Source organism: Mustela erminea, chromosome 1, assembly GCF_009829155.1.
Source record: "Mustela erminea isolate mMusErm1 chromosome 1, mMusErm1.Pri, whole genome shotgun sequence".
Lineage (NCBI taxonomy): Eukaryota > Metazoa > Chordata > Mammalia > Carnivora > Mustelidae > Mustela > Mustela erminea.
The window spans coordinates 109,830,778-110,984,210 of NC_045614.1; the positions used below are offsets into that span (position 1 = coordinate 109,830,778).

Consider the following 1,153,433-nt stretch of genomic DNA (forward strand, 5'->3'; position numbering starts at 1 on the left):
TTAATTTAGTTTTCATGGAAATAAATCTCTTTATTTTCACACTCATACTTGATCTGCTTGCATAATATTTAAGTTACATAATTATATGAAGTACTACAACTGACATAAATAGGTTTGGGGTGGGGGAATTCAACCAATATTTGGTAAGCATGCAGCTCAACTGGTAGGAGGAAATGGGTACCAGGACACTGGAGAGAAGGATGACATCCATGAGTATTTAGTGTGCTTGAGGGCATCACTCAGAATCCTTGCAAAGTGAATGAAGGACTTCTGTCAGTTAGGTGGGAGTTACATGTACGGAATAACCAGTTGATCCACAACCTGGAAGAGAAGAAGAGAATGTGAACTGAGTTCCTACACCCTGAATGCAGAACCCATAAACATGGGTTTATGTTATCTGCTGTCCCAACATCATCAACAAGATGGGAAGACATTAGTCTCACTCTGAGGAATTAGAGCTAAGTGTCAGAGACTGTGTCCTTCACTTTCTTGGACACCTCAGCCCACTATTTTTTTAAGTCCTTTCTTAAAGTTTATTTTTTTGTTATTAGCAAAGAATGTATTATTTGTCTGAGAGGTACAGGTCTGTGTTTCATCAGTCTTTCACAACACACAGCACTCACCACAACACATACACTCCCCAGTGTCCTTCACCCAGTTACCCCAGCCCCAGCCCCCTCCCCTCCAGCAACCTTCAGTCTGTTTCCTGAGATTAAGAGCCTCTTATGGTTTGTCTCCCTCTCTGGTTTCATCATTTCATTTTTTCCTCTCTTCCTCTATAGATCCTCTGCCTTGTTTCTTAATTCCATATATCAGTGAGATCATATGAGAATTGTCTCTCTCTGATTGTTTTATTTCACTTAGCATAATACCCTCTAGTTCTAACCATATGATTGCAAATAGCAAGGTTTCAATTTTGATGGCTGCATAATATTTCGGGGTGTGTGTGTGTGTGTGTGTGTCACATTTTCTTTATTCATTCAACTGTTGATGGGCATCAGGCTCTTTCCATAGTTTGGCTATTGTGGACATTGCTGCTATGAACATTGGGGTGCACGTGCCCCTTCAGATCACTACATTTGTATATTTGGGATAAATACCCAGTAGTGCAATTACTGGGTCGTAGGGTAGCTCTATTTTCAACTTTTTGAGGAACCTCCATACAGTTTTCCAGGATGGCTCCACCAGCTTGCATTCCCGCCAACAATGTAAGAAGGTTCCCCTTTCTCCACATCCTTGCCAACATCTGTCATTTCCTGACTTGTTAATTTTAGCCATTCTGACTAGCGTGAGATGGTATCTCATTGTAGTTTTGATTTGCATTTCCCTGATGCTGAGTGATGTTGAGCACTTTTTCATGCATCTGTTGGCCATTTGGATGTTTTCTTTGCAGAAAATCATTCCACTATTTTAACTTAGTGATATTTATACCTTTGGAGGTGGTCCTAGACCCTCCTGATGAAACTGAAGGAGGTTCTGCTAAGGAGTTGCATTGGCAACCTCATGCAACTTCAGAAAGTTCATGGATCTTCTCATGAATCCTGATCCTACAGGATTCTGTCCATCCTAGATTAGGGATTCCTATTCTAAAGGGGAGGAGTATTTTGTTAATGGTAATAGTTCCATCGCTTTGCTAGGAATTCTGAACTAAGATACAATATAAGGTTGAAGCCTTAAAGATTTGAGCAGAATAAGCCCTTATAGATCACATGGTTTCCCCATTTTAATACACTGAGGCTCAGAGATGGCTCCAGTTTATCTAAGGTCATCTGCACCCATAACATGGTACTCAAACAGATTATCTGTTATGATCTATTGGATTAGGAAAATAACTTCTTTTTAATGGCCAGTGAACGGGGCCATGAGCATACTTGGAGCCTAAATATCTAGCCAGGCTCCAGCTTCCAGATTCACCAAAGGTCAAAGACTGGGAGATGAAGGAATTGGAACCTGAACCTACAAAGCTAGCAAAAGCTGGGTTCCACTTCAAGTTTTACTACAAAGTCACTGATGTTGGAAAATCATTTCTATTCATTTGGTCTAAGATTTCTTGTTTATGAAATTAGATCATTCGACCAGGAAATTTTAAGGTTCGTTTCCAATTTTAAAAACAAAGTCTGGTAGTCCTCATTTTCTTGGCTTTTTTTTCCTCTTGGGTACAACCCAGAGATAGTGACCACTAGGGGTCAGACTTGCAAAAAGGAACCAAAATCTTGGCTACCCTTCAACCCCCCACCCTTCCCCCAACTGAAAGGAAACAAGAGATCCTCTAGCCTGGCAAGTAGTGCCACATTTAAAGTCTTTCAACATGTGAGACTGTATTGCATTTTTAAATATTTCTAAGAAACAGTTTTCACAACCCTCTCTTCCAAGAAAGTCTTGATTATATTTAATGACCAGCCCTCAATTCTAATCTATCTCTTATTGCAGTGTCCCAGTGAAGACTGGTAGTCATTGGTTATTTTCCTCTGGGGAAGATATACATTCTTCTTAGCAAGTGTCAGTTCATGCCTCAGTTTCCATATCTTTAAAATGGGGTCTAGGATTAGATTCCCTTTTCCAATAAATAGCACTTAAGTACATGGAAACTTGGATAGGAAACAAAGGAATGTACCAGCCCTCAAGGAGCTTTGATGATCTCTAAGACCTGTTAAATGAGATCACCTGTCATGTTCTTAAGTAAGACCTCATTTTGCATTTTTCAAAATAACGGAGTCACAATAATGTCCTTTGAAACCTCTTAATGGATTTGCAGCTATAGGATTCTAGGAACTACTGATTGTGAGTCTTCTTTCAGAATGTCTCTCGTTATACCTTTTTCCCTTCTCAAAACCCATATTTTATGTCTTGGGTGTATGTTTTTGTCGAATATTCTTCTCACCCAGAGCTTGTCATCTCCACTAACTGTCCAGGCTCTGTCTATTCAGTAGCATGGAGAAAACTCTGGCAGAGAGGAAGCCTGAAGTTCCTTGGCACCAGACCCTCAGCCCTCTTCCCATCCCACAGGGAGCTTAGTTTAGCCGGTTTTTTTAAAATACTTTTATGTATTTTTAAGTACATAAAAATAATTTTAAAATATTTTTAAAGTACTAAATATTTTTAATTAATAATTTTATAATGATTATGTAATTATGTAATGATTACATAATAATTAATTTAATTAGTATTTTAAAATATTAACTATTTTTATTTACATGAAAATACATAAAATACTGTCTATATTTTAAAATCTCTATAAAGCAGAAATTTAATCAATATAAAAGTATATACATCCACGAACAAAATTCCCCCATTTCCTCCTTTTGCCCCAATTGCATATCTTGGAGGTAAAGGCTATACACATTTTGGGATTATCTTTCCAGATTTGTTTCTTTGATTATCTTTCCAGATTTTTGTTTTTACCAACTCAGCATTCTCAAGGAGGTATGTAAAACTACTCACTAAAGATAGCAGCCTAGTGAAAATGAACAAACTGCCAATACATACGGTAATAAGAATGAGTATCAAAAATAGTATGTTGAGTGAAAAAAGACTTATACAGACAAGTACATTCTATATATCGTTCCATTTATATGAAGTTCTAGAACAGGCCAAATAGAATCCGTGATGAAAAAAAGAATCAGAATAGAGTTTCCCTCTATTTGGGGAAAACAGGGATTGCCCGGGAAGAGACATGACAGAACTTTACAAGGTGACGCTAATGTGTTTTATATCTGAGTAGGAACTTGGGATTCACAGATGCAGGCATTTGTCAAAACTCAGTGAATGCATAGTTAAGACCGCATTTCATTCCATATAAATATATTTGAAAAGAAAAATAGCAAACAAATATTGAACTCCAACTAATGATATTCATGCTGAAGAATTGAAGGAGAAGTGTCTGTAAATTATTTTGAAATACATTAAAATATGGGTTAGTGGATGGATAAAAGAATGGATAAATGGACAGATAAATGATAAAACAAGTGCAGTAAAATGTTAATGGTAGACTCTAGAAAGTGAGTATACAAGTGTTATAAAATCATTTTATCTTTGACATAGATTTAAAATCTTTTCACAATAAAATGGAAAACATGCTTTGAAAAGCTTTAAACACATATAAATACAACAGATTACTACTGATAATAACAATGTCATCGCATTTTTGAGCCCTCAGGAAACAGCATAAAGCAGGACGCCTAATCCTCTCCCCTCGATCGTCACCAATTAGTAGCTACATCATTCATATGGGTTCCAGGAAGATGATAAAAACCTCAGGAAATAACTGTAACAGATACAGTATGTTGGAGACTCCTGCATACCGTAGAGTCCAAATACATCGCGTCATTAAACACTTTCACTTTGAAAAATAAGTACTAGTATCCATATTTTAAGAAAAAGCGAAAATATAAGGCTCAGAGTTCAGCTACTAACTCAAAATCACACGGCCAGTGAATGGCTGGGCAGGGTCAACACTAGGTCTTACATAATCACGAAGCCCACGTTCTGCTCCCTAGAAGGCCAGGTCTCTCATACAGCCCCTCCTGGCCTCGGCCTCCTAGGTAGAAAGGTCAACCTCGCATGAAGGAATGCAGGGGTTGAGGAGAAAAGGGCCCTCAAAGTTGTCATGGAGCAGTAGCTGCCTTAGCCACCTTGATTGCTGTGGCAGTGAGCTCAAGTTAGTTCCAGAAACCCTTGGCATCTCTTGGTATAGGCTTCAACATGAAGGGGCAAACTCCAGGCTTTGAGGAGGGAGCTGAATGCAATAAACTAGGCCGGCAGTAAAAGGCAAATGTGTTCTGATGTGTTAGATCAAAACCTGGGAACCTCATGAGCTCCACCCAACACCCCTCCCCCCCATAACAGCTGCAAATGTTTGTCTTATTTCTCTAACATCTGGTTCACCCATGTGTAAACAGAATGAGGGCTCAGAGGGAGGAAAGGACCTGAGAATGCCCCATTTCTCAGCCTTGAGGATACAGTGAAATGGGACACAGCCCAAGTTAGGACACTCTTTAATTTCACTGAGATTCAGGCAGCAGTTTCCAAAGCCACTTTAGGGTCCCTCACCTTTGAGCCTTTTTTCCAGCCATTGTAGGAAAGTTGTGTTGGGGAGCAGTGAGAGCTTCACACTGAGAATTAGATGACCCAGATTTCAATTTGGCCTGCTCCACCAACTGCCTGTGCACCTGTGAGGAAATTTGTCTTCCTAGGTCTCATTTTACCATCTGGGTTACAAAGGGTGGAGTCCTCTGTAAAGTTTCATCCAGCATTAACCGTCAATTTTTTGGCACAATTTCAGTGGTTACCATATTACTGTCTCTGTTTATTTAATAAGTACATTCCTTGCCGCTGTGTCTCCCATTGCCTACAGGGCACTTGAAAGGTTATCAGCCTCCAGCACTTGTTTATGTCAAGTAAGTTTCACCTTGATTTTCTCCTAAAAAATATGTTAGGACTAACTTCAATGCTAAAGATAGCATTCAATCTATCAATTATTGCTCCTGTTTAAAAAACTAATTATTTAAGTAGGGTCTTTGGCCTTGTTCAAAATTATAAGCAGATTAAGTATTTGCCGAACCTGATTTTAATGTGAAATGTATGACTTTGATATTCAAATACACTTTTAAAGATTTCAGTACATTTTCATTTTCTAAAAACTAGATCAAGGTAAGGTTCTTATTTAAAATAAGCATGTTATTAGCCTTGATATATGAATGCAAACAAAATAATGCATTATGAATTTACAAATATACTTTGAATGCTGAGGTAAAGAATGTTGACGTAGTTTAGTAGGCAATGAATGGCTGATGAAAGTTTTTAACCTAGGAAACAATACAAACTGAGATTAGAAATCGCTGCTCCGAGAAATCGCTCTTTGTAACCCAGCCATTAGGCCTCAAGAAGGTCGAATTCATATTTTATGCCCACTTTCCCCTCTGTAAACCCCCTCTTTTCATCTCTTCAAAGATGATCTTTTGGGTTTAATTGCCACCATGAACTCTTTCCACAAATACTAATCAGTACGATGAGGCAAAAGACAGAAACTGAATACAGGAAATCAGAAACGTAGAAGCTAAGAGAATGTCATGGAACGGATCCATCTTGTTTTGAGCTTGTTTGTTTCTATAGCGGTGGCTCAGAGCGTCCCTGAGTGGGAGGCGAGAGAACCTCATGGAATGGAACCATCTTATTTTGAGTTTGTGTTTAAGTAGGGGCGGCTCAGAGCTTCCCTGAGTGGGAACCTCTCTCTCAAGGAAACCCCAATCTTTCTTTTCATCCTTTCAGAGTTCCTGTTGGCCCCGCTTCCAAGATGGTTGAGACTGTTGGGTCCTGCTCCAATCCAGCAGAGGGCGCTCTTGGAGTACAATTGGTGATGGTAATGGGAAACTCTGGGAGGACAATCTCAACCTCCTTCACCAGAGGGCTGGCTTCCTATTATCTGAGCCTACTGCTCTGACCAGAAAGACTGATCATTGGCCCTTCTTGCCTTGCTTTATAGAATTCTACTCCAGTCCAGTTCAGCTCTACTGAAGATCCTGTTTTCCAGTCCTACCTCTCTTCCCACTAAAGAAAAAAAGGGACTAACTGATCCTCAAGAGATAAGAAATGAGTTAAGAAATATTTTACCCAGGCAGTTGCACAGAAAACCTGCTGAGAACTGAGAAATCAGAAGGTTAACCAGGTGAGGTGTATGTCAGAGACAGTCAAACCAGCATAAGCAAGATCACCAATCTACCTCTCCTTACCTCACATTCTACAAGGGAATTCATGAATTTTTTTAAAAAGTGGTGGCAGATAACATGGAGAGAGCCCAATAATGACACAAAATGAACTTTGAACTAGGAATGGGGAGCAGAAATCCACAAAGATTTTTGAGCCCAAGAATGATGTAATCAAAGCTTAGCAACTGGGCTGCCTAGCAAAAAATTTACCCATTGAAACCTAGAGACAAAGCTCCAGCTCTTACCAAAAAAATAAGCACTAAGGGACAGTGCATATCTGGACTCCAGCCCTGGCTCTGAGATTTTGTGGCTCTGTGTCTTGGGCCAAGTCCCTTGGGCAAGTCTTTTTGCCTCGGTTTCCTCATCTGTCAAGTGAGGGAGTTGAACTACACAATCTGCCAGATTCATTTCTCATTCTATATCCTGAGTCTATGGGTTGCTAATATCTTAGAATTATAATTTGAGTTTTCTTTAGGGAATTCATGTAAGGAAGGTTAAGGGTAACTCTGTTCAATCATTATTCAAAGAACACATATATCCTTCATCAGGAAGAACAGATTGAATCCAAAAGTTCCAGCCACAACCCATCCCCCATTCATTTATGCCCTTCAACCACCAGCACTCGGGATGTGGGTGTGAGGGCATTGGTTTCTTCATTGGTTTGTGGGCTCCAAGGTGGATCATGGAGTTTGATCAGTCAACTCAGTCAACTCTGAGTTTCAGAAAATAGAACATGAGCACTAGAAGCAACCTCAGAGCTCAACTGCACTCTCTATCATTTAATAAATGTTGAGATACACATCTCAAAGCAATACAGTAATTGGTAGAATAAATCTGGATTATGGTATCCTTATAGGCTAATTGTAACTTCCACCATATAAACTCCACACTCACTAATCCCATAACTCCACTAGGACTGTTTAAATTTTCTTCTTCCAATTATCATCTTGTCTTCACACTGCTTACAGATAATCACAATCCCGTCAAACCCTCTCACACAAAACTACAACTCAGACATGGAAGCACTAAGTCGAGTGATACTATGAAATTTGGACATTTTGCTTCAACATAATTAGGAGGGTTTCCATGGGTTCACTAATCATTCATAAGTGGGCTTATTTCTCCACTTCAAACACTAACTGAGGTCCAACTGAAACCTTTTTATTCATTCATTTATGTAACCCTACTTGGAAAAATATTTAAGGAAGATTACAGTAAAAAGTGTAAGTACTGTTTTAAACCCACCCACAAGTATTATGCTGAGCTAAGTAAGTCAATCAGAGAAAGATAATTATCATATGATCTCTCTGATATGAGGAATTTGAGAGGCAGGATGGAGGGTTTGGGGGGTAGGGAAGGAAAAAAATAAACAAGATGGGATCGGGAGGGAGACAAGCCATAAAAGACTCTTAATCTCATGAAACAAACTGAGGGTTGCTGGGGGTGGGGGGTAGGGAGAAGGTGGTTGGGTTATGGACATTGGGGAGGGTATGTGCTATGGTGAGTGCTGTGAAATGTGTTAAGCCTGATGATTCACAGACGTGTACCCCAGGCAAATAATACATTATATGTTAATAAAAATAATTTTAAAAAATAAAAAATAAACCTACCCACAAAACAAGAACATAAAAGCGATTATTCTTGAGCCCTAAAGGAGTTATTATAACCCCAAAATGACCAAAAACAGTTTTTAATGATGTCATTCTGTACTATATGACTTCACTGAGGGATTTGCTATGTGGGTCTTCACATAAGAGCTATCAAATAACTTAACAGACAACATGCCAATAGCACCTTCATAATAAAGATTCTTCTTCATGCCAATCTTACAGCAGACCTTGGGAAATGTCAAATATATACTGTCGAGTTATACTGCCAAGGCAGAGTTCTGAGCCCCAAGCCATGTAGTCGTGGATGGTGTGAGGCTTCCTGGGAACCTAATACAGGATAGGGGGAGAGCTGAAGCATCTTGAAGAACAGCTGGTTAGCAGGAACCTCAGTGCAGTCTCCTCAGATATCAGCTGTCTCAGCCGGACCAGGAAGTAGAGAGTAGACAAGTCTAGACAGAGCCTGCTGACCAGGCCTGAAGTTCAGATGTGCCGTGTTGGGGCCTAAAGACAGGCTCTGGACACACAGGGAGTCTTTCAGGCCTGAGAGGCTGAGACTAGTCAGGCTTCCTCCCTGAAGAACGAGGCTGTCAGACCTGGCTTTGTGTCTACTGAGCAGTCACTCCATGCCCACTTCTTCCGCCCATCCCCACACACGCGCCCACATACACACACAGAGGCAAGCTGGCTCTTCATGGTCTTTACTGTGGAATCACAGCATGCTAGAGCGATTCAGGGCCATTTTACCCATTTATTTTACAAAGATGGAAACTGAAGCTCAGACGGAGGGGAGCCCCCACTTGCTTAGGGACAAACTGGGATATAACAGAGGCCAGCTCCAGAGTCTATCCCTTCACCTAACAGATGCGTCTCACCAAAACACAAGGTAGGTAATGCCATGGTCCTGCTCAGTCGCCTCCATTGATCTCCCACGGCCCCCAGGAGAGAATACAAGTGTCCCGCCCAGCATCAGAGCCCTGCTGATAATGGTCCTGTTTGCTTTTTTGTGCTGGCTTCCTGTCCCCTTTCTTGACCGCTAGCTGGTGTGCTCCTCATCTGCCCCTTGCTCCCACTCAGGTTGGGTTCATTCCAACTCCTGTCATAAGACTGATTCTTTCTAGTTTCTGAGAGGCTGTTCTCAGTGAATGGAAGTGTTCCAGAAACTAAAGCAGAACCATAAAATAGCCTCACACTTATAAACACATACTTATAGCACATTCTTACTTTTAATAATATTTTTACATAATAACCAAAGCCTCTTCCAGCCTCAGCCCCCTCCTATGTGGTAGGAACGGCAAATACACCCATTTTATAGGGGAGACAAAGGAAGTGAGGCCCAATGCCAAGAAAGGGCATATGATTCATCCTCCAGAAACTAGTGAGTCAGACGAGAAGTAGAAAGAAGACCCAGGCTTCCTGACACTGGGGCTCCATTCACAAGGCCAGGCATCTTGCCTGCTCTTCTTTCCAGATGCTTGATATTTCAGAAAATAAGTCAACAAATACCCCCAAGAGGTTTACTTTTGAGAAAAATTGTGATGAAGCTTAACTACTTAGTTTATAACAAAGCAGCTCTAAGCTTCCCAGGTTGTGACCTCCTCCTAAGACAACCACATTACTATCTGAAGGTAATGCTGAAGACTTGAACTGTGGAAGATATTGGACAAGACCAAAAATCTAGTTGAGGTTAAAAGTGAGTGTGTCATCCCAGCAGACCAGATGACCATCTCCGAAGTTTGATAGCCACTTCTAACCTCCAGTGGTGGTCCTACTGTTTAGGGGCTCAGAGAAACAGGAAGAGTTTCAGTGAGCAACTTCATATAGAGTCAGAGCATTTAGAAATGGAAGGCGTGTCAAAAAGACAATGATACTGGGTGCTTATAAAGTTCTTCCCCAGGAAAGAGAAAGAAGAACACTTGGGAGCATGCCTCCAGGCTGGAGAAAAAAGGTAGGGCCAAGAACCGCCACTCCCCCCACCCCCCCTCCCCACTCCCCCGCCCAGGACTTGGGTAGAGAAATAACTCTGACATGCTCTTTGTGGCAGCCCACCACATTTACTGAGTCTTATTAATGGGCCAGGTACTAGGATAGAGCCCCTCAGTAAGGTGACCATATATCATCCAAACTAGAGCACTTAAGGGAGAAAAGGGAGCTATTAAGAATGATTCCAGCAAAATAGCCATAAACTCGGAAGGTAGAGTAGGGTATATGGATGCGTAAACCTTCAGAGTTGAGGTCAACAAGAAAGGATCCCTATCCATGGAGAAATCTCCCCTCCTGAAGAAGGATACAATAATCACATCAATGCCATGACCCAGAGCTAGCTGCTTATACTGAAACCTTATGGAAGACCCCAAGAAGAGTTGAAGGAGAAAGAGAACACAACACCTCTAGAGATGAGAATTGGTTTTGAGGGATGCAAAAGATTTGAATGTGTGGCAATGAGAAGCCAAAGAGCCTTCCAGGTATTTAAAAAAAAAAAAAAAAAAAAAAAAAAAGGCAGCCTGAGCCAATGCAGTTGGGTGGAGAAGGCAAGGGACCAGGGGCCTCTGGGAAGCATGGTGAGAAGCAGAGTAGATCTGATGTGGCCGCAGAAGGAGGTATAGTAAGACCGGGGAGGGATGAGGCAGGAAGGGCGTGGAGGCCCTGTTAGACTTGGTTCTAGTTTTGTGGATATCACTAGGGAGCATAAGCGGGGTGGCACGTATCAGCATCCACAGTCTCGGACATCAGTGGAGACTACCCGGCCATCCAGACACATCGTATAAGCTACTGCTGGTCTCTCCAGGCCGACTATCCTCCCTCCAACAAGTGAGGCAGTCTGATCATTTGAGGAACTGCGGGACCTCTTCTAGTTTCAGTACCAAGCACTTTCTCTCTCCATCCAGCTGCTAGAGAAGTGGGTTTGGACATTCGGGGGGAAGTGTCTGTTTGGCAATCCTGAGGGCTAGACAGCTTTGGGGGGTGGAATTTAGGGGCTATCCCCTGGTAAATATTCAAACTTTTGAAGTTCCTGGTAAGACCACTTCACATTCCTAATTTCCAGGAGAGCACACTCAAGTCCAGAGGAAGTCTGGACCTTGGGGCTTTCTGAAGGATAGAAGTCAAGGTAGTCCGGGAGAATATCTGTGACACAGAGCAGAGCTCTGCAGTTGGTAAGAGACTTTCCAATGTGGGCTCCACATTTCGTGAGATAGGTCAGGAAGGTGTTATTACTGTGAACAAGTGGCATATAAAGGAATTAGGGTGCAGACACATGGGTGACTCATCCAAGGTCACAGAGCAAGAGAAGGAGGGCCTCTACTGGAGCCAGGCCATGTAGGCAAGCACCAACCCCACAGCCTGCTCTCAGAAGGGGGACAAGGGAACAAAACCGGAGGGGAAGGAGGCATAGAAGGCAGAGCCAGTGGGAGGGAAGGAAGAAGTTAGAAGGGAGACAATTACAGTAGAAGCTTGGCAAAACCCTTCCATCTAGTTGCGGGGACCGAGATGGGCCTAGAACCTTCTCACTCTCCTTTTTCCTTCCGGACCCAAGAAAGTCAGGCCGAGGCTGTGCGGTAGGGAAGGGCTGCAGGCGTGTTGCTGGGCCTGCCCCATGTATACAGGGACGAAGCAGCAGGGGCGGCCGAGGGCCCAGGCCAGGAGGAGGGGCCGGGCCTGCCTTTGGTGCCTAGAAATCAAAGCAGCCAACCTTGGGCTTTTTCTTCCCCTCACACTGAGGCACTTTTATTGGCGAGATGAAGGGAGGCAGAGCGGGCCTACAATCCTCGCTTAGCTTTTGGAGGTTAATGACCCAGTTAGCAGCTCTTGGCTGCGTTTCCGACATTTTGCAGACATCAAGCCCCGCGTCTCTGCCAAGTACATTCTGTTCCCTGGAGCTCATCCAATGCATCTCAGATTACTATGTAATGCGACAAAGAGGGAGAGGTGGCTGGGAGGGGCAGCGGGAGCGGGCGGGCTGAGCGGCCAGAGGGGCGAGGGAGGGGTAAGGGGATGCCACCCTAAATATAGCTGCCCTCCTAGAGATGGAGGGCCAAGGTGCCTATTACTGCACTAGAGTGATCCCCAAGGGAGGGCACGGAGGCCTTGGGGTCCGGGAAAGAACTGAAGGAATCCTGCGGCGAGCGCACCCTGGGGGGCGGGGGGCCTGCCAGAGCCTCCGGGTGGGCGGGGAGAACGGGGGAGGGGGACAGGGGAGGGGGAGGAGCTACGAGGTAGGCCCCGCCCCAAAGCCCTTCCCGCAGTTCCAGAGATGCTGCAGCCCGCGAGCTAATTATAGACGTGAATGGAAAGCGGCAGCTTGTGAATGATCGCGTTGCTCGTGCTGCCTTTGGAGGCTGAGGAGCAGGTGCTGCCCTGCTAGATACAAAGTGATTCATTTAAAAGCCCTCTGTCCCGCGAGCACACTTACCGACGACAGGAATCCTCTAGTTCTCTCCTTCCACTGCCCAGAGGTGGATTCCACTATTGGTTTTAAGAGTCCTGGATCTGGGGATCCGGACAGAGAGAGGCTGGAGTTTCCCATCTCTTTCCCCCCATCTTTACAAATCTCCCCGTGGGTGAGAAGAACCCCCACGCCTTTTCAAGCTGTTGGGAAGTAGTATCTTGTTTTACAGATGGAGAAATTGAGGCTGGGACAGAAGCAGGGATGTGCCCCCCCCCACAACCATGCACACATCCTGGGGTGCATGGTGAATCAGTGTGAGCTATTTGCCTTACCAAGTGGGAACCTGAAGCAGATTTCACTTCAGTGACATTCATTTCCAGGCATGGATCTTTGGCATTGGATCATCCCCTTCCCTATCCTGCCTCAGCTCCCCCACTTCCCCGCCCCCCACCCCGCCACTGCCACCAGGAAAACTTGCTAATGCTAGCTGATTCTCATTGGGAGGTTTAAGTTCCGGGCCTGGAAACTGGGTGAAGTGAAAACTATGCCCATTTTCCTGTCAGTTATGTGTGAGTCAATCTGATGTGCCCTCCATCAGCATAATCCTGTCATGAGGAACTCCAGAGGAGGCAAAATGCAGCCTTTTCTTCCTCCTCAGCATCTCACATGCACCCAGTGCTCAGATGCCACATGATCTCATGAACATCACCACGGAACCCAGGCCACGCAAGCACAGCAAAAAGTCTCATCACCATTTTACCGAGGGTTTGGAAGGTGGAGGAGACTTACTCTCGGTCATCTGCTTGTAGTAGCTAGCTTGAGAGCCGAACCCAGGACTCCAACCCGCACGCTGCGCTGTGCCCAGTTCTCAGGCTGTGGTCTGCAACAGGGAGCAGGGATCCACCTCGTCCTAAAGAGAGGTTGCGCTAAGAAGCCTGGTGATCTCCCACTTGGCTGCTGGCCTTCTCTCCTCAGAGGCTCCCACGCCCCCTTCCTCCATCCTAAGCCACAGTAGACAACTAGGCGTGAACAGCTGCCTTCTTTGGGACCGGAAGTCTCCAAACCCCTCACTGCTCTTGACTTCAAAGAACAAGGCCAATCCCACTCATCTGCTGGACCTATTTACGTTCTCCTCACCTCAGCAGATCCCCCTGGGCCTAGCTCTTTCCCTGTGTTCCCCTCAAGATGTCTACCTGGGAGCATCAAATACTACACTGAAAAAAGAAGGAATAGATGTGAAGGATATTTTAATTATTCTTTTATTTGTCTCTTTGAAGCAAGGAGTGTATCTGAGTCTTTGTAGGTCCCCATCCAACCAGACATACAAGGGTGCAGCCGACTGCACTAGCATAGCAGTTGAAGAATCATAAAGCTTTCACATAGCTGAGGAAATGTGCATATACCGAGGCTGGCCATTGTCACGTCTCTCTGACAACACAGATGTTTGGTCAGAATCTGCACTTTGCACGTGCAGGATGAGGCTCTGCCCTGATCAGTTGTGCAATATTGGCAGGTTGCTTAATCCCTCTGGGTCTCCATTTTCTCATCTGCAAAATGGACATAATTATACTCACAGAGTCAATGGTAAGTGGTGTTGGCAGTGCTGGGCCAGGAAAAGAGGAAAATGGGTTCAAATGTGAATGGTAGTCTCTGTGGTCACTATTTAGTTTGGAAACCAAATCTGGCTATGGAACGTGGGTAAGCTTTTTAACCTCCACAGGCCTCCACTTTCTCGTGTATAAGGCAGGGATACTAAGCATACCTATCTTATAGTGTTGTGTGAATTAAATGAGTTAGGAGGTGTAGAGGGCTAAAAATAGTGCCTGGCACAGAGTAAGCGTTCAGTACAGATGACTGTTGTTTTTATTGGAATTAAGTGAGAATTGAATGGTGTAATATGTGCGGAGTTCCTAGCATAATGCCTAGCAGAGGGTCAGCACTCAGGAAATAATTTATTTCCTCATCTGTAGAAAGGGATTATGATAGTTTCTCTTACACAGGTTGTTCTGAGGATTATTTTAGATAAACGTAGATGGACACTCTCTGTAAAACTATATAGGACATGTTTTGTTATTAACTTTAATGTTGGGGTGTTGATTCAACCAGGGTGTTCTAACTGTGCCTGGTCCTGTTTGAGATAGAGATAAATAATATCTGCGCCATCAAGGTGTGGCTAGGGAGGTGAGGCCCGGGCTGGATATACAAATGATTCTAGAACATCAGGCAGAGGGTGATGGGTGCCCCAATTAGCCTGTAAACCAAATGCCTGGGCCATCAGAGAAGGGGAAGCAGAGGAGGAGACCAGGCAGTAGAGTCCCAGGGAGCCCCAGGGGCCCTGTGAGCCCTACTGATGACATGGAGGGCTGGTGATTCATGGTCAAACTGCAAAATCTCAGATAGTGGAAGTGGAGACAGAGGGGAGGGAGGTTTCTCCAGGGCCAGAACTGGAGAGGCAGACACTGGGGATTTCCACAGCTCCTCTGCCAGCACCTCTCAGCTTCCAGCACTGCATGTGTCCCTTTGTTCTTCACACTGACATATAAGCTCCAGAAAAGATGGGAATGGAGTATTTCTTCCTTGTCCCTAAGGCCTGCCAGGCTGACAGCACATAGTAGGAACTTAATAAAGACTCACCAAACAAGTGAATGCTTCCTTGATCCTAAAGCCAAAAGGACCACGAGAGTGGCCTAGAAATGGTCCACAGGGTCTCCAAGGAGGTTTTTCCTACCTTTAACTACTAACCTTTAACTTCAGCAAACAGGTGGGCCCAGGGTGACAGAGTTTAAAAATTCACTAAACAGGAGTGCAGAATTTGTTTCATAATCCTTCAAATATAACTATTTTTAGAAAATTTTTTTTAAAAAATTCTATTTTTAGAAAATAGAAAGGGCTGGGAAGAAAGTTAAAAGAAGAAACCTGGGTGGGGCGCCTGGTTGGCTCAGTGGTTTAAGTCTCTGCCTTCAGCTCAGGTCATGATTTTGGGGTCCTGGGATCAAGCCCCACATCAGGCTCTTGGCTCAGCAGGGAGCCTGCTTCCCCCCCCCCTCTTCCTGCCTCTCTGTCTGCTTGTGACCTCTGTCTGATTTTAAATAAAATCTTAAAAAAAAAAAAAAGAAACCTGGGGATGAAATAAATTTCCACCTGTAGCCCTCCATCTCTTATTTAGTTACTTTAGCTAGCCGTCTGCTATTTTTCCAGAAAAGAAATCCAACTGGTTTCGGCTGTTAAGGGTATAGAACAAGCAACTAGCTGATAGAAGCTTTGCCTACTCTCCTTCCTCACCATCTTTAAAATAATTTGTCATTGCCTTTCTTCATCTGCCTTGGGTAGACCATTTGCTCCTGGGTTTCTTGATCAAAGGCACAGAGCGCTTAAATTCAACTCTTTTGTGTCATAAATTAGAAAACAAAGGAAAGAGAGTCAGGAAATGAAATGTCCAAGGTCTCCCAGCTCATTTGTCATGGAGAACAGGACCCAAGACTTCTGATTTCAAGTTTAATGCTCTTTCCAAATGCCATGACACTCCCTTTAATGGAGTAATGTTCATATTATAACATTGAATATTCCCATGTCCCTGAGAAGAGGGTGGCTCTGAGAGAGGCAGACCCAGGTTTGAATCCCACTTCTACTGTACACTAGCTGTGTAACTGGAATCAAGAAGCCAGATCTTGTACAGTAACAGCAGCCATCACCATAAGCATCTATTTTGTGCTAAACTCAGAAAAGTTGAGAAACTGGCCCAAGACGGTATAAGTGGTGGACCCAGAGTTTGAACCCAGTCTATCATATTCTAAATCCCATAATTTTCTACTATAGCATACTGTTTCTCTATACCTCAGCTTCCTCACCTACAAAACATGGGATTATTTTTAAGAATAAATGAGAGAAGAAGAACCTAGCTCGGTTCTTGACATGCGGTAGACACTCTACTATTATTTTGAACATTGCATTCTGAATATTGTTATACCCCAGGTCTTACAATTTTTATTATATTGCTCAAAAATGGTAGCAACTATCAGTCATCATCACCATACTCAACAGCCTCTACCATCCCAGCCTTAGCTTCCCCTGGTGTGTCCTTTCAAGGTGTTGTGTTCCAAACATGGAAGATTTAAAAACTAAATCTGCCTGTCAGCGCTGGAATGCTGAGCAGACAGCTCAGGTCTAGCAATGGTAGCTACATCCACTCATAGGCTAGGGGAGCAGAAGGCAACAGGATATCCACATGCAAGAGCCTGACAGATTTTCCTACCTAGGGGCTGGAGTACAGGGATTGAGAGTGGGCAGTGTCTAAGACAGAGAGACCATGGCTTCCAAAAGTCCAAATCACAGGAGTCCAAGCCACCACTTCTGGCAAAAGCCAAATAAGACTTTATCTAGGAGGGAATAAAGCTGGTTAGGAAGGTCACCAGAAAAAGAACATAAAAGCCAGGATTAAAGTAAAATCCAGTCGAAAGGCATAGTGATTAAAATCGACCTATCTCTTCTGAACATGACAGATGAGTCTTTTTTTTTCCTCCCCTGATTATAAAAATAAATAACCCTGCAATTCCCCTGGCCATAAATTATAGATACACTTGCTTAGAGTGAAGACACCAAAACATTCATGGGAAGGATACCCATCAAATTTCGAATAGTGGTGGGAGCTTTAACCATGTGCATTACATTTGATTTCTTTGAACAAAAAAATAAATATGGCAAAATGCTAGCACCTGTTTTCTGATGGTAAGTACATGACATTCGTTACATCTTTTCTGTATGATTACATATTTAATAATTTAAAACATAATTAAATATATGTTTAAATTAAGTGTATAATATTAACATGTGACCATTACAGAAAATCTGGAGATTTTATGAGTCATAACATAGAAACATAATGAGTTTTTAGTGTTCTGATGTGAGCTATTTAAAAGTCAGGATGTGGTATTTCTCAGGTATAACAGGTCTCACTCTGGTGAGAATTCATGTAAGACCACTGTGGTAGATTTACATACTGACAGTCCACATACGTATGTTGGGAGGAAGATTTCAGGATCCTTCACATCATACTATCTGGCCAACCATTCCAGAAATGCACAACTCTTAACTCCTGACCTGGCTGAACAGAAAGTCCCATTTTAAGATAAAAATCAGGATCTCGTGCTCTTAATACAGAAAGAAAATCTAAAAGACTTGTTACAAATTTCACAAACTAAAATTCATGGATGGAAACCCAGCAAGGATAAAGAGCAGAACACCACCATCAACTATGGGATCTAACTGACATTTATAGAATATTCTGTCCAACAAGAGCGGGATTCACAGTCTTTTCAAGGGCACATGGAACATTCACCAAGACAGACCATATCCTGGGTCATAAACCTTATGGATGTCTCCCATGAAGCAGAGACCTTCAGACCCTCACTCCGAAAAAAGTCTCATTTTACCTAAAATTGACAGACCATCTGGAGTCTCTGACCATAGCATGGCCGAAGAGAAAGCAGAATTGCTTCACGGTGGGCAATACTCATCAGTAATAGCTGCCTGCCAAACCATTCCGGAGGAGACAAAGTACCTATAAAATAGAGACTCAAGGGCCCAAAGCAAGCAGTCTGGAGCCATCTAGTTCAGGTGCAAACTGTAACAAGCCCAGAAATGCCCAGAAATGAAGCAGTCTGCACTAGCATACTTAATGGTTTAGTAGAAAGAGCATGGGAGTCAGCTGATGAAGGTTTGGGCATGGCTCTGCCGCTAACCCACAAAAGGCTGTGGGCCTGTCTCTTTCACTTCCTCTTTCTGGGAACTAGCTTCCTCTTGGGCAAAATGGAGTCACTAGAACCTACAACGAGACCTCCAAGATGATTTCCACTTCTACCTCTCTGTGGCTATTTTTGTGCTCATTCTAATTCCCCTGGGTTCTTCAAGGAAAGGATGAATAATTCTTGGTGATTTTTGTGTTCGAAGTCAGGGGAAAGTGTGAGACCTCAGAGGGCATATTTGCTTACATGACCTAGCTTATCCCACACCTACTCCCCCCGTCAATCCTGGATCTGCTCAGAAGTATCCCGAAGGGTTCCACAAGGACATATTTACAAACAGCTTCCAAAAAGCGGTAAAATGGCAAAACAAGCATTGCAAGAGAAATTCTGTATACCAGACAATTTAATTCTGAACAATGGACCACATGAGGGTGTATAAATAACTAATTACGCTGGACAACATGAACAGCTTTTTTGGATGATTGCAAAATTGGGGAGGAAGGAAATGTGATGGGTATTTATATATTTGGGCTTCAGTCAAAGATTTCATATTCACTCTTAAGCAATTTGACTTACAAAATTAGCTCAGACTAGAACACGGTCAAACGACTCAAAATTGGCAGAGTCTGCTCTCAAAGGAGGATGGTTTGTGTCCAAGCATCCAGGGGACTGAAATGGAGGATGGGTGTGCCCTCTAGTCTCCGTAGGGTGTTGGGTTAGAGGTGCCTTGGTCTCTGCAGTGACCTAGAAAAGTAGAGACAGTTTGGGGGCATTTGGAGAAAGTGTTTCAATGCAAAGTCAAGCTCTTCTTGTTATCATACAAGCACATATTCCTGGGGACTTGATTCCACATTTTCCCCAAGTTCCTACTGTGTGACTGGTACGATGCCAAGTCTTGGAGAGGTAGATCCTGGGTCTCTGGAAGAGGCAGGGCATACCTTGCTCACCACTGTATATCTGGTACTGACCTCTGCCTCTGGTACCTACCTACTGGTTGTACCAACACAGTAGGTGAGCAGAGATACTTATTGGATAAGTGAATTGTTGAATGAAATGAGTAACACACAGTCCTTACCCAGACAGAATCTTCAGACCAGTGAAGGACAGAAAACTGTGTAGTTTTCTCTAACACAGAGCAGGTATTAATACATGTGATCACCGAGGCTCTGTGAGCACAGAAGAGATACAGCAGTCAATTCTGACCTTTGCAATTGGCAAAGCTCTTTCCTCCTTGCTGTAGGGCCCTCACACACCCATTTTTTTATTGCTACTCTCTGCCTAAATCCTATTTATCTTCATAGCATCCCTTCCAGAGAAGTCTTCCCTGACTCCACAGTTGCTAAGTAATACTCCCTCTCTTTTGCATCATTCTGCCTCAGGGCACCAATGTGCCCTGTGTTCTATGTATTCAAAACACATAGAACAGCTCATTGTTTATATTTTTATATGTGTGTTTATTTGTGTGAAGTCTACTCGGGCAAGACTAAAAGCAGCAGTGTGTGTGTTTTTCACAGGTATCTCACCAACACCTAGTACGGTGCCTCATGCTCAGGAACGCAGAGGACATTTTTTAAGTTGTTCATGGGATACACACAGAACTCTCCACAAAGGACGCAGAATTTGACCAGGACCTTGAAAAAAGTTCTGGCAAAGAGAAATATAGGAGAAGAGAATTCCGGGAGGATGGAACAGCATAACCAGAAGCAAGAAAGAGGAAAGGTACAGACAGGAGACACTGACGTGGTCACGAGGAGCAGGCCAGTGCTTGCCACAGGTGACGGGCGAAGGAATAGCAGCGGGAACCATCAGGGGTTTTTAAGAAAGAGAAATAAAATGACCAGAGCTGGAACTTACAAAGCTGGCTCAAGCAGCTCTACGAAGACTGACTGATCAAAAGAGAAACTGGAGAGAAAGAGATTATTAAGAGGCTGCTAGTGACCCATGAAAAAAATGAAGGCAGTCTGACTGGGGCAGCCCTAGTAAGAGTGAAAAGATCAAAGATACGGTAGCATGTGAGTGAATGGAATTATATGTGTGGAGAAAGAGAAGGAGAATTCATCAATAACCCTCAAGTTCCGACCTGGGAGAGTGGGGGGGAGGGGAGGGAGCTGTGAGCAAAGATTGCGCACACAACAGAGCAAGGAGGAGTGTGGGAATGAACAAAGTAAGAGAACTTCATGTGGACCTCTGATGTCTGAGGTGTTGAGGAGCCATTAATGGTAACTACCAAGCAGAAAGAAAGAGATCAGGACTAAGATGTCCTGGCAACACCTGCCAGGAGTGTAGACTGGAGTTGGTGAGCCTTAGATGAGAACTTCCTGGAACACATCCATTTTTCCTGCACAAAGTCTCAGCCTGAGCCTCAGACAGTGAGCCCAGAAAAGGGGTTCCAGAATCCGCCAGGGTGCCAGCACCCTGTTTCCACCTTCTTTGCTGGATGTTGGACAGCAGAGGCACACCCTGCTAGTCATTCAGTTGTTGGCACACAGGTAACCATTGCTCTTGGATCCTGGAAAGTAGCCTTTCTACTTTGAAAATCTTCTTGATACTCTCTCCTTCCACTGTGCTCTCCCAACTAGTGCCTACAGCCTGAGCTTACCCTGCCTTAACTCTTTCCGATCTTAACACTCCAGGTATCCAAAGCTGAATTCTTCCTGGCCACAATGCACCCTGTGTCCTCATCAAGGATATGATGGACTTAGGGAAGAAACAAGAACACACACAGAGCTAGAAAAAAAAAAAATTATCTCCTGATGGTAGAAAACTTAGCTTTGACTGACAGTAAGATTATGCTCCTAAGTGTTTCCAAACTTAAATAATGAGGAAAATCAGCCAAATGTCAGACTCATGTGAAAGAATTTCTGAAGGTGAAGAGTACCACATGGGTAGTTGGTCATGACAGTTGACAGAGAGAACATTGTTTCTCACCAGTCATCCACAGTCAGGCATGGAGAGGGGTGAGGCCAGACTGATGAAACAAGCTCAGCTCTCAAGGAGTTTTTCCTTGAAGGAGAAGGACAAAGGCAGGATGTTAACTCTACCAGCTGCTTCCTTCAGGAGGCCTGCTGTGGTAGAAGTAGCCCCTCACAGATCCGCCAAGAATGAAGCTTTTAAAATTACTACTTACAAGGACATAGGGTCAGAAGTTTCTAGAATTACTTTCCACTTGAGTCAAAGAAGCTCAGGGAAGAAGGGAGTTCCACTATCAGATGTGAGTGATTTTGAACCCTAGCCCACACTCTGACCCTCTGGAGATACCTTTGGAGGTTAAGGATGATCCTGCCTAGTGACTGAGGGTTGACACAAGGCCATTTGTTCTTTTTAATATCCCAAAGTGCCTAGCTTGAGCCTTTCTGCAGGAGCAAGAATATTAATGCAGTGTGAATAGCCCTGGGACAGGACCACAGCACTATCCTCCACCTCTCTAAACAATGCCTATCTTTTGTTTCAAAATTGTATATTTTGTTTTTGGTATGGATATTTTTTCCTTATTGCCAGAGGCAGCAAAACTTGGATGAGAAAAGTCTGGAGTTCAAAACCTGCTCCTCCGACCTCTTGGTTTCCCCGGGCCCCAGTTTCATCAAATGTCCAAACGAGGGAATGACAGTTGCTTGGGTATTCTCAGGTTGTTATGAGGAGTAGGTCATATGCGCAAAGAGGAAAAGGCTTTGTACTCTTGAGCTCTCCACACGTCAGATATTAGCATCTGACTAAACCCATCAGGTAGATTTTCTTCTACCTCAATTTCTGCTCTATTTTCCTTGAGGTTCATGAAGTGTGTTAAGAGGCTGTCACTGGCCATTGTGGGCTTCCTGCTCCCCGCCTGTGTCAACAGGAGAACTATGGAGCACAAGGCCTGTGAGCACCTCCAGTCTGTGAGAGCAACTTGGACTGTATATGTTAGAGCACATAAGATAGTCAAGGAAAGCAAACTTCTTCCCACCACCGGTTCTTCTTCTTCTTCTTCTTCTTTTTTTTTTTTTTGGTTAAAGATTTTTATCTATTTATTTGATAGACAGAGAGAGATCACAAGTAGGCAGAGAGGCAGGCAGAGAGAGAGGGGGAAGCAGGCTCCCCGCTGAGCAGAGAGCCCGATGTGGGGCTCGATCCCAGGACCCTAGGATCATGACCTGAGCCAAAGGGAGAGGCTTAAACCACTGAGCCACCCAGGCGTCCCCCACCACCGGTTCTTCTTAACAAAGCACAGCCAAGCTGGTCTGGGAAAACTGGAGCAACCAACCTTGCCTGGAATGTTCTCTAAATAAAGAGTTCATTCTGATGGATGGGAACTTGGGGCCAGATCATCCCAAGTTCCAGTCCCAGTGGGCCACTCCCTGGCTGGGTGACCCTAACATAGCAATATAATGTGGCTAATAACACCAACCTATGAAAAGGGCTCTCAAGAGTAAATCCAATGAAGTAATAATTGTGAAAGTGTCTGTCATGCAGTAAGCCCCTTGTCATGGGTTTGCTTCCTTCATCATAGGGGCAGAGAGGAGAAGTGATGATAACAGTAGTAACAGTAGCGATTTTATTCAGCGTTTGTCACAGAAGGCGCCTGCTCTTGCAGCTTTAATTCTACTGGCTCATTTAGCCTTCACAACAACTATTTACATCTTCACGTCACAGGTGGGTAAGTTTAAAGCTCTGTATGGTTAAGGACCCACCTGATGTCACGTAGTTCATGGAGCAGATTCAGGAAACGATGGCGGCAGCTGGCCTCTCGATGTACTCCACTTACCCACTAGGCTTTAGTGCCTCCCGTGATTGTGGATATTAACCCACAAGGGTCCCTTCAACTTTGTTCTGAGATTTGATACATAGGCTTTTATCTTCTTCTTAATACGAAATCTCTTTCTAGAAAATAGATATTTTAATGAGCTTTTTTTTAAATATCGAAAATATGCTTTCCTGTCATTTGTAATGAGTCAGCTTCTAACAAGCTTGTTAACTGGAAGTTATTTTTTTCTCCACTAAACTACCTTTGCAGAGTTCACACGCAGTTATTTATGGTTTAAGGACATCATATGTGTAAACCAAAGTATGTTTATTAAGGTTAGAATTAACAGTGATTGAGTTGATTTCACTGATTGGGTAATTGGGGAAATGAACAGGTAATTGGGTATTTACAGAAGAAGGTCAGGAGCAGTTCCTGGGAGGGGCTAGTCAGTCAGAGCCATTCCAGACCATTTGCTCAGCCTTGCCTCCCCACCAAACCACCCGACTTTAGGGCAGGGAAGGAAACCACCATGTGAACACTTGCTTATGGCTGGTTCATTCTTCTCACAAAAATTGTACTCTGGTCTGATCTACCCCGACTCTTCCCAAGGCACTGTGTCTGCAGAATGAAACCAAACCTCAGTGAAGCCTCAAGGGTCCTCCACCCTGGTCTGACTCCAGACCACTTCTGCTACCACGCTTCAGACCCTGCTCTTCCCCAATTACTCCCTCCCCGGGGCCTTTGCATAAGCCAGTCCCTTCCCCTTTCACTCTGCCAGTATACCAGCAAGTTTTCAAGGCCTTTCAAACCACATTTTCCCCACATGTATGTCCCAGATACTCCCCAATTCAGAGTTAGCCTTTTTTTTTTTTTTTTGCTTTAGTTTCCCACTGTGTAGAATTATACTGCTATTTTAGAACCAAGCACTGATCATCTTGTGCATGTGTGTGTGTCTGCTCCTTTCACCAAAAGTGAGCCCCTATTTGGCAGGGTGAAGGTGACTTTCATCTGGGAATGCCCCCACAGTCCATCAACAATTCCTGGTGAGAGCAAACTTTCAGTCAAGTTTGGCTTACTTGAGTTGAGCTTCGAGCATAGCAGAGTAGAATCATTTCAAGACTGTGCTCTGAGTGGAGATCCCACACCAAAAACTAAACCAGCCAATGAACTTTTCCTACAGTGACTCTAAGACAGTATAAGCCATCATTCTCTGCGAGTCAGAGGGAAAACTCAGATTTAAGCATCTGAAGTTTTACTTAACTGAAGGCATGATTCCACCAGAAAGTATGATTGTGATTTCTCTTACTATTCAGAGTATGAATAAGAATCATTACAGTGATAAATTAGTGGCAGGGACCATTGATTTTTAGAAAGGAGAATTAATAATGCATCATGGAATCGTAGTTGGAGACTCTCAGGCATCCTTTGTATACGCCCTGATAATAAAAATTTACTCAGTAGCACTTTACAGTTGGTATGTCAGTGTGATTTCATTCTCATACTGATACAGAAAAGCTGGACTCGTCACCAATTTGCAGAACAGAAAATGGAGGACAAGGCAGGCAAAGAGACAAAAAATTGTGCGGTGCCAGAGTTGGGTCTCAGACTCAGGACCCCTGCCTGTATCCTGGGTTCTCTTCTCCTGCGCACAGTGCTACAGACTGAATGTCTGTGTCATGTGTTGGAACCTAATCCACACTACGATGGTCTTTGGAGGTGGGTCTTTGGGAGGTGATTAGGTCATGACAGTGAAACCCTCATGAATAAGATTAGTGCCTTTATGGGGGAAAAATAAGGGGAGCCACAGAAAGATCCCTCATGTCTTTTGCCCTGTGAGGACGTAGCTCTCTGCAAACCAGGAAGTGAGTCCTCATCAGAAAAAGAAACTGCCACTGCGTTGATCTTAGACTTCCCAGTCTCCAGAGCTGGGAGAAATAAATGTACGTTGTTTCAGCCACTCAGTCGATGTCTGTTACAGCAGCCCGAACCAACTAAGACACGCTGCCCTGCCCAGGGTCTCAGGAGCTTCCTCAGGATAAGGTTTGCAGATGACCAGCTTCCTCTCCAGGCCTCCGGTGTCCTTATGGAAGGCTTGTCTGGGTCTGTATCACTCAAGCCACAGTTCATGAAGTACAAGTTAGGTGCCTCAGCTGTGGAATTAATTGCTCACTCCAGAGTATCTCAGGATCCAGAACAGTCCAGAGTGTTTCGGTGATCTCTGGTGACATTTCAGAGACTTACCTTCATTTTATTTTATTTTTTTAAAATTCCTGTCTTTAAGAAATAACTATGCCCTAATCCTAAACCACTCCTTCACCTCACCTTCCCCTTACACAGTAAACTGCCTGATTCTTTCAAAGATCTTTTTTCAAAATGAAATCAGTGACACTTGGTGGAGGGGTTGTTCTAAATGAGCTGAGTCTTCATCTATTTTAGTAAAATATTAATTCACAGTATAAGCTCCCTGGTTGCCCAGAACAGAGCTTGGCAAACAGAAGCTGTTCAAGACATATTGACTGTTGGATAAAGTAAACAAAACGAGAAATAATATTGATAAGCGTATTACTTAGAGTCGTGGAACAAATCACAATAAAAACTAGAGCAAGGGTGGTTAGAAGTCATTGTGTCTGAGTGCAGTGACTCACGGTGGGAAGAACATGAATCAGGAGACTGCTGCCTACAATTATGTGCCTTCTGGAGTATTTGATTTCAGGGCGGAGTCTGCCTAATCAGAGGGAAGCCTTTTCTCAGTGCTCCTACCTGCAACAACGGCACCCTCCCACCTTAAAACGGAAAAGCACCCCCAGCACCAAAGCCCCGTGTCCACACCTGTTTTAACCACGTGGCTCTATTACTTTAATAAAAATCCGAACATCAAATATATTTTACAAATCAGTTTATAGTCTTTGCGACTTGTGGTCTCTGAGATGCACAAAGGACCCAAAGCCTCTATCAAGAGTCCTTTCTTCCATCCTCCTTCCTGTAGCTTAAAATTACGAAGCCAAGTGCAAGAAATAGCTAAGTGACGACAGGGGAGCCCACTGCCCTTTCACACACCCAATGCTGTGACTTTCAGGGTGATTTGCTACACCTCTCCACACCAACTGTGTCATGATCCTGTACTCAGAGTACACCAGAGCCCCAAAGCACCCCCTGTCTCATGCAGGGGGTGGAGGGGATAGTCTTTCCAGGTTGATCGAACAGAAAGAGCCCAGGACATGCCCACAGGACGTCCAATTCTTCTGGCACCAAGGGTGAGTGTGAGGGCTACTGTACTGAAAATGACACAATTTAAGCAACAGCTCAAAATAAGTATTCAAGGCTGAAATTAAAGCATAGAGACAAAGATCATGGGGGGAAGGCAGGAGATGTGTGCGCTGGGCCGGCCTATTGCTGCCCAGTGGCTGGATGAGTCACTTGTCTGGACCAGAGGCTGTTCCCCCAATGACAGGAGGACAAAATCCTGCCCTACCAGCCTCATAGAGTGACTATTGGAGGAGATACTGGGCATTAAAAAGTTTGGGGGGCTCTGAGGTTATGTATATTTTTACAAGATTTTTGTTATCATACATGGGACTGGAAAGAGACGGAGACATTGTTTTTTTCCCCTGGCCTGGAACTTTGAGTCACAAAGCAGCTAACTCAGCAGTTTGGGGGCTGACCTAGGGGAGGATTTCTGGCCTCCCGTCTCTTGTCCCCATTGTTAAAATCAGCACAGTGCTGTAGAACAGAATCTACAGCACAGTGCTGTAGAATAGAATGCATCACATAGATGTAATCTTTAAAAGCAAACCCAGAGGGGACCACGTGCTGCCCTCTAGGCTCTCCCTGCAGAGCCCCTAGAGGAATGTCATGCTGACTCTCCGAAACCTATGTTTTCTCCCCAGGTTTAACCTTTCAGAGACAGAGGCAGAAAATTAGCACTGAGGGCCTCCTACTTCTGGGAAATCTTAGAGCATTTACCTGAATCCCACTAGCCTTGTAAAGCAGGCACTCTTATCCCCCTATATTGAAGATGAGGACTGAGGTTGAGACGGTTTACGGGAGTTATGCAAGTCTACAGGCAATTTAAGACCTGGTCTCTGCCTGAGCTCCCTAGCTTCATGGTGACTGGATGTGGGGCCAGGAAACCAACTTGAAAGATGTCAGAACATGAGCTCCAAGTGAGGGGACATATTACAAACCATCCTCACTCCCAATAAGCATTCACTCTCCAGCGAGGTTCTAGAAACTTCCAGGATGAGCTTCTTTGACCGAATAACAACAGGACTAGTAGCCTAGAGGAAGATATTGAAAGGTTTTGCCTTCTCATATGTGTTCCTGGCTTCCCACTCTGGGAGACCCTCTCAGAAGATTGTTAAACTCATGACAAAGGTCCAGGGGCTCCCTAGGGCAGGGAACCCTCTCCAGATGGCATGCCCACTTCAATCTCACCCAGGCAGAGTGGGCATGGCCTGCACAGAGCCCCAGCTAGCCATGGCCTCATCTGAGAGAATCTGAGTGCCCTGTAAGTGCCTGGGGACATCTAGAGTAAGTGTTCCTGATCTCCCCAGAATCCTCGACTTTTTACAATTATGCTCTCTGGCAGCCCCCAGGCATTCCAGCTCCAACTCTGGGCTACAGGGGTATGTGGGACTCAGGGCACCTCACAGTTCACAGACTTCCCCTGCCTTTCTGGCCACAACCTGAGGCTTCCTGATCTGGGTTTGGGGGAACTGAGGCTTTGTGGCTGTAGGAACCTTAGGCCCTTAGGCAAACTGGTTCTGGTGCAGAGCTGCAGGAAAGCACCCAAGCCTGGGCCCACCACCTGGAGCTTGATATGGTTGGGGAGAGGCTCCAGGAGGGCTAAGGGTATGAGGCGATCCACTCAGCATTGCTATGTAGGAGGTCCACTAGAAGATACTATGTAGGCTCCTACTGTCCTCCATCTCAGAGCCTACAGAGAGGAAGCAGTTTGACTGCCCTTGCCCCTGGCAGTGGGCTGGTAGGGATCGGATTCTGACAGATTCTGCAGTTTGAAAGGGAAGGAAGAGATCCTGTCTGGGCCTCTCTCTGCAGCCCTCAAAAGGAATATCTGAGGGGATGCCTGGATGGTTCATTTGGTGGAGCATGCAACTCTTGATCTCAGGGTCATGAGTTCAAGCCCCATATTGGGTATGGAGACCGAAGAAGAAAAAAGAAGAGAAAGGAAAGGAAAGGAAAGGAAAGGAAAGAAAGTAAGGGATACCTGAGGCTGGAGATGGGAAGGACCTTCTTATCAGCAGGATGGAGGCTGCAGGTAGAAGAAAGGGTAGTCACAGAATTTCAGGCCTCAGAATCCAAGGTGTTTTGGAGGGTACTGGACACTCAGCTGAACTAGCAAGGATCAGAGAGACTTGGTGTATATTTTAGCACTGAGAGAAGAGAAGAGGATTTGGTATTGCCTGGAGCATGGTCAGACTTGGTTGGAGAACTGCAAGAGCCACTTCCTTCCCTGCAGTCCCTGGAAATGAGCTCACAGTCTCGCCTTCTGAGCTTTCTGAGATCAGTCAGGAGAAGCTGTGGATGGACAGGGTGACGTCAGATTCCTCTGGCACAAACACAGGAGTTTACAGTAGAAGGACTAGGTTGCAAGAGTGTGGTTTAAAGCTGTCCTGGCCAGACTGGGGGAGCCTGGAAGGTCCTGAGTACAGTCACCCCCTTTCATTTCCATTTCCACATCCCCTCCCCCCAGGGTCTACAGAACATCCAGGCTCCTGGGCACAAGCAACTTGTCAGGAGAGCTAAGTCTAGTCAAAGAGAGAAAACTGCCAGGCCAGGTGCTAAATCAGGGAGGTTCTAGGAGGGTCCTGGGTAGCAAGTGGAGTATGACAGCATGATTGGGGACCAGCAGTGAACACAGACTCAGTAGTGACAGGGGTTGGGGGGTCTAGGAGCAGATCTACATTCCCACACCTGGGCCAGGCTTGGGAGCAGGCTGGATCCTGTTAGGGTGGGGAACAGAAGAAAGTTAAGGGTATTAGTAAGAAGATGGATCCCATTCCAAGAGTGTATAAAGGCAGGGCCTCAGGGAGAGGAGGAGCAGGATTGGACCCAGTTGCTAAGCACAGGCAGAGAATCATAGCACCAGGGCCAAGACTAACATGACACTTCTTTCCCCAAGCTACTGACCCAGGGCTCCTTAAATTCTTTTTTTTTTTTTTTTAAGATTTTATTTATTTATTTGGCAACAGACAGAGATCACAAGTAGGCAGAGAGGCAGGCAGAGAGGTGCGGGGGCGGGGGGAAGCAGGCTCCCCACTGAGCAGAGGGCCTGACATGGACATCCATCCCAGCACCCTGAGATCATGACCTGAGCTGAAGGCAGAGGCTCAACCCAGTGTCTCAACCCTGAGACACCCAGGCGCCCCAGGGCTCCTTAAATTTTAACCGATTTTTTTCTTCATAAAAAAATTCACCCACTACAGAACCTAGGACCAGGCTGAGTCTTCATAGGGCCTACACGAAATCTGGCATAAGTTCCTGGAAGAAAGCAGCGAGCCAACAGGGGCCTACAGAGCCTGATCCCATCACTAAATCCCTGTTTGACTTTTAATAAATCCCCTCACCTCCTTGGACCTTAGTGGCCCCATGCGTGAAATGAGGCTGGAGGTCCACAATTGAGGTCCGTGAAGCCAGGGTATCTAAGGATGGGCCCAGGGATCAGAGAAGAGTGAGGCTTAGAAAGAGAGACTAGAAGCCCAAACTCACCACCGCCTAGAGCACTTCCATTTTTAAGTTGAACATTTTGAGTTTCCGTATAGAATTTTAGGGAGGAGCCACCAAAAAAAGAAAGAAAGAAGAAAGAAAGAAAGGAAGAAAGAGAGAAGAAAAGAAAAGAAAGGTAAACAGACAAAGAGAAAAGTGGGGGGTAGTAAAGAACAGAAAAGAAAAGGAATGAAAGCAGACAGACGAGAGTGCTGAGCTAGATGGTCTCCAACAGTCTCAGTCCTGCTGGGCTCTGACTCACTAGGATGCTCTCCTGCCCACATTTTCAGGAACCACTTCTGTTCCTTACTGCTATCCTCTCAGGGAAGAATCCATACATAAACCCAGAACAAGCCAGTGGTTAAATCTCATCTTCCAGCTCTGGAGAGCGGCTGGCTCAAAGAGGAGGAAACTGGGGGGCCGATGTGGGCTAAGAGGGAGGAGGTCTGAGGGCCTGAGCTGTAAATCAGGCTCAGAGATTTGGATACCCTGCTGTGTGACCTTCAGATGCCCCTCGGGGTTCCAGAAACCCGCACACTAACACCCAGGCTGAGGGAAACATGCCAAGCTCCCAGGCTGCCCCTGGAAGCTGGGCCCACTCAGAGGAGTTATTTTGAATTTTCAGGAAAAACTGCTCAAAGCCAAACCTTCCTTCCCAAGAACAACACAGGCAGCGATTTTTGATGTGCTTGGGAGATGACAGCTTTGGGCAGCTCTAGGCCGATGCCAGGCCACGGAGACACACAGATAACATCCACGCCCAAGTCAGTATGTATGGATCACAACTGTGATTTCATTTGACTCTACAGGCTTCCAAGTGTTGCCAAGTCTCGGGGATTCCTGACGTTCTTTAAATGGTTTTGCTCTACCATCTCTCAACCTGACCGTACTTTGGCACAGTTGACTCTCGATATTCAGCCCACAAGGTTAGACATGCCACATGAGCTTGGAGATAGAGCAAATCCAGACTATATTGCTGGTTTCCTTGATGGGCACACACACCACCAGGAAAGAGCACTCTACTGCTCTCTCACACAAGAGGAGGAGTCATTGAAACTATCTGAAACAAAGGGTAGTGGAAAGAGCACTGGACTGAAAGTCGAGAGAGAATTCCCTAGAGCTAACACCGACTGACCTTCCCTCCATGTGAGCGCTAGAAGGTCACTTCCTTTTTCCAGGCCTGTTTCCTCGCTGTGAAATGAGGAGGGGAGGGGTCCTTCATTCACTCACCTGACATTTACCATGAACCTGCTCTCTGATGAAGTGGTTCTTCATGACCAAGGTGGCAACTCAAGGAATGGCACAGAAGCCACATGAGACAAATTAACTCTGGAGATCACTAGAGCACCTGATGTCAATGTCAATTTTGACTGTAAAAGAAATGGATTAGGCACATCCTCATCCCTCTGAAAGCTCCCAGAATAATGAAGGAGAGGGACATGGAAGGATAATCACTGATCAATGTGGAAATGCTTTACTAGCAGTTACCTGGCTGTCATGGGGTTTCAGAGAAGATAGCTCTACAATGTGTCGCAGGAAAGGGGACAGCTAAGTTGAATTCTAAAGGTGGCACATAAGAGAAGGGAAGAAGCAAAGGAAGGAATATGGACAGGAGTTTGGTAGGTTCAAGAGTTTCAAGTAATTCTTCTATGATGAGACACTGTGGGGTGAAAAGGGAAGAGGAAGTAAGAGATTAGGTAAATCCGATCTCCAGGAGTCTGTGTGCTTCAGGCGATGGGGTTCAGGTTTGTTTGGGTTCTTCGCCCTGAAGGCAATAGGGAAACACCAAGCTGCAGGGTGATTTAGGAATCTTGCTCTGGCTGTCTTATAGGCAATGGTCTGGAGGGAGAAAGAAATGGAAGGCAGGGAGATTGCTGCTCCAGAAGCAAGAGCAAGAGGTCATGGTGGTATAAACGGCATCAGGCATGATGGGAATGAAGAAAGGGAAGTGAAACCAAAGTATATAGGCAGGGCCATGACTAGATGAACATTTTCCATTTCTAACTTTCTAGGACTCTACAGCTAAAGAAATCTCCCTGCACACATTTCACCTCCCATTTTTACCTCCCCTCCCCCCACCGCCCACACACTGCGAAGTCTGGCTGGCCCCTCCCACTCTGAGGCTTGGATAATAGGTGTGGCAGCGGGCCCAGAAGTTCCCGCCATCTTCTCCACCAGCATGTTCTGTTGCCTGAGCAGTTGGCCGCCGCCATGAGTGTTAATTGGAGAGACATCTGAAGTGACCAGACTGGTTACGCCGCCGCCATGATAGACACACTCCATCTGCTCTAACAAGGCGCCTCTCAGTACACACACGAGGCCAGCCCGTCTCCCTGTGCCCAGGACTTGTTAGAAGTGAGATACAGAGAAGTTAGATTCGTAGGCTTTTTAACTGAAAACTGCCTCAGGGAACATTGAGTGCGTGCCCTTTATTTTGATATGGAAAATGAGGCCTACTCTTGCCCCAGATTCCACTAGGAGCACCTGGTGTGGGTCTCCTGACCTGTCCTCTGCCCTTTGTGGGTGGATAAGGTGTGAAGCTGGGGCCTGAGCTTCTAAAATCAGAAGCTGACCAGTAGAGCTTCCTGAGCAGATTTGCTCAGATGATGGACTAACTGGTCAGTAACTTTACTTTGGGGTGGAATTTTCATAGAAAATATTAATTTCTTAAAAATGTTTCAGTTATTCTATTATCTAGCTGGAAGGGACTTTAGACATAGCCTCCTATGCCAATGGTTTTCTGACCAGTATTTGTTTTGTTTTAGTAGCAGATCCTTTTCCACAAGCTGGAACAGAGGCTCAGAAAGGGGAGCACTTGGACGAGAGGCCGGAATAAGTGACAAGGTGTGATTAGCACCAAGCTCATGGAACCCCAAGCATATATTCCACATCTACGGTCTTATTTGGTCTTCACAACAAGCCCACTGCCACCCACTCCCTGCTCTGCACTGAGAAGGGACATGGAAGAGGAAGGCTCCAATACAAGTAGGTGTGTCTGTCTTATTTTCAGCCCTAAAATCCTACAGAATAGACTCTTTTAATATTACCTGATTGTTGCGTGGTTCTTTCTAATTATTTATTCACATTTACACATATAATCCCATGAGAACTGTGAAGAAGGTCCGTGCATATCTTTTTACAGAAGACACAGAGGAAAAGGAATAGCCACACTGTCTTGGCCCAGTGGGAGGGCCAAGACCCAGCTGTCTCAGTGTTTGGATCTCCATGCAGGGACCCCTATAACCAGGAGTTATCACTCATCCCAAGAGTACCCACACTCTCATCAGTTGCCTTTTGCAGACTCAGTTCCAGTGGTGAAAACAGAGAACCACTGTTGCTAAGCTGCCGGATTACACATAGCATTGCAACTTCCTTGATTGTAGTTCATCAACAAGGGAGAATGGAAGTCCTTAAGGACGCCAACCTGGGACTTGCAATTAACGAGGAGTCAAGGTATCATGAGAAACCAGCAGGAACTGGAGGGATCCGTGAAGAGCAGAGGGTCAGGACTCCATGAAGCCCCAACTTGGCCCCTTCTGCCTTCTGAGGTGCTGAGAAGGTAAATATGGCTGATCCAGCCCTGCAACAAGCGACAAAGGCAAAGCTGCGTGGTGGGCGCTAGAGCCAGCAGGCCTGCAGTGCAGGTAAGACTGGATGTCAGGGGGCTGAGGACGTGCTCTTGGAAGAACCTGGTCGTCTATAGGCCCTAGGTATATGCTCCCGCTGGGTGGGGGAGAGAGGACCATGGCCAGGGGAGGTTCAGGCCTGGGTCATCTCCTCCCCAGTGAACACTTTCATAATAGAGAGAAATCTGGCTTAGAGTGATCCTGAGAGGGAGAAAGCAGTGGAAAATGCAGCTCAAAGTGAGACTATGGTGCTGTATAAGAGGTTTCGTTGCATTCTCATTTAGCCGATTTTTGATCATATGGTGATTGAGACACTTGGCCGTGACAGCTGCCTGATTCTTAGAAGCAGCTAACAACTCTCCCACGAGAATAATGGTGATAAAAATAATAAGGATAGCAGCAATAATTATAAGTATAAATATTAGAATAACTACTATTAAGGACAGCTCACAGATGTAAACAGTTTTGATTCTTCTAGAATTCTTTACTGTTTGTTATTGCATTTGATTTTCACAAAACGTACAGGAGATAGGCAGCGCAGGAAAGACATTCACACCCATTTTACAGAAGCAGCAGCTAAGGTCCAGAAAGGAGGAGTGGGCTGTTCAAGTCATAATCTGGTGGCAGCGCAGCCAGGATTCAGAGGTGGGAGAGTAGAGGAGGAAAGCTGAACAATTTGGTCCTGCCAAGTCCCAACAAAGAAGGATACTGACTTCCCTTTGGAAGGTATGCTTATTGTTGCTCCTTCTGGGCAAAGTAACGTTGAAAGGCCACACTGTCGAATGGGGCATCTAGAATCTCAGAGATCCAGCTGTGCAAGGGAAATGTGACTCATAAGGAACACTTTAAAAAGGGAGATGCTGGTCTCTGGGCCTAGAGTGGACAATGTTCACAGTTGCCTGGTCCTCAACCACATGACAGAAGCCACAGAACCAATAGAGGAGAAAAAAAATAAGCCACTGCATAGACCCATGTCCAGCATTGCTCTTCAAGGTCACACGGAGATCTCTTCTTTGTCCCTCCTCCCCCGGCCCCAGCGGCCCCTGCTCTGCTGGGAACTTCTGGATATCCTGAGCTTGATCTCTTTCTTCTCTGCATCCATGGTGCCTAGTGCATTGCTGGGCACAGAGCTGTTGTTCAATCCACGTTGAATCCATGTGTGCATAAAGGAATGAAGAGATGAATACATCAAGAGACGACTGACTTCGAGCCTGGGGGGGTACAGGGAGGACAAGCCCTGACTCAAATAACCTGCTCCTTGTGCCGAGAACTTGGTCTCTCTGTGTCTTCTCCTGTTAATATTTACCACAAAGGTTTACGTCTTTGCCAACTTCAGGGAGAACAATAATGTGGAGTCTGAATGACGGAAGGTCAAACAGCAGCATAAACCCCGAAGTATCACTGCGAGGGGCTGCTTAATAAAACCGCACAGCTGCCTTCCTCCTCCCATCAGGCCTTGGTAGCATTACCAACCTGATAAAGAATACCAGCCACCGGAAACCATGGCCATGGATCAGTTCCAGCCCACTGGATTCACGTGTACAATGATTTCAGTCTACCTTGGAGACTTCACCGAAAAGACCACTGACTTAAATACCCAAAAGAGAGCATTTGATTCAAAGGCGTAGCGGGGGTCTACATGTGCAAAGCCCTGTGTTAAGCACCTGGGGGATAAGACAATTAATCCGATTAGTTCTTGCTTTCAAGAATTTACAGTATTATGAAGCACAAGATAGTACCAGGCAAAAAAAATAAATAAATGCTAAGTAGAGTGTATTAATCTCCTATTGCAGCTTTTAACAATTCACCGCAAATTTGGTGACTTAAAAGTACATAAACTATCAAACAGTTCTGGAGGTCTGACGGGCCCACAGGGCTGTATTCCTTCTGGAGGTTCTAGGGGAGAATCTCTTTCCTTACCTTTTCCAGATTCTAGAGGCTGGCTGCATTCCTTGGCTCCTGGCCTATCTCCCATCCTTTAAAGTTGGCAGTATAGCGTTTGCTCTACTGTCCCACCTCCTAGCTCCCTTTCATAAGGACCCTTGTGATTTCATTGGGGCCCCCTGGATAATCCAGTGTAATGTTCCCACTTCAAGTTTCTTTTTTTAAAGATTTATTTACTTATTTATTTGACGGCGGGCGGGGTGGTGTGAGCATGCATGCAAGCAGGGGGAGGGGTGGGGAGAGAGAGATTGAGAATCCTGGAGCAGACTCCCTGCTGAGTGGGGAGCCCAAGGCAGGGCTCAATCCCAGGACTCCGACATCCTGACCTGAGCTAAAGTCAAGAGTTGGATGCTTAAGTGACTGAGCCAGCACCCTCCACCATCATCTGAAGATTCGTAATTGTATCTGCAAATTTCCTTTTACCATGTTAGGTAACACAGTTACAGGTTCTAGGGAGTAGGGCGTGGGCATCATTGGAAGCCACCAGGTAAAGGAACAGTTAGTTAGAAGCTTTGGGAGTTTACAAAGAAAACCATGGTGAATGCCATCAGGAGGCTCAGCTGGACTTCACAAGGAGGCACCATTTGGACTGGTCCTGAAGGATAAATAGGATTTTATGGGGGGGGTAGGAAATGGTGAAAAAGGATTTGGTGAAAATGGGATGAGTGTTTATGTGGGAGGGAAGCACTGGGAGGCATGGCAGAGGATACAATCTAGTCCAAACTGAAAACTTTTGCGTTCTTCATGCACAGGGAGACCTCAAACACTTTAGAAATGTCCTGTCTTTCCAAAAGATGATTCTAGCAACAGCATGGACAATGTACAAGAGAGCTAAGCTGTGCACGAGAGGGCAAGGTGACGAGTATGATAGCCTAAGCCAGTAGATGACAAGTTAAGCCATTGGTAATGGGGCTGGAAAAGAGGGCAAGATTTAGAGACACCAGAGAAGTCAATTTGTCAGGATATGAAGACTCTACGGAAGAGAAGAGAAACCTGGAGGAGATGAAGATATAAGTGCAGTAGCTTGAATTGATCCCCTTGTGTCAACTGTTAATTAGGTGAACCATTAGCCCAAACAGTACACGGGCAAAGGAGCAGATTTGAGGAAGGAAGGGGATACATTCAGCACAGGCTGTTGAGTCCAAGGTGCTAGGGGCTTCCAAGTACAGGTGACGGTAGGTCGGTGGAATTTCAGATTAGAACCTTAATTGAGAGATCATTGCCCTTTCTATCTGGCTGCCATCCATTTGTCTAGTATAAAGGTCACAGCAGACATGAGTGATTAAAATGAGTTCTGGAAGGGACGCCTGGGTGGCTCAGTGGATTAAGGCCTCTGCCTCTGGCTCGGGTCATGATCCCAGGGTCCTGGGATCAACCCCCACGTTCGGCCCTCTACTCAGTGGGGAGCCTGCTTCCCTTCCTCTCTCTCTGCCTGGCTCTCTGCCTACTTGTGATCTCTGTCTGTCAAATAAATAAATAAAATATTTAAAAAAGAATGAGTTCTGGGGCACCTGGGTGGCTCAGTGGTTAAAGCCTCTGCCTTCGGCTCAGGTCATGATCCCAGGGTCCTGGGATCAAGCCTCACATCAGGCTCTCTGCTCAGCAGGGAACCTGCCTCCTCCTCCTCTCTCTCTCTGCCTGCCTCTCTGCCTACTTGTGATCTGTCTGTCAAATAAATAAAAATCTTTAAAAAAAAAAAAAAAAAAAAAAAGAATGAGTTCTGGGATACCTGGATGGTTCAGTACATTGAGCATCGACTCTTGATTTCTACTCAGTTATGATTTCAGAGTCGGGAGATTGAGCCCTGAGTCAGGCTGTGTGCTGCGCATGGAGCCTGCTAAAGATTCTCTCTCTCCCTCTCCCAATCTCCCTCTGCTCCAAGCACTTTATATCTCTACAAGGAAGGAAGGAAGGAAGGAAGAGAGGGAGGAGAAGAGAAGAAAAGGGAAGAGAGGAGAGGAAAAAGAAAAGAAAAGAAAAAAGAAAAGAAAAGTTCTGAGAATTCTATCTAAAGTGGCAGAAATTCCAGCTCTTCAGATTGAAGGAAGCATGACGAGAAGACCTACCGCTATCCCCAGGCAAGTGATTCCCAAACATGACATTTCCTCATGTCACAATGAGGGAGCAGTTGTGCGTGTTGTCTTCAAAGGAAGAAGAACAGTGCCCCTGTATACCTGTGACTGAAGCTGGCATGTGTGGGACTCAGGCCTGTGAGCCGAAGCAGAGAAGAGCAGCTAAGAAATAGCTCTTGGGGGGCGGGGTTACTTCCGTCCAGCCAAACCCTCCTACTTTCTCTCTCCATGACTTATTACTCCTCCTCCTTGCACTTAAATTGCTCTTTTCTCCTTCCCATCAAGGCTCAGCTCAAATGTCCCCTCCTCTGGGAAGCCCTCCATGGTTCACCTTCAAGAAAATAATACTCACCCCTTACCATTGATTGTATTTCTTTTAGGATTCTTTGCCTGAAGTATCTGTTACTTTGTATTATAATCACTTATGTATTTTAAGGCTCTCTTCCCTCCCAAACCCAGAATTTTTTGAGAGTGAAGGTACTGCCTGATTTATTTCTGTGAGCATGCTAGAGCCTGACATGATGTCTTACACACAGCCGGTGCTCTATAAATTCAGGATAAATTGATAAGAATGGTTGTGCATTTATGTGGCACCCTCCTCTCTCTCCTACTTTATAATAAGTAGATGTTTTGGGACCTTCTTGTGGACAGGGATTTCTTCTTACTAAAGTCTAAGAGTACCTCCCGTGTGATTGGAGCACCGTCAATCATTGTTGAATTCAGCCATGTTGATGACTTGGGACTCACAGCAAAGAGATCTAGAATAATGAGGCCTGGTGGTATGATTGTTTTGAACCAATAGACCACAGAGCTTGAGGACGGCTCAGCCTTGCCCCAAGGCTGGGCGAGGTGAGGCATCTTAGACCCTGAAGAGAAGAGAATGGGATCCAGAAGCAGGTGGAACTTGGCAAAGTGGGCAGATGTGTGGACTGAGGATTCAGGGGGAAAACCAGCATGGTTTTCAGTGAGCACAAGACAGGTCGTCTGGAGTCCTGGATGTGAGGCCTGGGTCAATTTCTGATTAGCTGTGTGAACTTGAGCAAATTGTTCCGCAACTACCTTTCCTCATCATCCAAGTTTCTACTTGAGTATCACCTTCTCTTGGAGGAAGGTCTTCCCTGACCATTCAAACTACAAACATCCCCATCAACTTCTTCTAGTTTTGTTGCAGCAACAGTAGCCTACATAAATCTGAACGCATTTGCTTAGCACTTACTTTCTGTTTCCCTTACGAGAGCACAAACAGACCACAGCTCTGCCTGTCTGGTTCATCAATGTTTTGGTTTGCCATATTCTAGGAACTCAATATTTGTTGAGTAGTTTGACTCTCCATAAGCTAGAGGTAGGTAAGATTTCTAAGGAAGTTGATTAGATGATTTCTAATAAAAATGATTTTTATTATGATTTCTAAGAAATTTCTGTCCTCCTAACTATACAATTGCACATTCCATTCTGTATACCTCCGATGATCTTGGAGATTCTGAAATGAAATATAAATTTAAGTCCCCAAAATTATTATAGCGGCTGCCTTTTGATGTAGTTGCTGAACTTATCCTGAAAAACAGTGGTTGTAAGACAAATTCTGCAGTCTGCAGTGTCCGAGTCCTCCATGCTGGTATTCAATTCTTCCCTCTGCAAATGCAAGATCAGTCCCGCTGGGCCAAAACATTGGGCTGTGAGGCCCAGGACTCTGGTCACCGAGGCAGAGAATGTTATGGTGGAAGACAGAGAAGGAGCCGTGAGATATTAACCACTTCAAGTGTTTTTGCAAAGAAATGGAGACATTGAAGCCAGAAGAGGAGGGGGCTATCCAGTTCTCCTGAATCTAAACCTTTAAATCATTGTGTTTTAACTACTCTCTGTACCATGAAGACAATGGGGCATTCGAAACTGGATTTTTGATTTTTAGAAAGGGGTGGCTCTTGTCTGCATTTCCTCTGACCTGGTGGGGGAAAATCAGAATCCACAAACAGCACAGAATAAGAGCCCCTTCTCTCAGGGAGTGGAGAAGAATGCAATCCTAGGTCTCTCAGAGCACACCCCACAGCAAAGATGCTCTCAGGAGGTAGGTGGGGGCTGTGAAATTAAAGTCACAGTCCCTTGAGTGAGCGCCACAACCTGATAGGCTCCACCCCTCGCCAAAAGATGCCTCTACCTGAGCATCTGGGCTGGAAACAGGGGAGACCCTAGGAGAGTGGTGCCAGGGAGAGAGCCGCCCCCACAGAGAAACTTAGCCCATGAGCCCCAGATCCAGGCAGCCTCCAGGGGACAAATTGCGTAGACTGATTTTCTCTAAACTCACCAAAAAAGATCAGCTCGAGTCTGCCATTTTCTCCTCTGCAGAGCGTGGCGGGACAGCCATGGGGATTAAGAGGGACTTAGCTGTGACAGACGCTAGCACATTGGAACATTCTCATTTTACTTCTAAAGAAGCAGACCCCTTGACCAACAAACAAGGCAAGGGAAGGTGTTTTCTGATTCAAGGCCTCAAACCGTGTGTTCTCCATTAGCGCTTAAGGCTCTCTATACATAATCAGCATTTTGTAGTTCCCACAAAGTGGGCATGTTGACTACCACACTTCACTCCACTGACAGTTCTGCGGGGGGGGGGGGGGGGCAAACCAGGTTCTCACTCATTCAGGCACTGGGTTACTGTCAGGGCATCACTCTGCCAGGAGCCGTGATGGGGGCTGCTGGCCATGCAGGTACCAAATGTGACAGCAGGGGAAACTGAGGTTCGGGAAGCCAGTGTGGTTTGCCGAGCAGTGCAGAACGATTCTGCAGGGGCAACTGGAACTCACGCCCGGCTCTGCTCAGTGGGCGGGTCTTTCCTTGCCTGCTCCACACCCTGCTGCCCATTTCTGCACACAGAAATTCAGACGATGATCAACGTGTCCTGTCGCTCCCTTCCTCTTCCTTTCTTCTCCTGATTTACATATTGCTAAATGATGAAATTATACAGTACATAATTCCACAGCAACTCTGCTGCTTAAAAAAAAATCGGGAATGGAGTAATTAGGCAGAAAGGATTCTCAATTAGGCAGTGGATTCTGTTTCTAAAGCAGTAAATGGGGAAGAGATATTTTTTAACTGTCTCTTGAATATATTGCCACGGAGTGATTGCTGCCTCGTAGAGCGGCAGTGCAGCTCAGAAATGGAACCCTGTGAGCCTGCCTCAGAGCAGTGTTTTGCGTCTGAATTTCCTGCCTGGTTCTAGGTCTTCGGGTTTGGGAAGGAATCTCACACTGTAGGGTCTCTGGCACCTAAGATCAGCAGTCAAGACTGCCACTTAATGCTACGTGTTTTCTCTAGTTTTCCTTGTTTTAGGGTGGATCATGGGAGAAGGAACATCCAGACGTCTTCCCAGGATCCTTGGTGCTGGGCAGCTGCAGAAAACAATGGAAGGTAGCATCACTTGGGTTTCCCAAAGGTGATCTTGAATTCCCAACCTATCACTTTCCAGTTGGGTGGCCCTGCAGAATTCTACCTCTCGGGGCTTTAGTGGGCTAATGAACATACATGACTCTAATCCCATGCAGTGACAAGGAGGATGGTGAGAGGTAATGGTAGAATCTAGCATGTGGTAGGAGTAAATGGAAGGTTCATTCCCTTCTTAAGAGGGAGTCTTTGCTATGTTCTTCCTTTGGGAGAGGGTATAGATTTGTTGAAATGACTTCTCTGTGCATGTAACTAGAATCAGTGGGTAGAAATTCAAGTCACTTATAGCTTATTAGCATAAAAATAGTGACCTTTTGTAAAGTTGTTCAACAGTAGAGCTCATCAGAGGTGAGTTTCCCATCACTGGAGATAATCAAGCAATGGTTCAATGACTATTTGGAAGAGATGTTTTAGAGTGGATCCCAGCTGCCAGCAAAAGTTGAACAGTTTGACCTCTTAGGTCTTTTCCAAAGTGAAATTCCATAATTCTAACCATGGTCATTTTCTTTCTGTAGCATGAGGAAAAGACCAAAGACACCTAATTGACATGTAAGGACTTGTTTCTGCTTCAAGGAAAATGAACCCAGATGTACTAACCTTGAAGATCCCGGCCTTTCTCCTTCTGAATTACTGCTTTGCATTGGGTTAACACCTGCAGTGCCCCATTATGCCCATATGCCATGACTTCCAGGAGACACTAAAAAGAATCATAGATTGAGTTTAGACTAAATGCAAGTGAGTGGGCCTCCTGCCCTCCTGGGTTTTTTCATATAAAATAAAATCGTAAAGGATTCTAAAACGATCCATGGTGGGCTTTGCTGGAACTTTATTTACTTGCTTGTTCCTTGGAAGATAAGTCATTTCTAGAACGTGGACACCGGTAACCAGGCCACTAACTCATTATACCAAAATCTGTATGTTCTGGGATGGACTATGGCTTTGCCACAGTGGCCAGTAAAATCTTCCAAGTGTTTATAATGCCTAAGCCTCAAAAAGCTAAATGGATTTGATGCCAGACTTTGAGTGAAAGACAAAGCTCAACCACCCATCTAAGGTCAACAAATCTCAATATTTGCTGGGAAGGCAGAGCTTATCCTGTGAGTTTTCTTGGCAAGACTCGGTCAGACTGAAATTCATCCTAAGCACATGATGGGAAAACCACTGACAAGAATAATCCTTCCCATGGTACTTACACAGCCATTACTTCAAAACTCTATTAATTAAAAATATATCAATACCCCCATTTATCATCCAGAAGAGATGATAAAATCCACATGTAAAAACCAAGTGTCTCAGAGATCAGCTGTGGTTAAAAAAGATCTAGTCCAAAAGGCTCAGAGAAATTAGCAATACAACTTTTTTTTTTCCTTTTTCTTTTTCTTTCTTTCTTTTTCTTTTTTTTTTTTTGTAGAAAGACACAGAGGTGGAGTTATGAAGGTCAGAAATGTGTTGAGGAAGTCGAGACAACCCAGTTAGGAAGTGACTCATTTGGGATCACACAGTGTCAGGATCCCAACTGAGACTTTTTCCTCCTTAGCTGGGAAAGCATGAAGGAACTGGTAAACATGGAAACTAAGAGGGAAAGCCCAGTCCTCAGACTCTTCTGAAGCACCGGGCGCTCCAGCTCTGAGAATGTATCATGTACTTCAAAACCGGGACCTAGCTTTCGGACACATGCTGTTGGGGAGATTGCCAGGAGTGGATCCCTTGTCATCAGATTTTGCCTGTTGACCTGCTCAGCCAGACAAGAAGAACAGGACAGTCAGGGAGGAACACCTCCATCAGAAAGGAAGAAGCACACTCCTGTAATATCAGACAATGAACAAAAGTTCTTAAAGCATTTTCTCCAACAGAAGTAATTTGTATTGATCGATAACTTTCAAAGGACGCTCCCATTCCCTATTGAGTTTGGTCTTTACAAGAGTCTAGGGAAGTAGTGGGGGCTGGGGTCATTACCTCCTCTTACCGGGGAAGAAACTGAAGCTTGGAGAGGCTAAATGATGGGGCTGTGGCCAGAGTTTGTAAAGGGTGGTTCTGGAGTGATACTCAGGCACTACTCCTTGTATAGTTCTACCCCATGACCTTCCACTCTTTTTGATATGTGGGAAACAGAAGGGAAGATGTTAGAAAATTTTCTAATCATGTGCAGAGGCTATCTCTGATGTATGGGGAAGGTTTATACCCCTCTTCATTCTACCAAACCAGAGGCAGATGTTGGGTAGAAGGAGATCGATATCCCTAAATGGTGACAACCATATGGCTATCATGAAAACCATCCTTTCTTGCTCTTTACCCTAAATATTATTAAAGCAAAAATGGTGTAAGGATGTCAGGCGGAGGCACAGGAGAGCTGTGATTCCATGAGGCTCAACTCAACAGTTTTTAGTTTATGAGCCTCAGGCACATTCTTCCAAAAGGAAATACAAGACAGCATGTCTGATCTTCCTCGTAGATCATCTGAAGGAGCCATGATTTCTGTTCTAGTTGGAGGATATACACACGCATTCCAGAAACAATAAGAGTATATATAGATATATGAATTTCTACCTACATGTGCTTGTGTAAATATATAGAGAGATATCCATGAGAATGTTTATATGAACATTTTATATGAAAAGAAGGTAAATAGTTCTTAAATGAAGAAAACGCCTCATAGTTTGAGACAAAGTAATCAATCTACAAGTGTTTTGGGGTCAGTATGAGAAATTTTTATATATAACATTTATTGACTATTCTATACTAGGCACTATACTGAAGGTTTTTATGTATTAATGATGATAATAAGAATAATAACAAATCCCATGTTTTCCACATACCACACTCATCTGGCAGAAAGCATGGGGACATGATCTGAGTCCCCAAGCGGTCCTGCCCTGGTCCTTGTCCACACGTGTACATCTACAATTCCCTACAACGTTCTTTCGGACTATTTCTGAGCAGCTTACGGGAGTGACTCACGTGCATTCCCATGCAGAGCATCATTTGGCATATTTCATTTTGCTCCTTCCAGTTACTTCTGTTGACTCTGGCAACAGACCGCAGAAACACCCTCCATGCTGCCGCCCTAAACTGAAGGGCATGAGGCTGTCAAAGGTGCCGACACCAACTCACAGACACACCCTCAAAGCATTAGAGCTACCTTGTGCTGCCTTTCTGATGTTCCATGGGCCCCAAAGTGAAGCTGCCAAGGGCTCCTAATCCTTACAGACTTCAACAAAACCACAGAAACAGCAGGCCAACCAAGACGAAAATGGGCACATTATCTTGAGAATGGCTCTCCTCCTTTCCCCAAAGCCATTTTCTATGGACCTTTGGTAGACGCCTCCACTCTCTCTTGCCCCCCAGGAATGTTCCCTTCCAGCAGGTTTCTCAGTTGCCACCGTAAATAGTTCACCTGCTGACCTACCCCCTAGAGCTTCCAGCTCTCTGCAGACAGACGTCCACCGCGGGAGGGACTCCGCCTCGCTGTAGGCCAGCACTCCCATGTCACGGATGGCCACATTACAGACACACATATGCTCCACAGGTATTACATGGCTAAGATGGGCCATGCAGGCCACGGGAAAATATAGCTAACTATGGGGTAGATTTTTCAGCTGTGAGGTCAAAGGTGCTTCTTCTCTGATCTTGAAAAGCGCAGAAGCATCAGCTGCTCCAAGGGCATGGAACGGGCACCAGGCTGTCCTGTATTCTTCCAAGTCTGCACACCACCAGGGGGAAATCTGTTTCCAAACACTCAGGTCAAAGGCTCGCAGGGCAGCCTGAGCCCCAGCTGCACTCAGACGCCTGTGGGGGTGAGTTCTCTGGCCTGCTCTTGCCCTTGTTTACAGGAGCGCGCCGAGGGCCTTGGCCAGACCAGCTCTCCTGGCAAGTGTCTGCAGCATCTTGAGTGGAGGTTTTGCCCTTAGAAGATAAGGCAGAAAGTCCTGGAGAGAAGAGAACCAGAGAACAATAGATCACTTCCTAGGTCCCCTTCACAGAGGAAGACGATATTTCAAGGAAGCGGATGTTTTACATCTACACAGTTTTCCACTTAGCCTCTGACCTCTTCTACTGCCACAGTAAATCTGCTGACCACTTGGCTGTCAGCCTTCCCAACAGCATTTCTCTCCAGTGACCCTTTAGGAGAAGAAAAAGGTGCACGACAGGAGAGAGGGAGACTGTCTCAAGCAAGTCCTTTCCTTCCTCTGTCTCTGCAAACAAAGCAAAGTTGTAGCCTAACAGCAATGAGAAGATGATGGGGGGTGGGGGAGGCTGAGGAGGAGGCGGGGGGATGTGTGCGTGCACACGTGTGGATGTGCACCCTTCTTGGAACACTGTCTTTCTGATGATCCCTTCCTCTTGGTGCCTCACTGGCACTTGACCTTGTTGCTAAGGAGTTTGTTCTAAGGTCGCAGCTATGAAAATGGTTGGTTTTCAACAGCGCATGATTTTCAAGTTGGCTTTCCGTCTTGTCGCTGGCCACCCGCTGGCTAGGTGACTTTGTGTGGTCCAGGTAACTCCTTGAGTCTTGCTTGTCTGCACAGTTGAGAAAAACTTATTTATTCCACAAGCAAACATGGAGTGCCCACTCCATACCAGGCTTCTTGCTAGCTACCACGTGTGTGGGGAAAAGGGGGCAAGGAGATAAGCAAAACACAATCCTTTCTACTAAGTTCCTACTGGATGACAAAATCCCTAAAACTCTCCTCTCTTGGCTTGTGGCTGTGTCTGGGATTGGGGCTCACCCAGTGCTGCCCACACACCTTCTATGGCACACCCTTAAACACTCTCCTCGTGCCATTCTCTAGATTCTTGTTACCCTGAACTATGGTGTTCACGTGCTGTTTGGAGTCCCCTACATTTTTCTGTTTAATACTCCTGGAGAGCCATTTCTCACACCTTTCTAGCATTACCACAGTCACAATTTTATCTTCATTTTAATCCTCGAACTAATGGTTGTCTTCTCCGCTTGACTGAAACTTCCATATAGACAAGCCTCACGTCTGCTCTCCCAGTACACTACCTGGTGCAGAGCAGGCATTAATATTGGTTACAGGAGTGAACTAATGAACCCTTGGCTTCTACTCTGCTCTTCGGTATATTCTTCTTGGGCCTTATTTAGCCCAATTGCCTCATTTTACAGATGAGCAAAACTGAACTCCAGAGGGAAAAAATTTGCTCAGCATCACACTTGGCCTAAGAGGCTGAGGCAGAATGAAACACCAGGTTTGCTGACTGCAGGGGAAGAATCCAGGCTCTTTCCATGCAGTTCTTTTCCTAATGGAGAGTAAGAGAAATGCCTCAGACATTACCAGTCTGTGACGACTCAAGGAAATTAGTTTCCCTTAAGATGTCTCCCAACTCTAGTTGGGAGTCCCCAGGGAAGATACCCACATGGACCCACAAAGCACAGTATCAGCAATAGCCACAACTCACCGGCTCTTATCTTAGGCCTCTCTTCCCACTTGTCCGTAACCGGATTCCTGCAGAATCAACTTGGGAGACCCACTGCTTCCATCCACCATCAGGAGAATACCAAGCTTGGTCTCGACTGTTTCCAGTCTGCGAATACAAGATATCACTGATTTCTTGAAGAAGGAAGGAAAGCATCTTGTCCCTCCCCCATGCCTTATGTACTGTTGTCTGTGCTCGGTCTCATGAAAGTATGTGCAAATCCTCCAGATCAAGCAGCCTCCAAGACTTCTCTCCTCTAGAGCCACAAATCTGCCCGAGGAATAGCTAGGGACAGCAGGTACCATTGGTACTCTAAATCATCTTCCCCAACACAAGCCCCCAGCCAAGTCTGTGCAGGGACACCGGTGGGGACCGACACAGGGGGAGTGGGATGCAGGCTCATGCTACCTATGCAGGGTCTGGGCTCAGCAGTCAGAAATGTAACTTTTCATGAGTTCCTGTGCTGAGGAAGCACAGACACTTACACATTCAAAGAGCAAGGCTGATGACCATGGTTCTCTGTAAAAGAGGAACGTTTGCTAATTTCAAAACGTCCCAGGTAAAACTGCCTATTTTCTGGGGCTTCCTTTATATCGTTTTGCATCTCTCACAGAATGTAGCTCGCTGGGCTTCTCGTGGAAGGCCCCCATAATACATATGTTTTATGTTTATAGCACACTCTAGAGACTAAGTCAATTGTTTTGATGCCGTGGACTTTGTCCAAATGATCACTTGGCTAAAAATCGTATGCCAGTTCCAAGGATGGTAAAATGGAACAAAGACTTACATGGCCTTCATGTCAGGATCCTAGAGGGGAAAAGGGTTTCCCTACTCTCTCCTCCATTTCTTCGTTTATTCACTCTTTAGGATTTGGGCTAGGGTCTGGGGCTACCAACATAGATAAGACCCAAACCTTGTCTTCAGGATGCATGCATGGACCAGCTGCAGTGGACCCATGCAAGCAGAAACAATCTCACATGCAGCATAACACGTGCTCTAAAAAGACCATCCACTGGGGCTTCTGGGGAAGGAATACTTAGGATCCAGAAATCCGAGGAGCACAAGTCAACTCCAGCAAGATCTGAAATAAAGAGGGAAATGCCAAAACAGGAAATGGAATATAATATTGGACAAATAAGGGCCAAGAAACAGAGTGGGGAAGCAGATGGCTAAATAAGACCAGACATCAGGCAAGATCACCAAACGGTATGTATTTGGGTGGAAACAGAAGCAAGCCAGGAGGAGAGAGAGTGTACATAAGTATCAGAGCAGCTAAAAACATAGGTAGGCCCCGGGCAAGTAGGACTGACATAGCCAGCAAAACAGAATGGGCAGCTCAGACCCTCCCCCGGGCCTGTTGGACCTCGTGGGGCCCTTTGCTGAGTGGAATTTGATGTGGGACCCCAACTTTACAATGTGCTGTTTTTTGGGGAGTAACTCTAAGTAACTTGATCAAGGTCATGTCAAAGAGTATTTCGGGCTATAAATAGGGCCCTGGACTCCCTCCACAAATTCTCTCTGTTGTCTGAGGACTCCCAGCCTTGCAGAAGACAAGGCACAGAGAGCTCCACTCAGAACTGCGGATGTGGTGGGGAAGTGGAAACCAAGCCGACATTTGGTGTGTTGTAGCATTCCCAGCTCTGGTTTAACACAAGCGATGTGTTTCGCTCACAAACTGGCACTGAGAGCTCATTTACATTTAAATAAGAGGCTTGTTAATGCCAGCAGGAGGACGCTGTCAATGCCAAGCCTGGCTCAGGATTCCTGCCAAGGAGTTTCTAAGAGCATCGCTCTAGGAAACTCCCCCAGAAGAGAAGCAAGCATGCCTTCTCATTAAGACAACTCCACCACAGTGACATTTGCCTCAGAATGGCAAGCCTTTGGCTGGGCTGGAAGCAGGTTGTTGAGTCTTAGAAAGTTATCAGTTGCCAAGACAGTTGTTTAGTTCAGTTAGGCGCCGCACACATTCAGAGACCACTGGCACAAGGTGGGGTGGTCAGCTGGGCAGCAGGCTCATTCCTGACCTCTGGCCCTTCCAGTCATGCTGGGAGGGTTGGGTGTTACTAAGAAGCACTTGCAGAAGCTCGTCTTACAACATGAAGGAAGAGAGGGTCCACCCTATTGTTGGACAACTCCTAATATTGGAAGATTCTTCCTGGCATGAACAGGGAATACTTCTGTTGCAAAAATAGTGTACTCAGAATGCTTACAGATGCCAAGCAGGGAACATAGAGGAGTGAGGCAGGCTGTTCATGAAACCCTCAAAAATGTTTGGGGTTCTGCTATCCTGGAGTGTATCTGTCTAGTCTAAAGGGGATTACACTACTTAGCAAAAGCCGATCTTGGGTTTTATAGACATGGATCTTGTCCTATATAGTTTAAAGACTGATGGAGAAGTCAAATAATTTGACAAGAATTCCAACACGGTTAATAGATATTATCAGGGGAAAGTAAAAAGTACCATAGGAGCACATGGGAGTGATAGGGTTACATAAACCAGAGTTCAAAGGTCATAAAGGGCTTGATGTTTAAGTTCCATCTGAAGGATGAGCAGAAGTTACCCAGGGAAAAATGGGTGGAGAGAAAGGGAAGAACAGGTCCAAAGGCCTTGAGGCAAGATAGATAGCAAAGTAGAAATGAGAACTTAAATTTCCTATGGTGGGGATTTAAAGTTCAAGGTAGGGAAAGGATAGAGAGGTAAGTAGTGATTAGAATTCCAAGGACTTCCAAGCCACTGAGAGTTTGGACATTAAGTTAAGATGGGTGAGTTAAACGGAAGAGTAACAGGGTCAGTGCTGATGCAGACTGAGTTTTCTACAGATTCAACACCACACCCCTCCCTCCCCACAGTAGATAAAGACCAGCTCAGGACTTGAGTCCGAAAGCTGTGGGCTCTGGTTCCAGCTCCACTCCCGGGTGGCCCTGAGCAAGCCTTATTCAGCTCTCCTGTGAGACGGGAAGAACATATACCCATGTGGGTGAAATAATGGGGAAAATAGGACTGCTGTACCATGCTAGTGCTATGGTAAACAGTAATCGTTAAAACTTAGGAGGGCTGCTTGACAATATGTATCAGAAGCCTTAAGAATGAGCATTCTCTCGGATTGAGCAATTCGGTTTCTAATATTTAGCTTAAAGAAAAAATTAAGTATTTTTTGGCAAATATTTAACTATAGTAGTATTCAATGTAGTGTTGTTTATAAGAGCCAAAAAAAAAAAAGTATAATTAAGGTCTGTGCTGACTGGTTATTCCTTAAATTTTTATCCTATTGAGTTAAATTTGGTCTTTAATATTTAAACAAAATTGGCTCAGGCACCGATCCCATGTGCAGGGAAAACCCTGTGGCCCCGATCCCAATATCTCTTGATACTCTTATTCTCCTACTTGCCTCTGCCTCCAAGTTCTGTCGAATTCTCCGTCTCCACTCTATATTTTACATAGGCCTATGCTGTCCTTTTAGTTCAATGTACCACTTTGTGCGATATAATCTAGCCCAAGTGCCGTTTACAGCTCTGGGTACCTTAGCCATAGGCAAGAAGTGTGGTCAAATATTCCTAAGAGCTTGAAAGTGGGGAGGTTGATGCCGGGAAGACCACCACCTTTCTCAGCACCACCCTCCCTCATTCTAAGCCTCTTTCTATCTGTTCTGCTCTTTGTTGTCCAGGAGCCCCCATTCTTGCACTCCTTGTCTACCCACCCCTAAGCTCTTTCCTTTCCCGTATATTTTTCAAATTCATCGGGCTCTCTACTTTCAACTTGTATGCCATCCTAGCTAGAGAGTGGACTCCATGCAGGGTCTTACTCATTAACAGCATGAAAGAGTCTTTTTTGTTTTGAGAGAGAGGGAGGGGGAGGGGAAGGAGATGAGGGAGAGAACCTTAGGCAGGCTCCAGACTCAGCAGAGCCCGACATAGAGCTCAATCCCATGACCCTGAGATCATGACCTGAGCCAAAATCGAGTCAGATGCTCAACCAATTGAGCCAACCAGGTACCCCAGCATGGATAAGTCCTAAGATTTCTGTCCTTCTCACATTTTCCCAGTGGTTTCTGTAAGTAGAAGGACAGAGCATAAGAATTTGTTTCCCAGCTCAAATGGATTATGTCAAACTCTTCCCATTTTAGAAAGAAAAAGAGCCACAATAATTTTGCTTTGTTTTTGTTTTAATACTCTTACTACCCTTGGGGATAATCTGATTGTCCCCAAATTGGGGATGAAATAAACCAATGCACAACCACGCAATGGAGCCCGTGAAGAGGTTATGATGACGTAGAACAGATACCAACACGTTGAGAAACTATGTTTAAGTGAAAATGAAAATACGAAACAATATACATGCTATAACTCCATTAAAAATAGAAATTTACTAGCAGGTATGCAAGAAAGAAGACTGGAAAACTGTGTTCCTAGTAATCTTTAGAGCAGAGATTCTCAATGGGAGTGATTTCACCACTAGGGGGCATATGGCAATGTCTCCTGACATTTTTGGTTGTTCCAATGGCGGGGAGGTGGGGGAATGGTGGTCTAATGGCATCTAGTAGGTAGAAGCCAGGGATGCTATTAAATATCCTACAATACACAGGACAGCCCTTGCAACAAGGGATTATTCAACTAAAAATGTCAGTAGTGCCGATGTTGAAAAATGCTTCTCTAGATGATGAGCTTAACAGAATATTAGAACTTTCTTTTTTGCTTATTTGTATTTTCTACTTTTTCTACAGTGAGCCTATAGTCCACATGTAGTTGTTGGTTTTTGTTTCTTAAAGCACATTAAATGAATATCTCTGAAAAAGAGCTGCATCAAATAAATGCCTTCATTTTTCCTATGAGACAAGACATGGGAAAGCACTTGGCACAGTGCCTGTGGTTTCTTGACCGTAACAGCGCCTTTCTCCAAATCCATACCTTTAAATCGGGACCAAGGGTCAGGAGCCCTGATATCCCAGACACAGAAGATGACTGTCTCCCCCATCCTGCTTCTAGTCATTCTCCCTCTGATGGCCCAGGCCTTTGGGCAGTGTCATCTCACAGCCAACCCAGTGAACTTGCTCTTCCCTGAAACTTCTTTAGTTTTGTCACATGTGGTCCCCTGAGGCATCTCACCAGAACCTGAGGTGGAGCAGGGATTTGGCCAGAGCACACCCATGTTCCAGGCTACTAATCCTCCATTCACTGAGCTGTGTCTTGGGGATGCAGTTGGTTGCCTTGGAGAACCTTTGCAAAGGAATGGTTCTTGTGGTAATCAAAGTGTGTTCACTTGGAAGTTTAATCACTTGAAAAAGCACTTTATTGCCCCCACAGACTCCTCTGCTGTGAACATTAGAACTAATTAGCAGTTGAAATAGTGATGATTTAGCAGAGCTTCTGCATTTGATGGCTGTGGTTTCAGGGCCACCAATCGCAGTTGAAAAGAAAAAAGCAATCATCTCTGCCATGTAATGAATCCTTCTTCCCAATTCCCAGGGAACTAAAAGGCCCTGTGGGGACTGGCTTTTCATCTGACCCTAAAATTGGTAGAAACTCAGAGGTTATAGAAATGACTCACAACCTGGGAAAAGTGACCAAAACCTTGGCAGTGGTTTTTCAGAGAGGGGAGAGTTTCTTCATTGCCCCTGGCCGGCAGGCTTTCTCTGGAATGTAGCATGGGTCAGTCACTCCTTTCTGCCGCCAGACTGGCTGCGAGAGAGGAGAAGCTGAGGCTGTAACTGTTCAGAACAAAGGCTGAACCTAATGGGGTCTATATCCAGAGAAGCTGGGTGAGGCAGGGGCTGCCATTTTCTAAGATTTTGGAAGGGAAGAAGGAGCAGAGGAAACACGGGGATTCTGTTGGGTCTGAAAGCCTTCTGTTAAACAATATATGCTGTCATCTGCTACTGATGAGGGAGGAGGGGCTCTCTGACCTTTCACAGGTATATTTAATGGGTGTCCTTCTTCTCTCTCTCTCCTGTCTTTGAAGATATTCCCAGAGCTTCGGTTCTGCTCATTTCTCCATTTTCTCCCTGAGAGAAGTCATTACCAATCCTGTCTCTAGTGATCTAGTCCACATGGAACAAGGCTCTGAAATCTCTTTGCTGTCTGCAAACATAACTTGTTTCCCAGAAGGCAGAACTATGAGGAATAGTCTACAGGGAGGCAGAAGCAACTGTTGGCAGCCCAAAGGTGTGAGGACTTGTTTTGGAAGGGACGGCGCTCCCGAAGAAAGAGAGTGTTTACATCATGCTTGAACAGCTTGGCGAGGATGTCATGGTGACACTGCAGATCTCAGGAAGGGCAGGGAAAGTGTTGGCTCCTCACTAGATGACCTGGACAAGGTCTTTTCTAATGTGGATTTTGATATTCTTTCTTGCTTTTGTGAATAACACAGAACAGCTAAAACAAAAACAATAAAATTCAAGAACAACAACAAAAAACATTGCTAAACTTAAGGGAACTCTTGAGAGGTTTTCTTTCTTTCTTTTTCTTTTTCCCTTCCATTTTTTTTCCCCTCTCTCAAGTGGTTATGATGTGCAGGAAGTCATTCTGTCCAGACAGCAACGTATAACAACGGCCTGGAACTTTTCCATTCTACTGAGTCAAAAAAAAAAAGTGCCAGAGGAAGTAATATTAGTCAGTACTTAGTCACACTTGAAAACAATGGGATAGTTTAGGTTGGCTTGACTTCACACATTTGCATCTGGTTATGGCCCAAGAAGAAGCCCTTTCAGTTGGCAGATTTTGTCCAGTGTTTGAAAGGATTCGGGTCCTCCTTCGCCTCTGTATTACAGTAAAGACTACAAAATGGTTCCTCACAGCCCTTGAGGGGAAGAAGTTTCACATAAAAATTTAGGATTTGAGAAGGGAAAAAAATGGAGTGGAAAATCTCAGCAGCATGAAAGAACAAGTCTATACGGGTTCATCTTCCTCTCCTCCTGGAAAAGTGTAATTGCCTTCCTCTTACTCAGCAGCCAGCTCTCTCACTCTCCATTTCCCTTGGGGACAAATCTAGACAGAGAGTACATCTTAACCCTTACCATCCCGCGCACCAGCCCTTCCATTCATTCATTCATTCATTCATGTATTCAATGTCTACTTAATACACATTTATTCAAGGCCTGTTACCTACTTGGCTCAGTGTATACATAGAGGAACAGAACACAACTCCCAACAGTCAGGGTTTTAGTCTGGGATAGAAGTTTGACTAAAAGAAAAATAAACTTTAGTTTAATATAAGATCTATCCCAGTATATGTCTGCTCTAATTCGTATGGGCTTACGTATAGAAGAGTTAGAACCACCATGCTGGATGTCAAGGAAATAATATTTCCTGAAGTGGGTAACGTGGGGGGCTGGACCTTGGAGAATGAGTAGTGTCAAAGGGAAACAAAGCTAGACATTCGTTCCAGTGGAGAAAACACTCGATTCTGTAACTACTGACAGGAGGGGAAAGGGCTAAACTCCACTTCCATTTGTGCAGAGGCTGTTGGGCATTTTAAAGGGAGCAGAAGGTACTAAGGATGGGAGTAGTCAGGGGCTCAACTGGAATCAAGGAAGTGAAAAATTACAAAAAGCCATCAAGAGAGTTGGTCAGTAGGACTGTGATTAGCCCCGCTGTGTCTGCTAGCTGGCAATCATGAAGTCAGGGTTCTATCCTCCCGGAGACTGGCAGACAAAAGCCCTATCCTTTCTGATGATTGCCTGTCAAAGCAGTGGCTTTCAGTTCCTTGAGAAAGATATTCCTGGGCTGCAGGAGAAACCTGTGTGTGTGTGTGTGTGTGTGTGTGTGTGTGTGTGCGCGCGCGCGCGCACGTGCACGCATACGCGCACGTATATCCCTCAAAGGGACAGAGGATGGACTTGTAACTGTAAGCTTTTTAAAGTCAATGTTCTAAGAAAGAGGGGTCAGAGGCCTATTGTCAGGGTTGGTCAAGGCCCAGTGCAGGCCTTTGGCTGGAGTCCTGTTGTATTTCTCAGTGGGTGCCAGCCAAGAAGAGGAAGGGGTGGTCTAATCTCAAAGAAGGGACTACAAAAGCATGGAGAAGTGAGAAGGCATGGTTAGTTTAGAAATGTTGTCTGGTTTAATGGCGGGTATGTTGGGGGGAAGGAGTGGGAGCACATAAGTCTGAAAAGGTAACTTACAGAGTCTGAAGGGTCATGCCAAGGAGTTTGTGTTGTATCCTGGGGCAAGGAAGAGATCGTCAAGATTACAGGTGAGCGAGGTGACCCATTTGTAGATTAGAGATGAGCTGGCCATCGTGGAGGATGGTTTAGAGGGACGGTGAGGTGATAGGTTCAGAAAGACTGAAACAGGGAGAAAACTGTGGACTCTGAAATGATTTCTTAAAGGAATGAAAACCTGGATTGTGACAGGGCAGACAAGGTGAGGGAGATGGCTTTACGAGGATGGGGCAGGAATGTGGAGATATTAAGATGAGCAAATGAGAGGGGGGTTTGGGGACTAAAGTGAGGTTTGGGTTCTGCATGACTCAAAGAACATGGCAGACTTTGTTGACATGACTGTAGTGTGTTTGTTTCTTCCTTCTTCCTATTTACTGGACTCATGCCCTTAATAAGAGAGTTGAGAGGAAGACCCTTCCACCTGAATTCAGGAATTGTGTTTGGGATGCTTCACGCAGAGTTCTCTACCATTGTTACTTTTATCTCATCATGGGAAAGTAATGAATATTTTACTTACTTCCTGAGCATAAGAGCCAAGGCAGAAAGAGGTGAAATGCTTTGGTTTCAACATGAATCTAAGGTGGAGTTGAAACAGGACCAATTTAATTCCACTGGATAATCATTCAGTTAGGATTTGTGATGTGCCAGGCTGTGCTGGATATTTTGGGAGCCCCTAAATTAGTAAGACTTTTACCTTCTCAGAAACAAAAACAAAAACAAAAACACAACAAAAACCAAAAAACAACCCATAGTTGTTTGGGTATGCAGTTATGGACACAACCGAGGGAGGGTGGTATGCTAGTTTGCACTGTAAAGGGAACTTGGAAGAGGGACTGGTCAGTTTCAATAAAGAAAGTAGTGGAGACTTGATGGTAGAGGTCTTTGTAGGAGATGTCAGGGCAAGTATGGGAAGGGAAGTATCCTGTAATTGCATGGCCTGCACTGAGAGCTTTGCTCTAGGTTCCATTTTCCATTCATCCTCATCTACATTCAACTAAAGTAGTGGGTTCTAGGATTTTGTATAAAAAGTGCTGAGAGGAGACTTCTCTTAGCCCCTTTCCGAAGGCAGCCTTAATCTCAGATGCATCAGTCACTAAGGATGTATTAGGCACTTGACTCTGTGCTGGAGTAGAAAGGGGAGTTACCAGGAAGCACTTCTTCCCTTCCTTTCTCTTTTAACGATTGTATTATGAACTGTAAGACGCACAGAGAGCACATGGTATAATGTATCATGACGAGTGTCCATGAACCCACAAGCCAACTACAGAAATCTAGTATTAATAACACGCTGAAGTTCCCTTATGTCTTTCACCAATCACATCTTCCTCCTTTTATCTTGTTCCCCAGTATGTATATAGGAATATGGATATAGAGATCCTTAGCATGATTAGTTTTGCTTAATTTTTTGATAAATGATAGAAATATACCTATCCTTTAAAATCATTTCTTCTAATGGTTTTCTAATATTATATTTTTGAGAACTGACCATATCAAGTTACTCAGCCTAGAGCATACTCACTAATGTTCAGTTATACAGTGCCCCATTGCAGGAATATGCTATGATTTACTGACCAATTAGCCTCAGATAGATTTTGTGTTATCTTTAGCTTTTCTCATTAATAAACCGTACTGCTCTTTGTATCTTCATACTTGCCTCTGGGATATGTGGGCAGCAGTGGAGTTGTTGGTCATAGGATTTGTACATCTTAATCTTTATTAGATAATGTTAAAGTGCTTTCCTTTTTTTTTTTTTTAAGATTTTATTTATTTATTTGAGAGAGAGAGAATAAGCAGGGGGCAGGAGCAGAGAGAGAGGGAGAGACAGGCTTCCCCACTGAGTAGGGAGCCTGTTGTGTGGTACCCAGGACCCTGAGATCATTACCTAAGCCAAAGGCAGATGCTTAACCGACTAAGCCCAGGGACCTACTAAATTGCTTTCCAATGTGATTTTAACAACTTTTACTCCCACCAGTATTGCATATAAATAACCATTACTCTACATTATCTCCAATACTTGACATTATCAGACTTTTAGATTTTTGCTGATCTGGTTGATATAAAATGGTAACTCACATTGGTTTTAATTTGCATTTCTTTAATGACTAACTTAAATGTTCTTTCATATGTCAGCTAGCCGTGTGTGTTTCCCCTTCCATGAAATATTTGTTCTTGTGCCCTTTTTTCTACTACTACTCTTTTTCTTAGTAATTCTTTGTAGATTCTGGATAGTAGTAACCCTTTGTTTGTTTCGTGTCTGGCAAATAGTTTTTCTCACCTTGAATCTGTTATGAATCTTTTGATTAACAACATTTCTTAATTTTAGTGAGGACTAAATTATGTTCTTTGTAGTTTTAATTTTTTTTTAAATTTTACTCAAGAAATCCTTGTAACCTGAAAGTCATAAAATTTTTTTAATAGGTCTCAAAATTTTGTCTGCATGAGATAGGCATGGGATGTTATTTTTTTTGCCACATGAAAAACCAATTATCTCAGCATCTACCTTTTCCACAGTGATTTGCAGTATCATCCATGTCCCATATTAAGTAAAGCATAAATGGATGGTTTTGTTTTAGGGTTCTCAACTATGGTCCAATTGTATATTTGTTGTTTTATACAAATAGTATACTGCCTTAATGACCACAGCTTTATGTAAGTTTTTATCTGATAAAATTATTCTTGTTCTTCAAAAAAGTCTTGGATATTTTAGAGTTTGCTTTTCCAGGGAAATTTTGTAATCAGCTTATCAAAGTCAATAGAAAAATTTGGTGGGATTTAGATTAGAATTCCATTAAATCTATGGATTGGTTTAAGGAAAAAAATATATATATATATATAAAGATTTTATTTATTTATTTGACAGAGATCACAAGCAGGCGGGGCGGGGGGAGCAGGCTCCCTGCTGAGCAGAGAGCCCGATGCAGGGCTCCATCCCAGGAGCCTGGGATCATGACCTGAGCTGAAGGCAGAGGCTTAATCCACTGAGCCACCCAGGTGCCCTGAGAATTTATATTTTTATAATATATTCCTATCTTCGAGTACGGTCTATCTTTCCACTTCTTTAGATCTACTTTAATGTCTTTCAGTAAAATTTTATGATTTCCTCCACTAAGGTCTTCTACATTTAAAAAGATATTCTTAGGTAGTTTACATTTTTTGTTAATATTTTATATGGTTTATTCAAAATACATTATCAAACTTTTTGTGGTTGTTGCATAGAAAAAAGATGAATTTTTTGTATATTAACATGATAGCTAGAAAACTTGTTAAACTTCTGGAGCCAATTATTTGCCCATTTTGGTTTTCCAATTTCTTATAGTTACATCATCTATGATTGGTGACGGTTTGGTTTCTTACATTACATTTTTTATAAATTTCATTTAGGTTTCTAGTATAACTGTACTAACTAGAGTCCTCAGTACAAAACTGAATGGAAGTGGTGATAGTAGTTATCTTTCTCTTATTTATAATTTAGAATAATTACTTCTAATGTCTCACTATCTGGGATAATTTGCATAGATAGTCTTTACTCAGTTAAGGAATTTCTACTCCTAGTTTGCTAAGGGTTTTTTTTTTTTTAATTGTATTTTTATTTTATTATATCTTTTTTCTGCGTCTATTAAGATATGTTCATAAGATTTTTCTATTTTGTTCTGTGCAAGTTGCAAAAAATGTTATAAATTATATTCTAGTGTTCCACTGTCCTCATATTCCTAGGACACACCTGGCTTTTGGAGGTTAAACTCTGTGTCTGCCATTTTCTTTGCTCATCATCATCCCTTTTTGCATCACTGATATTCCTCCTTGGCTTATTTTATTTTGGAATTTCTCTAATTAGGGTCTATGGACATGGAGCCCTCTGCATTTTCATTTATTTCTAATATCTTTATTTTTTCATAGCAATGGAAATTATAGATAGAGCACTTGTCCCACTTTCTTCCACATTATTGAAGTCATCAGTATGATAGCATTGGACTCAAGATCCAGCCTTGAAATTAAATTATTTTGTGACCTTAGGTAAATCCCTTCATGTCTCTGGGACTTGGTGTTCTCTAATAAGATCAGAGTAAAAGTGCTCTAAGAGGACTTCATGCTCTCGTAGTCTGTGACTAGGACAAACGAATGTATGTGTTGCTAGCGTTAGAATACAGAGAGTGGAAGAGAGTCAAAGAACAGAAAGTGAGAAATAGAAAAACAGGGAAAAGGAAGACAAGATTACATGTTTATGATTGTTTAGAATTTTCTGGGAAGAAATTATGTATGCCCTGAGTCCCAGTGATTTGTCTATTATTATTTGCTTATTCAAAACCAGCTTGTGTATGGCACCTTTAAAAATGGTGGCCTCTTGGGGCGCCGAGGTGTCTCAGTTGATACAGTGTCTGACTCTTGGTTTCAGCTCAGGTCATGGTCTCTCAGGGTCTTGAAATCAAGCCCTGTGTCAGGCTCTGCACTCAGTGGGGAGTCAGCTTGAGGAGGAGACTCACCCCTTTCCCCCCACAACCCCACACTCCTGAATCCCTCTCCTTACCACCCTGTACTCTCTTTCTTTCTCAAATAAAAAATAAATAAATCTTAAAAAAAAAAAAAAGGTGGCCTCTGAGTGCTGGCTTTCTGCATCTATGTTCTCAGATTCCACCAGCATTGGTAGGCCGACACGTGATGCCGGAGAGATGAAACCCAAGGCCGGACTGGGAAAGACAGAGATACTCTTTTCTGAATTTCATGGAGGACTTTCATGTACCCTCTAGTTCCAGTCACTCCTAAGGCTTAGTGGACAAACCAGTGGACTGGGTGTCAGGGGCACCGGGTTCCCCTGTAGGTCTGTTACTTAAAAAAAAAAAAAGCTTTTAGTGAACAGTCATAATGGATTATTAACTTTATGTCTTGCATTCTTATCTGTAAAATGAAGGTAAAAATAATTCCAGATCAGTACATAAACAACGAATGCTGGAACACTGAAAATAAATAAAATAAAATGGAAAAAAAATGATAAAACGAACAGTGAAAGTTTTCAAAATGCTAAATTACTCTCTCAAGTGTCTGAGTCTTTCTTTCATTTCCCCAAATGGCTCCATATCGATCAGCTCTGGTAGACTATAGAAGTCTTGAAAGCAGGAACTGCCTGAGGCATACCCGTATCCTTCAAGATGCCTAGTACAGGGCAGATTCTTAGTGTCTGACAAGTCCACACAGTACAGATGAAGAAGTGTGAAAAAGTCAGCCGGTGTTGGTGGTGGAGACCTCCCACCCCCACATCCAGAGACCCATTTGGGGGTTGGATCCAGCTCTAAAGGCAAAAAATCCTTCACTTGTAAGGTTAAGGCACAGAGTGGTCAAGTAATTTTAGAACACATCCAACCTTAAGATCTTCTGTGCTGTTAGTGGAGGAGAGTGGGTGCCTTCATACTCTTGTTGGCATCGTGTTTGCTCTGAGAGGCATTCCCTTCTCAGAAGACCATCTGGAAAGCAAATGATATAAAAAATGAATCACAGTAAAAGGGGTCAGAAGAAAGGAAACCAGGATTATCCAACTCAAAAAGAATTCCACACAAAGACAAGTATATGTAATAAGAAGTTTATTGGATTTCTAAATATAATAAAGGAGTTGCAGATCTTTTACAGAAAAAAAGGAATATCATTTTTGTATTTATTCTTATAGAGCATTGGAAAAACATAACTCAGAGGAAAAAAAGAAGGTAAATAGAAATGTTTTAATATAATTGGATAATACATAAATACAAAGAAAATACCCAAATCACTTGCTTATAACAGGTTTTATTCTTATTTTCATAAGGAATCATGTAGGTTATTTTGGATAAGTCAGTGATGGTTCACAATGTAGTGGAGAAATGTGATTTTCTAAGAATAAAATAAGAAAGAGGAACCTATATTTTAGGAATATCATGGCTCTGTCAGTACCACATATGTGAAAAAAGGCATATTCCCTATATGTGTTCGTGTGGCTTTCCCTAAATCAGGGAATGTCATTCTGACTAGCAGCTGATCGTGGTGGGGCTAACCTTGTACTCAGTGGGACATTCTTGCTCTTGGTGGAGAGAAAACCTGGCCTCTACCTGTCTCCCCCTTCTCCTTTACCATTTAACATTCACACAAAACTTTCTCTCATAGTCATGGTCGTCAGGGTGACACCTGGAGCAGAGCCCTATTGTCGCTTTCCCCACCATCTTGTTCCCAAGGAGAAAACCCCCGTATCCTAATACTTCTGACACCACACAGAGATTCTTCAACTCTTATCTAGCACTGACATCTGATGCTCTAAAAAATAGAAAATGACTAGTGTTGAAATTGGATAAGGTAAAAACAGAAAACGAACGTCAACAGGAAGAGTAGACATTTTTAGTGAAGAGTATCACTCTTTCTCCAGGGAGCCAACTGGTCTCATAAAACGATGACAGCTAACGCAGGGTGGTCCACACTTGAGATTATGCAACAGTAATCTGTTCCAGCCTCATCCCTGGTGTATGTAGGGGGGCTCCTTATATGGAAGGCAGAATGGTGGCTGACTGCAGTGCCATGGAAACCATCTCCTATAGCTCATTCCTCTCTACTTCCTTTTGGTGAAAAGTGGGTGGGGCAGGAGATAACTTTGTGACCAAGACAACGTCAAGAGCTTCCTTGGAGAGAGGCTAACTGGAGGCATCTCTCTTTCCCAAAGGAGAGGCGTATTCAAATGAACATGGAGCCAAATGACTTAGAAGGAAAGAGAGCGACTTGGCAAGCGTAATTTGCCAGCTGGTTGAGTCAGACGACACATTGAGAAAGATCTTTTTTGGAAGCACGTCCTCTCTTCAACCCTTTTTCCTAAAATCATGCACGGTCTCCCTCGTCCTATTTCCCCGGACCCTCTCCTGCGCCACACCTGGAGACGAGTCCCTCATTCCGGGCCGTGCCGCTGTCCCATCAGCAGCATCTATGCCTGCGACGCCCACGACAGAACTACGGAAACAAAAGCCACTCGATAACATATGCTACTATTTTTAGGAGTCAAAGTAAAGATGCTCTAAGGATCTGGCAAGGACATTTGGCCCCCTGAGCCTCCAATCCTCACAGCCAAGACTTTTCTTTCATTTTCTCTGATGTTAGCCTGAGAGATAAAAGGAGGGAAAAAAAAAAAAAGGGCTGACAGGCGAAACCCACCAATGCTTAGTTTATAAAACACACATACGACCTATATCCTAATACAGATCCTGGCTCTATTAATTCTCCTTGACACTGTTTCCTTCTGACTGAACATTCCAGTTCCGTCCGGCATCGAGTCCCTGGGAGCAGACTACAGGAAGCCTTAGCGGTGTGCCGCCATCCAGTCAGATATAAATACCAAGTGGCTGTATCAGCAAGGAATGCTCAGGGAATGTGTTTGCAGCCTGTTTCACGGTGCCACTCGAGAGGGGATATTGGAAATGAGTGACTTTCTTCCATTTGGCAAGCGTTCCTCATCTTAGCACCTACTCCTTTAGATGGTATGTTTTTGAAGGCTGCACAGTATGACTCTGGGTACCGTGTGTACATACATATGTAGGAATAACGTTTATGTTTCTCAGAATAGGCACTTTTTGAAGGCAGTAAATCTAAAAGTAAAGTTAATAGAGCCTATATTTAGTGCTCATCTTCTCACTTTGCTGATGTGTATGCTGAACAGAAGATCACAGATTTGAGTCAGTCTCGCAAAGAGGCCGAAGTCGGCAAATGGCTATATTCAGAGCTGGGGAAGTCTTGCCAACTCAACTGTAGCTGTTAAAAAGGCAGACTTGGAGAAGGTGCAATCGTTTTTCTCAAAGGTGACGGCACAGAAGGAGAAAAGCCTGTGACAAAGCCACGAAATAAAAGCTCGTGTGTGCAGCACAGAAAAATTACTATCCTCGGGCTCCGCATCTCCATGTCACGTCTCCTTCGTGGCACAGATTTGCTACTCAGAAAGTTCTTTCCCTTCTTTTTTTTTTTGGTGCATCTTATAATTGCACATATTCCCAGTAGAGAAAGAGCCCCAAATCTGCTAAATGAATGATAAACGTGGAGTTTAAAAGACAAAACAAAACAAAAACAAAATAGTTCGCTGCACAGATAGCCCGGAAGAAGTTAATGCTACATCCAGCTGTGAAAATGCAGCATCTAAGTTTAAATTTTCACTTAAGGCACATTCAATCACAGGATAATTTTATTCACACTAACGGATCAGACAATCAAGTGTCATCTTTAATTCCGTTTGCTCTTTGATGGGTTTCCTGAAAAAGAACAAGGACAGAATTCAGATTTTTAGGGGGGAAATAGATTCTGACTTTGTTTACTAAGGAAAGAATTCTTGGATCATTTACTTATCAGCTTTCCCAAGAGAGTAAACGGGGAGTAAGAGGAAGTAAGTCTTTTAAATGTGATTCTGCAACTACTTCACTATACACACTGGCGATAAGATTCAGTTTCCAGGGTCCTAAATCTCTCTCATCAAGGATATGTCTCAATTCTGACATTTCAGTGGGGTGAGGAGACCCGCACGGTGTCTACCAGTTTCAGTGTGCTACCTCGGGAGAGAGGTCTAGGGCACTCTGGCTCGTTCTGGCAATCTCTCCCTGATGCATAGATGTGCTTGGCATTCATCGAAAAACAAAGCAGAAGGGTTAGTAAAATGCAAACGTTGCCTAAATATCGACTTGCCTTTTAGGATTTGAAATGAAAATCAGGCCATTTCTATTGTTGGCATTTAACTGATCAAAATCCCGTCTCCTCTGAAGTCTGAGTCTGAAGGAATGAACCCCATTGGCAGGCACATCACAACCTGGCTATGTTCTTCTCCTACTTCTGGCTTATGGTTCCTAAGTGATCATCAGCTGTCACTCACAGAGAAAACGAGACGAGAAGGTATTGGACTTTTTCCCCCTTTTATAATTAAGTCTCTTAAGAAAGAAAAGAAAGGAGACATGCATCCAAGAAAAACCAGCTTCTCCCCTTTTTACATTTTCTAAAGCAGTTCAGAAATGGCATTAAATAATTTGGTGAGGAAAGACATCCAGACTTAATATCTACTCCCTCATGATGGAGTAAATGGAGTCAGGAGAGGAAGTGTGATTCTCTCCTCTTGGCACAGAGCGCGCAGGCACCTTCCAACGCGGGAACAGGATGCTTCAGTCAGAATGGCCCGGGAAGAGGCTTTACTCTTTTCCCCACACATAGAAATGTAAAGAGAGAATCAGGCAGGAGAGATAAACACTTGGGTTTCCACCCCCACCTCAAATCGCTTTGGCGTATTTTAAGAGATAAATGGATCCATACAAAATTTAAAGAGCTTTCTCTTTTCCTTCTTGGCAGCCACAAAAATGGGTCAGGTCTAGGAATTATTAATTTCCTGGCCTGAAAAACCCAAGTGTTTTAAAATAAGATTTCTTTTTTGAAGGCTCGGCTTTCTTGGAAGACGTCTGTATGTGCATATGCGTGAGACTGTGTGCACGCACGTGCACGGGTGTGTGTTTTAAAGACAACGCAATTGTGTTTTCCCTACATATGGAGGACGGCATCATGTAGAAGGGAGGAAGGAGAAGTTTTATTCATAATTTTCTTTACATTATGTGAAGGGAGATCAGTGGTTGTGACTCCCTTTCTTTTTTTAAAGGGAAGATGCTTCTCCATCTTCACTACCTCACGGTCCTTTTTTTCCTGCTAAGGAGATGTCACAGGCTCCACCTGGGGGAGTTTCTACCTGGGCGGAGTCACCTAGATAATTCTGGAGAGTTCTCAAAATTCTTCTTCTAGTCACCCACTCCCAGGTGGGGGTACTCTGTCTCTCCTACAAGACTGCTTTCCACAGCTTCAGCCAGAGTATATCTCAAGCCTCACAGGAAAACGAGGCACCTCTCCAGGCTTGGAATTTTGCCATTTCCGCCAAGGGTACTACCCCGCTGGCTCCGCTGGCCCGTCCTGTGTGTTCCAGGTGTGAAGTGTGGAAAGGGGTGCGAGGCTGTCTGCGACTTTATGTGGCCGTCATTAATCCCAGGGACTAAGTAGAGGGAGGCTGAGAGCAGCCTGATGGACGGTAGAGGGAAAAGCCTAGAAAGCTTATTAGATGAGATCATTTTACAGGTTTCCTACAGGAGATTTAACTCAGACGAAGAGAGAATACCTTGCCTTCGGTTCACAGATTTTAACTGGAAGCCAAACAACTATAATGAGAAATGGGAGAAAAGGGAAGCGCAAGAGCACGCATCAAAAGGTGCGCCTTCCCGGGGAACGCAGCTTAAGAGAAGGAATGGGGAGTTGTTGGCCTGCCACATAGGGCAGCTTCTAGAGTATCACGGAGGCTTCTGAGTGAGCATCCGGGGAACAACGCAGTACCAACCCCCCCAGAATAGGCAAACACGAATCCCAAAACCATACCGGCCTGGGCAGCCCTGTCTCTCCAATGGCAAACACCGAAGGCAGAGCTGCATTCAGTCCTGCAGCCCCTGTTCCCAGACAGTTCAAGGTCATGGGGTGGGTGGGTAGGAAGCTCCTGGTGCAGTGACAGATGCCTTGGGCCTCAGTAACTGTGAACAGGAAGGAAGAACCCTCCGCATTGTTTTCCTCCAGCAGTCTCTGTCTCTGGGGGTCATAAATCGTAGCCCATGGGAGAGAGACCTGTCTTAGGGACCCAGTCGCCTCTGCCCTCCACTGCATTTGACATGACATGAACTTGGTTGATAGGCTGCACCTCACGGCTGCAGAGCTTTCCCCTTTGTGGAAAGTAAACCAACAGTCTCTGGGGAGATTTGCTGCCGTGTGCTTCAGCGCCACAGCTGTTCTCGGTGGTGGCCTTCCCCGACCACCACCATCACAGTGCCGGTCAGACAGAATACCTGGTCGTTCCCCACCGGATGACACAGAAGACGCGTGCAGGCGCTCAGCCATTGGAGGTCCTGCAGCACACACGTGGCTTTGCCTCCTGAGGTCTAGGATGGGTTAGCAGAACAGCTCTGGATGCCTTTGCACAGGGGGCACATTAGTCTGGGCAAAGCACACATTGTGCTCGGAGGTATTCTGTGCCCCTAGAGTGGCGGCTGGAGAGCACACTGGACTTGCACGACCTGGCTGCGTCCCCAGATCTGCCACTTACCAGCTGCATCGCTTCTGGCAAGTCACTTAACAATTCTGAGCCTCAGCTCTCTCTTCTAGGATAGGGCTATTAATAACCTTCCTCCCAGGGCTGTTTCATGTGTGAAAGCAGTTTGTAAGCTCTCTTAGGAATTATTATTTTAGAGCTCAGAAAGCCACCCCCAGGTCCTGCCCAGGAGACTGGTGACAGTTTCTGCCAATAGGGCCCTCTAATTCTAACCTGGAGAGGAACAGGGTGACAGTCCATGGTAACCCAGGGCACCGCTGAAAGAATGTATACATTTCTACCTAAGACCGGAACATCCTATCAGCCTGTCCCCCAAGAACCATTTCCTCTGACAAAGAACAATTAGACAAAAGTAGAGTTTCAACAGAACCACTATCTTTTGCATTTGACTTCTTCCTTTTTAGAAGTGGAGATTTTTTTCAACCCCTTAAGGTCCATTATCATCAGGCCAGGTAACTGGAGGGTGCTGTTCATGGGCTGGGCACTGGGGGGAGGGCATAAGCTATGTATGTACCAACTGTCAGAACCATTTGTCTTTTGAGTAAGAAAATAAAGACAACAACAAAAAAGTCGTCAACTCTAAAACCTGACCCTCAGAGAAGGCTTCAGACTCTTTTTAAGGCTCTTTAAAGGTTTTTTAATCTTTAGCTAAAAATCAAAGTTTTTTTTTTTTTAATGTAATGTGTTGCCAAAATGAAAACAAATATATTTGGAAGGAAAATGAAGGGAGGAACAACATTTTATTATGTGTTAAAGATGAGTTTTATGTGGCACTCAGGCAAGCATAATCTCCAAAGTCGGTTCTGCTTCAGAGTCAAGGGGAGTTTGGAACAAAGTCTGATGGAGGAAATGGAAGACCCAAGAAGTTATGAACGTGTTGATACAGGTGACGCGTACGCAGAGTCTGGATTACCACTTAGCAGTGACTCAGTAAAAGGGAATTTTAACACCAAGTGAAATTGATGATCGCAGGGTCTTTTCCAATTGTTGACCTAATATAATAGGAAAACAAGGCTGTCTTGCTTCTTCTCTTGCAGGTGTTCAAAAGACATGTGTGTTTGCTCCAAGAGTAGAATATCTATGCTATAAAGCTTCTTGTATGTGCCGGATTGTATTGGGGCGGCTCATTCTATCTTCCAATTATAAAGATACAAGATAGAAAACAGCAATTGAATTAGCCTTCCTCCATGCCTTTCCCCTTCCCATTGACCCTGAATATCTGGAAATTTTTTCTCCTGTTAAGGAAATTCCAGAATCTTTAATACTTAAAGTATAGGGTCTTTCCTGAAGACAGTTTTGCTTTTCTAGTGTTTCTAGTACCTTAAATCTTCTTCAGCTTCATCAAGTCAATGAATCAGTTCAATATTTCTTACCAAATTTCACTCCTCTATGAAGCCCCAGTGATGCCACTGGGAAGCAGTACCCTTCTCGATGCCATCTTCCTGGGTCCCTGTTGAGCCTGTTTGATCTTACTGCAGCTGGACTGAATCAAAGCTACTTAGGGGCTGATTCTCCTACACTAATTGTTAAATTAAGATGAGTAAGGATGAGGAGGTTAGAAAGACAAAAGTAAAGAGAAATACAGACTCCTAAGGGTAGTTCCTAACTGATCTGCAGGGAAGCTGCTCACTTGGTCTAAAGTGCAACATCTCTTGGTACACATATTTGAGCATGGGAAAACGGAAGTGAATCTCGAAACCAATCAGCAAGTAAATATTTAGGTCAAACCCCTATAAAGTAACCAGAACTCTTTTTACATATTCAGTATGGGAACGTGGACCAAAAAAAAAAAAAAAAAGTGTTATTACTGGGAAGACAGAGACAAAGGGCGAGGGCTACAGAGACTTTATGAACATTAACCAAGAAGTGAGAATGACTTTGATTTTGGCTACATCAAAAAGAGTATAGGAAACAATGTCAAAGGTCTGTTTTATACACATGGAATATCTAGAGTCATCTATCTTCAACTCTCCCGAGTCTTGGTCCTTGGTGGAAATTTCCACGTTGACTACCAGTTTCCTTTGGGTGAGTTCACTTCCATTTACTTTCAATCCTCAAAGAAAGTGTTTCTACCTAGGCTGACCCAAAGTGATTACTAAGTTTCATTGAGCAGCATGAAATAAAATTAAAAGCTATTTGTCCAAGTGTTCAAAGGAGAAGCAGAAGGGTGATCGGATTTGACACCATGTCAATAAATGGCAAAGAGTTGAAAGAGTTCATGATAACTAATCTCAAAGTAAAGATTTAGACATTAGCCTTGTTTTGTGAAGCCCTGGAGACAAACTTATATGCAGCACGAGGAAGAATTTTTGTAGAGAAGAGTTGTCCTAATAGTAGAATGGACTGCTGTGAACAGTACTACATACTGGCCAGGTCTAAGATATAGGATGGTGACTTGCTAGCAAAATAACAGAGGAGATTCAGGTCCTCAAAGAGCCCACGATTCTATGTTTGTTTGGAATGCCACCAACGGATGTCTGGGGTCAGCTAGAACCCTCTACACTAGTATATAATACAAGATGACATAGCGAGACCCGTCTCATTCTTGGTGAACCATTCTACTTCTGGGGCTTGAGAGTGAACTAGAAGCTACATTCAGTGCCAAGCTGACTGCATCTATTACGCGGGCTGTTCAATAGGCTGCTGTTTGGGTCAGTGAGTTAAATGCCTATCACAGTTAGATGAATAAGGTTTTCTTTTGCCCCTAAGTGGATGAGTTGCTTGGAAAATTTAAAAAGGCATATTGTAAGGAAAGACTAATGCAAGTATCTTAAATTATACAAAGGAATTAACTATAGGTTTTCTCTTCTCTCTAGTATATATAATTCTTTGCGTGTAGAATATAAATTTTTGTTTGTAACAAAGGCTGGAGAGAGAGACATGTATTAGTGTGGTTCTAACCAGTAATAATCAGAAATAAACATCAAAGCTTTTAGTAATTTTTTTGTGATTTCAAGGGGGGTAATGTTTATGAATTTCATAAAAGTGCATCTTCCATACGACTTTTCACAAAAGAAACCACATGCATGTTGGATAACCAAAATAGTGTCTACAACTTCTTGCACAAGGGGCAGGAAAGTAAAACAGGGCAAGGGAGAAGTGTCCTTTGCAGGAAAATAAGCCATTTTATATTTCCTTTTATTTTTTTAAAGTTAATAAGATAAAGTTAGTTTTCTGTGTTTGCAACTAAAAAAGAGAAAAATGAGTACAAGTCAGTTATAGTTTGGCTGCTTAGGTACCACATTACAGAGAGTGGATGACTGGATTTCAACAAGAGAACGACAGACCTGAACTCCTACTTACTGTCATCATGAGGTAAGTATTGGAAAGGGAAAAACACTGCATGTGTGAAAGCAGGAACTTCTAACCTTCAGAGATGCTTAGGGTACAGTGCGGTGTGTGCCCAAGAGTGTGTCAGAATATAAATCACCATCTTTTAGGCAGAGAACGAGCTGTGCCCCTGTCTTGGAGGGGGCGAAAGGACACGTGTTACAAATTTCTGCAGTAGCTACGATCATGTCATGGGGCCAGCAGCTGCTCTCGTTCCCTTTTCTTCCAACAAGGGAAAAATATATGGCTCTCCATAGTGATTTCTAAATACCTCATAAACTTGGAAATATAAGTATTTTACTTGTTTAAACAACTACAATTGTTGATGCCTGAAACCCCTCTGGAAGTTCTCAGAGTCACACTTTACAAGAACTCTCCTGCCATCATTTCAGTTGTAGACGGTCCCTTTTCTTAAATCCCTCCTTCGTCTCCCAAATTCCACTCTTCTTGGAGACAGGTTAAAACAAACAAACAAACAAACAAAAAACAAAACCCCACAAAACTCTGCTTCTGTATCAAAACAACATACCCACTGAGACTTGGCACTTGTATTGAATTAAACATGTATTAAGTATGTTTTCCTTCCCCCACATGTGACCCTCTGAAAAGGGAAAAATCAATGTCATTCCTGTGAAAACTTGCAGAAAATGGAAGTGAGAGCAGAAATCAAAGGTGAAAATATATCCTTAGAAATATAAGCTTTTTCCAAACAGATTTTAAAAAAATGGACACAGAGGGCATACTTTTATCAATATTAGCCAGAGTTCAAAAGAATCTCAAAGCTGAATTTTAACAAAATGTTTTACTGACAGACCCAGACTTGTTCTTCTCAGGTTGCTTTTTTTGTTTTTTATAAACATACTACAGGCCTGTGAACTGTGCTCTGAGAACAACTCTGGCGCTGACCTACCCCCTGTAAAATACTGTGATTCAACTATTAGGATTTAATATTATGCTCATAGGCAAAATGTTGATATGTATAAAAATTCTGGAAAGATAATGGCTTTTCTTTGCCATGAGGAAAATTACCAAGTTTCATTAGGAATAAAATAACATGCCACACCATTTAAAAATATGTTTGTTTTGGCCAAAATACTTTGCATTTTTAAAAAAAAATTCCTAACCTAGTCTTAGAAAGATCACTTTGCATATAGCTGAGAAAAGTAGGGCAGTCATAAAGAATTTGCCAAGAACTCTATGATCTGAGTCCCTGATGAAAAGTCATTAAAATCAACCTGAAAGACTCTATTATCTCATCTTGCTTTATGAATAAACACAATCTGGAAAATATGCCCTTTTAAAGGAAGGATTTATGGATGCCATGCATATTTGACAGTAGCCTCCTTCCCTTGTACATCTGTAAAGATCAGGATGCACTGATATAATTTACCTATGAAAAGTCCAAGCACAATAATATTAACAGGTAGGATGAAAAGCAGGACAGAATGTAAGAAAGGAAGGCAGGAGATAAAAAAGGAGGTGGGAGAGAAAAAGGCGAGGAGGGAGAGAAGAATTCTCACCAAACCATGGAGCTTTAATCAGATAATTTTTTAAAGGTTTGAAATAGTACGTAATATGCTACCCAGACAACAGCCTCTTAAGAAGAATCTCATTCTACATATCTGTCATGTAAATAACAACCTGATATGTCCACGGTTGTACCATAATAATAACTCAGACCTCAACCTGTTCTGTCCACTATTAAATTAAGACAACAGACAAACCAAAAAGCTATGACAATTCCTAAACACGGATATGCTGAGTGGGTGGTAAAGACGCAAATGGAAATCTGTCTTCCTTATCCGACTACAACCAGAGAAAGACCAAAAACAATCACTAACAACATCCAACATCACCTCCTGGCATAAAAGTGTTTTCTTAATTCAGGAATCCACAAGGTCCTTCCCAAGAGACAAGGAGAAAAGAAACATTATTAGAACCCATTAAGATAAAGAGTTTACACTTCTCTGGATTTTGTTTTCCTGTCCGATTAGTGTACTTGGAAATCTGGGAGATGATTACTAACATTATGGACGCTCCAGTGAATATTCGTAGTGGCGCAGAGACTCTAAAAATAAGGCACATATACATGTTGCTCTCAGACTGTCTCCCACGAAAGTGCCCCGAGAGAGCGATCTCAAGAAAGGGACTTCAGGCACATTTTGTGGAGGTATATCTTTTTCAGCCTACTGGCTTCCTACAGATGGCTAAAGCAGGGTATGGAACATGCTGTCATATTTCATTCATAACACACATGTACTGTAGCTCCAGGCAACAGATGGACAATCACTTGTTTAAACTACAAATGTGAAATACTAAGGTAGCATGGCAATATTTCTAGAAATGTCTATGAGAAAAAGAAGCCTTTCCAAGCCAAGAGGAGTGGTGAGAGGCTGGGAGGTCACATCAGTGTTTCCCTGATCTCCCTAGCAGCTGCCATAATTTCCCCGACACCCTTCAAAACGTGATGATGGAGGGATCAGGGGGCAGCCGACACAGATTTGACAAGAGAAGCCCAAACCATATCAAATAGAAATAACACCGTTATCCCCGGCTGGTTCACATTAATAGGATTTTTACTAACTAGGAAAACTGTTGGAAGTTGTGTTTTCAGAGACCGGTCTATATTCAATAAATCCTCTACTATAGCCCTCTTGTCAAAGTGCTCTCTGTCTTCCTCTGAACCCAAATAAAAACACTTGTTTAAATGTAGTTAGAATTTTATAGACTTTAAACATCACCATAAACAATTTTTTCAGAATCTTGCGTGGTGAGGAAACAATGATAGTGTTGATAACTCGGCTGCATGGGTCAACAGACAGCCAATGAAGTAATCTTGATCAGAGAAGTTGCCCCTACATAAACAGTTTAGCAATGACAGGGGAAAAAAAAAACCCACGTCTTTGAGCTGCAGAGATGTCCAGCATCTCAAAGCCTCGATGCCTTATGCTGGGACACATGACTTAGTTGTGAGTTTCAAATGCAATTTTGATTGCAAACGAGACTTCATGTTGACTCAGTGTGAGCTAGGGATCCAGACAGTAAAGGAATTTGATTTTGGAATGCTATGCAGAGCCCATGACATAGTGGGTTTCTTTTTTCCTTTTCCACGTCTCTCATCACACGGAATTACCAAATATTTGTGTTCTTGACAATTTTTTAAAGCCATATAGTTTAACAAACTTTCTCTTATATACTTTGATTTTTCTATTATTTATGAATTTAAATAACAATCAAGACTCTACACCAAAAGACAAAATAATTATAATTGTCAGGTAATAGTGATCTTTCTGTCTCTGTTATAGGCAAAACTTAACATAACTAAAACACTAAAGAGTGATTTGGCATTAGTTTAAACCAAAGGATTAATAGAAAAGACAAGAAAGCAATATAAATCATATACTTAAGAAATCCTGGAACAAAATAACATAGGATCCTTTCCTTACTCTATCTTGTGAAAGAAAAGAAATCTGAATCTAAATATTTCTGCATATGTGTGTGCACATTCATTATTACAAAAGTATATTAAGTCTATATTAAAAAGAGATTTACTTTAAAACTCTTTGGTAAAGATACTCTGAGGTTATGTGATAAAAATGTACTATAAAGACTGAAAGCCACCAGTATTCTGGCAATGCCACAGTGATGGGTCTGTGACAGCATTTTCTTATAACTCTCTCTCTTTAAAATGTTTTGGCTTGTAAACATTTAGTTACACAAGGACTTAAATGTAACAAACAAGTAGAATGTTATTGCATTTTTAGGGTATAAATATTTCATACATTTTCCTCTTTTGGCAAAATTCATAATAATATGACGGTGCTTCAAGAGATAAAATCCATCCCTCAATAAATTGGGCTTTTGGCCTAAGCACAATTTCCCCCAAGTATTTCATAGAAAACAAATTGCTGAGACAATTCAAGCAAATTACATTATCTCTCCAATTGTCTAATAGTTAGTGCTTTTTGAGGTCATCAGCAAGACTGATCTTGGAGGATGGAAGTTCAGAGATATAGTCACTACAGTATCTTCAAATTCACACGCTGCCCAAAATGAATCCCATTGTGTTTCCCATTAAGAAAAATATAAGGCCAATGATAAGAGTAGCAAAGTAAGGAAAAGCAAAGTTTTCCGAGAAAACTTTGCGAAGTCCCAACTTTGGTGGTCTCTTTGGATGACCAAGGCAAAAAAAGCCACACATTAACTTAGGTGAGCTAATGGCCATAGGCTTAAGAATTTCTTATTGAAAAAGAAAAAGAAAGAAAGAAAACTGAACAATCATTCCTACTAAAGTAAAATCGATGTAACTGGAATTCCTGAGGCATGGGTATAATTCAAAACAGGCACAAATACTTTTTCATTTCTGTTTTGAGTGTTAAAATTAAAAATTCAAATAAAAGTCGGACAAGAAAATCAACTTTATCACTTAATCATGAAAAAGGTATTTGTGGACTCAGGAAAGGGTGCATAAGGGAATGTTAACTATATTTGTTATATTTGATTTCTTAAACTGGGTGTTATGTATATAGGGATTCATTATATTATTATTTATATTTTGTGTATACTTAAAATACTTCATAATTTAAAAGTATATACTTGTGGAAGATTTGAAGAAACGTTTAAGAAATCTCAATCCAAAATACTCGATTAGTTTACAAAATGGCAACCTGCTGTTACAAAGATGGGCGTCTCTCTTTAAAAGAAACAAGTTAGAACCCAAAAGAAGGGTTCTCTAGTTGGCAAGCAAGCATTTCAGTGCCCAGTAAGAGTTTGAATAAAGATTCTAGGCAGAGCCTCTGCATATTTTTAGCTCAGAAAGGCAGGTTTTTTTTTTTTGTTTGTTTTTTGTTTTTTTTTCAGAGATTGTCTTTGAAAAGTGTGGTATAAATGTCACATTCATGAATATGAACACGTCTCCCGTGATATGCAATTTGAGTTGCGGCGGGATTATGGGAGTGATGAAACTGTGGTTTCACCATTTTTTCAAGCTTTCCTGTCGTTTTAAAGTAAACTAAACAAAACTCCACAATTTTATTTTGTGTGCTCTGATTTGCAGTTGTCAGGCAAAAAGGACCCGGGCCTGGGGCGGGGTGGAGGAAGTGGGGGAGGAAGAATAGGCACAGTTCTTTACGACTGTCTTCCCCCACAGAAAACTCGACTTTACGACTGTCTTCCCCCACAGAAAACTCGACTTTACGACTGTCTTCCCCCACAGAAAACTCGACTTTACGACTGTCTTCCCCCACAGAAAACTCGACTTTACGACTGTCTTCCACCACAGAAAACTCGACTTTGGTAGTTGTGTTTGGATCAAAAAACAACATGGCAGTATTTCTGAGATGAAAAGTGGGACAGTATTGTAACTGTAATGTTCCAGAGAAAACAAAGTTTGTCTGAATTATGAGGTCTAGGTAGCACGGAAAAGGGAAATCTTAAGACGGAATGGTGGGATAATAATAAGCTTTTCAAAATACCCCCAAAATGCTTTTTTTCCCCTGCATTCCTTTAGGAAAAAAAAAAAAAAGTGAACTTTGGATCTCTTTCATCAATAACTGTTTTCAAATGAGCCCTGACCACTGGTCACTACAGATTTTGAATTTCCAATCAAATTTGGTTACAAATTAAATTTGGGCTTATTTTAACCTATGTAATTTACAGCTTAAATTCTTTGTAGCCTAACATATACATGGCACACTATTTTTCCCCCCCAAGGGGCATGACTGGTTTAGAGTAACAGAAAGATGTACTTTTTAATGCACAGAAAAAGAGTGGCTATACTTCCTGTTCACAGGCCACGTGGAACTGACAGGACGGACCCTTCAAGCCTAAAAGCACCTGTGAGTTGGCCCGACTCACCCAAGAAAAACTGTGTGACAGCAAATACCACACTAAAAAAGCCATTCAACCAGATGAAAAGTGAAACAAACATAGGGATTAAAAGTTACAGGAATGCAGAAGTGAATGGGATGGAGTATAATCCGTGCAAAAATGTGGAAGTCCTTGGGAACAAAGGCCCATCAAGGTCCTACATGATTAAATGTGAAATGTGTATTTGGTGAGAACGTAAAAAAAAAAAAAAACTCATCATCTATGTGCTTCTGAAGAAAGGTTAATATTAGAGGAAGAACAGAGACCATCTCACGGCTTGATTGCCTTTCCTGTATTTCCCATATCTTTGTCTTGTGCTTCCTTCTTCTCAGTGCCCCCAACTAAGCAGCTCAGCAGGCAACTGTATTTAGAGGTCGGTGCTGGCCTTGGCGGTGAGCACCCTGATGCGGGCAGAGTTGCAGGTCTTACAGAGGATGTGTCCATCCAGAGGGTAGCAGCCTTGGTTGTCGCCTTCGGACAGGAGACCACCACAGTCCTGGAAAAATGGAAAGGATGTAAGAAAAACTGGAAACTAGGAGTGTGAGGACTGCTTTCCTTAGCTTTCCGTTTGACGCCTCCATAATGCGGTCACTTCCTACCTTTCCTCTTCCTGTACCACTGGACCCCTCCGGTCCTTCCCCAGGATACAACATACCATCTGGAACTAGGCTTAATGAGAGATTGGGGGCATAAACACAAAAAGGGTAAAACGAACCCCACCTCCCACCGTCTCAGGTTACGTCACAGGAAATGCACATTCAAGAAGAGGAGAACCCAAGGGTCTGGGACCTCAAGGAGTAATTTTGTTCTCTCATCCAGGCAACAAAAACAGCAAGAACAAGAGAAAATAAAACAAGAGGAGATCCTTAACTGCTAAGTCATCTTAACACTTGATCACGAGTCTTGAGATCAGGAATACACAGGCGCACGGACAGAACTCCTGGGCCGTTTCTGGGCAGAAGCAGGTCTGGAGAGGGCCTGCTTCCAAGCAGAAGGGCCAGCCCTAGGTTCCGCATCCTGGCTCCAGCTGTTGCGAGAAAACAAAACCCTAACGTGTGCTGGGAGTACTGGTTTGCTGCACGTTCTGAGGGATACAGTGTGGTGTGGGAACGTGTTGGACCGAGAGCCGGCCTCTCCCGGGGGCGCCCCTTAGCTCTGCCTTGGTGTCACTGAGAAGAGTTCCTGCGTGTCCAACTCACCAAGCCTTTGGGAGGATCAAAGAGGAAACTGGATGTGAGTGTACTTTGAAACAAATGCAGGGAGCACCAGAGCTGGGAAGGATCAAAGCAACGTCCTACTGTCAATAACACCTCTGCAGCTCCATTTTAGAAAGTGACATGTAACCGCCAAATGCCGGCCCTTACTTTGGGAGGACATGGAAGTTTCTTTGAAAAGAAAAATACAGGACTTCCTCTGGCCGTATGTGGCCCTCGCTCACTTCAGCAGAAACTCTTCTAAAAGGCCAGCACCATCGCACACGCCCTGCTGCTGCTGTCTGCTAAGACAGTCGGGAGGTCACTGGTGCTCCCGTCTGTATGTGGCTAACGATGGAATGCGAGCTGAGAAAGGGCAGGGCTGACAGCAGCAGCAGCAGTGGCAGCAGGAGCCAGGCTGACTCCCCAGAAGCCAGCCTTGCCCCAGTGAGCAGCCATCCCGCTACTCTAGGGGCACCCGGGACACTGTGCGTAATGGAATTAAATGAACTCTTCTCATCGCGATAAAGAAAGTAGGGAATTTCATAAATGACATGGCCATAAGCATTTAGTGAGCTGACCTCTACGGTCACCTGGGCACCGTGAAGAGCCCAGAGTCAACCACAATGTCGGCACCATCAATGCCCGGACTCTGGGAACCCAAAGGGGCCACCTGGGGTATCCAGTGCACCCTCCTCGTTTCTGTAGAGGGGGAAGTGAGGAGCAGAAGGGGACATGATTTCTCCAGTGTCATGCGGGGTCTGAGACAGGACTAGAATGATGGTCTGCCCTCTTCTAATCCAGTACTCTTCCCGGGCTATAGCATTGCTTTGTAAACAAACAAAAAACCAACTTCACAGGCCTTTAAAGCACACTTCATTTTTACTGCTCTCATTTCATTGGGAAGGAGGAAAGGCACCTTTATGCAACTCTGGGCACAAAATCCCAGGCCATTTAAGGTCAAAGCCTATTGGTATGCATAGCAAGTGTGTGGGCAGTGTTGGGAAGCTTTTCTTCTTTAAGCCTCAGTTTCTCCTTCTGTAAAATGACCTCAAAGGCATCTATCAGCTTTTTCACACTTATGAATCAGGTCGGTTTTAAGGCTGGAGGTGGCTCTTCCTCCGTAGTCATAAAGTCTGGCATGAAAGCTGGTAGATTACCTTTTCTCATGTTAAGGACACAGACACAGATGCAGCTTGGGCTCTAGGGCAAAACAAAGAACCCCACATCAATCAGGTGGTGGGTTTCAGCTAGAGCAATGAGTGGATCGAACACAGTCCTAGAGAGCCGGGGAGGCCCCATCCCCAGTGTCTTGGGAAGATCACCCAGCGGGACGAGATGAACCAACGGGCGAGGGTGTGGTGGTAAGGCAGTTCAGGCTCTCCTTCCCAGAGGGAAGAGGGAGCTGGTAAGTACCGTCCTCAGATGAGCTAGTAAAAAACAAGAAAATGGCTTCAAAGAGGGGGCTCTGCATAACTAGAACCAGGATAAGAAAACATTTTAAAATCACTTCCTGAATGCAGTGCCCTTTTGATATACAGATTATAAGGGAAGGACTTGTGTGCTTTGCTGTAGAAATGACTACATGCCCCTTGGGCAAGAAGCCTTCCTTGTCATTTTCAGCCTGGATTATGAGCCTCTTATGTGTGTACCCACAGCACCTGTGCGCACCTCTGTGGGGCCCTTCGCAGCCGCCTAGCCTGACCTGACCTGACCTGACCGCCTGTCATATATGCTCAGTCAGTGCCTGTAACTCAACCAATCTCTGTGACTTGGAGCACCAAGCTCCTACTGCTTTGAGAGGAGTTAATTTTCCTCCTTTCCCCTGAGTGAGGTTGACTCTTCTGTCCCACAGAAGTATCAGAGCCATGGTTAAAGAGCAGTGTAACAATAATAATTATGGTAACAAGAATACCATTTGTCCCTAATTTAGCACTTTGTGATTTACAATGTCCTTTAATACCCAGTTTTGCATTTTAGTCACTCAGCCAAATCTGAGGAGGTTCCTAAGGATTTGAGTACTTTTCACAGGTGGGGAAATTGAGACTGAGTGGTGAAGTGACTTACCCAGTGTCGCTAGCCTTAAATGAAAGCCTAAGATCTAAAACCCCAAGTCCTGTGAACACAGGCATCAGGGGGCTTTCCCGGCCTGAATAATTGCCGTATTTGTGGAAACCCAGCTCTGCTGGGCCTTTCCATGCCTGCCATGCAGTGATGGGGGTGGGGAGCTGACCACAGACCTCACAGCGGTAGCAATGAACATGGAAATCGCGATCCAGAGCCACAATCCGGACAGTCTCCTCCTGGCCTGGGGCTGGCATGATAGGCTCCTTGCACACAGAACATCGGGGGGCAAATTTCCTGTAAATGGAGACACAGGTCTGGTTAGATTCTGACCAATGGAGGAGACCCGGAAGTGAAAAAGAAAAGGAGTTAGCAAAGGGTCAGGACATCTGCTCTGTCGTCTTGTGTGACCTTGAACAAGTCACTTTCCTTCTCTGGGTCTGCTTCCTCAGCTATAAGGGATTTAAGACTTGGTGATTTGTGGAGGTCCTTCTAAACAAGAACATTGTGATATTTGGTGAGGTGGGGAGTTAGTGCATGAAGTGCTTCTAGGAGCTCCTGGCCACTTGGTGTGTGACATGAAGTTCGCTGGTGGATAGATTGCAAACACAGACCCTGGGCTAGGAAAGGGGACTGGGACCCTTACTTGTTTCCTTTGCTTGACTTTGTCTTGCTTGACTATCTGCTTCTAGACTTGTGTACTTGCTCCCCAGGCCCTACACAAATATTCTGAGGTTGGTAATTGTGTCATTCCCTCTTACTACAGCCTCTTTCTCTCAAACTGAGCTCTAGGAATTAACACAAGAAACCTCAACCACACACCTTGTCGAAACAGCAGAGTAGCCAGTCTGAATACACCAAACTTGACACCAAACTCACTATGACCAAGTTTGCACTTCCTATGTTTCAGTTGTGTTAAACTGTGGTTTAAAAAGAAAAAAAAGTTCCAAAGCCATCAAGTTCTTTATTCTTTTTTTTTTCTTTAAGATTTTATTCATTTATTTGACAGAGAGAGATCACAAGCAGGCAGAGAGGCAGGCAGAGAGAGAAGGGGGGGAAGCAGGCTCCCCGCTGAGCAGAGAGCCCAATGCGGGGTTCAATCCCAAGAACCTGAGATCATGACCTGAGCTGAAGGCAGAGGCTTAACCCATTGAGCCATGCAGGTGCCCCAAGTTCTTTATTCTTTAGAGGGTCTTAACACTTCCAAAAGGTGTAAACACTTAGACGTGTAGATACGCATACACATACATGTGCTTTTGAGACTAATTGTTGGTGAGGAATCCTAATATTTCCTGATCTCTTACTATTCCTTAATACGATCGAAGGCCCTAAAATCTGTCTCTCATAACAGATTAAGAGGCTGCAAATACAGGCTGTGCGTTCATCTGTATCTCCTGGAAATTAGGGGTGGCATTTGGGAAGGTGTGAAATGAGACATGATTTGAAATGGCCATGGATTAAAAACTGAAGAGATGGAGGGGAAAAAAAAAAAGGACAAACAGACTGAGCGAGCCGGTTTTTTTCATGGTAATGGTTTTGAGATTAATGACGTTAAAATTTATCTATTTGTAGTGAGACTTAAAAAGAAATAATGATAGTAATCTAATACTTTGCAGAGCACTTTATGGTTGTCAAAGCATTTTTACATACATTATACTCTATATGTACATATTAATTTTCTTGGCAGCACCCAAAAGGCATCTGTGTGGCTGCAATCTAAATAAATATGAATTAAGCAGCAGATCAATTGATTGCTATGAAAGAAAAATTAAAAGGATCATGGTACAACTGCAGCAGTAATCAGAGTTGTTATAATTGGCATTTTATGCAAGAAATTTACACCCAGTGGTAAAAAAAAAAAAAAAATGCTTCGGACTACCTGATTATTTTTGAATCTGGGTCACCAGTAGTGAAATAAGCAGGCTTCTGGAATCCAGCGTGCAGACTTTCCTTTCCCCACGCCCATCGAGACTGTAGTCTGTGAGGTCAGAAGCATATCTTGGCCCATCATTGAACTGTGAGCTTGCTCCTTTTTCCTCAGCCACAATCACTTATGTCTTTAGGATAAACTGAATTTGCCTATTTTAGTAGTAATTGTTTGCATATCTTTGGGGACCACTGAACTGTGAGTTTCTAGCGGGCAGGTTTTGCTCCATCTCTGAATATCCAGAAACAACTCCTACGACCAGGGCAAACAATGGAATTTCAGGCTCTATCTAATGAAATGAAGCGTCTGCCATATTGTTCTATATAAAGATGTTACTTAGAGCTTCATGTTCAACCTGAAGGTCCTTCCTCTTTGGACCGGCATAAACTGTATTCTCGCTGAGTCATGATTCCTTCCTACCGATTGGCCTCATTTCCATGATGGGAAAAAACAAAGTAAAGAGACAGGAAGTGGTTTCCACAGTCCCCACAGTGTTCTTGGGCCGGCATTTTGAAGACTTTTCTAAATCCCAGGTGGTCTGTTTCAAGGCTCAGCTCACTAAGCAGACAATAATAATAATAATAAAACATTTGAGGAAAACAACCACTTTTGATGGTTGAAACAGCTACCATATATTGTGTGCTGATTATGTGCCAAGCCTTGTTAAGCCCTCTGTGCACTTGACCTCATTTTTTAACTGACAGCAACATTATGAAGAAGTAGCTTTTTTTTTTTTTTATCATTTCTGCTTCATAGCCACAGGAGCCAAGACTCAGAGTGGGCCGGTCTTCATCATCTTTATCCTGGCACATTTCTGGCAATCAACAAACGGGTGCTGATTAGACAAATAAGTGGATGGGTGTAATGCCCCTGATAAGAAAGCATGGATAGTGAAATAAAGGATCAACGCAATGAAAGGGTCAGCTAAATAAGCCGGCTTTTCTGAGCTCACTGTCCTGGCACTGGGAATACAGAAATAAACTAGGGCTCCAGCAGTCCTACTGGTGAGGGAGTTCTACATATTTCTGCATTTGTTCTGTTAGTCGAGATGTACACATCCTGTCATATTGCAAAAATGCAATAGGTAAAGATATGTAAAACTGGGTGTGTGTATGTATATTCTTATGTATATTCTTTATTACTAACAAGGCAACGGTTAAGTATTAGGTATACCCGATTTACAAAATTCTACAGAACATAAACAGAGAGATATAAATTCATTCAGGGGGATAGGGAGGGGTTGAGGTCAGGGAACTGTTCTCAGAGGAGGTGGTAAATGAGCTGGGGCTTAAAAGATGGCTATTTAAGTGAAATGCAAAAGTATGTTTGGTGTCTGTAGTGTGTGTGTGTGTGTGTGTGTGTGTGTGTGGATGCGGGTGGATACAGTCAGTTTGCCAGGGAACTAGTTTGAGCAGTCATCTGAAATAACATATGGGAAAAGAGTGGGTAGACCTAATAGGATGGAGGAGTTGGGCCAACCTTGACTGAAGGTAGTTATGCAGGGGATGGCCCATTTACAAGGCCTCAAAAATAGTATTTGGGAAGCTTATTACTCACCGTGCAGTCCAAGACCACCGGGGAGCTTGTCAGAATGCAGAATTGTAGGTCCCACCCCAGACCTACTGAATTAGAATTTGCAGTTTAACAAGATCCCTAGGTGACTTGTAAGCACATTAACATTTGGGAAGCACTGGTTTAGAAGACAGGATGCTAAGCAGGCGAGATGAATCCCTTCTCATGGGCCTTCTGCGTCTCACAGTGACTTCCACTCCCAGGCTGCTCTAGTTACAGCCCAGCAAACCTTCCATGAATTAGAGAAGCCCTTCCTCACTTTGTGCCCTTCTTTATTCCTGAGTTGTTCCTGCTGTCAGGAATCTCCATTTCTCACTTAAAATGCTCTTCCAATTCTGCTTCCAGAAGCCTCCCTAGATCTCAGGGCCAAGTAATCTTCTCTGACTCTGACAGCTCAAGCTTCTGCCTCTGCCTGTCTCATTGTGTCTGGCCCCTTCTGCCTGATATCACACATACTCTGTGCTTATTCTCCCCCTCCTCCTGGCAAGCTCCTTGCTGACAGGGGCTTTTCCCTCCGTGTCTGTGCATTTTCTACCCCTGCAATTTCTCTCCTTGGATCTCTCTCTCCTTTAGCACTGAGCACATAGAGGGCTCTTTGTAGATGTGGTTGAATTGAATTGAAAGATACCTCCTAAAAGCTCATAGAGTGAGACCAAGAATCAAGGCCGCCCAAAACAGTCTGCAGAAGGAGGTTGTATCCCCCAGTGTACTCTCTCGTTAGCCTGGCAATGCCTGCCCTGGGTGGGGCTTTTAGCTGCTTTGTGTTCTAGTACTTTCAAGGCTCACAAACAGAGTTCTGTAAAATGTATCTCTAATTTTCCTTTGGGAAATGGTGAAAAGATCAAAAAGCTTTCCCTGCTACATACCTGCCAATCATCCAGACAACATTATTTTTTAAAAAAATAATCTGTGTCTTAACATGCCATTGAATTGGCGGTGGAGCTGGGGGCTCAGAGACGGTTCTTCCCTTTTAGCTGCTAAGACTGCTTGTCTGGAGTGTTCAGACCCACACACGTATGTCACCAGACCCAAGTCTCTAATTATGCTCCTCACTCTTAGAAATGAAAGACAAATGGCAGAGATATAAACTTCCATTTGTCAGAATTGATTTCCTGTTTTAATTGGGGGGTGTAATAGATCAGTCTTTTCTAAGCAGCAGAAACGTGTGTGCTCTGATTACATCTACCCGTCCTCCTTGGATTAGGGTACGTCTAAGAAAGGAGAGAAACCGTGATAGAAACATACTCCCCATCGGTATCTTTTCACTTCCCTTAAATAGATGCAGGTTTTTTTTTTTTTTAATGTGTAATTACAAGCTAAAAATATCAATAACGTGAAGTACAATTTATGCTGTGACTGCCCTTTCCAAGTGAGCCCTTACTTGTCTAATTCAGGTTGAGAATTCCTGCCTCTGGGGTTTTTTTTTAATTCATTCAGCCTCACGTCTTTTGGTGAGGTTTTTCAATTTCTTTGCTACTTGGAAAGTGGTCAGGAAATTCACTTTTAAAATAGAGGAGTCTCAGGTCCCCAGACTGCCTGTGGCAAGTACCTCCTGATTGTTGACAATCAACAGAGCGATGAAAATTAACCCGCAAGACTACACATCTGGAGGTCATAAAACGGAGACCCAAACTGGGGAGTCACGTGAGCTTTATCTCTGGGAGAGCTTCAGACTGTCCTCAAAGACCCAGACTGCCCAGCAAGGAAGCCAGAAAGCCTCTGTGCCAGCAGCTTGTAGATCTCCACTGTGGCTTTCGTATCATTTCTAAATATATGCAACAGATCTCATCAACCAATCAGCTAACTAAGAAAGGGGCCAGATAAACAGAAGCAAAACACAAAATTGTACAATTGTCAAGAAAACCCCAGCTATGACAGAGGAAAGAGGGCCCGACGAATGAGAAAACCGAATAAGGACACATTTTTTCCAGGCCCATGAGTAAGTGGTCTTGACCTTGAGAGTCGACTTCCTAATCTTCCTCAAAAACAGGACCACATTCATTAATGTTATTAGAAAGTGTCCTGAGGAAGAGAAGGCCTGGGTCGGGAAAGAGGTTATGGGACGATGTGAATGTGTTGCTAATGACAGGAAAATGACCCCCAAATGTGAGGGGCTTGCCCTAGGAAGAGGGAATGAACTGTTCCGTGTCCATTGCCCTCTCCATATTACCCCCACTCTGCAGACTGGCAAAGATACAGAGGACGGCTCTAGAGAGAACCTTGGACTGTCACACCTGGGGAGCTTCAAGACAGGCTCTGTTCTAATGAGCAGACTGAAAAGCTCCAAGGCATTCAGCAATTTGTCCACTGTAACACATCTTGCTCATGTATAGGCCAGGGAAGTCTACCTTAGGATCCTTCCTCTTTCCAATACACATATTCTGCAGCTGAGTCAACGTTCTTAGTATCAGAGCCACACAAAGATGTGACAGATCAGCCCCAGGGCAGCCTATAGGCAGAAACAAGGCTGGAGAACAGCTGGATTAACTGATACCCATTCCTGCATTAGGAGAGGGGGATAAACAAGCCCTTCTTAAGGTCCCATCAAATCCTGGGATTCTGCAGCTTTGACAGAAGAGAACGGATGGCCCCGAGATAAGCCTGTGAGAACAGATTCCAAAGGGGACTGGCAGGCTCGAGGGAACAAAGCAGACCGCCTACTTGTGGAAGTCCTCAATGCAGTGAATGAGGCCACCAGCGTCCACGGTGAATGGGATCCCATCAAGGCTGCGGTGGCACATCACACAGGTAAAGCAGTGAGGATGATAGGCCTTCCCGGTGGCTCGCAGAATCCGCTCCATGATGGGCTTGGAGCACACGCTGCACTGCTCCAGGGTATTCTGGGGAGGGAAAGAGACAAGCCAGTGTCAGGTTGCGACTTGCTGTGTTCCATGCATGTAGTCCCTTATAGCATGACTAGCACCTTACAGACACACTGGCTCGTGTGCCTATCACAGTACCTGGAAGAAGGCAGAGTGTGTAACAAGGAAACACATGAAATAGATCGAGTGTCTTTTTTAAATTCACGCATGGAGGTGGTGGCAAAGGATTGTGGCAGGTGGTGGCAGGGAGGTGGTTCTAGGATTTAGAACATGTCTTCTGACTTCTCTCTCTTTTCTACCACTACTGCAGGGTTGATGGCAAATGTTCCTGTGAAGGCACAGAGAGTAAGTATTTCTGGGTTTGCTGCAGCATTTCAGTTCTGCTGTCATAGGGTGAAAGCAGCTGCAAACAGTACTAAGCAGATGGGCATGACCGTGTTCCAATAAAACTTTATTTACAAAAGCAGGCTGGAGTTAGCTCACAGCTGCAGTTTCTGGACCCCTGAACTACATAACCCAGGTTCTCCGCTAGAAGAACACATAACTATTCTGAAACCCGATTAGTCATCAAAAACCTGGTAGGGTCACCAAGGACCTTAAGATTTTAGAGTGGTCTGCCTGATGACGGACATACACAGAGCATGCTGGGTGCAGAGCCCCATCAGAGCTCGGATCAGTGAGGCTAGATTATTTTAAGCCTTGATTCAAACACCACCTCCAAGTTTAGTGTTGTGAACTCTTGATAGAAATGTTGAATCTAGAGAGGCTCCTGTTATGATAAGTGAATTAGGATAGTCAACTTCTCTGGCTTAAAAAAATATGCTGAACTTTAAAAGTGAAAAACAAAAATGCTCCCACAAAAGGATACCACATATTGAGTCAGGACTCCAAAAGATTGATAAGATTTGCTATTAACTTTCCATCCTTCCCTAGAATCCCATGCTGTCTTACCAAACAACTATGTTTCCCAGGTAATATGCTATATTCCAAGTGAGATGTCTGGACTGATGGGGAGTTTACAATCCAGAATAAACCTGAGATGGGGGTCTGATGAGAAAGATGCAGAACTGGAACTGCCCTCTCACCACAAGAACCTTTAAATGCCTGTAGGCATCAGTGCTGACGTCTCCACCACAGCAACAGTCTCTGACTGGCTTCCTTGTTTGCATCTCTCCTCCTATAACACTGTAACTCATATAACACTAGAACTCCCTATCCCCCAAATTATTTTTGGTTTCCTTTCTAAAACACAGATGTGACCAAGTCACATGGCTGCTACCAAAAACTTCTATGGCTCTACAATGTGAAAAGCCCTCATTCCTCAACTGACATCCAACCTCCGTTTCTAGGGTCAGGTTTTCCTAATGTCTCAGACCGCTCTACTCTTATTCAATCTGTGCATAGGCTAATGCCAAGTATGAACCACAGTTTGTCATTTTGCTCTTTCAAGGTACAGATCAGAAGGTAACTTGCCAGTGAAGCCTTCCTGGATGCCTTCATTTGCAATCAACACCTTCTTCCTCTACCCTTCCCAAGCACTTAATTAAAACTGCTTATAGCATTACAGTGTCCGCTGTATTAAAATTATCTGTGGGGCGCCTGGATGGCTCAGTCAGTGAAGCTTTTGTCCTTGGCTCAGGTCATGATACCAGGGTCCAGGGATCGAGTCCCCCTTTGCTTCTCCCTCTGCCTGCTGCTCTCCCCTGCTTGTGCTTGCTCAGTCTCTCTCTCTGACAAATAGAGAAATGAAGTCTTAAAAAAGTTATTTGCACATTTGTGCAAACTAATTTCTTTAAGGGAAGGGGCCATGTCTTTCTTTTTAAAGTTTAGCATTTTAACTCCAGGGTAGTTAACATAGTGTTATATTAGTTTCAGGCGTACAATATAGTGATTCAATGATTCTATCACAGTGATTCTATATCACGCAGTGCTCATCATGATAAGGGAATTCTTTTTTTTTTTTTAAGATTTTATTTATTTATTTGACAGGCAGAGATCACAAGAAGGCAGAGAGAGAGAAGAAAATGGGCTCCCTGCTGAGCAGAGAGCCCGATGCAGGGCTCGATCCCAGGACCCTGGGATCATGACCTGAGCCGAAGGCAGAGGCTTTAACCCACTGAGCCACCCAGGCGCCCCAATAAGTGAATTCTTAATTCCTGTCACCTATTTCACCCATCCCCCTACCCACCTCGCCTCTGGTAACCATCAGTCTGTTCTCTAGAGTTAAGGGTCTTGTTTCTTGGTTTCTTACTTTCTTTCCCTTTGTTCATTCGCTTCCTTTCTTAAATTCCACATACGGTATTTGTTATTCTTTCACTGTCTTGTGTTGCTTAGTATTATACACTCTAGCTTCATCTATGTTGTTACAAATGGCAAGATTTCATTCCTTTCTTTGTGGCTGAGTAATACTCCAGTGTGTGTGTGTGTGTGTGTGTGTGTGTGTGTACACCATATCTTCTTTATCCATTCATCTATTGGTGGACTTGGGGGGCTTCCGTAATTTGGCTGTTGTAAACAATGCTGCAAAAAACATGTGAATCATATATCCTTTCAAACTGGTATTTTTGTATTTTGGGGGGTAAAAACTCAGTAGTGTGTCACTGGATTTTAGTTCTTATTTTTAACTTTTTGAGGACCATCTCTACTATTTTCAGTAGTGGCCACACCTGTTTGCACTATAACCAATAATGCACAAGGGTCCCCTTTTCTCCAAATCTTTGCCAATGCGTGTTGTTTTTTGTGTTTTTGATTTTTAGCCAACCTGACAACAATTTAGAATTGCATTTCCCTGATGGTAAGTGATGTTGAGTATCTTTTCTGTCGGCCATCTGGATATATTCTTTGGAGCAATGTCTGTTCTTGCCTTCTGCCCATTTATTAATTGGATTAGTGTGTGTGTGCATTTGTGTGTGTCTTGGGTTGTATACTTTGTATATTGGATACTAACCCTTTATTGGATATGTTCATTTGCAAATATCTTCTCATATTTAGTAGGTTGTCTTTTAGTTTTGTTGATTGTTTCCTTCGCTGTGCAGAAGGTTTTTATTTTGATATAGTCCCAATAGCTTATTTTTGCTTTTATTTTCCTTGCCTCAGGAGACACATCTAGAAAAATATTGGTATGGCCAATATCAGAGGAATTACTGCCTATGCTCTCTTCTAGGATTTTTATGGTTTCAGGTCTCACATTTAGGTCTTTAATCGATTTTGAGTGTATTTTTGTGTATTGTGTAAAAAAGTGGTCTAGTTTCATTCTTTTGCATGTAGCAATTTTCCCAATACCATTTGAAGAGAATTTTTGAAGAGACTTTTTCCACTGCATATTCCTGCCTTTGAAGAGACTTTGAAGAGACTTTTCCATGACATGTTCCTGCCTATTTGTCAAAGATTAATTGACCATGTACTTGTGGCTTTGTCTCTGGGCTTTCTATCCTGTTTCACTGATCTATGTGTCTATTTATTGTGCCGTACCATACTGTTCTGATTACTACAGCTCTGTGGTATAATTTGAAATCTGGAATTGTGATAACTTCAACTTAGTTTTTTCTTTCTCAAGATTGCTGTTGCTGTTTGGGGTATTCTGTGGTTCCATATAAATTTTAGAATTTTTTATTCTAGTTCTGTCAAAAATGCTGTTAGTATTTTGATAGGGATTGTATTAAATCTGTAGATTCCTTTCGGTACTATAGACATTTTAACAATATTTGTTTTTTCAACCCATGAACATGGAATATCTTTCTATTTGTGTTATCTTGAGTTTCTTTCATCAGCGATGTAGTTTACAGTGTACAGGTTTTTTTCTCCTTAGTTAAGTTTATTATTAAGTATTTCATTATTTTTGGTGTAATTGTAAATGGGTTGCTTTCTTAATTTCTCTTTCTGTCCCTTCCTTATTAGTATCTAGAAATGCAATGGATTTCTGCATATTGATTTTGCACCCTGTGGCCTTATGGAATTTATTTTTCAATTCCAATAGTGTTTTGGTGGAGTCTTTAGGGTTTTCTATGTATGTAGTACCATGTCATCTGCAAGTTGTCAAGGTTTTACTTCTCCCTTACCAATTTGGATGTCTTTACTTTTTCTTGTCTGAGTGCTGTTACTAGAACTTCTAGTACTATGTTGAATAAAAGTGGCAAACGTAGACATTGTAGTCTTGTTCCTGATCTTAGGGATAAAATTCTCAGGTTTTCTTTTGTTTGTTTGTTTTTGTTTTTTACCATTCAGTATGATGTTAGCTGTGGGTTTTTCATCTATGGCCTTTACTATATTGAGGTATGTCCCCTCTAAGCCAACTTTTTTGAAGGTGTTTATCATGAATGTTGTACTTTATCAAATGCTTTTTCTGCATCTATCAAAATGACCATATAGTTTTTAACCTTTTTCTTGTTGATGTGCTATATCACATTGATTGATTTGTGAATACTGAAACACCCTTGAAACCCAGGAATAAATTCCACTTGATCATAGTCATGATTTTTTTTTCATGTATTGTTGGATTTAATTTGCTAATGTTTTGTTGAGGATTTTTACATTTGTGTTCATCAGTGATATTGGTCTGTAGTTTCCTTTTTTTGGGGGGGGGGTGTCTTCATCTGGTTTTGGTATCAGAGTAATGCAGGCCTTGGAGACCATGTCTTAAGAATGTATTTTGCTCCTCAAAATGTTGAAAATAGAACTGCCCTATGACCCAGCAATTGCACTATTGGGTATTTACCCTAAAGATACAAACGTAGTGATCCAAAGGGGCATGTGCACCCGAATGTTTATAGCAGCAATGTCCACAATAGCCAAACTATGGAAAGAACCTAGATGTCCATCAACAGATGAATGGATCAAGAAGATGTGGTATATATACACAATGGAATACTATGCAGCCATCAAAAGAAATGAAATCTTGCCATTTGCGACAACATGGATGGAACTAGAGCGTATCATGCTTAGCGAAATAAGTCAAGCAGAGAAAGACAACTATCATATGATTTCCCTGATATGAGGAAGTGGTGATGCAACATGGGGGCTTAAGTGGGTAGGAGAAGAATAAATGAAACAAGATGGGATTGGGAGGTAGACAAACCATAAGTGACTCTTAATCTCACAAAACAAACTGAGGGTTGCTGGGGGGAGGGGGTTTGGGAGAAGGGGGTGGGATTATGGACATTGGGGATGGTATGTGCTTTGGTGAGTGCTGTGAAGTGTGTAAACCTGGTGATTCACAGACCTGTACCCCTGGGGATAAAAACATATGTTTATAAAAAATAAAAAATTAAAAAAAAAAAAGAATGTATTTTGCAGTCTCATATTAACACCCAGTATCCTACCTGGAATAAAACTAACCCTAGGATGAATGTGTGTAAAAAGAATGAATGAAGGAATATTATTTACATCCTACCCAGGCATTACTGGACTGGTTTGATTCTCCTGACTCTGGAATCCATCCCAAAATGAATTGGTAAATTCATCACCATCTTCTCCTCAAAGCTGTGGTTGCTGGAGGTTCTGAAATTGCTTAGTATGCCTCTGGTCACAGTCTAAACTCATGGAAACTATTAACCTATTTTCCCCCCATTTTGAAGTGGTGAAATTAAAATAGCAGAAGAACATAAGATGAAAGTCTGGAGAAAATGACCCTCTGGACAATGAGGGCCCTGCTTTTTCTCTGTCCTGGTGATCTGAGCTGATGTGGCTGCAAACTGTCTTCCCAGAGCTTATGTTTTGCTCTTTGTGGCTTTTAACCATTTTTTTTTTTTTTTTTTTAAAGGCAGCCCTGTAATGGAAGAGAACAAACCAGAGAATGTTTGACCAGTGAATGTTTTTGTTCGCACTGAGGCCTGGCTGCAAGATTTAGCCCATTTATTCAATACAGCAGCAGCATATAAGGGTGAGTCAGTTTCTAAGGAAAGACTTTATGGTCTCTGGAAGCACTGTTTAAAGGACAGGTAAGCTGCACGTTTATGCTACAAAGGAAGAACAGTGTAAAAGATACCTAAAGTGAGACAACTATAATACGCCTGCAAATCAGAAAATGAAGGTTTTAAGAATATGGCTGACTGGAAGCTTGGGCTAGCAAATGGTGGAGGAGGACATATAAAACGTCTCTAGCCAGTTCCCTTTACTGAACCTTTCTCCTTTCAGTCTCTAGCTGGTCCACTAGAAGCCATAGACACATCTTCTCTTTGAGGAAGCGTAAAGACTCTTTACCCTTATCATGTTAAGTGTAGTTATCATCTGTCATCATACAAAGTTATTACAGTACTATTGATTCTATTTCCTGGGTTGTACTTTTCATCTCCATGACTTATTTATTTTATAACTGGAAGTTTGAATCATTATGTTGTGCACATGAAACTAATATACCATTGTATATCAGCTATACTTAATACCAATAATAATAATCATAATCATAATAATTATCCAAAGGTTATGAACATAGTGATTCAAAGGGGCACATGCACCCCAATGTTTATGTCAGCAATGGCCACAATAGCCAAAATATGAAAAGAACCCAGATGTCCATTGACAGATGAATGGATAAAGAAGATGTGGTATATACATAGACACATATATGTGTATTATATACATATATATACATATATACAATGGAATATTACTCAGCCCTCAAAAAGAATGAACTCTTGCCATTTACAATGATGTGGATAGAAGTAGAAGGTATTATGCTAAGCAAAATAAATCGGTCAGAGAAAGACAAATACCACATGATTTCACTCATATGTGGAATTTCAGAAACAAAACAGAAGAATATAGGGGATGGGGAAAAAACAAAGTGAGATGAAATCAGAGATGGAGGCAAACCGCAGAGACTCTTAACTTTAGGAAACAAACTGAGGGTTCCTGGAGGGGAGTGGGGTAAGGAGATGGGGTAACTGGGTGATGATCATTAAGGAGGGCCCGTGATGTAATGAGCACTGGGTGTTACATGCAACTGGCGAATCATTAAATTCTACCCCTGAAACAAAGAAAACACTATATGTTAACTAAATTAAATTTAAAGATTTATTTATTTATTTATTTATTTATTACAGAAGAAAGAGAGCGAGCAAGCAAGTGGGGGTAGGGACAGAGGGAGAGACTCTCCAGCAGACTTCCTGCTGAGTGTGGAGCTGGACGTGGGATGCTGGGCTTGAACACAAGACCTGTAAGATCATGACCTGAGCCAAAACTAAGAGTTGGACACTTAACTAACTAAACCACCCAGGTGTGCCCTTATTGAATTTAAATTTAAAAAAAAAAAAAGATGCACTCTCTAATAAATAGATAGGTAGACAGTAAAGGACTTTCACAATGTTGGAGAGGAAGGAATAAGGAATTCCTCTAGTCTAGGTCTCTGATTTCACAGGTGAAAAACAGATCCAGAGCACTAATACAGTTGGATGTGAGTCACGGAGTTCATTAGGGACAGAGGAGAGACTATTACCCCAGGTTCCTGTACCTCCCTCACTCAGATATGGATCTGATGAATTAATTGTGTTGCCATAGGGAGGGAAAGCTGCTAGATGAAGAATATGGACCGTTCATTAACATCCACTCTATGGGTCCTTGGGTAAATCTTTTCTTCTCCCTAGACCTCAGTTTTCTCAACTGCAAAACAATGATTAATTCTAACTACAATTGTATTGCTCTGTGATAGATCAGAATTAACAACAGCAGGGAAAGAACAACGTTTCCATTACTAGAGGTATACTAGAAACAACTGGGTGACCTCTGGTCTGAAGTTTGAAAGGAGGGTTCATGTGTTAGAAACCTGGACTGTATAAAATCTTTACTCTGTCTTAACCACTTGAAATGACTAATGGTAAAATTTCAAACATGACAGAGAAAGATCTTTGTGTCTTCTTATAGAAGGTTATTTTACAACCAAACCAAAAGATGCCCTCTCTGCATAAACACAAGCCTTTTCTCAAGTCAGTTAAGATGAAATGGCTAATAAATAAAACAGTTTTTAAGGAAACAGAAAAAGAAATATGTCTCCAAGCAAATAAGTGAAAGAAGGACATCTGTAAGTATGTCTACTCAATGCATCTTGTGTGTGGTGTAGGGGTGTCATGGCGGAATGGGCGGGGGTTTAGGAAGGAAGAACATACTCCAGCTTAAGAACCATCCAGATCCATAGAGTGTTTTATGACCTGGCTCTGGATCCACCTCACTTCTCTCTCTAATGGACCCCACCTTCCAGCTGCCACTCCGAGTTCCTTGCCACCTCTTTAATAAGCTGTGTTTTCACAAGCCCAGAACAGCGCACATCCTTCTTTGCCTAAAGAATACTTATTCATTCTTCAAAGTTAAGCTCAAATGTCACCTCCTCTGCAAAACACTTCTTATTCTCCCTCTGCTGTACCCTGAGCAAAATAAGTCACTTCTACTCCCATAGGACTACATGATGCTTCTCTGATGACACCCATGTAACGTACTCGGATTCATGATTCATGTAAACCTCTGCTACCAAACTGTGAGCACCCTACTCTCACTGCACAGAGCCACAGTCCTAGGTAGAGCTTCCTAGGAAATAGATTCTAAAACAGAGATTTACACATGGGAAGTTAGTGAGGAGTGTCTTTGAGATCAGCATCTGTAGGAGAGTGCAGGAAGCCCCTGAGCAGAGGAAGAAGCTGGACTGCGATGCAGTCACAGCAAAGGCATCTCATAGTTCCCTGGAGAACTCTGGAGTTAGGATAGTTCTGCACATTTTTCCTTCCTTGACGCAAGGGGGTAGGACCTTTATACCCCCTGCATCTACCAGTCAACGGATACAGGAGACTCTCGAGGAGGAGGAGTGATCTTGGGTGAAGGGGTTCCCTCCAACTTACCAGAGAAGGAACTCCGCAACCAATGGTTAGCAGTGGGGAAGGAAAGCCTCAGTCCTGAAGAAGGATCCGAGCCATGTACTACCACACTCACACCATAACCATCCCTGCCCGGGACCTTGATATTTCCTGATGCACCGTCGGCAACTGCTGACCAGTTATGAAGCACCTTACAGCTGAAGCTGAATGAAGAATCTAGGTTTCTTTTCTTTTTCAAAAATTCTAGGCACTGTTTGAGGTTTTTTTTTAGAGTCTTTAGAAAATGTCTTAGGCAGTTACTCCAATGAAGGTATGGTTAAAGGGAGATGTGAGAGTAGCAGAAGAAAACAAGAAAGCTACCAAAAGGCACAGCTTATAAACTTTGCTCAAGTGATGGCAATACAATTGTGCTTAAAAGCAAGAAGTTAAGTGAAAATAAAAATAAAAGTCACAAACAAAATCTTGTACACGAAACTCCCAAATGTAACTGTTTTTAAATTAGAGATACAATCTGGTTGTATCTTTTCTATCCTTGGGTACTGTATAAATAACTTGTCTAATTCACAGGCAGAAGAGCTAGAAGAATCATCTGAATATAAATGAAGCATATAGGTAACAGGAGCATTAGCTACTAGTTAGATGATAGGGAAAATAGTTCTAAAATTTACATATTGCATAGGTGTGTACACATGTTCAATGGTGAGTATTTCAAATCAAGGCACATAACTATTGGAAGGTTCGGAAGACTAAAGTGTTGCCATTTAGAAATGTTAAAATTTTCATTTCATAAAATTAAAATGTGATCTTATATTCAATCTTTATTGTTTTTTTAGGTACAAAAGCAGTTTTGAAACAGAAAAGACTCTTGGAAAAAAGTGAGGGTGATATCTCATTTCTAGATACACTTTTGGTCTCGTTGGGATAAGAATAACAAGGAAAAAGAAGAGTTCAAAGATACTAGGCCTTTAGAGGTGACTCTTGCCCAGGAGTTTGAACTCCCCTCTCTTGCCTGCCTCTCCCATAATCCATCACTCCAGGCAACAGTTACCAGGGAAGCACACCCAGAACAGTCCCAAATCCCTTCTGGATGAAGAACATGAAAGGATGGTGCCTGTGGGGGTTCCACACTGTGCAGTTTAAAATCCATGATTCTAGTCCAACTATCCGATTCTAGACACTAAGGCACAGAGAGGGAAACACCTAGTAGTAGATTTGGGGTTAGAAGACTGGTCTCCTAATTCTCCCTCCAGTAGCTAATCCCTGCCCCAACACACTATACCTAGTTCATATTTCAGAAGACACATTCTGTTTCACAAATAAAAGGCATTCAGGCAGGCTACTTAAACGTTACCCACATACACAGAAAGAGAGGAAATACGTCAAGATCTTAACACAGTTTGTCTCTTGCCAACTTCATTGGTTCCCATAGGGTAAGACAGTAAACTCACTGTTGCATCCCCACCATCTACAACAGTATCCTTGCATAAAATTGCTGCTCCCCAAATACTGGTGAGATGATGACTCAATACACTCTAGATATGTACTTTACATAAAATAAAAGGATTCTATTTAACCATGCAAAACAATTTTCAGTAGGCAGGCTAAGACACAGGGTGCCTCACTGGCTTCCAGGGGTACCACATTTAGGGGGGTGGCGGGGGTCAGGGGCTTCCATAGTTCCTGAGTGGTCATCTTGGGTTAGGAGAAGCCCCATCCACCAATGCCAGTATGCTGACTGAATGCCATCCTTTCCCCCATAGGCCATGATGTAAAGAAGGTCATGAAGCACAGTGGAAGTGTTGCTGTTCTCAATGGGGTAGTGGTATGGTATAGTAAGAGGAGAAGAGGGCTATGACTCAGCACATCTCCACGGAAATGCCAGAGTGACACTGCTGAAACTCCAAGAATTATATTCCCTACCTTAATTGTGTACTTTAATTTTTTTTAAATATTCATTTATTTGACAGACAGAGATCACAAGTAGGCAGAGAGGCAGGCAGAGAGAGAGGAAGGGAAGCAGGCTCCCCACTGAGCAGAGAGCCCGACGTGGGGCTCGATCCCAGGACCCTGGGATCATAACCTGAGCCAAAGGCAGAGGCTTTAACCCACTGGAGCCACCCAGGTGTGCCTTTAATTTTTTTCTTGATGTTGATAATCAGGAAGACTTCCCAAATGATGGCAGTATTCTGGGTTTCCCAGTAAATGAAGACATCATGTTACCTTGGTAGTTCTCCTAATAGGCTACGGTACAACGCTTCCCTACGGTTCTGCCTCCCAGTGGGGCACACATTTTTTATTAAAAGGTTTTTGACTTTCCAAGTGTCCTTCACCTATATGTATATCTTTTTTGTTTTTTCTTTGGGTAAAGATTTATTTACTATTTTGGGGGTGGCGCATGAGCAGGAGGGGCAAAGGAGAGGGAGAGAATCTCAAGCAGACTCCATGTGCAGCGTGGAGCCCAGTGTGGGGTTCAATCTCACGACTGCTGAAATCACAACCTGGGCTGAAACCAAGAGTAGGACCCTTAACTGACTGAGCCATCCAGGTGCCCCCACCTATATCTATGTTTTAATCTAATTCTGTATCTGTATCTAATATGTGCTTAGAAACAGATTGAGAATAATAATGCTAAGGCCAGTATCATCCGATGTCTTTGACTGTGATTTTTGAATCAGAATCAACATTCCTATTCTATAGATGGAGAATTCTAATTTTTAAAGACAGAAAAACTCCCAAGTCAATTTATTAGATGGCATAAAACCCCTATAATGTGTTTTCTTTTGAGGTTACTACACACACACACACACACACACACACACAGAAGTGACAACTATGAAACATGAAGCTGGAAATTTAGTAAAAGAACTCAACCTTCTTATTTTTTGTCCATTTCCGCTAATTTTTTTGAGCACAACTCTGTGCACCCAGTGCCAGTATTACCCCAGCTTTCCTATCAATCCCCTTTAAAGAAACTTCTTGTATGATTTTCTGATGAGCAGAGCAGCCAGCCTTCCCACTTAATTTAGCATTGCAGAAAGCCTAAAGAGGGGAACAAAATGTTCAACATCCTGGCAGGTACAGAGGCAGAGAGAACAAAGATACCATCCCTGCCCTCAGAGGTTCCCAATGTAGTGGGAGGAGCAGACACTTCTATAAATAACTGACTAGAGGCAAAGGGCAGAACACATTGCTATTATGGAGGAATGAGTAATGTGTGATGGAAACACAGAGGAGAGAGTAATTACTTCTGAGTGGTGAAGGAAAAGGCAGCATGATGGTGGTGGGTGATGCTGGGAACCCATCTGGGTGGGATTTGAGTTGGCTCTTGAAAAAAAAAAAGGCCATTATAACACTCTTTGGAATTAAAGTTGTGTTACAAGGAAAGTCTTCATTATCTAAGTTCCAGGTCTGCCTCCATGGAAATGAAATTCATTTCCCAGGAAGAGTTTGTGAGAGACCCAGTGTATTGAGCAGCACTGGTGAAGGAAAACTCAACCCTGTCAGAGACCAAAATCTGTGTCAGACTAACATCAATAAAGGACATGCAGGACTATTCATGTAGAATTTAGAAAATAAATTCTTACAAAGTTTTCTGTGTGTATTTGGACTAAATAAACTGGATTTAAAATTAAGAAGTATGTCCTCACACCACAAGAAAAAGGGCTGACAGAAAGGACAAAAAGATCAGAACAATTAAGTCACTTTACTCAATTTTGCCCTGAGCCACAAGTCACATCTCCACAAAGTAAATAAAGCCCCGTTGCTTATTCTGAAGCACTCACTTTGGGATGATGATCTTAGCTTTAGGAAATTAAAAAAAAAAGTCCCATTAAAGGACATTTAGTTTATCTATACCTCAAGGCCTAGAGACGTGGTATTTTACCTTCAACTGTGCAGCTCTTGTAGTACGCTAGCTTTCCCTAAACACTTGGCTTGAATGTCTCATAACCCTGGAGGCGTAGGATGAAGGCAGAGGGGGCGGAGCCCTGATGAGTGTGCCAGACCTTCATGCCAGGAGCAAAATTAAAAGATCACACGGCACTCCTTGGAGACTATTGTGAGAGGGGGGTAAAAAAGAACAGAATTCCTTTCCTTCCCAGCCAAGTCAGATCACAGATTTGCCTTTACAACACCTTCAAGGTACAGTCTGTCGGGACTTGTCATCTCAGGAACCAGAACAGAGAGTCAGAACACAGAGTCTGTCATATGCAGTGAGAGAAGTGGTGAAGATTGGAGAAACCTGGGCTGGGAAGACCAGGCAGTGGTCCTGACCTTGTTGGCCTTCTGTTTCCTCCTCTACTAAGAGGGAATGTGTCTATAGTGCGGTTCTGGGAGCACCAAGTGAGATCCATGTATGAAAGGAAGTGTCCAGTGCCTGCTATATTCTAATGAGTTTTGTGTTCATCCTCCTTACAGATTCTAAGGACCTAACATATATTTAATGAACTTGGCATGCTTTGATCACTTAGCTGAATTACCATATCTAAGCACTACATTTCAATTTTTTTTCTAACTTGTCCTTCACCATCAATTCTTCTATACATTATAAAAGAATTTCATATCTCTACTTTAAAAATATGGATTATTTAAGGAATCCTGTGTATGACACTCTGGGACAACTCAATAATGTAATATCAAATAAGCTTCTAGATTCCTAAGAGATTGTCCCCCTGCTTCCTAGGAACTTTGTGGAAACGTTGTTCTTACTTCTATGTAAGCATTATTATACCTCAGACCTATACATTTCTCAGTCCTTCTTAAAAGTTAAGAGTTATTTTATACTCCCCAAACAAAAACTGACAGCTTGCCTGGGTTGAGTTTTTAAATTTTACAAAGTATGTGTTAGAGGGTAGAATGGTAGAACTCTTGTTTTGGTTATTTGCTGCATGACTATTAATGTGCTTGAATTTGAACCAATGTCCTCTAAGTTCAAAGATAAAGTTGCTCATTCTTCTACTTCACATTGTCCCCTGATTTTCTCTTCAGTATCTCTATCTAGTTCATGTAATGCCAATTACACTGAATGCAGTTTTAACTCTCTAGCAAACTGCTGTACCACAGCCTTTTTAAGTACATAGTTTGCTTGGGCTTGAAAAAAATTATGAAAATCATCTCATTCCACTCTCTCCCCTCAGACAGCAGGACACTGCATTCAAGGAAGCCAAATGCCTAACATTGTAAACTAAGAAAAAAGCTGAGTTCAGGGCCCAATTGCCCTAGTTCTATATGGTACTCTTTCCCAGACCTCGTGGGGGAACGTTTTGGAGTACCAAAACTTCTCTTTGGTGTTCTGGCCCTTGTTAGCAATAAGAATATGAAAACTAATATTGGTTAGCTATTGACAAAATTACTTACATCCAAATGAAAAATCATTAGCAGAGTATATTACACAACTGGAATTTTCGCCATTGTCAAAACGTGGTCATCTCACATTGGTAAGAATGGGGGCCCTCTGGCCAATGACTCAGAGGGCTAATCCTGTTCTAGGCCATGGCATGATGACTTAGGTTCACTTTTCATAATTCCTGCTACTTGCAACTTGTAAATAGAGGTTATGCATGGAACTCAGATAGGTTCCACCGAGGTAGTCAATTTCCGGAGTAACTGGAATTTCACAGTTTCTTGAACAAAACTCCATCTGAGTGTCAATTTTTCATCTATTAGAATGGGATACTGATTATTGGCCTATCTTACAGAATCTTGGTAATTAAATGAGATAAGACATGTAAAATGCACTCTTAAGAATGTAAAGATTAACTATAGAGAACAAACTATACTGAGAGTTACCAGAACGGACATGGGTCAAGGGATGGGGGACACAGGTGATGGGGATTAAAGAGGGCACTTACCATGATGAGCACTGAGTACTGTACAGAACTGTCAGATCACAGTACTGTACACCTGAAACTAATATAACACTGCATGTTAACTCTGTTGGGATTAAAATTAAAAAAAAAATTAAAGAAGAACGTAAAGAGATGTAAAGATATTGTTATAAAGTTCTTTTCTCCAGGCAAAACTACTGTTCCATGTGAGGACTGACCGGAATTATTGGCTCTTTAGTCTCTGACTAGTCAACGGAGCCTACTTTCCATTGCTCTTACTACAGAGAGAAGACAATATGAGATGTAGACGTAGACATCCTTAATCCCACACATACTGTGTTTTGGAAAATCCAGTGTGCTTTTTTTCCTTTTTTCTTTTGTTTTCAACAGACATTTTGTGAACATTTTTCTTTCATTTACATATGTGGGACACCTAATAAGTGCCAGAACAGGTACATATTATATATTTCGAGTGTGCAGGCACAAGTCTCATGGATGGCGTAGTTTGTCACAGGCTCTTCAACCAAGCCCCTGTGAGGCGCCATCTTGACTACCCTCAATTTACAGTGGACAGGAGGCCTCCATGGGGAAAACAATTTCATTCTAGATCACAACACTAACCCGAGCACTATTTGAAACTAGGACTGTTGAAGTAGATGTTTATGGAACCCCTGCACAATATGGTGACATAGAAATGACCCCAAGGCATAGGCTGTGCCTAGTTTTGGAAGCCTAGCCCCTGGCAGTGAGGCTTGTGGAAAGGATTTTCTTCTGTTGGCCTAAATTCCTATACCTTTAAGATAAGAGTCTTTATTAGGGAGACCTCTTGGTCTCCTGAAGCTCTGTGATTGGTTTGAGGACCCAAGAGAAGTTTCAGCAGGGCAGCACTCTTTGTCTTATTCACTGCTTCAGCCCCAGTTCACTGCAAAATGGCTGGCACACAGTAGAAGCTCAATAAATATTTAATTAAGGAAATGAATCAGTCGTTCGGAAGGAATATTCCAAAGAGTCATCTAATAGCACTGACTTCCATAGACCTACCCGAAATTCCATAACCATCTTCAGATGGCCTTCCATCACCACCCTATTTGTAGCCCCCTCTCCTGAGCCAGACTCTATCTCATTGCCTTTCTACTTTCTTTATACCCTTATCACTGCCTGATACCACCCGGAGCATCTAGTTGCTGACACACTTATTGTTCATTTCCCCACAAGTCTGTTTGAGACACTACAACATTCACGGTCTTAGAGCAGTGCTGAACACACACCAACCACCTAAAATATGTTGGTTGAATGAAAGAAGTAAATGACATTAATCTATTATCTAAGGTCTCTTCCAACTCTTGGTTCTTTGAGTCCATCTCAGCAAAACTATCTCTCTAAAAAAAAATTAGTGCTACAATTTCCACTTAAAAAACCCCATATGATCTGACGTTAATTATACAACACTGGTAGGACAATCTCTTTAACTTGCAGCATTTGTCAACTGTGGGTAACTGACCCATCTAGGGGCCAAACCTAAAACAAGGGGTTTAAGTAATGATATTTTCAGCCACATGCATACATAATAATGACTGCCTGCCTGCACAATTCAGATCAGAATTAAATCCATTGTGAATCATCCATTAGAGTTGGGATCTGCAAGCAGAGACTAGAAATGTTCCCAATACCATTCTGCTCACGTGCTGCCTCCCTTCAGAGTTGCCTGAAACTCAGCTCTGCCAAGATGTTTATTTTCTACCTGGCTTTATGAATTGCAATTACTTCCTAAATTATAACAAGCCACAAGTGGTCTGAGCCAAACAACTGGGGTCACAGAAGGTCTATCCTTGTACTTCTGGGGATGACAGAAAAGCTTGTTTGAACCAAACTTGATCCTCTTTCAAAAGAAAGGGAAAACTTTAAGCCTCTAACTCTTGGGAGTGGCAAAGAGAACAGCCAGAGGGCCATGAGCTAACTTCGATCCTCTAGAGATCAGTTGAACAAATTTGGCAATGATTTGGCTTCTGTTGAAAACAAGCCCTTCTAATTACACTTCTGCCGATGGAAGACAAAAGACAGCACCGTCGCTTAGAAAGGCCATTAATGACATGCCAACATCATGGTTGCGACTGTGTAGTTTCCTTCGGAGCAGAGCACTGTTGACGTGAACTTCAAACGCCTGGCTCTGGAACCCATTCACGAGAACACAGCCTCCTGAAGAGCACAAAGGGAAGTCGGCGCAGTGATTTACTTCCCTTAAACTGTATCTTGGCTGTAATATTTTCTGACACCAGAAATAAAATAATTCCATGTTTTGGTTCCTCTCTCTATCCCCAAGGAGGCCAAAGTGGTTTACATTAAGGCGGTATGAAAGGCACAGACAAGAGCACAGGGTTTTCCATTCTGTAACTCCTGAAAGACAAAGGGGACAGAAAATACAGATGTTTTCTCTTCGCTGCTGCAAAAGGGCGGGGGACTAACTCTTCCAGTGTCTCTGGAATGCAAATTTTCTTTCACAGTTTAGCAGTCTTTTTTGGATTTCAGCACAGTGAACTAACACTTTCCTGGATTCCAAGACCTCCAGAGAACCAGATGGAGGGGAGGAATTGGGAAAAAAGAACCCACGCTACTTGAAAAAGGTATGAATTTCTCACTCTGCATCCAGCCAAAAGCTCTGAAAATTAGAAGAGCGAAATCACTTTTGGTTTGTTCAAATGCATGCCATCCTAGAGTTGTTTGTGGTGGGGGAAAAAAAAATGGAAAGTGATATGATGGTTTAGAGTCTGCGTTCAGTTTAAGCTAGGAAGCAAACTTTAACAGAGATGATATGTTTACTATCAAAGACAGGAAATAATGTAGATGGAAGAGATTGCACTAGAGGATCATTCTATAGGCGGGGCTCTAAAGCCAGTGACCACACCCCAGTGCCAGACTCTCTGGCTCGACACTGGAGACCCTTCAGGATATTGTCTCACCTCCCCTTTCCAGGTACCTATCCCGCCATTCCCCCAAGGCAGTCTTCATTCCTGTCAACCCAAGCTTTTGCTCAACCCAACTTCATGCTCCTTGTTCTTGCATGCCTATGCCTACGCTCGTGCCCCCACCTTGAACATTCTTCTTTACAAGTGAGATGGCTCAACATTCAGGGCCATGGGCATGTGACTGTTGCCTCCTTTATTAATCATTTCCCTCCACGTTGGTTTCTTCCCAGCACTGCTCATACCTTCATCATAGCAGGGACCCCCATACAGTGTTCTCTATGCTGTGGAAAATGCTGTCACAAAGTGCGCTTTTCAAGGACCACGACGCCAACCTATATCCCATGCCACATGCTCTTTTTCCAGTGTGACCCTGGTAGTCCACTACAGACAGGTGAGGTCTGGGAGGACACGTGTCATTCGGACATGTGCCATTTTTATCGGGATAAATACTTGGATTCCCTCAGTTTTTTATGGCACATGATTTCATCAGCTTGTCTTCCTATCCATCATTCTCTGCACAAGTTCTAGTTTGCCAGGTTGCCTTCGATGTGTGGGGCCTGGAAAGGAACACATCCCACCAAGGACTACTGCATTCCCTGTTTTGCACACTCATCTTTATACGGGTGCGGGGGAAGACTGTGTTTACTTTCATGTGGTCCTATTCATTATTACTCATCTTGGGGTCACATGGTCTCCCCTCTAAGTCTCTAGTTTTTTACATGAACATCTGTTAAATTAAATGACCCTCATGTATACTTGTATAGTTAGTTCTTTAAGCTAAGAATAAGATTTGACTTTTGTCTTGCTTATACTCTGTCTTATCAGATTTGGGACAGGGATCCAGATAATTCAGGGTTTTCATATTAATGACCATATTTTATAAAATAAAATCCCTCCTGTCCTTTACCTCAAACCAGTAAGTTCAGTTCAGATCAACTTCAAGAGCTACAGTTTTGCTACTGTTGAAAGATGCTTGACATCAGCATGAGCATCACCTTTCCTATATCCCACCAGGCGCCAAGTCCTATTATTTTGCCCACTAGATATTTTTACTCCATTCATTATTCGCCATCTCTGTCATACTGTTCCAGTATCTCCCATGTAGCGGATGACGACAGCCTCCTAACTGGCCTCTCAGCCTTCCGTTCCCCCACCCCAGTCTATCACTGTTTTTTTACATGAACATCTGTTAAATTAAATGACCCCCCGCCACCAGTCTATCACCAGATCAACCTGCCTGTGCCACACCAGCGTACTGGACTCAGCAGTCAGCTTTACAAATGGAAGATTCCTGGGTCACCTCCAGACCTATTTAATCATTATCTCTGGTTCTGGGGCTCAGGCATCCGTAACTTCTAAAAAGTTCGATGACTGTTCCAGAGCATCTGGATCTTTCAGGGTCAGCTGGAATTTGAGTTTTTGTAAAGCACAGAAGAACAAACCACATATCAGAACAGACTGATTATGGGTATCTGGAGGAGAGTCAAGGATTTAGATTCCTTGCAGTTATTTTCTGGGAAGTGAGGTGGCCTTCGAGTTGGAGGAACCCCAAGGGAGGAAGGAGAAAGGAGACAGGACTGACACTTGCAGGACCAGACACCTGTTCTGTACAAGGAATGGCGTGAGGCCCTTTCACGGACACTGTCCCACTTAATTCTTAAAACAATGTCAGCGTGATGATAATATCACTATTTGAGAGAAGAAAAAACCAAGGTTTAGAGTTTTTCTTTATATGCACCTGAAGTCCCAAACTAGCACACAGGAATTAAATGTGGGTTTGCCTGACCCCTAATTACGAGGCCTCAGGATTAATAAACACAAACATTTTTTTAAAGAAACATGTATTTTAAAAGATTTTATATATTTATTTGACAGAGAGAGATCACAAGTAGGTAGAGAGGCAGGTGGGGGGGAGGGAAGCAGGCTCCCCGCTCAGCAGAGAGCCCGATGCGGGGCTCGATCCCAGGACCCTGGGATCATGATCTGAGCGGAAGGCAGAGGCTTTAACTCACTGAGCCACCCAGGCGCCACAAAGAAATATTTTATTCATTTATTTGAGAGACAGAGAGAGCAACAGAGATAGTGAGAGAGAGCATGGGTGGGAGGAGAGGGAGAAGCAGGCTCCTTGTTGTCCTTAATCCCAGGACCCTGGGGTCATGACCTGAGTTGAAGGCAGATGCTTAACCCACTGAGCCACTCAGGTGCCCCAATACAAACATCTCCTAAGCAAAGGAGATACATTGTATTTTGTATGGATATACAAGTGATGAATTTGTAAAACTCAAAGCGTTCTTACAGGCTTTGATTGAAGATCACGTTTCCATGAGAAAAAACTATGGTATAGTAGAAAGCGCATTTGACTAGGAGTCTGGAAACACAACACTAGTCCTGGAAATGACATTAAATTGCTGTGATGCCCCTTGATAGTTGTTTCCCTACAGCTGTTCTCCCTTTCTTTCCTTATAACCTCCAAATTTTAGCTAAGTACACAGCTGTTCAGAATATATATTACATTTTCCAGCCTCAGTGCAGCTAAGTTGGGCCATGAGACTGAGTCCTGGCCAAAGGGTTGAAGGTGGATGGGAAGCATCATCAGAGGGAATGGGTCTGCCCTCAGTCCACTGAAAAGCAGAAGCCACCATGCTGACCTCGTGCTGAGCATGGCAGAGGAACACAGTGGAAGACTGGGTCCTTGCCTACCACTTTCCTGGACCCCCTACTTCCCCAGGGAGAGAGAGAAGTGAACATTCCCTTGTTCTGTCACTATTACTGTTTTGTGTCCCTCCGGCTGAACCTAGTCCTCATTAACACACTGGCTTTGTGATTCAAGTCCAGTGATTCCCTTCTCTGTGCCTCTGCTTTCTTATGTATGTAACAAAGAGGTTGGGCTAAATAACACCAAAGGTCTATTTCAGGTCTCCTATTCTCTAGGACGAAATGGCATGCCAGATGGGAAAGATTCGGAACTGCCATCAGGGTCTTGAAGAAAGATCCACGCTCCCATGTTCATGGCAGTACTGTTCACAGTAGGCAACATCTGGAAACAACTCAAGTGTCCACTGACAAAGGAATGGACAAAGAAAATGTAGTATATACCTACAATGGAATACTAAGCAGCCTTAAAAAAAGAAAGAAAATTCTGCTATTCACAATAACATAGATGAACCTGGAAGACATGATGTTAGGTAGAATAAGTCAGTCACAGAAGGATAAATACTACAAGATTCCAATTACATGAGGTATCCAAAATAGTCAAATTTGTAGAAGGAGATAATACAATCATGGTTGCCAGGAGGTGGGGGGAGCAGGGAATGAGGAGTTATTGTTCAATGAGGGTCAAGGTTCAGTTATGCTCCAAGAGTAAGTTCAGAGCTCTGCTATATAATATAATGTCTATAGTTGAGAAACTAGAGTTGTGCCCTCGAAAATTTGTTAAGAGGACAGATCTCATGTTAAGTGTTCTTCCTACAACAAAACAAAACAAAGCGACAAAAGGAAACTCTGGGAAGTGTGGGATATGTCCATTACGCCCGTGATAGTGGTATGGCGGGTGTTTGCATATGTCCAAACTAACCCCATTGTACATATTAAATATGTGCCATTCTTTGTATATCCATTATACCTCCATAAAACTGTTACAAAGTAACAAATGAATTCAAAGTAAACAAATGAATAATCCAGTAATAATATTAAAAAAAACACACCAAAACTTCCTTCCTCTAGTAGCTTGGAATGCTGATCTGCTAGTGAATGGTCCTTCCAAGTCTACGATTGCTCCGTCAGTATGCGTAGAAGCTACTGGACGAGAGGGATCCATCCTGTCTAGAATGCCGGATTGAGCAGCTCTCAAGCCCCTGCCTGTCACTGGATATTCCAATGATACTACCGTCAGCTCAGCCCCTCCTGGAAACGCGTGAGAGAAGGTTTGGGGCTTTCATGGTATCCAGAAGCCTCAACCCAGAGTTTGTTCTGCCTGTATTACTCTATGGTGGGGACACATACGTTAGTTAGACTAGACTATAAATCCCCAATGATGAATTGCAATCATGACCATGGAATCTCAAGGGGTGAAGAATGGTATCTTGTGATTTATAATCATAAATATTATGACTTATTTAATTGCTAAAACTCCCTATGAGACCAGAACTAGGGGGAAGCAGGTGAGGCACTTAGGTGGCAAAATTTAAGGAGGCACCCTCTCTCTCAGGGTCTTGCAAATGCCCGAGAATCCCCTTCAGTCTGGTTCTCGGGAGTGTTACTTCTATCATCCTAGTACTGCTCCAGCTTCACGTTTTGTATTAACTTGTCCTCCCCTAAGAAATTGCACCCAATGGGTATAACTATATTTGAAATCTACATTTTACCATTACCCATTTGTTTCACATCAGCTGAACTAAGGACTGTCTTCTGCTGTCCCCAGGGTGGAATATCACCCACAGTGATAGGATCAGTCTAGGGATTTCATGCATCCCTTTTCCTTGTTTCCTGGTTTCAAGAATGGACATTTGCCTGACAACTCGTTAGAGTTCATGATAAAGTATATGAGACAGACAATGGAAAAAACAAACAAACATACAACTGCTTACATCATAATATCAAGCTCTAAACTTTCAGCACAATGAGGCTACTGACTTACAGGTATATTTTCAACAGGCTTATTGATATTTTCCAAAGACTTGAACTACAAAGGGCCACATTAATTACAAGACCATCTTTCCAAAGATTCCTCTTTGTCCTGCGCATAAGATCTCATGGGATCCTATCCATTTATTATCCAAAATAAAAATCCTAGTTTTTCCTGACTTTTCTGTCTCGCACATCCCTTACACATCGAAACAATGTGTGCACCATCACTCGGGTTTTCAGTGTGCCTGGAAGGACAACAACAACATCAGTTCACCAACGATCTTTCTGACACTGGATTTGCTTTACTCCGTAAGCCTCACACTCAAATACAAGATCCAGAAAGACAACATCAATGAGTGGCATGCTTTGTGTAATGAACAGAACCTAATGAACAGTGGGTGGTGAAGGGACTGTGACAGATTGCAGAATGCATGCCCCAGTGGAAGGCGGAAAGAAGGTCCTTCCACATTCCAGTTGATTGTTGCCAGGCAGAAATTGTGAAGCCTACTTTTTATCCAAAGCTATAAACCGAGATTTTTAGTGCATTCTCCCAAACTGTCAAAGTCTGCCATTAGTTTAAAATTTTAAAAAGATCTTTTGAATATCAAACAAAATACATCTGAGGGTACCTGGTCTAAAAGCTGTCAGTGTGGGACCTCTGTCCAGTGGCTCACCTCTTCGATGCTGTCAGAGCATAGTTCCAAAATGAAGAAAGCATCAGATATCTGCAGTGTCTAGAAACCATGAAAAGATCCACCATTCCTAGAAGAGATATTCAACTCCTTGGCAGCGTGGTAAGAACAGGCACAACCTTGACACTCAACACTGGACACTCAACATTCCTCTTACGTACCCGACATCCCAGCCACATCAGAGTGCTACTATTTCCCTCAACATATCCTACACTTTCCCCGTTGGAACCTCTCTTCCGACACTCTGCCCACTTTATCTCTGACCGGAAACTCCAGACTCTGACCATAGGTACCCTCTTCTCTGACCCCTTCCCTGAGTCAGTCCCTCTCAGGCAGATGGGGGTTGTTATCTCCTTCTTCATCCATAGAACTTTTGCAGGTAGATTCCCGTGGCATTTGTTACACTGTGTTCTAGTTTGTGTATATGTTTGTCTGCCCCTGCTATTTTGAGCTCCCTGAGAAAGGACCAAGTCTTACCCATCTTCGGCATCTTCTACCACAGTGTCTGGTACAAAATAGTAGGCGTGCAATATGTCTTCCCTGGCTAATGGATGACTGAACAGAAGCACAAATTCGAAAAAGCTTTTAAGTGGATTTTGTTGAGGTAAACAGTGTGAATCCTCTTCTGGTTTAGGTGAAACTAGGCTTCAAAGAAGAAAGCTGGGTTTCGAACACAAAAGCAAAAGGGAATGGCCTGAATGTCTGGGCAACAACGACAGCCATTCCCCAATCTGAGGTAAGCCACAACCATAAACACTTTGTAGTCATGGAGCATCTTTCTCGGACAAGCTCTCAAGCCCAGTGCAGATATGATCTCCTTCACCTGTGTGTGAGTTAACTTGCTCCAAGGTCACAGTCTGTCCTTGGCAGAAACAACAGACCTGAGAGCTCTCAATTCCCACGTCACTGCTCCGTGTTCCAGAGCAGAAGGTCTCCGTTAACAGTGTTGTCCTTGCCACTGGTATACGGCACATACACCAGAGGCAGTGGATGAAAGAAAGCGGCTGGGAGACCTGCTTAGGTATGCTTCTCACTCACTCATGTTAGATCAAGGAGAAAAAAAAATCACAGCCACTCCACACAGTTACCGGAAGAGGGGACCAGTGCAAAATCCCAGCTAGTAAAGTATCTCCTGCAAGTGAAAATATACTTTACAGTGCTGATTTGTTTTTAGCGGATCACTAGTCTTCCCTCATGTTCGGCGGATTTTTAATTTCTCTCGAGGTTTTCTACCATCCTCCCCCACGCCTTCTAGGGACAGAGGGATGATTTCCAGATTCTGGGGCTGTCAGAGCCTCCGCGGCAGAATCGGGAGACACATCTCTCCGCGCGCGGAGGTCTCATCTCTGCAGGGCAGCACAGAACGCTCACGAAATGAACGTTCGGAGCCTGTCCCTCCTGCTCCTTCACGTCACCAGGCCAGTAAAATATGTTCTTCTGGATCGAATCACAATGTGGTCAGATACCAGCAATATAACATATATGTTTAGACAACATATCTTCTCTGTGCTCCACTTCTGGAAAAGGGAAGTGCTGCGGGATTCTATTATAATATAATATAATCACTCTGCGAGTGTCAAAGTTTATACTTCGTTTTGGAAGTTCCGAAGTCAGAGTTTAAAACATCAGGCTCGAAGACTGACGTTACGATGAGAAGAAGCTGAAGGGACAAGTCCAGAGTAATCGCATGACCATCTCTATTGGGTTCCTCCGTTGTGCGCCACGAATTTTACATGGATTATCTGAGATCCTCAAAACAACCTTGAAAAAGAGACATCATTATTCCCAATTCACAAATAAGAACGGAAAGGCTGAAAGAGGTGAAGTGATTTTCCAAAGCTGTTCAGCTGGAACGTAGGTGGGCCAAGATGAAAAAAATTAGCCTTTCTGAGTCTCTAAGTCCACCTGCTCTTTCCCGCCCACTGGGCTGCAAAGAATATATCCAAGGAGACAGATAATAAAAATGATAGATATTTCCCAAATCCATTTTTGCTCAGAGATGGAATTTTGCATTTCCCAGTATATATGCATAAATATAGTAATCTCTAAGCTCCCTTGGTACCCAAAATAATTACATTACTGACCTCGGAGAAGTTGGAAAAATATCCTCCTTCACCGTTCCACTCCTTTCCGTTTATTTCATGCTAGGGACAGATACTATTTCTTCAACTGAAGCAAAGTTTGCCTTTAAAATAAAAAATTCATAGACAGCATTTCCCGGAGGGAGAGGGATTGTGTTTCAAAGGCCTTTTTCTATAAATTGTGAAGACAAGGAGAGGAGGTATTTATAAGTTGAGTTCTACAGTAAAACAGACATTGTCCAATGAATCGTATTAGCCCAGGAACAGCTAAAATATAGGTAGGCCAGCACTTTGACTATCTGGTGCCCCCCAAAAGATCACAAAACTAGTATTACAAGTCAGGAGGACCAAACTTGACTCAGTAGTTTAGAAGCTACTACAAGAGAGGTGAGGGAGACAGAAAAAGCAAATTCATAATGTAGTATGCCAAAAAGGACAAGTAAGTATAATAACCCTGATTAGCTTTGCAAAGTAATAGCATGGTAAGCACCTGACAGATGGGTAAACATTTAAGACTCAACACTTTCAGGGAAATCTTTCTTGCAGCAAATGCTTTAGACAACATATCTTCTCTGTGCTCCACTTCTGGAAAAGGGAAGTGCTGCGGGACATGGGAGAGGGGGGGACCGAAGACATTTTCTCGAATGATCTGATGTTTTGGATACCTCACCACACAGAGGCAGAAGAGTGAAATCCGGGGTTGACTGAAAAGGACAAGGTGTCCACAGCCTAGAGGAGCAATTGGAAAGGACCACAGGGTCTCCAAGATGGAGAAGCTGAAGGTTTATCCAGTCCAAACAGACCATTTTATGAATGGAGAAACTGAGGTCCAGGGATGAAGTGGTCATTCCAACTGCTGAACAGGGACAGAGCAGCTGTTTGAACCGGGTCTCTAGGCTCTCTGGCTGGTGTTTCCACTTCACAGGGATGCCAGTGGGAACAATGGAGGAATACAAAACAAAGGTATCTCCTTCACAGTTCAGGTGGCTGTCAGGGCCCTTCGCGGCAGAAACCTGAGGCCCATGGGTACTGAACAGAAGATGGGTCTGACCCAAGGATTCATTACTTATATCCCCACGTTTTTCACCTTTATAAATTCAGGGCCAAATCCCAAAAGAGGAGAATGGATAAACTAATGAGAGCTATACTTATCAGAGCAGTGGGATTCTGCTCAGTAACAACAAGGCACAGATCGCTGAGGTGCCAACACAGCAGAAGCATCTCACACACCTGCATGTGGAAGTCAGAAAAAACATCAACTGGGTGTGATTGCATGTATTGGAATTAAAAGAACAGAGAGAATTTATGGCGAGAGAGGTCAGCAAGTAGTTGATTCTGAGGGTGGCAGGTGGGAATTCATTGGAAAGCCTCGTGAGGGGAATCTTCTGGAGTCATGTATACAGTTGTCCAATCTCATCACCAGTTTACAGGTTACCCCCAGAGACACTCATGATCTGAGTATTTTACTGCATGTGAATCATGCCTCCATTGAAAATGAGAAAAAGGCAAGAAGAGAATAGGGAGGAACTGTAATAAGTGGTATTAGAAATAAATACATCATGTTGTATATACCAATATAAAGTAATAAAAATAAAAATAAAAATGAAGTAAATAAATAAGTAAAAAGAGAGAAAAACCTTAATTTTATGGCCCATTTAACAAAGATGAATGCCCTAGCTCGGCAAGGGCCTAACTCTCTAAATGCAAACAAATGGAAATTGTGCCTTTTCTTTTTTTAAGAATGAACATCATTAGAAAGGGATGCTCTATTTCTTTGCTGCCTTAAATAGCTCCTATTTATAACTTAACCTTTTTTTCATAATGAAGTCTGTGGCTCTTTCAATCAACTCTCTACATAGAAAAGTTAAAGAACAATTCAGAGGAGGAAGCGATACTTGAAATCACCTGGTTCAAACACAATGGTAGTTGAGAAAACGGTTCAGAAAGGGCAGGGTGACTTTCTTGGGAAAGGCAGGACTAGAAATTAGTTTCCTAAGTTCTCAGGATGAGGTCTTTTCACTGTACCATGCTGTCTGAGGGCCTGGAAAGATGCCTTAAAGCTAGCCCGCCTTCCACATCCAACTTTTATAGGGCACTATAAGGAACAAATTATAGATATTGTTCTTCTCATGTGCCTTCCATGTGGAAGACGAAGCCACAAAGACTATGACTTACAAACATATTTTATCAATAGGCTGGTCTTAGTAAAGGGCCTAGAGTGCAACAGCCCCAGACCCCCCTAATTCTCCTGACAGACCAGGGAGAATCTGCTGATCCCACAGCCCACAGCAACCCCTTTGTTGGGGCCTGAGAAGAAGACAAGCCAGTCCCCAAAGAGCACCATTTCCCAAGTGGTCTGGATGCCTGCCATGTCAGATTGCTTCATCGTTAGTGCAAACCGAGCCCGAGCTTGCTCTATAGGCCTGAGGGAGCCAGAAACAAGGCTGGAGGTGGGAAAGAATGTCACTGGATTTCAGAACAGGCTGGGGTGCTAGTACTGGTGCATGCAATTTCCTATCATGGGCAAATCACAACACCCTAGACTCTCATCTGTAAAATGAGGATAATAGTGTCCCTTTTTGGGGTTGAGAGAACAAAATGAGATGAGATGATGGAAGTCCAAGTCCAACTCTCCTTGAACGCAGGGATTCACTATTATAAGAGGGGACAAAATGTCTTTCTCCACGCATGGGAGTAGCAATATGGCTTCCTTCTCCAGATCCACTATCTGGCCCTCTCAGTCTGAGAGGAAGATGTGGTTGCATAGAGGTACATCACATCTTCCATTAACCCCAACTATCCCTTGAATTCACCGACACTGGTTCCCAAAATGCTCAGGCGGTGCCACAAAGATCTGAACATATCACTTCCTGTGCCCACCAATAGCCAGAAAAAGGAAGAAGGAAATCTTGAATTTTCTAGAACATGAGGTGGTAGAAAAACATGGGACCTGGGGATTACCACCTCTGTCAAGTGATAAGTTCTGTCTCTGGGCATTTGAGGAATGAGGGCTGGAATAATCCAGTCATCTTAAACTAACTAGATAGGTATTTTTTTGTTTTTGTTTTTCCCCATACCTTACCTGTAAAGCAGCAATTTCTAAATTACTTTGTGGACAGTAAACCTGAAGTTCAGAAAAGTAAAGTTTTAATCCTTAATGGGTGTATGATATTTTAGTGGTGGAGCTGGGTTTTATATTCAGGCCTGTCTGATTTACTCCTACAGCTTCTCCCTGCCTCCCTCTTGCTGTTCACTCAAATAACCCTCTGAGCAGATGTGCTATCCCAGTCTTGGCTATGATTCCCACATTGACTGCTAGTCCTAGAAGTGATGTGCAAAATGTTTGCTGGAGCCTTGAGGGCCCTAATGATAGAACAAACATCAGTTATCCTTGCTGACCTCATAAGGGAGCTGTGAGCTTTGAAATCTAACCTAGAGTAACAACTGATGCTTACAGAGATCTTTTAGATATTTAGATAAGACTCTATTATGGCACCAGTAGAGCTATTTCCCTATTTGTACACCAGACTGTCCGCCAGTTTCAAAGTTTAGAGCAGCTTTGTGTAGCCCAAGTGCCTTTGTATAGCCAGAGTTCTCTGTTTCTTAGAGAATTTCAGGTAAAGATGGAAATCCTCTGGTGATTCTTATCAAGTTGTGAGAAGACAGAAGTGTGGGAGATACCCTCACAAATTGTGGCTTCTGTCCTTCAGTTTGTAACTTCCAAAGTCTTATGAAGACATTTCAGATTTTCAAATGGGGAATGAAAACTGCTCCTATGAAACAGAATGGCTTCCAATCCAAGCTGTACATTTCCTAGTAGCAAAGTTGTTTTGGGAGAATTCTGAGAGAAAGAGGATACCATGAAGGATGAGAGGCAGCATAAGCCAAACCTTTCTACATGCCTATGTCCAGTATTTAGGAAAAGCCTTAGGAAAGAGCATGAGTTTATAAATTTCAGAATGTGGGTGTGAATGTCCCCCATTATTTAGAAGCAAATTTATGTCACACAGTTCTTTATCCTCCTAGGATCTGTCTTTTTCCATCTATGAAATGTCGATTACAATACATCCAACAGGCACAGAATACTAAAGAGGACATTGCTTTTCATGCTAAAACAACATTAAATAATATTAGCAATAATAACAGAATGAGAAAATAATACAGTGCCTCATAAGCCATAAAATGCTAAATAAATATTTGCCATCTCTGAAATTGCTATCCATTGAAGCTACCTGGCCAAACAAGACTTGGAACAGGAACCACTCAAGATAATGTGTGTGTGTGTATGTGTGTGTGTGTGTGTGTGTGTGTGTGTTAATAATATGACTTAGCATAGTTTAATCTCTGTTCTAAACTGGTTCCATGTTTTCCCACACTAGATAGACAGGCAGACAAGATTTCTAGGGTTCCCAAATCTCCTAAAATCATAATGCTAACAGGATGCCACACCAGGATCAGACCCAGATCTTACAAAACCGAGGCAAGTCTCTCCTCATTTCATCACTAGGACCCCTTTCTATTTCTTAACTCATTCTCGTTAAATTTTTTATTTTTCTCTCAAGGTAATGACCACACTGAGAAAGGCCTTAAAGATGGAGAAGCTTCTGAAAAGGAGGAATGCAAGCACAGAAAAAGCAAATGATGGCTTGAATACATGATCACTGGCCATCAAACTTGAAATAGGTGCAATTTCAAGATTTATCACAAAGTATGAATAAGGTCAGCAAAACAGAATGGATTTCCCAGTTGGTTGAGGGTAACTACTGTTATTCTTTTCCCTGACCAAAAGCAACCCAGTTTAGCAGTGAGCACAAAGACAGAGGTCTTGTCTGTCAGTAAGAATAGCAACACTGGAAATTCAGTGAGTTATCCGGATTACTTCTGAGCGCTTGTCTGTTTTTAGAATCAGTCTAGGAACAGTCACAAAACAGAGTGAACAAAATATTGATCAAAATATTGTGAATACACACATAGTAACTTGTGTGATTAAGAAGAGTGCAAACTCATAACTAATTCATTCACTAACTGTAAAAAAAGCAACTATGTCAGGGTCCTCACCTGTAAGTGATAAGCATTTCCAAAGGATCTCTAAAAGCCAGGGCAACCCTGGGAGTTGAGTATTCTATGCCACATGAACACAAAGTTAGGCAACTACACTGGCCAGGAAACTCAGGAAATGAGTCTTGTGGACCCAAGGCCATTTTGTGGGACAGTATGAAAAGATTAACCCTGTAACTGAAAATACTCTAATTTCTATTCATTGAGGCTTTTACTGAAAGTAACACAAACCATTCATTGAGCATTAAAAAGCAATACGAGGTTGCTGGGGTTGGGGAGTAGGGATAGGGTGCCTGGGTAATGGACATTGGGGAGGGTATGTGCTAGGGTGAGTGCTGTGAATTGTGTGATGAATCACAGACCTGTACCCCTGAAGCAAATAATACATTATATGTTCATTAAAAATTTTTAAAAAATCAATTAAAAAAAAGAAAGAAAACAGAGAGGGAGACAAACCATAAGAGACTCTGAACTCTAGGAAATAAACTAAGGGCTGCCAGGGGGTGGTAGATGGGGAGATGGGGTAACTGGGTGATGCGCATTAAGGCGGACACTTGGAAGACATGAGCACTGGCTGTTATATGCAACTGATAAATCACGAAATTCTACCTCTGAAACTCATAATATGCTATATGTTAATTAAATGGAAGTTAAATAAAAAATTAAAAATGGGGGAAAAAAAGCAATACGAAATATGTACCAATGAAACGTCTTATTGAAGACCTAGACAGTGCATCTAATAGAATTAAGCAGCTCATGGAATCAAACTGGAAGATTCATCCAAGCGTTCACTCGTGCCTTGAGCCCCTATTGTGTGCAAAACATAATTACGAGCCCTGCAGGGATAGACAGAAGAATCAGATCATGGATGCCGCCCTGTCAAGTTGCTCACACAGAAACAATACGAAAGAACTTCATACAGGATTGGAAAGCTGACAAAACTGCAAAGTCATAGAGCACCAAATGCTTATTGTATAAGGCAAGGGCAAATATGACAGCCCTAAGACCAGCATCAATTATTGCTATAGAAAATGAACACGCAGGAATGTTTTGTGTTTGCCCTCCTCCAAGCCTGTACACTAAAGAAAATAATCTTCTATTTTATGCTTAAAGGGACAACATCAAAGAGTTTAGGGCTCAAGATGTGGGGAAACTGAAGCTCACACAAAGAGAAATCAAAACAGTAGTTTGGCAGTAGAAGCTTTTGATACATTTTCTTTATCCTCCCCCTTTCTTTCAAGAAAATTAAAATAAACATTTCCTAGAGTTTTAAAGAACCCTAACATGACCCTACAGTTCTGGACAGAAAGTAATATATGAAATTTATTTGAACTAGGAGACAAAATTGCCTGAAAGCATTTGTTCTAAATCCTGGCAGACAGGTGTTCGCACAATATGCAACAAAGTCCTTGTTTCCGGGGCCGTCCAGGGATGGGGGTGCCTGGGTGGCTCAGTCGGTTAAGCATTTGACTCTTGCTTTCAGCTCAGGGTTGTGAGATCGAGCCCATGTCAGGCTCTACCCTAGGTGTGGAGCCTGCTCAGGATTCTCTCTTTTCCTCTCCCTCTGTTCCTCTCCACTGTGCCTACTTGCATGCATGCGCTGTCTCTCAAAAAAAAAAGCAGAATGTGCACAGGGAAAATATGCACATGAGTGATAATTAGAATGGTTTTTCTGGAACATACACCATTGTGCTTGCCTCTGAAAACTGGGCAGAAGGCTCCCCTTGATTCAAGAGCTGATACCATCTTATGGAATCTGCTCCATGAGAAAGGAGTGGATGTAGCCTCTGCTGGTATCACAGTGAATAGAGCCCCTGTGGATGTCCTTTCTGGAAGCTACTACCGATGGCTGGCTAGAGCTATTTCCCGCTTGTCTCGGAGCTTACTCCCTAGAAGTGTCAGGATTCTGGGAATAATCACAATATCTAACACTAGATTAAATGCGCTTCCTTGTGGGCCAAAGGATGGAACTAATTGGTATGTGTGCCTATGACACAACGAGCATAAGCAGTAAGGAAAGTATGTGGAGCCAGGCAGGAGTTAGTTCTGCCGTAAACTCTTTCCAGGACTTTCGGCAAGGCAATGCCCCCTCTCACGGTTGAGCTGCTGCATCTGTGAAACAGGAAGGCTGAAATGAGTGTATCTGTCAAGCTCTGTGAATTGTAATACTCATTCATCTCTGAACTACTGGGACACAATCCATCTATAATTTGGGAGCTGCCCACATGGATTTTCACAGATCATTCAAATCCTCTCACTTGGTGTCTCAGATACTATAGCAAGATCTAGGATTGCATTATCTGGTCCCTGGGAAAAATGTAACCAATGAACATTCTTCCCTTTATGAAATAGACAGTTATGGAACATTGGTATTCTGTAAGACCTTGTGCTAGTCAGCGGGGTCATCACGGATTAGACAAGCAGGTTCTCTGCATTGTAAGAGCGCACCACCTAGTAGGGGAAACTGAGGAATTAAACAGATCCATTAAAATTTCAACGGTGGGCTTTATGGCTGACTGGTGAAAAGTGCTCTAGGCTCAAAGATGAGAAAGCAGACTGAAGTCTGGTAGCGTGACACCCGAACCACTGAGATAACCAGCCAGAGGAACTGCAGGGAGCCAGGCTCAAATATTTCATGCTAGTATTCAATTAGTACTGGATCTCAACCTCAGATTAGAAAACAGATACAAAAACCAAAACAGAGTAAGTCAACAAAATCCTTAAATGAAGGAACCAAACACCACAAACTGAAGTCAGGGATAAAAACTAGGTTTGATGAAGGATGATGAACCAAAATGCAGCACGGAGAGCACATTTCTGTGAGTTCCTGATGCTTGATCCCCCTGCACACGTCATCATGCCAACACGAGAACAGGATGTATACAGAGATAGGTAAAAATTCAGACCATTTTTGCGGAAACAAACATAACCACGGACTTTTTTTAATGTATGTTTTAAAAGGAGTCGTCTCTCGGAACGAGGTTGGTTTTAATAATGAGATCTTGATTTTGTTTTTCCTAAAGTGGGCAAAACAAATCTGCAGTGAAATAGCAACACTTTCAGAGGTAATGTGCATGGTGCCATATAAACGTGTCCACGAACCTTGCCTGGAAAATGCAAGTGTAAACGTATTTTTCTGTTCCAAATGAGCAGAGTCACAATACGTAAATTGTCCATACAAAAAGAGTTCATAGGGCTTACTGGGACATCTACAAATAGACCGATTAAACACCTCCATAATTTCTCAGGCTCTTGGGGATTAATTTACTTCTCCCTGGTCCATGGTTGCAGGAAGGATGGTAACAAAAAGAAACAAATTTTGGGCTGACGGAGAGTGTAAAGGGCCTGGATTTGTAAGTGAAGACATTTTGTTTAGTGAAATCTTTCATCAGATAAACTGCCAAGGCTCCAACAGCCCTTCAAGAACAGGGAAACATGTTCAAACCAGTTTTGCCTGCAGACAGTGGGACGCTAATTGCCTTTACCCGGATTCTCTTGAACCTTCTTGCATGCAGAAGCATAAAAGTAGCCAAGCTGTACACACTGCCTCTAGTATCCAACCCTCCACCTGTGGAAAGGAATTCAAGTTTCAACGCTGTCTCGCTGCCACAGGTTTTCTTTGGAGCCTAATTACCAACTAAGTTTGATGACAGCCTAACTGGCTCCAGGGGCTTCTTGTTCCTTCCAAACAAAACAAAAAACAAATTCCTGAAGCAAGACCTGAAATGTACCACTGGGAATCTAGAATCAGTGATGCAATTCCAAACTGGGGCTAGTCTCCTTATTTTCACATCAGCAACTTCCCTGGAGAGCCTGTCTCCATAAGTGTGCACCAGCTTCGACAAATGTTTACTGACAAATACCCATTACTTCAATAATCATCACCATTTGCAATCATTTGTTGATTTATAGCCAATACCACTTTCGTCGACATTCTCTCACTTGATGGCCACAAACCTGTGAGTAAAAGCATACAGGGCAGGGCTCATTAACTTACTTAAGGGGTGAAAGTTTACATCTTCGCTGAGCGGTAAAATTGGGAGCAAGAGATCCTGGGTTGTGGACATGACCCATCCGTCCCCTCCAGTCCTTCCTTGATGAGGCAGGCAGATAAGGACCGTTCGCCAACTGGGATGGTCCAGGACTGAGAGAATAGGGAGCCCCCCACCAGGCTACCTGGGATCCAGGGTATATCAGAGGATGCCTCTGCGTAGTGTAGTTCCCTTTGGAGGGTGGAACTTGACAGCTTGCCAACTGGTTGACCCTGGAATGGGCTGCCCTGTGAAGTGGTTTCTCCCCATCACTGAAGATGCTTAAGCAGAACCTTCATAACTGCTGATTTAGAAAACTGTAGGAGACTCCTTTATTAGGTGGGGATTTTCTAAATGGCACCTGGTTAGAAAATAGTGAAGGGTATTGTATTCGCTTTCAATCGCTGCTTCACAAGCTAAGTGGCTTAAAACAACATGTCCTTTTATCTTAAGGTTTCTGGAGGTCCACGCCTGGCTTTGCTGGATCCTCTGCTCAGAGCCTTACAGGCTGAAATCGGGGTGTTGCTGAGAGGTATTTTCCTCTGGAGGCTTGGGTGGGGATGACTCTGTTCCAAACAGCATTCAGGTTGTTGGCAGAATTCATTCCCTTTGGTTGTTAAGGCTTTGGCTATTTGTTGGCCGTTAGCTGAAGGCCACCCCCTCAGCTCCTAGAGGGAGCCCACAGTTCCTTAGAGACCTTAGTTCATGGGCTTCTCCAACATGGTCACTTGCTTCCTCAAGCTTACAATAGTGTCTTGGGCCAGTCCGCTGAGATGGACTCTGAGAGAATGTGGGAGTTGCACCCCGATACCTTTGCCATCTTCTATTGATTAGAAGAGAATTACATGCCCCACCTGCACTCAGGAAAAGGGAATTACACAAATAGGTAAACACCAGGAGATGTCACATTATAGCCCATCCCCCAGAAATATCTCTGTAGAAAATCCAAGATCCTTTACAACTTGTCTCCCAATGTCTCAGAATAAATACAGTGCCTTTCCATCCACTGATGCCTTACCTAAATCATCAAGACACATCATCTCTATGAGACCCTCCTTTACTGTCCTGAGAGGAGGAGGTAGTAATGGTAGTAATCCATCCAGAGGGTGGATGCTTAGCCCAGATGGTCTGCAATAGTCATCTTCAGGAAGCATATTAAGGTATATATGGCTTGATATATTATCATAATAAGAAAGAGGCGCTGCTTCATTACACAGCTAGATGGAGACTCAAAAGACCTGGGTTCTCAACCAGATCTTCCATGGACTCATTGAGTGACCCTGGGCAAGCCATATCTGAATGTTAGGATTCTAAAATGAGCCCGAGGAGAATGCCGTAAGTGCTGAGAGTCTAATCTGAGCCTGCACCTATCTATGCAGTATATGCCTAACGCCAAGAAGAAGGAGCCTGGGGGGCTAGGCCCATGGGGTTCTCTGCTTGCCTTCTAGGCTTCCCTGTTCAGAAAGCAGAGCACTGTCATGTGGTACCAGGAGGGAGTATGCCCAGCTACAGGCCCCAACTGGGGCCTGTTTTAAATCCAGGAAGGTGGGGCTGGGCTAAGGTCTGGATGTCCAATCCTAAAAGAATCCGGAATCTCCTGCTGCTGTTGGGAGAGCTGCTACCAGGGAACCACCCTCTCCCACGTGCTGGGTCTAGTCCCTAATAGAGATCTAATTCTTAATTTTGCTCTCCAGGTAGATGTCTACATAGCCCTATCCACAGTATTTCATGACCCTTTTAGTCTCTGCATTATAGCCGAATTCAAAGCTATAGGGACGCTCCCATGTGTGTGAGGAGGCACTGCTCATCTCTCTCCTCTCCCTCCCAGCTGACTGACGATCTGGACCAAAATTCACTATAACATGGAGCTCCTGCCTGGCACCATCTCCTGGTCGTCCCTGGTGCATCCTGGGGGAGCAAAGCAGAATGATGACAGAGAAATCTCAGCACTTGTGCACAGATTACTCCTGTCATCCAGGCCACAGGTCCCTGCTGCAAATATTATTCAGTCTAATTATATGTCCCTCTATGGAGAACTGATTATAAAAAAATAATACACTACAGGTTTGAAATTTCACAAAAATCTCTATATAACTTCAGAATTTCCAAGTCCCAAGGGACATGGCAGTCCATGCCATGGACATGGCAGTTCAACAGCAATCCAGGATGACCACAGAATCTGAATGGGTTCCTGGACAAGCAATGAGCTCGGCCTGTAATGCTGAGCCTCTCACTATAACAAGACAGATCAACACATCACTTCGCATCACTGGATTTTACAGGTCACTGTAAACACCTCTGCAGTGTGATGAAAAAAGACTATCTTCTTTGCTGTTTATCAAGTGTGTGTGTGTGTGTTCCTTGGGAGGAAGCTGTTTTTAAATAATATTTGGACTCTGGCAGTTGTGCACACTCCATTTTTTAGCCCATGTGTTTAAAAAAAAGCCTGCATGAATCCTATATTCTTTATCAGCAGTGCCAATGCTTAGTTATGCCTGAAGACTCTAAAGAGCTTTTCTTTTTCTGGTGTGTGTGGAAATCACAAAGTGTCCACTTCTTCCTTTCGTATACATCAGTCATTATATTTTTACAGAGCTTATTCATTCTCCTGACATTTATTCTTTCTGAAATTTCTTAACATGTCTTTTAATCTTCAAAATATGCCTGTGAGTCAGGATGGGCAAGAGTTACTTTTGTTTTACAGAAGTGAAAACCAAGGCATTTCCCAGGGTCGAAATGCGAGTAGAAAGCAATGCCAGGGTGGGAATTCTGGTCATCCCAGTGCCAAGCATGAACTTTTTCGACCCGGTATGGCTGGAGATGATGGGAATTCAGGCGTCAGTGCTGCCATTTTTAGCCACGTAAACTTGGGAGTTTTCACTCCACATCTCTGAGCTGTTTCCTTATTAGAAACATGCCGCTGATAATCCCCGAAGTTTGTACCTCACATAGCTCTTTAAGGATCAGATGAAAAAGAAATGAAATCTCTTCTTCGAGAGAGTAGGAGCACATTATAACTACAGGTTTAGGGCATGATAGGTTTTGAGAGGGGAGCCTCACCAAGGAGCCCAATGGACAGAAATAATTTAAGTTTGTGTGAAAGTAGAACAAGCGACAGGAGCTGGCTAGATCCACAGGAAATAATCTCTGAGAAGCTCCTGTGCAGGAGCAGAGGGGTGGGATGGTCAGGGAGCTGGGAGAAGGTGGTGGGCATTCTGCAGGAGGTGGGAAGGAACGGTGGGTGGTTACAAGCAGGGAGAGGAGATGGACAGATTGCATTTAGGTATGACATGAGAAGGATCAGAACCAGAGAAGGTTCCAACAACTGCCTTTAGCACAAGATTATTGTGCCTTGGAAAGGTGTATTACATTTGTTTGTTTGTTTCTTTTTTTTTTCTTTTTTAATATTACATTTGTTTCTAATTTAGCAAGCAAACATAGAATTCTCCATGTGCCAAGGAACTACGGAGGCTACAGAGATACTTAAGATGTGGTTCTTCTTTTTTTTTTTTTAAATTTAAAGATTTTATTCATTTATTTGACAGAGAGAGATCACACGTAGGCAAAGAGGCAGGCAGAGAGAGAGAGGAAGAAGCAGAATCTGTGCTGAGCAGGGAGCCCAATGCGGGGCTCAATCCCAGGACCCTGAGATCATGACCTGAGCCGAAGGCAGAGGCTTTAACCCACTGAGCCACCCAGGCGCCCCCCAGGATGTGGTTCTTGTCTTCAAAAGGGCACAGACTAGCAGAAAAAGAGACACAGATAAAAATACAGGCATTTGAGAAAAAATGGAATATTATGGGTGCAAAGTTAATAATAATGCTATGTACGCAACATACACACATATATGCTATATATGTTACATACATGATGTATATACTATAATATATAGCCTCATGTTACAAATAATACAAACCAACAGTCATTTAGGGTGTACAGGGAAGCAGGTCCTGGGTTGAACACCTTACATGCATCATCTCATTTAATCCCCCAAACCACCCAAGAAGATGTCAGTTTTCCTTGTGATTCTGGACATATAGATAAGGACACTGAAGCACAGTGAGATCCATTAGCCTGCCCAGTTCACATGACCTGGAAGGATGGAGCTAGGGTTCCAATTCCAGCCCCGGCTGTCCGATTTTGTACTGTGACCTGGAGCCCTCTCTCCGCCTACATTTCCTTTTCCAACCTAGCTTATTTCTTTCCCAGCATTTACTACCTTCCAATATATTATATAACTTACCAATTATTTTGTTTATTGTCTCCCCACTCAAACGTAGAGTCCACAGGGCAGAACTTTCTGTCTGCTCACTGTTTTGTTTACTGTTGTATCTTCAACAACTAGATGGTTGGGGCTCAACAGTATTTGTTGAGCAGATGTGTTAAGAGATCACATGATTCTACTGTGGGTCTCACAGCTGGGGAAAAAATATGGCCAGATGCAGACATCTGGAGGGGGAATGAGATGCAACATGGACAGGCAGACGGAGAGGAAGGTAGGAGAATGGAAAATGCTATGTAGGTAAAGACTGAAAAGCAGGTGGTGGGGAAGCAGATGGGAGAAACAGGGGTTGTTTGCAGGTCAGTAAGGAGAAGGATGATGAGAGGGATTTACAGTCCACATTCCAGCAGGCACTCAGCTCAGAACACACTCAAAGTTCTGAATTCACTCACGTAATGCTCTGTTACATAGTTGGGGAAAGGAATCTTCCCCCGCCCTACCATTTGGCTCCTACCCTCACCCCCTCCTACTGCGGAAGTGCAGGACTCCCAACATTTTCCTCTCTAGTCCCCTCTCTGTTGAGGGAATGTCAGCCAGCTCCAACTCCCACTTCCTTTCGTGCTGTTTATGACCCGGCAGCCCAAAATTTGGTAATTAAGTCATTTAGAAGTACAAAATTGAGTAAGACTTGTCTTATCTTCTTACCCCGGTTTCTGATTCAGCTGTGCAAAACCACCATATGATAGAAGCAGTCATGTTTTCATCATAAGTTGCTGCTATTTTGTTGGGGCTTTTTATATCAGCAAGGAAATAAATGTATGGGCTGATGGGCTGTGGTGTGGGAAATTATCTTCTCGCTTTCATGTGTCTGGGCAATAGAATGTTTATGTCACTATTATTCGAACCTTGTTTCAAAAGAACATGCTGGGTTGGATGCCAGACCTGAGTTACAATCCTAGCTCGATGACTTCCTTGCTCTGTGATCTCGATCAGTCACATATAACTCTTAGTTTCCTCATTTGAAAATGAAGATGGCATGGGAAGGGACATAGTGGAGAGATTATCTGGAAGTTCCTGCCAACTCTAATATTCCAGCCCATTAATATTAAACTATTTCAAGTCTCCTATATAAGCAGTCTCTTCTCAGTAGTTCCAGTCAATGCAAGTACATCAGTATTCTATACATGGTTTCTGCCATTTACTCACCTACTCAACAAGTATTCTTTGAAAAGCTATAGGATATGAGGAAATAAGCCTGCCCTAAGCCTAACGAGGGAGAAGGCAGGAGGAGGTAAGACAAGATCATGGCATCATCATGAAATCTGATATCCAGTAGTAGAAATATGGCCTATTCAACTAAATAACAAGTATCACAAGATAGGACTTAATTGAGGATGTCATAAGAGAGATTATGTCACTTTCAGCAAATATAAATACCTTTGCAGAGGAAGAGGTGTTTGGGTTGGGTCTTAGAGGATGGGATACCTGCTGCTATTGCCACGAGTGGTTCTGGTGATGGTGGCAGGATGGTGGTGGTAGTGACATGATAATGGTGCTGGTGGTGATAATGGTAGTGGTAATGGTGATGGAGGTGATGGTAGTGGTAATGGTGATAGTGGTGGTAATGATGATGGTGATGCTGATGGAGGTGATGGGGGTGGCGATAGAGGCAGTGGTGGGGTGGTGATGGTGATGGAGGTGATGGCAGGGGTGGGGGTGGTAATGGAGGTCGTGGTGGTGGTGGTGATGGTGGGGGTTATGTTAGTGATGGGGGTGGTGATAGAGGCAGCGGTGGGGTGGTGATGGAGGTGATAGTGGGGGTGGGAGTGGTGAGGGAATTCCAGGCAGAGACAATACAAGCAAAGACACAATGATGGGAAAACCTATTGCTAATGCGGGTGGAGTAAGACAGGAGGTGAGGATATCAAGTTAGAAGTCAGAGCATGGAAGGCCTAAAATGCCAGTCTAAGATATCTAGATATTAGGAGATTGAAGTTATTTGACATTTCATATTAAGCTACATTTCTGTTTGTACGTAGTCTCTGCCTACAGACAGCATGTAAAATGTCTATCCCAAGACACACTGCCCGTGTAGGGCTAGTAGGGCAGAACTTTCCAGATAAGACCTTGCAGTAATTACTGCTGAAAGCTAAAGGAAAAAGGATCTTCACTAAGGGAAGCAGGACGTCTCCAATAAATCAGTCTACAGAAACCAGAGAGTATTTTGTTAGTCCTCTTACTGGAACCAAACAAATATTTGATGCGTTCTAAAATAGTGAAAAACCTTAGTGTATAAGAAAGCTGAGCTGCTTTCTCTCAAGACGTAACCTGTCCACTGGAGAGACTGGAAGTGCTTGCAATCTCTCCAGTCAGTCCTGGGCAGCTGTTTGCACCAAAATAAGTACAGGCTATAGAGCACAAGCTGTACTCCGCAGAGAGTGGCACATAAAGACCCAGGGGAGGGGAGGGTGAGGGGGGAGGCTGAGGGGGCGGAGAGAGGAAAGAAAGGCTAGGTATGATTATGTCACCAGGTATCCTTGGTAACCAGAAAACATCTCATACATTCTGCTTCAGAGTTCAGCAGCACATGGAGGAAAAACGTGCCCTACTTCTGTCAACATCAACAGCATGGGAACAGGACATCTTTGTGCCTCAGTCAAGATGGGATCAGAAATCTAGGGCCCTTAAATCTTAAGTATCTAGCAAAAAAAAGCAAGCAAGCAAGTAAGCAAGCAAGCTAGAGTGTGAGTATGTGTGTGTGCGTGCACGCGTGTGCATGTCAGGGTGGTGGTGGCGGTACTGGAGTGTGGTGGTGAAGAAAGCTCTCAGAATGCAGAAGTTCAGGGAGGGTATTGTGAAGGTCCTGGGGCACTGGGGTTAACTAGTTCTGAAGGCAGCATCCAATCAACTCCAGGGTTGGGTGGATATCCTGCAAGAGAAGGGCTCAACACAAGTGGCTCACACTCTCCAAAAACAGGATTCGAAGACACGCTGTTATCACCCTCCATTCGATAGATGACAAGGTTCGGGGAGAGAAAGAGGAATGGATTTGGTGTGTCCACTAATAGCATATTAGTGTCCTAATAATAATGGCTAATTTATAGCTAATACGTCAATAGAACTTAGGATGTACTATATATAGTACATCCTAAGTTCTATTGACGTATTAGCTATAAATATACTAATATACTATAAAAATACTAATATATAGTATTAGTACTATATATAGTACATCCTAAGTTCTATAGTACTATATCCTAAGTTCTATAGTACTATATATAGTATATCCTAAGTTCTCTCTCTATATATACATATATACATATAGTACATCCTAAGTTATATATATATATATAGTTATATATATATTATATATATATATGACTACTGAGGCATATGTATACACATATACATATATGTATTTATCTATGTGTTGTATGTGTATATATAAATGAGAACATATGTATGTATATGTGTTTATAATGTACACACACACGCACACACACACACACATTCTTTTTATTCCACATACGTATCCTGTTATAGGAACTCTCATTATCCTCATGGTAGGTAGGAAAACTACTACACAAAGGAGGTAAGTAACTGACAAGATCACCTCACTAGTTTGTGGTGGAACTGGGATCTGAGCAGTCAGCTTCAGAGTCCTTGCTAGGAAAAAAATAGGTAAAACTACCATGCCTAAGGAAAAAAGTATCCTTTCATACACGAGAGAGTGGGCATACGTGTGTGTGCACATACAGAGACACACACAACACTCAGAGCGAGTTAGGCACCCCTGCATCTGTACAGATGTGAACCTCAGACCATTCAGGCAGACGAGATGGTCACCATGCTACATCTTTAGCTGAGTGTTGCCAAAAAAAAAAAAAAATCACTGATGATATTAATAACCAGTATTAACTTTGGTATATGGTTTTATAGTTCGTGAAGGACTTTCAAAATCAGACATTTCTACAGAATGTGGGGGGTGTGGCAGATCATAAGCAAAAGGGGCAAATGTCGTCTTCTTATCAGACAGCTGCTTCTGCATTCACTGAAGATGAATTTCTGCCAATCCATAACAGCAACTTGAGTCTCAGATGTCCCCTCACTCTCCATTCCCAGCACAATTATCCCACTTCACTTTAGGCTTTAGAGCTCAGCAAGCCATCATCGCCTTTGATGGCTAAATTTATGAAGGGGACTGTGAGGTTTCATTTTGGAACTCGGATGAAGTCAGAGAAATGTGCCAAAGACGACACTGGACATATGGTACTTAAAAACGATTCTGACAGAATTCAGAATAAGCAGGCCCACTGCTTCCACATCTGTGATGATGCAGCTGACATGCCAATGAGCACAAAGTAACCCTTCTCTTGGCATGCCATGTCCGTCGTCTCGCACGCGGCTCAAGGGGAAAGACAGACTACTTTGGGATTGTACTATCCGCAGCAGTTCAGAGAGCAACTCAAAGAGCTATCACCTAAACTCAAACTGCAATTCCCAGCGTTAGGGAAGAGAGTGTTATTCTACTCCACGGGACTCTCTGTGATGATGGAATACTTCTTCCGTGTAGTCCAATATGGTAGCTGCTAGCTATATGTGAACAGTATGCATTTAAGATATGGTTAAAATTTTAAAATGTTAATTAACTTAAATTTAAATATGTCACATGCCCCTAGTGGCTGCCATCTTGGGCAGTGACATCCTGGATCATTTAGACCATGGATCCTCTCATCCTGCTGTAAGCCATGTCCTTTAAACTTCATACCCAGATGAATGAATGAACTGGTCAGAGGACAACAGTGGGGCTACACAGTATAGCTACTTGCTCAAAATCACACAGTGCCAGGATGATAACACAAATCTCCTGATTATTCTGGTTCTTCTTCCCTTCAAGTACATATTTCTGAGATTAAAGTATGATACAAATAAATAGATTACTGTGAGGTGAGTCATGACCATTAACCTTCTATTTTCTCCATAATTTTAATAACTTTGGTAGTGGAGTATACCTAAGATCTAATGGTTATAAAAATTGGCAAGAGCAACAACAAAGAGTCAGCCCCAGGGATTGGGCTGATACATATAGGGAGGAATATAAAAGCTTATCACAACAAATAACAGAATTGAAGACATAATGTGAGAATCCTATGTTCATGATCTTCTTGGTCAACAAAAAACATGATTAAGAAAACTCATTAGAATATTTACCAACGAACTACTATAATTTTACATCTTACCTCTGTCATTCTCTGACTTTATTTAACTTCATTTTTCTCCTGCGTTCTATACTAAAGGAGTTATACAGATTTTCATAAAATCCAGAAGTATTTTGGAGTCATGGGAATGCAAATAAGCCTCAGCAAAACAAAACATTTTAATTTGTTTTACTTGTTCTTTTTTTATTAACATTTACAACACAGAAATTGTGTTTGTTTTTTCCTCCCCCCTCCCAAATCTGTACCCAATAAAAAAAATGTTTCCAAACTGGGATGCCAAGTTTCCATTCAAATCCCATTTTATTTTATATCCCTGGATGAACCCTCCTTAAAATCAAGATTTACACTGAAGCTTGGATGGACTTACTAGTGAACACTGAGATATACCATCCTGCAGGCATCCGAGCCCACCACATCTCCAGAGCACTGGGAGGGGGTCCTTCAGAGGAAAAGGGCCAGCTTGAGCAGGACCCGGGACATGTGTCTCTCTGGCTACTAAGGAAAGCTGCTTCTAATCCTGAAGACATTTCTTCTCACTCATCTCTTTTTAGAAAGGCTGAGAAATTTCACATCTCTTGGCCGCATTATCTTGATTATTATCCTGGCTCTTCCTTGAGGACTCAGAGATTGGCAGGAATTTTAAATAGGGCAGTCATGAGGAAGTCATGGAATCAGGAAATGTCCAAGTAAGACCTTTACAGAAGAAGACATGGCATCTAACCTATGCCCAAGATTTTGTGCAGGACTGTATCTCTCTCAAAAGAGAAGATACCTCTTCTACCCTAGGAAACGGTTTGGTAAACAGTTTTCTGTACAAAACAAACACACACAACACAACACAAGAGACACCCTTCACCCCTAAACACACAAAACCGTGATGGGGGATTAATGCTAGAGGGATTTCACATTGACAAAGGAAAGCATTTCTTATACATATGGTTCCTAATTTTAGACACAATGCATGCCTGGAAATTTTGTTTTGTTTTGTTTTGTTTTGTTTTTTAAGATTCTATTTATTTATTTGAGAGAGAGAGAGGATGAGAAGCAGACTCCCCATAGAGCTGGGAGCCCGATGCAGGACTTGATCCCGGGACTCCAGGATCATGACCTGAGCTGAAGGCAATCACTTAACCAACTGAGCCACCCAGGGTGCCCCCATTCCTGGAAATTTTATCATAAAGTACGGAACGGAAAGTGCTAATTGTACCTGCTCCTTTCATTCAATAAGTACCTACTGAATGCCTACTATGTCCCAGGCACACGGATAAGTTCTGCCACGTTCACATGGCCTAAAACCAGTCCTTCAATCAGAAGAGGGAAGGCAGTAAGAACAGAAATAAGTGTTTACAAGGCTTCGGCAAATGAGCAGAGCATTGGAGTGGCAAAGAGTGGGGACTCTGGGACATTCTTTGGACAACTGAGTTTGAAGCATTATCATATATTACCTTGGATCATTAGACAGATGTTTTCTTTCTGCCTTCTTGCAAGCAGACTCTCAGCATCTGGTGAACATCTACCATGTCATCTTAGATGACCCAAATCCCAGTGGGATTTCAGTGTTCCTCTGCATCTGCTGCTTCCTCTACCACACTTGACCCATTTGTTCCAGAGCTTGGCTCAGACCTTCCTGAAGCTTCATCTTCAAATTCAGGCTCACTTCTCCCAGCCAAAGTAGTGACCTTAACTTTTAATGCCTGAGGAGACAGTGTTCAGAGGGTACATTGCCCAATATTTCAAGATTCAAAGAGTCCTTGTCATCATTTCATGACCTGCCCCTTCCTTCCAGAAGAGGAAAATCATTCCCAAGTTAATTTTGTCAGTTAGTAGGGACTCCTTCAGTGTTAAGGTTCAAGGTTTCTAAAACCCGGAGCCAATCTATGTTAAGTTCTGTGTTGGAGGAAGAGCAGGAAATAGCCATTCCTCTCAATGCTGGGAAGAAAGAGGGTACTAGGTAGCTCTTAGGGGGCTACTACTCTCCTTTCCAGCCCACACTGGGCTGACTGTCCTTTCACGGACACTGAAGGGATCCCTTCAGTGGGACATCCCCACACTGAAAGGATCAGCAGATCACTTGATTTATTCCCAAGGTAAAAATTGAATTAATGCTCCCCAAATTGTTTAAGAGTGTTTCCTGCAGGGGCGCCTGGGTGGCTCAGTGGGTTAAGCCGCTGCCTTCGGCTCAGGTCATGATCTCAGAGTCCTGAGATCGAGTCCCGCATCGGGCTCTCTGCTCAGCAGGGAGCCTGCTTCCTCCTCTCTCTCTGCCTGCCTCTCTGCCTACTTGTGATCTCTGTCTGTCAAATAGATGAATAAAAATATAAAAAAAAAAAAAAAAAAGAGTGTTTCCTGCAAACTTAATTTGTAAGAATAGAGGAATAAATAAACCGTGGTGTATTCATGTACAATAAATGTTACATAAATATTAAGAACCAGGTTATTAGAAAGTATTTCTGGGGATATATGGGAAAATATCCCATATAAATAAAATAGATTAGGAATAAACATACATGTACATTTTAATCAATTACATGCAAATATGTGAATAGATATCAAATATATAAGCACAAATATATAAAATTTATTACATACAGTATACATATAATACATATATATGCACAGTTACTATACGTATATACACACACATATATATACATATGACTGCAGTTTTGTTTAAAAGAAGGAGAAAAATGATAGGCAGGCTAGCTATTCCAAAATATTTATAGTGATTAAACAGTAAATTATGTGATTACAGGTGATTCAAAATGTTATCCTTTAAAAGATGTGCTTGTATAAAAATAGCAAATATCATCACACACACACAAAATATTTCGTATATATGCTGCTGTAGAAGAGCACAAACAAAAAGATTTAAACCAATAATTCTCAACACTGGAATCACTTAAAACACTTAAAAAAAATACTGATGTCTGGGACCCACCCCAGATACTCTGTTAAGTGGTCTGAGGCATTGCCTGGGTATCAATTTTAAAAGCACCCAGGTAATTCTAATGTTTAGCTATTGGAACCATAGCTGGGAACCACTGTTCTTGAAATATGTTTCTTTTCAACCATATGTTTTATTTAGTGGAAATATACATGTCCAAAAAAGACTCTGACTTATATTGCAATTTAAAGTTATATTCATTAGAACTGTTGCAAATGGAATCTGGAAAACAAAACAAAACAAAACAAAACACCAGACACTACAGAGGGGAATGGAGGAGAGAACCGTACCAGAAACTTAAAAAAAAAAAAAAAAAAAAGGTTACAGTAGCACAACATTACACTTAGGCTTGAGTTTCCTGGCAGCTGAGAAAAAGAGGAAACTTAATATGAAATAAAATGGTAATTTCTCTTAAAGAAGCCTAGAACTAAATTCTACAAGGGAAATCATTTCATATATTCATTGACGTAGTGGAAACCATCTTAAACAAGTCTCACAAAAAACACATAGACACCTTTTCTTATAGAAGTTTGTTTCTTACACTGATTTCTTGTAAAAGCCAAAGGAAGAAATAAAAGACAAACATGGTGTTCGATTTTACTTTTATGAAAACATTTCAGGGGTGAACTAAGCCGAATGGTCTTGGTTTACTATAGGTGACAAAGTATGACTTTAGAATAAAAAGGATTATTCAAGAATATTGAAAACTCAAATGCATACCCTTTCTATTGATCTTGCCTGTGCCTGCAACAGAGAATATCCCAGTTTAGCATTTTCCGAGATGCATATGAAGCCGATTTAGAAAATTTAAGTTGGGGTATGTTGGGGAGTGGGATACAGTTGGGAGAAGCAAACACAAGGAATGTAATAATTCTCATCAGCAAATACGAAAGTAGGTGTTTTGGAAAAGCACTTGATGTGAACTTTTGAGAACCGCTTTCTGCCTTCTGTACCAATTAATAACACACAGATGCAGACAAATGTAAACAAAAGACACACACAAACTTTCTGGTTTTGTTTTTTTTTTGTTTGTTTGTTTTTTTGGTGCTATTTTCCAAAGGGCACTAAGAAACATTGACTTGCAAGAACTTAAAATTTGGGGGGTAACCCTGTCGGGACCCCTCTCACTCTTGAGAGCTTTTTCTGTATCTTCACTTAATAAACTTCTATCACTTGGGGGGCCTGGGTGACTCATTCGGTAAGCGTTTGCCTTCAGCTCAGCTCATGATCCCAGCATCCTGGGACTGAGCCCCTCATCTGGCTCCCTGCTCGGCAGGCCTGAAGCCTTCTTCTCCCTCTCCCACTCCCTCTGCTTGTGTTCCCTCTCTCACTCTGTCTCTCTCTGTCAAGAAAAACAAACAAAACAAAACAAAACAAAAAATAACTTAAAATTTTCAACATGAGAATCTCTGGTCTTTTACTCAGTCACGCGCCTATGCGTATGCACACACACACACACGTGCATATACACATACAAATTACAGGACAGCAAAACACAGCAGGGAGTGAGGAAATTCTAAGGGGGAAACTTGACCTTTAACACAGAAGCCATGATTTATTGCTAACAGCACTTAACGTGATGGCCTTAGAAAGTGCTTACCACACTTCCTTGGGAGAATCTGCTAAAAAACAAAACTGACACTGTTACACACCAGTGAAATAACTCCAGGGCCCTGTGGAGTCCGCTGCAGGAGCTGAAGTCATAGACACTATGTAACCTTTCCAAACCTTAGGAGCTTCAACTTAGGGCACAAAGTTTCCTTCTCAGATAGGGCCTCCCCAGTGTTCACAGACCTTCCTGTTGACCACCAGTGGTGACTGCCATTCAGGACCCTCTGGGAAACAGCAACCCCAAGTGATCTTTCTGTGTCTGTTTTCTCCTTCTGCCCTTCTGCTTTTCTGTCCCACTGGCCAAATGAGCCTCACGCATGGCTTGAACTTTTCCACCTCCAACCTGGGGTCAGCTTCTTCAATTTCTTTCTACCTTTCAACACAATATGACCTGCTGAAAATCCTACTCAGTCCTTAAGATCCAGCCCCCACCTCCTCTAGAGAGTGGTCCCTGACCATCTCATTAGAATATGTTCCTTTCTTGGGACGCCTGGGTAGCTCAGTTGGTTGGACGACTGCCTTTGGCTCAGGTCATGATCCTGGAGTCCCGGGATCGAGTCCCGCATCAGACTCCCAGCTCCATGGGGAGTCTGCTTCTCTCTCTGACCTTCTCCTCGTTCATGCTCTCTCTCACTGTCTCTCTCTCAAGTAAATAAATAAAATCTTTAAAAAAAAAAAAAAAAAGAATATGTTCCTTTCTCACCCAACTGTATACTTCTCTTATGACACCCTACAAATTCAACTTTTACTTTATTGCAAACTAAAGGCTTTTCCTTCCCTTTACAAATTCTCAGAGGACAGAGCCTTGCTGGGTGGGTCTTTGTAGCCCCTACAGAGACTCATAATATGGGTATGCATATTTTAAGAAACGTATTTGGATTTTTAAGACTAGACCAAGCAGAGAGTCATACAGGAATAACAGAGACTGCATACATTTTATAAATTATATACATACACAGATAACATAGGTGTTGCAACTCTTCATAGGACGGAAAACAAATCTTTAAATTATCATCAAGTGAGTTCTCATGACAATTATCAGACAATTATCTTCAGGACAAATTATCTTCTCGTCTCCACACAACCCAAGCTGGGTCGAAAACAGATGGCTGGCCATGGAAGGCTGGGAAGGAAGCTGGCATGTGCTTCGGGCTTACAAGAAGTCAAGTGCTTCACACGTATAATCCAATAGTAGCACTGCAAGGGAGACTCACCTGTGTTTTTTTGTTTGTTTGTTTGTTTTTAAAGAATGTAACTCTCAGAAAGGTTAAAAATATGCCCAAGGCCATATTACTAGAAAGCTGTATAAACCCTGGGATGTAGAACTGTAAAATATGTACTCTTTCCACACTACTAGGCTGCTGCTCACAGATACATAATTGAAAATGAAACTGAAGACTAAAGAGAGAGTGCTTCTTATGCTACCTTGTATTTTATAATATATATGTGTGTGTGCGCATATATATATATATATATATATATATGGTTTTAGAGTAACACCTGTCCAATGACATGGAACCACAAAACCCTGGCAACTGCTTAGAGACTTAGGGAAAGAAATTGCTCAAGAGAGAAAACAGCAGTAGAAGATACTACTCAGAAGAGCTTGAAAATGATTAATATGACGAAGCCTACTTCTTCTGTCAAGCATTAAACAGTTCTGTTAAATTACATACACTGTGCACTATCACTCACAAGAAAACCACCAGTAGATGTACTAGAAAAATACAGAGAGCCCTGGGAAGATATCATGAGATCTGGATTTTAGTACAAAAACCCACAAACTTGCTGGAGTATCTTGAGCAAGTCCTTTCCTTCGCCCGGCTGTTGTTCTGCCCATTTGTCCAATGATGGGGGTGAATAGGTGACTTCCCACGCATCTGTTCTAGAAGCCTAAGGCTGCTAACCGAGATACCTACTAGATATCTCACTACCCAGGAAGAGGGACTCTGCTCATCCTTGCACTTGGGCCATTATTTGATGTGCATCACATTATGAGCCACATTCTTCCCTAAAAGCATTATTTCTAGCACACTGAGATTACTAAGAATCGAGGGAAGAACAAAAATGTAAACTCCTAAAATAGGTGTTTGAAAGCGATTCCCTCGCTGCTTTTGTTTGAAGTGAGCCCAGACATCCCAGGCCTCTCCAGCGTCTGTTTCTTCACTTTGGGTTAGGATTTGGAATTTCAGTTTTGAGACAAACACAAGATCTGGTTTTCCATTTTCGTTGTCTATACAAAGTGAAGTTACAACCGTTTCAAGTCAGGCAAAACTCCTCTCCGCCCCACAGCCCACAAGAATGTGAACAGGGCTGGGTTTTGTGTTGGGGTGGGGAGTGGCAGTAGCAGGAAAAATACTTGTAAACATGGAAGAAGGGGTGATGGGCTGCAGAAGGGGAGGGACAGGCACAAGCAGCAGGGAGGGGAAAGCCTGGCATCTCAGCAGAAACAGCTGCAGAGGAGGCATCCGGTTTGTTACATTCATTTGTGTATCTCTATCCTCCAGAGCCAACTGCTTTAGCAGGCCTTTGGAAATCTGGAGATGGGTTTTCCATTCATTCAGAGATATCCATTGGTGCAAACTAGCTCTTGTTCAAAATGGTCCCCTGGTGGGTCATTGCCCACTGTGCACCAGCCTGCACTGATTCTTCAGAAAGTTTTGCTGTCAACAAGGTCAGGGCCGTGGGGTGGATCTGTAGAGCTGCACCAGTCTCTATGCCAACCCTACCACTCTGAAAGCCAGTGGCCATGACACTGGGCATCCCCACAAACTGCAAATGATGAAGAGATGACAGGGAATAGACTGATTCGCTCTAAACACTTTGTGTTGGCTTCCATACTGGTTCGTTTTCAAATCTACTTGAAAACATTACAGTCTTTTCAAGGATCCAAATTTCCCCCTTTCAATTATTTACAAATGCCTGTTTTCATGCAATCATCAAAAACAAATGAAGGTACCGCTTGCTTCTCATTGCTTAGTTTTCAGAGAGAAGAAAGGTCAAAAGTAGCTTTTCCTCTACTAGTGAAGGAGCTGTTATCAATGATTTGTGAGTAATTGAGGTTACTGTAATATTTTTTATACTCATACCTGATACTTAGTATTATGCTAAGTGTTGAGGAATACGTAAGATCAGTGCAGTATTTAGGAACACAGGGTTAGTTATTTCCTATAACTTGGTCTTGGCTTCCTAAGTACATTCAAATGTTGTTCACTTTCCAGAAGAGTAAAGACAAAAACAAAACCCTAAACGCCCCTCCAAACAAAAAAAAATCAATTAATTTATTTGGCACTAAACCCAAATCATATAGGATTTCAGAAGAGAATAAATAAGAGAGAAGATCTGGAAAAGGTCTCATTAATATTGATTTTAATAGATATGAAGGGAGGTATAAACTCTGACTGACTTGGAAAGTGGGATTGGGAGAGCACGTAGCAGGGGAGCCTGCTTCTCCCTCTGCCTACTGCTCCCCCTACTTGTGCTTTCTCCCTATTAAATAAATAAAATATTTAAAAGAAAAGAGAGAGAACAAGAAATGACTATGAGATACTGAAGTTCTTATGGAGCACTTCATAATTTATCAGTTATAGTTTCTGATTTTATACCAATTATCTCATTTGAACAAACAAGGCCAAAAGTAGGCAGAAATTTTACTCAGTAAAAAAGAAAAAAAAAAAAAGACAAAACAATGGGTGGGGGAGAAAACAAATCATTTCGGTAGGGTATATGTTCTTTTCCTCCTGTGAAATTTACGTTTGGATTCTCTCTAAACAGAATGAAAATAACATAAGCAATCTGTGGATGCAAAGGCACTTACTAAGGCTCTATGCTTCCCTGTGGCCTGTAGGGGCCTGCCTGCAGCCCACCCCTGGCTGGAGGCAGAGAGAGTGGCTAGCCTACCCTGAACAGTTGCCAAGGGAACAGCCAGCATTTTATGACATTATGGTCGGATTAGGGGAAATAGACTGACCCTGTAACAATGCCAGGAGAAGACCAGCTGCTTGGGAAATCACAATGATTAGCCAAAGCCTTCTTTCAAAATACACAACAACAGAAAATCCAAACCAACACACATGACCATGAAAACAATTGCTTTTTTCAACAAATCCCTTGTGGAGTCCTGGCCTACACATAAAAGTCAATTACTGCTGCTGCTTCTTCTTTTTTTTTAAGCAGTTAGAATGCCCTATTATTTTGTCTCTTCAGAGATACAATCTTAAAAGCAGACTTAGATTATTGTAACCAACATCAGCCAAAAAGGAAATGAGTCTATGCCGAGGTCCTTTAATAGCAAACCTATACCCGCTTCTATAGTCCTTGAACATCTTGGCTCCCCCTCACAAAGCACTCTTGGGAATAGATGCAAAGTCTAATTATGCCTGTATCACATCAGCGTGTTCATCGAAATGCCAGAAAAGTTATCCAGGTGGCCCAGGAGCTGGCTTGAATACAAGGGATACAGTTGGGTTTGGAACCAAATCCAAATGGCATAATAAAGCTTTGTTATCCATATGGTAGATATCAGAGTGAAGTGTTTGAGGCACTAAATTCTAGTCCATTGAACAAGTACTTATTTAGTGTCTGGATCTTTGTAAATGTTTAATACATGTTGGCTGAGGATAATAATAACTAGGGTTGATTAAGCTCTGATTGTGTGTGAGGCACTGGGTTGGCTGCTTGGCATGTGTTTTCTCATTTAATTATCACACTTACCCAAAGGTTGGAGGGCCTATTATCACTGTCCCCATTACACAGATATGAGCACTAAGTCTTGGAGAGGGGTACAGTAATCTGCCCGGCCCTCCGTAGCTCATGAGCAGGCAAGCCTCCTTCCTGGGCCTTGCCTGGAGAATACACTAGAACTAAACTAAAATGGAGCCAACGGTGTTGAGGAAAAAATGTATACAGTCAGTGCAGGAGCATAAAGGAAATTTAACCTGGCTTTACAGAGATTTACAGCTTCTTCTCAGAGCTCAGCAGAAGACGCCAGTCAATTCCAAGTACCAAATCTGCTCACACCCTCTCTGGACTTCTTAGTTCCCTGGACTCAGCTACACTGATTCAAATAGGAAGACTACTAGGCAACCAGTCAGCTGAAAAAGCCAAATGACGTCCACATCGATCCCCCAAAAGTCCCTTAGCCTGCGAGAAACTCGGGACCCACCGCTCTCATAGCCTTGAATTTCCCTGGCTTGCGGATGGAGCCCCTTGCAATAAACTCATCTCCCAGCTCTGCTTCATTCGGCATGCAGAGTTTGAGTGGTCAACACATGCACAAACAGCCCTCAGCTAAGCCAGAATGAATACTACAAGAGAGGAAAGGAGAACATGTGGAACAACAAAGAGACTTCTAAGGCCACTTGACCAGGAGGAATCCAGTTAATTTATTTGAAAGGGAATTTAGGGAATCCAGGTGAGGGGGAAGGTTGAGTGGAATTTCACTTACTAGAAGTGAATAGAAAAGCTCAGTCCTCTAACCCAGAGCCATAGGCACGAGAACGGGCTGTAATGCCACATTGAGAAGGGGGAGAGGAGATTTTCGATGTGCTCCGAGGGTACGAATGAGCTTCACCTCTACTTCTGAACTGAGTCAGTGCCATTATCAGTAATACTGGTAAGGCGAGGGTGTGAAACTGCTCCCAAGCAAACTCCTTATTGTGGCTTATCTTCTCAGTTATGACCTCGGTGTACATTTTGGGGCAACTTCTCATCTACTCATCTACTGAGAGAGCCAGACCACGTGACTTCCCCAAAGCCAGGTTACCATGTCCTAAGGTAGTATTGGGATGTACTGCCCATGACAGGTATCTAATTAAGCCCAATAACCAAATCCCCTTGGGGGAAAGGGTTCTTCTAAAATAAGCTAGATTTTGCTCCAGGGGAGGGGGCCTTGAATTCTGCAATGGCATTAACTTTGCAGAGCCTGGCAGTTCCAAGCGGCACAGTGTAGCCTTTGTGTGGTATCTGGTATCATCTGGCTGGGACCTTAACAATGCCACTAGAAGAGGGCCTAGAATTCTGCCTAACACGTAGCAGGCACACAGAGATCTATCGAAAAGAATGAACAATAAATACTGATTAAGAATTCATCCTCTGGAGGCACTACTTAAAATTAAAATTTGCCACTATCTACCAGCCTTTTAACTTAAGAGTAAACCCTACTTTTCTCTTTTGGTATCAGGTAAACCACCATAATAATGGTAAAGATTTAGTAGGTCACTGATATGATTACATAAGCTCAAGCGCGTAAAGGGTTCAGCACAAAAACTAGCACAAAATGAAGCATGCATAAAGGGATGTCGCCGAAGAGCCCGAGGGCCACGCAGGATTGAATAAATGAGTGTTGGAGTTACCACAATTAAATAGCCAAGGTATTTGTTATCTCACTGGAGATTAACAGATGCACACCTATGAAGCTGTACATAGCACGTAGTTTCTATTATTCGAAGGCCAGTTTTTAATCTGATTCATGAATTCCGTATATATCTGTGTGGCACAAGTGTACAAGCTCTAAATGCTACATTAGTTGCTGGGACTGGTTCTAGAAATTGAGGGAAACAGTAGAAAACTTCACACTGATTCATAGGGTCTACTTTGTTCAAAATCATCCATCAATTGCCCTATTAGTTTTGGTTCAGCTTCCTCTCCTTCCCCTGCCCTCACCAACTGAGACTTTAAGAACATAAAGGACACTAAGAGAAGTGCAAATTTTTCTCTTGAGTCAAATCTGTACCTGGGATATTGGATGTCTGGAGTAAAATTTATTAGATATAAATACAAAAATAAGAACATATAATTATCTGCTGGGGGTGGTGGTGGAGAGAATCTTAAAAATCACTCATGAATAAAGGAAAAAATGTCAGTATGGGGTTAGCCCTCTGAATCATTTAATAATCACATCTACAAAGAACATACTTATCTACCCCATCAGTGAACATCTCGGAAACTATTTACTTGGTTTTTAAAATATAATCTTAAAAAGTCCTCAATATGCACAAGAGAAAGGAAAAAAATAAACACATGCGAAAGTAACAAACTGAATTGTGCTTTTTTGGGTCGTCCTAGTCATCTTTGCAAATTCCTTCAAAGTACGCATTTAGATCTTTTCATGTTCTGATTATATTCACCATTAAAACATTGGTTAAAATCCACCACTGCTACCATTGTGGAAATGGAGTTTTATGCTAGCTGGAAGAAATAAGCTTTCAGAATTCTCTCATTGCATAAAGGATGCTGTTTGCCCACTGGCACTGCAGGCACCGATAAAAGGAATTGGGAAGTACGATAATGAAGAATTTTGTAGTTGAAACACACAGAAGAAAGAGAGAGTAATAAGCAGGATTCTCCAGATTCTACTTTATTCCTTCTTGCCTAGATCATTATCTGTATAAGTTACACTTGATTTAGGAAAAACAACAAAACATATTTACAAAATATTTATAAACTTGCTCACTCATGCCCTTGAATGGGCTAGGAGGAGTGTAAGGGAGTAAGAACTCTTTCCTATTTTCCATAAAGATCCACAAAGTATCCTACACAAGGTTTTGTGGATAATAAAAGAGAAGTAAGACAATGTTTCACTCCTCAGAGCTCTGAGAATACCTGAGGGACTTCGACAAGCACCTCTCTCAGTGGAATGCAACCCCGGACATGTTCCTTTTTCTCTCTAGGACTTGGTTTTCTCATCTGTGGGAGTTTTGGACCTGGTGATCCTGAAAGGTTTGCGATTCCTTAATGAAGGATCTAAGATTATTTCTTTCAGGGCAAAAGACCCAGATAACCTCAATAATTCCTATAAACAAGGCTATGGGTTTCTTTCCTGACATAATGACTCTAAGATCTATGAGATTTCTGAAGAAGAGAACTCTAAGGTAAAATTGATATAAGATGATGATGAGGATGACAATGGCAGCTAACATTTCTTGACCACTGAAGTTGTGCCTGATGGTGCATTATTTATTTAATTTATGTTGATATTAAGATTATTTACATTTTAGAGGAAGGAAGACAGAGTTTTATCCAACTAGGATGTGCAGAAACTAAAAGTCAAGCCCAAATGTCTAGATACCAGTTCTTAGCTGATACCTACACTACCAAACTGATTTTTAAAAAAGATTTTGTATTTATTTATTTTTTTTTTTACAGAGACAGAGATGCAGCAAGAGAGGGAAAACAAGTAGGGCAAGTGAGAGAGGGAGAACAGGCTTCCGGTGGAATAGGGACCAAATGTGGGGTTCAATCCCAGGACCTGAGACAAAGGCAGACACTTAACAACTCAGGCACCCCCCTACACTACACCAAACTTAAAGGTCAAAATCAAATGGGATCTCCAATATGCTTTTCTTGATTTTCCCAGTTAGGGTTTCTCTCTCTTCACTCATTTTTTTTTTTTTTTCCTGTACAGCATTTGATCATATCTTATCTTTGAAACTCCTTAGTGGCAGTGACTTCTCCCTCATCTGTCATTTCCTACATGCATAGTATGGAACAAGTTCTCAGTTAATGTTTGAGTATGTGGAATATCCATAGATCTAGCATGTTAGAGTTTAAAAGATGTCCTGTGGTCATTTAAGATGTTTGTACTTTTCTATCAGTTATACCTCACTGAAAACATTTATGAAAATAATTTATTGAAATTATACACATATACCTTTTCACTCATATACACAAATCTGTACTCTGTAACTCATCAATTTTCCTCCTATGTCTATACCTTACAGAAATATTCCTATATGTGTACAAAAAGATACGTGATCATAGAAACACTATAATAATGATGCCAACTATAAATAATATAAATTTCTCTTGAGAAAAGAAGAGTTATGGGGTGCTTTTCATACAATGGAAAACTACACATAAATGAAAATGAAGTGAGCTATATGGTTTCTGCATAAGATGGAGAAACCTGGAAAGACCACTGTTCCCATCCTTATGACAAAACAAAAACAAAAACAAAAACAAAACAAACAAAACACATGCCAGATAGTCTGCAAATCTACAACTTTCTTTGTACCATTAGACAACTGAGGCTGTAGAGAAACTAATTAATCTGAAATCTAGGGAAAGTTGGATGCCTCCAAGGACAGACAGAATTTGGGCACTCGCTTACCTGAGGCAAATTCTTTTGAGTGCCATACTACTTGGTAAGAAGAAATCATCTAAATCATTCAGAAAGTGTTAAAGCTGGTGAGACTGGTAGAGCATAATGTTCCTGGGTAGTGTAGATAGAAAGGGAATTCAATTCATGTGCCTTTGTAGGATTTTCTCTACAAATCTAACCAGATGCTCTCAGGAGAGACTTGAGGTAGGACGAGAGTCCTGATAAAGTGTCTGTCCTGGTGGAGGACGGCAAGGGGAGCTACAATGGCTGTGTAAGAGGTGTAAAGCTCAGAACAAAAGTCTTGAGCCCTTGGGAAAAGGGTAGTGAACCCTGTTGCCCTTACTATACCAGTAAAGACCCACCAGGGGTTGGGGGGATAGGGAGAAAACAAACTGGGGGAGAGACAGAATCACTGAGATCATCTGCTCCTGAGACCCAGAGACACAATACTTCCCTAAAACTGAGGCTGAAACAGAACAGAGAGCACCTTCCTGGCTTTATGAACATCAAGTCAAAAATAATAGCAGGGGAGCCTGGGTGGCTCAGTTGATTAAGTGTCCTACTCTTGATTTTTGATTTTAGCTCAGGTTATGATCTCAGAGTTCTGAGTCCTCACTGGGGCACGGAGCCTGTTTACACATCCTCTCTCTCTTTCTCCCACCCACTCGCATGCTCACTCTCTCTCTCCAAACAAAAAAATAAACAAACAAAAACAAAAACAAAACTATGCAAGTGAGAGAATAATGTAATAATGGAAGGACATCTTAAAGTGATGAAAGGAAAAAGCAGTCAGCACAATTCTATCACAAGCAAAACTATCATTCAAAATGAAAGTGAATTAAAAACTATTTCAGGGAAACAAAAATTAAGAGGGAATTCATTTTCAGCAGACCTATACAGCAAGAAGTGTTAGAGGAAGTTCTCTAGGAAGAAGGAATAAGACACCATACAGGATACCTGGATTCATACACAAAAGAATGAAGAGTAGTAGACAAGCCTACATAATTTTTCTCTTATTTTTAACTGCTCTTAAAACTATCTAAGGCAAAATTAGCAATAGTATGCTGTGTGTTTATAGCATATATGCAAATAAAAAAATGGCAAAAGCATAAAAGATAGCAAGAAGATTGGGAGTATACTACTATAAGGTCCTGACACTGTACATATAATGATATAATATTATTTGAAGATAGACCATGATTAATTAATGGTATATATTATAAATCAAAATGTGAAACTAACATTAAATTCAAGAGTATAATAAACAAATAGTAGAAATAAAATGATTGTGAAAAATACACAATGCAACGAAAGACAGAAAACAGAAAAAATTTTAAAGCCAGCAAGATTGGTGAATTTTAATCCAGCTATATCAATAATCACATTAAATGTAAATTATCTAAACATGTGAATTAACATATAGAGATAGCCAGTTTGGATAAAAAGAAAAGTAAGATTCAACTTTATTTGCTGTCTAAAAGTAACCTACTTCAAATATAAAGACATGTATAGGAAAAAACAAACAAACAAAATGAATGGCTAAAAAAAGAAATGTGATTAGTTAATCAATGAAAGATATAGTCACATCAATAGAGATCAGAATAAGAATATTTTTAGAATTAAAGAAGCACATCATATAATGATATAAGGATCAATTCTGGGGTCAAGAAAACCTAATAGTCCTACTGTGTATACATTTAGTAGAGCTTCAAAATACATTAAAATACACAAATAAAACTCATACAACTAAAATGAGAACTAGACAAATCTACAATTATAGTCAGGGTTTCAGTCCCTTGTCTCAGTAGCTGAATAGGCAGACATAAAAATCAGTAAGAATAAAAAAAATTAAACAGCACCATCAGTCAACTTGACCTAGTTGACAATTATATACTCCACCCAACAACAGGAGAATACAATTACTTTGGAAAAGCATGGAACATTCACCAAGACAGAATATATTCTGGGACATGACACAAACCTTCACGAATGTAAAAGAACTGAAGTAATACAAAATATGTTCATAGACTATAAGGAAATAAACTAGAAGCCATTAACAGAAAGGTAGAAAAAAGAATCCAAGTATTTGGAAAAAAAAACTTCTATATAACCCACGAGTCAAAAGGAAATCATAAGGGAAATTAGAAAATATCTTGAAGGAAAATGAAAGTACAACATGCCAAAATTTGTTAGGCTGCAGCTCTAGCAGTACTTATTAATTAAGTGTTTATATTAGAAAAGACAAAAGACCTCAAATCGATGACTGAAGCTTTAACTTTAAGAAAATAGAGAAGAGCAAATTAAACCCAAGGCAAGAAAGAGAAATGAAATAACAGCAGAAATCAATGAAATTGAGAACAGAAACAATAGAGACAATATTGATGGAAACAAAAGCTGATTCTTTTAAGAAAAAAAAAAAAAGATAAACTCTAACCAGATTGATCAAGAGAAAAAATTAGGTAAGATATAAATCATAAATATCATGAACAAAAGAGGGAAAAACACCAGCGTATCTACAGATATAAAAGTGATAATAAAAGGATAGAGTAAACCATCACTGTAACTATAAATGCAGCCAGTTAGAGTAAATAGATCAATTTCCTGAAAAATACAAACTGTTAAAGTTCACTTTAAAATAAGTTGAATTTGTAGATAAAAGACTTCTAACAAAGAAAATTCCAGGTTCAGGTGATTTCACTAGCAGAGTCTACCAAACATTTAGGGAATAAAACCAATTCCCATAAATTCTCCCAGAATATAAGAGAGGAGGGAACACTTCCCAACATCTTTTATGAAGCAAGCATTACCTTGCTACCAAATCTGGATGAAGACATTACAAAAAAGAAAATGATATACCAATATCCCTCATGAACATTGATGCAAAAATCCTCAACAAACTACTAGTAAGTTACATCCAGCAATACATAAAATGATTAGTACATGACCAAGTGGCATTTGTCCTCGTAACGTAGGCTGATACAACATTAAAAATTAACCAATGCCATCCACCATATTAATAGGTTATTGGAGAAATATTATCCTATCAACTGATGTATAAGATCATTTGACAAAATTTAATATGTTTTTATGATTAAAACTCTGAGATAACTAGGAACAGACATGGAATTCCTCAACTTGATAAAGAACATCTACAATAACCTTACATCTCATATTATACTTAATGGCAAAAGATTCAAAGCTTTTCCTTAAGACTGGGAACAAGAATGGTAAGAATGTCCACTCTTGTGACTTCTGTTGAACATCTCACTGGAGGTCCTAGCCAGTGAAATAGGACAAGAAACAGAAAAGCATAGATTCAAAAGAAAGAAAAGAAACGGTCTCCATTTGCAGAAAATATGACTTTTTTTCCATTAAAAATTCCCCACATTAAAAGAAAAAAAAGCAACTAGAATTAATAAACTAGTTTAATAAGATCACAGGACACGGAGTCATTATTAAAAAAATCAGTCTTATTACTATATAGCAATAATGAACAGTTGGAAATTGAAATTTCTAAAGTATTTATAAAAGCACCAAACCCCATAAATACCTCATTATAAATCTTATAAAATATGCACAAGACTTCCATGCTGTAACTGAAAAACATTGATTAAAGAAATTACAAATCTTGGGGCACCTGGGTGGCTCAGTCGGTTAAGCATCTGCTTTTGGTTCAGGTCATGATCTCGGGGGGTCTTAGGATCAGGTCTCACATGGGGGTCCTCCTCATAGGGAGCCTGCTTCTCCCTCTCCTCCCCACTCATGCTCTCTCTTGCTTTCTCTCTTTCTTGCAAATAAATAAAATATTTAAAGAAATTACAAATCTAAATAAATGGAAAGATAAAATGTATTGCAAGACTCAATGTAGTTAAGATGTCATTTCTCCTCACACTAATCCACAGATGCAACAAAATTCCAATCAAAATCCCAGCGGGATTTTTTATAAAAGAAAAACAATTTTGGAAAAACAGAGCAAACCACACTGCTTGATTTCCAGATTTACTGCACAGCTATTGTTGTCCAGACCATGTGAGAACTGGAGAATGGTTCTTGTAGATTGATGTACACAACAGAAAATCCATAAACAGACTCATGTATGGTTCCTAGGATCCATATAGTTTACATGGCTCACCATCCACATATGATTAATTAACTTTCACTAAATGGTGCTGGAATATCAGAGAAACTTGATCCAAAACTTACACCTTAGGTGAAAGTTAACTCAAAATGATGTAAGATATAAATGTAAAACCTAAAATGGTAAAACTTATAAAAGAAAACAAACAATGGTTATGCCTAGAATCTTAGAACTACGCCATCATAAAATAGAAAAAGGAAACCTGCATAAAAGCAAATATAATAAAAGCGGTTAATACTAACATACAGCATTATCACTGAGGATAGCGGCCGTCTTTGGGAAGGAGAAAAGGGACACTGATGTTTGGCATGAGGGAAGCTACTGAGGTTCCGTGAACTGCTAATTAGTTCTGACTATGAAAACGTGTTCACTTTTTGGTAATTCAGCCAACTATATATTTATGATTTATAAATTTATCTGTATGTATATTATACAAAAGTAACACTATTTTTATTTTTTATTTATTTATTTTTTGTGGTATTTTAAAAATTTTATTTTATTTTAGTATTCAGTGTTCCAAAATTCATTGTTAATGCACCACACCCAGTGCTCCATGCAGTACGTGCCCTACATAATTCCCACCCAACCCCCAGTTTCTCCCCTCCAAAGCCCTCAGTTTGTTTCTCAGAGTCCACAGTCTCTCATGGTTTGTTTCCCCTTCCACTTTATGTTTTACACTTGGGACTGACAGAATAAACAATCTGCATGTCTATCATTGATTCTGTAACTTGGGATGAACAGTAGAACTTCACATAATAATATGCTTCTCAAATGGATCCTTAAAAGGGTCTATCAGGTTCTAAAACATCTAAGCTCTCTTCTCCATGTTATCAAAAGATCTGTGCTCTCTTCTCCAAGTTGACTCTCTGCCATCTTATACTACTCCCCAACTTGATCACTTCTCCATGGTTAATTGGACCCTCTGATGTTCCTCCAACACTGAAGGCACACTCCTGACCTGGGGTTGTTAGCATATGGCACACTCACCATTTTCACCTCCACACTCAAAAATTATCTCAAAGAAGTCTACTCTGACCACCCAACTGAAAACTGTAACCTCCAATTATATAGTACTCCTTTTAAAATAAGATTTATTTATTTACTTATTTGAGAGAGATAGGGGCGAGGCTGAGGGGGAGAGGGAGAGAGTGAATCCTAAACAGACTCTGTGATGAGTGCAGAGCCCAACACAGAGCTCGATCTCAGGACTCCAAGAGCATGACCTGAGCTGAAACCAAGAGCTGGATGCTTAACTGACTGAGCACCCAGGTGCTCCATGTACTGTACTCTTTATCCCCTTCTCCTGATCATTTTTCTTTTCATTGCATATATCACCTTCATATATACTACATAATTTACTTTTGTGTTAGGTTTATTGTTTATCATATGTGTTCCCCTGCTAGAGTATAAATGCTAGGAAGACAGAACTTTCTGCTGTTTTGTTTTCTGATGCATCCAAAGACCCTAGAGTATCTGTGGAAATAACTGAATGAATAATTCTGAAATAAGCCTAGATAACTGCAATTTTTAAAAGGGATAAAGAAGATTTTTGAGTATGCAAGAGTAAATATCCTGTAATATAAATACCCACCACTTCCCCATTTTTTTTTTTAAAAAAAGCTGTTTTGAATAAGTCTTTGAATAAATCTGTTATAACAAGTCTTATTTAACAGTTAAATTGGTATAAAAGAGTCCTGTAGATGTTGGTAGAAATTAGGCCCTTTTTAAGTGAACAAACACAGAAAGAAGAATTCCAAAGAATGCCCTCAGGCGACTACCTTGACCCTTTAGAATTATGGTTCTGCTCTCATTTCACGCAGTATGAAAGAATGAAAGCCACACGCAGTTACATTTTCCTTCCTCCTTTCTTTTTTTCCCCTTCAAATCTAAAAAATTAAACTAGGGAAACAGAAGCTACAAGAGCTAAAATATCAACACTGGTCTACCTGATTTGGGAATATGCTAAAAACAAAACAGTGAATTACTACAGTTGCTGTTCAAACTGGCAATTCTATTTTAACACCATCATAAAGGGCCAGAAGTACTTGAATTATTCTTCACATTTTTGTAAGTTACTATGCTATTTACAAAAGGTAAGAACATTCATTATCCCTCCAGCCCTACCTTAGTCAGAATGTCAATGCATGCATTCATTAGTACTCTCATTGAAAGAGAGAGGAAAGAACTGAGATTCAGGCATACCAGGAAAATCTGCCCAAGATTAATCAGCAAAGAATGGCAAAGTGGGGAAAAGTGCACTGCACAAGGAATGAAGACATCAAGGGTAGGGAGACCACCCTGGTATCTGAGGGCCTCCATTTGCATAATTGAAAGGTTGGCCCCCATTAGCTATTCTCAATGGTGGGCAGCACATTCCCACTGGCCTCGAGTTAGTAGAGAGTCCTCAGAGGAACACATCATCAGTGGACTCAATGCAGTAATATGATAAATAACCAAAATAATAATAAGCCCTGAGCATGATCTATATCATATGCATACTTCCAGTTTCAAATATATGTGGAAGCTATTATGAAGAAGAAAATACACATCAGTATTGAGGCATTATGGAAGTTAGGAAAGCCATCTGTGAGCATTTTATGTATATCAACATATATTCACAGAACAGTTTACGTGATTTAGGTGTCTGTAATAAAACAGGAACTTAACATTTAAACTCTAAGGGCTTTTCTTATTTGAAAGTGCTAAGCTGTAGAGCCTGAGACAGACCATTTTATGACAAATTTGGTGCTCTTCCTCCCATAGCAGTGCTTTTTCAACATCTTCTTAGCCTCAAGAGCCTTTGTTTAATTTCAAAGTCCAACATGAGGTGCAGGTAAAAGTTGGGCTACTCTGGTCGGTGTTTCTCTGTGGTCGGGGTAAGGGGTTGGAAGGAGCGTAGGAGCCCCGAGACCCTGCCAGCCAGGCCATTTTTCACTCAAGATCTTCTTCAAGGAACCTACAGGGCTCTGTGCAGGGTTTCAAAATAACCACTAACGAAAGGGTAAAACTCATACGTTTTATTACGTCAATATATACGTTTTCAATACATCAACACAAAAAACATGAATACTCCAACCAAAAAAACGAACACAGGAGATGGGAAGAGGCAAGCATATGAGGCGACCCTACACCCACCCAAAATTACAAAAACGCAAACAAACAAAAACCAAAATTCACCTGATCAGTATCCTGTTTTTAGACTCTTTTTGGGTGAAATTTCAAAGCTAACCATGTACAAGGTTAGTAGGCCTGTGTGTCATCTGGTATACTTATACACCCCTGAGATGAATTAACTGGGACCCCCTGTTTGGAAGGCTATTTCAGGAGGTATGAAAATAGAAATGCACATACACTTTTGACTCAGCAAGCTTGTTCTAGAAATCTTATGCTATGGCAAGTTTCAAAATTGTATAAAGATCATTGCACAAAGATATATGCTCTTAAAAAATAGATTTATTTGTTTGAGAAAAAGAGTGAGAGAGGGGGCAGAGGAGCCGAGCCAGAGGAGAATCTTAAGCAGGTTCCACACCTACTGCAGAGCCTGATGTGGGGCTCATCCTCATGACCCTGAGATCATGACCCGAGCTAAAACCAAGAGTTGGACACTTAACTGACTGAGCCACCCAAGTGCCTTACAGATATTTGCTTTTAATGGCAAAGGATGGAAACAGTATAAATACTTACCCGTAGGGAAATGACTATGAGCCACGCAACCTATAGAATGCTCTGGCACCATTAGAAAAACAAAGGGTAGACCCTCTGGTACTATCATTTTCCGAAAGACACCATGCACACATTGTGAGGGGGGAAACAAAAGGTGTATGCACATGCGCATATATGTGTTTATAATGCATAAACAATTCCGATTTCTGGAGCTAGATACACAGAATGGTTAACAGTAGCTTATTCTAGAGAGAGCAGTTGGGAAGAATTTCACTTTTTATTTTAGATATTTCTGCATAACTTAACTTTTTAGTAGAAGATGGGCTACTTTTATAATTCAAAAAGTCAGAACTCTGTACTCTAAGCATGCTGTCTACATATCTACCGCTTGAATGCGGCAATGTGAGCCCAAGTTTATACATGAAGTGCAGAGGCTTTTCTGAACCCTACTCACACACCCTTTTCCTGGTAAAGTCTATAAAGCGAAGGTGGCAGGCAGACTTTATGGGGAGCTCAGCACCTACATGTTCTGAAAACAGAAAACACCAGCTACATCTAACGATGGGAAGAAAAGGGATCTCAACAACAATAAAAAAGGATTTCGCAGCATTAATTAAGAACCTCCTTAACACAGCAAGTCACTGCTAAGATAATTCCTATGGCGAAGAGGACATGAGGGCAGTACCCCCCCCCCCCCCCACGCTTCTTTCCACAGCCCTTAGTGAAAAAGTAGATCAGGGATGGCTGGGTGGCTCAGTTGGTTAAGCATCTGCCTTCAGCTCAGGTCATGATCCGGTGGTCTTGGGATCGAGCCCCATGTTAGGCTCTCTGCTCAGCAGGGAGCCCTCTTCTCTTTTACCCTCTATGGTTTCTCTCTCTCTCTCTCTATCTCTCAGGTAGAGAAATAAAGTCTCTAAAAAAAAAAAAAAAAAAAGTGGATAATCATCCACACCCTCACAGAGAGGTTTACATTTTATGTGGTTTTTGTAACTGTTATGAAGATAAAGCTTATACAGGTATTAAGAGAGCAGTAATTCTCTCTGATTAAATTTGTATCCAGAGATAGAGTACAATGTTCAAAATGAAGTAATGGCTGTATGAACAGTTCCAGGAGATGCTGGGGAGCTGGTAATCTGTCGAGCAGAGAGGGATCTTTTCTTTCTTTCTTGACGGTAAAGGTGATGTTGTAAAATTGGAAACTTCTCACTGTGCCAGACTGAATGAAAACCTGTTAAAAGGCAGTTGACTAATTCCGGATTATTTTTTATTATTGAGAAGACTTGGCTTACACTGAGGAGGGAAAAAAAAGCAAAACAACTACACACATGTAGCTGAAATGGCAATTAAATAATTATCCCTCACAAATAGTTAATCACCCTTTTAAGTGAAGAGGGCGGAACCCAAATTGCAGCTGGATTTGAAGATACTGAGCAAGACAACTCACCAGCAACTGACAGAGTTCGCAAAATCTCAACGTGCAGAGACTTTGCAGAGGGTGGGCTCTCCCTTCTCTAAAGCTTCCTTCCCTATTTCTTTCTAGTCAGTATCTTTCCACCTTGGGCTTCCCATGTTATTGCGAGTGCTTGACCCAAGTCAGCAAGTGGCTATATTAGGGTCCCACAAAAGTGTCCCCTGACATCAGAACTATGCCTTCTAATTCTGTCACCTCACTGTGTCGTATTTCAAAGCAACTGTATCTTATCTGTTAAGAACAGAAAAAAGAATGGGAGCCTATCCAGGACAGAGAAACCAAGATGGACAAAGGGAGAGAGCTGAAATTCTGACCTGTGAGGAAATACGGATTGGGCATGGATTGTTTTACCTTGCAGAGAGGGCGGCTTTGGGGAGAACGGAAATTTATCTTCGAATGTCTGGGAGAGTGAACAGACTTTATTATGTTCCTGGAAGGGGTGGATTTACAAGTTACATTGTCTGTTTAGGTGATAATTCAAGATGGAAAAGGTATCCAGAAAGCAGTGCCAAGAGCACAGGTTTTGGGGTCTGACTGCTTGAGTTCGAGGTCCAGCCTGCCCAACATCTGTGCCAACTTTGGAGAGATTACTAACCTTCTCCAAGTCCCATTTCTCTCTCCTATAAAATAGGACAGATTAGAGTTCTCAGCTCATGGCATGAAATGCACCACATCACCATGCAGTGAATACTAAGATCATCATTATTGCTTGTAAGATACACCGTATTTCACATACACATTAAATACCAACCAGGCATGTAAATGTATGCAGGATATAAAGTACTGCTTCTGAATATCGATTGTAAGTTAGGCCCCACACTGGGAGTTCTCTTATAAGTCTGCTCATTTATTCCGTACCGATGAGATATCCCCACTCTCCTCTGCAGCATTTAGGAGGTTTAGATAGGTTAAAAAACTTGTCCAAGGTCATAAGTAATTGTTTTAATCACAGAGCTCAGTTTGAACTTAATTTTTACTGACCTCAAAACACTTTTTCCCACTAGAAGGAGCTCTAGGAAATACAAATACAAAGATAAATTACAGGCCCTTCCCTCAAAAGCTGTTCTTATAGAGAACAGAAGACAACCTGTATAAATGCATTAGAATATAAAGAGAGATAATCTACGAAACAAAGTGAGAAGAGGGACGATGACTTCCAAAGGGTGAGGCAAAGAAAAGCTTCAGGAATGAGGCACTACAGTTGGCCATGAAGGATCCTGACACAAAGATGTGGGGAAAAGTTTTTCAAGGCAGAGCACAGAAGGGTCCCAAAGGGTGGGGATTTTGAGGACTACAAAGCAGGTCAGGAAGGCTGGAGTCTAGGATATATAAAATGAGATGACATCGGGTAATTGCAGTCGTGAGCAAGGCTTTGATCTCTCCAGCTCTTTTATATCTAGAAGTCTCGAAGGTTTCCTGATTTGAATCTATAGGCAACATTTCATCTGTAGGAACGAACACTCATTAGGCAGCATGGACAGGACGGACCGGAATAACTGCAATATGCCTTACCACCATTTTATTCATCATGAACCTCAACTCTCTTGCTTCGAAGTATTATGGCACATGCATTGTAATTTACGGGCAGCATGCACCCGTGTCTTAGCAAACCGAGGGAAAGCACTTGATAGCTTGATTGCGGCTGTCTAGCAAATCCGGAACAAAGGCATGCCCCATCAGATTCTGTCTTCTCTTGATTTGTTTAAGTCTCCAAAACCCACACTGAGCAGTCCGGAGCCCAGTGTTGTGTTTCAAAAAAAAAAAAAAAAAAAAAAAAAAAGCAGAAGACAATTCCCTCAAGCAGCTCTTCTGTTCAGAGGGAGGGCGATATAGTCAACAAATTTGTTTTCAAGGCAGATTTTGTAGAGGTGGGAATGTTGAGCTCCAATGTTACAGTTGCTTCCAATTTTAGAAAGAAAACAAAGGTCAGCTCAGTGGGGAGAAAATGGGATAACAAATAAGTGACCTGGTTTGACTGGAAGTGATATTTCCAAGATTATGGAGAAGGGAGAATGATGTTTGGATCTTTGTGGAAAAGTGTAAAGTACGCTGACTAGGAATCGGACTGCTCTAATCGAGACCCATTTCTGAAAAATAACTGCTGGCGAGTTGCTGATAAGATGGAATTGGCTAGCAGTGGAAAGGCCTGGAAATATGTGTCGTTCTACTAACGTACACACTGGAAAAGGCAGACAACGGCTCCCATTTGGAAGAGGAAAAGCCTTTCACTCTTCAGACTGTCTTCTTAACCAGGCCATGTTCCCTTCGAGCTTGTCTCACTTTTAGCTCTAGGAAACAATGAGGAGAGCTGGAGAGATGCAGAGTACATGGTGTGTGGCTAAAAACCACAACACTTAGGGAAGAGGTTCCGCTGTTTACTTACTCATGAAGTTGCCTCTCTATCTCCCCTATTGCCAAAGGCCTTTCAGGAAAAACCTGTGATGGATGAGTGGTGTACGAAGTAATGAAATGGCTGGGCTTTCCTTTACTTTTGGGAGAAAGGCCAAAATCCTTAACATGGCCTAAGTCCTTCACAGTCTATCTCTGAAAACTCGTCTTGAATCATGCTTCTCCCTCAACCTCTGAGCCCTAACCACACTGGCCTTCTTTCAGTTCCTCAAATACAGATGCTCCACTGTCTCAGATGTCTAAACTACTCATTCCTCATAGCCCAGTGAAGTTGCACTTCCCCAGGAATGCTTTCTTGGCCCTTCTACTTATGGCTTGTTCCTTTGTCTTAATTCTCTTAACACAATGCTCTCTCCTTTAAAATACTCTGTCCATCTTCTTTAACAGAACATACACTTCCTAAGAGCAGGCTGCTTGTCTGTTTTTGGTTACCACTGGGTATCCAGTGACCAGTGTGCGGTAGGCTCTCAACAATAACTCAATACATATTCTCTTCCTCAAAAATTTGGTACATCTCCCAATTGTGGACATGGAGGAGTTAGAGGCTAAATCAACTAGTTGGGGCAAATTCAATCTGGTAGTCGTTATTTTAAGTCAGACCAAGACAGAAAACATGTATTGGAATAAAAATATATAGGAAAAGTGCCTTGTACATCATTTGTTAAGCTAAATAACCTAAAAATTTTGACTTGGGAAATTCCAGGAAATCAAACTGATTCAAATTCAGCTGTGGTGATGCTGCTGCTGCTGATGATGATGATGATGACGGCGACAATGATGAAAGTCTAGCAGAGACTAGTTAGATATATATCAAACCACTTCCTCTTCTTTGGGGGCATGCAATGTAGCTATATTTCCAGACATTCTTTGCAACTATAGCCCAGTGACTTGAGTTCTGGTTAATGGAAAGTGAGTAGGAGGATCACTATGCCACATTTCATAGTCTGGTCCTTAACTATCCCTGCCGCCACCTCCTGATATCCTCCAAGCTTTCTCTGCCCTCATCCGTTAGATGCAGAGACTCTAGCACAAGACCTCCAGGCTTCAGGGAATGGTGGAACCAGTGGATGGAAAAAGCTAGAGCCTGATTCCCCTGGTAGAAAGCAAGTGACAAATATCCAAGTAGATTTTATCAGAGAGAAATAAATTAGGTATCAGATCACTGAGATTTGGGGGTTTGCTTGCTACAGCATTTAGCATTATTTTGTCCAAATTACACATGAGGCCAGACACAAGAAAATTATATTTGTTTTCTAAGTTATCATTCTTGATAATATTTGAGGCAAATGCATACACGTAGATACTTCTAACATGGCTTTTCTATCCCGTTCTACTGCTTCATTTCTTCAACAACTATAGATTCCCAGCACTAGGCAGGATCTTGGAGCCATTCTGTCTAGCTCCTAGCCAGTGTGGAAAGTGAGCCTCATCAATGAAGGTCGTAAATAACCTCAGCCCAAGACTTTCACAAGAGAGAGCACATGAGGACTCTCAGCCTGTATTAATTGTTACAAAATTCTTTCTTGTGTCCAAACCTCCTCCATGACCTTTTCCAATGAATGATTCTCCTAACACTTAAAAAAGTGGGTTTAAAAAGATCACTTTCTTCTATCTACCCCTCTTTACCTTCTAATATGAATCTAATATGAATCCAGCTAAATATACCTTGGGAGCATGACTGAGTGGTGAGGACAACTAGAGTCATTTAAGCTATAGTTGCAGAATATGCCAGCAAATTAAAACCCCAAAATTAAATTTATCTTTATGGGGTTGGTCCTGGGGCCCGGGGGGTTATCTTTCCCACAAATGAACCTTTAGTCAGACTTTTATGTGATACTAGATTATTAAGTGATTTGAAGTAATATATTACCTTACTTTTGAAGACTCTAATTTTTACTGTTTTGGGGTGGGAATTTAGGCATCACAATTAAAAAAAAATTCTCCTGGTGATTCTAATGTACAGCCAGAGTTGTAAAACACTGAGCTATACCTCTACCTCTCAACTATTAATATAAATTATCCATATAGGAATACCATCAGGAATAAAATATAATATTGCTTACAAAGAAACCTGTCCAAAACAGCCACTGAAATCAGGCTGAATTCATTGCTTGAAGAAAAGAGAAGCATCTTTTCCTGTCATGATATTCACTCATTATTTGAGTACCGTAAGTTGGAAGCTAATGAAGAGTCTTGGCGAGATAGGCCTAACCGAAGGTCACCTAAGACAAGGATTTATGTCCTGAAAACCACCCCCAAAAGAAATTAAACCAATGAGTCACCGTACTTATTAGGCAAGAGAAGGCCAAAGCCCCTTAGTGTGGGAGTATGAGCTTTATGAGGTCAAGGATCAGAGTACCTTGCTCCCAGCTCTTTCCTAACACCAGTAATACTGGCCCAGCATCCAAAGGTGCAGGTTCTCCTTAAAGGTTCTTTAAATAATACAGAACCCAGCTGGATGGGAGACTAGAAAAGCCCACTCACCCATATGGGAAAGGGACTGGCTCCCCACAGGCCCCGGATACCCCTCAACTAATCAATAAAGCTTATATGCTCCTGTAAGAGCCAGCGTCACTTAAAACTCTGGCCTCAGAACTTCAGTGCAGTGATGGGTAAGATCTCTCATCTGGGTCTCCCACTATCAGTTCAATGGAAAAGGACAACTTGACTCCATTGTCCTTATAACTGCTGCTTTCTAGAATTCTAAAGAAAAAGAAACTTCTCTATGCCTCTGACTGTTGTCTGCCAGGCCTTCTGAAGCTCCCAGCCACCACAGCTGGGTTCCTTGTGATGTGGACCAGTGCCCACCAGAGGGACTAGAGGTACACTCACTCACAGTCCTGACTTCTTCCCCTCCACGGAAGCTTCAGGATACTGTCGCTTCTACTTTTTATAAAAATCCTCCCTCAGGCCAGAAAGTGAAGAACTTTTAAACTAAATGTAGCATCATCTTTATCTTACATTATCCATACTGCTGATACCTGAGTGTGAGACCTCATGTACCTCCAAGGTCTTATTAGCAGGGTGGGGTGACTGGGCAGAGGAACTCGCCTTGATTTTACTTTATTTCTGATTTCAGTACACGTAATGAGTGAGTGGAGAGGAGGAGGGACATATCTCATCCATTCTCGCTTGCTTTTTGCTATTCCTCCTCTGCCTCAGAGTCGGCCGGGGGGTCTGTTGACTCTAGATGGATTCTGTGGACTCTCAGATGGTTCCCACTGCACTGAACTGTGTCAGAGAGGCTGGTCCTAACCAAGGAACAGCAGCACTTTGGAAGAAGAGAGAAGGAGCTTTTCTAAAACTCTGCTGGTGTAAATTTCGATTCTCGTATCAGGATTTTGAATGAGAGGCTGACTGAAACCCTAAACAGAAATGTGGGATCCAGGGCCCCACTTCTCCACAGTGGCAAAACCGGAAATACCCAGCACAATCCGAGGTGGAAGCAGTGAGCTTGTGTTAGACATGAGGACGGAGAGTCCTTCCGGTGTCCCTTCTGAAAGCCGTATGAGGATGGGCACATGCTCAATCTGACTGAACCTGAAACCAGGAAGGACAGAAAACCATTCCAAAACAACAACAATTCCAGGTATTCTCTCCTTTCCCTGCTAAACAAAACCTGGAAGGACAGAATGGGGGACGGCTGAGGGAAGAGAGTCTCGTCCAGGAGAAAAGCAAGGCACTTGGGCCAGGAAGCCGTGGGTTCTGTCTTGTCTAGAGCTCGTTCTTTCCGTATCTACTAACACAGCATCTACTGTGTTATGGCAGGGGAGAGAACAGCATCCTCATTTAAACTTGAGGATAGTGGGGTGCCTGGGTGGCTCAGTTCTTAAGTGTCTACCTTCAGCTCAGGTCATGATCCCAGAGTCCTGTTCTGGGGGAGGCCTGCATCTCCCTCTCCCACTCCCCTTGCTTGTGTTCCCTCTCTTGCTGTCTCTCTGTCAAATAAATAAATAAATAAAATCTTAAAACAAAACATAACAAAACAAAAAACCAAAAAAACCTGAGGACAGCAACATACCTTGTTTTCAAAGAGTGGGATGCAGACAAGCAAAACCCAAAAAGTAATAAAAGCCAAGAGCCAAGGGCCATGAAAGGAGACTCACAGAGCACTAGGAGCTGGCCAGATCCGCAGGGCAGTCTCTAGACCCTCCAGGAGGAAGGGAAAGGTCAGCTGACACCTGAAGGGAGGGAATGTGTTGGGCAGGCAAATGCCCAGGAAAGAGCATTCTAGGGACAGAAAGATTATGCGCAATGAGCATTGGGTCAGCCCATCATGGTGTAACTGGGAAATGAAGAGTAGCTCAGTGGGATCAGATCACAGAGTGGAGAGGTGAGGCTAGAGGGACACAAAGGTCTGTCTGATCTCAGCCACCAGGTAGCAGAAGCTCATTCAGGCCACACAGGCATCACAGGCTCTGGGCCAGTGACAAAAGGCCACATAAACAAGGGCACATTAAAATAGGTTAGGAAGCTTTGCTTTGATATGCAGAATCACGAGGGACAGGGAGCATTGGGAAAAGGAACCCCTTGAAGCATTTTAAATAGGAGAACAACCTGATGAGCTTTGAATTTCAGAAAGATCATCCATCCTTCCTGAGGAAGATATTTTGGAGTAGGAGTCAAGTGCATGCACCTAGAGGCCAAAGCAGCTGTAAGGAACAAAGACTGGATGGGCCCTCATTTCTCTCATTCTGCAGAATGAAGCTATCCTTAAGAGGTGAGGGGTGTCATTTGCGAGTATCTTCTCCCACTCTGTGGGTTGCCTCTTTGTTTTGTTGACTCTTTCCTTTGCTGTGCAGAAGCTTTTGATCTTGATGAAGTCCCAAAAGTTCATTTTTGCTTTTGTTTCCTTTGTCTTTGGAGACTATGTCTTGAAAGAAGTTGCTGTGGCCGATGCTGAAGAGGTTACTGCCTATGTTCTCCTCTAGGATTTTGATAGATTCCTGCCTCATGTTGAAATCTTTTATCCATTTCAAGTTCATCTTTGTGCATGGTGTAAGAAAATGGTCAAGTTTCATTTTTCAATACATAGCTGTCCAATTTTCCCAGCACTACTTATTGAAGAGACTGTCTTTTTTCCACTGGATAGTTTTTCCTGTGTTGTCAAAGATTATTTGACCAGAGAGTTGAGGGTCCATATCTGGACTCTCTACTTTATTTCACTGGTCTCTGTGTCTGTTTTTGTGCCAAGACCATGCTGTCTTGGTGATCACAGCTTTGTAGAAAGAGCCAACATGCCCTTCAATGGACGAATGGATAAAGAAGTTATGGTCCATATATACAATGGAAAGGATGAATACCCAACTTTTGCATCAACATGGACGGGACTGGAGATTATGTTGACTGAAATAAGTCAAGCAGAGAGAGTCAATTATCATATGGTTTCACTTACTTGTGGAGCATAAGGAGTAACATGGAGGAAATTAGGAGAAGGAAAGGAAACGTGAATTGGGGGAAATCGGAGGGGGAGAAGAACCATGAGAAACTGTGGATTCTGAGAAACAAACTGAGTTTTGGAGGGAAGGGGGTAGGGGGTTAGGTGAGCCTGGTTGTGGGTATTAAGGAGGGCACATACTGCATGGAGCACTGGGTGTGGCGCATAAACAATAAATCTTGGAACACTGAAAAAATAAAATTAAAAAAAAAAAAAAGGTGACGGGGGGGCCTCCTGGGGCCCTTCCATGCTGAGGCCTACATTCCATGACTGCTGACTCATCACAGTGTGCAAGAAATGCCAAAGATTAGTCGTCTGCTTGCTATTATATTTTGAGGCTGGTTGTGGGAATTCTGATTTACAGAGTGGGATTATTATTTTTTACTTTAAAAGTCATATAAATCTAAGGCTTCTGAAGTGTTGATTTTCCTTCTTTCTTTCTTTTTTTCTTGAAAGTTTTTCTATTTGGATCAGTGAAGTTCGGTAAACCAATAAGCTACATCATAGCTCAGGAAATAAGGAAAGCATCTCAAATTTTCATAGGTATATTCCTTCAAAATTGTAATTGTCAAAAAAAAAAAAAGAAAGAAAGAAAAGAAAAGAAAATTTTAATTGTCACTGCAGGATAGAAAGTGAAAAGTCAAACTCCTCCCCCAGAGGTAACCACGCCAAACTTGACTATTCCTATGATTTTCCTCTGCTTGTACAAGTGTGTACGTGTGTTGTGTGCACGCATGCATCCAAATTTAAACACCCAATTTTAAAGGTTTTTTTAAAACACGGATGAGATTTCATGTACTGTCTCTGTACCTTATCTTTTCTTCAACTAGTTTTTCTTGAGTGTCTTTGGGAGTACCTCTAGATTTACCTTGTTTTTTTAATAGCTTCCAAGTTATCATATGAATTTGCCAGATTTATTTTATTTCATAATTTTATTTACCTAGTCTTATTACACTATTACAAACAATGACACCAAGTGTATTCTTAAAAAGATACTGCTGTGTCCTTGTACAAATATATCAAATGGCATATTACTGTTTGAAATTAGAATGTCAAAATCCATGTATAGTAAAAATTTTGAGAGAGAACACTGCATTTTATTTACAAAAGGTTGTATGAACTTGTACTCCAATCCAAAGCACAGGAAAGTACGTGGTTTTCCTGCATCTTGGCCAAAACTAAGTGACAAACTTATAAATTATGGCCACTCCCATGAGGGGACAATGGTATTTTAAACCACCTTTCTTTCAGTAAGACTGAACCCTTGTCAGAGTTTTATCAACTGTTGTTACTATCTGCTCTACAAACACCTGTTGATTTCTTCACTCTTTTTGTCTAACAGATGTTGTCTTTAGATCAATTTTTATGAAATCTTTATGCATACTCAAACTGGGCCTCAGTTTCCAAATATGTCAGGATTAAATGGGACAACGGCTGTGGAGCCATACTGAGAACTATAAAGCCAGGCAGGGACAGAATTCTTGGATTTTATAAAGATGTCTCCTATGGACTGTTTCAAATCATTGTGCATACACAACCCATCCATATAGCAGGTCAGAATGAGATAGAAGCTTACCACCATAAAACACAAACACCCTCTAAAAAGGGATCCTGGGCAGCTCTTTGTGGCCCCATCAGGTGCTCCAGGGAGGCCCCTTGGGAGAGGCCGAGCAGGGGGTGGGGGAGTAGGGGGAAGAGGAGGCGGGGTTTTAGAGGGACCACAGAGCGCAAGGCCCCACATGTTCCTCCTGTCAGAAGCCTACTTGGAGCAGCATCCCGGGGACAGGGGATGGGTCCCAGGGCAGGTGACTGCAGCACTTACAGTCAGGAATGGTCAGACCCTGAGTCATTATGGTCCATACAATGAAGAGGGAACTTGAAAAACAATCGAAGAGTACCGGCAAGGCTCAGAGGAAGTGACTAAAAGGTCTGGCAATCAGGACTGTGTGGCAGGGTCGCAGGAACCTTAAGCCCTTATTTGGGGAGAGGAGGAATCTTTACCCTACAGCCTGCCCTGCAGCGCTCACACACCCCACTTTGCTGGGCCATGACCTCATCCTTGTTCCATGCAGTAACCATCTGTCAAGAAATAGATGGGGTGCTTACCAGAGGATGCAGTGAGGAAGAAGATACTTCCCCACAGAGCTCATGGGGTACATGAGAAATCAAGGGGTGTCTTAGATGCCATCTTCCATGTGGCAGGAAAGGGTTAAAGCAGGGGAGGCCTGAAGGTGGAAGATGCTGGGCTGGGGGATGGAGAGGGAGGGAGAAAGCAGCACATTCTAAGAAGGGAAAGGAATTGCCCAGCCCCAAGGGTAGCAAGCATCCTCCCTGTTTTGGAAATGTGTGTCTATGTCTATATGTGTGTGGACATGCGCATGTGCATACGTGTGACTGTATGCTTTCTATATGCCAGTCTGAGGAGGGCAGACTTTATCGTGAAAGCAATAAAAAGCTACTGAAGAATTTCAAAGGCGCTTGGTATATAAATGAAGGGAGATATAAAGTAAGTTGAAGTATTCCATCAGAATTTCGTGAGTAAGTGTTAAGTAAGAGTAGAGAGTCAAGAGGCTGGCTAGTGGGACAGAGAGCTCCCGTGCCTTCGGTTAGGGCAAGCAGGTGGTTCCTCTGATGAGAAACACAGGCAGGGGAGGGGATAGAAGAGAAAACTGTGGTTCTGTTTTGAAAGGGTTGAAATTTGTGGGCCTATAAGCCTATTTAGGAAGACTACTACCTGGTCAGTTGACAGATCCGTAGTCTGGAGCTCAGAGAGAGCTCAGCCCCAGATTACGGCCACAGAGTTTTCAGCACCTAGATGATCACTGGAGTCATGGGAGCAGATGCAAGTTCTTAGGAGAGTGTGGAGTGAGACCAGAAGAAGGATTAGGGTAAAACTAAAACAACAACAACAACAACAAAAACAAACCCCACAGAATTTAAGGAGGTGAGAGAAGAAAGAAAATCGGCTACAGAAGAGTGGTATGTGATGAGTCTGAGGTGTCGGACGAAAACCCAGGTGTGTGTGGGGTCACCAACACCACATGAAGACAATGTTTCAAAGAGCCAGTGTCAACAGCTTTCCAGGCCACAGAGGGCTCAAGACAGATAAGGACGGAAAAGCCCTCAGTGTATTAGAGGCTGCCGGTGAGGCTGAGGAGGGCTACGTAAATGAAGAAGTGGGCACAGAAGTCAGATGGCAGGGATTTGGGGTGTGAGCAGGAAGGAAGATGGGCAGAGAGAACAGAGCTTAGTTGTGTGTGAGTGCACGCCCATGTGCTCACACACACACGCCTACGCTCCTATCTGGCTCCAGACAATGTCCTCCCAGGTGCGGATTCATGTGTCTACCGTGTTGGCTAAGATCCAGAACGGTTCCCTCCTGCTGAATTTTAGAAACACATCTACCCTCCTTAACCAGATTCCTCCCCCAAACCTAATGCCTGATAACCACTCACCTGTTCCGCATTTCTACAATGTCATTTCAAGAATGTTATATACGTGGAATCAAACACTATGTAACTTACTGGGATTGACTTTTTCCACTTGGCGTAATTCTCTTGAGAGCAGAGCATAGGAATACTGGCGGTGAGTAGGGTTAAGGTCGGTCACAATTTATACTGCTATCAATGTGCCTAGCTGTGTGTGCTTTTCCCCAGCAACGTTCAAGACAAGTCACTGGGCTCATCTAGACTGCTGTATTGCCAGGAGAATGCAACAGGAGAGAAAACAGTGGATTGGGGGAAGATATTACAATTTAAGTTTTTAGGGTACAGTTACATAATCTATTTGCCAGAGAGGATATGGTATGACCAGTGTCTTCACGGTGAATGAATATCAGCAATAATAACTAGTACTTATTAAACATATATTAGGAGGCAGGCACTATGTTTGGCACTTAACCCACGTGAACTCAGTTAATGTTCTCGGTGGTTGCCCTGTGTCCAGTACTGTCAGCCTCTTTTGCAGTGAGAAGCAGAGAACTGAAGAAACTTGACAATTGTCAGCAAGTAGACAGTAGTTCTAGGTTTATTTAAACCCGTGTCTCTTCAATTCTCAGGCTGAGTTTGGTACACTGCCTGACAGCCTGCAGGTAAATGGAAACTGCACCAAGGAGCAAGAATAGTTTTGAATGTCATGAGGTACCGAGTTTGGATTTTTGCATCATAGTATTTCCTGATGTGACCTTGCAATGGCAGATGAAGCCAACAACTCTTTAATTGTAAAAGGCAGTAACTGGTAAAACCAGATTATTTCATCCAGATCACATGAATAACTAACTATACCTTCAAGAAGATGACATATATCACATGGGCTACTGGCAGAAGTGTGTCGGGGGGAGGTTCATGTAAAAACAGGACTTTCTTGGGGTGCCTGGGTGGCTCACTCGTTAAGCATCTGCCTTTGGCTCGGGTCATGATTCTGGGGTCCTGGGACAGAGTCCCGCATTGGGCTCCCCGCTCTGCAGGAAGCCTGGCTCCTCTTTCTCCCACTGCCCCTGCTTGTGTTCCCTCTCTCGCTGTGTCTCTGTCAAATAAATAAATAGAATCTTTAAAACAAAACAAAACAAAAACAAAACAAAACAAAAGACAAGTCTTTCTTTTCCTGTGTTCCACTATAATGGTGCAAGACCCAGTTACCCAGTTATAGGTGATTTCCTCCACTTTCCCATCCTTGACAAGAGTCCTGTCCACTATATCTCTGATGAAGGGTCCTTTTGTCTCTGCCCCTTTCCTTCCAGTGGCAACAGGCTCCTGTTTCACAGCGTGTCCAGTCTCTATGGGTATCTCTCAAGTGTCTACCTTGCTTTTAGTGTAGTATATATTGCTGAGAGAGAGCTGAATCTGTCCCACCAATGGCACTAGCCATTGCCCCCAAATTTGTATTTGATATTCACAAAACCCTTCTACATATTGTTATAGCCATTTTACCTAATGAAGAAACTGAAAGTCCTATGTCCCTCTCCCATGAGTTTTGCCCAAGAATACATACAGGACTGTTTCAAACCGCCCTTTCACCCAAAAGCTCTCTGGTGCTGTCAGTTGGGTCCAGAAGGGCCTTTCAGCATCCAGACTCCGGGTTCACATACAACTTGCAGACAGAATTGCTCAATCACTTTTGAAAGTGTAATCCATTGCCTAACAGCTGAAAGTGTCTCTTCCATTACTGGAATTGGCTGCCCAGGATTGGGATTACTGGAAAGGGTTGTTACGATTGGGACATTTAATCAAATGTGCACATTTTCAGGAACTTTCTAGAAAGGACAGTGGGCCCTGCTTGATGAGGCAATGGATCTCGAGACAGAATGATGTAAGGAGAAGGCACAGGGGCAACCGTGAAGTGGGATGGGTACAGAGTGATGGTGGTGAGGTCTGGGAGGCAGTGAGGAGGTTTTTTTCACAACAAGGGAGAAACAGGTAGAAGCATTGGATTTTGACCAAAATTCCAGACTAAGCGTAAGTTTGAGCTTCTGTAGGACTGTGTCCAGCTGACTGGAGAAATTAGTGGGAGGCAAGGAGCCCTAATACCGAAGGTTTTCCCTGACTCTATAGCTGACTCATACAGGAACATCATGCTCCTCAAGAAAGCCTCATATCTCCCACTTGTGCTTAGGGATCTGGATACAAAAATGAGCCTCCTACTGGGACCCCTTAAGACACTCCATTTGCTGCCCCAGTTCTAGCCCTCACAGACTACCCATTCGTACATGCTACTGCAGATTCCTTTTGGAAAGAGACACGGCAATGCTCCCAAGAAATGCTGTTTTCCCAGTTCCTAGAACCCAAAGGACTGCCTTCAAATTTACCAAGTCCTTGAATCTGAACATCTCTGACAAGGAGAATGAAAGCTCTCCTTCCCTGCAAACCATTTACAAATACTTCCTATCTAGACAGAAACCAAGGAGGCGACAGGAACGGACTCAGGGATGCTCTAGCCTAAATGACAAAGTTTGAAGCCGCAAGGACTTGCATTTGAAGCCTCTGACCAGCTCTGCATTCTTGGGCAACTCCCATAGGCCTTCTGAGCCTTGACACCCTCACACTAAAAACAAAACCAAAAAAGAAGCACACAAAATAAATCTGTACACTGAGCTTAAATTTAGATTGGAAATGGTTTACAAACTGGCAAGCAGTATACAGTTGTTATTATTATTGTCCCTTAATTCAACAATTAAGGGACATCGGCTATACCAAGACAGTGAGTGCCCAGTGCTGTATGTGCAAAGAAGATGAGTAAATCACCCATGGATGGAGATGAAACATATATATTAAAAAAAAAAAAAAGAAGATTCATTTATTTATTTTAGAAAGCCCTAAGCTGACTCCATGCTGAGTGCAGAGCCTGACATGGGGTTCAATCTCACGACCCAAAGGTCACGACCTGAGTTGAAACCAAGAGTTTGTCGCTCAACCAACTGTGTCACCTAGGCGCCCCTGAAACATATACTTTAATGTAAGTTAGGAATTGGTAAATGTCATAAATCTCATTCTACTTCTGCTTAAAATAGATTGAACAGAACAAGATCTAATATGCAGCCTTACTTTACTCCACTAGAATTTGGAAATAGGTTATAAAATTTCCCTTCAATTTTATTATTATTATTTTTTAAGATTTTATTTATTCATTTGACAGAGAGAGATCACAAGTAGGCAGGGGTGGGGCAAGCCGCCTCTCCATTGAGCAGAGAGCCCAATGTGGGGCTCAATTCCAGGGCCCTGAGATCATGACCTGAGCAGAAGGCAGTGGCTTTAACCCACTGAGCCACCCAGGCACCCCTTCCTTCAACTTTTAAACCTGTAACTTAACTCTGAATCTTCTTGTTACTTTGTTACTGTTATTTGCCTGTTACTTGAGGTTCTCCATGTCCCATTTGGTCAGTTTCTGTAGTTAAGGCAATGGAAATTCTAAAGGCTAAAGAATGATAATGACATGTTGGACAATCCAAAAGAAAGTGATCAGAATACTAAAAGGCTTTGATATCAGGATAGACAACAAATGGATAGAGGAAGTAGAATTTAGCCAGAACAAGAGAAGATTCAGATGGAGTTGAAAACTTTCTTCAAATACCTAAAAGGCTTTTAAGTGGAAAATGTATTAGCTGTCTTTTCTGTGGACAGATGATGTTGCAAGGAAATAGACTTCCGATCAAAATAGGAAGTAACTTTGTAACCTTTAGAGAGTTCAACAAAGGAAAAAGCTGCCTTGAGAGCTAGTAAATTTCCCATCCTTGGAACTATGCTCATTTAAAAGAATATAATGGTAAATCCATTGCAAAATAACTTTGCAAAATCCATTGCAAAAAGCCTGCTTTTTGAAAAGTGGGCAAGCACCCCTCTGTTTACTTCTTTTATAAATTGTTCACTTGGCTAGCTGGCACAAAATGAAAGTAGACCTCCATATTTCAAGACCCACCCATAGAAAGAGAACCAAACAGCACATTTAACGAGTCTGAAGGGACCTTTTATGAACTATTCAGTGAGCCTTTGCCATCATCAGGTCTCTGGGCTCCAGCCCCACTGATCCATGTTCCTTCCGGATTTTCTGTCAATTGTACTAAGTGAAATAACTCATTGTCATAGAGCCTGCTTTACAATCCAGTTTTACTCATCAAGGGATGTGTCTGCAATATGCACTTTCTCCAACATCCCTATCTCTTGAGCACATTATCATCAGGTACTTTTAGAGAAGGGGAGGTGGCAAATTACTTCAAACTGCATGAATTTCTCTAAGTGCAATAACATTCCTCAGTTTTTAAAGGGCATCTTTTTTCTTTTTTTTTTTTTTAAGTTGTCATTTGAATTCAAACTCTTTGGAAAACATGCATAATAATCTTAATGATCCCATTGAGCAGTTTAAATTCAAATTGTGGAGCATTTGAAATACCATGCTGGCAGCACTTTCCATAAATTACTCTCAAATTCAATACATCCAGACACACACACACACACACACACACACACGCATACACGCATGGGCACGTACCACACTCAAAAATCTCTAAATTACAGTTTCTCTTTTCTTGTCCCATTTAAATTGTGATTTGGTTGATAAATTAGAGCTGTAGTGTCTGCTTATAAATTTCAATATTATTTTTTAAGAGAATAATTTTGTGGCAGGCATACATATTTATTTCCCCTGAGGGTAAATGCAGCTTTGTTTTGTTATAGGGTTCCCGGGTTTGGTGTGAGCATGTACTTGTGTTTGTATGCACACATGTTGGTGTGCCTTGGTGTCTGGCACTCAAGACTCATTTACTTCTTTACCTCGCAATTTACCCTGTATATCTGATTTTAAGGAAATGCTGGGAGACTGAACCAAAAAGGTCACTTCGGCTAAAGAGACTACTCACCTAGGATCTTTATAATGAGCTCCTATCTAGAGCAGAATTGGACTAATTGCATCTTGGGAATTTAATGATTGAAGGAAGTTCTTTCAGATAGTTGAGAGAAAAGACCTAATTTTCACTTCATTTCTAGTACCTTTGAAAATTAATATTTGCTTACAGAGTTTGCCAGTAAGATTTCAGAAACCAAAAAATGTATATATGCATGCTGGGAAACATTCTGTTTTTAATACACGGCCAACGTACGTCAATCCAGAATGTGGGCTCTACGCACAATTCCAAGCCTGTGCAATTCACAAGTGTAACCACAACTCGGCTAGGGGGGGAAATTTCCCTCTAATTTTGAAAATATGGGTGTTCTTTTCTACTGAAATCCATCCGCTTCCTGTGAAAAACAGTTGGGATGCTTGATAACACTCAAAACATCAATGCAACAGTAATGATTAGATACTTGGGAATAATTAGATTTTTAAAGACCGATTACAGTCTGTTTTGATGTGTTAGCCCTTAATGAAAGTTACAATTCACTGATTTACAAGAATAGCTGATACAAGAACAGCCCACATCGCCTGCCAATGTTGGGAATGAACTGGTTAAAACAGAGTATCATGACTATACTGAGTGGTATTTAGCTATTTAGCTATTTCATAAAGTTGTGTATTTCCCTTTAAAATGATTTCTAAAAGGAGAGCTCAAATTGTAAGTTAAAATCTATTCTATCCAAAGGGCAGCCGAAAACCTCTGCAGGGTTGTGGAAGTCAGAGGGAAAAATCATCAGTACCATCACCCACAAACGCGAGCTGAAGGCCCGCAGAGGGTGAGGACGGGGCACGAAGCCTTCATGGAGGCTGAGGGGAGAGAGAGGCATGACAAGCTCAAAGAAACAGGGACCAGATTGGTCTCTCAGTCTTGTGTGTCCCAAAGACAGTTCTTATGCTCATTATGCAGTTAGCATTCTACAGATTTGTCTGTTGGGACGGCTGTCTCTTTCAAATGGCGGGCTCCCCGAGGACTGGGATCCCATCTTGTTCAATGTTGTATCCCCGATTCCCTAAACTATCTGAAATATGGAGGGTGCTCGGTAAATAAATAGTCACTGGATGAGTAAGTGACCGGAAACCATTTAAAACAACCAACTGAGATGCGGTGGTAAGAAAACTCAACTCTGTCAGAAAATGGATGTCAGAGGCCTGTTTCGGTTTCTTTGCTATCCAGGCCACCTTCTCTGGGCCTCAGTGTTCTCACATTTAATCTAAGACTAACACCTGCCTTGTGGGATTGCTGGGGACATCAGATGAAAACAAGTATAAAAGTACTTTGGGCACATGCATTTAAGTGTAAGGTATTATTATGCTAAGCAATTGGTACAGGTGGTAAATGCTATAAGATATATAATTAACATAGCTGAAAAACAGGTAGATTATTAAGTGAAGTTGCCTAATGCCATACAACGGTGACTCAGGGAATTGCGAATCAAGTTCTTCCTTGAGCAAGCCTAATAATCATCCTCTACCATGTAAAGGTAACATAAATACCAAATGACAAATTGGCTGCTATGTGATTTGGGAAATTCGCATGGCTTTCTTTCATCTGGAAAAACGGCGTTCCTACTGGGCTTTGGTTTATTAACCTGCAAAAAGAGGGGCTGGGGTTAGAGACTCTTCAAGGTCCTTTCCAGCCTCAATGGATAAATCCTTTGTCACTCAATTCTATCAGCAAAATGGACTTAAAGTCTCTAGAAGTATGTACGTGCTTCTTTGCTAGCTTTTAAGTATCCACCTTCCTAGAAAACGAAACACAGCATCACCCTGGCCATCCTTTTGGCTTTTGTTCCTTGTGGTCTCAAGACAAAGGAATTTGGCCTTGTGATGAATCTCTTTAAGATGTCATCTGAGGAAGGTGATGGGTTCAGGATGATCTGCCATGTATACAGAAAAACCTACGCACCTGGAGATACTTTTTACCTCTTCTGCTCCCAAATTTTCCGCAGAATAGCACACATACAATGAATGCTCCATAAATCCTTCCTTACCATTAGGCTGATTTCTTTTCCTTTGATTCCAGAAGTTGTAAACTTCAACAAGGAAAATAAACATTCAGAAATTCAAATTCTGCCCATTCATTCTTTTCCCTATACCAAATCCTACTCTGCTTTTGCCGGGGGGGTGGGGGGTGGGGGGGGGCGTGTGTGTCTTTTTTGATGTTGGTCCCCTCCTCTCCCCACTCTCTGAGCTCCCACCACTGCCTGAATCTCTCTCCCAGATGAATTAGTCTTGAATTATGCTTGTGTGCATGTCTGTTACTCCTCATTCAGCTAAGAGCTCTGTGAGAGCATGGCTGATTCTCAGGCTGCTTGTATACCCAACCACACCAAACTTGGCCCTTTGTACGCAAAAAGTGTTCATTCACTGGCTCGTACAATCAGCAAAGAGTTTACTCTTCAGTTAGAAATATTCAAGAGACATGTTTAAATGCTTGCTTTTCCCAACGTTGTGGAGACAGTCATCCCCTCCATTTCCTGGATCCCCCTATATAAGAACTCAGAAACACCCTTAAGCAGAATTGGGACCGCACAATTTCATAAAAACAACCTTCTTCATTTTATTTTACTTTGAACTTAATTAATAGTAATGCTTAGCCTTCCACCTCTTAATTACATTGGCAAGTGGGTGAGGTTTACTGATCCCTGCATAAGGAGTTAATTCCAAAAGAGACTTTGACAAAGAGTACTTTATGGGAGAATACATCGTTATTCCAGCAGCTTTGCTGGAATGACCTGCAGACACTGCCTGGCCAGACTCAGGCCAGTCTGGCTTCCTGCCACTCAGGCCAATTTCCTAATGATCTAATAGGAATGCACAACAACCCAGTAAAGAACTGGGTCTTTCTCTCTCTTTGGTCTTAAAAATGAGGTAAGGACTAGTGGGTTAAAGTGTATCCTTAAGGGAAAATGCAGCATGGCTCTGCAATGTTCTGAACATTAACAGAGACCTTCTGAAAGTCTAGCAAAAAAATTTAAGGGCAACAGGATGCTCGATAAACACCTGTTAAATACCTAAGTACGCAGGTTGTTGTTGTTGTTGTTGTTGTTGTTGTTTTTTTAACCAAGAAACAGGATTTTTCTAATCATTACTCCATTAACCAGAGCCGATAATGCACTCACAGACATCTGGCCAGAAGATATAATCCACTGCTATGGACTGAACTGTTTTTCCCCCAAATTTGTATGTTGAAACTCTAACCCCAGTGTGATGGTATTTGGTGCTGAGGTGTCGGGGAGGTAATTAGGTTTACATGAGGTTATGAGGGTGGGCCTTCATGATGGGATTAGCGTTTTTATGAGAGAAGAGACACCACAGAGCTGTTCTCTTTCCCTCTCCTTGCTCTGTGGGGACAAAGTAAGAAGCCAGGAAGGGGGCTCTCAACAGAATCCTACCATGCAGACACCCAGATCTTGGACTTGAAGCCTTTAAAACTGTGAGAAACGAATTTCTGCTGTGTAGACAATTAAGTCACCCAGTCCAAAGTATTTGTTACAGCACCCCAAGGTGACTGGTACATTCATTAAAAGAAAAAGAAAGAAAAGAAAAGGGAAGGAAAGAAAAGAAAAGAAAGGGGAAAGGAAGGAAAGAAAAGAAAAGTAAAAAAAAAAGAAAAAAGAAGAAAACCAAAACCCACACAAACTGACAACTAAATTCCCCTCAGGGAGAGAGGTACTGCTCTGGGCACTATTTTGGGTGATGTAGAGTAAGGTCTGGGGTTGAAGAGGGAAAAGAGACACAAAGAACAACAGAAAAAAATGAGCTTGCTCCTAAAGGAGCTTACAGTGAGAATCCATAAGGCTGAGATTGTGAGACGATGGAACGTGGGAACAGTAAAGGGTTAAAACAGGTGAAGAAGTGAAACCAAGGTGGAGAGAAAAGCTCTAGGGACACAGAGGGTGGAGTGCTTGTCTTCAGCTTAGAGGAACATAGGGAAAGATTCTCAAAACAGTGGTAACCAAACTGGGGCCTGAGGTTTATTAAAAAAAGACTTGCTGATTTAAAAAAAAATCCTATCTGATGACAGGCCATCTGTTAGCTTGAATTTACTTCAAGAGAAAGGTAGAGGCTAAGATTTAGAGTGCAGGAACTAGCTCAAAGTTCTGCTCTAATCCTATGCTAATTCCTCATTTTCCAAAGCCCTTAGTTTATTAAGCCTCGATTTTGTTAATTTGTAGAAAGGAAGGAATAGTAACAGTTCCCACTCGTCTGTCAGGGGTGGAAAAAGAATGACTATTGTGGCATTAGGAGAAAATCAGATTTACCACACGACACCCTGGTACATGCCTCTTCCTCCGTGAAGCCTTTTTGTCAAGTGCCTCCTTTCCGCCCAAATGTCCCTAGTCTCCGCCCTCAGCCCTTTCCTATGAGACCCTGACACATATCGTATGATCTGTTTTGTGGAAAACCTATTTGTGTATTTGTTATGCTTTATAATAGAATTTAGAGCCTGCCTAAACTAGACTAAAAATACACATTTTTACTTTTTAAAGGGATATGTTTTAGAAGGTTCACTTTTATTCTAACTAATGTGTCCCAATGACTTTATTAACGTAAACTGCCTCAGATACCTTTTAGCATTAATAAAGAGCCAGCCCTTAGAGTAAAGAACAGCTTCTGTGGAATATATTTACTCTTCTTTCAAAAAAATATTTTTATATAATTTAAAAACTTATTAATTCCTTTCTGGCTTTTAAGGCTTAAACAATTCTAAGTGTCTCCATCCACCTGTAAGACCCCCGAGCACATCTTTCGCCCTTATCCCGGCATCCTGTTTTCCCATATTGTAAATGTAAAAGACTGTTTTATTAAATAAGCTTTAAGTTAAAGAAGTAAACATTCTTTGAAGACCTACAATATACCAGGCTGTTGTCAGCGTGAAGTGTTCAAATAGAGCACTGGCCATGTTACAATGATGATGCTGATCTTGCCCACATTCCTTGATTTCAGGAGGTGGGCGGGAGGGTGAGCAAAAGAGAGGGCCTGGGAGTAGATCTCTTTTTTCCCTTTTTTTTTTTCTTTTAGGTAAGCCTGGCTGGAGGCTGGCTTCCCTGGCTGGAGGGAATCACCATGTCCCATTCAAAGTCATCAGAACATCAGAGAACCTCCATTCAAACTCTGACAGTTTTCATCTGGGAGTCAGGTCTATGTGTTTGACCTTGAGTGCGCCGGCTCTTATGATAATTCTACGACTGGAAGCTAGACAGCTGGCTTCACTCTCACATCTTTCCCTTCAATCTTTCACATTTACATTTCAGCAGTGACTGAAATGAGCCAAGTTCTCCTCTCTGCTTCGTATATTCACAGGAAGTCTCAAATCGAAGGTGCACCAAAGGGCAAAGAGTCAAAAGCCCTCTTAGGAGGCACGGGAATCTAGAATGAAACCAGGTCCCTCTGGCCCCAAGACCCATAAATATCAAAGCAGGGATGGCTCACCTAATGTGACAGGAATCATGGAAAAGACGAAGATGAACAAAACGAGACCTCCCCACCCCCAGCCCAACCCCAACACAGCACACTCTCGACGGGGTTTAAACAGTAAGAGAATGTGTCAAAAACTCAAATGACTTCAACGCCAGTTGTAGGAAGTGAAATCATACCAGAGAGGAGGAAACAAAAGCATTGCATTGGAAAAGGCCACATCTATTTGGGGAAGTTTCAGGAAAGCTTTTTAAGATTGGCTGATACAGATTTTCAAACCATGGCACTGGGGAAAGGCACAAGGCAGACAGCAGCCAGGCAGGAGCACAGACAGAGAAGTGTAAAATATCAATGTCCAGGAGAAGACAGTCCCATTTGGCCAAGTGTGGTAAAAAGAATGTGTAGGAGAAAGATGGGAGATAGTGAAGTATTTTGGGACTACTTCTTAGATGAGCTGGGCTAGAAATACAGACACGTGGATCTCAAAACGGAGCGTGCAGAAGAACCTCCCTCAAGAGCTTTGTAAAGGAGGCACATTTCTTGGCTCCTTGTGCAGAAATTCTGGGGAGTGGTCCAGAACTTTACTTTTTTAATGAGGACTTGACAGTGATTCCAAAACAGGTGACCTCTGACACATTTTGGGGAACCAAGCTCCAGAGTCTCATGACTAGCTGCCGCCCCTTGGATGCTGGGAGCACTTGAACCCGCGGCACACAGGTAACATTCCAGAGACTTCCACGCTGACTCATAATAAATAGTCCTTTGGGGATTCAAGGGAAGCCAAGTTCTCCTTTGTGGATTCTATTTGCACATACCTGGGGCTTGGCCCTGTGAGGTTATTTGCTATCTAAAGGCACCACACTTGGATTTTTGCCCACCCCCCCATCAGCCTCTCTGAACCCCCATTTAGCCACCGAGGTAAGAAATATTACTTTCTATTTGTGGGGAAACAAGGTGAAATATGGAGGAGAATGCAGAACAGCAGCTGGTCAGGCTGGGTGTGAATGAGGTCTGACTTTACATTCCATGATTTTTTTCTTGAAAATCATTTGTTGCCTCACACCAGGCCCGCTAAGTGAAAGATTGAATATCTTACCTAGGACTCTTGAACTTATTTTCAGGTTTATTTTTAACATTGATTTTAAAGCATAAACATACACATACACTCTCTCTCTCCTCTGTCCCAATCCTTTCCTTCTAATTGGAAACATAAGGTTATAGACATTTTTCTCTTTTGAGGGTACAGAGCAGCTCCGAAGACCCCACTAACACAGGTTACGTGCTGTATCTGGGTAATTATCATTCCTTTATCCTTTGAGAGACAAACGAGAAATATGAAAGAAAACGAGGAACAGACTCCTTCCCTGTTTTCTTTCTATCCTTTTATCTCTAAAGTAGGAAGTTTTACTGAACCGCTGCCAACAATTCACTCAGCCTAATGAAGTGTACAAGTAATAGGATTAAATAATCTTAAACCATTATTACAGTGGCCTGATGCTGACATTCATCCAAACTCTGGCAAACACCGAGTGGTGAGTTCATGCTTGATTTAAAAATAAACAAACTAGGGCAGTGGGAAGGTTCTAGCATAAAGTTTCAGAGGCACTGAACCTGGAAATCTGAGACTCTCCATCTTGGTTAGAGCTGAAGCAAACTTTGTCCTATTTCTACGCTCTCCAACCAAAATTTATGGAATCCAACATTTTCTAGGGATGTTGCTCTGGAGTCTGTAGCCACATATGATTAAACCTCTTCATGTCAGTCCCAAAGAAAGCTCTTTGAACGGCATCATCAAGGTTCATGGTTTCTATTCCTGCCTCTGCCATTAATAAACCATATAACCTCAGGCAAACTAGTCAGCTTTCTTGGGCTTCAGGTGTTCTCAGCTGTAAACTGACGTTATTGAATTTCTAAGGTTCCTTCCTTCTGGCCTTTAAAATGCATTCTAATTCTATAACAACAGAAATGAATATACTTTGGGATAGGAACTGGAGAAAAAGGTTTTACTTCCCGAGCCTCTTCCTTGTTCTGGGCAATCTGCCTGCAGCTCTTTCCCTCCCTGCCCTCACCAAGGGTGGACTCGGAGCCTGCCGGGATGTGGTGAGCAGGAGCCTTAATCAGCAGAGGGCTGGGGGCTAGCTGGGGAAAAGGACTAAATAAAAACGTTTACAGGGGGCTGTGCAGTAACTGTCCCGCCTCCTGCAAAGCCTTGCTCTTGTTTAATTAGAGGGTGAGGATGTGAATGCATGTGGTTGAAGTGAGACGTGCTTTCCGAAACATATTCAATCCCCAAATCATTTTGCTCATGGGGTAATTATCCTTGTAAAATTTTATAGCATTCTTCACTTAGATCATTTATGCTTTTAAAGGTTAACTTTATATTTATGGTTTTTTAGATATTTTATAGTTTTTGTTTTTAGGTAGTTTCTAGTTTTTGTTGCTTCTTGTATAGGGCTTTTTTTTTTTCCTGTTATGTTTTCTAAACCAAAGTTTATAATTTTAATTTTGTTGTTACTAAACTTTTATTATTATTTTTAAAAAGATTTTTATTTATTTATTTGACAGACAGAGATCGCGAGTAGGCAGAGAGGCAGGCAGAGAGAGAGAGAGGAGAAAGCAGGCTCCCCGTTGAGCAGAGAGCCGGATGCGGGGCTCGATCCCAGGATGATGGGATCATGACCTAAACCAAAGACAGAGGCTTCAACCCACTGAGCCACCCAGGCGCCCCAACTTTTATTATTCTAAGACTTCATATTTTTCTCAGATTTTCCAGAATAATCATATCACCTATAAATATTGCTACCTCTTAGTCTTAATGATTTTGAGGGAAAAAGTCTCGGAAAAATGGGTATGACAAATGTTACTCATTTAAAATTAAGAAACACTATAGACAAGTGACACTATATTTTTAGAGATATGGAGTCAAAATATGAAGAAATACATGGGTAGGATAAAAAACAGATTTAGCATAATGACTACCTCTGTATTAGAGTTTTGGGAATGTGATTAGGGACAAGGACCTAAGGCTTTCAATGGAATTTCGAATCTTTTATTTGTTAAGACTAGATACAGGGTATGTGAAATTTCATCATATCATGCTTTATATCTTTATGTGTTAGAAATACTACATAATAAATTTAAATATATATGTAAAACAAAGAAAAAGTTATATATATGAAAGTTTGTATAAGACTTTGCATTCCACAGTTCTCATTATGAAGGCTAGAATGTTAAAAACAATATTAATATAATACCAGTAATCCTATGGATACCCAGAAAGATATCGGAAGAAGGCTGGCCATCAGTTTGTTTTATGCTATTAAACACATATTTTCCTTTTGTGTTCTTGCAACTGTTTTTGTTTTAAATAAGGATGTAGGATAAATTTCATTAAATGCCCTTTAGGCATTTAAGGAGATGACTGGTTTATTAACATTTGATATCCAGATGATGGATTAGGTTAAAATGTCCCTTGTATTGTCCTAACATTGAATTACCTGGGATGTTTCATTTTGCGGCACTCAAATTTGCTAATACTTCGGTTAGGGTTTCTGCGTGGGAGAAAGTCAGATGAGCATACTTTTCTTTGGGGGGCAACCTGGTTTGTTAATAATATTATTAACCATGATCAGGGTAGCTTTCTAAAATGATCTGAGAAGCTTATCTTCTCTTGCTAAGCTCAAAAAGTTGAACTCGTACAGCAATCATTCATTCTTTTAAGATCTGAGAAGTCCTCTCAGTGAAATCTCCTGGTGCATTCTCAGATGGTAGGTCTGCATTCCATCTGTGTTTTGGGGGTTATTCAAGTGCTCTTCCATCGTATCTTAAGGATGCACAGATCATAGCCTGTTCCATAAAATTTTAAATGCAATAATTTTTAAACATCTTCTATACATATGCTAAAGAGGTTCTCTTTCATTCCTAGTCTTCTGTAATTTCTGTTTCTCTCTCTTTCTCATCTTCCCTGAATGCTTATTTTATTTCTCTTTTCAAAGAATCATCTCCTGGACCTAAAAATTCTAGTATTTTTCAGTTTATCGATAACTGCCTTTAACGATTTCCTTATTCCTGTAGGGTTGACTTTGTTGTCCTTTTCTGGGTCTATAGATTAATATATATGCACCCTTTCTTTTGCAATTAATGATCCCAGCTGTACTGGAATTGAGCTCTGGCTGGGTCTCATTCTGGCTGTCATGCAGTGTTACCGTCAGCACTACTTTTAAGATGTCTTCAGCCCACGGGTATGCTTATTTATCCTCTGATAAGTTTCTTGTCTTGCTATACTGTTATATGCAACTCTGTGAGCCCAAGTGGGAAATGTCTATGTTTGCCTCTTACACTATGAGAGGATATTCCTTTAAACCTTCCGTGTAGATTTGGAAAGAAGATTGGACCGATCATATTAATCACATTACTCAACTTCCATAATTGGTTTGTCAAAGATTGCACAGAATGTGTTAAAGTTTTATAAAGCATATGGTTTAACCATTTTCAGCTCATATTTCATCAATATTTTTGTATCATATATTTCAACATAATGATATTTAATGAAGAAAGGCTCAGGGCTGTTCCTCTGGAACTGTGGCCTTTATCAATAAAGTAATATACTTTGGCCTATGTAATAGTTTAGTTCTGAATTGTACTTTGTCTGCTATTAATACTGTAGTTAGTAGGTGATGAATATTATTTTCTTTAAGCCTGAATTTGTTATTCATCTTTTCCTTTCTCTTTAACTATGAGTTGTATTGGTTCATTGCTTATCACCATTTTATTAGCCCTGGATTTCCTATATACTTAAATTTAATTAATTTATTTGTCTGTTAGATTCTCTGAGTCTTTTTTTTTTTTTTCAGAAAATGTATGTAGGTGATATATATTCTTGAATGCCCATGGAAGACACTTTGAATGCCCTTTGGAGAAGGCAAAATTTGATGCACTGTCTTGTAACAAAAGCAAGTTACCGATTAGTACAGAGAATACTATCCCATCTGTGTGTGTGTGCCGTGTGTCTATGCCTGTGTCAACCACATGTGTACAGATGTATGGTTTTATCTATACACAGAGATATTGAAATAGAAAAGGAGTCTGTGGTAAAATATAAAGTGTTATATTATTTAGAAGGAGGAACTATGCTTATTTTAATACATTTTCTCATTTTTCTTAGTGAGCATACAGTACTTAAAAACAGAGTTGTAGTTTTTTAAAGAACAACTACCATAAGATAGGATATTTTGAGCTTAATATTTCTCTAATATGTCCAAAAATAAGGCAAAAGCCACTTTATAAAATTCAGAATGTAGGCTAACTGTAGTTTTTTAAACTTGGCAGTATGAAAAAATGGTAATAGAGAAAAAATTAATTACGAGAAAAGAAACCTAGGAATCACAAATGAAATTTCCAGTCCCTGGTTGGGTGCCTGAAAGGAGGGGGACTTGAGAATCAAAGGCCAGGTCAAGTCTTGGATCTGACGGTCATGCTTTATGGAACAGAGCAAACTGACTTTTTCTAAAACTCAGCTGCATATTACTGGAAAGGCAGGCAATAATAATTGTACTATTTTCTAGGATCATTAGAGGGTGACATAAGTTAAAAGAAAAGTGTTCTATAAAATAGAAAGCACTAAACAAATGTTATTATTATGATTATTTTTAACCATAAAAAGCAGGGTTTCTCCTTAAAACCTGAGGCATTTCAGGGAGAGCCACATGTAAATGCTCAAGAAAAGACAGAGAGCTTGTGTTTTATTGCCAAAAGAAGTTGGGTATTTCAGATTCTGGAATGCTGGAAGGCACAATTTATGTGTCCATCGGTTCAAATGTTGGAAATGGAAGGCTTTATCCACAGAGGGTTATCAGTATCTTTGTTATCTTTAGGAAGTTGAATATCCGTTTCAGGGTGGTAAACTGTCCCTAGCCTTAGTTTGTTTTTGTTTTGGAAATATCAAAGCCGTCATCAAGTGGGACGGATAATTCCCCCATCCCACACCCGCACTGGTCTGTTAGGAACAGTGAAGCACAACAAGGGTGCTCCGGAGCACTGTCAGATGGGGGGTGGTGGTGCAGAGGGAATGATCACTAGTAGTTGGCATGGTGAAATCGCTCTAGAGGACACTTGACAGATGTCCCTCTTTCTTGAAGCATTTTCTCCTTTCCGGGAGTGTGCTTGAGGGATACTGATGAATATCAAGAAGCAAGTGTGTGTGCAGGTGCGCTTGGTGTGAGGGGGAAAGAGAGACAGATGCTCCTCGGAGGTGAGGAAGCAGGGGTGGGCAATGGGAAAAGACAAGAGGCGTTCTCATGGATTTTTCAGCATTTGTCCGAACTCTAAGCACTAGCCATAACTGCCTTTAAAACACTATTGGGAGGAACTGAGCATATAAAAGGACAACTTTCCTGCAGAGGTAGGAGCCTGTGGCCATTTAGGGACATAAGGGAGCAAAAGGCTGCGAGCATGTTGGCCACAGATGGGTCAAGCTCAGGAACCTTGCAGTGTTTAGTCTCCTGTGGAGCTGGCCTCCGATTTCCTGAGACCTTTTAATCACTTGGATTTTAATTCTAATAAAAATGTCTGTAGCGACTTCCACTGTTGGAGAGTTAGAAGCTGGATTTGATCCACTCTGAGTAAGAGCCCTGGTTTAGGGGAAGATGCTTGGCTGCCATTTCGTAAACAGACTTCTGCTGAGAATCTCGGATGTGCTATGTCTCAGGCCCAGACTCCTCGGCAGTGCTAAGGACACAGCAGTTCTTCTATTAACCTATACTTGCGGCTAACCCTGTCTCGTTCAGGATAGAACACATAAGTGGGATGCACGGCTATTGCCCCTCATGCTCATACCAACAGAAAAATCTTCTCAAGCAAAGCATGAACCTCTTCTTCTCCTGTATGTCCTCATATTCCTTTTATGACGTCTATTTATTTCAGTATTTCCATAGCAACTGTAGCTATGAAATTACCCCAAACACAGAGGATTTCTAAATTGTATCAGATTATACTAAGGGACAAAGTGATGATAATAATGTTATTAATGGATCAAGCCCCTCTATTAGTAAACAATTTCATAATGTATAAAATATCACAACTGGTCATTCCTTTTCTTTGAAGACAGGCAGGGAATTACTATCTCCCTTTCATCAATGAAGATACTGGTACTCAGAAATTAAATGACTTATCCAAGGTCACACCAGGAGACCAAGGTCTAGAAGCAACATATTCTATTTATATCACCTTACTTCTCAAGGAAGCTTAGTACTCATAATTTTAATCTGTCCGTTTATACAACTCCATAAAAATAATCAAAACTAAACTTTTAAGAGATCACCAAAGTTGAGAATCATCTTATTGATTTTGCTAATAACCATACAAATGTAAATTAAATAATTATTATAGTGGTGCCTGGGTGGTTCTGTTAGCTGGTGTCTGACTCTTGAATTTGGCTTGGGTCAGAGTCTCAGGATCCTGGGATGGAGGCCCACGTCAGGCTCCATGCTCAGCGCGACCTGCTTGTCCCTCTCCCTCTGCTCCTCCCCCCCACTTGAGCATGCTCTCTCTCTCTCAAATAAATAAATAAAATCTTTTTAAAAAAATAACTGTTACATAAGGTACTTATTAAATTGGTTCAAATTAAATATAAATAAGCCTCTTCAATAGTGGATAGGTTATAGTTTAACATATGGTTTCACATTTCTGATGGTTCTGTGAATTTGAGAAATCTTTCTAAAGAAATCTAGCAAAAGTTCTCCAAATTGCTGCAAAGTAAACTTGGTAATATAAGTCAAAGAATTTAAGCTAAGAAAAAAAATCCAAAGTAAAAGAATATAAAACTTTTACTCAGTTATTTACAGTCATGTTATTTACAACACTGAAAGAATGGAAAACACCCAATACCTTTCTAGTGGCAAATACCTTTAAAATGTAGTATGTAAACATAATGTAAAACTAAATGGAAAAAAACCTAAAAAATAGAGATTATTAACAGTGGAAAACTATATACATATTTATATTAGGTCAACCAATAGAAAACACAAAAGAAAGCATATATAAAATGATTAAAGAGAATTATAGTGCCTTACAGAACCAAACCAGTTTAATTACAGTTACGTATGTGCAAGGATTAAGGATTCAAGAGACAATAGGAAAATCTGAATAATCACTGGAGCAAAGATGAAAACATAACTGGTATATTTTCCCTCCAAATTATGTAAATGGTCAATTTCAATATGATCTAAGTTGATCAATAATTAATTTAGGCAAGAAGAAATTAAATTTATATTAGATGAGTCTCCTTTCTAAACTCAGAACATCGAACATGGGTGGTCTTTACACAGAAATAATGAACTAAACCACAGTAATGAATATTCTGATTCTATTACCAAAAAAAAAAAAAAAAAGAGCACACACTGACTGAGGCCCAGGGCCTGGGTTTTCTTCACTTTGTTTATACAGGATGTCTCTTGGACATCAGTTTCCACCAATGGAAGAAGAGGCAGTTTGACCAGATGCCATCGGAGGTGTTTCTGTTCAAAGGGCTTTGGTTCCAGGTGACAGACATACAGCCCGAGGATCCTCCTTACCACACACTTCTGTCTTCAAAACCAACTTGTTTCATTTTAGACTCTCAGCTTCCCTGATCCCCTCAAAAGAAAACTCTTCACATTTCTGGTGTGGCAGCTTATTGGACTTACGAAAAGTCCCAAAGAAATTAAAATGCTAAAACATCCATCTGAGAGCTGGAGGGCTGTGCTGAACTCTGAAATCAATATTGAACAGGGTCTCTGAATACAGTTTAACTGAATTCTGATAAGAATTAAATTACATTTTAGAGTCACCATGGATAGATCTCATAAAGAAAAATCTTGATTAAAGGTTCTTCTGAGGGAGAGATGTTAAAAAGGATGGTAAGAATTTCCATTGTTTGAATTCACCCAGCTCTTCCGAGGATGTGATTAAATATTTCCCAGATACTCTTCTTTGTCATAAGCACAGTCTAGCAATAGGGCAACCAAAGCAGAAGGAACTACCAACTCAAGAATCACTGGGCTCCTCATGCCTGGCCTGGGAGAGCAAAACCTGAGCCCACACACAGTAGAAATCCATAATTCAGCCAGACGACACTTTTTTCAGTCTTATTACACACTCAGAAGGGCAAGAAAAGCATTTAAAAATGGGAAAGGGGTATGCCTGTGAGGCTAAAACAATTCGCTAAAGTCCAAGGAGTCACACGGCACATGTAAGGTCCTCATATTCAGAAGTACTAAATATGCCAGAAATCTTACCAAAATTCATCTCAGAATAACATGCATTCCATTACCATTCCTTGGGCAGGCCAAGTGTGCTTTATAGGATTACCTCATTTCATCTTCACAAGTCTCTGGGGAAAATTCTGCAATGACCCCCATATCTGTGGGGGGACTGAGGCTCAGAAAGAGCTCTCTCAAGGAGACAAAGCCTTAAATGATGAAATGAAATTCAAACCATGTTCCTCACACTGTGTTACACCATTTCCCAATACTGCTCATACAATCCTTAGCCCTGAGGGATACAAGAAAAAATGAAGGAGACTGTCACCAGAGCACCACTTAAGTAGAAAAAATCAACAATGCAGTCCAAGGAAGGATGAAAAATAGACGGAGAGCCACACAAAACAGAGCAGTGTGGTCACTTCGTATAAGGACAGAGGGCCACAGGTGCTTGCAAAGGTTCTGTGGACATGACTGCCACAGAGTTTACTGCAATAAGTAATTTCTTGTGCTGGCCCGAAGTCACTGTCCACGTGGTCTGTTTACAAAGGCAAGGGATTTTGTATTGTTTCTCTTTTCAATAAAGATTTCTAAGGGTGATATTTGAAATATTCTTATTTCCTAAAGAGGTAAGCTTCTGTTCAGGAGACTTTCCCTCATAGATGTAACTGTCCCCCCCGCCCCTCGATCAATAGGACATTACAGTGTTTCTGCTTATGTTCTAGACAAACTAAAAATGTGTGCTGTCAGCAGAGACTACAGGACGAGGGGTATGAAGGACTGAATATAGCTTTGGCTATGTCCCCAGTGATGGAACGGAAGAGGTCATTTTCCTCCTTTCTGTGATTCTGTATTCTCATGTCTACAAAGAGGACTTGGTTTCCAGCACCAGCACTGTGTGGCACTAGGACGATGCGATACGTACTTAAGTTAATTTGTCTTTGGGGAGTAAAACGAAATAAAATTGAACCTAAGAGATGCAAAACAATATTAAATCCTGCAAGATCTTAATCTTGAAGAACTTTCAGATCTGTTCTGTGGACTCCAGGGCTGCAATGAGTTAGAGCCGGCAGGTCATGGGAAGATACTGACAGGGCCAGAAACTTCTGCAGTGAACTTGAGCCTCGGGGTTCTGCAGAGCTAGGTGTAACTCCCGAAACCTTGCACCCAAAGCTTCCTTTATGTTATGTTTGCAAAAATGCGCCAATTTTTCCACTGCACCAATTTTCCACTAACAAGTGTTAAACAGATTAAAATCATGCAGCAAGACAACAAGGAAATGTATTTTTAAGTTTAAAACCAGTTTATATTCATTCATCAAATTGCTGTATCAGAAGACAGCTTAATGTGTAGATTTAAGTAGCTTGAGAAATAACGAAGATAGACTATGTTTTAGCCACCCAGCTATGTTATTAAAATATAGTTGTTGTGTTCTTAAAAAACAAAACAAAACAAACTCAATTATTAGCTCAGTCAGCCTACTGTTCATCTTCCTTTAAGGGAAATTCATTTCCCTGTATTATAAAGGATCTATCTGTTCGCATCATTGAAAACCTGCTGGGTACTGTAGGTTGGAAATCTTCTGGGTGGAGAAGAGGTGATTCAAAGGTTCCAGGAATTTGAAAGAGCACCGGGGAGTCTAGAAGCCCAGCAGTGTTTCTTTACAAATACTGGCAAATTCAAATGCAGGGTGAGACCTAATAACAAGAGGTATGACAATGCCACTTGGGAAAACTTCTGCTGTGTAGGGGTGTGTGTGTGAGCTTGTACAGTACATGCCTGAAAGGCACGAGGGGATGAGCTTCCCAGCAGACCGCTAATTGATGATGAACAGATCTTCCTACCATGTCTTTCTGACCTTACAGAAATAGGGGACAATTGGAAAAAATTAAGATATGCCAATCTACACACACACACACACACACACACACACACACACACACACGGGCACATGCACACTTTGAAATCTGGGGAGAAACAAAGATCTGCTGGCTACATTCTATCTAGAGCGACTGGCATTCTGCCAAAGAAGACATCTTTGCAAAGCACCCGAGAGCAGCAGAGCAGAACGTGAACTTACAATGTAGCAGGGCTCACAGTAAGCTTTCTTCTCCACGGCATAGAAGGGCTGTCCCCGGAGCTTGTTGCTGCAGATGATGCAGGTGAAACAGTCCACGTGGAAGACCTGATCCATGGCAGTGCATCCTGTCCCTTCCCCAACGACATTCTCCCCACAGCGAGCACAGCGGCCTGAAAGACAGAAAAATGGATTGACTCCTGAGAATATATCAAGGAATCCTTTCAGTCTTTCTAGGGCTGAAGGCAACATGGAGGAGACAGCGGACTCAAAATGGCAGCAGCAGCAACAACAGGACTGACACCACAAGTGCTGCCACCACCAGGAGCAAGATCACTGGGGTAGAGCCACCCTTGGCCCGAGTATGGCCACCATGATGGGGATTTTCCATGAGGCATTTGAGGACCTGAGCCTCACAGCTCAAGGACCTACAGAAAGTGACAGAGTAGAAGTCAGATCTCCTGATGCCGAGGCCCCTGCTGTGCCTCTAATCTCACACCAGGTGTAAGAGGAACATGACTCAGCAAGGTAGCAGTGGAAGGCACATCTAGAAGGTCTTTCTGCTTAGAGAGTCTCCATGTCTGGTTAGACGGTGGGGGTAAAAAAACAAAAAACAAACAAACAAAAAAACACCGCTTCAACTCCTTTCAGAAAAGCCCAGGTTGTAAAATCTCTGCATCCAGCCCTCAGTGATAGACAGATCAAAAGCAAGTCCCTTTTATTTCTCGACAGTTCCAACAGCTAGAAAGTTCTTTCTCATATTGAGCCAGACTACTTCCTCAAGCTAACTGCTACCCCGTACTTCCACTTCTGTTTTTTAGGACCTCGTGAAACTGTCTCATCTCTTACACCTGACACCATTCAAGTTATTACAACTCAGTTAGTATTGCCTCCAAGTCTGATCCTGTTTGAACATCCCTAAAATCTGCAACAGTTCCATAGACTCTGGTTTTGAATCCTGAGATCCTGGTTGTCACCATCCAGCCCAGTGTTCCGTAAACTTCCAGCACTCTTAAACTGATTTATGGGGCATCTGGACCACATATGGACATCAGATTTAGGTTTAAAAATTTCATTGTTTTAAATAGGAATAAGAAAACATAACTGAAAACAAATATTTATGTCAGTGTGAGGCATCATGCTGGCTGCAGTCTGTATCTCGATCTGGTTCCGTCATGGGAATCTTGAGCCAGAGGTCAGATCCACATCCAGTTTTCCTTCCTATTCTTTATTTCTATAAGTAAGAAGTCTTCACAAATAATTATCGGTCACTGGGAATGTCAACAAGAATCGGAGGGCTTTAACACATAAGCTGTAGTGAACCTCAGGCTTCCCCTGTGCCAGGCATCTTCGAGGTGCTTTTAGACATGTTAACTCATTTCATATTGATAGCCCCCTATGTCATAGGTCTGCTACTGTCCCATTTTACAGATGAGGATACTGAGTCACAAAAAAACAGTTAATGAAATTCAAATTCAAGTAGTCTAGCTTTAGAGTCCATGGTTTTAACCACTATGCTGTCTGGCCTCTGTTTCCTTCTGTGCATTAGGATTGAACATAGAGCTGACATTATGGGGAGATTCTCACTGAAGACTGCTTTCAGCACTCCATCACATTGGATTGACAATCATTTCACACCTACAAACGGGAGGCTAAATGTTTCAACTTGGGAGAAAAGAGGCAAATATATTTCTAATCCTCTCTGGTTATACTGGCACTGGAAAATATTCCTATACGCTCTGTTGCAGGACTCGAATGTATTTTTAAAATATAACCCAAACTACAGATCATTTTTTTGCACTAAGAAATAAGAAATATCAAGTACTGGAAAAAGAGTTAAACTCCTGGAAACTGAGCTCTCTTCACTATAGTTGACATTATGAAGTCCTGATATCATAGTCTTGATATCTGATAAAAGCTTTTGTAATAACTTTGTGGCTTATTCTACAAACTTCCACCCAAGAGTTATTCTGTTTTTATCTATTTTTATCTGTTTTTATCATGAGATATATAACCTTAGAAAGTTGCCTTTAAAATTATGGACTTTCATTGCCTTTAGTAACAAAATTAGGTTATTGCATATGACACTAATTTTGTGATTATTCAGGAGAAAAACCCCAGCAGCTTAACTGGTTTACTAAAAAGTTCACTGTGCTATGTTTGAACTCGATGCTACATTCCTCAAAGCTTCATGTCACTATCTGTCATTTCATCACAGAAAACACATTGTGATTGTAGGCCAATGGATCACCAATTCATAAAATCCTATTTTTTAAAGAGTCATCATCATACTTAGTATTCAAACTTTTCCTTTATAACTGTTTGTGCAAACTTACACATTTATCTTAGAATTTACAGATTCACTTCCAATATTTATATTGGAACCCTCTTTCACCAAAATCTCCATTTTTAATATTAATCCAAAGTGGTATTTATGGTATTACCTTTATTACTATTTTTCCTGCCTTCACTGAATCATATTGAAATCACCGATCTATTTTGTTGAACTGAAGAAATGTAATACAATAGTGATAATGAAAAATATAGGTTTAGCAGCAGCAGCAGAAAAATAATACATACTAATGACACAAAAATACTCTAATTTTACATTTCAAATGTGTTAAATTCAAGTCAACAGAGTTATTTTTATTTATTACTCTTTCCCCTTTAGACCTTAAACAGGGCTCCCTGATAATCCACCAGGCACTAGTAATGATGTGTGAGCCACACCCTGGGGGAAAAAATTCTGGCTAAATGTCACAGTCTACTGGTCAGTGCCTCCATAAGACAACTGGAGGTAGAGATTCTGATCTGGACCATGGCTGGTCTGAGGTATAGTCTCTGGAACCCTAGAGCTGGAGTCTACATAGTCTATGGAGAGTTTGCTTGCTAACCCTAAGGATGCGGGAGAGAATCTCAATCACTGATTAGAGAGAAAGATGAGGGGAGATCCCTAAAGGTCAGGCTGAAAAGACAAGTTTTGAAATTTTCATTCTGTTCAACAAACGTTCCCCAGGTATCTGCTCGTTGCCACCACTATATTCGGCTTCTGTGTGATCTACGGAAATGGATTCGATGATGTCAGTGCCTTTTACAATCACTACAAAACTCTATACAATCTATAATTACATGGAAAAAGGTGCCAAGTGCTAGAGGAGAAAGTGTTATGGAGGTGTGGGAAGGAAATCACGTGTGAGAGGGGCTCGGCAAAAGGTTCTGTGGAGAAAGAGGCATTTGAGCCCAACTTAAGGATGGAACTGTGACAGGTGGAGATGGGAGAGAGAAAAACATTCTGGTTTTTCCAAAGGGAGTGAGTGGCTGGGCTTGACTAGGTCCCAAACCTCTGCAGTAACTTGGTGCTAGCACAACAAGGATTTGTCTTCTCAGCTATGAAAGCAGATGGGCTGTATTCATAAGGAACAATCTTCTCCTTTATAATTTGGAGAACATTCTTCCAGAGTGGGTCAGGCTAATATGCTGGACCCAGACATGACCAGCTCAGCTGCCTCCCGTATTTTTCCTATTCTTGGGAGAAATCGGGGACACAGGCTCGAGGGCAGTCAGTCTGGCACCTTTAAAATCACAAGCACAGAAAAAGAGCGAAGAACAAAAAATAAAAATAGCCCTACCCATCAGCAGGACAGAAAAGGTGCCCGAATGTTCCCTTTTCACATTAACAAAATTTACAAACTATGCCTTTTAGGGAAGCATTCACAATGGGAACAAAGTTACTCAAGCAGAGTACATCCTTGCCCCTAGAGGGGCTTACACTACACATCATTAAAAGCAGACCACAGTCTTAATGCCCATCTTTTGGACAAGTATCTCAGCACTTTTAAATGAGAAAAACCAGGGGAACGGTACCAGACTGGAAGGCATCAGAGCATGAAGGAAACAGAGTTGATTAGGGGCCGGTAGGAAGCTCAAGTTCAGACCCAGGGCTGGAATGAGGAGCTTGCTGGCAAAGCTTAGCACAGTAATTTAAAAAAAAATCCAATGACAGAAGATCAGACAGGCTGAGGAGAATTTTGATAGTAAATTAAGATGCCTGAATCATAATAATAAAAAAGAACCCGTTTCTAAAGCTTGCTTACACATACATTATTGCTTGCTATGTGCACGGCTTTGTATTTGCTCCAGAACCAGTTATGGGTTCTTTTCACTCCTTCACCCATGGACCCTGTCCCAACTATAGCAACCTCTGGAGTGACGCTTTCTGGAAGGCTTCTCCCCGCTGCATCCTACTACCCAAATCGGGATCCTTTACCTTTCATCATGGGCCATTAGGACGGCTTCCTGATTGCTCCAGTATCTGACTTATTTCCTCTTAAAAATGGAAAAACTCTATGGGAGTCTTAGTCCTGAGTTATGTCTGGAAGGTTATGCAGAATTGGAACAAGTCATTTTTAGGAAGGGCATGGGTGGGGGGGTGACATTTCAGGCCACTAACAGGTTGAGCAAGGGAGGCAGAGTAGTAGGATATAGGTTTTCATATTAATTGCATCCCGCTCTCTTTCGGTAATATGGATATATCTCCTTTAGAATGTAAAAATAAAATTTTTAATTAAAAATGCTTTTTTATGTGTGCGATCCTTGTACCATTAGCAAACACTGTTTGTTTCCGAGGTAGGATCAAAAATGTCCACAGCCATTTTGAAAGCTGGTGATACTCCCAAAGTTTCACATTATTCAACATCAAAAGTAAAATAGAAAATGTATGCGTATGCAGACATCAAGCCAGGTCACATTTGTCTTCACGTCTTCCTTGCTATCTGACTTATAATAGAAATTTTAGGCACAGGCAAAGCCATATTCTATTTTTAACTATCACAATGAATTGAAACCCTATATGCCGATTGTATGATATATCAGGTTTCTCATTATGCACCTTCTGCAAAATATTCTGAGCACAGTCCTGTTGGAAAAGTTGAATCAATAAGGTTATATCAGGGTAATGAAGTCATGGTAAAGTATTCCTAGAAATAAAGATTGCTCCAATTATCCTATATATGGCCACTGGAATTATCTTCCAAGAGCAGAGCCCCCATTAAGCTGATTCAGAAATTATCTTCCACTGAAGGCACAAAAAGATAATAGAACAGGTTTGCATTCTTTTTATGACAGGTGCATATGACATTCACTGAAGGTTCTGGAATGATGGCATTTTCTCATCACCAAAGCTTTTATTTTATAGAATCCTGCAACATTAATGCGTGTCATAAGAGACGCCCTGTTTTTTCAACTACTTAAGTCCTAAGGACAGTTGATTTTCAACCTTGCCAATATATTGGATAATCTGGGGAACTTAAAAAATGAAATGAAACGAAGCACTGATTTCTGGGTTCCAGCTCCAGAGATTCTGATTTCATTGGATGGGATGGAATGTTCTAGGGCTGGAATTTTAAAAGCTGGAGTTTTAAAAACCCGATTCTCACATTCAGCCAGGTTGAGCTGCTGTTCCAAGGGGTCACTATTTCTGTACTGCTCATTAGGATAACGGCTGAGGAGTATTGCCCACATAGGTTTGATTCATCTGCATCCAAAACAGTTCAGGGACAGACTGTTAACACTAAGTTGGCTGAAAAAAAAATTCTACTTTTCACCAATGAGTTATCACCCTCATGCTGTCTCTGTAAGTCTTATTTCAAAGAGTTTTCAATGGCTTTCTACTCATTGACAACATACAAAAACAGAATCAGCTAAACGTTCTCAAATTTGACCAGCATTGCATAAGTTCACTTATATTAATTAGAAGCACCCCTACAGAAGTGTTCTTTTGTGTTGTAAATGAATGTATCCTATAGCAGTGCTGTACAGCCTTGAACAACACAGAATCTATCAAGAATGTCAACTGATGGCCACAGAGGGTATGATTGTGTGTGTCAGTTTTTTCCTACTTTCTTGAACTCCACCTTTAAGTAACATGGCAATATCGAGTCTCCTAGGGTTAGTGCTATTTAGCTGTGTGAATAATGGGATCCTTATCATATCTTAAAAGCTGGACTGTAGGGCACACCTAGTGTTGTCTCCCGACTTACATATGTACAATGGTATCTCACTAGTTCATTATGGTATCGCTGAGGTGATCCTTGCTGAGATGCCTGAAGATTCCATGGGGACTTGGGTGGGAGGGAGGAGGCAGCAGATGGCAGTTCCTCTCTCTCTCTCTTCCCTACAGACACATGCCTGTGCTCTCTTGCACACACATGTAGCACAGACATGGCAGGCAAAGGAGAGATGACTGCTATAGCATGATGACCAGTGGGAGACATGGGAAGCCTTCAGAGAAATTATAAGTAATGAATAAAAGAAATTAAGTTAGAGTAACAAAACAAAACAAAAAAACACCCCTAATTGTCAGAGAGAACAGTAGCAGTGGGTGGATAAAGGCCCAGGCCACAGACCAGGTAAGATGGGGGTGAAGGTTGAATCCTACCGATGAAAGGAAGTCATTATGAAGTCTAGCCATGAGATGATTCATTTCTAGATACATATTTGCTCAGGCTGGACCTTCAGGGAAGACAGGGGGTTTGGGAGGGGGAGTCCCACATGGGGTTGCAAAAGCAAGCAGGTCCCACAGACTTAATTACACTTCATTGTGAAGAAGCATAACAAAAATATAAAAGAAAATTACTGTGTTTTTTTCTTTATGCCAAGCACTGCTTTAAGCACTCCACATACATTCTTTCACAGTGCTATAACCCTTACCTATTTTTATTTGATAGGTAAGATGTCTGAGGTTAAGTCACTTGGCCAAGGTCTCAGGGGTGGAAGAGCCCCCACTCCTAGCCAATGCCAAGGACGTGAGAGTTATGATTGAACAATAAACTGTACTTGTAGAAAAAACACATGCTGCTGAAGAAGACGGGCTTCCGAAGTCTGACCTGGTTCCAGTCTCAGCCCCACTTCCTGCTGCCCTGAGATCTTCACAGCCAGGGAAAGAAGAGCCAATACAGCATCATCTCTCTGACCCTGAAACCTCAGCAGCTCTCAGTAAACATCGGAATCTGCGACAGGTAGGGAGATCCGTAGATATGAGGGGTCCTTCAGAGAAGATTTTAAAGTATTGAAACTCAAATTCTGGCTTCCTACTAGGAAAGCTTTTTTTTTTTTAAAAAAAAACAAAAACAAAAACAAAAACAAAAACACTGATGTCCATACTTTGCTTCCAGAGAGTCTGGTCTGGAATGGGGCCCTGACATGATAATGCTAGTGTGCAGTGGGTTCGAGAATCGTTGCTCTAGAAGGAACTGCATGTGTATGTGCTGCACAGTAAAGTCTGTCCTACAGGATTCTGACAAAGCAATGACGGTTAGGACCCAAAGCCCTGGTGCTACGGGGCGACCTCTTAGTAAGCTGTACTTAGTCGCGTTGACAAAGGTGGTGAATTGGGACACCGCGCACCCTAGTCCCAACCTCTGCCAAACCAAGTAACACACACATGCATGGGACATACACATGTCAGGACAATCACTTTCCCGCAACTTCCATTCTCAGGGAAAGCAGCTCCAGTAAAAGCAAAAATCAGATAACAACAAAAGCAAAATAAAAAACAACACTGCTTTGCAGTTCTGAATGCAATGCATAACACCCGTTAACAAGTTATATATAAAGGTGTAAAGGAAATCAGACAGAACTGAGAGTCTTGCCTTTGTTACTCACTGGCTATGGGAACCTGGACAGCTTTCCTAAATTTTCAGAGCCTGAAGCATGTGTTTTCCAATAAGCAATAAGCGGCCCCCCTCAAGGATCAGGTGGTCTCAGCTGAGTCAGGTGTCCAGCCGTTCTGTCAGCCCCTCAGCAAACACACTTAGGAAGTTTCTATTCTGTGGTAAGTATGACACACAGAGGTAAATTTCCTCAGCTTCGGTATAAAGGGGACAGCAACGACTGCCTTCACTACCTGGCCACGAAGTTCCACAATAGCCACAAAGGGACTCATACAGGTCCTGATTCTTTTTCCCTCCAACTATAGCAGGTATAGCTTAACCTCAAATGGAGAGATCACTGCAACCAAAAGCAGGGAAACATACATTCTGGACCCACCTATAAAGCTGACAGTCAATATGGGGACAATAGAGACAGTTGCATCTGTGAGGCAGTTACACAAGATTTATATTCATCAAACTGTTACTAGAGAATTTCGTGTTCAACATTCATTGTGGACCCCCAAGGGAAGATAGTAGTCAATATTTATTCAGTACTTAGTATTTGCCAAGTATTGTTTTAAGTATTTAAATATATTACCTTAGGTAATTTCTCCACTGACCTGCTGGTGTAGGTCCTATCATCATCTCCTTTATAACAGCAGAAATGGCTGCCTGGAGATGGTTAAGTCACTTGTCTGCAGCCAAGGAGTAAAATACTGAAGCTGGAATAGGGACCTAGCAGTCCGGCTTTGGTGCCCCCTTCACCTGTCCTCTAACCTGGCTTATTGCTTTAGAACTCCAAATTTCCTAAAAATATCCAGCCTGGCAGGAAGCTCACATGAACCTCACAATACGCTTGACAGGAATATCAGCATCTATCTTGACTAAAGTCAAGATTTTCCTTCAGCTTAGTTTTTACACATGGACATTTTCATACCGTCCCCCTGAATTCTTAATATATTTTCCTATATTTAAAATTTACTTCATGATTGATCGGTTACAAGAAAAAAAAAACACAATATTTACTAGTACAGTTACAACTGCTATTGCCATGATTATTTTTGATTTATGATTGGAATCTGCTCTATGGTATCTCTCATGGGAATTTATATTTCTCTCAAGCTCCATCCCAAGCTGAAAATACTTTAATTTGCCCAATTATTCTTAGTCTCTGTGATGGGAAATCTCCAAATGAATTGTGGTTATTTAAGAGCAAACCTAACCATGATGTAACTCGAGAGGATGTTTCTCAAGTTTTAGTATCTCAATGCCCAACAATAGCTATGAGCATCTTATGATGTTACCAAGCACTCCTTATATTTATATAGTACTTTATAATATTAAATGTGCTTTGTCACTTGATGCTACCACAATGAGCAAAATGAAAGTTATGACTAACATTACTTTTAAATTTCTGATATATCAAGATCGAGAGAAATCCTGAAGGCTCACTTAAAATTCCACCTCTTTCATATTGTTTGAACGTTACCTCACAACAACTACACACTAGATAAGGCAATTATCTAGCAAATGAGTTAACCTAGGAATCATTTTGTGTGTCACTTGAGAGGTTGATAACAGAACTGGAATTTAGGCTTGGTTCATCTGGCCCCAAGTCTAGCGGTCTTTGACCTGGACCTCATTACCCACGCTTGTGGTACTTAACTCGGAGGTGGAGGATAGTCTCATTGGAGACTACACCCCAGCTTTTGTTTTTCCACTCAGTGCTGAAATGCCCTTAATATAATGTTAAAAGGATTTAAAAGTCTAGGAACAAAAGAACATGTGGAAAATTTAGAAAACATCTGGTTTAACCTCAGCTACCAATGCAAAAACAAAGGCTCAGAGAGAGGCGATGCCTTGACGGAAGAGATGAGACCTGGACCTGGCTGCAGGCCCTAAGCAGAGTGGTCTTCTAGCTCCCAGGGCCACCTCAAATATTAGTTTCTGTCCACTAGTAGGCGCTGTTGCCTGAGCATGAGGAATTCCTCCCTCCCCATATGGTGAAAGGAGTATCCTGTGGCACAAAGTAGTCCACATGGATGACTCCTGCATGATTCCAGAACAAGGACTATCTGAAACAGCAGAACCAATCAACTCTGTCTGAAACACCCTGACATGTTCTGGAGTTTTCCACCTGGGTGCTCTGAAAATCAAAGGAATGGCAGCAAGATGTGTGTTAGTGGGTTCTGCAGCCATACCTTGGGACCTCTGCTCCCTCTTTGTCCATACCCGGTCTGAACTGATTCGTTTTTGTATACTGGATTTACATACAACATTCACTTGACAATAGCCTTCTGTTTTGTTATTAACTTTCAAAGGATAAAAAACACTCAAGGTGAAAGGTAGTAGATCTGTAATTATAACTGGGTTCCAATCCTGACTCTACCATATATATAACCTGTGACTTTGGGCAAGTTACCTCAACCACCTGAGCTAGTCCTGAGTACCTCAACAGAGATCCCAGCTCTTGGTGGCTTGAAGTGTTACGGGGAGGAATTTACATATTAAATTATGAACGATAACAAAGTGTAAGGAATTCCTCTAAGATATATCACTGTAAAATACATTTTTGGTATGAACGTTGTTATAAATCACATGCACAATAGAGCACAATGTACTTTTCTATCTGGGCTTTCATCCAGAGTTCATATTCTAAGGAATTCCTGTGCAAATCCACAAGATGGAATGCAGTCCTAGATGTACGTGGATAGATTTTTGAGGATCTAAGCTCCCTGGAAATGCTGGCAGTGCCGTTCATCTTCTCAGTGGAGTGGGCAGAGGGATGCCACGAATACTTGACACATGATGCTACATTTGAGCTCAGAGGGAGATCCAGGCACCAACTCTCAGACCTGTGGCCATCTCCATGTCCGCCCTCGCGTGTCTGGAAAATTCTTGTTGCTAAACTGCAGTCTGCATCGATTCCGTCTCTGGCACTTGCATAGCAACACTGAGCTCTCGGAGTGCTAGCGTGATGTCTTGGGAACAGTTATTAATACATGTATGTATGCACACAGTATGTGGAAATATGCAAGATTGAAAGCAATTAGTGTATTACTTTTAGGTAATACTTCCCACCGGGACTATGCTTCTGAAAAAACTTCCCCTCACTCTCAAGAAGCTTGAACAGTCGTCTGCTATCACCAGAATGTTTGGGATAAAAATGGTGTCAATTCTAAGGAAACACTTCTCAATTTTCTTTGTTAACATCTGAATAAAACATGAGAAGGTTCCCACTTTTCCCCTCTCCCCTTTCATTCAGAGAATAAGTTCCTTCACAATCTTACTTTGTGTGAGAGAGGAAATAAATAGCCACCCTTCTTTGCCACCTCCAGATTAGCAGAATCACTGGGTTTAAAAGTAGAAAAGTTTAAATTTCATTCTAATAAACTGCACTGGCTATCATCATTTCTGAGGTGTGGCACAACACTTTGTAATCAAAATGCAGCCAGAAACTGCATTTCTCCCTTGTCAGGGCTTACAGCCCTGTGAGATCAGGTGAGAAGAGGAGAAGAAAGTCTCAGAAAGTTCTACAGGAAGGGTTTGGTTGGGAATGAAGGAACACTTTTGGAATCATAGCAGATTTTGGAAAAATGGAACATTTCTATGTACCTGGAATGGGCAGATCCTTCCTGTCTCCTCTGATAAGACCTATACATGGAGTGGGGTGGCTGGGTGATGGATATTGGGGAGGGTACGTGCTATGGTGAGTGCTGTGAGTTGTGTAAGACTGATGATTCACAGACCTGTACCCCTGAAGCAAATAATACATTATATGTTAATTAAAAAAAAAAAAAAGGCACTCAGTTCAGAAGTGGCTCAAGTAGAATAGGGAGAAAAAAAAAAAAAAAAAAGGACCTTCCCAGGCTTCAAGTTTTCATTCTCAGGTAAATTAGAGTAAGCCTGTCTGAGGGTAAGAAGTGATCTCTTCCATGGTGTTCCATGGTGATCTCTGGACAGAAGACTCAAGACTCCAAAATCACTGAAACACTCTGAAAGTTATTCAATAAAAGAAACAAGAAACGAGGCAATAGGCATGTTCTATTTATGTCAGCAGAGTATTTCTGGGCGAATCCTCTTGCACTAACGTAGTTTCCATTTTTAGATTATCATATTCGGTAAACACATTTAATTTTTATAGGATGACTAATGCCCAAGTGCCTAATAACTAGTGAGATAACACAAGGGTTCTTCCTTACTAAGGCTTATAGGGAGAGCTCTCAGAAACTCTATAAATCCACAGAAACTGCCTAAAAACAGATAAGCTCAGTAATGGGTTCTTGCATCAGCTCCTGCTCAGTGCTTTTATTTGTAGTTCTGTCTTGGGCAAGAGATACCACACAGGGGGAGTGCAAAGTTGAAGGTCTTTAGCAAAAATTTGGACTATAAACACAGCTTGGCATTATCAGCATTCTGCTAAGTTCAAAGAAGAGATAGTTACAACAAATACAGCTTGCTTTATTTCTGAAACAAAACTGTGCACATATTTGTGGCCATACTACTAATTAACCTGTAGATTGTTCCTTTTATCTATTCAGGGTCTTTTCTCCCCCCCTGTTACAACATGTTGGGGTTATTTTTTTCCCATCTGGAATATACTCAGACTGTTCTCTTGTAGGAACCAGGGAGGAGAGTAGTGCTCACGATAAAGGACAAGACAGACTGACGGGTACAGGAGGATTAGAGGAGCCATATATGTACACAGAGCGAGGCTTGAGGATGACTAAGGAGTGCTATGATGACGGTCTATAAATATTTGAAAGGTGTAAACACCGAGGAATAATTTAGCTTGCTGCAGGTGGTACAAATGGGAGCGGTGGTGTATCTTAAGAAAAGGAAAGACTGCTTTGAAATTAAAAAAAAAAAAATTGAAACACTGAAGATATTATCCATGGGGCACGGCCAACTTGGAACAGAAGAATGGATGAAAAAGCAATTGTATTAGTGGAAAAATGTGCATAGGGGTGAGCTTGACCATGTGTGGCTGGCTGACTCAGTGTCACTGAGACACCCTGAGCCTCAGATCCCACCTCTCTCAGTCAAGAGTAAGGAGCAGGGTCAGAGCTTTTAAAAATGTGCTCCAAAGAATCCTAAGGGTCCTGAGAATTCAGCTACATTCAATCCTGAGAATAGGGAGAAGGGTTGGGGGACTAGTGACTGACTAGAACCACTTGTCACTTTCATCTGTATACCATCCATTTCCTAGGAACAATTTTTAAGGAATTTACTGACAAGAACATTTGCCTAAGAAACTTATTTCCTTAATGAAGTTTTATTATTTTTTTAATTTAACTTTTCTTTCCCCAGAGAGAGAGCGTGTGCCCTATGCATGAACAGGGGAGGGCAGAGGGAGAGGGAGAGATAGTCCCAGGCAGACTCCCCATAGAGCTCAGAGCCCAGTGGGGCTTGATCTCACCACCCTGAGATTTTGATCTGAGCTGAAATCAAGAGTTGAATGCATAAGAGACTGAGCCATCCAGGAAGCCCCCTTAATGAAGTTTTAAAGAGATATTATCAGAGATTGGTTTTAGACCCATTCCTGTTCACAAGACTCCTGACAAGGCACCAGAGGCATCGAGCTTATGCATTCAGAAAATGTTTACATGGAGTCACTACTGTGGCTGACATGGCAGGTAGAGCAGGAAGACAGATGTACTCTTGTGGAAGTCACATTCCAAGTGCACTTTTAAAGTAGGGTATCCAAAAATTTGTAAGTGAACAAGGGAATAACCCATGGAATTCAATGTGAGTCTGCATGTAATCAATTCAACTGAATACTTACTAAGCACTTAACTGCCAATTCTAAAGGCTCCTGATAACTCATGCAGATGGTAAACGTTCAAATGAAACTGGTATTGAGGACTCACTGTAGGTCAGGAAGTCTGTCAAGCTCAGGATCCTCAATTTCCACCCCAGGGGCCCCTCAGGTATATATATTTGTGCACAACCAACCAAAACCACTACAAGCCGGGCCTGACTCCTGCTCCAACCTGCTACCAGAGTCTGCCGTATTTGATCCCAAGTCTAGTCATAGCACTTGAATTTGTTATAGTAATTATACTATTCAATTAACTATTATATAGATTAACAAAAAAGAGTGAAATGTTTTAATTTTTTAAAAATAACATCGAAGTAGGATGTTTTGGAAAAGTTCCATAAGGACAATTTACTTAGGAGGAAAAAAAAAAATAAATTGTTCTATTAGGTATGGATAAGTAACCTTAAGTTATTAAAAGAAAAAAAAAGCTTAAAATTACAGAGTTCAGCACTCACATTATTTCACAAGTGTCTTCTCCACTTTCACAAGTGTCTCCTTTAAAGGAGCCCAAACTGGAAACTGTTAGAGGACTCATGACATTATGCACTAGGACTTATGCAAGATGAAAGGCCAACAGCTGTCACTCAAATATGCCTTGGCCATGTTTTTTTAATACAGAGAAATATGCTTTTTTATTGTTTATTAAAATAAACTTTATTGAAGTAGACTTTTCATGCAGTAAATGAGGCCATTTTAATTGTGAATTTTAATAAATAAGTTCATAGGTCCTTGTAATTACCACCATGATAAAATTCTAGAACATTCCCACTACACAAAAAGCTCCCTTGTGCCCTATTACAGTAAAACCTTTCCCCTAGCCTCAGAAAACCACTGATTATTTCTTTCACTATAGATTAAATTTGTCTTTTCTAGGGTTTCATAAAAATGGAATTATAGAGTATATATTCTTTTTGGGGGGAGGGAGAGGGGTTTGGCTCCTTTCACTCAGCATAATGTTTGTGTGATTTTCCCATGCTGCTGTACTTACTCCTAGGTCAGTTCCTTATAAATGATGGGTAACATCTGGCTGCAAAAGTGTAGCACATTTGTTCTTTGACCTACTGATAAATATTTGAGTTGTTTCCAGTTTGGGGCCATTGCAAAAAAAGCTGCTATGAATCTCTGTATGCAAGTCATTCTATAAAAAATAAACAAATAAAAAAACAAACAGCTTTCATTTTCCTTGGGTCAATATATGGGCTGACAAAGGCTGATCATACGGTAAATAGGTGTTTAACTTTTTGAGATACTATCAGACTACAGTTGTATCATTTTACGTCCTCACCAGCAATATCCAAGAATTCCAGTTCCTCCATCTTCTAATTAACACTTGGTAACGTCATTCTTCTGAATCTTAGCCATTCTGATCATTGTGTAGCAGTACCTCACAGGGTTTAAATTTACATTTCTCTGATGACTACGGATGTAGAGCATTTTTCATTTGCTTATTGGTTATCTCTACATTTTATGTAGAAAAGTGTCTATTCAAATGTTTTGCCTTATTTTTAATTCAATTGTTTGTCTTCTTTTTCTAGGAGATCTTTCTATATGCTGGAAACAAGTCCTTTATCAGATACATATATTTTGTGCTTATTTTCTCCCAGTATATGTCTTGTAATCGCATTTTTTAAATGACGTCTTTTGAGAAGCAAAAGTTAATTTTTTTTCCTTCCCTGGCTTAACTTTTTGTATCTTCTCCAGAACACGTTTGATTACCCCAATGTCATAAGGATCGTTCTTGTAAAATTTTATATTTTAGCTTTTACTTTTAGGTCTATGAATGAAAATATGTGCAAGACCTTTATAGTGAGAACCTGAAAATATTGATGAGAGAAATTACAGAGGATCTAAGTGACAGGACAGATATACCATGTTCAGGTACTAGAAAGCAACATTGTTAAGGTGTCATTTCGTCCCTATTTGATTTATTAAATGTAAATCTAGAAAATTTTATTGCCATACATTGACTAACTCACTATAAAATTTGTGTGGAAATGCAAAGAATGCAGAATAATTCAAACACTTTTGCAAAAAGGGAATAAAGCTGGATGACTTATATTACCTGGTATCAAGGTTTGCTCTAACGCTACAGTAAATAAAACAGTGGGGTACTGGCACAAAGGCTGGCATAAATACAAACATTTTAAAATTAAATTACATTATTTTCCTTTCTCTCTCAGATTCTCTCTTTCTTCCCCCCTTCCTTCTTCCTTCCTTCTCTCAACTGGGATTCCCCAATCTGAAGGGCATTTTGATGAGCTCAGTGGACCCAAATGCATTGAAGAAGGTTCTATTATATTTTTTCCCTAAAATTTTGTCCTAAAATTTCAAAGTTTTACTTTAAATAACAAGTTCTGCAAAACACCATGCTTATTTCATACATACTTTTTTTTTTTTCTGATGGTGCATACTTGTAAAACATACTAATGGCTCCTTTATTTTCTCTTTGGAAAGGCTGTTCATATATATCTAATGAAGTAATTTAACGTTTTGCCTCAAATGCATTTATTTACTAAAACCAATAATTGTGCTTGGTCATGGAAACTAAGAAGTGCCAGAGGATCTGCAGAGAGATTTTTCATTTTGTCAAGAGATCATAATTAATATCTGATTTTTGACGTTACACAAAGAAAAACACTTTTTTTTTTCCTGTTGGGGGAAAGATGATAATCATTCTGCAACTTACAAAAATCAAATTTAAAAGTGTTTCATTACGATGAAGTCATCTCCCATGGATCACCACAGAGAGATATGAATTTTACAACCTGCTAAGCACATCAAATAAGTTTAACTGTATGATCACAGTCTGAAGACAAAAGACTTGTAAATGGTCCTTACCCTATGAATTCAGGCTTATTTTTCATTTCTTACCATTTATTGTGCTTGAAATATTTAAAGTAAGTTATGAGGTCTTAAAGTATAAAGCACTCCTTATAAAGAAATGTTCTTCAGTATAAGTGAGTGTAATTTTTCTAACTCTGTGGAATAAAATATTCATAATGGATTAATGTAAAAGGATAGAGACACAATTAATATACTTTCTCTTTATGAAGACTGTTGTCAGATATTGGGCTTGGTATGCTCTAATAGAAACTATGAATGTAGCAAAGTATAAAACATAGTCACTTTTTTTTACAGTTCTAAAATGCAAGAGTATATTCTGAAGTCCAGAGATAGATCCATTTACTCATTGTTATTATCTTGAGCAAATTAAAGTTCAGAGCCCATTTGGCAACACAGTCCCTACTGCAAAAGCAACATTTAGTAAACTATAGCAACAGAGTAATTGGCTTGATGGTGCCTGCGTTAATGTCCACATTAGCTCCCATAATGACAACCTGGAGGAAATTGCCTTATAAAGTCTGTTAGTACATATGGGGAATATTTGGTCTTTGGGTTGACATGGATACCATCACTGCTGATTTCTGTGGACATTCAGCCTGAGAAGCAAAAGACAAATCTGTTTTACCTCCTTCGTATTAGCAAACTCAAGCCAAATGACGGCCACTGAATGACAGTCATTGATCATTTACTTTCCAGAAATATGGAAGACCCCAGAAACAACTTTCAGAGATTGCTATAAAATGGCACTGTTGTCAGTCAAACTGTGTTAGAAAGCATTTAAGGGATTAAGCTGAATACAGGTCTTTAACAGGAGATAAAGGTAGGATGACCCCAACTCAAAGGTCTACTGCAAATTCTGGTCTTTACTAGGCTCATAAACGATACTGTTACTTCCATACAGAGCTGGTTTATCAAAGATATATGTGACCCTGAAGTAACTAACTCCCAGCTATAGTTACAAGACCATTCTCCCACGTGGGAATCATGTTAATTCAGTTTATGCTCCAGGCATTTGTACATTTGACTCATCTCCCCTACAAGATCTCGAAGAACGGTTTCAGTGAAAACTATGCACATTTGCTTATATATTCCATGCGGATCTCAATCAAAGCCTGATACCAGGAAGACTTCAAATAAGTACATGCAATGGCAAGTCACCATTTCCGAGAATTTTTTTTTTTAAAAGATTGTACCTATTTATTTGACAGAAAGAGACAGCAAGAGAGGGAACACAAGCAGGGGGAGTGAGAGAGGGAGAAACAGGCTTCCGGCTGAGCAAGGAGCCTGATGCGGGGCTCAATCCCAGGAACTTGGGATCATGACCTGAGCTGAAAGCAGATGCTTAACAACTGAGCCACCAAGGCGCCCCCATTTTTGAGATTTAAAAAAAAAAAAAAATTAGGGCAGCAAGTCTTTGCAAGAAAGATATTTGATACTTATGCCAGCTAATGTTCTTATAGTAAAAGTTGAAATGTATATCACTAATCGGTTAATAGGAATTGTGTCTTGCCCATGTCAAATGAAGGAATGAAATGAATGTAATTTTCAAAACAGAAGTCAAATATACATAGCATCAGGGACCCAATTTAAATGTTTATAATTGAGAATTAGGGGACACCAGAAGCTTGATGTAACAAGTAAGAAGCTGTTTATATTTGTTATTAAAAAGCAGCCCCCATTCTATCAAGTGACTGTGTTTACAAATGGGGATCTCTTGTGCCTATGTAAATATCATCACAAAAAAGCTTTAAATTCACGAGCTGTGGAATAAAAATTGTCCAGATAGTTTAAGTCATACTACTAGATTAAAAAAAAGAACAATTAGGAGCAAGGTTTCTGAGGTCATTCTGTCTTTAAAACCTGGCTCTGTCAACTTAACCTGTTGTGTTGTTGGGCACATCACCTACTTATCTGGGCATGAGTTTTCTCATCTGTAAAACATGGATATAATGGTATCTATTTAATTAAAGTTGCTGTGGGAATTACCTAAGTCCATGAATAAAAAGTGTGTTGGATAGCACCGGGGCACATAAAATAAGTAACACCTTTATTGTTGCTGTTACTGCCAAAGAGTCTGTAGATTCCCTATGTGACTGATCCTTAAAATATGGAAACAGCACTACTGAGAACTTGTTTGCTATAAAATTTTTTTTCCTTATAGTAACAGATCAGGATGATGGAAACAATTGCATCCCAAGACTCTGCTGAAGTAAAACCATGTAAGTATCAGAAATAATAATGGCAAAAAGTAGGGGAGAGGGGAAGGAGAGGAGAGAGAATGTACGTGGAAGAGGGAGGTTATAACAGACAAGGTATTCCAATTTGTGTCTGGAATTCAAAAACAAAAAGAAAAAGAAATAAAAACAAGTTGATTCAATGGAACAGGCCACATCTTAGAACAAGGTGGGTTGGAGCTGGTAAAAAGAGGTAAGATGAAGGCTCAACCACAGACCACCCAAGCAGCACAGGTTTTCTCAGCCAAGGGTTTCCTAGACACTCTGACTACAATTTCAGTCTGAATCACAGGGTTGGAAAAGGTACACTAGGACTTCCTTGGTCCCGTATCTAGAGGGCACTGCCACATTTCCTGAGGCTATTAAACATTGAGAAGGTTTGTGATAGGTATATTCAACAAAAAAACATAGCTAAAGTCAGTCAAAAATCACTCTGGTTGTACAGTGCTATCTGGGTCTAGAACTGCCTAGGACTCAAAATACTGCTTCCCCTACCGCATAGCAAGCAATTTCTGAGTTCTCTTCTAAAAAAGTGAAAAGGGGTGATGATAGGGAGGAGTTCTGAAATTCATCCATGGGAAATTAATCTAGGGTGTTTACCTGTCTACCAGGATTGGCAGACACATAGGTACACTAGGAATGGCTCTTCGGTAAAATATTGGCTTGTAGAATCTTTGGGCCAGAAGAGATGATTTCAATCAATCTCTCTGGATTCTAGAATCCAGGGCCCGTAATGTTCAATCTAGGGATCTCATCACTACCCTGCCCAAAACATCCTTTATTTGTTCTTCAATACATTCTTATTTTGCTAGTCTTTTTTTTTTGAAAAGCATTATGATTATAAAAATAACACATGTTCATTAGATAACTTGAAAATTAAGGAAAATAGAAAATTAGAATCATATAATCTAATTACTGAGAAATAGTCTTTACATTTTAAAATATGTGTTTTCTTAAGACAAATACTATAGGATTTCACTTATATGTGGAATTTAAGAAACAAAACTGAACATAGGGGAAGGGAAGGAAAAGTAAAATAAGATAAAAGCAGAGGGAGGCAAACCATAAGAAACTCTTAACTCTAGGAAATGAACTGAGGGTTGCTGGAGAGGAGGTTGGTGGGGGGGGGTAAGTGGGTGATGGGCTTAAGGAGGGCACTTGATGGAATAGGCACTGGGTGTTATATGCAACTGATGAATCACTATGTTCTACCCTTAAAACTGACAATACACTATATGTCAACTAAATTGAATTTAAATAAAAATTTAAAAACATGTTCTCTTAAAGACTTTCTATACATATTTTTAACATAGTTTTGATCATACCAAATATACAAGTTTTAGCTATTTCCCTCCGAAGAAGAGCATTTTCTTAACTATATTAAATTCTTCAAATATAGTATTTTAATAATATCCTATCATTTGGGGTCTATAATTTTTTATAAAACAAGTCCCCGTTTTCAGTCATTTGACTTTCTATTTGTCATAAATTGTGTCTCAGTGAACATTTTTGTAAAAGATGTTCAAATTTCTATTCTCTTAGGATAAAGATAGGTGTATCTCTCTATATGTATATCCATCTGTCTATTTACCTGGATTGAGAGATATGAAACACTCAAAGTTCTTGAGGAATATTACCAAATAACTTTCCAGAACAGCTGGGCAAATTTATGCTCTCATCAGCGACAAATGAGAGTAATGTCTTTTCCTAAATCTTCGCTAATTTCATAGATAAAAAACTACTCAGGTTATTTTAATTTTACACCATTTTATACCAGTGAGAATGACATTTCTTTAATTATCCACTTGTGTTTACTCCTTTAAGAATTGTTTCCATCCTTTGTCTGTCCCTATTGAGATTTCTGCAACTACATGAACATTTTCACATCATATTTATTGCAAATATAATTCCCATTTATTTGCTTCTTAATTTTATCTCTGACCTTAACACACAGTTTTAAATTTTGTTGTCAAAGCTACTGATAATTTATTTTGTGATTGTTCCTTATTGTTTGTATAAAGCATAAAGAAAATCCTTTCTCAATACTGAATCTAACCAATATTTACATTTCACCTTGGTTTTTAAAAAATTTTAGTTAAAAAAATTTTTTTGAAGTAAGCTAGATGCCCAGTGTGGGGCTTAAACCCATGACCCAACGGACAAGAGTCACATGTTCTACCAACTGAGCCAGCCAGCTGCCCCTCACCTTAGTATTTTTTGTTTTGTTTTGTTTTGGTGTTGTTAGTTACTAAAAAGGAAAGTTTTAATCCACCTGGATTGGGTAGACCTTGCAAAATAAAAAACAAGGGGCCTTTTTTTCCCCCTGAAGGCACAACTCCTTTGATAAGTTATTATCCTTATTCTTAAAATTGTTTAAACTTTTGGGGTGCCTGGCTGGCCTGTGGCTCTTGATCTTGGGGTTATGAATTTGAATGCTGTGTTGGGTGTAGAGATTACTTAAACATAGAAAAACCTTAAAAAATAAAGATAAATAAATAAATAGTTTAAACTTTCATGAAAGGTTTGTGGCTGGTCCTGCCTACCTCTGCTAATTAAATTAGTCCACTCTCTCCATTCTGTTTTTTCAAACAACCTCCCCCAGGCAGGGGTATCCTAAAAGATAATCCCTCTAAATTTTCTGAGATAATTAAATGAAATCAGTTGGCCCATCCCATGTCTACCTTTACTATCTGGCCAATTTGTCACCTGTGCAGACAACTGTCCAACTGTTGGTTTCTAACTATAATCCTTATGACTGACATATCATTCTGAAGATATCTTGGGGCCCTTCTTTCCCTATGACTTAAAAATAGATTAGTACATTATACATGATGGAAATGATCTTAATAAAGGTAATTAAGCTTGGTTAATTTATTTAAGGATTTTGTCATTGTACCTAAGATAAATTTATTGCTGAGATGCTTAGGACAGCTCTACTGGAGGATTAATCAGGACATTTAGCGGCCTGAAACAAACACAGAATAACCTCTGAGGAGCAAGGTTAGAAAAGTTAAGGTCAGTAGGCCAAGGCACGATTATCTGGTTTAACCAAAAGAATCAGATTCAACAGTGTATCTAAATTTCTAGGCATGGATCAGTTGAGCTGTCTGTTAAAAAATAACTTTATGATCAAACATTTGAACATCTCCAATTTGAAGGACATGTGCATATAACTTACAAGCTTGGAATAACTTACTGCTAGGTTCACATGTAGAAGATGGCATTTTTTAATTTGGGGCACAGGGTGACACTGAGTAGGCTCCAATTTCAAGAAGGGCTGAAAACTCTTAGGCTCTTGACCATATGCTCCCCAAACCTATCAGTGTTCCTCCTGGACTCTTTTCAAACTCAGCAAATGCATCCTTTCCATTGAAGTCAACTGGGATGGATGACAATCTTCACAGGTCATCTAATCCGTGCACCTGCCTTTAGGCAGGGCTGCTCTTAAAACCACCCCAGACAGGTGGTTCTTTGCTGCTCTCAAAATTCCCCAGGGAAGGAGGTTCCACACGCTGCCACCATAATCCATTCCCAAGTCTCCCAGTTACCCCTAGGACACTGAATCCTAAGCATTTAGTTAATAGCAGGTGGCAATGAGACAACTCTTTGTCTCTCTCTGAGGAATTGGAAATTGGCCAAATTAGCCATGGGGCAATTGCCAAAGTGTACAGGAACCCCAATGCTACTCTGAGCTTTGCAAATATCAAGTTATGTGGGGGTATTTAGTGTTCCCAGCTGACAAAATACCAAATTCAGCAATGAGCAGGGCAAGTTGTATAATGCTCAGTGAGGAATTTGTGTCAATAATAAATTTCAAGGCTTAATTTCTTTTAATCATGAAATTGGGAAAATAGCAAAAAAGATAAAAATAACTTGGAAATAAGTTTCTAAATAAGTCATAGGTGGAAGAACAGCTGAATTATAAAATATTTATAATTTTAAAATAAGTATTTATATTTAATATAATGTGTAATTTAAAATTTATATTTATTATTTACTATAACAATGAAATATATATTATATATGAATAATATATAATATAAATTTATATATATTTATTTAAATTTATAATTTAAAAATAAATAAAAAAACATGTGATACAGATGAAGTCAGAAGGATATTTATAAATGTAATTGCTCTCATTATTAAACAAAAAAATAGAGAACAAATGAACTAACACTTGGATTAAGATGCTTCACAAATGAATAAACATATAAGCTGAAACAAAGTAGGAAGTAAAAATTAATAAAGCTAAACACTAGAAATTGGTTATAAAACAAGCAAACTTCATATGCACAAATCCACACACACCAGAAAATTCTTAAAAAGATTTAAAGTGAAAACCAGAAAATTAGACAAAATAAAACGATATATAGAGATATTTTAAAAATTATAACTGAGAATATACCTACATCATAATAAGACTGTAAAATCTTTATGAAATGAATATTTTTCTAGTGATATACAAACCACAAGTGGATTCCAATAGAAGTAAAACAAAAACAAAACTGAACTTCAACAGCCCAATAAATAACCACTGAAGAAACTTAAAAGTTTGTTAAAGATTTACAAATAAAAAAGATGGCTTTAAATCCCAGTTTATCCTAATGTTTAAGGAAGACATAATTTCTAAATGATTCAAACTATTCTATATAAACAAATATATAAACATATAAACAAGTGGAAAAGCCTTCAAGCTGATTTTAGGATGATATCTTGTGCTTAACAACAAAATATCATATGATAGAAAGGAACAGACCAATCCTAATGTATGGATATAATCACAAGAATTTTAAATGATAATATTAACAACTTGAAGTTACCAGATTAATATATAAGATAAGGATTACAATGAAAGGATGGATCCACATTAGGAATCCTAACATAATTCATTTAAATGAGAGGGAAAAAAAGGAGGAAAAAATGTAAGTAAGGTTGAAAAAATCTAAGAATTTAATAAAATTTAATGTCCATTTCTAATTTATAAAATCCAAGTAAGAGAAATAGAATGAAATTTCCTGTAAGAAAAAAGCATTTGACTAAAACTAGTAACAAATATTATATAAAAATATGAAATGATAAAGGCATTGCTATTAAAATAAGTAACAATAAGCAATGTCCAATATTATCATTATCATTCAAAATTATTTTAAAAAATTATAATTAAGCTATAAGACAAGATAATGAGATAAGCAACACAAACACTGAGAATGAAAAGATAGAATTGGTAAATAATACTGTGCTTGAAAGAATCCAAGTGACTGCCCAAACATGTTTTAGAATAATTAAGAAAAGTTTTTACATAAGTAATCGTAAGTCAAGTGCTGCCTTTTATACAAGCAATAGCCACTGAGAAATGGAAACAAACAGAATGAACAGCAAAAAAAGTTGATTCACCTTGAAATAATATTATTGAGAAAAAGGGTATGACTTAGATAAAAATCTATAAAAATGTATTGAAGGGCACAAAACACTACTTAAATAAAGGGAGAGACTACTACAGGGAAGCCTAATTTTTAAAAACCGACTTTAGTACAGACTGGTGGGGACATATTCTGTGAGTACAGACTTACAGGGCAACTTGCAAACAATAAATTCTTCTCAAAAGTATTACATAATTGTTTGGTTTTTCCACAGATGTTTTTGGAATTGAGGCTTATTAGCGGGTGCCCGTGCACACACGCACATTTTGGTGAAGGAAAACAAAATTCTTGAGATAGGTTGAGAATTCTTTACAGTAGACATAACCGCCCATATCATAAAAATTAGGAGGGCTCCCTTTACTTATATATAGTCACACTGAGACTTGGATTAAAATTTAGAGCTTCTATCAAGGTAACCCTCCCTAAAGCAACAGCATTCAAACCCTCTGTGGGCATGGCTATGGCAGGAGGAGCTCAAGGGCAATGAGGTCTAGCACTTTCTCTCCAAGTTTGGGTTCTACCTGGGATTCTCCTACTTTGACTCCCATGGCCAAAGTAGTGGCTGGTTTAATTTTTCTTTGGCTCAGGTAAGAAAGCAAATTCTTTCTATGGTGAGATAATAGAGGAGGAGCAGGAAGAAGAACTTGTACAATTCTAGTAGTTTAGAAAACATTTTCACTAGTATTAATCAACTTGATCTAGATCATAGCACAGTAGGAGAGACATTTTTTACCTTCATTTCATGAAGATGTATGAATGAGATACTGTAAATATTTTTGACTTTTCTCATTCCAGTAGGATATTGTTTTATGATCAATACTTGTTAATCTAATTATCATAATCGATTAGCTTTAGTATGGCAATTCAGAGTGTGGAGTGGTTCCTGGAAGAGGGAAATTTGGAATGTAAATGCAAATGTATCTTTAGGGCTTTAATACACATTCCCTTATTTTGACTCTTAATCAAGATCCCGGAATAACTTCATTTGTATCTGAATTCTTCTCATCTGATTCTCATTGTTAGAAATAAGTTTCTTCACTTGGCAGCCATGTTGGTTTTCTAATTTAGAAAGAATTAGATGCTTCGATGAACACGTCCTTTTCCGTGATTATCAGTCCCAAATCTCTTAATTTCCTTTAGTCTTTAATGGATCTACTGGTCCTCCTCAATTCTTGAATTCCTGCCTTAATATTTTCAGAAAATAAAACTACCTACATTGGTATAGAAACCATGATGGAAAACCTCTCCTTCTGGCATTTTCTCTTTACCTACATACTCTTTAGCACATTTATTTACCCACATCTTTCTTTCTTTACCCCTCTGCTTTCTCTCTTCCAGTACTTCTCTGTAAATGAAATGAAGGAAAGAAAGGGAGATGGGGTCAGGGAAGGAACGAATGAAGGAGGGGAAGAGCCTAGATATATTAAGAGATGGAATGGACCAAAATGGAATTTGTTGGGAGAAACCATAGTTGAGTTTCTAAATGCTTATATGCTTAAATGTTCCATCAAAAGGACTAAGGAATCAGCACATATATTCTAAATATTCTAACATCTTCATATGGTTGTTTAAGTCAGAATGACCTTTCCCAGAGTGGAGCTATTAGCACTATAAAATTTATAAGCAAATCTCAAGTTTTCCTTTGCTCCAAGATTAGAATATACAGGAAGATTTGGGCCCCCTAAGAAACAGCCTTTTGGGGGCACCTTCATGCATGGCCCCCAAAACAAGCCTGGCATTGTTATCTTTAGAAAATCATTGACAGTTCTTCAGAAGGGCATTGTGGTAGGCAGTATAATGATTTCCCAAAGACAACACACTAATACCTAGAATCCATGAATATGTTACCATGTATGACAAAAGGGACTTTGCAGATGTGTTTAAATTATAGATCTTGAGACAGAAACAGTATCTGAGATTATCCAGGTGAGTTCAATCAAATTACATAGGTCACTGAAATCTGGAAACTTTTTCCAGCTGTGATCAGAGGGAGACTTGACTATGGACAAATGGCCCGTGATGCTATGTTGCAGGGTTTAGAGATGAAAGTGGGGGGGACCAAAAGCTAAGGAACAGGACAGTCTCTAGAAGCTGGATAAGGAAAGGAAATAGATTCTCTCCTGGAACCTCCAAGAGGAATGCACCCCTGTTAACTCTTTATTTTTGCCCACTGAGACCCATGTTGGACTTCTGACCTCGTGAACTGTAAGATAAAACCTGGGTTGGAAATTTTTCAGTGATAGAAAACTAATATGGGCATCATAAACTAATACTGACCCAATCCTTTAAAGTTGATAAAACACCCTCTCCTATCACATGAAACCAATATGAGGGTGAAAGTAAAGGGGGAAAAGTCTTAACATATTCTCAAGCTGGTACACCCATGCCCTACCCGCTACCCCTTTTGAGAGATGACTTGAGCTAAGGTTACCCATAATAGATCCAATCATATTTTCTTAGGAAATGTCCCAAATAGTTCTTTCTTATTGTTTCTACATTTATAAGTGAGTATATCAAGACAGCTGTAACTTTGGGATTATTCATTCAATTCATGATTACCACTTTGCAAATTAGTGATGCAAAAAGGAAATGAGGTTTCCAGAGATAATGGAAACACAAGATTTAGCTTGGGTACTGCCATTTGGTGGCTACAGATTTGACTGCTCTTTCACTCTGGACATCATTTTCTTCATCAAAACAGTGACAGAATTAGGAGATGACTTCAAGGTACTTATCACCCTAAGCATAGGTAAATTATTAAGTAGGCATAGAGAGCTTGAAATGTTTTCTGCTTGAAGGTGGGACCAGCTCAAGGAACACATATGCCCATATATACACACACACACAAGGATGATTTCTGAGGATCTGCTAAACTTTTTTTGAAAATTGAAAATAACCTTTTTTTGAAAATTGAAAATAATCTCTTCATAGTATGCACTTTAAAAATCTGATGGTTCCCCCATGCAGTTGAATCTGGTAGATTATTCACATAGCTATATTCAGCAGTATTATTGCTGATGTGGGAAAACCAACATACATGCCAGACTCACTAAAAATGTAGTTGACTTAACTTGCTTTTCTGCATACCTAGGCACTTCCTGTTTTGAACCATGAGAAAAAAGATAGAAGTATCTTTTTTTCTCACCCCACAAATGCCTTAAATCTGTTCTCATGAAATTTCCAGCTCTGTTACTTCTGTGAATCAGCTTGCTAAAGTTACCTATACCATTAATACTGTTACATGGCAATAAAAGTGAGTAGTCCCTCATTTGGAGGGAAACAAAAAGTCACTAATCTGATGTTACCTTCTATTTAACAGTAGTCAACAATTTTCCATTTTGCACAGAAAAAGATCCAAAAGATCCTGTTTATGACATATCACATCAGATCTTTCATCATTGGACCCTAAGTCCTCTATCTTCCATATCCTACCACTTTTCCTTCAGCTTTGCTTTAGTCCCAGAGAACTTCTGCTACAAAGTCTGCAATGTCTTACTGTTTCCCAGGACATCATGCTTTACCACCTCTATTTTTCTGCACATGCTGTTTCTTTTTTATGTAACATCTTTTCCTTCTTTCCCCATTTGGAACAATTCTGTTCCCCCTTGAAGACTTGGCTTAGATATCAACCCTTAAAAACTCCGTTCTCTCCAGGGCCACCAGACATTCTACCTCATAGCTATTCTGTACAGAGATCCTTTACAACATTTATCACATGGTAAAATGGTTAGTATATATTTTTGACCCTTTAGCCTTTAGTAGTCTATGCATTTCTTGGGAACAGAGACCTCTTAATTGTAGCACCTTTTTTCCCCCTCAGAAAGGATTTATAGCATCTCTTGATTTGCCCACCTAGGTCAATGAAGGACGTATTAGGCTTTCAACAAATATTTACTTAACAAACAAAGGAAATAATTTTATAATCTACCAAGTCATTACTAGACATACTGACTCACTAGAGAAGAGAGATCACAGAAAATCTAGGAGATAATTCTCCTGCTGAGTTTCACCATCTCTGCTATTTGTTTAGTTATCAAAGGAACAGAAATTGAAAACAGACACAAAAAAGCTACGCAACCCACAAACCTACTATTACGAAAGTGTGCATTCCACATTGATGAGCTGTTACTTAACTAGAACCAAGTGACTAGGTGTAGAACAGCATAATCAACTTATTTATCCTTTTTTGATCAACTGGTTTGTTATGGAATCCCAGGCAATTTAATCACACCTTTCTTTCAGCCTTGTATTCCTCTAGAACCATCAAGGAGAACACAGCACATTCCTCAAAGGCAGGTTTTTTTGTTTGTTTGTTTTTGTTTTTTAAGATTTTATTAATTTGACAGAGAGAGAAAGAGTACAAGCAGGGAGAGCAGCAGGCAGAGGGAGAAGGAGAAGCAGGATTCCTGCTGAGAAGGGAGCCTGATGCAGGGTTGGATCCCAGGACCCTAGGATCATGACCTGAGCCGAAGGCAGACGCTTAACCAACTGAGCCACCCAAGTGCCCCCCTCAAAGGCAGTTTTGAGGTCTAACCAATAAAACTGTCCAAAGCTGAATGTCAGAAGGACCCAGGTTCTGCAAAAAGATACGTAATGATTAGCCGAATCCTGGTGATGTTACTGTCACTCTCTGGTTCTCAATTTTCATTATATGAAAACTGATCAGTAATTCCCAAGCTTTTTTTCCCCCTTTCCATCACACCTGGGGAATCTGGCACACTCCATCAGCTAAATTTCTCAGCCTGATTCCTCAGTAGAGGTGGGCTTCAAGTTATTTCAGAACCACAGTGCATATACAAGGTAGGTGTGTACAGGCACAGTGATAAAGTTCCCTCAGGTGATTCTACGTCTTTGAGTTGAGAACCAGGAAACTCCCTCCAGGCCATTTCGGCAAGAAAATTATCTGTTATTTGATAATTATATGAATGAGCAGTAAGAATGGCATAGAAAGGATGGTAATGTAAAGCTCAGCTTAACTGCAGAATAAAGTAGCTAGGTGAGAAAAGTAATTACCATTAATGGCAGACACACTGAGCAAACAGAAACAGAGATCAGCTGATGAAGATCTAGGTTGTGTCTCTTACCATCTTATCTGGGTGACCTTGGACAAGGTACTGAACTGCTTTCGGTCTAAATGTTCTCATCTATAAAAACCAGATACAAATGCTTCCCTGCAGTGAGAATTAAGTATGATCAGCTGTGTAAAGTATTCACAGTACTTAGTCAGTACTTGGAGCATAGTCAGTACTTAGTACATGAGCACTGTCAACAATGATATGGCCAGTCTGTGCTAGATACACGTAAGCGAATAAGACATGTCCCTGTGTTTAAAGGCTAGCGTTCCACTTCTGGTTTAGAATCTCACATACTCAGCTCTGACATGAAATCTCTTGAACTTCTGTGAATGAAACGAAGATCAGATATTTTAGTGTGTTTTGTATGTACTCAATGACCCCAAAAAACTAGTTTGTATTTTAACATCTTAGTTAGAAATTCCAGAAGATCTTATGCATAGCCTTCATCAGAGATTTGTTTCAAGTTTGTGCTCAAACACACAAAGCCCAAGCAATCTACATCATGCTGTTCTAATATCTTCAGTATTACAATAATGTAGTGAGTGTTTTCTGAATGTTAACTGTATGTCAGGCACTGCTGAAAGTAATTTACACGTATTACTATTAACTTATTTAAACCTCAAAAACACTATCATAAATACTATGATAATCATCTGCGTATTTTGCAAATGAAGAAACTGACGCAAAGAGAGGTGAAATTTGCTCAAGGTCACTGTGGCAAAGTAGAAGTTCAATCCCAGGAAGTCAGATCCCAGACCCCAAGTTGGGGTCTTTCTGCCATGCTGAGTAATGGAAGGATTCCTAGATGGGCTGGCAGGGAAGCTGACTTCCAGGCTTACCTGGGTGTCCTTCAATAAGCTACTTCCTAGCTGGAGCAAGGTGTCTCTGCCTAAAGTAAGGGATTGGGTTAAATCTGAGCTCCTCCAGCTTCAAGAATATCAGAATTATTATACTTGTTCAAATATTGATTCTCTCTCTCTCTTTCTCTCTCTCTCTCTCTCTCCTGTCTGTTACTTTCTAATTCATACTATCCAGCGATCTGAATGACAAGGCTTAATGTCTGAGGGAATCTCCATTTTTCTCTCCTTTAAAAAAAAAAAATTTGGATGCTTATTTTTTTTTTTTTAGCTGCTGTTTTCTTTTGTTTTTCCTGGCACGTGATATGTTGGCAACACAAAGCATTGTGTATACATCTATGTGTTTGTAAATGTTTATGTTGATAGTTGCTGTTTAGGAGAAATAATAATTTATAAAATAAACACAAATGGCAAGAAAATAAAATTAGGCAGACCAGATTTCACCAACAATAGGAACTCCATGATTATATTTGTCACAGTATTTACTGTGTTATTTCCATCTGTATCACCACTGTAGCATTTACTATTCCCCTTCTCCTGCTTAATTTTCCCTATAGGATATACCACCAGCTGACATGCCATAGATTTGACTTATTTATGTGTTCTCTTTCCTTATTAGAATGGAAGCCCCATACCACAAGCTAACTGAATCAGTCATGTTGTGCCAACACCACCAGTAGTGCCCGCACACAAGGTACTCAGTAAGCATTGAATGAATGGAATTCAATTGCTTCCCAATAAGTACCACCTCTAGGAATCAATGGCACATCACTACTGAACTTTTGGTTCCTCACCTCACTCAATAATGATATCCTCCTCAAACCAAGACAGAACCCCCAAAATGAGCCTCAAGTTATCCCTCTCTCTTTCCCCTGAATTATCACAACATGAAGGTCTTGGTTCAAACTCCTATCATTCATTCCTCATAGACTAAGGCAAATGACACCTAGACTGAACTCTAGTCACTGAATCTTCCCCTGTTCAACACCCATCCCCCTGGTAGTATCCAGAGTGATCTTTAATCGATGCCTATCAGGTCGTGTCATCCCTGTGTTCAAATCCTTCAGAGATTCTCAAGGCCTTCAGGAGAGACTGCACACTCTCTAGTAGCAAAGAAAAAGCCATTTTGATGTGACCACTGGTCATTCTTTGGTCTCATTTCCCCTCCAATTTCTTATTCTCTTGTCATATTGTATTTTTTTTTTTGCAATTTTCTGATCTCTCTGTACCCATTGGATTGTTTGTCTGAAATGTCCTTAAATTCATGCTTTGCTTGGAAAATTCCACTCACATTCAGTACCTGTGAGAACATAACATCACCTGTTGGAAAACTGTTCTCACTTTTCAAATCACAGTAAGACATTCTAACCTCTTTCCTTTTGTAGCACTTTACACCGAACTTCAGTAACACACTTACCATACTGTCACTGAGTTATTTGTAAACACATCTGTCTCCATTTTGTAGACTAATGTTGAATGGAAATGCCTAGCACAGTGCCTGGCTTGTAGCAGGACTTCAATAACTATGAAGGAATGAAGGAATAAACAAATATCATAAATTTCTGATCCAGAAATCTTCCTCCTCTTCACTTAAAGCAGGTATATAAATGAACTCAGATCCCAAACCCTTAGCAACAACAAAAAGTTTAGAATTTTTCTAGTCTTACCTAAACACGTCTCGTGGCCTGTCTAGGGAATCTCTTGACTTCACAAAAATAATGGCAATGCTAAAGGTATTGCTTCCATACACATCTTCTTATGTGATCTCCAAATGAAAATGCACCTTGAGCTTAATGTATCCATGAGAATGTTGCTAGGACAGTCAAATTCTCGATGGCAGCTGGACGCACACACCTGAGCTGTTATTTCCCTGATCTGCCAGAGAGGAACTGGAAGCAACAGTATCTCCACACCACCTGTGACCAGAGATGTAGAGCATGGGAGATTCCAGGAGAGCAGGATGTGGGGTAGATTGTTCCCAAGGTTGTTTCAGAAGCACAGAAAGTTTTCTTTAGAATCAGGGTGTCACAACAGCTGCCTGAAGACACCACACATCCAAAATTAGGAGTGGGAACTAAGTCGAAGAATCAGTTAATCAGTGTCTGGCTTCCTGAACCACCTTAATGAAATAAAATGCCAAAATTCACAGATACACTGACACTCCTGCTGATGGCCTAAAATAGCATCAACTTCCGACTGAGCGAGCCAATTGCTAGCTATTGCACTGAACTCTTTTGACTGATGATATATCAATAGGGTGACCTTATTTTCAAGATGAGCTCCCTTTTCCCTGCTCTTTCTCATTTCCACTTTGGCAGTGAGACTGGACTTAGCCTTTTTCTAAGGCTCACTGGACTAGAAGATGCCAGTGCAGATGGATTGATAAAAATTATGTCATTAATCCTACATGTGAATGAAGGCAGCACAAGATTGGGATGAAGAGTTGGGAGAAGGAGGTTTGTGGATGTAGAGATCACTAAAATCACAAGAATCAGGTTTCAGGTTCGAGAGAACAGAGGAATAGAGCTGTAGATCTAAGTGCTGCTACCGTAAACAGCATTACATTTGGTACATCATCTGGACTAAGTGGCACAGCTGGGCACTATTACTCTTATGGGAGAGCCAAAACAGTGTCCCTGCAGACATCTGGTGTGGTGCAAACAGAGTGGTGGTGCACCTGGATTTCCACCCCCTGCCTCATCAGTAGTGAGATCTTTCAATCAGAGGAAATCGTATCATACCAAAAAAAATCCTCCAAGAGAAGCAGGAGGAGTAATAAAATGGAATTTGTCAGAAAATCCACATGATGAGTACAGACTCTGTGGGCCCAATCTTCTACCAGAACTTTTGCAAACTGTAGTCACAGGCAATTTATCTGGGGGTTCAGAACTGGGCTCTAGGTTCAAACTGCAACTCCCCAAATCACCAGACTCTGGGATAATTATTTAACTTCTCTTTGCTTCAATTTCCTCATGGTTAAAGAACAGTACCTACATTGTAGGGTTATAGTCAACAAGTATGAGTAATGCACGCAAAACTTTCAGTATATAGTAAGTGATCAGCATGTGCTTATCTTATTTTCAATGGAGCATTAGTAGGAATATTTGGGATCAAGGTTAGAGAATCTTCATTGCAAGTCAAAGTCTTGCCAGAGTGGCAGAGAGAGATTTAAGGATTTATAAGTTCTACCTCCTTATTTTGCTCCTTGGGCAGAGCAAGATAAGGAAGATATGGCCTCTCCTCTTTGTGATCTTATGGTAAAGTGTGACACAGACTCATATAAACATATGATATATATATATATATACACATACATATATGTATGTATATATGAATGATATGTATATTACATAGCATACATGACATGTGTGTGTATACACACACATGAGAAATCAAGGCTACAAAAGTTATGAATAAGATATAATGTTAATGAGAATTAGAAAAAAATTAATTCTCACTTAGGAACTGAAGACCACATCCTAGGATAGTCTATAGTGACTCTCTACAAAACCCATTAAAAAATTGTAAAAAGCTACATTTGCAAGCAAAGTAACTTATATACTTGGATCCTGGACTCCAGTAGGACAAAACCTTAATTTTTTCTTTAAATAATCATATCAACAATTCAAGTAAGTTAAATTCAAGGAAGCAGCAATTCCACCGCGGCCAAATTTCTGTTGCTTTGCTTCTCCCTGGTCCCCACTGCCTAACAAAAGGACAGAGGGACAGAAAGTGGTCCATGCTTGTCTAGTCTCTGATTGGCCCCTAACTGTTCAAGAGAGATCACTAGATTTCTGAATGGTTTGGGCAAAAACTGCTGACAGGTCCTAACCTCTCTTGATTAAAATATTTTAACCAAGGCAGGAAAAGAAAGGCAATTTCAAGCAGACTATAGACAAAGAAAAATTAACCTGGTTTTCTACTACCTGCAATCCTCAGCCTGGTAGTAAGGCACTCTTTGTTCTGCTAAAAACACACTCTGTATCGATTATGCTGACACTGACAGTAAAGCTGTGTGGTGGTTAGTTTTCTTTAATTTCTTTTCTTCACATCTCAGATGAGAAAGTGGGTTATGATTCATCTTGCACAATCTGAGTCAAAATTCATTTTTGTCTCTTTTCAATTAGTTCTTCTGCATTCCACATTAAAAAGCAAGAGTAGTTTGCTCAGCAAATGAGGACACTGTGGTAGGTCTTTGTGTGTTGCTTTCTCACACACAACTGAAAAACATTTTCTGAATCCTTTAATGATATTCCATTAACAAGAGAGCACCATCAGAAAACACAGCATGCTAATTCAAAGAGAGACGAATACTAACATTAAAAATTCAGAGAGCTTGATTATTACACACTAATCATAAATGGCATAAATCAAGCCAGATACTGCACTGGGAAACAATGTTAACAGCTCTTAAATTTTTGATCTGTCATAGTTTAGAATGCATTTTTACTTGATCCTTATAATACATATATAAAATAGGAATAATGATCATCTTTAATTGGTTAAATAAGTGAAACTCAGAAAGGTTAAGAGTTTAAATAAAATTGAGCAATTACATTTAACCTCTTAACCTTTCCGAGAGAAAGCCTAAATAAAGGACTTGGTTCCATCTCTTAACCTGTCCTTGGATAAGCTGGTTTCTTTGACAAGATGATAACTCTAAACTTAAAACTGCCAAAATAAGGTTTTAAATAATGTGTTCCAATATGTTCTAAAGCACACTGGACATGTCAAATGTCATACAGAGAAGATACAGAACTTACACTCAGATTTCCTGACTCAAAGTCCAGAGCTTGTTTCCTGGTGCCATGTAACAAAAGATGAACTCTTCATTTTTGTAAGAGTGCTGTATTATCTACACTGAAGACCACTATAACATTGATGGTTACCAATATTAATTTCACTTACATATGCCAACTAACATTAGTGAACATTACAGACTCAGGAAAATCCTTAAATAGCAATGCTAGAGTACCCACCTCAGAAAAGAGTATTTCTTATGTTCTATAATCCTGTTTTATTTTTATTAACTTTCACTTAAAGCTACTGTAAATGCAATGAACCTTCTCATCAACTTTAAGAAATGAGGAACAGTACTGAGCAGAGTATAAAATGGTCTGGGGAATATAATTCTTGAGCACATTTTCCAATTCTTCTGTGAAATGCTGAATTGAGCAATGTTGTAATTTTATAAAGGACAGCTGTTTTTCTATCCACCTATGTTTAATGATGTCTTGGAGGACAATACATGAGAAGTATTAGAGGCAAAAAACAAAAAACAAACAAACAAAAACCATAAGGGGCTGAAGGAATCCCTATAAATCATGTAGTCTGATCTCCTAATATAAAAGATGAGTCCCCTGGAAACTGGGCTGGACTAGGATGTCACAGCAAGTCAACAGGATAATGTTAGGCCCAGATTCTGGCCTCTGAATGCTTGATTCTTGGCTCCTTACACAACTACACTGCTTCTCGTGATAACATAATGACTCTGGGTGCAAAAATATTGTTTATTTTGTAAAAGTCAACTCAGTGGGTGACCTTGAGGCAATTATGTCACCATGGTGTTCTATCAATTTGTCTTCTTGTTGAATTATATCCACATTTCTCAGTACTTTGAACATTACAGGGTTCATGGATGAACATTTTAAAATTAAAATATGATATTTAACTTAATGTATTTTAAGGAGAAAAACAGCACATATTTCAACCCATAAGATCAAATTATGGATACTATTGATATGAAGACAAAGTAGGCTAAAAAGTTAATTTGAGTAAAATATTAGGTAAATAATAGTACAGATAGTTCATGTATACAGTAAAAATTATAAAGGTGTCTCCAATTATCACAGAATGGGAGCCCCGAAGCTATATGATTTCTATGTGTCTCTCTAATTTTGCCTTGATCCTAAGGCTAAATGGGAGAGAAAGGGAGGCAGTGGAAGTTAATAGCCATTTTCTAGTACCTCCAGCCTACTGCATCCTCTTAGCCTCCTTCAACAAGTCACTCCTGCACAGTGTTTCTGTTTTCTCAACGAAATTTAACACATGCTGCTCATTTATAGGTAGCAGTGGAGTTGAGTCTAGGATTCAGACAGATTGAAGGTTTGATGGTTAGAGAGCCAGGTGAGGTCTGAGCTCAGAGCTATGCAATCCTGTAACAAATTGGGGAGAATTTAATATAACATGACTGACATTGGAGTCAGGAAGATAATTGGAGTAAGATCATTAATTTGGACCTACTTCTGGGTCTTCCCAGTTTACTGGCCTTGGATATTTTGTTTGTTTTTCTTTAAAAGGATTCACCTGTCTTTGCTGAGAATTCAAGCCATTCAAGTTGCCAACTAGGCTACTCCCTCACAATAGGTCTCTCTTCATGTGAACTCCTGTGATATTTAATCTGTCCCAGGTCAACTGGTAATAGTGGGAAAGGCCCCTGAACCTGGATGAAGAACAATGTATTTTCTACTGCCAGTCATAAAATTGGTTCACCATTAAAGCCCTTGGTGCTATAGGACTTAACAATGCTTTCTTGGCCATTATGCTACATTGTATTATTTCCCCTAGTGTACACTACAATGATTGGAGTATAGTAGGCACTCAATAAATATTTGTAGATGACTGAATACATTCAATTAAAAGTACAATAGATGCCTACCAAATAGAACTCCACAGATGTTCAAACAATGGCTTTGCTGACAGTCAATTAATTAGCCCTTCTGACAAATCTAATGTCACTTCAAAGTCTGGAAGGAGATCATTATCTGTGTGTTTTAGAGAAAGTTGTGGGGAAAGAGCAGGTGAGGGGGAAGAAGGATGGTTTGGGCAGTAAAGCGAGCAGAGTTCAGAGTTATCTGTATTTGCGTGTTTAAGATCAGAACATGCATAATTAGCACCTGTAGGCTCAGGGCTCAACTCTAGCCACACAGTTCAGCACACAACCATAAACAACCTATGAACTGGAACTTTTTTTGGGTCACACAATGTGTCCTCCCGCCAGCTCATTCTCTCCCAGAATGCCAAGTCTGCTGTCAGTTATTAGACCAAAAAAAAAAAAAAAAAGAAAAAGAAAAAAAGAAAAAAAAGTTTCATTATGAAGTGGGAATCTCTTTTCTAGATTTCATTCTCTGATGAAGGGAATGATGATCTCAATGTAACTGAATGAGTGGGTGTCTGCTGTTGATATAAAGACCATATGAAACAGCCATCTGGGTGGTGGTTCACAGCCTGGAAGGGTCTAGTTGAAGTGAACGACCTTTCACAGCTGGTTGCTATGGAAAACACACATAAACATGGGCTAAGGATGGTTTCTATCAATGAAATGCCCTGCTCATCTGACCCAATTAGATTAGAATAGCAGAAAATTGAGGAGTTAAGAGATTGGCCTGGGAACAAAAGATGATGAACTGCACAGTGGGAAATCAGGTAAATGTGATCTAGAACTTAGAACATCTCAGTCATGTAACCCATCAACTGACCAATTTCAGTCCTTAATTCTCATAAAAAATACATGCAAAAGAGGTCAAGTTCAAGGGTGTCAATTTAATTTTCACTAAAGTTCAAGGAATGTAGCAACCATATCTCCCTCTACATACTTAAGTGATTTAAAAAACCAAAAAAAGGAGCAAAAAGTCTGAATTATAATCCATGGCAGTATAACTAACTAGTTTGCAACTTAGAAAACTCACTCGTTTCCTCATCTCTAAAATTCAGGGGATTTTCCTTCGATATTCTCTGATTCTCTCCAGCTCTAACCTTTTATGATCCCATAAGGTGCTAAATAAATGTCTGTTAAATGAATGAAGTATTTTCCCTCTGTAGTTTACTTTACAACATGTCCTGCCACAGGGAATACCCAATGTATACTCACAATTTTCATTTATATGTTTACTACTTAATTAAACAAATATTATGCATCTTCTATCAGTCAGATAGAAGGTGTTCTAGAGGTGAAGATAGGGTCACAGAAGTGAATGAAAACAAAACTATTACTTCAATCAGACTTTCATTCTTGTGGGGAAAATAGACATGGGATAATACAAATAAGAAATTTGATGAAGTGCATTGGGGGAAACTGGAGGGGGAGACAAACCATGAGAGACTGTGGACTCTGAGGAACTAACTGAGGGTTTTGGAAGGAAGAGGGGTGGGAAGTTGGGGGAGCCAGGAGGTGGGTACTGTGGAGGGCAGGTATTGCATGGAGCACTGGGTGTGTTGCATAAACAATGAATTCTGGAACACTGAGAAGAAATTAAGGAAATATATATAAATTTAAAAAATTGATGAAAATGAAAAATTAAAGATATTGGGAATCTCTTCATTAACTTTGTATTTAAAAATCAAGGAGCTCAGGACAGTATATGCACATAGGTCCTAATAAGTCATTGATTTTATTTTATCATTTTTAAGGGTAATGCATATTTCACTCAAGTTTGAATAAAGTATATCCAGGAGTGGGTTCACAAAAATGTCTGGGAAACCCACTTCCTCACCTTTGTGAATAGGCCTGCCATCCCTCTTCCCACCAGCAGAGACTAGTTTCTATTCTTTATTCAGAAAGGAACTTTTGGCCCTAGAGTTTAAAACACTTCCAGCTGTATGACCTTGAGTGAGTCATTTGGACTTCAGTTTTCTGGAAAATGAAACATTGTTGTAGATAGTTTCTACGATTTAATTCTTTATGACACTGTAAGTCTAGGTTCCCAAATGAATGCTTAAAAACACACTATATAGCCAAATTAATTAAAAATTAACGTGTGCTAAGATGGAACACATAAATGCTTAGGATTATTTATTTAGTGCTGTAAACATATATTGCCCCAAGCAAACACCTTACCAGAAATCACCACCACAAAAGGAAATATATCTACTATGTCTCATTAACTAGAAAACATTCTATTCCCACGACCCACAGATACCTTAAAGAAAGAGCTGGAAAGAAATAAAACCGAGAAATCCATTTTTTCCCAGATCAATATAACCTTTTCTCTAAGCTACTCATTTTCTAATTTTTCTTCCATTGTGGTTTTTGGGGTTTTTAATTAATTAGGTCATTTTTTTTTTTTTTTTTTTCCTGGGGAACTAAGATGCTTAAGGCCTCAGGTTCCATCTGTACTCAAGGCAACTATCCACCTGGAGTCACTTCTCAGTTTGTAATTGACAGGAGCACTTCGGAAATTATTTTCTTGACACAAAATAATAACAACAAAGAAAAACAAATTACCTAGCACCTCTCAGTTGAGACCCCCTCAGCGCTTTTCAAACCAGACACACTGTTCCTTGTACTGATGGAAAAGGTAAAGACAGAGCACGTTCACGGACTGGCCTCCCAGTTCATGACTATCTAGCAACCCCGCAGGAAGAGTGTGCTGGGGGAGAAAGGGAGCAAGATCTGGGGTAGGAGACCTGGGCCTCAGTGGAATGCTGCTGCTTCGGGGAGCTGTGCTTCTGGGATCTCTGATTTGTAGGGATGGGTGGTGGCCCTGGAGAACGGGAGTCCCTTCATTCCTCAGATCCTGTGTGTCTTCACGTGCCAAATGGGGAAAAAATACTGTATTTTGGAGGGCTGCTGTCTAGCTCATATGATATTACAAGTATGAAAGTGCTTTACAAAACATTATCTAGATGTCAGTTGTAATCACCTCATAGAAATGACAATCTGGGGGCAGAATAAGAAATTGGATGCAGGAGGTTGATCCCTGGGCCAGTTTAGATGCCCACGTCACTGAACGTCAGAGTAGGACAGTACTTTCCAAATCCAATCTCATCATCCAGAGGACTCCTGAACACCTATCATCACTTCCTCCGTGGGGGGCTATAGGGCTTGGACCTAGACCCTTCCAAGAACTTGTCTCTGTCTGCTCAAAACATTAATTCATCATACTGAAGGCAAATTCGGGGCTTCCCCGCACTTGCCTTGCTTTTGTTGGTAACTTTGGAGGCGTGGATATCAAGTTTAATTCTTTTGCACACAGCAGTCTTCCAGCAGCACCAGGGCTCCAGGTTTCTTTCCTCCACACCTTCAACTGTACCTCAAAGAGTGGTCTGCAGCTCCCTAAGCATCATGGTCCAAGTCCCCCACGCATGCTCACTTATCAACCGGTCTTACATAGTATCGATAAACGGACTACCAATCCTCCCTGACGGGGGCACTCTGTTTCTACTCAGGGACATTCACTAGACCTCCATGTTGCTCTCAACTGAGAATATACATAGCACCAAGCATGGTGAGTTAGCTTGATTAATGAAGGAATAACAGCACATGCCAACCCGTGCCTTTCTTCTCTTGAGGCATAATTACCACATGCCAGGCCCCCACTGCCTCCTATGTTCCACTTCTGTCCTACTATCCTAGCTCCCCCAGAACAAACTTCTGGCTTTATGAAAATTTACCACTATACCTCAATAACAATAGTCAGAGAGAAACAACAACAACAAAAATTCTTAGACAAATGCCAAGTTCTGTGAAGAGAATTTACCTAGTGCTGCTCTAAAGGCATAGGGATTCTTCAAATAGCTCCCTAAACAATTTTGAGACTCACACACTTCAGTTTTTTTAAAAGAAGGAATAAGACAACACTATGTAAGCAATGCCAAGATAATTACAGCTTTGTGTTTAAAAATAAGCTGGTAGATATTTTCATTCTATCCTCAGATATATTACAGTTCTCATTTCCACAGATACTATATTCCAATGGTCTTATTTTAGGTATTAGGGTCTGCACAGCCAGAACACCATTATTTTGGGGGAGAACTATGGATAGAGGGATAGACATGGAACTTCTCTTACATAAACATATTTTGTCTTTCAAAATGAAAGAAAGCACAATACTTAGAGGCTCGGGTGTGTCAACCAATAGGGAAAGTTCTTGGATTAATTCAAAAGATGTGGCAAAAATATCTAGAGACATACTTGACCTTCTATTACATTTCCCCCCTTATAACTGTCAGAAAAATATAAGCTCCAATCAGGACAACTAGCCCTGTAAGCTCCCGAATATTCTGGCAATGGTACCTTTCTCCCCATTCATCTTAATAGCTAATTTTAAAATTCTCCCTCTCATTTTAAGTTCTGAAGTTTCCCCTAACCTAAAATAATTCATAGTTCATCACCTCTTGTTCTTTCTATATATCTATCGTTGGAACTGAGAATCTCCTTGAGTATAAACACACTTTCCTAGGTGCCCAGGGAAACAGGGTGCTTAGATTTGGGCCAAAGGCCCAGTGCCTGATTACTGAAACACATGAGAATATTCTACCTCCAATTTTCTTGTATGTTTCCTTTCTTCTCCCTACAGGGTAGTGTTTTGAGGCCCATTCAAGGACTCTATTACCCATGGAGAAAATACTTAAGAATCTTCTATAGCCCAATCACATAAGCCAAAACAGATGGAAAATGTTCAGAGCACGAGAGAATTTTGACTTTCCTTTAAAGATACGGACTTATCCATCTGCTGCATTATGGGTTCATTCCTTGTGGTATTTATCTAATACTGCAATGCAACAATCCCTGATTTTGATGAAGATGGAAGAGTATAGAACACTAAAACTAACACCATTTTAGAAGAAACCATTAAAAAAAAATAACCAGCTGAGACTCAGTTGAAGGTTCCTGCTTGTAATATTTATCAGGAACTGAGTTAAGAAAATGAGATGTGCTGTAATTAGAGCAATTTGCCTTCTGCAAGGTCAACAGAAGGGCTGGTCGCTAACACTGTTGACAGGAAGGTATTGGGTGTGCTGTATTAAAGTATGTATCTAAGCCATGGCAAAAAGGTCACGCTCAAAACTAAACAAAAAAACCCAAAACCCAAAACCCAAAAACCAAAAAACTCACACTCAGTGCCCCATCAGTTAATTTAGGTTCTATACACACTTAAAATATATTGCCAGAGACACTGGACGTTCCAGCCACACAACTCATGGCCCTGGCACAAATGGTCTCTCACTTGAACGTCATGACATGGGGAAGGAAAGCATGACACGAGGCAGGATAGTCAGCTATTGACAGGTGCAGGAACAACATACACCGTTCTATAATGGTAATGAATCAGCACGGACTTGAGATGAGAAGAATGAGTCCACATGCTGAAGCTTATTAACTATGTACCCTTGAACAAGTCATTCAGCCTCTCTGAATCTGTTTCCTCACCGAAAAAATGAAGACATCATCACCAGACCTGTCCTTCAAACTATGAATAGAGCTTTAGATCAGTATCAGCTCCTATCATCACCATCCTAATGACTATCATCTCATCAGCAGTAGTAAAGGTATGTGTCCAGTATGAAACAAGGAAACACACACAGGAGAGGGAAATGTCAAAGATCCATTGTAATCATTAAAAGATTCTGGTTTGGAAGGCACAGGAATCTAACTCTCTCTACTTTTCCCACCCAAGAAAGGAGTCTTAAAAGAATTCATTTGTGAGGCTTCAATACATTTTTGAGGAAGAAAGGTGTCCTGGGTAGCTGTGTAATAATGGCATCTCTAGCTGTTTTAAAGATTGATTTATTTATCTGACAGACAGAGATCACAAGTAGGCAGATAGGCAGGCAGAGAGAGAGAGGAAGGGAAGCAGGTTCCCCGCTGAGCAGAGAGCCTGATGCACGGCTTGATCTCAGGGCCCTGAGATGATGACCTGAGCCAAAGGCAAAGGCTTTAACCTACAGAGCCACCCAGGTATGGCATCTCTAGCTGTTTTAATCTAAAGTGATTCAGCCCTCCCCACAATATCCATATCTGTATCAGTATCTTTATGTGTAGATCTACCGATCAATCTATCACCCATCAAGTAAGTTGCAGATATCATGACACATCTCCTTAAACTTCAGTACATTGCTCCTAAAAATAAGGATATCATTTTGTATAACCACAATGTATAATCACAATACCATACTCAAGAAATTAACATTGATGTATTATCGAATATATAGCTCATATTCAAATTTCTCTAACCTTGCCTCAAATATTTAATAGGGTTTTTTTTTTTTTCCAACCAGAATCCAATCAGGGCTCCTACCTTATTCTCCAATTTTATTTCCCAAAATTTGTTCCTTCCCACATTGGTGATTCACTTTAATGATTTTATTCCGTATCATTTTAAAATTTCCCTTGTCAGAAATGATATCACTTCCTTACCATCATTCCTCTATTCTCTATTCTCTATTCCTCTAGATCTTCCAAATCTCCATTAGCGTACTTTTTTTTTTTTAAGATTTTATTTATTTACTTGACAGATAGAGATCACAAGTAGGCAGAGAGTCAGGCAGAGAGAGAGGAGGAAGCAGGCTCCCTGCTGAGCAAAGAACCCGACGTGGGGCTCGATCCCAGGACCCTGGGATCATGACCTGAGCCAAAGGCAGAGGCTTTAACCCACTGAGCCACCCAGGTGCCCCTCTATTAACATACTTTTAAAGACTTAACTCAAAGGCTAACCATTCCATAAACATATTTCCATTTCTGCCTGGGAATGTCTATTCTCCTTTTTCTGAATTCTCGATGAACTTTGGCTGAAATTTGATTAAGTCATTTGTCACTTCCAGTCTTGTGTTAGGATTAAAGATCATCGCTCTGTATATATTCTCTATTAGGCTATAGGAATCTTCAAGGTAAGATCCATGTCTAGCCAAATGCCTCTAACACTTAGCAGAGAATTTTGTACATTATAGGCACTTAGATATTTTCCACCTAAAGTAAATTTTCCTTAAATAATCCTGGTCTCAATTCATACTTTGTTCATTCTATCTACTCCAAAGAGAATACCTTCTTCTATCTTCTGTGTATCCAAAGCTGATCTCCATAAAAGGTTTCCTAATTATCCAGCTTAAACTTTTGGAGATGACAGATATGTTTACTGTCTGGATTGTGGTGGAGCAATACAAATGTATATACATCTCTAAACCCACCAAGTTATGGACACTGATTATATGCTTATGTCTTTTGTATATCTCAATAAAGCTGGGGAAAAAAATTTTAGAAGAAAAAAAAGTATAGAACGAAGTCTGGATTCTAATCAAGTCCTACAATTTATTAGCTGTTGATGCTGGGCACATTACCTAAACATTTCAGTGCTTCAATTTCCTAATATGGAAATAATAATAGCCTTTATAGGATTATACATTTTCTATAAGGATGAAATAGATTAATTCCTATAAAGTACGTAGAATACCAATGCCACATTGTAAGTACTCAATAAACATTAATCATTATTCCACAATCTCTCTCATGGTTCATACTCCTTATTTGGCAATTATTATTTACCAATTGGTGACATATGTTCTATTTTTGTGATGAACTTAGGTTTAAATCAGGTATTTTTAATGGATTTCTAATAGGCATATCTTATTTTCTTAAATAAAGCATGGGATAACTTTGATTTTTGAGGATATTCTATATGCCAAGAGCTTGGCTAAGTGCTTTCTATAAATACTTCACCCAAGACTCAAAATAAGAGTATGAACTAGTGGTTATTTTAATAGTATAGATAAAGCAAAAACAAAAACAAAGATTGAGAGAGCGTAACCAAATTGTTCAAGTTGTCTAAGCTAGTAACTATTAGAGCTAGGATAGTTCTTGAAGGCAAAGATAACATTTAATTTATATCTGTTTCCCAGTAGGTTTAATACATATTCATCAACACAATTACTCTCCATGTTCAATTTTCTTTATTGCTATGTATTTAGTTGCTATGATATATGAGGCATATATACTTGTTACATTAGATTGCTATTTATTTATTTATTTATTTACTTACTTACTTATTTTTTAAAGATTTTATTTATTTATTTGACAGAGAGATAGCACAGGTAAGCAGAGCAGCAGGCAGAGGGAGAGAAAGAAGCAGGCTCTCTGCTGAGCAGGGAGCCCAATGTGGGACTCGATCCCAGGACGCTGGAATCATGACTTGAGCCAAAGGCAGCTGCTTAACCAACTGAGCCACCCAGGAGCCCTGCTTTTTATTTTTAATATGCTTTAGTACTGTCACCTTATTTTTTGCTTTTAACATGCTCTTTTAAAAAGTTTACCCAAGATTCCAATATAAAACTTTCCCCCACATCAGTAACAAGAGCATGGTACACTTTTAGTATATTTTAATAGGACTAGAGACCTTAAAAAAAATATTCTCCATGCATTCCTCCTATCAATTTGTGTGTAGCTTTGAGCTTTGTTGTATTTTGTTGGAGTAATGCTGTTCCTACGGAAAATTACTAGTGTTGAAAGAAATTCTAGAAAACATTTGCTCCACACTTCTGATTTACTAAGGTGGGAAATGGGGCTCAAGCAGATGGGGAAACTTTCACTATTGCTTAGCCAATCAAAGGCACAGGAAGGGCCAAAACCAGAATTCTTTATTTCCACCATTGACTTACACCTATCTACAAATCAGTGCCAAATATTTCATATCTTATACCATTCCATTTATGGTGTGGCTTTGGACCAGTGTCCTCAGTTCACCTGTTATTACACATTCCCAAATAGGGAGCAAGGGGAAGACATGAAAATAGTAAATGTCTGAAGAAGTGAAAACCTGTGTATGTTTCCACCTCTGTGCCTTTGCTTCTGCTCCCCCCACAAATGAAATCTCCTTTCCCTACATGTCTTTAAAGTGATACTACTCAAACTATGGTCCCTGGGTGGGGATCTAAGAAATGTTTGTCACCCTCCATTGAGACAGAGTACAAAAAGAGAGGGAGTATTTAGGAAAGAATGTAACACTTTAATAGGGTAATTGATTCTTATTCAATCTCATAGTGGTAAAACGTGGCCTTCCATTTTGTATTCTCTTTATTTCACTTTCTTAGTAATTAATTTTAATTGTGCTCTCTACAAATACTGGCCTCCAACAGACTGAGGAGGAAATAGTTTCCATCATAGAAAATTTGGGAGGCACTAATATGAAAGGCCCAGGTTTAGGTACCACCAGTTTCTTTATAAGGCATTCCTGACGCTCCTGATGAAAAGAGCTTTTAAATTTTATAATATCTCACATAAGCCTCTCTTATGCCTCTTACAGCTTCCTACCAAGATTAGTAATTACTCGTGTGTTTTTCTTATCTTTTCTGAATAATTACAACCTCCCTGAAGACAGGTTATGTGTCCGTAGCACCTTGGAAATTGCATATAGTTCATCAATCCACATTATCCTCATGGACTGGATGGGATAACCGTTCATAATTATTCACAGATTTGGAGAAGGGAGAAGGTTGAAAAAAACAAAAACAAAAACACAACAGGAACATCTTTTCCTAAACTCGCAGAGGGAAATAATTGAGAGTGCAGAATTTAGACACTATCCACTTCCACATTTTGTATATAAATATTTAGACGAGTGAGGAACCTGAACACATACAGAAACCCTATTTCTGCCTAAGGAGAAGCTTAGAAGTTGTCAAAAATTCATTTTAAAATCAAATTTGTATCTCAAGAAACTGCACAGTAGTATCCTTGCACTTTCAGTATGAGCGAAACAGATACCCCATTTATGGCACTCTCACAAAATCATTTCCAGAACACTCCGTCGTGTGCAGAAGCACACCAACTCCAATGCATCCATACTCAAATCCTTTACCCGTGGAACTGATAGTACTCCTAATTAATAATTAAGAAAACCAGAAGACATTTACTTCAGGAGTCAGCTTTAAACTCCACTCACCAAAGTATTCATCTGCAGGTGGATTTTCCATGTCATACAGCATCTTCTTGGTCAGGTGTTCGAGTTCATCTTCAGGACGGAATGAGGGGGGAACAGCTGGAGGCCCCATGGAACCTGTTTGTCCACCCTAAAAGGCAGAGGACACATAGTTCTTTACATACAATCAAGACGATCATATAGTATTTGCATTGTAGACAAAAAAGTACTGGACGTGGCTATTAAGAGATTCGTGTTTAACAATCAGTTTCATCAGTTCTTTAGTGTCTGACCTGGGACACACCATTTTATAGGATGCACTTGTCTTATCCAGATGAGTTATCCACTGGGCTTTGGAAATCCATGTTTACAACAGTAGGGCTTCATTTCATTCAACAGTTGCTAAGTAGTCACTGCGTACCAGTTGTATATTTATAAAAACAATATACACAGAGGCCCCCCTCCCACTTATGGAGTTTATGGTCAAGGGAGAGATTCATGTTCATCAATAATTAAAGATAAAGCAACTACAGAACATGCACAACTAGGGTACATAAAGGGACCTCTCCTGTAGCCTGAAAGGAAGAATTCCAGAGGAGAGGCCAGTACAGAGTACGACATACTCAACTAATGGGCAAGAAACTTACAGGTAGAACTTTTTCACATTCAGGTGAGAAAAAGGCCAGATGGCATAAGGAGCTCCTCACAGCTGAATATTTCTGTACCACATATAAAGCTTGAGAGAGGAGATGAGATGGGTCTAATGGGGAACAGGGGTGCAGAAAGTGAATGACCCTGTGTGCCATTTAACGAGGATGAGAAGTTTCTCCCCTTAGTACTACAAACAGCCACGTACCAAATGGGGAGGGTACATCAATAGCACTGATCCTGGGGTGGTGTTTAAAGAGGAGGACGACCAAGAATTAGAGCCAGGTCACGATATCAAGTGTCAGGGGAAAGATTACTTGAGATGTTCAACAAAGAATCCAAAGTAGGTAGAGAAAGAAGGAAGGCCAGATGCCAGATGTAAGATTTTGCAGTATGTAAACAAGTGGAAATTTAAAATTCTATTTCCCGGGCACCTGGGTGGCTCAGTGCGTTAAAGCCTCTGCCTTCGGCTCAGGTCATGATCTCAGGGTCCTGGGATCGAGCCCCATATCGGGCTCTCTGCTCAGCAGGGAGTCTACTTCCCTTCCTCTCTCTCTCTGCCTGCCTCTCTGCCTACTTGTGATCTCTGTCAAATAAATAAATTAAAATCTTAAAAAAAAATAAAATTCTATTTCCATTTGCCTATATTATAACTTTGGCCATATCCAGCATCACACCCCATCATCTTTAATCAAAGTGTTTGTAACAAAAACTTATGAAAAGTTAAGAAATAGTGACATCCCAATAGCTGATGGGGAGAGCTGAGACTGAGAATGTTCTTCCCTTGATGTTTATGCATTCTTAAGAGTCTCTCCTTTCATTAAGAGTTTATAAGAATCAGTTCATCAGAACCTGAAGCTGCACATTCATTCACCTGTTATCCTCACTATAGCAAATGTGTTCTTGGATGTGAAAATCCTGTAAGGTATAAATCCCTGTACAAATGTTTCTTCCTTACTATGAACACTTATTTCAACCAGTCCAAAATACATATTAATTATTTGTGTGATGTCTGAGGCATAAAATGCCTTCTAAACATATGTGAAGTTGTTAATTGGCATCTACCTGGGACTCTTCTCTGGTTATTTTCCAATTTTTTAGTTTTTTTAAAAAATGGATAGAAAGTTGGAATACAGACATACAGATGGCCAAAAAGGCTAAGAATTTTTTATGTTCATTACTAATCTAACCCTGGGATTTTATTTCACTGTTGGACAATTTGGATTGGAGAATGGACAGCAATGAGCAAACTATGACATGTGGCCAGTGACAGAGACTAAAAGTAGAGCTGTATGCCAGAATCTCTTATTCATGGTGAGATAAGGAAATCTTACACTCAAAAAGATCAGGGCCAGGCTAGTTATGATAAACCCAGCATAGGGGCCCATCCCAGACTCACTTATTCAGTAAACATTAAATGTTACATGGAAGGCCTTCTCTAAAGTACAAATAACATTTGAACATTGGACGAGTGGTTTGCTAGTAATATTAAACTTACAATGGCACAGATGAATCTGCTTTTAGGAAAATTTTGCTGAAATCATAAAAGTATATGACCAAGGCCAATCACAGGAACTTTATTTGGGGAAAAAAAAAAAAAAAAGGAACCAAAGGTAACAGTGTATCTGTCCATGGATAAGGGGTCACTTAAATGGACAATGATAGATACATACAATAGAATGTGAACAGGTTTTAAGAGAACACTGTAAGTTTACAAGTACGAAAAAGATGGCATAGCCATGCTATCAAAGGTACAGATCCAGTGATAGGATAGGAAATCTAAATGATTGCCCCATTTTTGAAAAATAAGTAGAGCTTAATTATGTATCGTTCAATATACAGGTAGGGAAGAAAGTCTGAAAGGACATGTACTCCTATGTTAAAGGGAGGCTTTGTTGGGTTTGGAATGCTGAGAGCCTTTTAATTTCTAAGTTTGTGTTTCTTTTACAGTATTTAATTTGACTTCTGCAATCCACGAAATATAACTTTTCAAATGCAATTAATTCAAGTGACAAAGGTAGTCTGGGTACTAGCAAAGCCCTGGAATGGGCTAACCCAGGTCAAGGCAGAGCTCTAAGAGGAGCAAAAGGCCAAAGGTGGGACACAGTTGGGTGTGGATGTGGGGAAAAATGCAAGTGGTTCTGTTTAAGGCTGAAGAGGTGAGAGAAAGGAAGGGCCCGCTCCTGACTGCCACGCCATCCCGGGCATAGGTCTTCTCTGTGGGCCAGGGGCTCTAGGCCCTGTGAGAGACCACAGGAAACTCTGAAAATCTGATGTGCTCAACAATCTTTTGGCAGAGACTGGCATTCATAAAAATGCACATCAAATTTACCTACATTTTCAGAAAACCCACGGGCTACAGGGACACCTCTAAAGACCCTCAGGGAAGAACGCCCAGACAACAGAAATCTCAATGGGGATTTTCAGCAGGGAGGTGCGCTCAACAGATTAGAAAGTTGTCTTTGGAGGGTCTGTGCTATGGTGAGTGCTGTGAAGTGTGTAAACCTGGAGATTCACAGACCTGTACCCATGGGGATAACGATATATTATATGTTTATAAAAAATAAAAAACTAACCAACAACAACAACAACAACAACAACAAAAAGAAAGTTGTCTTTGGAGTAGAGGGAGGATGGGTCACCAAGAGACTGGAACTGGGTGGGAAGCTTATCCTGAAACATTTGTGGCCAGAGTGTGAAGGGGCATACTGTGTGGCAGTGGCAAGATAGCTGCAGACAGAGGTTTAACTCTGGCAATGGCTTGGAGTCCTTGTGGGAGCTAGTGAACTCTTTGTCACTTCTGGTTTCCTTCTATAAAATGGGCTTGTCCACGCTACCTCAGTCGTCGTAAGGATTAAAATCGGAGAGTTTGTGGGGCGCCTGATCGGCTCAGTGGGCTATGCGCCTGACTCTCCATTTCAGCTTAGATCACGATCTCAGGGTCTTGAGATCAAGCTCCGTGTGGGGTTCCATGCTCTGTGGGAAGTCTGCGTTGTGACTCTCTCTCTCGCCTTCCCTCTGACCCCACCCCCCCTCCATGTGAGGCTCTCATTCTCTCTCTAAAATAAGTAAATAAATCTTAAAAAAAAAAAAAAGAATTAGAGAACTTGCATCTCATGCTATAGAGAGCTTAACTACTTTCTCAAACCAAGGTAACAAAGGGACTCTCTTTGGATCCCCAACCCACTGCTGAGGGAGGGGATAATCCCAGTTCAGGTGACAGAACTGAAGACAAGGGTGGAAAAATGACCTACATCTTGTTTCCTAGACTTGCAATAAGGAGAGAACTTGAGCCCCAAATAGGTGGCCATCTGACTCCAAATGCCATGCGTATTTTCCAACCAAACATTGTTTCCCATGGAGAAAGTGGAGACTTGTATGAAAGATTACCTGTCATAGTAATGACACTGACTGTTTTAATTTAAATCAACAACTATTAAGGAAACGCTGATCGTCCCTGCTCCCAGTGTTAGGGCAGACCCTCAGGGAATGGACATGGCTTCTCATGGTCTGGGCTTCCAGTATCTGCTTCGCTCTTAAATCAACAAAGGCAGCAAGAAGGCCAGGTCTGTCCTCTGCCAGAAATTTGGATTCTACCCTTAGCACTTACGTTACAAGCACAGGTCCTTCTTTCAAAGTACTTAGACTGTTAGGACTTAACAGATTTTAAGACAAATATATCCTTCCTTTTATTCTCCAAATATGTTCAGAAGCAATACAGCTTCTGGAATAACCCATTTGGAAAGGTGCATTTTTTTTCTCTTACATTCCAATCCCATATAAATGCTAACCTTGGATTTCTGGTTTTTCTTATGTGGAAAGATCCCAAGAGAACATCTCTTCTAGAGTTTGTGAAAGCTATTTGGCACAGAACTCCCCCCACCCCGCCCCCTAGCCTCTGCCCCCAAACAGTGCACAAAACTGAACATCCCTGGAAAACATATTGGAAAAACACGGGGTCCTCAATGTCGGCATGTCTCCTCTCCCATGAAGGAAGACGCAGCCCACGCCTTTTCTCTGAAGTTCAAGTCCTTTAAGAACTTCAGGGCTTTTCTCCCTGGGGTGAAGACACCCCTCTTCATTTCTCTTTCTCAGTAGTGCTAAGGGCTCCACACGTCCTAAGAAAAGGGAGCAGCCGTCCAATGTATCTTTTAAACAAGTAGCTTCCAGCATTGTGTCTGGGTAATAGAACATGATTGAAAATTTGTGGGGTGGGGGCTGGAAAGGGATGTGCTGCATTATTTTGTTTGTTTGTTCTTCAAATGCAGAGATGTGCACAGGACCAGCAGGGTAGCTCCCGTGGCATCATCATAATTCCTTGCATTTCTGTGTTGCTTTGCAGGGTGACAGTTTTCATAGCATCAGCCCCATGTAGTAAGTAATCCTACTTTAGGGGGATTAAGGTGAGGCCCAGAGAGGCAAAGTGAGCAATCCGGCATCTAGGACAAGTCCTGAAAATCATGGAGTCCTGACAGCCACCGGCTGTGACGAGTTGGCATGTCCCTGTGACTCTGTGCTGGCTCTCAGTGCCTGGGGCTATGCACGCCCTTCTACACCACTCTTCTGTAATGACTTGGATTTCTTTCAGAGTAAAGGTTTACTGCTAAACAGTGAAATGAAAGTCCTGCAAAGCAAATATAAACAAAGCCTCTAGCCTTTTCTAAGAAAAAAAACATTCTTCTACGTATCAATATTAATCACTAATATGTATGTTCTTTGAAATGCCTGAAACTCCTGGAAGGGGCAAAACACATTGTATGACCTACGGATGAGTTACTGAGAGATGAATTTCAGAAGATGACTTCAAAATTCTCCTAAATATGTATTTCCTAAGAAATCACTGAGTGTCAGGCACTATCATGATAAATTCAAATTATTCTGGATCCCTTCCTCCCCACACTGACAAGGCACAGTTTAGGAAGAAAGAGACGCAAAAATAGAAAAGCACAATGAAGTGTAAATACTAAAACACAGGGATGAATTTGGTGATCTGAGATGGGAGAAGGCTATCAGTAAGGATATTACCTCTTAGTTGGATCTTGAAGGGTAAGTTGGATTTCAATGAATGAAAGAGAGAGAGAGAGAGAGACAGAAAGAGAGAGAAGACAAGATATTCCAAGAACATGTGTAAAAGAACATGAACATTAGAAAAAAAAATGTTAAGAAATAGGGGAGGAACAGAGCTAGATGAGGCTAGAGAAATGACCTAGGGTCCATGTCAAGACTGTTGTAAGCAACACAGAGTCATCAGGAGATTTAAAACTGGGTGTTCACTCTATTAATGTCACGTTATTGAAATATACATACTGGCAACGTCTTCAAACACCAAGTCTAATGATGCCTTAAAAAAGTGCAACCAGACAGCACAGTACTTCTGAGAAATTTAATGGCTAATACGCTTAAGGTGTCTCATAGTTACTAAGTGAGGCAGAGACCACTAACAGCTCTCCAAAATGGACTTCCTTCTCTTTCTGGGCACACAGCTGGATTCCATCTTCCACTCTTCCCTGCAGTTAGATGTGGCCATAGGAGGCACAAGAAAGGAGGAACATACCCCATGGAGAGCTAGCCCCTGACCAAGCTGGCCAACCTCACATTGCTATACAAGCGAGACTGGCAAGAATCATGCTCAAAGGTTAATGGTTGATGGCAGAGTGGTTTATATTCCTTTTCTTTATATTTTCCTATATGTGCCTCTTTTTATAGTAAAAAATTTTCCCCTTAGATAGGAAAAAAACAACAACAACACTTTTTTTTCTTCTTGACACAAAAGTGTCAGAAAATGGAAAATGTCCAAGCATCTGCAACTGGTTCCTTTCTGTCATGGTTCTTTTCCTGCTAGCAGCCCAGCTTATAATATTCTGGGGAAGGCTTATTATGAATACTGTAGCCAGATTTGGATATAGTCCCTGGTAAAAGTTATGGTTGAGACTGTGCAAAAATTAGGACTGTTTCTGCAGACAAAGTGAGTATGGACAGTCCTCGGTGAGCAAGGAAATTGCCAGATGAAGAACACAGATAAGGATGTTGCCATACTTATGTAACACCTGATGGTATTTGAAGGGTTTTATGTATTTCTACATAGGAACCCACAAGCACAGAGGGACCTATTTATCTCTTTAATCTGTGTTCTGCCTTTAACTAGTCCAGTCATTTTGATCAAATCACTTCTATTCCCTGAGCTTAGTAGCATTCTGTGCAAAATGATGTTTTCAAAGATTCCTTTGATTCTACCCTATCTTATTTTTGTGCCCATATTATGCAGGGCACATATCATTACAGATATTTATAGGGAAATCACAGATAATTCATATTTTCGGGTACTTTGTAGTCTATAAAAACAGACACACACTGAGTAAATGGAAACAACATCATTAAAGAGATTTCCATTTACAGGAGGATTTAGACTACTTGTCAGCATCCCCTGAAACAATCTAGAACTTCATTCAGCATTCTGAATCTGAGTAAGCAGCTGGCAGGTCACAGGGTTTCTGCAGCCTACTGAACTTTCACTACATGTGGGGCATGAAAAGTCAAGAACAAACAAAGGTTCAACACCCCATGGGACCACCACCCCTCCTTGGGTGGAGAAAGAATTTCCCCAGCCCTCCTACATAAAGCCTGCACGGGGGGTGCAAAGGGCGAAGACCCCGAGGGGAACACCTACTACCTTGAATTTCTGTTCCCACCAATGTAACTATTTAAATATGTGGGTTACGCATCCATTTTACAAAATGGCTACCCACCCTCTGTCATCACGTCAGCCTCTTGAGTTGTTCTGATACTGACCTCCTGCGGCGCCGTGGGTCATTTCTCTCCCATTGGTCCTTACCCGCCATTCACTTCCTAGTTACTAAGTGCTAGATAAGTTGAACTCAGTCCAAATCTGAACCTTCCCAGAAAAGCACCGCCCAGGCAGATAAACACCGGGAAAAGACAGCCAAGATATTCAGAGAGATTACATGATAATGAGTACTCTATCACTCGGGGACCAGAGCTGCTCACTTTTCTTGTCCATTTGTAATGATGTACAAGAGGTTCCTTCTCTCAGAGGGAAAATAACTTCAATTATGTGTTCTTGAAAAAAGAAACATTGAAATTATCTTCTTTCAAAAGGTAGAATTAGCCCCATTTTGGAGCTGAAAGCCTGCCAGAAAAAAATATATTTCTGATATTTTCCTTCTTTTTTTTTCCCCTTTCTATTTAACTATGTCAAGTTTGCAGTATGCAATTTCCTGAGGCTGCTTCTACTTTCTGACTCTCACTGAATTACCATACTCTACTCTCAACGTCTCACTTTTAATGGAAGGAGCACCCTTGCAGGCCAAGGGCAGAAGATTTGCTGCATACTGACTCCGCTTGGGGTTAAAAGCAATGGGCCACAGGGAAGGGACAGGCAGGGTGAACTGCCTTTTAACAACTAGAAACCCATAAATGAAAACTCCTTACAGCTGCAGAGGAGCAGAAAAGCGTGCTCTGAGTTCTTCTATTCTTAAGCTCCATTTTCTTAGAGAATGAATGGTAAGGCCACAAAGAAGAGGACCCAGAAATGTTGACGTGAAATAGTTGGTGCTAGCTTTGAAACCCCTTCCAGTTAGTTTTCAACTTTCAAAAGCTTGATTTTCTTCTGACCTTTTTTTCATATTCTCTTGCCTGTGTCATGCATCGATACCTCCATCACCTTTCTTCAGACAAATTAGTGGAGTCATGGCCAAGGATGGATGATTCTGAATGACCGCGTGGTAGATGCCACTGCAGCCAGAAGTGGGGGGAATCACCCAGTGTCCACTAAGGGGCCTTGTGATGTTTGCGCACAGGGTGCAATGGTGAGGCAGGCTGAGCACAGAGCAAGGTGGCCCCTCTATACATTCACCGCTCTTAGTCAGGTAGCCTCAAGAGTGCCCGGGCATGGAGCATGCTTGTTCCCAGGCCTGACGTCTGGGGCACCATTTCAGTTCCCCACTGTTTGTTCCTCTATTACTGATGTTCTCATCCATCAACTGGAAGTTAAGAATATCTAATTCATAGGGAGAACCTTTGTAAGATATTAAACATCACATAATTGGCAGTTCTAATTACCAGGAGGGACAGCTTACAAACCACCAACAAAGATGATTTTCTTTTTGGAAGTGGAATGTCTGCAGAGTAATACTCTCTCTTGAGCTCAGTGTTTGCTGATGAAGCACTCAGGCTAGTATACCTGAATTTCACCCTAATCGTTTCAGCAAGAGATGGAATCTCTCTGAGTTCTTTTAACTACAAACCTTGAACAAATATACAACATTTGGTGAACGACACTTTGCTGGCTCTCCGAATGGTCAACTGCCCCAGTTGACTTTTGGCACCAAAAGATAAGTTATACAGCAGGGCTCTCATGTTTGGCTCTATGGTACAAGGTAGACTCCCCTCATGCTTTCCTGCTGCAATGAATTTCAGGGAGAAAAACAGATGCTGTCCCACCTGATAGATAAGAAGTAGGAAAGGTGAGAGGCATGAAACCCAGAGCCTCAGCATCAGGGAGAAGTGATGCTCCTCAGCATCTTGCCAACTGAACCCAGAGTTCCCATGTCAGTGCTCCCAGACAGCCCTCCTTAAGGGAGAAAGTGAGTTGCCTCTGTGGGATGGTAAGACCTCTTACATTTCACTACCCTCTTATATATACTGTTTCTACCCAAAGCTAAAAGAAGCTGTTTCCATAATACTACAGCTAAAACCCATATACATTCCCCCTTTCTCCCCATTAATCAGGTCTTCTGTATGTTATATCTAAGGGATTAGCTATAACAAAGGCAAGACAATTATAAAACACGATTTCCACTGGTAGGTTTCACCTCAATGAGACACAGGACATAAAAGTTTGATGAATAGAAGGAACTGTCCTTCAAGGTTTTCTTCAAACTAAACAGGTCTTGGTCTTCGTTGTGCCCCACTAGTGCCTGGCCAAGATTTCTGAGAAGACCTTCATCTTCATTTGGTTGTCTGGAACAATGGAAAGAACTACTTGCTCCAACATTGGGAAGAAACAACTTACCCCAACACACTCATTCCTGTGCACTGTCCCACAGAAAAGTCATCCTCAACCAGAAGATACATTTTAATAAAGCTGTATCAGACATCACAGTATGTGTCCTATGAGGGCTCCCACCCTGACTGAAGTTCTTTTTTTTTTTTTTTAAAGATTCTATTTATTTATTTGACATACAGAGAGAGATCACAAGTAGGCAGAGAGGCAGGCAGAGAGAGGGGGGGAAGCAGGCTCCCTGCTGAATCAAGCAGGCTCCCCAGCTTGATCTCAAGACCCTGAGATCATGACCCGAACTGAAGGCAGAGGCTTTAACCCACTGAGCCACCCAGGCGCCCCTTGACTGCAATTCTAATCCACTGTATTCAAAACGGGGTTTTTGCAATTCCTTATCACTATTTGGACTATCTCGTAATTCTTGCCATTATCATGATATCATAATTCTTGCCATTCTCAAGATATTAAAATAGTACATCTAATAATTATAAATATATAAAAACATATATGAAAGAGTGCCCACATATGTCTATATAGGTAGGTATTTAAAAAAATACAGATACTAGAGGGAAATATACCAAAAAAACTCATGCTAGGATGGTGGGATTATGGGTAATTTAAACTTCTTCCTAATAATTTTTAAACTATCTACACTGAATATAGTCAAAATGGATTACCCTTAGAAAATAAAAAAATAGACTTTATAAAACATGGGATTTCTGTCTTGTCTTAAGTATTTTCACATACGAAGCCAGAAGGGAATGGAGAATCTAAGGTGGGGACAAGTTGCTGAAAAAAATAAAAGCACCTAGATTTTCAGTCCTGATATGCACAGAAACACTTTTCTACTGTACAAGCTGTTTCTATCTAGTGGGCTTGACAGATGCCTGAACGTGACACAAGACACTGAAATGACATGCAAATCAGTTTTTCGGTTTTAATATGCAAATATGACGCTTGGCACATCACTTTCCATGGCTGAGGTAAATTGCTGTTTTTGAGTTTTTCGTGGGAAATGCACGCCAGCCAACAAATGGTTAACTCCCCACATCTCACCTAACACAAGGTGGTTTTCATTTGAGTCAGAAAGGCTCTTGCTCTGCCATCCTTGGCACTTCAGATGCAAAGAAAGGGCATGTGTTTTGTTCAGTAACAATGTCACCGGCAGCAAATAAGGCATGTCTTCCCACAGAGGCACTAATCACATTGGATTTCTGGGCCCTAGCGGGGAAGCGAGCAAAGTGTCTCCATGAGAAACACAGAGAAAAAGGTTTTTTGCTTGACCCGTGAAAATCAAATCAAAGTAGTTCAACTTTATGGGAAGATGAGCTTCTGGCTGGAGACAAAGAAGAAGGAGTCAAAAGTCCTTGCTTCTAGGGCATTTGAGTGGTGTGGAAAACTGTAGTTTCTGTGAAATCTACGCTAAATTATCCACAAATACTAGTAATTAGGTATTAAGTCAATCATCAACATAATTGAGAGTCATCCAGTTCAAGGAATTCATAGTCCAGACAGGCAGTCAAGTCTCGTGAAGGAGAAATACAAGAAGGAAGCAAAGCATTGACTGTTGATGGTAGTCACTATGGCTTAAACACTTGAGAATATAGGCTCTAGGGATGTTCTACCTGCTTGGGTTCAAATCCCACATCCTCTACTTCCCAAAAGTGTGACCGGGGGAAAGATGTTTCAGCTGACTAAAGATGTGTTGCCTAAATCATAAAATGGGGCCAACTGTGTTTGCCTCATGAGTTCAATGACAAGGTCCATGTAAATCATTTAGCCACCTGGACTAATTAAGAATTTCTTATTATCCTTAAAGATAGGCTATGGTATGTAAATATCCCGTGAAGAAATCAATGGATATTATAGATTCAGAGGAAAGACAGGAGACAGTGGACTAGAGCAGACCAAAAGCATTCCAAGAGGATCAGGGGGCTTGATTTTAGGGCTTGAGGGAAAGAGAACAAACAAACACTTTGTAGTTCCACGGTCCTTCACAGCCAACAAGAATCCGAATATAACACTCACACACGCTGGATCTCAGTTAATACTTTCCAAAGCATGGAAGCATGTTTTCTGTACAAAGAAACAAACCAAGTTAGTGGTTTAAGTGACTATGTTAAGTGACTTAGCCAAAATCACACCCATAATAAGTGGCAGAGCCAGGAGTTAAACACGAGTCTTCTGATCCAAGCTCGGTGTTTTTCCACTAATTTACAGCTGCCTCTATATATTCATTTAGAAATATGAAACTTACATGATCTATCATAAAGGTTAATCAAGACAGTCAACCTCACTGATTAAAGCATGATGCTAATTATATCAGAGGTTGGAGACCGATGTGGCCCCTTCTACTTTCAGAAACATTGATTGTGGTATAACGGAGAAAGTGTGGGCTTCAGAAGCAGACAAAGCTGGTGCCAGTACCAAGTTACATCGCTTCTTTTGTATAACATTTTTGTCAACGTCTCTTAGCATTAGTGTCTGCATCTGTATAGGGGGTGAGGGGGCAGGAAGGAGAGAGGGAATGCCCCATGTCAGAGCCATTGTGACTAATACCTAAAATGGTACATGGTGTGTGCTAATATTTAACAGCGGCTCATGACTTGTATTAAATTCTCACAAACAATCGGTCGCATCTGAGCTCTGGAGGTCGTTCAAATGTGGCAGGAAGGTGGATCAGGGAATATAAATGAGTCAGTGTCATTCATGAGTACTGTGGCAGAGGGGAAAGAAGCACACAGTGATGTGAATGCAAAGACCAGCAGCTTGCATATTGCTAACTGATCATCAACCATGACTCACGTAATAGTAAGTCTCCTGAAGGGATATCCCTTTCCATAAACTCCGAAAGACAGAAATGCGTAAGCGTTTAATTGATAATATTTACCAATTTATAACTGATGAGACTGAGAATAAGCGAGGAACACTGAGTGCTCAGCAGGGGCTAATGTTCAAAATATTTTACATCAACTCAGTTCCTCGTCACAGTCACCCCATCAGATGGTTACTGTTCTGATTTCACAAATGAGAAAACTGAGGCACAGGGATCACACTGACGGGAACTGGCAATTTGGGATTTGAATCCAGTCATCAACTCCAGAAAGTGAACACTTAACCACCACATCAACTGTCTCAGCTGCTTGACCCATCTGCATCTAATTAGAGGGATTTTATGACTTTTTAGGGGAATCTTTTTAAAGATGTATTTTTATTTATTTTTTTTAAGGGGGGGAGGGCAGGAGGGAAGGGAAAGAGGGAGACAGAGAGAGAGAGAGAATCTGAAGCAGACTCCTTGCTGAGCACGAGTGCAGAGCCCAGTGTGGGGCTCGATCTCAAGACCCTGAGATCGGGACCTGAGCCAAAACCAAGAGTCGGATGTTTAACCAACTGAGCCATCCAGGCACCCAGATTTTTTAGGGGAATTTAATCATATATTACAAAATCCTGAATGATCAAAGGAATCTTTCTTAAGCACAAATGCTACATTTTATCATGCAATATTTCCTCCTTGTAGAAAGATGGCAACTGAGAAAAAAAAAATAGTAAGCACCCTGGGAAATCCTACCACAGATGGACTGAGTACAGAACTTTGAGAGGCACGGTCATTTTTGAGATCTTTGCTCACGATACAGTAGGAGAAGTTGAACTGCTCTTCAAAAGATGACTTACTTAAAAAAAAGAAAAAAAAAGACTACTTACTTCATCAGTCTCTGATACAAGCTGGCATGTTAATGGCAAATCTTAAAATAGTAAGAGGAGATGATAAGTAGAACTGTGTTTAAAGGTGGGTAAAGGGAAACACATGGAGAAGACACAAATACACTCTCATGTGAAAAGCTAAAAGATAATGCCATTTTCTAGTGACCAAAGTAATATTTTTTTTCTGGGCTATGACCTAACCATGAATAAAATACTATGTAAGTATTACATTTGACAAGAACTAAACCCTTCCCAAATAGTGTCAAGCAATAGTCTGTCTGGGAGGAAACTCCAGATCCCCAGCAGATTCTCTGCAAATTTTAGAAACAGAAGACACACTAGAGGTCACCAACGGGTAGAGGAGTCCCTTTATAACTACTAACATGAAAACGGAAGGCTGGGGAGGAAATGGAGTTGCCCAAGGTCACCTAGAAGAGGAGTGGTAGAATCAGGAAGAAAGCTCAAATCAGGGAAGGAAGTCTAATTCAAAGCTAGTTAGTTCACTTTCTATCATGAAAGATTCACTGAGAAGAGTGATGCATTCCTGATGTCCTATAAAGTATGCTCATTCTTGGCAAAAACGTTGGGAGCCCTAATCTACATTTATGCAGCATTCTGAGATCCCAAGATGGAAGTTGCTATAAAGTGAAAATCATTGCTGTTATTCTCAGCAAGCCTACACAGGCTGACAACAGCTGGCACAAGCAGATGTGGTCCACAGCGGATTCTGCCAGGCTTGTTGGTACCAACCCCATGCAAGGCTCTTTTCCCTGACTTGGCAAAAGGTGTTTCTCGTCAGTTTACACAGAACCCCTGAGCTTCTTGTTGCTATAGGGTGAGCTCAGAGTCCTACTCAGGCTTTAATTCCTCCTTTCTCCCATCATAGATACTATTTTCTAATGACATGCCTTTCAGAGACACTTGTCATGTGGTGAGGATTTTCTTCATCAGGGGTCTTAAACAGTGTCTGAGGATTCCAACAGTAACCTGCGTGGAATCACTACCCTGTCCAGACGTTCTCTCCTTTAACATGAACTCTGAAGTAATCCAATGACCTGAGTTCCTTTGCTACCTCGCTTTACAGTTGAGGAAACGCACACAGAAGCTAAATAACGTCTTCCAAGTCCCAGAGCAGGTATGAGAAAGCTAGGGTCTGTGCCCAACCACACTGATTTCTAGAAACCGTCTCCCGAGTTCCTGTAACTAGAGATTAAGACGCAGAGGAATGGGGTCCAAAGTGTCACTCCAATCAGAATGAAATGGTCTGATATAATTAAGTGTCACAAAGATTCAAAGGGGTATTATTATAACACCACTATGAATATCATCAAAAACTCTATATCCATCTCTATCCTCCTAACTCTCTAGGGTAAGAGGTAGGAAGCAAGGTATTAGTAACTCTGACCCAGGTCATTCAGCCACGCCTCAACCCTCCTGACAAGGCTTAATATGACTGACTCAGCCTTCAGTGTTTCTGGAATATAGAGAGTCTCTTGGCAAACAAGTAATTAGATGTTACAGTAACATGGAAATGTTAAGAGTCACATTGTTTCACTTATGAGATGCAACTCAGACAGCTTCTAATAACACAAAAACTAAACATAACTGAGGAGATGTCTGTAAATAATACATTTATTCCAAGTATATTTGCTGTGTGCCCCATAAGTACTAGTGCTACAGAAATAACTGAAATATGGGTCCCACCCTCTAGGAAATACAATAGGAAATATGAGACACCTGGAAATCTCCAAAAATAAAATATCCAAAGTACAATGGTTTAATCACTGCTGCCAGAACACGGAGGAGACGGCTCAAGCTGGGGAGATGAAAGGACACTCATAAGAGAGGGAAGCATTTTAATCAGGTCTGTGAAAAGATGGAAGCCACACATCCAGGGATATAACAGGAATGACATCCCAGGTGAAGACCTTGAGAAGTACACACAGAGAGTCAACTTGAAAGGCTACCATCTTTCATTTCCAGGTAAAAACACATGTAACTGACCCCTGGCTCTTATGTCTCTCTGTGTTCCTTTTTGATGATTGCTTTGTCTGTGCTGTGTATGAAGAGGTCAGGCATGCTTTAATGAAAGTGAGGGAACTGTCTGCTGGTATAGTCAGCCCAGACACAAGGATCAGCTAGGGAAACAGGTCTGCAGATGAGCCCCGGACTCTGGCACAGCAGGTCAGCTGTTCTAGACTCGGGTGAACACTACATATTCAAATACATACTTTTTTGCTGCTGATCTTAAAAAAAAAAAAAAAAAAAAAAAAAAAAAAGAGGTTGCTTCCGGGCGTCTGGCTGGCTCAGTCAATGGAGCATGCAACTCTTGATCTCAGTGTTGTCAGTTCAAGCCCCATGCTGGGTGTAGAGCTTGCTTTAAAATTAAAAAAAAAAGAAGAAGAAGAAAAGGAAAAGAAAAAAAGTTGCTTTACTGAGAGGCTGAAGAAAGTGAGCCACAAAGTGACTGTGATGATTTCTGATGCTAACAACTCCACGCTTGGTGGAGGGTCAGGGTAGAGAACCACGGTTGCCCCAGGCTTGTCCTGTAAGGGCTACCTGCCATGTAAGGCATCAGGGGCCCCGTAGGTTTTGTTGGTTTGTTTGCTTTTGCAGGTTCCTTAGTGTTAGGTGTTGTTCCTACATAAACGCATAGCTGCACATTCCCAGGAGCCCCCTCCACTCACTCCTCAGGTGTCTGTATTCCAGGGGATATGAGGCACATGTCAAATGAAGCCAACATTATCGTAAAAGCCAGACTGAAACAGCTCAGTGTGCTTGCCTGCATCTGTAACTTAATCCATAATCCCAGGAACTAGGAGTCAAGGATTTCTTTTTCTGACCAAGAACACAGGTAGACGATAAGGACAGAACAGCCTGGCTATTACTAGTTCTAGGTCCCTCTTTGCTCAGCGTCGCTGGGTGCTGTCTATCTAACCGTGTCCCCTCTCTGAGCCTGGTTTCCTCCAGTGGGTCTTCCATCTCCTAAGGCACATATGTCTTGTGAGAAGCACTATGGAATGCCGCAGAGGCACCTCGCCCTCCCAGCCTCCTGTCTAGGTAGCTGCTCTCACTGCCCTCACTCACTGGTGAAGAAACCGAAGCCAGAGCTCTGAGAGCTCTGAGGACTACAGTCAGGACTCCAACACGACTCTAGACCACAGCGTACCGCGTGTGGTATTTTGTGTGGTGCTGTATTTGTTTTCTCTTTCCTACCTCCTAAATTTTGGGCTATGTTGTTACGTGTCTCTCATCACTAGTATATAAAACTGGTTAATCCAAACTGTGTTGATGTGCGTGGGCCCACGGTGGCCGATAGTGCAGTTGTCACACTTTGATTACTCAGTTAAGGCTGAAGTGAGAAATGAAGAGGACCCCGTAAACACAGGAGCTTAAACTGACATTAAATGTAGCTGATACTGTCTCCTCTCTGCAGAAGACATAGACAGAAGTCTGCAGAAGACATAGAAGTATCCTAAAGGGTAAAAGAAAGGATCCTGGATGAAGACAAAAACAGTGGCCACAAGTACCCATAATTAGCAATTACAAATGTTCTAACTACAAATGTTCAAGCCTTGTACACAATGGATGGTCTAAAAGTTACATGTTATAATAATTAAACCTCTTTCTACAAAGGCCCAGGACAGTTAAGCAGGTTGCCTAGAGACCTGTAGGAAGTACAGGAAGGGGCAAGACTTGATTATTTGCTCCAGCTCTTTGAAGAATACTGGTGGAATTTTGATTGGAATGGCATTAAAAGTATATATTGCTCTAGGCAGTATCGACATTTTAACAATGTTTATTCTTCCGATCCAAGAGCATGGAATGGTCTTCCATCTTTTTGTGTCTTCTTCAATTTCTTTCATGAGTGTTCTGTAGTTCCTCGAATACAGATCCTTTACCTCTTTGGTTAGGTTTATTCCCAGGTATCTTATGGTTCTTGGTGCTATAGTAAATGGAATCGATTCTTTAATTTCCCTTTCTGTATTTTCATTGTCAGTGTATAAGAAAGCCACTGATTTCTGTACATTGACTTTGTATCCTGCCACGTTGCTAAATTGTTGTATGAGTTCTAGTAGTTTGGGGGTGAAGTCTTTTGGGTTTTCCATATAAAGAATCATGTCACCTGCAAAGCGAAAGAGTTTGACTTCTTCATTACCAATTTGGATGCCTTTTATTTCTCTTTGTTGTCTGATTGCTGTTGCTAGGACTTCTAATACTATGTTGAACAAGAGTGGTGAGAGTGGGCATCCTTGTCGTGTTCCTGATCTCAACAGGAAGTATGCAAGCTTTTTCCCATTGAGGATGATATTTGCTGTGGGTCTTTCATAGATAGATTTTATGAAGTTCAGGAATGTTCCCTCTATCCCTATACTTTGAAGCGTTTTAATCAGGAACGGATGCTGGATTTTGTCAAATGCTTTTTCTGCATCAATTGAGAGGACCATGTGGTTCTTCTCTTCTCTTATTGATTTGTTCTATCACATTGATTGATTCCAGATCTGTCCGGGTCTAGCATTTGTATTCTTCTTCTTTTTTTTTTCTTAAATTCTGCAAATTCTCCCTTTTTAAAAAAATTTTTTATAAACATGTAATATATTTTTATCCCCAGGGGTAGTATTTGTGTTCTTAACCACCCAACTACCTCCAGAAGAGGGTGGATGATGTGGAAGGAGAGATAAGTGCCTTGACCATTCTCTTGTTCTACCTGGTTCTGACTGCAGGGGTTTTGGTGAGTACTTATAGAACCCATCTATATTCCACACTGCCAATTATCATCCTTTAAAATGTGTTATTGCTCATGCTTGAAGGGAACACAGAAATTAGGCCAACCTCTCACTTCTAACTTGTAGATTAAAGGGACTTGGAACAATTTTGAGGGGGATTTAGGAAAATCAGCAGTACAGTTGGGAAATAAATGCATATACTTCTCTTCAAGCAAGTGGAGCAGTCCCTTTGAAGCAACGTACTTTTCACTTCAAAGGGTATTTCATACTAGCATTATTATGGCAAATGTAGAAGCTTGTAGGTTTTGGTTTACCAAGCTCTAACTTTCAAAATGAAAGCCTAACCCACAGCAAACAGCAAGGTCCGATCGGGACTGAGGTGCCATGTACTGTAATAAACACTGGACTGAGAAACCAGAGAACAAGATTTAAGTCCTAAATCTTCCATATACTGGTCATATCACCTACCATATGTCACATAATCTCTCTAGACCTCACTTGCCTCTTCTGGACCAAGTAGGTTCCACCTACACTTCCCAAGGTAGATTTGAAGATGACTACCCTTGGAAGCATCAAACTTTAAGAGTTTGTCCAATGTCAGTATTTATAATACCTTGAGTAGCAGACATGGTCTATGATGGAATGGCTTTACCTTATGATCAGTCAGTGTAAGAGACACAGTGATCTCACAGGTCAGAGAAGCAAATTCATCTTAGGAATCCCATTCTGAATTTCCTAAGGTTACTCACTGAGCCAAAAAATGAGCTCACATCTCCTGACACACTGTCATGTGCTAACCAGACAAAAAGCACTAATATCTTTTTAAAGTTTCTTTGATGGAAAAGCAAATCTCTCACAGCACAAGAAGCTGTATGATGTAGGCAAGTCACTTTCCTTCTGTGCCTTTCAATCTCCCCAGTGACTGAATGAATACAGTAAAGGGTACTGAGACCTCAGAGTGACTTTATTGGGAATGAGTGAGATCATGAATTCTGAAAATAATAAAAAGCCCAATAAAGGCCAGGGACAGCCAACACCTCCTCTTGAAGCCACCGTGAGAAGGACTTTGTCACCTGCAAATACAATTGATTGCACAAGCACCAGCAAATCAACTTCCCCTGCCAAGAAGAATTGTTGCCCTTGGTGAAATAATGCATTTTGGCCAGAGAGGGAATTTCATCATTTTTCTTTTGACTTTGGTTCTGACTTTTGAAAGATGAGTGCCTGGGATTCAGGAACTGAGCTTCCAGAACCCAACGCTGGCCTTGACTGTAGTTCATAGCCTGGAGTAAGCAACTTGGTCAATGTGACTGCACTGAGAAGCGGCCTGCTAGCTACAGATCCCAGGCTGAAATCCTCCCAGACCTGAGGCTTTAAACTGGCTGGGCAGCAGAGATATGTGGAATGACCACCATGCACCAGGCACCGTGATAGAGAGCCACATTGACAAGAGTTCCTGCAGCATCCAGTGGACCCCATCCTTCTCTCATTGAATCTTTCCACATCTCAGCGAGGCAGGCACTAGTGGGCCTAATTTCCAGATCAGTGAACTGAAGTGAACAGAATAAAAAGAACAGAGCTGGAATGATAATCCAGGTTGAACTCTCAAACTTACACTTTTTTCAGTTGGACAAAAGTGCCTGCCCTCCAGGAGCTCACAATCTAGTGGGAAAGTCAGAAAGGCAGCTCAATAGACTGTGAGCTCCTTGAGGGCAAGGACCGTTTTTAACTCTCGTATCTTCAGAGCCAAGCACGGGGTCTACCATGCAGAAGATGCTCAAACAGTGTCTGCTGAGCACCTAAGCCATCATCAGATGTTTTCCTCTTCAAGTAAAAATCTAATTATATTACTCTTCAGGGCTCACACACCTCTGCTGAATGCTCTTTGCCAATCCCCTGAGAATTATTTTTAAAAGTTCTTTGCCGTCCTACCTTCACAGCTTTAGTGCCCAGTATTCATTCCCCTCCATAGCCCCTGTGTACCGCCTTCAGATCCTCCAACTCCCTCAGCCTATAGGTGGGATTCAGTAAAATGTTCATTGAGTGAACATACAAATACGAGAGGGATTAGATCTGCACTATATACAACCCATGAATATAATAATGCTTGTGAACTCCAAGGTCAGATTTATCCATTAGGAAGCTTCACAGAAGACAAGACAATTGATTTGGGCCATCTAACTCTAAAATCCCAAAGGCTAGATGACATCAGAAAAATTCAATCCCTTTTTTTTTTCTTCTACTATTAATTAGACAAATTACATCAGAACAAAACATTTTTCTTTAAATCAGAGTATGTGCTGTGCCAAATTCCATCTTCTAAAGGATATGGGTGCGGGCCAAAAGCCCATCATATACATTATTGTTTTTCTTCTCCTAAGTACTTAGGGAAAATTAAGTCTCATTTGGCATGCAGTGGCTCTCAGCAAGGTCATGGTGCTTCTGCAGTGGTGCCTGGGGCAGCTGAGGTAAGAATTTGTGTTTTCAAAATAAAGTTTCGCCATCTTTGAAAATAAGACACTGGTTTCCACGGCGTCATGGGAACATCCGGGGCTTTGGTGGAGAAATCAGAACCAGTAAGAAAGCTGGAGATTCTCCAGAGGCAGCCCCCCCATCCTTGAACTCCGGCTGACTGGACCATGATGTGTTACGCGAGGGGAAGATGGCTCTGCCACTACCACGCCGTGGGATGTCCATCTGTGAAAGGAGACAGCTGGAGCTAAATGAGACGGTCTCCCATAACGTGGAAACTAGTAATGAGAAAGCACGGAGAAAAGAGAGAAGATGCGAGCAAGCACATCAATCTAAAGACTCATAAGAAAACCACCAAATTCCTTTATTATTCTGACAGGAAGCAAAGCTAAGAAAATCTCCATCCTTTCCGAGAGGCTGACATTGAGGCCCTCACATCAGTACGTACACTTCACCTCAGCCCACATAGACCAGCTGCCTTTGTTGTTCCTCAGGCTACCCTCTCAGGGCCCCTACCCACTATCTGTTTGAAGATTAGAAGCCGCTTTCACATCCTTGATGTTGAGCCCCCCCGCCTCGTACTGTATTGACTGCAAATGCCGCACAGACGAGATAGAGCAGAAGCAAAGCTTCAGCTAGGCGAACGCTTGTTAGGTCTGTTTGGCATTGATTCTTCTCAGGGTCGCTGCAGAGCATGGCCATTTCCCCCCGGGCCTGCCCATCCTCTCGGTCATGGGTTCTTCATCCCGGCTGCACATCCCAGTCACGTAGAGAGCTTCAAAAATAATGTTCTTCCCCTGCTCCCCACTCAAGAACCATGAACTCAGTATCTCTGGGGCTGAAGATCAGGAATTGGTGGGGATAGAAGCCTCCCCAGATAATTCTGATAAGCAAAGGGAGCAAGACCAAGTTATACACTGAGTTAGCTCCGTATTACTGTCTGGCACTTCTCTGGGGGAATCGTCCATCCACCTTGCATCCATGGCACCATGAGATTTCTCCTCAGGGATAGCTGTCAAGGTGACAATTGCAAGACAGAAGACAGGGGCAAGTTGGAACCACTCAGCTTAGCATAAAGGAGCTTAGAATGTTCTAGACCTTCCCTTTATTACCACTGCCTTTGGTATAGATCTGTGGCTTCACCAAATAAAAATCACCCAGAGGAAGAGCTAGGTGCTTTGTTGGGTATGATTTATCCTCAGAGCCTCGTGTTGTTATCGGTAGTAATAATGGCTACATTTATCGGACTTCTGTGTGCAGGTAAGTACTTCACATAGATCACTGAATAAATCATCCCCCGATTCCTGTGGGGCAGGTACAGTTAATACTCCCATTTTATGGATGAAGAAACTGAGACTCAGTGACATAAATAGTGCATGGGCCTGGTCTGGCCCAGGGCTGCCCAAATCCAGAGCCTGGAATTCTACATGTCAGGCTGCGGTCATACCCCGACTGCAGCACTGTCTTCACAAAGCCAGAAGGAGAATGAAGTTCTCAGTATGTGAACTTTTGACTCATAAGAGGAAAAAGTCCTCTTTTTGGACCTATTTCCGTTCCTAAAAATACCCCTGACACTGATGTACATAAGGGCCAAACTGGGTGGGGAAAAGAGGAGTGGTGGTTGGTGGAGGCAAGAAACTCCCCAAATCTAGAGGAAAATCAGTTGGTAAACTAAGAAAAACTTGAAGCGTAGGTGACAGGATCGGCAGCTAAACTCAACACAGGCTCTGGAAACAAATGTCTTTCCAGAAGATTCCGGTGAGATCTGACAGAGTAAGCCATGCAGCCTCCAGGCAGCAGGCACGTCTTGCTGGTGGATCAGATGAGCTGCAAGCACGCGAGAGGCCACTGGGCTGCAGCTGTGTGGGTGGCTGGAACTGAAGCCAGGGAGGGCAAAGATGCTTCCCTCAGCACTCGCCCTGCCAAAGGGCGCTCCTACAGTGGGCTCTTTAATCCTGGCTATCTTCTTCTCAGAGGAGACTTGTTCCTGCCTAGCCAGGAATATGCCAGAAATTATTCTCTTTAACTAGAGTAGAGCAGAATGACCAAGGAAGTAAGAAAAATGGATACACCTCAAAATTCCTCAGCTCTGAAGGGACACGAGCTTCTAAAGAAGTGGACGGGTTGAACTTGGGAAGCTTCCTTTCCCAACGGAGAAATGGATATTTCTTTGGGAAATGGTCCAGATTGCTTAATTGGGTTAATGCATTGAGGGTGTTCACAGCTGGCTTCTTGACCTCAGGTGGAGTGCTGCTGTGGACACAAGGCCTGTTCTTGCCACTCTCAGACCTTTAATCGCCTAGTGGCCCCACACAGACAAATGAGACGGAACAGATGGGCTCCCTTCGTTTGATTCTTGAGCCTCTCATAGTCTGGCACTGAGCTTAGTTTTCATTCTTACTTTCTCCTTAGCTATATTTCCTATTCCAAAATAGTCTACTTACTCTTCTCCCAACACAGCCACAGAGGCCATTTTCCACTGCAATGTCACCACTGCTTGTATTAGGTTCACTGCTATGAATGCCAAGAGCCACATGTTCCCAAACACCTCCTGTTGGGTTCGTGCTACCAGTCCTCACATCCTAGTTCAGATGCCTCCTTCCTTGATCCACTAAGCCCAAAGGAACTCCTTTTTCCTCTAGCCCTTCTGAGCACGGCAGAGTGGTTCGGAGCACACACACCAAAGCTCACATTCCAAATGGCTGTTCTGAAGATGATATGGGTTAATGAAGCACATGGAACAGTGCTTGACGTAAGTACTTGATAAATAAATAAGAACCTCCTTAGAGGCACCAATTACTGTCTAGTCGGTAGGGTGGTTACAGGCTTTTAGCACATTACAGGGACTCTTAAGTGTCTCTTTCATTAATGGCATCTGTGCTTTCCATAGCATGGGCTCAGCACCTGACCCCTAGAAGGCAAACAGAAAATGTTCACTGAATTGAACTGTGTTAAGCTATTGAGTATTGATACCACATTCCTAGGATTGTGCAGACAGGACACCGAATACAGTGGTTTTGGTGAAGTGAGCACCTTTGCTGTCCTAGACTATAGGATGCTCCCAAGAACAGAGACAACTAGTAAAAAGGGACATTCTGTTTTCCTTTCAGTGTTGTATAATTTTGGTCTCATATTAACATGCCTCAGGGAAAAAAATATGTATTTACATAAAAATTTCTGGTAATGGCATCTTGAAAAGTAATTACATGAAACAGCAGATTCTATCTGCTGAGGGCTCCATTTCCAGCATGAGGTAGGGGACGATGTCCTGAAGTGAGACCTTCGTGGCGGCAGCTCCTCCTACCCCGAGACAGGCTTCACCACAGAGTTGCCGTGGCAGACCTGATACAGCCGGGATGTCTGCACTCCAGAAATATCTGAGGAACATGCAACAACCGGACGGGCGGTAGATTCCCTGGCATAACTCCACGTGTGAGGAGAGCATAGGTGTTTCACAGTATAAGAAAGCACACTTCTCTCCCCACCTTCCCGGTCAGCTTTCTCTCCCCAGAAAACATCAAGACGGCATTTAGCAACTGAGAGCCCAGAAATGATTTCAGAAATCATCTAGGTTAATGGTTCTCCACCTGCTGCCCTTGGAGCCATCAGTCCTGTGGGATGGTGCAGAAGAAGCCTAAAAGTGCACAAGCACAGGTTGGTGATTAGAGAATTTATTGCCAGATTACCAACTCAGCACTGTGACACTGGTCTTGTTACTCTATGTGGTTCTGGTTGGTCAACGCATACGTGCTACGGAGCATAAAAACTGGGACAGGGATGCATGTTATGAAAATGCAGTTTGCTGGGCAGGATCTTCAGGACAAGGAGTCCAAACTCCAAAAATAAAATGAGCTCCTCTTTTATATGGGAAGAGCCTGAGATTAAAATGATACCGCCACTCAGGTTCCCGACTTAAAGTGCGGTGTTACTTTGACTCTGCCAGTGAGGAGAACTCTGCAGCTGGATGGTGCTCGCAGGGATGCTACCATGCCTCTATTTTCTGTGTGATTTTCTTTGCTTCTAGAGAATACGATTTCTTGTCCCTCCCACTATTCACTTCCACTGCCTTTCTTAGTATCCTAGGCTTTAAACATTTAGAAAACTAGACACGGACAAGTACAAACTGCCCTCCCCTCCCCCCACACATGAGGGATTTCCTAACTGACCGGTCATTTTCATAAATTTATTTTTAACACATGTAGAGGGAGTTCCCCTTATTTGGGGCCTCGTGCCTTTCCGTCAGATTAGGAAATAATCAGGGTGCACAGTCAAAAACCCAGGCGGGCGAAGCAGATGGACAGAAAGCAGTAGCTCTTACAAACTGTTTCCCTAGGAAACCAGGCAAAAAAGCAGGATTTTGTGCAAATATAGAACTGGCAGTCAAAATGTGGAAATAGAAACTGCGAGCCGTGGACTGGTGGGAAATCCCAACAGCCCATCTCTGCAGACCACATCCAGGAGGTGAAGTCAAAGTGGAGGCACATCTCATTGGGCGAAGCCAGTGAGCTCGAAGGGCACGCACTTCTATGATGGGAATTCTGGGAAGAGAGCACGCATGGTTCTCCGCGGAGTCTCCTGAGTCATTTATGAGAAAGGAAAAGGGAAAGAGATGAGTCCTCCCGCCGCAGAGAAGCCCAAATCCGTGGATGGCAGCCTGAGTCATGGTCAAATGGAGAAGCAGACTTGACGTCCCTTTCACCTCACCACCATCTGTCTGAGTGACTACGAGAGGCTCTGCCGAGTTCCTAGGCTCCTCCCTGCCACTGTCGCAGAGTCTGTGGCAACGTGTGACTTCAGATCCCCTTCCCCCACAGGCTTTAGATAAAAATGAAGGCCTTGGTGCCTGGGTGGTTCAGATGGTTAACATCTGACTTCCGGTCAGGTCATGATTCCAGGATGGAGCCCCACATGGGGCTCTCTGCTCAGCGGGGAGTTTGCTCCTCCCTCTCCCTCTGCCTCTCCCCGTTTGTGCTCTGCCTCACTCTCTCTCTCTCAAATGAATGAATAAAATCCTAAAAAAAAAAAAAGATAAGAAATATGAAGACCTGTTTTCTCCTGTACTTTTCAGGTAGGATCCCCTACCACCATATTCCTTTTTTTAAAAAATAAGATTTTATTTATTTGACAGAGAATGAGAGAGCAAAAGCTGGGGAAGTGGCAGGCAGAGCAGGCAGAGGGAGAAGCAGGCTCCCCGCTGAGCAGAGAGCCCGATGTGAGGCTTGATCCGGGGACCCTGGGATCACCACCCGTGCCGAAGTCAGACGCTTAACCGACTGAACCACCCAGGTGTCCCCCTACCACTGTATTCCTTATGCCCCTTTGTAGTCCTGTTTTATGGTAGAAAAAAACAGAGGGGCCGGAGGATGGACAGGACTGCCAAGGACACTGAGGCATCTCTAATGGCATCCCTGCCCCTTCAGGATGGCCCTTCCTGGCTCCAGGATCCACGCCAGATCTGCAGTGATAGGGAGACCCCGCGTGCGCTGCCTGGCTCTGCTTTCAGTCAAGAAGGAGGTTTCGTTTTGAATTTCACAGAGATTATTGACATCCTTGGACATTCAGCACAACTTAGTAATTTGCATGGGTGTTTACCCTGCTTACCCATGTGAGCTACAATTAGGGCGAATAGAAACGTTTACAACAACAAGCCGGCCTAGTCCGACCCCTGAAAATGCCTGCTGGGCCACTTCCCTCCAGCTCTCTGCCTTTGCCAAAGTAACCAAAACAAATCCCGCTGCCTGTCACTTGGCCTGGGCCTGACCAAGCAGCCCCGAGAGGAACCGGGGATGGCCAGGGCAGGAAGTGACTCTGAGAGGAACGAACAAGGGACTGGAAAAGTACAAGCCGAGAGCTGCCGGGCGTGTGTGTGTGTGTGTGCACTGACACATACGCTAATAAAGGCAAGAGGATGGGAAAGAAAGGCTTCTCCTCCTCAAAATCACACAATCTGTGTTACCATTGGATTGAGAAGTCAGTAATTTCTTGTGTATGCATCATGAATTTAAATTTGGAGACAAATTTTCCCTGGGTGACATTTCTTGCTTTGCTATTAATACAGCAAATCCCCTGAAGACAGAATGAAAGGAATAGAGACACAGAAAAATCAGAGTTCAAGTCTTGGTTTGGCTGATGCCTGGCCGTGCAACCTGAGGTGTTCAGGCCTCAGTTTTGCTAGCTGCGAAACAGGAGGAGAGCAAACGGGTGCTGTATTCACTTCATGAGGTTATGGTCAAGATCGAACGAGGTCATATCTTCACTCATTCATCTGATAAACGTGCATGGAGCTTTCTCTTAGGCGCTGTTCAAGGAGCCAGGGATGCAGACATGGACACAACAATGTCATTACCCTCACAGAGCGTACACTAGTGTGCATGTGAAAAGTGTGTGTGAAGAGGGAAGAGAGGGAACAGAGAAAGAGAGAGAGAAGCAATACACACATGCACATACATGCTGTGTACCCACACACACAATAGCAGAATTACATGCAAGAAAATACATGCAAGAAAAAAATGACGTAGTAAAATGGCATACAAGTAAAAAACATTATTTACTGTTATTGTATTAGGGCGCTAGATAGAGAAGCTTCTTGCAGTTGTAATATTTCATTGCTTCCATCCCTTCCTCCCATCATGTCCCCCTCTTCCTCTCTTCCTTTTTCCTGTTAAACATTGGTGAAGGGCACGCTTAGCGTACTCATTAGGGTGCAGATCCGTAAGGGAAGCCTATCAATTAAAAGCAGATCCTGCCCGCAGGAAGCTCACAGATGGCATAAAGATGAAGTACTATAGACACTGCTATTGTCCTAGGTACATAGTGATAAAAGCCTTCTCAAAGATGAGGAGGTCTAAAGCCATGGAATTCCTCCATGAGGAGATCATTTTCCATGAGGGAGAGGAAGGGCTCAGGGAGCGCCTTCTGGAGGCGAACTCAGTGCAGTGCCTGGGGTGGGAAGAAAGGAGTAAGCAACAGGAGTGTATCCTAACATGGAGTTGTGACACTGGGGGATTCCGAGTGTCCAGGAGGAAAATGCACCTGGGAAGTTAGAGGAGGGGATGCACCTGCTCACGGCCCCCAGAGGACAACTGGCTTACTGATGTCCTCAGCTCCATTTCTCGCTAACAGAAACTCCTTGCTTCTGCCAGAAAACTCAGTTCTCCTGCCTCTGAGTTCTGGTATTAACGTGAATGAAAAGAGATCTGTGTTTCATAATGTGATTTTTTCCTTCTTTTGAATTTTTTGGTAACTATTAGAAGCCTCCTTTTTGGTGACCATGGCACAATGATACTTTCAAAGATAATTTCTAAGTTAAATGATAATGAAGTCATGTTCCTGTATTGGGTCTGCGTTCTACTTTCTTCCTCAAGACAGACTTTCAGGAAAGCTGAGGCCTGTCCCACAAATGTAAACAAATGATTCTTTTCTTTCTTTTTTTGCTGTTTGAATTTGAATGCTTCACTGTCATTTTCTGCTGCTGATCTGGGGTAAGGTCATGTAGTTAAAAAAAAAATTAAAAAAAAATGTTCTTCCATCACTGCAAGCATCTGTAATATGAAGTTCGAGAAGTAGTTATGCTTTTTGGCCTTATTTCAAATACCCTTCTTATTATGAAGGGTGTGAACTGGAAATAAAGATGTCTTCTTTCATTTGAAAGATTGTGAGCATTCTTGCTTGATAGTCCAAATAAATGGATGAAAGCTGCCAACAGTATGTGGCTTCAAATCAGCATGTTCTTAAAGCCACAGAGAACGGAGGCAATCTGAAGGGAGCCAATTTAGAAACTCCTCTAATTGTTACGAGTTAAGAACAAAATCCAAGGAGAGGGTAAGAAAGCAGAGAGTCATAACACACATTTGCGATTTCCCTGAGAGTTGGAAAAGAGAAAGATGAGGAGGAAGGGGAAAGAGAAGGAGGAACAGCCTCTGCTCTGTGCGGGTCAAATAGTCATTTTTAAAAGTGCCGGAATAAAACCATTCTTTCCTCAGATGGATGCTCCTTTGGGAGCGATGAGGATTCAGTGCTCATTGACTCATATTCACCAACGATGCCGATGACCGTTTTGCTGCTTCTTCCCCACACCGGAGGTTAGAACCAATAAACATCAGAAGGTGGTGGGGAAGCCTGCGAGAGGTAGCACAGTGACAGCAGACACAGGAGCTGACAGCCTGAGGGGACAGGAGAGGAAAAGGACTACTTTTCAGCAGAGCACAATAATAGATGGTCATGAGGATGACCTTGAGTTATCATGAGGACTCCAATGCTTAGCATGGCCTCTGTGAAAGGGGAGAACTAGGAAATGCATTTTAATAAAGTTTTTACCAAAGCCACTGCACTTGTTGTTTATTACTATCTTTATCATCATCATCATTATTATTATTCCTGATTTTGCCTGATGGCAGAGGATGCTTAAGCTTTGGGGAAAAGTCAGGCCACACAGAGCCTCCATTTCACACCTTCATGAGTACACCCAAATTCACCAGCTTCCCGTGGAGGCCAAATGTTCTTAAAAACTAATTAAACACGCCACACACACACATAGACTATCCAAGGTCTTGATAAACTCAAGCAAGATAATGGCAAAGACTAACACGCTCTACTTGCTTGGCTGTTGTGGATATAGTAACGGCAAAAGGAACAGCTTGTGATTTAAAAAGCAGGTGAAAGGACACACTCTTAGAGAAAGTAGCTCTTTTTCATATTCTTGGCAGTATAAAACACATGAATGGCGTTTTCGCACAGATTTTTTGACTTATAATCCCACCTGTGCCATTATCTGCATCTCTTCTAACCACCCTGTGAGGTGGACCTTCCAGTGACCTCCATCCCCTTGTGGAGTCTACTGTGTCTGCACACTGGGTAGCTGGCCTGCAGCCGCATGTTGCTGGGGGACTAGGGTCCGGGTTCACTGACCTCGAACCACCTCCCCCATGTTTCTTCCTCTACCTGGCTCCATCTCTCCTTAGCTGGGGGGGCCTCTCTACCTAAGATGCCCCCAAGTCCATGTGGTTACCTATTCTGGATATGCGGTAAATACCAGCCATTTTCCATGTTTTCTCATTTGGTCTTCCCACCCAACCTGTGAAGCAGGGAGAGAACCCCCTGCTTTATTAACCCCCATTCTTCACATGAAGAAACAGCTCTTAGAAAGGTCAAGTCACTTAACGACATCAGCAGATTTATTATCTAATTGCATTCACTTGAGCCTGGCCTTCTTTTTGTTCATTTTATCTTTCTTCCCATAAGTTAACCTATTTAATTATCTTTTTCCTTAGAAGGACAAGGTCTAGGCTTTATTCTTCTGTATATCCCTCATCATATCTAAGCCTGTACAGGGGACTGAGGGGGTGCCTGGAAAATGTTTGCTGAATACACGTATGTATATCATGGAATAAGGATAAAGTCTGGAATCAGAAAGACTAGGATTTTTACCACTTTCTTGCTATTATTTGAGCTATGCGTCCTTAGACAAGTACTTCTAATCTTCAGAAGTTCTCTGCTCACTGGCAAGGCAGCACAATATAACATACTCTAAGCCCAGAAAATAATCAATACTTTCCTGGTTAGGTTACAGCCCAATTGATTCCCCCATTCTTTGGGTGACCCACTCAGAAATGTTTTAGGAATAGTTTAACAAAATGCTTAACCTATAAAAGTAAGTCTGAGCTATACATAGCTACGTGAAACGCAATGTCCCTCAAGAAGAGATTGGTTCCTTACAAAATAGCATCTAGAACATCCTCACCTGCCCATTCATTCACTTGTTCGTTTGGAATCGAGGGAAATCTGCTGTAAGACAGCACCACGATGGAAACTGAGGCTCCAAAGAAGAAGGACGTGCTCTGGGGATATTGCAGCAAAAGCCAGAATGATGTAATAGAAAGTTAAGAACTTCACAAATCCCTCCTTCGCTTCTAGTTGGTTAAGCGATTAAAGAAGTGCCAGAGAGCTTAGTGGAGGGGTTGGCGATTTCCCCGATAAGTCAGAAGCGGCATGGCCAAAGTGGGGCCATGTTTGGGTTGCTCTAGGCCTACAACTTGTTTGAAGGTATTAGGATCCTCTCTCCTTTCCAAAACGTCAAGCCCCTGACTTCCAGCAAACTATATCGGGGATCACCCAGTACTGGGCGATGATGAAAGAGGCAGATGCTGACACACCCATCATCTGGCCAGTTTGGGTGCCTGCTCTGCTTCTGCAACCTTCTTCAAGCTGAAGAGTAATCTTGTAAAATAGTGGCTTCCTTTTAAGGCTTCTTTTAGTAATTTTTAATTTAATTCCACTAGTATGCAAATGCAGAGAAGCTCAAAGAACGATCACCTCACCCTACTTCCTAGGAGAAGTTCTGATACGCCACCAGTGACACAGCCACAAGAAGATTTAAAAACAGTCTTCAGAGAAACTCCTCTTCATATAATTCCGCTGGATTCAACAAGTCTTTATCAATGATTTTCGATCTTATCCAACTCCCTTATAAACCAGAACCAAGGGGCATCTCCCTTGGAGAGAGCAGAAACCGAGGGGCACATTAAGGACCTACACAAAGTCAGGGGCAAATTGCCTCTGAAAAAATACCCTTCACAGTCTTGAGGAGGGGGTAAACAAGCCACTTTCACTTGTAACTATTCTGTAAGGAAAGAAAGATGAGGAAACTGGTAGATTCTAAAACAGTGATGGTATTAGCTCTCTATTGTGGCATGACAATAAAAACTTGGAATAAAACAGCATACATTTATGATCTCATTCTCTGTGGAACATGATTTCCATCGTGGCTTAGCTGGGTCCCCTGCTTCAGCGTCACACAGTCTATAAGCAAGATGTCTTGCTTATAGACTGCTTATGTCTGGCTGTGGTCTTCCCATTAGGTTCCAACAGGGAAAGGTCTGTTTTTAAGTTTACATGGTTGCTGGCAACATTTATTTCTGCAGGCTGCTGGACTGAAGGCTTCAGTTTCTCTCTAGCCACGGGCTACCCTGCCTTCCCACACGGCCCTCTCCCATGTGGCAGCTTACGACATGGCACCTTGCTTCTTTAAAGCCACCAAGGGTTCTTGTAAGACGGATGTTACAAGCCTACAGTCTTACCCAACATTATCTTACACAAGTAATCATGTACATCCCATCACCTTTGCTTTAGTCTATCGGTTAGAAGTAGATCACAGGTTTGGCCCACACTCAAGAGCAGTGACAAATACAAAGGCACAGATACCAGCAGGTGGGGATAACTGGGAGCTGCCTTCGAGTCTGTCTCCCTTCATGACATCTTCTGCCTTCTCTGTAAGCCTCTGTGAATTCATACTGATCTTAGAGTTAAGAGAGGAGCTTTCCATTGCTGACTGGAAAGGAACTTCGGGTGTTGATGTATATTGTCATGATTTGTTTGAAAAAGAAGGCATATTTTCTTTCTTTGTCAAGTACAGGGGCATATGATAAAGACTAGAGAAAACACTTTGACTGTTGTCGTTTTAAATCCTTTACAGTATAACCCCTACACAGAGTTAGAAAAGTCGGGGGTGGGGGGCAGGGTTTGAGATGTGTTATTTCTGTCTTAAAGTCTAGCCCAGTACTCAACTTCGGTGCCAATGGCCTATCCTATATCTAGTTTAAGTAAGCTAAGAAGTGGGGATACACCGGGTAGACAAATGAAGACACTTACTTGAGAGTTGGTACAACATGTCCTTGGGATAAAGTATAGCCTGTTTGAATAATTTGGTGTATCCTCTCAAAAAATATAAGACAGGATTTATCTAGAGCATTCCATAAATAAATAGTCAAAGATTACATTCCACCAGAATACGATTGTGACTGCTACCTATTTCCCCCCAATGTGTCCCCTTTTCTAAATCCTCTTAAAAATATGATCTTTTTCTCTAGTCTCTATCAAGATAAATTCTGAATTACAGATGAGTAACCTTCTGCTTCTGGTACTCTTTCTGTTTAATAAAAAAAAAGGGGGGGATATTTAAAAAGGGGGTTAATCATCAAAACTTAAAATTGGCTTGCAATGAAGGAGGAGGACCATAATAGCACAGACATTAAAATACAAGAAGGAAAACTCAAAATTAAGAATTCTGAACACATGATTCTAGAGTGTTTTCTATAACAAGGTCAGGCTTTTGCATTTTTGAAGAGAAAGAGCACACCCCGTTTGATGCATATTAAAGTAGTTAATATATGTCCATGTAATGCAATGAGCGATAATCAAAGCACACTAAAAACTTTAAAATCATTAACTGCTGGAGTTGAAATAAAACTTTATGATCATAAGCCTAATTCCTACAATTCCAGGAGGACACAAGGGGCCTGGGAGTTCTGTGATTTGCCTAAGGCTCTACACAAACTCGATGGTAGAACCAGAACCAGAATTACAGTACACTGCATTTAAGTTTACGTATCTTACCACTCCTTTTGATGTGTTGTCCCTCACATACAAACATGCATAAGTGATATCCAGGAAATCAGACTTGAAAGTATATCTCCAAATTGAGTTATTCACCATATCTATTCCTTCCTTCCTTCCTTCCTTCCTTCCCCCTTCCCTTCCTTTCTCCTTATTTTTTTGGTTGACTTTTTGAGCAGGGAAGGAAGCCAGGCAATAGAAGTGGAGACCAGGCAGGCTACCAGTTTAGATCTTACCTTCCTCTACTACTAGTTACAACGCACCCCCCCCACACCCTCACCAACCACCCTGGGTGGCACCTTCTCAGTATACTCCAGCCAACACTGACTTGACACACTGCCTTGTCTCTATAAATGAATCTAAGTTATTTCACTGTTTCAATGCTCCCGTCATTTTATCGACCATCTGGAAGGACCATTCTTCTGCTTTTATGTTATACAACTAACGAAGCTTAATGCTAGGCATGGAGAAAATGCTTAAAAATACTTCTGGATTACTCCAATGGCCTCAAACTCGGCATCATGCTAAACAGTCCAGGATCAGAATGGCACCAAGAGATCCTTCTGTCGATGACTTTACACAACACTAATATTTCATTCACTCACCTCTGATTGGAAGGAAGCAGGCATGTTCCGGGATTATGTGTTTTGAAATAATAAATATGTCATAACTTCTGAAGGTTTTCCATGAGATGGCAAGGACACGGGCTTGGAAGTCAGAGATATCAGAGTTCAAATTCAGTTCTGCCACCTAACCTCAGGCAAGGTGTTTAATATCTCTGGGCTTGAGTGTCCACATTGCAAAGTGGAAAGGTAATCCACAGTGAGAAACTGTATAAAAAGAAGCCTAGCCTGGTGTCTGTGGCCAGATAGGTACTCACTGTGTATTAATTTTCTTCCTTACCTTCATTAAGAGTATGGGATTGAGTGCACTCAGGACTTGGACACAATTGTGTCAACAAAACCAACCGAGGTCTACAAATAAAAAGTTTCCTAATTTAAATTACATTGCGGTAGGCTAAAAGATGATGCATTCCTGTGTACTGAAGGCAGGATAGAGAAGAAGGAGGGGAGCCAAGCCATTTCTGCTGTGAATGAAAAGTGAGAAGAGAGAAGGGAAAGAAATCAAGCATAAAATAGCAAAAACCGACCCTAATTTTTCACAGAAAAGAAATTGGGAAACCATGAGCTGAACAGCAGTAGGGAGAGAGCATTAGGAGCTTCAAAGTTGGGAACTCTTCTGAGCCAATATTAGGAGTTAAAAAGTTCCCAACTACACTTTTGTAAACTGTTGTTGCCTTAGTGTCCCCAAATGTACTATAGGAATGCTGAACCACATATGAGTGGTTCAGAATGAGCCAATTCAATAGAGAGTGCTTTCAGGAGAATTCAGTAAACCCGGAGTTCAATAATATATTCCAGAGGGCTGCTTTTGTGTTTGTTAAGACATGCCCATGGCTATAATGGGTAGGGAATGTTCTTCCCTACACTATTTGGGAATGCGATGCAAATGACCCAAAGGTACATTTCATGAGTTATCTCCTCAGGAGACTGAATCTTACTCAATCTTCTTTGAAAGCAAGACAAAGATGAAACAATAATTAACAAAAAAAAAAAAAAAAAAAAAAGGATTTAATTATCCCCAAGAGATTGGGTGGTGGACTTGGCCATATTCCAATCTGTCTCTTTCCATTCACTCCACCAATAAACACCCCTATGGCCACCCCTCCAGTTTCAGCAGAGCATGGTAAGTTTTCTTTTCCTGTCCTCAATATGGAGAAGCTCAGCCCAGCAGCAGCAGGAAGGTGCATAGAATCAGAACTAAAACTTCAGGGAGGGTTAGAATTTTCAGATGTGTGGGTTAAATGAACCGTTAGCTGTGAGTACATTCCACTAAGTGGCCCCCCCCCCCGCCCCCCATGATGTTTTAAAAGCCTCAGGGAGAAGGAAAAACATGAGTCCAATCATCATTGATATGGTTGAAGCTTATTTAAAATGAGAATGTATCACAGAGAAAATGCTATGCCCATTAATTATAAAGGCTGCATATTGCCAAATCATTTTATAATCTTTAATAATATATACAAATGTAACACAAGCGAACTTCCTTTGACGCTGTTTCATCGTGGTTTTTTGTTCGTTTCCCACGTACAGCCCTCCATCATTCAAGAGGTGAAACAACAAAAACGATCAATCAAAAAAGTTGCAGATACTCAAACAAAACAAGAGCCTAGAAGACAAGGTACCAAACTCAACAGGGGAGCCCTGTCCTTCTAGTTTCTCTTTCATGTATTTCCACGATGGGTAAGTAAACAAACAAACAAAAAATAATAACACTGTTTAAACAAATTGTTTAATTTAAAAGTTAAAGACAAAAAGCTCACTATGAACAGCATTTGGAAAACAGACTCTCTTTTATTAGAACCATGAAAGATTAGAATAAACCTGAGTTCTGCCTTCCAGGAATGCAAATAGCTTCCTCATTTCTGCTCCTCCCAATTCTTACTTAAATTCTTGTACAGTCAGTTCAGACTCATTCAGTCCCTTGATACCTAAAATGTGAGCAGGGAAGCATTCAAAATGCAAAAATGAAGATTAATGGAGGATTTTCAAGCACTTCTATTTAAACACTGTTTTGCACAGAATGTGTTCGCACTCTTCTGTGACAGTGTTGCTAGGGCCACTGAAGAATACTTTTTTTTTTTTTCATAATTAGATATCCGACAAATGTAGAAAATGATGCAAAAAGAGCACAATGTTCAGAGCTGTCACTTACGGTTAAATAATTAGTCAATGTTACACTCAAATGCTACTTCCAGTATTACTGCCATTCTGGGTCTGAAGGGTGCTGTACTTCCCCAAAATGGGAGGACCTGTGGCACTAATTTGTGTAAATTTGCTTTCAGGAGAGAATGGGCCAGCCCCAGGACCCTAGTTACATCCAAGTGCAAATAAGGAACAGCAGAGAATTTTAACTTTTTCAAACAAACAAAAAACAAAACAATGTAACTGCCTCTTGATCACTTTTCACTAAGTCACTGTCTTTATTTAAATCCAGGTCCACACAGACACACACACACACACACAGGCACATACGCATGCACACATACGTGCTTAATAAAAGTGTTAAGGAGGCTATCTCCACTTCCGCAGGAAAATCATGTCTGGTATGGGCAGATGGTCAGGTGACTCTTTGGAAAACCTGATGACACACGGGTTTTGAAATCAATTCCCTCTTTCAAGAGATATGCTTTGCATCTGTACATGCAAAAGACATGCTACATACATATCACGAGTGGAATCAAAAGTGAGAACAGTCCATGAGAAAGTACACGGCACAGGGACGAGACTACCAAACGAATGTTAACATAGGGTGTCTGTGCGTATAGCCGTATTTTATCCAGTGGTTTTCCGAAACTCAGTATTGATCATAGTAGATGTAGAATGGCTGGTCATCTTAAACACTACATCGAAAACTAATGACGTACTGTATGGTGTATAACATAAAAAAAATTTAAAAAAAAAGAATAAAAAGAATTAAAAAACAAAAAAAATCTTAAAAAAATACAGCAGAAGCTCAGAATAAAATGAAAGCCTCTTGCACATGAAAACTGGTGACGTTCTGATATTTCTCTGCCTCTCCCACTCCACACCCTGTTCACTGGCAAATCCTGTCAATCTTTGAAATATATCTACTATCTGAGCACCTCAGCTACCTCCTCTGTCCAAGACACCATCAGTGCTTCCCTAACCTACCATACTAGCCTCTTAATTGCTCTCCTGTTAGTGGCTTTACCCCTCCAGTCTATGGTCCATACAGCTGCCAGTCATCCCTTTAAAAAGGTCGGTAAGCTGATGTTATGCCTCCGCCCAGAACCTTCCCATGTCTTCTCTATCCATTCAGCACAAAATCCATGTTCTTAGCCTGCCTTCTTAAAAGCCAACAGCATCTGGTTCTTGGCTACCTCTCTAATCTCAACTTCTGCCCTCCTGGCCTGGCCTTTCTTGTCCCTGCATATTTCAAGTGTGCTTATGCTTCAGATCCTTGAGTTTCTGTTCCCTCTGCCTGGCAGGCTCTTCCCAGATCCTTCACACAACCAACACTTCATCCCAGTCTCAGTTCAGATGACATCTACTCAAAACAGCACTTCCACAATCTACCCCACTGCATCTCTACTCCATCTTCTCATTCTTTATTTTTCTTGATTGATTTGTACTGAGCCCACTGCTTACTGTTGTTGTTGTTGTTATTATTATTACTATTGATTGTCCTTCTCTACCCTCTGGAATTTAAGCTCCATGATGATGATGATGATGATGATGATGATGATGATTATCATTATTATTAACTGTCCTTCTCTGTCCTCTGGAATTTAAACTTTGTCCATGAGAACAAGGTTTATTTTGTTCTCTGCCAGGGTGAACACCGTGGCAACTAGGATAAAGTCTGCCACATGGTAAGAGTGCACTAAATTCTGGAGTAAGTCCTTAAGGGACATGAAAGGTGAGGGAGCAGCAGCAACCAAGTCATTCAACCAATGAACTAAATCAAATTTCAGTGCTTTGAGGACACTCATTCATTGAGCTATACTGAATGCCAATTACGTTTAAGGCACTGTAGTACTCTGCATACAAAGTCCAAGATGGAAATTGCCCATGAGTTTCCCATGAGTAGAACAAAGATCATACAAACTCTAAGGCAGCGGGAGATCAAAGACATCTCTCAAAGAGTTTGGAATCAGAGTAGCCACTGAGGTCTACAAAGCTAGTTATCACCTAGAAGGAGAACGCTAAAAACACTTGATTTATTATTAGTAAAGACTTTGATCCAAAATCCTTACTATTCTAGGTCTTTATGATGCATGGAGCCTCAGTGACCCTCTTGACCAATTTTCATTTCAGGTGGCCCGAAAATATTTCTAGAACACATCGCTTCACTTCCATTGCCTAATCGGGCAGTTCTAATGAAAATGTTGTAAGATTTAACACTGATCAGAGCTCCCTGACCTATTTCTCTCCATTGTTACTCAAGTTTGAAGAGTGGATCTAGGCCAGATTCTTAGAATTTATGAATTTGTGGATGAAGGGGGCAATGGGACAAACTATTAATATTAACAAAAAATTGTCTCCTTTTATCATGTAAAGATATTGCTTCATATTGCTGTCGTGAAGGGAAGGAGGGGGAGGCCTCAGGTAAATTTGTGCTTTTTGTAGACAAAATGGCTGTGTTTTTTTTTTTTTTTCCAATTTCACAAAAGTAAATATTGAAATGCAATAAACTGAAGGAAATGCTGACAGCTCTGCCAACACATCTAGATGTTGACTTTTATAGTTTTTAACTTGATTGCAAAAAAAGTCATGTGAAATTTTTAGGGGTAAGGGATATTACGTGAAGATAATTTATTCCTCGTATACTTATTAAGTGAAAGAGCCAATGCTATGTCCTAGGGGACAGTCACTGTGAATACAAACTATTTCTCTTTTTAAGCTTTCAATATCTAGTGTCAGTATAATAACTATAATCCAAGACAGAATTTCATAAATGCCATAAAAGAGGCAGAGCCATTTTAAGCTGGGAGGTACTTGATCTGAGACTTAAAAATTGGAAGGATTTTAAAAGGTGGAGAGAGCAATCCAGGAGGAGCTCAACTGCATGAACAAATAGGTGGAGAAAAGGCAACTTGTGCGGAATATGGGGGTGGGGGGGTGAAATTCATCCATTAGGTTAGAAACATGTAACTGACAACGAGCATCAGTGGGAGCCAAGGCCAGAGAGTAATGAAAGACAATTATGGAAGGCTTAGGATGGCAACGGGGACAGCATTAATAATGGTACCTGGCAAAATAAAAAGCCTGTAGCCATGAAATGTGACAGTCTGGAATCCCTTGATTTCCCTCTTGCCTCCTGTTCCCAACCCTACCCACTCTGGAGGCAAAGGAGGCTACATCCAAAAATAAGTAAAATCTTCAAATATGTTTGTGGTCAAAACCTTAGCACCAACCACATGGGTTAAATCCAATAGCAAAATTATAAAGGGGGAGAGGAAGTGATGAGTGTGCCAACACGGAGGTGAGTTTAGTTCAACAGGCGAACCCTGTCTCAAAAATGTCCTCATCTGGAATTGGTTCAAACCCCAGTGGCTGGCCTGAAGTGGCCTTGGGTAACTGTGGACACAAACACAAAACTACAAGAGTGGAAAGACTTTGCTTTGAATGAGGACAAACCAAGGTTCCCATCTTGGGTTTTGTATTAACTAATGTTGAACTTCTACAGGACCTTTGGCACATCCCCTCCTGGCGCAGATTCTTGTTTCTCTCATCTGTTCACAAGGAGCTTTGACTAGAGGATTTAGGGTATGTCTTTCAACTTCAATAATCTGACTTCATATGCTGCATACTGTGAGCAGGTAAGACTCTACTATCACCTCAGGGCAGACACACAGAATTTGAAATGGTCTCTTCTGTATCACCATCTCATTGCTACTGTCCCTTATCAAAAGGCTCCCTACTTATTTCCCTTCTCGGTTTCCCTAAAATTACACCTTCATGTACTCCCTTCTCTATATCAGTTTCATATTTTGCAGGACTCATTCCTATTTGGTACCCGTACTCCAGGGTCTTACAAAGAATGATCATCAATAAATATTTACAGAGAGAAGGAATGAATGAAATGGTAGAGTCTTCGAGTAATGTAGCAGGTTATGTTCATCAAAAAGAATTTCCAGAAAAATCATGGAGGAAGTATTAACAATTAATATCAATGAATATCACTCATCACTACTCCTATTATTTTTTACTTTTGGGGTATTTCTTGGGAGGTTGGCACAAAAAGTGGAAGTAATTGTCTCTTGAAAGAAGAGCAAATCGCTCTGCAGTCTTGCACTTCTAGGCCAGGCTATGATCCTAGCTAAAGACATTATCCACAGATTCATGACTCCAAAAGAGAAGTAGGAGCTCCAAGGATCTAACTTCCAGTCTTGCCTCTCATGCCCATTTTTAAGGAGGCCGATTTCTTCTTGGCTGTTCCCGGGTCCGCGGGTAATTCTGGAATGAAGAGTCATTCCACACTGACAATCCCTTGTTGGGAAGCTATCACAGGTTCTGCCCTCCCTCCATCATCCAGCGAATCTTTCACACCTGAGAAGTTCCACAGTTCACAGAGCAACCACGCCACGGAGGGCGGCTTAGAACTTGGACATGGTGTTTGCTATAAACACCTCCCTACACCCACTCTGCACATCACATGGCGGGTGTGAACTAAATGACTTCCCATTGTACATTGTTCATGTCACAGGCATAAAATTATAAGAGTTTCCATCTTCAGAGTCAAAAAAAGAGGAAATAGAAAAAAAAAAAACCCTAATTTAACACATCATCTTTAAGAATAAATGAGGTTACAAATCTACATTTGGAAGAACAGAATCTAGTCCATATGTACCAGATACCATTTTTTTTTTTTCAAACTAAAACTCTGAATTCCAAAATGTATACTCTCTCTCTATACTGAGGTAACAGCTTGTCAGAGGAATGTGGCAAGCAACAGCAGGACCGGCACAGCAGATGGGTAGTATTTTTATACTGGCTTTTAAGTGATAATGTGAGTTTACATAGGGTCATCCTAAATATTGTTTTAAGTGCATGGAATGACTCGAGTCACTGTCTAACCTTGAGTAGGCTGTTTTGCTTTCCATTCTTGTCTAAATTTGCCACCCTCAAGGCTTTATCGAGAGAAGTCTATCTTTTCTTTGAAATAGGAACTGCACAAATGCTTCAGAAATTCTCTTTTTCAGATTCCTGTATGTGTTTGAAATTGACGTTAAAAACATAGAGAAGAAAACAGCTATGAAAACTTTCCTAGCTAACGCAGTGGACTAACTCGGTTTCTGTCAACGGGTCACAAATGATCTGTGTTCTGAGAGAACACATATGAAACCGTAGGTGGTGGCTGGCGGTTGGGAGCCCAAAGCCTTATTTTCAGCTCCCCTACTAACTGGCTCCATAGCATCTCTGAGCCTCAGTTGCCAAATCTGGAAAATGGGCTTACCCATAACTACTGCACAGAGTGGCTGGAGTGGGAGGTGTCAACAGCAAATAAAAGGCCTATTACAACATTTAAGGTTCATACATCAGCCTAGTTCACTTTATGATAAAATGAAGGGAACAGTGCTGCTGACCTTCAGTTTCAACTTCAAGAGATTTTATGCACTTAAACTTCTGAAATCAGAACAAAATGTTCATTTTGTTCATTCACAAATCATGTATGTGAATCTTAGAAAATCTTAAGAAAAGCTTCTGATGATCATGTTTATCAATACTTTTACTGTGCAGGCAATCCTGAAGGATGTATCATACAATCACTGTAAACAGTGGCTTCCATCAAAGACCTCTTAAGTAGGGTGAATGGGTTGGAAGACTATAGAAGATTTTAGAATTTTGGCAAGGTACTAGGCACTACTTCCTTCAAAAAGCTGGGTCCCCCATGTAATACAGTCAGAATACAAGTGTCCAGGAGCCACGCATATTTGATTATTATGTTTAGTACTGCACCTCCAGTGCCTAAGAGAGTGACTTAGGCATGAATAGTTATTAGTCATGAATAGTTATTCAATGACTACTGAATAAATGATAGGTTCATCCAAACATATCCCTATTCCCTGCTGAAGAACCACTGCTCTAGAGAGATCTGTATACTCTCTTTCCCAAATAAGACAGTGCTGTTTTCAGAATTTAACACCCTACCTAGGTTTGCATATCCAGAGAGTACCTGAAGCAGATCTCTTCCTGACCTACTGTTCCCTCTTCTTTCTACTACAGCCACACTGCTGGGATGACTCTTACTAGTTGAAAGGCAGATAGGTCAACTCATTTTGACCACAGACAAGGCTGTGAACCCTTCTGACCTTTCAAGTTTCCCACCTGTAAGGATGGGTTGATAATATAACACTTCAGAGAGTCATTGGATCAAAAAGAGGTCAAGTCATAAGTGAGTACACGTGAAACAAAAATGTGTTCTTAGGTCTCCTGGATGCAAACAGAAATGGGTAATTTTGCCTTGTAAGTTACAAAACACTACAGAAATATTTACTAACATGACAGAAATATTACTAACAGAATGATGCTTAATTTATAAGCTTCCTGAGTTGGGGCACTTCTCTTATTCATCCCCTTATGAATGAATTGGCCAGCACTTGATAATGTCTGGCAATGTTGACATTCTGGGATTGAACAACCAGATAAATGAATAAGAATGATGAGATCTTAGAGGGATAAATGTAAATGACTGCATTTCTGCTAAAACATTAGTTGTAGAATTATAGGATGGGTCAGAGCCTGCCAAAGACGACACAGGATAAGAAAAAATTGCACATTAAATGCAAAATTTATGGTTCCCCACTTACTTCTTCAACAAAACTGATCCATGTTACAAAGGAAAAGACAAGTTGGCCTCAAGACATGTATTTTTAAAATTGTATTTAGAAACAAAATAATATGTTAGCTATGTTTAGAGAGGGAATTACAATTTTCTAATAAAACTACTCAAACTTGAATTGTAGAAACTATAGTGAAATAAAGTGATTTACCAGAACCCTTCTTTCCTTTGCCCTAAAATCCTACTCTTTGGATCGTCTGCAAATTTTACATTTTCTAGAAATTATCGATTTTCAGGAGAGAAAAGCAGCACATACCCTTCACAACAGTCTTCTGCATTTTCAATTTAACTAAAATGGTAGTTATGTAGGTCAAACAGGGCACAGAGCAGCAAAATCTAAACTTGAGAGGGGCTACAAGAAAGAGAAAAACAGCACAGAATCCTCAGGCAACCCTTAACCACAGTCTTAGTGGACCACAAATCTAGACCCTAGTTTTCAAAAGATGCGGGAGTGAGAGGATGCATTCCTCCAGGGGACATAATGCAGTAGGGGTGTTTTTGGTTATAACAATGGGTTCGGCGAGGTGCTCTTGGCATTTAATGAGACCAGACACGTCAGTGCCTTGCCATGCACTGGACATTGCCAAAAAATGAGGGACTGTCTTGCCATAATTGTGACTAGCCTAAGTTGAAAAACAGCACGGCAGACTATGCCTTAATTTACTTTCCAGTATTCCATAATCTTGATCCCCGGTCATATTTCTATAGCCATGGTGATGTTTCTGTGTCAGCTTGATTGGGCTAAGGCATGCCCAGATAGCTGGTAAAACAGGGTGTGTCTGTAAAGGTGACCCCAGAAGAGATGAGCATTTGAATCACCAGGTGGGTTTCATCCAATCCACTGAGGTCTTGAATGGAACAAAAATGTGGAGGAACAGTGAATTTCCAGTCCATCGGAGCTAATACCTCTATCTTCACCCTCTGGCACCACTGCTTTGGGTTCTCAGGCCTTCAGATTAGGACTGGCATCAGTAGTGTGTCCTCCCCACCAACCCCACCATCTTGAATCTCAGGCCTTTGGATTCTGACTGAATCACGCCTACCAGCTAGCTTTCCTGGGCCTCTAGCTTGCAGACGGCAGATTGTGGGACTTCTCAGCCTCCATAATTGCTAGGGCCAATTTCTATGATAAATCTGGATACACATACACACACACAGACACACACACACACAGACACACACACACACAGACACACACACACACACACACACACACACATCCCATGGGTTTTGCTTCTCCGGGAAACCCTGATAAACCCTACACATGAAAATTCAATCTTTGATCAAAAAGATCGCTAACACAAAACACAGAAGATGCTGACAGTCTCAAAATTATTTAAATGATTTGGTTGTTTCACACAACTAGAGAACCAAACCAATGGGTCAACAGGCTTGCTCGCTCTCTCTCTCTCTCTCTCTCTCTCACACACACACACACACACACACACTCCTCTCTTTCTCAAATGGCAAGTCTAAGTAAAATTCTACAAATTGTCTTGATCAGGCCACTGAGTATATGAAAGTGTTAGGATACACAGAGCCTGAACTTCAGATGTTTTAATAAATGCAGAAGTCTTTTGATAGTCAAAGAAATAGGTCAACTTGAAACACCTTGTCTGATGTTGTTTGTACATTCATTCCAACAAGGTTATGGGACGCCATCCAGTTTCTATGCACTTAGCAGCATACCAAAATGAGTCAGTAAAAAATTCATTTTCATAGAACTTTACATCTAAGAAGGGTGCTAAGGCATACAAATAGTTTTAATATGAAGCTGAAGATTAAAACTTCCATTAAAGGTGTATGATTAAGGGCAACAGGAATTCAGAGAGGGTACATTCACCTTCCGCTCTAGGATCTGAAAAGCCTCACAGGCAGGCTGGCATCCGAAAACAAAATGTTCCTGCTCGACCCTCCCTGCTACTCTGTCTGGGCACAGCATGCGGCAATACGTGGCCTGTAATGGATTTAGTGGGCATAGCAGGTAACATTTAACGGTATAAATTCTACAGCCAATTCCATTACAATATCTTACAAAATCATCTGTCCCAATTACAGCTTTGTAAAAATCATCCAGAAGATACAAATGACAATATTTTGCTTTTTTTCCACTTGCGATAGCTCTTCTTCTCTTTCTTTCTTTCCTTCCTTCCTTTCTTTTTTTTTTTTCTTTTAAGATTTTATTATTTGAGAGAGAGAGCAAGAGCACAGAGGGAGAGTAAGAGGGAGAAGCAGACTCCCCGTCATGACAGCTTTTTTCTTATTGCATCAGAAAACAGTGTCACGGCATTGGGCCCTGAATATATGTCTAATATTTGCCATATGCACACATTCCAAGCATAACGGCCACCCTACTCACCTCAGTTTTAAGCAGTGACATGCTTGATACTTAATAAGACAAAAGAGGGTAGGAAAAATAGCAAAAACTTGCTCAAGAGAGTTTGTCTTTAATTTATTGGGTGCAAAGAGATTTAGAAGGTAAAAACAAAAAACAAAAAAACAAAAAACAAAAAACAAAAAAATAGAGCCTGCCACGGAAACATTTTATTTACCTAACAGCTTGAAATCTTTACCATGGATTATTTTTTATGTGAAGCTCCCCCACCCTGTTCTGAGTTTGTGTACTGCAATTAAAGGAAATGTAAAGCTTTAAAGCCAGAGACACTAGGGCCCTTTAATCATCCAGATCTGAGCTGCCTGCGCACTACATAAGAAGGGGACGTCCACGTACGTGCAGATGACTACACAGCCTCGCGTTCGAACAGAGATGCCTCCCAGTGATCTTTACCTCCCACCCCCACCTCCCACGGTATCTGGACTTTTCTCTCCCCTGTTGCTTCTCCTTTCTATTTGCTTCTTCAAGGGACTTGTACTGTCGTCTTCTCTGTTTGATGATACCTTGTCAATTAGATGCATTCCGTTCAGTTCAGAAGTTCATTAAATTCAGATAACACATGATGCTTGCAAGCAGCCTGATGTTTATTAATGTAATGTGTGAAATGGGTAATTCAGCAGGGAATGTGGGCCTTTCTTTGCATCACTCAGCCATCTAGAATAATACTGTGTCTGGAATTCATCAGGGGCTTTATAATATTATTTACATATTTAAAGAATTCTTGAAAGTCACATGCCTCTGAGAAACTCGGGAATGTATGCATTGAGCAGAGAGAAATCGGATATAGGCGATATGCTGATTCACACATCCCTAAATAGCTTTGATTTCTGTGCCTGCCCCGTGGGGGAGGGAAAAGTAGAGGGGGTGGGGAATAGGCATTGAGAAGCTCTTTATGTAATTAAGCATTGGGTTTTTAATAAGATGTTTGAGATTATTAACAGCTACAATAATATTAACCTTTAAATAGTGAGTGCAATTTTCAAAGTTTTTCTTCTCTATGTGTTATCTCATTAAGCTGGATTTTTCTATTATGCTTTTTGGAACAATAAAAACAAACATGAATGAAACAAATATTAATTGATCCATCAGTCCTCAATCACTTACATAACCTTGCCAGCAGGAAGGATTTCCAAGTACATGCAATGAAAGAACTAAAACTCAGAGAATGGATAGTACCCCCTACCCATCTGGCTCCCTCAAATTCTTCTAAGCTTTTGTGCCAATTGAGCCCATTGAGATAAGAGATGGTGAGAAAAAGCCCAGTGATGCCATATCATCTCAGAATAAATGAGGCTAGCCAGTTTAACTTGAGACACATTGCCTAAATGCCCATTCCCTGCTGGGCACTCATAGATTCTAGGGGATAAATCCCTTCCTCTCAGGAAGCTCACAGTTTAGGAAGAAATAAACAAGTGCCATGCCTGCACAACTATGAGAAATTATTTAAATACTGTTATTGTTTCACATAAGTAGCTGATTGAGCCAATGATTCTTCCTTTTTTTTCCTCTCTCCCTTCTCTTTCTAGCTACACTAATAGCAGGTGTTGAAATGTCAGCATGTATGTACAAGTGCATTGCAACAACAGTCAAAAATTTTACTTAAGAGTTAAAGAAAAAAAAGATCAAGTACTCACTGAGCTCAGAATATTCTTGTGTCCCTCCCCCCACCCGGCAAGGCTTCTCTCTATTACGAAAAGAAAGACAAAGGAATACAGTTCTCTACGAAAAACCAGCTGCTCCCAAGCTAATCTTTTAAACCTATTGCAAGATCTGCCATAGACGGAGAGTGTTCATTGTAGCCAGTACGGCTGGTTGAGAATATAACTTTGTCAAGAGGATGAGAAGACAAGCCACGGATGGAGATAGCATGTTTGCAAAGACAGATCAGATAAAGGACTGTTACCTACAATATACAAAGAACTCGTAAAACTCAACAATAAGAAAATGTACAACCTGGTTTAAAACACTAGAAAAGATCTGAACAAATACCTCACCAAAGTAGGTATACAGAGCAAATAAGCATATGGAAAGATGCTAGACATCTAATGTTATTAGGGATTGCAAATTAACAATGAGATATACTCCACATCTGTTAGATTGGTCAAAATCCAAAACACTGACAATACCAGATACTGTCCAGAATACAGAGCAACAGGAACTCTCGTTTACTGCTGTGAAAATGCAAAATGGTACAACCACACTGGAAGAGTTGGACAGTTTCCTACAAAACATACTCTTACCATAAGATCTAACAGTCACACAATCCTTGGTATCTATCTCCAGGGGCTGAAAACTCACACCCACCACAAAAACCTGCACATAGATCTTTACAGCAGCTTTATTCATAATTGCCAAGCCCTGGACACAAACAAGATGTCCTTGAGTAGGTGAACGGATAAATAAACTGTGGCGCATTCAGACAATGGAATATTTTTCAGCACTAAAAAGAAATGAGCTAGGAAGCCATGAGAAGACACATGGGAAACTTAATCATGTATTACGAAGTGAAAGCAGCCCATCTGAAATGACTACATAGTGTACACTTCCAATTATAGGATCTTCTGGGAAAGGCAAAACTATAGAGAGAGTAAAAACATGAGTGGTTGCCAGTGGTTGGGGGAAGAAGGGATAAACAGGTGAAGTACAGAGGATTTGTAGTGGTAAAACGACTCTGTGCGATACTAGAATGGTGGATAGTGCACAACCCCAGGAGTGAGTTCTAATGTAAACTACAGACCGGGGACTCTGACGAGTCAGCGAAGGTTCTTCAGTTGTTACCAAAGCATCAGTCTGGGGCTGAGATCCTGATAGTAGGGGAGGGTGTGTTTGTGTGTGTGTGTGTGTGTGTGTCTGTGTGTGTTGAGACAGGGGGCTCTCTGAAAAACTTCCTGCTCCATGTTGCTACAAGCCATGTTGCTACAAGCCTAACTACTTGAAAATTAGCAGTTATTAATTTTCTACTCTGAACTACTCTGAAAATTAAAGTCTATTCGAAACACACACGCCCATCTTTGGAAATTCACTTTACACCAGGAAGGGCAGAGAGTCTTAGGACATTTAGTATTAGAGCTTATAACAAGTGAAGGAAAGAGGGTCCTAAGGAGAAAGGAGGGATCTGACTCATGGTTCTTCTGGGTAAGAACTGTTAACAACCCTCTAACAATCAGTCTCCCTATCTGTATAATGGGACCCAACGCCTACCTACAAAGGAGTTTTGTGAGCATGAGGGTGAGCTAATGGATACACAGATGACCCATACACTTTAAAGCAGGTACCTGTCCTTGAGTGGCTTGGCAGCTCTCTTAAAGAACTGGCTCGGCACACCTCAGGTTTTCTGTTTGCATGTGCAAAATGATGACAAATAACCGTGCTGCTGCATTTGTTTTCCGCACGACATGGGCTGGGGAGTGACAACCTTGCCACTGGTGGTCCGCGGGGATTCTCACATATCCTGATTGCAGAGGCAAAGGGAAGGAGGCTGAGAGTATAAAACACAATGCACAAATATGTGAGCTGTGCCACATGCCCTTCCACTTCTGTTCATTTGCACACCCTTAGGCCTTAAGACACCCAACCACCTAAGTCCAGAATAAACTCATTTCTGTTCTACATAAAGTGAAAAACACCTTCGTGGGAGATGAAGAACGAGGCGAAAGGGATTAAGAACAATAAGAGAGGGGGGGCTGGGTGGCTCAGCTGGTTAAGCGTCTGACTTGGTCTAGCTCGGGTCGTGATCTCAGGGTCCTGAGACGGAGCCCTTCGTGGGGCTCCGTGCTCCGGGGCAGAGTCTGCTTGAGAGTCTCCCCTCTCTCTCTGCCCCTCCCACTCTCTACCTCTTTCTAAAATAAATAAAATCTTTAAAAAAGAACAATAGGGATTAGAGACAAAGGTCAAATGGACTATAAAATGTTTTTCAGCTCTTGAATTGTATGTACTCTGTCTATTCTGAGGTATGTGTGTGCAGGATCCAATGTGCAAGTGGAACCAATAATATAAAATAAAAACTGAATAAACTGATCAAATATTCACCGTATCAGTGGGCTCCATGCAAAAAGCCTGATGGTGAGAACCCTTGTAGGGTGTGAGGTGGAGTGAGGCTCTGGAGCAATCTTGGAAGCCTGAGGAAGAGGACAACGGCCGCACACTTGGGTTCCAATAGGGCCTACCCCAAGCTACCAATTCGCTTGCTTGCCAGACTCGTTTAGCATAAACTGAACTCTAGAAAACAACTGAGGCATCCTTGATCTCTTTGCTAACAACTTATCAGCTACATGGGTAACCAAATACTCTAGCTCACTTGATGGTTCAGCAAATCCAGGGTGAAGTCTGGTAATCCTACTTTCCAGATGCAAACACTGAGGCACGGAAAGAAGATTAACAGCGTGAGAAGACTGCTAAAAGGCAGCTAAGTCCAGATCCCTAGACTTCAGTAACTCTCTACCCATAGTGCCATGTTCCAGCCACCTCTACATAGCAATCATTACATCTCTGGAGGGCAGACAAATACATCATACATAACCAATCTCATGCTGAAGAAAATATACTCCCTGATACCCCATAGATTATTTTATACCATAAAGAATCCATCAAAACACACTATTATTTGCTAATACTTATTAAGCATGTATACCATATTTATTAGCGAAGTTGAGATGTAGGGAAGCCTGCCAGCTGTGGTCACTAAGAGCACCCTGCATGTCTTGAAAGGACGTTAAGGATTTCCAAGGTGTTCTATCATTATTTCACTAAATCCACTCTGCAATTTTCAAGCCTAAGTGTTGTATGCAAATGGGACCCTAGAGGATCATCAAGAAACTCTTTTGGCTCAGGCAAACATAATCAACCTAAAACACTAGGTCAGCGGGCCAGTAATGAAGCCGGGCAAGAGAGGATCTGATTGTCATAGTTTCCCGATTATGGAGGGAGAAGGGCAAATGTCCCCCCCGCCCAAGGAGAAGGCTCTAAGAAGTCAAACACATACAGATGGCCTATCCATGTAGTTTTTGTACTGTTAATCCACAGATCCGGTCTATAATTCATGAATCCACAGACAGAAAACATGACTTTTTTCCCCAAAACATTCCAGGGAGAAGCAGCTAAGAGTGTCTTCTGCCAAGTAGGACTGAGGGGGTGGTGGGGATAGTAGAGAGGGGTGGGCAGTAAAGGGATGATGGTGTTTGTTTACACCTGTTAGTCCCGTTAGATTCCTGAAGCCATGAGTATGTATTGCTTTAATAAAAAAACAAATACAAATTTGAGAAATAAGGAATGCTTATCCATATGTTTAAATGACCAGAACATTTGCTCACTCAACATTTGCCACTGTGTTGATTAATAAATATATCCGAAGAGGTCCAGGGCATCAAAATTTAGTAAGGATATTAAGATTGGACTCACGGAAGCTGCACTATTAGATATTTTTATATGTCACTGTTCAGTTTATAGAACACACTCTCATAGGGCTATAGGAGAGGTTCAGTTAAAAAATGTGTTATGCAGGAGAAGAAATTACTATTTCTGTCTGGAGGAATCTGGGAAGTTATCACAGAGGTGGTGTCTTTGAGCGTACCCAACCTAGATTAAAAAAAAAAATTCTTGGGCGCCTGGGTGGCTCAGTGGGTTAAGTCTCTGCCTTCGGCTCAGGTCATGATTCCAGGGTCCTGGGACCGAGCCCTGCATCAGGCTCCTTGCTCAGCAGAGAGCCTGCTACCCCTCTCTCTCTCTGCCTGCCTTTCTGCCTACTTGTGATCTTTCTCTCTGTCAAATAAATAAATAAAATCTTAAAAAAAAAAAAAATTCTTCAGAGAGGGACAATTTAACTAAAAACAGAGGAATGAACAAAATATGTTAGTATGCATAGGGATCAGCTCTTCATTTGGATTTTGTAAACTGTGGGGAATGTGAAGGAATATTGGGGAAAAACTTTGCAGAGGTTAAAAAAAAAATCAACAGATATCAGGATCTGAAGTACATAATTGATTCCATAGTTATGGGAAGCTGTTCAAAGCTTAATTAATGAGTAGCAAAGTGACTAAAGCAAAATGAAAAAGCATATAAAATATAAGAAAACTAGTAGTAAAGCTAAATTTATACCAGTCTGTGATCAATGATTTAAAATACTGAAGAAGGCCAAGTGTAGCAAATAATATAAGGGTGAAAATTTCTGAAGTTAAGGTTGTAATGATAGCCACATCAAATTCATTGTCTTTTTGACAAAGACAAAGAATTGTTTCTTACTGGGAGCAGCGTACAACGCCTATCATAAATATCTCGTTCTCTCTGTTTTGGGGTATACAGTCCCTGACAGGTCTGGGAAGCTAATACACCACCCCAGCATTAGGGAGAATGTGCATACTGGAGGAGAAAGGGGAGAACATAACTGAATTCGGATATGGCATCCCGGGACAACCTAAACACCTCTAACCATTAGACAAGAAATAAAATACCTGAAAACTTGCAACATATCCCATGAACACCGGCCAGCATGGACTGTGTTTGGAAAGCCCTGTGGGAAAGCAGGGATGTGGTATTATCTTCAAAGGAGGTAACAGAATCTCTTTTTCAAGAGCTACTGAATGGGTGGCTGGCAAGAAGCAGGATCATGTAGGAGAAAGAACAAGTGATGGGATATTGGAAAGCCTGGGCTTGAATTCTCACGTTGTATTTTACTGGTATTGTGATCTTGACGTCTTTTCTGTAATCCCCAGGTCCTTCACGTCTTTCGCAGTCTGTTGTGAACCCCCAGGGGCGTTCTTCCAGTGAATGCCTGACACCAGTGTTAGTTATTATTCACCATTACTCCCTTTCAAGGCACCCTTGAAAGTAGAGAGCTTTCAAGGCACCCTCATCCCAAGTGGAGAAAGGAGCTTGATTTGCTTAATCTCATAACCCTAGCCAGTGGGAAAGTCCCGTTACAAGTGAGGGATCTGAAACCCCTCCAGCTTCAATGACTAGAAATAGTTCACCTATCAGTAGGACATGGTCGGATGTCACTTGCTGTAATTTGACAAAAACAGAAGCTTAGCAGTAAAGCCTTGGCAGGTGAGCAAAAAGGTTGTCGCTATTTTTTTCCCCCCAACGCTTTGTTTTTAAATGTAATTGTTTGTTTGCTGTTTTTTTGAGTCTACACAATCTGTTCTTTGATTTGGGATCTCAAACAGTTTGCTATTGCTTCACGGCTTTGAAGATCAGCTTCAAGAAACGCAACCAAGGAGCTGTCACAGGCTGTGAGCATGAACGCAGCCAATATTTGCAGGCATTGCAAGTGGAAGAACTCAGGTTTGTCTTCAGGACCCTCAGTTGGAGGCCTGGCAGAGCCAGGGTGCTCCGTGGGATGGGTCCTCTTCTTAAAATCAGGGTGTCATCTAAATGTGAGATTTACACTGCTTGCTCTTTGCACAAGGAAACACCAACACCACAGGCTGATGTTATCCAAAGTTGCAGTTAAAAACTGCTTATAGTAGGTTTTGCCTGAAAAGTTCGGAGCAACGTCAGGATTATCTAATTTAAATAAACTTGTTGATGGGCCAATTCTGTCTAAGCTCTGGTTGATCTTTCTCTATCCTTTGAGAACATCTCATTTCAACTGTGAAAGTTTGGAAGCTTCATGTTGGAAACCGTGCATGGATCACCGTGGGGATCTCTTCAACGCCCAGGCTCTGCTATATTTGAGGACCAAATCCCGCTGCCATGTTCCAGCCTCTCCGGGACACAACCTTACCACCTCCAAAAGCGATGGGAGTCTTCTCTCAGTGCTATTTTGGCTTTCCTGTCGGTGAGCTAATCTACGCTTTGCCCGAGCACCTTCCACACAGGACCACTGTATCGGGATGCTTATTGAGCGACCTTCCTGCTACTGTCTGACGATCTTGTTTTACTCATTCTCTAAAAACCACCTTCAGTGTATTTTTCAATTGAAGCCTGGCAGAACTACTCTACTCTATTCTCTCCTTTTGAAGTTTTAATTTAAATTCCAATTACCTGACAATGTATTATTAGTTTCAGTGGTACAGTTTCGTGGTTCAGTCCTTTCTCATATCTCTTCCCTCATCGTGACTTTATTGTACTTACTGACCACCAGGCTCTGGGCTCTTTTCCAGGTGTTGCTAGAACCCGGACCTTCTCTTTTGGGCACCTTTCTTTCTTTGTAGTTAAAAGAGGAACAGTGACTTATTTTATACCCACACTGGTATTTGGTGACTGGATCATGAGGATGTATCCACGTGGGCTAAAGGAACAGTAATGCATCAGACCCTTCATTGCAAAACAAAACAGAAGCCTAAGAACAGTTCATTTTGCATCTTCTGTTGTTAGTTGGCTTTCCAATGATAAACATGTTTTACCCGCTTAAAAACTACCATTTTATTTTATAAATATACATTTTTCTTTATAAATGACCTCTCTCTGCCCACCACAGCTCAGGGCAATTTCCCCTTCGACAGGATACTGGTCTGAACCCAACAAACAACTGGGCTGAGACTATTCTATTGGTGTATCCTCTGAGAACGATCAGGATAATTTCCTCCCTGTGGTATAACCATGTTGAAGCTATCTTCTTAATTCCTGACTAAAGGTACAGCAGGTTAGAGTGCTCTGGAATTTATTTGTGAAGAGATCCTTGTACTTGCAGACACACGATCTCCTCTCTTCAACCGCGCACCCAGGCAAGGATGGTTAAGCTATCAGAGACCATGCAGACACTCAGCAGGACTGAGAACTATTGACAGACTCTATCATTTTGCTGAGTGCCGTGCCTAAGCATGCAGCCATTTGCAGAAAATTGTGGAAAATTGTTTCATTTTGCATCGTCATTGACCTGTGGAAATACAGGGAGTTTGTGTGTGGGGGTGTGTGTGCATGTGTGCATGTACACACACAATTCTGAGAGAAGAGACTGATAGTCTCATTGTAAGAGTTTTGTTGACTTTTGCCCTAAAGTATGTGAGGAACTTGAAGTAAAATAAGATTTGCCACTTTTAGGGTACAGATTTAATTTCCAGAGTTGCCTACCTCCCTAGGTTAGCAAATCCTAGGTTTACTCATATTTTGTCCTCCATCAGAAATGTCACTCTCCTAATATGCCCTACCCCAAGGTCATGGACTGCCCAAGCCAGTAGGCAAGATCCCATAATGCCACTTACTCCCTGACCTCTCTTCAATGCCCAGTGGACATTGTTCCTCTTCACGGAACTTTCTGCTTTCTATACCCATTTATATATTTATACAGATCAACCTGGATCTATCTTTGCACAGACCACAGGACTTCTAGTTCCAAGCACATTTGTAAAATCTGAAAGAAGGGTAATGGACATTTTATAAAGCAAGCAAAAACCTTCAGTGAGATGGAGCCCCCAGAGAACAGGGGACACTGCTCTGGTAGTCATTCTCCCTGTTCCGCCGCCAAACAATGGCAATGGTGGCAAAATCTCTAAGCGAGACCAGTTTACAGACCTGAGGACAGATATGATAGGACAACCACCTGGATTTGTCAGTATTATACCCATGACTCAAAAACGGATGCCAACTGACTACTGTCATCCTTCTTCTTCTTTTTCTTCTTCTTCTTCTTCTTCTAGATGTTTATTTATTTATTTGAGAGAAAGAGAAAGCAAGAGAAAGAGCATGAGTGGGGACAGGGTGGAGAGGGAGAAGCAGGCTCCCTGTTGAGCAGGGAGCCAGACATGGGACTCGATCCCAAGATCACAACCTGAGCCCAAGGCAAATGCTTAACTGACTGAGCCACCCAGGTGCCCAACTACTATAAATTCTTAATAAATGAAAGAACAGATAAAGTCAAAATGCAAAGAAGCAAAACAAACAAGGTAAATATTTATTTCATAAATCAAATGATTGAGGACAGTATATATGACCCTGATTGGTTGTCTTGTGGCTGCTGCATTAGAAATGCTTATTAATGTTAATTCAAAGGTACTGTACAGTTTGTGCCAATATTTTTGCAGACTTTCAATGATCTTTAACCATCAAGCTCCTTCTTCAAGTTGGACCTTCTCACCAATGAGTGACTTCAGTCCAAGGGTTTCTTTGTAATGCATCTGTCTGGAACTCAAGAATTCATTTTCTCATAAAAACAGTGCTATAATCAGACGGGAGGTTCCAAGACTAACCAAGAATTCTGCTAAACACATACGTTAACCATCTTTACTGAACCCCAAATAGAGACACGGTATGCAAAGTATGAGACAAAGTATACTAATAAGAATACCAATAATAATAACCAAAGTTTTGCACAGCCAGGAACAGTTCAAGGAATTTAACATGTGGTCATTTAATCCTTACAATAGTCCTAGGCTGGAGAGGTTAGAGGTGTTCAAGGTCTGGGGCTAATAAATGAACCAGCAAGACTAGAATCCTGTCAACTGATTCCACAGCCCATCTCTTACTCTCTCCTTTCTTGCTTCTGGCTAAGAAAACGTGCATGGAAAGCTCCAACTTCTCTTTTTTGAGACCACTCTTGTTGGGGTAAATTGGCTGTAGACTCTGTTCCTCCTCTTGCTGCAAAGAGGCAGTGGGAAAAGAGACATTTCCAGCACAACGTTACAGGTTTCCACGGCCCAACACAGGGAACAAAGGAAAAAGAGGTTTCCAGGGGTAAAGAGCTTGAAAGATGACTGAACACATCAATGTAGAAGATACCTCTGAACAGTACCTGGTCAAAGGAGTGAGCCTAAGGATGGAGGCCCCATGGAACCAGTGCTGCGAAGAGCTGGGAGTGATGGGATTTGCTGAATGGTGAACTTGAGGCCCCTGCTTCTTGTCTCAAACACCAGGGAGTACTGGCATTGGCATCGATTCCCCTCCCTCTGTCCATAACTCCGAGATGGAAGGAGGGAACTGTGTGATGAGGGAGAACAATGGTGTATCCACAACAGCAAGAGGAAGGAAAACACAAAATAGAGCAGTGTCCAAGGAAAGCTGACAGTAGGAGAGAATTCTGGCACCCATGCATGTGTATGAGGGCACCCATGAATGTGTAAGAGAAAGACATATGGAGTCCAGACCACCATCACTTTAACCAGCAGCATGCGTTATAATGTCAGGTGCAAAAAACACTTCTTGGCAAGTCTGAAACAGCAGGTTACTCTAGTGCAGGCAAAATCAAAGGCCCTTTTCTCCTGTCTTTCAGACCAATTACAAATTTCAGGGAGTATTTGTAGACTTAGGCCAGGGAACTTTGACTCAAGGAGACAGTCCTGCGGCTTTGGAGTCAGAAGTAGGGGCAGGTCAGTTTTACTGTTTACAAGCAAAGGAGCCCTGAGCAAGACACTGAGCTGTCCTGATTGAGCCTTTGCTCCTAATAAAATGTAGAAAATTATTACAACTGACCTCCATTGTAAAGACCAAAGAGACGAATGAGACCGTATTTTATACGCTCGAGTGCAGTTACTAGCAGATCAAATTATTTCAAGGTAGAGAGATGTAGCCTCTAAAAATACATCATTTGTTTCTACCCTTGCTCACCTATCAAGGCTCATCCTTTCAGACGCAGGTCAAATTTCAACAACCCCGTGAGATGTTTCCCAGAATTCTAAGAAGGCAGGCCCCTCCTGTTCTCTGCCTCTTCATTCTAATTCTTGTATAGCGTCTATCACTGGAAGAAGCATTTGCTGATTTGCATGTCCGTCTCTGCTAACAGACTGGGAGCTCAGATTGTGTTGTATTTGTCTGAATATCCAGCATCTGGGAGAAATTCCTGAAACATACAATATCCTTACACAAGTTGGTTGAGGAAGGGGTGGGGGATAGTCTGTGGGTTTCTTGTCCATCATCTCTCAGCCCAGGTTTTTGGTTTTGTATTCTTTGATTATCCTGAGTTTTCCTGATTGAACCACATGTTTTATAAATTGAAAAATATGATTAGGGACACAAGAATATTTCTCCTTTGTCTGCTCTCTTTCAGAGATTCACAAGTTTTCTCAGATTGGCAAACTTTTGTAGGGAGACAGATGGCAAATAGTGTAGGGTTTGTGGGACATTTGGTCTCTGTGCAAACCACTCAACTCTGCTGTGTAGAGAGAAATCAGTTACTGACAACACACAAACACACTGACCATGATTGAGTTCCAGTAAACTTCATGAGTACAGGTAGTGGACTGGATTTGGGCCCTAGCTTCCTGACATGACCTCTGTCCTAGAAATGTAACTTATATCCCCTTTCTCCTACTTCCAACAGTTCTAAGTCACTCAGAGAATGGTAACCTCTCAGCATCAAATGCCCTATTGCTTCAATGGCCAGTCCTCAACTGCAACCAAGTGTATCACACTTTTGAAAATACGCATGCACCCCAATTCCTAGGTTCTCACCTTCTCCCAGTACTTGGCATGTGTCCACCGAAGCCCAACCACAGGGACGGAAGGGAAAAGGAAAGACCAGTAGCGGAGCCAGTATGTACATCGCTTGGCTATCATGGGCAGAAGCAGAGGGTCAATCACAATGAGAAGCATTCAGGGTTCGAAGCATCTAGATATCTGAAGATCGTATGCCTCCGTGGAATGAACGCTTGGTGAACACACGGAATAGATGATAAGAAACCATGATTCCAGCTCGCCGTCACAGCTATCAGCAGGAAGTGACTACAATCATTCTATGATTATAATGACATCATTTTCAAGAAGCTTCTCCAGGTCTTTTTTTTTTTTCTTAAACTCTTCTACGGATCTATAACATTTTCTCAGCTGTTTTTAATCTCCATTACAAAATTACATGTTACTGCCTAACTGAATTACGTATCTTCTTTAGGATATAGCAAAATGTCTGTCATACAGAGGGCATTGGACTTTTGAAGAATGCATGGATGGATGGATGGATAGATGCCAAGTATCAGTCAGACTGCATTATCACATGAAAACTAATTCATAATCTGAAACATACCATTAGGTGGGAACACATAAATTGACAGAGCTATAAATACCAAATAGAGATACAGATAAGGACAAAGTAGAAGTGAAATTAATGATGATTACCTGTGGCCAAAGCAAATTCCCTCAGGAAGAGCTCCTTGGGGTCCTGCTGATTTTACTTAGTTTACAAATTAGTGCATAGTTTAGCTATGTACATATCTGTCTCTGTTTCTCAATTATTATAAGCCCCATGAGGTCAGGAATCATGGTTAACTCATCTCTCGATCTCTGTCTGAGACCCCACTCCATTTCTCCATTAAATCAAAGTGCTTCAACTGTCACCCAAAACCTAGAGGCCACTCGGGCAAACTACTCCCTTCCTCCAAGAAGGGGTCTGAGCAGTTACAACAAAACAATAGTACGGGTTAAGCATCACCTTTTACCTGTAAACAGTACCATGAGAGTATGATGCGTGGGAGGCTAAAGCTATTTTAATTTTAGGGTTTTGAGAAATATAAAACTAATTAGTATCTTTTTTTTTTTTTTTGTGATTTTTTATTTTTTTTTATTTTTTATTTTTTTTTTTATTTCCAGCATAACAGTATTCATTATTTTTGCACCACACCCCGTGCTCCATGCAATCCGTGCCCTCTATAATACCCACCACCTGGTACCCCAACCTCCCACCCCCCGTCCCTTCAAAACCCTCAGATTGTTTTTCAGAGTCCATAGTCTCTCATGGTTCACCTCCCCTTCCAATTTCCCCCAACTCCCTTCTCCACTCTAAGTCAGTATTTTTTCATTTGAAATTTCCTTTGTTGGATTTATTTAAAATATGAAATATTCTTGGTACAAATAGAACATGCTTGCTATTAAGCTGGAAATGACAATGATGATAGTACTCTGACAAGATAACATAGTGATAAAAACATTTTGTAGCAAACATTTCATATGCCAGAACTGGAATCAAGCGAACACTTTTTTTTTTTTTTCCTATCCTGAAGCATGACAGAAAAGAGGAAAGACCTTTGCATAGAGAAAGAAAGAAAAAATGCTTTTTGACATGTATATCTTAGCCTGGTTACACAAGCTAAGAAATCAACACAACTTAGCAATATGCTGGCTCTAAATGGTCAAACAGTGGGGAAAAGAAACCTCTAGTGCCAGTTCCACCTGAAGTGGAAACTTCCCTGGTGCGTGTTCATCAGTAAACTTTGGAGAAATCGCCCAGCCTTGGGAACACTGGAAACAAGTATCCAAATGAGGGAGCCGTTCACCTAAAATAATGGTACCATGCAGAAGATGGCTCAAGACCTCTGGGAGACTGGAGAGGGCAACAGAAGGAGAAAGTAGAAGAGGCATCAGGACAAGGACAGAGCTTTATTTGCCATGGGCAAGGTCATGTCTTGAGGAGCACTGAATCAGACCTACATGCAAACATCTCAGAGCTCCTCACCAATCTTACTTGGTGAATATTCATTATCTGCAAAGAAAGACTCCATAAGCCAGCAATGAACACTAACCAGGAGGAAGCTTCCCATCCTGACTTGACATTATGTAAATCCCTGTGAGCTCAACGGATTCCCAGGGGCCTGCGTTCATCACCTACACAGTGGCAATAAGACACAGTCCTTTGAGAGCCTATGCTGTTGGTGGAAGTAACTCATCTTTTGTGCAGCTGTAAAGCCTATAGAACCACACTGATATCTAATTTTCTCCAAGTAACTCTTAGACAAAGTTTAATTTGAAGTCAACTGTATCATGTGCTCAGGTCAGCTACCATGACAATGCAAAGGACCAACTTATTAATGAAGCATGCAGGAAATCCAACGGAAAATGTCCTATTTATACAGTGTTCTGTTGTCTGCAAAGCACTTTCTCATTGAGCCTAACATTTAAACCTCACAAAAGGAAATGAAATAGACTGGTCAAATGTCATTCTCCCAGGTTTCCAAATCAAAACACTGAGGCAAACTAAGACCAATGGATTTGAACTCAAGCTCTATCTTTTGACCACAGGCCTTGTGTGCTGGCCACCAAACCATGCAGTTTGCTTTGCCTGGAGTAGCCTCATCTTTAATTATGAAAGAGTAACACTTCTTGAGAAGGGAAAAAATATGCTACTGTAGCCAAGGTAGAGCAGAGAAGACCAGGCAAGGACAGCAGTTAGACATGAGGCAAATGACCGGCAGTGACGCTCTACTTGAAAGAATGCTGGAGGTAAGCATGGGCACTCTGGTGGTCTCTGTTAAATCCCTGTGGACAGTGGAGAGGTGATGCTTGTCTGGAGGTCCCCATAATGACCAGGATTCAGGGGAATGCATGCTCTGTCTCATATCTATATCCCTTCCTTGTCTTTTAAAGATGTCTGGGGGGACCTGTGGGGTAGCAGAGAGAGGTTTCTCTTAACCTTGGAAGAGCTTCAGTACAAGCTGTGTCCTGAGGTACAAACACAGTAAATTAAACAAAAAGCAAGGGAGGGCAGAGAGAAAAGGAGCAAGTGAATCAAGACCTCTATTTGCTTACAGTCCTTCCTGGCAAATATTTTGTTACTAATGAAAGATCCATTCATGAAGCCCTATCTCCCAATTAGGCAGGCACTCTCAACCAGGCTGTGTAGCAGAAGCCCCTAGGCCAGATCAGTCCAGGTTCCTAGATGCAGGAAGCCCCGTATGAGGACCACTGCTGGGATCCCGAGGTCACCGTGTCCTGCAGAGGACAAGCCCAGAGCTGTCATGGTCGGGGGGCTGGGGCCGCACTGTATTCCTCTCCCAAGTGAGGTGACACCGGGAAACCCAGAGCATAAATGAATAGTCCAGAACAACAGCCTCAGTAGCTCGAGAGGAGGAATAAATGAATGAAAGGAAGTGTGTATTAGTTCAGCATCTATCACAGGCCAAATATGAGGCCAGGCACTGACATGTTATCTCGCTTAATGCCCACACCGTGATTAGCCTGTGTTATTCACAGGGAGCCTCAGGGACAGGACGTGACCTAGCTAGACCAAAATGCCCAGGAAGTGGCAATGAGATCTGCACCAAGGTCACGATTCCAAAGATTGTACGGGCTTTTATAGCTCCCTGATGATTCCCTGCATTTATGCATCCAGCCCTCGGCAGAACAGGATGTAAATGGAACTTGTGTTTTGTTCCCAGCTCCGAAACGTTTTGGCCTTCTCCTGCCAAATGGGGGCATCCGATGAGATGAATTCCAAGCAACATTTCAGATCTTGTAATGCTCCGGTTCTGAGGAACTCAAGGGGCTTTCTATACCAAAAGGCAACAAGATACCAGTGGTTTTGAGGTTGAGTACCACAACATACCAGGTTACCATGGGAACCCTCCTGGGAATGCTCACCATGATGAACAGCCTTATTTCTATGGGCTTCAGTTCAGGCAATAACAAGCCTGCTTAAAGGACTCACGAATTTGCAGGGAGGATCTAATGAGTTTACAGCACTTTGTATACAAAAAAATGATTCTGTAGATATTACCAGCACTCCTGCTCCTCCAACAGACAGCATGTGGGGCTCATGATCACTCATTCACTGGAGACCAGAACTGCCTCAAAATACAGAATTTGGGTCTGGCTCTGTCTAAAGTATTCTGGTTCTCATGGCCATTCTTGGCCAGTCCCCTGGGTGAACCCCAAAGAATATGAGGGGCAGAGTGATACTAGGCTAGTAGGGTGAATGACTGAACCTCTAACAGCATATTTCCCTAGCAAAACACCTTACCCTACCAACAACCCATTCCTTTCTTGACAAACAAGCCTCCGATTTAAAAAAAAAAAAAAAAAGTCTCCACTTTACAGGTGAGGAAACGCATACAATGTTAAACTCCAAAGAAATATTAGAAATGACTTAGCACTACTTCTTTGTTTAAATTTAGTAAAACCAAAACCCAAGTTTCGGGAAATATGGGCAAAGACATAAGATATAAAGGTTAAGTTCAGTACTCCTTGACCTAATAATTAGAAACACTTTTGCTCCTATAAATTTTGTTCAGAACCACATTCATTTTTTAAAAATATAATAATTATTATTTTTTTAATTTGGGGGAGAATTCGTCCCTCTTGCCCCTCTTCTTTTCTTGTTGTTCAAGGAGTCACATTCGGCATTCAATGCAAGTGAACTATATAATCTTTGCATTGTAAAGTAAGCATACAACTAATTTCTTCTAAATGTACTATCCTTTACAAATATTTTTCTATGAGCAGGGAAAGAAGGGCTCAGCAGGTTTCTCTGAAGCTACCCTTGGTTACAGAGGAGCATATGGCAAAACTGATATTAAAGAGAAGGACCCAGGTTCCTCCAGAACAGTTCTTATTGGGCACCTATCACCTAAAAAGAAAGTAACAGTTCACTCCACTGGTGAATCCACACGTCAAGGATGACATCTGATTGTGAGCCACACATTTCTTACAAGGATGAGGGTAATAACCTGAATACGAATGGTCCTAAAAACCGTATTAATAACAAGTTCCTTAAGGACTGACAATGGCCATTTGTGAGTACTGCCTGAAACAAAGAAAAGAAAGCCATATAGACAGGTAAGCCCTTCCTTCTCTCCTCCCTCCCTCTGTCTCTCCATCCCTCCCTTCCTTCCTCTAGTATCAGAAAAAGACCCAGACCTTAAAAGTAGGACCAGGGTTTACAAATAATGGGAAATCATTTTCAGCTTAATAAAAGTAGAATAGATCTATTTGATGATGGGATGAGCTGCTCTGGAAGGTACTAAGCACCTCAATGACTGGGAATAATTAAGCTTATAATAATGAAAGTGACCGCTTTAATTGTGAGTACATAGTATATATCCAACTGGGTTCCTTACATGTGTTTTCTTATTTACTCTGTAACACAATCCAATACGTAGATGCTACGATACCATTTTGCAAACAAGAAAGTTGAGGCTTAGAGACAATGAGTAACTCATTTAACACATCGCCCAGACATTAAAGCAGAAACAAATTTTGAGCCCAGTTCTGTCTGATTTCAAAATCTATACTACTCCCTTTCTTCCTGTCCCTTTCCTTCTCTGCACCCCACACCAGGGCATAACCACCTAGGAAAGGATCTTTTCAACAAATGCAAGGTTCAGAAGACCTTGTGGTCCTTTTGCTGAGTTAACAAACCTGTTATAGTCTGTTTTATGACATGCATCATCAATAATCATGGTATTTCCTCCCTTGAGTGAAAGACACCATCAGGCCATAGAACAAGACTCAGAGTTGAAGCCAACGCCTCCTGAATCCCTAACATTCACAGTTAATCTCTGAAAGAGGGACCTTACCAAACATGAGGACATTTATTCCACTCCTTAGTCCGGCACTGTGTGTGGCTACAGGAATGCTGTTGATGACTGAAACATTAACCAAACACCCTATTTTTAGAAGAATATTTAGCTCCATCTTTGTAGTGTCTGGACTCATAACTACCCATTTCTCTAACATTAAGCTGAGCCACACCAGAAAATTACTATAGCGATAATATTTCCAGGGCACATTGAGTCATTGTCCAATGTCTAAAATGGGAAATAAATAATTTGTGAGGATTTGTTGGCACAATGAGAAGGAAGGGATGCCACAGTTGGGTATTCTATCATAAGCCTCCGTATTTAACATGGGGGGGGGTGTGTTCTCTTCCCCGCAAAAGTGGGATGTTAGTTTTTTGTTTGTTTGTTTGTTGTTTTAATACTTGAGGCTTATGAATAAAGTCAGAGTGGGCAGAGGCCAGTATCACCAATAATTATCAAGTGGAACAGCTATCCAAGCAAGGATGCGGTTTGCTTCTGATGGTAATAGACCTTCTTGGGAGAATGAATGAGGAGGGCCACCCCACCCAGCAGCCAGCCAGAGAAGAGGCAAAGGATCAAAGACCTCCAGATTCAAATCCCGGGCCACACAGAAAGGAATAAAGAGGTTTCTATCAGATCAAGCCAAATGTCACAGGTATTGTGGGAGGCTGCCCGGTCCCGGTGTGAATTAACACAAGTGTGTCTGTACTTCGTCCACCTGAAACCTTCCTTTGCCGCCAGCTTTACCTCAAATGAAAACAAAAAAGGGAAAAAGAGGGGGAAAAGAAAAACAAAACAACCCCAACTGATTATAGAGGTAACGGTAATGTGCCTGTCTTCACTGTGGCCAGCATTATTTTGATCAAACCTAAGGTTCTTTTAAGATCGTTCTCCAACAAATATTCCTCTATAATTTTGATCTTTTCAGAGGTGAAGAGAAAGGAAAAGGATAAAAGGAACAAACAAAACTCAAAATACTATTTACTCTCCCAGCAGAGCAGCATGGTGTAAACAAAAATAATCGTTATGCTCCTGGGTTCTGAGCACTCACAGTGTTGCCGTAGAAAATAATTTTAATGGAGAGCCGGAGAGTCTTGCAAAACACGTAACCAAGCCATAATAAAATGGGATACTTATCCCGCTGCTCCGATTAGACCACTTCCATTCAATAGTTGAAACTAATGACTTGTTTTTCCTTTGGTATTAGGAGCCCTATTACTGTGCTGAACATAACATACCTCATTTTGTTTCCCTAGTCATGCTTGTCTCTTTCACCGATGACTGCAATTTGATATTTATGAAATCACATAAAAATAATGTATAATCCTCCCTATTACCCCTTTCCAAATTGTATAAAATTATTCAGAGGACAATAGATTAATGTACACTCCAATGCATGTGTCCTTTTCTCTAACCACTTCTCACTGACAGCCTCTCTCTCTCGCTCGCTCCCTCTCTCTCTCTGGCTAGAGAACACACTGTACTTTGGAGATAATTGACTGTGGAATATGATGATGTTTATTCAAAAACAGGTCACACAGACTGCAATTTGAGAGTCTTCCTTTATCCTCCCTACTTATTCTTATCCAAGGGAAATGCATAATACTGTTTCCTACAAATCAGAAATGTGGAGTCTTAATTACTTCTTTAGATTTAACCTACTGAGAAAAATCCACCGCAAATGTACCCTCCTCCCTGGAGATGGGTGACATTTAGAAAACTAACTTCAGATTACTCATTTAGAACAAACTGGGATGAGACAGAGTATGCACTCATATCATTTTTAACAGTATGTTCCCTGTTTCTAAAAGAGCACATTATGGCATTAGATCGTATTTTTCCAGGAGCAACACACACGGACAATAACTCTTGGGTGGGAACGGGCAGTTGAGAAAAGAAATCTCTGGCTATCCACCATCTCTGGCATGGTATGGACACAAAGACTGGTCTCCGAGCAGAGGTTATAGCTTTGTCTCCTGTTTGCTATCAGTTACTGTCATTCTGACTGATCAGGCAAAGCACGATGTTTGTCAATGAGAATGTTGGCAATGAGAGTCCTGCCCAGAAGTGGGCTTGTGGAAATCATTTATGCTGTAAAAGCAGTCATCATATTGAATGGGTTAGGTTTTTACCCTTTAAGGTAACTGTCATGATATGCCATTAGGGATCTAGCTCTCAATTTATAATACCATTCAACTTTCATTTGAAAGATCTGGGCCAGACACTGGGTGGAGCAGGTGGAGGCATATCGTCCCCCCACCCCCGCCCAAAACAAACAAACAAACAAAAAACAAAACAAAACAAAACAAAAAAAACATCACTTTCAAGCTGCTTCTCAACATAGTCTAATATAGGCTGTGTTTCGGAAACGGAGGTAATGATATCACAATAACAATTACTTCATTTCACTGTAGTCATCTAATAGAACTTTACCATGTGCTTGCTAGGTTCTCAGAAAAATGGCAGGTGCTGGAAACAGGAAGGGGATGAGATAGAAACCTGGAGTTTGGCTAAAAGAAGTAAAGGACTATTGATTACCTTGTCATTTGAATCATTGCTATCGGTACTGCTGTGGCCTTCTGCTGACAACTGGTCCTTAATGAATTCGTGAGTTAATATCAAGCATGCACATTTCATAAGCTCTTTAGGCCTCTACAAAATAGAAAGTAGTCCAATTTCCTTGTTTAACATAACTGAGTAAAAGGAAGAGAGTCAACTTGTCTTGTCAACTTTGGATTATTAGCAGGAATTAGAGCCTGGGATGCTCGATTCTGATATATCAGAAATGGTATATAGGAAGCTGACTTATTGAGGTAATTCCCATTCCCCACACATGTGGAGTGGGACCCCCAAGGAGTCAAGAAGTGCTGTCCGTACTTCCATCATACGCAAATGTCCAGCTCTCACATGGTTCAGAACGTCCCGTCTGAGCATGTCCAAATGGTCTGACAAAGCCAGTTCTCACCACATCGGGGGGGTCCTGGTGGGTCTAGAACTAAACATACTACACTGATAACCTGTTGAGGACAAATGGCCTCATGAGCTTTATGCTCCACAATTCAAACAAAAGAGCCTTAGAATCACATCCAAACTCTGCGTATGTCTAAATGTACCTGCAAGCTTTCTAGATAGCCCCAACTGTTGCTCCAGAGCCATTATCACAGAAAGGACCCTTTCTGGCAACCCTGAATGTGAGAGCAGAGGCTTCAGAAAGCTTAGAGAGACCCCTTCTACTTCCGGATTCTATGGAAGAAGTATTAAACACAGAACACCCATTTCAAACACAAGGTTTCATTCAACACAGAGTCCCATGCTTTAACCAAGAATAATAACTACGTCAGTGCAGCTCTAATTCTCTGTGTCCTGGGTTAGGGAGTTGGAGGGGTGGAGGGGAATCAGAACTGAAAGAATGGCAGGCTGGGAGACCTTCTTCCCGTTCCAGTTCTATCTTCTATGTCTACAGTGCCTTGCGCAAATGACCCTCCGCCTGAGTTTCCTCATCTATTTCTTATCCCACTGAAATTTCTGCGAGCAGGGATGGCTTCCTCTCCATCTCGGTATATGCAACACCGAGCACAGAGCCTGGCACACAGTAAGCACCCAAGAAATGTCTGTAGAACCGAAGAGAAGAATGGGGGCTTGAGCCAAATGTTCTCTACACACCCTCCATGTTAAAGTTTAGTGCAGACAAGAAAACACGAGCCTGGTCCCCTGAATGTCCGAGAAAAGGAATGAAAAAGAAGAAAGCTTTGGTTCCAGAATCGGAGGCACTAAGTGCTTCCCGGTACTTTCCTTTTATTAAGGTTTATGTAACTACATTTTATGTGGAACATTTTCATTCAGCCTTTTGTACAGATCCCCTTAAAATGCATCTTGTGCTGAACCACTAGGCTGACTGAAGCGGGTCGTGCTGCTGTGGTTGAAGCAAGCTATGCAGTTTATCTGATAGTTCTACGGCAGACAGAATGAGCCATGTCGGGAACAAAAGACAAAAATGAGATCGGAAAGTTAAAAGCCTTCAAATGAACTCTCACCACCAAAAGCAAAAGAGTAAAAAGGAAGAGTGCTCTATTACATTACATAACATGGGGATGAGGCATCAGTTAAAGACGGACCCGTGACAGTTTGGAGAATCAATAGAACGATGCAGAGATCTATTTTTCAATGATATCCCTGCCATTTTACTTGTAAATATTGTGACTGTATCGCCTGCCGTTTGTCAGAAGAATGATTGATTCTTTTTATTGGCATATTCCCCTCACCCACCCAATTTTCATATTTCATGTCATTAAAATAACTTATGTGGAACAAAATTACCACAGGGAGCAACATTATGTGAGATTTAAATGTGTTTCAGACAAGTGTGTTCATTCACTGTTAGTGGAAGAGTAGTCTTTGTATAGTTTTTTCTGTTATTATTCCTAATAACTCAGTATATAGACAGCTATTCCCACCTGAGAGTCATATTAACAGTGCTCACAGAGCTGCTATCTGCCACCATTAAATCCAACAAGACCTGTTATGTCAGCAATGGATTCATTAGCTTTACTCCTCAAATTATAGTTAAGAACAGTCATGGAAGCCACGACGATATAACAGTTACTGAACACTGGCTCCGTGCAAAGAACAATCTTTCAGCAATGAAGTGGGAGGCGCCCTGGCTCAGTTCTATTTACGCTGGTTGGTGCCTGTGAACCACCAGTCACCAAGATGGTGTGTTTTACTACACAGCTCCTTACCCTCAAGCAGCTCCTCACCTAGTATGTCGGTGACAAAGTACTTGTGGCAAAAAGACGGAAACCACCAACAGATTTGTATGACTTGGCAGAATCGTGCAAAGACTGAACATGGAGCCATCCCAACTGGTTCGGTCATGGGGTCACACCGGGTGATGCTAGGCCAAACACCTGTGTCAGACTGCATATGGATGAAGACACTGTGCTAGATTCTTCTCTCCTAGGCCAAGTACAGTTCAGGAAGAAGGTCACACCTAAAAATGTCTTCGATGGGTGAGACACATCAACCTGGCATAAAAAAGAGCAAATGGGAAATAGGGGGAAAAAGATAGCTTAAAGCAATACTTAAGTTTGGCAGAGGGGAGGACTAGCGAGAGAGAAAAGGAACAAGTCAACACTGTGTGAAAAGTGGGGCATGAACATTGCTATCAAATATCATGGAAGAATAACCTCCATTTGTCCATGGGCGGTAGTTTTAAAATATGAGGTCTTAGCGAAGACCCCAGACCTTAACTGTATGAAGTCTATTTCTGGCAAAGTGGGTAAAACTACTCGCTTAATTACTTCAGATGTGGTCATAGAGATTATCTACGGGATTCTGGAACACAGAAGTGATCAGATGTAGTGAACCTTGAGTCTTGAAAGAGCCATCAAACCCTGGAGGATATTTCTCAAAGGCACTGAGGTGGCCACCAAATCAGGCATTTCCTTCAGTTTGTTTTGGCCTTGTAACCAAATAGAACTTAAAATGTGAAGACACAGAAAATGTCTTGTAGAGACACAGCCACATACAATATCATCCCTCTGGACTACCCTTCTCTCTCCTCAGAATCACCAATTCCAATCCTCGACATCCTTTAGGTAGGATCAAATGCCGCCTTCTCATAAAGCCTTCCCTAATTGCTCAGCTGAATATGCCGCTAAGTCACCTGGCTACCCAGTAGGTTTTATCATTAACAGCTTTGGTTATATACATTAATCTATATGTCTTCTCCCTCCCAACACAATGTCTGGGATACGGTATGCACTAAATAAATGTTTGAGGAAGAGGAGGAAGGAAAGAAGAAATAACTCTCTCCAAGCAAGTACCCAGAGAAGAAGAAATACTTTCAAATATGTGTGGAATGGCATGGAAGGAAACTTTAGGGCCTCTCACATGCTTTGACCCCTTCTAATGGCCTGGCGGGAGGTGGGGGGGTGGGGCTAAGCAATGTGTTCACTGCTGTGTCTTTCCACTCTGATTGTTGTCTGTCACACACTTATATGGAATGGTGGCGGAAATTTGGGGTTTGGTTAGAGCAAGTTCTATGGAGGATACATTTCATTGAATATGGTGTCATAGATCTGCGTAACATGCAGTCACTATGGTATGCACAGAGGTCGTTGCCAGGTATAATCCTGGAGCAATGGCTTCCTGGAAAACTCTAAATGCCCCTGGCCCACTAGCTCTCCTAGTTCTGGGAGTCAGAGACACGGAGCCAGAAAGCCCGTGATATCAATGTTTCCTACAACACCCAGTGTGTGGGTGGATTATGCCAGTGGAGGAGTGAAGCAGTGTGTGAAGTCTGGGGAACTAGAAGCTGTCGGCCAAACATTCTACCAATCATCAGATGTGTAAAAGTACACACGCAGGGAGGGCTACTGGGTACCCAATGATGCAAAAGGTGTTACTTTCTCTTACCAGGAATGTGCTCAGCAATGTCCTGGAAGCAATTATAAAGGCACCACGGCCTTGATTTTTCCTTGTGGATACGAATTTCACAACATAGAGTTTGTCAGAGTATGAGCTTACAGTAACAGCACGGGTATTTTTCCAGTAGCTGACAAATAAAAGAAACTGGAGAGTAGTCTCCTCAAATTTGACAATCACTGTAAGTTTTAAAATATCACTGATAAGTCATGCAGATAAAAGGAAGTTTTCCAAACTTTTAATAATACAGACATAATAGTAATAATAACTTTCTATCAACCATGCTAGAAGACTGAAATTATCTTTCCAGTCTTCCTAAAGAAAACACTACAAAATTAGTTTGCATGGGAAAGTCACCGGAGAGCTTACAGCCATAAAATGTAAGACAGAGTCATCGAGCTTTTAATTAATTGTTAATTAAGACACTTTTTTCCTGAATTTTGTGGTTTTTATATTTCACAGCTTTTTAAAAATCAGTTTAAAGTGTTTGCATTTGTTTTTCTCATTTATAATAAATATTCATTTCTTACCTAATTGTTATGGGATAAGTTATGTCCCCCTAAAAGTCATATGCTGAAGTGTTAACCCCTAGTACCTCAGAATGTGACAGTATTGGGGGACAGGGCCTTTGAAGAGACAGTTAAATTAAATTGGGATTGGTAGGTTGGGCATGATTCAGTATGACTGATGTCCTTGAGAACATCAGATCAGGACACCGAACAACGCAGAGGAAAGACCACGTGAGAACGTGAGAAGACCAGCTACCAGCCAAGCAGAGAGGCCTCAGAAGAAGACAACCCTAATCACACCTTGGTCCCAAAGTCCTAGACTCCAGCAATGTGAGAAAATAAATTCACTTTTGTTTAAGCCACCAGCCTCTGGTTCTTCATTATGGCAGCTTACTACTACAATAATTTTCTGGTGATAATTTTGTATTTTTTAAAGAGGTCTCCCCAAAGTTATAAGCTCCAAAGCTTTAGGTCCTACAAAATTTGAATATATCTCAACACACACAAACACACAATAATCTCACGATTCACTATTAGGTCTATTAACCAAAGCAACTAAGGCCAATGCCATTTTGCAAAGATCCTTACTTTTTATACATCTTTATAAACACTTTCCATCTTGAAGAGTCAATTATACTGTAGCACCTATCACATGCTTAATACAATTGAATCATTTAATCAAAATGTTTATTTGGCTTCCGAGGTTTGTGTAACCTTATCATGTATAGAATCACTATCAGCACACTCTTCTCAGAATACTAAAGGATAGATATCACCAGATATCAGTCCAAGCCTTTTGCTCAGTGTCTTCTTTAGCACATTTCCTATTTTTCTATCTAAATGTTAAGCCACAGAAAAGGGCATTCTGCAAACAGAAAAGTTGCAAAGTGCAATTTCTTTTAGTTCCACCTGTTTCATGCTATGGGTTTTATAGACAAGGAATGAGGATTCTATGATTTATGTAGCATGCAAAATTGAGGAAGTGACTGACTTCTCTACAATTTTACCATCATCTATAAAAGAGGGTAATTATTCATTGTCTGTCCATCTTGAGTTCTTTTTTGAAAAGAAAGAGACAATGGATATGGAATATATTGGATGAAAACGTTCCCAGTCATTTTATCAAAGGTAATCACAAAGCATCTACCAACATAGATAAAGAACCATCCTCAACTACCCAGATTTAAAGTCCTACCTCTGCCCTTGACATTCTCTGGTTCTTAATTTCTTGTGAATGGGCAAGATGGCTTCTTAGAAAAGCAAAGGTAACACGTTTATTTGGTCTCTGACTATCTAAATATCTATGAACTCCCCAGCCACTGAGCAAATATGCTGGAGTAATTAATACGTTTCAGAAGTCTATTCGTTGAATTTGATTTAACTTCTAGAACTTTTTGATTTTGCAATCAGTTGACCCTCAAAATGGGAAACTAGGCTTCTGTTTTTCAATAGGGAAAGTTAACATTGAGTATTGGATATAAGCATGGAACACTGGATATAAGCATGGAACAAAAGGATATAAAATGGAAACCAATGACTCCCTTACCACAAAGTCTCTTGCTAAAGAAATGGGTCTTTGTAAATATGATCCATGAAGGTTTAAAAAAAAAAAACAAAACTGCAGCAGCACACTTGTGCTTGACTCCCTATTAATAGCCTGGTACTAGAACTCATAGAACAATCACAGAAGGCTGAACAGTCCCCAGCTTCTCATGTGATCACGTTCACACTTCCATGGTTCTCCAAATAAGGCTTTCCAAACAAACCTGGCCTAGGCTTGCTCATTTGGCATTCCTCCTGTAGGAACGCAACTCAATGTTCTACCCAAGGCTTTCAAGACAGGCAATTTTTAGATATTTATTTATTTAATCAATCCTTTCTCAGAACAGGCTTATTTTGAATCAATGGCAAATGCTGTTGGTGTATGGAAAATCTGTTTTGTTTGACTGACTCTCAACTTCAGACATAAATGGGCTGGATTTTACAGCTTATTTTAAGTTTTTCTTTCCCCTTACCTTCTTTGTATCAGCCATTCAGTGATGCTGTAAATTATTCATGCAAATATACGAAACACTGTTACTCCTGGCATTTGGCAAAGAGTAGACATGTTTGGGTTACATCATATCACTCTTAAGAAACTGGCCATTGTCGGTCTTGCTTCAAGTCTTCTTCACACTTGGAGCACTGTGCTGAGGCAGTACATTGGCTCTGAGGATGTCCTGAGCTTTTGTATTGCATCTCTCAGAGCTCAGTAGTACTTTCCTCTCTGAGACTGAAGTCATTCTGCTTAGTGCCATTCCATGGCCCAGCCACCACACCCCTCATTCTGCCACTTGCTTCAAAAATGCCTGGCAGGGCAGACCAGCAGATGAAAGATGAAGAGATGAGCTAATGTCCTCTATTTGAAAAAAATAATTAGGAAGCTTTCCTAGCAGATAACCTCCAGTATTCTCATTTTAGAAGAGGGATCTTCAGCAGCTTGGCATATGGGACCTGTTCAAGATCAGAAGAGAACTAGATCTAAAGCTGGATGGCTAAACATCAGTGTAAATTTCTGTAAATATCTCTTTACAAGGAGACAGTGTGGTTTAATGGTTAAGGGCTTGGGCCATACGGTCATGGGCAAGTAACTTAATCCTTCTGTATCTTACTTTCCCACTCAGTAAAAAAAACCAGATATTAACAGTATTTTCTTCATATACGTTTTGAGAGGACTAAATGAACCAAAGCATAAAAAGGCATTGGGTAAAGCAATAATGATTTAATTTGGGTGACTTCTAGCATTCACACTTAAGAGCAGGTTTTAAAACTTCAGAATGCATGAACATTTTACCACTATAGTGTGTTTTTTTTTTTTTTTTTTTTTTTTTTACCACTATAGTGTTTTAAACAAGACATTTCCCAATGGTTTAAAATTGCTTCCTAAGAGGACATGGGCTCCAAGTCATTAAAATTCACTATTGCAAAATATTTAACATTGGGAGAGGTGTTACTTACCTACTAACTTTGGTCAGTAACATCAAGTTATGTTAGGGTCTTCATTATGCATGCTTGTCTTTATGCTATCACATGCAAAGATATAAGTAGTGAGCCAGCTTTGAAACTGATCTTATTTTTAGAGGCAGATGGCTATAAATGTGGAGAATCAGAAAGGCACTCAATTAATATTGAAATTAATCTAAGTTAAGGAAGATCTTTTGATTCCCCTGCTTTTAGATGTTCTTGGCAATTACACAATTTAATCTGTCTCCTTTTCCCCACTCCCCATCTCCACTGATTCAAGACTAATAGGGGTCATATACTACATGAAGCCTTGCAAAATTGATCCACTCTTTCTACCTCCACTAGAACTTTCCCAGGGGCTTTCTTTTAGCACTTTTACAATTTTTGTTTCACAAGGGCTCTTGGTCCATGTGTGGCTGATCATGGGGGAAATGCTCTATTCTCTAAAAGAGTAGGGATATCAGCTCTATTTTTTTAAAATAATACTTCACCCTGATGAATAAGAAGTGAATAGTCAGAGACCCATATCACCAGTAATACATATCTGCTCTTTCTCATTAGATTTTAAGCTCTTTGAGGATGAGCTAAGTTTTAGCTGATTTTTGTATGTCCCTTGGTATCAAGAAAAATGGTATCTAGATGGTATGTGCTATTTACTGAAAGTAAAATTTTAAGAAAATAGGTCTGTGCAGCCATACACTAGCATTATAATTATAATTAAGACCTACATATCTCATCAATGCTTTTTTCCTAAAATATTACTACATAACTCATATATGCTTGGTGGTACTCATGGAATAAACAATGTGGCTAAACTATATATGTGCCTGTCCAGACAGGGTTATTTTGAAAGCAGTTTGGAAGACTCTTAAGATGTCCCAGTACGACTGCTGGGAAAGCAGGTTTCTACTGATACACACTTTGGGCCATTTACACCGAGAATATTACGAAGCATGAAAAATATTGCAGAAGTTATTTCAAGACAAAGGGATAACTTGTAAAGGGTAAAGTGAGTTGATAAGAAGCACAGTTAAGGTGAGCAACACCTGGTGTGAATAGGAAGTCTTGAAGAACTGATGTCATTATTTGCTCTTGATCGTTAAATTGCCACAGTGGTAGAGGGAGGGATGAGGAAGGGAAACCAGAGAAGACCACAAGAAGGATCCATGGTTGCTTCAAAGAATGTTCCTGCAAACCTCCTGACCTTGCCTCTGTAACAGAAGTAGGTGAAACCTTCAACCCCCATCCCCACCTCCCAAGACTACACTGTCCCTGACTTTAGAGTTTTCAGTTTTTAACTGTTCCAGAGCAACTGAAAAATGTAGCGGTGTCAGACTGTGTCTTTTTTGGATCAGTAAAATCTGAAGTTTGAAAGTTACTTAGAACATGCAATATTAGTTCATCCCCCAAACTCATACATCTTGAACTATTATGGCTCCCATTACTGCCTGCATGGCATTCCATTGCTTGCATAAACCTCTCTCCGACACTTGAGAGAGAGACTGGTGTGTCTTTTGTTTTCGCTTCTCATTCAATAATCATACCCCACTCCCCACCACTGCCCCTGGGGCTGGAGGCTGGGAGTCTGCCTTAGGACACAGCTATAGAATTTGGAGATACAAACTCCATACTAACGAAGTAGCCCATACGTTCATGTTTCTTAATATAAAAGCTCTTGTATTTTCAAAGAAGAAAGTTTATAAGCCCACCTTCTCAACAGTTTTTAGGAAAACTACAGAAGCGCCAGAGCCTACGAAAGCCTCCTACATCCACTCTGATCTTACAAAGTGGCTGGGATTACCTTAAAACAACACCAAGCCCTATCACTCCCTTGTTAAAAATGCTCCAGTGGATTTTCATTTCACTTAGAATAAAGACAAACTCCTTACCATGATCCATAAGATCTGGACCCTGCTTACCTCTCCCATCTCACTGTATTCCATTCTCTTCGACAGACTACGTTCCAGCACCCTGGCTTTCTATTCTTCTCAATGCCAAGTCGGAGGACTCATCCTTGCTGTCCTTGGCTTAGAATGTTCTTCATCCAGATCTTAGAAGACTTGACCCCTCTACACTATTCAGGGTTCAGCCCAAATGTCACTCCTTCAGTGACTTTCCTGAGTTGGCTACCTAAATCACTCTCTACCCCAGTATTAAAATTCTTCTTTTTATTTTATACTGAGCCAGTATCCCTGCCTAAACTGTCTTGTTCCCTACCCTTTGAAAAAAAAAAAAAATTAGAATGTAAGTTTGAAGAGGAAAGCAATCTTATTCTGTTCCTGACTCTAATCTCAGCACCACAAAATGGGCAATGAATAGTTTTCAATAAAAGAACCAATGATCAAATAAAGCCACGTGACACAGTAAAACAATTTCTCCTGCTTTAACACCTAACTGTTCATATTCATGAAAGTTTCTGGGTTGGGAGAACTACTTAATCTTTTTAAGACTCAGTTTTTCTCAGCAAACTAGAATAGCACTTTTTAAAACTGTTAGTGTTACTGAGAAGACTGTGTGTGTTAATTCACAGAAAGTACTTAGCACAGTACCTGACATAAATGCTCAATCAATATTAGCAGCTATTAATCCACACAGCTTTAAAATATTTAATAGTACCATCTGTCACTTAAGATGTTTAATCCCCCTCCTGTAGCTTAAGCCCTTCCAAATATTAAAATAATCTCTTATACAGGTATGGAATTTTATAGTCAAAAAGTGCCTCCACATCTGTCATCACACACAACTTTCCTTATGGTTTGAAACTCAATCTCAAAGCTGATTTCAAGTTCCAAAGTCTTTCTACTACGTAGACATTATCAAAATAGACAACACATGGTGTGGAAAGGAGGGCCAGGAGACTTGGGCGGAGTGGGGAGTATAGGGTTTGGGGAAATCTACATAAAGCAGGTGTCATACACTGGAGGCCCTCAGAACTTGTGACCTTTCCCACATAATAGCTATATGGATGAAAAGTTACCAGACAGAATGATTCTGTTCTCAGCATTTACTCATTCACTCGTTAAGGCATCTTTTCCAAGGATTTATTGCTTGTCAGTCAATGGTCACTATATAGCAATGAACAAAAAGGACAAATGTCTTTGGTATTATGACACCTTCTAGGGGGAGGGAAATAAAGAACAAATGATGAAAATGTTTAGGTTAGACGGTGATTTACAGGGGAAAGTAAAGGTGGATAAGGGCATTTTAGGGCAGGGGAGGTATTTTTGGTAGGGTAGTCTGGGAAGGCTTCCACAGCAAAGTAGCACGTTTCAATTAAGTCCTGTAGGAAGTAAGAGAGCAAGCTATGTGGAGATCTGGAGAAAAGCATTCCAGGCAGAAGGTCAGTGAAACAAGGACCCTGACACAGGAGTGTGCCTGCATGGGGTGTGCCTGGAGCAGGGGGAAGGCGGGTGGGGTAGATGAAGTCAGAGAGTTACCAGGGGACAGAGCTGGGCCTTGTAAGCACCATGCCTGCTTCCCTCAAGGGGAAGGTGTGGAGCTGGCAAGCTGCTGGAGAGTTTTGAGCAGGAAAGTGAAATAATTCGATTTTCAAGGATCACTCTAAGTTGGAACGGGCCAAAGTGGGACCAGAGTGGAAAAGACAGAGCAGTAGGCGGCCATTGTAATAACTCAGGAAAGGCCGGACCAGGCTTCCACCAGGGAAAGGGGAGGAGAGGTGGTGAGAAGAGATATTATTTCATCGCCTCCTTGAAAGCATGTGCTGTGTGAAGAAGAAGAGTCAAAACAACTTCGGGTGTTAGGCCTGAGCTCCTGGAAGAGCGGAACCATCAGGACTGAAAAGGTTAACAGCCACGTGTGAGAAAAACAGGGTTGGGTGAGGTGATATCCCCTCAATGATGAAAAAAAGTTCACTATACACAGCACTGTGCTGTAAGGGACAGAGACAAGAGCAGTTCAAGTTGACCACAGCAAGAGAAAAACTACAATGATGCAGGCTGGGAAATTAGCCTCAGTGACGGAAAGAGAGTGCATCTAAATGAAGAGTAATCTACTGGCCATGCAAGCTAGGATCTAAAGCCTACATGAGACTGGAATCACAGCTAGAATTAAAACCAAAAAAAAAAAAAAAAAAAAAAAAAAGAACATCAGTAAGAACACACATATTCAAAAAGAACCACATTAACAACTCTCAGTAATAGGAACTGTATGCAAAGCCGTATCAAGTCAGTAACTCAAGTTCTTTCACCTATTGACTGACTGATACATGAATTCGTAAGTTCCTCTTACAGGCACTGTACAATCTTTGGAATATAAGAAACAAAACCCCAGTAGACCTGAATCACACCCTTGAAGAACAGAAATGTATACTTGAAGAGACAGACATATAGTGTCATTAAAATCCAATGGGATGCAGAGATGGAAAAATCAGAATGCTAATGAGCTGCTTGTGGGAAACCAAGATGGTATAACCCCTTTGGCAAGCAGTCCAAGCAGTCCAAGCTTCATAGAAGGTGAAACATGAAGTTACCATATAACCTAGGAAATTACAACACGACCTATATACCTAACAGAGCTGAAAACATATGTACAGTTAAAAAACTTGTACTCAGGGATGCCTGGGTGGCTCAGTCAGTTAAGTGTCTGCCTTGGCCTCAGGTCATGGTCTCAGGGGCCTGGGGTTAGATCTCTCATCAGGCTCCTTGGCTCGGCGCGGAGCCTGCTTCTCCCTTTGCCTGCTGCTCCCTCTGCTTATGTGCTCTCTCTCTGACAAACAAAAACAAACAAACAAACAAACAAACAAACAAAAAACTTGAACTCAAATACTCATAAGAGCCAAGAAAAACAGACTCCAAAAAGTGTCCCTCAACTGGTGAAAGGATAAATTGGATGTATGTCTGTACGATGGCATGGTATTCAGCAATAACAAGGAATGAAGTACTCAGATGTACCTCAACATGAATGGAACTTGGAAACATTATGCTAGGAATCCAGTCACCAACGACTATATATTGTTTGAATCCAAACGTCCAGAAGTGGCAAATCTATAGATACAGAAAGTATTAATAGCTACCTAAGTCTGGAGGATTTGAGGAAAATAGGAAGTGGGAATTAGTAAGTATGAGTTTTAAATTTTCTAGGGTGAGAGATTGTGGTGATGGTCACACAACTTCATGAATATACTAAAAACAATGGATTAAACTATACATTTTAAGTGGGTTAATTCTACTACGTGAATTCTATTCCAATAAAGTTATTATTTACTGACTTATTTATGTATTTTAGAGAAAGAGAGAGAGATCCTGGGAGTAAGGAGAAGGGAAGAGGGAGAGGGAGAGAATTCGCAAGCAGACTGCCCCCCTAGCACAGAGCTGGACATAGGGCTGGATCCCAGCACCCCAAGATCAGGACCTGAGCCAAAATCAAGAGTCAGCCAGTTAAGCAAGCCACCCAGGAACCCCAAAGTTATGATATACTTAAGATATCTTCTAATATGTATGTTATGGTAAAAGAACAAGAAAAATGTTATGAGAAAATTCAGAGGAATGACAATAATGTGTAGGAGATTGGGTGAATGAATGGTAAAGCTTCCCTAAGATTTAATATTGATAGATTCTGAAGGCTCAATAGAAGTTTACCAGGAGGGATACAGAATCCATTCTGCCAAGTAGTAGGATTTTTGGGTTTGATTTTTAATTCTTTCCTTCCCCCAAATTATCACTGACCATTGAAACAACCTCCAGCTCAAGATTCTCAATCTACTATATAAGAAAGAATAGTTGAGAAATATTCAAGAAATTTTAATGAGAATCTATATTTTGTGAAGTGTTTCCATATTTTAATAAGATGTCAGTAAACTTCTTCTGTAAAGTAACATACAGTAAATCTTTTGGGCTTTGAAGACCATACATCCTCTACTGTAACTCTCAACTCTACCGCTGTAGTCAGAAAGCAGTCATAGGTAACAAATAAGTGGGCATGGCTATATTTCAATAAAACATGATCTACAAAATCAGGTGGTATGTGAGATTCAGCCCATGGGCTACATTTGCTGGGTTATGGTCCATATTCCCCCGCTTGCCTTTTCAAACTCTTTCCCAGTTCTCTGCAAGTCACCAGAAATTTTCCTGCCCTCTGCAGGGATTGCTAGCACCAGTTATTTTCTATAGAGCTTGCTTAATTAATACTTTTTGTCTTTTGAATGGGATGGATAGCAGGACTGAAAACTGGATTTCCTCTGGTAAAAATTGGGAATATTTTTATAGTAACTATCCAAATTTTTGTTGAAGATGTTAAGTATAGACCAGGAAAAACAAGTAATATCTAACAGATCCCAAATGAATATGACTAGCATTCTTATACCCTCTTAGTCTATATTTTCACAATAATCCCTAAAGGTATGTCCAAAATAAATATATTGTCTATGGTTGAAGAGATATAAATACACCAAATACTTATGAAGACTGAATAAAAGGGTATCTTTTATCTTGAACTTAGATTAGTGTATAGTTTCAACTGCTTAAATCTTGATAATATAGTATTGACTGAATTTTGGGGTTCAAATAATGCTAAATGTATGTTATATCTCAGAAACACAACTCTAAAGTTGTATTCTCCAGACTTCTGGAGCCAAGGGATATTTGATATTTGAATAACTACTATGAGCTAAATGGAGGGAAGTGCTATGGAATGGCAGAATTCTGGGCTAGCAGTCAGAAGACCCATTTCTCACCCTATCTATGACATTTGGTATTAATGGGATACCAGACAAGTTGCCCCTGGACATGATAAAGAGTTTTCCACATATATGAAATTGTTTGGTAAAATTTTATATGGGGTTATAAAAATATTACATGTTGTTATTTATGTATTTCAAAATAATATTGTAAGTAAGTAACCTTCTGAGGTTAATCAAATTTATTTTCTGAAGAACATTCACTGAGTTCTAAGGATAAAATAGAGCAAACACCATATTCTTTGCCAAGAGTGTATCTAAAAGTTGAGTTTTCCATATTCCTAAATCAAACAGCTAAAATAACAAGTAAATCATTATTACTTGGCATTGGCACTTTTAGAAGGTCAACTATTTGACTTTCACTATGGGAACATTTCCTAATACTGTGTGTGTAAAATCTTTAAAAAGTATGTATATTCACCACTAATCATTATACACCAATAATGGGCAAACTTCTTTGTTTGTTGGGGAAGACAACCATAGTCTTTCTTCTGAGACAGGACAGCATGAGTGTTTGCAGCTGGCCATTCAGGGGGTAAAAAAATTCTAGAGGGACATTATCATTTAGTTGGGTAGTTCTTTCACTATAGGAATGAAATAGAACAAAGACAAAACAATGGTAAATTGCAGTGAGTTCTCTGAGCTCTATAAATGCAAAAAATTACATATTGTTAGAATCATTTGTTTAAAGTGATTTACTTAATTTTCTACAAAGATTAGGGACCTGGAATATTTCTAAACATCTAAAACCCTGAAGAAATAGGATTAGCAAAATGAATAATATTCACAGACATTTCTTAGTATATGAGGACATCCATTCTGATGATAAATTTTAGAGTTAGGGGAAGAAGAAATCATGGACTGAGTAAAAAAATCATACAGACCCTAAGAACAAGTCTTTTCACAGGAGGAACAACTATGTATGAGACAGAACAAAGAACACCGAGAAGATAGCAATTTTCTGTGATTAGAGAACGTATAAAACTGACGGGGAGTCTAAGGGTAGGTGTAAGCTCCTTTTGGCAATGACTATCACACCTTTTAAAGCTCCTTTATACTCCTGATCTCATATGTTTTGAGCCAATGCAGAGGAACTGTGGTATAAAAAAACCAGTTTTACTGATATGTGTGACCTACTAGTTGTATAACTAACTCTTCAAATCACAGTAACACTTCAGGCCTCAGTTTTCTTATCTCTAAGTTTAAGGAATTATGATCTAATAGTTCTGAAGATGACTTCTATGTCTGACAGTTTCAGTAGGCTACTCTAGAGAAGGAAATGTTAAAGATTTATTATTTTTTCCAATTTACATTCTTCAATTTTGTGAAAAACCTTTTCTTCAACCAAAAAGGCATATCTTCCAAATGTAAGAATTTGATGGCTAGACTCTTATCCACAAAGGAAATAAACAAGTGAATTGACAACTATTTGCTGATAAACTGATCAGGTAGAAAAGCCAAAGGAGTCTTAAACAAGCTCGTAAAACTGTTAAATTTAACAATGTCATATGATACAAGGTCAATTAAAAAAAAAACTATATAATAACAGCCAACAACTACAAATTGAAACTTTTTTAAAAAATACCATTTACAATAGCATTCAAAATGTGAGATGCTTAGGGATAACTTAACAGAACATGTGTAAAACTATAATACAGTGTTGAGAGAAATTAATAAAAATCAAAACCAAATGAAAGATATACCATGTTCATGGGTTGGAAGGCAACACTGCTACAATATAAACTCTTTTCAAATTGACTTATAGATTCAACAAAATATGAATCAAAATCACAGCAGGCTACTTGTGGAAACTGATAGGATGATGTTAAAATTTATATGGAAATTGAAAAGACTCAGAATAATCAAAACACTTTCAAAAGAACGAAGATGGAAAATTTGTACGGCCTGATTCTAAAATCTACTATTAAAGTCAGTGATAAAGGTAGTATGGCATTGGCATATATAAATTATTGGAATTGAAGACAGAGTCCACATAGATCTTCACATATATGGCCAACTGATTTTTGTCAAATGTGCCTAGGTAATTATAGCGCTAAATTTACCAGTAAATATCTTTTAAAAATGCAAGAATACAATCTTTGTGACCACAGGGAAGCAAAAATATCTAAGGAAAAAAAGTATAAAGGATAAAAGTGATAAACTGAACTTGATCAAAATTAAAAACTCCTGTTCAGAAAATGAAGCAGCTCATCTCAAAGGAAAAGAAAAGTTAAGTCACAGACCAGGAAGAAATACTTGAAATGCATATACCTAAAGACCCTGACTCAGAATATACAAGGCACCCTTACCACTCTCAGTAAGAATCAACGATTCAGTTAAAAAATGGACCAAACTCAACACACACAAAACAGATAATCATGTCAAAAAATGGGCAGAAGACAGGAACAGATACTTCTCCAAAGAAGACATACAAAGGCTAACAGACACATGAAGAAATATTGATCATCATTAGCCATCAGGGAGATTCAAATCAAAACCACATTGAGATACCACCTTACACCAGTTAGAATGGCCAAAATCAACAAGACAATAAACAAAAAGTGTTGGAGAGGATGTGGAGAAAGGGGAACCCTCTTACACTGTTGGTGGGAATGCAAGTTGGTGCAGCCACTTTGGAAAACAGTGTGGAGATTCCTTATGAAATTAAAAATAGAGCTACCCTATGACCCTGCAATTGCACTACTGGGTATTCACCCTAAAGATACTGATGTAGTGAAAAGAAGGGCCATCTGTACCCCAGCTGTATCCCATGCAGCAATGGCCACAGTCGCCAAACTGTGGAAAGAGCCAAGATGCCCTTCAACAGATGACTGGATAAAGAAGATATGGTCCATATATACAATGGAGTATTATGCCTCCATCAGAAAGGATGAATACCCAACTTTTGTATCAACATGGATGGGACTGGAGGAGATAATGCTGAGTGAAATAAATCAAGCAGGCAGAGTCGATTATCATATGGTTTCACTTACCACTGGAGCATAAGGAGTAATATGGATAACACTGGGAGAAGGAAAGGAGAAGTGAGTTGGGGGAAATTGGAAGGGGAGAGAAACCATGACAGACTGTGGACTCTGAGAAACAAACTAAGGGTTTTGGAGAGGAGGGGGTGTGGGGGGATGGGTGAGCCTGGTGGTGGGTATTAAGGAGGGCACATAATGCATGGAGCACTGGGTGTGGTACATAACCAATGAATCTTGGAACACTGAAAAAAAAATAATATAAAATTAAAAAAATAAAAAATAAAATAAAAAATGGGCCAAGAATTTGATGACACTTCTCAAAAGAAAACAAATGATGGCCAATAAGTGCATAAATAATAGACATCCCACATCATTAGTCAAAAGGGAAATAAATATAAACCATAATCAGATGCATCTATAAAGTATGAAAATAGCTAAAATTAAGAAGACTGACAACAGCAAGACTAAGAGTTGCCAAGACTGAGGACCAGCTGGACCTCTCATACAATGCCAGTGAGAATGTAAAATGGTGCATTTAGGAAAAGTCTGTTAGTTTCTTAAGCAGTTAAATGGTTAACCATACGTCTCAGAAATGCTCCTGTTGGGTATTTCACAAGAGAAATAAAAACTATGTCCATACAAAAACTGGCAGATGGATGTTCACAGTAGCCTTACTCATAGTTCAAAATGCAATTAAAAGTGTGCCCAAAGGGGCGCCTGGGTGGCTCAGTGGGTTAAGCCTCTGCCTTCGGCTCAGGTCATAATCTTAGGGTCCTGGGATTGAGTCCCGCATTGGGCTCTCTGCTCCTCGGGAAGCTTGCTTCCCCCTCTCTCTCTGCCTGCCTCTCTGCCTGCTTATGATCTCTCTCTGTCAAATAAATAAAAATAAAATCTTAAAAAAAAATGTGCCCAAAGTAGTTAATGGCTAAGGAAAATGCAGTGTACCCATACAATGGAACACTGCCTAGCAATTAAAATGAATGACTACTGATATGCACAACAACATAAATGGAACTAAAAAAAAAAATATATATATATAGTGAGTAAAAGCAGCTCTGACACAGGCGTGTATACTATGGTGTGATTCCATCTATACGGAATTCTGGAAAGGAGAAATGTAACCTGTGTTGGAACACAGACCAGTTGCCTAGGGCTGAGGGTAAAAGGGACTGAATGCAGCAGGGAATGAGGGGGATTTCTGGGGTAGCTGAAATAGTCTCAAGATTGCGGTGGGGGTTACACAGGTACATATGTATGTCAAAGGTTCACTGTCACATGCATTTAAAATAGACACATTTTACTGAATGTAAATCAAACCTCCAAAGGTTGATGAAAGAATATGAATCAACAAGTTCCATGGACCTGTGGCAAGTGGGGAAATAAAAAAGACTGTGTACATAACAGCATACATGTACATACACATATTCCAGAAGGAATGTAAAATGTTAGCATGGTGCTGACTGTGAGATATTAGCTAACTCCTTTGGATATTGAGTTGCTGATGTGACAGTGCTTGTGTTCCTGAGGTCACCTAATATGACTTGGTGCAGTAGGTTTGGATTTTGGCATTTTGCTGAATAACCCCATAAGTTTTAAAGCAGGGTTTTCTCCGTATTTCAGTAGGATGTGGGGAGTTTCTTCAAGCATCTTTATTATACAAGAATGTGTTACGTACTGTGTTAGTTACTCTGGAGGAGACAAGGTCATTCAGATACCATCTTCACCCCCTAAATCATAGAGTCCAGTATATGCTGGGGCAGAGGCTGGCAGAAGATCAGTACACATGACTCTAGTACAGGAAGAGTGTGGAAACTTCCAAAGGAAAGGATGAAATAATGTACAACTTGATCTTACAAAGAGAAGACATCATAAGAGAGATTAACCCATTAGCTTGGTCTTCCTAAGTCACATTAGATGTCCGGCTCTTTAATTTATTTGGGGGAAGGTCTAAGAAAGCCTTGCAGGAAGGTGTTCCATGAGGAAAGCTACAAAGATGAGAAATAAATAGAAAGAGAAGTACTCAGCTGGAAGTTGGGAGGCTTCAAGGGGGAGATGAATCTGGAAATCCAGGCTGTGGTTTCAGTTCATTCCATAACTGGCTGGGAATTTTTGAAGGTTTTTTTGAGTTTTTGTTTGTTTGTTTTTTGTTTTTTAAAGGCAGTTATTGACAAAGGCAGAACTGTAAGGTAGAAAGATTCATCTGCTCACATACATGGGATGGACGGGTATGGGCAGAGACTAGAGGTGGAGATACCCATTAAGACGCCATTTCCATAACTCAGGTGAAACATTAAACACCAGAACTAGGACAGTACCAAGGGGATTTAGATAAGAAACCAGATTTTAGACATTGTGAGGTAGAAACAACAGGGGAAGTTGTACACCGGTGATAGGGAAGCAGAAGTCAAGCCCCAGGATGGATGTCCTGCAGGGATGAACAGGGTTCTTCCCCTCTATTTGTTGATCTCATGGCACCGCACCACAAATGCCTGAGCCTGCTTTCATGTCTGCCAGCAAGTAGGGCCACGGGGGAGCCACGGCCAGGGATTGGTGCTGCCGACGTGGTGCTTCCCACCATCCAAACACCAAAGCATGACAACATGCTGGGCTAACTAGGGGGAAAACATGATGACAATATTCAGAAGACCCACATCAAAAACGTGGTTCTCCCATGAATCTGACATATGATCTACAGAGAGTAACTCTCAATCCTGAGTTTTTGAACCCTTGTGGCCTCTGTGGGGTCAACAACGTACTTTGGAAACTGAAAAACCCTGTACAAAGGGGGGATTACTAATGTTCTCTCAGTGTCTCATCAAGCAACCTCTTCATCTTCACCTCTGTATGTACCCAGGTATTAGCACCTGGCCTGAGGCATCCATCTCTCTGCATCTGCTCATCTCCCACCCTAACCGTCTCTTCTTTTTTTGTTCCTCTGATCCTGGAATTGAGAGCTATTTAGTACACGGTTTACCATAAAGGAAAGCTTTCTCCAAAGTCCTGCCATTTGCTTGCAGTTCACCCAATACGGATATCCATCTCTTTTCCACAGTGAAAGTTTGTTCCACATTTTGATACTATTTGAATGTGTGAAATACTACCATAACAACCTTCTCTAGGATTTTCTGAATCGTAACAAAATTATAGATCTTAGGACCCTTTAACATGGACCCTAAAAGTCCACTGCCTTCACTCTCTTCTCTATACCATTAAATATGCCCCAGATTCAAAAGCTAAATGCAGAGCAGTGATCTGTCCTAACTCTGGATTAAGAACAAAAACAAAAACTAAACAAAACAAAAAACCAAAACATAAACAAACAAAACAAAACAAAACAAAAACAACTTTGTGTCGGATTTATTGAAAAGTAGTTTGCTGATCTCCACACTCTCACCATCATGAAGAGGTTTTCAAGAAGATGTTAACAGCAGATGATTTTAGAATTTAACAAAATCCCCCACTCCAGTAGGAGCCTACCCCCCCTTCCAAGTTTCCCTGGGATGCATAGCATCAGTACTTCTCACACACTGTGAGGCAAATACCATTTTTCTTTAATAAAATGGAGGCTAAGACAGATTAGGTTCATGACAAGAAGTGGGTATTAAAGCTGACCTGCCCCTGGGTTGTTGTGCACTCAAGAGCGATGACTGGCCTCCAGGTCCTGGCTCTGACGCTTTCAGCCTGACTCACCTTATCTGAATATTGGAGAAAAGGCACATGGCACCTCATGGGCGTGGGCAGATAATGCACAGGACAAGAGTCTCGTGAACTGCAGGGCAGCTAGCCGATAGGAGCTTTTAGAAAAGAGCCAAAAGAAAAGATTCCACTGTGTCTTTAAGAGGATTTCCAGTGGGAAAGGAATATTTCTCTTATAAAAACTTGCTTATAACAATATTTTTCAAGGAACTCAGCTCAGATGGTCCAGGAAACACATTATGGTCTACTGTAGCATGCAAATTCACTGCTCAGCACATTATGGGAACATAAATATAATCACGATCCCCCACACTTTATAGGTTCTCATGCTGCCTCCTTCCGTTCTTTATTTTTTTCTTCTTGTCTCTCCTCTCCTCCTCTTTCCCCTCTTCTTTTATATTGCAGGGAAATCAAAGCAGCTCATCTCAAATATAGGAGAGATTTCATTCTTTCACTTAATAACAACAACCACTTTTTCCTTAATGGGTCCAACATCAAATTCCTCCAAACTTCTCAATGTAACAAAAGATCATTGTTTTAAGGTAGGAAGGTCCGTTTTCCATCAGTGATTGAAACAACTGGAAATAAATGAAAGCCAGTGAAAAACCCGAATAGTCCTCCCTTGGCAGTTATTTAGTGCTTGGAAATTTCCAAGCCCTCTGCAATCATTAATTAATTAGTGAAGATGTTCTACTTTACTGAGGCTGGAAGCAAGACACAAAGAGGTCTTTCCCCAGGCTGAAAGAGGACTGTCAAGAGAGGAACTGGGATTAGAATTAGGAGCTCACTTCTCCAGCCGGTAGTCACATCAGCAACCCCAGCAGTGGCAATATTGGGACAAGAAGGGCCTCTGGGTACAGGTGCAGTTGAATATAGCAGTGCTCTGCCCTAAGAGCAACTGTGGAAAGCCCACCCCTTCAGCCACCAGTGCCCCCACGACACACACAGGAAATGTCTGCAGCTTCCTCGGCCTCTTTCCCCTTCCCCAAACAAAACACAGACAGAGATGGCGAAATACCAACCTCTAAGCACTCCCCTCTATAATGGCAGCAAAAATACAGGATTTAATTTTCATTTTTAAAATGCACAATACGATGTTAAAATGCATGGCATGGTTATAAATTAAATATTTCTAAAAAATTTAAAGGACAAGAAATCCCCAGATATCCAGAATCTATAATAACTAGTAGATCATCCTGAATCATGACCTTGTGCCACTAAGAAGGAAAATAAAGTTCTGTGCTTTCTGGTGAGTGGTTCATCAAAGCTGATTTCTGTACCCTGACTGGATTAGCAGGGGCAGACCAAATGTTAATCATGTGGCTGCACCTGACATCGTAGATCCAGCTCTTGCAATGGGTGCTGATTTTTTTCTCCCTACAATGCTGGATTGGTTCAAAAGGTGGAAGAGGAACTCCTGGCTCAGTCCTTCTCACCAGATGATTCCCTCCACCTAGACATACTTTTGCTCTGGCTTATGTCTGTTTTCCCAGGTGGGATGTTGGCGTAACATAACCTGAGGCCCATCTCTCACAGGAACGTCGAGTTGCTCTAGACAGGGCAAAACGGCATGTCTATATGAGTTTAAGTGTTGATGGCAATTTTCCCAACCTAAACTCTTAATCGTCCATAGGATCATTTGTTTCGGTTATACCAAGGTGAGGTAAAGTTGAATAAACACCCTTTTTTTCTGACCTGGTTGTTTTCAGGTCCTCCTGGAAAAACTATTCCTTGAAAACTGTAATGTTAATAAAGAGGAAGCCTATCCAGCTTGGCCATTCTGGATAAACTTTACTTACAAAAAAAAACAAGGGGCACCTGGGTGGTTCAGTGGGTTAAGCCTCTGCCTTCAGCTCAGGTCATGGTCTCAGGGTTCTGGGATCGAGTGCCGCACGAGGCTCTCTGCTCAGCAGGGAGCCTGCTTCTCCCTCTCCCTCTCTGTCTGCCTCTCTGCCTACTTGTGATCTCTCTCTCTGTCAAATAAATAAAATCTTGTAAAAAATAAAACAAAACAAAACAGAAAACAAAAAAAAAACCCTTAATAAAATCTCTCCGCATGGAGAGATTTTGAAAAGAAGGGCTTTCCAAGAGTAATGTTTCAAAAACATGTATCATTGTAACTTGGAATCTTCATGCTGGAGAATGACGATGGCTGGTCCACTTTCATGTAATGAGAATTCACAAGGTTAACAGGTGCCTCCAGTTACTCACAGGCCCCACTGGGAAGGGTTCCTTTCAGCTAAAGAACCTGAAATTCTTTGGGGACATAATAGAGCAGATGCTTCTTCACGATTCTCACATGAAAAAAAAAGTAAAACACCTTATCTGGAGAGCAAGGACCTAACAAATTTGTGTTATAATGTTGAAAATGGGATTAGGTATGTCTGAAAATTGACAATCTCAAATGGGTAAAGGGTTACACACTGGCACATATCCATACTTCCATAATCTACCTCAACAATTACCATTTAACTTTCAGTTAATCAAGGACTCTGCAGTTTCTGATTTCTCAAAGCTCTAGCTAAAAGGGAGGGCTCAGTTCCAACCCAGTTAATTGGAAACTAGCTTGGTTTCTCCATCACATCCCTTCCAAGTAATTCTCCTTGGCTCCTCTTGTCAGGGTAAAAGGAAACATCATCATGTTGGTTCTAGCACTCATGGACAACCCAAGTTGTAGGTGAGTAGGTATGTGTGGTATTATATCTTAGCTTTTCATAGGAAGTAACTGAACGCGTTGACTTAAAAGACATGCATACTTGCAATTAAGTCAAACCACTGTCACAAAGAATTTTTAAAACTTTCCTAATATAGTTAAAGCCTGGAGAGGAAGATTCTTCCTAGAGGATCGGTGATGGGGATCAACAAGAGACCAAAAAACGAGTGCCATCATACTGTAGCCCCTTCCCAAAGGAAACTAGATGAGGTGTCTGTAATATCTTGAATCCCCTTGACCTCACCCACCTCCTGGGCCCAGGGCCACTTGTTCTGTCCCAGCAGCCCTGGGCTCACTCTGCTTAAGGCAGAACCCCAAGCACCACCTTGGCTGGGGTTCTGACTGACTTTACCTGAATCCAATCTGACAGCACCATATCTCGTGTGCCCTATACACCAGTTCCCTACAATCCTGGAACGTCCCGTCCCCACTAAAGTATGAGATACTACAGAATCTACTCCCTACTCAGAGCCCAAGTAAATGGAACATCTAAGTGGGAGGAAGTTTCTGATCCCCAGAGGAAAGCTTTGACAAACAGGAGACAATAGCTGGAAGATAAACTATTTTCCCTTTCTCTCCCTGGTCAGACTATCCTGATCTGTTCATACAGAGTCTTCTGGAAGATGATCCTCAAGACTGTACAGCTGGTTGTACTTGATACTAATCAGTAGCCAGACTGGTAACATACCCCACATATGATCCCTGCCCCTTTCCTGTTTCACTCAAACTTCTCTGGGACTCTACTTCCTAATGACATAAAAGGAGCACATAACACTTTTGCGTTAGGCTCTGTTTTCTGGGGAGAGGAGACCACGATATATTCTCCTGCAATCCCATCACTATGTGAGCGAGCTCCCTACCTTTTGTTGCAGCGGTGGTGCACACGGTGCTGAAACGGGATCTGTGATGTAGGTCTTCTTGGGACCAGAAACTGGATACATCCCAGGGGGGTTCTGGTTTCCTGTTCCAGAAGGAGTATACCCTTGCTCCCGCTTCCAGGTGTTTGGGTGACCTTGCTGACCATAAGCTGGATCGGTGTCATTTTTGCCCCCATAGCCAGGCCCTGCTGGGCAATAGGCTTCATAATAACGTCCTTGGTTAGGGGCATACCCATACCCGGGCTCAGGCTGAAGTCCTGGTGGTGGAATATAGGCATAATCCATGCCCCCTCGTGTTGAAGGAGGTGGGCACTGCCCAGAGATAGAAACTGGGGGAGTGTTATAGCCCTGGGGTCCTGGGCCTTGGCTGTAAAATTGTCCTGATGAAGGAGCAGCCATATAAAGAGAGCTGGGCTGGGCTGACTTCACCTGCACATTGAAGGTAGGCCTGGAAGGGGTCGATGCTGTCGTATAGGAAGCAGGGACCGGTGGAGGCTGGGGTTTTAGTGTCCCAATTGGTGCCACGGAGATGGGTCCAGCCTGGGGTGCAGGCTGTGGTTTCAATGTAGACTTTTTAGTTGCTGTTAGAGGCGGTTGGTTTGGTATAACCATTCTTTTGTGTCCTGTGACAGGGGTGGAGACTGGAGGAGAGGCTGTCGAGCTAGTAGAGCCCTAGAGTAGGAAAGAGAAAAGGATAAAAATAAAAAGGACAAAGATTACCATCAATGAAAAATAATAACACAGAAATGAACACATATTAGCAACTGCTATTATTATCTTGTATTAACTCTGTAAAATACAAATAAGGCATGGTTCCTGCCTTCTGAAAATTCACAAACACACACAAAAATCAGGTGCATTTTTTCGGTACTAGCAATGAACAACCCCCCCCCCCCAAAAATTAAGGAAATGATTATGTTTATGATTACATCAGAATGGAAAAAAAAAACAAAAAACAAAACAAAACAAAAAACCTTAGAATAAAGCTAACCAACAAGGGCAAAAGACTTACATCGAAAAAGTAAAAATACTGCAGAAATAAAGACATAAATAAATATGAAGACATCCTGTGTTCATGGACTGGAAGACTCAATATAATATAGGTTAATAATACCCAGAGTATTCTACAGATTTAAGGCAATCCCTAGCAAAATTCCACTGGCAATTTTATAAAAATAGAGAAAATTCAGCCTAAAATTCTTATGGACTCTGAAGAGACTCTGAATACCCAAAACAATATTGAAAAAGAACAAAATGTAGATCTCATGCTGTGTAATTTCAAAACTTATTACAGAGCCACCAAAATCCAAACAATATGACAGTGGCATCAAGACAGATGCACAGACCCAAAGAATAGGACAGAGAGTCCAGAAGTAAACTCTTGCATGCACAAATAATTTCTGATGAGGGTGCCAAGATCATTTGTTAGGAAAGGATAACCTTTTCAACAAACAGTGCAGAAAACTGGATGTGCAGAAAACTGGAAAAGAGTGACCTTGGACCCTTACCCTACACTATACACAAAAAGTAACCCAAATTTTTAGCTCTAAGTGTTGGAGCTAAAACTACAAACACACACACACACACACACACACAGAAGAAAACACAGGGGGAAAAACAAAACTTCATGACATTGGCTTTGGCAATTTTTCATTTTAATTTAACCGAAAACACTAGCAATAACAACAAAAATAAACGAAACAATGTGATTTCAATTAAATTACCCAAAGACTTAGTCACCATTCATCTAAAAGGAGGTACCAGGGAAAGAGAACGGAGGACCGGGCCGAGGGAAAGAAACACTAAAGTGAAGAGAGGTATTGAGAGAAACACCCCCAGCCCAACCAAGATGCTAAATTTTAGAACAAAGTTTCCTGTCAAAGAGTGATTGACCAAAGATAACACAAACGCTGACTCCTCCTCCTTGTCTATCTGTCCGATTTCTCTTGTAGTCATTCATTCAATTCAGAAACACTGAAGATCCTAGGACTGTTTAAGGACACAAAGATGAAAAGCTCTCACTGCCAAAACGTGAGATGTCTTGGTTGGGCTGGGGATAAGGACAGGCTCGGGGAAAGCCTGGAGATTTAAACGTCCATCCTCGGGCATTACACTATGAGGGATCCGAAAATGTGCCCATGACAGAATGTTTTCGTGTTACTCTGAGTTACAAAGATTAGATTTGTTGCTCTAACAAAGGAATGACCACACGCTGATTCTGTTGTTTATTAATTTCCGAGCAAATTAATGTATGCATAGAAAGAGAGAATGCAAGGCCTTCTATTACTCTAGCGTCATTCATCCGCACCAAGACACTAAAGATATGTAGCTCGTGGGAAAGACGCTGCTGCTTCTTCATGTCTACTTCCTTTCTTCATTACTCAAAGAATTTCAATTCTATTCAAGGAACAATGTGCCCAACTTAAAATACTTCCCTCGACTATGTAGTAGATAGGAGTTGCCTTGGGACACAGTTCTGACCAAAAAGATATACGCTAAGCATTTCTGGGAAAACAAACACTCTCCTGATTAAGCATCATCCGTACTTTGCCCATTTCCTCTTTCCTGCCTGATATGTGGATGTGGGATCATAGATGGGGTAGCTATCTTGTCCCCTCCATAATATGCAAGTCTTTTGATTCAGACATACAGCTTTCTGGTCATCTACGTTGATCAGGGCTATTTGTTTAACATATAGTGATTCTCACCTGGAGAAGAAAAATCACCTACTGACCAGGGAAGTTTGGGATGAGGGGGGATAACTCGATTGTCATGGTGACTAGGGGACACTATTACCACTGCATGGGCAGACAGCAATTGTCATCATTGTCAAACCCAAGATGGCAACAGTGCTCCTGATGAAAAACACGGATCGATTCTTGGGCCTCATTTCTTCTGTCCACCTACCTGTGAAGTTCCCAGATGTGAGCCTAGGTCGTCACTGGTCCTCTCCAGCATCTCTCCTCTACAACACTCACCACCTCTTGGTTCAAAATCACTGCTCTCCCTCTTTGTCCCCGTGAGCCTCGACAACATGACAGCTCAGACTCTGCTAGCTTCAGATTATAGTTCTGTCCCTTCAGGCTTCTCTCTACTCAAATGGGCCTCTCTACTCAAATTGTCTTACTACCATTTGTGTTGGGATCCCGACTGTTACGGCTCTGATCCACATTTTAGTTGTCTCAAATTCTATTTGTCTACTTTCCTGGGGAATTTGTAATTATAGGTGTAGTTCTCTGAGTTACAAGAGGCTTTTGAATACAGCCATCTTTTATCCCCTCCCCCTTTTAATACTAGCCTTTCAGGGGACAAACTTGCCAATTACTTTTGTAATTTAAGCAACCTGAGTAATATTGTCTTGGCAGAGTAGCTTTTCCCTTCTGCATGAAGATGGCTCCAGTAGTACCCAAGAGAAAGAGATTCAATTTCCTTTTCAGCAATGTATTAAAATACATATCCTGAAGAAATTCCTTAATAAGTATGCAGTTAAGATTCTGACATTTTGTAGTAGAAACCACAGTAGAGTCAATTTGAACCAAAAAAAGGTCATTTTTTTTTCCTAGTCAACCATGTCAGTCTTAAAAAATGTCAGCATCGATGGAAATGAATATAAGAAGGAATAAAGCTTTTCTTTTCTTTGATGACTCAAGATCAGCAGAAACCCAGAGTTCCTATTTTGAACACTTTACAAACCCAACTATAAATGGAGACAGTGACTGAGCAACTGGGCTAATGACAGGCACACTCTCTGCTGCAGCTGTAACGAAGTCTGCCCCCAGAGCAGATCCTTCAAAAGTCACCGATTTGAAAATGAAAGCCAATGACATGGATAAAGTAAAGCAAAAAGACTTAATGACGACCTAACTCTTTAGAAGAAACTTTGTTCCAACATAATTCTCTTTTTCTTTTTTAAGATTTTATTTCTTTATTTGTCAGAGAGAGAGCACAAGCAGGCAGAGACAGAGAGAGAAGCAGGCTCCCTGCTGGACAAGGAGCCCAACATGGGACTTGATACCAGGGCCCCAGGATCATGACCTGAGCCGAAGGCAGCAACTTAAACTACTGAGGCACCCAGGTGTCCCCAGTTCTCTTTCTCTTCTTCTTTCTTGATGAACCCAGACCCAGACCCTGACCCAGAAACACACACACACACACACACACACACACACACACACACACACACACACTTTAAACATCCCCTAAGTCTTTGAAGGAAGGCATCAGGGCACAAATTCAATAGCCATCACTTTCTTCTAGGAAATATCTCGCCAGTACAGCTCTCCTCGAGGGATGAGAAGGTTTCTCACAACTTTATTATGAATTCTGCTGTGTATGTGCCGGCATGTTTCTGAGTATTTCCTATATCATAACTACGTTAGTGAAAATAGCACATTTAGCTATATTTTTCCCCCTGTGATTTTACATTCTTTACCTCATTGGAGGTGGAAGGGGTAAGGAACAAGAATCATTTTAAAGCATATTTATTTATGTTCTTCATAGTTAAAGAAAGCTATGGCAACATTTTCCTGGCCCACATATTCAATTAAATACATAGTGAATCTTTTCTACTCGCTGAATTAGTTGGCACTTCCGAGTATTTATTTTTGGCATATCGTTTCTTTTTTGTTTTTGCAGAGATTCTTAAAGTTTTATCATGATTTAACATTTTTATTTTGAAAATCAAGCACATTTTAAAATTATGAATATATATATATACATATATATATATATACACACACACACACACACATCCCCTGAGACTTGAGTCTCTGTAACAGTCTTTTTATGGGGTTATTTTTCCATTAATTATTCTCTAAGGATCTTGGACATGTAAAGTTCTGTGAGGTTGATGGGAGAAGGGCAATATCCTCAGATGAGGGTTGCATGTCTTTCTGTCCCCTGGAGTTTCTAGTCAGGTGGAAGGGCTAATACATAATCAGTAGCTTTTGAATGGATATTCCCATTACCAGGGAAGAACTGGCTGAGGCCATAAAGACAACAAAAGACTAGGGGTGCTGACAGCAACTCTCATGCTCACCCTGTGGGCCAGGTCCTCGACTTCCTTTACAGCCAAGTCAGGATAACAAGTTACAGTTCCTCAGTCTCTCTCTTGCCTCTGCCCACCCACTCCCTGGACGTGCCTGTGCACACACAGCGCGCGCACACAAACACACACGCCCCTACTCTACTCTACTACTATGTCTTCTATGGAAGTCTGCATATTTCTTAGAACCTTGCACTTGACTCCAGTTTCATTTTCCTTCCCCTACTATCTGTCTCCATCCCCACTCCCCTGAGCTATTTATTGCTATCAGTGAACTCCACTTCTTTCTTTCTTCCCTTTCTCAATAACACCAGGGTCATCTAACGTGACTGAGCCTGATCCCCATCTGCAAATGACTGCCTTGTGTTGAATTCTTTTTATGACATTGCACTCTTTGTTTTGTTTTATTTTTTAAATAGGCTTTGCAAAGACTTTCCAGTCTAGCCCCTGCCTCCCTGTCCAGCCACCTCCTTTTTTCCACCACCACTCACATCACACACTCCAGCAATTTTAGGCGTAAGCAGAGACTGGAATAGATCAGACAGTTATGTCTGTACTCATATCTGTCAGCCAGGACCTCCTTCCACAGTCTCCGATCCGTTCCATCCAACTCTCTACCACGTTGCTCCCCTGCTGCTCAAACACCGCCATCTGGGCAGTTGCTTACTTATTCTGCAAGTCTCAGATCAAATGGTGCGTCTTCCCGAATGTCATTCTTGACGCTGCTGGAAGGATTTTGAGGCTTTTTCTGTGGTCCTTCAGTTATATTCCCCATGAACTTTGTACATACCCTCATTAAAACAGTTACCTTACGGTGTTTTAATAATCAACTTGCATGTTTTAGAAGTTGGAAAGAAGTCAAGCTGTGAGCTCTAGCAAGTCAAATTATCATGATCTCAAACAGACAGAGACTTGTCTTTCATAATAGATAATCCAGGAATAGGCAGCCAAGAACTAATATGTCTGCTCAACAGTGACAGCAGGGATTCAGGCTCTTTCTAGGTTTCTGCTAGAAGTTCTTTACTTATCTTGCTTTCAAATTGCTACCAATGACAGTAGGCAACATATTGCCCAATGGCTCCAGAATCACGATCATCTTTATCAGACACAGGACCTCCTCTCTCCTCTCTCTCTATTAACTCTTTTCAGGACCCTATATATACAATTTAAAATACAACCTACGTTATAAAGATTCTCATGAGTTCCTGTCTCCAGAATTCAGAGTACTCTGAATACCAGACCCAGATAGTCAGCTGTTTATTTCATGGGTCTCCCTTTGTCTCTTACGCTCTTCAGGCTCAACACGTTCAAAACTGTTTTGTCATCTTCCTTCAATCTGCCCTTCCTGCTTTCCGTCTGGTTTTCTCATCCACACAGGTGCTGCTCACACGAGAACAGTAGGAGTCATTCTTGAGCCTCTCCCTCACATCCCATTCAAGTACTAAATCCTGGGGATTCTAGTTCCTAAATAAGGAGTTCTGTGACTCTCAAATATTTCCACATTTCCTCATTTCCTCTGCTGTGACTCTATTCCAAGATAACATCCCCTGTCACCAGGAATTCTCCAACAGCATCCAGACAGGTTTTCCAGCGTGTACTGTTGGTCCCCCTTCAATGAATCCCTCATTCTGTAGACAGTGCGATCTCTCAAACGCAGATTTAATCACACTATTTTCCTGCTTAAGGGTTTTCAATGGCTTGGGGGAATGGTTTGGACTCTCCTCTTCTCCCTCTCCTTGAGAGCTGCACAGAGCTACACTCTCTGACACCGACTTTCTTTCACAGCCACTATACCGAGCTCCTTTCATCTCAGAAACTATATCCATTTGGCTCCCCACCTCTCTCTGAATTCTAATGAACTAATCCCTAAAAACCCCTTAAGTGTCAGCTTGAGTATCTGCCTGCTCAGTGACCATCACTGAGTCTTCTGGCAGAGTGAGCACTCTCCCTCTACATGTCTCACACTTGTACCTGTTTTCACAGTGTTAGAGACCGTCCCTCTCATCCACTACTGCTTCCCCAGTAAACCCAGAAAAATCTGGCTTTTTCACATTATAGCCACTAGTAGGCATTTGACAAATATTTGAATGCATGAATTTGAATAAATGAATGACTAATAGACTCCAAAAAAAATTCATTTCTCTTGTCAGATTATAAACAAACATGCAAAATATGAGCTAGCTCATTTCTCTTACTTGACAATCAAGAAACTCTGTCATGCATTTAATGCATGCTTAATTACAGTAATCTCATTAGTCTCTCCCTTCCTCTAAATAGTTCAATGACTTTACTTTGTGAATTTATTACTACTACTATCTTTCAAAGAAGCATTGAGATGCTTATTTTCATTTTGATGGTTATATTGTATATGCAAATTCTACTTGATCCTGGCTCAAATCTCTTACAGAAATAGTCAGGGGCCAAATTTTAAATAAACTTATCATGAAAGAAAGGAGACTAATGCATTTTAAAATAATCATTAACAACATGTACTGTGACAAAATGCATTTGAACTACCAAGGAATCACAATACTCCAATCTCTAGAAACTTAATTAATCAAAGCTTTTTATTCAATTTAAAAAATTGAAATTCTGCTATGTGTTAGTTGCTGAGCTTAGTTGCTAAAAGCCACAAAAAGACACATGCAGAGTCACTGCACTCAGAGAATTCTTAATTACATTTTTTGGACAAAACTTGGTATGATAAGTAAAAGGTTTCCACTAAGAAAGAAAAGTTTCCAAGGTAATAGAAAGTGAATGTATGCTAAAGCTAAAGTCCTACATGAAAGCAACTATATAAAACTCAGAGTCCCTTCATATATTTTGATTCCAGCTATTACAACTGAGGTGGAAAAATGCCTAAGACGGATAATGAAAATATAAATGCTAAATGACAATCACAGAATGTGAAATCAATCATATGTGCAACATAGTTGAAGCTATGTGAAATGTTATTTCCATACAGACAAGGAACAGATAAACCCTGGAAAGGGGGTTGGTTGATTTGTTAGAACAGATTCTGGGCATTTCAACTTCAGTTTTATTTTCATGACACTTATCTTATTTCCAATTATGCGAACAATCCAGTAATTCTAAGAGTAAATTCTGAATATTCACAGTGAGTTTCAATGGCCAATAAGAGCCTGAGCTCATCATTAAGGATCCACACAAGGTAGATACTTAATAAATAATGGCTGGATAAAGAAATAGCTAGACTTGGTTTCTGAGTTTGTACAACTCGAAAAAAATGTAAACACAACATACCTAAGTCAGTTACACTACCATTCCTCATATTTGTTACTTGTTTTTGCTCAATAAAAAAATCAATTCCTTGTTTTCTTCAAGCCCTTAATTAAGGACTAACTTTATTTTGATTTCTTGAGTCCCCTTACTAATTATCTTCCAAAATTCAGGATTCATTTCTTGATTGTTAAGTAAGTTCCATGCCCAACGTGGGGCTGGAACTCAGAACCCTGAGACCAAGCGTTGCCTGCTGACTAAGCCATCCAGGATTCAGAGTCCCAGAATTCAGGATTAGAACCCACAGCAAATCAATTTCTCAAATCATTCAGGCCACTCACATTATCCACTTGATAGATGACTCCATGAGCTAGAAAACCACCTCACAGACCAAGAGTACAATGCATAAGCATACTACTATACATTTGGACAACTATTTCTCAAATCTGGCTATACAAAAGGATCATGGGGGGGGCAGTATTGATACAAATTATCTTTCATTAGGTCTTTCTAGATACAAATAATCTTAGACCCACCCACTTTGAGAGTGAAATCTAAAAATTAAAAAGGAAAGGGGCAAATGATTCTTTGTTGAACCCAGAATTCACAACTGTCTCCTTAGGTATTATTAAATTAGTGTTATTAAAGCAGAATAAAGGGGTACAGTTGGAGGTAGGAGGTAGGAGTAATAGGAGGGGCTTACCCTAATTATTTCCAAAGGGCAACATTTATATGAGTTAGACTTAGGGACCAAGGAAGTGTTTGTTTGGTTCTATAAACTCTAATGGACTATGTTTCTGGGTTAATTTGGTGATATGTGTATCAGAAGTCCTGATAAAGTCCATACTTATTGTTTCTAGGAATTTAACCTAAGGAAGCTAGCATAACCATTTGGTTAGAAACATTCATGGCAATATAATACAGGAAAAGAAAGATTATAATCTTATAAGCAATTTAAATAATGAATACATGGGAGTTGTTAATATGATGTTGCATTCATATAATGGAATACAATACAGCAATTAAAAACTATATTGTTAAATGTTTCAAAATGTAGCAACAATCCACCAATCCCATTTCTGGTTATATACCCCAAATGAACTGAAGGCAGGAACCCTGCACACTCATGTTCACAACGGCCTTATTCACAATGGCTAACATGTGGCAGCAACCCAAGTATTCACTGAAGGCTGAACGCATAAAAAATGTGTAAATATATATACAATAGTGTATTCCTCAGCCTGAAACAAGAATGAAATTCTGACATGTGAATGAACGGGAAAACATTGTGCTAAGATGCACTAAGCCATTTTACAAAGGGACACCTACTGAATGACTCCGGTTACAGGTGGTGTCTAGAGTAGGCATTCACCACTGACAGAAAGGTCAATGGGGTCAACGGGGAGGGATGAGGAGGGAGGAATGGGGAGTAATATTTTAACGGGTATGGAGTTTCAGTTGGGGAAGGTTAAAAAAAAAAAAAAAGGTCTGGAGATAAATGGTGGTGTTAGTCATACGAAAATATTAATGTACTTAATATAGACTAAAAAATGTGGGTTTTTGTCATTTTAACAGAATAAAAGGTAAAAAAGAAAAAATATAAAAAGAAATGAGAATTAAAATATCAATAACTTTATACATAGTAAAATCGGGTTAGGCAACATTTTAAATTTGTTAAACAATATTTGTATCTATCTACAGTTTTCATACATGCCATGCATATACATATGGCTAGAAATATTTCTTCTCAAAATAATAATACTGGGTGGGGTGCCTAGATGGCTTAGATGGTTAAGCCTCTGCTTTTGGCTCAGGTCATGATACCAGGGTCCTGGGATTGAGTCCCGCATCGGACTCCTTGCTCAGCAGGGAACCTGCTTCTCCCTCTCCCTCTGCAGCTCCCCCTGCTTGTGCTCTTTTTCTCTCTCTCTGTCAAATAAATAAATAAAATCTTAAAAAAAAATAAGAGTGGGTAATTTAAGGGAGTGATTTTTAGGATTCTGTCTATATTCTTCCTATATCCCAAAGTTTCTAACAGAATTACGATTTACTTTTTTTTAATCAGAGTGTATTTGTACACCTGTTGTGTGTATATATTATTTCAAATAATATATGAAAAGTACATTAAATATAAATTATTTTAAAAATTGACACATACCAAAACCTAGCATAGTCTGCCAACTTGTATGTGTGTGTGTGTACGTAGAGAAAAAAGGAACATAATAAGACACAGGAAATGTTTTAAAAATATTTTTAAAAGGTGGAAAACTGCATCTACAGATGCAATTAACAGAAATTTGGGTTTTCATCTTCATATTTTTTTCCTGTATTTTCCAAATTAAAGAAAAAATTTACCTCGTAAATCGTAGCTGAAAACCGGTGAATGGTTAAAACAATCTCAAACATGACTTTTGAAATACCAAGTTGAAAATATTACTGCCAATACAGAGACACTACGAGTACACTCATTTTCAGCTGTTACACACCTAAACCACACACATACACACATGTGTATGTGTGCACGCGCTCCCCCAGGAGTTCCTGTCAGAGCTATGCAGACAGCAATCTCTTACTTCTGTGCACTATATCAACACCTGTTCACGTCACAGCGCGGCGTTCCACACATACATGAACCACAGCTAGTGAGGGGCTCCCCCGGAAGCTTTTCCCCCTGAATCACTTCTCACAACACTCCTGAATGGGCCCAAGAGACTTTGAAGACAGGGGGCTCCCTGGACTACTGAAGACACGAATGCCAGCATGACCCTCTTGTTTTCCTGGAAACAAAATCAAGGTGCTACCTTGGAAGCCCTCATTTCTTAACCTTAACTTCCTGACAGGGAAGCAATGATCTGGGTGAGGTCCCACACTTACATGTTCGTAATAATGATCATGTCATCATGTTAAAACCAAGAAAGTCTGTACTTCAAGGAGAGTTTTCCCCCCAAATAACTGTGAAATAAGATGGTAGGTATGTCATCCCTTTTGAATTTGAGAGGTCTTCAAGGCTGCTGTTGATACAAATCCCATCCAGGAGAAAACACTGAGTCCAAGCACGCACGTGGCTGCTGTGGATAAAATGCCATTGCAAGGAGCATTAATTCAATCTGAGTGTGTTCAATAATCTAGGAACCCAGCAAGAGAAGAGCCTATTTCCATAGCAAACGACCTCCTATGCAGAATCATCCCCTTCTGGGGCCTCTGCGCTCTTGCCCAATCAGGTCAGGGGTTTGGCGAAAAGTACTGGGTGTAGAGCTAATTAGACAAGAAACAATAAAACACAGTCTTGGTGGGAATATGATAGTACAGGTTTGTTTTCACATGGCTGGTAGCACTGGAAGCTGGAATAATGCTTTTGGTGGATAAACTGGCAATAAGGAGTCATTAAAACACCTATAACTTATGTTAATTGTATATTTACAAACTATGAGAGGGTGGTTGAAAAAATCATGGCGCACTAATCTGATGGAATGTTCACAGCTGGTAGACAAGGGAACACATATTCAAAATAAGTCTATAAAGAAAAGTAAAATAAGAGTTCATATGTATACTGACAGAAATTTTGCGCATCAGTAATATGTTAAGGTTCCGAGGTATCTTAAAGATGCACGGTCATGTGATTAGATGTTTTAATAGAGTCATATGATGTTTTCTCCCCTTGATATAGCAAAGCTTATTGGTTCTATCTCCTAATTACCTACAACCTTTCCAGTTCTCACTGCCAACTTACTGATACCCAGTTCAGGCCACCATCACTGGTGCCCTAATTGACTGTAATGATATATACTTATTATATGTAAACATATGCATATATATAAATATATATATATATATGCATTTTAAAACTTGAGCTCTTACTGTCCTCTAATATATCCTTTATGCTGCAAACAGAATATTTCTAAATCCAATATATTTAGAATATTTCTAAAATCAGATCATCATCTTCCTTTATTAACATCTCCTGAAGACTTTCACTGCTCATATCAGGAAGTCCAAATTCCCTCCCGAATAGAGCCAGGGCTCAGCTTCCTAGTCTCCTCCCTTCCCTTCCCTAGGACTGGATGTTCCAGCCATACTGTGATTGCTTGGCTTGAACACATTCCAACCCACTCCCACTTCTCAACTCCCCACGAGTATTCATCCTTCAGGTTTGAAATGAATGATGCCTCTTCTGGAAAGCCCGTTCTGAGTCTCTCTAAGTCTAGGTGAAGTGTCCATCACTGATGTCCCTTTAACTGACCAAACTTCCTGTATGATAACCCTTATCCATTTTTCACAATTCCTTCTTTAATCTTCTCTTCCCCGGACCCCCAACCTTCGTCTGGGTGAGTACTGATTTTTCTCATTCAACACAATGCATTTAGCATTTAACCATCCCATAATGTATAAGCATTTGTTCAACGTATGAAAAGTTACTTCCATAATGTATTATTGACAAATGCTTTGAGAGGGAGATGTTTAATTAACAACAAAAACAAAAAAAATACAACGATGGCACTGGGTGGTTAAATTATAACCGTCCTGTACTCCTTTTGGTCCCCTCCAAAAGAAGGGGCTTTGTGAAGCCAAAGCCTTAGTTACTAATAAGTATTTAGGTATGATACTGGGTTCTATAATTCAATCTAATTAAAAAGATATTCTGAGTTAGTCTATGTATTTTAGGTTTCTTGGCGGTAGGTAACAGGAAATGTGGTGAGTGTGGTTCAGTAGCTTTTGGTTATAATCAACTACTATAATAGAACCAACCATTCCAGTAGATTAGTGCTACTCAGAAGTCATTAAATACAAAAAGATGAATAAATGGGTGGGATCCCTTCTCTCAGGAAAGCCCCAGGTCCTGTAGGGGTTTCTCATTGCTACAATTTGCATATTGGTGGTAGAATTTAATAGACACAGTCTGTAAAGAGTTGTTTGGGGCAGATGTAAGCACAAGGAAACATTTGAGATAGAAGAAATAAAGTTGAACTCTTTATGGATTATTATACAATACTCTCTACAGAATCATGGAGTAGAAGAGCTTGAAGGAATTCGAAAGTCACACATTTCTACCTTTCCTCCAGGAAATGCAGCTTAGGAAGGATTCACCCCAAGTGACAAGGGCTTGACGGGGTTGGAATTAGAACCCAGTTTTCCCGACTCGAAGATCCATGCTCCTGCCATCACGCCAGGATGACCAGACTTAGCACCAAGCCTACAAAAGGCAACAGACTCAGTTCTGTTTTTCAACAAAAGTGAACCTCAGTATATAGACATCAGGCAGCTTTGCATGGAAATCACCAACAAGGCTCAATGGGGACAAGTTGGGTTGCTGTGTTTTCATACAGGAGTTTCCAAAATAGTAGTGGAATTCAGTAAGGGAAGCCACCAGTGTGGGCAAGTGGTTATATTTGCTACAGTGGAGACAAACAGACCTTCGTTCACATGTTTCCCAAGGAATGTGGGTGACCGAAAGCAAAGCAAAAACCAGCTAGGTACTGTGTTGCAGTTCTTAGAGAATCCATGTGCAAAATCTGCGAAGACCTATCAGATATTTAAAATAAAAAATGGAAAGAACACCCTATTCCCAGCACATTAAGCTCATAGCAAAGTCACTAGATGGTTGCCCTGTTGTCGTCGTTTTCCCTGCAAAAAACAAGCTCATTTTTAAATGATCACTGTATCATTGTGATTTGAATGTACGTCCCTCACATGATACACTGTATGGGAAAATAAAGTTTCTCTTTGAACATGTTTGTTCTCAGAAATGGAGACTGTTTGTCCACTTACCCTAGACGGACAAAGGGGCTGAATCACAGAAGGGTATAATTTCTAAGGAGAGAGCACTTCGCCACAGAGTAGGAGGAAGGATAGAAAATGTTTTCATAAAAAGCGACTATTAGGGACAAATAAGAGCTCTATTCACCAAACCTGTACATATCCCTTTATCCTTGTAAAACAAGCTATGAAAGCACATAATGACTAACTGCAGCAAAATTACTCACATTCTAACTTTGCATAATCACTAAAATGGTTCTGGTTTTTTAACCCTCCCCCTTCAACAATTCTGCACTCTTAAAAAAAATTTTTTTTTCAACCACAGCACAAATGGTTATAGCAAACGAGTGTACCAGGCACATCTGCTGTTCCAGAAAGAATTTACTCTCCTGTGCCAAATCCACGTCTATCGAAAGAAATAAAAATAAATTGCGAGCAGGTTCAGCAAATGCCCGGATAAATCCTGCAATGACCACATGGAGTTGATGCATTTCTGGTAGCTGGTGTGGCCTGAAAAGGGTGAGGCAATGGAGCAATCTGGAAGCAAAGACTGTTTACTCCCACCAGTCTTCATCCCTCACTCCTGGAAGGCACAGTGGATGTAGCCCCTTTCCCATTCTCTCTAGGCGACTATTTAAAGAATAGTTTATAACTTCAGAGGTGAAGGGAAATGGGCAAAGAGCTTGCAGTCTATGGATAGTCATCTTAAAAATAATAATGACAGGAGCAATGAATGACAGTCCTAGTTTGAACAATCCCCCAAACCACTCCTTGCTCTTCTGTCCATTTATATTTTAAAAAGCTTGGCTGATAAGAGTCTATTTGATATTTCAGATCCTGCAGTGTAGTAAACATGCTAGAATTTGGAGTAATAAGGAATTTATGTTTTCTCTTTTCTAGACAGCCACTGCCAAGCTGGAAATCTGAGGATGTGTGTGGAACAGATCACTATGACTTTGGCCATGGTACATGGTGACCAAGCTCTACGGACAAGCAAAGGGAAGGTGGCCAAGCCAAGAGCAATATATTAGCACCACTGTTGAAATCCTTTACCAGCTGAGTGGTGCAAACGGCTGACAGCTCAATCATTCTGGAATCATTCTTCCAGAGGAACCTCCTTCTGATGTTAAAATAAAGAACAGTTCAGTCCTGTTATTGTTGTTGTGTTGTTTTTCAGTTATAAAAAAAGTTTCTTTTTATTTTATTACAAAATACCAAATAATAACCAATTCAAAGATAAATAAATATTCTTTGGGGCCCAATTTTAAATTGGGACAAGGTCTGAAAAGTCCTGGGTCAAAACAGTTCCCTTACATTGTTCTCAGTTTCCTTTTTATAAGCAAGGGGATATTACTGAGAAAATTTAAATATCTCTGGTGGCTTAAAACAGCTAAGGAACACCTTCAATCTCAGATAAATTTTGATAACTGAGATCCTTTGGAATGGCATAAAAACTGATACCTTCCAATTCTAATATTATTTTCAAGATTTATATTGGTAAGTCTCAAGGTCTAATGTTGCAGAATGCTTAACTCCCTTATTTTATACTGTTAAATGAAAATAAAAGGATATTAACTTATACATATAGCACAATCAGAGTCCAATATTTGAATGAGAAAAAAAAACAGAGTGATTACTATGGGTATTAGAAACAGGTATTTTGCTCTTTTTTTCTTTTCAATTTCTTTTAGAAAACAAGTATTGTATTTGTTTTTGAAATAAAATAGTTTTATTTACAGAGAAAAACAATCATAATTCCAAATATCATTTCCTTTCCAAGAACACACTGCATCTTCCCAAAACACCTTAAAGCAAAGAAATATGACACTACTTGCCTTAAATATATGACTTTAGAATTTCTTTTTGAAAAATGGCATTCATACAGGCATTGACCATTAACTGACCACCTTCTAAATACCAGAAATTTTGCCAACTGCTGGGTAACAAGTTATGGTTCCTAGCCTCAATGAATTCAACTATAGTTGGGTGAAACAGGCAGAAAACCAGTGGAAACTTCTCATATACCCAGAAGTCTGACCAACTCTACTTGGAATACTATGCTCTATAGCAACCCATTCATTTTTTTTTTTAAAGATTTTTATTTATTTATTTGACAGATAGAGACACAGAGAGAAAGGCAACACAGTGAGAAAGGGAACACAGCAGGGAGAGTGGGAGAGGGAGAAGTCTTCCCACCGAGCAGAGATCCCAATGTGGGGCTCGATCCCAGGACCCTCGGATCATGACCTGAGCCGAAGGCAGACACTTAATGACTAAGCCACCCAGGTGCCCAACCCATTCATTTTTCAAACACAGAACTGAGTTCCAGCTGGCCAAAGAACACTGACTTACAAAGCCGAGGAGCAGAGTCCTTTTTTCTACTCTAACTACTGGATGACATTAGGTAAGATTCTATCTTCTCTGTTGTTCAGCTCCTTCCCCCTCAAGGGGCTGGCTACAAATGCTTTTTCACACTTGACATGGGCAGCTGAATTCAAGTATCTTTCCCTGGCCTGCTCTTCCTGATATCTTGTGTATCTCAGATAAATGTCATCACTTAGACAATTCTTATACTCTCTCAAGTTAGAGAACTGTTGTTCACAATTATAAAACCCAAGAACAGTAACCATGTCCCAGTACTCATTATTCATCCTTTCATTTAGATATGGTAGCACAAAGATGAAGCTACAGTAGGCTATCAAAACATCGTTGAGGAATAAATGCATTATTGGATAAATATATTCAAGTCTGAAGTTATCCCCCATTTCTTAAGTTTCTTTATCCAGTCTCTGTATGTGTGAGTCCTTGTGGATTCTGGGATAGCTGACATTATAGAAACAGAAATACAAAGAACACGACAGGTAGCCTCAGCGACATCATTATTTGGTGAGAAAAGAGGAAGTTACGTTTTTTTAAAAAATGAAAAAAAAATTAACTACAAAAGATCCTGGGCACCAGAAGTGCAGCCTAAGGAGCTAGTCATTCGATTTCTAGATTTCTTTACTCAGTACCCGCACAGTTAAAAAAAAAAAAAAAAAAAAAAAAAAAAAAAAAAAAAGAACAAAAAGGTCCCAAAACACACAATTTTCTCAGGACATATTCATAGATGGTACATGACTGAGCTACTCAGGAAGATATTTTACTGTTATAAAAAGGTGGTTAGTTCAACTTTGGATTTGTTCTGTTGTCACTCCATGTTTTTTTTTTTTTTCATGATGGTTCAACAATTTTTTTCACTGTAAAGGGCAGGGCTGGGTGAACCCTCATGTTAAGATGTAGTTTCTTCAATAAAATTAATATTCATTGCAGAAGATATGGGAGATACCAATAAGATTAATAAAGAAAATGGAAAATCCATAATTAAAAACCTTAGTGTTAACAATGGTTAAATTTGGCAGATTTTTCTGTATATTTACCTGTATCACTGTATGTGTGTGTTTGTATATGGACCTGGGTGTAGTTAGTATGAGTGCTGGTGCTTATAAGGGAACCTTGTTTATATGCGATTTAATATCTCATTATTTTCCTTTAACATATCAGATAGAGATTACAGATTGGAAAATGCTTCAAAAAAGCTGTTTAGGGTGTGGTGAACAAGTAGTCAACCCACCCTCGCAGATGGGGACACTCAAAAGCAGTAAACTCTTCATCATACATGTTTCATTAAAAGCCAAGATGAGCACGTAAAGCATTAAAGATTCTCCCACTGTCCTAAAATGTGCTATAGTCTCTTCACAAAGTAGTTTATCTCTGATAACAATGATTTGAGGAGGTGCAATGGTATAGCAAAATACCAGGCATGCACTTCTAACAAAATGTCATCTCCCCACCCACTCACTTCTCATGTCTATCAGATGATCTTTCCATCAGCCAAACTATACACATGCAATGCAGACCCATGCCAAATACCTCAATGATAAACCTTCTGATACTGAATTTCAAAAGCCTGTTGTCTCAAGACAGTTGACATTTGAGATGGGGTACCCAAGAACATTTATTATTATTGTTACTGCCATTCTTATCATTATAATTACCACATTCCTTCTATCTCTATAATATGTAGATTGTTAGGAAGCCAAATATAGAATGACAGGACCAGGGCTGTGTTGGAGAAATGTTAACCTGGAAGCCATATGGTCACGAAGGGCATAAAGGTGGCTAGACCAGAAGCTACCACAACAAGCCAGGAGAGAAAAGAGGGGGCCCTAACAAGGGCTGGAGTTTGAAGGAAAAGGCTCCCAGAGCATCAACTAGAGAGCTTACACCTGTACAGATGGTCTCAGAATACCTTTTCCTAGCAACTTTTGCTTTGTACAATGATATTCCCAATTATGAATAGATATGGGGCAAATGAGATCCTCTGGTGTGGCTAATTTAGCAGAAACCAAGCAAATATTCTTGAAACAATGGGAGTTAAGACAAAGACTAAACTGGGGTATTAGAACAAAGAGAAACACTACCATGGAATAGGGTTGTCACAACTGAAGGCCTCAGAATTAAGGGACGTTATTAGCTCTGAGTAGTCTATGGTTCCTTCAAGGAAGAGGGTGATTTGTTGCTTTTGGGAAATGCGAGCAGCACAGCAGTCGCACATATGCCTTACAGAGGGAGGCAGACAACTTTGTGGAGAAACACCACGTAAGTGTCCGAGTGACCTAAGTGATTGTACTTCTGTACAAAAATTCAAAGATTAATCTTGGCTCAGATTCTGAAAGTGATCATCTGGCTGTGGATCTTCCTAAACGAGCCCTCAGGGGGAAAGGAGAAAGGAACATTAACAACACCCACCAAATTATACCATATATCACATACTGGCTAGGCTTTGTCTCAATGGTTTAACTAAACTTGGATTCAGAATTAGAAAATAACTACCAATTTAGCCTTGTCAGACAGAACACTAAATGCACTGTTTTCAGTGGTGTTGAATCTCACAAATTGAAGGCCTTAGAGGTCTTAGGCCATCCAACAGAACTCAGTCAAGGGGTCGAGGAACACTGAGTCTAAATTCACACAGGTAGCCTGGGTCAAAGCTGCCATTACTGACCACTCCCTAGGATCCCCCAGTCAGAGGCTAGTATCAATTAACTGTTTATCTCCTTGCTTGCACTGTGATCTGTCCTTTGATCAAGGGTAAGGAGAAATATTTATGTTGTAACAACTGGTCTATTTAAAAAAAGAAGGATTTGCTAAAGGAAAAGTGCACCACAGTGTATATTAGCAGGCGTCATCCAGGTATATTAGCAGCATCTGTAAAGACAGAACATCACCTCAAATGTTGTTATGAAACAAACCCTACGTTGGGTTGGCTTCAGTCACTTACCTGAATCTGTGATACGGTAATTACCACCCCAGAATAAATGAACTATGAATCCACACTGCAGAACCAAAGAGGGTCTTTAATTCTACGTAAAAGACTGCCTTGTGGGGCCACAGAAACAAGAAGCAGACATGCCCCCAGCACTGCAAGGGCAAACACAACAGCGGTCACAAAGCCAAAAAGTCAACTCCAGCACCAATTCTACAACCAACACGAGCAAACCTTCACATTTTCAAATGGAGCTACACAAACTCTGTATTTTGCCTTCAATTCATGAATTGTTTTTGACTTGCTTAATGAAATTTGTTTTGCTTTTTAATAAGTATGTTCTTTAGTAAAGTCTACAGTCTTCAAAAAGTCCAAAAATAAAATAGCCAATAGAAGTAGTGAAACTATTACATTTTATGATTTTCAGCTTTGTTTTTAAAATATGGTCAAGTAGTTTCAATGTATAAAAATTAAACTCTTTTGGGCCTCCTAAGTTTTCAGCAATAAAGTAACAATGCCACATAACTTTTATCATGGAACATAGAGTATTAAAACCTTATTTCAGAGTATAATTTTATTTTAAGGAGGTAACAGCATTAGAGTTTTCAAAATGTAATTGTTTTATAACCCACATGAATGTGACCAAAAAAAAGAAAAGCCCAACAAACAAACAAAATAAACCATACAGGCGCCAAGAGTTTTGTGCACAGTTTTCATAAATGTAATGTGCTTAAGCCATATATAAATATTCTAGTTATCTATCCATGGATAAAGAATACCTTTCATATGATAGAAGTAACAGATCTGCTTTCACTTTCCTTTAAATAAGGAATTAATTATTCTTTTACAAAAGTATTGGGATCCAGTAACTGAGGGAAGGAAAACACAAGAGGAACTTACATATTGCTTAAATAGGCTAAATGTATTTTTGTTCCTCCTAATTTTCTGACCTTTGCCAATGCCCGGAAGTGATGGGATTAATGCAAAAGTAAGCACACTGTGTATATTCAAAAGTGTCTGAAATAAGATACATGTAAAGAAAAGCAGTCCTCGGGCGCCTGGGTGGCTCAGTGGGTTAAGCCGCTGCCTTCGCTCAGGTCATGATCTCAGGGTCCTGGGATCGAGGCCCGCATCCGACTCTCTGCTCAGCAGGGAGCCTGCTTCCCTCTCTCTCTCTGCCTGCCTCTCTATCTACTTGTGATCTCTGTCAAATAAATAAATAAAATCTTTAAAAAAAAAAAATGACAAGGCACCGGGCTCTTTAGAGTAGGGAGAAATTTATGACACGAGATCCCTGGATTCAAGGAGTTCACAATGCAAAGGAGACAAAAGAACACTAGTAGATGCCTATAACATAACCTTTGAGAAAGCTAAGCAACATAAGAGAAGCGAATAAGATTTCAGATTTCAGGTGGGTTATTCCCAAACCCACAGGCAGAGAGCGGCTCTCCCAGTGATGCTTTCCTGGGGGGACAGAATGGGAACACAAAGATGGTTTCCTGTTGTGGGCTTCTGTGCCTATGTTGGAGGAGGAGGCTGGCTTGTTTCAAGTGAATGATGTGAGCAGATAGGCAAGGACAGAAGAAGGGCGCACATGAGGAGAACAATCAAGTTGGGCAAGAATTTAGCAATTTAGCCGATCCATACTACGTCCTAGTCCTTATTTACGTGCTTTCCACAGAACTGAAGGAGGGCCAGTGGTTCCCATTTTATAGATTAGGAAACTGAGGTATAGGGCAAGATGAAGTAATGTGTGCAAGGTCCTAGGACATCTCACACTGGTGTCTGAATCTAGACTTTGTAGTTCCAGAGTTCTTCTGTTGGCCTCTTCCTACGGAGAGCAAGTGCCTAAATCAAGGCTGTAAAATTAGATCAGGATAGATTGAAGGGCAACATCTGCCTTTAATTTCAGTTGACAACGAATCTGATAGAATTAAGGGACAAATATTAAGGCAAAGGAAGGGCAGGGGAGGAACACTGAGTGCTGAGGGAAAAAAAAAAAAAAGAGCACATTACAAGGAGAACAATTACTCTCTGAAGAGAGGGACTCTTGTTTCATTAAGAGTAAGGACAGACACAGCTCTGATGCAAATCACATCTGTTTAGCTGAGGGTGACATTTTCAAACAGTCTTGAAAAAGACAGCTTACGAAATGTTATTAAAGCCTCATTGTCAGAGCAATATACACAATATTCTGTATCCACATATGATCTCAGTTTAAAAGATAATATTATTTTCAAATATCAAAGTTTTTCCCCATGCGTGGTGCCATTTAAAATTCTTTCCTCACAGGACAGCCATGGGAATTTAATTAGCATGTTAACACACTGCAAAAATTAAAACCACATCAACGATGTCCACAGAACCAGAAGCATGATCTCATTAGGACCCATCACGGTTCAATGTACTAAATACTTGAAATTAACATTTCTGGGTTTTGGGGGTTGTTCTGCTTTGTTTTGTTTTGTGGTACTGCTTGGGTTTTTAAAAGGACTGAGAGGAGGGAGGGAGTGTAAAGAAAGTAAATGAATTACCCCTAAACCTCTTAAACAGGGAGCTCCCTGAAAAGCAAGACATCTATTTCATTTCAAAGAAAACAACATAGTACTGGAACCTACAAGATTCCTCACTATAATTTAGACTCCTGAATACATTGCATCAGTTAATTCTGGCCATTAATCTCTTAATCTACATTCAAAATTCAACAGACACAAAGCACATAACCACTTTAGGAAAGGCTGTTTCAAAACACACTGCCTTTTTATTAGCTTATTATACAAAAATTATGGTAATTTCCTAATAAAGTTATGGAAACAGGCCACATTATTAATTGTATTGCAAATACAATATTTAATTAAAGATACATTATGTTGATAGAATTTAGCATCTGGCACTCAGGCTTTGCAGACCACAGAGGGTAACAGCATGAAAATCATCATGCGAAATGCTCTCTTGTGTTCCAGTTTCCTATCAGAGTCAACTTCAGAACACCATTTAAGGGCCATTCCGTTTTGCAGGCATACCTAGGACGAGGGGAGAAACTCATCAGCAGCAGTCACATATGACCTCCCCTCCAGGCATTCTGTGGTCCCTTTCCCTCCGGAGACACAAGGCTTTTCTCTAAGCACCTGCCAGTGAGAGGGTTGCCGCTTTGTGGACCCCAAGGCACAACCAACTGTTGCTAATTTTTAAAACAGATGCTAATCACTTTGATTAGTTTAAGACCACGTTTTCTTCTATATAGTCCCAAAGTTTTCTAGATTCCTTTCTAATGTCAATTAAACATAGTCAATGGTGGACTAATGAGACCTATTTAGTCCTGACTGATAATTTACGGCACTTGTACTGTTCCCCGCGGGCCTTTTCTTTCTCCACTAAACCACAATCATATCTCATTACTGTGGCTTCATGACTACTTTCTGGTCTAAATTTTGTCGCTGGCATTTAGTTAAAAAAAAGATTTTTCTGTAATATCTATAGAACCTTTTCCTGTTAAAAATGTCAATTCAGAGCGTTCTTAACTTAAAAAATACTGCTGCTGAATTACGACAGTGCATCTCAACAATAGAAGAGAAACACCAACAAAGGGAGGGTTTTTTTCCCCTTGTTTAAAAGTTATCCCATGCTGCTATGAAAACTGAAACAAATCTGCAGAGAGCCACTTCTGTAGGTATCAGTGACCCTGCTCTCCTTAAAAGGACAGCGTAAAGGGTCTCCACACCTCATCCTGCCCCAAGGAGACCCCCCCCCCCAGCCAAAAACTGTAATCTTTTATTACAAGAGGCAGCCAGGAAATACCTGTGACAACACCTTGAAGATGGACGAAGGGACGTCACAGCAGTGTTAATAATGCTGCTCTTTCCGTACGCAAACACACTCTATATATTTCATACACGTTTAACAAAGGAACAGAAATAATCTTGGCAATTCAGATATAAAACAAGTACACTTGTGTTCACTTATTTTTTCTCCTATGAAATGTACATATAAATACATAGTGATAGTTAACAGGTTTTCAATTAAAAATGGTTTTACATTTTCAACTTCAGCGTTTTAAAACCTGGACCCATAGCCCCAGGGCAAAAGCAAGGTGTGTACATGTCAGCCCCTAGGACTAAGACTGGAATGCCAAGTCCATCATGCTGGCCCACCATGTTAGAGAAGGGGACAGGCATTTCTCTAGTCTCTTCCCTTCCCCACCCTCGGCACCGATACCAGAGTAGTAAGCGCTGTCTCTCAGGAATCCATTCAGTCACCAAGAAAATGGCTCAAATTCAGAAGTCAGTCTTCAAAAATAGGAAGAAAAAGAAAAAAAAAAAAGTAAAATAACCTGACATACCCTAATCCAAATGGTGAAGTATAGAAATAGGAAAATGAATTGTTAAATACTACATCAAAAACTAATGATGTATTATATGTTGGCTAATTGAACATACAAAAAAAATATTTTTAAAGTTTTTAAAAAGTAATATAAAAGGAAGAGGGTCAGGCCAGTGCTTTTTTACAACTCCTATGAACTTGTTATAAAACCCAGGTATTAAAATGCCAAAGGCAACAAGTTCAATAAACCTCTAACGTGTTATTCTATCTTTCTGAGGACTCTGATTTTCTAAATGAGTCACCGATTCTCTGCGGAATTATAAAAAAAGTTATGTCAAGTGATTTATTTGTCTGTTCCTTTAGGTTCCCTGAAACGTGGGGTCCCTAGAGAAAAGATCGAATGACAGGTATATTTGCTAGAACTCAGTGGAAACGCTTTACATTTCAAAGTCATTTCTTAAATAACGAGTGAGAAAAAATATACCTTCTAAGCTCTTCAGGCAATGATGCTACATTTCTATAATGCCAAATAACTTTTGTTCAAGTTTTCAAACTGTTGTAGAAATACTGCACGGATGGAATTTTTCAGAGAGGAAGGAGTTTATATCACAGAAGTAAGTTAGACTCTCTTTGCCAGTTTTAACATTAAAAAAGAAGTGGGCTGAAGAGATGTGGGGTTGAGAAGTAAGAGGATGTGGGAAGTATTAAAAATAAGGCCCACATAAAAAAATATGAAAGAAAAAAAAACAAGCAATGGAACAGGATATAGAATAATTCAGATATAAAACATGAGACAAGAACCATCCCAATAAATAGACATAATTTAAAATAGGAAATATCCTGTTATTTCATGTCATGACCAAATTCACACATACACACAAAAGGCCAAAAGTAAAAAAAAAAAAAAAAAAAAAAAAAAGTAAACCTATTTTTTTCTAGTCTAAAACTGGAAAAAGGAGCTTACTTTTTAAAGAAAAAAAAAAATCCCTCATTTAATTCTTGCTCTTATCAGAGAACCTTCTTTGTCAGTTTTAACAGCAGATTAATCACTTTCACAACCTACGGAAAAAGTTTTCTGGAAAGCATAACAGCCTGCGAGTGTAAATGACAGTATTACTTTTCCTGCAGCTCAGCCGCCTACAAATTCTCTCTCATCCATGACTCAGCATGAGGTAAAGGGAGCTAATGAAAAGGACCACATTTCCTTTTAAAATTTATGAACTTTCTTTCAGCATACAGAACTGTTAAAAAAAAAAAAAAAAAAGTCCCCCAAAAGCTTGATAGGAAAGTAAAGCAGCTCTCCATGAATGCTTGTCAGTTATATACCTAGAAACTTCCTTCCAAGTAATGCTAAAAATAAGTGTGTTATCTGCTCCCCCGCCCAACCTAGGCCTTAACATAATAATCGATGAAGGATTTAGGGCGTACACATTTCTGTATTACATTTATAGTATTACTGGGAGGAGGGAATCAAAAAGTTGCTTTGCTGAAACCAAGATTTCAAGAGGAAAAGATAGAAAACACAGAACTTTGCGGTCAGGAGAAGGGACTTGTCCTGGGGCTTTCCCTCCTAGTAAACAAACTACCACTTGATTTGATTCTGTAAACAGCTCTCTAGAAGTGCTCAGGTTCCCAGGGAAACACTACAGAGTTAGGAGAACTATAGTTTATGATATGTGTTCTTCTCCAGAAGAAAGAAAAAAAAAATGATGTGGTCACTTTGTTGGAAATGTTTGTGAGCTAATAAGGCAGTCTCATCTATAAGCATTCATCAAATATCTACCCGGAGCTTGATCTCTGCTAGACAATACATCAACCACAGAACAGCAGGAATGGGAAGTTTAACAAGTTAGGGTCATGGTCTATGTCCTTGTGGAACCCACAGAGTTGGAGAAGTGGGTGATCATGGGGGAGGAGGCAGGGAGGACATGAATATATCCAGGACAGGGTGAAAAGTGTGGGGATTCACAAGTTCAAGGAGAAAAAACACAGAAGCACATAGCAAGGGTCCCTAAACTAAGAGCACAGGAGGTGGATGGACATTTTTCTAGGCGAATGACAGCCATGTTGAGACATGGCAATAGAGGGCAGGGGGCAAGAGTGTGTTCCCAGCAGAGAAAATAGCACGAGACTGTCCAGTGGCAGCTCAGTGCCCTTGGGGATCTGGAAGAAGTCCAGCAGGGCCAGAGCAGGGAGCACCAGACAAGGACTTGTAGAAGAAGAAAATGTAGAGGCACAAAACACCTAAATTGGAAAGTGCTATTAATATTTCTATTGTACACGTGGGAATGAATCAAAAGGGGTTGCTTGTCCGAGTTCACACAGCATGGAAGTGAGATTCAAACCTATTTTCGTTTGATTTCAGAGTCTGTTTTCCTCATCACTCTTATACTAAGGGGCTAAGGAGATAAGACTCTAGAAGAGAGTAATACAATGAAATTTGCATTTGAGACTCAGCTGAGTGGAAAAGCCTGGGGGCAAGGGGAGTGGCAACTAGGAAACCCCTTAGAAGTTTATCACCAATGTGATAGCAACCTGGTACCCTTGAGATGAGGGTGATCTGGAATCTTTATAGGTAGTGCAGACAGAAAAAAGGTCTGTGAAGTATTTTAGAGGTAAAATGGACAGCAAGGGAGGGAGTGGAGTACAGACAAAATACCCGGAGAGCGAGACGGATGGGCCTAAGCAAGTCAAGTTCACAGAAGGCAAAGACACTGAGGAAGAGCAGAGTGGAGCTGTCTGAAGGAGAGCTGGAAGAATATAGGCTTATGTCCAGAGGGAGTTTTTGGTTTTTGTTGTTGTTGTTTCAATTTTATAATTAACGAACAAAGCAATGACAGGACCCCGGGGTGTAATCAGGAATGCAGGCCGCAGCTAATAGGAGATTAAGAATCACAGGACGTAAATGGTCAAGGGGCTGAGAAGCCATGGTATTGAGCCCTCAGATCTTCCAAACAGAAGAAAAGCCTGGACACAGGCGAGGCAGTGAGCCATATGCCAGGTGGTCAGTGAGTGACTGCCAGGGCCAGGAGACCGGGGGATGACAGCCATGTGGAGGAGAATGTGTTTTAGTCAGACGATTTCCACCTTGAAGAAGCACATAAACATACTAGTAAATGGCAACTCAAGTTAAGAATGCATGAGAAACTACCATTAGTGCTCCTGTTTGTTAACTCAGAATGAACACCAAGAAACTATATGACCAACAACAGCTCTATCTCCAGAGCGAAGCTCTCCACATGCTGAAGGCAGAACACCAGTTTGTCCACATTTACCAGCTCCCGTGTCTGTCATCATTTCTAGCTACCATTCCCAAAGATGACACTGGCATGCTCACTCTTCCTGAACCTTTTCTTAGCTCCCAGTGCCCATGGCTTCACTGTTCTTCTGTCGGAAATGCGATAAACCTCTATCTCCTACGGGTTCTAGTAAAACATTGACTAATACACCTTCTGTAGGCATCATCAATCACACTGCCTGATCTTTGACTTTGGGCAGAAAACATACCATTCCTAAGGGCTGCCAACGTAACTGCGTGCCTACATGTAGACCATTCCTGCTGCATTATGATGTCCACCCAAAACAAAACTGTAAGGTTGCTTCTGAAGAAACACACCTTCCAACAGTAACCCAATAATACTAGTAATGTATCTTCTTAAGGGCCTTTTGACAAAACAGGGACTCCTTGGACCTCTAGGAAGACTGCAGCTGTCCCATAAGGAGGGGGAAGCCATTATATATTACAAAAAGTTACACAAAATGTCTTAGTACTCTGTCTAGGAGATAAAATCAGGAAGAGGGGAACAAAAGGTGTAATAATCATGGAGAAAAAAAAATGCGAGTGAAGAGGCAGAGAGAGGTCCTAGACATTACTGACACATCAATTCTTTAAAGGTTATTTCTGCCTGCAACTATAACTAAATGCTAAATGCACTGGGCCATATTTTTAGATCCACTGAGAAAAACAATCTCAGTAGTATTTGACATAGGAAATATGACAGAATGGTGTCACTTTTTGGTACAATAGCTTTTGGTACCCTGTTAATTGTATAGCCTATAATATTAGTTTGTATAAGCCATAGTTTGAAATGGACCTTAACTCAGGGGTCTTTCAAAGTAATAGTTAGAACTGCTAATTTACACATTGACTAACCAGAAATATTTTATATATATAAATATTATATATATATTCTTTTTAAAATGTGATTGCTTCTATTGTTTTTTAGTTTGGCTTAGTTTTGTTAACACAGAGACATAATGAACATGCATGACCTTTCTGTGTTGGAAAAGCTGAAGCTCAGAATGTCAGTGATGTAAGATCTTAGTTGGTCATCCTTCCTTACTTTATACATGAGACCTGAAGTTCCAAGGAAGGTCGATAAGATTTCCAGTACCAGGCGATTAGGTAGAACCAGGTCTAGAAAGCAGGTTTCCCAGACATTTTGCCAGTGTTCTTTCTACCTCACAGGGCTGGGTAAGAAAGCTTTAAAAAACACATTTGGATGCACACCTCCATATCCCTCACTTTCCCTACCCTTAGCAAAATCCCACGGGATGCTTTTGGCAGGACTCAGAGATTGCTTTGGCAACTCTAACAACATTCCTGGAATCCATTTGTAAATGCTGGTCAGCAGAGCCCGCTCATTCCCTTTTTGGTATTACTCACTCAATAAAGGTTAAGTGTATGTGAATTATCACAAGTTTATTTTTGTTCGCCTACCACCCCACCCCCCCTTTATTTGGTAAGTGATCATTGACTACCAGGCACAGGAAATATATTTCACTGAATGATTTTTCTAAAATCAAAACTCCATCTGGGCTGGAAACTAAGACAGATTTAGGGATGTTCATTTATGACATTAATACTGGCTACACTAAGCCACGCAAAGAAGATAGAGAAGGTAAAGAAGGGGTCTCCACCTTTTCCTGGAAGTACTTTCCAGGCCGATTCTTGGCTACCCTGCCATCTCATGTGCCGTGTGCAGGAGCAGCTGGCGATTGCATTGTGACTCAGTGCACCACAGGGGAGAGGGCCAGGGCAGGAACTAAGTCAGAATCGGAGACCACATGTCTCAACTAGCAAGTACTGAATGTGGTCTCCTCACTCGGACAGATCAAATTGAAAAGGGGAGGGAAGAATGCTAAAGTCAGTCTCCTTAAAGGGACAACTACCCCCCCCCCCTTAAAAAATACACAGACACAAACGCTGGCTCTCTTCACTAGGGGTTAAAATAATATCATAGTAGCTAAAATTAGCAGCATAACACAGACTGATGAGGAAAGCATCACACAAAGAAAAAAGTCTACATGGAGCAGCAGTGGTCCCAAGAGGAGGGGAAAAAATTCATAACCATAGTAGACATCTGGAGAGAGAAAAATACAAGTATATAAACTTTAGGTATTAAGACCCCAACTGCTGGCTGGTACAACAAAGCTAATCCACCAAGACCTTACAAACACTTTTGAAAAGAAGGGAAACGGAATCATAATGGTCACTAGGAACCATCAAGGTCACTCGACACGGAAGTCGGTTACTATAAGCACTGGACTTATGTTCCAGTGTTCTTTTCTCTCCCAGGGTGGTTGGCAAGGAGGAGAAGCTCTATTCACTAAATATTTAAAATAGTGCTAAAAATCATAGTTATACTTTTGTTTTGAGCTAGGTTCAAGTACCACAATGATACATGGATGCGAGAACAAGTCATCTCTTCTCGAAAGACTCATTCTGTATCTCTAACATACTATATTTAAGATGAAGATTGTTTCCGTTTCTATTCTGAAAGATGCTGGACAATGACTAAAGAAAGGAGGAGAAGGAAGAGAAAGAGGGAAAAAGATAAGTAAGTAGAGAGATGAAAGAAAGGAAAGGAAAGGAAGGATGGAGGGAAGGAAGGGAAAGAAAAACGGAGAAAGACCACGGGAGGGAGGAAGGGAAGAAAGAGGGAGAGAAAAGTTAGTAAAAGTTTTAAATGTGTCTTTATAGAGATGTATTGCTACAAGGTGCTTCACCCTGCCAAAATATTGTGTATGTGTATATAAACATGTAAATTATACATTTAATAATTAAAATATTAAATATTAAAATAGTTAAAAATGTAAATTATACATTTACACAATGTATAAAAATATACAAATTATACATGTTATAAAAATACTTATATAAATTACATATATATGTAAAACAAAGCAGGAGGCTCATTATAGAAAGTTTAATATACAGAGAAATAGGGGCACCTGGGTGGCTCAGTTGGTTAAACGTTTGTCTTTGGCTCAGGTCATGATCCCAGGGTCCTGGGATTGAGCCCTCTGTCAGGCTCCCTGTTCAGTGGGAAGTCTGCTTCTCCCTCTCCTTCTGACCCACCCACATACTCGTGCTCTTACTCTCACTCTCTAGTGAATAAATTTAAAAAATAAAAAGCTATATATATACACAGAGAAGTGTAAGAAAAAGGTATTATCTCCCATTACCCAAGAAATAAGTTAGTGTATACAAATCCTTTAAAATGTTGTAGAATATGCACATGTACTTACATTTGTACAAAATATGAGTCACAATTCAGGAAATATATAGATTTGTATCTAGTTAAGAAAAATATATAATAGATGTGTGGATGGTGTTACTTCTTATTTCACACAGAGAAAACGACACACAAAAAATTTGCAACTGTCAAAGAAATAAAAACAGAAGTAGGATTTTTAAATCTAAGACCCTACAATTGTACATAAGGAATATCACATATATTTTCAGATTAATTTATAGAACCAGAAAGTATTGGGGTGGAGACAGAGGAGAATGTGAGAGAGAGCTGGACGAGCACGAGAGTAACATTCATACCTTACGTTGAGATAACCACTTTGCAATTGATTGAATTCTTCTGGCTTATTTCTTCACAATTCAATATTTTCATGCAACATTATTGTTCCATTTTTCTCATGGGAAAGGAGGCTCAAAGATGGCAACTACATTGGTTAAGGTCGCCAAGCCAGGAAGTAGTGGAGCTAGAAGGAACTTCAGCCAATGCCTTGAAATAGGAGGCAAAGCTAACAGAATACATACTGTTCTGTGAAGATGTGCAATTACCTTCATTGCTCTGAATTTCTGCTTCTGGAAATCTGCTCATTGGTGACAGAGAAAGTGATGGAAACATCACCTCTTCAGGGGTCCCTCATAAGATGCAGTCCCCTCTCCTCCCTGACTCCTATCATTCTAGACAGGAATGGCTACAAAGACTCTTTTCAAGACAAAAATAGTTCTGACGTTAGAACTTCAGGAGTTCAGATGCAGCATTTTTAACCTGTTCTGCTATCCGAGATAAAGAAGACTGACCTTGAGGCACTATGGTACAAAGCAAAGGACACTGGACAGCAAGCTAGGAACCCATATTCAAAACTCATCCTCACTGAACAGCCCTGCCAACGAGCAAGCCATCTCTTCCAGCTATGCTTTTACCTCCTCTGCAAAATGGAGCTAAGAATAGAACTGATGGAACTAACAGAAGTAATGGGTGAGGCAGCGGCCTGGTGCTTGACATGTGGCAGGAACTAAGGCAACACTTTAGCAGCCCAGCACTTACCATGGCAGGGAGGGAGCCAACAACCAACTCCTATCAAGAACATCATTTCCTCCAAGCTGGTGCTGCGGGACAGAGTGCTGTCCTTATGCATTCAATTCTATTTCAATTCTGTGTATTTACAGGAAACTTACTAAGCGTTTTGAACCAAAGCTAATTCTTGGTCCATCAGAACTCTGTAAAGGGCCAAAAAAGATCCAAGCGCTGTGACTTTTCTTGAACCAAGTCTGGGTATAAACTAATGGCCTGAAGTGGAGTAAGAATCTCTCTAACTGCGACCAATCGGGAGCCTAGGCTATTCAGACCAGGGCCCTGAGTCAAGGGATGCTGCTGGGGGTGGGAGTGGCTATTCAGAGGGCTGGCAGAATTCAGTCATGCTTCTTAGTAGGCACTTCCCTGCTTCTCCAGAACCTGCTGAGAGCCAGTGGTCCAGAAGGATAATCCCAGGTTATCCTCCAAATCCAACCAATAATCCAAAGAATCATTTTGCTTTGTTTTCTTTGGTGCAGTAGAAGAGAATGACCCCAAGTGGTCCTTGGAGGCAAGAACAACGGATGAGAACCCATTTCTCAGCATCCTTCAGTCAAGAAGTCCGCGTCGTCAGCCACACTAATTTAATAAAACCGGAGCGGTGGTGCTATAATTGGATTGCCATTATAGCTAGTAGGTTTCCAGGGTAACTGTGTTCTTGCCACAGATAAAATCCACCTAGCAGCATGAAGATTAAGGGTTTGGGGAAAAGTCAGCATCCAACAAGAGGTCAAGAATTCCGGCTGAAGAGAACTATACCAAAAGCAAATTAGTTAAAGCAGACAAAATGCAAACCCCAGCCCTGCCACATCTTAGCTATATGATTTCAGAGGGGGAAAAAAAAAAACACAAAAAACCCTGACTTCTCCAGGCCTTGTTTCCTCTTCTGTAAAACAAGCATAATAATGGTCTTTGGCTCAAAGGTTTGTTATAAGGATAAAAACAGGTAATTTTAAAAGTAACTGGTATATTTTAAACCCTGATTGAATGTCAGAAAAAAAGCGGGGGGTGGAACAGGACAGATGCCCCTAAACCTAGATATTCCAGAGGCCTGGAAAACAGAAAAATAAGGGGTTTGTTGTTTTCACAAATTTGGAGGGAAAGCACCCTGAACGGGGGAGCCCGAAATGGCTTATAAAAATTACACTGTCTTGTGCTTGTGGTCTTGTTATTACTACCACCACAGCCCTGACTTCTGGGAATGTGCTGCCTTGTCAGAGCAATTCGGCAAGTCTTAATTGAGGAGGGACACAACTTTTCAGGCCACAAATTAAGGATCGGGAAATCATCCTTGCTTAGGGTGTAACAGCTAACTGGAATGCTTCATAGCCATAAACACAGTGGGACCATTTAGCATGTTTCCCCTCAGGGGAAAGACTCAGTCACGGCAAAAGTAACAGTTATGAAGAAAAAGGGGAATTTTCCTTCTGAGTGAAAAAGAAGACCAGAAAGAAAAAATGATTTACAAGATTCTTCAATATGTGAATTTCAGGGTTGGGGGAAGGGGGCGAGATATCTTCTACTGGCTCTGTTAGGACCAGAACAGGGATCTGAATGATGGTGTGGAGCAGCAATGACCGTCACCGGTAAAACCCATCCTTCTGGGTCATCTGTCCCCCAACCCCACCACCCACACGCACACATTAATCTGACCAAGAACCACCACTAATATGCACCTGTGCTCATCGCAAAATGACGTCCAGGCAGCAAACAGCAAAGCAGCGAGGAAGACGAAGTTTGAGAGCAAGAACACGCGCACACAAAAAAAAGTTTCTGTTGTCCTAAGATTAAATGCTGAGGCAGGAAGAGATACTATTCTTGAATCAAGTGAGAAAAGATGGTAAAGCGCGATATTAAAATGCAGCACACTGGAATAAGTTTGCCTCTCTAAAAACTGTTATGTTCTGTATGTGATTTAAATTAATGCCTATATTTGTTGGAGATAAAATTAAAATGAAGATAAACGGTGCCAACATATAGCGTGTTCGCTGGAGCAATAAATAAGGCAGTGAAAGGTACTTTACATTTCAGTCACATGTATCCGAACGGGGAGCTCAAAGCATTTGAGGAACATTTGTTAATTAAATGCTATAATAGGTTTGCGAGGCACTCAGACGGTGAGTGTACACATCTTTCAAAAAGCAGACGGGGAGGTTCAGTGACCTAGGGCCTTCGGGATGTTGCTGAAGTGCCGGGTGCTGAAGGCAGCAAGCTTTCCAGATTGGCAGCTTCTCTGCCTGGCGGAGGGTCCAGGACACAGAGCCATCCTGTCCCCTGACAGACCTCGCACGTCCAGCTTCCTCAATTAGCTACCCCAGTGGCGGGCAAGATTACAGTTCAAGCCAGGGAGAAAGGCAGTAACTTTACAATTCTACATGAGCAAACCTCTCCTTTCCCCTCCTTACCTGGCAGGAATGACCCATGCGTGATTCAATACAGCCGTATCATTTATCCTCTTGGATAAACTTGGCTGAAGAATCGATGAGTGATGTCCTCTCTTTACACTGACCCCTTTGACCCTGTCCTCCACATGCCCTGCCTGAACCTCCCAGCTCAGCGCTGTCAGCTGGTTGCTGGCTTTCTGTTTCCGGAATCCCGTTCCCGGAATCCCGTTCCCGGAGCTCAGTCTGCCTTCAAAGCTCTGCTTGATAGGGGGCCAGATTAATGGACAAGGCTAAAACAAGCAAGACTGGGGGTGCACCGATCATTGTGTGTGAATAAGTAATGATTTGGTATACTGGGGTCCCTCTAATCTTGGACTTTTACATATGTCTGAATTTCCCTAATAGAAAGTTCAAGTAAGTCAAAGGGGGAGCATTTCCATAAACCCAGGCAGTCCATCAGTGGAGATGACACTCCTCTCTTGAGCTACTGGGCAAGTGTGCTGGCCAGGGGAGGGCCTCTGCTTCAGAAGAGGAGGCTATAAAAGAAACACACGGGTCACTTTTCTGGCTAGGTCATTTTAGGCTGATCCAGATGAAATTTTAGGGAGTCTGAGAATCACCTCATCCACTCCCTCATTTTTCAGAACAGAAGAATTCTCCACTCTCTTTGTATTTTCCCTTTTAACAGCTCAGTTAAAAAAAAAAAAAATGCATTCAAGTCCATTATAGTTCGATACAAGTATCAATGCAAAAGATGGGAAATCTCCGTTCTGCCTCCTTTGACCAGGGTAGTCCACCTCTGTGTGCCTCAGTTTTTCACCTGCACCATGGAGATCACAAGCGTGCCCATCTTTGGGAGGGCTTAAAGGACTCTGCCCACAGAAAGTGCTTCTAACTGTGCCTGGTATACAGGACACATTCCCTGATTGCAACCATTATCATTATTACAAATGTGACAGCCATAAGTACTGCTCTGTGCACAGCTCCCACTCACTGCTGTCTGGCACCTTTCTAGCTAGGGGGGAACCATATGAATAGCTGTGGCTAACAAGTTCTGTTACTTACAGGCCAGAGCCATGGGCAAGGTCAAGATCCTCAGAGCTCTCTCACTCTGGGGTGGGGGCCAGCAGTGTCTGAGATGGTGCCCATACCTTAGCCTGCAAAGAAGCGCTTCTGACCCACAGTAAACCCATACTCTGTTTCAAGCACGGCGATCTGGATAGTGTTTGCGGCCACAGCATTACTTCGACTACCTCACTGACACCTCTTACTTGGGTTTACCAAGTGCTTTCGGTTCCATTATTCAAATGTAATTCTCATAATCAAAAAGAAAAGTGAAGTGTACATGCACTTGGCGGACGTAAATTTCAGCCCCACTTAGTGCAATATTCACGGAATGCGTAGAGTCATGCTGATACAGTGACAAGTCACGTGCTCTGGACTTCTGGTCAATCCCGGATATTCCTGCCACACACGCTACTCCAATTCAAAGGCTTTAGGACTCCTCGAAAGTGTACCTACCACATCAACCTTAACACACACACTAATGAGAGATGCTAACACTTACTGAGTACTTACTGTAATATCCCATCGAAAAAGATGCCACTGGTTACAAAACGTACCATCAGTTACAGCACTACCAGAAACAAACAAACACTGCTACAGAAATGATGACACGGTGTTTTATTATGAGGCAGAATTTTTGTTATATGCTTATTTAAAGAAATGTCTTAAAATTATTTAGACACAGTACTTCTTTTACCATATGTCACCCACTACTTATAGAAAAAGAAAAATACAAGTGAAACAAATTGAAGCATTCCTAAAACTTCTTCTTATTCAAATTCAACCCTTTATACCACTTTTCCACGGAAAATCATGGGATTTCCATGTTTTTTGCTTTGTTTTGTTTACCCATGACATTGTCCTCTTTGGGCCAACAAGAGCAATGACCAAAGTCATCGGTCTCCGGGATTTTCTTCCAATTAAGTTTTGACATGCAGGTGGGACAATGACAATCATGCCAAGATTGCCACCTCAGTAACAGAAATCTGTCAGAAATGTTTGGGATGTGCATAAATATAGGACTTAAGCTGGTGAGCGGGAAGAATGCTAAGAGATGCAGTGCTTTACTATCAACGTGTATTGATGATTTATTCCTCATAACTGCACGAGGTAGGCTCTGTATTATTATAACCATCTTGGCATCAGAAACTGAGGTCTACCGGAGGGATCACTCTGCTTGCTGAAGAACACACAGCTAGTGAGCGGAGCATCTAAGGTTTTCCAGCTAAGGTAGTTGACATCTTTAGAGCAACTCCTCCCAGCAAATATGTGGTCAGGCTTCTCCTAACAGCAATTAGATGAGCATTCCTCCTCCCCACCCCCCAGCAGTGGGGGCACAAGAATTACAAACTCCCCAGAAAGTGTTCAGAGATTTAAGTCTCTTGAAGTTTACATACTGGGCTTCTTTTTTGTTTAAAGCAAACCCAAGGGAAATTGACCCTTATATTATTTCCAACTCCCTTTAATATAAATAGACAATTTAGCAGATGTCTGGGCCCTCTTCTGGTTATCCTGAAATAATTACTAAAAAGATCTGCAACTATGCCTATTTTCTGAAAATATCGGGATATATGTGCAGCGAACACAGCGAACCTACATGGGAAAGATCTTCAAATACATTTTTAACATGTTTTGTTTTATTTGTGTCTGTGTTTCTACATGGACATCATCTTCGAAAAGGCAAAGAAATCAGCCCTGTTAAATAGGAAGACCAAACGTGCGCTTGATCCTCATGGAGCATGAAATTAGACTCAATCCATGCCCAGAGGGGAAAACCTTACAGAACAAGTCTAACAGTGGAGTTTTTTTTTTTTCCCCCGTTTCTTTTCCAGCAGTTCTTTATCTCCTCTCCTATTTTAAGGACAGTTAGCACCACTGAACAATTACTTAGGAGGTACAATACAGAGCTTTGAGTGTAGTTCTTTATACACTTATCAAATGAGTATTATAATTTGCTCTAATTCTCCCTCTTGATTACATACAGTAGCTATTTCATTCTCTAAATAATATCTTATACATTTTTTTTTAGAAGTAGGTTAAATTGCTTAGGAGAATATTAGGCTCAGTTTCTTTCAACGGTAATACAGGGGGAGTGACTGCATGATTATCTCTACCAGGCTCGCACCCACTATACAATGTCGTCTACTACATCGACTGCTTTCCTGTCGAGAACTACACTTAATCCTCACGCACAGGAAATGGAGGCAGGCGGATTTTATTTTTAACTTGGGACTGGGAGAACAAGAGGAAGAAATACTAAGATTGATCAAATCTGGTGCATTTGCGATTTTTTAATTGTAAGCCGTTGTAGACAAATGTGCTACCAAATAGGTACAGTGATTCAAGCATGACAGCTACTTGTCCCAGTGTCCTATCGGGGAAGCTCTGCCTGAGACCAATTGTCCTCTAAGCCACTCCACAGCTGGGCTCTTTTATGCCTGGCAATTACTACTCTATTCTGGATGGGGAGTTTTATTATATTTCAAATTGATGGGGATTTTATTCTCAAAATGCTAAGCATTGCAAATGCTTCATACATACAAGATTTTTACAAACAATCCTATGGCTTCCAGCAGGAAGAAGTTTCACACAAGTCCTTCAATAAATGCATCAGGAATTCTAGAAGAGTCCCATTTTCCAGTGTCATTGAATAATGTGTCTATTTTTATGTCTGTCTGTCCAAAGGACAGATGGAGAGTTCAAAGCGGGGGGTCTGAAGCGTTTTACTCACGCGCACATGAACAGAGACTGACTTGGGACCTGGCACTTGAACCCTTCTTTGCCTCAAATTTTGAATAGAGAACACTAACTGCATGCCGGTATTAGAAATTAGAAGTTCTAACTGTTTCATACTCCTAAATTACTGAATTAGGCTTTCAGATTGTTACTATTCAAAAGAAACTGTCACTAAACTATAGTCATATTTATTTAAAGACATCACCACTGAAGTCGATTGGAGGTTACCTAGGGTTGGAGGTGAGAACAGAGAATGACTACAAATAGGTATGAGATTTCTTTTTGGAGCAAAAGACATATTCTAAAATTAGCTCAGGGTAATGGTTATAAAATCATTGAAACAGTAAGTCGCAATGACACAAAACAAAACCCTTTGCCCGGAATCTCTCTTCACAAACACAATTATTGTTAGTATTTTGGATTGTACATTCAGTCATCAATTCAGATATTTAGATTTGGAGGTAGACGATATTAGTTAAAACGCCAGCTCTGCTCCTTGCTAATGCAGCAAGTTAGACTTCTCTGGGCCACAATCCCATCTGTAAAATGGAGGGAAATGGCAGATTACCTCATTGGGTTGCAAAGAGCAGCAAGTAGTGACAGTAAGTTTTCAATGCCTTTTGGTTATCATCCCATGTGTTTCAGTCAATTATAATTTCTTAATATTGAAAATAATTAGCCATTGCTGCAAAGGGTCACTGATGTAGAGTTCTTGCAAAACCCTAGCTAGATAAGAACTATCCTAAACAATACAAGTGACTGACTTCTGAGTTTCATTCACAACCCAGGGCTCCTTTCCAGCAACCTAGCAAACCCCTACAGGTTTCTCAGACGGTTAGAGACAACCATCTTTAGAAACATCTATAGGTCTACGAAGACTAGATTTTCATTATCTGTCCCATGTGTTCACAGAGCACCCTTTGATGATCCTAAAAATTGCCCTCTAACACCATATGGAAAATATTCTGTTGAGGAACACTCTATGAGAGGCTAGGTCTCATAGAACTGTTATCAGTCTCTAGAACTCCAGCACCTAAAAAGTCCCTGGGTCCGTGGCAGATGTTCAATACATATTTGTTCTATAAATGTACTGATTATCTCCTTTAGAAATAATTTCACGGAGACACCTGGGTGGCTCAGTCAATTAAGCATCTGCCTTTGGTTCAGGTCATGATACCAGGGTCCTGGGCTCCTTGCTCAGTGGGGAGTCTGCTTCTCCCTCTGCCTGCTTCTCCCCCTGCTTGTACATTCTCTCTGACAAATAAGTAAATAATCTTTAAAAAATAATTTCAGTCTGGGAATTAAATGGTTAAGTAAACTGTATCTCAAAAAAATCTGTTAAAAAAAAATCTGAGTTACCAATCTACATTTTTCATTGTAACTTCACTTTCCAATTGCTGGACAAGAGTGTTATGTACTTATTATGGAACCTGGTATACGTAGGATGCTTAATTATATTTGCTGAGATTTCATAAGTGAAATGTTATGCCAGATTCTAAGCCACTGAATACTTTCTATAAATAACAAATTTATATGATGCTCCTTGGTAGGTAAATTGATAGTGATCTCATAAATCACAGAGCTAGAAAATTCATTTATTTCAACATCCACATTTTATAAATTTAAAAAATTGGGCTCAGTAAAAAAAGAAGTAAATATACATGATCATGCTGATAGGATTCCAAAAGAATACCTCCTCCCCTCCTCCCCAATCAATAGGGTGTCTGGCTTAGAATGATTTATGTCATAGCTGAAGCCAAGTTTCGAGTTATGAGTATGGACTATGCATGCACCAGATACTAAAAATAAAAGTAGGAAGTAAATAAATCATATATATGTATGTGTGTGTGTGTGTGTGTATATATATATGATTAGATTAAACAGGTGTTGCTAATCATGAAAAGAAGAATAAACAAACCCGTGGCTTGACATAAGTCACTATTTGATAGGCTATTTCAAAACAGACCTGATATTTCTAAATGGCTGATACCTCGAGAGGCTACACCAAAGAACCACAGAAGTGGAAAATAATCACTAATGACTTCTTTTATGGAACAATCCCATAGACTATGAAGAGTTACCACTTAAGGATTATAGTATCGGAAATTTCCACTTGCATGATTTTAAGCTTTTAAAACCCCTCCAAAACTGACACCTAGGAGTAAGTATGTAACTCAACTAGATATCACTAGTGTTGTAGGATATTGGAAAATTTACTAGGGAAAATCATTTAATGTCTGTTTTTTCAGCATACTCATCTAGAAAATATAATAGTCCGTGTGCTCACATGTCTCTTCACAATGCAAGAACTTTGCTGAAGTACCCCCAGAACACAAGCTTATGAGGTATGGTAAAGAATACCCAAATTCTTTGCTCCTCGGAGCTAAAACTCAGCATATACAATCTGAAGATTAAAGTCCCAACTATCTATTTCCTATCATAGGATTGAAGGCATCTATTCGCACGGCCTATCCAGGATCACTCTAGTTCCTTGAAAGATCCACGCCCCTTCCCTGTACATGCCCTGTTCAGCAAATGCTCCTCCTCAATTTGGTGCTGAGGTGTCATTTCAGAAGCCAGCTCTTCTGAGAAGCATTACCTGACCCTCCCGATAAACATCACTCCAGAGGACTCCCCATCTATACCTTCTATCCTGTTTGACTATCTGAATATGTTTACTAGCTTACTGCTTATGTCTTTACATTCCCTTAGCTTCTCCTCAAGCATTTACGGTCAGCCAGAGAAAGCGGCTCATCTGCCTTAGTTACCCTTTAATCCTAGTACCCAAAGTTCATAAAACATAGTAGCACTCAGGTGTGATGAATGAAGAATACATAAAACAACCTGAGTTTATAACTTAGATCTGTTACTTACCAGTTGTGAAGTCACTGGAAAGTCTTCCATGTCCTATTTACTTGAATAACGACCAGAAATCATAAATATACCTGCCTCATACTGCAGAAATCCCTAATATTAGGAGCAAATGTCTTATAAACCACAAATATGGTTCAGACAGTGATAACAGTAACACTCTGTAAGACCTATTGTATGGCCAGGCTCTGTTCTAATGAGCACTTTACATAGGCACTATGATGCCTGTGACTAGAAGATGCACTCTTATGTTTTTATCACTAATATCTTATGTTTTTATCACTAATATAGAAATGATTGGTGCCCGTGAATCTGTAAGATGATGATTTCTCATCATACTGATTATGCGATGAGTTTCAATCTCAAAGAAATTAATGGAAGAGAAAAAGGTACTTCATAGAATAAGGTACAGTTTTACCCATTTAATACTCCTCTAGTAATCCTATGTGATAGGTCCAATTAGCATCTTCATTTTACAGGTGTGGAAACTGAGGAACAGAGAGGTTAAGTTACTTATTCAAGGTTATAGGAGTTTTAATGATAATAAGGAAAGATAAACAGGGACTCCTAAAGCCCTACAGCTGTAATTCTCTATAAACTATCAAGAGTTAGGTTCACTTCTCTAAATGATAGAAGTCAACCAGGAAATTCTCCCTGAAGTGAAAGGTGCTCTGACTTCTAATAATGCTCATGGCAAAGTATTGTGGAAATAAAAGTAGAGAGAGAGCAGTTTTACACACTGAACTTCCAGTTTTCTCAATCTGCCTCCTCTTTGCAATTATGTAACTCAGTTTTCACCAGACCAACTTGCACTCATTTAGATTTGTTTTCTCCTACCCTCCAAAAACATAAGGAGAGCCCATATTTCTTGGCATGTCATTTATGACTTTTCTTAATTTGACCTTTCTTCTTTTTTTAATTTTTATTTACTTTTTTTTCCCTTTTCAGTGTTCCAGAATTCATTGTTTATGCACCACACCCAGTGCTCTATGCAATACATGCCCTCCATAATACCCACCACCAGGCTCACCCAACTCCCCTCCCCTCCAAAACCCTCAGTTAGTTCCTCAGAGTCCACAGTCTCTCATGGTTCGTCTCCCCCTCCAATTTCCCCCAACGCACTTCTCCTCATTTAGATTTTGCTTTTAACTTTTCTTAATCCTTTCATTTATCTGTTTTCTGTATTCATAAAGACACCGAAAGCTATTCTGGAAATGACCATCTATTTCCGTTTAGATCTACTTTCCGCCTTTCTCCACTCCCCACTCTCCTTGCTCTGAGCTTACGAGGCATTAAATAAATGTTGCTGACTAATTAAAACCAAGCAAGAAATGTGACTTGGCATCCTATCTCGTGGCACAATATATTAAAAAAGAAAAAACACGACTCAATCATATAATATCATTAGCTTCCCAAATTGATTAGTGGTAATCTTGGTGTAACTTACATAATGAGAGAGCATGGCTTTTTGAGCCATGCAGAAGAATCTAGGGATGTGGGATGTATGGTGGCAGGAGGAAAGCTGAAACACATACACCACTTTCAGAGATGGGGCTGTGATATATGACCCAAGCCCGATTATCAAATAGCTAATAAATTTAACATACAAAATAGGACACAGATTTAAAAGAGCACAATCACCATCAATGCTCATTTCTAAAACCATATTCTTTAACATTTAAAACACCTTGACACAGGTAAGTTGTTGGTGGTGTTCTGATCCTCCATGTGAAAGTCAAGACATGTGATATTCCAAACCTCCCATGAAATTCTAATATATTTACTATTAGGAAAAGCAATTCAGACATAAATCCATAAGAAATTAAAAACAGAGCTACTGTATGACCCTGCAATTGCACTACTGGATATTTACCCCAAAGATACAGATGCAATGAAAAGAAGGGCCATCTGTACCTCAATGGTCATAGCAGCAATGGCCACAATCGTCAAACTGTGGAAAAGAGCCAAAATGCCCTTCAACGGACGAAGGGATAAAGAAGATATGGTCTGTATATACAATGGAGTATTATGCCTCCATCAGAAAGGATGACTGCCCAACTCTTGTATCAACATGGATGGGACTGGAGGAGATTATGCTGAGTGAAGTAAGTAAAGCAGAGAGAGTCAATTATCATATGGTTTCACTTACTTGTGGAGCATGAGGAATAACACGAAGGGCATGGAGAGATGGAGAGGAGAAGGGAGTTGGACTCTGAGAAATAAAATGAGGGTTTGGGAAGGGAGGGGGGTCGGGAGATGTGTAAGCCTGGTGGTGGGTATTAAGGAGGACATGTATTACATGGAGCACTGGGTATGGTTCATAAAAAATGAATCTTGGAACTCTGAAAAAATTTTTTTTTAAAAAAAGACATAAATCCCCTTATAATCATGTAGGGAAGAATGAAAAGAAACACAATTCTAACATTTTTTTAAAAATTGTTCATCAGAGATCTTGGCTAGTTGAGAAACTACTGAGAATATAAAAACCTTATTAATCCATTTGCAATCATACAGAAAGTTCTATTAACTACACTAGAAAAGCTTCCTTCCTTCACATACAGGTTAAGAACTGTTTCAAAATTGCTTTGTCTCTAAATCCTGCATGTCAGTATATAAACTCCCACCCACACCACCTCTTAGTAGCAGGTAGAAATGACTTGCATATTCTGGCCAATAGCTTTGTCCATATATGAAAAGTCTGGAAGTTTGTGAGAAGGAACATCCATTAGTTTTCCAATAATAAATGTTAACAAAAATAACCTTGAGGCATAGTAAAAATCCCTTCTGAGTCATCAAATATTGAGTGCTTTCAGTTATTTTAATATTAAATGTGTTTTATCCTATTTGGTTCTTCAAATTCTTTGTCCACGGTGCATGAGACACAATATGGGTTTGACACCACATTTATAAACAAATAAAAATACTATTCAGGGTTTTAAGAAAACTATTAGAAATACTAGCTTTGAATAAAACCTTTTAAAATTTCTAATAATGTCCCACAACTGCTTTCTTTCTTTTTTTTTTAAATTAATTTATTTATTTTCAGCATAACAGTATTCATTGTTTTGTACCGCACATCCATGCAATCCGTGCCCTCTCTAATACCCACCACCTGGTACCCCAACCTCCCATCCCCTGCCCCTTCAAAACCCTCAGATTGTTTTTCAGAGTCCATAGTCTCTCATGAGTCACCTCCCTTTCCAATTTCCCCCACAACTGCTTTCTAATGGGCTCATTGCTGTGTTAATTCTGTTTATCAGAAGTTCATAAAGCATGATGCATATGTATATATTTCTAATTCATCCCTTTTAAGGGATGTTGGCATTTGAAGCAATGCTTACTTGGACAGGAGCTTACTTGCCCTATACATACACATAGGTGCGTTTATGTATGAAGGGGCATCTGTGAGGAACCTGACATTTCATCATGATGGTATAAACAACGTAGAAGCATCAAGGGAGCCAGTTTCTCCTGCAAGGATTTTACTATATGAGCTTTAACAAAATCTCTTTGGCTGTTTTATAATCTGTAAAAAAAAAAAAAAAAGGACAAATACAAAAAGTTGTTCTTATATACCTTAAAGAATTATTAAAATGATGGAGGCGCCTGGGTCACTCAGTGGGTTAAAGCCTCTGCCTTCGGCTCAGGTCATGATCCCAGGGTCCTGGGATCGAGCCCCACATTGGGCTCTCTCCTCAGCAGGGAGCCTGCTTCCCTTCCTCTCTCTCTGCCTGCCTCTCTGCCTACTTGTGATCTCTGTCAAATAAATAAAATCTTTAAAAAAAAATGTGAACATTACTTGAAATATAAATCTTTACTAACAACAGTAATTGCCTTCATTAATTGTCTCTTATGGGATATTCTCCATGGTACTTGCTGCAACTACAGATCACAAAGCATTCCTCTTAATGTCTGGAGCAACCAATATGATGATTTTACAAAATCACTTTAAAATCTGTCATGGAAGGCACATCCTACTGCAGATAAGGGAGCACAGTTGTGATATGAACTGACATTGGAGGCAAGGCCACATGAGCGTTTGTATAAATCTAAATGTTAGGAGTAATCGGAGGATCCCCGCTGTCCTTCAGTTAACCCAAACCAGATGAGAGTGCACCCAAAAGTAGAGTGGATTTGCTATTCTTCTGAAACTACAGTGAAAACAGTACTGGGGGAAGGTGGGTCTGGAGCCAAGGAAAAGGCAGTAGGAAAATGAGAGGAACAAGTCTCTACATTACAGAGTTTTTTAACTTGGAAACATCGGGGGAGAAATCCCATCTCAGATACTCAATTCACTGTGACATCCTAACCCCTGACCGTGCATGTCCTCTCAGCGATCCCCACCGCCCAGTGACATTCCAGACCTCCCCTCCACCCTATCGCCATGCTAGCTCAGAGTATGTTCTTTTAGTCATTTGCCTTAAGCCAGCTGGAGTCTCTTTGCCTCTATAAGACATCGACTCATTCCATGTTTACCTGTAATCTCTGAAGCCCTATTTGGTCCCCCTCCAACTCTATACCAGGCTAGAGGTAGGCCCACAAATCACTACCTCAAGGGTTGCTGTCATTAAATGCAGAGGAGAGATCCACTCCCTGCTGTCATGGAGAGGGACCTTCTGTGGAGAAACATTCACAACATGTCTGTGCCTCACACATTCTTCTCCTGATGATAAGCTTGCTGAGGAGTCAGTGCACTGACTTAAAGGACTTCTGACTTTGAGGACAGCAACAAGGCGTGTATGGTTTGACCCCTTCCAAGATCCACTCAGAACAGCTGCCTGCAAGAGCGTGGTTTTCTCTGCTTTTTCAGACTCCCTACTGTCTGGGCATGAAGCAGTCACCTCAGGAGAAGCCTGCAGGGGACCTGTGCTGACCACTATCAGGAGGGTAAATATGTCTGTTCGGAGGGGAAACAGTAATTTCTCTTGACCTAAAGCTGATGAAGTCAGCCAAGGTGGTTTTATCAGTCCCAAGACTGACAGTTTGGTTTCCATCTGTCTGCCTCCTCTCTTTCTCCATGGCTTCTGAGCAAGGACAGAAAGGAGGGGCACTGTTTACTGTGTCCCGTGAACGCTCACCCAGCCTTTCAGTTGACCTTTATCTCTAAGTCACTCATTACACTGTTTGTTTTTGGTGGCTCTGGGGTTTTATGCATTCTTGAAAAAGCCAAGAAATGTGAGCAGACCTGTTCATCAAATTTCCAGAGGGCTTCAGGGTGGCACCACACCTTTGCATGAATCCATTTAGGGCACATCCCAAAGGGTCCATCTCCATTTCCTTGGCTTCACACAACCTCAGGCACCCTCTCCTGCACACCTAACCGCCATTCCTTCTTTTGAGAAGAACAAGGTTATGTAGCATACATTTTCTCTTCTAGTGACACTCTGTTCAACAACTTGTTTGTGTTAATCGACTCTTCTCCGTGCAGGAATAGAAATAAAGAGACGCCCTATCTCTGTACTATGCAAATCTTCCCATTCGTGTTCTTACTCCCATCCTTTCCACCTCCTGCAGGACCCTGTTCCCTTGCTCACTCCCTTCTCCACACCCACTAATATCTTCCAGAGCTCCCACCCCACGCGAGCCCTCCCTTCTGCATCTGAACACAGGTTTCACTTTGATTTGGGGGTAGTGGGAAGTTAGCTTTAGTTCTCTTCTCGAAAGCTAGCTTTTTCCTCTTCTCCAGCAAATTTCTTGAAAAGATAAAAGCCTAGAGATGAGAGCAAAACTCACACACACACACACACACACACACACACAAAACAAACAAACAAACAAACAAAAAACAACTCTACTGCTGGTTAGAGCCAGGTCAGAATCAGAATCTCCATCTTTGAAGTTTCTGGAGCATGTGGACTTGAATGCTACACCCTGACTAACTTAAGAACCCATTGTGATGGAGGAGGACATAGAAGGTTGAGTCTCTACCATATCCACAGTTCTGTTTAAGGTTAAAAGCTCCAAAACATTGTTTGTTTGTTTGTTTGTTTGTTTTTAAGAAATACATCTCCCACAGCTTTGTAATAGGTAATTCGAAATTCTGGCCACAACTAATTAGATGAAGAAACTGAACCCAAACCAGCAACATAAGATATGCTGAAGGAAGAATGCCTTCCCAATTTGTCCTGGAGAAGAACCAGCTACAATAATGGACCTTTATTGTTTCAAACATTTGAGGGCAAGGCAGAGCTCCTTGGCAGCAGAAGTAGAAAGGAATGGAAACAAGAGATATACAGAGTAGCGGGAAGCAGCTCTGAGGCAGAAGGCAGAAGTCACATTAGGGAGTGAATGTCATGGTGTCCTATCCAGAAGAAGGCTACAGGGCACCACTGACAGCAGCAGCAACAGGAAACAGAAAGAAAAACTGAGAGACGCTAAGCCATATGAATGGAGACCACTGTTTAAGGAAACATTGGGGGTTTACTTTGAGGGGATGACAAAATCGGCTACTGTTGTGTGCTCAGTGATATTCCAGGTTTCCATGTGGCTTGGTTGTCTGGCTGCTGACATGGTAAAGTCAACTGAGATAACATTGAGCCCATCTAGTCTTCCTGCAACCTGAAAGATCCTAACTACAACAGACTCGAAGAACGGTCTCTTTTTATTTTAAAAGAAGTTGGACAAACATGATTCTGACCATACTGGCATATCACAGTTTAAAAAATAGCAAAGTCTTTTAACACATTGAAAAGGAACATGGAAAAAAGGTGAAAGAGAGAGTTTACTTTGCATGTCTGCTTGCAGTCTTGTAACACCAAACAAATCATTCAGATTAGCTCTCTTCTCTTCCATGTGCATTTTCAGGTTTTAGTCCCTTTTAATTATCTCTAGTCCAAAGCAGTTAAGGAAAGGTGGCAAGAGGCAGGAGGCTTGGGAGTAGAATTAGCTCTCTGGATTTAATCATATTAGATCATATAAGTTAGATCATACAAACAGTACAGAAGGTTGAATCATATATTTTTCAAGTCTGATTATGCAAAATACCTGTTTCTTAACAAAGTATAAGATAAAGGTATTTTGCAGTACATTGCACAATTTGGGTTTTTAATTACAGTAGACATCTTTATTGTATTAAATACCTTATGTTAGCTGAGTGAAGAGTGTGATTGTTTTAAGTAAACAGAAGAGTCACGAGAATACCTTACTCTTCCTCCATGGCCAGCGCCTGTATCTGAACTGCAGAGCCATGGAAAATAACCTCCCCAAAATTTACTCTCCTGGCCACAAGTATCTTTTTCAAGAGGTGTCTGCATTGGTCTGAACAACAGCAAGCTTGGTGAACAACACCAAGCAATAAAGTGGAAGCTCAGGTTGATAATATCAGTTAATATGAAGACTCTAACATTTGGGGATGGTGGTTATAACTAACTTTTGATAAATCTCAAAAAAACAAAACCAAAACCAAAACAAAACAAAACAAAAAAAACAAGCAGATGGGGTGCCAGGATGGCTCAGCCAGTTAAGTGTCTGCCTTTGGTTCAGGTCACGACCTCAGGGTCCTGGCATCAATCCCCGCACAGGGCTTCCCACTTAACTAGAAGTCTGCTTGTCCCTCTGCCTCACTGCTTGTGCTCTCTAATAAATACATCTTTAAAAACATTAAGAAAACAAGCAATTCCAGTTCTGAATGTCTAATTCTAGATCCACAAAAAATACAGACATTCATGCAAGAAGCTCTTCTTAATATTTATAATAAAGAAATGCCAACCCTTAATGCCCATCATCAGAAGAAGCAAATGATGGTACTCTCATACTATGATGCAAGGGACAGGTGTTAAAAACAACATGGCAAACCCTTTCTGAAAAGATCTAGAAGCAAAGAGCAAATTGGAGATAATATCATAACATTCATGTTTAAAATAAATGTTAGCTATAGAATCATACCTATAGCCATGTGTATTTAGGTATTGTTAAAAAGATGGTAAAGATGCATGACAAACAGATGATACTGATTATGACAAAAATATGGAGTTGCGGGTGAATATACAGCAGAAATCAATAGAGTGGGTAGTGAGGGAATGCTTTTAAGGTCTATTCTACATGCTTCTGATTGTTGGAATAGGTTGTGATGAGAATGTATTCTCATACTCCATATATACATATATACACATTTCGGTAAAGTTAAGGAAAAGGACACCTGCAATGTACACATATGTGACTGGTGGGTCAAAACTGATCAGTGGAGGTATCATTGGATTCAAATCAAAAGGACCAAGAATGAGACCCAGTTCTGCCACTTTAAAAGCAGGATTTGGGGCAACTCACTCAACAGCATGTGTACCACTGGGACAACAGTTTCTTGCCAAGCAAACTTACAGCATAGACTCGATGTGAAGGTACAATAAGATGAACACAAATCCAGTCTACAAGCCTCCAAGCGCTCTATAAATCTCAACTACAATCACCATTATTGTCTGTATTATTTGACCTCTTAAATTCCCCTAGAGAGAAACAGCTAAGTTTGTGATAATAGATAATTCGCTTTAAACTCGTCCGTTTGAACCACATCACTTCATCCTGTCTCCTTTCACTAAGGTCTGGAATTAAAACAAACATCAAAGGAGGCCGTAGGATTTTATTTTATCTGTCACATACTGCTGTCATTAAACACACTTGAGATGAGTGGGTTTAGTTCAAATAAAACTGCTTCTTTCCCAAACTCAACAAACATGAAGCAGGGAGAAAAGGAAGCGTGCACTTGAATCGTGTTCAGAAGCACTGCACGTTACATTTCAAGGAGATCCATCTGGCAGGCTGACACAGTAATAAGTTCTTTTAATTGTCAGGTCACTTAGATTACAGATCCAGGCTGTCAATTTTCCCACTCAAGTATTTTTTTGTTTTGTTTTGTTTTGTTTTTTGTTATTGGTAGCTCCTTTAAAAAAAAAAAATGCCTCTAGTTCTTTATGAGAAAAACTACCATCTTCTTCCCCAGGAAGGTAAGCAGGCAGCACTTCGGTGCAGCATGCATTTACTACTAAGCACCAACTACAGTGGAACTGGGCTTGCTCTAGCAATTCAAGAAAGAATATATAAAAATACCCGTTTTGCCGGAAGTCATAGGAAACGGGTGATACACTCTTACAACTCAAAACGACATTCCTAATGGGATCAAAGTTTCTGGTACACCTGATGTGCCCCATTTTTTTTTTTTTTTTAAATGTAATTCCTTCTCAGATGCTACTTAATTCTGGCAGTTTATCTGCCTGCGGAAGTCAAAGGAACGGTCAGGAGACCCTCGAAAGGAGTGCGGCTATGTGTGCGCGTGCGCACGTGTGCGTTACATACTGCGGCAGTCCTCCAGCGGAGGCCCGGACTGCCCTCCCACACAGTCTCGTGTCCCCCAGTTCACCTCCGTGCACTGTCGCTTCGCAGGGATACCCCATTCTCACCAAAATGTGCACTTTCAAACTGCTGTATCGCTACTCACAGAGTTTCCTTTTGTGTCTGTCTCCCTCCCACTTTCTTTATATTGCACATAGTCAGCACTCAGTAACCTGGAAGGAGATCGACTCGCTGGAGAATTTTCCAAACACTGGAGTTGAAAAGAACCTGAGAAGTGGTCTAGTGTGGTCCTTTATAATAGATCAGCTAATGTTCAGAGAAGTAAAGGGGTCTTCCAAAGTCAAGTAAGTAGTGGAAGAAGTGGGTTTGTAATGCACTCTCCTGACTTGTCCAATGCTCCTACAGCATGCGGTTCCCTTACACTTTTGAGGAGTGACGGGACATGCACTGACAAGCTCAATGTAATAGCGGGCATTGGTGACATTCCATTAAAAGGAAGGGGGAAAAAAATCAAGGGCACTTATTAAAACAAGCCTACTTTCTTTTACCGTGACTGCTTCCTGAGACAATGTCTAAGAAGTTGTACGTTCAGGTACCAAGTACACCTCTCTTGCCCATCAGGGTGAAAGAAAATGTGCATTTCTAAGCTCTGAAGAAGCCACTGGCAACAGTGAATTCTTACACTGAGGAACATGCTCTTGGAGCTTAAGAAAGTATTTAAGGTTGGGAATATATTAGAAAGGGAAGCAAATGCAGATCCTATAGGCTTAAGAAAATGCTTCCAAGTCTCATTTCATTCTCCTGCAAGAAAAGACAGATTTGCTTAGGGACTAAGGAGCACACAGCCATCCTAACTCAGGCTGGAAGCCCCATCTACATTCAGAACAAAGGCCAGGCATTAGACCTAGAAAAGGCTGCTGTGTGAAATCTAGACGATGCTGCATTTGTTATATGACACCAGAGCACATCATTTCTTTTTTTTTTTCTTTTTTTAATATTTACTTTTTAAATTTGAGATACTGCACGTGCACACACACACACACTCGAGTGGGAGGAGGGGCAGAGGAAAAGGGAGAAAGAAAATCTCAAGCACACTCCCCATGGAGCAAGGCACCAGAAGTGGGGCTCAATCTCACAACCCTGAGATCACAACCTGAACCAAAATCAATAGTCAGATGCTTAACTGCTGAGGCACCCAGATGCCCCCAGAGCACATCATTTCATCTATCAGCCTGTTTCCTCATCTCTAAAGTGTACATAAGTATCCCCATCTTCAGGACTTATTATGAGATTTCAGTACTAATGACTAAATGAAGAAACTCTGTAAATATTAAGATATTAAGTGAAAGCCCTGAAATGTCATTATCAAGAAAGAGTATCAGCCTTCCAAGGGCCTCTAGGTCCACCAGGCTCAGAAATGTTATCTGTTGGGGCACCTGGGTGGCTCAGTGGGTTAAGCCGCTGCCTTCGGCTCAGGTCATGATCTCAGGGTCCTGGGATCGAGTCCCACATCGGGCTCTCTGCTCAGCAGGAGCCTGCTTCCTCCTCTCTCTGCCTGCCTCTCTGCCTACTCGTGATTTCTCTTTGTCAAATAAATAAATAAAATCTTTAAAAAAAAAATGTTATCTGTTTACTATTTCAGGGGTAACAGCAGAAAGGTATAAACTTTGACTCACAGAGAAGGAAGCAAACAGAAATGGATGCTCTCAGTGCTTGAGTATGCAACAGACTAAGGGGTAAGCGAATCAATGTGGACAATCTGTACAGCTCTAGAGAGACCCAAGGGATAGGACTATCATTTCAATACAGAGAAGGAAATGACTTGTCGTTGATCAACGAGGAGGTAATTCTGAGAGTTAGGACTGGAATCCAGGTCTTCGGGATCCCATGTTCCATTCAAAGGAGACTATGAAACAAGAGAAGCCTGAGAAACACTGAGAGAAATGGACAACCTAGCGCCACAGAGATTGCGGATTAGTGATTTGCGGCCTCATTAAACTGGAAGAGATTGTCTGGGATGACTGTGGGCCATCTTTCTCTCCTTATCACAGCAATGGAAGACCCTCTGGGGGTAGCACAGCACAGAGAAAAACCAGGTGAAGAAAGACACCCCAGGCCACTTACAGTGGGAAAAGTAAAGCTGCCCTTACTCAGGGCCAGTCTCAGAGCTGAGGGCCATCTATGCATTCTCTCTCATAATTCTAGCCATGTCACATGGCTATGTAATGTAACATACTTATTCCTCTCTTACCAAAGAGCAAATTAGGATCTAGAGAAGCATCCCTCCAGCACTCACAGAGATACTGAGTGGTAGATGGAGACTCCAGGTCCTAGACAGCCAAATGTGAGCATGAGCTCATTCTCCCAGGCCAGATGAATGCCTGCACCAGATCCAGCCTGGCAGGTAAGGGGCTCAGGTGCTGGGCTCAGGTGGTCAGTGGAGCTGCTGTGTGCGTAACTGGCATTCAAAGGAGAAAGTGGTTTGGGGAACAGTGCTAAACTCACATTTTCTGAAGTGAGTTTGCATGAGGTAAGTGTTACTATTTTTTCTGTTTCTGAAATCAGGGGATGCTGGGTACCTTTTTCAAAGTGCAAATACTTCTCTTTGTGGCACTGGTATGGCAAAAGAATAATAAAATATGCATACATATAAATTGAACTGGAGTGGGTGAGGAGTCAGAATGGCTTGAACAAGAGGCTAATAAGCAGCTTTGTTTCCTAGTTCCGAGTGAAACAGTTGATTCTGTGAGCACAGACATACAAGAATGAAAACAACACATTCTCACTGGTTTTCCCTACTAGACACAGCTTTACAGACTTCATCCCCAGCCTTCATATAACTGAAGCTCTTATTATACCATCATCCTTAACACATAAAAATCAAATTGTATTACTCCGTTACCATAATGTTCTAAGTCTTTCTCGCCTGGTGCATATTCCACATATCATTTTACACTCTAATGAGATCCTGAATAGGTTACATTACATATACATCTGATAGAATATTTAGGACTCAATTTTCACCATCATTGAACAGCTTTATGCAATTCATATATTCAAAAGTGTGTGAATAATCAGGTACTTGTGATCATGATGGTGGGCCAATTAAGAGCTGAAGGTTGGGCCATATGTCATCGGAAGGAATTACTTCTTAGTCCCAGCCTAGAATTCCGGGCTGGAAGGAGCATTGGAAATTATACTTCAGCTCCTGCATGTGACATCTAGGGAGACGAAGGCCCAGACAGGGACAGGGACATGTTGAAGGACACATAGCTAGACAGAGGCAGAGCACATACTGGAATCCAGATATTTTGTTTCCTTATCTTCATAATACCTTCTTTGTCTCCCATTTGAGACAAAGTCAAGATCTCTGTTTTATCAATAACTCCTCTTTTTCCCCATGAATTCAGAACAGAACAAAGGCACTGCTACTCCGAGAAAAAGCAGAGTCATGTACACATGTCTCTCAGGAGACAGAAAGTTAATCAAATGCAATCAGTGTAACCCAGTGTACTTTAGATCATCAAATTCATTTTTGACATTTGGGAGAACCTATGGTTTTATTTTGCTTTTATTCAGAACAGCAAGTGGGAGGTAAAAATGTCAAAATAACTATGGCATAGCAGTTCTGGTAACTCTGTTCACTGAATTGTTTTAAAGATTGTTGCCCGTTTGATCCCCAACCCCCCCCCCCCCCCGCCAATTGTCTTTACTTGTTCAGCAAACATCGCTGAGTGCCTAACCCATATCAAGTCCAAATGTGTTAAATACAATGGAAAATTCAGAAATGGAGGCAACACACACACACACACACACACTTTACAAGTTTCCTATCTTATCAGAAGGGGAATGTATGCAGCTGACCTTCACTGTCACAGAGTACAGAATGTGACAAGTGCCAGGAGAAATGTGTACATCAAGTCCAATGGGGAGGGATGCAAGTTCCAAGGATGAGAGTGGCAGGAAGATAGTAGAGTCTTTATAGGAAGCACAAGACTAAGAACTAGAAATGATGGAGCCCACTGGAGATGTTTGCGGTAAGAGAGATTATTAACTCATTAAATTATAGCACTGTCAGGTGTAAAGATAAGGTATGAAGATACAGCTTTTCATCCTGGTGTGTTTAGGACATAATAGTTTACCCCAAATTATGAGTCTGTTTAAGGGCTTGTGTTTCTACAGAAGAACAAAAGAACTAAGAAGCAGAAAAGGAACTTACTGGCCAGGACTGGAGAAAATATTTCGTCTGAGTAATCTATGTGGGAGTAAACAAGCATGTGTACACATGCACTTGGCTTGCTTTCTGATCAAGAATATTAAATGGGGTGGGGGGAACAACTGGTGGTTCAGTGGTTAAATGTTTGAATCTTGATTTTGGTTCAGGTCATGATTTCAGGGTCTTGAGATGCAGCCCTGCAAAGGACTCCATGCTCAATGGGGCGTCTGCTTGAGATTCTCTCTCCTCCTCCCTCTGCCTCTCCCCGCTCCATGCTCTCTCTCTCTCTCACACACACGTAAAATAAATCTTGTTTAAAAGAAGAATATTGATGGGGATGAAGCAGTACACTTGTTATGATGAGCAATGGGTCTTGTACAGAAGTGTTGAATCCCTAAATATACACCTGAAACTAATACGACACTGAATGATAACTGGAATTTAACTAAAAACTTTAAAAAAGAATATTGATGGGGCACTTGGGTGGCACAGTTGGTGAAGCATCTGACTCTTGGTTTTGGCTCAGGCCATGATCTCGGGGTCATGAGACTGAGCCCCACATCGAGTTTCCAGTTTCTCTCTCCCTCTCCCTCTGCCTCATCCCATCTCTGCTCTCTCCCCCTCTCCCTGTCAAATAAATAAATCCTTTAAAAAAAGGAATATTGATAATACCTGTTCTTTATTGGATTGTGGGATCTTGTACAAGTGAGTTCACTTTTCTGCACCTTCTGGTAACTTCTGACATGAAGTACTAAAATTGGGCTCTTCTCGTGTCCTCTGTTGTTCTGCTTAGTGCACCATAACAGGCAGACAAGAGAATACCAGAACACCATGAGTGTGGTTCTACACACCTGAATCAATTATGGCATGAGCAACAATAAGATAAGACTTCTAAAATCTCTGGCTTCCCCCAAGGTCCTTCCTGATTCTTAATGCTTATTCAGGTGGTCATGTTAGCCAAGGTCCTATCACAGGGGCACAGGCTACACAGTGCTCTGAGGAAGGACAGGTTGCTGGGAAGTATGGTTATAGCCTTCTCAGTAGGAACTCCTCACACAGCAGCCTAAGAGGCTGAAGAGACTGCCTTTACCACCAAGACTATAGCCACGTGAGAAAGCCGAGCAACACCAGTTGACATTTCCTGACCTAGGGCAGGAAGCACAGGAATTGGAGGGATACTTACTCGTGGTATCTCACTCTGTCAAGAGACACAGCTGTTACAATCCACCACCCATTGCTGGGGTTGTTGCTGACCACGCTCCTCCTGGCCCAGTGTTTAGATGTAAAAACTTGCTTCAAGAACCCAAGAAATAAGGTTTTTGTTCTATTTCCCATTAGCAACTGCCCCGTACCTACCAACCAAATGTCATTTCTAGTTTGGATCATCACTGGAGCCTACCGGCCACTCTCACAATGCTGCCAGAGTGATCAGCTGATCGCATGACGCCGAACGCCGCCCTCTCACTGGGAATAAGAGTCAATGTGCTTCCACAGCCTGCGAGCTCCAGGGGGAGGAGCAGGGGCCCAGTACGTCCCTGACCTCATCTTGTCTCACTCCCTAAGGTCACTCAGCTCCAGACACTCTTGGCCACTTTACTTTTTCTGAAACAGGCTAGCTGGCAGCCCTGCTCCTCTCCCACACGCGTGCTCTCCTCTGCCCAGAACATGCTTCCCTTTTGTCCCAGATATCTGCGGGGCTCACTCCCTTACTTACCTCAGATTTCTGCTCAAATATCACCCACTCATCAGGCCTTCTCTACCTATCCTATGTCAAATAGCAAGTGTTACTGCACTCCTACCAACAAAGTACTCCCTCCCCGTTTATCTCATTTTTTCTCTACAGCACTTCACTCCATCAGATTTAACATTTACTTGTTTATCTGCTTCTTATTCCTCTCCCCAGAGGAATATGAACTGTTTAAGGAAATGCATTTTCTCTTATTCAAAGCAGCAGCTTCACCTTTTATAAGAGAGCCTGCCATTCAAGAGGGGTTCAAAAAATATTTGTCATATTAATAATATAATAATAATGCCCCCTTATTCATGGGGGATACATTCTAAGACCCCCAGTAGATGCCTCAAACCACAGATAATACTGAACAGTCTATATGCCATATTGTTTTTTCTATTCACACATACCTATGAAAAAGTTTAATTTATAAATGAGGCACAGTAAGAGACTGGCAATAATAACAAATAGTAAAGTAGAACAGTGATAACAATATACTGTACCAAAAGTTATGGGAAGGTGGTGTCTCTCTTTATCCCCCAAAATCCCTTATTGGGCTGTACTCACCCTTCTTCTTGTGATGTGTGAGGATAAAATGTCTACGTGATGACTGAAGTGAGTTGAGTGGCACAGGCATTGTGATGGAATGCTGGGACACTAGTGACCTAACAATAGGCCAGAAGGAAGATCATAAGCTTCTGGACCCAGGCTGACCACAGGTAAGTGAAATTGTAGGAACCATAACCATGGATAAGGGGTGGGGGAGGACTGTTGTATTGAATACGTGCTTTCTCTGGTCACTCTTGCTGGTGGTTCTAGAAGTCAGATTCAGCTTGAAGAATCCATAAGAATAGCATGAAATGGACTGTATCAGTGTAAGCACTTCTAAAAGTGGCTTGTGGATTTAGAATCAGAGTAAACTATTATACATCACCATTGATCTGGACTGTGAGGCACAGACAGTCAAACGTGGGAGGCAGCTGGGCTGGCCTACGGTGTAACTGGGAGTCAGGTGATGCTGGCCCCAATCCTGCAGGCTGCTGACCTACTGCATGACCTCGGACAAGCAGCCTCAACCCTACAGATGTTCCTCCTCATCCAGAGAAAGAGTGATTCACCCCAAGTGCTAATGTGCATTGGTATGAATTCAACTACCACTCATTCACAAAGCACGTTTTCTGAGTTTACACAGAGGAGAATCACTGCTGTCAACTCTCCTTACAAGTGAGGAAAGAAGTCACATTTCAAGTTGTGTGCCTTTTCTGTAAAATTATGCCACATCCCTGACATCTAAAGTGGGAGATAGAAGGTTATCCTCCCCAAGCACCACAGTGGGTGTAGAAATTATCAACTACAACAAAGAAGTAACAACAACTCAGGATGCTAATTCTTCCAGAAACACCCATGCATACATGCATACACATGAAATCCATGCACACGCATACACACATTAAACTTACACATGCACACATACACACACGACATTCACGTTGAGAAAACAATTTGCAGTTTTCCTTCATATGGACTCATTTCTCATTCTGATATGCAGTCTCACATGTGTGTTTTCTCCCAAGTAGCAGAGACGACCTTTAAAAATACACCCCCTCTTAATTCCCCAGCCTGCAGTCCCGTGAAGATCAAAGTTTGCTATTCTGCACTCACATTTCTGTGATCAGAAACAATGTGAGCACCTCGATTCTATCTTTACCTAGGTGATTCATTTGGTAGAAGCTCGGGCATCGAACATTGCTCTGACAACCCTCTCCTTGGAGGTTGACTCCACATTGGTGGTGTTACAAGCCAATGTCCTGTTCAGCTGTTTCCCTCTGCAACACAACAGTGTAGTTGGAACTGAATGAACAAAAAAATCTCAATTTCCCAGCTTCATCAGGAGAATCTTTCCATTTACTGGGCTTCCTCTATTCACTAGCTCCTCCTGTGTGTTACGAATCATTCTTAAACAAGCACACAAGTCAACTGCCCACTCACACACTGAAGGTACAAGGAATCAGTGCCGATTTTTTTCATTAGACATCCTAGATCTGCTCCCAGAGAAAACAGTGTTACACCTGCACTGACTATATGAAGAGGCTACTCCCCTCCACACTCAGGCTCTGTCAGCTCCAGAAAGCACAAATTTACTGTGCTGGTCTTCCAAGGGACAGACATCCCTTTGTCCTCCTAAACTCCTTGTGCTGTGACCAAGTTCCAGAATCCAAAATCTGAAACACCTGTGCCCAATGAAAACCTTCCTGAGGTTTTTACTCAACAAGTCATAGACCATGAACAGCATTCCCACAGGCTCCAGAAAAACCAAGTAAGGAGATCATGTAGAAAAGAACATGGTAAAAGGGATGAGAATGGCAGATCTGCATTGTAACCCAGTATGCGGAGTCAAAAAATTTAGATTTAATTTTCCCATAGAAATATACGCAAAGGGTTTTTGCATACCATGAGCTGCTCACTTCAATAGTTCATTACAAATGAAATATCCCTGTGCTAAGAAGAACTGAATAGCTCCCTACTGCCATCAGAGTAACTTCAGAACTCTTTACATAAAGCACAAAACACACTTCATGGTCTGTCCACTTTATCTCTTCTCACTGAAGAGATAGCCTCACTGTCAATGTGCAAACAATGTGTAATTACTTACATTCCCATAAACAGACTGTAGAAGGCAGGATCATGGTTCACCCATGGGCGTCCACAGTCTTAACTCCCAGAAGCTGGGAATATGATCCTTTACTTTAGCAACTGGGACCTTGTAGATGGGATTAAGGCTAAAGATCTTGAAATGCAGAGATTATCTGGGATTATCTAGGTGGGTGTTGTCTGATCACAAGACTTCTTGAAAGCAGAGAACCTTTCTCAGCTGTGGTCAGAGAGATGCAACAGTGCTGGCTTTGGAAGGGCTGGGGAATTTCCTTTGGAGGAGAATAGGCCATGAGCCAGAGAACGTGGGCGACTTCTGGAAGCTGGAAAAGCCAAGTAAAGCGTCCTCTAACACCTCCAGATATTAATGCAGTTCTGCTAACACCTTTATATCAGGTGAGGAGACATGTCCTGGACTTCTAAACTACAGAACTTCAAGATAATAAAGAAATGTGTTGCTTTAATCACCATGTGGAACAATAAAAAACTAATACATCGGCCAAGCTCACTCCCAGCTTCTGGCCTTTGCTCATGAGTTTCATGAGCAGATGATTGTCCTTATGGCATCCTCTATTACTTCTCAAGAATTTTCCAGATCATATTGAGATAAGAAACACATGACTATTTCACCAGCCCTAGGTCACAGACATGTGCTCACTCACCGACGGATGCCTAGCAACCAGCATACAGTACTGTCCATCCACTAGAAAAACCACTGCTGTTATCAGTACTGATGATAAAATGATTCAAGGATCTATGGAACATTGGAGATCAGAGTCACAACCCTCATTTGAAAGACAGACACACTGAAACTGCGAGAGTGAAAGGCCTCATGGACACCATATACCTTTCTTTCAGTTAACCAGTTAATATTCAAAGTATTAACACAAGCTCCTCCCCCTGATGTGCAAAGACCTCCAAGATGGTATCACATCTTTCTAATCTGAACTTTGACACTCCTCCCTGCTCCTACGCTACTCCCAGGACAAAGCTTTCTCTGCTCCCGAAGCAGCATTTCCCCACCCCACCCCAGATGTTACTGAATGCCCATAGCTGACGAGTAAATAAAGGCTAGGGCCAGGTGGGACATTTTTAGTGGAGAATAATCCAGAAAGTAAGTTCAATAGCCGCCACCACCCCTCCTACCTCCAACACACACAAAGTGTCTAGTCTCCATCATCCTCCTACCGATACTCTTCTATAGTCTCTAGCAGCACAAATGTGATGGTTTCTTTACTGAAAGGGCGTCCCTAAATGGAAGGTGTATTTTTTATAGCCTGGTAACCAACATAGGATCTGTTCCATATACTCGTATTAGTTGATGAGGATCCAAAATATTTTAAAGTATTTGGAAAGACTAGATGTTTTATAAGCAAGTAGGTTTATTATTAAATTTAATAATAGAAAATGAACTCTCTACAAGAGTTCATAGTTTGGACACAACTTCTCTATGGAGAGATTTATGCAGTTCTTACTGAAAACATCCTATGACGCAGTTGCTTTCTCCAGATCCAACAAGCTCCCCGAGGCTCATAAAGAGACATATTGCCAAAAGATACACGGATACCAACTAATGTTTGGAAATGTAAAAAAGAATTTTCACTGATATCTCATTTAATACACAACTTCAGGAATTCGTCAGCACAGCTCCCGTTGCCTCTTTCCTGGAAATACGGAATATTTGTTTAGGTGACTCTTCTCACCATGATCCGTGTGTCCTACCACTCGTAACCAACAGCCTTGCCAGCCCACTTGCCAGTAACCTGAAGCCTGTACGTGCAACGGACCAGCTAATCTGTGCTTTTCAGAGATTTCAACTGCCAAAAATAAATGAGTGCTTAGGATATGCCCACCATGGTGAATACCCAAAGGTTTGTTTTGTTGGCCTGATTTTTCCAAAAAAATGTCACTTTGCTGGCTGCCGCTTTATTTGATTTCTTATTCTGCTCTATGTTGTACTACACTTTTAAAATGTTGGACAAATCACTCTAACACAGGAGTCTTGTTCAATTTGAGAAGTTAGGGAGACTGGTGAACAGGAGCAGGAGGGCTCTTTTAAGATCCCGATACAATAAAGATTGCCTTTGAAGTATCTTGGTCACATTCACACATGCATTCACTTCTCTGACCATTAAAGTGCCTCATCAGAATACTACGTAATCTGAGACCTGCCCACGGTTCAGGAAAGCCTCCTGACCACTGTACCAACTGAAGGTATAAATACAGTGACAGATACTTTTCACAAAAGTGGGCATTGCCACCTAGCACGGATATCTGAATGCATACCAATCGCGAACCTCTATGCATCCACAACTTCAAGGCAGGAATGACAGATGAAGGGAAAAAGAACTTGACTGGTAATGCAAGTCCTATTTTCTAAAGTCCCTGTCTTGTAAAATATCACCTCTGCAACAGTAACTCAGTCGCATATCTCCGTTTTCTCACTTCCAGGATGGACAACACACGTGTGGCAGTGCTGTGGGGAAGATGCCACGGGGAAGGCCTAAGATACTGGTGCTTCTAGCGAGTGGGAAAGCATATCAACTAAGAGCCATGTCATGGCTCTGGATGTCTCTGCAATGAGGTAATAGTGAAGCCAGTCCAAGTGTTTGCCAGAATAAATAAGAGGCCAGAGATGTGCTCTGACATGGCTTCCCTCCCTGGCCAACAACCAGGTGAATGTGGCAAGAAGGGTGTCAGAGGTAAAGGACAAGAGTCACCATATCTCAAATGCAGATCATTTTGCATGTTTTTGAACAGCCTTCTTTTGGCATACACTCAACGGAACTTAGTTGCACTTCTATGCAGCTGTAAATGGCATTTTTCCCCCATTTATGGACCTCCCCGAGTCACCAGGAAGTGACAGAAAGTGATAAGAACCTCTGGGCTCTTATTTCTAGTCTGGATTATTTCCATCAGAATATCTCCCCTTCTTGTCTAGAGAAATCACATGATATCCATTGCAATGTGCAATTAATTGGTTTAATTTTGAAGATTCTTTCAGGGGACCAAATATTTTCTGGGTCCTATTTCAGAGTACCACTGGAGGGCAAACAGAAGTGTGGGCATTGGAACCAGATAGCCACAGCTGCACTTACGACTTAGTTATGAGATGTATGCCTTTAGGAAACTTATTTAGGAAACTTATCCACCACACAACAAGCCTCAGTCTCCTCACCTCTTCAACGGGGATATAACTAGTACAACCTCCTAAGTGTAAACATTAAATAAAACAACACATGCAAAATGTTGAGAACAAATCCTGATACTTAGAACTTGTAATACTAACTAGGACTATTATAGCCAGAGACACAAAAGATCACACCTCTAAGTCGGGCTCAGAAAGCACAGGCAGGTGTGTGTGCATACGTTATAGATGTAGGTGTGCACATGTGTGTACATGTGTAAGGAAATGGGGATGTGCATGGCATCTGTATGTATGGGTAACTCTGCATACATGTACGTAAGTGCGTAAGTCTCTACTACCCACATTGCTGTATAAGCCGGTGTGTGTCTGCTTATGTGTGTACAAGGGGCCGGAGGAAATGAGGAAAGGAGAAGGCAAAAACTGAGAAGACAGGGTCAGGGAGATAGCGAGAAGCTAGATTACAAATAAAAATAAAGGCCTCGACAGAAAATATTTCTAAAAGCACATATCCTACCAGCAGAAGGGCAATGAGAGATCTCATACCACAACAATGACATATCTTCAGATTAAATTTCAGAATTTCTTCTCCCATTTGAAAGCCTTTTCTTCCCAGAAATTGCAAAACAAGGAACAAGAATAGATGTATGAGCCCATGCATGTTTGTTTCTTACCCACTTCAAGAAAGGGCGCAAGGCAGTCATAAGAGCATAGGCTTAATTCTTATGAAAAAAAAAATAATAAAGTAAATAAATAAAAGCCTATTCCCCAGTAAATGGGTGGGAGTGGAGGCCTCTGTGCTACTGAGCCTGGGGTAAGCCGAATCTGTACTTATTGGGTTTATCAGGCTTTTCTACATCTCGGATGCTACAGTCTGGAGATAATGAGATAAAGCACAGTGCTACAGTTTTCTGTGGCAAAGCCAGAGCATTACTATAAAGCAGAATGTTCCGACGGTCAGGCTTGGAGCTACCAAAAGTACAGAAAGCATAAAAAATTATATTTTTATATAATCACCATTTGCAGGTTTCCGAGCTATCAGGCAAGTCAACATCCTCTTATCCCTTTAGATGGCATCAATGGCCAAAAAAAAAAGTTTTGAAAAAGTAGAAGCAACACAGTGAGGTTCCATCAATTTATACCTTTCTTGGATTTAAATTAATAATATGGGGCTTTAATATATAGGGGGAGATAATATATTCTGGTGCTGTAATCATACCTTAATATGTTCCACCCCTCCAATGTAATCAAAAGTGAGTACAACAAAATCAAACAATGAAATATAGACTTCTCTTAAGATGTCCATTGATCTAACTGGCTGACATGGACATTGCCTTGTGTTGGGGCATCTCATTATAATTTTCATAAATTTATGTCATAAATTTAAGGCCTCTAAACACATCAATCATGTATATTCCAGGAATGACAGTCGTCCCTACTGTTATCAAAGTATCACGCCCATGGGTTTCTTCTCCTGCCATTCTTGTGGGAGGCTTGGTCTCTTCTCTTGGTCTCTAATCCCTAGGGTCAAGCAAATTCGTGATGATTTAGGTGAATCCATGACAGAGGGCAAACTAGTACTGGTGCACTGTAGGGTCCCCTGACCCCTGCACCATTGTTTCCTAATGGGGTGCATTTATGAGAGGGATGCCTAGTAGCAACATAAGTGCGCAAGTCACTCCCCCAGCCGGGCCCCAAGGCCCTCCTCTGTGAAACAGAGGGACTCGATACAGAAGACCTCCAAGGGCCCATCCCATGTCGGAGAGTGGGACAAGGACAAGTTGAAACATGCAGCATTTTACAAAAAACTCTGCTACTGATAGCATCTGTGCCCTCCTGGTTGCTACCATCCTCCTCTTTCTACCTTTTAGATCTGAATCAAAACTAGCCTGATTCTTCCAGGACAAGAAACACAGCAGCTGACAATTCATATACATACAACCCTCCTCCTATTCTGTCTTTTCCCTCCCTCTTCTTCACTCCAAGGATTTCCTCATTTATTATCCCTGTATTAAAGGCAGCAAAATAAGTCAGGGAGCCTACTGAAATGTTTAAACACATGAACCACCTTATGGATACAAAGTGAGAAAGTACTTAAATTCCTGCATGGTAATAACTAACTCATTGAACTCACTGAACCAGAGGTCAAGCTTCCTCTATCCATGAAACAGGACACTTCCAAAACACCTACCACAGCAGGGCAAGAAAAGGAGTGTGAAACAGTAGGGTCAATCCTCCTTTTGGGGTCTGAGGTAGGGAATAAGCTATATGTCTTCTTCAGGGAATGATTACCTCATGGGATATTTCCTATTAGAACCTGAGGGCTCCAGGCTTCAAGTTCTTAGTATTGTGAGTTGAAACGCTGGCACAATAGAAGGGAAGCAGGTTGCCTGGTAAAAATCACACAACACGTTAGGGGCAGAATTAAGATGAGAATTTCCACATTCTGTCCACTGTACCACGTTGCCTTCATCCTCTTCTGGTTCTTCTTCTTCTTCTTCTTCTTCTTTTTTTTTTCAGATTTTATTTATTTATTTGACAGAGATCACAAGTAGGCAGAAAGAGGGGGATGGAAGCAGGCTCCCTGCTGAGCAAAGAGCCCGACGCAGGGCTCGATCCCAGGACCCCGAGACCATGACCTGAGCCAAAGGCAGAGGCTTAACCCACTGAGCCATCCAGGTGCCCCTCTTCTGATCATTGTCTGCTTTTTTGTCTTTGGGGCTTGGCTTTGATCCATGGAAACTCATGGTTGGATCAGTGGGAAATGACGAGGCCGACCCCACATGGACAGCTGTACCCTTCCAACATTAATCACAGCCTAGCCAAAAAAAATAGTTATTAGGTCTTTCCTGAAAGTTCGGAGGATGAATGAATGAAGAATTTGCACAGTAGAATGGGACTGGTTTTCACAGTAGAGACAGAAATGCCTCAGTATGGCCTCCAGAGTGAGCAGAGTGGGGCTCAGCAAGGCTTCAGGGCCCCAAGTGCCTACTTCAGTCAAGAATGGCTCCACATTGTGGCACCTGGGTGGCTCAGTGGGTTAAAGCCTCTGCCTTTGGCTCGGGTCATGATCCCAGGGTTCTGGGACCGAACCCCACATCGGGCTCTCTGCTCAGCGGGGAGCCTCCTTCTCCCCCTCTCTCTGTCTCTGCCTGCTTCTCTGCCTACTTGTGATCTCTGTCTGTTAAATAAATAAATAAAATCTTAAAAAAAAAAAAAAAAAAAAAAGAATGGCTCCACACCAGCCCTCTGACAGATCAAGTTTCCAGTTCAGATTTCATGAACAGAGTTCTCAGCTATGGAGAACCACGGACATGCTAGAAACATGATGTGAAGTGGAGACAGAAGAAACAAATTTAATCACTAGATTCTCTAGGATGGTTTTTTGTTTGTGTTTTTTGGTAAAAGTAAGTCATCATTTTTCAGGCCTTCCATTTTGCCAGATATCCAGTGAGGTAACAATGAACTCACATGTGCTGAGTAAAACAGGAGACAATGCCAATGTGCTGTGTCTGCAGTACAGCACTTCTGAGTCACGAGTGTTACCACGTGATAGCGCTTCATGGACCTCGCAGCTTCCAAAGAAGGGATGCCAGAGGAAAGAAGGCTGACCCTAAAGGCCTTATACTGAGTTACGACTGGTTTGATTTTACCCTGATGGGACACCAGACTTTGTAGGCTCCAGTCCTCACGGTTTTCAGATGAGTTGCTGGCACTGAGATATTTGCATTGAGGACAAAGATCCCAGAGATCTCTGAGGGATCACAGAGAAATGTCACATCGTGGACGTATGTTGTTTGTTGCCTGAGATTCCCAGGACTGAGTCATCACTGCATATGTAAGGCAGACAGGAAGACAGAAGTGGGAAGTGTATTTGCACAAACATATCTACCTGCCTTCTTTCCCAGGGTTAGCTCATGACACTTGCCCTACATACCCTGATCTCCAAACAGGCTGAACTATTTCTAGATCCTTAATATATTGACTTAAATGCCACTTCTGTCAAGCCTCCTCTGACCTAACCAGAGAGGGTTTGGAGCACCTTCCTCCATGCATTCAAACAGGCATGTTCATTCACTCAACACTGTATTTATTATATACCCTGTCATCTTTTTGCTCAACTGTTTCCTATATTAGAAGTTCCTTGTAGAGTGGGCAATGGTAAAAACTGTTCTCCCTTGATTTTAACCTACATTCAAGAGGAACTTAACCATTGCTAGATGAATGAAAGTACAATATTCAGTGAATAAAGAAAGTGTCAAAACAGATACACACTAGCATAAAATCTAATTGTGACTTTCTCAATTTGTGGGTTGGACTTTGATTTAAAAAAAAAAAAAAATCCCAACACAGAAACCAGTAGGATTTAAGTATTAGATAGCTCGTCACCGTCTAGTAAGATAGCAGAGTTGAACTTCTGGGGGACAAGGAGAGATGCTTCTTAGCTCCTTTACTTTTCAAATATTAGCCCCTGTTCCCATTTTCTTTTCGTTTCTCCTTTTTTTTTTTTTTTTTTTTTAAATCTTCTCACTTAGCTGTTCTGCCTGGATTTCCTTAGAGTCCAATAAGTCTTTTTAAATTAAAGGCACAACCATGGCCCCTGTAAATCTGTATGGAACTAGTGGCATGTTAAGTTGTTTCTTTTCTTGGGGCCTCCTAGCACTAGCCCCTGGAGTACCTAAGGACAGGGTCAGCCCCACCCCTCCCATAGGTACTACTACTGCAAATGATTCCTCCATCAGCCTGCTTCTCTCTCCACTCATTACTGCTACAACAGACACAGATGCGGATGCAGAAGGAGTGTGTAAGAGAATGGCATGCACATGATTGGAGATTTAGATACAGATCAAAACACAGAGGCAATATGGCAGAGGGATTAGATGTAGGGACTTCAGAATTAGGTCAACGGGATTTAAATTTGAACTCTGCCACTGAAGAACTGTTTTGACCTTAGGCAACTGACTTAACATCTATGTCCTTTGGTCTTCTCATCTGTGAAAATGGGAATAATGACTAACTCACAGAGTTGCTGTGTGAATTAGGTGAACTCTTAAGAGAATTACAGATCTTACAACATGTCTGGCACTTAGTAAGTACTTAATAATAAAAACCCATATCACAGTAATCATTCTCATATGATTATGATCAACCACAGCATGTAAGAATACAATGCAATACAATGGCAGATTGTATTTTCCAAAGATGGCCCCAACAGTATCTCTTGCTCACATTTTCTTCTAGAACCTTGCCCCAAACCCATCAAAAGATGGGGTCTATGTTCCCCATCCTTGAACTTAGGCAAGCCTCTGTGACTACCTCAACCAACGCTATACAGTGGAAATGGCACTCTATGTGACTTCTAAAGCTAGGTCATAAAAATGCATGATTTCTACCATCTTTTGGCAGGACCTCTGCTGTTGTAACTCAGCTATCATTTTATAAGGAAGCCCCACTGACCGGTGGAGAGATGTACATGGAGAGAAACCATGACTCCACAGCCATGGCTCCAGCCAAGCTCTCTGTGGCAACCTGTTGGCCATTATTCATCTAACCTGAAAGCGAATTATCCACCCCTGAGTTAATCCACCTGAGCTGGTTTCCAAGAGCAGAGATAAGTCATCCTCATGGAACACGACCAGAGTTGGAGACGTATGAGGAAAATAAATAGTACTATGTTTTTCAGTAGTTCCTCATGTACAAATAGATTATTTACACTGATTTGGAAACCGATAAAAGTTATCTGTATCTTTATGAACGGATACTCATCTTTTGTGGCAATAGGAGGTACTTGCTGTGCCTCAAACTATGCATCATTAATTTCAACAAAAACATGCTTTCTTCTAAAGGCTGCTAAAGTTTATAAAGAACTTTCACCAATGAGAGCTAATGTGTTCATGAGACATAAATAAATATACATGACAAATGACAGTGTCATGTTAGACTGAGTAATCACATCTCAAGGAATTAACTTGTTCAATGTCACACAGTAACTCAGAAGCAAATCAAAAGTTACAAAGACAAATCTCTTTACTCCCAGTCTGGAATTATTTCCATTACAGCAAGCTGGCAATCTGAAGAAAGGAGTTTGAGGACTTTGGTCTAATTCTTGGCTCAGATGCAATCACTGTGGCTTCATCAAGGTTCCCTATCAGTTTTGGACTCCTTGAGAAAATGAGGGAGTTAGATCAAAAGACCGCTAAAGCCCAGTCTGGCTTTAATGCTCTCAGAGTGTGAAATTCGTCCTACATCTGTAGCCTTTTGTAACCTCTTATTTCTCCCAGATTGTTTTCTTCTCTTGATACCTCACCTGCCCCTTCTATTCCTTAACTTCACACATCCACCAGATTCCAGAAGTGCTACCCAGGCCTGTGGTAGGCAGTTTTCTAAAATGGCCATCAATGATCCCCACTTCTGCTATTCACAGCTTTGCATAATCCCCTCATTTTACATGTGGTCTGATGCTAATCAATACTTCTAACAAAAAGAATACAGTAAAGGAGATGGGATGTCACTTCCACAATTAGGTTACCGATGATTCTGACTTACAACTCATGAGCAGACTCTACCTATTACCCTCCCAGCTTCCATGCTTTGATATAATGAGCTGTCATATTGAGGAAGTTCACAAGATGAGGAGGTGAGGGCAGTGTCTAGCCAAGAGCCAGCTAAAAACTAAGGCCCTCCGTCCAACAACCCAGGTGAAACTGAACTCTGGCAACAACTCCCTTAGCTCAGAAGCAGATCATTCCCCAGTCGAGCCCTCAGATGAGACTGGAGACTCTGGGACAATAGCCTGATTGCAGACTTGAAAGAGAACTGATAGTCCAGCTAAGCTGTGCCCGGATTCCTGACCTACAGAGAAAATATGCAAGAATGGGTTTTGTTAGCTGCTAGGTTTTTAAACAATCCATTGCACAGCAACAGAGAACCAGTACTTTTTACTATGTGTTAATAAGGGAGATCCTCTGAATATTACTGAAGGGAAAAGCTCACTAAAAACATGAAAGCTGTTGCTGCCACCACCTCCCCAGCCCTAACAAACCCATCCCAGGGGACCAAAAAAGAACACAGTCCTCTTCTATTTCCAACAGTACCAACACAAACACATCCCTCAGAAACGCAGAGATGTCTCCCTAGAGACTAGCCATAAGCCGAAGGAAAGGTATGGGGGAGCTTTACTGCATCAAGATGAAAGCAAATGTCAGTTAGGCCTTGGGTCTAAAAAAGGGAAATATCTTACTAGAACAGACTCAGGTCAACAGGCATACTCTACCAGAATTTCTCAGGAAAATGAGGGACATCATTTAAAAACTGCCTTATAACTCCAACATCATAGACACTGAGAGTGGAAAGAATGAGTAAGAACTAGCCTCATTTACAAATGGGGACCTGAGGCTTACAGAGAGGAACTGACTTATTTTACACAACCTGTTAATTGCAGAACTAGGAGAAGAATCCATTTCTCTTGGCACAACTTGGTCTTACTTCCAGTGCAAATGCCAAAAGAAGATTAATTTTAATCAAAATAGCAACTCCCTTATTTCATTCTCAATGAATGTGACTTGTAGGTATCTTACCAGGATACCAGGGTACTTGGAGAAAATTCATAATGTGACTATGTATGTGATTGCATCTCACATGTACATATGTATTTGGAAGCATAAACAGTTAAATGACAAGGTCTAACTGCTTATTTTAAAGGCATAGTAGGAGAAAAATCAACACAGGAAGGAAATGAAAGGATGCAAAAGGTGACAAGCTTATACTATACTACTTCCTCCTGAAAAAATTAGAACAGTATTTATCCTAGATGATCGGGGAATGATGTGTCTATCATAAGATACATTATGTTTAACCTGATATGGCATCTGATAATTGGGACGAGGGTGAGAATTATTTACATAGCCCTTCATAATTACAAAGCCCTTGAATGCACAGTGCGCCATTCACTACTCACAAAACCCTGTATAGTAAACAGAGAATGTATTCCTATCATGGATGAGGAACATGAAGTTCAGAGATAAAACAATTGAACCCATGCTTCCTAGCATGGCAGAGCTGGAACTGGAATTCTAGTTTTCTAATCTAAATGCTGAGTCCAAGAATTGCAGTTGTAAATCATTCTCAATGAAACAACAAAAATCTGCCAGGGTCTGTCAATTTACTATATAACCAGAGAAAGACACTTCTCTAAGTTAGGGTTTCCTCCTCCAGAAAATGAAGACATTAGACCAGTGTCCATTGTTGACAAGAACAGAGCCTTAAGGGTAGACAGCTGTAGAGAAGAAAGAAAGGAGGAAGAAGGTGCTGCTTACAAAACAATCGGCTGACAAGTAGCTTTGAAGGTTCTCAAAGTGTGATCCCAAAGGCAACACCATTTGGGCCCTTGTTGGAAATAAAAATTCTTGAGACCCACTGGAAAAACTGAGGGGGTGGAGTCCAGCAATCTGTGCTTAACAAGCCCTCAAGGGCATTCTGAAGAACAGTAACTCGGCCATAGTTCTACATGCTTTACTCTCTGTGCAGTTGAGAGATATAATGAGAATAAATTATACCAAGAGTCCAATGGTAGGCTTATTAAATTGTGACAAGTTCATAAGTCATGATTTTTGTTTTTAAAGTGAACCTTGCTCAATTACAAGAGGGATTATGGTGTAATGCACAGAAACAGATGTTGATGATTCATGCATATGTCAGATGAAAGGACAAGACTGGCTATTGCTCTAGCTTTGGCTTTCGAGTCTGTGCATTAAAAGCCATGGAAACAACTGAAAGGACTGGACAAAGGTTCAGTGACAGCAATATACTGCTTTTCAAATACTCATAAACTCTATGAGGTAGGTTCCAAATCATCTTCAACACCATGAATTTGGGTTCAAATTCTCTAACAAAAAACATGAACTTGGTCTTTCAGTTTGCAGAAACTTCCCTCGGGTTGTACATCAACTTTTTAACCCAATCTTAAAAAAAAAAAAAAAAAAAAATCTTCTATAGTGAAATAATAAAAAGACAGGGAGGAAAATCAATACAGTTTTTTTCTGTTATACAAGGCAAAAGCCATGCCAACTCAAAGTGAGAATCACCATAAGATATCATCTCAAGTCCAATTTACAGATACTGAAACAGACCCAGAGAGAGGTAGTAACTATCTGCTAGACACCCTGGCCAATCACGGAAATTCTGGACTTCTGATGACATCTTAAATAATTGTTTCCAGAGGTCTAACTAAGTTGTTTCACATTTTTGTTTTTAAGAAATAACGTATTTTTTTTGCAAGGTTGAGGAAATATCCTCCTTCTGCTTGACCCTCAGAGCGTCTCACGTATAACTCTTCCCAGGATCAACCAGAGTTCTATTGATACTCACAAAGACCATCTTCCAGGGTCACTGCAGATTCTTCTCAGTAATAATCCTAATAAATCACACATCTGTACTAGCTATCATGGCAAACTGCACAAAGCCATTATTGAGGCTGAGTAGTTTGTCGTAGAAACAGAAATAGTCAATTTAAGGACCTGGAATAGAATCAAGGTCTTTTGTATTTCTTTCCAAATTTTATATCAGGGAACAGAAAACTCCAAGCCCTGTAACCAAGAATGAGAGTACCATGAAATACTAGCATCATTCAAATCAATTTTTCCCATCTGTTGCCTGAATTCCTTTCCCAGAATTCTTGCCAAAATTCATTTGATAATGATGATGGTGGTGAGAGCGACAGTGATCACAGTGTTACGTGCAATAGAGTGTATTCACACGTTAGAGATGCATCCATTACTTCATGTGGTCCTCATGTCAACTCTGAGAGATGTTATTGACTCAGATTCATAACTGAGGTTTAGAGAATTTTAAAAAATGCACTTCATAAATGCCAAAGGATCATTTCAAATGTTCCCAAGGAAGGTGAACTTGCCATCTTCTAAGGTGGCCTAACTTCAACTATCCCCCGCCCACATTAGAAAGGCATTGTCTTTATGTTGCATTGCTGATTGCTTTTCTCAGCTTCTAAATAGTGATCCTTGTTCTGCTCTCTGAAGCTGCACAGAAATGTGACCCTACTTGCAGAGATTCCTATCTACAAGTTTACTCTATCTGAGTAAAAATAGGAGGAACAAACAGTGTCCATGATATCCAGGCAAAGTTCTACTACCTCTTCTTCTTGAAACAGTATCCTGAAAGTGCTTCGTCCTCAGGATGAATACTCTGCTATAATTGTCAGTCTGTGTTCTCCCAATAGATGGTGAGCTTATTTAAAGCAGGAGCCCTGCACAATTTTGTATGTGTATTCCAGGCATACTGTTCAACACAGAGCTTTTTTTAAAAAAAAATATTTTGAATTGAGATATAACTCACATACCATAAAACCCACTTTAAAAATGTAAAATCAGTGGTTCTTAACATATTCAAGGACTGTGAAATCAATATCATTACCTAATTCCATGATATTTTAATCATTCTCAAAATAACTCCTGTACGTATCAGTAGTCACTCCCTATTCTCCCAGCCACTGGTAACCCATCTCTGTGTTTATAGATTTGCCTATTCATATAAATGGAATCATAGGATAGGAGGTCTTTTGTCTTTGACTTCCTTCCTATAGTGTAACACTTTCAAGGTCTATCCATGTTTTAGCATGTATCAGTGTTCCATTCCATTTTATGGCTCAATAATACTCAATTTCAATGATATGCCACTTCTTATTTATCCATTCATCAACTGGTGGATACTGAAGTTTTTTCCACTTTCAGGCTACTATGAATAATGCTGCCATGTACATTCATGTACAGGTTTTTGTATTGATATATGTTTGAAGTATCTTGGATATAAAAGAAATAGACTTTCTTGGTCTTCTGATAACTCTATGTCTAATATTTCAAGGAACTGCTAGACATTTTCTAAAGTGGCTACGCTGTCTTACAATCAACCAGCAATATACGGTAGCTCCAACTTTGCTATATCCTTGCCAAAATGTGTTACTATCGATGTTTTTGATTACAACCATCTTAGTGTGTTATCAAGTGGTATCTCATTGCTGCTTCATCTGATCATTTCCCAAATGAATAATGACGTCAAGTATCTTTTCTTATGTGTGCTAGCTTTATCTTTATCTGTAAGAGATATCTTCTGTATCTTTAGAGAAATATCTACTGTATCTTTAGAGAAATATCTACGTAGATCCTCTGTTCATTTTTAATTGGATTATCTTTTTCTTGATTGTAAGAATCTTGATACAGGGCATATCAGAAATATGACTTGCAAATGTATTTTCCCAGTCCATGGGCTGTTTTACCTTCTTGATGGGTGTCACCTCAGTTACACAAGTGTTTACTTTTTTGGTAAGGATTTATTTATTTATTTATTTATTTATTTATTTATTTTAGAGAAGAGAGAAAGGGGGAGAGAGTGAGAGAGCGTAAGTGGGAGGGGCAGAGGGAGACAGAATCTCATGCAGACTCCACACTGAGTGTGGAGAGGACACAGGGCTTGATCCAGGATCCTGAGATCATGACCTGAGCTGAAAACAAGAGTCAGGAACTTAAGGAACTGAGCCACCCATGTGCCCCCAAGTGTTTACTTTTGAAGAAGTCCAATGTATCTGTTTTTTCTTCCGTGCCTTGTGCTTTTGGTGTTACTAATTCAAGGTCATGAAGATCACTCCTATGTTTTCTCAAATAATTTTATAACTTTAGCTCTTATATTTATGACTTCGATCCAATGTAAGTTAATTTTTGTGTATGATCTGGGACAGAAGTCCAACTACAATTTTTTGCATGTGGATATTCAGTTAATCTAATATCATATGTTGAAAAACTATTTGTTCCCCATTGAATGTCTTGGCATCCTTGTTGAAAATCAGTTGGTCATAAATGTAAAGGTTAATTTCTAGACTCTCAATTCCATCCTGTTGAGCTCCATGTATCCTTAGGCTAGTACTACATTGCTTGATTCCTAAGTTTTGTAATTGGGAAGTGTGAGTCTTCTACTGTTTCTTTTTTCCCCTCAAGATTGTTGTGGCTCTTCTTGATCCCTTCAATTTTCATATGAATTTTAGAATTTTCTTGTCAAAGAAGAAAGCTGGGATTCTGATAGGGATTGCTTTGAGTCTGTACAACAACTAGGGGAGCATACCATTTTAACAATATTAAGTCTTCTAAACAATGAACACAGGAGGCCCTTCCATTCACTCAGGCCTTCTTTAACAAGTCTCAACACCTCAAGAGAAATTTTATGTTCACTTTAGTAGTCAATCAACAAAAGAAAAAAAAAAGAATAAATGAGTGAACAAACCAATCAATAAGTGAGAGAGAGAAAATCCAACCGGTCTTGGAAAATCATATGCAATGGCCACCATGTTCTTGAATCCCATTTCCCTGCTCATAAAGCCACCCTTTATGAGTCCCAGTTTTCAAGATACAGCTTGGTCTTTTTCTCAGATCTTCAGCAGTAAGTCTTATTGTTTCTTTCTCTTTCACCCTTCTGATGACAGTACTAGATAGTACTGTGACAGTACTATCATAGACAGTACCAGATAGTACATAGTACTAGATAGTACATAGACAGTACTGTGATAGACAGTACTAGAGGAGTGATGGTCTCAATGACACATCTCCGTTCACACCCTTCCTTCAGAAGGTACTTCAGGAAACTTGTTCTAACACAGCTGCAAGCAGACCACCCTAACTCTCCCTCTTTTTACTCCCCTTGCTGTTTGTGAAGTCTGCTCTCAAGTGACTGTAAAAACAGACTTGCCCATAAACAAAATTAAACATCATAACTTTTAGCTATGCTAGGTTGGCTAATGAGAAAAGGAGACCTAAAATTAATATTACATAGAATATTATGTCATCCAGGATGCTGTTTATAAAAACTGTTTCCTGTCTTTGACTGCTTGGGTAAGGATCAATTTAACATAAGTTGGCCATTTGGGAAATAAAACATCACTCTGTGTAGGTTGGGTGGTAGAGAGAGCCAAGAAGATTCCTTATTGCTAAGGAGCTTAGCACATCTCGCAGCATCTAGGAAGCAGCATTTTCCAGTGTTTTCATATAAGTAGTACAATATCAAGATAAAATTAGGAAAAGTTTAAGACACTCCATAAATGATTCAGGTAACGGCCTCATGCATATGACTACTAGTCCTTAAAGCTTTCTGAAAGATCACATTTCTTAAAAGAGACAAATATTCTATCTCTTTAGCCCACTTTAAATTTTATATTTTATTTATACCAGCAAATATGTTACTTTAATGGAGCCATTTTTGCCATCAATATAAGCAAAGAATCCATTTAGAATTAAATGATCTCTTTTTGCAAAGTCTTCAGTTTACATATTTTGAGGGATGCTTATGGGCACACATATATGTACAGACACACAGAACTTATTTGCATTTTAAAAGCACGAGTTAGATTTAGGAAAAGTCATTAGTTTTGAAATGGCTTATCATTGGCATTTATTGATGACATTTCAAATATTGGTCAGGAGGTATCAGAAACAATGTGGTAAAGAAAGGAGAAGATGAATCATAGAAACCCAAAAGAATCATATGATACTTTTGCAGGTTTTTTTGTGTTTTTTGTTTTGTTTTGTTTTGTTTTTCCTGAAGAAAGGAAACATCTATCAGTTCATCATTCAGGTAACTTTCATGTCCTATCACTGAATTCAAAGAATTTATCACATTGATCTTTGTATTAGGAAACACTGAGTAATACAATGGTTTTCTCGTTTCAGCCATTCTAAAGAGGATACAGAAAATAACTTGATGTTTATTTTTTATCCCATCCCAATAATAAGAGGATGGTCTTGTATTGAATTATAACCTAAGGCAGTATCATCTTCTCAACCAAGTACACTGCCTTCAAGTGTTAAAAGGCAATCTAAGGTTACTCTGGCTGAATCAGCAGCTATCATGAATCTGTCCTTAACAAAACTCATTGGCCTCAGTTCTACTTATTTTGTATTGACGCAAATACATGCCCACTATGTAAAAATCAGAAAACAAAGAGTACCTTTGCTACACACTAGTCTGACGTCAAATCTAGACTGCATTCTCTGCCAGACCTCTAGGGTGTGGATACTTACATCATTACTGGACTTGATGACAATATTTACTCATTTAGTCAGTAAATATGAATTTGTCTGCCTCTTGTGTGCCAGAAAACAAAGGATAATCATGTCTCAAGGACTTCACAGTCTGGTATTTATCACAATTGTTTCTTTGCTGTTCAAGCTTAAGGCATTACACACTTTGATCTTGTCTCTGTGAGTGTCATTGTAAGACGTCTTGCTTTACCTTTAAGCAATGTGTGGCTCAGTACAGCAAAACATAATTCAATTCCTTTCTATGGCCTTTAACTCTGATATGACAGCGTAACTGAGGAGCACATTTGGGTGAGGGCCCAGGGACCAAAGCAGGGAAATGAATTCCAAAATTCACAAGTGGCCCTCTCTGTACTTACTAATGAAGTCTACCTGCTGATTCAACATAAGTATGTGCCCAATTGGTATTTCAATAAAAGTCTAGGTTAGAATTATATAAGGAAATATGCATGCTCAAACTAAGAAACACAACAAAGTATGGTTTGTAATTAATAGATTCCCTGAAAGGCAATGCATGACTTCCCTGGTAGTTTTTCCACAGTGTGAAAAGAACCTTAGCAGTTACTGTCCACTGTGGTATTTTGCGTGGAGGACAGACCAGTTACTCACCCTGATAAGTGGTGATACATGGGATTGGTAATTAACTACCTCCAATCTTCTGTCTAGAGAGACCATCATTATTATCACTATACTTTAGTTTGGCTATGAAGCATATAAAGGAAGTAGGTATCAAAATGGACAAAACGATGACCATATCTTACCTGAGGTATGCCTTTTTCTCTTAAAACTCAATATTCTTATGTACTTGCCACAGTAAAGTCTAATCATCTTAAGTGAAAAATACAACTGGATTTGTATTTTGTTGTTTTCTTTTTAAATTAAAAAAAAAAGAAGAAAGAAAAAAAAAAAAGGTGGGCAGGGAGACCATGGGGTTTCAGACTAAGGCTATTTGCAAAATAGATACTTAAACAATGGGAGAGGAGGAAAGAAATGGGGAAACCAGTCCTGACAAGAAAGCTCTTTAATTCTGCAAATGCAATGTGTGCTTCTGCATGGACACAGAGTTAATCATTTTCACCAAGATGTTGTTGGAAAATGGGAGAAAATCAACAGCCAGCTTTGTGTGTTTCTTTTTAAACCAAGGCCTGGATTGAGAGATTCGGTGTAATGTAAGACAATCAACTCTGAGCCAAGGACTCATCCAAGTCTGGCAAAGAAATCAATTACAGGCTACCCCAGGGACCATGGTCAAAGCACCAGAGATGACCCCCCACCCACCCCAGGCTCTAGCAGGGCTGGCTTCTCCATGGTGTTCAACAGCAGTGACCTGCTCCACTCCCTCTCCCATCACTGCTAGGACCTACCCTACACCAAACACCGGAAGCACATTCTTACACTGGGGCAGGTGAAATGGGCATTTTTGTGCCGAAGTTTTGTAGAGATGCAATCCAAGGTATATTTTCGGCCCAAAGTTCCACTCTGAAAATGTTACATTCTCATGGCACTCAAAACAAAGATTAAAAGCTAACTTTATTAATAAATTATTTGTCACAAATGACACAAACAGAAGCATCACCATCTAAAAAAAAGGGGGGGAGGAGGTATAAATGTTATTCAGATGCAATTATATACAATCTAAAAATTAATTGCCCGTCATCAAACTCTTGGCATGCAGGTCTGAGTCAGCTAACCACTCGTCCACCCCCATCGCGTTGTTATTTAACTGCTGAAGTTTTCTAGCAGGTACAGACTAATTCAAAATAAACCAGAGCTTCTCAGTGCAGACAGTGCAAAGATCTGTTTTTCTTCTCAAGTGGTGTTTTCAGACATTTTATTTTATTGTACTTTGGCTTTCATATATATACTTTCATATATATATACACACACACACACACACACACACATATATATGGTTTCTACAGTGTTTCAGCTTTCCATATAGCTCTCAGAGAAAGCTATTAGTAAACTGACACTACAGATCTAGGACAACTTGGGTGTTACTTTTCCCTAGCAAATCACAGCATGCTCCTAAGTTTTTCCTGGGACAATATAGGAAAAGGAAGACAACACTGCCCACACCTATTCCCTTTCTCAAACAGCCTAAGACCCAGCTCCTATCTCAGTTCTCAAGGAGCCCAGTAAGGACCCAACAAGGTCCCAGTGTGCAGTGATAGCCCACATCCCTCTAGAGTGGCACTGCTCAGCTTCTGTCCCCCAGTGGCCTACATGTTTGAGTTTCACCGAATAATATGAAATATGAAAAGTTTAATTACTAATTAATCTCCCCTGCAGCTGCTCATGGCTTTTGCAAGCTAGAACAGGGTGTGCAAGAGAATAAAAGATCCACGGCACCACCAGACTCCACCCTGATTACACCGTCCCAAGCCCTCGGGGCCACATGAATTCCTAATAAAAAGCCTTCCATACAACAAGCACACACCTGAAATACATTCTCAGTTGGCCTCACAGATTATTGCTCTATGAAAAGAACTTAGTGTGGGAGCCCAGGGATTGTAATTAAAGATGTGTCCACGTGACCAAACAGTGTGCATGTTCTCCATTTCCAAATAGACTAAGAAGTTACAGTCATTTTTAAATGCCTTAAATTAGAAGGATAAATATGTCATTTATAGGGTAAACAGCATGCAGAAATGATGAGCTCCAAATCTTCAAAGACCCAAAGTTTTAAAGCAAGCTCCAGACACAAGCTAACAATCCCAAAGCAAAATGGGAAAAATCACGTCAACAGTCGATTGCTTTGAGCCGAAACCTTTATTTCTTGTAGCTCTAGAACAATACTGCATCTCTGCAAAAGGGCAGTCATTATAGTCACCATGTCCATCTTAAAAAAAAAGGAAAGGAAGCTAAGCCCGTTGATGTGCTGGTTCCCACAAATGAAGGTCTTCCTAGAGAGGTGAGCACATGGAATGGAGAAGACAGTAGTCTTCTGTCCAGCAAATTCGGAGTCTAAGCTTTCAACTATGCCCGGGCCTATCCTTATCCCCAAAATCTCTCCAAGATTTTCATACTAACAAAAATGAGGATAGTGAAATCCCATTTGATCAATTCAAAATCGACTTAATTGAAAAATTACTAAATCCCCAGGTACTATGAACTATTAACATAAAATACCTAAAAGTTCTTCCAGGTCACCTAGGGAACAGCTCCAGCGCTACCCAACTCCTTGTGTGAAGAACAGGCAGCTTTGTACTAGGAATAAGAAGAACAGCATTCTAGCTCTGCCTCTGCTCAGAGAAAGGGCGAAAAAGTTCATGACCTATCCCTTGTCTTCTAAGGAATTGTCAGAATTGCACAGCTGCACGTCCACAAGAAATGATGCTCAGTGGGTGAGGTGTAGATATATACTAACTCACAGATGCTATATGGTCATAAATTTTCTCTCTACCTTTGGAGGCATGTTCTTTATCTCCTCCTTCTCATTTTTCCAAGACATATTTTTAGGGAAAGTACCACAAAAGAGAGACGCTGTGGAATAAATTAATTGAGATGCTGAAAAGAACCAAACTGTCCCCTGGTTGTTGTTATCATCCACAGAGAACCATTATACCATGGTTCAGGAAAAAGAGAATCATTCATCTTGCCTCTAAGCAAGCCTCATTGAACAATATTCTTTCCCTCTCTAGGGAAAAGCTTTCCTTCTGTAAAGTAAGTGTTGGGCTACATGACCTCAAGAGCTCACTTAAGCTCTATGATCACACTGGGTCTGTGATTCACCCCATAACCACCTCTGACCTGCTCACATCTATTCTTCTAAAACTATTTCCTGTTACATACATTATAAAATGATTAGAAATTCTAGTTTCAAACACTGAGGTAGTTTCATTGCATAACTGTGTGGTATCACAAATGTATATTTTTATGTTATAAAATTTATTTAAAAAATTAGAGTTAATTTTTAGCCAGAAGTTGCTATGGCTATCTCCCCCAAACCCCTGCCCCACCCCACACACTGTCCATTCCTCCTCTTACTATGAGTCCTTGGGCATGAAGAGGGAAACCTAGGTATTAAGTACTGGTGATTTCCTCATCTACCATTCCCCTTTGAATTCCACATATCCTATCTGTCACAAAGGACCTAGGTCATTCCTCTAACAAGGCATTCACTTTCAACATTCCTTGAATTCCTCATTCCTATTTTTCTGGTACCTTTAAACCTATATCCTTCCCATGATGTATGCAGCCAAGTAACGCAATGTTCTGTAAAGTCTGCCCTAACACTTCCCTAGAAAGGTATAAAGTATAATGCTGATATTCCTGTTTTTGATTTTTCAACAATTTCAACATCTGGTGAGTCACATGATAACTTCAAGTAGCACAGGGAAATGTTTCAAAAAAACGTTTGAATTGTTTATGGGCTTGTCTCCTCTGCAAGACTAGGAATTACTCTAGAGCAAGGACATGTTGATGCTGATCTTTATATTTCCAATGCCTAATCCACAGTGGGATCTCAATGTTAGGTGAGTGAACAGATATGCAGAATTAAGTCAAATTTCCCAAAATTAAAAAATGGATAAATAAACACACAGAACTAAAATTGGGAAATCCGAGAGCACAAAGAAGTCTCTTGGGAAAGGGAGGAAAATGTCCCATAAAGTATATTTTTAATAGCTCGGGCATTTTTTAAAAATTTCTTTTCAGCATAACGGAATTCATTGTTTATGCACCAACCCAGTGCTCCATGCAATACGTGCCCTCCATAATACCCACCACCTGGCTCAGGCATTTTTTAAAGTTATAGAGCTCCTTTGGACCTCTCTGTCTGCAAATACTTCACATCTATCATCATTTTTCCTTAGATCCATTAGTCAATGCAGCCTAACAAAGGTGATTCAGAGGTGGGCTTGGGTAAGCATATAACACATGCTTAAATAATGAGAAACCACGGACCTACTAGCCTACTTTAAGTACTTGGATGACTCAACAGATTCTGTAATTTGCTTTGTATCAAAAATGGAAACATCAAAGTTGGGCATTAACAGTCTACATTTCTAGGACTTTCCAAGTACCTTTTAATTACAACACAACACCGTCTCCTGCAAGCATCATCTCTTGACACATAATTTTTTTTATATATTTTAAGTGTGTGATTATTGTTCTCACAGCCCATAATTATGTTAACCAATAAATACGAACACATCTAATTCAGTTCCACCAGAGTGAAGGTAATTCAGAAGAATGAGATGTATCTCCCAATTAACCCTTACTTTCCTGAGTCTGAATAATAAAAAAAAAAAAGTTAGAAAAAATCAACTCCTTACATTCTGAATGGAAAAGGCATATTGAAACTAGATTTTCTCCTAATCCTCAACCTCTTCTATTTAAGGGTCATCATTATTAGCTTCTTTAACCTTCTAAATGTTTTATTTTTTTATGAGAAGCCATTCTTAAGGGATACTGTTACTCATATGATTAATTTCATAGTTTTGTCATTGGCTAAAACAAAACACAACAAAACGAAACAAACATCAAACACAAAACCAAAAAAAACAAAACAAAAAAGCCCTGGCATCCTCAATCTTGTTCTAGAACTTATAACCAAACACACACAAAAGTCAAGGTCCCGCTGGGCCCACACTATCGTCATATGTCCTGAGACATGTCACTTACCTGCCACATCTTTTGTTTCCTCAGCCATGAACTAAGCACACCCTCTGTATCTTAGAGTTGAGGCATCTGTATGTTACTCTAGCAAGAACATATGTGAAAGCGCTTTACAAACAATAAAGTACTGTCCAAACATCGGGGATTATGAGTTTGCGTGCACAGTAAGATGGCTCAAACAAAAAGGTAGCTGCTAACTAACCCATTAAAATGTAGCGATTTATGGGAGGCATGCATAGACATAGTCTGAAAGAAAGAAACCTATATTAAGCAAAAACCTCTAAGGAAAACATCCCCAGTATATATCAGGGTATAAGAATTTAGGAGATAAAAAACAACAACAACAACAAAGACTAAAGAAAAGCCCTATTACAGAAAGGTAGGTCGGTGCAGTGGGGAATAGAGGTATTTAAGCACAAGACAGGTGAGTCCTCCTGTAAAGTCCATGGTCTCACTATCCCAAGAAACTGGACTTGAGGTATGTGTTGGGTGGAATAGGAAAAACCTTTAACATCAAACGATGGCCAGGGACGACGAAGGAAGTAAGGCTTGTTGAACAATCATTCTCAGACTTGGGCTCATCCTCCTGGACCTTTCCAGACTTGGTCTCATTTCTATGTTTTTGCTTTTGTTTTTTTCTAGAATGAATTTTAAATATCCCCCTGTTTGAGAACTTTCAAATATTCTCCATTATCTTCAGAAGCAACAGGCCAGAATATTAATCCAGCTTTCAACGGTGTCCATGGGCTCTCAACAGGGAAACTTCTCGTCCTAGAGCCCACCTTCAGCGGTGCCCTCTGCAGCCACCCAGTCGCTTGCAGTGCCCTGAAGGCACCTGGACCTTCCTGCTTTCCAGCTCAAACTGTTCTCCCTTCTGGCCCCCAACACGGCACCCTGCCGCTGAATATGCAGGTTCTCTGAAAAACCTTCTCAGAGTCTGCCACATTCATGAGCTTCTACCATATCTGCCAGAGTAGGACTTCTAAAATCATGGGCCCTTGGAAGATGGCAGCTTGGTTCTTTTTCCTCCCTTTCGCTGATTCACTTTCCTTCTCCCAACAGTTCCCCCCAAAGACCAGAGTGCCTGCTCCACACCGGCTGCTCAGGGCATGTTAACAGAAATGAAATGCTCTTCCACCACTGACAGACCTGCTAGAGCCAAGACAGCTGAGGAACCACTAGGCTCCGGTATTTTGCCCTGTGCCCAGCAGGGCGGACAGCCCCATGATGTGTCTAGAAAAGGTAATGGGAATATGTCTAATGAGGAAAGGACTGCCATCTTCTGTGTGGAAATGACTGACAGAGGAGAGGCCAGATCGGCCTTTAGCTCGTGAAAGAATCCCTGTGAATGCAGGAGCTGTTGCCCAAGAACCAGAGCGAGCTTCAGAGTGCCACACACACTGTCATGTATCAAGCAAGCTTCAGAGTGCCATACGCACTGTCACGTACCAAGCAAACATTACACAAGTCAAGAGTGACGGCAGTGCCAGTCCCATGTTTGCACCTAGAGCTCTGCTTGCTGTCTTCTGAGGACTCAGAAGCCCTTGAAGAGATCTACCATGGCCCCCTTGAGACCTGAGAGAGACACGATGATCCACAACAGTGGAAGATCAAATTCTGTGATGTAGGTAGTAAATTGAAGAGCCGAGAAAGAGCCGAGCCCCAAAGGGAGCAAAGAAATGCACAGAAGAGCTAATGACAAGGCTCCATTTGCACTGAAAATACAGATTCTAATTGCTATGACTAATTCTGGTGAGATGGAGGAGAAATATGTATTTCCAAAGTATTGATGCCCATAGAAGCCATTTACAACCTTTGGAAAGAAAAGTAAGTGGTCATGCTCCTCAATGTAGAAATCTACTCTGAGGAGTCTGAGACAGGGAAAGAACTCCAGAGAAAATGGACATGAATATGTCCCTCAGAGCATTACATACAAGAACCCCCTCAGTACAGACACCACCTCAAAACCCAACATAAAGGATTTCTTTACGGAAGACAGAGCCCTCACCGTAACTTGAACCTAGCCATGCTAAACTGTATCTGTGAATATTATACCAACATATTACAAAATACCCCTCCTAGGGAAAGCCAGAAAGAGGGCAGAGCAATAAAATAAGAGAGGGTGTAATTTTCACGGCATTTCTGTGTAATGTTCTTGCGTTCCTTTAAAAAAAAACCTTGTAAATTCAATTGAAGAAGTTTCTGTCAACGAACATATGTTGATACTTTAAAAAAATAAAAATAAAAAAAAGACAAGGTAGAACACTAATTCTGAGAAGATCACACAGGAATGGAAGGGCAACAAGACGCAACCTGTTCTCTCAGGTCATTGTGGACTCTGGGTGGCCTGCAGTGCAGACTCGTTTACAGAAGGCTCTTACCTGTGGGGGCCTAGGCTTGTAGGGGGAGCTGCACTCAAGGTCAGCCAAGATGCTAGTCAGCGAGTCTATCTCGGCATCCAGGCTCGAACGCCTCTCCTCAAGGGTCTTGCCTCCAGGATTTCCGTGCTAGAAGAAACAGAGACACGTTACCCAAAAAAACATCTCCAGCATCTAGGGATATCAGTCTGCGTGCAAATCTCTTGAATTACAGTGTGGTTTTGTCCAAGCTTTTTTGCACTTCATTTATTTTAGCTTTTACAAAATGTGAAGTAGAATTATCCTATTTTGACAAATAAGAAAATTGGAAGATATGAAGTGATTTGCCTAAAATCATACCCATTAGAGGCTTTATTTGTGTGTTTTTTGTTGTTTACAAGTAAAAGGAAATAAACATCTCTACCCCCGTGCTGAAGGAGCAGATTCAACTGGCGGGGGATATTACAAGTTCTTTGTATTCAGAAACCATCACACAGAATGACAGCATTTGAGTTGGAGCAGGACAGGGCACAAGGTGGGAGACTGAAGGTCTAGGAAGAGGAATCAGCTAAGTGTGGATATTAGATGTGTCTGTGAGAGAGACACAGTGCATTCTAAGCAATGCACTTTCAAAGGGCCCTAGAAAGGGTCTGCTCAGATGTCTGGCCAAGGGACTGCAGATGAAGCATGTGGCAGTGGTCACGGATGATGCAGCTGGAGATCTATGAACCTCATCCATCAATACCCTGTGTTATCACAAGTACCAGTCTCCACCTACACTCAGAAGCACAGGAGGTGAGTGGAGGGCAAGACGCAGTCACAAGGGCATTCCCAGGAATCCTGGACAGGCTTGGGGAAAACAAGCCAACAGTCTGCCTAGAGGTTAAGGCAAGGAAACAAAAACTGAGACGGTCCTTAGATTTGGAAGTGGGGTGAGTTAAAATAATATTTTAAGGTGACAAAGCATACTGAGTGTGGACTGTATTGAGAGTGTCTCTTAGGACTCCATGAAGAAACCAAAGTGCTGGGTGCCTGGGAGGCTCAGTTGGTTAAACGTCTGCCTTCAGCTCAGGTCATGATCCCAGGGTCCTGGGATGGAATCCCAGATCAGGCTCCTCCTTGCTCAGCAGAGAGCCTGCTTCTCAGTCTGCCTGCCATTCCCCCTGCTTGGGCACGTGCTCACTCTCTCTCTCTCTCTCCCTCTCTCTGACAAATAAAATAAAATCTATATATTAAAAAAGAAAGAAAGAAAGAAAGAAACCAAAGTGTATCTATACCAAGACCCAATCAAAATGAAATGATGGGAAATTGCTATAATCTAATCAACTTTGTTGAACTGTCTAAGGCCATTTAATATCAGGATAGGGTGTGAAAGAGTTTAGAAAAAGCATTGACCAAGAAACCAGAATATCCCCAGCAACAACAAAAAATAGGGTACCCTGACAAGCTAACATTAAATATTATAATCCTCTAAGTAAATGTTAGTGAGTACACTGCATTGAGTAATAATAGCGTAATAGTATTGCTTATTAATATCACTTGCTCTTTTTCCTAGTAGCTTGCTCACCAACCCACCTTTCCTGACTCTTGGAACTTAACTTTAAGTCTCTGCAGAAAAGAGATGTAATAGGATCTGCTGTGTCTGTCAGTCTCTTGTGAATTTAGCTTACGTGAGTTCATCCCTCTGGACCTGATCTGTTCCAGGCATACTGATAACATCAACATCTATGAAGTCATGGCCCAGCCCCATGGAGCCAAAAGCAGACTGTTGACGGTCCCAGAGGCAGTGGTATCCTTACTGGCGAGCTCTCGATAAATAGGGCTAACATTTATCCCATTATCTAACATAGTGTCCTGATCATTTTCTGGTTCTGAGTGTATTTCTATGACCCTAGTACGGCACTCTGACCCCTCACCCCGACTTGTGTATTTTTCTCATAATATCTATCATCTCATAATATCTATCTATTATAATATCTATCATCTAACAGTATCTTTTATATGTATTTGGCTGTCTATTGTCAGTCTGCTGAAGAGAACACACACTTCATGAAGATAGGATTCGGTCCATTTTGCTCCTCGCTGTTTCCCCAGAATCTTGCTCGGGTCCTAATCATGGAAGTGTTCAATAAATTCTTTGAGTAAATAAATGAATGGGTAGTGAGAGACTCTGTCACAAGTCATCAGCAACCTTTTTCATATCCACCATCTTTTGGGTGAACACGGCTGGAGGCACGACTGGGGCAGGGGCTACTCTTGTATATGGAATATACAATAGGTTCTAGAAAGCGAATCAAAATCCCAGAATACATGTGTGTGCACATCTGTGTGTGTCTTTATATCCCTGCTGTATGGCCCAGATTTGTAGGTCACCCTTGAGAAAATGGATTTTCCTCTGCTCGTTTGCCATAGCCAAAAATGGAACAGTAATAATAGCAGGTGGGTTATGTTTTCTCAAGGTCTGAATTTCCAGTTTGACCAAGCCCTACAAGGCCCATGGGTCTCTATCCTAGGAAGATAAGTTTTCAGAGTGTTAGTCCCTCAATCAGAGGTGATCTCAGTTATCCCACTGAGCAGTAATAACTATGAAATATGGCACAATCATAAGGCATAAAGCCCCTTTAAAATTTAACATTCATGTAAACATCCTGGGGAATGGGTCCTGGCACAACATGAAAAGATGGGACATTAGCGTTTGGGAAAGCGACAGAGAACTACGTGAATCTGATTCTCCTATTATGTATTTCCATAGCTTCACAGGCAGCATAATATATTGGTAGGGGTGGAGGACTGGTTAAATGCTTCTCTGGGCCATAGTTTCCTCCCCCTCACCTGCCCTACCTAAGCCAGAGGGATGTTACAAGATTCTGATAAGAAAATGGATGGGAAAATACTTTGTAAATTGTAAAGTGCTATAATTACGATCATTTTCTTAAATAGCACTAATTATAGTAACCAGTAACTATAAATTAATATGAATAATATAGCTATTGTTAATTATTCTTCTTAAAGGGAGCATCATTCATTAAGTGTCCCCTTGGGGTATCAGTGAAGAGACAGAATCAGGTCTTCAACATCTGTACTTTAACGGCAGTAGAAAGTACACCAATTGCCCATGCTCTAAGTACTGGGGTACCTAACAACAGAGACTCAAAAGTCGCAGAATCAGCCTGAACTATACAATGGAACAAGTAATTACAGTGCTTAGCGAGCCTGTACATGCAAGGCTTCAGTTGGTATCTAGCCTCCTTATCCTCTCTTCTCTCCATGTTGGGATTACTCCCCATTTTTAGTTCCTCCTAGAAGGTTGACATAATTGAACAAGCCCTAGCCTAGTGCTATGTGATTGTGCACAATGACCCCCAACCCCTTGCTGCCCAGCCTGACCTTCCCATAAGAGCTCTGCTGCCACATTTCAAACCCCATCATAGATTAGAACAGGTCTCTTTCTCACAGCTGTGTCTTTGTTTTATGCCTCAGTTCAAATAATGGAAGTACTGCCATTTCCTCCACCACTGTTCCTCTTGGTCGTCTCCTCTACGAAACCTGTAGAGGCAGGAACAGTCCTTCTACTCTCAACAATCTATGTTACATCTCAGAGGCAACCGTCTTACAACCAACTCACAGAATGGTACATGTTTAGCAACATGTCTTCCTAACTTCCTGTCACTGCAGCCTTACAATTACCTGCTCAAGGCCCAGTAACACTAAGAAAGATTCCCCTGGCGCTTGGCTTAAAACCCTTTTTCTATGGATAAAGAAGATGTGGTGTGTATATATATACAATGGAATACTATACAGGCGTCAAAAGAAATGAAATCTTGCCATTTGCGACAACGTGGATGGAACTAGAGGGTATTATGCTGAGTGAAATAAGTCAATCAGAGAAAGACAATTATCACACCATCTCCCTGATAGGAGGAAGTTGAAAGGCAAAGTGGGGGACTTGGGGGTACAGAAGGAAAAAAATATGAAACAAGATGGGATCAGAAGGGAGACAAACCATAAGAGGCTCCTAATCTCATGAAACAAACTGAGAGTTGTGGGGGGAGCTGCTAGGTCATACCCACGCAGAGGCAGGCGCCGGAGCAGCGGCTGGGGTGTGCAGGTGGGAGGCGAGAACCCGAGGCTGGATCCCAATGGAGTACAGTGCCTGTTCTGTTCACTCGCTAATGGCTCTAAAACCCCCATGAGTTAGCCATCCATAGGATATTATTTTCTATAAGGTATTTATTTTCATTCATTCAATAAAAATTTCTGCGACAAAACTCACCAAACCACAACTGGGGCTTATTATAACTTGGAAAATCGTAATTCTTCATGCCACGAGCAGAATTATAGGGTGATGACTTTCCCAGTGCAAACATGTAAGAACAGACTTGAAAGCAGAGCCAGGAACCAAAGTGTATAGCATGGAAGCCTATTTCCAAGAGTCCGACTTGAAATGGGTAACGTTTTTGCCCACACACTGCTTATCCATGAACTACAGGTGATAGACAAGGAGTGACCGCATTGAATTATGAAAGAGTATTTACTTGTATTTACTCATTCTTTATATCCAAAGGTCTTTACTTTAAAAAAAACAAAAACAAAAACAAAACCCTCACAGGAAAGTTGAACTCCACCCACATGCATACCTTTCCCACAGGTCATCAATAACCAACACTTTGCCATACTTATTTGCTCTTGCACTCTCTCTTTCTCTCTCTCTGTCTCTCTCTCTCTTGTAACAAATACATTTATTTATTCCATTTGTTATTGTAGCTAAACCACTTGAAAGAAGTTGGCAAACCGCCTCTCCCCCGTATACTTTGGCTTACATCTCCTAGGAACTCCTTGTACCATGATCACACCTGGGAAGTGTAACAGGTGTGGATTTTTTTTTTTTTTAAACGTAGGCTCCATGCTGAGCCCAACATGGGGCTTGAACTCATGCCCCTGAGATCAAAACCTGAGCTGAGATCAAGAGTTGGATGCTCAACTGACTGAGGCACACCGGTACCCCTGGGTGTAGAATTTTCCAGTGTGCACACATGCTCACATTCACCAGCAATCTCAGTAATGCCCTCTTATTTATTGTTACTACTTTCCATCCAGAACCCAATCAAAGATCACACCCTGAGATGACAGTTCTACACTCTCCCCTCCGCCCTCCCTCCCAGCCTATTTTTATCTTTCATGAAACTGACTAAGAATTCAGGCCAGGTGTCTTATAAAAAGTTCAACAATCTTGCTTTGTCTAATGATGAGAGGTGGATTAAAACAAGTTGGACAAGAATATTATGTGCACAAAGCTGGGTCCTTCCCACCACCTCACAACAGGAAGCTCAGGATGACAGCTGGGCTTGGTTTAGTGATATCAAATTTGATGCCTTGATTCAGGTGGTGTCTAGCAGAGTTCTTCATTGTAAAATTGCTTTCTTCCCTTTTCAATCAATAAATTATCTGTGAGGTGACACTTTAAAACCCTGCTATTATTCTGCTCATCAAGAACCTTTCCCCTGGGGCACCTGGGTGGCTCTGTTAGTTAAGCCACTGCCTTTGGCTCAGGTCATGGTCCTAGAGTCCCAGGATCGAGTCCCACATAGGGCTCCCAGCTCTGCAGAGAGTCTGCTTCTCCCTCTGATCTTCTCCCTTCTCATGCTCATTCTCTCTAAATAAATAAATAAAATCTTAAAACAAAACAAAAAAGTTTTAAAAAGAAAAAAAAAGGAACCTTCCTCCCAAAGGTTTTAGCACCCAGAGATGGTCCTTGCTTGGACTGATTACTGCATCGGTGGGTGCAAAATGGGGACAGTGTTCACTGTTAATGAGTGGAAACCAGTGCATTTTGCGTAGCATAATAACAAGTCATTTGTTAAGTATTCATTTCCGTTTTGAAGTAGGGGAGGAGGACAAACCAGGAAGTCCTCTGCTATGAAAAACCATCAGGAACCACCTGATCAAATCAAGAGTGTTAAAAAGAGAGTTCCTATTCAGGCTGTTAAGAGGAACAAAGGATTCAGGAGAATGGTCTAACTAATTAAGAACCATTGTCTGTCCTAGGAAGTTTACTTCCTAGAATTAGAGCCCATACCCAGTATCACACTCAAACCATGCACGGGCCTGACCTCATCCTTAGCAATGCCCAGAATCTTTGAGGTGGCCAAGCAATCATAATGACACACCTAAAGGGCCAAGACTTTTATGTGACCGCTCAAAAGCACATCTGTGAAAGAAACCAAATCATCAGAGAATTAAACTTGATGTTCAATGTGCTAAATCGATGATATTTAAAAACCATGCTTCCCAACGCACAGGGAACTTGAGCAGATCATGTGTAACACCAAGGGAATCCCAACAGGACTCAAGCTTTGGCTTCCTTTTGAGATTCATTAGGGGGAAAAAAAAAAAAAAACCCAGGTAACTTAGAAATATAAAACTATCTCATCTCAGGAAACCCTAAAAGGCTAGGAACACAAAACAGTACATTCTTTTTTTTTTTTTTTTTTTTTTTTTTTATTTATTTTCAGCATAACAGTATTCATTATTTTTTCACCACACCCAGTGCTCCATGCAATCCGTGCCCTCTATAATACCCACCACCTAGTAACCCAACCTCCCACCCCCCCGCCACTTCAAACCCCTCAGATTGTTTTTCAGAGTCCATAGTCTCTCGTGATTCACCTCCCCTTCCAATTTACCCCAACCCCCTTCTAACTCCCCATGTCCTCCATGCTTTTTGTTATGCTCCACAAATAAGTGAAACCATATGATAATTGACTCTCTCTGCTTGACATATTTCACTCAGCATAATCTCTTCCAGTCCCGTCTATGTTGCTACAAAAGTTGGGTATTCGTCCTTTCTGATGGAGGCATAATACTCCATAGTGTATATGAACCACATTGTCCTTCACACACAATTTTGATTTTCTTTTCAGTGGAATTAAGTATTAATAATACAGCATGGATTTCACTTCATTTTTATTTTCTTTTAGGGTCGGTGAGGTTCATTACTCTCTTATTTCTAACATTAATGAAAAAAAACGAACGTGGCCAGTGACAACAAAAGGGATACCAAAAAGCTGTACGGTCTATAAACAACAAAACTACATATCTATCATTGATCATCTCTTTCTCTCTCTCTAACGAAGCTAAGAATATAATCAATGAATTTCTTTGTGATCGTTTTTATGAAATTCCCCTACCACACAAAGAGTAGTGGCAAAGCCTCTGGTGTCAGCCTTGCAGGGTTAGACACCTACAGCTGCCACCTGTCAGTTTGGTGACATTAAGCAGTCTACCTAAACTCTCTGGGCCTCAGTTCTGCATGCTGCTGTTATAAGGATTAAATGAATTTATATGTGCCAAGTACTGCTCACATCTTAAGTATTCAATAAACAGTAGCTACTCAACTATTACCTTGAACACAGCTTCAAAATAAAAGCTTTGGCTGACACAGTCACAGTGAGTTTGTAAGTTTTAAAAGCATCTGGATTCAAAGTAAACTCAGAGACTAAAGCTTCTGTTAGATGAGGCTCCTGTGCTTCTTAACCCAGGATGGTGTTAGAAATGAACTATGAAGAACCAAGTTTAGAGCATGGGCTCTCAAACTGTCATCTGTTGTAGAACCACCTGGAGAGCTTGTTGAAACACAGATTCCTGGATCCAACTCCCAGGGTTTTGGATTCCCTGTATGTCCCCTGAAGCCCAAGAATTTACATTTCTAACAAGTTCTCAAGGGACTGAGGACCACACTTTGAGAACCACTGCTCTGAGGAGATTCCTAACACAATGAACACCTTGAAAATACCAAGAGATAATCCAGATAATGGATAACAAAGATCTGGATAAAAATAAAGTGAAAACAGTAACACCGCTTCTTACCATTATCCCCCATGCTATATAATAATACAAGTCCCCTTATCACACTGATCTGATAATGTTGAGTCGACAGGCAGCATACAGTAGTGAAAATTACAGAAAATATGACCTATTTTATCTAAGAGAACTGTCACTTTATTGAAGAGACCCAAAATGCTGGAAGAGAGGGGAAAAGTGCTTTAATTCATGTCTGTGTACACTCTTTCCTACTCATTTAGCTGAAGGGCATACCTTTCTGAAACCCACTCACCTTATCAAATGTACTCTTCTCCAAGAAGATATTACTGATAACCTACTGACTTGATAACTGGCTCTTTGTCTAATTCTGTGGGATAGCAATAGTCATAGTGTAACTCTCATTGCTGATTTGCGCAAACATATCTCCCATGCTGCTCTAAGAAATGTTTGTGCTAAGAAGCATGCAGGCTTGATCGCTGACCTCAAGGGGTTTACAGTCTACTGGATAATGTTACTTTCATATCTGCCTAGTAGTATCAAATACACTATGTTCTTTGAGACCCTTCGTAAAACCATTTGGAAAAGATGAGATTTAAAAACAAAAGCAATCTCCTTCCCTAAGAAGCCTATTATCCAATTGCTGGCAAAAATACTATTCCACTTTCTTAATGGGCAAAATCGGGCTAAAACGCCAGTCTTTTTAGCATCTAAAAAGATTCATCTACCCACGGGATAAGGACAGTGGTGAAAAGTGCCACAAAAAGCCATCTTTGGAGAAAACTCTGTTGTGTTCAAAATAGAGACAACATTTTTATGATTCAAAAGAGTAACAGCTTGGCAACGGGGAACACAGCATTGAAGAAACAGAAAGTAGGGTAACAATAGGAGACAACGAGAGTTTCCCATGGTTCTCGTATAGCTGAAGCAAAACATCAAGGTAAAACCTAAACACTAGACATGATCCATACCTCAATTTTTTTTCCTTCACATTCCGTATCATCTCATATTTTTCAGTATGAACACACCCAAAGTTGAAAATGTTTGGCCAACCCACAATTCTTTAAAGGAAACAGTCCTACCACTATCCCTATTTGCCAAAAGATCCATATTCTGGACCATGTAACTCCACTTCAAAACACTGTGACCCACAGAAACAAGGCTGGTCACCTGGCCAAAGGTCCATGAACAGGCTGGTGAACCCAACCTTGGGCCAATGGCACAAAGATGTGAAGGGCTAATAAAACCCCTTCCCTTATCAATTTGAATGAAGACGCATGTCACAAAACTACCATGAGGATGAACTGTGGTCATGGTAAGCCAAGAAGATCATGATCTTGGCTAATTACTAATAGTCAAAACACACAAGAAGTTAAGAAGCCAATTACTGGGGGCAGGTGGGGAGTAACAGACATACCAATAATGGAGAAGCCAAGGATGGAAGAGGGAGGAGTGGAAGGGAGGGAAGAGGAACGAAAAGCAAAGAGAGATGGCCCTACCACAGAACCTTCTGCTGCCAGATCCCACCACTTGGATTCTTGAGATAAACTCCTTGACATGGAGATATTCTGTGGGGTCTCCGTTCCCCAGCCAGTACAAGACCCACTTACTCAAATGACGACAGTGGGAAGCTAAGTCTACCTATGAAATCATAACCACAGACTTTTGCTTCCTAAAACTCAACTTTTTCCTCTATAAAATGAGAGGAATGAGCCTTCTAGGTCCTCTTTTATTTTTTTTCAGTTCTCTCATTGGATCTATATTGACATTTCACAACTCACCCATCATGATCATTACTGCCCATTTGCAACCAGATCTAAACCCACCTAAGATGGGCCAATTCAGAGTGTAAGCTAACTTAGTTGTAAATAAGAGCAGGGGCACGGTAAAGTGGTCTGTGCCCCAGTACGCACCAGCAGCCTAACTTCTCCCAGCTCTATGCAGAGAAGAAAGCAAAAACAACGGAATACCCACCCCCCAAAATGTACTTTTCAGTGTATTCACTTCCGGAAGTACTGCTACTGTATTCTACTCTTACAAAATTAAAACAATTACTCCTAAAGTAGCTCCTTACAATTAAAATAAGATCAATTTGCATGAGAATACCTATATAATCACATGGAAAAATACATTTATCTATCTATCTAGCTATCTATCAATCAATAAAATGCAAATCATAATAACCACAAGCAGGTAATTCCACAGTAAAATAAACACATGCCACCCCTTTTTAAATCAGAAGAACCCTCTGTTGAAAATGAAATTACACACAGAACCTCATGATTTACACAGATAAAAACAGAGCAGCTCTGGCTACAACTACGGCAGGGGAAACCTGGGGTTCCGCCTGGAGGGTGGGGGGCCTCCCCACTGCCTCCAGTAATGTCCCTGAAACACTGCTACAACAGATACCTGAAAAATCACTGTGGCAGATCTTGTAGGCAAGCTACAGATGGAGAAACATGATCCTTAAGAGCTACCTTGCCAGTCAGCCTACATACATAGTTTAGCAAACACTATACCAAGCTGCCTCTTCTGTACTGTGTGTGCGTGTGTGTGTGCGTGTGTGTGTGTGTGTGTGTGTGTGTGTAAAAAGGAGGCACAAGCATACCTCAGATACTGGGGGTTTGGTTCCAGACCGCCCTGATAAAGCAAACATCACAGTCAAGCAAGTCAAAAGAAGTTTCTGGTTTTCCCCTGCATAAGAGTTATGTTTACACAATATTGTAGTCTATTAAGTGTACAATAGCATCCTCTAAAGAAAATAATGTATATACCTTAACTTAAAAATAATTTGTTGCGAAAAAATGCTAACCATCATCCGAGATTTCAGCAAGCCAGTCTTTTTTTGCTGGTGGAGGGTTGCGCTCCATGCTGCGAGGCAGTGGTGCGCTGAGGGGCTTGGGGAAGGGGGTTCTGTGGTGTGATTTGTGTCTTCTAATCAGATAACCATGGAGTTGACTGTGTTAATAGAATATTCTCTTCATGAACAATTCCTCTGTAGCAGGTGATGCTGTTTGATAGCACTGTACCCACAGAACGTCTTTCAGAATTGGGAGTCAGTCCTCTCACACCCCGCTGCTGCTTTATCAAGTAAGTGTATGTGATATTCTAAGTCCCTCGTTGTCACTTCAACAATCTTCACAGCATCTTCACCCGGAGTGGATTCCTTCTCAAGCAACCACTTTCCGCGTTCCTCCATGAGAAGCAACTCCTTGTCCATTCACGTTTGTCCTAAGATCGCAGCAATTCAGTCCCATCCTCGGGCTCTACTTGTCAGCCTCGCTCTCCTGCTGTTCCCCGCCCCTGCAGTTTCTCCAGTGAAAGCTTGAACCCCATGTCATCCATGTCATCCATGAGGGCCAGAATCAACTTCTTCCAAATTCCTGTTAATGTTGGTATTTCAAGCTCTTCTTGTGAATCATGAACGTATTTAAAGGCATCTAGAATGGTGAATCCTTTCTAGGTTTTCAACAAACTCTGCCCAGAGGAATTACTGCCTATGGTAGCTATAGCCTCAGGAAATGCATTCTCTTAACCAGTAAGGCTGGAAAGTTGAACTCACTCTTGACCCATGGGCCAACAACATGTGTTCTTGAAGTGTGAAAAGATTAAACTCACTGTCCATCTCCATCAGAGACTCTTGGGTGACCAGATGCGCTGTCACTGAGCAGTCACAGTTTGAAGAGAATCTTCCCCCTCCCCATCCTCCGGGAAGTAGGTCTCAACCGTGGACTTAAAATATTCAGTAAACCATGTTGTACTATATGGTGACTAATATAACATTAAAAAAAAATGTAAACAGATGTGCTGTCATCTAGGCTTTGTTCTTCCATTTATAGAGCACAAGCAGAGTAGATTTTGCATAATTCTTTTCTTTTAAGATTTTATTTATTTATTTGAGAGAGAGAGAAAGAATGAGGAAGAGAGAGCCTGAGAGGGGAGAGGTCAGAGGGAGAAGCAGACTCCTGGCGGAGCAGGGAGCCCGATGCAGGACTTGATCCTGAGATTCCAGGATCATGACCTGAGTGAAGGCAGTTGCTTAACCAACTGAGCCACCCAGGTGCCCCGATTTTACATAATTCTTAAGGGCCCTACCATTTCCAAAATGGTAAGCTAGCATTGTCTTCAATTTAAAGTCACCAGCTGCATTAGCTCCTAACACGTTGAGTCGGCTTTTGAAGGTCTGAAGCCAGGCACTGATGGCTCTCTAGCCATCTCTAGGCATCCTCTCCCTGAAGAAGGCTGTTCTGTCTACACTGGAAATCTATCATTAAGTGTGGCCACCTTCATGAATTATCTGAGCTAGATCTTCTGGAGAACTTGCTGTGTCTTCTACATTAGCACTTGCTGTTTTACCTTGTACTTTTATGTTCTGGAAATGGCTCCTTTCCTTAATCTCATGAATCAACCCCTGCTACCTTCAGATTTTTCTTCTGCAGCTTCCTTATCTCTCTCAGCCTGTACAGAACTGAATGAAGTTGGGGACTTGCTCTGGATGAGGCTTCTGCTTAAGGGAATGTTGTGGCTGGTTTGATCTTCTATCCAGACCACTGAATTTTTCCTCTGCATCAGCCATAAGCCTGTTTTGCTTTCTTATCATTCGCGTATTCACTGGAGTAGCACTCTTAATTTTCTTCGAGGATTTTATTGTGCTTCACTTTACTGCATTCCCAACTGGGCTAACTGGTCCGAAGGCCTAACTTTCAGCCTAGCCTGGCTTTCAACATGCCTCCCGCATTAAGCGTAATCATCTCTAGCTTTGGAGTTAAGATGAAAGAGGTGAACATTGCCTTTCACCTGAACAGTTAGAGGTCACTGTAGACTTGTTAACTGGACTAATTGCAATATTATTGAGTCTCAGAGAACACGGAGGCCCAAGGAGAGGGAGAGAGACAGGGGGGTGATCAGTCTGTGGAGCAGTGAGAACACACGCATGGATGGACGAAGTCTGTTCTCTTCTCTGACTCTGGTTCGTGGTACCCCAAAACAACAGGATCAAAGATCACTGGTCACGGATCACCCTAACCAATATAATAATAATGAAACATCTGAAATATTACAGAAGTACCAAAAAGTGACAGAGACAGAAAGTGACCAAATGCTGGCAGGAAAATGGCACCAATTAATGTGCTCAATGCAGGGTTACCACAAACCTTTCATTTGTAAACAAAAACAAAAACAAAACAAATAAACCAACAGAAAAAACCAATATCTGTAAAGGACCAGGTATGCTGTACATCCCTTCAAATATTTATAAAGGTATCCATAAAGTCATCTGGGATCAGGGAAACTTTCCCAGAAATGCTTTGCATAATACAATTAATACAAAATAAGGCAAGGACAAGTTTTAAAAGGCAGAGAAAAAAGAAACACTTTGATTTTCCATTAAGGAAACATTAATTTGAGGCATGGCAGGGGGAGAACAAAAAATCGTTTGAACCTGTGAATTAAATGAACAGACTGAAGTATTGTTGCTTCTCACTGTAGAAAATACGCAGTAGAAAACAGGTCATGCCAGATTTTTTTTTTGCTACTGATTTTGCTTTAAAACTTTATGGAAGATGGTTTTCTTCTTTTGCATTTTGATACGATGTGGTCAGTGAGTTAAGGCTCGATAAATATCAGAAGCTACTTTTTCACATTCCTCCATCACATAATAGAAGTAACCAAAAGCAAATGTGTGAATACTTAGAAAATTGATGTTAACATTCTGTATCAGCTCATCATCCTTTTTCCTGAATCCTTTCATGACCCCTCAAAAAGGGACCAACATCAAAAAACCAAAGCAAGTATTCAGTTCCCACTGAAGCATCCCATGTCAGATAGCCAGAGCTGAAACACAAGGGGCATGCCAACCAAGCGGAGGAGGGGGACATTCTCTTACACATTGGCAGTAGGGATTCTATGGCTAAGCACCATCTAGCACGACTTGCCGATAAAGGATGTATAGGCAAAGTGTGACTAGATTTTAGATGATTAGCATGAAAAGGGTAACTTGGGCTTATAAAATACAAGAACTGGAACGGAGATTTGAGGAGTCATCCCAACATTTTCATTGAAATATCATAAAAGTGCCCCAAAGAAGTGATTTAGATATCTGAGATAACAATTTAGTGAAGGGGTTGGAAAAGGACTAGAATCTGAACATCCTTTACTAGGAAACATCTTCTCCAAAGCGATAGCTCATAAATTATTTCAACTGTTGTTCTTAGGAGCCTATGATATAAAGAGAAAGTCACCCTTGTCCCACCTTCCAGATGAAGAAACTTCACAGAAGACAGGAGCAGAAGCACTCCCCAAGGATTTCCAGTTCGATGTTGGGACCAGATCAAGAAAATGAAGGAAGAAGAGTCATCCTCAAGCCAGTTCAGAATAAAATACTGACACATGGGTGCAAATATGAGCTACAGAAATTCCTAGAATGGAGATTTCAGAATGTGTGGAGATACTTACATTCACAGACATTGAATACAGGAACAATCTCCCTTAGCTTCTATTATGATGCCATGTTGTACCAAAAAGGAAACAAAGAACCAGAGAGCTTAAGTGATTTGCTGTTGGTCAAAGAGCCAAGTGATAATGATGGAACAGGGTGACCTGAATAATCAGTGCCCCCTGGTCCTAGTCTTCCCACTCAAAACTCAAAATTATCAAGTAAAAGAAGTCAGTATTACAATTTTCTTCTGTGAAACTTACCACTTCTGCTAATGTCAGAAGATGACTGACTATTTAGGGCCAGAAAAGTGATCCTGATTACTTACCCAGAACAACCAGAGAATTCTCTTTTGTGAACAGGAAGGCAGATAGGATGGGGGGGTGGTGAGGAGAGTGGAGCAGCAGTAAACTAGGCATTCCATCTTGGGTCTTCCCTAATTCATTCTGGTGACACTAGGCCAATCACTTTTTTCCTTCTAACCTTACATTTGCTCACCAGCAACACGATGGGTTTAAACTAGATCTTTATGGTTTCCTCTGATTTAAAAGTTCTATTATTCCAACACAGTTGCATAAGTACAATCTACCTACCATTAAAAGGGATTTTAAGTCATTCATTATTGTTGATATATTTTTTCTCACTTACAGCCACTTACTGGAACCAAATTACTCTGTTTCCATTTAGTTTAAGTGTACTTTGGTAGTTGAAAATACAGAAGATAGAGAGCAGCTACTAACAAGACACAATTCGAAACACACATTTCAAAAGTAGGGTCATGTATAGCAACTTTATAAAGGAATTTGCCTATGTTACATTGTTTGGAGAGCCAGCAGCTGATCCAAAGAAAGGGAGCAAGATAGGGAAGGATGACAATGTCCTAGCAAGCAGGCAGGAGAGGACAAGACAAAACACACACATTATCTCTTACCTCAGAGGCAAGAAATGGGTAAGATATGGAAAGGGAGGTTTACCTAAAATGTCAGGAATCATATTTTCTAATAATAAAAGAGGCATCCTCTCCCTAATCATTGTCCCAAATCTGTTCATCACTTTATCTTGGTCAAACATGCTGTTCAAAGATGGTGCTGGGAAATGGCCTATGAGGTAGTAGCATCACTAGTCCTCACGGCCACTCCATCCACTGTGCACAGCCTGGGACACCATTACTGCCGGGAACATTGGGAAAGGAAATCATAGCCCCTCTGCACTGTCATCATCAACAGAGAAGTAGCTGAGTTTAGAAAGGCACTTGCATAAATATTTCTCATTGCATTGCTCAGGCAGTTTCCTGTTTGTGGAAAAAAAAAAAACCTAGAGATTGGCAGATAGGATTCTTGTTTTACAAAAAAAAAGGATACAACAGGTCAGAAGAATTTTCCAAAAATGTAAGAATTAGAATCTAGGACTTAGACATTTTGTGCCAAGCTCAGGCTCTTCCATGACACCAGGCTGGAAATGTCTTCCCTTCAAGCATCAAACTGTGATTATCCTATCAGGTCACTGTGAATTAGGTTATGGCTGTTAAGTACAGTTAAAAAAGCCAAGCTCCCATCATCTCTTTCACCTTCTATTTCCTCATATAGTAAAATTTTCATACACTTTTCCAGAAATATTTACAAATATTCAGGCCCCACTGATATGAAGGACAGGAATTTAAACCAAAAAAAAAAGAAAAAAAAAAAGGCTCTCTGCCTTCCAAGTGCTTACAATTCCATTAGAAAAATATATATACCTTGGAGCGGAATACAAGCAGGTAAGTATTGAAGGATATGAAATCACGATGCCAGAGCACAAATTAGAGAGATCAGAAAAGGCTACATGGACTCAGAGAGAACTGAGAAGATCTTGAATGGAGAAAAGATCCTTAAGATATTTACCATAAGAGCATAGACACCAGAGGAGCACAGGGCATGTCCCAGCCTTCAGCAAATACAAATGTTATTTTAGGTAAAAATAAAGGAAGAGCAGACTCAGAGGATGGGCTATGGTCAGAAAATGCAGGTGTCCCGGGACTGCAAGGCGGGACCCTGGCCCGCCAAAGGGTAAGCATGTCCCCGTGACTCAGAGAAGGTGGGCAGGGATGGCTGTATCTAGGGACGCAGCGCTGATGTGGGAACAAACACGTGGTATGAATCACATATATTTTAGGCGGTGCACAGACAATTTACATTAACGATGCTCCTAGCAGGAATTCTTATTTTTATAAAAAAAAAAGTTTGCCATTGATAAAAAAGTAAGTACGGGACTATATCAGGAAGCTGCTGGTTTCCCCTTCACGGGGAATGAATGTGAATCCACGAGACAGCAGGCATTTGTGTCTCCATCCTTGGAAATACAAGTTAACTGAGCTCTACGAGAAGGTGTAGTTTCCTCTACAGAAAGCGGGAAGGATATGAAGTGAGGAACGATGCTGTCCCCAGCCTCACCACTCTCATCTCCACTTTAAAAGCCCTTCTTGCCTCCAGAACTCTGCTCACATCTCATCTCAGGCTTTCCTGAGAGACGTTTCCTTGTTCACAGAAGAATCAAGCCACGGTCAAACAGATACCATTTACTCAGCAGTAACGCTGAGTAACGTACCCAGGTTACGTTACAGAACCAGGACAAATAACCAAGGAATAAGAAAGATCAGGATTGGCCGCCCCTACCTTTCCCTCCCTGGTCTCTCCTCTTCCAGTGGGAACTCTTTTCTTTATGATAAATTCCACTTAAACCAATTTGGGGGTTCTGTTCCCATCCGTGGTTCAAAGTGGACCCCGGGCCCTTGCCTGGATTTAAATGAAAAGGACTGGAAGTCGTGAGATGTTTTTTGAGCCAGTCATGCCCCTCTCAGTTTTATGTCCTCCTACAAAATCGGGGAATCATAGTACAAACCCCACAGGGACATTCTGAAAACCCCATGGGATAAGGTCCCAGAAATGGCATGCCCGGCAGAATGGCAAATGGACTGTACGTCTCCTATAAACACCAGCTAGTTGTGTGTTCTGTAAGTGAGAACGTTGCAGGATTATACCAGGTGAGCTCTAGCAGACCCTACAGACACTAAATGGAAAGCCTTGGTCTCAGACTGAGGCTAGACCTGGGGGGCTGAAGATGGATCTCTCAAGAAGAAAAAGGCTGGGGTTCTGAAGGGAGGCTGAGCCTCCTCTGAGAACAAGAGCATCTCAGACACGCATTCAAAGGAAAAATGCTTAGTCCCCTTCCCAGATTTACCAAAATCAGAACCTTGGGGAGCGGGGCCTAGCCGTCTGCACTTGACGCGCCTTTCATCCCTCCCCCAATTCTTTTTCACATGAAATTTGAAATCTGCTGGCCTAGAATTTGGTTGCCTGGTGCTAATGCAGTGCTAACAATAACTGGAACAATTTAATTAAAATCCCACAACTCTGAACGCACTGAAGGAGAATTCTTCACTAATGTATGCTAACCCAGTTCCCGGGGACAGGGAAAATGCTCGTCTCTCATCCGACAGCACTCTGTTCTCACCCACAGTGCCAACGGAGCAAACACAGTCTCCTTCACTTTTCTTCACTTGTGGAAATGGCAACAGCACTTACCACCTCGAAGGGGTGCTATGAGTTCCCATTTATTGGTGTTTATAAAGTCTTCTGAGTGTTCTGATAAATCAACTATAAATTGGCATTATTCACAGCACCCTGTTGGAGCTTAATACATATTCAATTAAAAAACAATGACAACAATACAGCAATATCCACAATTAGCATTAATTACAGCGCTGTGTTCTTCTCACCCGGCTGCCACAATCTGATCTAGGCAGAGCTGTTTATGTCTAGAGACAGCACAGACCCTCTCATTAACGAGGGCAATCTTCGCTCTGAGGCATCCGCGTCTCCTCTAGGAAAGTTCTATCACACTTGCCTCAGAGCACCCATTTTTCAGAGGATCCTCCCATTTGGCAAACACAAGGGCAGGAGGCAAATCTCTGTCCCCTGAAGAAAGGCAGGATGCTGCAGTCCTCTGGGACTGCTCCCTTTCCCATACCCGCCCTCCCTTGCTCCATATGGCTCTGGACTCTAGCTCCCCTTCTCAGGGGTGGTGGCCCCGGCCCCAGTTCAGGCCCTCACCGACCTCATCAGATTCTTGCGGTCAACTCCAAGCCATTCTACCATTGGCACTTCCCACAGTCAAGTCCTGCTACACTGCAGAAATCCATCTGAATGGAGATCAGGTCACTTCACTCTCCTTTGTAAGGTCATCATTCCCTGATGATTGGGGAAAATCCCCCAAACTGTCCTCTAAACTATGAAAGAGAAGGAATCCATCTAGTTGAATTAGGGGAGTGGCTGTAAGATGGTCCGGGAATTTTTACCAAAGACAGAGCAGAAAGGGTGACGGGAAGACAGAGAGAGACACTCAGGCAGAAGGAAGAGCTAAAGCAAGGGCTATAAAGCTAGGTCTCTGCGGTTCAGGGTTCAACTTTCTCCAGGGGACATTTGGCAGCCAGCCAAGCCAGCCACTGATCAAGAAGGAGCATCGCCATCCCGTCCCCCGCCTTCCCTGTCCTGTCTCTCGTAGGCACCCCGGCACATCTTGCTCTCAGAGGGTTTGCTGACTCCAGTCTCCTGCTCTGCGTGAGCCTCCGACATGCATAGTTGAGGTTGAGGACTGTGTGCTTAGTGGGTTTGAGGTTTCATCAAGAGAAAAAGAAGGAACTTCTGTGATTTCACTGAGTAACTATTTTCACTACAAAAAATTCCCATATTTATTTTTCCCCTTTTTGAAATGGCACTGAGGAAATGCATACCAGCCTGCCATGAACAGGGGCTGTACTTTCCAAACAGTAGCAAGGACTAAAAATAGGAAAGCTTGATTGGCTCAAGATGTATATAACTTCCTCTCTCGCTTCCTTTCCCCACCACCCTGAGCCAGTACACAGAAGTGGTACATGTCGAACAGTTTTGTTTGTTTACAACAGCATCAAAAGCATCAAAAGAGCGATAAGCCTGTGTATAGTGCATATTCTGTAGATGTTTCCAGAAAATTCCTATTGCCAAGACAAAGAATGACTGAGTCAATCAATCAGTCCACAAACATCAACCAGATATCCCTCAATGAGATACAGACTATGGATGATATAGGAATATGAACCATGACCCAGCCTTCAGCTCATTTCTAAAAGGGGAATGAACAAGAGGATAACTGAATGAGTTTAAGCCTTTGAATCCAGAACCCTCCAGCTGGTGCTAGGACCAGATCTCATACTAAAGGTCACATTGGGTGGTTTGCTTAAAAAATCTAGCCCTCCCCTCATTTCCTCTTCACAAGAAAGAGGGGCAGGATTAGAACCCTTTCAAATCTGAGTCCCTATGATTTGTGATATTCAATAATTTCTACAGGTCTCTTCCATGTCATAGTTTAACTCTGGCTTTTTTAATATATAGTTTGGAGGCAGTATTAATGTACATAATATAATTATATCAGTCACAAAGAAACATGTATCAAATGGCAGAAAAATGAGACATCATTAACTGATTCATTGTAGCCATGAGTATGAACCAGACACTACTGGATCCTCTATACTCCTTCCCTTAATTAATCCTCAAAATAACTTTCTAAGAACGTGTCATGATTCCCATTCTGCGCGTGAAGATGGGTCACACAACTGGTTAGCAACAGAGCACAGCTTCCTGGCATCGTACCCTGAGGTCACGTCACAACCCCACGTTATCCAGTCAACAGAGTCTGGGAAAACTGAAGGGAGGGACTGTGGCGAGCTGCGGGGGGGGGGGGGTGTGTATCAGAAGCTACAGGGAAGAAAGTCAGGTTTGAATCTGGCTGTTCAAAATGGGAAGGATTTCTCATCAGGTGAGAAATGAGGATGTTTCAGGCAGCAAGAAAGACAACAAGGAAGATTAACTCAGCATGGGAAGCTGACACTGAAGGCATCTGTCTCACAAGAGCAAAGACTGCAAAGAGCCCAGTGGGAGAGGAGGTGTGCTTTAAAGGGTCAGGGAGGTCAGAGAATACTCTGAAAATCAACCAAGAAAAGAAATTTAATGTGGCAAACAATAAAAAGCCAAAGGAAGAAGTTATCATTTTTTGAAGACTAATTGGTTAGGGATATGCAGCTGGAAAAGAAAAACAACAACAAAAACTTAAAAAAAATAAAAACAAAAAAGAATCAAAGCAATGAGTCTATTGTGTTTCAGAGAAGGAAGAAGCTAGGACAATGAATAGGAAAATAAGAGATGAGAGCAAACCTGACAGTCCTTTTTGAACCAAAAAATATGAGATGTTGGTAACAGATATATTAAAAAAAAAGTAAGACATACCAGCAATGACCAGAGTTTTGAATTTGGAAGAATAGAAAATATGGTGGTATTTTTAACAGAGTGGAAGTCTTGGGCTAAGACGATGAGTAGCTCTGGGATATAACAAAGGTGAAGAGACAGGTTTTCAATGTGGAAAGATTCTATGACAAATGGCACAATGCTTGTCTAAGGAAAAAAGTCATAACCAGTTCAAGTCATTAAATAAGAGATCAAAGCTGACTCTATTAGAGTGATGACTTCTACTGAGAAAAGACAGGAGGTCAAAAGGGAGAACACTGAGTGGACACCTAAATTTAGGGGGAGATGAAAAAAATGAAGGGAGATCTGGTACAAGAGAGAGAAAAGGAATCATCACAGATCCAGAAGGGGAACTCAGGGAGTTCTCTGTTGTGAAAATTGAGGGAGGAAGTGAGGAGGTTCAAATCAAGTGTTACCTTCCTGAAAGAGGTAGAGGATGTCAGAAAAAGAACAGTCACTGGGGGATCAGAGGGCACGGCAAACGTGGAAAGGGCCATTTCGGTAGCATTGAAATGACTTCAGTCAATGCTGAGATTATGGCTTAAGTCCCGGTTTACAGAAACATGGCAGGATTGGAGGGAAGGCCAAGACAGACTCATTTAATGAATCTGTAACTCCATGAAAATACCTCTCTGTAGTTGCCATGGCCCAAAACTGGTCTCTATCCCCACCGGGTCAGGAAAGAATGACTAAAGTGACACTGTACGACTCTCAACAGGTGAAAAGGAAATGAAAACAATCCTCCAGGCACATTTTGACTCATAAAATGGTTTGACATAAAATAGCCATAAAAGTAATGAAGTCTCCTGAATGTGTACCGTGAAGGACTCTTCTGGCGGCCATGTTTTTTATTTACTTGTTTGATCATCTCTTTCTGGACTATCTAAGCCTGAGCCAGCCAGGTACTCTATGAAGCTCTCAGACAGGTCTTTCAAAGTCAGAACCCTAACTCTTAAATGCTCATGAGTCAGCGAGGGCTGCCCAAGCGACAGTTGCCCCTTCTCCTCTCGATACCCACCATGACATTGACTACAACACTGAAAGGCCATGTAGTAAATGTACTGCTCTAAATGTAGGGGTTATATAATTGTTAAGAGTTAGAATGAAAGCTCAAAGATGTTGAAACAGTATTACTCCCCCCCCCCCAAAAAAAGTACTTTTAAGGTAAATTCTATAATTGCTATTTTAGAAAGTGCTATCAAATGGGTTATTTTTATGCAATCATTTAAAAAAAAAAAAGCAGAAGATAGGAAGCATCATCCTAGTTTATGGCTAAAGAAATGGAGACTTGGTTCTTAAGGATGGTCTGCCCCAGATCATATCATCTTGATATATCATGAAGGATTCAAAACAGAAGGTGGGCAGAGACAGACTGTTTTAAGCACTGGAAGGAACAATAGAAATTATGGTCAAAGAAAGGGCTCTGACCACCCTTATGCCTCCAGAGCGCTTGTTCTCTCTCTCTCTCTCTCTCTCTCTCCCTCCCTCCCTTTTGTTTTATTGGGGTGAGTGGCTCATTAACCAAATTCTGAACTTCTAAAAATACAGCTAAATCACACTTCTTATCATGTGAATTCATCTGTCGTGTGTTACTTCCATCTCCCCTTTCAAAAAACTGCCAAAGAAACAGTTTATCTATACCAGGTACCACCGATTTTACTCATTTTCCAATATCATAAAAATTGTTATCTTTACTAAGTTTATTGGTAAAATAAATATAAAAACAAACAAAAAATTATGGAAAGAATTCCATTTGAAAGGTTTGTAAACATCTTCCCCATATGTTAAAGATTTATTTATTATTTGAGTGGGGGGATGGGCAGAAGGAGAGGGAGAGAGATTCTCCAGCAGACTCACCACTGAGCACAGAGTTCAAGACAGGGCTGGATCTCAGCACCGTGAGATCATGACCTGAGCAGAAATCAAGAGTCTGGCACTTAACTGACTGAGCCACCCAGGCACCCCTCTTTCCAATATTTTAATACCAAAGAACATTCTTATAATCCACAATGATACAGACTATTGGGGGGAAGGGGGATAAAACGGAGGCTGAAGACAATATTGCCCTAGAGAATTCTACAGCACAAGTCATAAGAGGAAGAGATTCCAAATACTGAGTATGTGGTGAGGAAGGTGACAATTGGTGTTTTGTGCCCTTCATCAAAAAGGAATATAATAGAAAAGCAACAATAAAGCAGTGATGGCGAGAGAGAGAGAGAGAGAGAGAGAGAGAGGTGGGGGAGAAATGGAATGGACTGACAGGACTCAGGGTTTGATCCCTGCCTGGGACACTTAATACCATGGAAACCTAGAATATTACTTAGCGTCCCTGAGCCTCAGCTCCTTCACTTGCACCGGATGGAGATTATCCCTACCCTTCCCATTTCATAAGTTATTTAAAGGCTCAAGTGAGATCAAGTGTATGAAAATCTTTTATTTAAAAACAAGACAAAAGACACTCCAAGTCCAGTTTGGAATTTACGGAATTTGTAGGCCTTGGACAGGTCAAACTCACAAAAGCGAAGGATAAAAATGATAAGAGTGGAACCCCTCAAAACTAGTATAAGTATTGCATGCGATAACACACTGTAAATTATCTAGTTGGGATGCATGAATACTTGACTTTTGAATGGATCGAGCAAAATCAGTTATGCAGAGAAAATCTCCCCCAAACATTGAGAGTTTCAAAAATAAAATCTGAGTTAATGCCCTGGGTTTTCAGACTTGGCATCTTCTACTCCCTCTTTTACCCCTTCTTTCAGATCAAGTTGTTTGGTGCCCATGTTGAGTGGATTATGTAAATTACTAAGGAACTAAAGGATTTGGGAGCCCAACAGAGCCTCTTACCAAATCCATGGATAAGAAGAACATGGTACAATCTGTGAGGGGTTTGTCAGAGAATATGCTGACGGGTAGGATGGAAGATGTGGCTTATTTCCACTAAAGAACCTCACAGAAAGCTATCTCAGTGGCCCCTGGCCACCATCCATGAACACATATTGTTGATGACTTTGGCTGCTTTTTGAGAATTCAAAATGATCTGCCTTCTCTCATTTGTAAGGGAACTGATACTAAGCCAAGAGGCTTAAAAGTCCCCAAAATACATTTTGTTTTTGTTTTCGTCCATTTAAAAATAAATCACTGCTTCCATGACACTTGTGAGATCTAAAAAAGTCTCCTCAACAACTTGGACCTCAATTTTTTTTTTTTAATTGGTTAAAATATTTTTGTTCCTTTTTTTTATGTGAAGATCAGATAAGACAATATAAAGTATTCTGCAATTTGTAAATCACTGTCAAGTTATAAAGAGGTGATATTTTATTACTAAAGCAGTGAATTTTAGAGCTAAAAGAAACCTAAAAAGATGAGTTAATCCAATCATTCATTTTACAGATGGAATTTATGGAACTGCATCTTTACCAAAAGGCCCCAAATCCCCAAGCATATACAGGAGTAAGGAGTGGGGTCACCAGTGAACCTTAGGGAAGCAAACCAAAGACATTGACAACTGTTCCAGAACTCAGCAGAGGCTAGCTAGCCCAGAACTGCCCAAAAGTGATGACATCAACAGAAAACACTTTCTAAGCACTGGGATATGTCAGGCACATACAATACTGTCTACGTGCATCATCTCTATAAAACTCCACAGCAATCCGAAGAGTTAGATTCAGTAACTGCCCAGTTTACAGATGAGCAAACTGAGGTGCAGAAAAGGTTAAATAGCATGGCCATCAGCATACAGCTACTAAGCGAGGGGCCCGGTGTCTGGACCCTATGGTGACCCTGTTCCCCAACATACTAGGTAATCCCTAGAGCTTGACTTGGTTTAGATGATGCAACCAAGGAGGGCTCTTCCTGATGAAGCCCTGGAGGGCAGGAGAGTGAGCTTGTGATAAAAAACAAAAGGTAGCAACACCTGACTTTAATAGCTGACTCTGAGCTGTCACAACAAGAAGGGTGAGGGGGTGGGGAGCCTCTTGGGAAAGGATGTTTGGAGTACAGAATGTCATAACAGCAGTAAAATCACTTAGTGAGTTCATCCTTTCTAATAAAAAGTTCTTTGCCACATTCCCTGATACTTCGGGTAACATAGTCATTGAGATACATGGGGGGGGGGGGGGTGGAAATAGTGAGGGAGGGAACAGATAAGCCTGGAGAACTCACCAGAGACCCTGCCCCACCCCCCACAACTGGCTGCTGCCCTCACTCAGCATCTATGTGACAAGCGCAATTGGGGATTTGCTACCTACCAGGGGATCCTTGAAGCTCAGACATACATAGCTTTGAGGGCTCCAGCAGAGCTTGCTGGGCTGCTCTTGGTCTGTGCATCCAAGGCAAACCGTTTCATTAGCCTACCCCCCCTACTTACACACAGAAGGTGAAGACCAGATGCAGACACCCACTCCGTGGTCACCACATTATTCAAAGGACCACATCTTCCTGATCAAGGTAAAACATAAAGTTTGGAGTACACAGTAGGGAGGTAAAGTTTCGAGTACACAGTAGGGAGGTCTACCAGAACAGCAGATCCAGAGCCACTCCCACCACATTCCCTCTTCTAATTCAGGTGGATGTAGCATTTCCAAGTCAGGAGCAGACCATCTCTACAAAACATTAAAAAAGAAAGAAAGGAAGCAAGCCGAGGGGATTCTTCCAGAGGCAGAACTACTGAAAAAGAATACCAACATGAAGAATGGAAAAGAAATCCAAAATGATAAAACAGGGGTTCCATAAGAAAGAAAATGGCAAAGGAAAAGTTAAAATAAATAAATAAGAAAACCCCTCCTAGCTAAATTAAAAACTGAACTCCTCCAATCAAACAAATCCACTGAATGATGAGTGGAAACGCTGGGGTGGGTAGGGACCTAAGCCCAGGTGCAAGGCGGGGAAACCACATACTCCTACAAATAAGGCTGGCAGATCCAACGAAGAGAAGTTCATAAACTTGGGTGGGGGGGGAGGGAACAGACTAGAATCAGATTTCTCACTTGCAATGCTAAATGATACTATAGTGACAGTATAGAAATCTTCACAGAATACTGATAAAGGAAATTTGACCCTCGAATTCTATCTGCAGCCAAACTTTTACTTAAATGTAAAGGCAAAAATAAATCATTTTCAGATATATAAAAACTCAGGAGCTAGGTCATTCATGTAGGCTTCCCTCCCAAAAAAAAATTACTTGATAAAGTACTAATGGCAGAGAAAAAAATAAAAAAGAATCAGGATATGAATTCAAGAAAGAGAAACAGCAAACAAGACACTGCCATAAACAAGTAAAAGTTATAAGTTATTAATAAAGTGGTGATACAATTTAATGTGAGAAATGATCCCTTCAAAACAGGCTGAGTTATGATGTTTAAAATATTATAGCATGTTCTCCAAATCATATTACTAACCGTTTGGATGCACCAGGATGAAGAACGCTCAAACCTCACATGGTGTGGAGATCCTAATTTTTCCTTGACAGAGAAACATGATGGAAAATACTTGATCTATACTGTTTGCTTCATTTACATTAAGAGACAAAACACATTTAAAAATATATATATAACTAGGCATATTAGAGCTTTGAAGAAACTACCAGGATTATTGATGGGAGAAACAAGGACCAAATGCAGTTCCTTCACTTGCCTCCAGGCAAAGAACATTTTCTGAAATATGCAAATAGGGTCAATTACTCCCCATTCACAAGCTCAAGAGCTAGAGCAAACCTGACCTCATTGGTTACCCTGACCTACAGCATTACTGACCACAGCCCATCTCCCTGGAGGGCTCTTGCCTGGCTACTCCTCAAGACCTTCCCTGCAGAAAGCATATGGATGCCCTAGGCCACTAGAAGGTGGTGGGGGCCATGGTAATTGGGTTGATAAGTGTGAAAGAGCGTGTGTGTGTGTGTGTGTGTGTGTGTGTGTGTGTGTGTGTGTACACACTCGACTCCTGATCCCCAGGAACAGGATTACCTCTTTAAAATAGGTCCTTAAGAAAAAGGCAGAGAAAACTATGACATTCCATGAAAAAGGTTCAAATTGCTAAATGAAATACTAAAATACACCCTAGGGGCTCTAGGCCTGCTACTTTCAAAGAAGCGCTTGTAAGTCCAGACACCAAAAATCTCTCTCCTGGCTCATGGAGACACCCAATGAGATGATGATGCGGAGAGAAAAGCAAACAGAAAACCTTTGAAATTTACTTGTAGAAAGTCCTACTGACCAAAACCCAAGCACCTCCAGGCCCCGCTAAATACACACTGGCCTCCCAGCACAGACCAAAGAGGAGAGTGCTGTGAAGCTACTGCTGTTGCTGGGGTCACAAACAACCCTACAAACCGACAAGGGCTTGCTAACCCGAGGCCCAGGAAACACGGGAAAGGGTCAGGAAGCATCTCAATCACTCCTTCCGTCTGTTCTCAAGGATCGAAATACTCCTGTCCTCTCACTCTGCAGAAAGGATAAGCACTTCCGAGTGCCGAGTGGATTAGAGCTTGTGACCATTTCTGGTTTGTTCTAGCAGGACTGGACATTGCCTCTCCTCTTCACCATTACTGCCTGTATCTTCTTTTTGACCCGGTCCCCTGCTTCCTCAGTGCACTCTCAGGCAGCAGAAGGAAGGACCTCTACGATAGGGCATGTCAAAGCCATATAAAGCAAGTCCTACTGCCTATTTCTGTGGGTGTGTTGAAGAAGGTAGCCATGGCCGTGGGCCTGAGTCCTCTGGGTCTACAAGTAAAAATCCGTCATTCCACACCCTTGACCATGAGAAGACGAGACCGAGAGTCACGAGACACGGAATCCAGTGCCAGCCACGCTAACACCAGGGGAGATTTTAAAATTATTACTGATATAAGCGGATAACTGATGGTAAGCCACCATCCACCATGTACATAAATGAGCTCTGAAAATGTTTTCCTAAGAACAGAAATGAGTTGGCCTTAAACTTTTAAAGACAGACTAAGACAAGACCATAAATGATTTCAGAGATTTTCCTTCTCCCTTCTCTTTTCAATTAACCCTGGGCATTGGCCCAAGTTCAGTGCATAGCTCACATTACACTGTTCTCCCTCGGTCCTCAAAAAAGTCACCTCATTCAGCAGACTTAATGATCAGCTTCTTGAGGCAGACTTCACTTATCCCTCAATGGCCCAACGGTCACTCTGCAGGTGTGCCATTGGTTCGAAGAAGGTAGGAAGAAAATCACTGAGAAGAAGTCACAAAGAAATAAATTTCACTTCCATAAGAGAAAGAAGTTTTTAACACAGGGAGTAACCGTTGACAGGCATCACAGTCTTATTCTAAGGTGGAGGGGCTGGAGCAACAGCACCAAATGGGGTCTTGGCCATCCTGCCAGGATGAGCGGAAAGGGGGAGATGAAAACCCGAAGTATACACATCCCTGGAGAGGGGGCAAGTAAAGGCAAGCCAGAGGACGGGCTCACAGAGACAGACAGTGAGGAACCATCAACTAGAAAGGCAAGCACAGATGTTAGGAAAAGTGACCATTAAGTACCGGGCACCTGAACTCAAAGCCATTGGGTATCAGGAGACAAGTCCCTGAGAGCTCAAGGAAGTGTGCCAGACAACTCAGAGCTCTCTGCACGGGGTTTCCCACAAGTGCAACAGGTTATGCCTGATGGGCTGCTGAAAGCACCACATGGCACCCAACAACAGATCTGGGGATGTCACCCTTATAACAACAATATTAACAAACATCTGCAATAAACTGTCAACGATTTCAGAATCAAGGGCAAAATCCACAGTCTGGAATGCAGGCAGGCCCATCATACTGCTTGGTGCTTTCCTTCAATACGTCTATTTTTCTTACTTTATTGTTGAAAGATCTATTCCCCTGCATCTAAAAATTAAGGTCCTACCCGTCCATCAAAGTGCAGGGCAATGGCAACTGTTTCTAAAAATCCTTGTTGCTCTCCAGCCAGTTAATTTACTTCCCCAACCCTCTACGACAACTAAGGACTTAGACTGTGCTTCTGATCACAGCATGGTGACTAAGGTATAATTTATGACAGAACACCTTAGTTTAAAAGCTGCGTCTGTGTGCATCTCCCAAACTTGGTTCAGAGGCACCGTATGGGATCCAGCATCTCCTTATCTTCCAAAATCACGTCACCTGCAACAGTCACCCATAAACATTTTGTTCAACTGGGAAAAAGAATAAGGAGATCCAAAAAAAAGAAAGGGACTTAAATGATGAGCTCTAATTTCCTTGTAAACCTGAAATCCTGTGAGACACTCTCCCCCTGTGAAACTACTCTAAGTGATACCACAGACCTGCCCATCAGCTGCCGAATAAGAACCAACGACTAACTATGGCATCAGATCAGAACAATGCTATACAGTCCCAAGGTCAAGACTCAGGGCCCTAGAACCATGACACCAACATCTGAGGCCACAATCCCTAGCACATGGGCCTGACTTACAAAAGGTATTCAATTCATGATGAAGGAAGGAAGAACAAATGAACAAAAGAAGGGTCCACTCCACTGGCACTCCAAACCTCACAGGTACTGAGGTCAAACAGATCCTGACAGAAAAGAAAAGATAAAGCCCTCATTTGATTTCCAAGTTTCATTTTTTTTTTCCTCAAAAAAAAAAAAAAAAAAAATGGGTGCCTGGGTGGCTCAGTGGGTTAAGCCGCTGCCTTCGGCTCAGGTCATGATCTCAGGGTCCTGGGATCGAGTCCCACATCGGGCTCTCTGCTCAGCAGGGAGTCTGCTTCCTCCTCTCTCTCTCTCTGCCTGCCTCTCTGCCTACTTGTGATCTCTCTCTGTCAAATAAATAAATAAAATCTTTAAAAAAAAAAATTATCAAAGTAAGAATTACTGACACTAAATATTTGCCTTTTGCTAAATAAATAAAATAAAATAAAAGTGCCTACCAGGTATCGAAAATTCAGGGCACCAAGCAAAACCCCAGCAGTGCCTGTAATCCCCTGGTCTGAAACTCAGAGCCTTACAGGCTGGGGGAGGACTAAAGCAAAACCGTGTGCAATGTGCAAGGCCTTCTGATGGAACCGGAAGGACAAACCCAGAAATCAAGATTCCTCAAACACAGGTATGGGTTAGAGGATGCCCACCTCCTTTGGTCTCAGTTTCCCCATTTGTGAATACAGGGAATTAATTCATTTCACAAGTCCTCAAAGAGGCTGTAATTCACGGCTGGTGCCGGGGGACTGACTACCTGATCCCTAAGGTCCTTTTCAGCGCTGAAAATCTTATAATTCTTATAGCCAGACTTAGTAGACATTCTTTTGATGCTGACCTGAAAATCTGACTGGAAACATAAATAGATCTCTACATAAAAACACCCATTTACCAGCTATAATTTGGACTTGGCAACACGAGGTTTCACCATGGCCGAGAGGAAAAAGTGCAAAATCTTCTCTGGTGATTATACTCCTTTGGGCTTTATTACAGTTCAGATTCCAAAGTGGTTCAAATATGGCCAGGGCAAGGCCAAGTCACTATCACTCTCACACAAGGGAAGGGTGTGCCTGTTTTCTTTTGAACTTGCACGATTTTCCATATATTCAAGAATAAAATGCCTCTCCTACCAGATCTGTCCTTTCCCATTTGGCAAACTCGATTTTATGTTTTTCCTTCCTTGTATTTTACAAAAAAACATAAGCCAACATGTCAACCAGATTTTTATTTCCTTCCTTTTAAAAAGCAAAGTCATGGGGGCACCTGGGCAGCTCAGTTGCTTACATGTCTACCTTTGGCTCAAGTCATGATCCCAGAGTCCTGGGATTGAGTCCTGCGTCGGGCTCCTTGCTTAGTTGGGAGTCGGCTTCTCCCTCTCCCCCTGCCTCCTCCATGCTGCTCATGCTCTGTCTCTACCTCTCACTCTCTCTATAAAATAAATAAATAAAATCTTTTTAAAAAGTTAAAAAAATAAATAAAAAACAAATCATGGTTTTAGTATTGTTATCAGGATGCAGTCGACACAGGAAAAGAATATTTGTAATTTTTATTTAAGCCCATGCTTGAATTTTTCTTAATTAAACCTTTTGGGAAAGCCTTATGATTACTGCTGTTGTTATATTTATACAGTAACAGTTAAAACATCAAAATACCCGTACAACCATATAACTTGGCAATTTCAAATCCATCTGTATTTCATCTAGCTACTAGAGGTAGACAGTTACCTTACTTTTAATTATAAGAAAAATTGGACTTAGTGTGACCTGTTCAAAACCACGTAACTAGAGGGGCACCAGGGTGGCGCAGTCATTTAAATATACAGACATTTGGTTTCTGCTAGATCCTGATCTCAAGAGTCATGAGATCAAGCCCCATGTGGGGCTCCGAGCTCAGCACAGAATCTGCTTGAGATTCTCTCTTTCCCTCTCCCTCTGCCCTCGCTCCCTGTGTGCTCTCTCTCTCTCTTGCGCCCTCTCTAAAATAAGTTAATAAATTTTAAAAACAAAACAAAACAAAACAAAACAAAACCCACATAACTAGATTACGTTGTTCAACTAGCAATCAAACACAAGTCTTCTGTCACAAGGTCAAACAAGCTTTTTAGAACTCAAGATTTAAAATGCAAGAAAGCAGTTTCCATAATATTCTAAGAGACCAAATAGACAAAACGAAGTTTTTAATTATGTAAATTCAATAATATGCAAAGAATAGCCCAGGACAAAATAAGAGCATAAGTATATAAAAGACAAATGTAGGAGGCTTTTTTTTAATTGTTAAAAAAAAAAAAATGACTAAAAATAAGAAAAAATGATTGTGTTATTTCTATTTGCTAAATAAAGGTAGACCAAATAATAGAATCAACCTGCATGTGCTCAACAATTATCAACTCATAACTAATCTTTCTTTCACCTATTTTCTCACTCATCAGCTCCCTACTCTTATTATTTTGAAGACCATACCTGATACCATTAATTTCCTCTCCCCAAATATCTTTGATGTTTCTCTGAAAGACAAGGGCTGTTTTTTTTTCTATGTATCTATAGTAACATTCTCACCTGTAAAACACAACAATAATTCTATAACTTTGTTACTTAGTTTTCCTTCCTGATACGAACAGCATTTGGATGCCAAGTGGTGGCATATGGTCACCAGTGACTCTATGCAATCACAAACTGACTATTCCTACCAGTGCTTCTGATTCCAGCCCCAAGCTACTTGCAATCAGCAGCTCTAGAGCACACCACTTGTACATAATCAATACATACTCTAATGTGCATCCTTGACCTCACTCAGTAAAGAATACCCCAAGAAGGTTTGCTGGTGCTTTTGCTAGAATGATGCCGCTGACCAATTAAGTGACCACAGTGACCAACCAGAGCCTTTGAAGATCACTCTTACTCACGCAGAATGCAATGTTTGTGGATAGAGAAACGAGGCAATAAAAAAGCATGACTGGGTCCCCAGGATAACAAGAAAATGTGGAATTCTCAAGTGGCATTTCTAAAAAATGGCTTTGAGTTTCAGAACAAAATTAGTAGGTAAAAGGATTTCTGGGGCTTTCGAATGCAAGCCAGCTGAGTTCTGAGAAGCTTCAGCCAGGGAGGTAGCATTAAAGGACCTGAGCTTTCTTGAGTTGCAAAGCTCTCTTCAGGCTCTGAATAAATGTTCATCCACCATGGAAATAATCACTGAATTCACCAACTTCCAAGCACGGCTCATTGATATGACTTCAACCATACATCTTACCTGTGCCCTGAAAGCACCTTCGTCAAGGGGTGGTGGAGGAGGGAAGTTTCCGGGGCTGGACGGAAGAGCACCAGGATCATCTAGAGGTGGAGGCGGGGGTGGAAGAAAGTCACCTACAGAAAGGACATGCACACAGGAAGTGAATATACAGGCAATCACACAGGACTCTTGAAAATCACACATTTGTTCAAGTTGACCGCACGGACATAGACCTTTTTGTCTCTTCGAGCAGTTATCCCCCATGATAGCTCTTTGCAGTTTCATCAGTAGCCTTACTTTTGAGAAGAACGAGGACCAGATCTGATACTTAGAAGTGACATAAAAGCTAGTCGAGAGGGGGCAGGAATGTTTAGCCAGAACAGAGAAGGTGCTTGGGGTTGTGGGGGCAGTGGCTGAGGGGTGTAAGACTTTCACAGTCAAACAGAGGAGGAAAAAAATATGTACACAAATGAAGATAATACAAGATAAAATATATTGAGATGGAGAAACAAACTCTTCTGGAAGCTAAGATAAAGGAAAGTTCATGTTAAGGTGGACGGACCAAAGAAGGCTTATACTGGAGCATTACAATGGCCCCTGAACATCATGATATGGACAACAAGTCTGCTTAGCAGAAAGACAGGGGAACAAAGGCATAGATTAAAACATCCAGGGCCTAGAGAATAAGGAGCAAGTTATTAAGAGAGCATAAATATGGGAATGTAAAATAATACTAGTAGGTAATAAAAATAAGTGCGGTGACCAAAAAAACCAAACCAAACCAAAACAACAACAACAACAACAATAAAAACAACTTTCAAGTGTGTTGCATGTCTAGTAAGTAGTTTGAATTGTATCATGCATGCGGTAGGGATCCAACAAGGACTTCTGAGAAGAAAAAACCTGCTTGCAATACGATTTACTAAAGACTAATCTAAAAGTCCATGTAGGGTGGATCAGGAGAAATTAAAATAAGTAACATCATTGAAATCTACAGACAATCCAGGCAGGATGTTATGAGGGGTCAGCATATCAAGAAACCTCAACACCACTGGCCAACCAGAACAGCATACCGACATTATGTTGTCATAAGAGAACGCCTAACCTCTAAGATCTGAGGTATATATATAAACCCAAGAGCTCTGTGGCTTCATGACATGGAATTTTTAAAAATACTTTGCAAGAAATCCTATTAGGAAAAGGAAATGTCCATTAAAAAAAAAATTCTTGATTTGACTTTCCTTCAAAAAATAATATTTAATAATAATAATAGATAATATTCATATATGAGTCGCCTGTCTTTGCATTTCAGATGCTCAACACTTACTGGTAAGGCCGCGAGTTCCTTCACCCAATGAGTTGCTTTTGGACAGTACCAAAATATCACAATTTAAGCCTTAATAAAAAAAGACTCTAAATGGCACTGGAATGAGAGTGGATTCAATATTCTGATATACCTTGGGGATGGTTCACTTGGGCTCTATTTGCCCTACAAATAACAGACTTAGCATTGGAAGAGTAGCTGTCCAATCTAGCTCCCCATTATATTCAGACTCCCAAGCAGTCAAACACACTATGTTTAGAATACTGTGCTTTTTGGACTCTCACTATGCACCAGTCACTGCTAAGATTTTCAAAGGCTACCTCTTAGTCCTCCATCCCTCCGTGCTGATGGTTCTCAAATTCTGGAGGTCATCAGGACCTCAGAAAGGTCTGGTTAAACACAGATGGCTATGTCCCACCCACCGAGCTCCTGATTCTGTAGGTCTAGAGTGGCATCTGAGAGTGTGCATTTCTAATAAATGCCCAGGGGATCCTGATGGTAGTCGTCCTGAGACCACACTTTGAGAGCCACTCCATTTAAACCAATTATTACATTGTTCCTATTTTAGACCCCACAGGATTAGAAAGGTTAAAAGACTTGTGTCATATAGAAACATTTCTGTTTCTCTTAACTTTCTAGATGTGCACATCTGGAGACATGCTTTGTCCATGTGCCTATTGGGGTTATAAGTCTCATAAACCTTCAGTAACACTACCCAGTAGTTCTGAACACTGGCTACTTACTAGAATCACCAAGAAAGCTTATCTAAAAATGCCCTTGCCCAAATACCAGCTCACATCAATCCAATCAGTATCTTGGGGATGGGGAAAAGGGGGTAGAGAGGAGATGTCAGGTCCCACTCCTCCCTTAAAACCCAGATGAGACTAATGTGCAGTCTGAATTGAGAAACTAACTTGGCCTTCCTTTGGCCAAACACTGCACTAAAAAGTAATAATAATTATATATATGTATATATATACATATATGTAATAACTATAGATAGATAGATAGATAGATAGATAGATTTAATACCTGTAAATAACAAGAATTGTCACCAAGTTCTTTTCTGCCTTGAAAAGTCAGAACCTATGAGAAGAATGCTCACAATGAGATCTTCAGTGATCAGCAAAGAAGGTCTATGCTGATGGAGACTGATGCTACCAAATTCTAGTGCGCGGCCTAATTTTCTGGTTCAAATGTTCTATCCGGACCTTCTTCTATCTATGCCTTCTTCATAACTAATTTAAACTTCTGAGTGCCATCTTATACTTTAGCACCATTTATTATATCACAGAGAACTGTTGGAACATTAAACCGGATCAGAACTGAATGGAATCTTGGAGATCATATCATAAAGGTAGAAACAGAGGCCCATGAAAGCCACATGAACAGTCCAAGTTCTCAGCAAATTAGTCTTAGAATAAAAACTACAACTGCTTGCGTCTGTAGCCCCTTCTACCTACAGTCAATCCTTGGAAAAAATAGGCTGGCATTCCACAGGTCAACTGACACACAGATTTTGTACAGCACAGTCCTGTAAATGTGTTTTCTCTTCCTTATGTTTTCCTTAACATGTTTTCTTCCCTCGCTTACTTCATCATAGAGTACAGTATATGATATATATAACATACAAAATACATGCAACCAAGTGTTCGTTTATTGGCCAAGAATCCAAAGGATTAACAGTAGCTTTTAGCAGTCAGTGTTCATGGAGAGTTGGAAGACATGTGGATTGTCAAACGAAGGGGGTCAGAGCCCTTCATTCCTGTGTCAGTCAAGGGTCAACTGCATATCCTTCCCGACTCTATTTCTACCTCAAAAATTGAATATATAGTGAGGCATAGGTTGTCGACAATCCTGGGAAGGTGAAAAGGAACAGAAAAGGAAGACGGAATGTATTCTTAAAAGAAATAACTTGAAAACAACAAAAATCTAGACTGCTAATTCTAGGTGAAGATTAGATTAAGATTTAAAAATAGTGATACGTTCATAATAATTATCACATAATTTTCAGTTTTTCAAGCTCGACCATCATAGGCCTCTTCCTTCATTCCTTGGAGTGGAGCTCACATTTTAAAACAGTGTGGAGGAGCAGGCAAATGCCTAAGAAACAGACACACACATGATAAAGGATAGAAAATGGGTCCTTTGGAGGGAAACAACCAGCTGAGATAGTTGGAATGAAAAGCTCTTAATAATTATCTTAAATCAGACTAAGAACTATTTCAAGAACTCTGATTTATGGTTCACCATTTTAACAGGCAATTAAGCAAAGGAAAATGCTTCTAAGTTGCAGGAAAAATAAGACTGCAGAAGAGAGAAAGCAAATTTACATGTTTAAAGAAGATGGTAAAATGGAAAGAACAAAACAACAAAGTGTGTGTGTGTGTGTCTGTGTGTATCTTTGTGTGTCTTTGTGTCTCTGTGTCGGTGTTGGTGGGGGAGGGATCATTTCCATTCTTGCAGACTTTTTCCAACAATGAGGGAGCATCTGGCTTAGAAGCTCAGGTGGTGACCCTCCAGAAACACATCCACAAGGAATCAGCTGCAGGACCTTGCAAATAGCAATGCTAAGCTATAGACCTTCACCTTAGTGCATGGCCTATCCTCCTCTCTGCTTGCAAGGGGTAATCCAAATGGAATTATCAGACCCTGTGAATTACAGGGGCATGGAATAAATCAAGCAAGCAAGCCAAAACAGAACACACCATGAGGCTACTGAACAGTGCAGGGATACCTAAAATCTAAGATGGAAATATTTAGTTTCAGAAGAAGAAGGGTAGGGTGCTGGGGTAGCTCAGTCAGTTAAGCTGGTGCCTTTGGCTCAGGTTGTGATCCCAGGCTCCTGAGATTGAGCCCCACATTGGGCTCCCGGCTCAGTGGGGAGCCTGCTGTTCCCTCTGCCTGCTGCTATCCCTGTTTGTGCTCTCCCTCTGTCAAATGGATAAATAAAATCTTAAAAAAAAAAAAAAAAAAAACCCACAAAAGAAAGAGGGTAGTCCCAACCATATGCCTACAGACCTGGTGTCCTCCTTACCCTTTTCCTAGCCATCCAAAGCTTATCCACATACAAAATACATGTATCCCTCACTTGCCAGGCAAAGAGTTAACTCAAGTTACACAGCTAGTGAAATATGGAGCTGGAAATGGATTGTCACTCTGCATGGCAGAGAAGCTAGGAAGTATCTCACTTAATTTGCTCTGTATCATCCCAAAGAATTCAGCTAATATTCAACAGATTTTTACTTTGGGCCAGAGGTAGCACCATGAGGCAGCTAAAGGGTGAGTCGTGCAAAAGTGTATGTCTCTGACTCTCAAAGACCACTTTATGCCAACTCACTGCCACTGCCACAAAATAATGCTATGCAATGCATAGCATTAACCTGAGAAGCAAGCAAGGCAAATCTGCCAAGAACCCAGGTATGCATCCTTTCTTCGGCCACCCTTCCTAGTCTAGGGGTTAGAAGGCAGGAGCACGAAGAAGCTTATACAGCTACCTGCTAGGAACTGGGTTATCAGCCACAGTAGGTGCCCTAGCGACATGGCTTGGGCACCTATGAAAGGCATCTATCAACCTGAATGCAGAGCTCACTTCTCCCTTCATCAAATCAAGGCCAACATGAAAGGGGGGGAAAGAGCAAGAATTTACTAGCAAAGAAGGTGGTAAATTACTAATTGTATGTGATGGTAGTGAAAAAACACAAGGGAATAATTAAACTCAGATCATCAGTGAAGTCTGAATTAATTTACTATAGTTAAAAAACAACAACGGAAAAAGCATCATTCTTTTTCTTCTTCCAGCATCCGTATACACCTGCACGCATACATGGGGATTCACACAGCAGCCCCCTGTGTGCCCCACATAGGGGTCTATCACAGCACCTCTAATACCTGGTTGCACTTAGGTATTTGTGGTCATTCTCTCCTACTTAGAACGGCAAGGAGAGCCCACTTACAGTTTCTTTCTAGCTCCACATCCTAGGATAAGATTTGGGCCACGGTACACTCTCAGTAAATAGATTAGCTGAATAACTGACATACACAGAAAGCCATTTCATTGTTCAATTGATGTTTAAAAAAAAATGGCCTGATGCCTTACATAGTGTTCAAATGTCAATGTACAAATGGCCAAGGGTATCTAGAAAAAACACAGACTCAGACTCAGCAGATATGGGATAAGGCCTGAGACTCTGCATGTCTAACATCCTCGCCAGGGGCTGAGGCCGTAGGCCCATGTGCGCCACAGGGAGGAGCATGGCTTTCTTTAGGGGCCTTCCAGTTGACTCCTGTTGGTTTTCCAGCTTTCTTATGTGGCTACTTTCTGGTTGTTTAAGGAAATAAACATTAAGGTATAAATAAAGAAAATCACTTACAGGCTTCTCAAGTTAAGTATTTAAATTATGAGTATATAACAGATTGGGTTGGAACACACATACATGTACACGTACACACACACACACACAAAATGTCATTACAGTGACCAAATCATAAGCAATTACAGTGACCAAATCATAAGCTTCCAGGAAAAAGCTATCTATTTCTGTTTATAGTCACTAATAGAGGACAGAAATATGTTCAGAAGAAAATCACACAAGATCCCAAGCCTAGAACTTGAAATGCAAACCCCAGCTCTACCTTTTACTCCAGAAAAGGCCATACTACCATCTCAGGCTCGGCCTCCCTCACCTATGAAATGAGGATGACCATATCTACTTCCGTGTCACCCTCCAGATCAAAGCAGTTTAAACAGAGACTCTGAACCTTTTTGACCACCACCCGGAGTAAAGAAATACCCTTTTATATCATGATGCAATACGACCACTAGGCCCTATCTAAGTACAAGCATATCTGAAACGAGGGTTTCACGAAGCCGTACTTCCCACATGCTACACACACTGCAATTTCTATTAGATGTATTTATTTACAAACTGCTGGTTATTCATGGAGTAACCATCACTACAGTGACTGTGACCCAGAACTCAGAAAACGACCTCAACTCCCAACCAAAACATCAGGACGCAAATCTGAATGTGACTTGTACCACGGCTACATACGCCGGGGGCCATTCTTGCTGCTTTCCACACAGGCACAAGGGGACAACTGAGTCTGAAGCTGCCTCCTCAAGAGACCAACTCGGAGAAGGCAAAGCTCTCTGAAAAGATTGAAGAGACTGAGAGGAAGACAAAGCAAAGGCGACAGGAGTGGCCGTCTCCATAGATGACAGAGCGTCCTCTTCAGAGATGAGAGGCAACTTATTACAGAACAAAGCAACTAAAGACCCATTACAATTCCACCCTCAACGCCATCTTCACTTTATAGTAAACACACTTGCCACCCAGGAAATTACACCAGAAAACACACCGAGCGAAATATTTTTTAAAATGACGCATTCGCAGGGCGCCTGGCTGGCTTGGTCTATAGAGAGGCGACTCCGGATCTCAGGGTCGCAAGTTTGAGTTCCACGTTGGGTGTAGAGTTTGCTTAAGACAATGAGGTGTTCATGGTTTAGGACAGCATGTATAATGGTATCATCTGCATGAAAATATATATGCCTGTGTTGTCATGGATTATCTTGTAAATGGATTCCTAAGAAATTGTTAACAGCAAGTTGCCTCTATGAAGAAGTTGAATTTTATCACTAGGAACAAGAGTGGAAAAGAAACTTACTCTTCGTGATACAAAATTTTCAACTGCCACTATTTCACCCATTTACTTTTTTTTTTAATTCCAGTACAGTTAATGGACAATATTATATTAGCTTCAGGTGTGCATTACAGGGATCCGGCAATTCACACATTAATCAGAACTCTTAATCCCCATCACCTGTTTCACCCACTCCCCACCACCACCTCCCTTCTGGTAACCCTCAGTTTGTTCTCTACATTTAAGCGTCTGCTTCTTGGTCTGTCTCTTTTTTACCTTTGTTCATTTATTTTATTCCTTAAAGTCCTCATATGAATGAAATTACATGGTTATTTAAAAAAAAATTTATTTAAACTCAATTTAATTAACATACAGTGCATTATTGTTTTCATAGACAGAATTTAGAGATTCATCAGTTGCACAGAACACCCAGGGCTCATTACATCAAGTGGCCTCCTGAATGTCCATTACCCAGCCACCCCATCCCCCCACCCACATCCTCTCCAGCAGCCCTCAGCTCCTTTCCCATAGCTAAGAGTCTCTTATGGTTTGTCTCCCTCTCTGATTTCATCTTATTTTATCATATGAGGAATTTAAGAAACAAAACAGATGAACATAGGGAAAGGGAAGGAAAACTATAGCTATTTTTAAAATAACATGTATACACAAAACCAAAGAGAAATTCTCAGTACCTAGAAATGTGTCATCTGCAAAGATTGAGCTGAACAAGGTTTTAAATACTACCAGGATACACTGGGCTATGGCAGAGGTTAAGAAACCATTGAGGATAAGTCCCATTGAATGCATCACCTCTCAGGCTTCTCAAAGGATTTACTACCCACTGGTAGTAACTAAAAATATGAAAGGAAATACCCTGACTTTGTCAACCAGTTATCTGTAGTATAGAGAATAAAAAGACTGCTTATTCCTAGAGCCAAAGCCTATGCACCATCTCAGTGTGACCTCAGACCTCTGTCCTAGAGAGAGATTAAGTCCTCACGGAGCTATTAATAAAGTGGCTCCTATATTCCCATTTTACTCCCGTTCTTTGAGTGGGTAGCCCCTTTGAAAACTCTCTGGGAGAAGTGATAATTATCAGACCAAGCCTGGGCATTCCCAGTTCCCTGTCCTCGTCATGCAAACAGCAACACCACCAGCCCCCTTAAATAATGCATCTTCATCTGTAAGTGAGGAGATATGTGACCTTAAGCAAGTGATTCCAATTCCTCGGCTCTGACACCAGACACTTTTGGAGTTCAGGCTTTTATTATACATAATTATACATTAGAAAATTAACCTTTCTATTTTCCTTCCATTTTTATTTTCTGCCGCTTAACTAAAAAACAGATTGTTGATTGTAATAGCACTTAATTTTCTAATCAATGTCATTTACATGGTAGGACTAAGATTAAAAATAATAATGAAGGGGCACCTGGGTGGCTCCGTGGGTTAAGCCTCTGCCTTCAGCTCAGGTTATGATCTCAGGGTCCTGGGATCAAGCCCCATATTGGGCTCCCCGCTTAGCAGGGAACCTGGTTCCCTCCCTCTCTCTCTGCCTTTCTTTCTGCCTATTTGTAATCTCTGTCTCTCTCTCTGTGTCAAATAAATAAGTAAAATTTTTAAAAATATGATGAAACACAATATTGATGACCAAAAAAAATCTGCATTTTTCTACCCTACTCACATATAAATAGAGGAGGATTAAGATAAGACTTTTCTCAAGAAAATCTGACAAGTATCAAGAGCCGTAAAATATTTATACACTTTAATGCAGCAACACCACTTTTAATGAATTGTCCTACAAAAGAAGTAACTGAAGAGTACATAGAGAAGCACATTAAAGAATCTTCATCACAATGAAATATAATGGAATTAATCAGAACATTCATCAGTAAAGTATTGGTAAAAAAAATCAACTGCAGTCAATCACACACTGGGAAACTGTGTAGCCATCAAAATAATGATTTTCATCCAGATCTGACATCTATTTACTCATGGACTGAGTGCCTTTTATGTGTCAGGCATTATTCTAGACATAAGAGGGGAAATCAAACATTAAGAACAAGAAATAAAATAAAAAAGTGATGTACTCATGGAACTTATATTCTATCAGAAGGAGAGGAATCTTTAAAAATAAACTCAACAGGAGCGCCTGGGTGGCTCAGTGGGTTAAGCCTCTGCCTTCGGCTCAGGTCATGATCTCAGGGTCCTACGATTGAGCCCTGCATCAGGCTTTCTGCTCAGCAGACCCTGCTCCCCCTTCCCCCTCTGCCTGCCTCTCTCCCTACTTGTGATCTCCCCCTCTCTGTGTCAAATAAATAAAATCCTAAAAAAATAAAAATAAAAATAAAAAATAAATTAAACAAAACATAGTCACAAATGGTGATTAGCACTAGGAAACAGAGAGCAAAGAAATCAAGGGAGTTCTAGGGTGGGGATGGAAAGCCATAATTTTTAAGAGAAAGGATGGGAAATGCCTCACCAATGTGGTATTTGAACAAAGACTTAAATCTAGTGAGGGAGTGAGTCACGGAGTATCTGGAAGAAGAACCTGAAGAACTTTCTGACATATCATATGAGGAAAATAGTGGGCTACTGAATAGTGCTCATCACATGGTCCTATTTTTGTAGAAACCTGTATGTTAACAATGGTTGTCTAGAGCTTATGGGAAGAGTTGTGGGGTTTTTTTTTTCCTTCCTTTTTAATCCTTCTCCTTTTGGTTCAACTGTTATACAATAAATGTGAATCACAGACATGCATTTTTTAAAAATCAAAGGAAGACACTGTGAAATGAATCGCAGAATCGACTCAAACCCAGTGTTTAATTTTAATGTGCCACTATATTTACCCAAGCCCAAATGTAATGTCTCCGTCATCTTTCTAAATAACTTTAGCTTGAAATGTTCATTGTGATTCTCAAATTAAAAGCAAGAAGAATTATTTATCCTAAAGCGGATGAAGTCTTTCTGATTTTCAAATGGACAGTTTCACTCTACAATTCACTAATACAGAATCCCTGGGTCTTCACTAAATCCAACAGTCCCAGTGCTTCCTCACAAATAAATTATTTGTGTGAAGCTGGGATACATCTAAGCATACTGCACTCCTCTATTTTACTGCAGTTTCCATTTGTTGAAAATAAATTCAATTTCTTGGTCAAAAGCACTGAATGATGTTTAAGTAATACGAAATTAGGAGGACGGTCTGGCTCTGCAAATGGATTAGAACCAGAACTAACATTTTTAATCCACCAATTGTCATCTGTCTTATAAAACGTGCTAATTGCTACCCAAACAACAAACCACCCCATAAATTTCGGCTTCCAAAGATGGGCACTCAAAATGAATAAAGCAACGACCTAAGTAAGCCTGAGCATCAATCTTCTACCAGCTACTGAGGTATCTTCAGCCCCAACATCAAAAAGTGAAATTCTCTCTGTTCCAAACTGAAATGAAAATTAAAAATTCATGTTGTGGACAGAGAATGAGGCAACAGTCCAGGGAAACAACAACAACAAATCTTCATTTACCACTGAAAAAGGAAGGTGAAAAACAAATAGTGTGCTGAAAGACAATTCCAAAAAACACCCCCTTCCTCGGGAGATAGGACATCGCCCCACGGCAGTCATTGAGGGCAGAAGCCTCCCTTCCCCCCAAAGATGGCGGGAAGCTTAAGGGGGTAAGTTTTCACAATAAAAACGCTTGAACTATCTCAGTTAACTTATCCAATCACTGCTGTATTTGGATAAAGTAAGCCATCCTCACTTTGAAGACAACATACCTCTCTGTCCTGATTTAGCTCTATTAAAGCAAAGCATTCTGCTCTTCGTTAGTTTAATTACTTACCTACTGGTTTATCCTACTAGACTACATGTGTTTTACCCTGCACAACTTTGTCCCTTTCCAATTATTGACATAAGGTTAATACAGTACAGTACTGGTGGGCCACAGGTCCTGCATGGCGCTAACTGTTGGACAGCTAATGATATCAGTCTTAAAATAGCCACTGAGTTTTGCTGATTTTGGTAGCAGCGGTGTTTCTACACATTCCCTTACTCAAAGCATGTCTTCAAGATACAGGCAATGAGTCCACATTCCTAAGTCATCGCCTGATTACGGGGGTGTCCCAGCCTCCAGACACACGACATCATATGTATTGTACTTGACCTTCCTTCCACAATAAGAGATCCGTAGATAGGTCTTAACAGTATCTATACCCCACCAAGTATCTAGAAACTTCTTGAAAAATCATCCAGGAATTTTGAAGAGTCAGAATTCTTCCCATAAACGAGAAATGGGAATGGAGGAGGAACAGGGACATGAAGGAAGATGAAAGAGAGATGTCACATGGACAAAATCTCAAAAGGTCAGCTCTTGAGATGTTGGAACAAATACGACTTTTAACTGAGAGTGTACATCCAAATCTCATGGGGCACTTCCTTTTCCACTACCTGTAGCCAGGCCTTACTCTAGAATTCTTCAATCAGCATCCCTGGGTTTAGGATTGAGATACAAGCATCCTGGAAAGCTCCGAGATTGAAGCTGATGTGTGGCCCTGTTTAGCAGTCACTGAACTCCATGAAAAACAGACTGAGGAAATGGTCTAAGTTAAAGAAGACTAAGGAGACAAGACAACCAAATGTAGCTTGTGACTCTGGATAGGATCCTAGACCAGAAAAAGGAGATTAGTAGGACAATAATGAAATCTGAATAAAGTTTACATACTAGTTAGTAGTATTGTGTCAGTGTATTCATTACCTGGTTTGGGTACCTGTACTGTGACTGTGTAAGACGTCAACAATTAGGGAAAACGGAAAGACTAAGCGAAAAACCCTTTGCACTATTTTCCAGTGTTTGGGTACAGTCTGAAATTATTTTAGAATGAAAGGTCAAAATTTATTTTTAACTTTTAGGGGAAAAAGAAAAAGTAACTTTCCTAGTCCTGTAACTTTATCTTATAGATGGAGGAATTCTGGACCCGTGTAGTGAAGGGAAACAGACAAGTGGTGTAGAACCATACCAAAAAATCCACCATGACTCCAAATCTCCTAACTTCCAGCTAGGGACACATGTCCCACAGTACATGACAGATTTAGTGTGAGACTCTGAAATCTGTTGGGAATAAGAAGGAAACTTGTTCTGCCCCTACAGCTTCAGAAGACTACAGTGAAGAGAAGGGGCCCTTGCTGTTTAGGAGACCTGGAACAGATAGATCAGGAACATATAAAATATCTTCAACTAAATCCAGGCTGACTGCAACCTGGGCAGACCAATAATGTTAGCTCAGCATGTTACATGTTAGATCAGCAGCAGTGAAATCCCATAAAGCTTCCTTGTCTCCACCGTGGGACCCATTCCCCTGCATCAGGAGACTCCTGATGATGAAAATGGCTCCATGGCCAGGGGCTTTCTATGGTTTCTCCAGTCTTCATCTTTTCTGCACAAATGACTTCAAATTCTTCTCACTGAGAAATTCTTGTTACTATTTATGTAAAATGATGCCAACCATTACTCACTCTCCTTCAACCCTGCCATTTCATCTAGACTGAGGCTTAGCAAATGCATAAATGCTTTAAAAATAATCAAATAGAGACACTCATTTCATTTCAAGGTGGTTGTTTTTCGGCATGATTTTTTTTTTTTTTTTTCCAAAGGAGTACTAGAGCTGACAGGTACTTGCTCTAAAAATTTACTTCACCATCTGCTAACTGAAATATTGCTTTCACGGATTTATATTGTATTAAAAGGTCACTGGCTGTTTAAGACTTAAACAGTTTTAATCATTCTAAAAGTCTCTTAACAGTAAGAAAAGGAAGCTCAGAACAAACAGCAGCAGGGACTCTAATTAAAAGGGCCAATTCATCTAATTTTATTTGGGGTTAATTATTCAGGATTCACTCTTTGATGTGTAAGGAATAGCAATTAGTAATTTTAGTGATTTGAGAATCATTGGAGGTGTAATCAGTTAAAATGAGTGAGTGTTTACAACACAAGATGGTGAATTACTCTCTCAGCTGGAGAACAGGAACATTAGGCTCCAAGAGATCAAGGCTAAGGATTTCAGACCCGAGTAATAACAGTCACTTCAAAATAAAACACATGTCAACAGCATCTAGCATTCTGTTTGTTCTTTGCTAAAGCAAGGCACAGAAGCTTCGCAAATTACCTTTAACCACATCTCCATCTTTGCTGCTGTCCCCAACCACTTCCTTCTGTTTGGCTCTTGCCACCATGGTAACCATAAATGCACTACATTGAAAAAGCAATTCTAAATGAATATACCGGTTATAAGCAAGAGGACCCAGAATAAGCATGGCAACCACTTAGCCCTTGTCTCCGTCTCTGACCTCCACCGGAATCTCAAGTGCAGTGCTCAAACTGAAAGCAGATATCCTAATTCACGGACCCGCTCTCCTTCCCTGTGTCCTCTACTTGTCTGTTTACTTCATTACATCACATGATTCTCCTGATCATACAGGTTCAGAGAGAGCCCCTGTTCTCTATTTTTTGTCCCACCATCCTCACTGCATATAGCAAGCTATATTGAATCATACCAAACTGTTCAAGTCCGTTTACTTGAGGAGTCCACCTCTCCTGCCGCCAAAATGATCAACTTCTCATTACCTCTTATGAAAGCTTAGAACACAGCCTAGATGATGCCCACTATTCCTTATTCAGTTCTTTCCAACTAATCTAGGATACTGTCACCAGACTGAAAACATCCATTGGTCCCCTAAAAACCAAAACAATTTAAAAAAAGGACAAAGTTAGAGGATTTGCCCTCTCTGATTTCAAAACTCACCACAAAGCATCAACAGTGTGGTGCTGGCCCAAAAGCAGACATAACAGAGCGATGGAAAGAGCACTGGGCCTATGGAAACAGGAGAGAGCCTGGACATAAGCCCTCACATGTAGAGTCAATTAATTCTACAGCAGTTGCATTGGAGGCTTAGAGAATGATGGTTTGAGAGAATTACAGGTTTCCCAGGACTTGACAGGACCTCATCCTGGACAGGCAGAATCCTAAAACAGGATGGGCTCCCTGGGAGGAAATGGAGAGAAACTTGACAAGCTCGGTTCACTTTATGCTCTCCTAGAAGGCTCTGTAAGTATGCATTCCTTGAAATTACTGCTGCACACAGCAGCTCTGGAAATCTGGTACTTTACAATGCCAAAGGTCCTATGCCACATACCCAGTATTCTGCCTGACCGCTTCTCCTTGCTTCCTGGACTCCAAGAATTTGCTCATTCCTTGCCTCCATCAGGACTTCCCTCTCTAACATGCCTTCATAGCAGAGCCCAGGTTATTCTTGAAGCCCTGGTCACCTGCCAACCCCACATAGCCTTCTTGGCTGCCCCTGACAAGGGCACCTTCCCACCACTCACCCTCTCCAGCACTTCTAGAGCACGCCCACAGAGTGTCTGGTTGAACATCCAGGAGCCATTCACCTGACTTTACCGTGTTCTCCCTGAGCGGCCCCATCACGTGTGACACCCCAGCCCAATAGCATCCCTCTCCATGCCTCACAGTTGAGATTTTTTGAAAAGGGTTAAGGAAATATTTGCCAAGTGGGTATAGGCATGAATTCTTGACAAGTGCAAGCTGAATCCTAGCCAAATAAATTATTCTTTAAAGGAAGAACCTGAAAAAGTCAGTGGCTATCATTCCCGAAATACATGTGTGGTGTGATGGGGGGGGGGGGGGGGGGTGAGAGAGAGAAAGAAAGAGAGAGAGTGGGAGAAAGAGAAAGAGTGTGTGGGGGGGGGGGGGGGGAGAGAGAGAGATTGAAAGAAAGAAACTCAACTGAACATCCCCATGGGGATGTTTTCTATAAATGGAACATGTTCTTGACTTGAACAGTAACTCGGTTAGCTGCCTTAGAAATATAAAAGAAACAGCACTGTGGTATTAAAATACATCACTTACAGTCACACCTGAACTATTCACTTGCTGTGTGAACTTGGTCAAATCACGAAACTTCCAGGTCTCAAATTTTTTTTTGTCAGATGAGAATAATAGCACGTGTCTTTTATACTGCCCAGAGCTGGACAGACCAGAGAGACAAAATTAAAAATAATTTAAAAATCATAATGTCCTAGACAAAGAAAAATTACTTTTATTTTGAGGTGATTCTCTATGCATCTTGACCATAAACCCTTTCTTCACCTTTAGAGACTCAAACAAAAACACAATTATTAACTGAGAAGACGCTATAATCTTAATACGGCTCCTCACATGCAGGGGTCCCAAAGAATTAGGGGTAAAGGCAAAGAGAGAGAGAGAGGAAAGAGGCAGGGAGGAAGAAGAGCATGAGTAACTAAACAATAGCAAAATGAAGTCCTAGCAGTCAAACAGTGTGCTCTCCCCGGAATGTTTAGAAATCTTGGAAAGGAACCACGTAAGGAGCCCTGAGGTGGCACGATCTTGGTACATCAAGCACTTCTGTGACTGATTAACCCGACATTTCCTTGGGTCTGGAAGTATTACTAGGTCATTCTTTCTTTAATGGACAAACTGTTCCTGAACAATTTTTAAGGCACAAACAGCTACTGTGACACATCAATCAAAGAGGTCACTTTTGTCCTCAAAACCCCGTGGAACAGCCAAGTCAAAACAATCAAAAGAAGTGTAACCAGGAAGTCAGACACACAAGAACATCCCCAAATCCCAGCGCCCTCTGCTCGGTTCTGGATGGGCTCCTCCTCGCCCACTGTGATCTGTAAACCCACACCCCCCCCATCTACGGTGGGCAAGTCCGACATGAGGGGCAAACCAAGAAGCCTGCAAAGTCAACTGGATGCTTGTCCTCCAGGAACTTGTGATTTTTGAATGAGAACGGAAAATTCAAAAAGTAATCTCTTTAAAAAATCAAGTTTTGTCTCTAGGGAGGCACTCCAAGAAAAACCCCATTCCTTGCACTTCATTCACTCTGCTTTCTTCACTGCCTCACATTAGGAAGCCATGTGATGGAAGACAGTCCCAAATGCAAAGCTTGGTGACGTGTTCTGGGCAGAAGTTCAGGCACCCTGTTATTTTAGCAGACCCAGTCTGGCTGCCCAAAGACATAATTTAGCTGAGTGAGAAACTCATCCCCTCCTCCCACTTCATCTGGCCAGCTGCCTCAGAAGGGCTATCGTTCTGGAGGGCAATGCATGTATCACTCCCTTTCAGTTCTCCAACCGTACTTCCAGCTCTCGGAGTTTTGAGTTCAGTGAGCTCAGCTTTGGCATTCAAGGATCTCCTTATGTCTCATCCTTAAGAGCATTTGTCCCAGGTCTGTTTGCCAAGGACATGGTGGCAGTTCCCTTCCTGGCACTTGAGTCTGCAATATTATGCCGCTTCTTATAAACAGACCCATCACATCACTTAGGTTACCTCTCCAAGTCCTGCTGGCACTTTCATGGCTTAACTGGCACTAATGGTACAACTTTATAAATTCACAAAATCATCAGATTAGAAAGGAATTAGAATGGAAGAAGGAGGGTCCGCTCGTCTACTGGGTAGCAAACAATAGCCAAATGGTCAAATCCAGCCCATTTTCTGGTCTTGTAAATAAAGTTTTATTGAAACACAGCTACAGTCATTCATTTGTTTATCATCTAGGGCTGTTTTTTTTTTTTTTTAAATTCTGCTAACAGATCCAAGCAGTTGAGACAAAGATATTTTAGCCAGCAAAACCTAAAATATTTTCTATTCAGACTTACAGAAATGTTTGCCAACCTTGATCTAGTCCTTAAACTCCTTTTACAGATGAGAAGATAGAGATTCAGTAAGGCTGAACAATGTTCCTACGGAGTCAGTAAAATCTGCAAAGCACAGTAACTAAGGCGATGCTGGGCAGATGGTTTATACACACTCAGTAAATACTAGTTCTCTCTAGTGTTTGACAGGAAATTTTATGTTTCTTAAATGTGGAACTGTGTTAAGACGATTTTTTTTTTTTTTAAGAACACTGTTGCCCTTGAGAAATTTGTCTAGAGGGGAGAACAGAAATATAAATAGAGAATTTCAACATCATATTGTATGTATTGGTTTTCTATTGTTTCTGCAACAGATTACCACATACAATTAGTTAAATAAGATAAATTTATGACTTTACAGTTCTAAAACTCAGAAGACTCCCATGAGTAACGCTGGGTTAAAATCAAGGTGACTCCAGGGCTGCATTCCTTGTTGGAGTCTCTAGTAGAATCCATGTCCTTGTTTCTCCAGCTTCTAGAAAGTACCCTCGTTCCTTGACTTGTGATGTCCTCCCTCCATCTTCAAAGGCAGCAAAGACTACTGAGTTCTTTCCCATATTGCCTCACTCTAAAACCTTTTTTGTCTCTATGGCCCACTTATAAGGTCCATCCAAATCCTTGGAAATTTTCCCTATCTTGATTAGAAGCCATAATTCCATCTGCAACCTAAATTCCTCCTTGCCATACAACCCAATGCATTCACAGGTTCCAGAGATTAGAAGGTGGACATCTTTGGCGGGTCATTATTGTGCTAACCCCAAGGTGCCATGAAGAAGGGAAGTGTGCACACAGTCCTGTAAACCTCAACAGATAATTCATCAGTGCAAAGCCACCATGGAGACATAAGCAAAAGCTCTTTCATGGCACAAATTTTCTGGAATTTCCCACAATTTTCTGAAAATTTCATCATGTTTTACTGCATTCTTAGATTTACATACATATTACTAAAAATAGTTCCACCATATTCCATACACATTCTTCTTTCATTTTTCCAACTAGCATCTTGATGCCATATTTAAGAAGAGAGAAACAAAACAAAATCCTATTAGATATTAGGTTAGAAATTTTGAGAAGCAAGTTTGAATGAGAATGCAACAAAACCAGCCACATACTCTCCCTGTGGGATCGCTCTCCTCAGCCCCACTTTGTGGGTAAATAAACTCAGAAAGACCAGAAACCTGCCCACACAGACCACAGCTAAGGCCCAAAGAACATTCCTTCATCTCTCTGAACCTCCTAAATGGAATGAGGAACATTTCATGCCATGTTCCTGTGGTGATCTATATAGCAATGTCCTTAAAGGGGGTAGGAAATGGATAAAATTGGTTACTTTGAGAAAAATGACTGTTACGATTTGGCAAAGAAGTGGCACTAGATACAGCACATACCTGAAAACGACAGAAATGTTTCATTTCAAGTATGTTTACCTCTTCAGACAAAAATATAAGTAAGACTAAAAGACACAGAAATAGAGCCTCTACTGTTCTTATGATATAGAAAGAAAAATTATGTTTCTTTAGAAAAAAACAGGAAGCATCTCACATAAATATTAACAAAAGTATATCAACAGAATGTAACTGCCTTTATAGATGCTGAGACACAACAGAGAAATTAGCTCATCTGAGGAGAAAGAAATCAGCCTCGCTTGAGAATGTATGAGTGCCAAATAACTTGAAATATTCAAGTAGAGGCAAGAAGACTACTTGACATGAATATTATAGAGATTCGGGCTTTATAAATCGAAGGAGCTTCATAAATGGCCTTTAAAGGCCCTTACAGCACTGACAGTTTATGATTCCATGACTCAAAATATAAGGGCCCATTAATGGCAATGAGAGACTGAGGCTTCTCTTTAATGGTTACAGTCAGAAAATGCCCCTGAGTCCATGACTGGACAGTTATCTTAACTGCAAATAGATGCCTACCAAGAATAGGACATGAAAATAATTCTCTAGGCAAGATTAGACAAAAAGCAACTTGTAATGTAGATAATACCTATGTCTGACCCTAACTCCCACGTGTCACCGTGCCATTGAAAATGAAGCTATTTGTATTCCGAGTTTCCTAATGAGCTAGATTCTGCTCACTATCAGGCCATAATTCTCCAAAAGACAGATGGGTGCTGATCTGGTGGTGTGAAGGGGGACACGGAGGCTGTCCACCCTTGCAAATCCTACACATCCCGCAAAAGAATTCATAAACTTTCTTCACAAAAACAGCCTATTTCCTTTGACTTAATAGGTACATAAGATCTAGTAGAAAGGCTTCAAAACGTGTGAGAACTTTCTGACCCGACCCCTGTTAACTGAGATGAAGGTGAGGCAACCATATTTCTTAAATTCAGGTGTACACGCGTCTATCCTTTACAATAAAAAGCAAGTAAAATACCAAATTACCAAGACGGAAAATTCCCACCGTAAACAACTAGAGCAACCCAGAAGAGAAAAACAAGACATCCAGTCACAAGAGCTAAATGCCCTCCTGTTAAGAGAAAAATATATACACATTCCCACGCAGAACCCTTTCCTTGTGAATAGAGCTCAAGGTGCAGGAAATAGTTTGATAGAGACATTATATTACTTAGACAAAACTGAACTAGATTATCTGTTTGTTTATTAGATTATGGCTTTAGGCACATTGTTCTTTACTAAGAGCTCTTGACAAGAACCGACACACACATTCTTTGGAATGAAGGCTTTTGTGAGAGTATTTTATGGTACTTAGGCCCTTGAAAAGACTTGTGAATGCTGTCACACCAGAGGATTAAACCAATCTTTGGGGCTACCACATTGGGAGGGTCCAGTTCACTTCGCACAGCCTTAACTAGGACATGTGAGCTATCCTGGACACAATACCTAATGGTTCCAACTCACTCACTGTGGAATTTCTCATGTTAACCCCCACCCACGCATCTTAGTCACAAACCACACACAGGATCCTAAGTACCAAGGGATAAAAATGAAAGCAGAGTCCTCCAGAAATGGGATTCAACAAGATTTCATTTCTACCTATCCTTAAAATGGGAAGGTATGCTCCTGGTTTTATTTTTTATTTAAATTTATCAGAGGCATTCTTGAGATAATAAATTCCCAGAACAGATCATACTCTCTATCTGATCCCCTACTTCCTTTACTGGATGAAAGATCATGGCATCCACTGGGGGTCTAGTTTGTTTTCCTTTGTTTGCTTTCACAGTAAGGCTTTTTCTGCATTGAATTTGGATCTGCAATTAAACCCTGGGCCCAGTTCAAAGAGTCCTATTTTAAACTTCCTTAAAGGAGGGACTCTCCATGGCAGGCAATTCATCCCAAACCAACAGCGGCATATGTGTAAGGAGACTCACATTTCTAAAAACAGAAGGACTTCTGATAACCCATTCAAACACCCTCAATCTTTGTTTCTCTGATATTTAAGGGGCTAGGCTGTGGAGCGCCTACTAATTCCTTCAGTTATAAAATAGGTAAAATAAGTATTGATTCATTCTTACAGTCAATAGTCTATCTTGCTGCTCTATTGATTCGTGTCTATGAGATCATTTGAAATCGTGGTATCTCAATATTTTATCGGTCACCAATAATATTTTATGGCAAGGGTTCTTCGCACTAAAACATACAGAAACCAACAAAGCACACTTCTATGCTTGCTCCTTTTCCCCAACTCTTCCATTTGTTAAACCATGTAGATCAACGTTCTTTGTACAAGAGAACTTTCCGCAATTTTGAAAATGTTCTATATTGTGCCATGTGTGACTATTGAGCACTTGAAATGTGGCCACCGACCAAGAGACTACTTCTGTTTTATTTAAGTTTAATTAACTAGACTCAAATTCAAATCTGTAGGTACTTAATCACACTTGGCGGATTTAGTCACGTTATACTTAAAATGGTTTGCCACTCCCCATCTCCTCCCAAATTCTGCTACAAAAGCAAGAAATCTAATTTTCCTGATTCCAGCTGACATAAAATTAATTAATTAAATCTTATCGAAGATTTTCCATTAAGAACTAGAAACAGGAGCACACATTTAAGTTCATTAAATTCTTTGGGAAGAAGCATTATGCCTTTCTTTCTCTCAAAACTGCTAATTCAGTCCTGCGTCAAGCACACTCACAAGTGAGAGACTGCATGTGGGGAGAGCGTTCCCAGCATGCCACGTATAGTGTAAAGGAGAAAGCAGCCCAGAGAAAAGTCCCAGAGCCCAGTGCTGGCTCCGCCACGGGCTTGCTGTAATCCTGGGGCAAATCATACACAAGCCAGTTCTCACGCTCCACGGATGCAAAAGTTTCTCAGGAAAGCCTGGCATGGATCAGGCAATGAATGAAACCTGGTGAAAGCCTATTCCCCAGCTCACCAAACAAAGAAAGTCAAGATGACCATGCAGTCAGAGAACTTTCTGCTCAGGTCCTCTCCTAGCCACGATTAGCTAGCATGCTGCCCAGGTCCTTGGAAACAGAGGAGAGCATTCAGTAAAATTAAGTTGGACAGAACTTAACTCATGCAGGTCCTCTCTTTTTAACGACAGTACCCAGGTGGCTAAGAAAATCTCAAATGAAATTGGCAGAGGGGATATGTTTATATAAGAACAGACAGATTTTTTTAATTAAAGATTATTTATTTATTTATTTGACAGACAGCACAAGTAGACAGAGGGTGGGGGAAGCAGGCTTCCTGTTAAGCAGAGAGCCCGATGTGGGCTTGATCCCTGGACCCCGGGATCATGACCTGAGCAGAAGGCAGAGGCTTAACCCACTGAGCCACTCAGGTGCCCCAGAACAGACAGATATTAATGGGAGAAAAGAAGCATGTGTACACACTAAATAGATAGTAGAAGGGAAAGCAAAATTACCAAGGAATGGTAAGACTCATCAACAACCGTATCTGGAAAAATATACAAGCCATTAAACATTACTTTAGAACCTTGCCTTAAACCAAAAGTTGGTCAGTTTGATTAAAAGCAGAATCTTTTTTTTTTAAAGAATTGAAACCATTCTGTGCCTGGTTCCAAATTACAACAAAACTGAAAATAAAACACTTACATATAAAGCTCATAGCAATTAACTAACCTTGAGAACAGCAACAATATACAAACGATTTCTTTTAAACCAATTTGATCAAAAGGATGTACACGTGAGAGGCAGCAGAGTGTCCTGCTAAAGAGTACAGAATCTAGAATAAACCATAAAAATGCCACAAATTAGCTTCATTATATTGTACGCATCACTTGGCCTCTCTGTCTCTTGTTTCCCCAGGTCAGAGATGAGAATGTTAACAAGGACAATAATAACAACAGTCATAATCATAACCATAATGTATCTATTTTAAAAGTTCGTTTAAAAAAGAGGTAATGTGGGGGAGCCTGGGTGGCTCAGTCGGTTAAACGTCGGCTCAGTTCATGATCCCAGGGTGCTGGGATCGAGCCCTGCATCGGGTTCCCTGCTCAGTGGAGAGTCTGCTTCTCCCTCTCTCTCTGACCCTCTTCCCCACTTGTATGCTCCCTCTCTCTGTCTCAAATAAATTAAAAAATAAAAATAAAAACAAAAGAGGTAACATGTAGAAGGAATTTAACGCAGTGACTGACCCTATGTACCAAATGTATAATTGGTTTACAAGTATGTGAAAAAAGTTACCATATTAATAATTCAAAAAAAAAATGTTCTCATGAAAACAATGTACTTTAAAAGAATTATCAGCAAAGCAGCTCTTTCTGCCCACAGGTCCTGTCCCCATGCTTTAATAAATTAATCACCATTTTGCACCAAAAAAAAAAAAAAAAAAGAATTACCAGCATATGGTTAAATCGGCACTATCATGCATTACTAATGGAAGTATAATTTGGTAACTTTAGGATAAAAGTTTGCTAAAATGAATCCAGAGCATTAAAAATGCATCATATCACTTGTTCTAATAATCCCACACATGAAAATCAATCTGAAATACTGGGTGGAACAATAAAGGTAGAGAAAAGGGACAGAGGGAAAGGGGAGGTGACATGTCCAAAGACTTTAATAAAACTGAAAACAGTAAAAAAAAAAAGAGAGACAATAAATAACTGAAGACCTAAATCTCCCATGTCAAAATACTGGTTGCATGGACATGACTGGGTCCTCTTGATCTCAAAACAAAGGATCCCAAGTGAATAATCAATATATGTTACTAAATGGAAAATCAGTATGCTTTTAATCTGATTCCAGTGATAATAACCAGATATTAAAGTTCAGAACTAGGTTTGGTGCAGAATATTAGGAAACCCTGTCTTTCCCAAGGCCACATTAGATTAGAAAGGCAATAGGAGGGTCACATGGGTGGCTCAGTGGTTAAGTGTTTGCCTTCAGCTCAGGTCATGATCCCAGGGTCCTAGGATCGAATCCCGCCTTGGGCTCTCAGCTCAGCAGGAAGTTTGTTTCTCCCCCTCCCACTCCCCCAGCTTGTGTTCCTTCTCTCACTATGTCTCTCTCTGTCAAATAAATAAATAAGATCTTTTTAAAAAAAGAAAGAAAGAAAGAAAACAAAGGCACTAAGAAATGAAGAGTGCCGTTTTGGAAAATAAAGCTAATAAAGGAAGCTTCCTTGGGAAGTCAAAACCTAGCAGGTAAAACACTTGGAGAAATGGGAATGAGGAACCAATGCAGACCTTCTTCCCCCTGCCTCCTGTTAATGAGTCATTCTGAGACTCACTAGGCTGGAGGCTTTGGTGAACACGTGCTGGAAGACCAAGCAATCAGAGGTACTTGTTAGCGAGCAAGTCCTGGTCAGCTTGGTAATGCTCCCTTTTGTATCCATTCTCCCTCCTTCCAGCCCTGGCTCCTCTTCTCCCGCTTCCCTGGGCCTGCTCCTTCCATCAAGCAACACAGGCTCTTGCCCTGGGCTCTGTTTTGTAGGTAATCTAGTCAGAAGCAAGCACTTAGGCTGTACTCTGCTTGGTACACCAAGACCCACTTCCTGGGCTTAGGGAATGGGAGAAATCACTGCAGTAAAGTATCAGGGTGTGCTCAACCCGGCTACTTTCGGTATCTTTACTTACAGTACTTTTAAAATGAAGACCACAACCTGGCTATAAATAGATATTCTCCATAAGCGAAGAATACTAATTGGGTTTCCATGCAAAAGGATAGCTAATGTTTGGGACACTTGGCTGGCTGGCCCAGTCAGTAGAGCATCTTGGGATCATGAGTTCCAGCCCCCTCCTGAGTACATACAAGAGAGTACTTAAAAAGAAAAAGAAAAAAAAAGAAAAGAAGGAGGGTTAATGTTCATCTAGTTTATCTAAATAAGTATTGATGACAAAATCAGACCAACCTGGTGTCTCTCTCACTAAATATGTGACTGAACATTTACACCGTTATCAATAACATCCCCACATGGTGTCCCAAAGCCAAGACTACATCCAGAACACAGAAAAACAGGCAAAACAAAAGACTTGCATTTTCTAATCTCCTCCTGCATAAAAGACCTCACACTGCTATCCTCATGCAAAGGCCACAAGATCAATAACTACCTTTTCAAACGAGGCCTCCCCTAAGATGTTCTTCATCTTTCAGAAATCTTGTAGACACACCTACTAACGATTAAAATTTACAATGGTAATTAAATGATATGATATCTGGGCTTAGCTTCAAAATAGTCTTGGGTGAAGAAAAGAAATAGGTATATAGATGGAAGGAGACTGACTTAAGGCAAATCATTGCCAAAGCTGCATCATATATTCATGAAGGCTCGTAAGAGCATTCTCATTACTTTTGTATACATTCGAACTTTTCCATGCTAAAATGCTTGACAAATGAGAAGTATGTATTTTTAAAAGTTATGATAAGCCACCCCTAAGGCAAAAAAAAAAAAAAAAAAAAAAAAAAAAGGATAATACAGCTTAACCATGTTCTCCTTGTTGCTTAGGGAAATGTACTGCCCTCATCTTGTTTTATAAAATAAAAAGTAGACAACTCCTCAGGATCAAGAAAGCCATCTTCAGGCTCGTCTCAGCCAGTATGTTTAATGTTTCATGTGGGTTGAACGTGCCTTAATCCCTGCTGAATCTTTGATACATATAAGCAAACTCAACCCATACCGGAGTTCTCCTTCACTGATCTCCTCAGAAGCTTAAAAAGGCACCTAGTGGATGCTAAACTAATAGTACCACTTGGTTCATATTTTACTGGGAAACTGTTGCACTGGAAATCCAACTTGTGAACGCACCGAGGTAACTGTGCAAGCACAATATTTGCATATGCCTAAGGAAATAAAACTAAAAATACAATATCTACTGCTCCATAGAGCAGCTCGTATTTTAATACAAATCTGCTGCACACTACTATCAATAACACCATTATTATTTGTATAGCACCAAGCCAGTGACCTCAGAAGGTAAGGGGAACACTCCCAGATTGTAATTCTCACATCACCCGCCCTCCCCTGTCAAAACACAAGCACTGGAGAGCAACGGCCCGTCGATAACAGGATTCTAGACATAGGCACAGTTCACGCGCTTAGACCCATCGTCGCAAAGAGCTACCATGGCACTCACAGTGTGGAAACTCCATCCAGGCAAATTCTAGCACGTTAATGGCATTTACTCTCTTTAAAAAAATCAGATGTAATTGGAATGAGATGGGCACGAAAATGTCTCGGTACTCCAGTCCATTTTTCTATGTACTAGGAGTTTTTGAAAATTACATGATTTAACAGAATAACAAGATGGTGAGTATAGAAGGGGAGGCTGCAGGTAGAATAGAAAAAGATCTTCATGCCATCGAGTTCTCACACTACTGAAGCATCTAGGGAATCCCCTAGATTCCCAAGAATGGTATCATCCAAACTCAACTCAAAGACTTCGGCACCTTTTGAAGAAACCTGCTCCATTTTTTAACAGGATCAAATTCTTGGGAAGAAGCCCAGCACTCCAAATCAACCCCCCCATGTGCATTTTGAATGTTCGCAGAGAAACCTGAACGCTTCTCTCTGATGGTTCTCAAATAGTTCTCTTCAGATGTAAAATTCTGTGATTTTTCAGTCTGTCTCCTGCTTTGGGTAAAGAAAGGTGTCCCCATTTCTAAAGAGTTATGCAAATATGAAACCCCCTAATTTTCCATAAGGAGTAACTCCAGCTCTGGACAGTTACTTCCTGCCCTTTACTTAGAAGGATTCAGGAACTAAATGACTACCACGTCTTCTACATAAAAGGAATTCTAGGACTATTACCATGCTGCTCCATGCACTTTTCTTCCTTGGACTTAGCTCCTTTCTCATAAATCAATAGGCATTTCCTAACACCACAGGCCCACTTGCTCCCTGACTTCTCCTGCTCAGTGTGCTCACATTCTTCTTAAACTCAAAAGCCAAGGTTGGTTCTGCCATTAGCAGCCAAAGAAATGCAATACTTCCTAGAAATACCATGGAATGATTCCATGCTTCAAACAGATCAGCACACACCAGTCCCCAAACTGCCTCCCATACACTAAACCCCGCTAAGCATCAATCGACTGTTGAAGTCCAACACAGAGGGCAGCTCCTCCATTAAACCTTTGCTGATTTCTTCATTCGAATTGTTTTCACTGCATTCTCATAGAAGAGATCTCCCTTAAAGCCTTACTACTTTCTGCCTTATAATTGTACCTATACCTACTTACCTGTGAGCTCTCTGTTGATGGAAACTATGATTAATTTATCTGCCTTCTACGGCAAGTTTTCAGTTATTCTTTTACTATGATCCAAAATAAAAAATGCATTTTACACAGATATCCAACACACACACACACACACACACACACACACACACACACGGCATGCAAACTCAAACAGGTTTTCCAGACATTACTTACTATATGTGTTTATTGTTGCTTGTCATATCACAACCTCCTAATGTGATGCAGGACCTATGACTGGTTGTGACCCACATGGTAACACTCCCTGTAGCCCATGCTATAGAGTTTCTTACAGTGGCAATACATGCCGAATGAATGAATGAATGAATGAATGAATGAATGAATGAGCCAGCCAACAAAAACAGATTTACTTTTTCACAACCATTTTTGCAACTGTAGTTCTCTTTGCCCCTTTAATAAAAAGAGCCCTATAAAATTCTGGACAAAAGTAATATCCTCTTCACAAGTTCAGTACTGAGAGGGGGTTATACCATATTCAGAGCAAGTCACATTCAATTTTTTTGTTCTAATAGATACACCAACATTGGCCTTCTTCTTCTCCAATCAGAATATAACGACAGAGCTTACTTCCCGCGTCATTTTTAAATCAAGTATACATATCTACTGTTTTCAGCCATGGCCCACGTCTTACATAAAGCAGATGAATGATCAAATTCCACTGACTCAAATCTTATAAGTGATATTGATTACATCCCCAATCAAGAAAACCAAGGATTTGAACCCTTTTCCTCTGTGTTTTGTTCATCCCAAACATTAACTAAGTCTTGTTATCAGAAATGTGGAAAACTAGTATTCAGCTTCAAGAAAATCACATTTTCCTGAGCGTATGCAGATTCCATTTCACAGGAAGCACTGAAGAATCTTTCTCAAAATAGAAGGCCATAAACAATGAATTCTGTTACACTGAAAAGAAATTAAATAAATAAATAAATAAATAAATAAATAAATAAATAAAAAGCAAACAAACAAAAAAATACAAGGCCAATAACATCAGGTCAATATGTCCTTTCACTTTCCATGTCAGTGCTTATCGTGGTAGCCCTCTGCTAGTCACCAAATGTTACTATTAATAATGGCCTTGAGATTTTACCAGGCTCTCAACCCAGAACGTACTCTACATAAACTGCCCTGAAATGATAGAGCTTGACAAATAGCACCTATGGTATCCATTAAACTCTCTTCCACTCTGTCTGTCCCCAGAAACATGATTCTCTTCTTGCTCAGCTCTTGTAAAGACGTATGTAAAGACGGGGCATTAACAATGTGTGTCATCTCACTTACTTGTATAAAGGAAACTTCTCCAAATGCTCAGTACTAAGAGAAGTTGTGTTTCCACCAATATGTCGTGACTACCTTCTGGAACACTAGTAATTAGCTCATCCTTGTGGATAATGTCTAAAACTGGAGTTGTTTTCAAAAAACACAAATACATTAGAGCTGAATTATTTCCAGGCAGGAAAGTGTTAGCAATTAGTTTATCTCCAGTTACAAATTTCAAGCATCCACAACAGAGGAATCTTTGAAAATCATAAGGTCTCGGAACACATCAAAGAGACACACTGGTTTTCCATAGAGAAAAGTTACTGAGAAATATTACAGCCCACAATTGTCAAATATCATTAACTGAAAATGTCAGTGGCTTTAGGCTTCTATTTCGAGCTCCTGCTTATCCACAGCATTGCAGAGCAATTAAAGAACACGGGCTGTGGAGCCAGGACGGGTCAGTGTTGTGGCTGCCCTGTGTTAGCTGGATAACCCGGACAGCTTACTCGGGCTTTCCATGCCTCCCTTCCTCAGATGGGCGGAGGGGATCATAAGATTACCTGCTTGACAGAATTTTATGATTATTAATTCTGTTACACTGAAAAACATAAAATATGTAAAACATATTTTTGAAATATTTTATGTTTTATTTTATTTAAACACATTTCATGAAAAACATAAAATAGGTAAAACGGTATCAGAAATATATTAAGCACTCAAGAAAAGGTAGACATTAGGAGCGCCTGGGTGGCTCAGTGGGTTAAAGCCTCTGCCTTCAGCTCAGGTCATGGTCTCAGGGTCCTGGGATCGAGCCCCGCATCAGGCTCTCTGCTCAGCAGGGAGCCTGCTTCCTCCTCTCTCTCTCTCTGCTTGCTTTTCTGCCTCCTTGTGATCTCTGTCTGCTAAATAAATAAATAAATAATCTTTAAAAAAAATAACTTATTAAAAAAAAAAAAAAAGGTAGACATTATTCCAGGACCCTGTCCTCGACTGTACTGTAGAAGGTAGAATTATGCATGATATGAAATGGAAAGAACATGGTACAGTGCGATGAATAGGGCATTTTTAGTTAGAATGTAAGTTAAAACCTCCACAGTTCCACCTGCTACAGTTTTGAGTTTTGGAGTCACTGAGACCGAGTGCAGTCTCCTCATCTGTAGAATGCTGAGAAATCAGAAGTCCCCATATGTAACAAATCAGATTAAATCAAAATAACTTTCCTCTAAGGAGCAGAGGAGGCTTTACTGAGAAGGTTCTTTTTTTTTTTTTTTTGAGAAGGTACTATTTTGATAAAGACTGTACAACAGAGAGGTGGAAGTAGAAACACTAAAAAGTATTCTAGACAGAGAGAACGGTTTGGGTGAAACACAGAAAGGAAAGGAAAGCATGGCATGTTCTCAGAGAACAGCGCACAGTCCAATCTGGCCAGAACAAAGGGCGTAACGGGAAGCCACTGCCGCTGAGGTTAAACAAGCCAATTCAGTTAGCAAGGGATCACAGATTCCTGGCCAGACTGGAACTTACGCCAGATAGGGACTGTGGATACAGGGAAGGTTGTAACAGGCCACGAGCGGGATCAGGTTGATACTGTACGAGAAACGGAGTATAAGGTACAGAGCGAATGGACGCCCGGGACCTGGAGATAAGGAGTTCCAAGTCCATGAAGGGTCTAAACAAAGCTTCTGCCAAAGAATGGAGGGAGTGATGCCATGGAAAAGCAGACATGATGGGGACACGAAACGGGGAGGTCTCAACGCTGAGAAAGAAGAAAGAGTCAGGGAGAAAGAATGTGCTTCTGCAGACCCGGAACAGTTGCCTGCTTTTAAAGCATATTTAAAAGAGATGAAACCAGAGAATCCAAAAGGGGTGGTCCACCTAGGGAGGAATCTGAAATAACCAGTCATGGTCTCCTTCCTGCAGGTGTCTACATACAAATGGGAACCACGCTGAGCTGACTTAACATTGGGACAAATTAAGGGGTGAGATTATGGGACTAGCTAAAGACTGTAATCAAGAAGGGACTCAGGCATGGGGCAGTACTTGAAGAAAAGAGACACTGGAAATAATAAAATATGAGTGAGATGTGATCATATAGGGGGTTCTCCACAGGACCCAAACTAAGTACACCAAATAGATAAGACAAGGCAAAACCAGGCTGGGGTCACTAGCCCATAATACGCACCATCTCTACCCTGGTCAGGGTCATGTTCATTTCAACCCCTAGAAAACAAAGCGAAGGCCAGTAAAAGGGTCTCGCTTCGACAGCAACCATTTTCCCCCTCAAAGACTCTGAGGGTAGGTAGCCAACGTCAAAGATACAAAGGGTTAAGCTATGAGATCGGGAAATCAGGAGCGGGTGGAAATTGTCCAAGGGCCTTTTCTTATTTGTTGTTTTTCTTTCACATCACATGTCAAGTAAAAAACAAAAATAAAAATAAAATTAAAAAGGAGATTTCATCATCAGTGGGCAAAAGAAAAATAAGCTCCAACAACTTGTAAGCCTTTTGCTGAACAATAAGAAGAAGCACACAATAGCCTGACTTTGTCAAGTATGGTCCTTCCGGGGAAAGGAAGAAACAAGGCAGACATGTGAAGATCAGGCCACGGACAACAAGCTCCGATCCCAAAGGCTAACTACATTCACAACCATTCTGTACAAACACACCATGTGCCCTTGAAGACCGCCTAATATACCGCTGGCTCAAAAGCAAAAGAAGAAAAATAAGGAGTGGCGTTTGCTATGAACAGCAAGGAAACTTAACTCGCATCAAGCATCCACGTCTGCTGGATGGTAAGACTGAAGATCTTACTCCCAGCTCTGCAGGCCTCTGCTGAAGAGGGTCTGAGACAAATTGTAACACCCTCTGGTCAAAGTAAGTCAAGGTTAAGAGAGATCTGAAGCCAGATTATTAAAAAAAAAAAAAACAAACAAAATACTGGAACACAAGCTGCTTGAATTTCAGAAGATCTAAGGCAGATGAGGGCATGATAGAGCACTGTGCCCACCTTCCTAGCTTCGTCTCACTCTCCTCCTATGTTGTCCTGGACCACAGCAAGCACTCAAGAAATATGTGTTAAATGCATGCATAAATATCCTCAAAACAATCCCGGCCTTTCCTTTCCTTGAGAACCTCAGATTCCCTCTTTCCTCTGGGTCCCTACAGTTTATTCTGTCTCAATATTCTCCCCCCACCCCATTTCACCATATCTTCTGCATCCCTATATAACTGTATCAAATCAGCATAAAGAGATCAGCCATGCCTATTAGATACCACTGCTGCCTCAGCTTCTCATGAATAGACTTGCCATGGTTCCATGTTTCCATGAGTTGATTAACGGCTATCCCCCAACTAGTGATAGGTTCCAGGAAACCAAAGGGCATGTCTATTCTCTGCTCAACAACTGTGTCCCTAGGTTTCACTCAACAAATACTGAAAAAAGGAAGGAATGAAAGGAGGACTTGTCAGTAACATCAGTAGAACAGCCTACATAGATGACACCACTTTTTCAGAGACTCTGTTCCCACTATAACCACAATCTTAGAGATCTATATGACCAGAAATGGACACTTCACCATTATAAAAGAAATCCCTTTGCTCCCAGTGATTTTGAAAGACTGAATCAGCTTACCATTTATGGAACAGCAGCAGAAACTGGGAGCTATCACCTATAGCCATCACATTAATAAAAATATAAAGCTACATGATGTACTGTATGTTGGGAACTATACAGAGAAAATGAGAATCCTACTGTTTTCTTGGGGGAAATGGACCATGGTGCAGCCATTATGGGGGAAAAAAATTGGCAAAACCTCATGAAATTGAGTCTGAAAATGTATTATGACCAAGCACCTCACTCTTAGCTACAAACTCTGAGCAAACTCTTGCCAATCCTTAAGAACAACTGTACAGGGATGCCTGGGTGGCTCAGTCAGTTGAGTGTCTGCCTTTGGCTCAAGTCATGATCCCAGGGTCCTGGGATCAAGTCCTGCATCAGGCTCCTCGCTCGGCAAGAAGCTTGCTTCTCCCTCTGCCTGCCGCTCTGCCAAGTTGTGCTCACTCTCTTCTCTCTCTGATGAATAAATAAAATCTTAAAAAAAAAAAATCGTACCAAGATGTTCATCATAACCAGGTTTGTGGGAGGAGAGAGTTGGAGGTAGCTTTAAGGTGTATTAGCAGGGAAATAAATCCATGGAAGGCAACGGATACACACTTCGGAATACCCTGCAGTGTCACTAACAGTAAACTTCTAGATCTTTAAAAGACTGTGCTAGTCATATTAACAAATATAAATTAACGTGATTGCTCAAAACCATTAGCAATAGTAAAGGACACTCTGTGTGTAGAGTGTGTCTCAGAGATGCTGTAGGAGTCCTAATTATTAAACCCTCTTTGAGCATTACTTATGTATATGACTCAATATATCTCACACATGCTTGGCCAGTTTTGAAATGTATAGAATTTTTTCTCACCTGTAAAAAAAACATAATAATAATACCAAAATCTCAGAGCTACTCAAAGTAAATGATATAACCCACTCAAAAAATGTCTTATACAACCTGAACCCTCAACAGATGTCATCTATGTGTTATATGGCTCATAATAAAATTATTGCTTCATTTGGGGACCAAAGAAAGACTCTGTTGGGCCATAATAATAGCAAAAAAGGCAAAGAAACAGGACCAGGTCCATAGCACCGTCCCATAATCTACAGACACAAGAGCAAAGTAAACAAGAATGAGCTGTGCAAAGTCAGATGGCTTGGGTTTGAATCCTGGCTCAGCAACTGATTCGCCAGCTATGTAACCCTGGGAAAGTTACTTTCTCTGTGCTTACTTTCCTAATCTGTACATCAGGTAAGGTAACTGTCCCTGCCTCACAGAGTTTGTCGTGGCAATCACCGGAGTTAATACATTTAAAGGATTCGGAAGAGGGCATCTCATGTGAGAATAGTGAACATCCAAGGTTTTTCAGGAATGCATGATTCTATAATTCACTACACTCATTCTGAACATAAAAAGCCTCCAGTGCACTAAGAAACGGTACAGGAGCCACTCGTGATACGAATGTCGGGGAGAGGACTAGCACTTGCCTTACAGTCTGGACTGTTTCCTCCCTCTGGTACCATACACCATTCACGTTTCATGAGCTGGGACCTAGCTACAGTGTGCCACTTCAGTCCTACTGACTGTCCTAGGCAAAGCTGACAGAAGTCACCCTTCTGATTCGGCCACATACTTAGTACTATCTTATTCGCTGTAGCAAAATGTTAGACTGGCCTGACTTCTAAAGCAACGCTCATGAAGTATTTATCATGTGGCAGCAATGACATATGTCATCTCCAGGAAACTTCCTAAAACTCAGAGAAATGGGGGCAGTATGTCCACTGTAAAAACAAGGAAAACAAAGCTCAAAATGGGTCAGAGTTTGTCCAAGTTTCCAGAACTCGTAAGGACAGAATCACAACCTGAACCCAAGACATTTGTCAATAAATACACTACTTTTACAACACACCACACATGCCTATTATGAATACAATCATATTTTGAAGTATCAAGTCTGAAAGCTAAATCCTATGACCCTCTCCTCAGGAATCCAAATACACCATTTATCCAGATACCCCCTCTTTCTTGGGTCAAGAGCCTACAAGCTCAACCTGTTCTAGGTCTAATCGTGTTGAGCACTGAACAACCTCCAGTTGCTCTCCTGTGTATTTCGGGCTTTGGAATTCTGCCCCCTACCCAAGAGCACAGGAGACAATCTGATACACGAAATGAGAAGAAATGGGATTAAGGGTAGTGGATATAGTGCTGACTCGAAATCAGGAGACAGATGTTCCCTACTCGAACAGCCAGCCATCCTTCTAGGAAAGTCTAGAGAAGTCACTTTTGCTTCAGACCTTATCTTCTCCTGATAAAGTCAGGTGGTAAGAGGCACTCAACGGTCCTCAAACCTGGTTTCACAGACTCATAGGCAAAACTTCTATAAAGCATGTACAGACCCACTGAGGGACAATTAAGTCAGAGTCTCTGAATGGGGGTGGGGGGGAGCACTGCATTTGTATTTTATAAAAGCTCTGCTCCCAATTTTAAGGTACAAGCTGGGTCGATGGCCCAGGTAATCCTTGAGACTTTCCAAGATTCTCTACCCCAAAGAATCAAAGACTGAGACCATTCAGGTCATAACCCCCACATCAGGCTTCCTGAGGCTCCCACACTTCCACATTTCCAGTATCCTCTGTAATGCCAGCAGCTGAAAGAGAGACACCACCTCCTCTTGCCATAGTCCTGTGGTTACCAGCATCTGCAGTTTAGAAAATAACTATGAAAACAGCAGTTCTATAGTAAACACGCTAGTTCAGGAAAGAATAATAAGAATTACAGCTAACCAAGACCTGGAGAAAAGGTAAAGAGAGCAGTAAGAACTGCACAGTCCTACGCCGGACAGCTCTGCCTAGCTGCCATTTTGGAAATGTAAGTGTTAACAAGCAAAGGCTTTGAAAAAGGGAGAAGGTGAGCCCGGCCTTGGAGACTGGCAAGGAACATGACACACCGAAGAGAAGGAGACACGGTTCGGAGTAGGGACAGTACTTCAATCAGCCAGTGAGTCCCAAATTAAGGAAACTCGAGGAAATTGCGTGTGACAAGTCGACTGGGTTTTGATTATTAAAGAACAAATGAAAATAACAAGTAACAATAAAAACAAAAGAAAAAACCCACAAAAACTTCCAGAGGTGACCATCAAAGCAGCTCCTTCCGGAGCTGAAGAAAGAGAAGTTAAATGGCATCCACAGTAACCAACAAGTTCCAGAGACGCTTTTACAAAGGAAGAGCTGAAATGGTCTGTGGTCCATTTCATGAGGGGTTGACCCTGATAGCCCACTAGGGAGTGGCAGAAAGAAACAAATTCCAAAAAAACTACAAGCTCAATGCCACCTGCTACTTTCACTGGTTCATAAAGGGCCAGGTGAGATTTGAGTGGCAAAAGGAAGCCAGACCTGCAGCTCACTTCAAATAGTGAGACAATCCCAGAGTGCTTACTAAAGAGAACTGTTCCTAGTCATTTCAGTGGTACCCCACAAGCCTTTTTAAGGTAAGTTTTGTGGACAGGGCTCTCCTGAGATTATTAAGCACAAAACACACGTGCAAGGTCACTACCTACGAGCAGAGAATGAGAAAGTTTTTACCAAAAAAAAATGAAAGAACTGGGTGCAAAAATGAGAAACAACTCCTACTCCCCACCAGATGGGACACGGATGGAGCATATGAAATCATTCATAAGGATAGAGGCCTCAGGGTGCCTGGGTGGCTCAGGGGGCTAAGCCTCTGCCTTAATAAGCTCAGGTCATGGTCTCAGGGTCCGGGGATCCGGCCCCGCATAGGGCTCTCTGCTCAGCAGGGAGGCTGCTTCCCCCTCTCTCTCTGCCTGCCTCTCTGCCTACTTGTGATCTCTCTCTCTGTGTCAAATAGATAAATAAAATCTTAAAAGAAGAAGAAGAAGAAAGGCATTTAAGGATGACGGAACCGATGGCAATCATGACACCAATTCCATATCACAATCGACCAGGGAATTCTTCATCCACTAACCCCAATGCGTGTGTGTGTGTGTGTGTGTGTGTGTGTGTGTGTGTGTCTTTATGTGCATGTGTGATTTTCTCCACTTTGAGCTCTCAGATATTTCGTGCCTTATCTTCCTCCTTTTTACGAAGTAAAACCCAGGAAGGTAAGGACTTTGATCACCGCTTACTCTCAGACCTAAAACAGTATCTGGGGCTCATGATGGGTTCTCAAACACTGCTTGGCTAAATGAATGAATGGATTAGTCTTTCTTCTTTTCTTTCTTTTTTTTTTTTAAGATTTTATTTATTTATTTGACAGAGAGATCACAAGTAGGCAGAGAGGCAGGCAGAGAGAAAGGAAAGCAGGCTCCCCACTGAGCAGAGAGCCCGATGCGGGGCTCGATCCCAGGACGCTGAGATCATGACCTGAGCCGAAGGCAGAGGCTTTAACCCACTGAGCCACCCAGGCGCCCCTCTTTCTTCTTTTCTATAATGAATTTATGCTTGCATCTTTTCTTCCACAAAATCCTGAGAAAAATCTAGCTCAGGGATAGCAGATCTGTTTTCCTAGTTAGTATACAATCAAAGAAGCAGACACAACCTTTTGGTTTCAAGGTTAGAATTGAGATGCACTGCTAAAGTGATGAGATGATTTTGTCCATGACTTTTAATTTCTCAAAATTTCCCTCTATACTTTTGATCTTTTCAAAATATGCATGCATAGATACAAAACCAAACACACAAAGACACACAGAGATGATCTGTATCATTAGAAGAAAAATATAGCTTGACCGTATCAATTCAGTACAGGCCGAAAAGATGTCATCCTTGTAGTTTTTAAAGTACTGAAATCATTCGGTTCTTCTTTTCAGAAGTAAAAAGTCTCTGAGTTTCCAAAGACAAAATTTCCAGGCTGGAACATTTTAATGAAGGGAGAAAAAACAGATTCAGAAGAGGTTGGAGGCCGATTTAAAGGCATATTTGAAAATTATGCACCGTGTTTGCAGCGTAAAGAATTTCTACTTAAAGTACATTCTTTATACACATGCTGACAAAATTAAGGGCACACCATCTTCTGTTGAATGAGAGCTTATCAGAAGTGCTGGTGTGAGCCATTTCCTTTTGTTCCCTGGAGAAAAGCTCAGGCATGAAAAATACGTTGATAATGAATCATCTTAAGCTTGCAAATTTAAAATTTAAGTCAGTAAGATTGATAAATTAAGGTTCTGATGGCAACACGATTCTTTCCTGTCATGCACATGGTAGAGCTATAACGGGAATACCTGTTTCCATCTTAAGGCTTGGGGAGGATTGATACAATGCTGAAATTCAGCATTGCTAATTAGGAATGTCAGCAAAAGAGCGCTGAAGCCCTAGGTGTGCTGCCGAATCGAAATAGCAAAGAAAGGTACGTAAGATTCATGCTACCAATTTCTCCATAGCCAGGGGGTGAACTAATAACACCCCTTCATATCTGTTCCGCACTTAAAATTTACAATTCACTTTCGCACGCAGTTGCCATTTGAAGTAGAAGTCAGTGCAGGCCAATTCTGTTTATCCCCATTTGGCGAGCAGGACAGATGACCTAGCCCATGTCACGGAGCCCGTAAGTGACGAGGCCAGCCCCCAAGAGCAGGCCGGTACTTTCTCACTATCTAATGCCACATTCAAGTGTGGCTCCAATAGGCAAGAACTCACCCTCTGCTGTTTTGCTTGGCATTCGTTGTTTTCAGTAACAAACAGGGAGTGCCATTTATGTTGTCAGAATAATGGCAAATAAATGAACCGTTACATGGAGCTCCAGGATGGAAACAGCATCTTGCACTCTGAGCAAGTATTACATTTTCCTTTGTGTGTAGGTGTGTGGGTCATAAAAGCATGGAAAATGAAGTTCAAGCAGTGAAAAATCAAGTTCTGAGAGGAACGATCACAAGCGTGCCTTCAGGACCGGTCCCTCTGCCTCTACCCAGCCTTTGAAAGAGAAGCGGAACTTGTATTCCTTACAGCGTTTTTTTGTCACCTCCACAAGAGTTGTACAAAGAGACACATACACCCTGCAGTGTGTTCCTAAAGCAAGGAGGCCCTCGGAACCAATGAGAGCTCCACACAGCCGGCCAGCACGCTCAGCCACTGAACACCTCAGCCTGGCAGACGACAGCAGAAATCTCTAGGCGTCTTGGCAGAGCAGTTTCCATAAAAAAAGAGCTTCTATAAAAAATGCGTACCCAGGGCTGGATTCTCAAGGTTAGAAATTCCCCACAGTGAAAGTATGAACTGAAGCCACGGCCACATCACAATCTGAGCAAAAAATAGCAAAAGAAACCTACTTCGGGAAGCACCTCACTCAGCCTCATGCTACAGATTACAGAAAGTGTCTTGTTCCCCAGACCACCCATCTGTCACATTAATTTATGAACAGTGACAGTTGGTGCAACAAACTATTCACTATCGAAGTCTCAGATTTGGGCCAGAAAGGTGGGAGGCGAGGGGGAGAACAGCAAAGGAGAAGAGAGGAGGAGAGAGTTGAAAGAGGGGTTAAAGAAACACAAGAATGGGTGGAAAGGGAGAAAGAGTAATGAGCACATTTCACTTTGCACAGTCACGCTGAGGCCAGACGTCAGGCTCCCGGCTCCCGCAGTCCCTCCATTAGACCCAGTGACTCATCCCCATGACCCATTCACTAAATACACTGCTCTTTCCTAACACTGTTCCCATTCACGGAAAGTCTCCTTTCCAAGACCCAGATGAAATGCATCTCCAGGAAGCCTTGCCTAATGTCCCTGATCAGAAGCAATATCTTATCTCTCTCTACCATTCCCAACAGGCTTTGCCTAGAGCTCTGTTACGATTCATTTCCCATATTTTAAATGCCCCCCATTACATCATTAGTTTCTGAGCATGGAAAGCATGTCTTGTTTGTCTCTATGAACTCCAAGGCATCTCTGTCAGTGATTGAACAGATGAGGTTTTTAGTGGTATTTCATTAAGTTGAACCAGTCAACTTCGAAAGCTCCTTCTAGTGCTGACGTTCTGGACTTTAAGTCTAGGCGTCTCGTTTAATCACTTATTCAGCCATTCATCGAACAGCAACTTATGAAGCACCTATTACTCGCCATCCTTTGTGCTCAGACCCCTAAGACACCACGGGGCCCCTGTGAAGTGTATAGTTGTGTCTGGGAGGAAGGCAGTGATCAAGTAATTGCACGTATACACAGTTACAAAATGTGCTAAGGGCAGCAACAGATAGGTTCAGGAGGATCGGGGAGCCTTCAGTCAACTCTGATGTTGTACCTGCCACCAGCCAGTTATCAGAACACAGACAGAGGTGGCCACAATACCAAGAAGATATAGGAAGGGACCCCAAATGATGACAAATGCAGCTCTGCTATAGTTTTGTTTCCATTAAATACTTAAAAGGCATTATGAGAGAAGTGAATGTTCAACTTGAATCTGAATCCATTCTTCTAAATTATCTTCTGAGATCCAGATCCAGATCACAGATAGAGGTATAGATCTGGGTAAAAAAGTAGCTGCCTTACAACTTTGAAAATCTGGGTTCCGCCCTTGCTCTAGAACATGCCAGTCATTAACTCCGAACATCCCCATCAATATAACAGAGACTGTAATCTCTGCTGTGACTAATAGACAGGGTCGGTGTAGAAGGACTGAATGACAATGGATTAGAAACATATCTGAAAAGTACATACTGTTTGTACATAAAAAAAAATGTCAACCCCAAAGTCTGATATAGACAAACATACACACATATATTTGCACATATCTGAAAATATATACAAACATGCACATATACTAGGATTTCTCATTACGCTACTTTTTTTTTCATCCCGGCAATTTTCAGTCATTCTGTTGCCTTAACTTACACAACATTTTCTCGGCCAGCAGAAACTGGGAGAGGTAGGAAAGAGGATGTCAGAGTCTTGCTGCCTGATTCCTCTGCCTACGCCAGAATAAACAAAGGACAAAGGATCAAAGTCAAACCTCAAAGACCAAGTCACACTACCCAATGAGGACACTGATTCACCTAACGTCTGGTCAAATCAGTGTCCACAGCAGGGATCTAGAAAACTTCAGAGATTTTAATGACACCACGAATTGATACTGAGGGGAAATGGTAGCATAATTTTTACATGCTGGCTTGTCAGCAATCATACAAGAATGCAAGATGTATACAACTGAAATAGCATATTTACATCTAGTTTCCTATATAAAGAAGGTTGACGTGAAATCCTAGACTGCATGTCTCTCCTCTATCAATCATAAAGAACGACAAGAAAATCCTAGAAGGAAATGCTGCCGCTTCAAAAGCAGCAGTAAAATTATTTATTAATGATAACATTTAGTAAGTGCTTACCAAATGCCTGGCACTATTAAAAGAACTTTCAATTTAATTCCTAACCTTCATAACAACCTAGGAAGTCAGAATTAGTACTCTCTTTTGTTTGGAAAGAACACTGCAACCCAGAGAAGTTCATTAACTTGTCTGAGGTCACACAGCAGGCATTCACTGCCCACACTGAAGAGCTACCATTCATCTGGCACTAGGCTAAATGCCAAGGAAAGGTGATGAGGAGGGGAAATCTCAAAGGGGAGCTATCTCTGACCCAGGAGTGAGTCCCACACTGATTCTACTCAAAGAATCTGCTGAGAGGGCACCTGGGTGGCTAAGTGGGTTAAAGCCTCTGCTCAGGTCATGGTCTCAGGGTCCTGGGATCAAGCCCCACATCAGGCTCTCTGCTCAGCAGGGAACCTGCTTCCTCTCTCTGTCTCTCTCTCTCTCTCTGCTTGCCTCTCTGCTTGCTTGTGATCTCTGTCTGTCAAATAAATAAATAAAATCTTAAAAAAAAAAAAAAAGAATCTGCTAAGAAACTAAAACATGAACATAAATTACTAATTGGCCAAGGCAGAAAAACTTAAGTACCATGAGAAATGCATAGTTAAGTACCACCTCAGTGTTTATCAGGGTAAGGGGAGCACAGATGAGAAGTCCAGGAATAAAAAAATACATAATTAACATGAATTACCTTCTTCACAAGTTTATACATGTCAGCTGGACTTGATTCCTTCAGGACAACCTACAGGCTATACAGTCTCTGAGTTAGTTTTTCTAGTGGGTAATTCAGTAATACAGTTCACAGTACTAGATTGGAAACTTCCTAAGGACAGGTACTCTGTACTGTATCCTCAGAGCAGAGGATGGTATCCAGTACACAGTGTTCAAGAGACAGGTCAGTAGATAATGAATGAATCAATGTGCTAATTAACTTAAAAGTGAGCAAATGAAGGAATATAGAAACAGGTGTATACCACTAAGAAGTTCAGATTACACTGGAGTTCGTGAACTCAGTTCCAATTGCTGATGTCTCTGTCCCCAGGTGTAACTTTGCAAAGATGAGTGCCAAGGGACTTTTGCTAGACAGCAGGTGGGAGTTCTCTTAACTGAGAGACCACACTGGTGACCTAAATGGTCAATGATTTCAAGAATACCAAGAAGCAAAACATCAACTTTTGTTTTATCCCCCATCATGGCAGGAAGCACAGAATGAACCACAAAAGCTGCATTATCTAGAACTTTCTTGAGAGCTATAAAGCAACTCATTTGCAGAAGTTGTTGATTTGTACATGGGGGCTGTTTGGCAAATTGAGGAAGCGAACGATGGTTGACTTCCTGGAGTGACTCACGGCTGTAACCCCCTTTGGCGGTATTAATAGAACAGGGGGAAAATTTCCAGGAAACATCAATTACCACAACTACCAAAATAGAAAAGGCGGCTGGTGACTTAATCACTCAACTTTAGGGGAGACTACTCTCTTTCTTGATCAGAAAAAGGCAATGATAAATCAAACTAATACATTTGGAAACTAGTTAACAGCTGCCTCTCACACACTGCAGAGTTCGCTTTTAACTAAGATTTTGCTATAGTGAAATGCTCATACCTACTCTGAGCTGGTTATAGCTGAACCAAGGTTCTAAGCTCACAATTAGACCTCAAGAAATAGGTATACATATGAAGTGATCCAGTCATCCATTCCTTCCTTTCTTCCTTCCAATCTTGAATTAATAGGTATTTAATGGGCATCTGCTACTATATTCCAGATTCATACTCCCTAAGGAACAAAGTACCAAACAAAAGAAGGAACTACAATAAACATATTTACTATAACATTTATTAAAATAGGGGCACCTGGGTGGCTCAGCTGGTTGAGCTTTTGCCTCCAACTCAGGTCATGATCCCAGGGTCCTGGGATCCAGCCCTGTATCAGGCCTCCTGTGGGGATCCTGCTTCTCCCTCTCCCTCTGCTGCTCTTCCTGCTTGTGCACCCAGTACGTTCTCTCTCTCTCTCTCTAATAAGCAAATAAAATCTTTTTTTTTAAGAAAAAAATTTTTTAAAGATTTTATTTATTTGAGAGAGAATGAGTGAGAGAGAGCATGAGAGAGGAGAAGGTCAGAGGGAGAAGCAGACTCCCCAAGGAGCTGGGAGCGAGCGGATGCGGGACTCGATCCTGGAAGTCTGGGATCATGACCTGAGCCGAAGGCAGTCGCTCAACCAACTGAGCCACCCAGGCGCCCCTACAAATAAAATCTTTTTAAAAAATGTATTAAAATAGAATATTTCCATATTTACATGGAATGCTTGGAATAATATCTGGAACATAGTTAATACTACAGAAAACCTTCTTCTTTTTCTCATGATTATTATTATTACCCCAGTCGGTCCACGGTGGGGGTTTTTCATTAGTCTGCCGATAAACAGACTCCGGTCGTACATGCTAACTGATCTCCGTCTGCTTACTCCCTTATCACGGTCACCGTGCTCTACCATCCTGACTCAACAGAACCACATGATCCAGCCCCAAAGGAAATCATATCCAGGCAATGTAGTTGGACCCTCTCTCCCTCATCCCAGCTGATTTGCCTCCATGGCCTATTTAAATTAAATGGGTGTGACTCAGCAAACAGCCCACCCATCTCATCCTTACCCACCTCACACACATAAAAATCTTCTAACCACTTCCAAATATCCTCCCTGGGCCCCAAGTACTTCACAACACTGTTGTACTTACTGCAGAATGGGATTTACGCAAGACGGTATTTTGGCAAGTGCCAATTATCAGCCGGTAATAAACATGCTCCCAGTTTCTTCGACTCACTACCTCTCCAAAAAGCTATACCCATGAAAGCCCTCATTATGTCCTCTAGGAGAAAAAAGCACTGGAAGCAACACATGACTGGGAATATGGCAACAGTTAAATAAATTCTGGTACAGCTTCTCTAAGAACTATAATATCACTGCTTAATATGATGAGGAAAATTCTTACTCTGTAATATTAAGTAGAAAAATTAAAAATTCTCTCCCTTCTTGATTACACATTACAAAAACTGCAAATGCCTATTGCCAAAGAATAAATCAGTTCATAGAAAATGGAATTGTATCATGGGAGACAGGATTATGAGTATATTTTTGAAAATGAATTTGTTTTCTTGTTCTTATGAAGTAACTTGTGCACATTCTTAAATGTATGGAAAATCTTCAAATTTACCTGCGTTCACAAAGAAAAACATATCCAGGGAGGATTTTCTGACTGAAATATATTCGAAAACTTCAAGTGTGTAACAAATTATCCTAATAGCAGGAACTTTTCCTTCTGAAGGATACACAAGTACTCCCCAAATTATATCCAGGCATTACTTAGCATGTCAGTCAAACACAGACACTTCGGAACGGAAGCTCTCACATCCTCCCAGATCCATTTAGCTTGAAGCCTACAGAAGAAGTCATGTGCCTCAGTCTCATTCATCAGCAGCATCAAGTGCTATTTAGGAAAGTTGTTAACTTCAAAGAGCATCATCTTAATTTCTAATTATGACCATGTGAGCAGCTACAGAAATGGCTGAATTCCAAGGAGTTTACATCCTGACCTCACACGGGCTCCAGGCTCCAGGCTGAAAGGCTGAGAGAGTCTTCCTTTCCCTCCTCTGATCACCCCTTCCCCACCTGGGAGACCTAGAACCCCCCACCGGCCCATGTACCTCGTCTCATACCCCTACCACGGTCATGGGCCTCCACTGCCGCTGGCCACCCCCACGCTCCCAGCCCACCTCGCTCTCCCCATCCCTCACCCCTTAGCCAACTGTACCGTTCCAGCCTTCAGGACCCACTTTCCCTTTGTCTATACAGGCCTAAACATATACGACCTTTTTCAAAATCCCTATTGAACTTAAAGTCTTGATTATTTTCCAATCAGTGCATTATTTTTGAAATCTCACCAAAAGGACTTCCAAGGCTTTCATATATAAATTCCAAATCTTAAGTTTCTGCTATTTTTTTTTTTTTTTTGATAGTACTGGAGAAATACTGGGCCCTAAGCACATACAGGCTTAAAAGAAAATTGATTATATAGAGATGGTACCAACAATAAACAGGCGTTATTCATGAAGTGCACACACACTTCTCAAGTAACAACAGCTCTGTCCCTTGCTATGGTCACAACCGGGGATCGGGCAGGGGATCGGGGATCAAATCTGTGAGATACTATACTAACCACCTCCCGGATAGGGAATGGAAACTCTGTTTCTGTGTACTGACCTCCAAAATGCCAGTACCTCCATTTCTCTTAGCCTCAAGTTTCTTCATCTAAAATGGAAAGCATTCCAACGGGTCATCTGAACTGACCGTCAGTAGGGACCTTCCAAGATCCTACTACGCTCCCTTGGGTCTGGAGTCCGGATCCCTTCACTCTGCTGTTGGCACCATGATTTGGTTAAGTAGGGGATACCAGGGGACCTCAACTCTGGATACTTCGGCTCAGTAATCTACAAAATGGGAGTAGTAAACCCTGCCATGTACCTAACAAAATGCCATTTACCTAGCAAAAAAAGAGTTCTAAAGATCAAATAAAATAACGGCTGTGAAGGTGTACTACGCATGTAGAGTGTCCCAGAATAATATGGAAATGTATTTACTCCTGTATTTACCCAATCAGGTTTGGGGACAGAGGAAGTCTTGGGAGTACAGGCCGGGGGGGAATACTGCTCTAGAAGAAGCCTGTAAAGAGGAAGGAGGTTAATAAATGCACTTCAAGACAGCAGCACATCTTTCTGTCTCCTCTGCCAGCAGGAAAGCTCTAAAGAAGCAGGTGGCTGAATGAGGTACTTGAGTGCCCGGAGCCTCCCCAAAGAAAGGCAAAATATGGAAGCAAAATTACAAAGCCCATTCTGGTTGTTGCACTTATTTCCCTTAACTGACTTAATAACCAAACCAGCCAAACTTCAGAAAGTGCCATCAGTGAGAACATTACTTCCAGCATCCCTAATAATGTAGAGTATGTCTATGGTTTATAAGCTACTAAAAGGTTGGAGAAAACTATATGAAGATCTAAGGGGGAGGGAGGAAACGAAAAAAAATATATATATATATATTTTTTTTTCAAACATTATTTGTTCTAAAAAAGATCACAGGTATTAATTTGTATTTCCTTATTTACTTTTTAGCCCCCTGAGGGACAAAAACATTGTAGTAACACCTTGTATTTGTATGAGCGTGGGTCTCCCAGCAGCAGGAAATACTGTACAGAGATTATTTAATCAAACTTCACCTTATCACTGAGTAGTGAGCAATGGGTCATAATCAGGGAATCATGTTAGTTGGAAAGAAAAAAAAGTCCCTTAAGATATAGAAAATTTCGTGGTTGGGGGGGGAACACCTCATCAACTTTGATGAGTTCAGGGAAGTCAAAAAATAACCCAGAGGAGGCAATTAAGTCTCCCCTCTCCCATGACTTACAAAGTGTCGTCTGCCTGAAATGATCTACCATCATCGACCTCTCCATGTGTGAATCTTTCCCTTTCCTCGAAGTCAAGTGCAAAAGCTCCCTTCCCCTATGCTAGTGTAGCCTTCAGCCTTCATCTTTCCAGTCATATTAAATTATCCATTCCTCTGAGTCTTTATATTTTAATTCTACCCTAACTGCCGTGTTTAACAAATTGTACCTCATCGGGAACTTTGTTGTGTACATGTCTTTGCTCCCATACTAAACTGGGGTATTTGACGTGAGGAACCAGGATTCAGTCTTTTGCGAACATTTCTTTCTAACACAAGTCTTAAAGGACACAGGGAAATCTATCCATGTTCTTTCCCTAGGACTAAATCTTGGAAACAGAGAATTCGATTGGATGATTTGTGGGACCCTTTCCAGCTATAAATTCCAGATATGACACTGCAAAGGACTTTATGGCATTATCGAATTCAATCTCATTGAACAAGGGGCTCCAGGTGAGAAAAGGATGTGTCCAAGTAAAACTAAGTTGCTTGAGTTCAGCCCAGTGCTTCTTGGCCTCAATATAGTACCTTTCTAAATTGCTGAAAGTCCAAGAATTGACTCAGTTTATCTCCCTAAACTTCAAGCTAGGATCTCTGGATACATCAACCTACCAGACAACAAGGAAATATTAGCTTATATAACCAGTACCCTGAACATCACAATGCTGGCCAAGGGCTCTTCACTAGGGCTGAACTTGCTGTCTGAAAACATTTTGATAAAATTAAAATGGAAGGCAAATGCTGACCCTAGCTTGGCACTTTTCAAACTGTATAAAGCAGCTCGTTAAAAGGTCATAAAATCAATTTACTGGACCTCCAAAAGTATTTTTAAAAGCTGAAGCAGAACAGAAAACATCAGCGTGCATCACGTCCGAGTGAGAGCCTACACTGACCAGTGACATTTTCTTTCATATTTTTATATATATGGACGTGTGTGTGGATGTGTGCATGTGTGTAATTATCAGTGTAAAATTTGTTTCTTACTTCCACTCGTCTCAAAATAAGTTGGAGAGCTACTACCCTAGACCAAAGTCTGTAGCAATAAATATTAGTAGCTACAGAGCTGACTGCCACGTAGGTAACAAGAAGGGCAGGCAAAAGCAGGTCTTCTACAACTGATAAGAGCACCTCTAGATTTTGCATTCCTCTTCCTTGGAAGGGCAACCCAGATCTCAACTGAAAATACTAGGCCCAATGAAGAGCCACCACCTCCCTTCCAGACATCTACTCACGCTTAGGACTATGGAGTCCCATATAGGGAACAAGGTTCCTTTGGTCTCTGCCCATCCTTTGCCTCTTTCCCCCTCTTTGTAAATTAAAAAAAAAAAAAGAGAGAGAGAGAGAGAGAGAGGAAGGAAGGCAAAGAAAAGTTTCCATTTTAGAGGGTTTTTGTTTGTTCACTTATTTCTTTTTCTTTCTTTCCTTCATTATAAGAAGAGACCCAGGCCAGCCTATAGGCGATGCCACATAGGACTCATGGCCCTGGGCACTTTCAACAGACCTTCAGAATATTTTTTCTTTCCACTTCCCTGGCTGGATGGCCGGGTTTGAGTAATTTTCTCTTTCTCCTGGGGTTGGTTGCTAAGAGACACTCTATTACTTCTCTTTCTCTTATGACCCGATTACTGTGATCAGCAAAGACAGCACGCAGGCAACACCCCGACATGGCTCACACAAGATCGCTGGGCCTGGTTACAAAACGACGGGCTCTCTTAACCCTCTCATAGCCATCAGACCAAGATTTCCCAAGTCCTTTTTTAAGAAGGGTCTAAGGATTCTCCCAGCTCCTTTACAATGGTGGTTGTGACAGATGAACTATATCCACCGTCACGGAGGCCAATATTCACACTGAAATGCATTTCAACAAAGCTTTCATGCCATCTCTGTAATGTGTGTGTGTGTGTGTGTGTGTGTGTGTGTGTGTGTGTGTGTGTATTTCACAGGTAAAAAAAAGACAAAAAAAAAAAAAAAGTTGTGAGTTAATCTCAGCTTGGATAAGGATGGAAAAGGCTGCTAAAAAGGCTTCCTAGCCAGGGTCTTCCAGTCTATCATTCTTTCTCAAGCATACACCGCCAAAGTAAAGTACACAGCTTGTTTATCTCTAATTCAACATAGCTCTTGCCATAGATGTTTGTTGAATAGATAAATGATTAGTGTCCAGATTAAGGTCTTCTTCCCATCCCTTGAGGCTCCTACCCACCCCCCCCATGCACACATTTCAGCAAAAGGATAATAAATACTTACACCTTCCTTTTTAAAGGTTTTGATGCCCTAAAAACTGACCAGAAATTTTTTTTTTCCAAATTTTATTTATTTGAGAGAGAAAGAGAGAGAGAGCACAAGCAGGCAGAGGGGGAGGGAGAAGCAGACTCCCCACTGACCAGGGAGCCCAACGTGAGGCTCAATCCCAGGCCCCATGATCACTACCTGAGCCAAAGGCTGACACCCAACCAACTAAGCCACCCAGGTGCCCCAGCAGACCAGGATTTTGTTGTTGTTGTTGTTGTTGTTAGTAAATGTAAGACTGTAACAAAAGGTTCTGGATCTTTAGCCAGTGTATGGGCCCTAGTTTATATCTCCCTCACACTACCTGGAAGATTCAGGAAGCCAGCCAGACATTCATTCACGTATATATTTTACCCTCCTCCCCACCACAAGGTAAACCTGGAAAACTTTTAACACTTTTCTTATCACAAGGCCAAGTTCACATATCATCTATGGCATATGTCCAAAGGCATCATGCTCCCCAGATCCCCCATAAGTGATACCTAGAATTTTATCATTAGAACTTCATGCCTTCAGCTTAAGCTTCTGATTTATATTAAAAATGGAAGTCCTTCTAGCAAGGTTCCACTTGGCATACTATCAAGAATACAGATTTATCTTTCTGACTGAGGGATAGAGAGAGAGAGAGAGGGAGATAAAACAGATAATGATACAGATGAAGGCAAATCACAGTGGGTACACATCTAATGGATATTTCCCATATACAGTCTGTGAGTCAACATATAAAATAGAAACACAGAAAGATTATGAAATTTGGATTTAGAGATGGCTGCATTCAAAGCAAAGATCTGTTAATGATTAGCCACAGGACATCAGGCCAGTTACTAATAATTTCCCTGAGCCTCAATTTTATTATTTGAACACGGGAAATATTTGTAGCAAATTTCAAATGATGCTATAAAGATGATTTATCAGATACCTAGCATATAGTAGGAACAAATAAAATGTTAGCTCCCTCACGGACTGTATGTACTTAAGAACATCAATTTTTACTTCGCTGCTGTGTACAGAAAAGAACATTTGAGGAAATTAGCCTACAATGAGAGAGCCAAGAGAGCACGGAGGTGACAGAGGAACACACTGAAGGCATACAGAAATGGAGCGCCGATGGCCCATTTCACAGCCTAACTAAATTTATAATATTCCATGGGAACAATTTTAGCCCAGCCCTTCAGGAGTAACCAATTTTATGCAATTTTGGTAGCTGAATCATACTTTCATATAATTTTAGAGAAAGAAGGAAGTGAAGAGACAACATTGTTCAATCTCATTGTTTTACAATTGAGGAACCCAACCCAGGGTGGTTCGGTGATATGCGTAAGCCATAATGTGCCACAAAAGCGTCTTTCCCGTGGACACACTTCCATCCGGTTGGGTTGTATCACGTGTGCTGATTGCCTTCTTGACTGGCTGCCACCTCCTTTCAGTGTGGTCAAGGTAAAATTACCTTTATTCTAGTAGGTCCTTTTGTCCTCCCATTTCAGTGGAGTTTCCATACACAGTTCTGAGCTTGTATTCAGAACAAAGTCAAACTTTGCAATAGATCCTAGCTACTAACTAGGAATCATGGTTCTTTATACTCAGTCTGGGGAAAAAATAACAGTTGCTATGACAGTTGGGTTTATTTCTGAAAACAGGATGTTTGAAGGGCACTTCAAGCATAGTGCCCAGCTTCTAACTATGAGGTTTTTGCCCTGAAATTCCCTTTATGGCTCTAGTTTTGTCCTTCCTCTACTTCCAGCAAAACGTCCAGTTAATACCCTATTCTATTAGCAACAAGTGTCCTGGCCGTTGTTCCAGAGAAGAAAAATTCCTTGGAAGCCCCTAATATGGGCACAGGTCCTAAGATGTCTCCTTTCTCAACCTTGGAACAATACTGTTGTCCAGAATAAGAGGTAATTCCCAATGACAATTTCAGTGTAGAATGGACAATGTTTTCATACAGGTTAATTTTTATCTGGGCTATATCCAGTAGAAAGGAAAATACATGAGATAAAGTACCTCGGAATAGTATAGCTTCATCACTAACAAAAACACAATACCTCAAGTAACCCAATCTTTAAATAGAAATACAGCTGAAGCCCTCCAAAATAATAAAATCACTTGGAATAAAAAAAATAAAATAAAATAAAATAAAAACCTGGGGGGAAAAAAAAACAAACCTTAATTATGGTTGACAGGGTTCAATTAATTGAAAGAAAAAGGCCACGATAAATAAAATCCATACCAAAAAAACATCTAAACTGGGATGGGGGGAGGACTCAAAGTCACGAGTGCTGGTATAAAAGGGCTTTCAATTTTATTGAACTTGGCTTTGAATCATGCCTGTGCCTTCTCAGCTTGGCACAGAAAGATATTTAGAAGTTTCTAGGAGATGATCTCGTCAATGCTTCCTCTCCAGATGTCTACGAATATTGAATCACCTGCTTCTGTAACTCTGTGTGTTCTTTACATTGTGACCAAACACAGGGACTCATAAGTGACAAAGAGGAGTATAACTGTGGAACAACTTGCTGCCACTTCATCACCTGAACTATACAGTGGAAGTCTGAAGAGCTTTGCCCACTTTCCCAATGAGTCTATGCCTGAGGCACACTGTACTCAGGTAGGGCAGCATGTGCCTGTGATACCCAAATAAATCGTTGGCACAAGCAGAAGAAAGGTAGCAGATTATCCTTCTTAAGAAAAAAAGAGGGGCGCCTGGGTGGCTGAGTCGGTTAAGCATCTGCCTTCGGCTCAGATCATGACTCCAAGTCCTGGGATCGAGTCCCGCATCAGGCTCCCTGCTGAGCAGGGAGTCTGCTTCTCCCTCTGCCCCTCCCCTCTCTCATCCTCTCTCTCTCTCAAATAAATAAATAAACCTTTAAAAAAAAAAAAAAAGGAAGTAAGTATAAAGATTAAGGAGCTGCAAAACAACTTAAACCTGTGAGCAAGGTATACCAGGAAGAGCCGTTGCTGAGAACATACAGGTGATTGTGATAATTTTCTTAATATCCATAGTTTTGCTCTTATGACCGGTTATCCTGCACTCTAGCTTTTCCAATTGGTTCCCTCATAATTTAGATTTGCTCAGATTCCAAGAACTCTAGTTTATTTCTCCAACTGTAAATGCTATTTGTCCTCCTCAGACTACTTCATGGAATCACATGAATGATCTCAATTCATTTGTGGCCTTACCACCTTCCAAGACCCTGTATTCTTTTCCATGCACAGTAAAGGAAAAATCGTATTTTTAAGAAATATACACATGATTTTTTTTAAAGGTCACCGTGAAAAAACCACAGTATTAGTACATATATATATCATATATACCTACATAAATCAGTCAATATACATATACACATCAGTATTTTATTCCAATAGAACAGTGCTACAAGTGAGCCTGACTGTGCCATCAATCATAACGGCAATTCTTGGTACTCGCATCTTTGTTGAGGACAAGGGATCCTCTTGGGAGAATTTTGTCATTCTCCATCTGCATTCAATGGCTTCGCGTTCAGTTCTGGCTCCCGACAGTCGAGGCTTCCCAGGATAGGCTGGATACAAATAATTAAAACTGGTAGAAGGTACAAACTTCCAGTTACAAGATACATAAGTCCTGGGGTTGTAATGTATAGCATGGCGACCACAGTTAATATACAGTATTGGACATCTGACATTTACTAAGAGATTAGATCTTAAAAGTTCTCCTCATGGGGCACCTGGGTGGCTCAGTGGGTTAAATAAAGCCTCTGCCTTCGGCTCAGGCATGATCTCAGGGGCTCAGCCCCCTAACCGGCTCTCTGCTCAGCAGGGAGCCTGCTTCCCCCTCTCTCTCTGCCTGCCTCTCTGCCTACTTGTAATCTTTCTCTCTGTCAAATAAATAAATAAAATCTTTTAAAAAAGAAAAAAAAGTTCTCCTCGCAAGAAAAAAAGAGAAAACGGTGTACCTACACAGAGTGATGAATGGATGGATAGTAACTAAACTTGCTCTGCTGATCATTTCGCAGTAGAAACATACATCAAACCATTCTGTTGTACACCTAAAACTAACATGATGCTATATGCCAATTAGATCTCATTTTTTTTCTTTTAAAGTGTTTTTAAAGTTTTACAAACACTTCAGTGGAACTGTCCAGCTTGAAGGGAGGGAGGAGAAGGAGAAGAGAGGCAATCACGATCTTAAAGGCATGAAGGGCTCATCAGGAAGGTACTACAAGCTTGAATGGCAGAACTAGGACCAAAAATAGATTTGAGGGGCACCAGGTTCCATGTAAGTACGGGGAAATACCTTTCTAATCTAAAGGTAATGCAGGTGACACTATAAATTAAATCTCTTCCCACCTCCACTGGATATCCAAGCTAAAGCATACCTAGACTGCCTAAGAGGATGTATCTGAACCAGGGGATTGCTATGAAGGCTATGTCCCTCCGGCGAGCTTGAGAGCTGTTATTTTAGATTTGCTGGTGTTGTTTGGATATAGAACCCTCATATCTCTTACTAAATTTGTGAGTAGATATTTTAAGCTTTACTCCCTCTACAAAAGGGAATATCTCCACTATATGTAAAGTATTATTACATTTAAAATATCAGGGGTTTTTTTGGGGGGGTGGGGGATGCCTGGATGGCTCAGTTGGTTAAGTGTCTGACTCTTGATTTCAGCTCAGGTCATGATCTCAGGGTCCTAGGATCGAGCCTTGGATCGGGCTGTGGGCTTAAAGGGAGTCTGCTTAAGGATTTTCACTCTCCCTCTCTCCCCCTTACCCCGCACACATTTTCTCTCTCTTTCTCCCCCCACCACAAACAGATAAATGTTTGAAACCATCAGTTTCTGTATATTTAATCCGAACTGAGCCACCTTAATCAACTTTTTAACTCTCATTTATTCAATAATTATTCATTAAATGCTTCCTCTGTGCCTGGACCGTGTTAGACATTGTGAATTTAACGCTGACCAGCACAGAGTTCCTGTTCACAAAGCCAAACTGTCTAGTTGACAAGGTAACTCTATCTGACATTACCTCACCAGAGTAAGTCCTTGTTTGGCTTGTCCCTTTGCTCTTCCCTATTCCTTTCCCAGAGATTTATAATGCCAAAGTGGTAAAGGGGGAGGTCCCATCTAATGAGGACTGGGTCACAATCAAGGAGGTGTGACCAAAAGTTTTTCTGTTATTATTGTTTTTCTTGGAGGGCAGATGCTTTTAGCTTTAAGTACTAAGTAAACTCTGTGGCAAGAGAGTATAAAGGTGTAAAACTCAAAGATATGGTCGCATTTTCTGAAGTCAGATTTCAAATCAAAGTAAAGGTAAACTTTCAAAACACATCAGAGTTGTCCAAAGGCAGAAGAGGGAATTTCAATTTCCTGCACTAGAAATATCCAAGGAAAGCTGGAGGGACACCCTGGGAAAGATGAGGTATCAGATGATCAGTATCAGGTAAGAGAATGGCCTACCTCAGTAGTTCCTGAAATTTGAGGAGTATTTCCCCAAAATGGTGCCAGTCCCAGACCAATTCCATTAGAATATCTGAGAGTGTGGCCCAAGTCTTGGTAATTTTTGGAGGTGCCAGGTGACTGTTTAGTATAGTGAGCGTAGAGAACCATCAAGGGATGGTGCCCCCCACAATAGGGCACTGGCTACATTCTAGGAAGTGTGCAGACTAAAGCAAAGAGGCACACTGGCATACCCTTTTCCACACAAGCAAGGTCTTCAAGGAGAAGAGCAAATGAGCTACAACACTAGTTCATAATAAACAAGTCCAAGGACCATGATGTGCTCATGAGGAACAAAGGCTAGAACTATCAAGAACACACTGGATGGAGACAGAGAAAAGGGGACATCCACCATTTTGAGAGATTCCAGAGATCACTATGGCTCTGTGTGGAATAACTGTATCGAGTAAGAGATGGATTTTAGGTTGTTAGGAGTACTTATTTTTTTTTCTTTTTTTTTTCATTTATTCATTCATTCATATATTCATTCTTCATTCATTCATTCTTTCTTTCTTTCTTTAACCAGAAAATTACTAGTTACAGTCTTACCTCTACCAAAGCTACACTCAGGTTAATGAGGTGTTTAGAAAATTCACTGGGATTTTGGGAAGACTGGCAGGAGAGACCGCTTAGCAAAATTCTTCTAGCAAGGGAAAAGCTGTGGCTTTTGGTACTGAACAAAGTACTACGAAAGGCATAAAAACAAGAGACAGGCATATTAAATAAGCTCAGGGCCCCCACTGAATGTCTATGATTTCCAAGTACCATAATATGCTAACACTAGAAAACAGTCTATTTTTAGTACTTGAGGTTGTTTTTTAATATCACCATGCTTTTGAACATGTTTTATTTTTTTTTTTCCTACTATAGCTTTTCTGTTCCTTCAAAACTACTGAGGATTATTGACCAAGATTCCCCACAGCAAATGAGAACAATAGTGAGGTTGGCAGAAGCTGGGAAAGAAGGGTCCACCTCTACCCTTCAGTGGCCTAGAGGAAGAGAAAGGTAAATGGGGAATAAAAAGGTAAATGTATTGGTCAAGGCCAGAGTGAAAGCTGGCATTAGCCCCAAGAGAAAAATGCAGAAGTTCTGATTCTCAGCCCTTATTGCAAACCACCAGCCATTCTCACTTCCCCTGCCAACAGAGATGACTTTTGCCAGTGAGGGAAGAACGAGTTTCACAAACAATTATCTCACTAAGAAATCAGGGTGGGGTACTAAGGGACCATAACCATGTCACATCGCTTTTTGACTCAAAGATCACTGTCAAGCTTGAGAAAGAAATTGATTTGTTCCTTCAACATTTTAATAGACCAGTTTATAAGAATAAAGTCAAGTGGGTAATTGTTGGTTGGACTTATGTAGCTGACCCTTCTGTCCATGAGTACAAAAAGCTTCAGAGAGTAGAGAGAGGCAAAGTTGACCTGAACGGTTAACTTGCAAAATATGAAAGCTGCCATCAGAGGCACCACAAATTAGCCAGGGCAGAAAAGCAAAAGGGGATTCTCTGCAGCCATTAATTGTCATATTACCATTATTATCATTACATAATACAGTACCATATGGGGAGCATTAAATAGTGTGCTTTCCAAAGAGACTATGGCCAACTGGGTTAGGCAATGGCCTCCTTGCATCAAAACCTATTGCTCCTTGAGGCTCACATAGCTGCCTTGATTAGACACAGTGGCAGGCTCCAGTTGAAGGGACGAGTCTTCTTTTTTGAAGGGAGGTAGAATAGAGTAATTGCCAGATGTTTGCAATTTTAGCTATAAAAAGATGGCTGCTTTCCATTCCTGAGTATGTTGAATCTTTTTTTTTTTTTCCCTTTCTACCCAAGCTATTGTGGTTCAGTAAAATAGGCCACTGCATGAATGAATCATCATTCAAAACTGCAATAATGGAAGCAGAACAAATACGACATTTGAAATTCACATATAAGAGAAATAAGTAAAAATGTATGGGTAATAGTTCTATGCTAAGCAACAGAAAACATGCTGCCATATAAAGAACCTGATTTGGGTTCAGAAGAAGTATTCTTGAATCTCCTCTCTACCTGTGAGACCAGGTACAAGCAATCTCATCGCAGAGATTTGATCTCCTCAGCTACCAAATGGGGTCCCTATCCCAGCCTCCAGGTCACTAGCCCTGCTCTGCATCCCTCTCGGGGGAAAGAACTCATGCCTCAGCCATCCCCATACCACACCTGGCATTTGCAGTACCCAGAGGAGAGGTGCAAATACATATGGTATGAAGGTATATGAAAATCATATAGCAGGATATAATTGTATACATGGTGTACATTATATTTTTAAGCATTTATTTTCTGGTATAATTATTAGAAACACCATCATCACCACCATGAAATACTCAGCTCTCTCTTCACACAGTGCCTCTTAACTCTGGCAAGAGAAAAATGGAAATTTGGCTCTTACTTAAGCAGCACCAATATGACTGGCATGAGACACTGGTGACCTCTTAGGCAAGGGGTGTTATCTTTCTTAATGAGTGAATTAAGCATCTCTTTGAGGGTCTGAGGACATATGGACCCCTTCCCTGGAAAAGATATACATGTGGAACAAGTATAAATACAACTTCAGGAGACTGGTGAAATCCCAAGTATAAATCCCAGAGATGAATTGGACCCAAGATAAAAATTCCTAACTAAGGAATTCCTAATTCCTAATTTTTTTTTCTCTGATAATATAATAAATAACATCTCTAAGCTCTTTCTGCATCATTTGATATTTTGGAAAACAAAAGATTTTAAAATTTAATAAAAAATCACTAAGTATTTTGGTTTGTGTTATGTTGACATTATTATCTACAATGATATTGCAATAATAAAAATGCTTTTTCTTAAAGAGACCACAAATATGATTTTTTTTTTTTTAACAGCACACTTCAAGTAAAGTCTCGGAGATACTTGTTCTACAAATTCAAAATAGGACATACCAAAACATCATCATTCTAGTGGGAACAAACTAAGACAAGCCAATCCTGATACATCTCTATAGAACAAAAAAGGATAAAGTAAGGTTATTTTCTCTTTTTTTAATTAATTTATGTAAAAGCAAGAGAACGTGAGCAGTGGGGGAGGGGGCAGAGAATCCCAAGCACTGCACACTGAACGCAAAGCCCAAAGCAGGGCTCGATTTCATGAACCTGAGACCATGATCTGAGCCAAAATCGAGAGTCCAACGTTTAGCCAACTGCACCACCCAAGTGCCCTGAAAACTAAGTTTATTTTCAAAAACAGCCAGCAAGAGTTACATCTGGACAATAATGATTTTAAAAAATCTATGGGTGAAAAACTACGGATTATGACTCCAAGATCTAATATTCATGCTTTAATTTTAATAACAGCGGCAGTAACAATGGCGGCTTCTGTTGGGTTAGCTATTATTTTGTACGATACTCTGTCAACACAGTCACTGGATTTTTGAAAACAACTCTTTGAGATACATATTTTTTAAAGATACATACATTTTTTTGAAGTAAGAATAAATTGAGAGACCTTAAGTAGCTACTTAACCTAAGTAGCCCACGTTCCTAGAGAATTAGACAAAACTCAAACTTAAACCCAGGTGTATCTGATGCTGGAGTCTCCACACTTCAGCACTGCCTGTACTGAGTCTTTCCACTAGCAGCCTTCCAGCCCTGTCCTGCCCCCAAGTAAACTCTTTTTTCCAAGTCCTCCAAGAAAATAGCCAGAGGGCCACTTCACAGAATTTATAGCTCTTTACTGTTAGTTAACTTGTCCTTTCCATATGTCAAGTTTCTAATACAAATATAACCCACTGAAGGATGAGGATGTGTTTGTACTCTTTTCCGATCACTTACAGAGCCCCATTCAATAAAATGCCATTAAGTGTTCCAAAAGTGTCCCTGCTGGAGGAACCAGAATAAATGCAGAAGGTGAGGTGCGACAAAGTAAAAGCCATTACTGGGGACCATATGAAATGGGCATGTAGGACACTCCAAGGTCAAATGGCGATATTTCCAGATATACTTCATGTACTGGCCATCTTTCCTAGTAAATAATTTTTAACAAAGGAAGCACTCAATAAGCTCCAAATAGCTATATATCTAATGTGTCATATATCAGATATCAAATAGCTACCAAATAGCTATTACATATATGACATATATATCTATCAATAACAAAACCAGCAAATTTAAATGTCATTTAAATTTCATTTTAATTTCATTCTAATGCCAATGAGACTACCAGTGATATCTAAAAAGTTTAGGGAAGATGACATAATTCACCTGAATTAATGGAGCTTTCAAAGGGTTATTCAAAAGCTCTCTGAAATGTCTTCTTAGTAATGACTTCTTGAGATTACTTTGGCTGTTTTATACTTCCATACGTTATCCTATACACAGCCATTCACAGGTAATTTTTGCATGTTATTTGGACAAATTCAAATTTCTAACAGCTGTGAATGGTAATGATTGGGGGAAATTACAGTGTAAGTTTTTCTTCTTTTAATACAAAATATGAATAGCATTAACACTAGCTGCAGTGTAGTGCTAAGGAAAAGCTCTATATGTGGAATTAGGAGACAAGGTTTCAAATCCCAGCTTTGCCTTATGTTGGTTGTTTGTATTATATTCTCTGGAGATTGAGGGTGATGATACCTACCTTTTACAGTGCAGCTAAAAAATCAGGTTAATAGTAAAGCAGAGTAGCTTTCACATGAAATAGGCTAATAAACCTACAAAAAAGTTTTTCCCATTCTTATGACAATGTTCTGCCAAAGAAATTGTTTTGTAGTAGTAATAATCAATGACTATTACACAGTGGTTATGTATATTAGTAATATTTTACTTAAGGCAAAGAATTAAAATTTGGTAACATGTGGCTTCTACATTTATAAGCCTCGCTTGTGGGTTCTCTGAATCTTAGATTTTTCATTTGCCTTTAGGAACTATAATAATGTAGGAACCATAATAATGTTCACAACATATGGTGGTGACTGAACACAATATTACGTGGGAAAGGAATTTAAATCCATTCACACACAGGCACACACAAACACACATCTTTAAAGTGGCAAGTTGTAATGAATATTTCATAATAAAGTCCTTCTTTCATCGCTTCCTGTTTTCTCAGGATCATCCAAAATGCAGATAAGTAAGAAAGAAACACATAACAACAAAAAGATTTCAAGTTTCCTCACTTCACACATTTGTTTGCCTAAGTAAATAAGGCTGGTCTGACCTAATTTGGGGAGTGCTTTCTTTATTATTCTTGTCTGTCTCATCATCTATCTATACAGATATATTTCATTCTCAACCATGATAGACACCTGGTGGAAATGGCATGTCTTTCCTGCCAGGACCAGGCAGAGGCTTCTTGCCCACGGTGTTATAAGGTCAATTTCCTTTTTTTTCTTGGTACTTCCTCCTCTTGGCTACTCAACTTCCTGGAGCTATTCCTATAGCTATGTTTTGGAGCTATTCCTATAGCTATGTTTTAGAGCATGCTAGAATCTCAGTCTACTCAGGATGAAGTTCCTTGGCTCCTACTACAAAAGGGACTTCCAGAAGACCAGATTAACTGCTTAAAGACATCAGAAAAAGGCTGCCCAAATTACAAGGATGAGAATGGGTATCCTTCTTGGCTTTTGCATATTATTTCCTTTGCTTGCTGTTCACCACCCTTTACTATGTGGCACATAACTCACCCATTCTCCAAATCCCCGCTCAGATGGCCCCTCCTTGGTGAAGCTCTCTCCTACAACATATCCTTGCTATTCTTTTACAGCACTTAGTTTACAGAACTTTATGGAGATATGGTGCCAATTCTAGGTCTATCCTGTGTAATGAGCCATCTACTCTCTTTGAGATTAGCAACATATAAAGCTAAGAAAAGACAGCAATAGAGAATACAGGTGGTCAAAGTGCTAGAAAGCTTGAGGTGTCACATCTCAGGGACCTGTACTCTTCTGTCCTGGAGCTGTGCTTAGCCTTCCAGTCTCCAGCTACAATAAATTTAAGAAAAAATGATAAAAATATAGTACCGTGATTTTTTTTTTCTCTTTTGCAGCTCCTAGGGTCAACCATTGTTCTAGGGTATGATTTCCTTATATGGTATATTTGCCCAAAGGCTCAGGTGTCAGATTTATATTTATAATATCCATAATAAATCCACTTATAGATGATTAACATAGGCCTATCATGACCCAAAATCAGATGAGGTTTCAGGCATCGCTACCTGAAATAACACAGTACCAAGCACTCCATAGTGCAGAAGTCTGGGCATTGTTAAAGCATTCTAGAAGAAAAAAAAATTTTTTTTTAATCTTCTTTCTTCTGTTTTTGGGTCCCAATTAAAATTCCTTGAGACAACATATGCAGAAAACTCCGTTATAATGAAAGCACAGAGGGAAAAGCACAGCAAGGTGAAGAATGATTTGAGTCCCTGAACCTCTCCATTGTTCACATGATAAAAGATACTTAAGACTTCAAAAGCCATGTCATTAACTAAGAAGACAGTGTGTAACCACAGGACCTGAAGACGATTCAACAGGCATTAAAACACCATTCCCTGGAGTTACTGAAATAAATGAACGGTTTCCAAACTTTGGTTGAGCCTCAATCTGAACTCTCTAGGGAGTTTTGTTTTGTTTTGGTGCCAATGCCTTGAAATTCTAAGTCTGTAGTTATGCCATGAGCCCCAGGGTTTGTGTGTTTTTTCTTAAAAAAAAAAAAAAAAAAATGTTCCCGGGGGCACATGGGGGGCTCAGTTGGTTAAGCATCCGACACTTGGTTTGGGCTCAGGTCATCATCTCAGGGTCATGGAATTGAGCCACCACGTTGGGCTCCTCGCTCAGCAGGGAGTCTGCCTGAAGATTCTCTCTCCTCCCCTTTTGCCCTTCCCTCCGCTTTCTCTCTCTCCCTCTCTCAAATAAATAAATAAATCTTAAAAAAAAAAAAAAAGTTCCCCAAGTCTTTATGAAGACTAGTCAGCTTTGAAAACCTCTGGTTTAAGCCATAGATTATAACAGTAACCATTAAAATATGGTGCAGACAATTCACTGCCCATGTATGATGGCACTTAAAAGGAGAAGAAAACATTCAGAAATCCATATACATGATGTAGTTCTTAGCACTGAACTTTTTATTTTGGAATTTATACTCATAGAAAGTTGTAAAAACTGCTTAGATGCCCATGTACCACGCATCCAGCTTCTTTCAATGGTAATGTCTGACACAGTAGAATACAATATGGAAACCAGGAAACAGATATTATTGTTTTATTGTTAGCTAGCCCTTACTCTGTTTTCACCATTTTTCTTTAATCTGCATTCACTTGTGTCTATATAGTTCTATGCAATTTCATCTCATGTATGGATTAATGCAACTACCACTACAACCAAGATAAAGAACTGCTCCACCAACACGAGAAGACTCCCTGTTGCTTTTTCTTGGTATGAACACCCACTCCCTGCCCCACTCCATCCCTCATTTCTGTTCCCTAGCAACCATGAATCTGTTCTCCATCTCCAGAGTTTTGTCATCTCAAGAATGTCTTATAAATGGAATCATACAGTATATGTAACCTTTTGAGACTGACTTCTTTTTTCATTAAGCATTACATCCTTGAGGTCAATCCAGGTTGCCGCACATATCAACAGTTCGTTCTTTTTTATTGATAAAGAGCATTATTGCATTGTTTGATGTACCAGAGTTTGTTGAAACATTTACCATTGAAGGACATTTGGATTGTTTTTAGTATCTTGTCATTATGAAAAAAAGTTGCCATGAACATTTCAGGTACAAGTTTCTGCGTGAACATAACTTCTCACGTTTCTGAACTGAATTTCCAGGAGTGCAACTGCTGAATCATATGGTTGATAGATGTTGGTGGAAAAGCTGCCCAAAAGTTTTACAGAGTGGTCATACCATTTAGCCCAGTCTAATGTATGAGTGATCCAGTTCCTCCACATCACTATCAGCATTTTTTTTATTTTAGTTATCCCAATAGTTGTATAGTGATATTTTATGTCTATATTTACTTTTATTTTTGAAAAAGAAATTAAGCTTTGTTTAGATTTAAACTATGGAGTGATGATAATATTATACATTTATAGACTTTAAAAATAAAGAAAATTAATGAGCACCTCACTACAGAACATAGCATTTTTCATCGTTTTTGAAGTCCTCTACCTTATTAAGGAATTCACTTCCACAGATAATTATGCTGACAGGTTACAAAATAAAAGAGGTTTTGTTAACAATCCATGAACTTCTCTTTGTTCTAAAACACCTAATCCACTCTGTCCACATAAATGAATTCTATTGCTGGAGCTTCTAAACAAGTCATCCAAAACACGTCAGTGACACAGAACTGTGGTTACTGTGGAAGGGATCCAGAGGATCAAAGCTCAACTGGACCACTGACTGCTCTGTAATACTGAACAAGGCCCCTGACCTCTGAGCCTCTAAAACTGGGGAAACCACCCTCACCTTCAATTCACTAATTCTGTTCGTTATTTACAGCACTCCTAGGGCAAAGGCCTGACTCCTCCCAGAAAATTAGTGAAATAACTATCCTCGTCTAGGAAGCGAAAGGGTTGCATGAGATAATTTGCAAGATTTATCCTGGTTCTAGAATTTTATAGTTTATGTAATACTGAGGCACCGTGATTCCCATCATCATTACTTGAAGTTAATAATCTTTATCAGTATATATTAATACCTTTATTAGTAATAATTAGAGTCACATTACTACGCATGTATTAGTCTTATAATATTAGTACTATAATTTAGGATAATTAGTATAGTATGTATAAGATTATGAAATGTATTTATTAAATAAATGCTATTTTTTTCCATATCACTTATAATGAATAAAAAGTTAATTATTTTTATTATAGCAAGAAGCACATTCCATGAGGGCAGGAATTAATCTCTGGTTTGCTCATTGCCATTCGTTCAGCCCCTAGAAGAGAGCCTGATACAAAAATTTGTTGTAAGGAAACAACTGTTGAATAAGCACACCACAGCAGTTCTCTAAAGTTGTAAGGTATTTTCTGGTTTATAAAACCTTTTCATACTCATTATTATATCCAATGCTCAAACAATCTTGTCAGGTAATCAACACGATCAGCTACTTTTATAAAGTAAGGAAAATGTCATCATCAAGGTCAGGTGGTGAACCTGAGGCTCCAATGTGAATACCCCAACCCCCGAATCAGCATGAACCTTGGCTCTCTGGAGCATCAATAAGGCCTGTGAATATTTGGTACAAATCTAACGTCCCCCACAGAACTACAAATTCTTTTCCCTTCAGAAAGAAGTGATGTGAAGATCAAATTAATACAATTGTTATCTGACCCTTTAATGAATGAACAGCTTGTCCTTTTCTTTCCCTCCTGAGGCTCTGAAAATTAAAACTCATGTATAGCACTCCACAGTGATAGATGAGGCTCAACACACTTACCCCGGACAGAAAAGGAGCATGCCAGTCAAACCCGAGTGTCATTAGAGCTCCTGATGTTTCCATGACTTTGTGACTGTCCTCATGACAACCCATGCATAATTATAACAAACGTCTAAGAAGCTGCAATTGTTCTCATGTGGTTGCTGGCAACTTAACAGGACTGTCAGGATTATGGAAAGAAGACATCCGCCATTTGTACCTGCAAAGTCGCAGGCTGGATTTACCTTTCAAGGTGGGGGACAGAAACTACAGGACTCCAGAGACAAGCTAGCAAACTATGAGTCTAAATATTTAGATATCATTGTTCAGAGTTCACAATCAGTCCTCCCACATTTTCTGCCACCTACTCTTCTAAGTTTCATTAAAAAAAGAAAAAAGAAAGTTTACTAACCATAAGAAAAGAAGCAGCACCAAATTGGCCTTTTTAAACACAAAAATGGTGGAGAAAGTCCACGCTATGTTATTGAACTGTACTGCCACTGGTGGTCATCTATTTCCTTCACATGTTAGCTTCTGTTGAGAAAGAAAGTATGTCCAGCCAAACCAGTGTCATATCACTAACAGTTACTTCTCTACCAAGTATCAGTAATCCGGGACTCATCAATTCCTAGGAGCCAATCTGTAACAATGCAGATGCAGTGGAATGCGCACATTTGGGAAACCCGGGCTTGGATCCCAGTTCAGCCCCAAACCCTTGGATTAACTTGGGAAGCCATTCCCTTCCCTCTTATTCTGAGTTGTCACATCTGACATGGAAGAAATAGAACACATGACCTTCAAACTCTTTTCTAGTTCTGCTGCTCACAAAGACTTTGTGATTAATGCATGAAGAACCATTCTGTCACAAAAGCAGAAATGAAGGAAGAGTGGCTGTCTTCTCCACCATGGGGGATTCCATTGTTGGTGACTGCATTTCGTTTCAGCTACTACGTCTACTCCAGATTAGCAAACTGCCTATACCTATTCCCTTCCTCCTCAAAACGGATGAATAACCTTGGGGGAGCAGAAAGCATGGAGATCTAGTCACAAATTTCCAGGTTTAGAACTCTCATTGAATTCATTTCACCTACTCTGATTGGATTTTTCAAGTCTAAAGGTGAACCAGTGTAGGCAAAGCTTGAAAACAGAGGTCTTAGATATACTATCTAGAAGTATACAAGGTAATATATGTAGAAACAGTTTGTGAGAAGAGCAACCATTTTGAAACCAATCCCAGAAAAATCATGTAATAATGAAGTAGTGGAGTTAGAGGAGAGGAAGCTGTCTATCCTAATTTCCAAAAAATAGAATCCTTTAACATCAGTAAGAGCAATAGACATAGAAAGTAGAAGCTGGCTCTATTATTTTACTAGCTACAGGGTTATTACTGAATAAGTTATTTCACTTCTGGTAGTTTACCACTCAGCAAAATGGCAATAACATCTGTTCTACCTAACTCAGGAATTGGAATCACCTATGGAGAATGAAATGATGGTGAATATGTAGGACAAAGTGTAGGAGAAACTATAAAGGGCTATACAAACACAAAGAACTTCTACTGAAAGAGTTCCCTTGACTTCATACCCTAGGCAGTCAATTTTTCAAAAATTTCATATAAAAAAACTTTTTCTTTCAAAGGAACTTCGGAAAATGGAGAAAGTAAATTTCAGTTCACAAGGCAACCCCAAATTTACAAATTTACAAATGATTCTGCCTGATAATCTATTATAATTATCATATTTCATTCAGCCAGAGTACAAAAAGAGAAAAAAAGATGGGTGTGTGTGTGTGTGTGTGTGTGTGTGTGTGTGCGCGCGCGCGTGCACGCGCTCATGCATGTGTATGTGAGTGTATATTTCCAATTCCCAGAGCTGTCATGACAGGAACACTTCAGAACCATCTCAAAAGAATAATGTATTAGTAAAGTAGGAAAGTTCACTTACTTTCGTATCTACCAAGAACAGAAAAAGATCTATATCCTGGATCTGCCATCAAAGTCTAAGGCTTTGTGTTTTTGGTTTGGTTTTGTTTTTGCAAATCTGGAGAAGAGGGAAGACCCATACTATAGAATACAGAACATTACTGGCAAGTACTTAAAGACCAGGAAAAAAAATTATCTTGTTGTCCTCATCAGCCAAAAATAGAGGATGATGAGACAAAAATCATACATACATAACAAACATCCCACAAACAAACAAGAAAACAAACAAAAAAACCAACCACAGGTATTTAACAGTATAAACTTTGTAAGCAGGCAAAATAATAAAAAAATATATATGGTCTCATAAGCTTAATGTACTAAACACAAGAAGACATTTAGAAATGCAGGGTTAGGGGCGCCTGGGTGGCTCAGTGGGTTAAGCTTCTGCCTTCAGCTCAGGTCATGATCTCAGAGTCCTGAGATTGAGCCCCAAGTCTGGCTCTCTGCTCAGTGGGGAGCCTGTTTCTCCCTCTTTCTCTGCCTGCTGCTCTGCCTACTTGTGATCTCTGTGTGTCAAATAAATAAGTAAAGTCTTAAAAAAAAAAAAAAAAAAAAAAGAAATGCAGGGTTACTCAAAGAGGACTGAGATGCTAGATACAAGTCGTTAAAGAAGATCCCCAGAAAGTCTGAGAACAATAGTAGCAAGAAACGGGGATCTGAAGGCCTAAAGAGCAGCTAACTAAACAGGAAAAACAACAAAGCCCTTTAGAGAAAGGTTATTAGCAGAACCTTTTAAAAGGAATTTATGACAGTTGGGCTCCCAGCTGACTCAGTCAGCAGAGCCTGTGACTCCTGATCTCGGGGTTTTGAGTTCGAGCCCCACACTGGGTGTAAAGATTACTTAAATTAAAAAAATACATATATTGTTTTAAAAAAGAGAGAGAACTCATGAAATATGGGATCCCATAAATATAAGCTGATGTGCAGAACATGTGGATACTTAGCCACTCTCAGTCAGAATACAGAAATGAGGAAGCACACCCCAGACACTGCAGACAGAACACGAAGGTAAGAAACGGCATCAAAAACTTCCAGGTGGTTCCTGGAAGTGGTTCCCTCACTCCTGGACTTAAAAAGCTCAAGGAATGGGGGGTAGGAGGATAAATGTAATTCAAATACAAAGCCTAACACCTAACAGGTAGCTGTGAAGCCGGGATCTGGGCCTGAATAGGTAGGTTTTTATCGCTACAGCTTAACCATTTTCCCCAACATTGCAGAGAACCTACTAGGTGGTAGGTATCCTGTCCGTGTCCCTGGGAGCAAAGGAGTGAGTCAGGCAGCCCCTGCCTCCACAAACCCCAAGCCTACCTGTCTCCAAGGACACAGGCTCATTTACAAGGAAGTGCGTTGGAAGGCACATTGTGATAAGAATTCTAGGAGGTGGATGAAGAGGTTATGGCACAGTGAGAAAGAGGTCTCACTAGAATATAGTCCCAGGTCCTGTGTAACTCTGGACTCAGACACAGGGGACCCAAGTTCAGCCCTGAGCAGGCCGTGCACCTCTGAGCAAATAACTTCTACCTGTTCCCTGCAATTCTCACATTTCCACCAGAAAAGGAGAGACTGTATGCTTTCTATTAATTCTAACTTGCTGTCTTTGCAGTTAAGCTTCTTAGACATCAGGCTCTGAACTAAGCTGTGAATGAAAAGACTCTAGGGGCGAGAAACTAAGGGAGAGTATGTACTAAAGGCAAAGAACAGGTAAGCTAGGGCACAAGACCCCGGCATCTTCAGTTCACCCTGTGTGTAAAAACTGTGTTACCCACTGTCTGGGGATTTCACTAAGGGTTCAGAGCATTCTAAATGGACCTCGGGGCGGGGCGGCGGGGCGGGGGAGGAAAAGAAAAACGGCTATGAACTTTAAAAATGTATAAAAATATAAACAAAAAATAACATAAATCATAAGTGTTTAGAGTAACAGAGAATGTACTAACATTTAAATTAAATAGAGAGTAAAGCAAATCTCACACTTCCAACCAATATCATGTCATAATACAGAGCAGATGAAGCGATGCAGCTTCATTTAAAAACAAAGTCTGAATATCCATGAACCTTTCCCCATATTTATCTTTAAAATGTATATATGCAAGGGAAATTTCTTCTTTCACGTATTCAAAAAAGGTTATATTAAAAAAAAAAGAAAGGGAGATTGGCAGAATTGCAAGAAAGAATCAAGACTTCAGAAATTAAATGAGACTGAGTTGCTTCAAATGAGGATGCCATATTCCAAACTGTTTATTGCAAGAGAAGAATTACTGAGCAGAGCACTCACCCATCCAGCCATCCGCCATCCATCCAAATATATACATACAGAAGAACATACAGACATACATTTGACCATACACAATCATTCCTACTAAAAACACAGTAGCATAATAGGAGCCAAGAGGAACATAAGGACGAGTGAGAAACCATGTCTTGTTGCTTAAATGGGGAAACAAAGCTTACATTCTTACAAGGAAGTATCACCATCACACGGGGCCTGGGAGCCAGAACTGCCAGGAAGAGAAGGGCAAGCAAGCGAGCACCTGGGCGAGGACAACAGACTTGCTTCAGAAATGCAGGAGCCACAAAACCATAGAGAAGGTCACCTCTCCTCTCTCAACTCCCATTTCCCATTTCCCATATGAAAACAACACTTACCTCATAGGGTTGTATGAGAAGGCAGAACGTTTTGCAGAGACCATACGTTGAACAGTGACAGAGCAAGAGGAATGACCAAAAAACAGAACTGTGAGACTCAAGGAATGCGATATATATGGAAACCCAGAGAAGGGAATGATAAACTCTGATCTAGGCCATGTCTGGCCATTTTGGAGAGGGTAACACCAGTAGGATGTTGACAGGTAACAAAAAGGGTGGGGGTGGGATGTTGAGAAAGAGCAAATGGTTGTGAGGGGCAGAGGTCTGAAGAGGTGGCCAGTGTCCCCAGAGAAGTAGAGAGGCAGTAAGCAAACCTCACAGAGCACAGTGAAGCGAGCAGAGCATCTCAAGAGCAAGAGTCACCTGAGGGGCCACACCACTCAACTCACAGCATTCAGAACACAGGGGTCTGTAGGGAGATGGGTGCTTGCTCCTCCTCCCTCAAATACACCATGTACCTCATGTAGGCCCCAGCCTACTTCATATAGGACCTGCCCCCGCACCCCTGAGGTAGGTAGAGGCTGTCACACAATGAAGCCTTCCTCACAGGCTTACTTCCTACTCCTTATTCTTTTCATATGAGAGGGAAGTCCATTTCAGATTTCCCAAAAAAATTAGGGGACAAAATAAAAAGGAAGCAAATAAGAGAAAATGTTGAGAAAACAAATAAGGAAGCCAATATATGGCCCTTCCTGTCCTAGTGAGGAGGGATTCTCTTCCAAATCCTAGCCCCAGTCTGGCAACCACTAAAGCACCACCACTAAAGAAAAAAGAAAATCCGTTCCCCTAAGTCTTACATTGACTGTGGAGAGGCAGTCTCCTTCAAGACCGATAAAACTCAAGACACTGCCATGGAGATTAGTAGAACACCCAGAATGTCACTTCCTGTTTTTCCAGAGTGGCTCTCTGATGGTCTCGTTGCTGCCCTCTTTGGAAAAAGGATACCCAAAGACCCACGGTCCTAGCTCAAGAGTGCGCATTGATGCCCGACTTCCCTACCACCTCCCTAAGCATCCAGCCCCCCTCACACAAGCTGGATATCTGGAAGAGGCTTCTGACTCCCGAAGTCACTCGATTCTAATGATAACACCAAAGGACAAAGGACGAGTGATGTATTTACTGGGGGAAGGGAGAGGACTGGGAGGAAAAGAGAAAGACCGAACTATACCACAGAGTGTAAAACAGTATCACAAAAACTTGCCAGAAGAAACACAAGCATGTCACCCAAGAAGCAATAAGAAACATCACAGCGAGGGGACTGTAGGGTCATTTTTTTGAAGTGTGGGTGGGGTAAGAGAGAAAACACAGAAAGGGGGCGCTGAATCTCCTTTGACTGTCTCTCAGATCTCCACTCCCAGAAGTTCACCATTCCTCTGTTGTCAGTTACAAGTCATTATTTCATGGATTGGGCTGAGCTGCTGACATTGATCAGGGAAAATACAGAAGCTCTTCAACCCAACAGTATGGCACTCTTCGTGCTGCCTATGACGTTCGGTGCACCACCCGACATGCTGAGCTCCCACGGCTCATCCAACTCCTGCTTGATGAAAATGGAACATACTGCTGTCACCACCCCTAGAACTAGGCTACGCTCACATTCAGCAAATGCAGATCTCACTGAGCTCTCCAGACAACTTTATCCTATAGCAGCCTAGGGGAGTCTTAACAATTTTAGTCTTAACAATTCCAGGTGACTTGTGAGGTTCACTTCTTAAGGGCTTCCCGTCAGACTACTTCTTGGCAGCAATGTGGAGACATGTGTCCAACAGCCAGGGGGAGGTGGAACTGGGTGACGGACACCTCTCTCTAGGACAATGGGATGGATTGGAAGGTAAACACAGTAGAAGGGCACTGAGCTTTGAATGAAAAGATCAGGGTTCTAGTTCTGGCTGGGGCACTAACTCACTGTATAACCACAGCCATATAACCCCTAAGAGGTCTCACTCTCTTTATCCCTAAAAGAAAGGTTGGCCTTGATAGCTTCTAGATAGTTTTCAAACTTTGACAGTCTATTAACTATGATAAGCACACTGAATTCCTGAGCTACTTTTTCTGACACAACATAGTACAGATAGATGACTTTTCTCACACTGAACTCTCCCACACTCTGGGCACCTGACTCTGAAGCCCCCCACTTACCTTCACCTCCAGGGTGCTTGTACGGGTTGTATTTAGGCTTTGGAGCAACTACCGGTGCAAACTTCTTGGGTGGTTGTTGTGTGGACACTGAAATGCTGGGAGTCCCAAAGGAATGGGTGGTCTCCATCCGTGCAGGCACATGGCCGAGGGGCTCACCAGTGCTTTTGGGTGGCAGCCAAGATGGGTGAGACATTGTTGGAATCTGGAACTAAAGAGAAATAAACAGAGTTGGTTTATGGAAGCCTGAAAAGGCAGGCAACCTACCGCACTTCAACATTATATCCTCTGAGTTCGTACTTGATGAAATCTTGACAGAGCTCTCTGAGGAGGAGAGAGAAAGAGAAATGGTGAATGAGGGGAGGAGGAGGAGGATGAAACACTGACTTTCACTGGAGGAGAAGAAAATGGCACATTCCCCTCAGCCAATCTTGAACACGTCTTCTGACAGTTACCTGTTTAATGTCTAACTCTCGTCAGGAAATAGATATAGTAAGAGATGCTCCTTAACCTGAAGAAGTTTCTACGGTAGGAGAGTCTGATACCAGCCAGGTTGGAAGAAAGCCTAAGTTTTATTAATAACCTATTGAAATGAATACCACATCAATTAAATCGTGATTAAGTTCCCTAAGTGAGGCGATATTGCCTAAGTGAGAAAAAAATAAGTAAAAAGTTTCTGGGGTGCAGAACACAGTAAGATTACTTCTGGCAAGGGAGCAGAACAAAGACCTCATTAATGAGCTGCCCCTCAGACTGGACCGTGAGTGCTGAGCATGGGCTGGCCTGAACCATGTCAGCACAGGCCAGAAAGTACACAGCACTCATGTTTGATGTGACTGGAGGGGGACGAGGGAAAAGCAGCTAGTAAGCAACTAAAACATGGGATGGAACCAAAGCACAGACAGGGAAACCTGAATTTACTGGGTCAACATCAAGGAAGTACCAACAGTTTATTCTCGAAGCAAAGGCATAACCAGCGCGTGTCAGGGTACTTAAAAATGATTCTTCTCGGGACGCCTGGGTGGCTCAGTGGGTTAAGCCGCTGCCTTCGGCTCAGGTCATGATCTCAGGGTCCTGGGATCGAGTCCCGCATCGGGCTCTCTGCTCAGCAAGGAGCCCGCTTCCCTCCCTCTCTCTCTCTCTCTGGCTGCCTCTCTACTTGTGATTTCTCTCTGTCAAATTAATAAATAAAATCTTTAAAAAAAAAAAAAAAAAGATTCTTCTCGTGGGAACAGTTATGCTCCCCACCAAGGGGCATTTGCAATCTGGGGGGAGGGGAGCCCTGGGGGCCACAGAGCCTGGGCCCCTACTGGCACTTAATAGCCAAGGGCTAGAAATATCCTAACCCATAATGAAAAGGTCGGCCGCACGGGACAAGCATCAGGAGGCTTGCTGAGTGAGTCTCAGAGGGAACATCTGTGAAAAACATAACCAGGAGCAGGCAAAGCAGCCCCGCCAAAGTGCTATTCTGATCAGATTACAATACAGCGTGTGAGGAAAGAGAAATGATGTCTTGCCTGTCAGGGTGAGCCAGTCACCCCTCCAGGCAGCCTGCAGGCTGGGGCTGAGCCTCCCAGACTGCTTGCTGACAAGGAGGGCTCTCCAAGCCTGATTGCAACAGCTCTCCAGCACAGGGAGGCCCGGAAGGCACCCTGCGCCGGCTCCCAGCCCCAAATCCACCCCGTAATTTATTAATTGAACTGAATTAATTGAGAGGGCTACATGATTACCTCCAGATGTCTGTAAAGACAAAGAACACTGGAAATGCAGGGAAAAACAAAGGCCTTAGCACGCAGCAGGGTCACAGAGATGCAGGGTGAAAGAGAGGGACGGGGCACCGTGGAGGCGAAGGTGGCCTCAGAGGGAGTGGCGTGACCTTGAACAGTCCCCTCCCCGCATCAGGGCCTCGGGGACCTCAACCCCCTCGAAATTAAGATAAAGCCCTGTTCTCCTTAACTTGTGAGTTTTCGGACAACCGATAAGGTAACACCTGTGAAGGGTTTTAGGAAAAAAAGTGCTGGAAGTGCAGTATTCGCAGTAAAAAAGGATGACAGGGATGGAAGAGGAAGGCTCTCAACTAGGAATCCGGAAGCTTCCGGCAGCGAACCCAGGGTGACAGGCTTTCGCCTGGTTGCATGGTCCTGCTCTTCCTCTTCCTCCCTTGTCCCGTCTACACAGGCTACACATAGACACTTGCTACACTGTGAGTTCCTTGAAAGGGCAAGAACCAGATCTAACATATTTCTAAAACCACCATGAAGGCCCAGCACAAAACCAATAGAGAAAAATAGCCACAAATCTGGTTTACTTCATGGCTCTTCACCCTGGTTGTGCATTCACAATCATCTGAGATTAAAAAAAAAAAAAAAAAAAAGAAAAAGAAAAAAATCCCATCTCTTAGGATTGAGAAATGCTAAACTTAGTTTTGTGTAAGTATTTTTCTTTAATTGAGTCTCAGTCTTCTACTGAAAGGGGATGAAAGTGTCTGTTCTGCTTTCAACATGACTAAAGTGAGCATAGGTCAGAACCAAGGAGCACAGAATAAAGACATGAAAACTTTAATGCAGTCTGTACATGTGTAGCATAAATGTTATTTGTACATTTTAAAAATGGGTTAATATCACCCTTGCAACTTTTCTATAAACCTAAAGTAATTCCAAAATAGAAACTTAAAAAAATGGGTTAATATAGGATTCAGTGATTTCTAAAGCAAAAAGGCACATTTCCAGATCAATCCTACATTGCCAATTGACTGTAGAATCCTGGCTTTTTCAGATAAGCCATAGATATAAAAGAACAGGCAACTTCTGGGAAAGTATAAAAAATGAAAATTTAAGCATCAATATGCAACTAATTGACTCCATCATCTTTACAGTTATCCCCAGTACCTCATATTACCCTGATGCTGCCTTCCCCATGAACACACCTCCAGCTCCACCTCCAGACAGTACCAGGGTCTGGTCATCCACCTGTTTAGAGATGACCTCAAATGCAGCCCCCTCATACCATTCTTCTGTAGGTCCACAGTGGTCCCGTGACACCATTCACAGAATCTGTAATGAATCTTCCTGACCCTGCACTCTTGCTCACGCTGTGTCCACCAGCTACATTGCCATTTCAGTCCCTTCATTCTCTACCAAGCCCGATTTTTTTTTATCTTGACCCAGCTCAAATGTCTCTGATGCTGTGAATATTTCCCTCACATCCCTCCCACAAAAAAAAAGAGTAGCTTAACTCCAGGTTCCTCTAGTACTTGGACCATACTTACAATAATCCACATGGACTGACCCAGAAAGCTGGAAGCTTCTGAACAGTCTCACAAAACGAGCACAGTGGCTAGGAAGCCTCTAGAAATATGTTATGGGCAAAGGAGTAAGTGGATGAATGCCCATCTCTTTCCTTACACTTCTCTCTTTAGAATCTCTGTATCTCCCTTCTTAGCCTCCACTGATACAGTCATCTCTTTTTCTCTCAGTTTAGCTATGTGAAGAATCCTGCTAAGTTCTAGATATTGAACCATCTCTGCATTCCTAGAAAAAAATCCTATTTAGTCACAGTTGCAATGTTTTGATATACTGATGAATTAAATATGCTCTTTTATAGAGAATTTTTGTACATAGAATCATGAGTAAGATCATTCTATAGTGTTGTTTCTCTACTTGTGTTACTTCTCATAATTAGGTTTCATATGAGGGTTCTACATCCTTTTCTACTGTTTGGATTTGTTTAATAATGATGAGGTTGGAATTACCTGATCTTTAAAAGTTTATCAGAACTTACTGTAAAGTCATTTGGATGTGATACTTTCTTTAATAAATCAATCTTAATCCTATTTCCAGTAATTTCTATGGTAGTTGAAACCATTTTATGCTTCTTTTGAGGTCATTTTCATATTCTGCTGGAAATTCGTCCATTTCTTCTAGGTTTGATCTCCCTCCATTTCTATTTCACTACCTCTCAATTATAATGATGTCTCCTCTACTACCCATCATTTAGATCCTGAGCATCACTACTCACTGATCCTTAAAGACATCATTCATGTTTTCTATCATCCAGATCAAGTTATATACCCTTTCACTGCATGTCCACAACACCCAGAGTGCTGTACTCATCACACATCTCTGTCTCTCCGCTTGCCTGTGACCCAAACTAAACTCTTGGATCCTGAAGAGCAGAAGTAATTATCACTCTCAACTCCTAGGGTCTGATATGTTATAGATACGCACTAAAAATGTCTTTTAATTTAATGAATGAATAACTGTATTTGCCTGACACTAGGGCTCCAGATGAATCAGATTTTCATCCTGTACTGAGATGAATCAGATTCTCATCCCATATTCAAGAAGCTTAAGGCCTACCTACAGAAGAGATATTTATATATGTGAAAAGAGAAAGAGAGCAATACAGAGCATACAAGAAGAACTGGGGTGTGTGTGATAGGAGCTAGCATAGGGAGGGTGGCCCTTGACAAGGATTTTGAAAGCTGGCTGGTTCTGAAGATAAATGCAACAACAAAGAGAATGCCTGGAAATGCTGTAAACTCAAGGAAGAAATATGGTCTTCCCGTGAAGCAGACCAGTTGTATTACAACGAGGAACTCAAGGAGAATATTTGGGGAAAAGGTTCAGAAGATAAATTGACCTTGTTTTTTAAAGGTTTTATACAGAGAAATAAGAAGCTAGAACTTTAATCTCTATACAATCATCTAACAAGAGTAAAAACTCTATGTACGAAACATGAACCAGTTCTGGATGGATCCAAGGAAGGTGATAAACACAATAGCATCAACATACAGCCTCCACATCCCCAGTTCCCTAGTCTCAACTTTGCCAGGGTGACCTTTAACAAGAGAGGATACTCATTTGCAAAATGAATGTCTGTAAAGTCCCAATGCGCTCTAATATTCTATACTGCTTTCCTTCTCTGAACCCCAAATTACAGCCCTTTATTTTGATAAATGGGTCTGAGGAAACCTCACAAGTTTAGTGAACACATGAACTAGCACATGTCAATCGGGATTTCTCAGCTTCTCCAAGGATGACCAATATAAACATGAAGATAAGCAGTGGTGAGAGCTGGTTTTGCTGGACCAAAACTCAACCCTGTGCTTACTTCCTCTGGCTCTAGGTCAGTTTCACTGTAAGCTCACAATCATTGCGAAAGCAAGAAGTGAAAGGGAAGATCTCCACAGAGGCTGTGAAAATACGCAAACACCATCACAAGAGAGACAAACAAGAGAAATGGCCCCTGTCAAAGTGAAGGGAGGCTGAGAGCTGGGCTCCCTAGGCACTGGACTTTCAGGAACTTTTGTCACATGCAAAGCAATGAAGAAGCACCTAAAAAGCTTCACTTAATCTCCTCTCTCCATTGCTCTCTGTCTTCTCTTCCTAGCTGTTTAATGGGTACAAAAACGCCATTGAAAATAGATAGCAAGGGTTTACTGAGGACACACCATAGGCCAAGCAATTTTCTAACAGCCTTGACTATTATATGAGGTAGAGCTATCATTCTTCACATTCAGCAAGGCAAGAAAGTAAGACTGTAAGAATTAAATAACTTGCTCAAAGATATATGTATGTGTGTGTGTGTAACTTGCTCAAACATATACGTGTGTGTGTATATAATAACTTGCTCAAATATATGCATATATATTTGATATGCATATATTTGAGCAAGTTATTTACTATGTTTGTATATTCACACTACCAAATAGCAAAGCTGAAGTCTTCAACCCCAAATCCATGGTCTTCATCATGGCACTACCTTCCTGTTGGGGGGGCGGGGGGGATCACAATCCAAAGTAAGTCATACTTAGAAACAGTAGATTTTGCACTTGGGTCCATTCCTAGCTCCCAGATATTACTTGCCATCATGTCTCCTCTACTCTGTTCCACCAAATGATAACCAAGATGAGCCACAGGATCATACACCGATGAAGCACAATGGATCACAAACAGCCACAAAAGGCCAGATGATGACCAAGACCCTTCCTCTGCAGATGAGACAACAGGACTACAGGTCAAGTGAGATTTAACACTAAAGAAAAAAAGCCACTCAACCTCTCTAAAGATATCATATGAAAGACAAGTCATTGTCAGCCACAAAAATAGAACTAACTAGTGTTGGCTCAAGTTCTTCCATTTCCTAAAATCAGTACTGTACACTTCTTTAAACATTTACATAGGTCATCAAAATTTTAAAAACAACCAACCAATCATGCCATGGCACCATCTAACATCAAGTACTATAAGCTTAAAGTAGTAGTTTTCAAGACTGTCTGTACAACAGATTCATCTGTGGATCTTTATACGTCTGTTCTGATGGAAGGGTTGAAAATAACTGACTTAGGGCATTTATATTAATCTCTAATTCATGTTGCTTTAGTCCCTAAATCGCCTTTGGCAATTAAGCCAAAGCCTAGCTCTTGGTCAGTGTTTGTTGACAAATGAATGATACTGAGGGAGAAGACAAGTTTTAACATACTGTTTTAGTGGTAGGAAATTTGAGAAACTGAGGTGCTAAGTGAGTTAATGACCAGAAGTAGCTAATGGCAGACTCAAGTTCAGGATCCAGGTCCCTTAGCAACACTTTCTTTCTTTTAGCAAGCAATAGGGAACGTCTGGGTGGCTCAGTCAGCTAAGCGTCTGCCTTTGGCTCGGGTCATGCTCCCAACGTCCTGGAATCGAACCCTGTGTCAGGCTCCCTGCTCAGCGGGGAGCGTACTTCTCCCTCTCCCTCTGCCACTACCCACCCCACTGCCTCCCTCATGCTCACAGTCTCTCACTCTCTCTCTCAAATAAATAAATAATAAAAAATAAAACAAGCAATATAGATTTAAATGGTACTTTTTCTATAACTTTGGAGGTGTTTCCCCTTTACCCTTCTTTCCCCTTTACCTAAAAGTCAGCACCTTCCTACAGTATCAAAACTGCTTTCTTTCTTTATTTTTTTAAATTAACATATAATATATTATTTGCTTCAGGGGTACAGGTCTGTGATTCATCAGTCTTACACAATTCACAGCGCTCACCATAGCACATACCCTCCCCAACGTCCTTTCTGAACGATCTATTAAAATGGGACAACGTGCTTTCCTCTTTGGGCTACAGCTAATCATCCTTCTATAGCTCCGTATCCAGCTGGAGGATACCTGATGTTCTGAATTAGACCCAGTTTTCAGGCAGAGCCCCACCACGAGCTTGCAAGGCACCCTTGCTTCCCTCTCTGAAAATGAGGTGACTGGATTAGATGAGGTCTAACCCTGCGCACAAACCCTTCTGATTCCATGGAAGATGCTGACTGTAGAACAGGCCCCAAATGAGCCAATCCGTGGAAATTCCAGATCATCTACAAGTCTCCCCTCAGTTCATCAGTAAGAAAGCACAGCCCTCTTTTTTAGTTACTCTTCTTTTTTTTTTTTTTTTTGTCACCTGCTTCCCTGACTTCTCAGTCCTCACCACTGCAGGAAGGAATCATAGATTGATCACAGAGATTACCAAGGTATCAATCAAGATTTATGATGCACAAGTAAATAAGCACTTAAGGCAAACCTTTTCCAAGCACTGGAGGTAAGTCTCTACCAGTGTAATTATGAAGCAGATATACTGTGGCATGTGATGGAAGCGTGGGAAGACAATGTTAAAGAATGAGGCAGGCTGGAAATTACACAAATTGTTAGCTGAACAGCAAATGTAATCACTCTTCCTCTGAAGCACCAGGTCAGGAGAGAGCCGGAAGGGCAAAGCGGGATCTGCCATGGGCTGAAAATGTCAATGCATTCACTCAACTTCTCTCTACAGGCAACTTTGGCCCAGCACTGGCTAAGCGCCCCACTCTCTGCATGGACAGCTGGCATTCCTTGGAAGGGGTGACTACAGAACAACTCTGCGGAAATGCCAAACCTTTATATAGGCTATCGGAGACACAATTGGAAATACTGGAAAAAGCTCTGGACTTAAATGCGAGGACTCGGGTGTAATTTCTAGCTCAGCCACTAATTGACTCGATGATGGTTTTAGTCCATTGACCTCCTTGAGCCTCGATGGCTCTCCCTATCCATAAGCAAACGATTAGATGCCTGCTGCCATTCCTTCCACCTCTCATGTTCCATGATTCCTCCCACAAGTCTGCAAGTGGAGTGAGCTGAGGTTTCTTACAATCCTGTCTGGACTCCCCTGAGTCCCACTGACCAGGGAGTGTAAAGTGAAAGGAGGCAGGACAGGAATCCACACAAAATACCAACCCGCCTTGCAGAGAGTTAGTATGAATGTCAACTAATGGCAAAGGTGGAATCTTTATTGCTGGCAACACTGTGGGTGATAAGAACCTGCCCACCGCATGGTAGATCCGGGTAAACAAAGAAGCAGGAGGGAGGAAAGCATCCATCCAGACAAATAAACATGTGCTTCTGACAAAAAAAAAAAAAAAAAAAAAAAAGAAGCAGGATAGAGATACACGTCCACACTGAGTTTTCATCTCAGACTGAGAATGTCACCCAGCAAGGGAACATCAACCATGACAGGGAAAGACCAGGACACTAGGGAGAAGGTAAAAAAGAAGAATAGAACCAAACCAATTACTAACTAACTAATCTTTCTTTGCCACAACTCCCATCAGTCACAGAAAAATAGGCATGGATGACAACAGCCAGGACCATGGCCAAGAGTCTAGCTGTGAGAAATCATAGGAACTGATTTGCTCCTTCTAATTCGAAAATTCAAAACCCAAGATTCAGAGAAGCTGGAGCAACTCTTCCAAGGTCACACAACCCCTAATATGTATCAGAGGACACATTCAAACCCAATTGTTCTGCCTTCAAAAAGTGTTTACAGTAGAAAACTTTCACGAAGCAAGTCTGTAAATCTATTGATTATTGGATAACTAGAGTGGCTAAAAGGTATGGAAATAGAGGAATAAAGAATCACTCTTCTAAGAGTCAGGGGAAAATCCTGCCATGGAAAATCACCATCAGTCGTGTGACCCCAGGCCACATTTCACAGCAATGGTTCTACTGGGCTAAATGATCAAGAAAATATTTACCCTCCCTGACTTCAGTCTTTCCAGCTCTACAATAGTAAGCCTTAAGAAGGTGATCTCCAAAATTCCCTCTCATTACATCATTTTATGTTCTATAATAGCACGGCAAGTCTGTGAAGTGTACCAGGCTCACAAAAAAATGTGTTCCTAAGGAGGTTTTCTCTAAGTCTCTGATGCTAACAGACTGGTTTCCGTCCAAAGCTAAGAGAAAGGGGCAAACAGTACTCTGAGACTTTGAGCTCAGAAATCTACTAAAAGTGGACAGCTGAATTTACAAAGATGAGACTTTGAGTGCCCAGTTCATAAAGGTTTTAAAATCCTAGTTTATGTCTTACTCCTTTACTAGGGAAACAGGGAGCATGGAAAAGTCACAGATACAAACTCTAATGAGGCCTAGCGATCTCTCCAGTGATACTTGAAATCTTCTCATTCCAAACCCACCACTGGTCCACAAGTTAACCGCTGTTTACTTGTCTGCACTCCCCCAACAGCTTGTTCCCACTTGTAATGAAATATGTAAAGACTATGTTTTAGTTATGTGTTTACAAGTCTGACGTGCCCATTAAACAGGTCATGGAATTTTATTAGCACTTTGAGGGATATTTAATTGATTTCAATTTTTTAAAAATTTTTTGCACTCTCCTTTATTAAAAATTCACTTTAAGGGGAGCCTGGGTGGTTCAGTCAGTTAAGCGCTTGCCTTCAGCTCAGGTCACGTTCTCAGGGTCCTGAGGTCAAGCCCCGTATCAGGTTCCCTGCTCAGCAGGGAGTCTACTTCTCCCTCTCCCTCTAGTCCTCCCCCTCCTTTGTTTTTGCTCTCTAACTCGCTCTCTTTAATAAATCAACAAAATCTTTTTTTAAAAATTCACTCTAATACCCCAATAAAAACAAAAAGAATAACAGAAAATGTCTGTTTTAGATATAAGTTGGAAAAGTTGAAATATTTAATTTTGTCCTCACTGAAGATGAGTCCACCACTGACAAACCTCAGGCCATATTTCCTTTGGACAATACTACATAAGACGGTGTGAAGCAATGTTTATTCAGGCCATATATCCCACTAAGAGTAATCATAGCTGCAAAACAGAGAGTTCATCTATACTTCAGCCTCCTGAACATTCCATCGCTCAAAAACCTGTTACCTGTCAAGTATGCTCTTTGTACCTTAATGTCACAGCTGCTGGTCATAAACTAGCTTAGAGCCTCTGCACAGTTTAGACACTGTAATTTGAATTAGAGTTTTGGTAATATTACTACAAGGTTTCCAATGTAATCTTTGTTGCCCTATTACTTAACCTTCATCTTAAATTTCTGCCAAACCCCAAATCTACTTTACTCTTAGGCTAAAACATAAGGATACTGTAAAATCAAATGAAAATGCCCAGATGTTGGACAAATAAAGGGGGAGAGTGAGAGAGACAGACACAGATTTTTAACCTTCAAGTACCACAAGATACAATTTTAGAAAACAAAGAGATTCAACTTCAACTTCATGAATCATCATATGCTCTGAAATAATAACTTTTGTTTAGCACCCGTCCAAGAGCCTGGAGAAATTTCTCAGTATTAAAAATCGTATGAAAAACAGGCTTCTCATTAGAATGTGTTATAAATTCAAATTATGTAAGAAAGGGTAGTTTTGCAACATCACATTTAATAGCAAAACAATTGAAACCATTTTCAACTGGTGACCTTTTTCTTAAGTCACGTTGGAAGTTGTTCCACTTTTATTCGAGATTTTGAAACAGAGACATAATCTGTGGAGGCACTGACCAATGGCAGCTGAGTAAAAACGAGCCAGGCTGTTTCGAAGAGGTTTCAGAATGACATCGGTGAATGTTATTCCCTTTTAAATTTCCCTTGATGAGAGCATTAACGTTGAGCCTTCTGCATTTTTATCAATTACTGACCACCATGCAAACTAGACAATGCACCACATGAAGAAAATACAGGCTGGCTAATACTCTGGGAAATCACACACACACACACCCACACACACACACACACGCACGCACGCGCACACACACACACACACACACACACACACACACACACACATTGTATACATTTGCAAGGTGGTAGGTAACAACACTCATCAATACAGAAGTTTAATATCCAAGAAACATGAAACTGTCCGTGAACATATTTCTTCTTATGTGGAGCTGAGGTTGAAACTTAACCACCATCTGTGAATTTGCTTGAACATATCTAATGACCAAGAATTCATTACCTCACAAGGCAGCCCCTTCCATGGCAGAAAACTGTAACTGCCAAAAGAATTATGTGTTCCCATGAAAAAGACCTATCAGTCCTACCTCTGCCCTCTGTGACCACAGGCCCTCTGACACAGAGCAGCGCTCCAGATATTTAAAATAATTTAAAATAGCTTGTTTTTAATTTTTCTTTTTTTACTTTTTAAATTTTCTACTGATTTCCTCAGTTTACTGGTTTCTGTGTTCCAAGTTTACAAGTCCAAACCCCCCACTTATTATTTTTGCAACTAGCCTTATGATTTTAGAATAATAACATAAAATTTTTGACCTCCAACCTGTAGTTCTCAAACTTTCTTTGGAAAAATAAATAAATAAATGTTTCCTTGTGCCAACTTTTTAAGAAAATCCCAAGAACAAAACAAACAAATTGATGGAGCAGTTCCTCCCACCTTATTTAAATGTTCGTCCTTTGGCAGAATACATTTCATCTTGAGGAGGCATGTCCAAAATGCGTCATTTCCCTAACCTTCCTATAGCAGCCATGCCAGGAGCCAGGCTGAAAATCTGCTGCTCTAATATTACAACAACAACGACTGTAAGTAAATAAAGAACAAAGATGACATCTCCCTTTATTTTCCTAGTGACTAATACAGAATCTGTTCTATCATCAATGCTCAGAAAGTGATTATTACATAAAAAGGAAGGTAAACATAAAGGTTTGGGAATGTAAAGAGTTAAAATATTTTTGCATCATGTTAGCTCACATTTCAAACACTGTCCTCCACAGTTCATTAAAATCAGGGTAACCAAACATCCAATGTATGCTTGTTGTTTTGATGTAATTATTAGCGATGTCCCTTTTCACTCTCAAAGGTGTCCCAGTTTAGATGGTAACTTATGTACAGTCATTTACTTATAACACTGTGATAATAAGATTTTGGTTGCTGAGTTCAAGAGAATTCTCAATATGATAGGGTCTTCTCCCAAAGGCTCCATATAGCCAAAGACCTCCCATACTTTAAATTATTACTGCCGTTGCTAAGAGGATTGAGCAATTAGCAGTGCTCAGGAGAGGAGTGTTTCGGGCTTCCCTGCTCCAGAGACATGTGCTTCCCGGTAAGAGAGAACGTACCAGAATGATTCTGCAGGAGTTGAAGAATGCAAGATAAAGCAAAATCTAGCAGAAGCTAGTATCAACGACCCTACTCACTCAGCCTTTCCGTTTAAGTAAAGAATATTGCCCTGGCAAAGAAAACCAGAATATTTACTTCAATTACATCCTTACCATCTGCCCATTCCTGTTCCCTACCCCAACCTATATTACCAGTGATTTTATCATGTCTGCTAGGCTTCAAGTAGAAGGACAACAAGTTGGCCTGATTCTTCGTTTGGAACAGAAAAAAACAAGGGAGTGGACAAGAAACTGAAATAAAATGTGTCCAAATTTATTCACTAGGATATAAGAGTAAAGGTGGGGGGGATTACTTATAATTGTTTTACATTTCTAAATAGGTACACAAGAGTTAAGGAAGATGAAGTCAAAAGCATTCAATGGAGTCCTACAGGCTATAAATCAATTTAATTTACTTTAAAGAAACTATTTTATATTGATTTCCATTGCAAATTCTAAATGTATATTCTAAGGGGCGGGGGAAGGGAGGAAGCACACAAGAGGGAAAGTTGACAACCCAGTGCCAAAGACGGAACTCCCCCTACACATGGTAAGCACTGTTATATCATAATATTGCATGTCTCCCTGTAGTACTTTCCAAGATGTTTGAAACCAAAACAGTTTAGAATACTCTCCCAGCCTAGGATCTTCCCTCCTTATGGCATTTTCTCTGATAAATAGGAATTTCCCTTAGGGATTCCCTAAAGTAAAGTGGTTGCATTACCTTCTGTTATATAATTAATTGCACTGACAGATAAAGGTCTCAAAGAACGTAATTATTACTCCATCCTCAGTGCACTATCTACAACGCACAGAGGCTTATGGAAGACATGCCCAAGTTGTGAAAACTGTAAGCCTTACTGTCTTGCATATGGTGGATTAGCGCTCAAACTTGCCATATTGCAGAGGATGTCTTGTAAGTAGGGCTTGATCCCAAAAGATGTTCTGCCAAAATATGCATACTGGCTTGAGATTTGGAAGACAAAAGTAAGACAAAGGCCATGTTCCTGCAGCTCTGGCTTACTTTCTTCTGGAAGCATGTCCAAGGGGATGGGAATTTTCTCCGTCCATACTCCCATATCCCATATTAGCGTTGTAGCTGCCAGCTATGACAGATGGGTGTCTGGACTCTATGTCTCAGGGTCCAGGTGCTACTTTCCTGACTTCTTATTCACAGTGCAGCATTCCTCAACCCAACAATTCTGTGGTAGCCTCTCGATTTTCTGCTGTTCAAATGGTGGAAAATATAATAATCTTGTGTGGGTCTGAGCTTCATTACTGAAAACTCAGCCTTGAGCCCGCTGTATACAATCCTTGCAATTATTTTGAAGCACCTAATACCGTGTCTTAAATCTTTCCTGCCTAATATACCTGGAGTGTTTGTTTCCCATAGTAAACCACAACTAAACCCTGCAACTCTCCTTAAAATTAAGTTTGCCGATAACAGTAATGGCACAATACCAACCAAGAGACAAGTTCAAATCCTTCACGGTACAAACAAATCCCGAGGGTCTATGCAAGTGCACTGATCATTGCTAGGGAGCAGAGCCATGCATGGAACCATCACAGCGCCAGCCCTCAGAGCCCCAAGTCTGGTGGGAAAAGGCATGCCACAGTGGGGACAGCACTCAGTGACATAGAGCAAACCCATAAGAAACCTCACCTAATCTCGGTGCTCTCGCCTCAGCTCTGTCACTAACTAGCCACTTTTCCTAATTAAGGGGGCTATGTGGATGAAAGTCCCCTTAAATTCTAACATTCCACATCTCTATAAGTCTTTGTACTCATGAGGGAATTTACTTGGATTCAAGTCCTAACAAAACTTCCTAAATTTCCAGTTCTCTAAATCTGAAGGTCAGAAGACAAAGGTCACATAATACACAGAACTCACACAGTTGAAATAGGAACAGGAATCAATGACCCCCAAATGTTATGTACGGTAGCAGCCTACAGCTAGTAAGCCACAGGGAGAAAAATCCAAAACTGTGGTTGCAATGCTGTTAAAAGTACCAGAGAACTAACACAGCTTCTTCAGGGTCTCTGTCTTCTTTGAAAATGTCTGCCTGACTGTCTGAAGAAGAGGGGAATATTTACATGTCCTTTCTTCTCTGAAAGTACTCAGGCCAGTAACAGTGAAAAAAGTAATAAGCTAAAGCACTAATGCTTAGATCTCTCAAGAAAAGTCATTAATTTCTTCATGTCCCAGACAAGAAAATCTCTGAAACTCATTAAAGAGAAGCAGTTTTGAGGACAGACAGAAAAATGTCAGGAGAAACATGGTCACACATCGAAAGGCAGCTGTGGTACCAGCTCCAATGGTGGCCTCAGGCCAGCACCTCCCAGACCACACTGGGCCTTCCTTTCCTCATCTGCAAAATGGGGACAACCCACCCTGCTCCGATTACTTCGCAGGTGATTAAGGAGACCAGGTGAAACACTGAACACGAGAACATTCCATAAGCAGCAGATGATGTACGTGAAGACGGGTCACTAACAGAGGAATGTCAAACAAAAGCAGTACTCTTCAAGCCCAAAGCAGCAAAAGGAAATATAAGTATAGCCATATTTTTACAATCTTATAATCTGGAGGAAGAAATGGTGATCAGAATTGTGACAAACAATCAAGTCCAAAAGAGAAGAGAAACCAGCTCAGCTCTGTCATAATTGTCTCAGTTCCTGTGGCACATACAACAATGGAAAGATTGCAGGGAGGGGCAGGGACAGCCTTTGTGCAGACAGCACATGAAGGCCATGGACATGCTGGACCAGGAAAGTGACATTTCCACCTCGGTAATTATAATAATCTCACAGTGTACGTCCTCTAAGAATCTTTGTGTGGCTCTGTGCATGCGATTTCATCATTTTCTCCGTTGCATCTCTTGGAAAATAGAAATATCTCTCATAACTCAGGGGTGAAACAGAACACTGACCGTTCTGTGAAACTGTACAAGGGGAGGGTGTAAGGCCCAAGGTCTAGGTTTGCTCACCAGGATGGACAGAAATGCAAATACAGACCTTGCCCGTGGCTGGATTTCAGGATCCCAGGCGCACAGGCAGGCTCGGGTCATTTGGGCAACAGTGAACTTTCAAGGTGGCGGAGAGCCTAAGCAGTCAGTGAACAAACCAAAATCTGAGCTCGGGCCCAAGAGGCAAAGTAGTGGCAAAGTAATTCTCCATCTTCAGTCTATTGGCAAGCAGCCTGCTTAGGACTCAGTTAAGGGAGGAGCTGAAAATCCACTCCCAGACCCATAGACACAAACTGACAAGAAGAGTTATGTGTGGCCAAGCAAAATGGCACCCCACTGGAATGCAATGGGCTGGAATTACCCAATCGATGTCCAGGGCTGTAGGACATCAAGTGACAAGATGCTAAAATAAGACAAATTAACTCTACCTGTAATTCACCAAAGAAGAGGCCTCAGTGGCAAACAAATAGAGCAAAATAAATAAATAAAAATAAAATACACACACATTTACACAACTCTGGTAGAAGGAAGATACAAGAGAGTGCAACAATGAGATAGTGCTTTTCACACAGAGTATGGTAAAAAAATTTAAAAAGTCAGAAATTTTACTTTGGGTATAGCTGTGTGTGGAAAGTGACACGCAAAATGTTATGTTTCCTCTTACAAATGAATATTGTGGGGGCGCCAGGTGGGCTCAGTCAGTTAAGAATCCGACTCTTGATTTCCGCTCAGGTCATGATTTCAGCGTCCTGGGATCGAGCCCCATGTCTGGCTGCCCAGTGAGCAGGGAGTCTGCTGGAGATTCTCTCTCACTCTCCCTCTACCCCTTCCTCTAGCTAAATAAATAAATCTTTAAAAATAAATAAGAAAGTAAATAAATGCATGTGTGTCAATGCAAGTATTTGACGTATATTTGATGCCACGTCTGCTCCAATGGCAGAGCTGAGTGGCTCTGATGACAGAGACAACCTGGCCCTCAAAGTCTAAAATAGTTACTCTCCGACCCTCTGCAGACAAATTTTGCAAACCCCCAGTTTTAAACTAAAAATGGTATTGTTTCCATTTACTACAGATATAATAAATCTGTTCTTTCTTCCTCAGCCTTTTCTGGCTACTGCTTAACATACCCTGTAATTCCTATCAGGGTCTATTTGGACCATTTTCATTAATACCAACTACCCCAAGGCCATTAGAAGAATAATCCCTCCTCCTCAGAATGTTTCCAGGCGTTGCTTGACTGCATCTTCAGTTCCACGCCCAGGTGCTCTGCATAGCTGGAGGTTCTGCACGGCAGCAGTCTCTTATCCCAGCACCAACACCACCACGTCAATGAGGGCTGCTTTCTAATGTGCTTCAGCATCTGCGGCTGGTCCCCGTTCCTCATTACTCCTGTTCATCAAATTTCTCTCAGCTCTTTTGCCTAGGTTTTCATGAAGACAGTTTTAGAATTTAACTCTGAGAAGAGTCGAGAACAATAAACTTGGAAGTTGTGCTGAGATGACATGAAATGTAGAGGGGAAACAAACTGCTTCACCACCTCTGTATTTCCATGTAGGAATAAGATGCGGCTTTCCATTTACTCAAGGGGCCCTTCACGGGACTCAAAAAGTTCTAGAACCTCTTCTTCATGCAAGCCATGTACCATTCTCATTAAAATATGGTCTCTTTGTTTTGCAGTGAATAGGCTCCCAAAGATGGCAAAGTATTCATTTTCAAATGCCATATACAAAATGTAACTACACACGAGACATGAGGAGACATGCTTAACCTTACAATAACCAAAGAAATGCTAATACCAAGGAAACGACGTATCTAGTGCTGGCACAACTGGCAAGATTCTGACTCACTCACACATTCCTGCTGCAGTTATGGAAACATCCCTTTGAGAACACAAGCCATCAGTGGATTTGAACGACCACAAAAAGTTAACCTCTGACCCTGATACCTCCATCCTCCGACACCATGTTTAAAATTTTTGATGGACTACGCTACATTTATGCATAATAATGGTAATCACAGCAATACATAAAAATAATGGCATAATTAAGTAAGATATGGTATAACCACTCAATGAAATATTAAACAGATTTTAAAATTGTAATCATTCAAGAATATGCAGTGATACAGAAAATACTTAATGTATGATGCCAAGTGATACACAGCACTATGGTAATTTATGCTAATGGCTGGAGATTGCAAGGGAATACACAAAAATGATAGATTATACCTGTATCTGGGTGGTGGAATTATGGGTGACATTTTTTTCTATTAAGTGTTCTGAGCCTTACACAACATTACAACATTATTTATACAATTAAAAAAATAAAACAGAGCAGGCCAGTTTTCAGGTATCTTCCAGATCAACAGTTTGCAACTCTTTTGTTACTAAAGGGGGGGAAATGAGGCACAGGCAAGTGCACCAGCTTTCTGAAGACGCACAGACCAAGTCACAGGAAGAACCAGCCCTACAGCCCAGGTCTCAAGACTGGAGAGGTGATATTCTTTCCTACACATACTCCGTGGTGTCATTTTTCTAGGGGCAAAACCAACTTTGGGGTCATTTTAATATTCTTACATATTATAAATATGTAAATGAAAAGAGCAATGTTCAGTTACCTCTCTAAGAGAGCAAGTGCTTTAAACATCTTACCAAATGTTTTGATTAGCTGGAGGTTAAATGAAAATTCTATTCTAAGTATGGGTATTCCACAGAGGATTCGTCTAGTTAACTCTTAACCAACGAAGGGGTCAAGGCCACAGACTCCCCCAGGCAGTGGAAAATTCACGTATCTCCTTCAACACCCCCCCAAAACTTACCTACTAATAGTCCACTGTGAACTGGGAACCTTAGCAATGTCAGAAACAGTCGATAACACATATTCTGTAAGTTACATATATTATACACTGCATTCTCACCATAGAGGAAGCTGGAGAAAAGGAAATGCTACTAAGAAAATCCTCAGGAAGAGAAAACACATTCACCATACTGTGCTGTCCTTATCTTTTAAAAATCCATTTAAGTGGATCCACACAGTTCAAACCTGTGTTGTTCAAGAGCCAACGGTAAGTCTTTCTACAAAAGCTTGCTCACTACGAAGCTTGCTTGTGTAGAAGTACTACCTCCCTCATAAAGTCACAAAGCAACCTCAGCGCTAAAGGAAGCTTAACAAAAAAGATAAACTTCAGTTGTGGATGTTCACTTTCGGTCTCAACTTACAATATCTCACTCCAGGACAGAAAAATCCCTTCCAAATTCAAAAGTTAATGAGACACAGCCTGACAACACATTTGGCAGAGAGGTGTTTATGTACCTGTATACACAATGGATAACCATAATTAGTTTCTAATATCCTGTAATGTCTAAAGACAACATTTGGAGCCCACATGCATTTCGAACCTTCTGTGAATTCTGAGGGGTTCTAATTAGGTCCCAGTGGAGGTAATATTTAGAAAGTAACAGGGTAAAAGAAATCATCTAATAAAAAACAGTAAGAATAAATGGTTAATAAGGCAGAGAGACTGTGTGTGTGTGCGTGTGTCCACACACTAGGATTTAAGCATTATCCACTGAAGGCACGTCTGAGCGACCATCTCCAGCAACTGGCCAGACAGTTTCCTATTTCCTGATATGCCACAGACCTTTCTCCTTGATCCCTACGGTTTTCTAAACATCAAGATACGTATCAATCACCCTACCAACTGCTTTTATTGGTCACCTTCTGAAAAAAATGAGTAAGTCTTTCAGTCTGTTTGGTACTATTCAAATCGCAGTAAAATAAAAATTGAAGGGCCAGGGGCTAGGGTGAGGCAGAGATCTGGTAACATTTTACACAGTATAAAAACAGATACATATAAATATATTAAAATTAAATATATTCCCATAAGTATATGATAATTACAGATAAAATATACATTGTATATAAAGAACCTCAGCAGAAAGCATGAATTACTCCACACACTGGCAACGTCCTCACTCTTGTTTATTCTTTGCTTCTCACATATTCCTCTAATACAAAGTTTTGTGCTTTTAATGTGGGACGTGTCCTAGCCAGCTGGCATTACAACCTTCCTGCTAAAATGCCTGTCTCCTCCCCCAGACATAAAGGACCTTGATACTTCAGCAGAAACTGTATTTGAATCCTGTTTTCAAGTCATAAAGCATCTTACACAGTGCCTGATAAAGAAAATACATTTTATTAGGTAAAATATTTAGCTATTGGGGGCATGCTAAGAAGGTGAGGAGAACGTAGAGAACACTGAGAAGGCTAATACCAAAAATATCAATTAAGATGGGTATGTGTCCACACTACCCACAGTTACCACACTAACGCACATACTAAGTTTTCCAGGAAACGCAACAAAATATTTTCTGGGTCCCGTGTCCTCCCTGAATGCACCACAGCAGGGTGAAAAAGGAAGTACAATGGAAGCGACAGGAGAACGGAACTGGATTCAAAGACAGAATCCTCCTAAAACTGAATATCTGAAAGAAGTCAGTAATTTCACAGTAAGAACTTAAAAAAAAATAAAATAAACACAAGCAAGAAGCCAGACACCAGTAGGCCTCAGCGGAAAGCAGAGAACGTGCACTGGTGATAAACCAGCACCATGCTGTCTAGAACCAAATATGGATGAACCCTGTCTGGGCCTGGAGTTTTCTGTCAGGCAGCTGGGCCCTCTGTTCCTATGGGGTTTTAAGTGTCCACAGAGACAGTGAAGGCACCACGGCTGGGGCAGAGTCAGACTCCCAGGAGACACAACCATGCATGGCAGGAAGAGGGCACCCGTGCAGAGGGTAAGGGAAGGGGGTCAGTAAAGTCAAAGAATAAACTTTCTATGGAGAAGTTAATATCCCACTAACATCTGGGAAAAACTCTTCAAAAAAAAAAAATGCTAAACAATTAAAAAATAATAACACCCTAATTATTACCATGTAATCAACATGTCACATGCACATTGTTTTGGGTGTTGAAGAGGCTATAAAAGGAAAAGTGTGTATAAATCCAAAGGCGCCTAGAGTTTACCTAGAGAATGAAAAACACATCATAAGTACTATATATGTTAGTGTGGAAAAAAGACAATTTGTTTTTTCTTTTTCTTTTTCTTTTTTTCCCTAACATGGAGCTTGAACTCACGACCCTGAGATCAAGATCTGAGCGGAGATCAAGAATCGGACACTCAAATGACCGAGCCACCCAAGTGCCCTAAAAGATGATTTCCTCCAAGACCCCTTTTAAAGAGCTTTCATATCTATTACAGTAGTTAAAAAGTACACAGCAACTCTGTGACAAAGACAAGACAGACATTATTAACTCATTTTTACAGACTTGGAATTTGATGTTGAGAAAATCAATCGATCAATCATATAAACAGCGAATGACAAAGCCCGGATACAGAGAACAAGACTACAGATTCTGAAACAAACAGGAGTTCCACTTTATCATGACCCCTCCCTTCCAGCTTTACTAAATACACAGGGGACCCGGGTGAACGGGGGAAGAAAAGACAAAAGGACGTGTACAGGAGGCCAGAGACTGGTGGACCTGGCCCGAGTTACTAAAAGGAGGAAGGGCTACTGCGGAAATGGGACCAGAGACAGGTGCCAGCTCTGGAAGGAAAGGAGGCAGAGGCCTTGCTCCTCTCCAGATCCTTTGAGCAATCTCCTCTACTGCTCTTGTTTTTGTCACAGCCTGATGTTCCCAACTCCAGTCCTGACCTTTCTTCTAAACTCCAGGCCAGAACACTCAGCAATTCATTTCCACAAGCCTCAGATCTGAAAAACTTCTTAAAACCTCCCATCTACTCCGGGCCCGCAGAAATGTGCAGCTTCCTTCAGCACTGCCTATTTTAATGATGAGCACCAACCAGCCCCCAAAATCAGAGATCGAGGGGCCCACGCTGTACTAGGGGGAGGCACTGGTTTCAGGTACCTTGCCTTTCCTCAACATGGTTTCAGGTATGACAGCTCCCGGGAGGGTCCTCTAGAGGGTACTGGAGAGTTGGACAGTCCTCAGGTCCCCAACCGTAAAGTCATGTTAGACCTAATAAAATACCCGATTACTAATAATTCCATCCCAGCTCTGAATGACGGGAGTATTCAACAGTGCTTGTTGAAGAAAGAAAGGAGAGACAGAAAAGGGAGGGGGGAGAAAGGAGACAACAAAAAGGGAGGGAAGAACAAGAAGATATTCAGTGGCAGAACCAAAGGTCAAAATGGAGCATGCTTAATTTCATTTAAAGATTTTATTCACTGATTTGAAAGGGGGTGGGGAGAAAGAGAGAGAGAGAAGAGGACTCACTGATGAGTACAGAGCCTGATGTGGGGCTCCAACCCAGGACCCTGAGATCACAACTGGGCCAAAGGCAGACGCCCAACCGCCTAAGCCACCCAGGGGCTCCGCATGTTTAATTTAATTTAAAACTCTGTGTTGACATCTCATGATCTGACTTCGGGTTTGTACCACAGCCACATGCTGGTGAATGTGTGCCTGTAATCACAGCACCACCGGGGACGTGTTTCTGGATCTCTAGAACCCAGTTATTAGACGAGGGCCTGTCAACTCCAGGGCCTAAAACATGCAGACCAGAACAACGCAAAGGATGTGCAGGTTAAGGACACATGAGAGTGAGGACCACAGGCTCCGGCTTCAGACCCCACAGTCCGAAACTGGGTTTTGTCACTTCCTAGCTCCACGACCTTGGGCAGGTCGACAGAATTCTGTACTTACTTTCCTAATCCATGAAGATGAGTTGTAAAGGTTTAATGGAATAAGTAAGGAGCTCAAAAATATTCATGGAAAAAAGAAATTCCTCTTTGGAGGGACACAAAGCTGCTGAGATTCTGACAGAGATGGGGGTGAGAATACACCCCCACTCAAACACCGAGAATTATGCCAACAATTTCAGGAGACTCGTGGGCCACTAACCCTTCACTTCATAGTCCTTCAACCAGATCGTCTCTCAAATCCCTCCTCTCGCAAAAGCCTGTGACGTGAGCAGCACAGAAACAAGCACTGAGGAATTTCTGTAGGCTTCTAGAGAAGTTACATTGAGGTCTTAACCCTCCAGATCAATATTGGGAAGTGGGGCCTTTGGGAGAGAATTAGGCTTTGATGAGGGCAGGGCCCAAATGATGAAACTAGTGCCCTTTTAAGAAAAGATCCCAGAGAGCTTGTCCCATCTCCCCCTCTGCCCTGTGAGGACACAGTGAGAAGGTGGCCTTCTACAAACCCGGAAGAGAGCTCTCACTAGACCCCGAACGGAACCACACCCTGATCTCTGATCTCAGACTTCTAGCCTCCAGAACCACAAAAAAGTAAATGAAGCAATAAATACAATTCTGTTGTTTAGGACACTCAGGCTATGACATTTTGTTATAGCAACCCGCCCTGACACAGACTCTTTACCCAAAAAGCCTGCCTATAGAGGCAACCAAAGGGGCGAGAGAGGGCCTGTTTCCTCGTGATGTGATAAAATATACATAGCGGGCTTTACCACGAAAACACTGCCTCATCCCAAGTGCTGAGGGAAGAGCATTTTTAACTATAACCTAAGCAGGTTTATTTTTCCACATGCTTCTAATAGTTTAAACAATAACTATAACAGAGAGAGTCATATGCACTTCTTCTTACTCCAGCTAACAAACATAAAGAAAATAAGAGGCAACAGACTAGGAGGAAAAAGTACCTGGGAATTAGGTATCATTAATCTCATACTTTGGCTCACCACAGCTAACCTGGGTGACCTTACAGTATTAATTATCAATGTTTCTTCATATTATATCCATCAAGTCATATTACTTCCCTTTCAAAACCATCTGCATCCGGAAAAAAAACTTCAAACTTATTCATCCTACTCGTCATATTCTGCTTTCAAATTCTATTTCCGACTACATTTCCCATAATACATCCCCCCCATAGGCCCTACACTGTGGAGTCCATCCAAAATTCTACTATCAACCTCTCAAACGCACTCCATACCTTCTAAGAAGGTCTCTGTGTTAGCTCACGCTATCATTTTGCATCATTTGGGGGCAAACCTTCTTCCACTCTTCAGCAATCAAACACCTACTCATCGTGCCACAGCAAGGATAAGACTGGAAACCGCCATACTAAGTGAAAGAACCCAGTTACAGAAGATCACCTATTACATGATTTCATTCACAGGAGATATCCAGAATGGGCCACGCTACAAAACAGAAAGCAGATTAGTGGCTGCTCAGGACTAGGTGAAGGAGGTTTGTGGAAGTAAGGGGTCACTGCCAACGGGTGTGGATTTCTTTTTGAGGTGGGGAAGATGTTCAAAAATTGATTTTTCATGACGTTTGTACAACTCTGCGAATATAATAAAAACCACTGAGTTGTATGCTTTAAAAAAGTTACTGTATGATCTATGAATTAGATCTCAATAAAGCTCTTATTAAGAAAGAAAGAAAGAAAGAAAAAAAAAAAGAAAGAAAGAAAGAAAGAAAGAAAGAAAGATGGGTGCCTGGGTGGCTCAGTGGGTTAAGCCGCTGCCTTCGGCTCAGGTCATGATCTCAGGGTCCTGGGATCGAGCCCCGCATCGGGCTCTCTGCTCAGCAGGGAGTCTGCTTCCTCCTCTCTGCCTCTCTGCCTACTTGTGATCTCTCTCTGTCAAATAAATAAATAAAATCTTTAAAAAAAAAAAAAAAGAAAGAGAAAGAAAGAGAGAGAAAAAGGGAAGAAGGAAGGAAGAAAGGAAGGGGGAGTGGGGAAGGAAAAGAAAAAACAGAAAGAAGAAAAGAAAGAAAGAAAAAAGACGTACCCATACACCTAGGCTCTTTGAATGTTAAGATAAATTTATTCTCTCCACCCTGTCAGAGATAAAATCCATCAATTGAGCTCCCTTAGAATGTTATTTGTACCTTCGGTTAACATCTCTCATTCTAGCTGGCAATATAATTATGTTTATTTCTTCCCGTGTCTGCCTCCCCCACTAAACTATGAGTGCTTTCAGAGAAAAACAAACCTGTGCCAGACACTTCCATAGCCAGGCCTCTGCTAACCGTTAGTTTCTTTTGTGCACATTAGACAAGCGCGCCTGGTCTTGGGTGGGCAAACAGAGGGAGGGAGGACTTGAGTTCCACTCGCCCTCCGGCCATCGAGCATGACATAATCTGAAGGTCAGTAAGCAGCCGCTCTGCCTCTACCCTCTTTCTCACCTCCAAAAGTCCAGTAAAATACTTAACCTCAGCGAGACACTCTCGATAAATAAGTTAATACCTGCAGAAGGAAAATGATACATCTGAAACCATGTCGAACAACAAGACACTCCCAGATTTCAGCAGAAAGCTCAAGGCATTCATATTTGGGTTTCTCTTTACCAGTTATTTGTTTTGGTGTTTCTCAACAATGACATTAAAAAAAAAAAAAATGTTTGTCTTACTAATTGGACTCAAAGACCTTGGGCATACATATGAAATACAGTGAATTATTTTAACACATTTAAGTAGTAAGGAAAAACAAAATATTTTTCTTAAGTCAATTTACAATTGCTAAAACAGGTCATGATATTATAAAAGCCTGCCATTTTTAGAGGGGGCAGCAAATATATACTTGTATATATGCATATATATATTTATATATGCACGTGTGTGTGTGTGTGTGCGCGTGTGTGTGTGTGTATATATATATATATATATATATATATATATATATGAATTTTAGCAGCAACCCAGGTTGATGCTCTCAACTTCCACATTTGACCTGAGTCCTGACCATTGCGTACCTCAGATGAGAGATGTCTATGCCCAAGCCCACTCTCCAGTGCCCATCTTTACCTAGTTAACTCCACTTCTTTGGGGAAATATACCTCGACCACAAACCAGGCCAAAAACACAAAGTGTTTAATATTCTCACAATAGCCTGCACCTGTGCTTTGTGGCATGTACCACAACCATAATCACATAAGTATCTGTGAAATTATGAATGTGGTCATCATCATTCTTGGACCAGAAACCCCGTGATGAGAGGGCCTGTATCTGCCTAGTACCCACAGTTCTGGTTAAAGGCCTGTTAGTTGGTCACAGCAGGCACTCAAGAACTAGTGTTTGATTGAATTAATGACCCCTCCCTGATCAAAGTATTAGGTTCTTGAAAACAGGGATTCGGCAGGGTGGGGGGGTGGGGTGCCTGGGTGGCTCAGTCAGTTAAGAATCTACCTTCAGAACAGAACATGATCCCAGGGTACTGGGATCAAGACCCACGTCCAGCTCCCCACTCAGTGGGAGGTTGGCTTGTCTCGCCCTCTACCTGCTGCTCCCCCTGCTTGTGCTCTCTCATTCTCTGTCAAATAAATAAAATCTTTTTAAAAAAATTTTTTAAAAGAAAACAGGGATTGTGTTTAATTCATTTTGGTATCAACTACCATGCCTGGTTCAGTGTCTATAGATAATATCACATAATTCACATGCAGGCAGACGAATAAAGAAGCTGCAGAGTGGGTCACACTATTCATGGTGTACTCCTGGTACAACAGCACACTTGCATGGGTTAGGAGCAAAGGGCAACTGTCCAAGAAAGCTGGACCCAGTAAGAGTGGTTGGAATAGCACCACACCAACACAGAAGGCAGAGACAGAGACGGAAGATGTCCGCAGTCTAAGATTGATGTCAGTTTCCTTGGGTTTCTAAGGGTCCATTTTCTACCAACTCCCACGGGTGTGACTCTTTTCCCAGATGCAACTAGGCTCCAACTCTTGTGTTGCAGCAAGAAAACCAGGCCTTTAGAAATAATAAAATCACTCAGAGCAAAACCAAAGCTGGAGCAGCCAAGGCTGGCAGAGTTAAGCAACCGTGAGAAGGTCAGAGTGCGCACGCCCTACAGAAAACAAACAGGCTGTGGCTAGAATCACATCTCCCCTGCGGAGACTTGTCCGGTGTCGTGCCCCAGCAGCCTCTTCAAGTGGTTTCTGATGTGAAAAGGTCACGCTGCCAAACACAGTTTAGGTAGATGCCAGCAGCAGGCCTCCCTGAGGGGTTGGAAGAGTTGGGGGGTGGTAGAAAAAATGTCTGGGGAAAGGGGGACACAAGCGAGGGCCACGCCTTGAATCAGTGGCTGGCATCCACATTCCGGTGCTGCAAACCTGGCAGTCAAGATGCTGGGGAGCTAACTGGGCACTTAAATGAAAAGAAGACCCACGACCCGAAAGAGAGCACTGATAACCACGAAGCTGATTAGACTGCAGTCTGACAGCACGGCACCCGGGATCACTGGACTGAGATCAAATCATTCAGCTGCCCGAGGGGCGCCCGAGCCAGGTTTCCATGTTGGCTCCAACACTCACAGGCTGTGCGGCCTTGGGAAAGTTACACAAACACTCAGGGCTCGTGTGAGAAGATTACGGCAGCCCTCAGTTACATGTGAGTTCTGATTAACGTGACCGAGCCAGTGAGGGACAGAACACTGCCCAGCAGAATCACAAATGCCAGAACAGGCAGGGCTGGACATTCAACCAGCGTCCAAGTTCTTCTTTTACCGAAAGTCTAACAGGTCCAGGGAAGGGAAAGGACGTGCCCATAACCACTTAGTAAGCCACCTTCTCTGATCCCGGGGAGCAGCCGGGCCTGGTGATTTACAATGCCCGGGGCTGTCCATGGCCACACAGAGCTGCTGTCTGCACTGTTTGCTAACAGATGCACAATGCTTAAAATGCTACCTGGCTCAAAGGCAGCCGTGCAGACATCATTACCACTGATAATAATAATGCCGGTATAAATAATGTATATATAGGGTGCTTTGTAGTTTATGAAGCCTGTTCATATCCATTATCTCATTTAATCCCCACAACAACTCCAGAAAGCATGACTCCACAAGCCCCACAGAGATGGGGGCAAATGAGGCTCAGCAAGGTTTCTTGGTTTTCCCAGGAATCCCATAGCTCATGGACAGAGCCATGCAGCCCGAAACCCATGCTCTCCATCACCCAGACCACTGGGCTTCCTTCCTCGTACTACCACAGAACAGATAACAGTTAGCACAGGACTAGAGACTTTTTTTTTTCTTTCTTTCTTTCTTTTTTTTTTTTTTTTTTTTTTTTTGGTGTTTCTGAAAGGACTAGAGATTTCTCATGGGGGCCTGCCCATGACCTCTACTATAACAAATCTTCTTCCTAAAGGAAGAAACTGAAAGGCACGAGAATTTCATTTTGCTTTGGCTGCAGCTGGCTTGCCCCTGGAAGCAGAAGTATCTTTTCTGGAACCGAGCTGCCTGCCCTGCCTTCCTGCTGAGACACGGGTGACGGGCAAAGAAGAGGCTGAAACTGGAATGCAAGGGGAGCGAGGGAGAGAAATAACCACATGGTGGCTGATAATGAAGCCACAGCCCTGGAGCAGCTGGTGATGAGCCAGTCCTCCTCACCACAGAGACTTCGACTCCCACTCGCCCGAGGGACTCCCTCAGCCACGACGGAGACCGAGAGATGACACGTGGGGCATGAGCCTCTCTTTCACGCGTATCTCCTCCACTAAAGTGAATAAATCTCTCAAGCGAATAGTAACAAAGGACTGCCCTGGCCTGGGTGAAGCCAAAGGATGAGGAACAGTCTTCCTACCTTGAAGGTTTGTAAAAGAGCTTCTAATTACAGGCTTTTATCTTTCATCCATGTATGTAGTTTTCTATGTATGGATGTATCTATCTACCTACTATCTAATCAAGAGAAGCAAATGTCTCTTTTCTTTAAAACAAAAAAAATTATTTAATTATATTTTATATTTATATTTATCATATATATTTATATTTATATAAATGTACATTTATATAAATATAAATATATATAAATATACATTTATATATTTATTTATAAATATAAATATAATATAAATATTATATATAATATATGTAATTTATTATATATTGTATATAATATTTATTTATATTATATTATATTTATAAATATTATATGTAATATTTATTTATATTATATTATATTTATAAATATTATATATAATATTTATTTATATTATATTTATATTTATAAATATTATATTTATATTTATTTGAGAGAGAGAGCACCAGCAGGAGGGGGGCAGAGGGAGAGGGAAAGAGTCTCCAGCAGACACCCCGCTGAGCACCGGCGCTGGGCTCAATCTCACAAACCTGAGATCCGGACCTGAGCCGAAACCAAGAGTCAAATGTTTAACCAACTGAGCCATTCAAGTGCCCTAATAACTCCTTTCTTCTTAAGAATATACTATTAGGGGTGCCTGGGTGACTCAGTGGGTTAAGCCTCTGCCTTCGGCTCAGGTCATGATCTCAGGGTCCTGGGATCAAGCCCCACATCGGGATCTCTGCTCAGCGGGGAACCTGCTTCCTCTTCTCTCTCTCTCTGCCTACCTCTCTGCCTACTTGTGATCTCTCTCTCTGTCAAATAAATAAATAAAATCTTAAAAATATATATATTTAAACAAACAAACAAAAAGAATGTACTATTAAAGAGGCATCTGGGTGGCTCATTCAGTTAAGCGTCTGCCTTCAGCTCAGGTCATGATCTCAAGGTCCTGGGATCAAGTCCCGTGTGAGGCACCCTACTCAGTGGGGAGTCTGTCCCAATGCCCCCGGAACAACTTGTTCTCTCTTTCTCTCTCTCACTCTCTCTCATAAAAAATTTTAAAAATCTTAAAAAAAAAAAAGTACTGAACAGATAAATGATAGATCTTGATTTTACTTCTGGTTTTGTCAATAACTAGGAGACTGAATTTAGAAAGGTTACTGAAGCCTTCTGAGACTTTTATTTCCTCATCTGTCAAGTGCAGGTTTGGGCAGATCAACAAGGACCCTTCCAGCTTAAAGGAAAAAATAAAGAAGAACAAGAACAAGAACAAAAGAATGAAAGAAAGAAAGCTAATATCCTAAATAAACAGAAGAAAACACTATAATGGTCAAACCAACTTTTCAGAAAAGTTAAAAAAAAAAATTATTGTGTCCTCCATGCCTTGGTTTTGAATGCAAGAAACATGCCACAGTTTAAAGTCTCCTATATTCATGCCTTTGATGGTGAAAAAAAGCCTACCACCAGAAGGCAACAAAGTCTTGCTTAAAAACAAGTTATTTTCAGGAACAACTCCCCAAGTTAAAGCCCTAATTCACAAAATTGGGTTTGGCTGGTATAACACTGTCTTCTTTCTCTAATTATTAGGCTCTAGAAGGTATTTTTTTTTCCCCTCCCCTCCAAACAACATTTCATTTGCAATGTGTTTGATCCTGAAATAAATCTGTAATTCCTCCTATGGTGAAGGGAGAGCAGAGGAAGATCTGTAGTATAGCCTAAATGACTTTGTATTTCACAGAAGATTATTACAAGATGACAGATGTGAACCTTAAGAATTTTCACAAAGCCATGATATCCAAAGAATGTTCCACAAAACTCGAGTCTGGGAAACTATCCACAGAATGGTTCCATTATAAAATAAATTTGACAAAACCTGAATTTAAGGAATGCTGTGGCTAATGTTTTTACCTACAGGACTTCTCTGAGTTAATCTTGCTGAAGATGCATGGAGAATTCTCCAGAACGAGTGGCTTATAAAAATAGCTGATTCCAAGTTCATCTGGCCATTTGTGGAGCTAGCGTTCCATGGGAGCACATTTTAGGAAATACTGCCATGCAAGTGACAATGGATTATGACAAGGACACAGCTCTATTTCTGACAGCAACTCTACCCCTGGAAGGAAAGGTCTACGATTCCAGTAGAAACTTCAAGGGTTTTTTTGTTTTTGTTTTTTTAATATTTTATTTGTTTGTATTTTAATATTTGTTTGTATTTTAATATTTTATTTATTTGACAGGGGAGAGCTCACAAGTAGGCAGAAAGGCAGACAGAGAGAGAAGGGGAAGCAGGTTCCCCGCTGAGCAGAGAGCCCAATGCGGGGCTTGATCCCAGGACTCTGAAACCGTGATCTGAGCCAAAGGCAAAGGCTTAACCCACTGAGCCACCCAGGCACCCCGAAACTTCTAGGTTTGACTCTACCTTTACCTACCCCAGATTTTATAACAAATGCAACCGCAACCAACCAAAGATGCTGACACTCAAAGTGACTTGCATTTCTTGAGACTTTCTTGTAATATAGAAGGATCCTCACCCCAAGGGGCCTGGGTCTTCCCTAAGCTACAGATAGAGTCTGTGATAGCATGCAATGCAAAGGGAACTTTTTTTTTCCTTTTTCTCTATCTTTCTCTCTCTTTTTCTTTCAAACGATGCATAGGCTTTACTCAGAATCCATTTTCTGTATGGATCCATTTTCTCATCGTCTTTCCGTAATGATGAGAAACTACCAAGCGGAGAGTTCATGGAGATCTGATGCTCCCCCGCTCCACCCCTCTAAGCAAAAGACCCCTGTGCTCAACAATATTTTTATCAGAGCCTCAGTTTTTCCCACACTTGGAGCTAGGTAAGTGGATCTCACATCTCATGAGTCTCTGACTTCTACAGACGGCTCATCGTGACCTCTGCAGACAATGCCATGAACGTTTTGAGCAATGGCAGCCACTTCAGGACCAGCCTTCCCCAGGCTGGAATGGCACCCCCAGAAACAGTGCTGCTTGGCTAACTCTCACCCTTCCAAGGACATGTTCCAGGGTAGCCTCGGTATCGGTCAGCGACGCCAGGTACCGTCTGCCCACCCAGAGGCCCGTGATGGTGCCTCATTGGGTCACTTGCTAAAAGTGACAGTAAATTTAAAACCACCCTAACATGGCCAAGAGCTGAGAGAAGGTAGCCACAGTGTGGAAACACAGACCTTCTGGGCACATCCCTACTTGGAATGACCTTCTTTGACAGGAAAGGTATTTAAACACCCAGATCTATTGTCCAGCAAGGAATGTATTCCAGGAAATACTGTCTTGTGTAACCCCACCCAGATTTATGTTTATGGGCAGAGGACAAGAGTAATTTTAATAATGTCTCTTACGAAAAAGTAGAGATAAAGAGAGAAAAAAGAACACTTGGATATTTAAAGGGGGGGGAAGCAAAAGTACTTATATTACCCCAAAAGTAATCTGTGAGAGAAAGAAAAAGAATATGTGATAGCTTTCATTCTAATCTGTGTACAAGCACGCCTCATGTCTCGCCTTTGTCCCTCCTAGTCTTCCTCTCTCCCACCCCCACCTAAGAGCGAACCCCCTTTCAAAGACACCTAGGATATAAGTGGGGGTAGGGGGGTGAATCCTCTGTCCACTTTTACACAGGACCCAGAGACTATGAAAACCTCACTCACACACTCATTGGCTTTCCAGGGGAGGCTCCACCAGCAACAGTAGCTCTCCAAAGGGTCTGGATGGTGGACAGCACACAGGAAACTCGAAAAAACCAGGTGCTATTCATACCCTTCACTTAGCGTGGAGAGGCCTTTCCCCTTTTCTACTAGGTCATATTCCACCCCGTGTTCAGGTCCCACATCAAATGCTTCCTCCTCCAGGCAGACTTCCTTCATTCTCTCCACATCTGTCTCCAATTCCACCAAAACTAACATCTCTCTCCTTCAATGACCACAAATAGCCACATTAGAGACACTATCTAAATATCATAACTCTTATTGAGGAGATCGTTAATCTAGCCAATTCTCTCTCCAATAAGAGTTACCCACATTAACTTTCACCAACCCACTCCCGTCCACCAAAATTCCCTTAAGGGCAGAGACTGGGTCTAGTTGAATTATTGAATATAAAGATAAAACCTATCTAAAGAGTTAAGACAAGTATATAAATAATTTTCATACAGGAAAGACTCTATTTAAAGACAAAGAAGACAGGAAGAGATGAGAAACTCCAGGCTGAAAGCTCCAAGAGGCCGTGTTGGATGTGTGGGAAAGATCTCCACACACAGAACAATGCATCACCTTGAGAAATGGAGGCGGCTACCTCACCCGCTCAACGACTGAGCGGGAACGGTAAGTCAGGCAGAGCGCTCCACGTCTTCCAGGTACTAACTCTTCTAATCCTCAGAGTAACCTTGGAGGCCAGTCGTATTTTCACCTACATTAAATAAGAGGATGAGACAAAGGAACTGCCGAGAGCACATGCCACTCAAGGGAGCAAACAGAAGAACCGGCTTCAGACTCAGCAAGAGACTCCAGCGAATGTTCTGGACCCTCCTGCTTCTCTGCTTCTGCCGCAGGCTGCTGACACCCCCACACAAAGCAGGTGCCATGTGGTACTTTCTGTAACCCAAAGGAGGGATTTTTGGAAAAGGGCCCAAGAAATGGTATCACCTGAGTAAAGGGGAAAAGGTGTGGATAGACCTCACCCATCTGCATTTGCAGAAAGGGGACACTCCTGGAATTCGAGAACAGAAGACTAAAGATGTTGACAGGGACAGCCTTTTCTAGTTGACCAGACTTTCTCAAACTGGGACTTACTTACTCTTTGCTGTGAGCAGCGAGGCTGAACTTCTAGGCGCACGGTTAATTTGTGAGTGACAGAAACGCAGTTGTTACCTTGACTGTAAACATCAGAAATGCTTTGGGATGATCTGACCAGCATTTTCCTTCCAGAAAAGGTTAAAGGCCTTTTAGCAAAGAACTAGATGTGAAAAATCGAACTTAAATGGTGAAAGAGAGCATCTTGTGGCCAATCTTAATGATACTTAATTCTCAGATGAGGAATTCTGTAGTAAACAACCTCTTGATTCTGTGCAAAACATTTTTAATTTCATGGCCTGCTAATCACACAGCTGTTAAATTTCCCTTCCCATCAGTTGTAAAAAAAATAAATAGATAATAATTGTAATAATAATTTAAGAAACAGTTGGGCCTCAAACAAAATTTGAACCCTAATGAATTTTCCCATCTGGAATTAATAATGTAGTGGATGCTGAAATTGCCTGGAATCAGTTGATGTAAAGTTATATGACATTATTAAAAGTATCAAAATGTAAGATATTCCAAACATCAAAAGCTGCTAACAAAGCCAGCCACAGAATGTCAGGTCTACCTTGCCTTTTCAGACAAGCTGAGGACTTGATTCATCATTCCAGCAGCTCTTAACAACCTGTTCCCTTTCGCCGTGACCTTATCTCCTCTGGGCCACAAAGGAACCATTCACACGGAAGTACTGACTTGACTTGGACATTACAGGCTTGATGATCCAGAGCCCAGAGAAGAGAGTAGTGTCTCCATAAGGCAAACACATCAGTGGAATTGATACATGGAAGATGGAAGAGGGATTTGAAATATTTGGGAACAAGAGTAAGAGGTGGTCCAAAGGAATATGGTAGTGAGAGTAAGCCAATTCTGCAAGAAAGAAAGGAGAATAACCAAGAAAGAAAACTTAAGCATGGAACGTTGTGGGAAGAAGGAAGGGACGCATGTACTAAAAGAAATAAAGTACGCATAGTCAGCTGGATCAGGAAATCAGCAGGAGAGCTTTAAAAAGTGTGCACTGACGCTTTTCCCATAACCTTGGCAATAAAACACGATCGAAATGCCTAGAGTACTAACGTACTGTCTCTTCGTCTGGCTTGTATCAACCTAAAAGTCCATTCGCCGAAATCCTTTTAGTTCTTAAAGGTGTGCTCAACTGCCACCTCCTTTGGGAAGCTTTTCTCCTATTCTGTACCCACTGAAACCTTCCTCCGGGTTCCCACAACATGCTACCTCTACCTCTCCTTTGTCACCCACGTCGTTTTGCTTGGTAAAACAGCTGGTTATTTATGTGTCTGAGTCTCCCCTTGGATTATAAACTCCATGAAAGAAGAAATTACATTTACCCCTATTTCTGGCTCTCAGTACCAGGTCTAGGCTTTAAAGGGATGGATAGGCGTTCTTAAGAAAACTAAGAAGAGAATACTTCCTTTTTTAGGTATTCTTATTATAGAAAACCAAAGTTCAAGGATTTAGCAACTTACCCACTAGCAATCACCCTACAAATCCTTATAAGTGAGAACCACCATCAATATTTCATTGCTCAAGTTTACATGAGAAGTTTAGAACATGAACAGATTTTCATAATCATTGCCCTAGTCTACCTAAAGACAGAAGTACAGTATAAATGTACACTGCTTTTCTGTCCTGAACACAGGCTCACAGTTATTGGTGCGAAAATCATTTCCAGGAACCTACAGTGCTTTCTTGAAATCCCAGTGTCCCTTCAGCCCTTCTTCCAGTCCCCATTTCATTGAAAACAGCAGCATTTCCTTCATGCTTCATCACTGATGATAAACTGAATGAGTCAATTCTACAAAACAGAATGCCAACAATAATTTACTATGAATATCATATTTGTATAGCACTCATACATCACTATCTCATTTGATCTTCTCTATGAGCCTCTGCAGCATGAGGAAATGGAATAATTATTTTAGAGATGAGGAAACTCGACTCCACAAGATAAGATTTGTCCCCAAAACACAACGGTCATGGAGGCGATGACAAGATGTGAACTTAGGATTCAAGATACCCCACCCAGAGTTGTGTTCATTTATACAAAGCGGTCTCTCTTATGTAAAGTGTTTAGTAAGGCACTAGAAGTCAGCAATGGAGCTCCTGAGCCTTAGATGAATGAAAAGTTAACTTAATTCAGATAAAGTCTGAGATGGGTTCCATGAACATACAAAAGAAGAAGAATGAGAAAGAGAGAAAAAAAGAAACTACTTTGGGTTAAGATAGTCAGTTAAATTTCCTGGAAAACAGGGGTCTTGAACTGTACTTAAAAGACATGCTAATGAAAGTGAGCCCACAAACTGACAGTTTCAGAATCATCCAGAAGCTCATCAGAAAGACAAACTCTCCCACACCGCGTTCTCAGATCTACTGGACCATAATCTCTGAGAGTGAGTGTAATCTACATTTCCAACGTAACAGAGCTTTACAGCAACTGAACCACCCCAGGTGATTCCAATGCATGCCAAGTTTGAAAACTAGTGCTTGATAGCTAAGACAGGACCTAGATGAATAAGAAGGTACCAGGTAGACTCCAGGAGTGGGGAAATGACATTATAAATAAGGAGGCCTAGAATCTAGACAACTCAAAATTAAGCCAGATCTAGAACAATGGACTGGAGAGGCAGCATCCCCTGACGGACTAGGTCTGAGAAGTTTCCTTTGAAGTCAGGACTATAGAGAATGCCAAATGCAGGCCAGCGTGGCCATTGAAGCACATGGACTCTCAGGTCACTCTGACCCAAGTTCTGAATCTGGAGAGAAAGCACACACATGTAAAGAACAAGGTCGGCACGCAATTCAAGACAAGAGGCCACACATGGTTCAGAGACTCTTCAGAAGAGAAACTTTTTTAGCCATAGCCTGGAGGAACTCAAGTTCACCAGGCAGACAGGGAGGGAAAGGACCATGACAAAGGTCTGAGATTTAAAAAGAAAAACAAAAACAAAAAACGTGACCTACTCAGCATAAGCGAGGTGCCCTGGGATTCAGCATCCTCATCTATAAAAGAAGAGATTCTTAATCCTGACCTACTTGTATTGTTGAGGGGATTAAGTGAGGTCATTTTTACATGGGAGCTCCTGAGGGAGGGTCTGGCACAGAGCAGACACTCAGTGCAGTCTTCCTTTCGCTGTCAGGCCGATGGAGGGTGTAAACCAGGCACCGAGGCCTCTCTGGGGCTAGGTGGTGAGCGACTGACACTGACGCTGTCGTCTCAAAAAAATGTTCACGAGGCAGCCTGCTGGGGGAGTTCCTGTGGTTGGTGTAACCAACACACGCGGGCACATTCCATTTCAAGACCTAAGGCTCCTTCGCTTCCTGCTTCTCACTCTTACTTTTTCAGAGGGGCTGCAGGTTCTCAAGTTTATCTTGAGCACAGCTTTCTTTCTAAATGACGCGTCATCTCTACAGGCAAGAGCGCTCTAACTTCTTCTTTCAGATGGGACTCGCGGCTGCCCTGAGGATGGACCTGGCTCTAGTCTCAGACAATCTGTCAGAAAGCGGACACGAATCAGCCCAGCTGGTTGGCTGGGGGTCTCCCAAAGGATGTCTCCTAGGAGACATCAACTAGGGTTGCTTGAAGGCAAAAAACAAAGTGCCAGTGTCAAAGGAAGGCCAAGCTGACTGTCATCCCAAGGGGCTTCCTAAGAGAAGCTAAGGCACATTGTCAATACCTAAGAGGGCGCCAGAGTATACAGCATTTCCCAGGCTTCTGCAGCCACTCTTTTTAGAGTGGTATCAACTTGGACAAGTATTTATGGACCATGCATAAGAAAATGATGACTTAACGCATGATCTAGGGAAGGCAGGCATTAGCTCTCTGCCCATAGTCAACCCCCAGAAAGAATGTGAGGCTGCTCAAGCTTTTCTGTGATGCTTGATCGTCTTCCCATTCGCTACCCTGCTCACTGTTTTCTCCCCTCTCTCCACAAGCGCCCTCCCTTCCCCAGGCCTCCACACACAGAATCTGCTAACTAATCAACCACCACTGATGAACTAACTGTTCCACCAGCGTGCACACCGCTACCTCGATTCTGTCATTTGTTCCATTGACTTAGAAAATATCTCCCTTTACCAAAATCCCATCCATTCAAGGTTTACCCAAACATCACTTCCCCCTCAAAGATTTCCTTCATCCCCTGCCCCACATCCCATTTGGAAGTAGTGGTTCTTTTTTCTTCTCTGAACTTTCTCACCAAGGTTCTACTTTGTACCTTTTTTTTTTTTTAAGATTATTTATTTATTTATTTGACAGCCAGAGATCATAAGCAGGCAGAGAGAAAGAGGAGGAAGCAGGCTTCCTGCTGAGCAGAGAGCCTGATACAGGACTCGATCCCAGGACCCTGAGATCATGACCTGAGCCAAAGGCAGAGGCTTTAAACCCACTGAGCCGCCCAGGAGCCCCAACTACTTTCTACTTTAAATCATAGCTATCTGAGAGCCGTCTCACCTTCACCTGGTGGTTCACCCCTTCCCTAACACTTCACACCTATCATCTTGTTTCCGCCTCCCCACATGCTGGGACATAGAACAGGCAGGTCTAATTTCACTCAGGGCACAGAGATCATATAGCTTAGTGGTTAAGAGGACAGCTTCTAGAGCCAGACTATCTGAGTTCAACTCCTGGCTCTGCGTTTCATGAACATATGACCTGAGCTAGCTGTGTGAAGTCTCTGGTACTCAATTTTTCCTCTGTGAAATGGTAGGAGTAACAATACCTTCCTCAAAGAGCCGGCAGGAGGACTGAGTGAGTGAATAGTGCTAAGTGCTTAGAATAATGCCTAATTCAATAAACATTAAGTAAAAGTCCCAGGGAATTTGGACGTGGCCAGGTGAGAATTTTCCAGATTTCTGTCATGTTTCTTCTGTCCATAATGTTATCTTTCAATATTGCTCATCCATTCAGTAAATATTTATTGAGCTCATAAATGAGCCCGGCATGACTCTAGGCAACTGGGAAACAAAGACAGACAAGGCTCTAAACTCAAGGTCCTTACACTCCAGCAAGAGAAAAAGGAGGCAGAAAGAAGTCCATGAAGAAGTAAGATAACTAAACAAACAAGACAAATGAATGCTTTTTGTTTTGGTTCATCGTCATGTCATCTCCCTCCACCCTAAAAGCCCCTCATAGTATTCCACGCACAGAGCACTTCCTGCTTGATTGGAAACTGTATTTCTAGAACTCCACATTTGTTTAGAGCATTTTGCCTGATCTTACCAGTGTCTTCAGGGAGTAAGCCAGGAATCAGTTCGGGGTTTTTCCTAATTATCCTACACACACATTTTGGGTCATCCCTCCCCTCATCCAAATAAACCCAGGTGCCTCCCCAGTGGCTGATATGTGACTCAATAAAAGAACATTCTGTCTTGGCTTTAAGCTGCTGCTTCTGGACTCGCACCGGTTTTATGAGATTTATTACAGGAGGGCATTTCACTCTAAGAAAGTGTCACGCACAGACCGGGAGACTTGACCATCCTCTCCCTTCAGGATTCCAGCTATTAAAAGAGTTAAATCAAACTAATCCCATAATTTGATTCCTGCGGAACTTTGAAAATGACGCTTCTGCATCTTGCAAAATAGACATCATCTTCCTTGCCATCTTTAGGACTTTTCTTTTTTTAATCTGTGAGAAATATTTTCTCCAATTTGATTTTATTATGCACATACTTCAAGGCTTTTCTATAGTGTTATTAAGTCATATGCCTCAATCATTCCTCTCTTAACCATTTCTACCTTGATTTGCTAATTCACAACTTTGTATTCTCATGCTATACCATTCAGGGTTATATGGAGAGGAACATGCCCTGAACGATGGATTCAGGTGGTAATTACATATAAATGGGGTGGGAGGGAGGGGAAAGTCATGGATAAATTAAAAACTCAAGTTGCGGATGCACACACTCCTCCCCATACTATCTGCACCTCTCTAGCTTAAACATAGCATTCACATTCTTGACCAGAAGCAGACAAAACTACCCGCAAAACTCCTATCCCTTCCTCTGGCAAGACTTGTTGTAAATCGTGGTCTTTGCTACCCAAAAATCTGCTGAACTGGAAAGTGAGTTTATTAAGACTACAAAGACGTAAGGATTAAATTCAGACACAGATGCGAGCTCAGTTAGTGGCCCTTGCCACAAATTTCAGTATGGAGAACCCCTGGTCATTGAAAGGACTTCCATGGGGGCCTCCTGGTCCAGAGGCGGAAACCGAGGTCAGACTAACCCACCATCAGGTGCCTTCCCACCGAAGAAAACTCTCAAGAAATGAGCCACAGAGTGGAAGAATGCCTACTCTAGATCCATCTAATAGGGTGGGTGCCAACCAGTGGGCAAACTGGTTATTTAAGCCACAGAACCTTGTACTTAAATGAAATAGCATATAAAACTAAATTAAAATAAATCCATGAGGGCAGTTACTCAGCTAGAAAAAACCTGGGTCCTCACTGCTCACCTTGTACCTCAGGATCCAAGGCCACATCCCCACTCAGGACCCCAGGGTTCCATGAAGAATAGATTAAAAATTCACTGATCTGATCTAATTTCAACCTTAACAATTATGCAGAGGAAACTGAGGCCCAAATATTAAGAGTTGTCCATGGACACAGAGCTACCAAGTAGCAGAGCCATAAATTCTCCTGAGAAAAATCATACCGCATTTTCCAAAATATGAGACACGAATGATCTATGATTTCTACCCTTTTAATAGGATGAAGAATTTGGTAAAATCTGCATGCCAAACAAAATTTTTAAATGCACCCAAGTTTAAAGAGTGGCGAAAAGCGAATAAGGACACCTGAATTAGACCTTGGGGCTCCCAAGTTGTGGAAACACAAAACATCCATTCTCCATGTTAAAGCTTCAAGTAATGATTCTGCAGTGAAAACAACAAAATTACAGTAGGGGAATTTTATTTTTTTCTTTTAGCCACTATACATAAATGTGTCAGGCACAAAATCAAACCACTCAAAAATCATGTGAAATCCATTCAGTTTTAAGTACAGAAAAACAGAGCATTTGTGAGGTAGGTGTGGGAGACACGTAACCTAAATGTGCTCCCTGGGTTAGTAACTTGAACTAGGAAATCACGAAAAAAGTGTGAGGAGCCTACAAGAGAGAACACTGAGCAAAAACATTGTGAGACACATTTGATATAATAGTCACATGATTAACAAACTGTCACATCAAACTTTCCTGCAATGTGGGAACACTTTGACACTTCATATTTTTAAAAACTGACATTTTGATTCATTACTGTAAATAGCATGTTGGGTTAAATATTGTGACAAGGAACAGATCATATATATATGTACATATATATGCACTCTATATATTACATGTGTATATTTTTCCTAGCTCTGTAACATTTTGAAATATACGAAACCTTTTCTTCCAGTAACAGTTTGGGCCAGTGTATAAACAGGCTACCCATTTCTCTTGTTCAGTAGGCAGATGGACGTTTCTTCATTCCACAGAAAGGGAATGAAGCAGAGGGATTTCAAGAGTAATAGGATGACTTCTAAAGAGATTCTAAAGAAACCTGTCAACTCCAAGCAAAGGACATGATAAAAGTTGTTGTAATTTACTGCACCTGAATTCGCAAAATCATTGGCACAGACATACAGAAAACACTTCTCCTGTCTTCAGGCTGCTTCTAATCTGCTTAGAGAAATAGACACACACGTATGCAATTCTAAAGCAAGGTAAACTGCTTCAAACATACAAGAAAGCCACAAAGTGCTGCTTTTTTTCTTTTCTCTTTTCCTTTGTCTTATTCAGAGTGCATTACTTACTGTCAATATATTCTCTTAGCCATTGTCAGAATAAACTGACCCAACTGAATGAAAGTATAGACAAACATGGGGGCCAAAAAATTCAGAATAATTGCAAGAGTACTCAAGATACCCTGGACAAACTTTTTTCTCCAAGAAAATATAGTGTTTGATTTCCACCTAACACCAAACAATATAATTTTCTAACTTTTCAATTTTACCTACAGCTCTAAAAAAAAGGTAAAATATTAATCTCCCTGAACACCCAAGTTTAATTTCAATTTTTCCCTTCATAATTCCAAAGTTATTACATACTTTCAAAGTACAGACAACTTTATAAAAAGACCAGAAGCTAATGTCTCACACACACACACTCTACAGAGACAGACTTACAAACATATTTGTCTTATATATTCAATTTTCTCTCTGGACATTATGCCATTATTATTCAACTCATCCTCCTCCTTAAACACCTGGAAAGTTAGATACAAAAAGGAAACATGGTGTATATATATAATATCTCTATATAGTATGTCTAGGTATATATATATATATATATACAGATATAGATATGGATATTATAGATATATAGCTAAGATACTTATACTCACTACAAATAAGCTTTGCCTCTGTTCTGAAATTTAAATTAGGCAACAGTGTCCTTCCTGAACACATAAGAAAAAATAAGACTCTTCCACATTTACAGTTTTTCAGAAAGAATGTAGAATGCTATCAATCAAACTCATCCAAATCCGACAGAAGTTAAGAAAGCAGAATGGATATCACCTACTGAATACAGCAAATGTGGAGAGGAACCTACAAAACAACAGTATCAACCAAAATCCCGGCTTTAAGTGCAGCATTCAAAAAGTTTTACGTCCTTTCTTTGTAACTAACAGTAATCTAATTTTGTTCTTAGATAAATTAGTCAACTCCTTTGGGCAGAGGGCTTTTTGTGCCCCTATCCTGGATGTATCTAAAGTTATTAAAAGTTTACAAATTCTTACACTCTATTCTGAAGTTTATCCAATTCAAACAAATTAAGGAATATAGAAATGCACTGTTTTTCCTTGGCTTCCTGAAAAAACAAAAACAAACAAACAAACAAAAAAAAAAAAAAGCTAAAGCATTGTCCAAAGCCTTATGACAAATCGCTGTTCGAACCTGATGCCTCAGGGCTACTATCCCAAACTCTTAAGGAGGTAGGTTACAACCTTAAAAGGTTGGAAACTACTCAAGGAAAGTCTGAACCACTGTCCATGGAACAATATCCCTCCCCCATAAGCAGTGGTGAAGAACAAAGTAACATTACATTATTTAAAAACAGAAGACCTGAATGCAAATCAAAACTCCACCATTTATTACTTGGAGTGAACTCATGTCTTCACTGCATAATGATGGTAATAATGGACAGCATTACTACGTTTTCGGAAATTAAGAATATACGAGAAATCACACAGAATCCAAACTGGTGAGAACACTGTTCCCCCAAATCATAATTTGCCAACTTTCATTGTCAACTAAAAATATTTTAAGAGGTCATCTGAATTCAATCAAGTTCAACTCCACAAAAACATTGAGTATGCCCATCCCATGTGATTTAAGTTTATGCCAGACGGCATGTTTGAAAGGTAGAGAGGGAGGAAAAGAGGGAGATGAGGAAAGATGAAAAACCAAAGGGCGGAAAATCCTTCTATCCCCTCGGGGCTCGCAATCTTGCAGAGGGTCAGCGTCTCATATACCAACCATCTGAAGAATGCCTAACACTATACGATAAGGCACCTGCCAAGAAAGAGAATAGTCCTGACAATGGCTCTTAAGGCAGTCTTCCGTGCAGTCCTACAGGAGATCAGGAAAGGGTTCAGAGCAATAGAAAACATGACATTTCCACCATCCCCCCCTTAAGCATCTACTTCTCAATGACCTCATCTGTGGCATCCCATAAAAGAGACTCAGCGGCCTTCACTGTGGGATTCGTCAGCCCCATGCTATCCGTAACTCCCGGTCACTTCCTCACTCCTTCCTCTGTACTGAGTGCCTATCCCTGTTCACCTCCCCTACCCATTCCTAGAGACTGTGATGTCCCCAGGCCTACCCTCAGGCAGGGCAAGTGCAGCCCAGCTGGAACTGGATGGAAATCGGAGACCCGAGTTCCCATTCCAGCCTCATCTCTACTTCCACTCTGCGACCTTGAGCAAGTCACTGCCACTCGATGGGCCTTAGTCTTCTACCCACCGCATGAGCAGAGGATATTTAAAAGCCCATCCTACTCCAAAATGTTCCATGTCTGTGTCCTGACCTACAGCTTCCAGTGGTTTCTAAGTGACAACTGGGGCTCACCAGTCACACTGCTTCTCAAGAGGCAGTGACATGACCACACCGATGGTTTCTATTGTGGGGAAGGTCAGGGGCTCCTTCAGAAAATAGCTGATCTAAACAGAGCCCAAGGACTGTCATGGCAACACTGCTCACAAGCTGCCAGAGGTAGGGAGGAAAAGCAGCCAAGATGCCTGTGCAGCTGCCACATTTCAGAGCAGTGCTCAAACCTCGTTAATATCATCTTGCTTAATACCAAGCCCCATAGATCACAAGCTATTTTTACTATGTATTTAACAGATTTGTGTCTCATCTTCCCTGCCAGCATTTTCACAGTCCAGCGCAGAGGACTCTGCCACCCGAGAGCCCTGAGAACTTTAGGCCGCCCAGGGATAGCTCGGGAGAAGGAGAGACAGGGGAAAAAATAATGAACAGGGGAAGGAAATATACAGTTGATGGGTTGGAGGCATGGGGCAAGGAGGGAGAGAGACATAATAATAGCAAAGACAAGCTACAAATGTTACAAATGCTCGTGTGGGAGGCGCTCGCTGGAGTCCCGCTTGCCGGACTCAGCTGTATACTGGGGAGAGCACAGGTCTGCCCACCTCAGTCTTGTTTTTCTTTAGATTGTATTTATTTATTTGAGAGAGAGAGAAAGCATGAGAAGGAGGAGGGTCAGAAGGAGAAGCAGCCTCCCTGCTGAGCAGGGAGCCTGATGCAGGACTCGATCCCAGGACTCCAGGATCATGACCTGAGCGGAAGGCAGTGGCTTAACCCACTGAGCCCCACAGGCTCCCAACCACTGCCCACCTTAGTCTTGATCACAATGTCAGCTAGCTTACTACACTTGTCTTCACAGTCAGTGAGTGACCCTTCAAACAGTCGGGTGGGCGACTTTGTAGAGCTCTGTGCCCATGTTCTGGGAGCTAAGCTCCCATCTACTAGAGTACACTCATCAGAGATGCTGAGGAAGGGCTTTTGCTAAATATCCTGTTTACAACCCCCCCTCCTCCACGCAGAGAGCAAATTCTAGCTTACAACTGATGGACTGAGCTCAAGTCTATGAACGCACCTGTCGTGGGCCCGTCACATAACAGATACCTGATAAATGTCTGCTTGCTTCCCTCGGTTTCACACAGCAGGGCCGTGGGTAACACCTTTATTCCTATGGTCTTCAGGGAAAGGAGGAACCCAGCCAAGGCCTGAGTGGTGAGGAGGAACTCTGGCCACAACCGTCCCTCTACTGTTTGGTTGGATGGGGATGCCATTCTCAGACCTGCTGCTAACTGGGCAGGTAAAGTATAGTCAGTCTTTTCCTCCCTGGGAGAGAAGGCTCTTAGACAGCTATTAAGTACCCTTCCAGTTCTGCAATTCTCTAAGCCTATAGGGATAAGCCTCATATCCACCTTAAACACAAACAACAGGGAGTGGGAAAAACGGTTGAAGAATACAGTTATGCGCTTCTTTATTGAACATTATGTCTAGGGCACGGCTGGGAGCTAAAGGGGAATCAGAGAAGCAGAAAACAGCCTTTATATTCAGAACCCTTATACTCTGTGTGCAGGAGGGGGGCAGCGGAGGGGTGTGAGGAAACATGAAAAGATGGCAATCAAAATAAAGTTTCACTATAAAACCAAGTCCAAGGCTAAGACCGTATTTCAGAGCCAAGGGGTACAAAAAGAAGCCTTCCCTGGGAGGGGGGCTTTGAGCCGGTCCTTCAGGCAGGACAGCAAGACTCACACAGCCTTGGAGGGCACCATGGAGGGAGGTGACTGTTGATAGGAGTTGGCCCTCTGCAGGAGAAGGGTGAGTGGTAACTTGGATGGTTAAACGTCTTATGTGTTTTATGTCTCAGATCATTTTAACATTCTGTGTTTTCTGCATTAAAGGCCGGCATAGTAATAGTAATAGTCGCGTCACTCATCCCTCATCATGATGCTAACCGAGGCAGCAGGAAAAGAACAGGACACATGAGACCTGGGCCCAGTCCCACAGCCACAGGCAGCTAGCAGGATGGAGCTAAATGGCTCATCTGGCCGTGGGATAGGAGATCTTACAGAATTGAAGTCGGGGTTGAAACCTCTTGACAACCGTCTTATCCAAAGTGCACATTTTGCAAACGAGTGGACTGAGTCCAGAAAAGAAGAGATTTCTCTCAACTGGATATTTCTGTTAGCCATTTCAAGCTCTCTGGACATGGCTGGCCATCAGTCACCTGCTTCTGGGTCTTGCCTGAGGATGATTCTGGCCTGCCCAAGATTTGCCCTCCACTCCCTGCAACATCCCATCCAAAGTCCATATAACCGCCTTCCAAAGTCAACTCCAATCCAGTTTCTGTAAGAAACCCCCAGGTAGAAAAGAGTTCCTCAAATCCTCTCCCTCACAAGGTATAACTACTGAGCTCATGCGTCACACTGAGTCTTGGCTGGCCAGGACTCAAACTCACCTCGACACCCCTGCCACCACCCTTCTTCAAGTTCTTAGCAACCCACCCTGCTAGGTAGGTGCCAAGTAAATGCTTGTTAAGTCAGGCTGGTCTGCAACCTCAGTTTTCTGACATTCGGCCAAGCACCTTCTTAAACATATCTTGCTGCCTCTGTTCATTCCAAGCCTAGAAGTGTGCAATCCCCAGAGCAGCAAAAATAGCTCCAGCCACCTCCAAATCCATCAAGCTACTTCCCAGACTGACTAAATATGGAGCAAGAGGGAAGAAACAGAGAGGAAAGGAGAGGAGGAGCAAAGGGCGCGCGGACCACGCACTGGATACACAACCGTGCCTGCAAGCTGTGGAGCACGGACGCGGACCTCCCAGCCTCACAAGGAGGAAACCTGCTGTGCAGGGAGACTCAGTGGCTGGCCCGGGGTCTCACACAGGCTCCCCTGTGGAGCAAGCACTTCCTTTTCTGCAGTCTAAAAGGGTTCTGTCTCTACCACTGTGGACGGTCTCAACACGCAGCCGTCAGCAGGGCAGACCCATTGAGTCCCCAGCAGAGGATGGGAGCCATCTGGCAAAGAAGAACACGGCAGCCACCTATGGCAAAGGCCGTGTACGGAGAGTCACGCAACCAGCAAGGTCAGAGTGAAATCATCATGGCAGAAGAATTATGAGACAGACCTGTGTAACTCCAGAGGCAACTCAAGGCACACATCAGATGGGAATTTAAAAAAAAAAAAAAAAAAAACCTCTTTAAACACACAAGGACTCAGATGCCAGCACACAGTGATGGCCCCAGCCAGACAGCAAAGGCATATTGGCACCACTGTAATTTGTCCATTCACCAATATGCTTCCCGAAAAGCACCCATATGCTTTCTTTTAGCTTCCATATGCTTTTTTAGCAAGGAAACTAAAATATTTCATTAGTTTTGAGTAATTAATAATTACTTATTTCACAATAGTCACCCTCATTAAAACACGAAAATAACTGATTAAGCTGCAGGATCCTGGCTTTCAACTCAAGCTCTTTTCCTTTTTCCTTTTTTTTTTTTTAATTCTTCTCCTCTAGGAATTGAGTAACGGAGTAAAACAGCCAGTGTGGAAACATCAGCGCGGTAGGAGAATGGGGAGTTCTCACATGCACAGCCCGGCGTGCCTCTCGACTGAGACATCATGGTTTAATGAAAAGAACATGGACTTTGTGAGCAGAAAGACTTGGGATCCAATCCCAGGTTGACCCCTGTGAGTCGTACTTCTGAGGAAATGAAAGGCGTTGAAAAGATAAAGGCTGCTGGATTCCTTCAAGCCGGCCTTCCATGATTCCCAGGGAGCCACTTCACAGGTTTCCCTCCCGCCATCGCAAGGCATGGGGAAGGCATGCCCCAAAAAGGCTGGCACCATGCCAGCCACTGGCACCAGGCCATGGCCAATGGTCTCGACATTGATCTCAGGCATAAAACAATGCTTCTTCAGCTCTAATGAGCATAGGAACTACCTAGGGATCTTGTTAAAATGCAGATTCTGATTCAGGAGGTCTGCAGTGTGGCTTGAGGTCTGCATTTCTAACAAGCTCCCAGGTGATGCTGATGCCCCTGGTCTTCAGACCAAACTTTGAGAGAAGCCAGAGCCTATAAGGTACCAAGATGAAATCAGAAGTAGAATCTGAAGAAGCAGGACAAGGGTGCCTTTCTCTTCAGGCTACAATGGCCATTACCAGTCCTGTTAACCATCATGCTGCCACGTACTGAACTTGTCCTCGCCAGAGTCCAGGCAGTATGGTCCTGGCAGTACGATTTCCATTCAACACACAACAAAACTGAGACCCAAAGAAATCAGGTCATGTATCAGAGGTCACGCAACTAAGAACACCGGATTCCCAACCCAGGTGTGTTGGCCTATCGAGTCTATCCGCTGTGCATCAGGCAGTGGAAGACAGAAAATCTTAGGTGGACACTACCACAGGGGCTGGTATGAAGTCTACTTTTTCCTCTGCCTCCGTTTCCCCACAGGTGAGGTGAAGACATGGCACCTGACAATCTCTGGGGCCTCTCCAACCCTCTGACACCACCTTTCACTCTTCAGAGCTCCCAGGTCCACTCACAGGGGGGTCACTGAGCAGGAAGCATTAGCTTCACACATGTGGCAGACATTATATCTTGGCACGATCCAAATTCTAGCTGCTCACATCTGCATTTGTGCTGATTCGTGCACGGTCAGAAGTCTATCTCTGTTAAAAAAAAATCCCACGCTCAGTCTAACAGAGAGAAAATAATACGCAGATTCCCCAAAGCACTGACATTCCAATCCAGTTGATAACTCACAGCTATCAGGGTACTGGGACTCTAATCTGTTTTGTCTCTTCCTCATCTCACCGACAAAAATGAAGAAATTGAGACCACTAACCTGACAGAGCTTGAAGAAAAAGGAAAAAAAAAAAAAAAGAGTTATTTACAGTGCATTTTATACAACTGTCCAACATGTTTTAGTCTGCCTTGAGGTGCCAGATATGCATTTGATTAATAAATTATCATGATTCAGGATATGTGATCTTGTCCCTCTCTGAACTCCCACAGCACACATGGACTGCACTCCTCTGGGGCCCACAGACCGTTTTCTACCTGAGATGTCTATGGTTTCTAGAATTTTCGTTGTCCCTATGCATATTCAGTATGACTCCCCAGAGGCACTCACATATTTGGGACCAGATCTGGATTGGAATCCAGACTTTGTTATTTATTAGCTGTATGACTGGACAGATTACTCAATCACTCTGACCTCAGCTTCTGTACGCGAAAAATGGACAAAAAAAATAATTTTCTGTTTTGCCAGATTAAGTGAAATAATATATAAAAATGGCTATCCTTTACTGAATCTGGGTTAGAAGTAGTTTGAGTGAGTGAGAGTGAGTGAAGCGAGCAGAACAGCAGTCTCAATGTTTGTGTGACAGCAGTCTCAATATCACTCAACAGTTTGAGACACTGAACTGTGCAGGTCACACTCATAAACGAGGCTGAGGCTCCGAGGAGAACCACAGGTGAACTACAAAAAATCCAGCAGCAACAGGAAATGTAGCCAAATGTCATCTTGGGCCTCCCTTATCAAAGAATGCCTTCTGCTTAACCTAGAATCTACACTGGCCTTCAGAAGCCCTAGAAGCCTCCTAAAATTATAGCCAACATTCTATGCAGATGTGCATTTTCTAACTATTTCACAGATTTACCTGAATTCTTTAATATTCCATAATCCTCTTCCCTATGCTGCCACCTACCCCCCCCCCCAACACACACAGGCATCACACAAGAGTTAAAAAACACCTTAAAAAACCTTAGGCAAGTCCCTTGACAAAAAGAGACCTTCCCACGGTGGGGGGGGGGGTGATTTTAATATTTCAAAGCTGAGGGAGGCAAACACACTGCTTAGAACCTCCATGGGCGGTGAAAGTTAAGATAATGAGCACTGCAAACCCAAGAGAAAGGCGGTTCTGGATTCCAGACCTGGCTCAGTTGCACATTGCTCTGGGACCAGGAGCTAACCAGAGATTCATGGAAATCAGAATGGAGAGAAATTTTGACATCATCTATTTCACCTCCGTCTCCTCCCATCGCATAGATGGAGAAACTGAGGTTCAGGGCAAGGTCATGGCTTCACTGGAGTCAAAGCAAATTAATTAAAGCCAGAATTTGAACTTCAAACTTGGCAAAATGATTTTCACACTCTGTATTTCAGTATCAGAAGGTCCAAAATACGTGCTTAGATCCAGTGTCCTCTAAACGGACTCCTAAATGATGGATAATTTCAACTCCCTCCTCTGGACCTGGAAATCTCATGAACACATGAGTTTGGTTTTGGCAAAGATCACTCCAGCTGCTTCTCAGTCCAGCCCAGTCCCATAAGAACAAGGCAGAGAGACGGTTTGAAAGAATGAGAGATGCTGCCATTAATCTTGTGTAGCGCTGCACCTGGGAATTACAGGCCTTGAACTAGATTTCACTGTGTTGGCTATTACTCTCCTGTCCTCTTCCTTATTAATCCTTCATCCGTCTTCTCTTTATTAATGCTCCCAACTATGCACAGTAAACAGCCAGCTAAGAGCTCCTCCTCAGCCTCCCATAACTCACTGGATCAAAAAAGGGCAGGAGGCGGGTGGAGGAAACAGAGGTGATGTCAGGGTCAAGTAATCTCTTACAGGAAGGGCTGCAGGGGAATCCACAATGTCCTAATAAAACACAGACAGCAGAAGCCAGCCAGAATCTCTTACTCCACTGCCCCACGGAATTAACAAGAATGGCCGGAATCCACTTTTGCTTTAAAAGCATCTCATACTCCTGCACTGCCACACAATGGCCCTTTAAATACTGGGACAAGAAAGGAGAATTTATAAAAAGAGACCTCTCTCCTCAAACAGAGACAGAACTATGGAGTCAGATGAAAAGTCTAGACTAGGATCTGCCACTAATACCTTAGACAAACTGGACTCCTTCCTTGACCCCAAGTCTCAGTCTCTAATAAGGGAATTTGGCTAGACTGGTTCTTAAGAGTCCCCTCCCTCCGGCTTTGACATTCTGACCTCTCCTTACAGGTCAGGGACTCAACCTGGAAAAATCTAACGGAAGACCCCAACGATGTTAACCAGTGGTTAAGTTTCCCAGACCCTCTCAAAATGAGACCCAGACGATGGAATACAGAAACATGGAGGAAGATGGACTTGTTTTCTTCCTTTCTAACCAGAACCTGAATGTTGCTGGAGGTAAGGGATGGCCAGTGTATACACACCCCACTATGGCATAGACAGAATCCAAATCATGAACTGCTCCTCTGATATGTAGAAGATCCAAAGCTAACAGACAAATACCTACTTCTAAGCACTGGCTCTGTCACAGGGTCCTAAGACTTACCTAGGACTTCAGAAAAGTGACAGCAGGAGAAAGAAAAGACTGGCTAAGAAAAAAAAATCACAGACAATAGGACATTTGACTAGAAGTCATGCCATGATCAACAGGTCCAACTCCATCTGTTGTTAGATGCTGAAATGGGCCCTAGAGAGGGAAAGTGACTGGCCAAGGTGACATAGCCAGAGCCGGGGTCAGAACTAGATTCTCATAACTTTTGGTTTGCACAGCACAAAATAAAACACATGGCTCCACTCCCCCAAAACGATGCTATTCTACCCAGGTAACTCAGAAATGATTTCATGTATCACTCCTGCCTCTATCTCCACCTCAAAAAGCAGCAACTGGTTAAATGGATTTAAGGTAGACTAGGGCCATTTCCATCAAATTATAATAAAAAATTCACTCTAGCAATATAGACAAGCCCATGGTAATTAATTCAGTATTATTCATCCTCACTAATGAATCACCCTGTGGAAAACAAGGATCATCAGCGGTCTCCAGCAGGCCAGAAGCCTATTCTTGTTCAAGTACAGATCTTGCCTATTAAAGAACATTGGGTATCAGCTCTAAATAGTAAACAGGGTATACTGTTTCAGATTCCATGAAGTGCAGCTTTAAATAGATTTGGTTTGGAAATGGAACAGGGAACACACCACAGTCAGTGGATCAACGCTGGAAGCAGAGAAAAACATGATTACACTCATTAAGTGGGTACCTGTTGACACATCTACTGTCAAGTCTAATTATTTATTTAAACTGTTATTCTTTCTTCATTACTGCCACTGATACCAATGATTACCACAAGATTATTTTCAGTTTCTACAGCATGCCCCCAGAATACTTACTTCTCTACCTCCCAAAGGTTATTTGAGAAGTTTTTGTCCTTTGCTGCCCACCAATCCCCACCTCCAAAATACGGATGGAGAGCTGAATGGACGGGTGAAAAGACAGAGATGAAATCCCTCTTTCTCAAGAGCAATTATTTCTTAACCTTTCAAGTCTTGCTTAAACCCCTATTCATAGTTTCAAGATGGGTTTCCGTGCAGAACAGGGGCATACTTACAGTGTTTCCAAGCTTACTCTATTAATATTTAACAACTGGCATTTGGAGAAAAGTTAATATAACCGCAGCTTCTAAATGAACCACTTAGATCTCTGCCTAACAGGACTATCAAAAACTATAGTATTACGTGTCTACATGACATTCTTTTCTGATAGATTTATCTACAAAAACACATGAAATATATTAGAAAGGAGTTTTTGCAGGAGTAATTTAGGGACTAGAGAGGGACCAAAAGAGGGGCAGGAGTCATCCCTATGCTTTTAGCCACTACCATTTTGTATAACCCTCACTTTTGTAGGAATGAGAATAAAATCTAAACAATAAGCAGCAGCTCAGTCTGATCTAATTACAGAGGAGTTCCACAGTCCATACATCACCCACTTGTTTGTCTACGACACATTCTCTTGTGACGTGTGTGGTAAATAGCAGCTTTAAAAACCGTATTAATTTTAAAAAGTATTAATATAGGGGCGCCTGGGTTGTTCAGTGGGTTAAAGCCTCTGCCTTCGGCTCAGGTCATGATCTCAGGGTCCTGGGATCGAGCCCCAAATCGGGCTCTCTGCTCCGTGGGGAGCCTGCTTCCTCCTCTCTCTCTCTGCCTGCCTCTCTGCCTACTTGTGATCTCTGTCAAATAAATAAATAAAATCTTTAAAAAAAAGTATTAATATATGTTGTTAATACATACGATATAATGTAACGTATGTTATATTAATAACGCCATAATTTCCACTCGATACTAAACTGCTGATTCTGACAAATATGGGGCATGACAATAAACTTCAATTTATTTCAAAGGTCTGTGTAACTAAAGTCACACTGACATGTGATCATGTCAAGATCATGATCTCGACATCATGGTAAAAACATACCAAAGCCATGATTGAAATATTCAGCAAAACAAACGTTTACAGTATTTTAAGGGCCAATATCAAATCTTCCAGAGTTGCTATCCTACAGGGCCCAACGTTAGGAACACCATATCGAGGGTGTCACCACTTTTTCACCCAAGACTTCTCAAAGACGACATGGAACCCAGCAGAGCTGACTGGGAAGTGCAAATATTGGGCTGGTTAGCTGCAAAAGAAAACTCCCATCTTGCAAGTTTTGCAACCACCATGCTTCCTTTAAATTTCTTTCTGGCCCCTGTTTTCTTGACAAACTCCAGACAGATATGTTCTTTTGCCAAAGGCCCACCTTCCTTAGCACTGGTCCCCACCCCCAGAACAGGGGTGTGTACACACTATGTGGCCTGAGTCTCAAAAACCTCAAACTCATTTTCTGTATTCTTAGGATTCCGGTGTTGCCACTGTAGCCCTGAATAATGTGTTTTGGGGATCTTCTGGAGGCAGCTAAAAGACAGTGACAAACACGACAAGCGGAGTTTGGTCCCTTTAGAGCCAGGAAGCATTGGCAGAACAGTATAGTGAAAAACTCCCTTCTACCAAAGGCCAGGAAACCAGAGAGAAGCCCTCCTGCCACATGCTAGCTAGGGATACAAAGAGACAGTAGAAAGGAACATAGCACATTATGGGGACACCTGGGTGGCATAGTCAGTTAAGTATCCAACTCTAGGTTTCAGCTCAAGTCATGATCTCCCAGTTGTGGGATCATGCCCCACATTGGTCTCCATGCTCAGCGGCCTCTGCCCCCTCCCACCATCACTCATGCTCTCTCCCTAAATAAATAAATAAATAAATATTTTTTTAAAAAAAAGAGTACATAGCACATTATAGACACTTAAATACTTGCAAAATCTGAATTTTCTGTGTTGCCCAGATTTTTGTGATTTTGGTATTAAACCAGAAAGGCTACAAATTGAAAGGGTGATATTAAATCAAGGAGAGAGAAAAGGACGGCTGTTCACTGCTTCAGCCATTTTTTCAGGTTGTAGTGCTCATGAAATACTTTTGCATTTCTTCTGTAAAATCAACCTTCATCATCATCGCCAGGATGCCTATTAGCATTTCATAAATATGAATCCTCTCTTACCTCAGAGAGCAAGTTCCTGGAATGGTCAGACAACACAAGGTTTGGCAGACTGCAATGCCGGTGTCTGTAAATGAAAAAGGTAAGCGTTACTCTTAGGCATTAAGCTATATTTATCAGAAATTCAGATATATAGAGCAGTTTCTTGCTTTGAAAAACATTTTCACACGGCTTCCCCTCATAACGACATAAAGAATATGTGTTTCAAAAGACAACACCTCAAAATTTAAAAATTACATGTCCTCTCAACCCCAGAAAGCAAGAGATGCTGCTTCAGGTGAAGGACCTCACTTCAAAAAGGCATGGAGGAACAGACAGAAGGAGAAGGGAACAAACATATTTCTCATGACTAAGTCCACAAATATATTATGAGTGACTATTACTGTCTTCATTTTACAGATATGGAAATAGAAGTTCAGGAAAGGAAGGTGGGTGACTTGTCCAAGACTACATAGTACATATAGCAGGGTGCACGTTTGGACTCTCAGTCTCTGCCTGTTGGTCCAGTGATCTTCCCTTTATAGCTTAGTGTCTCCTGGGCTATTAGGTTAGGAAAACACAAACACCACACTGACTTTATCCACTAGACTGGGTAGGAGAGGGAATAATACAATAAAATCAGAACATCTGATTGACATGAGAAAGTAGAAAAAAACACATGGGATTTATAGCCAGTCAGACTTGTCTTCCTCTTAAAGATGTCCTTAGGCAAGTTACTTAAACTCTCTGAGTGTCAATTTCCTTATATGTAAATGGGAATTATAATATCTACTTCCTGGCCAAAACTCAAACTTTTTTTTTTTTAAGATTTTATTTATTTATTTATTTATTTATTTATTTAACAGAGAGAGAGAGAGAGATCACAAGTAGGCAGAGAGGTAGGCAGAGGCGGGGGGAAGCCGGCTCCCCGCCAAGCAGAGAGCCCGGTCCGGGGCTCGATCCCAGGACCCTGAGATCGTGACCTAAGGTGGAAGGCAGAGGCTTTAACCCACTGAGCCACCCAGGTGCCCCATAAGATTTTCCTCCATTATTTCATATCTATAGGAATGCACAGTGGTGGTATACAAAGCATGAATATCTCTTCCTATGAGCCCGTGTTTATCTGATCAAAGAATGACGTTATAAGCACATAATGCTGGAGAATATCTCTGGGTTGGGTATTTCTTCAATTCATATGCCTAGTTCTAAACCACTGTGATATTTACCTATGTGTATGTCCCATGGCCTCCCCTAACAATGACATGGAGAATGTTTGTTTCAAAAGACAACACTTCAAAATTTAAAAATTATGTGTCCTCTTGACCCCAGAAATCAAGAGATGCTGCTTTAGGTAAAGGATGTGCAGGTGCATCTCAAATCGTTTGAAAGTCTGTGCCTTTGGGCTGGAAGTTCATCCCTTAGGTTCAGAGAGATGGAGCTTCCAACAGAAGAACATAGGGGACTCAAATAGGATTAAGAATAAAACATGGGATATAAGATACCTTGCAAGAAAGTCTTGTCACAGGCCACCAAATTCATTGGTCAAATGACCAAAAATTGGTCATTATGACCAATTTTACCAAGAAGGAAACCAAACTTCCAAAATCATATGGTTAATATGGAGCAGACCAAAATATAACCTTGAATCCTGACACCAGAGCCAGTGAGGACCCTTCTGTTACATGATGCAGCCTCCCATTTGGGAGGACATACCATACAAAAGTCAACTGTAAAGTCACCAAAGCACGTTTAGTATTGAGCCCTGCTTCCCTGACAAGTGAAAGGAGAAAAAGAGAAAGAGAGAGAGAAGACTTCATATCTGTGGTCTAACCAGAAGGTGACATATTATGAAGCTGTTCAATACAGGGTTACCATGCAGACTTTCTCAGCTCTCCCCAGTGCAGTTTCAGAGATGCAACATCTTTGACAAATTCTCAAAACATAAGCCACAGAAACAAAGAAGCCAGCACCCCTGAATTTTCTCTCCAAGAGGTCTCAATGCTGAGCAGTAGCGAAGCTGAAGCCTCTCGCTACGAAGTTCACCAACCCTCTTCACATGATTCGAGGGTCTAGTGTCCTCAGTAACTCAGGTATATTACCTAATGCAGTGGAGTTCTCCACTAGACCCAGTGGCAAACCCCATTGGAGCATCTTGTTAATAAAGCCAGTCATCCTGAGCCACCTCTGCGTTTATGACTGCTGACCAAGACCCTCGCGGTCTGCATCCTTCGTCAAACCACCCATCCTCTCTCAAGAAAAATATTCTCATCTTCAGAAGCAATTTCAACCCAAAAGAAAGAAACCTGTATGCTCAGCATTCAATTTATAAACCTTCAACCTATTCATTAAAGTACAGGCAAAAGCAAGACTCACCAAGTCAACTTGGAGCTCAGATGGAAGACTTGATAATTTACACTGTATTTTGGGAAAAACAGGAAGGAACAAATGAAGCCAATGAAAAAGAGAGAGAAGAAAAAGGCAGAAAGGAATGGAAAGATAAAAGAAATGAGGAAAGCAGAAAGAACTGCTCCAGTACGTTTTTCACAAACCACAGTGGCTTCTGAATGGACCCCCATACCGCAGGACAATTTTTAACCAACACAATTCTGCGATAACGAACCTCATAGTATGAACACAAATTCCAACCAACTGACACCAGAATCACTGTGGCCAATGTAAAAATACCTCTGAATACTTGATATTTTACAAGTGCTATAGTACCAATGACCAACATGACAGAGCCTTGTAAAAACTTGCACTAAGCCAACAAACGATTAACTCTTGAGCACCATGATCCCAGATGTCCCTCCAGAATATGGGGGTGTTATCTTGAAAAGAAGAGCTGGATGGGGAATGAATGCCTGGGTTCCGCTCCTAGCACTTTAATTCCCAAATCTTCTGTATTAGAAGTTGTACGAAATATGTTTTTATGTGTTTGTTTGGATCTCTTTTCATAGGTCTTGACCACGGCTGTCCCTAAACCACCTGTGAAAGGCCAAAAATTACTTTGTTTGCATTTTGTGTGTCTGCCTGAGGTTTAGGTAGGGGTAGAGGTAGAGGGAAAAGATTAGTAAGATCGATTTAAATTAAACTATTTACTTGTTTAAATTAAATCATATACTAGATTTGCTTAAATTAAACACTCTCATAATCTTTAACATGATTATTAGGAAGTCTGTCTCTGAAAACAATTGAAATGTTAGACCAGGCCAAAGGCATTAGGTAACAAACACAGAAAGGCCTCGACTCCCATCATCAGATCCCATAGAAAGAGCATTTTTAAATGCACTCTACTCTCTCACCCGCCACCCTAAGATACTTATCAAGAATACAACATATTCCATGGCTTATGAATGATTTGGTTGTCTCATTAAAGTAATGTTTGCCAGTATTTAATTGCTTCCCTCCCTGATTTTAATTTCCTCACCTGTCAGCATCTATCAGAGGCACTGAGATCTTCTGACATCCTGGCTGATTGTGTTGAAATTAATCAGATTTTTAAAAAGTAAATTGCTTTGGCCTAAAGGTAGTGCTCAGCTTCTTAATGTGATATTTATAAGGGTTCTATCAATGAACTTATAATCTAGAAATTAGATGAGAGGCTTTAGGAATCCTAAGCAAAAATATAAGTAGCTTATAGATTTCCAGCACTGGACTTTAAAAGGTCAGGACTTTAAAAAAAAAAAAAATTCAATCAACAAGTGCTTATTATAAGGACATACAGCACGTGCCTGCAGTCCCTTTTGGCTAAATGGAAGAGAAAAAGACATAAAGCTACCTTAGAAAACATGGAGAAACAGGTAAAAATGAAGTTGAACTCATTTTGACTAAAGGAGCGGACAGTCTGATCACTCAAAGGGTGCATTTTGATCTACAGTTGTGACCAATTATATACATTATGTTCTCACACAAATTAATGACTCTACTCTGTATCTCCATCCAGTGGGGTGAAGCTGGTGTTACTGTTAGTAATAGTAGCAATATTCCCATTCGACAAGTAACAAAGCTGAGGCACAGAGTGGTGAAGGGACACCTTCCTAGATGCCTCGTTATGGGCAGACCAGGTCCTGTGATCTGCATAAAATGAGAAATACAGCATGATCATCTTGAAATAAAAGAGAGAAAAAAATTATTTGCAAACCCTCCATCCATAATTATTCAGTGCTAACTCTTATGCTCTTATCTATCAGTAACAGTGCTTAAGACACTCAGACAACCCACAAGCACTAAGCTGTTCTATAAGAAGTAAGTGAAATGATGGATTGAGAAATACTTTGTAATATGTCATACTATCATGAGATTATTTTTATGTATTTATGTTATTATTGCTACTTTGGAATGCAGAAATATGCATTCAGGCAGTAATTAGGTCCCAAAAGCAAACCTATATATATTAGCATCACATCTATCTTTCAGTTATTCTGCTGGTTCTAAGGTCCCTAAAATAAACAGAAGAATGAAAAATGTTGTATGAATACCATTGGAGGGAGGAGGAGAGTCAAGGGGAACATATGGAACTTGGTGGTTGATTTTCATAGAATCCACTTATTATTAACCATACACAATCTAAACCCTAGTAGGGTCTTATTTTTCCAATGAACTTTAAGCCCCTTACTCAACTTTTAAGCATCCCAACCTAGACCTGACTCTTTTCCCAACCAAGAAAGGTTTGGTCAAGTAGTCCTTCTCATATCCCTGGTAGGATATAGCTCTAGATCACCAAAATTACCACCCTGTCTTCATATGTTTATTTGATTATGTGTCTTGAGGTAAGAAACCCTGTCTAACTCAGTTTTTTGAACCCCAAACCCAGAATCTGATCTTTAGTACTCAAGAAAATGTTGAATGAATGAATGCATGGACAAATTAAAACAGTGTTTTATGTAATTCCTAGGGCACCTAGCTCGACACATGTCCTATTAGAAGTGTTTAGTAAATGTTGGTTGAATTGACATTTAACTGAATAATTTAAAATATTTTATTCAACTAAGCAACTCTAAAAGCTACTGAGTGAAGAGTCCAATGAGGACTTGAGTAACCTGCAATGGCCCAGTCATCATTAACCCATTAAAGGTGTGGACAAATGTTCTTCACAGGAAAAATAATAAAAGCTTAATACACAAGTAGAGATGTAGGCAGAAGTTGAATAAATTCATGTAGATAAAAATAGGATTTGCAAAAAAAAAAAAAAAGGTAATTTCTATACAAAGTAACATGAATGAGATCTAGAAACATCTAGAAATGATCTAGAAGTAACAAGAATGTTTTTTAGGATTGGTATGAATCCTAGGTATGAATAAAATCTAGAAAGAATAGGGAAAGAAAAGGAGAGACAGGGAGAAATTCTTAAAATAATGAATTCTAAAAATCAACTCATATCTATAAAAAATAAAGAGAAATCATTGGAAACAATCAAAAAAACTAAAAGCCTACTGAATGACATATCTGATAAAGGGTTAGTATCCAAAATATATAAAGAACTGATACAACTTAACGTCAAATAAACCCAAACAATCGAATTAAAAAACAGGCAGAAGACAAGAAAAGACATTTCAACAAAGAAAACATCCAGATGGCTAACAGACACATGAAAAGATGCCCAACATCACTCATCATCAGGGAAACACAAATCAAAACTACAACGAGATATCACCTCACCTGTCAGAATGGCTAAAATCAAAAACACAAGAAACAAAAAGCGATGGAAAGGATGTGGAGAAATAGAAACCCTCTTGTGGTGTTGGTGGGAATGCACACTGGTACAGCCACCATGGAAAACAGAATGGAGAATTCCTCAAAAACTTAAAAATTTAACTACAATATGATCCAATAATTCCACTGGGTATTTACCCCAAAAATACAAAAACACTAATTCAAAAAGATATATGCACCCCTATGTTTACTGCAGTATGATTTATAATAGCCAAATTATAGGAGCAGCCCAAGTGTCCACCGACAGAGGAATGGATAAAGAAGAGGTGGTGTACATATATACATATGTATATGGAGATCTGAGCTCTTGTTTATCTCTCAATATTGGGCAGCTAAATCTTGGAAACACAGAGTTAACAGTGGCCCATCTTAAATGCTGACTCCTTCCCACTGTCAGGATGCTACACATGCTTTTCCTGACATTTACATATATCTAAATATATATTATATATATTTATATATTATTAATTTTTATTATTTTTATTTTTATTTAATTTGTATTTATTTTTATATTTTTATTATTATAAAAAATATATGCATATGTCATATACATATGTATGTATGTGTATATATATATATACACATACAATGGAATAGTACTCATCCATACAAAAGAACGAAATCTTGCCATTTGCAACGGCATGGACCTAGCTAGAGAGTATTATGCTAAAGTTAAATAAGTCAGAGAAAGAAAATTTATGATTTCACTCACACGTGAAATTTAAGAAATAAAACAAATGAACAAAGAAAAAAAGAGACAAACCAAGAAACAGACTCTTAACTATGGAGAACAAACTGATGGTTACCAGAAGGGAGGTGGGTGACTGGGTGGGTGAAACAGGCGTTGGGGATTAAGAGTGCACTTACCACGAGGAGAACTGAGTGACGTGTGGACTTGCTGAATCACTATACTGTACCCCTGAAATTAACGTAACACTTTACGTTACCTGTATGTTAACTGTACTGGAATTAAAATTTTTAAAAACGAAATCATTGGAAAGATTAAAAACAAAAAGAGTTAATCAAGCAAAAAGTAATCAAGCAAACTACATTTCTGCAACTGAGCCAAGCATTTTGCATACTTCAATCCTTAAAAATATTCTTAGAAGTCATTATTATATACATTTTGTATCTGAATAAACCAAGGCTCAGAATAATTAAGTAATCTGGCTGAGATCCCCCGCTAGTAAGTTATGATACTAGAATTTATATCCTAGCTATTTTTCCTTAATTATTGAAGTATACTTGATACACAATGTTACAATAGTTCCAAGTGCACAAGTGTTCCATAGATACACATGGTGATCCAACAGTAAATCCTGCTATGCTCACCACAAGGGGAGCTGTCATCATATAATGCTATCACAATATCACTGACTATTTCCCTATGCATATCCCAGCTTTTAGACCCACAGACTCATACTGTTTCCATGTCTAACAGAGAAGTAGGCTGGAAAGAGAACTTTAGAGGTAGAAGTCATGGCAGAAATCTAGAAAGTGATGTGGACCTTGCGGGGAGGGGCTTGAGCATAAAGAATATAAGCATCCAAACCTGCTGCAATCCTAAGAGAGACATAGCAAGCAGTGAAGGGGATGGAGGACTCAAAGCTACCCTTGAGAATCAGAGGACTGGTCATGTATAAGACACCCTACACGTTTGCAAAATACACAGCGCTAGAACTCTTAGGGCTAAAACCATGAAAATTCCAGTTTCAGAACAATGCAGAGGAGAACTTTAAACATGAAGCCATCCAGCAGTAGAACAAATGGTCTCCCCAAGAATTGGAAGTGCTCAAGTAGAGGCTCAATGGCCATCTGTCAGGGAAGGTGTGTGTAGCACCCCGGCATGGGAGGGAGTCAGCATCAGAGGATGGGCCGCTGCAGCTCTGTGGTTCAGAGATTTAGCTGCCCAGTGCTGAGAGATAAACAACAGCTCCGATCTCCAGATACCAATCTGAAGAACAGCCTTTAAAAAGGAGACCCTGGGTGAAAAGAGCGCCCACTCAGCACCTCCATGGAGAGGCCAGGATGCACCACACACAAGACAGGCAGAAAACGCATTTGAAAGAGTTAAACCTGAACTTCTGGTACAGAGTACATGAGCCTCATAAATGGCTAGATGGAGCCACAACCGAAGTCTCAGAAAGAAAGAGAGTGTGGACCATTTAGGACCATTTAGCAAAGAAAAGGAAGTCATGGAAGGCCTAAGTGTAGGGAAGAGCTGATTCATAGGGTGACCGAAGAACACATCAGAGCTCACTTCCGGTAACCAAGATAGCCATGGAGGAAGCAGAAGAATGTTAGAAAACAAAGTCAAAACAAAAAGGCAAAATAGCTGACAGGTGGGAGAGAGCAATGAAATGCTGAATGAGAACTAGGAACAAAGGAGATCTCACAAAAGAAAACTCAACATATTGGAAAATGAGAGAAGAATCCATTTGAGAGTGCACCGGCCCAAAGTTTATGGTCAGCCAGATTCACTCATTTTCGTACACTGTGACCTGTCTCACCCCGATCCTCCCAAAATCTACTGTAAGTAAGAGAGGGGGACTGAAGAGAAAACGTGGCATCTGGGTCGGGTGCTATGGCCTTTCCCAGCATCCACCATCACAGTGTCAGTCTGACCAGTTTTTACTGAAGAAAACAGATCACATAAAATATTAACATCGGTAAGAACAAAAGCAAAGGGTAATTTTTATTGGACAACCTCCCTCCCATAGAAAAGAAAAAGGGAGGGGAGAGGATTCTAGTAAAGAAGTGGGAGGCAGGGGTCGTCCAGCAAGATGAATTCGCGTGACAGATAAGAGAACAGGTGTGTGTGCAGTTACTTTTCCTGGGACTCTGAGCTAAGCCAGGTGAAGAAGGAAGTGGCTACTTCAGCCCAAAGTCCCTGAGTCTTTTTCCCCCAACAAAGCTGAAATTCTAAACCGGAAAATGAACAAGCACTGAACCACTCCTTCAACTTCTCTCAGGTCTTGGCAAACACAAAACCCTTTCTGTTTAAAGAGCAGCAGTGGTCACTACAAAGAGTGGGAAAAGAGGGCCATGGTACGGGGCTGAGCACAGAGTGGGGAAAATACGCCAAGGGCTTCATAAGAAAAAAATGTCCGTGTGTGTGTGTGTGTGTGTGTGTGTATTTTATATATAATTATATATATTTATATATTTATTTATATAAATAAATAAAAACGAGTGTGTGTGTGTGTGTGTGTGTATGGAAATCTTCCCAAATAAATTCAATAATTATATATATTTGGCATCCCATATTCATAAAAGAAGTTCAGAAACATCTACCTTGAGATTCCTGAAACTGGCACAGGAAATCAAAGAAGAAAAGAGGAATTCACTAATAACCGGGTTCTTGTCCAAGTTCTGCCACTAACCAGTGCTGTGGTTCTGGCTAGGCCCCTTTCGGCTCTGCTCGCCTAAAAAACGAAAAGACAGGATTAGATCAGTGGCTCTCAATGCCTATGATGAGTGTTCTTCAGTGTTGACACTGGCACTGATGGGGCAAGAGCAATCAAGAGAGGGTAAAAATGGCCAAAGTCGTAACACAAATCGAGCAGTGGCACCAAAATGTCCTGAGCCATTGTACGTTTCACCAACAGGTCCCCACAGGAAAGGGGAGACGGAGCTAGTTCCATTTATAACGCTCTGCCATGCACTAAACATGATTAATTTTATGAAACTCAATCTCTGAGCACATGTCTCACTAATATCCCACGTGACAAAATATAAAGTAGGCACAAAGACCTTCTGCTGAACCCTGAACAATAATGGTCATCTTCGAGAAATGCACTTGTATGACTGTCCAAATCAACAGCTAACCCAACAGCTCTTTGCATAGAACATTCACTTTTATTTGAAAAAATGACTGACAAACTGTGGTCATTCAGACTTCACATTGCCAGACACTGTCTCAAAAATAAACCAAGAGATTCCATCATTTCAAGGAAAACAATTAACAGAATTTGTTGCCAATGATAAAAATCAGTTTTAAGGTAAAAATCGTAATTTTAAAAACCTTGCATCTACTATTATTGTATACTTGGTATATTCTTAATAATTTTATAATAATATATGATAATTATAAATACATATAACAATATTTTTTTGATGAAAGCAGTGGTGATATTAATGAATGTGATTTTGTTGTTGTTATAAAATGAAACTTGTCAACATCTGGAAAATTAAAGTGAGCCAGTATTTCCAAATGAGCAATTTGCGGTGTTTCAGAGGCGGAGATCAATTCAAAGTGAATATTAGACCAATGGATTTTAATGTAACACAGTATGAAGAAGTTTAGTGAAACAATTTCAGCTTTCACATTAGGGAACCACCACTTGTCAAGTTTTGGTGTAATATTAAAAAAGGAAACCCATAATTACATCTTTTCTACTTCTTCTTCCAGTCCTTTGGTAAATTCCTTCAGGATTTTCTTTATAAACTTTAATCAAAGCATATGTTGTGACAAATTGACATTTTTCTCACTATTTTTTTGAAAATGTACTCATTTTCATACAAACATTTTTCTTTCAAATCCTTTCTATTTCTGTTTTAATTTCTAAGATGAATATCATTAGCTATCATCCATATAAACAAAAACTCATGTTAAAGAATGTAAACAGGTCCTGAGACCAAACCCAAAGCACTTGGATGTGACTTAGGTATGCTCCCTTCCAGCCCAGTATCAATCTCCTTTGCTTCTAAACCACGAGGGAAGACACAGAGTGGCTCAGCAATGCCTTCGGACCCTGCTCCTGTCCACCGTTACATAGCGGCCACATCCGTGAATGTTTGGAAACACTGAAACATCTGTGCGACTTCTCGGAGTAGGCCCCTTATTAGTAACAAATATCTACTGTGTGCCTTCTGTGGGGCAGGCGCCGGTTAAGAGGACACTTAGATCAGAATTCAGACTCCATGACTATTTGGGGCATCCTCTTGAACAAAATACAAAATCTCTCTGCATCTGTTTCTTTAATGTGAAATAAGAATGGCAACAGAGCTACTTCATAAGATATATTGTGTAGTTCCACTGAAATGACCCATTAAAATCCTTATTACAGGGGCACCTGGGTGGCTCGGTCAGTTAGGCATCTGCCTTCAGCTCAGGTCATGATCCTAGGATCCTCGGATTCGAGCCCCAGGTCAGGTACCCCAATCCTGCTTCTTCCTCTTCCTCTGCTCATTCTCTCTCTCTCTCTCTCTCTCTCTCTTCTCTCTCTCTTTCTCTCAAATATATAAATAAATCCAACCCTACAACACACAATGCCTAGCATACTGAACGGAAAAAAACTCAGGAACTCTTACCCATTGTTATGATAACTAAGATGTCTCTCATTGTTTGCGATGTACATGAAAGAAATAAACACAACCATATAGTATCAGGGGCTCAAAATCTACCCCACTTGTCGACACATTCAGCTCCATGAAAACTCAGAAGCAAAAGTATCCAGGAGTCCTCACTTCTCATCCCCAAAGTGAAAATAATCCATCTTTGGTCAGGAAGGGAAGCAGGGTGGTCACAGTGACCAGGCACTGCTTAAGTTCCTCCAGCCTCTTGGTAGTGGACCGAGCAAGGACTGCCTCACCAACATCACTCTCCAGGCACTGTGGTGACAGGTCAAAGGACAGGGAGGGAGAATCTGGACCTAGTTCTTGATCAGACAAGAGAGGGGACTTTAATTTTCCCTTACCCCCAGCCCCCAGGGGCAAAAAGTCATGTTCATTTCATCTCTTTACCCCACGTAAAGTCCAGCAGGAACAGGGCTGGGGGAAAATAAGGATGCTCATCAACCCGAGGTCAAACCAAAAGAAAAAGAGATGCCCTCATACTGCTAAGAATAGATTGCATGTAGGAGAGAGGAGGTGCTTAATAAATTTCTTTCAATTAAAAATATAATCTGCAAGAATAGAACCATGTGTGCTTACCTACAATTTCTTTATAAAGATATAAGGGAATTAATCATTAAACTAGTTATACTGCTGAGGCCCAATTTCACTTTTAAAGGAAAAAACATGATGCTACCTTTATTTTTCTTCATCAACTCCACACACAACCACTCAAGTGTCAGTATCTTACTAGCCCGATAAGACTTTAACTGCTGATTTAATAGAATGATGTAAGTTATGCTTCCAGAATAATGTATAGAAACGATTATGCCCCCTTAACAGCACTTGGATCTTCAATCAGGAAATTCAATTTTAGCTGCAAAACTATGTTTTGGCAAAAGTGCAATTGAACTCAGTGTACTTGTCACATTTCTAAATATACTCCGGTCACCATGACAACAAGGGAGACTGATGGATCGCTTAAAAGAGTACGGTATATTTAATTGTCAGCATTTTAAACTGACTCAGAAAAAATGCTGTGTGATAGGTCTACTCACCATGGTTACTGCCGGCTGAGTCCATAATAATAAAAGGCTCACATACGCACATCGACAGCGTGCGCGCAAAGAACGTAAAAGTCATAAGGCCCTGTATTTCCAACCACGCTACGCACCAGACTTAAAGAGTTTAGCAACGACTTGTTCTCATTAAGGTGCCACTCGAAAACCCCTCTCTTAGACTGTCAGGATCTGCTTCTGTACTACCCAAGGTTGCGACAGCAAATCCCAACTCCGATTCCAACGTCTGCTCCCTTAGACTAAAGATAACGATGTACTTAAGGCTATTTTCTCCTTGAGCAGGGGATGAGGGTCTCTCTCTTTTTCCTTCTATGTAGACTCATTCCCCAGCAATAACCTTCTGGGGTCCACACATCCCCTAAACAACCATTTGCTGAGCACTACTCCTCTGCCTATGCTGGGGCAACCTTCTATATAGGCTAGGAACAGAGGACAAACAAATAGATACCATCCTCACATTTTGGGAGCTGACATCCTAAGACGAAGAAGGGAAGACAAAGACAGAAACAAAGAATCCATTAAAGAGAATGAAATAATCCAAACAAACTGATCCATTAGACTGCATTAAGACCGTGCTTAGCACATAGGGAGCACTCAGCAAGTCATCACCAACACTGTTTTAACTAAGACAGCTCCCACCAAATGAGCTTGCCCAATAAGGGAAAAAAAAAAAAAAACAAAGGCATGGTAACCAGACTTCCAGAGAACCTCAAGTGTTTTATAGAACATAAAGCAAGATAAAGGGAGAAAGAAATGGGGGGCGGAGAGGTGTGCTACTTTAGCTACAGGTTAAGGAAGATCTCTCCAAGGAGATACTTGTACTGACCCTAGAATGAAGAGTCCAAGCTAACCATTTGCAGAATCAGAAGGTCAAGTGGGAACAAAATTGGCTTACACACAGGACAAAACCCTACTGAATGAAATGATTACGGAGTGGGAGATAAGGAAAGCCCACCTCACAGTGCCTTTGTGAGCTACAAGAAGGTCTTCTGAATGTTTCTAGATACCATGGAAGGCAATGTATGATGGGGGTGAGATGCAATCCAATTAACAACGTTAGAAGATCTCCCCCTGTGGTGTAGAGAAGGGCAATAAAGGGAAATCATAAAAGTATAGAAACCATTTCAGAGACTCTATTGTCGCAGTCAAGGTAATGGATGGTGACAGACTGAGCCACTATTCTCCTATTCTAGTGCTTTTCCACAGCCCCATGCTTATTACCCTCTCGACCACCTCTGGCAATAAAGGTACTAGAGCAACCAGAAATAGGGAACAGCCCAAAGGCAGAACACACAAGTAGTGGCTAAGCATGTGGATGGAAGCCCTATAGCATGGTGGCAAACATGCCCCTGATCCCACAGGTCTGGGTGGGACTTGAGATGCTGTATTTCCAGCAAGCTGGGAGGCTTGTTGGGGGTGCCACAAGCCCAGGAACCACACAGTTTAGAACCGGGGTTCTAGGAGAGCCTGGAGGCAGGAACCCCAGAGCAGCAGGAAGCAATGAGAGTTCAGCTTAGAAGAATAATCGATGGAAATAGAAAAGAAGGGGAAAATCCAAGAGTGGTAGCAAAAAAGATACAATCCAAGACTTGATGACAAATAACCCATGAGCAAAAATAAAGAAGATGGTGGAACTGATCTTGAGCTTTCTTTAATTGCATTATTCACTGTGCAGATAGTTTCCATCTATCTAGCGCAAACCACTTTCACAATGAATACTGGCCCTGGCGACAGTCTATCCCTACAAGAGAGGGCTAAGGAAACGATTGTGGTGACAGATAATAATAAGAACAATAATAACAGCAATCTCTTATTGAGAGCTTATTCAGTGCCAAATGCATCACAGCATGTATGATCTCCAGTTCCTACAACCCTATTCCTATCTCATAGATGACAAAAGTGAAACTCAGAGCCATGGTGTAGCTCACCCAGAGTCACTCCTGCTTCAGTCAGATTCAAACACAGGAACAAACCGTAAAATCTGTTACCTCAACCTCCATTTTGCCTAACAAGTTGCATCTATGGGAGAATCGGATGCCCACTTGGGGCATCCACCCTCAAAGTCAGGGCTTCCTTGGCCTCTGACTAATCTTCAAGACTGTAAGTGGCAAAAGTTGATACATGGACTCTAGGAGCTTAAGAGGGAAGTATGCAAGGTCAAGTGGCTGCTCTGTGGCAGAACTGTGACTCATGTCATAGCTTCCTAACACAAACGTAGCTTAAGCATTTTTATGCTCCTGCTCAGACAAGAGCTCTATTCTGTACCCCTTCTCCAGGACTCTTCCGTGGCCCCATTTTTCTCTTCTCAGCTTTAATCTACATTTACTTTACCACTGTGTCTGCACAGAGAGGAACCGGCTCTCTACACAGTGATGGTCTGGAGTAAGAAAGAGGCCCTTATTTGTGAAGATGCATGGGGAACGGTAGTAGATATTGACAAGACATCAGTAGATAAGAAAGATGAGCTGAGACATTTCCCCAGCCCAGGAAGTGGGTAAGAAATGAGCCACAAGATCTTCCTTCTAATCACCCACACTGTGCTTTCCCAGGATGATTCACAGGTATGGCTCCACCAACCTGACAGAGGGGACCATCATCAGGAAGATGAAAGGATGTTTTTATGCCTGCTCTCGCTTTTTTTTTTATTTGTTCCTTCTTGAGTAATAACTATTAATTGTGCTATGCGGGCAGTGCAGAGATGAGTCTACCGGGAAGCCGGCACAAATCCATCAAGTGCTTTTAGTCCGAGCTTTTTAGAAGCAATTGCTTACCACATTCTCCCTGCTCTTTTTCTCAAAGCTAGAATTAAAGTGGAATTTACCACACAGTTACCCAATACCCTCCTCCTCCTCACCTCCAAAATGAAGACAGAAGATGGCTATTGGTCTATCACCCACAAAATCACAAGACACATGTGAAAAAAACCAACTCTTTTAGTGTTTATAAAGCCTAAGGATCGGTCCCTAAAATAGGCACTCCCTTTATATCAACGCACAACCACCCCGGGAAGCAGATATTGTCCAATTTGGACAGATGAAGAAATTAAGGCTCAGAGATGATGTGTTATTTGTCTAGAATCCAACAAGCAGTCAGAAAGTAAACAAAGGCCTTCTCACTCCAAGGCCAATCCTTTCTGAACTCATTATAGCTGTCCTGAACACGTCTCCAAGAGAACCCGGATCTTCCATGTTGTTCTGCAGAAGAATCAAAGCTTCAAGTGTTTCTTAGAAATAAGGCTGTCTGTAACCAAAAGGGCTCTTTCAAGGGGCCTTTTGTAGGAGACATGAGCAACAAACCCATCGCAGACTCTAGAACGCTTGCCCCTGACCAAGGCGACATGGTCTTGACTACAGCTGGATTCAGGAATCAGTTAGAATCATGCCTAACGTGGAATCATAGAAGCTCTTGACTTCCCAGCACAGGGTTCTGGCCAAATAACATCCAGCAAAGACTGTCCCCTGACCCAGCTCCAGGGCTTGCCCAAAGAAGAACAAATCAGGGGAGTACCTAAAATGAAGACTGAGGGCCTGTAAGTCCTGGGTTCACATGGACTCTGGCTCATTGTGAAGTAAAATAAAAATTTTAAAAAGGTGAAAAGTTAATATAGGTCAAGCTTAAACTCACCTCTCATTATTATTCCCATGCCCTCCACTGTATCGGTAGATGTTAGAAAGGATCAAACAGGAGAGATACTAAGAAGAATCCAATCTTCAGGGCCTTAGATACACTGTCTGAACAAGGCGAGGATTACTATGTGTAAGCAGCATCCTTTTCTGTCTCCCCTTCCTCACAGGGGTGATGAGGTTAAGCATCTTGAAAAGATTCTTTATCATAAGCAGAGCTGACAGGGACACCTGATGAGAATGGTAATCAAATCAAGAAGTAAATAAACACTTGGATCAATGTTCTTTAATTCTGGTGGCTGATTTAGGAAAAAGGGTTATAAACGTAGCTATTTCTCTCTTCTAACCATAAATATAGGGTAGTTTCTTAAGGTTTACTTTTTTAAAAGTTATTTTGTATCTCAATAGATGCCAGCTAACTACCTTCATGTGCTAGCTAATGTGTGGTTTCAGGGAAAAGGATGGTAGAAAGAAAAAAGGACACTATCCCTATTTTCAAAAAGCTCAAAGTCTGGTACCTAAGGCCAAGCACAAAATGTTGTGATTTTTTTTTTTTAAGTCAGCAAGTTATGTTCTCAATTATGAAAATACCAAATGTCAGATTCTTCTCCAGTCCAAGCAATAATGTAAAATGAGCCAATTCTTCTGAATCAGATTTTTTTTAATGAAAATTATGACTGTTGAAGCTTTTCCTTTTAATGCCAACATTATTAGAACTCAGAGAAGAACACAAGGTCAATTTACTGTGTTCCATATTCTTCCCAGGCTCACACCACCATCCAAGAGAAATATAATGTGAGCCACATACACAGTTTTAAATGTTCTAGTAGGAAAATAAAATAAAATAAAATAAAATAAAATGAATAGAAAAAGATTTACTTCACAAATGCATACAGAATATTATTCTTTTAACAGGTGGCACTAACCACATTTCAAGTGGTCAGTGGTCATACATGGCTATGAGCCATCCCATGGGATAACATGTCCCCAGCCTCTCCTCAACTCGTACCTCCCAGTAAGTGAACAAAGCAAAATGGTTGGTGGAGACAAACAAGTTTTACAACAGACATCAAGACACATAGATTCCCACAGGCAGAGCCAACCCACCCAGTATTGTCAATTATGTCTTTCAATCTTAAATTTCACGACCGAGAGACTGCAGGACACTGCTAGCAAATGGCCCCACCCCGAATGTGAAGATGAAGAGAACCAAACAAGACCAGGATCACTACCAACAAAATGGCAGCTTAGCCGCTCTACCCACTGGGATGCTGGTTTTGGTCCGTGGATATGGGAGATTCTGTTCCCTCGTCATGGAAGATTCTGTTCCCTCGTCAAATGACGAAGAGCTCTCCCTCCATCATTCTCCATACTTCCTTCATACAGGAAGAGGACTACTTCTATCTGACCAGTAAATGGCTGGCATCCAAGACACTATAATAATCAAAGGAAGGATCATCTCTAGAAGTCCATAGGAGAGATAGACAAGCTCTACCTCTCACTTCCACCTTCTTTCCTTAGTGTTGTCCTTTCTGCTGGACATCTGATTTCTAAAGCAGGTCCTGATCCCTGTATATTCCCTGGGTAAGAATACACAAAGCCAGCATTGTAGCTCAGGTCTTCCCTCAGGCAGGCCCCCAGGGTTAAGACAGAAGGACAGATTGGCAAACCCAAACACGGGCTTCAGGTCCACACCATGTTCCCTAATTGAGCTGTGGGAGCTGCCTCCCTTGAGAACGTTGGCCCTCCACTGCAATGAAGCTAGTGGTTTGAAGACTAGTCAGCAACTGTCACCACTAATTTGCAAAAATGTCAGAATGTTAATAATCTCAGACAAATGGTCGTTAGTTAAGACCTAACAAAACAAAACTGATCACCAGTAAGGTGAACATCTCTGTAATAGGTCATCTTAAGTTAATATCATGTACTTCCTGATATGAATCCCTAAGAAGGGCATTTTGCCTGGATGGTGGTCTTAATGTAATGAAAAGAAAGGCCATCTGTACCCCAATGGCCAGCGGCAATGGCCACAGTGACCAAACTGTGGGAAGAACCAAGATGCCCTTCAATGGATGAATTGATAAGGAAGATGTGGTCCATATATATTATGGAGTATTATGCCTCCATCAGAAAGGATGAATACCCAACTTTTTTATCAACAAGGACGGGACTGGAAGAGATTATGCTGAGTGAAATAAGTCAAGCAGAGAGAGTCAATTATCATATGGTTTCGCTTTCTTTTGGAGCATAAGGAATAACATGGAAGACATGGGGTGATGGAGAGGAGAAGTGAGTTGGCTGAAGTTGGAGGGGGGAGATGAACCATGAGAGACTGAGGACTCTGAGAATCAAACAGAGTTTTGGAGGGGAGAAGGGGGTTGGGGGTTGGGTGAGCCTGGTGGTGGGTATTACGGAGGGCATGTATTGCATGGAGCACTGGGTATGGTACATAAACAATGAATTCTGGAACACTGAAAATAAATTTTAAAAAAAATTGGAATGATAATTTTGAGTCTATGTTTTTCACTTAAATTTATTATGAACACTTTTTGCATGCAATCAAATATTCATCAAAAACCTAATTTTAATAACTGTATTATATGTAAAATGCATAAAATATTTATGTATATTTCCATGTTTATGTTATATTACACATAATATATAAATAGCAGTTCTTCCTGTTTCGGGGTGTGGGGGGAAAGAATCCACAACCTTAGTCTAATCATGAGAAAACATCAGATAAACTCAAACTGGGGAACATTCTGCAAAATACCTGCCCAGTACATTTAGAAAGTATCAAGATCATGAAAAACAAGGAAAAGTTGAGTAAGTTACAGACAGAAATGGACTAAAATGTCACAGTGAATAAACGCAGAGCTGTATCCTAAGCTGGACACCAAGAAAGAGACAAAGGCATTAATGGAGAAACTGGAGAAATTCTAATGCAAATACAGTTTAATTAACTGTGTTGTACTAATGATAATCTCTTGGCTTTGACAAATGTATTTGGTTATGTAAGATATTACTATTAGAGGAAGCTAGGTGAAGGCATACAGGGACTCTGTTACCAGTTACTATCACTAGTTACTATTTTTGTAACTCACCAACAGCAACATGGTAAACATTACCTGGGATGAATACCCCAAGGCTGTTTCCAGCCAAACCAAAAGTCCATCAGGAAAAAGAGCTGACAAACTAAAAAATGACAAGAAAAGACATTACATAAAGTTATTTCCTGCTTTGTCTTGTTCTTGTAATAAATTAAAAAGTATTTCAAATGCATTTGATTAGTTAAAAGACTCACTGGAAGCTAGGAATTAGCTCAATTAAAGAATTTTTTTAATTATAAATAAAGGAATAGAATGACAAAGGCCAATTTTGCCAAAAAAAATTGTAGTTGAAAAATTTGTGTTTTTGCTAATTTTTAAAAATTTTATTTTATATTTGGACCAGCAATAGACAGAGAATCATCTCCCCAAACTATGGTTGGAGGTTTCAGATATTATATTGGCTCTATTTTACTGAAAGAAAAAAAATAACAAAAAGGCTTCTCCATCTGTGCTAAGAAGGAAAAAAGCTCAGCCAACACATTCACAGGGCTTTCAGAGATTCAATGTGTCCAGACCTTTTAGTTCCCATCCCAAGTGTCAGAGAAACTGTATAGCCTATCCTGGGAAAAATTCTTTTCAAAAAATCAGGATACCTTTTTTTCTCCCCAAATTTCTCTTTCAAAAGTCAGTTTTTCTTCAACTCAGCTTATTTGATCCAGCAAACCAAACAAAGATCAAAGAATAAGAAAATTAAATTCCACCATCTTGCATGGATAGGTATGATATGTGGGTGGGTAGGTGGTTGGACGGGTGGGTGGATGGATGGATAGACAGATGACAGATAAGACAGATATGGATAGATAGATAGACAAGAATAAAAGCTGAAGTTATCCGAGCCCAGTTTTCAAGCTAGTCCTCTGCTAAAGGAAAAGGACTTCCAAAACCATTTTATTCCTTCTGAGCCCTCAACACTATAACACACACATCAACAAACTCACCAAGTATTTTTTCTCATCCTACGTGAGAAAAATGTCTGCCCTTCAACAAAGGTGGTGAGTGTTATAGAAGCCAAGTCATGGAGATCAACACTCTTTGGATGAGGAAACAGTGCACCAGAAAGAGAAACAGAATTATCCAACTCAGGTCTTTCCTATAAGAATCCCTCTTAAACATTCCTTCAGACATTCAGACTTTACATTAAACAGTGGGACCAAAAACAATTAAAAAAAAAAAAAAAGGCAAGCAGTGGGAACCAAGTAACATGCTAAATAAAAGAGCAGAGACAAAGAATACCAGGCTCTTCTTGGCCCTAAGGAGCTTTGGAAGAGCTTCCCTCCTCCTTAGAGGGCATCTGGTGGGCTCTCTCGGGACATGGCTCTTCTGTGAGGACCTGGTTTTTCCTGCAGCCTCTCTATCTGCACCCTCCTGACCCCCTACACTCCAGATATACAGACCCCTAAGCCAGTGTCAGCATTTCTCCGATGCCTCTTGTCATCCCTAGGCCAATGACTGCATTGTCACACAACCAGACTGTAGCCTCCTACTCCCCCTCCTCTAATTTTTGCTCTTACTTCTCCAATGAGATTCTTAGTTCCTGGGATCCTCCCTTTTTCCCTGTGTGCCATCCCCTCCTGGCATAATTTTTCCCCAGTTCAAGGTAGAGGCCATATAAAATAACATTTTAGGCATGATTCTGGTCCTTTATTGGAATTACCTTCCCAGCCCTCACACCTACATGGCTTGATTGTAGTATATGACATAAAACCCCAAGAAGCTAAGACACCAACACTGCAAAAGATCTTCAATAACAATGCTCTCAATTTAAAGGGCAGAGTTCATTAAGCATTTTCTTACTCAGTCCCTTATTCGACTCCCAGGACTCTAGTAAATTAGACACAACAGAATCAGATGCCCATTGAGCAGAAGAGCAAGCAACGGTGCAAAGAAGGGAAGTAACCCCTACCAAGGGTTCACGGGAAATTTGGGGGCACTGCTGTAATCTGAATCCAAATACCCTCACATCTACCCCAGGATGCTTTCCATCACCCCATGTACCCGAGGCTTTAGGATCCCAGGCACAAAAAAATGACACACCACTAATGGTGAGGACTAGTCTTTACCCTACACCAGAATTAAACTAGTATTTGTATTTGACTTAGAAAGGGGGAAATAAAAAATTAAAAAAAAAAAACTAAAAAAAGTTCTCCAACTGATTCTGGTAGAGACGATTAGCAGAAATATCTTGCAAAGAACGTGGGTGTCCTGGAAGACTCATCGCCGTCATCATTATAATTTCTAATCATGCTGTGTGGGCAGGTGTCCGTGTAGCAGAAACACCATTGGCACCCAGATTAGCAGTTTCATCGGGAGACTAGAAACTAAGTCTGCAATTCTTAGACCTCAAAGTCTGAATCACAGCTTTCCCCTCGGGGATCAGCAAATATGTAGTCTGTGCCTTAGCAAGGACTGTTGGGCCTGCCACGGGAGGTAATCAAACACCAGGTCCATCCAAAAACACACAGCAAAGCAAGGTACAGGAAGCTTCCCGTGAGCCTGGAAATACCACAAGATTCAGAAACAGAAGGCCGGAGTTGTAGTCCCACATGATGGCTCTAATTCACTGAGTAACTTTGAATGAATCATTTGCCTTCTTTGCATTTTTTGTTTTCGTTCTCATCTGAAAATTGAGAGTTTTTGAACTATTGGTTTTCAAATGAGACATGGGATAAGATCAGGAGGGAAGGCAGCCAGGAGCAGGGTGCTGGGCTTTCCCTCGCTCTGTGCCCTCCCCGCCAATAGCAGCGCATCTGTTTTCATCATTTTCCATCTACAGTCGGGCCTCTGTAAAATTTAGCTTCAACAAAGGGGCCAGACTCACAAAAACTGATGGGCATGATGTCTGCTAACCCATCAGCTCTTAACATTCTGATTCTACTCAGATATGTTTTCTCCCAGGCTAATCTTGACAGAGATCTTTTTCCCTAGTTTTACTTGACTGGGGGAAATTGTATTGGTAGACTTCAAAGACATTAATAACATACTCCAAAAATGTAATATGAAGCATGTCAATATTTTCTTATGCCTCCACATGAGCAGATACCTAGAGAGAATGGCCAAAGACAGCAGAGGAGAAGTAGAGCAACAGAAGGGAACCCACCACAAATCCTGTAATTATTTCACAGGGATTTATTTATTCATACAAAAATACTGCTTAAACACCTGCTATGTGATAGGCATTACGGTAGTCTCGAAGCGAACAAGCAGACACAGTTCCTGTCCCCATGAGGCTTATTCTGACTGGATCTGGCATTTTTTTTATTTACATTAATAAAAAAGTAGAAATGAAAACAGATGAATTAAGAGTCAAGCTCGGACAATTAGAAGAACAACAAAATAAACCTGGGCAAAGCAGAAGAAAACATATTGAAAGAGAAAATTAAGAATGGTACAGCCAATAAATAAGGACTGTTTTCTTAATAAATAACAAACAAACCTGTGTTAAATTAACCAAAAGAGGGAATAGAGAAATAAAGCACAAAACCACAAAACTTTCAGTAATAATGCACTAAATACAAGTAATAAACACAAAGAAAATGAAAATGATTATAAGAAATTATTGAACTCCATGCAAATCATGAAATAGGTGACTTTCCTAAAATACAATGAACAAAAGTAACCACAGAAGAGATATAAAAGCAAATTAGTTGAATTAGTACAGGAGAAATATAAAAAGAGGAAACACCTCCACCCCTCCAAAAAAGGGACCAAGTCAAGGCAGTTTCACAGGGCAATTCTTTCACATATTTAAGGAACAGATCATGTAAGTGGTATTGAAAATTTTCAAAAAGAAACAAAGGAAAAGGAAGGCCTCCTGATTATTTTATGGTGATTTAAGCATAACTTTTATACTGGAATCTGGCAATGCATATATACACATATACCCACCCACACAATTTTCAAATAATCTCACTTAGGAAAGCTGATGCAAAAATTGTTAATAAGTTATTAACCTCTACATTCCAACAACACTAAAAATATAATACACAAACTATGAGTAAGTGGATATTATTCCAGGAACACTAGTATGATTTCATGTTTGAAAAATGTATTTATATATTTCACCAAATTACAGAACAAAAGTTAAAAATCTAAGACATTTTCTCAGCAAACAGAAATGGAGACAATGCATAATTTCCATAGTTTCCAAAAAGGTATTAAACATTTAACAACCTGTATCCATTTTAAAAATAAAAGAACACTGTTAGAAGAGGGATGGATACTTTTCTAACACAGTTTATTTCTCAAGCCAAAGCCAAAATTACAATTAATATGGAATATTGTAAGTACAGGCATGTCCATTAAAGTCAGGAAAAAGAGAAAGACATTCAATCTAACATTGCTATTTAATATTTACTTTTCTAGAGGGAGTAGATAATACAATTAATAACATCTGCAAGAGTTATAAAAACTAGAAAGAAAAAGGTAAATTACAGTTATTGTCAGATTATATGATTACTGACCTAGAAACTCTAAGAAATTCACCTAAAACTTATTCAAATAATGGAAAATTCAGGAAAGGGGTGGGTAGAAAATCGATATACTGGTATCAAGAGGCTACATACACACACGTACAATTAGATGATATAACAATTCCATTAGCTAGAGAAAGCAAAAAATACCTACGAAAATAAACTTACAAGAAATATGCACAGTCTACATGAAGGTAAATTTAAATGCTCCTGGTAACATACAACAAGACTTCAATAAACAGAAAGGCATTATGTTCTAGGGAAAAGAAATAAGATATTTACAACATATAATGTAAATGATTAAGTTTAGAGCAATCCCTATGAAAAAATCAACAGGACATTATTTTCAGAACTGAACAAGTCCATTCTAAAGTTTATGGAGAAACAAAGTACTAAAAGACAGAAAAATTTAGAAAAAGAGGAACTAATAAGATTGTTGGAGTAGCCTCATCAGGTAACAAAACATACTATACAAGGGCAATAACTGAAAGCATGAAAATGGTGCACAGGAATGAAGTGACACAGGAATGGAATAGGAGATCCCCAAAATGATATAAATTCCTAAGTATTAAATATTTAAGTAATTAAGGATCAAGAAACTTAATATATAATAAAGATGGCTTTTCAAAGCAGTGTGGAAAAGATGGACTATTCAATAAATAGTATTTGGACAGGTGGATCCAGATAATATCAAAGTGGGGGGCACTTGGGTGGCTCAGTTGGTTACGCGTCCAACTCTTGATTTCAGCTCAGGCCACGATCTCAGGGTCAATGAGATCGAGCCCCTGCATCAGGTTCCACACTAAGCATGGAGCCTGATAGGGATTCTCTCCCTCTCCCTCTGCCCCTCCCTGCTCGTACTCTCTCTCTCAGATAAATAAAATCTTAAAAAAAAAGAAAAAAAAAAGATCCCTACCTTACATCTTTTGCCAAAATATAATTTCAGTGAACAGGTGATGAGAGACTGAGCTAGAGAAAAAACAAGACAGAGGATAAAAGAAAAAACAACCAAATGAAAAACAAATAAATTGGTAGATTTTTTTTTTTAAATAACCAAAGGGGAGAAGGCATTTCTAAGTGTTACACAAAACCCAAACTATAAGCCAAAAGACTGAATGAAGTATATAATTTTTTACAAAGTTTACATGCAATTTTAAAAAGACAAGTGCAAACTGATGGGGTTTTGCAACTCTTATCACACACTAAAGACTAATTTTTTTTAGCTGAAAAAATAAGCAGAAGTCCAACAATCCAATAGAAGTGGAGGCAAAAGAGAACTCACAAAAACAAAAAACAAATGATTCTATCCTATTTAAAATGGTGTTAAAAGCCACTAATGGCAATAGAAATGCTCATTAAAACTACAAGATACCAGACATAAGATACTGACACAGAGATGATTATCTAGCTTTATGATTATATGAGAAAAGCAAGAGCCAGAATAATGTGTGCAGTGTGCTCCCCTTTGTCTGAATATTCTATAAGCATGGAAATATAAAGGAATGTAAATACATTATATGTTTGTTTAGACCCAGTTTATTTCCAGAAGGAGATACAAGGAACAGTGTTGGCCTCTGGGTAAGAAAAGTAGAGAGAATGAGACCGTGATAGGAGAAAAACTTATTTTTCCATTATACCTCTGTTTTGTGACTTTTTAATCTTGCACTATATTTTTGTGTTGCTTATTCTGTTATTTTTTAGTTTTCTTTAAAAAAAGACTGGAGAGCAATATACCAATGAGAACACTGAATGCAGGGCAAGAGATTCAGCCAGATAGATGGTCTGGAACCTTCCAGCTTTGCAATTTACTATGGCCTATCAGAGCAAGGATGACAAAGGTTTGAGGCCTAATGCAGCTATATAAGGGCCTTGACTTTGGGGAAGTTCTTTATTCTTACAGCGTCTCAGTTTCCACAGTTGTAAAACAGAAAGCTAAAATTTACACCTCAACAAATTGCTGTCAAAATTAAGCATGATAACATATATCAAGCACCTAATCCAAGGCCTGACAAGGAACATATGTTCAAAATAATAATAATAACTCTAGTGTTGTTTTCCTCAACCACATACATTAAACCCAGTAGCCACCCTACCCACACCGGCCTCTGCTTCCCGTCTCATTGCCATAACACTCCAAGTCCCCATGAAGCAAGAGCTTAAATAAATAATGACCAACCCTAAACATCAGTCAGGAGAATAACAAAAAAACATGTATGTCAATTCCCACATTTCACTGAGGAATGAGCAGAGGATAGCTGTAGTTAGGGAACTGGGGAAACAGATGAAAACTCCAGTCTATTGACCTCCAGACTTTCCACCACAAAATTTCATAAGCTGGCAAAGAATGGGCCTCTTTCCCTCAAGGCCAATGGCCTGTTGTTTTTCAAGGTTACCTTGTTTCCCCTTCAAGAGCTCCATGTTCACTCTGAAGGCCCTGGAGCACTCCGCTCCATCAGGCAGCCCAGCCTCACTCCCTCGTGAGCGTGGAGAGTTCCAGTGCCTACAAGGCCTCCTCTTCATTCTCACACACATCAGAGGACAAAATCACCCTGCTGTCTAACAAAAAGCCAACTTTATCAGTCTTCTAGAAGAGGAGGAGGGAGAGAAGAGAAAAAAAAAAAAAACAAAAACCTTGAATGAAGTACTTGATCCTGACAGAAGGAAACGGGGACCCTCTTTCTAGAACCCAATGATTTCACAATGGATGGAAACCATGCATCCTGAGAGCACCAGGTTTCTTCGTGGTGATGGGGGCGCTGAGGTTTTTGTGTGTTTATTTTGCTTTATTTTTCTGTCTTTCTGTGTTTGGTCTTTGAGAAAGATTCTATTATGGTGGCTATCAATTCTCATTTAAAGAAATAAGGACAATGGTATTAATAATGAAACAAAAGTACTTTTTACTCTCTGTGGTCTGCAAGTAGTTTCACATTTCACTCCGACAGAACTCCGTGTTTTACTAATGTGAAAGTGTGTGGTTTTGGCAATAGCAAAGTTCTTCTAATATTCAACTTTCTGTTGTTTCTTACTTGCCATTTACAGTAAACGAATCCCGGCTTTTTCCCCTTTGTCAAAATCATTCTGACATCTTTAAGACAACCAGGCCACCTCGAACACGGTACTTTTCATGAATACTCCAAAGGTATGAGCCTATTTAGATCCAGTTTTCTGCATTAAACAATCTCCAGCATGAAACCAAAATGCCCAAAGTTTGTCTTTGGACATTCTGAAGAATGTCCTGGAGACTGTTCTGGAGAAGTACAGAAGAAAGCCCAGTCCTGCCTACTGTTCTGGAGAAGTACAGAAGAAAGCCCAGTCCTGCCTTTGTTTGTGTCCCCTTTCCCCCAGAGTTCCCTCAACCTTCATTTTGGGCTAAACTGGAACAGAGAAATCAGGACAGGTCAGTCAGGAGAAAAGCCACCCCTGTCATGGTTTCCTTCATCATCACCCTTATTTTGGTAACTTACTCTGGAACTTCTCGAGAAACCCATTCACAGATTCTTAACCATCCCGTCAAGCCTGGTAAATAGGGAATGCCAAAGTTACTCTCCTCCACCACATCCAGAAGAAACTTAGGCTCAATAAAGGGAAGCGAATGGCCCAGGAGCCTCCTGCAATAAGTAGTGAGATCAGGTCCTCCATCTGTTTTCTTGTTCTAGAGCAAGGGCTCTTCCCACTGTCTGTGCTGAGGAGAATTGCCTGGAGTTCCCCTCAACACTACATCACTGACTTTTAGCTGCTTCTTCATGACACACTGTGACTCCACCAGGAAGGCTGCCCATTAGCTTGTACTTGGGGGCCCAACTATGTATGTGGGGGCTGGTTCTGACTGCTCAGTGCTTGGGCCACACCAGACCTGAAGTAAGTATCTTCACAATGAGTAGGGGGCCATCGACTGTCAGCTGTGTCACAGGCAACCTGTTACTAGTCATTGTTAAAGTCCTAAAAGTTCCAAATGAATCGTTTTTATTTAGAAACCAGTACTCCTTCAAGGTTTTCTCTACAATAGTGTCACTCACGCTTTCACGAACCTCCTCACGTAGGAGATGAAGAGCCAGAGTTATGGATGGGTCTACAGTCATTCTAGGTAACCTCTGCCTGCCTTCCCTTGGTCCCAGCCTACGGGGTGCTATCAGATGAACATACTCCACTGTCAGAGATTTTGACGAGTAAAGGCAATGGACTCTTGCTATAGATAAGGAGAGCAGAGTACCCTACAGAAGCTGGCTTTCCTAGAAAGAGATGATAATATCTAAATTCCCTAATGACTGGGTAAACCTCTACAATCAGTCCTGAATTAGTTCTAGGACCTGATGTTTGGATAATAAAACTCAGAATGCTCTGTTTGCTGCCTCACTAAAACAATGTACCCAAACAGAGGAACACCGGTGTGTGAGCATGCCTCAATGTACACAGAGCCACACCCACAGCCACCCACCCACGCACACCCATACCTCAGTGAACAGAACAGATCCAGCCTAGCACAGCAGGTGTCTAAAAATATTCCACACTTCATTCGGTACAGGTCAGGACAATGTCCCATCAGTGTCTAAAGATAAACGCAGTCTTACAAGTTTTAATGACGTTGGCTTGAACATCACTGTTACCAACTTATCTCATGGGACTATAAGTCTGTATTGTTTGCCCCCCTCGCTAGACTGTAAGCTCTCTGCAGGGAGGGACCATTTCTTCAGTCAAATAAATACTTAATGAGCACCTACTATGTGTCAGGCACTCATCTAGATGGTAGAGATACAGCAAAGAATGAGAAAAGACTAAATGTCTGTACTGCAGGAGCTTACAAAGGCAGGAAATTCACAAACAGGTAAATGAACACATAATTTCCTGAGAGCAATAAATACTTAAAAGAAAACTAAAACAGGTATAGGAGATAGGAGTGCTTAGTGTGGAGAGAGGTGTGGTCATCTCTATGACTTCTACTTTTAATAATCGATTTGGAGCTTTTAAAAGAATACCTATGTCCGATCTCACTCCTAGACATTCTGATTTAATTACTCTGGGGATGGACTTAAGCAACAGTGTTTTTTAAGGGTATTTCCATGATTCTAACATAGCATCGGGATGGAGAACCACTGGTATGCTTGATTTTGAAGGTAAAGATGCCCGGGCTTGAAGTCTACCTGTTATGTACCATCTGTCTAATCTCAGGAAATATACTTAAATCTGAGTCTTGGTGTCCTTATCTATAAAAATCAGATACTAACAGTAACACACACACCTTTTGGGGTTGTTGTAAGAATTAAATCATATATGTTATATCTCTGGCAGAGTGCCTAGCTCATGGACAGGACTCAATAAGTGTTGGCCACGATGTATTGCCATCTTTATCAATTAAAAATATGCGCAGGAGATGCACAGTAGAGGGCTAAGGTCCAATCTGTAGTTTGCCACAGTGTGCACTTTTAAAGGGCTTTGTTGTTGCTTTTAAGAGCCAAAGCTGAGGTTACTGAGTGAGATCACAAATTGCATTTCTCTCCTTCCATGAAGTGTCTCTCATAGTGTTTTTGAAAAATTTCAATGAGTTATTACATTTAAAAACAAAACAATCTCACATAAAAATCTGGCAATGTGGGGCGCCTGGGTGGCTCCGTCAGTTTAGCATCTGCCTTCAGCTCAGGTCATGATCCCCGGTCCTGGATCAAGTCCCACACTGGGCACTCTGCTCAGGGAGCCGGTTGCTCCCTCTCCCCCGCCCCTCCCACCCCTGCTTATACACGTTCTCTCTCTCTCAAATAAATAAATAAAATCTTTAAAAATAAATATGGCAATGCATTCCCACAGGCAATAATCGATGAGCACGAGTCAGCTGCCATCTTTTTCAGAGAGTCCTCTCGAGCTATCCATGTCCCCCACCACATCCCGTAGCTTTTTTCCCAAATTGCACACTGACTCTGGCCAAGAGCCAGTCACATCTCATTAACACATTTGCACTGTTATCGTCTCTACAGGAAAGAGGAGAACAAAGTGTTACCTCTACCCAAGACTCCTAAGTGGGAAAATGAAATCTAGCTAAAAGGGTGTCGTGTTTCAAGAAGACACTGTAAGTATTTCTTTGTGGAAGTCAAGGCTAGTTCTGTATATTAACTATGCAAACAAAGTGTATCTGTGTCAAAACCATAAACCTTGCATGTCACCTGTTCACTCTTTTACATAACTTAGCTGGCCCTATAGGCAGAGGACCTATTATGTCCCTGGCACTGAAATAGGAGCTCGGCAAACAGCTCCATCATCTCACAACTTTGAGAGGTACTTTCCATTATCACCATTTTCAAAGATGAGGAACCTGAACCTAGGAAAGGATAATCAAAGGTCCTGGGTTATGTAAAGAATAAATGGCAAAGTTAGCTATGGAACCAGAACTGTCTGACGTCAAAGCCGACACTTCTTCCACCTAGGGAACTATTTGGTGTAATTTAACTATTGAAGAGAACAACCACCAGATGGGACAACTCCTTAGAACAGTATATCTTTCTCCCTCTGGCCAATGTACTTGCAGTCCATGCCACTAATGGTGAAGACCATCCCAATAAATTTCTGGCAACTGTGTCTTTCAGATGTTGAGAAACCTGGAGATCACACAATGAAACCTGTTCCTGTCTTTCTCTTGTCCTATGTAAAGACTGCTCAACTTTTAAATCTACAGTCAAACAAATCACAAAAGAAAACTGTTACTGTAGCTGTGTATATGTGTTTGTGCACAAGTGCGTGCATGTGCGCATGTGTGTATGTACACATGTTCTGTTGATGAAGATCAATATCAGTCACTGAATGGAAGGATGAAGACACATTCGGGTTCATCTCGGTGTCTTTTTGCTGAAGCCTCCCTCAATTCACCTTTGAACTTCCCTGCCACCCGATTCTAAAACAGGTTACGTGTACATACCTTAGATCTGTAAATCACATCATATTTATATGTTATGTGTCAACATCCCTCCCAAATTAGAACTCTCTGAAAAAGAGAACTTTCATTCACTTTCATCTACCCACCCCAATCCAGCCCCATCACCAACGTTAATAAGCACAAAGCACAGCACATAGTCAGATGCAAAAATAAGTGAGTAAGTGAAAATAAGATTCACCATTTTCTAACCATGCTTAAAGAAATGCCTATTTAGTTTTAGCAGCTATAGGGCAAGATTTTGTGGGGAGACAGAAATTAGTTTTTTTTAAACTTCAAGATGCGTATCATCTACTGGAAGAGAAAAATGTAAATCCATAACTATAATGCAGAAAAAAATTAAAATTAAATCTTCAAAGAGACACAAACAAAAAAAGTCCTGGCAGTTGAGAGAAATGTGCAAGATATGAAAATGCTCAGAATTTTGCTATAATCTATATTTTAAGTGGTCAATTAAAATATATCTACCCAAATAAATATGCAATTTCTTTCTCTGATAATTTACTGACATTTCATTTTTGAAGTTGCTGACATTTAAGTATCAAAAGAGCTGTTAAAAAAGGTCTCCACCATAATGGGTTCAAAAAGAATTCAACTTTTTTCTTTTAAAGGAAGCTTAAGGGAAAGTAGCTTTGTATTTCAGCAATTCTAGAAGAGCTTGACTTTCTTGACAATATAAGTGCAAAGAAACTTGAGTCAAAACACACAAGAAAGAAAAAGATGCTCAAGATATTTCAAGTCTACAATTATTTGCTGAACACATGCTAAGTGCCAGGAAATATGTTAAGCTCTCCAAGGAAACAGAGCTCAGTCTTTATTTGGGGTAACAGTGGGGTACTGGTCCAGGAGAAAACATTAGGATGTAACTTTATGATAAGCAGCATAGAAGAGATGTGGGCAAAAGGCTATGAGATCCAAGGGGGAGAGAAATTATGTAAATTAGGAATTCTATTGATAAATGTGGCATAGCACTATGAAAAGAAAACTAAATTGAGTAACTTGGCATTTGCATTATAATCCCGGTTTTGCCAATAATTTGGTGACAGAATTTGAGCAAGTCACTGCCTACACTTCAGACTTCAGTTTCTGCCATCATTAAAAAGAAGACATACAGCCCTCCCAGTGGTCACATACTAAAAATCTGGGTATTAAGTTAAATAACCTTCTGAACTAGAATTATGGCAAGAGAAAGTAAGCTTTCAACTGTGTGTTTGAATCCATTTGTCCCCTTAGATGTGAGTCAACCAAGAGTTTCAAAAGCAATTAAGTCTAGCAGCTACATAGAATTGGTTATTTTTGTTACATTTTAAATGAGTGACTAAATTATACATCGCTTCATCATAAAGGCTGATGCACAAGATCAGTAGGGGACATATGAAGGCAGACAGATAAGTCAGATGGATTTCCACCAGGGCTCCCTCTCCATTCCATGGCACAGAAGGTACAAGGAAATTCTAGGTCCAGCTGCCAACAGTCAGTACTGATTCAGCTGGTTGAAAAGGAAGAACCTATTGTCCATCAGAAATGACCTCAGCATATCTTTCCAATGACATCTTCCACTCTTACTTCCTTTCAAATCTTTATTTTATAAACAAGCATTGGTCAAATTTGCCTTACCAAATCAGAATCTCTAGGGAGGGTGCTAGAAATCTGTATTATTCAAGCAAGTGATTATCATGATCACGCAAGTCAGGGAAATCTTATTACAGAACATTCAAACTACTCTTTCTTCACTACAAATGCCCTGCTTCTTGTCCACACTGTGTGTTTCTTCCACCGGCCACATGCGTCTCCCATCTCCGGCTGGTGACACACACTTCCCTATCCTTCAGGTCCCAATTAGAATACTACCCAATTCCACTAGCCTGAACACTCTCACACATGTATTTCTTATTTTCTAATTGGATAATGAGTGCCTAGAGATCAGAGGTGGATTGTGATTCATTTATTCACTCATTTTTCATTTAACAAATATTTACGCAGCATCTACCATATTCCAGACACTACTCTAGGCCCTGGTGACATAGTAATGAACGAGACAAAGTTCCCTATTTTCATGGGCATTCTGGCAAAGGCACTGGAAAACTGTGGCCCACAGACAAATCTGGCTCATTGCATGTTTTTGTCAAATTGTATTGAAACATGGTCACACTCTATCATTTACATATTGCCTATGACAGAGTTAAGTATTTTATTCTTTACACTGTAATATTTATATTTACTTTATATTGTCAGATAGGAGAATGAGTAGCTACAACAGAGACCATATGGACCTAAATATTTAGGCTAAAATATTTACCATCTGTCCCTTTACAGAAAAGTCTGCTGACCCCTGTTCTAGCATATCCTTCCCACATAGCACTGTGCCTGGTTGACAGTAGGCAATTAATAGGTGCTTAGATAATAAAATAAAGGTGGAAAGTGAGAATAAGATCATATAAGCAGATTCTAAGGCAGAACATCTTTTGTCCAGTTGCCATCTTCCGCCTTAATTACGCAACATGAATTTTCATCCAGGATAGAATGATAGTAGCAATGCTACAGTTCAGCATGATTAAAAAGAGAGGGGGCAAGCTTTCAAACCTATGAAAAAGTTAAAAAGGACATCGATATGCTCTGTCATCAAAAGTCGTTACTATTTCAGGCTCATTTGTGATTTTAACAGCTGGCCTGGCAAAAACACACTACAATATCTGTACTGCTGGCTTTCTAGAGCTTACCAAAGTTTGGGGAGAGTTGTTATTGTATTTCATTGGCTTGTCTGCCTCCCTAAGACGCATCTTGGGGAAGTGATCTGTGTGCCTTTTGGATCAAGCTAATGAAAAACTTAAGAGGAACACAAAGACACGGCGCACCTAAAGAAAACCCCATTCTATCAAATACCAAAGTCAAGTTTAGAGATTCAATCTTATAGTTACATCCTAACAATTGTCTTCTTTATCATGTCTCTATGCAAACCCTCTCACTGTTCATAAAATGAACCAAATGATCTGAGAGCTGTGCTATGCTGAGTTACTATAAAACTGGAAGTGGAGAGCTGATACAGCTAAGGTTTTAAAAGCACGGTGTGGTGTGGTTTACTGCAAAGAGTAACAGTTTCAGAGTCAAACAAGTCTTGATTTCACTGAAGCTCCGCTACTTGTTAACCATGTAAATTTGGGCAAATCATTTAGCCTCCACCAGTCTCTGCCTTATATTATGAGATGAACACAAGTTACACTGCAGGGCTGATGTGAGAACATCCTAAGGATAGGTAAGTGCAAAGCAGCCTTCTCAGAATCAAAAGAAAACAGGTCTTCAGTAATAGCTGGTTCCTTTCCTTTCATTTTATCCATATCAAGTGTAACACTGGTCCCCACGCCTCAAAAATATCTTTGTATAATATACCTAAAGTCCTTGAAAGTGTTACAATATTTTCTTTGACTCAATAAATTTGGAAAGATGACATCTTACATCTTTGACTCTTTCCTAGTCTAAACTCATGAAATTCTTTTCTGAATTTACTACTCAGAAGTGATACAATAGCTCTTGTTTATTCTATTTCCCAATGACGGATTTCTAGCAAAATAGTATTTGAAACAACATTGTCCCAAATCCATTATGTTTACAGCACCCTGATGAGTATCAGAGTGGGCTATCAGGTCGGTTCTGAACGTCCCTCCAGATTTCCGAGCAAAACAAAAATGATCAAGTTCTAGTCACTTTCACTTTCTGGTTCTGGTGCCCTCGGCCCCTGTGATCCCTTTTGTAAAATGCAACAAAGAAATTCACATGCTCCCATTAAAACAGTCTCCATTCATTTTTCAGACAAACGTGGACAGGTGAGTAGATAGATGCGGGCGACAGATGAAGATGGAAAGAGATAAATGAGAGGGGAAGGTGAGAATGGCCAGAGGATGGATGATTACACGGATGAGTGGATGGACAGGTGGGAGGAGGGATGGGTGGGTACATGGACAAATGGGGGGAAGGAACTCAGGCCAACATACCTGGCAAGATGCTAAGCAGACACAGAAACACGAAAAAAGAGGTGAAGACATAAATCCATGACAAAAACACTAATCTCGAGACTGAAATACTAGCACAATTCCCTCTCCTAGCCTACTGCTCCTTAAATCTCCATTTTAAAATATCCAAAGGCCTCTCTTCATCATTATGTCATCACATCCCAAAATGTGGTAACTGTAGTATTATGTATGTGCCCAGCAAGAGAAAATGAATCCTTTGGGCAAAACAAATTTACCACAACCTCCTAATAAGAGGATATAACAAGTATTCCAGAAGGCATAAAGCAACTTATCGAGAGCAATGTATTCAGGAGAAGAACCATACTATTTTTCAATGTTTCTCTAATTAATGTTATGTTAATTAAGAGAACTTGGCCTTATAGATTGGGTTGCAGTCAGAATTTTCTCTAAATTAACAATTCTACAGGTCGAACTTTACCTTGACTGAGAGCTTAACTGAAAGTACTGCTCAACCACAGCCCAATATATTTTAATTCAGGATGAAATAAAAGATGCTAAATTCCAATACTGCAAAAACAGTGTCGACTCCCTCTGCCCTGTTTTATAGCAGGTTCCCTCCCTGGTAAATAAGAACCACTGTTTACTGTGCTACGGAATAATGGAATCAATGGCCAAATATATCACAAGACATGCAAAGGCATTGCTCACATAAGACAGAGACGATGTAATGATTAAAATGCATACTTCTGAAGGGTATTCAATGAACTGGAAAATGTTTATAAGATAATATTATATTTTAAAAATGTAAGAGTAAGTACATATAACATGACTCCCCCCTTTAAATAAAGAATACTGTGGTTTTATGTGTAAAATATAGAACAGCAATTATCTTGGATGGTGAATATGGGTGTTTAAGTTTCTTCTCCATACTTTTCAGCATCTTCATTTTCTAAGATGAGTATATTTAACTTATAATTTAAAAAGAAAGGTTATTTTGTTTTAGGAAAAAGACCAGCACCTGTGCTAAGAAAACAAGTAAGAATAGCTGGGTGGTTTTTTTTTTTTTTTTTTTCCATTTACGGAGTATTTTCCTATGCAGGAACTCATCTGATCATTCAACAACTTCAAGAGATGGGTTTAAGGATCCCCATGGACACCCAGGCAGTCAGGTTCACAAAGCAAAATGGGACAGCACACGAGACTCAACATTTCCCGAAGCTCTACAGCCTTCTTTAAAATGACCATTCATTCGTCTACCCAAGGAAAACCTTCGTCTCTGGATTATTGGTTGTTTTGCTTTGTTTTGTTTTTCCACTAACGGGATCTCCAAAATTGTTGTGCTCTAAAACTACCCCAAAGTACCAACTCACATCAACAGCACCAACAACACACCTGGGCCCCTTAGTACCTTGCCCCACGATGGGAGGGAAAGACCTTGTACGAGAACAACAAAATTCCCCAGGGTTGTTTTTCATAAATGTATTAAGTCAATTATCCTAATGGGACCAGTCCAATCTATTAAGGACATGGACAGGCACGATTTTTAAAAAGACAAAGTCTGACCTAGATCAGGAAATCTGAGACAAAGATTCGAAAGCTGCTTCGGGCAACAGAATACAGAGGGAGGTTCAGTGTCAGCATGGAAGAGGCACCACAGCTCAAATCTAGCTGGTCTTGAGATGACTCACCAGTACGTCTGTGATACTTTCCTGCCCCGTTCATCAGACAGGTTTTTCCATTAGAATTTACTGACTATGTGCTCCCCAGTGAGGTGGTAAGATCCATTCTGCAGTTTTAAAATGGGGAAGATATGACTGAGAAGTCATAACACTGATTCCACTTAGTACACTCAGAAAAGCCCAAGGAGAGGGTAACACCGGAGGAACACCGGCCCCCACATCACCTCCACCCATGACCAAATTCACCAAAATCTGTTTATTATAGATTGTTGACTAATGAGTTAATGGAGTCTGGCAAAATCTGGTGCATTACTAAAGACAGAAGACAGACTAATTATATGTAGGAATGTGTAGAGGAAAGGGGGCAAGAAAAGAAGGTGAATCTCTGTGGAAAGGCTAGAACCTACAGGATAAGATGACTGGCCTCACCTTTGGTGGGGCTGAGTGAAAGATGCCTGCCCTGAGTCCCCCTCCTGTGGAAAATTCTAGAATGGAACCCACAGTCACATACATGTAGGAGTGAGTGTTGCTGGGCAGAATAAATACTCATTATGGGAATGAGCCTGGAGAATAAAAGCAGCAGATGGTCAGGACATTGAGCCTTTGTTCCCTTGCAGCACCATCCAGCTTCCTCTCCAGCTGAGGCCATGGCCTTTCAAAAACCTTCTCACTCTTTTTCAGGCCCTCAGTGTGGCTTTCTCATCCTGGAACCAATAAATGAAGTGTCTTCTAAACAGCTTTAGCTCTAAGCATAGCATGCTAGAAGTAAACTGATATTGGTAAATTTTAATAAGCAGAGGTGCCCATCAGATTTACCCCAAAAGGTTTTAAAAATGCAAATGCCCATACCCACAGCCAAAGATTTAGGGATACAGAGTGAAAATCTGAATTCTGGTAGAATTTCCCTGATGAATGCCGGTCCATGAGCACAGTGGAGAAATACTGCCGTATGAAGCAATCCCCAACTTGGGTACTCAAGAGCACCAGGGGTACCTGGACAGGAGGCCCTGGGAGGATCACGTGGCCAGCACATAACCTGTGCTCATGGTAGACAAAAGGAAAGGAGATGCAGGGAATGACTGGGGGGTCAGTGAGGCTTCTCAAGGTGCCAGAAAATGGCCTCCAAGAGAAGAGCAGGGTCATCTGACAAACATCTCCAGAAAAGAGGATCCACTTAGGGACCCAGGAATGAGGTAAACAGGGAGACTGGGGCAGGATTTAGGTTCGGCAGGGACAGGTTTACAAAAAAGACCTTCACTTTCGGCATGCTAGTTAAGCCACTACACAATATATGCAGTTTGTGATCTGGGGAAAAAAAAAAAAAATGGCAGGAGGTAAAGGCAGGAAGCATATCTGCTGTATACGGCCTGCACATTGTTGAAAACAACAGACTCTGGACAGAGCCTGAATTGGAAGGAATTTGTCAAGGACCCCAAATCAAAGTTGTATAATCTACCATGGCTATCAAATTGCTATGACAAACCTCCTCAGCTAAATGAGACAGAGAACTTAACTAGTTACATCTCCCAGGTTTCTCCGGATATCGAAACCAAGTGTAATTCAGTCATCTTATGACTCCATATAAGCAAATCCTACTGTTTCACTTCCATATGAAATCTCCAATATAAACCAAAGGAATAAGGTAGTTCATGAAACGTGGTCCAAGTGTCCTGAGATAATGGCCTTTATATGTCTACGCTTTTTCATTTGTAAAACGAAATAACAAACTCTTCTCCACAGTATATAAAAAAATAACGTCCCAGAGAGTTCTCAAATAATGAAACACCTAGCTGTAATTGCTAAATTAACTACTGACCTGTAATTTTTAAAACCTAATATACATCCCTTCGTTTTCTAGAAGCAACACAGAGTTCCTAATTTACATCATCAGCTTATTCGATTTCTGATTTGCAAGAATCCCTTCTGCTTTATCCAAAGTTCCAAACATGGAATTTATCTGTTTGATGAGACTCTCCCACCTCTACTATCATGACGGAATTTATGCCTTCACTTCATGGATATCTTTATCCTGTGACAATCTCTCAAGAAGCAGCCTGGGAGGGAAGCAAAGAATCTAATGTTCACTGTGGTTGCTATTTCCGATATGGGGGCCGATTTTCCCACCACAGACCTTGATGACATGACACACAGACCTGCTTACTCCAGGCTGAGTGATCTACGTGTGTCCTTCAGCTGGTGTCCCCAAGCAGATCAAGCAGCCTGAATTACAGACGGCATTATAGTGTTCTCTGCTGAGAAAGTTGTCCCTCCTACCCACACTATGGCCCTGTCCTACCCGTTTCGCCTGAAGAAACCATGTTGGGATGCAGGTAAGAGTTGGGGGTGAGGAGCCTGGTGTTGGCACAGCACCGTTCTACCTCCCTTTTGGCCTTGTCAAGCACACCTCCCCTCTGGGGGGACCCTTCCCCTTAAGCTTGGGATTTAACCCTAGTGCTGGAAGCATATACTTCCCCCTGCTCAAGGTCATGGATTTTATAGGCATTACCCCCTAATGGGGAGCTGTCACATGCAGGGGCTATCAGAAAGAAGACGGAAACTCTGATTCAGGAATGCTGCAGACATAAAGCCCATTATACAACCGAATCTTTATCTCCAGCTGCCTGACCCATGCATTACTTTCAACTAGGTTTTAGATGGGAACAAAAGGACAGGAGGCAAAGCAGCAAAGAAAGCTGGGACTGAGACTTGGAGGCCAAGGCAGAGGCTAAATTCAGTCTCCATTAGCCTCCTCAAGCCCAATGTATCACCTACTCTAACCACACCTACGGCACCGTACTGTGCAAGTGCCCATGGGGACTCGTGCTTTTCGTTCATCCTCAGAGTACCTTCCCGAACCCTGCTCAGCCCCTGCCCTGCCCCCTATCTAAGACACAGCCAACCTCAGGGATCTCTTCATTCTCTGTGCATTATCTCTTCTGGGCTTTTGGTCTTTGACACTGTAATTGCAAAGCCATTTTTAAGTAGAAGACACATCTCTAGGAGGGTCTAAGTTCCTTCATGGACAAGAGCTGATCTCCCTTCATCTCCACGGCCTCACTCTTTGGCGCAGGTTAACTAACATTTACTAAAAACTTAAGACTCCTGGGGCATGAAACTAAAGGCATTATACATTATCTGGTTTAATAAATAGATACAGGAAGTAGATACAGTTATTCTCTAGAAGGAACAGGACCCACGCTCAAAAAGGCTCACCCATCTAAGTGCATCTTGCCATCTATGGTGTAGCTATGGGCATGCTTGTAGAGGTGAGGCAGAAGAGCAGACAGGGCCAGGAAGTGAGAATCAGGGGGCCCAGGTTAGCTCAAAACCACGGGTTCTGCCCTCACTGCCTTGATGTTCAGCCATACAGCCCCTGGGTTTAAGGAGAGAAAGAAGTCCCACTTAAAAAAAAAAGAAGAAGAAGAAGAAGATGAAGAAGTAGAAGAAGAAGAAGAAGGAGAAGGAGAGGGAGAAAAATGAAAGTCCATATGGTCACTAGTCCACGAAAGTGAGCAAGTCTCCCCCGCAATACCCAGTCCTCACTCTGGAAACAGAGGCCTGGATGACTGTGGCTGTGTCACTAGATTTACAACAAGCCCGAAGACTGCAAGAACTGGAAGGCCCACACCGGACCCGCTCAAACAGAGCTGGAAGCTTTCTAGTAACTCCAACCGTGCATGGGGGGAAGAGCGGCTCAGAGAAGTGAGTCACTTACTGGAATCTGTGCTGCCTGCATTACTCAGCTGATATTAATACACCCACTTGTTCATTAAAGTTTAATTGGAGTTCATGTGAATTGGTTTCACCGGATACTTAATCAAAGAGAAGTGTTTGTATCTGAACTGTTCCCATACAAAGCTAGAAAGCACCACTTCCCTCCAGCGTCTGGGCACATCCACTCCCTGTTGTTCTAACCTGGTGAACACACTAAGTTAGTCCTAGGTCAGGGAACGGTGAACTGGAAGGAGGAGGGGGGAGAAGCCATCCCGACAAACACGAAACTAGAGTTAAGTGAAAAATGCTCCTTGAGGCACAGCTGCAGTTCCCTAGCTCAGAAGCTGCATCCTAACCTCCGCCAGGACTCAAATTCCTACTCCCAAACCCGATCTTTTTCCTGCCCAGGGTTCTTTATCAAAGCCACAGGGTTCCTTCTTTCTTTGGGCACCTGTCTTCCAGGCATACATCTTTATTTTTAAAATGGGTGGATAAGGAAATTAACCATCATTCAACATAATCACACATCTCTCTTGTACTGACAAGCGAACCATGAACACAATCCCAAACGCCTATTTATACAATCAGGGCTGTCAGTACCCTGTTATTTCTTATCGGATATCTCACTAATCAACATTTCTGGAAGTATAAAATTTTAAAGCTCCTGAAAAGATTGTGCATAGATTTGTGGGGGAGGGGAACAGATTTCCAGATTGGGGCAGCTCTGTGTGTTACCAAGTTTTCCTTAGGCCTGGTCACCACTGTTGAGGAATCCTGACTTCTGGGCACCAAACAAATCAAGATGAATTTAAATAAAACTCCGCCCTCCCTCTTTGATTCACTGAAACAACCCTCAGAGATTGTAGACTGAGAAGCAACTGACTTACTTCTTAACAGCTTTAATTGAGATACCATTCACAAGCCATATAATTCATCCATTTAAAATCTGTAATTCATTGGGATGCCTGGGTGGCTCAGTCCATTAAGCCACTGCCTTCAGCTCAGGTCATGATACCAGGGTCCTGGGATGGAGCCCCACATCAGGCTCCTAGCTCAGAGGAGAGCCTGCTTCTCTCTCTGCCTGCCCGCTACTCTGCCTGCTTGTGAGCTCTCTCTCTCTCTCTGGCAAATGAATAAAGTCTTTAAGAAATAATAATAATAAAATCTGTAATTCAGTTTTTGGTATACATATTCAGAATTGTACAATGATGATCACAGTGCAATGTAAGAACTCAGAAAGAAACTCATACCCATCAGAAGTCTCTCTCTGGGACCCACTCCACCCCTGTGGACAAACACTCATCTACTTTCTATCTCTATAAACCCTATGGATTTGCCTATTACGGACATTTCATATAACTGGGAACCATATAATATGTGGTCTTTGGTAACTTCCTTTACTTACCATGTTTTCAAGATTCATTCATCTGGTAGTTTATGTATTAGGACTTTACTCTTTTTCATTGCTGAATACTATTCTGTTATACAGACATACCACATTTCGCTTACCCATTCAGCAATCTACCCTCTAAAAATAAAACAGACCCCAATCTACATCAGAAGAGTGAATTACTTAGCACTCCGTTGGACAGGTCATCTCCTTATCCCCTCAACGATCCATTCAAGATTATCCCTTCACACATGTAATGGAAATGACCCCGTGGGAGGGACTTCTCAAATGTGGCAGTGGGTGGCAGAGCCTTGTAGCATAAGCCATCCTGCTCGGGAAACTCACCAGGACCACCCACCTGTGCATTGTTTCACAGTTTGGGAGGTGTTCTCACAGACACATACAGCTTACATTGTGGCTCCCTCCGCAAGGAACTGTGCTATCAGTACCTCTGACTTCCCCTAGGCTCCATGCAAAGTTTGGAATGCACTCAAGCAGCAGCACTCAGACTCTCCTTTTCCCCCCTTCTTCAGATCTGACCCCACTACTTAGTAACAAGCACCTACTGTGTGCCAGGCACACTCGTGGCGATTAATAAGATATGACACCAGCTTTCCAGGAGGGCAGAATCTAGCAGAAAAGACCAAACCAACACACAAAGGACAGATTCATGTCAGATGGAACAGAATTAAAGCTGTAAGAGAAATTCAGAGACGGGAACTGTTGGCTTGCTCTGTCTCACCTGCCGTGCTAGTGATTTCATTGCTAACCTTGTGGGAGCTAATTATTCTCTGACAAGCGGAGATGGCAGATTTTCATGAATGTCGAGCATTCATAGATGTGTTTCCTGAAAACGTACAAGCTGGGGTATAAGTCAGAGTCAATTTCAGCAGCCCCATCAGTAACATTACCAGACCATGTGAACTTAGGAAGCCATCAGAGATCAGAAGTAGAGAGAGTCATCTATCCAAACTGAAACTTTCTGCCTCTTTCTTAAGCAGTCAGGACACTATCAGGAGGCTGATAAGCCACCCAGAAGTTGCTGTCTAAGAAACCATGCACTGTGCAGGAAAGTAACAGGTTTTCAAAATACATGTACTCGAACCCATACTCTAACGCATGATGCTAATAATACAGCCCTGAACTTATCTGATGCCATGTGTCTGAGGGACTCCAAGACATTTGCCAAAGAAAACTCAGTCCTTCCCATGTCCCAGGTGAGGGCCACACTGACTCCAAGGCTTAAAGAGCATCCTGCATCACTTTGTTCTGTGCTGGGAGAACACACTTGAGCTTCCAGATAACGGCACCTCACAATCAAAACTAAAAGCCCAACTCACGCTTCTGTGTTTTGGAGTGTAGACAGGTTTACCCCTTTTGGATCCAACTCATGGAACAGATTAGGTTTTCATGTACACCAAAAACAATGTATCTACTTAATGAAAGCTTCTTTCACTTAAAACTTCTACCAGGATAAACCTTCCAGAATATACTGATCGAGTATGCACATCAGTATAAGTATTCCTCTTTAAATTCCCACAGTAAGTTCTCACATCCTGTTTCCTAATTAACTCACGCAAAGAAGACTTTTACCTTCACCTCTCCTGTTCATTAAAGCAAGTTTCAGGAAATACTTTGACATTTGATTTCTGAAAAACACATGCTGGTTTACAAAAATTCTAGAGATTCATCATTATTTCTACTTGGGGAGAAACGAATCATATCAAATCACAGTTAACTTTTTAACCAAAAGAAAAAAGAAAGAGAAAGGCAAATTTTTTCAGATTTATTACATCTCTATCTAATCTGAGTAGCGCGTGGTAAGAACAATCTCATTACACCCAAATCTGGGTGGTGAAGCAGAAAGACACCCCAGAGTCAGCGATTCGGGATTCTCATCCACCACTGCTTTAAGGAAACTCACTCCATCTCTCTGAACCTCTGTTACATCATCTCCAAAAGGGAAACAATAAGGTCTGCCTTGCCCACTTCACAGGGACGCCATAAGGTGCACGTAAGAAAATGTGTTTTCAGTGACTGTGAGAACCACAAACTCCACACATAATGTGAGGCTTTATTTTTTTTAAGATTTTATTTATTTATTTAACAGACAGAGATTACAAGTAGGCAGAGAGGCAGGCAGAGAGAGAGGAAGGGAAGCAGGCTCCCTGCTGAGCAGAGAGCCCTATGCGGGGCTCGATCCCAGGACCCTGAGACCATGACCTGAGCCAAAGGCAGAGGCTTAACCCACTGAGCCACCCAGGCACCCCTGTGTTGTATTATCTTAACATCCTTTCCTATAAAGACATTTTTAAATGACATGAACAAAAACTTTCACCTTTCTGTTTCTATTTTGAATAAGCCAAAGAAACACCCCCAAAATTAACCTTACCAATTCCTGGAAGCTTCATACACACACACACAGACACACATATGCATGCTCTGTAAGGAAAAGCACTACTTAGGACAACAAGCCCAAGAAAGCAAATACCTCAAGAATCTTCTGCCTTAAGAGATATCCTCAGCAGCATGACTTTAACATTAAGTGTCCTTCAGTTTATTCTTATTTTTTGAAGATAGACGAAACATATTAAGAGTGTATCACCCTCCAGGGGCACCTGGGTGGCTCAGTCAGTGAAGCTTCTTCTGACTATGTCTCCGGTCATGGTCTCAGGGTCCTGAGAACAAGTCCCACGTCGCAGGGAGCCTGCTTCTCCCTGTCTCTCTGCCCTGCACGCCCCCCACTCATGCTCTCCCTCTCGCTCTCTTGCTCTCAAATAAATAAAAATCTTAAAGAAAAAAACAAAACAAAACAGTATGGATGACCTTTCAAAAAATGGTAGACAAATGTCCCTGCTCACCTCCTTTGGGTATAGGAAAAATGGTCTAAGGAAGAGAAGCCCCAAGATAACAGTGCTTTCTACAGAGAAGGAAATGGGAGACAGCTATGAGGACAGGAGCCAGGCACATGCAGACGGAGGGAGGGTGGAACCTGCCTACATGACACAAGGAAAATAGCCCCCTACCAGTCACCTTTTAACAGCAAAGTGACCCTTGGTGGCCACAGAGCAGCTCTCCAGGAAGCAACTCCATTAAGGACGTGGACGCATTCCACTCCCACGCATACTCTACCATCTGAAGTTTACCCTCCCAACTACCTCTGCAGATAAGCAAAGGTCAAGGGCGGAGAAGCCAAAAACTTTTCCAAGGTCATTAGTGGCTGCCCAAGTGCAACTCCTATGTCCCAAGCTACCCTATATGGTTCATCACTGCCTGTTCGTGGGTACTCCCAGCGCGGGCTGAACCACCACTGTAAACCAAGCACCTTCGGAGACTCTCCCCTACATTTTCCAATTTATTCTCACAATGACATTGGGAGAGAGATTTTATCATGCCTAAGTCAAAAGAAAACACTGAGACCCCAAGAGGTCATTCAACCAACGTTTTTTACAAACCCTAAGAAGCACACAAGGATTTGAACCCCTGTCCAATTTCAAGTTTAGTGCTCCTTACGAATATCTAGGTTCTGTACCAGCCCTGACATCAAGAAACTCCATAGCCTTCATCATCAGTATAGCTACCCACCTGCTCATGCATGTCTTGCCAAGAGGTGCAACAGAAAGAACAGGGACTGAGGAGACAGAAGAACCAGAGAGTTTCCACCACTCACTAGCTGTGAGACCTGGGTAAATGACCCAGCCTCTCTGAGTCTCAGTTTCCTCACCTAACCAGTGAAAACAATGCTAACTGTGCCTGCCCATCATCTCATAATATTCTTATAAAAATTAAATGAGATGATGCACTTAAAACACTAGAACAATGATGGGTACATAGTAAGGGCTCAATAAAAATTACTCCAATGAATAATTGAAGGAAACATTAGGATCAAATGGGACAATCAGAAAAATTCCTACTACAGTTCCTGTCATATAACAGCTGCTCAAAAACAAAAACACTATTCATTTATCGTTAATATCCTTACAACCTAAATACATCCTGAGTCTCACAGCCCCATAGCCACACAGCACCCTCCACACTTGGGACGTTCAGACTCACTGATTCTACGCTCTTTCTCTGAACTTAGGAAGGAAAGAAAATCTAAGATGCTGAGATGGCTTCTCTGAAAGTTTGGGAGCTTCAGATACCCATTTTCACCCCAAATTTTATCTACAGTTTTAAAATCATTATCCATAATTGAAGCGTAAGACACACTAAGAAGCCACAATTTAATGTTCTTACTTATTTCTAATACATTCCACAAGAAATAATGAAAAGTGATCTCCCAATCTCCACCCTTTTCAATCTTATCTCTGTCTTCTCTACAAAGTCCACCACGTTACTTATAAAAGCATTTATTTTGTACCGGGTCCTTCACAGATGGTAATCCCAAGTGCTTTCCGGAATCAGTCACCAGTGAGAGAAAGAGAGAATGGGAGAGACAGGGACTGTAAATGCCAGAAATGTAAGACATTTGTCATCATGAGAACATTTGCATGGCAGAACTGCTTTAAGCAGGACCTCAAAGGCAAAACAGCTGCGAGTACACATCATTAAATCGGGGGGGGGGGGGGTTGCTGTGCGTGTGGACAGATGTATGTGTGGACAGATGTGTGTATGTATAAGAGTGTGTGTGGATGTGTGTATGCTGTGAATGTGTGCAGGTGTGTACATGTACAGATGTGTGTGTAGGTGCATGGAGGACATATGTGTGCACAGATGTGCATGTACAGACGTGCATGTGTGTGCGTGTACAGGCATGTGTGTGCATACAGGTATACACACGCACACGTGTGCATCCATGGAAAAGAGATGGGATGAAACCACCCGCTACAGACCAGAAAGAGCCCCCATGCCAGGATGTTTGGGCAACAGTGCGAAGGGTCACAATGCTGAGCAGGGTCTGGGGGCCGAAAGGCGGGGTCTCGCAGCAGGGCTCTGCCGGTCAGCTGCCTCATCTGGAACACAGCATTTCAGCTCTTCTACACTCAGAATGGGGCCCTGCCAGAACTGGTGTGAGACATGAGTGACAAAGGAGAGCTGAGAGCGATTTAGAAACCCACACGAACACACACAGGCGTTACTATCCGTTTCTCCCAATGCCGAGGAGAGTGACTTCTTGAGCCAACGAGCCTCACAGGAGAGTCTACCCTCTCACAGGCTGCTATCAGCAAAGGAAGAAGGGATACAGACCATATTCTGAAGACGCGCTGCTTTTTAATTCTGTATTATTTCCAAAACAAAAAAGCAGAATCTCCCCCCCCTTTTGTTTTTCCAAATAAAAATAAATTATAACCCTAACTTGATAATGAATGCAGGCTGAAGCTGTCCTTAAGTAAAAGCTTTTGATAACAAATTGCCTGCACTAACTGCTATTTTATTGCTGAATTTTTTATTGTTGCTTAAGCACAGCAATTATGCTAATAAGCCTGGGAGGATGGTACATGGAGTATTGAATCTGACAGATAAAATACTCAATAAAATGCTAATCTCACCTGAAAATTGGAATCAGACAGCCTTATTAGTATTTATGGATATGGCATCTTAAACATGTTTTTTTTAAAAGATGAATATATATGAAATCAATGTTGTCTCCTCACACAGCCTGCCATGTCTAGGCCTTTATGTGCTTTAAATTCAAGGTGACAATTACTCATTGCCGCAGCTTTGCTTCTTCACAGAGAAACGAGAACTTACTGGTCATCTCAGCCACATAAAGAACCAGGCGATAAAATCTTTTTCTTCCTCCATCCACCACCTCCCTCCCTCTCTGCCCGCCCCACCTAATCCCCCCAAAAAGGGAAGGTAAGAACTGTGTCGAGAGAGAAGAGAAGGCAGATTTGACAGCAACAAGAACCATTTGTCAAACCATCTGGCTGCTCTCCACACCTGACAGTGGGGGAAGACGACGCCTCAGAACGCGCAGGGAAGGGAGGGTCCCAAGAACCAGCCTCTCGTCTTCATTTTTGCCATTTCCTCCATGAGTGGCCTTGCCGGGCCTCAGTTTCTTAAACAGGGACCATCTGGAGCCCCAAAATCAAGTCTCTCTACCTTTCTTTACATGAAAAAGGGGAGACCAAAGCCCCTGTGTCTAGGAAGAACTGAGTATCATCCTAAGCCAAGGTAAAGATAAGGCAGGTGGGAACCTGAAATCCCTGAACCTGTGCTTTGATTTACACTGTCCCCTCTTACCATGTATCCCCAATATATATCTGTAACGGTCCAGGTTTAAATTCAGAGACCTCAGATGCCAAATATAAAAAAGAATGGACTGTTTACCAACAGTACTTGGGAACTTAACCAGTTTTCTTTTATTCCTCTGGCTGGGAGCAAAAAAAAGAAGTCAGATACCTGGCTTAAGTGGCAGACACTAGTGACATCTAAATATCGCGATATTATTAAAAAAAAAAAAAAAAGTCCTCCGTCCACTCATTTCCATATGAACACTGTGAATCAGTAAGAGAGAAAAACTTATTCTATGGGCAAGAGAACTGAGGATCAGAGAGAGCTTTCTCATCCCTGCAGAGTACATGGGCTCTGGTGTCAGGACGAGTAGTTATCCCCTCTGACTAATTCCAGCACACCACACGTCCTCTGGGTCACGGGCCTGTTGACTCACCCAAAACCCAAATACTCAAGTAACTAGTCACCACTGGACAAACAGGGAGGTGAGTGGGAACTCAACACATTCAGCAGTAGCCACACCAGAGACTTCTCCCACCACTGTCCCGGCTTCCAAGAGCTGAAGCCCTTCCAGAAGCTTCTGTCTCCCTCTGGGTTGGTCTAAGGAAAGGACAAGTCAGGCTCACAGCGCAGAGTGGAATCTGGCATGCTGTGAAAAACCGGGCAAAGGTCCCAGGCCTTGAAAAGTCACTTCCCACTATCTAAGGCCCGTTTCTGCCTCTGTACCAGTTTCTCTTTTCAAGACCAAAGAGGTCGCCAAGGCCCTGGAGGAAGGGAGAAGAGAGAGAAAATGGGCTCCCAAAATACAAAGGGTTCAATGGAACTTACAAAGGATCTTCACATCCCTTTCTTCAGTGAACCCTCATAATGCAGGTGAAACTAAGCTGTTTCCTCCTTTTGCAGAAGAAAGAATAAAGGTCTAGGTGTTCAGAAATTCTCCCAAGGTAACACAGGAGCTCAGAGATCCTCCAGCCCATAGCTGGGGCTCAGGGGACTGCTGATAGGGTGGCTAGCCCAGGCACGGGAGGACCAAGTAGTCAACAGACTGTACAGTCATGAACCACCATGCTGAACAATTCCCCACCCCACCCCCCACCACTGGGTCACATGCACAGAAATGAGACCCAAAGTCAGATATCCCTTCATCTTTTTTCCACCATGACCAACACCACAATTGGCAAAGCACCATGGCAACAAATTTATCAAGTAGAAATCATTCTCCCCCAATTTACAGGAGGAAAAAGCCAAGGCAATAAGAATTTGCACTTGCCTAGTTCTCACAGTCTCTAAAAGCAGGGCCAGCACTCAGACCCAGACCCCTGGCCCTGAATGCCCTCTTCTTTCCACCTGCTTCTGATGCCCATGATCCGCTGGGGCCACCATTTCTTTAGTAAACAACCAGAGCAGAAGGTCCTCTCTGAACGGAGACATCTCCCAACAGAGTCACGATTCGAGTCATCCTTCGAGGAATAACTTCTGGGAAAGCAGAGGAGGTGATGCATCAAACAGTGAAACTTACAACTCCTACTCACGACCGGCCTGGGGGGGAGCAGGAAATGGGGCCAAGGTTCTTTCCCTACAGGCTCCCCCTGCCCATTTCAGTCGCTCTCAGTCATTACTAAAGTCAGTTCTTTAAGCAAATGAATGCTGTTTCCTAGCTGTACGCCCTTGGGTAAGTCCCCGACCTCTCTGGTCCTCTTACTTATACACATTCATGCACACGCATGCATGCACAGATATACGCACACTCATACTCACATACACATACACACACACACACACGAAACCATCCCTTCGTTTACCTGGAGGGATGGTGACCACAGAGAGCCCCTACCTTTCTTACCCTGCAAAGCACCTCAGCTACACACTAATAGTTCATGGGTTCAGGTAGCGCCCTCCAGCCTCTTAACCCAGCACTGCAAGCAGAAACCTCCACCTCTGGCTAGGGCCTCCAAGGGCCCATCCCCCTCCTTCTACTCTGCCCCTCCCACCAGCCCCACTTCTCCCTCCTCACCTGCCACCTGCCACCTGCTCCCATCCTGGGTCGGGCCTGGCCTCCTCCACAATGGAGAAGTACCCACTCTTTCCTCCATCACCAATCTCAATCCTCCTGTCCCTTCCCATCTCAAAGCCATCTTTCTCTGGGTCAAATACTGCCAACTCCTCAACAGCTCTTCATGGGGAAGCTCTTAAAACACCCTCCACCATCCAGGCTGCACTGTCCACACAGGCTATGGTCTGTATCCTTCCACACCCGGCATCTCCTAATGAGGTCTAATCTACAGGTCTGGTTTCAAGACAGAAAGGGATGAAACAGGATCACGGAGGGGAATTTCAGTCACCACCCCTGAGGCATGTCCACTACAGAGCGCATGATCCTTCCAGAGAAGTAAGGGGGCAGTGATGAACATCAGTCCCTAGCCCGGGTGCTGAGACACACCACTGTGGTAGACCTCCTACAGACATTCTCCAATCTTTGTAACTTAGCAGGCAAGGCACATTTAACTGAAAATAAAATCCATTTAAACTGTGACTCCAAGAGGCTTGGTACCTTAGTGTCACTGAAGTTCTATAAATTGTCCCAATAACAATGGCTGTTGGGAGCCCGAGCTCATGAATGGAGACATCTCCCAGCAACTCCCAACACGTCCCCACAGCTTCACTGAGATACGCTACTGTTGAAATGTGTCAGGTGTCCTGCCACATGCTTCCCCTCGGTTCATTTCTCTAAGAACTCCTCCTAATAATTATCAGTGTCCCACCTTACAGACGTGGAAACACACAGCATGCCTCCAGCTGATCAGGACCAGAACCAGAGGTCCTAGGTGTGCTCTTCCCCGCCCCCCCCACATCATTTACCTTGTTGCACCTCAATTCCTATCCACGGCGTAGTAACTGTAGAGTATTTCTGCACTTGAGTCTCTGAAAACCAATATTCACTCAGCCCTACCTGCAGAGTCTGAACTGCAAGTCAGGGAAAGATGCTTTACAAGCAGCAACTGAGTTAAGATCCCACAGTGAGGGTGGAAATGGATTTGCCACGCACACCATGTGAGCAGAGCCTGTCCCTGGACTGTTCCCGAAGGTCCGATTCACAAAATGTGGCTGGATTTTCCATCCATTTCATAAAGGCCAACGGGGACACCTGCAACGTCTTCTCAACAAAGTTCATAATCAAAGTCAGGAAATCAAGAGTCCTCATGTAAACCACTCCCTTCTCTTCAAAAGGTGAGTTTTTCTGATAGAAGAAAAGTTTGTATTCTACAACTCGAGGGCTAGGAGAAAAGATTTTCTCTGGGAATGTCACCGGCATCTTCACCAGGCCCCACCTTTCCTCTGCCTCTAGAGACACAGGCTGAACAAGGAGCCCAGGGAAAAACTGAAGAGTTGTTCAGAAAAGCGACATGCTCTGACACCAGTTCCCAGGGGCCCTTCTCGCTCCTGGGGTTGACTGTAGTTAGCTTCCCAACCCCTCAGACCTCCTTGGTCCTCCAAGTCAATACATATTTACAGAGTGCCTAAAACTGCCAGCCATTGAGCTGGGCTCCAAAGGCGGAGATACCTGCATTTTGGAAATCCAAGCTTAGAAGCAGATGCCACTCATTAAAATCCAAGGTGGTCTGTGAAAATGTGACTGAAAGTATGAACCAGAGGATAAGGAATATTGGGGGGGGGTGATTCCCAGTGGGCAAGCTGATGTTTCTAAGGAGGTGGAATTTGAGCTAGGTATGAAGGGAGGTGCCCAGCAAAGCTAGCCATGCAAGAAGGCCCTCCCCTTGGGGTAAAGGGCACGAGCCTGAGGTGGATGGGGTGAGGGGAGTCAGGGAGCAGGCAGAAAGGCAGCTGGAAAGCCAGACTGGGTGGAGCCCTGTGCGGGGATGTCACTTATGCTAAGGACATGGGGAATCCAAAACAACACATGGCAAGTCTCACAACAGAGCCTCTCTGCTTACTGCACCCAGGGGTGGCCCACCAAAATAAAACCTACTCCCCCATAAGCCTAAGGAACGTGTATGTACGCAAGCCAACCCAACACCCAGCATTCAGGCAGAAAACTACATAAGACAGGTGTCACCCCCCACCCTAACCTGGCCTCTCAGGCTGGACCATGGTATCAAAACCTCCAATGTAAAAGACAAGGAAACAAGCCCAAGAAAGCATACTGGTGGAGACCTGACATTTCAGTGTTAGCATTTGGTAGCTGAGGCCTGACTCTCCAATCATGTAAATGCCTAGTCATTAAGACCCAATTTAAGGTAAAGACAAGAAAGAAAGGAAGGCAGGATAGGGAGGTAGATAGCAAGGCAGGGAGGAAGGGAGGAAGAATGAGAAGGAAAGGGAACAGATGGGAAAGAAAGAGAAGGTAGGTATAGGATGGAACCTACAAAGGAAGAAAGAAAGAAGTCTCCCAAGGGCCACAGAGAGAAGGGAAAGTGGCTCAGGTACCACTCTGCCTATGGATATGAGGATGGTTAAATGTAAATCAAATGTGGGACTGCAGCGCCAAGTGACTGTTTTTCTTTTGAAAGTCCGGGTATTTTAAGAAAGAACAAAGCATGTAAACTTTGTAAAAATAATTTTTGAGGGTTTTTTTAACCAAAAAAATAAATATGTATTTACAGAAATAGAAACATACGGGGGGAAACTAGACACATAACAATTTTAGTGGTGGTTACTTCTTGGGAGAAAAGAGGGGGAGTAGGACGGGGTTGGTAAGTTGCAAAAAAATGGTCTCAGACTCTCCCAGCTCTGCATCCTCACCCTTGCAATATAATTTTGAGGGCTGCCCTATCCAAAAAGTGGACTCTTTCTCTACCCACGTCACTAACATATGTGCACTCATTCGTGGATCCACAAATTCATCCACTGCCTATTTCATACTCCAGCTTGTAGGTCTCCATCTTATCCATACTAAATTCAAAGGTATTCCCACTCTAAGTAATGGTACAACATATATTGAATGCTTAACATGAGCAAGGTGCTGTAAGCCCTTCCCATGCATGATCTCCTCCAGCCTTCACAGCATTCTTCCTCAGTCCTATCATCAGCCCCATTTTAGAGAAAAGGAAGCCAAGTCACAGAAATTCAGCAATTTGCCTAAGGTCAAGCAGCTACTAAGTAGAGGACCCTGGGTAAACCCAGACGATGTGACATCAAAGCCAGCACTGTCCACGCTGCATCTGGGATGTCCCTCTAACCCACCACCCGGTTAGCCCAAACACAAAGGGAAATAGCTGACCCCATTTTGGCTCCTCATGGACACAGCTTCCTTTCAAAGGCTCACAAATCACCTGTCTAATAAGCTTGTCTAAAATGATACCAGAAATCACAATAGAGTCAGCAGACTGAGGACTCCGGATACCTGATTTTTTTGATAACTGATATCTATTTCCTCATCTCTCACTTCTGGCATTTCTGCTGATTTCCAGGTTTCCTAAGAATTCCTGGCAGCAGTCCGACGGTTACCACCAGAAGTTCTCTGCATACCCTGAGACGTCGTGTGCGTGGCCCGCAGTCTTTGCAATCAGCGGGCTGAGCACCAGGCTCGCACATGACCTCCTCCACTGTCGCGGACATCAGTTTCTCCTGAATGATGTCGATTCCGCCTTCCCCAGTTTGAAGATCACCATCCCTTCCCTTGATAGAAATGACAATCAGGCACACAGTTCCGTTTTCTCTGTCATCTGGGCCATGACATCACCCTCCCCAGGTTACAGAAAGCTGGGCATCCCCCAAAAAAAGCTCCCCCCTCCTGGAGCCCATTCTAATCCCATCCTGGCCCAGGAGGTAACTGGAAAAGAAAGGCCTGATTGGCTGCCAATTACATCACTGCTCCACAGGCCTGATTAAACTCTTAATTAACCGGATGCCACTTTACTTCTACCCCTGACTCCACGGACAAATAAATAAGCACAAAGAGAACAGCATAGGGGCAAGGCAGCAATAAACTATAGCTCCTGGCTCAGGTATGAAAGAGAAGCCATTTGCTGGGGTTACCTGTCATTAAGAACGATTTGGTCACCAGGTGGGGACATACAGTTCTCTATATTAAATTAGAGGAATGATTCAAAGGGGACCAATTTCAGCTGACAAGAGCAAAAAGAAAATCAATTTCAGGTTGCCAGGACAACTAGACTTTTCCTGCAAGAATAAATTTGATACAGCCCTAAAATCTGACAACTAAATGTTTCCTCGCATTACATCACATCCCGAAAACGTGTGTTGAACCAGTGAGATAATCAAGCCTGCTAATTACTTTCTACAACACCCATACGATGCAGGATTGATGGTCTTGGCTCCATTCTGAAGTTCCTCCAGCAGCCCCACTCGCTCTCTTAGTTTTAGAGTGAATGAGGACTGTATGCTTCTTAAAATGAATCTAGAGGCAATATCCTTGTCAGTTAGTCCTTGCATCCTGGAAAAAGGAAGGTGAGCGACTTTTTAATACATATCCCCAGTGTTCCCTGTCACACAATTCATTGGCAACCCCTTCCAGAGAAGGAGTCCTAAGTCACAGAATTAGATTTAACACAGTGTTGGACCTAAAGGGACCAGAGTGTGAATACAAAACAAAAAGAGGCAAAGTGACCGTTCAAGGTCAACACAGCTGGCCAACAGCAGTTAGGACTGGAATCCCGCTCCTCTGATAATGGCTTCTGTGCAATTTCTTTAAATAGCTGCCATCATTCTGCTCCTGCCTTAGAGACTCTGGGAGCTGAAGTTAAGTCCACTTGATCTCCTATTAATCCTCATGAGGCAGTGACCCCAAATGGCCTTATCCCAGGAGTTCAGAGTCCTGACCTCAGATCCAATAATATCTGATGAGATGAGCCTTCTCGCTGCATTTACGTTCTCAGAAGGCTGAATATCAACTTACCTCCAGGGGCTATTAAAAACAAGAACAGCTAATAAATCACTGGAAAGCACTTTGCAAATGTAAAGTAATACAAAAATGCGAAGCACCAATAATAGGAACGGCCCAGGCGAAGGCAGTTCCCTGAAGAGCATAAGGATTTCAAGCGGCCAGGCTGGGCCCACCATCACCCACCAGAAGATGGGAAGGCCACGCCTCTCGCTCTACCTCACTCTCCTTTCCCTCAGATTCTCAAGTGTGCCTCTAGACACTGCTGTGACACATCACGTCAGGGTGGATCCCCAGAAATGTCCTCTCTGTCCATTTGTATGGTCATGGAGTCTTCACTAAGTACAGAGAACTGTGAGAGGAGGTCTGGATCCAGCAGGCAGGAAAGCAAATGTCAAGCTGTCCCTAGCTGGTAATAAACCAAGTAAACCATGAAAAACAATGAACCCACTAGAAAGTGCTGGTCAGCGAAGTCAGCCTTGAGAGCCGATTTAGAATCCGGTGAGAGGTCGGGATAGCACAGCACATACTCAAGGGCTCAGGCCGATGGGAGAAAGAGGGGAGGGTAAAGCACTCCTGTGTGGTCCTTGGTTCTCACACGGGACCCACACAAGGTGAACAGAGAAGCACAGGAGAGGAAACGGGGGGAAGCAGAGTAATTAAGAAATTAAAAGCCGGTAGCAGAGAGACTTGGATTCTAACCCTGGCCCTGCCATTACACGTTACACGACCTTGAACAAATTATTCAAACCTCACTAAGCCTCAGGCTCCTCCTTCATCCAATATGGAGGACACTAGGATCGACCGCACAGTCGGGCTTCAGGGATTAAATGAAATGAGGTATGGAAAGCAGTGCAAAGCCTGACACGTAGTACGTGTGCAACAGCCGTCAGTTATTGTGCAAAGCATGGGTGATCTAGGGCTAGAATCCAGCACAAAACCAATGGCAAGACATAAGGCATAAAGTCAGAGGTCAAGATCGCTGGGACGATAAGGGAAAGATCTATCCCATAAGTTCTACTTTGTATCTACATAGGAGTTATCACTGGCCCCATTCCCAAATACCTAATTTAGGATGACATCAGCCCAGGGCTGGTGAGGCACCTACAAACCTCAGAAATGAGTAGAAATCCAAGGGCACTGGAAATCCAACCACTTGATCAGCACAGAGTCAGCTCTCTGCATTTGAGCTGAATGCTAAAATTCTAGGATTCTGGGTATTCAATGTGGCTGCAAGATCCTCATTGCAAAAGAAGGACCTAGTTTTCACAGGTGGAAAATGCTTCCTCCAGCACCAGTTCATTTAACATGCCTGCTCCCACAGAAATAAAGCAAGGCACAATAACCAAGAAACTCCAAACCAAGCCCCCTTAGGTCAAGCCCAGATAAAGAGCATGGGCCTACAGAGAGGGAAAAGAAATGAAAATTTACTGAGCTCCTATTTGGCAAAGATGTATTAGAAAAAGGAAGAGGGAAGAGAGCGTCAAGAAGACTTCCACGGGCGCCTGGGTGGCTCAGTGGGTTAAGCCTCTGCCTTCAGCTCAGGTCATGATCTCAGGGCCCTGGGATCGAGCCCCGCAGCAGGCTCTCTGCTCCGCAGGGAGCCTGCTTCCTCTCTCTCTCTCTCTCTCTCTGCCTGCCTCTCTGCCTACTTGTGATCTCTCTGTCAAATAAAGAAATAAAATCTGTTTAAAAAAAAAAAAATTTAAAAAAAAAAAAAAAGAGAAGACTTCCTGAGTGAAGCCCCTTTGAGCTGACAACAGGCCGGGGCCCCACCCATTTCTCCAGCAGGATCGTGACAAGGCACCCAGAAGCCCCAGGGCCAGGGGCCACTCTTGCCTCCAGATTCCGGTTCACAACACGGGACCTATCCACCATACCGTGACTGGGGGTAGAGCTAGGGAATGAATACGGAGCTGAGATTGAGGCAGCGTTAAGCTTCATCTGCTTCATCTCCACAGACAACACGTAAGCAGACATAGAGAAGAGACAAAGAGGGGACTGAGAAGAAAAGATGTTGTGGTAAGGCAGGGGGACAGAGGAAAGCCTGTTGACTCGGGTTATGAAGAGGGACAAAAAAAACTAGAAGACAAGAGAAAAGAGCAGGAGGAAGGAAACTGCTGTGTTTGGGGCTTGTTGTGTTTATTTCTTTAAGCATACTTCTGTCAGGTCATTTTGTAAAAACCCTACTTCTGTGAAGTCCTTCAAATGTTAGTTCAAGAGGACTTTGTTTTGGTCTCTGCCCAGCACCACGAAGCATTCCTGGAATATAGTAGGTGCTCGATAAATATTTACAGACTGAATGAATAATGCCCTGCTAGAGTAGGTCGCTGTTCCTGAGAAGAAAGAGGCTTTTCCAGTCACCAGGAAAAAGAGCAAGACTCTGTTTGTATTTCAGCGCAGTCACTTAAATAAGGTGTGGGATAACACAGGTGCAAACCGAGTTCATGCCTCCTGGTGCAGTCACCGTATATTCACCAAATATAAATCAAACTGACCCACACTCTAAGACAAAGGAAAGGGAGGCCGTTCCCGGATACAACCCCAACAGAAAAAAAGAGGGGCTCTCGGTAAAAGACTGAGAGGGTATCTGGGAAAATGCCGTCTCCCCAGGCAAATGATGTTTACTCTGACGGTCCAAACCCAGGAAGGGCCCTGGCCATCCCACTGCCTGCTTCCGAGAAAGGTGCCAGTTTCAACCTCTTGAGAACAGAGGTGATTACAGACTGTTCAGAAGTAGCAGGAGAGGAGAGGGCAGGATCCAGAAAGGACTGGCTTCAAGTCTCACCTGGAAGGCTGCCTATCAATTTTCAGGGCATTTCTCCAGTCCTTCTCCTAAAGATAACTTGAAGGTTTGCAGATAGTTCAGAAAGGCAACTGTGCCCATCATGAGGAATACGGTGACTGGGCGATAAAAGTGCTCACTACAAAAGAAGGAAGGGTCAATATCCTCCGTTTCACTCTTCTACTGCGAGGTCTATCGGACGTTTCGATAGCCTGCAAGATCAGCACTTCTTTCTGTGGCTGTGCCTAATCTTGAGAGACCATTATTATTTATTACACATGAAGCACTTTCCATCTGCAGAGTGCTTTGGAATCGCTTTTTATTAGTTACTCAGCATTCTTAAATCTAAACACAGCTAAAACCCCGGTGGATGGCAGAAAACCCCTGATTTACTCGTCCATCACACGCAACGGGTCCACACACCATCTCCCGAACACTGGACAAGTTGAACCAGGGGCAAAGGAAGCACAAGATGGAGACTTCCCATTCAACCGAACACGTGTTCACGGAGGCCACCCGGCACGAGACTGGGTGTTTGGAGCTCAGCAGGAGGAGGTACAGAAATAAACGAGACATAGCTCTGGACCTCAACGAATTTACCGTCCAGGGCTATTTGAGATGAACTTAACGGTGTCTTCCCGCTCGAGGATACTGTGGTTCTAGGAAAGTATAATAGGTTTCAAACGTTACGTGCAGAAACAGCTTCCTACATGACTCAAAATTTGAATAATTCTATAGGTATAACTCTAGTCCCAAAAACAGAATTAAAAAGAAGAATGCAGTATGAGCTTACTGCCCCAATTTTCAATTTTCAGAATTAAGAAAGGCAGCCCCAAATTACCTAAGAGGAAACTTTAGGACAAATGAGTTCATAATCTCTCTCGGGAGAGCCCGTAGCCAACCCAAGAAACTTACTCTAAGAAGAAAACATAAATTTAAGTTTTCAGAACACCACTTAAGAGAAGCATAAATTGCCATTGATGGAAGTTGCAAATAGTTTGTGTATGATAGCCTTTGGAACAACTCTACTCTCTACTATAAAGTATCACATAAAATCATCAAGTACATTTGGCCTCATCACCTGGCGAGAATATCGGAGGAGGAACTGCACGATGAGAAGAAAGGTGGAGTATTCGACATAAATTTGAAAGTCCTTTCCAACTCCTGGTTTGTGATTCACTTCAGAGATCAGCATCTCACACAAAACATGATGACACCTATCAAATGTTCGACAAGCCTGAGTTCTTCACCGTTGATGAATAAATGAAGTTCATGGGCAAGAACGAACAATCAGAAACCGGAAGCCCTCAATTCCGTTAACCATCATGGTGCCCTACCTGATAATTAAGCTGTGAAAGCAAGCTGACTGACACATCACCCCACTCATCACCGAGCCTGATTCACCAAACACTGCGGCTTACACAACCCACTACTAATTAAACATCATTCTCGGCCATCCTCTGATGGAGGAGGTGAGAACATACAGGTGTGTGCATCTCTCCTGTTTTACTTGCCAGGCTGGAGCTTCAGAAAAACAGGATACACGGTGCAGGCATAAGAGCAGGAGGCAAGTCCCCCCTGTGCCATTTCTTTACCATGTGAAACTGGGCAGCGCCTTCTTTCTACTCAAGCATCACTTTGGCTTGAGTACAATGACGGTACATTCCTTAGCCTGCCACTATCGTGGACCCATTGTGAGGTGCTGCTGGGTTAAGGGGTGTGGAAAGGGGTGAACCCACTGTAAAGCCCTGTGTAAACCTAAGTCACATATCGTAGTCCCCAATAGGTTAATCACAGTCAATAAATTATGACTGTTTTTATGACTGGTCCTCCCTATGGTTTTCTCGTAACAGTGCTAAGCATTGATAACCATTCAAATGTATGCTTTTTACCAAAGCAGAAGGCACACCATGTTGGTTTCCTGAGAACCTCCCAACTGATGGGTAGAGTCTATCATGGAACCCCTAAAATCTGAAGCATTCTTCTCAACTCCACTTTCAACCCAGGAAAGCCAGCCCCTCATTGTGTGCCGTCTGCTCTTTCCATTCACACACCCACCTCTGTGGCATCCAAAGGCCCACAGCTCGCTCAGTCTGGATAAATGCCACCCACGGAAGGAAAGGCTGTGGAAGCCCCCATTCCCAAAAACTAAGACCTCCAGGTGGAGAAAGATTGTGAAGAGAGTTAGTCGAATGCTGCACCAAAAAAAAAAAAAAAGACTGGTTGTAATATCCCAGCGAGCAGGGATCCACAGAAAGTACCCCTTCGTTTTCGCCCTCTTTCAAGTCAAGGAGGATACAACACAGTCGAAGCTTGGTACAAGCTGGTGAGCTCAGTGTGGCTGGGGATACCCCACAAGAGAAATATGAGACATGAAGGGCCCATCTGGAAACATAGTAACCTCCTGCTTTGAGAGCCCACAGAGGCCTTCCAAGACCCAGAAGCATTTCACTTTTTAGATGGAGAAATGAAGACCCAGGGATTTGAAGCCCGTGAACGTGTCCTAGGAGAACACAGACCTCTTAGCTTCTACCGTCTCTGGAACAAGTGCTGCCACATCCTCAGCTCCCACCCACCGCTTTCTCTGACTCCCAGCACTTGGCTGCTGGGCAGTGGCCAGCTCCAGCCAAGAAGCCACCGCAGTGAGGCTGGGCACAGCGGTGCCCGGTGCCTCAGCCCCAGAAGGGAGGAAGGCCCCTCCACTGTGCCTTCCTCAGCACGATATCCTTCCACAACCACTCTGTGTGCTGCTGAGGGACAGGCTGACTCAAGGCAGCTAAGCCCAACGGCTCCAATATTTTGTCCAGACACAAAGAAACCTCCCTTTATCTCAGCAGAGAAAATAATGCCTTGCTTTCAGAAAGCCAAACAGGAGAGATCAACTTTGGCCAGAACGCCTTCTGAAAGGAATGGAAAAGTACAAACTTTTGCAACCTAACTGTTGTAGTGTGTTGACAACGGACTACAGAACCCATAAAGACAAAGAGCGTTAGATAGAAATCACACCTCGGCTCGTAAAGTGAAACTGACTCTAATCTGCTCTCGGACCAGAATTCCGCATTTCTGTTTCTTCCTAACCTTCTCAACATCCGTGACAGGCAAGTGACTCATCCAATTACTGACTGGAAAGCCCACACCTCAGTTTCACATCCCTCGTTCCCTTTGCAAAGGTGTGAGGAAGCTGTGGGGGCTGCCTCCTGCTGGTCCTGCCTCTCCCACAGGGAAGGCAGAATTTCTAAGAGAAGCAGACTACCAAAAAGGCCACTCAGAGAGTCGGCGTTTCCTAAGTGCACACCTGTGCCTACAATTCAGTGCCACACATACCCCAATTCTTCTCTGACCACAGGAGGGACAAGCGGAAGGGGATGACCACGAAGACGCAGTAAATGTATTCATCTCCACCCTCGGTACAAAGTTATCTGCCAAGTCAAGCCTAATAACGTGTCCAAGGCATATTTAAGGAAATCACAAAGACAAATTCAAGACTAGGGTTTTATTTGGTCTTTTTAAGTTCAAACCACAGAAAGTATTGGGAAGAATCAGAAACTACTTTCCACAGGGAATTCCACAGAAACTGGAAAATCTTGGGCAAAATTAGAACCAAAGAAAACATAAATAGCAGAGATCTTGGCGATCACCAAATCCAGCCCTGCCACTCTGACTGAAAAAACCAGGCCAGCGAGAGAGTTTCACAGCTGGATGGCAGTCGAATGGGCTGAGAACCCACATCTGCTGACTCCAAGAATAATTTCTTAGTCCTCATTCCAAGCTTGCATTGACTTGAACACTGACTCCAAATTAAACCTACATGTGACTGAAAAGAAAAGGGAAAATAAACTGTTCTCAGTGGCAGATGCTTGGAACATTGGCTTCTGTCTCAAAACTTCACAGTTCATGTTCTGCAGAAGATGGAAACCAGTGGGGTCCTATTTTGTCAGTTGCGAATGCACATTTCTTAGGAATGCACTGTATGTCTGGTATTCTCTCCTAACTCCCTCTCCCTGGGCCTCTTTTGGCCATATATGGCACTGAGCTCCAATGCCTGGGTCACAGAACTCAGGCCTCGGGTATGAATGCAATCCAGTTTCTGAGCTGTTTGTCTTTACTGGAAATCTGAAGAATCCATCTAGGAAACATTTACTAAAATGCAAAAGGCAGGGAGAATTGATTCACACCCTGAACTTGGCATAGAGAAAAAGATTCTACTTTTGCTCACCCAAAGGTCTGAACCAGATTCTGTGGAGAAAGTGTGTCAAGTTTAATAGAGGCATGGGGGTCTCTATCTCAAGAATTGTGTGTGCAAGCGTGTGCATATGTGTGTGCATGTGCACATGCACGCACATGTTCACACAGATGTTGGGGGGAAGGGGAGCACTGGGCTAACATGAGAGTTAGAGAGGCAAACCGACACTGGAAAAGCAAGACACAGTCAGCTAGCCCATCAGAACATGTCCTCAGCACTCATCTTTCTTGATATGACTTAGTTATCTCTTCATGTGGTGTCTGACTTTCAAACACTTGCAAACTACGTTTCAGAAGCAGAAAATCTCTTTGAAAACAGGGATAATCTGCAATTGCCATTCCCACTTTAAAAAAAAAAAAAAAAAAGGTTTTAAGTATCTATAATTCCAAACAATACTTTTGAAAGGAATTATACAAAGAGAATTCAATACACACATTCCCTAGACACGTAAAACTTAAAATAGCAATGTCAGAGCAGAAGGAGAGAGCTACTTTGAGAGGGGATGAAACCGAGGCCCCAGGAATAGAAATGACTTGCCCAGTGGCACACAGTCAGTACGACAAAGCACATCTCAATGTGGAGCACATCAGATATAAAAAGAAAACAGAAGGTACCGTACAAGGGCATTACGTCCTCTGAGAGCAAAGAGAGAAAACCACCTGTTAACCCTTAACAGTGAGTGTGCAACCTTCACTGTGGTACAAGGCCACCCGCAAACTAGCTTTGTTGCTTTCCAAGAGTGCATTTTGCATCTCCTCAGGGAGGAGTAAGAATGGACAGAGACCACGTCCCATATGGCAGCAGACAGTCCTGGAGAGAATCCAAGGTCCGTCAGCTCTCTGAAGCAGAACTTAAGCAAGTTATTCATCCCTTCAGTATCTCTAGTGATTCGTCTGCAAACTGGACACACAACCGTGTCCACCTCATGGGGACTTCGAAAGATTAAGTAGGCTTTTTACAGAGTGTCGTTCTAGTGGTGTCTGACATGTAAGGAAGCACCTAATAAACAGAACCTGTCCATAGAACACCCATTCACAGTTCCCACTTCAAGAACCATGAGTAGTTTGGTGTGAGGGTCAAAGTCAGAGGGCCTCTGCTTCAGGTCCCCACACTTTGTCTCATCCAAACTGTGAACTGTGAGCCTAACCATGGAGTCTCCTTTGCCCTGGCGTGGTTGAGATCTTAGCTGGGAGAAGTTCTGTAGACACAGTCTTGCAATGTAAAAATGGAAAATATAATCATGAAAGTCAGCACCTTCCTTGGGCAGGTAGAGTGTCACGTGAATGTAGGTGCCGCATAAGTATCAGTGGAGGAATGAGATAGCTCATGTTCTACGTTCCTCACCAAAAGCAAATACAGGGGTGCCTGGGCGGTGCAGGCGGTTAAGCATCCGACCCTTGGTTTTCGGCTCAGGTCATGATCTCAGGGCCGTGAGTTCGAGCCCTGCATTGGGCTCTGTGCTCAGTATGGAGTCTGCTTAGGATTCTCTCTCTCCCTCTCCCTCTGCCACTCCTGCTAGTTCTCTCTCTCTCAAATACATAAATAAATCTTAAAAAAAAAAAAAATCACCTGAAAAATAGCTTGACTGCCATGCTCCTCCTTCCAGCTACGTTCCTGAGACAGAGGCCGTAGCCCAGAACACCCTCCCCCCACAACGTGTCAAGGATTCCTATAAACTGCCACTCAGCACAGAACCAATGAATAATAATGAAGGGCTAGCCAGGGGTACCCTGACTCACAAGCCAGGCATGGCCCAGTGAGGAGGCCCAGGGAAGAGTCACCCAACGTGACCAAGTGAAAAGGCCTTCATCGCATAGACTTTCATAGCCAGCGTGAGGAAGCAGTAAGGGCTATGTTTCCCTCTGGGCCACCCTTCCTCATCGACACAGGTCCCACTTTCTCAATGTTGAGAGACATCCGGGGGTGCAGGAAGTTTAAAGAAGGCAGTACGGTGGTCCTAGGGGCTGCCAGCAGTCTTGACGTGCCTCAGGACAGTGGTTTTCAAAGTGAGTTCCCCAGAGGCACAGGGTTCCGGAAAGATAAGTGGGCCCGGTGTGGAAGCTTATTGGATCTTCCAAATATAACCACAGCACCCCCGTGGAACTACCCTATGGTTATCTCCTATCTTGGGATTTCACATCACACATCATGAGCAGCTGGAAATAGGAGTCCACAAAGGAGAAAGCCCAAAGAGCCTACTGTCCAAAGTCATACAGCCAGTATATGCCTTCTTGGAGGAAGGCCTGGGGATGACAGGCTAGTGAGAAACAAGCAGGGAAGGTAGATAAGAAAACTCCAGAGAGATCAACCCAGCACCCCCAGAAGGCTGGAGCTCTCTAGAAAGATCTGAGAAGGAAGAAGCGAAGGATGATGGGAGCCAGGCAGAACAGAACATCCCAAGTCTGGAACTTCTTCCTTTCTCTCCTCTGTGCTCATGTCTGGGGCTTCACTCCCAAGCGAACCACCCTGGGAGAAAGGCCTTCCTGCTTGGTGCCGGCATCTGGAAGGGGAGGGGAAAAGCTGCCCCAGAGGGCAGCATGCACTTTTATTCTTTCTCTGATGATGTGTACGGCACACTGGCCCCTCGGCAGGGGGAGAAAGACCTCTGAGACGACCACAGACTTGAGCTTTTCATTCCTCCATCTTTACACAGGCCAAATAGGGATAAGGGAGCCACATCAACCCCAGAGCTGTCTGGCAAAAGCACAGGGAGGGCCTCCAATCTGCTTAGTAACAGCAATAGAAAGTGCTAAATGAGTGAGTCAAGAAATATTTCTGGAAGAGCTATTCAACTGGAATGCTTGGAGAGCCACCCGCATTGCAATAACTCGATCTGTCCTCATCTTTTAGCACACGCACGAGCCCGGCTTGAAAAAGGGACTTCACGGCTCCAGAGGCAGCCAAATAAATAAATAAACACGCAGCAATCTCTCGGCGGCTTACTGAAGTTACCGGGGAGAAAGTTATGTCCGCAATAAGGATGTGATTTCATTCTTCTCTCCCTGTCTCCTTTCGCATCTTTTCCCCAACCACTTTTGGTAGTGAGCAGTTTGTCACGCATCCAAGGGAAGCGACACAGCCTCCTGCGTGGCCGATCCATCTAAAAAACATATCATCTGTCTGTGCGGCAGAAAGCCCAGTTGGAATAAGCAAGTTCTGTGCGTTCAACTAGAAAACACTTCTTGTTCTCGCTGTCAAAATAATTCTGTATTAAACTTCTGGGATATGTGACTAATGTGCCTGGAACCTTTTGGAGCGACTGGTTTATTTATTTTAGGGAGGGGAGCGCGGCTGCTGGCGGCGGGGGTGGTGACAGAGAAAGAGGAGGAGGAGGAAGAGAAGAGGGGAGGAATGGGAAACAGGAACAGGCAGAGAGGGGCTGCCCGGAGAGCTTGAGCAGCAGCCCCTGGAACCAGCACTGCCAAGCTGCTTCCCCAGAAGCATCTCGAGAAGGAGCCGGGCCAGGCCAGGAGAGAGAAGAGAAGACAGATAAAGGTTGGCAGTGCACGCTTCCCAGAGTCAAGGTTGCCCAACAGTTCCTCAAAAGACTAGGAAAATGAAAAAGTCAAAGCAAAACAAAACACACACACACTCTTCACCAGAGTAATCCTATCACAGTTCCTTCCAAAACCCATAAAAGCTCCCTACTGCTTACAGGAAAAAGCCCCAAATACAATAGAGGCACATGTTAAACTCCGATGATGTGACGGCAATGCCTCCCTGAGCGCACCTTCTAGACTCAGCCTGCCATCCCCAGTCCCTCTGCAGATTCGCACGCCTCTGCGGATCCCTCCCTCTCGAAGACACAGCTCTTCTCCCTTGTTTATCACAGCCTAGCTATCTTTCAAGACCTAGAACACTGCCACCCACAGCAAAGCCAGCCCCGCCGGCAGCCAACAGACCCTGTACCCTCTGCACGCTTGTAACTCCGGTGTTGACCGGAGCTGGCAGCCTGCCTCCAGGTACCCGTGGCTTGCTGGCACACCTGTCTGCCCACTCCCTTGCCCACCCTCTCTCCCTGGAAACCAGCCTCTCCGAAGCACCCCCAGTGTGCGAGCACACATCAGTACTGACTGTCCGGCCATCAGGGGTCCTCTACGCCTGTCCCAGGACGCCTAGGGGAATCGGAGGGCCACATACACCAAGCACTGAGTGGACGTATGCCCATCACCGACCCTCCGTGCCTTCCACAGCGAACCATCTTTAGCAGTAAAGTTGAGGGACAAACAAAACAAAACAAAAAACTCCGCTGGGAACCTTCAGAAGGAAAAGGCCGGGAATTTGCTCCTGCGAAACCTCTAGGATCAGCCCTTCTCCCTCCTCAAACCGGTGATGTTTCTCAAGTCTCCGCTCCTGCTTTGAGCCCGAAGTGGATGGAAGGGTGACGAGACACCAGGTGAAGAGGGGGGTTCCGGGAGGGGAAGCTTCCGGGGGAAACACAGAGGTGATGAGGTAAAGAGTTTCTAAAACCCATCAAATCGGGTGAAATCATGGGCTTACTTTGGTTTGTTTGGATTCCCCCCCCCCCCGCCATTTTCTTACTTGTAATAGTTCTATGTAGAGAAGGGAAGGAAGTGAGGGAAGGAGGGCGGAAGCAGGCAGGAAGGAGCTGCGCGGAAGGGCAGAAGTGAGGGAGGGAGGGCGGAAGCAGGCGGGAAGGAGCTGCGTGGAAGGGCGGAAGTGAGGGAGGGAAGGCGGAAGCAGGCGGGAAGGAGCTGCGCGGAAGGGCGGAAGTGAGGGAGGGAAGGCGGAAGCAGGCGGGAAGGAGCTGTGCGGAAGGGCAGAATAGGGACAGGGCGGCGACGGGGTCCGCGACTAAAGAAACAGGGAGCTGGACAGCTTTGGCAGGCCCGCCTCCTGAACCTTCTCTCCGGGGCTCCTTGGCAAAGAGAGCCTCAGAAAACAGTTTTCACTTTCCTTCTCCAAGCCCTCCCTCCCTCCCCTACCTCATTTAAAAAATGACTTCCAACCTCCTAAAGAGGGAAAGGAGGAATGAGGCCCAATTCACTTCACGTTTGCTACCACTTAAGGAAAACCATATCTTGGTGTGAATATGATTCAGAGGAGAAGCTCCTCTCTCATCCTCCTTCTCTTTTTCTCCACCCCGCTCTCCTCCCTGTCGTCATGCCTTTCTTCAACTTGGAAGTAGTCCTCTGCCCTCAGAGCAGTCTCAGCCCTCCTCCCGTTCACAATCTCTGTTTCCCTCTCTCCCTCCTTCCCTCTCTTTCTCAATCTCTCTCTCTCTCTCTCTCTCTCTCTCACACACACACACACACACACACACAAATTGAGTTTTGTTTCTACTTTTTACCTTCATTAGAGCACAATAAATACCCACACCAAGGCTCATTCATTCACTTATTCATTCATTTATTCATTTTTAAATAAAGCTTAAAAAACACCTACTCGGAGAGGGCTAATATTCTATGGGGACCCATCAGCAACTGTAAAGAGATGTCGACAGTGATGTGGGGGGGGAAGGCATATGGGACAGACCATCCGAGCCCAAGAAACTGTGGAAGGCTTCCTACAGAAGACACCTGCAACACAGGAGACCCTCTACAACAATCTGTTAAAGGAATGAGTGCAGAAATAAATGGACGAAGGTGTATTTGAGTTCAGCCTCAAAAGGATGAGCAGGATTTCGATGGGAAGAAATGAGAGAGCCCCCAGTTCACAGGGGAGCGTTCCAGAGGCACAGAGGCAGGGAAATGAGAGGCCCATCTCAGGAACGCCCAGAAATCTAGTGCAGAAGGGAAATGCCATCAGAAGAGGCACTTCTGAGGGGTATTCCCCTCAAAAACTAATACCCCGTAGCACTTTCTGTGGGATGGGTGACCGAGTTCCTGGTGCACCTTTACAAACACTAGCTCATTTAATCCCCACAACAAGCCAACTTCCATTTCACATAGGAGGAAACCAATGCCCAGGGAGGTTCAGTGACCTCCCCCTGTAAGAGGGCTGGCAGGTGGTGGGAGAGCCTGGCTGCATGCAAATGGGGGATTATGACAGTCCCATATTATATCAATGTCCTCTGAACAGGTCCCACAGGGCCAGACCGAGGAGACTATGCTTTTTTTTTACAGGCAAGAGGTACCAACTCAAGGTTTGGAGAGCTAGAATAACAGGGTCACAGTTAGGGAAAACCATCTGTATTTATGTAATAAGATTTATCAGGGCTCATGGATGGATTAGGGAATGAGAGATGACCCAACCTCAACATCAGCCCCTACCCCCCACCCCAGCCAGACACACACTCTTCAATCACTGTTCTGTTGTCACGCACATAGCCCAACAGGATACACAGAAATTATTTTCTGTGTATGCTCAGACCCTGAGATTTGATTTTTTGTATTGGAACAGTCTGTTCCCATCTTGTTTCCAGGCCAAAGATTCCACGGAGCCTGCCATGAGGGATGGTATGGCTGCAGTCAGCCATGAGTGGCCTCTCAGTCCGGCCGAAGGCTCCGAGAGGCAGCACTGTACATGTACCAAATAGTCACAAAAATAACTCGGCCAAAGGACACAGTGAAGAAAAAAAAAAAAAAAAAAAAACCTGCACTCTTTAGAACTGACGTGTTTTTCCTTTTCTCTCTCTACCACTGCTTCTATGACCTAGTAAGGAGGTATCACTGTAGAAGTGGCCCTAGACCAGAATTTGGGAGGCCCGGGTGAGAGTGTTGACTGCCACTTTCTTTCATGCATAAATGCAGACAAGCTCTAGGCCTCCGTCTTTCTGTCTATAAAACAAGAGGCTGGTGCACAACTGCGGTGGTTGTTGCCCTGTGTCTGAGTGGGTGTGCATGTGCGTGTGTCTCTGTAAGGTGGGGGAGGGTTGTCAAAACAGGTACAACTGCATTCTGGCTGAGACGGGATTTCTTTCCTTTTTTAACCTTAAATCCTCCCAAATGGTTCTATAAAGTACAGATGAGAACTAGGGCCTGGAGGGTGGGTTTCCTATGTGGGGTCACAGAGCACAGCAGACTTCCCCAAATAAAATGGCACAGTGGTTCCCTGGAAAGGGTGAGATAAGTGATTTTTCTTTCTTTCTTTTTTTTTTTTACTTTTCCTGGACCTTCTAAATTGATTAACTTGAGGTATTTTCCAAAACTTGAACAACGGACTTGGGGAAACTTCTATCGTCCATGTCCTACTCTTCTGCGTTGTTCAAATTCTCTTCGGTGCTTGGCAAACATTTTCTCAGAAATAATCAAACTACAGCATTTAAAAATACAAGACAACAAGAGAAAACCTAAAAGAGGGGGAAAAAACCAAAAACAAATTAAAACAAATAAAAAACCAAAAAAAAAAAAAAAAAACAAATAAAAACCCCCAGGCTCCTGTACTTGCCGAAACACGTTTTCTAGACTCTAAACTTCCTGCCCTGGCTGTAGGATGGGTGAGGAGGTGTGGGGGGACTCCTTCCTTACACTCAGTGCTCCCCTATTTTTTTTCCCAATTAGTTGAAATCCATTACTATGTGGTGACAAGTACGGTAAGGACAGTGGCTTCCCCCACGCAGGTGTTGCCGAGGCACAGGTGCTAAAAAAAGAAAGACTGTAAGCCCCTTGTCAGTGTAAGGAGCTTCATCACAGAGCAGCCCGTGAGGTCCCCTTGACACGCACAGTAGTTCTGTGGTTTAGCGTCAGGTATGGTGACTACGAGGACAGCAACGACAATGGTAACCCTAACAAGCAGCTCACCCACCGGACGCTCCAGCCTTCCCGCCAATTATCACAACGACAAAGAAGCAGACGCCTTTCTCCAAGCACAGGACACTCTATATTATCCCGTCCTGTTACCACAGGGCAGGTTTTATTCATATGAGCTAGACGTATTACAGGTGATTTTTCTTTTCTTCTTTTGCTCTCATCCCCATTTTCTCAATATTCTACATGAGAACGCACAACTTTTATACTCTAATAAAAAAAAAAAAGAGGATCATTTTTAAAGACCTGTAAACAACCAGCACCATAAATAAGCCAGGCTCTCCTTTCACAGAGTTTAAACATGAGCCTTCCTCACCAGTGAGCCTGCAGGGGATATTGTGTAACTAGGTCACCGGATTTCACTCCATCCCGGTGTACCTCTCCAAATGTTCACCAAAGCCACCAACATCCCAGGAGGTGAATTTTGGACAACTGCTGAGTTGAACTAAAAGGAACACATTCAATCAAAAAGCATTTAGGGAATGCCTCTAATATTCTTGGCACAGCAGGACACACCAAAGCAAAGGGGCTGTCCCACCTTCCAGAAACCTAAGGAAGGGCAGGAATTAATATGCACACATAAATAAGCACAGCTCTAGGTACAATGTGGTAAGTTCTCAAAATGTTCCCGTACAAGGCTGTATGGGGGATCTAGGAAAGGAAACGTTATTTCTAACTGCCGGGATGAGGGCTGGCTTCAGGACAGAGCTAATGGCTCTGCAGGGGGAAACCAAACCAGAACAACAAAGGCAGGGATGAGGCAGATCCATTGTGGTCCCGGGTACCGGTCAGCCAGCCGGAGTGCAGGGGCAGGAAAGAGGGCCTTCATTCTGGAGAGAAAGACCGTTCGTTGTCAGACAGTCGAGAGGACACGGGACATGGGGCTGGAGAGTTGGCATGTACTCCCATCCGGGCAAGGTACGCTGTCCCCGCATGCATCCGAGTGCCACAGTGACCATTTCACCTGAAGCCACCCCTTTACATGTAGTAGCAAATGAAATTAGTAAGCAGAAAACAGAGAGGACAAATACCTAAGCTAGTATTAATAAGCCACAATATGTTCTGGAGTAAAATCGATGGGAGTGATTGTGATTAACTCACAAACTAGGGAACACATGCCCTTGATGAGGAAAATCTGGTCAGTGTGGGGAGAATGAATTAAAAAGGAAAATCACACAAGTAAGGGGTGCCTGGGTGGCTCAGTCGGTTAAGCATCAGCCTTCGGCTCAGGTCGTGATGCTGGGGTCCTGGAATCAAGTCCGACATCGGGTTCCCTGCTCAGTGAGGAGTCTGCTTCTCCCCACACTGCCCGCTGCTCCCCTGGCTTGTGTTCTCTCACTCCCAAATGAAGGAAGGAAGGAAGAAAGAAAGGGAGGAAGGGAGGAAGGAAAATGGAAGAGGTCATGGCTCTGTCTTGTGGTTGTTCCCAGTGATCCAGTCCTAAGTGGCTCAATCCCCTTCTCCAGAGCCATTAATTCAGCATCTATGTCCATCCCTGTAACACCTCTCCACAGCCTGAGCCACCTCAAAAAAGCACAAATGCTTCTGGTGAGTAAATTCTCCCCCTCGATGGAATGAAAACATCTTAAGACTGGGGGTTCACTTGTGTTAGAAAAAAAGCATACCGCATCAACAAGAGTGAAGAGGGCTTTTCTGCCTCTAAAACATTGGTTCTCCTCACTGGCTGAACATTATTATCCCTCGAGGTTCTTAATTTTTCAAAAATGCAGATACTCAGGTCCCTACTCTAGCCCTACCCCAGTCCCTGTGAAGCAGGGACCTGGGCACAGTCACTACTACACAACTTCCTGGGAGATTTCCACATGAAACCAGGGTCAAGAGTCACTGCTGGCAGTTTGGGTACAAATGCTCAGAAGAAAGCCAAAAGTCAAAAAAAGAACCAATGGACTGTTCTGCTCAAGCTCAAAGTAACCCTTAATCACATGCTGGTGGCTTTTCAAGGCCTCTTTCCCCCTGCTTAGGGCATCCAGGGTGAGCTCTTTCCAGAAGGGTGTAGGTTCCCCTGAGGCTGTCAGAAGGGGCCCGGGGAGGGTCACCAGCACCATGTATTCAGTGAAGGTGGGCGCTTGTCTCTGAACACAAGTCAAGGCCCCCGGGGCAGTGACAGCCAGCACCAGCCCAAGCAAAGTCCTGTGTGGTACCATCAGGGCATTGGGGGGTGGGGGTGGGGGTGTGGAAATACTGATTTCAATGACCAGTCATCAACTCCGTGGCCGTGTGGGGGTGTAAGACACACTGGCTCTGCCACTTTCGAAGTGAACTAAAACAAGTCCTTTCATCTCTCTGGGCCTCAATGTCCTTATCTGCAAAGGAGAGGTTAGAATGTAAGCCTTGCATGTTGTTTTTCTTTTGGGACTAGGGATGATGGTGTACACAGTCTGGCACACAGTAGGTGCTCAATCAACGCAAGTCAGCAAATACATTATTCCTATAATTATTAAGCAAATAAACCAACCTGAAATTGTTTCCAAAACTGCATGCCGTCACCACACCGGGAACTGAAGACAAAAATGAGAAATACATGTGGGAGACAACCACATCTACATGTCACAGACCAGGAAGAGGTATCCAGCACAACATGGAGGAGAGATGCTGTGCCATGACCAGTGATATGGTTGAGAAAGACAAGGCCTCTGGGGGGCTGAACAGTTAAGTATCCATTTCTGCTGGAAGTCCTGTGGGGAGGTGACCCTGGAGGCAGGCAACAAACCTTCAGGAACGGTTGCCCAGGGGAGTTTTGGTCATTCAGCGACACGAGCCTCATCTCTTGCCTGAGAAGAGGCGATGAAGTAATTCCACCCACGTGTCTGGTGGGGATGAGTCTGTCGGTGCCCCAAAGAGGAAGACACCTGTGGGGCAGGGAACCATCTCCTTTCCATCCTTCAGACCCTTTGCTCTGATTCTTCCTTCACCGTGCAATGCCTCTGCCAACCAGTCCCATTTCCACCACATCCGAGGCAGAGCACAGATACGGGGAGACCAATTAATGCAAAGGTCTTGCTCCCAGGCACGTATGAAAAAGGCACCAGGTTGATTCTGGGCTGCCTTCCGAGTCTGACTAATGCAAACCTGTTTCCTCCCCTCCCCACCACGGAAACCCTGATTTGCTCTTTCTAGAAAGGGGGGGTGGGGAGTTCCAGGCTTAAAATGATGAGGACCAGATACCAACTGTGCCAACCATACAATCAAGGGAGGTCCTGTCTTATAAGTGGCAGAGACTTCCAAGTCACCAGGAGCAACACCTACTGAGCTGTTAGAGTCTTATTAAAGTCTTCCTACCCTTAAAAGGGCGGCTTCATCTGCTTTGGCTGTCACCTTCTTTTGTAGTTTTGGAATACATCATTTGTAGAGTTGAATTTCTTAAGAACAGGTGGGCAGATCCAATTCCAGTTTAATGCCTAGTCACCTAAATTCATCAGGCATCCACTGAGCCAAAAACATGTGCACAGATGGCCCTGAGCAAGACCTGGGAAGACCAAGGGTGAATGAAGATACAATCACTACAATCATTGGCCTCGTAGGCACGAAGTAAAGGTTAATGGTTCCGTGTTGCAATACGTAAATATTATAAATATTAATTGTGATGTTAAAAGGACAAGACACAAATAACAATGGAGAACTGGTTTAAAAAGCAAGCCCCAGAATGGAGGGCTGCAATGTTCACACACACAGACACACACACACACACACACACACACAGACACACACACACACAACGGAACACTATTCACTATAATGTATGTTGAGGCAATAGGATTCCAGGCAATCTAGATTTTGTTCCTAATACTTTATTTGTCCTCCCAATTTTCTACAGTGAAAATTAGTTCCTTGTGTATTCAAAGAGAGCATCAATAAAATGTTAAAAACAAATAAAGCACACTAATAGCCTCAGAATCCTGAGTTCACAAAGAACGCCTACACTACGCCTAGGTATGTCATACCCTTGTCCCTCACTCCAAAAACCCAGTGTGTGTTTGCATGTGCGCACGTGCGTGGCTGCGTTACACTACTAACCCAAAATATAGGCTCCTTTGTGGGATCCTGGTTGGGTGGAGGAAAACTGGGCGAGTTCTGGGAGACGGGGCCCTCTTCCGGGACAGCTGAAACCAGAGTACATCAGAGCGGCTGCCGATCAGAAAAGCTATTCAAACACAGAAGATGCATAGGCAGAGAAAACCAGCAGCCATTTGGTCTAGCTCTTCAGCTGGAAAAGAAGAAGGGCAGACTTCCCAGCCACGGGCATTGGCTTGTTGAACGAGGGGCCTGTCCAAGGGGCAATTCTATGGGCCTATTCCTGGGGACAAGCAGCAATAGCTAAATCATTTAATTTAATAATGATCCCTGGCTAACCTTTATACTCCTAGAAAGGCCAGAAACGTGACACACATAATTCTTTACAAATATGTTCATTTGATTGGTTTAGAAACTGCTATTAAAAATACATATTTGGAGGGGGAAACCAAACCAGAAACACTGCAATAAGCTAAGTGAGAGTTGACAACTTCAAGTTCAGAAATACTTAATGAGCACCTACTATGTGCCAGGCACCGTAACAGGTATTTGTACTACAGTAAGGAATAAAATGGCAGCAGTCAGTCCCTGCCTTCAAACAGCTTACCTCTGGAAGAATTTAGGAGGAAACCATAAAAACAAAAAGTGGATGTGGAATGCTGGTGCTATAGGACACATTATCACAGCCCTAATAAAATTGACTGTGCAGGTCAAACTGTCAAAGCTGCTAATGGGTGGAGAGGTGAAGGTAGATTTTGGTTCCCGATCAAATAAATTTGACTGAGAAGTTCTGAGAAGTTCTACAGCAAAGAAACATGTCTTAAGTTGACATTTCCCAAACGTGTTTGACCACAAAATCCCCCTTCTTGTGGAATACCTATCAACATATCATAGAAAACTAACATTTACCAAAACTAAGCTTGCCAAAATCACAATAATGGCTGTGTCAACAATATTAAATTATCATCAGGTGAGTTCTATTTAAAAAGACAGGAAGGTTCATTATGCTTTCAATAAAAATTTACAGACTTTTAAGTATTGACTCTTGAAGGTATGAAAATTTACTTAGAATTCTTCATTCTCCAAAATCTAGGAGACAGAGAGTTTGGTATATGTCCCCCCTTGCCAGAGAATTATGGATGTAAAGCCAGGCCTTACCAAACCCCAAAACCTCCAGAGTCCACTGCCCACCCCCACGAGGCTACTGGCTTCCTGGAAAGACACCCGGATCCAGGCAGGTGCCAATAGAGAGCACAGTGAGTAATCAGCATGTGACCAGGTGCTAGAGACAGCAGACATAGAGTCACAGGTGCTCCCAGAAGCATATGCCACCAAGTTCTCATTGTCTATTTCAGGGAAGGGGAGTGGTTATGGATACTGCTGACAGTAAGGAAAGCAGAGACAGTCCCTAAGCCCTTCTTTTGTTTTAAATACCTTTCCTGTTAAATATGTCAATCAATTTATCAATAAGAAAAATGGATGGGAGAGGCTGACTTGTAAAAGAGAAACTGAGTTCTGAGTTGAAAATCAACGACTTAGATTCAACACAGTCATTAACTAACCAACACCCCATTTTCCTCTGATCATCCTGTTGCACTGATCACCACTGTTCGGTCCCCTTCACATCAAGTCATGTGCATTAAGGAGTAACACCAAGTTCAAATCACAGAGACGAAGAATTTTCTCGCTAAATGGTGTTGGGACACGTAGATAGCCATTTGGATACGGACAAAATTAGATCCATTCATCACATCATATACAAGAATAACCTACAAATGAATCAGACATCTAAATGTGAAAAATGAAATTATACAGGCACTGGGAAATAACACAAGTGAACATGACTGTTGAGAAACGCTTTCTAACCATGATCAAAAAACCAAGCAATGGAAGAGAAAGTTCATAAATTCATCTATATGAATATAAAAACCTTTGCGTTACCAAAAAAAGCACTGTAAGCAAACTCAAAAGATAAATAACAAATTGGAGTAAATAGTTATAATGTATTTCATAGAATAAGAGCTAATTTACAAGGACATTTTTGAGGGGAAAAAAGGCCACAATCCAATTTTTAAAAATGGGCAAAATATATGAACAGAAAATTCACAAAAATGAAATTTGTAAAATTAACAAATATGGTCTTTAAACACATGAAAAAACATTCAACTTCATTCATGATAGGATATATGCAAATTAAAACAATATCAAAATACCATTTCTCATCCATCACACTGGCAACAATTCAAAAGCCCGACAATATGCTGTGATTGAGGGCTCTGGTGAGACGCTCCCACACAGAGGAATTTGGTACTACCTACCTAACGCCACGTTCGTCCTTGACCCAGCCTTCCTGCTTCTAAGAATAGAGCCTGAAGATTAATCTCAATTGATATCAAAATAAATATGAATAATAGTATCCTCTGTAGGAAACCACTCAACTGTCCAAGCATAGATCGGTTGTATAAGAGAGACAGAAAGGAGGAAGGAACAGCAGAAAGACTGAAGGAAGGAGGAGAGAGAAGGGGAGGGATGAGGAAGGGAGGGATGAGGAAGGGAGGGATGAGGAAGGGAGGGATGAGGAAGGGAGGGAAGGAGGGAGGAAACAGAAAGAAGAAAACAATTTTTAAAAAGCAAAGTGCAAAAAGGCTTATTGTTATAGTATGTTCTGTATAAGAAAAAAAAGGGAGTAGGAAAACACACATAAATCAGGTTTAAAAGAAATACAGGAAAGATAACAAAGAAAACAAAAAGGCTGGTTCCCTATAAGAGGCAGAGGGAGTATCAGGGTGGAAGGAATGTTGAAGGGAGTAGCACTTCTCTGGGTATATATTTTTGTTTCGTTTTGACATTTGGAAGCACGTTAATGTTTTACATATTCAAAAAAAATTAAACCAACAAGGCAAGGGTGGGAAGGAGGAAAGCTAAAACTAAAAGCAAACTTAAAAGAATTAAACCCAAATATATTTTAAATGAACAACATAGTGACACTAAGGGATTGGGGGAAAGGCCCATAAAGGGGAAAAAAAAAAAAAAAAAACACAACTCCTTTGGGCGTTTGGGTGGTTCACTTGGTTAAGCATCCGAGTCTTGATTTCAGCTCAGGTCGTGATCTCAGGGAGAAGAGATTGAGCCCTAACGGGACTCTGTGCTGATCGTGAAACCTGTTCAAGATTCTCTCTCTCCCTCTGTTCTCTTATTCTTAAAAAAAAAAAAAAAAAAAAAACCAGAAACAGAAACAAAAACACAATTCCCAAACATAGTATTTGACAATAAACCCTCAGTCTTAGGCAGGGTTAAAGTTGGGGGAAGGGCAGCACGAGGAAATCCTGAATTGTTTTGAGAAAGCTTGTTTTGTATAGTGGTATGAGTTTTAAAATATTACTATTATTGTTGTTATTATTATTATTGTGTATTCATATATATTTTTCATCCCTATAGCTATAGGTATATGTGTATATAGGTGACGTAGATCACCAAAGGCATCACCGTAGCCATGAGTACACCTAGCACTCAAATCTTGGTCCCTAATCCCATTCTCCACTAAAAAGAATCAGGACGTATTAAAGAAATGGTTGATTTCAGAGCTCAGGCAGGGACAACAAAGACGAAACCAGAACCTCTTTTTATCCAAGCAGGTAAGTAAGTGTTAACAACAACAAAGATGGGAACATGCCACAGAGATACAGGAGCCAGATTAAAGGGGCTCCCACGGGACAAATCTGGGGCAATCTAAGCATCAAAATAATTACATGGCGCTAATTATACAACATCGAGACAGAAGTCGGGAAGTCCATCCCTATGTTAGAAACCGAGAGAGAGATGGGAGGGGCTGTCACTTAGAGCGAATGAGGAAAGCCAGGCCGCTTCCGCAGCACGGCACTAGAATGCTCACGATGATGGTGAAGAAGACAGGAGAGCGTCATTCTGCAGCCATCCAGAAAAGACTGGTTTAGGCAAGGAATTAAGGGAATAGAGCACTCATGGGTTGCTTCATAATTCCAAGGGTAAAGCAGTGACTCTAAAGTGGAGAAAGTGAACAATACCTTGACCAGGTGACCATCGTCACCATGAGCTTCCCAATGTAATTAATCCCCGAGGAGGATTTATCTATGCCGTATTCTAGCAGGGAATACACAACTGAATCCAAGCAGAAAGAAACAACTGCCCAATGCAAACAAGGAGTATGAAAGGATGGAAAAGGAGCACCATATGCCTCCAAACTGTCAAAGCCATCCAAAATAAAGAAAGGCTGTGGCAATGTTCCAGAGTGATGGAGACAGTAGAGTCCTGACAACTAAATGCACTGCTTGATCCCAGGCTGGACTCTGTACCGGAGGGGGACATGTTGTCAACTGGACAAAGTGACAACACAGAGATAGAGACATCAAAATACCCAATCAGAGTCGGTGTACTGAACAGGGTAACCGGAGTGCAAATAGGAAGAGACAACTCTTGTTATTAGGAAACACACTGTACTCAGGCGCAAATGACTGTAATGTATCGTGACACATGCAGCTTTCTATCGACTACTACAGAAAATAATTATATATGTAATACACGACATATAACATATAATATATAGTATATAACAAAGAGAGAGAAGGAAGCAGGAGAATGTAAATAATACAAAATATTAACAGCAGACGAATCCAATGAAAGCAAAGGAGTATGAGTCGGACTCTTCCTGTTCTTGCAACTTTTTCAAGTTTGGAACCATGTACACTAAAAATTTAAAGAAAAAATGACCACTGAGAAACAGAAGGAAAAAAAGACAGTCATGAAAAATTAGCTCAATTTTGGGGCAGGATTTGAAATTAATAAATTAATTAATCCCAAAGTACTTCATTCCATATAATAGTTGCACGCGCATGTATTTCACAGTGACACAAAGTAATCTGTATATTTTAATTTCTTAACACAGGAAAGAATTCTGTAATTTCCTTTTCTGAAACCCCCGGGGACGAATAACACCTCATATATCTAAGGCCACCGTGGATATGCAACCAGGGCTACAATTACAAGATTTGTAGGTCAAGGCAAGCCTCTGAAATTTCAGTTCGCCTCTGCAATCCGAGTACTATTTCCCTTCTAGAAACAGCAAATTTAGAGTTAAGAGGATGAACCGTATCTAACAAGCTAATAGCTAGAATCAATTTTTTAAAATCTATCAGCAGTGGCCTTTGAGGTTAAGTATCACCAAATGGATGAGCGAGGAGGGGCAGGGCGCCCTCTTTTTGTCAAAATATGGGTCAGGTCACATGTGCTGCCTTGTGCTATGCACCTGAACTTCCCAGCAGCAGGAAAAATTAGTGACTCAGGCCTTGAAGTTTCCTTCCTGGATAAGTTTAGAGAAGAAAAATAAAAAGATAGGAAGGTTAGACATTATGAGGTCAAGAACCATCAACCAAATGGAACTTGACGTTTAAAGAAAAAGAGGTAAAATATCTGGGAAGGCAGCAAAACTCTCTGCCCTCTGATTCCAAAACAGTCTCTGCTGGCTGAATATGTGTGTGTGTGTGTGTGTGTGTATAAATATATATATACACACACACACTGCGGCTGAATACTAGGTATTATTCCCTTCCAAAAAGCATTAAAATATAAAGGTCAGTTAGCTTAAATGGTATTTTATTGCACATACTTTAAAAAGACCTTGGACAATTAAAACAATGAAATATATTCCTTGCCATCATTTTTAAATGTTCTTAGAAGCATAAAAAGAAGGCACACCCCCAAGTAAAAAATGTTAACTCCTTCTCTTCCTTTACGCAAGGCCTCGCAGGGCATACAAGTTGTTTTAGTAGTCTCCAGTGCCTCTGTCCTCCAACAGTTGTCCCTGTGGTGGCCAGAGATGGATGGCCCAGCAGTGGCAAGGCCACCCCCGGAGTAAGATGGTAATCAAGAGGCCAGAAAAGACACAGGTCAAAGATCAAGACCAGATCAGTGGTTCTCCCAGGAACTTACTTAAAATAAGACTAAAGCTCACGGCCCGACCCACAGACACTGTGACATCAGGTAAGAAGCTGAGGGAGGTAGCTTGTTTTTGTTGTTTTGTGCATGCGTGAGTGCATGAGTGCGTGCGTGTGTCTGTGTGTGTGTGTTGTGTGTGTGTGTATGTTTGATTCCTCTGGAGATGTTGGTCGGTGGCCCTGCTTGCAAACCACTGACCTAGAAGATTCTAAACTCCTCTGCAGCTCCTAAGCTCTCGGAAAAGCTTCAAGGTCTATGGCTTTACCGTAGACGTCTGACTGGGACAGACAGCATCATTTTATTTCTCATCCAGGGTTCAGTGTCCACCGAGATAAAATGGCACAAATGACAAATCAATTTCACTAGTCTACAGCAAATACATTTTGAAGTATTTTGCATATGTAAATATCAGTTTTTATCAACTTCCTTACATAATATATGAAACACTTCCTTAAGTTTTCAAAGGTATTGTCCTCCTAACAAAGGTACTCTAAAAGTCAGCCTTAACCCTTTCTTCCCCATCAAACTACTTGGCTTACTAGTATCTCGGGTGTGGGTTGTGTTCAGAGAACCAAAGCTCCCGGGGTAGGAGAAGTTCTCCAGAGATCATCTGGACAGGCCTCTGACTTCAGGCAGCAAAGAGATCACTACCCCATTTCACAGGCAGGTCTGGTGAGGCACCCCCTCAAGACTCCGTACTCCACGCTGACATGCCTCTCTGATTTCTGAAGGTCAGAGACCTTCCTGCCGGGCCTTCACGGCTGAATACAGGGCTTGTTCTGGTTCGTGTGGGTGACCGTGACAACCAGAGGCATCTCTCTAGGCCTCGGTTCACTAATCTCTAGCAAAGCAGGCTGAAGCCCCATAAGCTCTCATCCGAGATGGTAAAATGAAAGAAGCATGCGCTACCAATCAATCGTTAACTCACTGAATGGATTAGTGACTTTGAACAAGACATTTAGAGCAAGAGAGAAAGAAGCCCCTATAATTAAATATCAAAACCTGAGCCTGGGATATGAGAAGGGGCAGAGGATGTTAACCCCAAGTGAGTGCACCAAATTGTAGGGTGTCTGCTTCCCAGGGGCTTCTGAACATTACTGAAGCTGATGGTGACAGGGCTGTGGGGGTCATCCTTTCCACTTAAAGGGCAGAAAAATAAACAGATGCCTAGAAATATCTGTTCCAAAGCTCTCAAGGACCATGGATTTAATGCCAACAGGGGAAAAAAAAACCCAAAGGTTGTAAAAATTGCCTTTTTCGGTAATCTCCTTTTAGAGATAAAGAAATAATGAGGAATAAAGACTCTTACTCAAGATAACAAAACAATTAAGAAGCAAATAGAATACCCAAGGATATTCTAACTCATTTCTCCATCTGAAAATCCTCACATCACGTCACACTATTTTATGGTAACTGTCAACAAAATAAAAGGAAAACTGACTATACAGTTCAACAGCTACAGCCACAAAACGGAAATCTTGGAGCACCTGGGGGGCTCAGTCAGTTAAGCAACCAACTAGATTTCAGTTTGGTCACGATCTCAGGTCATGGGATCGATCCACATGTCAGACTCCATGCTCGGCAAGGAGTCTGCTTGATATTCTCTCTCCCCCTCTGCCCCTCCTCTCTCTCTCTCTCTCTCAGTCTCTCTCAAATAAATAAATAAATAAGGAAAAAGAAATCTTCTTCTTTTCTTAACATACTAAGATTTCATAAGCAAAGGGCCACAGTAAGGGTAACACGACATATTTGCCTTTTTTTTTTTTAAGCAGGGCACACCCAAAAGTAAAGTTACTTTGATCTACAAAAAAAATGCGGAGAAGGAAACAAGGTTTGTTATTGGATTATTAAGTTAACCCTGCAGCCTTCATTGTATGGGTGGCATTATCATATAAGCTGGCTCCTAGGAGGAGGTAAAAGGCGGTAGGAGAGCAAAGTCAGTGGGATAAAATTCAAGTCTGCAAACATTTACCGAGCATCCTCTCCGTGGACGGCTCTGTGCCAGGACCCGTGGGGAACACAATTATGAGAAAACGCCAGCCCTGCCCACAAACTGTTGAAAATCACATGAGGCAGGATTATACAAACAATCTACCCTGATTGAAGCCTTGAAGGATAAATGCAAAGAAGAAGAAAAATTGACACCAGACCAAGGATGAGACCGCTGGTCACTAGCACAGCCAGCCCAGGGGACCAGGTGTGACAGGGAATGAGGAAGGGCCATCATCTACCCCACCCCACCCCCAATGGTGCTCCATCAGAGACCCACAAATGCTCCAGGACCTCTGCCAGCCCGTGACCAAGCTACACGATGTGTGTTTCTCTTTGTGCTCTCTCTGCTGTGGGCCCATCTCCACCTCTCGTCATGCAATTCGACGAACAGCAGTTAACTACACACTGAGCTCGAAGCCCTGGGCTGGGCATCCTGCGGATGGAAAGAAACTCATCAGACACAGTCCGTGTCCTCAGGAGATGGACAAGCCGGTGAGGAAACCCGGGATCATCACCCACCCCCATTCATTTAACTGAGGTTTATTGAACATTTACTATAAGCCAGGTGCCGGGGGACATGCAGAGGCTTCCGAAACGTGCAGGACACGGCTGATTTCCCAGACCAGAGCGGAAGACAAGCACGTAACACCGAATAAGCACCATGTGGTGATGTCAGGTCTAAAGAGAGGTGTGCGCACCTGCAGCGGTGAGAGGAAGTGATTTGGAGGAGTCGGGTGGGTTATCAGAAAGGTCGGAATGGAGCACAACTAAGACAACTAGCAAGTACGATTCTGACTCAGATACAAGGTCGGAGGAAATAGGCATCCGATAGAAACACAAGCGATGCACCGTGAAAGGGCCCCTGGGACTCTTCTGAGCAAAGCCCGAGCTTGAGGGCCAGGGATAATATCATCTCATCAGGCCAACCAGCCAATCAGACCTGCAGAAACTTCAAGGGGGTCCCACAGGGCTAGGAGCAAAAGTAGGACTGACACCCAGAACTCCACAGGACGGGATGATGCTTCTTCCCCAAGACCACCCTGGTCCTCTGGATCTGGCCACACCCAGCCATGCCACCTTGCCGTCCGAGGCCGTGGACTGAGGAGTCACCTCGGCAGGTGGCTCATATCGTGGACAAAGGGTTCCCACCTTGGCAAAGTGGACTTTCCATCCTTTTTGTTTGCCCATGAGGGGGCATGTTTGTTTTTAAACGTTCCCAAATGAAAAGCCATCCGCTGCCTTCCTACAGCTCTGTATGAGAGCATGTGGACATGAATTCAGATTAGTGTCAGAATAAACATTCTAGGAACCTCTTTCTTCCGTAGTGGGGAAACTGAGGCCCGCTCGCACCACGGGTCAGAGAGCATCTGGAAGAAAGTTCCAGCACGTCTTACTAAATGCCCTCAGCTTGGTGGCCCATAAGCTCATTCTCAAAGTCCACATTATCTGTCACCTCCCAAGCAACAGGCCATCGGAGGGCAAGCATGCTGCCAAAAGGAGACATTAATTAACTGTATATTGCACAGACAGATCCTAAGAAATTGAGAAATAAAGAGAAAGAAATCATTTCAAAGTCTTCTCTCAAACTTCTCAAAGGTCCTTCTCAAGCCCCTACCCTCTGCCACGTCCCCTAAGGCCTTTGAGGTTTGCTCTCATTCAACTGCCCCAGCGCCCACCATTCCATCAGCATCTAACAGCAAAGGTGGGAGAGCACTGCCAATTTCTTGTGAATCCTGAAGATTTCCTTTATGAGTCATGGAAAACTGAAATAACTCGGTGGGCTGGGGGGCAGGGGGAGGCCCACAAATTTGTTCCTCTGTGTGGTAGAACTCCTGAGCACAGAAAAAATCAAGTTTCTAGAGCTGACGCAAAAACAGGAGTTTTTGTTCGGTTGTGTCAATTGTCAGTGTGGCATTTCTTATTAGGATTTTTCGTACTGTCATTTTTTTGTTAAATTAATTATAGTTTGATCAGTGTAGGAGCTATTTTGAATCCACGGGACTTTCCTAACCAGATTGTTTTGGCATTTTAAAGTCACTCACATTCAGGGCCTAAACAATATGGCAAGTATCTCCTTTTTTTCTCTCCTTTATACTCAAATTCTAAACAAAAGAACCATCTGTTCTCTCTCTAAAAACATCAGCCCTTGTTTTCATTTTTCCGTTAATAATAATGCCTCAAACCTATATCATGTCTTTCTGCAACTTGCTTATTAAAGCACTCTGTCAATAATGCCTCATTCAACTTCAACATCTCCCCCTATAAACTGGGGAGAAAGGGGACATGTTTGCCAATTCTCCATTAAACGAGTGATTTTCGGCTATTTGACGACTCATGCACAGGTGATGGCACGGTAGCCTCAAAAGGGACCTTGGGGCCATCATCTAACCCCGTTCTGGCTCTTCGATATGTAAAAGGGAGACCCAAAAGGAGAAGTCACTGCCTGTTCTATTTGTGTACTTACTCTCAACCCCCCGACTGAAAGCAGTGAAGGTAAGAACCATGTCTTGCACATTTTTGTATCTCTGGCAGCTGAGGTGTAAAAAGTGCTCATTCAAATATTTGTTGAGTAAATGAAAACGTTTGTGAATTCCACAGGTGGTTGTGGCAGAGCCGGGGTCAGAGTTCGGCAAGTCCGTCCTCCTATTAAGTGTGTTATTCTTCCTAACACCACACAGATCCGAACACAAGAAGAATCGAATAAAGAGCCACCAACTCGGGGTTGGGGGAGGAAGAGGATGAGAAACAGGCCTGTGTCTAGGAGCTGGACAAATCCAGTAGGAATCACCAACTTTGGCCAGTGGCCATGGTCAAATGTCAACCCATGTTAAGGGTGACTCTCTACCGGCCCTACACTCTGTACATGTTCCTCGTACTTAGGGATTCGGTGGAGCTAGTCCTTCAACCTTACCCAACTGGAAGAAGTGATGTGTCTTAACGCCAAAGTACAGCATGTCACCATACACCCATGAGCTCCATAAGAGCATCTTCTACCCTGCGATTTGCCCTCATCACTCACTGTAACTCAAGCACCCAGAGTCTTGGGATCATGAAATCCACCAGCCCCGAGTTTTCCAATGAGCAGAGAGGTCACTGAAATAAAACCTTTTTTCCATGTGCCTCGCTGGAAATCAGCAACTCATTTGGCATGTTTTTCTTATTTTCAGACTGCCCTCTTCCCTACTGCTACTCTTTGAAGCTAAAGTAAAAATAAATTATTTCTGGAAAAGCAAGTTAAATGTGGGATTCTGTCATCAGAATTGCTTCTACAGTAGCCATTCTAACACAGTCAATAACTCCCTGAAGAGTCTTCAGAAATCGTTTGTCCATGTAGACAAGAAAGCTGGAGGTCCGAGGAAAAAGGGATAAAACTTCTTCTTTTTTTTTTTTTTTTTTTTAAAGTAACAGAAAAAAAGAACTACAAGCTGAAGAGAATTCAACTATATGACACCGTGGTCTCACATAAAGAGAATTAGTTTCAGAGAGGAACAAGAACCAAATTAGTCACAAAACACAAAGAAATCAACATAAATAAACTTTCAAACAATTTTTAGAATTTTTTGTTTTTTTTCTGGAAAGGGGGAGGCGTGGAGGTATTGGTAGGGGAGAAGAGAGAGACACTGTGAGTAAGTGGAGAGACCCAAACCCTAACATGCGGTGTCTGACACGGGCACAGGGGCTGCCGCGGTGTCTGGGACTGTCTAGCACGCCGTGGAGGGGCCCACAGACGGCACGTACCACCCAGCACACAGCTGCGGAGAGCTGCTCCTGCACACACAGCAGGCAGAACAGGTTCAATTCATGCTACATCAACAGTCCCTTCCTCCCTCACCACCCTCTGCTCCTAGAGGCCTCCCATGTCAAGGCTGTGCCCAGGGCCATGGATCATTCTTGCAGCCACTACACACAACGTGAACCCTCTCTCCGTAGGTTCCTGACAAGCTTCCTTTCCTGCTCTCAGGCCATACATCATAAATCATACACCATAAATCCAGGATCCGCACGTTTCACATTTAAAAATAAAAGGGATGGGGCAACTGAGTGGTGCAGTCCTTTAAGCCTCCAATTGGAGATTTGGGCTCAGTTTATGATCTCTGGGTCATGAGATCAAGCCCCGGGTCCCACCCTACGCTCAGCGTGGGGTCTGCTTGAGATTCTCTCTCGCCCTCCTTCTGCTCCTCCCACTCGTGCTCATGCAAGCTCTTTCTCTCTCTCAAATAAATAAATCTTTTCCATAAATAAATAAATAAATAGAAGTGAAAGGGTCCTACATTTAAGAACACATAAAAGATCCACAAAATGTTACTTAACTGGTCCTGATTTCCAACCTTAACTTTTTCAGAGGGTCATCTGTAAGTTATTCGTTGGGGATGTCAGTGAACTAAGCATCCCTCTGACGTCTGATTAGGTGTCTGTGAGGTCTGCAAGAACACAGAAGGCCTGAATCTGGGCCCTTGCAGCCCTGACATTCTCCTCGTGCCAAAACCGTACCTCAAGAAAGAACACTCCCTCCACAAAAAAAGAAAGAACCCCAAAGCATGCAGGTGCTCCATCCCATAAAAGCAGCCCACTGGCTGAGAGTAAGTAACCTCTGACAGTGATGACTCGTACTTCTCCAAATAAAAGTTTCTATCAAAGGATGCTGCTGCTTTGTTATTCTACACACTCAATTAAAGTTGAATGATTTGGGGGAAGGCTCTTAACCACCCTGGACATCAGCTTCCTTTTCTTTCTTTCTTTTTTTTTTTTTAATTTTATTTATTTATTTGACACAGAGAGAGAGATCACAAGTAGGCAGAGAGGCAGGCAGAGAGAGAGCGAGAAGTGAGCTCCCTGTTGAGCAGGGAGCCCAATGTGTGGCTCGATCCCAGGACCCTGAGATCATGACCTCAGCCGAAGGCAGCGGCTTAACCCACTGAGCCCCCCAGACGTCCCAACATCAGCTTCCTTTCCTACAAAATAAAACAGTCAAATTCAGTACGCTTTAGCCTTCCTTCTTGCTCAGAAATTCTGTGCCTAAATGTGAAGTTCCCACTGCCAAGCGGCCAGCAGTTCCCACTGCCAACCGAGTACCCCCATCTGCACCCCAGGCTCACGTACACACACAGACACACACACACACATACACACACACACACACACACACACACACACGGGTATATACATACTCACTCTTAAACAGTCCACAGCTTTGTCAGGCAAGCTGTAAGCAGTTCCCACCCACATTCCCCACCGCTGCTTCTCTGCTTAAGACCTGACACCAAAAGGATCTTTAACTCCGATTGCAAGACATGAAGACACGGTTTACATACAGACCTCACCTTGAGATGACATCTTCTGGGTTCCAGCAGTGTCTCCATCACCCCAGGCCCCAGAGGAAGCCATCTTCCAGAGTTCCAGCTGTTCAAGTCCAATCTCTACCTCTCACTCACTGAGACCTTGAATAAGTCATTTTACCTCTCCAGGCTTCAGTTTCCCTGAGTTTGCCAAAGTATCTAAGAATTGGGGCATCCTACTCTAGAGCTCTCCAGTGTCACTGGAAATCAAAGCAAACATCCACCAAAGCCCTCCATCTGGTATTGCTGTTGACCTACGAGCTCTCAGGTGAATGCAAGTGACTTTTTGCATGATCTTGCACAACAAATAATAATAGCACATCGACAGGGGCAAATACTTCTACTTTGTGCTTGTTTATTTGTTTATTTCCAGGCTAAAGAAGTTGCAGGAACCACCTGCCCACAGCTTGTGGAGATTCCACGATGCCCTTTTTTTAAAACAATGGTCCAGAAGTTCAGAAACCAAAAAAAAGTGAAAGTGGAAACCACACGGTAAAAATATGGAGCCTAAAATATTGAGAAAATGATTTTGGAAAAAAATCATACCGCTTCCCTCTTTAAAATGCTTTTTTGTTTAATAATAATAGTAATAATGACTGTATATAAAATATTAATCTAATTGAGTCCAGAAAATACTGATTTGCCTAGGATTCCTTTCAGCCGTGTGTTCAGCACGCACCGCAAGACCATAATACTCATGTTTCTATTTGTTGCCCTCAACTGACATGGTTGGTCGTTTGTTTTGTTTTAAATAAAATGAGGAAGCAACAAATATATTAAATTCATCTGCAAAAAACCCGTATTTGCATGCGGAAAACAAATAAGTGGGTGCCTGAATGGGTGATTAGGCATGCAATTGCCCATCTGCCCCAGCCTCCCTGCAGGTGCGCCTGCCAAGGCAGTAGAGTCAAAAAGGAGAGTCCTCTGCCAGGAAAACCAGGACCCTGCACATCTGGACTGGTTCTGAACTATGCGCCGCTGAGGTCCCAGCTCCCACCTCCTGCCTCTGAATCTTAAAGCTGAAAAGCAGAAAAGCTGAGAAGTCCTTTTGTTAGACTTCCATGGATTCTCTACATCAAAAACATTTTTTTTTCCCCCTGAGAATCTTCAATTGGTATTTATTAACAAGCATTTGTTGTTGCAATGGTTTCTAGGAGCGATGGGTGAGCTCCTCTCCTATATGCTTCCACTCGGGCACTCTACTCCAGCCACCGGCCTCCTCATTTTTCTGGAGGATACCAAGCAGGCTTTGGCCTCAGGGCCTTTGAAACTGCTTTTCCTCAACCTGAAACATTCTTCCTCTTCTGGGCCCCGACTTACTGCTTCACTCCATTCAGGTCCCCACTCATGGGGAACCTTATCAGGAAGAACTTCTCAGACTAATAAACTTAAATCTGTGTCCTCCCCAACCCCTGTAGCCTTAACCTGTCTTATTTTTCTTCTGAATATAGATTACAACTAAAATATTATATATTTATGCATTAACATGTATATGGCCTGTCTCCATCAAATAGAAGGCTGGTTAGATGTTCATAGGACCTGGAGTAATGTGTAGGACACAGAAGATGCTCAACACTTGTTAAGTTAATGAGCCACCATTATTATTTGCAAACCACTGCCCTAGGCACCATAGGTCCTCTTAAGGAATAAGACAGGATTCATGCCCTTAAGAAGCTTCTATAATCTGGTAAAGAAGGAAAACTGGAAGTCCACTTACACAGCAGAGCTAAATGACATGAATATTCCACTGGATGTATAAACAAAGCACTCTGACCGTACAGAAAAAGCAAACCATTGACGGTAGCATAGGGAGGGTTGAGGAAGGCCAACAGAACAGAATTCTCTGGAAATACCTTGAAAAGCACAGATATCATCCTCAAAAAATACACTCCGTATAAAAAAGTACTAATACATTCTCAGTTAGCCTGCTTTCCTTCATCAATAATGCTAAGTGAGACAAAAGATTGCCCGAGGTACGTCAGCATTTATGTGTGCCAAGACCATGGAGAAGGGAAGAATCACTTTCCTCCATAAAGCCTTCATTTCAAAACGGAATTATTTAAATGCACATAAAACGTGCCTTCAGAAAATTCCAGATTCTGGGGACAGGGAGGACCTTAATAGGCATCTTATTCCCTCTACAAAGGACCCACCAGTCTCAGCATCCACCTATATACCTAGAGTAGTGAAGTCAAAACCCCTCAAAATGGCACATCCCAGTGCGGGTCTACCCATAATACTAAGTCCTTCTTCATATGTCTTTCTGTTGCTCCCACTCCCTGCTTCCAGAACTCCTTCTGAAGTCACAAAGAGTGAGTCTGTGTCCCCTTCCATGGCAAAGTCCCACTCTACTCCCTCTTCCTCCATCCCCTTTTCTCTCTTCTCCACACTATGTCCAGTTCCTTCTTTCATCCCTCAAAAGGCTCTATTTCCAGAGTCATCGGCCATCCCAATCATCCCTCTGCCTTTACCTCCTCCATCGCTCTCACCGTTCCAGGACCTATTTTTGTTTGGAACTGACCTAGAGTCTGAGCAATGTAGCACTCTGCTGAGAGGTAAGCATTTTGTCTGGGATCAGGGAGAGGGGAACTGAGGATCCAAAAGGTTCCATGGGTTAACTCTGTGAGCCCTGATCCTGGCAAAGTCATCTAACTTTCTGACTTTGACCTTAATGTGCCATAACTGACATACATAAGAATTGTATGGCCATGACAACACTTTCAAAACAGAGAAGACAAAGAGGTGAAAGGCATCTCCTGGCCCTACCCTACCTCAAGGATATACAGATTTGGGGGGGGAATCTTGTGCCTCCAATAAACCATGGCCCCTCTAGTCTTATTTATCTCAGCTTCTCAACCCCCTCAGCCAGCCTGCATGAATACAATGTGAGATTAGAGCATATATTTTTAACCATCTCTAAACCTGAGACTGGATTCTAGCCACTGCCAGCTGTGTGACCTTAGCTAAGACACTTCATGTCACCAAATCAAAGCATCCCAGAAGGCAAAAGAGAAAGAGATCTCTAAATCATCTAGTCAAAAAACAGCCAAGAGACCTCTTTGTACACCTCCACCATCCCTTCCCCAACCACAGCCCTGGCAAATATTGCCACATGATCATGGACTCTTTTCTACTCCATCAAGACGGAGCTTCAGAATCCTCAACACATCATCTCAAGGAGCCACAACCACATGGCCAGATGAGATGAACTGTAACCACTCATTCTTCAGAGGAGGAACACGAACACTCAAGAGACGGGCCATGACCGCCCCATGACTGTGTCAAGGGCAGAACCAGAACTACAGAGGCCCCTTCCCCAATTCCCTAAGTCACTTCTCCTCTTCCAACTCTGATACACTGTGAATATGCCTTGATATGGGGATAGGGAGCCTGCCACTACACGGAATTCTGTAAGAAAGACCGAGAAAGGGTTTCCAAGTAGGGGACAGAAGTTTCAGAGAAGGCTGGAGGAAGAGGTACATCTGAGCCAGAACTGAAGAGGCCTACTATCTGTAGGAACCAGTGGAGTGTCTCGGACTTTAGCAGAAGAAAATTCAAGATCATAGAGGCATTAACAAGAGTAGGTTCAGCACAAACAATGGAAGGATGAGGGCTGCTGGGCTCTGATGAGGGCGACAGGCAGCTGGGCAGAGCAATACCCATGACGGACGCCATGGTGGCCCTGGGCAGAGGAGCAAAGAAGAAGATGACAAGACAAGATTAGAAAAGCAAACCGGAGTCTGTGTGATGCTCCCAAAGCTGGTATGTGGTTTTTTTTTTAATTGACTTAAAGGCCTTAAGACTCATAAATGGGAAAAGAAGATAAGGAAGGAGTGGGAGGAAAGGAAAGAATCTCTCTCCATTCTCAATGGGAAAAAAAAGCCTTGCTATAAAATGTATTACAGGAACACTTTCATTATGTAAAAGCCTATTTTGTTTTCATGTCATTCTTAGATTACATCATAGAGTGGCTGCAGCCGTCTCGTACCATATTATAAATAAATCACTAGCTTAATCATAGGACGAGCCAGGGCCCTAGATTTAAAAGGGAAATATTAGATCATTTTTAATAACTGATATAACTCAAGCCAGTCACCATTGAAGCGGGGTGAGGTGATGTCATCCTATAGAAGCCCGAAGAGGAAACCAAAGAGGGTCAGTGTGGGAAGGCCCAGAGAAGCTTCCACGTACAGAGGAAGAGGTGGCTGGTGGCAGCTGAGTGGAGCTCATCCTCTGGACCAAAAAACCTTGTCATGATGAGAGCAACACTTACTTTTCCAGCACTGGTACCCCCAAGGCCTTGCTCATGAAGTACAGGGTATGAGTATTTTGTTCTTAGAGCTACTATATTCCCAAATGCCAGAAAATATGAGCATATTATGATGTCTCTATTTATGTCTTGAGCAAAATTATAAACATAAAGGCTTTTTACCTATTCCGGAACGACACATGTAAATGCTGAGGGTCTGGTCCAAGCCAAGTGGACAGTGCAAAGGGGAGGCCTTGGGAAAACGGCCTGACAGAGCCCAGAACTGAGGGTGATTCCCAGCACTTACAGACTGTTAAGGAGGGCACAGGCTAATGTTTCATGGGCACCTACTATGTGCTAAGTACCAGACTCCACAGGCCCTCTGAACCCAGTATTCTGCTCTGTGAACACGAAAGAGCCCAAAGAGCAGCTCCTCTTTGCACCCGTTTTTCAGACATGGAAACCACTTAAAAAAATGCGTAAGTGACTTCAGTAAGATCAGGCAGATACATGAAAGTCTCCCTTTTCCAAATTTTGCTCTACCTTGTTGCCTTCACCCAACAGAAACTATTTCCTGTTACAGACTTTCAGTAAGAAATTAAATAAGAGACAAGCAACACTTTGAAAGCACTAATGATATAAAATATATATATAGAGAGAGAGAGAGAGTCAAAAAGGGCCATGGAGCAGGGGAGTAGTATTAACATTCTGGCTAGTGACAGTCTTACTAACCCAAGCAGGCTTTCCTTCTTTTGGCTACAGGGCTACTAATGAGCTTGACCATAATTTTCAGTTTTCCATTTCCATGAATTTTTTAGGAATGTTAAGGAAAACTCTAAGGGAACCTGTCATCTTCTATGAAATGGACTGCTGGGCTTGGTTTTATAAAAGACAGTTTGCTTGGGGCTGGGGAGGGGGCAGCAGGAGGATAGATTCTCTAGAAAAGAACTTTCTGCCAGACAGAAGGTACTGGCTGAGGTTTTATGTCTGATCCTGTCAGTCCCACAGCGATGCTGTATATCGGCTTACTATTCTTAATACAAATGTTATTCCTACTGCAGAGACACACCGAGCCAAGTAACACTGATTTATGCAACTTTTCAGGACACAGTTCTACCCAACAGGAGATGCAGACCCTGAAATTTAACTAAAGGGACAACATGAAGGCTCAAGACTCCAAATTTCAACCTGTTTTCCCCTAATCGGTTTCTGGGACAGGAAAGAAGCTGTAAAGAGCAGAGAAAACATGCTGAAAACTGGTATGGATGGAAGCAGAGGCAGTATGGAAAGATGGAGAAGCAGCAGTGGAGCCAGAGCCAAAGGAGTCTCAGGGAATCCCCCAAAGGCTGCTGTGGCTCTGTGACCCCAGAAGGAGTCTGTCCCCTCTCTAGGTTTTGGTGTCTCATGGGTAGAGCAAAAGCTCCAGCAAGAACAACGGAGCACTTCTATCCAAGCAGCTCTAACTGCTCAGGAGGGTAAAAATGTAGAGGCATGGGAGTACAGCGCTCTTCCAAAGTGTGTGTTCCTCCTCTGAGAAACCATGCCAAGTTTGCATTCTGTGCAGTTATAGATCAATGCTTATATCTAGATTTTAAACAGCGTTCTGTCCCAAAAGCCTTCAAGTTAGGTTGGTCCACAGCAGTGTGCTGAGTTTCTTCAGTGGCTCCGTGTAACTCCTTCTCCCACCTTCATATATGCCATGTAACCTAGGCATCTGTGTAGACGGCCCTTAAGATGGCTGTCAATAACTCCGTCTCCTGGTATTCATACCCTTGTACAATCCCTCCCCTTGAGTGTGGGCTAGATTTCATGCCTTGCTTTGAGCAATACAGTGAGGCAGAGAGAGAAGGTGTGCCACAACCAGGATGAGGTTACAGAAAGGCTGTGCCTTGTATCTGGGGGATTCTCTCTTACCCACTTGCATGGAGGGAAGGCAGCTGCCATCTTGTGAGCTGCCCTATGGTGGGGCCCTCATGGCAAAAAACTGAGGGCCACCTTCAGTCAACAGTCCACAAGGATCTGAGGCCCTCAGTCCAAAATCCTGAGAGGACATAAATCCTGCCAGAGCCTGGGGGGTGGGGGTGAGGAGGTCTTCCCCAGCTGAGCCTTCAGATGAGACTGCAGGCCAGCAGACACCTAGACTACAACCTCGGGAGAGGCCCTGAACCTCCCATCTAAGCTGCTCCCATGTCCCAAATCACAGACAATGTGAGATTATAAACATTCCTTGTTTTAAGCAATAAGTTTAGGGCTTGTTATGCAGCAATGGATAATAAAGATAGCAGCCACAGAGGAGAGGCCTGGTCCCTACCAACTCCACCATTTTTCAGGCCCAGGAAGTAGACCATAAGACATTAGCTATCAGAAACTCTTGGGGAGAACCCTTGCCCCCCCTCCCCAGGCAGAGATGCTTCCCCACTTGGTGACACATACCCAGGCATGTTCTGACCACACAGAGAGGACCCTGGAAATAAAATCAGTATAGCTCAAGGTCAACGTGACACTTTTGGCTGCAGGATGTTGACGGGAAAAAAACTGGAGACGGAACCACACCTGGAAGGTCAGAGACTCCTTACCCACCTAGCCACACCAAGGACTCACGGGGCTCCCCATGCATTAGGCATCAGACCCTTCCTAACACACAGGAATCCAAGGAGGAGAACCTGAGAATTCCTCTGACCTCCTAGTGCCCTACGCAACACAGAACAGAGGCATCTCCACTGTGCTGAAATAGAAGAAATAGAAGAATATGGACTTAGGAGGAAGGAAACAAAACAGAGAGAGAGAGTGAGAGAGCTATACCTTTGACTTTCATGGATAGCAAACATTTCCTATAAGACATCCCTGGGTTACAGAACCGTCACAGAGCCCTAGGTGGCTGGATGGGCTCCTGCTCAGACCCAGCAAGTCTTTTTGTATTTTTGAAGCAGTAACATAAAAAGCAATGAAAGCTGGCTCAGCAGATGGTCACACATGCCCAGAAACCACCTGACCAAGTGATTGTAGGGAGCCAAGACATTCACCTCTGGCGGAAGTGACCGTAGCTTTGCTTCCGGCACAGACTAATACCTGATCCTTCTAAGGACCAAAGAGGAAATATTAAAAATGAAAGCCCTTGGCTACCGTCAACAATTATACAGTAGTATCAACAGAGGAAAATAATTTCCTTCCTGACTCCCACTGAGCCGGTGACGCCTAGAGCAGAAGGTGTGATTATTTAATCAAACAGAGCAAGAGCGGAATAGCTAGACTGTAACTTCTAAGGGATTTCTCAAGAATGGAGACTTCTTCAGTCTCCTAATTCTAGCTCCTTCCACCTCCTGCTACCAAGAGCAAAATCAAATATGAAAAGTACTAACAGCACACAATTTCATTTTAACATCAACCACGACCATTACACGAGGTTCCAGATCTAGCTCTTTTCAAAGACTAAGGACAAATTAGCGCCCATCCAGTCCTAAAGATGATGGGGCTGCAGGACTGGGAGGAAAAACATACACTGAGCTTATACCATGTAGCTGGCATGGTCCTGGAGACTACACATTACACTGTCTTATTCTTCTTTATATTCAAGATGACTCATTAAACCAAAGAAGACAACAACCTATCTATCATGTAATAATCTATCATGTATGGACCGCACTTCACAGTCTGCAAGACAGGTTGGCCTCTCCTGATCCATCTGCAAACATGAGAGGCGGGCAGTGCAATGATTATCACTCCTAACTCCCAGATCAGGAAAACAAAGGCAGGGGTGCACTGTTTTTCTGGGGGTGCACATTTAATAATGGAAGACCTCTGACACCCCATCCCACAAACTCACAGCCTTGTTAGGCACTCACAGATTTGTTTCCATCTCAGAGAGACATGAAGGTAGCCTCATCTGTGCTAGATTTCCTAAAACTCTCCAAAGAGAATGGCCAGTGTCTGGTGGAATGCCCTTGGAAGGTTCACTTACTACATTTAGATTCATTCCTTCTATCCATGGAAATGCACTGTGTACATATTATGTGCTAAAGATCCCACTAGACTCAAGATACACCTACGAATGAGAGATGCTACCCCTCTTCTGATCAGGTTTTGTATTCTTTTCTATTTAAAGGTTTTATTTATTTATTTGACAGAGAGAGAGAAAAAGAGATCACAAGTAGGCAGAGAGGCAGGCAGAAACAGAGAGGGAAGCAGGCTCCCTGCTGAGCAGAGAGCCCGATGCGGGACTCAAGCCCAGGACCCTGAGACCATGACCTAAGCCGAAGGCAAAGGTTCAACCCCCCGAACCACCCTTGTACCCCCAGGTTTTACATTCTTAAAGGCCATCCTCAATGTATACTCTGCCTCCTGCCCTCCCCAGTGGAGTCTCATTCCCATAACACTTCCTGGTGAAACGTCGTTTCCAGTCTTTACAGCATTCTCGAATAGACAGTCCAGCTGGCTAATGTTCCTCTCTGAGGACAAAGAAAGGACTAAAATCTGACACTCTAGGGGAGCTCTGTTAGGAAGGTAGGGAAAAAGTTCACGGTCACCCAAACAACGCTAGGCCTCTCGCCACCTCCTAGCAATACCCAGAAATTCTTTGAGGGACCACTCTTCTATGCCATGTAGCTGCCATGAGATTTGGGGGGGCTGTCTTTCAGAGGAGAGACCAATGCACAGGCGAGTTAGCACAGTCCCGTCCTCTCAGCCTCAGTGACTGTGTGAGGAATGCGCAGCAACCCAAGGCCATGGGGACATGGCAAACAAGGCTCTTCCCCTCGCGGTGGGAAGAGGAGGCCTAGAGCCTGGATGGAGTAGGCAGCTGTCTCATAACCACAGGGTGAAACTTCCAAGGTTGAAGTCAACACAGAGAAGGCAGAGCAAGGAGCAAAAACAAAGAGACAGAGCCGAGTCCTGTTCAAACTAGGGCTGAAGCCCACCTCACCTTTGGACATGCCAGCTTGGATCCCCCATCCACCGAGTTCTAGAGGACACTCTATTTCATGCAGTCCAAGGCTGCATTGGCATTTTAGTGTTCTGGTTTTTTGTTTTTTTGTGGTTTTTTTTTAAGATTTTATTTATTTTTTTGACAGAAAGAGAGAGATCACAAGTAGGCAGAGGTAGGCAGAGAGAGAGGAAGGGAAGCAGGCTCCCCACTGAGCAGAGAGCCCCAATGCAGGGCTCAATCCCAGGACCCTGAGATCATGCCCTGAGCCAAAGGCAGAAGCTTAACCCACTGAGCCACCCAGGCACCCCCTGCGTTGGCATTTTAGGAGACATAAACCACTGCCGGCTCACAATTAGCTTCGGAAAATGAAAATTTCTAAGTGTCTTCCAGCTTCCCCCCGCTTAGGTGTTCTATCCCATTCTGTCATCATACACTGCGTGTTTGTTTTTAATCCAAGTTCAAGTCTTCATATTAATCATAATTTCACTTTAAACACTGAAAAAACTCGGGAAGTATAGCAGGTAATAAAGATGCACATTTGATTCCTAAAGTGTGTGCTGAGGGCAAAACATCCAAGACCTTGTGTGAAATTTGAACAAGCTAAGGTATTTAAGAGCCGAAGCAGTGGTTGCCAGCCTTTTATCTGATGCAGATCGATTGGCACACAGAAGATCAGTTGTTCTTTTAAGATACATTGATGAAGAGAAGGTGACAAAATATAACTGTAAACTGTCACACTTTTAAATCAAGTTAGGTTTTATCACTCACTACAGTACCTGCTCTGTTCTGGAAAACTATGCCCTAAACTCAGGCAAGGCATATTATGTACTCAGTATACAGCCAGCGTTTGGGGTACACAGGGACTGGCCCTCAGGAGGGGGACCTCCGATCTCAAAGTCTAAATGGAAGCTCTTCCCAGAATTGTCCCGTTGTTTTCCTCAGATCTCTGCCCAGCCAAGGGGGGCCCACACCACTATCCTTTTCACGGCGCCTATTTTCTAGAACATGATGTTCAGTCTACCAGCTGAACGCAGAAGTATTTCAAAACACAAGGGAAAGCTTCCCTTACGCCATTCCCCTTTCCGAGTGTGGAACGGAATCCCAGCGGAACTCTAGCCGGCCCTTTAAGACAACGGCTCACACTCTCTGCCTGAGCAAATCTAGCCTCCCCGGCTACCTCGAAGGATTTTTGTGAAAACAAAATGAGATTGCAGAAGAAGCAGCACCTCGAACGGGGGGTAAACAAGAATCATTCAATAATACAACTTTTCTTTCCTTGCAAACACCCCTACCACTGTTCACTGACATTTTCATTTTGGTCTTTCAATTTCAAGAACGCGTCCCTCCCTGCCAAAGGAGAAAGAAGGAAGCAATACAATTACTGGCAATCCAAACTCATCACTACTCCCAATTTTCTTCCAATTTCTCTTCATGCCTCCTTCCAAGAGCTGAGGCCTGCCTCTGCTCTGCCACACATTTTATTAGCACTGTTCTATTTTGTCCATGACCAGTGAAATCAACTCAAGATAAAAAGAAAGAAGACTGTGGTTCTTTCCTAATCCTCATTCCACCCAGCTACTAGTGCCCCCACATTCCATGGATACTGTGGATTTTTAAACTCATTAAACATACGCGTTATTTATAAAATCATAAAGTATAATATAATTATAATTATAAAAGAAAAGAGTCTTCTCTTCTTCATAGAACTCACCAACTGAAGAAAAATTGCTTCCCTCTGAGGATGACGCCCAGGAGAACAATGAGAAAAGGCCTCAAATGAGAACCAGGTGACTGGCTTGTCTTCAGCTGTATTTCTGTGCCTCAAGGTCTCCACCTGTGGAAAATGGGAGACAAGGGCTGCTTACAAATCTTTTGGATCTTGGGTGCCTGGGTGGCTCAGTCAGTGGAGCGGCCAACTCTTGATTTCAGGGCTCAGGTCATGATCTCAGAGCCCTCAGATCAAGCCCCCCAAGTGGGCTCTGTGCTCATCGTGGAGTCGGCTTCAGGTTTCTCGCTGGCTCTCCCTCTGCCCCTCCCCACCCCCCTCTCTAAAATTAAATAAATAAATCTTTAAAAAAAAAAAAAAATCACAACAAATCTCTAGGATCTTGCCAGCTTTAGAACTTTCCAGCTTTAAGAACTCACTTGACTAGGCCAAACCAGGAATGATGCCAGGCTTGAAGCCTACAAATTTGGAGGCTTCCCTCTATACCTGCTAGGCCCCCAGTCAGCTCCTGGCACTTCTGTTGCACCAATTTGTTACAGAATCACTGAAAGAAGATTGCAGGTCCCCCAGTTCTGCTGAGAAAAAGACTTTGTCATCCTCACTGAGAGGAAAGAAACCAATAGTTAGATTTTCACACTTTAACCAAGAAAAAATTAATAGCAAAATCTGAACAACAAATAAACATAGAGCAATATATATATATGAGTTTGGAGACAAATTTCCGACTATGGGATCGAGTGACCCCCTCTCCCCCAAAGTTTAGTTTCTTTGTCTACAAAAAGGACAGCCCATGAGCAGCAGAGAGCTGGACGATCCTGATGCTTTCAGATCAGTCCTCCTTACAGGTTTTATTTCATTAAGACCTATTACTATTGTGCTAAGGATGATGCAGTACATATTCCAACTGACAAGTATTCCGAGGCAGTGGCTGTTACAACATGTGTGCTTTGTATAGGCAGGAAGAACCCATATACCAGAAAAACCACTACTCCCATTTTCATTGTTGTCATTTTAAACACTATCCAACCAACCATGAAATTGACTTGTGTATATTATCTCATTCAATCCTCAAACACTCAGATCCACTCAAAGTTGGGAGGAACCTTAAAAATGGCCCGCCTCAACCATGCCAACTGACAGGAGGAGAAGCTCCGGCCAGAGGAGGGAGGTGGCCACTCCAGGAGCCACAGTTAGTGGCAGAGGGTCCCAGGCCATCTGGTCCAGGGCTGTCAGGATAGCCTGATGGCAAAAAGAAATTAAGTCAGGAAGATGGCACATAATCAAGATGAACTTGCAAAGCAATGAGACCTAGTGGTCTTTAAGGACATGAGAATTCTCAATGCCATTCTACTGACATGAGAAAGGCATCGTTTCACGCTTGCTGAGGAATGAAGTAGGCAGAGGCGAACAACAGACCCATGGACGGTACAGTCTAGACATCACTCCCCCGCAAGTCGCAGGGAACTGAAGTTTCTCCTTGTGGAGGGAGATCGAAATCAAAACGGTTTCTCCAACAGCAGTTGAGGGCATCAGACTTGGCTAGGTCTCTAAACTGTAAGGTGAGGCTCTCCACCCTGGCCCTTGGGCAACCTCTCACACATACACAGAGGACAGTGGTCTCCTCTTCCATCATCAGCTTCTCTCTTAATAATTTTTTTTCTTCTTTTCCATAAAGCGAACAAGGAGCTTTGCTAAAGAACCCCCGTGAAATGATTGAAGTTCCCATGCAAACAAACCATTAGCAGAGTTCAAATGCAATTTAAATTACTAGTTGTTAAAGTGCTCCTCAATTTCGTGGTAAGTTTCCAAGGAGAATTACATGCTATATACTATTTAATTGGTTGTTTTCTATTTTTTAACATCCATTTATCCCCCCCTCCCGGTATTTCAGAAGTGTCTATAAAAGCGTCCCTTTAAAAAATTATACATTGTTGAATACATTAAATCTAAAGATTGAAAAGTATTAGAGAAACAGCTGCAGGATTACACAGCTCCCCAGAAACTGATGGTTCTGACACCACAAAACATGCAGAATTTTAAAATCTTGGGAGTAACCTCAGAATGCCCTCAGCTCTTTCTAGGTGAAGATACTGAGGTCCTTACAGAAATGGGAGGGCTGGGCTCAAAGTCCCCTGCCTGGTCAGGGACAGACTCAGGATGACAGCCATGACTCCTAATCCTGGCTCTGTGCTGCTTCTTCTCAGCATGTTTGGAGGGGATGATGGGAACTACTCAATGAATTTTATTTTCCACCTGTAATTTTTTCCATTTTTTTTAAGTTAAATTCAATTAGCCAACATGGAGTCCATCATTAGTTTCATACGTAGTGTTCAATAATTTACCGGTTGTGTATAACACCCAGCGCTCATCATGTCACGTGCCCTCCTTCATGCCCATCCCCCAGTTATGCTACCCCCCACCCACCACTCCTCCAGCAACCCTGTTTGTTTCCACCTATAATTTTTTTAAATGAAACATGAAGTCCTCGTCAAATACATTCCTGACCTCAAAACAAGAGATGTGCAATGGCAAATCTCTCCGCGAACAGGAGAGCAGGAACAGGCTGAAGAATGAGTAGTCAAAGGAGCTTAAAATGAGCAAATTCTTGGCAGGAACAGGAAAGACACTCTTCCAGGGTAATTAAATGAGTTATGGGACATCCACACGGCCCATTTCTACTGCTCTATCTGGTCCAGAACCAGGGACCTCTCCTGCAGGGAGAGGATAAAGGACCCACAACGCAAAGGCAGGCATCGTCACCACTGGAAGGGAAAGGCATTAGAGGCCACCATGAGTACAGGATGCAGGTGAATGCTTGGATACAGGATTTGTGTAGGTTACTTAACCTCCCTGAGCTCAAGTCTCCCTGTCTGCAAAACAGCCCTACTACCACCTACCCATCGGGGTCTAAGTAATCATGCCCTGGGATTCCAACTCCAGGAGGCACAGCACAGAGCCCACAAGCAGCAGTCCTTAATGATCAGTCCCTTGTCTTCCAAGGCTTCCAGAATTTCTCAAAGCTATGATTCTGTGGCTTTAATTTATGTGGACTGTAACTGAGTGTCGTAAGCTATATATGTCCCCTAAGCGTGCTGTATGAAAATTCACTTGTCATTGAAAACATAAAACATGTGTGTGCAAACTTACATATCCAAGCATTTTTCTTCAAAAGCAAACATTTTGAAACTTCTATTTTAAAATGGCCTTCAGTAAGACCTAAAATACAGAGAACAAGCTGATAGTTGTCAGAAGGCAGGGGGTGGGGGGATGGGCAACAATGGGCAAAGGGGAATAGAAGTATAGAAGTATAGGGAATGGGTAGGTCACAGAATAAAAGGCACAGCATAAGGAGTATCGTTAATGATATTGTAACAGAGGGATATGGTGACAGATGGCAGCTACACTTCTGGTGAGTCTAGCGTAACACATAAAGATATCGAATCACTGCATTATACACCAGAAACTAATGTAACATTATGTGTAGATGGTACCCAAAAAAAGAGAAAAAAAAAATTAGTGAAAAAAATGGCCTTCAAATCCAACTCATGAATTAAACAGGAATAAAAATCCCAATTTAATGCCCAAAACCTCATTTATACCTTGCAACAACCCTGTAAGAACAATTTCCCAATTGTCCACTAAAGAAACTGAGGGTTACAGAGGTCAGGCAACTGCCCAAGGTTTTGAGGCTGACAAATGGTAAAGCCAAGACTTGAACCCAAGTCTTCAAAATCAAGCTCGATGACCCAGGTTTTATTATTTGCAGTTACAACTCTACTATGGACGGTTATTTTGCTAGAGGCAGACATAGACTAAAAAATTCTCCCCTTGTTTTTACATCTTAAGGAGCTCTGGGATTTAAAAAAAAAAAAAAAAAACCACCACACAAAGCCTGGACTTTTTTTTATTTTTTTAAGATTTTATTTATTTATTTGACAGAGATCACAAGCAGGCAGAGAAGCAAGCAAAGGCAGGAGGGGGGGGGGGTGTGGGGGAGAGAGAAGCGGGCTCCCTGCCAAGCAGAAAGTCCATGCAGGGCTTGATCCCAGGACCCTGAAATCATGACCTGAGCCAAACGCAGAGGCTTAACTCACTGAGCCACCCAGGCGCCCCAAAAGCCTGAACTTTCAAACTAAAAAATGTTCACATTCCAAGCAGAATCTTCCCTGATTTTTACCTTACTCTATGTTCTTAAGTGAAACAAAAAGCTCCAAGGCCTGGCACTAGGCAGACATCTGCTGGGTATGTGGGAAGCAGGCCTGAGAAAGGGGAGCAGTGGACTGCTATCAGGCCAATTCAACAGAATTCCAATGGCTGGGCTCACGATCAAACAAACCGCGGTAACCCTAGCATGAGCTTCTCAACATCCCCTCCGGCACAGCTGTTAGTTGACATGATGTCATGTGCCCTATCTTCACAGGTGCTCAAAAGAGACATTTGCTAGCACCTCCTGTCCTTAATAAGGCACAGTTTATGGACTTAGCAGGTGTAGGTGCTGAGTCAGACTTGGCCTTGAGGTCTCAAAGAGCTCCTAGGCTCACCAGGGACACACTGAAATATGTAAGACAGAATGAAAAGTGTGCAAAGCACACATACATACACTGCCGTTCTGAGGGTCTGGAAGAGCTCTGCAGAGGCTGACCTCTGAACCAAGCCTGAACACCCAAGAGGATTTCCATGAGTGAGGAGGAGGAAAAGAGGCCCAGGGAACACGATGTGCTAAGGGCCGTAAGGAGTCCAGGGTGTTCTTATGGAAAGTGACTAATCTGGTGAGGCCAGTGGCAGAGCCCATGGAGGGCTGCAGTGGGAGATGAGGCTAGAAAAGAATGTTGCAGCCAAGACATGAACGACCTTGTGTGCCAGGCTAAAACATTTGGATCTTGAGACTAATGGGTACTACATTTTGGGAAATGATTCGAGAGAAAGTTAAAAGACAGAGTTACCCCTTTAAGAACTGTATTTCGCCTTCCATGGTCAGTTTCTAAGCACAGCGAGGGTGAGGGGTGCCTAAAGGACAGCTTCCTCCTCCAAAGGCACGCCCTCCCCGTGGCCCCGCCCACAGAGAAGTCAGAGGAGGTGGCTCTCAGAGGTGCCCCAAACCCACACCTCCATTGATCTCCTCTAATCTGGAACTCCTGTCCGTGAAAGACCCAGAGAAGAAACCAAGTGTCACGTTCCAAGCAGGATTTCCACCCTGCCTTCAGTGAAATGCCAGCACTACCCAACGTGATTAATCAGAACACAGGCTGCACACAAGCTCCAGCTTCTGTCCTGTTACCAAGCAGGAGCCAGAGGCCCATCCAGCACATTCTATGTGTGCCCAAAGCTCCCTATCACAGCGCTCCCGTCCAGGCCTGGCACCATGTGACCGGGGCTTCCAACTAGTAATGAGCCTGACGTCACCAGTTAGGTCATATGGAATCTTTCCCTTAAAGCAGCCTTTGTGAAAGGTCCCATTTGTTAAAGGCACAGGCAAGATGTTTTTCCTTCCCAGCCCTTAAAGGAGCTCCCAATCTAGAAGGAGAGACAAGATACAAAGTAGGATATGGTGCACAACCACAGAAGAACCACAGATAATGTGTGATAAATCCTCACAACGCTGTGACTTCCTATGATTATTTATACCCATTTGACAGATGAAGAGCCTCAGGTTCAAGAAGAATAACTGACCTGATGGCTCACACATCTATCAGTGTCATGGCCAAGATCTGAAAGAAGATGCCATGCTCATAAGCACCACAGAGCTATACTCTATTGCCCCACAGCCCACTGTGGTGTGAGTTAGCAGAAGAGAGAACACAGAGATCCTTCCTATGTGGGGCAGCGTGCAGGGTGCAGAGTGGATGGTGATCAGAGGTCACCTCCATCAGAAGGCGGTTTCTGTGCAGAAGCGCACAGAAGGAACAGAAGTTCTCTGGATGAAGATGGGAGAGGTCACCTTAGGCTAAGGGAACAGCATAAGCCAAAGTATGAAGGTGAGAAAAAGCAGGTATGTCTGGAAAATGGCAGGAAACATGGCTGTCTTAGGGATGAGTGAGCCAAAGCCTTGAGGAAGCTCAGAGTGGACAGGCATTGCTGTCCGGCTATGATGAGCTGGGTACTGGGGCAGGAGTTTTTATTCCTCATTGGCGAAATCAGTAAATTTACAGTCAGGGACACACAGCTGAATATACGAGGAAAATAATAAATGCTTCAAAACAGAACTATGGCACACTTTTGGCCCCACTTGGGACTCTGTGCTTCAGAGCTAAGGTGATGCACTAACCTTCCAGGACCTGGGACAGAGTCAGGAATAATGACCTCTAGGTCTCTTCTAACTGATGTACACAGGAACACTGGACCAGAACTTCTATACCTCTTTGGAATATTCCGACCCTCCTGAGAAAAGTCCCTACAGCTCATTAAGTGAATTCCAGGCCTCAGCTGGAGCACAAGTACCCTGCCTGATTAACGGAGCATGGAGAACAGGACCAGAGTCCTAGAATCAAAAATGCTTGATTCTTGGATTCTCCATGAATTATCTCCATGGAACCCTGAGCAAGTCACTTCCTTCTAATCAAGTTACAAATTTCTTCATTTGTAAAATGGACACAATCATACTTACAGAGCCAGGTGTGAGAATTAACAATTAATGTGTGAGATTAAAGATAAGGATATGTGTTTCTACATGCAGCCTGACAGGTTGAGACTAGGTACTCCCCCCTCAAAACCACCATGATGACAGGGGTAGTATAAAAACGGAGCAATCCTCCTGGTGAAATGTCTAAATCTGGAATTGTCAACAATTTTCCCCCTGTTGAAAATTGATCTGTATTCCCCAGGCAAGTCATTACATCTTTTTGTGCCAAATTGTTTTCATCTTTTAAATGACCCAGTAATCCCACTTTGGGCAATATACATAAGGGAATAATCCAAAAGGAAAAAAGAAGGCAATTTGTTCGGAGATGTTATTCATAGTGCTATTTCTAGCTCTTTACATATCCCTCTATTATAGCGCTTATCTCACTGTGCTGTAATTATCCACTCCCCTTCCGTACGCCTCCAAATTATCTTTGAATCAATCCCCAGCGCCTAGCACAATGCCTGGCATACAGTAAGAACTCAATAAATGTTTGTTGACTAAATGAATGGGTCATGTGAAAGAAACTTTAAAAGAAATTCAAATGAGCAAAAATAAAACAGTTTTTAAGAGATAAGGCTCAAGAGGTTTTATTAAAAAAAAAAAATTGTTAAGACAGACTGTAAACCATTTGAAGAGAAGTGTGTGAAGAAGCCCCAGGAGTGAATTTCAAGTTATTTCAACTATGATCTCTGAGCATCACCAAGCTCAGGCCCACCGTCATATAAGAATGCCGTGAGACACTGGGGGACGTGAGGTCCCATGCGGGGTCACTTGGGTCTGGTGGTCACTTAGGTCAGAGAGCACAAGGCTCGGTCAGGATTCTTAGATTCCCAGCCTGACTCAGACACAACATCACATAGACCCTATCGTCTAACTTATTTTTTTTAAGATTTCATTTATTATTTATTTTTATAGAGAGAGAACACATGTGCAGGGGTGAGGGGGAGAGGCAGAGGGGTAAGGAGAGGGAGAGAGAATGTGGAGCAGACTCCGCACTAAGCGTGGAGCCCAACATGGGGCTTGATCCCACAGCTGTGAGATCATGACCTGAGCCAAAACCAAGAGCCAGATGCTCAACCAACTGAGCCACCCAGGTAACTAAATCATCCAATTTCTATGAGACCAGTTTCTCCATGCCATTGAAAAATAGGGAATTTACAGGAAAGTCCAGGCCATTAAAAGGAATTATAAAGGGGGAGGCGAGGGCCAGTAAGTTATGAAATCAAATGTCCATGAAATAGGTCTAGGAGGTACCCTTGGACCAGGGTCCTCAAGCCAAAGTGGAGCCTTGAAATCCCAGCTCTACTGGGTTCCCACTGAGCCTTCCAGACCCATCTTACAGAGTGGTTGAAGGCCGCTCACCAGGGAATCTATAGGAGGCAGGAATCCCTGCAGGGTTAGACGACACATCAGGGAAAAACAATATGTTAAATACAGCCCACAAAGTCAACATCACTCTGAATGTTCCGCAGGCTTGGTGGGAAAGAATGCTTTATACAAATACCCAGGGAGAGCAAAGGAAGCAGCATGTTCTGTAAGGCTTATTTTGGGGCATTCTAGCAACTCTCAGCCAGGAAGTCAGAGAGGCAGGAAGCCACTGCCCTCTGTTCCCTGGCCAGAAGTTCAAGGCTAGAAACCAAAGCAGGGAGCACACAGACTCCTTAGCCTGAATCAGCTGCAAGTCTGTGCACCCTCCACTGCACATTTTCACCTACATCAGGGTCTCCCAGATTTCTGCCCATTGACCTCGACACTTTTTAGAAGGACACTGCACTTGATATCCTGTAGACAACCCTTCCAAAACACGTCAGGCACCAAGTCACTGCTCTCTGGCCCCGCTTCTACCACCCTAATTAAAGTTACCACTACCTTTCTCCTGATTCCAGAAGGAGTCTCCTCCTAACTTCCTTGCTTCTACCCCTGCCCCCCTCCTTGTAATCCATTCCCCCGACAGCAGGCAGAATGATGCTGGTCCAATACTCAGATGCTTCCCATCACCACTCCACTCAGGTCAGACCCTTCCCTAGCTTACTTACACCCAGCAGCCCTTACCCTGCCCTGCTACCGTGCTTCTCTCTCTGCAGCCCACTACTTCCTAGCACTCTAGGCTCCTTCTATTACTCAAACTCTGACTCATTCCCACTCCATGGCCTGGGCATTGACAGAACCCTCTGCATGCTTCTCCCCTCTGACTTTTGCGTGGCTGGCTCCCTGACATTCAGAGCTCAGCTTAAACATCACCACCCAGATCCTCTCCTTCATTCACTCACCGTCTGAGCACCCTAGGTGAATCCTCACAGTGTTACTTATCATTCCCTCCTGTTTACATGTTCATTTATTATCTGCCTCCTCCACACACCCCTACTAGAATGTAAGCTCCAAAGAATCATTGTTCTGTGTGTCTTTTTCTTCACTCCAAACCCAGTGCTGGCTCGGTGCCCAGAACAGTATGAAGCACATAAGTGGGAATCCAATAAACATTTAATAAAATTAGATGAATACATGCCACCAAGGGAAGAAACCTTACAGATCACTAAGAGCAAAGCACCCGGCACCGTGGCTAAGGCCCGGGCCTTGGAGTCGGACATGGATCACAACCGCTTGCAACTCTGGAGCTGAGGGCGTTTAGGCAAGTTTTCCCATTGCTCTAGAACTGACCTTCCTCGGGTAAAATGGGGATAAGAGCCCCTGCGGAGTGCTAGGAGGACAGAAGGAGATCAATCATGTAGAACACCTCATGTGGGCTCAGCACAGACTGCTCCCTGTCACGGACAACCAGTCCATCTTCCAGGTTGGAAAAACGGAGGCTCAGAAAGAAGCATCATATCCCAAGTCAAACACTAAGTTAGCAACAGAACCGGGTCAGACAAATCACACAAGCAATTTCTGTCCACTGCTCTGAACCCAGCATTCCACAGACAGAGCAGCAACAAAAACACCTGATATCACATCACTGACTTATATAGTCTGTCTTATCGCATAAAGGATCTTAAGTATCTAAGAAAGAGGCACACCATTTGTGATTTTTTTTCCCCAGGAGGAAACTGGGGAGGGAGACAGAAAGTAACAGGAAGGAAAGGGACAAGGATTACAAACAAGAAGAGCCACAGATCTCCTACCATTTGCCAGAGGAGGGCTTCACGTGTGGCTCGAACACAGAGGAAAATACCTCTACAAGGTCCTTTGGAACACTTGGTTACTGAAATGTCACAGCAAGGTGTGAGGAGGTAGTTGTCCCGCTCTTGCTAACTGAAATCAAACAGCTGCTCACTCCTGATCGCATGCGCTCTGACATCACACTACCTGGGTTCAAATCCCAGCTCCGCTACTGACCACATGACTCCGAGCCACTGAAGCCCTCCAAGCCTTAGGTTCTTCCTCTCTACAATGGAGGTAAAACAATGGTACCTACGGGGATCAACACAGTGTGGTGTGTACGTATGTAATTCTCACACACGCCCCGACACGGATAAAGCATGCAGATGTTACTCGGAGTGAAACAGGGCAGTCACCAAAGGGATGATACTGGACGATTCCACCTTACGAGAGGTGCAGAGAGGAGTCAAATTCACCAACACAGAAGGGAGAATGGCAGTTGTCAGGGGCCAGGGTGAGGGGAATGGGGCGTCCGTGTGGAACGGCTATGGAGTTTCAGTTTTACAGAATGAAAGGAGCTCTGGAGATGGGCTGCAGGAGAGGTGACTGCACTCAACACTACTGAGCTGTACACTTAGAAATGTGTAGATGGTAAATGTTATGCATTTTTTACCAAAATGAAAGAAAAGTTGAAAAAAAAAAAATAGCACCTACTCATGGGTAGCGGTAGTAGAGACTCAGGGATTGAGGTCAAGTGCTTACCCCAGTGCCTGGCACCCAGAGAGCCCTCAATTCATGTCAGTGCTCCTTCTTCACTGTACCAGCATGTACACCCGCACCACCAGCCCCGACCTTTCAGTGCCCCTGTCTGTCACCACCAGAGCTGGGAAACCTCCCAAGCCCTTCCTGCTTCCAGGCAGCCTCCTGCTCTCCGGGATCACAAGCCGCCCAACCGTAGCCATGGAGTAGGAGACACGCTGGGTGCAGATTCCCAGGGTCCTAGGCAGGACCCTGTTTCCCTGGTGCTTCAGAGCAGCTCAGGGAGCTGGGGGGCCTCCCCTTCAGCCCTAGACAGACAGAGCCTCAGAGCCCTTTCCTGTGCTATTACTATCCATCGCCTAATATCACTGGCTTGAAAGAGCTTCCCCAAGACACATCTTCAGCATCTTCCCTGAACTAGAGGAAAGGACCCCCAGGTTCGCCAAAAACCAAACTAACTACAAAGAACTACTCGTGGCCAGGTAGACAATCTATCAGTCTACAATCTGGTAGACTGTAAGAGAGGGCGGTGCCCTCTTAGTCTCTCTTGGTATCAGATTCTCATGGTATCAGAGAAAGCAAAGAAGTGTGTGTGTGTGTGTGTGTGTGTGTGTGTGTGTGTGTATCTACAAGTATTTGTGTGTGCGTCTGTGTATGTCTGTGTCTATGAGTGTGTGTGTGTATACATGGCTCTGTGTGTGTGTGTCGATGAGTGTGTGTCTGTGTGTACATGGCTGTGTGTGTGTATGTGCGTCTGTACGTGTGTGTGTCTGTGTATAAAATCTGTTCAGAGTCAGGCTCACCTTTCAATGGGAATTACACTCCAGGATCCTGGCAGCTTCAAGAACGGTGCTAGAGGCTAAGACGGCAAGTGTGCTCAGTCTCTTTCAAGGCCCATGCAAAATCTCCACCGCCTGAAACAAACCGAAATAAGGGCCCCCACTACTCAGTTCTGCAGCCTGGACAAGCTGTCATCCCCTTTCAGGCAAGAAAAAGAGACAGACAGCAGAGCAGATCAGAAGGCAACAACTCACATTCCAATAACACTCCCAGGACCAGAAGCAAAACAAAAGGAAGTAGAAACCGAGAAAGGGGGAAAAAAAGGAAAAATTTACAAATAAATTCAGGGATCTGAGCCCATGAACATGACAGAAAGAGGTCTGAACTGGCTGAACCAGGTGCTAGCTCTGTCTCACCCATGGGATGGGTAAGCGTGGACAGCTCTGGCATCCAGCGTCCCTGTTTCCTCACCTGCAAAACGGGCACATTCCTCTCCACCTCTGCCTGCGGGGGCAGCTGAAGTGGAATGGAAGGAGGAATGATTTGAGAGCCAAGAGTCCTGGGCTCCAATCCCCACTAATCGGCCCTGTAGCCACAGGGTGAGTCAGCTGTGCCCCCGGGAGCCTCCACTGCCCACCATCCTGCTACACACCAAAGCAGACCAACCCAGTGGTCTCTAAGGCCCCTTCCAGCTTTACCAGTCCATCCACCGTCACAACATCCTGCACCCCAGGATTTTAATCCGAACTGCGAAGCCATATAAATGCTGCATAGATAGCAATATTTTTTTATGCTCTTAAGGCCAACCGTAACTCTGCTTTTCAAGCTAAAACTATCCTTCCCCAAGTGTCCACAAACGTCCTTCTGGCTTCTGGCTCTAGCCCTAGCAATCGGACAATACTCCCAAATTACCTTTCTACCCATCTCTGGCCAGGCCTCAGGTGGGAGGAAATATCTCTTTTTTTTTTTAACATACAAATAGAATTTTCCCTCGGGCAGAGTCGGTCTCTAAATCCCACTGTGAGAAGAGTTCCCCTGGGAAAGCAGCTGTCCACACCCCAAATTAAAGTGGCCAGCGCTCCCAGCAACATGTTTCATGGCCTTGCAAGCCTTCATGGCTGCAAGCGCCAGGTCTGCGAGCCCCAGGTCTGCGAGCAGAATTGCCATTCTCTCTATCAATAATGATGTACTCACGCGAGTCAGGCCCCACAGGCAGCTGGCCCTCCGCCGGCCCTCACTCCCTCTCACACACCCTGAGTCTCACTGCAAAGAGGTGGTCCCAAGGCCCGAGGGGAACAGCACTGACACATTCTCTCCTCAGCTTCCAGAACAAGGGGCAAAGGAATGGAGGGGACGGAGGTGGGTGGGGGGTGGTGGACGGGGGCGACTTTGTTTCTGGAAACAAGAATTCAAATTCTGCTTCTCCTAAACCCTGAGTCACCTCCTTCTCTTCCAATAGATCAGTGTGGTGGGTAAACATTTCCATATATGGAGAAGCAGGCCAGAGGATGTCAGAAAAAATCACCCTTCTCTCCCCTGGCACTTGAAGAACATGCCCCCACTTATGACACAATTCCTTACTCGGAGTAAATGATTAACTCCAAAAGAAGTAGAGTCTCAACTTCTCCACAGGCTGTCCTGTTCCACGAAAAAAGGCTCCCCAGCCCAAACAAGGAAATGACTGGGTTGAAAGGCTTTACGTTCACCTGAGGAATAGGGCCGTTTGACATTTATGGAGTCAATCTATTAATTCAGAGGAAAGGGGGTTGGCATCTGGGGTGGGGGGGGATGTACCTGAAGAGGTCACCAAGAAGCCAGTCCACAGTTCTTCTGATGCCGATGAGGCCAAAAACAATCCCCACCCTTGACCCCAATTCCCTGACTCCCTTGGGCCAAGAATCCTCCTGGGAACTTAATTTTTGCATGAGTTATTCATAGGACAGACACCAGGCAGGAAAACCCAGAATAAAACCAGACTTTCAGGAGAACATTGTTGTGGGAGTGGGGGAGAGGGAAGAGGGTTAAATGCCTAATTTAAATTGTTGATCAGAAGGTCCTGAGAAGGGGGCGCCTGGGTGTCTCAGTCATTAAGCATCTGCCTTTGGCTCAGGTCATGATCCCAGGGTCCTGGGATCGAGCCCTGCATCAGGGTCCCTGCCTAGCTTCTCCCTCTCCCACTCCCTCTGTTTATGTTCCCTCTCTCATTGTCTCTTTCTCTGTTAAATAAATGAATAAAATCTTTTTTTTTTTTTTTTTTAAAAAGGTCCCAAGAAGTGTTTGGTAACTAAATTGGACTAGTAAAGTCAGTTAGGAACAGATCTGGTCTAAAATGACTTCAGACGGAACTAACAGAAGAGAAAGGAAAGAGATGGGATGCTGGGGAAAACGGCAGTGCAGGGGAGGAGGGGTATGCCTGGAGAAGGGAATCTACACCTCGGCTTCCCAGCAGTTCTATTATTTTACAGTGATCTTGCTCTACTGTTGGCAAAGGCTTTCTCTAGGTCATGTGAGCCGTTTTTCAGAATCCTTGCCCACCTCCTGGTCTGCGCCATGAGGCTGCTAGTTCTCATCCCCAGATGGAAGGTTCCAGCAGTAAACAGCACCACTCAGGGAACCAGGGCACCCAAGCCCTAAGCCCAGGTCGGGCACTCGAGATTGTGGAAAACTCAGTTCTCCTCTTGTAGCTTATATTCTATCATCTACAAAGCAGGTGGATCACCTGAAACTTTCCAGCAACGTGCTCTAAAAGCAGCTTCTACTTGGTCTGTCCCAATAGTCATGACACAGTTATCCCGATTATTTACTTTATATTTTTGCAAATATGCCCTAAATATCCACAAAGCAGCAAGCATTTCTTGCTCATTGCGTGTTTAAGAAACACACACAAATATAAGGTAGGGAAACAGGGTCACCACATGCCAGAACCAGAACTCAGTAGAGAACTCCTGCCAGTGCAGTACCCCCAAGAGGTCCCAGAGGCAGCTCCGCAGAGGCTAAAGGGATGGTCTTCCTTTGTAACTGAGAAGACTGCATGTGGAGCCATGTGACTTGGTGGTTCTGTAGAAAGACTGTCCTCCTGTCAGGAGCTCAGAGTCCCTTCCAATACGCAAACAGGAAGATACCAGCAGAGGGAAACGACATTCCATGGAGAACAGTTGCCCATGGACGACCTGGAAACTGTGAAAACCAAGGAGTAAGCAGACTACAGGGACAGGAATGAAAACCAAGAAAGACCTTATGTCTCCCTTCCATTTTGCAAAATTGCATTTGGAGATAAGTTTCCATACCCACAAAGAGGACCCGCATTCCCTGATGTATGTGTACCTCTGGTCCCCTTGACCACTGAGAGCCACAGGTTCTGGGAGCTTAAAAGGAGAGAAGACCCTACCACTAAGACCGACAGCCCTCCCCGCCCCGGTCCCAAATCCCCCCATGGTCATCCTGAGGTCTCCAGTGAGGGGCTGATCATTACCTCCTGCAGCTGTAAATTCCATCTTCCCAATAGAAAGTTCTTCCTTATATGGTAACAAAATCTGGCTCCTGCCTTTCAACCTCCTATTCTTCATCCTCCGGCCCCTTACAACTATTTGAACAACCTGTGTCTGTTCCACTGCCTTGGAATTTTGGTAGGTGAATCTGGATACAGAAATGAAGCTACCCACGATCTCGACCCTCAGGCACTCTGGCCTTCTCCCAGCCCCATCGTGCCGCTAACTCTCAAAGCATCTGTTGTCAACTTGAAAGCCAACCTTTCTGGGTTTTCCCAGGAAGCATTGCTGCTAAGCAACCCTTCTCAACCCCCAATACTGCATGTGGACGGCCAGCCTTAGGGACTCATGACACCTGCCCTAGTAATTTCCAGTTGCTGAGAAATGAGAGGGACCTTGGAGACCTGTTCATCCACCCACCTCTACCCCCTCCCCCACGGTGCATTCCCACCCTTCCTGACAAAAGCTCAGGGATACAGATACCATTCCCAGATCCCCATTCCTGCTTCCCTAAAACTGACTAGGCTGTTCCAAAGAACATTAAGAGCAAGTTCTGCAGGAAAAGAGGGCCTGGCCTGCTCAAGCACTCTCAGAGTAACAAAGCAGCCTGCAGGCAGGACAGTGGGGCCAACTTGCCCATCCAACACCATTGCAGACCTTTCTGTCTTTACCATGCGGGGGAGAGAATATTCCATTCTGCCAGTTCCAATGGCACTACTTGAATTCAATGTACACGCAGCAGCAATGCCTCACATTAGCAGCGCACTTTATCAGTTTATAAAGGCCTTCCCAGACAGTCTCACTGAATCCTACTCGCAACTCCACCGGGAGTAGTATACCCAATATCGTGACAGCAAAGAGGAGGCTCAGTGAGCCCAAGTATATTCCCAAGGTCACCCCCACAGTAGATCACGAAAGGAAGACTGGTTTAGAAGTTAGACTAGTTGAGATTCCAGGTCCAATTCCGCCAGGTAGACTGTGTGACCTCCGGGCACCTGTTTCACTTTTCTAAACCTCAGTTTCTACACCTGAAAATTAGAGATTAAAATGGCCCTTCTGCCTCCTCTCAGAGCAGTTCTGAGGATCAAATGAGATAATGAGAGTTAAAACCCTCTGGAAAACGGGAAGGCGGTCCAAAAGTGTAAGGGATTATTGTGTGATTACTTGTAAATGACTGCGCATTCCATTACAAATACAAAAAAGCAGTGAGGTCATTCTCAAGACAAAGAATCCTGAAGGCTCTGGGAATGAAAGGAAAATGATTTGACGTTCTACAGGGTTCTGCCTTCTCTGTGCTTCTCGCTGGCAGCTGAGGCTCAGCGTCCAGATTTTCAGCGCTCCCTTTTCAGCTACAAGCAAATGCCAGCCCAAAGCGAGGTAGTACCGAGAGGGAGGTACGGAAGACCCCCTGAGAGCCTCAGTTCCGGAAACGTGACCTGTGATGTTCTCCTTGGAGAAGTTGTTAGAAACACAGGCTCCAGTCTCTCTGCAATAAGCCCGTGGGGAAATAAGCGTACAGTAACGAGCTATTTACCAGAGAGCACTAAGGAAGCTCCCAAGCATGAATTAATCAAGGGCACAGGATATTTCAAGTTGCACATACTAAAAAGACAGAAATCAGCAACCCATTTAACCTCCCGGCTCAGCTCTCCTCTCAGAGGCTCAACCTGGAATTCAGGAGTCCCAGGCCACAGAGAGGTCCGTTTGCATACCAGAGGTGGGCTGCAGATCACCCGGGGGAGCAGAGGGTACTCAAGAATCTCTGAGAGTATGCGTTCACTGGACTGGCTTCCTTCAGGCCTCTCCCAACATGCTAGTCATCAGGATTCTCTTCAATTTCTGCAAAGATCCAAGTCATCAATGTCATTTAAGGAGGGGCCAGAGCTTCCCCAGAAATCCATTTCCAAGGCTGATGAGCACACAGCTCAGTGATGATTGTTTTCTGGTTTGCATTTTATCATCTGCTTCCTTGTGCCTAACATTGGAGAAAGGCACTAAATTAATTTATCACAGCGATGTGTGATCACCTATTAAAAGCATGTGCCCGAATCCCAAGGGAAGATACAGCAAAGGGCTCTGAGATGCAGACATGAATGCAACATGGGACAAGAGGTGGCCAACTCCTTTAGTTCAGACTTCAGCAGGGAATCCTCCGTGGGAGGCACAGACTTCCAGGCCAGGGATTAAATGAGGGTGGGACAGGGGCAGTGACAAAGGACATTTCCAGGCAAATGGAAGGATTTGAGCCCAGGCAATAAAGAGCCATGTCCAGTGACCAGCTACGTGTGTGGGCCACTAGTGGGCACACAAGTGGAGACAAAAAGAGGTAAGTCAGCCAGGCAAACTGAAGCTAATACTTAGTGTGGCTTAAGGTGATTGGATTGATTCTATTTCTGAAAGCAGAGTGCTGTTTTTTGAGATGCAAAGCTCTGAACAGGTTTTTTAAAAATGGTCTCCTTCACTCCTCACTGGAAAATAACAATAATAATCACAAAAACAACCGTAATTTAAAGAACGTTTACTCTGTGCTGGGCATTATACTAACCAGGCTGCATATATTATCCCATTTGACCCCATCAAACACCCTGTGACATAGGCAATCTTACCCATCATACAGATGAGGAAATAAAGGCTTACAGGAAAAGTAAACTGTGCAAGTCCCAGAGACAGTAAGTGGAAGAGGCCAGGAATAACTAACTCCCGATGCAAACTCAATCCCTTGCAATTCTAGAATGCACTCTCCAATTTCTAACTTTCTTTCCTATTGTCCAGACTCTGCCTATCCCATTTCTACGAGATGAAATCATCCTTACATAACTATCACAGATAACCATCCTATATACCACAAGCATAACTCTCTACAAAAAGAGTTGACCATATTCCTGATTTTCTTCTGTCTCCCCAGAAGGCCCTCGGAGTCAGGAGCCTGGCCTGTGTGCTCAGCACTGTGCATACAATGAACACTCGATTGTCACATGTTTTCAGTTAAACAATGTCTTTGAAGGTGGGGCCAGGGGAGTAACACAATACTGGCTGTGTCTCCACTCTATCCCTCACAGAAATGGAACTAATCTCAGTGAGGTTCCCAAGGTCTGAAGAGGAGACACAGCCAAGGTGAAGGAGACAGGGCAAGGATGGTGTTCAGGGCGTGGCCTCAAGTTTCCGCAGCTACTCTAAGGCTACGTGACCCTGAACCTGCAGCCAAGTGCCCAAAGGCCTCAGGAGGAGGTAGACAGAAGGCACGGTTCCTTGAAAAAGGGAAAAAAAAAACCCAGGACCCCTCACAAATGTGATCGGTGCTAAGCCACTCTGTCTCTCAGCTTTAGTGAACAGACACACTGGGCTAGCACAGTGGTTTTCAAACTGTTTTTTTTTCCTCCCCAGCAGCAGAGACCTTCCTTTAAACAAAATGCTCTGCAGATGCTTACCTGTAAAGGAGATAACACCAGAGCTGCTCCGACTGGATTCCAGAGCTCCCCTTCCCCAGCTCTTCTCCCCCACTTGCCGCCTCCACCACCCAGTACCCCTATCCCAACCCCACTCCTGGAGTTCTGCAATGCTGTGTTACTCAGGAAAGCACAGCTTGAAAACCAGCAGCTTTCTGAGCTCTTCATAGTACCTCCCAACTCTCATGGTGTAACCTCCAAGGTGAGCTGTACCTCCTTAATTAAGCAGCTCTGTGTTTTTACCAGGGAGACAGCTAATATATGGGATAGCAGGGAGGAAAGAGTTCTCCAATTAGGAAACTTGGAGCTTCGTCTCACCTGTGTTCTCACTAAGCAAGTTACTCATATCTCACTAAGCCTCAGTTTTCTCATCTGAAAAATGGGAAGTAACAGTGTTACCTACCAAATAGGGCTCTTAGGAGAGCTACCTAATGCGTGTAAGTTGCTTAGTAAAGTGTGATGATAAATACTGCATTATGATCTCCTCATCTATAAATGGATGTAAATTCACAGATGGAAAGAGGTAGCACTGTGTCCAAAGCAAAGAAGAGGCTCAAGATGTGACTGGGGCTCAGTGCTCTCAGGCGCATTTCCAACCTGAGAAAACAATATGACAGCAATAAAGAGCTTGAGGAAGGAAAACATTTGTGTTCCCAATTCCCCGCAGCTCATCTGTGAAAAATCTTACAGCTTGTTTCGGGAACCTCTGAAACCCAAGGCCATTTTAGGCTTCCAAGAAAGTCAACCAAGATGGTCAAGGAAGGGTGGAGAAAGCAAGGTTAAGAAAACCACTGACCCAGGTCATTGGCACAGGAGGAAGTGTTAGACCGGGCATCCCCGCTTCTGCCTTCCATACGAACCAGCCAAGTGGCTTCAAAAATCCCATCTGTCTCTGAGTCTCCATTTCCTTATCTATAAAAGAGGAGTGAGAACAATCTTCCTTTCTATCTCCCCCTAATTTAGGTAGAACCAAGGAGTTAATGGGTATGAAACTTGAAAACTTCTCAGCTCTATACCTATATCATCATTTTGATTATAACCTCAAGGAGAAAGTGGAACCACTCTAAGAAATAAACATGCCCCAAACTTGGGAATCGTCCCATCTGAAGGCCCCTGCTCCAACTGCACGATCCCCTGTCTGTTGCCTGAGTTTCGCCCTAGGCTCCCTGGCCATCCTGAAGGTGCTGCCAGCTTAAGCCCCAGGTCACCCTGGTATTCCCAGCGGACCCCAACCAGTAATATGAACTGCACAAGAAATAATATCCCAGAGCCCTCAGGCCAGCATTCAGGATCTCCAGGATCTCCAGGATGGGCCCAACCCATCTCTCTAGCCACATCTCCCATTATATTTGCTACATGAATCCCCCGCTCCAGGGAAGAATGTACCCCCACTTCCTCCAACCCTGAGATTTGCCCATATCTCCCCACTAGTGCTATGCCTCCAAATTTGATTGCAAAATCTTTTTTCTGTGCAATGAGGAAGCGGATCCCCAAGTTTTCACCCCCCATCCTTTCTCTACAGACAGTCCCACCCATTTCCAGTCCATTAACACCCACATCAAAAGAAGAAGAAATACTTCCGTATTTCTTTGTAGTTAATAAATCTTTTCGAACACCCCATCTTCTTAAATGCTTAATGTCAGATAGGACCACGACACCCTTTTAACAAATGAGGAAGCTGGGGGTCCATACGGTAGTTAAGTAGCTGAGCCCATGGGCCAAGTTCAGAGCCTGTGTCATTACCCACTTTCCCCCAGCAGCTAAGGACATTCAAAATCCCACTATGAGGGTGCTGGGCTGGCCTGCCATTAGCTCACTGTGGGACCCTGGGCAAATCACTTCCTTTTCCTGAACCATAAAATGAGGACCCTGGGGCCACCCCACACATCCACACCCCGTTTCTGTCCTCCTGAAGGGTTCATAATGAAATGTTGGAGAGATGTTAACAAGGTAGCGTCTCACACACGTCTGGGCAGTCCCCTTCTGAGCCTTCCCTCCCACGCCCCAAAGCCCATCCTGAAAGGAGGAAGGAGAACTGACCAGAGTGTCCAAGGGCCCCCCAGAACTCTATAGGGTGGCCCAGGGCACAGCACATGACAGCATCCCCACCTGGACCAGCAAGCTGCTCCCCAAAGAGCAGCTGCAGTCATGGTCATGGTGCAGGAAGCTTGTCAGCAAACTGCTGGTGGGACTGGCAATGTTTCATTACCTTGAGAGACAGGAGCATTAATGCGGACTCAGTCTGCACTGCACATGCCTCGCAGCCTGCAGGGTCCACAAGGGAGGGCAGCGGATGAAGCCCTGTCTCCTTCAAGCTGCTTAAGACATCAGCTTCTCTCTGCAGTGGAGGCAATGTGACTACTGCCTGAGGCCCACCCTCTTGTCTCATGTGGAGACAGGATGCATGGAGCAGGCCACCCTGTACTCTCCTGAAGTCCGAATGCTGCCTGCTGGGCTCTTCCAGGACCACAGACTCCGGTACCTGGCAAAAATTCAGGCACCAACGAGTCCAACTCCTGTTAACAACGTGCCAGGGGCATTCATTCATTCAGAAGGCATCACTGATGTCTACTTGAGACACGGTGGTAAGACGAGGCTAGGTTTCTGCTCCACGGACTTTGCACTAATATCTCAAGTGGCTTCCCAATGGCAAGAGGCTAAGTCCAAGTGCTCTATGTGATATCTCAAATTTCTCAGTAACTGGGACTCAACCTTCTATTCTCACCCAGAACTAACTCCCTCCCACTGCCACTCAGCACACATTCTTTGCTTTACTCAGACTGAACTCTTAGCTTGCATTGTTCCCTTTGCTTGAACTACTACCCTCCCCAGCCCAAGATCAAGTAGACATATCCTAGCTATCCTTCCAGGCCTGCTGATCATTCCCAACAGGAATATGACTGCTCTTTGAAGAAAGGCAGCTATCTATATAGTGCCTCATGCCTTACAGGACACCTAGCATCTCCAGCCCTGCCTACTGAGTGACAATCATGCTCTGGCCTCCAGCCCTGAGACAACAAAAACCACTCCCCACATCTGCACAGGTCCCTTGGACAGATGTTACTGCCCCCACCCAAGAACCACCCAGCCACGGTTACCCTCCATGAAACCTGCCTTGCTTCTCAGGGCAGTCGGGGCCATTTCTCTTTCAATTTGCTCAGCCTACAGTCCAGCATGTCAATCATAACCTTCCTGTAAGCTTATCATGTACCTGACTTAGTCATTCTTTTCCCGGGGAGGGTCCCCAATGGAAGAATCCATAAATTCTCCGCCCACAGTGCCAAATCCAACATAGTGTCAGTCTCATAGTAAGTGTCTAATAAACAGCTGGGAACAAATCGTGTAAACAAGACAACTGTCCGGGGCATGACTCCCAAGAGGAACTGAATTGAACAGGAAAATTACAAATCAACCACTTTGATTAAAACTAAGGAAAACCCATTATGACGAGCACTGAGTGACGCAATAAGCTACTGAATCACTCTACAGTACGCCTGAAATTAATGTTAACACTGCATGTTAAGTATGCTGGAATTTAAAAAAAAAAAGCTAAGGAGAACTCAACTCAGAAACTGAAACTGGGCAAATGGCCTGCATTTTGGGGATAACAAGTGTATTAATGTTATATATTTCATGTAAATAAAAATGAGTAGAACATCAGACCTAATATATTGAGGTATTATAACTGTACATATTAAGTGTCTGGGGATAATACTGCACAGGCACTTCTAAAGGAGTGTGTAGTGGTGGGTGCATATTCTTGATGGACTCACCAAAACTCCTTCCCACCCCTAAAGCACCTTCTCATACTGCAGAAGCAGACTGCTAGAAACTACATTTCCCACACTGCCTAGAAGCTAGTGAACCAGCATCCAGCCATCGGATGTACTTGTGTGAGACCTACAAGGTGAGAGTGAGGCTAAAGCTTCCTGCCTCCTTCTATAGGCAAGCACCATCGTGAGTCCAAGGCCACTCCATGTGGCAATCCAGTATCCAATAACCAGCAGGGAAGCTACTGAGATAAGTGTGGAGGCCCCAGCAGTGGCTTCCTCATCCCTGGACTGCAGCCACTGTTCCAGCCTTTCTAACAATTTTGTGAGCATCTCTTCCCCAAATGAACTCCGTTCCACTCAAATGATGTGGAACCTCTGTCCTGCCCTCTAAGCCTGAAGATACAGAAGGCCTGGGGCGGGGTGGGGGGTGGATACAGTAGATCAGCTCACTGATGATCCATACCTCGACTTCTTCAACTGCTGAAGTATGCCTTAAGTCTGCCTGTACCTGGGACCTCCTCCCTGGCCTCTGTGGAGGGAAGAAAAAGAGCTCACTTTACCACAATTAGCCTAACAGACCTAGGGAACAGAAATAGAGGGCATAAGCTAATCAGAACCACACAAACTAGTTTACGGCCAACTTAAACTCTAAGTCATGTAAAACAAAGAGTGTTCACAGCAGAAGTGCTGACTCTTTCCCGAGAATTCTTGGCTTGACCTCTTTGTTTTCCAGAACTGCCACTGAATACTTGAGTACCTCAAAGGCATGCCGGCTGCAGACCGAGCCCATCTGCTCTGTGCAGCTCCACAGAGTAGACCTCCAGAAAGGTCTGCTCCTGTCCTTGCTTCCTCATTTGCAAAATAGAGATAGCATGAGTGCCTTCCCTACCGGTCTGCTTAGAGGATTAGATGAGTCACTATGAGCAAAGCAGCAGCACCAGTGGCTGGCACATGGGGACGCCGGCCAAGTGTCACCCGATGTGTGATCCTAAGAGCCAGCGGAGGACACTGCGAGAAGTCCTACTTTACAAACGAGGAAACTGAGACTCAGAGAGATTATATAACTTGTCCAAGGTAGGACGGCTGGTAAGCAATGAGTGGAGGCCGGATCCAAAACCAGCCCCACCGCCTTCCACCAAGCCTGGAGCTCCATGCATCTGAGCACTCTGCTTGCTGATAGGCACGCTGAATGGAAAAACGTATGCATCTAGAGGAAGAAAATCGGCCCGTACGTAACAGGGCTGTACCCTGGGAGCTCTCTGGGCATCGCAGAACGCTCAGGTCAATGTCACAAGCCCTGCCCTTCAGCAAAGTCAGCTCCTGTGGGTAAAATTAGCTCAGCACTGCTCCAGTGCAGCCTAGAGGCCCGAGGCAAAACCCACCCTGGGCACAGCGCAACCTCACCTGACCCTCCCAGCAGGGGTCCCTCATGTACCTCATTAGGGCCTGAGATGACTCATTTTGCTCTTTCCTGTCTCTGGCTGCTGAGGTCACCTCTCTACTATCCAGAAAGACAGCTCCAAAGGAGAAGTCAAGATGAAAATGCAAGCCATCATTCTGCATTCCTTTCCCCCAGGGCAGTTCACGATCAAGGATGGGGTGCCTGTCTGCCATGCCCGCTGCAGACCGGGGGAAGGCAGCTTTGCCGAGTTATATAACCAAGTCGAGTACCAAAGACAGACACCAGCCCAGATGGACTCCTGAGACTGGCCTCCTTATTTTACTCTAGTAACGACAGTACTGAGCAGGGGAGGGGCCTATTCTAGATTCCTGGGCCCTATAGAACACCGCACATAGAGAATGACCGCTAGGGCTTCCCCTGCATCTTCCCAACCCCATGCCACCGTACTTGAAGGCAGAGCTCCAATGCCACCTCTCCTGGCATCCTGGCTCCCATCCTGACCCAGCTAGAATCACAACTTCTATAAAAGCTTCTACCTCCACCCTTATTATTTGGCACTTACTCATTCAACAAATATCTCCTGCATACCTGTTTTGAACTTGAAGATTCAGAACTAAAAGAAATGAGTTTTGTTCCCAAAGACACAAAACAAACTCCAATAAATAGCTGAAAATGGGGAGTTACCGGGGATCAGAAGTTTATTCCAAATAGAGATGTCAGGGTGAAATCTTGAAAGGTATATGGGAGGTACCGTGATCACGTGGGGCAAGGAGCGAGGTCTTCCCCAGGGAACAGTGTGTGTGAAGTCATGGAGGCTACAGAGAATCTCGTGGATATTCCTGGAATGCAGGATCTGTCTCAGAGGTTAGTGAGATGATGATGGAAAGAAGCAGGGGCCAAATGACCAAGAGTCTTCTTCTTTAGGCACAGGATTGTGGATTTTATCCTGAATGAAGAAATCAACCAAGGATTTTAGGAACAGAGAAATGGCATGCGTGGGTTCGCATTTTTGTAAAGTCGCTCTGGAAGAACAGAGAATGGGATGAGGGAAGGCAAGAATGATTCAGCCACTACAGATGAGAGATGTTGAGGGTGGGGACTGAGGTGGACAGTGAAGATGGAGGAAGGGTGGGTAGGAGTTTACCACACGTGACTCTGATAAGATCTGAGGATGACAAGAAGAGAAAGGTGACGGGAAGGGTGCTAACATCCAGAACGAGCCCCAGTTTCCAGGCTTGGGTGAATGAAGAGACAGAGCAGGATATCATTGGTTAAGGTGACAATGCTAAGACGGTTGAGTCTGAGGTAACTTTAACATTTCCAACAGGAGTATACAAAAGGCACTTCCATAGAGGGGCCGACTCAGGAGGTATAAGCTGAATGTAAGCCTCCAGGAGTCATGAGCACAAAGACAGTGATGGGAGCTGAAGACAACGCTCTACAATGCCCCCATACCTATGAGCTGTGAGGGGAACAAGGGTCAGGGAAGCATCCATGAGGACGGGCCGGAGGGGCAGAGGAAGACTGAAGGCCACAAGAGTGGTCAACAGGCACAATACCATCAGGCCAGATCAGAGCAGGGCTACAAAGAAATGATTTTGACCCCCGCAGACATGGGTAAGAACAGCTTCAGTCAGACTGAAATGGACTAAGAGGCCCGAAGAAGGTAAGGTAAGGCAGAGAAGAAAAGAGGGGGAATGGCATGTTATCAGAGAAGGACACGTGGGTGTGTACCGTACTTCCCCTGCTAGACAACAAGCTTCCAAGGCAGTGCCACCCAACAGAAATGTAACACAAGCCATAAAGGTAACTTGTCATTTGCTAGCCTGAGCCACGTTTCTAGAAATCAAGAAAAAAGCCGGAAAAATTAATTTTAATAGTACATTTAATTTAACCCCATACAACCAACATACTACCACTTCATAAGTAAGGAATACAAAATGTATCAACAAGATATTTGACATTTTCTTTTCTATAAAACCTTTGAAATCTGATGAATACTTCACACTGACAGCATCTCTCAATTTAAACTGGCCACACTTTAAACCCTCAATGGCCACACGTCATTCTGATTTACCTTTGATGAATCAGGGCCCAGCATGGAAGCTGGCACACTCTACATTTTTTGTAAAAAAAAAAAAAGATGAGTTGAATGGATAGGAGATGGACGGAAGGATGAATGCGTGGATGGATGGATGGATGAATAGATGGATAGACTGTCATCCACTGATAAAATCTCTGAACTCTCATGGCTTCTTCTCCCTCTATCAGTGGTACTTTAAATTCCCAGTCTTGGGTCATATTATGATTAGAGCCTTGGTATAGCTTAATATTAACATAAGCAGCATTCCTTCGAAACTTCTTCTCTTCCTTCAAAAATCACAAATGTTGTCAGCCTAATTTTCTTAGAGCAAAACAACTCTGTGAAACACTGAGAAGACCTACCACTCACATGTATCTCAAGCTGGCCACTTACCTCTCTGAGCCTCCACTTCCCCCACCCTAAAAATATAACCTCAACTCAGCATACCTCATAGACTCACTATGCAACTAAAACTAGTGAAGACACTAAGATATTATACAGAAGTCGGGTATCACCCAGAAGTCTCTCTTCATCATAAACATAATACACCATATGAGCTTAAAACATGATAAGCCACCATCAGGTCCACGTGCACACATTCATAAACAGGGCTTGGCTGCATTAACACTAGTATTTTCATCGCCAGCATCACTCTTCTTCCCTTCTCCCTGCAAAAACCGCACAAGGTGTGGCCACTTGCCAGAGGAAAAACAACAAGGTTTTCCCAGAGTCATCACACTCTTGAGGTCTACAGAACTGGATAGAGCTTACCTCCCAAATGGAGACCTACAAATGCTGCTCAGGGTGTGACCGAGCCTGGGAGATGGGGTGGTTGAAGGCTGTTACCTTTCTACCAATGGCACACAAAACATGTCCTATACAAACATCACTTAGAATTTCACAGTGAAAATATTCTCTGCCCCACCCAACTTCTAAGAGCTACATGTCCATGGCAATAACTATTTGGTTTCATCCTGCTTTGAGTATGAAATACAGAAATACTGGGGGGATCAGAAAAGGTATAACGCTGAAAGAAAGACTTCTTGGGTGTACAGCTGCCAAGTGGAGGACAAGAATGAAGACCATCAATTTGTTTCTTTTGCCGGTCAAGGTCACCATCAACAAATCTGATTTAAAACTTCCTTCAAAATTCTGCAGTTAACTGACCAAAGTGAGGGTCCCTCACAGACCCCAGAGATGAGGTCACTCACCTGACTATCCAGCAGCACCCTAAATGAGCAGGAAAGATACAAGAAGAAGAACGTATGGAGGCCTGAGATGCGGTAGAGGATGGAGGGTAGGGGCCATGGGGATACAGTATGTGAGTAGCAAAGCAGAGCCTTTAACCCTCTTGGTCCGAACCCACATCTTTCACGTTTCTCTTCATGTGATCCCATTTTTTAAAGCCAAATTTAAAAGTACCCACAACTCACCCAGCTAGATAAAACTATTGATACAGAGGTTGCAGAGTTAAAGGGAAAAGTTAAAAAACAGATAAACTCTGTGGCAAATGTCATTGAACCCAAACTCAGTTCTACTAGCCAAAGATAAATTATTATTCCACTTGGTATTTCTCAGCCACACATTCTCCACGGACAGTAAAATCCTGCTGGCAAAACATCCATCACAACCAGTTTCCAGCCGATCACACACAGAACCCTTTTGTGTCACCCTCCTGGGCCTGAACCCACAGACGTGTGTCATCACCTGCCCTAAAGTTAGAGCAGAGGTCAAATCCTAACCAGGCACCACGTTATTGACTTATTCTGAGAAAGACCTATCGCAAGACCAGAAATACGCAGCGTCCATATGATCACCACTTTCTGTCTGTCACCATCAGAAAGTGGTCTCATGAGAGTGAAGGTCAAGTCAAAGGCTCAGGAACAGCAGGAGATGGATTGAAGCAGCCCTCTCACCACCAGTGGTCTCGCCAAGGAAACTGGAAGGCACCCTGAGCCGAGGCTCCCTCTTCCCTGAGCCTTGCCAATGCTTAGGAGCAAGGACTCTGGTCCTCATTTTGCAGAAGATACCAGTACCCGATCCTCATAGACATCACTACAAATTCACAGAACACACAGGCGACATGGTGTCGGAGGGGGGTGTCTAGGCTTTGCAGTCAAACAAATCCAAGTTCTAAGGCCTGCGCATGCCACCGTGTGACACAGCACAGGTTACGCACTGAGTTCTGATTTCACCTGTAAGCTGAGGGAATGATGAAAATCCTCCCTCCTGGGGCTGCTGGGAGATCGGACACAGTGCTAGCAAACTGCCCCACACCCGGCACATGGCGGCTAGGATTTAAAATAAAAATAAAGATACAATTTGTCTGTTCCTTCCTGGTCCAGATCTTTCCCCTCCCCTTGTAAGAAGGGTAACATGGAAATGCTGCTCTTCCTCCCTCCTACAGCACAGGTGCCACTGTGCTCACTCAGAGCCTCCTAATTACCAGGACCCTCATGCCCCCATCCCTCAACCAGTCAAGTTCTAGGTTCTTTCACACCCTGGCACTCTTGCCCACATTCTCCCGTTATCCTAGAACACTCTTTACCATACTCCTATTCATCTCACAAAAGCCAACTCTGCACCACCGCCCCCAGGAAGCCCTTCCAGTGATTCTCTCCGCTGTGTACACATGAATGATTACACACCGAGGGCAGGAAAGGTATTGCACACCAATGCAAGGCAGGTCCTCGCCAGTACACAGATATATGGTCATACACACTGCTAAAATACTGGAGTATTTCTTTGCCAGCTGTTAGGAAGCTACTGCTTCAAAGCCACCAGGTGTTCCCCAATTTTCCCAATCCCTCCTTAAGACCCCAGAACCTCTCCACAATCCGGGAACACAAAGGATCCCCGGGCAGACCCAGTGGCCCTTGAGTACAGGGTATTCTACACCTTTAAATATCACGCCACCTACAAGAATAACTTACCCACTAAACTAAATGCTGATTTGCCTCCTTCATGGCACAGGACAGTTATTAATTACGAAGTAGGATGTTCCTTCAGGGCCAGAAGCGCGTGACTCCTCGGCAACCACAATACTCAGCACAGGGCAAGCTTAGAGCAAACTGTGACGTGATTCACAATGTCTCCTAAGCCTCTCGTCCTCAGCCATGGCCCGGCACGCAGTAGGCTTTCAATAAGCTCTTGCTGTCCATGGGCCTGAGTGCCCTACTATGTGCCAGTCTGGACCCCATCCGATTCCCATCTCCCCCAGACACCCAGTCTGCCTCCCCAGCCCCGGCTGCCGTCCTCCCATCCCCGCCTTCTCCTCCAATGGCACAACCCTGAGGCCAGCTCTCCACTGCCCATTTCCAATGGCCTCATTGCTAACAAACCCAACCCAAACTTGCCTGAGACTGGCCTGGGGTCCTCCTTCTTGGACCAAGGAAGTGACCAAAAGGAACATGCTCCCTCAAGGTACACATAAGAAGCCATCCATTTCAAAGTTACCCAAAACCGTTAAAAACGGTCCTTGTATTTTTATAATCTCTTGAGGTTTGAAAAAATGGGGGCATATCCCATTGATTCTCTTTCCCTTCCCTCATCACGAGTGTGACAGGAAGGACAGGGTCTCCTCTATATTAGTGATGGCGAGGTGACTTCTCCCAGAAACGCAGTTGGTTCACAGCACGGCCAGGGATAAAGTCTAATCTCAGCGTCTCAGTCCAGAGCTGTTGGGTCTCCCTGGGCCAGCCCAACTCAGTAATGCACAGTCTTCTTGTGCCAGGATGTACGGGACCAGGATGCCCCTTTGTCACCCACTGTCCTCTAATGCTGCTTTGTTCTCCCCTGTAGCCCCTCCCACTCTCTGACAGCAGGGATTTCTTTACTTGTTTGTGGTCTGTGTGGCTTCCTAGACTGCAAACAGGAAGAGACCTTGGACTCTGCCTGTCGCCTGTCCCCTTCATCAGGGCACACGTGCACCATGAAAAGAAAAGAGAATTTGAAGCCAGACCCAAGAGTAACTCCCTGAACTACCAGCCACCAGCGACCTAACCATGGACAAATAACTCAATCTCTCCAAGCCTCAGTCTCTTCTTCCATAACATCCAAATAATGACACCTATTTCCCAGGTATTTGGGTAGTTTAAATAGCGGTTATAAGGTAGCTTAAGAAAAGGATATTCACCAGACCTCCACACATGACAAGCAGTCAACACATGTCTGCTTCTATCTTTCTGTACCCGTCACCAGCCGTGCCTCCTTCACCCCCTACCTCCCCTCACACAGCTCCTTCTCCTATCTATTACTGCAGCACCAGGCCACAAATGGCCCTTCCCCACCTCACCGTGTCAGCCCCCTCCCACACCCTTTCGAAGGCAGGTGTCTACAGAGGGGACCCACACAGAACTCACAGCTGGAGTAAACCACATTTTCATGTCTGCCAAGTTCTGACCTACTTCCCAGCCAGACCAAAGCAGGTGACGCTGGTAATGATTCAGCAAGAACTTGCTTATTTTTTTCAAGTCATCTTGGACATGGGACATAACCCAGAATTGTGGATTCATGGAGCTCAGAGCTGCGGGGTCTACGAAGCCAAGCTCACCAACTCCAACTCCGTTATTCTACAGATGTAGAATCTGTGTTCTAGAGAATGGAAGTACCTTAACCAAGAACCAAACCCCAAATCCCCCCAATGATTAGAAACAAGAACATGGCTCCACTTATATCCTAACAAAGGGCCCTGGCCGGCCTACCACTGTCCCTCATCTCAGGAATGATTCCTAATGTCTCAGAGTTTAGATTCTTCCTGATTCCATTCCAGGCAAATATATTCTCTCCATTATTAAATATTCTGTACCTCTCCACACGATGGAGAATTTCTCTAAATTTCCAGCCCAATGAAGTACAGTTCATACACCTAGAAATAAAACTGCAAATGTTTTAAATTGGAAGAGATGATATAAGAAAAACCAAGAGACTAGAAGTGAGAAAGTATGGAGACAAAACTAGGTTCTGCCACTAACTACTTAGACGACCTTAAGTGAGTCCTCCCCTCTGGGTCCCCTTTCTCATATTAAATGGGGACTGTTGAACCAGGCCTTCTCCAGGCTGTGATATTCCAGATCTATGTGTCTCACTGTCACTCTCAGAACAATATCATCACCCACTATCCAAAACAATCAGACTCTGATTCATTAAGCTCAGAATTGAACACAACTTGGAATGTATCCTTTAATACCTGATCGGTGTTCGTCAATGAATTGCAAAGCTTTCCAAAGGCAAGGGTCTTACTTATATGTTATTACGCAAACAGACTTTGTAAATACCATAAACTAAATGTTGCCAAACTGATGACGCTATTCAGTAACGCAAAGCCATGGGGTGACAGTAAAATAAGGCAGTCTCTTCAACAGATCACAATTTAGGCTTCTTGTGACTGTGGATTTTCTCACAGTGGTCCCTTTACTCTAGTAATCCTGCCACTGCTCAAGTCCCTTCTTTAGAAACTAGGTATGGAAGCAGCTATAGATCCTGAAGGATACTGTCAATGGGAATACCTCTTTGATTTTTGAGAATGATTCTGATTTTTCAACAGCCACTGAAAGACAAGTGAATAAGGGAGGCAGGTGATCCAGTTGGAGGGGACCATGCTGAATAAAACTTGACCAAAAAAAAAAAAAAAATCATGGGCATAAGTCACACAGCCCCAGCTTAACCCAGATGCCTCTTTTAAAGAAAGTAATTTAATTCAGTGTATTTCTAGGCAGTACCAAACTTGAAGTTAGACACACTAGATCTTCTTAAGCTACCAAAAAAACTCAGCATGTTGATTCAAACGTGGTACTTCTCTCCCACTTCCTGCTGTTCCCCCCAAAAAATGGTTCTTAAAACAAAATGTCAAGTGACCCCCAGAAGACTCCAACATGAGTATAATCGTGGGACTATGTCCATAAAGATAATGTCAGATTTCCCAGTTTCCTTTCCCTACTAAGCACTCGTAAAAGAAATTAATGAAAAAAGTTCAACGCATTAAAATGTTCATAGCAGTGTTATTTAGAAGAGCAGAAATTGGTAACAATCCATATCTAAAAATATGTAAATGGCTAAATTTAAAAATAACACACCTAATCAATGGGCTATGAGTGGCCATTAAAAACAAAGAATTATAAAATAATCTGGAAATGTTAATGAATATTCAATGGGGAAAAAAAGAGCAAACAAAACTGCCTTGTAAGAATATGTATAAGAAAATATTGGTAGATAATATTTTAATAATATATCTGCTTTGGAATAATAATGATGATGACTAACGGCTACTAGCATGACTCAGGACTCCTCCATGAGAGCCTGGAAATACTTGAAACTATGATAAAGGCTGGAGATTTAAATAGAAGAAGGCAATCAGAAACTCCACAAGAAAACAAAAGACTGCATGAGAAATCATAACCAAATTTAGAAAAACCAGCCCAATATAAAAGGTTAATGAACTTCAAAAAGAAACACAGAAGGTGTTCCAAACAGGCAAGAGAACAATTAGAAGGCAGAAGATACATGAGATATGGCAGAAAGCACTTAATTTTCTTCTTCTAACCAAAAAATACAACCTCATACTCCAAGACTATTAAATTAGAAGAAAAGGCAAGAAGCTCACTGTACAAATAAACAAAACCCTGGGACTATTTTAAACAACTAGAGGAGGAATAAGAGAATGTGCTAGATTGTGATGCTAAGGGAAAGTTCCGTCCCCTGTGAGTGGCTTGAAGGTGGTGACCTCAGAACCCTAGAAAAGGAAATGAAACCACAGCACGACTTAGCCCCAGGTTGAGCAATATTTACCTAGAAATCATAATGTATATGTTGTTGATTGCTTTCAGCTTTTGAAATCAACCCACAGACACAGCACAGAAGACTCAGTTATGGTTACAAAACCAGGCACAAGAGCATTTTACATGATCAATTATATAAACACTGGAGAGGCAAATGTCATGTAAAACATAAGTGACAAATTATGAGTAGAAGTGAGACAGGAAAGGTGGAGAGAAGCCCCAGCATCTTCATCTTACAAAATGGTGGGTAAAGAGATACTGTCCAAAGTTGATACCACAAAAATGGAGATTTATGCACATTATACAAACTTATAAAGGAAATGAACAAAGAGAGTAATTATGTGACGTCACTGTCAACAAATGAGAAGGAGGATGTGATGTACCCCTCAAGGATAAACAAGCTCATCCCTGCCTATCATAAAAGTCAGCAGACCTATGTAAAACTAGTAACTCAAAAACTAAAGACATAGGCCCATTTTCTATAGATATGCCACAAGCATGAGAAGAATTAAAAGCAAAAATGGCTCTATGTGGGGAATGACACCAGGGTGGTGAGAAATAGGACAAAAAACTCTTATTCTGCATTATTTCACTTTATTTTTACTATGAACATTTATTTGAAATCTTTTAAAATTTTAAAAAAAAAAATTAGGGGGTACCTGGGTGGCTCAGTTGGTTAAGCATCCAACTCTTGATTTCAGCTCAGGTCATGATCTCAGAGTCATGAGATTAAGCTGTGCATCAGGCTCCACACCACACTGAGCGTGAAGCCTACTTAAAAGTCTCTTTCCCTTCTCCCTTTGTCCATGACCCCCTCCATCTCATACACACTTTCTCTCAAAAAAATAAAAAATAAAAGGGGAAAAATATTACAGCCATCCAAAAAAATGAGATCTTACCATTAGCAATGACATGGATGCACAAATTGAAATAAGTCAACCAGAGAAAGACAACTATCATATGCCTTCACTCATATGTGGAATTTAAGAAACAAAACAAATGATCACAGGGGAAAGGAGGAAAAAATAAAACAAGACAAAATCAGGAGACAAACAATAAGAGACTCTTAATCTCAGGAATCAAACTGAAGGCTGCTAGAGAGGAGAAGGGAGGGGGACAGGGTAACTGGGTGATGGACATTAAGGAGGGTGACGTGATGAGCACTGAGTGTTATATGTGAATGATGAATTCACTGAACTCTACCTCTGAAACTAATGCTACATTGTATGGTAATTAATTGAATTTTAATTTTAAAGTTTTTTATTAAAAAAATATTTCAAAGGAAAATGCATACAAATAGAATGACCCTGAGGTCACAAAAGCCAAATACAAGGCAATGTTCTTGGGAAAACCATTATAAAGTGGCACTCTTGTGGACATCGCTAAGTATACCACGAGGCCTCCTTTTTTTTTTTTTTTTAAAGATTTTTTATTTATTTATTTGACAGAGAGAAATCACAAGTAGTCGGAGAGGCAGGCAGAGAGAGAGGGAAGCAGGCTCCCCGCTTAGCAGAGAGCCCGATGCGGGACTCGATCCCAGGACCCTGAGATCATGACCTGAGCCGAAGGCAGCGGCCCAACCCACTGAGCCACCCAGGCGCCCACGAGGCCTCCTTTTAAAGCCCCTCTGCCCTCTTCCCATTCTCCTCAAGATCCTTAAGTGTCCCTGAACATCCTGTTAGAAAATTCTGAACAGATAATACCCTTTGCTGGCTTCGAAATATAAAGCAGCCCCTATTGAAAATCTGAAAATACAAAGAATCCCTGAGGAAATCCCGGAGTCAACGGACAGCTCAGGCACATAGTCCTGTGGCCTAGCAGCAGCGCATGGGCCTGGAGGTTGGAGCTATAATTAGCTGCTTCTGGGCAGACAACAAGGACTCCTGTTCCCTGGAAAGGAGGTAATTAAAGGAGGCAGATTTAGGCCTGAGGTGGTAAGTCTCAAGGAACTGTGGCTCGGGGCAATCCCAACCTGCACCCTAAATGAGGAAATAGGAACCCTCAGGCCTAATGCTCCATTCCTAAACCATTTTTTCCTTCTCCTATCCCCTTCAAAAGCCAGGGGCATGTCAGCCATCAGCCCAACCACTTCTTTGTCTCAGTCACCTAAGAGCCATTCACCAGGCACCCACCACTATGTGCCAGGCTCGGTGCAGAAGGGCAGAGACGAGTCACACCGAAGCCATGACCTGAGGGAGCTGACGGTGAGATGGGCATAAACGGAACTCCCAGCACACAGCACTGGAGGGGACATGAGCCACATCACAAGAGGACAGAAGCAGGCCGCTGCTCGCTGGGATGCCGGGGAGGGCGTCCTAGAAACCACGCAGAGGCTGTATCTGAACAAACGGAAATAAGAACATATGAAGGAAAGGTGGCTTTCTAGAAAGTAGAAATTCCATGAGCAAGGGCATGAAGTCAGCCAATGGAGGGGCTTACGGTTGGACAGGAGAGCTACCCAAGGTAGATGGAACATTCGTGTTCGTGACTCACTCACTGGGGCCCCCCATAGGCTAGTCTGGACCCCTGACAGACATTCTCTCCAATCCCTGCCACACCCTACAGGGAAAGAATCTTTCCCCCTGTAATGCAAATGAAGATTGTGGAGCTCAGTGAAGGAGGAACAATTTGCCCAAGGTCACAGAGTTGTAAAGGAACAGAGTAACAGATTCCAAATCAGGTCTCTGCGGCTCCAAAACCCAAGTCTTTCCTCTCTGTACCACCAAAAGGAGTAGATAAAGAAGGGTCTCTGCCAACAGGGCTAAAGGGATGGTCCAGTGACCTTCTGCAAACGCTTCTCAGAGCTCTCGGCAACATGCTCATGGACTTCTGAAATTTCACGCCACTGCCGTGTCCATGCTTAGTGACTCCTTCCCATAGTGTCCGACACTGTCCTGACCACCACCACAGCATCTAGAGGTTTTCCAAGCCCAGGCTACTGGGGCCACATCCAGCTCCCAGGGGTTCATACACTAAGGGGTACTTGCTTGGGGAAGTAGGAAAAGAGCACACAGCACAACCTACCAAAACCCACGGGTCTGCGCCCTGCTGCCATGAGCTTAGAGTCGGGAGTTCTGCCTCATGCCCTGCATCTCACATGTCAGCCTCCATCCACCGGAGTCCCTCCCCACATGGCCAGGCTTCTCCAGAGAGACGGCAGCTCTGCCTGACACGACTCTCCGAACACAGCACGGGGCAGTCTGCCTTCTGTAGCTCTGTGTCCATCTGCTTATTTTCCCTATGTATCCATCAAAACCTTTCCCCCTAAACTCGACAAGAGTGATGCCAAATTTCCTCTGTTTGGGAATGAAAAGAGTCACAGAAGAGGGGAGGACTGAACTGTGACCTTGTCAGGAAACGAAGACGTGCCATCCAGCTCAGCTACTAGACCAGCCGGATTCCCCCTTCCACCGGGCAACTCCATGATTTAGGGATATCACTCTGGTATCCTGTTCAAGAACACCCAAGAGTCTAGGGTTCTACCACAAGAACACAGCCTGAGGCTTGCTCTCCCCACATCACATCCACGGATCCACTGTCCCATGATACACCTCGTACACACATGTGTGCACACTCATGGCCCTTTCCTTAGACCTCATGAAATCTGCACCAAGGCTGGTAATGAACTTAGCACCTTCAATATACCCGTGCAGGGCCTGTCCTGGCCCGTGTTCATAAACGTACTACACATGAGCAAGCGTAGTGCCTGGCTATCAGCTACCCAGATAGTCCCATAAGATTTTTCCATGAATTCTTCAGAACTCTCCAGCCTAGGAATTTAAAGGGGCTTTCCAGGCATTCTCTCACTCATTCTTAATGGTCTTATCCTACAGAAGAGGGAAGGAGTAACTTACATGTAGGATGAGCACATGAAGGCAGAGGGATGTCCTTGACTCGTGCATCTGGCAAAAATGTACCGAGCAGTCGGTTGACACAGGCTCCATCTACCTGTGTGAACTGCCTGGTTAGAGAGCTGAAAACACATGGAACCTAACAGCAAGGCATGGGCAAGCAAATTATTAAACAAGTCTTGGCCGTGGCTAAAACCATGTCGTCCACCCCTGGTCTCCAGCTTCCATACCAGCCGCCAACGCACATTTCCCGGAAGTCAGCATTCCTGGGCCGTCAATGGAATGCCAGAACACACTCGTCCATTCCCTCAGCACTTCTCCCAGCTGGAAGGAGTGGAAGATTAAGTACCCAATAGGTTAATGATACACAGTGGAATCTATTTCCTGCTAAAGGAGGAGAAAAGAAGATAGAGATGAAATGGAACTTTTTCAAAGGGCTTCCAGTTCCTCCTCTTCATCAGCGTCCAATCACTAGATGGAGACCAAAGTCCTGGGAATTCCCTAGCTCTTTCTGGCTCCAACACCAAGCTACCGATTCTGGATCCTTCAGTTCTGTTAAGATCAAGAGAGAGGGAAGAGGTACGGGACCCTTCCACACCACATACACACTGAGATACGCGAGTCTGGCCCACACCCTCATCTACAGAGCTCCTCCTTCCTGGGAGGCCACCCCCTGACCTCGCCTTCCAGCTCACTGCTCCTCATCCTCAGTGGGAGGTCAGCTCTGCCCCCTTCAGCCACAGTGGCATCACAGCAAATGCTTCCCGAATTCAAGAAAGCACCCCTGCTTTCTCTCTGCCACCCCGCCAAAAATTGGTTTAGCAGCTCCTATAAAAACTTTAGGAGGAAGCCCAAGTGACTCACTCTGCAGCTCCTTTATCATCAGAGACCTGTGACACTGCTGGGGCCGACCTGCCTTCCCTGCTCACAGACCCCAACCCTTCTTCTGAGCTCCTCAGGCACACTCTTGTCCTCTGTCCCTACAAGGTCCAGTCTCAGTCTACATGGGAATATGTCCTCCCACCGCTACTGGACAAGGAGCTCCCTATGGGCAGGTCCTCATGCCCGAGACACCCCCAGAGCTGAAGTCACGACACACTGCAGACCCTTACTTAGTACCACGGCTCTCGTGGCTAGAAGCAGGCCATACAAAATCAAAAGCTTCAGCACCCGCCCAGCACCCAGTCTACACATTTCCATCTAATGTACTCTGTACTGTTCTATGACCGGATCCTCCCATTAGATTCACAACTTGTTGGCCAGCTGAATCCCCATCTGACCGTCTCCTCCCAAGAAGCACACAGTCTCTCCTTAGACACCTCCACCAACCAGAAATGTCTGACCATGAGATGCCGTCCACCCCATTTTCTGATACCTCCTTCTATGTGTCCTTCAGTATGGAGTTCAAGGCAACTCCACAAGCTTTCTGGTGAAATCCCTGGGAGCGGCAGGTGACGGGGAATCAACACAGCCAACCAGGGAAGCAGTGTCACAGGACAAATAAGACCATGGACTTTGAAATCCAGCAGAGCTGAGTTCACACCCCAGCCAGCTACTTGGGGGAAGGCGTCCAACTTCCCAGGTCTCTCCTGGCTGTTAAAGGCCTAGTAGATACCTCACGCAGGCAGAGTACCTGGCCCAGTGAGCACTCAATCCGTGGCAGCCCTCTTGGTCACTGGGCTCTTCCTGCTTCCCATTCCAGCCACCGCATAATCAGAGTGCCAATAACACACCCCCGACCCCCGAGTCTCTCCACGATGTCTGCACACCCTTCCATGACATGTCTTTACAAAGCCTCCATGAACAGCCCATTCTGTTTCCTCTGGCTTGCATAACTGGAAGCAAGGGGGAGCTGGGGCTGAGAATCCTCATCTTAACAATTCCCAGCTAATGCTGATGGTACCAGCCCAAGAAACAAATCTCAAGTAGCAATGTCCTGACCACAGGCATTTTGAAGGGGTAAATTTGCACACAAATATACTGAGTGACTACCTACGTGCCACTCCATAAGGGGCTGGAAGGAAAGGGATAAAGAACACGTGAAAAACAAACAGCTCAGCAAATATTCCCCCTAAAACATGTTTTCAATTCTGTACCAGAGACATGGGCATTCCAGCAAGAAACCCCAGAATACTACTGGGCAGCACAAAGCAGAAAACCATGAGGGACAGTAGGAAGGTAGTTACCTTATGGAGGAAAACAATTCCAGAAGAGTAGGGTACAGCATGGTCCCACTTTGGGGGCTAGAACCAGGATGGCAAACTATCTGCACGACCTACTAGCCAGGAATGGTTTTTATATATTTTTTTGAAGTTTTTTTAAAAAGAAGCAGCAGAATATGTGAGAGAGACCGTATGAGGCCAACGAGCCTAAAACATTTACTATCCGGACCTTCACAGAAATTGCCGGCCGATCCCCGTGCTAGATAGGGAGACACACACGTGCAATTATACACGGAATTTCACATGGGTTTTTACAAGTGGCTACAGGTGGTTTTGATTTTCTTCCTTATGCTCTCCCGTATGTTCCTAATTTTCTTCAGTGACCATGAGTTATTCTGAAATTGAGGGTGAAAAAAGTTCATGCCCTCTGAGCAAGCAATTTCATGTCCCACTAATCTACCTTAGAGTCAGCAGTACACGTAAAGAATTCTGTAAAAAGGACATTCATCACAGTGCTATTTACAATAATGGAAAACTAGAAATTCAAATGTCAGCTATCCAACAAAAAAGGATTAAACATATGGTATATTCTGAAGATGAAATAATATGCAGTCATCAAAAAGTACACATATGAATAATTCCTAAGGCCTTGAGAAGGGGCTCCTGCTACTGTCTGGTGAAGTGGATAGATATAAAATTGTCTACACGGAAAGACATCAAGTCAGCAAAATGCAAATGTACAAAGAAGTAATGAAAAGGACTACTCAAGATCATTAAAAATAGTGCTTGCATCTAGAGAGTGGATTTATAAAAATAAATAAATAAATAAAGATAAAGAGTGGATTTATGAGTGATTCTCATTTCCTTCTTTATTTGGTTCCGTGTATTTGAAATATTTTACTATGAGCCCATATTACTCTTGGAACAATACTGCACACGGTAAAATTTAGGTTTATATTTTGCTTTCACTTCTTCCTGGGGGCACTGAGAGGAGGTTCAAGACATCTGTGCTGTGTTTTGCAGGACGAGCAGGGGTTCATCAGACAGAAATAAAGGGCCCTTGGGACCAAGGGGAACACACGTGCTAAGACACACGGGCGTGCAAGGCAGTGTGCCCAGGAACACACTCAGGACAGCTGAAGCATGGCTGGCAAGAGGCTCGGCGGAGACCATCCTGGAACAAGCACAGGGTCAGGTCACGGCAGGGGGGAGGTGTGCACCAGGGCAAAGGACTTCCCCAGGGGCCATGGGAGACGGTGAGCAAGAAGCCAGGAGGCCAGCTGGGACACTGCGGGGAGAAAGCTTTCCCTAAAGCAGAGTCTGGGATTGCAGTGGCCCATGGGGGGCAGAGCAGGAAGAAAACTGGGAGCTAATGAGAGCCTTTCACTCTGTCACTCTGTTCCACTCATAAAGCAGTTCTCCCAAAAATTATCCCAACACAGCATTGCATATATTTGTGCCTAGGAATAAAAGTAACTGGGGAAAGTCAAACCAAAACGTTCTTACTGTCCCAAGCACTGCTAGGGGACCATGACAACTTAACTCCTTAAAGCAGACCCAGCCAACCCTCTGCGTTGCTTCTGATGGGACCCAAGGCAGGATGAAACCGGGCACAGAGGAGGAAGGGCAAGGAAGCCTCCCACATGGGGGGGTGGGCGGGCTCAGATAAGAGAGGGCCAGGCTAGTCACCGCTCCAGCCAGAAGTCCTGATCTCGGAGGACAGAAGAGGCTGCAGAGCGGCTGCATTCCTGGCAGCATGAGAAGTGGGGTTCCAGTAAACCAGAAGGAATGCTGCTGGCAGGAGATACTCAGACCTGCTCAAGAGGGCTTTAAATGGAAATACGAGAACAAGAGAGGAAAGTACAAGTGCATAGCACGCGCGGGGGAGACAAGCGTGTCCCAGATAGGATCCCCCCAGAAGGGCAGGGGCCCTGGAATCCCAGCGGAAACCAAGGGAGACACACCAGTCTGGACAACCCTCCCAGCCCCAGGGGCACCAGGCTGAGACAGGAAATGAGCCGGAGGGCTGAGGCTGGAACCTGGGAGGCTCTCAGTGCCATCCAAGGTACACATGTAAGCCCAAGAGACAGCTCTGGAGACAGCCCAAATTCACAAGCCCGGGGAGGGGGCTCAGCCCAGTTCTACGATTACAGGGAATGAGGAGGAACGTGGCTATGTTGGGCCCACATCAGTGCATTCAAAACACCTCTTTTTCTTCTCAGTGGCCAAACCCATGTGCATGTCCTGAGCACCTGATGGGCTCTCTCCGCTACCCTGCCACTGGGGCACTTCCTCTGCATATGGTACACACCCACCGGCTACGTCACCCACTGCCGCAATTTTGTTTGCATGTCTTTTGTTTCCTGTGTAGACCACAGCCTCCTAGATGGCTGAACCAGTGTGTTATCTAGTCGGTCCCTGGAATGGCAGCCAGTAACCCTGGAGGCCACAGCGTCCCTTGCTCATGCACAAGGCACCTACTAAATACAAAGCCATCTGCAGGACTCTCTCCCTGCCTGTCCAACAGTGAAACCTAGAGTTAAGAGAGCCGCGGAGGTAAATGGTTACCAGCAGTCTAACGCCAGCCAAGCAGGAGTGGTTTGATGCAATGGGCAAAAGACAGGACTGGAAGAAGGATAATGTATTGTCTTGAGCTATGACCTAAAGAAAAGGGAGGTGCTGGGACCTTGGAAAAGCAAACAGCAGCCATCCACCCCAAGGTGCTTGGGGCAGTCTCCAGGCAACAGAGACCAGCCAAGGAGTGTGGAGAAGGAAAACAGGTGGTGGGCTTCACTGGGGTACAGCATGATGAGGAGCCAGAACAGCCAGAGAGAGGAGGAACGGCAGGAAGGGAGGGGCTTACAGAGCAAAGGCCTCTCTTGCGGGGGAGGGGGGTCACCAAGTTGTAGACAAACCTCCCACCGTACCTCCCTGGCTCTCTCCATCCTCTCCCCCTTGGTGACATGAACTGAATCCCCAGGTCTCTATAAGCACAGGGAAGCTCCACCCACGGCCCTGACACTGTGCAAGCGACAGCACGTGAGCCTGGCTCCTCTTGCATTAGTGCACTAAGGATGCTGCAGGGTCCCCCATCCCAGACCCCAGGCCCAGCCATGGTGAAAACTCCACTATGAGAGGAGAAGACGATGCACTGAAAGAGCCCAGCTAAGCAGTACTCCCATGGGCTCCTAAACCCTGCACCTTCCCAGCATCCCTGACCTTTCGTGGGCAGCAGCTGTCACCATCCTCCCTAGGATGACCTCCCAGAGTCCTCCTGCACCCCTCATTCTTCTCCTGCTCTTTGATCTTCCCTGTAACAGGGATGCCATGCACTGCTCCTGTGCCCCTTAAGCAAGAAGGGTCTTCCCACGGACGAGTACAGCTGACCTCTGAACAACGCAGGACTTAGAGGGACCAACCTCCGCACAGTCAAAAATCTGTGCATAACTTTTGACTTCCCCAAAACAGCCTACTGTTGACCAAAAGTCTTACTGATAAGATGAAGAGTCGATTAGCATATATTTCATAAGTTACATGTATCACATACTGTATTCTTACAACAAAGTAAGCTAGAGAAAAGAGAAGGTTAAGAAAATCACAAGGGGGGCGCCTGGGTGGCTCAGTGGGTTAAAGCCTCTGCCTTCGGCTCAGGTCATGATCCCAGGGTACTGGGATCGAGCCCCGCATCGGGCTGTCCGCTCCGCGGGGAGCCTGCTTCCTCCTCTCTCTCTTTCTACCTGCCTCTCTGCCTACTTGTGATCTCTGTCTGTCAAATAAATAAATAAATAAAATCTTTAAAAAAAAAAAAAAGAAAGAAAAAGAAAATCACAAGGAAAACACATTTATCATACTGTACTGTATTTATCCAGAAGAAAAAAAAAAACTCAAAAAAGTGGAACTGCAGTTCAAACCTGCAGTATCAAAAATCAACTATGTTTTAGTCCTTAATCCATACAGGATAGATGACATCAGCATCATCCCCATTTTATAGGTGAGAAAACTGAGGCTTGTGGGAGATCCTATCTTTCTCTTCCCCAGGACCATCCCAACTTGCAGCCAGACCTCTCCCAGACTGAACCAATCATGAAAGATACAGCAATCATATGCAGTACCTTTCCAATCTCATCTATTTGCTGCTCACCAAACCCAGCAACCAAGGTGTCAAGGTCAATCCTGAGTCTTATCACTCCGCTGGCCCATACCCTGAGTGTGCCTCAAGGCCCCAGTCCAAAGCAAATGCCATCATCCTGGCCAGATTCACTAGTCATGCTCCAACACCGGTGCCTACCTCACCTCATTCCTCCCTCCCTCCCAATCCCAGAGACTCTCCACTGACTCTGACATGGGAGTGATGACATCTCTCCTGGTCTGTGGACAGGCCCCTCTCTGGGCAGGCTGGCCTGCTCAGCCATCACTGGACCACCCCCAGGCCAGCTGCTCCTTCCAACACGGAGCCTCAGGCCACCAGCACCTTCTACCAGCCCCTCCTCAGTCACATTCATTCCCCACCCACCCAAACCTGTACCTCGTAAACAGATTTCCACCTCTTCCCAATTTCCATCCTTCCTCTTGTTCCTTATGCTGCCTTTTTACATAAACTAAGTCTACTTGCTTCAAATCACAGCTCGGAGAGGTCCAGTGACTTGCCTGAGACTACACAGCTAGTGAGTGACAAAGCCAGAGCTTGAAAGCCAGTCCTCCAAACTTGAAGCCATGCGTTTGTTCCATGAAATCCCGGCTTCCCTCTACGAGACTCCAGAAGCCCCCTCCTATGAGAGCTTGAGCCCACAGTCGTCCTCTTTAGTAAAAATGATTGCAACCTGCTCTAACGGCCACAGAGTGTCACTAAGGGCAGATACGTGCTTGGCACTTTCCCTGCAGCCCCAGGAGGTGGTATCATCCTCATGTTCAGATTAGAAAATGAGTACGTAACCTAGTCAAGGTTAGAGTAGCTGATGCCCTTGCCTTCCGACCCCCTCCAAGGCTACATGTACCACTTCCAGTTGCCGTGTGATTCCTAGGGCACAGCGGTGGTCAAGATGTGGTTTAACTGAGTAAGAACACAGAGCTGGAGAGAGCTAAGTGGGAGGGCCTGAAAAAGAGTCTATGACCAGATCAGGCAACACCGGTGAAACCGAGCTGTCCCTCTGCCGGAGAACTAAAAATAGCACAGTTCCCGGACTGTCTCTGGTGACAGGATGGAACATTCTGCAAGTCAGGATTCCTGATTCTGACTTAGCTTTGCTCCTGTAAGCAGCGTGACTCTGGGCAAGTCTTTTCCACTCATTTCCAGGTCTCACTTCCCCATCTCAAGACACTAACCAACGGTTCAGACTAGGTCAGGGGTTCCCATCAGTCTCGGCACAGCCCAGGAGGCTGCCCGAATCGGCGGGCGTGGGGGAACGGAGCACACCCCCCAGGGTGACTCTGGTCTCCTTCAGCTTTGAAGCATGACACTACACAGTCTCTCTGATCCTTGAAGAGATGCTGCACAGAGAACCGTAAGCTTCCCCAGTTCGGCGCCATCAAACTCCTCCCGATTCTGCCACTCGGATTTCCACCTGGCATGAACGTAAGTCAGCTGGCTCTCTCATCTGGCCAGGGCTGATGCTTCCTCCTGTGATTAATACTGAAGGCCCCCAGAAACAGACAGTTTACTCCACTGCACTTCTTTTTCCCATTTACCACCTCAGCGGTAAGCACTCTGTCACTATATTAAAAAGCAAACGTAAAAACATTAGCAAGAAAGCCCAACCAGGAACACTGTGGCATCCTGGCACCATCTTTTCAAACACTGGAAAGGGCATTTATCCCTAAGGCAAGTCAGTAAGGAACTGCCACATACTCTGAGAGACAGGGCCTTTCTAAACCCAGTGAGCTCTCTTCGTACACAGCCAGCCGAAGGAATGAGAGAGCGTTTGCTTTGCACACCGATGACATGTGCAGATGAAACAAACCATTTCTTCCTTAGTCCTCACATGTCAAAAGAAAAAGAAAAATTACAGACAAACCTTACAGGTATAAAAATACTTCCCAAAGAATACCACTTTCTCTATGTAGACTATCAACAAATGGACCATTCATGGCTACAACCCTGAAATAGTGCCTGAAAGTCTACTGTGGAATGGATGGATGGATGGATGGATGGATGGATGGATGGGCGGGTGGGCAGAGAGGGTGGGGGGTGGATGCATGGACGGATGGATGTGGGATGGGTGGGCAGATAGGCAGGCTGATGGGTATGTGGATGGATGGGGGTTGGGGGGTATGTGAGAGGATGGATGGACAGAAGGGCATCTTCTCAGTGCTGGTCCTGAGGCGTGCAGAGATGAGCAAGTTAAAATCCTATTCTAAAAGAACTAAGTTTGAGCATACTATGGACAATGTCAAACCTGTCCATCTACCCATCTGTGCACCCGTCCATCCATTCCACACATGTCTGCCAGAGTCCAGACAGGGATGAATGATGGGAGTGATTATTTCCTGTTTAGGGGCAAAAAGTGGAAAGCAAGGCCTGCTTCACGGAGTAGGTGTCAGACCCTAAAATAAGCTCAAACAGGTGATGATGGCAGGGAACAGCAATCCAGACTGAGGAAATGCTGTGACACAGGCAAGAGTGAGCAAAGGCAACGGAGATTAGGTTCCAAAAATCAGTTGGTCCCGTTCAACAAGACCCTAAATGGATATCCTTGGACACCGAAATCAATGGTTGCCAGGTGTTGGGGTTGGAGATAGGGAAGAACAGGCAGATGACAGAAGATTTTTAGGGCAGCAAAATACACTGTATGACAGTGGTGGATACACGTCATCACGCATTTGTCCAAACCCCCAGAACGTACCACACCAAGAGTGAACCCTAATGTAAAGTATGGACTTTGAGTGACAATGAAATGTCTGCATAGGTTTCTCCACAGCAATACATGTCCCACTCTGATGGGGGCTGTGGATTGTGGGGGAGACTATGCGTGAAGGAGGGATAGAAGAAATCTCTGGATCTCCCTCTCAATTTTGCCGTGACCCTAAAACCATTCTTAAAAAACAAAGTCCTTAAAATTAAAAAAAAAATTATGTTTTCAGGATATACAGAGGGCTGGCATCTCTAGGATTCTCGCACTGCCTCCACTGCCCCAGCTTCTTCCTTCAGTCTCCCCGCTAAGATGGCCTCCCTCCATCTCTCCTGGCACAGAGCGCCACAAGCGCACCTGCTCTCCTCATCCGGCTTCCCGGCTCCTGTGCATTCTCAGCTGCCTCCACCATGTCTTCCTCCTGGGTATCAGTGCCTGCTGCAGGCTTAACTATACTTACTATGCCATGTCTTTACACTACTGTTTTCTGTAATTTATAAAACACATACTGCCCACGAGTTTGTATTTTTAATTCCTGTAAGAGGTTTTGGGATCCAATTTGTGTGAAAGTCAGACTGCAACATAATGTAGTATTGTATGATAAAAGCCTCCAAGAATAAAAACAGACAGTATATCCCGCTTATCAGAAGCTCAAACGCCGGTTCCATTCCTGAGTGTCACAGATTTCCTCATGAATGACTCTTCTTTGTTTTGCCGCGATTTGTCCCTGTCTTCGTGACACACGTTCTTAGGATAAAGTTTCCTAATTTTTGAGGTTCCTTTTTTCCAAACATTTATTGAGAACCTACGGGGTGTCAGCCTACGCTGTAAGTCAGCACCTCAGTTCACGTCATCTCCACAAGGTCCAACTGTAGTACGTGTGAGCAGTCAGGTTGCACTGACCACAGAACCCACTTTACAGATAAGGAGTCCTTGACCGCTGCTCACTCATTCGTTCAGTGACAGGAACAGGATCAGGGCACTGCCATGATCCTTTCTTGACCTTCTTCCGGTCCCCAGCTCTGCCCAGCATTGTCACTCTCCATTTTGGGGCCTCCGTCTCCTCTCCCCAAAACAAGGCTGTACCGTGGGGATATTGAAGCTCTGCTTTGTCAGAGCCCCTTCAAATCAAAGAAGCAGAAGAGGACAACAAAGGTGGGTCCCACTTGGCCCCACGTCATTCACAGCGGCTCCGGTTTCTTTGTTCAACGTTAGAGGTTCTAACTGGTCTATAAAGCATCCTTGCCTCGCTTTTATAAGATGCCAGCTTTAAAGCCGCACTAAGTGAGCGAGATGGGACAACCAAGGGCAGTCTGCCACTGTGGCCTGCATCCTGGAGAAGAGGATGTTCATGGGAAAACTGGTGAAATCCAGAGGCTGGAGTTTAGTTACTAGCAATGGGCCCATGTCAGTTTCTTAGTTTTGACAAATGGCCCACCGTGATGCAAGACACCCCAAATCAGAGAAACTGGATGAGGGGTGGATGGAAATTCTCTGTACATTAACAATTTTTCTATAAACTTAGAACTACTCCAAAATTAACCGTTTATTTAAAAAGATGACCCGGGGGCAATTGGCTGGCTCAGTCAGAAGAGTGTGCTACTCTTGATCTCAAGGTTGTGAGTTTGAGCCCCATGGTGGGTGTAGAGATTAATTAAAAATACAATCTAAAAAAAAGTGGACCCCCCAAAATCCACTCATCTGTAATGCCTTCTACAAATCACAATTTTCTGACTGTAAGGATAACACATTAAAAACAACAGCTAATATTTAATGGGTACTTAGCATATTTCAGACTCCAAGCGTTTGATGTGTATTAACTTATTTCATCCTCACAACAAGGAGATAGATAATTTTGTTATTCCCATTTTATGGATGAGGCCACAGAGGCCTACACAGGTGAAATAACAAGTCGGGGTATCAGTGGTAGAGCTAGGACACAGTCTAGCTCCAGAGCCCGTGCTCTCACGCACTACTCCAAGCAAACCTTTCCAAATACTTCTGGACTCTTCAAGTAGGCAGACATAACTGGGGAAATCCAAAGGGCTAGAAAAAGACCAAAAGGTGAGTTTCATGTTTAATACAAAGAGGAAACTAAAGAACTCTCGAGGTAAATTCCTATCTTTTGAAAATCTTTCCGGGAGTGGAACCAAACCTCACAGCCATTATCAATGGCCTCTCTACATGTGACCAACTTCTCTGGGCTTCTGCTGTGTCCTGTGCTCTCAGCCACCCCATTCCAGATGATCTGTACCACCAGCCCACTTGTCTGTCACTTACCAGGCTGCCTGAGGACATGTCTGTCCAGGTGGATGGTGAAATGAAACATGAAAGCTGCCTTTTCTTCCTTTTTAAAAAAGATTTTACTTAGTTATTTGAGAGAGAGAGAGAGAGAGAGAGAACACAAATGGGGAAAAGGGTAGAGGAAGAGGGAGAAGCAGACTCCCCACTGAGCAGGGAGCCCAACTCATGAGCCCAAGATCATGACCTAAGCCAAAGTCAGACATTTAAGTGACTGAGCCACCCAGGCGCCCTTCAAGCTGCCTTTTCAAGGTGGGCCAAACAAGCTTCAGCTTCCCAGGTAACTAGTTTTTCCAGATTCCCGGGAATCCATACTGAAAACCCAGGAGTGCATTGCCCCATTCTCTCTCTAAAATAAAGAAAGAAAATCTTCCTAAAAAAGAAGAAGAAGAAAAGAAATACAACCCAGGGGCGCCTGGGTGGCTCAGTGGGTTAAGCCGCTGCCTTCGGCTCAGGTCATGATCTCAGGGTCCTGGGATCGAGTCCCGCATCGGGCTCTCTGCTCAGCAGGGGGCCTGCTTCCCTTCCTCTCTCTCTGCCTGCCTCTCTGCCTACTTGTGATCTCTCTCTGTCAAATAAATAAATAAAATATTAAAAAAAAAAAAAAAAAAAAGAAATACAACCCAGATCTCCCCATTTGTTGCCTGTGCTCCTTTCCATACAGAAATGGTAACAGGTGCAGACTGAAAGAGCACAGCCTGAGGTCAGATCTCCATGACACCGTGGGCTAGACCCATATACCATCCTCCAGTTCATCTAGCATGTTCCATCTGCTGATGGCAACTGCCGATGAGAAAACTGGTACCATCACATTTTAAATGAAACAGATGACTTTCAGGAAGAATATAAATAGGTAGCTGGCCTTAGATGAAAACGATGAAACAAAAGGGTAAGAAGGAAAAATGAAGACAGGTGATTCATCAGAATAAGGGAAGCTGGAGGGGAAGGGAAGGTGGAGAAAGGGCATATGATGGGGTACGTGGACATGAGACCTGCCAAAATGAAGCCAGCCATGAAGGAACCCCGACCTGCTCCTGAGAGAGACTGGGATTCACAGACAGAGGCTATGCCCCAGACAAGGCGTCAGAACATCTTACAGAAAGGATGGCTTCTGCAGATGGACAATCACTCAATTGGAACAAGGCCTAAAGCAGAATTCTGTACCAAAACCCCTGCTGCTTCCTGCCTCTCTCGAGTTTAGGCTATTTTAGGCTGTAACGAAGATTCGTTTCAGTTGTGTCCATGGGTTAAGGGCTTCTCAACCAAGCCAGTCACGTTCCAATTTCACAGTTGTCCCATTCCTGGTAACTCTTGACAATCTTCCCGGCGCCTCTACTTATGCAACGGTCCCTCCTTCACGAGCCCAGCCCTCCTGCTCTGATGATCACATCCTCAACCTTAGCCACACCATCTCCATGTCTGAAATCAACCACTGTGTCAGCATGCCGTTCCCACAGAGAACTTCCAGCCTGGATCAGTGTTTAGGGTGCACGTCTGAGCACCCCTCCCAGGTTCAGAGGCTACAGGGGCTCCATGGCTCACAGTAGCGTTTCCCAAAGCACACAGGAACACTAAGCCTAAGAAATGTCCTAAGGGGGGGCACCTGGGTGGCTCAGTGGTTTAAAGCCTCTGCCTTCAGCTCAGGTCATGGTCCCAGAGTCCTGGGATCAAGCCCTGTATTGGGCTCTCTGCTCAGCGGGAAGCCTACTTCTCCCCCGCCTGCCTGCCCCTCTACCTACTTGTGATCTGTCTGTCAAATAAATAAATTAATCTTTAAAAACAAAACAAAACAAAACAAAAATGTCCTAAGGGGACATTTAAAAAAAAAAAAAAAAAAGGCAGGATTTGGGTCATACAGGGACTCTCTGATCAAATAACTTTGAGAAACAAATGTCACAGGGTGCATTAGGTTGCTAAAGGCTAAGAGAGCCCCATAGTAAAGATACCCATTTAATTTTGTTTAACTTGGACATTACCAAACTTACTTGGCTATAGGACCTTTTTCTCATACAACAGTCCTAAGACTCTGGGCAACATAACCTCACAGAATCACAGTATTCTAAGGCACTTCAGCAAGCTGTCCAATATTTATTCTACTGCACCTCTCCTGCTAGACTGTGTATCTTCTTGAAAAGCAAGGACCTTTTCCAAATCATCTCAGTATCCCTGACACACAGCAAAGAGCTTTACAAACCATAGGTCAATAAAAATGTGCTAAATGAATGCAATAAACCCAATCATCTCATTTTTAAGATGAGACGATGCGAAGCCAAATAGGTCGACATAAGTTCCTCTAGATCTTCCTACGCACCTACAGGAATGTCTTGCACGAAGAAGGCACTCGGGAATTCCTGACGAGTGGAACAGAACAGAACAGAACGGATGGAACAGAAACTCCTCATCTCTGCCCTACGCCGGAAGTCCTCACAACACAATGGACTCCTACTTCTTTCCCTCCTTCTTTCCCCAAGTTGTGCCAACCGGAAGAAAATGACTCTGGCATATCAGAAGAGGAAAGCCAAGGGAAAACCCAAGGCCCTTTGGGGTGGGAGGTAGGGAAATGGTGTTTGCAGACTGATGGGGATAAACAAGACCTGTCTGTATCTAATTTAGACTTAATAAGATAGTTTGCTGAATGTTAATTAAATACTCAGTGGTTGTTACCAACTGTGGTGATTAACTTAATTTTGAATTAAATAAGCAATAAATGCTTAACTGAAGTTCTATTAAATTTTACCCAGCAAGTAAGGAATATGAGGCTCTTAATTGACTTTAAACAAGATAGTTATGGCAAGTTAGTTGAATTTTTATTACCTGAAGATAACTGCCTTATTAAATCTAAATTGACTATTTTATTTGATAAAGAAATATGTTATCTGTTATTTCCATTTATCAAAAACATGTCCAAAAAGGTTCACACTTGTTCCAAACCGCCCGGATTAGGGTTATTTTGTTTTCTAGTACTGCTTTAAAGATTTGTTTATTTACTTGAGAGAGAGAAAAAGCGTAAGAGAGCAGGGAAGGGGGGTGGTGGCAGAGGGAATAAGAATCCCAAAGGGACCCCATGCCAGGCACAGAGCCTGACATGAGATCATGACCTGAGCTGAAATCAAGAGTCAGATGCTTGACCGACTGAGCCACCCAGGAGCCTTTAATAATAAAGTTTATTCATTTAAAAATGAATGTACATGTAAAAGGAAGAGAAGTTTAGGAAGGAGTCTACCTAAATAAGACTGCAGGGATCATATTTTCGAAATCAAAAATCAGGTGTCCGCTTTCTCAACGTAGGTTCAGGTTGGGGACGTTGTGTAAATGTCACCATTCTGAAATCTCCAGGATGTTTCCCATGGCTTAAAAGGCTACTGATATAAAACGTATGAAATAACAGTAAAAATGACTGGTTGGCTCCACTACTGAGTACACCATATGTTGCCAGGGAATTAACCTCACTCTTCCAAAGGCCTCAGCGACCCACATGTTAAAAGACAAAGCTGGACTGCAGATCACAGACTTTATCCACTGTGTTTTTCTTTGTGCTGTGTGTAGTCCCTGGAACAGTGCCTGGCGTGGACTAGGTGCTCAACGAACACTGACCGACTGAATGAATAAAGGAAGAGGCAACATGAAACACTAAACACATTTAGCCCCTTCATACCAAGCTTCTCCAGCCCACCTAAATACTCCTGACAATTCACACAAGGGAAAAACACACTCTCAACTACTAAATCGGAAAGTTTTTCAGGAATTAAAGGAATGCACATTAAGACAATAATGAAATACCATTTCTTACATATTCACTTAGCAAAGACAAATGCAAGTTGTACAATTAAATCCTGGTGAAGATACAGAGAAACAAGAAGAATCCCACACTGCAAAGGAGTCTGCTGGAGGCTGCGTGGCAACCGAGATGAAAAGCATTAGAGATATTTAGTTATTTCAGGCCAATAATTCTTCTTTGAAAGAACTGAAACTTGTTTAGTCAGCCGATAAACGTTTTTTAAAGGTCTCCCTGGGATGGGTCATGCGTTACAGGGAAAAGATCTTGGTGGTCTTATCATCTGGCGGGCTGACACAGAGAAAGTGGACAGAGATAACACTTTTCAGCAGGCACCACAGGGCAAGTGCTGTTGCTTTACTACACTGACCACAGAATTCCTTCCACAACCACATTACGTGAAAGGTATTATTATCCCCTTTCATGGAGAAGGCTAAGTAACCAATACAAGGTTATAATGACTAGCAAGTGGCAGAGACATGATGTGAACCCAAAACCTGCCTCCCCAACCATCCATGCATTTTCTTTTTTTATTATTTTTTATTAAAGATTTTGTTTATTGATTTGAGTGCGCGAGGGAGCACGAGCTAGGGGGAGAGGCAGAGGGAGAGGGAGAAGCAGACACCCCTCCAAGCAAGAAGCCCGAAGCAGGGCTTGATCCCAGGGTCCTGGGATCATGACCTGAGCCAAAGGCAGAGGCTTAACCGACTGAGCGACCCAGGCGCCCCTGCATTTTCTCCTGCATCCCGGAGGAGGTAAGAAACATATTCGCAAGAACACATAATGCAAGGGACAAAATGGCAATCGCTGTCAGGGCTAACTGGAAGTGACAAAGAAACAGTTATCTTTAGGAAATGATTTAGAAGGAAATAAGAGCTATTCGTCCACTGATGTTTACACTGTACTTTTTAACATACCGAAGTGCATGTAATGTGTTTATACTGAAAACTATCCTACTGTCCACACAGGTAATGTTTAAAGCAGGATTTATTAATTTCCATAAATCTTTCATTATGTAAAAGATAAATATAAAGCCCAGGCCAAAATAAAAAAAAAGATTAGACTTTTTTATAACAATATTAAGTGGAAATATTGTGCACATACAAAAAAGTGGACACACATGTCGCGGGGGTTAAGATTCAGGTTATGGTCTCTTAAGAGGTAAGAGAGGTTTCAGGTGAAAGAGCTTTGCTAGGAGGGATTTTTTTTGTTTAAGGAGTTGAGTGAATGTATTCTAAATGAGTTCTTTTTGTCTTTTGATAACAGACTGATTAATGTTTACATGAGTTCAATTTGTTTTTTTTTTCATTACTAAACATATTCTTAAAACTCACATTCTCATTTATTACTTTGTTTATATAATTCATTCGTTCAGACATTCATTCAACAAACACTCATTAAATGCTTGCCACACATCAGGATCCACAAGGGATAGGAATATCAACAGAAGCTACAGCGTATCTCAGGGATCTGCACAGGCTAGCATGAAGGGATCTGAATCGGTGCAAACAGAAAACTCAAGCTGAAGTCCTGGTTCAACATCCAACTAGCCTGGGCCCCTGGAAAGTCATTTAATCTTTCTCTCCTCCCGTTCCTGGTCAGTAAAACTCAGACAGTAAATAACTACTCACAGCACCATTGTGGGGATTTGCCTGTAATTCATAGGAAAACACACAATTAACTGTAAAGCAGTATAAAAATGGCGACTGGTAGAAAGTCGTAACCATATTCCATCTTGATCAGGATCATGCAGGCCAGTCTAGGCCCAAAAAAATCTCCCTGGTGAGTATCAACCTACTGGCACCAAAATGGCCATTCCCTCGATACCCTGCATGAACTAGAGCCCACCACACTTAGTGCCTCATCATCCATTTTCAGCTTTCTCTGCAACTGATCCAATTTAGCTAAGATGATCCTGAGAAGCCAAAGGGACAGAGCTCCCCCCCCACCCCCAGGTAAGATAGTTACAAGCATCTATTTCCAGGAAGAAAGGAAGGGAGGGAGGAAGAAGGACAGAGAGGAAGGGAGAGAGGGGGAAAGGGAGGGAGGGATACGAAAAAAGAAGTCAGGGTTGGCAGACCTCAAAAACATTCTACATCAAACCTTCAATCAATGCCTGAATTCTCACTACCCTTCCAATCAGCCACTGCTTGAATATCTCCCATGATTAGAGATTCAGTAACTCTAGAAAGAACCAATTCTATTCAGAATCAAGAGACTTCATGGAATTCTGAAAAGATAAAAAGGGATAGAGATCTTCCCCCTTGACAAACAGCTACCTCCACAGCCATGCAGTCTGTCACCCTTCTACAGACACTGAGCAAGGATGGGATCACCTGGAGGTTATGATGGAACACAGGCCGTTGGACTTTGCGTGTCTCACCTGCTCAGGGTCTGGGTTTCCTCTTGTTCAAACGAGATTAGGTGACCTCTCTTTAACCTGTGAAACATCCACCATGTCCATGGCCTCTACCCTAACTCAGCTTCCCTTTGGTTTTTGCCTGGCCTATTACAGTACATGTTGCCTAGGACCCACCCGCCCAGCCCACACATCATAACCAATGATTTTCCTAAAACACAGATACCTCTTTCATAGCCCAGCCTCATCTCCTTAGCAATCAAGACCTTTCTCAATTTCAGCCCCACCACACCTTTTCACCCTCACTGCTCTGGCCTCTGTGTGATGCAGTTCATCTCCAGTGACCCCAATTTTCCAAGGCACTGAGCACTTTCTCACCTTTGCGTCTCTGCCACATAATGTCCCTTACTTAACTACCCTCTGCTCTTCTTGCCCACCAAGTTCCCACTCATCCCTCGAAGCCCACTTAAGTGACAGTCTTGTCATCTGTGAAGTTTCTCCCTGGTCCCTAGAGTTAGTCACCATCCAAATGAGCCACCAGATACTTCTTGCATGCATTTTTCCATCCCCAGAACCCACACTAGAATTTCACTCATTCATTCACAGGTACATTCAGCACATGGTGTGGAACGAATGAGTACGGGTGCATCAGATCAATGGGCAAATGTATCTTTAAGGGCCTGCCCCACTGTCGTTACTGGAACCCTAGGATTCCTCAAGTAAAGCTGCGAGGTTGGCCAAGAAAAGAGGTTTCCAGGTTAGAAATGACCAGACATTTGGAAAGCTGACCTACCTTTCACCTCATTCTAAGAAAAGGCACTCCTTACCCTCCAGGTCCCTTTGGTTTGCCTTTCCCATAGGCTTTCCCACACCCTGCCCTGTGGGTGACCACTCCCTGCTGCATTTCTTGCAAATGGTTCGTTTTCATACCAAACAAGACAAGAGCTCCAGGTGCCAACTAAGTTTTATTTTGCTTCCTGGGAACTGAGTAAGAACCATATTCAGTGGAAACTCATTAGGAAGAATAAGGGCAGGTTACTCTGGTGACTTCTTGGCACAGAATTCAGTACTGCATTGGGCTTCCACAGTGATCCTTGAGATCATTATCAAGACAGGCCAATGAAGGGAAAATAAATGATTCAAAAACCCAGTTCGAGCAGACCTACAGAGACTCCATCCTATTTCTTTAGATTTAATAGCAACAGCAATTTCAACTGCCCCACTGCATGCTGAACTGAGTCTTCCCGTCCTCCAATGTCTAACCTAAGACCCAGCCCCTCCAACAAACTCCCACACCCATTCCCGTGCACTTGCACACCCTGTCTGTCCCCTACTCTACCACTCCCACACTGGCACCTTCTTACATTCTTACAGGCATGAGCACGTTTTCATCAACCCTGACCAACCCTACATGCCTACAATCTTGACAACCTCTGCTGACATCCTCAAACTTTACCTTACAAAAGAAGGTCACTGGACCAACATTTCTTGAGCACATAACATCTCCTCTAACAAAAACAGTGGGTGTCTGTTGAGTCATGACAGGAGGCTTAGCCTTATGCTCACTTCTTACACGACCTCCCTCGAAACTCACCTACAAGTGGGGCAACCACACATACCACTGATCCTGCAGATCAGAACACCTTTGGGAATAAAAGGGGTCACCTTGCAGTGGTACATGGACATAAGCCAGGGCTGTGCTGGGCAAACCAGAGAGTGGGGTCCTTCTACTTGTTAGCCAAATATGGTTGTTGCGGTCACCTTTACAGACCAGAAAACGGAGGCTCACAGTAAGGACAGGAATTCCTTAACATCCACCAAGCGGGCTTCTAAAGATGCCAAAACCTCACACTACATGCACCCACAGCCATCTTCTAAGGGGGTCGGGCCCGCTACCTCCCAAAGCCCTTGGATGCGGCAGCTGATCTGCCCGTTAACGGGCTGAGTGATGAAAGAATGTTAACAATGACTATGGCAGGAACAGTGCCTATACTGGGGGTGGAACAAGGCCAAAACACACTCCTTGAAGGTCACTAAGTCACCCCATCCTGTCCTGACCCTCTCACTGACCTACGCCTCAAAAGGTTCCCACACAAGCTTCGGAGAAAGGACTAGAAGCACCCCTCCATACCAGCCTACCATTTTAACCACAGGGGCTTTGAAGTGAGGCCACGACACAAGCAATTACTGTGACAGAGGCCAACCCTGCAGGGCTGCGAGGCACAGACACCACACGAACAAATCCCATGAAAGAGTGGGACAGTTACAACAAGAGAAGAAGGACCACTGCTTAGCCTGGAAGCACCATGGCTGTCGGTGGCAACCAGCCCACTTCGCAGGGTGCCCTGTTCTCCACAGCGATGCCCCCATCGAAAAGAAGTCGGAAAATGAGGAAGTCAGCGCATGCGACCACCCCTGGGAGCACCCTCCAGTAGGCGGTGCAGCTACCATTCGAACGTGGGAACAGCTGTCTGGGTCTACTCTACCTCCACCGGGAGGGCAAGGGACCTTCACCGTGTGCCAGACCCCATGCTCGGCCCAGAAACTGCCCCAACACCCATTGCATTACAGTTCCTAAAGCACTGTTAGGGAAATTCCTCTGGTTCTCACAAACGTACTGTGGTATTTGAAGGTAACTGAAACTCAGGGATGTTCCAGAACTGGCTTAAGACCACAGCACCAGTGGGGGGCTCAAACACAGGTCTCTGCTCTTCATACTCCAGAAAGTTTGGCGATGGTACTGCCAAAAGATAGCCCAGACCTTCAGGGTTTGGGGTCTCCAACCTGATTCTCATTTGCCTTCCAGAATTACACACACAGGCAGCGAACAGTAATGAGCACACAGTGAAATACTACTAACAGTCTCTTGTCTGTGTATAGGGCCTGCTAAGGAAGGACTCGCCTATCAATGTCAATTTCTCATGCTTACCTGTGAAAGCCAAGGAGCAGGACCAGAGCTTTGGAGATGGGAGTCTGATCTCATTCTGCCAGATAAAATGGAGCACCCCATCGAAAGGTGCTTCACCCCAGCTCTTTCCCACACTCTATAGATATGACTAATCCTGCTAACCCACCTCTCGGATTGCAGTTGGGAGCTCTAAGTGATTGGAAAATGCACCGGCCCCATAAAAAGTGCTACAAAGGCAATGCAATTCTAATGGGCTCTGTGAGACGGGTTGTGAAGGGTGGGTTTAACAGAGAAGGAAAAAACAAGAGAATCTACCCTGTAATGGACCCAATACTGGCAGCCCCAAAACCTTTATGCAAACAAAAATAACGAAAATTGAAAGGGGATGACTAGGGGTGGGGCTGAGGGGCTCTCACAGGCAAGGAGCCTTAAAGTGATCCTGCAGTCAGAACCTTGATTCTTTAAAAAAAAAAAAAAAAGAAGAAGAAAGAAAGAAAAGAAAAAGGCATAAGTGGCAGTAAAAGAAATCAATCCCCAACCTCACACAGACTCAAACTGAATCCTCTTGATCACTTTGTTTCAAACTGCAAAGTACAAGGTTCAAGCCCAGTAACAGCGATCTCGAAGTTATATTCCCTCCCAAATCCTCCAAAGCAAAGCCCTGGAGGTGGGGGATGGGGGAATGGGAGGTGGTGGGGGTTGGGGGTGGGAGGGGGGAGGTTGGACAGAGAACGAATGTGTCAGGCCAGGCTCAGCAGAATCAGAGGTAAAACACCTCTGAAATAAAACAAAACTTATAAAAATACAACAAAACAAAATAAAACCAAAAAATCTCCACCTTTGAAAGAGATCTGGCCTGGCCTGGGAGTACGGGCTGTGGCCCAACTCCAGCTCAGTGGACAAGGATGTGACAAAGCAGTGTGTCCCTTTCCCAGGGCCTCGGCTTCCTCACCTGTCCAAAGAGGGATCCAGTCGCTCTAGCCATGAGGGCCCAGCCCACACTTCTCAGGCAGGAACTGGCTGCCTGCTCAAAGCTTCTTCCACTGCCCATACACTTTGGTCACATAAAAGTATTTTCCAGCCAAGGCTGATAACCTGGCAAATATTTCCAAGGACAAGAGTAGGAACTTAGCTGCCTGATCTGCTTCTAACAGCAAATAGCTCCTGGAACCCATCTGTCCCTCCCTTCTCTGCCAGGCTGGCGCAGGCCCCCTATCACCCACCCTGGAACGGACCAGTCGTCCCCTAAAGGGGCTCCCTTCCTTTGCACCTGACCTGCTACCACTCTGCTCTCTGAAGCACAGACCCACCAAAACCCTTCTTTGCTTGGTAAGTAACAAAAGCCCCACTGTCCCCCCACTAAGAATGCCATCATCCTCAGTCCTCCTGCCAGCCCTTTCCCGCCTAACCCTCTTGAGCCAGCCCCATCTTTCACCATAAGCTCTGCACACATACTGCCATTCACCAAACACTTTAAGCCCTCGGGACAATATGTAGATCTCAAGGTCCATCTATCTGGAAAACTCTACCATCTCTGTCCACCATATGCACTCCTACTCACTCTTCAAAACCCCAACCCAATGTCTTCTCCATGAGCATTGTCCTGTTCTTCCAGGTGGTGGGTCACTCCTTTCTTAGGGCTCCCATCAGCCCTGTGTGCATCGCTCTAGTAGGGCCTTCCTTACCTTGGTCTATTTTAGTCTCTCTCCTACACTGCAATAAAGAGATGCAGAGACCCAGTCTCGGTTCTCTTTGTCAGCCAGTACCCAGCATTTCTGTCTGGCACACGTTAATGTCACCGCACCCCTGGGATGCACTGAACACAAGAGACTGAGGTGTATGTGAGCACCCATACATGGGGGGGACAAGGGGGCAAGGAGTCTACGAATAGCTTCATGGCACAAGGTGGGCTTGGGCCTTAAATTTAAAAGGCCATAGGTTGGGGCCCCTGGGTAGCTCAGTGGGTTAAGCCTCTGCCTTTCACCCAGGTCATGATCTCAGGGTCCTGGGATCGAGCCCCGCATTGGGCTCTCTGCTCAGCGGGGAGTCTGCCCCCTGCCCCCGCCTGCCTCTCTGCCCACTTGTGATCTCTCTTTCTGTCAAATAAATAAATAAAATCTTTTTAAACAAATAAATAAATAATAAAGGGCCATAGGTTTATAACAGGTAGAGACTCTGGCCAGCCTGGAACTCCAGGCAGAGAGAACGGCACAGGCAAATGCACGGATTGAGAAAACGAAGGAAGGTTCAAAGGCTGTACACCTGGCTATGGAAGGAAAAGCGAAAGAGCAGCTGGAAATGCACTCAGCCTTTAGATGGCATGCTGAGAGACCCCCCTCCCCTGCTGATGGGCCCTAGTCTTCACCCTGACAGTGAGACTACCCAGTGCCAATGAAGCCTGGGCAGGCCACAGCCTAGCTGGTCCGCCATCCAGTCCTGGGTCTCCAAGGGCCCAAGCTTCCAAGTGAATCAAAGTCCCTCTCCCCCCATTACTGCTCCTGTGTGGTTGCAGTGAATTACATCAATCCCTTTCTTCATCAAACCAGTGCTTCCCAAGTGCCTACCATGTGACAGGCACTCTTCTGGGCCTGGGGATATGGCCATTAACAAAGCAGGCATTTCTGCAATCCTCTGGAAGCTTATTTTAAAGTGGAGGGGGGACAAAGATTAGCAAATATATAAAGTCAGGTCGTGACAGGTGCCTCTATTGTGTCAGTAAATGCTGTTCATTCACCGAACAAATCGTTCTGAACATCTTCAGAGCACCAGGGACCAAGAGAGATTCAAAGATGAGATAGGTAAGGTCCTGTTTACTTTGCTGAGTGCCATTCCTAGAGTCTGTTTCCTCACCTGAAAATGTCTTTATCTCTGAGTCAGTGAAATGCAAACGATTCACCTGAGGCAGGTGGGCCACAGGAAGAACCTGAGTGCTGAGCCAGAAAGCCTTCTTGCAGGAAGGAGTGTGCGTGGCCAGAGGAAGGGCAGGCAGGATCCAACAGTAGCTTATTCAGCTCAAGTTCAGAGGACACCGAGCATTACAGGAGGAGCCACAGGTCAAGGGCAAGGACAGGGATCAAGACCCTCCCTCATTTCCCTACTTGAGTGATCTTATTGCCCCAACTGCCTTTCTCTATACATCAAAGCCTTATAACTATAGAGGGCCGAGGAGGGAAGATGTGGGGGAAGGTGCAGATGGTTTGCCAGAGAGGCTCTGTTCTGTCTTCTGTCTGGCTAGGTTTGAGCAGAGAAGACACCCAGTGGGTAGAGGGAGTGGTAGTATCTTGAGAGAGAAGGGGCTGGGCAGCAACATGCAGAAGTAAGTAGTTTGTTCTGGTACTCAAACCTTCAACTCTGATCCCACCCAGCCCCGTGCCTATGAACTGAAATAAATTCCAAGGAAGAACACTGAAAAACACCACTGACGTGATGTTTTTTTAATCCATTCTGTGGATACAGAGAACAGTGAAGAAGCTATAGATCAGGAGAAGGCTGGACACTTAGCCATGTCACTAGTAGTTGTGTGACTTTACTTAACCAAAAACTGATCTTCTCATCTGCAAAATAAGACCAAAAATCATAAAGGCTCCTTTAATCAACCAGTATGAGAGTTACATAAGCGCCCGGGAAGCACTCAGAAAACTGTCAAAATTATTGTTATATTATTACTACTGTTATTAAGAAAAAATGATAAAAAGAGAAACGTCCACCTGTTGCCAGGCATGAATCCCATTAAGTCTCCTGCCACTCACCCACCCTATTCACAGACAGTGAGGAGCAGTGAAGTCCTCGTCAGTATGTTAGTATTCTGTCTCATTTCTGTGACCCGCAAAAAACACACCAGCCATTCACACCACACATCCAGGAAGTGTGGACCAGGTTCCCGTTAACACACTTCCGTTCCTTTGCCTACCTCTAGCTCATACAGACCTTCGAGCCCCCAGATTTCCATCCAAAGAGCAGGTTCCCACCTACCTGCAACACAGCTTTACCTCCTCCCTCCTCACCTGGGTTTCTTCCAGCAAAGTGCAACCTTCCAACGCCATGTTCCAGGAAAAGTCCCCACCAACACCCACCCACCAATATACACACTGCGCTAGGACTCCTATTACTGACCAGGGTCAAAGTTTCAGGTTCATTCAAATAGTTACTAAATGCATTACTGTGCTTCCTGTGTTACCATCCAAATACCTAATTCCAGGGACTCTTCTGGAACCCCCAGCGCATTCTCAAGTCAATCTCTAGAGAAGCAAGTACTGACCCTTTAGCCTATAAGATAAATTTGAATCTACTTTGCAAATTAAATTTAAATTTAAATCTCTATTTCCCACAGCCCCCTTCACACTGCTTGTTCCAAACACAGCCTCATGCGTAAACCTTCCCTATGGCAGCGTATGCCTAACACACACACACACACACACACACACACGCACCCGTATCTTACCTGTCCTTCCTTCACATAGGCAAGTCCCACTCAGCCCTAAAGATTCCCTTCAGACACCACTCCCTCTGTGATTGTTCGCCTGAAGTCTACCCTCCTCAGTGCAGAACAGCCAAAACATAGCCTTATAATAGCATACAGACACATACACACACACACGTGCGCACATGCGTGTGCACACACACACATACACACATACTTGTGCTCCTCAAGGAGGACAGGGACGGTGTCCCCTTATCTTTGTACTCCCAGGGCCACCCAATTGCAAAACTTGTGCACCTCACACACTGCTTTTCTCCTTTCTGTGTACAGATTAGCTGTATGTTCCAACCCCTGCTTTTACCAGGTCACAAGGCATCTTCTGTCTTGACCAAAAACCCATCATTATCCCAGCATCTTAAGCCATAGCTCTGAAATCAAATCCAACCGGACTCTTCCCTGTTCCCAGTTAACCGGTGCCAGGCTTACAGTGAAGTAAAGTCACATATTAACACCAAGATCAAAGTTCTAGGCTGTAATTTTGAGCACATCTCTAATTAGCACTGTGACCTTGGGCAAAGGTTCACATGCTGATGACAGTATCATCAGGCCCAATTCTCAGGGGACTGTTTGATATCCAAATGGGACTATCTGATGGGAAACTGTTTCCTCAAGTGCAGAGCCCTGCACATCCATAAAGGGTATAATGAACAAACTTTATCAAATCTAACCATCAACTGTTAAGATGTACCATTATCAACTTAGAATGAAAAACTGCTCAGCCATGACATATCTGTGATTATAAGAGAACCCAATTTCAGTCATACTAAAATGTGAAGTGTGTTTTAGAATTGATGAAATAAAATTTATTTGTCTCAGTAAAATATAGAAACCTGCTACAAATTTTTCATATTTGCCAACGGCCCATAATAGGTACTTGGTAATATATGCCAAGTAAATGAATGAACGAACACCCACTGAGAATACTCTTAGGCCAAATTATTGCCTCTTTGGCTGGAACTGGGCAGCAGGAGGCCTCCCCATGCCAGTTCCTCCACCTCTCAATCATGTCCCAGCCTGATCAAAACCCTCAAAAGAGGACTTCAAGTCATATCCAAACCCCCCTCATAATGAAGGCTCCTCTCTACCAATCACTGCCTAGAACTGCCTACCTTCCCAAAACAGTGACTTCTCCACCAGAATATGTCACCACAGAGTCCTACTCAGTCCCAGCCATAGTGAACAGCTCAGCAACTCAGCTTCTCCTCCCTCCAACCATCCCCAAAGCCAACTCGAGGCCCACCCACTGCTTACAAGGAGCTGGAGCCTGGGTGAATGCATGATCGAAAGGGCCCAGGCCTGGATCCTCAACCAGACAGCTAACCCCAACTACTCATCTCCCGTCTAGAGTCCACATTCTAAATTCTAAAAGCCCGGTGTTATGGATGGGGGGCTGCCTTGCAAAGATGAAATGCAAGATACACTCTCTTCCTTTTAACTGACGCCTGGAGCAGACAGGAACCAGGAAGGAAGGCAGGCAGGCAGGCAGGCTGGTTGTGGAGTGGAGAACCCTATTTCAAGTTCTAGGCCCCCTACCATCCACCATTACTCACTGTAGGCTCCAAAACTAGCCCCCACCTCCTATGGGCCTCTACGTTTGTTTTCCTACCTGTAAGAGTGAGGGACAGTAAGGAATTGGGGGTGGGGAGCAGTTAGCTGCTTTCCCTCCTACTGTTAGGACACTTTCTGAAAATGCACAAGTGCTGGGAAAGGTAAGCCAGTCACTAACACCTTAGTGAGAATGAGTTTCATTGGGAGACAATTTAGAAAAGGGTATTGGAAACAAAGTTAAGTGAGTATGGTACTAGGAAAGTAGCTCAGGGATGACCCTACATTTTCGCATTCTGGGTTGAAGGCAGGAAGGCAGTGAATTCCTGGGAGGGGAAGGGAAACCAGAGAGCCCTTTCAGTTCCCAGAGTACTCCTTAGTCCCAAAGGCGTCGCTCTGTAGAGTACTCAGGCACAATTCCACTCTATCTCATCTCATGCACCCCCTCCATCCAACCCTAAGCCCCCAACAATCACATTTAGAATTTCGTCTCCACTCTCCGCATTTTATTTAGCCTTCTCTGCTCTGCATTCCCCACCCCCACCCCTGCACCAATGGCCTTCCTGTCCCTGGCCGGCTTCAGGAAACCCCCTATTCTTCAAAGCCTTGACCAAGCGCGGCCCCTCCAAATGGGAAAATCAAACTCCCTTCCTTAAGCGCCTGAACTTTACCCATGCCTACCCCCTCCCCGCCCCACCCCTCGCCGCACTCTGCACTTTATCTCCGGTCGGCTTGGGCGCCACGGTTGACGGTGCGCTCCCTGAGGGAAGGGACCGGGCCCCAACACCCTCTCTGAGCTCGCACACCCAGCACAGAACGTGGCACACAGTGGGTGCTGGAGAAATGCTTGGAGAAAAAGAACCAGGAGTTGGGAACCATCTATGTCAGCTTGGCTCGGCCTCCCTGAGAGTGACTCCGGGGAGGCCCTCCTTCTCCCTGGGCCTCAACTGAGCCGACTGTAAAATGGGGGGACTCGAATTACTAGGTTCCTAGGCCCTTTCCGCTGTGACAACTGAGATTCCGCGAAAGCTCCAAGCTGCTGGGTGTGGCCCCGCCCCCTGGACGCCCTGAATAGCCCGGGCAGGGGGCGCTCAGGGAAGGGCGCCAACCCCGCCCAGCCCCAGGTCGGCGCTTCCCGAAAACTCGGGGTCCCCCTCCCCCATGCGTGCACCCCGTGATTGCGCCGCGGCCGGCACTTCCGCACCGCGGGCCCTGGGGCCGGGGCTGGGCGCGCGCTCCGCGCCCTGCGCCCCGCGCTCCTGCCTCCCCCGAGCGCTTGCGCCCGGGGAGGGCCGGGGGTTCCCGAGGCGCCCGCGAGCGGAGGGTGGGGGGGAAGGAAGGAGGATTTGCAACAATACCTCGGGGAGGAGGCAGCCGGGGCAGCGGCGGCGGCGGCGGCGGCGGCGGCGGCTGGAGGCGGAGGCAGAGGCGAAGGAGGAGGTGCCCGGGCACTCCCCCTCCCATTGTCCCCGGCCCCGGACAGGCCCGGCCCCGCGCCCCGCACCATGCCCCGCGCCCCGCGCCCTGGGCCGTGCAGCCAGCCCTTACCTTGCAGCGCTCGGCTCTCCCCTGCTCGCTAACGCTACTTATCCCGGGAAAGCTCGCGCGGGTCCGGGAGCGGACCCACAGACAAAAAGTGAAACTTCGGCAGGGCTGGAGCGGCTGCTGGTTGGTGCCTTTCCCCCTCCTTCCTCCCCACCGTCCCCACCCCCTCCCCTCGGGCTCCCGTGCGGTGCCCTGAGAGCTGGAGGCTGACGTCAGGGGCCTGAATTCCTGACTTTGCCTGCACGCATTTGTCCATGTAAGGTATGGGAAAGCGTGTGCCCGCGGGGCCGCCGCGCTGCGCTCGCCTGGCGGGGGAGGGGGCGCCCGCTGGGGCTGCGGCTGGGCCAGAAGGTGGGCGCGCGGAGGGCATGTTACTTCCTGGGAGGAAGAGGAGGAGACGCGGGGATGCAGGGAGCTTGCAAAGGAGGAAGGGAATGAGGGAGGTGTGGAGGCTATGCCTGCACTGGAGGAGGAGGAAGCAGACGTAGAAGGAGGAAGCGGTTGAGTGGAGGGGCTGCTGAAAAAATGGGGGGACCGTGTCTACTATGGAAGCGCCAGTTCAGCAGAAGAGATCCTGCCATGGAATTCCCTTCTGAAATCTTGCTCCTGAGCCTCGCCCTGGCGTCCCAGCAACACTCAGAACCTACTGGATGGCAGAGATGGCCAAGACCACTTCACACAGGAGAAAACTGAAGCCTGGGAAGAGAAATGACTCGCCCAGGGTCATACACAACACAGATTCAAGCGCGGGACTGTGATGCTTAGACTCCCAGCCCTGTCCCCCGCTGTCAGGCAGGGTCCTGACTCCCTTCGTCCCACTGAGCCATGAAACAGGCTATGTGTCCCTGGACAATGCGTACCACCCTGTAAGAGTTTCCCAACTTCTCCTGGTCCCGGAGTCAGTTCCTGGAAGTTTCTGATTGACAGCCCCGAGTAGCAGTGACAATGAGTTGCTTCCGGTCAGCTTCCTCTGTCCTGTACTCAGAGGAACCCTGCAGGTTAGCATTTACTTCCCAGCCTTGTCCTGGAAGCCCAGAAAGCTTGCTGTGAGCTTATATCTTCAAAAAAAAAAAAAAAAGTGGGGGAGGGAATCTGTGAACTGGGTGAACTGGTTTGAATAGAGGCAAGCCTGTTCTTGGAAGGTTTGAGTCGGATTTTTTTCCCTCTGACATTTGTAAATAGGAGCAACCATGAAAACCACCATTTACTTTGTTAAGAGGTTGTTATGTTCAGCAGCTAGTGCCTGGAAGGCACTCCAAGGCTGTGGACTTTGTTTCTTTGTGTTTCTGGCCTCCTGGTACATAAAATAACCGTCCCTCACCTCAGCATATCATGAAAGTGCTTTTTCACAGGCTTATTGGGTCTTTGTATTGGGTGGAACAAATTGTAGTCCCTCTTTAGTATCTGAGGATTAAAAAAAACAGGTAAAGTGATTTGCCCCAACACAAAATAAATGACTGAGCTAGCACATGAACTCACCTCCTTTCATCCAGGTCACATGACTAATCCTGCGGTTTGGGGCCAGAGGGGAGGGTTCCACCCTATAAGGAGGCCCTGACTGCCAGCAGACCCTAATTCCCATTCATGGATGTTGAGAGTACCTATTCTTGAAACTTCTGGAACTTGGTTCTTCTTGTATTTGGAGCGATTTTTTTCGACCAAGAATTAAAGAAGTGAATGTAGAAACACAGCATATTGCACTTTCCGTTTCTTGGGCACATTCTTTGTGCAAAGTTTTTTTTAATTTAGATGTTCCTGGGTTCCAATTACTTAATCTCTCTTCCTCTAGATTTCCCATCTACACCTGCAAAAATTAAAAATAGCAGAAATAAGGTAAAGAGTACTCATGCCATGCAATCATGAACTTTTTTTTTTTTTTTTTTTTTGCAACTAATATGGTTTGAAATAGTAAAAAGAGATTTTGTCCTGGGACTTTCAAGAGATCAGATCCCATTACAATACAATTCACTTAGTCTATCTTCAACATTTCAGCAAACCCATATTCTGAACACTAATGTTTAGTACAAGAATACCCTGGTATCACTCAAAGTAAAAATGGGTTCACCCAGTCCCCATCTGATATAGCGGGACTTGACCAGCATTTCTTTTTTTCTTTTCCCTAGTAAGCCACTTATAAAGAATAATAGGGTTCTAATGAGTATTAATAAGATTTAATAAGGTATAATTAGAGTTATTCATTTCCTCCATCATACACATTATAAGAGTGCTGTGTTGGATCCAGAAATGCTGCTAATTACATTGAAACTGTTGTATGGGTGTGTTGGGGAAGATCATTAAGTTTCTTCTGAAATACTGAGGAATTGCTCAGATGGGCATGTTGTTAGCACAAGCATTAGAAGTGAATCAGGAAAGATCATTTCAACTCATGAGGCACTCACCAGGAGTATAAGAAGCAAACTCATCAGGTCAAGGGCATGTGGTGTAGTCATCAGTGCAAACCCAAGTCAAAAGCCTCATTCTCATTTGCTGATCTGGTTTCTTTTGTATTCTCACTTTTCTCAATATGCCCATTAAAACCTGCTGTGTTCAGGGGCTTAAGAAAGCAGGAAACACTGTGCAAATTTGCAGACTCCATGCCAGAGAAATACAGGATTACCCACTCAGAGACTAAAGGAAATACAAGATTTCAGGTGTGGCAGAGGTCATGTGATCTGAGGGTTGCACACTGGTGGTCTGAAGACCTACAAGAGTATTGTCCCTGTTCCAGGGATGGCACACAAAACTTCCAGGAAGGCAGGCTGTGGCTCCACCAATCCCTTCCATCCGCTACAGCCCCTTACCCAAAGGCCTCTGTGTAGCTCCTGGCAGTCTCCTCCCTGTGCGTGGGAGAAGCAAAGCAGTATTCTGAAGATTTTTACATTTTATTTAACCTCGCAAAACCTTTCTAAGGTCAACAGTATTATTTTTCTCTATTTTGCCCTGTGCCCATGAGAAAAGTAAAGCCCAAGGAGGTTATGTAGCTTGCTCTTAACACAGAGCTAGTCCATGGGGAAGCTGAGACACACACACACACACACACACACACACACACACACACACACACACCCGCACCGCTGCCCCCACCCCAAGCCCAGGCAGCCCAGCACTAGCTCCCCCATTGCCCAGTGAACATCTGGTCTCAGTCGCAACACTCCCGTGTGCAGAACTCAATCTCCCACAGCTGACCAAGAGGAATAGATAGGAAGAGGCTATTGGAGATGTGCTAAGGCAAGAGGGGCAAGGAAGATGGAAATGAAACACCAACCCAATATTGCTTCTACCGAGCTTAGTCGCATCAGGCCAAACCCCTTCGTGTGGTGAGCACAGCCTCTGAGCCCCTTCTCTTCCTGTCCTGCCCATGCCATGACCCTGCAGCCAAGCGAGGTCACGTGGTTGTCCACTTAGTACTTGTCCCTGCTCATCTGCCTTTTCAGGGGTTGGTTCTTCCTCATGGGAGTGCCCACCCTTCTCCATCCACCTGGCAACCCTCACCTAACCTCTTCTGATTCCCCAAAAATACCCTCTCCTTTCTGCCCCTACCACCACCTTCAATGGATGCCTTGCCTCCCCAAAAAGGTTCCTGTCATTCTGCTTATCCTCAGTCCATGTGGCTCTGGATTTTGTCAATGGTCACCTTGTCTTTCTCTGCTATTGGACTGAGGCTAATTTGGCTCTGAGTCCTTAACACAGTCCCTGCCTTGATCATTGCACACATCCAACTAATTTGCCCCCTTCCTCCCCACCTCTCCCCACCCCTGTCTTCCTTCTTCTTCCTGGTCAGGGGAAAAAAAAAAAAAAAAAAAAAAAAGATTATGGAGGAGGTATAGGATATATGTGTTTAAGTAAAATCAGACATCTCCCTCGAGATGAGACCTAAATGTCAGCAGACCAGAGAAAGGGAGAGCAAGAGTAACAGGAGCATGACCATTTGGAAGTAGAACCAGGATTGGCAAGGGAGGGAGAGGAGAGGAAGGGTAGTTGTCCTTTCTTGCCCTCAAGTTACTGTGTAACCTCATAGCAAGTCACTTTCTCTCTGGCCTCAAGTTCTATATCCACACAATAGGTTCTTAGATTTGATATTCTCGTACATTCTCCCAGCTCTTCAGTTCAATGCCATGCTCAACCTACTGACCAAATTCATGTTCTCAAAGGGTAGTAGCAAGCCACATTGTCCTCTGAAACTTTTCAGTTTCACGAAATCAACTGCATTAACTCCAAACTCTTCAGCTGTACCCTCTTGGTTCTGTGATCAAGCCCTAATGGGGTCCTTTCCACAGACCACACTTCCAGCCCCCTACTATCATCATCACATACACACACACACACACGCACACACACAAACACGTGCACACACTTGGCACACAGAGCTTCCAACACTCTTTGCTTTCAACTTTTTCCGCATTTAATTTCCTCCTCCTAAAATACTTTCCTGGGCCCATTTCCACAAATGCAGATTTTACCTGTCCTGCCAGCTCCCTTTTAAGCAATCTTCTCCCTGTTTCTCCTTCCCTCCAAGCCTTCTCCATTGATATGAAAGTAATCACACTATCTTCTAGAAAATGTACATACTTGATTGTTCCCATTGCATTGTAAATTTTTTTTTTAGGTGTGTTTGATTGCTTCTTCTCAAACATAAAACCCTTTGCAGTAGACTTCCTATGTTGTTCATTTCTCCTCCCCAGCAACCAGGGCAGAACTTGGGACTTAGGACCAAATGCTATCTGGCGAGCAAATGAGCCTTCATCTTGGGTAGAAAAGCAGCACAATTGGTACCTTTCCTCTGGAAGATTAGTCATCTTATCCTAGACCATGACTCTGGGCAGGGAGGGGCTGGGAGGGATGAGGGGGAAGGAAAGGATGATTTCTCATGTATTACAGTGTGCCCTGGTGTGCACAGATCTAGGCCTTCCCACATTTAACATGTATAAGTTTTTGTAAATTGGACAAGGATAGAGTTCTACTATAGCAGTAGATGCAGAATTAAAACATTGGTTATTTTGCCGCTTCGTATCCCATAAATTCTTAAAAGAACGCCCAAGTTTACCTTTTTCTAGGAAAAACTAAGCACAAGTGGTAGTTTTAATTTTGGATATACCTGCTCTATAATTGAACTTCATTCTCTTTCTAAGCCTGTTGTACACAGTGCATGATGCAAACATGACCTCTGGCCAGGACAGATAAGCATCAGCCTTTGTAAAGAGAGGAAAACTTGAGGTAGTAAACAGTAGTGGTAGGCTTTTCATAAATGCAGCATTGAACATAATGAAGCCATTTACAAAAGGTTTGTTTACTCTGTTCTTCACACCTCCTTGTACAATGGGAAAAAATGATCTCCATGTAAAAAAAAAAAAAAGGAATACATCATCAGACTTCCTAAATGGATATTTCTCCCTGTTTTGAATAGAAGGTCTTTTCTTGAGGGAAAATGGTGTCACAAAGCCTACTGGCTTAAAGGAATCAAGCAAATATGAACACACAGTGACTTGTATCCACCCCTGGGTTTCTGCACAATTATACCCAGTGTTCAAACCTGCCTTTCAGCCAGTAGCTATAAAGTCATCAATAGTTGCACTTTGCCAGATCACAGGACCACATTTTATTAATGTATTTAGCCTATCCCAACGCAGGCCCTTGCACAAACCTGCTGGCTCCTGACCCTCAGGTAAACCAGAACATACAAGAGTTGGGACAATGCCTGGAAGTCAATGAGGTCAGAGGTCAGCAGTTTGGTCTGACTGTGGCCTATCTGTGGTGGCAGAAATGCTGATGGATGGAGGGTTAGGGCCTCTCTGGTCCGTTATCAGTGAAAGTTTTAGAGACTTCAGGACACAAAGGGAGATGGTTTACAAGGGTCTACTCTGCCCTACTAGCTGTTTTAGGCCTAGGAATTCAGTGTTGAGAAAAATGGACACAACACCTATCCTACATAATAACACAAAGACAATATGTCATACCAGTTCCAGAGGAAAGGGTCAGAGAGGTAGCATGGGGGAAGTGGACTTCCCAATGGACCACTGGATGGTCTGGACCTGATACTTCAGCTGACAGCCTCCCAATGGGACAGGCAACAGTGAGCTTGGGGCTAGACCCCAGGGCTTGTTGGTGGAACATTTTTGTCTTCACAACAGTAGCAAGGAGGTAAAGGATGCTGTCTAAATGTTCAGTCCCTGTGGTCTTGGTCTTTATGGCCTCACTGATGCATAGAACCCTGTGTGGAATTATCTGACTGCTGGTTCTTTATGATCTGGGCATCCAAGGATAGGCCTTAAGATGTACTTTGCCTCATTCCTAGCTGCAATACACATCCTCACACACTTCTGGAAAATCACAGCAGATATCAGGGTGGAAGAGAGCATCTCTGACCCACAACAGGGATTTGATTGGGTTTATATTTTCAAGTACAGTTTTAGGTGAATGAAAAGAGTTTATATTTTGACAGCTTAGTTAAGGTATAATTTATATGCTATAAGATTCACTCATTTTAAGTATACATGATTTTTAATAAATTTATGGAATTAGGGGCACCTGGGTGGCTCAGTGGGTTAAAGCCTCTGCCTTTGTCTCAGGTCATGATCCCAGGGTCCTGGGATCGAGCCCCGCATCAAGCTCTCTGCTCAGCAGGGAGCCTGCTTCCTCCTCTCTCTCTGCCTACTTCTCTGCCTAGTTGTGATCTCCGTGTCTCAAATAAATAAATAAAATCTTTTTAAAAAATTATGGAATTATATAATCATTACTGCATTCTAACATTAGAACAGTGCCATCATCCCAAAAAGAAAACCTTGTACCCAATTATAGTCATTCCCATTCTCATCTGCAACCCTAGGCAACCCCTAATCTACTTTCTGTCTCTAAAGATTTGCATATTCTGGATATTTCATGTGAATGGAATCATGCAATGTGTCAGCTTTTGCATATGGCTTCTTTTACCTACACATAGTGTTTTCAAGATTCATCTATGTTGTAGCATGTATTAACACTTCGTTATTTTTATAGCCAAATAATATTCCACTGGATGGATAGACCATATTCTCTTTATCCCTTCACAAATTGCTGAACATTTGGGTTTTATCTACTTTGAGAACATTATGGATGATGTTGTTATGAACATTTCATGTACAACTCTTTGTGTGGACATAGATTTTCACTTCTATTGGGTACATTGTATTTTTTAAAAAAATTTTTAAATTTATTTTCAGCGTAACAGTATTCATTGTTTTTGTACCACACCCAGTGCTCCATGCAATCTGTGCCCTCTCCAATACCCACCACCTGGTTCCCCCAACTTCCCACCCCACCGCCCCTTCAAAACCCTCAGATTGTTTTTCAGAGTCCATAGTCTCTCATGGTTCACCTCAACTCCCAATTTCCCTCAACTCCCTTCTCCTCTCTAACTCCCCTTGTCCTCCATGCTATTTGTTATGCTCCACAAATAAGTGAGACCATATGATAATTGACTCTCTCTGCTTGACTTATTTCACTCAGCATAATCTCTTCCAGTCCCATCCATGTTGCTACAAAAGTTGGGTATTCATCCTTTCTGATGGAGGCCTAATACTCCATAGTGTATATGGACCACATCTTCCTTATCCATTCGTCCGTTGAAGGACATCTTGATTCTTTCCACAGTTCGGCGACCGTGGCCATTGCTGCTATAAACATTGGGGTACAGATGGCCCTTCTTTTCACTACATCTGTATCTTGGGTACACTGTATTTTAAAGTGGAAAAGAAAGTACGGATGTATAAAAAAGAGTCTGAAAGATTACGAATCAAGGTTTTAAAAGTGGTTATCTTTAAATGGTGCATGATTTCTTCTTTTGACTTACCTAAATTTTCTTACAATAAACATATATTATTTTAAATGTTTCCTGTGTGTCTGTAATAACACAAAGACAAAAAGTGTTGTTGTTTTTTTTTTCAAATAGGCTCCACACCAGCATGGAGCTCAATGCAGGACCTGAACTCACAGCCCTGAGATGGGAGACCTGAGCCAAGATCAAGAGTCGGGTGCTCAACTGACTGAGCCACCCAGGTGCACCAATAACGTGCTTTTTAAAAAATATATATTTTATTTGTTTACTTGAAAGAGAGAGAACAAGTACAATGTGGAAGAGGGGCAGAGGGAGAAACAGAAACCCCACTGAGCAGGGAACATGATGCAGGATTTGATCCCAGGACCTTGAGATCACCATCTGAGCCACCCAGGCACCACCCAGGTAAAGCATACGCTTAACTGACTGAGCCACCCAAGTACCTCTAAAAGTGCTTTTTTTATTTTTTTTTAAAGACAAAAAACAATAATACATATTTGGAAAGTTGCATTCCTCCTTTTGATAATTGAATCTTCTCAGGAATCCATGCTAGATGGTTTGTGTTGGGATATTATTTTGAAATATTCAATGAGATCTTTACCCATATATCTAACGTTGGGCCCTTCACTCACTCAATTAACTTAAGACATTCTTTGTTAGTGCATTCCCAGAAGAAGGATGGAGTGGACTTCAGATTGAATGACAGTAGGTTTCTCCTTATTTGCACAATAAATTTAATTTTAATTGGAAGCTGTCAATTTTAAACAATCTTCAAATTTTCATGTCTTGCTTTTGAGTTGTAAAATTAAAGTTGTGTCCTGTATAAGTATTCAGCCTTTATTCGAGAGCCTTCAAGCTTAGAATGGCTTTTAAATTGCACATGTCCTAGTCCTCTCTTCTCCACGCCTCCCTGTTTCCACCTGTGATACACCAACCTCGCCAGTCACAACCTAGGGTCATTCTTGACTTTTCTCTCTCCCCAACTCCTCTCTCCAGTTAGTTGCCAAGTCTGGCCAATCCCTGCCTAAAAAGTTCTCTCCCATTGTCCACCTTCTTCGAAATTAGGTTCCCATTATTTGCTGTCCCATCATTTATGAGTTTAACCTTCACAGATTCAACATGAGAGCAGAGAGAGGAGAGAGACAGGAAGTCAAATGCTACCAGTAGTGCCCCCCACCAAGGCTTTTGGGAGTGGGAGATGTGAGAGGCAAACCTGACCCACCCTAGGTCTCCCATTCTCTACCCACTTTCTATAGTGTAGTCTCTCACCTTGCTAATTCTGTTGTTTAAAGATATCCATTTTGTATTCAGCGTGGTCCCCATTTAAAAGCCAGATGCTTCTTATGGTGCTCAACACAGAAACAGCAATTAGTCCCAAAGCTGGAGGAAAATTAGGCTGGGTTGGGCTCCAACAAAAACCCTAAGTATTTTCAATGATAATTTCAAGCAAAAATTTGCACTATGCGCTTTTATTTCAATCACTCACATTAGATGGGTCTGCACTGTATGGTCACTAGAAAAATGCAAATGCATTTTGAACACACAAAATTAGGAAGATTCTATCAAACAAACAAGCCCTGGTGTACCTGGAGACTCAAGCACCTGCAGGAAACTGAGAGGCTCTGGCTAAAGATCTAGCGGCCTTTCATCAGGCTACTCTATTATTCGCTTTCTCTTTTCCTACAGCACATGGCCTAATGGGCAGCCAGACAAACAACCAGAACCCTGCAAGATAATCTGAACAGAAATACAAACAGCATGAAGGCTTTGGGTGACATTCACAAATGTCAAGTAGGTCCCCTATGCCATGTGCAGCTGAAGCTCTCAACCTCATAACAGAGCACAGCGGAGGATGTTGAGGCTAGCCCTCAGGAGACGGGTCCTAGTTCCAGCTCTGCTAATGAAGGGATGACCATGAGAATGTTGTTTCTTCCCCCAGGGACTTGGTCATTCATTCATTCATTTATTCATCTACTGGGTTGGGATCTACTGTCCACCTTCTTCTATATCTTTATGACATGGATCTGAAAAAATAATGAATATAACAGCAAACTATAAGAATATGAAACTATTGCTACTGGAGTTCATAATCCCCAGCATGGCTTTCCCCTTCTCCACTCAACCTTTCAACACCACCATCAAAGTCGCCTATCAGTGTTGTCTCATGGTGGATCTACTAAAACACAAACTGCCCCAAATGCAGTATGTATGGAACCTTGATTGCCCCAAATAAAGCATGGATAAGAAGACTTCCCAGCATCAAGCTCTTAAATATAGGATCACTGAACTTTTATCTAAATGTTTTTCTTTAAGGGAAAAAAAAAAAAGTGGTTACTGCATGAGGATGATGGGTAAATCTCCAATTAAATTCTTTAAAGCATATGGCTTTGACATTTTATTCCCACCTCTGATTAGTAAAGAATTATGCTTCATCACTGTTGCAGAGGTAGGAAGAAGAAATAGGTTTTGTTGCCTTCTTTTTCACAATGACCAATTATTACAGTTCAAAAATTGTCTAAATTGCAATGTCTCCCATTGCATGTGCCCCACTTAATTGAAAGGCAAGTAGAATTCACTTGGGTAAAGAATGAAGGGAATCAAGAATCCTGGGCACTTTATCTGTCCCTGTCACTAACTCACTGCTTGCTGTTTGACTAAGAGATAATAATCTTCCATATCAGTTTGTCCTAGAGAGTAGGTATAACACCAGAAGCTCTCCCTGACCCAACACCTTCTATCTTAAAGTCTACAAAACAACTCTTAATAATCTGGCAAAGGGGTGTTTCTAGCTAACTGGCATGATTGTATGTCCCACTTGCTCTAGACAATCCCAACTTATGCCTGTTGTCTCAGTAATTATTACTAGCACTATTTTTCTCTCTCGAAGTGTTCCCATTTAGACAACTGATCTTTTTTTCACTCACCCTATAACACAAGAGTTCTCTAAGCAAATTTTTCTTGAGTACCTATTAATATGAAAGTTCCTGAACATAGCATTAATTTGAACCAGTCATTTATTCTACTCCAAAAGAACAGAGTCTAATATACTATAAATAAATACTTCACACAAAGAAGAAAGTCATTGTATTTTAAAGTGCTATGCATGTTCTGGGTTGGGGAAAAATTACTTCTAATTATTACTATATTTTTTCACAAATATTTTCAAGTACCTATTACAAGGCAGGCACTTGACTAAATTTTAGGGAAACAACAGGGAATAAGACATAGACAACAGATTTACTAGAAGCTAGTCAAGGTTACACACACACACACACGCGCGCGCGCGCTGAGAGAGTGATCTGTGTTCTGAAGATCACTACAGAGAGTGATTTGTGTTCTGAATGAGTCAGCCCATAGAAGGAGAACATAGGTCTTGGGAAAAGGAGGGCAGAGAAGATCTGCTGAAGGAAACAATAGATAAGATGGGACCCAAGAGGGGAGCAGGTTTTAGACATGTGAAGAAATGTAGGACAAAGAGGAATGTTCCAGGCAAAGCTTATAGCACAAGGAAAGACTGAGAACTGTAGGATTAGGGAATTAAAAATAGTTCATTATGGCTTGAACATAGAATGTGAGGAGTATAAAAAAAGATGGGTTGGGGGTGGGGGGCAAGTAATGGAGCTAGTGAAATTTGGACCAAAGGGTGGAGGGAACATATTTCAGCTTAACCAGCTGAGCCACCCAGGCTCCCCGCTCTGTAGAATGTGTCTTAACTCAGTGTTTCTCACATGGTAATGTGCCTAGGAGTTATAGGGGAATCTGGTTAAAATTGAGATTGTGATTCTGAAGATCTGTGGTGGAGTGGGAATTCTGTCTTTCTAACAAGCTCCCAAATGATGTTAATGCCACCAGTTCACAGACCACACTTTAAGAAGCAAGGTCTTAGAGTATTTTCTTTTTCATACTTATGATGTCTCTTTGTTGCTTTCATACAAGTAAAACAAATTCACTTGGTCAAAACCTTTCTCCCACAAATCCATATAAATAATGTTTTACTTACTTTTGACATTCTTATTGTGGTTGAGATAGCTGAGGTCAATGTGTTTTTTGTTTTTTTGTTTGTTTGTTTTTAGAGAGAGAGAGAGAGACAGCTAACAGGTGGGGTTGGGTGTGGCGGGAAGCAGAGGGAGAGGGAGAAAGAGCATCTTAAGCAGACTCCACACCCAGTGAGGAGCCCGCTTGCACCCACAACCCTGAGATCATGACCTAAGCTGAAATCATGAGTGGGATGCTTAACTGAGCCACCCAGGTGCCTTGAGGTCAAATATGATTTTGATTCCTTTCTAGGTAAACTATTTTTGCCACCTGGATGTTTGTTGTGCTTTACTCTTATTCTTCAAACATTTCAATCTCATGTGTCTCAATGTGAATCTCTTGTCTTTGACTTTGCCTTGAATGCAGTGGACTTTTTCTATACTCATAGAAACTCTCTGCAGCTCAGGAAAGGCTCCTCTAGGTATGCTCTTAATCATTGTTTCTGATTGATATCATTTCTGACCGAAGTCCTGCTTTTCTTCCAAGGACCTTCAGTGATTGTCAGGTTGGATCTCTGACTCCTGTCTTATGTAGGTTGTTTTCTCTCTCTTTCTCTGTCTTTAGATTTTATTTATTTATATGACAGAGAGAGACACAGTAGGAGAGGGAACACAAGCTGGGGGAGCGGGAGAGGGAGAAGCAGGCTTCCCACTGAGCAGGGAGCCTGATGCAGGGCTTCATCCCAGGACTCCGGCATCATGACCTGAGCCAAAGGCAGACGCTTAACCCACTGAGCCACCCAGGTGCCCCCGTTCTCTCTCGCGCGCGCGCGCTCTTTTTTTCTCTCTGTTTAGGCCTCTCTCTATAATTTTAAAAAGATTCAAGTTTATCTTCTGTATCATAGACTAGGCTTTTCCAGGTCATTTCTGCTCTGATTCTGCCCCCATTGTGGATGTTGATTCTGCTGTTATACTTTTTAAATTTCCTAAAATATTTTTCCATTTTATCCATTTCCATTTCTGTTGTTCTTTTGTCTTTTCATGTTGGACTCTTTCTTTATTACTTCTGTTCTTTCAAAAAGGCATCGCCTTTAAGCTTTTAGAGAATGCCAAAACTTCTTTATCATTTTCTTCTGGTTCTTCCAGCAAATCATTTCCAGAATGTTGTTCTCCCTTTGTATTTCCAGGCTAATGTTCTCTTTTCCCTTGTTCTGTACTGTAATGAACATTTGTCATTGTTTTTGTATCTCAGCATCTGAATCTCCTCCTTCTCCCTTCCCATGCTTGGAGAATCTCCCATTTTATGAAGCAAAGCTTGTCTTCCATATAGAAACTGAAAATCACAGAAACTTAATTTCCCAGTCTCCCTTACTAGTAGAGCACACAGTGTCAGCTCTGCCAGTTGGATGTATGTGCATTGACTAATACAAGTGGTTCAAAGAGGCAGGACAGAACTAGCTAATTCCAATTTCCAGAGAAAAGAACAGGGGAAAGTACCAGGGTATGGCAGGGCAGCAGGCAATCTATCCTGGACAATGACTTTCTCCACAGTTCATGGAGAATTTCCGAGCCAGGGATGCGCCGCCTATAGCGGTGGTCAGGATGGTTGTTCTAAGCAATGGGACTGGGAATGTGTGAGTTTGGTTCTGTCTCTGGTCCCTCTTGAACCTGCCTTACCTGCATGCATACGCTAATATGGAGCCTTTAGAGATCACTGAATCCCATCCTCTATTTAATAGATGAGAAAACTGAGCCAGTTGAGGTGATGCCTCTCCATGAAGACGAGAAAACTGAGCCAGTTGAGGTGATGCCTCTCCATGAAAACTGAGCCAGTTGAGGTGATGCCTCTCCATGAAGACTCCATGAAGATCGGACCACTGACATCCTAACTCCTTAGATGCCATTTCAGGTCTTTAACACTTTATATCCCATGTTATCATATTATGAGTATTATTAGTACTAATAGTAGTAGTAATGGGCATGGTAGCAATAATATTCTAATACTTTGCTGTACTGTGAACTCTTCAAGCCCTTTCAGATTTTTTAAAATAACTTCATTATAGTGTTAAAAACAAAGACAATGGGTCCCAGATGGAGTCACTTACATCAACCCCCATATCACCAAACCAAGACATCATGCTTAACTCAATTACAGTTTTGGGTCTTCCAGAAATGGAATCCTAAACTAGTCAGTCAAGTATCACTGGGTCAGCCCTAGTGAGGAAATCTGCCTGAGAGATCCCTCTCATCCCCTAAGAGAAAGTGACCCCTCTCATCCCCTTGCTATAACCAATCCACTTCTTGCTGATAAAACTTCATTGTGCCTGTTCCCTTCTGCCTATAAAAATTTTTCATTTTGTACAGCTCCTTGGAGTTCCTTTCTATCTGCCATATGGGATGCTGCTTGATTCATGAATCCTTAAATAAATTCAATATAATCCTTAAAATTTACTCTGTTGAACTTTTTTTTTTTTTTTTTTTTAAACAGTTCTGGAAGCAGAGACAGGATCTGAAGGAAACTCCTGACAGTTTTGGGGACAATGAGAAACACAGGCTAATACCCATGAACACTTTGAGCTCTCCATCTTTCTAGCCATTTTTGAGGGCCAGAGAGTAAGTTCCTCTCAGTTCTGAACTCCATGCTCTTTGCGTTGGGCTCCTGATCTAGTTGGATCTCTGGTCCAGGGCAGGCTAGTTTGAGCTAGCAGATGGTTCCTCCCAGAAGTCCAGTAGCCCTTGGTGCAGTGTGAACTTTCCCATTTGATCAGAATCCCCGTCCATGATCCCCATTTTTTGGGGTCTGCTAGTTCAGTCCTTTCCCCCGTCCCAGCTCCACATTGGGGATTGCTGGTGGTGTATACAAAACCTTCTTGTGGCCTGGTTACTGTTGGTTTCTATTAATGTGCACATGAGATAAAGGCTGTTGCTAATGGGAATCTCAGAAGCCAAATCCACAGAATTAGTGGGCATACAGGGGTCAAGCACTTAAAAGCTTGTAGAGCACTCACCACCTAATTCTAAGACTCCCGTGTTAGCATAACTTGGTCACAGAATGGTTTAGATTGACACTAGGTCACTTGCCAACCTCAAGAAAATTTCCATGAAACATGGTACACCATAAACACCACACAATCCCAAACCCAGGGACATATCCCTCGTAGGTATTAATTTGGCTTCCAGAAACCCAAGGGAACCTTAAGTTCTGAAGAGTTGAGTGTGCCACCTTCCAAAACATCTGCTTATTTTATGTCTAAGATACAAATATCTTATGTCTATAGATATCTACAAAAATGAAAAAATCTTACTAAAAGTAACCCAAAATTACATTGGCCATTATGGGAATGTTCCAAATAGACAAAATCGCCTAGTTAAAACATGCATTTGAAAGCAGGGGTTCCCAAATCAAACAGAATGGGATCTATATTTTAATTGCTATGCAGAAGCTTCCAAAAGCTTCAAGGTTCCAAATAAGATTCACTGCAAAAGGCTAATGAAAAACTAAAGACACAAGAGGTATGTAAAACAAAAAACAGGAAGACTGATGTGATTTCTGCTTCCTTCTAACCTCCTTTATGTAAGTACTCACATTCTACTGGTGCTGTTCTAAATTGCCCCTCCACTTGGAGGAGACTCCTGAACAGTTACATTTTAAAATAAGAGCACCAAGGCTGCAGGTAGAGTTCACTCCTTGGTCAAAGACCAAACTAAGGACCATAGTTAGAGAGTTTCGTAAGCCCAGAGAGGTTCCTCAAGAGATTAAAAATAGAGCTACCCTAGGACCCAGCAATTGCCCTACTAGATGTTTATACCAAAGATATGAATGTAGTCATCTGAAGGGGCACATGCACCCCAATCTTTATAGCAGCCATGTCCACAATAGCCAAACTGTGGAAAGAGCCCAGATGTCCATCGACAGATGAGTGGATAAAGAAGATGTAGTGTACACACACACACACACACACACACACACACACACACACACACAGGAATATTACTCAGCCATCAAAAAGGATGAAATCTTACATTTACATCTATGTGGATGGAACTGGAGGGTATTATGCTGAATGAATTAAGTCAATCAGAGAAAGACAATTATCATGGTTTCACTCATATGTGGATATATATGAAATAGTGCAGATAGATCATAGGGGAAAGGAGGGAAAATTGAATGGAAAGAAATCAGAGAGGGAGACAAACCATGAGAAAGTCTTGACTCTGGGAAGAAACTGACAGTTGCTGGAGGGAAGTTGGGTGAAGGCTGGGGTAATTGGGTGATGGACATTAAGGAGGGCACATGATGTCATGAGCATTGGGTGTTACATGCAACTGATGCTTTATTAAACTCTACATCTGAAACTAATAATGTACAATAAGTGGGCTAATTGAATTTAAATAAAAAAGAAAGTTCTATAGTGGGAGTATCTAATAAAATTTAGAGAGAGTTTCTATCTCAACCAGCATAAATGACTCTGGGGCTTTTCACTGGAAAACATTCCTTTTTGCTGTGTGATACAGCCGCAGTCAATCAGTTGGGCAGCAATCTCCTTTCCTAGAACAAGTCCTGTAAGAAGAACTGCCTACCCTTGGGCTACCGAACTCTTCAAAGCCTTTCACCTTCTGTGTGCTTGAAAGAGATAACCACGCCCTGGATTTACTCCTTAGTGGATTTAACCCCAGGACTAACCTCCTGGGTGAGCCTCCTGCTTTCATACCCTAATCTACATCTTTAAATAGTGCCACATTCTGAATCTTGCCATGGGTCCCTCCCTGCCCCTGCCTGAGGAAGGTATACCCCCTGCTCATGAAATAGTAACATCCCATTTCACTACTCTGCATTCTGATTTACGGGACACCCCTTGACTAATCCTGAACAAACTTTGCTCCTCAATGGGTCAGACCGCAAAAATGAAATGCAGGATTTCCAGGCTGGCTACGCTGTTGCAACCCCGTCTGAACTTGAGAGGGCGAACCTCGCACAAGCTCTCTCAGCCTCACAAGACAAGTTCCATGCCCTGATCAGAGCATCCTGGTTATCAGGAGGATAAAGTGTGAATATCTATCCTAACAGTCAGTATGCCTTTAGGCCATCCATGATTTGGAGATGTTACGCAAGCAGACAGATTTTCTAGCATCCACAGTAACTCCAATGAAAAAATGAACAATAAGTAAATGCCTTCTTGCAGCTATTCTCCTAGCTCCTGAAACTGCTGTCATCAAAACTGAGGCTCACACAATAAACACCCTGGGTGTTGGGGAAATGGCTCGGCTGACTCTGATGCAAAGGCAGCATCAACAGCATCTGTGAAGGCTGTGGCCCAAGTGGGTGAAGTCCATTCTGCGTCTACAGAAAATGAACCTTCTCTGCCAGATCTTTGCCATCCTGATCTTTGCCATGCTTGCAACATGGCAACAGTGTGCTCCTACATCAGAGAAAGTGATGTGGGCAAATAATGGTTGTAAATTCAAGGGCACTTGGTTCCTCCCAGCTTCCATCTTTTAATTTTTTTGTTTTGTGTTGCTTTGTTTTGTTTGTTTGTTTTTGCATTATTTCATCCGCCATGGTGCAGCTACTGTGACTCAGATGATGAACAAAGATTGAGGAGGAGACTTCTATAAACTGTAAAAAGTTTACCACCAGTGTCTCACCTGTTAGGTCCATAATCCTGGAAAATTCTATTCATTTCCAGAGGCCTCAGATGTCCACTCCTTGAGCCGTGGCCTCTAGACTTCTCATATAGTATGTGTTATCAACATGTCCTTGTTGTCTGTGTGTTCTCTGGAGGTGTTGAAGCCTTCCCTTGCTTGCTTGTCTACCCTCACAGGAGCCAAGAAACTGTTCAAAAATGTGTCTTCCACTTGGGCTACACTTCCACAGTCTTCAGTGATAGAGGCACCCACTTCACTGGGCAAATCACATAAGCCCTTACCAACTTCCTGGAGTTATCACACTTGCTCATCAGGCAAGGTTGAGAAAAGTTAATGAGATCCTCAATCTCAAAACTCTGAACTTGCTGAAATGACAGGACTCCTCTGGCCCAAGATATTCCATCTGGTCCTTCTGTCTGTTTGCAATACCCCCATTTGGAAACATAAACTCATTCCCCGGGAAACAGTCACTGGTGTGCCAATGACTACTGGCATACAACCTTCTGCTGATCCCTTGTTAACTCACAGTAATGTCACCAGCTACTATAAGTCTGTAATATCTTATGCTGAAGCCTGTCCTCAACAAGTAAAGAAGCTTTCCTAGAGTCTGATGCAAAGACCCTCTTGGTTCGCGTCTGGAGCTTGGTGAGTAGTTATTCTGGAAATGTCACCAAAGGATGACAACGTTCAAACTCCTTTAGAGGGGATCTTACCAAGTGCTCCTGACAAATAACATTGCTGGGAAACTAGAAGGCATTGGACCTTGGGTACACATCTCTCAGCTGAAGAAGACTTCTTCTGATGTCTAGTCCTGTGCCAAGACTGGTGAAGTCCAAATCAAATAGGCTAGGAAAATAAGTGGCTAATGTTAAGGAAGACTGTGTCTACCCAAGATTCTAGATGAAGACTTTATATTTTAAATACAAAAGTCTTTCTTCCGCTTTTTCTTTCCTTTAGTCTGGTATCGGCTTGGAGAGATAATGCCATCATATGTATCTACCAGGCCATTGTTAAGGGGGATAAGCTTTTAGACTGCTGGGTTGTTATCAAAACTCTAAAGTGTCCATGATGATAGAGATCCCCTCATCCTTTCTGTGACCAATTTTTCTTTCATTCCCAATGTCACAATAAACTACAATTAGCCCTTTTCAGAAATTAGAGAGTCCAAATTTTAGAGCCAGAACATCCATCATCTTGTTTTTACCTTTCTCTAATTATAACTTTACTTGCCCCACTAGACACAAATACCTATGCAAATTGTAGTACATTTGCACCCCCACATTCCTGTGATTATCTAAATCAGATCTGCCTTCAATCTCCAATTGTGAAAAAATCTCACCAGCATCTTTGGAAAGAACATAAAACAACTTTTTATTTCAAGCTAAGAGATTTACTTCCCAAAGGTGCTAAAATGCTGAACATCCCTGGTTTGAACAGGCAAATGCAACAATTTCTGTGAATGAATCCATTCTCCTTGGGCCTGTGAATACTAGATGGCTGGTCCATAACTGGGAAATGCCTCCTTGGTTATGTAACTGTGCCCTAACTGTCTACAATCAAACTGAGACACTTCACTGATTAAGCCCCTGAATTTGCACCATCAAGTTAGAGGGGGACACCCAGTTGGCATCCATGGTTCAGGATTTGCTTCCTTTGGCAGATCCATACTTCCTTGGTGAGGACTAAGTAAGAATGAGGCTAAGATCAGGAGCATTTTCTTAACTTGAAGATATCACAGAATCTACTGCTAAGGCAACAGCTGCCCAAAAAAGAACACTATACTCTCTGGCCGAAGTTGTTCATGATGATAGGATAGCCCTTAATTATCTCCTAGCTGAGCAAGGAGGCATTTGTGTTCTGGCCAACACCACCTGCTGCTCTTAGACTGACGCTTCTGCGGGAGATGAAACTCAGCTACATATCACAGAACAAGCCACTTGGCTTAAGAAAGTAGCTCCTTCAACAGGGTCTTTCTTCAACTTTTTTGATTTTGATTGGTTTGGGTCTTGTGGCTATGGCTCCAAAGTGCGCTCCAGAGATTGGGAATTATCCTACTTACAACAAGCCAGCAGTCTCACTGGTATGCTATATTCTTCTAAAAGCTATAAATGCATGTTTGCAGCTGTTTAACCACTAAGCTAATTATTTCCCTCAGACTAGAATGTCAGAGAATGAATGAAGAAAATAGCCGACTTGAATGAACATGAGCCCAAAGTCATGACTTGTGAACACCATGGGGAGGATCAGCAAAAACTGTGAGAACTTCAGAGTTACAGCTGGGAGTGACACTCATGGCTTAAATTTTGCTCGCGTCACATCTCTCAGTGAGGCTGAGAGTCTGACGAAAAGGAGGGTGGGGAACGGGATTGTAAAAACAAAGACAATAGGTCCCAAATGGAGTCACTTACACCAAGCCCCACATCCCCAAACTAAGACTTAATACTTAACTACAGTTTTGGGTTTCCCAGAAATGGAATCTTAAACCAGTCAGTCAGGAATCACCAGGTCAGCCCTAGTGAGGAAATTTTGCCTGACAGACCCCTCCCATCCTTTAAAAGAAGGTGGTCTAGCTATAAACAATCCACTTCTTGCCAGGAAAAATTCACTGTGCCCACTCCCTTCTGCCCATAAGAGTCTTCCGTTTTGTACAGCTCCTTGGAGCTCCTTTTGCTGCTTGATTCATGAATCACTGAATGAAGATGATCTGTTGCTTTTTAAAATTTACTCAGTTGAATTTTATTTTTTTAAACAATAGAAAACATTAATAGGTGATTAAATAAATGATTAAAAATTTGTCCTAGGATTTGAATCAGTCCCGAAAATTGTGAAAACATGCCATTTCTTCTTTTATCTTTTACCAGCTCTGTAACATGGCTTTGAATTTAGTTTAATATAGCAACCCAGTGCTTTTAGCATCAATAGCTCTTTAGGCTTGACAAATAGAAATCCCAAGAAAATACTTAAGTGTTTCTTAAAGAAAACAAAACAAAACAATACACCAAAAGAACATGTTGTATATCTCTCTTTATTTAGAACAACTTTCTATCCTACCTTGAGCAACTGGTTTCCTCAGCTCTAGAGAAACTGTTTGCTCTAAAATTAGACAAAATGAGTTTGGATTAAGAGCTCTCTAAGGCCCCTTCCAAATCTAGCCTTCCATAATCCTGAAATGATGATAAAGCCAAGTTTGGCTAGTAGGGACTTCAGTTGCTATGGTCCAAATACTATAGTGTCAAAATACAATAATTTTCAATAATGTTTAGTTATTTGCAAAGTGCTCAGTCTGTTCCTTTCTGGCTCCTCACATCATCCAGCCTCTGCTCTAGTATTATTATTATTTTTTTTTTTTCTAGAATGACTTAAAGCCAAAGGCTTCCTCTCTGATCTGTGTGCCTTCTCAAGGGGAGGCGTGCTGTCTGTAGCCACAGCTGTCCCCAGTTAACCTTTCTCCTAGCCACCAGTGCATGTGTCCCCATGACTCAGCAACCCAGGCTCTGAAGGAGCCCATCATCATGACAAAAAATTAACAGTTACATCTTTTCATACACTAGTCCTAAATTAGGCAAGTACTACTTCACAATGCATATTTTCAGCTCCAATGGAATGGCCAACTCTTAATAAATCTGGTGGAATTTGTATTGCTAATCTACATAATGCATAGTTATACTTTATAAGCTGTTGATGATATGTAACACAAAATCTACCATACCCCAGACCCTAACATTTATTTCCAATTTTTCAGTCAATGGATGGCTTCCACACGTATGAATGCCATATTATCTCCTACAATGAGATGCTATTCATTTAGGTCAATGATTAGTTACTCAGTGATTATTGAGTTGACTTTCAAATGTGTTGTCCTTAAGAAGTCTCAAGAGAGGCCTCTCCAGATACTTTGTTGTGGCCAAACCGGCTGCAGAATCCAGTAGTGAGTACTGCTCAATAGATACAGATGGAGACATCCTGTTTTATTCATTCAGCCCTAGGTGATCACTCAGTATATCCGCATGCCAATGCCACCACTTAAGTTCAAATCAGATTTTTTTTCTCTGTAAAGTTCTTCTAGATCTTCACCTCTCCAGCAAGAAATATTTTCCCCCTCCCAAATACCTATAGCACCTTTCCTATTCCTCATCTACTATATTTTCAAATTATTTTTTAAAGATTATTTATTTGACACACAGAGAGAGAGACAGTAGGAGAGGGAACACAAGCAGGGGGAGTGGGAGAGGGAGAAGCAGGCTTTCCCATGGAGCAGGGAGCCTGACGTGGAGCTCAATCCCAGGACCCAAAGATCATGACCTGAGCCAAAGGCAGACACTTAACGACTGAGCCATCCAGGCACCCACATATTTTTATTTTTATTTTTTTAAAAAATCGATGACACTGTTTTCTTCCTGCTCACATTTTATAGCCTCTATCACTCTATGAATATCTACTCTATATCTATTGACTCAGAATCTAAAGGGCATCTGTAAATGTAAAAACCTCATGGTTCATGTACGGAGCAAGGGACATCTGTGTTAAGGGCAGGAACCATATGCGTAAGTCACATATTTCTTGTGACAGTAGAAGACGGTGGTTAAGATCCCAGGCACCGGAGTGTAGGACTGCTGGTGTTCACATCGCAGCTCTGCCACTTACAAGTTAGACCTTTGACAAGTCACTTTAATACCATGAACTTAATGTGTAAATGGAGGCCCAATACTACCTGGTTCAGAGGCTTATTGTGAGCTTAAAAGAGTCAACATGTATAAGCACTAGAAGTACCTGGAATTCAATATCTCAGTATAAGCTATATGTTTTACCTGTCATTGTCCCCTATGGTATCTGTACCCAGGAGTTGTTTTCTAATTGAATATATAAAACAATAGACACATAATCTTATTGATGTGAAGCATACTACATGCATACACTTATATTACATATTTCTCAGGGCATTTAGAGGAACAAATTGATTTAGACTAATAAAACAGAGACCTCTGTGATCTTTGCAAAGCATCCATACTAGTTTATGCATTATTTCATTTTTTGTGTTTTTATGATTCCTGACTACTTTATTCTTTCTGTGGTCAACTTCATAGACCATGTAATTGCCATCAGTAGGCACGTATAGGGCATTTCTGAAGACCTCACTGGCCCAGAAATGCCATGGCAGGTGTCGAGAGTCTCCTGCAGAGGAACTTCCATGGCCATTTCCCACTGCGATGTGACAAACTGGAATCCAGACAGAAGCCTGGGATGAGTGAGATATGAGTACACAGGCCAGATATGAGGAAGCAGTGGGCAGGAGATTAGGCTCTGTAGTAGCACAGACAAATTAAGGACTCAGATTATTTTTATTCTTACTACAACTTGTATATATTTTGGGTACAAGACTAAATTTTTTTATATACTAAACCTTATTTAAATATCAGGGAGTAAGAAAATCAAATATGGTATATTTAAGCAAAAAGGAGCATTAGTTACGGCAGTAACATGTTTGCAAAATTGTCGCAGTCGTCTTACCAGTCCAATATGCTTAAATCTTTGCCCTGGGACTTTGCCATCCCTCCCATGAAGAGGTGGTGTTTCATTATCCACCCTCTCAGTTTAGGCTGGCCCTGTAACTTTGGCCAAGAGAAGAATATGGCAAAAATAATATTTTGCAACTTTTGAGCCTAAGCCCCAAGAAGCCTTGCAACATCTGCTCTTGCCTTCTCTTGCTGTGTCCACAATTCAACGGCATGTGGAAAAGACTGAGTTAGCCTGCTAGATTCTGGAGACATACAGCATTCGTGAAAGGAGCACCAATCAGCTCCAAGCCACCCTGCCGCTGATTGTAGCTGCATGAGCATACCCAGGGAGTTCATTGGAACAACTGCTCAGCTGATCCCAGATCAAATTACTGACCAAGAGAATTGTGAGCTAATAATCGACTATTTTAGGCCTCTACATTTTGGACTGGTTTGTTACACAGCAAAGGCTAGCCAATACGCATAGTGCAGCTCACTGAAAGAAAAAGCTGCGCTTTAGTTCAGTGAAGGTATTTCGATGGCTAACAAGCCTTGTGGGCCTTTAAAAGGGGATCTGAAGTGAAAGTGGTGGATTATAAGAGTGCGGGTGCAAGTGTACCCCAGAGAAAAAGTATGTAATAGGACAGAGTTTTCACTGAAGAGGCACTGGCTTTTTGTGGGGATTAGGTAACTACAATACAGGACTTACAAAAAAAAATCTCAAAATGATTCATACTAATCTTTACAGTGTAGAGTCCAGTTTATAATTTTCCAAATACTTTTAGTTACAATATCTCTTACAGTTTGGAAAAAAATTATTCAAGCTGAATGGGGCCATAAATTCTAACTTGTTATCGTAGTTAGAAATGACTAAGGGCTGTCACCCCAACCTTCCATTTTATCAATTTTTAAACACTGAAGAACGAATTAAGACTTCATCTGAGGGAAGTCTACAAGTGTGTGCAATGACGTTGCTGTAACTCAAACAGTTCATTCACAGACATGGACTAAAATGAGTTAATGATCCCCACCCCCAGCAAACCCATGTGAACTCAGACATCCAGATTTCTTTACCGCAGACTCTAAAGCACCACTGTAATCTCCATTTTCCCACAGTTGAGGAACCTGGGCTCAGATGCCTGTTTGAGATCATCTAGCCTGGGCAAGACTCTAACACAATTTACTGATTCTAAACCCAGATATTTCACCCTGGCCGGTGATGTCTGGGAACTGGGACTCTGGTGAGTCAAAGCTCAGCCTTTGGAAAATTATATGCTACATGTACACGATTGCCCACTTGTCATGGTCATCATAAACCAAGATTGATGATTAATTTTCAGAGAGCGAAGTGACCTATGTTTCAACATCTTGTAGAAATCCTTGCACCCTAATGTTACAAAAGCAATGGCATTATTCCTTACGCAAAGCACAGAAAAGAAACAAACTTGTCCTTGCTGACCCCTGAGGTACAGAAGTAGGATCAGAAGTTGGAAGTAGTAAGAGATAGATTGCAGTGTGTATTTTTAAAAAAATACTTAAAAAAAAAAACTTAACTGCTGTCATAAAATCAGCAGCTCCTGTCCCTGAAGGTGTCCAGACTGGTACAGGTGAGACTTCCGGATCCATTAGGAGGCTGGATAATCTGACATCTGAGATTCCTATAAGGAAGTTTCTAAAAGCTCAGTCCTTGGTATCAAGTGAGGATTACTGCTTTTATTGAGTCTCTGAAAAATCTTGTCCCAAGAGAAGAGGCCTGCTGCATCTGTTTCTCTGAACAAAGAGGAAACCTTTATTCCGGAGTCTTAGAACATAAAGAACATTTGCTCTGACTAGTGAGCTTGGAGCCTGAAACTCATCAGCCCTTCATATGGGCACACTGCTTTAGGGACAGTATTTCTGGGGAGATCGTCAAGACTCTTGAATGTCCTTGGCCAAATGTGGTCTATACTGGGGAGACAGGCTTCAGTAGGAGCAAACACTTCCTCATGGTTTTGCTTATTTTGGTTCCCTCACATATGCCAAGGCAGGGAGCAGTGAGGTGAGGAGGGGGCAGGAAAAGAAGGAACGCACACAGATCTTGAAGCTGCCCCAGGCAGTGGGCCTGGGGCTTTGCAAGAGTTACCTGCTTAAATCCTCCAGATGACCATAGAGACAGCCAGTTTAATGTCCCGATTTTGCAGAAACCTGAAGCTCTGAGAGCTTAATGGTCGTAAGTCACATTGCTGAAAGGGGTGAGCTGGCCCCAAGCCCTTGCCTTTCACGCCAGCAACCTGACTGGAAAGGCTTTGGGGAAAGTAGTTCAGTGTCTTTACTGGAGTTCAAAATAATGATGGATTCGTCTTCTCTAGCCACGTCATCTGTGTCATACCCACACGCCCTCACCACCTCAGGAAGTCCCTGAGGAGGGGAAAACAGTGTTCGCATTTAGCAGAAAGCCCACTGGGCTGACCAAATGCCCTTTGCTCCGAGCTCAGCTGTCCACTTGTAAATAAAGGGATTTGGACTACGTGCTTTCTTGGGCCCTATTTCTAGCTCTAAAAAATTTCCATGGAATCAGTCAAAGCAAATATTACCTGACTAATGTGTGTTAAGGAATTTCTTTCAATGGCAGAGAATCCCTACCTCTGTGAGTTTTATTTTTAAAGTCTTTTTTCTTTTTTCCCCATGCGCCTTCTCGGTATGAGTAGAAGGTGTTAGAGCAGGGACTTTTATTTATTCCCAGGGTGTTTATGGCATAAGCAGGAACTGCGGCAAGAGCTTCCCCCCCACACAGGAACGTCACAGACACCTCTGCCAGGAATGCAAGCAGAACCCTTCTAGGCCTTTGCTGAGAAGACAGCTGCCCGCCAGGAGCGGCTGGAGGTAACAGGGAATGTGATGGGAGACAGCCAGAAAGAGCATGACAATTTTAGCATGAACCCCAGCTCAGAGTATGATGGTGCGCAAGCCATGGTTCTTCCAGGCCTCTAGTTTCTCCGCTCTGAAAGGATGCACTTGGGCAAAAGGGGGGCTAAGGAACCTCGTAAGATGGCCTGTGCATGATCATATATTTTTTTTCCATTGTTTATAGACTTCAGTCCTGCAAGGTTGGATTTGAAAATGTGCCTCTTAGACCCTCTTCCAGCCTCCTAGATCACCTTGACTAGTCTAGTCCACCCTGTAGATAAGATATATACCTATGAATTTGCTACCTTGTACGCTATCTGATTAAAAATTCCAAACCCAGGAACAGAATACGATTTTGCTCTTTACAGAGAAAAAAAAAAGGCATTACTGAGAACCAACTGGAAAGCACCTCTAATTAGACAGAAATGGCTCACAAACAAAACAAGAATGGGGCTCACAATCAAGTAATTAATAGGTTTAACTCAGTCTCAAGGAGACCAGAGAAAGATGCTAAATTCAGCCTTTCCCACGGAGGCTCAGCCCAAGTCACTCGTCTTCCAGCCTGAGAGTATTTGATGAGCATGGTCAGCTCACAGGCATCGCTGGACAAGGGCTGTAGGTCTCTAGCATGTGGAAAGCATTTTTGTTAAACCTGTTGACTGGATTCTAGTCCATTCTCCTGCTGTATTCAGGAATCCCTTCCAGAGCATCCAGGACAAATGATTGTCTCCTCTTTGTTTTAACTTTTCCTATCACTGGAAATGAACTGATGTAATGCGGCAGTTGGTCCCATTCCTTTCTAGCAATTAAAAAGTTATACCATCATACAGTCTCTATGGAGAGAGAGTCCGTAGAGAGTCTCTATGGACTGAGTAAAAGGTATCTCTCTATCATTCACTTACGTTAAACTTTCTGATGAAGGACCCATTTCCCTTAAAACTTACCAGGATTGTTGACTGTGAGCAACAGAAATAGATTCTGGTTATCATACGTGAAAAGGTACTGGTGTCAAAGTGGTATGAGAGATCACAAAATAAGTGGGAGATTGAAAGTATGAGCTTGCACAACAGGCTGACCTGCAGCCAAGATCAAATGTCAGGAAGAGTCTGGGCCATGTGTGGGTGCTCTAACTGGTCCAACCTGCAAATATTGCCTTCACCTGGCCCTACTTCACGAAAGAGTCAAAGTCCTGGGAGTAAGTATGTGATTGACAAAACCCAAGTCACATGTTTTAGACTCAACTCTTCTTCTAATGGGGTGGCCACAAGCCTTTGTCACCGAACTCTCTGAGTACCTATAGATGGCTTACTTTGGTGTTCCCTAATTGTGCCCTTTGCCCACTGCCTGTCTCCAGGAGGGACACAGAGTTCTCTTCCAGAAGACTCTTTTGGAAAGGTGAAAAAATTAATTTTGCCATCAAATCCAGTTGTACTTTCCAACTTGTTAATACCATGTATAACTTTATACTTCTATTACCTGCAATAAAACACACCAATATCATTTAATGAACTTTTTAATTGGCTCTTTAAAATAGTAGTGCAATCAGGCTCCTCGTTTGATTCATGCACAAAAATCTGCAGCCAGGCTGAAAGGCAAAATGTGAATCACAGTTTAAATAGATGCTTTTCCACTGCTCTGTAAGACAAACAGATGTATTAATTAGCACACACTTTAGGGCGTGTTTTATACTTACATGGAGGAAGGAGAACAGAATATCATTTCACTGGGGGCAATAAGAAAAATTTGAACTCTGACCTCAGACACAAAATGGCAACTTGTTTTCAGAAAAGCCTATTTCTGAGAACAATGAATCAGGGGCTTAGAGTAGCCCTCCAAGGGCTTGAACAGCCAAAGGAATGATCTCTGGATTTAGGTAACAAGGAGGCTCTTGTCTAAGAGGCATATAAGAAGTAGACCACCCCCTTAGCAATGTAGAGAAAAGCCTTTTTAACATAGACACAGATGAAGAAATCCAGTAGTCAAAGAGCTAAGACATTTTAAAAAGCCTTTAGTAACACAATTGCGCTCTTATACACCCAGAACTTAAGTATAAGGAGATTTAGACTGGGGGTATAGTGACATTCCGAGTGTGCGTGGTATTATGCTAAGTGTTATTGAGATAATAAAAGCAATAGGGTCCCTACCTGGCAAGAGATGTGATGGGATTCTTGGACACAGACATGAATTTAATATAACGTGTTTTCATCTTCTGGCAAATTCGTGTGTGCTTTTTTTTTTTTTTTTTTTTAAAGATTTTATTTATTTATTTGACAGAGAGAGATCACAAGTAGGCAGAGAGGCAGGCAGAGAGGGAGAGAGGAGGAAGCAGGCTCCCCGCTGAGCAGAGAGCCCGATGCGGGACTCGATCCCAGGACCCTGAGATCATGACCTGAGCCGAAGGCAGCGGCTTAACCCACTGAGCCACCCAGGCGCCCCTCGTGTGTGCTTTTTTAACTGAAAGGGAACACCTCTCCTTAGAATGAGGATCATGTGAATCTTTCTTCCCTTGAGTTTTTCGTCATCCATCCCCACTCACTGTGGGTCATTACTTGTGGGTAGGTCTTCTCTCACTGGACCTCAGACATGAGACAAAGGACTCTGTCTCACCCCTTTCTTCCTTCTACCCCATCCCCAGTTTTTGCCTAGCCCATAGAGAGTTCTCAGTCTGTGTTTGCTGAATGAGTGAATCTTGCACAGAATAAGAAAGACATAGGGCTCCTTGTGTTGCAGGAAGGATTTTCCCAGATCACTTTAGACAAGGCTATGTGAACTTGGCATGTAAATTCATCACTCTGGGGCTTTCCTATAAAATGAAGGGGTAAGGTGCTGGCTAGATTGAGGATGTAAGTAAGTTTCAATTTACATGTCTGCTCACATTGATAGTGGCTGAATCGAGCTCCAGTTCGAGAAGGATTTGGAGGCCATCCCTGGGCTCAGCCAGGTAAAGGACTGTGAATGATTAGCCATGTTTGTCATGGGCATTGGAGTAGCCAGTAGCAGCCTGTGTCATCCCTCAGACAGCAGACAGAAGACATGTGCATCTGGACCTTTGTGTGTTACTCAGACTGAGGGTGATAGTGAGAATATAAGATGGAGATGGACCAAGGAAATAGCCAACTCCTCTGGGCTCTTAGATCAGATGCTCCTTTTGGCCACATTGCACATTTCTGGTGTGAGCAGTCAGGATACTGCCTGATGAAAAAGAAAAAGAACATTTTGAAGCTTCTGTGTTTCTGATAACCCACATGCTCTGCTCACCTATAGGCTATTGTATCTACATGGGAATGAGGAAGTATGTGATTTTTCTAAGAGAACAAACACTAACAAAAGACAAAAGGTATGGGAAAGTCATTGCCTGCCCTTCCACGCAGATATCTTCTTACCCTCCAGACAGTTCCCTGGGTATTTGCATATTCCTTGCATATTTATCAAGTATGCAAGTGAAACTGAACAGGGCAGTTTGTGGTATACCCTGGATTTCCAAATGCAGGTCGATGTGCTGACTAATTACCACCTAAGATGTGTGTTTTATTTATAGCTTCCAGGGTCCTACCGTAGAACAGATGAATCAAAATCTCGAGGATAGAGCTCAGGAGAAATATTCATGCTCAAAAAATTTCCATGATGATTTTAATATGAAGCCAGGATTGGAAAGCACTGTTATTGATGGCTGAATCATAGGCCCAAAGTGTCTGAAAAGAGTGAACCAACAAGATAAAATGTCAGAGACAAATGTAAATTCCTCAAGTTTACAATAACAAGAGCTGGAAAAACCTACCCTGACAAGGGCATGTGTAATAAATCTGTAGTATTTAGTTGTCTGTAAGCTTGGGATGAACTACCTCTGAGACACAGCTTCCCGAAATAGCTATGACGGTATCAGGCTGAATGCATTGAATGTAATATCTAGATGAGGGGAGGAGATCGCTTTTTCCTATTCTGTACTCTCCGAAGACAAGTGGATTATGTTCTTGATTTACTAGGAGTAATTGTTATTTTTAGGAGTAATATCTAGTAGCAGCAATAATTTTTTATGTAGCACTTTATCATTTATAAGCTTGTTGTGTTCAATATTTTATTTGCCCTAAATAAAAACTTCACTTCCCTGCATTGATGGAATATTGGCCTGTTGGTGGATGAACAATTCCAAGCTAGGTCTTTTATCTCTCAAGTCTAGGTCCTGCTTGAAAATATGGAAAGTGTTTGGACCAGGAGAATAGGATAGCTGAAAACCATGTCATTAGAAAAAATACAGTCTCTTATCCCAGTGAAGACTTCATGAGGCCTTGCCTGTTGTCTCCAAAGGTTTGGTGCCTTTCCATGGGAAAAGAGAAGACAGATTTGTCAGGGGAGGTCTCAAAGGGCAGACCTGGTCCATGTAGGAGTTACAGGGATACAAACCTTGACCCACAACTTGACCCAAGATATTTCTTATAGTCAAAGCCTCCTAAGACAGAACAGGCTGTCTTCAGGCAGAGCTGGAAAACTATTTACCAGGAATGCACAGGCAAAATGTTGGGGGTGGTTAGTGATCTGAGAGGTCCTAGAAGGGCCCTTGACTAGTGAAACCCAAGCCTACCAATCTTTTGATGAGCAGGATTGCTAGAATAGCAGATCCGAGGCAAGGGTCCATTCAGATCTGTAAAGCTTCCATTCTGTGCCCATATGGCCAAGAGGCTCGCTCTTTCACCTTGTGACCTGGGCTGGAGAACTTCCTGCCTTAGGCTGAGCTAGAACCCTGGGAACAGCCTAGTAGCCATTTTGCTTTTGGCAGTTACAGCCTCCCTCCTTTATTATTTGTTCAGCGAGCCCTAATTCAGTCATAGAATCACAGATTCCTAGAGCTAGAGGGCACTTAGAGGTCATCTGGTCCAACCTGGCCACAGCACAGGTGAGGGAACAGTGAAATATGGGACAACATTCACAAACATCACTAAATGTTAGGATTGGGAGACGCTCTTGGGGGCTATCTGGCTATGTCCCTTTATTTTCCCAAAGACCAGAGAAGGGCAGTGACTGCCTTCAATAACACAGTGAGTGAGAGCATGGCCGTGGTGGTGATCACAGTGGTGGCTGAGATCGCAGCCCAGTCCCTTCTCTCTTCACATGGTGTTCTCCTTGGCTGCCCATTTCACCTCCTGTTTCCCAGCAAGGATATGTTCTCTCTGTCCGCCCATCTAGGACAGCACCCTGTGCCATGAGACAGAGCTGAGCTTACAGGGGACCAGCCTTGTCAGGCAAAGAACCACCTCCACTCCAAGCTGGGCCAGCACTGCCATGGCATGATGCTGAGTTCCCCAAGCACACAGTGAGATGCAGGTGTTTTGTAAGCTGGAACTCACACCACTGAGGTTTGCAGATAAACAGACTTAACGTTTTTGGGGGGTGATTCTACATACCTATTCTGATCCTTCCTTGGGTTAGTTTTATGTGTGTCTTTGTGTGTTGGAGACTAGAGTGAAGATTATGGGTAGAACATAGAATTTACTCTTTACTCCTGAGAATTTTTTTAATGGGGTGAGGAAAGATACAGCATTTGGTAATGTTCTTCTCCCTTCCTTTCTCCCTCCCTTCTTTCCTCTTGAATTTTCCAAGTCAGGGCAGCAAGTGTTCATCGATTGCACAACGAGTGTCCTCACTCTAAGAGCTGGTATATATCCTTTAATTTAAGGATGCTCTATTATGCCTTTCAGCGTCTTTGCCCATCTAAGAACACAACTCCAGAGAACTGGGCCATCAGACACTTTTCTTTGTGAAAGTCTATACCCAAAGCCAGTGCAAAATCCCTCTTACGTCTGACTAACACACTCATTTGTTCTGAAGTTACTATCTCTGCAAGGTCTAGCATTTGCAGTAACAAGTACCAAGAGGTTACCAAATGCCTGTCCTGTCTGTTTCAAAATTCCTCTTTGCAATCGCTCACTGCTCTTTAAGAAATTTTCCTTTCTTCACTGGAATTTTCCATAGAGTACTATACATGAAAGGTGAATTTTTCTGATGAGGGAATGTGAATATACCATTTACAGATGGCTTTGTACTAATCATGACTGTGCCTGCCATTTCTAGCAGGAAGACACAGTTCCCAGACCAGAAGACCCACCTCTCCCACAACTCATTGCCCTAGGACGGGACTCTCTAGGGTAGGAAACAGTTTCCTCAAATGTACTCAAGAAAGAAGAGTTTAGAAACCTGTGGCGTCATCTCCAGAGAGAATGGAATGGATGTGAAGGGAGCAGGAGTCTCTTTGGGCAGGAAGACCCGGACTCATCTCTTGTTTCCATTCCTTACAACATAGACTGGCAGCTCTTCCATTTACAACCTGTGTGACCTTGGGCAAGTGACTTAACCTCTCTCTACCTCACATGGGTATAAGACTGCTATATCCCTCATGAGCTTATCATGAGGAATAATCCAGTTGCCCAGTATAAATCACAGTGAGAGGGCTTCTCTGGTAACAGAGGAGCCAGAGTCAGGCCTGGAGGCTGGAGGGAGGTGTGTGTATGGGCCCCAGGGCAGTGAAAGGAAGGGCATCTGATGTGGGCAGGGCTGTGGCAAAGAGCAGTGGGGCAGCAGGAGGCCTGGGCTGCCCAGACTTGCTCTCTGGGGACCTTGGGAACATCAGACTAATGAAGCTGGGATTGCCTCTTCTTCAATGAAGAGATGGAATTCACAGCTGGGAGTAGGGAATGAGGCCATGCATGGTTTTAGAAATTAAACCATAGAACAAATGACCATAACTGAAAAGAGCATGCGCCTGGAAGGTAGAAGATCTCAAATCTCTCCCAGCATGCTAGGAACTTGCTCCTTGACTGTAGGTGGGTAACTTCCTCTTTCTGAGGCTCAGTCTCCCCATTGTTCCTCTGGCTCCGATACTCAGTGATTTTTGATTTTTGAGCATTCTCTTTGGTGTTTAACAAGGACCAAAAAGAATATGCTGAATTATCATTTAAAAACAAAAAGAAGACAGAAAGGAAACTTTAAAGATTTAATATAACCAGTGAACTGCGCACCATTTCTAGCAATCCCTGGCAAATGTTCCGTAACAGCAGCAGCTTGCTCACCCCTTATGGAATGTTTGTAGAAAAGGCAGTACAGATTGTAAGCAGGAAGACACCCGAGATATTGAATATCTTTGAATGTCTGATAAGAAAAGGGAAAATGGGAGAAGGCATTGGGTGTTAATTCTATTCATTCCATAAACATATGTCAAGTGCATGTTGTGAGCCCATGCATCAGGCCCACGTGAATCCCACTTGGTTTGGGTCCTCAAGAAGTCACGGTCTAGGGACGCCTGGGTGGCTCAGTTGGTTAAGAAGTCACAGTCTAGTAGAGGAAACAGACATGTAATAGAAAAGCCAATTTACAGACCGAGTGAAAGAAGAGCTGGAGAAAGGGGGGACTCATCCCAATGAGGGTTAGGAAAGACTTCATACAGGGTGATGCTGAACTAGCCCTTAAATAATGAGTAAGGTCTTACAGACTGAGAATGCAGAAGAAGGGGCATTCCAGACTGAGCCACTTAAATGAACAGAGGATTGCAAGTGGGAAAGTCTGGGTATTTTAGGGTGCAGAATTAGGCTGCTTTTCAGAAACACAGAAGCATGGGAGATCTCAGAGAAATGACTAGAAAAACAGGATGTTTGTTTTGTTTTTTTAGTTGCTTTAGTTGTAACTGACTTCCTTTATGGTTTTTACTAGAGAATTTTACCCAGTATTCATTTGAGGAGCAGAGAACCATTAATCAGATGCTTGGGAAGATTATGTCGATATTTAGTAATCCAGCCAAGGTGTAATTTGCATGTCTGCAGTACAGAAACATATGGAAATGACTGACAGTCTTAAGAAATAGATCTTGGGGGATGCCTGAGTGGCTTAGTAGATAAGCGTCTGCCTTCGGCTCAGGTCATCATCCCAGGGTCCTGGGATCAAGTCCCTCAGGGCTCCCTGCTCAGTGAAGAGTCTGCTTCTCTCTCTCCCTCTGCTGCTCTCTCTGCTTGTGTGCTCTCTCTCTCTCTCTCTTTCTTTCTGTCAAACAAATAAATAAAAAATATTTAAAAGAAGAAATGGATCTTGGTTTTCATTCTTTGGCTTATTAATAGCAGGAAATCTGTGGTGCTCAAAGTGACAGATGGGGGACTCAGTGATTGTGGTTAGGGGACTTGGAGAATTTACAAGTCTAGGTCTCTGTAGATGAATGACCTGGAGTGAATTATGAGTGATTTTCAAAAATAAGAATTCTGTGCCTGCATTTCCCAAGCTGATGATGTGGCTTGTCACAGATGAACTCTGTGACTTTAGGCCCAATCAACTGACCTTTTGTTCCTTTAGCTTCTTCCTCAGAAAACTGTGGCAATGCTACAGTGCCCTGGGTCACTGTGGGAGGCCCAGGCTGGGGGTGTAAAGAGCCCCAGAGCATGTATCAGGAGATGGGGCTTTGAAGGGAGGTGCTTCAGGTTACCTGGGTTGACCTTGAGCTCCCATAGCCTTGTGTGTAAGCCTACTTCCCTCATTCTAAGAGCAGTGACACCACTATCCATGGCATAGGCTTCCATGAGAATTAAATGAAATCATGAATATGAAATAAAAATTGTAACAAGATGATAAAATGTGATTAGATATCACTACTTAAAAATTAGCTAATTTATATATATATGTGATTATTAAAAATTAGTTAATAAACATGCATTTGGAGTACATTCAATCAAATCACACATTTGCTAGCCAAATCATATGTATTTAGTATAAAATTCACCTACAGTTCAACACTCATAAAAATTTAAGATGGAAGATGGAAAGGAATGTTAAGACTTTGCTTGAAGGATTCTTTGGGATAAAATATACAAGATGCGAAGGCACCTCTTCGGGTCTAGTTTACTATCTGGGCTAGCAGGTGTCTCAGAAATTGTCCCCTCTACATGGAGGCTGCGCATCATTGGTGCAGAGCAGGCCAGTCCTCTGACCAGACGCATCTCCCTTGGGGCAGCTCTCAAGTTTGAAAAGTTTCCTTCTGCTCTTTGCTCCTTGGACTTTTGAAATCTTAGAAATTCAGAAAAGGATATGCCTCTGGTGTTCATCTAAGCCCACCCACAGAGGGTGGAGATATCTTCTATAACTCAGCTTCTTGGGTTGTGGGTTCCCTGGCTTTGACCAGCATATTTTCTCTAATGGGTTGCTCAGTTCTCTAAAAGATAAGCCATGCCACTATGAAGCAGGGCCTAATTGTTAGAAAAGATGTCCCTCTTCCTTGGTCATGGTCCTGGTAATTTGAAACCACTACTGATGTGGTGGCTGAACTGATATTCAGAATCTCAACTTCACAGAGCAAGTCCTACCTGCCTGTGATTGGATCATCCTTCAGAGACATGGAGACCTAGAACTGTCTCCCTCCACCCCAGTGAATCATTTCTAGTTCCTTGAGGCATTCATCTTTTCACCCCTTTCCCCAAATCCTTGCTCATTTTGGGTCCTGGCAGTTAACCTCTGATTCAGCGGCCTCTCCCCTAATATCTTCCTACTTGAGTCCTTCCATTCATGGAAGCCTGGGCCCTTTCTCCAAGACGCATTTCCTGACCTCTCTCAGAAACAATCACTCCTTGGTCTAGACTCCCATCATGCTCTACTGTCTACCATCTGCATTTCTGTCTTACCTATACAAAGGTAAGGCAGACTATACGGTAAAAGAAAAGGTGACATTTTCTTCTCATCAACCTACACTTGGGGAGTGTTGAAGCTATCATTCATCTTCAACTTGAAGAGTATGTACCATCCTCTTTGTATGAGCCTTGGCTAATCATGCTACTTCATATTTATATCCATGGTGGGGATAACGGAAAAGGAGCATCATTCCTTGACTTAGTACTATGGGAAAATTCGGCTGACATTATATAAGATGTCATATGCTGTCATGAGCACAGATCAAAAGATTCAGGTGCTAGCAGAGGGACAATGTCGTGTCCGTAATTTCACCGTCCTGTGCCAGATTTTATTTCAAATTGAACATGTGAATAATAATATCCTTAAGATAGGGCTGTTTTGAAGCTCAAACAAGGTCCTATGTGACAGTTCCTGGCTTATAGGAGCTACTCCATAAATGTTAGATGAAGCCAAGTAAAATAGAATAACAATTCCGTCTGACCCCTTAAATGAGAGAAGTTGACATGGATGTGCAGGATTATGCTTAATTGAGGGAAAATGAGTTCTCTGACAGAAGAAGAGTAAACAACTATTATACAAGAAGGGGGGATGACTGCCTATGCTCAAAATAAATATCAGAGTACCATGCAAATATCAGGAGGTATTATGTGGAGAATGCAAAAATTGGAAATTAGCATAAGTTAAATATTATTCAGTGATACATTATCATCAAAATTCTTTAGGCCTTGTTCATAGTTCTTTGTCTCAACACTGTCATTGTAACCTTAAGCAACACCATGCCCATCAGAACCTCAACTTCCCTGTCAGCAAAATCTAGATGTTTGGAAGAAGTGATCTCTAAGACCTCACAGAGCTCTAAGATTCCCAGACTCTAGCATTTTTAACTCATATAAAAAGTCTTAGATTAAAAAAAAATACCAAAACTCACTGCACTTATGTACAATGAGCATTGGGAAATGCTACAGAAAGACTATCTCAATACCAGCCATCAGGCATCAGAAAGGAAATTACTGTAAGGCTAGGTATATGGGGTGTGTGTGATTAGCTTTCTTTCTATTCCCATTGAAGATAGAGCCAAAGCAAACTCACTCAAATTGCAAAAGGGTAGTCTTTCCAACTATCTGCGGTGTGTAACCCAGAAAGAGTTACCAAAGAGAGCTTGGGAAATCAGATCGTTAAGATAGCAGAGCAAAGGGTTTCATCAAGTAGCTTTGTGAAGGCCTTCCCAGCCTCTGGGTACTCACGCACATCTCTGTTCTAGGTTGGCTGTTGGGCATCCCCTAGCTCTGTGTCCTGGCCTGGTTCTAATTCCTTCAGTTTCACTCAGAGTTAGTAGGGAACGTGACTCAGAGCCAAATGGGTGAGCTAGATTCCTAGTTGCTCAATGTTTTATTATTAGCAGTTAGATTACACTGTATACGGTGCTAATGTGCTTTACAATGAGTTTTATTAGCTGTTCTTTGCAATTATTTTGAAGAACTTTGGCTGTCTCCCATTTTTTAATATGGAAATGCTGATACCCAGAGAGATGAGGGCAAAGTTGGAAATGACACTGGAACATACAACATCCAAGTCCTGAGCCCTTAACCTGGACTTCTTAAAATCATGTTACCCATTTGACAAAGATGAGAAATGAAGCATGAAAGTGTGAGGAGCAGGAAAATGGATAATTTATGCACCAGAGAACCTAGAAATATACATTTAGAGATACAAGGAGAATACAGAAAATCCAGCCCAAAGCTGTAAACATTTGGTGTTATTAGAATCACTGTAAGAGGGGTAAACATGGTCTTTGGCCTGTGCCAAAATTTGTGGCCTGGGTACTTGGGGTCAAAGAGCTGTGGGAGTATGCCTAATATGTCTTTCCTTAAAAAAACCTGGAGTGACTCAATGGAAATGATATGATGCAGGAGTGGAATTCACAGAGCTCTGTTCTAGTCCTAACAGTACCATGAACTTGCTGTGGGAACTTGGGCACCTCTCCTCCTGGCTCTGGGCCTCAGTTTCCTTCCCTGTCCTGAGACAGGTCTGCAGATGTTGGGGGGTAGGAGCTGTGTTGACGTGGTCGATGAACGGCCTCTTTCTGCTCCTGTGGTTGTGAATGACATCACTGTGGGCATGTGGGTGCTTCTGGGGCCAGGTGCTATTGGGAGGAGTGTCTCACATTCTTTGGACGATTGTGGATCTCAGAAGCATTTTTCCAGGGTTATCAGACTACAGCTGGCACCACCATGGCACAGCAGTACCATAGACAGAGTGGGCATTCAGTAGATGCCTGCCACAAGAACACATTAGGTTCAGCTATAGGCAAAAACCAAACCAAACCAAACCAAACAAACAAAAAACCAACCCTGAAAAACAGTGGTTTGGACAAGATAGAATTTTTTTCTCTACCACTGCAGAATAATGGCCTCTACAAAGAGTCCCATGTCTTAATCTCCAGAACTTGTGAATATGATCAGTAAATTCATTTCCCATCCAGACGCCTGGTTAACAATGGAAAGTGACTGGTCTAATTAAGCAGGTTATATGGCAAAAAGGAGTCGAGGAGGCAGGCGAGATCAAGGTTGCTAATAAACTGACCTTAAAATATGGAGATAAGTCTGGATTATCTACGTGGGCCCAGCGTACTCTCAAGAGTCCCTAACAGTGGAAGAGGAGATCAGAAGAAGGAACCAGAGTGAGGGTAGCATGAGGAGAATTGACCTCATGTTACTGGCTTTGAAGATAGAATAAGGGGTCCATGATCCAATGAATGTAGGTAGATTCTAGAAGCTAGAAAAGGCAAGGAAACAGATATTTCCCTAGAGTCCTCCAGAAAGGAATGTACCCTGTGACACCTTGATCTTAGCCCAGTGAGATCCCTATCAGACTTCTGACTTATTGAACTATAAGATTAAAAAAAATTATGTTGTTTTAAGTAACTGAAGTTATGATAATTTGTCAGAGCAGCAATAAGAACCTAATAAAATCACCTAATAGACATGTAAGGTAGGCAGTCTGAGATAGGGAGTTACAGTCCAGGGATCAGGGATGTAAGCTCCTTCTCTTTTGTTGCTCTACTGTGTGACTTCCACTCTCAAGGCCATGTTCAGGACAAATATGGTTGCTGGGGCTCCAGCCATTGCATCTGAAGTCTGAGTAGAAAAAAGGATTAAGAGTAAAGTAGTCTGTCTAAGAAGACTCTTTGGAAGTCACACATACTTCTGGTGACTTCCCAATGACAAGGACTGGGGCATATGGACACACCAAGCTGTAGGAGAAGTTGGGAAATTCAGCTAACTAGTTTTGTGCTCAGTTAAAAACCAGAGTAATTACTGGAAAGGAGAGGCTGGATGTTGAGAGGCAATCAGTAGACTCTGCCACTATCATGACAGTCTTTCTCTCCATTTAAAACAGACATTTAAGGGTCTGAGTTCTACGGTCAAAACCTGCTCTTGATACATAGTGAAGGAGCTTGTACACTCTCAGGGGGCATTTACTTGTCTTTCCACATGTTCTTCTTGGCCTAATATGTTCTCAGCACTCCTCTTCATTTAGCTGCTTTTTATGGCTCTCTGTCCCGGTTGCCACAGTCTTTGTGCAGGCAGAGGCTCATTGCTTCTTGTCTGGATTCTTTCTGAGACCTTTGGCACTCTTTTGAAGTAGACAGAGTAGTTGTGATTATCCTGTTTCCTCCAGATGAGGAAAGTGAACCATAGGGAGGTGGAGGAACTTGCCCAAGGTCACAGCTGGTGAATGGCAGGGAAGGCCTGTCGAGAGGTGCTGGGCTGGGTGTTGGCTGCGTAATTGTATCAGTCACTTTCCATTGTGAACCAGGCGTCTGGATGGGAAATGAATTTACTGATCTTATTCTGGGGTAAGTTTTCTAATTTATCAAAAATGGTGGCAACTTACAATCTGTAATACAGGGTGCTGAGCACAGAGGGTAAGAGTGAGAGAAGAAGAGATAGCAAACAAGGGTAGGGGCTGGCCGTAAGGTGGACTTCTTCATTCTGAGTGTCTGTGTTGGTATGTCGGTATGACCCACACGGAATTTCTCTGACTTTACTTCTCTACCCCCACCTCTGTCATCAAAGTCTCTACTTCGATGTTTCCAGGGTAGAAACACTGAGATTATTTTTTACTTCTTTCTCTCTCTCCACCTCCCTCACCCTATCCCATCATCTAGTGACTGGCAAACCCTAAGGATTATAAGTCAGCAAGGCTTCTTTTCTCAATTTCCTTCTTGCCATTTCCACTGTCATTGTTCTTCTTTTTTGTATTTTTGGTAGCTTCCCAAGGGTTTACCTTCCCCCGTCTCTCCCTCCCTTTTTCTTTCCTGAAATGCTGTCAAACAAACCTTCTAAAACATTCCACCACTCAGAAAATTTCAATGGCTCTCCCATTCCTCCAGAATGCAGTCCCAACCCTGCCCTTTCCAGCTTTGCTGCCTTCATCCACACTATGCCTTTAAATGGAGTCCCCTTCTCTTACCACTGTTTAATATCTAAATCTTACACAATCTTCAAAACTGGCACAGATGTCATTTGATCTATAAAATCTTCTTTGATACCCTTCCCCATGTATCCTAGGTGGGAGAAATTCCTCTACACATGTATGATTCTCTGGAATTTCATTCTTCTCTTTGTAATTATATTTACTCACATAATTATTTGGCTAAGCTCTACTTTCTCCAAACCTTAAGTTACATGAAGACATGGTCCATGTCCTTTTTGGATCACCATTTTATGACCAGGGCATAGTGTCTGACATATTGTAGGTACTCCAGAAATATTTCTTGAATGTATGAATGTATCAGTTGGTTAGTTCCTATGGTTTCCTGGTCATATCAGTATCACTTGAATGTTTATCCAAATATCTATATCGACATAGATATAGAACTATCTATATTTATTACCTATCTATGTAGCTATCTATTAGTCTAGAGGCACTGAAGCTCTTCACACCTACTCACCTACCAACTAACCAATCCGCCAACATAGAAATAAAATCATTCTGAATAAGAACCTCGAGTGAAAAATGGGTTCAACATATTCTGAAAATCTCTTTAAATAATTCCAGAAAGAATACTTTCTTACTCCCACCTCTTCTGCTACTGCCCCTGTGAGGGCTACTATAGTCACTTTTTACCTTGTGCTAAAGTTATTTGTGTGTGTGCCTTTTTCTGCTTACCAAGACTCAACTCTTACAGTACTGAATTATGTCTAACTCACATCCGTGTCTCTACCCCGCAGCCCCTTTGGAAGTCTCCTGCACTCAGGAAGGGAACGATAAGGGAGCTAAATGCTTCAGAGGAATTCATGTTGTAAATTTAGGAAACATCGTATTCTTTTTTCGCCCAGAGGAAAGGAATATTTAGAAAGCCCAACCTCTTGCCTCTGCCTGAGATTCCTCTTGATAATGAGAATGCTTGGTTTTATTTAAAAAAAAAAAAAAAAAGTTTCAAAGCAAAGGCCAAACATTTCACAAAGCAAGCAGATGGGCCCTGCAGGTAGTGTTCACTGCCTAACTGGGATGCTTTCAACTGCCCGTGCTAAAATTGGTGCTAGGGGCTAATGTCTGCTAGTCTTACCTCATTAGAAAGTCTTTCTCTTTCTAAGATGTGTTCCAGGAAAAGAAGAGAAATGAAGGAGATTTAAAAAAAAAAAAAAAAAAAGGCAGCTGCTCGATTGCCACTGGAGGGAAACAGGGTCTAGAGATGAAGGATGAAGTTGAAGAGCGAACTGGTCCGTCTCACCTTTCATCTCTTTTTATTACTACTGCACACTCCCATGCCAAGCTTCATTTCCCATTAGCATCCTTCCAAAGAAAGAAGCCTGCCTTTCTCTTGCCTCCCCTAAGCTTCCAAAGGCATTTCTGATCTCTTTAGTTAGAACAAGCTGAGCAGGGTCACGACCTCTCTCTTGCCTGCCACTCTGAGGAGGAACAGAAAACAGAAAAGGTGACGGGCAGGTGACCTACCTTCCAGTGGGAGTAGGGAGTGCCTTGCCCAAATTAGCATCCCAGAGAGAGTTCGAGGCTCTCCTTTCCGTTTCTGGCAGAAGAGTCTGGCTCACAGTGGCAGTCTGAAGCGGATGCTGTGGGGGTGCAGGAAAGAAAGGTAGAAATAGTATCGTAGTTAATTTACCATTCGGCACACAGAGAGAGGGCAGAAGGAGGTGGCAAAAATATAACAAGTGACAACAAATAGTGGATAATCCCCAATCCATGTACATCAGCATCTATTGAAGCCATGACACAGGGCTGACTTAGGATGGAAAGAAACTGGCTTGGGAAGAAACATTTGTCATTAATTTTCCACAAAGTGGATAAGTGAGAATTCCCCCCATTTGTTTGGGCAAAATATACTTGTATGATTGTAATATTCTTCTTTATGCTTTTTATTGTTGAAAGAACACTTAACTGAAGGTTGTCTGGCTATTGATGCATTGATATTAAACACTCTTGTGGAGGGAATACCCCTGGACTAAAAGGCAGTTTAAAGCACACCAAAAGGAATTGTGATTGACTGCTCTAGGAACACTGGTCACACCATGAATTACTGGGCAGCACAGGCCTTTCTCTTTTGAGTTATTGACAGGTGGAGGAGATGTCCAGGTTAAAACTGTAGCTCAGTGAATATCATGTTCAATGGGGAAAAACTGAGATCTTTCCCCTTAAGGTCAGGAACATGACAGGGATGCTCACTCTCACCACTATTGTTCAACATAGTACTAGAAGTCTTAGCCTCAAGTATCACACCACAAAAAGAAATAAAAGGCATTCAAATTGGCAAAGACGAATTAAAACTCTCAGTCTTTGCAGATGACAAGGTACTTTATGTGGAAAACCCAGAAGACTTGGCCCCCAAATTGCTAGAACTCATACAGCAATTCAGCAACATGGCAGGATACAAAATCAATGCACAGAAAACAGTTGCATTTCTGTGCACTAACAGTATGACTAAAGAAAGAGAAATTAAGTAATGGCTCCCATTTACAATTGTACCAAAACCCATAAGATACTTAGGAATAAAACTAACCCAAAAGGTAAAGGATCTGTACTCTAGAAACTATAGAACACTTATGAAAGAAATTAAGGAAGATACAAAGATAAGGAAAAATATTTCATGCTCATGTAATGGAAGAATAAACATTGTTAAAATGTTTATGCTGCCCAGAGCAATCTTTGCATTCAAAGCAATCCCTATCAAAATACCACTGACACTTTTCACAGAGCTGGAGCACATAATCCTAAAATTTGTATGGAACAAGAGAAGACTCCAAATAGCCAGGGGAATGTTGGAAAAGAAAACCAAAGCTGGGGGCCTGACTTCAAGCTATATTATAAAGGTGTGATTACCAAGACAACACAGTACTGGCACAACAGACACAGATCAATGGAACAGAATAGAGAGCCCAGAAATTCACTCTCAACTCCATGGTCAACTAATCTACAAAGCAGGAAAGACTATCCAAAGGAAAAAAGTCTCTTTAATAAATGGTGCTAGGAAAATCGGACAGCACATACAGAAGAATGAAACTGAACCATTCTCTTACACCATACACAAAGATAAACTCAAAATGGATGAAAGACCTCAATGTGAGACAGGAATCCATCAAAATCCTAGAGGAGAACACAGGCAGTAACCTCTTCGACCTTGGCTGTGGCACTTTTTGCAATAAATGTCTCTAAAGGCAAGGGAAACAAAAACAAAAATGAACTATTGGGACTTCATCAAGATAAAAAGCTTCTGCAGAGCAAAGGAAACAGTCAACAAAACAAAGAGGCAACCCACAGAATGGGTGAAGATATTTTAAAATGATATAATGGTAAAGGGCTGGTATCCGAGATCTATAAAGAACTTCCCAAACTCAAAACCCAAAAAACAAATAATCCAGTCAAGAAATGGGCAGATGACATGAACAGACACTTCTCCAATGAAGACATACAAATGGCCAACAGGCACATGAAAAAATGCCCCATATCATTTGCCATCAGGGAAATACAAATCAAAGCCACAATGAAATACCACCTTATACCAGTTAGAATGGCAAAAATTAACAAGGCAGGGAACAACAACTGTTAGCGAGGATGTGGAGAAAAGAGAATCTCTTACACTGTTGGTGGAAATGCAAGCTAGTGCAGTCACTCTGGAAAACAGTATGGAAGTTCCTCAAGAAGTTAAGAATAGAACTGCCCTACAACCAAGCAATTGCACTACTGGGTATTTACCCCGAAGATACAGATGTAATGAAAAGAAGGGCCTTTGCACCCTAATGTTCATAGCAGCAAAGTCCACAATAGCCAAACTGTGAAAGAAGCCAAGATGCTCTTCAACAGATGAATGGATAAAGAAGATGTGGTTCATGTATACAATGGAATATTACTCAGCCATCAGAAAGGATGAATATCTACCATTTACATTGCCATGGATGGAACTGGAAAGAATTATGCTAAGTGAAATAAGTCAAGCAGTGAAAGATAATTATCATACAGTTTCATTCATATGTGGAATATAAGAAACAGCCCAGAGTATCATAGGGGAAGAGAGGGAAAACTGAATAGGAAGAAATCAGAGAGGGAGACAAACCATGAGAGACTCCGGGAAACAAACTGAGGGTTGTAGAAAGGGAGGTGGGTGGGGGGATGGGGTAACTGGGAGATGGGCATTAAGGAGGGCACGTAATGTGATGAGCACTGACTTTCGTACACAACTACTGAATCATTGAACATTACATCAAAAACTAGTGATGTACTATATGTTGGCTAATTGAATTGAAATGAATAAACAACACAGGAAATAATAGGTGTTTGTGGGGATGTGGAGAAAAGGGAGCCCCCTTACACTGTTGGTAGGAATGCAAACTGGTGCAGCCACTGTGGAAAATAATATGAAGTTTCCTCAAAAGATTAAAAATAGAACTACCCTATGATCCAGCAATTGCATTACTGGGTGTTTACCCAAAGAATACAAAAATACTAAATCAAAGGGACACATGCATCCCGATGTTTATAGCAGTATTATCAAAAATAGCTGGATTATGGAAAGAACCCAAATGTCCATCAGCTGATGAATGGATAAAGAAAAGGTTCTATATAGATATAAATGTGTGTGTGTATATATGTATATATATATAATGTATATGTACATATTATACATACATGTGTATATATACACACACATGTATACATGTGTATATATTTATATATATACACATATATATATTGTGTATGTGTATATATTGTGTATTGTGTATGTGTGTATTTTTATATATATAGTGTATGTGTGTATTTATATATATATACATGTATACGTGTGTGTGTACATATACATATATATATATATATATATGCATGCAATGGAATAGTAGTCAGCCATAGAAAAGAATGAAATCTTGCCATTTGCAATGATGTGGATGGAGCTAGAGAGTATAATGTTAAGTGAAATAAGTCAGTAAGAGCCATATGACTTCATTCATATGTGGAATTTAAGAAGCAAAACAAATGAACATGGGGGAGAAAAGAGAGGCAAACCAAGAAATATACTCCTTTTTAAAAAATTAACATATAATGTATTATTTGTTTCAGGGGTACAGCAAATGAAATCATTTAAGTTGGATGAGCACTGACTTTCATACACAACTACTGAATCATTGAACACTACATCAAAAACTAGTGATGTACTATATGTTGGCTAATTGAATTGAAATGAATAAACAACACAGGAAATAATAGGTGTTTGTGGGGCTGTGGAGAAAAGGGAGCCCCCTTACACTGTTGGTAGGAATGCAAACTGGTGCAGCCACTGATGATTCAGTGAATCATCACAATGATTCTGTGAATCATCAGTCTTACACAATTCACAGCACTCCCCATAGCACAGACTATGGAGAACAAACTGATGGCTACTGGAGGGGAGGTGGATGGGAGGATGGGTTAGATGGGTGATGGGATTAAAGAGGGCACTTGTAATGAGCACCGGTATTGTATGTAAGTGATGAATCACTAGATTCTACACCTGAAACTTACACTGTATGCTAACTAACTGGAATTTAAATAGAAACTTTAAAAAACAACAACTCTGGCTTAGAATCTGGCCAGTGAAGACATGTAGACCATATCGACTTAGCAACATCTACTTCCTCCTTTTCATGAGGAGCTGAGTAGGTGGCAGAAGCAGGAGTTTCCTTCTCAACACAACACAGTGCCCATCTTAGAGAAAGAACTCCAAAGCAGGGCCAGGAGGTAGATACACACTGAGCAGACACACTGCTCTCCAGCAAAGGTTCTTAGAGAAGAATTCTAACCGAGCTCGAGACAATCAGAGGAACCTGGGGGAACACTCGACCCCACCCACACATGCATACCAGCCTGAAATGACTTCTCATTTGGAGAAGGGGGTAAGAGGAACATGCACAAGAAGTTTTTTTTTTTAAAAAACTCTATCCCATAAAGGAGGAGTACATTGCACTCAAAATGCAGAGAAGACACACATTTGGAAAGACTTACTGTGGGGCCCAGGTCTGCAGTAACTCCCGATGTGCATGCAGCCTTCTTACACATAGCCATGAAACCTGGAGCCAGTGCCTGCAGAGAGGCAAATGAAATCATTTAAGTTGGATGCAGACTGCTTTTGCGGGGCTAGAGCTTTGCTCTCAGAGTTCTTGTGTCCTTCACCCTCAGTCTTGCCTCTCTGCCATCTCTGAAGCATGGACCTTATACTCATGGTCTCAGATAGTGGCTAAAGTTCCAACCATCACATTAACGTTCCAGGCATCAGGATAACAGAAAAGATAAAAGAGCACATTCATTACCTTTTAAGCCAGGTTACCAGGAACTGCTATATAACACTTCTACTTCTATTCTATTGGTCAGATTTTATCATGTGGACACCCTTAATTGTGAGGGATACACACTAGTATTATATTCGTTTAAAGTACATATCCTTATCTTATTTATACAAATGGAACTGATCGCTCTGCTATGCAATTTACATTCTTGCTCAAACTGCCTTGCAAATGAAATACACTTAGTTGTTTCTAGTAGTTGAATGGAGGCACATTGATTGATTTAATCATTTGACCTTTAAATGATCTCCTCTTCCTCCTTGTTCTCCCCTCCACTCCAGCCAATTCTACAGTAAATATCCTTGACTATCCCTCTAGTGTATATTGTGAGCAGTACTTTTTCTGTTGTAATCTTTGTCTTAGCCCAGATTCCCCCAAAGTTAGAGCAATTAGGTCATTTTACTTTATTAAGGAATCCCATCTCAGCCAACATGAGTGAAAAGGGGAGCAAAGCAGGGAAGGAGGGAGAGTCATTACAAAAATGGTTATTGACTTGGTTATTACTAAGTGAGACATACTGGATTGCTCCATAAGTGGAACTCTACCCTGAAACAGCTTTGGAAACTGCATCGGAAGACTATTCATTAATGGGGCAGGGGAGAGAAGGAGTTTATCCTCTGGCTCCTGTCTTCCCCTGGATAAAGGTTTACACCACAGGGTGTTACCCCCATACTTCTAGGTCATGCATGCACATTCAGGAATAGGGACCTGGTCCTGCAGCAATGTTAATAAGAGAGCCCTTGGAGTAGATGAGCAATGTGACTGGACAGGAGACTGTCAGTGTATTCCTAGAGAGTTCACCAAAATTAAGAGACATGTGGGACCAAGAGGGTCAGCACTAGTACGAGGGGTGGACTGTATTAGATTATCTGTTAAGTTCCCCCTGCAGATCTGGGTATTAGCCTCATATAATATTGGGTTCTCACATAGCAGGAGTGAATAATCTTTGTGAGAATAAGATGGCCTCACTTTTTTATAGGAGGGGAAATAAAAGTTCAGTCAGATTTTTCTTCAAGATGGTCTTGAAGCCATAACTGACTTTCCCTACAGCCAGCTCTGTTAAACTACTCATTCTAGATTTCCTCTTGCTTGGCCAGTACTTCGTTGGTCTGGTTTGCCTGCCTGGGGGAGTGACAGGTTACATGTCTTACTTTAACATCAAAATATAGTTGGGGCACTGGGTGGCTCAGTGGTTGAGCCTCTGCCATCTGCTCGGGTCATGATCCCAGGGTCCTGGGATCGAGCCCCATGTTGGGCTCTCTGCTGGGCAGGGAGCCTGCTTCCCCCTCTCTCTCTGTCTGCCTCTCTGCCTACTTGTGATCTCTGTCTGTTCAATAAATAAATTAAAAAACAAAAACAAAAACAAAACAAAACATCAAAATATACACTCCAGCTGTCCCCGCAGCCACACTCATGCTACCACTGCTTTAGTTCAGATCTGCTTTACCTCCTGTCTCGATTATCACAAAAACCTTTTCACCCATCTCCCTGGCCCACCATGCCATATGCACAGCTATTACCAAATGAACATTTATGGAACTATGGCTTAGTTTACATGTTTCTACAAACCAAAGGAGCTTCCCACTGCTCGTGCAATGGCGTCTGAACTCTTCAGCTACAAATGAAAAGGCCAGGTTAATTACGACTCGATACCTGCTCCATTCCCCAGCATTATCTCCTCCTTCACCTGGCCTTCTTCCACCCCTCATCTCATGCACTCCAGTCCCAGATAGCCTCTCTGATTCTGTTCTTTCCTCTTGTCTTGCCTTTCTCGTGCTATTCCTGTTACGTGTGTGTATATCCAAACCCTACTTATTTTCCAAGGCCCAATGTAATGAAGATACCTACTAAGCGGGTTTGGGGGGCGGTAAGAGAGAGTCAGTGGGAAATTGAAGAGAAGGGCTGGGGGCTATCACAAAGTAAACAGGGACCACAGTTAATAGTCAGTTTAGGGACTCTTGCCCTGTCACTGGGTACCTTCCTCTCTCTAACACACTACCCATAGTGTTCTTCTTAGGAATGTTTGTTTTTAACATGCTTCTCCGGTTTTGATACATCAGTCTTTGTTTAGGTCAAAGACTTCAGAACCTGAAACAGATTTAATGATGAAAATCAATATGTAATATTTTAGACTGTATAGGATAAAAATAATTTCTCTGAATTCTTTGATTAAGGGAAGGGAAATGACCCTAATACACTCTAATGTTTCATTGATTATGGCCCTTAAACATCTGATTTATTTTTGATTCTACTTATCTTTTTTTAGATAGACCAGTGCAAAAGAGGGATTTAAAGGTCTTTACATTTATGAATGTGCTGAGCTATAAGTCACTTATATTTTCTGGAATTTTTCTTGAGAATGTATTCAACAAATACAGTAACAATTATTTGTTGATTAACTAGAATATTCCAGGCGCTGTGCTAGTGGTGAGTGGGATTGGCGATTAAGGGGATTAAACAGTATCAATAAAATAGACATGTGAGTAGGGAGTTGACTGTAGGAGGACAAATGATACTGTGGGACTAACCTGGGAGGATAGCAAAGGGGTGGGAATGTGTGGCACCTGTACGAGGACCAGAAAAAAATGACTAGCAAGCTGCGTCAGTCTAAGAGAAGGCCTCAGGTCAAACATGCATTTATCTGTCTCTCTAGTGATGATTCAATCATTTGTTCATGTTCCTTCCTGTGGCAGACTTTCTTGGTTGGTACAACTTTCAATTCCAACTCTTTTTCCTAATGGCCCTCCGTGTGAGGGTAGTCATTTGACTCATTGGTAGGCAATAAGGGAAAAGGGTAAAATTGCTGCAGGGGTCCTAGAAATGTTTTGACTTCTTTTCTTTCTTTCTTTCTTTCTTTCTTTCTTTCTTTCTTTCTTTCTTTCTTTCTTTCTTTCTTTTTTTAAGATTTTATTTATTTATTTGACAGACAGATCACAAGTAGGCAGAGAGGCAGACAGAGAGAGGGGCTGAGCAGAGAGATCCTGATGCAGGGCTCGATCCCGGGACCCTGAGACCATGACCTGAGCTGAAGGCAGAGGTTTAACCCTCTGAGCCACCCAGGAGGCCAATGTTTTGATTTCTTGACAAAGGTGTCACTGTTTTCCTTTCTTTTTCTTTCCACTGGATTATGTATGCAATGGTCCTCGCTGCAGCAGTCAGAATGAAACCACAAGGAAAAAGCCCAGAGAATGTCAACCTGATAGAACTGCCTTGAAACCGGCCTGGCCTCCGAAATCCTCTTCCTGTCTGAGTTTCACATGAGAACAAGAAACCTGCCTTTGTTTGAGTCATTGTATAGTTGTGTTTTCTGTTACTTGCCACGGAAAGCATTCTTAACAAAGCTGGGAGGGTGCTTTGGGCAGGGCCTTTTGTTGGGTGAGCTCTTAATAAAGCTGTCTGTTGCAAATGGCTGCAAAGAGAGAGCCCACCACCAAAGAGCGGGTGATATCTCTTCAGTAGCTCCTCTTCCGTGAGTGAGCAGCTAAGATTTATAACTGGGAGAGTGGGACGAGAGTTATAGGTGTCTGGCCCCTTGTCTCAGCACCGTCGTATATTTCTTTAATGAAGTGTGAGACCAGAACTCCATAAATTCACATAGTAGCAGAAGCGGGCAGCAGCTCGTCAGCAGAGCTATTCAGGGAGCGCAGCATCACCCTCTACGTATTAGAGAAGTTCACAGCTGGTTAAAAATAGGCTTGGAGAGAAGTCGCTTTTAGACCACAGCTCATTTTGGATTTCTCTGGAGCCCCATTCTGGGCCACAGTGTATTTCTTTTTTTCTCTCGCCTGAGTAGGAGCACCCAGGCGGTTCAGAGACAAGAGATGCATGGTTATCTCTAGGTCTGTTGTCACTGAAAGCGGAACTAAAGAGAAACAACAGTAGCCCCTTGGGCACATGGAGGCTTACAGCTTTGTAAAAAGTCCAACCCTGACTGAGCCTTGACCGTGGGCCAGGCTTTGGGCTTTACATTCTCAGAACAAACCGATATGAAAAATACGAGGACTTGTCTCCTTTCTCTGCTGAGGAACCTGAGGTCCAGGGCAGATAAGCAACTTATTGAGGGTCATCTCGCTAATTAGTAGCAAGAGCAGGATTTGAGCCAGGAGCTGTCTGATTCCATTGAAAAGCTGTGCTGTTAACCTCCACTCATGCTGGTTACATGGGGTTTTACACATCACTTTGTGCTGATTCTCAGGGCAGCCTGATGAATGCAGTAGGAAGGACAGGGAGAACACCCCAGTCTCCAGGGAAGAAAACTGAGGACCAAAGAAGTGAGATGCTTTGCTAAGGTCAACCAGCCCATGCACAGTAAAACAAGGACTTGGACCATACGTACCTTCCGACTTGGAGTCCCATGCTGTTTCAGGACTAGCTGAGTGCTCATGCCCTTTAGTTCTGAAAGAACATTCTGAATTTCAGGGGGTTGACTTCTGAGATCTGGCAGCAGGCTTTATATCAAGGAACCAAATATTTCAGGGTTAACCTGATTTATTCATTCCCTTGTAGATAAATTCTTATCTAGTACATCAGTTAAATGATGTTTGGTACTGACATCTAAAATTCCAAATATAATATTATTTTCACTGTTAATTTAACAGTCCTTCAAATAATGGGAGGAGAGTGAGTTGGAAGGGATAGACGTCTCTAATAGGAGACTGCCAATTTAGCTGATAAAGCTAGAATAATATCTCTTTGAACATTTAAATTATCGAGTGACAAGGAAGCTGAGAATTAACTTATAAGGGGGTGAGGGTAGGTATTGTACATGTGAATATTTTTTTGAACACCTGAGTTTTGAAAAATAAAAGTGGTCTGCCCACATTTTCAAGCACAGTGGTAATCAAAAGAGAGCTCCGTGGAGGTAATAATACCCTGTATTTAAATACTGCTTGTCTCTGAGGAGCTCAAAGCACTCTATAATCATTTCCTTATTATGATTCTCAACACTTCCTGGGTCAAAAAGTTACAAAGTTTATATCTGAGCTGTCTGGCCTCAGTTTCCTCTCTGGAAATCTGAGGTGGAAAGAGCAGGCTGCTCTCCAAGAACTCCATCGTGCCCCGACGTGTCCCACTGTCTCTCTCTGCCTTCTCCCCCCACCTCCCCAGCCCCTATCCTTAGCATCCTACTTCCCGACTTCATCTATTTCTTTTTTTCCTACATCTAAGTGGTTCCTCTCATGACATAGAACCACACAGTATTTTAGTTAGAAGAGTTTGATTCCACTGAGCTGGAGGCTTAGCAAATAGATCCGGGTGGGCCTGGGGAAGGATCCCTTCAGTCACGGTGGTGCATTTGTACTTGCTTTTATACATATGAGATCTGTATGATATTTCATCTTTATTTTTTAAAAAGATTTTATTTATTTATTTGAGAAAGGGGGGGTGCAGAGGGAGAAGCTGAATTCCCACTGATCAGGGAGCCCGATGTGGGGCTCGAACCTAGGACCCTGAGATCATTACCTGATCCAAAAGCAGACGCTTCAACAACTGAGCAACCCAGGCACCCCACATTTTATCTTTAAAGAGGATTTTGCTGTTTAAACATTGATATCTGCTAATCCAGTCCAATACCTTCATTTTGCTGGTGGAAACGCTGAGGCCCTGAGCCGATGAGTAACGTGTTCAAGGTTCCACTCCAACTCTTGGGTGACCCCCCTCCTCATTCTTGAACCTTGGTCTCTGGGTGCCAGTCTGGGGCTCCTGGCAGGCTACCAGGTCGTTTTCCCTTAGCTGTCACTTTCACTAACATAACCCCAGTGTAGACCGCAGCTGTGGGCTCCCACCTCCGGTGGTCTGAGTGCACCTGACAGAACAAAATCAACTTCCTTTTTTTAGAGTAAAGGGACTTGTTTTACCTGGGAATGCCAGACTAGATCATGCAGGAAGAAACAGGTAGAATTAGTATGTGCCATTTTCACCTAGTCCCAAAATGTTTCTCCACCTCAACTAGGTCATGACGAAAAAAAGTGTAAGTACAAACATACACATATATTTATATAGTTACTGCCTTCCAGTGAGCTCATAGCATGCACACACACACACACACACACACGCATGCATACACACTTTATTATTTAGAGCAGTATCAGCAGTCTCATTGCAGTGAGAAAATCAACACACCCAAGAAACTGATCTTGACTCAAATCATAACCCAAATTGGTGGTGTTGGGATAGAATGTCTATGCATTCATTGTACCGTAGTGCCCAATAGGAGCAAAATCTGAAAAATTGGGGACCCAAGCTCTCAACTTAGGTTGGACCGTAACCTTTGGCATTGCCCTCTAAGCTTCAGTGTCTCCATAGGGTGATGGATAGGGGAGGGGTATTGGCCATTTTCCTTTTGTGGCTCGTTTCTCTGTACTGGAAGTTCTGTGTGGAGAGATTCAAAGGATGAGGTCTGAGCCTGGGCCAGCCCACCTGGAAGAGAGATGGCGTGGCCCCTTGCTTCCTTAACCTTGGGTATTCCAGCCTTGTAGAGTGTGTGGTGTGCATCCCATGGAATAGTTTTTTGGGGTCTGGGGCCAGACCACATACCGAGGGTTGAGGCTATCTTATAAAGGGAGTCCAGTCTCCAGCTGCTGTTATATAATCCTGGGGCTGAAAATGAGAATGGGGTGTGTTTATGTGTGTTGAGGAGGTGGAGCATTCAGTGTGTTGTGTATAGTGGGCACAAACTCTAAGGCACTGGGATACCTGATGCTTCTGTGGGTGTGAAGTTTGTGACTCTGGCCTTCAGGAGGCAGGCTAGAAGAAAGGTGGGGGGTGGGGTTGGCTCCATTAGATGCTCAGAAGTACTCCAGGCATTAGTAATTGTTTAACCCAGTCTTAGCTTTCTTCCCTTTCCTTATTCTGAGAATGTTAGTTACCTCATTCGGTTATCCCTGATAATTGCTCCAAAGAACATATAGCCAATAAACCCTTGAGGAGTTGCTCAATATTAGTCACTAGGGAAATACAAATCAAGACCACCATGTGATACCACCTCCCACCCACTAGAATGGCTAACATTTTTATGAAACGAAAATAGCAAGTGTTGGCAAGGATATGGAGAAATGGAATCCTTGTCTATTGTTGGTGGGAAAGTAATATGGTACAGCCAGGTTGGTAAGTGCTCAAAAGGTGAAACACAGAAAGACCATATGATCCAGGAATTTCATCCTTAGGTATATACCCGCAAAATCTGAAGGCAGGGACTCAAACAGATACTTGTCCACCAATGAACATAGCCACATTGTTCACGATAGTTAAGAGGCGGAAACAACCAAATATCCATCAGTGGGTGAATTTGGAAAAACAAACTGGGGTGTGCACCTACAATGGAATATTATTCAGCCATAAAAAGGAAAGATATGCTATGGCTTCGGAATGTGCTTTGGATTGGGATTAGATAGGGATTAGAAGTGCAGATAGGGAACAAAGTGTCTCTAATGTTTGTGAAGTCCCAGGCAAGTATACAATAGGAGGTCCTGGCTTAAAGCTTGCCTTCTTTTCCCACCCTCATCTGCCAATTCATTATAAGTGTCTGATACTTGTGCATGTGGGGTCCAGTCTCATGACAAAGATCCATCCATAACCCAGTCCCCACCCCAGTCCATCGCTACATGCTGCACACAGCTGTCTCTTGACCTAGAGATACACATACTAACCTCAGGTTTTATTCTCCACAGTTCAGTCCTGGTAAAGAAAGATCCTTATTGTGGGTTCAGAGCCACATGGGCAAGGAATTCTGGAGTCCTAGAAGCTGAAAATAGTTCTGGGTGGGTGTGTCCCCTGGTGTAGTCCTCACCCAGGGGAGAAGAGAACACCTGGAGATGAACCAGACAGGGGTTTTGAAAATGTAGGATCCTGTTATACCAACCAGATCAAGGGCTTGCTCTCTTCTGAGCAAGTCTAGAAGGAACCATAATTTATTAAGCCAGATATGAAGGCATTTGCAGAGGCAGGGGTTGGTCATTTGTTTCTTATCACAATCTGAGAAAGTATTATTTGCCCCATTTTACAGGAGAGACTCATGAAAGTGAAGTGACTTGTCTAGGGCTACAGTGACAGTGATTCTTAAAGTCTGTGTTCTTTTCGAGAGCCATGGGACAACTGGAGAAGGCACCAGAATATTTGAAGGATGCTTTTGAGACAGAGGTGGAGTTTTTCATCACCAGAAGCCAGTCGGGCTGCGCAGTGTGTGAGGTTGGCTTTTGCCCCCATGTTGGCTTGGTAAGAAGGGAGTGTTTTTTGCGGGCTTCCTTCACTGCTCTGCTTGGAGTGGCCCAGTGCACGTTGCACAGTGTTCCCAGGGTTCAGGTTGAGAGTCTGACAGTGAGCCATGGCCCAGCCACATCTGCCCGGGACCACACAGTTTTCTAACTAAACACTTCTACTCAGCACAGCTGTGCGAAAGGCACCCTTGAGTTCTCTGGTAAACAAGGCAGGCTGGTTGCCTTGGTGTCTTTCCATCCCTCTCAGTCTCTTAGGAGATTATCCACATCATAGTCCAGAAGCTGAGAGGCCTCTGAGCAGCACAGTGAGATAAATTAAACCAGAACTTTCCTTTGCTGCTTAAGACAAAGGTGCTTATTCTCTTAGGGTGCCTTGGTTTCCTTGTTTGGAAAGGAGACGTGTAGGTACTAGCTTCAATGACGAAGGGTTTTTAAGCGTGCTCTTATTGTTGCTTTTTAAATAATCCGAGCTGTTCAAGTTTAGAAATGTGGAATGGGCTGCGTGGGAGGCAGTGGGTTCTCCCAAACTGTGGAGTTTTAAACAGATGATGGAAGACTTGGCTGTGGTGTGCAGAAGGTTTAAGAACTAGACGGTCTCTTAAGTCCCTTGTAGCCTCATGACTAAATTATAAATATTCTTCATTATAAAAGAAAAGAAACAGTGTTAAGTATCACAGAGGCACAGATTGGGCCCTGTCTGTTAAAGATATTGCACAGAGAAGTGGTTGCTTCTGGTTGGGAGGATTGTGGGAAGCTTCCTAGAAAGAATGTCTTTTGACTTTGGCTTGGAGAAAAGGCTAGAACTTGACAGGAGGCACAACAGGAGCAAAGGTGCAGAGTGCTGGGCAGCGGTGCAGTGAAAGGTGAACAGTGGCTTCCTTGTGAAATGCGTAGGAAGCGGGAGATGCTGAGGGTTTAGTAACCTGAGGTTAGAAGAGACGCTGGAAGATCTTACTGCCTAAGGCATTTTGACTTTGTCCTGAAAAACACGGGAAGTTATCCCTGTGCTCGTTTGCTTTTAAAGCGAAAGAGGAACACAAGAGTCATGAGACCCACTTGTTAAATGGTTCTGCATCCACATCTTCTGAACACACGATAGGATTGTGCTTCCAGGCCACCTGTGGGTGGGGCCATGAGACCAGTTCTGCTCAGTGACTTGTGAGCAGAAGTAACTTCCGTCACTCCCCAGGCAAACATTTCACTATTGATGGGAGATCCTCTAGACTCTCTTCTCTCTTCCACAGCCTCAGCAGTGCTTCAGATAGTGGCTGGTCCCCCAGTCTTCGTCTCAGACTGTGGACAATAATAACCTGGAACCGAATGCCCACCTGCCAAGAGATGGTTATGGAGAGAGAGTGAGACATAAACCTTTGCTGTTTGAAGCCATTGTACCATTGGATTTGTGTGTTACTGCAGCATAGCCTAATCTATCCTGACTGATCCAAGTAGCAAGGTCAGGAATGTACTTCAGAAGTATTAAGCTTGGTGTGATGTGCAAGACAGAGGTTTTTTGGAGACACCGGAGGCAGGAAAAAGAGTTGAAAGAGAGTGCAATCAGCCAAACAAGAGAGAATGAACATGAGGGAGGGAGTGGTCCAGAAGATGTGGAGGTATATTATAATACAGATGCCATGACTTTCAAAGGCCAACTTTGAAGATGAATGAGTCACAGGGCCTACCAAAGGATTAGATTTTCTACTGCTTCCAGTGTCCCACCCTGGTGTGACAAGTAGGATTCCCTAAACGTGTCCCTGAGAACGCATTCTGGATCACCTGGACAATTAATTCTTTGGGACCAGAGGTGTCCCTTTCTCCCAGCAGGGGAGCCGCATGCAAATTCACCTTCCAGTGAAACCTAGCAAGAGGTTTCCTCTCTTGGGCAGGAGGGTCTGTTTCTGAACCCAAGTTTCTGTGATCCCCAGGGCTTGCAGGTGCTAGATACTTAGCTTTCATAGGTAATTCCTATAAATATCAAAACTCACTGGAATATTAAAGCCAGACAGCTTGGCACCCATGTGATACTGCTCCCCACTTGCTTACGTATGCTTTCCAGTGTGACCTTTCAAAGGGAGCGTGCAGCCATTGGCAGACCCAGCAGGGTATCCTGGCTCCAGGATGTCTCTTCATGGAAAAGTAAGAGATTGGTTCACATGCTTCCTTTCCACTGCTGAACTTTGCTTTGTAAGTTTTCCAGGTAAACTCTGTCTGTAACCCATACTATGTCCTGAGCCCTGGTGCATAACAGATGTGACACCAAAGGGACCCCTGGTGTACCATCGGCACAGATGCAGATTTCCCGCCCACTATTCAGGCTAGGGAGATGGGAAGACAGACATGCAGAGGGCCTGACAATTACCTTGGCTCCTGAGTCAAAAAAGGAAGGTTGGGAACACCCCAGAACAGAGTGGGAGACAGTGGCTAACATGACAATATAATTGTCCTCCAAGATATATTTTACTCTACCCTGGCAAAAATTGTTTGAATTCAACAATTCACTGTTTTTAGAAAAAAAAGTGTCAAGATTGTTCAGGATGATTAGCCCACATACTTTCATTCTGCGTGTCCATCATGGGACTCCTTGAGGAATTCTCTGAGACTCACAAAGCATGAGCATTTTACCTGTGACTTGGTTCCTTGGGGCTCAGGGCATGCCTCTTGGATAACACTTTAAATGGTAAACAGAGCCCCAGCCTGTTTCTCTAATGTCTCTGGGCCCCGTAATAGAATTGAAGCATAGTATGTTTGTGGTAAAAATAGTAAAACACATTCTAGTAATTTAAAACATAGGGTGGGAGTTTTGTTTGAATTTTTAGGTGGCACGTTGGTACCTGGGGAAAACAGAAGATGAGAGTATTGATAGAGATTTTGGCAGAATTTCTCAAAGTAAGTTCTGGGCATTTTCAAGACTTTGAGGGGCTGATGAAACAGGTTATTCATAATGCAAATTTCACTACAAAATGGAAATATTCCTTTGCCTTTCACTTGGGGCATCATTAGTCTTACTGGTAGGACTATCAGTGGTTTGGGACTCATGCCAGAGTGGGAAGGAGAAAGAAGGAAAAAGAGATTTTCCTGTGGCAGATGGGAAGGAGAGGAATAGAAGACAGGAGATGGTCAGGTAGGCTGTGATTGGACATGCAGAGAGCTTGGCATAAGGGGCACCATCTCCGTAGGAAGTGGGAAAAGAAAAGAGGGGAAAGTTTTGGTAAATATAAGATTCCCCTTAGAGTGAAAAAACCTTGTGGGCAAGACAGCCCATGCTAGCACAGTCATTCTGGTTTCTACAAGAGAAGGGGATGAACCAGGAGCCTGATGGGTAGGAATGTGCCACAGGTGTCATGCTTGTGGTATTTGACAGACTGGAGTGTGTTTCCTGCTGATCACAGCAGCCAGTGGGGTGTAGGAGACCAAAAAATCAAAACATCAAAGTTTTTGCTCTTTTACTTTCATTCACTAACTGTATAATGAAAGCCCGCTCTCTGTGCCTGGTCTGGCAGCAGGTGCTCGGGGATCAAGAGTGATGTCCGCATCTTATGGAGCTGGAGCTTGGGTCTGATGAGACAGCTGCTCTCACCTGCTGGGTTCCATGGTTGTGTCACTTCCCCTCCTTGGAGAGTATGGTCTATGTTCATGGGCAAGGGGAATTTCTAATACTGAACCCGGGATTATATTGATTTATCTGTCCTCCCCCAGCAGTGCTGGACCAGCAGAGACCTCCCATGTGTCCAAGGCCTTGATTGCTGCACTTACCTCAGGGCAGGAGCATGCAAGAACTCATGCTCTCTGAGGGCAGGCTGTAAAGGAGAGAAAAGTGAGAAGGTGCCTAGGCCATGGTCCCACTTCCAAATGGCCCAGCACAGAATACTCTGGTTCTTTCTACCCAGGTAAGGGTGTGGAAAGGTCGGGTGTATCCCACCTTTGTAGCTCCCTACATTGAAGGAACCATTAGAGTAGAGAGTAGGGGAAAGGTCCCCCCCTCCCCCCGCCGCCCCGAACAGGAGGCATATGGTAGGGAAATGTATTCTAGCCCACAACTCTCTTAGCAGATCGTACTGGGATAACAGTCCTCTAAACATGATAGGAAATGAAAGGGAAATGGGACCAAAACACATATCAATCTCAACACACTCTAGTGGGAAAGAAAGAATTTAATACTGATCAAAAGATTGCTCCAGTATCTACCTGGTCTCAGATTATTATAAAAAGATATATTGATATTCACCAATTTCATTTGAAATGCAATAGCTTCCCTATTTGCCTGTCCAGTTCTCTTTTTCTTTCTTTCTTTCTTCCTTCCTTCCTTCCCTCTTTCCTTTCTTTCTCTCTTTTCTCTCTCTTTCTTTCTTTCTTTTTTTTTTTGCATAAGATAGAACAGAGAAACAAAGTTCCTCTAAACTGAAATAGACTGGAGATTTGACATAATCAATAAAAGAAACTTGGCTACAAAGTGTCCTCAAGCTGTTGGAGCATAAACCTGAACCCATATAGTGTGTCAATTGCAATTTGCTTTTATTTATCTATTAGAGCTCTCCCGCTAAATATAAGTGTGTGTGAAGAGCAGTTGCAGATATAGACAGGCATTGATGTCTCTAGAATTATTAAGACTCACTGACACATGAAATATCAGTGTTCAAAAGTTCTGATTTCTCCCGTGAGGTACTTTTCATATCTTATTTTGATAACGGAATGCAAATAAGCCCAGTAAGCCTTTCCTCACCTGTGTTCTTTGCATGGCAGTGCAACTGCGTCTGTTTATCACAGACTATTAACAAATATTCAGCCCAGTTTAGATTTATACAAATCAACTACAATTGGGGAGTTACCAAAAAATGTCTTAAGGTAAAAACAAGCACATTCTTTCTTGCAGCTCTGTTGCTTTTTGGCTTTCTATAATTATTATGATTTGTAACTGTTTGTAGGTATGATCAATGCCAAGAACTCCAAACCAAGAATGGAAAGTTTGAGCCCAGGCTTTTGACCACTTTTTAACTCTTGGTCCTGGAGCAGTCACCTACTTCCCCGTCCTGTCTGGGGACAAGTGGGATAAACATCCCTTCCAGGTCTATATAACAGGCTTTCTGAAGGGCTGAGACAGGATTGATGTGATAGTTCATGGTGAGATGATCCAAACAGGAAAGGTGGAGCATGACCCTGCATGACCCTGTGTTCCAGGAGTCCCAGGAGTACCTGGGAACTCAGCAGTGTATCAGCCTGGGTCTTAGGAGATGGGCAGACACCAAAAGACCTTAGGAACAATTACTTTGCTATTGTTGGTTTCAGTCATTTTTATTATTTAACAGCCAGGACCATAGGTAATACAATATATCTTGTATATATTTGGTTCAACAAATACCAAGTGCCTCCTCTGTACCAGGCATTGTTGTTGGACTTACAGAGCTGGGTCAAAAATGTTCTTATAGCACACGAGGGATTCTAATGAAGGGCAGAAGTGTGAACAGACTTGCAGGACTGTTTGTTGAAGAAAAGTTTAATTCCCCTGGGGTGCAGGGTGTTGGAGAAGAAGGGCTCATAGAGAAGATGAGCTTTGCATAGGAGGTCCTTAAAGGGCCTAACACAAGTGTCTACAAGATACTTCCTGGATGAATGGACCAAAGAATCACTTTTAGCTGCATGGGTAGCTGAATCTGGCCCTGGCTGGGAACTGGGTGTGGTCTTTTTTTCTCTTCTTCATGTCTGAATGTCTGTGGTTTAGCAGAGGACCAGCACATGGTGGGCACTCTGTGAACAACATGGAGAAAATTAAAGTCATATTGGGTCTGGAGTATGGTTGAGTAGGTCTGATGCTGAAGAGAGGGAGTTCACCTTGCTCCAACACCTTGGCCGGGTCACTTTCCTTCATTGCTTCTCAGTACATGGGAGAGGCACATCTGAGCTGCCTGACAGGCTTGTAAGCAGTTTACTGCCTGGGAGGTCTCTGGAATTGATTGCCACGTAGGGCGAACAAAACAACTTCTTGGAGGCTTGCTGGGGATGATAATGACTATTATATAAGATTTAGAATGGTGAGAGCATCGCAAGGAGCGGCCATCACTGTCCCGTACAGAAGAACTAACCCGAAAGCTAATACTAGAATAAAAGAAAAAGGTGATTAACAAAGGTAATTGTCTATTGTGTTGAGGAAAACTTCCTGGGGCACTTTCCTTTATGAAGGTTAATTATCTTAAGAGATAACTAGAATATTAGGGTTATTAGAGGGCGAAAAACTGCTGATGTTTAATCTGTAATTACTGATGGCATGCTAATGTGCTGAGAAAAATAAAGCAGATTGGCCCAAAGGCTTAGGATGGAAAGCTTATTGTGGAATAACACGGAGTGGGTTGGTCAACCCTTGGGTTATCACCATGCAATTACCAAGTCATCGGTGCTTCCTGTTTTAACAGAGGCAGTGTCTGAAGAGTAGGCAGGGGCTTGAGGGTGCAGTGATTGTACTTCTGGAAGAGCCTATGAAAGGTGCAGACAGCACAGTCAAGAGTAGCCCATGCCTACATCCTCACCCACCTGCAAGACTAATTTTGTCTTTGTTTTGGCTGCTACTGGAGTCTTTCAGCCGCAAGTCTCACTTGCATAAAGCATGGTGTTTTATAAGTATGTAAAACACTTTTATATATTTGGATTCATTCTGTCCAGTTTGCAAGAGTCAGAGAAAGGCTGTTTATCTCAGGTTATGGGAGCCAAACATAATGGAGAAATCAAGAACAAGGCCTCTTGGTGGCTCTGAGGCTGGGACTCAGACTATGAGAAAAGGTTGGTTGCCATTCTGGAAGTGGCCACCATGACATCTGGCATTTCTTTCTGGCTCCATGACATCCCCCCTGTCCATGGAGGCCACTCCCGTCACAGGCGCTGCCTGCCTCAGCTTCTCCTTGTGGCCGGAACTTCTCCTTGCAGTGCCCGATGACCTCCCCGATCTACCTTTCTCCTGTCCCATGGCTTCTCCTGTCTGCTGGCTTCAGCTTACTCCTGGGTCTCTGGTTGTCCTAGGTCTGTAATTGTCTCACGAATTGTCCCCACCTGTGTTCACACTCCCCTCAAGAGAGAAACCATGCAACGAACAGGATCTGTGTTGGCAAGACCGGCTTCATGCAAACTGCACAGGCCCATGGTGCCCTGTGCTCAGAAGGGGTCAGTGCTGTCTTGAATTTTCTCCTCTGGGAAGACTTTCAGCTGTGTTACATCTCCATAAAAGTATCACCATATTGTAATGTTTTGGTCTGCTTGCTGTCTGTCTTGTCTAATAATAGACTATTCATTCCTTGAGGCTAAGAAACCAATCTTTTTCATTTCTGTGTCCCTTGAGCTTAGCATAATATTTAGCATATAGTAGGTGCTCATTAAATATCTGTGAAATGAAAATAAGAACCCACAGTTGGTTGGTGGCACCTGGACTAGAACCCAAGTCTCACATATCTCTGTCTTGGGTTTGGTCAACTGCACCAAAATATCCAAACAGATTTTTAAATGACAGTTCTATGGGTACTTTCTTCTTTTTAGACTTTTTTAGAGTGGGTTCCTAACGTAGCAAAATTGTACCTTCTGTTCAACCCTTCCTTGAAAGTCAAATCATGTTCAGGTGAGCTCTGAATTTCCAGCTGGACAGAGACTGCCCCCAGGGTGATGAGGGCTTAAAAGGACCAAAAGTGGACCAGCATGGATCCTGCCAAGACACAGGTTGCAAGTACCAGAGGTGGACAAAGAAGAAAGCTCAGAGAAAAGTTCAGTTTTGGAAGGCCAGAAAGGGTAAGGAAGTTGTGGAATATCCAGAGTGGTCATTCTTCTCTTTCTTCAGGTTTCTTGGTTCCTACCATGGTTCTATTATCTAATAATTGTGTGACTGAGAGCAGGCCACTTAACCTCGATGAAATTGGTTAACAGAATGACAGATAATGGCTTCCCTATTGCTCACTGTATGCTGTCGTAATAGAATCAAATTTTAAAGTTCTTATAAAATATTTTGTAAAAATTGTAAATCATGTAAGGGACTGTTATTACCACATATGCTTACCACATGTCTGGTTTTCCATGAAGTTCCTTCACTGAATTTTGACCAAGTTTAAACCTCCCAACTGAATGTTGGCTCTTAGGGTAGAAACAGAGATTTTGGCAGTCATGAAAACCCGGAAGTGCATTTATCCACATGAAAATATGGGTTGTAGTCAGGCCTTATTTTTGTCTCTGGGGAAAACAAATGTTATCAGCTTTGGTCCTTACATCTTGTAGAAGCTATCTATAGTTCCAACTTTCTCCCACCAGCTACACTTCAAATAAAATGAAAAAAATATTTACTTATTACCTTCTACTATGTACTAATCATAAGGGATAATGTAAGATCCTTGTCTGAAGTCTTAAGAGAAAAACCAGATGCCAACATAAATAATTATAACCCAAGGTAGAGCATAAAAGAAGTAACAACAATGGGTTTTGACAGCTTTGAAGAGGAGAAATGACATCCCAGTGGAAGGCTGAGGAATGATTCATGAAGTCTTACAGTTCTTGGACCCAGTCCCTTTGACAAGGGAGAAGCCCTTCGAGCTTTCTAAGGAGCTTGGGGAGTGTTGTGGCGGAATGCTTCTTTAGGGTCTCCCCTCAGAGTCTGGGAACAACACTGTCAGATTGTCTCAGGTGCTCTCTATCTCTCTCTGTGAGACCCAGAAATCTGCACAACTGAAGTTTGAAATGCTTGGCTTCCTAGAATCTTGGTTGGGTAGCCCCTGGCAAGCCCCTTAGACTCTCAGTTTTCTCGTCTGGAAAATGGATCTAATAATACTTACTTCAAAGGAATGTTGTAACATTTAATTCATGTTGGCTAACCCTGCTGAGATCTACAGATGAAAGACCTTGGAGAAGAATACAACGAGATTATTATACAGGAGTTAACCCCTTCATCAGCCTTTGGAAATTCTTTGTTTGTTCAATCTATAACTTCTTTGGGGGACAGTTGACTGCATTTCCAGGTGCAAAACATTCTTACAGGAAGAAACAAGTGGTTCTTGATTTCCTGTTCACCCTCTGAGACTTTCTGAATTCACACTATCCCAAGACCATTACCTTCTCTCTTCTTTCTTTCTCACTCTTGGGGCAAAAAACTACACCTGGTTGTTGGTCAGCATCGTCTCACCCCGGAGCATGATGTGAGAGAGAAGAAGCTGATTTGTTAAATTCAAAGACTCAGTATTTTCTGCTTTTTGTCATGCCCAATCTTGGCTATCAGTGACAGCTTCTTAGCCCCTCAGAAAACATCTTTCTCATGTCCGGAATCTGATACTCTTCATCTCTTCATTCTGAGAATGAGATGAATGTTCTTGGCCTGTGATTCCATAGTTGGAAGAGTGGGACCCCATTGGAGTCTGAAAATTTCCTTTGATTTTGTCATTGATTTGTTTCTCTCAGCCTTTTCTTTCTTCAGATTCCTCAATGATTAAATGAGTGTAATAATTCTATTAATTTTCTCAAATATGTGTCCTGAGGAGTTAATGAGCTCATGCAATCAAAAGCACTGTCTAAACTCTAAAGATGCGTAGATAAAAAGAAGTCAAGTGGAGAATTATCTAATCTGTAACACAGGAATCGATGTACACAACCAAATTTGGAGCGAGAAGTAAAGTCATTAAGATTATCTCCACTATTTCTGAGACATCTAAAAAAAAATCTTTACAAATTCTCTGTTTGTTGATCATCTGACCTCTGAATACATCTTAGTAATGGGGAACACACTACTTATTGGTATAGTCTATTTCATATTTGGAAGCTTCTCACTGTTAAAAAGTTTTTTCTCTGGCTGAGATGATATCAGTGATATCATTCATGACAATCTCTCTGTCACTTCTAGAACTGTTTTTTAATTCTGGTTCCTGGCTCCACATACACTAAATATCCAACCCTCCTTCCATATGATGGCCCTTTGGATCTGTGAAGTCAAGGATCATTTCTAATGGGTTCTCTTATCAACAGCTAAAACTTCCCAGTTCCTTTAATTTTTCTGATGGCACTGTTTCTAGCCCTTTTACCTTTCCAGAAGCAGAATCATTGTTCTGACCAACAAATGCGGAAGTAGAGGCTTTGGGGCTAGAGGTAGAGTGGGGTGAGAACAGTTGGATCTCTCTGTACTCAGATTTACAAGGAACAGCATGAAAAGGACATTTTTATCACATAGGCTAGAGCCAGTTAGCTCAATATCCAACATGGCTGGTGTCTTGAGCACAGCTGGAGCTGAATGAGTACGTACTGTGGATTAATAAATGCAATGAAGGCTTTGCTGTCCATGATGTATATTTCATTTCTCCATAACATCATGATTTTGGAATGTCTTTTGACAATTTTTCAGGTGCTACATCACTATGGAGGGACAGGACAGTCTTTATTTTCTTCTTCAACCTTGAGATATATTGAGTCAATCTAAAGTTCTGCCTTTGGGGCTCATACTTTAGGTGCCCATGACAAAATAGGGCATGAGGCCAGATTGGAGAGTGTTTAGGGCAGGGGGCCATCCCAAGATCTTTCCTGTCACTATCCGTAGCTCTTTCCCACACCCAGTCTTAAAGTGACAAAAATTTTGGCCTAGAACAGAAATGAGGTGCCAAAGCATTAAAAAGGGGGTGGGACCTGAGTCACAAATCCAAATGGAAGAGACATTGGGTGTCAGCCAGTCCAGTCCAGCACCTGATGATTGATCTTTATAATACCAGATTCCAATTTGGTTACTGTTTACTGAACCGCCACCACGTGCCAGGCACTGTGTTAGATAGTTTAGCACATAGTCTCTTAGTTATTCCTTCCTTCTACATGATAAGAAAGGTATTATGTTCTCCTAGAATGTGGAGAGACTTGTCATCAACAGCACTGACCTGTGGTTAGCGTTCTCCTCATCTTCCAAGAGAGCAGATTTCATTCATTAATTGAGAATATCTATGAATCCCTCAGTAATGGATCCCAGACTCTGGATTCTCTTAAGTCTATGGAATTACTGCAAAAGGGTCTCTGAATCAACGTGCACTCCAAGACTCTCTAGAGGCTGCAAAATACAGGTATATTTTACTCATATGTACTTATGTTTTTCAAGTATATGTGATATTCATGTAATTAATCAAATATGATTTTTGAGACCATGCTATTAAAATCATGCTTTTGTCATCACATATTTTATCAATGATTAGAATTTTAAAATTAACATATAGCTTTTTAAAGCAGTTGTACATTTAGAGAAAAGTTGAGTGGGAAGTAGAGTTCCCATATATCCCCTTGTCCTCTCCCCCCAAGTTTTCCCCTATTTTTATTTTTTTGTGTTGATGTGGTATATTTGTTATAGTTGATGAGCCAGTATCGATACATTATTATTAATTAAAGTTTATAATTCACATTAGGAATGACTCTTTGTAGTTTATGTTCCATGGGTTTTGACAAATGTGTGTGTGTGTGTGTGTGTGTGTGTGTGTGTATCCACCATTACAGAATCATACAGAATATTTTCACAACCCTAAAAATATCTTCCAGCTCCACCAATTCATTCCTCCTTTCCTCCTTATGAACCATCATATTTTTACTGTCTTTACAGTTTTGCCTTTTCCAGAATATCATATGGTTGGTGTCATGTTGTATTTAGCCTTTTCAGGTTGGCTTCTTCCACATAGCAATGTGCATTTAAGGTTCCTTTGTATTTTTTAATGGCTTGATATTTCATTTCTTTTTATCACTGAAAAATACTTCATGGTATGCATGAACCATAGTTTATTTATCCATCCTCTAATGGAAGGACATTTCAGTTGCTTCTAAATTTTAGCAAATATGAAAAAGTTTTTTATATATATATATATATATATAAAATTTTTGCCAATGCCATACTGTCTTCATTACTGTAGCTTTATAGTAAGCGTTACAGTTGGGTAATGTCAATCCTCCAACTTGGTTCTTCTTTAATATTGTGTTGGTTATTCTGGGTCTTTTGCTTTTCCATGGAAACTTTATAATTATTTAGTCGATACACAGAAAATAACTTTCTGGGGTCACTAATTCCTTGATTAAGATTGTATTGACTTCATAGATTGAGTTGGAAAGATCTGGTATCTTGACAATATTGAGTTTTCAATCCATGTACGTGGACTATTTCACCATTTATTTAGATCTTTTAAAATATCTATCATCAGAGTACTGTGGTTGTTTTTATGTAGACCTTGTACGTATTTTGTTCAATTTTTTACCTAAATATTTCAGGGTTTTTTGGGTGCTAATATAAATAGAGTTGTGTCATTAAATTTTAGAAGTATTAAATAATATCAAATAGAATTGTGTCATTAAATTTTAGAAGTATTAACTAATATCAAGTGGGAGTGGTATTTTTCAGGTTAAAATGTGGTCTGCGTAATCCAAAGATGAAAAACTAGTGGCTTATGTGACTTCAGACATGAAGTAACTAACAGCAGCGCTTGAGGTCCTACTGCCAGAAGGGTGTCTAATGGTGTTACTGTGGCAATGTCACGGTACACTGGAAGGAGAAATCTCATTTAGAGTTGAGACTCTAAGAGTGAAATAACTTTTTCCATCCAAAAGAGTTTAAAACTCTTCTCCCTTGCCTCAGATCCCATACAAATAAATGGGCAACAATCAACCTTTGCTGAGAGGGTGCAGGTTACAGGAATGGAGAGCTATGGCATCATCCAACCATTCTTCCCACTAGCGAAGTAAATAACTAACATTGTTTATAGATAAAGATAAAAATTCTTACTATAGGTTATAAGCCTAGAGTGACCAAACCTCTATCAACCCCTTAAACCATATGCTCCCTCTTCTGCTGGACTAGTCTAGGCTTACACACACCTTTCTTTGCCACATTTCTTTCACAGGGCCTTTGCATATTCTGTTGCTTTCCCTCTTTAGCCAGGTCATGTATCACTTCCTTGATTCTGCCAGGCCAGGCCTTTGAAAATGCTGTGTACTTCTCAGCATTTGTCACATTGTGAATTTACATTTAGTTATGTGATTAGCTGATTCCATGAAGGAAGGCACTGTGTCTGTTTTTTTCACCATTATGGTTCTAGTCCTGTAATTGTTCAATGAAAGGATGATGGATTTGGATATCCTATAGAATCATGAACTGCATATCTAATTGCATTTTAGAGTATGGATACCCCTCAATGAATAATTTTTATTGTCCTAAAGGACTCCTCTAAGTATTATGGCACAACTAGAAACCTGGTATGGGTGGTGCCCCACCCAAACACTATAATCAATATTCTCGTTCCTAGACCAGTGGAAATGGATTCAATAGACTCCTTTGTAGAGTGTTGGCTTGGTGAGGCTTATAATGGTTTGAATAAACCTTAATTTGATTTTTTTAAAAGTTTCTTTAGCAAGCATATATTAAATATCCACTGTCTACCACACACTGTGTTAAATGAGAACCATGTATGAAAGCTCTCAGCCATAGTCTCCATCTTAGAAGACTGCTGAAGACTTAGAAGACAGTGTGGGCAAGATGCACATCAGTTCCACGCCAAGCTGAACAGTCAAGGTGAAGTCATAGTAGGTACTATAACTGTTGGCTCTGGGGCCCAGGCTGCATGTTTTTTTGGCTGTACAGTCTCTGAACTTTTGGGAACCAAACGCCTTAGGCAGATCCTGCATGTTTTGTCCCCTCAGTCTCCTACCACTCCCTACTGTCTCATACCTGGCTTGGAATTTCTTGTTTCCATTGCCTGCCTGCTCCCTAAGTGAATCCAATTTGTGGCCCTTGGCCGGGTCCAATCTTCCCTCTGGGGTCAATGGCTGGCCAGAGACAAGGACTGCTTTTCTCATTCCTATTTCATACAAGGAACTGTGGGAACCACCAGCAGGATCACACAGGCCCTGAAGAACTCACAGTTCAGTCAAAGAAGGGACATGAACACAAACAGCCAGAACACTCTGTCTCAGAGTGTTTACAAAGGCAGCTGTGAGAAGGGCAGGGACCAGAACACATGCTCTGGCCCATGTGTTTGTAGGTCCTGTTTATGGTAGAAGGATAGCAGAAGGTGAGGTTAGAGCAGGTGTGAAAGCCCTTATCTTGTCCTCAGTCGGTGAAATGAACTGTGGCTCTGTGGCTGTGGGATGGAGGTAAGTCACCTCAGCTTCACCTCTTTGAGCTTCAGCTTCTGTAGCTATAAGCTGCCAGTGATATCAGGGTGTAGTAGGGTGGTTGTGAGGTTTAGAAAAAGGAAGACGATGCAAATGCTTAGCATGATACTTTCTATAGTACAGACAACCAATTATTGTTGAATATCAATCCTGCTTTATAGGAACATTTATAGAGACTATTGCATATTCTGTGTTGGCAACTCTGGGACCCATCTTTCATAGGAAGCCTTAGTAGGGGATCAGGCAATCCTCTTCCTGGCCCAGCCATGGGTGGCCCAGAACATCCCGTGCCAGGAGGAGGCCTGGCCATGTGACCTCTTCTCCTTCTTGGCTGTTCCCACTGGCAAGCCATGAATAGCAAGAAACACCCTCCATTGCCCTGAGAGCTTTTCCCAAGGAACCCAGAGGGAAGAATATTCTGTGGTTTTGCAAAGCCTGAGCCTCTTCTGGAGCCAATTCTGGTGGAGATACAGAGAACCTAATTGTTTTATGTTCTTCAGGTCCTCTCCATTGGTGGCCACTTAAGCTCTCCTTTAACACAATGAATGGAAGGCTTCAAAGAGTCAGCATTTGACAGTCTCAGCTTCCAGTGGTCACAGGAGCACCAAGAGTTGCAGATTTACAGATTTAGAGAGTTTCAGGGCCGGAAGGTGTCCCGAGTTTATCTGCCCACCTCTCTCAATTTACAGCTATGGAGATTGCAGCTCAAAGAGAAAAAACCAGTGACAGACCTAGATCCCCTACTTTCTAGGCCTGGGCTTCTGTCATGATATCACACTGCCTTCCATGTACGAAAAGAAGCATTAAGCATGAAGGTGTGCATATGGTTTCACTAGTGCCAGTTACTACAAATGACAGAACATCAGGTTTAGGAGGGGAAAAAAAAGTGTATGTCTGAAGGAGGCATGTATTAGCTTGTATAACTGAGCTAATCAGGAGGACATCTTGTTTTGGCAACATTAGTAGGATCTGGTTTCACCCTCTCTATCACTAAGGTCCTCTTCCTTGATATCACCTCCATTTTGAGACTCTCTTTTCCCTCAAGAAGGCTGCCAGAAGTTTCCAGGACTAAATCCTTTCATGATCATGTGCCATGGGAAAATACAAAAGATCTCTGTCTCAGCTTTCTCTGCCAAGATCCCAAGGACCCCTCTGATCGGGTTTCTGGTAGTTCATATTCTGATATAAGCCAATCACTAGGGCTGGGGATCTCAAAGTTCTAATTGATGTAGGCCCAAGTCTCGTGCTCTGCTCCTGGGCTGGGGACCAGCTACTCAGACCCTGAGGACTGAGAGTGGGATGCAACTAAGAAAGGGAAATGGGGCTCAGTGCCCCCCCCAAAAAAGTCCTCTGTGTCTCCATAGTGCTCCTAGGTGTGATTATGAATCTGAGTGTGTCTTAGGTGTATCAAATCTCCCATCTCCCTGAATTGGGGAGCACTTTGTTCTCCAACAAGCTGTGTGCTCATGACAGTAGAAATGAACTGGGAAGAGGGTGGAATATTTCCACAGGTGAACCTGAGGTCTGGGGTTTTGTAATGTGATGCCCTCCAATTCATTAGCCACCCCAAGTCTTGTTCTGCGTGGGCTTCTGTTAAATAAAACATGAGAAAAGCAAACAAATAAAAATCAAAACAAACCAATCAACAGATAAACAAGAACTCAACAGCCAGCTCCATCTTTCTGATTGCCAACGAAGTCTGATTAAACACATTCTTGTTTTTTTTTAATTTTTAATTTTTTATAAACATATATTTTTATCCCCAGGGGTACAGGTCTGTGAATCGCCAGGTTTACACACTTCACAGCACTCACCAAAGCACATACCCTCCCCAATGTCCATAACCCCACCCCCCTTCTCGCAACCCCCCTCCCCCCAGCAACCCTCAGTTTGTTTTGTGAGATTAAGAGTCACTTATGGTTTGTCTCCCTCCCAATCCCACCTTGTTTCATTGATTCTTCTTGATTAAACACATTCTTATATAGGACAGGACTATTGTAGCTGTAAAAAGAGATTTCTTGATTCTTGAGAATACACAGTACACCTCACTGAGCAAAGTTTATTCACCTAATGAAAGTCAGGAATATTTAATATTGGCCCAGAACTAACCACTTATGAAGCACTTTCATGATAACCATTGTCCATCCTGGATGAAAGCAAAGTCCTATTTATCCCCATTCTACAGACAGGAAAGTGAAGCCCAGAGAAGTCGAACAACCTGATGGAGGCCCCACAGTATGTTGTTGGCAGAGCTAGGAAGCCAATCCAGGCCCTTTGACCCCAGAGACTTTTATCTTTCAATATGTCATGTTTTTCCTGAAGAAGACTGACACATTTTAAGTGTTAACACTTTATTATTTCCCATTTTAAAGGGAAAGACATTTGAAATGCAAATTAACATGAATAATGTAATTCTACAGATTGCCCCCCCCAAAAAATAAAATAAAATAAAAAGAGGGATGATAACAAGTTTTAGCAAGGGTGTAAGAAAATTGATTTCTTCATTCACCGTTGGTCCATTTGTGAATCAGTACAAATTTGGTAATTATCTTTTATAATGCAATATAAAGCAGGTGTGTGTGTAGGGGGTGTTTCTAAAGTGACACATATAAATATGTTCATTGTGCCATTGTTTGTAATTGAGAAAAAGATAGACTATCAATGGCCCATTCATAGAGAAATGGCTTAACTGTGGTGTAGTGATAACCTGAAATATCAAGGAAGACAGTACATCTACGGCAGATGACATAGTTAGGTTTCCACCAGGTGTTAAGTTAAAATACCTGTAGAACAATATATATATAACATTAGACCATTTATATGAGAAACAAAGTATAAACTGAATTGAGGCATTTTCCTTTATTTTTTCTTTAAAGATTGTATTAATTTATTTGAGAGAGCGAGCAAGAGACAGAGAGAAATCACGAGGTGGGAAGGTCATAGGGAGAAACAAACTCTCTGCTGAGTGGGGAGCCCGATGTGGGACTTGATCTCGGGATTCTGGGATCACGACCTGAGCTGAACGCAGATGCATAGCGACCCAGGCATTTCTATATGCACATATAATTAGTTACATCCAGGGAAGGGTTAAAATGGTATGATAAGCACTAAGAGCAGGAGTGCAGTGAGGACAAGGAAAAGGGTTTGGAGTTAGCCCAGACTAGGGGTTGGGATCAGGAGGGACAATCAGAGGGATGCTTGTTTTTAGATACTTGAATTTTTGTGGATTGAATATATTCACGTTCTATTTGTATAATTTCAGATATTAAAATATAAAATAATGTGAGGTTCTTACTAAAACATGTTCAGTCATTTGAATTAACACAGCAACTTCTTTCAAGTTATGTCTCCAAAGGCAAAGGAAACAAAAGCGAAAATGAACTTTTGGGACTTCATCAAGATCAAAAGCTTCTGCATAGCAAAGGGAACAGTCAACAAAACAAAGAGGCAACCCACAGACATTACAGACAAAGGGCTGATATCCAAGATCTATAAAGAACTCCTCAAACCCAACAACACAAAACAGATAATCATGTCAAAAAATGGGCAGAAGACATGAACAGACACTTCTCCAAAGAAGACATACAAATGGCTAACAGACACATGAAGAAATATTCATCATCATTAGCCATCAGGGAGATTCAAATCAAAACCACATTGAGATACCACCTTACACCAGTTAGAATGGCCAAAATCAACAAGACAATAAACAAAAAGTGTTGGAGAGGATGTGGAGAAAAGGGGAACCCTCTTATACTGTTGGTGGGAATGCAAGTTGGTACAGCCTCTTTGGAAAACAGTGTGGAGATTCCGTAAGAAATTAAAAATAGAGCTATCCTATGACCCTGCAATTGCACTACTAGGTATTTAACCCAAAGATACAGATGTAGTGAAAAGAAGGGCCATCTGTACCCCAATGTTCATAGTAGCAATGGCCACTGTTGCCAAACTGTGTAAAGAACCAAGATGCCCTTCAATGGACGAATGGGTAAAGAAGATATGGTCTGTATATACTACAGAGTATTATGCCTCCATCAGAAAGGATGAATACCCAACTTTCGTATCAAGATGGATGGGACTGGAGGAGATTATGCTGAGTGAAATTAGTCAAGCAGAGAGAGTCAATTATCATATGGTTTTGCTTACTTGTGGAGCATAAGGAATAACATGGAGGACATTGGGAGATGAAGAGGAGAAGTGAGTTGGCTGAAATTGGAGGGGGAGTCAAACCATGAGAGATTGTGGACCCTGAGAATCAAACAGAGGGTTTTGGAGGGGTAGGGGTTGGGAGGTTGGGGGAGCCTGGTGGTAGGTATTATGGAGGGCATGTATTGCATGGAGTACTGGCTGTGGTGGATAAACAATGAATTGTAGAACACTGAAAAGAAATTGAAAAAAAAAAAAAAAAGCCTTATTGGTAGCTGAGTTTAAAGCGAAAAAGTGCTGACTCCTTTCACTGTTTTCTGATCCTAGCAAAGCTCCTTGATACCAGGTAGTCTTCATCCCTTGTGAAATGTGTAGGTATACAGACTTTAATGTTGGAAGGAAGTTAGAGACCACCGGTTTTTACCTGTACAGAGGCAGGCCACTGGCGACTAGAATATAGTTACCTCTCCAGTTCTTTTCCAGGTGACCTATCCAGGAGTTAGGTCGGGGCGACGTGACTGGGTCTCCAGCTCTCAAAGTCTCAGGAGAGAGAATCACAAGGCTTTCCCCCTGTTTTCTCAGAAGGATGAAATCAGCCAGTCATCACAGAATTATTAGGGAACTGTCAGACATAACAGAAATGCTGGAGAGTGAGGTTATTCCCATTCTTTCCATTTTTCTGCAGCTCAAAGTTAAAATGACCTCCTTAAATCCCTGTGGCTGCAGGACCCCTTTGGTTCAGTCTTTGTCACAGTCTTGGTAGCGCTTTGCAGTCCTGCTCACATCACGTGTCCCATAAATTATGAATGTGCCTGTGCTCCCTGCTAGGTGGAAGGTTCTGTCGAGTCTAAGACCAGATCCCAGTCTACCTCTTAGCCTAGCTCCAATCCCATGTCCAGCCAGCCTTCGGGGAATGAGAATTTTGTAGGAAACTTTCTGGACTCAGCTTCTTTTTCTCTAAATAAAGGGTGTGGGCTAACTTGCTACAATTCTTTTCAGTTGGAATGGTCTATGATTTTAAGATTTAACTCTTCACTTCAGTGACACTCCTCACCTTTAGCCTGATGGTCAACTCCTTCCACAACCTGCAGAGCTGGCTTGTGAATTTCAGCTGGATGAGAAGCCCAAGGACCAGGCAGTCCATTCTTGTGTGAGGAGAGAGGAGATTTCTGTAGGAACCTTCACTGTGATGTCCTTGGCTAAGGCGGACTAAGAAGTAATAACAGCTTGTGTTTATGCAGCCTCTTGCCATGGAGGAGCTCAAAGGGCTTCCCAGACATTATCTCACTGTTTCTCATTATCATTCCCTGGCACACCCGGCACCAATGGGTTAAGTCGTTTTCCCACAACTCTCCTGTGGCGGAGTTAGAACCAGGACTCAGGTCACCAGACTTCTGGCCTTCCAGCCTGCTCATTGTGTCCTGCAGCTCTCAGCATAGACAATCTGCCCTCACAGAGAGGAGACGACTTCCCATCATTGTTGTATACTTGGGACATTTGCTGAGAGACCCTGGAAGAAATGACTCCTCTCTCTTGCTCCAGGCTCATGAAGCTGATGATGTATGCACTGATTATGGAGGGAAATTTAAGCCAGGGGTGACTCATCCCTGGGAGGAATCTGGCAATGAATCAGGAAATATTTATCGAGGCCAGCGTGGACTATGAGGGGACACTGGAAGCCTGGAGCCGTGGCCTTATGGGTTGTGGTTCAGTGTGTAATGTGCTTCAATAATGCAATGTCAGAAACCTTAGTGGGCTGTCCAGCTCACTCCTTGATAAATTCCTGAATGATAAAATTAACTCTAGGGAAGCTGGGAAAAGGGACTGGCCTTCCAGACAGGAGATCTGTGTTTCATTCAAATATTATGCATTTAGGAGCCATGTGCTATTGGAAAAATAACTTAATCTCTCTGTTCTTCAATATCCCCATTCATTAAAATGGGTAAAGCCTCCCTCATCAGTTTATTATAAAGAACAGATAAGAGAGAATATAAGCCAGCACTGGTTTTCCAAACATTGGGACACTTGATAACGTCAAAGAAAACTCAAAGCCATAGTGATAGCAACTTTGGCAAAGATTTTGGGGAAATTGATTTTGTATTAAAATAAGCACAAATGTACTGTCGAGTCGCAAGTTGAAGTGAATACATTTTAAAGATAAATTTCACCTTGCCCCAGAGGTGGAACGGGGCATGACTGATCCTTTACCTCCAAATCCTATGGGGTAGAATTTCATTTTTCTCTTCATGGGATGAAGAAGTCTGAGAAGTATTTGTCTAAATAGTCCATTGTTTTGATTTTTCTGCGTTCCGTTTCCATGTCTATTTTGGTCAGTTAAATGATATTTGCTTAGGTTCCTGTAGCAATGACGTTCTGATTTTTTTTTTTTCCTAATATCATGGCTTCAGATTTATCAAGTGTCAGTATAATAAATGGCTGCATGAAGCATGATTCTGCATTTTGCCTGCAAAATCACTGTTGAAGATCTGGTCTCTGGTCTCCTCTATAAGCCTGCAGGTGATAAACCTCTTTCTCAAATTTCCTGCCTGAGGAAAGGTTATCTCCTCTGAAGAACAGGCATTTGTCCTTTTGATCACATAATAAAAACAAGGTAGTACATCACTTTCTATTTTTGCCTTGGCATTCTGGAGGCTCAGAGCTGTTTTCTTCCTCTATTTAGTAAAAATCGTTCCTGGCATGATTAACTTCATTCCTTCATACAATGGCAGGTCTGTATATTTAACCCACTGGTGTTTGACTATAAGCCTTCTTCAGTCTTTTTGTTTTTGCTTTTTAGAAAGAGATAGGGTATCAGTGATAAAGAAGCTGATTCTGAGATAACTTTATTCCAAAGCAAGTGGAAGAGATAGTAAGACTCTTGTTTAGAATATAAAATCAGATTCCTCCGGAGGTGAGGCCCAAGGCAAGTTTAGGAGGGAGGCTGGTTTGCCAGTCAGCCTGGGAGGTGTCCTGTTGAACAGCTCCTGCTCAGGAAAGGTGGCCGCAGAGCACCTGCTCTTCTCCCCATCCCTTCCCCCACATGAGTCCTTCTCAGCCTGTTGTGCTCCAGCAGGAGCCACCAACCCAGCATCTGCAGAGTCAGGTAAGAGCACAAATGGAGGTTGCTGGTCCACCCCCTGCCTTCCCACTCTCTTTATTCCTCTGCAGTGCTCAACACTGCCATCGAAGGGCATTGGCACACCAGGGACAAGTGTCTTGCAAACTTTTCACTCAAGTGTTTCTGAGGTCAGGGAAGAGAAGACTGTGAAGGCCAAGCTTTGGTCACATCCCCTACCCTGAGAATACACCCTAGTCCTGTGGGTGAGCATCTGGGACTGTGATAGGCTGTGGGGATGGAGAACCAGGAAAGAGATCAGGAGAGCCTGGACACAGACATTGAGCCACCTGTGTGGGAAATGTGTTGCCCTGGAAGGGCAACATAGGCTCCAGGTACACAAGCTCGTGGGCCCCGGGGACTTCCTCACCCATGGTGAAGGCCTGAGCTGGGCCTCCTTAGGCAAGAGTAGGACTGGTTGCCTGGTTTTGCTGCTACCTTGCAACCTTTATGCTTAGAAAGACTGCCTTTGTCTTCAGACTGACCCGTCCTGTGTCCCTTCCATCATGGGATCCTGAAGTTTTGAAGCTTGGAGGGGCTTGTGGTGGCCAACTATCCTTTTGTCCCTTTTCTCTTTTTCTTTCTCTCTTTCTTTCTTTCTTTCTTTCTTTCTGTTGGCTCCCTGAGATCAAGACATGAGCTGAGATCAAGAGTCACTCGGGTGCCCCTGGAGGCCTATTATCTGAGTCCTCATTTTACAGATGGGAATATTGAGGGCTAGAGAGGCAATTAACTGGTTAGAGTCCCTTAATTGTATTCTAAATATTTGAACCCCATCCTCTTAGGATGGGGGTAGAGTAAGGACAGAGTTTTATAACATTACAGCAGAACCAGAACCACTGGGTTCAAACATTCTGAGAGGTTAGTGGATGAATAATGTGAGAGAGAATGAAAGGTGGGAGGGGGGAAAATTCATATCCAACTTCCACCATCAGAAAAAGTATTTTTCTTGCTTGGATATACTGTATTCACTCCAATGTGCTATTGCACAGCAGAGATAAAAATTAATAGCTTTGTTTCCTGTGATCTCTTTATCAGCCAAAGTACAGGACTATGGCTCTCAGTTATTTTAATGGAAAAAACTGAGGTTGTATTATCAGGTGATAAGGCTGTGTCAGGCGTTATTTTATTTTCTTATCTCCCTTGTTCAAGGTGAAGTGTTCCAGCCTTGATGGATGAGCAGGCTACCATGACTGTGATGTTCCTTGTGCCTTGATCTTACTCCACCTTCTAAGATAACTGTGGCAGGTGAGAGAGGACTCTGGGGCCAGATGATTCTGAGCACAGAACCCAGGGAAGGCTATGACAGCTGGGTCCTTGTTGTAGGACAGGTGGCATAAGGGCTTTGCAGACTCAGTCGCATGGCCTAGGTCACCTGCACTGCAGAATCTTGCACGACTCTTACAGTAGAATTTATTCAGCAAGCACTGACTGGTGATCTCGAATGTTCCCAGTGTAACGTCTGATAGGGATGGAAAGATGAATCATGCTGGTCCTTGCTACCCTAGGGAAGCTCATGCGGAGAGAGGGTTGCAAGTTTGATCACACGGGAAGGATGTCACATCTTCCTCCTCTGGGCTTCTAGAGTGCATCTACCTCTCTGAACTCTGGCTCCTCTCATGGTGTGCCTGTGTGTCTGTTTCTTCCCCTGCTAGGATGTATGTTTTCCTGGGGGCAGAGACCAGATCCTAGGTGTGGCTTCTGGTCCAGCTTCAGTGCCTGGCTGAAAAATAATCAATGTATGTGCACTAAATTAAAATGTGAGTAAATTCATTTGTTTGTCTATTCATTCGTTCCTTCATTCATTCATTCATTCATCATCCAATGCCTGGTGTTAATTTCCATTATATAACACTGCCTCCTCTAGTCAGGCCGGTTACTAATATCAGAGATTTTAAAAAAGAATAGCTTTGGGGCATCTGGGTGTCTCAGTCGATTAAGAATTTGCCTTTGGCTCAGGTCATGATCCCAGCATTCTGGGATCGAGTCCTGCATTGGGCTCCCTGCTCAGTGGGGAACCTGCTTCTCCCTCTCCTGCTCCCCTTGCTTGTGTGTGCTCTCTCTCTGACAAACAAATAATTTTTTTAAAATTTATTTTTTATTTATTTTCAGCATAACAGTATTCATTATTTTTGCACCACACCCAGGGCTCCATGCAATCTATGCCCTCTATAATACACACCACCTGGTACCCCAATCGTCCACCCCCAGCCCCTTTAAAACCCTCAGATTGTTTTTCAGAGTCCATAGTCTCTCATGGTTCACTCCCCTTCCAATTTCCCCCAACTCCCTTCTCCTCTCTAACTCCCCATGTCCTCCATGCTATTTGTTATGCTCCACAAATAAGTGAAATCATATGATGATTGACTCTCTCTGCTTGACTTATTTCACTCAGCATAATCTCTTCCAGTCCCATCCATGTTGCTACAAAAGTTGGGTATTCATCCTTTCTGATGGAGGCATAATACTTCATAGTGTATATGGACCACATCTTCCTTATCCATTCATCCATTGAAGGGCATCTTGGTTCTTTCCACAGTTTGGTGACCGTGGCCATTGCTGCTATAAACATTGGGGTACAGATGGCCCTTCTTTTCACGACATCTGTATCTTTGGGGTAAATACCCAGTAGTGAAATTGCAGGGTCATAGGGAAGTTCTATTTTTAATTTCTTGAGGAATCTCCACACTGTTCTCCAAAGAGGCTGCACCGACTTGCATTCCCACCAACAGTGTAAGAGGGTTACCCTTTCTCCACAACCCCTCCAACATCCCCTGTTTCCTGTCTTGCTAATTTTGACCATTCTAATTGGTGTAAGGTGATATCTCAATGTGTTTTTTTTTTTTAAAGATTTTATTTATTTGATAGAGAGAGAAATCACAAGCAGGCAGAGAGGCAGGCAGAGAGAGGGGAGAAAGCAGGCTTCCTGCGGAGCAGAGAGCCCGATGCGGGGCTCGATCCCAGGACCCCGGGATCATGACCTGAGCCGAAGGCAGAGGCTTTAACCCACTGAGCCACCCAGGTGCCCCTCTCAATGTGGTTTTAATTTGAATCTCCCTGAGGGCTAGTGGTGATGAACATTTTTTCATGTGTCTGATAGCCATTTGTATGTTTTCCTTGGAGAAGTGTCTGTTCATATCTTCTGCCCATTTTTTGATATGATTGTCTGTTTTGTGTGTGTTGAGTTTGAGGAGTTCATTATAGATCCTGGATATCAACCTTTTGTCTGTATTGTCATTTGCAAATATCTTCTCCCATTCCGTGGGTTGCCTCTTTGTTTTCTTGACAGTTTCCTTTGCTGTGCAGAAGCTTTTGATTTTGATGAAGTCCTAAAAGTTTATTTTCACTTTTGTTTCCTTTGGAGACATATCTTGAAAGAAGTTGCTGTGGCTGATATCGAAGAGATTACTGCCTATTATTAAAATGTCTATACTGCCTAGAGCAATCTATACTTTTAATGCCATTCCGATCAAAATTCCACTGGTATTCTTCAAAGAGCTGAAGCAAATAATCCAAAAATTTGTATGGAACCAGAAGAGACCCCGAATCATTAAGGAAATGTTGAAAAACAAAAATAAAACTGGGGGCATCACGCTACCTGATTTCAAGCTTTACTACAAAGCTGTGATCACCAAGAAAGCAGGGTACTGGCATAAAAACAGACACATAGACCAGTGGAACAGAGTAGAGAGCCCAGATATGGACCCTCAACTCTATGGGCAAATAATCTTCGACAAAACAAGAAAAAATATACAGTGGAAAAAAGACAGTCTCTTCAATAAATGGTGCTGGGAAAACTGGGCAGCTATATATAGAAGAATGAAACTCAACCATTCTCTTACACCGTACACAAAGATAAACTCAAAATGGATAAAAGACCTCAACGTGAGACAGGAATCCATCAGAATCCTAGAGGAGAACATAGGCAGTAATTGTTTTTGTTTGTTTGTTTGTTTGTTTGTTTTTTTAAGGAGTAGCTTTGCTCTGTGTGTGGTGTGGCTCATGAAGCAGGACAAAGGAACCATCCATTTCAACTCCCTCCCTTGTTACTCCTGCAAGGGCTCCATGTTTCTCATCCTTTGTCAGCCCTAGTGGTGACTCACACCTGACCATGGACAAGAAAGACCACAAATGTTGTAAAATAAGAGCCAGATGCTCATGGGTCAGGCTGGGTTCTGACCACCCAGGTTCTGCTGGTTCTTAGATAGGTGACAAGGGACAGGTCGCTTCCCCTCTCTAAGTCTGTCACTTCATCTGCGAAATGGAGATAGTATAACTCTGTTTTACCTTCTTCACAAGATTTTTAAAAGAGTCATATGAAAATGGGTGTGAGTGGTAAAATGCATCGTGGAAAGTAAAGAGTATTAGAAAATAAAGCAGCTCCCTCTTCACTCTACCCTAGGGCCCTTCATGTGCTTTGGCACAAAGCCTTCCCATAGGTGTATACCCTGCCTTCCTTTTTGTATTTAGAATAATTATTTCTTTGATGTATTATGTTCTAGAGACTCTGGAGGAGTGTCTTGGCAAGCAGTGGGACCTGGTCCCCAAGTTGCCATCCTAGGATGGCAGCCACATTTCACCAGGAGCTGCCATGGAGCTCAGGAAGGAGTAAGTTCCCAGCTGGGGCTCTTTAATGGGGATTTTACAGCATTTGGCTAAAAAGCCAGTGAAACAACCGTCATTGGCTGAAAGAACAGTGAAAGTCCTCTAGGCTTGCATGACTCAGCCCCAGGAGAGGCTCATTCCATGGGAAAAATCAAGGACTGTGCTGAAGCAAGGCAAGGCCCAGGAAGCTATCTGAGATAAAAGGCAGTGTCTATCAAAATTCTATGCCAGACTCCCTTTCTACTCCTGCTAGGATGGAATCGAAATAATGACCATATCTCCTTTCATTTGGTCAAAGTCCCGGAGTCCCTAGGAATGACTCTGCAGGAGAGATCGAGGACAGGTTCTTGACTGATTCCGTTTTCCCATCTCTTATCTGTCAAATGAGAAGGCCGATTAATTCCTGAGATCCCTGCTAGTTTTGACATTGTGTCATTCTGTGATATCCAACTGTTTGAAAATTCCTGGATGCTCTGAGGTGAATTTACAGGTATGCAGCCCTTGTCTTGTGATTCCTTCAGTGTACCTCTGGGTGGCCTGAGCCCCAGTGTCTACACGAGGCCCCTACATATCCATTAGCAGGGTCTGGAGGACCAATAGGGGCAGCCCTCCTCCTCCAGGCATGGCCCAGCATTAGGACTCACCTCAGTAGGGTTTAAGTTGAATGTTGGACCTGGAAACAGAACATGAGTTCTAGTCTAGATGAGCTGGGATTTGTTCAGTCCCTTGAAAGCCCAGCTCCAGTAAATTCTCTTTTATGAAGTCTTACAGATTCCCATCCAGAAGATTCTGTCCCTCCCCGGTCTTTCTCTTAGTTTTCTTACCAGCTTGTGAGGGCGGTGGGGGCTCACTGTCATCTGGCTGCCATAGATCCTGAGAGAGTTTTGTACATGGTAGGTGCTATTAAACATGAATTCGTGACCTGAGGGATTTGAGGTTGGGCTTTGAATCAGATCTGGGTTTAGATTTTGTAGCTATAACAAACACATCTCTATGATCTCCTTGGTGCTTGGTTAATGATTCCCAGCCAGAGATTTCTGGAGCCCAGAGATCTATTTAGGTAGTAATGAGGTGAGAGGGAAGTCGACAGAATTATTTGGTGGCAAGTGACAAAAGCCCATCTCAAACACACTAAAGCGAAAAAAAGGGGTGGTATTATTGGGGACCGAGCTTACTTCTAGTTTGGCAACCAAGAGCTTTGAGCTATTGTCACTTCTGCTTCCCATCATTCATCTTTGCTTCCTTCATTTTTTGGTGCGATGCTCAGGCACACTCCATGTGGTGGCCATGTGGCCAGGGTAATTGAACACCAGGGTAAATGAAGACCTGTTTCTTCTCTAACTTTTTCAAAAGTGTGCTGGGCTTATCTAGCAAAGGTCATTACTAGTTTAGGCAGCTGAAAGGGAAGCAGCCTCTGATTGACTTTGGTCCAAGCCCATCCCCGGAGCTGGCAGAAGTCTAGGAACTGGGGTGGGTGAGGGCATTGCTAAAGGAAAAGAGGGTGGCACTGTGACCAAAAGAAGGCTAATTGATGTCCATGGCAAAACCAACAAAGTGTGTCTTTGAAACATGTTCAGTTTCAAAAAGCCAAACAGAAAGAGGCCATTTACTAAATGTTAAAGCCAAAGAAGCTAATGAACATGTCCAGGGTTTGGTTTTGTTTTTTGTTTTTTATTATTTATTTATTTATTTATTTATTTGTCTTTGTCTGAAATTATATCAGCTCAGTTTGGGAACACTGGAGATTTCTTGTGGACCAGAAGCTCCTTGCCTTATAAACAACGGAAAGGGAGGTGAATTTCTGGTATACCCCATTTAATAATGCTGATTCATTTTTAACCCTAATAAAAAAAATCTATGAGATTTTTTTCCTTGAAACATGCCATATTATACATATCGTATCATAGATAGTTCTACCTGGGATTGGAGGGCTAGTGTATCCTCTCAGCAAGTAAGAGCTAAATAAACTTGACTGTGTTCTTTCTGACCCACACAACAGGTAGCTCTCAATCAATGGGCACTCTAACTGTACTTTGAGAATTGAGAGATTTGGCAACTTGTGTTTTTCCTTTCCAGGGCCCTCTCATTCCTGAGCATATATATTGTGCTTTGGTCAAGAGCTTTATGACCTACACCTGAAAGTATATGGGAGTAAAGTGTTGAGGAAAGATGAACAAACAAAGCTGAGTAACTTACTGGAGCTTAAAATGCAAGACTCAAGAGATCTTCAAAATAAGGGTCCAGAGTTACGATGTAGAAGAAATTAGGTGATTGTGGAAGTCTTTTGACCTTTGGGAGGGTCTGATGAGCACACTCTAGCCCAGTAGGGAAGAACTTATAAATAGGAGAAGCCAGGGCCAGGGAAAGTCATAGCTTCAGGGTATTGGAAAGATCCAGAAGATCTGTTGACTAGGAGAGCCATGGGCTGGGAACAACCTCTTTCTGGGGCCAAGCTATGATAGTTGTCTTTTCAGTTTTGAGGATTTACAAATGTTAAAAATCTTGTCATTGTTTTATGGAATCATTGGAATATCTTAAAGAAAAAACATCTCCTCTGCCTAGCATTGCCTGTCTTTAAAGAACTTAATCCCTTTTCAAGTTTTGTTTTCAATTTGGTTAATCTGTAGCATCATCCTTCATAGGGGGTTTGGGGCCGGGGGTGCAATGGACTCTATATCCAAGGCAAGAATAGTGGTTTAGTTAGCCAGGCACTTCCTAGACATTTCTGCTTGAGGATAGACTGTCATTTGGGGAGGTACCATCTGAGGGTGTGTAATCATGAAGAAGGGAGCAAGTCACAGAGAAGGCACTGTGGATGGCATGCCATGGGGAGGAAGTTGCAGAAAGCCCCTGGACCCCCACACGGTTCACACTGAGCTTGGTGTGAATAAGCACCTGTACGGAGTTCAGGGCTGTGTAAGCATGTGGCCTGTTTGGGTTACCAGGGTAACAAGGGACCCAGCTGCTTCCGAAGTCAAAAGATCTCCACTGTTCAAACTAGGAAGAGATCTTAGGCCTGATGCTTGTCAGCATCCTCATTCCATACAAGGAGAATGGAGGACAATTTGCATTCAGCTGGCAGAGTGTTGGTATGTTTTCTCCACCTCTAGTATCAGGATCAGCTAGGAGGGCTGGTTAAAATTCTGATTCTTGGGAGCAATCCCAGACTTATGAGATTAGATGCTCTGGAAGTGGGCCCAGGAGTCCACACTTCAGAAAGCACCCCAGGCCATTCCTAGACACCTCAAGTTTGAGAAGCACTGTTCTGAGGGGCTGATGCTGATTCATATTCCACATTGAGGACGGGCTCCTGACTCCAGACTCAGCGCTTTCTCTTTGACACCAGAGCCCACGGGAGCTGGGGATGTGGAATAAGTCAGATGGAGGATGGTGAGTCGGGGGGTGGTGGGGGACTGTGAAGAGTGAGATTGTGTCTCTAATTCTTCCTGCGGTGTGAGAGGGCCGGATACATCTTTTCAGATTGGATGAAGGAAACTGAACATGAGCTTCCTATCTGCCTGTCAGGCACCAAGATGCTTAAGTGTATGTGTCTTGAAACTCTGCTACTCTTTTAAACTCCAACTGCTCATCTGACAGATGAAAAAACTCACAGCAGCTCCTCTCTCTGTTCTTTAGATAAAAGCTCCCCGCTGTCTCTGGGACTCCATGTGAAACAGTTCCTCAGGCTGCCATGTGTCCTTCCTGGCTTTCAATCTCCAACACACGTGATGAAACTGAAAGAGATGATCTTAAAATTTCAATGACAGAGATTAAAATGAAAAGAATTGGTTCTTTCTGTTGTTTTTAAAATGACATAGTTCTTGGCTGATAAAAACTACCATTTACCTCCTGCTATAAATTTGTGAATATTGTCTTCTATGTCATGATATGAAGACATCTTTTAGCACTGTAGGCCAGATTCTTTTGGGATGTCCAAGGACTCCAGTACAACTAGAGGTCCATTGCTATGATTTCATTTCCAGTTATAAATAGCCAATAGATCGTCGAGTCACTAAGAATGGTTAAATGAAAGAATAAAATAGGTTTTCTCTTTAAAGTCTCAGCTTGCATGGGGCGCCTGGGTGGCTCAGTCAGTGAAGTGGTCCAACTCTTGGTTTCAGCTCAGATCGTGCTCTCAGAGTCATGAGATCCAGCCCCATGTTGGGCTCTGCTTTGGGCATGGAGCCTGCTTGGGATTCTGTCCTTCCATCTTCCTCTGCCCCTCATCCCTGCATTCCCGTTCATGTGCACTGGCTCTCTCAATCTCTAACAAAACAAAACAGAACAAAATAATTGGATTACAGGTATATATTTCTATAAGATGTTTGACAGGGATTCAGGACAGGGATCTGATTCTGGCCCTGCTGGCCCTGCTCTAAATATGCTATGTGAACTTGGACAAGGCACCACTTTCTCTGGGCCTCAGTTTCCCCCAGGGAGTCAGAGGGTCAGGCAGGTGATTTCCAAAGACTCTCCAGTCCTGAAAGGATCAGGGTAAAGTACCAAGAGGTTATGAAATATCCCACAGTGTGGGAGGGAGCACATATGTCATGATTTCGTTCCAGTTTAATGTGTTTCGCATTTAGTATAGTCCAAACTGTGACTGGTCCTCTGTGGAACACAGATGACTCACTTCCTGTCCTAAGTGGGTCTTCTCTGAGGTGTGGAACAGATCCTTCCTTTAGATATCAAGCCAGCTAGGAGGGTCAAGTTGTATGTTCTTATCTGTGTCAAATTAAACCCAATAATCACACACACACACACACACACACACACACACACACACACACACACACACCCCACAGACATTTAAGGACACTACAGTTTAGAAGGTAGATGTTCCTGAAAAGTGTGTCCATCAAGTTTTTATAATCATGGTCACATTTGAAATAGAGTACCTGGCAAGTGAAATAAAGATTATGGTGAAACTTTTCATAAGGTGACAGATGTCTATTGTGTAGGTATTTATGAAGGCTGGAAAAGCCCGGCGTATTTACCACTTCCTCCAGGGAGTCACCTCTGACGTTGCTGACTGCTTTTATTTATCTACCTCCCGCTAACTTCTGCTCTACTTTAAGACCTGGGCCCACATCAGAAGGTACAAAATTATAGTCTTAAGTCCACTAATTCCTAAAATGTTAGAGCCAAAGGGAACTTTGAAACATCATATCTTCCTGCCTTCCCCTTATCATTCACCCTTTCACTTATTCATTCATTCTCGTAACACACATTTATTTAATGCCTACTATGTGTTAAGGGCTGTGCTAGGCAAAAGACATAGAATGAAAACAGGCATAAAATGTTCCTACTCTGATTTTGTGTATGTTGGGAAGGAGCAGGCCATAAACAAGTAAACAAAGTATGTGCTAAGTAAGTACTTTGGTTAGTGGAATGGGGAATTACTGGTCAGGTAGGGAGAGCTACTTTAGATAGGCTAGGATTGGCAGAGAAGATTTCTGTAAGGAGGTGAGATTCAAACAGCTCTCTGAAGAGAAGGGCTAACCATGCTAACAGTGGGGAGCATTGAGGAATGGAGGGAAAAACAGCTGGCACTGGTGGATGGTGAAGGAGAATGGAAGACGTTGAAACCTGGAGGCAGGAGAAGTATAAAAAGGGGCTGGATGAGGGTTATTGCAGGGGGATGCTGGGAAGTGGATGGTTTAAGACAAGTTTTGGAGGTGGGCATACGAGACTTGTTTCTGGATTGGACAGGGGTTTGAGAAATAGGACAGAATCAAGGGTGACTCCTTATCTTTTAGTTTGAAAACTTGGTGGAAGTTATTTATTGAAGTGATATTGGGGAAATGCAATACAGCTTGTGGAGGAAATCCAAGAAACCTATTTTGGATTTGGCGAGTTTGATATTCTTATTGGATGTTCAGGCAGAGATGTTGGAGAAAGCACTGATTCTTGAAAAACTCTCGAAGTGTTCCAAAGGTGTTAGTTTTATCTCCTGAACTAGACCAAAACTCCCATGAAGGCAGGCATGGCTCATATTTCATACTTCTGACTCCTCCATAGAGGTCAGAGTGAGAGGAAAGTAACAACATTTTCATGTTCCCATGTCCTGGAATTAGAGAGATCTGGTGTGCTGAGTTTGCATGTAACGGGTCAGAAGAGCCAATTGTTAAAATTTCAGAAATGCTGCAAGTCCACTGTGAGACCATCTTGCAGTTGGCCACAGTGGGAGTATTTTCACATGGAACATGGCAAATTTTGCAAATCAGAACACTTTTCCTCAGAGATCCAGGTCATCAATACATCACAGTAAAATCCTGAGTCACCAACTCAAAGGCCCTTAGGGGAGAAGAAGATAATATCTGTCAGTGATTTGTCTGAGTCTGGAAATGAAACATTCCTCACAGTGAAATATCAAAGCATGCTGGGCCCTAGCTAGGCTAAATGGCTAGGCTAAAATTAATATGTAATTAAAGGCCAGAAAATTATATTTATCAATTTAAAATCTATTATTTCAGATTATTACAAAACATTCAGTTCCCCTCTAGAGACTCCTCCATAAATATCTTAAAATGCGTGTGCTAGGAAGACCACCACGATGGACCTTTTCCCCGAATTCACACAGTTTGGCTAAAGATAAAGTCAAAGGTTCACATCAGATTAGGGAAAGATGCATCCCCTCTGAAGAAGTAAAGCTCTATGATGTCCATTGTCGTTGAAGAGATGCCAATCCAGTGCTGCTAGATCTTACGTCTTTTCTAGAGAAGCCTGGGTTTTAATGAGAAACTTCCCGCTGTTAAAAGTTGACTTAATTCAGTCGGAGAAAGACAATTATCATATGATCTCCCTGATATGAGGAAGTTCAGAAGCAACACGGGGGGTTTGAGGGGTAGGAAAAGAATAAATGAAACAAGATGGGATCGGGAGGGAGACAAACCTTAAGACACTCTTAATCATACAAAACAAACAGAGTTGCGGAAGTGAGGTTATGGACATTGGGGAGGGTATGTGCTATGGTGAGTGCTGTGAAGTGTATAAACCTGGCGATTCACAGACCTGTACCCCTGGAGCTAATAATACATTATATGTTAATTTAAAAAAAAAAGAAGTGTTTCCAACAGATAATAAAAATGTAATATTAGTATTTACAAAAAAAAAGTTGACTTAATGAAAAATAACAACAACAACAATAACAACAAAAACAACAACAAACAGCAAACCGATGTGGGCCAAGCAAAACACTTACAAGGCTTCATTGAGCCCAAGGGCCACCCCTGTGCAACTGTCTATCTGAGACTCATGCATATGGTTATCTCTCTGGCAGAGGGGAGAAGGCCCCCCAGGATATGACAGAAATCAACTTTCTTGTAACCCCGGCATGTGGGAGTCACATCCAATTTATTGAAGAAAGATTGTTCAAGTGACATGTTTTGTACTTCAGCATGGCAGAGCAAGTACGCATTGTTTGTATTTGTTTTCCCCATTTGGCTGTGGGCCCCTCTAGGCGATCACCGTGATGCCATCTTTGTATCTGCCCTGCGTGTAGTACTCAGGACCGCAAATAGGAGCTCGCTACGGAAGGAGATTTAGAAATATTTTGGGCAGTTTCTTGAGGAGATTGGTGCCTAAAAGATGAGAAGTCCCTTGTTCTTGACCTCAGTAGTGAATCAGTAAACTGGGACTAGAACCCAGGTCTCTAAATGATAGACCCTAGGGCTGGAAAGAGCCTGTGGTTCTCAGGAAGTATTTGCTAAATTAATGAGTACATGAAATAATGATAGAAGAATCAATGAATGTAGGATCAAGTGAACGTGATCTGAAATGACTGGCTGGTTTTTGGAAAACAATTTGAAGTATGAGGGGTGCCTGTGTGGCTCTGTGGGTTAAGCATCTGACTCTTGATTTCGGCTCAGAGTTATGACCTCAGAGTCATGAGGTGGAGTCCCATGTTGGGCTGGCATGCTGGGCATGGAGCCTGCTTAAGACTCTCTCTCTCTCCCTCTGCTCCCCCGACCCCCAAAAATGAATGTGTAAGTTGGGACTTGGTTTTCGCTCTTCCACTAAGCACTGTGTTGCAATACTTAGGCCCGTCCTTTTCATCTCTGGTCTTGTTTCAAGAATTATAAGCTAATAGTAATAGGCGCAGTTACTGAGTGCTGTAGGGCAGCCATTGGGCTAAATGCTTTACTTGAATTTTGTCAGTGCTTACACTAGATCTCTGAAGTGAACACTATTTTTATCATCTCCATTTCAGAGATGAAGAAACAGATGCACAATGTATAAGTAACCTGTCCACATTCATACAATTTGTAATTGACCAGTGGAGGCGATTTGAAGTGAGGCATTTCATTCTGGAAATGTAATAGTAATAAAAGTACTATGAAAAATAAAAGGATGACACAAATGTCGAATCTGAACATTTTGGGGAGGCTCAAGGCTCTGGCATTCCTGAGGCTCTTGAAAAGAATGATGCTTGAAGCTGACATTCTTTTCTGCATTTCACACTGTCAAACTGACATTAGAATCAACACGAAGATTAGACCCAGTGACCTCTGGGGAACATTTCAGACTAATTCAGAGACTTAGTCCTCTTATTTCTTTGGTAACCTTGAGCCTATTCTCTCAGTTTCTCTCTCTATACAATAGACTTGAACACATTAGAAGTTCTTCCAGCTCTGAGACTAAAAGTTTCTCAGAAGAATTTAATACAAAGCTAACATGAGTCAGGATTCTTTTTGGTTGCAGATTACAGAAACTTCACTCAAACCAGCCTCAACTGAAGAGGGGATTTAGTAGCTTAGTAATAAAAAGCCTATGAGTAGCCTCGCCTTAGGCTTAGCTGTATCCAGGGTCTCTGAGGGTATCATCAGGTTTCCATCTCTCCAGTTTCCTCCATATATGCGCAGAATAGCCACATGTAAGACTGACGTCCTATCAACAGGCAAAACTCAACAGGCAAAAATAATCATCTTCCCTGAAAGCAGAAAAGTCATCATGCGGAATTGGATTGACCAGCTTTGGTCTCATATATACCTTTATTGTGGCCCTCATCTTTACATGGGGACCAGTCCCAGGACATGTGTCTATTTCTTTGGTTATGTGGGAAGAGCGTCTTGTACCTAACACATGGAATGGGTTTTCCACTGAATGAGAACTTTCTATATGAGAAGAGAGGGAGTGCCAGGCAAGTAGAAACACAGAAGTTGACTCCAAGCAGCTTCACCTCCCACTTAAAAGGAAGACTGACAGAATGGGTATCCTGGCTCTGAACCTTCAGGTCAGAGTCACAGGCTGTAGTGACCCTTGTCAGCATTAGAAACAAGCCTTGTCCTCTGGAAAATTTTCCTCCATCTTCAGGGATGCTTGGACTCAAACAGTGACATCAATGAATGTCATGGAGTCATTATTTTGCCTTGTAGTTACAGTTCCTTAGAGAAATATAGGCAGCGATGATCTCAACACAGGTAATAAATTAGGAAAGAAATGATCATTCTTGTGCAAAGTTTGCCAAAGCTATATTAATTTATGAGGACCTGGCCAATTAGGCAACTTGGCAAAAGCATCTGCTTTAACTCAACACCCCTGGTTTGTACTGGAGAGGGTTACCAGCCCTTTTACTTCTTTTAGCTGGCCCCCCCAAGTAGTTACTTGCACTGAGGCAAAGGGGCAGAGGGCAAAGGGGCAGGAAATACCCACCAGTAAGAAGTGATGACAAAACCTCTCCTGGGCAGTGACTCCTGCTAGGCTCATGTACAGAAAAGAATTTGATCAGCCTTCCTCTCCAAAAGGTCTACATTCACAGTTTGGATACACACAGCTTGTTAGAGCTGGAAGAATGTTTAGACATTACCTAATCCAACTCTTTTATTTCACAGCTGAAGAGCTGACGTCCAGAGGGGGGAAATAACTCGGTCTAGGTAGTACGGCAAAGTTGTAGCTGAGGCAGAATTCAATCCCAAGCCTTATTCTCTTCCTTGCCTGGCAAGTTCTCTTTGGTTTTGCCCTCAGGACTCTAGTAAACATTTTGAACCATGGAAACTTTGCCCATGAAGAACCTTCATTTAATTTGATCTTCACTGGAAATGCAGGCAAGAGAAGTAAATGTTTGGTGCAGTGCCTTGGACTTATCTACTCTTAACTGGTACTACTCTAAGCTAGGAGAAGGAAGGGATAGCCCGAGACTCCTTCACATTAGAAAACGTAAAGGTTACGCATGAGTCATCAGAGGTGGTGAAGGGACATAAGTTATGTTTACTTTCCTAAGCATTTTTGTGTTTAGTTAGTACAGAAAGAAAGCTCAAAGAGGAGTGTAGGGATCTAAATTCCAGTTTGATGTGGGTTTTGATGGATGATGGCAACAACTCATTCTCTCTGAATTTTGGATTTTTCATTTGCAAATTTAGCTGATTCTTAATGTCAACCCTGTCTATCGATGATCTCAAGCCTTAGGGTGTCGGGGCAGGGGGCCGTCTAAATTTTACTGTGCTTTCTGTATTATTGTTATAGATAGACACAGAACGTTTTGGATGGAAGGTGGCCAACCTAAGCCAGTCCGAGTTTGCAGATGAAAGGCCCTCTTTGCTAACCTGGCTTAGTGGAACAAGCACAGAGCTAAGAGTCTACGACACAGCTGTGTTTCCCTATGCTCCATGACCTTGAGCAAATCCTTGACTTTCTCTAGGGCTCTTTATAAAAATGGGACTGACATTTTGCACGCTTGCCTCATAAGGCTGTTGCTTGGAGAATAAAGATATCGAAATGCTTTATGACAGGCAGGCTCTTATACATGGGACTTCATACTGAGTTTGCCCTTGGTGATGGAGAACAATGTAAAAACAACCTGTAGAACTAGTCAGAAGTTCAATGTGGCCAAGACAACACCAAGGGTACTCAAATTTATTTTTCTTGAGGGCATTTTGTTTTCCGGATAGTAGTGCGAGTTGAAACAAGGCTTAACAAAATATCCACACATCCGGTTTGCCTGGGGGTAGTCCTCTTTGCTGTGGTCATCCTGGTATAATTATTAGTAATACACTTTTTCACTTTCAGAAGTCTCTTTTTTGGCAATGAATGACATCCTTACCCCTAAACTTAATACCATTCTATTCAACCTCTTCGTTTTACACGCTAGGATATAGAGGCTCAGAGAAGAGAAATGACTTCCCCAATTCACCCAGAGTTCGTCCAGAGCCTGAACTTGGCAAAGCCCTTCTCTTTGTACCTGGGAAGAAAGGGGAGGGGAATACAGGGTGAGAGAATGGCTCTCTTTGTCCGCTTTCCAGCTTCTTGAAGCAACTTCTTAGGAAGAACAGCCCCACCCCTCTCTTGATTTCCTGGAAAGTGATCAGCAATAGTGTGGCTGCCAGTGGCCGTGAGGGAGCTGGGGGATGGAGCAAACATTACCGGATCCTGGAAAAGGAAGTAGTTTTCTCCTTTCTACCCATAAGAACAACCTCAGGGGAAGAACCTCTGCCTATTAATAACTGGCCCTTATTTAGGTGCACAGCTTTCCTGTGATTATTCATAAAGCACTTTCATATTCATGATCTTAATTGATCGAATTTTCACTGCCTTTGGAAATGATCTTGGAGGCATCATTACTCCCATTTTGTAGTGAGAAAAGTAAGATCTACCGAGACAGCTGGCTTGCTCTAGGTTTTGCAGTAAAGTGCAGTTGGGAACAGACCTTGGTTTCCTGTCTTCTGGCCCCGTATCCCCTGTACTCCTTGATTCTGGCAGGGTCTACCTTCGGCATCTTCTAGGAGAAACCTCATTATAGCCAGGTTTCTTAGTATTCAAGAGACTAAATCTTCTTGGATGAGCCCAGGGCAGACCACCTTCTATCCTGAATTTGGTTTTGTGTCAAATGGTGTTAGAACACAGTCCGTGATCAACTGTGGGCTTCACTCTACAGACACCATTTCTGAGAAAATGAGTGTGTGGATGGAAAACAGTGTATTTCATCCTGGGATAAGATTTTTCTCTTTAAAATTGTTCCTAGGATCATGGGGAATAGAGTCCCACTACAGTACTTAATAGCACTGTGCTTGCAAATCACTGACCCGATAATTTGCAGAATCCCCATTTCAGAGAGATTTGTTCTGGTTCAGAATGAAATTCTTTATTTGGAACTCGACACATCCCAGACTCAGCTTGACCAGATTTTCAGCTACTGTCTTCATCAGTCTGCCCTAAGTAGGCACTTAGGCAAGGGGAGAAGCTTTTGGGGACCCCAGGTGTGGTCTAGATTATGTGTGTGACTCATGTGATGTCAGGAACACTGCTTTTCTTTAAGGGAGCTCAGTTTCTTCAGCTGTGTTGAGATTGGATTAATCAGTATACTTCCAACTTCTAAAGTCACTGGATTTTTTTTTTTTTTTTTTTTTTTTTTGAGAACGCTATGGGAACCTAGCATGTATACATGGTGAAAGGGGTGGGGCCGAAGGCTCAGAGTCCCTTCTTTTAATCCATTCTTGTGGCCAGGGGACCCATGTGTGGATGCTAGTATAGAAACCATTGGATAACTTCTAAAGGCCCTTCCAGCTCCGACACTGACCTTGAGAGACCAGTACTGTCTTCAAGAGGGATTTTAAGCCCCTGAGGAGTTGCAGTGAGCACAGAACTCAGGATGTGGAACTGGGTGGACAGGAAGAGGGGTTGTGACGGGGTAATAAAGAGGAAAACGTGGGGTGGAGGGTAGTATGGTATGGGGCCCCGCACTTCACAGTTTACGAAGTATTTGCACATCCATCGTTTGTCTCTTCCGAGTTTGCCCAACCCTGTACATTCAGGCGATTACACAAGACCTCGCAGGCAGCCCCATTCCTGGCCGTAGAGCTCAGGGACTTAAAGAGAAAGAAGAGACCATCTGAGCCTCAAGGAGCTTACCATCCACTAAAGGAAAAGCCACGTAAACAAATCACTGTCACGGGCAAACAGCAAGCCTCTAAGAGAGGTGCATGCAAACGCTGAGGAGAGCAAGAAAGGCCACATTTCTCCAGGGAAGGGAGGAATGGGGTCATTCCCTGGGCCCTGAGCTCTGGCAGCTTGAGGAGACATGGTTCCTGGGGGCAAGGGGAGGAGTCCCAGAAACCTGGCCCTGGGGTAGGGGAGCAGAGGTGAAGCCTTAAAGGTAACCTGACTGGGAAGGGCTTTGAAGGCGATGCAAAGAATCTAGAACCTGTGGCACTTGGAATCTGTTCCCTAGATGAGGAAGCAGCCTCCGAGTCAGGACCTTGGCCTGAGCCACCCCGTCGGGAAGGGAGCTGTGGGGCTCCCCACCCCCCCCAAGCCCTGTGTCTTGGTGCTCCTTCTGCTACCCTGTGCTGCCTCCAGCAGGCCTGAGCTGAGGCAGGCCGCGTGCGCGTGCGTGGGAGAGGCCTCCGGGCTGTTTATCCTGTTCGCTGGGGCTGGCCCTGGCCCGGAATGGAAGTGGGTGGGGTGGGGGCCGTGGGGGGGGGAGGGGCCTGCCAACAAGGGCTACATTCAAGGCCTGCACTGGAGCCGGGGCGAGGAGAATGGAAAGCTACAGTCTGTCGGAGCGGCCAGCCTTGGCAAGGCGGCCGGGGCCTTATAAGGAAATGTTGTTCTCTCTGAGCCAGTGGGGCTGGGACAGAGCCCTGGGCCCACAGGACAGAGCTGCCCTTGTGGTGGTAGGCCGGGGGTGCCAGCCGCCCCTGCGCTGGGAGCCTGCGCTCTCAATGGGCCACTTCTGCGGGCTCAGCATTCCCTCACAGCCCCCGCGTGTGAGGGGGCCCCCACCCCCTCCACGCCCTCCCACTCCCCAGCGCCCTGGGCTGATTGGAGGAAAGGAAAAAAACAAAACAAAACAAAACAAAGACTTGGCCAGATCCCAGGCCTCATTGCTGTTTGATGCCGAATTACCCAGAACGCAGGCTCAAGTCAAATTCTCTTTTCCCTGAAGGAATCTTGAGTAAAGGGATCACTCTTTGCCCTCTTTCCCTTCCCTGCACCCTTGTCTGTCTCCTCCTCCTTGTGATCACAGAACGGGCAGGGCTGGGCCCTGTCCTGTGCAGAAAGGCATCTGAGACCCCGCAAAGGAAGACACCCGCGGGAGGGCAAGGGCCGCTGGGGCAGCCCTCGGAGGAGAAGGGCGACTCTCTTCACCCTCGTTACCTGGGTCTGGGGGGCCAGAGGGCCTGAGAGACACAGCAGAGCCAGAGGAAAAACCGAGCCAGCCCAGGAAGCAACAACAGAAGAGAGTGTCAGCATTAGTCAGCTCCTGGAAGGAGCGTCTTTCCACAGTATTCCATGAGGGCTGATTTAAAGTATTGATCCCTAAGGGATGTTCCTGAACCCGAGATTAGGATAGGAGCAGGAAAGATGCTTAGTGTGGCCTTTTGCTTTGCCTATTCATAGACTCATAGATACATGAAACCCTGGAGTTAGGAGGGAACAGGTCAGCCAGCGCAGCTCTGCACCTGGAACAAACGTGGCGGACTTTCAACCAGCCTATGCTCTCCCAGCGACTGTGAACTTGCTCCCCCTGGTCGGTCTCCGGTATTTACAGGTGACCCCCTGCATGTCAGCCACCCTGAGGACACAGTCCAGGGCAAAGCTCTGAGAGGCACACGATGAGCCAAATACAAGGGAGAAAGTAATACGTCGTAGCAAAAACACAAAGATGGTCTTAAGAGTTGTGATGAGGGAGAAATTCCTCGTGACTAGATGTACAGAGCGGTGGACAAGAAAAGGTCTTGTCGAAGAGATGGCATTGGGGTGAAGAAAAGCTGAGTTCACAGAGTGACATTTGAGAGCCCGGAAAACGGGGGAGTGGCCGGCATGAACCTGCCCGGGATGGTGGCAAAGCTAGGCGCTTTTTGGGCACCTGCAGGGAGACGGGCATGGCTAGGTGTGCACGAGGGAGCTAAGGTTGGCAGATGGGTTAGCACCAGAGTTTGGAGGCTCAGGATGCCAGAGGGAGAAGGAGATTCAAGTGCAAGACAGCCGGGAGCCTCCGAAGTTCTGAGCATCAGAGAGCTGTGACCAAGGCAGTGACTCTGGCAGTGGGACCTGGGAGCAGGTGCAGCAGGAACCGGAGGGAGAGGCATCCTTTTCTAGCTTCACTTCCCCAAAAAGTGCTCCTTCCCCAAGCAGAGCTCTGGGTGGGCCACATTCCCCTTCCCAGGGTCTAGAGGCCCAGCTCTCCCTGCTGCCACCTAGATCCCAGGATGTCAAGTGCAGCAGGGGCTTAGTGGTGCCTTTTGGAACAACCAGTGACCCTTCCCCCAGGGGAGGATCAGGCCTGGCGTTTTGGTTCGTTTCTCTTTTTGAGTTGACGCTTTTTGTTCACAAATTCATTCTGTTCAGATGGGTTTAAGAAACCTAATCCCCAGTGGTTTTTGGCAGAAGGTTATCAAAGAACACCCTGGGTTAATAGGCAAACACGCCGTGATGCCATCACAGCTCCAAGAGTCTGGCCTTCTTTGGGCATCCACTGTTTGCACACTTGTGCTAGTCTCAGTGCTGCTAATAGCTCTGTGGCCGCCTCCCTGTTCTCCCTTCTATTACTGCCTTCCCTTTCTTTCAAGGCCGGTGTCCATGGAGGCACCATGGCACCAAGGGGGCCAGGGTCTCTGTTGGGAGGAGAGCAGGAGTCGCCCCGCTGGTGGGGAGCCTGAGGCCATCTGGTCCTGGGCTCCGAGGCATGGCTATGAAGGGCCCAAGCTCCCTCCTGTGCCTGGTTCCTGCCTCCCCGTCTTGAGGGCTGAACTGGAGGAACCAAGGCTCTGACTCTCGGTAGCTTCCCACCAAGTTTCCCTTGGGGCCACAAGGCAGACAGGGAGCCTGGGGGCCTCAGAGAGAGTGTTAGTCTGGGATATCCAATAGATAGGGCTCATTTTGAACTTGTGTTTGAGGATCATGAATTGATTTCTTTCCTTTTCAGGGCACATGAGAGCGTTTTATGGTGAGGTATCTTCTTGACTCTAAAGTGAATTTCAAATAACAAACTTAGATGATGGCGAGGGTCCTCGGACACGAAGCAGAATTCTCCCTGTACCTTCTAATTTTTTATCACTTCAATCATTGGGTAGGCTCAGTCTTCAGTTCTGAGAAATGCCATGAGCAAATCTCTGCAGATTTTCTTTTCATTTAATTTTACCTAACCATTCATATTTGCCCATTTATTTGATTTGGTAATGAGTGGTCCAAAAACATAGGGAAGTATAAAGGGAAAAATCATCCAAGTTTCCCTCTGACTCTTTCCCCAGTTACCCTGCCATCCTCCCCCAAAGCAGCCCGAGTTACTATTTTCCTGTGTATCCTTCTCCTCTGTGATGCTTTTACGGAAAGGCTTATCAAGGACTTTCCTCGTCCGGGACACACAGCTGATTCAGAAGGAAGCAAGCCTGTTCAAACCAAATTCTCAAGGGACAGTTGCTCTCCCAGACTTGCTGGCTTGGGATGCTGACCCTGATTCTAGATGCCAGATAGACCTCACCTGATCCAGGTGTCCGTAGAGTGATCCCTGCTGTCCTTGAGCCCAGCCCTTCATGACGAGGTGCTAAGGTACACTCTCTGGAATGAGATTTAAGTTACCGTCCCCTGCATGATCTTATAGGAAATGAAAACTTTAGGGACTGTGTTGTGAGTTCAGGAGCCAGAGGAGGATGGCTCTAAGGGGGATCTGGCACACAGGTTGCTAAGGCTCAAGAAGGAGTCTCTGTGGGGTTAGCATCCTCTTCCTTGGGCCATGCCTTTCTGATTTCTCATGCTCTGATCCTGAACTGAAATGCCCATCACTTGCTCACCTTGGGACCGAGAGCTCCACTAATGTACAGCAGCTCGCAGATCACACAGGGTCTTGGTCTTGTTCACTTATCATGCAGGAGCACTGTCTTGTTCACGGGTGGTGCTGGAGCTGCGTTTTCCCAGGGAGGATTCATCAGTTGTGGCAGCTCGGCTCTCTGCATGCTGGTTGCTGGGAAGGGTTGTAAAGCCTCTTTGGTGGGAAGAGTCTCTTCCTGATCAGAGTCCAAACTGAAAATGGATCCTGCATTGCAAGCACAGTGACAGTATCATTAAACATCCGCCCAGGTTGTGGCAGCCTGGAACATCATTGTTTGGCCACTTCTTGCCCAATATCATGTGGGTTTCACTTGCAGAAGGATCTACATGGTAAGTGAGGTAGGAACAAGTCAGCACAAACAGAGCCATAAATATCTTGATGTATGAAATCTAGCTGGGTGGGGAAAGCAGGTGTAGATAAACAGCTGGATAAGAATACAGGTTTGAACCTACTGAAATACTAAGAAGATAGTCTATAAAAGATAGTATTAAAGAAAAAGTTACCTGTGGTCTTTTTGTCTTCTGTAACCATTTTTATTTTTCATAGCCCCTCCATCTTCTTGTCCATACTCCATGCATATTTTGATGTAGCTGCGATCCTCTTGCAAATGCTATTCACAATCCGTGTTTTTGTTTAATATTATAGGCACTTGCCATATTGCTCCAATCTTTATTTTATGGCTACAGAAATGCCATTGTGGTGATTCACAATATATTTCTTGCTTTTACCTATTGTTGAAATTTTACGTCTCCAGCTGCTTAGTGTTATGGATAATTTTGTAAAGAACATTTGCAAATGTTATTTAGCTTTGTGCTTTTGTTGATTTCTTTAGAATCAGATTCAAGAAGGGGGATGACTTGGCCAAAGGGTACGGACCCCCTTATGAGGAGCAGCGTTCCCTCTGGTTCAAAGCCAACTGTGTTAGACAGAGCTCTCCGCCTCATACTGATGTGACTGGCTTGGTGCTCTCAGCCAGTAAATAGCATGTCACCTGGCAACTGAGCAGAAGAGAAGTTTACTAGGTCCAGAGAGAGATCTGTTACTGCACAAGTTCTCTACATTGGATGGCAGAATATACCTCGGGGCCATTCTAGGGGTCTGCCTTATTTGCAAAGGTTGTTCATTTGTGGATGCCATCTAGGGACCTTTGAACTAAAAATCGGGAGCAAAAGCCAACCAGTGCTGAGCTCCCAGTTCTTATCCTATGGCTGTAGGGGATGAGGGCTGCAGGAGGTATGAGGGTACAAGTCACTCTATTCTTAGTGCAAGGACACCGTGGCCTCATCAGTGGTGCTGACCCTGGGCACAGGCTTCATGGCAGGGGCCCAGTTATGTGCAATGTCATTGTCAGCCAAGGTCCTTGGGGATATGATTAAACTTGACCCAAACCCCAGTGCCAAGACTTGTGAGAGCCTTGAATTCAGAGCCCCATTTCCACAGGTGCCCACAGATGGGTCATAGTGCCCCAGCCCACAGCGCCTTCCCTGAGCGTATTATCCAGCTCTGCCCCATGCAATTCAAGGAGCAAAGCCCAGCTCCTTCCCTGGTCTTCACAAGAAGCCCTTCGCCCCCAGGACTTTGTGAGCTTGGTAACCTTACTCAAGACAGAGGGCCTCGAGGAGGAGTCCCATCATGGACTAGACAGACTTTTGCTTTCTTGACACCCACTCCCAACTCTTTTTTTCAGCCTCATAGTCCTGAGCAGTAAGCAAGTGACTTCCCCCAGTCCTCCTCAGTGAAGTGTCCCCATATTCAAGTGCCTTCTATGCCCATGCAGGTAGGAATCTTCTCCAAGTAAATACATATCCCTCCCTAAAGGAATTCTGGCGGGTAGGTCTCCATCTGCTATCAATAACCGTGCCCTTACAGAAAGGTGAAGGTGGCTGGTGGGGAGGGTTTTGTTTTTTTTCTGTTTTTTTTTTTTCCTCCTCAGTGAAATAAAAGTTCCCACAATGACCAGTGGCGTGCAGAGTCCTTGCAGATAACCCACTGAGGCCGCCTGGTGACCCTGACAAACGGGCAGTTGGATGGCCTTATTATCCTGCGTCACAGGTAAGGAGACCATGGCCCAGAGAGGGCAGGATGTCCATTGGTTAGACATTAGGGGGCCCTTGTTCTGTGCCTGCCTTCCCAGAGTGCAGCACGAGGGGCCCGGGACTCCTTAGGACCCCAGGAGCCTCCCTCAGTTCAAACTGGATCAAGTGTGTGACCAATGTGGTCCATCCACACACCAGATTATGACTCAGCTGTGAGAAGGAATGGAGTGCTGACTCACGGATCTCAGACACATTAAACTAAGTGCAAGAAGCCAGACCGCACGGGTCACACACTATGATTCCATTTATACGTAATGTGCACACAAGACAAATCCACAGAGACAGAAAGCAGGCTGGCACTCGCCAGTCTGGGGGTAGAGAAAGAAATGGGGAGTGACTGCTTAACAGGGACAGGGTTTTCTTTTGGGGTGATGAAAATACCTCGGAACCAGATAGAGGCAATGGTGGAAACACGTTGTGATATACTGTTACTAATGTGTAGACCTTAAAAGTGTTCATTTGATGTTAGGTGACTTCCATTTCAATTAAAAAAAAAAAAAAAAAGGAAAACCGTATCAGTGCACAACACCAGGCATGCATTTACCCTCCCTGCGTGATCTCCTTCCTTGCCTGGTTCCAGGTCATGCTGTTCCCTCACTGGACAGGGAATGAAAATGTGCCGACCCAGCTCTCAATGTTGTCACATATTAGCTGTGTGGCCTTGAGTAGTTTATGCCTCTCTCTGGGGGTTAGCTTCCCAATCCGCATGCTGAGGAGATTGACCCAGATTTTAGCCCAAGTCCCTTCTAGCAATGGTCTTCTGGGATCTTGAGGACAGAAAGGGGGATGAAATTCGATGAGGCTGGAGAGGCGCTCTCTGAGTTTCTTTTGAACCGTTTCCTTCTCAGCTAGCGGGCTGCAGTGACTTTTAATTTCCTCTGTCCCTGGGCACGGGAGAGGCAGTCACACAGATAACAGCTTTGACTTCTGACCTGGCTGGCACCGCTGGGGCTCCCACCATGCTTGGTTGAGCAACGTGAGCCCCTTGGTAATCCTGTTAAGCCACCGGGGCCATGAGTCATTTCAATACCACCCAAACACCTTCCTGTCGTGTCCCGGCAAGGAGAGGAGCTCCAGCCAGAACATTAAGACTTGACCTGCAGCAACATTCTAAACATAAATTGGAGTTTTAATTGGGTTGCGACTTGGAAACCCATCACGCCTAAATCAGCGCTCGGAGAGCTCAAGCAGTACTCTTTCGTTCACTTATTACCTCTTTTCTGAGCCCATGGGGCATTGTGCTAAGCTTCAGAGATGCATATATACATACATACATACATGCATACATACATCATGGACACTGTTTTCAAGGAGTTCGGTGTCTCCTGGGAAAGACAGACTAGTAAACAGACGGGAAATATAACACTGCAAGAGAGGCAAAGTAAGAATGTGACACAGGTCAATAGGCAGTCCGGAGAAGGGAAACATTATCTCTGGGGGTGGAGACTGCAGGGCTGGGGTGGAGGGTCAAGGAAATCTTGGGACGCTGTCATACCTGGGCTGGCTTTTGAACATTCCAGTGGTCCTCCAAGGGGGTGTGGTGTTTAAAGTGGTCTTCCTGGGTGAGGACAAATGTTCTATCCCTGTAGATGTTTGCTAGTTGTAAGAGACAATAAAAAGAAGGCCAAATTTTGGTTAGTTTATTACTGATTTAAAAGTCCTACAAACAATGTTCCCTCTTATTGCCTAGACTGGGCTAGATTGCAGCTCCCTACCCCCTAACTACTACCTGGCATACAAAATGGGGAAGGGCATTCAAAGCAGCAGGAACAGCATATGCAAAATCTTGCAAGTGTGAAATTTATGAAAGTATTAATAGAACAGCAAGCGATCAGTCCAAAGGGGCATGGGATATTTGGAGAATAGCCGAAGAAGAAGTGAAAATGAAGCCTCATTCCTTGAGGGCCCTCAATATTGTGTTAAGTCTGGGTTTTCTAGAATGCAATGGAGAGCCAGAGAGGGCTGTAAGCAGGAGTGAGATGTAATCACCCCTGTTGTTGAGGTAACATTCGACAGCTGAGGATAGATGGAATGGGAAAGAGCAAGGAGGAAGGAGACTAGTCAGGAGGCCCTTGCTGTCACCTGGGAGAGAGGGGATGAGGACTCTAGCAAAGCTGGGACAAGCAGGTGGGAAGCAGAGGATGAGCTCAAGAGATCTGGAGAAGTTAAAGTCCGAAGGCTTCGCGTGTGATCAGAGGTATGGGTAGGAGAAGGAAAGTCTAAGTGGGGACTTGTGCTTCTCATTCCCAGTGATTTCGTCAGAGTTGGAGGGAAGTTTAAGAGCACCCACTCAACAGTCTTTGTGGCCCAGGAAACTGCAAGATATTTACTATTCAACCTGCTGAGCTGGAGGCAGAGTTAGCTTGGGGTCCCAGTTTTCTAAAGCCCCAGCCCACCAGGACTCTCTCTGCGACTGTGGCTGCCCCCCTCCTGCCTTGACCCTGCCCTGCACCCAACCTCTGCTGCCTGAGGGCAGCACTGGACAGAGGAGGCCTCCGTTCCTGCCCTCACACCATCCTCAAAGCAGTGACCACCAGGGACTGGGGCGGGGGGGGGTTTGCTTTCTCATTTCCGAGTGGAAGGCCTGCTGGTGTGAGCTTCTCCAGTTTCTTCTCTTCCTTTCCACTTTTTGACTTTTTATTTTGCTGCATTCCTTTGCCAGTTCCTCCCGTTTTACGTACGTTAGGCCCACCTCACTCATTTGTGCGTACCTTTGTACTTGGACCTGAAGGGCGTTTGCGCCCAGGAGTCCCTGGCTTAGATTTCCGCCGAGGCCCCTCCATCTTGTTTCCAACAGTTGGGGCTAGTCTCGTCTCTCAGAGCTGTCTTGTTTCTCCGCGGGGCTGGGCCACAACCCTTCTTGGGCTCCAAGCCTGCCTCCTTCTCATCCCTTGCTCTCCTTGGATTCTCTGCCCCTGGAGTGAAGTCACCCAGTGTGGGTGTGTGCATCGGTCACTGCGTCTGCTGGGTCCAGGCTTGGCTCTGGTCATATTTTTTTCAGAACAAAACGGCCTGTGATCTGGGAAGGCAGGGTCCTTGGCGTGGACGAGCCCACCTTGCCTGCTCTTTTGGGGTCTCGTAGTGTCGTGGGTCGGGCACCTCAGGGGCAGAACTCCAGGGGGAGAAGAAGTTCAGGTAGGCTTACCTGTCAAACCCTCTCCCTCCATCTTCCTCTCCTCCCTTCCCAAGTGGCTGGAGACTCAGAATTGTAGGGAAAGAGTTGAGGATACTCAGAAGCCCTGGGGCCACTCTTCCGGCCAATGCCTCCCTCCCCACCTCCGTAGCTTTCCTGCCCTTCAGGCTCTTAGCCCTCATTTGAACACCTCGTATGCCTCATGTGTAACTGTGGAAGGCAGCTTGTCCTGCACTAGCTCAGAACTGTCTTCCTCATGATGATGAACGCTGCCCTCTTGTAATTCCCAGGGACAGGTCTGCCGAGAAGGTGGTACCCCTTCCCTTTCCTTCAAGATGGTCTCCCTAGTACGAAGCAAACATCATCTATTCTACCCCATCCCACTCCTTTCTTTTCTGCAGATTATCACATCTCCTATGTCATATCATTGCCACGTCCTTAGGACACCGTGCCTCCAAAAGGTGGCGATTCCAGGTAACAGGTTCACTGACCTATGGGACCAACACACCAACTGGAAATGCCGGGGACCTAATACAGAGGAGGTTTCTTGATCCCTTAAATAACCATCCCTGGTCAGTCCATGCTGACTTTGGGTCCCAGGTCCCAGCTCACTGGGATCTGCCCCCTCCCCCAGGCAGCCAGTGGACACTGTTCCTCCTGCTGTCCGGCCCGGTGCAGGAGGCTGGAAAACACAGTGAGCCCAGCCTGGAAGAGACTCTTAGGCCCGTCTTTATCCCACTGGTGAGAACCAGGCCTGCCACATCATCTCACGCTAACATGAACTGGAAAATCCAGTTTCTGGCTAGTCTGCTGCCCCTTGGAGACAGCTGTGCACACGGAGGGCACCTCTGCAGGGAAGCAGGCCATCCCTGCCAACCGGCACAACTTCTCCACCTCCCACATCTGAGCTGCCAGCATGGGGCAGATGTTATAGGCTGGGGATAGGGCTCCCCCTTGATTCTAAATCTTCATATTTAGAAAGGCACCCCTTCTGGGTCTGTGGCCGTAGCTGTAGAACACCTGGATTATGATTGGCTTCACATTCTCTTGAAATTGAATCACTTTTTGTTGTAGCTTTCCCTGAATAATAATATCTGGGAAGTCAAGGTTTTGATGTGCTAATTATATTTTTCCAATAGACTGATATACTCCAAAATAAATTTATAATTATTCCAATAAGATCACGTGTACGTAGACCTTCCGCCTCTCCCCCAATACTTGCACACGCTGGTGGTATGTATGCATTGCACTTTGTGGAGGATACTGGGACTGAGTCTGGATAACACACTCCATGATGTGGCCCCTGCCTGTCTCTCTGCCTCATGTTCTGCCCCTTCCCTGAGGCTCACAGCCCTCCAGGTACACGGACTTTTTTGTTCCTCAAACCCGCCAAAGCGATTCCTACCCCAGAGCTTTTGTGCTGGCTGTTCTCTCTGCCAGCAACACTTCCCGCATGTGGATGGCTCTTTCTGGATCTTAATGTCCATCTATCTGATCTAGTGGTCTGACACCACACCCCACCCCACCCCGCACAGCCATTCCTCTCTGTCCCTTGGAAGCAGTTTCTAAGGTCTGACATGGTCTGTTTGTTTGCCTGCTGATTTATTATTTCTCTGTGCTCAGTAAAATGTAAGCTCTGTAAAAACAGAGGCTTTGCCTACACTGTTTAGTCCACTTTCCCAGCACTTAGCACAGGGCCTGGCCCATAATACATGCTCCAAAAATGAACTTGTTAAAGGAACAAAAACTGTAGAGAACTGATACTTAGGTCACTAGTCAAATGATTAAAAGACAGTTTGGTTAGTTGCTTAGTAATTTCTTTTTTTCTTTTTCCTTTTTAAAAAAGATTTTATTTATTTGAAAGAGAGACAGAATGAGAGTGAGTGAGCATGAGAAGAGCAGAGGGAGAAACAGACCCCCTGCTGAGCAGGAGGCCCAATGTGGGACTTGATCCTGGGACTCCAGGATCATGACCTGAGCTGAAGGCAGTTGCTCAACCAACTGAGCCACCCAGTTGTCCTGCTTGGTAATTTCTAAGAAGCGACTGGTCAGCTGCTGAAATGTGGCTACTGGGGGGCATCCAGCTCCATCCCTGCAATTCACAGGGGCATAGGCCACCTGAGTGGCTCACCCAGCCACAGGAGCTGGCCAACGGAGAGCAGGAGGGTCAGAGCCACCTCTAGAAAAGGTGAGCAGACAACGGTCCAAGGACCAGTCATCCCAGCCTTAGGCCACAAGTAGCCACACCGGCTCAGAGACTCTGCCCACAGGGAACACGGTGGGAGCTAGAGGTGGGATGGAGTAGAAGTAAGGGATGTCGAAACACCATATGTCCAATCCATACCTTGAAACGGGAACTGGGAAGAAAGGTGAAAACCCCCTCACTCATGAAGAGGATGGACACAGTTTTCCTTACAAAAGGATTCAGTCCCTCAAAGAAATCCAAGACAAGGTTAAAAGCCAATGTTTCCCATTTCCCTCTCTCTCCAGAAGTACAACTGTCATGGATGCCATCACATACCACCCTGACCCCTGCTTCAGAACAGAGGCACTCTTTCCAGCCACTCAGTATTGCTGGGATCACAGCTGAGTCTCTTCCCAGGGATCATCCTGCCTTACTTGGACCAACACCTCCACCCTGGGGACCATTCATATTCAGTGTCTAGATGATATGGGGTACAAAGGCTGGCCCTTTGCCTCAATCGAGGGTGGTTCTGAAGGGCCATGCCAGCTCCTGATCAAGCTTGCTCCCTTCACATTCCCAGTAAACTCCCTGCTCACAAAGTCTGAGAGTCTGTCTCCCAGGGAAACCTAGACATATGTAAAACCCTAGTGGGCTGTGTCCTCCACCATCAGTCGCCATATCACTGACACGAGAACTGATTTCCCACCAAAGACTTGTATTAGATTTGCTTCCTGTACTTGAAGTTGAGACAAATCATATCCAGATAAATGACATGTTGAACACCTGAAAGAATGGTGGATCATTCCTTTAAAACTACTCAAGACAATAAAAGTTAAAATTAAAGGAAGACCATGAAAATAGCCACTGTAAAGTAGTATTTGTGTGGCAGTTGACATTTTCCAAATCTGTTTCACATGAAGCACTTGACCCTGTTTCTGTGCTTCTCCATTTGCTTGGCCTCACCTGTCTCCCAGAGCCCTCAACATGCTCATGGTGGAGTCCCTGACTCTCTGATCATGGCCAGCTTTCTTGGATAACCCCAGACCTCCTCACACCAGGATGGATCTCTGGCTTGTTCTCCATTACACTCCATGCATGAGCCCCGCTGTAGCACTGCAGTGACCAGGACCACATAAGCTTGTCTCTTCTCACTGTTTCTAGGTTTAAAAGATGAGTCTGATCCTAAATCCCTAGGGGCTGCCCGGAAGGGCAGGGTGATGTCACCTGAAAGTTCAAACAAGTTCATTCTCCATGGGTGGAGACAGAGCAAGTGTTCCATCAGGTCTATCCAAAGACATCTCACAAAAAAGATCACTGACTGCATTTTGTGGTGATGCTGTGGCAAGGGTGGTACTCACCTTCTTGGACTTGTTTCCTTCCCTTCTTTCTCTTTTCCCCTCACTTTTGCTACCCTGAAATTATATCTCCTCCCACCCCCAAGAACGCATGCATTAATACGTATGCTTAATGTAAGCTTTGTTTCATGTGGTTTTTCCTAGACAACCCAGGGGAAGAAGCAGACATTAACTTCTTTGCTTGATTTTCACAAAAAGTCATTCTATGGGGGTAGGAATTATGACCACCACTTTCAGGTGGGTGAACCAGAGGTAAAATGAACTGCCCAAGATCAAAGCTACCCACCAAGTGGTAGATCAGGACTTAATCTACCCGTTCTGACTTCAAACTGGGTGTTTCTCTTACTTTGAAAGTGAATTTTCACCAAAAGTTGCGATTAGATTTGCTTCCTGTACTTGAAGTTGAGACAAATCATATCCAAATAAATGACATGTTGGACACCTGAAAGAATGGTGGATCATTCCTTTAAAACTACTCAAGACAATAACATATTCTTTTCCCAGAAAGGAGGTATCTTGGGGGTGGGTGTGAGGGAAAACAATCCCCAGAAAGGAGACTGAAGAACCTCCTGCAAGGAGGCTGATGCGTTGAGATTATACACCCATGGACTCTTACCAGCTTCCACTCTCCACAGATTCATCACCACACGCGGAGGTACCCTGAGGGCTGTGGAGAAAAACATGGCTGCTGGGTACTTTCATTTCCTGAGACTGCCTTGACAAATTGCCACAAACTGGGTGGCTTAAAACAACAGAAATGTAATCTTTCACAGTTCTAGAGGCCAGAAGTCTTAAATCAAAGTGTCGGCATGGCTGTGCTCCTCTGGAGGTACTAGGGGAGAATCTGTTCCTTGCTTCTTCCAGCTTCTGGCAATTGTCCTCAGTCCTTGATTTGTTGGCCACGTCTCTCTGATTAGTATTCCCTGGCCTTCCTCCTGTGTGTCTGCCTTATCTGCCTTCACCTGTCTCTTACAAGGCCACTTGTGAAGGCCTTCAGGGTTCTCTCGGATAATCCAGAGAGATATCCTTGTCTTAATATACTTAATTAAATTATGTCTGCGAAGACGCTTTTTCCAAAGAGGTAATATTCTTAAAATCCAGGTGTTAGGACTTGATCTATTTGGGTGGCCATTATTCCACCTAGGACACTATATAATAGGTCACCTTGCCCGGAGACATTGGCGTGTCCTTCAACATTCATGAAAACAGTTTCTAGTGTTCCTTTACGTGATACTATTTGCCTCATGGGCTGGCACCGAGAAGGAGTCTGGGCTGCAGAGGTGGCTGATGACGACGATTTCTGCTCATCGGGCAGTGAGCTAGGATGGGGGAGGGGGTACCAGAACTGAATTTACCCTCCGGGCCCTTCCAGCCGTAGGTATGGGAGAAGTCTGTATCTCTTGATGTTTTCTGGCTGGTGTCCCCACCATTCCTCTGCTGCAGGGATCACAGAGGATGTTGGGCTGCTGTGCTTATGTTTGAGTTTTCAGTTACTCAATCTGCCAATCACCCTGATCTAATATTTATGTTTTGCAGAACCGTCTCATGGCAAGTTTGGGAGAAGAAAATCCGCCTAGTCACAAATATTTGCAGTACTTGGCTTCGCTGCACTTGGGCCAGCGATGTTGAAAACGGGGTCAGTTGCCGCCCTGAGGTGACCAATAGATGTGCCTCTTGGAGCAGTCTGCTGGCACAGTTGTTTTCCTTGGCTGCCCCTGGAGCTCATGGAGGTACTGAAAGGAAAAGGAGAACAACTGGGCCTGACTGGGGGTCCAGATGCCCTTGGAAGAAAGGTGTAGCCAATACCAACGTCCTTCCTTTGTTTATTCTTCCTCCCCATCGTTCTCCAAGGCCTCATCCACATTTGTGAATTGCCATTTTTTCCTTCAGGTTCCCTTCACAGTTTCCGTCTCCTTGCTTGCAGGAGTCAGCATCATTTGCAGTTTCTAGAAAATGGAGGCACTTGGATTCCCACCCCTACCCCCGCCCTATGATCTGCCTCACACCCTTCCTCCCCTCTTTCTCTTAGAGCCACTCAAAGTCAGGTCTTCCACTGACACAGAGGTTCAGCCTTTCCTGTGTGCTCGGGGTCTTCTTCCCAAAATTAATCCTCCCTCTTTTCATCAATAGTGTTACTGTTGACATATATCTCATATCCCATAAACTCCCCCTTTTTGAGGTTTAAAGCCAGTGTTTTTTAGTCTATCAATCAAGTTCTGCACTGATCAGCACTGTTTAATCCTATAATATCTTTTCTTCTTTTTTAGAGAGAGAGAGAGAGAGAGAATCTCAAACAGACTCCCTGTTGAGTACAGAGCCGGTTGGGGGCTCAATCCCTCCACCCTGAGATCATGACCTGAGCTAAAATCAACCGACTGAGTCTCCCAGGTGCCCCTAATCCTATAACACCATTATCATCATAAGAAGAAAGCCCAACCTATTAGTAGTCAATAGTTCTTTGCATTTCCCACCCTTACCCTACTCTCCCCACCTTTTCTGTCTCTGCAGTGTTTCCTATTCTAGATAGTTCCTAGACTACCACAACTGGTAATTTTTTCTAAGTGGCTTCTTTCAGTCAGCATGACATTTGCAAGGTTTACTTTGCAGGTAGCATGTATCAGATTTCATTCGTTTTTATGGATGGGTAACAGTGGACTATATTTGTTTATCCAGGCATCAGTATGTGGAATTTGAGTTGTTTCCACTTTGGGCTGTTATAAATAACAATGCCATGAACATTCATGAATGAGTTTTTGGGTGGACATATGTTTTCAGTTCTCTTGGGGATATACCTAGGAGTGGAGTTGTGGGGTCATATGGTAATCCTATATTAACATTTTGAGGAACTGCTACACTGTTTTCCAAAGCAACTACACCATTTTACTCCCCATCAGCAATACATAAGGGTTTAAATTTCTCCACATGCTCACCGACATTCATATTTTTTTTTAAAGATTTTATTTATATATTTGACACAGAGAGATCACAAGTAGGCAGAGAGGCAGGCAGAGAGAGAGAGAGAGGAGGAAGCAGGCTCCCTGCTGAGCAGAGAGCCCGATGCGGGACTTAATCCCAGGACCCCGAGATCATGACCCGAGCCGAAGGCAGTGTCCTAACCCACTGAGCCACCCAGGCGCCCCGACATTCATCTTTTTAATTTTCCCATGCTGGTAGGTGAGTAATGGTATCTCAGTGTATTTGTTATTTGCAGTTCCCTACTGACTAAGGATATCAAACATCTTATGAGCTTATTGGTTATATGTAAGTCCTCTATAGAGAAATGTCTATTCAGATGCTTTGCTCAATTTAAAGTCCATCTTTATCTTTTAATTATTGAGTGGTGGGTATATATTTATTATATATATATTACATATTGTTTGGATTTATTATATTACATATTTTAGATATCAGTCCTTTGTCAGATACATGATTTGCAAATATTTTCTCCCATTCTGTGGATTACTTTTTTACTTTCCTGTCTTTTCACGTTTGTTTTCTCATGCTTCTAAAAGCAGTTTTAAAATTTGATGAAGTCTAATCTATCTATTTTTGTTTTTGTTATTTGTGCTTTTAGTGTCCTGAGGAGTCATTGCTTAATCCAATATTACAAAAATTTACTTTTATATTTCTTCTAAGAGTTTTAGAGTTTTTCTCTTATCTTTAGGTATGGGATCCACTTTGGTTTAATTTTTTTTTAATATAGTGTGTAGTAGGAGTCCAAAATTATTCTTTCATGTGTGGATATCCCATTGTCCCAGCCTTTTTTTGTTGAAAAAGCTATTCTTTCCCCATTTGATTTGTCCTGATGCTCTTGTTAAAAATCAACTGATCATAAATATAAGGCATTATTATGTCTAGGTTCTCAAATGTGTTGTTGTCTTGTTTATGGCAACATATACTATCTTGATTACTACAGCTTTGTAGTGGAGTTTTGAAATCAGGACATATGAATTCTCCCACTTTGCTCTTTTTCAAAATCATTTTGGTTATTCTGGGTCTCTTGCATTTCTGTAGGAATATTAAGATCAACTGTCAATTAGTGCAAAAAAGCTAACTGGGATCCTGGTAGGCAGGGGTTGCACTGAGTCTGTAGAACAGTTTGGGCGGTATTTCCCTCTTAATATTCAGTCTTTGAATCCAGTAATACGAAATGTCTTTTCATTTATTTAGATCTTTTAAAATTTCTTTTAACAATGTTTAACAAGTCTTACGCTTTTGTTAAATTCCTTCCTAAGTATTTTATTCTTTTTAATATTAAAATAGAATTGTTTTCTTAATTTTATTTTTGGATTTTTCATTGCTAGCCAGTAAAAGTTTAACTGATTTTTTTTTTTTAAATTTTTATTTATTTTATTTGACAGAGAGAGAGATCACAAGTAGACAGAGAGGCAGGCAGAGACAGAGGGGGAAGCAGGCTCCCTGCTGAGCAGAGAGCCCGATGCGGGGCTCCATCTCAGGACCCTGAGATCATGACCTGAGCCGAAGGCAGCAGCTTAACCCACTGAGCCACCCAGGCGCCCCAGAAGTTTAACTGATTTTTGTGTAGTGACTTTGTATCCTGCAACTTCGCTAAACTTGTTATTAGTTCTAACAGTATTTTGGTGGATTACTTCAGTTTTTCATTATTCAAGATCATGTCATCAATGACTAGAGATAGCTTTACTTCTTCCTTTTCAAACTGGATGTGTTTTATTTATTTATTTATTTTTGCCTAGTTTTCCCAGCTAAAATTTCTAGTGCTACATTGAGTAGAAATGATGAGTGGAGGTCCTTGTCACATTCCTCCAATTAGGAAGGAAGCTTTTGGTCTTTGACCAAAAAGTTTGATTCTATTAACTGTGGGCATTCATAGATGCTCTTCATCACATTGGGGAAGTTCTCTTCTATTCCCAGTTTCTTGAGGGTTTTTATCATGAAGTGGCGCTAGATTTTGCTGAGTGCTTTTTCTGGGTATATTATCTTTTTTCCCCCTTATGTTATTTATTTATTTATTATTATTTAATTATTTTATTTTGGAGAGGGTGACAGTGTCGGGGGAAGGGGCATAGAGAGAGGGTGAGAGAGAATCTCAAGCAGGCTCCATGCCCAGTGCAGAGTTCAATGTGGGGCTCCGTCTCAGGATGCTGAGATCATGACCTGAACCAAAAATCAGGAGCTGGATGCTGAACCTACTGGGACACCCAGGCACACTCCCCTTTGTGTTATTAATAAGGTGCATTGCTATTCATATGCTGAACTGATCTTTCACTCCTGGGATAAATCCCACTTGGTCATGGTATATGATTTTTTTGTTTCTAGAGTCCTTTGTTTTATATCTGCCATATTTTTTTCTCTATTGATTTCTTTTCTCTAGCTGATAAATGTTCAATTTTTTTTTCAGTAATAACAGAGAACCAAATAAAATTGTTTCATGGGTCCTAAGCCCTGTCCTTAAGCCACTGCCCTATCTCTTTTCTTCTATTTTTATTCACGTTTTGGAAAGAGTTGTCCTGTTGTTGGCTTAATACTGATTCGTAACTTAACCAAAATGGAAGATTGTGTTTTTTTTATGATTTATTTATTTATTTGACAGACAGAGAGAGCGAGAGATCACAAGTAGGCAGAGCAGCAGGCTGAGAGAGAGGAAGATGCAGGCTCCCCACCAAGTAGAGAGCCCAACACAGGGCTTGATCCCAGGACTCTGAGACAGGACCTGAGCTGAAGGGAGAAGCTTAGCCCACTGAGCCACCCAGGTGCCCCTGGAAACTTGTTTCATTAAGATCATGAAAGACTTTCCAACTACCAAAGTCCATGAACACTTTTTAGATCTTATTTTATTAGATTTATGTATCATTCTACAGTTTGTTTCCTGTTTTCTTCTTTTTTGAAACTTTCAAATCCCTGGTTTGATCTGTATCTTTTTAATTATAGTTTATTGTTTTCCTTTGTGGGCATTTCCCCCACTGCCTATAAATACCAGATTCCTTAAGGTCTTGTCTTTGGTGTACTTCTCTCACTTTATATCTTGTCTGGGAAGTCTCATAGATGCTCATCATTTTTATTATCATCTGCATGCTGAGCAATAATGAATCTTTACCTTTTCTCAGATCCAGCAGGTATATCTCAACACCTGGACATCACTATTTGAGAGTGCCACATGTTCCTTATATCCAAGAAGTCAAAATAAAACTCCAAGGCCTTTTTATCCGGCCTAACCTGTTCTTCTTCTAGCATGAAGCAAATTTCTGGGATTTAGAAAAATTTAAGCATCATTCTAAGTGAGGTGAGAATTGACTCAGTTTACCAAGACAGGTGACAATCCTACCTTTGCATTGCTGTGAGATGCTGTGTAGTAGGAAGAGATGATTCAACATTTTACCCTTTCCTCAGAGAACTTTTAGTCTTAACTAAGAGACAGGAACAGATACAGATGACTGGAATCCAAGGCAGTTGAGAAAAGCAAGATAGGGTTAAAAAAAGAATGATGATAGGAACTCAAAGGAGAATGAATTTGATTCTGCCTGGAAAGATGCCATATGGAGGTGGGGAGACCTCCCAGAACTGATGACTTTTGAACTGGGACAGGAAGGTGAGTGAGACTTAGATGGGGCAGGGTGGTAGAGAACTGGCTGAGCTTCGGAGGTGGGGGTGGGGGTTAAGCCAGTGTGTGCAGGGAGGAACATATGGTTCGGTGTGTCTGGTGGGAGGTTGGAGGGAAGTAGCAGGTGTTTAGGTGGAGGCCAGGATTTGAAGTGCCTTGGATGCTACCATGGAGAATTCAAGATTTTATTCCATAGACAGAAGAGACTCTCTGAAGCCATTAAGGGGAGTAGTGACAGCATCCAAGTCACGTCTTAGAGACATTCAAAGAGTCCTATGCATCCAGTGTTTACATGATTTTAAAATAATTACTCAGAGTCAGTGAAGTAGGAGAGGTCGTGAGTGATCACCTTGTTCTTGTTTTTGCTTTGGAAGGTGTGGTTTCTTATATTTTAAGATAAAGGGATGATAAGTAGCATTGGACATTAACCTGCTAAAGTTTGGCCACTTCTGCACAGGAATTCTTCTTCCCCATGCTCCTCTGGCTTTGTCCCTTGCCAATCCTGAAATGTGTGTCACTGTGTCCTGAAGGCAAGAGGAAAACATATACATTAAACAAACAGGAAAAACGGGGCACAAACAAAAACCCACCAACAGCTGTACATGGCAGGTGTACAGAATCTTCCCCAAAGCCCTCCCCCACCCCTCCATCCCGCAACATTGCTGAGGTCAGAGAACATAGGCAAAGTGGGGCTTCCTCAGGGCACAGAACTTGAATTTCATGATCTACTCCATGGCTGCCTTTTTGCTTCCCTAAGGGGGAGACATTTCTCCCTCCTCTGCTTTCATAAGTCACTCTGGTTAACTGTGAAGTGCTCATGGCTTCTGTTCCTAGGCTACCTACGAAATCCAAGGGCAGGACTCTGTTATCCATTGCTGTATTCTTTATGGTGTCCAGTGCAGAATCCTGTGCACCCAGGTGCCTTAGAACAGTGATTAGCAAAATGTGAGCAGCCTGGGGGGATGAAAAGAACATTCTGGGGAATGAGAAGAAAATATAAGAACTTCATTCTTACATTCTTATATGACTTCATTAAATCAGCATAAGAAACGAAGCTTTATTATTCTTGAATGTATAGACTGGCAGAAGTGTGTACATATAAAATATAAATAAATGTATTGGGATGAATGCTTAAATTTTTTTGGGTAAGGTTTGATTAAAAAATATTGCAGATCATGTTCTAGGTGCAGAATTAATGATTGTTGTGTGAAGTAACGCTAAAGTATTTGGTGATAAATAGGAAAATTCATTACCAAAGAAAAGCTGGATCATTGATTTATCCATTTATTCATGCCAGCAAATGGATATGAATATTAAATAATGCCTGTATGAGCAAGGCAATGTGTTAGGCTCTTTGGGTTGTTTTGTTCAAAGATGAAATAATGTATGTGGAGGGACTTTGACGAAGTTTTAACTCCAGATACTATGAGCAAGGTTATAGGGCAGTATATGGGGAAATGGATAACCTCATTGCCTCTTGGGGAGTGGAGTGTTTAGGCACCACTTTTCTGAAGGACATTTTGAAAAACATGTCAAAGACCTTTAAAAGTTCATACCTGGACCCAACAAGTTCACTTCTAAAAATTTATCTACAGTATAACTAAGGATTTATGCAAATACTTAACTGTAAGAATGATTGTCACAGCATGATTTCTAATATTGAAAAATCAGTAACAGCTCAAATTTTCAACAACATGGGATTGCTTACATAATATGTGTTGCTTTCATTCACATTAAAAACTGATATGAAGATACACATTTAATTACATTACAATTTACAATGTTTTAAAATTAAAACATTGAGTATTATCTAATACACAATGGTTCTATTAATATACATGCATATAGGAAAATATATGCTAAGGGTGCTAAGACTTTTTTTCAGTATTAGTTTTGAAATCCACATATTGTAAAATACAGTTCCGTGAATTTTAACTATGTGTAAGTTTGTGGAACCATTACAGCACTCAGGACAGACAATTCCACAGCTTCAAAACACACACACACACACACACACACAAACACACACACCCTTGTGCTATTGTTTGGGGTTATACCGAAATAGCTGGCAACTGCTAATGTGTTCTCTGTTGGAATAGTTTGGTCTTTTTCCAGAATGTCATATAAATGGGATCCTATAGGATGTAACTTTTAAAAGTGGACTTCGGGGGCGCCTGGGTGGCTCAGTGGGTTAAGCCGCTGCCTTCGGCTCAGGTCATGATCTCAGAGTCCTGGGATCGAGTCCCGCATCCGGCTCTCTGCTCAGCGGAGAGCCTGCTTCCCTCTCTCTCTCTCTGCCTGCCTCTCCATCTACTTGTGATTTCTCTCTGTCAAATAAATAAATAAAATCTTTAAAAAAAAAAAAAAGTGGACTTCGTTCTTTCAGCATAATGCCTTGAAGATGTGGTGCTAATAGTTTTTCTTTTATTGTCGAGAATTATTCCCTCTTTCGGCTGTACCACAGTAGTTTACTCATGCATTTGAGAACATTGGGCTGTTTTCACTTTGGTGCACTATGAAGAAAACTGCCGTAAACATTTGTGCACAGATATTTCTGTAAACATATGTTTTGCTAGTTAAGTGCACGTTTTTCTTTGTAAGAATCTACCGAACTGTTTTGTCTTTTTATTTTTCCACCACCAAAGTATAAATGGTAGCAATAATGGGTTATTGTCAGATTCTTTTCTGCATTGTTTTATTTTGATCTATTTTCACCATTCTAATAGGCATATAGTGGCATTTTAATCCTGATTTTCATTTTCATTTCCTAATGGCTGATGATGTTGAACACTTCCTTATGTGTTTATTTGCCATCTGTATATCCTCTGTGATGAAGTGTCTATTCAAATCTCTTGTCCGCCTTGAAAAATCAGATGGTGTACTTTCTTATGGTTTACTAGTGAGAGCTCTTAATCTGCAACTATATTCTCCCAGTCTTCCCTTGTATTTTCATTCTCTTACTAATATCTATCATAGAAAAAAGTTTTTATTTTAATGAAGTCTTATCCATGTATTTTTTTTTCTTTTATGGATTTTGTTTTTAGTGTCATAACTAAGAAATCTTTGCTTACCTCAAGGTCATGAAGATTCTCTTATTTCATTTATAAAAGTGTTACAACTTTATATTTTATATTTATGTCTGAGATCCATTTTCAGTTATTTTTTCTTACAAGACAAGAGGTTTAGGTTGATTGACTCATATTTTTAGATATAGAAGTTCAATGATTCCAACATGAGTTTTTGAAAATAAATTGCCTTTGTGCCTCTGTAAAAAGTCCATTAGCCATATTTGTGTGTGAGTCTGCTTATGGCCTCTCTATTCTATTCCAACGATCTCTGCCAAAACCACATGGCCTGACTGCTTTATGGTGGGTCTTGAAATCAGTAGGATGAATTCCCTAATTATATTCTTCTTTTTCAAGTTTGTTTTGGTTATTCTAATTCCTTTGCCTTTTCATATAAAATTCATAATAACCTTCATTGTATCTACAAAAAATAACTTGCTGGGATTTTGACTGGAGTTTTATTAACTTTGTGTAACAGTTCATAAAGAATTGACATCTTAAGAATATTGAGTCTTCTAACCTGTATGGTATATCTCCCTATTTGCATTAATTTAACCAAGTTTGGGGTTTAGAATGTGGTTATTTTCTTTTTGTTTATTTGCTTATTTGGATAGTGTCTCAGTCCTAAAATTTGTTGTTATTTTTAAATTTAATTAGCAGGTCTTTCCATAGGCAATGGAGAGGGCAGATCAGAAAAATGGACTAAAGATTAGAGATGACAATCTTGGTGAGCTGCAGGGAGACCCAGCTATCTATGGGTAAGGAATTTCATAGACAGACATGGCATCTGGAGAGTATAGTGAAAGGTGGCTGTAGATCAGAATCTGGAAGGAGCAAGGAAAGATGGAGGTTCCAGCAGAAAATCTGCCAGTGATGAGACAATGTTTCATGTTGATTCAGGCAGGGTCTGAGCATCATAAGAGGTCAGGAAACACGGTCCTAGCTACTGGGAACCAGGAGGGGGACATCCAGTCTCTAGTGGGAGGGGAGATAGTTAGCAAAGGCATGGGATAGATAGCAAATGACCCAGACACTAAAACTGGAGCGCACCTGGGAACGAGGTGATGACCCAAATATGGATTCATATCACCGTGGAAGGATTGGCCAGGTATACTAAGTTCTGAGTCTTTTGAGAATCTGGACTAAGGCCCCTGAAATTTGACTTCATTACATCCTAAACTGGTCCTAGGAATGGTATGGTGTTGATCCCAAAGATGGAATTTGAGTGGCCTCAGTTGTGAAAAGAGGAGGAATGTTAGGGTAGGAAGCCAGGTGGAGCATTGCTCATTTGTTCACTTATTCACCCAACATTCACTACATGAAAGGCATTCTTATGTTATTGCTCCAATCCATGGTCATGCTGTCTCCTTGTGGAATGAGTAGATAGTATGCCTACACACGATCGAGCACACACCCTCTCTCACACACGCATGTGCTCATGTACGCATGCATGGGTGGTTGCACGAAGGAATGGCAAGCATTGGCGAAATGCCAGCTGGGAAACCCACAGTACTAAGCCTCAGGCACTAGGAGCCCCATGCATCAGTTCACAAGGTAGCCGCTAACATCAAAGAGTGTTGGGATTGTTCCAAAACTGGGGCAGAGGATATCTGTGACCCTGAGGTCTTGTGACACCAGAGAATAAGTTGATGCATTTCCTTGGGATTGAAAAAAATTCTAGATGGTATTTGAACAGCTGAGCCTAAGGACACAATGAATTGAACAAAGAGGGAAAGGGACATATAAAAAAAATTAAGTAGTTCTTAATTTAGATAGCAGCATGAGTGGGGGTATTTTTTTTTTTCCCAGCAGGAAAGGAGATTAGCAGCTTCTTTTTAGCATCTAAGAATAAAAAGACAGCCAGTCTCTTGACTTGAACTTGCTTATTCTAAGCCCTTATCATAAACCATCACTCTCCGTGTATTGATTTCTAGCCAACGATTAACCAGATGTGACCTTAGAGCCTTGATAATAGCTGGGGAACTCACTCAACAGAGGGAAGCCTGCTAATTTATGAACAAAGCAGGTATTTACAGACCCCCTCAGCCTGGGGTGAGTAATTTTCCATCCAGGTGGCATAGGAAGTCACAAGCACAGAGCCCTGATGGGTCCTTGAACGTCACCATCGGGAAGGATGAGGTGGTCTAGACCTGACTGGAGATGATTTGATGCAAAAATCACGAAACTAGCCTCCTGCTGTGGAGTACTGAAATTCAGTGCCTAAGTCCCCACCTAATAGGATTACTAATACATTCACTCTTGTATACATTACGCTTTACGAAAGTTTTTTATAGCCATTATCATGGCAATATTTTTTCTGTATGATTCCATTTATAGGTTCAAAAATAAACTCAAGTAAACTATAGTGTTTAGAGATGCATACTTAGGTAGTAAAACCATATAGCAAATCAAGGAAATGATCACAATAAAATCCGGGAGCAAAGACTCTACAGGGAGAAAGCGGGTGTGATAGGGAAAGTGTGATAGGGAAGGCGCATGTGTAGTCCTTCTGGGTGTTGGTCATTTCTTCCCATGAGTGCAGCTTGCTCAGGGATTCGCTTTGCAATAATTTGTTAAACTGTACACGTATGACCTATGCATTTTGTGCACTAATGTGTGCTTTATTTTACACACATCTAACAAGCAAAAAGTCAAGAAAGAAAGGAAGTCATTTACTTCTTTGTGTCCTTTGAATCATAATCGATTGTTAGTTATTGAGATTCAAGGCTAGAGATGGCTAAAGCTATGCAACATATAAATTGGGAATCCCTGGAGAGTATTGTGCATGAACTGACCATATTCCTTATTTAGAAAAATCTCTCCCTCTCTCCCTTTCACACACACACCACACACACACGCACATATATATAGTTCTAGTCTGAGGGTTTCATGGAATGACTAAGAGGACGAAGAGGCTTCCTCAAGGTCACCAGATAATGTCAGAGTTAGAATTGCATCTTAGGAGTTCTTCATCTGATGCTCCTCATTTAATGCTCTTGGGTGAAGATTGTATTCCACTTAGAGCTTAAAACATTCCCCACATCTGTTTATTTCAGATGGAATGGAGTGGATATCTTGGCTGATTTTGGAATTGTCTGCTGGTTTTCAAACTTGCTTTAAAAGATGAAGACTGTTTGGCTCTGTACGAGTTAGACATGTCAAAGAAAGTTTCACTTGGCATTGTGAGTTAAGCCAGTGGGAAAGATGTGCTTGATTTCCTAGTAACAACAGCATCTTGAGAAATTAGACCCTCTTTTACATATGAGATTAAATCTCATTACAGTATTTTTGTACACCAAATATATTATGTGTTCACTGTAAAGGGTTTAGAAAAATTCAGGAGAGATAAATAGGAAAAAATAACCACCCGTAATCCCAACTTGCGGACATAAACATTGTTAAACTTTGGTAAGTCTTTTGGTGTGTTTGTTTAAAAAGTGTTTGCCAAACTGATATCCTAAAATACAGTTTTGAAACTTGTATTAAAAAAAAAAATCTTACCAGTGTATTGTGATTCTATCTTCATATTAATAGTTCTTCTATAACACAATTTTTAAGATCCATGTAATATAATGTTGTGTAAGTGAATGTGTCATGTTTCTTAAAAAAACAATTTCCTTTTGTTGACTATTTGGTTTTTTTCAATTACTGCTTTTGCAAATAATGTTGCAGTAAGCATCTTTGTAATTAAGTCTTTGCACACGCCCAGTATTATTCCCTTAGAATAAATTCCTAGAGGTGAATTCACTGGGTCTGGGTCAAAGGGTGTGCACACTTTAAAGGTTTTTGTTACGTTTGCCAAATTGCCTTTCAGAAAGATTATCTCAATTTATGCTCCCCCAAGGAGTGAATAAAAGTGTTTTCCTCAGCCATGCCAATGCTAGATATCCTCATTTAAAATGTTAAAAAAATTTTTTGTTTACTAGTTAGGTTCCAATTTTTTCCTGTGTCTTTCTAGCCCTCATGCTGCTTCAATTCTTTTAACTCATCAAGCAAAATTGTGTGCTATCTCTTCTATAAGAGTCCTGATGATCAAACATAGATTACAGGACGAAGAAACCTCATGGGTATGTATGCACTTAAAATTTTCCACTTAAAGCATGGAGAGAATCCATTATTAACGAAAAGAAGAATAGATTTTTGTCCATGTTAACACTATGGCTCTCAGCTGAGTCGCTTATTTACCTAACTAATGCCCCATTAGGCGTTCCAAGCACATTCACATATTGTTAAAATACCTAACGATCATTCATAGAAATGAGAAGTCAAACAAGCCCAGAGTATCAATTTGCCAAATCCAACAAGCTCCTTGGCAATGTGCTTACAAGACCCTATGGGGGACAGCAGGCATGAATAGGTTAGACAGCCCATTAGCTTATGAAAAGAGCTGTCGAAGCCATCATAATCTATCTGCCAGCATTTCACTGACATTTTTTTCTGAGCTTATGGTGATAGAAAGCTATTTCCCACATTCCTACTCAGGCACTCAGCGGAACGATGGACAGGTTAAATCCCAATACAACAAATATTGCTACGATGCAAATCTTTCTATAACTGAAAGAATGTTAGGCCCCAGGTGGAATTCCATTTATTTCAAATATTTTTTTGATGTCATAAAATCCTAACACAACAAAATAATTGGGACAATGCTTGGGCCTACATTCTATTGGGATTTGACTTATTAGTGATAGTTTGATTAACATGGCTTCTGGAAAGAAATCTCCTTTGATTAAAACAGCAGCCTGGGGGAGAGCAGCTTGGGAGAAGTATGGACTTGTTCTTAGTTATTGCCGAGGTCTAGAGGGTAAAACCGAGGTCAGTGGGTAGAAGTAACAGAGTTTGATTATAGATAATCTTAAGGAATACATTTCCAACAATCAGGGTTGTGCCAAGAATGGCTGCATTGTGAGTTAGGAAATGCCCCTTTACCTGTCAGCGTCAGAGCTCCCACTGGAGGAGTAGTAAGGAATGCCAAGGAGGCATTTCCTTTATTGTGGGGCCCAGGATTTGGGTTTTCAGAGCAAGTCACATGGACAGAGCTGGGGTGGGTTATTTTACCAATGACTGTTTATTAGTAATAAACATGAGTAATTTCAAGCTAATATTTTTCAAATAGCTTATTCGCTATTTTGTTTTTGAATAATAAGCTAGTCAAAGACAGATTGCCAAGGTGAAGGCCGTCATCGTCTGAGTTAGGCCATACCGCCATGTTAGATTATTTCCTCCAAATCTCAGAGGTATCAAAGCCTTTCTTTCTTTCTCGCAGAAGCTTCACTGAAGGCCAGATGGTTCTCCAAGGTGGCTCCCTTTTGACCAGTGGTCTAATTTTGTGCCACCCCTGTCTCTTTTTTTTTTTTTTTTAAAGATTTTATTTATTTATTTGACAGAAATCACAAGTAGATGGAGAGGCAGGCAGAGAGAGAGAGAGAGGGAAGCAGGCTCTCCGCTGAGCAGAGAGCCCGATGCGGGACTCGATCCCAGGACTCTGAGATCATGACCTGAGCCGAAGGCAGCGGCTTAACCCACTGAGCCACCCAGGCGCCCCGTGCCACCCCTGTCTCAATAGGGGACGTCTAGGGCCTCCGTGGCAAGGGAAGACAAAGCTTGGAAGCCTCACAGAAACTCCTCTATGCCTTCACGTGGGCCACGTCCATTTACTACAGTCCATTGGTTAGCATTACATCGTCACCCAGACCGACTGGGCTGCAAAACTGTCCTCCTGTGTCCCCAGGAAGAGATAAATGAAGCAGTCCTTGTGGACCCATAGTGTTATGTTTTGCCAAGGTGCCATAGATTTTCTTTACTTTCATATCTTACCTTGAGGGAAACATATTTTCTTTACCCTATCATAGAACAAACTAAAGCGTGATTTCTACTTTATCACACCAATGACTGTTTTTTTTTTTTTTAAGATTTTTATTTACTTATTTGACAGAGATCACAAGTAGGCAGAGAGGCAGGCAGAGAGAGAGAGAGGAGGAAGCAGTCTCCCTGCTGAGCAGAGAGCCCAATGTGGGGCTCGATCCCATGACCCTGGAATCACGACCTGAGCAGAGGCTTTAACCCACTGAGCCACTGCCTGGTTTTAAGTAGCTTTAGCAGTTAACTTGCTCCACTGTTGTAAAAAGTTTGTTCTATCTGAGAAGTTGGGGTATGTATTCTCCATGACATCCATACCCTCTCTCCTGATGCAGTACTTATCTGGAATAAAGTTACCAAAGATGGTTTCTGAGCCTCTTGAGTAATCCTCTTGTTTTTCTGACTTTCAGCTCTGGATCCCTCCGTGCCAGGTCTCCTTAATGCTCACTGTTGAGGAAAAGGAATGTGTTAGTTTGTTAGGGTCGTTGTAACAAGGCACCACAAACTGGGGTAGGGGGTGGGGGGCATAAACAACAGAAGTTTATTGTCTCATTGCTCCAAAGGCTGGGAGTCTGAGATCAGAGTGTCCCTTCTGAGGCTGTGACAGAGAATCTGTTCTGTGTCTCTCTCCTAGACTCTGGCGATTTGCTGACAGTCTTTGGTATTCCTTGGCTTGAAAAAGCATCTTCCTGATCTCTGCCCTCATCTTGACATGGCATTCTGCCTGTGTGTGTGTCTCTCTCCCTATCCAAATTTCTCCTTTTATAAGGACACCCAATATACAGGCTAAGGACCACCCCAATGACCTAACTTCAGCTTGACGACCTCTGTCAAGACCCCATCTCCAAATAAGGTAACATTTTGAGGCAAGAGACCTGAGTTTCAACCCACTTTCCTTTTTTGAGACTCTGTGCTTTGATATGTTAGAAGAGGGTGTTGGGCTGGTGAACTTGGAGGTTCTAGCCTGCTCTGAGACTCCATTACATGATTGGTGACACTGTAAGGTATAAAGGCATCATGTTAGAAGAACCCATGGCTAGACGGGTCTGTGTGGCTTTCTGGGTCCCTAATCCACTACTATGCCATGGCTAAGGTGCAAGGAAGAGAGGCCATGCATCGTGGCTTACATGCTGAGGGACTTATTTTGGCAGGCAGGTTTAAATGCAGGGTCTTTTCTCTTTCACACATATATACGTATATGCACACAGCTTTGTTGTTGGATAGGGGAGGGAGATATTTTTAAGAGCAGAGTCTTTTATCCCCTTTTTTTTTTCCTGGAAAAAAAGATGAAATCATCCATTTATTCTGGACCAATTACAAGCACTAGAAAGCACAGGAGGAACAGAAAGCCTGATCACAAATAAATATACACTGGGGGAGGGGGAAACAGAGGAAACTGTTATTGATTGGCCTTGTAAAATCTGCTGCTGAATCGATAGCAATTTCTGGAAATGCCAGACATTTATTTTGTGTGGCTTGAACAGCGGAGATAATAATAAACGTACTTATGAAGTGAGTCTCTTGACACCATTTCCTTGAGCCCCTTATAACAACACACATACATAATGGGTCTGATAGCTCCACGAGCCACAGCGAGCAGACTTCAGACTCACGGCCCCAGCTGCCCACCACCAGCCTCCCCTCCGTGCCGGGCACAGCATTCAAATAAGTCTCTTAAGAAAGCACGGATGACCGAGCTGCCTGAAGAGATGAGAGAGATGTCCTTATCAGCTGTGGATAGGCAGGCTGGGGTTTGTTCTGAGACTCAGAGAAGAAAACCAGATACTAAAAATGCTGGATCCTGCCTGGCCATTAGGAATTTCTGAGCCTGCCCTCTCACCTGTCCTCTCTGAGCTCTGTTCAGCGTTTCTTTCTAACGATGGGCAGCTTCCCTGAAGTGGATGCCCCCTCATCCCTATCTGTCCTCTGTGGCCAGTCCCTTCTCTCTACTCCATGTGCAAGGACAATTGATAGCCTTGTCAGGGCCGTTACGTCTGAGAGAAGTCTCAGCGGTTTTACAGGAATCAGGAAGTTGCTCAATGTGCTTCCGTGTAGTCAAAATAGCTACCATTTATTGAGCACCTATTACGTGCTTCATACTCAGGGCCTCATTTATTTCTTCGCACAGAGTTTGAGTCACTACTATTCTTTTACCAATTTTTCTGGTAAGAAACTGGGGCTCATAAGGTTAAATACGTTACCCCAGCTTATGAAGCTATTATGAAAGAGCTGCATTTGAACTCAGATCTGACTCTAGATTCTGTATTCTTTCTTTTCTGCTTTTGCCTGCTTAATGCAAGCCAGGATGTTGGGAGATGGGAATATAACATTCAGAGGGCCTTGAATGCCTGGTGAAGGCATGGCAATTACTCTTGTGCATTAAGGAGTGTATGAAGTTTTCTTGGAAAATATAAATAGGACAATCAGAGCTAAGTTTTAGGGCAGTCATATTAAGGATGGATGGGTGCAGGGAAACAGGCTAAGAGATTGTATGAAAGGGTACAAGATCAGATGTGATAAGGAGGTTCGGACCAGGAGAGGAGCAGTGGGATCACCAAGGGATGGATCTTGACAGTCACAAGAGTGGAAAATGTTTCCCCTTCTCTCCACTTTGTCTCATCCCTGCCTCTGCCTCCCTTCCCAGCCACTTCACCTGTTCCTATTTTGGGATGGTGGGAGGATTCCCTGGAGAATATTTATTCCCAGCCTGGGCCTCTTGATGCAAAGTCATTCTCAATGATACTGTTGGATACAGATGCCTGCTGAGCTGGGAATAGATGGAGATCGCTTTTCCATCTCACTTCCTTAATATATCTCCATTTAGTATGGTACTGCAAAGGAGAATTTGAACTTCTAATTTGGATGGCAGGGGAACGTGTTCTTTTTGTAAATTGGTAAATTTCCGGATCTCTGGCTATGTCCCATCTCTTCATAATGAACCTGTAACTTTGTGAGATAGTCTTCACGACTCTGAAAAACACAGTGTGTTTTTGAGATCTGAGTTGGTGTTAAGAGTGACTCTTTCCCTCCAAGCACTCAAGGAACTGGCTTTCTTCAGATGTTAAGTCAGTCCCTGTTTCAGAAAAATAGCTGGGAGGGTCATTTGACAGCCTCAGTTGGTAGAGCATGTGACTCTTGATCTAGGGTTTATGAGTTCAAGCCCCACTTTGGGTGTAAAGATTACAACAACAACAACAACAAGAATATTTAAATAAATAACGCAGAAAAATATCTGGGAAAGAGCTCTCTGAAAAATTGAAAGTAAAAGTGGCTTCTTGGGTGACTATCATGTGAGAACCCACATGAGTTAGTTCTTCAGATGTCCTTTGGGCATGTGTTTTGTACCATACCCCATGCCAGGGCCTATGGGAGAAGCCAAGAAGAATTGCACAAGGTTCCATCCTTCAAAGAGCTCACTGCGTATTAGGAGACATAAGTTCATGTTCACAAATAATATCTGTACAAGGCAGTCTCTGGTCCAGACCATAAAACTGCCATAGAAAATAGAGGCCAGGAAAGATCAAAGGGAAATAGAAAACATAGGTTGCAGTTTTTTTAGTAGCCCTTGAATAAGAATGGAAAAAAAAAATGAACATTTGGGGTATTCCAGGTGTAGAGAATGACGATGGCAAGGCGTGGCAATGAGAAAGCACAGAGTGTGTGAGGAATCCCAGAGAAGAATCTAATTCACTGAGATCCCAACACGGAGATCCACTGGACCTCAGTGGAAGGAATGGGTAGAAGATTGAAAAGGTGGATTAGAGGAAACTTTAAATACCAGACAGATGCAACAACTCCACACACAAAAATCTGACAACTTAGATGAAATGGACCAATTCCTCAACAATACCACAACTTAAACAATATGATACAGATAACTTGAATAACCCTATAATTACTAAAGAAATTGCGTTCATAATTTTAAAACTCTCAAAAAGGAAATAACCAGTGTCAGAGGGTTTCAATGAAGAGTTCTGCCAAACATTTTAAGAAGAGTTAACGCCAATTTTACACATCTCCTAGAAAATAGAAGAGAAGGGAATAATCCCCAACTTATTTAATGAAGATAGAATTACCCTAATATTGGGGCACCTGGGTGGCTCAGTGGGTTGGGCCTCTGCCTTCAGCTAAGGTCATGATCCCAGGGTCCTGGGATCAAGCCCCGCATGGGCTCTCTACTCAGTGGGGAGCCTGCTTCCTCCTCTCTCTCTCTCTGCCTGCTTCTCTGCCTACTTGTGATCTCTGTCTGTCAAATAAATAAATGAATAAATCTTTAAAAAAAAAAAAAGAAAAGAGTTACCTTGATACCAAAATGATACAAACAGTGCAAATAATGACAACTACAGACTAATGGGCTTTATGAATACAGAGGAAAAATATTTATAAAAAATACAAGGGGTGTCTGAGTGGCTCAGTGGGTTAAGCCTCTACCTTCGACTCAGGTCATGATCTTGGGGTCCTGGGATCGAGTCCTCGCATTGGATTCTCTGCTTGGTGGGGAGCCTGCTTCTCCCTCTCTGTCTGCCTGCCTCTTTGTCTACCTGTGATCTCTCTCTCTCTCTGTCAAATAAATAAATGAAATCTTTAAAAAAATACAAAATACGAAATAGAATTCAATAATTATGAAAAAATTATATGCTATGACCAAGTAAGGTTTATTCCAGAGGTGCCAGACTGGCTCTAATACTAACAAGTAGATTAATATTAATCCACCATATTTATTATCTAAAGAAGAAAGAAAAATTGATCATCTCAGTCAATGTAGAAAGATCACATAACAAAATTCAATATTATTTATGATAAAAATTTTCAGAAATGTATGATTAGAGGAGAATATCAACTTGATAAGGAGTATCTGGAAAGCCCTACAACTACTATTATATTTGATGTTGAAAGGCTGCATCCTTTGTCCTTTAGATCAAGAATGAGGCAAGAATGCTCACTCTTACCTCTTTTATTTGGATTGTTGGAAGTTCCAGCAAATGCAATGCATCAAGAAAAGGAAGGGAATAAAGTTCAGAAAGAAAAAAAAGTCCATATTTATAGATGACATGATTAGCTATATGGAAAATTACAAGCATTTGAAAACAAAACAAAACAAAAACCAATCCCTCTTAGAACTAATAAGTGAGTTCATCAGAATTGCAGGATATGAAATAAACATACAAAAATCGATTGTATTTTTCTATACTAACAAAGAACATACAGACATTGAAATTCAAAATATAACATCACTTACTATCACTCAAAAAATAAAATATTCAGATGTAAATGTAATAAAACATGTACAGGACTTGTATGCTGAAAAGTAAAAGATGCTGAAAAAAGAATCAAAGGAGATCTACATAAATGCACAGACATACTATTTTTGTTCATTATTTATAAGACTGAACATAGCTGTACTAGTTTTCTATTTCTGCTGTAAAAAATTACTATAGGCCTAGTGGCTTTAAAAAATGCGAATTTATTTTCTTATAGTTTTGAATTTCTGAAGTCTGAGATTGGGCCTTATGAGGCTAACATCAAAGTATTGTCAGGATTGGGATGCCTGGGTGGCTCAGTTGGTTAAGCAGCTGCCTTCAGCTCAGGTCATGATCCCAGCGTCCTGGGATCGAGCCCCACATCGGGCTCCTTGTTCCGCAGGGAGCCTGCTTCTCCCTCTGCCTCTGCCTGTCTGTGCGCTCCCTCTCTCTCTCTGTCTCTGACAAATAAATAAAAAAAATCTTTAAAAAGAAAAAAAAGTATTGTCAGGATTGGTTCCTTCCAGAGGCTCTGGAGGAAGAATCCACTTCCTTGCCTAGAAGACACCAGCATTTCTCAGTTTATGGCCCCTTCCTCTGTCTTCAAAGCCGGCAGCATAGTACCTTCCAAGCTCTTTCTGTCCCCTGCTTGCATCATCATATGTCCCTTCTTCTGACTCTGATCCTTCCACCTCCTTTGTAGAGGGACCTTGTGATTCCATTGAGCCCATCTGAATAATGCAAAAGAACGTTCCCACGTCCAGGTTTTCAAACACATTGGTAAAGCCCTTTTTGTAATGTAAAATAACATATTTATAGTTTCCAGGGATTGAGATATGATATGAGAAATCTTTGAGGGCCCATTATTTTGTCTACCATACTAGTAAAACCACCAATTTCCTTCAAATTGATGTAAAGATTTATCACGATTTTCAAAATTACAGTAAAAATTTTTTTTGTTATGTATCAAAAAGAAAATAATTCTAACATGATACAAAACTCTAAAAATTTGTATGGGAAGGTAAAGAAACTTGAAAAGCTAAAGCAATTTTGAAAAAGAAGTATCAAGTCAAAGGAATCTGTCCACCCCATTTCAAGACATATTATACAGCATGTAAGCAAGACTGCATGGCATTTGCAGAGAGATGGACACACAGATCAACTGAACAGAACAGAGAGCCCAGAAATAGACTCACACAAATATGACCATCTGTTTTTTTGACAAAAGTACAAAAGCAATCCAATGGGGAAAAGATAGGCTTTTCAACAAATGGTGCTTGAGTGATTAGATATCCAAAGGCAAAACAGACAAACAAACAAAAGCAAATGAAGGAACAGACCTCAACCCATGTTTCACATCTTATATGAAAATTAGCTAAAAAAAGACCATGGATTTAAATGTAAAACATGTAATGTCATTTACAAATATCTTGTCCCATTCCATGGGTTGCCTTTTAGTTTTCTTGACTGTTTCCTTTGCTGTGTAGAAGGTTTTTATCCCAATAACCTTGTTGTTCATAGCAGCAATGTCCTCAATAGCCAAACTATGGAAGGAGCCAAGATTCCCTTCAATAGATGAATGGATAAAGAAGGTGTGGTCCATAGATACAATGGAATATTACCCAGCCATCAGAAATGATGAATACTTGCCATTTGCATTGACATGGATGGAACTGGAGGGGATTATGCTAAGTAAAATAAGTCAAGCAGAGAAAGACAATCTTCATATGGTCTCACTCATATGTGGAACATATGGAATAACATGGAGGACATTAGGGAAGGAAGGGAAAATTGAAGGGAGGGAAATCAGAGGCGGGGAGATAAAGCATGAAAGACTATGGACTCTGGGAAACAATCTGAGGGTTTCAGAGGGGAGGGGAGTGAGGGGATGGGGTATCCTGGTGATGGGTATTAAGGAGGGCATGTGTTGCAATGAGCACTGGGTGTTATATGCAAATAATGAATCATGGACTGTATGGTGACTAACATAACATAATAAAAAGCAAAAACAAAACAAAACAAAAAAACAAACAAAAGTCCCCCACCACCAAAATGTAAAACATGAAACTATAACACCTTTAGAAAAAAAGATAGAGAATCTCCCAGATTTAGAACTAGTATCTAGAAATATATCAGAACTAAGCAGAGTTCTTAGACTTGACACCAAAAGTGTAATCCGTAAAAGAAAAAAAATTGATAAATAAGACACCATCAAAATTTAAAAAAAAATACTTATTCCATAAAAAAGCCCTATTAAAAAGATGAAAAAACAAACTATTCACTGGGAAGACGATATTTGTCAGATATTGAAAAATACCTGCCATAGAATTAGTATCCAGAATATACATAGGACTCTCAAAACTCAAAGGTTAAGAAACAAACAACCTAATGTGAAATCAATAAGAGACATGAAGAGATATTCTGCGAAAGAGTATGTACAAGTGGCATGGAAACGCACAGAAACATATTCAACAGCATTGGGGTTCAGGAACAGGAAAATTAAAAACAGATGTGATATCACTCTACACCTATCAGAATAGCTGGGATAACCAAAGGTAAGGACAACACTAGGAGCTAGCAAGTAAGCAGAGAAACTGGTTCACTCACAAATTGCTGGTGGAATGTAACATGATACAGTCTTTCTGGAAAATAGTGTCTTCAAAAAGCAAAAATTGTCTTCAAAAAACAAAAAGTTAACATGTAACACGGTCCTTCCCAGCAACTGCACTCCTGAGCATTTACTCCAGAGAAATGAAGACCTGTGTTCACACAAAATCCTGACCACGAGTATTTATAGCAGACTTGTTCGTGACAGTCCCCAGCTTGAAACAGATCAAGGTGTCTTTCAGGGGGTAAATAAACTGTAATATAGTCCTACATGGAACAGTACTCAGTCATAAAAAGGAGCTAACTTGACCCTTACACAACCTGGGTAAATCTCTTCGGAAGAATTATCCTGGTAGGAAAAGAACAATCTTAGCAGGATACATATACTCGGATTCCATTTACATTACATTCTTGAATTGACAAGATTTTAGAAATGGCTAACAGAGGGGGGTTGCCAGGGATTCAGGAGGAGATGGGAGAGGGAGTGAAGCGTGTTTGGCTGTAGAGGGCCCCCTCAGAGATCCTTGGGGTAACAGAAATATTCCTGTCTTGACTATATGGATACCAATATATTAGCTATGATATTGTGCTATGGGTTTGCAAGATGTTGACATTGGACAAAGGGTACTCAGGCTCTCTGTATTATTTCTTACATAAGAATCTACAAGTACCTCTAGATAAAACATTTGATTTAAAAAAATGCTCAGAGGAGACTCAAACTAGGATGCTAAGAGTTTTGGAGGGAGGTGATGCAGAAATGTGTGAAGGAGAGCAACCACTCACGAGCTCTTAGCTCTCCCCGCACCACCCCCTCCCCCCATCATGACTTGCCTGGGTTGACTGTGGTTGCTGGCATGTGTCTGAGTAATAGCGTCATCACTCTTGTTTGTTCACTTACTTGATAAGCATGGTGAGGGACTTCTCTACCTAGTGTCCATGGGTGACTTGAAGTGTTGTCCTATTCTGATCTGCTTCAGTGGTTCTGGAGGGAAGTCAAGGAGACATTTATAAAAGACTCTGTGGGACTGAACTCTGCATTGGTCCCAGTGATAAAGTTTGGGGAAGTCACACCAAGAAATCGTCTAAAACTCTCCAAAGCAGTGGGGAGGTGGTAATGGAGCATTATGGGCATGAGTTGCCTAGGAGCTTGTCCACTGAGCCAGCAGGATGAATAAAGAGAAAGAATAAGAAGTGAAAAAACACTGGCTTCTAGATGGTGAGGCCATTCTCTCCCCTCCTTCACGCCCCCATCTACAGTCACAGGAACACTCTACCCTCAAGGATGAGCCACGGTCAATGGCAAGTGTATGATGGACTCCTGAGCTGGAAAGGGAGCTTTTGCAGGGCTGAGCTGATAGCTTGGATGGTCTGTCCCCGCTGCTTGGGAGGGGGCTCTACTTAGAAAGCCACTGTCCCTGGGAAGCCCAGGGAAGGGAGGCTCAGGAGGGTTTGGTTCTGCTTTCAGCCTGTAACCTGAGCAACGGAAGGCCTGTCCAATGAAGCCCAGAGCAACAGGAATCTAACTGAGTTCTGGGGCCCAGGCCTAAGCTTGTAGTAATAACGTTGTTCCTCTGCCTGACTTTGCCACTGCCTGGCTCCCTCAGGAAGTGGTCCTGGCAGTTGGCTTGAGGGTTTGGATCCTGGATCCAGATTCCAGATGAGAGAGAGAGAGAGACACACCCACAGAAAGAGGAAACAAGTTAAAAAAAAAAATACATGTATGGTTACTTCTTTGCTTTTTTTTCCTTTCTACGTGTCCTTTGCTTATTCTTTTCCTGTCTTCCTTACCAACCCTAACCTCCAGTATGGGCTTCTGTTGTTGTTTTGTTTTATTTCACATTTTTTTAAAAGACTTTATTTATTTATTTGACACAGAGAGAGAGAGAGAGATCACAAGTAGGCAGAGAGGCAGGCAGAGAAAGAGGGGGAAGCAGGCTTCCCACCGAGCAGACAGCCTGATGCGAGGCTCGATCCCAGGACCCTGAGATCATGACCTGAGCTGATGGCAGAGGCTTCACCCACTGAGCCACCCAGGCACCCCTTATTTCACATTTAAATCCTTGTTTTGTTTTATAGTAATTTTTTCTGTTTGGTTGTTTGGTTGGTTGGCTTGGCTTGGGTTTTGAGTAAACGATAGCAAATTCTCTCATCTGTTCCACGTCTGAATAATGGTACGCAGGACTCTCCCCAGCCGCCATTCCCTGCTTCTTCCCCCTGCCCCCTTTCTCCCTCAGGCCCAGCCACACCTGACTCCTGTTCCCTGCACGTGCCAAGGAGGCACCACCTCAGGGCCTTGGCATTTACTCTTTCTTTTGCAGGCTTCTCCACCCCACAGATCTGTCCACAGGGCCTGCTTGCTCACCGCCCCAGGTCTTAACTTAAATGTCACATTTTCAGGGAGATTGTCACAGAACATCTTGCATAAAATTCGGTCACCCCTACTTCCAACACTGCTTACCCTCTTCTCGGTTTTCTTTATTCTTCAAAGCATATACGACTCTCCAACACTCTGTATTTTACTTTTATTTCATTTCCTTTCTCAGTTCCTCAGTTCAATGTAAGCTTTATGAAAATAGGGCTTTTTGACTGTTGTGTTCACTATGGAATATGTCTAGAATAGAGCCTGGCAGAGAATGGGCAGTATCAATAAATATTTGATGAATGCATGAATGGAATGGAGGAGTGAATAAAATTCTCTTTGGTGTTAGGTAGAACATACATATATAGGCTCTATATTTTTAATATTTTAAATTAAGTATATTATTAATTAACTTAATTTTTAAGTATATTTTAAATATAGTGTGTTATTTATATTAAATAATATAAATTAATTATGTATAAATATGCTATCGTAACAGATATATTGAGTTGAGAATATATTTATATTTTAAATAAATACACTGTGTGTATGGATATGTTGATCTATGCAATATATAATATTATAAGCCTTATTTGTTTTAAGTCTATGATGTTGAAAGTAATCCCAGACTGGAGTTTGAAAGGTTGGGGTCAGTTCTGGCTTCTTCAAAACAGATCTCATGGGAAGAAGCATTTAGGTACTTGTGAAACAGGCCTAATATTCCCTGTGTGCCTTGTAGGATTATTCTGGGAATCAAATAAAATATTAGATAAGGATGTATAGAAATAAAAAGGCAAATCACACACCGCCTCTAACCTCTGGGAGGATGAAGCCCTGTCATAGCCACGTTTGGTTAAAGAATTCGGACAGTACCCTTCCTTGTCCTGGTGATTCTAGAAGCACACACTACGTACGACAGGACCGCTGGGTGTTCCGTGGGCCTTAATTTTCCCATGATCCTGTGAGGCCCTCCGAGAGACTCATCTTCTGAAACCCGAGTGTGATTTGGGAACTTATCAGGAGCGTTTCATGAGGGGAAAGGAGAGCAGAGCCAGCGTGTCATGGAATATTCCTTCCTTTCTTCCATTCCCCCCAAGCCCTGCGCCGTTGCATTTCTTGCTGTGTATTATTGACAGAGGAAATGCTGATTCATGGTCTGAGTTACAGGAAACCTTGTTTCCTGGTGAAGAAACAAGCCGGGCGGTGCTGCCAGCAGGCTGCTCTGCCAGTTTCTGTCCCATGCCCTTCTCCTGGGCCTGCACCCAGAGCGACTGAGAAGGGGTAGGGCCAGCTCAGGCTGAACCAGTGAGGTCACTTTCCCTTGGAACTGAATCCGGCACAGGCTCCTCGCTGTGCCTCTCTAGCCCCTTCCGGCTCTGACCCCACGATGCCTTTCCATCCATCTCCCACCACTCCCTCCTTGCTCTCTGCGCTGCGGCCACACATGACTACTCCCAGTTCTCTGTGAACACCTTGTATTTTCCAGTCGCTGTGCCTTGGCTCACGGTGTGCCCTGCCTGGAATGGCCCCTGACCCAGTGTCGGCTCATTGAAATCCTACCCATGCTTCACCTCTGCTCAGGGCTGCCTGCTGGGTGAAGCCTGCTAGGTTACCCTCTATTATTTTTCGTTCTCTCTTTTGGTAGACGTATTTTCAAATATGCACAAAAGTAGACAGAACTATCAGGCCAACATCCACATACCCACTTCCTGGCCTCAACAATGAACTGGTTTCTCTTCAGTAGCACTCGATCGCTCCTCCTTTGAGCTCTGCTAGGAGCTCTCATGTTCATGCTTCACTCAGCTTTGCTGAACTGCGTGGGAAGAAAGTGAGTCAGTCTGTTTAGAATGTTGTTTACTCACCTCCCACAATGGGGAAACTGAGGACCCAAGAAGTGAAGTGAGTTGCCCAATCTCATTAGACAGGTAGTGGCAAGCCGAGGCCAGATCCTTCCAAAGGGCCTCACAGTCTAATTGGCAGGCGTGGATAATATACTCATAACAAGTATGTGCTATTGATCTCGAGTACTATAGGAGTTCAGGTTAAGTGATTAATAAGTATGTGTTGAATGAGTAAGTTAATCTTTCCAATTGATTAATAAGACGACCCCTTCAGCTTGGCCCCAAGCGGCCCCCGGACCTCTCCATGCTATAATCTGATGTCAACATGCAGAAGGCTCTGGAGATACCTGATTTTTGTGGAGAGAAAAGCCAGTGGGAGTTAATGAGAAGTTTAAAATGATGAATGGTTTCAAATAAGCTCTGGGCTATTCTAACGTGGGGTAGAGAGTAGGTATTCTGTGCCTCCAGAACTAAACGCTGCTGACTTAATTTGGGCTAGAAAGGAGGAAGAGAAATTAAGAGAGCCTTGTCTTCTGTGACCTAGAGTACATGTGTATTAGCTCATCTGGGAGAAAGGCATGGAAAAAAGGGTGGAGAGATAAAGCAAGAAATAAAAAGCCAGCAGAGGCAAAATGGCAATTTTTCATCTCAATCCAGATTTGGCTCAAACCCTGATTTTGGAAGTAAGGTCATCAGGATGTCCAGTCTGTGGCATCCTGATTTACTATCTCAGAAAAGAAGGGAGGGATCTGGTCATCAGCCAAGAAACTGTTGCCAATGGGGTCGAAAACACCATGTGTGTGGATTTTCCTTGTAACATGGAGTTAAAATATAATTTGATAATGCATTCCCTTAAAAAAAAAAAAAACCTCTCAAGTCAGATTCTTTTTAAGGGTCACATATAATCAGTGTCTAATCACTGTATTTCTTTGTGGGGTGAGAGAGAGAGAGGGAGAGAGAGAGAGAGATAGGGGGCTGTGTCAGACCGCCATCAAGCGCTCTGTTTATACTGTCTCACTGACCCATTAAAACAGTGACAGTCACACCAGCAATGCCCAGGTTGCAAGGAGATTGTGAAGTTCACCAAAATAGTGGACAGAAAGTGATTTGTAAGCTGGGAAGTGCCTCAGTAAGGTCATGACATCTGCCATTTCTAGAAGCATGCTAGTAGTAATTTGATGGCAGAGGAGACATTGCCCTGAAGGCAAGAGAGGAGAAGAAGGGACAAAGAAAGGTTATTAGAATGATGGGCTCATATTTCACATTTTTGTATGTGCCAGAGACCTAGGTAAAGAGAATATAGGAGAAAATTCTGGAACTTTTGTTCTTCCCTCCTATTCGTCGCTCTCTGTTGGTATCCCTGTGAAGATCATCACTGAAGACATCAGCATGAAAGCATGGTCTTTGGGTCAGTTTTGGGGGCAGCAAATCAAGGGGTGGGTATACAGAGGATGTAGGGTAGCGAGAACTGTTTTGCATTTGGTAGATAGTCTGGAATTGTGAAGAGAGGAAAATGGGTTGAATTTATGGATCCTGTGAAGAAAAAAAAGGATTTAAGGTTTAATGGACAGATGGATGGGGTATATTCCCATTTGGGCTGTGAGAATACTTCCGAGTGCAGGCAGGAACCAAGTACTATTAAAAGGTGACCCAATATATATATACCATGGAATACTATGCAGCTATCAAAAAAAATGAAATCTTGCCATTTGCAACAACGTGGATGGAACTGGAGGGTATTGGGCTGAGCGAAATAAGTCAATCAGAGAAAGACAATCATCATATGATTTTCCTGATAGGAGGAATTTGAGAGTCAGGATGGTGGGTCATGGGGGGTAGGGGAGGAAAATGAAACAAGATGGGACTGGGGAAGATAAGGGACTCTTAATTTCAGGAAACAAACTGAGGGTTGCTGGGGGGGTGGGGAGGGAGGAAGAGGGTTGTTGGGTTATGGATATTGAGGAGGGTATGTGCTATGGTGAGTGCTGTGAAGTGTGTAAGCCTGACACAGACCTGTATCCCTGGGGAAAATAATATACTATATGTTAATAAAAATAATTAAAGTTTAAAAAAGCAACAACAACAACAACAACAACAACAAAAGGAGACCAATAACAGTCACTACGATAGATAGGGTTCTACTACAGCAGAGGATGATTTGTTTTCTGAAATCCATGAGAAAAAATGTCCTTCCTTTTATCTTTTCAAAGATTTTGTATATTTATTAGAGTGAAAGAGAGAAGGGGAAGCAGGGGAAGAAGGATAGAGGGAGAAGCAAAACCCCTGCTGAGGAAGGAATCCGAAGTGGGGCTAGTTCTAGGACCCTGGGATCATGACCTGAGCTGAAGGCTTAACTGACTGACTTAACTGACTGAGCCACCCAGGTGCCCCAGAAAAGAAAAAAAAAAGAAAGAAAAAAAAAAGAAAGAAAAACAAAAAAGAAAGAAAAAAAGAAAAAAAAAGAAAAAAAGAAAAAGAAAAGAAAGAAAAAAAGAGAAAAGAAAAAAAAGAAAAAAAGAAAGAAAGAGAAAGAAAAGAAAAGAAGAAAAGTTTGTTTCAAAAAAAGTTCTTTTTTGAAAAGAAAAAAAGAAAAAGTAAAAAGAGAAGAAAAAAAATCTTTCTAAAAGAAAAAAAAAAATCCCTTCTCCACCTCATCACGCATGCTCATCTGCCTATTTATTTTCTTAAAAGAGTCTTTCTTCAAGGGCATATACAGGTAGGTGTGGCTGACACTAAGTAACCATTACAAATTCCAACAGTAGTCCTAGGTACAGCAAATTGGAATTTAACACCTCTGAGGAGTTAGGCGCTTGTTCAGGCCTCTGAGGGACACAAATTGGAAAAGGATTCGGGCCCTCAAAATGCTTACACATTAGCAAACACGTGTTGTTTCGAGTCCTCAAAACAAGGAGGAAAGGCAGGGCTTCCTTTTTTAGCTTCACAGGATTCATCTTCTGCCACCACCGTCTTTGCGACAGGACACCAGTGTTTCCAAGCCAGAAGCATTCAAAGAGTGGCGTGAAGGTCATGGTCATTTAGGGCCTGGAAGATTTCCATCTGAGAGCTCAGGTGAAGGTCTCGGCCCCTGGAGCCGGCATCACCAGGAGGGAGCCCAGCAGGAAGAAAACGCTTTGGCTGGGCTGTGCAGAACTCATTAGTGGTGGGGTCAATCCCGAGGTTAATGTATATTTGTTAGACTTTTTTGTTTCCTGGAGTCATGTTTCCATGCCTAAGCCCAGAGTTGCTTTGTAGACTTTGGCATGGATTTAGTGGCTTTCTCGCTGAAAGGCGAGGCCGGTCTATGTATGCAAGATGACTTCTGACGTCTGCCCTTAAAAGGGCTACATGTGATTGTTCAGATCAGGCAATCAGGCCTCGAGAAGGTACACAAAGAATGAAGGATCCACGCTAGTGTGCTTGCAAATGTTTCACAAGAGATCCTCCAGGGGAAAGAGTCTGATTGGAGGGTTTGCTGATGTCAGTAGTGTAATAGTCCCCCTACGGCCAAGTTCAAGCTAGCAGCTTGATGGTCCCTGAGTGTGGAATGTGGGAGAGCTGCCAAGGACCAGCACACCAGCGGCCAGCAGTCAGAGCAGACGTAGCGGGGCTCACTCAGAGGAGCAGGGAGAATTGGAACTCAGAGACCAGACGAGACTGTTAGGCAGGTGTGGGTATGGGCAGTGCCAGCAGCATCGGAGGACAGGAAGGAGGTGACAGGCCAGGTGGCAGTCAGCATCGTGCCAGCTATAATAGATGGTCATCTGCAGAGAAACAGCTACTGCTCACTGAGTAAGACGGTGTGATCAGGCCTGTGCATGGTCACAAGCTGTCTCCCAGCATCTCTGTCAGGCTATTTTTATTCTATTTTGCAGATGGGGAAACTGAGACCCAGAGAGCTCAAATGGCTGGTCAGGGAAGAAGTGGTGGAGTGAGAATGGAGTCTGTTTTCCTCTACACTATCAAGCCAGGGAGAAGCTGGGAGTGAGTCCCATCCCCAAATGTCTTGGACAGGATGTGTGGTTGCTGGTGGCTGATGGTGATTCCTGGGAGTCTTGACAGCAGTGTGGGAATGAGGACACCGGTGCATTATAGAATCGGGGATTGGGTGTCGGGACCTAGGGTGTGAGGTCAGAAAGGACAGACTTGAGGCTGCATCAGACTAACAACCCTCAGCCTGGAGCAAAGCTGAACACCAGTAAGCTGGCAGCTCTCGGAGCCATCACCTGGGCAAGATGTCAATCAGTCAGTCCTGGTTGTGGTCCTTGGGTCCTCAAGAGAGGGCCCTACATGGGATGACTACAGACATCTGTGTTTTATATGCATATGATGTCTAGAATACTTCAGAACTGTAATCTAGACTATGGAAGCTCATTTGAAAATGCAAATGTGCATTTAGTTAATATATCTCTTGTGACCCTACATGACTCACGGGCAGAGCAGAGGCTGCTGTGAGCTGTGCGCTGTGGAAGGCATGCAAGCTGAGTGAGGGGAGCTGTGCAACCACTGTGGATGGGGGGCCAGGTGAGTGAGCTGTGGTGGGAGGGGTACAACAAAGTGTCCAGAAGGTGGTGAGATAAGGGATGAGGCCCAGAAAGAGAGAAGGAAGAAACTGTGTTAAAGAAAACCAGAGGAAGACCACCTTCCATTTGGAAGATCAAGGAGGTCCAGTTCTGGAAGAAACTATAGGGCCTCTAGGGACTTAAGGTGGGGCTAACTCGAAAGATAAGCCTGACCATGAGAAGTCACTGAGAGATCAGACTTCACCAGCATTTCTCATCTGTAGATAGTTTATGTTCTGAAGCTCCTTTCCTGAGTAGGAAAGTTCACTTGTATCTCATAACCCTAGTACCTAGGTGTTAAACTGCCATGGCACAGGGTGGGAAATGAGGGGAAAATATAAAGAAACCCCGTGGGAGATTGAGGTGAGCTGCTGTCATTATGGATGTCCTGTCTATGAGAGATGAGCCTCCCTCTTCACTCTTGGGTATGAGTATAGCCCCAATCTGGGCCAGTATAAAGGTGATTTCATTTCACCCTGCTAATAAGTGGCAAAAGGAGGGTCTGACCCTCAGAGACTCTTCAGAGCCAGAACCTATATTATGAGGCGAACGCCATAATGTGGTCTTTCTTTTACATCATTCAGACTGAATATTGGTAATTCTGTCTCCAGCTATTTTGGCCTCTGGGCGTTAAGTGTCCTAGGAGTAAACAGATCTCGTTGTTCCAGTGAACAGACCCAGGAATCAATCTAAGCTGCAAGGTGACGTCCTATCTCTCGGGTCCCATGTGATGCCAGCAGGAGAGAACTTCTTCAGAAACAGTGGTGATGGATGTGTAAGATTTTTCAAACCCGTAGAAGTTACTGGAATGGATTCCCTTCAGGTACTGGACATTGGTTAGAGACCCAGAAAGGGAGCGCCCAGATGGTGAGCTTCTTGAGAACCAGCGTGGCTCCTGGCACAGAGTGTCGAGTACATGGAGAACAAAGAACTTATGCTTGTGGAAGATTTCACACTGAGTTACATAATCATACAGCTCTCCCCTGGTGAGTCCACTCACCACTCACCAACTCGGCCTCCAGGCACATGGTCGAGACTCGGGACCAGAGCCGATTTTGGCAGGGCAAATGGTGCTGAGGTGGAAGCGTCAGCATTTGCCTAAATTGTTCTTCCATTGGCTGAGCCAGGTGACTTCAGGAATATTGCTTACGCTTCCTAGGGCCTCTGTTAAGTGGGAAGGCTTATTCTTTCCAGCTTTCTCTCTGGATCATTGGGAGGATCTCAACAGCTTAGAGAAAATAAGTCTTTGTGAGCTTGGAAAGAAAAAGCAAAACAAAAAGCTTGAGGTAGGCGACAGAAGGTTTCACCTTGTAGGCAAAAAGACGGACAACATGGCGGCTAGCTTGGAAGTCTGGGAAGGCTCACCATTAGTGAGATAGTAGTTGGGTCAAAGGGGAGAGTGATAAAGCATTCCTGACACTTTGCCCAAACCTGGCCCAGTGCCTGAATTTCTGCTGAAGCCACATCGCCGGTGCCTGCGGACTCTGACTCAGGAAGTTCACCTGCTGCAGAGCGCGATTAGTGGCACTGCCCACCACCACAGCTGTGGGCTTCCTGCCCCTGCCTGCCCCCCGGGGCCCCTCTCAGCCTCATTCCTCCTGACCTCCCTCCCCCTTTCTCCTTTTTGGAACAACTGTGCATAATCCCCTCTCCTCTTCCTGCCCCTTCCCCAGCACCCCCACCTGCCCTTTCTGATTCTGTGCCAGCAGCTGGCCGGTGAGCAGTGCCAAATCAAACAGATGTGTGTGGTACTGGCCGGCACGTGTCGCCAGGCTCTCTGTCCAGCCCCGTCCCTGAGCAGGGCTCTCCCACCATGGTCGAGGGCTGAGCACCCCATCCCCTGTCAGGGGCATTGCAGGGTCTGAGCAGAGGGTCTGAGCAGGGGCATTGCTGGTCACCATGGCCTCCTGACCGCCTACATCTCCTTCCCCCTCTTGGCAATGTTTTTATTTCTTCCAGTGTAGCACTCCTTCCTCGTTCTTTGTTGCTTGTCTTGTATTTTTGTTTCTCATTGAAAAAAAAAATTCTTTCTCATTAATCAAACTCATGAGACTTCTGTACATTGCACTAGAAAAGAAGGCAAAACAGGGTATTTTAAAACAGGTTTTTAAAGTTCAAGTTCTCCTGGGTGAATCAAAGACATCACAACAGGCCAGAAACCAGCCAGAAGAAGAATAACAGCTGGTCGGCCTCACCGCAGCCCGCCCAAACCCGGGGCCTTCAAGATGTCACTTCCTTCCTTCCTTTCTTAGTCAGTGGCATGCAAAATTCATGGTAATTCTCAGAAGTAAGCACCTTGCAAGCAAGTGTCTTTGATTTTTCTGTACAATTGCCCAATTTTACTCACTCCCACCCACCTAAGTGGGTATGACCTGTAAACAGCAGCAATTAAGCCAAGAGAGCTCTGTGACACATCAAAGCCCTCTGGCATAGCGAAATCTCATTGAAAATAAAACGAGCCGGTCTAGCGTTATGATACAAAAATTACTCTGAGTTTTAAAGTATATATATCTCAAGAATATATATATATTTTTTATAGACCTACATTCTGCATAGTTGCTGGCTGAGAAAACCGTCCCAACAGAAACGAAAAACAGCAATAGTACAATAGTAATTCAAACTTCAAATCAGTCTTAAATGTTGATAATGATTAGTGGCTTACCTGAATGTCTCAAAATTCCACAGACATGCATGCCCTTGGCATTCGCCAATTGAATAGAAAGTACCAGATTATTGAAATAAGACCTTTCGTGGGTTTCTGTATATTGCTTAAGAAAGTGGCCACATTAAAGAAATAATAAATTATAAGAATGAGTATCCCATTTTGCCCTGACTTCCAGGAAGCTCAGAGAAGCTGAATCTGATGCTTAACCCAACAATTATATTAGTCTTGCCATTTCTTCTTGTTTTAATCCAAGTTTCTAGTTCTAGGTTTGTTTATTGTTCAGTGTACATCTTCTTTTATGTCATAAATTGCCCCAAATTCTTTTTGGGAAAAGAGGATGGTATACCAAGTATGGGGAATCCCATAAAAAGGACTTCTAATAATGATGATGGTAATGATTCATGACACTTCACTTTCTACCTTTAATTAGTTATTTATGTACTTGTTGTAAGGTTCTCATTAGACTGCTGAGTCCCCGAGGGCTGAACCAGGCTTCAGGGAGCAGCATCTCCCCTGAGGTGGGTGTTTAGCAAGATTCTGCTGGATAAATACAGACTTCAGGTGAATTTTGGAGGAAATAGATTGAGGTTTTCGTCCCCTTCCATTTCCATTTGTCCCCTCTCCCTTTACTCTTTCTTTGGAGAAGACTCTATTGATGTAACTTCTGCAGACAGGGAGCTCTGAGCTAATATATGGGGCTGCTGCTGTGGTGCTGGGTGAGAAGTAATCTTCTTCTCTTTCTCCTTTGAAGACCGTCGTAAATTTTTCCTTTCTCTGCATTGTTCTCTCCCTCTTCCTGAATAAGACTCAGTAATGTTCTCCTACATAAATAATAACCACTTACATTTACATAAGCACCGGTAACATTGGCACATCCCTTCCAGAAAGGATTTGAGATGGGCATCTTAGAGGATTTTAAATTTTACAGTGTACTCTCAGCTGCGGTGGCGGCCGTTGGTAGCTAATATTTATTGCGTGCTCACCGTGTGCCAGGCACTCGGCAAAGGCTTTTTGGACACTCATTTAGTCCTTACAATGATCCTTTGGGGGAGCTACTGATGTCCCCACTTACCATAAAAATAGATGGTGAGGAGAGGGTGGCTGGGTTATGGACATTGGGGAGGGTATGTGATGTGGTGAGTGCTGTGAAATGTGTAAGCCTGACAATTCACAGACTTGTATCCCTGGGGCTAATAATACATTATACGTTAATAAAAAAAAATAAATAAAAATAAATTTCTAAAAAAAAAAAAAAAAAAAGAATGGACGGTGAGGCTCTGGAACTTGCCCAGGGTTGCACTGGTCAGTGGGAGCAGGACTGGGGTTTGACCCCTGACTTCTGAGTACAAAACCCAGGCTCCTACCCTCTTACATATATACTCCCTTAGGGTCATTGCTCCAACCCAGTTAAACAGTCACAGTGGGGGCAATGAACCCTGTTGTACAGATGAGAGGAAAAAGGAAGAGCCGTGTCAACGACATCCAGGCTATTGTGCTCCGCTCACAATAGTTCATTTGCTCCCTCTGGTCAGCCCACGAGGTAAGCAGTGATGGCTATGTCACAGAAAAGGGGGCCCAAAGCTGCAAGCACTGAGTTAACTGGCCCAGGCGCCTGGACAAGAAGGTAGGATTTGAACCTGGATCTGTTTGGCTCTAAAGTCCGCTCCCCCTCCCCACCGCCCGCCGCCCCCCGGACATGTTGAAGAACTGACCCGAGTTCACATCGTGCGGTTAAGAAAACAACACCAAGTTGGGTCTAAACAAGAGTTCTTTTAACTGCCCTTTTCAGGTTCTGGTGTCTTGCTGGGGTCAAAAAGTGCAGCGTCTGTCTGGCTACTGAGTGTCTTTCCCCATGTGACCTTGGGTGGGGGGAGCATCTTATTATGACTTGACAAGGCAGATGCAATTGAATTTCCATCTCATTCAGAGCAGAGAGAGAGAATAGCTTTGGGAACGAGGCTAGTTTGAAACAAGGGCTCCTGAAGCTAATTAAAAGCTAGGCTGGAGCTGTGCTTTTCATTCCTTAAGAATGTTCGACCTCATTAAATAGGAAAAAGCAAATGGAATTTTCTGATTTTTTTTTCAGCTTCTGCAGGGGGTGGGGACTTGGAGCAAGTGAGACATACTTCTACAGCTTCTAGATTGCACATTATCTACGACGACATCACTGTTGCAATGAAGGTTTAACCCTTCTCGAGTGCTTAGTACCCTGGGAGAGTGCAACTTGGCAAAGAAGACACAGAAGGACGTCCTGGGTCGTCCTGCTTCAGGCTCCTGGTCCCCTGCACTCCCTTCCCCCTCAACTGAAAGAAATGGAGAGAGTGGTTGCAGGCTCCAGCACAGTGGAGGAAAGGGCTGGCCTTTGGAAAACCCTCCCTTTCAGACACTTGGAGCTGGCCTGCTGTCACGGCCACAAGGTTCCAGCCAAAGGAAACAGAAAGCTTTGCAGGCTTTCCATGTGGCCTCTGGATGGAATAGAAGAGTCTGAAACATTGTTCTGATGTTTGGACTTGGGACTCCCAGTGGCCAGCAGGAAGTCAGGGACCACATGCTCAAGCCACCGAGATGCCTGGGACCGCTAAGACAGAGGTCAGGCTGGCAAAGGCTTATCCCAGAAATCTTTAGGTTTTGATTTGAAAACCTCTACCTATGGGACCCCTGCGGGGTGTCAGGCACTGGGCTAGCAGCTTTGCATATATTATATCTAATCTTTCCAGCCACCTTGCATAGTAGGTGTTATTATCCTCATTTTAGAACTGAGGAAGCAGAGGTGTCAGCTATGATCTTCTTCATGGCTCTTGGTCCTGCTAATAGAGCACAGTTGGAAGAGTCCTGGTTTTGTGAAGGATCTGAAATGGAAGGAATATTCGAGGTCATGTCTACCTTCCAAGGATAATGATGAAAAGAGATGGAGAGCCAGAAATGTAAATCAGTCTGCTCAAGGACACACAGCGGGGCTGAACACTTTCATATCCATCTCTTCTTTCCCATGTCCTAGCAGGAGAACAGAGAGATGTGGTTGCTATCTGGGATGAAGGGAGCAAATGTCAAGGCCTGCTCTGGCCCTAAGAAGCAATGATCACCACAGACATGGCAGGTTTCAAAGGTCTTCTCACTCAATAGGGTCGACATCTCTTAAAAATGAGGGAAGGGGAAGCTTGGCAGTTCTGGGAGGAAAAAGTAACTTGCCAATGATAAAAATGGATATCCATGTCCGTAAGACCTTTTCAGCCTTTCACAAGAAAAGTGCAGAAGCAGAGTCGGCGGTTTTAGAATTGTCTTTTTTTCCATCATCTCGTAATCACCGGTGTCACACACAGCTCAATCTTTGCTTCCAGGGGCTGACAGGTTTGCTTTTCTCTTTCTTCAGCTTGCTCCAAATTGCTCAGGGTTCCAGCAGAAAGCTCTTTTAGAAATGTCCCTGTATTATCTCATGAAGTCTCCAGCGAGTGTATAGCCCACACTCAGCGCTGTGACATAAACACCAGACTCTTGGAGCCACATGCGGGATGGCCCAGGCCCCAGCATCTTGGAACTCAGAAATGGTGTATGTACTGGGGTCTGGCATCGGCACCGTATACAGAGTACTTAAGAAGCATTAGGGCTGAAAGGGAACTTGGAGGCTATTTCAAACTCCCATTCTCTGAATTAAATCATACCTATTTTTCATTTGACCAGTGAGTGGCCTTCAGAAATTCTCAGATAGTAACCTGTTGGTTCAGTGATTGGGTCATTTACAAGGGCACAGAAAAAGTAGTTGGAGTGATTGGTTCTATTTTTCATCTTGAATGTTCTTTAAGAGACATTTTTACTTATCTGTATGTGAAAATAATAGTAGCTAAACCTGTTTATCAACTGAAAGAAATACAAAATTGACACACATTCAAGAGTTTCTCCTAGCTAGTCTTAGCCATGCTTCCTACACTTCAGCCACTGGATGACTTGCTGGTGCCTGATTATGTCACGACAGTGCCCACGGGAAATAATAGTAATACCTTTTTCAGTGTGCTATCTATGATTTACCCTCTTATCAAAAAGGATTTGATACTTGCTAGTTAACTTTTCACATAATATTGTCCCACTTAACCCTAGAAGGGACCCCTCGAAAGGGGTCTCTGTTCCCATTTTGCTGTGGCCAAACCCAGGCACAGACAGGGGAAAGAAACATCCAGCTCAAAGTCACTTGGTATTTTAGATGTAGGAGCAATGGGTCTCCTGAGGGCCAATCCAGAATTCTTTCCTCTGTATTGCATGGTATAAGGGCTTAGTCTCCCAGATTTGGTGGAGATATTTGACCACTGATACTTGCTCCCAAGATGGGAAAAACACCTGCTGTTGCTTTGCCATAGCACAGTAATGACCACATACCTCATGTGCACACAAGCTTCCCTGCCTTGATTCATCCCGTTCCCTCTGCCGGGAATGCCCTCCCTTCCTCTTCTCCAAATGACCAACTCTTCTGAATTCCTTTTAAGCCCATGTGTTCTCTGATTAATTTTCTTTTCTTTGTCCCATGGTGCTTTGCATGCCTCCACGTTAGTGGGCAGGAAGCCATAGCCGGGTATGTCTCATGGAGTCACAGAGGGGACAGAACCCAGTGACCAATAAGAGGGAAGGCTTGTTCAGATGCAGGATCAAGTCTTCGTTTTTATATTTTCATCACAATGCCTGGAACCCTGGGTATTTGGTCGATGTTTGACCTGAAGTTGCTCAGAGCCAGAACATCAGCCTGCTCCTAGAAAGAAACAAGGTGGCAGGCAAGGAGTAATGTAGTAAAAATGGAAACCAAGATCTCAGCCTTCAGATTTCAAAGTGAATTTCTTGAGGCTACAGATAACTTCCTGCAGTGCCTATGCATTTCAGATGGTTATGAACACTTTGGAGGGACTCTTGGAACTCTGGGAGATGGGCCGACCAGCAGTTCGTGTCTCGAATGAGCGTTAGTTCCCTTAACTAATGCCTAGCTAACTGCTGGTGTACCACGTACTGTTGCCTTAGCCTGTATTTTTCCTTCTATGTGTCAAAAACAACATTAGACGGAGAAAATGAATTGAGTGTGTTGGAGGGCAACCCATGAGCCCCAGACTAACCTCCTGTTTGGTGATGATGTATCCCACTTCATTGTGAATTTTGCAATTAAGCATGAGTGCTTTATAAGCCTGAATGACCCATGGATTGTATCTTAATCAAATAAGGTGTCTGTAACATAAGACCGATTCAGTGCTCAACTGTTAGAACGACAAATGATGCAAAGCCTAAGTTTTCTCCTTCCTTTCTCTCTCCTCTCCCCACAAAACCCTCCATCACGAAAGGTCAACTGACTGAAAAGCTGTTGTTTTGAGGGCTGACAGGAGATCCCATTGGTTAAAAATGCGAGAAGGCTGGCTACTTCCCCTCACCCCACTTCAAACCAACTGTATGTGTGTGATAGTGTGTGTAAGTTTGGATGAAAAAAAATTGTGGTTGATTCTTCTTGTTGTCTACTTCCTGCCCCTGACATTTGTTGCTGCTGCTGTGTAATGTAGTTGAGGCTGAGTGGAAGAATCAAATGCAAATGACCTAGAGATGTAGTCCTCAGTTATGCCTGTCCTCCTCAACCTCTGTTCTTGGAAAACCTGGAAAGTAGAAAAAGGTGACCAAGGAAGCCAGCTAGACATTCATCGCCCTGAAGCAACCCCTTAGAATGTTAGATCATTTTAGTTCATAAGTAATTTGAAAAACGTACAATTCTGTTTAATAAAATGATGTATGTTTTAAGACTGTAAGTTACAAATAATGGTTTCTTAAAAAAAAAGATTTTATTTACTTATTTGTCAGAGAGAGGGAGTACAAACAGGGGGAGCAACAGACAGAGGAAGAAGAGATGTGGGACTTGATCCTAGGACCCTGGGATCAGGACCTGGGTTGAAGGCAGATACTTAACTGAGTGAGCCACCTAGGCACCCCACAGATAACGGTTTTTTAAGGAAGACTTTGAGTCAAGGACTAAGACTTATGTTTTCCTGGACTTGATTCATCAACTCTTTGAGGGACTTCAGCAATGGTTTCCCATCCTCAGCGGATCCATTTTCCATGATTAGTAGAGCATTTCTTAGTGTTTATCAGGTCACATGTCTTCCCTATTTAAAATCTTTTAGTGGGTTCCAATTCCACTAAATTCAAAGCGCTTGCTGTATTTACAAGGCCTACATAATATGACCCTTCTTTGTCTTCTGAACTCCCCCCCCCCCCCCGCTACACTGGTCAGTTGCCAGCCACAGGACCTTTGCAAAGGCTGTTTCTACAATTTGTTTGCCCCCTGCTCCTTTCCTGACTGACATCATAATGATCACCTCTACAGACAGGTCTTCCCTGACCCACCAATGAAAACTATGCCATTCTTTCTGTTAGGTTTCTTCACACTTCCTGACACTTTCCCTTTCGTGAATGTATCATAATTTGTATCTTTGTATTTATTTCTGTACTGAATTTTTATTTAATGACTGTTTACTCACTACTCTACAAGCTTTATGTCTGTTTGATTTGTCACTGTATCCGGTTCTGGGCATACAGTAGAAGCTTAATTAATAGTTATTGAGGGACGCCTGGGTGGCTTAGTTGGTTAGGCAGCTGCCTTCGGCTCAGGTCATGATCCCAGCGTCCTGGGATTGAGTCCCACATCGGGCGCCTTGCTCGGTGGGGAGCCTGCTTCTCCCTCTGCCTCTGCCTGCCATTCTGTCTGCCTGTGCTCGCTCTCTCCCCTCTCTCTCTCTGATAAATAAATAAAATCTTAAAAAAAAAGTTATTGAAAGAGAGAATGAACGACCCATAATACTTAAAATTCCTTAGCCTCAGAATGGGAGTAGTCATCTTTACTTTACAACTAGCTATGGAATTCAACTAGATATTTTTCTTACACAGAACTTTAAGATATTAACATATTGGTTGGCCATGGAAGCCATGTGAGACTGGGAGTTTTTTCTTTTGTTTTTTCCCCTCTGTTGAGAGTTCAGTGGCTTATATACTAGGGATTAGGCACAGCCCCTTTTCTTCATCCCATGCCAGGCCAGGCTAGTTGCATTTCTTCTGAATCTCCTTTCCTTGGGTCCCTCCAGTCATTGTCTGTGCCTTTAACCAGCCCAGGAAATCACAAGGAACACATATGTCAACAGCTCAAGGCTCACTCCTCACCAGTCCCCCTTTCTTCAGGAATTTCTTTTTGTCTAAATAATCTTGGAGAGTTTTAAAAAGATTGTTGAATAAGATGCTAAATGCCAAATGCCACTGTTCTCCCAGTCCCGTCTCAGCAGGATCCAGGTCCTGTCCCACTCTCGGCTTGGCCTCCCCTTCCCTTTGTCCTTCTCACTCAGTCCTTAGATGCCAGAGCCGAGAGTTTTTCCAGGTGTGTACATATGAAACCCATGGCTCTGGTTTCTTTTCAGTCCAAAATTTTCTTCCAGGATGGATATAGACACCTGAGAGAAGGTGAGAATAAAAGGAGTCATGTTTTCCAAAAAATCCAGTGAGTATTTCCGAACTTTGATTTATCTATGAAATGGTAGCTAAACCCATCAATCTGAAGGGGCATTTAATACTAAATTAAATCACATATGTCAATTATCATATGGTTTCACTTATTTTTGGAGCATAACAAATAGAATGGAGGACATGGGGACTTAGAGTGGAGAAGGGAGTTGGGGGAAATTGGAAGGGGAGGTGAATCATGAGAGACTATGGACTCTGAAAAACAATCTGAGGGTTTTGAAGGGACGGGGGTTGGGAGGTTGGGGTACCAGGTGGTGGGTATTATAGAGGGCACGGATTGCATGGAGCACGGGGTGTGGTGCAAAAATAATGAATACTGTTATGCTGGAAATAAAAAAAAAATCACATATGTAATAGTATTTTTACAATGTCGGATATTCAACGCTCAGAAATGTCTACTGGTAAGTCATCTACCATTTTCACTCCTCCCTACCCTTCTTTGATCACTCCAGAATCCTTGAGATTCCTTTAGCCCAGAATGGGAGGAGGGTATCATTACAGTTGGTCCACCTGTTTGTCAAGAAAGTGGGGAAGTGTGTTGTGTTTAAAAGATGAATCATGGAGGAGCATTGACCTCACATAGGATTTTCCGTCTCGGCTCTGTGTATGTGCTGGACTTCAGCCTCTAGAATTCCAGTATGCGGAGGGGTTTTAATGGTAAGCAAATTCAATCTCCCCCACTCATTCATAACTAGCGGTCTAGTGAACAAAGCAGTCTTTGCTAGAACCACCCCACTGTCTGATTTTGCAAACATGCTTCATTTCTACTTCCTAAAGGAGAAAATCCTAGAAAGAATGTGAGATGACCAGAAGGGGAACAACATGCAACTTAACTACTGGCAAATCCTACCATCAAACTAGAATTTAAAGGAAAAGAATGGGTTCTCAATCATGGCGGTTTTTGTTTCTTTGTTCGTTTGTTTTTTTTTTTGTCAGTTATGTTAAAGCAGTGAGGTCCCTAACCCCCAAGAAGCTAAGAGCATGAGGGGTGTGGAGAGAGATTTATAGAAGACCAATGATCTGCTTTGAAGTATGATGCCTGCCTGGGAAAAGTGACGAGGCTGGCAATGTCTGAAAAGATGAGAGAGCCTCCTGGTTTCCAGCCTGTTCTCTCGGATTCCATGTGCCCTCCAGTAGAACTAGTTTCTGGCGCTGCTGCCTTTGTTCTTTCCCGTGTCTGCTAAGTGGGGTTCTGCTAAGGTTCTCAGGCTGGGAGAGAACTTACTTCTCTGTGCCAGACTCCTCTTCTGGGATTTCTACTCCTTGAAAGGTGCCAGCCTAGAATCGAAGAGTTGGCTAATTTGAGTTGGTGGATCTGAGTTCATGTGCCAGCTCTGCCATTTACAGCAGTGTGACCACAGCCAATTGCTTTACCTCCTGTGCCACAGTTTCCATATTGGTGGATGGAGGAAGATAGTGTGTACCTCATGGAGCTGCTAGGAGAGGGCATGGCAGGCGCTGAAGAGTGCCCGGCACTTGGTCAACAGTCAAGGCTGGTTGGTTCCCTTCCTTGCCAGCCCCCCACCCGCCCCATCTTCCACTGTGTTCCTTGCTGTGGAAGGAGCCTGGCAAGCATCAGGGACTAGGAGGTAAATGAAAGAGAAAAACGTCAGGAGGAAATGGTCTTAGGGACTTCAAGAGGGAGGTGAGGAGCTCCCCTTTATCAGGTTCATTTTGTCTATGAAAGAGTCTCATCATTAGAACTTGCATCAGAGTTTGGTTGTGCAGGACTGGGGCCTGGAAATGAAATTGAAGCTGTAGACAGCCTTCCTAGTTTTGGTTTATGGTACTATTTTGAAATACACCTAAAATCCCAGAGGAAGAATTCCATTACAAAACATATATACAATTTCACATTTTGTAGAAAGTGATCTCTTTAACCATGCTGCAGGCACATTGAAGTTTATCAGTTAATACTTGAAAAAATAAAAGAGATACCCATTCCTCTGCTGCTGACTTTTCAGCAGAGAAGACAAAATTTTGAGTAAGTAACAACAGTATACAATGAGCAAATGCTCTGAAAGGGGTAGCGCACAGTGCTGAGTACCCTTAAGAGGGGCACCAACCTAGTTGGGTGTTTGGAGTGGGGGGGTCAAGAGATGTGGTCAGGGAAATCTTCCCGGAAGAGTGGCACTTAAATTGAGACCTGAAGGGTGAGTGGAGGAAATCTACATGTAGGGTCAAAGGATGTCCCAGTTAGAAAGCCCAGCTTGTTCAAGGGCCTGAGGTGAGAGAGGGCACACCAAGGTCGAGGACTTGCTGGATTAGAGGGCATTAGGTGGGGATTAGTCAGCGAGGTAGACAGAGACCAGCTTGCGAACTTTCTGGTAAACCAAGCTGAGGGATTTAAACCCTTCCAAAACCATGGAGTGTTTTGCTTGAAGAGTGATCATAATCAGCAAGGTTGGCTGCTGGGCATGGCACATTTTGACACATGTTAAGCAAGAGATGAAGGTGGCCTGGATTCAGGTAGTGACAGTGGAGCAGAGAGAAGAGGAGGGATCGGAGATGTTTTGGGGAAACATTGATAGGACTTGGGCATGGGTTGGATGTGGCGTGCTTGTGAAAGAAGGAAGTGTCAAGGAATCCAGGAATCCGGGGCTGGGTAGGATTCAGTGGACAAGAAGCAGGTGCAGAATGAGAAAGGGTGAAATTCAACGTGTGAGCTGGGTTGGAGGGTTTAGTCTGTAGACAAGTGTGAAGATGAAGATCAAGATTTTGGGGTTATCAGCACATCGATCACTGTCTTTCAAATTCTATTCCAGGTACCACTGACATCAGACCAACCTGCTCTATCTTCTCCTGGAGAAGGCTGGGAAAACAGCTAAAGAGTTGTTCAATATTTTGCCCATGAAATGTGCATGGAGAACAGAAATTTGAACACCTTCCAAAATAAGTAGCACTTAAAGGAATGGTGTCCGCATATTGCTGGTGTGGAGCGAGGGCAAAACTGCTGGTGAAGCGGGAAGGGTCTCTTTCATTTGCCCTTGTCGCTCCCCTTCTTATCCATTCAGCACCCCTCGACCCCCGCATAGACTCATCTTGTTTGTTTCGTTTTTTGGGGGGAGGAATAGTACCAATGAGGCCCAGCCCCTTTCAATTTTTCTTTTCTTCTTTTTTTAGTCTAATTCAGGACCAAAAAAGCTTTCATCGAAAGAACAGATGTCATCTGCTTTGGTCTTTTGTGGTGGTTTTATTTTATTTTATTTAAGAAAAAAAAAAAAACGCTTCTGCAGATGAGGCTCATTTAAACATAATGACGAGGCAACAAAAGCCCTCACACAGAGAAGCTTCAGATTCGGTTTGACTCAAGGCAGGGAGAGCAGACAAGGAGATGTCCTGTCCACTTGGCTCCCCTCCTTAGGGCCCCAGCAGCTGCATTTCAGATGCAAATGGAAGCCGAGGGTGGGGGGCGGAGGAGGGGATTGGAAATGCCCAGGAAGCTGACGTGCAGGTGTTGAGGATTCCAGACATCCTTACAACAACAGGCTCTGCAAACACAGAGCTCACAGAGAGCAGGCCTGCGGGTGCTAGCTGGGAGGGCTCAAGTGGACCCGCAGCTGCGCTGGGCATTCCTTCTCCTAGCCATCAATGGGCTCTGTACTGAAACTATGAGAGCCAGCAAATGGCACGTTCGGAGAAAGGAAAGGCTTTGGAAGTGGAAGCGAGCATCAGGGGCTTCCCCTGGGCCACGCTCATTATTTAAACCCACGTGCTTGCGTGAAATAGACATTTGATACATGGCGTTGGCATCCCGAGGCTAGAAGGAATCCATGGAATTGTCACATTTATCCCTCTCCTTCTGCAAATGAGAAATATGTGCGGGGTCTGAGTGACTTGAGCCCCTGAGTGAAATGCAGGCGTTCTGGGGGGAGTGACCATTCTGGAGCCGTCTGTGTGCTACACACAGTTCAGTATTTGGGAGGCATGATTTTATTTAATTTGCAGAGCAGATCTATGAGAGAGTTTTCCTTATTTCCATTTGTGATGTGGAGAAATTGAGGCTTCAGTCAATTGCAAATTTTCCTGAGTCCAAAAGCTTGTAAGCCATAGTCAGTATTTGAACCAGGGTATTGAAGTCTTATCCTATAACACATGCTTTTTTTTTCATTATACTTCATTCCTAACTCCTGGGAAAGTATTCTTTACTCTTAAACACAAAAACGCCCGTGCGCGCACACTCACACACCCTTATACATATGTAAATATTGTATCTATTCCCATATGTGTAAAATGCATGAACATGCATCAATACTTAAACCTCCAAACAAACATGGGACTTGTCCCATTTTATAGGTCAGGAAACTGAGGCTCAAGGAGATAAGTAATGTTCCCAGAGGAAGCTGGGAGGAGAATGCAGATCTGCTCAGGCCAGCACAGAAGCTGTTTACTGAGGGGCAAGGTGCCCAGGAAGGTCAGAGGAAGACAGTCATCAGCCTACAGATGCACCTGTCTCCACCTGCTGAAAGACACTGTGGTCCAATGTGTAAAACTCCAAGACTTGCAGACAGACAACCCAGCACCCTGTGGGTATGTGAGTGCGTAGGCGGTGCTGGAGGTGTGGGGATCATGGGGACAATGACCTGGGGGAGGTGAGACTTTGTGGGTGGTTCCTTTGCACGGATGCGTCACCCTCTGTGCCTGCCCGAGGACTGTGACAATGTCTGTGTGAGTGCCCACGAACAAGCACCCGTGTGGGTGGGCAATGGTCACGAGGGTGCTGGGGACACAGCCGGAGTCCCGGCCTGGGACAGCGTGGGTCCTGGGTTTCTGGGTTCCTGTGTGGAGCCCTGTCTTTGAGCAATTCTGTGACTTCAGTTGGAGCCACTGAGATCAGCCATTTTGCTGTGTGGGTGGACCCTCAGTCCCACTCCTTCCTTGGGAAAAATAACTCAGCAAAATCTCCTACTACTGAAGTGGGCCAAGGATGTAAGCTGTGCACTTGAAGGGTGATGCAGTATGAAATTGGAGGCTGGTGGCGTTAGAAGGTGTCTGGTTCAGATACCTATTTTGTGGATGGAAACAAACGCTGAGGATCAAGGGACAGAAGTAGTTTGTTTATTCATACCTGTCTTTGATATTTCATATACTAAAAAAAGAAAAAAAAAGATGTTGAGTAGGCATTCTGTGGAAGGACTCACCTTTGAGGATTTCCCAGTCTAGTGGAGAGAGACATGTAAAAACAAGAAGTCACAATGCCAACAGGTGTTTACTGTGAGTGACAATGTTTTGACAGAGCTCACAGAAGGAGCTACCATCTCATTTCTGGGTGTCTAAGAGGGCCACCCATCACAGATGACACTTGAGCCAAGTCTGGTAAGAAATTTTTTTTCCAAAGACACAGAAGTGCTTACCTGTGAGAAGGTAACATGTTCAAAGACCCAGAGGTGCGAAAAGCACAGTGTGATATGGGACTCGAGGCTGGTTGGAATCTAGTGTGTGTCTCTGTCCACTTGCATTTGTAGGGTGGGGTCAGCGGTAAAGCCAGGGGGTGGGGAGGGGGTGCTGGATCAAGAAGGGTTTTATATGCCAGACTCAGGAGTCTGACTATTCCCTGCAGGAACTGAGAAAGCAATGAAGAATGTGAAGCAGGGGGATACCAAGGTTCAAAATAAGGCTTAAACATATCATTCTGCGGACAGTCTAGAAAATGGACTGGAGACAGACTGGAGGCAGGAAGACCAGCTGGAAGATGCCAGAAAGAGTCACAGCGCACGATGATGAGGGCCTGGCCAGTTCCAGCTGCAAGGAAAGGTGGAAGTGAAGGTGAAAGATTCAGGCCCTGGCAGTGACATGGGTCCTGGAGCGATGGGTGGGGGAGGGGTGCGGCAGCGCCTGGGTTGGTGATGGGTAGATGGCGGTACAGTCAGCCAGGGGAGGAGCTGAGTGAGGCAGGTGCGGAGGCCTTTGTGTGTACAGGTTTAACCTTGTTGCTTGTTCAGTGCTTGGGGATGTCAAAGTGGTAACGTGGATGGAAGAAACAGGAGAGAGGCCAAGGTTGGAAGTCAGGCAGCTGTCATGATTTGAACCCATGCGCATTGATTTCAGTGAGATGGAATGCTATTTAAAAGCCAATTCATCAAAAGTGGTATTCAGTTGTATTTTAACACTTGGACTGAAAACCTCCAAAGGACAGAAAGATGCCCAACATTTGCTCTGGCAGATCCCTCTGGGCCGGCAGGGAGTTTGCTAACGGGTGAAACAGAGGATGCCCTGGAAAGGCACTCAGGCCCCTACTTGTCTGCTCCGTATCAGAGTCAGAAGCCCAGCAAGGCCAAACCCCTTCTCATTCTTCATCAGATGGAGTGTTCACTTATTTCCTCTCCAGCCCGTGTGCCCTACCTGCCACCACCACCTCCTCGCCTTAGTCACTGGAGCTGAGTCATCCATCCTTTCAACCTATTCCTATCACCTTTCCCTCCCCCAGGACAGAGAGGGTTGGGGCAGGAGCTGCTGGCCATAGGGGGTCAACTGGGGACAAGAGGAAGGGTCCCAGACTCCGGGTTCCAATCCCTTTACCACTGTTTCTTCCCAGGAGACAGAATGAAGAGTGAGGCTGGCCATTCTCAGTGACTCCCAGGAAGGAAGGGGGAAAAGGAACAAGTCCAGGGTGCCAGGCAAATGCCAGATGTGTTAATATCTGTTCTCCATCATGGTGGGAGCAGCATTGCCCTCAGATGAACATGAGGCTCTTGAGATGAAGGCATTTCTCCAAGGTCACAGAGCAGGTATAGCTGAAATATTGTAAAGCTTACACTATTTCTTCTACATTGCTCTACTCCCTGTTGCCTTTAGGAGAGGATGGCATTGAAGGAAACTTGTCAGTGAGTGCCTACTGTGTGCAAAACCCTACACCAGGGACATTCTTCTCTCAAGAATGTAGCATCTCGTGTTGGAAACCCTTGATCCTTTGATTCATTCATTCAATATTTCCTGAGCACCACCTATGAGCAGGGCCCGCACAGGGGCTGTGCAGATGGATAACCCAGCATCTCAGCCCTGCCAGACTACTATGCTGATCGTGGATGCAGGGATCAAACAGTGAAAGGGTATTTCATATTCTACAAGGAGTTCAAGGAAGATTTCTCAGCGTTACTTTGAGGCTGATGTCGAATGCTGAATCTGGGGAAGGGAAACCAGGACTATAGGAACTGTAAGCACATGGTGAGAGCAAGTACAGGGAACGGGAGGTATACAAGCAGAGTAGCATGGGTTGGCTACTCTGAATTAGATGTTGGATAGTTGTTGGGTTGTCGAGACAAGCTTTTATTTTTCTTAAGATCTTATTTATTTATTTGTCAGAGAGACAGAGAGAGAGAGAGAGAGAAAACACAAGCAGGAGGAGAGGCAGGCAGAGAGAGAAGTGGGTTCCTCACTGAGCAAGGAGCCTGATGCGGGATTTGATCCCAGGACCCTGGGATCACAACCTGAGCCGAAGGCAGACGCTTAACCAGCTGAGCCACCCAAGCGCCCCTGAGACAAACTTTTAAAGCACCACTAATAAGAGATTAATTACTGAAGATTTGACTGTGCTTATATCCTGCTGTTGACCCATTAGCACTTTGTACCATTCACCCATTTTATTGTTCACATGGTACCAGATGCTGGGCAAGAATGTGGGGGTACTATGGAAAGCAAAATGCAGGGACTGTGCCTGAGTGCCTGACATGAAGGTTAGAGACTCAGGACAGATGGTCACAATCCCATGGATGTTTATTTTTTTTTAAATTTTTGTTTTTTTACCCATGGATGTTTAAAGAGTATTAAAAATGAAAAGAAGATGGTGTGAGACACCATAGATTAGGGGGACCTGTTTTTGGGGGGTGGTAAGGAAGGGCCTCCTTGAAGAAATATCACTTAAGCTGAATCTAAAAAAAAAAAAAATGAATACAAGTAATTAGATGGTGTGAGTGAGTGTGTACACATGTGTGTGTGTGTTGAGGGTGTGGTGGAGGGTGTGGAGGTGGGGGCAGGGATGGCGTTAATGAAGAGAAGACAAGTATTCTAGCAAAATAACAGTGCAGGATTGTCTGGAACCTGGGGCAGCTTGTTGGGGTGATTGAACCCACGGCCTTGTGCCCATCCTGGAAAGCTGCAGCTGAGCTTGGAGTAGGATCTTTCAGCCACGTCCACTTCTGGGTTTGCTCTGCAACTAGAACCTCTGTGTCTTGACGTCTTCATCTATGAAATGGAGAGCACACAACAATGTACTTTTCAGAATGCTGATACTAACAAGAAATGGCAAAATACAAGTCATCGGCAGGTATTCTCTCAAGGGGTAACAATTCAAGATTGAGATAAAAGGTCAGCAAAGAACTGTGGAGGGCTGGTTAAATACATGAGCAGCCCAGGATTTCACGTGGTCAGCCGCCAGTAGACAGCTGTGACTTCCCATTCCCATGTTTACCCACCTGTGAAGGAAGAGGAAGGGTTTGAATAGATAGGTGCTGGGTACTGACACTGACACTGCGCTTCTTGGGGTGCCCCTGAGAAGAGACAGTTCCCTTCCTTTTACTTATTTCTGACACCCTTTCTCTTTCTAAGTGACAAAGGGGCTTTGGGTTGGAGCCAAAACACATGAAACATGAGGATTCCTATTCTGAGTTGGGCCTTGAATCCCGATTTCTGCAATACTGAGCAGCTACTTTCTGAGAGCTGAAGGCCTGGCAGAGTTTTCTGGTTTGTTGTACAAGAGGCTAAGCACACTCAGACTCCTTAGCCTTCAGAGGGAAATTAGGAAATGTGTCTATGCCTTTTAATAAGTTCCCATCTCTTGGGGAGAAACAGTCTTCAGAATGTCAGCAGGTATTCTGACCTCGAGCCTCCGTTCTGCCACATATTGACTGCGTGACCTTGGGCACAGTCACTTTCCCAAGCTGAGTCTCAGTCTCCTCACCTCCATAGTGAGGTGGTGGGTCAAAGATTTCTGGGTCTTTGCAGGCTGACATACTGTATTTCCAGGACGTGAAGCCCTGATGGCAAGACCCTGGGTAGTACTTAGCCTGGATTTTGGATCACCATTTGCCTCTGTTCATGGTCTAGAAGGGCCCTCTCTCTTTCTTGCTGTTGTCCTGTCACCCAGTCTGAAGCTGCAAATAAGCTTTCTCTACAACACTTTCAGTACGAGCATTTCACAGGTGGCTTCTACATCATTTCAAGATTTTCTGTTGATGAGGGCCCAGTGAGTCTGAAGTGATGCCAGATCAAATCTGATTTATAATGCAAGTAGTGCAGTGATCAATCAGGGAAGGCCAAATGAAGAGCGATGGGTAGCATGATCAGGAATAGCCAGGGTAGGGAGGGGCAAGTTGGTTTTCTTTAAACTACCAGTAATTAAAGCTTTTCCCTTCATGGCCACGATCCAATACTCTCCTTCCCCGTTCCTAATTGCACATGAATTTCTCTGACAGAGTTTGCTTGTTAAATGTGGTAAGTTCTTTAAAAATATATTTACAATTGTGTGTGTGTGTGTGTGTGTGTGTGTGTGTATGCGTAAGTATACTCTGTGATTTGGTTCCTGTGTATACCTTGATGTCGATGCATCTTTGATTCCTGGGGTTTGTGAAGATGAGGGAAGGAGATTGGCAAAAGCCTTAGTGTTGTAAGAAAGCCTAGTGTCAGGACACTTCTCAGCTCTCCGCTATGAAGGACATTTATTTATTTATTCATTTATCTATTTAAAAAAGATTTTCTTTATTTATTTGACAAAGATCACAAGTAGGCAGAGAGGCAGGCAGAGAGGGCGGGGAAAGCAGGCTCCCCGGTGAGCAGAGAGCCCAATGTAGGGCTCGATCCCAGGACCCTGGGATCATGACCCGAGCTGAAGGCAGAGGCTTTCACCCACTGAGCCACCCAGGTGCTCCTATGAAGGACATTTAGAAAATAAGGGTGTAGATTTCGTTCTCCCAACGTGAGTCTGGGCAACCCCCAAATCCTCTTGTTTTCTTTGGATGAGCATGATGATCCTGGGAGGCGGATGGGCCTGGACAAGGAAAGATGGGCCAGAAAGTCATCCAGCCAGCCAGTTTCGGGGCATGGATTCAACCACTACCTTAAAAAAAGAATAATATGTAATTGCCTAAGTCTCTCACAATGCGCATATGAAACCAGCTTTGTCGATGAGGAAACAGAGGCTCCAGAGCTCATCTCCAGATTGTTCTCTGGTCTGTGACTCGGCCTGGCCTCTCCCCAGGACTTGGGCAGAGTCCCATCACATGGGGGTGCTTCTTTTTGCTCCATTATGAGTGTTACCACTCTGGTGAGACAGTTTTAGTCACGGCTTGCACGTTTGTCATTCTCTGTCCCTTTGAAAACTCATTTCATGGTCCAGTAGAGCAGAGTTTCATCCAATAGCACTCTGACTTGGTGGCTTCAAAGTGTGGTGTCTGCCCCCAGCTCGGTTTGGGGCAGTAATGCTTAACAGTTTGGTAGTTAAAGTAGAAGCAACAATAACACTATAGTCAGGTTTGACCCGACAACCCAACGATTCCCAATCCTCACGCTGCCAGTGGAATGGGTGGAAGGGGATGGCTGGCTTTGTGATATAGAATTCCTGCCTCGTCCGCTACAGCTAGACAGAACAAGACAATTCACTTAGTCATGGACCAAAATACTATCTTATGGTTCGGAAAACTTGTGCTGTGTAGACCACTTCTCAAGGTTCAATGCTAACAGGCTAGAAATACACGGGAACAATTAATTCTAAAATGATCCCAAGGGCAAACATTTTCTCCAAAGTTCTAAGATGGTTTAATGTGTGGAGTATGTGTTGAGTTTTTTTCCTTCAAACAGTAATACACTTATATGTCCAGCTCCGGCCTCCAGAGCTCTGGAGTCCCCAGAAATGGAGGGTCCTAACTTGTGTCTGTCCCTGTTCCAGGGGAGTCCTTGCACGAGTGCACCAGTGTGATGAGACAATGGACTTTCAGAGTTCAGTACCCTCAGATGCTCCAGCCATAGAAGCTTGGTAGCCGGTTCAGCTCAGGACAATGCAAACTGAGCTATGCATTTACTGTAATTCTAATCAGATGACTCTATAATTGGAAGAACACCAGTGGCATTCTGTCTTTGGAGTCTTCTCCATTAAGCGACTGAACGAGGGCCAGGGGACTTTGGCTTGTCCCAAATGCGGTCCTGATAGAGACTTCGGGATCTGGGTACTATGTTCCATTCTGTAATAGGTTCAAGTTCTTTCCCTTCTTTGGGTAAGACTCTTAATCAGTCTGGAATTGGCACATCAGGTGTAAAGAAGTCATTTTCCTGCTACCTCGATAAATTCTGGCCAGTTGCTCTTCTCATGGGAAAGAACAAATAGAAAAGGAAACAGAATAGGTGTGCATTTGGCGGAGGGGTGTCTGTGCTCATGCCTGGTGATGGTGACTGGATATTTTAGGTAAACAGCTCCAAGTTCATACCGTAATCATATGTGCTAATGATTGTCTATATAACAAAAATAATAATGTGAATTTCTTAATTGCTCTGGACACCTCAATTAGAGACAGAAACATTAAAAATGAATGTATTGAAGAATCAGTTTATGGTAGAAACTTCGCAAAGTCATGTGTGGCTTGGGAAATATAGAAATGAATCAGACCAGCTCTTGATTTTGAAGGGCACATAATTTAGAGAGGGAAGTAAAGTATGCTCAGAAAAATTATAATCCAAGACAGAAAGTACGTGGCCTGGGATATGGGGGTCCAGAAAGAGGAAAGATCACTTCTTGGTGGGAAGACCAAATTTGGCTTCTTGGAGGAGGTGGTGTTTGAGCCAGATTTCAAAGGATGGGAAGGATTTGTCAGGGGAACACCAGAGGAAGAGATCATCGCAGGAGCCACGGTGAGAGAGGAAGTGTGAGGATGGGTGGACTGATAAGTGTTGCCTTCAGGCAGCCAGGGTGAGTAAGGACTTCACCCCTGGGGACAGTGATCTGGGTCATATTCTCTACATCAGGGCTTCTCAACAATCACATGCAGACCTCTAGGGATCTTATAATACAGTTTCTGATGCAGTAAGTCTGGGGTGGGGGCCTGAAGTTACACATTTCTAATAAACTCTCAGGTGATGCTGACGCCTCTGGTCCCTGGACCACTCTGAGAAATAGGGAATTGTTGAGGGTTTTGAGCAGTAGGGAAGGAGTTTCTGCTACACCCAACCTTATACTTCCCTTTGACTTTTTGAGTTCACACAGACAGACACACACACACACACACACATACACACGCACGCACACACGCATGCTGTAAGCTTGTGCTGCAAGCTGGGCTCATGTGAGCAATTGTTTCATATCATCCGTTCCTCAGTTGCACTGACTCAAGTAAAAATCCAGGTAGCGGGTGAAAGTGGACTTTGGTCCTGGCTTCTAGAAACCAGATACAGCACAAACCACAACGTAAAAGCGTTTTGGTTTCACAAATGATTTCTCCCCCTGAACTGTTTATTGGAGGGCAGGAGCAAGCCGATGAGTGCCTTTATATTTGAAAGTGATTTAAATACTGGCCCTCTGGCTTGGTCATTAATAGAATGTTATCATAAAATGATAATGTCTTAATTGTACTACAGAGAAAGAATCAGAATTGGAGTCAAAAGATCTGACCTTAAGTCCTTCAACCTCTCTGGATCTCACATGAGTGTCTTTATCGAGAATGCAGGAGAATAAGCCTTTCTCTAGCTGACTTTCAGTTCTTCATAAAAATCAAATGAGCTAATGGGTGTGAAAGTGCTTTGCAGACTGAGAAGTGCCTCACAGGTGAAGTGTCTTGCAGGTGTAATAGCCGCCTTTTCTTCCTACCGATGGAGATAGTGGTCTTTTCTCTGGTCCTGGGAATTCCTGGCAGAATGACTTGGCCTCAGAGGCAAGGTCCCAGGTAAGGAGGTAGGAGACATCCTCCTGTGGAGTCTGCTTCACTGTCAAAGCAGGATGCACCTGCTGCAGGGTCAGACTTACCCTTGCTTCTGGCTGTGTAGCTTCTTGTGATCTCTGGAGAAGGGTTATTGGCAGCAATATTGATGTGCAAAGCATCCTCTGGGAGTGACTTCTGGGGTCAGATTCAGGTGCTCACGAGCCATTTCCCAAGTTGTGTCCTGTGTTCTCTGTAGCTTGGTGAAGGTTTTTCTGGCCCCATCCCCAGAGCCAGAAACACAAGCAGGTAGGAATATTTATTAGGTTAGGGTAGATTCAAGAGTATCAGGGCTCTACGGGTTAATAAAGAACAGGTGAGTCACCAAGAAGGAATCCTTTAGCAAGATAGGGAGGAGGACCAGTACATGGCCTTCAGGATATGGAGGAGCAAAGGAGATAACTCCTATGAGCCGGCCTGCAAAGTCAGTAACTGGGATCAGAGAGCTCACTTTTAGGGAGAGTTATACTGCGTTTCACATGGGATAGAACTGGGTGTTCCTAAAACAGGGGGGGTAGAAGTAACCGTGGAGGTCAGGTTCATGTGTCATTTTGCACATAAGGGGCTTGTCCTGGTTACTCTGAGTTAATTGAAGACCTCAGGTGAATGCTAGCTCTCTTGACTCTCTATTGCTTTCAGAAAAGGGTCATTGTTTTTGCCTTCCTGGCATCAGGTTCCTCTTTTGGAAAATGAGGGTATTGAAAGAGCTGTTCTCTCCTTGCTGTAGTCTTCTAACTCAAACATTTGACGAGTCCCAGGGACCTAGGCTTCCATCTCAGCCTAGAACCTCTCCCCGTCCAGGCTATGCTCCTAGGAATCATACCCTCCCCCTAGCTTTCCCCAGGGAATCTACAATAATGCTTAATCCCTGCTCCCACACTCACTTTCAAAGAGGAAATCAATAGATTCTTTAAGCGGTTGGACCACAGGATGATGCCTGGGCCCATTTTGTCAACCAGGTGGCTCTAGTGAGGGAAGTTGTATGAGTCATTGTCGGCCAGAAATGTAAATCTGGCCTGAGGCTTCCCTTGCAGCAAAATTTAGGTCATTAATAATAGTGAACGTCTGCACAGCACGTTACAGTTACAACACACCTTACATACCTCATTTGCTTTTCACAGCTATTCAAAGATGTAGATGTTATTGTTATGCCCATTTTGCAGATGAGGAAAATAGACCCTGGAAGTATGGTGACTAGCTCAGGGTGACAGGAAGTGTGTGAGTGGCAGACTGGGTACTTAGTTAAACTTTAGACTTTATCATCCACACTCCTTGTACTCCATCTCTTTGTGTCAAGCTTCCTGTCACCTACTCAACCTCCATGGAAATAAGAGCAAGGTAGGTCAACCAGCTCAGGGTCATTCACGTGGTGGTCCTTTTCTGAATAAGGGATAATTGCAGCATCAGTGTGGGTATGCCAGTCACCAATCACATCAAATGGTCTGGGAACATGGAGTTGACAGTCATACTCTCTTTGTCCCCCCACCTTGCCTCTGTCACCTTCTTTCTCACACTGAAGCCCAAGCCTCTAGATTCCCAAACCAAAGCTCTCCCCCCCAACCCCTATTTTATAAAATACGAAACATAATTCAAACATGTAAAAAGAGATGATGAAGACCATAACAACCACTTGTTACAAAAAGACTTCCTTGTCATTGGCCCCCAAATTTCCAACTCTTCGACTTTTGGGCTCATTGTGGAATTGCACGTCCTGGTCCCCTTGGGCAGGGTAGGCCCATATAACCAGTTCTGTCCAATTAGTTGTGAGAGGAGGCAACTTGGACCACGTCCAGGCTGGACCACATAAATTGCTCTTTGTTTCCCTCTGGTACAGCCAATAGCAAGGGGGTAGTGGACACTCTCAGTTTTAGTTCCTGTGTGATGACAATAAGCACAGCCCCTCTGCCAACCCACTATGTATGAGTGAAAAAGAAATCCGAGTCCCTGAGATTCAGCAGTTTTGTTACTGTAGCAAAACTGAACCTCTCCTGACCTGTACATTGATATTCCCATCATCCTGACTTTTAAGAATGCTAACATTTCCTTACACCTTCAGTTTTTTATTTTATTTTTTTATTTTAATTTTTTGGTTTTATTTAAATTCAAGTTAGTTAGCATATTGTGTATTATTAATTTCAGGGTACATCAGTTGCATATAACATCCAGTGCTCATTATATCTAGTGTCCTCCTTAATGCCCATCACCTACTTATACCATTCCCACACCCACCTCCCCTCCAGCAGCCCTCAGTTTGTTCTCTACAGTTAAGAGACTCTTAAAATTTGTCCCCCTCTCTGTTTTTATCCTATTTTATTTTTTCTTTCATTCCCTATGTTTATCAGTTTTGTTTCTTAAATTCTACATATAAGTAAAATCATATGGTATTTGTGTCTTTCTCTGACTGACTTATTTTGCTCAGCATAATACCCTCTAGTTCTATCCATGTCATTGTAAATAGCAAGATTCCATTCTTTTGATGGATGAGTAATACTCCATTGTATGTGTGCGAGTGTGTGCACGTGCACGCACATGCACATGCACCATATCTTCTTTATCCATTCATCAGTCTGTGGACATTTGAGTTTTGTCCATAGTTTGGGTGTTGTGGACATTGCTGCTATAAATACTGAGGTACACCTGCCCCTTCAAATGCTTTTTAAAGAAACAAACATAACCAAAGACAACTAAGTCCTTTCAGAGCCCATCTTTTCCCAGCCCTTTTCCTTTTCTCACAGAACAATTACCACTCCAAAGGTGGTATGTCTCTGTCCCATCCATAGTTGGCACATAAGTATGTGTCCAAGACAATAAAGACTGCAGTTTCATGTCTAAAATTTGTATAAATTATATAATATCAATTTATTTTAAAAATTGCTTTTTTCATTCAATATTATTGTTTTAAATGTGTATCAGTTTTATTTCATTCACTTTAACTTTAATGTCATATTCCTTTTTTTTGAATGTGTTATAATTTATTAAGCATTTCCCTACTAATGAAGTCCTAAATTTCTTTTCTTTCCTATAAACAACACTGCAGTGAACATCCTGTATAAAACTCTTTGTGTATAGGAAAACAGTTTCTCTCAGTTGTATACCTGAGAGTGGAATAGCTGTGAGATAAGGTATATGTAGCCTCAAACTTAGTAGATAATTGCAGAATTTCTATCCAGCTCTATTATGTGTTATGCTTTGCTGTTGTTTTATATCTTCATATAAACATTTCATATTTCCAGACTTTAAAAATTATGGCCAATCTGATGGGTGTGAAATGACATCTCTTAATTTTTAAATTTGTGTTGCTTTGATTATTAGTGAAGCTGAACACCTTTCCATATGTTAAGGATCATTTTGTTTTTTGTGATGTGCATGCTCATATAATCAGCTAACTTATTTCTGTTGTTCTCCTTGTAATGGATGTGTAGGATCCCCCCTCTCCTCATATTCTAGGTATTAATCCTTTGTCAGTTACATACGTTGTAAATGTTAATTTTGTTCTTTGCTTCATTGCCCAGTTCTCATTCTCTTGCAAGCTACTGGCTGCCTGCTTTTGCATATACTTGATTTTTGGGTTCACAGCAACTACATGGTGAAAATGGCTTAGGGGTGTATTTTGAAAAGCTTATGTGAATAGACGTTCCCTGACTCTAAATTATATGTAGTAAGCTAAGGAATGTGTCTGTGAAAGGCCTATTTTGCTTACTCAAGGATCTTATTTGCTAATATAATTGTGTGGTGAAACCAGAAGAATCCGGTGTAAGTGGAAAAAAACCTTAGTCACTGAAAGTTATTTGGGTGGCTCAGGGCTGAATATCAGGGGTGACTGGTTGCCCACTGCCATGATGAATCCTGGCATGATTTGCCTGGCTATTTTGACATTTTGTAGACCCAATGTATGAGGAAGGGCACCTCGGTGAAATTTCATGCTCAAGTGGTCTTTTTTCTGCCCCCACACACCTCAGAGAGTCTGCACAAGGGCGTACTCATGAGAAGGGCAGACACATACATCAGAAGGTAGGGCAAAGCAGTGTCCTGGAAGTGCTTTGAGCTTTCCAATAGGGAGAGTCCCTTTAAAGCTTTGTTTATCTCTTGGTGCCTCAGCTAACCCCAAGAGAAAAACCTTAACTCAGGACAGGAAGCTCAGAGCACCCAAAAGGATGACTACACAGCTCAGGACTATTTATGTCTGCCTCTTACATGTTCCTCCATGCTATCCCCAGGATGCCAGGCTGTGCTGATGCTCTAAGGGGACCTAAATATATCATTACTCCCTAGGAAACCAATGGGTATGGTAGAAACTGAGCTCTGGGATCAATTATGTTGGTAAAACTACAAATGCAAGGGTGAGCCAGAAGTGTTGTGGCTTAGAACTACTTGCTGAAAAAAAAAAAAAAAAAAAGAAAGGAAAAAAAAAAAAACCCAAACAGCTTGATGTTCCCTAGTATCCCTAGTAGAACCCCATGGCCCCAGGAGAGGTAACCCTGGCTGTCTGGTCGACTAGCCAGAGAGCTGGGCCTGAGCAGCTAGACACACCTTCCGTTCCAGTTGACTCACTTGAGTGGCAAATTCTTCTCTCCCTCACAGTCCTCTCATCTTCAAAGGGAATTCATTAAACCCCACAATGCCATCGGCACTTGGCCAGGTGTTGTGCTGGCCCATTAGGTGGACACAGGCCACAGCCTCAGGAGCGTGCCAAATGAGGTGCAGGATGGCAGCTGAGAGCTGTTGACATCCCCCAAGATTGCCCTCAAGCACTTTCTATAAACCCTCCAGCTGTTTCAAACTATTTGTGTGTGGCTCTCTGCACAGGCTGTATTCTTCCTGCAGCACCTTGCTTTTGCTCACTGTTCCCTTCTCCCGGAATGCTCGTCTAGACCATACACTCAAACGCTGACTCCTGCGTGGGGTCTTCTCTGAGAACTGCAGGCAGAATTGAATGCTCTGAATTCTGTGTTCCCAGAGCACTCTGGATCATTGTTAATATTGCACATACCATTTTGGGCCAGCATCAGCTGCTCATTGTTTATCTCCCCCAATGGACGTGATCTCTTGGAAGTGGATTCGCTGGTTTATTCACCCTTGTTTCCCTAGCAAGGATTTACTAATTTAGTAGATCCTCATAAATGTGTTCTGGGTTAAATGCAGCAAGGGACACAACTCATGCTCCTATCTGATTCTATCCTCTATTAGGACTGGAAGGAGACCAGTCTCTCTGAGTCTTAACCTTCCTTGTCTGTGAAATGGATGGGGAAGGGTAAAGGAGAAAAATGGTCTCTAAGTCTTCCTGGCTCTGTTGTCTGTGATTTTAAAACTCTGGTCTCCTTGTGGAAAACTGAGGGTTCTTCATAATTCTTTAAAACCCAGAGGCATATTTTCACTTATGTGTATTAGACGGCCTCGTGTTTCTTCCCCACCTCTGGTCTGCCAAATTTTAAAAAAATGTGTATTATTTAGCATTTTGCAAATTCTGTGACTAAAGTTTCAAGAGATTTCTGGGATTGGTTGATTGTAGGAAGGATATAGCTTTTATCTCCCCTGTTGAGTAAAATAGTTGAACTGATTCTTTTTAAAAAATTTTAAAAAGATTTTATTTATTTATTTGATTGAGAGAGAGAGAGAGAGCGTGCATAAGCAGGGGGAGTGGCAGAGGAAGAGGGAGAAGCAGGCTTCCTGCTGACCAGGAAGCCTGATATGGGACTTGATCCCAGGACCTTGGGATCATGACCCGAGCTAAAGGCAGATGTTTTACCAACTGAGCCACCCAGGTGCCCCTTAACTCATTGATTCTTTGAAAGGAATTCCTGACTGTATTTTCTAATGACTGTTGTCAGCTCTAATGTGTGTGGAAAGGGGTCACTGTGTCTCTGTGTGTGTCTCCCCAGTGACTCTCTTCTCACTCATGGAGCCATGTTGCTCATGTCATGCTCAGGAGCACGGCTATGGACTTCATAACCAGCCTACGAGCTGAGGAAGGACGGAGGTTATTATTGACCCATTTTGCAGATGGAATGAAGGCTCAAAGAGATGAAGTGACTTGCCCTCAGGCCACATGGCTAAGAAGACTTTCTGAGCCTGGCCCAGTGAGACCTATTTATCTTCCACTGTTCTGATTTTCACTGACTCCTTGAAAATTATTTAGATTTCTGCTGTATTGCCTAACCACTCTGAGGCAGGTGATTCTATCCGAAGGAAAGAAGAGGTCCTAATCCATTACTAATTTTGTGAGATCAAGGGGCTGTACTCATTAGTGAACAGGGAATTCAAATGAGCTAGAATTGTCCATTTGGTAGTTTCTATCATTAGCATCTCACTGTGCCAGTAAATAAGTTGCTGAAGGCTGGAAGCTTCAGCGGACTGGTGGTAGGGTACCATTTCAGGAGCACAGGATCTTAAAGCCCTCCCCTGAATGCTATGAATCCAGGTATAAGGTATTGTTGTGCAGAGGGAGCACAACTTACTGGGGTACCTCTCTGAGATGCAGCTTTTGTATCTATGAAGTAGGAATAATAAGTGGCTCCCAGCTTACCTCAGGGAGGTTGTGGGAAGTCACCTATTCTGATAGGGGTGGCCGTGTTCCCAAAGCTGAAAGTGCTGGGCTGACATTCAGGGAGCACCATGTTTGCTTTTGTTATTATCCTGCATTAACTGTGAATGGTCTCAGTGGAGGGAAGTAAGCCCAGCCCAGTGTTATTTTCCTAAAAATGGCTCCAAGAAACATGATGCAAGAGGACACATCGCTGTAAAAGTGTGAGTAACCACAGTTCCTGCCCTACCTGCCAGTCAGAACATCGAGGAGGATTAAGTTAGGTAATGTTGTCAGAGCATTAAAAAAAACAACAACAACAACAAAAAAAAACCAGTTGCTATTATTATGGCATATTCTTTTTCCTCAAAGGCTAAAGATAACCCTTAATAACCTGAAAGGAATTTGTCCAAACCCTCTATGATGCTATTTCTGCGGTGGCCCTGCCTCCTCATGTTGGGAGTAGAGAGCACCGTGTAGCTGAACTGGGGGAAGGGCTGGGCTGGAACTCCTCTGCTCAGATTTTGCTCCTCATACCTTTTCGATGCTCTTTTTGAATCAATAGCTCTAGCTTTCTGTAATGATCTGTAAGCTTCTAGCCCCCTTGATTCTAACTGCTCTCTGAGGATTAATTCCCTTTCTGAAGAGGGCCTTTTTTGGTTTTCTTTCTTATACCTGGGAAGAAATAGTTACTCTCATAGACTGTAAAGAGGAACTCCTTCTCAGGAGCTTAAAACACATTTGAAGTAGATAGGACCCAACCTTGGTGAAAACATACTTCTTATTTCCAAAGAGAAGTAGAGGCAACTTATAATATGGGACATACACTGAGAAGGATATATGGTAAATAAAAAATGAAAGCCATAAGAATGGCAGGAAAGCAAATACGTTAGTTATAGGATTTCGTATAGTTATTGCAATGGAGCTTTAAACATAACTCTGAGCTTCCTGGCAGGCAGGACAAAAAAGTAAACACGATGACTTACATCATTTTCTTTTTCTGATTGAAAGGGGTGTCCTGATGGAATTTTTGAAAAGGAATTTAATGCTGGATGACTATCAGGGGTGATGAATATGTCTATAGCAAGAGTTTTACAACAAATGCAAGAAAGTTCTTAACGTTCCATCTCATTTCCCCTTCTGAACTCCAGGATCCTCACAAATATTGATGAAATTTCTTCACCTACATATTCTAGAGTCACCATAACATATTCCATACTGAATTTGTTAACTTTTTTCTGAAACTAGTTCATCCCCCTGTGTTCATTACCTCTGTTAAAGCATTACATACACAAGGTGCCCTTGCCAGAAACGTCAGCTTATTTAGATGACTTCTCCCCCAAACCCCAGCCCATGACCAGTCAATCCTGGGGACTCTATGTTCTTGATTTTGTTTAAACCTCTTACTCCCTCCCCACTTCCAAAACACCATGGGCCAGGGCACCCCATCTCTCACCTGGGCTACTGCAATGGCTTCTTAACTGGCCTTCTTATTTCAACCTATTCTCCACACTACCTGTCTTTGGACAGATACATAAAAAATGCAAACCTAATCCTTCTCAAAACCTTGCCAAGGCTGAGCCTTGTGTTCAAGGTGAAGCCTAAATTCCTGACATGGCCAAGAAAGCCTTTCGCATGCTTACTTACCAGCCCCAGCTGCTGCCACACCTCGTACACAGTCTCTATGACAGTCCACTTGTTTCCTCAGAACGCACATCCCCCCTCCTGTCTCTATGCTTTGTACGGGCTATTGCTTCTTCCTAGAACCTACCCCTTCTTTAAAAACCTGGTGTCCTCCATTCTGGGAAGCTTTTGTGATCCCCTTTTGATACTCCACATGTTTAGGTTCTGCCTCCTCTGCTTCCCTCAGTACCTGGGATATTTCACTTATGCTTAACCATGTGCTGCTCTAACTGCTTAGTTCCTGAGTCCTCCGAGGATATCAGCTCCTTAAAGACAGAAATGGAATTCCACTCATCCTAGATTTCCTAGGCTCTGTACATATGCCTGACATGGTTGGAGTCTGATGAATAACTATTGACCAAATGGGTGGAGGGGAAAATAGAACCCTTCAGGTAGAGTCTGGGATGTGTTGATTAGTGATACAGGGATTGACGGAACTTCCTTTAAGATCTCTGGGGGAGCGGGTCCATAGACCGTGTTTTAGATAAATCTCTCTGAGATCATCTATCTCTCTGCAGTAATCTTTGATAGGATCTGGAGGCAGACAATGAAGGATTTTGCTATTGCACAGTCCTCACTGGATGACCTACTGTGTGCCTGACCTGGTAACCTGCATACCTTGACCATCCTGTGCGTGTGTATGTGGGTGGATGGGTGGGGACAGTCATATTATGTTAAGGAAGGCAGAAGCCCAACCAAGAAATGGATTATTAGGGTGTTTCCCTGCACACCAGCATTTCCCTTAAGAGAGATTGCTTTCTATCAAACACTTGACACACCATCAATGGAGAACCCTTTCTTTGCTTCCCTCCATCAAGTTTCACATCATAAAGAGTTTTTGTCAAGTGCACCTGAATTAAAGGGGACCCTTGTTTAAAATGCAGATTTCTCAGTCCCTCTGACACTCTCCCCCAAAACACCACTGCCTCAAAGATGGTCTCAAAGTTGGCTGGGGAAAATTTTCCAAAATGCCGCATTATCTAGCTCCTTGGTGGTACTATGACAACTCTGTATTGGCTGAACCTGGGCTCCATTTTGCTTTTAACCTTCACGGGCCATTTGGAGTGTGGGCGTTTGTAGGCATAAGCAGTTTCCAGTGCAGTAGAGCTAGGCCTGGTGCAATAAGAGCCCAGAGGCTCTTGGGGGGCATTCTTGGATTACACAGGTCTCACCTGAGCATGGCTTTCCTTGGCATAGACATGAGAGGGTGTCCAGATGGAGGGTGATAGTTCCTGTGCAGGATTTGGCCAACAAAGCATAGGTTGGTAATTAATATGAATAATAATGTCTAGCCATCACTATTTGAAATAAATGAGAATTGCTCATGGCCCAGATAGGATTTTGCTGTTCTCAAAACTCTTGAGTTTGCATTATCTTCTGTTATCTCACAATAATCCTATAATGCAGGGCTATTCTCTTTTTACAGATGCAGAAGCTGAGACTCAGAGCAGACAATGAGGTGACCTGTCCAAGTTCACAGATGGAATTGCTACCACTTGATGTCAGGTTTTTTCACTCTGTTTCATGCAATGTTCCATTCTGCCTTACTTGCTGATCTCTTATGTTATCAGATTTGAAAATTGAGGAACATTACTAAGAATGATAGCACTATATTTGAGGGCTCAACAATGTCCACAAAGAAATTTATGATTATGATTTGCTGTAAAAATGCCAAGTATGAATTTAAATAAAAATAAGAATTCCCATTTTTTTAAAAAATTATTGAAGAAACAGACACTGTGGCTCTGTTAAACTTTAGTCCCATGTGTCAAGAAGGCTTCCAAAGCTGTCAGCAACATTTCTGTGGTGTGCTGCTGCTAGCTTGTGCCTGTTAGTGAAAGCCAGTTGTGGGCATCTCTTCTTTACTTCATGGTTTAGTGATGTCACGTTGCTAGCTTGAAATCAACCGTGGAGCAAGAATTTACACCATGGAAATCAGCAAATGCTACAATTCAGGGTATTTCCATCCCAGAGAACCAGCTATTAAACATTTACCAGCCTATCACTGCTTATAGTTAACAGTGACTTGACTCTAACTAGAAGTTCAAAAGTTCTCCTCTGTCATCTGCGTGGGACCATCTTCGGTGCTGATTTTTCGTCTAACCACAAGTCATACTCCATTCATGGGGTCATGCCATTCCTTAAATAGGAGGCTCTTTCTGTCCAAGCTTGCAAAATCAGATGGATGGGTTTCCACTAATAAGTTCTCAGATATGTATAGTTTGCAAAGTGTTTTCACATCCCTAATCACATCTGCACTCTGTGTGGTCTATGGGACAGATGCTTCTCTTGTTAAAGAGGAAGAGCCTAAGATATGACAAATGATGGGACCTCTTCCAGAATCATGGGCCTAGCAAGTGGAAGTCAGGGGCTTGGGCTGGGTCCTCTGCCTTCTTGCTTTGTGATCTTTCCTCTTGTAATTTGTCCCTCTGTCACTCATAGCACTTGTCAGAGTTACAGCTCAGGTTGCTGTCTGGGACAAAGAGAAGGGATGCCTAGCAGCAGCCTGGGGTATACCATTTGTCCTAGCCCTTCACAGAAGAGGACAGACATGTTAGCTTGGGAGTGTCTGCAAATAATTGCTAGCCCCACTTTACTGATCTCATGCAAGGAAAGGAGTCTACTTTCACTCTTCCTTTGTTCTTGGTTCTGTCTTTGATTCCTTTAAAAACTTATATGGGGATTTTGTGTCTTTGGGTCCTGCTGTAAGTCCTGCCCTCAGCAGGAATATGGAGCCTCCGAAGTGACTGGCATTAATGCCCTGCTTCCCCTGTTGCACAACTCCCAGCTTCTCTACTGCCTGGTGATGGAATTATTGATTGGCAAGCATTTCACAACACATTTTCAAAACATGCTGAAGGTCAAGAATGAATGACTCATGAGCAGTCACATTTCTTTCTGCCTCAGCCCCTCTCTATTATATTGGTGAGGTTGGTTAATAGAAGTCACTGAAGAAACTGAGGTCAAAGTTAACTGTGCCAATCCTTGACCAGTAGGACTCCCAAGTGACTTGAAAACACAATTTTTGATCTTCTATTTGGCGACTAATCTGCTGAATCTTTGATACCAAAGACTCTAAGATGGAAATGAAAGGATTTCAGTGCTGATTTTGCCACCAACTTGTCCCAGAGTTTTGGAGGACTGGAGTACCAGAGAGGTACTCACCTGAAGAAAAAGTCTTGGATAATATGTAGGGAGAACTTCGCTCTGATAGCTGTGACTCTGTATCAGCCCTTTGGAGAACAGAGCCAAATCCCTGCTACAGGCTTGTAGATAATCACCCACGTCCGAGCTTGAGGCCAGAAAGAACTCTGTATGGGACAGGGTGGAAGAATGCCTTAGAGCGTGGTAGAAAGAGAGAATTCCACATCAGAAGGCAGGGCATCTGGATTAACTCTCAACCTTGCCACCTAAGATTTGGATACACTAACAAGTTGCTAGACCTGTTAGGGCCTCAGTTTCTTTACCTATAAAACAGAGACAGTGACAAATGCTTTCTTTCTTTCTTTTTTCTTTTTTAAAAGATTTTATTTATTTATTAGACAGACAGAGATCACAAGTAGGCAGAGAGGCAGGCAGAGAGAGAGGGGAAAGAGGCTCCCCGCTGAGCAGATAACCTGATGCAGGGCTTGATCCCAGGACCCTGGGATCATGATCTGAGCTGAAGGCAGAGGCTTCAACCCACTGAGCGACCCAGGCTCCCTGACAAATGTGATCTTTCAGAGGGCTCTTTCAAAGGGCAAGTGATATAAAGCATGTGAACTTTTTTTGATACAAACTATAAAGTGTGGAGAGACCTACAGTATAGTCCTACATGGGCTAGTTGAAAGTTTTGGAGAAATGAATATCAAGGGCACATTGTTTTTCTTCTTGAAATAAATGTCCCCACCTTCCCTCTGGGTGCCACCCCCTGAAAATAATCCAATTTGCAGAATTAGTTCCTAAATGCCTTTTCAGGAGCAATCATGGGATTGGAAATTTTTTGATAGTTCTCCTATACGTTGTTAAGCTTTAAGTACACTGAAGGTCCTGTAATTCAATATAATATAATCCCAGAACTAAGAAGTATGATGAAGTGGAAGTAATAGTGATGTCTGCAGCTCCTTGACTCGGCAGCATAGCCCCCACCCCACATATATTCCCACAGGTTCGACCTCTCTAATCTGTGTGGGCACCATCTCTCCCCTGCTCCTGACTAGAGAATGAGCCAGTAAAAAAGGAAGCAAATTCAGCTATGTAAAGCATATCCTGGGTGAAGAAAGGCAAGTATGTGTCTTGACTTGATTGAAATTGCTTTTTTTCCCCCACCACTTTGTCCTCTTGTCAGGACAGGTCAGAACTTACCGAGACCTTGGCAGTCCCTGCTCTCACCCCCCCATTGTACTGAAGAGCAACCTAAGGTTTAGTGCCTAGAGGTGACTTCACCAGGGTCACAGAGCCAGCCTGGGGCAGAATCAGGATTCAAACACCTGTCTCCTGAATTTTCCTGTCTCCTATCTCCATTACACCATCTGTGGAAAGAATGCAGAGAATCTAAAAGAAGACAGGAAAAAAAAAATAGATCCTTATGGAATATATTGGGTTACTGGTTTTCAAGGACAGTATTATGGCTATAACAACAGCAGTGGTGCCTTAAGAGCAATGGTAAATAGCTTGAGTGAACTTATATAATAAACATTTATCATAGAACGTGTGTCATCCAAAACCTGCTAGATCTGAGAATTGGAGCCAAAGTGGCTTTTATTGTCAAAAAAAGGAAGGGGAAAAGGAACTTGGCTGAACAAATCTGGAAGACTTTTTACTAGAATTTTAAGAGGCAATTTCTGGAGGAATGGGAACACATTTCCAAAAACTTCTAAAATTTATGTAAATGAGATTGGGTGAATTTAGTTGTTAAAGAAGTGAAGGGCACTAAGGATCATTTGGGGCCTGAGGCCTCTTCCAGACAGGTCTCTTCTGTCTGCCTTGGTCACAAGGCCCTAGCAGCCTCAAGATGGTCAGGCCTAGAGGTTTCCCAGAGCAATGTCTGAGGTTGCTGGTTTCCATTTAAGCTCCCATGCAAACACATATCGAAATACTCGTGGTTCTCACTGCGTTCTCTTCTCATTCACAGAACATGACCAGAGTTAAAGAGACATGGGCCATTTTTCTCTCCAACTGAGTCTATCCAGACAAAGTGGATTCTTCAGCCTGTTTTGGAGGTCAGCCTACATCAACAGAATGGGACATTTGCCAAATACATGGTCATTTCCCTTTGGCTACCCACAAATTTTTGAACAGAAAGAGCTCTTCATTTATTTTCTCACCTAATAGTTATGATTAAGGGAGGACTGAACTAGAAATTTTCTGCAGGTATAATGAACCCTCCACACCTCAGTTTTCCCACCCATATGAGACTACCCATTTTCTGCCTGGTGGACCTTACCTTGTTACTGTGAGCATCTTATGAATGATATGCGGAAGTACTGTTTCAACTCTATAACCTGACACGAGGGTGAAAGTTTGTTGCTACCACTCTGTGCCCAACAGTGAGTTAGGCACCAGGTTGGTTACAAAAGAAGAGGAAGAAATGGTCTCTACCTTCCAGGAACTTGCAGCCCTGGGTTGGGAAACCGGCACACACCCAAACAAAACAGAGATGCAAAGATGTATTTACTACTTCAATAGTGGCTAATGACTCTGAGACCTCTAGGACAGTAGAGAAGGGGAAGATCATGAACAGGCTGCAGAAGCTGGGAATGCCTCTTGGAGGAGTTGAGTTGAATGACGAAGTAGACAGAGAAGACAGAGAGGGTCTTTTTGGGTGTGGTGCCACTGAGTCAGCTAGTGGAAGGTTTTCTTGGTAGCTCAATCTACTTGGAGTTGAAACTCCCAGTTGAGCTGGAGTTATGGATTTTAGAATTTGAGGAGAGTTATGGGAAAGAGAAAGAGCATTTTGTAGACCAACTACAGGCTATGATGACTGGGGAGGCCTCACATGTGAAGGATAGACTTGTGAGGAAACAAAGGAGGGAAGGGGGTTATAGCAGGGGGGATGGTGTGTTTCTGCACCAGACCAATAGAAATGGCAAGAGGAAAAAAAATGCATGTAAATGAAAGATAGTTCTGTTTGTAGAGGGAAGACAAGTCATGTTATTAACCTTTTCTCCTTTCTTGGTGTCTATACATTGGGATTTGAGCTAAATTGGGCAAGGAGGGGCAAAAAAATGGGAGTGTCTTTATATGTACATTGGAAGATTTTTTTTGAAAACCCAGCTCGGTCATACAGTGGCTATTTGTCTACTTATCAAAAAAGATTTGAAGTTGTTGGCTCATCCATAGAATGACAGGTTTTCAGAGTCAGAGAGGATCTTCAAGTTTAGCTGGTCACATGATGGTCAATGTCAGAATTTCTGCTCCAGTATCCCCAGCAAATCCTCATTCCTCTTCTTCCCAAACCTCTCTATCAAGGGAGTTCATTTATACTTGAAGAAGACCTTCTCAGGGCTAGATATATCTTGAGCTTAATAATATTTTTATTTGGAACATTCATGAATTTCCCTGACTGGCTCTCTTATTGGCTCCAGGGCCACACAGAACATTTTTAAGAGTCCTTTCACAGCTTCTGGAGTCAACCATTTAATTGAACATGCAGGGCCTGTCTTCCCGAATGCATCTCATCAACCTCATTTATAAATTACCTTTTACATTGGATAAGTAAAGTTATAAAATTTCATTATTTCCATTTTTATTTATCACTTGATCCAAAGACAAGTTGGATTCTGGATCTTACAAGCGGGAAAGGGGGGGGGAAGGGTAAGTAAATAAATAAATAAATAAGGCAGACTCAATTGTGGGATCCTTCTTATCTTTCTTTTTTACTTTAAGAAAATAAAATGGGGGATATTTTTGTGGGAAAGCGAGGTTTGCACAAAAGTCAAATTCCATGAACTTTTGAAATAGGTGTTTTCATCTCTTTCCTTTTTGAGCCAATCAGCTGGATATCCTCCACAGATTTGGTGTCAGAAATCAAATCTGATGAGTGACAAGTTTGACTGGATTCAGAATAGCCTTGCCAAATCGCAAATAGAGTGAGTGGAGTCAGGTTGGTTAGAGGGGGTAGCAAAAAATGAAGCCTAGGATGGACAGAATGTATATTTGAGGCACACAAGGGCTTAGGTCAGTAGAGGTTGATACTAATAAGATAAAAAACAAAAGAACTAACAATAGTAATAAACAGCCAGGCAAACCCTGACACTTCTTAACTGATCCGGAGGGAAGGAGATCTGTATAAACACACCATTGACTCAGGATGGTCTTCTTTGTTGGTTAAGCAAGTGATATGGCCATGTCTGTTTCAGGCTGTGTTATAGCAAAACTTCAGCACCCGCTTTAGAAGTTCAGAGTAGAAAAGATCATCTTTACCAGACCATAGAAAATGCTCCATCATGTCAAAACACACAAGCAAACAAACAAGAAGCAGGTCAGTTTTCTCTTTTTGGCACTGTGTGGGACCATATGCTTCCAGAGATGAGGATTTAAAAATAGCCTGTCACACAGCTCACATTGTAGCTCCGGGACATGCTGGGGGTGGGGAGGATTGCCTCACACTTAATAATAGTGACACTTCACGTTTATACCAACCTCTTCTCAAAGTAGCCGAGAGTACTTTCCAGTTACCTGTTTTCTTAAAAAAAAAAAAAAAAAATCGAATCCTCCAGATGTCCCTGTAAGCTGATTACAATTCTTCCCACTTCACAGAGAAGGTGACTGAGTTATTGAAAGGTTAAGTCACGAGCTCGGGATCATAGCCTGACTCAGGAATTAGTGCCGTGTGGTTCTGAACACAGTGGGTTGAGGACTGCAGCAACATCCTGGGCTGTGAGAACCACGAGGTCATAGGATGTTGCACAAAAGAGAAAGACGCTTGCTTCCCATTGCTTCTGTTTTGAAATGCACTTGCCTTTCATTGCAAGCATTTCGTCAGTTTCCAGTTCTAAGCCAAATTGCTTATAAACCATGATGATCTGTATTTGTAGATCAGTTTACAGAGTCTTAATAACATGATTTCTGTTGTCTCCAGAATTCCTTACACTCAAGATGGTCTTAGACTCACCATCTCATCAGATCTGTGAAACAGGTTATCATTTAGGCAGGGTCAGTGTTATAAAGAGCCAGATCAGAGGCCCAGAGTGTGGGGGAGGCTTTTTATCTGGTAGGGGGAACAGACACTGACCAATACATGGGTCTTCTCTCTGCAGGTCTGAGCCCGTTTCCCAATGCTGTGAGACTTGGCTACACGATATATGTTACCAGGGAATATGTCTTCCTTTGTACTCAGAAGTGACTCTGCTGCCCAATTTGGTGCCCAGCACTCAACAGCACCTGAAAGAGGGGATTCTAGATGTGGCAAAACCCAAGTCAGTGACAAGCTCCCTTTTCGGAGGAAGCACAACTCCAGGCATTCTGATCATTCTGGCAGATGATTTGAAGTGAGGAGGAGTCCAGTGAGGTTGTGTTACTGACCAGTCTTAGCCCCTATTCTGACCCAATCTCCCACTGCTCTACCATAACTATTCTCTTGCTAAGATGCTAAATTCCTTTGCTGCTTTCCCCTTCGTTGGGCAAAGGCCCAGTCCTGATGAAAGGTAACCAACTTCTCCTCCTTTGCTTGTATCTAAGCAGTAAATTGTTGTTAAACCTTGTACCCATCTGAGGGGTTTGAAGTGGCGGGGGGGGGGGGTGGGAGGTTTGGGTACCAGGTGGTGGGTATTATTGAGGGCACGGATTGCATGGAGCACTGGGTGTGGTGAAAAAATAATGAATACTGTTATGCTGAAAATAAATAAATTTAATTAAAAAAAATTCCAATTTGAAAACTACTTAGAAACCGACCAACCCTGATGGACATTGGGGAGGGTATGTACTGTGGTGAGCGCTGTGAATTCTGTAACACCGATCAACCAGAGACCTGTACCTCTGAAACAAATAATACAGTATATGTTAATAATAATAATAAAAAAGAAATTGGCCAAAAAACAAAAGAAAACAAAACAAACCATGCTGGAAGCTGCTTACTTTAACTTTATGGCAGTAGCCCTCAAATGGGCCTGTGAAGGGCCCTATAACACTTCTGGCAAATTCATTTTTTCAATCTTTGAATCAACCCTTTTACACCTTACCCTTCCTCCCTAAATCTCCACCATGCTTTCCCCTTTCCATCTTCTAGGATGATGACTTTCATTGTTATTGGAGGACAGTTACTCCATCTTTCCACCACCAAGGTCTTTACCTACTTGCATCTGTACCTGCATATACTGCCTTCCACAGGTAGTGTTGCTGTTTCTAAATAAAGGTGACTCTTCCATTTGTCTTCTGGATTCTACTTCCTTTTACTTACTTGTCTCTAGCAACATCATTTTCCCTTGTCCTGTTACATCTATGCCATCAACATACAAGATGCCTGGGTAGTAACCATTAAAAAACAACTCTCCCTTAGTCCTGCTTTCCTCCCTTGATCCTCCAGCTTCCACCTCTTTCTTTGATGCCTTTATAAAGATCTTTAGGATCCACATTCCTCTCTCCTTCAGATCCCATCCTCTCCTCACTCTGTTTCCATTTTTTTTTTTTCAGATTCTATCACTGTACTTAAGCAGCCCTTATCAAGGTCACTAAAGATCTACCTGTTTCCAAAGCTCATATGGACTCAACTCACTGGACTGCTCAGTAGAATGGGACATGATTGATCCCTAGTACTTTCTTGAACATCTCCTTCTTTGGTCTTCTGTGATTCTTCTGTGATTCCATGCTCACCTGGTTTGACCTTACCTTCCTGTCTCCTTGTCTGGCTCTTCCTCCTCTACATCAAATTTTGGAGTGTTCTGAGGTTCTTGTGTCTGTTCTGTCTATACTCTTCCCAGATGAACTCATTGGGTCCCATGGCTTTAATACACCATCTATATGCAGATAACTCCAAATCTCTATCTCCACTTGACTTCTCCCTTGAGCTCCAGACTTGATAACTATAATGGTATATCTAATAGGCATTTCACATAAACTACCACCCAAACCAAACAATTGATGTGCCCCTCCTCCACGTCCAGTTCCTCCTCATCAAGTCTTCCCTTGTCAGAGTAAGTTGTCCTGAACCACCCAAGTATTTGTTCGGAGAAAATACCCGCGTCATTCTGATTTATTTTTATTTCCATTAAATGCCATGTTTAACCCATAAGCAAGTCCTATTACTGTACATCTAAAATATATGCCTATTTAGATTATTTTTCATCATCTCTATTGATGGCCATCTTATTCCAAACTGTCAACACATTGTTCATATACAGATTTTTGTTCCCTATCCTTGCCTTACACACAGTAGCCAGAATACTGTCACCTCTCTGTTAAACTCTCTGACCATGAGTATAAGACTACAGGGCTTGGCCTTTGACTACTTGTCCAGCATCATCTCCCTTCACCCTCAGCAACATCTGCAACGTTCACATTTTGTGGCTTTTTTTCCTCCCTCTAGTCTGCCAACGCTTTCCAATCTGAGGACCTTTGCATTTGCTTTTCCTCCTGTTTGGATGTTCTTCTTCCAGAACTCCAATGGCTGCTTCATCTTGTCATCCTGGCCTGAGAGCAGATGTCATTCCAGTAGATAATCACCTGACCAAAGCTGCTAAGATATTCTTTTCCAGAACCAAATAAATGAGTCTTCCATCTCTATCTGCACATCGCCCCCCCGCCCCCGCCCACTGCCCCAGGAGTGTTTTCCTTTAGTTAAATCCTAGTGAATTATACCCTCAACTTTAGTGGTGACTCAGTATAAAAACTGACATTGCAATTTGGGATTACATTGTCCCTTCGGGTTTCTGAAGACATTATTTGTTCTGTCACTCAGTAATATTTTCTATATAGCCCTCTATGAGGAATCCTTTTAGGTCTAAGAGCTAGAAAATCTCTGCTTCCCTTGAGAACCTGGTCATGACACAACTGGCTTTGCTTTGGTTTCCCTCTCTCTCTCTCTCGGCTTAATAGCACAAAGCTCAGAGCCAAAATTTTATCTTAATTATTGCAAACATGACTCTAGGACATGGTTACCTAACTAGATAGTTTTGCCCAACAGAACTTTCTACAAACATGGCAATATTCTGTATCTGCAATGTCCAATGAGTAGCCATTAACCACGTGTGGCAGCCGAGCCCTTGAGATGTGGCCAGTGAAACGAAGGAAATAAATTTTTATTATATTTATTTTTTCTTAATTCAAATTTAAATAGACGCACGTGCCTGCTGGCTTTTACACTGGACAGCACAGGCCTGGATATCCTGGTCTAAGATACTAGAGTTTATTTTTATGCACACTTCATTATTCATTATCGTATTTCCGATAAGTTGTCTCAATCCTCTGTGGTTGGCAGGAGAAAAAGAAAGGAAGAAAACACATCTAAGTGAGTAATTGACTTCGCAGGGCAAGTCAGCATGTTTATAGGCTTGGGTGACATGATCAGTGCGTGTGGACAATGAGCCTTAAATCCTATTTCCCTTTGTGAGCTCGTGGGAAGGGCACCTGCAGCAAGTCTGAGATCCAAGTTCTAGTCTTTGTTTTGCTGTTGAACATGATGTGTGGCTCTGAGTGAAGCAGAGATTCAGTGTATTCACGTGTTAAATGGGACTTCTTGGATTCATGACCTGGTGCCTTTGGCATCTGGATGCCAGGTGTGTAGCCAGTCCCATTCCCATTACTTCTGAAGTCAAGGAATCTGGCCCTTGGCTACTGACTTGGAATATGAAGCAAACCTTTAGAAGGTCATCTCACTCATGCCTGTTCCTAAGGCAGGTAAATGAATTTAAAACAAATATGATCAGTCCAATCTTTAAAACATCGTCAGGAAAGGAGAACCCACCCTAAGTACTTAGGAAGTTGGATGCTTTTTAACACAGAGTGACACATCATTCCCTTTATTAAAAAAGCCAGAACTGAAATCAGAAGACTCAGAATCTAGTCTCAGCTTAGCTACAAACAAGCTGCATGATTTTGGTCAAGTCAGAAGTTCCTTTTCTCTCAAATGAGAGGATTGGACCAGATGACCTTTAATTTCCTGTCTTATGTTAGCCATAATAATAACGGGCAACATTTATTGAATCTCCAGAGCGTGCTGAGGCGTGTTATCTTATTTAGGTTGAGAATATTACTATTTCCATTTCCAAGACAGAGAAACTGAGCTTTAGTGTTTCCCAAGGGAACAGAATTGCAAATGTGGGATTCCCGACCTGAGTCCTGTGATCTACTTTCAGAACTCACCTTCCTACCTGTTCTGCCTTCTCTAGAATTTTGTATTTTTTCAGTAGGCCAGAACAACCTTCTTCTTGCTAAACAAAGAGTTACCTCAATTTTTTCAACCAGAGCTTCTCAAATCTGGGCCCAAATATTGTCTTCCCAGACTTTGGAAGGCCAGCAAAGGCCCAGTACAGCCAGGATTAATGAGTTGGTTAAAGCTGGGCAAGAGCAGCCTCATTCATTTGCCCAGTATGCTGTACAGATAATACCCATTTTAAGTATGCTGTGATATGAAAAATGCTGGGAAGCATGTGGGTTCGGGCATATGTAACTGACTCACTGGCAGGGTGTAATCTTGGTCTTCTCGTAAGTCACACCAGACACATTTCCCAAGACTCTATCATGAGGGGATGCTCTATCCCCAAACTCTCAATCATTACTCCTTGAGAGTGGGATATCTCAGTCATCCCTGTATCTCCAACAGGTCCATCTTGGAACCTGGCCCTAAGCTGATCCTCAATACAGAGCTTATTTTGTTAGTTGATAGAGCAGTATCCTTATGGTGGTTAGAATCCTCCAAATTTAGGGTCACAAGGAGCTTTAGAAACATTAAGTCATCAACAGATGAATGGATCAAGAAGATGTGGTATATATACACAATGGAATACTATGCAGCCATCAAAAGAAATGAAATCTTGCCATTTGCGACAACATGGATGGAACTAGAGCATATCATGCTTAGCGAAATAAGTCAAGCAGAGAAAGACAACTATCATATGATCTCCCTGATATGAGGAAGTGGTGATGCAACATGGGGGCTTAAGTGGGTAGGAGAAGAATCAATGAAACAAGATGGGAATGGGAGGGAGACAAACCATAAGTGACTCTTAATCTCACAAAACAAACTGAGGGTTGCTGGGGGGAGGGGGTTTGGGAGAAGGGGGTGGGATTATGGACATTGGGGAGGGTATGTGCTTTGGTGAGTGCTGTGAAGTGTGTAAACCTGGTGATTCACAGACCTGTACCACTGGGGATAAAAATATATGTTTATAAAAAATAAAAAATTAAAAAAAAAAAGAAACATTAAGTCAACCCTGAAGAGGGTAGAGGATTTTCTCAAGGTCAGTTCAAAGTTAGAATCAAAATTCTGTTCTCCCTCATGCCCAGTCCAGGCCCTTTCCTTTTCAGACTAGTAGTCAGAACTACGTCCTTGGGAAATGAGGAAGGGACAGCATAACTGAAGTTTCATCCTGCCTCTGCAGATGTCAGGACTAATGGAGCACCAGGAGTAGAAGAACAGACCTCCCCTGGCTCCATCAAAGGCCACAGACCCATGAGAACCATCCAGCTTAGCCTGAGCCACATGCCCTGAGGCCACAGCAGTGTGCAGGAAAGTGAGAGGAAGTGGAAACGTGCGAGTGGAGGGCTCAAAGCAACAGGCTCACCACCGGAAAAAAAAAATAAAAATAAACACGCTCAGAAATAGTGTAACTGATATGCAAAGAAGATCAAAACAAGGGTTTTAAAATATCTTGGCTGCTTTGGAGGAGGTGGGGGTGGTAAATGAAGCGAGGTTGCAAGTGTGTGTTAGGGGAGGGGAAAGGTTATGTGGAAGGTTCACTGCAGCTAACTGGGCCACGGGAGCCTGAAAGCCTCAGATTCTCAGATGAGAATGTGGGATATATACCATCCCATTGGTAACTTGGAGGGAGGCATGGACTCAGGAGCAAAACCCCTGAAACTCCTCAGCTCTAAACTCCTCCGTCCCTAACCTCGTTGCTGTTCCTTGAAAATCTGTCCTATTTGGAGTCATGGCCATTTGTCCTATGGCAGGGCATTGAGGCTCAGACAAGCTGTCAGTGAAGGCACCCTGAAGTCCACCCAACTTGGCTGAACTTCAAGGCTCAAGTAGCAGTTTGGAACAAATGTTCCAGGGTTAAGGACTGTGGCTGAGCAAACCCAGGGAAGCAAATTCTCTAATCTTGCAAAGTATAATTCCCTTTCCTTTCAGTCTGTTGGGAAGAGCTACTGAAATGCACTCTCTTTTAAGGGAAAGGTTTTATTTTGAAACTGGTTCCTGAAATGAGAAACCAGAAGTTTGGTGATGGCCATGCTGCCTGTTTATATTCTCCCTCTGCCAATTTAACCAACCCTAATAATAGCCCAAGGGTCATGGGACATTTCCAGCATCAGACAGCCATCAGTCAACAGCATAGGTACAAAAGGGAGTGTTCACTCTTCTGTGGACCCAAATGGTCTCACGGATTTTCACAAAGGAAAGATACTGGGCAGGGCTGGGCTTTGGAAATTAGCCATCCTTTGCATATGTCTGATACTGACACTTACAAAGCACATTTACATGTATTACCCAGTGAGATGGACAGAACAGGGACATTATTCACTTGAGAAAACAGACACTCTAATGTAAAATGGCACAAGGACTCTACTCCCAGTGGTCTCTGCTCATAGTAGGGCCCCGAGGAGCCAGAGATGGGAATCAGGCTCCTTGGGTCTGCACTTGAGCTATCCCTCTCCATATCTTCCTCCTCCTCCCTTCGTCCTTCCTCCTCCTTTGACAAAGAAGGGCACATTTAATACTTTAGGGATGAAATATAAGGGCTTTTTTGCTTGTGTGTTCCAATATTTTTTCTATTGTGTTTTTTGTTTAGTCATGAGAAGGCACTTCCTACCCCAGACTCTTCGTGAACCTGATGTGTAGTAGATAACCACCAACAGATGCCTGTGATGACCCTTTTCTAGCATGCAAAGCCCATCCAGCCTTGGGCTGAGGTGGAAAACAGGTGGTAGAGTCGAGCTTCAATTTCTGTTGAGCAGGTTTGCTCCCTAGGTCCAGAGAGCAAGGTGATTGACATGGGCTGTGGAATTTCACAAGGTAGAGTTCACTGTGGGCCAAGGCTACCAAGGAGAGACTTTTAGCAGGAGGAAGCCCTACTGAAGCAGCATCTGAGAAGCTACGTGTGGGTTGAAGCATGGGGAGGTCTAGAGAGGCAACAGGATCAAGGTCTAAAGGTTCAAAGTACACAAGGCATTGTAGGGAATTTAAAAAAGATCTACCAAGCTGAAGACATGGAATTGATGTTGAGAGGACACTTTGGAGTCACAGTCTGGAGGACGTTGAAAGACCAGCTGAATCATCATGGTTTTATTCTGAGGGTATTTAGGAGGCTCAGAAGCTTTGTGAATGTGAGGGTTGTGTGAGAAAACTGATGTTCTAGAAAGCTCCTTTTGTTGGGTATTCGAGATGGGTAATAAAGAAAGAAATTGGAAAAAGAAAGTCAACATGGGCAGTGTATTTGGGGTCAGGGGACTGACTGTATTGTTTTCTAAACATGTTAGCTTGCTCTCAGATCAGTTCCAGATATGTGCAGAAATATATAGGTTTAGCTACTTCTCTAATGTGAGCACCTGCCCTGCCTATCCTTCAGAGAGGTCCTGGATATCACTTGCAAAGAGGCTGAAATGATTTGTAAACTATACAACTACAGAGCAAATGTGGGAGATAGTGCCCCAGGCTGGCTGGATGCAATGGAAACAAGAGTTGGTTGGTGGCCATGGGGATGGGTGGTTGGGGGTGTTATTGAGTCAATGGTAAGTCTCTGTTTGGGATCATCTTCCCTCTGGAGGGATATCTTGTTTCTTCCCCAGCACATCCTGTGTCACCTGGCACAGACTGGGAGCTAGCTGAAGATTAAGGTGTGCTGAGCTACTAGTCAGGAGTCAAAGACCAGAAATCCCTTAGGTCCCTAGTAACTTCCTCAAGGGAAAGAAAGAAATACAAAGCTAACTTTTCAATCTTGAGTTTGAAGTACAAATAAACAGTTGAGTTACTGTTTTGCAGAGTTGCCAAGTAATGATGAAGGGCAAGGAAGAGTCCGTTTGCACAAGGTAATTGCTCAATGCCAAGGTCTTGCCAGTAGAGGTGTCCGGGAAGGTGCAAGCAGAAGTTAGCTCAGCTGTTCTCAGGAGCTGCTCCTTGGAAGGCAGTTCATGGCCTCATGGAGAAAAAGGGTTAACACGAATGTATGAAAGGAAAACTGTGGAATTGAGACTAGGTTAGGAGGGGTAAAAGAGAGCCATCTGGGCTTTCAGCCAGCCCTGAGCTTCCAGTGGCAGGATTTCACAACCCCTTCTTTCTTCGTGGGTTATGTCCTTGGAGTGAACAGCCGGTAGGGGCATCTCGGGGGGGAGTGGAAAGTACGCTGGACTGAGAAGCAGAGCTCTGCGTTCAGGCTCTGGCTCCATCACTGCCGGTTGGTATGACCCTCTCTTTTGGGGGTGGGGTCAGACCAGAATGCTTGATCCCTGGGACTAGATTCAGATCCAGGTTCCTGAGGGATGGGGGACAGGGCAGCCTGTCTCTTGATTGAAATTCACAGAGGACAGCTACTGTGAGTGAACTGACCTACGGCCCAGGGTGACTGAGTCCTGTGACCATGATGGCAACATGGGGAATTTCAAATAAGGTCAGCTTGGGGCAGAGGCAACGGTGTGCCTGCCAGCCCAAGCTTGCGGTTCAGATGAATCAGAGAGCGGGGAGCCCTCCGAGTTCACCCTCATCAGGTTGTGGAGCTCTGTATAACACAGAGGAGAATTTCTCTGATGAACTCCATGTACAAGAGCAGTGTCTTCTTTTTGAGACTTGGACAACACAGGTCATTTCCTTCCTACTCCCATTTTCCTTCTGCAAGTCTCAGAACATAGGAACGCTTCCCCTCTACTTCTCCCATTTCCCAAGCAAAGTCTCAGTGGCAAAAGCAATTGCTCTCTTGCACACACTTCCCCTGTTCTTTCTGGTGACCAACCATAGCACCAGTCCAGGCTTTGAGAAGTAGGGTGTGGGGCACGAGGGTGAAGATCACGAGCTGGTCCCTGTGGCTACCCAGGCTGTGCCACGTGTCCCTACAGGCAGACACCCATACTGGGTGGCTCTGTCTCATTTCTAAAGAGGGGCCCATTACTCCTGAGCAGCTCAGGAGCACCATTGACTTTCTATGGCCCTCCCTCCAGGGCACAGGGGGAACATCCAAATGAAAGAAACGTTTACTGAGCACCTACTAAGTACGAGGATCCATTTTTGGACCAGTCATAGTTCCTGCTTCCAAACGGAGAGACAGGGTAAGTGGGAAACCACAATAATACTATGCAGAATAGAAGCATGGTCACAAATTCAGAAAGACTTCAAATGAAGGAGGAGTGGTGCTCAGTTGGGAGCTCACAAAAGGATGTGACGACTTGAGATATAACAATCATGCCCATAATCTTTATTATTATGGCTATTACTATAACCACTTTTATTGAACTCTTACTATATCCAATATACAGTGCTAAAACCTTGTATATTACCTCTTTACGAAAGCCCTTCCCTCTTAGATAGCATCACTTTGTAGCTAAAAAACACGAGACTCAGAGAGGGTAAGTAACTTTCTCCAGGCCGCCCAGTGAGTAGATGGTTAGAACCAATGGTTTCTACTCAAATATGGAGGTGAGGTATTCCTACTGTAGGATGAGGAATGACAGCTTGGGGTGGCAAAGGATGGCATAATTTTGTTTGGACAGGGAAGCTGTGGAGGTAAGATAATTGGGACTTGAGGGCCAGTGGGGACCTGGACTTTGTCCTGAAGGCTGTGGGGAGACCAAAAATCAGAACAAGACAATGATACAATGAGAAGGTGGCTCTAACTTAGCAACAAGTACAGGTGGGCTGCTGGACAGTGGTTGGGTTGAGAGACTGGGCTGTAGGATGGGAGTTGGGGGTGTTGGGGGGAAGGAGAGGAGCAACCTAAACCTGAACACCTGTGCATCATCTCTGGCTGTCACCATCAAAGATATAGCAGAGAATGAGGTGTCTGAAGACAGCCTGTGTTCCTCTGAGGTTCTGCAGGCATCTGGGGAACTTTCCTGTCATTCAGGTCCATGAAAGGCACCAGTGCAGGGGCTGGTACTCTTTCCTAATCTGCAGTGAACAGAGCATCTTACAAATCAGGGCCCTTTGTGCATGTCCAACTTGTACCCTTTCTCCATCACTCTCTTGTCCCCACTCCCAACCCCCCACAGCAGCAGAGCCAAATGAATCATAGAATTCTTTTAATGGAATCAGACTCCAAAGGAGAATGCCTGGGTGGAAGCAAAGGGGGGATTCTGAGTCCCCAGCCATCTTCAGAGGACAAACATGAGGTGGATCAGAGAGAGACAGGGTGGAGGGCAAGCAGTGAAGAGTGCCCAGCAATGGCCAGCTCCGTGATACCTGACAGAAACCCCCTGAGACCACCAGTGGGCACACTCTCCAGTCCAAGCTCCCGAGGAGCTTCCTGTAATGACTTTGGCTAAGGCCAAGGCAAAAATCAAAGTCATGGAGATCTTTGCCTCAGTCAGGTGAGTTATTCCTCTGTCACTGTGTTCTTCTTGGTGCTTCCGAAGAGCTGTTTTTTCATCTCAGAGAGCGGTACACCACCCATTCCAGCAAGGGATGCCACCACCATGATAAAAAAATAAGGGGGCCCCTAGAGACTATCTAATCCAATCTGACAGCATGCTGAGTGGGCATAAAACTGATTGAGACTCACAGAAGGTCCTGTCTTCTTAGTTTATTTATTATAAACCCATAATGCTTGGTTATGTGCCATGCACTGCTCTAAGCACTTTGTTAGTTATGAACTTACACAATTCTCATGACAGTCCTATAAGGGAAGTACTTTTGCTCCATTTTACTGATGAGAGAACTGAGGCACAGTGATGGGAAGTGGGTTGGCCAAAGCCTCACCTTAATGGCTAGAACAGAGTTGAGCCTAGGTAGTTTGGCTACCAGGTCCAAATTCTGTACCCCAATACTCGGTTTATTCTAATTTCCAAGCTAAGACTCTGGCAATGCCTACAAGAGAAAGGGAGAGCAGAGCAAATGATTTCTAAAGTTACACCAAACTAACACTTTGTGATTCAGTAGAATCAGCAAGTGGTTAGGGCTTAGGCTGTGAGGTATCAATGGACTGTTAAATATGCTTTGGTGTGACATAAATCACCTACGTCTGTTAATTTCACTGAGTTGGGGCATGGGCTTGTCACGACCTGGACTGTGAATTGAGTGGATCTATGGACCCACTGTAGGGCCCCAGATCTTCACACAAGGACTCACTTATATCACACCTGTTCACAACCTTTACCTGGTGAGATCATGGAAACAGTGCTCAATCTAAGCAAAGAAGTGAGGTGGGGAAGTAACCGTGAAGATATGGGCTGCAGGGGTACAGTGATTCAGCGAGATGTGGCCAGGAGGGAATGCTTGGCCTTAAGTGCTGGCCATGGAGTCAGAGGCTTCAGTTTCCTTAGCAAGGAGGGTGAGCCAGATGATTGGCTGTTGGCAATGAGGTTACTTGAGTGGAAGAAATATAATCTTTCTGGTGGCCCAAATAAGAAAGGCTCTGTATGGAGATACAAGCTCAAATTTCCCAGTTTGTTTAAACATTCAAATGGGATATAGCTAAATTCATGATGTGGATTCCCTGGTGGGAAGATAGGAGATGCAGTGGAAAGAACACTGGTCTGGTGTTGGGGGCACCTAGGTTCCAACCTTGCCTCTGTTAGGAAACTAGGTGAGAAGCATTTGGTGAGTCATGGCCCCCCTTGGCCTCAGGTCACTAGTGACGGTGACTATTGAGTACCTGCCATCCCAGGAACTGTTCTCAGAGCTCGAGATGTATTATCCTAATTCTCATCGTGGTTCCATGAGTGAGGTACTGTGATGACCACCGTCACTCAGAGGAGGAAAAAAAGTCTCAGACAGGTGAAGGAACTTGTCCAAGGTCATTCACTGGGCCACGGAGATGGGAACTGTCCCAGACTACCTCCCATGCTCTGAGAGAAACCTATACTCCCTTTGTCCTGACCCTCAGAGTAGTTGAGGCTCTCTGATATACTATGTGCAATTCTGTTCAGGATATTTGTGCTGAAGATAGTCCTTCCAGGAGCAGCACGTGTTTGTTTAGCACTGGACTCTTGACCGAGCCAGTCTTTGCTCCCACATTTGTTTCAGTGAAATCTGGATGATCAGTTCTGTGCAGGCAGGGTTCCTCATGATATTCCTCATGATAAGCACAGTGCCTGACCCACAGTATGTGCTCAATTAATATTGGTTAAATGAATGTATAGAAGAACAATTGAACATGGTGGGGGCAGAGGGGCAGTTGAAGAGATGGGTAATAGAAGGGAAGAAGAACAGAATGAGCTCCCTGGGGTGTGAGCTGGTCCACACATTCTGAAAGCTGGAGGTCTTCCCTAGGAGATTTGGGCTTTTATTTATTTAAAAAATTTTTTTTAAAGATTTATTTATTTGAGAGAGAGAGCGAGTGAGCAGAGGGGAGTGGCAGAGTGCAAGGGAAAGAGAAACTCTAAGCAGAATCTCTGCTGAGCACAGAGCCTGAAGCAGGCCTCAATCTCACAACCCTGAGATTAGGACCTGAGCCAAAACCAGGAGTCAGACGTGTAACTGACTGTGCCACCCAGGCGTCCCTTGGCTCTTAGATTAAAAGCTGCAATGTGGCATGTGATCCTCTTGTAACAAACTCTCCACTGAAGAATCCACAGATGGAGGTGTCTCCTGAAGCCTGCCCATTGGGGTCTGCCTGCAAAAGGAGGGCCTGGAGAGTGGGGCCCAATTCTGCCTGCTCTCAGGGAGAACATGGGGGAGCCCATCAGCTGTTCAGGGCTGGGCTTTCCTCCTCTACCTAACTTCTCCTCTAGCCGGCTGGGGTTGGGAGTCTTATGTACCCTCTTGGGTCCCTACCCAAGCTTTCCTTCATTTGTAGGGAGCATATCAGGCTCTGGTCTTTTGTGCCACCTGCTGCCCATCACAACTTACCTGTGGCCTCTGGATCCTGTCCTCTGCAAAGTGACATTTCTCTTGACTCAGATGAACACTCCTGATGGTGTGCTCAGGAGTATTCATGTGCCTTATCCTGGTCAAATAATCATACTTTCCAGTGCCCTGGAAGACATGGTTAATGATGGGACTTTTCCACCCTGGGATAGATTGATGGAGGAAAGATTGCTATTAACTGCAGTGATCACCACCACTGATACAATTGGCAAGACCTTACCTCATCCTTTGTCTCACTGACTGTCATGTGGAAGGGGCAAGGACCATGGGGGCACGCCATGAGGCCATGAGAGGATGCCTCCTGGTCCTATCTTTGCCACCGACTGTGTCACCTCTTACTTCTTTTTTTCAGATGGCAGAAGGTTGACATGGTGAGTCTGGGAATACTTTGGCTTTATCCTGCCTCAAGTCTAGGTATTAGGAGCTGGATTTTACAGAGAGCAAATGAGGCATAGATGGTCCAGACCATTTGGATTCCACCACATTTTTACATGACTTCCTTGCGTGGCATTCTTGCCATGTTCTTACATCCTGACCTTGCATGGCTTCTCAGTGTGTAATGTGCCCATCTGTCCTGAGACAGGCAGGATTATCCCCACAGGTGAAGCTCAGAGACTCAGAGACATTGAAGGTACTGCCTAAGGTCACACAAAGCAAAATGGAGGAACTGGGATTTAAACCCAGGTTCCAAGACAGCCAACACTGCCTGTGGGGTTGGTTGGGCCTCTTGGGAGCTATTAGTCTGCTTTTATGCATGTGTGTGTGTGTGTGTGTGTGTGTGTGCGCTTCCCCGAAACTTGGGGCCAGAGTGGCCCCAGGGAATGACAGCCGGGCTCTGGGGTAACTCTACTTTGGAAGGACTTAGCTACCAGCTCCTCCTCAAAATCCAGCCCGCCAGACTCTGTTATGCCTGCCCTTCTTCCACCTCCACTGCAACCAATTTCTTGGCTATGGTAGCTGTGTGCCTGGTGTTCCCTATTTGACCCTCTAAATCCAGCCTCCTTCTCTTCCCCCTCTTCAGGAAGCTGATCTTGTAGAGATCAGTAAGTTCCATGCCCTCTGGCTTCTGGTTGGACTCACTGATTAGGTGATCAGAGGGTGGGAGGAGGGAGAAGTGAGGATCTATCATCCCATATCTCCCTCCCTGCTGGCTGGATGTTAGTGGAGGCTGTATATTGCCATGAAAGGCCACAGTTCCTATCAGTGGCCCTCTCCTGCAGCCTCCTGGCATGGCCACCAGATCCCGGGAACTGCCTTTCTCTTTGTCCTTTTAGATGGTGGACTGGTAGCAGCTCCCAGTTTTTGTTAGCCCCAGTATGCCTCACCATCTCTTGGGTTTACTTAACCCTGATCACACCTGTATATATTATTCTTTAATTAATCTCTCTTTGGTCACCCTGTTTTGAGTGTGTCCTCTGCTTCGTCCTAGGACCATGACTGATATACAATGTGCCTCATTCTTCCTTGCTTCTGGTCTTCCATTTTTAAAGAAACACTTCTCACCCCTGGCTTTTCACATGAAAGTCTGCAGATTTTGCTCCTCAAAATATTTCAGTGGAAAACAAAACAAAGCTATAAGGAGAAGCCAAAGGTTAGAGTTGTGTGGGGATTTAAAGGCACTGGGGTTTGGACCTGGAGGCTGGAGAACCAAGTTTTTTACCTCCTGGATCTGTCACCATGCCAAGTCTCTTGGCCTTTCCTTTAAATACAATAAGAGTCATTTTTGCCTTATCTTTCCCATATGCCTCTTGGGAAGATCAAATGAGGCCAACACCAGTGGAACTGCTCTATAAATGCTGAAGCATTTTATGAGCATTAGGTGTTACTGTTGTTGTTTTTTATCATAGACAGCATATGGACAAAATCCTCAAAAGGCCATGTGCTTCATTTTCCAATGCACTCAGATTTCTCTGTCGCCTCTGTGCCTCCTGGATTAGAAGAGCTGGCATTTGCGGAATCCAAGATTGATGTCTAAGAGAATTTGCCAAGCATGGTCCCACATGAGCAGTGCTAAAAATACCTTTGACCTCAGTGGGAGCATCTCATTCCCAAGGGGGTGGGCCCAAGGGACAGGGACTTTGTGAGGAAAATGACTTCCGTCATTCATCTGCTGGGGTTATGAGAGGGCAGGAAGAAAGTGGCTGTTACAAGGTCATCCTTTTGAGAGCCAGTGGGAACACTGATTTGATCTCACTGTGTGCTAAGGTGGTGGGTGGGTTGGAGAGGATTTACCTTAACCTTTTGTACTTCTCTATTAGAAGGATATGGCTTAGAGGTCTTCCTCATGGCTACACCTCTCGGGAATGTTTCCAGACTGCCTTGTAGAGATAGATGGTAGACACCCAGAGCCAGAGGAAGGTAAGGAGGTCATTCTAGGATCTTGGTTTGCAGAAGCTGAGTTCAATCCAGAGAAGAAACATCTAATCCAGGAGCTTTGGTTTAATATTTCCAGATCAGTGGTTTTCCAACCAATTCTTAGAGCCCTAGACACTTGCTATTTCCAATGTGATCCATAGATCACTGGCATCAATGTCAACTGGGTCCTATCCCAGATCCCTAAGTCAGAATCTGCATTTTCACCAGATCCATCCAGATTATGATGGGCATTAAAGTCTGAGAAACACTAGTTTAGGATCTTTCTGAAATGCCTGAGGAGGCTACCTGTAGGTAACTTCCAGCTATGTATATGGGGTCCCATGAAGAACAGCATGTGAAAAAGGGGACCATTGACATTTTTATTTATTTATTTATTTATTTATTTATTTATTTTTTAAAGATTTTATTCACTCATTTGACAGGCAGAGATCACAAGTAGGCAGAGAGGCAGGCAGAGAGAGAGAGAGAGCTGGAAGCAGTTTCCCTGCTGAGCAGAGAGCCCGACTCGGGGCTCGATCCCAGGACCCCGGGATCATGACCTGAGCTGAAAGCAGAGGCCTTAATCCACTGAGCCATCCAGGTGCCCCCCCACTGACATTTTTAAAAGAAGAAAAAGGTTGAAACCAATGTGGTCTTTCCCTCCCTTTGGTAGAAGAGGAAATTGTGCTGAGGCTAGGACCCTGTTCTCCATCTCTCCTGAGGCCAGACCCTTGTCCTCCTGCTGTTCTCCTGAGCTCCTCAGATGCCTAGCACAAGCCTGCTGCAGGGGAGGCTCCAGAATCAGGGGCCGGGTCAGGGGACTAGTGGGACTTTATAATGTTTCCCAAGACATGCAGCCCCCAACTCTGACGGTCTAGACTTGCCAGGGTGGCCTGGTGGGCACCGAGAACAAAAAAATAGTTTGCCATGATCTGGGAGTTTAGGGCTCAGCTTGGTACTTTGAAAAGAGAAGACAGAAGGGTGTGGAGTTCCTCCTCTGTAGGTAGGATTATGTGGGGAGCTTAGTGTTTGTTGTATGAGGAACAGCCTGGCAGGAGCTGAGAAGAGATAAGTCTGCTTCCAGCTGGGATCTGGGCACAGCCTCAAGGTAGCAGGTTTTAAGGATTTCCAGCAGGAATGCTTGGCGGCCCACAGTAATATCTTTTGGGTTTCAGTTTGCTGCAATTATAAATATCTGTGATTTGCATTTCCTTTTCACCCTACCCTAGAGGATATCAATGCATTCCGCTATTACTTCCTCCTGCCCCACTCTCACACAGGTCCCTCATAGGTGACATTCATGGCTTTCATTGTACAAAGGGGAAACTGAGATTCCCCACAAATGGGTGCCATCTATGTCTGGGCTGATCTGAAACTGTCACTTTCAGAAGAAGGAAGTCCCTTAGATTCCTTTGAACACCAGTCCCAGACTTTCTGGCTTGAACTCTAGCCCCAACTCATACTGCATCCTACCCTCTGGCAAGACTGTCTGCCCCTGTTGACCTTCCCTGAATGCACAGGTCCCCTAGTTATGGGCACATGCCCTCCTCTACCCTCCCACCTCTGTACCATCAGATACACATCCATGTCTTTCGTTGGCAACTCAACTGTCCTTCTTTGATTAGAGCTCTCTGACAATATGTCTCCCCCCACCCTCATCTTTGCCAACCTTCAAAACCACAAAGGCAGGGGTGTGTTTCAGCCCCTCAGTTCCAACACAGTGCTACCGTCAGAAAATGCTTGGGCCATGACAGATGAACCGAAAGATAACACATATGAGTTGGAGGATGAAGTAGAGAGACAGTGTCTATTTCACAGACTTTTCTGGGTGAAAGGATCACTGCACAGTTCTGATACGTAGCAGGAGCCATGCAAAAAAGGATGTGGAGTGGAAGCCGCAGCTCCCTCATGAACAGTCTCCCCATGGTTCAGAGAGGCCCTAGGCACAAACCTGGCACCAGCTTGCAACTCAAGACACTTGACTTATCTGAGTCTTCAGGTTTTTTTTTTTTTTTTAATTTTAAATTTTTTTTTTTATTTGACTGGAAAATGAGGATCATGACATTATTTACCACCATTGCTTGTTATGAGCATGAAACAAGGTGAGGTACATGTAAAATGTTTGTTAGAGAATTAGCACCTCAAAGCCACTGACACTTGTCAGCTTCTCGCTAGTGGGGGGAATCATCCTTTCTCCTCCTATGGAGCTCACTGATGCTCGAGAAAAAGTCAGAAGGGTGACAAGCAATCCCACATTTGGAGCTGAGTCTTCCTTTTGAGGACATGAGTGCTCTGGACTTTAGGAAATAGTCACCTAAGATTTTCAACATTATGTTTACTAGAAATGGGTTCTGTTCCAATCCACACCGAATTCTTCCTTAGTTTCAATTATGGAACTATTGACCAATTATGCAGAGGTTAAGCAAGTCCCGTCTGCGGGCCAGTGGTTTCCATTCTGGCTTCAGTTTGGAGAATCAGGGATGTGAGGTGGGAGAAGGCCTGGTCTGAGATGCACAGAACCTGGGTTTGACCTTGACTCCCCTTGAGACCCTAGGCCGTCCAATCTTTCTTTTTGCGCTTTGGTTTTTTTCACCTGTCCAAGGAGGAGACTGATCTAGATGCTTCATATGACCAGTCGTCTTAGAACTTCTGCAGAAAACAGGGAACCCCGCAGCGGTGCTCTGCAGACATCTATATTTCTCTTTTTTCTCTTGGTCTCTATCTGTCCTAATGAACGGCATCTGAGCTCAATGAGAATGAGCCCGTGAAATCTTGTTTTACATATTCAAAGTGGTTCCATATACACCTTATTCTAACTTCACCAACAGCTCAATGAAGGCAGATAAGGGGCGTGTCATAATTCGTATTTTATAGACAATGAATCTGAGGATCGAAGAGAGACAGAGACTCAAGGTCACTTTGCTCATAGAGGTAAAGCAGTGTCTTTGTGTTTCACGTTCTGATTTTCTCGGCCAGTGGCTCCCAGACCCGGAGGTGGATATACAGCTGGGTTGGTTCCCTGGACGAAAAGGAGTCCCTCTTGGTTCCACCCAATCTCCTTTCCCTGCCCTGGCTCTGGCATCTTAGTCCTCACTCGGCCACACGAGGCCACGGGAGACTTTGCACGATTATTCTCGGAGAACACAGATGACGGAGATGTGCACAGGAGCAACATAGGCCAAGTGTGACAGTGAGACTACTGGGCTGCACGGTTGACCTGCTCTGATGGGTTGAAGACAAGTAATTGGGCAGAAAGTCATGCACCTGGAAGATAAAAAGATAAGCTTCCAGAGAGGGGGCAGGGAAGGTAGCATGACACCCGCCATGAGAATGGGTGTATGAGCTATGGAGGAGAATTAGTCAAGGAGATCTGGAGGCATTTAAGCATCTCTGTTGAAACATTTCTCACTCCCATTCCTCCCCTCATGTTCACTGCCACCACCCTCTTGCTTCTCACCCAGAGGGCTGCAGATGCCTCTCAACTGGTCGCCCTGCTCCAGTCTCTCCTGTTCCATTCCACCCCCACATGGAGCTCAACCTACCTGTTGAGCCATATTCCTCAGTGCTCTGCCTGAGCATGCAGTGCTGCAGCTGAGTGAACTAAGTGAACTAGTCGCTCTGCCTGCTCCTGTACTTTTCCATCTCCGGGCTCAGCTGGTGGGTTTTTTTTTTTTTTTTTTTCCTTCTGCGCAACTCCCCCTTTAGTGCAAATCCAACGTCATTCTTTCAGGACCACCTTAACGCCCCCTCCCCCATGATGTCTTTCCTTGTCCTGCCCTCTCCCCTCTCCCATAGGAGGGACCCCTCACGCCTGCGTGTGTATCACATCTGGAGGTCTGGGCTCTTCAGTTACTGCCATCTACCTGGTATTGTAATGATCTCTGGGTGTGTCTGATCTCCCCTCCTAGACTGGGATCACCTTGCAGTCAGGGAAAGGGATCATGTTCAAGTTCATATTTCTCAGGGTCTTGACTGCTTTTTAGTTATCGGATGATTAATAAAGACGCAAGTGAATGACTGCTTGTTGGGATTGGGAGACAGAAGAGCTCCAGCTTCTAAGCTTCAAATAGTGTCCATAGAACCGAAATTAAATCAATGATGTTGTGTGGGGGAAATGCAAATAAATGCATTCAGTGAAAGGTGGGTGAGAAAGAAAAGATCCTGGCACAGGAGTGCAGCCCAGGGGACCAGGAAAATAGGAATGAGGGAAACAACAGTGTTTGTTTTATGCCTGGTAACAGGAGAAGTCAACAGAAGCTGGATGCAGCGTCTTAGGGTGGGACCAGGTGAATCATAAGGCTTCCAATTAACCCTTAAATGGCCTCGTATGTCTTTCCTATGGCAGAAGGGTAGAAAGACGAGTGCCTAACACATTAACAGCCACTGAGAGTTCTTGAATTCATCTACATTTTAGTCTTTACCTTGAGTCAGTCCGGTGAAGACTATTGACACAGGCAAGACACAATTCTTGCTCCCTGGAAGTTCGCAGTCTACTTGGTATAAGATAGCATGGTGGCAAATAATCAGGACAGAGCACCTTATGGAATGTATGCATGTGTGTATGTGTGTGTAAGAATGTGTACAACATGTGTGTGTGCCACGGGCTGCAATAGAGGCAACAGGTAATTTTAAGTCAGGTAAGGGAGAAAGGAAAACAGAGACGGCGAAGATGCTTTGGAGAACATGTCTGTGAAGCAAAAGCTTAAAGGATGGGCCAGAATCTTGCCAGTCTTCAGAAGTTGTATGTGAAGAGGCATCACTGTGTGAGTTCAAGTCAGGAGATTGTGTAAGGGAGGCAAATCTGACTGGGTCAGGGAACAGGGCATTACAGTGACCAGTTGGGCCTGTCTCTTCCAAGACCCATGGGTACTGACTGACCAGTGTTTAAGTTTTAGAATGACTAAAAAAGCCCAGTTTTATGTGCGTGGCTATATGTGTGTGTGTGTGCGCGCACGTGCGCGTGTGTACATATGTGTGCACCTGTGTGTGTGTGTGTGGGGGGGGGAGCTGGAAGGCTAAATAACACTCTGAAAAGGAAAACACTATTGGTAAATCCAAAGCACTTCCTTCTTAACCAACCCTAGTCCTACCTGTGTAGGTGGAGGGCAGGATTGAGTCCCTGTAGGAGGGGGATGGTTTGGAAAGGGAGCCTCACCTCAGCCACTCTTGGCCTCCAGAAAGTGAAAAGCTGAAAAGAATGTGAATAAAGGAGGGCCCTTTCACTTGTTGCAGACCCTGTTTATTCATAGCCTCATCTGCATAGGTAAATTGGAGCATTCATCAGTGCAGGAGGAGACAGCTGTCCCTGTGCACCTGCATGGTAAGGCCCGGCAGCCGCCGTGGGGACTCCCCACAGTCACTCTGGGCTGTCAGTGCTGCCGTGTGTGGCTGGGTGGAAGAAAAGAGGGAATAATGTGATGAGAGACTGTCAGGGAGGAAAGGGACCTGATGTCATGCGGGCTAACTTCTCTCTCTCATGTGTGGGGGAGCTGAAGTCAAGAGAAGCAATGGGCTTGTTCATGGTCCCACAGTCAGTGATTATCGGGATGTTGCTAGAACCCATGGCTCCTGACTTAAGGGCCAGTGCTGCCTCCTGTCCCCTTGGAAGACTGGGATGGAGGAGAGGGACCAGTGCGGTAGATGACACAGGTGATGAGTCCCTGGGGACTCCACTGGACACACTGGCCCTCGTTCCTGACAGGCCATTCTTTTAGGTCAGTTTCTGTCTTTATTCCGCTCATGGTCTGGGCCAGAATTCTCTCAGGGCCACAGGAAGTTTGGGGGGTACTGTGTCTTCCATAAGAGAGATATTCGCAGTTTCTGTGAAATGCGCAAACTGGTTTTGTTTTATTACGTTTAAGTGGGAACTTTCAAATCTCTCTCATGTTACTTCTGTGGGCAGAAAATTTAGTCAACCGTTCTGTGAGAAGGATTTGAATGGCGAAAAGATTGGCATTAAGAAATCGATGCTTGTTCCACAAATTTTACTTTTTGTTTTGGAGAGATTAACTCCAGTTTTCTTTTAGTTTTTTAAGGCGATTAAGCTGAGAGATAGCTATGTTCTATTAAGAGCACCAGCCTTGATATCAGAAAGCCTGGGCTCCATCATCAGCCCTATTGTTTCCAGATTTTTTTTTTTTAAATCATCAAGTAGTTTATCTCTCTGAGCCTCAACTTCTTCATCTTTAAGATGGGGTTATTAATACCTACTTTATTAATCTGCCTATTTAAATTCATTAAACAGAATTTTTTTCAGCTGTTATTATTATATGCCAGGCGATGTTCTTGAGAGTGAGATAAAATCATGCCCAAGACAGCTGAAATCCCTGCTCCCTCAGAATTTGTATTATATAAACTATAATAAAGATTAAAGGAGATTACAGATGCTCATAGGCTTAGTACAGTGCCTGGCAGGTAGTAGTTGCCTAATAAATTATAAAGTTAGACTTCTTACAACATCGGGTGCAAGGGGAGCTGTTCTAGTTTTAGTGGTGCCACTAGCCAGCTGGGAGACCTTGGAAATCTCTGGAAACCTAAGTGCCTCCCAGAATAGGTCCTTGGCTAGCATGACCTTCTTGAGCACCGATACTCAGGGACACTGCTGTGTTTCACCATTTTCCCACAGTCTTTTTGTGGACAATAAAATTATTTGCTCATGTAATTTCCATTCCTATAGGAACAAGACCATGGTCACTGACTTTAAAAATGTCTATTGAGTGGTCCTTGTCCCATGGATCAGATTCAAGATCTGAAAATAAATGTCAAATTGTTCTTTTTGTGTGTTGCTTGCTTTCTACTCATTAACTTATCTCTGGCTATTAGCAAGCAGCTTAGCTGAAAACGAACAAAATTCTGATGAAATCTGCTCTATCCTCAGATGAACCTGCTTTCACAGGGAATGGGGGTGGGGAAGCTAGTGACCAATAATCATGGTCAATGAAATTTCTACCCAATTGTGTTGGTTCATCTGAAGGGACTGGTAAAACTCCTTTCTGGTGACAGTGTATTGAAGGGGGATTCAGAAGTGGATTTGGGTGTCAGAACCACTACTGGTTAATTAAGTTCAAGCCAGAGAATTGTAGACACAAGGGAGAATAAACAGTGTTTTGTTCAATCTCTTTATCCTACCGTTAAGAGAACTGTGGTCCATTATCCACAACAGCCGAGACATGGAAGCACCCTAAGTGTCCATCAACAGAATAAAGACAATGTAGTATTTATACACGATGGAATATTTTCCAGCCAGAAGAAAGAAAGAGATCTTGCCATTTGTGACAACATGGATGGACCTTGAGGGCATTATGCTAAGGAAAATAATTCAGACACGGAAGGACAAATGCTATATGATCTCAATAGTATGTGGAATCTAAAAATGCCAAATTCATAGAAACAGAAACGGGAGTGGTAATTACCTGGTGCTGGGGGGTGAGAGAAAAAGGGAGATGTTGATCAAAGAGTATAAACTTCTAGTTATGAAACAAGTAAGTTCTGAAGATCTACAGTATAGCATAGTGATTAGAGTTAATACTGTATTATATACTCGAAAGTTGCTAGGAGAGTAGACCTTAAATGTCCTCACCACAAAAAGAAATGATAATTATGTGACGTGATAACAGGTATTAGCTTATGCTACCGTGGTAATCTCTGAGATATATAAGTGTATCAAATCAACACCTTCAGCTTACACAATACCATGTGTCAATTATATCTCAATAAAGCTGGGGGGAAAGGATGCATGTGCGGTGGAAGGGGATGAATTTGGTGTGGGACATACTGAGTGTAAACTGTTGGGCATGAAACTAAAGATATCCAAAAGGCAATGAAAAGTGATCCTGAAGGAGAGAAGGATGTGTTAAAAGAGAGAAACACACACACACACACAGAGAGAGAGAGAGAGAGAAGGGGGAGAGAAAAAATTGTGGTCCAGAAATGTGAGGTCTCTGTCCTCTAATTTACATCTGCTAATTAGCAGCAGATACAGTGACGTGGACTTCATATAAAAAGTCACAGAACCCAAACAGAACCTAGGTTTCCTGCCAGCCAATACTTGTTCCTTTTGCCTTCTCACAGTTGGACACGGCACAGGATACGCTTCTTTCCAAATTTTGAAAATTGCCCTTAAGAGTGGTTGGGTAAAAGTGATCTCTGTTCACGACTTGACTTCCACCACTAGTTGAGGTAATTAAATATGGCTCTGAACTCCTGGAGTGAAGAGCCGGTTTTAAATACTTGAACGGGTATTAAAAAGGAAGACTCTTCAGATTTATTGTGTGAAATTTCAAAGGCAGAGATAGAGCTAACATGGATGTAATAAACAGAAGGGAGTTTTATTAAGCCCAAGAAAGACCTTTTTGACATGCAGAGCTGTTAAAAGCTGGAATGATTTGCCGTGAGGAAGAATGAGCTCTTGGCCATTGGAGGTGAGCAAGTAGATACCTGTGAGGTAGTAGTTTGGGCCAGGTGACCTCTAAGATCTCACACGTACTTTAATAAACCTGTGAGGAATTTATGAGTGTTTATGGCATCTGAATAATTCCTCCTTAAACCCATTTGTGCTGATGCATCCTCAATCGGTTCCTATCTCCTGGGTTCTTAAGTTTGCTATCCACTCTGTATAGTAGTACTTCCTTCTACTTCCCTTGAACTCTGGGGTAGAGGCAGGTTGGGAAAGTTCTGTTTTTCTGAGATTTTCAGGTTAAGTACCTAGTTCTGTTCTGTCAAGTATTGCCATATCCCCTCAGTCTTCTAATTTTGTTGTCCCTCTTTATACCAACAAGCTCTATCATGTTGGTTCTTTGAATAATTCTCTTTCTCCCATTTCCCCCATGTCCACTGATTTTTTTTTTCTTGAAATAGAATAGAATAGAATGGTTACATTTGTCCTGAGCCTACACACTGCTGTCATTTGAACAGGAGATAATGCCTTTCCATCTGAATCCCATAGTCATTCCGGTGAGACCCAAAATTCCCATGAGCCCCTCAGCTGCAGCAGCTACAAGAGTTCAATCAGAACTGATCTCATTTTGCCCTGTCATTTATTACTGTGTGACTCTGGATAAGTCACTGATTTTCCTTTGCATAAAGAGGAAGACAACACTTCAAAAAATTGTTAAGAAACTCAAGAAAGAGAAGGCCCATGCAAGTCCTGCACTGGACCTGCTACAAGCTCTGTGCTCAATACCTGGTTATGGAAGTGAAATGTAATCAACTTAAGGGAGTTTCCTGTGAAACTCTTGTGATACACAAGAGTCCATGATTCTAGAGAGACTGGGATATATTTTACTCAAGAACTCTGCTTTGTATTTGCCCAAATTCAAGCTTTGTTCTGACTTCTTGGATTTTTTATGCCCTGAGACTTAAAGTCAGGGGACTCCAGCTTATATTCTTTCTCTCTGATTTATTAGCTCTGTAATTTGTGGTCATTAACATCTCTAAGTCCATTTCTTCTACTGTAATATTGAGATGATAAAAATACTTGACCTGGAAACACGGGCTTTGAACTCAAATCCATTCAGGATTCTAATCGTAGATCCATCAGTTTCTAGCTCTCTGACCATGGATGAATGGCTTAACCTTGCTTGGTTTCCTAATATACAGATAGAAAAATAACACCCACTTCAGAGAATCATTGCCATAGTTCAACAAGATAACCATGCCCAACATCTAGTACTGCCCCCGGGGTCACAGAGCATGCTCCTAGCAATTAGTTGCGTTCCTTCTCAAATCACAGAGTTGTCCAAATGTTTTGTAACTTTTAAATGAGTGCGCAGAATGGTAGGAACTATTTCTTTATGTGTGGTATTTCTTTACCTAGAAACAACATTGTGAAATGGAAAGAACATTGGATTTAAAGTCCAACTGGGACTAAAGTGATGAAAGCTTTGGATAAACACTCCACTCCCTGAGGCTTGGGTTCCTGGTCTCAGATAGGGATGATCGACCTCTGTCTACGTACCTCACAGGGGCATCTTGAGCATCTGACAAAATGTTAATGGTGAAACCAGTAATGTCTGAAAAGGAGGTGCCATGATGACTAGAAATGTTCGGTGATACTCATAAAAGGGGAGGTTTCACTACCTCGTGCCCCTTCTTCCAGACCTTCGATTAAAATATGGATGAAGGAAAGCCTAATTCAGAGGGTTTTCTGAATTCTGGAGATCCTTTTGTTAATATTCTCTATCTGGGGAGGTTGCAACAACAGTACCAAATTATTTCCTATGATCCTTGTCAAAAATGAGGTAGTATCATAACAACCAATTTTGGAATCAAGCTGATCTTTGATGTGAAAGTCCAGCCACAGACATCTTGAATCTATGAAAATTGAAAGCACTGTGTTTCAGTAGTTCCCCACCTAGATCCTAGCCCTAATCTCCTTTTTAAAATTTGATTTCAATTCAATTAATGAACAAATAGTATGTTATTAGTTTCAGAGGTAGAGTATAATGATTCTTCAGTTGCATATAACATTTCATTACATCAAGTGCCTAAACCCCATCTCTTAAGAACATGTTGGTTTATTAAAGTCCTTCTGCTTTTCTCCCCATAATAGTTTATGTTGTTCCATTCACTTGATCTTAGAATCCTGGATTCTAGACATGGCAGTCCGATTCAGCATCTTATAGTAGTTCCCTAGCAACCCTTCACCTGGGTGGAAATCCCTTTGGCAGTATGACATTCTCTCTGGGTGAGTGACCATTTATGAGAAGATGTACAGTCTGAATAATAGCTCCACATTTCTACTTGTGACTCACTTCAGAATTCTGGGGTAAATACAGTCTGATCTGTTAAGTTGAGTTGGTGGATGGTGGGGAGGAGACACACAGCATGGAGCCCTGACTTGAGAGGCAAGAGATTTCAACTCTTGCCCAAAATATGCTATCAGTTTGTTGGATAAACCCAAGAAAGCAATTTTCCTCTGTTGCTCAGAGATTTGAAAGGGTTGGATGAGATGATGTCTGATGTCCCTTCTAGTGTCATCATTTTGTGACTCAAAACACACAGCCATGCATAGTTCTTCCTGGCAAGGCCCCTGAGGGGGCAGGGCTGGCATCACTAAAATATTTGATAACATAACTCCCTTTCCTTACCAACACCCTCAAGCTCTCCTTTGAAGAAACTCTGGGTGAATATCCCTAATTGTACATACTAGGCTCTGTGGAACTCGGCCACTAGAATGAAAACTTAGACCAGACAAGAGGTCAAAGGAGGTGTGGGAAAACTATTTGTATTGATTTTCTATTGGTCAAGTAAATTGCAAAAATACCTATTAATGAAAGTTCGAGTAAAAATGAAAAGGGGGAAGACCTTGCCCTGCTAGTTTCATAGTCCTAGCCTGAGACTGTATCTTCATTAGGGCCTCATGCAGAAGAGACTTAAACTACAGAGCTACTGAGGTCCGTCCTAAGGTAGTCTCCTGCTGTGTGACCTTGGGCAGGTCTAGCTCCCTCTTGGGCCCTCCTTGCCTCCATCCGCTAATGAGCACCTTGGACTAAGGTAGTCTTTCTCAAAGTATAACATACATATGAAACCTCCAGAGATCTGCAGATTCTGATTCTGTGGGTCTGGAGTGGGGCCTCAGATTGCACAGTCCAAACAAGCTTCTTGGTACTGCTGTTCCTGTGGGCCCTTCACCCACTGGGAAGCTGAGGGCTAGATCATTTTTAAGGTCCATTTTTTTTTTTTTCTGGCTGTGAACACTCCACAATGCAAATAGTCTCCAATACTAGGGTGGGAAACAGAATGGGAAAAGCTCTTTAGAAGGCACATCATCTAGATTAAAATGCCTTTTTTACTGTAGACAGGTATAGCATTTCTAAGCCTGTGCTTAAGCAAGAGGGAAGGTGGGCCCTGGTGGGGATACTGGCTCTGAAGACTGAGGGCATCTGAAAAGATATTAATGTTTAAAAGGAAGGGAGAGGAATGAGGCAGAAGGTTGACTCGACGCAGACAGCAAAGTCAGGGAACAACCGTTTGCAGAAACCACAGGTGACGGTGTTGGAAATAGTCACAGAAAAGCAACAAAGAGCTTAATGCTAATTCTGCAGAGATGCATGGCTAGGCCTGCGTTTTATAGATCCTATCTCACGTACCCTCACAGCATTCCTGCGAAGCTTCAAGGGAACATTAGGGCTCTGCCCATCATGAAGTGCACCTAGGAGGAGGGGCGGAGAGGATGAAGGTTGAGAACGCTGAGAAAGAAGCTCTTGGGGTCAGCAGGCAGAGCCTTGGCTGTGACATCTCAGTGACCAGCCTAGGGTCTGGCATGTGTCCACACACACTCGGGCATACCCCGCTCAGGTTCTCCCCATGTCACCCGTTTGGAGCTACCCGTGGGCAGCGGTGTGGGGGAAAGAAAGTGCCTCAGCACAACCTTGGTTTCACTTCCTGCCTTGAACACAGGGAGTCATTATATAAATATCAACCCCAGCAGCTGCTACTCTCACCCCTCTTCTCACTATTACTCCCGAGGCCCAGCTCACAGGCAGGGTGCTGCAGCCTGTCACTTTCCCCTGGTCCCATAGCCCTTGCACCAGGCCTGGCCAGGTGGGTGCCTGGGGCAGAAATGAATCACAACCTCTCTCTGACTCTCCAGCCAGCCGTGCCGGTGGCCCGCGCCTCACTGAGCGGGGGAGGTTGTCCTGACCAGTGGCCCACGTTAATCAAATTATACCTCATTTACAGACCTGACAGGCAGGCAGCCCATCTGGAGAGGCCGCAGAATGCACCGTCAGCACTCATGCTGATGGAGTTGGGGCAGGTTCATGTATGTGTATCTATCCCATGAAATGAACTCAAATCACCAAATGTTCAACTGTGTTTTAAGTCAGAAAGGCTGTGTAGCATGATAGAAAGAGTGGCTGGAATGGTAGATCAAAGATGGGTTCAAGTCTCCACTGTGCTATGAATGAATAAAATCTTCTACTAATCTTCAGCCCAAGGAATTCCTCTTTCAACACTGGCTCATTTTTCTTTGCTTATCTTATTTCTTCAAATATTGTTTTTAAAACAACACAAAATCCCAGGCGTGTACATGTAATCCCCTGATCCTTAATTTCTTCATCTTTATGTTTTTTTAAAAGATTTTATTTATTTGACACAGAGAGACACAGTGAGAGAGGGAACACAAGCAAGGGGAGTGGACAGGGAGAAGCAGGCTTCCCACTGGAACAGGGAGCCTGATGCAGGGCTTGATCCCAGGACCCTGGGTTCATGACCTAGGCCAAAGGCAGATGCTTAACTGACTGAGACACCCAGGTGCCCCAATTTCTTCCTCTTTGAAATGGCACGAACCTTGCTTCTCTTCTAGGGTTGTCATACAGAACGTAAGTGATATATGAAGTCTCCTTCTATGCCTACTGAACTTACTGATTGACTTATAATAGGGTGTATCAAGGTACATGACTGTGTGTGTGTGTGTGTGTGTGTGTGTGTGTGTGTGTGTGTGTGTGTGTAAAGAGGTTAGCAAACTCAAAGTTGTTATTCCAAGCTCTTTCAATTACTCATATTTTAACAGTGTTACAGCCATGGCCATCTTAGAAACAAAAGCTCAGACAGAGCCTGGTGAAAAATGGTTTCACCAGGCTCTTGAAACAGTCATTAGAAAGCAGTGTTTGAGGATCTCAACATCTATGTGTTACTAAGCAGATCAAATGTTGTCAAAATACTATGCTCGTTCTCCCTCTTGATCCACTCATGGCCCAACTAGATATTTGTGATTTATTATAAATGCTAAAAATAGATCACTAAGCAGTTTATTTAGTATGAATCCACTAAACAGATTATATATATGCTTTGACAAAAAGACCCAAAAAAGGATGGATGTTCAGTAAAATATTAACTACTGTTATAATTTCCGGGTGGTGATATTTGGTTGGTTTAAAGGTCTTCTTCCTTTTTAAAAAGGTTTTATTTATTTATTTGAAAGAGAGAGAACGAGAGAGAGAGGACAAGAGAGGGTAGGGTCAGAGGGAGAAGCAGACTCCCAGCTGAGCCCGGAGCCCTGTGTGGGACTCAGTCCTGGGACTCCAAGATCAAGACCTTGAGCCAAAGGCAGTCGCTTAACCAACTGAGCCACCCAGGTGCCTAAAGGTCTTTCTTAATGCTTTCTTGTAATCATTCAAACTAGATATAATAACATCAGAGTCCTGAGCATCTGAAAGAACACAGAGTTTAGGAGTTCTTAGTTTTCCCCCTTCCCTTAAACACGTATGTGAGGCATCCAGTAGAAGGAAACCACAGGCAACAGAGCTGAAACAGGTCACCATGGGTTCAGGCAGAGTAAGGGTCTGGAGTTAATTATTTCCTAATTTTTTTTTCTCAAGAGTGAGTGATTGATTTCTATGCCTGTCAGTCTTTCATTCATTCACCCATCCTGGCATTATCCATGTACTTGGTCATCAAAGAGTTGTTAGACTATTATTATGCAGTGTTGAGGTGGGGTATGGACTGGTTGCCAAAAGATTGAAATTCAAGTTCTGCTACCATTTTTCTGAAGCCACAAGCCCTTAGTCCCTTTGGACCACCTAAGGCTCCCTGATCTATAAAATGGGACTTGTGATGAGCATGAAAGCTCTTTGAGAACTCCAGAGTGCTGTGCAGGGAAGGAGTTTCCGTAACATGCCAAAAACATGCCAAGAGTACAAGATAGTAAGGTTAAGTCACATGGAACCTGTGCTCTCGAGAAGTTTGCACTAGTGTGGTCTGCTGGCTTAATGCCAAATCCAGCAATATGAAGTATGGGAAGAATGTCTTCACTGAAAGCCAGGAAACCTGCTGGCAAGTTTAGTCTGGGCTGCTGACATGATGTGTAACTACGAGCTACTCAATGACCCCCTCTGACTCTTGACTTTTTGTCTCTCTTTATAAGGAATTATTAAGCCTGATTATCTCCAAAGCACCTGCCAGCTTGGACATTCTATGAAACAAGTGAGATCACGAAAGATGTGAAACATGTTAGAGGTATTCATCATAAGCTGATATGCATCACATACTGCTTTCTGTTTGTACAACCAAGACACAGGAACATTTTAGACAGTGCCAGCATCCCATAGGGTAGGTCCTGGGTCTGTTGAAGCTGGTCTTCTGCTGGGTCCCTGCTCAGTGTCTGTCCCTGCAGCAGAGACAGAGAGCAAACTCTAGTACAAGATGACTAGGAATCCACTTTTACGTCCTAAATAAACATGATTTGTCAATTTTATTAGTTATTTTTCAAACCTCACTAAAAAGCGAGTCTGGATAGGAGAAACTGAAGGCAGGAGCAGTGGGTAGCCCATGTTTGTAATCTGGGGCCCAGGGTCTAGGGTCAGCTCAGCCAGGAGCTGCAGAGTGATATTCATTTATTCATTTGTTCAGTTATTCAGGGGACATTTATGGTGTACCTACTCTGTGTGTTAGGCATTGAGTTAGACATTTGAGATAATAAGATGTGTAGAACATAGTTTATTAGACTATGCTTTTCCTGAGAGCCAGAGCCTTGTCCTTATTTCTCTAGTACCTGCACATGACCCTATCTTGAGGAGCATGTACACGAGTGGGTCTTTAGAAAGGTAGTTTTCTTTCCTGGAATTCAGCGTTCCCATTTGTAAAATGTCTTTTTTTTGGGGGGGGGGCAGTGTCACACTTAATGATATTCAAGATCCTTTCTAACTTGGGTGTTTACTTCTGCTGCTACATTTATTTGGTGTCCCGTAGTGAAGGTTTGCATACGGGATAGAGCAAAGGTCACAGAACACTCTGCTGCGGAGGTAAGCTGCTACCGTCTAGCCTTCTGGGAGTGTGCGAAGCCCCTAAACCACAAGGATCCAGACTGGGAGCAAGATGTTGTGTCTGAACACCCTCAGGACAGAGAACCAGAATCTCTGCTGAGTTCCTGTCACCACCCCCGCCCCCTGCTTTTACCTGTGTCACCCAAACTCTCCGGGGATGGCAACACCTACCTCACATATTACTGTGATGATTAAATGTGAAAACACATATGAAAGGTCTTTGTAAACTCTGAAGTGCTTTATACATGGAAAATAGAATTAATATTCATGAAAGAGGAAGAAATAGAAGGGTACCTTAAAGGATAGATAGGCACTACCTAAGTGGGTGTCAGACACTAAAGTACATACTTCATAAAAATCAATCATTTAGTCCTCCTGACATGAGATAGGAGTTATTATTTTTCCCATTCTACAGATGAAAAAATTGGGTCCCTGGGAGTTTAAGTAACTCACCTGGGATTATCCCCAAGTAAGTGGCAAAGCTAGGGCTCACACCAGAGGAGGCTGGCTGCACTTAACCAATGTGTCTTTCTGCCACACTGCATGGAAAAATGTTTTCTAATCCAAGTTAATTCCAGCCAGTAAACTTGACCTGAGAGCCAGACTGGGCCCTGGGCACATGCTGATGAAGACACAGGAGCGTAAGCCAATAAGGAGAGACTCTAAGGAAGAAGGAAATAGATACCACAAATATGACTGGCATTGGAATAATGTAAACAAAATGTGGAGATGGAAAAGAGGAGGACTGTTCCAGAGGCTCTGCATTTAACAGACTAAGGAACTAGGTAGTGGATGAAGAGAAGTTCAAGGTAAGGCTACGAAGGAGAGGTATCGGAGCCTGGTGGTGAAGGATATTGAATGACACAAGAAGCGATTGGAGCCTAGCCTGGAGTCAGTAGGGAACTATGAAGGGTTTTGGAGCTGGTGAGTAGTGCATCAAAAGTGGAATTTTAAGAGAGTTAAGCTAATAAAACAGAAGAAAGCCATTTTTCTTGGATCGACACTATTGCCATAGTCTGTAGACTTGTAAAGATGAAGTTAGATTCAAGTTAATTTTTCAATTTTGACCTCTTTGGGAAAGGGAGATGAAACTTCAGGGATTTAGTACCATCACTGATACTCAGAATGGTGAATAACGGAGAGCTGGTTCCAGTCAGGAGTAGTGTGTTCCCATCCATGCTTGCCTATTTTCACTTCTTTGTTGGAGTTGAGTGGTGGCCTTGCCTCTGATGGACCCCTCCAATGATAAGGAATCTTTACTCCACGAAGCAGGCTGCTATTCTTGGCCAGCTCCTACCACAAGATTGAATTTATTTTTTCTTTTTTTCCCCTCTTCCCTTCGCTTCCCTTCTCTTCTCCTCTCTTCTCTTTCCCTCTTCCCTTCCCTTTTTTCCCCTTTCCTTTCCAATTATTTAACTACAAGTGCTCACATTGCTTTATTCAAATCTAAGCATGTCTTTATTTCATATCGCCATGTTGGTAACCCCCACATCCTCAGATTTGTCTGAGCTGTCAACAAGGGAATTTTGTAGGGGTCTGAAGAGGTGGGATCCAGGAACAAGTGAAGAAACCTCACAGATCATCCCTGCCACCACCAGTGCCACTGGGTACCAGGCAGTGAGATTCACAAGTGAGTTAGCCATGGCTCTTGACTCTGAGGGTCTCACACACACTAGAGGACAGAGGAAGGGGGTAAGCACAAAAAAAAAAAAAAAAAAGTATAAAGAAACTGCCGTGTATACATAGGAGGCCCCCAGTCTAAGCTTCAGGGGATCAGGATGGCATCTGGTTTTGTTTACAACACTGTACCCTCTGTATGTAGAATGAGACCTGGCATGTTCTCAATAAATGTTTACTGAATGAATGAATGAGTGATTGAATGAATAAGCATCTGATAACATCTGATCTAAAACCATAATTCGGTTCTCCCGACTGTCGACTTAATACTTAACTCATATAGGGGCACCTGGGTGACTCAGTGGGTTAAAGTTTCTGCCTTCAGCTCAGGTCATGATTCCAGGGTCCTGAGATTGAGTCCCACATCAGGCTGTCTGCTCGGCGGGGAGCCTGCTTCTTCCTCTCTCTCTCTCTGCCTGCCTCTCTGCCTACTTATGATCTCTGTCAAGTGGATAAATAAAATCTTTAAAAAAATACTCAACTCATATAATCTGCCAATCCCTATTTTGTAAGGTCTCCTATGAGGCTTGTCTTAACAGACAGATATTAACCAATTGAGAAGAAGCATAAGGGCATCCCTGCTTTATGTGACAACACTGCCCATCCCAGCGCAGACTCCTTGACCACATGTTGAATCCACAGGAGCCTGACTTGTTGAGTGAACATGAGCAAACCACTTAAACTCTTTAAACTTAGGTTTCCTATCTCTTAAAGCAAGTGTCTATCATGTCTAGTTCACATAATCGCTCACTAATCTCCTGCTGGGAAAGAACTTGATCTCCTGGAGAAACCATCGGCATGAAATCATGAAATCGGTGGACCTCTTTCCTAAAGCAGCTTGATCTTTTCAGAGCATTCAGACTCAAAGTTTAGCCCTACAGAGCAGCTGACATTCGAGGGGCATTTGAACCTGTGAACTTTTGGCTTAAAAGTAAGAGTTCAACTCTCCCCAAGTTCTCTCTGGTGTTGCAAGTTGGCCGAGGGTGGCTGCCGCACTCTGCGTACGACCGGAAACCCCAAATTGGGTTTGCATCTATCTGGCCGAGGTACCTTCCCCAGCTCCACCTCCAGATGTTCCACGGGGGTTTGAGGTGTGGTGGGGGAGTTAACAGAGCTTGGTGTGTCTCTGACAAAGGCGAATGTGTGCACCCGCATGCACGAGAGAGCTGGGGGTGGGCGTGTCCCAGCCTGTTTCTGTACAAGGGTGCCGCAGACAGCCTAAGGTCGCGCTGGGCAGAAGGAAAATGCTTCCGTAATCACAAGAGAGAGGCTTCCCCATCTTCTCTCCGAGAATGTTTGGAGGCCATTTTTTTTTTCAGCAAACTGCCAGGCTTTCCCCCCAACATCAGTAATATTTCAATGACTTTTACAAACTCGCCTGCCTGCTTTTTAATAAGCAGGGCTTTGCATTGATGGTACGTGTGCAAAGTCTGACCTTTTCATAGGAAAAAACATTCATAACCAAAGCCTATATATAGAAGCTTAAGACTGGAGCAGATAAAGATGTAGGTCATATGACTTTTTTGTGTGTGAAGCATAATGTACGAGGGATGCAGTAGGCAATTCAAAACTTATGAAATACTGCCACTGGTTTGAGCCCTCCTAATATTTATCAAAGGCTTTAAATAATGATTTTGTTTTCAACTGGGAATTATAATGCCACCTTCTATCCCTGAGTACAGGAATTTTTTTCCACAGGGGAAATTTACTTAGTTTAAAAATATATTGTGCTATCTAGTTAACTCTTAAGGGAAAAAATGGTTACCATAAAAATGCATTCAGTGAACAAATACATAAAATAATATGATAGTAATCAAAAGATCTGATTTGTGGCACTTATCAGAGGAAAACATTTCCCCAGGCCCGACGTTACCCAAGTGAACATAAACCAGATTCCTCAGCATTCAAGGCTAACATGACCTGGGAGTTGTCTGCCTTTCCAACAATCCTCTCAACACCTCTTTATACTCTTTGTTCCACCAAATCTTACAAGTCTCTGCCTCTATGTTCCTTTATTTTTGCCTTTGCTCCCTTTACTCTCTCTTCTTGGGACTCCGTTTCTCCGAAATTCTTGCTTGCCCAAGTGTATTCTGAAATCTATGGTTCAGCCACAGTGGCCTCCTTGAATTCCCCCTTCTCTTCCTTTCCTGCCCTTCCCAAGCTCTTTGCTTTTTCATGAGCTAGTCACAGCTTGTTCTGGACTATGACTACTGGTGTTCATGTCTTATACCTCATTCCACTATACCAGGAACTCTTTGAGGGCAGGGCAAGAATAATGTTTGAGGCACTCTCTAGCAGCCTTAGGTATAGCTCCTAATACTGGAGACCACATACAATAGAAGGCACCTATAAAATACATTCCTGCAAAATGTTTATTGAGTGAGTGAATCTGGCTTTGGAAGCACTAATAGTGATTTGTTGAGCATTTCGCGTGTATGGCCACTCTGCTAAGCAAAATCTCATATAAGCATCAGCAGTGAACCCATGATGTTACTGTTACTGTTACCAGAGCTGAAAAAAAAAACTTGGTGGGCCTGGGTGGCTCAGTGGGCTAAAGCCACTGCCTTCGGCTCAGGTCATGATCTCAGGGTCCTGGGATTGAGCCCGGCATCAGACTCTTTGCTTAGCAGGGGGTCTGCTTCCTCCTCTCTCTCTCCGCCTGCTTGTGATCTCTGTCTGTCAAATAAATAAATAAAATCTTAAAAAAAAAAAAAAAGAAAAAACAGAACTTAAAGAATTTCAAAACCTCACTCAACATCAGATAGCTGGCAGAACAATGGGCCAGGATTCAGACTCAGACCTATAGGGCCCAGGGGTCTGTGGAAGCTGACTTGTTCCAGCTTGTAAGAGCTGATTGCTAAATTGTCAGTTTTGTGGGGAACCTGGGTGGTTCAGTGGGTTAAGTGTCTGACTTTGCCTCAGGTTATGATTTCAGGGTCCTGGGATTGAGCCCTCCATCAGGCTCCGCATCGATGGGGAGTCTGCTTGGGAGTCTCTGTTTCCCTCTCCCTCTGCCCCTCCCCACTACATGAATCCATGAGCATGCTCTCTCTCTTTTTTTCAAATAAATAAATAAAATCTTTAAAAAAACCCAAATTATCAGGAATTTTGTGAACTGGTTGAAAAGCACAGCCATTACTAAATATTATATCATGTAAACATACAAAAAATTATATTGAAAGCAATGGTAATAAATAATCAAATTCACCACTTTCTGTTTATTTTATGACCTTCTGTTAAATATGCTCTTGAGGTTATCAATATTCCCAATATTGGAAAATATGACACATGTGGGCCTCCCCTTACCACAGCCCTCCCCTTGTAGAGCCAATTGTTGAGCGTTTACCAGAACACCACTGGCCTGGCCCCAGAGCCAGATAGTGCTGTAGTAATAGGCCTAGGGCCCAAGATGTACATGGACTTCGCTGTTTCCTGATTTAGCTTTCCAGTAGGGCCCCACTTTGGGCCACTGCAGGTCAGCCGCTTCTTGATGACAGGAAATTGACTTTCGTTAAACTCTTTTGGGCTTTGGGGTTGGAGTGAAAATAATTCTAGACATGTTTTATGCCTATATTCACATATCCTAAACCTTACCACAAATTTAATTATTATCTTCATCATACCCTGTATATGGGAATATACGATGTATCTCTTGCAGAGGAAAATGGGGATTCCAAAATATGGCTATAAAGCGATTTCCCCTGATTTTCATGAATGCAATAACCTGTTGTTTGGGGTACATGTCCTTCAAACCTAGGTTTCATGTGCCTGGTGTCTGCAGTACGTATCTTATAGGTACCTTACCTGAAATGAAATATGAACTTCATTTTTTTTTTTTTACAGATTTTATTTATTTATTTGACAGAAAGAGAAAGAGAAAGCACAAGCAGGGGAAGCAGTAGAGGGAGAGGGAGAAGCAGGCTCCCCACTGAGCAGGGAACCCCACGTGGTGTTGGATCCCAGGACCCTGGGATCATGACCTGATCTGAAGGCAGAACCCACTGAGCCACCCAGGTGCCCCTGATATATGAACCTTGAATCAGAGGTTTCAGTACTAGTTCTTAACTCAGGGCAAGTTAGTTAACATCGCTGGGCCTCAGTTCCCTCATCTGACCAATGAGGAGTTTGGCCTAGATGTCCTTGAATGGACCTTCTGGCTCTAGTTCCAAATGACACAGCATGCTGCTTCTCTTTTTTAGGGCTCGGTTTGTGTATCTGTAAACAATGGGGTTGAACTAGGGAGTTCCTAATGTCCTTTGCAGTGCTGGAAGAAGATGAATCCTGGTGGAAAGCTGTGTTTTCTATCTAGCATGTCATTCCTATCAGATACTATCATGCTTCATCACCAGAAACATGCCAGATAACCTGTGAAGTACCCAGAACTCTGGTAACCCAGAGGACTTGGAGATGGTACAGGAGCTCTAATTGCCACAGGGAGGCCAGGCTGTGCTGGCCCTCAATACAAAGGGAAATGTGTAGGTGCAGGGAGCACCCCTGCCATTTTCTTTTAGATGGTCTAAAATACTAAAGGAGTGAGGGTGAAATACCTGTACAGGGGTTATGGTTTGACATTCCAGTTGGGTCTGCAGTGAAGGGTGGGGAAGGGAGGCCTGAGACATAAGACAAGTGATGATTTCTATTGGTCTGGGGAGAAGAGAAAGGGAGGGATGAAGAAAGGGAGGAAGGAAAGAAGGAAGGAAGGGAGGGAGGAAGGAAGGAAAAATGAAGGAAAGAAATATGTAATTTCTGGGTGAGCAGAACACAAGTGCTCAGAGACAATGTCTCCTTCCTTAGCCTTGTCTGTTGACCCCGAACCTTTGTATATTTGTGGAAAATCAAAAAGCATTCTTAACTCCTCATCAACATCTTCATCTTAATCCCCACCCACACAGCTCCATATGCTTTTCCGGTTGTAAGCACTTTCGCTTCCATAATCTCATTTAACTCACAAGATGACTCTGTGAAGTAGCTATTATTACTTGGACTCTTCAAAAGAATTGGAGATTCAGAGAGGGAATTGATATTGCTCAAGATCACCTAAGTGTAGGGCTGAGGCTGAGCCCGTTCATTTGACTCAGACTGGTTTGCCTTTCTAGCCCCCAAATATCCTTACTGGTAGCTAAAATGACAAATTTCTGAGCTGCTGTTCACCCAAGGGCCTCACAGAGCCACAACAGAGAAAGAAGAAATTGAAACACTCACAGACTAATTGAATCCTAGAAGTGGAAGGGACCCCACACATCCCTTGGTCTACCTCTTCAAGTTTCAGATGGGGAAACTGCAACTCAGAGGCACATGCCTTTTCCAGGTTCTTGTTCAGGATCACAATCAAAGCTGGGACTTCACCTCTTGTCCTTGTCACCCACTCTGGCATAGTCTACTTTTATTGGCTTTTTAACCACCAGCAACATTAAGAGGTCATAAGTACTTCAAAATCCTTGACTATTATTGTGAGGACAATGTAACATTTTGTACCAGCGTAGACACAGACTGAAGAACCTTGGATGGAAGGAGTCCAACATGCTCCAACCTCAGCTGTCATTTTGCATTCATCCACTCTGTGCCAGCAATTGGATTTATTGCTGGTGAGAACAATGACTCATGCACTTTTGATGCCAACCAACTAATTTATCATGCCATGACTTGGTAGGTACAAATGTTTAGTATGTGATCAAAAATATAGACTCCCCTGTCATCCAATCCCTTCAAATTGGTTTTGCCTGAGCCTGAGAAAGTGGACTTTCTCAAACCCAAATCAAACTTCTATACCAAATGTAACCAGATAGACTTTATCTTAATAACTGCTTACTTGTAATCTAGTCGTAAATGCAGGCAAAATAGAATAGGGACAGTTGCCTCATATAGGAATTACTGTCCTGAGTCTATCCCTACTGCTTTTATTAAATTGATCTGTTAACTTTGGCAACTCTTCTTTTTTTTTTTTCTCTTTCAGCCTCATTATTCCTATCAGCCAAGTGAGAGAATTAAGGTGGATGATCTTTTGGTGATTATCCATTCCCATGAACTCCTTATAAGATCATACCTTTATTAAAGCCATCCTGATGCATCCCAGTTTTTCTATACGATCATGCTATGCTTTGGAAGTAAGGTTTGGCCTCTGTTCTCAAAGGGTTCTTCTCTGTTTTTAAAAGGACGAGGGACTTCTTAAAAACTAAGGTGAGCTTTATCAATTTAACCTGCTTGAAGTTAACTTCAGGATCAGCAATGAGAGTAAAACAAACAGAAATTTATATGACTTAAGCTCTCTCTCTCTCTCGTTATGATATATTCTTTTGAAACCCATTTGGCAGGCCAGAATGACAGGCCACATGCCATCACAATCCAAGGAGTGAAGATGAATTCAGGAGGGGGAAAACCAAACAAACCAAAAACTCCAAAGGGCTAAAAACCAATAGAATGTTTTATTTTAAAAGTAACAGGTAGTTGTCTCAAGATTCAGCTGCCTTTGATCCTAGAGATCTGACTGTCATGATTTTTCTAACATGGTTATGAGAACTCAGGTCTAAAACTTGGGTCTCTTCCTTCATTTACTCAACTGGTATTTCTTAAGTGCCTCTGCAGTGCCAGGCACTTGGTTATGGCTGTGGGGAAACAGGGATGATTTTATTATCACTCTGATCATAAGGAACTTGGAGTCTTATGGAGATGATCTGGCATGTGCACAGATTCCTATAGTGTAAGGCAGTGGCTTCCGTGCCATGAGAAAGTTCTGGTTGCTCAAAGGAGAACAAGATTCCATCTTACCGGAAGTACTTCCCAGAGGAGGTGACATCTTCAGTCTTAACGGTGGCCAGGCAGGACTTTCTTTCAGTGTTTATGAGCCAGAGACTAGGGAGCTCATTTCTCAGGGATCTTGGTGGTTTTTTTGGTAGTATGTTTCATCTGTAGAATGGGATAATAATTGTATCAACCTCATCGACTTGTCGATACTATATGAGCTCATACCTGTCAAAGCTCTCAGAAAGGTTCCTGGGACATTGTTAGTTCTCCAAAACACTAATCCTTATTTGTAGTCTTAACATCTGACTGAAACTACACAAAAGTTTCTTGTAGTCTGTAAAGAGAGATCAGTGGAGGGAAGACCCATGCTCACAGAAGGCCTTTGTTGTTACAATAAAGGCTACTCCGCTATTCGCAAGCATCCAGGCTACCTGGTTCCCTTGCTTCCTGTCCTGGTCCTCTCCTCCACTGCTGGCCTTTCTTTGGCTCTCACTCTCAGACACACACACACACACACACACACACGCACACACACACACATCTATTTCTTTCTGTAGAAGCTGGACTGTTTATCAAAAGCCCCGGGTGTGGGAGTGTTTCAAATGATTTTTGGAAACTGAAATGATTTTAGAGATGATAGGCATCAAGACTGTGGGTGCGAAATAAAAACAATAAGCGAGCTCATATCATTGAAGAGAGGTGGGTTTTCCTTTTGTTGTTTTTTCTTTTTCCAAAAGCATCATCATTTATGTGGTCTGAAAATAATCTTTCCTCTGGAAAGTAGACATCGCAGCATACGGCACAGAGATGTAGCTGATTAATTGCATGAAGGACTCAGTCTCTTTTGAACGAGGGTTCATTCTCTTTCAGGCATGGCAGCCTACAAGAATGAATTTGCTTTGACTCATGTATTTTACATAAACCAAAGAGGTTATCCCTAAGACGACCTGTCTGGCTTACTGCTCCCCACCCCCACTGGGTCCCACATACTGTCACAGGAAGGCATTAGTGGTTTCAAAACTTGTTCAAAACTTCAAAACTTTCTCTCAGAAATGTTCTTACTTCAACCGAACCGGATTTCTACATTAAAACATAATCTTTACTGTGCCCATTGTAATTAATGATTGTGGGCATGTTATCCTTTTAGATGTGAAAATAATGAGACACTCTTTCTCACTTACCGTGAGTGCGGGCAAATCGTGAGCAAAGGTTTGCCTTCCTGGATCCAGCTGTGGTTTGTTTTCTTTGTTCACGCTGTCAACAAGGATAAATACATGCAAGAAGCTGAACAGGACTGGGGTTCTTGGAGCTCCTCTAGTTCACCCCACCCACACCTCCATTTTACAACAGGAGAAGCTGAGGGTCAAAGAGAGAAAGTGACTGGTGTAAGGTCACACAGGGGTTAGAACCCAGGACTTCTACTGCAGTCCAGGATTCTAGCAATAGAACAAGAGATTCAAAGGCTAGCACATAAACCACAGCCTCAGAAACATCCGTAGCTTCACGAAGTGTAATGACATGATGCAATAGTATCTGACCTGAAATGGTTATAAGGATAAATAAGATAATGAATGCAAAATATGCATGTAGAATCTTAAAACACTAACTAGATGGTTGATAAAGATGGAAGAACATCTAGCCCAGTCAAAGAAAAACTTTTGTTTTCCTAAATAATTAGTAACTTTCCTAAATAATTAGGAAAACTTTGTTTTCCTAAATAATTAGTAAAAATAAACTAAATAATTAGTGTCTTCTTGCAAATTAAACAGAAGTCTCAAGGCCATTTTAACTGTCTGTGTGCTTTTGTGTCTTCTTTCAGCCTGAGTTTTTTTGCATAGCTCGGTACTAGGAAGTTTCATGTCATTCTAGAACTAAAGATAACTTGTCTCAGTCTATCCTACAGCTAACAATTTTCAAACGAGCACAAGCGCGGCTGAGATCAAAAGCAGATGCATTCAACTAAACTTGAAGGTGGCATTTGCGGACCTAAACCCAGGGCAGGACGTCTCAACTCTGAGTACAGGATTCCCCAGTCAAATAGGTCAATAATTTCTTTGGCACCGCAAAGGCTATTTCCCTCTAGAGCAAGGGGGACTGGGAGAGGTGGGTGAAGGTTAATCCGCAGGGTAAGCTGGGCTCAGGAATGGAGGTACACGCTGCTCTTGGACCTTTTTAGATCTGGATTTCAGACAAGTAGAGTCACCTGTAAGATTGGCAGAGACATAGTTCATGCTTGTAGAAGCAGGATCAGACGTGTTTGGAGCCAACCACAGGAAGAAGTTCCCACGAGACGGAGTGTGGTTCTGAACTTTCGAGCAATCTAAACTCTTCAAACGTGGAGCCAGGTTGCCTCTGAGAGAGCAGGCTCCTCACTCCAACAGCTGTTCAGCAGAGGCTGTGGAGGGGATGCTGAAGGGGAAGAGTCAAGCTGAGAGGGGCTGCAGACCAGATAGGACTTCCCGTGGTCTGCCACAGCGCCCAAGTCTCTCCAAGAGTCTAGAGTCCTTTTCCCACAGAATGAAGATGCTGGGGGAGCCACGGGAGGCAGAAGGACTACAGGCAGGACAGGAAATCCTTGAGCAGCCTCACCTTTCTTTCCCATAATAGGAGAATGATGGGGTCCTGCTCTCAGGGAAATGAAGGGTCACAACCTTCCAAGGCAATAAAAGGAACTGCCGCTAGTCCTATATTCAGGCAACATGTGGAAGTCCTTGTTTTCAGATGTATTAGGAGGCTTTGTTTTGGGTTGGTGTTTTTTGTTTTTGTTTTTTTGCTGTTTTTTTTTTTTTTTTTCCAGTATAAAGGCTTCCATCACTAAAGGGCTATGATCCAGATTGTGCAGCTGGGTTGCCTGATGCTAGGTGGTAGCAGGTTCGGAGGACCACCCTCCACTGCCTAACAGGTGCAGTCCTGGTGTGGACTGTCGTGGAGGGAGGTGGTGCTGGGCTGGCTGTAAACTATTACTTGATATTTGTGCTACTGCTTTGAGAGGCCAATGGGATCCTTGGAGAGTGTCCCACTATTAATGAAAATGCTCCATAGAATGTTAATTCCATGAGATTCCTATTCTAGGGCCAACTTAGAGGAATGTTCCATATCCATAGCCCCCTTCCTCTGTAGATTTGCATGCAAAGGCTCTGAGAAGGGCTGGAGCAAAGCAATGTTTCATTTTGAATAATCTTGCTTTTCTCTAACTTATTTGGCCGCGGCGACCATTTTAACCTAATGCTACTACCATCCTGAGGACTGATGCTCTGTAAGGAGCGCTCGAGTACTTGGGGTAATGTTTTTGGGTTGTCCCATAGATTTGGCAGTCCCTTACACAAGGACCAACAGACTGTTAGAACTGAAAGAAACTCAGCATTTAAAAACTCTGTATTTTAAAGAAAGAAAGCCGAGGCCCAGAGAGTTATACAAAAGTAATGACCAACAGCCATTCACCTTGACCTACAGAAGACCTGAAGTTTAAAAATGTCAACAAATGACTGTGTGGCACGAGGTCGTGGATTTTGATGTCATATTATATGTATATACAGTCAGATGGGAGTTACAGGGATACGGTACTTGGACCTGACTTCTCATCGGGGTTTCTGGCCTTTTCCACTACCACCACTTGGGCCCATCATTCTACCTTTATCAGCACTGGGTCCTCTCCTCTCTGAACTGGGGAGGATAATGCCTATCTGGCTGGTTTCACAAGTTCTGGTGAGAATCAAGAGGAAGGATGTGAAAGTGGTTTATAAATTGTAAGATCCTATATAAACGGCAGAGGCCTTTCCTTCTGCGAATGTGTTGATGCTCTGGCCAGCATCAAGAGGATGCATGGATTTTCCATTGCTCTCCTCTTTTGTGAAGATGGTTTGCATGGTATCTCCACAGATCCCATTTTTTAATCTGCTTTCATGGGTTAAAGAGGTAAGCCGTGCGTGGGAGCTCTTGGGACATCGAGTCAATGACTTTACACTCACAGGCAGCCAAGTTGACTAACAAGGGAGGCAGAAAGTTATGAGTAAGCCCAAACTCTTAGCAGAGTTTTAGCTATTTGGCTCCTAATTCTCACCAACACCTGTGAAAAAAGCAAAGGCCTCCAAGTCCTGTGTTGTCAGGACTAACACAAAAAGAAGAAGAGGAAGACGCTAACAAGATCACCATGAAGAGAAGAGACAGAAAGACGCGGTGGATGAAGTCTTGGTATCTCATATTTGGAATGTTATTGATGATCTGAGGGTAGTGTATGAGGGCTTAAGTGAAATGAATCGGTGGTTTCAGTTCCGGATATGGTATGCAAAGAAAAAACAATCACTCTGAAATTTAGAGCTTCCTCGTCTGTGCTTCAGGAAGCCGTACACCTGAAGCTGAGCGTGGAAACTGACTCATTTCTCACCCTTTGAGATTAGCCTCTCTAGCCCCCAGACTGTGGGTAGGATCTGAGGCCTCATGGGGAACCAGCATTGAGTCTGGCCAAACCTGGAGAAAGAAATCAGAGAGAAGGGTGTTGAATGCGCAGCTCTTTCAGGGTGCTTGGCCTCTCAGAAGTCTCTATAGACAGCGGACCCTCTGGACAAACTGTCCCTGAAGCTTTTCGGTACAGTTGCTGTTGGGGGTAGGTGCGTGGCCTGAAATGGGAGAAAACCAGAATACAAATGCAGCACCTACCTTATTTTCAGAGTCACATGAAAGCAGGTTGGCTGACGGACTCACTCGGGGAGAAAACATTACCCTGAGGCTGCATCTAAAGGGTATCAAAGTGCTTTCACACCAGCAAGCCCCAAGAAGCAATGAAGTGTTCTCCCTGACTGTCTTGGCAATCTGTGAATTTGGTATTCCGCCTGCCACTCAAGTACCAGAGAGGTCAAGAAGAGGTATTTTAAATAAGTTACTTAAGAAGAAATGCATATTAGAGTTTATACTTTCTCCTTAAATAATGATGCCCATGATGCACGTAGAGGTCAGGGCCAGGAAGTTTGCGATCCTCGCCTTTATACCTCAAATACAGCTGTAGGGGACGGGGCAGGCAAACTGAGGCAAGAAACCCGGGATGATGCAAGGGGGCTCACATCTTCTAGAAGCAACTGTTTCAAGCTTGACCCTTTAGACCTTGAATCAGCAGTTCCCAGACTTTCTGCAGACCTACTTCAGCCAGAGATATAATCACTAAGATGGCCTTTTGCTTCCAGCACATTAAAAAAAAGAAAAAAAAAAAAAACACAACAACTTGTTTGAGGACAAGGAGAAGAACACTGGCTCAAATGAGAAGTCATTGAGAAACAAGGATGCCGGGGGCCACAGGGGTGAAAAATTTGGCTTAGGGTCAGAAGATCCAAGTTTACAAGGGTTGTGACCTCTGACAGGCCACTGAAGCTCTCCAAACCTCACTTTTCTCATTTGTAAAGTGTGAACACCAATTACAAAATGAGAACACATGTTTGAAAGCACTCACCTAACAAATGGCATGGGTTAGGTAAAGGTTCATAGCTGTGACTATATCTAAGCTTTTAAATAGTAATGATTAATTTGTGTTAGAAGTGAAATTTCAGAATTCCATCATAGGATCAGCATTAATCTTCCAAATATTCTCATCTGCAAAGCATTTAATGGAACATGCAAGTCCACGTGATTGATTTATTCCCATGCCACTTCCAAAAAGTATTTAAAATAACTTATGAGATATAGAGATGATGGTTTCATCAAAACATGGGACAAAAGATGTGAAGATGTGGTCATGAAAGGAGAAGACAGTGAGGGGGAAGAAAACTCAGAAGCAGAATAAATGTAATGAGGCATATAGCATGACTTTGAGCTTCCCAGCAGCTGAGACAAAAAGGGAAATGCATTGTATTACACAGTCCTAGTAAAGGGAGTAATAAAGGGAGAATAGTTATGGTGGTTGGGGAGGCAAGGATTGCAAACTTCCTGGCCCTGACCTCTACATGCATCATGGGCATCATTATTTAAGGGATATCAAAAAATAAATTGTGCAGGATCTCCAAATGGCAGTGCAGCAGAGATACTGTTCCAGTCTAACCACTAGGCGATATTTTCCTCTGAATCAGTGCTTGCCTCCCAGAACAAACAAACAGCAAGATGATTAATAGAAGGAGCAGGTTGCCTTTTAAAAAAATAGGACAGTGAAAATCAGAATATTTGCCCCTGGCTGGGGTGTGCCACTGGCCCAGGTACCCACAGAGGCAGTCACCATTCATTAGGGGAGTCAAGTAGGCAAGGCAATCTGCAAGGTGCCTTGCACAAGGTCACTCGGTGTCTCTGAGACTGACTCTGCATTCTGAGTTCCTTAATATGATTTTTTAGGTCACAGTGTTCTAGGCAAAGCTCCCTGTTGATGTACATCTCTCATGCAAGATTTAGATCACCTCTTTTCGGGCAGAGCTCCATGGAAACACCACCCATGATTTCTGAAATGGAGTCTGATTGGATCCCGGTATTGCCCAGCTGGAGTGGAGAGTGTTCTCTGCAGTTGACACATTGCTGGACAGTTGGCAAACCTGAGACTACCAGAATCTAGTCCTTGGAGGCTATTATTATTTTAATTCCATAGTAAATTCCTGTTTACTTAAGATGGCTAGGGACTGGGGTATTCTGGGCGATGGAAAATTCTGGTTCATCTGGTTACCATTTATATCATCTACTGATTTGTAGTTCCCAAATAAGTAAATGATAACACACTTTGCTAAACACTTAAATCATACACTTATGATTTAAGCTTTTTTTTTTTTGATAATTCATAAGATACTTCAGAATCTATTGGCCTCCAATACCATCATTAAGATTGTAACCTCTTTTTCTGGGATCCTGGGTGAAACTCATAAGGTGTGGGAAACTGGGCTGCACCCACAGTCACTCCCAAACAGGCCATTGGGGTTGCTGTGATTTAGTTGAATCACTCCATCTGCAAGATCCACTTGTTGGCAAGTGAAATAATAAACATATTAGCACTGATCCTGGTGTATAGTAAGTTCTTGTTTTGTCATCCCCTCCCAATCCCACCAAACACATCAAGGGAAAAAGGATCTGTTTCCTTTAGTCGGCCAGTTTAGCATCTGAACAACTTCAGTTCATGGTTCACCTCATTAGGGACCACAGAAATAACATGCTTAATGCCACTGACTCTTATACAAGAAAACTAAGGCCCAGAGCAGGTGTGTGACTCTGCCACAGTCTCGTGGATGTTTAGGGTTAGAGCTGATGTGAGAACGCTCGTCTATCCGGGCTCAGGATGGGGCTCTTTTGAACTGCTGGACTCCTGTGTTGTGCATTTTCCACTACAGCGGGAGACAGAGATGGAGAAGAAACGTGCCCTTTGCGCAGGGACTCTGGGAACTCACAATTATCAATACCGCTTGAAGGTCATCTCACACTGTTTGCAAGTTCCCTTCTGTATAAAAGCCCTGGCTTGGGCTCTGAGACAGTTCACAGGACGAATGGAGTCCCCAGGATCCAGTCAAAATAAAAACTTTTCAAAAACAGCAAAGAACCATACGACTCCCTACATCTGCGAGAGTACATTGATAAAAAGGCACCAGACAGGTTGAAATCCCTAGCATCTTTCTCTCCATTGCCTATGTTTTAAGCTTGATTCACTCCCCTCTCTGCCTCTTGGGTGCTTTCAAAGGTAAGTGTGTACTCACTTAACTTCCAAATTAATTTACAGTAAACTCCTCCCTGTGTAGGAAGAGGAAGAAGGAAATCAACGATTTTAATGCTGATTGCATTTTTGAAAGGCAGAACTCAATCTCTTTGAAATGAGCTGCTCTGTTGGTTTAGAAGTGTTTTTTTTTCTGTAGTTTCAAATTCTGACTTGTCTCTTTTCCTCTCACCGTGCTCAGTGCTCTCACCGCTGCCTTGGATCATGGGCCTGGAAATCTGCTGTTTGTGCTGGAGAAACCCAGAGAGGGCTGAGGTTTCTGCTGCCTCCCAGAGTGATGGGCGAAATCTCACAGGAGACCCGCCCTGGAGTCCGAGGGCCCCAACCCATGCTATTACTGCTGCCAGAAAGGCGCTTTTGATATGTGGCCTTCTAGATGACATCTCTTTAACTCCAGGAGCTTCTCAGAGAGATCTCTCTATGTGCCTATGTGCTTGTGTGTGCACACGTTAGCCCGAAAGCCTTGTGCTGATTGCCAGTAGATAATTGATCACAGTACCTTCTAGGAAGGGATCATACGAGGTCATGGGTCAACTCTCCGTGAGGCTTGAGTGATGTCACTCCCAACCCTCTGCTGCAGAAGTCAAGTCAGGAAGAAAAGGAAGCAAGTCAGAGCTAGGTTCCTCATCTGTCTACATCATCGCCTCTCAGATCCTTCAGTGACCCGCCCGCCTCCTTGGCCTATAGGATGCATTCTAAACCTTGGAGACTGGCCCTCACAGGTAGAAAGAGGGCATGGCAAAAATAGGCACTGGTAAATATGTTTGAATAAAGAATAAGGCAGGTCTTCAAGAGCTGGCTGACCCCTTCTTTCCCACCTCCCCAATGTGGTGAAGAATTCCCCTTCTTTTTCTTCTGTACCTTCTGCTATAGCCGAACACATTGCCCACCTTCCTCCAGTGTCCTGCACTCGGGACTGCACTATAGCCGTATGCAAGCACTTTTCCTGACTGCCATGGTAAAGGCCATTTCCGTCTGTCAAATACCCTTCCTCCTTTGGGAGGTATTCCCTTCTTCCTTCACCAAACCTGTGTCCCCATGGGCTTCCTTCGCTCTCTGCTCTTCAAAGAACTTGGCTCTGCTATCTTACGTACGTTATAGACCTCCTTCACTAGAGCATAGACTCCTTGAGTGCAGGACCCATTTCCTGGCTCCTTGCCTTCCTTGTGGTACCTAACAGAGGGCCGAACATGTGGCTGATGTCAAGCTTAGCTCTGTGGCTAGAATGGAATCTTGGGTCACCTTCTCTAGTCCACTAGAGAGAGAACAGAGTATACTCACTCTTTATTCCTCCATCGAAAGCTGAGTTAGGGATTATTTTAGTCCTCACCTCTGACCTAAATCTATATGAGTCTATCCTGAAAACCACACCCACAGATTATGCAGTAAGCAGAGGTAGCCACTGGAGCTATGTAACATAGCGGCACGGACTGGCCTGTCCAGGCCCTTGCATGGCACTGGAAATTTACAGGCATGTATAGCTATGCTGTTGCTGAGCCAGCTTGAAACTTGTTTTTCTTGAAGCTTCTTTCCTCAGCAGGTATGTTGGGGTAATGGTGAGCCTTGCCAACTGGGACAGGAGGACACCCAGCCTGTGCCCAGGTTTTATTTATCCCAGTACAGCTGGGCTCCACAGGCTTTTTGATCCTTCATCATGAACCGGGGAGCCCTTGAGTTTGCTCAAGCGGCCACGCCAAGAAGACTGATTCCATTGACAGTAACCACTCATGATTTATGGACTCTCCAAACCTGGAATATCAGAGCTGGAGATAACCTTAAAAAAGCATCTAGTCTGATTCTCCATTTCACAGATGATGAGCCAGGTCAGAGTTGCCTTGTTTTTAAAATGAGGGGGATAGACTCTCCTCATCATCCACCTACCCATCCTTCCATCCAGTGATCTCTGAACCAACCCATTTGCTAGAGAGCCACCAACACTTCGGTGCCCCACCTGGGCTTAGCTCTAAACATAAAAACATGACTAAGACACGGTCCCTGCTCCCCACACATATATACACCAATAATTATGATTCAGTGTGAGGGGTTATAATGGAAGTGTGAAGGAAGCATGCTCTGAGCGCATAGAGGCATTCCGCTCTGCCTGGAAGAGTGAGGGAAGACTTTTAAGAAGAGCAGACATTCAAGCAAAACATTAAAGGGAGGGGAAGAGTTCTACGAACCAAGAGGGAGAAGAGGGATCAAAGAGAGAGAGCAGCCCGCGTGAACCTGCCGCCTCAGTAGAGTGGGCAGCAAGCCAGGAGACCAGTGAGCCTCCAGTGGGACTCCCGAGGAGACTGCGTGTGATGGGGTGCCGGACACATGCCACGGCTGGCCGAATGTGACCTCCGAAGGCTATGGTGGAGACCTCAGTCGCTCTGCCCACCACTGCAGCTTTATCTTGGGGGTGACAAGGAGCTTTTCAAACTTTTCAGATGGAGCAGTGTTGGATCAAATTCGCATCTTGTTGAGAATTCCTTGGCCACGGTAAGAAGAGGCAGAGACTATTGCTGGTGGGGGGTTGTTGCAATTGTCCCAGAATAATAAAGGCAGCCAGTGAATGTTCAGATCCTTACATTGGATCAGATCGCCTCCATACTCCATACTTGGCCCCCACCTGCTTATGCTTCATCACAAATTCCTGTTGTTATTTTTTAAATAGTACTCATTACAGTGTTAAATCCTTATTTGTTTGCATGTGAATTGACTGTCTCCAATTCTGAAGTGAGAGCACCATCAGAACTCTTTCTCTGAGTCTCTTTCTCAGCATAGTATCTTTGGGTTCAGAACAGCTCCTGGGACATAACAGGTGCCTACAAAGTGTTTATAGAATGATTGGTGAGACCTTGACCTCAGGAAGTGGTAATGAGGATGGAGAGGAGATGGCCTTTAAAGCAGAAATACATCCTCCCTTTCCAGATCCATTATGTACTTAATGAGTAGATGGTAGCTGGTCTTCAGGAGACAGAGGATGTTACATTCTCAACTGACTGGTCTTACTACCCACATCTGAGAATTTTTTGACAGGCAACACTATTTTTTCCCCTCTTGCCCTCTTCATGCCATGTGTTTCCACAAATTATCAGTCTGAAATGTAACGGTCCAGGGATCCTCCACTTTGCACCTTCCATGTTCTAGTCCCAGCTCTGCCTCTAACCTTGTGGGACAGACAGGTTATTCTCTCAAGACTTCAGTATCCCTGATTGTAAAATAAGAGTGTTAGCCAAGGACCTATGCGATGTTTTCTAGCTAACATGCTGTGAGTCTCTGATTACTCTAACTAGAACAAGCAGGCTTCTCTGTTTTCATTTTTTTAAAGTACACAATGATTATATACAAAAACCTCATAAAACACATCGTTTGTCTATTTCTCTGTTGTCCCTTTCAATTTCCAGTTGTACGTATTTTTACAGAGTTATAATCAGAGCACATGTACAATTTTGTGTTCCACTCTCATCCTTGAACATTATTTGTTATATGCCTTTCATGTTGCCACAAAGTCTTCTCATTTATCATTTTAATGGCTACATAATTTTTCATGGAGTTAACATATCATAAATTATTTAACCATTCCCAAATTGTTGGGACTTTGGATTCTTTCCAGCTTTTGATATTTTAAAGAGCTTTGAGCGTACGGGTTTTTTTTTTTTTTTCTTTTTTAGAGTTATTTTCCTTAGGGTAAATCCCTTGGAGTGGGATTATTAGATGAGTTTATGGCTCTTGAGAAGAATTGCCAAATGGCTCTCCGAAAGGATTGTTTCAATTTGTATTCAATTTGTGTTTCTCTCACTGACTGTGCCAGCTTCACAGAAACCTTGCCAGCATGTTTTTAAAAATCAATTTCCTTTATTTTTTCAAGTTGAACTTGTATGAAATGTAGCTTCCTGATTGTTTCTGTATCAGAATTATCGTTAGTCAGGCTAACAGTATAATATAGTGCCTGGCGAATAGAAGCACTTCAAAACCAGTATTGTTATTATTAGAAAACGAGGGATCTTAGGAGCGCCAAGTGCGCTTGTCTTACCATTGAACTCAATATTTTTCTACCTCTGTCTCCAGTTCAGTTTACAGCAGATACTTACCCCTTGCCTTCAAAGTTCCTCTAATGAAAGTGCTGCCAAACCTTCTCTATTTCAAGTTGTCCATGGTTCCTTAGACTTAGAAGTTGGGCCAAACTCCCTCCCCTATGGATTCTTTCCTCCTTCGATTTCCTATCAAGAGATGATCCTCACTAGAAATGGGGCCCTGACTACCTTTCCTACAGCTGCTTCCTATGTTCATCTGAAGTTGTTCTTCACTTAGGTAGCTTCTCCTATTCTTTGTATTCCCCCAAATAGTCTGTTGGGCATTTGAAGATGGTGATGAATTCCCCCACAGGTATTTCGTTCTCCAAGTTGGGTACTTTGTGTTTTAAGCTCTCCTTTATCCTATTCAAAATTTTACAATCCCTGTGGCTTTCGTCTGTGTTCTAGTTTGTAAAGTTCTCCCTTTAAGTGTTGGGTTTATTCATTTGGTAAAATTTACCGAGTATCTTCCAGATGACAAGCGGTCAGAGAGGAGCATGGCCCTGCCAGGTCTGACTCTTAGAGAACTCTCAGGCAGCATGCTGGTGGGTAGGTCACGAGATGACACCCTTGGGAAAGTCTGATGGTCTCTTGTACAACCAACCAATGTATACTTCATTGGTAAAATGATGACTATCCTATGAAGAAAAAATACCATATAACATTTGCTAGAAATGTCAAAGCACCCCAGAGCCTGAATTTCTGAGGTTTAGATCATGGGAAGAGTTCTAAGGACTGAGCAGAGCTGACCCGGGACCATACTCCTGGTGGAGGCTAAAATACACAGGCAAATGTGCTATTGAGGTTGCTGGCTAATCAAGGAGCTGGTATGAGTCTAAAGTAAGCCAGTTTCTCAGGTAGGAAGAAAGGGAGCCTATCATTAACCAAAAAGATATTGAATGGAGAAAAGTCTGGTCCTAGTCTGCCATTGTTGGGTGACCTGGATTATGTCACATAATTTCTCTGAAACTCAGTTTCTTCATGTGTAGAAATGGGTAGGGTTGGACTATTCATCTAATCTGTAATGTCCTTTCCAACTTTGACAACTTAGGACCACAGAACAGCAGATTCTGATTTGTCACTCTCAACAACTTCTCCCTTCATTTTCACCCATCCCAGAAAAGCTGAGAAAAGGTGACCTCATCGGTCACTGGGCAGATGTCAGAGAGTCCACTGGGATTCTATGACCTCCGTAGCTACTAGAGTGATCAAGTCCAGTTGCAGCTAAAATCTGTTGCTGGCAGGGCTTGTACCCAGTTTACCAAGCCTGCTGCCATAGCTGCTGCCTCTCACTTCCTCTCATTAAGGCTAACTACCATCTTATTTTGTTTTGTTTTCCCCACATGTTTTGAGTTTACTGCTTCCCAGCTCTTGTTATTAGAACAGACATAATTAATAACTCCTGGCACACAGAGCAGCCAGATTGGACAATCTGCCTTTTGCTTTCTCGAACTGTCTTCTTAGCAATCTGCAAGCCTGAATTTATAGCCTGGGCCCCATACAATGGATTGTTTTGTAATCCCCAGAAAGAATCAGGAATTCACCACATTGCCAGCTTGAAAAAATAACATTCTCTTTGTAGTTCATGGTGGAAGTTTCATCCAGACTCTTTAGTTAAGAACTTGAAAGCAATATGTGGTCTCATCCTGACTTAAACCTCTCTTGAGAAGACAAGTCTATGAACTTTGTTGGTACCATTCTAGAATTTTCCATTCTGGATCACTGAGAATTGGTTCCTAAGGTCTAACCCACTCAATTTCTGTGGCAGCTTAGACCCATTTCTTTAGCAGAGATTAAAAACAATCTTGTTCTACTTTTCTAGTGATTGGTGAAAAGGACCTTATCAGTGTCCTCTAATTTTACCCTAAGCAGTCACAACTCCCTGGCCTTGTCCAACTCAGGAAACACTCCAAACACTCCAAAATATCAGAGATTTCTAATCCTGTCATTTGGGTCTCTTGTTAATCTGTCCATGTTTATTTAAACTGATAAAACCTAAATTGGACAAATGTGATTTTAATAATATTCACTGAATTACTACTTTTTTCTTCTTGGTGCTATGGGAGGCACAAGTTTGAATAAAATAAGATTTCAGCCCTCAAGGAGTTTATATTTTATAATAATTATGATACAGGGCTGAGTTCTGCCAAGTTATAATAGTAATATAAATTTTTCTGTACATTGAATCTCGGGGGAGCTTAAGAAACTGTATCCCATCCCACAGAGATGAGATTCTGATTTAATTCTTTTGAGGTACATCCTCGGTTTTGGAAGTCTTAAAAATTCCCAGGTGATTCTAATGGGCAAACCACATTCAAATGTCCCAGTTAAAGGACTGGGAGACACACACACATAAACACACACACACACACACACACACACACACACAAACACATTTTAATAGAGAAATTGAGAACGTTTTCATGAAAGAATTCAGAATAAAATTCTATCAGAAATTCAGTTTAACCATGAGGATTAAGTTACTGGCTTTGGAATTATTTGGGATTTGGAATTTGAACCTCAGCTCCATCTTTTAGTGGCTGTATATTTTGGGTAAGTTACTTACCCTCTCTGAGGGACAACCGGAGCAACAGCACACAGAATCTGGTGGAATGTAGGGCACATGAAAGAAGTAGTGCCAAAAAAGGGGGACAGTAGGTGGGGGGCATGGTTTTCCCAGCTGTGAGAAGGTAGAGATTTACAAAGGGCAGTCTCAGAGGGGACAGAAAGGAAGTGGTAGGTAAAGTGGATGTTATGGAGTATAGACTTTTCCTAATGTCCAAAATATCTCTCCTCTCTATCTAGACCCTCTTAACCTTAGACTGAGTTCCTGTTATGACCTAGAATACAGATCAAGATGCTACTGCTGAAGAGCCGGACCAGAGTCCTCCTCTGAGCAACCGATTTTCACGAGTAGATTATACATGGTAGCCTCTTCATTAGCTGCTTCCTACGCTTTCTGTTATCAGGTCCTTAGACATTCTCAATGAGAACAAAGGAAATTATCAGAAAAAAAAATTCATTCCAAATACATAATGAAAGGTTGACAGACTTAGGAACTGAGAATGGAGAAGGCGGAGAAGAAAATACCTCTACTCTGAATAAACCTGGATCTGCCCAAGTTAGCATTAACTGTTTTTTATAGTTCCATTGTAAGCTTTACTGAAGTAACAAGTGGTTATTACACTGAGCATGTTGGTTCCCTGAGTTCTGTCATGAGGCCATGACAAGACTGAAAGGAAATAAGCCTCAACTTCCAAATGAAGAATGAGTTTTTTCAGAGTAAACTGACAAGTTTTGATGAGAACGTCACATGAATTGTGAATGTTCAGATGAGGAAGCTGTAGACATTTTGAGAATAGAATCAAGTCATAAAATGTAGGGACTAGAAAGGGCTTTAGAGCTCAGTCACCCAACCTTCTACATGTACCGACAAGGAGATGGGGACCCAGAGCAGTAATGTAGTTTGTATCGGGTCACATAGGAAAAAAAAAATGCTGAGGAGAGAAGGGAAATTAGGTCTTTTGTCTCCTAGTTCTCTTTGCCTTAAAGGAAAAATTTTTTTGTTTTTTGTTTTTTTTGTTTTTCAGTGAGGAAGGACTGGGCTTCTCTTGAGTGACAGGTTACATCGCAACTGCTGAACCTTATCACACTCCTATGTCATGGCCACAGGATTCTGTGAGCATCTTACAAATCAGCCTGATATCTTGGGTACAACTCACTCTATTACCAGACATTGCTTTGCCTTGTTTTCTTTGCCCTTTTTTTGCATTAATTTCACTTTGTTCTATTAGAAGTGTCTGTACAAATTGTCTTAATTCCCTTGTGGAACAAGGTAGGGTAAAAAGGTAAGTAGCTTCGTCTCACTTGTATCCTACTCTCAGCATAGAAAAGATCTAATATTTACTGATATCCATATGCTTATATACAGTTCTTTGCATTCTCCGGACATCACCATGTGGTATGCACTATTATTATCTTTACTTGGCCTGGGGAACCCGAGTCTCTTAGAATTGAAGAAATTGCTTAAATCTCACAACTGGCAAGTGGGAAGGATGAGGTTAAATCCAGGTCTGACTGACCCTAATGCTCGTGTTCCTTCCCCTCATTGGGTGACTCTCCAGAGATATTTATTGCCCTAGAGCAGGAAAGCTGCCTCCAGTCTGCTGAATGGCCTGAGTGTGCTGTTTTCCCACAATGCTTTGCTACTTTATTCTTTAGAAGTGCCTAATTATTTCACTCAGCGAGACCTCAAATCTTACTCCAAACAACTGGCTCCCAAAGAATTGGCTATTTTCCCTGCTTTTAATGTTGGAGAAAGAAACCCAACCAGCTATTTTTCTTTTTTACTCCATGACATTACAAGAACAAAAATAATCATATTAAGATGTCAAAAATAAATTTTAAATGTGCAAATGTGGGAGAAAGACACCTCCTGTCTGGGAGAATCCAAAAAACTTTAAATAGACTCATGTGTGTTCTTTGTGTGAAAAGCAGTGGCCACAATTCAAATTAAGATGTTAACAGAACATTAGTAAGAATGAACTGGGGATGAACACAGGATTGCAAACTAAGTTCACAAAGTCATTTCAGTGAGGAGCACACTGTGGGATTGGAAACCTGCACTACTCTGTCCCTATTATAAGTGTTGGTTGACTACACAGAGACTGGCCTCTTTCTTGTCACTTCTTCTCCTGAGTAGACTAGAGAAGACTGGAGATCATACCCAAATCTGAGCCAGATTCTCTAAGAAAGCACAGGCACTAGTTTGTGCCCTTAAGTGTCCCCAGTATGATTGAAGACTTTGACTTTGGGTACAGTGTCAAAGCTCATATCCAAGAAACAATTACAGTCCTTCTTTCTAGGCAGGGTAGTTTCAGGGCTGAATGCAGATCACAGCAAGTCTGGACTGCTGTAAAGACTTACAGTGATGGCATTTGAGGGAAACTCAGATATGCTCATCTAAACCTCCCTCTCATACAAGGAGTTTCCAAGGAGGCCTGGGAAGAGGAGAGGACTGGCCCAGGGCAATGCAGCTAATTCATGGTAATAATCATGGTGATTTGTTAGGCACTAGACCCTGTACCACACACTTCACATTTAACTTCTAATGTAACCCATGACAATGCTCTGAGGTAGTGATGATCCCCATTTGGAGATAAGAATACTAAGACACAGAGTTGGAAGTTACTTGTTTGAGATCACAAAGATAGTGTGAGTTATAGAGGTGGGCTTTGAAAGTCAATACCTTTGACTTCAAAATCCATCTCATTTCAACCAGTGATAGCAGAGCTGGGACTGGTGTCCTGAACGAAGTTCACTTTAGTGTAATGCTTCCTTTAGTGTAGAGAGCCCTTGAGTGTATTCAGTGATTTATTTGATACATAATTTTCTGGGGGCTCACTATGAGCATATCTTGGGTTAGATCTTGATGATATAAGAAATTAATAAGTGCAGGTCCTTGACCTCCTAGATCTTAAAGTATAATAAGGTGACTGACACATGAAAGGAAAATTACAGTAGACTGTGGTCAGGGATATTACAGAAATATAAACAAATGCGGTGGGACATGAAGAGAGAGCAAATAGTTCTGCCTGGAAGAAGTACGTGGTGATCTCTCAGAGATGGTGAAATGTGTGCTAGGTCATGAAATATGACTGAGTTTACCAATCAGAGAAGGGAAGAAGTACCTTCCAGAAAAGGGGAATAGCATGAACCAAAGCCCTGAGTTGTGAAAGATGTTAGTACTCTGGGGTAAGTAGTTCAGGGTGACTATGCAGGCTGAGGAGGCAGGAGATGAAGATTGGGATCAGACAATGAAGGGTGTCACGTCTCACCATTGAGGAATTTTGTCTCAGTTCTTCAGGTGGTGGATCATCAGGAGGGATTCCTAAGCAAGAGCGTATCTTGGTTAGATTTGCTTTTGAAGGAGGCAACCCAAGGAGGCATAGAGGACAGAGAGCAGATGTCGCTGTGGTCCTGCTGAAGGAGAGCTGGAGCATTGTGGATGGAGAGGCAAAATGGGAGAGGGGTAACTGTTTCTGAAGTTAAGCTCCTAGGGCTTGATGATTGGCATGTGGAGGGTGAAGGAAGGAAATGTGTGAGGATGACCTGGTGATTTCCAGCTTTAGAGGCAGAGGATGCAAATCCTATTAATGGGGCTGAATACAAAGAACGTGGACCAGCTTTGGTAATGCTAGGGTAAGAGGCGGGAGAAGTGAATTCTTTTTTGCACATGCTGCTTTAAGCCTTGGCAAAAACTCCCCACTGAATATGTGGGGTGCATACAGACAAATGCAATGGTTGAAGAGAAGTAGTGGAGATAGAGAGTCAGGAGACCTCAGGATATCAATGGTACCTAAAACTCGAGACCAAGTGAAGGTCCCCAGGGATCTCTGGGGGAGCCGGGGGGGGTGGGTGGGGAAGAGATGAAGACCCAAAGAAGCCCGTGAGTGTACTCTATAGGCCCTTCTTGGACTCTGAATCCCATAGGCAGCCAGGGTTCCCTTCGGGCAGGTTCTCACTGGTCACCCTGGTTTCCTTGAGTGGGATGTGGACAAATAGGTGATTCCATGCAAGCTTCAAAGTCTTTATTAATTTATGACTCCTTCAAATAATTTTCTAAAATTATTAACCCAATAAATATTGGTTGAAAGCGTAGTACGGGGAAGGGGGGATGGATGGAGTGACAAGTCAGATACAATCTCTGTCTTCAAGGAGTTTCTATCTAATATTAAAGAAATCTACATAGCAAATTAAACAGCAAGTGTGAAAGTGCTTAGCAGGGTGTGAAATTTAATAGCTGAGAAATTATTTTCATTTAAAAACGATATGCATAAATATCTGAGAAAAGAGAATGATGGTTCTCAGGAAGAGGAGATTTCTAGATTTAGCTGAAGGGATGAGGGAAGGCTTCTTGGAAAAGGTGGAATCTAGGCAGGAAGCATGACTAGCATTTGAGCAGGCAGAGGTGGTTGTTGGGGAGAGGGGTGCATTGCAGACGGGGAGAAGTTGTCTGAGAAGCAACTGTGTTTACAGGTGGAACCAACTGTTAATAGAAACCCCTGGCAGTTTAGTGCGTCTTGCCCAGGAGTAAAAAAGTGTAGAACTGAGATTCCCTTCAAACACTGGACGGCCTGGACTAGGTGGCCATGAGCAGAACTAGTTCCCAAGGAAGGTCAGAGAGCTCTGGGTGTCCGTCCCTGCCCCCATCCTGACTCATTGTGGGACCAAGCTTTTTTAGTGCTTCATTTCCCTTGGTCAAACCAGGATGATTTGAATGCACCTGCCTCTCTTCCGTCCCCCAGTGCCTGGCGAGGGTAGCCGTTGTGAGGAGTGGGGAGCGCTTCCTAATTGCGGTCCTGTGGCCCAGGCCCCACGTGAAGGCTCTTGGCGGTCTCACTCAAATGAGGTGGGAGCCCGGCTGACTGCTCAGCCACCCCAGGAGGATGCCTTGGTTATTCCTTCTCAGTAGTCCCCTGGTCTGATTTTGAAGTTGCAAATTTTAGAAGCTTGCTGCTGCTCTACAAAAAAGGTGCAGGGAGGGCAGAGAGGAGAGAAATGGAGCTCCACCCACCAGAGATGGGCCAGGTCTAGGCAGCAGCTCTGCTTTCATTCTCCCATCCCTACCAATTACCTCCTAACCCGTCCTCCCCACCAAATTAGACACATTGAAATGCAGAGCAAAAGGCCTCATCACAACCAAAGAAGACAGACAGGAGAAAACAACAACAAAGAAGGAGTAAAAGCTATAAAATATTACCATGCACCTGGAAGGGTCAGTGTCCTTTCTCACAAAGTGGATTTTTCTGTCAATTCTTGCTCCATAGAGCAAGGGGCCACCTTGTTTATCCACAAGGGCACAAGAGTTTGGCTTATCTATTTGAGGCTCTGCTCCCTCCAGCTACACCTGCACAGTAGCCAAGAAACCACAGAACCCTGAGATGTGTTGTTATGACGCTTTCCCCAGGGACTGTGAGATAGTTGGAGTCAATGTTTTAAGAACAGCAATTAGCGGTGTTGAGCTGTTTGAATTCTCTTGGTCTCCAGGGCAGATGATGGTGGTGATGATGAGGAGGAGGAGGATGATAATGCCATCAATAACTTTCCGTAGTAATGAGTCATACTGCTACAAAGCACTTTCACATTTATTGACTCATTTTATCTCAAGAACACACTGGCGATCCCAGTCACCTTTATAGTATCCCCAAAAGATAAACTACCACCTCTAGTAAAGTGGACTTAAGTATAGACTCATTATTTGAGCTGCACATGATGAAACTTTTGAGATTTGCATTCCGGTCTTGCCCTTTCCAGCTGGGTGACCTTGGACAAATCACTTCACCCCTCCTAGACTTAGCTTCTTCATTTGTAAAATATGTTAATAATAACTGTCTCAGAGGGTTATTGTAGGGATTTAAATGACTTCATGTAAATAAAAAAGGACATAACTCTAAAGCATTATGCAAATATTAATTACCATCTACACAAGGGTGAACTATTTGCAAAAATGAATGTAAATATAGTTTTGAGATGGTGGGTATGATGTGCCTGAAAGAGCACTTTAATTGGAATCAGAAGATATGCGTCCTATTTTGGCCCCTACACATCAGGTGGCATGGAGGAGTGTGCCTTTCAGACAGGCAAACACAGCCATGCAAGTGATGCCTTTACCAGTAAAAAAACGGCTGCCATCATCCACCTGTTACCTTGTCACTTGTGGTAGGCTGAGGAATGGCTCCAAAGATGCCCATATTCTAATCCCAGGAAACTGTGAATACGTTGTCTTACATGGTAAAGAGACTCTGTAGATGTGATTAATGCTCTTGAGATGGAGAGATTATCTGGTTGTGACCAATGTAATCACGAAGGTCTCTATGAGAGGGATGTGGGGGAATCAGAGCCAGAGAGGTGGCTACGTTACGATGGAAGCAGTTACCAGAATGATACTCACTGAAGAAGGGGAAGGGGCCACATGTCAATATAAGTGGCCTCTAGAAGCCAAAAAAGGCAAGGAAACAAATTTTCCATTAGAACCCCCAGAAGAAAGCCTACCCACTGACATTTTGACTTTAAAGCCCAGGAAAACTAACTTTGGACTTCTGGTTTCTAGAACTATCAGAGGATAGCTTTGTGTTGTGTTCAGGCAATCAGTTTGTGATAATTTATTATGGCAGCAACAGGAAACTCATACACCAGCTCTACCTTGAGTTCCCCAGTCCTGTGTATTCCTCAGTCTGTTTTCTTCCTCCTAACTTGTATGTAACTTCTCTAGAGGCTAGTGGTCTGTGCCCAAGTCTCCCTCCACCTGCTCCCCTTCTTTCATAGGCCAGCATGGAGCTCATGCAGTACTGGGATTTATAATTGAGGAACTTCTTGCCTCCATGCCTTGAGTTGACCAGAGGTCTTCCTGGGGCACTCCAATTCAGGAAATGCAGCTTGATTTTGGATGAATCACTTGAACATCCAGACTTTCTTTTTTCTCATCTGTTGTTGGGGATAAAATTTCTTTCCATGTGAACCTCACAGAGTGGTTGGGACACCCAAGAGAAATGATAGCAATGAAGGCTCTTTGCCACATATAGAATGCTCTACAAGTGTGAACTCCTGTTACCATCACCAGTATTATTTTGGAAACATAGACTATTCCAACTTAATCTCTTCTTCCCTCAACATGTTTATGTGGCAAGTGACAAATACTAACTTTAGACAAGGGGATAAAGTTTTTGTATCAAGAATATCCAGTTGGGCATTGGAGTTTGGTATTTGGACTATCCATAAACTTGCAGTTTCAATATGGACCTAAAAATATTTTTAAAAGCAGATGTTGTGAGGACATTAAATAATTGTTCAGTAATATCATCCATTTGGAGATAGTAGTGTGGGGCAAATTTCACTTGCCTTTCTCTTTGTGGAATTAAAAATAGAAATGACACTTTACTAATTAGTAACAGGGTCATCTGAACACAGGGGCTTTTAAAACATCTTTTGGCCACAAGAGTGCCGAGAGCAGAGTAGCTCTGCATTACTGCAAACCCATGCTTGCAGCATCTTACCACTGAAAAATGGAAACCCCCACTAGTTACAGGTTCTTTCTCATACATTAAAACCACAATTTACCTAAAACTTGCCCTCGACCCTCAGCATGGTTTATGCACCATGACCTCACTAACCTTCTTTGACTTGATTAAGATCAGAAAAAAATCAAGCAACTTTCTGGTAAATTTGGTCAAGAGAGCAGAGAGTATTAGAATGCAAGGGGAAGGAGATGGTGAAAGGGAAATAACATTTGCCACCCACTTAGTTTAAGTTGCAAGACTACACTTTTCTATACATACTGTCCAATTTAATTCTCACTACAACCTTGTTATAAAGCTGTTTTTCCCGTTTTACAGATGTGGAAGCTGGGGCTCAGCATGATGAACATCATAGCAGAACATGGTAGAGTTGGCTTTCTAGACCATTTCTCGCTCATCCCTCTAACAAAGAAAGGAAAGTGAGAGGAATTGATTACCCCAAAGTCATACATTTGTTTAGCGCAGCTACAACTTCTACAATTTAGATTCACTTAATAATTGGTTTGACTCTGCCCTTTGAAGCTACTCCAGAGCTCTCTAAGTCCCCAGAGAATTGAATAGCACTCCAGGGCCTTCTTCCTTGGACCCTTGATTTGGTACTTCTCAGGTGTGTTACCTGGGGTTCTGAGTATATTGAGATCCACGGCTATCCCATGGGAGGCTGGAACCCCTTCCTTGACTCTTTGCCAGGTCCTGCTTTATGATGACAAGCATCCACTGGAAATGATGAACAGAACTTTTGCCAAGTTTTTTCCTGTTCCCAGTGAAAGGAGTAAAACAAATATTGGCTCTGAAGCCACAATACTAGATGTTAAGACCCACAGGAGATTAAGAGTACAGGCTTCACTTGATCTTACTATACAGTTGTGGGCAAGGCAGGAGTGGGACTAGATAACTTCCCAGGCTGGATTTCTCTCTTCCTGAAGATCCGTTTAATGGGGTTGATTTAAATCTCAAATATGTGAAGCTAATGAAGGAAGCTCTGGAAGCATTTGGGCTTTGTCTGAAATCTAAACTCTTGTTCACTGGTTTCAAGGCAATTCAGACCTCCTTCCCAAGAGGGTGTGTCTCACATTCCTTTGAGAGTGATGATTTAAGGAGACGTTGTAAAGCTGTGAAAGACTGAGTCTATACCAAATTTGAGGAGCTAAGGATGAAGAGATAATGGTTAGGAGCAGCAGGCAGAAATGGAACAGAATTTTAGGGAAACAAGCGAGGATACAAGTGGAGAAGGAATTAAAGCAACTAGGAACCTTGATACTTCATGATATTGTGCAGACCAGGGCCAGGTTCTGGAACACGGATGATCTGCTTCTAACTGGACCAGTAGCTCCTGTGACCTATGTAAGTCATTCAGCCTTTCTGAATATCATTTTCCTTAACTAGGCCAGAGGGATAATGACATCTTCCCAGCAACCTCTCGAAGTTGTTGTAAAGATTAGAATGAGGCAGTGTAGATGAACATTCTCAAGAAAATGTAGAGTGTTGTGAAGTCCTCAGATTGTCCTCATGGACAATCTGTTTCCCCTTTCCTGTTGAGGGAAGCCAGGTCTGAGATGTCATGAGATGTCCTAAGGGCATTCATGTGATAGGTGGTGGAGCCAAGATGCATTACTATTAACAAAGAGCTGAGGAAAGAAGCATGACTGAACATCTTCCCTGATACTAATAATGCCCTGGCATGTGTCTATGCTGCTTTAATCAGATTGGGCAGCGGGATGGAGAAAAGGGTAAGTTCCAGTTGTTTGGGCTGCAAACAAAACACCCCAGATTATAGTGGTTTAAACTGTGGGTTAGGAGTTTAAGAGGGCTGGGCTGGGCTAGGCTGAGCCTCTATGGCTCAGGGCTCAGTTGCTGTGGTTGTAGACAATGGCTGGAGGAAGAGCTGGGGAGGGGGCACTAGAGCAGCGGGGAGAAAGCCAGTCATCTCTCAGGGCTCCTTTCTGTCATCCCTCTGTGTGGCTCTCTTCGGGCTTCCTCACAGCATGGCAGCCTCAGGGCAGCTGGACTGCTCACTTGGCAGCTCACGACTCCATGTGAACAAAGAGGAATTGGCTTCATCACTTTTTATGATGCGGCTTCAGAAACCATAGAGCATTACTTACACAGTATTGAAATGATTACAAGCAAGTCGCGACCCAGCCAGATTCAAAAGGAGACTCAGACACCACAGTGTGATGGGAGGAGTGACAGGTTTCTGGAAGCGCACATGGTATGGGAGAGATTGTTGTAGCCATCTTCCAAAAAATTCAGTCTTGCCAAAGAAGGAAGACTGCAACACTGTCGAAGGAAGATGAAAGGTCCCAAACCCTGGGAAGGTGGAGGCAGTTATTCCAGCAGCAAGGCTGTTCGTTAGGAAGTAACCTCTGGTTGACGTATGAGTCCCTCATGAAGACAGGCTGAAAAAACACCAGCAAAGTCCCACCGCTTAGGGTGTATTAGGGAAGACCTGAAATTATATTTGGGCAGACGGATCACGTTGGTGAAAAGCTAACAGAGATGTTTATGGAAGCAAAAAGAAAGTGCTTTTTACAAATTGCCATATTATATCTGATAGATTCATCTCCTTGTTTGAAAACTTTTATTAACTCAGGTTTTCTAGATGGCCAAGTTATCTTGGAACATCTCTATCCTCTACCTGGCTTAGCCAGATGTTGATAGATTGCGGGTAAAAACCAAAAACCCTTTCCAATTCAATGATTCCTCCATCAAGGTATTTCTAAAAAAGGAATATTAATGTATCTATCAGGTTGCCCTTTATTTTATTTTTATTTATTTTTAACTGATCTTGACCTTGTATGAAGTACTGGGCTGTCTCCTGGGGCCAAAAAACATGATACATCCTGCGCTCAATACCAAGGAGCCGCTAATTCAGTAGAAAAGGGGTGAGTGAGACAAAGGGGGAGCCAAGTTTGGCCTGGGAATAGACTCAGGGTTGAAGGTACTCTGTGAGAGGTTACATTTAAATGATCTGGCTTAAATCCTGTTCCAAGTATATGGTTACTAGTGAATGTCTTTCCTGGGTCTTCCTAGGATTTAAAGAAACGATGGATGTGGAGTCCTTGGCATGCGGCGGGCACTCAGAAGAATACACTATTGTTATTATTAGGTTGTGTTTTATTATAATTTAATACCAAGATTAAAGTATGAATAATGATTTCCTGTTTATGAATCACTTTGATATTTTTCAACTCATTTAATTATCCTAACAGTCCTGTAATTTTGGCAATGTAGCTGTGACCCCTTCAATTTTACAGATTAGGATATTGCTATTCAAGGAGCTCAAGTGACTCAGCTGAGGTATCTTAGCCCATAAGTGGCAGAGCAGAGATTTGGAAGCGGGTTAACAGCCCAAACCTCCCCCTTTTCACCCTACTGTGTGGTTTCCTAAATTGCCATGTGACCTCGTACAAGCATTCCATGTCCTGTCCCCCTGCCTGGCCTTTAATTTCTACATCTGCTGTGAAGTGAGAGGAATTAAATCATGCTAAGGTTCCATCCAGCTCCCAGTGTCTCTGATTAAAAACGTATGTTTAGGGATGGACCCTGCTTGTTGCCGAGCTCCCTGTGCCTATTGGAGCCCAGGCTCGGAGGGGCCTGGAGATGAGCCCAAATCACAGGGCTGGCTTGGCGTTCATCACTGTATCTGACTGCCAAAAGGACAGAATTCTCTAGAGGCCCCAAGTCCAATCTGGCCAACTTCTGATGGCCTTAAGTTATCCTTTGACCTCAAACTTCTGGTTATCTGAAGCTTATTAAAAAAAAAAAAAAAAGACTTAGGAAGAGGCATGATATCTCTCTGGAGACTTGCTTCCTTTCTTATTTTCATTGTGTCCCTCCAACAACAGGCACTGGGGCCAGGGAGACAGGCAATCTCTATGTAATTTTTGCCTCTGCTACAGCCTTTCTTGGGACCTTGAGGAAAGCGCCTCAAAAGCAGGATCATCAATTAGAGTTCTCCTGGCTTGAGGGTTTGCGAAGTGGGAGACGTAGGTTATGGGTGTCTTTAAGATAAGACACCTATCGGATTTTCTAAGACTCATGCCCAATATTCAGAGCTGGCCCACCTCAATTCCCCTTTCTAAAACAGCTTTTCTTCTGCATGGCAAAGGAGTTAGGTGAGGAAAAGGCTTTCTGTTTCTGGCCCCGAGAGAAGTTGTAAGTCTCAAAGGTAATGTGAGGTATAACGTAGGACTCTTTTTCCTTCTACCTACCTCCTTCCCCATTTCTAGATGGGATTGGAAGTGACCCAGAGTCACTCAGAAAGATGTCTCTGAGCCATGCTGGCTGAAGGCTTTCCACACCCTGACCCCGGTGTTGCTTCTGGGTCAAGTGCCTTGCTCTGGTTCTCGCTCCTCATCTGGCTTCACTCTGCAGGGATGCAGGTGGGACCTCCACGTGCCCCAGAAGGGCTTTTGCCCTCACAGACTCACGGTGCTGGGGCTCTGCAAAGCAGAGGCTGAGGGTCTCCTCCTCTGGATCCTCTCTGTCTCCAAAGTCAAAGGGTTTGGTTTTGGTTTCATTTTACTGAAAGGGAAGAACGCACGGCAAGGATTTGACCCTTGCTCCACTTCCAGGGCGAAGAAGGCTCAGACCCTCTTCCTGCAGTCCTCTGCACGTGGCCAGTAGTCTCAAGGGGATGGAGAAGAGGGCAGTTGCAACAGACCTCGGACAGCAATTGCACAATTCCCCTCAAGGCCACAGGGCAGCCTGGAACAGCGGATTCCAGCCACGTGGGACCTTAGATAAAATGCTGGCCTGGGCTGTGTTCACCACTGTGCCACCAACACACTGTGTGACCCTTAAGCAGGTTACAGATCCTCTGTAAGCCTCCTTTCCTTCACCTGTCAGACTAGGAAATGGGATGTTTTGTAGACTAGGAAAGTATCAGATTTGAAAAGTATGCTTGGTATTATCTAACCAACCTCTTTGTTTTATATCCTTAGAAACTGAGGACGGGAGAGGGCTGGTGATTTGAATGTGATGTGGCAGGTTAACAACAGGGTCCTTTCTAGAAGACAAGACCCTTCTCTCAGGTGGCAGTGCTGCTTCCTCTTGTGGATGCTCTCCAAGGCTCTCTCAGATCTAGGAATCTGTCTCTCTAAAGACATAATCTTCTACCAGCTCTGGCTGCTGTCTTTGGGCTCAGTCTTTTGTTTGTCACCATGTGGTTCCTTTGGAACTCTTGGTGACACAGCATGTCCAGCTCTTTTCAAGCTCTTTAGCCTCATAGAAGCTGGGTGAATGATGTGTTCAGCAAAGCTTCCAGCAGGTCTGTTGTAATGCCTGTCTAGGCAATTTTGGGGCAGAATTTTTAGACAGGGTTTGAACAAGAGCAGGGTCAGCTTGTCAACTCGGTCTTGTATATAGACAGGGACACTGCTGTGGCCACTCAGAGACTGTGTTCGAGGTCCACTCACTTTGTGACTTTGGACAAGCCTCACCCCTCTTCCCAACCTCAGTTATCCCATATTTAAGACAAACTGATTAAACTAGATAATCCCTAAGGTATCTTCCAGCTCTGACATTTCACAGCAGAATATTGCCCAATCTTTCTATTCTTTAGGGATTTCGTTTAGAAACTAGGAGGATGATCTTTGCCACAGGACGTCTGGGGATGCTTGCAGGTCTTAGGCTCAAAAAACAAACATTAGAAAAGAAACATAAGAATTTTGTGTTGTCCTGTACTTTGGGCTCATATTTTCTAGGGTCCATATCAGGTCTTCACAGAAGAAGTTTCATATGCAGAGAAGAAGAAGGGGGAGAGAGGAGTAACACTTGCTATGGAAACTAGACACGCTTTATCAAAATGTTACTGCATTTGATTATATCTGGTGGAAGACATGATTGAATCATCAACCTCTTAGACACAGATCATGTCTTCAGAGCTCCTATCTCCCAGGGAGTTCAGACATGGATATAAATAACTCAAATATGAAGTACCACATTTTAAAGCCAATATAAAGAACGTTTAGAGTAGAGAGAGATCACTTAACTGTTTTGGGGTATCAGCAAAGTCTTCATGGAGGGATTTGCATTGGAGCTTGGTTTGTGGAAACAAACGGTCATGAGGACTAGAGGAAGCCTGTTGGAGTAAATACTGTGAATAGAGGCAGGGACACCATGGGAAGTTTGGTGACTAGTGAATGGGTGGTTTGTTTGGCTAGAGCACAAGGCTGTGAAGTGAAGTAGTGGGAGAGAAGACTAATTATATTTATGCACCATATCTTCCTGGCTAGTATGTAAGTTCTTTTGGGCCCAAAATCTTTGTTCGACTCATCATTGTATCCTTTTCAAAGATAACACATAATCATCTCTCAAAACTCGTTTAATGAACAAATAAATTCTATTATGTGGTGCTTTTCCCTCCCAATCATCAATGCACTGGGTGACATAACTATATCTTAGAATCTCAGCATTTAAGTTGAACATGGTACTTACCCTCTTGATTTATATGGATGTGATGTGCCATCCTTGAAGCCTGTAAATGTGGAGAGATGGCAACTCTCAAGTTGTGAAAATTTGTTATAACTTATGGGTGTTTTCTAAGATCTCCTTTGTTCTGTTGTCCATAGAACTGGCCCCACAGGCCATTGCAAGGAACTGTGGTTCATGGGCTTATTTCTGCATCACGGTTGCTGAATTGAATATCTTGTACATGTCCTATACAGGTCACATTTTAACTGGTAGAGGCTGATAAACATGACACAATCTCCTTCCTCAGTTTATTAGATGGAGAATTGATATTCATGATCTCTAACAGGAGGCAAATGTGGAGCCTCAGGCCAAGGTCCTTTGATCTCAGAATTTCAGATATTGACTGCCACTGAAAGATTATTAGAGTGCTCTCCTATCTTCAGCTCCTAGTGGACGAATATAATATAAATGTTAAGTGTTCCTTTGATTTGTACACAATGTTACAATGTTTCATATCCATCATTCTATTTAATGCACACACCACACTTTGGAGTTACTCAGGAAGATATTCCTAATGAGAAGCTTTGGTTCAGAAAAACCATGTGCTGACCTCATGCTGCTAGATGGAGCATAAGACACAAGACTGGTACCAGCCACCATTTTCTGAGCACATGATTTGTACCAGGTATTTTATGTAAATCATCTATTCATTCCTCAGAAAAAAATCTTTGATTTAGTTTCTACTGCTACTTGAAAGACTACCCCCAAAACTTAGCAGCAGAAAACAACCATTTTATTATGAGTGTGGGTTCTATGGGTCAGGATTTCAAAAAGGACACAAAAGGGAAGGCTAGTTTCTGTTTCATGATGTCTGGGACCTCTGCTGGAAGATGCAAAAGTTCAGGGGCTCACCAGCTCCAGGTTGGAGTCATCTGGAGGCATCATAAATCACGTGTCTGCAGTTGCTACTGTCTGCCTACTGGGATGAGAGCACCTCTATGTGGCCTCTCTCGTGGTCTGGGCTTCCTCATAGCATGGTGGTGTCTGAGTAAATGAAGGTTTTGTATGGAGGTTCAGCATTCAAAAGCAACTGTACCAGAAAACAAAACAAAACAAAAGGTGGAAGCTGGGTCACCTTTTGTGACCTTGCTCTGAATTCACATTGTATTCCTGTACTCTGTTGGTGATAAGCAAGTCACCCCCCCCCAACCCATATTTTAGAGGAAGGAATGTAGATCCCACTTTTTGTGGGAAGACAGCTCAGGTGGGATGGAAGATATTTAAGTGCCACACTTGTAAAAGAAGTAAGAATGAGGAAATCAAAGTTCAGGGAGATTGAAAGACTTGGCTCAAAGTCACAAAGCTTCTGTGGGAGAATAGCTTCTCACCCAGGGTTAGGATTTCAAAACCAGCGTGTAAGGTAAACATTGCTCATAGTCAAAATTACCTGGGAAGTCCTTTAAGTTGTCAGTAAAGTACAAAATGTGTAGTTTTCCATAAGCAACATATTCTCACGTGTCCTCTCATGCTCATTGCTGAACATCGCAAACTTGATGAAATGATGGGCAGAATCATTTGCACTATTTAAACTGTTCTCTCGTTTTTCCGAGTGTTGAGGTTTAAAGTCCCATAGGTTCAATTCATTTTATTTTTTATTTATTTTTCCCATAGCTTTTTTTTATTATGTTCAAGTAGCCGACATATAGTCTATCTTTAATTTCTGCTGTAGCATTCAACGATTCATTAGTTGCATGTAACACCCAGTACTCATCACAACACGTGATTGATACATTTTAAAGGGTAGATGCAAAATGGCTCAAGTTAGTCTGACTCCAAAACCCAAGCTCTTTCCATACTGCTGTCTGGAAACCACCTCTGGGAGACTGAAAAATAGATCAGAGTTTCAAGCCCTACATAGGTGGGGAACACCAGAATGAGGTCTCAGTTGCAACCTGGATGTGATTTGCAGGCTGGACTCAATGTCTACACTTTGTCTATGGGAAAGCTGTAGTTATACCTGAACACATAGACAGTCATAACCTTTCTACCCACTGCCCCTTCTCTCTAGGTCTGCACAGAATAGGAAGGGGCACTGAGATTTGAAAATGAGTGGGATTTCAACAGATGAGGGTAGGAGTTTTGCAAGTAGACTGAACAGCATGAACAAAGCCTCGGTGGTATAAAGATGCAGGAAATATTCAGGGGCTGGTAGTATTGCAACACTCTTTTATTGGGGAAAAATCACTGAGGTCCTACAAGACCCAGCCAAAGACTCGATTCCAGAGGTAGTGATATAGGAAAAGATGTCTGCTTAGCTTTGCTATTTAGGAGTGACTCTCTAGAGGTAGCAGGCAGAACAGTAAGGGAGGGTGGGGCTTGGATGAGGAGAAGGTTAACGTACTACCACTTTGGAGCAGCAAATGCATGCGTCTGGCTAATGTCAGGGTATATGAGTGTGGAAATGTAGGGTCTTCGCCATGATCTTTAAAGCAGTCTTGGTACTTATATTTAAGGTACTAGGCAGGCCTCCAGGGCTCATAGAATAAATGGCCACTGAAGTGCATGACTCAGACAGCTCTCCTGCTCAAAGAAATCGCCTCCAGGGCCTCAACACCTGAAGTCTCCTATTTGAAATATTTCTTTTCCATCTCAGGGACTTAGAACTGGATTAATCATAATCCCTATGTCACGTATGACACTATAGTATTTATTTGCATAGTTAATCTGATGTAACAAGCCTTTGCAAATGGCCCTTCAATGTGGAAACTAGGACTCTGACAGTCACTTGCATACATCTGCCTCTGTGGTCCACTCTGTTCTACCCCTGAGATTCCCCACTGAAAGGAACCATCATCACGAATCTTGTATTCATTAGTCCTTTCTTTTTTAAATCATTTTATCTCATCTGTTTGTAGTCCTTTAAAAATATATTTTATTATTGTTTAAAATATATTTTATTATTGTCATTCTTTTTTTGTCATTCTTAATACTACAAAAAGGACAAATAGTTTTGATATTTCTACTTTTTAATTACTATTATATTGGAAAGACTTGTCCATATTATTGCTTGTTGGTGGAGTTTATTTAATTTGAATACACCATGACCTTTTCATCAGCTCCTGTGTTGATGGGGATTTCGTGTCTTTGCTAGTGTGAACTGCAGTGCTCTGAGCATGCATAGCTGTGTGTTCTGGCATACAGCATGCCAAGCCCTCTTCTAAGCACAGAGTTAAGAAAATTTCTGGGTTTGGGGTCCATGAAGTTCAACTTTACAAGACAAGATCGAACTGTGCTTCTAAGTGGTTTTACAAACTTCCAGCGCCATCCATGACTACCCTTCTCACCAAAAACAACTATGAAATTTGGTCCAGGGGCACCTGGGTGGATCAGTTGGTTAAGTGACTGCCTTTGGCTCAGGTCATGATCCCAAAGTCCTGGGACTGAGCTCCATGTTGGGGGTCCCTGCTCCACAGGGAGCCTGTTTCTCCCTCTCTCTTTGCTGATCCCATGCTTGTTCTCTCTCTCTCTGTCAAATAAATAAATAAAATCCTTAAAAAAAAGTTGGTCCAAGAAAATCACATATTTGAAAACAAGGCTTATTTTAGTCTTCTTTGTCAGTTCTTATTTCTTTTAAAGATTTTATTTATTTATTTGACACAGAGAAAGAGATCACCAGTAGGCAGAGAGGCAGGCAGAGAGAGAGGGGGGAGCAGGCTCCCTGCCAAGCAGAGAGCCCGATGCAGGGCTCAATCCTAGGACCCTGAGATCATGACCTGAGCCAAAGGCAGAGGTTTAACCACTGAGCCACCCAGGCACCCCTCCAATTTCTTTTCTTATTGTGCTAACAATATTTAGTTGATCTGGTGAATTATTTTTATGGATTTTCTAACTGGAAAGTTATTCTCATATACTTGGGAAAAGCTCATTGTGGTATATGATAATTTTAATGAACTATTGAATTTGATTTATTAAAATTTCCTTGGAATTTTTAGATCCATAACCATAAGTAGTGGAGCTATGTAATTGTCCTTTCTCTCAGACCTTGGCTTGTTTTGGAATAAAGGTTGCGGTCTTCATATTACTTGATGATATTATATTAACACCAACTTCATTTTGTTCTACTTGCCTGATTAATCATTTTCATCCTTTGTTTTCATCTTGAGCTTGTATGTTACCTTACAATTTGTCTAGCAAATAAACACATTGGGTTTGGGTTTTTATTTGTCAAGTTAGCCCATCTTTATCTATAGTAGTTAGGGACCTCTGGCTCAGTGAGTTAAGTAAGCATCTGCCTTTGGTTCAGGTCATGATCCCAGTGTCCTGGGATTGAGTCCTGCATCAGTCTCCTTCTTCAGTGAGAAGCCTACCTCTCTCTCTCTGCCTGCCACTTCTCCTGCTTCTGTTCTCTCAATCTCTGTCTCTCTCACAAATAAATAAATAAAATCTTTAAAAAAAAAAGTAGTTATCCATATATTAGGACTTTCATTTTGTGGATATGCTTTGCTTTCTCTTTTCTTTGGTTTTAGTTTTTTTTTTTTTTTTAAGACAACCACAAACTTTACAAATATGTTATCACCTTTACTTCACATATTTCTTCCATCATCCTTTAGATTTTTTTCTATCTATATAATCACATCACTAAAAAATGTTTTGCATGTGGGCTTTTGTATGGCAAATATTCTGAGACTCTGTATGTCTTAGATTATTTTTATCATATCTTCACATTGGGATGAAGGTTTAGCTGGATATGAAATTTTGTACTTTCTGAATTTTGAAAAGACTTCATTGCTTTCTTGTATCCATGTATCCTACTAAAAAATCTGATAACAGTATTTTTCCTTTGTAAGTGATCTGCTGTCTTTCTTTCAGGAAGTTTTCACAATTTTACCTTATTTCTGAAATTCTTAAATTTCAACATAATTTCTGTCTAGGAGTACAATTTTCCTTATGTCTCTCTTTTGCTGTCTATGCTTCCTTTCAATCTGAGTCTTTTATCTTTCATTTAATTCTCGGGGAATTAGCTCCATTATTCCTTCAATTATTTCCTCTTCTTCCTTTGTATCTACTTTTTTTCTTTCTGGGACTACTTTTGCCTTTTATACCTTAACTTTTCTATTTTCTATTTTTAAAATAATTTTCCGCTGGGAGAATTCCTCATCTGATCTCCCAGTTCATGAATTCATTCTTCAGGCAAATCCATTCTGCTAATTACCTTCTATTGTATTCATGATCTCAACTATTATATTCTTATACTTAACATTTCTATTCGATTCTTTTTGTGGTTTCTTATTTTCATTGTATTGCTAACATCATTCTTTTAAATATTAAAAATTAAACAAATTCTTGCAAATACATGTCAATTCTTGATTTGTCAGTTCTAATACCTTTGTTTCCTTTGGAATTTGTAACTTAGTTTGTGGCTTTTCTTTGGAAATACGAGCATTTCTTTTTTCACTCATGAACTTCCATTCCTCTTGGATCATGGCAGTGCTGATGGCGGAAGAGCAGAAGGCCAGACTCCCATCTGCATTGCCATCTAAGTGTCCAAAGTGGAGGATGAACCTGGAATGGTAGGTTCTAATCACTTCTCACCCCACCAAACAGCTTCTAGGATGTGTTCTAGACTTTAGGATGAATCAATATTTAGAAGAGATTACAATGCATCATCTCTGGGAGTTTGGAAGGAGAGAAAAATCACCACCTGAGACTAGTCTTTCTGCATGTGTTGTCCTCCCCTCTCGGGTGCAGGGTTCCTGCTCAGCCTTGCTCTCATGCCTGAGGAGCACTCACTCAAGAGGCCTGAGCTCCAACCCTGCCAGTCCCAAGGCAATGGGAGCTGGCAGCAGGGCAGGAAGATGAAGAGCCTAAGAAACAACAGCTCCCATCTGGGTTTATCCTGCTATAGCAGCCTGGATACCCTCTGCCCTAGGTAGGGACCATTCTAGATGTTCCATTGTTCTGTAAGGACAAGATAAAAACTGTTGATTCCATCTTTCCTGGGGGCGGGTGGGTGGTGGTTCTCACAGCTTTCTCTGCAACTCAGTGCTTTTCCTCTGTAGTTCCCCAGAGTGGATCTTGGGGGAAGGAGGAGTAGTTCAGACTAGTCCAGCATCATCTTTAAAAAAAATTTTTTTTAAGATTTCATTTATTTATTTGACACAGAGAGAGAGAGAGAGCATAAGCATGGAATCAGCAGAGGCAGAAGGAAAACCAGTTTTCCCGTGGAGCAGGGAGTCTAACATGGGGCTTGATCCCAGGACCATGGGATCATTACCTGAACCGAAGGCAGCATTTAACTGACTGAGTCACCCAGAACCCAGCCCAGCATCTTCTTAGAAACTCTTGACTTTCCTTCTCACAAAAGATAGCCTGTCCTTCCCGTTCTGCCTTTCTTTCATACCTAGATCTCCTGGAGATGGCAGCACATCAAGCACGGTGTGAGTGGAACATCAGGTCAGCTCATCCTCTGGAGCAGAAGCAGGGCAGCGGGCAGGGGAAGTGGAAGGAGCACTGAGTCCAAGTCAGGGCTGGGCTCCTGTTGTCATTCCCTCCTTGACTTCCTGTGCAGCCTTAGACAAGTCATTTCACTTCTCTGAGCTTCAGTGTCTTCTTCTGAAAAGTGAAGTTAACAAGAACACTGACCTCACTGGGCTGATGCAAATGAAAAACTGGATGCGAAAGGGTTTTGTAAACTCTAATGTGAAGCGATTTCAGTGATCATCTGAAGGCAAGGAATTACCTGAAGGCAGGGAAAGGAGTCCTAGGCGGGGTAAAAATTCACTTTGCCAGTGTTGGCCTTGCAAAAAATGCCTGATACAACTGGACATTCTCTCATTATAGAAAATGACAAATCTGTGTTTGATGCCAGGGTTGTCACATTCCTCCAGGAGTGCTGACTTTTACGGGCCCCTGGAAGCTCTGCCTGGACTATTTCTGAAGACAGGGACATTATGCATTATTGGCAGGGCTTATTAAACCAAGGCCACTTGTGGTTATTGAAGAATCTAGGTCTGCCTCTGCAATGGTGAGAAAGAGTTATCAGATTCTGTCCTCTGATGTTTGTGGATTTGGTTTCACTGCTTCTACTAAGCTAAGTGCCTTTTGCTTCCTTGTTTGGTGAGGGTCTTTTTTCTAGTCTAGTTAAGGGGACAGAGAAGTGGGAGAAGAGAATGGAGCAAGTCCAAATCAAAGACAAGTAGCAGAGGTAGAAATGAATAAGAATAATGTGTTCTCTCTGGGAATTTGTACAAGGACAAGGCTGATGAGACTTTGTTTTCAATTACTTAAAATGTAGTCTGTCATTGAAAAGATGATGTAATGACTTTAAAACAGAAAACAAGTCAGAATCTTACACCACATTCAACTACTTGTATTTTTGCACATTCCTGCCTATTTCTGTTGTCATCATCATGCATGCATAATGCACATTTCATTTTATGGCCTGACTTTTTTTCACTTAATATTAGATAATAAGGGTTTTCCTTTTAAAGCCTGCATTTTGATGAATAGATAATCCATTTCAGATATTATATGATAATTAATGAAATTATCTTCCTACTTTGTGATATTCACATTTTCTTCAAATATTTTGTAGTTTGTTTATTTTTTTTCTTGTTATCCTACTAAACACCATCATGGACATCTTGGGACATTTTACATATTTTATTTGTTGTTGTTGTTGAATTCTTACCTTTGCAGATATTCTAAAATTCCTATGAGTGACATGGCTGGGGAAATACACCCAGGCATCTTTATGACTCTTGGCTACTATATAAAAATAAAAGTTTTAATTTAAAATACCACTTCAGCAATTTAATCACAACCCTTCTAAGTATTGACTATTGAAGTTTTTTTCCCACTTTAATATAGAAGACACAGTGCTTCAAATTTGTACAAATTTTCATTTCTACATCTCTACTTAATGGCAAAGTTTAATGCTTTCCATGTGTTTTGCTTTTTGTCTGGATCATGTTGTTAAAAATAAGCTGCCATAAACTTTCAGAATTTTTTGAAAGCCCCCTCCAAGGGCCCCCCCCCCAAGAAATATTTCCTAAGAAACTCAGATTTCCAAATTAATCAAATATAAGTGCTTTAGACCAAAGCAGAGAGAAGGGTCAAGTTAATTTGTCTTCTGTTTAGCTGGTTGAATGCCTTTCATGTGTAATTCAAGTACTGTCAAGAATTTTTTTTTTAAGATTTTATTTATTTATTTGACAGACAGAGATCACAAGTAGGCAGAGAGAGAGAGAGAGAGAGGGAAGCAGGCTCCCTGCCGAGCAGAGAGCCCAAAGTGGGGCTCGATCCCAGGACCCTGAGCTGAAGGCAGAGGCTTTAACCCACTGAGCCACCCAGGTGCCCCCCTGTCAAGAATGTTTTAAGGGATATTGAAAATAAAACATAGACATCCGTCCCAAAAGTTTACATTCCAAAAGAGCTATCATCATGTGACTGATTGAAAAATTGCTAAACGTTGTAAGATAAGGATAGAACAAGAGCTGTGGGGATTCAGAGAGTAGAGAGATTAATTCTAACTTGTGCTTTGGAATGCGAGGAGTCAGCAAAAGTTTCTGGGAGGAAATTATCTGAGCTGCATGAGGAGGATCTGAGGTAGGAGCCTATTTCAGGGAAGTGAGGGAAGTGTGTCGGCGAGAACACTTGGCCCATTTTATGTGATGGAACTCCTGAGATTTTAAAGAAGTCTTCTAACATGGAGCTACTCTTCTCTAGATGGCAATTGAAGTCAGGCAAGGATGACCTACAGATTAAAATTATATTGTGTACTTTCAAGGCCTAAAATTTACTGTGAATCTCAGTGTTTGTCAACCCCTTCCATGACAAGGCATCCGAAGAAGCTGGTGGTATTTCTTTGTTATAGTGGGGTCAAGACAAGGCTGCTTCCCACTGGAGGAGTCTGGTCCAGAATTCCAGCTGCCCCCAGTCAGAAGGCTGGAAGGATCAATTTCTTTTAAACGGTTGGGCAAACACCATGTGGGCAGTTCTACAGTTAGTTAAAGATGACTTACAAAAATAGTCACCAGATTTACTCTGCATGATAAATAATCAGTGAACTGGGCATTGGGATTGGTAAGGAAAAAATAACCATACAAATTATTGTGGTTTTGATTGGCCTTACCTTGACAAGGTTGTCTACCATGGGATAGAGAAATTTCCAGTATTATTCAGAAAATGCCATACTAGAACCCTGGAACTGTAGACATAGCAGTCCAAGCTTGGAAAACATCCAGGGACAGGAAAATTACCTGTGGAATATGTTACAGGAAAATTACCTGTGGAATATGTTACAGGACTGGCTGAGGAGAATTATGTTTCACATTTATCTAGTAGTTTCATTTCATTGAGTTCAAAAAATGGGATCAAGTCATGTTCACATGCCAAACAGGTAAAAAGATATCATATAGATTTTTGAGGATCTCCATTTAACAAATGGAACCAGTCATTTTAACCATTTGTTTGTTTAAACCCTGTCTTGTTCTAGAAGTTGTTTCAACTAGACAGGCTACATTAGTCACTCAAGGATTCAATAGTTTAAAGGTTGGGAGGTTAGAAAACAATTTAACAAAGGTCTTTGCATAAGAGGAAAAAAACCCAGATTTGCATGGATATGAAAAAAAAAATTGCAGTGCTCTTGTGGAAAAATTCCTGAAAATCTTCAGTGCACCACTATGCTTATGATTATATTAAAAATTCTAGCAGCTGTGCTTTTCTTCTAAATTAAGAAAATAAAGCAATATCATGAGCTAATGCCACATCAAAGTGGCATGTTTCAACACTTTGGCCTCATGTGTAGCCAGAGTCGAGTGCTCCCAGAGGCCTGGCTCACCCTACTCTTCCTGGAGGCAGATGCTAGAATGGTCACTCGAGGCCTGGGAAGTCAGCATTTCTTGGTTCTCCTTCCAGATTGTGGTGAGGCCCTGGACATGCTTTATCCCACCTCAGTTTCTCTGGTGAGGCCCTGGGCCATGTAAGGGGATTGTGGTTAAATGGAAATATTTGAAGAGTTGCCACATGGAATAGGGATTTAGGTCTATTCTGCATCATCCCAGAATTGAATGAGGACCAAGAAGGTGGTAATTGCTACCGAGAGATGGATTTAGACTCTACATAAAGAGGAGGAAGGGAGAAAATTACGTCCCCTTAACACAACTTCTTACTAGGGCAAACAGCTCATCTATGCTATTTCATTTCATTCCTTTAGCAACCCATGAGGTGAGGACTATTGATTTTTACAGACTAGGACACTGAGAGAGGGTCGGTAACATTACTAGGTCATATCCCTACCAAGGGCATCAGGACTAAGACCAGGGTCAACTTAAACCTGATCAGTTGTAGGAAATTAGCTCATGGAATTAACCGCTAAGTTTCACTCCCTTAAAGAAAATGGAGTAGGAAAAAACCCCCAAACAACCATAAAGTTAGACTTTATTTAACGAGCAACAAGCTACTACTATGGGATTTGTGAATGGTCAAGATGAGCCTAAAATGTCAAGGCAAAGATTTAGGGTGGGTGGGGAAGTTGGGAACACTGGCCAAGGCAGTACCTCTGCACTTATGATCCGTATGGAAGGATAATCCTCCAGGGGAAAACCTAACCATTTTGTAGGAGACAGATCCCAAGGAACCAGCTGGTGGGCTGACCACCGGCAACACTGAGGCTTGTTTTAAATAAGGAACCTGTCAGCTTTTCTTTGAAGAATTTTCTAATAAATAAAAATGTCTCAGATGCAACTGGCTGCTTTGGGAAGACAGTGAGACCCTTGCTTCTGGGGATGTTCAGACAGAGCCTGGATGTCCGGATGTCAAGACAAAAGAAGGTCAAGAGGTAAAGACCCTAAGGTCTCTTCCATCCTAGAGAATCTATAATTTCCTCTGTGCAGCCTGTCTGAGCTAAAATATTAACAAACAAACAAACGGGAAAGGGACTACGTTGGAAGGAATTAGAGGAGACCAAGGTCTGTAACACCCTCAGGGTTCAGGATTGAGGCATGGCCTCGATCTGTACCTCCATGTAGAGTATCTCCATGTAGAAATGAGCAAGGTCAGTCATGTGACCCATGTTTTGAAGAAAGAATCCCAGGCAGCAGGGGAGGGAATCTTCTTGCTCCCCCTGTTAAGGGAGAGAAGATCTCCCTTCCATGACGTTGTGGAAGAATAGGCAGTTACGACTTAAAACCAAGGAAGTCCAGAGAAAGGAAGGAATTTTCCTAGGATCTGCTGACAAAACAATGTCAGGTTTTGCACAGAAACCCGGGTCTCCTTACTCCAGAGCTTAGGATGGCTCTTTCCACTGAGGAGCCCTGCCTGCATCTCATCATTGGCAAGGATGCCTTCTCGCCGCAGGCTGCCTGCCCTGTGAGGGCCGGGCTTGTATCTCACACTTTGCCCTCATTTTTAACCCTTGACGTCCAGGGGTAGGTCCTCCATCGATCCTTGGGCCCCCTAGCTACTTCCATAATCCCGATACTTTGCGCTACCCTTATTTACCAAACTGAGATACTCGGCTGGCCTAAAAATACCTGTTAGAAATGGAGAGTGTCTCGGAGATCATCTCATTGAATCCTGACATTTTACAGATGAGCATAATCGGAAATTTCAGGGAAAAGAAAGTTGGCATCTCGGTCACTGAGCAGTATTGTGCCAAGTGCCTATTATGCGTTGTGCCGTTCAGGTGGCAGGCAGGTGCTAGGGCTACCACAGCCCACAAAGACCCAGACTCTGCTCCCCAGGAGGCCACAATGCATGGACTGGGAAGACTGGGAAGGGCCTGGGGGCTGAGCTTGAGGAGCGGGACCCTGGACCGATTCCCGGGTTCCGGTAGTTTACAATACAGATTCGTGAGCAGATGACAAAAATCTTTTCTGGGCTTTGGTGCTTCCAGTGATATACTGAAGGGGGGATATCACTTCTCCTCAGTGATATCATTTCTCCTTTCAGGGCTCGTGTGGCCATACCCTTGGAAAACTTTAAAGAGGGCGTCCCAGAGGAGCTGGAGGCGTTTTGGGATGTTTGGCGTGCCCCTGCAGAGGGTTCTGCCCATAAATTTAGCTTGTGAATTCAGAAGAGAGGGCCTGGAGAAAACCTGGGGGTGGTGGTGGCAGTGGGGGGGGGGCATCCACATTACTTAATGTTATAGTAATCAAAACAGATTTGGCTTGGCGCAGGCCATATCAAAGGGACACTCCCTGAGTGAGTCACTTCCTCTGGGGAAACTCCCTTCCCGGGGACTTGCTCCTGGAGCATAGGGACCTTAGCTCCTCTGCTCTGGGTCCAGTGGCCCGCTCACTCCAGGCACTTAACCATACTGTTGTGTTGTGGGTTTTCCTCCCATCAGGAGCATCTTAAGGAAAGGACAGACCATGGGCTGTTGTCTCCGTTTTTTCAGGTTACAGAAGTGCACACTCATCCCTCTTTTGCAAAGGATTCTAAGCCTGTTGCTAGGGCAGCTGCAGCTTCTTTGCAACAGCATGGATGGTCTCCAGCACTGGGGGCTGTAGGCGGTATTTACCTGGGAGTCAGGATGCCTGTGTCCAAGTACCAGCTTCATGCTGGGAGAAACAAGTGAGGCAAATACATCTGTACTTGAGGGTGTCTATGCATGGACATGATTTTTATACAGCAGCCTTCTGTGTGTGCGTTATTTCACGACGCCATCTCATTTTATAGAGATGGAAAGTGAGTCCTGGGAGGTTTAAGGGATCTCAAGGTCCCAGGGGGCAGGGGTGTGCGTGGCAGTGCTTAACCTTGATGTCAGTCCTTGTAACATCAGAGCTTCTTTCCACAAATGTTCCCTTTATAGCCTAGGCTCCAAGCTTCCTCCCTGCAAATAAGGGTATTGGACAACCTCTACCATCCCGTCCAAAACTGACGTTCTGTGGTCCTGTAGATGGGGTCCTGTGCATTTTCTCTCTAATACTGTGTCCTTAGCAACTGAGTTTAGTACTATGTTGCCATGAGGTAGGGCCAGAGAGAGAGAGAGCAAGGGGAAGAGCAACAAGATCACCGTCACCTTTAGAGGGTGGGGGTCATGGAGTGAGAAGGGGATTGGCCTAGAGCCAGGCCAAAAAGCAGGGCGTCATCTTATGTCTTCCGTTTATTAGCCCTGAGACTTTGCTCAAATTCCTATACATCCTTGAGCCTCCGCTTCCTCTCCTGAGACATCGAATGGGGGCAGTGATACTGACTTTGTAGGTGGATGGCTGTGAAGGTCGCATGAAATTGCTTTAAAAAGGCTGATATCCTTACTACCTATAAGCAGATAATGGTGCTTCTTAAGAGTTAGTTTCCTTTCTTCACTTCTGCCTGCTGGCTACCAATATCCAGCCTGTTGTCCAAAAGAAAGATTTGCCTCTCTTCAGGTGGTTAATACAGCATGAGCTGTATCTCTTGGACAGGCGCTGTTGACCACAGACATATGAATCTGTTGCACTGTGTCCAGGGGCAAAGAACAAATATGTATGATTTGCTGGGGTAGATGTAACCAGAAGTGCCCCTGCACGTGAAAAATAATTTTAGGGACCCTTGTTTACCTTAGATCTTATAAATTATGCACATTTCCCCAGAGTATATCCATATTTACTTTGATATTAAAACACTGCTTGAAACAGGACCTGGCATACAACCAATGCTCAATAAATATTTGTCGAACACATAAATTGATCTCTGAATGAAAAACAATGTTTTAAAGTGTTTGCCATCAGGTAAAATGGATGTTCCAGGAAGATGTGCCACCCTTCACCGGTCTCCAGTACCTTGCTACATAATCGTGCACCCTCAACTCTCAACCCGAGCAAGATAAACCCTGCAGAGACTCCTCCTTTTACTCTAGGGTTGGGAAACCTATATCCACACGTGAAAAGGAGTAAAACCAGATTTCCTGGATTTTCCCATCCCAGACTCATACAATGGAAATGCATGGCCTTGTCCTCACTGTTCAAGATCGTCCTTTCGGCTTCTCGATGTCCTGTGATCCTTTGTTTCCTCCATACACAACACTTAATGGCTAGAGTTCTACTTTGCTGGGCTGAACTTGCTGAGGCCATGTTTCATGGTTCAGACAAATGCTTGATACTTGTTTTCAGTATTCTCGATACAAACTGCTTGGATAGGTCTACTTGTCAAGTTCTCCGTTTCGGTTATCTCTTCCATTTTTTGTCTCAAGAATATTTAAGGAAGAAGCATTCTGGGACTTGTGGGAAAAATTCCAACTCTGGCCTTATTTCTAAGGAGAGGAAACACGTCTGGAGTAAAGAAAACTCAACCAGAGGTAACCTCTCAAATGAGAATGTGAGTTCTCTAATTTTGTTCCTTTCGGAGAGCTGTAGCTCACCAGTTTGCCTGCGTGGGCACAACCTCCTGGAGCTCAAACTGAGAAATCATCCAGAGACACCCAGTGTTTCAAACCTTGCTGCTCCCTTTCGAAGGATATTCTCTTTCCAGATCATGGAACATCCTCTTTCTTCCCTTCACTGCTGTCCCCATCTCTTCCTCTGCTGCCTCCACCACCCACCCAGAACCCTTCCTCTGCCCAGCATTTCCCGGACTGTCAGAGCTAGTTTCCTGTCAGCTGCATCTCCCTAAACATAGATACACCCCAGCCCAGTGTCCCTGACAAAGCAGTGTGTTACGGTGATGCAACAGCCAAGGTGTCAAAATAATTTGGTAATTAAAGCAGGGGAAGGTCAGGGTTTCTTCTGTCTGGAAAGACAAACACTCAACACAATGAGAACAGCTAAACAAGAAAACTAGTTTCACATTCCCTTGTCTCTCCTTTGCCCCTTGCTCTGATCCCAAAGTCCCACAGCTATAGTGGATCTTCTCAGGGCACAGGATGAAGAACACACTTGACTTAGAAGGTGGGGCAAGTTTGAACACCAAGGAATAGACCAATTTCAAGGTTTCAACATACCACTTGTTTTTGTCTTCCCTGTTTGTTTTTACACCAGCCCCACCCTAAGCTCCTGCTGGTGCAATGGCCCTAGATCATGGCTCAATGCCATGGATGGGACATTGCTCAAAGGGGGCTGTGGGTGCTGAGGGCAAAGTCTCCTCCCAGGAAACCAAGCCCTCAAGATCACCTTTCCTTGGATCTTATTTGTTCATTCGTTGAACACTGAACATTCATGAAGAGCCCGTTATATTTTAGGGATGGTGCTTAGAACACCGGATGGGGGTGGAGAGAATGAAGACATCAATATAACATGGCCTCTGTCACCCAGAAGCTCACTGTCTACTGCACATATGGGCATAAATCATAGTCTGCTGTGATGATGGATGGGGTTCTGAGTGAGGTCACAGTGAAGTTCTAGAGGCCTCAGAGGTGGGTGTAACCAACCTCCTGTGGGGCTCTAAGAACAAGTGACCAAGGAGGTGATCTTTAAATTACACCCTGATGGATGTACAAGGTTTCTCCAGGTAGGTGAGAGAAAATGGGACTTTCTAGGCAGAGGAGCAGTGCATTCAAAAGCAGGAGGGGAGAAAGAGTGAAGAGTTCATGGAGACGGAAGTTAGCGCTGTGCTGGATGGAAGGGAGATCATTGAATAAGTCAGTTGGGGTAAGACTGGGAAAGTTCTTGACAAGATGCCAAACAGTGTGGCCTGTCTGGAAGGTGTCCGTGGTGAGTTCTGGACAGAGTAGAGATGTGAGCAGACCCATGCATCAGAGGCACCCAAGCATCTTTCTACCAGGGATCCACACTCTGAAGTTTTAACTCAATGGCCTTCAGATCTCTCCTCAGCCTTAAAGGAAGGCAGTTATAGAAGAAACCCAGGATCTTGGCTTCTTCTCAGATGATTGACTCCAGGGAGCCAAGGCTCTCCTCTCTCCTCCTCCCACTCCCACAGCTCGGCCAGCTATCCACATCAAGAGAGACTGTGGAAGGATTCGGTAAAGAGCGTTGGCTTCAGAGAATCCTGGTTTTGAACCTTGGCTCTACCTTTTATCAGCTCTGTTGTCTTGAGTTAGTGACTTTCCTCTCCTAAGGCCTCAGTTTGCCTTTTGTAAAATGAGCTTGAAGGATAATATAACAATACCTTCCTTCTTGGGCTTCCTCGCAGAGCGCCTCATTTGTAGCTCATGGAAATGTTTCATCAATTGTACATGCTATAGGCCTGTCCAGCTGGCTTTCCCTAGCCCTGTCACTTAACACACCCATGTGAGTCTGGACTGTGTGGCTTTGAGGCCCAGGCCAGAGGGCTCTCAACTTTACTTTTACCCCTGACTTTACCCCCGACTGTGTATATTTGAGGCCCAGGCCAGAGGGCTCCAAGGTGTATTGGACAATGATGCATACCATAAACATGAAAACAAAGAAATCAGAAAAAGAAAACATGGACAATTTTGTCATTCAGGATCCAGTAGTCAGAGCGGGCACAGCAAGACCCATAACCAAAAACATCCATTCTTTGACAAACACCATTTAGGTCCGCAGATCTTCAGATCTTCTGCCCCATGTCCTTGAAACGAAAGGTAACTATGTTTGGATGTTACATAAGTTTGGGGTCGCTCTGCTACCGGCTTTGCAGATGGATACTGCTTTGGATAACAGGGAGGGTTTGAATCATTACAGCACTTAGGTAAGAGAAATTAAATAATTAACTTGTCGAATCCTTTTCTCTCAGATGGCATAAGTGTAATAGATTCTAGATAACGAAGTAGTGCTTAGTGTCCATTTATTTGTTGCTCTTTATGCTCTAATTCATGACTCTGGAGGTAGTCCTCAATTAGCATGGATTTCCAACTATTTTACATGGCAGCTGAGGAATATTTTGAAAAATTGAATAAATCATATTACTCTTCAATTTGTATATATGTAGATTGAGACATAATCTATATGACAAGTTTGATAGAGATGCATAACATTTCCACCAAGTAGGCATTAAAAGCTAGCATAGTTTGATTTTTCAAGCAAATAAATAAGACTTATTTAAAATTTTTTTAAATTTATTTTTTATTTATTTCCAGCATAACAGTATTCATTGTTTTTGCACCACACCCAGTGCTCCATGCAATCCGTGCCCTCTATAATACCCACCACCTGCTATCCCAACCTCCCACCCCCGCCCCTTCAAAACCCTCAGATTGTTTTTCAGAGTCCATAGTCTCTCATGGTTCACCTCCCCTTCCAATTTCCCCCAACTCCCTTCTCCTCTCTAACTCCCCATGTCCTCCATGCTATTTGTTATGCTCCACAAATAGTGAAACCATATGATAATTGACTCTCTCTGCTTGACTTATTTCACTCAGCATAATCTCTTCCAATTCCATCCATGTTGCTACAAAAGTTGGGTATTCATGCTTTCTGATGAAGGCATAATACTCCATAGTGTATATTTTTAAAAGTAAATTTAAAAATGAGCTTTACTTAAATAATTTTATTTAAAATGTTGATGTTGTAACTTATTCATCGTTTCTTTTTACACTTTAATTAATAATTTTTGATATTTAAATATTTTGGAAGAAACATTTTAAAAAATACATGGAAAGTATTTTTAGTTTAAATTTTTTTCACATTTACTTTTATTTACATTTTTATTTATTTTTTTTATTTTTTTTTTTTATGAAAACATATTCAAATTTTATACATTTGGAATGCAAACAAACAATTTGTTCTAGAATTCTTTAGATCAGTGCTGTTCAGTAGAACTTCCTGCTATGATGGAAATATTCCATGCATGCAGCCAACATGGTAGTCACTAGACATATGTGGCTATTGAGCTTGAGAAATGTGGCTCGTACAAATGAGGAATTTTATTTATTACATTTTAATTGATTTAAATTTAAATATCCACATGTGACTAGTGGCTATTACATTGGCAGCACATTTTTAGATCATTGAAAATGAAAATGAAAATAAATCTAGGTGATAATCGAAATAGAAAAGGCACGGGAAGATCCAAGAAAATAAGAAAGGTTGAAGAAAATGAGAAAGAAAGGGGTGATCTGCCTAATTCCTTAAGAGAAATAATAAAAGTGAACAAATTGACTTGCACACAGAAACATATTTATATGATTATGTGAACTGCAGGGAAAAGCTAGAAAAACAATTGATAAGATACAACAAAGACAAACCAATGCTTGAATGTTAGCGTGAAGTTTTGAGAATATTCTTATTTAGCCAATACTTAGCCAAACATAATGGTGTTTTTCATGAGACAAATGGAGCAATCTTTTCAAGAAAATTTCTGGATCTAGTTATGAAGTTATTTGGAATGAGGTATTGGAATTTCTGAAACATGGAGACAGATAAAAAGTAACAGAATGAATTTTTATTATTTGGGATGGCAATTTCAAAATGAGGTTACTAACTAAATAGATGAGGGGTACCTTGTGGCTCAGTTGGTTAAGCATCTGTCTTCAGCTCAGATCATGATCTCAGGGTACTGGGATTGAACCCCACATTGGGCTTCCTGCTCAGTAGGGAGCCTCCTTCTCTCTATCTCTCTCTCCACTGTTCGTGCTCTCTCTTTCTTGCTCATTCTTTGTCCCAAATAAATAAATTAAATCTTTAAAAATATAAATGGGTAATAAAGTGCAAAAAAAGGTGTAAAATTTTAAAAAAGCAAATATTGTCCAATACATCTAGATTGCTCCAAGGTGTATTGGACAATGACTACTTATGTCATTGAATTATACTAGCTAGGAAAACAAGGATGTCAAAATTAATTTCATTAGTTTTATATCTCTTATAAAAAAGAACAGGTTTTGATTTAAGAGAAAAACTAAGAAAGCAGTTTTCAGCTTTTGGCTTTTATTTAGAAGATTGCCAATTGTATGTCTTCTTTAGACATAGATAAATAAAATTAGTTTTGGAGGAAATTGAAATTAATTTTGAATTTATTCTATCCCCTGTTATTTGGTATGAATTATTGCTTGCTATTAATTTTGTTAGCAAACTATTATAACAGAGCAGATCAAAGCTTGAGTTTTTCACTTTTAAAGGTATATTTATTTAAAGAAAGTGGTATTTATAAATTGAAAACTACTCTGTTAATATGCAATATAAGCTATAATCCAATAAAATGTAGTAAAATCAGAAGAAAAAATTAGGAGAGAGAGATTCATATATAAATAATCCCAAAACAAACTATAGAATCTATTTTCTGGCTATGATAGATCAAGGTATGCTTTCTGTTAACAAAAAATTGCAATAAATGGAGCAATATACTGCTATATTCATTTTTGCTATAATATTCCTACATTAAAAAAATACTGAAGAAAAAGTTATGAAATACTGCAGGCACCAGAACTTTGAATGTCTGTGAAAACTGTGATGTAGGGAATAGAGGTATGTAATTACTTTCTATGATATTGATACTGTATAATATATGATCCATAAAAATTCTAAAAACTAGTTTGTAAAACTTACATTTTTAATCTATGTATTGCTTCAATAATTTTATTAATAATTCCAGTTGCTACTATCTGAGGCAAGTGGTCAAATGAGCTAATCTGGTGGAAAGACCCAGAAATTCTTTCTGAGAGCTAGAGAAATAGGATTGCTGAAAGACACAAAGCCAGGTCTTTAAGGATGGGGAAGGGGTGTTTTTGGTTTTATCATGATGATTTGCTTTTTACAGTTGATTTTGGTACTGAGAACCTAGACAGCTAATCGTTTGTGAGCTCAAAGAAGTCTGAGTCTTCCAACTGCTACAATGTTCTGCAGGGCTAATTCCCAGAACTTATGGACAAGGGGACCTACCTGGGAAAGAGAAGTGGTGACTGGGTGTCTAGAGAACATTTGAAAACAAGACCAGAACTTTTTACCACTTGGATTCCTTAAACACAGTCTTCCTGATTTTTAAGCTCTCATTCATTTTGAAGGGCATTAAATGTGCACATCATAATCCCTCTGCACCTCACACACGTGCCATTGTTCATAAGACATGTGATACATGAGAAGGCTCGTCCAAGAGAAAATTATATCTATATCCATATCTGTATCCATCGCCATCTCCATATTCATATCTATAGCTACATGTCCTGAGTCTTTCTGATTTTCAAGTATGTAATTTCAAACTTGTTACCAGTGATAGAAATCTAAACTGGACCTGTGCTTGAAGACAAGGGTATGAAATGGAGTGTGTCTGATGTTTAACTTCTCTGACATGACTGCTGGGTGCAACACACCTTTTGTTAAGGTGTTTTTCTTTTAAGCATCTGATTAACATAATTTTTTTATATTATACAAAAACATAATACCATGATTATGGAAATAAAAAGCCACCCACAAGCTTACTATCTTTAAAATCATCTATTTTCATTCTTTTCTTTCTTTTCCAAAAAAGCATATTTTTTTTCACAGTGTTGGACATGCAACACAAATATAATTTTGCGTTCTAATCTTTTTCATAAGCATCACACAATGAACCATTCCAATGTGGTCTTTTGAATGACCTACTTGAATGTCTTCAAAATATGACTTTGGTGAATATATTGTCATTTATATCAGCATTCCAACACTATTATGGAAAATTTACATTATTTTCAGTTCACTTCTATTATCAATAATATCTCTTTGGCCACTTTTTTGCTATCCTTTTTCCAAGTCTTGGATTATTTTCTTAAAACAAATCTCCAATAGTGGAATTTTTGGGCCAAAAGAGATGGAAACATGTGACATTGTTGGTTGTTACCCTCCTTTAATTTATTTATAGAAAACAGTCTTCCTCCTTCATTTAAGCAAACTAACTTGCTAGTTTACCAACTCACTAATTAACTAGCTCAGTGTCCCAGTGTCCTGGTTTGTTTCTATTCCCATCCAACTGGTTCACAGAGTTCCTTATATTTGCTCCTTCCTGACAGTGAATGTCTGATTCACACATCATCTTTACACAAATAAGTTGCAGTGATAACTTTTTGCCCTGAAGCTTGATCACTTCAGTGATCTATTGTCTGGCTTCAAGGAATTCCCCATCTGCAAAAGTGTCCATGAGACACAGTTTCAGTGATTGCGAAAGAAGCATACTGATAAGCCAGGTAAAGACTGGGCTCCTAGCCATCTGTTCTTTCCATCTCTTACAATTAGGTCTCTGCCAAGGTACCTTGGGCTCAGCCACCAACCTGTCCCACCAGCTCTTGCCAAAGTGCAGGCATCAATGTGAATGCAGGCATGGACTCTTATCATCCATCCACTCTACCTTGAACTGGCCTAGATCCCATAAGGGACCTATTGGACACTCAGATGTAATCTTTACCCTCAAGAACTCTCTAGGCTGAAGAGATAAGATACATATGCTCTAAGAATATAGCTGAGAGTCTATGATTCCACGGAGGTTCAGAAGCAATGGATAACATCATGGGCCCTAAGCTTCGGTGGAAGGACAGAGAGGAATGAAACAGGCAGAAAGGATTAAGGAGGACATTCAGTTTGGAGGCATTCATTTCTTATCATCCAATCATCCAATCCGATGAGCTAGGTTCTGAGCACACATGGAGGAGTTAGACGGCATCCCAGTTCTTTAGGAGATCACAGTCTTATGGAAGAGATGCTCATAGGAAGATCATCACCATATGGCATAATGCACACTGTCACAGAGGGATTGACAAACTGATGTGAATGCACTGGTCAGATCTGACTGTCAGAGACAAAATGTCCAATGGAACGGCAAAGTTCCCTCCAGACCAATGGGATCTGGTTCATTTTATGAAGATCATGTGACCCAAATGGTGAGGTAGCAGTGGTAGAGGAGAACGAAGACTCTGCTTTCAGCCTTAAGACCTGGGTTTTCACCTGGCTCTGCTACTTCAGAGCTGTGTGATTATGATCACATTCCTCAAAGTCTCTGGGGCTCAGTTTTATCACATGTAAAACAAGGATTCTAACACTTTTTCAGGAACTGCTAGGAGATTGAAAGAGAAAGGGGGTGACAAAGGGCCTAGTAAAAGAATTTATTCTTATTATCACCCTCACTGATGTCATCACATATGAAAGCACTTTGGGAATTCTCTGGCCCAGTACAAAGAAGTAAAGTTATTGGTGTGACAACTAATTTATTCCTACAATTACCTGTCCTTGTCTCTGGGCTCTTAGATCTGGAAACAAAAAGGTATGGCTACAAAGGAGCAGGCTTTGATCCTGCCACCTACCCCATCGTTTTTCTTCCCATAGATCCCACCCTATAAGGCCCAAGAATGTTCACTTAGCCTCTGTAAGTCCTCCTGAACATGATTATTAGCCTTTTTTTTTCCTCTAAGGAAATTAAATCACGTAGTGTCCACCAAACCCAAGGATGGTTAAAGTGCATGGAGAGTTGGCCACATGCCCAGGGTTCACCTATTCACCCAGGCATTACTGCTCAGGCCATTTATTTCATAATTTCTCACAAGAAACTGTGGCAATATGCAGAGATGACAGAAATGACAGATGAGTCAAGGAGAGAAGTTGACTCAGAGGCAACCATCTCAGCCCCCACACCCCCCAACTGACATCCCTGAGCTTGCTGGCTTCTGTAGAGATTTATACTTCTGTTTGGATATTGCTTTAAGGAGATTAAAGGATCTGTATTCCTGGAAACCTCCTTCCCTATTTCTTCCCTGTGGCCCTTCAGACCATGCTCCAATTCATTTCTTTGTAATGAGAAGAACTCACATTCCTTGGGAATTTATTCTATGCTAGGGACTGTACTGTCTTTTACACTCATTACCTTATTTACTCCTCAATGTCATTGCATAGGTACAATGATTATCCGCACTTCACAGATGAGGAAACTGGCATAAAGAAAGGTGAGCTAAGGTCAGTCCAGGGATGACTAGCAGAGTTGGACATGGGTTGTTGAACTCCAGAGCTTGTGCCTCTTGATGATTCCGGAATTCTGCCTCCTATAGGTAGGAAAGCCTGGAACCTCTGTGAGGAATTCAGTCACCGCAACTGTGAGTCAAAGCTGAAGACCGGCTTAGGATTGGCTTTTCCTAAAGCAGGACCTATGGAGGAGTAGAAATTAGCTGATGGATGATCTGGGCAGTCTTCTTCCTGGGCAGGGAACATGTCCTGCATAGCTCCTGCTGGTTTGAGGCAGTCCAGGGTTTACCTTAGCAGGGAAAGGAGAACATTTTTGAAAGAGGAAGAACCAAGTTGTTTAATGACTCTCTTTAGACCTCACCTCCCTGTATTCCTTATGCAACACTTTTTTTTTCCTTGAGAAAATGTGGTGGCATTTATCACCCTGAACACAGCTTTTATCATACTTCCCACTACTCAAGAGCCTCCAAGAATGGTTTCCCATGGCCCCAATCAGCAAGTCTCCAAACTTTCTTAAACCCATTGGTAAACAAGATTTTGCTGTGCACCCAAGTGGATTTATAATATGTGTGTGTGCATGTGTGCAAAGCCATGCCAACATATTATGCACACTATAAAAATAAAGCCAAACAGAAATTATAAAAGAAGAGATAAATATAAAATAAAGAATACAATGTATGCTACTCTTCACAATGTCATTCTATCTTTCCTACCATCACAAGAAACAACACTCTGGGCAGAGTTCATCATTAATAGCAATGAATGTGAACCCATATTTCAAGTACTTTTCCTGAGAATTTTGATTTTTTTTTGTTGTTGTTTGTTTTGGCCTACTGCTTGCTCTATCTGATTAGATCATCATTGGCTGTAACCCCTGAAATGCAGCCAGTGGAAAGCCAGGAATAGGAGAAAAGTAGCTCTACCATTTTCTTGTTGTTTGCTTGGGTCTTTACAGGAATTTTTAAAAACCAATTGTCTATTTTGTCAAGGTTTGTTTAGTTAAATCTAGGTAAGAAATCCATAAATTTAAGAGACCAGCTACATGAAAACGTCAGTATGAATACCTCTTGGGTTATCTAGGACAAAGAATCCCCACCCACCCCTCAGAATGAGCTTAGTTGGAGATGTGACGTGAAGTCATTTGATGTGGAGATCCAACAAGGGTCCCGCAATCAATCTATATAAAAAATAATAGGACTTCTAAACTTTTTTTATGTAAATAAAAGTAAATATAAATGATGACTGCACACTTTCTTGGAAACCCCTTATCTACCAAGATCAGATTCTTTAGCCTTCCATGATTGGCCATCTACTCCAGCCATCACCGATCCCCCCACCCATTGCTATGATTACATCTGTCACTGCATGGTACATATGGCTGGACATGTTTTTCTGAAAACTTTCTTTCCCTGGGACTTTGCTATGACTGTTTCTTCTGTTTAGAACACCTTGATTTCCATTACTGTCTTTCAAAATTTTATGCCTCCATTGAGGCTCACCTCAGCCTCCACCCACTGTGTAAAATAGTATTTTTTTGACCTTTTATTACTGGACAATGTAATATGCTGGACAATGTATTATCTCATTTAACATTCACAACATTTCCAGGAGATGGATACTATTATGAGAAAGCTCAGACAGAACTGTTCAAATCCACAAAACTAGGAAGTGAGAGAGCCAGGAACCAAACCATGAGGACTCCAGATCCCCACACTCTTTCACTGTATATGTGCTTTAATTTCATTTGACTTGTTCGGACAGGTAAAGCTAACACGAAACTCTCCCCCTCTTCCTTCTTGTGGGGAGAGAGAATTAGTTGCTTCCTCTTCAAGTTTCCAAAGCAACTTGTTTGCAAATATCATGTAGGAATTACTTCACCCTGCCATATAGTGCTATCATGTGTGCATACCTCTTATATCCTCAGATATACTGTGAGCTGTTTGGCCAAGGGACCACACTGGATCCTTCACAGCACATAGCAGAGCCATAGTAAACAATGTCAGGTAATGAATGAATTAATTAATGAATGGAAGAATAAATGCATGTGTGGAAAACAAAAGAACAAATGTCCTAGGTTGGGTATGATTCCTTTAAACTGTAATTCGACATTCTCCTAGTGATCTGACATACAAACTATACAGACATGTGAGTGTTGGTCTATAATATACAACAAAGATTTCAAAATGGAAGACAAGAGTTCCATTTACCAACATTTGAAGAAGCACTTGAAATTTATGTTATATTCTTTAATAAATATGGACTGGATAATAAAGACTCAAACTTGTGTTTACATAATCCAACTTTCCAAACAACTGAGTACAGTAAAAAACTGTCACCTTACAAAGTAGCACTTGATATCTTGGACAACTGGGAAAGAGTTTATTGGACAGATAATTCTAAAGGTGACAATAGTTAATGAAGTTTACAGAAGAAACTTTAGTTCATTTAATCCTGAAAATAATGTGTATGTGTACACACACACACACACATGCACACACACATGCACACCCTTCCCCACAGTTTAGGCATTTTTCTTTTTCCATTTTACTGACTCAACAACTGAGACTCATAAGGATGATGTGACTTGTCCAAAAATCACATAATCAAGCAGTGTGACACAGCCCATACCCAAACCCAGGCTTTTAGACCCAAATCCCTTAATCTTTTTCCACTCTGCTCCTGAAACATAAAATGAACCCTAGAATGTCATACATTTGAGCTATCAGAAACTCTTTGCCATGGGCATAGAATAAATCATCTCCTTTTCAGTGTTTTTTTTTTTTTTTTTTTTGAAATTCTCTTCAGTGTAAGTCTATAGTCTTGAGGATTGTGCGTGGCAGGGAGGGACTAGTGGCTCGTAATCCCTAGATGACTAAACAGCCCAGTCCATCTGTGATAAATATCCCTTCCAAGGGCCACAGGTGTTCACAACAGAGCAAGCACCATTCTTTTCCGCCTCAGTGCAGAAACCATCATAGAAACATTTCATTCTCCACTCAGTCAATGAATCCATCCTTCCTTTTTAAATTTTCTTATTAATGTTTGACTGTATCCTTATGCAGAGGAGCAAGAAATAGCTCTCTGACAGATAAGCTGTGTAGTAAAATGGACTGGCCGCCATGCACCCAGTGGAGTCATAGATGTTAGTTACAGATGTGAGAGAGGGCCTCAAAGGCTGGAAGAGACAAAGGCAGAGCCCAACACCTCAGTGTCAGCTTTTCTCCCTCCCCTCAACATGGTGCCCACATGGCAACAAAGGGCTCTAAAAGGATAGGCCCCTGAAGCCATCCTCAAGTACATCATGTATATGAAAAGTGTGGAAATGGAGGTAGAAACTAGATTTCATTTGGGGTATCCCTAGAGGACAGGACTAGAGGCAAGAGGTGAAATTAAAAGTTATCAGCTTTCTACTCATCCACCTAACAGAGATGGACAACAGAGAAATGAAATAGTGAGCTCACTGTCATAGGAAGCATTCAAGCAGAGGCTGGACCATCCTTCCCTGAGAGTGGTATAGAGAGCATATATTTAGAGAGCGGAGTGTTTTGCTAGATCACTGCTAAAATACCCTTCCAGCAATGGCATTTTGTGTTCCTCCAAATATTCCACACTTGAATGCCTCGGGAGATGGGTTCAGACAAAGCTCATCTGTTCCATAATACTTGGCCACAGTACAACGCCTGCTGCCTGGTCACAAAGCATTTCATAGACAGCTGTTACTGCCCCTATTTCAGAAATGTGGTGAAAAGGGAATTCAGAGACAGGTGAGGGGCCCACCACCACGTGAGCAGGTGGGAAGAGGCCCCCAGCTCCAGAGCTGCCCACTTCCTGAAACTACACAATTCTTATCCTAACTCAGTGATCTGTGACCATGTGCAATAGTCCCACCACCTCCGGGAACACCTTTGTTTCTCCCTCTTAGGTTACAAAATCACACAATCTCAGTGTTTTAAATAGTCCTTGAACTTATGGCGTTTATAGGTAAGTAATGTTTTCCACTGACTCTAATGGAGAACTAGAAAATGCATCAAACCGCAGGGAACTGAGGGAATTCTGTCTGGGCTTAGGGATAAATACGGGAAAAGTCACAGCCAAGTCTCCTGCCAGCTTGTCCCAGGAAAGCATGGGGCCAGTGTTTACGAAGGGAAAATGGTGAGTTCCAGGAGTGGGAAATGTAGTACAGTTTGTGAATGCTGCAAGCATTTGGAGCTATAAGAAACAATAATGGTACAACTAGGAGTAATCTTTCTCTTGAAAGGTCTTTGTATTTCACAGATAGGTAAGCAGTAGGCCTTAGGAGAAAACCAGGAATGGGGAATCAGCAAACCGGGACCACCACTGACTGCTGTGTGATCTCGGGAGGACCCACAATCTCCCTAAGTCTTGGGTTTCTTTACCAAGAATGACGATTTCCACCCAGGATTGATTGGAGGACCAGGTGAGATCATGGATATGAGATACGTTGTATCTGGTAACATGGGACAAATGAGAGGAGCTAACATGATCACGCCTGCTTTATGTGCTTTTTCAGAAGTGAGCTGATATAATTATTCTTTATTTCCAGAAGTGGAAACCAAAGCGTGGTGATGGGAAGGAACATGGGTCCCGCTCTATAGTGTCGGGACCAAAAGACGAGGTCTCCCTATAGTGGCTGCCCACGGCATGGTACTTTCTCTCCTTCTGAGAACAACACCATTACATAACTGTCTGGGACAGAGTCTCAGACCACAGAGATTTCTTTCCGCCCAGCTGCACCAGACACACATACCTGGGACGGAATCCAGAAGATGGCCACTTCCACGTCAACTGGGGAGCCCCAACACCTACCTTTCTCCTCTCCACCTCCACTACGTGCCCTCTCTGCTACCGGGCAAAGCATGCAACCTCAGATGCTGCCTTACATCAGGGAAGTAATCTCAGGCCTGTCTGGTTTTCTGCCCTTAGAGAATGTCCCAGCCATCATCTACCCTTTATAAGAGTCCTCCAAGTATTTCTCCCTTCTGCTTCTCCACCAGTGCCGCCTTTTCTGTGAAGTTCTCTAATCATGGGCTTCCCCAACACCCACCCCTCACCATCATCTTTACCTCAGAAAGTGAAATAAAAAAATTCAAGTGACTCATCTATCCACATAGCCAGAAGGGAGAAGCAGAAAGTGCAGAAACCATCATAGAATGATGAGTATGTCTGCAGGTCTCTTGGCTGCTTCATACGATCGGCTGAGCTTCATGAAAGGGAAGACAAAAAAATCTGAGTGGTGCCATATTATCTCCCAAAGCGGCCGGCGTGAAAATGAAGTACGACTTCTGCCTTCCTGAGACGTAAAGTGTCACCCTCCTCACGTGATCAAACGGGACTCAGCAGCTGTCTGGTCAGCCTTGGGAGAGAGCCTACCGGATCAGCACCACCTAGCCTCAGGGGCCCTCCCCCAGCCAGGGATACCCCCATACTTCGGTGGTCTCCTCCCCAAGGCCTAGGACCCCATTCCACGTCAGCCCTCTAGAAACACAGCAGGGTCTACTGCAGACACTCAGCAGGGAGCCAATAGGGTGTGCCCTGCTTGGTAAGCACAACCCACTGGCAGCACTGGGCTTGACAGACCCCAAATTCTGTACTCTTCAGCTGACTAGAGGCCTGCTATACTAGTTTGCATGATGAGGGAGAATTAGAGAGGCAGAGTCTGAGAGTCAGCCAGAGGGAGACTCTGTTCTAGTCTACTTCACATATCAGGCATCTGCCTGAGATTTCACTAGGAAGACACAAAATAAAACAAAAAGAGGGTCCATCACAATTACAAACAAGAAGTAGGGAATAGCCTTGAAAACCCCCACTGGTCTAGCCCAGTGTTTCTCAAACTTGAGACAATCTCAGATGATCTAGAAGGCTGGATAAAACACAAATGGCTGGGTCCCTCCCCAGGGTTGCTGCTTCAGAATTTTGGGGTGAGGCTGATGTTCTGGATTTCTTACAAACTCTCAGCGACTCCAATTTTGCTGTTCTGAGCAATAAACTTTAAGAACTATGATATAACCCAATTTTCTCTTCAGAGACCAGAGAGGTGATTCCTCCCAGGTGCCTTAGCCTGTTGGAGATGAACCAGAGTTGAGCCCCAGTCTCTGACAGCCCCCAGGCTGCCTCTTCCACAGCTTGTCCATCATACCCCACACCTGCTCTGGCACAACAGTCCCCTGGGCAGAGAAGCCCACTTGGATCTGGGCTCTCGAGTAGCTTCACCCTTGGGACAGTGATCATAGGGGAGCATTCCTAACTCAGAGCCCATGCTCAGCCCACCTGTGTTCCCAGTTTGGGAAGTGGCATCAGGACCTCAGCACTTCAGGGTGCTGGGTTCCCCACACTGCACTTGTCTGAGCCTTTAGTCATCATGGAGCCTTCCAGGATCACACTCCTGTATTCCGTCCCCCAACACATCTTAATTGAGAGCTGCTGGGTGTTGGCCACTAACTTCTGAGATCCATCCAGAAACTTCTGAGGGACAGGTTCTTCCCTGCCCTTAAGGACTTCACAGGGAAGAAAAGTAATCCTAATCAAGTTGTTACCTCGTGAAGGACATAGAATGAGTAGCTCAGGGGAGTGAGGGAGAGGAGTGAGGAGGGTTTCATCAGGCAGACAGGCAGGTAAATGTTAGCAGACAAGGGACATGGGGTAGAGAAGACATGTTCAGTGAAAGGATAAAATTATAATAAACATTGATTGAATATCTACTATACATCAATTGTTTTCCATACTTTTTTCATCTTCAAAACCATCCCTACAAGAGGTATCATTATAGCATCCTCATTTATATACCAGGAAACTGAAGCTCAGAGAGGTTTTACAACTTAGTGAAGGCCACACAGCTACTCAAACTTGGGCACTCTGATCCCAGAGCCTGATCTCTTAGGTACTGTACCATCTTATCATTCTCAACAAGGGACGGGCGCTTGCACCTGTCTGGATGGCTGTAGGTTTACCAAAGTCCTGGATAGATGGGCGGGGCGTGGGGTGGGGTGGATGATAGTTGGGAAGATAGGCTGGGGATTTTTTTTGTTGAGGTGCTTGACTTCCAGGAGAAGGCATTTGAATCTAACTCAGGAGGCTACCAGGATCACTGAACGGTTTTGAGCAGGAGAGAGACGCATGGCACAATAGCATTTTAGGGAAGTCCCTCTAATAGCAATAGGCAGATTTGATTGGAGAGGGGAAGATCTGGTGACCAGAAGATCACACTGGAGGGCACTTTCAAATTTCAGAAGCAAGAACATGGGAGCCTAGCTTAGGGTGGGGTGGCAGGCACAGAGGGAGACTCAGGGGCAAGTGCTCTTCTCACCACTGTCACTACAAGTATTTTTTGTCCCCTGATTACGCGCTTTACCCATATTAACTCATTTAATCCTAGCAGTAGGTTTTGCATCAGATCCCTCTCCTTACATTTCTTGCCCCTTCTTTCTCTCTATAGATGCATCCCCATGCCTGGCAGTGTTCATATTTGGGGATCAAAGCCTGAAACTTTTTCCTTGAATATATAAACATCAGGGGTTGAGACAATTGAAGATCAAGAAATCATAATCAGTCTCAGAATTATTTATTCTCTTGATTTTATAGCCGAGGAAGCTGAGGCCTAGAGAGGACCATGACCTTGCCGCTTTGTCCTCTCTAGGAAGCGACAGAGGCTGGACCAGAAGCAGGAGGTCTTCCCCAGGCTTCAACCCTGGTTTGGTTCTCCTGCTTCTTGGGGCCAGACCAGAAGCCTTGCAGCTGTGGTGGGTGCCAGATGGCATCTCAGTCACCAGTCTGGAGGGCGCCTGAGGCCCCTGTGGTCAGTGCCAAGCTGGCAGCCCATCCCCCACATGGGCAGCAAGGTCACAGTGCAGAGGGACTGAGTGAAGGCAGCACGTGCGGTGAGGGGAACAAGAATGCGGTGACTCAGGCCCACATTGGGGCATTGTTCTCAGCTGTCCGGGGAGCATCCCAGCCTGGAAGAGGCAGCTGCTATCTTCACTTTGTCGAAGTCACTCTTGACCCAGGGAGCTGACACAGTAAGAGCAGAGGAGAGCAAGACCGACTGCACCCAGATGGCACTGGGCAGAAGATACAGTGCCCACTGCAGAGTTAGAAAATAGCTCACCTTCCAGCTCTGCTCTTGCCCTTGCCACTATTGTGACCTTGAGCATGATCTCACCTGAACCTGATGAGTCTTACCCTTCTCATCTGTTTATGGGTGCAATATCTTAGAGATGTGCAGAGTGGCCAGTAGGCAAATGCATTAAAAAAAAAAAAAAGTCTTTTTTGCAAACCTAGAGAATTCTACACATGTGTTTTAGTCTATTCAGGCTGCTATAACAAAATACCACAAACTGGGGAACTTATAAGGAACAAAATTCTATTTCTCACAGCTCTGGCAGCTGGGAAGTCCAAGATCAAAGCACCAGCATGGTTACATTCCACTGAGATCTCACTTTCTGGTTCACAGCTGACACCTTCTCACTGTGTCCTCGCATGGTAGAAGGTCAAGGGAGCGCCCTGCAGCCTCCTTTGTAAGAGCAGTAAGCCCATTCATGGAAGTTTCTCCCCCATAACCTAACCACTTCCCAAAGGCCCCACCTCCCAAGAACATCCCCTTGGGGGTTATGATTCCCACATATGAATTCTGGTACTATTATCATTATTAATGCTAAGAGTGATATCATTAAAGTTTCTTAAAGGAAACCTGATTAGAATGTGAACCTATCTCCATGAAGGGTTATGTTTGAATCATCTGTACTATCTTTGTAACGCTTAGGTAAATTTGAAATTACTTGAAAAAACAAAAAGTTAGGGATGGGGAACCTGGGTGACTCAGTCGTTATGTGTCTGCCTTCAGCTCAGGTCATGATCCCAGAGTCCTGGGATCAAGCCCCACGTCGGGCTCCCTGCTCAGTGTGAAGCCTGCTTCTCCGTCTCGCACTCCCCCTGCTTGTGTTCCCTCTCTTGCTGTGTCTCTCTCTGTCAAATAAATAAATAAAATCTTTTTAAAAAAGGAATTAAGGAAATCCTCCTTCATTCAGCCAGGTTCGCCATGCGGCAGGCATACTTCGGTGAATGAGAAAGAAAAGTCTCTTCCCTTGAAGAGCTTATGTCCTAGCCGGCAGAAACAAACATTAAACCATGCAAGAAACTTGAAGAGGGTCTTTCGTGTAAGTCTAAAGTGGGGCGAAGTAGAGCAGCAGAAGGGGAGTGAATGTCCCAGCTTGGGGCAGTGGGGAGAGACTTGTGGGCTGACATATTGCTGGTCAGGGAAGGTCTTACTGAGAAGGTGAAATTTGAGCAGAGCTGAAGGAAAGGAGGGCTTCAAGGGGCAGCTAGGTGAGAACAGCTGGTCCCGGGGAAAGCAAGAGAATTACTATAGGGACAGCCAGGAGACCAGCCATGCTGATCCGAGCATGGGGGTTGGGGAGGCTTACAGGAGGTGAGTTCAGAGCCAGGTCCTGCAGGGTCTTCTAGGCTATTCTGAGGACTGAGATTTTTCTCTCAGAGAAATGGACACTGAGGCACAGATTTCTACTGAGGAGTGAAATGATTCAATGCACACTTTGAAAGGGTCATTTTCACTTTTGAGTTTCAAATATACTGAGAAGCTCAAGGAAAGAAGCAAAGAGACCAGACAGAGGTGATTGCAACTATCAGGGAAGGTTCACTGCAGGCGGTGAGAAGTGATTAGAGTCTGGATATGTATTTTGAAGGTGGGGCCAACACAATTTCCTTATGCCTAATGTAATCTCTAGGACCCCTTCCAGCCCTTAAACCCTTTGACTGTCCTAGAATCCCTCATCATCTCCCCAAACATTCCCACCAAGCATGAGGAGAGAGACAATTGTGCTACTTTTAGAAATAAATCCAAATTCTCTCAATGGTTCTGTTTCTTAACATGAATGTTAAGCCCATGTGGAAGCTGTGACTTTGATTCCATGGCCCAAGGTTTCTGGGATGATGTTGACTCAGCCCTGTTCCATGCCCAAATATAAAGACAGCATGAGAGAAATAAGAAAGAAAAGTCTGTCTTTCCCTCCATCAGAAGAACTGCCATGCCCAGAGGCCACCCAGGGAGGACAGTAATGAGGTGAAAGGGGCAACAAAAGGGAAAGTCTGAATAAGAAGGTAGACTCCCTATGAAGTGCTTGGGTCCCTGAGAACAAACTCCACTCTGGTTCCTCTTTCTGACTGAGGCAGATATGTATGATCTGTCCCCTGGACAACCCTAATAATTGACTGCCTGGTTCTCCTGACCCAGGATGCCCACCCCCCCCCCCCCCCGAACCTTCCCTCTGCATTGCTGGCAGACATGCAGTTCCCAAGCACAGTGAGGATGGCACTCTCTTGCTCCTGACCTGTTCTCGCACACAAGTATCTACATCAAGCCAGAGCTTTGGGAAGGACTTTTCCTCCGAAGAAAGCCATCCCTGCTCTCCCAGATGCCCCAGGCGGTGGTAGAGGACATCCAGTTGGGGCAGAAGACTGAATTCAATTTTGAGGCATCGTATTCTCTTGACCTCAGTTCCACCTGGCCATGTGGCTTTCTTCACTTCCTGCCCTAATTGCTGTTAAACAGCTGCCACCTTGCACCCCAGACCTGGATGTCATCCAAAGGCAGGTAAAAATATTCCTCCCTTCACATAATTTGTCAGAGTCTGGAAGAAACCTGCTCAAGAAACAGATAGCATTACTGTGGCCCATCCAGTGATTTTGGCCTGTGCCTTGTTCTTTGGAATTGGCCACCCTGTTGGCTGTTCTTCCCTCAGCTGCCGCTTTTTCAAAGGCTTGGGCTGAAAGTTTTGGTTTGGAATCATGGACGAGCACAAAACATTTCAAATGGAGGGAACTCAAAAGTCACTTTTTTTTTTTTTTTTAGCAGTAAAAATCTCCTCACTCTTATCTTATCCCCCAAACACACCTGACCTAGGTCCCCAGCATACACAGTCTATAAAGGCAAAGTGCCTTTAGTTGAAGAGGCATATGGGGGCTTAGTTTAATGGTCCCCCTCCCCACCCCAGTGGCACAGAGGCCAAGCTACCAAACCCACAAGCCCCTAATTTGTTTGTTTTCATTTTAGAAATGATAGTTGTTGAGGCCTAGAGACTTATCTCAAATCATTCAGTGAATCAAAAAGTACAGATGAGGACCTTGGTTCCTAATGTTCAGCTCAGATGGTTTCAAAGCTCAGACATCATTAGGTCATCAGGTGCAAAGGACTATGGGCCTTGACCGTGGAGCACTGGTAGAGTTGTGCAGTGGCCAACTGCAGTCACCCCACCAGCTTCCAGAGACAAGGGCACACACCTCTCACCTCCATTTTCAGCGAGTTCATGTCAAAAGTTTGAAATTGGCCATGGTGGGAAATTGGCAAACACTATAAATTAGGGCTTCCCCTTTCCCCAGGAGAACTGATTAAACACCACAGGCTTGGGCATATGCAGTCTGGTTTACCAGGTCCTAAAATAGACCTTCTTGCAGAATGTGACTCTTGCTTCTTAGTCTTGAAAGATTTCAGGGAATAGTTCTGAAATGTGAGTGTGCAAAGGAAAACTTTGGGAAGGTCTCAGCCAGGGAAGACTGACTGAAATGTCTAAAGAACCAGTTGCTAAAGTAAATGGGCCAAGCAGCTGAGTGGCAGAACATAGAGAATGATGAGAAACAATGTGGAAAACCCCAAAACATTCGAATCAACAACAACAGGGGGCACCTGGCTGGCTCAGTGGGTCAAGCCCCTGCCTTCAGCTGCGGTCATGATCTCAGGGTCCTGGAATCAGGCCCCATATCTGCTCTCAGCTCAGCAGCAAGCCTGCTTCCCCCTCTTTCTCCCTGCCTCTCTGCCTACTTGTGATCTCTCTCTGTGTGTCAAAAAAATATAAGATCTTAAAAATAACAACAACAACAACAACAACAAAACAGTGTATGAGTTTACCAGTGCTGCCTTACACACAGAGGGTTCTGAAGGGTGTGGCTCAAACAACCAAGCCTGGCAGAATTGCTTCTTTTGAGGGCTGTGAGGGAGGATCTGTTCTAGGCCTTTCTCCTTGACTTGTAGGTGGTTGTCTACAAAGTCACGTGGCTTTCTCCCTGTATGCATGTCTATTTAATATGGACACCAGTCATGTTGCATTAGAACCCACCCTAGTGATTCCATTTTAATTTGTTTCTCTCTTTGAAAAGACCCCATCTCCAAATAAGGTCACATTCTGAGATACAAAGGATTAGGACTTCATCATATGAATTTTGGGGAGGACACGATTCAGTCCCTAACATACAAGCAGGATGAAAACAAACTGGGAATCACATCAGGCCTGCTGACTTCCCTGAGATCAGTCAATTTGCTAAATTTTGCAGGTGTGGAAACTAAAACTCTCAGAGGGAAATAAGTGGTTCCCTAAAGGTCATAGGGGAGAAAGGCAGAGACAGGCCTTCCAGTTCTGGCCAGGGGTTTTTCTCTTCCACTTGTCTGCCTCCTCTGATTTAAGGTTGTTTCAGCCATATGTGCATGTCCCTTAAGTAGCCTTGAAGAGCTGGTAGGCAGACTGAGGGTCAGGCTGTATCTGCTGCCCATCTCCAAACTCCCCATGGCTTACAGCATGGGTGAAACACACAGCAAACACTCAAAAATCCATGTTGAATGTCATCAACCTCATCTCTGTCCTTAGTGGAGGTTCTGAATGCTCCTGGGCTCCAGGCTAATTTCTAGCCCCTGCTGGCCTTACATGCTTTGAGACCTCTGTTTTTCAGTAGTGCTTTCTTGCTATAGACCAACAAAGGTCTATATGAGGCTGGAGAAAATGGACATGGGACTTCAGGATTCTCCCACTTTTGTTGAGAGCAACTATGAGAACAAGAACAATGTGGTTTAAGACCTAGACCTGCTGGAAAAAAACATCTACTCTACAGGGTGACCATTTACCCTCTCTGAGCCTCATTTTTCTTATCTGAAAATTGGGGGTTAATAATACTTGGCTCAGTCAATAACTCATTCATTTGTTCTTCCAACCAGACAGTCTGTGTGGTTAGAAACACCCCATGCACTGGGCTCATCGTCTTGAAAAAGTCATGGCCCCTGTCCTCTTGAAGCTTGCCCTTGAATGAGGAAAGCAGACTGCCATTAACATTATGGTCTGCAATCGTGCGTGCTGGAGGGAGCTCTGGAGACTGAGGAGACATGCAATGGGAAAACCAAGGCAATCTTGGGTCCAAGCTGAATCTTGAAGGAGAAGATATGTCCAGGTGAAGAGTGGAATGAGAGAGGCAAGTGTCACTGAGGGAGCAGCAGGGATCTAGAAAAATGTGCTGGGCATGGGGAGTCCCATATCCAAAAATCTAGACAGGAGAAAGCATGGGGGAGAATTAAGGAGGTAATGAGATAGGGTATTGAAAAAATGCATCATGTAATGCCCGGCACAGAAGATACTCAAAAAAGGTCACTTGCTTTCCTCTTCTCGCAACAGACTTATATTTTTATTTTCTCAAATCTGAGACCAAGTGATGTAGGCATGAGACTGAAAAACATACTTTAGTAATATGACTCGAAAGCTACTGGAATCCGTGTTCTTGTTTACAGTATTCTAAATGAGGCATACTTATTTATTGGAAAAAGCATGCATTATATTTTTCAGAAGCATGGAAGAAAATTGTTGTCAATATATTCACAGAGAGGGGTGGGTGAGCCTGGTGGTGGGTATTAAGGAGGGCACTTGTTGCATGGAACACTAGGAGTGGTGTATAAACAATGAATCCTGAAACACTGAAAAAAATAAAGTTTAAAAATATATATTCATAGCTGTCCAAAATTTCCAGCACCATTTATTAAAGAAGACATACAAATGGCTAACAGACACATGAAAAAATGTTCATCATCATTAGCCATCAGGGAGATTCAAGGAGATTTAGATACCACCTTAAACCAGTTAGAATGACCAAAATCAACAAGACAATAGACAACAAATGTTGGAGAGGATGTGGAGAAAGGGGAACCCTCTTATACTGGTGGGAATGCAAGTTGGTGTAGCCACTTTGGAAAAGAGTGTGGAGATTCCTTAAGAAGTTAAAAATAGAGCTATCCTATGACCCTGCAATTGCACTACTGAGTGTTTACTACAAAGATACTGATGTAGTGCAAAAAGGGTCATTTGTACTCCAGTGTTCATAGTAGTGACGGCCACAGTCACCGAACTGTGGAAAGAACCAAGATACCCTTCAACAGACAAATGGATAAAGAAGATATGATCCATAAATACAATGGAGTATTATGCCTCCATCAGAAAAATGAATACCCAACTTTTGTATCAACATGGATGGGACTGCAGGAGATTATGCTGAGTGAAGTAAGTCAGGCAGAGAGAGTCAATTATCATATGGTTTCACTTACTTGTGGAGCATAAGGAATAATGTGGAAGACATTGGGAGATGGAGAGGAGAAGTGATTTGGGGGAAAGCGGAGGGGGAGACAAACTATGAGAGACTGTGGACTCTGAGAAACAAACTGAGGGTTTTGGAGGGGAGGGGGGCGGGATTGGGTGAGCCTAGTGTTGGGTATTATGGAGGGCACGTATTGCATGGAGCACTGGGTGTGGTGCATAAACAATGAATTTTGGAACACACAAAAAATTAAATTAAATTAAATATATATATATATATTCATGTGTGTGATTTTTTTTTGTATGAAACTAGTCCACATGAGAAATTTACTACCTGATGCCTTGAGTGAACATAGATATTATCGTTTGTTCTGTACCTTCTAATTATATTCACATACCTTTCACTCTTTGATCATTCCAGGCTTTTCACATCAGAATTCTGGGCCCAACTGGTGACTGGACTATGGAAGCTTTCTGAAGCATCAGACTTCAGGAAACCCACTCAGGGACTCGCTTAATAAAAACAAAAATGAGAGCAACAATCTTTTTTTTTTTTTTAAACATATAATGTATTATTTGTTTCAGAGGTACAGGTCTGTGATTCATCAGTCTTACACAATTCACAGCACTCACCATAGCACAAATCCTCCCCAATGTCCATCACCCAGCCACCCCATCCTTCATACCTTCCTCCCCTCCAGCAACCCTCAGTTTGTTTCCTGAGATTAAGAGACTCTTATGGTTTGTCTCCCTCTCCAGTTTCATCTTGTTTCATTTTTCCCTCCCTTCCCCTATGATCCTCTGTCTTGTTTCTCAAATTCCTAATATCAGTGAGATCATATGATAATCATCTTTCTCTGACTGACTTATTTCACTTAGCATAATACCCTCTAGTTCCATCCATATTGTTGCAAATAGCAAGATTTAGGGTTTTTTTGATGGCTGCATCATATATCTATATATATATCTATATATAGATCTACCTACCTATCTATCTATCTATCTTCTTTTTCCATTCATCTGTTTGTGGACATCTAGGCTCTTTCCATAGTTTGGCTATTGTGGACATTGCTGCTATAAACGCTGAGGTGCATGTGCCCCTTCACATCACTACTTTTGTATCTTTAGGGTAAATACCCAGTAGTACAATTGCTGGGTCATAGGGTACTTCTATTTTCAACTTTTTCTTTTAAAGATTTTATTTATTTGACAGAAAGGGATCACAAGTAGATAGAGAGGCAGGCAGAGAGAGGAGGAAGCAGGCTCTCCACTGAGTGGAGACCCCCATGCAGGGCTTGATCCCAGGACCCTAGGATCATGACCTGATCTGAAGGCAGAGGCTTTAACCCACTGAGCTATCCAGGAGCGCCTATTTTTAACTTTTTGAGGAACCTCCATGCTGTTTTCCAGAGTGGCTGCATCAGCTTGCATTCCCACCAACAGTGTAGGAGGGTTTCCCTTTCTCCACATCCTCACCAACATCTGTCATTTCCTGAGTTGTTAATTTTAGCCATTCTGACCAGTGTGAGGTGGTATCTCATTGTGGGTTGGATTTGTAGTTCCCTGATGCCAAGTGATCTTGAGCATTTTTTCATGTGTCTGTTGGCCATCTGACGTCTTCTTTGCAGAAATGTCTGTTCATGTCCTCTGCTCATTTCATGATTGGATTATTTGTTCTTTGGGTGGTGAGTGTGGTAAGCTCTTTATAGATTTTGGATACTATTCCTTTATTTGAGATGTCATTTGCAAATATCTTCTCCCATTCTGTCGGTTGTCTTTTGGTTTTGTTGACTGCTTCCTTTGCTGGGCAGAAGCTTTTGATCTTGATGAAGTCCCAGTAGTTCATTTTTGCTCTTGCTACCCTTGCCTTTGGTTATGTTTCTAGGAAGAAGTTGCTGTGGCTGGGGTCAAAGAGGTTGCTCCCTGTGTTCTCCTCAAGGATTTTGATAGATTTCTGTCTCACATTTAGGTGTTTCATCCATTTTGAGTCTATTTTTGTGTGTAGAGTAAGGAAATGGTTCAGTTTCATTCTTCTGCATGTGGCTGTCCAATTTTCCCAACACCACTTGTTAAATCTCCATTGGATAATCTTTTCTGCTGTTGAAGATTAGTTGACCATAGAGCTGAGGGTCCATTTCTGGGGTCTCTATTCTGTTCCATTGATCTATGTGTCTGTTTTTATGTCAGTACCATACTGTCGTGATGATTACATCTATGTAATAGAGCTTGAAGTCTGGAATTGTGATGTTGCCAGCTTTGGTTTTCTTTTTCAACTTTTTTCTGGCCATTCAGGCATCTTTTCTGGTTCCATATAAATTTTAGGATTATGTGTTCCATTTCTTTGAAAAAAATTACTTCTATTTTGATAGGATTGCATTATATGTGTAGATTGTGAGAGCAACAATCTTAAAGATAGACAACAGCCAGAGGGTTGATGGAGGGAAGTGGGTGGGGGATGGGCATTAAGGAGGCCACTTGTGACGAGCACTGGGTGTTATATGTTAGTGATGAATCATTAAATTCTACACCTAAAAACAACTTTACCATATGTGTTAACTAACTAGAATTTAAATAAAAAAACTTGTAATTTAGAAGAAAAGATTAGTTGACCATAATCTCTATGGTCAACTAATCTTCAACAAAGTAGGAAAGACTATCCACTGGAAAAAAGACAGCCTTTTCAATAAATGGTGTTGGTCTGGAAAACAGCATGGAGGTTCCTCAGAGAGTTGAAAATAGAGCTACCTTACAACACAGCAATTGCACTACTGGGTATTTACCCTAAAGATACAAACATAGTGATCAGAAGGGGCACGTACCCCCGAATGTTTACAGCAGCAATGTCCACAATAGCCAAACTATGGAAAGAACCTAGATGTCCATCAACAAATGAATGGATAAAGAAGATGTGGTATATATATACAATGGAATACTATGCAGCCATCAAAAGAAACGAAATCTTGCCATTTGCGACAACGTGGATGGAACTAGAGGGTATTGTGCTTAGTGAAATAAGTCAATCGGAGAAAGACAACTATCATATGATTTTCCTGATATGAGGAAGTGGAGATGCAACATGGGGATTTTAGGGGTAGGAAAAGAATAAATGAAACAAGATGGGATTGGGAGGGAGACAAACCATAAGAGACTCTTAATGTCACAAAACAAACTGCGGGTCGCCGGGGGGAGGGAGGTAGGGAGAAGGTGGTTGGGTTATGGACATTGGGGAAAGTATGTGCTATGGTGAGTGCTGTGAAGTGTGTAAACCTGGCGATTCACAGACCTGTACCCCTGGGGCTAATAATACATTATATGTTTATTAAAAAAATAAAAAAAATTTTTAAAAAGAAAAAAAAGAAATGAGAGCAACAACCGCCAATGCATTGGTGGTTTTCTTTGGGGGAGGAATTTTTTTGAAATGTATGTGCCTGTGGAAAATACATACCCTCTCTTTTCTCTTCTTTTTTAAAATTAGTTAATAAATTTAATTGGTTAATGGAATTTTTAGAGAAAACAGTCTCTCAAATTTTATCAGTAATTATGTAACAAAACTCAACATATTTCTATTCATAAAGAAAATCACCTCTCTTTTCAGAGCAATATTGGCTTATATTGTACAAAATAATACTACCATCTTGACTGGTTCATTGTCTGGTAACAGGATACCAGTGTGAATAGAGACAAGAGGGCGTAGAAAAAAACCAAGAAAGGTTTGATAGGCATTTAGTATTTTTCCAAGATAGGCACATCAGCAATGAGTTTATTCCTTTCACCCTCTGTCCTTTCCTTCTTTCCTTTTTTTAAAATAAAACATCTCACTGATGACTTCTATTTGTGCAGTACTTTTCCAATTATAATTGTGTATTGCCGTTTTTTCCCTCCACACTATACAATAAGGAGGGTAGTTCTTATTTTTATCATCATTTTCACTCTTCAGTGACATAAACTTGTCCAAGGTTGTATGGGTTGTATGTGACTGACTGAATCATCACTCCAAATTCTGGCCTCTATTTAACAGCCTTAGTTTCTTCTCCCATTATATCCACCCAGACAATCTCCAAGATCTCTTCCAGCTTTGACATTTGGTAGAATAAAAGCTTTATGAGGGAGAGACCTTGACTGTGTGGTTCAAAATTCTATCTCCATCATTTAGCACCTGGGAAGTCCAAGGAGTGCAATAAATAATTTTTTAAATTAAATTGAAGTCCATGCCCTATACCCCTTTTATAGCCTCAAGAGTTAATGCTGAAGGGATTACTGGCTAAAGGATACTAAGCAGCTGGTGCCCAAAAAAGTGACAAACTCAACCCTATATGAGACCCAATGATATGCAGAATTACATAGAGCTCTGCCACAGCAGTGAACACAGCATCCACAAGAGTGGAGATTTCCCATGGCTGGTGATGTGGGGGTTGGGATGGGGAGACTCGTGGGACACCCCCTGGCTTCCATTATTATGTCTTCCTTTCCCTAACGACATCATGATAGACTACTGGAACTATGAGAGTTTCCTATGATTTGGTCTGAAAAATTCACTGGGTTTTTCCAGCCTCGTAGTACTTCCTCATTAAAACTTTAGCTTCTCAAATTGGTAAGCATTTAATTTCAGTTACAAAATCAGTGGCTTATTGGTATGACATATTAAGCTGATACTCTACCAATGAACAACATGATATAACTTCCATAGCATTTTCACAAGACAACCATTTTATAGAGAAACAAGGAAGATCAGTAGAGCAAAAGTGTTTTTCCCCAGATCACACAACCAATAATTTATAACACCAGATTCAGGCCTTCTGACTCAATATGCTCAAGTCATTCCATTATGACCCTCTCACTGTGACACTGGTGCTGTCTAACCGAACAATCCTTGAAAATCACAGGCTAGAGGGAATCATGGAAACTTAATTGCTCCTACCCAGGATCTTTCCTGTATTCATGATGGATTCTAAAAACATAGCCCACTCTATCCCAGTCCCCCCTTCCCAGTTGCTCCTTATTAATCTGCAGTAGCCAGTGTTGGTGGTAGCAATGTCTGTGAATTCCTAGGGTAGAGTCACAGGACCTCTCTTCAGAGTGCCTTCCCCTTCCCTTCTTGTCACCTTTATGAGAATGTTCTCCAGACATGTACCCTCAGCATATAAAAAATAAGTTCATCATATTCCCCCCAAACTTTCTCCTGTTCCTGTGGTCTTCAGCCCTGTTCATGGCATGCTCACTTTCCTAGATGCTTAAAGTAGCAACCCAGAAGTCATCGTGAGCTCTTCTCCCTCACTTTCCTTTCTCCACCATCTGGTCTCTAAGATGGGTTGACTCTTCCTCCGAAATCTTCCTTCAATCTGTGTCTACTTCCTGACCTTAATGCCACTTTCAAGTCCCTGTCATGTCCCACTGGGTTTCTCCAGTTGTCTCCCAAACATTCCCTCCACCAGCATCTCTATAAAACAAAGAGGGTCATGTCTGACTCTGCTCTATACATCATGAAAGGATGGGCCAATGTTGCATGCTCTATAACTCCTTCCAAGAACAGACAGCGGACAATGTCAATGGGTGGTTGTCCTTCCTTGCCAACTTCCTCCCCTCCTTGTTCTGTTCACACTTTTCTTCAAAGAAACCACACTGCTGAACCATAGTTGGACATTCTAAAGTGGGACACTTCACCTGGTCAATAGAAAGTGGCATTCTGGCCTATATCAGGGGAAAGATCCCAGGCAACAGCGCCCCAGAGGAGGCAGATATGACCGCAAAACACATTATGCCTGTTTGCTGGGCAGGCGTGGGGCTCCCCCAGAGCAGCTGTCTGCAAATATGCCCCCAAATAATTGCCCCTCAACCTTCCAAGGGCGCTCACAGTCTGCTGTCAGTCTGTGTTTTTACTGCTCTGTCCTGCAATTTCCTGCTCTCTGGGGAGCTACTCCACAGCAGGAACCAGGTGAGGAGGAAACAGCACCAGACATGAAGCCAGAAGGCCGTTATTGAACATGCCTAACCCCCTTCACCTCTTAGAGCCTGTTTCCTCACCTGGTAAATAAGGACAGGGAGCCTCACAGAACTGACCTCTTGGGTCACAGTGGAAATTAAGAATCATGTGATATATTGAGGTCAATGCTTGAGGGGACTAGAAGAGACATTGTTTTGGGAGTCAGAAGAAACAGGATTTAAGTCCAAGCTATGTTCATCCCTGTAGAATCTGGGCCCCACCAGTAAGCCTCTCTGAACCTCAGTATCTTTATCTATTGAATGTACTAACAATATATCCTTTATGCAGGGCTCATGCAGGTGAGACACTGCCTAGGGATCATAAAACACAGTATATACATGGTGTGATAGTATTATTCCAGTGCATATGGAGTGCTTTCTAGAGTGTCGTATCATCGCAGGGTTCCCTTCACAGTCTAGCTCGGCATCTTGCTCCTCAGAGGTGCTCACTGGGAGTCTACTGTCTGGGACTCCCTCACCTGCTGGGGAAAGCACGTCCTGGGGTGTCTGTGTGTGATGCAGGGCTGGAAACTCCCAAGGGAAGAGATTCTGGCTTGTCTGGAGATGACCTTTTGCTGTGGGTGGTCTGGTCAAAACAATAGTTAAGTATGAATCAGGCTCCGGCAATGGTGCAAGGACCACAAGACAAGGCAGATCCTTCGAGAGTGGGAGCTCTTACAGAATGCCCAGGAGCATTTTGGTTGGGATTGCCTGTTTTTATGTGAGTGTGTGTCTGTGTGTGTTTCAGTGGTATGTGCGTGTGTGTGTGCACGTGTGTGCTTGAGACGAGCAGACGGTAGCAGCCTATCTTTGACCTGTTCAGATTCTTCAGCCAAGTCAGCCATGCCTTCCATGGAAGTAGGGAAGAGTAAGGTGTAAGAGAGCTGTGCAGGTATCCCAAAGCCTGGGCTTCCTCTGGGCCCTGCTTTGTCTCCACCAGGCTGGGTCCCAGTCACATCGCTCACCCTCGGAGCCTCAGCTGCCCTTCCAGGAGAGCTCGATCTGTCTCACTGAAGTGTGTGCAGGGCACAGCTGGTGTTAAGGAGCAGGAAGCCCTGTGTGAAAGCAGGAGAGTCCCTGTCTTGCTCCCGGGATGCTGTAAGAAGCAGGATCCATTTCTGCTCTCCTACCGCTGGCAGCACCTGCCATGAAAGATTGGCTTCCGCAGCTTCTGGGAACTGTGCTGGGACTCACTGAGTATAAAAGGCAGTGTGACCAGGACTCTTAATTGTTTACGGATCCTAGGTAAATAAGTAGGACACTGTGGCCTAATGCCAACGTAAGGAAAACTGTGATTGGAAATGGCTAGGACTATAAAAAAATAAAAGAATGCTTAGGAGATAAGCTTAACCCAGTAATGAGAATAAACCAGAAGAAAGGCTGCCAGACCCAGGCTCAGGAAGTCTGTGTTTTTCCTGCTCTTCAGAGGAGAGTTTGACCTATAAGCTCCCTGAGGACCGGATCATCTTTTGCTTTATAATTTCATCTCGCCGTGCCTGGCCCGGACTAGGAAGCTGTTTAAAAGTATGTACTTGTTGGCAGATTGGCACACTAGTACATTCACAACGTATCACTGTAGGGGACAAAAGCAAGCAGTATGAACAATACGGATACATTTACATAGGAAAAAAGCTAGAAAGGCATTAACATTATTAAATGTAGCCTTATCTTCGCATGATGTGATTACAAGTTACCTTAACTTTTTTCCTTTTTTATTTCTATTCTGTAACTTTCTACATATAACATATATTAGTTGTATAATTTAAAAGGTTCAAAATGCACATATAAATACATAACTATATTTTTAATACCTTCTTATGTTCTTTTAAATTTCCTTTTGGATGGTCACAGTAAACTGTAAAAGAAAGATAGAAGTAAAATGTTATTTCATATAAAAATAAAAATTTTGCAAAAAATTTGCATCTCAAGGTAATAATGGAGGCTGGTTTTGTTCCCAGGGATACACAGAGCACAGTTCAATGTGCAATACTAACACATAGCCTGAACTAGGAAAGTCTTTGTACTCTCTATTGGCTAAATCGTTGAAAGTTGAAAACAACTCAAGTAACTCAAAATAGATTCCTGGCTCACCATACCTCAGGACATACATACTTTGGATCATTACAGTGCCTTAAAGATTGTTTATAGTTTAAAAATGTCAAGTGCACAATATAACATTTTATAGAAATATTTATATGAAAGTTGCTAAGTTGCCCACATTTACTTATAATTCTGTGAAAACCCATATTTTAAAGAAAGACCAAATTCAGACAATGTAAGCATAGAACTAAGTCAGTCCCTTACTTTATGGTATTACTTAGTTTCATGACTTTTGTAAAAAAAAAAAAAAAAAAAGTGGAAATAGTGAATGGCAGCCCATTATTAGTAATTAAAATAATTTTTTTAAAGATTTTATTTATCAGAGAGAGAGAGCACAAGCAAGGGGAGCTGCAGAGGGAGGGAGAAGCAGGATCCCAACTGAGCAAGGAGCCTGGTGTCGGACTCAATCCCAAGACCCTGGGATCATGACCCGAGCTGAAGGCAGATGCTCAACTGAGCCACCTAGGAGTCCCTAAACTAATTTCCAAATTTCCTTGGAATTCCAGAAAATGATAAGCAAAAGATAATAGAGAAATACATGCTTGTATACTATGCTGTTGTTAGGAATGTAAATAGACCTGAGTTTCCTGAAGCATGACTTGGAAATACATATGTCAAATTTTAAAAGTGTCGTTGTCTTAGTTCTACCAACTCTATTTTAAGTTTCATCCAGAAATAACCAGAGACCCAGAGACATTTATCTCACTATCATTTGTGGTGTGGAGAAAAAAAAAAAAAAAGTTACAAAATTGTCCTACAGTAAGAAATGAGTTGAAGGGGTACACTAGTAGAGTAGAATAATCATGCAGCCATTCAAAACATCCCATGGAGGGGCGTCTGGGTAGCACATTCTGTTAAACTATCAGCTCTTGGTTTCGGGCCAGTTCTGGTCTCAGGGTCCTGAGATCAAACCCAGCTAGGGCTACCTCTGAGCGAGGAGTCTGCTTGCGTTTCTCTTTCCTCTCCCTCTGCCCTTCCTACTGCTTGTTCTTTCTATCTCCAATAGATAAATCAATCTTAAAAAAAAATCCCATGGAATTGTATTTAGTGTTGGGGGAAAAAAGCTTCATTGGAACATACAATTATTAGATTACCAAATAGAACGTGGCATATAATTACATTTATCTAAAAAAGACCTCAAAGAATGTAAACCAAAAGCTTGACAAAGGTTGTTTCTGGGTCATGGAATTATGAGTAGTTTTAATTCCTTTACATTTCATTTAACATCTCAATTTTCTCTAATAAACATGTACTACTTTTAGGTTAACAACTACTCAAAATACATAGCAGGCAAAATCGTGGGTCAGACCCCTCATTTTTGGTTCAATTGAGGATAGAAATTGCATCCGCCATATGCAAGTCGTTTTGACCCCGTCTGCAAACATACTTCTCTCTTCCACTCTCCACCCCATACGATATACAGAAACATTTCTTAGCGCAGTCCCGGTTCCTGGCATTAAATGCATGGGCACATATGAGTGCTCACACACACACACACACACACACACACACACACACACCTGCACACCTGCACGGGGCCAGTTGTACCTGGCAAGAAGAGCAGTGCCCAGGCCCCAAGAGGCCTCCCCCTGCCCCAGCCAGCCTCACTCTCTGCAGGCTCCCTCTCTGGGCCTCAGTTTCATCCAATAAGGAAGTGAATTAGACGAGAATGTCTCTAGCGGCCCTCTGTGCTGGTGGTATTTTATTCCAGGGAAAGACGTTCCTGGATCAGAAGAAGATTTCTAAGGGGAAGAAAAATAAATCTCCTTAGTGCTTCTGTCCCCAACCTTTGGGCCTCTTTTCCTCTTTGGATTTGGCATGAAAAAGCTCTTGCAACACTCCAGTGTGCGGACTTGGGGATATGGCAGCGACTGTTTTGGAAGGCTAGCTCTCAGAAGAAATGGGAAGAATTAAAAAGGTTTATGAGCATGGGCTAAAATGGCAAGAAGGTTAGGACATGCTGTGGGCTGGGTGACAGGATCTTATTTCCAGCAGGCCCTCGGGTGGGCACATTCTGGATCCACAAGGCCAGGTGCCATAGGGCTTGGTAAAATCTGTGGGAGAAGGGTGGGTGCTGTCCTTGGGCTGCAGCACTGGGTCTCTGCCGGCTCCCCTGCTCTGGGGCCCAGAGCAAAACTGAGGGCCGACTTTGCTCTGGGCCTCATCTCAAGTCACAGGTATGCCGTGAGAATGGGAGCATCTCCCTTTCTAGAGCCTCCGGTTTCTCATCTGTGAAATGAAAGTTTGGACTAGATCAATTCAGAAGTCCTCCCCAAGTCTGGTCCTGAAAGAAAGCCCTGTATGTGAAGATGATAAACCCTCTTGCGGTTTGGTTTATGCAGAATAGGCAAAGAGTATTGAATGGGACACGAACGATGCATCGCCTGTCATGAGAGTTTGCCCTTCTTATGTGAGTGCTGGAACACTTCAAGTTATACAACGCTTCTGGACCTTTACCTACCTTCCTTCTGTGTCCTAGAAGAGCAATATAGACTTTTGATATTAACAACTGTGACAACTCATTTCTGCTCCTTACCATCTGTTCTACGTACTTCTATTTTCTCTCCCTTTCTTTCCTACTTTATTCCTTCTTTTTCTTTTTCAAAAATTTCTGGTGTGTCATACATATAATAGAGGTTATAAGTTTCCCTGTATCTCTTCCAGACTGGGGACAAGGCAATGCCCAATGTTATATTGAACAAGAAACTCTACTGCCCAAGATACTCTGACTTGGAATCTAAACTTGAATTTCTTTTTTTTTTTTTTAATTAATTATTTATTTATTTGACAGACAGAGATCACAAGTAGGCAGAGAGGCAGGCAGAGAGAGAGGGGGAAGCAGGCTCCCTGCCGAGCAGAGAGCCCGATGCAGGGCTCAATCCCTCAATACCTTGGGATCATGACCTGAGCCGAAGGCAGAGGCTTTAACCCACTGAGCCACCCAGGTGCCCCTACACTTGAATTTCTATGCTAGTCTGACATCTAGACATTGACAATCACACTGAAAATCGAGTATGTGTCCTAGTCCATGTATACTACATGGACAAAGGACAGTCTTGAGGTCACATTTTATCATGACTTATAAAAAGTGAAGTGTTAAACACTAATTGTATGCCTGGCACCTGTGTGGGACTTTTTCCTCCAGCCAGGCTCAGCCCTCCACTCCTAGGGTAGAGAGGGCTCCACCCTGGGTGAGGCATCGGCCTGGACTGGGGAGAAAAGCAGGCTCTTCTGGTGGTGACCTGCATTGCCAGAATTTACTGCTCCCAGAGAGCATGCTGATGGCTTTTGGGTGACACATACTTGGTGCGTAATTAGGTCTCTTGTCGATTAACAAGACCTTGACTGTGGACCCTTCATAATCTTTCCTTCCAGTCTGGGAAGGATGGCATTCAAGGATTCTAGACTCCCAAGCTTCCACTTTCATCAGGCTTCCAGCGACTGTGTAGGCAAGACATTTTCTCCTCAAATGAAGTAGGTAGATAGTTCACTCATGTTCATTCATCGTTCATTCATTCGTTGACTCTGGTGCCAGGGTTTGGGATAGGGCAGGGTTTGGGATAGGGCAGGTGTTGCTGGTTGAAGAGCTCCAGACGGGGAGGAGAGGAGAGCTAGCTCTGGACCGGGCTACCTGGCACTGTGAGTCCTGGGACTTCCTCTTCCTAGCATGGGCAAATCACTTCACTTTTCCGTCCCTGCTTGCCTTGTCTATAAAACAGAAATAATGAGGACAATACAGACCTCATCAGGTTGTTTTAAGGATTAAATGAGTGCTCAAAACAGTGCCTGGCACAAAGTAAGCACACAATCCATGTGGGCTCTCTGCGTTAATGAGAGAGGGACCTGTCAATCATTAAACCACAGGAAAGGGCATTGGGCACTTTCATGGAAGAGCATGGCTGGGAAATGATTGATTCTGGGAGATTCACAGAAGATTCCTCATCAGTTAGGGCTCCCAGAGAGGAGCAGAACCACTGCATGGTTCTAGAGAATCAGAATTTATGAATAAATTCTCTATGAATAGAGAATCAGAGATTTATTATCGGGGATCCAGGCTCATAATTGCAGGGATGGGCTAGGCCTGTCAGTCGGCCGGAGGCTGTTGCGTCACAGTGGAGTCAGCGGGGCAGGCGGTAGGGAAGGAGAAATGGGCACAAAGTGGGGGAAGCAATGACAGACTGCCACCAGTGTGGACAAACCAGAGCCCGTTCCTGCGTCTCACTGCTTCCAGGTGACGTTATGAAGGAGCTGTAAGACACACAGGCCTTCTGCTGCTGCTCCACAGGTTGGTCCAGGATTCGGAGGAGCTGCAAGATGAGGTCTGGTGTGAACTGGAGATGCTGAGGGCTCAGCGGCTACCCCATCATAACAGGTAAGCCATCAGATCGGGGACACCCCATGTGACAGTGCAGGGCACGGTGCCCTGCACCAACCCTCTAAATACGAAAACCTAATAGCTACACGTCTCTATCCTGAATGCTGTGCAAAATGTCATTTGTAGCCAGTGATGCTACGGAGCTATGCAGGGAACCGTAGTCACCCAAACTGACCCAGAGCAAATCCATGGCCTCTCCATAGAGAAAGTGGCGGAATTGGGTCTGAGAGTGGTAGCATTTGGAACGAGGAGAAAGGGGAAGGGTGTTCCAGAACCAGAGAATAGTGTAGTATTAATAGCGTAGTGTGGATGTTCATAGTGGCTGCAGTATTAAGGGTTCTTATGAGGTCATGGAATCCATCAGCCCAATATCACCATAAGGATGGAAGCTGGAGGAAGTAAAGATCTATCAGTCCACTGGGCTGTAATTTCTCTTGAAACAAAGACTGACTTTTTTGCTTCCAAGGCGTTTAAACAGCAGCAGTGAAAGGGGCATTGAACCTGTAGCCGGAAGACTGCCTGTTAGTGCCCTCCACCCCATATCCCACTCTCGGTGGTGTCCTTGGACGATACTTTTACCCTCTGGAAGCTCTTCTCTAAAAGTAGACATGTGAACTGAAGTTATAGCTAAATCTCTGGAGTCATATCAGACCTTAACATTTTCTAGCAATTACCAGGAGACAAAAGGGTCATGGGAATTTTCATTCCAGTAAAAGCCACAACAGAAGATGTAGGGCCCTTTGCCGCATCACCTGACTTTGATCTCTCAATCCTGGAGGCAGGCACAGGACAAAGCAGCCCCCTCCCTGCCCCCATGGTTGTTCCTGGGATCTAGGCCTGGGCTGAGTTCGGTGTTTCAGGCCAAGTTAAGGCTCAGTTCTGTTTGTCTTGGTAGCACTCTCTTTGCAGTATGTCAGGAGCGTTCGGGGCTGTGGATAAGTGCTGGATGAATGAACCTGTGAGATCTGGTCCTGAATGTTCCATAGGTTTGCCACTGGGATATGGGCCACTTTATGGAGACATTATATAGACTCCTTCACAGGGGAGACTGAATTCGAAACAGTTTCCTCAAATCCACTTGAATCCTGTCCTGTACCCCTGGAAGGATTACAGGGTTGAATAAGGAGGGAGGGTGTCAGGACACCACCTCTTTGAGGTCATGTGAATTTTTCTTTTTGAGGTAACATGAATTCTAAGCAAAGAAACAGCCACCCAATCTTTAGTTGTATGGGTATACTAATAAATATTTCTGCCTGGACAATTTCTAGACATAGTTATCCTCTCTCTCCAAAATTACTGGGGAAAGTCAGACGAATTTAATGCCTTACATTTTGCAAAGATGTTCAGATGTTGGAGCCGGGAAGCCACAGGATGGTTCTTCATGGAACACAATGAAGTCTTGATGTATTTAGTTTCCCTCTCTTATGGACAAGTAATTTTGCTAACAAATAATATAGTAGTGTTTTATTTTCACAACTTGGGAATTTGGAAAATGGGGCTTTGGAATCTTTAAATCTGGGCTTTACTTCGTAATAGTCATGTGTATGCCAGGTGAGGTATTTTATATCTGAACCTCAGGGTCTTCTTCTGTAAAAGAGGCAGGATAACACTGATTGTTTAAAAATCTTAAATAAGGGGCACCTGGGTGGCTCGGTTGTTAAGTGTCTGCCTTCAGCTCAGGTCATGATCCCAGGATCCTGGGATCGAGCCCCACATCGCATCAGGCTCCCTGCTCTGTGGGAGGCCTGCTTCTCCCTCTCCCACTCCCTGCTTGTGTTCCCTCTCTTGCTGTGTCTCTCTGTCTAATAAATAAATAAAATATTAAAATAAAATAAAATTCTCAAATAAGATGGCATATATAAACTATGATACATGTTCAATATTATTTATTTTTCTTACTATACTCAAAAAATAAAAATGATAAAGACATGTTTCTGAGTTTTCCTATTGCTACTTGTCTGTTATTTGTCTCTCTGTTGTGTTAGATATTTGCCTTTGAAAACAGTTAAGTGGTAACAGGCACGAAGAGCTTGAGAAAAAAAAGAGTCCCAGAAAAAAAGAAAAATGAAATTGGTGGGGGTTTTTTGCACACAAATTGCAAAAAGACAATGTATTTCTGCTTTGGAGGCAGAACCCATTCATTCCTTACAGTTTGGGAATGCTGGGGATATGTCTCATAACAATTTTTGACTTCACACAGTCATGCTTGCTAGAGCCACAGACCATCAGAGCTGAATGTTCTTAGAGGTCATCCAGCAAAATCCTTCCATGAGTGGGGAAACTGAGACTCAGAAAGGGAAATGAGTTGCCTACGATCTCTCACATGGGTCGAGATAGTGTGAGGACTGGAATTTATGTCTTCTGAATCGTCATACTGTAAAAGCATGTTGCCTTAGAGCCTTTGCTGGTTTATCACATAATCTAGGAAAATTCCCTTGTTTTCTGATATTGGTCTTTCCATGAAGATGGCAAAATGACTCACAATCCATACCTCGTGGATAGTCTACAGGCTAGTCAGGCCCAGGTTGCAATAAGCGTTCAGCTCCCTGGAGTTGGACACACGCCATCAGTTATTCCTAAAGGAGATCCAAGTGTTACAGAGGAAGCTGCCTTGTACTTGTCAGATGGAGGGACCCTCCTTCCACATGGTTGGGAGAACCAGTGGTCGTAGACCATTAAGGTCCTGAGTGGTCCCAGGTAAGTCACTGCCCTCTCTCAGCTCCAGCATACTGTTCTATAAACCGAGGGATATGGTCCAGAGTGTCACTAAGCTTCCTTCTTGCCCTAACAGTGTGATGTTCCATCAGTTACTTCAATGTAGGACCCCGTCAAAGCCTGACTAACTACATGTCCCAATGACAGGAACCCACACCACTTAGAATCACTAGCTAGAAAGTCAAAAGCCCAGGAAAATGAAACTAAGTAGGAAAGGAATATAGATTTCTTTTTAAGCATCGCTTATCTGGTCTTTAATTATAACCATTTAAAGATAAACTAAGTTCTTTTAACCTGGAGAAAGATTTCCAACCAATGTTCCAGAACTATTCCAGGTTTTCCATCTCCCTTCTTTCTCAGGGTAATCCTCTTTCCACAGACCCAATCTATGGACATATATTGACCATTGGCACTGAGGAAAAGCCAGGGGAAGTGGATCCAGGCCAAGGTAAGGACCAGGTGTCTTTCTATATCCAATCTCACTTTCTCCCAGGATGAAAGACAGCATGGTGAAGAGCTATGAGTGGGCTCTGGCCAGGAGCGGGGAGGCCTGGGACTGGCTGGCTTCTCAGCCTTGGCCTTGCTTATTCCACTTTGGGTCTCCATTTTCTCCTCTGTCAAAGAAAGGGGTTAGATCAGATGCTCATTAAATTTCATGTAAGGGCTAATGTTCTACTACTTGGCTTACTTGGGGTTTCAGAGCAGGGTCCTCAAAGCAGGTATCCTTGGCCAGGCTTTGTCTCACAGCCTGAAGACCCTGTGTTTTTCCCCACCCAGGGTTCTAGCACACAGATAATGCTTAGTCCATTTGTAACTGAAATCTGTTTCCTTGCAATGAGTATTTGTGTTCCAGTAGTTTTTTAAAAAAAAAAAAACTCACACTAAGGAAAGCCGAAAGCATTCCTAAGTGGCTTCCATTAAAAATGCATTAATGATAGGGGGTAGGGGCAGAGAGGGACTGGAAGAAGAGGACTAGGCTTTCCCCTGAAATCTTGCTGGGCACAAGCAGCCATAACTCTGATATCCTGGAACTGCTGAGCTGACAATGGCTTAATGACATCAACTCCTGTAACCCCTGTTTAATATGTTCCCGCAAGGAGTCCTTCATCTGTGAAACCGGGCACAAGTTGATACATTCATAAGGACTTCTTTTAAAAATAAGCCTGGTGAGATCACTCTGATTTTAGAAGGCAGGGAAATTAATCCATGGACGAAAGAGTTAACATTTCACTGGCTTGAGTTTTGCAACAGGCAAGCCCCAGCTGAACATCTGAGAAGCGAACATGCAAACAAAGATGGGCAAAGTTCTTCAGGCTCCGAAGCTTGTTTTGGAAAAGAACCGCCAAAGTTCAGATGGTTTTGCTGCACGTTAGCTGATGAGTCAAGCTGAGGATGGGAGAACACAGCGGCATCTGTGGACTCAACCAAACACGAGATGTGTTCTTGTCTTGATGTTGCTACCTCTGCTTTTAAGCACGCTTTGAGCAGAAATCCGTCTGCATGTCTTGCATCCTTTGCACGTGAACACTCGGAGGTGCTGGTTGGTAAGAGAGTGGTCCAAATGGCCAGGTGACTGCTCAACTGTAAGGAAATCCTCCAAGCAGAAAAGCATCCAAAAGTGGAGATCAGTCGCTTCCCTGAGTAGAGACGGAGAACGAGGCAGGAAGGCAGGAAAATGGGGTGGTGGGGGCGGCAAGGAAAGACAAACAAGAGACAGGACAGGACATAGTCTGTATAGAGAGTGGAGGGCAGTACAGAAACCACAGAAGCAGAAATTGGAAGACTGGGGCTTGAACGTCTTCCGCAAATCTGGCCTTAGTTTTCTCACCTGTAAAGTGGACATTTTGATCAATAATTCCTATTCTGTGTGGTTGTATTTAGAAGAGTCTATGGTTCTGGGTTTGGCACAAAAGAGGCACTGAGTAAATATTTATTGCTTTTTAATGTTTAAGTTCAATGCAAATCCTGTTTCCTTTATGTGTTCCCCAAACTGGTTTACCCTGTCTCCCACACACAAACCCTAATTGTCACCATGAGAGCAGCAAGAAGTACACTCTCTCGCTGGAAAACAATATAAATTGGCTCACGTATTTTTTTCACACCAAACAGTATGATTTCAAAATGCTCAAAAAATCCCCAGAGCCAAAGTAAATTCTCTCTCTGCACCTTCCCCCACCCCCTCACCCCACATGCACATGAACTTTTAAACCTTGGAAATCAGACAAGAGAGAGAGAAAAAGAGAGAGAGAGAGAGAGAGAGAGAGAGAGAAAGCCCAGCTTTCCATTGCTTCACATTCTATATATATCGAGTTCACTTCACAAACACAAGGTGAGCCATCAGAAGTGCCTTGGGCAAAGTTTGTACTCTGCTTGAATTCGAACTTTTGTTTACCAAGGTAATAAACCGGTCCTCTGCTGCTCCAGGTGTAAAGCTATTATGAAAAGGCATATTTGTATTTTACCCCACCTCAGATGTACGGTATGTGGGACATCCTGCACTGTGAGAGCAGCCGGGATTTATGTACAGAGAGAGGCGCCCGAGCACAGGAGGAGTGTCAGGAGGCCGGGCAAGGCCTGGGCCCCTGCACAGACCTGGCCACCCAGCCTCCCTCCCTCTGTTCTTCCAGCCCCTTCCCACGCCTGCGCCGACCTTCTTCGCGTTGGCCCAGAGCGACCCTCTGGGGGCATTGCCATCTCTAGTGAGACCTAAGATTTGTCTCTTTGGCACCTTGACCTAAGCTTGCCGGACACATTTTGTACAGCTGGAAGAGAGCCGACACATGCGGCGGCTGCCGGAACTTTCCTTCCAGTCCCGTCACTGAAAATCTCCCCGGTGTTTCTTCCCCTCCTTCGTCCTGGCTGTCACACCCTGGTGGGTTAGCTGCGGCCTGGGGTGGCTGGGAGGAAACTTTCACCCAAATTTTTGACTGAGCTAAATGGCCTGGAACCCACTGTAGATCGTCTCCTGAAATCTTGGCACGGGAAAGAGGAAAGAATGTATGGGAAAGGGCCGGCTCAGAGTGCCAGGGCTATTAACCTGGGCAAGTGGAGAGCGGCTAAGGGCTTGCTGGGATGTCATTGCCTCTGGGCACGTCTGGCCGACCACCTAGAACCTGGTGCTAAGGCAAAGCGCAGCAGCAGCGGCGGTGTCCCACTAAACCCCCGCTGGAGGACACAGGCAAACTGTCTTGGTCTTTGGTCTGTGGCTGAAACTGGGGGCCTCCCTGTCATCTTCTGGGAGGTTGTCCAATTTCTTTGGAACTGTCCGTTCCTGAGCCCCTACTACGTGCAGAAGACTGAGCCAAGGGCTAGCACGTTGCCGGCATTCCAAAAATATTTTTGGAACAATGAATTCCTTCTAGCTTCCTCGCTTGAAAAAGTAAGATCTGGAGCAAGATTATTAACCCCATGTGAGCTCAGATTTATCTTCTGGAAAGTGGGAATCATAATGGTCATTTTTTTTTTTTTTTTTTTTTTTTTGGAAGGGCTTGGTATAAGGACCAAGTGGAGAGCCCTTGGTTGAGTCAGAGGACCTGCACAGCATTGGGAACTACAGTGAGGTCGAGCTACTCCTAGAAGTCACACTTCTAGATTGTGCTGTGCCACTCCTGGCTCCCTCACATTGCCTAGAAACTCAGAACAACACACACCCCCTTGAGCATCTACTAAGTTCTAGGTCCACCGAAAGTCATTGAAAGTATGGAGATGATCGTAACACTTCCCTTTCCTTGCACAGGTTGGTGGGGAAAGAGGGAGGGTAAGAAAAAGACACTGCATCACTGAACGCATAATTATTGTGTGTCTAAAATTCTGTCACTTCAGGGATGCCTGGATGACTCAGTCTGTTGAGCTTCTGCCATGATCCAGTGTCCTAGGATCAAGTCCTGCATCAGGCTCCTTGCTCAGCGGGGAGACTGCTTCTCTCTCTACCCACTGCTCTCCCTGCCTGTACTCTTGCTCTCTCACTCTCTCTCACTCTCTCTCTGTGGAAATAAATACATAAAATGAAATGAAATGAAATGAAATAAAATTCAGTCACTTCATAACTACTAAGGGCCACTTGCGGGGCAGGCATTGAGAATTCTTTGTCCCTGGGAATTATTTTAGTTCCGGTAGGTTAATGTAATGACTCCGCACCGAACACCTTGATTTCTTCTTCTCTGGCAGAGGCTACAGCAAACAAGTGCAAGGTCCCAAGGTGAGGCTTTCTGGCAGGTGGAGAACAGAGCAAAGGCCAGTGTGGTGGGAGTGTTGTGGAGAAGGGGAGAACTTTGGAGAACGAGGGCAGAGAAGTCAGGGACTGGCCAGATCACATAGGATTTCAGAAGCCAGGTAAAGAATTGGGATTTTTCAACAATAAAGTGTGTTTTAAGATTCACGGTGATCCATGTGGAAAAGAGGTGTCTTGGTCTTACTCATCCTTAAATCCTCTGATCTGCCGACTGCTCTTCCCCAGCTCAGCTCTGTGCTGCCGGAGGGCTGACCCCCCGCATATCTCAAGCTCCCACAGCAGCTACCTGTTGTCTGGGAACAGTCAATGGGAAGCCTTGGCAGAAGATTCGAGAAAGGAATTTGAGAAAGGGGGAATCACAGGGTATCTCTCTCCTCCTTTCTGCCTCAGAAGCCTCTACATTAGGTCTCTGCCCTGCCTGTGGCCCCAGCACCTGCTGGAGAGGCCCACCATGGTCCAGCTTCCACTGTGTGACACTGACCTCTGCATTCTGGTGCTATGACCTCCTCTCTATGTCCTTCTGGCCCAGCCTAGTGGCCACCCATGCTATAGTTAGTAGATGGATTGACTTTTCAACATCTTCTATCACCTCTATAAGATTCCCTGTGTTTAGACTCACAGAGTGGCTTGCCTCCCTGGTTGGACCCTGATGACTGTTACACCCTACAAACCACATGCTGTGGGAATGTTCCCTGGGCATGTGACACCAGGCCTGGCACGTGGCAAGTCCACAGTAGCTGTCTCGGTTTCCTACTGCTTCATAACAACACGGATATTACAGTTCTAGAGGTCAGAGGTCTGAAGTGGCCTCGCTGGGCTAACATCAAGGAAGCTCCAGGAAGGATCCAATTTCTTGCCTTTTCAGATTCTCTGGCCCATATTCCTTGGTTCAAGACCCTATACTTTATCTTCATGGCCAGGTTGAGTCTTTCTCTTCTGCCTATTTGGGGACTTTTTGATTGCACTGTGGCCACATGGATCATTCTGGATAGTCTCTATGTTTGAAGGTTGGCTGATCAGCCAGCTTCATTCCATCTGCAACAGTAATCCCTCCTCGCTGTGTAATATAACATAGTCACAGGGTCTGGGTGTTAGTATGTGGCTGTCTTGGGGGAGCCATTCCTCTGCCTGCTGCAATGACAGAGCCAAGGCAGGGTGTGGGGAGCAGGGTCATGGAGATCTGCTCAAGGGGATAGCAGCCAGCTGCCTTCTACTGCACACAGTGAGGCCCAGATGCCCATGCACTGAACTGGACACAGAGACTGCAGCCCCCCGGAGAGAGCATTTGCATCCTCTGTTTTGGAGGGTCTCTCCAGAGATGTGCAAAACACAGCTCCCTGTTGGAAAGCCCTCAGTGAGCTCTTGCCTGCCATGCTTGGGATGCGATGCTGGGACACAGCTCTTGCTCGTCTCTCACCCAGGATGGCACGTAGGTTTCTTGTTTTCCCAGAGAAAGGTTCATTTCGGAGAGGGGAGTGGGTGAAGGCAAACTGTTGGCTGCGGCACGTGAGGCCCATCAGTTCCAATTCGGGGACAACTGGAGTTGATGCAGGCGTTCCATCCAAATGTAATCAAACGCCTCCTGTTGCCAGACGACGTGTTATTCAGTGGGGGGTTGGCGGGGGGTGTTGTGAATCCGAGATGCCTTCTGTAACTTTCTCAGATGGGTACTGGGAGGAGAGGAAGGAGAACAGATAGAAATTCACTTCACTGGTAAATAAACTTCCAAACTGAAGCCTGATTCCTGAAAAACTCTGGGAACTGCCTACGGGCAAGAAGCTCCACAATGAGGTGGTGGGTGGCCTTCTCAGAGGAGGAGGTTCTGTGACAGTGTAAGCCCACAGGGCAGCACAGGGCACCAGATCGCAAAGAAAATCCTGGGAACCGCTCCTCCCCTTCCTTGTATGTGGAGTGGGGAGGTGAGCTTGAGGAGGACAAAGTTTGGGTAAGTATAGAACGGCTTTCTCTATTTTGAGCTAGATTTTGTGGCAATGACTTTCTTTAAACTGTTTCATTGGAACTAGAATTCCCCCACCCACTCTTCCCACATCTCGCAACCTGGTACCCTGGGGCAGAACAAAGTGAGGAAGTCCTGGCCAGGTCAGGTCTGGGGAGAAGGAGAAGCCTCCCTTTAGGGTCATGATCTGGCCTTCATGTCTTTCTTAGCTATACTACTATAATCCAGACACGCACAGACTGCGACTTCAAGGTCTACATTCTTTTAAACCACTAGGGGCCACAGGGAAGATCTCAGGAAATCTTTGGGACAGGAATCTGTTCAAAGATTATATCTTGGTTGAGTACCTCCAACCACCTTTGCCAACTAAGAATGCACTTTTTAAGGGATGGCACTATCTAATTCTGCTGATGTGACTGACGGAGGTAGTAAAATTTCACCTTTTCTCGGCACAGAGATGCTACATGAGACACAATGTTTGGTTCCTGAGAATCTTGAAGGATTAGGGCTGCTAACTCACTGAGAAAACGGCCCAGAGGTAGGCATAGGACTCCTCTGGAAGGATGTATGAGGGACCTGGGAGCAAGCTGAGTGGGGGAACACAGGAGTGAGAGAGAGACTTTTCACTCCCTGCCCTTTTGTGTCGTTGAGCTTTGTACCTTCTGCATGTGTTAGTTATTCAAAAATAAGTAAAACATATTGTGAGATACACGAGATCTGATTGATCAAAACTACGTCAAATCAGTCAGGTGGGACAAAGGGAACAGTAAAGAAATGTAAGAGTGCTTAACTAGGATGAGAGGGTTTCTCTTATCTCTAACTTTGGACCTTTTCTCTATCTTCCTCAATGGTCAATAACAATAGTTTTTTCAATGATTTAAAATGTTACATTTTGGGGGGCACCTGGGTGGCTCAGTCTTGAGGCTCTGCCTTCAGTGAAGGTCATGATCCCGGAGTCCTAGGATCAAGTCCCACATCAGGCTCCCTGCTCAGCAGGCAGTCTACTTCTCCCTCTCCCTCTGTGTGCCTGTGCTCGTGCGCTCTCTCTCTCTCTAATAAATAAATGAAATCTTACAATTTAAAAAGAAGTGACTTTTTTTTTTTTTTTTTTTTTAACCAGCAGGGAAACAGTATTTCCACAGGCCGGGCTACAATAATCTATAGGTCAAGATCGAGCTGATAAGATAGGCTCCGCCCATAGGCCTTTTCCATTCCCCGTTTCTTTCCAGTGTGCCAGCAAGTGGGCCACGTTTCTAGGTCTGATTCGTGGATCCCTTGTTGTTCACTCAGTCATAGTGAAACACGCTACACACATTACCCTTCGCAGCGGCTGGGTTTCGGTTCAGGTAACCTCCGTGTCACTGCGCTCCGCTCTGCTGTCACTCAGTCACTCAGCACCATCACCGCTTGTGGCCCCCTCTCCTCCACTCCGTGCCCCCCACATGCTCGCGCGCTTGCAACCTGCGGCCGTGGGCTGAGGCGGAGGCGGAGGTGACTCTGAGCTGTTCCGCCCCCTGAGACGCTCTGTCTGGCAAGGGAGAACATACGTGAGGTAGCTTTGATTGGAACCAGAAAGCGGGGAGGGCTTTGCGAGGTCCCATGACGTGTTAGCCCAAGAGGGACGGGAGAAGCCGCAGCACGTCTGCTTCAGTCTGCAGTGGTTGTGGGTCATGTCTTTACCGTGGTCCTTTTTCTTGCCTGGTGTATGGTCCGGTGGGTGCCACAGTGCAGGGGAGATCGGAACAAAGTGCTGTGGAGCTTGGAGGAAGCTGAGATGAACTCTGGAAGCAGAGTTTGTAGAGGAGCTGGTCTGGTGGCATTCAGGTAGCAGAGACGCAAGGAAGAGTGACTTAACAGAAAGACTAGGGCAAAGGGGTATGCGGGTGCTGTGTGGGGATGCACCTGTCTGAACTTCAGATTCCACATCGGCAGCGGGAGGGCAGTTACATCACCGACCTCAGAGTCGGCCATGCAGCACATCCAAGGTACAGTTAGCATTTGCCATGTCCCCACTGTCGGGTGCCCACAGCCGTGCGGCTGGCTGGGAGCAGAGCCAGGACACACACTCGGGGTTCAGAAGTGAATGCCCTGAGCCACTCTTCTGTGCAACCCTCAGAGGGCAAAGAAGTGGTCCATAAACCAAAGTGTTTACCAGTGGGAGTTATAGTACCCCTTCTAACGAATACCTACCTGCTCCTTGGACCCCAGAGGCTTCTGATCGAAATTCTAGATTGTTTCTGAGCGAATGAAGCATCCTGGACGGTCATCAGCCTATTGACCTGGTACTTTGCTTGTGAGGCTGTTACTCTGGGTGCGCATTTTCCACAACTGGAGAGCGCCGTTCAAACCCTACACCCAGAGTGATTTGGCTGGGTGTGACACGTGGGGAGGGTGGCCCCCTCTAGGCCTGATTGTGACCAGAGCTCCTTGACGTCTGCTCTGAGGAGCCAGCCACCATTCAGAAGCTCCCTTGTAGTTGTGGAGTTCTCCGTGGTTGCGGACATGAGTCACCTGGGCATCTTCCAGGTTGACAGCCTGGTTGAAGAAAGAGCTAGCAGAGGCTCAGTTACTTCCGGGTCTGTGAACAGCCAGATGGCACATTCTCACCTCGGCCTGACAGCATAATGCCTTTTTTGAGGAGGTCTTTCATTTTCAAGGGAAAAATGCTAACTCACGGCCCAGTAGAGATCAAGCCTTAAAGCTGGTACCGACTCAAGTATTCCTTGAGAATGTTCTCCATTATTTATTTTCATCACTGCTGCGGTGGTACCTGCAATGTCACTATGACTGCTCGTGACAGAAAAAATTATCCAGGAATAAAGTTCCTTTTCTGTGCTTTCTCGGGGGAAAAAAAAAAAACAACACAAAAAACAAATCTTTAGAGCGATGTGTGTATTTGTCTTGCTTTTTTAGCCCACAGGGCTTTCACATACATTAGTTCTAGTTCTCCTGACAATGTTTCGGTGGGGAGGACGGCAGGAAGATCCACGGAGGAGAGGTTTTGCTTCCTTTGAATCCATTAAGACTCTGAAGCTCAGAGAGGTTAAGCGGTAGAATGAAGGTCGCACAGACAGTGAGTGATAACACAGGGACCCAGATGTCTGCTTCCTGCTTCCAGACTGCATGCATTTCTAATTTTCTTGAATTCCCAGGGACGCCCCATCCACAGATCCTTAGGAGTGGAGAGAGCCTCTGGGCCTGGTTTCCCACACCCATCGTCAGCAACCTTATTCTAAGGAATCTGCCAGTATGGGTTGAGGATATGCTCAGGGCCTGCTGTTCCCAACAGAGGCTGATTTGGCCTCCAGGGAAGAGTTGGCAGCATCTGTAGACATTTTGGGTTGCTGCAGCTAGGGAGAGGGAAAGGGATGTTACTGGCACCCAGTGGGAAGAGATCAAAAGCAATGCAAAACATCCCCTGATGCACAGGAGACCCTCTATAGCAAAGAAGTATTTAACCCAAAATGTTAACCATGCCACGGTTATTGAAGCTTTGGGTTAGAGTAAAGGGGAAAACCCTCCGATTCCCAGATTCCCATGCACATAGAGAGCTTTCCAGAAATGTCTCTTTTTCATAAACAACTCTAGATGCTTTGTATGCATTTTTTTTTCTCCTATCATAAAGAGGATCTGACAAATACGTGAGCACTAGAAGAGGAAACTGAGGCCCACAGGAGGGAGGGCGCTGCTCAGGATTGCCCAGATAATATATGGTGGAGAAGGAACAGGCTCCTTCAGCCCCAAGTTGAATGCATTTTCTACTTGATCATGCTAAATTCCCCACTCGCTAGCTCTGCTTTAAGCCATTTTCTGACTCACTGACTCAAGAAATGTTGTGATCTGAATATGCTCACCGACCCAGGCCTGCGTACATCTTATTCTAATACAAAACAGTACAGTATAAGAAAAGCCTCTCAGATTCTGCTAGAGTTCCCTCTGTGTCTCCAGACCCAGGGCCCTTGCACAGCTGCTGGGTGGAGGGGCTTTTCCTCTCTCGTTAGGAGACAGAAGGTGGAAGCTGGAAATGAAACTGATATGCCACCAGAGCACTCAGGTTTCCCTGCAGGAGGCACATTACTGAAAATAACTAAGTTTCTTGGAACTGAAGTTTTATTTTTCTCATATTTGATTTTCATAACTTGTTCTATTGGTTTTATGTTTGTTTTTTACTCAGGCAATCAGTGAAACTAGGTTGGTCAGTGAAATTTCTAGCGTCTGGAGGTTTCACTTTCAGGGTATAAAAGTTTGGGTTTGGGCTTTTAAAGCCTTCACAGAGGCAGGGAGGGGATGCAGCATTTTAGCCAAGAGTGAGTTTAAAATGATATGAACACAGAAAATGCTTGGATAGTACCTACTGAGTAGGTTAGTTTATACAAAATATTGATTGAATATGTGCTCTGTGTTAGATTCTGCCATGGGCGACAGAGGTATGTATAGTCCCAAACAAGACTAGGGCATGTCCTTCCCTCACTTGCTTACAGTCTGGCTAGGGAAAGTGAGTCAGTCCCTAGCTCCCCACCTCTCCCCCAAACACTCTTTATTCACTTTATCAGGGAATTAGCTCCAATTTTATTCTCAAATCTTAATACTCTTACCTTTTCTCTTTGTCAAATTTCTACTCAGTCTTCAAGGGCAACATCAGATGCCAACTCATAAAAAAAAAAAAAAAAAGGAAAAAAAGAAAAAAACCCACCTCTTAGAAGATGAACCTAGGGGAAGGGAAGGAAAAACAAGATGAAAACAGAGAGGGAGATAAACCAGAAGAGACTGTGAATCATAGGAAACAAACTGAGGGTTGCTGGAGGGGAGGAGGATAAGGGGTTGGGGTAACTGGGGGACAGGCATAAAGGAGGGCACGCGATGGAAAGAGCACTGGGTGTTATAGGCAACTGATGAATCACTAAACTCTACCTCTGAAACTAATAATACACTCTATGTTAATTAAGTTGAATTTAAATAGAAAAAAAAAAAAGAAGATATCTCCCTAGGGAATCAAGATATCCTTGTTAAGTATAGCTTCAACCTCTCCTTTAAATGGCTACAAAACTATCGGCATTTATTGTGCCTGCTTGTAGGGAAGCAGTGTAGGCTGCTCCTTATACCTGTGTTCAAATCTAAATGGTATCATGTACCTTCTGGTGCCTCGGGCAGGTTGCTTAGCCTCTCTCAGAGCCCAATCTCCCAATCTGCTGTGAGGATAAAATGTCATAAAGCCCGGGCGGTACCTGGCATATGGTAACTGCCCAGTACACGAGTGAGCTTGTGTCAGGCTCTAGGATCTGTGCTACAGAGGATCCCAACACCCAGGTGACATGGGCACTTCTTCCCAGGAACTCATAATATAGGAAATGCACAGAAAGGTTCAGAAAAATCTGATCAGGTTTTGACAGATGATAAACTGCCCATGTGTTAGAACATTGGCTGTAAGGAATATTTGAAAGCAGGTAAAAAGTCTGAATGAGTAGATCTGATTCTTTGCAGGTTCTTGAAAAAAGCAGAATTAAAACTGGACCTTAAGGAGAGGCTAGGACCCTCCAGGTAAATCGCTGCAGGTGGGGGAGCCCAGGGTGACAAAATGTATTGGGTCTTCTAGGAAGAGGGAACGTTTTACCCAAAGGCAGTGAATGTGGAAGTACTGGGTGTGGTCAAGCTGCTGCCTACCTATGGGAGGAGATTCTAGAGGTTACGTCAGGGTGGGAGGAAGCAGTTGTGGGCTGGGATGGAACTGAATATGCGCTGATTAGCAGAGTTTATTGGAAGGATAGACCCAAACACTTAAGGGCCTTAAATGTCCACTATAAAGGTTTGGACTTCCCCCAGAGCACAAAAGGAAGCCGTTCAAGGGTTGTGACTTAGAGAACTTGAGTTGACTGGATCCCTGCCATCAAGGAGCTCATCGTCCTGTTAAGGAGAGAAAGTGGGGAATGAATGGTAACAGGATGTGATGAGCGAGATGCCAGAAGTCATGAATAAAAGTGCTGTGTAGAGGGAACATGGAAGGGGGAGCAACTGAGGAGAAGCCAGTACCCGGAGAAAAGAAGAAATCTAACCTTCTGTGCCCTCCTGCATCATGGCAGCTTGGCTTTGTATTATCCTTATCCTTTGATTTTTTCTGCCCTCCTCTCTGGATTGTGAGCTCCTTAAGGGTCCAGGCACAGTGTTCACATTCAACAAACCTTCGAAACATGTTGATTAAAATGAAAGGTTGGAGACAACTCTAGGCACGGCATGTAGAATAGATTGGGAAGGAAGACTACTGAGGCTGGGAGATGACTTACAAAGTTCTGTAGCAGCTCAGGTCACAGCTGGGGAGACTAGAAGAGGAGCAGTCCAGTGGGCAGGGAAAGAATGGGACTGACCAGAGGCACCCAGAGAAAGAATAAACGCTGCAGACTGGTTGGAGGTGAAGTGGGTGAGAAAGTAAGAGGATCAGAATTTACACAGAATGTTGAATCTGGGTGCTTGGAATGAGGATGATGCCATCAATCTACTAACCCAAGGAGAAGGCTTGAATCCCATGGACATAGCACAAATAGGAATTCAATAAATATTTGTGGAAAGGATGGATGGATGGATGAGTCTTCAATACCAATTAGGAAATCACAGACTCATTTATTACCAGGAGTTGAAGGGGAGATTACATAGCATCAAACGTCTCATTCTATATATGAGTGAAATGAGGTAAGATGGGGGGAAGTGACTACTTTTGATCACATAGCTACTAGGTGATAAATTTAGGGCATGAAATTAAATCTCTGGACGCCTAGGCTAGTGTTCTTTCCAGTATGTTATATGGTTATTTTCTTCAATTCTTAAAAAGAATTTCAGAGGAAATGGTATGCATGAATATCATATACCACTTGTAATTTTTTTTAAACTAAAAGCTACATTGGAATTTCATTTCCGTTTCGCTGATTAAAATAGGAATTCTGAAAGTCATGCATATTGATTGAAGAGTCCTCAGCTTTGGGGCCAAATTCTCCCAGTGGCTGTTACCTTCTAAATCCCATTTCCCCAGACATTCTTCTCTGGCCCTCCGGGATACACAGCTTGCCGCTGAAGCAGGTGGGGTGTGCCCTGGTGAGTGTGGGCAGCAGAGGCCAGCCCGCTCTCAGGGCAGTTCCAACAGTGCAGTCAACACTCTGCAAAGGTAAAATGGCCTTTTAGATAAATAGCCACATGCTGATTTCATCAATCAACACGAAGCACATACACTTCTAAGGCAAAGGAGCAGGTTTCCTTAAATCACACCAAATACCAGTCCCATTACTTTCCCCCACTTTGTATGTATCTGAGTGCCTCCTGTGTGCCTTCCTCAACACACTGGTTGTCATGGTGGAAAAGATGATAAAAGAAGCTTGAGATATGATTCTTCTTTTAAAGAGGCTGTGTCCAAATTGAGGAGAGGAGACTCACATGATAATTTATGGTGTAATGACTCTCTCTTTCTCCTTGGTAACTTTCAGGCACTAAAAAAATAATGGAGCAAAAGAGTTTCAAACTCAGAAGTTTATGGTTTCAAATTCCCTCTGGGCATTTGAGGGAGACTACAGCATCCCAGCCCATGGGTCATCACTTTCCGATGTCAGAGAACATACCTCTTGTGCTCCAGGGACAGTATTGTGGTGGAAGAGATGAATCAGCTAATTACATTGAATGCAAAGAGGTTAAGTGCGGGACTAGGCACAGAAGAAGGGGCATTTCACTCAGCCTGGGTGGAGCTACCTGGGGCCTCCTGACCTCTTCTCTCTCCTCTCCAGTTCATCTTCTCCACGGAACCAGCTGTGAAAGCTTCTGGTACATCCCTATCATGGCAACGATAAGAGCAAGAACCAGTATCCAGTGAGCCCTTACACTGGGCCAGGCACTATCCTTAATATTTTACGTGTGTTATCTTGTATAGTAACCGCAGATCTGAAGTCTTGGTGCCAGCATGGCCAATACCTCTGTGGGTATTATTAGACAACTGCCAATTCCCTCAAAGTGATGAGGTAATTTCAGGGCAGGAGGCTGAGCGTGAAAGAGGCCCTCCTTTCAACTGCTGGTTGGAGTATCGACTAGTACAACATTTTTCAAAGGAATGATGTAATTCCTAGTAAGATATAAAGTGTATGTATTCTTTGATTTAGCACCCTCTAGGAATCCATCCTATAGAGATGATAGCAAGAGAACATAAAGACTCACATGTAAGGATGTTTGCAGAGGCATCACTGGTAAAGGCTAACAGGGTGAATCATCATCAGAAGTGCCTATTAGCAAAAAAGTAGTTGAAAACCTAGGGTACATCTAGTCTATGGACTGGACTGCATATGAGGCATAGAGTTGGGAATTTTTTCCACAATGTAGTTTTAAATAAAAAGCAGATCAATGTGTGAGGCGTGATTCCTTTTCTATAAATATGTGTATGTGTGTACACCTGCCCTCTGGGGAAGGAGGATAGGAAGCCCTGGTCTTCCCTGATGCCTATTGGTACCCGGGGGAGGCCAGCAGAGACAGCTGACTGGGCTGGGGGCCGCCTGGAGGGGTGGATGAGGACTTGAGTTGGGAGGAAAGGCCCCTAAGAGAGAAAAGCCACTTAGAAGACAGAGACAGGCCACCACACCAGGTAAAGCGGTCAGGCTCTTAAGAGAAGAGCAGCAACGTATGTAGTTCAAAATAATCTGAGTTGCTATCATGTCCCTTCCTCTGTGACCAACCTCAGACGTTGTTCAATAATGTCTACTTCACCCACACACAAAATTAAAAATAAAAATATGGGGGCGCCTGGGTGGCTCAGTGGGTTAAAGCCACTGCCTTCAGCTCAGGTCATGATCCCAGGGTTGTGGAATCGGGCCCCGCATCGGGCTCTCTGCTCAGCGGGGAGCCTGCTTCCTCCACTTTCTCTCTCTGCCTGCCTTTCTGCCTACTTGTCATCTCTGTCAAGTAAATAAATAAAATCTTTAAAAAAAATAAAAAAATATGAAGACAAAAATGATTTGTATCATCTCTAAGCTCCCTTTTGACTAAAATGCTGAGTGTCTCTGTGCCTTTATATTTGTCTGTCCTTTCCTGGACCCACCACCATCCCAGCCTTATTTGCTGCCAGGCCTACCTGTCTGCTACCATTCATCTTCCAACCTCTTGGGTTTATACACCTTTCCACTTTTACCTGCGCTTCTCACGCCGTGGGATCTCTTGGCTTTTTCTGCCTGCCCTTTGGATCCCACTCAACCTTTAAGGCTATGCTCAAATGGGTACTTCCTGGAAAACAAGCTTGTCCTTGAAATGGGATCAGTCATGCTCCCCTCACCCCCAAGATCTGTGGAACATTCTGTTCCTGATGCCTTCTGCTCCACCCACTAACATGCCCCAGGATCATTCCATCAGTTGAAGGTACCAGGCCCTGCTGGCCCCCAGAGGGTCCTCACAATCTGTTCAGATTCCCAGTTTCCCCAGGCCAAGGGGGTGTGGTCTAACTGGGTGCCAGATCAGGCCTGGAAGATTGGTGGTGGCCAGGCCAGCAGAGGTCACATCAGCCCAGGAAGCGGGTTTTTCTCAGAGCAAAAAGCTGATTCTTCCCTGCAGCTGATGGCCCTTTAATGACTTAGCCACCATGTGAGAGTCCTTGGCCTGGCCTGGTCAAGCACCGAGAACTGGCAGTGCCAGGCCTGGCATAGGGGAGTCCCACCCAGGTTAATTGATCTGTTCTATCCTCCGACAGGCCCTGGGTAGGAGTCAGCCCATTTTCCTCTGTGTTCAGATCTTCCCTCTGCCAGGCTCACAAAAGAAATTCTCCTGAGCCGAGCAGGTCAGGCTGGTGTTAAGTTGTGCGTGTCTTGTGTGTGTACCCATACTCCCTCATTGCTTCCCCACTTCTCTTTCCTGTCCCCCAAATTTTCTCTCATTCCCACTCTAGCTCTGATGCTCTCTCTGCATCTCTGTCCCTATCTCTTTTACTCTGTTTTCCTTCCTTCTTCCTTCCTTCCTTCCTCCTTTCTTCCTCCATCCTTCCTTCCCTTCCTTCCACGTTGGTTTGTTCTCTTTGTTATCTCCGTCCCTCATTTCTCTACCCTTGGTCCAAACACTTTCTCTCCTGTCCACAAGGACTTCCTCTCCCTCCCCATCCCCATGCCAACTCTTCTTTCACCAACCGTTGAGAAGTCTCCCCTCTACTCTCCTGCTTGCTCTTTTGGACAGAAGTCAGATAAGTGTTTGCATTATCTGCCCCTCCTTCTCCTCCTCCAAGCTCTGAGCAAAGAGGCCATAGAGTCCCCCACTCTATCCACAATTGTGTTAGGTACCATGCCTGTGCTGGGCCCATGCCAGGGTCCCCTCCCAGTGGCCAGGTTGACCAATGCTGATGCACAGAAAACAGACTCAGGACCCTGGCCAAAGCCAGTGGGGGGTTGGCTCTGGTATGCCCTCATGCTGAGACTGGCAACTCAAAGTTTAGGACTTGGCTTCTTGCTCTTTTCTCCCATCTCATAAGCCTGGGCAGGATCCCGCTGTGTACTCTGATCACACCTGAGTGCTCATGGAGAAGCACTGAGTTTACAGCCATAGAGACATAAGGAAGGGGATCTGAAGCCTCTAAGACAGATTTTCCCATTCTCTGACTATTCCTGATTCCTTTTAAAGGATAAAATGGAGGCTACTAATAAGCTTATCATCACTCTGGGGGTGCTTCTAGGGCACAATCTGGTTACAGATGAAGTGCCTCTTCCTTCCATTAATTTATTCAATAAACAACTGAGCAGAACTTCTGGGCTTGGAAATAGGGATACAAAGATGTTTCTAGTTCTCAAATAATTACAGGTTAACAGAGGAGGAGGACCTTTACACAGGGAGCTTGGAAAAGCTTGAGGTAGCTGCTAAAGAAAGTATGAGTGAGGTGTTGGAATAGAATCTGACTGGTAGGTGGGAAGATAGCCAAGGAGATATTTGAGCTCTCAAATTTTGGAAAAAAAAAAAAATTGTATGTGCAAGGTGGCCAGGGCGACTGGTATTAATCCAAGGGGAGAGAAGAAACTTGGAGGAAAAGAAGTATGAAAAAATGAGCAAAATCCTAACAAAAATTAATGGTCAAAGATTTAATCCATTCCCTGCCTCCCATCCACCAGAAGACTCTGCTGATACTCTTATTTGAAGTAGACGTATGTTTGTCAATTCCTCAACCTTGATTCCTGGTCAGACATCCCAAAGCTAGAGAAAGAAACATATGGTGGAAAGAGGATTTAAAACGAAGAGGTTGAACTATAGCTGCCTTTACCACGCCACTCTGAACAAATGCTTTCTCCTTTTGCCCTTAATTATTCTCACTTTGTATGTGATGGTTATTTCTCAGACTCATAGCTTTCCGGTGGGTTCTTCCATGCCCCTGCCAAATAAAGCCTCTGTGTTTTCCACGTCAGTCTTGTGTTCCTAAAGCCACCATCTTTCAGGGAAGAAAGAATTTTCACACATTTTACATATGAGGAGTAGGAAAATACTTGAGTCCTATACCCCACCCCCCAACCTTGCATTCACCACTCCTTTTTAAGCAAGTAGATGGAAAAAGGTGGATGAAATACTTGAATTATGTCTTTAAAGGCAAAAACAAACAAACAAACAAAAACAACAACAACAACAAAAACAGCCACCACAAAGCTATATGGACTAAAGCAAGAAGATAACACAGCTCAGCCCCTAATTTTAAGGATGGGGAAAATCTGGCTGAGAACATTTGGCTCTGCCAGGCTTCCACAGCAAGTTAGTGACATAGTTCACCTCAGACTTATTGAACCAGATGCTGGTGTGCTTGATTTCGCCAAACCTCCCCACATCTCCACCTCAGTGCCTCAGCTGCTCCGTGGCCAGTTTGCCTCCCATCCACACAGCTAGGGTCAGTGGTGAGGCTCCATCCCAGACTGAGGCATTCCATGTTGTAGAGAGCATGTCAAAGGCCACTCTGGAACATGCACTGGTCAGTCCATGGGAACTGCTATTATTCTTCAGGATGAGGCATTGGGGCTCTCTCCAATAGGAAGGTGTTTTATTAGCAAAGGCCAACTCGGCTTTGTATGAGTGGGCTCCTGGGGGCAGATCTGCTGACCATCTCAAGACATAGCAAACCTTTTTCTCATCAATCCAGAGGATGCAGTGAGGCACAATGAAGAAGTCGGGCAGAAGAGATGAAGCCCTACCTGTTTGTTTGCCAGCAGACACACACCTCTCAGTTCCAACCAGGAAAACACGCAGAGAATCACCATTCTCTCTTCTCACTCCTAGGAAAGAACACTGATCTTTTAGCCACTGAAATAACGTGACTGAGATCATAAAGTGTGACTGGAAGTCATCATTGCGGACATTTATATAAATAATAATTTTCCAGTGGGAACTGTGAACTCTCCTTTTCCCTTCAATTTTTAAATGCTAATTGCTTTTGATTTTGTTTACATAGGCGGAGCTAATAAAAACGCTTGCTTCTTAACCATTGAACTTAATGTATCTGTTTTTGGACACTTGTGATTTATTTTTGCGCCCATGCTCCAAATTGGTGCTAATTACTTTAAAGGATCAGGGTTTCTATTCCAAGAGGGATGACGACAGAATGTCAATTTGCAGTCTCTGAGCATAATGTCCCAATTATCAATGCATTCCAGACCAGAATGGACTTGGCACCTTCTTGAAGGGGTTTGGCTGCACTTTTATCAGCCAGTCCCTGGACATAGTTTCATTAAAACCTGCTTTCTAGTAACTGTGGGCATGCCTATACTTTCCTCTGTCTTGAAGGTCCTTTAGTGCCTTCTCAGTATCCAAATACCTACCTTTCCATGGCCAGATTACACACTTCTCCCTCCGAGCCTTCTTTGATCTCTGGCTGAAAATGAACTTTACTCCCTATGAAAGCCCCAGAGCATTTTGCTGATCCCTTCCTCAAGAAACTTAGCATTTTCTACATTGAATCAGAATTATTTATTCTCCTACTTACTTCCTATTTCCTCTCTGCACTATAAGCCCCTTAATGACAGTACCTTATCTGAGTTATCTTTGTCCCCGCTGCACGCTGAAGCTTCTGCCCCATGCATATTAGATGCTCTGTGCATAGATTTAATTGAATTTTTTCTAATTTTCTACCTGTTCCAGAGAAGTTTTAAAGTAGGTTTAAATATGGGGCACCTGGGCGGCTCAGTGGGTTAAAGCCTCTGCCTTCTGCTCCGGTCATGATCCCAGGGTCCTGGGATCCAGCCCCGCATAGGGCTCTGGTCAGCAGGGAGCCTGCTTCTGCCTGTCTCTCTGCCTACTTGTGATCTCTGTCTGTCAAATGAATAAATAAAATCTTTTAAAAAAAAATAATAAAATAGGTTTAAATAAACAGTTGTGGAACAGAGGACTGACTACATCTCTACACACACAAATAAAATGGCTAAAGTCTATAATGAATTAGATGAACTACATCTGGATATTCCAATATTTAACTATCATATCTAGGAAAAAACAACAACAACAACAAAACACCGTGCTGTGAACCATGGTTGGGGGTAGTGAACCACAAAGAACTCAAAACTTGACCCCATCTGCCAAAGGAACCAGAATTGCTGGCACGGTATTTGCTCAACATAAGTGTTTAGTTGAGCACAGCAGATGAAAAACCAACCTACTGAGGGTTCATGGACTACACAGAGTGGATATGGAGCCTATTGTGACCAAGGAGATATGACCACAGGAGAAAGAGTGAACAGGTCTGTCCTAATTTGTTCACTTACCATTCACTTATTCACCCAGCACATTTTCATAGGGAAGCCTCTATGTCAAGCACCATGTTTGCATTGTGGATACAGAAGTAAGTAAGAGCCTCGTAGTTTAGCTCTTCAGACCAGGGGTCAAGAAACTCTGCCCAGTGGGCCAAAGCTGGCTCACCATCTGCTTTTGTGAATAGAGTCATGGAACACAGCAGTGTCCATTCATTTGTGCACTACCTATGGCTGCATTCCCGCTACAACTGCAGAGTTGAGTAGTTCTGAAGGAGACTGGATATCCCCTGCAAAGCCAAATATATTTGCCATCTGTCTGTCCCTCTACAGAAAGTTTGCTGATCTAGATTATACCCTAGTTTAAAAGTCACTAATATACACTGGAGACAGTGTCATGTGGGATGAGGACAGGGTTCTGTGGGAGACCTGCACAGTCTTGGAAAATCAACGAAAGCCTCTTGGACTAGGACCCTAGGGACAGAGGCCCCATGTGCCTTGCTTACTGTTGTATCATAAGTGCCTGTGTGATGCCTGGCACACAGTAGGTTGCTCAGGAAGTACTTACTGAATGCATGAAAGAACAAAATCATTTCTAAGGTGAGAGTGGAAGAGTGAGTGGAGTAATCCAGGACATGCGTGGAAGGATGGGGAGGGTAGGGGACAGCACATGCAATGGCCCTGAGGCAAGTGCAATGCAGCTGGCAGAGGTGTGGTATGTCGAGTGGGGTTTGGGAGTAAGAAAGAGGTAAGGCTGGAAGATAAAAAGAACCAGACCAGCCAGGGCTGTTAAAGCCTCCTTATGGAGTTAGGACTTTATGGTGAAGATCATGGAGAGCCTCTGATAAGTTTCAGGTAGAGCAGGTACAAGTTTCAAGTGTTGCTTCAGAAAGACCACTCAGGACGGCAGGTCCAGGGTAAAGCTGGTTAAGTAAGATCTGTGGCAAAAACCCAAGGGCCTGCACTAAGGAGGTGACACTGATGAGAGCCAATAGTGGAGTCACGCTGACAGGATGTGAGGGCATCAGGAGTCAGAGAGAGGGAGGAGTTAAAGATGATGACAAGATTTGTATCGTGAGAAGCTGGATAGAAGGCAGGGCCCTTCACTGAGATGGGGAACCCATGAAGAATAAAAGATTAAAAAGGAGGAAAAATGCTGGCTCGATCTGGGGCATGCGGGGCTTGAAGCTCAGGTGGGTAATCCAGTCGGATGATCTACAATTGGGAGTCTTTAGAATCTAGATAGCAATGAAAGCCATTAGAGCAGATAAAATTTGCCTGGGAGAATATGTGGAGTGAGAAATGAAAGGGTCAAAGAAAAAAAACTTGTAAAACCTGAGGAATGCCAACATTAATATAGGAACGGAGACCAAGCAGTCCTTCTCTGGGACTGAGAAAGAGCATTTAGGATGATAGGAAAGAAAATCAGTAGAGTCTGGTGTGAGAAACCAAGGGACATGATCTAGTGAGGACAAAAGTTTCAAATAATTAAGAAATGTCGAGTGCAATAAAGATGGGAGTTTAGACAAAGCCTGGACAGCTTTGCTGTTGCCTTTTGTGACAGGATGGCAGGTTGGGCAGGCAGAAGGGAGAGAGCTGAAGCAAGGTGCACTAAGTGAGCCATGAATGGGAGATGAAGAAGCCGAGCCAATGCAGCCCATGTAGGAAGGTATTGGGGTGGGCAGGACAGCCGCCGAGAGGGGTGGAGGGGGCTTGCTGTTCTTTCCCTGTCTTCTTTGGAGTTAAAAGAGATTCGATCATGCTTATACATTAACTGGGAGCAAACAATAATCTCATTTTAATCAATCACTGGGAAAACTTGACTTCCACGGAGGGCTTCACATATTTTGTCCTATTAGACAAAGAAAATTCAGTAGCCCAGGGTGTTCTCTTTTTATACTTTGTTTCCAGGAAGCTTGGAATCAAGTTCAGTTCCCCTCGATGTCTGGTAGTATTTCATACCACTTCCTTCACTTGCTTTCTGTTCTGTTTTATATCTAAATACCTTGTTTTTAAAGAATAATTGTTGTGAGCAGGTTACAAGCTTATAAACACAGCATCTGCCCCTCATTCTTCCCATGCTTTCCTGAGTGCCCACTGTGGTCATGCCCTCTGCTCCAAGCAGCAGACACAATATGAGCGAAATAAGACAGTCGCTGCTTCCACAGTCCAATAGAGGAGACAGACGTGAACCAAAGGATTGTGTTCATAATTGCAACTGTGGTGAGTGCAGAAAAGGAGAATACTGGAAGCCCTACAAATCTGAGGGATCAGGAGAAGCATGCTTGAGGCTGAAGGATGAACTTGGAGATGAGCACCGTAACCTCCATTCTGAATGGATTCTTTTCTTGGGAGACATTGTAAGTGATCGCTCATCTCCTACCTGGACACCTGTGGTAGTGGGAACCCGTGCGGCATTTTTGCACAGTGCCAACAGTCAGGGCAGAATTTGACTCATGCAACCTCCACCCAGATGTCTACACTTGAATCCACACAAATAAGCTGAACTTTTGTCTTGTAATGTGCTCCGTGACTGGAGATGGTGGTGATAAGCCCCACCTACACATACTTATAGGTAGATCTGTTCTGTCACAGTTAAAAACAGGTTTTCCAATTTTCCTTTTCCTGTTTCCAGATGATGTCATGTTTACAGAGACTTCTAATGGTTTCCAAATATCCATTTGGAGCTTCTATAGAAATACAATTCCTTGTTCCCATATGCAGAATTGTTAGCTAGAAACATAGCTGTCCAGTAAAAAAAAAAAAAAAAAAAAAAAAAAGACTACATCTTCTAGCTTCTCTTACAGCTAGGTGCTGTGGGTTACTGGTAAATTTTAGCCAGCTTCTCTAGAAGAAAAACACAAAAGCCCTGATTGTTATCTGTAGTGTTAATTCTCCCGTAGCCAATTTTAAGCAACTCAGCATGACTCGCGGAACATGGAGCTGGGAGGAAATGTGCACACCAGGCCCTCACATCCCACAGGGGTGGGGACGGTAGCACAGAGCTCACTAGGCAGGACCATACCATGGAGTTCTTAATGGGATATGAGTGAAAGTAATGTATGTCACTGCCCAGTTGTGCCTTCAGTGGAAGTAGGGGAACTCTACTTCCCTTTCTTCTTTTTCCAATGGTCTAGGATACAAACTGGGTAGATAACCTAGTTTATACCCCGTAGATAAGGACAACATACTAGAGATAACAGAGCAACAAGACTGGAAGAGCCAGACTTCCAAATATTTTAGCGCTCCATGGCTAGACCTAGTCTCCTTGTGGGTGATTTTTTTAAGTAAACAAGTAAGAGATTCCTAGCTTGTTTCAGCCAATATCATTTTAGGTCTGTGTTAGAAACAGCTAAACCTGTATTTGAACTGACAGACACATCCATCACAGAACGGCAACCAGACCGTGGCTCTAACATCATGCAAAAGCCTGCAATTCACAAGATGCAGGATGAGCAGGGGAAGTAGACACTCTCCCTGCTCCGGGGAGCCCAGCCTGGGACAAGAGATGGCATGTACTCAAGTTGCTGGGAAGCAAGGGGCAGGTCAAGAGTGTTCAAATGCAGTGCGTGGAGGCAACTACACAGAATTACTATTATTCTGAATGAAGCAATCTTTGAACTCAGTCCTCAAAGATCGTTAGAATTTTAAGGAGTAGAAAGGAGTGGCAGAGCTTTCCAGGCAAAGGGATTGTACTTCTCCTTCAGACTGTAGATTCCAATCATTCTGAAAATGTGATCCCTCAAAAAAAAAAATCTCTAGACTGTTATTTTCCCCGCTTGTAACATAACAAATTAATATTGTAAAACTATGACAAAAATGTTTAAAATTCTGAAGAGAATCAATTGTTTTCTGAGTTTCTGATCCCCCTCATTTACAAAGAAGCCCTTGATTTGTTCATTTCAAAGCATTTTGGTGGATTAATTAAAGCATTCCTCTGTTTTCTGAGGCAGCATTTTCTGCCCTTATTTTGAATGACTAAAGGTGCATAAAGACACTAAAGCTTCATCCCTTAAAAAAAAAAATCTATAATGCAAACTTTTCACTAATGCACGCAGGCCTCCTTTCCAGTTACTTTTTCCTAAGGGAAGAAATGACATGTTTCTTTCTTTTTTTTTTAATATATTTTTTATTTATTTTCAGCATAATAGTATTCATTATTTTTGCACCACACCCAGTGCTCTATGCAATCCGTGCCCTCTATAATACCCACAACCTGCTACCCCAATCCCCCCCCCCGCCCCTTCAAACCGCTCAGATTGTTTTTCAGAGTCCATGGTCTCTCATGGTTCACCTCCCCTCCCAATTCCCCCCCAACTCCCTTCTCCTCTCTAACTCCCCATGTCCTTCATGCTATTTGTTATGCTCCACAAATAAGTGAAATCAAATGATAATTGGCTCTCTCTGCTTGACTTATTTCACTCAGCATAATCTCTTCCAGTCCCGTCCATGTTGCTACAAAAGTTGGATATTTATGCTTTCTGATGGAGGCATAATACTCCATAGTGTATATGGACCACATCTTCCTTATCCATTCGTCCATTGAAGGGCATCTTGATTCTTTCCACAGTTTGGCGACCGTGGCCATTGGTGCTATAAACATTGGGGTACGGATGGCCCTTCTTTTCACTACATCTGTATCTTTGGGGTAATTACCCAGTAGTGAAATTGCAGGGTCATAGGGAAGCTTTATTTTTAATTTCTTGAGGGATATCCACACTGTTCTCCAAAGAGGCTGCACCAACTTGCATTTCTACCAACAGTGTAAGAGGGTTCCCCTTTCTCCACATCCCCTCCAATACATGTTGTTTCCTCTCTTGCTAATTTTGGCCATTGTAACTGATGTAAGGTGATATCTCAATGTGGTTTTAATTTGAATCTCCCTGATGGCTAGTGATGATGAACATTTTTTCATGTGTCTGATAGCCATTTGTATGTCTTTATTGGAGAAATGTCTGTTCATATCTTCTGCCCATTTTTTGATGTGATTGTCTGTTTTGTGTGTGTTGAGTTTGAGGAGTTCTTTATAGATCCTGGATATCAACCTTTTGTCTGTACTGTTATTTGCAAATATCTTCTCCCATTCCATGGGTTGCCTCTTTGTTTTCTTGACTGTTTCCTTTTCTGTGCAGAAGCTTTTGATTTTGATGAAGTCCCAAAAGTTTATTTTCGCTTTTGTTTCCTTTGCCTGTGGAGACATATCTTGAAAGAAGTTGCTATGGCTGATATCGAAGAGATTACTGCCTATATTCTCCTTTAGGATTCTGATGGATTCCTGTCTCACGTTGAGGTCTTTTATCCATTTTGAGTTTATCTTTGTGTACAGTGTAAGAGAATGGTCGAGTTTCATTCTTCTATATATAGCTGCCCAGTTTTCCCAGCACCATTTTCCACTGTATATTTTTTCCTGTTTTGTCAAAGATTATTTGCCCATAGAGTTGAAGGTCCATATATGGGCTCTCTGCTCTGTTCCACTGGTCTATGTGTCTGTTTTTATGCCAGTACCATGCTGTCTTGGTGATCACAGCTTTGTAGTAAAGCTTGAAATCAGGTAGCGTGATGCCCCCAGTTTTATTTTTGTTTTTCAACATTTCCTTAGCTATTCGGGGTCTCTTCTGGTTCCTACAAGGATGGTTCAACATTCGCAAATCAATCAATGTGATAGAACAAATTAATATGAGAAGAGAGAAGAACCACATGGTCCTCTCAATCGATGCAGAAAAAGCATTTGACAAAATCCAGCATCCGTTACTGATTAAAACGCTTCAAAGTATAGAGAAAAAGGGAACATTCTTGAACTTCATAAAATCTATCTATGAAAGACCCACAGCAAATATCATCCTCAATGGGAAAAAGCTTGCAGCCTTCCCGTTGAGATCAGGAACACAAGGATGCCCACTCTCACCACTTTTGTTCAACATAGTATTAGAAGTCCTAGCAACAGCAATCAGACAACAAAGAGAAATAAAAGGCATCCAAATTGGTAATGAAGAAGTGAAATTCTCTCTCTTTGCAGATGACATGATTCTTTATATGAAAACCCAAAAGACTCCACCCCCAAACTACTAAAACTCATACAGCAATTCAGCAACGTGGCAAGATACAAAGTCAATGTACAGAAATCAGTGGCTTTCTTATACACTAACAATGAAAATACAGAAAGGGAAATTAGAGAATTGATTCCATTTATTATAGCACCAAGAACCATAAGATACCTGGGACTAAACCTAACCAAAGAGGTAAAGGATCTGTATTCGAGGAACTACAGAACTCATGAAAGAAATTGAAGAAGACGCAAAAAGATGGAAGACCATTCCATGCTCTTGGATTGGAAGAATAAACATTGTTAAAATGTCTATACTGCCTAGAGCAATCTATACTTTTAATGCCATTCCGATCAAAATTCCACCGGTATTCTTCAAAGAGCTGGAGCAAATAATCTAAAAATAACATGTTTGTTTTCCGTTGTTTCATGATGCTCAATATAGCAGTGAGCACAAGAGAAGGTCTCAGTAGATATTAATCAGTGTGAAAAGGAGTCACAGAATTTGAGACGATGAGGGAGGACGCTGAGATTGTAGGTGAGGAGAGGACTTCCTAAAGGGCCTGTAGATGGGAAGAACAAGTCTGGTAGGTGCATGGTCATCTTAGGCATAAGCCTCTGAGATCCCCCAGCAGATCTAGCCAGCAAAGCCTCAGTCTCCTCTTCCTTTTTTTGCCCATGTCAGAAAGCCCAGAGGCCCTGGGGAGAAATGGCATTGATGGAAGTGTCAAGGCTACTATATCCTAGAGCCAGCTAGCTTTCTAGTGCCTTTCCAAGTTCACTGGTCCTTGTTCTCAATTTGTTTTTCAAAGTTGCGGTACCCAAAAACTTAATTAAAAGAATCCTATGTAGTTTTTGGCACACAAATTCATACCATGCTCTTTCCTCAGAATATTAATGCACAAATAAATATATAGTAGTGGGAACAAAGTCACATATTGAAATTCCAAGGCTTGAAGATGTAAATCTTTTTCATGGGGGAATAAAAAGAATGGAGTTTGGGGGTTCTCCCAACTCATCAGTATATCAAGGTGCTGGGGCACCTGGGTGGCTCAGTCAGTTAAGCAGCTGCCTTCGGCTCAGGTCATGATCCCATGGTCATGGGATCGAGCTCTATACTGAGCACAGTGTTGACCTCTGCAGTGGGGCCCTCTGCTCAGCAGGGAGCTTGCTACTTACTCCCTCTCCCTCTGCCTGTTGCTCTGTCTACTGGTGCTCTCTGCCTTCACTCTCTTTCTGCCAAATGAATAACTAAAATCTTAAATAAATAAACAAATGAAAGACTATTCAGGTGTTTCCTCCTTAAATTCTCCCTCTCTATTGAGTGAACAGAAACAAGCCAGGCAGATGGATTCCCCAAGGAAAAGCATACAGAGCTGAAAAACTTGAATTCCCATAGAGCTATGTGAGGATAAGAGTGTGAGTCAGAGAAAGAAGAGCTCAAGGAACCAAGACGGTGTCGTCAGGACAGCATAGATGGAATCCAATTCTTGTGAGGTGCTGAAGAAATGGACAAGCCTGGGGTTCTTAATTGGAGCAGCCATAAACAATCTACTTGAACCCCTCTAATATATTAGCGACAAGATACGTTTATAAGGAAAACCTTTTTGGGAGGAGGCAACATGTGAGCCATGTTTGGATCACGTTCTGGTCCAAATTTAGTAACACTTGAGCAGTTTATCTTCTTTGAGTCTCAGTTTCTTTATCAACTAAATGGGTTCTCTTCTAAGGCTAGTGACCTGTGCCTTTTTCATATGTTTAAGATAACAATATTTACATTCCTGAAAGAAATTCAACTTTTCTGACTACAGTTACTCAGCTTTATGATTAACATCTGCAGTCCTGAGAGTTATTTTCTTTTGCTTCTTTATCAACTTAACAATTGGCTAAATTATTCAGTTCACAGCCCATTTAATGATTCAAGTCATACAAGAACCAAGAAAAATGATATACAATGTTACTTTATTTTTCACAGTTGGAAGGAAAAATTGCCTATATACTTAGCAAAGATAACATTTATTTGCATTACTCTAGAGAGGTAGAAATAGTCACATAATTTTAAAATTGGGTGACTTTACATTTTCCTGAACTCTCATCCAAGCCTTTAAAGATAAATTATCCCTAAATTTGCTCAGATATTTCTCTCTACTTTGGGCCAGTGGCATAGACTATTATGGTCCAAGCCACAGTCATTTCAAGCTTAAACTCGTGGAATAGCCTATTTATACATCTCCCTTCTCCTCTCTACACCCACCTCCCTTCACTGCCCACCCCATCGTGTCTATTCCCCACATAATAGCTAGGTGCCATTTAAAACCCAAGTCAGGTCATGTGACATCTCTGCTCAGAATGCTCCAGTGACTTCCTGTCTCACTCAGATTCAGAGCCATAATCCCGATCAGGCCCTGACATGCCCAGTAGGCTCCCCTGCTGCCTCTCAGACCTCATCTCCTACTGCTTTCCCTTCATGGACTCTGCTCCAGCTACAATGACTTCCCTGCTGTTCCCAGGACGCTTAAGCACATTCCCATGACACGATCTTTTCAAATCATGTCCCCTCCACCACCTCCCCTCCAGATGGCAATAAGGACTAAGGTGTGCTCTTGCCCAAAGACCTTGATTGAAATCTCACCTCTACTGAATAGTAACCCTCCGCACCCATGGCTTTTTATCTCCCTTCCCCTGTTGCATTCTTCTGCATAGCACTCAGCACCCCGTTATATTTCCTATTTGTGTCTTTTCTGTCCATTTCATCCCACTAGAATATAAACTCTATGGGCTAAGAGATTTTGTCTATTTGGATTCATCGTTTCTTATATCTCTAGTGTTTAGAAGAGTATAGCATATAGTAGGCATTCAATAAATATTTATATTAAAATATTCAGAGTGAACTATTTTTCTTCATATATTGACTATTTTATTAGACAATGTGCCATCTCTCTAACACAATGTTTTGAATTAAAAATTTATTTTTTTCTCTCAGATATGGAAACAATGACCACAAAAATGTCCCTCTGAGATCATTACCAAGAATGGCAACTGTGAAAGGGCCAAATGAGCAGTCAACTGGATGAATTTCAGGAAACATGAAGGGCCAGAAGTCCTATCGCATCATCCATCATGGGGCCTTTGCTACTAAGTTGTAGAACACATACAAATAATGGATGTTTACCTGTCCTCCGGGGAAACTGAAGCAGTTTTACAGGCAGAAGTACTAACTGTCATCCATGAAAGTGATTATAGTGATGGGAAGATCTTCTTTAGATAGGAAGGCTGTCATATTATTTTGATTCTATGACGGTTCCCATCGTCAGATGGCTCGGGTGCAGGCAGTATGTATCTCTCTTCAGTTGGCTGAGACATTGCGAGGTGTCAGAAGGACACATAGAAAAAGAATGCTGAGAACAGGGCCCAGAGCTTCCGGGGAAGATTTCCAATCTGAGCTCAGCCACCCCACAATGGGTGAGCCCAGGCAAGCCACTTAACTTCTCCAGACCGCAGTCTTCTCTTCAACAAAATGTGAGTCACAAACAATTCCTGTTTTGCCACCTCATAGCATGAAATAAGCAGTGTGAGAATTTCTCTAGGTATATAGGACTGTGTACTAAGAACTCCATAAATGACTAAATGCCATTACTTGAGTCCTTGGGCTGATTCCTGAAAAGATGGATGGGTATGTCTAAGTAAACGGTCCCACCTTGTCCTGCCCATCACCAAAAGAATGGAACTAGGGAATAGAGAGGCCCATCTTACAGCATCAGATTTTAGGTGCTTTACCTGGGGATTTGTTCATTCACTCACAACACATCTACAGAGCACCTACAATGTGGGAGGTTTTGAACCTCAGATTTTATAGGGAGAATAGATTTGACTGTAACCTGGTCTTGTTCTTAAGGTGCTCGCAGAGAATAGTGGGGAGCCTGTCATAGGACATAGAAAGAGAATTGTTAAAAGAAATGCCCCTGGAATGAAATCAGTTCATATGGCCTTGGCAGTGACTTCAGTTCTCTGGGCTTTAGGTTCATCTTCAGCAAAAGTATAATAATCACAAGGGGTTATAAGATCAAGATGGGATATTATTTTGTTTAGGTGCTTTGTAAACTGTGAATTGCCATCCATGAGTCGGTTCTCTTATCTCTCTTCCTCTTCCTCCTCCTACTCTTTCTTTTCCTTTCTTCGACCCACTCTGCTTCTCTCCTTCTTGCTCCTTCTCCTTTTCTCTATCTTTGTTTCTGTAGGTGCCCCATTGTGCATCACTGAGACATTCTCACAATTAACTGGATCTAGTGTGATCATTAAAGTGACAGCCCAGTTGGATATCTTCGATCCAGCATGTTTCCTTATTGTATCACATGATAGCTAAGATGCTCAGGGATCTAACCCTGGCCTGCTTAGATGACATTTTTTTCCCCAGTCTGTTGCTAACCATAAGATATAGAACTGAATGAAAGTGAATAATGGTCCTTATTTCCTAAGAGTTTGAATATAACTGGAGGTGGCGGAAGGGTTTAGACTCAAAATGTAAAGTGCTCAATATTTCAAATTGGTTAGCATTTTGGAAAAAAACAGACACACCTACAACTTCTGGGTTCAACCCTTTTATGTTTGTTCTCTTCCTTCAGTGAGGTCTTGATTGTTTAAAATTTATGACAAAGTATCAAAGTAGAAAGTAATCTTAGAGATCAGATTATTTGATATCTCTCTGTTTTTCAATGGTCAACTGTGGCTCAGGAAGGGGAGCAATCTGACCAAGATCATACAATTGAATTAGCAACGAAAAGTCTAGACTGCAGATCTCCTGATTCTCATTCCATTCTTTTTCTCTACACTCTCTAGCCTCCAGGTGCAATGGAATGGGAAGCCACAGGTTTGTATTCTTTCTGTAAGTGCCTCCTACCCTTTCTTTTACCTGGGTTTAAACATTCCTCCCACTTTCCCGGCCCTTACTCTCCCTTTTGAGTCACACCTACTAAGACCTAAGACTCAAGTCTCGAAGTTGAGTCTGTGGATAGCCAGATGTCTTGTGCTCCACATTTCTGTCTGCACAGTAAACACTTTTTCATTTAATCTTCACAAAAATCGGCAAGGTGTCATTATTTTGACCTTACAGACTAGCCAACTGAAACTCAGAGAGCTGTCTTACTTGCCCCAGGTTATACAGCTAGAAAATTGTAGGGCCAGGATTTACATCAGATCTAATGCTGGAACTGACTATTGCCTTATTGCCCCTTTGGCATAGCTCTGATCTTGGAAAAGGGGACCCAGTGGTTTAAGTAAATACCAAGGGGTAATTGACTCCTAGCTCTTCCGCTAGCGGGGGAAGATGGCACAATGATCCTGGGCTCCTGAACATTTCTGAATCTCTTAACTATGTACTGAGCAATAAGAACTAGGGTGAGTCACTTTACTCCCCCGCAGATAGGATAAGTAATAATGCTTCCATAACAAGAGTTGTGAAAATTAAGGATTACAACGGATAATGTTTGGGAAAATATTAGGTAGTCTGCAAAGGACTATATAACTATTTGGTTTGAATAAATAACTCATGATTTTCTTAATCCAAATGTTAATGATGATATTATTTACACTATTTTATTGTAAGCCTTTTCAAATACTTTTAAGTGGATAGTCTAAGATAATAAATGTATGAATAATTAAAATATTTTATTAGATTTTTTTTGTCTCACTCTTTACCAAAAAAGAAGTTGGCTTATAGCTTATAAATGCATACATGCCATTGTGCCATTCCATTTTCCTAGACCAAAAAAAAAAAAAAAAAAAATACTGCTGTCATCTTAACAAACATTACTGAACACAAACTCCGTGCTCCAAGACTGAGGTAAATACTCTGTTCCTCATTATTTCTTTTAATTATAAAGAGGTAGGTACCATTACTATCTCTACCTTATAGATGGGAAAATTGAAGCTGAAAACATCTAAGTGACTTGACTAAGATCACACAACTAACTATTAAGTGAAAATGACAATTTTGTAGAGGCATATACAGTATATGTGACGTAACTTTATACCACCTTTGTCCAAATAAAACTCGTCAAAAACTTGAGTGGCTGGTCATCAAGGTATCTAACAAAATAGAACACAGGAAAAATATTAAAAACTGACTAGTAATTTGTGCGTGTGTGTGAGAGAGAGAGAGTGAGTTGGAGAGAGAGAGAGAGAGAGACAAAGAAGGGATAGGAAACAGGCAAAGACACATAGAAACTCGTATGTTTCTATGAATTCTATTATAGGTAATAGACCACAAAGTGTAGGTCTTCACTTTTTCACATAGAGTGTAATAGACCACACTGTAATAGACCACAAAGTGTAGGTCTGAACTTTTTCACATAGAGAGACAGTGCACACTACTGATTCATTTACCGACAAATGATTGAGCACTTACTATGTACAAGGACAAGTGTTCAAGTTTACAGAATAGGAACACAAAGTCACCGAACCTCCTCCTTGGACCTCATGAACTCCTAGATAAATTGTCAGATAAACATACTTGAATTTTATGTGTGTGTGTGTGTGTATATACCACTTAAGTAAATTGCCTCTGGGGTGTGCTCAAAAGTTGATTCTTATCTGAACTGTTCTTTTGTACAACTGCTTAAGAAAAGGAACAAGGGAGAATGTTCAACATTGGGAAATAAAAGAATAGGATTTGGAGAAGAAGGTGAGTTACTTAAATTTGTCAAGACATTGGGACATAGATACTTTCATTTTCAGTAGAACATTGAGCTCTTTGAAAAAAAAAAAAATCAAATGTCCTGAAAGCTAAATAAAGCAAACTGGGCCTCTGATTCCCCAAGGTTCAGATTAAGAGCCCAACTCTTCTGTGGAGGACGGGAGGTATAAGAGACTGGGTTTCCATTATAAATAACCCCAGAGTTCAGTCAATAGCAATTTCTTTTGAAGCCTTTTAAGAAACCTGGGTTGAGGCCAGCAGAGAGGTACCCACTGGGCCAAGGCAGGAGAGAAGGGAAATATCTATAGCTGATTTCACTTTGCATAGCTCTTACTGCTGCATCACAGCAAAAGAAGGCAGCCAGTGGTGGCAGAAGTGTCCTCTGGCTAGAGGGCCCTGTCATCAAAATTTCTCTCCTCCACTACTCAGACAATATGCCCTTGACTCCCCTCTCATAGTATCTTCACATCCCTCAGAAAACAGAAAGTCTTAGAATTAGAAGCCTTGACATTGACATCCCAGTCCACCCAAGCAGCTCTTGGCAGAGGTAGGTCATCCTACCTGTTCATGTGCATTTCCTTGTCTCCCCATGTGGCCTACTTTATAGCTTAGGGAGTCATTCAGGCAACCTATCAAATGCTAAAGGACATTGGGAAGTGATCGAATTTGTAAATAAGAAGGAATAATTAAAAATGCAAAAGGTTTGAATACAGATGTCCATATCCACCCACAGTTGAAAACAGAAGTGAAACTAGTGAATTCAGCATACAAATTCACCAATACACACCCATCTACATAGAATGGAACCCAAACCCCTTGACTGGTTTTCAAATTCCTCCCCAACATATTCCCAATCCTTCTCTCTAGAAATGTCTCTCTATGTAAACTTTATGTCTCTTATAGTTCTGTCAAATTAATCACCAGTGACTCAAGAGCCCAGATTATGGGCTTGTTCTTTAATACTTCCATTTATTAGATATGGTATCTCTACCTCCTAAAATGCCTTTGCCCTATATGGCTATACATCCAAACCTGCTTAAAGGCAACCTCCTTCAGGAAACAAGTTATCTGTTATTTCCTCTGTTGTAAGTCATATCTACTTAATCAGAGCACCCCTAGCATTTTTATTTGTGCCTCATATTCTAATAGTGTATATACTTGTGATTTGTCAGTTTCCTTGAGAAGGATTATGTCTAAGTCTTCTTCATTTCACCTACCAAGGAAATGATGCCAGCCAGTGGCTAAGATTTATTGAGAACTTAACATGTGTGACTTCCTTTATCCTCTCAGCTAACTGAGGATGTTGATACTTATATTTCCCTTGTTTTGCAAATGAGAAAACAGGGAACCAGAGAGGTTAAGAAAGCTGCCCAAGTACACAGATATTAAATGGTCACGTAGGAAAATGGGTATTTCCAGTTTGAATCCATTTTTTCATGTCTATGTCTTTAATTATTGCATGTTCTTAGCATAGGGAGAATCTAGTAAATAATTAATGGAGTAAATGAACAAAGGAAGAGAGGAAGGAAGGAAGGATGGAGGGGAGGAAGAATCGATCTTTAAGCATAAACATTCCTATTCCATGCACAGGATTTCACCTTCTCTTTCAGAGAGTAGCCACTCAGTAAACATTTGTTGAATTAATGACTGAAGGATTGATCCTAGAGAAGATGTCTGGGGACTGCTGAGTCCAGAAAGCTCTCAAAGGGGAGTCATTCACTAATTCTTTCAACACTTACTCATCATCCATTCATTCTTTCAATATTTATTAAAGGCAGCTATGTAAAGGGAAGATGGTATAGGAATAAAGAATGAATCATCCATGAGCGCTGGTCTTTGGGTACTTGCATTTTGATACCATGAGACTCTACTGGTGTTTTTCAAATCTAAGAACAGACACTGGCAGAATAAAGATAACTGGAGCTCAGGAAATGACCGATCTAATATTTGGAGGCAACTGGTAAGGGTAAGTCTGGTGCCAACCATGAAGAAGCCTTCCCTTGAAGAGGAAATTCAGCTAAAGATCATGAAAAATAACTAGATGACTCATTCATCAAAATAGGAAGCTTTGTCTGGTAAGGAAGATGGTGGCATCTAGGTGGCAGAAACCACGAAGATCCCGCTCAAACACACACCACAGCTTCACCCTGCTCCTTGGGCTACTGTATTTGGAGTGGAGGACTTACCTGTTCACTAGCCAGGGCTGGACAGAAACAGGGCAGCATGTGGTAGAAGATCCCAGGCTCTGGGAGGCACTGCCTCACTCTGAAAAAGAACTCCCTCGTGTAGAAGCTGTGCACACTTGGACATATATAAAAGTGGAAGTAATAACAATCCTTCTTTCACAGAGCTGTAAAATGCATAGGGCAATGCCTGGCTCACAGGGAGCACTCACAAAACATTGGTTATTTTTACTGTCCTTTATCATTGACTCTACTTGTTTTTATATTTGAACTGAAAAATTTCCAGTGATTTTTAGAAGGAAGAAGATGCTCATATTTCACTTGGGTATGAAATTAGAGTATAAATCGTACATCTTCAATCTTATGAAAACTTTGTTCATAAGAAGATAGTTCTTCCATCAGCCAGAGGCTGGCTTGTCTGAACTGCCATATCATTGTTGCCTACAGAAGAATTCCAAATGGATCATGATGTTTCCCATTTGTGTACTTTAACACAAGACTTTAAGAGGAGCATAGAGTGATTCGGCTAAAACCGCTCAGTTATATTTTCTTTTACTCTCCCAGACCATGGCTCCTATCAGAATCCATGATCCATTTTTTTATATATAAGTGTTACTCTAACTTAGAAAGTACATATTTCTTTATTAAGGCATATGTTGACTTAATCCATGTATTTTTTTCCTATTTCATTTTTTATTTTTTTTTAAAGATTTTATTTATTTTTTTGACAGACAGAGATCACAAGCAGGCAGACAGGCAGGCAGAGAGAGGGAGAGGAGGAAGCAGGCTCCCTGCAGAGCAGAGAGCCTGATGCGGGACTCAATCCCAGGACCCTGAGATCATGACCTGAGCCGAAGGCAGCGGCTTAACCCACTGAGCCACCCAGGCGCCCCTCCTATTTTAAAAAATAAAAAAATATATTTAAAATATATGCATTAAAATTATTTATGCAAAGAATTTATAACCAAGCTACAGATCTAGCATTACTCCAAAAAAGTTCTGATTTTAAATTTTGCAGCTACTCTTATTTTTTTTTCAGGGATTGGTTTTATTATACACACAAAAAAGGATCTCTCATCTTCCATAAGCTTTGATCAGGAAAGCAATGGTTCTCCTACTGGAAACTCTTAAATAGCCAAAATTAATTTCAAAGACATAAATTCAAAAGTAGCAACACAACTCTTTTGATTTCTTGCAAATGCTGTCAAAGAAAATACAAGATTTTCATCCTGCATATTTTTTATGTTGCTAATAAAGTCTGTTTCTTTTTTTTTGTTAAATCAATACTTCTGTTGCAAAGAATAAGAATCATATACTAGGCAACTCAGACACTATCTCTTAAAAGATTTTCAGACAGTCTCAATATAAATATATTTTAATATAACAGTTTTAAGAATTATGATTAATGAATGAATATTTTCAGAATGTTATCATTTCTATTTGTTTATTTATGTTTACATATCAAACATTGTAACCTATCAGCAAATGCTTGGGTTTCCCTTTGCCATGTTCTCTATAAGATGCATTAGATAAGAAGAACACACCGATAAATGAAGGAGATACTTCCCAAGCTGACTGATGAGATAACTAAATTGAGTAGTCAAGGAATTCCATGCCTGTATCTCAAGTTCATTCCACCAGTGGCAGCCACCTGAGATGTTCAGGGCTTGTCAGTAGGTTGGGCACAGGTGCGGGTTTGAGATACGCTGTAGGAAGGTGGTGACTATGGGGAACATGGCACTGGCTTTGGAGCCAGCAAGACTGGGCCCCAGTTCTTGACTCTGCCTCACTAGCCCTGTGCCTTCTGAGCCTCAGTTTGTTCACTTGAAAAACCATCATATCAACATCAACCTCATAAAGTCATTAGGAGCATCAGAATATAGTAGGTGCTCAGTAACTGGCAGTTCTTATGAGGGCGATAATTTTGGTATATGCAGGTACAGATGTAATTAGATAGTGTTTGCAGTGTGTTTATGTGTAATGTATGGATATTTTTTCCCAAGGCTATCTTTTTTTCATAACATATAATGTATTATTTGCCTCAGGTGTACAGCTCTGTGAATAATCAGGCTTACACATTTCACATCACTCACCATAGCACATATCCTCCCCAGTGTCCATAACCACCACCCTGTCCCTACCCCCCAACCCCCAGCAGCCCTGTTTGTTTCATGAGATTAAGAGTCTCTTGTGGTTTGTCTCCCTCCTGATCCCATCTCATTTCATTTCCGCCCCCACCCCTCGGGACCCCCCACCCTGCCTCTCAAATTCTTCATATCAGGGAGAACATATGATAATGTATGGATATTTTAAAAAACATGTTACCAATCCTTACTCCACGAAGTTGTCAAATGGAATACAGAAAGGCTGGCACATTTTCTTGTTTCATAAAACTTTCTCTGGTTCCAAAGCACACTGGACACAACATCACTCTCTGTGCATGCTCAACGTATTATCTGGGGTTTGGTCCTGGCTCAGGACCAGGACTGTGACTTGAGCTCTGTGACCTTGGGTCAGTTACCTCCCCTCTCTGGGTGTCAGTTTCTTAGTTTAAAGATGAGGAAATCACCAGGAAATCTTCTAGTTCTAAAACTATTACTAGGCACCTGAATTTCTGATTTTCTGACTTAGGCAGAGGTTCAAGAAGAAGAAAACCAGTAAAGATGACTAAGGTGGTGGGAGAGATAGACTGATCATCTCATGTCTGAAATAGTGTGATATTGACCTGATTTTTACATGTTCTCTTAAAAGCTAAGATTAAAGTAGATCAGATCATGTTCCTTTTCTTGTGACCAATGATGACAGGGAGTTGTTGCAAATGCTTCTCTAATCCTAGAAATATGTGTACACTAAGTTCAGCATACAATTTTGTCTGTTCACAGTCCTAACCAAGGCCTTATATACACATTGGGATTTGGAGTATAGTCTATGGTCATGGATCCACTGAAGTCACCAATCACACATAGCCCCAAATATCTTTGGTAAGTGCTATTTTGATATGGTGGATCCCTTTCTATTAGCGACCATTAAATAAATCCAAGTTTAAATGGTCCAGCTTCTTAATCTAACCAACCGTGGAATGGGCCACATTGGAAGGAAAGAGCTCCCAGCCTGGAGCTCTTTTAGAAGGAGATCAATGAGTACTTAGTTCGGCAGGTTATGTTGGCGATTCATGGAGTGATTATGTGGACTGATTTCTAAAGGCCTTCTGAATTCCAAAATTTTATGATTCTTCTGGTTTTATTGATTCTTTTTTTAAAAGGTTTTATTTGTTTATTTGACAGCGAGAGATCACAAGTAGGCAGAGAGGCAGGCAGAGAGAGAGTGGAGGAAGCAGGCTCCCCGCCAAGCAGAGAGCCCAATGCAGGACTCTATCCCAGGACCCTGCGATCATGACCTGAGCGGAAGGCAGAGGCTTAACCCACTAAGCCACCCAGGTGCCCTGGTTTTATTGATTCTTACCAGGCAAATTCTGGGAACATGTGGGATGGGTTTTACCTTCATATTTACATTAAAAAAAAAAAAAGATATGAGTTGTTCAACCCTGTTGAGGAAGAGAAAAAAGCCAACTCTATACATAGAGGATTCTGAGTTAGATTAAGAAGCTGCACCATTTAAACTTGGATACAACTCAGGATTCTGATACAACTCAGGATTCTGAGCCATGGGGTTTGGGGTAATAAATTTTGATTAAATGTGGATGGCAGCAGTGTGAAAAAAAAGTTCAGTAAAGGTGACTGACATGTCCAAACCTGGACTTGGCAAACGGGAGGGTGCAAGATCACCTTGCCCATATTTATGATACTTGACAATTACTTGCCTGCTCATTCTCCCTGAGAATTCCTCTGAGATTCCCTGAGAATTCTTCCCAGAGATCCTCTGAGAATTCCTAGACCTGACTCGGTTTGTATTCAGCTCAGTACCCATGGCTTAAAGGATTGTTCTATAATTTAATCCAGTCCTTCTCCTTTTGGTCTGCTGCCTGCTCCAACTCAGAAGTTAAAAGGTTGCACTTCCTTAAAATGTAGTATTTCCCAACTGAACTTTCATCAATCAACCGAGTAGTATAATTACACAGGCACTGCTCAAGGCTAAGCCCTGGTTAATGATCCCTGGCTTTGTCTTATTCCAGGCTGGTCTTTCTTGATCCAGCTGAGGACTGACCACTTGAAAGGAGGTGCATGGGAAGATCTGAAATGCAACTGGGAGAACCCCACGTCCACCTGTCATAGTCATTAGAAGGGCAAACTTTGCAGCATCTGTCCAGATCTGGTAAGTTGGTGGAGTCTCGGTTTGAACCGCAGGGTGCGAAGAGTGACAGAGTGACTCAGGATATAAAGAATGTCATAGTAAAGGAGCTACTGAAGAGGTTTCCTACCCTAACTCTCTCTTCAGGCTCTTTCAAAGGTCCTGTAGCTCCTGTACCTTCCTTTTGCTGGTTCCCGTCACTCACTGTGGGTTTGTGTTGATTTGCTGGGTTGGGTTAAGGAGTAGTACAGTCTGGTTTGGTAGACACAGCAGCTTGGTCTTTGTGGATCTGGAGGATTCATAATCTCTTCAGGACTCATCCTGGATCTAGGCAAGAACCCAAGGACAGGGAGATAGGCCCATCCCTAGAAGGACTGTACCTGAAAGGCCAGGTCCATGCTTGCTGCTGTAGAGCTGGGTGTGAAGGCCTGGCTCACTCTAGCATTCTCTCTGAAGAACCACAAATGGGTGGTAACACCATTAGCTGGAAAGTAGGGCTCATGTTTCTGCTCCTGTCTGCTCCTGTCTGGGATTTCTGTGAACTTCTTTGTTTGAAGAAAACTATTTGGCTCTAAACTAAACTATAAGTCTCCATAGCCAGGCTCTTTCCAAAGAGTACTGTCCTCTCTCTTTCTACCCTCGCTCCTCTCCCTTCACCTCTGTCTTCCTTTTGGTTTTTAGATTATGGTACATTTATGGGGCTTACATGTTTTATGAACATTTTGCCAGAGTAGCCCGCACAGAAGAGTTTTGAATCTCTTAGTGAAAGAAGGGAAGTGATACCAGCCCTTGGGTGGTGAGATCACTGAAGCCTGTGTTCTGTTCCTTGCAGTGTGGATAGGATTTTTCACTCCAAGAAGAGGATTAAATAATAGAGCTTTCCAGGAAAAGAGAGACTTTTATTTTTTATTTATTTATTTATTGCTTCTAACTTCTTTATCCAATCCATTCAGAAATATAAACACTTGATATCTGGAGACCAACTTCATTCTGTGGAGAAAGCCGATGCTATTGAAAACTATCACTAAAACTATGAGGAATGCAAATAATAATATCTGAATGTTTTTTTATAGCCACTGTGTTGATCCTATGAATGACACAGCAGGGTTTGAGAGGACAGGTATGGACAATATCCCCGATTGTCATGGAGAAAAGCAGGGCCGGAAAGAGAAATGTCTTGCTCAGGGTCATACACCTGATAGACAGAAGTACAAAATCAGAGCCACTCTTCTGACTTGAGGCTCAGTATGTTTTTTTCTACACCTTGCTACTTCTTCCCACACAATAATCTTTTAAGATTAAGTTTTTAGGCTTGAGAGTTGGGTCCATGGAATTACTAAAAGGACTAAGAAAATGAAGCTTTGAAAAGATTATGTTCTCATTCTTCTTTCTCTGCACAGTGTCTGGGTATCAAGGAAAAGGATTATTTGTTAAGACTGCTTTGAAAATTCTCTGGCCCATGAGTACTTGACTAATGCCAGGAGTAAAATTCTGTATATCAAAACCACACTCTTTTTGGCTTTTCTTGGCTCATTACTGTCTTAGCTGAGTGGCGAGCTATGTGTGAGTTTGCTGGTAGGAAGGTTTTCTGGGAGCAACGACTGGTTATGAGGTTTCTGTTGAGATCCAGGTAGCAACTTCAGGCAAGTACACATCTGTTACCAGTGAGAGAGTGAGAGATAGAGCTCACAACAAGCCGGTTGGCTCTGCCCAAAGCTTTGTCTAGCAGAGTCTAGACTGAGCACCACTTACCTCATCACCTCTGGAATTCTGGGAGAAGATATAATGATTGTTGATCAGAAGCTGGGTCTACTACTGGGGGAAGTACAGGATCTTGAAGGAAACTAACAAATTTTGTGTTTTCCAGTTTCTACCAAATAAGAATGGGATTTAAGGGCACTTCCTCCCCTTTCTCCTCCTCTCTCACTTATTATCATCATCAAAAAATCAACCAGGGTGAGACCCCAGAGAGATCAAGGTGTGATGGATGGCATACTCAGCTGGGATTATGAAGTCCCTGCTTCTCTCCGGGCTTTGCGTGGTCTCAGACAAATAATTTGACTCTGTGGGGTTTAATGTCTCCATTTATCAGATGGGTAGTTGAACTGCATGGTCTTTGATACTTCCAAGCCTGACATTCTTTGATTCCCTCTAGAATATCAGATTCTGGTCTAAACCTGCTTGACCAAGAATGCCAAAAATATGCCCAAGATTCTTGTTTCTGGTTTGTCTCTTTCTTACCAGAATTGCTAGGATGACATGAGCAGGGGAACTGCCCCTCTTCCCCATAGTAGTTAGGTAGAGGTCTTACCATGATCAACCAGCATCTCCCCAACCCCAATCCTTCCCTCTGCCAGTGACCTTAAGCTATGGCAAATGAAACACACAGACACAACAGGAAAACCCTGATGTGGAGGGCTTTTATTTTAGAGAGGAGAAAGGGCGACAGAGAATTCAAGACCCAGTCAGTCCCTGAGATGGGCCTTGATTCTGTGTGTGTGTGTGTGTGTGTGTTTGTGTGTGTGTGTACACACACATTTTTTTAAGCTCTCACTTGAATAATATCTTCTTTCAGACTCTCACAGTCCAGAGGATTAAGTTTACTAACTTAAATATAGTGATTATCTACTCTGTGTTCCTACTCTGTGTCTATTCTAACTCTTTCTTCCACCATGGCTCTTTCCCATAATTAGCTTTATAATTGTAAAGTCATTTTAGAGGCAAAAAAAAAAAAAAACCTGTTAGGTAAATGAGCAATAAATATTAACAATTAAATCACTTCTGATTTGAATGTGAGTGTAGTGTTCAAAATGAGAAAGCAAATAAGTGGAAGTAAAAATAAAACCTCTCGTGATCCCATCACTCAGATATATCCACTGTGAACATTGTGGTGAGTTTCCTTCCAGTCCTGTTTCTTATACATATGCATGCACATTTACTATCAATATTTTGTCATTGGTATTTCAAATGGGTTTTAGGACTTCTCATCACTGCATACCTTTGGTCTTTTATCAGTTGTGTAAGATCTAATTCCTATAATTCCATATCATTGTGGTGGCTCTCCTTCCTAGCTGAACCCTCTTTGATACAGAATATGTTGCTAAAACATGTCAGATCTGAATTTTAGAACTGGCTTCCCCACCTGGACATACTCTACAGAAGAATTTTGAGGCATTGGACAGTATGTTCCAAAAAGCTCCAGGGTTTTTTAAAAGTCACCCATTGACCATTACATTTAACATTTATTGAACATCTGCTACACATGGCCAACATTACAGTAAGTGGTATAGATGTATTATACAACTTAATCCTAACTCACTGGGAGTAAATATATCTTTGTTTCCATTTTATAGATGAGGAAACTGGGGCTTAGGAAAGCCACACGGCCCAAAGTTGCAGTGCTAGTAAGTGGTACAATCTTGATTCAAACACACACAGTTTGGTTCCAGAGTCCATGCTCTGAGCTCAAAGTTAAGTTACTCACTAACACACCAAGCTGGAGGTGCCTCACCTCTTGGTATGAGAGCAGGGTCTTGGGGCAGTCACTTGGACTGTGGGTATACATGACCTTGTGAGATGAGCCCTGCATACGAAGGCATCAGGTGTGCTGGAGCGAGAACACTGGACTAGGAGTCCAACAGACCTGGGCTCCAAACCTACTCTTCTAACATACCAGCCATGTAACTGTGGCTATGTCACTATTCTGTCTGAGCATCAGTGTTCTCCTCTATAAAAGGGAGATAATCCTATTGGTCCTAAAGGTTGTGGTGAGGATTAAGAATGACAACATCTAAAAGCACCTGGCACGTGTCCAGGCATATAGTAAATGCTCATAGAATTTAGTTGAATCTGAATCTGAGCAGAAAGTTTCGAGTTGAGACCTGGTTTTTAGCCTTGGATCAAACACACTTGGTATATGATTTTGAACAAAGATCCTGAAGCCTTTCTAGACCCAAGTTCCTCATCTTTCTAAGAGGTGGTTGGACGAGACGATCTCTATGACCCTGTCTAGGAATGGAGCCTTCGGTTGGTCTTTAGAGAAAGGCATGTGGTCAATGGTGTCTTTTCTTCTCCTATTACTCAGAAATAGGAGTACAAGGTTCTCTGAGTACAATGTATTTTTCCTCAGCCCCCCAGCCCTGTGCATGCTCTTGACTAGAGCCGTGCACTTGAAGCTTTCTGAAATGTTTAAGGTCTGATGAAAAAAATCACAAATATTTCTTAGAAAGAAGGGGTGAGGTTGTGAGTATAGGTTGTATTAGCCCTTCCAGGGAAGGAGGGTCACAGCTTTACAGCTCTCAATAGTTCTCTCAATAATGAGTGAAAATAGCTCCTTGACTTGCTCCAACGAAGACTATTGGGAAATCACAAAGCCAGACTATTCTTTGGGTCTCTTGTACTCGGTCATTTTATGATTCAGTTGGAAGACAGCCACTTGAGTTTTAACTGAAGGGCTCCTAGATGCTAGGCTCTGTGGTGAATGGAGAACTGATAGGAGTCTCACTCTAAAGATGCTTCTCATTTGTCTCCACCAAGGAAACTTCAACCCAGACCTGAAGAGCATAGACAACATCTTGTTAGGATCCCATAGAAAAGACAATTAGGGATTTGGGAGGCTTTTTTTTTCCTATTTCCTCGGCCTTGTCTCATTCTTCTTGGCAGGTGCCTCTCCTCTCCCAAACGTCTAACTGAGGAGTGTCCCAAGGCTCAGCTATTGGATAACTTCTTGCTCTGTGCTCACTTCCCTGGGGATCTTATTCAGTTTCATAGTTCTAATAAAATCTTAACACTGACAACTCCTGGATTTCTGTCTCTAGCTTAGATTTCTCTCTGCGACATCAGCCTCAGAAATCTAGCTCGCACTTAGGCACCACTTTTATTTATTTATTTATTTATTTATTTATTTATTTATTTGACAGAGAGGGATCACAAGTAGGCAGATAGGCAGACAGAGAGAGAGAGAGAGAGAGAGAGAAGCAGGCTCCCTGCTGAGCAGAGAGCCCGATGCGGGACTCGATCCCAGGACCCTGAGATCATGACCTGAGCCGAAGGCAGCGGCTTAACCCACTGAGCCCCTCAGGCGCCCAAGGCACCACTTTCTGACTGTCTATTTGGGTGCTTTAACTGAGCCATCGAAATTAGAGTTCCTCATGTGCCCCGAACTCCTTCGATTCTGCTCCACCTGCAGTCTTCCCTTTTTGGGTAAATAAAAATTCCATCTGTTATAGTTGCTCAGACCAAAGAAAATGAAGCCAGGCTCGATTCCTGTTCCTCCACAACCAACATCCAAACTATCAGGAACAGTATTGGCTCTGCCTTAAAAATTATACAGAATACTCCCCAACATTTCCTAGTCCAAGCCACCATCAGCTCTCCAAGATTATTATAATAACTCCCTGAATGCTCCTGATGCTGCAGCCTTGCCTGTCTGCACAGAGTGGCTAGAGGGATTCTGTGAAGATAAACTTTGGGTTCTGTCCAAGCCATCAGTGGTTTCCATCAAATCCAGGGGAATAGAAAGTACTTCCAGTGCCTAATAGGATTTATATAACGTGCCGTCCTTACCTCTCTGTCCTCCTCTTTCACTGCTCTGCCCCCCTTCCCTCTGTTCTAGTGGCACCACCAGCCTCCAGGTATACAGCCCCTTTGCTGTTCCTCAAACAACAGGCATGCTCTGGCTTGGGGCTTTGGTGCTCATAGTTCCTTCTGCCTGGTACCTCTTAGCCTCGATATCCAAATGGTTCTCTTCTTCATCTCTTCTCAGTCTTTTGTGTGACTTACCTAGTGGCACCTTCCCTAGCACCCTATTTTACACTGCACCTTGCCCATCACACACCCTGCCACTTTTCCCTGCCTTCTCCCTTTCTAGCATTTATTATTATCAAAACTATTACATATTTACTATTGAGTGTGTTGTCTGTTTCCCCCTCCTGTTTTAGAGGAAAGTCCAAAGCACAGGGGAGCACAGTTCCTGGCATTCAGTAAATATTACTTGAAGAAATGGGTGGGGTGGCTGGCCAAAGGCTTTATGGAAGAACCTGAGTTTGAGAGATCCTCTGAATCACAGGAGGATCTGAGTGACCAGGGGCTGCAAAAGGGGTACTCAGGCGAGAGGGATACTGGGAAGAGGCTGAGTTGGGCCCCATGGGATGGATAGGGCTAGACTAACTGACTCGTTCTTTATCAGCATGTACCTATCTGGTTTTATTTTTTTCCAGAGCACCTAGTGTCTGTCTTTAAGTATGTAGCAAAAATCTCATGGCTGCTTGGTATAATAGAAAGCTCATGGATGGAATTCAGAGTCATAGACCTAATTCTAGAAGTGTGACCTTGGACTAGCCACTTGACCTCTCTAAATCTCTACTTGCTTACCTGTCAAAGAAGGAAAACAACCCTGGCTTGTGTTCTCATGGTGGGGAGAGGGGCTGTTGTAAAGATCAAGTGAGGTAAAGGATGGAAAGTGCCTCACACTTTGAAAGCTGAACCATGTAGTAGGGATTAGTGAAATGCATGAGTGTATCACTGAAATAGTCACTCAGACTCACATATAGATTATCCACCTCAGTGACAAGGAAAGGGGGAGAGGGAGTTCCAAATTGGTGACTAATTCAAGAAACACTTCATCTGAGTTTTCAAATAAGGGAGGGACATGGGAGGAGGGATTGGAAGATGTGCCTTCCTGAGCTCATGGCTCATGTCCAAATGAGATGCTATTTGTTCCCTGTACACCAGGCACTAGCGATTATGTCTTCGTTTGTCCTTACATACATTTGTGAGTTGGGTATTATTACCACTTTCTTTAGAGATAAGAAAGCTGAGCTTCAGAGAAATTAAGTAACTTTCCTAGGGTCACACAGGTATTTGGTGTCACAGTTCAAAGAAGTCAGTTTTAAGAGTTTGTTCTTTACCTAAACTAGCTTTTCAGAGACTTGATGCAATGAATTGAGCAGCTGCCTCAGTAGCCCGAATTTGGGCAAGTAAAGAACACATGAGTCTAAAACATCAAGGGGCCATAGAGATAACAGACCCTAAGCTATAAAACATAACTCAAAAAGTGAAAAGGAAAGTCCATGTGCCAAGTGTGAATCCAAACTCTTTATGTCACTGTCTTGTGCTGTGAATGGTTTCTCGTGGCAGTACATGGTAACCATTTAGAAGAAAACAGGATTTTGAGTTAAACTTTCAATAAGAGCAGAAGACTAATATTGCTGCAGAACAATGCCCACTGATCTTATTAAGCATCGGAATTTTTTTTAAAGCAATGACATAAGTAAAGACATGCCTAGCATCCCAGACTAAATTTTATTTGCTTGTTTGTTTATTGGAGTATAGTTGACATATATATTGACATATATAGTTGACATAACATAGTAATGTTACATTAGTTTCAGGTATTAAGACACAGTGATTGGATAAGTCTACATGTCATGCTATGCTCACCACAAGTGTGGCTACCACTTGTCACCATACAATGCTATCACCATACAACATACAAATATAGTAGCTTTGACTATATTCCTTATGCTGTACTTTTCATCCCTATGACTTATTTTATTCATTTTAATAACTGGAGCCCTGTACCTCCTACTTCCCTGTACCTATTTTGCCCATCTCCCCACCCGCCTCCCTTCCAGCAACCATCTGTTTGTTCTCCATATTAATAGATCTGTTTCTGCTTTTTGTTTGTTTACTTATTCATTTGTTTTGATTTTGGAGTTCACATATAAGTGAAATCATATGTTATTTGATTTTCTCTGACTTATTCCATTAGCATAGTACATTCTGGGTCCATCTATGTTCTTGCAGATGGCAAGCTCTCCTTCATTCTCATGGCTGAGTAATATTCCACTGTGTGTATATATACATATATATCACATCTTCTTTATCCATTCATCTATCAGTGGCTACTTGGATTGCTTCCATATCTTGACTCTCATAAATAAAGCTGCAATAAACATAGAAATGCCTATATCTTTTTGAATTAGTGTTTTCATTTTCTTTGGGCAAATAATAGTGGAATTATTGCATCATATGGTAGTTCATATGGCATTTGTCTTTCTCTGACTGACTTATTTCACTTACTATCATATCCTCTGGATCCATTCATGTTGCCAATGGCAAGATTTCATTCTTTTCATGGCTGAGTAATATTCTATTATCTATCTAGCTATCCACCTAACTAGATTACTAATTTGGGGGGGGGACCTCCATGCTGTTTTCCACAGAGGCTATACCAATTTGCATCCCACCAACAGTGTGAGAGGGTTACTTTTTCTCCACATCCTTCCCAATGCCTGTACTTTTTTTCTTTTTGATTCTAGCCATTCTGATATGTGTGATTTCATTGTAGTTTTAATTTGCATTTCCCTGATGATGAGTGGTGTTGAACATCTTTTCTTGTGTCTGTGGCCATCTGTATGTCTTCTTTGGAGATATCAATTCAGCTCCTCTGCTCATTATTTAATTGGATTATTTGTTTTTTTGGTGTTGAATTGTTTAAGTTCTTTATACATTTTGGATATTAATCACATATCAGATATATCATTTGCAAATATCTTCTCCCATTCAGTAGGCTGTCTTTCATTTTCTTGATGGTTTCCTTCACTGTTCAAAGGCTTCTTATTTTGCTGTAGTCCCAAACATTTATTTTTGCTTTTGTTCCCCCGCCTGAGGACACATCTAGAAAAATATTGCTAAGGCTGATGTCAAAGAAATTACTGCCAATGTTTTCTTTCTTTTTTTTTTTTTCTAGGAGTTTTATGGTTTCCTTCTCACATTTAGGTCTTCAATCCATTGAGTTTATTTTTGGTTATGGTATGAGTAAGTGGTCCAGATTCATTCTTTTACATGGAGCTGTCCTGTTTTCCCAGTATCATTTGTTGAAGAAACTCTTTCCCATTGTGTGTTCTTGCCTCCTGTTTTAGGCATATAACAACTGACCATATAAGTGTGGATTTATTTCTCTCAGTCTAGATTTTAACTGGTGGCACTTATGCAGTAATTCATCTGTTGTCTGCCACATAATGGGATTTAATCAATGTTCACCAAATATATGCAGGTTTCTCTGTATGTATGTATAACATGGTAACAGGTTTGGTTTGGGTAATTATGCTTTTAAATTTATTTGGGTCAATGGTGGGTATACAGATGAATTGATACTGGGCCCACAAGTTGGATAAATGCAAAAAGAACCCTCAGCAAAACCCCCCAAAAAGGCTATAACATGCTGACCGTATACTTGCTTTGAACATTTATGTGCCAGAAAGTTTACTGAGCACCTACTGGCTGCTGGTGAAAAGATATGGGAGGCATATCTCTTTGCATTGGCCTCAGGCAGCCATAAGAAAAATATACACAGGATTTTAAATAAGTGATTTTTGTAGATAAAAATTACTTGGATTTGGAGGCAAAGGGGACCCATTGCCCCTTTGGTGTAAAGCACCAATCCCAGTGTTAGGAGTGAAAGTGAACTAGGTCATCCTGTGCACTTAGCCTTTTTAGATTGCAAGATTGAACTTCATAAAAGGAGGGTTACACAGTGACTCATAGACATATCTTTAAAAAAAGAATATATATATATATAATATATACATATATGTGTGTGTGTGTGTGTGTATATATATATATATATATATATATATATATATATATATATAACCCCTTCCCTAGCCACCATCATTCTCTGTTGGTTCTCTGGAAACCCTGAAAAATGGGTCTTCACAAGGAAGCAGAACATGTGGTGGGATGGTGTAAGGACAAGAGCATGGGCTTTGGATTTAACTCAGGTGGGATTTGAATCCCCCTCATCTACTTATTAGCTCTTTGATCTCAGGAGGTTATTCCCATTCAGAACCTCTGGCCCTTGCTTTAGGAGATGAAGACACCTGCCTATGTCTCCCAGTAGTAATAAATAAGGTTTTGTCGTAAGGTGCTCAGCAGAGCAGCTGGCTCATAGAAATTCTCAGTATCTCTCCCCCCACCCCCACCACCACATTCAGCTATCTGCCAGAGGTTCTGTTCAATGATACTAACTGTCTAGCTCTGTTTTGTACCATATGGCTGGGCTAGCTGGACAGTACAGCAAACAGCCCACTTTTTACACATTTTATATTAATGAGCCATTGACTGTGCTTCATGGCATTTAATCCTCAAAAGAATACCTTGTGGTAGCAGTAGCCTTCCCTTTGTACAAATGAGCAAACCAAGGCAAGAGGCACAGAGAGAAATCATACTAAACCTCTGGTTTGTCATCCAGTTTGCAGAGAAACTCTTTTTAAAGGGTTGACAACAGCATTACAAAACAAAGCCCTTTATTATAACCCCGTCCTTGAAAATCAAGTTGGAATGTCCCAATTTTCACTCCATCCATTCTCCTTCCTCCTGTGCTGAAAGCTTAAGTCATCTTATCTTTCTTTTTTGTTGCCTCTTTTCAATGATGCCATTCTAGGCTAGGATCGTGACCCTCCTAAGAGTCTTAACCCAACCCAGACGGCAAGAGGACTGAACACAGAGTCTTCCATACCTGGTTCTCAGACTGAACACGCACAAAAGAGGAGGATGTCCCGGAATCCGGCCTCAGTGCCCAAGTCTATGGCCTGGGCTGTGAATTTTAACTGGCTCTTGCCTGATTGTCTGTCTTTGGTATTTAACATACTTGTCATTGGATCTCTGGTAAAGCCGTTCTCTTTCTCTAGCCCCTGATTCATATTCCCCACAAAGGGGCTAGAATTATGCCCTACACAGCAGGTGTGCACTGAGCTGGAAATGGTGCCATCAGCCAGGTCATTTGCAGATTACATCGAGCCCTTCCATGATTGCAATGCACTGTGGGCCAGCCTGCAGTGTCTGGTCAGTCTCCTTCCCAGCCTTCTCCTCCTAGATTCACAAAGCCCAGTTTCAACTAATTCTTAATAATGCAATTAAATTTTTGGAAACCAAAGCCGAGTTTCATATTTAAATGTTGACTTTCAGCACACAGGAAAGGTTGGCCAAAAGCAAGACTGACTGAAGATTTTGGCAAAGAGATTAATTGGGATTTTCCATTCTCAGTAAAGCTGCATGTGTTAACCCACAGGTAATACTCTGTCCTCAGGGGTTCCCAGGGACCAAAGAGCAGGCAAACCATGAAACTGAAAACCAACATGCCTCATAGGAAATTGTTCTCAAAAAAAAAAAAAAAAAAAAAAGTCAAGTAGAGGCAGACTTGAACTGTTTCCTCTTCTGAAATGTAACAACACCTACCTCTCAGGGCTGTTGTGGGGATTAAATTAGAACATATATGAACAGGCTAGCACAGGGCCTGGCTCAGGGTAGGAGTGATGGATGTATTTACTTGCTAATACTTCAGTCCACGAAAAGGCACTCATCTGCAGCTAAATGACCAGATTTTGAACCTCAAGCTATAGCTATCAGCCCAGCTGGTGCCTTCCCATTCTGGGTCCCCGTTTACTCCTCTTTCTAATTAGAATAATAATCATGGCTTCACAGGGTCATGAGGAGAAGCACATTCAGGAAAGGCTGAAGAAGTTCTCTGCAAACTAGACAGCTTCCTAGACAAAATAAAGTACTGTTACATGTACACCTCATCTCTGGGCCATTCTTTTAACTCTTCTCCGTCTGGAATATCCTCCTTCCCTATACCCCTTCTCTTTAACCTGCTGTAACTCCTAACCTTACCTGTGTGGAAGTTTTGCCCTTCATTTGTAAGGTAGTACAGCATCACGGCTAAAGGCAAAGACTTAAATCCCTAGGGTTCAAATCCCAACTCTCCTGTTTGTTAGCTGCTCCATCTTAAGTAAGTTACTTGACCTTTCTGTACTTCAGCTTCCTGGCTGTAAAGTATGGATGACAATACCATCCCTTTTACAGGGCTAAATTAACTAAGTTCACAAGAGTGAACATGAATGTATTAAAACAGTACATACTAAGGACCATATATATCTAGTTTTCATTATTTCAAAGCTATCCTTATACTTTTGATGTTAATGTCAAGAATACTTTCATTATCTTACATTCTTCTGTTTTCTTGTTTTTTGTTTTTTTTTAATTTATCTATTTTCTTTAGAGAGATAGAGAACAAGGGGAGGGGCAGAGGGAGAGAATCTCAAGGCGATGCCCCACTGAACATGGAATCTAACACAGACTTCAATCCCACAACCCTGACATCATGACATGAGCTGAATTCAAGAGTCAGATGTTTAACTGACTGAGCCACCTAGGCACCCCTACATTATTTTATTATGATGTTCAAATTCTACCCCTCCAAGAAACTTTCCTAGATCTCTTGGTTTGAAGCAATCCTGTTCCCGTGGTCAATCAAAATAAACCGGTTGCTGCTTAGTGATAGCCCTTATCATTGTGTGTTTGTCGATATTGCTCTCCTGCATTGGTCTTAAAGCCCTGAGTGACAGAGGTTTCCTCTTGCACCTCTGTACATACGGTCGATGCGCATTAAATATTTACTGAATTGGATGAAAGGTATGCAAATGTACACCTAAATATACTGGATAAGAGCTAATAACAATGCCCATATAACTGTATTTTAAAGGCTGAACATGACTGCAACCTTTTAACACACATAGTATGTGCTTAGTAAATGTATTTCTTTGGAAGGATGGAAAGATTACTAAAGGTAGGTTGAGACTAACGAAAGGCTTCCATGGATTGGGTCCCTCTCATTGAAAACATGTATTAAATGGGTAAGTCACTTATCCTAGGAGCCAGGGCTGAATTAGGATACCAAGGAGAAGAAAAGTAACTCTTGAAATTCAGGCACTCATATTCAAGAGGAGAGAGAGTCCAGCTGCTAAATAATCACAGCGGCTGTGGGCACTAAGCTGCATCGGATGGAGCTTCACAGGGACATCCCTTCAGCCCCTTGGTCACTGCTCTAAACCTTAGACTTCCTCGATATTAAATTGCACAAGTATGTCCACTGGAATGGTGGCACCTTCTTTTTCAGTAAGTAGGGAACCAGGAGAAAAGGTTCTATGTTGGGTGCCTGGGTGGCTCATTTGGTTGGGCAGCTTCCTTCGGCTCAGTTCATGATCCCGGCATCCCACATGGGACTCCCAGCTCCACAGGGAGTCTGCTTCTTCCTCTGACCTTCTCCCCTCTCATGCTCTCTCTCACTGTCTCTCTCTCTCTCTCTCAAATAAATAAAATCTATTTTTTAAAAAAGGTTTTATGTTAGCTAAAGGAAGAGGGGAGCAAGTTAGTAATGAGCGTGGGTGGATCACATGTGGCAGGTGAGACTATAAGGTAGAGGAGGTGACACCATGAGTTATACCAATAGAGCTATACAGATTTCTTAGTCTCAACCATTTTGATGTCAAATGTTGACAAAGCAATGTAAAATAAACCAACAAAAGTGCTAATCCTGAAGGAAGAATTAATCTATCACTAACTCTACTTCCACCGATAGCTTTATTTCTTTAACTTCCTATTTGCTATGGGATGAGAAGTGAGTTTGGACTGGAGTATCTCTAAGGGTCATTCCACCTTTACTGGTTTTTTATTCTATTTTTCATGCCTGGCCTGATATGAAAACCAATCCTTTCTCCCAGCTTTAAATACTATGTATATTTTGACGAATCCCAAATTTGTATCTTCAAACCAGACCTACCTTTTGGGTTCAGATCTTGCATATCCAGCTCCCTACCTTGACATCAGAGACACCTCAGACGTACGATGTTCAAAACCAAATTCTTGATTCCCAACAACTGCCATGCAGAAACTTTTACTTTGCAGTGTTTCAACTCAGGAAATGGAAACACTCACCCAACTGCCCAAACCAGAAGCTTGGGATTTGTTCTTAGTAACCCTTCTCTTCCTTACCCCCCACTCTTGATCAATCCAACCTTTCTTTCAATCTTGTCAATTCTACCCTCAACATATACCTCAAATCTTTGCCCACCTCTCCACCTACACTGCCATCTCCCTTCCTCTCTCACCACAACTCCTACTGTAGCTCTTAAAGAATCTACTCTCACCCCTTTCTAATGCAACTTCCATGTGATAGTGGGGATGCTTTTCTCAAAATATAAATCAGATCATGTCATCACCTAGCCTAAAAAACTGAAGTGATTTCTCAATATACTTAGAATAAACTCCCAATTCCTGCCCATGGTCTACAAAGGCCCCTGTGGTTTAGCTCCTGTTTCTCCCTCCAAATCCATCTTCTACCAGTCTCTCTGTTTATGCCATGCTGGCATCTTTCAGGTCTCTGACCATGCTGGAGGTTTAGAGGGCTGTTTGACCTCTGTTCACTCTGTCCAGTACACTTTACCCCTCACTCTTGGCCTGGCTAACCCATCCTTCTTTTTCAGCTTAAAGCCTACTTTAATAGAGAGGCTTGTACCCTGAGCAAATGATGTCCTTCCCCCACCTCATGGTACCATACATATTTCCTGCATTTCAGTTATCATATTTTACAGTAAATATTTTTCTGCAGATTTACTTGTGTGATGTTTGTTTCCTCGACTAGACTATGGGCTCCTCTGGGGACAAGTTTGTCAATGTTCTTTGTATATGCAAAGTCTAGCCCAGTGCTTAGCACACAGTAGGTACTAAATTTGTAATTTTTGTGGTTGCATATTGATCAGACCTGAAAATATCAACAATGCTTATCCCATGCTAAAAAGGTCCAGCCAAATGGGTGATAAAATAATGAAATATATCTGACTATGTTCTGTTTCTTCAAACTTTTTAGTTCTAGAACCTTCCAGCACTCTTCCATTTTCTTACTAAAACTTTCCAGTTTAGGGAGTTGAGATGAGAAGTATTTTGGTGTTATGTTCCTTTGCTTTGCCTCCCTCCCCTCCCCAGACACATTTAGTTTTGTGCAGGAATGTTGCTTCTACAGGTATGGTTGGGTGCGAGGTGTTGGGAACAGGAGGGGTGGAAAGGGAAAAAAAAGGAATCGTATGGGGGAGGTGGCTGCCCTTGCACAGCTTGGACATCGTCCCAGCTCACCCACGTTGGAGTTTTTTTTTAATGCCATATACATCCAGGATTCTCTTCTTCCCACCTCTAGGAATCCAAAAATAAATGAGCTGTTGATCAAGGGCTTGGTGCTGGCAAAACTGGCAAGTACGGGCAGACAGGCTCCCAATTCTAGAAGTTTCCTCTTGCCACTACCACCCGCTGCCCCCGGCCCTCTCTTGAGATCATTGAGCACCTATTTCTACTAAGTCCACTGGGTATTTCGTTCCATGTAGGTCCCTATTGTTATAGACTGCAGGAACCATGATATGGGCTTTTGAATAGTTTTGACTTTAACAAAGGTCTGTTGCTTCATCTGCTGAATTATTGCTTCGTGCAGTTATTAGAGTGAAGGCCTTACTTCTCTCCAGCACCTGTGCTCCTATTTTCTCTCTTCCCTAACAAGAACAACTTGCTCCAAATCCCTTTTTATATTCACCTCATCATTCATGGATCCACTCTGCATTTGTTATGGAGATGGGAGGGCTAGATGCAGGGATTCTCTTAGGAGGATGTCACTGGCCCAGGGCTCCCCCTGTCACTCAGGTCAACCCTTTGGTAGAAAGTTATCAACCATCTTGTTGTAGTAACTCACCCATCAACTCAATTGCTTGAAAAATGTATAGAAATCCACCTTGTTGATCCTAGAAAACAGCCCTGATTCATTTGGACTTTGATTATATCTTTTGCTAAGATTGAAGTTAACTCGAAACAAATGATTTTTTTCCATTTGGGTGCAGGGGAGGAATAAGGAGGGGCTAAGGTAGAAGGAGGAGGAAGAAAGAGGAAGAAGGTACTGAAAAGGAGGATCTAGTACTGGATTTCAGTTCCCACTACTGGGAAAAGGTTCATTTCCAATTCTGCATTTCAAGAACAAAAAGACTTTCTGATGATCTTTTTTATTCTTTTTGGATCAGTATGAATCCTTAGCAGTTAATTTATGTCTTCCTGAACTTAAAAGGTTAAAATATTTTGGGAAGTGAAATGAATATATTTAAGGATGGTTACAAAGTCAAGACAGGGCACTTTAAATCACTGTTCCCCAGACATAATCTGAGTCACAGAATCTGTTAGGGAATAACCTGAAGGCTTTACTTAACTATGATAGTTCACTCATTAGTTTGTCCATTCATTCAACATTCAGCAACTACTTTGACCTGTGCACTGTAACATCCAAAGTACTTTTCCCCACCCCATTGTCCTTAATTCTCACGAGAACCCTGTAAGGTAGTCCTTTAACAGAAATTACCATTTTAGAGAACAAGAAACCGAGACCCACAGAAGTTAGTCAGTTATGGAACTTTAACTGGAACCCAGATCATTAGACTTCGCATCAGATTCTCTTTCAGTTCTACCTAACTCGAACTTAACCAGCATTTCTTAAATGAGCAATGTGTTGGGCACAAGTGTCGGAAAACAAAAATGAGATACTCTTACCCTTAAGGAGCACCTAGCCTATTGAAGAAAGGCAGAGATCGAGGCAGGGGTGTGGGATGAGGTAAGTGCATGGGTCCTCTGAGTCTGGTGTAGAAAATGGTTGTAGGAGGCAAGACTGGGAAAACTTGGAGGGACTTAAGCACTTGATTTCTCGATTTGCCACCACCACCACCAATTTTTCTTAATCTGTCATCATCAAGTATGGCTTTTATTACTGTCAGAAGTTATCTTTTTCTGTCCCCGCTTTCTTTTGAATATTTGGCTAGCATTGTAGTGCCAGTGTCTCCAAGGAGTAAGGTTATTCTTGGTACCCTGAAGTTTCCTCATTGAATGCTGCTGGGCTAACTAATGGTAAGACTGCCGCAATCTTGTCTGGTGGTGTTATGCGTGTATCATTATATCCAATCGATCCTTGCCTGGCCACAAAGAGTAAATGGTTACAACCACTGGCAGATAGGCCCAACCCTGGGTGGGCTGGGTCTTGGTGATGACAGTGCTATGGAAAGTGGTCTGGATGCAGGGCTGGCAGCTGGAGAGATCATCTACCCATTTATCACACAAAGATCTGGGATGGCCAGAGCGAACTTGGGCTTAGAGTGAAGCAGGCATCAAGGTGTATTAGGTGTGCAATTCCTGCTAGGGATGCTGTTGGGTTCTGACATCCAGGCTGCAGATGTTACTGGAGGCTGTGTGCTCTGGGAAAGGATGATGCTGGATGATATGACCATTCATGGTGGAGCCTGTCAGTTTCAAGAAGATAACAAAAATCAGGTCCAGGCAAAGCTCTGGCCTGCAGACTGAGCCTAGCTATTGATTGTGGTGGTGAAGATAGCCAAGGCTCTGTATGTGCTCAGGCTCATGGGGATCTTCCCACGTTGGGTATTGGGTACACTGAGATGGCTGGGTTATTTCTGTTCTAACCAATATGGGGTGAAAAATTCAGAGAACAGAACTGCCGAAGTGGGGGATATGAATGCCCACACTGATGGCAAAGTGGGAGGTAGGACACAGCATCTGAGAAGAAGCCACAGAGTTTTGTTTGGTTCAGAGTCAGGACACACTTGGGGCCCTGTCCCGGCTTGGGGACTATCTTTTGTATGACCTAAAGCAAGTTTTAGTACTTCTCTGAGTTTCTGATGATTCAGTAGGTTCTGTGCCCCTGGGGTATCAGATCATATTCATATTGGTTTCCGAGCATCTAATGCAGTGTCTCCTTCACAAGAGGCGGTCAGTGAACTTGCGCAAATGGGGTGAGAAGTGTGAAGAAGGACATTAGTTTCAGGGGAGTGGGGCTTCTCAGAAGCATGGTCCTCACCCTCACCCCCTTGATTCTGATGTCTACCCCCATGCCCTTAGCCAAAAATCAGTGATTCAAATAATAATATACTCCCCAAAGTTCCTAATAGATTGTGATTCTCCGAAGGAAAAAAAAATTGTTTTGCTTTAGCATTCACTAGTCAAACCTGTTATAAGAATCAAAAATAAATGGCCAGTAGCCCCCAGAGAACTCCAAAAGGCAGTTTGTCCACCAGGAAAACTCTGGGGGTGGCCTCAGAGAGACACCAAAGTAACAAGAAAACCTCTTGACATTTGCAGATGCTCTGAAACACCAACAAACAGGAGAAGCACACTAAGACCCAGGGGGCAGGGATAGATAAAAGATTTACAGATCACCTAATCTCATTTAGGTTAACGTGCTCCGCAAGGGTGCTGTTTGTTGTTGCGGAGACAAGTGTCTCCCAGAGTGAAAGGTCTTCTCTAAGAATGAATGCTCTGTTCTCACTTTTGCTATAGGTCCTAAAGATGTGGACAGCATTAACTTTAGGCCAAACATTGAAGACCTGTGAATTAAGCAACTAATTGCATTTAAAAGAATTCACTTAGGGCTTTTCAGTGTCATAGGTGTGTGCTTGTGAGATAGGGAGATAGATAGATAGGAAGAAGATGGATATCAAACTAATATATAAACATTACATAATTTAGAAGATAAAAAAAAAAAGGGAGGAGAAAAGCATTCATAATCCTACTACCCTAAGACAACCAAACTATTTGTTTATTGTGTATTCTTGTTTATATCCCATTTATTTTCTATGAAGAGTATTTTTAAACATAGTTATAATATGTCATATATATATATATCCTACTTTTCACTTTATTTATTACCATAAGTATTTTCCAATTCCAATTTTTAAAAATTAGATTACACTTCATCATTCTCCACCCAACACCTTTTCTCTCAAGTCAGTCACAATGGGACATGGAGGTTGTGCGTATTTGTTGTTGTTAGATATAACACTTAGATACCTATATTCATATAACGGCTTTGACCCTATATGTTTGAGTTTTTTCCTGTATGTTGTATGCACCTCAAAGATGGGTTCCTAGAAGTAGAATTACTAATTCAAAGGGCTGAACTTTGATTCTTGAGACATGTGACCCAATGGATCACTGAAAGAGTCATGCTAACCAAAATATAGTACGACGGGATTCAATCTCACTGAATTTCACCAAGAATTATTTAAATGTCAGCCTCCACAGTGGACATAAGTATTGGTCCAAAGATTTTATAGCCACTTGGCAGAGAGGTTGATAGATGTGGGAAAAGATAGGAAAAAAAGGAAGAGACACTTAAAACTCAAGTAGTGCATGGGAACTAGACACCATTGGTAATTGACAACTGGTTAGAAATTAATGAGGCATTACTGAAGTAATGTACATCAATGTAATAGCAGCTTTCAGCTTTCCAGAGTGGATACAGCTGCAAAATAAGTGATTCAGGGTGGACTTGTTGATGGGAATCAACTCTACCACTAATTTTGGGGGTTGTCTTTGCAAACCATTTGTCTCTCTGGACCTTTCAACTACAGAACTAATAGGCTGAAGGCTGAGGAGAGTTTAGATTATAGTGTCAAATCCAGATGATGAAGACAAAGTCACAGAGTCATGGGTCCAGTCAGCTATTTCCCCTTGACACCCAGAGTTACAACTCTGATGAGATCAACAGTTCTATCAGAGCTGTACAATGAAATGGCAGACATCCCGGGAAGCTCTTGGGGCTCCTCCCAACCTCAGTTATGAATCTGAAGTTTTGTATGCCCCATTTGGACTGATGGCAAAGATTCTTCAGGGCCTTGTTTTCAAGAGAATCTCCACAGGAAAATGTTGAATAAGCAGATCAGGGAGGTGGCTTGAGTCATCGACCACCATAACGACATTTGGCCTTTGGTGCCTCCCTAGTGCTCTCCATCCAGATGATGACACACAAAAATTAGCCATACTGCTTTCAATTTAGTCAACTGAAAGAATAAAGGCAAGTTCCCTCATTGTCCGGACTCTGTTTTGCAGGCAGGACCTCTCAGATTTCAAGAGAATCCTGGGGCACTTTTTGGAGGCTTCTAGTATGGGAGGGAAAAGAGAGAAAGAGAGAGAGAGATTATATATATATGTGTATGTGTATACACACATATATATATATATATATATACACATACACACACACACACACACACATATATATATGTATACACATACACATATTTGTGGTTTTGTAACATAAAAAATGTGAAGATAGTACAGAGAACAATCCTGTACCCAGTTTCCCCCATTACTAACATTTCACCTTAGTATGGTACTTTTGTGACAATTGATATTCACACAATATGATTAACTAAAGTCCATCATGTATTCAGATTTGTTTAGATTTACCTTCTGTCTTTTTCCATTAAGTACCACTTTACATGAAGTTATCATGTCTCCTTAGGCTACTCTAGGCTATGGCAAGTTATCAGCATTTCCTTGTTTTTGATGACCTTGACAGTTTTGAGGAGTCCTGGTCAAGCATTTTGTCCGATGCCCTTCTACTACAATGTGTCTGATGTTTTTTCATAAACAGACTGGGGTATGGGGAAGACCACAGAGGTAATGACCCATTTCACCACCTTATATCAAAGGTACATACAATCAACATGGTTTATCATTATTTGTTTGGTTGGTTGTTCATGGTTTATTGTTGTTGATATTGACCTTGATGTCCTGGCCGCTGTAGTGTTAGTCTGGTTTCTCCATATAAAATTACCTCCCCCTCTCCCCTTATTATACTATGCTCTTTGGAAGCAAGTCAACTATGCCCAGCTCACACGTAAGGAGAGGGGAATTATACTCTCCTTCCTTCAGGGGAGAGCATCTACATAAATTATTTGGAATTCTTCTGCATGGGAAATTTGTCTCTTCTCTTCCATTTATTAATTTTTCCCATAATTTATTTATATCTGTGTAAATGTATAGACATTTATTTTATACTTCAGGTTATCATCTAATATTATTCTATCTTGTCACTCAAATTTTGCAGCTTTGCCCCTTGGAAGCTCTTCAGGTGGGGCCAGTGTCTCTGAAATATCCCCCAGCAATGTAGGGATTTTTGTGTACTTGTTTGGTGTCTTTTTCTTTTTCCCTTTTTTTTTTTTTTTTTTTTTTAGCAAATCCTTATTTTATGGTACAATCTGGGTATTAGGTGTGTTCATTGCTACTGTGGCATCATTGCTTCTAGTCCAAATATATTTTAAAATTTACATTTTAAACACCAACATACACAGGTTCCAATATAATCACATGATTCAGGACAACTCTAGATTTAGTAATAGTATGAAATCTTGGCACCATGAGAGACTGGGAGGGCTCCTACACTGGGTCCTGCAGCAGGATCCGCACACAAAACTTACATGTGAAGGTCTTCTTGTGCACCACTAGAACTGAAGCAGAACCTCAGTGGAGAACATATCAGAAGCCGAACTCTGAGGTCTGCTCTGAATATAAGGCCACATCAAATGGCTCTTTTGCAGGGTTGCACACCCTATATCCTCTTTCCATGATGAGCTATGGAAAACAACAACAACAACAACAAACCACAATGATTACAGAACCAGGACATCAGAATTCTAGATTGGCTCTGCCAGCGATTCAGTGGATGTGGAAAATGCCTTCTGTCTGGGCCTCAGTGTCCAATTGCATACGATCAGTAACATTGGATTGGATGTTTGCTAAGGACCCTCCCACTTTTAGCACATTATAACTCAGGAGTTCTATACTGAGAGTGTAATTGACTCCATGTCTCCGTGTACATGGACAGCAATATTTCAGAGGGCCTAAGCCAAAGGAGAAACGGTGGCGGTAGGATGTGACTGCTAATGATTAGGGGCTGTTTTATTACTTCCTGAGGATGCCAAGGTCTGACAAAGACCTTATTTCATCTAGACAGTTGGGTCTGAGAAGTTTAGACCTTTGTCTTAAAGAACGGAGATCAAAAAAATATAGGAAATACTGATTGAAAGTATCTCTTTTATTGTCTTCAAGTTTGTTCTGGAAGATCAATGGTTTTTTGTTTGTTTGTTTGTTGTTTGTTTTTGTTTTTGGTTTTTTTTTTGGTAAGGGCAAACTCCTCATCTGTTATTTCCTCTAACTTCAAATCATTACTTTTAAGGCAGTTATGGCTGAATTACCTCTAAGTTTCTTACTAGGAATCTCTCTCTAGGTTTTTTTTTTTTTCTTTCCTTCCTTTGTGTGTGTGTGAATGTTAGGACATATTTTTCATATCCACATGGGGCCCAGTGGTTTAAAGACTGCCCAGTTTACAAGTGTCATCTCTTTCCTATCATTGACTGGGACAGTTTCCAAAAACAAACAGAAGGCAAAAAAAAAAAAAAAAAAAAAAAAAAAAGAACGATAGTGCTGAAAAGACACTTGGGAACTGTCACAACTGATTATGAATGCTGGAGAGCAAAGGTACAAGGTCTTAGAACCTGTCTCCTCCAACTCAACATCAAAAATCTTCAATTGGTTTTTGGACCCACTCAGCAAAACCCCAGACTTTGTTCTACAATTGGTTAAAAATTGATAGAGGTGAGGATTCTGGGACTGCCTTCTTTACTTAGAAGTTTAAATTTTAACCCCTTCCCCCATGCCAGGTACACATATGATACAGCTCTTTTCCATTGCCCCCCCATCTTAAAGTTATATAAATATGTATTTGGATATAAAGGTATAGAATTTAGAACAGAGACACGTCATGCAAATCATCGGAGTTATTTCTTTGCAAGGCTGAGGAAACTGAGTCCTGACAAGTGGTTTTGCTCTCCATAAGGGAGTTCCAGGCAGGACTGTAATTAGAAGCCAAGGTTTTTTTGGCAACAAATCCAGGTTTTTTTTTTTTTTTTTTCTTCTTCCTACCTCACACCATGCCCCTGTGGAGTTTCGTGTTTGTGTGCATGTGTGTGGGTTTCTGTATGTACCTATGTTACATAGACACGGACATGTAGGAAACATACACTGAGCATCTGTAGTCTGACCTCAGGGAGCAGTGTAATGACTCGAATTTCAGGCAGCTGAAAGGTTTCTGCGGGTGGAGGGTGAAATAAACAAGAAAAGCCACTGTGGAGATGTGAATGGAAAAGTACCGAAGCGCTCCCTCCCTCCGCACATTCTTCCGCTCTCCAGCTCTGCCTGCCAGCGAGCTGGCTTCAGATAGGCTTCTTCAGGGTCAGGTGTACAGAGGGCGGTGTGGAGAAGAAGGGGAAAAAAAATGCAGGCACAACACGCAAATCAAGTTTTTCCACTTCTAGCCTTAGGTAGTAAAGACAGCTAAGTACAGGCAGGCAGCCGCAGGGAGGGTGGGCCAGCTACCCAGAGTTTACAAACACTCAAGTGCTTTCCTCTCTTCATCCCTTCCTGGTCCAGCTGCTGCTTTCCTTCATGCTAGAGTTTCATAGGAAGTGAAAACCCTGCTATTCAAAACAGTGATCCAATGCAATAAACAAATGATTAGGCACACCCCCCCCTTCTCTATTTTAAGCTCCTGATATTTATTTCCATTTTTAAAAAGTGAGAAAAGTGTGGAAAATCAGTGTTTTGGGGGGAAAGTCTGAGCTAGGCTAGAAAAGGTTTCTAAAGAAAAAAAAAAGTCTCAGAATAAAACAGGCTGAAAGCAGGCAGCATATGGATCAAAATTAAACGTTGACACTTCTTTTTCAGAAGGTAGTAGCTGGAAATCATCTTCTGTTTTTTTCTTTTATTGTCTCGAAACTTTCTGCTCAATTTCTGTAAAATATACCAAGAAATCTCCTTTCTCCAAGGATAATATAGGGAGCGTGTCTACAATAACTCTAAATGAAGCATTTGAGAGAAAAGGAATAGGTAAAATTTTCTGCAGCAGGTGGACAGCACCACCCACACCCAATAGAAGTAGTGTTGAGTACCACCGCTTAGGTGACAAACATAACCAAACCCAAATGTCCATCAAAACTCAGTAGTAGCATCATGACCAGGAGTTCATTTTGAAGACCAATTTCCCCAATTCTGCCAGAAAAACAGGACACACTCCTCCAAAGCCAGGCAGTCAGATCACCCTCATTCTGTGAAATGACGCAGGACCATCAAACGAGGACCCATTTTCACTTGTGTCCTGGGGTCACACATGCCTGGGGTCATACATGCTCACACACACAGGGCCAGCCTGTCCTCTTGAAAGGGAAAAGCCTGGGGGAGTTGTATAATTGATTACAAGGTTCTTTCCCATTCTAAAATCTATAATTCTGAGATGTGATAGTTGAAAGATCTACCAAAGTACCAGAAGTTCCTGACAGGTGAAACCGACTTCCTGTTTGGAGCCCCCTTGAAAAGAGGACAAGACAGTATTTATTCCAAGGACAGCTTCCTTTTCAGCTATGACTGAATTGTGGGGAACTGGATGTAAAATCTGTCCCTTTCTTTAAATAGATGTAGTATTAGGACCAGGCTATTTTATTTGTAACAAAGCTTATATTTACCCAGCAGCTGCGTTCAGGAACCTAGTACTATGCCCAGTCCACTGGGCAAAGGGAATGGCCTGGTCCTCTATTCTGAGTATTACTAGCCAGTGATCATTAAATAACAGGACTGGGTGATACATGGTCCCTCTGAGTCTGCAGAAATCACTCATAAGACCCCACAGAATCACTCTTTAGAGCTTCTTAAGGTTGATTTAAAAGAATTTGAATATATTCAAGTCAATCCTTTCTTTAATCCTGTAACATAGCACTGCTGGAGTAAAGGAGCCCACACAGTGATGCCAACTGGCTACTGATGGGGAAAGATCAAGAATGAGAGAAAGGAGGACAATGTGGAAGAAATTCAACTGATATAAAATCCGACAGTTATGTTCCCAGGATTTGAAAGGAGATTGAGAGACGGGTGCACAATTTTCCTCACTGTTCATTCGGTAGAGAGAAAGGGATCTACCTAAAGTCTCTATCTTTCGAATATTTTCAATTTTTTTTCCTTTTAACAGGGCCCTTCTGATCAATTTCTTTGAATGTAAACACTGATTTGGTTAAAAAAACAAAAACAAAAAACCACCATCATAGAAATGTGGGACTCTGGCACTTGGTTCCAGAAATAATGTGCTGAGAAGGTTTGAGTTCCGTGGTGGTGGGGTTAATTATCTATAAACTAGACCTGGTGGGTTTTCCTTCCAAGGGCTGCCTGCAAAGAATTAAAAAAGGTCTGAGGTGCAAGAAGGGTGAATTCCTTCCCAGCCCCCATTCTGGCTAGTTCTACTGCCAGTGGGAGCAGATTTCCCTCTGCTCTGCAGCGCCCCCATGGGGCTAAGATTGGAGTGGCAAAGAGAACGCAGGAGGGACAAACCGTGTTTAAGGTTGGGGTGGTGGGGGGCGATGGCAAGGGACCAATGAGGCACGGTGGCAACTTTGATTAGAAAAGTGACCAAAAATCATAAAAGTAACTCCATCATAGGATCAATAACAGAGCAGAGCCATACATTTCACATTCCAAACCCTATACAGATACACCTGAGAAACCTTGAAGTTCTTCCTACTCTCAAAGATAGAAAAAATATCACACATATAATGCACAGAGAAAATCGCTTTGGCAAAATCGGGGTATCATTTTGAATCCAGTGGAATTCATTTAAAACTCTGAAAAGGGAGGGGAAGGAGACAATAAAAAAGCAGATAGTCCGCCTTCTGGCAGACTGAATCTGCACTTGACAATATCATGTGTCTTTGGGGGTAAAATGTTCATTTCAACAACAGTGACAGGATTAGGCCTATGTATATTTTTCAAAAATCCTTTACAAGACAGGCTTTTCTGCAGAGGCTGCAGTAATCCATCTGTCAATAAGTATTAAAATATTCAGATTTCATAGGAACAGACACTTAGGCATATTTTCTAAGCTCCAGAACTTGTGGAAAATAATCAACCCCTTTGGACCTCTTCTGGATCTAAAATTCCCAACACGGCCTTTTAAAGGTGGTGGCGGCGGGAGGGGTGCACTGACAATAACATTTTCAGCAACAGATCTGAACTTCTTACGGACTTTTCCAGGGAAAGAGATCCCAAATATCCCAAGAAACAGCCCGTAATCTTTCGTAGCTCTGCTCACTTCTCCATTTTAAACCCAAATTTGAGGTTGGGAGAGGTAGAGTATTTTGGGACATATCTTTTTTGGAAATTAACAAGTGCAGAAATTTTGTGGAACCTTTAAGAACTCATCTGTAATTTAATGAGTCGCCTGAAGGACTCTCAAAGCCAAGGCTCAGAACAGCCTGACCTTTGAAAGCTGCTTCTGGTCCAAACATTTTGGGTTAATTCTTGAGGAATCTGAAATATTATTTTCCCCTCACACCCTTTTTTTAAGAGAGAGACATAAAAGAAACAAGAGTCTCCCTCATTCGGGGATGAGTAGGAGGGGAAAAAACCCCAACCAACATTTAAATAGGGAAACTGGCAGTTCTGAATAAACAAACCAAGGCCCACAGTGAAATGATTCCGCACTGCATTTGCCTTTAAAAAGAAAGGAAAGAAGGAAGAAAGAAAGAAAAGAAAGAGTTCCCCCCACTTCTCCTCCTCCTCCTCCCAAGTGAGCTCCGGAGCTAAGGAGCCTGTGCTGCGTGCCGCGCGCTGTAGTTGTAGCACAGGCTGTTCTAAACACACGCAGTATCTGTGATACTGGCACGGCAGGCCTTTAGAATTCCCTCCGGCTGATCTCTTAAACACAGACAGAAGAGATTTTTTTACAACGACCTTGAAACGAGCCGGGAGTTGGGGGGAGCGCGGGGGATCGAGACCTTAAGAAAAAGCAAAACACAAACATGTATTTGGTTCACCTAATTTGGTAGAACACACGCGTACACATACCCAAATACACACACGTTTCTTTCAACAAGAAATGTCCTAACAGTCAACAATAACAGAAAGAGTAAACCCACCACTTGCTGTCCTGGAAAGAAACAAACCAAACCAAAACAAATCCTTTGAACACGTCCCTCAAGTGCAGGAGAGCCTCCTCTCAGTAAAAAAAAGTCCAAGGTAAAAAGAAAATTGCACCCCCCCCCAAAAAAGTGGGGGTTGGGATTGTTACATGCGATCAAAAATTGAAGCCGCTCTCAATGGTCTCAATATTAAAATAACACATCTTCTTTAAAGCGCTTGAGCCATTAGAGAGTGGGGGGGGGGGGAAGCACACACACACAAAACAAAATCCAACCGACGCGGGATCCTAGTATTTACGTAACACCACAAACTTGCAAAAGGCAAAAATCAGAGGAAGAAAAAAATCCGAAAATCATCAAAATACAACCACCAAAAAAAGAAAAAAAAAAAATCCCAAGCCACCACATCAACAAGGAAAAAAACAACAAAACAAAACCGAAAGACGTCCCAAATAAAATAAAGCAAATGAACCCACCGAAAACTGCTTGGCAAATATTTTTCTCGTGGTGCCTAATATTCTAGCTGGAAAGAGCTGTGGTGTTTATTGTTTTTTTCTCTTACTCGCCTCTAAAGCTACTATATATAACAGACTTTTTCCAACGGGTCGAACCTCTCTCTCCCTTTTGTGTATTTAGCTCGAGTAGCTGAGTTTATGGGTAAGAGAGGAGGAATTAGCCCCAGACCCCGGGAAAGCAAAGCGCACTCCCCCTCTTATGTCACCGAATAGCAAATTAGTTCTCAGAATTCCAGAGGCCGAGCTTTGCTACAGCGAAGACGCCGACGTCACAGAGGGGGCGCCCACGTGACGCTGGCGGAGCAGACTGTACCATCGTGTGGGGCCCCGGGAGGGAGGGACGCCGTCTGGCCCCTCTAGCCTCGAACCGGAACCTCCGAATCCGAGACGCTCCGCAGCTGAGGACCTCGAAATCTTCCGGGAACTGGAAAAATATTGTGGCTTTGAGGGCTTTCCATGGGCTAAGAGAGGCAAAAGTCCCGGAGAGCTGACACCGAGTCCTCCCCTGCCTCGTAGCAGTGGTAAAGTCCGCAGCTCAAATTCCGAGAATTGAGCTCTGTTGATTCTTAGAACTGGGGTTCTTAGAAGTGGTGATGCAAGAAGTTTCTAGGAAAGGCCGGACACCAGGTGATTATTGCTGTTGCTGCTGCCGCTGCTGCTGCTGCCGCCGCCGCCGCTGGTGCCGCTGGTGCCGCTGCCGCCGCCGCTGCTCATGATCATTATTTTACCTTTTAATTCTTTTTTTTTCCGCTCTTGCCAAATGCTTTGGCTCCAAGTTTCCTATGTGTATCTATTGATATAAATGTATATATTTATTTATTCTAGCTGTCAGGTGTTAAAATAAATGCCGAAGATTAGTCCCACGTCTCTCCCACTCTAGGATATAGATTTTTATATATTTGTTATTTTATTCTTGTTGTCTTTGAGTGAATCGGCCGGTTTGGGGAGGCTTTTGCCACCCTCCCTTGTGTTGTTTTGGTTTTGGAAAAGGAGGTGGAGGAGAGGAAGGAGGGGAATTAGGGGGCGGCCGGAGCCGAGAGGACGAGACAGTGTTTGGGGGGTGCTCCGGGCAAGTCTGGGGGCTGTCTGGCCCCAGACGACGGAGAGGACGCGCGCTCGCGCTCTCGCTCTTTCTGCTGCTGCTTGCGTACGGCTTGTGATCTCGCTGGATTCGGGCGGCTGTGTTTTTTCCCTCTTTTCTCGCTTGCAAACTGCCTTCCTCGCTCCCTCGCTCCTGCCTCCTCTTCCCTCCCTCCCTCCTCCTTTCCCTCGCCTCTCCTTCCTTCTCCTCTCCCGTCCTTCTCGGTGACTCCGGGAGGCGAGGAGGGAGGCTGCCCGCTCGCTCGCCCCGCTGGCTCCCTTCCACCGGCCTCGCTCCTCTAGATTCCCTGCCTCCGAGCCGAGATTTGGGAGGAAAAATGCAAGCGAACTCCTCGGGTTTTGTTTTTCTCTCCCCCCCCCCCCCAAGCCCAGTTGAAGTATCGTTTCTACTATTTCCTTTTAGATCCGCGGTCTTCCTAACGAGATCCGAGTGTTCTGGTGTCCCCTTTGGTGGACCCCTTTGGTGTCCCCTTACCCTGTGTTTGGGGGAGGTTTAGCTTGCCTGGGGGCGGGGATGTTGAATACTTTGAAAATTATTCTTTCTTGGTTGCAGTCGAGGGAGTCGGGAACCCCCGCGCGCTCCCTCTCCTCATCCTGAGGGGAGAGACTGGTGGCGGGACAGGGATTGGGGGGTGGGTGGCAAAGGGGTGCGCGTTTGCACCTGCGGTGCTGTTTAGCGTGCGGGGACTCTGGGAACCTTCACAGGACGGCCCAGCCGAGCGGGAAGGTGGCGGGATTTCTGGCGGTCGCGGTGTTTGTGTTTTGGGCGCTGCGTGACTCGGTGTTAGCTCCCAATGGCTGTTCCCCCGCCTCTCCTAATTTTGTTTTATTTTTTCCCATGGTGCGAGCTTTGTAAAAAGACAACTGCAGACCGGAGAGTAGACGACGTCAGGCTTCAGGTTCCCGAGGTCCTTGCTAGGGGCGAGGGGAAAAACAAACAGCCCCAGCCCGCGTTCCTACGTGCAAGACCCGGGAGGAGAGAAGGGCACGCTGTGGCCCTGGATGAGGGACCCGGCAAGGGAGGAGGGGGCGCGGGCGAGAAAGGGAGATCTTTGTGAGTGATTTTGCAAAAACGTTTTGCGAGGTTGGTTGGATTTGCAACCTGTGGCTCTCCTCGAGGGAGTAAGAATGGGGGAAGGCGGCGGCGGCGGCGGCCCGGGGCGGGAGCGGGTGGGGAGTTGGATCCTCGGAAATGGGCTTCGCTCTTGGGCAGCGGGAGCTAGGGGCCACCCCGCTGCGAGAGGTAGTGACCGTGGTCAGTGTCTTGAGAACTGTGGATTGCATTGCCTTTATGATGCCGTGTTATTGGAACTCTGGCGAAAAATGGATCTAGTGTTACAATAATGAGTTTTGAAGCTACTCCACGGAAAACAAAAACACAACCCAATAGATTAAAAAAAAAAAAAAGGAATGAAAAAGACCCCTTTAATGGGGTGCCCCTTTTTGCAGTGGTTAAGAGTTGGTGGTAGGGGTCCAGCAACTGAACCTGGAGAAGAACCCCAAATAGGGTACGGAAAGTCCAGAGCTGTTACTGGGTCCCTGTCCATCACAGAGAGAGAGAGAGCTGGTCATCTACCCCACCACCACCAGCAGCCACAGGAAACTGATTTAATCTTCTGTGGATTTTTTTTTTTTTCCATTCAGTTTATAGTTTCCAGGAGGAAAATGTTATGGCTCTTTACTTTTTTTTTTTTTTTTTTTAAAGAAAAGTATCAATAGATGCTTTTTTTTTTTTTTTCTGTAAAAAAAAAAAAAAAGCCAAAAAACTGGGGCAGGACAGAGGGAACCAGGGAAAAGGCTGTTTAGAAATACAGTTTGTGGCTCTGAGCGATGCCACTGGCTTCCTCTACAGAGACTGCCAGTTTCCCTTTTTCTTTGCAAGGTGTGTGTGGTTTTAATAAATAACTTAAAAAAATAAGAGGGGGGCCGGCAAGATCTGTCAGGAGACAGGTATCTATTTTGCTCACTATTTACTACCAAGAGCCTTTGGCACTGGAACAGAACCTCGTAAATCTGCAGCCCAAGTTGAAGTTCATCTGGCCCTAGTCCACACGCTATTCCTGGAGGTAGCAAACATGAGCTCAAAGGAATGAGGTGAAAACACATTCTTGCTTTAAAATATATACCTTTTTTTTGGTTAGGGAGAAAGAATATTGTCTCTGGGGCAGAAGGAAATGGAAGGAAGGGCGCCAGGAGATGGGCATTCCCTTGCTAAAATGACTTCAGTTGGGTCCTCAGGCTGAAATAGAAACCTGTAGATGGGAAATATTTCCTCCTCCCCCAACTTATAAATAGAAGTTTCCAATATCCTATTTGGAAGACTTTCCAATACTTCAGGCCCAAGCATTGGCTTATCTTAAGGGTCTGCTGTTGGTAAGGCCAGAAGCTGTTGGTAAACTGGGGAGCCTGAAGAGAAGGAAGCCAGAAGTGGGAATTCTCCAGTTGGCCTTTTCTTCTGCGCTCACTTGTGCAGGGTTTTACCCCATGCTTTCTTGAAAAGATTCTCCAGTTTATTCTGGGTTTGCTGGACAGGGATGGGACTCTAACTCTTAAGCTGTCGTTTCCTGAGCCTTAAAGAGTTCCAGTTATTGGTTGAGTAAATGGTAGCCAGGACTAGATGTCAAAATCCTTCCTTCCCTCTCTCCCCTGCCCGGTAGCCACACTCACAGCCCACTTTATTGTGAAAAACTTGAAGAGATTCAGAGGAGGTAATGCGGCAGCGCCACCCCTTGGTGGGTGAAACTCTCTGTTTGCAAAAGTCAAATATTTGAAAAACATTGTGAAATGACCTTAGGAGGAATTTTTTTTTTTTCTTTAGAAAGGAGAGATAAAGCCAACTTTTAAAACAGGACTTTGTAGTTGATTTCTCAAATGGGGTGGAAAAGTGTTGCTTTCCAGCTAGGATAGTGTCCTAAGAGGCAAAGAAGTTCCTGTGTGTGTGGTTATGTCTGTGTGTGTGTGTGCTTGTGTGTGTGCGCGCGGGGGTGGGGGGGGGGCTGCCTAGTAGGCTTTAAGTAGGTGAGTTCTCCAGATGGAGGTAGCCTCCTTCCCCCTTGGACTTGACTTCTCAGAGCACCTGAATTCTGTTGCCATTCTGACACTGAGATAAGGAAGAATGTCTTGGTGTAAAAACCAACCAGTGATTGGAAGTCCTGTAGTTTTGCCGGCGGTGATGGTGGCGTCTATGGCAGCTGGGTTGGGGACGGAGGTTTGTGGATGGCGTACGGGGCAATGTAAGCTGGTCTGTAGCTGGCTTTGGAGCATTCTGGGAGTCGAAGTACTGTGGCGCGTGCCGGCTTTCTGCACTGCGCAACAAGTGGGAATGCCGCCGCAGTGATCCGAACGAGGGTGCTGTGTTGTGGCGAAGCCGGCCCCTTTCTCTTCGCCCCTTTGGAAGCCAGGAATGGCTCTTCCCAGTCCTCCCCGCCTCCGGGTCTGTGAGCAGCAGCCCCGCCAAAAGACCAAACTCACCCCCTCCCACTCCCCCCACCCCCGCCTTTACTGAGCACTGTAAGCTTGGGTAGAACCCTGCCCTTGGCCTCCAGGACCCCTCTTCTCCATGGGGATCAGGAGTTTATTCCCGACTTTCTTTGCTGTTGGACCAGTGTTTGCCAAGAAGCTCGCCTAATACCTTCGAGTTCCGTTCTGCTTTTTGAAGACAAGCGCACCCTTTCCTTCCCTTCTAATACATTCAGCCTTTGGGACTGGAAAAACCAACGTATAATACGTGAACGCAGCTCCAGAGACCGCGTTGTGGTTGGTTGCTAGAGGAGTGAGCATCGGGAAGAACGGAATTACATCCACTAAATTAAATGCTTTGCAGCGTTGCTTATAGAAGCAACCTCCTCCCGCTAACAGATTAAAGAAAAAAAAAAAAAAGTGGGGGTGGGGGGCAGTCGGTTGTGGAAGGCTGTGGCTGTGCGGTGATTTTCGAACGGACCGAGTCTGCCACCTAGTGGTAAATCGTAGCGGAGTCCCCCCCCCCCGCCTAGGGCGGCGGACCGACCCTGTCACCTTCAGGTCTCCAAGTATCCCTACCAGGTGCTAGGACTGACAGAAGAGGGCAACATCCAATGAGGATGACATCTGACCTCCAACATTTTGGAAAGGTAGATGACAATTCGGAAGTCTTCATATGTTTGCCCGGCCTACCGTCGCTCAGCGAGTGGAATCTGCCTCCACTAAGAGAATAAGATAATAAGATAACCCGTTTTGAACACGCTTTCTGTCGCTGTGGCGTCTCCCTGGGTGAAGTGGGTAGTGGAGAGACGCACGGAGGCTCTAGGACATAAAACTCTCGGACAGTTGAGAAAACAAGCGGCCTCATGAGGGGCGGGGCGCCTGTTGCTGTTGAGTTAGAACCCTAACCGGGACCAGAGTTTTACCTTCTGAATTCCAAGTCAGTGACTTAAAGTCAAAGGCAAGTTTATCTCTGCTCCTTTGAAGTATCTAAGAGAAAGGAGCAGCAGTAAGAGAGACCCATGACTTTAATGTCTCAGGTCATCATAGCTGGAAACAGTACCCCAGATGTCTTGGAGGAGTTTTAGAAAGTACAGCATAAGATTTTCAGTGACAGATAAGGGAAGCCTACCGCAGTGCTCAGGGGTGGGGGGTCCCAGATCTTGAGGAGTGTGCCTGTGTTAGTGGGTGAGTAAGTCCCAGTCCCTAGACTTGCAGAGATGCACCTTGCTGCACCTGAGGCTCGCATTTGGATTCTGAATCACCATCTTCCCCTTTCTTCCAGACTGCTTAGTGGCTTGGGCAGAGATCGTGTGTGTGTGTGTGTGTGTGTGTGTGTGTGTGTGTGTGTGTGTCGGGGATGGGGGGTTCATGTGGACAGGCAGGGTGTAGTCCTAATAGAATTTGGGCCACAATAGCTGCTTATCAAGCGAAGTTTTATTTTCTCTGAGTTCAAAACTTAAGGTGGCAAAGGCGCGTAGGGGTACCGGCGACCCCTAGCGACGGCCGCCGGCGCGCCCACTCGCGGGAGATGCCGTCTCCACCGCCCTGGTCTGAGGGAATCGAGTTCAGCCTCTCCCACAGCGGGAGCAGTCGGAGGCCGCGTTGGAGAAACGCGCCTCTGTTCGGGTCGGAAACGAATCTGGGGATGTGTTTGAAGAGCGGTCAAGTTTGACTCATCGCTTTCCAAGGACAGTTAGTGCCTTCCATCTTCATTAACGTGAATAAAGACCTTGGCTGACTTTTGTCCAGATCGGATTTTTAAAGGCATTGTTTGCTTGGGGACATCATGCCGCTCCCCTCCCCCGGCAGCCTTTTTGCAAAGGCTGAGCCCAGTCCAGCCTGGATGGCCGAGATATCTTTGCTCGGGGACGCGGTTTGCTGGCATTGTCTGCCGGCTCTTTCTGGAAGGCTGTCGCGAGCTGGGCGCATGGGGAGCGTCCCTTCAGCAGCTCCTCTTCAGATCTTGATGATAAAACACATCCCTCTATTTTATTGCATTTCCTAGAAGCTTGCAGGCTTGAAAGAGCGCTGTTGGCAGGAAACGTGATAGAAATAAAGTCAGGACATAATGTCCCCGAACACCTCGGTCACCCAAAGCGACTGCCGAGCCTACCGTGTTATCAAATTCGCTTTCATTTATTGTCGTCTCCTCGGCCCTCCCGCCCCTCTCCCCGTCAAAGGAGCGAAGAGTGTTTCACTCTTAAAGCAAAAACAGAGGCGCGGTTTAACCCCACCCCCTACTGCTGGACCACCGTGGCTAAACTGGAGGGGCTAGTTAGCTGAGCCGCTGCGCAGAACGGGAGCGCTCCTGCAGGAGCCCTGATGCTGGTTTCACTAGGGCAGCTCCAGCCTTATCAAAATTCCTAGATCCTGCCCCTGAAGAGTGCTTTGCGCTTCAAGATTCTCCTTCGGATTTCTCGGCGAGTTACTGGAGTTATTAGATTACCAATAATCCAGGGGCCGGCGGGATTAGAGAAGGGGCGGGAGGGGGGGGGTGCGAGAGGCAGTCTCCAAATCTGGAGACAGTGTCTAAAGTAGGTCAATGGGAAGGAGAGGCGGAGCTACATGGGGGTTGTCGGTTTCAAGCCTTGATGGAGGGCTCTCTCTAGTGTTTAGCAGCGGTAGGACATGATTAGGTTTGAGCTCCCGGAACCACGGGAATCCTAATTTCCAATAAGCGCATGTACTTAATTTTCACTTCCCTTCCTAGATACTCACCCCATTTCATATTAAATTTCACCCTTCGCTTTCCCCTTAATTCCACCGGGCGAAGGGATGAGAAAGTCTCAAGGTAGGGCTTTATGAGGCGGAGGAGGCCCAGTCTTTACCAACCGCCCTGACCCCGCCTCCGCTGCTGATGGGATGCGCGGCGCAGTGTGACGCCACCCGCCAGTTTTAGGACTGGACTGCGGCCTTACGTACTGCGTCTTTCGAAACCCTAGCCCCGAAAAAGCCCTCTCGGAGCCCACTACTAGGACCAATTAGGAGAACGCGCCCAGGGTTTATAATTCTGAGGAAGGCCCAAGAGAACGCAAGCCAACCTTGGAGCGCTCTCTTGCGCGCGCTGGGGTCAGCGCCCCGGTCTCTGCGGAATCCTAACCGCGTCTCTACGGTTTCGGAGAAATCCGATTCCGAAATCCCGAAATCTGGCAAGGTTCGGCCTTGCAGCTCCTATTCTAAAGACTTGGGCGGAAACCGAGCCTAGCAGGGTTCCCCTATTTGCCAACGTAGGCGGAAGGGGCTTTCTGTTTGGTTTTCCTACAAGTCGTCTGGCGCGCGCAGGATGGAGACCCTCAGTCCTATGGACTCCCACCTTTTTGACCTTGATGCCTGGCGTAACCATCCTCTTAAAGGGGGCGGAGGCAAGCAAAAAGCAAAAATAAATAAATGACGCACCGGGCAAACAAAGGCCAGAATTGGGCAATTTGAAGTTATAAAATCTCAGATTGGACTCGAATTCCTGGGTTCTAGACTGACTCTGCTACTAACTTGTGCGACTTTCCCCATTTATAAAACTTCTGGGGAAGGGTTGGACCGGGTGAACTCAGAGTCCTAAAGGGCGCGGGCGAGGGATTTAGAGGAAAGTGCGCCTATTCCCCGCGAGCCTCCCGGGGCGGCCCCCCCTCCCCGGGTGAATCCCCGGCGGCCCTGGCGGCGCAGGCGGCGATCCTGGCGGCCGTCGGGGGCCGGCAGCTTCCTGGAAAGTTACTTCTCGTTGGAGCCGGCGATAGGCAGAGAGTGTTCTGTGAAATCCGTTGAGCTGAGATCGACTACATTCCGGGAATGAGAGGGCTGTGCCATTCCCCTCACTACCCCCTGCCTTGACGGCGTAACAGGAAAAAAAAAAAAAAAAAAAAAAAAAAAAAAAGAGCACACACAATGTTAGCTACCGAAGTGCACGAAACGTTTTATTTGAATGTAACCAAATTAAGGGCTGACACGATCTCACCACGGGGCCTCCGACGCGCCCGCGGGGGGCTTCGCGGCAGATGGGCAGCGGTGCCCGCAGAACGCCCGGGGGTGGGCGGTCCCTGGCGGGCAGGTACGGTAAGGTCGGGGTGGGCAATGTAGCCCGGGCTTGCGGCGGAGCGCAGGATTCGGGTTTGTGTCCCTGTGTGCGCGCGCCAGGAAACGGCTGCTTAGTGGCCGCAGAGTGGAGAAGCCGGGGACTGGGGAAAGAATGGATGAAGCCTTTGGTAGTGGCTCACTCACGCTCTGGCTCTTAACCTCGCCTCTTGTCCTTCTCTCACCTCCTCTCTTGTCTCTCCGTCTTCCCCTTCTGCTGTCTTCTCTTCTCTCTCTGCCCTTTTTCCTTTCTTTTAAAAAAATTTTTTTAAAGGAAAGGGTCCCTCTTTCTTTCTTCTCCAACTTCTTTAAAAAAAAATCTGCCTTCTCCTCAAGGTGCCAAATTGCAAGTCCAGAGAGTTTGAAAAGGCAGAAGAGAGAAAGTGTGTGGGTGGAAAGACAAAGTTGAGGTCTGGCTTGGTGGTCACTGCGGCTGGGGGCAGGACTGGGGTCCAGAGAGTTCGGTCTGGGCCCTTGCAGTTCAGTTTTCTCTTCGATAGCCCTGCTCTCTTGGCAGTTGTTTTGTGTTACGAGTATTGCGTGTAGCATCAGTGGGATGGCTGGAGCTAGGCAACAGAGTTTGTCCAGGACTTTGCTGAAGATTAGCTTCCAGTATTGGATGAGGCTTGTCCGGTGGAGCCTCAGTGACCTTTTCAGTTAATCAGGGCTGTTACAAGGATCCCATACAGTAACAGATGGGAAAGGGCCAGGTGGCCGGTAAAAAGCAAAGCGGCTGCTAGGTGCTTCCACACTTGGAGCATCCGGAGGGAGACACGGCTTCCCACATCCACCATAACACAGGTTCACTAGCTGTGAGGCATCCTAAGCTAGAGCTGGTGGAAGAAAGAGTGGATTTAATAGGGATGTGGGCCTCAGTGTGTGTGCATTTGTTTTTGACCAAGCTGGGCAGAGGCAGAGGATGGAGATGGCCCAACCCCAGGGCCAGGCTGACAAGTAGACCCCTGGGAATGGCGAATGTTTTGTTTGTTTGTTTCAATCTACATATGGAGTGAGTCATTTTGCCACTTGCCAAGGTGAAATTGCAAATCTGGGCTTCCAGTGATTCCAAAGTCTATGACTGGGAATTCACAAGCAAGCTGGTGGTTGAAGCTGGCTAAAGGACAGCCTTAGGTGTTTCAGAAGTGTTCAGGGACGTCTTTCATGGGGGAGGAGGAGATGGTTTATAAATGAAACTCAAGTGTGTCTTTAGCCTTCTTTTTCAACGGCAACAATCACTGAACTTTGGTTAGGACCGATCTAGTGTATCTCTCTTTGCCCATCTCGAGTTAGGATGGGAGAGGAGGAAATAGGTTCTTTCATCTCTTCCTGTCCTCTCCCTTCCCCCATTCCCTTCCCTCATCCTCACTCACTCACATGCACACACTAACCTTGAAGCCGATGGGATTGAGTGACTGGCACTTGGGACCACAGAGAAATGTCAGAATGTTTGGTTACAGACTCAAGGAAACCTCTCATTTTAGAGTGCTCCTTTGGTAAGATTCAGCAGCCTGGAATGGGGGCAAAGTGTTTGTGTGGGGGAAGGAACTTAAAAATGAGATTCACCCACATTAGGGTGCTGTCTTGCATGTTCTACAGCACGTAGGCTGATTTGGAGAAGGGACAGGAATTTGAGCCAGAACACCTTGGGCCAGGCCACTAACCATCTATGTGGCCCAACGTGACCTCCCTGGCCTCAGGCCCCTTTACCCGGAAAATAGCTCTTAAGGGCTATGCTTAGGGGGAAAAAAAAAAGGATGGGGGGAGTGGAAGAGGATTCAGATACTGTTTTGTTTTGTAACCCACATGTGATCATAAGTGAGAGTCTTACACCTGTGCTTTAAAATCATTATGCTTTAGAGAAACCAATTTGGAACAGGTACATATGTCATGAGTGCTACTGGGCCAGTTCTTAGCTAAAGCACGCAGCTAACTCTTTGACCAGTAGGGGGAGCACAAGCTTGGAAGTGTGTAGCCCTATATCTGGTCTTCAACCCCAGAGGGAAAGAAGAGGAAACTTTGGAAAAGACAAAGATACTCAAGGAAAGCATAGTCAAGCCGTCTCTGGGTGTATTCTGCAGATCCTGTATTTAGTCTTAAAAGATCAGACAGTCAGGAATTACTGCCTGACTTTTTGTCCTACCCAAGCCACTTAAATCGCTGAGCTTCCGTTTCATCACCAGTGAAATGGGGATAAGTGTATTGACTCCAGTAGACCTTGAGAAATCATTTTTAAACTCTAAAGATAATATTTTAGCAGGTTTTGGAAATTGTTCAGAGTTCTTGGGCCCCCAAAGGATCATTCTCATTACTACTGAAAGAACCACTTTTCTTATATTTTTCTGTCCCATGAACACAAGTGGCCTTTGGATGGCATACATCTTCTACTTTGACAAAGGAACTCTATGTGTATATGTACATATGATTAGTGTATGCAGTTGTGTTCCCAGTGCTCAGGGCAAAAATATGATTATCGCATAGCTTCGGGTGCCTGTTGTTTCCGTAAGAGTAGAGCTGGAAAAATGTTTGCTAGCTTGTGGTAAAACTGCTCCAGCTGGCAGGCTGCAGCTACCAAAGTAAAACTAAGTACGTGTGTCCTAAAATAAGACCATAGTGGACAATCTAACATTCATGGAATCAATTTCTGTTTGCTTTTTTCCCTTCCCTGCAGATTTTAAGCAAAATTTTGGACTGTGAATCAAGGCATTGGGTAAGTAAATCTAATTATATGCTTTAAACTTTTGTGGACAGACTGTTTCTTTTGACTTTGCTGATACATGTGTTGCCGTGAACTTGGCCACTTTTTGTTAGTGGAGATAAAGGATAGCGGATTCCCTCTCCCTCACCCATTTACCCCTGTGTGAGACTATCTTAACTGTTGTACGATCATTCCTTCCCTCACTCATTTTGGAGTTCAGAGCCAATGTAGTCACCTACTATGCACCAGCAGTGTGCTAGGAGCTTGGAGTACATTCAGACAATGCGAGAGCCTAAAGGAGGAAGAACAGATGGTGACTGGGATAATGAAATGAGATCCTGACGAGAATAACTGCGATTTTTGAGAACCTACTAGGGACGAGGCACAGATCTCTAAATTTTACAACCACATAGGTAGTACTTCTCCCATTTAGGGAAACCAAAGCCCAGAAACAGTGAACAGTCTGCCCCAAGTCACGCAGCTAGCAAAAGATAAAGCTGGCGGGCTAACCTTTAAATCGTGGTTTCTCTCCTTGTCACACACTCACTGCTTCTCCGTGCTTGGCAGAGTATTTGGTATGTGGGAAAAGCACTCTACAGATATTCATTCACTACTGCTGTCCCCAAAAGGGCTTTCTAGTCCAACTTGTTAGAGAAAGATTTTTTTTTTCCCATCTTACAGATGTGAACAGTAATGCACAGGGATGGGCCCACAAATTGGGCCAAGACCAAGCACAAGCACCTCGGTGTGCAGCCCATGTGTTAGCAGGCTGCGCCGTCTGTCTTCACCTCCCCCACCACCCGCCCCTGGTAAGCAGGAATCGGGTTCTGGAGAACTCATGAGATTTTGACCCCTTTCTTTCCAGGTGAAGACAAAATGGCCTCCCCGGCTGACAGCTGTATCCAGTTCACCCGCCATGCCAGTGACGTTCTCCTCAACCTTAATCGCCTCCGGAGCCGTGACATCTTGACTGATGTTGTCATCGTGGTGAGCCGTGAGCAGTTCAGAGCCCATAAGACAGTCCTCATGGCCTGCAGGTAAGCGGGGGGTGGAGATGGACGTATAAGAGGGCAGCGGTGGTGTGGGCAGGCGGACAGGCAGGTCGTGTGGGCCTTTTGCTGTGTTTGGGATTACGTCTCGTTTGTCTCCAGACTGCCAGCGTGTGGCCTGGAGGAGTAGGCTCCCAGGAAGCGAGTGAATGAACACATGGTAGAGAAGAAAGAGTTTTGTTCTGTGGGAAGAGAGGGAGCAGAAATGGTATACTGTCTCAAGAAAGGATGTGTTTGGGACAAACACAGAGAATAACTTTAGTCAACCAGTGAAGAAAGGAGACGTGAAAGGGGTTTTACAGTATTTGACGCGAAGGAATTTGAAGTCTTTTGTCCTTTGATTCTGTAACCACATGTATTTTATCCCGTGGCTCTCTTTCCACGGGTGTTTCAGGCTATGTGTGTGTGTGAGAGTTAGGGAGAAAGAGCCAGCCGATTCTTCCTATTGGTCGAGTATTTTGAGTTTTCGGAGCTGGTTCATATTACCTCATCTCCCTGGATCTCTGCAGTAGCCTTCCGTGTTACGGAGGCATAATTACTTCCCTTTTACAGACAATAAAACGAAGGTACAGATAGGTGAGCTGATGTAAAGTCGGGGATCGCTTTTGCCAGGAGAGAGCTTACCCAACATCTACAGCAAACACCTGTGTTTTAACAGTGGCAAGAACAGAGGTTTATGGAGATGTAAAAGTAATAGAAGATGCTAACCTAGGGCTTCCTCTGGGCCAGGCATGCACGACCCTGTCGGATAGACGCTGTTGTTCCTGCTTTGCAGGGAAAGAAACCAGGGTTCAGAGAGGTTAAGTATCTCACCTAAGGTTGCACAGCTCCTTACTGGTTAAAGCCAGGCTCATTTCTGGCAACCCATTCAGAACAAGCAGAATTGAGATGCCAGCCTGAATCCTGACTTGTAATTGAGCCCTCTTTCCTCTACCAGACAACAAGGTCCCTGGAGGTACAGCCTGAGGATTAACTTTTGTCTCCTAGGAATATTGACCTTGAGAAGGTCTCCAGACTTGCAGAAAATCAGTAGACTGTAGACATAGGCACCATTTTATTTATTTGTCGTCGATACCCAAGTTGTTTCTAAAAACAGACAATAGCATTTTAAAAATAAGGATTGTGTGTTGGAATAGGAAGAGAAATGCTTATCTCAAAGTGATAGACTAAAAATGGTTACTGCAAATGAGTGCACATTTCACTCTGGTAATCCATGCAGTTAAGATGATAAGGAAAATAGCTCCTGTGACTTTTAGCACATCATTTGCCTTCTGATCTGGGTTCCCCCGTGTGTAGAGGGAAGAATGGTAATGTCTACCTTGCAAGGTTGTGAGGAACACAGGATAATGTATGTAAAATGCTTAATGACTCTTTGGCGTTTAGTAAGCCGTCTGTAAATGGCAGTTATTATTAATGGCCGTGGAAATTCTGGAGCGAGGCCCAGGGGAGAGGAGACAAGCCTTGACACTGACTGTAATTGACCGCCAGTCTCCTCCGTTCTTGTGACACGTGTGTTTGTGTTACAGTGGCCTGTTTTATAGTATCTTCACGGACCAGCTCAAATGTAACCTGAGTGTGATCAACCTGGATCCCGAGATCAACCCTGAGGGGTTCTGCATTCTCTTGGACTTCATGTACACGTCCCGCCTCAACCTGCGGGAGGGCAACATCATGGCCGTGATGGCCACGGCCATGTACCTGCAGATGGAGCATGTTGTGGACACTTGCCGGAAGTTCATCAAAGCCAGGTGAGGTGCTGCTGAGGGCAGAGCCCTTGGAAATGGAAGGCACCTGAAATCCTTGGTAATGCATACGTATCCTCTACGATACGCCACAGGCTACGGTTCCGCTAGCTTTTGCACACTTCTGCCTTCTTAATTCTTGCACTGCTATCCAGATATGCCCTATGCATTCAATCCCCTCTTGCTTTCTTCCATTCCTTGGATGGGCCCTTTCCTCCCACCCATCCTGCCAGGCCAAGCTTGGAAGCCGGCTCCTCTGTGGATGTTTTTACAATTGCCAGTCTTCCTCCCTCAGCTCTTCCTCTGTATCCCTGAGCGGCCTGCCTGTCCGTTAGAGCTTCCTCCCATTTTAACTATTTGCATGTGTGTTTCAGTTCTTTCGACTTCTATTCTAATGATTTACATATGCGCCTTAGTTCCCCTTCCAGACTCTGCGCTGCTTTCCTCATCTTTCGTGTTGCCCTGCTCCTCCGAAAGAGGACATTTATGGACTTAAATTGAGTTCACTGGGTCTGATCCCCTCTTTGAGGGCTGGTCAGACAAGCCCATCGTTTAAGGCAGGCAGAGGGTGGGGAGGGGGACCTGAGAGCCCAAAAACCAAAATGCTTTGCTAAGTGGAGCAGAAACTCGGGACTTGACTTTTTTAGCGTGTTTGATTCAGCTGCTCTAAGATGATTGCCTCCCTTCTGAAACAGAAGTGTTTCCAGCCTCTGTTTGATCACCTCCAGGAGCCAGGAACCCAGTGTTCCCAGAGCCTTGCTGTCTACCTCAGACTGTTAGAAAGCTCCTCTTTATGGCGAGTTGAAATCTGGCTCCCTTAACCTTCACTCATTGGTTCTAGCTCTGTTAACTGTGATCATGTTGAGCTGACCTACTTTTCGCCCGCATAATGTCCCTTCAAGTCTGTGTAGCGAGAGCTCGTTGTCTCCTATGGGTGATAATGGTAGCAAGGTCATCATCGCAGTCATTTTCGAGTACTTTCTCTGGGTCAGGCCTGGTGCTTAGAGCAGTTAAGTAACTTGCTCCAGGTCCCGTCGCCACTAAGTGGCGCAGCTGGGATTGGAAAGCAGGTCTGGCTGCTGCCTGTCCTCCAAAGAAAGCTGCCCCCAAGCCTCTAGGCAGCTTGCAGGGTGAGTCCTTTCTCCCACTGGGCACCGGTTCGTCGGTGACCCTCTGAACATGAATTGTGTAACTTCTTCCTTCCCTGAGCCTCCATTTCCATGGGTGTAAAATGAAGACAGTAATGCCTTTCTTCCCTTGCAGGATTTTGCATGGATGAAATAAGGGCTCTGAAAGCTTTACATTGTCTAATATCTGAAGAATGACAGATTCACGCACATATACACAGAATATGGCTTAAACATGGGATTATAGGTCTAAGCGGGCACACGTTGTGTGGCTGACTCGCTGCTCTTGTCTGGGCCCAGTCTCCCGTGCTGTGTCCCAGCTTGTTAGATTTCTAGCATAAAAGCCTTGTGACTACAAGAATTTCCCTCTTCCCAAGCCACAGCCCTCATGTCTGGCTGACCAAGCACAAATGTGGCTACGTACGCCCGAGTCTCTCGGAAGGTCCTCTGTCCACCAGTTCTCACTCGGAGGCCCGTGTCTCCTCTCTGTTTTCTCCTGCAGTGAAGCAGAGATGGTGCCTGCCCTCAAGCCTCCCCGTGAAGAGTTTCTGAACAGCCGGATGCTGATGCCCCAGGACATCATGGCTTATCGGGGTCGGGAGGTGGTGGAGAGTAACCTGCCGCTGAGGAACGCCCCCGGGTGTGAAAGCAGAGCCTTCGCCCCCAGCCTGTACAGCGGCCTGTCCACCCCGCCGGCCTCTTATCCCGTCTACAGTCACCTCCCTGTCAGCAGCTTCCTCTTCTCTGACGAAGAGCTGCGGGATGCCCGGATGCCGGTGGCCAATCCCTTCCCTAAGGAGCGGGCCCACCCCTGCGATAGCGTCAGGCCCATCCCCGGTGACTACAGCCGGCCAGCCATGGAGATCTCTCCCGGTGTGTGCCACAGCAGCATCTACTCCCCCAAGGAGGCGGCCCCAGAGGAGACACGCAGTGACATGCACTACGGTGTGGCCGAAGGCCCCAAGCCTGCCGCCCCCTCGGCCCGGAGTGCCCCATACTTCCCCTGTGACAAGGCTGGCAAGGAGGAAGAGAGGCCCTCCTCAGAGGATGAGATCGCCCTGCATTTCGAGCCCCCCAGCGCGCCCCTGAACCGCAAGGGTCTGGTCAGTCCACAGAGCCCCCAGAAGTCCGACTGCCAGCCCAACTCGCCCACAGAGTCCTGCAGTAGCAAGAATGCCTGCATCCTCCAGACCTCTGGTTCGCCTCCAGCCAAGAGCCCCACCGACCCCAAAGCCTGCAACTGGAAGAAATACAAGTTCATCGTGCTCAACAGCCTCAACCAGAATGCCAAACCGGAGGGGCCTGAGCAGGCCGAGCTGGGCCGCCTCTCCCCTCGAGCCTACACGGCCCCGCCAGCCTGCCAGCCACCCATGGAGCCCGAGAGCCTTGACCTCCAGTCCCCAACCAAGCTCAGCGCCGGCGGGGAGGACTCCACCATCCCTCAGGCCAGCCGGCTCAATAACATTGTCAACAGGTGCTTTCAGAGGCAGTCTGGGCCTGGGGTCAGGGGCTCCCACGGGGGCCACTTCTTCTGACGGATGCAGGGGCCATGTTCTGTTCTTGTCTGAATACTGGGTACAGTAGGGGTGTGGAGTAAGCATCCATTGATAGAATTGACTTCAGTAAGGAAGCATAGTAAGCTTTGGTGTACTTTGTCGTAGCAAGAGAGAGAACTCCCAGCTGTGGTAGAAGAACATTCCAGGAACCCCAAAGGCAGCTTCTTTGGTCTTAGGGTGGCAGGGTGAGCTCGTACTCACTTTGGACTGAGTGGACCAACAGACTACAGTACCGAGGGGAAGACATTGACCTGGGTTGGGGTTTTGGTCTGGTTCGACCCCACCAGTGATCTCAGGGCATATACTGTTTGGAAGTGGGCTTAAGGATAACTCTGTGGCCCCAGATCCAGAGGGAGGCAGCCCAGCTCTGGCCTCTGGGTTCCCCTGAGCCCAGGAAGGCGGGGGCAGCCTTCAGGCCAGGCGGAGTGCTTTACCCTCTCCAGCTGCTGACGCTCTCTTTCCTCCTGCCCACAGGTCCCTGACAGGCTCCCCCCGCAGCAGCAGCGAGAGCCACTCCCCGCTCTACTTGCACCCTCCCAAGTGCACGTCCTGCGGCTCTCAGTCCCCCCAGCATGCAGAGATGTGCCTCCATACCGCCGGCCCCACGTTTCCCGAGGAGATAGGAGAGACCCAGTCTGAGTATTCGGATTCCAGCTGTGGTGAGTCCCTTCCCAGAGATAAGCAAGGCCCCTGCCTCTGCTCCCAGGGGTTTGCATTTCCGTTTCACTTACGCTGTTGTCCCTGATTGGGAGAAGTCCCCAACCAGAAGGTCACTGGCACATAGAATCACCAGCCTGTCACCCCACGCTTGACCTCTTGAACCAGGTTGACCTGAACAAGGAAAGAGGGATTGGAGTTAATCTGGGGTAACAGAGAAAGACCAAACAGCCTTTTCAGTGGCATTCCAGCCAAGGTGGTCTGTGGAACTGGCTCTAACTCCCAGAGCTTTCTTAGTTGCTCAGGACCTAGCTGCTCAGACTGACCCATGTTGGCTCCCCCTGCCTTCTGTAAGGACAAGCAGCCAGCCTTACTTGTTCCCGCTTCTCCCTTAGGTCCGAGAGAGTTTCTAACATGGAGTAGGTGCTCAGCTAATGGTAGCTGAATTAGGGCAGCTGGACTGAATTATTAAATTGAAGTTTTGGACACTCTGTGACTGGCATCCCCAGTTTTTATTAGATAAAAAAGGCAATCTTTTCCCTCTGGCTGCAGTAGGATAGCCCAGTCTTTCCTAATCAGGGGTGAGCCACCATGACTTGTCATTTTCAAAACGTTCTCATGGAAGGGAAAAATCAGTTACTTATACTGTGAGATTTGGCACAGGGTTGTAGACATGTAGTTGGAGAGCAGGGACTGTCCCCGTCTGTCCCCCTGGCTGTTTGCCTTTTCTCTGCATCTAGCCCCTTCCCTCTGGGCCATTTCTACTTCCGTTCTTGTTGGCTCTCCCAGTCTCATAGAAGTGTTTGGGGGACGTGGAATGCAGAGAGGCACAGGGTGAATCTGTTTACTTCCTCCTTTAATGGCCTCCACGTACTGTTGGATTTTCTAGCTCACATTCCTAGAACGCTTTGTGTCCTACAATATGCTCCTCTGGGTGTGCAAACCGGGGGTTGACTATCCTGATTTGAAGACGGAGATGGAGATAGGCTTAGCAAGGCTCAGCATCTTGCTTGAGGGCTCCTGTGTATGGATATAAATAAAACAGTGAACCGAAAAGAAAAGTCCGTTCTCAGGGCTCTCTCAAGAAGGAGGAGCCCTGCTGAGCTTCCCTGAAGCGGGCATAGGCCGCCTGGGTAGCTGTTGGTCTGAGTTTCCCCTCTGCACCTCAGTATTCAACTCTGTCTCTTTTCTCCTCCATGATGGAGACTCTAAATGCTCAGAAAGATAAAATGCCTACAGACCCCGAATATCGGGTGGGTGGAGCTTGGGGGTTCCATGTGGTGCTGAAGGCAGCTGCAGAGGGGAGTGGCCTTGGAGCCCTACCTCCCTTCCGCATTCTAACGGTGGCATCCCCCCCCCCACCTCCAACAGAGAACGGGGCCTTCTTTTGCAATGAGTGTGACTGCCGCTTCTCTGAGGAGGCCTCACTCAAGAGACACACACTGCAGACCCACAGTGACAAACCCTACAAGTGTGACCGCTGCCAGGCCTCGTTCCGCTACAAGGGCAACCTCGCCAGCCACAAGACCGTCCATACGGGTATGGCCCTACCGCGCCCCGCCACAGCTGGCCAGGGTTCCTGCAGGTGGGATGGGGGGAGGACCCTAGAGAAATCAGCGTGGAGCCTTGATCCCCGGTGGGCTGAGGCAGGGAGCAAGCCCTGTTCGGATCTGGATGTGGGCCTAACCTTGTTGTGTTTAGCTTCGCAACCCAACCACTCCCTCTATTCTTTGTCTTTTCTTGGAGACGCTCTGTCCTGCTTCTCTACCATTGCTGGGGCAGAAGTGTTAATCCCAGCACACATGTGAAGCAGCAAGAACCAGGAAGGTGAATCAGATTGGGTTTTTGTAACCTCAGAAGAAAATCAAAAGCCTCTTGATTTCCTCTCAGGGCTCGCTCCTTATCAACTCACATTCCTTTCTTTACCAGGTAGCTTCTAATGACCCGATTGTTGGCCAAAGTTGGCTCTCTCTTGGTATTTTAAATGTGTCCATTATCCCAGAAACTTTCCACGAAGGCAGGCTCAGGCCTTCTATTGGCTTCTCCAGCCTGAGCATCTACTGTGACTCAGGCCCAACCTTCTTACAAATGGAATCCAGCTGTTGTTGCCACAAAGTGGAAAAGCATGTGTTGTTCTAAAAGAGAAACTAGAGCATCCTGATTGTATCTTCCTGGTGAATGGCTTGATTACCGAATGAGTCTAATCCAAGGGAAGAGCTAGAAGAGCCTTACTATGTCATCTAAATTCACCCCTCAAATTCCAAAAAGGGAAACTGAGGTCCGGAGAAGGAGAGTGACTTATCCAAGTCTGCAGTTAGATCATCCTAATGACATAGCTGTTTCAAAGGCCTCCTGGAACCTCCCTCCCCGCTTCCCTGTCCCACCCCCAGTCTTGTGTCCCCTCTGCCCCAGCCTGCTCCTTGACCCTGGCCACCTGCAGTCTGTGTTGGTATGTGTGTGTTTGGTGAGGGCGGGGAACTGGCAGGCCCCTGCGTCCTCTATCAGACATCTTCCGAAGGAGGGAAAGCTGAGATGGCCTAGGAAGGGCAGGTGGCTTTGAGATCCAGGGACCCGGGACTGTGGAGACCTCCAACAAATATGGCTTTCTTTGTTCCCTTTCTTTCGGGAATAGGTGAGAAACCCTATCGTTGTAACATTTGTGGAGCCCAGTTCAACCGGCCAGCCAACCTGAAAACCCATACTCGAATTCACTCTGGAGAGAAGCCCTACAAATGCGAAACGTGTGGAGCCAGATTTGTACAAGTGAGCAGGGCCACAGGGAAGAGACCCCTCGGCCTCCGTGTGCTGATGAGGGACTCCAGGGGGCGGTGAGGGAAGGGGGCCCACAACCCACCCCAACAGAGCCTCTCATGCTTTGCTCTTCCATTCAGGTGGCCCACCTCCGTGCCCACGTGCTCATCCACACTGGAGAGAAGCCCTATCCCTGTGAAATCTGTGGCACCCGTTTCCGGCACCTTCAGACTCTGAAGAGCCACCTGCGAATCCATACAGGAGAGAAACCTTACCATGTATGTGAGCCTCTTGTGGCTGTCACCTGGCCGGGCGGGGCAGGGTTGGGGGAGGGCTGGTGGGGGAGAGGCGGGCAGCAGAACTGTTTGCTCCAATCTCAAGCACACACTGGGGGATGACCACTGAACTAATGGTCGTAAGACCTGTTTTAGGACTGGTTGTCAGACACGCTGCTGGACATTGGCTATGTCTCAGTTTGCTCATCTCTAAAGTGGGGGTATTGGGCCAGGTGATCTGGGCCCTAGCAAAGAGGTCCGGACTGTAGATACATCGATTCTGGAGTCATCCATTCATTCCACACTAAGTGTTCTCACAGTATGCCACTGTGCCGGGCGAGATGTCTCCTTAAGAGGACCTAAGGTGTTTGGGAAGGGGCAGCCATGAGAGTGGGAGAAGACACAGAAAAGTGTGGTGATATAAGGGAAAAAAAAAAAAAAAAGACAGGGAAAAGGCCATTATAAGAAGGAGCAGGTGACCAGCTACACGACAGGGTACCGTGAGTGGGCCATTGGAATCCGAGTGTTCAGGAGGAGGGTTTCAGCCAGATGTGGCTTGCAGGCTAATTTTTGAACATTTCATAAGCTAAGAATGGTTTTAATATTTTTAAGTGGCTATAAGATGGAGAAATAACATTTTGTGACATGTGCTAATTACATAAAATTAAAACCTTAAGCAAAGTTTTATTGGGACACAGCCATGCTCATTTGCTTACGTATTATCCCTGAGGACTTTCCTACCACAGGGGCAAAGTGGTCATTGTGATATATTCACTGTCCAGCTCTTTCCCAGTTAAAAACAGTTTGCCGATCTCTGCTACAGAGGGGAGAGATACTGGTGGGCAGCTGGGGTATCTGCTTCTTATTCTGACTCTGACAAGGACCCTTTTTAGGGCCATAGGCAAGCTATGACCCTCTCTCAGGGGACCGCAGTTTTCTTTCTCTATAAAAGGATAAGGATGCCTTAGGTGAATGAACAGTGTCCAGACTGTGCTCTTTCAGTCAACCCCACCGCCTCTTTTACCTTTTGAGTTTCTGTTGAACTTGAAAAGAGAGTCCTGTGGTTTACAAGCGTGGAAACCACTATGATCGATGACATTGACTTGGGTGGGTGTATGGCCTCACTGTAGGTAGTGATGGACACAAGAATGAATGAATGGTTAACCTGTGTCACAGATAGGAACCTGCAAATGGAGGTATTTTTATCCACTTATTTAACAGTCCCTGAGTGAATGTTTTCTCTCTTGCCGTTTGTTCTTGGGCAAATTAGTTCTCCTCTTTTTAAAAAAAATTTTTAAAAAAATTCTTAAATTGTTTTGATTTTTAATTTTTTAAATTTTAAAAAAATTCTCGTGATACCCTTATTTCCTCAGCTATAAATGAGCCTGATAATAGTACCTTCTCCATGGAGTTGTGTTCAGATAAAAAATTCACTCAAGTGTCAGGATAGTCCTGGCACACGGTAAGACTACAATGAGTATTTGCTGGAAGTTTAGATGCACCAGTGTCCGGTGAAGAGTGACCTTCAGAGCGTGTCGACTCAGTCCTTTACTGAAGGGGAAGCCAGGGCCCATGGAGCGAAATGAGGCACTTGGCTAGGGAAAAGCAGGAGAAACAGTTCCCCACTTTGGAAAAGAGGGAAGGGGCATTTGCACAACGCTTCCTTATTGCTTAGCTGGAGGCAGAATTCTCAACCTGGCCTCCCAGAGGGATGAGCTGCCCAGATCTCTCTGAGGGAGAATCTCCTTCTCTGGGTCTTCAGGCAATGACACATCCCTGGGGTTGGTGACAGCTAACAGTTTGCCTCTGGTTTTCCTTCAGTGTGAGAAGTGCAACCTGCATTTCCGTCACAAAAGCCAGCTGCGTCTTCACTTGCGCCAAAAGCATGGCGCCATCACCAACACCAAGGTGCAGTACCGCGTGTCTGCCACCGACCTGCCCCCGGAGCTCCCCAAAGCCTGCTGAAGCATGGAGTGTTGATGCTTTCCATTCGAGTCCCTTCTCAGAATCTACCCAAAGGATACTGTAACACTTTACGACTTTCATCCCATGACGTAGTGCCTCTTTCATCCACTAGTGCAAATCATAGCTGGGGTGGGGGTGGGGGGAGGGGCGTGGGGTTGGGGGGCCAAGGCAGCTTCCCTTCCCCTACTGCCATAAAACATTAAGAAAATAATATTGCTTCTTCTCCTATGTGTAAGGCAAACCATGTCAGCAAAAAGCAAAACCATTTTATATATCAAAGTGGGGGAGTAGGCAAAAGTTTTGACTTGACTTGGTCTGCAAAATGAGGAATGTATATGTTTTGCGGGGACAGATGTTTCTTTTGTATGTAAATGTGCATTCTTTTAAAAGAAGAGACTTCGGTATGTTATCAAAGAGAGGGCTTTAATTTTTTTAACCAAAGGTGAAGGAATATATGGCAGAGCTGTAAATATATAAATATATATATATATAAAATAAATATATATAAACCTAAAAAAGATATATTAAAAATATAAAACTGCGTTAAAGGCTCGATTTTGTATCTGCAGGCAGACACGGATCTGAGAATCTTTATTGAGAAAGAGCACTTAAGAGAATATTTTAAGTATTGCATCTGTATAAGTAAGAAAATATTTTGTCTAAAATGCCTCAGTGTATTTGTATTTTTTTGCAAGTGAAGGTTTACAATTTACAAAGTGTGTATTAAAAAAAAAAAACACAAAAAGAACAAAAAAAAGCTGCCGAAGGAAAAATGTGTAGTTTTGTTCTAGTTTTCGGTTTGTATATACCTGTACAACGTGTCCTACGGTGCCTTTTTTCATGGAAGTTTTCAGTGATGGACGAGCGCGCCATCCCTTCTGAAGTGTAGGCAGACACAGGGACTTGAAATTGTCGCTCACTAAGCTCTCCTTGGGAATGTTTGTCTCATCACATTCTGCGTCATGCTTGTGTTAGAACTATTCCGGAGACAGGGTTTGGCTGTGTCTAAACTGCATTACCGCGTTGTAAAATATAGCTGTACAAATACAAGAATAAAATGTTGAAAAGTCAAGTGGGCTCGTTCCAGAGGTATTTCCTTTTGTGGGGATCAGGACTTGAATAGGTCTGTTTTCCTCTGCTCTGAACCTAGCGGGACGGGCTGGTGGAGAAGAGTGGCTGCTGGCTGCTGGGGTCTCGGGCAGGCAGAGACTGGGGCTGGTTCCTGGAAGCTGGGCAGGGACCCACTGTTGGCTCCCAGACCACGACAGGCTGCAGGCTTCAGACTCTGGTCAGGAGGAGCTCCGGCCGGGGATATCGGATGGACCACCTCTCACCTCTCTTTCTGGCTGGTTCTCGCTTCTGTCTTTTGCTCAAAGCTCTAGGCTAAGCTTTTGTGACTTCCCTTTTAGCCCTTCTGACATGAAAGGTATAGGCATCTTTTCCTTCTCTGTGTCTTGGAGAATTTGCCCGTTCTGTGAAAGCGCCTCTTGCCTCCCGGCTTCATAAAAGTTCTTTTCTCTCTGCTAGGGTTCAGGGGACAATATGAACAGGTCTGGCCCTGTCATACGTTTCTCAGCCTTGGTGCCTTTGGAGTGTCTCCGGTATCTGCTGTGTGATTGATGACTGACAGGTACATATAGACTCATTCATGTCCAGCCACGCAAACCTCCATCCCTGGAGAAGTGCTCTTGGTCCAGACAACTCTGGTGGAAAGCAGTCCTTTCCTCCTCTGTGACTTGGGACAACCATTTCCCCTTTGTGTCCCTTTCCCAACCTGTGCATGAGAGGATTAGATTAACTAGATAATTTATGAGTCCATGATTCAGACATTAGTTCACCCTAGCTTGCTTTGGCATCCAGCTTTGTTTCACCTCAAAAAGCCCCAAGGAGCAAGTTTGATTGATGAGACCTAAGAGCAATGAGGACAAGCATGGTCCTGGCCCCCGGCCCAGAGGAGAAATTCTGCACTCGCCCTCTCTTGGTTCCTGGGTGGCCGTGGGGTGGGGCTGTGGAGCAGAGCCCCTCCCTGGGCCCTCTGGCCAGTGGTTGGACAGAGGTGGCCCCTGGCAGAGCCTTTGCAACAGGCTCCGGGCACGTGCTGAGAGGTCTGTGGGGGCTGAGCACCCAAAGCCCCAGAGAGAGCCTCACAAAGTCACACCACCCTTTGCCAGCCACATGGCCTTTTGGTTCAGGTTTCCTTTGAAAAATGACTTTAGAGGACTTGCCAGCTCGAGGCCTCAGCTCACCCTGCTCTTTGAAAAGGGAGAAGATGATCTCCTCGCTCCCATAGAAACTTGGCAAAAGAACTTACAAAACAGAAGGCTTCAGAAATGACAATTCACAGGCCTGAGGGAGGCTGCCCCAGGGCCCCTCCGCTCCCAGAGGGCCTCCAAATGAATTCGTTTATGTGTCATTACTGTTTAATAGAGAGACGGTGGGCCTAGGGCGTTCAAACAAAATGGAAAATCAAAGAGAAACTGGAGCCAATTGATGATCTAAGTAAAAAGCAAACATCTCTAAAGAGATAAGCGAGGCCAAGGGAATATGGAATTTTTATTTAAAAAGCAGAGCATGAATGCCACGTTTTACAAATACGTAACTTAGAGAACAGGGGGCTCGTGATCTTCTTCTCCATATTGTTGGCATTTTAGAGGAAAAGTTTCTGGACACCAGGTTGGTGGTTGGGGGCTAAACTGGGAGAGGCAGGGCACATAGAACCAAACCAAGCAGAACTACGAAGAAGCTGGAAGCTCCCTCTGTCAGCTCAAATCTGTCACTGCCCCATGAAGAGACTGAGGCGGGAGAGCAGAGGGAGGTTGCCTACTGACTCCTTACTTTGATTTTCAAAGCACCTTTGTATCAATGATCACATTCAATTCTCACAACCTCCCCTCAGAGTAAAGTCACAGAAGGCTGGAAATCACACACCCATGTCAGACACTCCCGGACAGTGGCCCCCAGAACTACAACTCAACCTAGAGGTCCATAGTAACACCTCAAGCTGCCCCTGCCAACAGAATTTTCCCAAAGATACTGCTCTGTCCTCAGCCTCTGGAGAAGAGCCAGAACTTGAGCAGCCGTATCCCACATGAGGCAACCCTACTTCCCTGAATGCTGATTTGTCTGAGGGTAGACACTGGATCCAAGGACAGCCACTCCAGGGTTTCTCAGACTTTGTTCATCTGTGACCCACCTTCATGATTTTGCTATAGCATCCCGCCCTGACTATTTATGTACTGATTTCCTTTAAATTGATATACTTCTTAGGTGTGCATTTTCCCCAAATATAAATTTGGGGAATATAAATGTAAAAATAAACGAAGTACTAAGTGCTTTCACAATAAAAACGTTCACTCACGCGTCTTCACTTTTGCTGCCTCGTGTTCTACCAGAATCATGCCTCGGAGAACACTAACAGGGAAGAGAAGCAGAGAGTTGCTGACAGAAGTGAATCCCTGGAGAGCAGTGGGGTCACATTAGCCGCAGAGCCCTGGAGTGAGGTCCCCAGAGGAAGCTTGGAAGTAGAGTGACCTTCTGGTACCTAGTTCTATGAAGCTCGTCCTTGAGTGTCCAGTCTTCGATTTCTAAAAGATTCCAACCCTCTTATAAGCACTTTACAATCGGGTCCCTGCCTTCACTGCTAGACCACTGCCATCACTTGAACTGGTCTGTGTGAGTCCCTGTTTCCTGGAACCAGAAGAGCATGATTTACCCAGCTGCTCCAGCCTCTGGACTATCTGCCATTAGGAGGATCCTTAGAGACTTATATCAGGTCCAGGCTTCTTCTTAGTGGAGGCTGAGGCATGCTGTGATCCCTCAGAGGTAAGACAAGTGAGCTACTCAAAATACTATAGCCCCACGGAAAGGTAGCATTGTTTTTCCAAGACCCAGAAGCAGCCACAGGCAGCTTCTAACAGGAATTCTGGAGCCTAGTCCCGCCATGGGCATGAGGTCAGGCACGCGCAGTATAAGGAGGAAGCATCGGCAATCACTAAGGTAGAGGATTTATAGAGAGGTGGGTGTTGAAGTGGGAAGCCCTAGAGCCTAGGAAGGGGACCCAGTGGGGCTGGGAGCCACTGCAGTACATACTGACCCCTGAGCCCTTGGGGTCCAGCCCTCTCATTAAATGAGTCTGACACATTTAACCCCAAAAGGCTGGCTTGTCAGCACATCTCAAGATGCGTTTCCCGAGTCCCCCTTCCTTTTGCATCCCAAGCAAACAGGTTGGTTAAATAACAAGGATGCTAAGGGTCAGAATCACAGAATATGACGACTAGATGGGGCCTTAAAGAGTATGCACCTATCTCTCAGATGAAGACACTAGGTACAGAAGGGAGAAGGGACGTCCCTAAGGTCACACCAAGAATTTTTTTTTAAGATTTTATTAGAAAGAGGGAACACAAGCAGGGGGAGTAGCAGAGGGAGAGGGAGAAGCAGGATCCCCACTCTGGGCTCAATCCCAGGACCCCGGGACCATGACCTAAGCTGAAGGTAGACACTTAACTGATTGAGCCATGCAGGTGCCCCACACCAAGAATTTTTATCAACGAGGGCCCATGACTCTCACTTTGCTTTATAGCATCATCCCAGCATTCAAGGAGTGTGTGGTCAAATTGGGAAAACAAAACATGGACGAATGTGGAGGTAACATCACAAAGAAACCCAGGATACAACATTATGGCTAATGAGTGACAGTCCTGAGCAAGGGTGAGGCTCAGAATGTCAAGTTCTTCCTTGAACGAGGCAGACAGCTTGCTAAGCTGGAATCCAACAGGAACATTCTCAGGGCTTTCACACGCCCCCCTCCTTCCTGTGGGACTGCCGTGCCTCCTGTCTAGAAAGAGCTGTCCTCCTTTTTGCCACCCTGGAGCCGCCTCTGGAGTTGGCTCAGTTTCTTACAGCTGCTGTCACATAAACTGTGTGGCCCAGACAACAGAATGGTATTGTTTCACAGATCGGGAGGATGGAAGTTTCAGATCAAGGTGTGGTCAGGATTGGTTTCTTCTGAGAGCTCATTCCAGTCTTTTCCCCAGCTCCCAGCAGTTTGCTGGCAATCCTTGGCACTCCTTTGCTGGTAGAAGCATCACCTTGGTCTCTGCCTTCACCCTCACATGCTCCCTGCGTGTATGTCCCTGTGTCTCATCTTCCCATTTTTATGTGGACATCGATCAAACTGGTGTAGAGCCCACTCTAAGAACCTCATCTTAACGAATTACATCAGCAACCACCCTATTTCCAGATCAGGTCACATTCTGAGGTTCTTGGGGTTAGAAGTGCAACATATGAATTTTGAGGGGACACAATTCAACCCATGATGGGAACTGTTGGTAGGAGAGGGGATAGTGAGGCGCTCTCAGGAGTGACACTGTCCTCACCTTCCCTCTTCACGTTCTCCGTGCTGCCAAAGGCAAAGGGAACCGAGATTTGGAGGATGTTCTCAAGGCCAGGCACTGGGCTTTGCCCCCATAATTTCAGTTACCTTCACCACAGCCCATGGAGTGGGTCTCGGGTGACCTCTTACAGGTGAGGAGGATGAGATGCAAAAAGACCAGGTCACTTGGCTGAGGTCAGGCAATGCTTCTCCACTTCTCCTCCACCCAGCCATGCTTCTCATATCATTGGCGGGTCTCACATCAGAAAAACATTAGGGGACACAGTAATTGTGCTCAGTAACCACACTTTGGTTAAGCATAAGGAAGAAAAATCTGGATTCACATAGGTCCCTATGGAATAGGAATTGCCAAGAATGTGTATCCCAGACTATTACAGGTTTGATAAAAGCCCCTTAACAAGAACTGGAGACTAAGAGTCTAATCCAGCAGCTCTCGCCATAAGGAGCATTTAAGTGTTCTGCTGACTGCTCCCCCGGTTACACTCATGTACAGCCAGGGTTGGGAATCTCTAATCTAATCCAGTCTTTTCATCATGCATAGAAGAAAGCCAAGCGACATTAAGCAAAGACATTATGAGGGGGAGGACCCAGCTCCCCAAATACCTAAGCCAGTGTTCTTTCCACTAAAACCCCTGCCTTATGCTGCCATGATTTTCTATTACCAGGAACCTTAGTGCAGCCTCTAAATGATTGCCTTCTTCAAATAGCTTCATATTTCTTATCACTTCCTTGGTATGACCCTAGAGGAACACAACTTGGACCCATCGCTGGGAATTATAAAAATGCAGAACTCCCCTGGGTGAAAGAAAGGATTTCTGAACCGATGTGTAAGAATGAAAGGGGCTTTGAGTGGGCTCCTGAACTCACTGTTGAGGTGAGTTCCCAGAAGATAGAGAACCAGTTGACAGCAATGATGTGGGGAAAGGGTTGGGCTAAGTGACCCTAAGGTCCCCTTTCAAGCTCGAGATGCTCTGAGGTCCCATCCCATTTAGAAACTCGTTTGGATCATGGGAAGATGTCAGGAGGAGGGGTCTGCTATGACCCTCAAGAAAGAAGGACATGGTCACACAAGTCTGGGGCCATTTTGTATAGAGCCGGACAGTTCCTGTATCCCCGAACTGAGCTGCATTCCAGGGGTGGCTTCTGTCCATCTTTTTCCCAGCCCACCCTGACTTGGGGTTTCACACACATCTTTTCCTGATAGTACAACTGTGTCTCACCTCTCACTACTTCTACCTGGGTCCCCTGTCTTCCAGTCATGTGGAGAAATGCATCACCTCCCTGACAATCCAGGCTGCAGTCTGTGTATACACCATGCCCTCTATTTAGCATGTCCTTTTTCTCCTACTCTCTCTCATCACTCCATCCCGGGAACCCCTTCAGGAGCAGCCATCCAGGAATTTCCTCAGCCGGAACCATCATGGGCATCGGTACAGGTCGTTGAGGGATGGAGCTAGAGAGTGAGGGGTGATTAGGGTTCCAGTTGGTCTGATTGCTCTTTCCGGACATACACGTTTGAGGCAGTCTAGCAAACAGCCACAAGGTGGCAGGGTATACCGCACGTGAAGGCTCATGCCCTGCTTACTGGTTCCAGGGAAGCCGGAAGGTGTCTATGGTGTTAGTGCTATGTCTTCTAGTTGCCTTCCTGGGCCTTTGTGCCTGCTCACTTCCTGTTAGTCCCTTCTTCAGCTCAGCGAAACCATCCCATGGGATTGGCTGGTGGCCTCTAAGATGTGATTTGCGGTCCTGTAGCCCCCAAATCTCTCCTTCAGAGATCTCCTTCAGAGGGTGTGTGAATTTGACTCTCAAAGTCATTGCTTTGTTTCAGGTTTGCAGCTGTTCTGGGGAAAAAAAAAGTTCAGGTCTCCATTCTCAGGCAAAAGCAAGTGATCCCTAATAGAACAGTGGAGAGGGAGAAGGGGCTTATGAGATGACAGTAGCAATAAATAGAACTGAAAGTTCGGAATCTCCAGGGGCTGTCATTGCCAAGAGCTCTCTTAATCCTCACCACAACCTTGACCATGAAGGAAGAAAAGATTCAGAGCAGACAGCCTAAGAACACACGGGGGGTTAGTAAGTGACAAAGTTGGGGATGCAGCTCTTACCCTCCAACTTGCATAGAGGGCCTCAGCTAGCACAGGGGCTACCTCTGTGTGTCGGCTGTTGAATTTACAAAAAGGGGCCCCTTTCTTCATGCACCCCAGTGCATGGCTTTTCCAACTACACAGCACAGTTTAAGGAGAGAGTTCAGAATTTCAGAACTGGAAGGGCACCTGGGTGGCTCAGCTAAATGTCTGCCATCAGCTGCGGTCATGATCTGGAGGTCTGGAGATGGAGCCTCATGTCCAGCTCCATGCTCCCTCTCCCTCTGCTTCTCCCCCACTAGTGCAAGCACGCTCACTCTCTCAAATAAATAAATACAAATCTTAAAATTAAAAAAAAAAAAAGAATTTCAGAGCTAGAATTCTCTTTGGGTCAAAATCCCAAAATCTGAATGTTAGAGAGGAAGCCCCCAGGGCATGTCACGCAGCTCCATATCTGCATCACAGTGTTGCCCTGAGCTCTGGATGCCTGGTACCAGGTGTGGACTGGCTGCACCCTGAGCATATTGCTTCTCCCCTTCCATGCTGAGCACCTGGGATTGCCCCCTGGACCTTTCCTCTCTTGATCATATTCAGTGACCCTGGGTACTTGACGGGAAGGGACATCATCCAAGCCCTGCTGGCCTGGGCCAGCAGCTCTGACCTTGACTGAAGGTCACTTGGCTTGGTCAGAAAGCTGCTTCCCCTGGGTCCTCAGTTTCTGACTATACATGAGAAGACTGCACAGGAGAATCTCTAAGGCCCCTTCTAGAAACCATGACCCTGACATTTCCAGTCTAACTAACAGGGAGACAGAGATTGCTCTTGCTAGGGGTGTCCTGGGAGTAGAAATCACTCATGGAGACCACAGAGGGCAATAATTGCTGGAGAACCGCCTTTTCTCATCTGTTGTTTCCAGTGTTTTCTGCATCCACTGGATCAACATTCACAGACCCAGGATCTGGGGCTTCTAACATGCCTCCCAATGTTTTCACAGTTCAGAAAGTGCTTAGGATGAAACACTAGTTATCACAAACTCCAGCCTACCTAACAGCTCACAAGGGACTCCGAGTTCCTATATATTTAACATTTGTAACTTGCAAATCTTTATGTTAAAAATAACATTATTTTATTTCAAAATTAATGTATGTTAAATGCACAAAAACTTGAAAAACTGTATGACAAAAATAATAATGCTAAATAACATTTCTTTAACATTCACAATGTTCCAGGAAGTCTTTTAAAATTTATGTTTAAAAAATTATAGATTCACAGGAAGTTACAAAAATAGTACAGAGAAGTCCCTGTTTCCCCCCGTGGTAATATCTTAGGTAACCACAGCACAGCATCAAAGCCAGGAAGTCAACATAGTTGCTACAATCTACTGATCTTATTCAGATTTCACCATTTGTGCATGTCCTCCTGTGCATGTGTGTGCACGCGTGTGCACATGTGTGTGTGTGTAGTTCCATGTGATTTTATCTCATGTGTAGATCACAGATGCATGTTACCCCTTCAAAGTCCCTTAAGCCCTACCCCTCCCTTCAGCCCTACCCCCTGGCAACCACTGTTCTTCATCTGTATAATTTTGTCATTTAAGAATGTTCTAAGTCAGTCCAAGAAAGACAAATACCATATGATTTCACTCATATGTGGAATTTAAGAAACAAAACAGATGAGCATGGGGAAGGGAAGGCAAAATAAAATAAGATGAAAATTGAGAGCGAGGCAAACCAGAAGAGACCCTGAACTCAATGAAGCAGACTGAGGGTTGCTGGAGGAGAGGTAGGTGGGGGAATGGGGTTACTGAGTGATGGGTGTTAAGGGAGGACATGTGATGTAATGAGCACTGGGTCTTAAATGCAACTGATGAATCGCTTTATTTACCTCTGAAACTAGTATAAATAAATAAACAAATAAAGAGAAATGCTGGAGAACACACCTTGGCAAAAAACAACAACAACAACAAAAACATTATACATACATGGGGGGGTGCCTGGCTGACTCAGCTGGTAAGCATTCTACTTTTGGCTTCAGCTCTGGTCATGATCTTGGGTTCCTAAGATTGAGCTCTGCATAGGGCTCCCCACTAAAGGGGGAGTCTACTTCCTTTCTCTCTCTCCCTCTGTCCCTCCCCTGGCTCATGCACTCTTTCTCTCTCTCTAAAACAAATAAAGAACTCTTTAATAAAAAAAAAGAATGCTATATACATGGAATATAATAATAGCAATATAATGACATAATAATAGTAAATAACATGTATTGAACATTCACTATGGGCTGGGAATTTTTTCTAGCCCAATACAATTATGAGTTCATTGATCCCCTCAAAAACCCACTGCCATGATTTCTATCAATACCCCTACTTTCAGATGTGGAGTCTGAGATAGTCACCTAATTTTATTCAGACTATAACTGGCAGAGCTGAGATTAAATTCCATATCTTGCTCTATTAGCCTTTATTTATAATAGTATGCTCCCTTTCTAAATAGATTCAATCTAAATTTTTAAAAACTAAACACAGAAAAGTGTAATTCAACAGAAGCCTCAGAAAGTGTCAAACGATTGCAACCATATAGACCACATTCTCTCAAGACAATGCAATTAAGGGAAAAACCAATGATAAAATGGGGGCTTAAAAAATTTCTTTTGTCTGTAAATTTTTAAACTTCTACCTCTAAACAACTTGTGGGTCAGAGAAGAAGAAGACAGAAGTTTTCCCAGCAAGGGAGTGAGGTGAAGGTGTGATTGCTTCAAGACTGTAAACAAAGGAGAGGCCTGGACCGAGTCCAGGAGGCAGGCGATGTTTTCCGGTCATCCCAATAGCCTCAGAGCCTCACCTGACACTGCATTCGTGGAGTCAGTGACTGTTTGGTAATGGACACCTTTTAAAAATAGTCCCGATGGTGGGTACTGCCTCGATTTTCCTAGATCCTGAGTCAGAAACTCAGAAATATTTGCGAAGGCTTTCTGGTTTTTACTGGAGTCACATTTAGAGAGGATCATGGGTTACCAAAACATGACCTCACACCACAAATTCCCTGCTTTTTCAACTTTTAACAGTTTCCTCCTTTTTTTTTTTTTTTTTTAAAGATTTTACTTATTTATTTGACACAGAGAGAGATCACAAGTAGGCAGAGGCAGGCAGAGAGAGAGGGGGAAGCATGCTCCCCGCTGAGCAGAGAGCCTGCTTCGGGACTCGATCCCAGGACCCTGAGATCATGACCTGAGCTGAAGGCAGAGGCTTAACCCACTGAGAAAACCAGGCACCCCTTTCCTCCTTCTTTTGATGAAGGATCGCTTTTTTCTTCTTCTTCTTTTTTTTTTTTTAAGTTTATTTATTTGACACAGAGAGAGATAGCGAGAGAGGGAACACAAGCGGGGGGAGTGCGAGAGGGAAAAGCAGGCTTCCTGCTGAGCAGGAAGCCCTGATTTGGGACTCCATCTCAGGACCGGGGCTGGCTCCCAGGACCCAGGGTTCAGATCCCAGGACCCAGGGCTCAAATCCAGGACTCTGAGATCATAACCTGAGCTGAAGGCAGACGCTTAACGACTGAACCACTCAGGTGCCCCAGAAGGATTGCTGCCTTGCAGTCACATAGGTGAACTCTGATGGGAGGCAGCTGGGGAGGTGTGCTGCTGGCCTCAGCTGGGCGCCCAGTACTAACACAGACTTGCAGAAAGGCTCTTTGTCTCATAAATCAGCATGTACCACCCTTGAAAGACACCGATGCTATGTCTTACAAATTATAGACACTGAAACATTAGGATCCATTCTTAATCAAATGTCTTCTGCAATCAAGTTAAATTCTAAATTTTTTATCCATAATAACTTGACACAAAAATCAAGGGCAGGGAGAGGTGGGGTAAAGAGCATGTGGAATTTTTGCTTCTTTGTTACTATATTTTTGTATTGCTTGAAATTTTACAATGAGTTTGTTACTTTTAAAACTGGATCCAGGGAAAAGCTCAGTGGATAAATGCATCCAGTCAGTGAGGTATGTTGTTTGGGTTCAAATCCTAGAACTGTCACTTAGTAACAATGCAACCACCAGTAAATGACTTAGCCTTTCTGTGCTTCCTTTCCTCACATGTAAAATGGGGAGAGTAATTATAGTACCGACCTCATAGGGTTCTTGTGTGTCAAAATGCATGAGTATATGTAAAATATTCAGAAATACACATGAAGCAAAGTCAGTGTTCTATCACTATTCATTTTAACTATAATAAAATTTTATTAGGATTTTCTTCCCAATGAATTTTTAAGATGAGGAAATAATCTGCCGTTTCCTCGCCCAGTTCCTGGGGCCTCCAGAAGTGCGTTGCAGTTTCTGCTACTTCTTGCATCATACAGTCTCTTGGAAGAATGACCTGGGCTCCCATGTGGAAATAGCAGCTACCTGTGAGCTTGGTGTCGTACTCTGACCAGTTTCCATCAGTAGGTCCCGTTGGACACTGAAACCATTCTGGATTGAATCTTAGAGTTTCTTAACCCTCTTGGATTTTGATTAATTGCCTTTGAAAGGAGTGAGACAGATTAAGTAACTATTATACATCTGGCACCAGCAGTTTCTACTGTATCATAGAATGTACTCTTGAGTATATTATTTGTTACGTTCTTTTTAAACTCCCTCTTTCCCCTGCCTACCAGCATGAATCCACATTAAGATTTTCCTGTGCTGGGGCACCTGCATGGCTCAGTCATTAAGTGTCTGCCTTCAGCTCAGGTCATGATCCCAGAGTCCTAGGATTGAGTCCTGTCAGGTTCCATGCTCAGCAGGGAGTCTGCTTCTCCCTCTCCCTCTGCCTGCTGCTCTGTGTACCTGTGCTCTCTCTATCTCCCTGTCAAATAAATAAATTAAAAAAAAAATCTTTGAAAAAAAAAAAAAGATTTTCCTGTGCCTCTGTATCATCTTTTTAAAACTAAGTGGAAGACTTAAGGCAATTTGATGGCTATTTCCTGAGAGGGTCTGTGTCCCTTTGACAAATGCTGCCTTAGAAATAACAGTTACTCATTCTTTGTTCATAGGAACTTCATCTAGGAAAATGGTCGTAGAAGTTTCATTGACAAAATGAGGTCATTAAAGACATGTAATACTCAAATTTGGAGTATTCAATGCTTTCTGGTATAAGCAATATAGATTGTTTATTTCTCCATTTACTTAGCTCTTAATCCAGTAGGTCTCAGTTGGCTGGGCATAACAGAACACTCTATGGTCCAATGGAGTGAAGCTTCTTGCCACCCTCCTGCAGGGGGTCTGGGTTTGCAAGAAGCTAAGTAGATCAGAACCCAGAGCCAGAGTGTCCAGAGAACAGTACTGGAAACACCAGCCAATTTATGGGGAAAAGGGAGAGAGAGCTCGAGGGCTTGGAATACCCGATTACCAATAGGCAAATCTGATCACATACTTCAGTCTTAAAACAATTCTGTCATTCCATATCTCCTCTAAGACAAAATCTTAACTCTTCACACGGTGTTTAAGGATCTTTCATAGACAATAACTGGAAAAGATACCTGCGTTCCTGTGTTTATAGCGACATTATTTACAATAGCTAAGACATGGAAAAAACCCAAGGGTCCATCAAATAGATGAATGGCTAAGGAAGTCATGGCGTGTAAATATATTATTGAACCATTAAAAAAAAAGTAAGGAAATCCTGCCGTTTACAACAACATGGAGGGATGTTGAGGGCATTATGCTAAGTGAAATAAGCCGGACAAAAACAAATATTATATAATCTCACTTATGTGTGGATCTTAAAAAAAAATAAAAAAGTTCCCAACAGAGATAGAAAAACAGACTTATAGAAAAAGGGATCAGATGTGTGATTACCAGAGGCAGGGGGAGGGGGAAGGCGACTAGGAGAAAAATGGTCAAAAGGTGCAAACTTGCAGGCAGAAGAGAAATAAGCACTAGGGGTAGAAGGGACAGCATGTGACTACAGCTAACGCTGCTGGATAATGCATAGGAAAGTTGTGAAGAGAGTAAATCCTAAGAGTTCTCATTACAAGGAGAAGAAATTTCCTTTTCTTTTTTTGCTTTCTCTTTTTATTGTATCTGTATGAGATGATGGATGCTGACTCAACTTACAGAGGTAATCATTTCACACTATATGCAAGTCAAAGTGTCATGCTGTACACCTACACTTCTACAGTAATGGAGAGCGATTATATCTAGAAAAAATAAAAATAATAAAAAGTTTTTAAAAAGTCCTTCACAATCCCAGCCCCACACACCTCTCAGGCCTCAACTGTATCACTCCTCTCTGTGATGTCCATGTACTAGATGATTCAGAGTGTCCAGAATGATTCTAGATTACTTTATTCTTGAATTCTTTGCTGAGCATTCCTGCTGCTTATGATACATTTGCTCCCTTCCTCTGTTTAACTGCAATGGCTGGTTCTTCAAGCCTTTATTCATGCAGTATTCCTTCTGGAAACCTCTTTTAAATATGTGTGGTGCATGTGTTTATCCAAATACATTGTGCACTCAGAGGAAACCCTTGGTAGTGCCATAAAAGCGGAAAGATAAAAGTAAAATCTTTAAAATGAAGGCAAGATGAGAAAGGATTTCATAAATGTGGGGTCGAGTAGGATACATTCCAAAAGGCGTCTTTCGAGAGCGCATGTCTTTGTCTTACCTTTTCTTCGGCCTATAATGTTGGTAGTTTGCCCCACATTTAAAGCCAAGAGCTCTGGGTGCTACACTTGCAAGATTCTCAATAGCAATGCTAGAAGGTCTATGTCCATTCTAGACCGTGAGAACCACGTAAGGTTTAGGCAGCAAGGACTCCCATAGATAAACCTTGAACGTGTCAGTGTGTGTTTGCCATTACAGACAAGGAATGGGAAAGGCCCTCATACATCACCAGGGGACACCCTACATTTTCTGAGCATCTTTCCTTCCCCTCAGTAACCGAATGCTGTGACCAACGAAAAAATCAGTAACCAGAAGCATTTGCCAGGTAAGAATTACAAGTTAAAATTCTGAAGCCTTTATAGTACAATAAATTAAACAAACTACATGTGAATATCAACTTGACATAACAGCTTGGTTTTCTCAGATTCTAGCATCTTCCAAACTGTGCCTCTGGTCTCCCCACAAAGCTGGTCCTCCTTCTTCCTCCCTCCGTGATAGCCCTTCAGGTGCCCCCTTCAGGTGCCCAGGTCGTCCTTGACCCTTTCGTCTCTCTCACATACTCCAAATTCAATCTTCGGTACATCCTGTTACAATATGTACAGAATCTGGCCCTCTCACCAGAGTCCAACCCCACCACTCTGTCCCCATGGCTGTCAATCTGTCTTCTCTTATATTGAAAGAGTATCCTAATTTCTTCCCCTGCATCCTTGCTTGTCCCCTGCAGTCCACTCCTAGAGTGGGTATGGGTGATTCTACTCAAATCTAAGTTCTGTCCTGTTACTCTGCTTCTCCAAGTCTTCTTGCCAGCTCCTGTGAAGACCTAGCAGGCCGTGTGCCAGCCGGCTCTTGCCTGATGTTCTATGGTCCGTCTCTCCAACTCCTACACTGGCTTATGAGCAAGCCACTGGGCCGCGCTGGCCTGCCCACTGTTCCCCCTGGACACACAGGGGCGCTCCCACTGAGGCACTGTGAGAGGCTGAGACATGGCTCCTGAAGACAGTCACATCCTATCCTTGAAACCTGTGGATGTTACTTTACATAGCAAAATGGTCTTTACAGATACGATCACAGTAAGAATCTTGAGACAGGGAGATTTTTCTGGATGATTGGTAGGGGATGGTTAAATACAATCATATATATAAGAGGGAGGCAGAGGGAAATTTTATGACACACAGAGAACGCAATGTGAAGACAGACCAGAGAGAGATTCCAGGATGCTGACCTCGAAGACCAGAGTGATAAGGACACAAGCTAAGGAGTGAGTCTTCTCTAGGGCTTCCGGAAGGAATGTGGCTCTGCACTTTGGCTCTGGCCCAGTGATACTGATTTTAGACTTCTGGCCTCTCAAACTGTGAGACAATACATTTCTGTTATTTTAAGCCATGAAATCTGTGGTAAATTTGTTCAGTGGCTTCAGGAAATAAGCACAGGGACTTGGCACTTGCTGTCTGCCCCACCTGGAGTGCGTTTGCCCACTGGTAGGACGCCCTTGCTTATCTCTTTCGTGCTTTTCTCAAATATGGCTTTCCTTTGAGACCTTTCCCTCCCACACTGTCTAAACTATACTCCTCTCTCATCCCTCCATCCATACACTCTCCATCTCCCTCTCCTGTTGACTTTTCAAAAAATTCTGTCCTATTAGCAACAACCACAGTATTATTTTATTGTTTATCTCTCTCCATAGAATGTAGCACCAGGAAGGAAGGGATTTCTGTCTTTTTTGCACAGTGTTATCCCCAGCACCTAGAAAAGGATGGAGACCTAGCAAGTACTCAATAATTGTTATTGAATGTTGAATGAATAAATAAAACCAGAGCACGCAATGTGTCATAGAAGTGATTAAATCACCAACGTGTAAATAATGCATTACTCCTCACTTGAAATAAAGTGATTTGAGCGTATATAATCAGTGGGGCATACAAAAAATTAATGATCTAATCTAATTATTAATCATTTAGTGCTTTTACAGTCAGTGCTAATGGTAGTATACAGTGCTAATGCACTCTTAGCTGACAGACAAAACAATTATTTATATTAATTTAAGTAACTTATAGCATCATTTTATAAGAAGAAAAAGCTGAAATTATAGTTGGGATAAAAATGCTTTTGCAACAATGTTAAAACCCTATTGGAAAATATCAGTATGAACTTACAACTTAATGAAATATATCTTTTCAAGCTCATCTCCTTAAGTGGTTTATGAATAACGTCACCCCCAGCACATGACTGATCTCCAGCCCCAGCATACAGATTATGGTTTCTGATATTTCTTAAAAGGGTGCCCAATATGTCTGATATGTCTGAGGGAAGTAAGACGTCTATTTAAAAATTAGATACCCTCTTTGAGGGTAAGTTTGGGTAGATTTAGGGTTTCTCCCCTCTTTTTTATAACTGGCATTATGTCGAGATTATAGTGACAGAAAACATGATATCCTACACTAGACTTATGACTGTAAACCTAATTCCAAGAAGCTAGAAGTGCTGGAATTCCCCATCAGTCCCAGAATTTGAGGGGAACCTTCATGGACAGATCATGTGTTAATGTGTCCCTCTCTGCACTAACGTTCATGTTAGCATGTCGTGAATATTAAACAAATCTTTGCTGCTATGGACTGAATGAAATTACAATGCCTATGTGTTATTGGGTCTGTGGAGACTTATTATATGGTTCTTATGTTTTTATTTATTTTTTATTTTTTATTTTTTTTTTTAAAGATTTTATTTATTTATTTGACAGAGAGAAATCACAAGTAGATGGAGAGGCAGGCAGAGAGAGAGAGGGAAGCAGGCTCCCCGCTGAGCAGAGAGCCCGATGCGGGACTCGATCCCAGGACCCTGAGATCATGACCTGAGCCGAAGGCAGCGGCTTAACCCACTGAGCCACCCAGGCGCCCGGTTCTTAGGTTTTTAGAATTCACATTCAGCCTCCAATGTAAAGGATACACACAGCAAAGTCTTGCCTCTACTCACTCATTAAACAAGATTTTAGGGGCACCTGGGTGGCTCAGTGGGTTAAGCCTCTGCCTTTGGCTCAGGTCATGATATCTGGGTCCTGGGACTGAGCTCCATGCTGGGCTCTCTGCTCAGCAGGAGCCTGCTTCCCCCACCCCCTGCCCGGCCCGCCTCTCTGCCTATTTGTGATCTCTCTCTCTGTCAAATAAATAAATAAAATCTTTATTTATTTATTTATTTATTTATTTATTTTTATTTTTATTTCCAGCATAACAGTATTCATTATTTTTGCACCACACCCCGTGCTCCATGCAATCCGTGCCCTCTATAATACCCACCACCTGGTACCCCAACCTCCCACCCCCCGTCCCTTCAAAACCCTCAGATTGTTTTTCAGAGTCCATAGTCTCTCATGGTTCACCTCCCCTTCCAATTTCCCCCAACTCCCTTCTCCACTCTAAGTCCCCATGTCCTCCATGCTATTTGTTATGCTCCACAAATAAGTGAAACCATATGATAGTTGACTCTCTCTGCTTGACTTATTTCACTCAGCATAATCTCTTCCAGTCCCGTCCATGTTGCTACAAAAGTTGGGTATTCATCCTTTCTGATGGAGGCATAATACTGTATCCCCAGGGGTACAGGTCTGTGAATCACCAGGTTTACACACTTCACAGCACTCACCAAAGCACATACCCTCCCCAATGTCCATAATCCCACCCCCTTCTCCCAAACCCCCTCCCCCCAGCAACCCTCAGTTTGTTTTGTGAGATTAAAAGTCACTTATGGTTTGTCTCCCTCCCAATCCCATCTTGTTTCATTGATTCTTCTCCTACCCACTTAAGCCCCCATGTTGCATCACCACTTCCTCATATCAGGGAGATCATATGATAGTTGTCTTTCTCTGCTTGACTTATTGCGCTAAGCATGATACGCTCTAATTCCATCCATGTTGTCGCAAATGGCAAGATTTCATTTCTTTTGATGGCTGCATAGTATTCCATTGTGTATATATACCACATCTTCTTGATCCATTCATCTGTTGATGGACATCTAGGTTCTTTCCATAGTTTGGCTATTGTGGACATTGCTGCTATAAACATTCGGGTGCATGTGCCCCTTTGGATCACTACGTTTGTATCCTTAGGGTAAATACCCAATAGTGCAATTGCTGGGTCATAGGGCAGTTCTATTTTCAACATTTTGAGGAACCTCCATGCTGTTTTCCAGAGTGGCTGCACCAGCTTGCATTCCCACCAACAGTGTAGGAGGGTTCCCCTTTCTCCGCATCCTCGCCAGCATCTGTCATTTCCTGACTTGTTGATTTTAGCCATTCTGACTGGTGTGAGGTGATATCTCATTGTGGTTTTGATTTGTATTTCCCTGATGCCGAGTGATATGGAGCACTTTTTCATGTGTCTGTTGGCCATCTGGATGTCTTCTTTGCAGAAATGTCTGTTCATGTCCTCTGCCCATTTCTTGATTGGATTATTTGTTCTTTGGGTGTTGAGTTTGCTAAGTTCTTTATAGATTCTGGACACTAGTCCTTTATCTGATATGTCGTTTGCAAATATCTTCTCCCATTCTGTCAGTTGTCTTTTGATTTTGTTAACTGTTTCCTTTGCTGTGCAAAAGCTTTTGATCTTGATGAAATCCCAATAGTTCATTTTTGCCCTTGCTTCCCTTGCCTTTTGCGTTGTTCCTAGGAAGATGTTGCTGCGGTTGAGGTCAAAGAGGTTGCTGCCCGTGTTCTCCTCAAGGATTTTGATGGATTCCTTTCGCACATTGAGGTCCTTCATCCATTTTGAGTCTATTTTTGTGTGTGGTGTAAGGAAATGGTCCAATTTCATTTTTCTGCATGTGGCTGTCCAATTTTCCCAGCACCATTTATTGAAGAGGCTGTCTTTTTGCCATTGGACATTCTTTCCTGCTTTGTCGAAGATTAGTTGACCATAGTGTTGAGGGTCTATTTCTGGGCTCTCTATTCTGTTCCATTGATCTATGTGTCTGTTTTTGTGCCAGTACCATGCTGTCTTGATGACGACAGCTTTGTAATAGAGCTTGAAGTCCGGAATTGTGATGCCACCAACGTTGGCTTTTTTTTTCAATATCCCTTTGGCTATTCGAGGTCTTTTCTGGTTCCATATAAATTTTAGCATTATTTGTTCCATTTCTTTGAAAAAGATGGATGGTACTTTGATAGGAATTGCATTAAATGTGTAGATTGCTTTAGGTAGCATAGACATTTTCACAATATTTATTCTTCCAATCCAGGAGCATGGAACATTTTTCCATTTCTTTGTGTCTTCCTCAATTTCTTTCATGAGTACTTTATAGTTTTCTGAGTATAGATTCTGTGTCTCTTTGGTTAGGTTTATTCCTAGGTATCTTATGGTTTTGGGTGCAATTGTAAACGGGATTGACTCCTTAATTTCTCTTTCTTCTGTCTTGCTGTTGGTGTAGAGAAATGCAACTGATTTCTGTGCATTGATTTTATATCCTGACACTTTACTGAATTCCTGTATAAGTTCTAGCAGTTTTGGAGTGGAGTCTTTTGGGTTTTCCACATATAGTATCATATCATCTGCGAAGAGTGATAATTTGACTTCTTCTTTGCCGATTTGGATGCCTTTAATTTCCTTTTGTTGTCTGATTGCTGAGGCTAGGACCTCTAGTACTATGTTGAATAGCAGTGGTGATAATGGACATCCCTGCCGTGTTCCTGACCTTAGCGGAAAAGCTTTCAGGTTTTCTCCATTGAGAATGATATTTGCGGTGGGTTTTTCATAGATGGCTTTGATGATATTGAGGTATGTGCCCTCTATCCCTACACTTTGAAGAGTTTTGATCAGGAAGGGATGCTGTACTTTATCAAATGCTTTTTCAGCATCTATTGAGAGTATCATATGGTTCTTGTTCTTTCTTTTATTGATGTGTTGTATCACATTGACTGATTTGCGGATGTTGAACCAACCTTGCAGCCCTGGAATAAATCCCACTTGGTCGTGGTGAATAATCTTTTTAATGTACTGTTGAATCCTATTGGCTAGTATTTTGTTGAGTATTTTCGCATCTGTGTTCATCAAGGATATCGGTCTATAGCTCTCTTTTTTGGTGGGATCCTTGTCTGGTTTTAGGATCAAGGTGATGCTGGCCTCATAAAATGAGTTTGGAAGTTTTCCTTCCATTTCTATTTTTTGGAACAGTTTCAGGAGAATAGGAATTAGTTCTTCTTTAAATGTTTGGTAGAATTCCCCCGGGAAGCCGTCTGGCCCTGGGCTTTTGTTTGTTTGGAGATTTTTAATGACTGTTTCAATCTCCTTACTGGTTATGGGTCTGTTCAGGCTTTCTATTTCTTCCTGGTTCAGTTGTGGTAGTTTATATGTTTCTAGGAATGCATCCATTTCTTCCAGATTGTCAAATTTATTGGCGTAGAGTTGCTCATAGTATGTTCTTATAATAGTTTGTATTTCTTTGGTGTTAGTTGTGATCTCTCCTCTTTCATTCATGATTTTATTTATTTGGGTCCTTTCTCTTTTCTTTTTGATGAGTCGGGCCAGGGGTTTATCAATTTTATTAATTCTTTCAAAGAACCAGCTCCTAGTTTCGTTGATTTGTTCTATTGTTTTTTTGGTTTCTATTTCATTGATTTCTGCTCTGATCTTTATGATTTCTCTTCTCCTGCTGGGCTTAGGGTTTCTTTCTTGTTCTTTCTCCAGCTCCTTTAGATGTAGGGTTAGGTTGTGTACCTGAGACCTTTCTTGTTTCTTGAGAAAGGCTTGAACTGCTATATATTTTCCTCTCAGGACTGCCTTTGTTGTGTCTCACAGATTTTTAACTGTTGTGTTTTCATTATCATTTGTTTCCATAATTTTTTTCAATTCTTCTTTAATTTCCTGGTTGGCCCATTCATTCTTTAGAAGGATGCTGTTTAGTCTCCATGTATTTGGGTTCTTTCCAAATTTACTCTTGTGATTGAGTTCTAGCTTCAGAGCATTGTGGTCTGAAAATATGCAGGGAATGATCCCAATCTTTTGATACCAGTTGAGACCTGATTTAGGACTGAGGATGTGATCTATTCTGGAGAATGTTCCATGTGCACTAGAGAAGAATGTGTATTCTGTTGCTTTGGGATGAAATATTCTGAATATATCTGTGATGTCCATCTGGTCCAGTGTGTCGTTTAAGGCCTTTATTTCCTTGCTGATCTTTTGCTTGGATGATCTGTCCATTTCAGTGAGGGGAGTGTTAAAGTCCCCTACTATTATTGTATTATTGTTGATGTGTTTCTTTGATTTTGTTATTAATTGGTTTATATAGTTGGCTGCTCCCACGTTGGGGGCATAGATATTTAAAATTGTTAAATCTTCTTGTTGGACAGACCCTTTGAGTATGATATAGTGTCCTTCCTCATCTCTTATTATAGTCTTTGGCTTAAAATCTAATTGATCTGATATAAGGATTGCCACTCCTGCTTTCTTCTGATGTCCATTAGCATGGTAAATTCTTTTCCACCCCCTCACTTTAAATCTGGAGGTGTCTTCGGGCTTAAAATGAGTTTCTTGGAGGCAACATATAGATGGGTTTTTTTTTTTATCCATTCTGATACCCTGTGTCTTTTGACAGGGGCATTTAGCCCATTAACATTCAGGGTAACTATTGAGAGATATGAATTTAGTGCCATTGTATTGCCTGTAAGTTGACTGTTACTGTATATGGTCTCTGTTACTTTCTGATCTACCACTTGTAGGCTCTCTCTTTGCTTAGAGGACCCCTTTCAATATTTCCTGTAGAGCTGGTTTGGTATTTGCAAATTCTTTCAGTTTTTGTTTGTCCTGGAAGCTTTTAATCTCTCCTTCTATTTTCAATGATAGCCTAGCTGGATATAGTATTCTTGGATGCATGTTTTTCTCGTTTAGTGCTCTGAAAATATCATGCCAGCTCTTTCTGGCCTGCCAGGTCTCTGTGGATAAGTCAGCTGCCAATCTAATATTTTTACCATTGTATGTTACAGACTTCTTTTCCCGGGCTGCTTTCAGGATTTTCTCTTTGTCACTGAGACTTGTAAATTTTACTATTAGGTGACGGGGTGTGGGCCTATTCCTATTGATTTTGAGGGGCGTTCTCTGAACCTCCTGAATTTTGATGCTCGTTCCCTTTGCCATATTGGGGAAATTCTCCCCAATAATTCTCTCCAGTATACCTTCTGCTCCCCTCTCTCTTTCTTCTTCTTCTGGAATCCCAATTATTCTAATATTGTTTCGTCTTATGGTGTCACTTATCTCTCGAATTCTCCCCTCGTGGTCCAGTAGCTGTTTGTCCCTCTTTTGCTCAGCTTCTTTATTCTCTGTCATTTGGTCTTCTATATCACTAATTCTTTCTTCTGCCTCATTTATCCTAGCAGTGAGAGCCTCCATTTTTGATTGCACTTCATTAATAGCTTTTTTGATTTCAACTTGGTTAGATTTTAGTTCTTTTATTTCTCCAGAAAGGGCTTTTATATCTCTCGAGAGGGTTTCTCTAATATCTTCCATGCCTTTTTCAAGCCCGGCTAGAACCTTGAGAATTGTCATTCTGAACTCTAGATCTGACATATTACCAATGTCTGTATTGATTAGGTCCCTAGCCTTCGGTACTGCCTCTTGTTCTTTTTTTTGTGTTGAATTTTTCCGTCTTGTCATTTTGTCCAGATAAGAGTATATGAAGGGGCAAGTAAAATACTAAAAGGGTGGCAACAACCCCACGAAAAAATGCTTTAACCAAATTAGAAGAGATCCAAAATCGTGAGGGGGGAGAAAGGGGATAAAAAGAGGTTCAAAAAGGAAGAAAGAAAAAAAAAAGAAAAAAGAAAGAAAAAAAAAAGAAAAAAGAAAAGAAAAGAATTTAAAAAAAAAAAAGGAAAAGACCTGAGAAAAATGTAAAAATGAAAAAATACATATATTAGATAAACTAGTAAAAAATCGTTAAAAAAGAAAAAGGTAACAGTTAAAAAAAAAAAAAATTTACCCGAAGGCGAGAAAAGAAAAAAACAAAAAAATGAAAAAGAAAAAAATTGAATTAACTGCAAGACTAAAAAAAAAATCACAGGGAAAAAGCCATGAGTTCCGTGCTTGGCTTTCTCCTCCTCTGGAATTCTGCTGCTCTCCTTGGTATTGAAACCGCACTCCTTGGTAGGTGAACTTGGTCTTGGCTGGATTTCTTGTTGATCTTCTGGGGGAGGGGCCTGGTGTAGTGATTCTCAAGTGTCTTTGCCCCAGGCGGAATTACACCGCCCTTACCCGGGGCCGGGGTGAGTAATCCGCTCTGGTTTGCTTTCAGGAGCTTTTGTTCCCTGAGCGCTTTCCGTAGAGTTCCGGAGGATGGGAATACAAATGGCGGCCTCCTGGTCTCCGGCCTGGAGGAGCCGAGAGCCCAGGGCCGCACTCCTCAGTGCGCCCTCAGAGAACAGCGCCCAGTTACTCCCGTCTGCCTGACCTCCGGCCGCGCTCCGAGCTCTCCGAGCCTGCGACCAGTTCAAGGTAACACCGAGCTGTGAGCTTATTGTCGGCTCTGTCTCTGTAGCCGGCTTTCCCGTTCCAATACCCGCAAGGTCTGCGACACTCAGACACCCCTGATCCTTCTGTGACCCTGCGGGACCTGAGGCCACGCTGAACCCGCGTGGGCTTCGCCCCGGTTTAGCCTCTGGAGCGATGTCCCTCAGCGGAAAAGACTTTTAAAAGTCCTGATTTTGTGCACCGTTGCTCCGCCGCTTGCCGGGAGCCGGCCCCTCCCCCCGGGGTCTATCTTCCCGTCGCTTTGGATTCACTTCTCCGCCGGTCCTACCTTTCAGAAAGTGGTTGTTTTTCTGTTTCCAGAATTGCTGTTCTTCTTCTCTTCGATCTGCCGATGGATTTTCAGGTGTTGCAATCTTTAGATAAGCTATCTAGCTGATCTCCGGCTAGCTGAAGCAGTCTCAGCCTGCTACTTCTCCGCCATCTTGACTCCTCATAAAATCTTTTTTTTTAAAACTGTGATTTTACTTAGCACCTACTATGAGTTTCAGGTTTTGATACTCACTGGAGAAAACACACCGGATGAATAAGACAGTCTTCTGGAGGGAATGTACTGATATTGCGGCAGGGGCTTGAGAAGTGCATTCGAGATCCTGGGACATTTACCAAGAGCTTACTATTACAAGATACTCTGTCTCATAATTTCTTTCTTTGACCTTCCTTTGCTCATCTACCTAAAACCTCTCTCAGGGTAAGGACATGATGGTTTCTCTAGGCCTCTTTCAATTTTATGATCTATGACCATCTTCATGAAAATGTTCAGAAGGGCCATTGTTAGACACTGATACTTTGGGACAATCTGAGGAAAGGGGAAAGGCAGAGGTAGTGTCCATTTTCTTTATATTGTGTCATGGGTCACATATACAGGGGAGTAATAAAACATACACATACAATTTGAGGGATAATAATGCACAGAAAATCTGCATAGCACACACCCAGGTCAGAGAAATCTTTGCCAGCCCCCTAGAAACCCTCCCATCCCCAATACATAATAATCCCCTATTAGAGTCACCTTTCCCCATCTGCACAGAGGCAATTACTATCTTGACATGGTGACAATCGCTTTCTTGGTCTTTAAAAATTATATGTCATATCCGTAACTACCCTGCACCATAGAACTAGTTCAGCTCCCTTGTTTGAGGAGGGTGCCCATTATTCAGGAGGGTCCTGTGATGGATTTTATTGTTGTTCATAATATTCAGGGGCACTCCATAAAGCAACCCCTACCACCTCACCTTTGGCAAGATATATTTCCCTGTGCCATTGCAGGCTTGGCTGTGTCACTTGCTTTGGTCAATGGAATGTGAGGAAAAGTGACGAATGTTATTTTAGAAGGGAAGCTTTAACAGCTGACATAGCTTCCCCAGGCTTCCTCATCACTCTGTCATGATGCCTGGAATTGTCCCAGAGAGGAGCTCTAGTTATTTACGTGTGTGTGTGTGTGTGTGTGTGTGTGTGTGTGTGTTGCACCTCAGCTCACCAGAAACCAGCAGGTTCCTTGAGAATAGCTAAGGAACTCTGATGGAGGCCTTCAACCTCTTGGACAGAATTCAGCATAGGCTTTATCTACTGAAAGTCTCCCCAGACCCTTCGACTTCTACTGTCTCTTTTCAGCAGAAAATTCTGTATTCTTCCTTCCTAACCACTAACTCACTTAGTTGACCCCCATCCTCTTTTTTTTTTTTTTTTTCCCCTAGCAGGGAGCACTCTTTTTTGTTTATGTACTTCCCTTACATAGTGTGACAATACTTCATGAAAATTTTGCCTAGGATAATAAGGTTCTGAAAAAAGTGACAGTAGATATGGTCGCCTTGAATACAGACTTCGGGGTATCTACAGCATGGCCCATAGAATTTGGATCCTTGAATACCAGCAGGAAGAGGATCTAGGCTGCCTGCAGTTATTCTGATTGGTGCCAACTGATAAAAGCATGACATGAAATACTTCCAGAGGCAGTTTCACTGTATGTCCTGAGAGCTGTTCCAACCGTGTGACTGCTTCCAGGATTCAGAGTCCACCTCCACTTGAAGAGTAGAGCCTGGGCCGGGCTGCCTCCAAGTGCCGCATCCTGGGGATGGAGAGGCCTTTTTAACCATCCTTGAAAAAGATTCCCTGGGAACCCTGCATTTGTCATGGAGCACCTTCCATGGATCTTTGAATTGTGGAGAGCTGGGGGAAGACGGGACATAATTTGCATTTCCTCTGGATTTGTTTCTTATCCGGAACCACTAACTCACTCTTTTTTTTCTTTATTATGTTCCATTATCCTACATAATTACACTAACTCACTTTTATTTCACTTTCTTTTTTCTTCTTGGGCCCTCAAACACCTCTATAGAACAACACATTCCCATCAGTAACAATGGCTGCCAATGACAGGGGTTCTTCTCTGGGCCTAGAGTGGGTAGAGGGGATATATACCCCCCCTCAAGACCATGCACTGAAACCTGTGGGGATAAGGGTTACATACAGTTTCCAAAAGCCTTCAAGTGATACCTACCCACCCCCCAACTCTTTATTACCTTCAAATTCCAGACTCTACAATGCCATCCCTTGTATTATTTGAGTAATGAACATTTTTCAAAAGTATTGATTAATATTTATCAACCCATATTCCAAATTGGAGAGGAGACTAGATAGTTTATCCTTCTCCTTTTTGCCGACTTTGTTTGCACAATACAGGTGCATAGTAATTTATTTTATAAATGAATAAAATTTCCTTTATTAAAAAATACTATCTAGATTAAAAAGACAGCAGCGATATATAATGAAATGGCCAGTATGTGATGTGGCCACAGCTGCACACATTCTTACATTATGAGCTCCTAATTTGTGGCTTCTGGTGCAACTCAGTGCCATCACAAAAAACTGAGGTAGTCTGTTCAGTGGGTTGGATCATAAGCACATTTTTTTCTTGAAAGGAAACAGGGCTGTTGCACAGAAAGATGAATTATATTGGTCTCTGCTTAGAGGGCTCCCACTCTAAATTACACCTGCTGTAAATTACACACCTAAGGGGATTGCATCATTTGAGTAAAAACAAACAGATAAACCCTGGCAATTTTCACCCTCTATCTTTTTGGTTTTCCTTCTTTGTCATTTGTTTTCAGATTCATTCTGGATGTGGCTCTAGCCTTGGCCATAAGCTCCTCAACTCATTTCAATTCCAGGGAACCCACATGTCCGCCATCTCACCTGGGCTGGTAGCTGACCCCAGGGAGGTATGAGCAGCCCAGTCATGAGCCCAGTATGAGAAGCCAAGTTAATTTCCCATTTCTGAACCTCAGGTGTCTTCATTCAACGGCAAGAGATAATGAAGTCAATGAAGAAACCGTATTTTTAGAAAACGTCTCTTCTAGAGCTCTTGGTCAAGGGCTCTAAGACATAGTTTTGTCCTTTCTGACATCCTCACCATAAAGCTAGTGGAGAACATTTCCCCATTCTAAGAAATGATACAGTGATATTGTCCTTGACCTCACCCCATGCAAAAACCACTTGGAGACAAATGCCAAGACTGGAACTCAACACTGAACAGTCTCTTCCAGCTCCAACCAACCTCTTCCATGCTGCATGTTGTTCTTCTGTGTGCCTCCATCTTCCCAGGGATCTGGTTTCCAGATTAAAGAATCAGGGTGGATTATGGCTGGAAGAGACCCTAGATACTCTCTAGCCAGCCTTCCCTGTGCAGGTGGGAAGATGGAAGTCCGCTGAGGGAAACTACTGGGTTCTGAGGCCAAGCAGATTTGCTCAGAGCCTGGACAAAGTATCAAACCACCTGGTTATTTCCCTGCCCTGGCTGCCTCCCTCTGTTGTCTGTGCCTTCAAGTGGATTATGCAAATCAGGAGTCAGGTTCCCTCCTAGTCTCTAAAGGATTTAAATCAAGCATTAGGGAACTGTGAGTGCTTCATGGCCTGGCCTCTCTCAGCAATAGCTGAGATCCAGAAACCTGCAGCATAGAACAAACTTGTTCTTCCAGCAACTTCTTCTGTATGGCCTGGGACCAGAAACCAAACACAAGCTCTAACAATTCTAAGACTCTAGGAATCTGAAATGTTATCATTGTGCTTTTTACAGCATGTCAGATTGCATTCTATCTCACAACTTGCTTGAGAGCTTTCTGAGCAAAGGGCATCTTACTCCTATCTCAATCCCTACGTGTTAAGAGCTCAGTAGTACTCTGATAAATGAATAAATGAGTTTGGTTTTGGAAGGCCTATATCTGAGTCTTGGATGAGGCTCTGAGAGCCATGTAAACCTCAGTTTCCGGATCTGAAAGGAGGGGGAGTTAATTCCCACTTTGGCCAGCACAAAGGTCAAGCAATTGATGAATTATAAATAGCGAATGATGGTCCCCACATATAAGGAGGCGTGTGAGTGCAGGCTCTGCATTCCCTCAGCCCTTGCTTCTCTTTGGCTCCTTAGGGTGTCAAAATCACTATAGCACACAGTGTATAAGATACTTGGAAGGGCAGTGGGGTGAAAGAGTAGGGGAAGCAGGAGGGGGAGACCCCTGAATGCCTGGGTGGCTGTGATCTGGGTCTGAGCCTCCCAGCCTGCCCCTTCCACCCAACCCTGCCTTCCCAGCCCAGCTTTGGTCCCTGGAGCTCTCTCCTGGGACTTCCCTCCTCCCCAGGCCTGGCTTTTGGCTCCCAGCCCAGCTACCATGGAAACAGGTACCAGGGTGACAAAAGATAGTGCTGGGTCCTGTTTCCACCTAGTCCTGCTGATGAGTATTTTCAGACCACACACACTGAACTGCTCTGCATCGATCTGGGCTCTTTCTGTGTGCTCACTCAGGCAGAATTCAAGTTTCCCTTCCTACAACCAGGACCATGTCTACCAGCCTGACCACTTGTGAGTGGAAGAAGGTCTTCTATGAGAAGATGGAGGTGGCCAAGCCAGCTGATAGCTGGGAACTCATCATAGATCCCAACCTCAAGCCCAACGAGCTGGCCCCGGGCTGGAAGCAGTACCTGGAACAGCATGCCTCCGGCAGGTGAGCAGCCCAGGTGGGAGGGGTCTACAGGCAGCCTTGGGGGCATCTTCCAAGGGGAGGCAGAGAGATCCATGGAGCCTGGTCTTAAGGTCAGCTCTGGTTAGAGGACAGAGAAGGAACTTCCAAGGGGGTCAAAGAGGCCTAGGTTCTAATCCCAGCTGCACCACTGACTCCCTGGGTGACCTTGGCAAGTTGTTTTCTGTCTCTGGGTCTTGGTTTTCTACTAAACAAAGAGCTAAAATGTCCTTACAATCTCTGACATTTTAGATGTTTTCACATTTTCATAATCTCTTAAAGAATAATGGGGACTGAGGGGGAAGAGGCCATGAGGTCCGCTGAGAAAACATTTAGCTTAGGGTTGCGGCCTGTGCTCTGCTCCTGTCTATTTAGTCAACTTAGACTAATTTGACCTAAGTACAAAAACATTTATTGTCTACCTGCTATGTTCTAGAAACTGCCTTTATGGCTAACTAATTCTATGAACTGGCAAAAATTCCCTTTCCCTTCCCCCCAATTTTCACATTCACAAAACCAGAAAGTTGGCCTTAGGTGACCAGTTAAAACCATTCCAGCTCTATTGTCTATGGGTCTGCGACAAAAAGACTTAGCTTGGGACACAATTTCCCTTAGGTCCTTAAAGTCCAGTGTCCTATACCTCATATGAATCTCATGCTTTCCAATAGTGCAAGGAGTCCTTGAGGATAAGGGGACATATCCATCTGAAGCCCACATGCCTCTCCTTCTTCTAGACTGTGATTTGGGATCAGAACCACAGAATTCCCTGCCCAAGCTGCTTCAAACTCACCTTCAGGGCCTATGCAGGCCTCTTCCCCAAGTCCACTGATTCAGGGAAAGATGGTTCCCCGGGCCCTCAGGGAGGCCAACAGGTGGCTATATTTTGGGGACGTGGATACGCAGAACTTGGACACAAAGAGTGCGTTATTCATGCATGTTTTATGGTGAGGCATGCTGATGGGGGTGGCACTAGGGGGCAGGCTGTGGGTGGGGAGCTTCTGTTTGTACTCTTGTTCTAAGACCTATCAATGTTAGAATGAACTTGTCTTTGGGACAAAAGACAGAGAGGCAGAGGTTGGTTGGTTTATTTCAATTCACATCAATTCCGGAAACATTATTGTGCACCTGTTATACACTGGGTCCTGGCTTTGTCTCTGGCTGGCTGTGTGTACATGGATAGCTCTCTTTCTCTCTGCTTCTGTTTCATTCCAATAAAACGAGGTTGACTAGATGATCTTTAAGGTCCCCTTGCACTAGATCTGCTGTTTAGAAATTGAAGATCTGAGATCTAGCTTGAGGGAGAGGAAACAACTCTGCATTGGTTTGATTAAAAAGCTGTAAAAGAAGGAGACAGAACACACGAAGCTCCTGAGTTGGCTGTTGCAAAGGGCTGGGAACTTGGGCCCAGGAGCCCAGGGGCCTGGGGGATTAGGGGCTGAGCTCCACGGGCTTGTGGCTGCTCCTTGCCTCAAGTCTCCACTAGTCCTGTTCCTGGCTGGTGACCGGTGGCTCCCAGCTGGCCTCAAGCAGGCCTTCAGAACTGTGGCTCTTATATTACTCTATGCACAAGCTCACTCTCCTTGTAAGTCTCCTTGTAAGCTTAATCCTGGTGCCCCACAGCTCTGGCCCAATATGAGTGGGGACCAATCAGGCTGTTTCACTGGCCAGTCTGGCCTTGGGATATACTGAAAGTGTTCTGTGCTTATGTTGTCTATGGGATCCAGGCCTCAGGGTCAGGTTTGGCTTCATCTCTACTCCACAGCCTGGACTGTGTGGTGGATGGCATAACATAGGTGCTAAGTGGTGTCTGTTGCACTGAATTGAGTTCCTCATCAGAAGTCCTTTGGGCCATTATACAGGGGACCCAGAGAGAGTCGTCAGTGAGGGCAGACCCAGTAGACGCTCTACTGTAAAGCAGTTCTAACAGGTTCTGGAAGAGGTTCCTCGCAGGAAGGAAGGGACTGTCCTGGAGGCAACGAGTGTTCCATCACTGAAGGTGAGCAAGGGACACTTGAGGGAGTGGGGCTTGGTTATGAGTCCTAGACCACTTCCTCCCACCAAGCTTAAAGCTGGGACTCAAGGGGGCCCACTTTGTCTCAAGTGTGGCCTGTGTGTATGTAACTGTGCACCTGTGCATGTGTGTGGAGGAGGCTGAAGACTAGCATCCATTTTTCCAGTCTCTATGGCAAGGCTAGTGTGGGGTCTAGGGATGACTTGTCAAGGGGTAAGAGGGTGTTCTTTGTGAAGGTACACGGAGCAAACTTTCTAGTCCTCCCCCTGTTGGTCCATCACCCATCCATGGTCCATCACCCTTCCACCAGTCCATCTGGTGGATTCTTTGGTGGATTCTTGGAGGTTACTCTCTGAATTATCCTTGGTGGTCCATGCTCAAGTCGTTCGAGCATCTCCTTTCCTCCGCAGAGCAGGCAGGATGTATGAGTGAGACAAGTAGAGGCAGGGGGTCTGAGTGAAAGGAGCCTTATTGGACACCATCATCCTGCAATTCACAGATGAAAAAAAGGGCTCAGATTTGGGGGGTGAGCCCTATGCAGGTACAGGTGCATGTCCTGAGTTCATTAGGCTTAAGCGTTGCTGAGGCTATATGAAGGTGTGCAGGGGGTAGGCTGGAGAGACTGCTAGAAGCCAGATGGCTCCAGTGCCAGGCTCCTGAGGACACTGCTCGAGTCCCAGGTGAGTTCACTGGGAGGAGGCAGAGCGTGTGGAGCGCTAAGGAACCCAAGGGACAGCCAACAAACAGCCTTTACCTCTAGGCACAGGCACGCAGGACTCATTCTTTCTGGGCTCCTCCAGAGCAGGCTGTCGCTGGGAGGGAGGCGGACCCTCTCCATCCTTCCCTCCCCTTCCCGCAGGTTCCACTGCTCCTGGTGCTGGCACACTTGGCAGTCGGCCCACGTGGTCATCCTCTTCCACATGTACCTGGACCGCGCCCAGCGGGCGGGCTCGGTGCGCATGCGCGTCTTCAAGCAGCTGTGCCACCAGTGCGGAACCGCGCGGCTGGACGAGTCGAGCATGCTGGAGGAGAACATCGAGGGCCTGGTGGACAACCTCATCACCAGCCTGCGCGAGCAGTGCTACGATGAAGATGGCGGCCAGTATCGCATCCACGTGGCCAGCCGCCCCGACGGGGGTCCGCACCGCAGCGAGTTCTGCGAGGCCTGCCAGGAGGGCATCGTGCACTGGAAGCCCAGCGAGAAGCTGCTGGAGGAGGAGGCGACCACCTACACCTTCTCAGGGGCCTCCAAGCCAAGCACCCAGGAGGGTTCGGGCTTTAACTTCTTCTCCCTTCGCTGGTGCCTCATCGGGGCCTCCCTTTGCCTGCTCATTGTCTACCTGCAGTTCTCCTTCCGCGGCTCTTCCTTCTTCTAGTGGAGCCACGCATGTGGGCTGGGAGTGGGAGAAACCGTTCTGGTTGTGATTTTTCTGCAGAGTCAACATATGCTTTGGACAGCTCTCTCTTGGCCTCAGTTTATTCCTCTGCAAAATGGGAGGTTTGCTCTCGGGGATATATAATGGTCCTTCCATTAAAATTTACAGAGGGGGTCTAAGTTGGATTTAGGCTTGGTGGTAGTAGTAAACCCACAGGGAGGTCTCTTCTCCCTCCACTTCCTCCGCCCCCATCTCTACCCCACCTGTCGCTCCATTTCCATCTCCCACACCCCATTGGGACCCTAGTAGGTCCTGTCGTGCCCTGGCCTCATCTCAGGTTCATGTTCAGCCTCTGACCTGCCACTGTTCCCCTGGGGATAGCAGTGATCCCTCCCATACATTGATACTCAGTGCATCTTGATTTAGTCCCTCTTTTGGAGAGTCTGCTCCCACCATTCTGAAAGTTTCAGATTTCGGCTTTGGTGCTAGAGCTGCACTCTCCACTTTGGTAGTCACTAGTTTTATGAGACTATTTACATTTCAATTAATTAAAATGAAATAAAATTACAAATTCATTTCCTCAGTTGCACCAGCCACATATCAAGTGCTCAGTAGCCATGTGTGGTGAGAGGCTGCCGTATTGGGCTATGTAGACATAGAACATCATCACAGAAATTTCTAAAGGACAGCACTAGTCTAGAGCTTGAAAATCTCACTTCAATGTATGTGAATTTATAAAAATCAGAGGGGGGCACAGGTTTAAAGGATGTATCATGGAGCCTTCTAGGGACAGGGATGCAGTGTGTTAGAGATACACAAATAAATTTGTAATCTCTGTGTTTCTGGCTGTCAGTGGATTGGGATTTGTGGGTCCCAGTCTTATCTCCTGGGAAGGAGGACCCTGTTGAAATTCACTACAAGATGATGGCACTCAATCTCTCTTGCTTTCACTGTGTGTGTGGGGGTGTATAGGGGGTGTCTTAGAGAATATATTCCTGTGTTTTAAAGGAATGTGTGAGCTACAGCTAATTACCACTAATTACACAATGCAGGGAAATACTCCTCTGCCATCTTGAATAAAAGTACCATTCAGCCAATTCTATGGCTATCCTGTTCCTGGGGATGGTGAAGGAAGGGTCATATTAAGCAGATCTGGAATCTTTCAGGTACGGTGGAGCTATGTGTCTCCATCCAGAGGAAGTGATGACCAAGGGGAAGCATGAGTAGTGGAGGCAGACAGTACCTGTCTGCTAGCACCTTCTCCTTTTCCCAGTCCATGAGACTGCCCCATTAGGGGGAATGTATTTGCTATGCCCATTTTCTTAGGCATAGCTGTGACTTGGGCAATTCGACTCCTGGTTGGGTGTGAGATGACCTTGTGTTTATTACTGTCTGGAATAGGAAACAGAAACTCTCTTATTCACACTCCTTATTCTTTCCTGACATTCACACCTTTCCATAGCCCACCCTTAGAGCATCTATCCCAAGTGGCTTCTAAGAACTGAAGATGAGGTTCAAGGCTGGTGTGTCCAGCTAGCTACATTTGGAGAGGGGGGTTGATTTGGACACTGTGTCCCACCTGGCCACTGGATATCAGGCTGGCTTTACTCTCCTCCAGCTTTAGCAGGGGGGCTCTGACGTCTTGTCTGAATGCCCCTCTGGACTTGTAGGTGCAGAAAGGTAGGCCATCTGGAAGAAGCTACCTCTCTTTGGTGGGTACACTAGAGGTACAGGAGACCAGAGCATTTGTGAACTGGGGGCACGAGACATTGTGTTCACTTCTGTTAGCTACAGAGAATGCTGAACTGGGCCTGGAAAGAGTGTATGCCCTGTGGGGTGCTGCTCAACTGCAGACACAGGGTGGCTTCTGGGGGTCGGCCACGCTTCTGCCTGTCTCACCTGCTCTAGATGTTGCATCTTGTACCTCCTTCTGGAAGATTCTGTGATGGCAGTTGTGCCTCATCCTCCCCTTTCTGTTTCCTCTCTGTTGTGATGTTCCCTCTCTCTCCCCTTCCTTACACACTGGGGTTCCCCTGGAGGCTCTCTGTTGGTCTTCCTGGGTACCATGTACATGCTCACGTGGTAGGTTCCCATGCCTGGGAACTCCCAGTCTTTGCAGCTCTAGGAGCACTGCCACCGAGCTCCAGGCCCACAGACCAAGTGGCCTGATCCCTGGGAGCTCCCTCAGCATGACGAAGACTGATCTCTTCACTTTGCCATCCAAACTTGTTCCTTCCACTTCTTAGAAATCTAGGAGTTATCTCCTAATCCTCCTTGACTGCCTTCCTTACCCGTCCCTGCACAAATGGATCAATCAACATGACCTGTTGATTGTTCTTCCCAAGTTCCTCTGGCTTGGTCTCTGTTCCTTCTTCCCACTTCTGGCTGCCCAGACTCATCCTTTGGTGTTCCTTGACTCTGCAGCCTCCTTAATAATCATCACACTTCTAACGTCCCCTCAGACAGTCTGCCCTGCCCTCTACCACTCTCTAGTGATTTCTATCAATCAGATATAGTTAGCTCACTGCTTAAACTCTTCCAGAGATCTTTCTTGCTAATGGACAAAACTTAGTCTCGTTAGCTAGGCATGCCTCGTTTTCTAGGTAATAATAATAATACAAGAACATTCATTGAGAAGGAGCTCAATAAGCAGTTGTTATTATAATTTACTGTGTGTGAGGTGCCATGCTAAGTACTTTGTGTACATCATCTGTTCTGAAAACAACCATTTGAGGCAGACACTATTATCATCTTTAGTATGGCTGAGGCTCAGACGCTGGTTCATGTGAACCCAGTGAGTAGGTCCCAGAGCTAAGGTTGAAATCCAGGGTCTCTCTGATTTAGAACTTCAGTTCTCGGTCACGATGTTATCCTGCCAGTCCCAACAAGCCAGTCCTCCTCAAACTGAGATGTCCGCTCTCCAGGAACCCTGTCCCCATCTGCCTTTCAGGAGCCTTTTCTTCAGGGTCAGCTGGAGCCTTAGCTCCTATGTGAAGACTTCATTTGCGTCTCACCCCCGTGGGACAGCCTCTGCTACTGTGCTTGTCATGTTGTGTTGTCACTGCTGTCTGCACATGTGTCTGCTAACCACAGTCACTTGTTTTTCACTTACCTCTCCTCAGTACCTGGCACGCAGTAACTGCTTAATCAGAAGGTTGATGGACTAATTTCTTGTCTTGGATGCAGTAAAATCTCCCACACCTTCCCTCCCACCAAGAACTATCCTGTGTATGTTTTGTGGACTGTGGTACCCCCAAGTTGGGAGGGAAGTACATACTGACTTTTGCCAGCTATTATGTATAATTTCAAACCCTTACTAGTAACTCTTGAGATAGACACTATAATTATCCTCACTTGCAGAGGGGAAAATGAGTCTGAGCAAGATGTTTAGTTTTGCAAGGCTTGGAGCTGGTTAGTGGAGGAGCCCAGATGGCCAACAAATGAAGAACGAGATAAGCCTGTATAGCTTAAAACATGACAGATACTGAGACCCCCAGCACCTTGCCCAGAGGGCAGAGCCACGCTCTAACATCTGGATGCCATCTGGACTTCAGACCAATAGCTGAAGACAGAAAGGGAGGCTGGATTTCTAGAAACGTGGTAACAGAGAAGTCTGAAAAATGTCTACTGAAATAGATGACAGGAAGTTTAGGAGACCTCTCGCAGACATTCAGTGTAAGATTAGCCCCATGATCATATGCCTCTGATGCTGTTATGGGGAATGAGTATTTGTACCCCACCTCTCATGTGGCCTTTGTGACCTGGAAAGAGATGTTTCTTCTTATTATTAGTTTTTGGTGTCTGTGTATATCCTACAACTACATCTGTGTATATCCTACAAGTACTAGGAGTTATAGGAAGGCAATGCTCTGTAACCCCCATGTACATCTTTGTGGTGATTTTATACCATTGAATAAGCACAGATAGCATGCATTGGTTGCTGGCTGGCAGTCTGCAGACTCCCTGATGAAGAGTACAGTAAAGCATGCAAAAGTATGTGATGCCAAGACTCAAGATCTGGGTACTAGTCCAAGGATACAGTGGAATGGATCAGTATAAACCCATTAAAAAACCTGGAAAAAATGGTATTGAGGTATATTCTATGGCTATAGAGTTATATTTTCTTCCATAAGTCAATATACATCTACTCTATTTGATTGCTTGCCTGTCCTAAGTTCCACGATCACAAAGGTAATCAGACAGTTTCTGACTTGGAGGACCCATAATGTGTGCTAATCAATGCTATGCTAGGAGAGAAGACAACCTAATCATGTTTCAGGGGCTCGGGGCTTGGATTGGTTTCTTAGAAGAGGAGTCATGCAGTGGGTATGTCTTGAAGGATGTATGGAAGTGGTTGGGAGGTCAAGACTAGGGAGCCCCAGGAAGGGAGCCAGGAATAACCCATTTCATATCCAGGAAGCAGTAAGCAACCAAGTACCAAGAAGAAGTCAGGAGGATAGAGCACAAGAGGAATCTGGGAACAAGGCTAGCAAAAACGTGGAAAACAAGGTAGGCTGGAATTGGGTAAAAATGGTTTTCTTGGCTCAAGTAAGGAGTGAGGGAGGAATATTTTGATTTATGGTAAACATTTTATTGTTAGTTTTAGAACTTGTCTTAATTTTTTTAAAGATTTAATTTATTTATTTGAGAAAGCAAAAGAGAGAGAGAGAGAGAGAGAGCATGAGCAGGGGGAGAGGTTGAGGAAGGGAGAGAACCAGACTCCCCATTGAGCAGGGAGCCGGATGCAGGACTTGATGATCCCAGGACTCTGGGATCATGACTTAAGCCGAAGGCAGATGCTTAGCTGACTGAGCCACACAGGTGCCCCTAGAACTTGTCTTTAAAAGAAAATGAAAAGATAATACTGAACAGCAATCTTACCCTGGTGCCTCCTAGAAGCATTAGAATGGCTGCAGGTGCTGTACCTGACACCACCTGTGAATGAGAGGAAGCATTTAATCTCCCCTCACTGCAATCTCCATCTACACTTCTCTCTCTCCCCAGCAGCTGAGAAGACTCTCAGCCTCCGCTTTAGGGATAGATATGAAGGATGTCTTCAAGTGCTCTGCGGGCAATGAGAATCTGGGCTGCAGATCACAAATCTATTAACTTCAGTGACATAACAGAAAATGTTGTTTATTCAATACTGAAATAAGGTCAATTAACTATTTTAATAATCAATGAAAGTAGGCAATTTGTTTCTGGTCCCAGTTGTTCACATATTTTAAATTCAACTGAGGACAGTTATGGTACAGATGATTTTTCCTTTTTTACTCCTTTTTATAACTACAATTCAAACAAATTACTTCCTTAAATATTTGACTATGCGTATGTCCATATCCATTATAGATACATTGAACAAGAATAAGTGTTTCTAACAGAATAAAATGTTTCTAACAGAATAAAATATGCAAAACTTTTGATGTGTGTGTGTGTGTGTTTATACATCAGTAAGTGCTTATATAAAAGGTGAGAAAGAGAAAAGCAGCCTCTGGCATCTGGGAGCTGCCCTAACCTTCACAGCTGGTTGTGGTGTTCACCTGTTGAACACAAACACTTCATAAAACACCAACCTCAACCGGATCTTTCTGGGGTGATGCTGGGTCAAGGCAAGCCTAAGACCACTCTGTAACTGTATCTGAATAAAAACAGAAGCATGCACATTGTTCAAACTGCAAAAGATGACCAAACAACCCCCCATTGTGGCCAATATGAATGGCCACTATTTCTTTACCAGTCATATCTAGATAAGAGTAATTAAGATATCCCATCATAGAATTATCCCCACTTTCTTATAATATCCATTCCAGAGTGCTGCCCATTTGCACAAACCTTCCCCCACCTGTCACATGCCCCAGTGCTACAGTGTGTCTTTTCTAATGCCCTCTTACTGAGATGCTTCAAGTTTGCTAAATTCATCCTTGATCTTTGCAATCAATCAAAAAGCCCAACTTTGTTTGGTAACACGTGTGTTTCTTGTGGTCTTTGGAAATTGACAAGGAGGTTATATATCACTTCTTCTAGTATCCATGGGGTGTTCCGATGTCTCCGTGAACTCAAAAACAAAAATACGTAGAAAGAGTTTTTTCTGACTCTGAGATATTTAACTGAGAAAACCAAACAATTAATCAAGTAAAATAAAATTTAAGGACTTAGATGTTTTAAAAGGGTGTTTCTAAATCTTAGGATAAAAATGAAATATATGTATTTGTCTTTATTTAGAAGTTAAGGAGTGCAACTTCATGTAAAAATTATTTCTATTTCATGCTTTGTAATCCTTTAACAACCTATTTTATAGTATGGGTAGACTTTTAAAAATTTTATTTCCCATAAAAAGTTAGACAACAGGGGCACCTGAGTGGTTTAGTAGATTAAGTATCTGACTCCTGATTTTGGCTCAGGTCACAGTCTCAGGGTTGTGAAATCGAGTCCCACAATGGGCTCCATGTTGGGTGTAGAGCCTGCTTAAGATTCTCTCTCTCCATCCCTCTCTGCCCTCCACCCTGCTCATGCCCTCTCTCTCTCTCTTTCCTCCTCTAAAAAGAAAAAAAAAATTTAACAACAAATGTCTATTCTAGTACTTATCATATTCACATTTTCGGAAAATGTATTTTTACCCATACTCTTAAATCTATTTCAAGAATGTTACATAAGCTATTAATTCTTTTGGTAGAATAGGGACAAATTTCACATACCCTCTTCCCTGCCAACTTGGATTTCCAGTTTTGTTAGAATGAGCTAATATTTTATTACTAAATTAAGAAAATCCTTTATGGCTTATATGGTTTCTTTCAAGAACTGTATTAGACACATGCAGTATGTTTCATAATGTTAATTTAGAAATTGACTTTTAAATTTAAAATTTTATTTCTCCTCACCATCTTTATGCAAGCCCACCCCACTTTTGAGGTCTTTATTTTGATTTATTTTCTTCCTTTCATTTGAAGCACTTTTGTGAGAAGTATTTTCAGAGAGAGGCTGTGGTTGGTTTGGCTGTCCAAGATTTCTGTTGCTTTTATTTCCCCAGAATAGCTTGGCTAAGATTATATTCTGTGATCACAATACTTTGTTTATTTATTTATTTTTGTCTCAAAACTTGGTGGCATCATTTCAATGTCTTCTGGAGCTTATTGAGACAGAGAAAAATTTTGTTATCAACCTAATTTTTCCTTTCTTTTACATTGCCTGATATAACGTAAAATGTATGTGTGTGTGTATGTGTGTGTGTGTGTATAATAGCCTCACAAATCTTGTAGAGAATACAGTCCAGAGAGTTTCTGAGGTTTTGCTTGTTTTGTTTTATTTCTTGTAGTAACGTCATCTACAGAGGAGAGGGAGACATTTATTCTGCTTTTTTAGATTGTCTTTATGTGTTTGAACTATAATTTTTCATATAATTAATGACTTTTCTCCCCCCATGCTTAGAGCAGGGAGATGGAGGGAGTGTTCTGTTATAGACTGTGTCGTGTCTCTTCAAATTATTTGGTCTCTGACAAAAGGAGAAGAAAAATGCCTTATTTCCTAGAAGTTTGGTTTACTGGAAGAGAGGTCATGTTATCAAGGGGTTGATAGGGAAGGAGTCTCCCTTAGATGTAGCTACCCTGCATGGCCATAGGAGTATGGCAAAACTGTCCTTTTCTGTATTTTGTGGAAAATCAATTTGTTGTTGTAGATCATTGCTTCTCTCGCTGACTGCCAGGAATACCTTATTCGAAGTTGACTTTAATAGTGGTATTCCCTTGCTTTACTTTTCTGCAAATTTAATCCAAAATTAGAGCAGTGACTAGATGCTTCCTGTGTAGGGACCTGGTGTAGTTCCAGAAGTGGGGTGGAGACTTGCCCCCTGTGACTGTCCTTCCACTGTCCTTGCCACTCCAAGCCTGGAAAGATGAGGAAGTACTCTTCTGCTAGGAGAGGTGATCTTTTCCTCTTAGTGCTGAGGTGAACTTTTTTTTGCATATGGAGATCCACAGATTGGTCCGCATTCAGTGGCATTGGGCTTACCACGGTATCATACATATATCTCTCAGCATTTTGGGAATGTAACATTTGTGGTTCCCAGTGAATACAGATCTCTCTCTCTCTCTCTCTCTCTCTCTCTACTTTACATTTGATTATGCCATAGGGAATTTAGAAAGTTTAGAAGTTTCGGAGGATAGGTACATTGGTGACATGTACCACCTTGAACCTGAAGGTATAACTTCTAATTTGGATTTTAAAATTCTACTCCTGTAAACTTACTTGAATTTTCACTAGATCAAGATAGTAAATAAATAACCTATATAGATTTAGATACATATTAGGTGACATTAAGTAACCATTTAAAAAAAAATTAGTACATTGTATTCATGCATCTCTGGTCCTTCAAAGAGTTCTTTTCTTAGGTGTGACTGACCACTAGTTCTCTCCTAAAATCCTTTGTCCCATTTTCCACAGTAGTAGGCTCTTAGCTGGGCACACAGTAGAATAAAGTAGTAAAATAAAGTAGAATAAAGCCTACTTATCTCAGACCCTTTGCAGGTAAGTTATGCCTTTGTGACTAAGTTCTGGCCAATAGGACATAAGTTAAACAGAATGAAAAACATTGGGGAAACTTCCTTAAAAGACAGTGTTTAGGTTACAGATGGCTGTTTAATAGAAAATTAGTGGCATAAAACAATAGTAATAGTTGTTATATTTCATGGCTGCTGAGGGCAGAAAGAACTCATCTGAGGGCTTCTGACTGGCTGTCTCTCATGCAGCTGCACTCAGTTGCTGGAGCTGAAGCATGGAGGGCTGGCTGGGTAACTTTTTTCATGGAGTCCAGAGTCTCCTTCATGTGGGCTATTGGGCCACCAGGCTGAAGGTGTCAAGAATGAGAATCCCAGTGAGGAAAGCAAAGTTTAAAATTTCTTTTGTGACTTAGCTTGGCAATCACATAATGTCAGCGTACCATATTCAATCAGAACAATCACAAAATTCTCCCAGTTTCAGAGAGAGTAAATAACTCACCTTTCAATAAGAGTGTGTCAAAGGCACACCGAAAGCAAAACATATGGATTGGGATCTGTTGTTATTCCCACAGATGATGACCATGATGACCATGTGTCTTTTGTTCTCCTCACCTTTAATTTTTTTTTTTTTTTTTTTTTTTTTTTTTGGTGGTGGGGGAGTTAAGCCAGCTGCCTCAACACAGATCTGCTATCTGTGGTCATGAGGCCAAAACCACACATGACAGAGAGACAGATAGAAGTTACCTGGTACATAACACCACGAAATACCCTATCAGCTATGGATCATCAACCTGAAATTTTATGCATGGGAGAAATAAACATCCTAGCTCTTAAAGCCACCCATGACTATTTTGAATTTTGGGTCACTAGGAACTGAACCAGACCACCAGGAATACATCAGGGCCCTAGTTCATTAGTCTGTACATTGGAACCTCAGTCACATAGCATCAAGTGCTGCCTCCCAAACTCACCATGCATCCCTGGCATTCTTGATGTCCAAGGCTGCAATTCTCTGGTCCTCATTCTTCACCAACAACTAGTTTACTCCCCTCCTTCAAGTCCAACAACAACAAAAAATGCTCATCTTTTAGGAAGCTGTCTCAGATGCCTAGAGACAGATTTAAGGATGTCATCCAGCACATTCTCACACCCTGTTTTGTGAGCCTACACTTAACAAATCCACACTATCTTGAATGGCAGCTATTAGCATATCTTGGAATCTCCTGCTGCCTTATAAATTTCTTGATCATGAGGAGCATTTTACATTTATCTTTATTGTCTTCCTGCTTGGCAGTTTTCTAGAGCACCCACCTCAGGATCCCTCATGCTCAATAAGGCTCAATAATTTTGTTCTATGAATCTCTATTCACTTTCTCCCTGATGATAGGAGAGAATTTTGTATTCATAATTTTGTACTTTTTTTTAAAGAGGGCACTGTCCCTGGATTCATTTTTTCCTTGGAAAATATGAAATGGGAAATGTTCTATGAGAAGCAAGTAGACATTGAAAGAAGGAAATGTGCACACAGGTCCTGCAGACACTTGGAACAGGATGAGCAGTTTAAGAGAGACTAAAGTGTATGGCCAGTTTAGGGACTGGTGAGACCATGTATTTTCTAGAGGGTGAAACATTGGTGCAAACCAAACTTTAAGAAGTTGAAACCAGGGGCGCCTGGGTGGCTCAGTGGGTTGAAGCCTCTGCCTTTGGCTCAGGTCATGATCCCAGGGTCCTGGGATAGAGTCCCGCATCGGGCTCTTTGCTCAGCAGGGAGCCTGCTTCCTCCCCTCTCTCTCTGCCTGCCTCTCTGCCTGCTTGTAATCTCTGTCTGTCAAATAAAATAAATAAAATCTTTAAAAAAAAAAAAAAGAAGTTGAAACCACATTTCTGACAGTCTCAAAAACCTGAATAAGGATCATGGACCTCTTTTCTTTTCTTTTTAGGAAGCTGTGATTTTTTTTTTTTTTTTTTTATGGAGCTTTGAAGGGAGACAGTGATATCATCAGATACGTATTTATAAGTTGAATCAGGCCAAGTGTATAGAATATATTTGAAGGAACTGGGTTCGGAGTTGGAGAAGAGACCCAACAACGAGAGGCCAGTTAGGAAGTTTTTAAAAATAGTTCACAAGAGACATAATATGGTCCTGAATTAGAGTGGTGGCCTATTATGACAGCAATAGAGAGAAACAAAAACGAAATGCAGACCTATAGAATTCACAAGATGTGATTACTTAAATGTGCCATTAAAAAGGAGAGGGAGAGAAATATGATATGAGAAGAAGTAAATTTAGGCATTATGGGGGGGGTAAATGTGATAGTCAAAGACATTAGGGTCAACATTCATTCAATATTTGACCAGCATTTTGTGAATATTTCATACATTCCAGGCAATCAGCCATAGTCTCTGCTGTTGCGGAAAACCCTTTTGCCAGGAGCCCAACATGCATACAAAATAACGTTAGAGAGTAAGGTAATTACTACAATGAAACATAACAAAACAACACACAAATAGTCTTCTTATTTCAGAATTGTTTAGATGCATAGGTCTCCTGCTTTGGGTTATGGGTTTTAGAAGAACAAAGCCATTTATGGTTTGCATCAGTCCTCTGGAGTTGTCAGAAGTAGATCTATACAGAAATGCCCAACCTCTTTTAAAGAAGGAAATGGGACTCTGGAAGGATCTGGAAGACATAGGTTTAGGTGGGCATGGAATCTGAGGACTGAACAGGACTAGAAAGTTGTTGCTGGTTGCAGGAATCTTTTCTTACCTCTTTCACCTCTCCTTGGATCTAAGAACGAAGCTTTCCTGCTACACCAGTCCTCTTAGAAACCCTGTTCCCTTTAACCCCTGCTATCACATGTTGATGAGCCAAAGGGTTTATTTTTTTCTCAGGGCATTTCATTGGTTCATCAGTTTATAATAAAAGATTTATGACTTAGAAGTGCAGAAGTAGGGCAATGGGGAAGAGAGCATAAGAAAAGATTGAAAGCTGAGTAGATTTCCCATGATGCTGTGGGAAAAAGAAAACCCCCAAACCCCCCAAACCCTCCATATTTGTGTTGTCAGCATTCAGACAAGTACCCACCTGCTACCAATTCACTGTGTGGTTTGGGCAAATCACTGCACTCCTCCAGGCTTTTATCAGCACGACCACCCACCACTCCTACTGCGGTACGAGGCCTGGTTTCCAGTTTGGCCAGCTGACGTATACAGACATTGAGGAACTTCCCAGGGAAAAAATTCCACCGCATATATAAGTGCAATTCAGTTGATTCAGATATGTCTGTCTGAAGGAGGGTGGGATGGGGTCTTGCAGTATTAAAGGTAAGTATTGTTCTGAGGAACATGTGCAGAGGTGTATGTGTGCACTGGATAATGGGGTAAGATGTTGTTCTTGTGTTGGTGCAGTCCAAAGTTTTAGAATCACCGGTATAAGGAAATGGCCGTTGGGGGCATCATGGAGAGTGATGGTCCAGGGAAGTGTTCTTGGTCCTGGGCATAACGCTGGGAAAGATGGGTCTGGACAGACACAGCAGTGAATGAGGATGGAAATGGCTACAAAAGGGAGCTCCTGACACACATGAGGTCTCCTTGGTGGGTCTCCCCTTCATGAAGGAACCTTGCAAATGTAATGACAAGTGGGTGAAAAGGGAGATTATGTAGGTCAATGATTCTGAGACCAGCTATAAATGGGAAATGGATTGTGAGTACAGTTCAGGAGGCTGGAGGGCATTTGGATAACACGCAGGAGGGTGGTTTATATTAGATCTGCAGTGTTCAAACTCAGTTTTCCCTTCAGGCCTTTTGTAGCTATGAAACTCTGTGGCAGAATCCTGTGCAGAGGTCCAGAAAGAATTTCTGCAACATGCCCTTGCCTGTCCTGGCTGTCCCTGAGTCCCATGTGCGGCAAGCTCTAAGCCTAATTTGGGAAGCCTGTAATGACTAACACTGGCTCAGAAGGTGTCTGTGATCATTTCTAGGGAAAATTCTTTGATTCTATGGCTCAGGCAAAATTTATCAGATTGTGACTTCTTTTCGAAGCCAAGATTGAATTTTAGTCATCTCTGAATCCTTAGCACGGCACCTGTTACAAAGTGTTCAATAATCGAGTGTTTGATAAAAGTGAGTCTTTTTTGCCTAGTTCTTTGCAACTCTGGGACCAACACAGTGCTCTCTGCAAAGTGGGTGCTTTTAAAAAGTTGGCAGAATTAAATGAACCAAACCCGGCCCTGAAATTGTAGACGAAGCTGTCATGTACCAATAAAGCCAGCAGAGGGCAGAAGAGTTCAGTTTAACAACATCTGCCTCCTGGAGCCAAAGCAGCTATGCTCAGCCAGGGCAGCAAGAGCAGGTCTGTTTGTTTCATGGGATTAGGAAATGCACAACCAGAAAACGATGGAGACACAAAGCATGAAGGCCTGACATATTAATCGCCAAAGCGGGGTCTGGAGGATTTAGGCTTGGTGGCAGTAGTAAACCCCCCAAAGGCAAAGCCAGGCCCACTGTGCTCAGGTTCTGCTCAGTCAAAGCAGGCACAGGAGGTGAAAAGGATTGTTGGGGATGACTGAGTTAAGAGGATGAGAGAGAAGGTAGACAGGGGCAAGAGCAAGGAAGGGATATGAGAAAGGAGAACACAAGAGGAAGAGAAGGGGAGAAGGGGCAGAGCAGAGTGAGAGGTGAGAGGGAGAGTGGAGGCAGAGTTTGTGACTCCAGCATTTTCTAGAATTGAGTTCTTCAAAGATACAGGCTCTGCATCAGAATCTTTGCAGGGGGCACCCCAGCATCTGTGCATTAAAAAATGTTTCCTAGGCGGGTGCCTGGGTGGCTCAGTGGGTTAAAGCCTCTGCCTTCAGCTCAGGTCATGATCCCAGGACCCTGGGATCAAGCCCTGCATCAGGCTTTCTGCTCAGCAGGGAGTCTGCTTCCTCCTCTCTCTCTGCCTGCTTCTCTGTGATCTCCATCTGTCAAATAAATAAATAAAATCTTTAAAAAAAAAATGTTTCCTAGGCAATCGTGTTGTGAAGTCAGACTTAAGAATCATTAGTCTAGACGAATATTTGTAGTTTTGAGTGTGAGGAAATTGGAGTAGCTGTAGGGCTACTTTCTCTCCTCAGGACATCTCTGTGTTTGTGTAGCCCCTGCCACATGCTTCAAAGTGCAGGTCTTAGGATCAGCCCGAAGAGGAGCTTCACCATCTGTTCTGTACTATTCTGAGGGACAAGGCTCTGGCTTCTCGCCTCACTTCTCAGACCCAACTCTTCCAGCGGATGGCTGCCCTGGGAAGGTGCCTGGAAGACCCCAGATTTAACACCTTGTTTTTAGGGGGCAGGTAGGAAAAGAGAATGGAGAGGTGTTCTCTGGGTGGCCCAGTGGGGCAGAGCTCATTTGTCACTTTACTGGGGAGCCCTGCAGAGAAGTCACAGATCAACAAGTGGGAGGCTTCTGGAAAGACTGATAGAGCCACGATGAGAAGGGGAAATTGAGAGGAGAATTAGGGACAAAGTTTCCTTACCTACATCTAGTGGGATGGGAAATGTTGGAGTGGCAGAAAGAGTTGTGACATCAGCCCAGCTGCATACTGTGTAACCTGGGCCCTCTGTTGCCTTGGCCACTTGATACTAACACACTCGATTAAATGTGACACACGGGCTCACACTGCTCTTCACTCCTATGGTGTGCCATGGACATATGCCCATGTCAGTGATCATGGATATGTCCTCCTTAGGCCTTTCAAGAGATGTAAAAACTCTTAAATTTTCAGTAACTATATTAACATTTTTGTATTATGCCTTCACGTCATTCATGGCATATAGGAACAATTATACTGAGCAGTGTTTAAAGGTTTCTCTTTCTGAAGCTCAGGGAGGACTAAGGCTGCATGGATATGTGTTCCTGAGAGTGTCAGCAGTCTAGGGTTGGGGTATACAGAGCATACAAAAGGAAAGAGACTGTTTTCTAATAGTCTTAGAACTTCTAGTAGTCACAGTTATGTGAGGTTCATGATGTTTATCCTACCTACAGAATCCATAGACACCTCACATAGAAGGAGAGAGAAGTTTATCTTCATCCCAACATATATTTTTTATGGACTACTCTGTACTTCACATTTTTATGGTCTCCGAGGAGGATACAAACACAGCTGAGACAAGGTTTCTCCTCTTCTTACAGATTCTCAAGGAATGGAAATATAAAGTGATCTGTGAGAGTCTCTACTAGGAGCACAGGAGAAGGCCATATTGATTCTAAAAGACTCTTGTAAACATCTTAGAATAAGTTGTCCTATGTCAACAGATATGTGTTCCAGGTGGAGGGAGGTGTGTGCGCATACAAGTGGATTCAAGACACTTCAGGGTGTGTAGAGGAATGAACAGGTGGCCAAGGTACTGGGAGGCCTGGGATACAAAGAGGGACACAGAGTGACACTGACCAGGAAAGTCAGGGGCTGAGGAAACCTGACTGTCAGGCTGATCTGCTTGAATTTGAAGTGCTTGGTACTGGGGAGTCATTGAAACCTTTTGAACTGGAAAGTGACAGGATAGAGACCAGACAGAAAAATTCTGCAAGAGACCAGTCTGAGATGTCACCACCCAGTCCCTCTCATGGAAAAAGTTAACCTTACAGCCTTCGTTCATTAACACACTCATGCTTCATTATCTCATACAGTCTCATTAGGCCAGGCTTTGTAGAAGTTGGTGAAAGCCAATTTGGCAGGCAAGTCTGACTCCTCTACCATCAGCAACTATAGAGGCATGAGCTGGGACTCTGCCAGCTGAAGTGCAGCCCAACAGAAGCCCTTAGGGGATTGTAAGTTTTCATTCTAGGGCTCCACGGTGATAGGGTTGCTATAGAAGGAAGGTACCTATGGAATTCTCCTGTACTCTACCATTTGGCAAGAAGTCTGCATGCTCACCGTAGACTACCCCATCACCCAAGCCACAAACCACCAAGTTTGCCCTCTATTGGGTGGGTCATATACTCCAAATTGGTCTCCTCCCAACTTAAGTCAAACCTTGAGACAGCTATAAATCTGAGACAATGCAATAAATGAATTCACACTAAAGTGTTAATAGCTATGGAGTTTTGAGGTCTATGTCTCCAAGGAAAAGTATATAAAAGAAAAGAGACTATTTTCTAATGAATTAATTCCAGTATCTGTGTGCTGGATTTCTATGGAAGAGATCTTCCTGGGCCTTCAAATCACGTGTGCTCAGTGTGAGGCTCGCCTGCTTCCCTTGGCAGGTCAGAGCATAAGCAGGGACAATGAGCACCCAAAACCTGGTTCATTTTTATCACCTATTGGCTCACAACTGGCTGTCTTCATCTGAGTAACAACAACAAAAACAGGCCTTTATTTTTTACCATGTGTTATGGGTTACCAAGCACTTTCTCTTACATTGTCTGAGCTGGTTCTTAAATCCTATTTTAGCAAAAGCAAGGATTATCACACCCCTTTGAAGCAGGAGAAAACTGAGAACTTAGGTCTAGGGGCCTCAGACATCCGAGCCAGGACTCTTTTCTGATTCCATGTTGCTTTTCCCACAGCCTGAAATTCTCTCCTCC

The 1,153,433-nt window shown here is 42.7% G+C and overlaps 3 protein-coding genes and 8 long non-coding RNA genes across 26 annotated transcripts; 10 read left to right on the plus strand and 1 right to left on the minus strand.

Moving 5' to 3' along the window:
* Positions 1-74,248: 74,248 nt before the first annotated feature.
* LPP (LIM domain containing preferred translocation partner in lipoma) lies at positions 74,249-719,219 on the minus strand. Of its 10 annotated transcripts, XM_032359807.1 has the most exons (14): positions 719,040-719,219; positions 655,026-655,148; positions 567,048-567,178; positions 564,621-564,672; positions 558,066-558,129; positions 504,825-505,032; positions 435,873-435,985; positions 403,647-403,772; positions 320,186-320,875; positions 230,391-230,517; positions 183,839-184,008; positions 84,271-84,449; positions 78,287-78,407; positions 74,249-75,349 (listed from the first exon to the last, which is right to left on the minus strand). In XM_032359807.1, exons 6-14 carry the CDS (start codon positions 505,015-505,017, stop codon positions 75,221-75,223), a joined length of 1,848 nt encoding a protein of 615 aa, XP_032215698.1. In that variant the 5' UTR covers positions 505,018-505,032; positions 558,066-558,129; positions 564,621-564,672; positions 567,048-567,178; positions 655,026-655,148; positions 719,040-719,219; the 3' UTR covers positions 74,249-75,220. The 10 variants fall into 10 exon arrangements, with proteins under 10 accessions (XP_032215698.1, XP_032215715.1, XP_032215678.1 ...); XM_032359824.1 differs by lacking the exon at positions 564,621-564,672 and having other exon boundaries at positions 403,647-403,769; XM_032359787.1 differs by lacking the exon at positions 564,621-564,672.
* Positions 172,763-183,845, plus strand: LOC116599916. 2 transcript variants are annotated; one of them, XR_004289467.1, is made up of 3 exons: positions 172,763-173,239; positions 176,673-176,763; positions 182,484-183,845. It is a non-coding gene; the product is annotated as an uncharacterized LOC116599916 (long non-coding RNA). The 2 variants fall into 2 exon arrangements; XR_004289466.1 differs by lacking the exon at positions 172,763-173,239 and adding an exon at positions 173,772-174,054.
* On the plus strand, positions 376,437-405,418 carry LOC116599909. The gene is made up of 4 exons (XR_004289465.1): positions 376,437-376,472; positions 380,857-380,989; positions 402,328-404,417; positions 405,327-405,418. It is a non-coding gene; the product is annotated as an uncharacterized LOC116599909 (long non-coding RNA).
* On the plus strand, positions 532,290-552,701 carry LOC116599887. 3 transcript variants are annotated; one of them, XR_004289463.1, is made up of 4 exons: positions 532,290-532,784; positions 536,943-537,111; positions 548,864-550,758; positions 551,191-552,701. It is a non-coding gene; the product is annotated as an uncharacterized LOC116599887 (long non-coding RNA). The 3 variants fall into 3 exon arrangements; XR_004289462.1 differs by having other exon boundaries at positions 548,864-548,979; positions 549,575-552,701; XR_004289461.1 differs by having other exon boundaries at positions 548,864-552,701.
* On the plus strand, positions 583,966-593,533 carry LOC116599901. The gene is made up of 3 exons (XR_004289464.1): positions 583,966-584,129; positions 587,335-587,426; positions 593,352-593,533. It is a non-coding gene; the product is annotated as an uncharacterized LOC116599901 (long non-coding RNA).
* A 39,066-nt stretch (positions 719,220-758,285) lies between the features above and the next one.
* Positions 758,286-803,320, plus strand: LOC116587350. Its single transcript, XR_004284380.1, has 3 exons — positions 758,286-758,360; positions 799,434-799,539; positions 803,173-803,320. It is a non-coding gene; the product is annotated as an uncharacterized LOC116587350 (long non-coding RNA).
* A 90,275-nt stretch (positions 803,321-893,595) lies between these two features.
* LOC116587361 lies at positions 893,596-897,161 on the plus strand. The gene is made up of 3 exons (XR_004284390.1): positions 893,596-893,672; positions 895,812-895,933; positions 896,712-897,161. It is a non-coding gene; the product is annotated as an uncharacterized LOC116587361 (long non-coding RNA).
* Positions 897,162-926,867: 29,706 nt separating this feature from the next.
* LOC116587423 lies at positions 926,868-929,434 on the plus strand. Its single transcript, XR_004284438.1, has 2 exons — positions 926,868-926,929; positions 927,662-929,434. It is a non-coding gene; the product is annotated as an uncharacterized LOC116587423 (long non-coding RNA).
* An 84,069-nt stretch (positions 929,435-1,013,503) lies between these two features.
* LOC116587434 lies at positions 1,013,504-1,047,504 on the plus strand. The gene is made up of 3 exons (XR_004284448.1): positions 1,013,504-1,013,947; positions 1,045,589-1,046,124; positions 1,047,442-1,047,504. It is a non-coding gene; the product is annotated as an uncharacterized LOC116587434 (long non-coding RNA).
* A 35,941-nt stretch (positions 1,047,505-1,083,445) lies between these two features.
* BCL6 (BCL6 transcription repressor) lies at positions 1,083,446-1,106,437 on the plus strand. 4 transcript variants are annotated; one of them, XM_032337960.1, is made up of 10 exons: positions 1,083,446-1,083,547; positions 1,094,217-1,094,255; positions 1,095,109-1,095,280; positions 1,096,819-1,097,040; positions 1,098,664-1,099,635; positions 1,100,192-1,100,376; positions 1,101,746-1,101,913; positions 1,103,007-1,103,137; positions 1,103,266-1,103,403; positions 1,105,222-1,106,437. In XM_032337960.1, exons 3-10 carry the CDS (start codon positions 1,095,120-1,095,122, stop codon positions 1,105,363-1,105,365), a joined length of 2,121 nt encoding a protein of 706 aa, XP_032193851.1. In that variant the 5' UTR covers positions 1,083,446-1,083,547; positions 1,094,217-1,094,255; positions 1,095,109-1,095,119; the 3' UTR covers positions 1,105,366-1,106,437. The 4 variants fall into 4 exon arrangements, with proteins under 4 accessions (XP_032193851.1, XP_032193864.1, XP_032193854.1 ...); XM_032337963.1 differs by lacking the exon at positions 1,083,446-1,083,547 and adding an exon at positions 1,085,754-1,088,210; XM_032337962.1 differs by lacking the exon at positions 1,083,446-1,083,547 and adding an exon at positions 1,091,811-1,093,041.
* A 27,363-nt stretch (positions 1,106,438-1,133,800) lies between these two features.
* On the plus strand, positions 1,133,801-1,137,381 carry RTP2 (receptor transporter protein 2). The gene is made up of 2 exons (XM_032361473.1): positions 1,133,801-1,133,979; positions 1,136,865-1,137,381. Exons 1-2 carry the CDS (start codon positions 1,133,816-1,133,818, stop codon positions 1,137,379-1,137,381), a joined length of 681 nt encoding a protein of 226 aa, XP_032217364.1. The 5' UTR covers positions 1,133,801-1,133,815.
* Positions 1,137,382-1,153,433: the final 16,052 nt, after the last annotated feature.

Coding starts and splice junctions, on each gene's coding strand:
- LPP (XM_032359809.1), bottom strand. CDS start 505,017: ATGTCTCACCCATCTTGGCTGCCACCCAAAAGCACTGGTGAGCCCCTC. Junction 403,773..435,872: donor AAGGTGCTTTCAGGGCACAG/GTAAGATGTATG, acceptor TGTTTCTTCTAG/CACGGAAATCCTGGAGGCAA. Junction 75,350..78,286: donor TTCATTGCTACCGCTGTGAG/GTCTGTGGTCAG, acceptor CCATTTTTCCAG/GACTGTGGTGGTCTCCTGTC.
- BCL6 (XM_032337960.1), top strand. CDS start 1,095,120: ATGGCCTCCCCGGCTGACAGCTGTATCCAGTTCACCCGCCATGCCAGT. Junction 1,097,041..1,098,663: donor CGGAAGTTCATCAAAGCCAG/GTGAGGTGCTGC, acceptor TTTCTCCTGCAG/TGAAGCAGAGATGGTGCCTG. Junction 1,101,914..1,103,006: donor CCACAAGACCGTCCATACGG/GTATGGCCCTAC, acceptor TTTCGGGAATAG/GTGAGAAACCCTATCGTTGT.
- RTP2 (XM_032361473.1), top strand. CDS start 1,133,816: ATGTCTACCAGCCTGACCACTTGTGAGTGGAAGAAGGTCTTCTATGAG. Junction 1,133,980..1,136,864: donor GAACAGCATGCCTCCGGCAG/GTGAGCAGCCCA, acceptor CCCTTCCCGCAG/GTTCCACTGCTCCTGGTGCT.